The sequence below is a fragment of the Sus scrofa genome, chromosome 17, assembly GCF_000003025.6.
Source record: "Sus scrofa isolate TJ Tabasco breed Duroc chromosome 17, Sscrofa11.1, whole genome shotgun sequence".
In the NCBI taxonomy this organism is placed as follows: domain Eukaryota; kingdom Metazoa; phylum Chordata; class Mammalia; order Artiodactyla; family Suidae; genus Sus; species Sus scrofa.
The window spans coordinates 12,500,076-13,653,508 of NC_010459.5; the positions used below are offsets into that span (position 1 = coordinate 12,500,076).

General features: G+C 42.1%; 5 protein-coding genes across 12 annotated transcripts; 2 read left to right on the forward strand and 3 right to left on the reverse strand.

The window, feature by feature from the left end:
• LOC100518097 (SH2 domain-containing protein 4A) lies at window positions 6,376-88,451 on the reverse strand. The gene is given in 11 exon segments (XM_021077600.1): window positions 6,376-7,534; window positions 8,067-8,251; window positions 8,254-8,286; window positions 32,334-32,464; window positions 36,587-36,788; window positions 38,754-38,865; window positions 46,724-46,804; window positions 64,890-65,058; window positions 66,620-66,779; window positions 80,726-81,100; window positions 85,704-88,451. Coding segments are annotated over 11 exon segments (2,193 nt in total). The 5' UTR covers window positions 86,356-88,451; the 3' UTR covers window positions 6,376-7,441.
• Window positions 145,668-767,101, forward strand: PSD3 (pleckstrin and Sec7 domain containing 3). 8 transcript variants are annotated; one of them, XM_021077991.1, is made up of 18 exons: window positions 145,668-145,846; window positions 213,492-213,536; window positions 258,060-258,889; window positions 388,254-388,362; window positions 435,358-436,459; window positions 438,907-439,302; window positions 508,017-508,211; window positions 508,316-508,396; window positions 510,100-510,212; window positions 512,717-512,775; window positions 531,425-531,514; window positions 646,148-646,191; window positions 677,263-677,456; window positions 699,723-699,793; window positions 731,040-731,197; window positions 733,923-734,067; window positions 743,603-743,746; window positions 759,202-767,101. In XM_021077991.1, the coding sequence occupies exons 3-18, from the start codon at window positions 258,164-258,166 to the stop codon at window positions 759,409-759,411; spliced, it is 3,837 nt and encodes a 1,278-aa protein (XP_020933650.1). In that variant the 5' UTR covers window positions 145,668-145,846; window positions 213,492-213,536; window positions 258,060-258,163; the 3' UTR covers window positions 759,412-767,101. The 8 variants fall into 8 exon arrangements, with proteins under 8 accessions (XP_020933650.1, XP_020933649.1, XP_020933648.1 ...); XM_021077990.1 differs by having other exon boundaries at window positions 145,668-145,842; XM_021077989.1 differs by lacking the exon at window positions 145,668-145,846 and adding an exon at window positions 150,608-151,137.
• On the forward strand, window positions 883,403-893,212 carry LOC100511905 (arylamine N-acetyltransferase 1). The gene is made up of 2 exons (XM_003134236.4): window positions 883,403-883,495; window positions 892,216-893,212. Exon 2 carries the CDS (start codon window positions 892,222-892,224, stop codon window positions 893,092-893,094), a length of 873 nt encoding a protein of 290 aa, XP_003134284.1. The 5' UTR covers window positions 883,403-883,495; window positions 892,216-892,221; the 3' UTR covers window positions 893,095-893,212.
• Window positions 970,570-980,934, reverse strand: LOC100511540 (arylamine N-acetyltransferase 1). Its single transcript, XM_021078248.1, has 3 exons — window positions 980,885-980,934; window positions 972,112-972,157; window positions 970,570-971,448 (listed from the first exon to the last, which is right to left on the reverse strand). Exons 1-3 carry the CDS (start codon window positions 980,932-980,934, stop codon window positions 970,570-970,572), a joined length of 975 nt encoding a protein of 324 aa, XP_020933907.1.
• On the reverse strand, window positions 1,010,242-1,103,615 carry LOC100155289 (ankyrin repeat domain-containing protein 26-like). The gene is given in 38 exon segments (XM_021078249.1): window positions 1,010,242-1,010,459; window positions 1,011,605-1,011,641; window positions 1,019,111-1,019,173; window positions 1,019,175-1,019,334; window positions 1,021,366-1,021,583; window positions 1,028,268-1,028,446; window positions 1,028,449-1,029,268; window positions 1,031,845-1,032,028; window positions 1,034,634-1,034,835; window positions 1,038,517-1,038,658; window positions 1,039,582-1,039,615; window positions 1,041,381-1,041,551; window positions 1,044,070-1,044,221; window positions 1,049,309-1,049,391; window positions 1,052,359-1,052,431; window positions 1,052,524-1,052,552; window positions 1,053,177-1,053,275; window positions 1,055,687-1,055,780; window positions 1,061,085-1,061,178; window positions 1,061,522-1,061,592; window positions 1,067,327-1,067,979; window positions 1,067,982-1,068,273; window positions 1,070,927-1,071,110; window positions 1,073,552-1,073,753; window positions 1,079,367-1,079,439; window positions 1,079,533-1,079,561; window positions 1,080,179-1,080,286; window positions 1,082,786-1,082,855; window positions 1,082,949-1,082,977; window positions 1,086,218-1,086,287; window positions 1,087,789-1,087,876; window positions 1,091,209-1,091,272; window positions 1,092,491-1,092,561; window positions 1,094,770-1,094,907; window positions 1,096,679-1,096,785; window positions 1,098,100-1,098,273; window positions 1,098,436-1,098,550; window positions 1,103,233-1,103,615. Coding segments are annotated over 38 exon segments (5,709 nt in total). The 5' UTR covers window positions 1,103,451-1,103,615; the 3' UTR covers window positions 1,010,242-1,010,340.

Below are 1,153,433 nucleotides of genomic sequence, written 5' to 3' on the forward strand. Positions count from 1 at the left end.
AACAGCAGATCAGGCGACTGATGAGGACCCTTCTCACTGTGTCCTCACATGGCTGAGAGCAGACAGAGGGCTGGCTGTCCTTCCTGTTGTTAAAAGGACACTCATCTGTTATAGGGCCCCACCCTCGTGACCTGGCACCTCCCAAAGTCGCCACATTCAGACACAATCTCACAACGCTTCAACCTGAGAATGGTGGGGTGCAAACATTCAGTCCATCAAGGACCTGTCCCTGTTCCCTTCCCAAGACATTTATTTATAAAAGAAGGGCTGGTGGAGTTCCTGTTGTGGCTCAGTGGTAGTGAACCTGACTAGTAACCATGAGAATGCGGGTTCAATCCCTGGTCTTAGCCGGTTAAGTATCCGGCATTGCCATGAGCTGTGGTGTAGTTGGAAGAAGTGGCCCGGATCCCGAGTTGTTGTGGCTGTGGTGTAGGCCAGCAGCTAAAGCTCCATTGGACCCTAGCCCAGAAGGTAGACCCCATATGCTGGAGGTATGGCAAAAAAAAAAAAAAACAAAAAAAAAAAAAAGGAAGAAGTGCTGATGATGGCATTATAACCAGGCTTAGCATTTATTTTTGTTTGTTTGTTTTTGTTTTTTTGTTTTTTGTCATTTTTTTTTGCTATTTCTTGGGCCGCTCCCGCGGCATATGGAGGTTCCCAGGCCAGGGGTCCAATTGGAGCTGTAGCCACTGGCCTACACCAGAGCCACAGCAATGCGAGATCCGAGCCGCGTCTGCAACCTACACCACAGCTCACGGCAACGCCGGATCGTTAACCCACTGAGCAAGGGCAGGGACCGAACCCGCAACCTCATGGTTCCTAGTTGGATTCGTTAACCACTGCGCCACGACAGGAACTCCCAGGCTTAGCATTTAAGCTCAGACAGCAAAGAATCGGGGGATAAAGCTATGGCTAGATGGACTGGTCACATGACATCATCAGAAGGAGCAAGGATGCTGCCAGGGCAGCTCTGATGCTTGGGCTTGTGTGAGGTCCCTTCTAGCCTTGCATCCACGCCCTGTTCTGATTCTGTGTAGATTGCCCAGACCCTGAAACAGGGTCCCTAGTAGAACCTGAGGTCCTGTCCAGCAGCCTGTGTGGACCAACCTGGGGTCCGTCTGGCAGCCTGAGTGGACCAGCCTCCCGAGAGCCAGCTGCTGGCACCTGAACCTGACATCTCTCCTTACTGGGGGTCAGCTGCTTGAAGTCAGCATTGGCGGGAGAATGGCCTGCCGTTATCCTCAGGGGCTGCTTTTGTCCAGGTCCCTCATGTAGAATGTGCCTCATCCTTGCAGTTTTAGTTCAGCGTGGCCATCAGTACCTTGGCTTCCCCAGCTGTGCGTTTGTATTCAGATTCCAGTTCTTTCATTTGCAGCTGATAGGATCTTTGACTTGACCCTGAGGGTCTCCAGTTCCCTCCTTCAGGGTTAAGAGTTCAGTTGTGTGCACAGCAGATGGTCGGGCACACAGCAGGCATCCACTGGAGCTGTTATCAGATACCAGTTCCGAATTCACGCCTGTGTCTGCTGTCCCAGGGTGCCCTCGGACCCATCCTGCATGCACTGCTGTCCTTTGTTTCTGTCATTCTGAAACAATTTCAGTCTGTCTGAAGAAGGGTTGCTAGTAGTGCAAAATGTAACAGGTGACTTGTCTCTTAATCTACATCCAGCGATTGGGAGTTGGTGACCCCTTAGGTAGTTGAGAGGCATCTGGGGTTTTGTTTTTTTTTTTTTTTTCTTTCTCTCTCTCTCTTTTTTTTTTAAGAGTTGCACTTGCAGCATGTGGAAGTTCCCGAGCTAGGGGTTGAATCAGAGCTGCAACTGCAGGCCTACATCAGAGCCACAGCAACATGGGATCCAAGCCATGTCTACAACTTACACCACCGTCACAGCAACGCCAGTCCTTAACCCATGGAGCGAGGCCAGGGACTGAAGCCTCTTCCCACAGACATTGTGCTAAGTTCTCCGCTGAGCCACAATGGGAACTCCAAGGTTTTTGAAGTAAGGAGCATAGTTGGGCACTTTATGAACAGAATGCCAACTTTCTAAGGCAACTGATTTCATTACCTCCATTTTCCAGGTGCAGAAATTGGAGACTCAGAAATGGCTGGGGGAGTTCCCGTCGTGGCACAGTGGTTAAGGAATCTGACTACGAACCATGAGGTTGCAGGTTCAATCCCTGGCCTCGCTCAGTGGGTTAAGGATCCAGCATTGCCGTGAGCTGTGGTGTAGGTTGCAGACGCGGCTTGGATCCTGTGTTGCTGTGGCTCTGGTGTAGGCCAGTGGCTACAGCTCTGATTTGACCCCTAGCCTGGGAATCTCCATATGCCACGGGGACGGCCCTAGAAAAGGCAAAAAGACAAAAAAAAAAAAAAAAAGAAAAGAAATGGCTGGGAACTCGCCGAGAGGCCAAGCCACACAGTGGCAGCATTGTCCCATCCCAGGACCAGCCCCAAAGGGCTTGGCCGTGTGGGGATGGGTGATGAGGGGTGGGGGCCTGGGGCTGGTCCAGTGCCTGTCCTCTTGTGCCTCGGTTTCCTATTTCTCTGCCCTCAGCCCCACCTGAGGAGTCCTGATAGTGAATGCAAACCTGTCAACATGGTGACCCAGGAACAAGGTAGCAGGTGGCTGCTGCCCCCCACAGGCCTGAGGCCTTGGACGCTGGCTCTCTAGCAGGATTCCAAGGTCTTAGACTTAAAAGTCTGCATTAAGTAGTAGGGGAGGGCAGGTAGGAAACCTTGCTTCTTGGAAAAGATTTGCCATTGTTTCTGAGGATTGCTGATCAGAGTGCACCCTTGGGGGGTCCCGTGGAAGGGTGGGTATGTTTTACTCCCAACACCCAGTAGCTAGCTGGCAGCTTTGTGTGGTCCATATTCTGATCAGCTTTATACTTGAATTCAAAGCTGTTTTCTCAGAACTCAGTGCTTTGGTGTTGCTGCCAAAAACTATGGGGCCTGTGCCGGTTGGTTGGGGGATTTGCATGATGGGTTTTTTTTTTTTTTTTTTTTTTTTTTAACACATGGGGATAGGTTCTCTTGGTCATTGGAGGTGACTTTCAAACTCTCTGTGTTACCTTCCCCCTAAACACGCCCTCTGGAGTCATCAACTTCGTGCCCCTTGGCTGTGTCTGCCTCGTCTGCTCTTCCAAGGGGGCAGGGTGGGGAGAGAAAGTGACATTGTGCTACCTCAGGCTGTCACTGCCTCAGTAGTCACCCAGGGGCTCAGAGAGAGCCAGGCCATCCTCACAGCCTCTGCTCAAGACTCAGCAAATGCCTTTCTGCCTGGCGGCTCTCTGTGCAGATGGCCTGCCTCCTATACACAGGCAGTATGTGGGGAGAGGATGCTGGGAGAGCTGGACTTACTCTTCAACACCCTGAGGGTCAGACACGTTGGCCTGAAATGAGGTCAACACAGCATGGCCAGTAACTCCCCACCTGCAGCTTCAAATTCCATGAGCAACGCTAACCAAACCATGTCTAATGTTTATAGATCCACAGCAATGAGAGAGTTTCTGTTGTGGCTCAGCGGTAACGAACTCTACTACTATCCACGAGGACGTGGGCTCAATCCCTGGCCTCGCTCAGTGGGCTAAGGATCCAGCGTTGCTGTGAGCTGAGGTGTAGGTCACAGACATGGCTCGGATCTGGCGTTGCTGTGGCTGTGGTGTAGACCAGCAGCTGTATCTCCAATTCAACTCCTAGCCTGGGAACTTCCCTATGGCTGGGGTGTGGTCCTAAAAAGAAAAAAAAAAAAAAATGGACACAGAGATCAATGGAACAGTATAGAGAGCCCAGAAATAAACCTATGCATGTAAGATTTACCACAACAGAACCAAGAATATACAAGAAAGAAAGAAAATCTCTTCAATAAATGATATTGGAAAATTAGACAGCCACATGCAAAAATATTAAATTGGACTACTATCTAACACCATATACAAAATTAACTCAAAATGGATTAAAGACTTGAATGTAATAACCTGAACACAAAACTCCTAGAAGAAAACACAAGGGATAAGCTCCTTGACATAGGTCTTGGCTCTGGCTTTTTAAAATCTGACACCAAAAGCAAAAGCAACAAAAGCAAAAAGCAACAAATATAACTAAATAAAAATAAAAAGCTTCTGCACAGCCAAGGGAACCATCGACAAAATGAACAGGCAACTTCCTGAATGGGAGAAAATTACTGTAAATCATACAGTCTGATAAGGGGCTAATAGCCAAAATATACAAAGAACTCATAAAACTCAATAGCAAGAAAAAGAAAAAAGAAAAAGGTCAATTTAAAGGTTGATTATCTAAACAAAATTTTTTTTCTTTTTAGGCCCATGCCTGAGGTATATGGGATCCTTAACCCACTGAGCGAGGCCAGGGATTGAACCCACATCTTCATGGATACTAGTTGGCCGTTTCCACTGGGCTACAACGGGAACTCCTGATGCTGGAATTTTATAGGTCATCATAATTATTAGTGACCAGAAGGCACTTTTCTATTTATTCTGGAACCTTAAGATTTCAGAGCTGGGTGAAAATAATAAAGATTAGTTAACATTGGAGTTCCCGTCGTGGTGCAGAGGAAACGAATCCAAGGAACCATGAGGTTGTGGGTTCGATCCCTGGCCTCGCTCAGTGGGTTAAGGATCCAGCGTTGCCGTGAGCTGTGGTGTAGGTCAAGATGAGGCTCGGATCTGGCGTGGCTGTGGCGTAGGCCTGCAGCTATAGTTCCTATTAGACCCCTAGCCTGGGAACCTCCATATGCTGCAGATTCAGCCCTAAAAAGACAAAAAAAAAAAAAAAAAAAAAAAGTTAACTCACTTCTTTTTTTTTTTTTTTTTTTTGTTTTGTTTTTGCCATTCTTGGGCCACTCCCACGGCATATGGAGGTTCCCAGGCTAGGGGTCTAATCGGAGCCATAGCTGCCGGCCTATGCCAGGGCCACAGCAACGCGGATCCAAGCCTCGTCTGCAACCTACACCACAGCTCACAGCAACGCCGGATCGTTAACCCACTGAGCAAGGCCAGGGATGGAACCCGCCACCTCACGGTTCTAGTCGGATTCATTAACCGCTGCCCAAGACGGGAACTCCTCACTTCGTTTTTATTAGAAGTGAAAACGGAGGTTCAGAGAGGTAGAGGGATCTGTCCAAGGTCATGCAGCTAGTGGTGAGAAAAGAAGGAAGGAGAGTTTCTGACTTCCAGCTCTGTGTATCTCTCCAGGTCTATGATGTCATGGCTAATGAACTACAGTTAGAAATGAAAGCTGAGACAGATTCTCTTAGACAATTGACAGTTGTGTCTCAGACAATAGAAAGCATGTGGAACATTTCAAGAAACACTTAAACATGGCCTATTGAAATACTTTCTCAGAGCTCAAGAAAAGCCTCAAATAGGGAGTTCCCGATGTGGCTCATCAGGTCAAGAAGTTGAATGTTCAACCCCTGGCCCTGCTCAGTGGTTTAAGGATTCGGCATTGCCAGGAGCTGTAGTGTAGGTGGTAGATGTGGCTAGAATCCTGCACTGCTGGGAGCTGTGGTGTAGGCTGGCAGCTGCAGCTCTCTCTCTTTTTTTTTTTTTTTTTTTTTTTTTTTTGTCTTTTTGCCTTTTCTAGGGCGTACCCACGGCATATGGAGGTTCCCAGGCAGGGGTCCAATTGGAGCTGTAGCCGCGGCCTACATCACAGTCACAGAAATGCAGGATCCAAGCCGCTTCTGCAACCTACACCACAGCTCACAGCAATGCCAGATCCTTAACCCACTGAGCAAGGCCAGGGATTGAGCCCGCAACCTCATGGTTTGTAGTCGGATTCGTTAACCACTGAGCCAGGACGGGAACTCCAGCTGCAGCTCTGATTCGACCTCTAGCCTGGGAACTTCCATATGCCACAGGTGCAGCCCTGAAAAGAAAAACGAAAAGCTTTCTCTTTAAAGCACATGTACACTCATGCATACTGATACATATAAATGCACCCTCCCTCTTGTCTGGTTACATTTTACACTGTCAACCAGTGTTTTGCACAACCAACCCCAGGAACAGACTGTGACAACCATGTGCTTCATTTAAAAGAATGCCAACAAATTCCAGTAGATCCCATCCTCCTGGATGATCTGGGTGGTGAGAGGACACCCCTTGACCAGGGCTGGCCTGGTGGGTGGCTTAAGGTTGGGGGTGGGATCAACAGGGCATGAGATTCCTGACTGAGCAAATCTGTACCCAGAGCTGAAAGGCCAGGGGAGGTGAGCTTTCATGCATCCTTCATAACAAGAAGGGTGGGCTGGACTGCAAAGAAAGGTCCATAATGCACATCAGAGGCTATAATTACATAAACTTCTCTATTAGTTTCCTAGGGCTGCTGGTACAAATTACCATATACTCGGTGCCTTAAGACAAAAGAAGTTTATTCTCTCATTGTTCTGGAGGCTAGAAGTGTCCACAGGGTCATGCTCCCCTCCGCCCCCAGGACCCCAGCTGGCAAGTCGTGACTGGTCACTGGGGCTCTGCCTCTGTGGTCCCAAGGCCACCTCCCCTCTGCGCATGTGCCAGCTTCCAGATCCCTCTCCCCCTACAGAGAAGCCCGTCGTTGGCTCTGGGGACCTTCCTAATCTGATCTTCCTCATCTTGACTTGGCTACATCTGCAAAGAGACTGTCTCCAAATAAGGTCACAATCACAGTACAGGGCAGGACTTCGACGTCCCTTTTGAGGACACAGTTCAACCCACAGCAAGTAGTGTCCTTTAAAGAGCCCACTCCTCCGCCTTTGTCTATCTGCTGCCATAGCAACTGACACGCATACGTGGCTTCACCCACGTGGTCTGGGTGGAGCCAGACCCTCAGGGAGCCCCATACAGCTCCCAGAGCCAGGAACCACCTCGGACAGTGTCCCTGAGCTCCTGCGGACCGTCCAGAACATTTCTGTACATGTTAAGCCTCTCATCTTACATCCTCAAACTCTTCATTCAGTTCACAACATCCCCAACTTGTGTTTTCCTACGTGATTTACACCCTGGAGCCCACGGGCGCAGTAAGCAAGGTGGGCGTCAGCTCAGCTCCCCAAACCAACCTGCAGCTACATCTAAACAGGACCCTGAGGCCCTCTGAGATGAGGCAGAGAGGGAGGGTTGAGGTCACGGGAGTTCTGGTTTGGAGGTTCACCTTAATTCCTAAAAAGGTTCCTATTTTTCCCGTGTGCCTTTGCGGGGTCACGTTAGGAGCTGCTAAAATGGGGTTCTTCTCCCTTTACTTCTAGATTGCATATGACCCAGAGGTAAGCTCCTCTTGGCATTAAGGCCCAGAATTTGTGCAGAGAAGATCTCTGGGCGTCTCGAGGATCCTTTCAGATGATCAGATCAGTTTGCTGCAGGGCAATTTGGCTTCACACACAAGTGTCCATTTCCATGGCATCTGTCCAGAGGGTGACACGGCGGCAGGGTGACACCAAGGGGGCTATCACTCAAAGAGCTCCAGGTAGTCTGGCGGCTGTTCCTGCTGGCCACAGGGGTACAGAAGGCGTTCCTTCCCCAGGGAAGTTATGGGTTCCTCCTGTGAATGACAAGGTACGGGTCAGGCTGTGAGTCCCTTACAACAGCACAGGTACCAGGGGGCTTCTGAGTCTCACTCACAAACGGTATCATTCATAAGCCGTGCCCTTCCACCTCACAGAGCATACACCTTCTGGTTTCCCCTTGATATGCACAAAACTTTTTTGGCTTAGGCAACCTTAAAAGAATTTTTTTTCTCGTCTGCAAACTGCCACATGGTCTCCCTCCCACCCTGCCAATCCCCACCCAGGCTTGTGCTCTAATTTAAGATTCCCAGATGTGATCAGAGTGTGCACAGATCCGAGTGTGCACCTTCTATATTCTCTGCCCTGTGCTCTTCCTGAGTATTTCAGGGGGAACTAGGTTCGGTGACAAAGGAAATGCAGTTAAGCATCTGATTATTGGGAGAATTTCAAAGGCAACCCCTTCAACTCTGCCCCATTTGTCTCAGTTTCCTTGCAAACTGCCTTTCCTGGTTGGAGCCACAGCGGGACACCTGTTCACTGAGCCAGTGAAGTCGTGTGTGGCTTCACCTTGTGATACTCCACCAGGTCGGCCAGGCTGGCATGCTGCAGCTGGTCCACACCCAGGAAGCTGTACGAGTCTGTGGAGGCGTCGATGAGGAAGTGTTTGCAGCCGTCCTCCAACCGATAGGACAGGGCGTAGCCCTTGATCCTCTCACTGACCCGGATCAGAAAGCTGCCGGCTGGCATGTGCTTAGCAGCTCATTCGCTCTCTTTAGCGTGAGAATTCCTGGGGGAAAACAGAGCAGGTGTGTCAGCCAAATCATTCCCAAACACTCCTCTGTTAAACAGAGCCATGTGCACCAAGTTAGTAAAAACAGGAGCAACTGGAGTTCCGTCGTGGCTCAGTGGTTAGCGAATCTGACTAGGAACCATGAGATTGCAGGTTCGATCCCTGGCCTTGCTCAGTGGGTTAAGGATCCGGCATTGCCATGAGCTGTGGTGTAGGTTGCTGACATGGCTCAGATCTTGCGTTGCTGTGGCTCTGGCGTAGGCCAGTGGCTACAGCTCCGATTAGACTCCTAGCCTGGGAACCTCCATATGCCCAGGAGCGGCCCAAGAAATGGCAAAAAGACAAAAAAAAAAAAAAAAAAAAAAAACAAGTCCATCTGGGGCTTTTTAGGACTAGCGTTCAGCATTTGGTACCTGGGCCAGGGTAGTTCATGTAAGCAAATAAATAGTGTACAGGAAAGTGCAAACATGGAACCCTCAGAACACACTTCTCCTCGCACGCCCAATTCCAGCAGCACAGGCGTTGGGTGGTTCTGAGTGTTTGAACCCTTGACGGTCACCCTGGGAGGGTTGGCTCTGCCAGAGACTTAGAGGTGCTGTCCCCAGTTGCCCGATGGGGACTCTGCTTGGGAATGGTCCTCCTTGGTCTGCAACAGTAGTTCCCACCCAGGGCGATGTCCGGAAACATCTGAGATATTTTGGGTTGTCCTGGGCAGGGAGCCAGGGATGCTGCTAAACATCCCACAGGGCATAGGACAGCCTCCCCACAAAGAGGGGTCCAAGCCCAAAAACTGGCAGTGCTGACGGTGGACACATTGGTCAGGAATCAGCAAGTCAGTGATAGAAGCAGGACGAGTGCAGGCCACCCAGTGCCCTATGCTGTAGCCACTCCCCAGTGAGCCTTCATCTAAAGGAATGAAAGTAAATACAGGTGCAGGTATGTACACAAGTGTATATATGCTTATATGTTAGTGTCTTCACATATATTCAAAAGAATGAAACTTCATATATATATATATGTTTGTGTGTATATACACACATATATATGATGTAAACATATATATATACACATCATACATCATATATATGTGATACAAATATACACACTCAATATACATACAGAGACATTTATATACATTGTACAATGTACATATGTGTATGGTTTAGATGCCTCATGAATTCACACTAATTCAGACTAGCCTTTTCCACAAATAGTCCAAACTCATGGGGTCTGACTCATACTGCAGGTTCCCCTCCGTCCTGTTCTAATTCTTCAGCTGGATCAGCAGCGTGATGAGACACACAGAAAGTGCAGGCACGTCCTGGCAGGGCAGTGAGGTGGCTGAGTTACTCTACTGGATGAAGAGCCATGTTCTCTGAGCTCTTTCCCACTTCAGCCAACAGGAAGCTCCTGCCTCTCCTGTCCTGCTACTCGGCATCTTTTTTTTTTTTTTTTTTTTTTTTTGGCCACCCCTTGGCATATGGGAGTTCCTGCTCCAGGGATCAGATCAGAGCCACAGCTGCGGCCACACCAGATCCTTTAATCCACTGTGCCAGGTCAGGGACTGAAATGACATCCTGGCACTACAGAGATACCACCAGTCCTACTGCACCACAGCAGAACCTCCTCGGTATCTTATTATTAGGAAAAAAACCAGAAGACCTCCTGGTGAAAGACAATGGATTATCACAGCCCTTTAGTCTAATAAGACTAAATAGTTTGTTGAGAATTAAACCTAATTATCCAAAGTACATTTATCCAAAGCATTTCTATGCTCTTTTTTAAAAGTAAGCAGACCTTCAATAAAGGGAGAATTAGAAATCACCTGTTCTCCCCCAGCTGCGACCACCAGCCCGCCCTCTCCTGCCCCATCCCCTCCCCGCAGGGCTTGCTCCTCCAAGACCAGGTGCATGAGGCTCAGCCCCGGGTGATGCTGGGATGGGGGCTGGGTGGTGACAGGGCCTACAGCCCCTCACAGACAAGGGATGTGCCTGAAAGGGAAGACGAACCCCCACCCGTGTCTCTAGGGCAGTGGCTCTGCTGTGTCCACACCCCACAGGCACCAGCTCCATCCTCTCTAGTCACCTTCCTGCGTTTTTCCCAACAACTGAGCCTTGGAAACCGTAGGCACCAGGACCCCAGGGAGCCTCTTGGGTGATGGCATCCACATCCGGTGCCCAAGTGATGCCCAGGTGAGCCCCACAGAGATGGACATCTTCGTCTGCCTGGTCCCTGAAAGTAACTGGAAACTGACACGGAGCCCCAGGTAACCAGCCTACCTGAGCCTGAAGGTGACCAGAGGGTCAAGACTCACCAACCAGGGGTAGTTTTCACTGACTTCAGAGCCAAGGGGCTCATTCTGGAAAAATTTCTCTCCCCTCCTAGACTCACTGATGGGCTGACCCTGGATTCCAAGTTACTTCACCAGGTGGGGCAGGTGTTATAATTTATACCACCTGGGTTTTATCAAAATGGATTTGGAATCCTAAAATGAACGCTACTCTGGAAAATTATAAGCAAACGTGGGTTAGGGAGAAATTCCTCCTAAAATCAGGTCATTCATACAGTGGCTGTAAATCAAACCGAGTCTCCCAATCGAGAACAGTTCCTCATTACGCACAAATCTGGTGCTGTCTCATCTAGAGACACTAGGACACGGGTCCTGATGGGACTCCTTCAGCCCAGTGGTACCGAGGGCAGGTTCAGAAGACGGGTGCTACAGGGACTGGGCTTTGCTCTTTGCTTTGCTGCAGAAGCAGGATTCCCAAAGGGCACTCTCTCTTGGTGAATCTGACGATACAGCTCGATGGACAATTTGTCATGATTCTATCAAGGGCAATGGATTCATTTAAGTCCAGTGTCAGATACAAATCCCCATGGATTCCCACCCTGTGCATGATGCCAAGAATTTTTTTTTTTTTTTTTTTTTTTTTTTGCTTTTCAGGGCCACACCTCAGCACATGGAAGTTCCCAGGCTAGGGGTCGAATTGGAGTCGCAGCTGCCAGCCTACACCACAGCCACAGCAACCATGTTTGTGACCTGTACCACAGCTCGTGGTAACGCCAGATCCTTAACCCACTGAGCGAGTCCAGGGATTGAACCTGCATTCTCACAGATATTAGTCAGTTTCTTAACCTGCTGAGCCACAACAGGAACTGCCTTTTTTTTCTTTTCTTTTCTTTTTTTGTCTTTTTAGGGCCGTGCCCACAGCATATGGAGTTTCCAGGCTAGGAGTTGAATCGGAACAGTAGCCACCAGCCTATGCCACAGCCACAGCAACACCAGATCTGAGCCGCATCTTCAACCTACACCACAGCTCACAGCAATGCCGGATCCTTAACCCACTGAGCGAGGCCAGGGATCTAATCTGTGTCCTCATGGATGCTGGTCAAATTCTTTTCCATTGAGCCACAATGGGAACCCTGTCTTTTTTTCTTTTTTTTCTTTTTCTTTTCTTTTAGCCATGCCCACAGCATGTGGAAGTTCCATAGTCAGGGATCGAATCCGCACCACTGCAGAGGCCTGAGCCACAGAAGTAATAATGCCAGATCCTTAACCTGCTGAGCTACCAGGGAACTCCTCACCTCCAGGAAGTCTAAAGCAATGAGGGTCTCCATCCAGCCCCCTAAGGCCACCTCCCTCTGACCAGCTCTCTTCACACAAATTACAAGAACCAAACCTGTCTGAGCTCATAGGAGGACTTCGTGCCAGTGGAAAGGCATAAATAAAAGCTTCCTCTGTGCCATCAGTTTTTTCAATGAACCAGCTCTTCACCCAGCAGTTTGTCTAGTTTAGAGCTGAATCCAGGCTGGGTGTGGCAGAAGGGCAGCCATCCAGGGGAAGCAGGGGCTCTGCACGAGGGGGAGTAGGCTAAGCTCCCCAGAGCCTGGACACCTGGCTTGGAGGGGACCACTTCTCTGCTCGCATAACACCCAGGGCCCTCAAGAGCAGGACTAAGCAAGAGGTCCCACTGTGGCACAGAAGAAATGAATCCGACTTGTATCCATGAGGATGCACGTTTGATCCCTGGCCTCGATTATTGGTTCAGGGATCTGGCGTCTCCTTGAGCTGTTCTGTAGGTCACAGACGCAGCTCAGATCTGGTTGCTGTGGCTATAGTGTAGGCCAGCAGCTGTAGTTCTGATTTGACCCCTAGCCTGGGAACTTCTATATGCCACAGTTGAGGCCCTAAAAAAAATAAATAAAAATAAATAAAGAAGAAAGATTACCCAGTAACAATTGCATCTAGTTCTTCTTGTCTGCCTTGAACACCTCAAGGGAGCTTTACTTCACTTAACCCTCACGGTGGCCTGAGAAAAAGATGTTGTCATGACCACAGGACAGAATGGAAGGCCTGTGCTGTGGATCCTAATGCACGTAAGGTCCCACAGGCGGGCCTGGGCTCAGCCCACCCAACCACACTACACATACTGTCACTTTTTCCCTGTAGGGCTGGACACTAAATGTTTTTGGCTCTGCAGGCCATACTGGTCTCTGTCAAACTGCCACACAGCAGGAGGAGGAATGGATGAGACTGTGCTCCAATCAAACTTCATTTACAGGGAGTTCCTGTGGTGGCGCAGCAGAAACAAATTCAACTAGGAACCATGAGGTTTCGGGTTTGATCCCTGGCCTCACTCAGTGGGTTAAAGATCCAGTGTTGCCATGAGCTGTGGTGTAAGTTGCAGACTCAGCTCGGATCCCATATTGCTGTGGCTGTGACGTAGGTTGGCAGCTGTGGCTCTGATTTGACCCCTAGGCTGGGAATACAAAAATAGGAGCAAGCATCAATCGGTTCTGGTTTGCTGACACCTGTTGTCTGTTATCAAATCGTCTCCCATGCATTACCAGTGGCTACAGAGGCTTCCACTAGACAAAACCCTATTGCCAGGTATTGGGGTGTCCCCATCCTTTGTGCAAGTTCGAGATTTATTAGAAATGATTCCTCACTGCTCCAGAGGTGGCCACTCACTGCATTTAACCTGCAAATGGCTCTGAAATAAGCAGAACTGATACTATTACCATTGCCATTTTACAGATGGGGAAACAGAGGTAGGAAAGGGACATGCTGAGGTTACAAGACAGTGATGGTTTCAGGTCTCTCATCTCCCCCTTTAGTTCTTGGCTTTTTGACCCACAGGGTTCATGAAATTTCCCTGGGATTGGCTTAAAATTAAAAATGAGCATTTAGTTCTCTATTCTGTTCCACTGGTCTGTCTGTCTGTTTTGGTACCAGTACCACACTGTCTTGGTGACTGTGGCTTTGTAATATTGCCTGAAGTCTGGGAGAGTTATGCCTCCTGCATGGTTTTTGTTCCTCAGGATTGCTTTGGCAATTCTGAGTCTTTTATGGTTCCACATAAATTTTTGAATTGTTTGTTCTAGTTTTGTGAAAAATGTCATGGGTAATTTGATAGGGATTGCATTGAAGCTATAGATTGCTTTGGATAGTCTGGTCATTCTAACAATATTAATTCTTCCAATCCAGGAACATGGAATATCTTTCCATTTCTTTGAATCCTCTTTAATTTCCTTGATTAATGTTTTCTAGTTCTCAGCATATAAACCTTTCACCTCTTTAGTCAGGTTTATTCCTAGGTATTTAATTTTGGGGGTGTGATTTTAAAAGGTATTGTATTTTAGATTCAATGCAATCCCTATCAAATTACCCACAATATTTTTCACAGAACTAGAACAAACAATCCAAACATTTATATGGAACGACAAAAGACCCAGAATCGCCAAAGCAATCCTGAGAAACAAAAACCAAGCAGGAGGCATAACTCTCCCAGACTTCAAGAAATACTACAAAGCCACAGTCATCAAAACAGTGTGGTACTGGTATCAAAACAGACAGACAGACTGGATGGAACAGAAGAGAGAACCCAGAAATAAATCCTGACCCTATGGTCAATTAATCTTTGACAAGGGAGGCAAGAACATAAAATGGGAAAAAGAAAGTCTATTCAGCAAGCATTGCTGGGAAACCTGGACAGCTACATGCAAAGCAATGAAACTAGAACACACCCTCACACCATGCACAAAAATAAACTCCAAATGGCTGAAAGACTTAAATATAAGACAGGACACCATCAAACTCCTAGAAGAGAACATAGGCAAAACACTCTCTGACATCAACCTCATGAATATTTTCTCAGGTCAGTCTCCCAAAGCAACACAATTAAGAGCAAAAATAAACCCATGGGACCTCATCAAACTGAAAAGCTTTTGCACAGCAAAGGAAACCCAAAAGAAAACAAAAAGACAACTTACAGAATGGGAGAAAACAGTTTCAAATGAGGCAACTGACAAGGGCTTAATCTCTAGAATATATAAACAACTTATACAACCCAACAGCAAAAAAACCAATCAATCAATGGAAAAATGGGCAAAAGACCTGAATAGACTGTTCTCCAAAGAAGATATACAGATGGCCAACAAACACATGAAAAAATGCTCAACATCGCTGATTATAAGAGAAATGCAAATCAAAACTACCATGAGATACCACCTCACACCAGTCAGAATGGCCATCATTAATAAATCCACAAATAACAAGTGCTGGAGGGGCTGTGGAGAAAAGGGAACCTCCTGCACTGTTGGTGGGAATGTAAACTGGTACAGCCACTATGGAGAACAGTCTGGAGATACCTTAGAAATCTAGACATAGAACTTCCAGGAGTTCCCGTCCTGGCGCAGTGGTTAACGAATCCGAATAGGAACCATGAGGTTGCGAGTTCAGTCCCTGCCCTTGCTCAGTGGGTTAACGATCCGGCGTTGCCGTGAGCTGTGGTGTAGGTTGCAGACGCGGCTCGGATCCCGCGTTGCTGTGGCTCTGGCATAGGCCGGTGGCTACAGCTCCGATTCAACCCCTAGCCTGGGAACCTCCATATGCCGCGGGAGCGGCCCAAGAAATAGCAACAACAACAACAACAACAACAAAAAGACAAAAGACAAAAAAAAAAAAAAAAAAAAAGAACTTCCATATGACCCCGCAATCCCACTCTTGGGCATATATCCGGACAAAACTCTACTTAAAAGAGACACGCGCACCGCATGTTCATTGCAGCACTATTCACAATAGCCAGGACATGGAAACAACCCAAATGTCCATCGACAGATGATTGGATTCGGAAGATGTGGTATATATACACAATGGAATACTACTCAGCCATAAAAGGAATGACATAATGCCATTTGCAGCAACATGGATGGAACTAGAGAATTCATACTGAGTGAAATGAGCCAGAAAGACAAAGACAAATACCATATGATATCAATTATAACTGGAATCTAATATCCAGCACAAATGAACATCTCCTCAGAAAAGAAAATCATGGACTTGGAGAAGAGACTTGTGGCTGCCTGATGGGAGGGGGAGGGAGTGGGAGGGATCGGGAGCTTGGGCTTATCAGACACAACTAGAATAGATTTACAAGGAGATCCTGCTGAATAGCATTGAGAACTTTGTCTAGATACTCATGTTGCAACAGAAGAAAGGGTGGGGGGAAAATGTAATTGTAATGTATACATGTAAGGATAACCTGACCCCCTTGCTGTACAGTGGGAAAATAAAAAAAATTATTAAAAAAAATTATTAAAAGGTATTGTATTTTTATAGAGAACCCAGAAATAAACTCAGATACCTATGGTCAATTAATCTTAGTCAAAAGAGGCAAGAATATCAAATGTGAAAAAAAGTCTCTTCGACAAGTGGTGCTGGGAAAAGTTGACAGCTGCATGTACATCAATGAAACTAGAACACACCCTCACACCATGCACAAAAATAAACTCAAAACGGCTTAAAGACTTCAACATAAAACAAGACATCATAAAACTCCTAGAAGAGAACCTAGGCATAACATTCTCTGACATCAACCGTCCAAAGTTTTCTTTGGTCAGTCTCCCAAGGGAGCAGAAATAAAAACAAAAATAAACCAATGGGACCTAATCAAACTGATAAGCTTCTGCATAGCAAAGGAAACTGTGGGAAAAAAAAAAGACAACCTATGCAATGGAGAAAATAGTTTCAAATGATGCAACTGGCAAGGGCTTAATCTCTAAAATACACAAACAACTTACACAACTCTTGTTTTTGTATCCATTCAGCCAGTCTATATCTTTTGGTTGGGGCATTTAGTTCACGAACATTTAAGGTAGTTATTGATATGTATGTTCTTATTGCCATTTTATTAACTGTTTTGGATTTGTTTTTGTTGCTCTTTCTTCTTCCCTTCTTCTCTTGTTCTCTCCTCTTGTGGTTTGATGACTATCTTTAGTATTGTAATTGAGTTGATTTTTCTTATTTGCATGTGTATCAATTGTAGATTTTTGGTTTGCAGTTGCCCTGAAGTTTTGATATAGGAGTCCATATATATATATATATATATATATATATATATATATATATATATACGAGATTGTTTTAAGTTGTTGGTCTCTTAATCGCAAGTGCATCTCCAGTGTCCTGCATTTGTATCCTCCTCATGATTTCTGATTTTGGTAGCATAATTGTGCATGGATGATTTCCTACCTTTACTGTATATATGCCTTTACTGGTGACCTTCATTTTTGGTATTTTTGTTTCTGGTAGTAGCCTTTTCTTTTCTGCCTAGAGAAGTTCCTTTAGTATTTGTTGTAAAGCTAGTTTAGTGTTGCTGAATTCTCTTAGCTTTTGCTTATCTATAAAACTTTTCATTTCTCCTTCAAATCTGAATGAGAGGCTTGCTGGGTAAAGTAATCTTGGTTGGAGGTTTTTTCCTTTCCTCAGGTTAAGTATATCATGCGACTCCCTTCTGGCCTGCAGAGTTTCAGCTGAAAAATCTGCTGATAACCTTATCGGGGTTCCCTTGTATGTTATTTATTTTTTTTCCTAGCTGCTTTCAATATTTTCTCTTTGTCTTTAATTTTGGTCAGTTTGATTAATATGTGTCTTGGGGTATTCCTCCTTGGGTTTATTTTATATGGTACTCGTTGTGCTTCCTAGATTTAAGTCAGTGGTTCCTTTCCCATGTTAGGGAAGTTTTTGGCTATTATCTCTTCGAATATTTTTTCTGTCCCTTTCTTTCTCTCTTCTCCTTCTGGCACCCCTATAATATGGATGTTGGTGCATTTAACGTTGTCCCAGAGTTCTCTGAGACTCTCTTCATTTCTTTTCAATCTTTTTTCCCTTTTCTGTTCTGCATCCGCGATCTCCACCAATCTGTCCTCCACCTCTCTATTCATTCTTCTGCCTCCTGTATTCTGCTGTTGGTTGTTCTAATTAGTTTCAGTTATTGTATTTTGCATCTCTGCTTGCTTAAGTTTTAAATCTTGTATGTCTCTGCTCAGTGTTTCCTGTAAATTATCCATCTTTGCCTCCAGTTTATTTCCAATGTTTTGCATCATCTTCAGAATCAACAGTCTAAAGTCTTTTTCCTGGAGGCTGATAATCTCCAGATCACTTAGCTGTTTTTCTGGGGTTTTTTCTTTCTCCCTCATCTGAGTTATAGTTCTCTGTCTTTTCATTTGTATAGGTTTTTGGCATGGTATCCTTTTTGCAGACAATAGAGTTGTAGCCTCTCTTACTTCTGATGTCTGCCCCCCTTGTGGCTGAAGTTGGTACCAGGCTTGCTGTAGGCTTCCTGAATGGGAGGGACTGGTGCCTGCCCACTGGTAGGTGGAGCTGATTCCTATCCCTCTGGTGGGTGGGGCTTTGTCTCTGGGTGAGATTAGAGACAGCTGTGTGCCTGGGGGGTCTTTAGGCAGCCTGTTTACTGATGGGTGAGGCTGTGATCCCACCTGGGTTATTGTTTGGCCTGGGGCTTCTCAGTGCTGATGGGTGGGCCAGATTTTCCCAAAATGGCCATCTCCAGAGAGAGGCATGCTGATGAATATTCCCGAGAGCTTTGCCTCCAATGTCCTTCCCCCACAATAAGCCACAGTCACCCCCTGTTTTCCCAGGAGATCCTCCAAGAACTGCAGTCAAGTCCGACCCAGATTCCTATGAAGCCTTGCTTTGCCCTGGGACCCAGTGCACATGAAAGTCTGGGTGTGCCTTTCAAGAATGGGGTCTCCGTTTCTCCCAGTCCCGTGGAGCTCCTGCACTGGACTCCACTGCACTTCAATGCCAGATGCTCTGGGGCTCTTTCTCCCAATGCCAGATCCCCAGGTGTGGGGATTTGACGTGGGGCTCAGAACTCTCACTCCTGTAGGTGAGTCTCTGTGATATAGTTACTTTCCAGTCTATGGGCTTCCCACCTGGGAGGTATGGGGTTGCTTATATCATGTAATCATCCTTCCTACCTCTTGATGTGGCCTCCTCTTTGTCTTCTGGAGTAGGATATCTTTTTGAAAGTTGCCAGTCCATTTGGTTGAAGGTTGTTCAGCTTTTGGTTATAATTTTGCTGTTTATATGGGAGAAGTTGAGCTCCAGTCCTTCTATTCTGCCATCTTAATCCCATCAACAACTTACACAACTCAACAGCAAAAAAAAAAAAAGACAACCCAATCGAAAAATGGGCAGAAGACCTGAAGAAACGTTTCTCTAAAGAAAATATACAGATGGCCAACAGGCACCTGAAAGAATGCTCAACAGCATTAACTATTAGAGAAATGTAAATCAAAACTACAATAAGGTATCATCTCACAACAGTCAGAATGGCCATCATTAACAAGTCAACAAATAACAAATGCTGGAGAGGGTGTGGAGAAAAGGGGACCCTCCTTCACTGTTGGTGGGAATGTAAATTGTTACAACCACTATGGAAAACAGTGTACAGGTACTTCCTCAGAAAACCAAATATAGAACTACCATACGACCCAGCAATCCCACTCCTGGGTATATATCTGGACAAAAATTTCATTGAAACAGATACATCCACCCCTATGTTCACTATGGCACTATTCACAATAGCCAAGACATGGAAACAAACAACTCAAATGTCCTTCAACAGATGAATGGATTAAGAAGATGTGGTATATATACACAATGGAATACTACTCAGCCATAGAAAAGAACAAAATAATGCTATTTGCAGCAACATGGATGGAACTAGAGATTCTCATACTGAGTGAAGTAAGTCAGAAGCAGAAAGACAAATAGCATATGCTATCACTTATATCTGGAATCTAATATATGGCACAAATGAACCTATCTACAAAAAAGAAACAGACTCATGGACATGGAGAACAGACTTGTGCTTGCCGAGGAGGAGGAGGAGGGAGTGGGATGGACTGGGAGTTTGGGTTAGTAGATGCAAACTATTGCATTTGGAATGGATAAGAAATGAGATCCTGCTGTGCAGCACTGGGAACTATATCTAGTCACTTGTGATGGAACATGATGGAGAATAATGTGAGAAAAAGAATACATACACACACACACACACACACACACACATATATATACACACACACACACATACATACACACACATATATATATGACTGGCTCACTTTGCTGTACAGCAGAAATTGACAGAACATTGTAAATCAACTATAATAGAAAAAATAAAAATCTTAAAAAGGATTTTAAAAAGATTTTTAAAAATGAGAATTTAGGAGTTCCTGTTAAGGCTGAGTAGTAACAAACCCAACTATTATCCATAAGGATACAAGTTTGATCCCTGGCCTTGCTCAGTGGGTTAAGGATGTGGCATTGCCGTGAGCTGTGGTGCACGTCACAGATGAGGCTTGGATCTGGTGTTGCCGTGTCTGTGGCATAGGCCAGCAGCTGCAGCTCCTATTTGAACCCTAGCCTGGGAACTTTCATATGATATGAGTGTGTCCCTAAAAAAAAAAAAAGCAAAACTGAGCATTTATTTCATAAGGAGGCGATCCTGTCCCACCTGGGCAAGCTCAAGGAGATGCATTATTCAGTGATTAGTTAAGTGAGGTCCCTGGAGTTGGGGACAATCCACAGGGACCCCTGTGGCCACTCTAAGCTTGGGGGTTCAGTGTCCCAGGACAGAGAGGCGCCAGTGGCTTTGGGGCTCCCTGACCATGTGGCGGGTGTGCCCAGGGAAGCCCTGGGCGCTGCCTCAACACCTCTGCCAGTCAGTCCTCATTCCTCTCATCATCCATCCTATATTGTCTGCCTCAGAACATGGTGCAGGGAGGGGACAGCACTGAGATGGAACATATCTCTGCCTCAAGGTGACCTCAAAGCCCCGCCGTGCAATCTGCCCAGAGATGGTGATGGAGAGAAAAGGTGACGATGGTATTTCCGAGCAGAACCCTGCAGACCCAGAGTCTTGAACTTGGGAGAGGGCGCCCCACACGTTAGGCTCTCTAACTCTGCAGTAGGTAAAGGAAGCACATTCAGAGAGGCTCTGGGTCCTGCCCTGGTCCTCTGTCCAGGAGACAGGCCACGATGCTGACCTCTCACCCTTGACATCTCAGGCACCCAAGGGATGAGGAAAAATGGTCAGAGCTCTTAAATATTATGCATAATGTTTCCTTAATAATTCAAAGATTAAAGTTACATCATTTCTCTCACTTCATCACCTTAATGGCTAACACCTATTAACTCAGGCTGACTATGGGTCACACACGGTTCTGAGTACTTTAGATATTTTATCTCATCAAGTCCTCAGAGCAGCCCGGGGAGGCAGGTAATGTGTCTCTGCCTTATAGAGCTGAGAGACCAGCTCGGGACTTGTGCCACTTGCCTGAGGCCACACAGGTTGATAGAGGCCTGGGAGCTGAACCCAGGTGGTGTGACCCTGGAGGTGCACTTCTGACCAATGCCCCTCCCCCAGCACATGAGACATGTGACAACAAAGAAAGAATGACAACAAGGCATGGATTTAAAACTACTTCTCATTATACAGAACAAAGTAATGCCATTTGCAGCAACATGGATGGACCTAGAGATGATCATACTCAGTGAAGTAGGTCAGATGAAGACAAAAATCACATGGTATCACTTACTTGTGGAATCCCACTTAAAAATGATACAAAGGGGAGTTCTCATTGTAGCTCGGTGGTAACGAACCCAACTAGTATCCATGAGGACATGGGTTCAATCCCTGGCCTCACTCAGTGGGTTAAGGATCTGGCGTTGCCGTGAGCTGTGATGTAGGTCACAGATACCGCTCAGAATCTTCATTGCTGTGGCTGTGGTATATTCAGACAGCTGCAGCTCCAATTCGACCCATAGCCTCAAAACTTCCATATGCCACAGGTGTGGCTAAGAGGGGAAAAAAAAAAATGAACTTATTTACAAAACAGAAACAGACTCACAGATTTCAAAATCAAACTTATGGTTCCCAGAGGGGAAACATCGTGGAGATGGATACATTAGGAGTTTGGGGTTAACATATGAACACTACTATATATAAAATAGACAACCAGCAAGCACCCACTGGATAGCACAGGGAACTCTTCTCAGTACTCTGTAATAACCTATACGGGAAAGAATCTGAAAAAGGATAGTATGTGTTTATGTATAACTGAATCGCTTTGCCGTATACCTGAAATTAACACAACAGTGTAAGCCAATGCTACTCCACTTAAAACAAACAAAAAACAAAAGCAAAAACAACTTCTCTTTAAAGAGTAGAATCCTCCTTCCCAGATAAACATCTGAAGTAAAATCCCAAAGCAGAGTCGCTCTTTTAGCCCCTGGGACCCACCCACTCCCCTCTCTCTTGCCTCTAAGGACCCTCCAGGTCCTCAGAAAACATGGTGGGAAACCAGCAGACCAGAGCCTGGGCATTGGTGAAGGGAGGTGGGGGCTCTGGGCATGTGCCCCCATGGCCGGCAGCATCAGGGTGAGGATTCAGCTGCATTATTTGAAAAACTCAAGAGAGGACTTTGGGGTTAATGGACTATTCTCAACATTAATGGAATAACATCCTAAGAGTTCTGCAGTAAGTTTGCTGCACTGGGTAATATTTATAAGAAAAGTCAAGGTCTCCCAGGGGGAAAAAAAAGAGTGAGCGAGCAATGCATATTTGCTGTAGAAAAGCTAGCATTTCTTATGTCTGAATAGATATTGTAACTTTCACCTCTTTGTGTTTCATCTTCAGTTATTTCAGAAATCTGAAGTAGCACCAGGCAGGAACATAAGAAAAATGCAGAGTAATTAATTTCGTGCTGAACGGAGGTGATTCCCAGGGCTCTTGGCTCAGGCCCTGCTGGTCCCTCCCAAGGTCAGGGCTCCCAGGCCCCACACAGGTACGGGCGTGCCCCTGCTGCCAACCACAGCCTGTCCCACTCCACAAAGCAGATGAATCTTATATAGGTGAGACAGGATTTATACACCAGTGTGACTTTGGGAAGTCACACAGATCAGTCATTTGTGCTTTGTCAAGACAGAAGCTTGAAAATCCTTTCATGAGAAATGGGCAGAATTTCGATAGCCTCACAATTTAGAAATCTCCAGAGTTCCCGTTGTGGCTCAGTGGATTAAGAACCTGACTAGCATCCATGAGGACGTAGGTTCGACCCCTGACCTTGGTCAGTTGGTGAAGGATTCGGCGTTGCCGAAAGCTGCAGTATAGGCTGCAGATGTGGCTCAGATCCCGAGTTGCTGTGGTTGTAATGTAGACCTGCAGCTGTAGCTCTGATTCAACCCCTAGCCTGGGAACTTCCATATGCTGCAGGCGTGGCCCTAAAAAGACAAAACAAAGAACAAAAAAACAAACTTCACTCCTCAGCAAAGTAACTGAAGACTAGACTATTGCTTATGGGTACCAGTTTCCAGGTTCATGAAGGTTTTAGCCTGCAAGAAATCTTGGGAGGCTTCTGTGAGACTTTCTCAATGCAGCCGATCCAGGTATGTACCCATAGCCCAGAGGACTGTGCTGGTGAAGCCTGGTGACACAGAGCCAGCAGAACAGGGAACAAGCCTGACTCCGCATTGGATTTCTTCCTTGAGCTCTAACCTTGTGCTCTCTTGCCTGTGCTCGGTCTTGCCGGCTGTGTACCTTTGTAAAAGAACGTTGCCTAGAACCTGAAATATACAGGCGAGCCTGGGATCAAAGCTCTGACTTTAAGGGGATAACACTTTCCCATTCATTCAGAGATAACAACTGCAAAACAGAGAATAACATGTGAATTCTTGGAGGTTTACGGGAACATCATGACCTGACCTACGTGGAGAGCTGCAAGAATTAAGAATTCCTGCCCCAAGAAGTCTGCAACAACCACCTACACTGTTCGCCTTCTACTATCAAAGAAGCCTGAATTATAACTTGGTTCAAAGATGGCTCTTTGGGACACGAGTGCACCACCTTCTCAGTCTGCTGGCTTTCCAAATAAAGTCACTGTCCCTTGTCTCAATAATCCGTCTCTTGATTTATTGGCCTGCTGTGCAGTGAGATGGGCAGTAAACCCAGGAGTTGTCAGCCTCTCTTTTATGGCTTTGAAGCCAGACATTTGGACATGGTAACATGAGAGAACGGGGACACAGGACTCCAGCACGACCATCCTCTCGAGGGAACTCAAGTCCCAGAGTGTAACAACTTCCTCCACAGAAATGGACAGGATTTACCCCCAAAGGAGAATAAAAATTTGGCGGGTGTATCAAAAATGGAAGCAATAAAAAATGGAAGCAATCAAAGCACGGCAAACAATAGAAGCAAAGTTGCATTATGAACTGTGTTGGTATCCTACGGATGTTAAAAGGATTTGCTTTTTAAGTAGCTTAAAAGATAATTTTTTAAAAAACGTTAAGCATTTGGAGGGCAGGTTCAACTATATGTCATGACAGCATCTGCAAGAGATAGACCAGGTGGGGGAGTTCTGGGTGTGGCTCAGCAGAAATGAATCCGACTAGTATCCATGAGGACACGGGTTTGATCCCCAGCCTCACTCAGTGGGTTGGGAATCCAGCATTGCTATGAGCTGAGGTGTAGGCTGACAGCTGTAGCTCCGCTTCAACCCCCTAGTCTGGGAACATCTATATGCGATGCGTGTGGCCCTAAAAAGCAAAAATATATACATACACACAAATTTAAAAAGCTATTTGCACTGTGTCTTAAAAAAAAAAAGGAATAAACCAGCTGGAAATATTTTATCAATAGTCTAATCCTATCCATATCTGAATAAGGAAGAGTACATTACACTTCAGAGGAATAATGATCAACTGCTAATGCATAAAGCAAGTATGTGAATTCTCTAACAACAACAGAAGCAGCTAGATAATTCCTAGATCAGAAATCTATTACACATTTACTTCTATCTCCCCCCGACCTCCTGCTCCCACTCGCTGCTGGCCTATAAGCCCCTGGCACTGCTGCATCTTCACAAGACTAGGAGAATGCTGCCGGACAGAATGAAGAAATGGAACTGTGGGTTTTTGTATGGAACTTCAAACTTCGATTTTATTTATTCCTTGGCCTTTTCTCCAAACAGTGAGTGCAGTTCATTATAAACCTACACATGCTGCAGACTCATCAGAGACAACAGATGTTTAGTTTAGCCAAGAGGGCTCGCTCACACCTCACCAACTGTACAAACAGTCCAGACGCTAACGTCTGCCTCAAATGCTGCTGTAAGATGGGGGCCACATGCATGAATGAAATGATTAAAAACAAGAGTCATAAGAGGTCCCTGGTAGCCTAATGGGTTAAGGATCTGGTGTTGTCACTGCTGTGGTGCAGGTTCTATCCCTGGCCCTATTTAATATAATTGAAGATGACTCTCATGGGTGGAAAGATATAGTAACATAAAGATGTCAACTATCTTTCCAAATACAATGGGATTCCACTCAAAATCCCAATAGGAGTTTTAAAACTTGGCATGGGGAGTTCCTGTAGTGGCACAGCGGAAACAAATCGGACTAGGAACTGTAAGGTTGCAGGTTTGATCCCTGGCCTCACTCAGTGGGTTGAGGATCCAGCATTGCCGTGAGCTGTGGTGTAGGTCGCAGACATGGCTCGGATCCTGCGTTGCTGTGGTTGTGCTGTAGGCCAGTAGCTGTACCTCTGATTCGACCCCTAGCCTGGGAACCTGCACATGCCTCCAGGGCAGCCCTAAAAAGCAAACAAAAACAAAAACAAAAAACTTGGCACGTTGCCACTGAAAGCCCCGGGGAGCACATAAAGGGGCAAAGAAGAGTTACTGTGATTACAAAGAAGCAGAAGACAGGAGAACTTCCCCTGCTAGATAGAAAGACTTGTACATGTACAATCATCCCCATACCCAGGATCCCAGCAGGAAGCAGGTAGCATTACACATCCCTGGAGAAAGGAAGGACTATTGAATGAATGATATTGGGACAGCTGGCCACGCATATGAAAAAGAATAAACTATATATCAATATGAGGTATCACTTACAAAATAAATTACAAATGGATTGTGTATGACATAAGAAGTATGTCATGGAAAAGAAAAACTTCCATGCCTCTAAAACGTGCCAAAAAGCTAAAAGACCCATCAAAGACTAGGAGAAGGTATATGCAACCCGTATTATCTACAGAGGAATAGTATAAAATCCCACAAATCAAAACTAAAAACTCAATTCACTGGAAAACAGTCAAAAGATTACAAGGAATTACAGAAGAAGATACACACCTAGGTAGGAACCAAGAAAGGCTAACCTGACTATAAAACAATGCGAATTAAAATAAGGTGGTTACAGAGTTCCTGCTGTGGCACAGGGGGTTAACAATCTGACTTGTCTCTGTGGAGGCGTGGGTTCGGTTCCCAGCCTGGCGCCGTGGGTTTAGGATCTGGCACCGCCACAGCTGTGGCATAAATTGCAACTGCAGTTCAGATTTAATCCCTGGGCTGGGAACTTCCATATGCCACAGGGGTGGCCAAAAAAGAAAATAAATAAATAAATAAGGTGGTTCCTGGAGTTCCCATTGTGGCTCAGTGGTTAACTAATCCAACTAGTATCCATGAGGATACAAAAGGGTTCGATCCCTGGCCCCACTCAGTGGATTAATGATCCGGTGTTGCTGTGAGCTGTGGTTCCGGTCCCAGATGTGGCTTAGATCCCTCATGCTGTGGCTGTGGCGTAGGCCAGCAGTTGTAGTTCTGATTTGACCCCTAGCCTGGGAACTTCCACCTGCCACAAGTATGGCCCTAAAAAGGAAAAAAAAGGCAGGGGGAGTTCCACTGTGGACCCTGTTGGATTAATGGAGAAGCAAAGTCTGGCAATATCAAGTATGTCAAATAAAACAGAAACCCTCAAGTAGAGCTGGCTGGAGTATAACGTCGTATAACTGCTTTGGGGGGCATTTGGCAATATTTAATATAACTAAAGATGTGCATATCCTCTCCCCCAGTAAAACCACTTCTAAATATATGCCCTGAAGCAATTATCATGAATGTGTACAAAGATTCTGTAACAGCATCATTTTCTATAACAGCAAAAAAAAAAAGTACTAAAGTAGAAGAGATAAATGAATATGGGTGTATATATGTGTATGTAATAAAATACATCATTCTTAAATACAAATAGAACATTTTATGTTTTATAGAATGTGTATTATGAAAGTACAAATAACATATATCACAAACTACTGCACTACAGGTAAAATGAATGAGCCGGTCTAAATTTATAAACAAAGAAAAACCCAGATAACATAATCATGAGAGAAAATGCAAGTTGCAGAAGAATGTCCACAAAACATCAGACCATGTAAATGTTACGCACAATATTCTTTTATGGAAACATACATATATCTATGTTTTATATTTTTAAAATATATTTTCTAGAAATATATACACGTGCATATATATAATAAGAACATAAAAATATGAGTGGTTCCCCCCTTCAGGAAAGAGTAAAGGAAAGAGAGTAAAGTAGGAGTAAAAAGGGAGCCTTAAGTCTCCTTAACTGACTTAACTGTCAGGGTTTATTTCATAATTAAAAATAGCTAAGAAGTAAATATGCCTTTTAACATTCACTGTTATTTGGAGAGGAGCTATAGCATTTGCCACATTGTTGGCACTAGTTATATTTTCCTTGGTACTGTTTTTATTAAAATATTTCCTAATTAGAAAAATTATGTTTAAATGAAGAGAGATAACATGGGTGGGCCTCATCTAACCAGTTGAAGGTCTTCAGAGGAGAGAAACTGACCTCCCCTGAACAAGAAGGAAGCTGCAATGGGTGGGGGAGGGGCGGACAGCCCCTGGATTCTGCCCTGTCTCCCACCAGCTGCCTGCCCACAGAGCTTGGACCCACCAAGCTTCCTCAGCCAAGAGAGCCCTGGGGGAATCTTCAGGAAGAGCAGGTGCAAAGGCCCCAAGGAAGGGACAGTGTGGTGCTCTGGGGTGCAGTGGGGTGAGGTCGAGGCCAGGAGCATGCAGGGAGAAGGCTGGGTTTTATTCTCACTATGGTGCCTCTGCTGAGGCCAAGGCCGCAGAGGAAACCAGCGCAAAGGCAGAAGCGGGAGGCCGGGTGACCCCAGGTGTCCACATTATGATAAGGTCCAGAACTTTCTCCCACCGGAGGGTCTTAGCCAGGCAAGATGCCCCGGAACGCTCTCCCCACAGCCCTCCTGAATGACTGCCAGTTTAAAGTTTCTAAATGAACTCTCATTAACTACATGTGCAGAATATTAAAAAATCAGAAAAATATCAACTCCACAATTCCTTCACCAGGCTCTCTATCAAAACTGCTGGGCGTCTGTGTACACTCCAGGATCACGATCCTGTGGTCGCCCAGTGTAGTGAGCCGTGAACAGGAGGTCCCTCCAGGGAGGCGGTGGGGGTGGGGAAGTCCTGGGGAAGAAGGTGTGCACGTGACCTGAAGCCCAGTCTCTGGTCTCCAACCCCCACAAGAGGCAGGCAAGCCTCCGAATCACCCCGACCCGGGTCCTAACACCAGACCAATCCATGAAGAAAGCTGGGCATGGGGCTCTGGTGCTAAGGAAAACTAACAAAGTGGAAAGAACTTGAGAATCTTTCCAACAGCTTCCCCCACATGAGCAGTGGGACCGAAACCCGTGGTTTCCATGAGAAAAGCTTTGAGTTCTCGTTGAGAGAGAGGGAGCCATGGGGAGCCCTGGCTTGTCTGCCAGGAACTGTTCATCAGGAGATGCTCAGGAGGCAGCTCCCCTCAGCATCTCTCTCAAACCTGGGAGTTCTCATCAAGATCCTACATCCAGGGCTTCTGAGGCAAGACCCTGATTCCTAATGACTGAATTGGCACCCACAGATCACAAGCCCCACCAATACTTCCAAGCCTGTTTTGCCTCCTCATGACCCCGAGTGGGAAGGGAGGCCTGAGACAGAGATGGAAGGCTCTGCTCTTCTCTGAACGTTGGTGCTCCGAGCTATGTCTTCTTCCCAGTTCACCCCTGGAAAATTTCATCCCCTCCGTGCTTTTCATCGTGTGCTGAGGAAAAGCACGATCCCACCTCCAGCACTGACCCATTCATCCGACTGCCAAATGGATGTTTTCACACGACGGCCCCAGAGACATGCCGACGCATCATTTCCCAAATGAGCCCACTGTCCCCTCCCCTCCCCACGTCCCTTCATCCTCCTGGGGTCCCGGCTCACTGACAGCACGCAGTTCCCGCCTGGCCCACAAGCCAGAGGCCCAAAGCCCTCACTTCCCCGTCTTCTCCTCCCACACCCTCCTTTATCCAAAGCTAATTACGAGAAAAAAGCGATGAAAATTAAATCCTGTGGGTGGAAGATGAGGCAGCCAAAACAGTAGCTTAGGATGGGTGACTTATGGAATACCCAGTGCGGAAAGGGAGACGGTAAACCAGTAAAGAAGTGCTACCATCCCACTATTTCCTTCTTTTCTTTCTTTCTCTTTTGTTTGCTTTTTCTTTTCTTTTCTTTTTCTTTTTTTTTTTTTGGCAGCCCCTCAGCATATGGAATTCCCAGGCCAGAGATCAGATCTGAGCTGCATCTGCGACTATATGCAGCTTGTGGCAATGCTGGATGCTTAACCCACTGAGTGAGGCCTGGGATCAAACCCGCATCCTCATGGAGACTATGTTGGGTTCTTAACCTGCTGAGCCACAATGAGAACTCCAAGAGTCTTATTTTGTAGCCAAAGTTCCAACTAGATTTTTAGCTCAACTGTGTCTTCCTAGCTCTTAGCAACTGTTTCAAATAGAACCACCCTATCCAGGGTTTTGAATCAATACTTTTGATTCCTCTCTCTCTGCTGTTAAAAAAACCTACACTCTTGTAATTGGGGTTAACAGTGTCCTCTGCCCAGTGACACGGAAGCTACAAAGTTGCTGATTTCCTGAACATTTATCTTAAAGAGGAAACAAACAAACAAAAACACCTGCAATAGGAGAGGGCAGAGATGGCTGTGAATGACAGGTAATGGACCAGCTGCTTTTATTTGTCTGTTGACACTGTTGTCACCCTTTCCCCAGGGTCTTCAGAGAAGAATGGAGAGTAAGGAGGCTTACAACCTGGTCCTGGGAGAGCCCCTGGTCCTGGGGTTCCTCTGGGAACAGACAATCACAAAACCAAAACCGCCCAAGAATACACATTTTCTTGTCTTTTCTTTCTTTCTTTCTAGGGCTTCACCCCGTGGCATATGGAAGTTCCCAGCCGAGGGGATGAATTGGAGCTGTGACTGCCTGCCTACACCACAGCGACAGCCATAGCAATGCCAGATCTGAACCGCATCTTTGACCTACACGGTAACTCACGGCAACCCCAGATCCTTAACCCACAAAGTGAGGCCAGGGATCAAACCTGCATCCTCATGGATATGAGTTAGATTCATTTCTGCTGAGCCACAGCGGGAACTCCAGAATATGCATTTTCAAGGAAGCTAGACAGTTCTACAGTACCTGAAAAATCAGCCCTTGGCAAAGCCTTCCACAGGTAACTTTGTTCTTTTTAGGGGCATTTGCTGTGCTGTGTGCTTGGGAGCTTATTTTTGTGGCTCTATTTATGTGGGAGAAGATACCACTTAACAGAGAAAAGCCTTAGACAGAACTCAAAGCAAGATGCCCATGAGGACAAGCATGCTCTGAGAGAGACAGGACCTTGTCTTGTTTGAAAGCTTTTGCTCTAAACACAGCCAGTGAGTCCAATTCAACCCCAGCCTTTTTGGAGGCCAAGGGGGCGAGAAGCCACCTTTTGCTTTTGCTTTTTTTTTAGGGCCACACCTGCCCCATGTGGAAGTTCCCGGGCTAGGGGTGGAACTGGAGCTGCAGCTGCGGGCCTATACCACAGCCATTAGCAATGCCCAATTCAACCCACATCTGCGACCTACACCACAGCTCATGGCAACACTGGATCCTTAACCCACTGAGCAAGACCAGGGATTGAATTTACATCCTCATGGATACTCAGGTTTGTAACCTGCTGAGCCATAAAGGGAACTCCTGCCACCTCCTTTTCCTGAAGTCCAAGAACAGGGAGGTCAGTGAAGTGGGAGCTGGGTAAACAGATGGCTGGAATTAGCCAAATTTCTAGAAGGGTCACACGATGAAATGCTTTACAAGCTAAACTCTGCTCAGCTTCCAACAAACCCACCTGGCAGCCTTAGCTGCAAGGATCAAAACCACAGAGTTTTCACGTTAAAGATCACCAAATTCAACACCTTCATTTAACAGATGAGGAAAATGAGACTCAGATCAATGGCTTTACTGCTGAGAATGATGATCTGGTCAAGGTCAGCCAGTGCCTGGAGAGCACACCTTTGACCACACCTGGCAGCCATGGGTGGGTGGTGGATGACAGCACTGCCATCTGGTGGCGGTCACAACTGAGTACCCCATGCACGTGCACAAGGAGCAGTGCCCACCCTGCCACCCAGTGGTGCCATAGGTGGTGACAAACCGATCCCCAGGGCTCACAGCAACTGGGGCTGCAGGCTGCTTGTCATGAAAATGCAGCTCCCTGGAAAGCCGAGAACAATGGTTCTGTGAACACAGTTTCAGAGATGTTTCTCAGGCAGCCCAGGGGAAAGGGAACTTTTTTAAAAAATTAAAGTATTGGTTGATTTAAAGTGTTGTGTCAATTTCTTTTTTTTTTTTTTTTTTTTGTCTTTTGTTGTTGTTGCTATTTCTTGGGCCGCTCCCGCGGCATATGGAGGTTCCCAGGCTAGGGGTTGAATCGGAGCTGCAGCCACCGGCCTACGCCAGAGCCACAGCAACGCGGGATCCGAGCCACGTCTGCAACCTACACCACAGCTCACGGCAACGCCGGATCGTCAACCCACTGAGCAAGGGCAGGGACCGAACCCGCAACCTCATGGTTCCTAGTCGGATTCGTTAACCACTGCGCCACGACGGGAACTCCTCAATTTCTGCTGTACAGCATAGTGACCCAGTCATATATAAATATAAATATATATATACACATTCTAAATATAAATGTATATATATATTTAGAAATATAAATATATATAAATATATAACTACTAACCTCAAACTCCCACTCCATCCCCTCTCTCCTCCTCCCTAAATAGACATTCTCCAGAGAAGACATACAGATGGCCAATAGGCACATGAAAAGATGCTCAACACCACTAATTATTAGAGAAATTCAAATCAAAACTCCAGTAAGGTACCACCTCACACCGGTCAGAATGGCCATCATTAATAAATTTGCAAATAACAAATGCTGGAGAGGGCGTGGAGAATAGGGAACCCTCCTACACTGTTGGTGGGAATGTAAACTGGAATGACCACTATGGAAAACAGTATGGAGGTTCCTCAGAAAACTACAGAACTGCCATATGATCCAGCAATCCTACTCTTGGGCATCTACCAGACAAAACTTTCTTTCAAGAAGATATATGCACGCCAGCGTTCATCGTAGCACTATTCACAATAGCCAAGACATGGAAACAACCTCAATGTCCATTAACAGAGGAATGGACTAAGAAGATGCAGTACATGTATACAATAGAATATTACTCTGCCATGAAAAAGAATAAAAATCTGTAGCAACATAGATGAACCTAGAGATTTTCATACTAAGTGAAGTAAGTCAGAAAGAGAAAACAAATACCATGTGATATCACTTATATGTGGAATCCAAAATACGGCCCACATGAACCTATCTGCAGAACAGAAAGGGAGCCTTTATCCTGCCCTGCTGCTGGATGAGCCTGGCTCACCAGTGTCAAAGTCAGATGGGAGCCCCCTGGGGGGCCAGGCACTCACCGTGGAACCAGGGAGCGATGCTGTCTGAGGTCGCCAGGTAGCCTGCCCGCAGGGGCAGCTGTTCCTCCCGGAACCAGCGCACGATGTCCTCCTGGGCAGAGCTGGACTCCGTCCTCATCACTCCCTGGTTTCTGTCATTTGTAAAAGTTTTCTAAGTTAAACTAATATGAAAATAATGCTTTCAAAGATCACACACACACACACACACACACACACACACTCACACACAGGCCTGAAGATCTGATCACATGGGCTGAGCCCATGGGGTGGGACCCTGCACGGCCATCACACTGTGCCTCCAGGACAGGGGACAGGAGGGTACAGATCTGTCACCTGCCCTTCTGGTCCCATAGGCTAGTCATGGGTGTGAGCCACTGCTATGTTAACATACAGATTTTAATGTATCTTCACTATGAATTAGAAGCTCCATTAACTCTCAACTACAGTTGAGAAAATCAGCATTAAAAAGTGAAATACGGAGTTCCTGTTGTGGCTCAGTGGTTAACCAATCTGACTAGGAATGATGAGGTTGTGGGTTCGATCCCTGACCTCACTTAGTGGGTTAAGGAACCAGTGAGCTGTGGTGTAGGTAGCAGACACAGCTCGGATCCCGAGTTGCTGTGGCTTTGGCATAGGCCAGCGGCTACAGCTCCAATTAGACCCCTAGCCCGGGAACCTCCATATGCCACGCGTGTGGCCCTAGAAAAGACCAAAAAAAAGGAAAAAAAAAAAGAAATACACCCCAGCACAAATTTCCTGAAAAGCATGTACTTGCAAGCAGAAGAAACCAACTGTGATAACATAAACTTCCTTCCTAACGCTTCCATCATTCAATTTCCTCTTTTTTTAGGGCCGCACTCATAGCATATGGAAGTTCCCAGTCTAAGTGCTGAATCAGAGCTGCAGCTGCTGGCCTACACCACAGCCACAGCAACAAGGGATCCAAGCTGTGACCTACACCACAGCTCATGGCAATGCCGGATCCTTAACCCACTGAGCAAGGCCAGGGATTGAACCCACATCCTCATGGGTACTAGCTGGGTTCGTTTCTGCTGATTCACAAGCAGAAGTCCCCCTCCTCTTCCTTTCTGAACTAAGCTCCTTTACTTGATTCCTTCTGTCCCACACTTTGAAGAGGCTTAGTTCTGCTAAAAGGCTGTCTCAGAAATAGAAAGGAAAGAACAGAGTTTGAAGACTGATAAGAGAAAGATACAGGCAGCAGCAGGGTTTTGAAATAAATTTAGTAGCAGAACTTAAGTTCTGGGATGTCAGTCATTTTCCAGTACAAAAAGTAACACTGCAGGAGTTTCTGTTGTGGCTCAGTGGGTTAAGAACCTGACTAGTGTCCATGAGGATGCAGGTTCCATCCCTAGCCTCATTCGGTGGGTTAAGGATCTGGTGTTGCCACAAGCTGCAGTGAAGATCACAGATACAGCTCGGATCCCATGTTGCCATGGCTGTGGTGTAGGCTGGCAGCTCAGCTCCAATTCGACCCCTGGCATGGGAACTTCCATATGTGGGGGTTCGGTCCTAAAAGAGGAAAAAAAAAACAACAAAAAAGCATCACTGCAGTGTAATAAAAGTATTTTTCAAATCCCAGGTCCACTAATTCTGGGCAGAATTCAATGTAAAAACGAGTCCGGATGAGCTACTAGAATATCTGTTCAAGGAAATTACATAGGCCTTGTATGTTTCTTATGGTTACGCATGCCACCGAGTTACATGGGACGTCATGTCAGGTGTACAGGTCGTGTATACACACGTTCAGATGTACACAGCATTTGGGAGCACAGAGCCTGTAATGCTTGACTTTTCAGGGGAGCAGACACTGCACACACATGAGGCTGCATGTTAAGTTCTCACACTATCTTTCAGGTTAGGGTCTTTGCTTCGGGAAATCTTTGGAGATCAAGCACAAACTCCCAGGACAGCCCATGGCTGTCTGTCCCTGGGCTGGCTCCTTGCTGACCTTGGCTGTCCGTCCCTGTTTGAAGCCCCACCCCTGAAAGCAACCGGTCTGGCCACCTCACAAAAACACTTCATGAGAGTGTCTTAAGTTGGAAAAAATGAGCTAACCCAGCTTCAAACAAGAGTCACCCTCATTAAAGGCCACCTTCGTTGCTGTCAGTCACACAGGCCATGCTCTAAAAATACTGTGAGCGCAGGCATGTTATAAGTGGTCATATTCCTGCCCTTGGCGGAGCCTGGAGGGGCCACGCAGCCCGAGGGGACCCATGTCCAGACACAGTGACGGGTCAGGCGCGTGGGAGGGGGTCCGTGGAGGCACTCCCGCTCTGTGGCCCGGTCACAGCCCGGTAGGGCCTTTCCTCTTTTGTTGTCCTTAAGGAAAAAAATCATCCCCCAAACGGCCACTCTTTAGAACATGGTCATTTAGTGCTGGTCCCCAAGTCCCCAAATGGAACCTTTCAGATGAGTTAAGTGGAAATAATCACAGCAGAGGAAAGGGCCCACCCCCGCCTTCCTCTGAGGTCATAATCACTGTTAGGAAAACACTCTGAAGATAATAACTACTGACCCCAGCAAAGGGAGATCTTTGCTTTTGTTTTTCCATACTCTGAACAGAGAAAGATTTTTAGGTTTTATTTCAGAAGACAAGGCTTTAGGGGAGTTCCTGTTGTGACTCAGCAGTAACAAACCCGACTGGTATCCATGAGGATGCAGGTTCGATCTCTGCCCTTGCTTGGTGGATTAAGGATCCAGTGTTGCAGTGAGCTGTGGTGTAGGTCACAGACACAGCTTGGATCCCGAGTTGCTATGGCTGTGGTGTAGGCCAGTAGCTACAGCTCCGATTCAACCCCTAGCCTAGGAACTTCCATATGCCTCAGGTGCTGCCCTAAAAAGACAAAAAAAAAAAAAAAAAAAAAAAAAAAGACAACGATTTAGTTGTGTTTCATTGAATCAATATTTGATTTCTCCTGGTAATTTTATTTTTATTGTATTTTATTTTACTTTTTAGGGCCGCACCCGTGGCACATGGAGGTTCCCAGGCTAGGGGTCTAATCGGAGTTACAGCTGCCGGCCTACACCACAGCCACAGCAATGCCAGATCCGAGCTGCATCTGCGACCTACACCACAGCTCACGGCAACACCAGATCCTGAACCCACTGAGCGAGGCCAGGGATCGAACCCACAACCTCATGGTTCCTAGTTGGATTCGTTTCCACTGCACCATGAAGGGAACTCCTCTCCTGGTTATTTTAAATATCATCTTTCTATATACCAGAATATGAAAAAAAAAATCACATAATATCAAGGAGAAAATCATAATCAGTCGGCATAGGGCTGGGGCTTTGTGCTGTGATATCACTGTATATTTCCTCAGGGATTTTCCAAAACCAATTGTTCTGACTGATTCCCACACGGCCTAGGAGGCAAAAGTACCGTCGTCACCAAATGACACGTTGATTCAAAACAAGAACATTTCCAAGAAAGAAAATTATTATCACAAAAAATAAGACATAAAAAAATAAATAAAAAGTTAATTGGCTGGAGTTCCCATCATGGCTCAGTGATAACGAACCCGACTGGTATCCATGAGGACACAGGTTCGATCCCTGGCCTCAATGAGTGGGTTAAGGATCCGGCGTTGTCGTGAGCTGTGGTGTAGGTCACAGACACGGCTCAGATCTGGTGTTGCTGTGGTTGTCGTGCAGGCTGGTAGCTGTAGCTCTGATTCTACCCCTCGTCTGGAAATCTGGAAACTTTCATATGCTGCAGATGAGACCTTAAAAAAAGAAAAAAAAAAAAGTTAATTTTGAAAAGCCAGGAAAAGGAAAAAAAAGGGAAGAATACTTCTAATTCTCAACCCATGAGCTTGGCTCTGTAGCGCAGAATGAGAATTACCATCAAAGCTTTAATCCTGAGCCATGGAAAGGTAGCTCTGCTGATGACATGACAGCCAGCAAGCCCTGGGTCCTCCTGTCACGACTCCCTCCCATTGCTGGCTGCTCCCTCCCATTGCTCCCTCCCATTGCTGGCTCCCTCCCACTTGGGGTTGGGCCAAGCTGGAGGCAAGGAATTCATTGACCTCACTGGGCATCTTCAGAAAGTTATTGTCTATGTGAAGGGCAGTGACAGTGGGGTGTTGTACAGACGAAAAGGGATGAAGGCCTGACCAGGTGCCTCCGTGGTGGGGCTGGTTTGAATGGCACCAGCAGACAGCTGGTCCTCACTCCCCATGCAGCCACTTCACTGCTGATGCTGAAAGCCACCTGCCCAAGTGGCTCCTTACCTGAGGGGTCTGTGGGGTTGTCCGGTTGGGCTCAGGAACTGAGGCTTGGGTGGAAGCGGGGGCCTCCTGGGTTTCTGGGGGCCTCCTGGGGGGCTCTGCGGCCCCTCGCTGCCTCTCCCTCTTTGAGACAGCCTCTTGTAGTCTTCCCTCGCCTGTTTGGCCAGGGAGCGCCTCCTCTCATCAGCTGCTTTGGATTTTCGCACTAGGAAAACAGCGAAAGGTTTGAGAAAAGCCCTCCTCAGCCCACAGAGGTGTCTGGAGGAATCAGCACCGCAGACGCTGGCTCTGGGCTCACTGACTCCTCTGGTGACAACCAACAAGCACTGTTGATGTCTGTCACTCTGGGGGGTGTGGGGTCCAGGGCAGATTCCTCTCTTTCTATGGGAGCTTGTGGCCTTCTGAGAGGAAGAGAAAGAGGAGGAGGAAGGGACGCAAGAGGACAGGAGAACCACGTGCTCGAGAATTCCCTGCAGTGGCCAAGACTGTGGATGAGACCCAGCCTGTGTGAGCGTCCAGCCAGGGGCTCTTGGAATAATAAGCAGTAATGCTACATCCCCACACTCGTGCCCCGGGTCACTAGCAGAGACTGGGAACCCCTCAGTGGCTCATGGCTGTGGAGATGCTGGAAGGGCGGTGAGGCCACGCTCAGAGCCCACTGGTTGAGGCTCCGAGCCTCCCAGACCAAACATAACAATTCTTAGAGTTCCTTTGTGGCTCAACGGGTTAAGAACTCAGTGCTGTCACTGCAGAAGCTCGGACTGCTCTTATGGCGCAGGTTTGATCCCTGGTCTGTGGAACTTCCACTTGCCTCAGACACAGCCAAAAAAAAAAAAAGATTCTTAGGCAGACCCAGCCAGCCTCTGCAGGTACATAAACATGTCCCAAGTCTGCCTTTTATGGTTACTTTGTAAAATAGAGGGCTGTTTGTTTTGCTGGTTTTGTTTCAGCAGCCAAACAAAGAAGGACACTAATGTGGGGATTTAAGAATATTTTTCTTTGTCTTTTTAGGGCCACACCTGCAGCATATGGAGGTTCCCAGGCCAGCGGCCGAATCAGAGCCACAGCTGCTGGCCAATGCCACAGCCACAGCAATGCCAGATCTGAATCATGTCTGTGACCAAAACCGAAGTTTATGGCAATGCCAGATCCTTAACCCACTGAGCAAGGCCAGGGATCAAACCCAGATCCTCATGGATACTAGTTGGGTTCATTACCACTGAGACACAACAGGAACTCCTAAAAATAAGTTTTACTGAGTGCATTTGCGCATCAGGCCAATTATTGGTCAGAACCTGTTATGTATGACTTCAAAGAAATGTCCCCCTATTGTTCCGTTACACTAGGATTTCATTGCACAGAAGTGATTGGATCTTGTCAACATTTTCATTTCACAAAAAGTGCCATTTTAATGGTTTTCAATGTAGTGGAATTCCCAACAATCTGCGAACACGGCTGCCTGTTCTCCTCCTCCAGCTGCCTACAGTGATGGCTGGGCAGTTACGGCTCCCATGTCCAAGTCGGATGGAAACCCTAATCCTGTTTCAGGCCTGAATCCTCCCAGCATCCTCACGCATGCTCGGTTCTGTCTTCCTTTGCGCTGGCCTCTCCCCAAGGGGGCTATCTCTGGGCAGCACTAACTCAGGAGTCAGGGCTGGACCACAGACTTGGGAGGGATGCTGACACACCCAGCCTGTCATCCCTGTGTTTGGATTACAGAGTTAAGATGGGTTCACTGTTGAAAGTTGAGGAAAAGACAGAAAAACAACCTCGGATCCTGCCTCTCTAAGAAGGCAAATGTCAGCATGTTCACCTTCCACTTCTTTTCCTTCATATACTTGGACATTTTTAAGTGGGGACATTTTCATACTATTTTAAAATGATTTTTCTTCTCCAAGCTAAAAAAGATATAAACATGTCCTAAGGACATTAAACATTCTTCCAAAATGTTTCTTCATAGCTGAATATCATTCCATCACATAGATGAGTTGTCATTTTGATGCTCCAAAGATGAATTGAGACCTTTCTGCAGTGGCTCATAGCCTATGAGTAATAATTTAGTGTTAAAACATATCTCAACAACCACTTGAAGTGCTTCTTAGATTGCTCATCTTATTAAGTGCACAGACAGGCTTAGCATGTGGTGTCATGGAGGCTTCTGGATACTTACAAGAGGCCTGCCACTCCGAATCTTCCTTCCAGTTCTTGTAAATCTGCTTAGTTCTCTCTTCATCTATTTGTTTTATTTCTTCATCTTGTGTTTTCTTCATGGACTCTTTCTTCTGTTTTAAAAAACAAAAGGAAGCACTGGTGAAGGACTCCAATAGTTTCCTCCCAGGAGACAGGCACTAGGCATGATATTGGCACAAGAACAGGCATACAGTCAATAGAATAGAACAGAGAGCCCAAAAATGAAAACACAACCTTACAAAATCTATGGGATACAGCAAAAGGAGTCCTAGGAGGGAAGTTCATAGTGATACAGGCCTTCCTCAAGAAACAAGAAAAATCTCAAATGAACAACCCAACCTACTACCTAAAAGAATGTGAAAAAGAAGACCAACAACCAAAGCCCAGTTAACAGAAGGAAGGAAATAACAAAGATCAGAAAGAAAATAAATAAAACAGAGATCCAAAAAATTAGAAATAATCAGTAACATCAAGAGCTGGTTTTTTGAAAAGATAAACAAAACTGACAAACCTCTAGCCAGGCTCACAAAGAAGAAAAGATAGGGGACCCAGATAAATGAAATAGGAAATTAAAGAGGAGAAATCACAACTAATATAAACACAAAAAATATTAAGGGAATACCACAAACAGTTATATGCCAACAAATTGGACAATCTAGAAGAAATGGACAAGTTTCTAGAAACATACAGCCCACCAAAACTGAGTCAAGAATAAATAGATAATTTGAACACACTGATCACTAGAAGCAAAATAGTATCTGTAATTAAAAAAAAAAAACTCACTACACACAAAAGTCCAAGACCAAATGGCTTCACTGGGGGATTCTACCAAACATACAAAGGAGAACTTATACCTATACTTCTCAAATTATTTCAAAAAGTCAAAAGAGGGGGGAATACTCCCAAATTCATTCTATGAAGCCACCATTATCTTGATATCAAAACCAGACAAAGACACTACAAAAAAAATTACAGGCCAATATCTTTGATGACTATGGGTGCAAAAATCCTTAATGAAATATTAGCTAACTGAATCTAACAACAACACATAAAAACTACTAGAACTAATACATGAATTCAGCAAGGTAGCAGGACACAAGATTAATGTACATAATCATGTTGCATTTCTTTAAACTAATAATCAAATACTAGAAAGTTAAAAAAAAATCCCATTTAAAATTGCATCCAAAACAATTAGCTAGGAACAAACTTAACCAAGGAGGTGAAAGACCTATATGTTGAAAACTATAAAACGCTAATAAAGGAAACTGAAAATGATTCAAAGAAATAGTAAGATATCCCATGGTCTTGAAATGGAAGAATTAAGATTGTTAAAGTGGCCCTACTACCCAGAGCAATCTACAGATTTAATGCAATTCCTATCAAAATACCCATGACATTTTTTCACAGAGCTAGAACAAATAATCCTAAAATTTATATGGAACAGCAAAAGACCTAGAATAGCCAAAGCAATACTGAAGAAAAAGAACATAGCTGGAAGCATAATCTCCCAGGCTTCAGACTGTACTACAAAGCTACAGTACCTGAAACAGCATGGTACTGGGACCAAAACAGACCTATATATCAATAGAACAGAATAGAGAATGCAAAAATAAATTAATGCACTTATGGTTAATTAATCTACAAAAAAGGAGGAAAGAATATACAATGGAGAAAAGAAAATCTCTTCAACAAGTCATGTTGGACAGCTGCGTGTAAATCAATGATATTAGAACACTCCCTTATACTATATACAAAAATAAACTCAAAATGACTTGATGACCTAAATATAAGGCATGAAACCATAAAACTCCTAGAAGAGAACTCAGGCAAAACATTCTCTGGCATAAATTTTGACAATATTTTCTTAGATCAGTCTCCCAAGGCAAAAGAAATAAAAGCAAAAAAAAAGTGTGACCTAATCACACTTACACATTTTTGCACAGCAAAGGGAGCTATCAACAAAATGAAAAGACAGCCTATGGAATAGGAGGAAATATTTGCAAGTGATGTGAACAACAAGAGGTTAATAGACAAAATATACAAATGGCTCATATAGCTCAATTAAAAAAAAAAAAAAAAAAAACCAAGGCAGAAAACCTCAATAGGCATTTTTTCCAAAGACATATAGATGGCCAACAGGCACATGAAAAGATGCTCAAGGAGTTCCCGTCGTGGCTCAGTGGAAATGAATCCGACTAGGAACCATGAGGTTGCAGGTTCAATCTCTGGCCTCGCTCAGTGGGTTCAGGATCCGGCGTTGCCGTGAGCTGTGGTGTAGGTCGCAGATGTGGCTTGGATCTGGCGTTGCTGTGGCTCTGGCGTAAGCCAGTGGCTACAGCTCCGATTAGACCCCTAGCCTGGGAACCTCCATATGCCGCTGGTGCAGCCCTCAAAATACAAAAAGACAAAAAAAAAAAAAGAAAGAAAGAACAAAGAAAAGATGCTCAACATCACTAATTACTAGATAAATGGAAACCAAAAAAACAATGAGGTACCATCTCACACCAGTTGAAATGGTCATCATGGAAAAGTCAACAAATAACAAATGCTGGAGAGGGTATGGAAAAAAGGGAACCCTCTTACACTGTTGGTGAATGTAAATTGGTGCAGCCACTGTGGAGAACAGGATGGAGGTTCTTTAAAAAAACTAAAAATAGAGCTCCCATGTGACCTAGCAATCCCACTCTGAGCATATATATATATATGGAGAAAACTGTAATTCAAAAAGATACACGCACCACTATGTTCATAGCAGCACTATTTACGACAGCCAAGACATGAAAACAATCTAAGTGCCCATAACAGACAACTGGCTTAAGAAGATGAGGTGTGTGTATATATACGTGTGTGTGTGTGTGTGTGTGTGTGTGTGTGTGTGTGTATAAAATGGACTCTTACTCAGCTATGAAAAAAGTGATGAAATAATGCCATTTTCAGCAACAAGGATGGACCTAGAGATGATCATACTAAGTGAACAAATACCATATGATATCATATTATATGTGGAATCTAAAAATAATACAAATGCATATAAAAACAAATAGAATCACAGACGTAGAAAACAAAATCATGGTTACCAAAGAGGAGAGGGTGGCAGGGAGCAATAAATTTGGAGTATAGGGTTAACAGATGTGTACTACTGTAGATAAAATAGATATAAAACAAGGATTTACTATATAGTACAGGAATTATATTTGATATCTTGTAATAACCTGTAATGGAAAACATAATCTAAAAAAAAAAAATAACTGAATGACTTTGCTGTACACCTGAAACTAACACAACATTGTAAATCAACTATACTTCAATTAAAAAAAAAAAACAGGAAAACCCCCCAAATATCCTTTAAAAACATTCTTTTTGAGAAGGGAAAATACAGAATAAGAAACCTGAGTCTTTCTTAAAAGGGGATTTATTTATTTATTTATTTTGGTCTTTTTTGCCTTTTCTGGGGCCATTCCTGTGGCATATGGAGGTTCCTAGAACAGAGGTCTAATAGGAGCTGTAGCCACTGGCCTACGCCAGAGCCACAGCAACGTGGGATCCGAGCAGCATCTGCAACCTACACCACAGCTCATGGCAATGCCAGATCCTGAACCCACTGAGCCAGGCCAGGGATTGAACCCACAACCTCATGGTTCCTAGTCGGATTCGTTAACCACTGAGCCACGACGGGGACTCCAAAAGGGGAATTTTTTAATTGAAGTATAGTGGACTTACATTATTTATGGTAAATATATATATATATCTAAAATGTAAAAATTAACATTTTTAACATTTTTTAAAACTGGTAAAATATTCATAACACTAAGTTTACCATCTTAGCCATCTTGACACATACAGTTCTGTAGCATTAAGTACATTCAAGGGAATTTGATTTTAAGCAGAGAGAAAACCAACACATCAAATCACTTAAAAAGTCATTTGTTGGAGCTCCCACCATGGCACAACGGGATTGGCGGTATTTCAGGAACACTGGGATGTGGGTTCAATCCCCTGCCTGGTACAATGGGTAGAGGATTGGCATTGCCGCAGCTTCAGCTTAGGTGGAGACTGAGGCTCGGATCTGACCCCTGGCCTGAGAGCTCCATATGCCACAGGGCAGCCAAAAAAGAAGAAAAAAGCCCTTTGTTTATTTGAGGATAGCCTTGTGAGTGCTCATGAGAAAAGTGAATTTACAACTTGGTGCACAAGTAAAAGTCTGGTCAACTGGCTGAGGGTCAGGGAAAGACTGGCCTTGCGTCACTCAGCTCCAGAAAAATGATGCTTTTGTTCTTTTGTGTTTTCCTATGGAAAGATAAAGACTTTCTTAGGGTTTAATTATTTCAGTGCAACTAAAATATAAACCTCGATGCTGTGGATTTGGTTTCAATCGCTGCGGCAAGTCATCAATCACGGTTAAGACAGAAGATAGAGATAATTTATAAAATGCACTTCACCTCAGATATAGCGAAACCCCTGCGGTTTGTTTTCACTTTTTTTTTTTTCTTATATTCTTTTCCTGCCTAGAGCTAAGCCCCTCTCTTTTCTCAATATTATAAAAAAACCAAAGAACAACTTTTCGTATTTGAAATAACTGTTAAGATTTGCTATTGCTGGGGTTCCCTGATGGCCTAGCATTTAGAGATCTGTTGTTGTCAGTGCTGTGACTTGGGTTCAATCCCCAGCCTGGGAATTTCTGCATGCCTTGTGCATAGCCAAAAAAAAAAAAAAAATCTGCCATACCCATAGCCTCACTGAAGCTGTTTTTAAGCCTGAAACATATCTAAAGTACTGGTAGAAATTTCTGTGCTTTAACAGAAAAAACTTCAAAGTGGAGATCTGTTTTTCTTTCACATGCATATATATATATATATATATATTTTTTTTTTTTTAAATGTTTCTTTTTACAGCTGCACCTTAAGCATATGGAAGTTCCTGGGCTGAGGTCTAATCAGAGCTACAGCCGAGGTTTATGCCACATCTACAGCAACACCAGATCTGAGCCACAACTGTGACCTAAAGCACAGCTTACAGCAATGCTGGATCCTTAGTCCACTGATAGAGGCCAGGGACGGAACCTGCATCCTCACACTACGTCAGGTTCTTAACCTGCTGAGCCACAACAGGAACTCCCACATGCATATTTTTAAATGATTTTAAATGATTAGAAGAAATATGGTTATCAAGTTCAACAATGCTATTGTGGATACTGTTGCTTAGGAAAAGCAAGGAGTTTACAAAGTGAGTCTCCTTAAGGAACCACATGACGTAAATAACCATTCAGGCGGGTACTGGTTGCTGAGACGATGCCCCACTGTCTGAGAGCGCTGTGTTTGGTAAGTTCCATGACTTGTTCATCTGCCCTGTGGGCATAGTGAGAAAAGGCGACAAAATTACTGAGTTTCACAGAGTAATAGCAGATGAGATCTGGCCCTGGCTGCCATTCTTATTCAAAGTGGCTGAAACGCGCCAGGATTTGTCCCATTTCGCTAAGGATTCCTCCACAAAATTTACTTTTAGAAAAATCTTTACTAGTTGCTCTTTGCTTTCTCTACATAGAAAACCATCATTTCCTCTTTAGAAGTGTTCTGCTATTCAGGGTGGGAAAATTCTGGTGAAGGCCGGGGAGCAGAGGGTCAGTGGGGCCAAGCTGGACACTGGTCCAGATGCCCAGGGCCAGGGTGGCTCAGCCTTTTTTTTTCTTACATTCTTTCCCTACCTAGAGCTAAGCCCCTCCCTTTTCTCAATATTATAAAAAACCAAACGCTCCCCTCCACTTCCCTCCTCAGCCCCTCACCACATTTACTGACTTCTGTGCCTCCTCCACCAGGTCCAAGAGCTCCTGCCTCTGTGCCCTCATATGTGCTGTTCCCTCTGCCTGGAACATACTTTCCCCCGTCACCTCTCCCTGATTCTTCAGATCTCTGCTCCAATACTGCCTTCTCCCCCCGCCCCAATATCGCCTTCTCATAGCACCCCTCTCTGGCCACCGCTATAAAAACCAACTCTCCAGAGAAGACAGGTGGTGGGGGGTGGGAGGGATGGACTGGGGGTTTGGGACTGGCATATGCACACTGAGGTATACAGAATGCTTGGCCAACAGGGATCTGCTCTAGAGCACAGGGAACTCTACCCAATATTCTGTGATAATCTATATGGGAAAAGAATCTGGAAAAGAGTGGATGTGTGTACATGTATCACTGAATCACTTTGTTGTGCAGCAGAAATTATCATAACATTTCTGTAAAATCAACTATACTTCAAAAAAACTTTAAAAATGAAAAAAATAAAACCAACCCAGCTCCCACTCTCTGCACATTCTCAGTTCCTCAATCCTGCACCTTTTTCCTCCAGGGCTCTTAGGACTGCCTGACGTCACACAGACTGATCATCTGTTTCCCCATTATACGGCGCCCAAAGACTTTGCTTTGTTACTGTGTCGCCAGCACCCACAGCAGAGCCTGGCACACAGGAGGGACCCAACACAAGCTATCTGGAGGAACAACCAGATCTTCTGTCCTCACCTGTCCTCACTTACAACAACGTAATGCCAGGGAGTTCCTGCTGTGCCTCAGTGGGTTATGAACCCAACTAGCATCCATGAGGATGCAGGCTCGATCCCTGGCCTCACTCAGTGGGTTAAGGATCCATCTGATGTTGCCATGAGCTGTGGTGTAGGTCACAGACGCAGCTTGGATCTGGTGTTGCTGTGGCTGTGGTGTAGGCTGGCAGCTGCAACTCTGATTAGACCCCTAGCCTGGGAACTTCCACACAGGTATGGACCTAAAAAAACAAACAAACTAAAAAATGACATAATGGCATCAGGGTAGTGTTACTGGAAAGTTCCTTTAGAGACTCTATTGCTGATATTTTAGAAAGAGGCACATATTCCATCAGCAGGAGGACACCAGGCCCATACCACCAAACTTCCCCCAATTTAAGTCTCAGACCTGCTAGCTCTCCAGCTCAGGTCAGCCCTACAGAGGAGTCAAGGAGTCGGTCACACCGTCCACAGGAACCCGGGCTGCGTCCAGCATAGCCTCCATCCCAGCCTGCGGCCACCAGAACCTTCTTTTTACAGCTTCATCTCTTACTCCACTTTTTCAGACCTTCTGTTGCTCAAACCCTAAGCGGTCTCCAGTCTCTGCCACAGTTACTGTGAGCAGTGGATAGAGAAATGCAGCAGGATGAGGGAGTGAGAGGCTCTATCTGGATAGACCAGGAGATTCCAGGCTTGGGAGGCCCTGGAATCCCTTTGTGATGTGTAGGCCCTGTGGGAGGCCCCACGCATCACAAAGGGACAGGCCCAGAAAACAGTGGGCACCCAGGCACTTAATCTGAATTCACTATTTCTGCCAAGTTTCTTCTTTCTTTCTCTCTTTCTTTCTTTCTTCCTTTTTTTTTTTTTTCTATGGCCACAACTGCAGCATTTAGAAATTCCCAGGCTAGGTACTGAATTGGAGCTGCAGCTGCCGGCTTATGCCACAGCCATGCCAGATCTGAGCCACATCTGCAACCCACACTGCAGCTCTTGGCAATGCCGGGTCCTTAACCCATGGAACGAGGCCAGGGATCAAACCCACATCCTCATGGACACTATGTTGGGTTCCTAACCCACTAAGCCACAATGGGAACTCCAATTTTTGCCAAGTTTCATGCTTCATCTATCTCTCTCTGGAATCGGGCTCCCTCAGCATGCGCAGCAGCCCAGGCACTGTCTCTGCTTCAGATCTTCAGGGAGGAGCTGAGCAGATAGGCCTTGGCATCTGTCCTTTCCATGATACTCGAGACCCTTCCAGCTCTAGATAAACAGGTAAAGATGAACAGCCACGTTCACAAGCCTTTCGAAGACAGAGCTCACATTCCACCGCTGGGTTTCACTTGTGAGACTAATAAACCAATCTCTGAAACATTACTGGAAACGGCCATGCATTTAGCCCCCGGAGATGGATTGTGGGCTTTTACCTGGAGAAATCCATATTCCTTCATCCGACTGATGGAATCTGCCAACATTTGTTGAATATTTCTTGAGGAACTGGAGGGTGACTAGAAATGAAACACATTTTATGCCATTTAGAGCTGCAATGTGATTTCAGATGTTGGTGCTTACTTTGTGTTAACGTTCCCTTTAAGCTGTCCCCATCCCCACACCTGGATCCAGCCAAGCTTCCCACCAGCATGTGGGGTCCCTGAGCCAATCCTGAGGACACGGCAAACGCGTGAATTCCTGCCCAGGAGCTGGGAGCTGGGGGTCTGCACGTGTCCTGTTCCCAGGACCCCTGGGATGACCTTAAGCATCGACATCACTCTTTAATTTCAATTCTCTTCTTCCTCTTTCTCTTTTTCTTCTTTTTGGGGGCCACACCTGTTGCACATGGAAGTTTCCAGACTAGGGGTCAAATCAGAGCTGTGGCTGCCAGCCTACACCACAGCCACAGCAATGCAGGATCGAAGCCGAGTCTGTGACCTACACAACAGCTCACGGCAACGCTGGACCCTCAACCCACTGAGTAAGGCCAGTGATCGAACCTGTGCTCCCATGGATCCTAGTCGGGTTTGAGTTCATTAACTGCTGAGCCACAAGGGGAACTCCTGAGGTCTTTTTTTGATTATGGGAGTCCGGTTAGTGCTGATTCCACTGATGGCTGCTGGTCCAAGGAGCCTGTTAGGAACAGGCTCTATGTCTGGGCCTTAGTGAGTATTACCTGCATTCTCCACAAGCTCACTGATGGACAGGCAACACGCCTATTTCCAGAAGACACTGATTCTCAGAATTTCCACTGCAGCTCAGTGGGTTAAGAACCCGATATAGTCCCTGTGAGGATGCAGGTTTGATCCCTGGCCTCGCTCAGCGGGTTAAAGGATCCAGTGTTGCCGTGAGCTGCAGTATAGGTCACAAATGTGGCTCAGATCCTGCGTTGCTGTGGCTGTTGCACAGGCGGCATTTGCAACTCTGATTGGACCCCTAGCCTGGGAACTTCCATATGCCGTGGGTGCAGCCCTAAAAAAAAAAAAGAAAAGAAAACAGCAGTAGGGGAGTATCCAAATTAAATGATAGTTTTAGACCACAAAGAAACATTTAAAAGCTCACAAGAGAGGCTCGTATTAAGCATAAAATGACCACCTTTCGTCCTGTCCACATAAATTTTAAGAAAAAGAGAAAGTGACTTGCTTACAGGTCCATCAGAGCCATAAAAAGAAAAAGAAAAAAGAAACCAAACCTCAGAGGCTCGCTGACACCATGCAGCTGGCCCGTGCCAGAGTTTATGATTTTTGCATTTAAAAAAACCACACTATGCCAACAGTGTAAGGACAGGAAAATGAGGTCTAAGGATTTCTTTTTGTTGTTGTTGTTGTTGTTTTTGGAACCTCCAGGGCTGCACCTGCAGCATATGGAGGTTCCCAGGCTAGAGGTCAAATTGGAGCTGTAGCTGCCAGCCTACACCACAGCCACAACAATGGAGGATCTAAGCCTCATCTTCGACCTGCAGCACAGCTCAAGGCAATACTGGACCCTTAACCCACTGAGTGAGGCCAGGAATTGAACCCGCCCCGTGTCCTCATGGATACTAGTCGGGTTTGCTGACCACTGAGCCACGACAGGAACTCCAGGTGTAAGGATTCCTTATACCTGTTACTTGGCAAAGTCACGAATCTTATAGGTTTCACCACTGTTACCTGCCATATTCTGTCTCATTTTCCCCTTATTTTAATATTATAAAAGGATATGTAGCTGCTATGCATCTAAGACAAAACAATACAGTAACCAACTCCTCTGTTTGTGAGCAGAGTGGAGCTCTTCCTACAGGTTGTGCCAAGTCTGTTCAAAAGTCCAACATGGCTTTGAAGGGCTTCGGTGTGTGGCCTCCGAATACATTTCCACCAGAAGAAGTGTGAGCTTTAAAAACAGGCTCTCTCTCCCTTCCCTCAATGATGTCAGATCTGAGAGGCACCATTTTGCAAAAAGGATCAGTGTCATCTATGTTGACAAAGTGGCAGGTAACTGTGTTCTGCTGAAAGCTCCTCAGATGCTGCAGATGGCGCTGCAGCCCCCGCCTCCCCATGGGTTTGCTGCAGAGGGACCTGGGCCTTTGCCACCAGCAGAGCTTAGGACCAAGCTAAGCTCTTTTTGTCAGCAGCACCTCCCCCATGATCAGACTTTGTGTGTGTGTGTGTCTTTCTTTTTTTTTTTTTTTTTTTAGGGCCACATCTCTGGGTACATGCAAGTTCCCAGGCTAGGGGTCGAATCGAGCTGTAGCTGCCACCTACGCTACAGCCACTCGGGATCCAAGCCATGTCTGTGACCTATACCACAGCTCATGGCAACACCGGATCCTTAACCCACTGAGGGACGAGGGCAGAGATCTAAATCACATCCTCATGGATACTAGTTGGATTCATTACTGCTGAGCCATGGCGGGAATTCCAGCCTTAAACCCTTGAAAAGCTCTTAGTTGTTTCCTGAATTAGCGTCAGGCTACAAACATGTGTCTTCTAACCCATATATTCTGGAACATGGTCTACTTTGTCAAACACTTTCGCCCATCTCTTGCCAACTGTTGTCATCTACATGGGCACAACACCTAAAACATACTCTATGGTTATTCTTTGTTCTTTAGAGTTAGCCCTTCCATTGACCTATCCATCTCATGGACACACATAACATTTTCTCACCACTTCCTTTTTCATTTTTTAATTTTTTTTTCTTTTTACCGGCTGCACCTGCAGCATGTGGAAGTGCAGGCAAGGGGCTAAATCAGAACCACAGCTGCCAGCTGTGCCATAGCCATAGCAACGCCAGATCTGAGCTGTACCTGCGACCTTGCAACAACGTCAGATCCTTAACCCATTAAGCGAGGCCAGCATCCAACCCACATCCACACAACATTGTGTCCTTAACCCACTGAGCCACAACAGGAACTCCACCACTTGCTTTTTCAAAAATTACTCTCTGAATTTTTCCTATCATTGTCGTGTGCCCTTTCTTATGGCATTTTCAACAGGCTCACTGCTTCTGCACTTGTCAGATACTACGCAGTTATTGATATTCTAAATATAACTCAAATGTGAGCACAGACACAGGAATCAGACAATGAGAAGGACCTGATGCCCAAACTAAGGGACCTCTGTGACCATTACCGCCACCTACTGGTGCCAGTCAGAGATGGCATCCTTTCTTTGAAGTTTTAGGTTTGTTTTCATTGCACGAAAGCTCACAAGTTGGTTCTTGAGTAGAAGAGTTCTAGCATAAATAATTGATTAGTTTAACAACCACCCCAGAGATCAATGCTCTATTCAAATCCTTCCATATGTCTAAAACGATTCATACACACTAAGAGACACATTTACAAAGATTCGTTCTTATCCCAAAGCATTAAAATAATGTGACATTAATCAAGACTTGTGCAGGGAGTTCACGTTGTGGCTCAGCTGGTTAAAAACCCAACATACCCAAGAAATAGCAACAACAACAACAACAACAACAACAAAGACAAAAAGACAAAAAAAATTAAAAAAAAGGAGTTCCCGTTGTGGCGCAGTGGTCAACGAATCCGACTAGGAACCATGTGGTTGCGGGTTCGGTCCCTGCCCTTGCTCAGTGGGTTAACGATCCGGCGTTGCCGTGAGCTGTGGTGTAGGTTGCAGACACGGCTCAGATCCCGCGTTGCTGTGGCTCTGGCGTAGGCCGTTGGCTACAGCTCCGATTCAACCCCTAGCCTGGGAACCTCCATATGCCGCGGGAGCCGCCCAAGAAATAGCAACAACAACAACAACAACAAAGACAAAGACAAAAAGACAAAAAAAAAAAATAAAAACCCAACATAGTGTCCATGAGGATGAAGGTTCGCTCCCTGGCCTCGCTCAGTGGGTTGAGGATCCAGTATTACCACCAGTTGCAACGCAGGTTGCAGATTCCGCTCAGATCTGGTGTTGCTGTGGCTGTGGCATAGGCCAGCAGCTGCAGCTCTGATTTGTACCCTAGCCTGGGAACTTCTGTGTGTCGCAGGTGTGGCCTTAAAAAGAAGGGGAAAAAAAGACTTGTGTAGAGCAGGTTCACTCAGATACACTTGCCTGTTTACAAATCCATGAAACACATCAAGTACAAGGTCATAGCCTGAAGGTAGTGTGAGCCAAGAGATGTTCTTTACTAGAAAACAGCTAGATGGTGGCTCAGAAGTAGTGATCCATGATGCCAACAGCACAGGGAAACCCCAGGAATGTCCCCAGCTTAAAGGTGAAGAGGCATCTTGGAGAGGGTGTCATAGCCTCTCCAAAGCTGCCACGCACAGCTTTGTTCCAGGGAACATACGCTTTACTTATTCCAACTTGTAACACCAGAAAGGCTGGAAAACTACTCACCTAACCTGCCAACAAAGCACTTTCATATACCATTTGACCTTTGATCAACACCACAAGGGTGTCAGAGCAAGTATTATCTCTTTGTCAAAAAGGTAAGGCAACCTGTTCATAGGTAGGAAAGCAGAGACTAAAGCCACACCCTCTCCATGACTATGGCCTGCTCCTTCTGCGGGGTGTTCCAGAGAGAACACCTGCACGGAAGCCATGGCAGTCCCCTCCCATCTCTTCAACAGACACTTCTGCAGCTGCTCAAACTCTACAGGTAGAGTTAAAGCAATTGTATCTGCTTCCTTTTTGCTTTAGTTCAAAATAAAAACTGCAGGGAGTTCCCACTGTGGCTCAGCAGGTTAAGAACCTGACATTTCTTGAGGACTCATGTTCAATCCCTGGCCTTGCTCAGGGGGTTAAGGATCTGGTATTGCTGCGAGCTGTGGTGTAAGTTGCAGATGTGGCTTGGATCCGGTGTTTCCATTGCTATGGCTATGATGTAGACCAGCAGCTGCAGCTCTGATTCAACCCCTAGCCTAGGAACTTCCATATGCCGCAGCTGCAGCCGTAAAAGGAAAAACTAACTCACTAAGTAAATAAAAATAAAAACTGCTGTAGAATATTTATGCAAAAGCTCCAAAAAATAAAGGGAAAACTTGGAAGTCAATGACATCAGAAGCTACAGACTTCCTGCAGACACCAAGTCAGAATGGTCACATGTCTGCTCAGCGCAGACTTCAGTCAGTTTAGAAGTGCAGCCCCTCCATACTGACAAAGGATTTAGACACACACACATACGTGTATATGTATATATTGATATATAAAACATATTTATACTACAATATATATAAGTATGTTATGTATCATATATAAATTATCATTGAATTTAGAAGGATGGCAATTCAAATCTACATAAGCAGTGGGTTAACAAAAGACTCTACTAGCAACATGGTGACAAACTGTATTTCCTCCAGAGACTATATGTGTACAAGGATTATTCTGACCATATTCACTTTTTAAAGTGATTTGAAAAGTGATTCATTCTCTCTTCTAACCTAATATTCACTCTGTTTAAAAGTAGGACTGTGCAATCAAACAAATGTCCAGAGCCTTTAATTTCAAATTAAATCCAAAAGCTCCAATAAACACAATATTTTTAGCACTCAATTTTTTTTTATGGTGAAGAAGAAAAAGATGAATTAAGAGGCTAAGATCAAGAGCTTACATTTGAAAACAAATTGCTAGGTTAAGTATTCGCTCATCCTGTTCTTACACTGCTTCAGTTGCATGGTATTCCTTACTAAACCGATGGTCAGAATAAAAGCCTCCATGAGGGCAAAGACCATTTCAGCTTAATTAATTCCCTGTTAACTGGAACCTCAGCAAAGAGAACAGTGACTGGGTAGGACCTCAATAAATAATTGGTGAATGAATGAACACACTCTAAATTCAAGAACACTTTCCATGCACACTACTATATATAAAATAGACGGGTAGTAAGGACCTACTGTACAGCACAGGGTAATCTACTCAATACTCTGTAATAACCTCCATGGGAAAAGACTCTGAAAAGGAATGGATATATGTATATGCATAGCTGATTTACCTTGGTGTACACTTGAAACTAATGTAAATTTGTAAGTCAACGATATTCCACTAAAAATTTTAAAAGAAGTATTCAGTCTAGTTTTAATACTAATAAGAGAGACTGAATGCAAATTCTCCAAAAACCAGTGGTCTGTACACCCATTTTGCTAACCAGGTCGCTGGAATAGTTAGATCATCCTTCTCCCAGCCAGTTTAAATAAAATGGGAATTTCCCTGGAGTTCCTGCTGTGGCGCAATGAGTTAAGAATCTGACTGCAACGGCCTGGGTTGTTGTGGAGGTGCAGTTTCAATTCCTGGCCTGGCACAGTGGGTTAAAGGATCTGGCATTGGCACAGCATCGTAGGTTGCAGTTGCAAGCTCAGATTTAGTCCCTGGACTGGGAATTTCCATTTGTCGTGGGTACGGCCATGAAAAAAGGGGTTGAGGGTAGGGGGTTATTTCCCAATGATGACTGTAACGGTAAGCTTTTGAGCAAACTGGGATCCAGATTTTTTTTTTTTCCCTTTCTAAAATAGTGAGAGAGGCAGGATAATGAAACTATGCTTTTTTGGGCAGCCCTAGAGGCATGTGGAAGTTCCCAGTCCAGGGAATGAATGTGTACCACAGCAGTGACCGAAGCCACAGCAGTGACAACACTGGATCCTTAACCCATTAGCCACCAGGGAACTCTCATGAAACTGTGCTTTGATAAAGTTACCAAGAATAATAACATAGAGAAAGTGGAGCTATTTCCCAAGAATAATAACATAGAAAAAGTGGAGCTACTTTCCAGACTAACAAGATGAAAATGGGACAATTGATTTTCCTGTTGAAAATATGGTGCATGGTCCCTGTGGAGAGATGTTACAGAAACATGAATCAAGACAATGGACTCCAGGGAATCTTTGCCCCATTTCTCTAACATTGTTCTTAGCAAAATCTATGCACAGAGACTTCTGGAGAGCCTGACTTGAAAATGCAGCGGACTCTAACATGATGTGTAATTTTATGACACATCATTTTATTTATTTTTTAATTTAATTTAATTTTACTTTATTTTATTTTAGTCTTTTTAGGGCTGAACCCACGGCATATGGAAGTTCCCAGGCTGGGGTCCAATCAGAGCTGCAACTGCCAGCCTATGCCACAGCCACAGCAACACCAGATCCAAGCCACGTCTGCCACCTACACCACAGCTCACAGCAATGAGCCGGTTAAGTGGCTCCTTAACCCACTGAGCAAGGCCAGGGAATGAACCCACATCCTCATGGCTACTAGTCACGTTCTTAATCCGCTGAGCCACAACAGGAACTCCCAACACATCTTTAAATAATGCATTGTCTTTAGTGTCTGGGTTTATTTTGAGCAGAGCAGAGCATGGAGCTGTCCTGCCGGATGAACACCTGTCCCCTTGCATCACACCTTCCCCACAACTCCTCCAGGCAGTGTGCAAACAGCCGAACAGGTCACTAACACCCTCAGGACATACAATACTCAGAACCGATAAGGGTTGTTAGAGCAAAGGGTTTCAGATGTGAAAGAGTTTCAGAGGCTGCTTTTACATTCTCACCAGGGAGACACCTGATACATGGTCCCCGAAGGAGAGGACCAAGAGAAACAATTGTCAAACGTGAGGGAGAAGGATATAGTCAAAGAGCCTTAAAAACGTGGTTGATGTGGGAAGTCTTGACGTAACAGAAAACAGGAACCTAACACTAAATGATATTAGAATATAGAATTTATATCATGCCTAATACCTGACTAAACACCTTCATATATGTTATTTTATCTAATTCTCACATCCAATCCAGTGATAGGTAGCTACTGAAACTTCCATTTTGTAGACCAGGAAACTGAACCCCAGAGAGGCCAACAGGACCCTGCATTCACAACTCCGGGTTCCGTATTTTTCTTTCCAATGCATTGCTCCCAGTGAATCAGATAACTGAATCATTGCCAACATCACTTGCATCATGCAAAACGATGTTGTGTTACCCACTTCATAACGTACAACCCTCAAGACTAGAACTGTTCTCCTCTTTCGTAATTCACTTTATATTAAGCTTTTAATATAACATATCACTCTTTATTTATATGCTTTTATTTTTTAAATTTTTGTCTTTTAAGTTAAATACATAAAAATATTTTATTTATTTTATTTTTTAAATTTTATGCTCCCATGGCCTATGGAGGTTCCTAGGCTAGGAGTCAAATCGGAGCTGTAGCAGCTGGCCTACACCATAGCCACAGCAACACTGGATCCAACCTACACCACAGCTCATGGCAACACTGGATCCTTAACCCACTGGGCGAGGCCAGGGATCGAACCTGTGACCTCACGAATTCTAGTCAGATTCGTTTCCACTGAGCCATGAGGGGAACTCCCTAAGATATCACTCCTTGAATTGCAACAGCTAGGAGTTCCCTGATGGCTCAGTGGGTTAAAAATCTGGCATTGTCACTGCTGTGGCTCAGGTTGTTGCTGTGGCACCAGTTCAATCCCTGGCCCAGGAACTTCCACAAGCTGTGGGTATGGCCAAAAAATGCAACAGCTAATGGCTTTTAAGGGCTAAGGATTTTGTGATTTTTATATAAATTTTTTTCTCTTCACTGCCACACCTGCTGAGCCACAATGGGAACTCTGATTCTTCTATAAAATTTTATCTTAACAAATTACCATGAAATTTTATTACAGTTACATGAAAACTACTTGGGTAACTATATAGTTGTCCGATTATGACTCTACTCTGAATTAATAAAATGAGCAGAGTTAATTCCTCATCTGTTTTTACCTGGTATATTCAATACTTTACCTCTCACAAAAATAATACTGAAATGCTTCCTCCTAGAAGGGAATATAAGGTTCCTGGTTTAGGGTTTTGCCTCTTTTCTCTCCACATTCAATTCCATCCTCAAAATTCCAGCTTGCAGAGTTCCCCGTTGTGGCTCAGCAGTAATGAACCTGACTAGAATCCATGAGGATACAGGTTTGAGCCCTGGCCTTGCTCAGTGGGTTAAGGATCCGGTGTTGCCATGAGCTGCGGCGGAGGTCGCAGACGCAGCTTGGATCCTGAGTTCCTGTGGCTGTGGTGTAGGCTGGCAGCTGTAGCTCTGATTTGAACCCTAGGCTGGGAACTTCCATATGCCGCAGGTGCAGCCCTAAAAAGCAAAAAAAAAAAAAAAAAAAAAAAAAAAAAAAAAAAAAATTCCAGCTTGCATTTCAGGAATGCATTTTCCCATCCTATCTGCAGTGGCCCCTAGTTCCTCTTGGGGATTAGTAACAGGGCTATCTTCAGACAAGAGCCAGTGGCTCCACAGCCGCTCTGCCACACCCAGGTGCTGGGCATCTGCCCTGAGGGGAGGGGCAGGCCTCTCCACCCCGCCTACTTACCAAGATGAAGTCATCTAAGGAGCTGTGCTCTCATACTGTTTCTGACTCTCAACAGAAAGCCTGCACCACACAGAAGGTCTCCCTTGGCCAGTCATTCCATACACCACAGTGTGCAAATGCCAATCCCAAACCCCCAGTCCACCCCCACCCCCCAGCATGGGGACCTGCTGTACAGCACAAGGAACTCTACCCAAGATTCTCTGATAATCTATGTGGGAAAAGAATCTGAAAGAGAAGGGACGTGAATGCCTGTATCACTAAATCACTTTGTTGAGCAGCAGCAATTATCACAACCTTGCAAAATAATGAAAAAAAAGAAAATGAAAAAATGAAAAAAAGAAAGCCTATGCCACATAGAACTGGAAACTTTGGTTGCCACAAAGTAGCACCTAGAGATGAATAAAGGTCCAAAGTAACAATCAAGCATATTTTTTTTCATTCTTTTAAAGTGGTCTCATCTCTTGGCGGAAAGGTAAACTGATACAACCACTATGGAAAACAGTATGGAAATACCTCAGAAAACTAAATATAGAACTACCATATGACCCACCAATCCTACTTCTGGGCATATATTGGGACAAAACTTTCATTGAAAAAGATACATGCACCCCTATGTGGTCTGATCTCCATATTTTGCTTGTGAATCTCTCCTTTATGAAGGCAAACAACCAAAGCCTGGTTTAGAGAACTGCTGATTAGGGAGTGGACAGTGAGCTTCCCCGTGGTCTGGAAGGGGTGAGGGGGTGTGGAAGGAGGAGAACCTAAGTGGAAGCCAGGAGATCATTTTACAGGTGCACCTTCACTGCCCTTGATGTAAGGGAATGTAATGCTAAGAGTTAGAACGTCTAAAAATACAACTAGAAGCCACCAGAGTTGCAACACCTACTTTACAATCAAAAAGCACATTTTCAGTGGCATGTTTTTGTTATCAGTTGTTAGAGGGAAGTGACAGATGTACAAGCAGGTACCAGAGCCTTGGGGCAGTGTTGGAAGTATGTATGCACATAGGTGGGGAGAGGCAGGAGATCTCATCTCTAACTCCATCTGGTCAAAGAGGATGTGACTGGAAGTTCCCACTGTGGCTCAGCAGTAATGGGCCAAACTAGTATCCATGAGGATTCCCGTTTGATCCCTGGCCTCCTCAGTGGGTTAAGGATCCAGCGTTGTTGTGAGCTGTGGTGTAGGTAGCAAATGCATCTCAGATCCCGTGTTGCTTTGGCTGTGGTGTAGGCTGGCAGCTGCAGCTCCAATTTGACCCCTAGCCTGGGAATTTCCATATGCCACAGGTGAGCCCTAAAAAGTAAAAAAATAAATAGGATGTGACTATGAGGGAAGACTCTTGCCCAAAGATTTTTAATCTGCCAGCTTCGATGTCTGTTTTTTTATTTCTGGTTTTTTGTTTTTTGTTTTTTGTTTTTTGGGAATGGTTTGAATTCTAGATGTTTGCATTCTATTTTTTTAAATCTCCTATTTTGCACTGTGTCCAATCTGAAGGCTACTTTTGTAAAAACAACAAGGAATTCTCTAGAAATCAAGTCTAAAATGAGCAGCTAATTTTATTCAAGGTCCCCTTTGGGGCAAGGACAGTCTATTGACAACTGAGTCCCCAGTCTACAAGTCACCTGAAGCAGAGACACATGAGGGCTTCTCTTTGAATCTGCATCCCCATCCCCATTCCCCCGACCACACTCAGTCCTGTTCTAGTCCCTCCCAAACCCTCCTGCAGGAAGGGGAAAAACATTGACCATGATCAGAGGGCTGCCTGCACAGAGCGTCCCTCGGGAATCTCTGCTCAGCTGTGGGGCACCCCTAGTTCTTGCCTAAATTCCACCCGGAGAGGGGCGTCTGCTCCTTAGGCGCGTCTCCTGTCATTTTGTCTGGCTCCTATTAATGCCCCAACAGCCTTGTCTCTGCCTGGAAATGACATCTGCTTTCTAAGCTGCCTGTCTCAAAACCTGGCTGGGTGACAGCAAAATCCTGCTATTTACCGTCACCCCCAGCTCAGGGACAGGCCCCCAGCAACACAGAGTGTTCGCTGTGATCCACTGAGAACCACAACACTCTCACTGAATATTAACCAGGACATCCTTTCTGAGTTTCCCAAGAGCCATCGCTACTGCCAAAAACAATGAGGGGGCAAGTATTTTGTGAGGGCAGCCGCTTTCAGAAGGGAAAACCATACACTCTAATCCAGGCATCCTTTCTGTCTCATCCTCGGATGGTACAAGCTGCTCAGCCTCCTTCTGCCTCCACCTCCTCATCTGAAAAATGAGAAGGACCACGGCTGGGCTCATGGTAAGGAAAGCATCTTACAACTGACAGACTTCAAGGGACGTTCTTGCAGCTTCCTCAGATGATATTAGGGAAGCATCCTCATACATTTTCTCGACTTCCTTTGTAAAGAAACAATGCTGCTGATTTAATCCCTATCTTGTGGAGGGAACTGATTCCTTATAGGACCTGGGTCGAGAGTCACAAGTCATGAAGGATGGAAACCTTCACTCGCAAACTAGAAGTCTTCCACTGTGTCCGCTGCATGGTTTCAAGGGATCTCGGACTTCACTGGGCAGCCTTGCTTTTGGTGATTCATTTGTTTAAAAAAAAAAAAAAAAGCCTCTTAAGTAAGAAAATAAGGAAATCTCATGATAAGGAAAATGAACTCTTACAGATACATATGAGAATGAAAACCTGGCTCTCTCTGACTGCATTTACCCATGCTTGCTTGCTCTCATTAGCCAAAAAAAAAAAAAAAGAAAAAGAAAGAGAGAAAAAGAAAAACCTATCACAAGTCCACAGTCCCTTATTAACAATTTTGAAATCCAAGAAACTCTAAACATACATAACTTACATGGAGGAGAAAGCTGCCTTGAACGTGCATGAGGCTATTTATAGTAACTGATTACTTGCTGGGGACACTATATACTAAACAGCGTATACACAGCATTTCTTTCAGACAATCTGAAACACGTCTGGCGCAGGGGTTTGGATAAGGGAGGTCAGGTTTGTACTGCTGAGCCCACCACCTGCAGGGATATGGGAGGCAGAATGGCCCCCAAATGTCTACACCCTCATCCCTGGGATGTGTGGCTGTGTGTTGTTACATAGGAAAAGGAACTGTGCCCATGTTCATTACCAGCTATGGACCTTCAAACCGGGTGCCCATCCCGGATTACCTACCCGTGGGCCCTGTCGAATCACAGGAACCCTTAAAAGCAAAGACCTTTCTCCATCTGGAGTCTGAGAGATGCAGCAGCATAGGTAAAGTCTCTAGAATGTCAACATCTCTCTCAACTCTAAGCAAGAGATAGACTCCCCCTGCCATTCCTAGGGGCCATGCTGGCAGCACAAGAAGGCCCAGGACTGTCCCCCCAGGCTGACTGGTCCTCAGAGAAACCAGCTCTAAGCGGCTCACTCGCCAATGATTTGAATGAGAATGGAAACTTCCAGATCAGATCCCTTCCTTGGCCAGCACTTTAATTTCTGCCTCCTGAGACCCTAAACAGAAGACTTAGTTTAGCCACGCCAGGTTAGAGTTCCCACCCAGGGAGCTGTGAGATAATAACCAGGTTTTATTTTAGGCCATTAACACTTATGGTAATTTGCTAGGGCAGCAACAGAAGACCAACACCGGACAAGCCTGATTCCTCCTCCATAACTCGGCCTCTCAACTCCTTCCCACATGGGCCTTACCTGCCAAAGCCCTCCTGCCGTCAGGCTGCCCCAGGAGCCCTAATATGATGCTTTTCACCCTCTTCCCACTGACATTCTGCTGGGCAGGATGCTGGCGGCGGATTCCTCCCCCCCAGGCCTCATACTGCTCCCATCTGGCCTCCCACTAACCAGCCCGGCTGCTTCACACCCAGAACTTGATTGTGTCCTGTCATGCTGCAGTGCTTTCCGAGGCGTCCCTTCTTTCTCTAACTCCTGAGAGACCAAGGCCTGGTCGGGAGCCTCCCTTGTGGCCCCGTGACACCCACCATCACATGGATTGAGCCCCTGATACACACTGGCTCAGGGAAGGACCAATTCACCTCCATCAGCCTCACTGTGCAGCCTGGCTATATGACTCTGTCCCTTGGATGCGGCAAGGTGTCAGGTGTTTCCAGGAAAGATCACCCCTTGGATTTGTGCTGGGATTTGCAGTTTTCCAGACATTTCCAAATATACTAGCTCATGTAATTTTTACCCAAAAAAAGGTGATAAAATAAGGCAGGTTTTTATTTTTATTTTTTGGTTGCCTTGTGGCATATGGAGTTCCCAAGCCAGAGACTGAATCTGAGTTGCAGTTGCAACCTATGCTGCAGCTGCAGCAACACCAGATCCTTTAACCCACTATGCCAGGCTAGGGATCGAACCTGCATCCCAGTGCTCAAGAGATGCCACCAATCCCATCGTACCACAGCGGGAACTCCACAAAGGAGGTATTCTTTTCTTTCTCTCTCTCTTTTTAGGGCTGCATCTGCAGCATATGGAAGTTCCCAGGCTAGGAGTCAAATCAGACTTGCAGCAGTTGGCCTACACCACAGCCACAGCAACGTGGGATCTGTGTAGGCCTGCCACCTACACCACAGTTCATGGCAATGCTGGAGCCTTAATCCACTGAGTGAGGCCAGGGATTGAACCCACATCCTCATGGATACTAGTTGGGTTCATTATCGCGGAGCTACAGTGGGAAATCTGACCTTGGATTCTTTGAAGCTGACTTCATCTCATTCGAAATTATTAGTGGGTAAAATGTAGGAATCACTGTGGGATTTGCCCCAAGTCCTACCTAGACCCAAGCAGGTCCCAGACTACATGTTTGCCTTGATTGCCTTTCATAAGACAATCAGAGCAGAGCCGAAAAGACACTGGCTGACATGAATGCAAAAATCCAGTCCATTCTCACACCCTAGTAAAATACAAGGGGCCACTGTTAATGGGAAGTACCACCTTTCACAAGTAACTAACTCTTACACAAGCACTTCGGCATGCTGAAGGCACATCAACATTTGGGTTGAATTTAAATTGCATCTATTTTCCATAGCCTTTTGGAGATATTAGACCAGACCAGTGAGGAGTGCTTTCAGGCTCAGGTCTACAGAACTTTATTAGAATATAGGGCAGGTTTTCTGGTGATGATCTGTCATATGAAAACTCATTATAAAGCCAAGACCATTTTACTTTAGGAAACCTAGAGCTGATTTCCCTTCAAGGTTTTTTTTTTTTATAATTCTGGAAAATTGATTGCTCTTTAAATTCATCCATGGCTATTGAGATAAGTATTATGATCGCCAACTTCAACAAAAACTGCTTGATGATTTTTTTCTTTTTTGGCTGCCCTATGGCATATGGAAGTTCTCAGGTCAGGGATCAAATCCGAGCTGCAACTGCAACCGACACAACAGCTGCAGCAAAACTAGATCCTTAACCACTGTGCCACAGTGGGAACTTATGATATTTCTTTTTATAATAAATTTTAGGCCTTGTATAGACAATGACATTTGAAAGACATGACAGAGAGTTTCTGTCATGGCTCAGCAGTGGTAAATCCCACTGGTATCCATGAGGGTGTGGGTCTGATCCTTAGCCTCGCTCAGGGGGTTGAGGATCCGGCATTGCCATGAGCTGGGGTGTAGGTCGCAGACACGGCTTGGATCCCATGTTGCTGTGGCTGTGGTGTAGGCTGGCAGCTGCGGCCCTGATTCGACCCCTAGCCTGGGAACTTCCGTATGCCTCAGGTGCAGCCCTCAAAAGCAAAAAAATTAAAATTAAAATTAAAAAAAATAAAGACATGACAATATTCTTTTAGATACCATGGCTAGATTATGGCAGAAACATGAAAATCTTCAGAGTGCAAATCTGGATTGCATTTTGGAAACATGCATCACATGATTCCCAAAGCTCTTGTCTTGGTTCTCACCAGAGTTCTTTCTTGTCTAAGGAGCAGATCTGGAGAAGACGATGAACCTAGTTTAAGTGCCTCCAAGTTATGGTAGGAACGGAAATTAAAGCAGACATACCAAAGTGAGGACTTTCTGAGATTTGGGGGCAAATCAATCTCTTTGAACCTAAACTACTTCATCTGTAACGACAAAAATTATACTTACATTGTGTTGTAAAGTGAAATAAAAACATGAGAAGAAGCTTTGCAAACTCTAAGTCAAACTGTGTGTACTTTATCATTGTGCAGAAAACCAGCTTACCTCTACATTACTACCTTCAGGGGCATGAGAAATCCTTGATATTTCTTGTTGTTGTTGTTTTTAGGGCCACACCCATGGCATATGAAATTTCCCAGGGTAGGGGTCAAATCAGAGCTGCAGCTGCCAGCCACAGAAACGAAGGATCCAAGCCGAGTCTGAGACCCACACCACAGCTGAGCATAGTCAGGAATCAAACCCACATCCTCAGAGATACTAGTTGGGTTCATTACCACTGAGTCACAGTGGGAACCCCCAAGAGAAATCCTTGATACCTCTAAACCAGACTTGCCTTCTTTGAATCCAGTATCCCCTCCAGCTGCTGGTTTCTATTTATGCTGATGACACCCTAACTCTCCCAGGAAACCTCTCTCCTTAAAAACCTGGGTTGTGACAGAAACCTCACTCCTTCACCTACTCTCATGCATAAATGATCACTTCCTTTCAAATTATGAATATCTGCTCAAAAATCATTGACAATTTCTAGTTGTTCTTGCAAAATGAGTCAGAACACAGAGGTCACCCCTAAGACCCTGTCCTGTCTGGCCCTACCCAGCCCCTCACCCCATCACTTCCTCCCTCTGCACATAAGCTGCCCTGTCCCCAGCCACCAAGCCCTGCCCAGCTGTCCCTCTGCAGGAATCGCCAGGCCCAGTCTCCCTCTGAAGTCATCTCCTGTTCCAAGACCCCTGCAGAGCTATTCTGCACACTCCTGTGACGCTAATGTCCTAGGGTAAGGGAGGCACCGACACACCCAGTTCCTCGGAGCGCCGTTACCCTTTGAAATGATATTTTATGTGAAGTTGCTCCCTGCTTTCTCGGTTATAAAGTTCATGACAACAGTGATTCTATTTTCACTCCTGCATCATAGGCTCCATCCTGGCACCTAACGGGTACTTGTTCACCGAATGAGTAAAGTGATCTATCTTGGGAATCTTCTCCTCAATGTCTGTATCTTTCTATCTATCTCTCATCCATCTACCTATAACCTATCTATTCTACCTATCTATCCACCTGTTACCTACCTATTATCTGTCTACTCCACCTATTTATCTACTATCTATCATCTATCTGCCTACCTATCAATTTATCATCTCTATATATCCACCTGTCATCTATCTACCTATTAGCTATCTATTCTACCTATCTATCCACCTATTATCTATCTACCTACCCACGTGCCTATCTACTTATCATCTCTCTATCCACCTATCTATAATCTATCTCTATATCTATGTTTACTCATCTATCATCTATCATCTCTCTATCCATCTACCAATCATCTACCTATCTACCTTCTATTTATCTATCTGGCTACCTGTCTACTTACCACCTCTCTACCTACTTATCTATCTATCTGTATATCTATATGTTTATCTATTTATCCATCTACTATTTCTATTTACTTACCATCTACCTATAATCTATCTATCTGTATATCGGTATGACTATCTATGTATCTATGTGTCTACCTATTTATCTATCTATTTATCTTCACCACAATATCTATATGTTTATCTATATGACTGTCTGTCTATCTTTATACACACATATATAACAGTACCCCCGCTTAACATTCTTTAAGAGGCAAGGAGCTCACACAGTGTCACAGAACCAGAGAACTAATGGAAGGCACATGGCTGCAAATCCCCCGTTAGCTCTCAGGGCAATTAAATTCTTAGAAGAAATACTTCATAATATAGTTTTATTACGCTTCTGAACCATAATCCAAGCAGCAAATTATGTGTGAGCTTTTCAAGCCACCTGAAACCTAAGAGAAGTCATTCCAGTCCTGAGTAGAAAATTCTGTTGTGTTGAGGCAGCAACTGTTCCACAGTCACAGGCAGAATCTATGAAGCCAAGAGGCATCGCTGCTTTGTCCTCAACAAACAGGGAGACTCATATGGACAAAATCTAGACTCCGGAGGTGCCAGTGCTACAGAACAGGTCCCACGAACCACAACCTGTGGGCCAAACCCCGGCCCCACCTGCCCAGTACGTAAAGTTCCACCTGCCACAGCCATGCCACCGCTCACCTATGCACACCTGTGACAAACGCCCCAGGGCCGCCCAGAAGCTCTGTGGCCCACCATCTGGCCCTTCAAGAAAGAATCTGCCTACCTGCTACAGGGGGCAAATCACAGGTAAAAGTAACCCTGGATGTGTCTTAAAATGTAAAATTTTTTTTTCAGGGTCGCACCTACAGCACAAGGAAGTTCCCAGGCTAGGGGGTCCAAATGGAGCTGCAGCTGCCGACCTACACCACAGCCAAAGCAACGCCAGATCCTGAACCCACTGAGTGAGGCTAGGGATTGAACTCACATTCTCACAGACACGATGTTGGGTTCTTAACCCACTGAGCCACAACGGGAACACCTAAAATGCACAATTTAACTTCTAGCGTTCTTTCTTCATACCTTCTCCTGTGAAAAGGGTGCTTTAGGTTGTTTGTGAAGGAGTAGGTGAGCCATTCCCCAAGGCCCCAATAAGGAATGAAGAGCAGGGCCTTTGAGTTTGGAGGAATTTTCCCCGGAAAAGCCAGCTGAAAATCCTGACAGTGGCCCCATATCTTTATCTCCCCCAGTCAGGAAATTTCCCACGTTTACAGACATGAAAGACTCACAGGAGTTTTCTGCTCTTCGGGGGATGGAGCTGGCCCACAGCCTTGCCCCTGTCCCCCCTCCTCTGCCGCCTTCTTGCCCACCCGACTCTCCTTGTCACCTGGTGCTTGCACATCAAAGGCCTGTGACTTTGTTTTCAAGCTGCCGGTAGATTCTCTGGACTGAGATGTTCTGAAGAGAAACAAACAGGGAATTAATCAAAAACATTCTTCAACAAAGACTGTGTTTCCAAAGTTGCTGTCTACATTCAAACTATGTGAAAAACAGTAATGGGTACCATTTCCTGAGTGCTGATGATATGCTAGGGCCTTCGCTAGGTATTTAAAGATATTCACTTAGGAGTTCCCTGGTGGCCTAGTGGTTAAGCATCCAGCATTGTCACTGCTGTGGCTTGGGTTCGATCCCTGGCCTGGGAACTTCTGCATGCCATGGCCAGGAAAAAAAAAAAAAAAAAAAAAAAGAAGATACTAACAATCTATAGCAACCCTGTGGGGAAAGCTGTTATCTTTGCCTTGTTATGAGATTCAAAAAGGTATCACTGGAGTTCCTGTTGTGGCTCAGTGGTAACGAACCCGACTAGTATCCATGAGGATGCGGGTTCAATCTCTGGCCTCGCTCAGTGGGTTAAGGATCCATTTTGCCATGAGAGCTGTGGGGCAGGTCACAGATGAGGCTCGGATCTGGTGTTGCTGTGCCTGTGGTGTAGGCTGGCAGCTGCAGCTCTGACTTGACTGATAGCCTGGGAGCCTTAGTATGCCATCAGTGTGGCCCTTAAAAAAATTAAAAAAAAAAAAAAAGGTATCACTTATCTGCGGCCACACAGCAGCCAGGACTGGAACCCGGCTCCCAGCTCAAAAGCTAAGCTCTCGTCACCAGCAGCAAGTAGTTCCTTTCTCTCCACAGGTCCACTTCCAGTTGTGAAGTCACAGCCCTAAGGAACGGTCTGTTTCCATTTCCCCCAGTCACATAGGGCTGCCGACACTCAGGGGGCTTTGTGAGGCCACCCCGGCACCCCGCCTAAGGGACCCACCCCCTGCCTCACTGCTCCACCCCAGTTACCTTCCTGTATCTCCACTCGATTGTGTCACTTCTTCACTCAGAACAGCCTCACTGTCCCCAGAATTAGGTCCAACCTCTAACTCTGGCTTTCAAGGCACTTTAGAGCAAGGCCCCCTCTCCTACCACAGCCCATGTGCACCCTGAACATGCAAGTGACTATCAGCCAAAGCATCGCCCACACTCACATCTGAGGGGTCTTGACTGCCTGCGGTTTCCTGCCTGACCTGCTGTAGCTGCAAAACTACTCATCTTTCTAGGGCCAATTCTGTGCATCACGCTGGTGGGCTCAGAGAGCGCTCTGCTCGGCCTCAGACACAGTACCTACAGCAGCCTGTGCACATGCCTGTTTCTGCTCCCTGTTCCTCTCTGGACCCCCAGCGCCTGGCACAGACAAGCCCCCATGGGCCCACTGGCTCAGCTGCCTGCCCTAAAGCCTGAGGGTCCCTGTGCCTCCCTCACTCCTCCAGCCTGTGAGGCTCCAGAACAATTCCAGCGTAGCCCGGGGCCCTGGGGGATCGTGTCCACGTCAAAGTGGGGAAATGAAACAGCCGACGTGGTGGCATGGTGAAAATGAAAGGAGTCACTGGCAACCTAAAGGAGCGTTCCAGAGACGGGAGGTCACCCTCGTGCCTCAAGCCCTACGGGGCCCTGCTGCGTGGAGCGGATCTCATACCTGAGCTCTGCGGCCTCCTGCTCTGCTTTCAGCCGCGCCCGCTCGGCGAGAATCTCCTCGCAGAGCACATCGTAGGGCTTATCGAGATGGTGCTCGCCCATCACCCACACCCAGACCTCCTTATCAGCTCCCAGTTTCCAATGGACGGATTTGCCGTTGTCTGTAAGCAAAACAGGATTCAGACTGAACAAACATCTGTAGTCATGGGTTACTAGGTTTCCCATCCTTAAGGCATTTAGGGTCTTGGGGAGTGTCGGGGGGGATTCTGATGAGGCAAAGCCTTCCAGCCCGCTCAAAACAAGCAGCATCCTGGGGCGACAGCAAGGGTGGATGTGGCGGTGGCTGAGGGATGCTTATTTTAAAATATGACAGATATGGGAGTTCCTGTTGTGGCTCAGTGAGTTACAAACCTGACACATATCTGTGAGGACGCAGGTTTGATCCCAGGCTCTGCTCAGTAAGTTAAGGATCTGGTGTTGCCATGAGCTGCAGTGTAGGTCACAGACTCGGCTCAGGTCTGCTGTTGCTATGACTGGGGGGTAGGCTGGCAGCTGCAGGTCCAATTCAACCCCTAGCCTGAGAACTTCCATATGTCACAGGTGTGGCTCTAAAAAAAGCAAAATAAATAAATAAGAAAATATGATAGATACGGTTTTTGCACAAGCCCAATTTGAAAGGCAGGATGGTGAGATGGGAAAAAGCGTGCGTTGTTTGCATTATCCTGTAGGGTAACAGAGCCAACAGGTGAAGAATCAGGAGTTCCCATTGTGGCTCAGCAGTAATGAACCCAACTAATAGTCATGAGGACGCAGGTTCGATCCCTGGCCTCACTCAGTGGGTTAAGGATCTGGCGTTGCCATGAGCTGCGGTGTAGGTTGTACATGCAGCTTGGATTCTGTGTTGCTGTGGTGTAGGCCGGCAGCTGCAGCTCCAAGTCAGTCCCTAGCCTGGGAATTCCCATACGCTGTGGGTGCGACCTGAAAAAAAAAGAATGTTCCTGTACCCAGCTGTTCCAGAGCTTGGCATATCCACTATCTACACCATTAAAGGGTAAAAGGCCTGTGCTTTAGAGTTAGACTGGCTTTAGTTTGAATCCTGGCCCCGCCACTTAGCTGTGTGTCTTGGACAAATGGTTTACCCTCCCTCAACCTCAATTTCCTTGTCTGCAAAATGAGAATACTAACATCTGCTGCAGGGGAGGCTGTGGGAAGGAGGCAGGGGCTATGCCGGCTTGTTCCCCGGCCCCTGCCCACAGGATGGGTACTCAGGAGGAGCTGGTGCCACCATCCCTCTGCTGCTGTTTACTACCACACAGCTGGAGACTCGAACCCTGGAGTGTGAGATGTGGGGAAGCTACTGGAAATCTGGTGTTTGCAACTGGTCTCAGGAGCTGTGTTGCATTCATTCTAGCTCCTGCTCATCAGATGCGGCCACCAAGGTCATGTTCTCAGGAACCGGGATGGTGGGCCATTCCCAGGAGAGGTCGGGGACAGTCCTAACTCAGAAGGCCCCAGCAGGCACCCACCAGGGCTGTTATGGCCACAGCCAGTCCTAATCAAGATGCCTGGGCCTGAGGACCCACCCCAGCCAGTGATGCTGAGTGTGCATGTGACCCAGGGCAGTGGTTGGGACGCAGGCCAGGCCATGGACATGTCATCGGAAGTAGAAGATGGTTTCCACAAGAGTTCCCATCGTGGCTCAGTGATAATGAACCCAAATAGAATCTATGAGGACGTGGGTTCGATCCCTGGCTTTGCCCAGTGGGTTAAAGGATCTGGTGTTGCTGTGAGCTGTGGTGTAGGTCACAGATGAGGCTCAGCTCTGGCATTGCTGTGGCTGTGGCCAGCAGCTACACCTCCGATTCGACCCCTAGCCTGGGAACTTCCATATGCTGCAGGTGCAGGCCTAAAAAGACAAAAAAAAAAAAAAAAAAAAAAAAAGAGGAAAAAGATGGTTTCCAGGGTTACCTCAGGACACATTCAAAAGCGGCTGCTCAGAGTCAGGTCTGCTCTTTATTTTGGCACCTTCCACTCGCCTCAGGGCCACGGAAACGTTCTGGGGTATAATGGTGTTCTAAATAGCACATTTGGGGGTGACGTGGGGTGGTCACGGCCCTCACCAGGACAAGAGCCAAACGTTCTGGGCACAGTTGGATGCAGATGTGCTGGAGGGTCAGCTCTGCCTCCTTGGAGGAAATGCCTGATAGGAGGAAGGGGAGGAAGTGGGGACACCTCATCACCCCCTTTACTACCACCCCTAGTAACTCAGAGTATTTTCACTCTGCCCACCTCACCCCCCACCCTTCCAATGCTTTCGTAAGCAGGAGGACACCTAAAGGTGGCTGAGGGCTGGGAGGCAGGAGGGAGGAGGCCCAGCAGCTCTACTCAGGTCCCTGAAGCGTGTCCCAGAGCATGGCCAGGTGGTGACATAATTCCTGGGGAAGGCGTGGCCCTGGGCGGGGACAGTAACCCCGTAAACACAGGAGAGCCTTAGAAACAGAAGGTCGGGGTGGGGGGGGTGGGGGTGCAGCAGAGGGAAGAACAGGGTCCTGCCATTTCTGAAGGAGGGGTGGTGAAGATAAAGACGTGGTGGCTCAGGTGGCAGGGGGCACGAGGGGAGAGGGAAGGAGATCAAACGGAGCAGCACTGACAGGAGTCTCTGCTCTGACAGCTCCGGGGGCTTCAGGGGGGCCACACAGCTCCCTAAACCCAGAAGAGGGAGGGCAGTCATGCTAGGAAAGCCAGCAGGGCTTCTGCGGGGTTCATTCCTAATGCTAGCACCACGCACAGCGGGATGCTGCAGGGACCTGGGATGCAACTGACATGGCCATCCTCCTGCACGTCACCCACAGCCTGGGGAGAAAGAGCAAGGTGTGAGGTCACTCACTTAATGAACTTCACTGCGAATCTATTGGGCGCCAGGACCTGTAAAGATGTCCCAGATATACTTGGAATAGAGACAGACCAGGCCCTGTTCTCGGGACTCATATTCTTATTGGAGGAGGCGGGCATTGAACAACCAGTCAGTTGCAGATGTAATGCAACTTGGGGAGGGATGCTACAGTGCCAGGGGATGGTGCAGGGGGACATACACTGTAACCACAATGGAGTTCGAGTAGGATTCAGAGGATGGAGGATGCTTTGGGAGAACAGAGAACATGTTGTGTTCAGTTTGGGAAGATGGATATGGAATTTAGATACAAAATAGGGGTAGCTTTAGTCTGCACACAAAGACCAGAGAAGATGGGAGTTTCCTTGTGGCTCAGCAGGTTAAGGATCTGGGGTTGTCACTGCTGTGGCGAGGGTTCAATCCCTGGCCGGGAACTTTCGCATGCCACGGTGCACCCCCCTCCAAAAAATGACCAGAGAAGGGAATCAACGAGGGTCCATGAGGAACTGTTGATCTCCCCCAGAGTGAAATAGTTCTTAAAAGTCACCTGGATGTGAGCTGAGAGTCACACAGGAGGAACAGGGGGTCCACCTGACAGAGGACCCAGACATCAGGCTAAAGGAGGTAAATTTAGGCCCTGTATTGCATAAAGCCAGGAAGTTGTACTCAAATCCCAGTGCTTCTACCAACTCTTTATGTGACCATGTATACATCACTTTATTTCTCCAAGCCTGAGCTCCCTCTCTGATAAAACTGAGGTGATGAATCTGAACTCACAGGCCTGTCACATGACAAGCACTCAGAAAGAATTAGCTGCACATTCTTGGTCTGAATGACCAAGCAAGGGTCCACAGCTATAAGACAGACACCATAAAACTAGGTGAGGAGTTCCCGTTGTGGCTCAGTGGTAATGAATCCAACTAGTAACCATGAGGATGTGGGTTCGACCCCTGGCCTTACTCATGGGTAAAGGATCCAGTGTTGCTGTGAGCTGTGGTGTAGGTGTTGCTGTGAGCTGTGGTATAGGTCACAGACGCAGTGCAGCTTGGATCCTGCATTGCTGTGGTTGTGATGTAGGCTGGCAGCTGTAGCTCGGAGTCAACCCCTAGCCTGGGAACTTCCATATGATGCAGGTGCAGCCTAAAAACAAAACAAAACAAAACTCCTAGCACAGAACATAGGCAAAGCATTCTCTGAAATTGTAACAACAGTTTCTTAGATTGGTCTCCCAAGGCAAAAGAAATAAAAGTAAAAGAAACAAACGGGACCTAATCAAACTTATAAATTTTTGCACAGCAAAGGAAACCATCCACAAAACAAGAAGACCACCTACAGAATGGGAGAAAACATCTGCAAGTGATGTGACAAACAAGAGGTTAATCTCCAAAATATACAAACAGCTTGTACAACTCAATATCAAAAAAAAAAAAAAAAACCAAACAACCTGAGCAAAAAATGAGCAGAAAACCTAAATAGACATTTTTCCAAAGAAGACATGAAGACGGCCAACAGACACATGAAAAGATGCTCAACATCGCTAATTATTACAGAAATGCAAATCAAAACTATAATGTATCAGCTCAAATCAGTCAGAATGGCCATCATTTTTTTAAAAATCTACAAATAATAAATGCTGGAGACGGTGTGGAGAAAAGGGAACCCTCTTACACTGTTGGTAAGTACGTAAATTGGTACAACCACTGTGGAAAACAGTATGGAGCTTCCTTCAAAAACTAAAAACAGAGTTGCTGTATGATCCAGCAATCTACTCCTGAGCATATACCTGGGAAAAAAAACTCTAATTCAAAAAGATACATGCACCCCAATATTCAGAGCATCACTATCCACAATAGCCAAAACATGGAAACAACATAAGTGTCCATCAGCAGATGAATGGATAAGAAGTGGTACATATATACAATGGAATACTACTCAGCCATAAAAAAGAATGAAATATTGCCATTTGCAGCAATATGGATGCAACTAGAGGTTCTCATACTAAGTGAAATAAGCCAGACAGAGAAAGAAAAATACTGTGTGATATCACTTATATGTGCAATCTAAAATTAATACCAATAAATCTACATACAAAACTTAAAAACATAGCAAACGAACTTATAGATACCAATGGAGAGAAAGAGGAAGGGATAAATTAGGAGTTTGGGATTAAAAGATATAAACTACCATTTACTATTCATAAAACAGATAAACAACAAGGACCTACAGTAAAGCACAGGGAACAACACTCAATATCTTGTAATAACCTATAATTAAATATAGTCTGCAATAAAACTCAAACCACTATGTTGTACACCTGAAATGAACGCAATATTGTAAATCAATTACACTTCAATTTAAAATAAGAAGTCCAGGAGTTCCCCTTGTGGCTTAGTGGTAACGAATCTGACTAATATCCATGAGGACAAGGGTTCGATCCCTGGTCTCACTCAGTGAGTTAAGGATCCGGTGTTGCATGAGCTGTGATGTAGGTCACAGACATGGTTTGGATCCCACATTGCTGTGCCTGTGGTGTAGGCCAGCAGCTGCAGATCCGATCCAACCCCTAGCCTGGGAACGTCCATATGCCACAGGTGCGGCCCCCCAAAAAACAAAAATAAATAAATAAATAAATAAAGGAAAAGCATGTGCTCCATTTAGCACACAAAAGAAAAAGGAGGGAAAAGAGTCCTGATTCAGAAGGAAGAAAAGAGAGGGAGTCACCAGAGAGGACCTAAGCAGGGCTCCCACCAGTGCCAGGCTGTGAAGTGTCCATGTGCTCCCTGAACTCCAGCCACTCTGACCACTTCTCTAGGACACCCCACCTCCACCCCAGAAACCTAAAGACAAGAGCCTGGCTGGTAGGGCCTCCAGGACTCAGCTGCTATGGTCATGCCCCTTCTGCCTCGTGCCCATGCCAAATCTGCCTTTAAACATCTAGAGCATCACCAGGAGCTATTACTAGCCCCTGAGGCTCAGGCCCAGGATTATCGAGCTGGTAAAGTTGGAACCAGAATTCAAAACCTGTCTGTGAGATGGTAAAACCTGTGTTTAGAGCAGCCTCTAGTGCACAGTGCACTGTCCAAACTGAAACCTTTTTTCTATTCTTTTTTTTTTTTTTTAAAGTCCGTACCCATAGCATATGGAAGTTCCCAGGCCAGGGGTTGAATCTGAACTGCAGCCTCCAGCCTACACCACAGCCACAGCAAAGCAGAGTCTGAGCCTTGTCTGTGACCTACACCGCACGTCATAGCTCACGGCAACACCAGATCCTTAACCCACTGATCGAGTACAGGGATCAAACCCACATTCTCATGGATACCAGTTGGGTTCATTACCATGGAGCCACAATGGGAACTCCCAAACTGAAACACTTTTCAGAGCATAAAGGAAACCCACCCATAGGAATGGCAGGAATCAAATGTGCGCAGGGCCTTGTTGAGCAAGCTGGGTGTGGGGTCACCATCACATGCTCTCTCGGGCCCACAGAGCAGGAGGGGCCAGGGGAAGTCCTTCAGGGAGTTACCTGGGTAATAATGCTGAAGTTACTAACACGAGTCCATCTTTTAAAATGTTAAAAATGTTTATGCTTATTTTAGAGATGAAAGAACAGAAATGATGTTGGAGAACCTGCAGGGTACCATGGGCCGAGGAAGCAGGTCAGGTGATGGCACAAAGTGAGAAGGTGAGTCACACTCAGGAGGGTGAAAGGGGAGGATGGCCAGTAACCCTGAACATACGGGGTTCCCCACATAAGACGCTAAGCCCGCTACACAATCCAGCCCAGAGTTAGGGGCTCAGACAGGGCTGGTGGCTATGGCTCAGAACAGATATGGAGTAGATCTGAGTTCGAATTCTGACCCACATAAACTACTTCCTCCAAGGTTATTTCCTTATTTGTAAGAATAAGGGGGTAACGTTCACCTCCCCAGAGTCTCGTGAGGATTAAATGAAACACATCATACAAGGCTGCTGCCCTGCAGGCACTCACAGACCAGCATGTGGGTGGAGAAAGCTCTGTGGGATGGAGCAGATGGGGTGAGGTTAGGAGTAACCAGGATCCCCTGGATTTCTGGCTCTGGTGACTTTGGACAGAGCAGGACTGCAGGTCACGGTGGAGACTGAGGGCAGGACCAGGCCTGGGGGGCGGGGAGGACTGGGGTGATGCTGACGAACTCCGTTGGCATCAAGCTTGCAGGACCCAAGGATCTGCTGAGCGGTGATGCTCACTGGGTAACAGGTGAGCGGTCTGGCTTCACAACACGGGATAGTCACTGGCAGTAGGTGGTGTTTAACCCTGAAGAGTATAAGAGGTGCCCCAGGGTGATAATAGTGACCTTAAACTTGACCTCGTCCATGGGTCTGTGAATGAGCTTGAGGGGTCTGTGAACATTGGGAAACTGTAAGGAAACGCCCTCTGTGTGCATTTTCCTGGTCCAGGCTTTCAGTACATCTTCCTTGGAGTCTAAGGGCCCCTCAATCCCACCGTGAAGTTATCAACACTGATGGAGGACACAGGTAGTCAGGGTCAGGCAGAGACAGAGAAGAAAGAGTCACAGAGACAGCAAGAGAGACTCTGAGACACAACTCACAGGGTTGGATGTGGCCGAAGTAAGAACTGCATCTGACAGGAGAGGTCACCGAGGTGGGTCAGGAGTGATGGCAGGGGTGGAAGTAGACATGGAAAGTGGAACAAACCAAGGCTTTATCATCATGTGAAAAAAACCCATGAGAATGCACAGATGAAGTTTCAGGAGCCCTGGTCTGTTTCCAGGGCACACAAGGAGCCCCTTGGCACCACACATGGTGAACAGAGCACAGCCTCCTGCATGAGGTTTCTGCCAGCCAGAGAGAGGCCCCGGTGCTGGGCAGCCTCTACCAAATGAGGCCTCTCCTTGTGTGTTACCAGAGAACATCTCACAGAGTAAAGGCTCCAGGCAGGGCCCCGATGCAAGCACACATTCAGACGTGTGCAGGGCACCCGCAGACAACAGGAACTGTTACAAAGCTCTAGGCAAACTGGGCAGGTGGCAGGTTAGTTGCAGCATCAGCTTTGGGAGAGTCAGACTCAAGGTCACATACTCAAGGCAGCTATCTACTGCCTCGTCAAGTGAACTAAGGGCCCTCAGCCTTGCTTTCCTTATCTGTGAATGGTAACTTAGCTCCAGGCTTGGCTGTGATTATTAATGAGATAATATATTTAAGCAGAGAGCTCAGGTCTGTCATGCTGTCAGCTCAAACAGCACTGGCTGGTTCTGTCCAATGCGAGCTCTGCCTGGAGTTATACATTTCCTAGCAGTCCCATTAAAAAATCAAAGGCGGAGGAGTTCCCATTGCGGCTGGTGGTAACAAACCCGACTAGTATCCATGAGGATGTGGGTTCAATCCCTGGCCTTGCTCAGAGGGTTAAGGATCCAGCATTGCCATGAGCTGTGGTGTAAAGGTCACAGTTGCAGCTCGGATCTGGTATTGCTGTGTCTGTGGTGTAGGCTGACAGCAGCAGCTCCGATTTAACCTCTAGCCTGGGAACTTCCATATGCTGCAGGTGCTGCCCTAAAAAAAAAAGAAAAGAAAAAAAAATAACAAAAAATACAAAGGAGAAGATCATCCAAGATAGCAGAGTGGAAAGACCCTGAGCTCCTCTCATGAGCACACTGAAATCACATCTGTAGAACAACCACTGATGAAAAAGACCAGAAACTTCTAGAAAAGATCTTCTACAACTAAAGACATAAAGAAGGAACCACAATGAGACAGGTAGGAGGAGCAGCCTTGTAGAATAATCAAGTCTCATACCCTCTGGGTGGGTGACCCACAAACTGGAGAAGAATCATATTGCAGGAGTGAGAGATCTGAGCCCCATATTAGGCTCCCCAGCCTGGGAGTCCTGAACTGGGAATTTGAGTCCCCACAGCATTTGGCTTTCAGGGCCAATGGAGCTTAATTTTGGGGATCCCACAGGACTGGGGTAAACAGAGACTTTGCTCTTGAACAGCACACAGAAAATCCCACATGCACCAGGACCCAGTGCAAAAGTAGTAATTTGATAGGACCTTGGGCCAACCTATCTGCTAGTCTTTGACAGTCTCCCAGAGAGGTGGGGGTGGCTAGGGCTCACCCTGGGACTGTAGACACTGGGGGCAGATGTACTGGGGAACCTTCTATCCTGAGAACAGTGCTGCTGGCAGCTGCCATCTTGGCACATTACTGCCAAGACCTGGCCCCACCCAACAGCAGCAGAGCTGAGACACCTCAGGCCAAACAGCTAACTGGGTGGGGATATAGTCCCACCCAAGAGCAGACAGGCTTCCTAAAGACTTCCTGAGCCCACACCTGCCTCTAGACACACCCCTAGATGTGTCCCTGCCCACCAGAAAATCAAGACCCAGCTCCACCCACTAGTGGGTGGACATCAGCCCTGCCCTCCAGGAAGCCTGCATTAGTCTCTGGACCAGCCTCACCCATTAGGGGGCAGACACCAGATGCAAAAAAATTATAGTCCCACAGCCTACAGATGCAGCCCACCCACAGCAGGCTAGACTCTATGCTGGGATCAGCTGGGCCTTGTTCCTGCCCACTAACAGGCCAACACAAGCTTCAGGACACCTCAGACTCTATACTCACCTGGGTCAAGACGTCCCTTCCCCCAATGATCGGAAATGAGCTGTGGGGTCCCTGGGCCCTGCAGCCAGACTTCAGGACCCAGCTCTGCCTTCCAAAAATCTGGCACTAACCCCATGACCTGGCTTAACTTGCTAGTGGGTGAGCAACAGCCCCAGAGTCTTTGGGATGCTGACTCCACCCACCACCCCAGGGTCCCCTAGGATACCTTAACCAACCACCTCGTGACCAGGCTCCTCTAAAGGGCAACCAGCAGCATCTGCACAAGGCAGGGGCTGGCAACCCACCAGCCTACCAGATAGCCAACATACTCAGACCCCAGAACAGAAGGAATCACACAGACCTCTTAGGGGGAACCCCTAGACCATATAGCTTGGATGGTGAGAGGGGAGGGCACTGCTGGGACACAAGAAGAGATGGCAGAGGAACATGTCACAGATGAAGGAACAAGATAAAACCCCAGAAGAAGAAATAAGTGAAGTAGAGACAGGCAATTTGCCCAAGAAAGAATTTAGAGTAATTATTGTAAAGATGATCAAAGAACTTGGGAGGAGAGTGGATGCACAGAGCGAGAAGTTAGACGTTTTTGACAAAGAGAAAATATAAATAACAACCAAACAGATAATACAATAACTGAAATGAAAAATACACTAGAAGGAAACTATAGTAGATTAAATGATACAGAAGAACAGGTAAGTGAGTTTGAAGACAGAGTAGTGGAAATCACGGCTGCTGAACAGAGAAAAAGAAAAAAAAAAAACAAAAGAAATGAGGAGACCTCTGGGACAGTATCAAGCATACCAATGTTTGCATTATAGAGGACCCAGAAAGAGAAGAGAAAAAGCATCTGAGAACATATTAGAAGACATAATAGCTGAAAACTTCCTTAACCTGGGAAAGGAAACAGTCACCCAAGTCCAGGAAGTACAGAAAGTCCCATACAGAATGAACTCAAAGAGGAATATACCAAGACACTTTGTAAATAAAATGACAAAAATTAAAGAAAAAGAGACAACATTAAAAGTAGCAAGGAAAAAGCATATAACATACAAGGGAACTCCCATAAGGCTATCAGCTGATTTTTCAGCAGAAACTCTACAGGCTAGAAGGGAGTGACAAGATATGTTTAAAATAATAAAAGGGGAAAACCTACAACCAAAAATACTCTACCCAGCAAAGCACTCTTTCAGATTTGAAGGAGAAATCAAAACCTTCACAAGGACAAAAAAAAAAAATTAAAGAATTTAGTATCACCAAACCAGATGTACAACAAATGCTGAAGGAACATCTGCAAACAAACAAACAAAAAAAAAGCCACACCTAGAAATAAGAAAATTAAAAAATGAAAAAGGCTCACCAGTAAAGGCAAACATACAGTAAAGGTATGAAATCATTCACTCATAAAGCTGGTAAGGAAGTTAAAAAACAAAAGCATTAAAATAACATATAAGCAGTTAAAGAATATACAAAACAACTAGATGTAAAAATGATATTAAAAACAGCAATTGTGAGGGAGGAACATACAAAAGCAGGGTTTTTAAAATGCATATGAAGTTAAGATTTCAGCTACTTAAAAAAATCATGTCTTTTGTAGGCTATTATATATAAGCCCCCTGGTAACAGCAAACCGAAAATTTATAATAGATATACACACAAAAAAGAGAAAGGAATCTAAACATAATACTATAGATAATCATCAAATCACATGAGAAAAGAAGAAAGGGTGGAAAAGGCCTAAAAAAAAAATCCAAAACAGGAGTTCCCATTGCAGCTCAGTGGTAATGAACCTGACTAGTATCCATGAGGATGTGGATCCCTGGCCTGGCTCAGTGGGTTAAGGATCTGGCATTGTCATGAGCTGCAGTGCAGATCACAGACATGGCTCAGATCTGATGTTACTGTGGCTGTGGTGTAGGCCTGCAGCTGCAGCTCTGATTCATCTCTTAGCCTGGGAACTTCCACATGCCACAGGTGTGCCCCCCCAACAACAACAACAACAAAATCCAAAACAATTTAAAAAACGGCAGTAAGAAGATACATATTGATAATTACCTTAACTGTAAGTGGACTAAATGCTTCAACCAAAGCACAGAGAGTGCCTGAATGGATATAGAAACAAGACTACCTGCCTACTATAGCCTCACTTCATATCTAGAGACACATACAGATTGAATGTAAGGGAATGGAAAAGGATATTTCACGAAAATGGAAATCAAAAGAAAGCCAGAGTAGAAATACTTAAATCAGATAAAATAGACTTTAAAATAAGGACTGTTATAAGAGACAAAGAAGAATACTACATAATGAGCAAGAGATCAATCCAAGAGGAAGATATAACAATTGTAAATATATATTCACCCAACATTTGCAAATGATATGACCAACAAGGTGTTAATATCCAACATATATAAAAAGCTCAAACAAGTCAACAACAACAACAAAACCTCAGTTAAAAAATGGGCAGAAGAACTGAATAGACATTCTTCCACAGAGGAAATGCAGATGGCCAACAGGCACATGAAAAGATGCTCCACATGGCTAATCATTAGGGAAACGCAAGCCCAAACCACAATAAGATATCAACTCATACCTATCAGAATGACTATCATCAAAAAGAACACAAATAACAAATATAGGCAAGAATGTGGAGAAAAGGGAACCCTGTACACTGTTGGTGGGAATGTAAATTGGTGCAGCCACTGTGGAAACCAGTAAGGAAGCTCCTCAAAAACTAAAAATAGAACCACCCTATGACCTACCAATCCCACTCCTGGGCATCTATCTGAAAAAAAACAAAGACAGCTATTTGAAAAGATACATGCACACCTTTGTTCACTGCAACACTATTTACAACAGCCAACACAAGGGAGCAACCTAAATGTCCAGCAACAGATGAATGGATAAAGAAGATGAGGTACACATTTACAACGGAATACTACTCAATCTGTTCAGAAAGATAAAAGCTCAGGCTTCAGTTTGGACATGTCACCTCTCGAAGGTAAAACGAGTCTCTATTTGGAGAGCGTAGGGTACCGGGAAACCCCACAGATCTGGGCACCAAATGGTGGTGTGACCTTGCATTTATTACTGAATTTCTCTGATTCTAAGTCTTCTCATTTGTAAAACAGGACAATTAATACCAACTCTGCAGAAATGTTGCAAAGATGACATAATGCATGTCAAAGTGTTTTGCAAAACAGGTATTTAAAAATAGCTGATATTGATAATAATAATAAATGAGGTATTTGTATTTGTTTCCATATCACTATAAAGGTTTGATTGAAAAAAAAAAAAGGTTCTAATAAAAAGGCAGTAGAAGGTAAAGGTCACTAAATGGACTTCCTTTTTGTGTCTGTGTAGGTACCAGCACACAAGTGGGATTCATTTTCACAGTCTCTGAAACCCCAAACGGTTTTATCAAATTCGGTTTTTCCTGGCTTCCTGAAAAATGAAGAGAAATTGATCTGAATGCCTCTCTGTAAGTGACCTTGAAAACTTTTTTTAAAAATAAACAACACAGAGTTCCCATCATGGCACAGTGGTTAACGAATCCTACTAGGAACCATGAGGTTGCGGGTTGGATCCCTGGCCTTGCTCAGTGGGTTAAGGATCCAGTGTTGCTGTGAGCTGTGGTGTAAGTCACAGATGCAGCTCAGATCCCACCTTGCTGTGGCTCTGGCATAATCTACAGCTCTGATTAGACCCCTAGCCTGGGAACCTCCATATGCCGCGGGAGCAGCCCTAGAAAAGGCAAAAAGACAAAAATAAATAAATAAATAAAAATAAAAATAAATAAAAATAAAAATAAAATAAACGACACAGGCATTCATCCATAACAGAATATGTGTGTGGTGGCAGGGTGTGTGTGTGTGCGTGTGTGTGTGCAATGTGTGCTACTCCATGTCTGTGTGTGTATATGCTTTAAACCTAACGTACAAGGAATTCCTCCTGATGGTCCCCAAAGGCCCTCTCAAACTACCTGGGACTCCTTGGGTCAGGAAGAAGAACTACATCTGAAAAATTAACTCACACTAAATAAGATTCGTATTACAACTTTTTTCCTCTTAGCAGTATCTGCATTTTAAAAGGGAACTGCCTCCTCGAAAAGATAACTCAAAGAAAAATCTCTTAAAGTCTAGGACATGCAGACACCATTGAGAGGCTGACACCAGGACTTCTAGGCTGGTAGCAAAATCCTTTTGGTCTGTGACCAAAAGGGAATAGAAACCTTCCTTCATTCTCAAGTCCACCTCCCTGGGTGACTTTTTCCCGCAGCTTAAGGTCAGTCTGGTTTCAAATAAGAGATCTGCTTTTGGCCTCAGAACTCCACAGTAATTGTGGTCTGGGCATGTTTGTGTGTGTGTGTGTGTGTGTGTGTGTGTGTGTGTGTGTGTGTGAGAGAGAGAGAGAGAGAGAGAGAGAGAGAGAGGGAGACTTCAAGTTGATAAACTGCACTATTAGAATCTCAGTATCACCCAGGGTCCACCTGCCAGACTAGGCCTCGAGCCTGGCTTGCTTCTGGCTGGTGTGAAATGAGGAAACAAGCAAGGGGACATTCCACTTGCCAGCTCACAGGAGAGGCAAGCTCCGCTTGCTTACCTTTCTTTGGCCTGGGTTGCACTGGCAAGGACTCCTTTTTTTCCATTGCTTCTTCTCTTTCTTTCCATCGGCGGACCTGCTCCTCCCTCATCTTGAAGAACAGGATCTGTTTCTGTTCTTCGCTGAGCTCTGCCAGCAGATCAGGGTCTATGTACATCTTGGACAGTATCTGTTTCAGCATCTTTGCAGGGCTGGAGTCTTTTACACCCGTGGCAGAAGCCCTTGAAAACAGCTTCCTGGGCTGACTCGACCTGAGCTGGCACTTGGAGGCACCTGCAGACCTTCCCAGAGACTCAAGGGGCCTGGACAGTAATTCAGCAAACTGGCTCTGGGTTCGCGACACCAAGCATCCTGTCCAAAATGCCGTGCATGAACCTGCAAAGAGAGATAGCCAAAATGCAGGTAGTGTTAAAAGGTAGAGATGCAGGTCAAGGACAGGCTTGGGAATAAAGCCTGGAGGAAATACAGTATTGCTTTTCATTTCAGGAGAAAGCTGAGGCAGGCTTTGTTTGTATAACCTGTATCTTGTAATTTCCAAAGATACTTTATCAAAAAAAAAATCATAACTTTTTACAGGTCAGTCTCAGGGAAACAAAAAAATTAACAGACATTTGGCCTTCTCCCAACTGAGCAAACATACTATTACCTCAGAGCCCAACAAACCACCAAGTTCATGGCTAAGAACAGAGTTAAAGAGACAAAGACACAGGAAGAAATTAAAAGGCTCTCTCCCAACAACTTATTTCAAAAGAAAATGCCATTTTTGAGATTTTGGAGAATGACCCACCCAAACCCAAACCAAGCCAGAGCTAGGCTTGAGAAAGGAAAAAGAATAAAAATTAGACCACAATGCAATTTCTCATTGCCTTTTAAAAGTAGCACTAAACAAACACCATTATGTACGTTCATCTTCACAAAAGGACAATGCAACATTCAGACAACTCGCTAGAATCAAGAGAACAGACCAGGTGCAGGAGAGAACATTCATGTACATTCTGGAAGGTCACCAGGTTTTAGGTGTACCTCTTCTTGATAACCTAATTTAGCCAGATTTAAATCTACAGACCAGATAAACTGGGGGAGTGACAAGGTGACTGGGTTCCTCACAAAGGGTCCTAGCTCTACAGTGAGTTTCTCAAAGGGTGGCGCCTTGGACCTGAACACACAGGGGTGTCAACTCCACTGCAATTTCATTCTACTTTATACATTTCTATTTGGTCTATTAAAAAAAAGCAAACCTTCATATTTTTGTCATCAGAAGGAAATAATGCATAGATTTCCATTCTGGGGAAAAAAAGACCCTTATTTTGTTTCAATACAATGGGATACACACAAAAAAATTTACTTCTTGCAACTTTTCAGGATCGCCTATGGTATAAGAAATTGACTAATCTTTTTTTGCATACAATGCCTCCATAATCTCACCACGCCTTCTCAAATATCTTGTTTCTCCAAACTAAGTCCAAAGGCTCTTAAACTTCAGACCAGTCACTTAGCCACACCATGACTCCTCCCAGTTCCATCAACTGGTTATTCCCCAGCCAGACTGGGGTGCTCCTCCCACCCCCTGGGAGTTCCCTGCAGCTTCCTCTCCTCCTCCCCCTGCCTCCTCCTCTTTTCCTACCCTCCCCCTCCCCCTTTTCCCTCCCCTGCCCCTTCTCTCCCTCCTCCTTTCCCCCTTCCTTTCCTCCCTGTCCCCCTTGCAAAGCTGTTTCTCCACTTACACAACTCTTTTGAGACAAGTGTAATCACCAGCCAAGGTACCCAGAGTGGTGTGCATACACAGCCTGTGGTTAGATTCACTAACCAGTCATTGTGTAGCAGGGACCTTAGCTGAGGCTCCTAGGATTCCTGCTAACTGCATCCTATTGGATGCAGCATTCGAATAATGGATCTTAAACAGAACACAATATTAAGAGAAAATTTAAAGGATGAAAGGTGCTGTCTGACTTTAACTCAGGTATGGCCATCCCTCCCAAGCTATCTTGCTAGCTTTGTGTTTTGCTTTGAGGTGACCCACAAAGGCTATCACAGCCAGAGCTGATGTCCTGTGGTGGCTTCTTGACTTTGGGGTCTCACACCTTCTCCAGGGGTGGGATCAACTAAATCCACACTACGGAGAGGTTTCCAGAGGCCGAGCCCTGGTCTGTAGATGACAGAGCTGCAGGAAGAATGCAGTTCCTCTGCTCAGTTGACCGTGGTCCTCCCAGTTCAAGTGGTAAGAAACCAAAGTCAATGAGTCCTTGACATTCCGGTAAACGTCCTCATGCTGGCACACGCCTCTACCAGGCCTGACTTTCATAGGAATAAAACACGTGGAGAAGGAGCTGCTCAGGGAAGCTGGAAACTTCTACTCTGTTCCCCATTTTGAATTGGGTGACAACAACACCGACGGTGTGGGGAGAGCCTAAAAACTACAACTTGGCACGTGCCACCTTCACAGCGCCCCCTCCCTCCAGCACTGGTGACAAGCGCTGACTCCTGCTGGGCAGCCACCACCTTGAGCCCTGCACATGCAGTAACTTATGAACCTTCACCATAACCTTGGTGTTCAGTCCCTCCCTCTGCCCATTTCACAGAAGATGGAAAGGGGCGGCACTGGGCGGTTTGGCTCCACGTCACTGCAGGAGGTTTTCTCCGTGAGCCCAGAATCAGAACATCATCAGGATGAGGTCCCACGGGTGAAGTTTCAGAATGAAAACCAGCAAATTCTAGAGGCAGCGGAAACGGTGAACCGAAGGTACATGAGGCAGGGTCCTTCTTGGGAGGCAGAAGCCTCATCTCTGTAACTGCAGGTGGGCTTTGGGGACGCTGGGCATTGAAAAGCCCTCACCCCGGCAAGATGGCGGGAAGTGACGTCATGTTGGCGCAGGCGCAGATACTGATGCCCAGTCAGTCACTGAGTATTGAGCCTCCTCAGTCCCCCTCCTACCACCACCGAGAGCAGCACTGGGGGCAGGGGGCAGAAGGATGGCAGGAAGGGACACAGTCAAGACCTCACAGCTGCGATTTTGTGCCGTTTTGCCTTTTGCAGCAAATAGATTTTTGACGTTAAAGTGGATCTTGAAGGAAAGACACTGGCCTCCCCGTGTCCTCAGGGGAAACTTGGGAACATAGTTTACAACCTTTCTGTGGGGTGAGGCTGAATAATATGCATGCCACTCGGAGGCTGTGAGCACCCACCAGTGTGAACGGAACTCCTTCCTCAAACCCAGCACAGGAAGCTCTTGGCTCACAGCTCTGCCTCTCCTGAGCTGTGGATGTTTGCGTTGTCACTTCCCTTCCTCGGACTCAGTCTCCTTGCCACGAAATGAGCCTGAACTTGAATCTTTGTCATCTTAGGAATACAACTACATTATAGTGCGGAGTTCCAGACGCAAGTGGGGCTGGGTCAGCGGAAACAGAAACAAGGAAATTAACCAACCAGGGGTTTCCCCCGGTTTCCCTGACAATCAGTGCGGATACTTATTCAAACACAGGTAACTTTCCGTATCCAATTCATTGAGTGCTGCCCAGTTATTTAAGATCCAGTAGAAAGGAAAACTCAGCTAACTCTTTTCCTCCTGAGCAGCACTATTCTTAAAAGACAGAAATGACAACAAGCAAAGAGTCCACATCTGCTATTTTTTTTCCAAAAAATTCAAAGGGTCATGGCACCCATATTTCCCAGAGCCACTGTTTTATAAAACAGTAATTATATTTTTTTGGTATTTTTTATAGCTGCACCTGCGGCATTTGGAAGTTGCCAGGCTAGGGGTCTAATCAGAGCTGCATCTGCAATCCATGCTGCTGCAGCAGCAATGCAGGATCCTCACTTAACCCACTGAGCAAGGCCAGGGATCCAACCCGTCTCCTTGTGGACACTATGTCAGGTTCTTAACCACTGAGCCACAACAGGAACTCCAAGAATTGTATTTTGAATGACTCTGAGATCTTACTTTACCAGAGATACAGCCTAAATCATAAAAATATTGTAATATGGACAGTGTAACTTTAATGTTAAAAACATAGTTTGAATTCTAATTCTTTTTAAAAAGCCCTGTTTCCAGACTTTCCATGCTCTTACTCAACTTTACCTTGTTAATCTATCTGCAAAAGGGCTCTTTTTGAGGATAAAACAAATTACCATGGGTGACAGCAGTTTGGTAAATTTGATAAATACATACCATTCTTCAGATATTTAAAAATCGCTGTACGTGAATTTCTCCAGAAATTCCTCTCACATGCCAAATCTGTACCTGGATAGGCCTTCACTCACTTATTCACTTAAAAATAATGATTGTATCCCAAGTCATTTCTATTAAACAGGCAATCAAACAAAGCCTTTTAGGAGGTGAGCAGACTCCAAGTTTAGAAAGAGAGGGAGGGGAGTTCACTTGCCTCTTCCAGTGACTCTTGGGGAGGGTAAGACAATTCTGAGCAAACCTGCACAGTTTTGCCCCTCTTCGCTGCCCCTCATGCCACCTCTGGGGAGCCCGCGTGAACCAGAGGGCGGGAGAGAGCAGGGAAAGGTCACGGCCAGGCCACCTGCGGCCACAGTCTGGTCCGCCTTCCGGGGGGGCGGCGCGCCCACCCTGGGCCCTGCGCGCCCACCCTGGGCCCCACCCCGCACCCTCAAAGGCAGAAAGCGCCCTCAGACCCGGCCTTTCCCTCCGCCCGCGACCCCCACGGGCCACTGCCCGGCCTTCTGCACGCTTCCTCCCTGGCAGCCCCGCTCGCGCCCCTCGGGGACGCGGCCCGCCTGCAGCAGGAGCTTCCGGCGCGCCCCGCCGCCCCGCGTACCCCTCACCACGACCACCGGCCCGGCCCTCAGCGCCTCTGCTCTCCCGCCGGCGCAGCAACACCGGACACCCGACACCGGACACTCGCCCCGCCCCGCCCCGCCAGCACCTGACCCCCCGGCGGAGGAACGCGCCGCGCGCCAGCGGGACCAGAACCCACGGGGACCATCCACCCCCGCCCGCTCGCCCGCACTCACTGGCTCCATCTGGCCCCTCCCGGCCCGCACCTGCCTGCGCGGGGCTGGGCCGCCTGATCGGGTGCCGAGGGAGGAGAAGGAGCAGTCGGCTGCACAGACACGCGGCCGCGACATGAGCCAAGCGCGTCCCCAGCCCGCCCGTCCGTTCGAACCTGCGGCCACCGGGACTGGTCCCGCCGCGCGCGTCCTGCGGACGGTGGTGAGATCCGCGGCCAGGCACCCAGGCTTCCTGGCAGGTGGGGCCTGAGCCGGCGGCGGGCGGGACTTTCTTCGCTCCGCGGGCTGAACTTCTGTTCTGGCGCCTCTGGAGCTCACTTTTTGTTGTTGTTGTTGTTGTTGTTGTTGTTGTTGTTGTTGTTGACTTTGAGAAAATTACCAAACTCTTGGGCACTTGTCCGGAGGGGTGTGGCTTTGTAGGAGGACAGGACCAAAGAGGAGAACAGCTGGAAAGATGGAGACTGGAGACAGCGGGGACGGGGAGAGAAAATGAAAGAAATCCAAAGAGAAGGGCAGAAAGAAAAGGAATGCTGAGAGCAGCGGCCAAGTCAGGTTGGGGTGGTTGCTGAAGGAGGGAGGAGCTGGCCGAGGAGGGAAAAGGAAATCTGGGAGGAAAGTTCAGTAGAAGCAGCGTGGAAACATTGGAGGGGGGCATGTTCCTTCTAGAGGAAACGTTCAGAATGTGTGCGGCAAACAGCCTGCTTTGGTGACCCCAGGGTGCAGGTGTCAGGGAGAGAGGTTATAGACTGCGATGTGGTCCTCTTCCACGCAGCCTGCCTGACTTGCTCCTTCAGAAATGAAACCTTCCCATTTCTAGGCTTCCCGTACTACAGAAGTTAGAGCCTTGGGGTAGAGGTCAGCCCTCCTGCCTAGCTATTTAAAGGCTATTCTGGAGATCCTATCTGGGGAGAATTCCTGGTTCAGTTTGGTTCCACCACTTATTAAATGAATGGCCCCTTAGGGTCTTTCTGGCTGGAGTGTCATTTGCCCCTGGCTCGCTGCTGTGGCCAGCTCTGAAGGAAGCCTAACACTTCTTGCATGGAGCAGTGGAAGAACTGTAAAGTGAGCATTTAACACATCTGAGAACCATTTAATGAACACTTGCCAGGAGCCAGGCCAGTGGTGACACTAGGGGCCTGCAGGGAACAGATGGCCAGGGCCTGCGTTGCCATCCTCCCTGCAGCACTGCCTGCTACAGCAGCTCTATGTTTTATACCTCTTTGAAATCATAAACATCAAGTAAGGACTAATCTACCCCAGGAAGGTTTGAATCCTACCCAACACCCAGACACACAATAGGTATGCAGGATGTGTTACAGTTCAAATGCTCCACATGGTAAAATTGCTCCAAAAAACATCAAGGGGCTCTGTTATGTAATTACGAGGCCCTGAATTATTTTCCTGCCCTTTGGGCCATGCTCTCAGTTGGAAACATTTCCCGACTCTGGCATCTGCAATGCGTTGTGGGAGGACTGTCGCCTTCACATGGCAGCAACACTCCTACAGAGAGTAGGTCTGGGCCACGGGCCCTTGGCAGGAGACAGGGGCTGAGCCTCTGCTTCCTGCTGGTCACTGGTGAGTCAGAGACACATAGGATGGGTGTCACCAGCACGCCTATTCAGGAGTTCCCGATGCCCACCCAGGGCAGAGTTCCAAGAAAAAAGCTAAATATCTATTTACTCTTTACTAACTTTTTAAATTAGTTTTCTGTTTGGTTTTTATTCTTCTTTTTTAGGGCTGTACCCACAGCATATGGAATTTCCCAGGCTAGGGGTTGAATCAGAGCTGCAGCTGCTGCCCTACACCACAACCACAGCAATGCCAGATCTGCGACCTACATCACAGCTTGAGGCAATGCCAGATACTTAACCCGCTCAGTGAGGCCAGGGATTGAACCCGCATCCTCATGGACACTTTGTTGGGTTCTTAATCTACTGAGCCACAATGGGAACTCCTAGTCATCTATTTGTAATGATGGATACCATGAAACAGATCGCCTACATTTTAATGAACGTATTCCCTGGCATTCCTTTTAAAATGTTGCTTAATATCTCTGCCACCAGGGTGACCATGTAAAGCCATATGGCCCAGTGTCAAGCAGAGGCCATCCCCCCCAGCTGTGAGACATAGTAGCCCCTTTGCCGCCAGGAAGCCTCAAAAGCCACTTTACACTTTTTATGGGTATTTATTTATGTTCTACAGACAATGAAGTTACCTTCAGATTTTTTTCTTTATTAAAGAAAATAGGATAAACACCAATAATGTTTTTCCTGTTGTTTTTTTATTATCAGTATCAGAAACCCCAAACACACTTTTAATTCCTAAAAAAGTAAGTTATACATTTGTCCCTCAGGGACTGTGCAGTAGATGTGAAAGAAAAAGACTAAGACATTTCAACTTTACTAAAAACTAAAATCTCAAAATAAATCTCAGTCAAGTCACCAATTATTATAAAACATATATTGAAGGGCTTCTATGTTTTCAGTTTTCTGCCAGCAGTTAGATTTGATCTTGAACTATTTTCATTCTTTTATGACTCTGTGCAAGCTTTTCATCTTCATAAATATCGAGCTAAATTATTGGTCTTTACATTCGTCTTTAAATTAATTCAAATGCAAAAAAATCAGAGTCTTATCTCTTCCTTGTTCACGTTCAGCATCAGGTTGGTTTTGAAAAGCAATGTGGTCCTACTGTACAGCACAGGGAACTGTATCCAGTCTCTGGGATAGAACATGAGGGAAGATAATATGAGAAAGGGAACATATATATATGTATGACTGGGTATACAGTGTATATATATGTATGCACTTGCTGTACAGCAGAAATTGACTCAACACTGTAAATCAACTATACCCTAATGCAAAATAATTTTTTTAAAAAAGAATCAGGGAGTTCCCGACGTGGCACAGTGGTTAACACATCCGACTAGGAACCATGAGGTTGCAGGTTCGATCCCTGGCCTTGTTCAGTGGGTTAAGGATCTGGCGTTGCCGTGAGCTGTGGTGTAGGTTGCAGACTCGGCTCAGATCCTGAGTCGAGTTGCTGTGGCTCTGGTGTAGGCCGGTGGCTACAGCTCCAATTAGACCCTAGCCTGGGAATCTCCACATGCCGAAGGAGTGGCCCTAGAAAAGGCAAAAAGAAAAATTAAATAAATAAATAAAAAGAATCAGATTGGTTTTTTTTTTTTTTTGGCTGTTCCCATCCCACAGCAGTGACAATGCCAGATCCTTAACCCACTGAGCCACCAGGGAGCTCCCAGAATCAGGTTTTGATCTCCTAACTTCTCTCTTACATGTCGTCTTTGCCAAAAGCACACAAATTTATTTCAGTTTTAGAAAGTTTACTGCCAGTGAGCCCCGAAGTTGTTCTCAAGCACACGATAAAATAACCTGAGGGAGAGTCAATGTTTGCCCCTTTGACCCTTCCCCAAGGGCTTCTTTGGATGAGGTTGGGCTATAGCACAAATGTCAGCGTTTCTTTAAAGCATCCAGGGGGGTCCTGATTTGTGGCCAAGGTCAAGAACCACTAAAACATGTGCAAACAAAGTTAACTGATTAAGGCAGATTTTGAAGGAGCCCTAACAGCAGCCCCTAGACTTTACTAAAATAAACACGCAGCTACACGTGCATCTTCTTGGTCACGGCCTGAAGTATGTCCCACAGCCTTCTGTGGGGATGGATGCTCCGCCAGACCCAGCTTCTCATTTAATAGGGACAGAATTAAATGCAATACTGCCGCTCAGTGTTGCTGAGTTTTGCTTTCCTCTGGGTCACTGCTTCCTGGTTGTGAAACCCAGATGTTCCCTGGGGTCTTTTTGTTGAGGACAGCCTTTGGTCTCTGGCCCAAAGACTCACTCCCACATACCACAGCCCCAGGCATTCTCAGGTCTTTCCCGGAGGAAGCTCTTAATTCTGCCCCCTGGGACTCCATAACCATCTTCCCCATTATATTCTGTTTGCCTGAAGACTTTTCTTTAACTGGAGAACATCTTTACCCTGGGGGAAAGTAAGACACTTTTGCCTCTAAACCTGTGTTTGTGTTTAAATAAGAACCAGCTTGTGGCCTCAGGGGTGAGTGCCATAGTTTGAGTTTGAAACAGAGTTGGTTTTTATTGGCAAATCAGTATTTTAACAAGGAAATATGCACAGCATCCAGTATGACGGAAGTCATGGCCAATAAAGAGAGATCAAGCTATCCACAAAAGGACAAACGAAGAGGGCAGACCCCCTCTGGGCAAAGGAGCCCATGTTCACAGGGGTTGTGCAACTACACTTGGAAGGCTCAAGGGGAGTGAACACAACATCTCTGCAGATCCTCCTTAAAAGGACTTAATGAAGGGTTCCTGCTGTGGTGCAACGGGATTGGTGCTCTCTCTGGAGTGCTGGGACACCAGTTTGATCCCCGGCCCTGCACAGCGGGTTAAGGGTCTGGCATGGCCCCAACTTAGGTCACAAGTGAGGCTCGGATCTGATCCCTGGCCCAGGAACTCCATATGTTGTGGGCAGCCAAAAAAGAAAAAAAAAAAAAAAATGATTTAGGAGTTCCCATCGTGGCGCAGTGGTTAACGAATCCGACTAGGACATGAGGTTGCGGGTTCAATCTCTGGCCTTGCTCAGTGGGTTAAGGATCAGGTGTTGCCGTGAGCTGTGGTGTAGGTTGCAGATGCGGCTTGGATCCTGTGTTGCTGTGGCTCTGGTGTAGGCCGGTGGCTACAGCTCCAATTAGACCCCTAACCTGGGAACCTCCATATGCTGTGGGAGTGGCCCTGGGAAAGGCAAAAAGACAAAGTAAATAAATAAATATATTTAAAAAATGATTTAATGAGGATTTGTAGAGATGAGGAGCATAGAGTGTTTAGGGGTAGAAGAAATTTGGACATTATCTGGATCTCATTTTTCAGTTGAAAAAAATGGGGGGAAAGCAAGGTTAACCCTCGCAGAGACTTAGTGGTGAAAACAGAGCTAAAACAAAGTTTCTACATGCCATCTATTTATAGAGCTACTATACTATATTGAAGTATTACCTTACTGAGTTCAGGAGTAAGGATGAAGGGACCCATCACCTGTGTTTCTCTTCCAACATGAGCACCTCTGTCTGTTGATCAAGAGGCAGATGGTGGCAGTTCAAGGCCTGCCCACCGTGGGACAAAACCACCCCCAGACTCTGCTGGCTTCACTCAACATGCTCACAGAATGAGACTTGTGGGGGCCCCAAAGCGCTTTCCAGCCCACTCTGGAGGTGCAGAGCTGAGGCTGTGACCCCCTTCAGTACAACAAGCAGGTCTTGGAACCACCAATCAATTCCAAGTGTTTCCTCAGGTCAAATTCTGCCCAAAGGAGAAGGTGTAAAGAGAAGGGAAAATGAGACAAAACAGAGGAATCAACACCAGAAGAAGAAAGAGAGCAGAGGTGGACATCCAGTGGTGATGCAGTGGAAACAAATCCAACTTGTATCCATGACGACGCGGGTTCGATCCCTTACCTGACTCAGTGGGTTAAGGATCCGGCATTGCCATGGGCTGCAGTGTAAGCCTCAGATGTGACTCAGATCCCGAGTTGGTGTGGCTGTGGTGTAGGCCAGCAGCTGTCACTCCAATTTGACCCTTAGCCAGGGAACTAAGGCTGTGGGTTTGGCCCTCAAAAGCAAAGAAAGAGAACAGAGGTAATATTTTTAAATGTCTACATGACTCAGCTGACTTCCTAAGTAAGCTTTGCTTCCCTTTGGTGCTTCTCTTGGAGCCTCACATCCACGTTCCTTCTTGGTAGGGAAGGGGTTCACACATGGCAGTGAGGGAGAACCCATCTGGAATCCAGAAATTACCTTGAATCTCCGATGGAAAAGAAGGAATTTCTGGTCAGTATTGGGCTTGAAAGCATTTTGTGTGTGTGTGTTTTGCTTTGTAGCATATGGAAACTCCCAGGCTAGGGGTCGAGTTGGAGCTGCAGCTGCCAGCCTATGCCACAGCCTCAGCCCCTCGGGATCTGAGCTGTGTCTGTGACCTACACCACAGCTTGCAGCAGTACCAGATCCTTAACCCGCTGAGCCAGGCCAGGGATCGAACCCACGTCTTCATAGATACTAATTGGGTTTGTTACCAATGAACCACAACAGGAATTCCTGAAAGCACGAATTTTATTGTTAGTTCTGCTAGGCGGTGAGCAGCCCTCCTAAACTGGCTGAAGAAAACATCTAATCAAATGCCTGGAAACAAAAGAGGCTCAGATCCTACTGTTTTTTAAAAAATATTTCCTAAGTAGACTCAAGGAAGTAATATATGTCACTGCAGAGAAGACACTTAATGGTCAGATTGCAATAGTTTCCCGTCCTCTGAGCATACTCTAAATGAGCCCGACACCATATATCTTACAGATCAACATGGTAAAGCCCTTGCAAGCAGAGATTTCATTCTGTTCTCACAGCATGTTTGGTGAGACAGGCCTTTGGATGGTAATTGACAAATGAGAGCACTTGGGACCAGGGCACTTCCATGGTTAGTCTGGTCTACACAGAAGTTTGGGTGGTAGTTGACCAGGCCTGGGACTTGATCTGCCCAGCCAGCCCAAGGCCCCTTTCCCTACCTGACTGCCTCTGGCACCCTGTCATTCCCCTGGGTGTGTAGGGTGGCTGGAGCTCTATCCCTTATATTTGCACCCCCAGGGCCCAGCCCAGGGCATAAAATAAAGCAGATACTTAGTGCAGGTTCATTGAAGAGTGGAATGAATCTAAACTTGGGCTTGCTCTGGGAGAACCAGCACCTCCTGAGTAGTCTGGGTAAGCTTATTTTTGGAAATTAAGGTTAAGAAGTTTTTGTTGTTGGGCGTTCCCATCGTGGCACAGTGGAAACGAATCCCACTAGGAACCATGAGCTTTCAGGTTCGATTCCCTGGCCTCGCTCAGTGGGTTAAGAATCCAGTGTCTCCATGAACTGTGGTGTAGGTGGAAGACGAGGCTTGGATCCTGCGTTGCTGTGGCTATGGCATAGACGGGCAGCTACAGCTCTGATTAAACCCCCAGCCTGGGAACTTCCACATGCCACAGATGTGTCCCTAAACAGGACAAAAAACAAACAAAAACAGAGGTTTTGTTGTTGTTGTTTCTTTTTAGGGCCACTCCAGTGCCGTATGGAAGTTCCTGGGCTAGAGGCTGAATCGGAGCTGCACCTGAGGCCTATACCACAGCCACACTGGATCTAAGCTGGATCTATGACCCACACTGCAGCTCACGGCAACACCGGATCCTTAACCCACTGATCAAGGTCAGGTATTAAACCCGAATCCTCATGGAGGACGACGCTGGGTTCTTAACTTGCAGAGCCACAATCGGATCTCCTGATTAAGCAGTTTTGTAGCCTATGAACACATCAATATGTTTTAAGGAGTTTTCTTTTTCTTTTCTTTTCTTTTCTCTCATTTTTTTTTTTTTTTTTTTTTTTAAGGGCTGCTCCCTAGCAGATGGAAGTTCCCAGGATAGGGGTCAAATCGGAGCTGCAGCTGCCAGCCTACACTGCAGCCACAGCACCGCTGGATCCAAGCCTCATCTTCAACCTACCCCACAGCTCATGGAGACGCCGATCCCCGACCCACTGAGTGAGGAAAGGGGTCAAATCTGCATCCTCATGGATGCTAGTCATATTATGTTTCCACTGAGCCACAACGGGAACTCCCCGAGGAGTTTTCTTAACCTCAGGAATGGCTCATGGAACTTGAATGTTCTGACTTGAGCTGCTGTTCTGTATGAAGGAAAGGGATAATCTCATGGGGATTATTATTATCCGGCCCCAGAATCCTATGCCTTATTTGGATGTTCCCTTGATGTTCTATCAGTTTTCCAACTATTATTCATTATGTGCCATGAGGGAAGACTTTTAAGCCTGCCATGTGAATGACACAGATATGAGTAGGTATTGTTTTGAAATACAGAGCATTTCTAGAACTCTGACCCAGGAGGATTGTCATTTCCATGGCTGGTCTTGAAATTTTAGGAATGTACCATCTGGAAGGATTATTCAACTGTTTCATTGCTCCGGGTTCTCCAACTAGATGATAAATCCCTTCAGATTGGCTCTTGTGCATCTTATGTGTTTTATGTCCCCCTCATGCCTCGTGGAGGACCGACTCCCAAAGAATGCAGATGCCTTGATGGATCTAGCTGTGGTCTGCAAACGCTCTCGAGAGAACATATGCTTAATTTTCATCTTGACCCCCATTAGGTGACTTCCGTGCCTTGGCTTAACCAGAGATATGACCTCATGCATAAATGTTTATGTTTTACCTTTAGATATTACTTTCTTTAGTTGATAGTTTTTACTTTGGGAAATTCAGTTTTTCATACATGCTTGTTCACTTAACTGTAAAGTATCTTATAATCCTCATGTGTAAGCAAAATATGTAATAAAGGAACATACACACAAACACAAATTTTCATCTTGACCCAATTTAAGATTGTAGTTGGAATGGAATTTTGTTTTATTAAGCTCCTCATGGTCTCTCCTAAGAGCTATGTATTTTTACAATGAAACTCTCTGTTGGTAGGGCAAAAAATGGACCCAGAATTGAGGGAGCTGCTTTGGATGTTTGCATTAAGAAGAGGAGCCACCTTCTCCTGCTTCTCTTCCTGCCTTTCCATCTCTTCCTACTCACATCCCATGTTAAAACCTACAGAGGTGGAGTTCCATATGCCTGGGAACTTCCATATGCCTCAGGTGCAGCACTGAAAAGCAAACAAAAAACAAAAACAAAAACCCGGAGTTCCCGTCCTGGCTCAGTGGTTAATGAACCCGACTAGGATCCATGAGGATGCAGGTTTGATCCCTGCCCTAGCTCGGTGGGTTAAGGATCCAGTGTTGTGGTGGGCTGTGGTGTAGATTGCAGATGCAGCTTGGATCCCACGTTGCTGTGGCTGTGGTGTAGGCCGGCAGCTATAGTTCTGATTTGATCCCCAGCCTGGGAACCTCTGTATGACCCAGGCACAGCCCTAAAAAGACCAAAGACAAAGAAACAAAAACAAACAAACAAACAAAAGAAACAAACCCTACAGGGGTGGGTTTCCATTGCTAAAGTGAAAGGGAAGTGAATGATGGCACCTGCTGATTCTTGAAACATTTAGTAAATGCCTGTTACTGAATAGAAATGTCATGAAAAGAAACAGTCCCCAATGGCAGTGAGCAAGTATCTAAGAGGGGGTTGTCGATGCTGTGAATAAGAATGATTATAATAACTTTAATAAAGGTGTAGAAAGTAAATACTACAAAGGCCATGCCATTGTGAGTGGGTCAGGAGAAAACAGATCACATCAGCCTGGAGGGGTCTGCCAACCCTGACAGCCATCATAAACGTCATCTTACATCTTCTCCTTCTTTCTATAGCTTGTAGCTAAGAGGATGCTGGAAATCTGTGCAGTTGGTGATTGCGGAGGAGTGGCGGTTGCCAGTGAGGCCGAACACATACTAAGACCTTAAGGCTCTAAAGTGTCAGAAACCTTTCCTTAATTGTGGCTCATCGGGTTAAAGACGTTGTTTCCCTGAGGACGTGGGTTCCATCCCTGGCCTCACTCAGTGGGTTAACGATCCAGCGTTGCCACAAGTTATTGTGTAAATTGCAGATGCAGCTTAGATCCTGTGTTGCTGTGGCTGTGGTGTAAGCCGGCAGCTGCAGCTCCAATTAGATGTCTGGCCTGGGAACTTCCATATGCTGAGGGTGTGGCTGTAAAAAAAAAAAGAAAGAAAAAAAATTTTTTTTTTGCTTTTTTTTTAAGGGCTCTGCCCACAGCATATGGAAGTTCGGAGGCTAAGGGTGGAATCAGAGCTAGAGCTGCCGGCCCACGCCACAGCCACAGAAATTCGGGATCCAAGCTGAATCTGCCACAGCTCGAAGCAAAGCCAGATCCCTGACCCACTGAGGAGGCCAGGGACTGAACCCACATCCTCATGGATACGAGTCAGATTTGTTTCCACTGCGCCATAAGGGGAATTCCAGTAAGAAAGAAAATTTCAATTCTCTGGTCTGATCTTTCCAGCTTGTATCAGTTATCTCTTGCTGCATAGCAAACACCCAAAACGTAGTGACATTTGCTGTGCCCCCCACCCCACCCCCCAGGCTCTGTGGATCTGTGCAAGGGAAATTCTGTTGGTCTTGCCAGGCCTCGCTCATTCGAGGGATCGTGGGCAGGCTGGGACCCAGGCCTCAGCCCACGTGCAGCCTTTCACTCTCACGGGGTCTAAATGGGTTTCTCCACAGGCAGCTGCAGCCACACATCCAGTGTCTTATAGCACATGTGCTGGTGTCCTATTGGCTGAGGCAGACTGCAAGGCCAAGTCCAGAGTCAACATAGGAGGGGCTCCACGGTGCACAGATCCTGGGAGGTGTGACTCACTGGGACCATAACCATAGCGATGAGCCACACAGCCCAGCACAGAACTCTCCAGACACTGATTGCACACCCAGGAAGCACAGGGTGTATGGGAACTTCTTCCCCAGGTCCTGATGGCTTGTTTCTGCAAATGTCTGATGCGAGTGTCTCCCAGGTTAAACCATTGCGGTGACATTTCCATGAGGATCTTTTCTTCCTTCCTCCCTCTCTTCCTTCCTTCTTTTCTTTCTTTCCTCCTTCCTTCTTTGCTTCCCTCCTCCCTCCCATCCTTTCAAGATGGGCAGTGACTTACCCATGTGAATTTAGGGAGCATTAAAGACTAGAATTCATTTCTAAAAAATTGAAGTATAGCTGATTTACAATGTTGTGTTAATTTCTGCCATACAGCAGAGTGATTCAGTCATACCTATAGAAACATTCCTTTTTTTTTTTTTTTTTTTTTTTTTGTCTTTTTGCCTTTTCTAGGGCCACACCCGTGGCATATGGAGGTTCCCATGCTAGGGGTCCAATCAGAGCTGTAGTTGCTGGCCTACACCAGAGCCACAGCAACGCGGGATCTGAGCCGCATCTGCAACCTACACCACCACTCATGGCAACACCAGATCCTTAACCCACTGAGAAAGGCCAGGGACCGAACCCGCAACCTCATTATTCCTTGTTGGATTTGTTAACCACTGAGCCATGACGGGAACTCCCTAAACATTCTTTTTTATGTTATTTTCCACTATGGTTTATTACAGGATATTGAATACAGTTCTCTTTCTATACAGTGGGACCTCATTTAATGTCCACCTTATATATACTAGTTTGCATCTCTTAACCCCAAACTCCCAGTCAATCCCTCCCCTCTGGCAACCGCGTCTGTTTTCAATGTCTGTGAGCCTGTGTCTGTTCTGCAGATAGATTCGTTTGTGTTGTATTTTAGATTCTACATATAAGTGATATCATATGGTATTTGAAAGATGAGACTTCAGATTTCAGGTTAATGATCTTTGCATAAACAAACCTCAATCTAGTGCTATTTGCATAAACAACCGCCCTTCCTTTCCAGCCCCTGAGGAGGTGTGGTCTCCAGTTTAATTTACTTTAACATTTAAGGACGTCTTGTCTAAAATTTATGTGGTTTTCAGTGTGTATGATTCATTTATTTGCTATTTCCTCCACTTTTCCATGCTATAAAACCCCCTGTTATTATGTCACAATTTCTCATTAATTTCATTTTTACCACGTTTAACATTAACTAGAGAGACACTACAGAGGAATGTCCCCAAACTCAGTTCCCTCCCGAGTTTATCATTAACTTTGAATTCCCTTGCTCTTGCTGGTATTCTGACCATGAGACCCTGTGGTTCAATAGTTGATCACCTTGGGTTGTTTTTCAGAAAAGAGGTGATATTCCACATCAAATAACCTCAGCATATCACCAAGAATTCAAAGCACATTTCTTATTGGCTTTATTTTTCATTAAGCCTGAGGGTTTAACGTAACAAACCACAGAGTGCCAAACAGGACATTGGGTCCTTCTCTTGAGTGCCAGTCTCCCAGTCTGTCCCCTTGGCATGCAGGGTAAGGGGGCATCTCTGGGAGGCACAGCAGCTCAGCTTGTGCTTCCAGACTCAAACCAGAAGCTCACTTGGTACCAGGGCAGGTTCCTGAGTAACTCACCTAGTCTTGGTTCTATGTATAAGGTTCAAGTCACATGCAAACAAAGCCAAACCTCTGTTCCCTTCCCTGGGAGGGCAGGTGCCAGTTCCATGAGGTGCTGTCACCTGTGGGTGGCTCTGGGCTTGGTCACCATCCCCGTTATCATCATTTACATTTTTCTCCTCACTTATCAGCAACCAGCACATTTTTATTCAGGCACAAGTACCCGTGAAAAGAAGGGAGAGGGGAAGAGGTGTGTCCAGAAAATGATGTCAGGGTCTTTCTTTCGGCTCATTTTCATGCTGTTGGAAGGAAAGGTTAGACAGGTCCACCACATTCTCCTTGGTCAGGTTGTCTTTGGAAATTTTCGTTTGAATCTGAGCACCGTCTTTTAGCGGGATGTCAGTCAGAACAAGGGAGGAATGAGTAAGTGAAATTTGGTTACAGGAATTGAGGGTGATTAGCCTGGGGGTGTGGGAACATCCGTGTTTTTTGGTTTTTTTTTTGTTTTTTTGTCTTTTTTAGAGCCGCACTGTGGCATATAGACATTCCCACGCTAGGGGTCAAATTGGAGCTGCAGCTGTGAGCCTACACCACAGCCACAGTAACTCGGGATCCAAGCAGTGTCTGCGACCTACACCACAGCTCATGGCAACAACGGATCCTTAACCCACTGAGCGAAGCCAGGGATCAAGCCTGCACCCTCATGGATATTAGTCAGGTTCATTACCACTGAGCCACGACAGGAACTCAGGAACATCTTCCACTACCTGAAGCAGTCGTATGTACTAGAGATTCCTTGGACAAAATTAGGATGCTGAAATTTTGGGGTCAGTTATGGCCCATGACATCTCACCTCTCCTGGTAATCATCCTTTAGCAAATGAAAGCCATCAGGAAACTTACCACCACCTCACCCCGTCCTGGTCCATCCTCTTATTTATTGTTACACTGGGTTGCATAAAGCTGTGTCTTTTTGCAACCTAAATGCATTTACCTGGGAGTTTCCATTGTGGCTCAGTGGTACCCAACCAGACTAGTATCCATGAGGATGCGGGTTTGATCCCTGGCCTCGCTCAGTGAGTTAAGGATCTGGCGTTGCCATGAGCTGTGGTGTAGGTCTCAGATGTGGCTCGAATCCTGTGTTGCTGAGGCTGGTGGCTGTAGCTCCAATTCGACCCCTAGCCTGGGAGCTTCCATATGTCATGGGTGCAGCCCTAAAAAAAGGCAAAAAGCAAAACAAATAAATAAATATGTTCACCCACCCTTGCTCTTTCTGGTCTCGTGTTTCTTGCAGTAAAGCTCGGTCCACAGTGTCAGATGATTATGATGAGCTGTCCCACTTCATCCATCTCATGACGGTCACCCACTCAGCTTCCGGGCACTGCCATTCATTCACAGACTCTGAGACCCGATGCAGGGTCTTCCTCTCCATCGCCATTTCATGCCCGTTTTTGTTGAGGGTCTCATGGTCTCTTTCTGAATTTCTAACTGGTGTCCTTTCTTCCCATCCATCTCATCATTTCCAAATCCCTCCTCTCCATCACGTCATCTCCAAATCCCTCCTCTTTACCGCCACCAAAAAAGAACATATTAACCAACCGTGCTATTTCATCCCAAAGCCCATCACTGACTGAGGGGCAAGCACGCTGCCCCCAGGGGACTTTCTGCCTCTCCAGCTTCACCTCTTACTCTATGTATCTCACATGTGGAGCTTCAGCTGCACTGTCGACTTAGCTTGTCTTTTGTATTTGGCTTCTCCGTCTTTGTACATACCATCTTTTCTTACCTGGCATGGTCTTTCCTTTCTCCTTTCTCCACTGCCACCTCACCTCCTCCAAACTGCTGTCTAACTTCTCCTCCTCTTTTCAGCCTCAGCGCAGGCATCAGTTCTTCCACAAAGACCTTAGGACTTTTTGCCGCTTGGCATGCTCACATAATTCCTGTAATGCACTCCTTGAAACACTTGCTCAATCTGTTTTTTTGTTTGTTTGTTTGTTTTGTTTTTTTTTTGGGGGGGGCTGCACCCACATATGGATGTTCCCAGGCTAGGAGTTGAATTTGAGCTATAGCTGCTGGCCTATGCCTCAGCCACAGCAACACCGCTTGAGCAGCATCTGTGACCTACACGATAGCTCAGATGGTTAACCCACTGATTGAGGCCAGGGATGGGACCTGCGACCTCACGGATACTAGTTGGGTTCATCTGCACTGAGCCACAATGGGAACTCCTCAGTCGATCTTTTATACCATCGAGGAATATTAGGTCTTTTTTTCCTATAAGGCGGTAACTTTCTGTATGGAAAAATAAGTCTCATTCTTGTTGTAACCTCAGAACCTGGTAAGGTGTCTGACGGCTGGTAGATATTTCATTTATGTCTGAGAAATTAATGAAAGAACATATCACCTTTACAAACCCTGGAGTCAGGTTTTGGTGCCAAGGTGCTGAACTTCTCATTGTCCTCTCTCACCACCCAGATGGTGTGTGAAAAATGGCTCTACTATTTAACAATCAGTGATTAAGACTGCTGAGGCTCCCTAAACACATGTCTAAAGGTCCTTGAAAAGCTAAGTTTACACCGTTGCCCCATCAGGCAGCATGAAGACTACCCTTTTGCTAAAATTATGAAGCAACCACAACACTGATCCCTGGGCTAGGTGGATAATCAGAGCATGTCCAAGGCTGGAAGGCAAAATAAGAAGGAAGGCTGTGCCAAGTGAGAGCCAAACATCCAATGTGTTGCAACCTTTGGGCTGAAATTAGAGCAGGGGAGAGTTAAAAATTCAGTCGTTAAATTATTACAGCCTATAAATTGTACAACATAACGAAGACGATAAGGAGTTCCCTGGTGGTCCAATAATTAAGGAGCTGATGTCACAGCTGTGACTAGAGTCTTTGCTGTGGCATGGGTTAAATGTAATGAAAGGCATTTGCAATCAATTTCCAAGTTCCGACAAATATTTTGTGCATATTTAGATTAAAGAATAGATAAGGAAGTTTGGAAGATGCAAACAGTCTGGTTTTTCCAGCCCAAGACAGGATTTATCCAGTTGTCAATCTGTCTCTTTTTCTTTTCATAAATCAGGCACCTAAGGGTTTAGGGGTCAAGTGTGGAATGATTCAAGACTAGAAATTCTGGTTATTTCAGTAGGACTAGAGCTGCGTTCCTACAATTGCGTCACTTTTTTTTTCCATTCTTAAAGATAAATCTGACATCCAAAGGCAGGCCAGTCGCGTTTTGGACTGATGTGTCAGTTAATCATGTATCGGTGATAGATGAGAGTTTGCTAGAGCCTCACCAAGAACAAGGGTCTGGGGAGCTCCTGCTGTGGTACAGCGGGATCAGTGGTATCTTGGGAGCACTGTCACGTGGATGGGATCCCAGGCCCAGCACAGCAGATTAAGGATCCAGCATTGCTGCAGCTATGGCTTAGGTCCACATGTGTGGCTTGGATCTTGTCCCGGGCCCAGGAACTCCATATGCCACAGAACGGCCAAAAAAAAAAAAAAAAAAAAAAGACCAACAAGAGTCCAGGAGGTTCTAAAGGTCATTCTGGGGTTGCCCATGGCGGCGATGTTAGAGGAACTTCAAAACTGCCATCTTCCCAAGTCAAATGATGTCAGAGCCAGGTCCCACCACACACCTTAGCTCGAGGCTGGTAGGGCAGGAGGCTTTAGAGACTGGACCCCCGGGTGGGTCTCCAGCACTTGGGGAACCTTCCCAAATCCCAAATGGCCCTATCTACAGAATAGGAACAGACTCATGGACATAGAGAACAGACCTGTGGTTGCCAAGGGGGAGGGGGAGGGAAGGGGATGGACTGGGAGTTTGAGACTAGCAGATTATAAACTATTACATTTAGAATGGATAAACAATGAGATCCTGCTGTACAGCACAGGGAACCATATCTGATCTCATGGGATAGAGCATGATGGAAGATAACATGAGAAAAAATGTATATATACATATACATATGCACACACACATATATCTGGGTCACTTTGCTGTACAGCAGAAACTGACAGAGCTTTGTAAGTCAACTGTAATAAAAAACAAAACAAAAGCAAACAAGCAAACAAACAAAAAAACACAAAAAAATTACATGCCAGTGGCGAGCATGTTCTAAGCACAGGGTCAGGTAGGGAACCTGTAGAAAAGCAAGAAGAGAAGGCTTCTGCCTTCATGGTTTCCGAGCACTCAGGGAAGGATGGCATTCTCCAGGTTGACGTGCCCGATTCATGGTAGATTTCTACCAGGCTCCTGAGCAGACCACCAGGATTTTGGGGGCCAAAATGCCACTCAGACTTTAGATGTCCTGGTCATCACTTCCTCTCTTAAAAGGCCTGGTGGCCACAGCAATGTCACAGGATTGATTTAAGAACTCAAAGCGCTGAGGAGGTGGTGTCTTTCCTCATCCCAGGCTCCCAGGCCCCCTCTTGTCTCCCTGCCTTGTTCTGCCTCCGTCTTCTGTCTACGTAAACTTTGAGATGGAAAAATTGACCTCAGAACTGTGGTCCCTTACCTCCATCCTGGAGGTCACCCAGCTTGGGGGCCGTGTGGTTCTAGATCACGTAGCCTGAGTAGACAACAGAAAGGAAATAACACGAGTGGACAGAAATGATGTGTAAAGGGGATGCAGCAAATACTTATGGGACACTGTCATTCCTCTCCTTTTCTTTTCTGCAGCTGCTTTTATCACTGGATGTGGTCTTGAGGAAAAGGGTCCAGAGACCACTGCCCCGTGTGGACTGGCATCTTCTTTAAGAAAAAATTGGGGGTATAACTACGTCACTTTGCTGTACAGCAGAAATTAGACCAATGGGAACAGGTGGGGAGGGATGGACAGGGGGTTTGGGATTGGCATATACACAATGAGGTATACGGAATGATTGGCCAACAGGGACCTGCTGTAGAGCACAGAGAACTCTACCCAATATTCTGTGATTATGTGGGAAAAGAATCTGAAAGAGAATGGGTATGTGTATATGTATGACTGAATCACTTTGCTGTACAGCAGAAATTATCATAACTTTGTAAATCAACTATACTTCAATGACTTGAAAAATAAAATAGAACAACATTGTACATCAACTGTACTTTAGTAAAAATTAAAAAAAATCATCAGAAAAAAAGAAATAATTCAAATAGCACTCAGTGGAAAAATAGCTTACACGGCATGTGTATTAATGTGCCCGTTACCACATGTCTGCATGTAAGTCTCTTGTTATCTCCATGTTACAGATGAGGAAACTGAGGTAGAGAAGTTACTTGCCCAAGATCACACGGCTAAAGATGTGAACAAAAACCAGTTCCAGGAGTCTCCACCGTGGCTCAGCAGAAACAACCCGATTAGTATCCATGAGGACGCTGGTTCGATCCCTGCCTGGCTTAGTGGGTTAAGGATCTGGCATTGCTGTGAGCTGAGGTGTAGGCTGCAGACACAGCTTGGATCCCGCATGGCTGTGGTTGTGGTGTAGGCTGGCAGCTGCAGCTTCCATTCAGCACCTAGCCTGGGAACCTCCACGTGCAGCGGGTACAGCACCCCCAACCAAAAAAAAAGATAGAAAAGAGACTAGTTCCAGCCATTGGACTCCTAAATGTGTGTCCTTAACCGTTCCGGGTTCTGCCATCCTGGAATGAAAACAGATTGCCTTTGTCACATCCCACATTCCTCTTGAATGTGTGTCAACTGGGTTGCATCCTGAAGTACGTGTCCACGGGGACCAATTCCCCTGCCAAGAGGCACCAAGCATAACCCTGAGTCAGTCACAGTGTGAGCATCTGGCTCCAGAGCTAGCACCTTCCAGGCCAGCCGTCTGGAAGCCAAGCTGTCCAACTGGCTTTTCAACTGACATCACACAGGGAACTAATTTTTAAGGCGTCTCTGTACTTTCCTAACTTCCTTGAAGAATGATGTTATTTAAGTGCTTATGAAACAGGCCTTGCATATTATTCTTCTTGAATTTAAATACTTAAAGACATAACTAATGAAGCATGTCAGGTTTTAGGGTCATTGTATATGGTCTTGCTTTCATAAAATGTGCTTCGTAATTTGGATTGGAGAATATTTAATCAGTATCATGTTTTTGAAAGGGAAACCAGTCTCTGAAAATCATAAACAGATTTATATCAAAATCTCCTGCTTCTTAACTTGCACAGGAGGCACGCCTGACTTAGATTGTTATTTGATTTTTTTATGCATAAATCTTGTCTCCATATCTAGATTTTAAACTCCTCAAGGACACATCAAGACAGCTGGGAACACAGTAAGTGTAATACCTAATAAATATTGTTGCAGCACTGAATAGAAGAAACACAGGAACTAATTTATCATTAAGCCTTGAATGATATAACATCAGAATTAATTTTGAAAGCAAATATTCTCCTTCATTCCCCCGGGGACCACAAGTCTCCTTTTCTATTTTTGTTTTAAAGCTAAGAATGAAAGACCCATCTTTGTGAGTATAACAGAGTAATTATGGTTAAAAAGAGATGTTTAGAAAAAAATCAGGAAATAATGTGAGTTTTTGAAAGACAGTCAATTCAATGGACAAATAGATATACTAGCTTTCTCACAGCAAAAATTAAAATAAATAAATAAAATCATCTGGGTGTATATTTGAATCGATTTTATCAGTTTTTACAAAGAGGGAGTTTCATTCCCTTAGTTTTTAGGGTTGGAAGCTTTGAGGGTGACTCTGAAAGGTGGGCTTCTAAATGCAATCCAGTCTCTGGGCCACAGTCTTACAAAGAAGCCAAGCTCCAAATAAAATCTACACCTTCCAGCTGGAAGCATCTGCTTTTGTCTATTGTTATGGAACTCAGAACTTGGGTTTTAATTCTTATGCAGGTTAGTGATGGGAGTTCTGTTCTTAAACAGTGCTTTTCCTGTGACCATGCCCAGAGCTCAGCTTGGAAGCTGATGGCCTTGGAGGATGGAGGGCTATGGGAAGAGCAAGAGCAAAAATTTGCAAAGGCAACCTGTGTGTTCTAAGATGCCGCCCTTTAAACAGGCCCAGCGACACAGGGAGAGGAGTGAGATGGAGGCTATGTGCCAAACGGGAGCCCAAGCTTGACGGTGAGGTATGCACACTCACTCCCCTGTGTGCAAGTGCTGAATGTGGTGTGGCGGGGTGGAGTGCGGGTGGGGTGGCGTGCGGGTGAGGAGGGAGACAACAAAGAGGCAAGTGCCAACTAGCCCAAGAGAAGAGGCCAGACCCGCCCCAGAAGGTCTACAGAAGCTGTCTCCAGGCCTCAAGGGTTCTTATCTAAAAAAATGAGATTGCATTACCTCTCAGTTTGATAGCAATTCTCAAGAACTAATTCTAGCTGGTAATGTGAAAGCAAGGATGTACTGGAAAGAAGCTGGGGTGCATAGGATCCAAAGACTGGGAACCAGCAGGGAGCAGAAGCTGGGAAGCTGGACCCATGGACCTTCCCTCTAGAACACTGCTGTGCCCAAGTCAGCCTAGAGGACCCTCACCCCAAAAGCTCTGTGCGCGTCGCAGCCATAAGCGCCTTCTCTTCAAATGCCCCTCCCCCCAAAACTCTGTGTCTCCCAACCTGAAATTTTCAATTTCCGGGAGAAACATCAGATTAGCCCAGGGTGGGTCAGCTGTCCACGCCTGGCTTAGTCACCTATGATCAGGGATACGGGATCTCAGGAGCACGGACAGAGCTGCAGGGTTCTACCCTGTGTCATGGGAGGGATGGAGGGAAGAATTTTTTTTTTTTTTTTTTTTGCTCTTTAGGGCTGCATTCAAGGCATATGGAAGTTCCCAGACTAGGGCTCAAATCAGAGCTGCAGCTGCCAGCCTACACCACAGTCACAGCAATGCCAGATCTGAACCACATCTGTGACCTACACCAGAGCTTATGGCAATGCAGGATCCTTAACACACTGAGCAAGGCCAGCGATCAAAACCGCGTCCTCATGGATACTAGTCAGGTTCATTACCATTGAGTCACATCGGGAACTCCCAAGAGTACTGATAGACTGGCTTTATGGTACAATTAGAGCTGAGGTAGATCAGGAAGGGGTTCTGAGAGGGGAGAGGGCCCAATGGGGACTTAAAGGGACCTGGTCCGGGGAGCACGGCTACCTTCAGACCATGGGAAGAGCATGCACAGAGGACATTCCATCATCCCAGAAAGTTCTACTAGTCAGAGCTGCTGTAGAAGAGCTCCTGCTAGTTGCTGGAAGAGTTGGTCAGTTGATTAACCTTCGAAGCCCAGACAACAGAGAGTCAAGGAAACGTGAGCAGTGAGTGGCATAGGTCTGGGTTCTGGGAGAAATCAGATGGCCCTTCAACTGAAGTGCACTGAATAAGCAGATTCTTTACAAAGATGGGGCTAAGCCAGTCCAAAAGTGAACTGATAGGAGTTCCCGTTGTGGCTCGGGGTTAGGACTTTACGTTGTCTCATGAGGATGAGGTTAGATAGCTGCTTTTGCTCAGTCAGTTAAGATTCTGGCTTTTCTTGGAGTTCCCATTGTTGTGCAATGGAAACAAATCCAACTAGGAACCGTGAGGTTGCCTGTTTGATCCTGGCCTCACTCAGTGAGTTAAGGATCCAGCACTGCCATGTGTACGTCGAAGAGGCCACTTGGATCTGGCATTGCTGTGGCTGTGGTGTAGGCGGCAGCAACAGCTCCGATTAGACCCCTAGCCTGGGAACCTCCATATGCCGCAGGTGTGGCCCTAAAAAGACAAAACAACAATGACAACAAAAAGAAGCTAGCATTTCTGCACTTTGCCACAAGCTGCAGTGTAGGTTACAGATGCAACTCTTTTTGACCCCTAGCCTGGCAATTTCCATATGCTGCACCTTATGTGGTCTTAAAAAATAAAAAATAAAAGGGAACCTACAGGAACTGGAGAAGCATCTGGTGACTCCTCACCGAAGGGAGCTAGCACCACACTGCTGATGGGAGCCTTAGGGGAGGTGACATCCCTGGACCCAGGAGCCACTGCTAATTTGATGGCCCTGACATGGGCAGTTTGAGGAAATACTCTGATGTTTCCTCTCCCAGCCCTTCCACGCTCTTGTTGGTGCCCCCCACTGGCGTCCAACTGGAAGCCTCAGGGGCCAGAGCCGGACAGAAGCAGTAGAAGGAAACAGAGGGGCTGGGCCTCCCTCCAGGTGCTGCCCAGGGCTGGGAAGCTGGTCTGGTGAAAAGCAGTACAGGCCCAGCATAGAGACGGAGGTCGGGCTGCTGCTGCTGCTGGTTTGGTTTTCATGCAGGTCTGGCTACCAAAGAGGCAACATTCACCAGTGTGCTGCCCATGCCTGTTCACGGGGCAGCTTTCTCTCTCACTGTGAATGAAGACACTGGCATATACATATGCATACACACACACACACACACACACACACACACACACACACACACATTTTCTTTCTAGGGCCGTGCCTGCGGCAAATGGAAGTTCCCAGCTAGGGGTCAAATCAGAGCTGTACCTGCAGGCTTTCGATATAGCCACAGCAACACCAGTCCGAGCTGCATCTGTGACTTACACCACAGCTACAGCAACTCTGGATACTTAATCCACTGAGCGAGGCCAGGAATCAAACCCGCATCCTCTTGGATACTAGTCTGATTCATTACTACTGAGCTGCCATGGGAACTCCCTTCCTATGAATATATTGAGCCTGGCTGAGTGGCTCCCAGCCTGCCAGCCACAGGCCTTGGACCAGAGTGAATTCACCAAAGTGATGGGCCCTACCCTGTGAAACCTTTTGGGAAACGTCCAGCTGGCCTTGCCCCAAGGAGAACCACAAACATCACGTGGGCTTAGGTAAAAACCTTCACCTTCCTACAAATACTATCTGCCCACGGGACTGCTGAGAGGGTTCCAGGACGTGACGTACATGAAGCTCCTGCACAGACCAAGGCACACAGAAGGGCATTTGTCCTCCACCTGATAACACCTGGTCAGTGCTCAGGAAAGCCACCAGGTGCTGGGCGCTGCTCCAGGCTTGGGGATGGGGGAGTAGCTAAACAGACAAAGCCCCTGCTCTCGTGGAGCTTGCATTTTGGTGGGGGAGGGGATGATAAGCAGTATAGGTAAATAAACCACATATTATGGTAGACAACGTCCGTGTTGAGGGAAAGGGGGCAAAAAAGGGGAGCTGCAATTACAACTGGGGGAGCCAGGGAAAATCAGAGCATGGAACTGGGGAAAAGCCACAAGAGGTGAAGCCAGACTGACATGGGGAAGAGGGTTTCAGACAGTGAGGGGAGCTGGCATGTCTGTAAGTGTGTGTGTATAGTGTATGTATGTGAATATCAATGTGTACGCGATTATGTGTAGTGTGTGTATGTGTTGTGTGTGCGTGTACATGTGTATGTGTGTATGTGTGTACAAGTGTATGTATTAAGCAGGCTTGTCCAGCGTAGTGCTTCACATCAAGCTGATGCCCAGTGGATGCTATCTGACAGATGCAGAAATGCCCATGTGGTCTTCAATTTGTTGCAAAAAAAAAAAAAAATGTAGTGATGTTCCTGTCCAGGTCATATGAACTCTCAGAAAAGAGAGACAGTTTTTTCATTTGACAGCAGAGTGAAGTAAGCTTCACTTATCTGCATAGTAATAAAAACCCAGGCCATATCCTTCAGGACTAATATCTTAGTCCATCATTCAAGCAATAAAAAACCAGAATAATTTTAGTGTCGGTTTAAGCGTTCCAATAATCTTTGACCAGGACCAAAGCTGTGCTCAGCAGCCTAACAAAAGAGGCAGAGTGTTCAGCCAAGGCCGAGATTGATGGCTGGGAGCTGGCAGGGCAGCGAGAGTGCAGCTTGCAGGAGGCCCTGACTCATCCATCACCCGTCTCTTTCAAAGAAATGACAAGTTGACGGCTGTGCTGGGCTAAGGACCTGGTGGAAATGTCTCGATAAATCAAAATGAACAAGATGTGTTTGCACTTGAATCAAAAGGGGGTTTCCTAGTACCCCAAATAGAAAGCAGGACCATGCAGCCAACCAAACTCAATTTTGTTTATAGTGATGCTCATATGTCTTGTGGATTCTGTGGTCCACAGACTCCCTGCCTTTCCAGAACGTCTTTTTTATGCAGGTGTCTCTCCCAGCCCTATGGGCCCCTGTCCCTTTCTTCTCACTTCCTTCTCCTCCTTTATCTAGTTGAACTCTGAGCTCAACTCTGTGAGTCCATCGCTTGGTTTACCTTCAAGCCACAATCTGGTACGCCCTCCCCTCCACCCCCCTCTCCTCGACGGGATGTGAGGACAGGCGCCTTGTTTAACAGCCTACCACGCACCCCCAACCAGAAGGCCTTTGATAGTGATGGATATGCAGTACATTTCTGTTGTCATTGTTTTAATCTGGACATTTTATTTATGTAGATAATCATCTTGTTCAAGGGGGAATTTGAGATGGCTTGTTGAAATACAAAGTTCAGTAGGATCTTTCCCTTCCATTCCGTTCCCTTCCCTTCCCTCCCCTCCCCTCCTCTTCCCTCCCCTTCCTTCCTCCCTCCCTTTCTTCTGCCCCCAGGCATGTGGAGTTCCCTGGACAAGGATCAGATCCGAGCTGAAGTTGCAACCTATGCCACAGCCGCAGCAACGTTGGATTCCCTAACCCACTGTGCCTGTGCCTGCCCCGGGGATCGAACCTGTGTCTTGGCGCTGTTGAGACACCACCGATTCCATCGTGTCACAGTGGAAACTCCAGTAGGATGTTTTGATCGGGACATTGTACTGGGAGACGGGAAGAATTGGTCTTTATCCCACTTATGATTCCTCTTTGGGTCTTTCCTACACAGTGTCCTCTCATGATACAGCCAAGCCTCAGATTCTTTGAGGCAGGTCACCCCCCAGTGCCCCCTGATGGGGAACTAGCACAGCCCTGGCTTGACTTATGAGGCGTGCGTGTGCAGCTGGCCTGCTCTGTGCAGTGACTGCTTTGAGATAGAATGTTTGCTATCATTTAATCCGTTTGGTTTCCAAAACATTCCCCAAATGTTCAAGAAGTGTTTTTTTTTTCTTTTTTCTTTTTCAGCACCGTGTCTGTAATTAAGGAAAAAAAAACAAACAAACAAAAAAAAACCCTAATAAGTGAATAGTGATATTTAGTGGGCCAAAACTTCTTGCCTTTCATTTTGATGTGGTTATTTGAATCACAAAGAAAAAAGTACACTTTTTTTGTTTGTTTGTTTTTGTTTTTTAGGGCCGTACCTGCGGCACATGTAAGTTCCCTGGCTAGGGGTCTAAATGGAGCTACAGCTGCTGGCCTACACCACAGCCGCAGCAGTGAGGGATCGGAGCCACATCTGCAACCTATACCATAGCTCACGGCAACACTGTACTAGTCGGGCTTGTTACCGCTGAGCCACAGTGGAAACTTCCAAAGTGCACTTTTCTAATTCAACTTTGCCCTGATTTTGCTTTCTTTTATTACAGCAGGAAAAGTGTAGCACTTTCAGAAGGAGAAAATTACCTACGAGCCCAACTCATAGAGTGTAATTTCTTAAACATCTGCTTATCAGATTTTTACTAGTTGTAACAATAGAGACTTATATTGTGCTTTGTTCCATGACGTTATTTCCTGTGCAGTAATTTTAATGTCTGCATTATAGTCTTTCTATGATGTACCACAATCATTCTCCATTAGTTAGCACTTAAATTGCTTCCAATTTTTCATCGTTATAAGTACCGCAGTGAGCACCTACGAGCATATGGTTTTTCTTACAGTTTGGATTATTTTCTTCAGATAGATTCCCAGAGGTAAGATTATGGGCCAAAGGGCTTCAATACTTTTATGATCCTTTACAGATATTGCCAAATAACTTTCCAAAGGATTGTGCAGCTTTACAAAGTCACATTGATATAGGAGGCAGTCAGCTGCATAGCTCCCTGCCAGCTCTAGAACTGTATTAAATCTGTAAATTAACTATGGGAGAAAAAGTGTTACTAAATTTAGTCTTGCAATTAAGAAGTCTATCTATCACTGTATTTGTTACTGTGCAGTCTTTAATTTCAATATATGTGCATATGTGGTGTATATGTAGCCACTTACAACTAGCATCAGGAGCAGGATAGACCTGGACCAGTAGGGTGTCCCCCGCAAGTCCCCACCTGCGGCCCTGATCCAGGGAGCCTGGTGGCCCAGCCAGAGATGAACACATACAGTCCACTGCCCGTACCTCCCACCCCAGGAATCTAGTGCCTCCCAGCTGTGTGAACAAGAGCCTAGCACCCAGTGGGCTGACACCCTGGAACTAGGGGCAGAGTTAGGAGGTCGTTGGGGTCGGAGCCCTCAGGGCCCTGTGCCCGGAGATACACAGGCCTCTGTGGGAGGCTGGTCTCCTAGGAAACCCTCCCCCAAAGGACTTCCCAGGATTACTCCTCAGAGGTCCCTCGAGATCTGGTATCAGTGAAACCTGCAACCCTATATATTGGAGTGCGGTGGGTATTGGCATTGTTGAGAGTCCCCAGAAGCCCCACCCCAACCCCATTCCCCTGGGCCTGCCCTATCCCCCTGAGTCCCGGATCTGGAGACTGAGCCCATGGTGCCTGGAAGTTGAGTCACATACCTGCACCTGCACAGTTCGCTCCTGGCACCTGCCCTCAGGCATCCTAGATTGAAGGCCTGTGTGGACAGGGGCCACTCCCACTTCCCAGCACTGAACTCCTGATGTGGAGCCTGGAAAGATCATTCCAGCGGCCTCTGGGGGCCCTGCCACAGGCCATTCTATAGGTCTGGCCTCCCCAGGAGGTCAGGCACCAGCTCTGTGGTCCTACTGTTACCCCATGGCTCCCGGATATCACAAGATATGCATTCCAGCGAATTGGCATCCCTGCTCGGAGCAAGCTGGACCTTGGCATTGTGCTCTCCCATGAGGACTTATATATAAGCCGATGCATACACAAGAGGTTCTCTTGGGCCAGGCACTCACCCCTAACTATCCTGCCTGCGCCCAGCACACGGATGAGGGTGAGCGCTCAGCAGGGCTTCCTCAGAGCATGGGCCTCTCAAGCAGGCCACGGGGTAGTTGGCCCCTGAGTCTGGGACAGGTAGGGTCAGGGCAGGGGTTTTTGGGGACCACATCACGTCTCTAGTCTAACAGTCATGTTGCGTTCTGTTCACAGGATGGCACTTTGCTGCTCTGGGCCAAACAATGAAGGGGGTCACCTGCCGGATGCTTCCACACCTGTCCTTACATCCCCCTTGCTGCGTCCTGCCACTCCTCTCTCACTCCTAAGCCCAGGTAAATGAATGACTGCAAACAGCCCCATCCCAAGACCTGAGATGTAGACTCTTAGGGCTGAAAGGTGTCTCAAAAACCACCTGGTCCAACCCTTTCCTTTTGAATAGATGAGAAAACTTGAATCTAAGAGAAGTAAAGTGACTTGACTCAGGTTAGTCTGTGGCAAAACCGGCATGAGACCCAAGGTGTCTCTGGAGAAAGGGCTTGAAATAAAGAGTTAAAAGATGGGCTAAGTCCTGGGCCTGGCTTGGAGGAAGCTCATGGCTGGTGTAGGGAAAGTCAGTTACATGGACTTACGGATTTCCAGTTGTCTAACCAACTCTGCCCATCCACAGGGCTGCTGCAAGGACCGGATTAAATAATGGATCTTACCATTGTAAGGTTTTTTACCATGCAAGGTCATGCCAAGGTGGTGTGCCAAGGTCAGCCTCATGTGCACACATCAAGATGAGGCATTGCATTGTCTAGAGAACTTAAAATCAATTATAAAACCTGACTAAAAGTTAGATCACTTTTTGCTATTCCTGTGTTTAGCAATTCTAAAGTGTCAGTGATAAAATACCCTTTCCTGGAAAATTCTTTCATAAGTCTGAATTACAAGTAACTCTGAGAGCGCCTATTGAACTTTTTATTTTTGTTTTTATTTTGCCTTTTAGGGCCGCATCTGCAGCATATTTAATTTCCTGGGCTAGGGGCCGAATTGGAACTGCAGCCACTGGCCTATGCCACAGCCACAGGAACTTGGGATCTGAGCTGCATCTGTGACCTACACCATGGCTGCTGGCAACGCTGGATCCTGAACCCACTGATTGAGGTGAGGGATCAAACCCAAATCCTCATGGGTACTAGTCAGGTTTGTTACCGCTGAGCCATGATGGGAACTCCCAGGTAATATTGAACTTTAATAATACATATATGAAAGCTTCAACTTACCACATTTTTGTTTCTTATCCTTTAATCAGCCTTGTATTCTACATGAAAGTTAATCAGAGATCTCCCACTTAGGGTTGACAGATTGATTAAATAAAAATAAAGGGCCCCACTGGAATTTTAATTTCAGATAACAATGATTAATTTGTTAGTACAGCTATAGCTCATGCTTATTTGGGACATACTTATACTAAAACAAATTTATTGTGATTAATTTGTTAGTACAGCTATAGCTCATGCTTATTTGGGACATACTTATACTAAAACAAATTTATTGTTTACCTGAAAATCTAATTAACCAGGCTCCTATATTTTGTCTGGCAACCTTACCTCCAAAGGATACAGCTGCACATTTTCCTTTGGAGAATAAGTTCATAATTGTTTAGAATGATTTGAACTTACCTGGGGCACAGTTTGTGATTCCAATCCTGGTAGTTATAACATATTTTACTTACAGTAGATTTTAAGTAAAATCAACAGCCCAAGAGTGGTAAAGACAGAGAAACAGAATGTGAGGCCTTCAATTCTGTCATTCTACATGACCTCTTAGAGTTTTTACATTTTTTAAAATTTAGGAGTAAAACATAAGCACCAAATAAACATGACACAGCAGGGAAAAAAAAAAAGAGTAAAACAGAGTGTGAATTGCAAGGTATACTATTTTTGTTTGGTAAGTGCAAATTTTAGTTTGCATGACACATGAGATTTTATCAAAGGTTGAGTTGAATTGTGTCAATGTAGTTGGGACACTCTACTGAAGTCTTAACCCCTAATACCTTAGGGTGTGACCCTATTTAGACACAGTGTTGTGTTGTTGCTGATGTGATTAAGTCAAGATGAGGTTGTGATGGAGTGGGAGTGGGCCCTTAATCCAATGTGACAGGGGAGGAGAAAGCCTAATGAAGACACAGACACCCATGAGGACCCCATGCGACAATATTGGCGGAGAATAAGAATTCTCCCAGGAGCTGGGAGAATAAGGAAGGGTCTCACAGGGAGCACCGCCCTGCCCACACCATGACTTTGGACTTCCAGCCTCCAGAACTATGAGATAAAAATATTTCTGCTGTTTCATTTATTAATTTATTTCTCTGCTGTGTCTTTATTAAAGTTGCATATATTTTATTTTTTAAAAATTTTATTGGAGTATAGTTGATTTAAAATGTTGTATTAGTTTTGGGTGCGCAGCAAAGTGAATCAGCCATTCATTTTTTTTCCCAGATAGGTTATTACAAACTATTGAGTAGATTTCCCTGAACTCTGCAAAGGCTCCTGTTAATCACCTATTCTATACGGTAGTGTATGTATGTTAGTCCCTGTTCTCACAGTTTCCCCTGTGGTAACCATAAGATTGCTTTTGAAATCTGAGTCTCTTTCTGTTCTATAAGCAAGCTCCCCTGAATCATTCTTATTAGACTCCACATATAAGTGATATCATATGATAATTATTTTTGTCTAACTTCACTCAGTATGATAATCTCTAGGTCCATGCATGTTCCTGCACATGGTGTTATTTCATTCTTTTTTCTGGCTGAATAATATTTCATTGTATAGTTTCTGGTATTTTGTTATGGAAACCCTGGGAAGCTAGTACACGGAATGTGAATGACGTCATTAAAGTTAAATGTGTTCCTCTCTTTAAAAATTGTTACTTTTTCCTAATTTGTTGCTGTTAAACTTCAATGTTATTATTTATCCTATGTTCATCTCTTTTTTTTCTTTCTTTCTTTTCTTTTTTCTTTTTTCTTTCTTTTTTGATTTTTAGGGCTGCACCCACAGCATATGGAGGTTCCCAGGCTAGGGGTCAAATAGGAGTTACATCTGCCAGCCTACACCACAGTCACAGGAACACAGGATCCGAGCAGCCTCTGAGACCTACACCACCGCTCACGACAATGCCAGATCTTTAACACACTGAGCAAGGGCATGAAGCCAGAATAATAATAACCCACAACCACATGGTTCCTAGTTGAATTTGTTTCTGCTGCACCACAATGGGAACTCCTGTTCATTTCTTTAAAAAAAAAAAATCCATTAATATAATCAATATGAATCCATTGGTTTTTTTCCTTTTTTGTACTGTACTATTTATTTCATTGTTTTATTTACTTAAAACCCTTTTTACTGGAGTCCCAGTCGCGGCTCAGTGTTAACAAACCTTGCTAGTATCCGTGAGGACACGGGTTCTATCCCTGGCCTCATTCAGTGGGTTAAGGATACCACATCACCGTGAGCTGCGGTGTAGGTCACAGACATGGTTCAGATGCTGCATTGCTGTGGCTGTGGTGTAGGCCAGCAGCGTAGCTCTGATTTGACCCCAGCCTGGGAACCTCCATGTTCCATGGGTTCCGCCCTAAAAACAAAGAAGACAAAACAGAACAAAACAAAACCAAAAAACACTGAACTTTTTTATTGGCATAAATATACACGGGGTTCAATATTGAAAACTGTATCTTTTCTGCTTTTGTAATTATTTATTTCATGTCATAATTATTACTAAAAATGACTTTGCCACCTAGAAGAGGGGGTATTACGAGTACACAACTAGAGTTCCCACTGTGGCTCAGCGGTAACGAATCTGACTGGTAACGATGAGGATGCGGGTTTGATCTCTGGCCTCGCTCAGTGTGTTAAGAATCTGGTTAAGGATCTGGTGAGCTGTGGTGTGGGTCACAGAGGCAGCACAGATTTGGTATTGATGTAGCTGTGGCCTAGGCCAATAACTACAGCTCCAATTTGACCCTAACCTGGGAATTTCCATATGCTGCAGGTGCAGCCCTGAAAAACAAAAACAAGCAAACAAACAAACAAAAAACCCCACTGTGCCCAGCTTCACCATCTATTAATTGTGGGACTTTGTCAAGTTTCTTAATCTCCCTGAAGCACTGTTTCCTCACATATAAAACGAAGCAACTAGTACCCACCTCAAAAGTTCAAATTTGATGAGATAATGCACATGAAAGGCAAGGCACTGCACAGGGCGTAAAATGAGAATGCAAACATTCTCATACGATGCTGCTGTTTTCAGAGCTGAAGGTGTGTTGATCTAAGAGGAGTTTGTATTTGAAGACCACGTCCTCTAGATGCAGAAGAACTCGCTGGGGACTACATTTTAGTCATGATAGAAATTTCCGTGAGAAGGAGACCCTTCCCGGGGGGTCTGTTTAAATTCAGCCACCTCTGGTTGTGGGGGTCGTGGCTTGCATACAATTTCAGCCCTCAAAGACCCACCCCAGAGAAATACCACAGTTGGAAGACCAGGAAGAGGGGACCTGGATAAACAATGCTGGGAGGGAAGGTCATTACCTGAACCTGAAGAGGGTGCTCTCCAACCACGTCACTCTTCTTTCCCATCTGCGCACAGAGCGTAAAACGGAACCGCTTATTAGTGATGGAGGAAGCTTTGAGCAAGGATTCCAAATATTTCTCCTTCGAAGGAATCTGATTGTGAGTTGGGAGGTCCCTCGAGTTTGGAGAAGCCACTGACAGAGCAGCATAAGCAGTATGAAGCCAGAATAATAATAATAGTAATAACCTTATGAAGATGACAGCTAAAATGCTGGCGTTTAGTTAGCTTTTACTATATACTGTGCTGTATTAGATATCTGTTACCTACTGTAATCCCATCGACGGCTCTGTTATGCCCACTTCACAGAGGAGCGCTCCGGGCCCCAGAGGGAGAAGTGATCTGCCCAGGGTCCCGGAGCTGGTCAGTGGCTGAGGCCATTGCCATCCTGAGTAGCTAGGCAGAAAGGAAGTACCAGAGCTGCCTGGGGCCTGGCTCTTTCTGCTCACCCTTGTGCCCTGGACCAGAGATAGCATTTTGCCATGTGTCCTGGGAGGGGCCTGAAGGGACCTCAAAGAAGCAGGAGGTCCGGTGGTGCTGACCGCCGAGGCCCCTTCCTTTATCCTCCTCCTGGGCTCTTCAAACCTTTTACTTTTTTTTTTTTTTTTTTTTTAGGGCCACAACTGCACGGCATATCAAAGATCCCAGGCTAGGGTCGAATCAGAGCTGTAGCTGCCGACCTACACCACAACCACAGCAACACCAGATCTGAGCCTCATCTGTGACCTACCTTGCAATGCTGGATGCTTGACCCACTGAGCGAGGCCAGGGATTGAACCCTCATCCTCATAGATACTAGTCAGGTTCTTAACCTGCTGAGTCACAATGGGAACTCCAAACCTTTTAGTTTTTGAACCTTAGTCTTTCCTTTCACTTCCTCAGCCACTGGGCCCAGTACGCCCATGCAAGTGGAGGCCAGACTTTGGGGCAAGAGAGGACTGTGCAGTGAGGCAGTGGATAAGGCTGGGGTGGGGTGGAGGGGGCAGCAGGCGTGCCTGGCCCCACTCTGCCAGCAGCTCCCAGAGCTGATGTAGCTTGTGTAGGGCCACGGCCCCCAGTGTGCCTTTTGCTTCCTTGGCCATTTTGCCCATCAGATCAAGAAAAGAGCATGGCCAATTTCCTCCCACTGTCCTGCACTAGCTCCCTAGCCTCAGGACCATGGCTGCTTTCCTTCCAAGAGCCAGGCGCCAGGCTGTGCACATCACATGCTTTCTCACTGACTTGCCCAACTCATTAAGAAGAACTCATAAGGCAGGCGCCGTATTCTTCCCATTTTACATATGAGGAAAAACTGGGTTCAGAAAAATGAACTACTTTTGCCTGAGTCACCCAGCAGATAAACATCAGAGCTGAGAAAGAAGAGAAGTACAATTATACATCGATTCAACCTTTAAAGTTATTTTCAATGGCCTGCCCTTGTCTTTTCTCTTAAGGCTGGCCTTGCCTGGCCAGTGGCAACAGGCACATCCTGAGTTATTAAGCAATGCCACAGGACCCGACGAGGGTTCCAGATCCTTCTAAACAATCTTCTAAACAAATGAAGTGGCCCAGTCTGGGAGGCACAGGAAGCCATCTAGACAGTAGGGACCTCACAGGAATCTCAGTCTCAGCGGAAACTTTAAATAACCATTGAAGGACCTCAGATTCCCCTCACATGCATTTGAGAGTCAAAGATCCTTTGTGTTTTGGGGGGTTTGTTTGTTTGTTTGTTTGTTTGTTTTGTTTTTGTCTTTTTGCCTTTTCTAGGGCTGCTCTCACGGGATATGGAGGTTCCCAGGCTAGGGGTTGTACCGGAACTGTAGCCGCTGGCCTAAGCCAGAGCCACAGCAACGCGGGATCCGAGGCGCGTCTGCAGCCTGCACCACAGCTCAGTGGATCCTTAACCCACCGAGCAAGGCCAGGGATTGAACCTGCAGTCTCATGGTTCCTAGTCAGATTTGCTAACCACTGAGCCACGAAGGGAACTCCAAAGATCCTTTGTTTTGAAAAATTCTAACATTTTCCCTCACCAACCCACTCTGTTCTCAGTGGCATTCGCAGCCCTGTCTTTAATAGTAATTGTTATTGTTGCTCTTCTTAGGAAACCAATGCTATTGAAAAGAATAAACAGAAGGGTGACTTTCCTAGGTGTGGAATGAGGAAGTAAATCTGTGGTTTTCCTTTCCTGCACGGAGACCCGATGCAGCAGAAAATAAGCAGCTGTTCCAGCAGGGGGCGCTGTAGGCTTCCTGAGGTTCCCCGTACTGCAGGCTCCAGGACCAGGTTCGTATCCTACAGCCGGGAAAGAACTCACCTTTGGAGTTTGTTCAAGCACAGGGTCTGGTGCCCAGGATCTCATCCTGAGATCCAGCAGCACTGTCACGTGATCCTTCTACAGACAGGATCACCAGTAGGGACCACGTGGGAACGGGTGCCTGCAGCCTTCCCTAAGAACGGAGGTCCTGAGGCAAGAAGGGCGAGTCAGCCGAGGACACCAGGATAATCCGGTGAGGCTCCAAACGCTGACTGAGAGATGCTGCGTGGATATAAACTGCGCGAAGAGGTGGAAGTGGCAGGGTTGTGTGTGTGTGGGTGGGTGGGTGTGTGTGTGGGTGTGTGTGTCTGTGTGTGTGTGTGTTGGACAAGCCAAGCAAAAGAAACAACTTCAGGGCAGGCAGTGGTTCCTAATCAGAGGTCAGTTTCAGAATCATCCTTAGACAACAGAACCATCCCTGACCTGACCCTGACCTCGGCCCCTGCTGAGTGGGTCCCGGTGGCCGTGGCAGCTGTTTTCTTAAGCTCCACGCGTGAGCCCAGGGCGAGCTCCCAGCACCTCTGCAAGGCTCCCTTTGGGTTACGCTTGGCCCTCCCTTAGTGTGATGCGAGGGGAAGAAAGGTCACAGCTACTGAGCTTTCACTTTTCTTCATCAGTTTCCTCATCTGTAAAATGGACCAAATGTAGTGATGTGCTGGTTCCTCAAACCCAGAGACCAGATTTGAGCTATGATCAGGGGCCAGAGCTCTCGGGTCCCCCACCCCCACCACCCTTGGAGAAAACCTGGGAGTGGAGTGGGGGGACGGTCCTGAGTAGAAAGACATCACGGCTGAGAGCCTGTGCCTTCCTCAGTAGCCAGTGACAGTATGGTGACCATGTGCTTGGCCCCTGCCCTGAAGCTGCCTCTTTCACTTTATAGCCCAAGAAGTAAGTCCTAGAAGAGCGCTCATTCAGGTCACTCATTATTTAACAATTTGCCACACAGAGACTCCTCCAAGGGATAATTAAATCTGTCCACAGTTGGAGAAAAGAAATATGTGACCATTAATGATTTTGTTTACTCTATTTTTTTCACTAAAAAAAATTTTTTTTGGCTTTTTAGGACCGCTCCCATAGCACCTGGAAGTTCCCAGGCTAGGAGTCCAATTGGAGCTGTAGCTGCCGTCCTACGCCACAGTCACAGCAACACAGGATCCAAGCCACATCTGCAACCTACACCACAGCTCACAGCAACACCAGATCCTTAACCCACTGAGAGAGGCCAGGGATCGAACCTGTATCCTCATGGATACCAGTCGGGTTTGTTACCACTGAGCCACGATGGGAATCTTCTATATATAAGAGTGAACAAGAGTTTATATATAGAGAGAATGATTTATATATATATATATATATATATAGAATGATTTTTATTTTTTTCCATTTTAGCTGGTTAACAGTGTTCTGTCGATTTTCTACTGTACAACAAGGTGAGCCTGTTACACATACATATATACATTCTTTTTTCTCACATTTTATGCTCCATCATAAGTGGCTAGACATAGTTCCCAGTTGTTTACTCTTTTTAAGAGAAGAGACCAGAAGATAGATTTCCGGAGAAGGCAGGGACCTGAGCACGGGGACAGGAGACTCTCCCCACCTTTCCTCTGCTCCTCCTAACTCCCTACTTTCTTACCTGTCCTTCAAGACAAGTCAAATTTCAGCTTCTTGGCCTTCTCTAAGGGTGATTCTGTGGCGCCTTCGCCTCCTGGCAAGTTTTTTTTTGTTTGTTTTTTGTTTTTTTTTTTTTTTCTTTTTAGGGCCACACCTGCAGATACGGAAATTTGCAGGTTAGGGTCAAATTGGAGCTGCCACTGAGGCCTACGCTACAGCCATGGCAACACCAGATCCGAGCCTCATTTGCGACTTACACCTCAGCTCATGGCAACGCTGGATCTTTAACCCACTAAGCCAGGCCAGGGATTGAACCCACATCCTCATAGATACTAGTTGGGTTCTTAACCCATTGAGCCACAATGGGAACTCTGCCTCCCCGCAGGTTTTGTCACACCTCTCCTGGTTGGTTGTTTGTTTGTTTCATATGGAAGTTTCTGGGCCAGGTATTGAATTGGAACAGTAGTTGCAGCAACACTGGATCCTTTAAACCACTGTACCGAGCAGGGGATTGAACCTGCATCTCTGCAGTGACTCCAGCTGCTGACTTGAATTCTAAACTGCACCCTGGCGAGAACTCCTCTCCTGGCGGTTTATGTTGGAAACAGCTCTTCAGATCCGGAGCTCGCAGAACATGAACTGTGACTCACTCCAAGTAGAATGAATTAATTAACCACGCGAAATTAATAGACAGGTAGAGTGATCCTTATATTCAGGGAGTGCGGCTCATCATTTAAGGGGTATGTCTGAAATGAAAAGAATTTGTAACACCAATCCCCCAACCCCGTATCCTATAGATCAGCCAAGCAGGTATTTAATTTCATCAGTAATTTATTTCTTTGGGTTAAACACTGCCCATGCCCTAGGGCCTCTGCAAAAATATAAACATCCCTGGAAGGACAGATCACCGTCTGGGAATAAGAGTTGTTCCCAAACCTCAGGCAGTAGGAAGGATTCAGGATGGGTCCCTGAATCATGCCCTTGGTGCCAGGAATTGAAAGAAAAGTGTCAGGAGTTTCTTCTGTGGTGCAGCAAGTTAAGGGTCCCACGCTGTCTCTACAGCAGCTCTGGTTGATGTGGAGGTGAGGGTTCAATTCCTGGCCCGGGAACTTCCGTAGGCCTCATGCGTGGCAAAGAAAGGAAGGAAGGGCAGAGCCTCCTTGCCTGCCTGCTTGCATCTCTCAAACGTATCCTATCTTAATAAATCTATTTCTTGCCTATCACTTTGTCTCTCACTGAATTCCTTCTGCACGGAGACATCAAGAACCTGAACCTCAGCAAGTCCAGACACCAGGCACCCAGTGTTTTTGTGCAGAATTTATCTTCTTTGAATCTCTCGCACTAGAGACTGACAGGTTCTGCCATGAGTAACTTTCCTTCTTTTTCCTACAAAAACCTATTTGATTTGGTTCCATCCCTCAAGCTGCTGTCAGAACTAAAACCCCCAACAAAAGGAAGATGTTAATGAAGCATTCTTCATTCCAGAAAGAAGGGTCACCAGATTTGAAAAACAATGAAAACTTGCATTTACCCTTATCCTTATCTGTGGCCCATTTTTCACTCCCAAACTATAAAACCACCTCCTCTTCTCTCCCAAGGCGGGCACAGTCTTTAGGGCACTAGCCTACTGTGACCCTCCTTTGCCTGGTAAAGCATTAAAGCTATCTTTTTCTCCTTCAACCAAAAAAAAGGAAGGAAGGAGGGGATGGAGGGAGGGAAGAAGGAAGGGAGAAGGAAGGAAGGAAAGAAAGAAAGAGAAAGGGAAAGAAAGAGAAAAGGAAGGAGAGAAAGAAAAGAAAAGAAAGATAGAAAGGAAGGAAGAAAGAAAAGCAGGAAGGATTCTGCAGGGGATCAGCTGGGCAAAGAGATATCCTATGAGGAAGGACTGGCTTTGGAACCAGGGAGCACAGCAGTGGGGTTGTGAACAAGTAGGATGTCCAAGATGAAGGTGACTTCAAATTTTCATCTTGCAGAAGCAGCAGCAGCAGAGGTCCAGGACAGGAATTCTGTGCCCAAGGTCAGCGTTGGGGGGGGGGGCGGTCTCAGAACCTCAGGCAGAGCGGTTTCAGCGGCGCATGCGCTGTGCCCTTGCGCAGCCCTGGTGCTGCAGGGAGACCACGTTCCTGAAGCCACAGCTTTGCTGGGCATTTCACTGGCCGCTCATCACAACCCCTTTCCAAAACCCAGGGACTGTATTTTTAACAGGAATCTGCATTTTCACAAGTGCGCCCAGGTGATTCTGATGCACAGCAGATTCTGATGCACTGCCTGCCCAGGTCACTAGGACTGTCCCTTCGGATGAGTAGAGTTTTCTTAAAAAAGTGCTTCAAAGGACCTTAGACAGAATCTCCCTCCCCACTTCTTTTCTTTCAATTGCAGAGAAATCATACATTACTAACCACAGTTTACTTCCGTGAAAAAAACTACAGAAACCAAAAAAGGACAGACTAAATAAGAAGTTAGAAAAAAAAATCAGTTTATTAATGCTGTTATCTTGGGGGGGATGAATTAGGCATTTGGGATTAACAGATACACACTACTGTATATTAAATAGATAATCAACAAGGACCTATTGTATTGCACAGGGAACTCTACACAACATTCTATAATAACCTACATGGGAAAAGAACCTGAAAAAGAACAGATATATGTATATTGAATAACTGAATCACTTTGCTTTACATCTGAAACTAACATAACATTGTGAATCAATTCTATCCCAATATAAAATAAAATTAAATAAAATAACCTAAAATATATCAGAAAGAAGAAAAAAGATAATTTGAGTCACATAAAAAGGGAAAAAGCTCTAATGCAAAAAAAAAAAAAAAAAAAAAAAAAAAGCTGTATCTTAGCCTCTTCATTTCCCAAAGGAAAAAACCAGGTCTATAGAAGTTAATGATTTTTCTCAAAGTCACAAATGTAGCTTGTGACAGAGCTGGGCCTATGAATCCAGACCCTTAGGCTCCACTCCCCTAAACACACCAGACTGGGTAATATTAGAGAAAAGGCCTGTGGGAAGGAGATCAGGTCACCAGACCTGCAGCAGTCGGTTCTGGAGGCCAAGCTCACCTACATGAAATTTCACTCTGTCTTGTTTCTTCGTTTATTACTTTTTTGATTTTTTTATTATTTTTTTGAGTTGCATGTCCTTTATATTTTACATTAGCTTTTTAAAATTTTTGTTTTGTTTTGTTTTTGTCTTTTTTTTTTTTTTTTAGGGCTGCACCCACAGCATATGGAGGTTCCCAGGCCAGGGGTCAAATTGGAGCTGTTGCTGCTGGCCCACACCAGAGCCATAGCAACACCAGATCCAAGCCATGTCTGTGACCTCCACCACGGCTCACAGTAATGCTGGATCCTTAACCCTCTGAGTGACGCCAGGGATCAAACCCACAACCTCATGGTTCCTAGTAGGATTCATTTCCACTGCACCACCACGGGAACTTTGCTTTTAAAAGTTTTTATTGGAGTTCCTGTTGTGGCTCAGAAGTAACAAACCTGACTAATATTCATAAGGATTCAGGTTCAATCCCTGGCCTCAATCAGTGGGTTAAGGATCCAGCATTGCCATGAGCTGTGGTGTAGGTCACAGATGTGGCTTGGATCTGGTGTTTCTGTGGCTGTGGTGTAGGCCTGCAGCTGCAGTGCTGATTCCACCCCTAGCCTGGGAACTTCCACATGCCGCAGGTGAGGACCTGTAAAGCAAAAAAAAAAAAATTATTGAAATAGAGTTGATTTACAATGTTGTGTTACTTTCAGATGTGCAGTAAAGTGATTCAGTTGTACATAACCGTATATCCATTCTTTTTCAGATTCTTTTCCCATGTAGGTTATTACAAGACACTGAGTATAGTGTCCTGTGCTCCACAGCAGGTCTTTGTTGGTCCTTTCTGTCTCTTTGAATCTGCACCAGCTCTAAGCAACGCAGAAGCTCAGGTTACCTGAAATCCTCCACTTCTAACACTTCACAATGCCATATTGCTTGTAGCAAAGAGCCCTATCAATGCAGAGCTGAGCGTGCAGAAATGTAAGGAGATACTCAGCTACTGAAAACAGGCCAGCTTGACTGATGCTTCTCTGGGGTGCCTGGGGATGTCAGCCTGAGCCGAGAGTTAATGCTTCTGTCCCCACAGAGAGCAGAGGCTGGGTGAGCCCCTCACAGGCAGGTCTGGAGAGGCCGAACACACACAGGAAGAGGAAAAGTCTCCCTGAGACCCTGCAACTGAGATTTCATAAAGTAGACATGGTAGTTTATTCAGTAAAATGAGAAATTAATAGCAAAGGTATACATTTTAAAAAATCTTCTGTGTTTGGAAATTTAGTAACTCATTACTAAGTGAGTCTTGGTTTTAAGAGGAAAAAAGAAAATGAATAGATGCTCCCAATTAAAGGATAAAGAAAATACGACATGTTAAAATGTGTGGAAGAGTTCCCGTAGTGGTTCAGCAGGTTAAGGACCCAACATAGTCTCTGTGAGGATGCAGATTCCATCCCTGGCCTCGCTCAGTGGGTTAAGGATCCGGCGTTGCCACAGCTGTGCTGTAGCTTGCAGATGCAGCTTGGATCCGGTGTTGCCATGGCTGTGGTGTAGGCCGGCAGCAGCAGCTCTGATTTGACCCCTGCCCGGGAGCTTCCATGTGCATGAGTGAGGCCCTAAAAAGAAAAAAAATTAAATAGAAACAAACAGACTGTTAAGTAAACAAGGTTTTCAAGTGGAATAGATGAATTGCCCCCTTAAGGCCAATGTGAACATACCCCCTTCCCACCCCCACACACAGAGGAACCCTCTGAAGTGGTTCTCAGTGACCTCTCTCTCCTGGGATTGGTGCCCAGTGTGACTCCTGGCCTTGAATGTGGGCTGCACCTAGCAACTCTTCTAATGAATCCAACATGGCAAAGTGATCGGATGTCACTCGGGGTGTGGCCACAGAGCAACTGACTTCACCCTGCTCCTGCTCTCCCCCTCTCCCTCTCAGCCCTGCTCTGGGTAAGCAGGGTACCTTGCTGTGGGTTCCCTGTAGGAAAGGCCCAGAGCCGGGGAGCAGGGTCAATGGTCAGTGAGGACCCAGAGTTTGTGAGCATCCATGCATCTGGGCTTGGAGGTGGATTTCCAAGGCCTGTGAGAACCATGTGAGTGAGCGGAAAAGTAGATCCTCTCCAGGCAGATCCCGGACCCCCACCTCGACTGCTCCCCTGTGAGGGACTCCTCGTGAGAGGCAGCTAAGCCCACATGCTGTGAGGTGACAAGTGTGCATTGTTTGAGGTCCCTACGTTCTGGGGTGGTGATGTGGTGAGAGATAACTGAGACACACACAAAAAAAACATCCTTTTGGTTTTACTGGTGAATGCCAGCAACTTTCATTGAGTACTTGTTCCCTGTCTTATAAAAAGTTGGTCCAGGATTTCCTGCTGTGGTGCAGCTGGTTAAGAATCTGACTGCAGCAGCTTGGGCAGCTGCAGAGGCGTGGGTTCCATACCCAGCCTGGTGCAGTGGGTTAAATGATCTGTGGCATAGGTCACAGCTACAGCTCAGATTCAGTCCCTGGCCTGGGAATTTTCATATTCTGTGGGTATGGCCATTAAAAAAAAAAAAAAGTTCTGGAAAATAGAGAATGAAATGGCCCAGTTCATTTGTGATGTTAGCCTCATCACAGACCTTAATGTACAATCAGGTGGGTGATGACAAGAACCTACTCCTGTGTATCCAATACACTAGCCAAGGTAGAACATTTTCATTACCCCAGAAAGTTCCTGCCTGCCTCCTTACAGCCAGTCTCCTTTCTCTGACTTCCATTGCCACAGATTATTTTTGGCTTCTCTTCAAATGGAATCATATAGACAAGTTCTCTTTTGTGCCTGGCTTATTTCACTCAACATAATATTTTTAAGATTAAGCCATGTACCACCCTCTCCTATGTTAATGCCAACTTCCTTCTATTTTTCCAGCCCAACTAAACTCACAAAGCCAAAGTAGCATATCGAAACCAAAGCAAATATTCTGCCCAATTAAAAAACATTAAAGTTGATCTCAACTACAAATTAATGACCTCATTAGAGATGTACAAAGAGTTAATATTGTCTGGTAGCTTAAAATCAGGTGGAGGGGCGGGATAACTTTCTATCTTTCTGTGGAGCATGACACTATGATGAAATAAAGCAGTTTGTGTGAATAAGTCTGGCTAGTGAAATTGTACTACATAATTTTATCTTTGATATATATTTAAAATAGCTTATCTATATATAGAATTTTATCTGAGAATTATTATATGGGTGAGTTTACATCCTTATGGATTTTTTTTCTTTTTTTTATACACAGGTTTTTGTTTTTTTAAATAGATCTTTGAGGAGGTAGGGGGACCACTGATCACTGTAGAAATGTAATTAATTGTAGTAATCTTTTTAAATTGAAGTTTAGTTGATTTACAGTGTTGTATTAATTTCTCAAAGTGATTAAGTTATATATGTGTGTATACGGTTTTTTTTTGTCTTTTTCTTTTTTTTTTTAGGGCCACACCATTGGCATATGGAGTCTCCTAGGCTAGGGCTTTAATTGGAGCTGTAGCCTCTGGCCTACATCACAGCCCCAGCAGCATCAGATTTGAGCCGCATCTGTGACCTACACCACAGCTCAGCTCACAGCAATGTCAGATCCTTAACCCACTGATCAAGGCCAGGGATAGAACCTGAGTCCTCATGGATCCTAGTCAGATTCATTTCCATTGAGCCCTAATGGGAACTCCTGACATTCTTTTTAAAAGTTTTCTTTTCCATATGGTTTATCATAGGACATTGAATATAGTTCCCTGTGCTATACAGTAAATCCTAGTTATTTATCCCCTTCAAGTATAATACCTTACATCTACTAACCCAACCTCCCAGTCTATCCCCCCTCAACTCCCTCCCCCATGGAAACCACAAGTCTGTTTTCCTTGTCCTTGAGTCTGTTTCTGTTTTGTAGATATATTCATTTGTGTCATATTTTAGATTCTAGAGATATGATATAATATCATGTATTTCTCTTTCTGACATACTTCACAGTATGAGAATCTTTAGTTCCAACCATATTGCTGCAAATGGCATTATTTTGTTATTTTTCATGGCTGAGTAGTATTCCATTGTGTATATGTACTACATCTGCTTTATCCATTCATCTGTACATGGACTTTTTGGTTGTATCTATGTCTTGGCTGTTGTGAATTGTGTTGTATGAACATAGGGGTACATGTATCATACAACATACATGTGTTGTATGAACATAGGGGTACATGCATCATTTTGAACTACAGTTTTGTCTGGATATATGCCCAGGAGTGGAATTACTGGATCATATGGTAGTTCTATTTTTTGTTTTCTAAGGAACCTCCATAGTGTCTGTACCAACTTATATTCCCACCAACAGCGAAGGAGCATTCCTTTTTTCCACATCATCTCCAGCATTTGTTATTTATAGATTTTTAATGATGGCCATACTGACTGGTATGAGTGGTACCTCAATGTAGTTTTGATTTACATTCTCCTAATAATTAAAGATGTTGAACATCTTTTCATATGCCTATTGGCTATCTATATGTCTTCTCTGGAGAAATGTCTATTTAGGTCTTCTGCCCATTGCTCAATTGTGTTGCTCATTCTTTTTGTTGTTGAGTGTATGAGCTATTTGTATATTTTGGAAATTAAGGCCTTGTAGGCTGTTTCATTTGAAAATATTTTCTTCTACTCCATAGATTGTCTCTTCATTTTGTCCACCATTTCCTTTGCGGTACGAAAGCTTGTAAATTCAATTAGGTTCCATTTGTTTATTTTTGTTTTTACTTCTATTGCCTTGGGAGATGTTAGTAACCTCATGTTATCTTAAAATAATCATTCTGGGGCAGCAGATTCTGGATGTTGAGGTTGCAACTCCTCCCCTTCCATGCACAAGACAGATGTCACTAACCCATCGCAGCATTTCACTTTCACAGACAGAGCTGGCCTGAGAATGCCTCTCAGGCCAGTGCTCCAAGCAGCTGCCATCCATCTCCGGAAGTTGGTGCAGGAGTGGAAACCTATTGAACAGCTATTCAGAGAATTTCTTTAGGAACACACTACGCACAGTAGTATGTTGAAGAATGCTACTTCATTAAAATACTATAGTGTAAGAGTGTTGAAGGAAAAGCAGAGACACTGGAGTCTAAGACTCTTGGGTGTGAGTCCTGCCTCCTACTTGATTTACTCTGTGGCTCTGGCCAACCACACCTCCTCTTCAAAAGAGAAATTATCATTGTCTTCTCACTGAGTTGTTGTGAAAAATAGACATTATTTTTTAAGTGCTGACCCAATAACAGAGGTTCATTAAATGGTGACTATTAACTCTGGTAGTGGAAAGAGCATAGGTTTTGAATCAGGCAGACCTAAATTCAAAATCTGGCTCTGCTCTTTTACTGTGACTTTAGATAAGTTATTTCCTCACACTTAGTCTGTCTCCTCAAAGGCAAAAAAAAGGGGGGGGGTAATGATAATTGCTTTGAGGGTTGTTTTGTAATAATCAGTGCTCATATGTGGAAATTGCTAGAACTTGGCCAAAGCTTGACCAACCATAGTTTTTGTTTTTCTTTTAATGTCATTGTTGTTATTATTCTTCCCTCCCAAAACTGTGAAAAAGGACAGAGAGAATGTGCACCAAACTTCATGGGGTGAGAGTGAAGGTGAGGAGGGATGAGAACTTGGAGAGCTTTCAATATCCAACTGTATTGCTGCTTTGTTTGAATCGTCCAGCTTTTGTTTTATAGCTTAAATTTAAAAATACGGTAGTAAAACCTAAAAAATGTAAATTTTTTTCAGATCTTTAAAATTAAAGTATAGTTGATTTACAATGTTCTGCCATTTCTGCTGTACAGCAAAGTAACTCAGTCATACATATATATATATATACACTTTTTATATTCTTTTCCATCATTATCTATTCCAGGAGACTGGATATAGCTTCCTGTGCTGTACAGTAAGACCTTACTGTCTATTCATTCTAAATGTAATAGTTTGCATCTATCAACCCCAAACTAAAAGCTTATTAACTATCTATAAAGAATTTTTCAAATAGTAACAACCGTAATAACACAAAACTCCAAAAAGAAAAGATTAAGCCATGTAGGTGCATGTATAAGCAGTTCATTGTTTTATTTCTGCATTCCAAATAGTTTGCTTATCCAACTCCTTTTGATGCACATTTGCATTGTTTTTGTATTTTGATTATAATGAAAAAAGGTGTATAATACACATCTTATTCAAGCCTTTTTGTAGACATACATTTTCATTTCTCCTGGATGAATTCCTAGGAGATGAAGTCTTACTGGTTTATAGTAGTTGTCTGTTTAATTTTATAAGAAACTTCCAAAACTATCAGTTATCTAAAGTGGCAAAATCATTGTACTTCAGCCAGTAAAACAGAAGAGTTGTTGTTCCGCAACCCCACTAACAGTTGGTATTGTCAGTCTTCTAAATTTTTCCACTATCCTTGGGGTGAAGTGGTATCTTATTGTGGTTATACTTTGCATTTCCCTGGTGAAATTTCCCTAATGAGATTCAGCATCTTTTCATGTGCTTGTTTGCCATCCATAGATCCTTCTATGTGAAGTTAATTTCAAGTCATTTTCCCATGTTTTAGATTTGGGTTGTTTTCATTTTATTGTTAAATTATGAGTTCTTCAAATATCCTGAATATTGAAGATATCCAGGTCCTTTGGTTGTGTATATTTTCTTCCAGTCTGTGATTTTCCTTTTCATTTTCTTCATGGAGAGCTAAATTTTATAAGTTCAGTTTTTTTATAAAGATACCTATTCATAAAATATCTATTTACAAGTCACATTTTTTCCCAGTAAGTTATGAATACAACAGAACTCCTTTACCTTGGTAAAGGTTATATCCAAGACCTATAGCGAGAATGACACTTAATGGAAAAATTTGAGAGAATGCCCTTTAAGAGAAAGTCCACAATCCTGATATAGTTCTGATCAATACTACAAGAGGAAAAGAAGAAGCATAAACTATGAAAGAAAAAGATAACTTTTGGAGTTCCCATGCAACTCAGTAGGTTAAGGACCTGATGTTGTCTCTGTGAGGATGTAGGCTCCATCCCTGACCTCGCTCAGTGGTTTAAGGATCTGGTGTTGCCGCAAGCTGCAGCATAGGTCACAGACATGGCTCGGATCCACTTGCTGTAGCTGTGGCGTTGGCCTCAGCTCTGGCTCTGATTAGACCCCTGGTCTGGGAACTTCCGTATGCTGCAGGTGTAGCTGTAAAATAAATAAATAAATAAATAAATAAATAAATAAATAACTTTTTATTATTTTCAGATTGTCTGATCATCAATTTAGTAAAAACGAACAGAATTGACATATGAATTAATAAAAAGAGTTCAGCAAAATAGTCAAGTAAACATCAATGCACAACAAAAATAAGAACAATATTCTTTACATCATTGATATAAAACCAGAATAATATAATAAATGAAGTTTCATTCACCTGGTAAGAAGATGGGTAAAGTGTCCAGGAACTAAACAGGGTCCCAGTAGAAAACAGACGATACACTCAAATTTGTTGATTGGGAACAGCTTACTAAAGGGATGATGTATCGAGCCTGGAGTGGGGCGTAGAAAGCCCCAAGGTTGGTGAAACACTTTGGAGTTTGTAATATCAGGAGACCGTCATTACTCCCAGGCCTACAGTTGTGAACTTTAATGTTGTCGTTTGTTGCTGATACTGCTCATGGTGGCTTATTTCCTTTTGTGTTTTGTAATATTTGAGTGTGATTCATGTCCCTTAGAAATTTATTTGTGAAAATTCAAAAAGACCAGGATTTGAAAATGCTTTCCTTCTGGGGCACCTGTCAGACTAAGATGTGTTTAGACTAAATTTTGACTTTTCTTCCCCAAGATTCCTGTGTGAACCCGCTGTGGTTAGGGATCCTGAGAGAGAATTGTTTTCTGCTTCCTGTTTTCTCTTTCTACTCAGAGCCCAGGCTACCCAGGTAGATATTCTTTTTTTTTTTTTTTTTTTTTGTCTTTTGTCTTTTGTGTTTTTAGGGCCCCACCCGCGACCGACAGAGGTTCCCAGGCTAGGGGTCTCATTGGAGCTGTTGCCGCTGGCCTATGCCAGACCAAGCCATGTCTGCGACCTACACCACAGCAACGCCGGATCCTTAACCCACTGAGTGAGGCCAGGGATCGAACTGAAACCTCATGGTTCCTAGTGGGATTCTTTCCTGCTGCACCATGATGGGAACTCCCCAGGTAGATATTCTTACCTTCTCCCTCTGAACAATGGATTGTTGTAGTTGTGCCTACTACTGTGTATTTTGTTTTCTAGTTACTGGCTGGGGGTGTCACATCTAGAGGTGAACGTCCCAGGTGAGGCTTTCTGGCCCATCTCACCCACTGGGAGGGCCCAGACTCAGCTCACATCGCCATCCAGAAGGTCAGGCTATCCATGTGCAGGGTGGGGCCACCGCTAAAACACCTCCCTTTCCCGACTCCTCCCCTGCTCATCTCCCTGAGCTCCTTTGACAACTGGACCCGTAGCAAAGCCTGGTACTCAAAGCTGGCCTCAGTCTGGCCACAAGTTTCCTTCCAGCCTTACCATGTCCAAAACTTAGTGATTAAGTAATATATTTATTCACCCAATGACTTTATGTTGAGAACTGTTTTGGGATTCAATAGTGAACAATATAGATAAATATTCCTAACTTATGGATCTGATAGTCCAGGGAGGACAGACAGACCATAAATACATAAAAATATATAAATAGAAATTCCTGCTGTTGCACGACAGGATCTGTGTCATCTCTCTAGTGCCAGAATGCAGGTTGATCCCTGGCCTGCCACAGTGGGTTAAAAGGACCTGGCATTGCCACAGCTGTGGCATAGGTCACAATTGCAGCTCAGATCTGACCCCTGGCCCAGGAACTCCATAGGCCATAGGACTGCCAAAAAAAAAAAAAAAAAAAAAAAAAGGATAAAATGTAAATAAAATAATTTCAGATACTGATAAATGCTAAACATATACAGAACCAGGCAATGGGATAATTAGATACTGGACAGGGATGGGACTATTAGCTAGAATAATCTGAAAATTCTATCCAGGAAGATGATACTAGGTTGAGAAAAAACCAGATGTCAGACAATCTGGAAGGAACAACTCTCCAGATGGAAGGAAGAGCAGGCAGGAGAGAGCTAGTATGTGAGAACAGAGGAGGCCAGGGAGGAGAGTGTGAGGCAAAGCTAGGAAGGTAGGGGCTACTTATTAGCTGGGGCAAGGAGTTTGGAATTTTCTAGAGATTTCAAGAAGGGATGCTGGCAGTTATGCTTGCTTGGATCCCTTGGGACATGGCAGGAAGACCCCTCTGACCACCTTGAAGAGGGGCAGGACTATGGAAGTCCGTAGGACGGTGTCCAGTGTTCTGAATCTGCTTCTTCCTGACCCCCTGAAGGTCAGTGTGGCCCTGGGACTCTGTCTTATTAGTGGAAGTGCGTGACTTTCCATGGCCGTTCCCCCACCATGGTGACTGGAGACATTCCAGACAGAAGAAACTCGGTCACCTTGAGTCCCTGACAGAAGATGAGCATGCAGCAGGAGCAAGAAATAAAACTGTTTTGAATACCTTACCATGTTGGGGCTCTTTGTTATCAGAGCATAACCCAGCTGGTACTGACTAAGCAGAGGATGCTAGAATTGGGAGTTTCTGTGGTAGCTTGGACTAGGCTCAGTTTCAGTCCAACAAACCCTTTCTAGCGAAAACTGTGCACAAGACATGAAAATACATGAATCTATCTTCATGGTGCTTGCAGTCTGCAGGTGGAGAAAGACACAAATGCGGAGGACACTGTAAGTGGAAAGATTTAGAATATACCCTTGTCCCTCCCATCTTGAAAAGTAGACACCTGCCTGTAACTCTACATCACCCGACTGTGGTGTGGTCTACATGGCCACGCTTCACTTTCTGTCCCCTGGCTCTGTCTTCATCCCACTATGCTCTGGCCTCTGGACCTGCTCTTCCCAAAATCATCACTGACAGACATTGCCAAGTCCAATGGCATTATGGTCTCAGTTTTTACCTCATCTGGGCTCTCCAAAGTGTTTAACACTGTTGGGCACCTCTTCCTACTTGAGCTACTTTTAATGATACCACAGCCCTCTCCTGCTCTGTCTCCTGACTGCCTGGGAGTTCCTGCTTAGAACCCCCTGACTGCCTTTTAAACCCTGATGCCTCTCAGGGTTTTGTCCTTGGCTCACCATCTTTTCTTCTCTCTCTGAGCCCTTTCCCTGAGCAACTCATCCATTCTATGGCATCTGTTGGGAGTTTTCAACCTAGAGGTTGACTTGGAGCTACAGCCACCAGCCTACGCCAGAGCCACAGCAATGCAGGATCCAAGCCATGTCATCAACCTACACCACAGCTCACAGCAATGCCGGATCCTTAACCCAGTGAGCAAGGCTAGGGATCGAACCCACAACCTCATGGTGTTCCTAGTCGGATTCGTTAACCACTGAGCCACGACGGGAACTCCACCCTTGCATTTTTTTTTTTTTGATTGCCATTTGCTTGAAATAGTCTTCCATACCGTCACTTTCCATTTATGTGTGTCTTTAAAGCTAAAGTGAGTTTCTTATATGCAGTATATCATTGGACCTTGTTTTTTTTTTTTTAATCTATTCAGCCATTTTATGTCTTTTGATTGAAGATTTTCAGCTGGTTACATTGAAGTAATAATTGATAAATAAAGAATCACTACTGCCATTTTTTCATTGTTTAGTGGTTTGTTGAAGTGTAGTTGATTTACAATGTTGTGATCATTTCTGCTGTACAACAAAGCGATCCAGTTACACTATTGCTACTTAAAAATTGTTTCCTGGTTGTTTTGTAAGAGCCATTCTTCCTTGCTTTTTCTTCTGCTTTTCTGTGTTGTGTTTTGAAGTGGTGTTTTTGAAGTCTCGTGGTATTAGTATGCTTTGGCTTCTTTGCCATTTTTTGGTGTGTAATTGCTACAGGTTTTCCCTTGTGGTTACCATGAGGCTTACATAAAATATCTTAAAGCTATAACACTCTATTTATACTAATAACTTAACCTCAACAGAATTCCTATGCCTTACACTTTTATTTCTCCCTCTCTCATTTTAGGCTGTTGCTGTTACAATTGATTTATTTTGTATCTTGTGTAACTAATGAAAGATTACTATAGTCGTGGTTATTTTTACTATGTTTTTTAACTTTTAAACTGGAGTTGTGAATGAACTATGTCCACCATTCCCATATTATAGAATCTAACTTTGACTGTATACTATTACCACTGAGTTTTATACTGTCTTCTTATGTTTTATGATATTAATTAGTGTTCTTTTTTATTTCTACTCATCCCCCTTTAAGCATTTCTTTTTGGGCAGAACTAGTGCTGATGAATTCCCCCAGGTTTTGTTTGTTTGGGAAAGTCTTTACCCTCTCCTTAATTTCTGAAGCACTGCTTCACTAGGTACAGTATTCTTGGTTGACAGTTTTTTTTTCTTTCAATATTCTCTATACCTCATTCTCTTCTGATCTGAAAAATTTCTGTTGAGAAATCTGCCTACAGTCAGATGTGGGTATCCTTGTATGTAACTTCTCTTTTCTCTTGCTGATTTAAAAATTCTTTCTTTGTCTTTGTCTGCTGACAATTTAATTATGGTGAGTCTGGGAGTTGCCCTGTTCAAATTCACCCTATTTTGGATCATTTGGGCCTCTTGAATCTGGAGGTATCTCTCTCTCTAGGTTGGAAAAGTTTTCAGACTTTATTTCTTTAAGTACATTTTCTGTCCCTTTCCATTTCTCTTCTTCCAGAAATCTCATAATGTGAATATTGTTTCTTTTCATTGTGTCTCATAAATTCCTTTAGGTTTTCTTCTCTCTTTTTCATTCTGTTTTTCTTTTGCTTCTCTGATTGGAGCATTTCAAATATTTTATCTTCCAGGTCACTGATTCTTTCCTCTACACTGTTGAGTCTGCTTTTGAAGCTCTCTGTTGAATTCTTTAGTTCAGTTACTGTATTTTTCAGCTCTAGGATTTCTGGGGTTTTTTAATAGTTTCTATTTCTTTGTTGAACTTCCTGTTTTGTTCATGCATAATTTCCCCAATTTTGTCTAGTTGTCTGTCTGTGTTTTCTTGTACTTCACTAAACTTCTTTTAGAGGGTTGTTCTGAATTCTTTGTCTGACTGTTCATTTTAGAGCTTTATTGGATTTCTTTGGTGGTGTCATATTTACCTGATTCCATGATCTTTGATTCCTTACATTGTTACTGGTACATTGAGTAATTGGTCTCCTCTTCCAGACTTTTCAGGTTTGTTTTGACAGTTCTTCACTAGTCAGCTCAGTTTGTTTTTTGGATGTGTCTCCTGGTGACATCCTTGGGCAGATGTGGCTGTTATTATGGTCTCTTTTGGGAAAAGGCAACTATTTGAACTCTGAAGTCAGGGGTGAAGGTGGCAGTCACTTCTAGGAATGACTGGACAGGATGGCTGGCTTTGTTCCCTACCCAAGTGAAGCTATAGGATAGTCTCTGTGGTTACCTGCATTCTCTAGCCAGGCTCACTAGATGATTGGGACTAGGGATCATACTCAGCTGTAGATGATTTTTTCCCCTGGGATGCAATAATAATTCAACATGCCAAATCAGTAATAGAGTGAAAGAGAAAAATCACCTGATCCTTTCAATAGATACAGAAAAATAATTGACAGAATTCATCTTCCTTTCATGATAAAAATTCTATAAATTGGGCATAGAAGAAGTATAATTCAACATTAAAAAGGCCGTATATGACGAGCCCAGAGCTAACATTATACCCAATAGTGACACGTTGAAAGTTTTTCTTCTACTGTCAGAAACAAGACAAGGGTGTCTCCTCTCACCACGCCTCTTCAACATATAAAGTCCTAGCCAGAGCAATTAAATAAGACAAAGAAATAAACAGCATCCAAATCAGAAAGTAAGGAGTAAAATTGTCTCTATTTACCAATGACATGATTGTATGTATAGAAAAATCCTAAATCCTAAATCCTTCTCTGAAAAACTGTTAGAACTAGTCAATGAATTCAGTGATGTTGCACCATACAACATCACATACAAAAATCAATCATGTCTCTCTACACCAACAATGAAAGAGAAATTAAGAAAGCAATTGTATTTATAATAGCATCAAAACCAATATAATGCGTAGGAATAAATCTACCCAAGGAGGTGAATGACCTGTACACTGAAAACTATAGGATATTGAGGATTCTGGTTCAGGATGGTGACAATACTGAGCTCATCTCCTCCCATGGCCACAATGAATCTACAACTATGTATGGAACAATTTCCTCTGGGGAAAACAGAAAAACTAAAAACAGGCAGGGCAAACACTTCATACTGGGCAAATGAGAGGAAAACCTCACTGAAGGTGCCGAAGAGGCTGAGACACCTTCTCAACATAAATCCCGCCCCCATCCTTCAGGAGGGAAGGTGTCCTGCCCCACCTCAGGCACCTCCACTTTTAAGACCAGCACCTGAGAGGCAAGTCCCCAAACATCCAGCTTTGAAACCCAGCTGGGCCTGTGTCCAGGAGACCTGCAGAGCTGTGGTGAGCTGAGAAATAGCCCTTCAAGGGCCCCCACACAGGCTCATTCACCCCAGAGCCCAGCATAGGCCGCCCTTTGAAAAGCGCCAGGACCTCAAGTGAAGAGACTTGTTTTGTACATTTAGACTCCTGGTCTGAGGGGCAGGACCTGCAGGGGTGGCTGCTGGGGCAAAGGCTGTTGGGCGCTGTCTTTCTACTGGCCCCCTGCCTTACTACAGACTGTGGGTGCCATCCTGTTTTCCTTTTTTTCCTTTGTATTTCTCTTTTTACTTAAAAAGCTTTTTGTTTCTTTGTTTGTTTTTGCTTTTTTAGGGCCCCATTTGTGGCATATGGAAGTTCCCAGGCTAGGGGGAGAATCAGAGCTGCACTGCCAGCCTACACCACAGCCACACAACACAGGATCTTTAACCCACTGAGTGGGGCCAGGGATCGAACCTGCATCCTCATGGATACCAGTTAGGGTCATTACCACTGAGCCACAGTGGGAACTCCAAAAAAAGTTGGTTTTTTTTTTTTACGTTAAAAAAAAGTGCCTTTTTCTTTTTCATTCCCTTTTTGTTTTTTCCCTTTTATCAGTCAATACCATGTCTGCAGGCTCCCTCTGCCAGGCTCCAGAGCACCAGGATCTTCCAGAGGGGAGCTTTATACACTTCTGGGTTTTATGGCTATCACCAGGGGACATTTCCCACTGCCTGCCCCCTGGCCCCGCTTGGTGGTCTGGCTCTGGAGACAGGGGGTCTTGCCCTTCTGGGTCCCTTGGGACTGTAACAATTGGAGAGCAATTCTTGGCAGGTTACTACCCCAGGGCACTGCACAGAGGACTGAAACCCACACCCCAGCCTTTCTGTGGAAGATATCTATTTGCTAATTCTGGATCTTTGGTCCTGGGGTGGGCTTCAGATTTATACACCCCTAAAGGTTATGGAGGTGCACTCAGGGAACACAGGCTGGGTGTCAACTTTGTGCCCTCCCTCTGCCTCATTACAGCTTACCAGTATCTTCCAGAAAGGAGCTTGTAAACCCATATAGAACCCCAGTTTTTGTGCCTCCTGCCCAGGGGATGCCTCAAGATCACCCAGCTCTAGGAGCAAGTAGGACTTATGCTTATGATCCATAGGAGAGCATATATTTGCATTTTTTTAAAACTGCTGCTTGAGGGTCTGGCTTTCAACCTGAATCTAGGGCTAAGTTCCTCCACTCTGAGGAGTGGTGTCAGGTTCACTGCGGATGAGATGCACCCTTTCTTTCTCCCTTTCAAACTACAACCAGCGAAACAGCTGCAATTCAACAAATGTGCCTCTGCCCAACACAACAGGATGCTGGAGAATTCCCCACATCCTAAAGGGGATGGATTGGAACATGTAGAGGAGGTGGAAAGAAAGGACAACGGAGGTGGTACCTGCAATCCTGGCCCCCCCAGGCATGGCAGCTGAGCCCACAGCCCCAGGTACCAGCAAAGGAGGTGGCACACTGGCCTACCAGCTGCTGTGGTACTCATGACCACAGGTAACTGGGCTACAGCAGAGCCTGTGACCCCATCCCTCCAGCCATGGAAACACCAAGGCTCTGCCCCCCACCCCAGTCCCCACTTGCTGCAGCAACACTCAGGAACCCAACTCAAATACAACCAGAGGCAAACAAAAACTTGTGCCATAGCGCCACCTACTGGAAAGCAAAAGAAAGGCCTCTAGCTTCTAATCTGTTGAATCCTTAGAATGGAGGAGAAACAAAAGCTTTGCCTAAAGAACAAAGGGCGTTTGAAGCTTCAAAATGCACCAGCAGAGGAACAATTCATCAAACACCATGAAAAACCACGCTATGGGCCTTTGGCAGGAATCCAGGCAAGAGGTGATGGGCTGAATTAGGGCAGTGGCATCTGAAGTGGGTGGTTTTGATACTTAGAAGGGAAATGTTACTGAATGTGAATCTGATGTTGACTGTGGGAGAGAAGAAATATGACCTAATTTCCAATCATTTGGCTTCAGTGGGTTGGTGCAAGAAGGAGCCACTCAATGGAAATGGAAAAGCAAGGAGAAGAACTCATTTGTTTGTGGGGACTGTAGGGAATTATTCATTCAGTTTCTAAGATGCTGGTGGAACATCCAAGTGGAATTCCTCAACAAGAGGTTGTGTTACAAAAACATGCATCTCCACGAAGAGGTCAAGGCTGGGCTGGGGAATCCTTAGGGTCAGGTTAAGAGTGGGATTTATTTATTTATTTACTTTGCTTTTTAGGGCTGCACCCACAGCATATGGAAGTTCCCAGGCTAGGGGTTGAATTGGAGCTGCAGCTGCCAGCCCACACCACAGCCACAGCAACTCGGGATCCTAGCCCCATCTGCACCTATACCACAGATCACAGCAACGCCGGATCTTAACCCACTGAACAGGGTCAGGGATCAAACCTGCGTCCTCACGCTGTTTTTTGTTTTTTTGTTTTTTTTTTTTTCTGCTGAGCCATGACGGGAATTCCCAACAGTGGAATTCAGAAAGCAGTCATTAAGGAAGAGGATGGATAATCAGGCTGAGGAGGGGAAACCCTTGAAAAGAATTACACATGAAAGATGGAGAAGGATGGCAGGAATGACATGGTCGAGAGCCTCAGACAGTGAGCATGTTGGGTGAAATAAAAACTGAGACAGAATCCCTCCGACCTGAGACCATGAAGACTGCTGATCTGTCTGTGGAGTGTGCAGGTGAGGCAGATGCAGTAAGTTAGAGAGTGGACACCTGAGGAAGGGCCGAGGGGGCTGCATGGCGGGAAAAGGAGACGAAGGGTAGAGAGGGAGGTCAGAGGAAGACGCTGAGACTTTGACTCAAGATGGGACAGTTTTTATTGTTATTATTATCATTAGTCCTCCTACCACTGACATTTATTGAAGATTCATTATGCGCCGGCCATTTGGGTCAAGTGCTTTATTAGTAGAGTGCAAGGTTTGCCGAGGTATTATTAAAGGATTTCGAAGATATGGGAAGAGAGGAGACTTCTGTGGCTGCAAAGCTTGGGAAGGCAGGAGAGAGCATGCCTTGTGCAGCTGAGAGTTTGTTTGTTGAGCATCTTTCCTTCAAGAGATGCCACGTTCCCACTCACACATCTGTCAGTCACATGTCCCCACCTCCCACCCTGCCCTCTGGACATGCACATGACCCAGTGGCTGACCAGGTCCTTGGCCCAGAGGGGCTATGGGACTCAAGTGTGGCCATCAGAGTCCTTCCTGGGGCTTTTTCTTAAGTTACCAAGAAAATGAAATTGTCTTTTCTATGGTAACATTATTTGCTTTCTTTTTGGTTTTTTGTTTGTTTGTTTTTGGGGCCACACCCACAGCATAGGGAGGTTTCCAGGCTAGGGGTCAAAACGGAGCTGTAGCTGCCGGCCTACACCACAGCCACAGCAACGCAGGATCCGAGCCACGTCTGTGACCTACACCACAGCTCACAGCAACACCGGATCCTTAATCCACTGAGCAAGTCCAGGGATCAAACCTGCGTCCTCATAGATGCTAGTCTGATTCTTTAACCACTGAGCCATGACGGAAATTCTGGTATCATGATTTGTAAGGACAATGAAAATAGGGTTGCTGGTGGCGATGTTCACCTCTCACAAGGAGGTAGACGTCTTTGGGCTGAGGAACGGGGGAAAGAGAAGCACAGAGGGGGCAAGAGAAAGGCATCGTCCTGAGAACTTAACCAGTGGTGGTTGAAGCTGGTTTGTACTATAGTTCTCAGAGGCACTCATTAAACTCCCAATTGAGGAGTTCATTGGTGGCTCAGTGAACTAAGGATCTGATGTCACCACAGTATCTCTGATCGCTTCTGTGGTGCAGGTTTGATCCCTGACCTGGGTATTTCCACATGCCGTGGGTATGGCCAAAAAATACACAAAGAAAAACTTCCACTTGAAAATTTTATTTTAGGGCATAGTTCTAAGAAAAGCTTATTTTCCCCTCCATGAACTGGTTTGCTTTTTCCTTTATGACAAGAAACATTATGCAATTGCCATGATTCCTTTTCTCTTTAACTATCAAAGTCAGATTCAAAAGTGTGGTGACCCAAAGCAACAGAAATAAAGGCAAAAATAAACCAATGGGACCTAATCAAACTGAAAGCTTTTTGCACAGCAAAAGAAACCAAAAAGAAAACAAAAAGACAATTTACAGAATGGGAGAAAATAGTGTCAAATGATGCAACTGACAGGGCTTAATCTCTAAGACATACAAACATCTTATACAACTCAACACCAAAAAAGCCAACAACCCAATTGAAAAATGGGCAAAAGACCTGAATAGACATTTCTCCAAGAAGATATACAGATGGCCAACAAGCACATGAAAAAATGCTCAACATCAATGATTATTAGAGAAATGCATATCAAAACTGTCATGAAATACCACTTCACACCAGTCAGAATGGCCATCATTAATAAGTGCACAAATAACAAGTGCTGGAGGGGGTGTGGAGAAACGGGAACTCTCCTGCACTGTTGGTGGGAATGTATGTTGATACTACTCGGCCATAAGAAGAACAAAATAATGCCATTAATGCAGCAAAAAAAAAAAAAATAATGCCATTTGCAGCAACATGGATAGAACTAGAAACTCTGATACTAAGTGAAGTAAGTCAGAAAGAGAAAGACAAATACCATATGATGTCACTTATATCTGGAATCTAATATATGGCACAATGAACCTTCCCACAGAAAAGAAAATCATGGACTTAGAGAACAGACTTGTGGTTGCCAAGGGGGGAGGAGGAGGGAGCAAGATGGATTGGAAACTTGCGATTAATAGATGAAGTCTGCTGCCTTTGGAATGGATAAGCAATGAGATCCTGCGGTGTAGCACTGGGAGCTATATTTAGTCTTTATGATAGCATGATAATGTGAGAAAAACAATCTATACATGTATGTGTAACTGGCTCACCATGCTGTACAGTAGAAAATTGACAGAACACTATAAGCCAGCTAAAATGAAAAAAAAAAAATCATTATATAGACCAAAAAAAAAAAAAAAGCGTGGTGAAACTAAACTATTCTTCAGGGACTAAATTTATTTTCTCTCTTTTTTTCTTCACTTTTTTTTTTTTTTTTTTTTTTTTTTTTTTTTTTTTAAGGGCCGCACCCATGGCATATGGAAGTTCCCAGGCTAGGGGTCAAATAGGAGCTGCAGCTGCCAGCCTACACCACAGCCAGAGCAACCATGTCTGTGACCTACACCACAGCTCACAGCAATGCCGGATCCTTTAACCCACAGAGTGAGGCCAGGGATGGAACCTGCATCCTCATGGATGCTAGCTGGATTCTTTACTGCTGAGCCACAGTGGGAACTCCTACCCTCTGGTTTTGATTTTTTTCTATTTATATTTTCCCTGGTCCCAGTCCCCTGTTTGTATTTTATCATTGCTTTAATGTATCACCTTTGGGGTAAGCTGGCCCAGACCCTTTCTAGAAGGCGGTGGGACAGATGTAAAGAATAAGGTGACGTTGTCTCAGGGATGCTGTTTCCCTCACTTCCAAGCTGATCGACTCTCTGTCTTTATGCTTCCCTAACGCTTGGTCCTCACGCCACACAGCTCTCTTCACATGATCCTACACTGTGGTTAAGGACGTACTTAAGGTGCAGTTACTGGGTCCCCCGAACTATGTGATCTTGGAAAGTCATCTCTCTGTGGTTTTGCTGTAAAAAGAGGATCCCGATGATGTCTACCTGGTAGCAGTGCTGTGAGGACTAAAGGGATGAATCTGGAGTACTTAGAACGGTGCCTGGAATACATGAAGTGCTCAGGAATTGTTGTGACTGCTATTACATTAGAGTTACTTCTACATTGGACTCCCCGATGTGTCCGGAGCTTCTTTTACTTTTTTCTTCTTTTTTTCTTTTTGGGACCACAGCTGTGGCATAAGGGAGTTTCCGGGCTAGGGGTGGAATCAGACCTACAGCTGCTGGCCCTGCAATGCAGGATCCCAGCTGTGTCTGCAACTTACGCTGTAGCTGGTAGCAATGCCAGACCCACTGAGTGAGGTCAGGGATTGAACCCACATCCTCCTGGATACCAATCGGATTCATAACCCACTGAGCCACAGTGGGAACTCCCCTGAGCTTCTTTAGGGCAGGACTTTGTCTTATTTATTCCTAGTTCATAGAACAGGGCCTGGAATCAGCTGGGTACTCAGCATACATCAGAGATCAGAGTTCCCTGGAGGCTCAACAGGCTAAGGATCCACTACTGTCGCTGCCGTGGTGTGGGTTCTATCCCTGGCCTGGGAACTTCTGCACACCAAGGGGTCTGCAAATAAGTAAGTAAGTAAATAAATAAATAAAAAACTTAGATTGGAGTTCCCGTTGCGGCTCAGTGGTAACAAACCTATCTAATATTCATGAGGATGTGAGTTCCATCCCTGGCCTTGGTCAGTGGGTTAAGTATCCAGCATTGCCATGAGCTGTGGTGTAGGTTGCAGGTGTGGCTTGGATCCTCCATTGCTCTGGCTGTGGTGTAGGCTGGCAGCTGCATCTCCAATTCGACCCCTAGCTTGGAAACTTCCATTTGCTGAAGGTGTGGCCCTAAAAAAAGCAAAACAAAAAAAGACTTATGTTGAAACCAGGCTCTGGTTCAGGGTTGTAGTCTCTCAAGAGGTGCATTTAGAGAAGCATTGTGGGGATGGATTTTGCAAGGCTTTAAAAACACATTTCCATTTAACGTGACAGGAAACAAGATCCACTGATGGTTTTTGAAATCTGGTAGGCAAAAGCAGTTTGTTGAGCAAGATTAATTAATAGTGGTGTGCATATCTGATTATATAGGGGCTAGGATGGGATCACCAGTCAAATGAGCTATAGGCCTCTTTGTCAAAGGCCCATAGCACCTCTGATGTTTCTGGGGTTCACTTTTCTGTTGTGCTAATGTTTTCAGCAAGGCCTTGGCTCTGGTGAAGTAAAAAGTGGTGGGCATGCTTTTGCCAGGGCAGCGGCGGAGCTGTTCCTGGAGGTTGGAGGGTATGAGTCAGGGACCAGGAAGAGATGACAGGGACTTGGCCAAAAGTACGGGCCGAGTCCCTCCCTAACGGATTACACGCTTGGGAAACATATCAGGTTTAAGTCATGTCTTAAGGTGAATCCTGAAGGAGAGAAGAGGAAGGACGGGAGGAAAGGTAAAAATGTAAAAGTCAGGAGTTCCTGTGGTGACTCAGCGGTAATGAACCCGACCAGGATCCATGAGGACCAGGGTTCGATCCCTGGCCTCGCTCAGTGGGTTAAGGATCTGGCATTGCTGTGAGCTGTGGTGTAGCTCACAGATGCAGCTCAGATCTCTCGTTGCTGTGGCTGTGGTGTAGGCCGGCAGCTATAGCTCTGATTTAACCCCCCTAGCCTGGGAACTTCCATATGCCCCAGGTGTGGCCCCAAAAAGACCAAAAAGAAAGGAAAAGTCACCTATTGCTGAAGGTTTGGCAGGGGTGGGGGTGGGGAGGTGGCAGTCCCACCCTGTCTGTGTCCTCGGCCACTGTGATGGGTAGGAAGAGCTCTCTTTCAACACCAGCTGAGACTTTTCTGGCCTGGAGTTCGTTCCTCTGAGTAATTGCCAGGCCTTGAGGGATCCGCTTCCCGGCTCTGGGGTGAGGACAGGGTGTGGGGAGACGAGCCAAAGGTTACAGACTCACAGGCTGATGGTCCCCATGCTAGGGGCTGTTGCTGGAGATTCCAGACTGTTTGGAGAAAGAACTGAAAACCAGAGTCAGAATAAGAGGGAGAAGCTGAGGGTCAGCCCTTCTCCCCCACTTCTGGAAGTTTCCAGGCGGTCAGGAGGCCAGAGGACCCACTCCCACCCCCTGCCACCGCAAGACTATCCCACGCACCTCCTCTGCCACATTCAACCTTCGCACCTGGAACAGGTGAGTTCCAGCTTCCCACCTCTCTGGGCAGAGCACCTCTGGGGGACCAGTGCCAGGTCTACAGTGCACTGGGGCTGGCCCCCCTGAGGCCATCGGTCCGTTCCACTGCCACCCCAGCACCTTCCTGCCACCATCAGCATCACCTTCACCACCGCCACCAGCACCATGGCCACCATCACTGCCGCTGCCCTGCACCAGAGCAGGCACCCCTTGCCGGGCATCCGCACTGCTGCCCCTCAGGAGGCAGCGTTTCTTCACCTCCTTCCCTCTTTCTCCAGAGGCCCCCAGGCCTGGCCAGAGCAGTCACTCTGCACCCTTTCCCTGCACCCCAGCTACTCCCGCCAAACTCAAAAGTGTCCCCCTCCAATTCCAGATGCCCACCTCCCTGGCCCCTGTGATGCCGAGTCCTCCTTCCGTCACAGCAGACAGGCCTTGGGACCTTCCAGAGACCCCCAGAGCAAACATCCACAGGGACCCCCACATGAGAACAAGCTGACCTGGCTGTGGGGCGGGAGCCGTTCCTGGCAGGCAGGCTGGGAAGGAAAGAAGGCCCTGATCAGAGGCCGTTGACCTGGGAAACTGCAGCCAGGCATTCTGTGCGACTGGTTTGGGAAGAATATTTGTTTTTTGTCTTTTGGGGTTTTGTTTGGTTTTGTTTTGTTTTTGCTTTTTAGGGCTGCACCCGTGGCATATGGAGGTTCCCAGGCTACACGTCAAACCCGAGCTACGGCCGCCAGCCTACACCACAGTCACAGCTACATGGGATCCAAGCCACATCTGTGACCTACACCGCAGCTCATGGCAACAGCGGATCCTTGACCCACTGAGCAAGGCCAGGGATCGAACCCTCATCCTCATGGATACTGGTCGGGTTCATTTCCATTGAGCCACAACTGGTTGCCATTTAGTTTGTTCTGTCAGCTGTTTATTAATCTGTAACTTCCTGTTCAGAAGCAGAGTGTGCTTTTTAAAGAAACCTTACACAGCATAAGTTTATTTTGGGACTGGACATACAATATATAAAGAGGATCTCTGAGAGCTATTTCACCCTGTAAGCTATTTTCTTCAGCAAAATTTTGCGGGTGCTCACTGGGTGCCAGGCACTGTTCAGGGCACTGGTGATGCAGTGATAAATGAGACGGACTCAGCTTCCAGAAGCCGACCATCCACTCCAGGGAGACAAGCATAAGAAACTTCGGAGAGCACAATAAAGTGTGGTAGGTGAGCAAGGGGGGTCAGGATGCAGAGGAGGGCTGCCAGCAGAAGAGTAAAGAAGTCATCATGAAGAAGCTCTGGGAGGGAATCTAGAAACTATTTCACAAGGAGTTCCCTGGTGGTCTAGGGGTTATGATTCAGGCTTTTACCACTGCTGCCCGAGTTTGGTCCCTGGTCAGAGAACTGAGATCCCACCTCAAGTGACTGCATGGTGCTGATAGAAATGATTTCAGGTGGGGATGATGTGACAAAGATGTCACATTTGTTGACAATGTCCAGGAAAGAGCTTGAAAGTAGAGGAAATAATTGAAAGTTATTTAGGCAATAGATGATAAAGGCCTATTTGAAGACAGAGAGAGGAGATGCCAAGGAGATTTGAGAGTTGCTATGATTGGATGAGACAGAGGTGAGGAAAAGAGTTGAGAGCAGGCTTTTCTTTTTTTGGGCCCGTGGAAAGGCGTTGTAATCATAAAGAATGGAAAAGAAGGAGGAGCAAGTGTGTGGGAAAGAGCGATGGATGTTACTAATCAGGGTGGGCTGCTCGCTGCTCAAAATGTGCATAGAAAGGTTGGCTTAGGAGTTCCCATTGTGCCTCAGAGGTTAACAAACCGGACTAGCAACCATGAGGATGAGGGTTCGATCCCTGGCCTTGCTCAGTGGGTTAGGGATCCAGTGTTGTGGTGAGCTGTGGTGTATGTAGGTCGCAGACTCGGCTTGGTCCTCTGATTGGACCCCTCACCTGGGAACCTCTGTATGCTGCCAGCTGGCCCTAAAGAGACCAAAAAAAAAAAAAAAAAAGTTGGCTTAATCAGTTGCTTTGATGAAGAGGGGCAATTTTTAAATGTCTAGAAAGATATTTTCAACAACATTGTTTAAAATAATGACAAATTGGGAAATGTCTAAGTGCTCTACCGTGGGCGAAGAAGTAAATACATTATGAGTATTGCGTAGAAATTAAAATCACATCTGAGTGTTTCCCGGTGGCTCAGTGGGTTAAGGATATAGTGTTGTCACTGCCAAGGCTTGGGTTGCTGCTGGGCAAGGGTTCTATACCTGGCCTGGCAACTTCCTCATGCTGCGGGTGTGGCCAAAAAAAAAAAATCTCATTTGAAGGACATGGGGACATAAATATTCAAAATATCAAAGTAGATGGAAACAGCAGGACACAATACTATTGAATATTATTAAAAATAAATTCATGATATTAAAAAAAAGGACAGGAATTGTAGTTCCTGTTGTGGCTCAGTAGTAAAGACCCAACTAGGATCCCTGAGGATTTGGGTTCCATCCCTGGCCTCGCTCAGTGGGTTAAGGACCTGGTGTTGCTGCAAGCTGTGGTGTAGGTCACAGATGCAGCTCGGATCTGGCGTTGCTGTGGCTGTGGTGTGGCCTGACAGCTGAGGTCCGATTTGACCCCTAGCCTGGGAACTTCCATATGCCACGGATGTGGCCCTAAAAAGACAAAAAAAAAAAAAAAAAAAGACAAAGAGAAAACATTGAGAGTGATGATTTCTGCTTGATGGTATGTGGCTGATTTGTGTTATCAAGTTCCTTTGGACTTTTCTGCAATTTCCAAATTTTGTGCAATGAGCCTTATTACTTTTATAAAGAGAAAAAAAATAAGAAAAAAGAAAAAAATGAGATCAACTACTACTGGTGAAAACCTTTAGGTTTATTGTCTCCCTTATAACTATTTCAAAATAAAATAGCGTATAATAGATAAGAGTTGGCACCCTTTTCTATTTGACTTACAAAACATCAGTGGAGTGGGATAGATCCTGGCAGAGAGAAAGAGATGCCCTTCATAGGAAAAAGGAAACAGGGCCAAAGAAGATAAAATATTACAAAAATAGGAGTTCCTTGGTGGCTCAGTGGGTTAAGGATTTGATTATCACTGACATGGCGCTGGTCACTGCTGTGGCACAGGTTTGATCCTTGGCCCAGGAACTTTTGCCTGCCGCAGGTATGGAAGGAAAGAAAAAACCCTGCAAAACTAGAGCAGAGATACCTACTTTCACTGGAAGGAAATCAGAGTCCTTCTCTCCGAGGCAGTCTAACCTTTGGATGCTGTTTATAGCTTAGATAAACACAAAAGCAACTCTGGAAGTAGATAAGAAGGAGGTTATGTCACAATTGCAAACAATGTCTCATTGTACACTATTTTATTAGGCTTGCTAACCTCAAGGAGACCTTTGCTAAGATTTCTCTTGGTTTTCCACTAAGACTGCAAAAGATTTTCAAGGGACCTGCCTTAAGGCGCAAATGAGAATTGACCATCCAGTGCCCTCAAGAAACATTTGAATTTTTTATGAATTTATGTGTAACTAAATAAAATCTTTCTAGGAAATAAGCCTATAAATGTACCCTGAGGAAAGTGATAACTGAACAGCAATAGAATAATTATCTTAGAATCTTGATATTGATCCATAAAGATTCCTGGCTTTATGCCTAATCAACAGATAACACAACACGGCAAGATTCCCTATTTGAGGCAATGTGAGGGGGGTGAAACAGTCTCTGACCCCATGGTATTATCTCACATGACCTTGTCCTTTAACTTAAAATTGAAAAACGTGGGAATTATCTTTAACAGATAAGTTTCTGACAAACGGAGCCTTCCTTCAGCGTATCTTTGAATTTCTTTTACATTTATCTGTGTGTTGTTATTTTCCACCCAACATATGCTACTCAAAGTTCAGGAAACTTTCCCCAAATACTTTTTTCTCCTGCCCCCATTGGCACTGGCCTTGCCCACGTGTCCCCTCACCATCTGTTCTGGGTGTCACTCTGCCTTATCACAGGCAGCACACTTGGGTCTGCCTGGTAGAGGGTCAAAGTGCTCTGAGTACCAAGGTCCCCAACCCCCAGGAAATATCAAATCTGAAAAGGGTCAGGGACAGCCTCTCTGTCTGGTTTTCTTTAGGTTCAGCTTCTTTTTCTTTCTTTCTTTTCTTTTCTTTCTTTCTTTCTTTCTTTCTTGCTTGCTTGCTTTCTTCCTTGTCTTTTTAGGCTGCAGCCACCGCAAATGGAAGTTCCCAGGCTAGGGATCAAATCAGAGCTGCATTTGTGGACAGCACCACAGCCATGGCAACACCAGATCCTTAGCCCGCTAAGCAAGAACCAGCATCCTCATGGATACTAGTCGGGTTCTTAACCCACAGAGCCTCAGTGGGAACTCCAGGTTCAGCTTTTTACTAGACTTTAAAGGCCATGCCCATATGGCCTAATTTTCTTGGCTGCGCTCGCATCTGTAAAAATGGCCTCAAAGAAAATAAATGAAAGTGGCAAAGATTGGAAGAACCTGAATTTCTCATTCCCTCTCACCATCCCGCAGAGTTTGTGTTCTTGCCATATTCTTTTTTTTTTTTTGATCTTTTAAAAATTTTATTTTACGATTTTTATTTTTTCCATTACAGTCGATTTTCAGGGTTCTGTCAATTTCTGCTGTAATTCTTGCTATATTCTCTCTCACGTGGCAAGCGGACCCAGCTGCTGCCTGTAGAGATGGAAGATTTTTTTTCCCAGTTAAGACATTTTTCAATATAGGTTGTCAAAGTAAACACTGGTAGTTTTGCTTATGCTATCACTCAGAGGATGCCAGAAACATTAGGAACCCCAAAATTCAAAATGGCAAACTAATTGTTTAAAAGTTAAACCTCATTAGAAAGACAAATATCATATGATATCATTTATATGTGGAACTAAAATAGGAGACAAATCAACATATCTAGGAAATAGAAAAATATTCCGACATAGAGAACAGACTTGTGGTTACAAATAGGGAGGGCATTGGGGGAGGGGCTGGACTGGAACTTTGGGATTAGCAGAAACAAAGTATTACATATAGGATGGATAAACAACAAGATCCTACTGTAGAGCCCAGGGAACTCTATTCAATATCTGTGATAAACCATCATGAGAAAGAATATGAAAAAGAATGTATATATGTATAACTGAGTCACTATGCTGTGCAGCAGAAATTAACACAACTTTGTAAATCAGCTAGACTTCAATAAGACTTTTTTAGGAGTTCCTGTTGTGGCTCAGCAGGAACAAACCCAACTAGTATCAGGATGACTCGGGTTCGACCCCTGGCCTTGCTCAGTGGGTTAAGGGTCCAGCGTTGCTGTGAGCTGTGGTTTAGGTCGTGGGTACGGCTTGGATCTGGCATTGCTGCGCCTGTGGCCTAGGCTGGCAGCTGCAGCTCCAATTCAACTCCTAGTCTGGGAGCCTCCGTATGCTGCAGGTATGGCCCTAAAAAGACGTTTAAAAAAAAAAAAAGACTTTTTAAAAAAGTTAAACCTCATAAAAAATTGCTCAACCTCATAAAAAATGCTGCATAAAAAATTTAGAGATACTGACCTATTTAAAGGACAGTGGTTTGTGATAGCAAATCAATTTTTTATTTAAAAAAAACTATGGAAATTAGTAAAATTTGAATAATTTTTTTGTATGTCTCAAATAAAATTCTTTGAATGAAAACTTCTAAAAAAAAAAGTTAAACCTCAGTAGAGTATGCTTGCGTCCTTTAAATGTCTAGGAGGAGGAAGGAAACTCTGCTGGAAAAGAAAGAGAGAGGATAATCACAGAATGGGACTGTGGGACCTTATAAAAGGAATAATGAAGCCTGAAGTGGCTTTTCAGTGGTGGCCCTCTCCTCCTGTATTGCCTATTGAATGGCTGTCAAAATAAGCCACCAGTTACCCCACTGTGTGTAATCAGTGTGACATCTGCGGCTCCGTAAGAGGCCACTGTTTCTCTAACTTCAACTCCCAGCGCACTTCCTGTCGCTGTGCTGGATGAATCGTCAGAGCCCTGGGGTCCGGTTACCCTCCGGCTCATTTTAGAATCACGCTCCCTTTCGCTCTCAGCTGGCAGAAGCGCTCCTGGCTGCACTTACACCCTCCAGCATTGGAAAAAAACTTACTCTTGAACAAACCTACGCAAAACGAGAGCTAATGGGGTTCCCACTTCTCTTCCAAGAAACTTCTAAATCATTTTGCAATTGGTGATTCCTGCTTGGCTTGATACATGTGTTTTACACATTTTCTTTGACAAGTAAACCAAGGCCGTGTGGTTTTTGTCTGGGCCTGGAGTGTAGACGAGGCGAAATGAGGAAGCAAGTAACGAGTGTGAAGGTTTTGTAGAGAAAAAAAGGAGACCACTGGGACAAACAGGTCACTGCAACAGGCGACACAACTGGCGACACAACTGACGGGACTTTTATATTTGAAGTGTCAGACACAACCTCACAACGAAGAGAAAGCTTTTCAGGGACCTGGCCAGATGCAAGCCTGGTAAGTCACTGCTTCAGACGAAAACTTTTTGTGTGAAGCAAAACACCAGCAAGAAGCTATATCAGGAAGAAATGTTTGGGTCTTGGAAAAGTTTTATCCTTTCTATAACCCTGACTATGTATAAATAAGAATTCTTGCATGATAGGAGATACGATTTGGGGTATTCTGCTGGGTCGTTTCGGGGTATATTTTCCTTTGGAGGAAGACGAGTCGGAAAAATATACTTGGTTTTACCATCTAAATCTATTGTCGCATAAGCTCCAATTGCCCGAGGCTTGGTGTTTGAGGATCAAGGCAGGTTAGTGACCTTGAATTATGCTTTTCTTTCAATATATTCCAAAATATTGACTGCATGGCTATGTAGTGTTCTCACAAACATTCACTGTGGGAAGGTTTTACTGGAACTCTCAGGTCTATTCTGTTTTAAGGAGCTCTGGTACATTAAAAAAACAAACAAACAAACAAACAAAAAAACCTTTGCTTTTTGCCCTTTATGTAAAATCTTTAGTGTGAAACAGACATAGTCAAAGCAGGTGATGACAAATACGTTATGAAGAAAACCTGTCAACACGAAAAATGTTAGAATAAGGTGTTGCGTATTTCTCAAGAAAAGCTGAAGATTTAAACTTAAAAAAAAAAAAAAAAAGAGGTAGAAAAGGTTACTTTCTACTTTCTGCTTATCCATTAAAAATTGTCTCCATTTTCGTAACCAGACCCACTAAGATGGCCTTTCTATGGCGCTTTGGCCTCATCAGGAGAGTAGGGGAAACACCTCAATGTGAAATTATTGCAGTTTGTTAACGGTCGAAGAGGAACTTGCTAAGCAGACGTATCAGATAACCCACTGCCATCAGGGCAGGACATGCCAGTGCTCCCTTTAAAGACAGCCGATGGCTACACAAAACACACCGTTTATAAACAATGAGAAAAAAAAAAAAAAAGTATTAGAAAGCATGGCACTTGTGTTACACCATGAATTCATGAGTGTCAATATTACGACAGGTCATCCGTCAAAAACAATGATTAAGCATGACTGTGTTAGCAACTGAGCGTGCAGGTTACCTTTCAGCCTAACTCCGTAATCTCAGTTGGATACACTCGCAGGATACAGGCGGAGGAGGCAGATTTTAAGGACAAGGGCTGGGCGAGGGGAAGGCTGACCAGGGAACGTGTGAGGCACTTTCTGTGGATAGGAACTGAAAAGATCCGTTTCCCAGGAAGCACTCTGCCAGGAGATGGGTTTTTCCCCTTCTGTCCTGGGCGTTTCCCCTGAAATGAGAGCAGATGGAGCCTTCTCCTTTCTGGATTCTCTCTGTCTTTGAGAAGGAGGAAATGAGGAGTTCCTGTTGTGACTCAGTGGGTTAAGAACTGTCACAGTGTCTGTGAGGATGTGACTTTCTGTGAGGATGAGGTCCTGGCCTCGCTCAGTCGGTTAAAGATCCAGTGTTGCCATGAGCTGCAGTGTAGATCTCGGATGCAGCTGGGTTCTGGCATTGCTGTGGCTGCGGTGTAGGCAGGTGGCTGCAGCTCCAATTTGATCCCTAGCCTGGGAACTTCTGAATGATGCAAGTGAGGCCCTAAAAAGAAAAAAATGAAAAGAAAGAAGGAGGCGGGGGAGGGAGGGAGGGAGGAAAGAAGGGAAAAAGAAAAGAGAAAGAAAGAAAGGAAAGAAGGAAGAAAGAGAAGAGGAAATGAAATTCCCAGGAAGGGATCCTGGCTAAATTAGAGAAATCCTAACTTGGGGTCTCTGGGATGCTAAGAGGCCCATGCTTGGGGGGCCCTAAGAAGGCCTGTGAGCCCCTGCAACCCTGTGCAGAATTGCTGATGGAAGGATCATGCCTTCACATGAGCAGCGTGTTCCAGGGAAAGGCCGCTCACAGATGGAGGAGAGATTTGTCTAACTTTGCTGCCTTGGAAGCTGGGCTTCTACTGCTCCAGCCCCAGACTCAGAATCTCAGGGTCCTCATAAGAAGAGCAGGTCCCCCTGTGCTTTGTGTAGGGTGTCTGCATGGGACAGAGAGGAGGAAAGGCTTCTTGCCCCCTGTGACCAAGCACAGGATGTCCAGGGAAATGTGGGAACACTACAGTTGGGTTAGTCTTGCCCAAGTGGTGGTTGAGAGGGTCCTGACCTTGGAAGAAGCTGGGGCTTCCTGGGGCAGCTGTGAACTTGATCCATGAGGGGTTGGATAGAGACCGACGTGGAGAACACAGAGTTAAGATCACAGTAAGGTCAAGGGTGCAGGAAGATCTTAACACGGTAAGATCACAGGCACAGAGGATCAAGGCAAGGACAGAAGTCAAGTTGCCGATGGGTTAGGAGCAGGAGGGGGCCTGGGGAGAGGAGCAAATCGAGCTGAGTTCTGGTTCTGCTCCAGATCCTGTGCACTGATGTGGGCGAGCTGGCTGGCCATGGCCATGGAGACCTCTGGACGCTATAGCACCTGGGCAGACTGGCTAAAATCTTATATTATGGACTAAAAGTTTCCCTAAGAAACCTTCTATTCCATCTCTCTCATTCCACTCACATGAAAAGTGCAGCTCAGAGATGAGGCAAGATTGCAGAACTAACAATGAGAGAGCCCCGCCAGGACCTGTCTCCTCCGGCCTATCAAGGCTCAGGGGTGCCTTGAAGCTGTCATGACCAGTGTCATAGTTCCTTTTCCTCCTGTTTACATCTGGAACCACAGGGACCTCCAGCCCCCCGAGGCCCCATGCTTCCCCTGGACTCTATTTACCATGCAGCTCTCCACCACCCCTCCTTTCCCATGTCTCAGTCCTTCCCAATTCCCAGAACCTCCCACAGTGCCCCTGGTCCCACAAGCCATCCTCAGCCCGCCTCTCCATATCCCACAGCCTTCCTTTCTGAAGGGCCCTGCCTGCCTGACCAAACCCCGAATACCCTGGGGTAGCAGGTGGAGTCGATGGCCTTTGTGCCCCCCATTACTCCTCCTGCACCCTTTCCGCCTGTCCTCACATCTCCCAGCCTTGAATCCTATGCCATCAGACTCCACCACACATACCACCAAACTGTGTCAAAGGCACCCACTTGGGCCACGTGCATGGTAAGGCCTAAATTGCTGCCTTGTCATCTTAGAGCCTCACAAGGCCCAAAGGCCATGAGTTACTCAGCTCTTGCCCCCCACCCCTGCACCCCCTCACCACCATAGCAGGATCATCATAACAGTTCATGTCCCGCAAAAGTACCCCAACAAGCCAATCAGCCCCGTCCATTTTTCCAAAAGTCTACTCAGCTCTCTTCTGAAAACCCCAGCCTCTGAGCATGTGGTCCAAGTGCCCCCATTTCCCACCTGGACCATTGGAGTAACTGCTGTCTGCTCCCTCACAAACCCCCTCCCTGTAGACTGTTCACATGGCAGCCGGGGTGGCCCTTTGGGAGCCTAAGTCAGATCACATCTCTCTGCTGCATGGACCCTCCAAGCCCCCTTGTCTCATCAGGAGTCAAAACCAAAGTCCTGCCAGCAAGCAGTTAAGAGTAAAAGCCAGGGAGTTCCCTTTGCGGCCAGCAAAACAAACCCAACTAGTATCCGTGAGGATTAAGGTTTGATCCCTGGCCTTGCTCAGTGGGTTAAGGATCAGGCATTGCCATGAGCTGTGGTGCAGGTTGCAGACATGGCTCAGATCTGGCGGTGCTGTGGCTGTGGTGCAGGCTGGCAGCTGCAGCTCCAATTATACCCCTAGCCTGGGAACTTCCATGTGCCACGGGTGCAGTCCTAAAAAGTTAAAAAAAAGAGAGAGAAAGAAAAGAAAAGGGAAACGCCAACATTATCAAGAATTCCCTACATACCAGACACTGTCCTAAGCTCAGTGTATGGATGAGTTTATTTAATCCTCACAACCAGCCCAGGTGGTGCCGGGTAATTATGTGATCGTGATCATTTAATGAACCAAGAGGTTGAATGTGAGAGATTAAGTGATCGATCATAAGGCTACCCAGCCAACAGCAAAGATCCCCCCCAGGCAGCCTGACTCCATGGGTTCCTGAACATTTCACCTCTGCTGTCTTAATTTTAAAAAAAACAGAGAGAGGAGTTCCCATTGTAGCGCATTGGAAACGAATCCAAGAGGATGTGGGTTCAACCCCTGGCCTCGCTCAGTGGGTCTTGGTGAAGGTCACAGATGTGGTTCGGAGCCTGTGTTGCTGTGGCTGTGGTATAGACTGGCAGCTGTAGTTCTGATTCAACCCCTATTCTGGGAATTTCCCTGTGCTGTGGGTGCAGCCCTAAAAAGTGAAAAATCAGAGAGAGACTCTAAGATAACAATAGAAATATTATTCTAATAAAATATTGTTATGTGTAATTAAATAGCTCCCATTTACTAAATGCAAATTTGTGCAAAGCACCATGCTTGCTACCCTCCCCTGTCTCATTGGGGGGGGGGGGCAGTGGGGGCAGGCAGGTGGGCAGCCCATCCAAGAGTTATCACAGAGAAAATGACATGACAAGTGCCTAACACAAAAGGACATTGATAAATATTAGTTCTATTTCCCACCCAGAGACAAACAGCATTAATACCTCTATATAGAAACTTTTAGATATTTTTCTATACCTATTTACAAGTAAATGAATGTGTTCTGTATCATACAACCTATTTTTTTTACCTTCCAAAATATCATAAACCCTTTTCCATGTCAATACCTACCCATCAACAACATGCTTTCTTTCTTGGTGAGTTTGAGAATGGGCCCTCAAATTGGAAAATACTGGTTCCTATACTGGTACCGGAAAATACTGGTTCTAAGGTCCTAAAAAAAGACCTTAGATATTACAATGGTTTGTGATCCCCTCTGCCCCCACCAAAGGGCTACAGTACATAAGCAGATGTACATTGTGGTATTAAAATTTCATGGGGTTCGATCCCTGGCCTTGACTCAGTGGTTAAGGATCTGGCATTGTTGCAAGCTGTGGTGTAGGTCGCAGATGCAGCCCGGATCCTGTGTGGCTGTGGCATAAGCAACCCCAATTTGACCCCTAGCCTGGGAATTTCCAGATGCTGCCTGTGTGGCTGTAAAATAAATAAGTAAGCAAGCAAACAAACAAAATTTCATGGGGGAAGGAGGTGGGTAAGAAAGTATCAGGAGAAAAAAGTCTAAAAAGCCTCCTTACAGGGACAATATTGAAAAAAAACTTGAGAGGGAAGAAAAGAAGGCAGAGAAACCAGACATCATGCACACCCTCTCCCACAAACACATCAAAAAACCACATCTACACGTAGAACAATTCGCACAGATCATCTATGAATGCTGGCAGGACAACTTAAAACTTCCAAAAAGGTCAAGAAACCCTCACATAACTGGGTAGAACAAAAGGGACAAAAAAGAGAAAGAGAAAAAAGGAATTAAGACAGGACTAGCACTTCTGAGAGGGAGCTGTGAAAGAGAAAATTAACCCACACCTTGAGAAGGCACCTAACCAACAGGGAGCTCAGCCAAGGTGGAGGGATCTCAAAGTCACCAAGAAAAGAGCAGCAGCTGGACTGAGGACAAAGTAGAATGAAGAGCACAGATCATTTGTATCACCGCCCTGGACACCACAGCCTGAGATGCTCGGGTGGGCTGGGCACTGAGACTCAGGCTCCAGAGGTCAGTTCTGGGGAGAGGACTAGGGCTGGCTGTGTGGATACAGCCTGAGGGGTTAGGGAGCAGTGTGCCATGGGTGGGGGAGCAGTGTGCTATGGGCTGGGGAGTGGAACGCCATGGCAGAGGGAACCTGGGAGAAGGTCCAGGCCCATAGGAGAAGCAAGGTGCCGTTGTTGGGGTGGGTGAGAGGAGAAGGGGAAGACCACCATAGGAATCTCTTTCCCTGTGTATGCTCAAACTCTCAGAGAGCCGGGAACCTCTGGCATAGGCTACATGTGGCAAGGGCCACTTGCTCTATCTATGGAAGACTAGGCACCTTGCGTGGGCTAAGGGCAGTATGTGTGTGGGGGGGGGCGCTAAGTGCAACACAGTGCATCTTGCATGATCTACAGGCAGTGGAAACAAACCACAGCAGTCATTTCAGAAACCAGAGGGGGGCGTGGCCTGTCACCACTAGAAGTCTGTGAACAGGCTCCACTTGCAGCCCCAGTCACCTCAAAGGTGGGCAAAAAAAGAGAGCACTGGAACTGAGCACCACCTGTTGATGCTCTCACTCCCCTGGGAACACAGCTGCCCTTCTGTTGCCACTGCCAAATGCTCCAGGCAGTGTCCACGCATGCTTGATCACTGTCACTTCCCAGATCCTGCCACTAAGAATGGCCTGTGCAGCAACTCCTGCATGGGCTAAGTTGGACAGGGTGCTTCCTGCATGGTCTACAGCTGGCGGGGGCAAACCACAGTTATCTCTGACTCCAGAGGTGGACATGGCCTGCAACCACTAGGAGTCCATGAACTGGCACAACTTGTGGCCCCAATCACATCAGAAGGCACCACACAGGTGGGCATTGTGATGGAACACCACCCGCTGTTGCTCTCACTCCCTGGAAACTGACACACTCTGCCACTGCCACTGCCAAATGCTTTGGGCACTGCATAAATCTGCCTAAGTCTCATTACTACTTCCCAGGGTCCTGTAACTAGGAGTAGCCTGTGCCACCTTCTTGCAGGTCCTTGCTACTGTCAAGAGCCCAGCAAGAGGCACTGACTACTAGCCCTATCCACTGCCTCCTTCTCCCAGGAAAGACACTCAACTGGCTCACATTGAGGAAAGGGACAGCAAATATCCAAACTCCCATGCCAAAAATAAATAGTAACCCCCACAAAACACAAAAGTGTCCTCTTGCATAGAAATAACCCTCCAAGACTACAGTAGCTGGTTTCCCTAACTCACAGAAAAAGAAAAATATAAGCAAAATGAAGAAGCTTAGGAACCATTCCCAGTTAAAAGAACAGGAGAATTCACCTGAAGCAGCAAAAAATTAAACAGTCCTCTGCGGTCTAATAAACACTGAGTTCAAAAGGGAGATAGTGAAAATACTGAATGAATTAAGGGTGAATGTGAAAGAATTAAGAGTGGATATAAACAACAATGTGGATTACTTTAGAAAGGAACTAGAAAACATAAGAAGAAACCAAAAAAAAATTTTTTTTAATTCATTTGCAGAGACACAAACTGAGTTAAAGACACTAAAGAGCAGAATGAATAATGCAGAGGAATGAATTAGTGAGTTGAAAGATAGAATAATGGAAAAATCACCTAATTAAGACAGCAGACAGAAAACCAAATAAAAAAACTTGAAAGAATATAAGAGATATATGGGATAATACAAAGCAGGCCAATCTACACCTAATAGGTATTCCAGAAGGAGAAGTAAAAGAAAAGGGGATTGAAAATATATTTGAAGAAATTATGTTTGAAAACTTTCCGAATCTAAAGGAAACAGATATCAAGATACAGAAAGCACAGAGGGCCCAAAACAAGTAGAACCAACACCAAGACATATTATAATAAAAATGGCAAAAGTTAAAGGTAAAGATAGGATTCTAGAGGCAGCAAGAGGGGAAAAAAAAGCATTATTTATAAGGGAACCCCCATAAGGCTATCAGCTGATTTCTCTACAGAAACACTATAGGCCAAAAGAGAGGCAAGATATATTCAAAGTTCTAAGAGGGAAAAATTTTCAGCCTAGAATACTCTACTCAACAAGAATATCATTTAAAATAGAAGGAGAAATAAAAAATTTTCTTCAACAAACAAAAGCTAAAAGAATACAGCAATACTAAACCCATTCTAAAAGAAATACTGAAAGGGCTTCTCTAAATAAAAAAGAAGTAAGAAGAAATAGGATAGAGGAAACCACAATTGGAAAGAAATCACTTAAATAAGCCAGTATACAGATCTAAAAGAAAAAAAATGTATTGTAACAGTGATGATAAACACAAGGAGCAGTAAAAGGACAAACATGAAGATGTTAAGAAATGGTCTTCAAAATCGGAGAATGTGAATACGGAAAGTAAGAAAATCCAGACTCTTTTTTTTTTTTTTTTTTAGAATGTGTTTGAGCCTATATGACTATCAGGCAAAGAGAGCAGATATATGAAGGGGTTAACATACTTGAAAAATAGGGCAACTGAAAATCAAAACCAAGAATTACCTTCACAAAAACTAAAAAGAAAAGGACACAAGGATAAAATAAAAGGAAATCATCCAACCAAAGAAAGAAAGGAACAAAGGAGAAACATAGAATCAACCGGAAAACAATGGCAATCAATACATATTTATCAATAATACAGTACCTTTTAAAATTGCGCCCCCCAAAAACTAAAGACCTAGGAATAAACCTGACCAAGGAGGTGAAAGACTTATATGCTGAGAACTAGAAAATATTAATCAAGGAAATTAAAGAGGATTCAAAGAAAGAAAAATATTCCATGCTCCTGGGTTGGAAGAATCATTACCATAAAAAATAGCCATTCTACCCAAAGCAATCTACAGGTTTGATGCTATCCCTATCAAATTACCCATGACATTTTTCGCAGAACTACAACAAACAATCTAAAAATTTACATGGAACCATAAAAGACCCAGAATTGCCAAAGCAATCCTGAGGAACAAAAGCCAGCAGGAGGCATAACTCTCCCAGACTTCAGGCAATATTACAAAGCTAGAGTAATCAAGACAGTGCAGTACTGGTACCAAAACAGACATACAGACCAATGGAACAGAACAGAGAAACCGGAAATAAACCCTGACACTGTAGGGTCAATTTTGACAAAGGAAGCAAGAATATAAAATGGGAAAAAGACAGGCTTTTCAGCAAGTGGGCTGGGCAAACTGGACAGTCTCATGTAAATCAATGAAACTGGAACACACTCTCACACCATGCTCAAAAATAAATTCAAAATGGCTTAAAGATGTAAATATAAGACAAGGTACCACAAAACTCCTGGACGAGAACATAGGCAAAACATTCTCTGACATCAGCCGTACAAATGTTTTCTTAGATCAGACTCCCAAACAACAGGAATAAAAGCAAATAAACCAATGGAACCTAATCAGACTGACAAGCTTTTGCGCAGCAAAGGAAACCATTAAAAAACCAAAAAGACCCTACGGAATGGGAGAAAATAATTTCAAATGAAGCAACTGACAAGGGCTTAATCTCTAAAACATACAAACAATTTATACAACAAAACACCAAAAAAGCCAACAACCCAATTGAAAAATGGGCAAAAGACCTGAATAGACATTTCTCCAAAGAAGATATACAGATGGCCAAAAAGCACATGAAAAAATGCTCACATCAATGATTATTGGAGAAATGCAAATCAAAACTATCATGAGGGAGTTCCCATCGTGGCGCAGTGGTTAACGAATCCGACTAGGAACATGGGGTTGCGGGTTCGGTCCTGCCTTGTCAGTGGGTTAAGGATCAGCGTGCGTGAGCTGTGGTGTAGATTGCAGACGCGGCGGATCACGCGTGCTATGGCTCTGGCATAGGCGGTGGCTACAGCTCTGATTCAACCCTAGCCTGGACCTCCATATGCGGGAGTGCCAAGAAATAGCAACAACAACAACAACAACAAAAAAGACAAAAAGACAAAAAAAAAAAACTATCATGAGGTACCACCTCATACCAGTCAGAGTGGCCATCATTAATAAGTCCACAAATAACAAATGCTGGAGAAGGTATGGAAAAAAGAGAACTCTACTACACTGTTAGTGGGAATGTAAATTGGTATAGCCACTATGGAGAACAATATGGAGGTTCTTCAGAAAACTAAATACAGAACTACCATATGACCCAGCAATGCCACTCCTGGGCATATATCCAGACAAAACTTTCATTGAAAAAGATACTTGCAGCCCTATGTTCATTGCAGCACTGTTCACTAGTGCCAAGACATGGAAACAACCTAAATGGCCATCAACAGATGAATGGATTAAGAAGATATGGTATATAGACACAATGGAATACTACTCGGCCATAAAAAAAGAACAAAATAATGCCATTTGCAGCAACATGGATGGAAATAGAGACTCTCATACTAAGTGAAGTAAGAGAAAGAGAAAGGCAAATACCATATGATATCACTTATACCTGGAATCTAATATACTGCACAAGTGAACCTTTCCACAGAAAAGAAACTCATGGATGTGGAGAACAGCCTTGTGGTTGCCAAGGGAAGTAGGAGGGAGTCTGGGGCTAATAGATGAAAAACAATTGCATTCGGAGTGGATAAGCAATGAGATCCTGCTGCATAGCACAGGGAACTATATACAGTCGCCTGTGATGGAACATGATGGAGGATAATGTGAGAAAAAGAATATGACTGGGTCACTTTGCTGTACAGTAGAAATTGGCAGAACACTGTAAATCAACTATAGTGGAAAAAATTTGAAAATTATTTAAATCCAGAAAAAAAGAAAAAATTCTTGAGAATCACTGATCTGGAATATCTTTTTATATAATGGATTCCTTTGTATGAATGTGCCATGATTTATTTAACTGAAATATTGTTCAGTCTGCTATTGAACACTAAGAATGTCTCCAATTTTTAACACCATAAACAACACTACATCCTTGCAGCCAATACTTTGTATATCCTTCCAATGTAAATGGAATTTCTAGAAGATGTAAAATGAATTTCTAGAAGAGGAATTACACAGGTCAAAGGATGTTTCTAAACTTCCAATACATGTTCAAGACTCTACTTCAGGTAGTTTTCAGAGAAATTTCCAATAATGTATTACTTGTACACAAAACTAGAGGAAAGAGACATTTCTTCACACAACTAAGGTTAATAAATTCACTATTAGTATGAGTCTGTGCTTTAAAACGTCACTGCAAATAAAACATTTCTCAAGACTTCTTTTGTCCAGAATGTTCTGCAATATATTTTCACTTGAGCATTGCATTGTAAGAACTTCCTTCCTCAAGGAACTTGATGTGAATTGATAGATTTGTGCATTTTTATTATGTAGCCAGAACATACTAAATGAACTTATTCAATAAGCTGAATTCCATAATACTCAAGCCAAAAACAACTTGATTCTTTCCAATCCCCGTTCCTTCAAAAGCAGTTTCTTCCCAGAAGCTTGTAGACTTTCAGGAGGACCCCCAGTTTTTCCAGGCCCTCTTAATCCCACAGAACACAGCATCTTCCATCACAACTACTTACCAGGAGGGTCTCATGTGGTAATTAAATGCCAATCTTGTGAAATAACCAGCTGCCAAGCCTTCAAATGGAAGCTGTTCCCAATGTAGGCGAATCTTCTATTGGGAAGCCTGCAGTAGGTGGCTTCCTATTTGTGGGGCCTCAGGTGTGGCAGGACGTGGACAGAGCAATGACAGCCGTGAAGGGAAAGTTTTCCTTTTTTAATAAACTTTCTATTTTGGAACAATATTGGATATACAGAAAAGTTTTATTTTTTATGCATTTCTTTTTTTCTTTAAAATTTTTTTTTACTATGGTTGATTTACAATGCTCTGTCAATTTCTGCTATACAGCAAAGTGACCCAGTCATTTTATATATATATATATATCCATTCTTTTTCTCACATTACCTTTCATCATGTTCCATCACAAATGACTAGATAAAGTTCCAAGGGGGAAGGGGGAAGGAGTGGGATGGGCGGGGAGTGTGGGGTAGTAGATGCAAACTATTGCATTTGGAGTGGATAAGCAATGAGATCCTGCTGTGTAACAAAGGGAGAGGCTCTTACTCGGTTTCTTAGAAGCAAGAGGTGTGATGGGATGCACAGAGCCACTTGGGCGGGGGCACCTGGGTCCACTGGGAGGCAGAAGGGTTGGGGGAAATGGCACAAGCACCTTTATTGTGTTTTCTGTGGTGGCAGGCAAGGTGGGCGAATGGGCTTAGGATCATCTAGTTTGATACCTGCAGGGCTCTGGGTATAAGGGTACCTGAACCAGGGGGATGAGGCTCAGCATGTGTGAATCTGTGAAGGAGATGGTGGGCTGCCGGCTCTGAGCAGGCAGATTTGCACAGGAAAGGCTACTTCTGGGAGCGGGCAATCACTAAGGTCAACAGCCAGTTCCTGGATGGGCAGTCTCTTTAAGGTCAGCAAGGCTCCACTTGTCAGGGTATAAGAAACGCAGAAAATACAAAAAGCAGTTAACGCCCTTGCGATCCCCCATCCCATTTTGCTCTCCTGCTGGGGCCCCACCTGACACCCTGAGAGGCTGGCCTGGTCCACCTGGGAAAGGAGGTGGAGCTTGGTCCGGCTCCAAGCTCCCGTGTGTGGGCGCTCTCAGACGTGTGGGGTCCTGCGGCTGAGGAGTTTGCGGGGGAAGAAGGCGCTTCCATGCTTTTTTAGAGAATCCCCTCTGGGTACCTCGGACTGAATTCTGAAGAAGAGGACATTGATGTGGCTGGATGGTCATTTTCATCCTCTTCTAACGGATGAAGATCCTCCCCAGGTTTTGTGCTGCTGAGCTGCAGCAGGCCTGCCCCAGACAACACCCCTTTCGTCAATGACACGGCCCTGCCCCACATCACGGAGGAAGGCGCACCTGTGCCCTCAGGTGGTAGGAGGAAGCTGTACTTTTCTTCCACGCTGCCGCTCAGGCTGATCCAGCAACACAGTCTCGGTCCATTTATACTTGCACCAAGCTCTCCACTTAGTTCTGCAGAAGCCCTTCACCCCTCGGCTTAAGGTTGGGGTGAAGCATCCACCACCACAGCTGTGGGATGGTGGGGGGGAGAACCCCCCACCTCTCCACCCCATCTTCTCCACATCAAGTCTCTACTGCTTGAGCTGAGTGATGTACCAACTTTATAAGGCTGTCGTCAGCTCATCTTGTCCAGGTGTGATATTTGGCATTCCCCGGCACCTGTTATTTCTCAGCCTTTAACTAAAACAAGTCAAGTCACATCCTGACTTTATGGTAAAATTACAAACAAAAACAACACCCATTAAATATGATGAAATGCGCCAAGATTCCAAAGGCTTTCAGAAGGAAATCTCATTAACCATCTAGAAGTTTAGTCAAACACCAGGTTTTTGAATCACTGAATTATAGCAGCAGTGACACCTAATGCCTCCTGTATGTTAATGCCTATTTTATGCTCACAAGTCAGCTCAGAGCTCTATCTTTTTTGTATCAAAAGTATAGAACCCAACGTTTTTATTGTTCCTTACTACCTCAGTCAAGGTTAGAGTTGGTGCTATTTTTTGGAGTTCCCACTGTGGTGCAGTGGGTTAAGGATCTAGTGCTGCCATAGTTATGGGGTAGACTGCAACTGTGGCTGGGATTAGATCCCTGGCCTGGAACTTCCATATGCCATGAGTGGTGGAGGGGGGCGGGTTTGGTGTTATTTTTAGATATGATGGAATAAAAGTATTGGAAATTATATCTCATGACTATGTTTTGGCATTTGGCAAATCAAATGATAGAGATATGAGTTTTCAAAACTATCAAGTCCTAACTTTCTTTAGATAAATTTAGCCAGTTATATTTTAAAGCTATTTTTTATTCAAAAAATAATTTCTATTGACTAATATTTCCACTCAGAGAAAAGCTTATAGTAACTGATAAAGCTCTGAAAATAGTAGTTCAAATTTTATTCCTAGTATGTATTTGCTTTTGGTAATATTGTTGTTCTTTTTGGTTATCCTAATTTGTCCTAACCAGATTTTTTTTTTTTAATGGCCACACCCACAGCATATGGAGGTTCCCAGACTAGGGGTCTAATTGGAGCCACAGCTGCCGGCCTATGCCACAGCTGCAGCAATGCCAGATCTGAGCCACATCTGCGACCTACATCACAGCTCATGGCAATGCCAGATACTTAACCCACTGAGCAAGGCCAGGGATCGGACCTACAACCTCATGGTTCCTAGTTGGATTTGTTTCTGCTGCGTCATAACGGGAACTCTCCTTTACTTTTTTTTTTTTTTTTTTTTTTTTTTTTTTTGCTGATTTTTTAAAAATCTAGCTCATTTTATGGGAACAAGTAAAATGTCCTATCAATTAAATAAATGTTGGCTAGAAAATTATATCTCATAAATTAGAGTGGAAGGCAGCCAGATAACTTTCAATTACCAATGATGTACATTAAATTAACCAACATCAGGGTTCCGTTGTGGCTCAGTGGTAATGAACTGACTAGTATTCATTTGACCCCTAGCCTGGGAATCTCCATATGCCACATGTGTTGTCCTAAAAATCAAATAAACCAACATCTTTTGCTTTCTAGAATGAATTCCTAAAACTTGAGCTGTTTCTCATCACCATTCCTGAGGGTTTGTTCCTTTGTTTGTTTAGTTGAAATTCAGCAGGGAATTTGACTTTTTCCTTCTTTGCGATCAAGGATCAAATTATCCAGCTCTGGCTATTTGGGGACTGGTTAGCATCTCTTTACACAGTCTCTGCTTATGACTAGTTTGTGCTTCCTCATGGAATGGCACGCTACCATCTGTCCCCTGGCTGCCATCATCCACATCCCTTCCACATGCACAGCGCACTCAGCCCCTCTCAGAAGACCCCAGCGGTTGATAGTATTTAAAATTCTACCACCAATAGTTGACATTTCCTAAATGCAGAGGTAGAGTTTAAGTGGCTCTACAATTTTAATTCAAAATTGCTCTTTTTAGCATAATGGATTTAGTTTATGGTGAGTTGTCTAACTCGATTCAGACTACTGATGGATATTTGCATCAATAATATTTTTCAATAAACAGATCTTACAACTAAAAAACTTGCCTCAATAAACAAATTTAGAAAGAAATAGATTTGCCTTAATATACTCATGTGTAAAATTAGGTATATTCAGGAGTTCCTGTCATGGCTCAGCAGTAACAACTTCCATGGCTGAGCAGAAACGAATCTGACTAGTATCCATAAGGACCCGGGTTCGATCCCTGGCCTTAATCAGTGGGTTAAGGAGCCAGCATTGTCATGAGCTGTGGTTTAGGTCCCAACGAGGCTTGGATCCTGCTTTGCTGTGGCTTTGGTGAAGGCCACCAGCTGTAGCTCTGATTCGACCCCTAGCCTGAGAACTTCCATATGCAGCAGGTGTAGCCCTAAAAAGACAAAAAAGACAGAGAAACCATCTTCTTCCTCAGACTGGAGGGAGCTGGCAGAAGGGCCAGGCTCTCCTCTCTAGCTGAGAGAAAAAAAAAAAAAAAAGACAAAAAAAAATAAGTATATTCAACAAATTTGATGGTGGAGAAATAATGGAAGATATAAAAAATGGTTTAGGTTATTTTTTTTCTAAGTACATATTTTGAAAAAACTACTGGATAGCTTGGCTAAAAATACTTTTGGGGTGTGATTTTATCTTAAAATGTTCAGGAAAAAAAGGCTTGATCTGAAAAAGTTCCCAATCACTTCATATACATGTAAGTCAAATCATTGCGCTGTACCCCTTTAATGTATATGGTATGTCAGTTACATCTCAATAAAACTGGTGAAGGAAACAGAATCTCTTAGGACTAAAAGTCTTAAGGTTAAGCAAAGAAATTATTGCATGCAATGTATAATTTGAAAAAAAAAAGAAAGAAAAAGAAAGACACTCAAAAGAAGTTAGTAACTTAATTGCCAGGATAACTCTTTTATGATAGAAAAAAAGAGAGACACAGGAAAATATAATGTATGCCATGGTTTTTTGTTTTTGCTTTTTTTTCATATTAGGACAGTACCTGCAGCATATGGAAATTCCCAGACTAGGGGTCGAATTGGAGCCAAAGCTGCTGGCCTACGCCACAGCCACACACCACCAGAACCAAGCCACTGGATCCTTAACCCACTGAGGAGGGCTGGGGATTGAACCCCCATCCTACGGCTACTAGTCAGGTTCATTACCACTGAACCATGACGGGAACTCTTTTGTTTTTTGTTTTTCTTTTTCTTTCTACCAGCCATAAGGAAGAGAACACTCAGAGTTTCAGAGCAGAGAAGAAGAAAAGTAACTTTCTCCTGGAAAAGAAGATTCAGGGAATTTAGATTCCTGGGATAATGAGGAGACAGATATAAATAAAGTCCTAGCATATGTAATGAGGAGGAAATTCAAGGCCTGACAGCTAAAGCTTGCCTGTCAAGTGAGATTGTTCTGTGTATAAAATAGATGTGCCCTAGGTAATTTCTGATCTTAAGAAAAGGCTCAGTGAGTTTTTTCTTTAAGTCAAAAGTATTACACTTTAATCCTACTTCATTTACTACTAAAATATGTGTGGGTGTTTGAGCTTCTTTAAATCTTGCTCGGGAGTTCCTGTTGTGGCTCAGGAGTAATGAACCTGACTAGTATCCATGAGGACTCGGGTTCAATCCTGGCCTCGTTCAGTGAGTTAAGCATCCGGCTTTGCCATGAGCTCTGGTATAGGTCGCAGATGCGGCTTGGATCCCCAGTTGCTGTGGTTGTGGTGTAGGCCGGCAGCTATTGCTCCAATTCGACCTCTAGCCTGGGAACCTCATATGCCACAGGTGTGGCCCTAAGAAGACAAAAAAAAAAAAAAATCTTGCTCTGTATCAGCTTATATTGGTTATGCATGAGTTAGCAATATTTTCCTCTTTTACTATATTTCTTAGCTAAAAAGTAGACACGGCTCACCTGTGCACCCGGATTGAAGCATTTCTCTTTGCCTGGTGACTGCATCTCTATGGAAACATAATCCTGTCCAGGCTAGTATATGTATATAAACCTTTTGTGATAGCGCTCATTTTAGACTTAGTATTTTATAAAGGATTGTCAGATATGTTGTGTCAGTGTCTACGTAAGCTGAGTATGTTCCCATTTCTCATAACACCCTAGGTTCTTAGAGCCTACTGTCTTCTGAGCTTGGTAGGAAGCAGCCAGAAAGCAGTGTCTGGACCTGGCGCTCTGTTAGACGTGTTTATTTCCTTGGCATCGGTTTCCTCTCGCCTTGGCAGAATCCAGAAATGAAAGCCTGGGAAGGGATGGGAATACTGTCCCTCAGCGTCCCCCTTTGGAGCCAGGCAAGCAGGCCAGGTTATGATAAGGTTTTTCAGCAGTTCTCGCTAAAGCAGGCTAAGGATGAAGGTACTCATCTCCTGGCCTGGCTGATGTCCCTTTGTCCCTGTGACAGCAGTTGAGACCACCATGTCCCCCATTCAGACCTGAGGCTGCAGTCCACTGTGGCTTCTCTTTCCGAAAAAGTGGTGCCTGTGAAGGGCACTCTGCCCTTGCCTGCATATCACTCCTCTCCTCGTTTTATTTTTATTTATTTATTTTTTTTTTTGTTTTTTTGCTATTTCTTTGGGCCGCATATGGAGGTTCCCAGGCTAGCGGTCAAATCGGAGCTGCAGCCCCCGGCCTACGCCAGAGCCAAAGCAACGCGGGATCCGAGCCGCGTCTGCGACCTACACCACAGCTCAGGCAACGCCGGATCGTTAACCCACTGAGCAAGGGCAGGGACCGAACCCGCAACCTCCTGGTTCCTAGTCGGATTCGTTCACCACTGCGCCACGACGGAAACTCCTCTCCTCGTTTTAAAGTGCCGTATCACCAGGAAATGGGATGATAGAGGAAGATGCTGTAAATACGTAGAAGTGGGTTGTTTTTCTTTTTTCTTTACTAAATTTTGGTTCCTAATAACCAGTTTCCACAGCATCTCTGGAGCTCATTAAGTGAACTGAGTTTCTTCCTGTCCCCATCCCTGGGCCATGACTGCTCTCGGCAGAGAGACTCTTCCCTGGGCTGCTCAGCAAAGAAGCCGTGGGGCAGCCTCCTGCCTCTGTGTTCCTCTTGTTCTCTTCCACATCCATCCTAATCTCCTCCTACGTTAGAGAAAACTCTTCCTTTCCCTCCAAAGCCAACGGTTTTCCTCTGTGCTAAGGATCTTCCTCTTTTCCCACCTTCTCTGGGGAGGTAGTTCATCAGGTTCCTGCTCTAGTTCTCTCTTCTCTTTACTCCTCTCTCCCTGCCTGTAAATGTGAGTGTTACCCTAGGACAACCCCACTCCCCTCCTGTGCCACACTCTCACTCCGTGACTTCCCTCATCCTCTCCTCTGTTTCGCTACAGGTTCTCTACCATCACAGCTTGCTCTCCTCTCCTGTACTTTTTTTTTTTTTTTTTCCATTTTTGGCCACCCCTCAGCCTATGGAGCTCCCGGGCCAGGGATCAGATCCGAGCTGTGGTTGTGGCCTAAGCCACAGCTGCAGCAACGCCAGAGCCTTAACCTGCTGTGCCAGGCTGGGGATTGAACCTGCAACCCAGTGCTCCCCAAATGCCTCCGATCCCATTGCACCACAGTGGGAACTCCTCTTGTACTTCTTGATCCCTTGAAACCTGGTTCCATCCTCACCACTCAACTGAACTGCCATAGCAGGGGTCCTGTGACATCTCAACCCAATGTCGTTCTTCATGGCTGTCTTACTGGACCTCTCAAGAGCCCTTCCTCCTGAACCCTCATCCCTGGGGTTTGGGAAGCAGCTCTCTTCCCTCCCTCTCTGGTCCCAGCCCCAAGTGTCACCATGGCTCTTCACTGGAGTCCAGCTTCATCCGGGCTGGGGAGCTGGGCTTGGTCGTGGCCCCTGCCATGGTCTCTCAGTGACCCTTCCAGCCTCAACTTCTCTTCTTCCCTAAGGGATTACAGACATGAGAAGGCTTCAGAATATCTGACACTCAATTCCAGAAGTTGCCAATTTTTTTCCCCTCTTGCCTCGACCTAATAAAGGAAGGAAGTCATTTTGGTGACAAAAACCTTGGTCATTCTCTGTCCTATACTGACTGTCGACAAGAGTCAGAGCAAAAGACATGTTAGGGAGTTCCCACTGTGGCACAGTGGGTTAATGATCTAGCTTGTCTCTATGTAGGCTCTGGTTCAATCCCTGGCCTGGGAACTTCCATATGCTGCAGGTGTGGCCGAAAGGGACATGTTAAAACTCAGAGAAGATCTTGCTTCTGGCTCTTCGGGTTTCTGGAAACACAACCCTGGCCACACTGTGGCCCCGTCTGGGTGTCTGGATGTGTCCCGGCGCCCAGCAGGGGCGAGGCGAACCCTCCGTCCTGTGGGGAGCATTTTGAGGCACAAGTGCTGTGTCTTGTATTTAGGAAACGGTGGTCCTTACTACAAGGCACATGACACCACTGCTCCACTGGGTTGAGAACCAACCGTCCAGAAAGCAGCCCCAGGAAGCCTTTTTCTGGCCTCAGGGAAAGTTCTTGAAAGGCGTCACCAAAGTCAGACGATTCACCGCTGCTACAGATTTGGGGTGGAGGCTGTACTGACTTGCCCACTTCCCATTTAGCAATGCTTTCCTTCCTCTTCCACTTTTTTTTTTTTTTTCTTCTTTCTGCCCTTCCTTCCTTTGTGCTCAAGGGCTATTTTACTGGAAACCATGCATAACCCCTAGACATTGCACTTTTTCCCCGAAGAATAGAGGAGACAGATGACAGAAGTTGTGCAAGCGCTGAACTAAAAGGGAAAACTTGAAAAGTAGCAAAGCAGCCTGAAATAAGCTGTGAACTTTGTGTCCATCTCATGGCCCCGAGGAAGAGGGAAGCAGAGAAGCTATCAGGGAGGTGCTGGATCCCTGGGGCCCTCCTGCCCCTGTGGCATCAGGGATGGGACCCCTGATCCCCGCCCCCCCCGAGGGGGGTGACCTCACATCAGAGTCTCAAAACTCACTTAATGTCACTCACTGTCACACTGACCCCATGCCTCAGTCAAGTTTATTTTCAGCACTTGGCTCATTAAAACCCCTGTGTATTTTTTTTTTTTTGGAGGAAGTAATGATACTGATTTTTATCAGTCTCCAAATGGCCCTTTGTTTTTCTTTCTTTCTTTCTTTTTTTTTCCAGACTGAATTTTTAGAGGCATGTGAACACCTGAGAATTTCCCCAGGAGCACTTAAGTCCCCAGGAGCACAGTTGGAGCACGTTTTCAACGTTTATCAGGAGGCTCCTCCTTTTCGTTACCTTATTTCCCACTTTTGAATAATGTAGACAATTTTGAGGGCTTCCCCTGGAATAAAATGTGGCTTTCATTTAAAATGGAAATGAGGCGCTCCTGTTGTGACTCAGCTGTAACGAACCTGACTAGTACCCATGAGGATCAGGGTTCGATCCCAGGCCTTGCTCAGTGGGTTAAGGATCCAGTGTTGCTGTGGCTGTGGCATAGGTCAGCAGCTGCAGCTCCAATTCAACCCTTAGCCTGGGACCTTCCATAGGGTGTGGCCCTAAAAAGACGAAATAAAATAAAATAAAATGAAATGGAAGTGCCCTGGGGTTGATCACTTTTACCATACTGTATGTTGTTGGTGGTGTCCCCTTTGGTGTCCCTTTAATTTCCCAAATGCCATCATTGTTTTATATCCAAACAAAAAGTTGTGGTTTGTCCCTCTGTGTCATTTGGCTTCCTGTTTCTTTTCTGAGTCAGGGTGCTGGCCAATTACTGTGGGCGTCAGGCTGCCCAGGACCATGGGGCATCATCCAGCACCTGAAATGGTGTAACCTCCCTCCTTCAGAATAATCCACAACGTTGGCAACTCAGCTGCAAAGATTTTTTTCTGGGATCTAATGTTTCTGCAGAAGCCGAAGGGCAAAAAGCAGGAGATAGAGTTTCAGAATTCCGTTTTCAGTGGAGTGAGTCCAGGATTTATGGGGGGGGGGCGTTGTTTGTTTTTACTTAAAAATTTTTTTAATTATGGTTGACCTACAATGTTGTGCCTAGTTCTGCTGCACAGCAAAGTCACTCAGTCATATATATATTCATATATTCATATATATAAATTCTTTCTCATACTATGCTCCATCATGGTCTGTCACAAGAGATTGGATATGCATATAGAACCAGTAATCAAAACTAATCTATCTTGTGGAACAGCAGGTATGAGAACAGACCAAAAAATGTGCAATTCCATGGTTTCTTTTTGTTGAATTTATAATGACGTTGCTATAATCAGTAATAAATAATGACGAGCTTTTTGTTGAGCTTTGCTTTGTGTCAGGATCACTGGAGGGGTTGTTCATGTAGATGCCTGGGCCCCACCTTCACGGTTTCTGAGTCAGGGGTTCTGGGGGTGCCCAGGAATCTGCATCCCAACCTGTTCCCAGGTAGTCCTGCTTGTACAGATCCTGCATTTAGAGAACCGCTGCTCACGTTACAGCACAATAATTATAAACCAGAACTGAAATTCATTTCTGTTTTCATTCTCTGCATCTGCAAAAGAAACTGAGAGATCAATATGGACACTTAAAAATTTTTTTGGCTTGTTTATTTGTTTGTTTTTGCTTTTTAGGGCTGCACCCATAGCATATGGAAGTGCCCAGGCTAGGGGTTGAATCAGAGCTGCAGCTGCCAACCTGGGATCTGAGCTGTGTCTATGACCTACACCACAGCTCATGGCAATGCTGGATTCCTAACCCACTGAGTGAGGCTAGGGATCTAACCCACATCCTCATGGATACTAGTCAGATTCATTACTGGGGCACCACAACGGGAACTCCTGGAGACTTAAATTTTTGAGGAGGAATACAGTATTGAGAAAAGTTGTATTTTTAAAATCGTATCTTCTCTGACCTCAAAAGTGTAACAGCACATGTGGAGTTCCCGTTGTGGCTCAGTGATACTCAGATCTGGTGTTGCTGTGGCTGTGGCATAGGCCTCAGTTGTAGCTCCAATTCAACCCCTAGCCTGGGAACTAGGCTAGGTGCTAGGTGCTATGCTAGGTGCTAGGTACTAAGCTAGCTGCTTGGTGCTAGAGTGTAGGCTAGATGCTAGGTGCTATGCTAGCTAGCTGCTAGGTGCTAGGCTGGGTGGTATGTGCTAAGTTAGCTGCTAGGTGCTATGCTAGCTGGCCTAGGTGCTAGGCTAGGCTAGTATGCTGCAGGCACAGGTGTAAAAAGAAAAAAAAAAAAAGTGTAACAGCACCTGTAAAACACCTGGGACAAAGAAGGCAAACACCTTCTTCTCAGTGGTTGGTGCTGTGGGACATCCCTCTCTGGTTTTGCCTTTGCAAAGAGACGGAAACGCTAGACTGGATCCATTTACACATCAAACCTGGCCAGTCAGCAGTCTGGCTGCGTCGTCCATCCTGTTGGCCTGCCTGACCTGACAATATTTAATTAGTTGTCCTCCACCCCTGACAGAATGACTCTACACCCCCCCCCCCGCCCCCCGCAGCCGAGGACAGAAAGACATTTCTTTCTCTGGAAATTTCACCTTGGGAATTCAAACCCAACTCAGATTCCCTGGATCACCATTCAAAGAAATGGTCCAAAAGTACCCAAATATGTGTTTTTTCTTCCCCCTCCTTTTTTCCTTTTTCGGGCTACATCTCCTGCACATGGAAGCTCCTGGGCTAGGTGTCAAATCAGAGCTGCAGCTGCCTGCCTACCCAACGCCAGATCCTTAACCTATGTCAGGTTCTCAACCTGCTGAGCCACAACGGGAACTCCAAAATGTGCTTTTCTTGGTTTGGCCTTACTTTGAAAAAAAAAAAAAAAAAAGGTATTTATGGCTTTTGTAGAACCCTAAGAGCACCCAGCTTCTCCATTAATAAACTTCACATGATGCCTCGACTTTTAAAGCCCAAGTGTTAAAAAAAAAAAAGAGTACGACACTGTGGGTGCCATCCAAGCCCAGCTCAGACACAATAATGGAAGTGAACAGAGACCCCACAGCTGAGCCCCGGTTGGCTGAGGGGGGACCCCCAGCCGAGCAGGAGGAGGAGCCTAGGGACCATTTTCAGTTGGGGAAAAAAAAAAAAAAAAAAATCTGGTGTTCACTGGTTTGATGGCCAAAAAGGGAAAATTGGAAAGTCTGCTTTGTTTTCACTGGGCTCCAGGAGAGGGAGAGCCTGCGGGTCAAGGCTGGTGGTGAGGGGCCAGGAAGGGACCAAGAAGAGCTTAACCCTCCAAAGTACTTATGTTCCGTTTTTATTTATGGGACAGACAGAGTGTGATGCTGAGAAACAATGAGGGCAGAGCGGAAAGGGCAGGTTTTTTACACAGTGTTGTACACAGTGCAGAGAATGCTGCAAAAAATGGGAGCTATGCCTGCTCTTAGAAAGGACAGCCGCAGATCCAGCCTGAGGCAAATGAGGCTCTCAGCTCAGGTGCACGTGTCCAGGCGATGCCCCAAACCTCAGGGTCAAGGTGTGTTTATCCTGATTTCTGAGGGTTTGTGTACCATTTAAATTTTGTGCTGGAGGCTGGTGCCTTGGTCCCCTCAGCCTGGCCCCCGTGATGGATTCTTGAAGTGAATTGGACCCATCGGCTGTGGAGAGGATTACAGGGAGCCAACTTCTCAGGGCAGGGCCAGGGAGGCTGTCTTTAACTTTTTTTTTTTTTCTTTTTACGGCCACATATGGAAGTTCCCAGGCTAGGGGTTGAATCAGAGCGGCAGCTGCCGGCCTGCACCACAGCCACAGCAACTCAAGATCCGAGCTGAGTCTGCGACCTATGCCACAGCTCGCAGCAACACCAGATCCTTAACCCACTGAGAGAGAGCAGGGATAGAACCCACATCCTCATGGATACTGGTCGGGTTCTTAACTCACTGAGCCACAGTGAGAGAACTCCTGCAATTGTTTTTTATGTTACAAAGGGGACAACTGAGATATAACTATGTCAAGTATAAGTGACTCCATGGGACCTTTAAAAATGTAACAGAAATCCCATACTTTCAAAAATACAGTTAGAAAACTTAAGCTTGACTTAATATGTGTAGTGGGTTGGATGGTAGCCCCCCCAAAAGATCTGTCCAGGTCCTGATCCCTGGGGACCTGTGAATGTGACCTTGTTTGAAAAAAAATGGAATGATTTTTGGTATGTGGAATGACTGGCCAATGGGAACCTGCTGTCCAGCACAGAGACTCTACCCAGTCTTCTCTGATGGTCCATGTGAGAAAATGATCTGAAAGAGAATTGGATGCATGTCCACGTATGGCCAGATCACTGTGTGGTACAGCAGAAATGATGACAACCTTGTAAGTCAACTAGACTTCAATAAAACTTAAAAAAAAAAAACACAAAAAAAAACACCAAAACCACAGTCTTCAAAGATGTAATTAAGGATTTGAAGAGGAAGAGTCCATTGTGTATTATCCTGGTGGCAGGCATCCTTGTAAGGATGAGAGGGGAGCTTACACAGACAGGAGAGGAGGAGTTAGCAGAAGAAGAGAAGAGACGCAGGAAAGGTGGCTACGGCCGGGAACCCAAGGGCTCACAAGGGCTCTGGCACCAGTGGGTGGAGGCTGCACGTGGGTTCTCCACCGAGCTTTGGGAGGGGTACAAACCCTGAGCTTGAACTTTGATGCTCCAGAACCGTGAGCCAACACATTTCTGCTGTCAGCCACCAAGTGTGTGGCACTTTGTTATGGCAGCTGCAGGAAATCAATATAACGTGGCAATGAGGTGACCCATGAGAGCACAGACACAGAAGCTTAAGGTCAGTGAGGGCGCTGCTTGAGGGGTGCTGTCATCTGTACACTGAGAGTCTGGGAAAGCAGGTGGGGTGTGAGTCTTACACAAGCTGACCCTGTCACTTATTGCCCACTCAGCCCAGTTTTGAGAAAGAAGAGGGCACTACCAGTCATCACTTGGACAACCCGCACAGATCCTGGACCAGCTGCCCTGGGTGGTTAACTGCTTTAAGTATGTGCATTTTCAGCCCACGAGTGACCGCTGGTGGGTTTATTGTTGGAGCCACAATCTCTGTTAATTACGGATGTTCAAGGACTTGGAGTGTGTGATGCAAACACTTCAGGGCATTTTTGTTTAATAGTCAATTAGAGAAATGCATACTGAGTGGCCTTTAAAGTACGAATTTCATGTTGCAAAAATCACTGTGTGGACAGTTTGAAAAGCAGAGGATCTGACTGCTGGAGAAAAGAGGGTTGGAAACCAGAGGACCCAAGGCGACTCTCTGGGAAGTGGACCCATCCTCCACGGCAGAGGTGGGGAAGCTGAGACATCTGCATCTGTTTGTCACTAGTGGCCACATTGGCCATTCTAAGTCTCACAGTGTTTTATTTATTTATTTAGTTTCATTTTTAGGGCTGCGCCTATGGCATATGGAATTCCCAGGCTAGGGGTCGAATTGGAGCTGCGGCTGCTGGCCTAGACCACAGCCATAGAAACGTCAGATCCGACCCACATCTGTGACCTATACCATAGCTTGCAGCAACACTGGATCCTTAACCCACTGATCGAGGCCAGGGATCAAACCCGAATCCTCACGGACACTATGTCGGGTTCTTAACCCGCTGAGCCACAATAGGAACTCCCACATTTTGAGTTTTTAACATCATGATCTATGTACTTCATTTATAGCTCTATGTCGATTCTCCTTTCTTTAGTGCCTGATCTTTCAAATGGTTTTTATTGCCTATTTTTAACTTGCTAATTATTTAAACATAGTTATCATATAGTCTCTTTCTAATATTTCAATTTGCTGGGAGAGTACAGACTTTCCTTATGGTGATTCATTTCCTTTTGCGGTTTGTAACTTTTGAGTTCATCTTCAACTGAAGTTGTTTCTGTCCCATGAGCCTGGGAGGAAACTATTCCTACAGGCTTGTTTTGCATTTTCTTCTGTCAAGTGTTCCATGGGTTTCACTGGTCTGGAAACCATTTTGGTGTTAATTTTACAGTTTATGATCCCATAAATTACGACCCTATACTTGCAGGGACTTCAGGATTGGATTCTCATTTCTCCTAGAATTTTTTTTGTTCAATTACTTGATTTTTATTTCAAAATCAGACCCCTTTCAAGAATCAAGCTACTAGTAGTTTTTCAAGAATGTCTTTCCGGGGACTTTGCTGTATAAGGCCTTTCCCGGTTTCACTCCCTACGTTGCAGAGCCTGAGAGCAGAGCAAAATGCTCTTCTTGGAGCAGTAAAACCTCACTCTTTGGGACCTATTTTCAGTCCAGCATCTCCTGGGCCACCAGGGGCAGCTTGTAAGCCTCTTATCCTGCCCAAGACTTTCTGCTGTTGCTCAAAATTGAAGAAAGGCCATTTGTGTTTTTATTTCAATCTTGGTGATGTGTTTACAATCTTTGTTTATATTTTATGTGTTTGCAGATGGGACGGAGCCTATTTTAGTTCAAATGCCCATGTTGCCAGAACCAGAATTCTGCCTCTTGATATAATAGATGTATAGCTATGGGTATAGATACGTAAGAGACCCAGCATAGGAGTTCCCTTTGTGGCGCAACAGGTTACCAACCCGACTAGTATCCGTGAGGATCTGGGTTCGATTCCTGACCTGGCTGAGTGGGTTAAGGATCCTGTGTTGCCGTGAGCTATGACGTGGGTCACTTGTGTGGCTCAGAGCTGGTGTTGCTGTGGTGTAGGCCAGCAGCTGCAGCTCCAAGTCAACCCCTAGCCTGGAAGCTTCCATATGCTGTAGGTGTGGCCCTAAAGAAAGAGAGAGAGAGACCCAGCATGGAGAGCTTTCAGAAGAGGATGCAAACCGTCCTTCCCCTCAGATCTCCAGCTTGCTGACTTATAAAATACCTCTTCACACACATATTACACACACACACACACACACACACACACACACACACACACATTTGGTTCTGTTTCCAGCAGAGCCCTAATATGTAATACATCCTCTACTCTGCTGGTACTTCCCAAGGATCAAATCCCGCCAGCGTGGGACCTGGCTGGTGATGTCACCTGCTGGGTCTCAGAGCAGTGCCGAGAGGGCCATGCATGATTCCCTGGTTGTGTGTTAAGTGGTGGAAGGTAGGGGCAGGGTGGACAAATAGAGACAAATAAGATGCTATGGAAATTCAGAGAAGGAGCGATTGGAAACAGTGGAGGAAACTTTATTGTAGAAGGGGATTTTAAAGTAGTTTCCTGGAGTTCCTGTTGTGGCACAGCAGAAACGAATCCGACTAGGAACCACGAGGTTGTGGGTTCGATCCCTGGTCTTGCTCAGTGGGTTAAGGATCCGGTGTTGCTGTGAGCTATGGTGTAGTTGCAGACACGGCTTGGATCTGGCGTGGCTGTGGCTCTGGCCCAGGCAGGTAGCAACAGCTCTGATTAGACCCCTAGCCTGGCAACCTCCATATGCCACAGGTGTGGCCCTCAAAAGACAAAAATAAAATAAAGTATTTTCCTGAGGATCAAATGTGATTATGACAGAAACTTTTCTAATCTGTAAAGTTCTATAATACACGAGCTCTTATGAAGATTCAGGTCCATAGTATTACACACTATAGGATGGTACTACTTACACAATAACAACCATATTATGTTAATGGAGTTCCCTGGTGGCAGGGTTAAGGATCTGGTGTTGTCACTGCAGTGGCTCAGGTCACTGCTAGGGTGAGGGTTCCATTCCTGGCCTGGGAACTTCCACATGCCTTGGGTGCAACCAAAAAAAATAAATAAATAAATGTTAATAGTTAACTGAACCTCACACTTAGCCTGTGCCAGGCACCACATGAGTTGCCTTGCATTAATAATTAGATATTTCCTTTTTAAATATTAGGCGATGATGCAGAAATGGGGACCCCTCACAGAGCCCTGGGTATATGTGTGCAAATCCAGTGGGCTGTTGGTAGGGTGGCTGTGGGTGGCCTAGGCTTCCAAGGAGCAAGGGCTCTGAGGATGGGGGAGACCTGCTGGCATCCTGGGTCCCTGTTCCGGGTGTTGCCAGAGTAATGCTGCCTGGAGGCCCAGCCAAGGCCACTTCATGTATAAAGAAAACAAGTGGGTGAATCAGCACCAAGAGTGGCTCATCTCCTCCCTTTCTGCCCTGCTCATCACATCCCCTGGCTGCGGCCCAAGGCCAAACCAGGGAAGGAAGTAACCCAGAGAAGGAAGCTTGGAAGGACTTGATTAGACAGATACCCATCCGGGAAGGGGCTAGGAGACGCTCAGCTTTGTGCCAACTGGAAATTGCCAAGACCAGCTTAGCAGGTGAGGGCTGAAGAACGGGTGCTGTGAAACTTAAGAAAAAGTTAATATAAAACAAGACACAGAGACATTTATCTTAATTAAAGGTGGGAACCAGGGGACTCAAGGACTCAGGGACCAAGAGCCCCACCTCAAGAAGCCACACTGCTTTTATTGTGCTCTTTAGGATTACGTCAAGTGAGGAGGGGGCTATAGGTGCAGGATATAGTTTTTCTTTTATTTTGTTTTATTTTATTTATTTGTCCTTTTGCCTTTTCTAGGGCTGCTCCCGCAGCATATGGAGGTTCCCAGGCTAGGGGTCTAATCGGAGCTGTAGCCACCAGCCTACCCCAGAGCCACAGCAATGCAGGATCCGAGCCGCATCTGTGACTTACACCACAGCTCACGGCAATGCTGAATCCTTAACCCACTGAGCGAGGCCAGGGATCGAACCCGAAACCTCATGGTTCCTAGTCGGATTCGTTAACCACTGAGCCATGACAGGAACTCCTTTTTATTATTTTAAAAGTCATATAGCTGTAGCTGGTTAAGCTTTTATTCGGACCTTTAGGCATTTAACAATCATTAGCATCGAGGAAGCTTGGCGTCAGCTGTCTATGCATAGCATCTAGAGAATCACCTTGTGCTTCTGCAGACCAGGTGCCTATCTGCAGCAACCAGTGTGCTTAGGTTTGCACCTTAGTTCTCCTTGCTAATGCATATCCTGCTAACAACCCCTCATAAACCTCTTGGGGCCATGAGGCTCATCATCCTCTTATTCTTTAGAGGACATATCATGCTGTTCAAACAGATGTGCCTATCTGCACAGGTCCGGTGTGCCTAGACCAATGCATTATGTCCTCATTCAGCTGACCACATGAATAACTTATGCCTTTAGGTCTTTGTTCTTAAGCTGAAGTCATTTACCAGCACTGCAACTGTTTTTCAAGCAAGAATATAGGGTAAAGTTTAAGGAGGACAAGATGGAGTTTTTAGCATAGAAAATAGAAACAGAGAGGCTAAGAAAAGACTGTAGAAATGTGTCTCCCGATAAGAAATGCCACTCCACCTGTTCTGTCCCGTCACAACAACTCCTTGGCTCCTTAACCCATTGTGCCACCAGGGAACTCCATTAACATAATTATAGTTTTCATTGTGTTAAGTAGTACCATCCTACAGTGTGTAATATTATGCACCCGAATCTCTCCTTCCTGAAAGTGGTGGTCGTCATGCCATCACATGCCCGTCGGCCACTTCATGGGGAGAGAAAAAGCACAAGGGACGGGGTTCCCACTGTGGCTCAGTGGTAACGAACCTGACTAATACCTGTGAGGATGTGGGTTCGATCGCTGGCCTCGCTGTGGTTGTGGTGTTGCCGAGAGCTGTGGTGTAGGTCGCAGTCATGGCTTGGATCCCATGTTGCTGTGGCTGTGGCAAAGGCTGGCAACTGCGGCTCTGATTCGACCCCTAGCCTGGGAACTTCCATATGCGGCAGGTGTGGCCCTTAAAAAAAAAAAAGTAAGAGGCAAATGGGCCAGGCTGTCCTCTGCACGGTGGTGACCCCTTGGCAAGGCCAAGGATCAAACTGTGATCCAGTGTCCAGGCCTCTCATGGGAGAGTGTCTGAAGGTCGCCCAAAGTTAAGCTTGACAGCGCATCTGCCATGCACGTGCCCTCCAAGGGCTCTTGCTGCTTACAGACTGGAGAGGAGTGGGGCTTGATTAAGGTTCTCTAGAGGCAGGTTCTCTAAGAACATCCCAATTCACGGCTCACGTGACAAAGGTCAAGACTTTTCAGCCTGAGCCCTGCCTGGGGAACTTAGAGCCACTTTGCTTGCTGTTTATGAATTTGGGCACCTGTTGAGTTACTGGACCCTGAACAGCAAGGGAAGCTCAGCCCTTTGACACCAAGATGAAACAGGAACAGAAGCAGTGGGTGCAGATGGGCAATAGCCCGGAGGTTGACCAATACCTGCATAGCTTAGGGCTAATCTGTTGTGACTGCCCAGGAGCTGGGACCAGTGCCCCTGGTGGGGGGTAGGGGTGGAGATGAGAATAGAGCAGGGGACCGGGCTTCATTTCTGCGGAGCTTCTGGTGGCAGGTCTAGGAGACATGGAGCTTGCTTGGGGCAGGGCCCAACACTGCCTCCAAGTTGTCTTATGGCCACAGCAGCTGAAATAGCTTCTTTGGCCTCAGCTTCCTCGTAATTAAAATGATACAGCTGTGGGATTTCCCATCATGGCTCAGTGGTAACGAACCCGACTAGTATCCATGAGGACACAGGTTCGATCCCTGGCCTCGATCAGTGGGTTAAGAATCCGGCGTTGCCATGAGCTATGGTGTAGGTTGCAGATGTGGCTTGGATCTGGCATTGCTGTGGCTGTGGTGCAGGCTAGCAATTGTGGCTCTGATTCAACCCCTAGCCTGGGAACTTCAATATGCTGGGGGTGAGGCCCTAAAAAGCAAAAAAAAAGAGAGAGAGAGAGAATTGTGCCCAAAGAATCTTAAGGCTTTCCTGCAGCTGAAGCCTCCATTGAATTCCAGAGCCTAAGGTGGTGGCACCTACAACGTGGGTTCCTGGTCTCTTGGTCCCTTTAGGGAAGGAGCTGAGGGTGTCAGTTCAGACTCCTAACATGGGATGTCCACACTGCCTTGGCGTGGTGAATTCAGACCCCTGGCTCTGGCCCAAGAGCTTTGCAAATGGCACGCAGGCTGTGGGTATCTGGTCCTGGCAGGCATCGCTGGTGGATCACAGTATTATTTATTTCAAACACCTCTCAACCTAGAGCCCCAAGCAGACCCTCCTGCTAAATTAGCGTAGGCTGACTAGCTGAAACTTACGTGTCACCTCTGCTCTCATCTTTTTCTTCCCAGTGGGGTATTCCTCACAGGATGACATCAAACTAACTGGCTTGCGTGGAAAATTCAGCTATAATATGAGATGACCACGTCTTAATTAGGCTTTAAGTAATTAAACTCCGGAGGCAATAATGTTTGTATTTCAGCATTATATTAATGATGGAGTTTGTTCTCATAATTTAGCACTGCATAAACAAAGATGCCATTCCCACAGAATCAAGGCTTGTGGAGAAGAGAAAGAGTAAGCATGTGTCTGGACATCTCTTTGGTTTCCTGCAAGAAACAGAGTGCGTTTCCTCATAACACATGCAGTGATAATATTGTTTTCTCAGTTCTGAGTAATGGTGTTACTTGCGTCTCCTTTGGGAGCGTTCCATAACCTAGTGGAGTTTCACAACATTTGGCCCTAATTATCTTTTACTTAATTGAATTCATTTGATTTAATTTAGATTAAATCTGTGCCAAGCTAAGTTATCCATCCATCCCTTTCCTTGGAAGTAGACACAGCAATTACTGGAAGGGAGCTGTCACATCCCCTCTCCACCATCCAAAAGGGTTAAAAATCTTTTGGTGTTTGTGTTACATCATCTACGCTGATGTCGAATGCTCTTCCCAGAATCATGTGCAACTTATCTACATTATGATAAATCACATATACTTGGGAACTTTTTTCTCTCATTGTCAACAAAGTTGGTGTAGGTTCTTTGAATTTTAGCCTGCTGAAACTTGTATTTTTCCTTCTTTCTTTCTTTGTTTTTGACCACCCTACAGCATATGGAGTTCCTGGGCCAGGGATCAGATTCAAGCTGCAATTGAGACTTATGCTGCAGCTGCGGCAATGCCAAATCCTAAATCCACCGTGCTGGGCCAGGGATAGAACATGCATCCCAGTGCTCCCAAGATGCAAAGATCCCATTGGGCCACAGCAAGAACTCCTGTGTCTACGTTTCATAATCTTCACTTAGTGACAGTTTCTTCCATAACTCAAAGTAAGGACCAAAGAAGAGCAGAAGCATGGAGCTCTGGTTATCAGGAGGGGCCAGGTGGCGGTGTGCTTTCCTGGAGATGCCACAGACCACAGGGAGCATTGAGAATGCCTGGGCTCTGTAATAAGACTTCTCCACTCTGATGAACACTCCTGCATAATAAAATGAAGACAACTGGAGTTCCTGTTGTGGCTCAGTGGGTGAAGAACCCAACAAAGAGTCTGTAAGGATACGACTTTGACTACTGGCCTCTCTCAGTGGGTTGAGGATCGGGTGTTGCTGCAGCTGTGGCTCAGATTCGATCCCTAGCCTGAGAACTTATCTATGCTGTGAGTGCGGCTGAAAAAATAATGCTGCTGCTGATAATAGTAGTAGTAATAATAGGAATAATATCCCTGTGCAGTATTTTTCTTTGTTGGTGGAAACCAGTGGGATGAATTGATCAAACTTCATGCGTGTGAGGGCATAAGCCTGTGCCTGGGGAAACGTCTGTGTGTGAGTCCTTGAGCTTCTGCATCTTGACAAACCATGCCCTGTGGGCAGCATCTTCTTACGTATTTTCCTAGCAGAGTCTGGTGGTTCCAGAGGAAACAATGTACCTATAAATAGTCACTGTCACAAGTGGTCCAGTGACAAGGCTCCTGCACTCAAATATCAATGTCAGTGATTTTAGCAGAGGAGTGATTTAATTAAAAAGAAACACAGTTCAGTACAACAAAGCAGCATCATAATCATTTAAAACTGCCTTTGAATTGCTCTAGGGTATGGCCTGATTTCAAATTAATTTGGTCTGTTTCTTTAGATTTAGTCTTCATTCCCAAACTCAAATACAGCAAGAAAGAAGTAGCCTAGTGTAAACGCACATTGTAAGAAGGCTGATAGAGCTTAAAATGTCAAAAACTCTCTTCTATATCACATTGAAAACTAAAAAAAAGAAGGAAAGAAAGAAAGAAAAAGAAAAAGGAAGGAAGGAAGGAAGGAAGAAAGAACCCAAACTCTAAGGTTAAAACTCAAAATGATAAGCATGAGTTAATAAAGGCAAGAAAATACAGATAATGAAAATGCCACAGAAGAATTTTCAAAGATAATGATGGTCAGGACACTCTTAAATGAGAAAGAAAAAAAGCAGAAGGAAGATTAAAATAAAAGGAAGTAGGGAGTTCCGGTCAGCTCAGCTGAAATGAATCTGACTAGTATCCATGAGGACGCAGGTTCAATCCCTGGCCTTGCTCTGTGGGTTAAGGATCCAGCGTTGCCGTGAGCTGTGGTGCAGGTCGCAGACAAGCCCTGGATCTGGTGATGCTGTGGCTGTGGTATAGGCTGGCAGCTACAGCTCTGAATGGACCCCTAACCTGGAAACCTCCATGTGCTGTGGGTACAGCCCTAAAAAGCAAAAATAAATAAATAAATAAAAATAAGGAAGAAGTAAAATAATTTGTACAAACAGTACATAAAGGCCAATAGCTGCATAAAGTGCAAGATAAATTTGAGAAATTCGTTGACTTGGATAAATACTGTGATCTCAGTTTGTTACAATGAGCAATAATTTTGATGCCATTTAATGAAAACATCGTTGTTTTTCTCCTCCCCCACAAATTATCATCCCAATAATATTTACAGAAAATCAAATAGCACACACAAGAACATACTCATATACATACACACAAAGATGTTTTGAAAAGAGACGTTCTGGAAAAAAATAATTGAAATGATCTAAAATGTCATGAGATTCTGTTTGGCCTATTCCAAAGCTGCATTATCATTCTATTTCTAAACTGCTTTCAAAGAGACACATATTCCTTATATGAAACCAGTTTTCAGACTGGATGTGTATGTTGAGAGCCTTCAAAAGTCATGAAGAGTCTATAGGGCACCAGACGGCTGTTTACTTGACGCACATAAGGATCAAATAAAAATGTACTATGTCTCAAAGTACAGACAGAGAAATACAGTATTATTTTGATTGCTTAAAAGAATTGTGTTTAGTGGTTTTTTTTTTTTTTTTTTTTTTTTTTTTTTTTTTTTTTTTTTTTTTTTTTTTTTTTTAATGAACAGTTTGTCCTTCTGATGTTGCAATGAAAAGTGGCTTTCTTGGGAATTTTTTGTGGAGCAGTGGGTTAAGGATCCAGCAGTTGCATCCACGGTGGCTCAGGTTCGACTCCTGGCCTGAGAACTTCCACATGCCTCGGATGCGGCCAAAAAGTAGCTTTCCTCAAATAATGGACTTCCATGGGAGTCACTTAATTAGTGAATTTGATTCACTCTTGCATGAGCAATTGGCAATTAAATTCTTAAAGGTGACTTGTTTATCCAAACAATGTACATAATATTAATTTAAAAATACTTGAAATATATCAAAAAGAGTTAAAACAGTCAAATAAATAAACTAGAAAACAAATTGACTCCATTCTTGTAAATTCTCCATAGGGGATGACAAATGCTTTATCAATTGGGGAATTACTCTTACACGCTTACCCTATGTGTGATTTTTAAGTTTTTGCCAGGTGAAAACCATTAATCTGTGACTTTATTCAATATATTAAATGCAGAGCATGTGACAACACATGAGGGATACAAAGGCTGCAAGCACTGTTTCAAAATATTAACAATTATGGAGTACATGTGACATACTGGTTCCCTCATCTCTTCAGAGAAAATCTATTCCAACAGTAAAACGCTGTTGATGACTGCATATTTCTGCAGTGTTCGTATGTGTGCCTTCCAGGTTTGTCTGGCTCAGTGATAGCCACTAGAAATAGAATGTGAACCACAGCAAAAAATTTCTAGTGTCATGATAAAACAAGTAAAAGCAAATAGTTGACTTTTTTATGGTTTCTTTTTGATTTTGCTTTTTAGGTCCCACTTGCGGCATATGGAAGTTCCTAGGCTAGGGGTCCAATTGGAGCCACAGCTGCCGGCTTGCACCACAGCCACAGCAATAGAGCTGCGTCTGCGACCCACACCACAGCTCATGGTAATTCTGGATCCTTAACCCACTGAGCGAGGCCAGGAATCAAACCTGTGTCCTCATGGATACTAGTCGGGTTTGTTTCCACTGAGTCAAAACAGAAACTCCCAACAGTTGACTTTTTAAATGATATATTTTATTTAACCCTATGGATCTTAACATGTAATCAATAAGAATATACTTCATTTTAAATTCTCCTTTCTTTTTCTACTAAGTCTTTGAAATCTGGGGTGCATGTTGTTTCACAGCACACTCAGTTCTGACCAGTTCTGTTTCAAGTGCTCACAGCCTCCTGCGGCTGGCGCTGCCCCACCAACCACACAGGTATAACATAGTGGTTGGTGGGTTTCAAGTCCATAGCACACTGGGGATTTTCCTTTCAAGGTTTAAATACAAGGAAACCATTGGCACATCACAAACTGTAGCAGGAATACAGGTACTAACAGGCTGAATCCACTGCAGCCAGAACACAGAACACAGGCTGAGTCCTGGGACTGGACCTCCCTGGTGATAGAAATGGAAAAGCACAGCGGAGGGGAGGGGTGGTTGGAGGAGTGGCCAGAGGAGGACAGCAACAGGGGGGCACCAGGGAGAGCAGACCACCGGCAGATGAGCCCCAGGCTCTCAGAGGGGTGCCCTGGGCAGCTGACAAGCGGCAGGGCCGGAAGGAGCCAAGGCTCACAGGGACCAACAACTTCATCTTCTGGATGCCAGCGAGGGGATACCGGGGCCCTGGATCCTGTGCGGATGTGACAACTCCCTGAGCCCCAGGACAGTCCACAGTTAGGCTCTACCATCCAGGATCTACGGTGACACTGGTGGAGGGGGCTGTCTGGAGGGGAATCCGGGTTTGCAGGTGGGTCTGAGTCGGGGCAGGTATCTGGGCTGCTCTGGGAACGGTGGGGAGGAGCAGTGGTTCCAGGGATCGAGGCTGACTCCCTGCCCCTTGTTCCGGCGTTGCCTGAAAATCCAGGGTTTTCTTACTGCTATGCTGTGCCTTTGGTCAGGAGTGGCCTGGGAAATAAGGATTGGATTAGGCTCCGCCAGGTACTAAGAGCGGCGCCTGGAGGCTTCCTGGGGACCTCCTGCTGGAGACACGCCGGGTCTGTGAGTGGGACCACCTCCCTGGGGCAGCATTTCTAAGCTCCTTTTGAACTAGTTCCACTCGTTCCACTCTGACTTTTGTTTTCCAGAGCTCTTCTCCTGAGAAATTAAACAGATGGAGTTTATTTCTTCTTTTTCTCTCTTCCTTAGAGAGAGACTTTTTAAGCAGGAAAATACTTCTGAAGGAAGAGTTGGCAAAAGCACAGGAAATGAATCTCCATCTGAATGAACAGCCTCCAAGCCGATTGTTCCCTTCCTCTGAGGTCCTTTAGTGTTTGGTTTCTGCCAAAGGACAAGAGGGCTTAGTTGTGAATAAAGAGGGAAGAGTTGGCTTGAAAGGCAACCTGGCTAATTGTTGATTTGAGCTGTGAACTGATTGTGTTCTAGGGAGAGGCAGGAATGACACCAGTGCCTTCCTGCTCACCTGCTAATAAATCAGGTAAAATCTCCCCTGGGCGGGGACCCGCTCAGGTGGGTAACTGCTGATCCTTGCCCCTCTGTAAATGAGAAGAGATGGCACATTCATGGGATTAGCAAACCCTGAACCAGATTAAATGACATAGTCCTGGCTAATTGGAAAGAAACTGCAAATGAATGAACAAATATGAAGAGTTGAGGCTTCTTTCATCATCACTGAAAGCCATTTAAAGAATTCTACCAGAGTTCCTCTTGTGGCTCAGCAGAAGTGAATCAGACTAGTATCCACAAGGATGGGGGTTCGATCTCTGGTCTTGATCAGTGGGTTAAGGATCTGGCGTTGCAGTGAACTACGGTGTAGGTCGCAGATGTGACTTGGATCTGGCGTTGCTGTGGCTGTGGCGCAGGCCAGAAGCTGTAGCTCTGATTCACCCCCTAGCATGGGAACTTCTATATTTTGAGGGTGCAGCCCTTAAAAAACAAACAAAACAAAACAAAACAATGACATCGTTATACGTACGTTATCCATTTCCCACATAGTTGCTTTCTTATAATATGTAGTTGGTTTTCCTTGGTATGCTGGACACACTCTTGTTGAGTGTCTCTTGGGGACAGGGTGGTCAGCAGTGCACGGTGTTGGCTCTAAGATTCTGATGTGGGAGAGAGTAGGGGGCAGCATCCTGGTTAGAGGCAGAAGAGTAAGCAGAGGACTGTCCTTTTTTATTTTATTTTATTTTATTTTTTTTTATTTTATTTTATTTTATTTTATTTTATTTATTTCATTTCATTTTATTTTATTTTTTGGTTTTTAGAGCCGTACCTGCAGCATATGGATGTTCCTAGGCTAGGGGTCGAATCAGAGCTATAGCTGCCAGCCTACCCCACAGCCATATTAATGCAGGATCTGCACCGCATCTTTGACCTGCACCACAGATCACAGCAATGCTGGATCCTTAACCCGCTGAGCGAGGCCGGGGATGGAACCCATATCCTCATGGATACCAGTCGGATTCGTTTCCTTGAGCCATGGCTGGAACTCCTGTCCTTTTACTATTGAGTTATAATGTTAATTGTAGCTATAGATATAGTATTATATTAGCTTCAGGTGTACAACATGGTTATTGGATATTTTTATACATAATGAAATGATCACCACTGTTAGGTCCAGTTACCATCTGCCATCGTCCACAGTTGTTAGGATATTACTGACTACATTCCCTATGTGTACATTATATCCCTGTGACTTATTTATTTTATAGCTGGAAGTTTGTACCTCTTCATCCCCTTCCCCTCTTTCATCTGTCCCCTACCCTTCTCTCCTGGTGACCGCCAATTTTTCTCTTTGAGTCTGTTTCTGTTTTATTTATTTTTTGTTATATTTTTAGATTCCACATGTAAGCGAAACCATATGGTGTTAGTTTTTCTCTTTTTGACTTGTTTTCCCTTAGTACTCTCCAGGTCTATCCATGTTGCCATAAACAGCAGGATTTCATTCTTTTTATGGTTGAGTAGTATTCCAGTGTGTGTGTGTGTGTGTGTGTGTGTGTGTGTGTGTGTGTGTGTGTGTGTGTGTGTGTGTTCTTCACTGACCAGCAATAGCCCTTTAACTGCAGTAGGAAAAATTAAACAAAAACCATTTTGTGTGAAAATTGGTCATAACTGGCACTTAAGTTCAGAAAAAAATAGTTCTTTGTGGAGTTCCTATCATGGTTCAGTGGAAACAAATCTGACTAGTATCCATGAGGATGCGTGTTTAATCCCTGGCTTTGCTCATTGGGTTAAGGATCTGGCATTGCCATGAGCTGTGGTGTAGGTTGCAGATGCGGCTCTGATCTGGCATTGCTGTGGCTGTGGCGTAGTCTGGCAACCACAGCTCTGATTTGACCCCTAGCCTGGGAACCACCATGTGCTGTGGGAGCAGCCCTAAAAAAAGGCAAAAAAAAAAAAAAGTTATTTGTACTTGCTGCCTTGGAATGCCCTAATGTGCTATCTGCCAAAGCTCTGAAGACTTTAGGATAGGCAGTGTCACTTTGGAGGTTCAGGTTAGATCCCAGCCTGGCGTGGTAGGTTAGAGATCTGGTGTTGCCACAGCAGAGGTGTAGATTGCAGCTGCGGCTCAGGTTAGATCCCTGCCTGAGAACTTCCCACAGGTATGGCCAAAAGAAAAAAAGATAGGCAGTAATACTGCCGTACTACTGAGTTTTTTAGAATGGTTACGTTTGATAATAAAATTTGCCTGTTTAATCTCAAAAAAGCCATCATCTTCTGACTATATATATACATATGTATATACATCTATGTAATTGTATACATATACATCAGCATCTTCTTAATCCATGCATCTCTTGATAGAACTTAAGTTACTTCCATCTCTTGACTATTGCGAGTAGCGTTGCTATGAACGTAGGGGTAAATGTACCTTTTTGAATTGTAGTTTTGTCTGGGTATATGCCCAGGAATGGGGATTGCTGAATCATATGGTAAATCTGTTTTTAGCTTTTTGAGGACCCTCCATCCTCTCCTCCATAGTGGCTACACCCATTTACATCCCCACCAAGAGTGCACAAGTGTTCCCGTTCCTCCATATCCTTGTCTTGATGTTTCTTGCCTTTTTGATAAGAGTCATTCTGACAGGTGTGAAGTGACAATCTCACTGTGATTTTCTTTTTTCTTTTTAATTTTTTTAATGGCTGCACCCATGGCATATGAAATACAGATTCTTAACCCACTGCAGACAGTGGGAACTCTGTCATAGTGGTTTGTTTGTTTGTTTGTTTGTTTTGTCTTTTTGCCATTTCTTGGGCTGCTCCCATGCCATATGGAGGTTCCCAGGCTAGGGGTCGAATCGGAACTGTAGCCGCCGGCCTACACCAGAGACACAGCAACACCGTATCCAAGCCACGTCTACAACCTACACCATAGCTCACAGCAACACCGGATAGTTACCCACTGAGCAAGGGCAGGAATAGAACCCGTGACCTCATGGTTCCTAGCCCATTTGTTAACCACTGCGCCATGACGGGAACTCCTGTCATGGTGGTTTTGATCTGCGTTTCCCTGATTATCAGTGATGTTGAGCATCTCTTCCTGTGCCTCTTGGCCATCAGCATGTCTTTTTTGGAAAAATGTCTTTTCAGGTCCTCTGTTCATTTTTTAATCAAGTTATTTGGGTTTTTTTGGATTTTAAATTGTGTGAGCTCTTTATGCATTTTGGATGTATTTTGGGTATCAACCCCTTAGCATATATATCGTTTCTGATATCTTCTTCCATTCAATATGTGGCCTTTTCATTTTGTTGATATTTTCCTTCACTGTGAAAAAGCTTTTTAGTTTGATCATATGTTTATTTCTCCTCTGGTTTCCCTTGCTTAAGAATATATATTCAAAAAATACCACCAAGACCAATGTCAAGAGGTTATTTCTTATGTTTTCTTCTAGGACTTTTATGGTTTCCAGCTTACATTTAAATATTTACTCCATTTTGAGTTTATTTTTGTATGTGGTATTAGAAAGCAGCCCAGTATCACTCTTTTGCATGTAGTTGTCCAGCTTTCCCAGAACCATTTATTGAAAAGACTGCTTTTTCTCTTTGTATATCTGCCTTCTTTGTCATGGATTATTTGACCATATGGATGTGGGTTTATTTCTGAGCTCGCTATTCTGTAGCATTGATCTATGTTTCTATTTTTGGCCAGTATATTACTATTTGGATTACTACAGCTTCATAGTGTAGCTTCAAGACTGGGCATGTGTAATACCTCCAGATTGGTTCTCCTTTCTCAAGATTGTTTTGGCTATTTGGGGTCTTCTGTATTTCCATATAAATTTTAGGATTATTTATTCTAATTCTATGAAAATGCCATTGGTATTTTGATGAGGATTGAATTGAATCTGTAGAGTGCTTTGGGTGGTGTGGACATTTATTTTCATGATGTTGATTCTTTCAAACTATGAACACAGTATATCTTTCCATTTATTTGTGTCATCTTTGATATAGATAGGATTTGGATAGAATGTTCTCAATATATCTATTAAGTTCATCTGATCCAATGTATCATTTAGGGCGAGTCTGGATGATCTATCCAATAATGTAAGTGGGGTGTTAAGGACTTCTATATTGTGTTCATCTATTTCTCCCTTTATTTTGTTTATATTTGCTTACAAATTTATTTGTTCCTATGTGGGTGCATAAATGTTTACAAATGTTATATCCTTTCATTGAATTGACTTCTATCATTATATAACACCCCTTTCTGTCTTCTGTTACAGTCTTCTTTTAAAAGTCTACTTTGTCTGATAGGAGTATTGCTTTATTTTCTTTTCCCTTTGAATGGAATATGTTTTTCCATCCCCTCACTTTCAGTCTGTGTGTGTCTTGAGATCTATGCTCTTTACGTAGGTGTTGTGTGGATTTGATGTGTCCATGGGAAGAGGTGAGCTCAGGATCTCCCTATGTCACCATCTGGGTCCCTCCCAGAGGACTTGTCTCAGCTGCTTTATATAACATTCTGTTTGAGAAACATCAGTTTTACACACCAATGACTGGGGAGGATAGACTGACTGGAACCACAGATGCTCCTCCTAAACCACTGCTGCAGCCATAATAGTTGATTCTATAGGGAATGCATGCCTATGTAACTGTCATTGTGCTAGAAAAGAATATGGCATAACACCACCTTTTTTTTCTTTTAATATTTATTTTATTGAAGTATGGTTGCTCTACAATGTTGTATTAATTCTGTACAGCAGAGTGAGTCAGTTATATGCATACACACACACATTCTTTTCCATATTCTTTCCATTGTAGCTTATCAAGGATATTCAATATATTTCCCTGTTCTATACAGTAGGAAACACTACCTTTAAGAAACTAGCCATTTTGCTGGAAAAGTGGACATATCATGTGGTAGGAGAGTTTTTGAAGGAGAGAACTTACCAAGGATTCTAGCAAGTTGGAAGGGGGAGCTGACAATGTTTTGCGGAGTTGGCGTCAACATCATTGATATCATAGTTTAGTTGGATCTTGTAGGATATGTAACGATATGCCAAGTAGAGCAATGCAGTGCCAGCAAAGCAAATAAAACAGTGTGAACAAAGGCCTGATAGCATTTAAAGGACTAGAATATTCAGGAAATGGGAAGTTGAGGCAAGACCTAGGAATCAGTGTGGCTGCAATTTAGAGCATATGTTGGGGGCAAACAGCAGGAGATTAGCCCACAAGGATAAGTTGGACCAGATAGTCTATTGGGATAAAGCATTTGGATTTCATCCTTTAGATAATGGCTAGGCCATGATAATTTTTAAACAAGGAAATAGAACGATAAAATCTTTATTTTAAGGATATAAGAAGATCAGAGTATAGTGCCAACTGAGAGTATAGCGCCAACTGAGCCTCTCCAGTTGTATTAGTCAGAATACACTAGATTGTGCTGCAATAATAAACAGACCTCAAACTTTAAAGGCTTAAAAAAAATGTTTATTTTCTCTCCCACGTGACTTGTCTCACATGAGTCAACAAGGGTTTTGCAACATATAATCCCTCAGTAGTCTGCCTTGTAGCTGTACCATCTGGATGGAACACAAGGCCTCCTTGTCTGCAAGGCAAGAGGGAATTAGTCACACAGGCTTGCCTAACTGCAGGAGAGCTGGGATTGTTGATGAGCAAACAGAATTCTTGCTGAGCCCAACTCTCTGCCCCACCAGGAGAAAAGAATCTTAAAACTACTACATAGGGCTCCATGAGCACCACTTGAAGGAGGGGTGGTGGTGGGTGGAGCCCAGCCTGGGCCAACCAACCATGGAAAAGTCCATCATTCTGTGTCTCATCCACAGGCTTCTTCTTTTTATCCATCCTTGCTCACAGATGGGTGTCTGCTAAGTTTCACTGAGATAGTTGAGGGTAATTAGGAAGCAAGCTGCTTAGTATCCCAGCTCTGTTGGGGCTGGGAGCACATGGAGTGGAGGTCCAAGGCAGGCGTGTGGGGCCCCTGGTGCCCGCTTCCCTTTCACCCCTCTGCCTCAGCTGAAGGAAGATGGATGAGCAACCTCTGGTTCAGAGAAGGAAAGAAGGGGACAAAGAGAGGAGAATGAGGGGAAAAGAAAAAAATACTTATATTGGGGAAAAACATGACATATTGGAGCTGGTGAGATTATGGATCTCTATTTTTTTCATTTCTGCCACTGCCTTCCTGATCTGTGATTTCCCATTTTAGGCAACTTTAAATATTTTCATAATTTAAAGCTACCTTGATTGGGAGTTCCTGTTGTGGCTCAATGGAAATGAGTCCGACTAGTGTCTATGAGGATGTGGGTTTGATCCTTGGTCTTACTCAGTGGGTTAAGGATCCAGCATTGCCATGCATGAGCTGTTGTGTAGGTTGCAGATGCCCCTTGGATCTGGCATTGCTGTGGCTGTGGTGTAGGCCAGCAGCTATAGCTCTGAGTTGACCTCTAGCTTGGGAACCTGCATAGGCTGTGGGTGCAGCCCTAAAAAAAGCAAAAAAAAAAAAAAAAGAGTATATATGTATACTTATATATAACCTAAAATTTGCTGGCACCTGCAACTAGCACCATACTATAAATCAGCTAAACTTCAACAAAAACAACTAAATCTCAAAATAAATAAAATAAATAATAAAATGGGTTCCTTCTAAGTTAAAAGAACTTTACATGGATACAAACACCTAAAAAAAAAAACCCTTTGTAAAGAACAAAAGGATATTTGTTATGTAACATTTGCCATATGAAATGGAACAGACATAAAGATGGACACTGAAAGGGCGAGCAGTTTGGGGCTCAAAACTTAACTAAGGCAGTTTTCTCCCCCTGTGTGAGTCAAGCCAGCATGGTAACTTGTGGTTCCTGTCACTTGAACATTCTTTCCCTCTGTGTCACTGGCGAGGTTATACAGTGGTTCTGGGCTCCCAGCTGTTTCTAATCAAATTAAACGACACTTGCAAACATGCTCTGAATGAACCCACCCCATCTCCAGACAGGCTTTGCTTCAAGCAACCCTGGGGGAGCGGAATCTTCTTATCACCTGTTTACAGCACATTTACTTCATTCCTGACGCAGAGTAAAACATACCAAGAGCTTATTAACTAAGCAGAAGAGCTGCTCTATTTGCTGTCCGGCCCCCTGTCCTTTGTGAGTCTCGCTAGAGGGACTGACCGCTAAAGCCCCTTTGAAGTGAACCGATAAAATACAGTAACGAAGGCTGAGCAAACAGCAGTCAAAGCCAGGAGGTGGTTCAAACACCACAGTTAGGAAACATGTCTCTAAGGAAAACTGCACCACTGCCTTGCTTTTGATGAGAGATGCCTGCTTCATAAATAAAATACTAGCAAAACTTATTCTATAATAAAGGAATAAAACAATGATGTTCCATGTACAGCATAAATGTAATCGGTAAGAGGACAGGAAAATTGGTATCTAATTCTAGTTCCATTTATCAGGTGCCTTTGCACAATTTCCCCTCTCTATTTATTTATTTTTTAAAATTATTATTATTATTATTATTATTATTTTGCCTTTTCTTGGGCCGTTTCCGTGGCATATGGAGGTTCCCAGGCTAGGGGTTGAATCAGAGCTGTAGCCGCTGGCCTATGCCAGAGCCACAGCAACATGGGATCTGAGCCACGTCTGCAACCTACACCACAGCTCATGGCAACACCAGATCCTCAACCCACTGAGCAAGGGCAGGGATTGAACCCACACCTCATGGTTCCTAGTCAGATTCATTAACCACTGCACCACGACTGGAACTCCTCTATTTATTTTTATTAAAATATAGCTGAGGAGTTTCCATCACGGCACAGCAGAAACGAATCTGACTAGTATCCATGGGAACACAGGTTTGATCCCTGGCCTCCCTCAAAGGGTTAAGGATCCAGCATTACCAGGAGCTGTGGTGTAGGTTGCAGACACAGCTCGGATCTGGTGTTGCTGTGGCTGTGACTAGGCCAGTGGCTGCAGCTCCAATTCAGCCCCTAGCCCGGGAACCTCCATATGCTGCAGGTGCCTCCCTAAAATAAATAAAGAAAAATAAAGTATAGCTGATTTACAATGTCGTGCCAGTTTCTGTCATACAACAAGGTGACTCAGTCATACACATATATACATTCTTTTTTGTCTTTTTTTTTTTTTTAATTTTTAGGGCCATACCTGCGGCATATGGAGGTTCCCAGACTAGGGGACAAATCAGAGCTGTAGCTGCCGGCCTACGTCACAGCCACAGCAATGAGGGATCCGATCTACATCAGCAAACTACACCACAGCTCATGGCAATGCCAGATCCTTAACCTACTGAGCAAGGCTAGGCTTTGAACCTGTATCCTCATGAATACTAGTTGGGTTCATTAACCACTGAGCCACAGCAGGAACTCCTATACATTCTTTTTAAAATATTCTTTTCCATTATGGTTTATCCAGGAGATTGGATATGGTTCCCTGTTCTATACAGTAGGACCTCATTGCTTATCCATTCTAAATGTGATAGTTTGCATCTACTAATTCCAAACTCCCAGTCCATCCCACTCCCTCTCTCCTCCCTTTGGCAACCACAAGTCTGTCTTTATGTCTGTGAGTGTGTTTCTTTTTTGAGATAGGTTCATTTGTACTATATTTTAGATTCCACATTTAAGTGATATCATGTAGTATTTGTCTTTCTCTTCCTCACTTCACTTAGTATGAGAATCTCTAGTTGTATTTATGTTGCTACAATGACACTATTTAATTTTTTTATGGCCGGGTAGTATTCCATTGTATATATGCACCAGTTCTTCTTTATCAATTCATCTGTCAGTGGACATTTAAATTTTTCCCATGTCTTAGCTATTACGAATAAAGCTATTATGAATAGTGCTGCTATGAATATAGAGGTGCATATTATCTTTTTGAGTTATTTTGTCTGCATATATTCAAGAGTGAAATTGCTGGATCATAAGGTAATTCTAGTTTTGGTTTTTTTGAGGAAACTCCCTACTATTTTCTACAGTGGTTGTACCAACTTACATTCCCACCAACAGTGTGTGTAGGAGGGTTCCCTTTTCTCCACACCCTCTCCAGCATTTGTTATTTGTACACCTTTTTATAATGGCCATTCTGACCAGTGTGAAGTGGTACCTTATTACATTTCTCTAATAATTAGAGCATTTCTCTAATAATTAGAGCATCTTTTCATATGCCTACTGGCCAATATATGTCTTCTTTGGAGAAATGTCTACTTAGGTCTTCTGCTTATTTTTCAATTGGGTTGTGTTTTTTTGTTGTTGAGTTGCATGAGTTGTTTGTATATTTTGGAGATTAATACCTTGTTGGTTGCATCATTTGAAGATATTTTCTCCCATTCCATAAGTTGTCTTTGTGTGTGTGTGTGTGTGTGTGTGTGTGTTTAAATGATTTCCTTTGCTGTGCAAAAGCTTATAAATTTGATTAGGTCCAATTTGCTTATTTATTTATTTTTTAATTTCTAGTGCCTTGAGAGACTGACCTAAGAAAACATTGATATGATTTATGTCAATGTTTTGCCTATGTTCTCTTTTAGGAGTTTTTTGGGGACTTATCTTATGCCTAAGTCTTTAAGGTATTTTGAGTTTATTTTTGTGTGTGGTGCAAGGGTATGTTCTAATTTCATTGACTTATATGTAGCTGTCCAAGTTTCCCAACTTAATTCTCTGAAGAGACGGTCTTTTTTCCATTTTATATTCTTGTCTCCTTCACCATGATTAATTGTCCTTAGATATGTGGGTTTATTTCTGAGCTCTCTATTCTCTTCCATTTATCCATATGTCTGTTTCTGTACCAATACCACACTGTTTTGATTACTGTGACTTTGTAGTACTGTCTAAAGTCTGGGAGAGTTATGTCTCATGCTTTATTCCCTACCTCCAGATTTTCTTTGGCAATTCTGGGTCTTTTATGGTGCCTTATAAATTTTTGGATGCTTTTTTCTAGTTCTCTGAAAAATGTCATGGGTAATTTGATAAAGATCATTTTAAATCTGTAGATTGCTTTGAGTGGTATTGCCATTTTAACAATATTAATTCTTCTAATCCATGAGCATGGGCTATCTCTCCATTTAATTAAATCATTTTCAGTTTCCTTTATTAATGTTTTATAGTTCTTAGTGTATAAGTCTTTCACCTCCTTGGTCAGGTTTATTCCTAGGTTTTTTTTTTTTTTTTTTTTTTGGTGTGATTTTAAAAGGTATTGTTTTTAATGTTCTTTTTCTGATATTTCATAGTTAGTATACAGAAATTCAACAGATTTCTGAATGTTCATATTGTATCCTGCTACTTTGCTGAATTTATCAGTTTGAGTAGTTTTTGTGTGGAGTCTTTATGGTTTTCTACATATAGTATCATGTCATCTGTATGTAGTGTCAGTTTTACCTCTTCCCTTCCAATTTGGATTCCTTTTATTTCTTTTTCTTGTCTGATTGCCATGGCTAGGACTTCCATATTATATTGATTAGCAGTGAGAGTGGGCATCCTTATCTTATTTCAGATTTTAGTGAGAAGACTTTCAGCTTTTCTCTGTTGTGTATTATAGTTGTGGGTTTGTCAAAAATGGCTTTTATTATGTTGAGATATTTTCCCTCCATACCCACTTTGGTAAGAGGTTTTTTTTTTTTTTTTTATCATGAATGGATGTTGGATTTTGTCGAATGCTTTTTCTGCATCTATTGAGATGATCATGTGGTTTTTGCCTTTCTTTTGTTATGTGGTGTATGACATTGATTGACTCGTGTCTATTGAACCATCCTGTGAACTTGGGATGAATCTCACTTGGTCGTAGTGTATGATCTTTTTTATGTGTTGCTGGATTCAGTTTGCTAATATTTTGTTGAGAATTTTAAGCAGCGTCCTCTCTTTAAGTATCAGTTTTCCCACCTGCATAATGCAGTTTTCTCACTGCAGTGTGGGTGCCTGGCTCATAGTAAGTGAGGAAACAGAAGAGAAATTCTCAGGTCAGTGAAGGGCAAAACCAGGATTGAACCTCGCCCTACCTTCACTGGTCTCAGAAGCTGGGCTCTTAACCCCTAAGCTGTAATGGAGCCAAATGTGAAAATGTATAGGGTTACTTGTCTTGTTTGAACTCAGATAAGAAGTAACTTTTTAGTAATGCAAGCAAATGAAACCATAAAGGAAAATGTACAGATTTAACCACATGAATTTTTTAAACTTTTTATATAAAACACACTTTTAGAGGTTAAGAGGTTAATAACAAACTAAGCAGAACATTTGCAACATTCTAAGAATATTAAAAAGTTAAGTGATAGAGTTCCCACTGTGGCTTACTGGGTTAAGAACCTGACATAGTGTCCGTGAAGATGTGGGTTTGATCCTTGGCCTTTCTCAGTAGGTTAAGGATACACTGCTGTGGCTGTTGTGTAGGCCAGAAGCTGCAGCTCCAATTTGACCCCAAGCATGGGAACTTCTATATGCTGTAGGTGAAGCCCGTGGTTCAGTGGTTAATGAAACAGACTAGCATTCACGAGGATGTGGGTTCAATCCCTGGCCTTGCTTGGTGGGTTGAGGATCTGGCATTGCCATGAGCTGTGGTGTAGGTCCCAGTTGCAACTCAGATCCTGCACTGCTGTGGCTCTGGCATAGGCCAGTGGCTGTGGCTCCAACTTGACACCTAGCCTGGGAACCTCCATATGTTGTGAGTGTGGCCCTAAAGACAAAAAAGAAAAAAAAAAAAAAAAAGAAAGAAAGAAAAGAAAAAAGGCAAGTGTTTAAAAAGATGAGTATTCAGTTTTTAAAAAGACAAACTAGAACACTGTAAACCAGCTATGATGGAAAAAATAAAAATAAAAATTATTTAAAAATAAAGTTGAAAGAAAAAATAAAAAGACAAAATAGGTTCACTGAAAATCTACAAAATAAGAAGTACAAATGAGCAATAAACATGTAGGAAAATATTCTAGGACTTCCCGTCATGGCTCAGTGGTTAATGAACCCGACTAGTTTCAGTGAGGACATGGGTTCGATCCTTGGCCTCACTCAGTGGGTTAAGGATCTGGTGTTGCTGTGGCTGTGGTGTAGGCTGGCAGCTACTGCTCTGATTTGACCCCTAGCCTGGAACTTCCATTATGTCCCAAACGTGCCCCCCCCCAAAAAAAAGACAAAATAAAAGTAGGAAAATATTCTAAGAGATAAAAATTATTATGAATAGTTTCTAGGCTGAGAGAATGTCCACCCTCCTGGGCTTTATCCTCCAGGCTCCCAGCCTGCCATGAGCCAGGGATGTGAGGCTTTTCAGCATCCCCCCCAGGGGCCTCCATCCCCTTCCCTGCTTTCCTCAGGACTCATCAGGCTCCTGGTGTTCCCACATCTCACTTTCCAGCTACTAGACTGTGGCTCTGCTGAGGCCTGAAGCTGAATCACGGTGGGTTGTGTGAGGCTGATGCCTGGGGTCATTCAGCTGGTGAGTGAGCCTGCCTGATGCTAACATCCCAGGTGGCTGCACTTCACTGCTTCATGCTCATTTTAAGTCATTCTCATAAAGCAGTGAAAAACTGTTTCTTCATGCAAAGGGATCAAGAAAGAAAGAAAACAGCATGAAGCTGAAAAGGAAGTCAAAGTGTGGAAGTCAAAGTGTGGAGTTTTGTTCTTGGCCGGAAGGAAGAAAAAGCTTGGGTATAAAGCATACCATCGTGCAGCAGCCATAGGAATAGTCACAAACAGAATATTCTAGAAGGCTTCTGGACTCATCCCTTTGGCAAGTTCAGGAGTCTGGGGCATTGCCCTTCCCTGAAGGCATTTCCTTCAGGATTCTGTCTTTCACCCGCCTTGCTTCTCTTCACCACAAGGGCAACCCCCCAGCACTGCCTCTGAGAAGCCCGCTCTGTAGACGGCAGAGGGGGCAGGACATCTTCGGTGCTCTTCACACCGTATCGCCCAGCGTCACCTGGAGGTGGCCAGCATGGACGGGTGAGCCAGACTCTCGGGGCTCAGTTCCAGCCCTGCTGCTTGCCAGCTGTGTGGTCTGGCCCCCATTGCTCCACTTCTGTGTCTCAGTTTCTTCATCTGCAAAATGAGGGTAAACACAGCACCACCTCAGAGGAATGTCTAAGCCTTAAATGACTGAACAGATGTGCAGCGCTTGGATGGGGTCTGACACAGGGGAAGCACGGTGCTGTCACTCTCCTAGGAAAATTGCCATGCTTTATTGTGGTTACCTGTTTATATGCAGTGCAAGATTCCAAAAAAAAAAAAAAAAAAAAAAAACGACGACCATAAGTCGGTTGGGTAGATAAAGGGTCATAGTGTCATTTCCTTAATTTGTTTATAGATTTTTCTGGACTTCCTATGAGCTGGCACCTCTAACCCCCTCACTCTGGGAGATAAAGCAATCAAGTTTACCCTAGCTCTGTTAACTGAGTCTGATCCAGCCGTTTAAACAGCTGTTTGGGGAATCACTGCTTAGACTCCGATTTGAGGTTCTTCAAGCCCCATCCAAGCTCCTCTGGAAGGAAAGGGAATGTTCTGCCTCCGATGGGGAAGTGCAGGGGCCTCCACTCCACACGCTGCCCTCTGCTATCCCGCTGAGAGGGGCTCTCCTGGAGTCCCCAGGTCTGCTCCCACTAATCTCACCCCCTCTCAGCGCAGGAAGACTCAGTGCCTTTTGGTGTGACTTAGCCCCACCAGGCACAGATTGGCTGAGTCACTTCCATCTTGTCTTCCATCCTGTCCTCTGGTCCACCTCGCAGCTGTCCTGCTGTGAACACTCCCCACCACAGGGGAGGGTGGGAAGCTTAGCAGCCTACGCTAGACCCTCTCCCACCTGAACATCTCTGCCCTTTGCTTTACGCAAGAACACCCAGACACCTAGATCCCTGCACCCCATACGTGTTTCCAAGCTCCATCAAACACATAACTAACTGCCCCAGGAGTTCCCGTTGTGGCTCAGTAGTAAAGAATACGACTAGTATCCATGAGGATGCAGGCTCAATCCCTGGCCTCGCTCAGTGAGTTAAGGATCCGGTGTTGCTGTTGATTCTGGAAAGATGATACTGGAATCCGGGTTCTAGTTGAAGAATGAACTCTGCGAACACATGTGCAGCAAGCAAGCAAAGTCTTTATCAAAGGAAAGCAGAGCACTCCCAGGGCTGTTGGGAGGAGGTGAGAAGAGCCCCCCTTTCTCTATTGCCCTATAGGGGTTTTTATTCCTTAAAGTTGGAGGGGGTACCAACGTGGGGTCTGGAGAGATGTGGTCTTCTCCCATTGGCCTTGCTCAGTTACCCGTATCAGTCCTTGTCCAATAGGGTCTTAGGGAATGAAATGTCACATAAGTTTCATAGTTTCTTTGTCCTTTTCTTTTTTCTTTTTCTTTTTTTTTTTTTTTTTTTTTTTTTTTGTCTTTCTGCTATTTCTTTGGGCCGCTCCTGCGGCATATGGAGGTCCCAGGCTAGGGGTAGAATCAGAGCTGCAGCTACCAGCCTACACCAGAGCCACAGCAACGCAGGATCCGAGCCGCGTCTGCAACCTACACCACAGCTCACGGCAACGCCAGATCCTTAACCCACTGAGCAAGGCAGGGTCGAACCCACAACCTCATGGTTCCTAGTCGTATTCGTTAACCACTGTGCCACGATGGGAACGCCATCTTTGTCCTTTTCTTCCTGTAAACTGAGTCACAGGGAATTAAGTCCCTCTGGGCTTAGGTACACTCCCTACAGTAAACAATGCCTGTGGGGATGTTACTCCCTGAAGCCTGTAAGCCACAAATGTTAATCAATGGCCGTATCAAAGAATGAATCGAAGCCCATGCTCCTACACTGACTATCTGAGTTAATATTCTGCCTCACCCTGACCTGTGGTATGGGTCGCAGATGCCTATCGGATCTGGCGTTGCTATGGCTGTTGTGTAGGCTGGCAGCTGTACCTCCGATTTGACCCCTATCCTGGGAACTTTCATATGCTGCAGGTGCGGCCCTAAAACGCAAACCAATTACAGCTGCCCCTGTTGGCCATGTTCCCCCACCACCCTTGGGAGGAGAACAGGGCTGTCCTCGTTCCTTCTTGAAGGGCTGTTTCTGCTGTCAAGCGTGGGCCCTGCTTGGAGGGCTAGGCAGACACTAATACAGATTTCTTTCTGTCACATCCTATCAAGCCTCTCTCGTAATTGAAAAATCCGATTTTGCGTGTCACAATCTAAATGCAAATATTTCTTTTCCCTTTAACATTCATGCTGCAGCAATTTCAATCCCCTCCAGGCAGAGGAAGAAAGAAGGTTAAATACAGTAACCACGTCCCACCCCCAGCTACCCACACGATTTCAAATGTTAGCCTCATGGTTTGAGGGTTTGAATTTGTCTCCCAGTTCACTCTCTTCGGACAGACTCGTCCCATTCATTGGCCTGGGCTTGGTCCAGGTTTGAATCCTGGCTCTGCCTCTTATTCTGTGTCCTAGACAAGTTACCTAGCCTGTCTGTATCTGGTTTTTCATCTGTAAGAATTTTATCTTGTGAAGTTATTTGGAGAGTTCATTGAATTTATACATGGATGTTTTCAGAAGAGTCTGGCACAAATTAAATGCTCAAAAAAACTGTGCTTGAGGGAGTTCCCCTCGTGGGTTAAGAACCTGACATAGTCTCAGCGAGGATGTGAGTTTGATCCCTGGCCTCGCTCAGTGGGTTAAGGATCCGGTGTTGTCCAAGCAACTTCGGCATAGGTCTCAGATGCAGTTCAGATCCAGCATTGCTGTGGCTGTGGCATAGGCAGGCAGCTGCAGCCCCTATTTGACCATATGCTGCAGATGAGGTCCTAAAAAGCAAAAAAAAAAAAAAAAAAAAAAAAAAAAAAAAAAAAAATTCTGCTTGAAAGCCAACTACCAGTACTGTTACCTACCCTAAACTCAACTTTCCCTTCGAATCTTCCTATAAATGTCCATGGGAATAAAAGGATTAGGCAGTGGTTTGTTCGAAGTCATCTCTGCTAGACTATTACTAGTTCTCTTCCTGATGGAAAAATCTTGCTGACTTTCTCTTCTCACGCGATAATACTTTTCCTCACTGAGTCCCCTATAATCACTTGCAATCTACAAGGCAAAGGTAACTGATCTAAGAGGCAAGTCTGCATAGGATGACACATTTCCCTCTGTGTGTGTGTGTGTGTGTGTGTTGTGTGTGTGTGTGTGTAAGTACAAAGATAAATTCTGGGGGTTCCTTGGTGGTCCAGCAGGTTAAGGATCTAGCACTGCTGTGGCTCAGGTCGCTATTGTGGCGCAGGTTTGATCCCTGGCCCTGGAAATTCCGTGTGCTGTCGGTGGGGCCAGATAAATAAATAAATAAAGATAAATTCTGAATCAACTTGTAGGAAGATGAATAAAATTAGCTCCAATGGACTTTAATCAAAACATGTTAGGAGAAAACTATTTTCACTCTAAAGGATTCTACTGTCAAGCCAGGAATCTAAAAGTTTCATGGGGGAAAAACATGTGGAGTCAAAATGTGTGACAGCTGGAAAGGGCCTAGAGATCATCTGGGGGCCCACACACCTAAGGGATGAGGAATGACATCCAGAGGCAGAAAGGGACTTGCCCTCGGCTCCTGGGAAGTAATTGTGGAGCGGGGAGTGGAACTGGGGCCACCCTAAAACCCACTGATATAAGAGGTTGTATGGAAACTTTCTGGATACCTAGAGATGATCCTAAAATTGACTGAAGGAAATTGGATGGCATAGTTTCCTATGATTTTGATTTCAAAAAAAATATGGACTGAAGTAAGAGTCAAAATTCAGACTGTCAAAAATGTCTGCATAATTTCACCAAGGTTTAGAGTCTTTCAGGGTGTTTGTGGTCTGCTTTAGCACACTGCGGTAAAGATACATTTATGTTTTCTTTATTACAAATGCACTTTTTAAAGAAAGTGGACTTTGCGGGTAGAGCTGTTTCAGTAGAAACATTTGGGAGGAAATTCCACATTTCCAAAGCGTGGCTTCGATAGGAAAAAGCAAGGGTGTTGATTCTTCTTTGGGGTTTGGCATTTCTTCTTGGCTCTTAGTCATAGCATGATATATGGAAAACTTGTAGGACTTTATTTCAGCAAACGGAATACAATGGAATAGTTATCCGAAGGAGTAGGACATCTGGGCTTTGTAAGATTTAGCTTCATTTGGCTTCGTCCCTTCCTGTGTGTGACTTCCAGGGGCTCAGGCTTAAGTGCACAGAACTCTAACTGCCTATATTCTACGACTAAAGCTCAAATCCATCTAGTCCCCAGTTCTTCCTGAATCGAGAAAATCTAGCCAGTTTCAACTAAAACTATCACCACAGGGCTTTTCCAGTCATTGATAATTTCACTGCCCCCTTCCTCCTGCTTGAAGGATGACTTCAGCCCCAGGGGCTTGTCTCCCAGTCGTCAGGGTAGAGGTAGCATGTTGGGTAGCATGAGGTCTCCAACTGTTCTCTGTCCTTGGTGGCATCCGGTGAGGACAACAATCGGTCCACTACTGAGTGTTTCTCTCCTCAAGTAACTGATCACAGAAATGTCAGCTCTTTCAAGAAGCTTTGCGATTCCTCTGAGTCAGAAAGAATCTCTATTCTTACCTTGTATATTTCTTGTGTCAATCACCACTTATCTTGGTTGGAACATTTAGTCCCTTCACTTTTAAGGTTATTATTGATATGTAAGTTCTTATCATTTTGTTAATTGTTTTGGATGTGTTTTTGCTGGTGTTTTTTCTTCCATTCTTCTCTTGTTCTCTTCTCTCGTGGTTTGATGTTGTGTTCGGGTTGCCTTTTCTTAATCGTGTGTGTATCTATTGTAGGTTTTTGGTTCGTGGTTACCATGAGGTTTTGATATAGGAGTCTCTCTATATATATACAAGATTGTTTTAAGTTGCTGGTTTCTTAATTGCAAATGCGTCTCCAGCGCCCTGTGTGTGTACCCTCCTCTTCTCACGATGGCTGGTTTTGGCATCACATTTGCCTATGGATCATTTCCTACCTTTACTACATGTTTGCCTTCACCAGTGAGCCTTCTCATGTGTCATTTTCTTGTTTCTGGTGGTGGCCTTTTCTTTTCCAGCTAGAGAACTCCCTTTAGTATTTGTTGTAAAGTTGGTTTAGTGGAGCTGAATTCTCTTAGCTTGTGCTGGTCTCTAAATCTTTTGATTTTTCTTTCAAATCCGAATGAGGCCTTGCTGGTAGCATATTCTTGGTTGGAGATTTTTTTTTTTTCCTTTCACCACTTTAGGCATATCCTGCCACTCCCTTCTGGCCTGCAGGGTTTCTGCTGAAAAATCAGCCGGTAGCATTATCCGGGTTCCGTTGTATGTTATTTGTGGCTTTTCCCTAGCTGCTTTCAGTGTTTTTTCAATCACTGCATATTATGTATTTTGTTCTTCTGTGTCTTTTTCTCTCTTACCTGCTAGATGGAAAGGTGCCTGGAAGCTTAAGAGATTGTCTTGTTCACTAAAGAATACCCACTTTTGTGATCGTGGTTGTACAACTATAAATATAATAAAATTCAAAAAAAAAGAAAGAAAGAAAAGAATAGCCACATGCGTCACTATGCTGTACAGCAGAAATTGATACAACACTATAAATCAACTATACCCTAATAAAAAGGAAGAAGAGAAAAGCAATTGAAACACAGCTGTTAAAATATTAAAAGAAAAATAGGATTAAAAAAAAAAAGAGCCATAAAATCTAATGCATGGCAGAGCTCCAAATCTGTTTTCTGAATGAATAAAACAATGATTGTATCAGTCGGCTATCACTGTGATAATGCTGTAAAAAAACAGTCAGTGGCTTACAAGACTTATTTCTCCTTTGGAGGTCATGGGTAATGAGGTGGCTCAGCTCCAGGCAGCTGCTGGCTTCCCTTCTGCTCCACGTCCTTCACCTGGGGTTCAGGCTGAGAGAGACACTATCTAGAAATCTCACTTCCCACAGTGGCAGTTGTCAGAGGGTTGGCAGGAAATCTCAATGCTTCTTTAAGCATCCACTTGGGACTCCCAGGAGCTAACGCATCCCTCACTCAAAATCAGCCACAGTGACCACCCAACAAAACCCAACTTCCTTGGGAATAAATACACTTCTCCTGGTGTGGAGGAGGGGTGAGGTGAGAGGGAATCTCTGCTGACTGAGAACATAGTCCATGAAGATATAGAATAGAAAAGAAGCAGATCCCTAGGGGAGATCCATGTCGCAGCAAACCTACCCCCAAGCTAAGCAATAGCCCTGAAAAGTCTTTTTCACATTAGTTTCCCATCCTTGTAAATTTCCTGGTTGGGCAGTTTATGTGCATATATAGCCCCAGACTGCATGGAAAATATCCACCAAGGGAGGAAAAGACAGCTCAGCTGTAGATGACATGCAGGCTTTCCCAGGAGATTGAGTGCCTCCTTTTCATCTTGAAGCCAGGATAGGAGAAGAAATGGGTAGGGCAACCTTAATGGAATGATGTCCATAAGTTTTTTAAGCATCTTTATTGAGATATAATAAAATTATACTTTTATTAATACAATTTCTAAATCACTTCTCATAAAATTCACCCATTTATTTTTTTAACTTTTACTATTTTTATTACAGTTGATTTACAATGTTGTACCAGTTTCTGCTGTACAGCAAAGTGACCCTGACCTACACACACACACACACACACACACACACACACACACATTCCCTTTCTCATATTATCTTCCATTGTGGTCTGTCCCAAGAGACTGGTTATAGTTCCCCTGCTATATAATCAGGACCTCATTGCTTATCCATTTTGTTTATTTATTTATTTATTTTTGTCTTTTTAGGGCCACACCCCCAGCACATGAAAGTTCCCAGGCTAGGGGTTGAATCAGAGCTATAGCTGCTGGCCTATGCCACAGTCACAGCCACAGCCACAGGGATCCAAGCCACATCTGTGACCTACATCACAGCTCATGGCAACATCAGATCCTTAACCCACTAATAAGGCCAGGGATTGAACCCGTGTCCTCATGGATACACTGAGCCACAGTGGGAAATCCTGCTTATCCCCTTGAAATGTAATAGTTTGCATCTAGTAACCCCAAACTCCCAGTCCATCCCCCTGCCTGCCTCCTACCCCTTGGAAACCACAAGTCTGTTCTCTGTGTCTGACAATTCACTCTTCTAAAGTGTTAAATTCAATTCGATGGCTCTATTACATCAAAAGAATTGTGCAACTATCATCACAATCTAAATTTAGACCATTTTTGTCCCCTCAAAAAGAAAGCCTGGGGGTTCCCTGGTGACTCAGCAGATTAAGTATCTGGTATTATCGCTGTTGTGGCTCTGGTTACTGCTGTGGTGTGGGTTCCATCCCTAGTCCAGGAACTTCTGTATACCATGCATATGGCCAAAGAAGAATTAGAAGAAGGAGAAGGAGAAGGAGAAGAAGGAGAAGAAGAAGAAAGCCCATCCTCATCAGCTTCTCTTCGTATTAACCATCCCCCAGCTCTTGGCAACAACTAATTGCTTTCTGTCTCATTAAATATGCCCATATTTTTGCCAAAACTTGACCTCTATCCACTGATGCCAAATAGAAACACAGAGACAGAGTTTTGGATGAAGGAGAAAAAAAAATAGCTTTTATTGCTTTGCCAGGCAAGGGAAGCCACAGCAGGCTGTTGCCTTAAAGACTGCCCTCCATTGGGAAGAACTGTGAGGAGTTTTATGGTAAAAAGGAGAAAAACAAGATTTCAGATAGAAATCAGGACTGGAGCAAACATGCATTCTTCTTTCTTTGGGGGAATCTTAGTCATCAAAGCTGGCATCAGGAGATGTCAGCATTACCATGGTGGTGGTCTTCTGGGTTATTGTCTAGAATAACAGTACTTGCAAAAAAGGGCATAGCGATCAGAGATTAGAACTAGGAAAATTCCTGATAATCATCATGTGCTAATAATCTTTAATCCTCAGGCAACTGTGCTCTGGGTGCCCAATCTTTATTTTATGGGTGATTATGTTTAGGGTGGAATCTAAAAAGGGAGAAACACAAGGAAGGGCTCCAAGCTGTTCACTTTTAAAGTATTCATTTCTAAAAGAAGTAAAAGGAATATAACTTTTCTCTCAGGTGTATCAGATGCCTACATCATCACGTGTATCTCTTGAGAGGAACCAGGATCCTGCCCCAAGGCTGTAGCATTGTTTCTTGACTCCTCCTCCCTTGTCTTTGCATCCCCTTCCTTCCCTGATCAGCATCTGTCTGAACCTGCCCCTTGGAGCACAGGGAAGGTCATGAAGGCTGAATGAAGCCCATATCCTAAAAACCAGAAGGGGGGACACAGAAAGGCTTTTGTGCCCAGGAGCCCCAGAGAGCCCTGCTTGGTTATAATACTGGACATTTCATAGAAATAGAATCATGTGACACATTGTCTTTTGCAACTGCCCTCTTTCACCTGGCATATATTTTCAAGGCTCATGCATGTGGTAGCTCATATGAGAACTTTGCAGTTTTTTTAATAGCTAAATAATATTCCATTGTCTGGATGAACCACATGTTGTTCACCCTTTTATTGATTGGATGGATGGACATTTAGTTTGGACACATTTTGCTTTCACTTTAGAGTTATTACGAACATTGTGCATAGGTTTTTGTGTGGGCATATGCTTTCGTTTTTCTTGATTATGTACCTAGGAGTGGGATTTCTAGGTCAAGCTGTAACTCTATATTTAAATTTTTGTGGAGCAGCCAAACTGTTTTTCAAGGTGGTTATACCATTTTACATTCCCACCACCATCCTATGATGCTTGCAGTCTCCCCACATCCTCACCAACATTTGTGATCATCTTTCTTGATTCCAGCATCCTGATAGTTTTTATTTGCGTTTTCTTAATGGCTGATGGTGTTGAGCATCTTTTCATGTGCTCATTGGCCATTTGCATATCTTCTTTGGAGAAATATCCCTTCAAAGACTCTGCTCATTTTAATTAGGTTATTTGTCTCTTTATTATCGAGTTCTAGAGCTCTTTATATATTCTGAATACCAGTCCCTCATCAGATAAGGGATTTGCAATTACTTTCTCCCATTCTATGGGTTGTTTATAGAATGGGTTGTCTTGGTGGTTTCAGGAAATAAAGTCCTTTTGCCTTAGCTTTAAGCATCTTTCCTGCCAACATCTCCATACTTTCTTAACTGGGCTTCACAGTCACCAGAGCCTTTCAGCTTGAAGTCAAAGCATCATTGCTAGTTCTCCTCAGGGTCATATTACCATGAGAATTTGTTTTCTGTTGTGTTAAAAAATTATTTCACTCTTCTGATCCAGTCCAGGCAGTCACCCTGGGACAGCCCAGTGCACATTGCATGGACTTTAAATCAAGAGCCTCCTTTGGAATGGTTCTGATGTACCCATGAAATTGTCATCACTTCTAATAAATGTTCCATGACTTTACCTTAGCGTTCCCAGTGCTCCTGCCTGAAACCTAAAGAGATGAAATGACCTAATTGAAAAAGCTGAACCCATAAGTCTCCAAGGGTGAATATGCCTTTGTAAACCTGAAGTCTCCTGAGATCCCCTTGTTTGCAACATGCAAGAAGGCTTTGGTGTGCTAAGCCTGCCTTTAGTGTCAAGCAGACTTTCAATTAGCAAATTATAAGTGTGCACAGAGCTTTAACATATCAGGTGTTCTTCAATCCACTGATAAATTAACCTGCAGCAAGAGGATGGGGGTGCAAGTTATGGGGCACTTGGAGCTATAAATCTACTGGATGGACTCACATATGTCGCTGCCATCACACTTGCTTCCCAATTCTCTTTTATAACACATAGAAATTATTTAAAAACATGAAGTTGTATATTAATCCATGGATGATGACAATACTTACTGTCTTAGGTAGATTTTCTGGACTGAAAACATGCACATCCTAGAAGCTGAGAGTTACAATTTATTTGGCGAACTTTCTGAGGACCTAAGCCTGGGAGGCAGCCTCTTAGATCCTCTGGGGTAAGGGAGGATCCAGAATATATAGGAGTTTTTGTGATAAAGGCCAGGTAGTCAGAACATTAAAAGATTACTATTTTTTGTTTGTTTGTTCTTGTTGTTTTGTTTTTTAGGGCTGCACCCACAGCAAATGAAATTTCCCAGGGTAGGGGTCCAGTCAGAGCTACAGCTCTCAGCCTACACTACAACCATGGCAATGTGGGATCTGAGCTGTATCTGTGACCTACATTGCTCATGCCAATGCCATATCCCCAACCCACTGAGCAAGGCCAGGGATCGAACCCACATCCTCATGGATACTAGTCAGATTGCTTTCCACTGGGCAACAACAGGAACTTCCCATAAACCCTTTAAACTGGATTTTTTTTATGCAAATAGGAATCAAAACTGTGTTTTGACAATTGGAGTCTGGTGCGGTAAAGTAGGCATTCTGGCAGTTGTGAAAGATATCTTCTTTGAGAAGAGTCAGGAAGCGTCTTATCACCTAGAGGATGCCATATGTGATTTGAAGACACTAGCTGTTGAAATTGTGTAATAAGTAGAAAAGTCCAGAATTTTCTTCTAACCTGAATAAACCAGACCTTCTCAAAAGCCAAATTAAGCCTGACTTTGGTTGGCTCTTTCTAAGAGATGCTTTATTTTTTCATCACCAGCAAGACACACATGCAGGAGGCTTTGTGCAAAAAAAGCATAGTCCTGAAATATTAGATATAGAATTGTAATTTTTTTTTTTGTCTTTTTGCCTTTTCTAGGGCTGCTCCTGGAAGTTCCCAGGCTAGGGGTCTAATCGGAGCTGTAGCCGCTGGCCTAGCCAGAACCACAGCAACACAGGATCCGAGCCACACCTGCAACCTACAACACAGCTCACGGCAACGCTGGATCCTTAACCCACTGAGCAGGGCCAGGGGTCGAACACGCAACCTCATGGTTTCTAGTTGGATTTGTTAACCACTGAATCATGACGGGAACTCCAGAATTGTAATGTTTTTATATTGAGAAGTTTTAAAATTATTTAAAAATTCCAAGATGAGTTTAACAGATACATTGTACCCAGTGATCAATGTTAACCACCGACTCTCAAGAAGAAAACAAAACATTGATTTGTGAGACTTGTTGATTTCTGTTATTTGGTGTCAAATTTCTGGCTGGCTGTGACATCATTGAACAGGGAGCTGGGAGGAGCTGGACGCAACCCACCCCTCCCACTGTGATGCAGCTCACCTGCCACTGAGTGGCCCCAACAACCTCCATTAACAAGTATTAACAATTTCCACATGACATTTTTTTCACCAAAGAAATAAAACATTATAAATAATGTTGAGGAGTTCTGGCTGTGGTGGGTTAAGGATCCAGCGTTGCTGCTGTGGCATAGGTCACAGCAGCAGCTCAGATTCTATCCCTGGCCCGGGAACTTCCAAGTGCTGCCAGTACGGCCATTAAAAAAAATTGTTTTTTTTTTCTTTCCTTTATCAATTTTATTTTATTGTTTGTAGGATGTCCTTTTTTTTTTAGATTTTTATTTTTTCCATTACAGTTGATTTAGTGTCTTGTCAATTTCTACTGTACAGCAAAGTGACCCAGTCAAATGTACCAATTTACTTTCCCACCAACAGTGTAGGAGGGTCACTTTGCTGTACAGTAGAAATTGACAGGATACTAAATCAAAGATATATATATTCTTTTTCTCACATTATCCTCCATCATAAGCAACTAGTTATAGCTCCCTGTGCTAAGCAGTATCTTACTGCTTATCCACTCCAAATGCAATGGGTTGCATGTATCAACCCCAAACTCCCAATCCATCCCAACCCTCCCCCTCCCCCTTGGCAGCCACAAGGCTGTTCTCCAAGTCCATGAGTTTCTTTTCTGTGGGAAGGTTCATTGTGGCATATATTATATTTCAGATATAAGTGATATCATATGATTTTGTCTTTCTGTTTCTGATTTACTTCACTTAGCATGAGAGTCTCTAGTTCCATCCATGTTGCTGCAAATGACATTATTTTGTTCTTTTTTATGATTGAGTAGTATTCCATTGAGTATATATATCACATCTTCTTAATCCTTTCATCTGTTGGTGGACATTTAGGTTGTTTCCATGTCTTGGCTATTGCAAACAGTGCTTCAATGAACATACGGGTGTGTGTATCTTTTTCACTGAAAGTTTTGTCTGGAAAAATGCCCAGGAGTGAGATTGCTAGGTCATATTTATTCTATAAATATAGTTCTATATTAGTTTTCTGAGGAACCTCCATACAGTTTTCCATAATGGTTGTACCAATTTACATTCCCACCAACAGTGTAAGAGGGTTCCCTTTTCTCCACACCCTCTCCAACATTTGTTAGTTGACCTGCCAATCATGTCCATTCTGACTGGTGTGAGGTGGTACCTCATTATAATTTTCATTTGCATTTCTCTAATAATCATTGATGTTGAGCATTTTTTCATGTGCTCGTTGGCCATCTCTATATCTTCTTTGGAGAAATGTCTATTCAGGTCTTTCACCCATTTTTCAGTTGGGTTGGGTTTTTTTTGCTGTTGAATTTTATAAGTTGTTTGTATATTGTGGAGGTTAAGCCCTTGTCAGTTGCATCATTTGAAACTATTTTCTCCCATTCCATAGTTTGTCTTTTTTTTTTTTATGGTTTCCTTTGCTGTGCAAAACTTGTCAGTTTGATTATGTCCCATTGGTTTATTTTTGCTTCTATTTCTATTGCCTTGGGAGACTGATCTGAGAAAATATTTGTACGGCTGATGTCAGAGAATGTTTTGCCTATGTTCTCTTCTAGGAGTTTTATGGTGTCCTGTCTTAAGTTTAAGTCTTTAAGCCATTTTGAGTTTATTTTTGTGCATGGTATGAGGGTGTATTTTGCTTTCATTGATTTACATGAGGCTGCCAGTTTTCCCAGCCCCACTTGCTGAAAAGACTGTCTTTTTTTCCCATTTTATTTATTTATTTACTTGTCTTTTTAGGGCCCCACCTGCAGTATATAGAGGTTCCCAGGCTAGGGGTCGAATTGGAGATGTAGCTGTCAGCCTACACCACAGCCACAGCAACTCGGAATCTGAGCTGTGACTGTGACCTACACCACAGCTCACAGCAACGCCTGATCCTTAACCCACTGAGCGAGGCCAGGGATTGAACCTGCATCCTCATGGATACTAATCAGATTCATTTCCCCTAAGCCACAACGGGAACTCCTCCTTTTCCCATTTTAAATTCTTGCCACCTTTGTCGAAGATTAATTGACCGTAGGTGTCTGGGCAAAAAAATTTCTTTTTTAAGTATAAATAAAGTTGAAACCCTCCTTGTTTCTCTTCACAGATCCATCTTACCTTCCTTCGTAGAGACAACACTATCAAGACTCTGGTATGTATCCTTTGAGATTATATTTTTATACTTTTACTACATGTACTTTGTTCTGCTTTTCATGTCTGAATCTTGCCTAGTTCTGCCTGTTGTAATTTTCTTAAACACTCTGAGTTTCTGTTTTCTCAGCTGTAAGGATGCTCTTGTTTGCTCTGCCTGCTGTATGAGAGTGTTGTAAGGATGCAGCAGGATAATGTAGAGAAAATGCTCTGTAGTATGCAAAGTGTGTATAATTGTTTGGAAGTAGAATTACAGATAGGACCTCAGTTGATGCCCTGGGTTTCATTTGAACACACTTAAATCTAGTTTCTGGTTCTACTGCATTCGACATGCTGTCTACCCCTCACTCCCCAGTCCAGGCCAGGCCCCCCATGTTTGATGTCCGACAGTCACTGTGGTCTCTGGGTGGCTGAGCTGTGTGATTGGACTAACAGCCCATGTGCTCCATGGCATTGCAGCATCCCTATGAGATTAGATGCCACATAGCTGCTTTTTTTCCAGAGCTGCTCTCTCCTAAGGGCAACCTGACTGACAGCCTTTCCAGCCTGTTTCAAACTGTTCTCAGCTAAGTCTCTCACTCAAGTGGTGCCATGGACTTTCTTTCTCTCACAGATTCAGGACAACCCACCTTGTCATTTGGGGGAAAGTTTTCAGCTTTGAAGCATTTGCATCCAGCCTGGCACACATAGTCAGAGACCATTACACTGGCTTCCCCCGCCTCGACCTGGCCCCCCTGCTCCTCTCCCCTGTGTCTCTGTTCCTGCTCTGCCCTGCACAGAATCCCAGACTCGGCCAAGGGAAAAGAGGGCTGGGGGTAGGGGTGGGGGACAAAGAGGGAGAGGCTGGAGAATGTCCTGGAATTCTTGCTAAACCAACTTTAAAGAATTAGAAAGGAGGAGTTCCCATTGTGGCTCCGTGGGTTAAGAACTTGACATAGTGTCCATGAGGATGCAGGTTTTATCCCTGGGCTTACTCAGTGGGTTAAGGATCTGGTGTTGCCTCAAACTGTGGTGTAGCTTGCAGAGGCGGCTCAGATCTGGTGTTGCTGTGGCTGTGGCTGTGGTATACGCCAGCAGCTGCAGCTCTGATTCGAGCCCTAGCCTGGAAACTTCCATATGCTGCAGGTGAGGCCCTAGAAAAAAAATTTTTAAAAAAGCTAGAAAGAAGAATTTTAACCACGTGTTGAAGAAATGAGTATAAAGTCTCATTCTTTTATTTATAGACTAGAATTTTGTTTTAAAAATGAGAACAGTGATGTTTTGGTGACAAAATGCAGGAGACTTATTTAATTCTCTGAGACCTAAACCTGCAAATGTTAGGTAGGCGTGGAAGGAGGTGTGAGCTGAGTGACCACGTGGCTGCTCTTCCCCAAGGTCCGGGGAAGAGCAGGTGAGCCTTGTCCTTCTCGCCACCCAGGGTGGCATGAACCCTATTCATTTCATAAGTGTATTCTGAGCAGATCCCTCCTGCCCAGAGCCTGACCGGGTGATGTCCTGTGCTCATGGGCTTAAATCGCAGGGCCAGAGACAGACACTTGATAATGAAAATAAAAGTGAACATTCCAGTTATTAGTAAATGCTCTGTCAAGATTTTTTCACAAAGTGATGAAAGAGCAACTGGGGTTATCAGGGAAGGTCTTTTTGAAAGAGTGACGAAAAAGCTGAGATCTGGGGAGTTTCCATCGTGGCTCTGTGATAATGAACCTGACTCTTATCCATAATGATGCTGGTTCGATCCCTGGCCTCGCTCAGTGGGTCAGGGATCCCGTGTTGCCATGAGCTGTGCTGTAGGTCACGTACGCAACTTGGATCCCGAGTTGCTGTGGCTGTGGCATCAGCTGGCAGCTCTAATTCCAATTTGACCCCTAGCCTGGGAACTTTCATATGCTGTGGGCCTGGCCCTAAAAAGCAAAAATAAGGAGTTCCCGTCATGGTGCAGTGGTTAACGAATCCGACTAGGAACCATGAGGTTGCGGGTTCGGTCCCTGCCCTTGCTCAGTGGGTTAACGATCCGGCGTTGCCGTGAGCTGTGGTGTAGGTTGCAGACGCGGCTCGGATCCTGCGTTGCTGTGGCTCTGGCGTAGGCCAGTGGCTACAGCTCTGATTCGACCCCTAGCCTGGGAACCTCCATATGCCATGGGAGCGGCCCAAAGAAATAGCAAAAAGACAAAATATATATATATAATAAATAAATAAATAAATAAATAAATGAAGCTGAGATCTGAATGATGAGAAAGAACAAGTCATGGCGTCCCCTTCAGGGTTCAATGGTAACGAACCTGACTAGCATCCATGAGGATTAGGGTTTGATCCCTGGCCTTGCTCAGTGGCTTAAGGATCCAGCGTTGTCATGAGCTGTGGTGTGGGTCACAGAAGTGGCTTAGATCTGGCGTTGCTGTGGCTATGGTGTAGGCTGGGGGCTGTAGCTCCAATTCAACCTCTAGCTTGAGAACTCCCATGTGCTGTAATTTTGACCCTAAAAAGCAAAAAAAGAAAGAAAGAAAGAAAGAACGAAAGCAAGCAAGCAAGCAAGCAAGCCAAGTAATGTCATGGTGTGGGAGCACAGGGGGCAGAGGCTCAACTGCTGCCAAGGACCGAAAGTAGGACCACGCTTCACAGGTCCCCACGGGAGGAGAAGGATGGCCAGTGAGGCTGGAGGAGGAGGTGCGTAAGCAGAAGGGGCTGGGGCCAGAGCTGTCCAGCAGGGCTGGAGTCTTAAGTCTGGAAATTGGGTCCAGGGTGAGGTCTGCCTTGGGGAGTTTCTGGGCCATGAGGAAGCCATAGTTCTCTGATCAGGGCGTTTAGCCAACTTGGCTTGAGGACCAGCTTTTGTGGGTAAAGGGCACACCCTGGGGAGATGAGAGCTTTTAGAGGAGTGGTACCTGGCCTGGAGGAAGAGCCTAGCCGGCCCTGGGTGAGTGGGGGATGGTCCCAAGTGACGAAGGGAACCCCCAGAACAAGGAGGACAGACAGACTCCACAGGCACTACAGAAGCATCAGCTCTGCCCCCACGCAGGCCACGCTGCAGACACGGGCAGCAGACTGGCTCTAGAGCCTCTCACTGGAGGGTGGAGCTCCAGTGGACTGAAAGCTCTGGCTCATTTAGGGCACATGCTCTCCCCCCTGCCCCCCCCCCCCAATCCCCAGGGCCAAACCTGAAGTTGGCAGGTCACTTTGGCAGGAAGAGCTTCTCTACAGCGCTGGGCAGACTGAGCGTGACAACAGAGATGGAAAGAATCTTGCTTCTTGAGAGTCAGGAACAAAATCAGGGCTTGACATTTTAAGATTTGGTTTTGTATCTCACAGGCAGGTATGCCCTGGTGTATGTCAGACACGAGTTGAAGCTTTTTTTTTTTTCTGTTTTTCTTTTTTGGTTGCCCCATAGCATATAGAGTTCCCTGGCCAGGGATCAAATCCCAGCCACAGAATTGACCTAAGCTGCAGCTGCGGCAATGCCAGATCCTGAACCTGCCGTGCTGGGCAAGGGATTGAACCTGCATCCCAGCGCTTCCAAAACACTGCCGATCCTGTTGCGCCGCAGTGAGAGCTCCTCATTGTGCTTTTAACTAACCAATTTGGAAGACTTTAGGAAAGGCAGCTAAAACTAAAAACTAGGGCTCAGAATAAGCAAATCCCTAAGGAACAAGATCACAGCTGTCTTAATCCAGCCTCCCAGCCACAACATTCTCCTCTAGGATGAAACAGAAACGCTTCCCCTTGCCTCACCTCTATTCAGGCGTGTGTGCTCACCCCTCCCTCTGCCGACATCCCAAACCTCAGGATGCAGTGCAGGATTCAAGAGGGAAGGTGCCCAGGGAACTTCCTACCGGTCTCAAGTGACTTTCAAGTTGCAGAAATAGGAGTTCCGTTATGACTCATACTAGTCGGTAAGGAACCTGGCTAGTATGCATGAGGACTCGAGTTTGACCCCTGGCCTGCTCAGTGGGTTGAGGATCTGGGATTTCTGTGAGATGTGGTACAGGCTGAAGACATGGCTTGGATCTGGCTTTGCTGTGGCTGTGGTATAGGCTGGCAACTGCAGCTCTGATTCCACCCCTAGCCTGGGAAACTCCATATGCCACAGGTGGGGCCCTAAAAAGGCAGTCGATCAATCAATCATCATTTGTAGAAATGGTATTTAGCTGGAGCCGCCTGGGTGTTGTGTGTTTTATGTGTTGTGTGCTCTGTGTGTGTGTGTGTGTGTGTGTGTGTGGTATGTTGTATGGTGTATGTTGTGTGTGTGTGTGTGTGTGTGTGTGGGGTGTTGTATGGTGTATGTTGCGTGTGGTGTGTGTGTGTGTGTTGGGGAGGTTGCATTCTCTCTGAAGACTGCACCCCAAAGCCAGTCTTTCCTGACCCACTAATGAGGTTTCCTGAATGGCAGAGAAGTAGCCTCTCCCAACAAGAAAGGAGCCAGTCCCAGAAAAATCTCTGGCGAGACAGAAAGATCTGAACAAACATAGACCAGACATTGATTTAATGCAGATGCTGACACTACAAGGAACAGGGGAGGAAAGGGAAACTTGGGGGAGAAACAGGGGCATCTTTTGAAAGAAAGGAGAAAACAAAGGAATCAATCACAAGACCAACAGTTGGCAGCGCAGCAATCCTGACCCTGCCACCTAGAGACCCTACAGGGTGAGGGAAAGCGAGGAGCGTTGGTGGAGGACAAAGAACCCACCCCAAACCTGAAGTCTGCTCCCCCAGGCGGCAAAGCTACCCTCTTCCTGCTAAGGAGGAGTGAGGCTCCAACTGCACTCCGCTGGCAGATGGAGCTACAGACAAATTATATTCTGTTATTAAGCACATAGACTGAACTGAAGCACGTAGTTACAAAATTACCCATCTGCCCTTATTGAATGATATTTAAATGACCCTTTTGCATTTAAAGTGCCATTAGGGAGATGGGTAGTCAGGGTGGGGGAGGGGGCCGGGATGGAGAACCTCAAAAATGAGCTGCATTCTGCCCTGCAAAAAGCCAGCCTGGTCTAGGAGTCTCGTGCCTTTCCTACCCGCTGGAGAGCAGGGAAGCGGGGAGGAGGCAGGGACAGAGTTAATGCCCTGGGGTGGAATTTCCATCAGCAGGGTTGAGGGTGCCCAGCGGGACTGAGTCAGTGGGTGAGTCACAACCCTGCTCCACCCAGGAGCAAACCCACAGTGGAGCCTTTCAGGGCAAAGGTGTGAATCATGCCTGAGCATCAGGCTGTGCAATGCTGACAACGTGATGTCACCTCTGTGGTCCTACTGGCCCACAGGATGGCGGTGGGGACAGTGATTGAATCTGAGTCAAGTTCAACTCTAGTAAGTTAACCTCTGCAAGGTCAACATCTGCTCCACGCTTTTTGGCCAGCCAGCAATCTTGAAATGAGTGCAGATGGTTTAGTTAATGAGGCTTTGATAATGGAAGCCTGGGTCCTGATTAAATTTTGTGCAGCCTTATTTGTGGACACCAGTGTATCCTGCTGGATTTCTCAGACTTCTCAACTCTATGTCAAAAATTATAGCAGCAAATGCCCTTTGAAAAAGTTCCTACTGTGTGGCGCGACGGGACCGGTGGTGTCTCTGCAGCACCAGGATGCAGGTTCAATCCCCAGTCCAGCACAGTGGGTTAAAGGCTCTGGCATTGCCACAGCTGTGGCTTGGGTTGTAGCTGCAGCTCGAATCTGATCCCTGGCTCAGATCCCTGGCCTGGGAACTCCATATGCCATGGAATGGCCAAAAAAGAAAAATAAATAAATAAATAAATAAATAAAAATGCTTAAAAAGAAACTATGCTACAGATGAATTATCTGAAATCTACACATGAACAACTTTGTGTATATATATACATATATACCTATATATACATATATATACATATTGTAATATGTATACATACATATATATATTATACTAACTGCTATTGTACCTGTATATGTAGGTCTATGTGTGTATACATACTCAAAGTTGTTCACTGTAGCATTTTTCATTGCAATGGTAAATGTCCACAAATCAATAGTCAACAGTAGTATATTCTATTCTATTTTATTTTACTTTATTTTTTGCTTTATAGGGCCACACCTGCTGCACACGGAAGTTCCCAGGCTGGGGTTCAAATCGGAGCTGCAGCTGCTGGCCAACACCACATCCACAGCAACTTAGGGTCCAGCCGAATCTGTGAGCTACACCACAGCTCACGGCAATGCCGGATCCTTAACCCACTGAGTGAGGCCAGGGATCAAACCTGTATCCTCATGGATACTAGTTGGGTTCATTACTACCGAGCCACGATGAGAACTCCAACAGTAGGGTATTTTAAATTAGATTATGGCCCGTCTGTACAGTGGGATGTATGGAGATGTTAACAAGAAAGAAGTATATTGATATGTGTTAGCTACTATTACATGCTATTATTTTTTTGAACATGTTTAAGACATGCTAAGTGAAAGAAAACTGTGTGACTGAAAAAATAATTCAGTGGGGGCCCATTTCTATATATATAAAAAAAGACAGACACAAATATAAATATATATTTAGGCTTAGGCTGTCTCTGAAAAAAACGAGGAAAATAGCTCAGTTATTAAACTGAGTCCATAGAGGGACTGGTGGGCTAGTGAAAGTGGAGAGTTGTGAGGGAGAATTTGTTTGTTCAAATAGTTTTTTACTTAATATTTCTTTTAAAATTTGCCAAGTGATTAGCAATGAGATCCTGCTGTGTAGCACTGGAAACTATGTCTGTCACTTATGATGGAGCATGATAATGTGAGAAAAAAGTATGTATACATGTATGTGTAACTGGCTCACCATGCTGTACTGTAGAAAAAAAAAAACTGTGTTGGGGAAATAACAATTAAAAATAAATAAATAAAAGACACCAAAAGAGGAAACTAAATAAAAAATATGCCAAATGCTAAAGACAAAATGCATCCAATATTCAGACACCAAACTATCATTACTAACTCACTGCTTGATGAAAAGATACTTTAAAAATGGCTCCAAGTTTCCAGAAATAAGGATTCAAGTGCCGCCAGAGCAACTTCAGTGTTAATTTTTTATGCTGCCATGTCTTCTCTTTAGCACCGTTTTCAAGGAATTGGGGCATTCTTTTTCCAGATATTTCCTTTCTCAATAATTCAATCATTGATCTAATAATAAAAGGAAGCTATTAGAGACTCTGTGTGCCAGATATTACTCATGCTTGATAAATTGCATGCCCAAAGGAATATGAAAGGAGCACATCAACAAAAATAGAATTTAATTCGCATTGATTAAAACAATGTGTGCCAAACAGCTTTTTATGTGGAAGAGGAAAAATAGCAGCATATATGAAGAAATCTAACAACTAAACATGGGAAATTATAGCCCTCATAGACATGAATTATTTGATGGGTTTTTCCTTGATTATTTATTTTGCATCAGGTATTGTTTTTTATTTATTGTTTTATTTATTATTTTGTTAATTTTTTTTTCTTTTCTTTTTATGGCCACACCAGCATCATATTCCCAGGCTACAGGCTACATATTCCCAAGGTCTACACCACAGCTTGCAGCAATGCCAAACCACTGAGTGAGGCCAGGGACCAAACTTGCATTCTCACAGATACTGTGTCAGGTTCTTACCCACTGAGCCACAAGGAGAATTCCTGTTTGTTATTTATTTTGCATCAGGTTTTGTTTTTATTTATTATTCTATTATTCTATTTATTATTTATTTTGTGGCAGGCCTTATTTTGTGTCAGGCATTATGCTGAGGATGTTTACATCAGGTGTCATGCAGGACAGTATGGTGAAAGGAAGAGAAAAATTAAAATGATAATTACAAAGCAATGCAATAGGAGGTAGAGGCCAAAAGCAGAGTACATTTTAGCAAGCACAAAATGCATAGAACGCAAAACACATTTTAGCAGGTACAAAATAAAGGAATGAGATATTGAGCGAAGGCAAGAAGGCTGCTATTCCTGGGTGTGAAGTGTCTCAAGCTGCCCTCTAGTAAGCACCTCAAACCTAACACGCCCCACGCTGTGCTGAGCTTCTTACCCTCTCCACCTCCCCCACGGGCCCCTCCTGTGGTCTGCTTCTTCTAGTCATGGCAACCGCATCATTCAGAGGCTCAAGCCACGTGCCTAAGAGTCACTGTTGTATCTTCTCTATAACCCGTGTCCAAAGTGTCAGCAAATCCTTCTGATGCCTCTGAAAGGATCCTGAATCTGATCGGGTCTCACCAGCTCTGCCACTTCCATCCTGATCCAAGCTACCACCATCTCTCCTAGGGCTGCCCCACTTCAATCTATTCTCAGCAGAGCGGACAGAATGATCCATTTATACAGTAAGTCAGATCATGCATGTAATTCTCCAGCTCCAAACCCTCCAGCCATCCCCATTTCACTCTCTCTCTTTCCCTCTTTATCTTTCATGGCTGCACTTGTGGCATAGGAAGTTCCTGGGCCAGGGATTGAATCCAAGTCACAGCTGCAGCCTATACCACATCTACAGCAACACTGGACCTTTAACCCACGGTGTAGGGCTGGGGATTGAATCCAATGGCTGGAGCCACTGCAGTCTAATTCTCAACCCACTGCACCGTGGTGGGAACTCCCCCATTTCACTCTGGTAAAAACTGAGTGGTAAAGTCCTCACGGTGGCCGACCAAGGCCCCGAGTGATCTGATGTTTTCCTCTCTTAGCCGCTCACCTTCCACTACTGCCCTCTGCCCACTCCTATCCACCCACGGAGTCCTGTGCCCCGTTTGTGCCCCTCCCCCACTCCCTGGCACACTGGGTCTGTCCCTTCAGTTTTTATTCAATGACCCACCTTGATAAGTCGTTCTAATCCTCTTATATACAACTGCAATCTCTCCTATTATACCCATCCCTCTTATTTTTAATTCTACTCAAGGTACATATAATGATCAAGCACACTCCGCGTTCTACTGTTTAATTTTTTATCTGCCACCTACAACCTGTCCCCAGAAGATTAGCTCCAGGCTCGTGGAACTTTTTTCTGTTTTTTCACTGCTGGGTCCGCAGAACCTAGTAACACTCAGAATATCATAGGCATTCCATAAAAAGGCGTGAAATTCATAAATGAATGAGTAAGGTCTGAATAGAGTGAGAAATGATCACAGTCAAGGTTGAAGAGCTGCACAAGGGCCCAGCTGCACAAGGGCCCAGCTGTTGAAGGTGCTGTGCTAAGAACTTCAACCTCATCAGAAGATAGAGGAACAAGAGACATGGTTATACCTTTTGTGTGTATGTGAATATATACAACATTAAGAATTCAGTGGAGTAGAGGAAAGTATGTCTGGTATTTTTGTTGTAAATATCTCTGCTGCATCAGTTTTGTGCTGCAACCAATTTTGCTGCACAGCTAACTGACTCTAAGACATTTTGCTCTAAAAGATAAAATAACTGGTTGACCGTTTGGGTTCAGGGCCATAAAAGATAATATAAAGGATAAGGTTCCCATAGTGGCTCAGTGGTAACTAACCGACTAGTACCATGAGGACACCGGTTCGATCCCTGGCCTCACTCAGTGGGTTAAGGATCCAGCGTTGCCATGAGCTGTGGTGTAGGTCGAAGATCTGGTTTTGTTGTGGCTGTGGTGTAGGCCAGCAGCTACAGTGCCAATTCTATCCCTAAAAAGATGGCCCCAAAAAGACCAAAAAAAAAAAAAAAAAAAAAAAAAAAAAAAAAAAAAATCCAAGATAATATAAAAGAGGCAGCTAGTAATTCACAGCCGTCTTCAAGCGCATTAATGAGCAATTCTTTGGTTGATTTAGACACACCAGCTTGTTCTCTCATGCTGTCTTTACCAAATTTATCAACATTAGCAATGTTAGAAGTTGGAGGGAAAAGAAAAATCATGCCCTCCCATCCCTTTCCCCCAAAGAAATGGTTTTGTAATTTCTGATTAATGTAAGTTTCTTGAAAACATGAATTTTTTTCCTCTGCTATTTGATAATGGAGAATGTGATGTAGATGGGAATTTTGGCATTTGGCACAGCATCAGGCTTAGATGACTGGATGAGATATAAGGACGAGGCATGTGAGTGTAGCCCAGACGTGTTCTACCAGTTACATATATTGATGAGAAATAGCAATATCCCTCTGTTCCTTGTATGGCCAGGGAAATCTGAAAAGATTTATAGCAGATTGTTTTTATATCATAAAGAACTTACATCTGACATTAGATCCCATTAGTTTTTTTTTTTTTAGGGCCACACCTGCAGCATATGGAGGTTCCCAGGTAGGGGTCGAATCGGAGCTGCAGCTGCCAGCCTATGCCACAGCCACAGCAACGCAGCATTCGAACCACATCTTCGACCTCCACCACAGCTCATGGCAATGCTGAGATCCTGAATTCTTTATGATCAACTTTGAGAAAGGTGATGTCATTGCTTTCTCTAAGACATACCCCGATACAGCTATAATCCTGAATCTATACATTTTAGATGTATTCAAATATTTCTGTTTGTTTGTTTGTTTTCTGTGGCTGCATTCCTGGCATGTGGAAGTTCCTGGGCCACAGACTGAATCTGAGTTGCAGCTATGCCAACACTGGATCCTTCATCCACTACATTGGGCCAGGCATCAAACCCACACCTCTGGCCTCTGCCACAACCAAAGCCACTGCTGTCAGGTTCTTAACCCGCTGCACCACAGCGGGAACTCCTGTATTTTCATTTTTTACAATAAATTTTTTGTAATTAATTTTTCATGTTTCATTATGCCCTTTTTACCTTTTTTTAAAAGTCATGTCCTTTTTATCTTTCATGACAAAATTGCCTTATGGCCAATTAGTTGTGCATTGAAGCTGATTGCAGCAAAGATTCTCACCACAAAAATTCCCAGAACTGGGAGAAAGGCAGGAAAAAGAAGAAGTTTTAAAAGTTATTGCAATGATATTTGACAGTGAGGGTGGAAAACATGCCAGATTCCAGAAATTTCAGAGTAGAATTCATGAAACATAGTAGTTAAATTAATGTGGATGATGAGGTAGAAGAGGCCCAAAGGTGACTGAATTTCTCGCCTGATGTTTGGGAATGTGTTTAAATGCCATTAAGTAAAGGGAGGACGTATGACCTGTAAGGACGGTACTAAAAGGCAATCAGGAGGCAATGTAGACTGGCTGGCTTCTGGACTTTATCATCGATCTCTCGCTCTGAGTCAGTTTTTGCATCTTGCACTAGCATCGTCCTGCATCAGATGCTGGACACACTAGCTGTGGTCGTCCTGGTCCTTAAATACATATTCCCTAATACGAACTGGAAGAAGGCTGGAAATGCAGTAAGCAATTCATACCTGAACTGGAGGTCCATGAAACTTACTAGATAACACTACAAAAGGTTATGATAGAGGGTGTCGGGGTTGCAGAAGGATGCAATTGGTTGTAAAAGCAATTCATAGCCTCCTGACTAGAGAAGAGGAAAAATAACAGGTGAGGGGCTGCTGACATTGTATTGCCGACACTATCTGACATGTTCGAGCTGGGTCACAATATTTGGGGCTGGGTTTGGGTCATAAAGCCATCTTGGGACATGTTTTGAATACATTTTGACTTGTCTGCATACTAAACAGGTAAACATTTCTTAGCTTCTGCAAAGAAACATACTTCCTCTCTTTTTTCCTGAGCTTTGTGACCCTCTCAGTGTATCTTCCATGTTCTAACTTAAAAAAAATTTTTTTAATTAGGGTATGGTTGATTTACTATGTTGCGCCAATTTCTGCTGCACAGCAAAGTGACCTAGTCATACATATATATACATTCTTTTCTATCATGCTCTATCCTAAGAGACTAGACATAGCTTCCTGTGCTATCCAGTAGGACCTTATTGTCTATCCATTCCAAACATAATAGTTTGCATCTACTAACCCCAAACTCACAGTCCCTCCCCCTCCTCCTTGGCAACCACAAGTCTGTTCTCCACGTCTGTGAGTCTGATTTCACCCCAGCCCGGGAACATCTATATGCCACAGGCATCCCTAAAAAGACAAAGTTAATTGATTGATTGATTGATTGATTGATTTTTAACTGGATAACATCTAAGCTCCTCCAAGCTCTGACATTCCAGGGTTCAATGACCAGTCTGACAGTCTCTGATTCCTGCTGGAGCCCTCTTTCCACCCCATCTTGCCTTCCTTGCTCTGAACTGACAGGCTCCTACTCAAACTAGGACCTACTCAAACACAGACCAAACTTGGACAGAGTCACTACCCTAAAACATGAGCAGCAGTGGGGTTGGGATAATCAGAGGGCTTCTCCAGTGGCTGCCATGGGTCAACAGAAATTTAAGGAAGATCTTCAGAGTTCCTGTTGTGGCACAGCAGAAACGAATCTGACTAGGAACCATGAGGTTGCAGGTTCGATCCCTGGTTTCACTCAGTGGGTTAAGGATCTGGTGTTGCTGTGAGCTGTGCTGTAGGTCGCAGATGCGGCTCAGATCTGATGTTGCTGTGGCTGTAGTGTAGGCCAGCAGCTACAGCTCTGATTGGACCCCTAGCCTGGGAACCTCCATGTGCCATGTGTGTCCTAAAAAGCAAAAAAAAAAAAGAAAGAAAGAAAAGAAAAAAGCAAAAAAAAAAAAGAAATATAAGGAATATCTAGAAGAATAAGGCAACATTGAAAACACTGCGTTAAACACAGTCAAAACAAGACAAACACTGAAAGCCAAGGATACATGCTAAGGCTGATGGTCCTGTGGACCTGCCAGCCATGAGCTGGCTGGAGGTCAAAAAAGAAGAGGGTCATGCGAGGAAGGAGGCAGCCGAGTGAAGAGGGAAAAATGGCCTGAGGGACACCAGTTAGAGGGCCAGGGTGGGTCAGATGCTGTCCAAGTGCTGGCTTCCAGGTAACCAACCTATGACAGACACTCCAACATGTAAAAAACATTATTTAAAACAATGATGTGGGGTTCCCACTGTGGCTCAGCCAGTTCAGAACTCAACTAGTATTCGTGAGAATGAGGGTTCAATCCCGGGCCTCGCTCAGTGGGTTAAGGATCCACTGTTGTCGCAAGCTGCAGCATAGGTCACAAGTGTGGCTCTGATCTGGCATTGTTGTTGCTGTGGTATAGGCCTGCCTCTGCAGCTCTGGTTTGACCCCTAGCCTGAGAACTTCCATATGCTGCAGGTGTGGCCGTAAAAAGAAAAATAAATGAATAAATAGAACAAATATGACTCTCCATCTGGGATTTCTCAAATAACAAACAAAACAACAACAAAAAACAATAGTAATAATAGCTACTCTAAATGAGCCCTTCCTACATGTCAGGCATAGACGATTATCCCATAAAATCCTCCCAACAATGCTATTAAATGGATAATAGCATCCTCATTTACAGATGAGAAAACTGAAATTTAACGAGGTTGAAGTAATATTCCCAAGGTCTCAAAATTAGTAAGATCTAAAATTTGAACTCAGAGATCACAAAGCCTCCACACTGCCTCTTTTCCAGTAACTTTCTAACTTTTTCATGGGTAAAATTCATGTCTGATAAAACCATCAAAAGCAGCAGTGTGTCAGGAAATGTTTAACAACCAGCTCTGAAAAAAAAAAAAAGATGTGTATAGATATATATGTGTAAATATATGTTTATATCAGATATAAAGGATACGGGGCACACAATTTAGAAATAATAAATTATCAATTCCATATAGCCAACTGAGGCTCACAGAAAGCTTTCTGCTGTTTATTGCTATATTCCGAATCCGTACCCAACCCAGAGTTACAACGGATGAACAAGTGTGCTTCTGACATGAATGGTGGGTGTATTTGGCTTGTGCACATTGAACATTGCACTAATAGTGCAAAATCGATGATGGTGAAACTGCCAGCATGTGGAGGTGAGACATGGCACCAACTATGCTAATCACGGCTGTGTTCTTCACTATTGCGCACATGAGTGGAAAAAATGCCAGTTTTGCTCAAAAATGTACTTGCAAATGCTAGAGAGGGTGTGGAGAAAGGGGAACCTCCTACACCATTGGGGGGAATGTAAGCTGGTGCAACCACTGTGGAGAATAGTGTGAATATTCCTTTAAAAAAACTAAAAATAGAACTACCATATGATCCAGCAATCCCACCCCTGGGCATGTATCCAGAGAAAACCATACAAAAAGATACATGCAGAGCTCCCGTTGTGGCTCAGGAGGTTAAGAACCCAATATAGTGTCCATGAGGATGCAGGTTCAATCCCTGGCCTTGCTCAGTGGGTTAAGGATCTGGCGTGGCTGCAAGCTTCAGCATAGGTCACAGATGTGGCTTGGATCTGGCTTTGCTGTGGCTGTGGTGTGGGCCTCAACTGCAGCTCTGATTTGACCTCTAGGCCAAGAACTTGCATATTTTACAGGTGTATCCATTAAAAAAAAAAAAAAAAGATACATGCCTCCCAATTTCATTTCTGCACTATTTACAATAGCCAAGAAATAGAAGCAACCTAAATGTCCATCAGTAGAGGACTGGATGCAGATGTGGTAAATATATATAATGGAATATTACTGAACCATAAAAAGGAATGAAATAGTGCCATTTACAGCAACATGGATAGATTTAGAGATTATCACACTAAGTAAAGTCAGAGAAAGATAAATATCATATGAGATTACTAGTCTGTGGAATCTAATAAAAATGATACAAAAGAACTTAGAAAACATGGAAGTTCCCATCGTGGCTCAGTGGCAAGGAGCCTGACTTGTAGCCATGAGGATATGGGTTCGATCCTTGGCCTTGCTCACTGGGTTATGGATCCAGTGTTTCCATGAGCTGTGGTGTAGTTTGCAGACTCAGCTTGGATCTAGTGTTACTGTGGCTCTGGTGTAAGTCAGCAGATACAGCTCCTTGTTTGAGCCCTAGCCTGGGAATTTCCATATGCTGCAGGTGCAGCCCTAAAATTCCAAAAAAAAAAAAAAATTGCTTCATTTCTTTCTTTCTCCCCCCCCCCACTCATGGCATTTGTAAATTCCCGGCCAGGGATCAAATCTAAGCCACGACTACAACCTATGCTACAGCGGCTGCAATGCCAGATCCTTAACCCACTGCACTACAGCAGGAACTCCAAAATGTGCTTCGTTTCACTGGCTGGTCCTTTCTCCAGTCTGCATGTGTGTCTCCTTCTACCTTTACACAGCAATCTATTCTATTTATCAGTGCCTTGACAAAACTCCATTTTTGAGATCCCTCTTGTCATTCTTGAGTTATTTTCCCCTTTAATTTCTTTAGAGAGTGAAACTAAGGTCAGGTTTCTCAAGGAAGGAGATAATAATTAATAGGGAGGTAAAATCGGCTTTTGTAAAATCACTCGTGCTTTCATGCACATATTGACCTGGGATTTTTGCAGAGCTATTTCTTTTCTAATTCTTTTCTCAACTCTTTTTTATGTCTGCATTTTAAATTACTTTTAGGGAGTTCCCTGGTGGCCTAGTGGCTAAAGATCCAGCATTGCCACTGTTGTGGCTCAGGTTCAATCCCTGGCCTGGAAACTTCTGCATGATCTGGGTGTGGCAAAAAAATTAAAACATTTTTTAAATTAAATAAAATTACTTTTAAATTGAGGCATGATATGAATATAGCAAAGTGTCTAGGAAGTTCCCTGGTAGCCTAGCAGTTAAGGATTCAGTGTTGTCACTGCAGTGGCACAGTTGTTCCCTGGCCCGAGAAATTCTGCGTGCCATAGGCACGGCCAAAACAATCATGTGTTAAATTGCCCATTTAAACTTGTATACAACTATGTATTTATAATTTTTTGTTTTCGTTCCATGATTGAGGAAATAAAACATGTCACAGAAAATGTAGTTATTATGTTGTTTGATCACTTTAGATCAACATTCCCAAACTTTTTGGTCTCTAAAAATGATTAAGACTCTTTTGGGGGGGCACACCTGTGGCATATGGAAATTCTCAGGCTAGGGGTCAAATCAGAGCTAGAGCTGCCAGCCTATGCCACAGCCACAGCTACACCAGATTCCAGTCACATCTGTGACCTACATAATAGCTCACGGCAATGCCAGATCCTTAACCCACTGAGCAAGGCCAGGGATTGAACCCACATCCTCATGGATCCTCATCGGGTTTGTTACTGCTGAGCCATGATGGGAACTCCCTAAAAATATTTAAGACGCTTAAGAGCTCTTTGCTTTTGTTACGTGAGAGATAGGCAGGCAGGTAAGTAAGTAGATAGATGATAGAGAGATGAGATAGGCATATATTAGGTATGTGTTATAAATTAAATCTGAAAAAGTTTTAAAATAAGACTACAAAACATGTACTCCTCTTGATTTTGGAATAGTTGACATCATGGAAAACTACTGCCTACTTGCAAGAGGATGAGGGTGAAAAGGCAACTAATGTCTCAGAATTATTATGAAAATAGTTATTATTATGAAAACAGTTTCACCTCACATACTCCCTGAAAGAGGCTTGAGTTTTTCCATCAATCTCCAAGAAGCAACACTTTAAAAATTACCCCTCAAAACCTCAGTTTCTATATTTACATAATATGACATTAGACTAGATAATTTCATTTTTGTTTTTGTTTTTAAGGCGAACCTGCAGCACATGGAAGTTCTCAGGCTAGGGGTCGAGTGGGTGCTGCAGCTGCCGCCCTACACCACAGCCACAGCAACACCAGATCCAAGCCGCATCTGCAACCCACACACAGCTCACAGCAATGCCAGATCCTTAACCCACTGAGCGAGGCCAGGAAGCAAACCCATAGCCTCACGGATACTAGTCAGGTTCCTTACAACTGAGCCACAGCAGGAACTCCTGACTTCTGCTTTTTCTCCCTTTAAGTTCACAAAACACTTTGCCACATTCGGTTATTTTCTTTCCAATCCTGTGAGACAGTAGACTAAATCCTGTGCTACAGAGAACACCAGGAAAGCAGTGACTGCTATTTCAAGATCAGCCCTGCAGGCTTCCTTAACCTCGTCGGAGGCCACAGAGGCCTGACGTGGAGGGAGGCTTCCTGCTGAGGTCACATATGGGATCCCCATTCTGCTTCCCCAGAGCACTTTGACTTTTTGTCCATTTTGTGTGGTGGTGTTCCTCATAGGCAGCTGTGGAAAACAGTTTTGCATTTGTTCAAAAGGTTAAACCTAGGCGTTCCCGCTGTGGAGCAGGGGCTTAAGAATCTGGCTGCAGTGGCTCAGGTCACTGCAGAGTGCAGGTTCAATGCCTGGCCCGGCTCTGCTAGGGTAAAGGATCCAGAGTAGCCGCAGCTGTGGCTTGGATTCAACTCTGGCCCAGGAACGTCCATTAAAAAAAAAAAAAGTTGAACATAGAGTTACCATGGCATTCAGTCATTTCACTCTTAGGTATATATATATACAAGAGAATGAAAAACATATGTTCACACGAAAACTTAGACATAGCTCTTCATAGCAGCCGTAGTTCAAAAGAGCCCAAAGTGGGAACAACTTAAATACCCATCAACTGATAAATGGTCTATCAGTTGGGTATAACCATGTACATTGGGTATAACCATATAATGGAATATTATTCAACCGTGTAAAGGAATAAAGAACTAATTCATGCTACAACATGGATGAAGCTTAAAAACATTACACTAAGTGAAAAAAGCCAGACACAAAAGGCCATGTATTATACAATGTCATTTATGAAACATCCAGAATAGACAAATCCATACAAAGAGAAAGTAGATTAGTGGTTCCTAGGAGATGGGGAGAGGGAAGAATGATGAGTGACTGCTAACAGTTAAGGGCTTTTTTTTTGAAATAATAAAAACGTTCTGGTGTTATACAGTGGTGATAGTTGCATAACATTATGGATAAACTGAAAACCACTTTATTTGTATGTATTAGTATATGAAAACCACCTTATTAGTATATACCGCGTGTATACCAAAAGCCATTTTAAAATGATGGATTTGATGTTATCTGAATTATATCCCAAATAAGTACTATGGAAACAATATTGTCCTGCAGAAATTATTATTTGTGGCTTTAGAGACAACTTTAGACAATGTTGTGACCCAGAAAATAAATGTCTGAAGGAGACTGTCCTGCAGATTCCTGCTGAGGAGGAGTTTGTGGAGGGTCCTTGTTGCCAGACTGAGCTAAGTTCCAGGGTCACTGCACTTCCAGGGGCGACTGTGGAGCTCCGAGTTTGGAAATGAAGCTTGTGAAGCTGAGTCAATGTGGTGCCACTGAGGCAGGTGCAAAACCACAAGAAAGCATAGATTTATCTATTAGACCTGCTGGTGAAAGGGCTACCTACCACGCCCTGCATGCCCTAAACCTGTGCTAGGGCAGAACTTTCTACTAGAAAGAAGGAAACAAGAATCCAAAACACCACCATAACCAGTAAAGCACTTGGGCCTCATATCTCATGGGGAGATAATCTACTCTGCATGGAGCGCCTTTTCTCTGTTTGTCATTGGAGTTTGGGTGGGTGGTCCAATGAAACCAGGCCTGGTTTGTTTTGTTTTTGTTTTTGCCTTTTTTTTTTTTTTTGTCTTTGCCTTTTCTGGGGCTGCTCCTGAGGCATATGGAAGTTCCCAGGCTAGGGGTCCAATGGGAGCTGTAGCTGCCAGTCTACACTAGAGCCACAGCAACACTGGATCCGAGACGCGTCTGCAACCTACACCACAGCTCACGGCAACACTGGATCCTTAACCTACTGAGCGAGGCCAGGGATGGAACCCGCAACCCCATGGTTCCGAGTTGGATTCGTTAACCACTGAGCCATGATGGGAACTCCTTGTTTTTGTCTTTTTAGGGCTGCAGCCGCCGAATATGGAGGCTCCCAGGCTAGGGGCTGAATCGGAGCTGTAGCCGCTGGACTAATCCACAGCCCCAGCAACATGGGATCAGAGCCATATCTGTGGTCTATACCACAGCTCACGGCAGCGCCAGATCCTTAAGCCAGGCCAGGGATCCTCATGGATACTAGTCAGATTCGTTTCCACTGGGCCACGATGGGAACTCCAAACCAGACCTGTTTGAATTCATTCCCAACAGAACACAAAGGCATGAGAAGGGAATGTAATGGCAAAAAAAGCAAGTTTTAAAAAATGACGAGAACACATCTGATGGTGTGAGAGGGTGTAAGTTAGGAGGGAATGGGCTGATGAACTTCTTCCTGAAGCCACGCGGGAATCTACAGCCTGAGCGAGAACCGTGAGACGGAGAAGCCGAGCGAGGCTCGGGCTCCAGGTGGGAGGTCCGAGAGGATGAGGAGACCAACTGTCGTAAAGACAGAGGGACCTTTAGGAAAGAAGGTCTTAGCATCCGGTGCAGAGTCGGCTGGTAAGTGGGGCAGCATCCAGGCATCGACTCCCTGAGGCTGCAGAGGGGCCCGTCAGTGGGTAACCGCGTCGGGCTTTTCAAGGCATGGCTAAGATGATCCGATGCTGGCAGGAGGGAGGAGGAGGGTCAAAGAGGCTGGTGTGGGGAACTCTGCCAGGTGCATAAGAGTTTGAAAGGTATGTTCTGTCTTATGTGTTACAAGGATACCAGTGTTCAGAATTTACATGAGAGCAGTAATATGCAAGAGAAACCAAGAGTAATGGGACAGGTACATGACTAGTCACTGCCTAGGGTAGGCTAGATAGAGGGACACATGTGACTCACTCCAGGGAGAGAGAAATAGAAAGATTTCTCTCTCTCTTTTTTAAACAAGAAAAGTACACATCCTTTTGATTCGTTTTCTCTTGTCTGTCTTCATGCAAAATGAAATTTAGGTCCAAAGGCAGTAAACATAACAAATATGCAACATCCATCTGGAGAGGTATATGAATAGTCACTAAGGAAACATTTCCAAAGAGAAACTGTAAATGCTTTCGCCAATGCCAGATAATTAGGAGTGAGTGTTGTTAAAGAAACAGTATAGGATTAAAAAAAAAAAAAAATTCCCGGTTAAGGTAAAGCAGACTTGACTACATTTTAGCTGCCAATTCCTACCCAAATCCTTGAAGTCTTTCAGGAATCATAATTATTTTTTTTTCTTTTTTAGGGCAGCCCTAAAAAGCGTATGGCACTGCAGCATATGGAAGTTCCAGGGCTAAGGGTCAAATCGGAGGTGCAGCTGCAGCCAACACCACAGCCACAGCAACAAGGGATCCGAGCTGGGTCTGTGACCTACAACACAGCTCCTGGCAATGCCAGATCCTTAACCCACTGATCAAGACCAGGGATCGAACCTGCGTCCTCATGGTTACTAATCAGGTTCATAACCCATTGAGCTGCAACGGGAATTCCAGAAATCATAAATCTTAATAGGAAATTTGAAAACAATCAAGCTCTCCGATAGAATGTCACCATGTGTCTCAAAATAATGTATAATCTTTTTTTGTATGCATGTGTGTGTTTTTAGGGCCATACCCACAGCATATAGATGTTCCCAGGCTAGGGATCTAATCGGAGCTGCAGCTGCTGCCCTATACCACAGCCACAGCAATTCAGATTGAGCTGGGTCTGCGACCTATACCACAGCTCATGGCAATGCCGGATCCTTACCCCACTGAGCAAGGCCAGGGATTGAACCCACATCCTCAAGGATATTAGTTGGGTTTGTTTCGCTGAGCCACCACGGGAGCTCCATAAGGTATAATCTTAACAAGAGGACAACACATCACATATTACTCTGACCTAACACTTGGGACACCTTTTCTCTTTGCAGTTATGCTGAAAAGATCATCTATGTCCTTTTTGTTTGGAAAAGGTAAATTTCACTACTACCATTTCATGTAGGCGTGCAAACAAAGACTGGCTTGCATCATAAACAGAACACATGCATTGCCACAGGGTGTCTGCAACAAAACTGGCAACCATTAAACCATTCTTGAATTTCCCTTGAGTTAGGGCAGGATTGTGTGAATGAGGAATTAAGTAAAGCATTGATGGGGAAAGCAGCTGTGGGCTAGGTGCCAAGTCAGGAAAACCATGGATATGTAGCAGCGCTGGTTCCCCTGCCTTCTGGGCTGTAGCATCCACAGGTAGGCTCATAGTCCCTTCTCTGAAATTTGTGGGGTCAGATGTGTTTTGTTTTGTTTTGTTTTGTTTTGTTTTGTTTTTTAGAGGTGCACCCATAGCATATGGAAATTCCCAGGCTAGGGGTTGAATGGGAGATGCAGCTCCCGGCCTGTGCCACAGCAACAGCAATGCAGGATCCGAGCTGCATCTGTGACCTACATCGCAGCTTGCAGCAATGCCGGATCCTTAACCCACTGAGTGAGGCCACGGTTCGAACCTACATCCTCATGGATCCTAGTCCAGTTCTAGCCACAACGGGAACTCCAGGATCAGATGTGTTTTAAAATTCCAAATGTTGAGTTCCCATTGTGGCTCAGCAGGTTAAGAGCCCAACTAGTATCCACAAGGACGTGTGTTCAATCCTTGGCCTCTCTCAGTGGGTTAAGGATCTGGCTTGCTATGAGCAGTGCTATAGGTTGTAGACGTGGCTCATATCCCATGTTGCGGTGACATAGGCTTCAGCTGCAGCTCCAATTTGACTCCTAGCCCAGGAACTTTCATATGCCGCAGATGTGGCCCTAAAAAGGAAGAAAAATAAAATAAAATTCCAAATTTTTGGGCTTCGTGAAGGTAATCTGTTTCATATGTGATACTCCCCCTCACACACACATACACACACACAGGGAGGCTAGAAGAGCAGCTCACACCCCAACACATCAGTCTGCGGTTTACGTATGAACATCACACTGAGATAAAGAGAGGCTGAAAACAGTCAGTTCAGGTCAGATTTCACCTTCAAATGAATTGTGGTTTCATCTTTTGGTTTTCAGAGATTTCTTTGGAATTGTGGGTAAAAGGTGGTGAACCTAAAGTTAAATTTTAGAGACCAGGCCCCCTCCTTCTGTGAGGAGTGGGGTCCCCGTGGCTCCTTTGTTCGGTCTGTTCCCCTGATCCTTCAGAGCTCGAGCAAGAGACAGCAGTGCCCCCGACCCCGACCCCCGACCCTGAGCAACCTGACTCCAGGGGCCTGGTAAGATGTGCATTTAACCTTTAGTCAAATACGAAGTCCTTGTTAGTTATACTTGCAAGAGAAGGAGTCTGTTTACTAGATCTGGTGCAGCACGCTGAGAGTGTGAATATGCAGGTAACCGTGGAGGATCTTTCACTCGATCGCTTACCTTTGCCTAAATTAAGGGCACCATTTGTCTAAGCGGGGCAAGATAATCTCATAATTAGGAAACATCTTAGATTCCCAGCGAATGTAGATGGATAAGGATCCTTGTCTGTTCTTCTATCTGCCTCCCTTCCCCCACCTCCCAAACCCTCTGCCCCCAATCCATGTTAAATGGAATTAAAAGTAAGAGCACATTCTGAAAAAACTTATTTGGGTTATTGAGACAACTAGCTCTGTGTTCGGCAAGCATAGCAGATGCAGTCTGTGTGAAGTAAGGTCATCTTGTTGGCTGTGAACCAATTTTTAAGTTTGAACTGGCCAAGTCGTCGGTTTAGGAACAGAAAATGCCGTTTTCTTGGTCTTTAGACTTACTCGATGAAGGAAAACAGAGAAGGAGAAGTAATGTGAACTACACTTACCATTTAAAATGTTCTAGGAGCTGCATTTTAAAAGTAAAAGGAGAGCAGATTCACAGACTTTGAAAGCAAAGTTGTGTTCACCAAAGGGGACAGATTGGGGGAGGGAGGGACTGGGGGGATGGGACTGGCATAAGCACACTGAGGTACATGGAACGACTGGCCGATGGGGACCTGCTTGCTGTGCAGCACAGAGAACTCTACCCAATAATCTACGATAATCTTTGTGGGATAGATTCTGTGATAATCTCTGTGGGAAAACAATATGAAAGAGAATGGGTGTGTATACATGCATAAATGAATCACTATGTTGTACAGCAAAAATTATCACAGCATTGTAAATCAATTATACGTCAATAAAACTTTTAAAAATGAAGAAAATAAAGGAAGTAAAAAGAGGAGTTCCTTGGTGGCCTAGCAGTTAGGGATTTGGCATTGTCACTGCTGTGGTTCGGATTCAGTCCCTGGCCTGGCAAATTTCACATGCTGTGGGTGCAGCCAAAAAAATAATTACAGAAAAATAAAAATAATAAAATAAAAATAAAAATAAGCAATTGAAATTATTATTATTTATTCTTATTTTGTCTTTTTTTTAAGGGCCACATCCACAGCAATATGGAAGTTCCAGCTAGGGGTCCAATCAGAGTTGTACATCCTTGCCTACACCACAGCCACAGCAATGCCATATCTGAGTCATGTCTGCAACCCACACCACAGCTCACCACAACTCTGGATCCTTAACCCACTGAGTGAGGTCAGGGATCGAACCCGAGTCCACGTGCATACTGGTTGGGTTTGTTACTGCTGAGCCATGATGGGAATCCCTGAAGTTATTTTTAACAATATATTATATTTAAGCTAATATATCCAAAATATTAACTGTCTGGGATGTAATCAATATAAAAATTAATAATGAAAAATTTTACATTCTTTTTTTCACACCAAGTCTTCTCAATCTTGTCTATATTTTTTATTTAAAGAAAAATACGTTTGTTTCAGCCACATTTCAAGGGCTCAGTAGCCATATACGACCATCGGCTACTGTGTTGGACAGTGTAGGGAATGTGAAACTTTAGAAAGCAGAGTAGGGAGTTCCCAATGTGGCTCAGTGGGTTAAGAACCCAACATAGTGTCTGTGAGAATGTGGGTTTGATCAGTGGTTTAAGGATCTGGTGTTGCTCTGGCTGTGGCATTGACTGACACCTGCAGCTCAGTTTGACCATTAACCATAAAAAGAAGAAAGAAAGAGAGGGAGGAAGAAAGAGAAAGAAAGACTGAAAGAAGGAAGGAAGAAGCAATTTGTGATTCATCTGGGAGAAGAATGGCTCCTACTTTGACTTTCTCACATTTCTTCTGCTGTGTATTATAAACAAAAATAGACTGTTAAGTACTGAAAATAATTTCTAGTGCTTCTAGTTAACTAATGAAATACACAGGCTTCAGGCTCAGAATCATGTCACCCCTTGGCTAAGCAGAATTCACAATCTGAATCCAAAACTGAAGAAACTGCAATGGAAAGGTGTTGCCCACAGATCTTTTTGCAAAGAAATTTGCAGAACCAGCTGTTTCCATTGCCTTCAATCCTGAACTTCTGTTTGTAGCAACGTAAACCACTCTGAGGAAAGCAAATGTAAACACTGTAAATAAGATTTTGGGTTTTTTTTTGTTTTTGTTTCTTAAAGTTTTTTTTCTATTATAATTGATTTACAATGTTCTGTCAAGTTCTGCTGTATGGCAAATATCCCACTCATATATGTGTGTGTGTATATATTCTTTTTCTCACATTATCCTCCATCATGTTCCATCACAAGTGACTAGATATAGTTCCCTGTGCTATACAGAAGAATCTCATGGCTTATCCACTCCAAATGCAATAGTTTGCATCTCCTAACCCCCAAACTTCAAGTCTATCCCACACCCCCTGACCCTTGGCAACCGCAAGTCTGTTCTCCAAGTCCTTGAGTTTGTTTCTTTTCTGTAGATAGTTTCACTTGTACTGTATATTAGATTCCACATATCCAGAAGTGATATATATGGTATTTCCTTTCTCTTTCTGACTTACTTTACTTAGTATGAAAGTCTCTTAGTTCCATCCATGTTGCTGCAAATGGCATTATTTTGTTCTTTTTATGGCTGAGTAGTATTCCATTGTGTATATATCTTTTTTAAATTTTATTTTATGATTTTTCCATTATAGTTGATTTACTATGTTCTGTCAATTTTTGCTCTACAGCACAGTGACCCAGTCATATATATATATATGAATCCAAAACTACATATATTCTTTTTCTCACATTATTCTCCATCATGTTCCATCACAAGTGACTAGATATAGTTCATAGTTCCCTGTGCTATAAGCAGTATCTCATTGCTTATCCACTCTAAATGCAATAGTTTGCATCTATTAACCCCAGACTCCCAGTCTGTTTCATTCCCTCCGCCTTCCCCTTGGCAACCACAAGTCCGTGAGTTTCTTTTCTGTATATACCACATCTTCTTGATCCATTTGTCTGTCAGTGGACATTTAGTTTGTTTACATGTCTTGGCTGTTGTGAATAGTGCTGCAATGCACATAGGGGTACATGTATAAATATAGAACTACCCCATGACCCAGCAATCCCACTTCTGGGCATATATCCAGACAAAACTTTCATTGTAGATAAATATTGAAATGGTTCAAAAGTAAAATTCAAGCATATTTAAGCAGTTAGCCTTCTTCCCCTCCGGAATCATGCAGTTTAGATTTTACAATCTTCTTTTACCATAACTGGCTGCATTTAGATTTTCACTACTATAAAATGAGAATAATATCTGGCATTTGTTATAGGCACTGTTTTCAGTGTATTACACATACTGATTTGTTTAATCCTCACAATTGTATAAGGAAGACACTATTTAATTCCTACCAGAAAGATGAAGAAACCAAGACCGGAAAAGTAAATTAACTCACCAAAGATCACACAGCTAAGGAGAAATGTATTAGAACTCAACCGTGTGTTATTAGTCATAATTCTCTAACCTACAAGATTTACCACACAAAAATAAGATGAAACCTCATTATCATAAATAGAAATCATGGTAGAAATGTAATCTATTAATATTCATAACTCCTTATTAGTGAAAATGACCTTTGTTAAAAGAAATCCTATTTTGTTTTTTATAGGATTATACGTTATATATAGTTACATGTAATTTGTCTCATGTTGTACCAAGATAGCTAAAATTTAAACTCATTTATTCGCTTATTCTACTCAAATATCAACTCTTCAGTGAGACTTTCCCTGATCACTTAAAATAGTAACAACCTCCCAGTCCTTAGCAATCTCAAACTTGTTTAATTATAAATTTACACATATAAATTCCTTATTTTAAATTTACTTGGTATTTGTGCTGTCTCTCCCCATCCTTAATAACATAAGCTCCACACAGGCAAGGCTTTCTTTTTTTCTGTTTTGTTTGCTGCTATATCACCAGTACCTAAGAACAATGTTTAGGTCTTAGTTAATTCTCAATAAATATTGATTATTTGAACAAATGACTGGTTTTCTACAATTTTTTATTCATTTCTGCTAAAGCAACACACACAGCAATTATGTACATAAACCGCGGAGCCAAAAATACTTGGGTTAGGATTACAGCTGCCATTTACTATTTGTAAAACATACAACTAATGATCAATCTATTGACTTTATTGGGAAAATTAAATAGGATACCATTTTCTTAAAGTGATATAAATGTGACACAAGGAATGCTGTTGTTATCTTTGTAACATTTTTATTATTTATCCATTTCTTAAATAAATACAGTACCAAGCAGGAGTTCCCATTGAGGTTCAGTGGAAACGAGTCCGACTAGTATCCATGAGGATGATGGTTTGATTCCTAGCCTCCCTCAGTGGGTTAAGGATCTGGCATTGCTGTGAGCTGTGGTGTAGGTCACAGATGTGGCTCAGATCTGGTGTTGTTGTAGCTGTGGTGTAGGCCAGCAGCTGCAGCTCTGATTCAACCCCTAGCCTGGGAACTTCCATATGCTGTAGGTTCGGCCCTTAAAAAAAAAAAAAAAGTAGCAAGCACTGCGCTGGTGCTGGGTGCTTAAGGAGTTTGAGTTAAAGAAGATATCTCTTCTGAGATGGGTCATAGCTTTTACCCCAGTACTGAACTCATGAGAAGGAACTCTTTAGGCCCCCACACCCACCCCTCAAGCACAAAGTGAGCTGAAGCAGAGTCGGGAGCTGGGAGCAGTAAATGAATGAGAAGTTCAGTGGTTCCCTGAGAGCAAAGGCTAAGATCTGTACTGCAGTTGGGGGCTCCAGCCTGAGGCCAGTACCAGGTAGGTGTGGGAAGCCTGTTTTTTGACATAAGCCAGGCATGGTCTTTACAGCAGACTGAAATAGACAGTGCCAGTTTCCATAGTGGCAAAACGGCCACAATTCTCTCTGAAGAAATTTGCATGATTTCCATGCACTCAAGCAAATCTGAGTTCAAAAAATCACCAAAAACACAAAGACATCATGCCACAGAAAAAGGAGATAAACAGATTGATAATCTCATAGATTTCGTATTTTAAAATTATCAGATATACAATATGTAATTCTTAAATATGAAGTATCTATAGAAATAAAGGAAGGGATTATAAATTTGATCAAGAAGCAAAATGATGAGTAGATTTACAGAAGAACCTAACAAAACTTCTTTTTCCTCTTTAGCTGATTTGCAATGCTGTGTTCGTCTCAGGTGTACAGTATAGATAGATAGATATAGATATATATGCTTTTTCAGATTCTTTTCCATTTATAGGTTATTACAAGATATTGAATATAGTTCCCTGTGCTATACAGTGTGTCCTTGTTGTTTATCTATTTTACATATAGTAGTGTTCATCTATTAATCCCAAACTCCTAATTTGTCCCTCCCCTCCTCTCCCTCTGCTAACCATAAGTTTGTTTTTAAGACTGCGAGTCTGCTTCTGTTTTGTAAATAAATTCATTTGCATCATTTTTTTAGATTCTACATATAAGTGATGTCATGTGGTGTTTGTCTTTCTGACTTTCACTTAGTATAAGAATCTCTAGGTCCATCCATGTTGCTGCAAATAGCATTATTTCATTCTTATCTATGGCTGAGTAATATTCCTTTGTACATATGTACCACATCTTCTTTATCTATTCATCTGTCAATGGACACTTAGGTTGTTTCCATGCCTGGGCTATTGTGAACAGTGCTGCTATGAACATTGGGGTGCATGTATCCTTTTGAATTAGAGTTTTCATCTTTTTCAGATAGATGCCCAGGAATGGAATTGCTGGATCATACAGTAGTTCTATTTTTAGGGGTTTGTGTGTGTGTGTGTGTGTGTGTGTGTGTGTGGCTTTTGGACTTTTTTATTATTACTCAAAGAATATTATTACATTTATAGTTGTACATCAATCATCACAACCAAATTTTATAGTATGTCCATCCCAAACCCTCAGTGCATCCCCCAACCCACCAACTTGTCTCATTTGGAAACCATTAGATTTTCTTTTTTTTTTTTTTTTTTTTTTTTTTTTTTTTGTCTTTTTGTCTTTTTGTCTTTTTGCCATTTCTTGGGCCATTCCCGTGGCATATGGAGTTTCCCAGGCTAGGGGTCGAATCGGAGCTGTAGCTGCCAGCCTATGCCAGAGCCACAGCAACACCAGATCCGAGCCGTGTCTGCGACCTACACCACAGCTCACGGCAACGCCAGATCATTAACCTACTGAGCAAGGGCAGGGATCGAACCTGCAACCTCATGGTTCCTAGTCGGATTCGTTAACCTCTGCACTACGACGGGAACTCCAGAAAACCATTAGATTTTCAAAGTCTGAGTCAATATCTGTTCTGCAAAGAAGTTCATTGTGTCCTTTTTTTAAAATTCCACATGTAAGTGATAGTATTTGATGTTGGTGTCTCATTGTCTGACTGACTTGACTTAGTGTGATAATCTATTTTTAGTTTTTAAAGAAACCTCCATACTGTTTTCCACAGTGGCTGCATCAATTTCCTTTCCCACTCACAGTGTAGGAGGGTTCTCTTTTCTCTACACTCTCTCCAGCATTTATTTGTAGCTTTTTTGATGATGGCCTTTCTAACTGGTGTGAGTTAATACTTCACTGTCGTTTTGATTTATAACAAAACTTTTTAAAGTGGAAAGTATAATTGTTGAAATTAAAAACTTATTGGGTAGTTTAAACAGTAGCTGAAGAGAGAACATATGATTCTAAACGCATAAAATATGGGGAAGAGGAGTTCCCCTTGTGGCCCCGGTGGAAACGAATCTGACTAGGATCCATGAGGATGCAGGTTCAATCCCTAGTCTTGCTCAGTGGATTAAGGATCTGGCGTTGCTGTGAGCTGCGGTGTAGGCTGGCAGCTGTAACTCTGATTTGACCCCTAACTTGGGAACTTCCATATCCTGCAGGTGAAGCCCTAAAAAGCAATAAATAAATAAATAAATAACTTTAATTACATATGGGAAAGAGCTAATCAGATGGGAAGAACAGGAGGAGAAGGTTACCAAACCGAATGTAGAAACAGAATCCCAGAGGGACCAAATGGAAAGAGGTGATGACTGAGAAGAAAAGGGGTTTCTGATGAGAGAAAACTTACCAAACAGGATAAATAAAAATAAAATTACTTGGATACACCATGACGAACTACAAAATATCTAAGCAATGAGAAGACTGGATAGGCAGCCAAGGGGAAGGTGCAGATCCCTCCCAGAGGAAGGATACCTAAATGACTGGCCCGCTTCTCAACACACGAAAGAGCCACAGACTGTGGGTAATAGCACCAGTAGGTGAATGAAAATGCAAAAAAAAAAAAAAATTTTACAAGTGAGAATGAAATAACCACCTTTTGAGATAATCAAAGGCTGAGAGTTCCCAGGAGCAGACATTACAAAAAAAACTTCTAATGAATATACTTCAATAACAAGGAATATGGGAGTTCCCATCATGGTTCAGCGATAACAAACTCAACTAGTATCCATTGGGGACACATGTTAGATCCCTGGACTCACTCTGCGGGTTAAAGGATTGGCATTGCTCTGAGCGGTGGTGTAGGTTGCAGATGTGACTCGGATCTGGTGTTGCTGTGGCTGTGGTGTAGGCCAGCCACGGCAGCTTTGATGCGACCCCTGGCCTGGGAACTTCTATATGCCAAGGTTGTGGCCCTAAAAAGACAGAAAAAAAAGAACAAGGAAAGTGATTCCAGGGGAAGGTCTGAGATAAAAGAAAGAATGGCAAGAAAATACATTAGAAAAAAAGGCAGTTTATAAATAAAACAATGTCTAATTGTGGAAAAAAGCATTCCGAGATTATTGTATTTGGGGGAAAAGATTAATATATTGATTGCCATTAGGCTTTGTTTGCTCAAGAAAGATCATTGAAAAAAAAAAACTAGTAATAGAATGTTTAGCTTCCAAACCAGAAGAAAAAAAAAAAAGAAAGGCCGGGGGTGGGGGCGGGGAAAGAAGCATAGAAAAAGTAAGACAAACAAAAATAATAATGTAAGAGAGTAAGACATCTTGATATATCAATAATCACAATGAATATAAATGTTATCATCTTACAAATTAAAAACAGAGTAAACCGCGGACTTCTGGTCATGGCTCAGAGGTTTGATCCCTGGCCTTGCTCAGTGGGTTAAGGATCCAGTGTTGCCGAGAGCTGTGGTGTAGGTCGCAGATGCAGCTCGGATCCTGTGTTGCTGTGGCTGTGGTGTAGGCTGGCAGCTGCAGCTCCGATTTGACCCCTGACCTGGGAACTTTCACATGCCAAGGGGGTGACCCTAAAAAGCCAAAAATAAAAACAGAGTAAACCAAAGAGAGAAGAAGGAAAAAAAATTCCAGCTCTATACTATTTATGAGACTTACCTAAAACATAAAAACACCAAAAGTTGCAGTCGAAGATAGAAAGCAGATAAACACTCATCTAAAGCAATATACTTAATAACTTTTTGAATAAAGAAAACAAAAAACTGCCCCATATCATAACTGCATTTATTTTCTTTTTTTAAATCCCTCTGTCTTTTGTCCCAAAAAGCCATATTTTATATTACTGTATTTGTGATACACATTTAATTTGAATTCTGCTTTTTCCTTTTTAAAATTATAATATGTTAATTTCCAAGTTTCTAGGTAGTTTGTGTGCTGCAATTTTATAATAGCTACTTTGAACTTTTTATAACACAATTAGGTTTCTGCACGTCTCTTCTAGTAGTGAATTTTTGCAAGTGTGTTACCCACTGAGAGAAGTAAAAATTCATTTTCTTTGTTGCTTAAAGTTCAGAATCCACTTGTCACGGGCATATGTCTCAATTTAGGATTGAGGGGCTACCACGTTCCTCTTACCCGTGCCACTCAAATTTATGGATTTCATCCCTGATGTTACGAGGCTCCCCCCTCAAGGCTGAAGCATTGCCCTCTTTAGGACATCCTTGCATAGCACTGCCCATCCTGCTGATCATCTTATCTGACTCTTTCTGTTCTCTTTTGTTGCTTTTGTCTTTTTAGGGCCACACCTGCGGCATGTGGAAGTTCCCAGGCTAGGGGCTGAATTGGAGCTGCAGCTGCCGAACGAAGTCATAGGCACAGCAACACCAGATCTGAGCTGCATCTGCAACCTACCCTGCAGCTCATGGCAACACTGGATCCTTAACCCACTGCATGAGGCCAGGGATCAAATCCACATCCTCATGGATGCTAGTTGGATTCCTAAACCCCTGAGCCACGATGGGAATTCCCCGGTTCTTTTTGCAGAGGGTAGAAGGCTGTTTAACTGGTTGGGAGCTAGAGTGGGGACAGAGCGCCTTAGGACAAAGTGTCAAGATGGAGTTCGAGACTGAAGTAGAGGGGCCCAGGCACCAACATGAGACAACAGCCACCCCCATAGTGCGTGTCATCTGTGAGGGACTTCCTGTGCGCCAAGCACTGTTCAATCATCAGACAGACAGCAGTGCTTAGTTCTAGTCCACGAAAGCCATGTATACACCCCGACTTGAGTCTGCTTTCTCCTCCTCCCTTTGTTTCCAAAGAAACAAGAGCCAAGTGACGGGGCATTTGGGACTCTTGCCTGTTTGCAGAAGCTGTAAAATTGGCATCAATACTTCCATTCATCTGCCTCTCTTCTGGGTCAAGAGGGCACAATGACAGTATGGATTATGAAACAAAGGGGTGTTAACTTTGGGGGCAGGAAGCCAAAACAAAATCCAAATAAACAATCCATAGAGGTCAATGCTAATGAGCAGAGAATCAGCTTGTAACTAAGACTCTCCCAGGCTTTGAGGAACTTAATAAAATTGGATTATGTTTCAATGACTGGCATCACAGCAAAGCTAAATAATAATAACACGGTTAGTGCAGCACATACAAATTACTTGTGTATGTAATTACGAATTTATGCAAAATAATGGGCCAGCTGAACTCTCTCATCTCTGACTGCAAGTCTTTGTTTTCCTCCTGGGAATTGGAAAAAAGTCAGTGTGTCAGCAGTTCATCTATGTCTGCCTGTTAGTTCACCATGCAGAAATTAAATGAGGTGCATAATGTGAATTTAGATGTCAACATTCTGTTGCACACTAGAAAGATGCATTAAAATGTTTAGTTTGCATTACATTTCAACAAATTGTGTCATTCTGAGTTGTTAATTTTGGGTTATGGAACACTGAAGATTTGCATAAATCTAAATTCTACTAAGAACCCTGTGCTAATACTTTCCTCATATTATCTTTCCGAAGAACAAGCTTGGTCTGTTCAATTCAATCTTTAATATCTTCATTCTATACTTTGGAAAGCAATCTTCTCTTCAATCGAAGTATTCTGCCATGAAATTAATCTTGTGAACTGGTCTTAATAGTTTTATTTGGCAGGCTAATCATTTGACACCAATGTTATCATGATGTATTAAGACCAAAGCAGAGCAAAGCAAAACAAAACAAAACAGCAAAAGGTTCATGTGCCAGTCATTCATTTGGTCTCTGCTGGAATCAGTCGTGAGCCCTGATTCAGGGCCTCCTGACAAAGGGCACAGATTTGGGCAGAGCCTGGTCAGCCTGGAGCCTGGAGCTCAGCCATGGACTGAACACGTCTAAGTGGGCTGTGCTGGGTTCGACCAGTGCCAATGCCCACCTCCAGCTCCCAGTTTAACTGCTCATGTCTCTCTCCTAGAGATCTTCCAGTATCATCATGGGCTGCACCCCGCTGATACCCCACTTTCTACCGTCCATCAACAGCCTCACAAATGTCTCCCCTCTTGCTTAGGTTCAATCTCAGCCTCCACCATTCTAAGCATGGTTTACAGATGCTCTACATCCCTTCTTCTGTCATAACTTCACACATGCGTTATAGGCAGTATCCCCATAAGGGGTGGATTAAATTAGAATGGAACTGGGGGAATTCTCGTATGGCTCAGCGGGTTAAGAACCCCACTGGCATCCATGAAGATGCAAGTTTGAGCCCTGGCCTTGCTCAGTGGGTTAAGGATCCAGCATTGTGGCAAGCTGCAGCACAGATCTCAGATGTGGCTCTGATCTGGTGTTGCTGTGGCTGTGGTGTAGGCCAGCAGCTGCAGCTCCGATTAGTTCCCTAGCCCAGGAACGTCCATATGTGACCCTAAAAAGAAAAAGAAAGAAAGAAAGAAGGGAATTGGAGGCCAAACTGCTGAGAGGAGAATATCATGTAGCAGATAAAAAATAATAAATAATAAATATATACACATATATTCTTTGAAAAGGTAAGTGGACTGTGAAATGCGGGTTGAATACGTTACATACAGTAATTAATTATATTTTTCATTAAGAATTAACAATATTTGTGGCTCAGAGGTAACAAACCTGACTAGTATCCAGGAGGACACAGGTTCGATCCCTGGCCTCACTCAGTGAGTCAAGGATCTGGAGTTGCCATGAGCTGTGGTATAGGTCGAAGATGTGGCTTAGATCCTGCATCACTGCAGCTGTGGCATAGGCTGGCAGGAGTAGCTCTGATTTGACCCCTAGCCTGGGAACGTCCATATGCCACAGGTGAGGCCCTAAAAAACCAAAAAAAAAAAAAAGAAGGGAAAAAGAAAGAGTAGAATGAACAATATTTGGGGGTTCTCTTGTGGTACAGTGGATAAAGATCCAGTGTTGTCTCTGCAGTGGTGCTGATTGCTGCTGTTGTAGCTGGGGTTCAATCCCTGGCCTGGGAACTTCTACATGTCACGGGCATGGCCAAAAATAAAAATAAAAGTAAAAACACAAACAAAAGAAAAGAATTAACAGTATTTGACTTGATCAAATAGTGTTCAGTCTTGGATTTGTCATGTTCAAATGATCCGTTTTTGAATGACTGTTCTAAATTATCTCTGAATATATTTATGCCCACAAGCTGTAAAAAACATTTATAGTTTGTGGTTTGGGGGCTAATGGGGCCTGAAAGTCTTTCCACAGTAATTGGAAAAAGCCTCCCATAGTCAGCCGGCTATTTTTAAACACAAGCAACCTCTCACTCCTTCCAAATCAGATTGCTTTAAACTTGAAGAACAAGGGCTTTTATTCAGGACATGTGTGTGCCAGCTCTAAGGCCTTCCTTCAGAGTATCTGGATGGAAATAGTGCCTGGAAAAAGTGATTACAGTAGCTCTGAGTTTTGAAAACTTCAAAAATAGTCCTACAGATTTTTAAAGATGTGTTTAAAAACAAATATACAGAAACAAATTCTACCCAAAGTACCTGGAAAAAGGAAGAAGCCAGAAACAGCTTTATTCTAAATTCCAAGAGAACTGAGGAGGGGAGAAAAAGATGTGGAACTGAATCAATGGCAAGAGGCTGCCGCTGGTAAAGGGCTTTCCATGGCTTTTTTTTTTTTTTTTTTTTTTTTTGCTTTTTTTCTCTTTTTTTTTTCTTTTTTGGCCATACCAAGGCATATGGAGTTCTGTGGCCAGGAATCAGATCTGAGCCGCAGTTGCAAACTACACCGCAGCTGTGGCAACACTGGATCCTTTAACCCACGGAATCAAACCTGCGTCCTTGGAGCTGCAGAGACACCACCAATCCCATTATGCTACAGGGGGAACTCCTAAGTGGGTATTTTATTCATGTGTTGTCTCCAAACACAAAAATGTTAAATGAAGCCAATACCCCAAGCGTTTGTTTCCACATGATGAGGCTGAGGGCAAAGTGCTGAGCTTAGAGCCTGCCTCCTGCTGCAGGAAAGGTGCCCTCCTGTGCCCACCTCATGGGCGCTGCAGGCCTGGGTCCTCTCTCTTCTCACCTCCCGGCCATCCTTACCATGGCGCCGACCAGAGAAAATGCTGGAAAAAGGACAAAAGTGATAGAGCTCCTGTGAAAGGCAGCTGAATAAATTAGCTTTTGTTTTAACTTTAGGACAGAAAACAGAATATTAATCCCTGGTAGTTCTAGGACTAGAGTGATTTATTTGAAGAAAAAAAAATCTGCAGTGAGAAGGAAGGGAAAAAAATAGCTCTAGTAAAAGAAACTTGACAGATTTCTGCCACGTGTTTGTTTTTTTTTTTTTGTTTTCTGTTTTGGTTTTTCTTTTGTTTTTTTAGGGCTGTATGTGCAGCATATGGAAGTTCCCGGCTAGGGGTTCAAATCGTAGCTGCAGCTGCAGGCCTACACCACAGCCACAGCATCTGCAATCCATGCCACAGCTCACAGCAATGCCAAATCCTTAACCCACTGAGCAGGACCAGGGATTGAACCTGTGTCCTCAGGGATACTAGTCGGCTTCATTACCGCTGAGCCACAATGGTAACTCCCCACCAGATATTCATGACTCGTAAGTAAGTAAGGAAAGGCCCTCACCTGCCAGACCCCTGCCTCTTACTAACTCTGCCACCTGGAGCAGGTGGCCTCCTCTGACAGTTCTCTTCTCAGTCTGACATACTGGCACCCACCCTGAGAAGGAGGAACTGCATCTCTGAACTCATTAAGACAGTCTGAGATACGGATGTATTAGAGGGTATCGGAGCACCAGCTCCCAGCCAAACCTCATCCTTTCTGTGCACTAAGCCCATCCCCTGGGGAAGAAGCTGGACCCCTGTGAAGAGAAGGCCTGGAGGGGTCTTGGTGAGCAGAGAGAGGATCAAGAAAAGCTAGCAAAGCATGATAATGTTTACAAGCACAGACATGCAGTGAGCCTGACGACAGCTTCTGCAGTGGCAGCAAAGTGTGGGCTAGAAAATGGAAACCCTGGAGCACGGTCGTTGGAGAGAAGGAGATGTTGGAGAGAGGGAGGCATTGGAGAAGCAGGATCAGAACAAGGTCCTTTGGTCAAATGTGACCTGTCCTTTTTGAAGCTTCATGGAGCACATTTGCCGAATAATGCCTCTGACAAGTCCTGCAGCAAAGAAAACAGGATTTACTCTTTAATCCTAAACTTGCTGGACTGTAGAAACTTGAAAAATATATTTGTGAAGGTTTCACTGTACATAACAACAAAATCATTGCTGGGAGTTCCTGTTGGGGCTCAACAGAAACAAACCAGACTAGCATCCATGAGGATGCGGGTTCGATTCCTGGCCTTGCTCAGTGGGTTAAAGGATCTGGTGTTGCCATGTGCTGTTGTGTGGGTCACAGACTCAGCTCTGATCTGGCATGGCTGTGGCTGTGGTGTAGGCTGGCAGCTGCAGTTCTGATTGAACCCTTAGCCTGGGAAATTCCATGTGCCGCAGGTGCGACTCTTAAAAGAAAAAAAAAGGAAAGAAAGAAAGAAAAAGCATTGCTCTAGGGAATAAAATCCAAGCTCCCTAACACAGCATATACCTCCCTGCAGGACCCAGCTCCTGCCTCTGCCTGCCTGGAACCTGCTGCTTGGCACCAGGGAGCCCCACCACCTGCGGCTCATCCCTGCCCCGCCCCCAGCGTCTGCAGGCCCTAGCCTGCCTTGCACAGCCCAGGCCTCCTGGGTTCTTCGTGTGAGTGTGTGTGTGTGTGTGTGTGTGTGTGTGTGTGTTATTCATTGAAAATGCAAATGCTCCCCCTCCTCTTTCACTGGCTAATTGCTATTCACCTTTGAGATGCGTGTTAGAATCACAGAGGAGGACGCCTCTGTCCATGTTGTTTTGTAACCTTGAACGGAGCCATCTCTTCATCTGTACACAGCAGTATCCATCCTGCAGATTTCTTCCTTACTGAGCATCACATTTAGTCCTTGTTTCTCCCTGCAAGGGAGACGTTATTATCATCACCATGTTACTGATGAGAAAACAAGCATCAGAAAGGCCAGTGACTCACCCAAGGTCACCGTCAAAAATGGCAGGGACAGGGCCTTCCACCCCAGGGGTCGGGGCTCATCTCGTCCCTTCTCTGACACAGTCCTGCCAAGCACCACGCCTGCCTCTGCTGGGCCTCTGGTGACAGGAGAACTGAGTCTCTGTGGAAGGAAACTCATTTGTACCCAGTGTGAGCGTCTCTTCTCACAGCTGCTGCTGTTCCCAATTTTCTGCTTGGCTGGATTTTTTAAAAGAGTGTTAACTGGTTTTTTCCTTTCGCTAAATGCAAAACAAACCCAAAGCGCAGTCACGTGAGTGTACGCAGGTGAGCATGTTTCTTTTAGAAGCAAATATTTGTAATAACAAAAAGCTGGGAAGGATGAAACGTCGTTAAAAAAATTTTTTTATGTTATTTAATTTTTCCTTTTTAGGGCCACACCTGCAGCACACGCAAGTTCCCAGGCTAGGGGTCAAATCAGTGCTGCAGCTGCCAGCCTATGCCACATGCATGGCAACACCAGGTCCAAGCCACATCTGTGACCTATGCTCCAGCTTGTGGTAACACTGGATCCTTAATCTACTGAGCGAGGCCAGGATCGAACCTGCATCCTCGCAGACACTATGTCGGGTTCTTAATCTGCTGATCCACAACAGGAACTCCTACCCTATTTTATTTTTATTTATTTTTTATTTTTTTATTTTTTGTCTTTTGCCTTTTCTAGGGCCGCTCCTGAGGCATATGGAGCGAGGGGTCTAATCGGAGCTGTAGCAGCCAGCCTACGCTAGAGCCACAGCAACTCGGGATCCAAGCCGCGTCTGCAACCTACACCACAGCTCACGGCAATGCCGGATCCCCAACCCACTGAGCAAGGGCAGGGATCGAACCCGCAACCTCATGGTTCCTAGTCGTCGACCACTGCGCCACAACGGGAACTCCATCCTACCCTATTTTAAAAGTAGAAAGTGACTAAAGGAAAAATCTCCAACTACAGTTAGTAACACTGAGCCCATGAAACCTTCCTCTTTAGCTGCCCCATGTCCCTGGCTTATGTGAGCTCACTGGGGCAGTGAGTAAGGCTTGTTCCCCACTTACTGCCTGCACCTCCCACTCCAGCTCCAGGAGCTGCTGAACTTGGACCCTCCTGAGGAAGCAGCCTAAGCAAACCACTTGCATGGAGACACGAGGATGTGGTGGGTTTTCTCCTCCCAGAACAATTAGTGTTTTAAAGGAGAATTCACCCAATCTCCCGAGGTGATGATTAACCCAGAGAAATGAATCAGTGAGGTTGATCTTTCAGGTCTGTGTCACTCTGGTAAGCCATACATGTCAAGCCAGTTGGCCCTTCCAAGGTCCTTCATATGCAGAAACTGTTTCCTCTTCCTACAAGGCCACTCTGACTACCAGTGGGGATAAATGAGGCTAAGTTATAAAAGAGGTTTTGATGCAAATGTGGGTTAAATGGAATAAACTGTCATTTTCCACTATTTAAGCAGCTGCACAGACCTAATGAAAAGCATTCTGTTTTCAAACAGTTGCACTTTTAAGTGTTTTCTTTCTGCTCTCTATCCCTCACTCTTCTTGTACTTGATGTGGCCTTTCAAGATAAATAAGGCTTTTTTCTGCTATTGCCAAGGTTTCCTTCTGAAAGGCAGAGAGCATGTCTGAGAAGCAAATCCACGCACACCAAGGATTTGTGTTGGTGGTTGCTGATTTGTGCCTAGTCTGCCAGGCAAAGGTGAGCCAGACCCGCCTGCCCTTGTCATCTCTACCTGCCCGCTTGGCATGGCTACGTGCCCACCACACCACTTGGCCCTCGACGCTGGCTCTTATCTGTTTTATACCCAGTAGTGTGTATCTCTTAATCCCATACTCCCATGGTGCCTCTCTCCCCACTGGTAACCACTAGTTTGTTCTCTATGTCTGTGTCTCTTTCTGTTTTGTTGTATACATTTGTTTGCTGTATTTTTTAGATTCCATATATAAGTGATAACATACAGTAATTGTCTTTCTCAGACTTATTTCACTTAGCATAATAGCCTCTAGCTTCATCCATCCTGTTGCAAATGGCAAAATTTCAAAATTTCACTTTTTATAACTGATCAATACTCCAGTCTCCCTCTCTCTCTCTCTATATATATATATACATATATATGTATATATAAAAGCTGTGAGATATATATATATATATATATATACACACACACACACACATATATACGTACATACATGCATTCCTCAGTTGATGGACACTTAGGTTGCTGCCATATCTTGGTCATTGCAAATAATGCTGCTATGAACATTGGGGTGCATGTGTCTTTTCAAATTAGTGTTTTCTTTGTCCTTGGATATATGCCCAGGAGTGGAATGGCTAGATCATATACTAGTTCTATTTTTAACTTTTTGAGGAACCTCCATACTATTTTGCGTAGTGGCGCTACATCAATTTACATTCCCACCAACTGTGCACAAGGATTCCCTTTTCTCCACATCTCACCAACATTTGTTATTTGTAGATTTTTTTATGATAACTATTCTGACAGGTGTGAGGTGATATCTCATTGTAGTTTTGCTTTGCGTTTCCTGATGTTTAGGGATGTTGAGCATTCTTTTCACCTGCCTCTTGGTCATCCATGTATCTTCCCAGAAAAGTGTGTATTCAGGTCTACTGTGATGCTTCTTACCTGTGGTTCACACTCATATAAATCTACTTATCAAACAGTCACCCGGCCACGCCCTAAGTGTTCTCTTCCAAACACACTTTCTCATTTTTTGTAATATGATAATTTTTCAAATCTTCAAGTTCTAGTTCCTCGTAGCTCCACAGAAAGAGCAGAAAGAGTGTGAATGTGGGACAAAGATTCTGTTTCACATTGGTCACTGGTTCAGGACTTCTGGATCATTCTATCCTTTCAGGAATTAAGGAATAGAGCAAAAGATCAAGCTCCCCAGGGTAGACTGAGGGTCACTGTGTTTTCCCTTCAAAGCCCTCGAGCAGTTACCGGCGCATGACGCTACCGCTGGGTGAAAAGAGGATGCTCTTCCAGGTGCAATTATACCAATTGCCCTTGTTAAGACCCGATGAGGAGCTCCTGTTGTGGTTCAGGCGTTAAGAACTCAACTAGGAGTTCCCGTCGTGGCGCAGTGGTTAACGAATCCGACTAGGAACCATAAGGTTGCGGGTTCGGTCCCTGCCCTTGCTCAGTGGGTTAACGATCCGGCGTTGCCGTGAGCTGTGGTGTAGGCTGCAGACGCGGCTCGGATCCCGCGTTGCTGTGGCTCTGGCGTAGGCCGGTGGCTATGGCTCCGATTCGACCCCTAGCCTGGGAACCTCCATATGCCACAAGAGCGGCCCAAGAAATAGCAAAAAAAAGACAAAAAACAGAAAAAAAAACCCAAAAAACAAAACTCAACTAATATCCATGAGGATGTGAGTTCGAACCCTGGTCTCACTCAGTGGGATGAGGATCCGGCATTGCTGTGAGCTGTAGGCTGGCAACTATAGCTCTGACTCGATCTCTACCCTAGGAACTTCCATGTGTCTTGGGTGCTGCCCTAAAAAGACAAAAAAACAAACAAACAAAAAAACCAAACAAACAAAAAAAAACAACCACCTGATGGGGAGTTCCCACTGTGGCTCTTGGGTTAATGATCTGTCTTGTCTCTGTGGTTTGATCCCCAGCCTGGCTCAGTGGATTGAGGATCCATTATTGCCACAGCTGTGGTGTGGGTCACAGACACAGCTCAGGTTCAATCCCTGGCCTTGGAACTTCCATATGCTGCAGGTGCGGCCAAAAACAGGAAAAAAAAGAGAAAGAAAGAAAGAAAGAAAGAAAGAAAGAAAGAAAGAAAGAAAGAAAGAAAGAAAGAAAGAAAGAAAGAAAGAAAGAAAGAAAGAAAGAAAGAAAGAAAGAAAGAAAGAAGAAAGAAAGAAAGGAAGGAAGGAAGGAAGGAAGGAAGGAAGGAAGGAAGGAAGAAAAGAAAAGAACAGATGAAGCCCCCTTCACTTCCATTTAAACAGTGCCTTACAAGTACATTGGACAGATAGCTTGTAAACTCACTGCTGAATTAGTCATATTTTGATTCAGTTTCAATACACTTTGTAGTCTGGGAAATGCGAAAAACTTACCAGTATGTAGTTCTGATCTGAGTTTGCAATGGAGTCTGATGTTTCATTTATGGGAGAAGAGTTGCAACATTCACATGTTTCAAGTGGCTTTTGAGACTGTGCTAGGAGTTAGAAAAAATTTTTTCTAAAGCCCTTTGAAAATTTTCTTCTTTCTTTCTGTTCCTTGCCCATTCTTTCTTACCTCCACCATTGACATTGGAATTGTATTGGCGGAAAGTGTTAGAAGGGGGAGGATTACTGACGGCCAGAGTATCTAGTGAGGAGGTCAGAGAGATGAAGGGTCCAGCTGGGACCCCCAGGAGGTGGCAGGTGGAGAGGACACGGAATGGGAGGGCTCAGTGTGGGTCCAGGGGGAGCCTTTGCCCAGTGGTCCTGGGGAGCACGTCCTGTCTGAGGGAAGCAGTGGGAGAAAAATTTGGAAAAGCCGGGACAGTGCAGGCAAACTGCTGGCCGTGGGATCGACTTGCTGTTGGAAACACTGGTGACTGCAGGTCATAGGCGTGCAGACCCCGGGGCTTGGGAGATGAATGCAGAGCATTGGTAAAAGCGGCTGGCCTGGAAGGGGTGGGCACTGTGAGGACCCAGTGGAGTGGCTGGGAGTGTGGACGGGGTGGATCCAGGAGGTGCCTGGTGCCCTCAGGGCCCTGTTTGGGGTTAGGACAGGAGGACTCCAGGGTTAGCTTTGCTTCTGGTCAGCAATAGTGGACAAGTGACTCTGTCCCTGGGCCTCAGCCTCTGCATCCTGAGGCCTCCCAAGACTAAACGAGGGAGCAGACGGGAGGTGCTGGGCATGCCGTGTAAAACTGCACCAGCACCAAGTTCAACAGGAACTTAGGGAATGTGACCCACAAGTAATTCCACTCAGCCGTCAAGCTCTCCCGAGGGCTGCTTCCAGGAAACTCACGGCACTGTCAGGTGTGCCACCTCTACCTGCCGAGCACCTCGCAGTGGACAGGGCCTCAGAATCCGTGAACCAGAGTGCGGCCAGCAGGGCAGCCCAGAACAGAGCATTTTAGTTCCTCCTGCCGCTGTTCTGATCTGTTTGAGAACTTTCTCCACGCGCTTCTAAAGTAGTTGGCTTGTGTAATCAGATGCCAGGGAGACACACAGCAACTTAAAATACAGAGAGTCACTCCCAACCCACCCATGCGTGTCTAGGGTCAGGTGGCAGGCAGTAGAGGAAAGAGAAACAGGACGGAAATGAAAGACTCTTTCTAATCCGAAGGTTTCCCAAGCATTGCCATCTGGTTCTTCCATCGTCACAAGGGGACCATCTGACACTATGTCATCTCCTGAAGAATGAGCTGGGCCTGCTTTGGGAGGAGAGGAAAAGCAGTCACGGGGGTTGGGGGTTGCATGGGTGCCTGCAACTTGGGGAGGATGTAAGGAAAGTTTTCTTTTTTTTTTTTTAAAGCTTCCCAAATCTCAAATCTTTGTCTGTGAAATGGAAGATGATGTTGTCCTCTAAATATGTGCGTTGGGCGGTAGTGTGAAATGAGCACAAACTTTGCAGCCTAAAGGCCTGGGGCTGCGTCCATCTCATAGCTATGTTGTGACCAGAAAGTAGTTTAAACTTCTGCAGATTTGGTGTGTGTCTACGTCTTTGAGAAAGAACCTAAGAGTTACTTCATTCAGAGGGGGAGAAGTCACACACATAAAGTGCCCTTGACCATGACAGGCATCTAGGTGACATTCCGTCAATGGTAAGCTCTCATGTCACCACCATCAAGCTCACCATTAGACAGATCTTCTTATGACAATGGGGTACTCCAAACTACAACTGTGAAGGTGCATTTCTAACCAGCCTGCAGAATGCCCTGGAAAGTCCTCAAGCCTGATTGGTGTGGCCTGAGAAGGAAGGTTGGGTGCTGATCCTTCCACAGCCACAGCAATGCCAAATCCGAGACATGTTCTTCAGCCTACACCTCAGCTCATGGCAATGCCAGATCCTTAACCCAATGAGCAAGGCCAAGGATTGAACCCGCGTCCTCATGGACACTAGTTGGGTTTGTTACCCCTGAGCCGCAATAGGAACTCCCCCAAAGGATTTTTAAAAACAAACAAAAAAATCATCCCACCTGATTTGTCACCTGGATATATTTTCTTATTTCACTTTTCTCTCTTACTTTCACTTTTTCATCTTTACCCCTTTATTTTATTCATCTATTGTGTGTATTTGTATGTGTGCATATTTTGCTGTGGGACTGTGGGACTGTGTGACTATCCCCCAGGAATTTCTGAATAACCACAGGATTTAAAGTGGAAACTCATTAAAACTCTAAACTTGTTTACAACTGTGTGTTATCTATGCAAGAAAGGTAGACTGAAAGTGCACTTTTGTTACCGAACCAAACTTCACTCACCCTGGCAAAGTCAAATCAATCTACTGACACTCAGTTGTGGTGAAGCAAAGTGCTTGTTTAGTTAAAAGCACCAACACAAGGGGGACATGTGCCCAAGCATTAAAGCCCTGAACTCCTGAAAGGGGTGCAAGCAAAGCATTTTCATTGTTAGCTTTTTAGGGCAGCACTCAAGGCATATGCAGGTTCCCGGGCTAGGGGTCCAATTGAAGCTGTGGCTGCTGGCCTACACCACAGCTCACAGCAATGCTAGATCCTTAACCCACTGAGCAAGGCCAGGGATAGAACCTGGGTCCTCATGGATGCCAGTCAGACTCCTTACCCACTACAAGAACTCCAGAGAAAAGTATTTTTAAAGGCCAGATGAGGGAGGGGCATCCCAGTACATGTGATCGGCTTGTGCACAATTCTGATTGGTTGATGGTGAGGAGAAAGGGTGGGGTTACATGGGTCCTTAGGTTCTGATAGGTTCAGGGCTGCAGTGCTCATGGTCATCAAGTAGGTAATTTCTGCCACTTGGTGGTGGTTTTAGTATCTGAAAAACTCAGGAAATAAGCCTCAGATATTATTGGTTTTTTAAGATTTTTATTATTTTTTATTATAGTTGACTTACAATATTCTGTTAATTTCTGCTGTACATTAAAGGGACCCAGTCTCATACACACACACACACACACACACACACACACACACTCACACACACACACTTTTTCTCACATCATCCTCCATCATATTCTATCACAAGTGACTAGATATAGTTCCCTGTGCTTCACAGCAGGATCTCATTGCTTATCCACTGCAAATGCAATAGTTTGTATCTACTAACCCCAAAGTCCCAGTCCATCCCACTCCCTTTCCCTCCTACATCAGATAATATTATCTGGGTGCTTCCGAGAGGAGCTACCCAAGAGGACATGCGGGAGGGGTCTGTCTGGGGAGGCTACACAGGGTCCTGCTCTTACACTTGGAAGTGTCCTAGAGGCTCATCTATACATCACATCTGTCTCACCATCAGACACCAAATAACAGGTGTCGCTAACTCGGAATTTAGGATAAACAATGAAACTAATAACTTTAGTGTCTTCATTTCAAACAAGAGAAAGGGGACAGATAACAGAAGGGAATCCATCCCACACACCTGGGAAAGGGAGGCCAAGGCTTGACCAGCCCCTCCCAGCCCCGCTCCAGTCTGTCTGTTCTGTGGTTCTGGAAGTGAGTGCGGAGGGCAGACCCACGGCCCAGGTCAGCCCCATCCCCACTCCTTGAAGAGCCTCCTGGGCTGAAGGTGTGTCCTTTGCTTCCTCAGGCCGTCGTGGAGCCACGAGGCCGGGTCAGCTGCCTGTGATCGCACCCATGGGCACCGAGGTCTGAAACGCGACCTGGCAGGACCCGGCGGGCCCCTCGGAGGAAATGGCTGAGCAGCAACAGATGAAAACTTCCTTCCTCTTCGTCCAGCTGCAGGCACCCCCCGCGCGCGCCCTCCCAGCCCGGACTCCAGCCTGGACCGCAGCCGCAGGGGGCCGGGAGGAGGGACGCTCTTTCCCCGGTCCCAAGACCGCAGCCCTCGGGCTCCCCCGAGGCTCGGCGGCCCCTCCCCTGCAGGGGCAGGGCCGTGGGACACAGACGCCAGCTGCTCCCAGTGGCTCTGCTCCCAAGGAGGAGAAGGAGGGAGAGGGGAAGAAACGGGACCTGGATGCAAGGAGGGGAAGCACTTGCGGATCCCCCAGTCGCAGGCCGCCCCCGGCTCCGGCCTCCGGAACCCGTGGACGACGGCAGCCCCGGCCATGCGGACCCCCTAGCCCAGCTCCCGGCATGGGCGACTACCGCCGCAGTCCCTCCGCGGTCCGGGAGCACTGGCCTTTCTGTACTGCTCCGCCAGACGTGTGGGGCACAGACGCGCAGTCTCGGAACACCTTGGGATGCTCCATCCGCCAGGCCCAGGCTGCCGACGGGGCTGAAAACAGCGCTGTGTCCGGGGGAGGGACCGAAGCGCCAGCCACCTGCCCAGGCCCCCTGCGGAGCGCGGGGAGCACCGGCACCACCCCTCGGGCCCGGGGGGCCAGGCTCTGCTGGTATCGTGCGCCCCTCCTGACCTGCAGGAGCTTCCCCGCCTCGCCTGCCGCCCTGCCACTCAAGGTAAGAAAGTGTGTGTGGCTGAATCCCCCAGGTCCCAACCGTTCCCAGAGGAGAGCTACTGAGAAGGGGGCGCAAATGTGCCCGCAGGGCCCGCGATTCCTCACACTGGGGTCTCCCGTCTTCTGTGGACCTGGCTGCTTCTCTGTGCTCCTTCCCTGCACTCGCAGCTTCTGGTTTGGACGAAGAGAATGAGTAACTGCTTCCCAAGATTCCTGTAAGAGATGGGAATTCCCGTTGTGGCTCAGCGGGTTCTGAACCACGCTGGTATACATGAGGATGCAGGTTCGATCCCTGGCCTCGCTCAGCGGGTTAAGGATCCGGCCATACAGTGAGCTGTGGTGTAGGCCAGAGACGCTGCTCTGATGCCCCGTTGCTGTGGTTTAGGCCGGCAGCTGCAGCTCTGATTTGACCACTAGCTTAGGAACTTCTATATGCCAGTGGTTCAGCCCTAAGAGGAGAAAAAAAAAATCCTCTATGGAGAAGCTGAGAAAAGGATGGAGGAGGTGCAGGAACACTTGTTGAGCTCTGTGCTGTGCCAGTCCTTATGCTGGGTGTTTCCTTACACTCTACTCATCTGCAAAATAAAGGCTCCTACCTATTTCTAGCATCAGATGTGGGAAATGGGAAGGAGCTAGGTATAAATCCTCTTTGTGTCTTGCAAAAAAGGAAAGGGCAGAAGCAAACCTGTTCTCCAGTATGGGGGGTGGGAACCTCACCCAGTGGGTGAGTTTCAGTGGGGTTTGTGGAGGTTTTTTCAGAACTAGAGTGCCGCATTGAGACTCAGCACCATCTGTACCCACACCTGCTGGCAGGTGGACGTTCTCCCTGAGCCTCAGCCTCCAGCCTCACCTCCCTTCTGGCAGGAGGGAGACGGTAACCCTCTCCCAGCTCCAGTCTCAACCAAACCTCTTGGCTATTAGCACTTTATACTCTACATCTCGACTCAACCTCCTCAGCATGCTGGTGCCTAAGCCCAGCCCGCACAGCACCCCAAGACCCCAGCTCAGATGTACTGATCCCAAAGTGAGTGGACAAAATGTAAGATGACAATTTTCCCTTGCCTGTGAACCTGGACGTCTTGCGATACTTGGAACCTATATAGGCAGTGAGGGTGAGGGTGAGGAAGGGGGGTATTGGTTGGGACGAGGGGCTCTTGTTGGAGTGTGTGGAAGGGCCACATGGAGAGGATGCTCAGGGCAGGCACTGGAGAGATGGCTGAAGTTCTCATGGGAGAGGGGCCTTCTAGAGGCTTGAAGGGCTTCCGGCTTCATCTCTCTCCTGTGTGCTTTTACATCGTGCCTCCTCCCTCTCACCCCGGAACAGGCAGCCTGTAATGAGGGAGAAAAGCTGAACCCAAGTCCTCTTCTGAAGGACACTCTTGGAAGAAGAGAGATGCTAGCGTGCTTCCTTGAGAAATGGTTTACATTCCATCCTGGTCCTTGTATCACACATTTCCTACAGAGATTAAGAGGAATGACATACCCTGCGTCAGAGCCTGGGCTCTGGATGTGGGGTCACATGGTAACTGTTTGTGTACCAAATGCTGCTCCATCTCCCCTCCTTTCCCCCCACCACCCCACCCGCCTTCCGGGTATAAGCAGACCTCAGAGCTGTTTCCAGTTCTCTAGAGAGAGGCGCTGTGGGAGTTGGTCCAAGTGGGTAGCTTTCTGGCTTGTCCACCTCATTTAACCACCTTTGCTAATGGGTCCCCAGATATCAGGGCCATCAAAAGCAAGGATTGCAGGATGCCAGGCTAAAAACTTGGAAACCCCAGGTTCAAGTCCTAACTGTGAGCAAACCCCCAGAGCTCTGTTTTCGCATCGGAAAACACTGAGGATGCCACCTGCCTCGCAGTGGGGCCAGTGAGGGTCCCTTAGTAGTCCTGCCTTAGGGGAGAGAGGAGGAGAAGCATAGTCAGAGGGACACCAGGCGGGACTGGGAAGCATGGAGTCAGAGGTGTCAGCGTGGGGAGAAAGGACCGAGATGGTCAGATGCTGTGATGCTCTCTGCCATGGAGAGGGGGCCATTGGAAAATTGGCAGCCTCCAAACCATAAGTTTTTCAGATGCCTCATGGCTGTTATTAGCCAGGGACCCCCTGCCTGGTCTTGGGGGCTAGAGAAAGGAGAAAATCAGCAGTTTTCCATCCGCCCAGAACCATCTTTGGTTCTGAAAGATGAGTGTGTGAGAACCACCAGTCCTCTCACAGGTTGGAATTTAGTTGTATGTCACCACGAAGTGGTAGCAGACTGGTTAAAATGGTTAAAAGTGGTAAAAACTGGCTGCAGATGTCTTCTTACAAGCTATCATGAAGAGGCCTTTTACTTGACATAAAAATGTGACACGTTACTACATTTAAGTGAAATGTTGCTTACGTGGAAGCAAAGCCTATTCCTACATGTGTATCGTACGATGGAAGTCCCTGTATCAACTTTCCAAGAAGAAAAATCTGGAGCCCAAGTATAAAATTCCTTCTCCAAAGAGTTAAATTTATTCTTTCCTTGTTGAAGCAAATGGGGTCCAGAGTGAATATGGCCAGTTTATATCTTTCCTAGCATCACAAGAAGCAGGTACAGCAAACAAATGACTTTGTTCTTCATTCAAACAATGACTGGTTTAGTAAAAGCAACACCAGCTCTCTGTGCCCCCACTTTTTTCTTTTCTTTTTTTTCTTTTTAGGGCTGCACCTGTGGTATATGGAAGTTCCCAGGTTAGGGGTTGAATCGGAGCTGTAGCTGCCAGCCTACGCCACAGCAACACCAATCTGAGCCACATCTGTGACCAACACCACAGCTCACCGTAACGCCAGATCCTTAACCCACTGAGCAGGGCTAGGGGTAGAACCTGCATCCTCATGGATACTAGTCGGGTTCTTAACCCACTGAGCCACAGCAGGAACTCCCTATCACCAGATGTTAATCTACCTTCAAATCTTCATTCACTGAACTGATTGCTAAGTGCAGCTCAGGTCGACAACCACCCTAGCTCTCTGCTAGATCCTACCTACCCGGAGAAAGGCAAGCCCGCTGTGCATAGCTTCCCAGGCTAGGGGTCGAATCAGAGCTACCTACGGCTTGCCTTTCTCTGGAGAGCTGGGTTGTCACCCTGAGCAGCACTTCGCAATCAGTTCAGTGAATGGAGCTTTGAAGGTAGATTAACATCTGGTGATAGGGAGTTCCTGCTGTGGCTCAGTGGGTTAAGAACCCGACTAGTATCCACGAGGATGCAGGTTCTACCCCTAGCCCTGCTCAGTAGGTTAAGGATCTGGTGTTGCTATGGCTGTGGTGTAGGTCACAGATGTGGCTCGGATTGGTGGTGCTGTGGCTGTGGCATAGGCCGGCAGCTGCAGCTCCGATTCAACCCCTAGCCTGGGAACTTCCATATGCTACAGGTGTGGCCATTAAAAAAAAAAATGCATACAGTGATAGGAGTCTTGCCTCCTTTGGGCAGTAATACAAATCCCACCACAAGCTTTTAGGACCACCATTGTTTGCCATCTATCCCCTAAGGCTGACAGTTCTTTCTCCGACCAGATTCAAGTTGAATGAAACTCCCTTCTCGAGTTGAATGCCAACCTCCAGGTTAACCTAAGCCTCAGGAAGAGGTCCTTGATCTATCTCATCTGGAGAAAATGCCTAACTTTTTTTTTGGGGGGGGGCTTAACTTCTCAAGTCTGTTTGACTCTTCCTGACCTATGGTAGGTGTAGAAACTGTTCTGCTCATAGAATGATAAAAGTCCAGACAATTTTGTCTTTATATTAATCATTCTTGGTGAGCAATTTAGAATTTCTAAAAAGAAGCTGGGAGTTCCCATCGTGGCTCAGCAGTTAACGAACCCGACTAGTATCCATGAGGATACAGGTTCAATCCCTGGCCTTGCTCGGTGGGTTAAGGATCTGGTATTACCCTGAGCTCTGGTGTAAATGGCAGACAGGACTTGGATTCCATGTTGCAGTGGCTGTGGTGTAGGACAGCAGCTGCATCTCCAATTCGACTCCTAGCCTGGGAACTTCCATATGCCACAGGTCCGGCCCTAAGAAACAAAAAAATAAATAAATAAATAAATAAAATAAATTAAAAAAAAGCTAGAACAAAGAGAACTTGCACAAATGCCATGTGGTAATTAGAACAGCGACATAGATAAAATGTGCAAGCAGAGGTGTCCCTTTGAAAAGATTTTGGTATTTAGAAGACAGTAATGATAAGATTCAAAAGATTATCTTTAGTCTATTTTACACTGCAGTGGTTTTTGACATGGATGTCTTGATTTATTACTTGAATAAATAAAACCTGAGATAGAATGGATTTCAGTTCTTTTCCATCTTGTGGTTTGTCTGGTGTTCCCATGACAACGTTCTCTCACTATTTTTCTCTCCTTACCCCATCCTTTGACATTCTTGCCGCACAGACGTTCTGTGGGTCATGACACAGGTGCCACTCTCATCAAACCACATCACCTCAACATCTTGATGGGAGAAGGTAGAAGGCAGAAGGCCCGCTTCACACAGGTGTCCCTATGGCACGTAAAAATGGCCCAAGGCTAGGCCCTTTCTTGTCCAAGTCAGCTAAGTAAGGCAATCTCTTCATGCTGGTCTAAACTCCTCAGCTGAAACACGAAAAGATTAGGTTGTGGTTTCCTCCCTTCTAGCTCAGGATTCTAATTTCTTGCCAATCCATTTGCACTTGTATTTGTGAAAACTACACCGAAGCTGCAGCTTTTGAAATCTCTAAAAGTCCATCAATATGGAGAAGTCCCTACTATTGGCAGATTCTTTTATTGGTAAAATTAGACTCCTCTTCAGTGTAGAGAAGATAAATAGGAACTAAAATATATTTTATTTATACATTATTATTTTTTTTTTTTTGCTTTTTAGGGCTGCACAGGGCCATATGGAGTTTCCCAGGCTAGGGGTCCAACTGGAGCTACAGCTGCCGGCCTACACCACAGCCACAGCGATGTCAGATCCGAGCTGTGACTTTGAACTACACCACGGCTCATGGCAGTGCTGGATCCTTAACCGGCTAAGCAAGGCCAGGGATTGAACCTGCAACCTCATGGTTCCTAGTTGGATTAATTTCCACTACACCACGACGGGAACTCCCTAAAATATATTTTAGAGAATTCCCATTGTGGCTCATTGGTGATGAACCTGACTAGTATCCATGAAGATGTGGGTTTGATCCCTAGGAACCTCCATATGCTATGGATGTGGCCCTACAAAGACAATACATAAATAAATTTTAAAATAAACAAAAATAAAATATATTTTAGGAGTTCCCACTGTGGTACAGTGGGTTAAAGATCGAGCATTGCCATAACTGTCATAGAGGTCAACAGCCGTGGCTTGGATTTAGTCCTTGGTCTGGGAACTTCCATATGCTGGGGGTGCAGACACATAAATAAACAAACAAATAAATAAATAAATAAAGAGTTCCCCTGGTGGCACAGCAGAAATGAATCCGCATAGGAACCATGAGGTTGCTGGTTTGATCCCCGGCCTCACTCAGTAGGTTAAGGATCTGGCGTTGCTGTGAGCTGTGGCATAGGCCAGGAGCTGTAGCTCCGATTAGACCCCTAGCCTGGGGTCCTCCATATGCTGTGGGTGTGGCCCTAAAAAGCAATAAATAAATAAATAAATACATTTTAAAACATTTTATGCCAATATATGCCCAATTTTCTAATCTCAAGTTTTACACTTCTTTCTTTCTTTGTTTTTTAGGGGCACACTCACAGGATACAGAGGTTCCCAGGCTAGGGGTCGAACTGGAGCTGCAGCTGCCAGCCTAGGCCACAGCCACAGCAACGTGGGATCCAAGCCATGTCTGCAACCTATGCCACAGCCAGAGCAATGCCATGGCAGCTGCAGCTCAGATTGGACTCCTAGCCAGGGAACTTCCATATGCTGCAGGTGCAGCCAGCCCTGAAAAGGAAAAAAAAAAAAAAAAAAAAAAAAAAAAAAAAAAAAAAAAGAACTGTGTTTAAAAGGAACTAACACTTGCTGAAAGGGTTGTTGTGTGTTTTTCATCCCATGAATCAATTACTCAGTAAAGGGACTATTGGAACTTGATTCCATTCAAGAGTGAAGACCCAGAACCATGAAGAGACTTGTCCTCACCCAGCCAATTGAAATCAGTTTCAGCCACGATCTCAGTTGAACTTTGAAGATTTGTGCCCTTGAACAAAGGCGTTCTAACCCTTGTGGTTTAGTTCAGATGCTTGGTTGTGTTAACAGAAACCCTCAAGGCTCCTTCACCCCCGTGCAGGGCTTCATCAGCAGGAGAATCTGTAAGTGTTGGTGCCTGGAACCAAGGGCGAGTGCAGTGTGGCCTCAGGATCACCTGGCAGGAGGGCTCCAGAGCGTGGGGGGTCGCTCTTTCCTTCTCTCCTTTTGCCCTCTGCCCATCCCCCACTCTTCTCTGAATCTTTCTCCGTCTGCATCTCTGCTTCCTCTGCTCCCTACTCCACAGGTTGGAACATGGCCACCACAACTTCCAGATTTGCTTCTCCTCTTGATAAAGGCTGGGATCCCTCTGGCCTCCTTCCAGTCCCCCTGGAAGGGGCTCCTTGGTCCAGTGCAGGTGGGGGTTGGGTGAAGCTGCTACGGTGGGGACAGGGGCGGGTGCAGCTTGCTGGTACTGTCAGGTCTACTGAGAACCCACGGGTGGTCCTTACCATGTCCATCCGGGAGAGGGACAGTTCCTGGAAGTGGACGGGACGTGGGGAGAAGGGGCAGAGAGCCCAACAGATGACAAAAACACTTTCAGAGTGTTTTGCCTAAAATGTATAAAGTTACCACTTTGTATAAACATCTGATCTGAGCCCTCTCAGATTTCAAGGAAGCCAGTTTTTATAGCCTTTAGGGAGATTTTTTTTTTCTTTTTAGGGCCACACCCACAGCATATGAAAGTTCCCAGGCTAGGGGTCAAATCGGGAGCTGCAGCTGCCAACCTATGCCACAGCCACAGCACACTGGATCTGAGCCACATCTGAGACCTATACCACAGCTCACAGCATTGCCGGATCCTTAACCCACCAAGCAAGGCCAGGGATTGAACCCGAGTCCTCATGGATACTTCTCAGGTTTATAACCCACTGAGCCATAACAGGAACTCCCAAGATTTTTTTTTTTTAAAGCATCCCTGAGGAGTTCCCATCATGACTCAGCAGAAACGAATCTGACTAGTATTCATGAGGACGTGAGTTTGATCCCTGGCCTTGCTCAGTGGGCTAAGGATCCAGCGTTGCCGAGACCTGTGGTGTAGGTGGGCTGCTACAGCTCTGATTCTACCCCTAGCCTGGGTACCTCCATATGCCTCAAGGGAGGACCTAAAAAGACAAAAAGAAAAAAGAAAAAAGAAAAGCATCCCCGAGCAAGGAATATATTAGAATCAAGTGATTGCCTGATAGGGCTTATGAGCAGATTTGCTTCCAGAATCTGCTACTGAGCGTAGTATGTTTTCTCTTGTAGATTTTTAGAGATTGTAAGCTGCTACAAGATTTACACAAATATAAGTCCACAGGCAAAAGTGGGGTTCTGCAGTTAGCCAAATACCTCCTCCGATTGTGTGTGTGATCTGTGCCAAGTCAAAGCCACTCCTGGGTTCCTCACGGTATCTGAGACGTCAAGACAATGCAAGACAGTGAAGAGAAGCCATGTTCCTTGAACAGAACCGTCTCAGTGCGAACATGAGGTGGGCAAAGGAAAGCACCCGGACTCTTCGTGGTCACCGTGGCTGGACCAGAGGTCTGCCTGCAGTGGGGGGAAGAGCACTTTCCTTCATTCTAAAGCAGCCCGCAGCTGTGCCTCCTTTTTGACTGCCCTTTGTGTTGCACACATTTCCTGTGATTATATTTACTCAATTTTAGCGATTTGGAATTTAACTCTCAATTTTCAGGATGTGTGATTTTTGTATTAACCTTTCAATAACCAGGTCCAGTAAATCAGGCTTGAAAGCTCCAGAGCACTAGTCAAGCCCTTGCAATGTTCTATCACTTGACAATTCCATTGTATCAGCACAGAGCTGGGTTACCTTTCACTCCTCAGTCTCAGTGTGTGATGAAGCAACAATTAAAATGTTACCCTATCCATCCCATGCCAGAAGCATTGAGAGCTCACTTAATTTTTTTCTAGAAAGGATTTAAAATGCCTCACAGCTATAGCACACATGAGAAAAATAATAGTGGACTTGTGCCCATTGTGGCGCAGTGGAAATGAATCTGACTAGCATCCATGAGGATGCGGGTTCAATCCCTGGCCTCACTCAGTGGGTTAAGGATCCGGCATTGCCGTGAGCTGTGGTGTAGGTCGCAGATGCAGCTCGGATCCCATGTTGTAGTGTAAGCCAGCAGCTGTAGCTCTATTTAGATCCCTAGCCCGGGAATTTCCTTCCATATGGTGCAGGTGCAGCCCTAAAAAGCAAAAAAAAAAAAAAAAAAAAAAAAAAAAAAAAAAAAGTGAAGGTAAATGGTAATAAAGAATCAGTTCTAAGAAAATGTAATTGTCAGGATGAAGAAAAGATCAGGTCAAGATCAGGAAAAGAACCCAAAAGAATATGCCATAAAGGCCAACAGAGCCAGTGTGTTTGAAAATTAAATTTGGCTGTGTGCTTTCTAACTGCTCAAGTTAAAGAGGCATGGTTAGCTACAGAGTTCTGACTGTGAGAAGGGACAGAGTGAGGGAAGAAGAAAGAAAGGGAGGGAGAATTCCTCTAATCTGTATCACAGAACTCAATTCTCTTAGAAAACCGAATTTTGCTTGCCCTTGAAAATAACAGTAGAAATAACTGTTTGGATAATAACTTTTCTAAGGAGCACTTAGCATTTACCATTCCCCTATTTCCTTAGAAACATATACAAATATACAACATTACTTCATTTTCTTGTTTAACTTAAGCAGTTACTGTAACGGCAGTATCGCCTGCTGCCAACTTTAGATCTACAGGGTTATTTGCTTCTATACTTAACGCCCCTGCTACACTGCTCTCTTGACTTCTTGTTGCTTTTTAGTAATCGTTTAGTTTCCTCCATGCTGGCCTATCCCTTCTTGCTGCTATGAGTGTGTCTACTTCTAATATACTACTTTAATCCACCACAGGCCAGGAAACTGGACAGCAAATTTGTTTAAAATGTAAGGCAAGTTAGTTAATTGTGTAAAGTAAAAGTAAAAAGACTCTCTATGAAGGACTGAGTGGCTCAACTGGCAGAAAATACCACAAGTTTCTTTTTTGTTTTTGTCTTTCTAGGGCTGCACCCAAGGCATATGGAAGTTCTCAGGCTAGGGGTCGAACTGGAGCTACAGCTGCTGGCCTACACCACAGCCGCAGCAATGCAGGCACCTTAACCCACTGAGTGAGGCCAGGGATCGAACCCAAGTCCTCATGGATACTGGTTGGCTTCCTTACCACTGAGCTACGACAGCAACTCCAATATCACAAGTCTTTTTGTTTGTTTTTGGCTTTTTAGGGCCGCATATGGAAGTTCCCAGGCTAGGAGTTGGGAACAGCTGCCAGCCTACACCACAGCCACAGCAACACCAGATCCACGCTGTGTCTGCAAACTACACTACAGCTCCCAGCAATGCCAGATCCTTAACCCACTGAGCAAGGCCAGGATTGAACCCACATCCTCCTGGACACTAGTCGGATTCGTTACTGCAGAGCCAAAACAGGAACTCCCTCACAAGTTTTACTAAGGATTTCTTTCCTCTGATTTTGTGTGTTCAGAGATGGTACTTTACGATTATGGCCATGCTACGGTTGAATAAATTTGCTGAACAAATAACTTTTGGATTCTTTCATTCAGTAAATATTTCTCAGAGTTTCTTTGTGGCACAGGGAGTTAAGGATCTGGCATTGTCACTGCAGCAGCTCAGGTCTCTCCTGTGGCTCCAGTTCGATCCTTGGCCCAGGAACTTCCACAAAATTAATTTCTTGACCACCGGCCACATGGCCAACACTGTTCTAGGCATTAGGGTACCACGGTGAGTAGGACAAAGTCCTTGCGTCCACTGGGAGTGGTAAACACAGAGGACTTCAGATGGTGACAAGTGTTTGGAAGAAAATGAAACAGAAGGGAGTGATGGGGGAAGGGTGCCAGCATGAGTGGTTTAGTTTGCATGATGGGAGAAAGTGACCTCAGAGTTGAGACTGGAGTCGCAGGCAGGAGGCAACCACAGGCAGATCAGGGAGGGAAGTTTCCAGGCAGGGGTCAGAAGAGTCCCGAATACCCACAGGGTCACTAGGGAGCGAAGTTACTGGGAAAGTCAGAGCCATAGGCAGGGCCCGATCCCACAGGGGCTCTTAGTTTCTGATGAGGCGTTTGATATCTATTCTAAGTACAGTGGGGAGACTTTGGAGAGTTTTAAACAGGAGAGAAATACAGAAATGAAGGGAAGGGTGTGTGTGATTATGAGGTAACTTCCCGAGGGTTACTCTGCAGATGGCAGGATTTAATAGCCCTGCCTCCCATTTCCTGGTCTTGTCAAAGAGGCCTGATGGCAGGCACACCACTTCTCTCCCTCAGAACATAGGAAGCTCTCACTTCCTTCAAGGTGCTTTAGTTCTGAACTGTAGAGGTTTGGAGATGCCATGAGGACCCCCATGAAGGGGAGAAAACTCCAGTTACTCAAAGATTTGAGATTTCCCCCAAAGGAAGCTGCATTCTAATGAGAGACAATAGAGCAGATCTTTTCAACATCTGTAACCTCAGAAAATTAAATTTGGGAGTTCCCACTGTGGCCCGGTGCATTAAGAATCCAATAGTAGCGGCTCAGGTCGCAGCTGTGGCTCAGATTCAGTCCCTGGGCCAGGAACTTCCATGGGCCACAGGCATTTAAAATTTTTTTTTTAATTAAATTTTTTGCAGTGTACAGTGTTTATGATTTAAGTAGAAAAACTTTCCTTTTCTTTTTGAGCGTTGCAAAACACATAATAGGAGCTCTGTAAAAATTTCTTAACTTCTAGACTATGGCAAAAGCCCACCAAATGACCTTCTCTTTTACTATTCCTTCAGTTCTTCTCTTTATGTGCCTTCACCCCTCTGCTGCACATTTGTAAAGCAGTAAAGGGGGGCCATTCACACTGGTGACTTGGCGAGCAAGGGGTGGGTGGCAATGCTGGAGTCCATCCAAAGTTGAATAAAATTTCGCACTATCTTTGGGGTCATAAACTTAGCAGACTGGTGTTTTTATGAAAACGTATTTCTCTTGTGACTTAGACTAATATTTAAGGAGTTTCTGGGTGGGCCCCTAGCCAAGGAATTACAATAATATTTCTCTCTGGCTGAGTTTGGTGACCTAGTTTTCTGGAGCTACTTTGTGAATAATCTTTGTGAATAATGACCCCTAATAGTGGTAACTATTCTCCTAAAGAACCAGCTTTACTCCATGCTTAAAACAACCTACAAAGTAAATATTTTCAACTTAAATAAATCGTTCTACTTCTCATGCCGTTTTAGAAAGCTAATAGCAAAATTCTTTCCATTCTCATCGTTAATATGTTTGAGTAAATGAGCTTTTCCTTATTGTTCTTGGCAAACTACTCTTCCACCCTCTTTATGCTGTTCTGTGAGCCACCAAGGGCTGGCAGCCTTTGCTTATTGTGTTGTCTTGTTGTTTACAGCCTTTTTTTGAGGAAAAAAAAAAAAGCACGACATAAATCCAACTAAAAGTAAGGTCAGGAATTGGATTGTTGAGTATCTGTAAGTTACTTTACACATTATTAAAAGAATTTATTAAATGTTTCTCTAGGTCCTTTATAAAGCACAAAACAGAGGCAGAAGAGTCTTTCCCTGTTTTCTACAAGCTTAATGTTTAAGGTAGACAAACATATAGGCAAAGAGGCATTTTTAGACATATGTATGTATATACAATATTCTGCTGTTTCTTGTGTATATATATGTATGTATGTGTGCAAGAAACAGCAGAATAAAGACGATTTCATTTATATTTGTATATTATAGTAGTATATGGTTACTGCTATAGTAATAATAGTAGTAGTATTACTACTTTGTGTAATAATCAGAGTAGGCCTACAGTGGGGTGATGGCTGAATAGGAAAATTGTGCAAGTTACCACTCTCACATCATACTTGGAGCAGAAAAATCAGCATCCATTTAGTCAGGTGAAGCTTAATGGAGATGGGCCATCTGAGTGAAGGAAGGAAACTTGGTGAATGGATAGAAGGTAAATAGAATTTGATTCTGTGCTTTCTGCTGAGTTCATGTATAAATTTCATTATTCTTCATGAAGGAACATGACAGCTATGTGATCACATATGTAGAGAGTGAATTTTTTTTCTGGCTTATGTTTATGCCTTTTATTCAAAAGGATAAAACATTTAAAATAGTAAACTAGGAGTTCCCATCCTGGCGCAGCGGAAACGAATCCGACTAGGAACCATGAGGTTGTGGGTTCGATCCCTGGCCTCACTCAGTGGGTTAAGGATCCGGTGTTGCGGTGAGCTGTGGTGTAGATTGCAGACCTGGCTCGGATCCTGCATTGCCATGGCTGTGGTGTAGGCCAGCAGCTACAGCTCTGATTAGACCCCTCGCCTTGGAACCTCCATATGCCGCGGGTGTGGCCCTAAAAAGACACACACACACACACACACACACACAAAATATATATATATATATATATATATATATATATATATATATATATATATGGTAAACTACATTTACCAAAAAGAATAAAGTATTGTGAGAGAAGCACATATTCCAGCATTAAAAAAAATATGTATCATTTAATGCAACATTGAAGAATTGGAAACCAGGACCAGAAAATCTAGACACTGTCCACGTCCGTGCCTTAGAGAGCAGTGGCACTGCACAGGACCTGGCCCATTTCTTTTCTCAGGTGGCAGGCTTGATGGCAACTGCATAGGGCCACTCTGGGAGGTGTTGCTCAGAGATGCAGAGACTCAAGAAAGGGTTCTGCAGGCTGGACCCATCATTGATTGGGAATCTATTTCTTGCAGGGAGGGGGAGGTTGATTGACTCTGGGGTGATTCTATGAATGAGCAAAGCTGTGGCACTGTATCTTGCCACAGACACAAAGGATCCTGCTGTGTGGACAGCAAATGGAAGCAGGGGATCCAGGCTGGGAGCAGACCAACTGTGACTCCCGAACAAAAATGAGGTTCCGAATGTCTTTGGGAGTGTTCCTACATCTTCCATCTTTTGGAAGAGTTTGAGAAGGATTAGTACAAGTTCTTCTTTGTATGTTTGGTAGAATTCCCCAGTGAGACCATCTGGCCCTGGATTTTGTTTGTAGGGAATTTTTATTATGGATTCTACTTCACTTCTTCGGTTTAATTATTTATGTTGTCTTGATTCAGTTTGGTGGGCTGTATGTTTCTAGAAACTTATATATTTCTTCTAGGCTGTTGAATTTGTTGGCATATAATTGTTCATGGTATTCTCTTACAGTTTTTTGTACTTCTGTAGTATCGGTGTGATTTCTCTCCTCTTTTACTTTTTTTTTTGGCGAGGGAAGCAGGAGCTTCTCTCTTTTCTTCTTGGTGAGCCTGGCCAGAGCTTTGTCAATTTTGTCTACCCTCTCAAAGAATCGGCTCTTGCTTTTATTGATTTTTTCTTTTTTTTTAATCTTGATTTTATTTCCTCTGATGTTTATTATCTTGTTCCTTCTGCTGACTTTAGGTTTTGTTTGTCTTTTTCTAATGATTTTAGGTAGTGGGTTAAGTTGTTCATTTGAAATTGTTCTTGTTTCTTTCTTTCTTTTTTTTTTTTGTCTTTTTGCCATTTCTTGGGCCACACCTGCAGCATATGGGAGGTTCCCAGGCTAGGGATCTAATCGGAGCTGTAGCCGCCAGCCTACGCCAGAGCCACAGCAACGCGGGATCCGAGCCGCGTCTGCGACCTACACCACAGCTCACGGCAATGCTGGATCGTTAATCCACTGAGCAAGGGCAGGGACCGAACCCGCAACCTCATGGTTCCTAGTCAGATTCATTAACCACTGTGCCACAACGGGAACTCCCTGTTCTGTTTCTTTTCTTTTCTTTTGTCTTTTTAGGGCCACACCCGTGGCATATGGAGGTTCCCAGGCTAGGGGCAGAATTGGAGTTGCAGCTGCTGGCCTACACCACACCCCACAGCAATGCAGGATCCAAGCCTCTTCTGTGACCTACACCACAGCTCACAGAAACACCAGATCCTTAACCCACTGAATGAGGCCAGGGATTGAACCTGCATCCTTGTGGATACCAGTCAGATTCGTTTCTGCTGAGCCATGATGGAAACTCCAAAATTTTTCTTGTTTCTAAAAGAAGTCCTGTATTGCTATGACCTTCCCTCTAAGAACTGCTTTTTGCTGCATCCCGTAGATTTTGTATGGTTGTGTTTTCATTGTCATTTGCCTCAAGGAATTTTTTTCATTTCTTTGATTTCACTGTTGATCCACTGGGGTTTTTTAGTAGCATGTTGTTTAAGCTCCATGTAATTATTTTTTTCTTGTTGCTCTTTCTGTGGTTGATTTCTAGTTTCATGCCATTAGGGTCAGAAGAGATGCCTTGAAGCAATTTCTATAATCTTAAATTTGTTGAGGCTTTCTTTGTGCCTTGGTATGTGGTCAATAAAAATGACACATAGAAATCTGTGTTACTAACAATATGTTGGTTCACAACAGTAACATACAGATTGGCTTTTTTGCCTCTTTCCCTCCCAAATAAAATCATACGGGTTTTAAGAGCTCTCAAGCCTCTTAATCATGAAGACCAGCCCAAGAATTTGTAGCATTCATTTCTCTCCCTTTGCTGTCTCACCAGACCTGTCCCTGCTGCTGGTGTTAGTGGAACAGTATTTGCATCATGAAAAAACAAAACAAAACAAAGCAAAAAACAGGTTTCTATTCTGTTAACAACAGGAAAAAGAACAAAGTAAGTTATTCCTGAACAATAACTAGAGCAGGTATCAAAGTCCATCAACATGCTCAGAGAGAGACCCACTTCATTCTTCTTTTAAAATCACATTAAAAGCTAGCTGCAAACCCCCTTCCTACTGGACCAGCAAGAAATTCAGTCTCAGCTGTGCTAACAGTGATCCAGGAATGTCAGGATAAGAAAGTGTTAATGAAGTCTTGTCCTCATGTCTGTCCTTCAGCACGTGGTCAGCATGAGCACAGCCTTGGAGAGCTGATCCAGGAGCCAAACTCTGTGAGAAGCCCGCTCCTCCTGCTGCTTCCTCCAGGGTGGCCTCTGTGAGTTAATCTCTCTGTGCCTCACTTTCCTCATCTGTAAAATGGAAGTTAAATGAGGACCTGCTGGATAGAAAACAAGGATTAAGTGTGTTCTAACCTTTAAAGTGCCTGAAAGCATGCCTGGCATGTAACTTGAAGATGCCAAGGGACTCCCCACTTGGATTAAATCTCCATCCCCCCAACCTTCCCCAAACTGCATCCCACCCCAGGCCCTGCACTGCTTCTGTGCCCCAGGCTGGGGCTGGACTCCGTGCTTCTGCAAGAGTGAATCATGGGAGTTCCCATAGTGGTGCAGTGGTTAACGAATCCGACTAGGAACCATGAGGTTGCGGGTTCCAACTCTGGCCTTGCTCAGTGGGTTAAGGATCCAGCGTTGCCTGAGCTGCGGTGTAGGTTGCAGACGCAGCTCGGATCCCGCATCGCTGTGGCTCTGGCGTAGGCCGGTGGCTACAGCTCTGATTAGACCCCTAGTCTGGGAACCTCCGTATACCGTGAAAGCGGCCCAAGAAATGGCAAAAAGACAAAAAAAAAAAAAAAAAAAAAAAGAAGAGTGACATCATGGAAGTATGTAAGCCTGATGGGGGAACAGAGTGGGGCCTTTCTCCTCTGTTTGCTCGAATACCCTCCCCCATCTCCGCCTTTAAAGACAAGGGTTATGTTTTCTTTGTTGAATCGTAAGTTCTGTTATATACACATGTAATATTTGAATTCACTATAAATTCATCATCCGTTATCCAGAACAGAGGGGATCTTGAGAAAAAGAAAATCATTTAAGCTTGGAAATCTAGGAAAACAAAAGAGTTCGTCGTAGTGGGAAGAGTGACGTCATGTGCCTCAGGGTCCTAAACACAAGGTTAGCAAGTGGGAGGCGGTATAATCAAGTCAGTCAAATCCAGGCCAGCAGTTTCACTGTGTCATTTCATACACAGAGCCACCTCCCCTTAATTCCTGCCACTTTATCCCCTGCATAAAACTTCCCCTCCCACCCTCCACCCTGCTCCCCACCACCCAGACGCTGCCCCCCAGTGGCCCCCAGGAGTCACGGGTTCTTTACCCCTCTCTGGGCTCAGCCACCCTCCTCTCCTCTCCTGACACTTGTTGCTGCTCTTCCATGTGTCTAAACAAAGGGAAACGCCCTGAGGAGACCTGTGCTCTGGGCACAGAAACCTCCCTAGATACAGCAAAGGGGTGCGGCTGAAAGGGAGGGAGCTGAACCTTCAGGTGCTTACAACCCAGAAGCGCTTCAAACCCTATCCTTTGGGGGTTTATGGTGGCCTTGCTACACAGGTGTAATTGAATAACTTACTGGTGACTGAACTCAAGCTCCAGCCCCTCTCCCTCCGTCCATGTGGTTGGGAGGGGGGCTGAAAGTCCCAACTCTCTGATCACCCACCTTCCTCTGGTACCAGCTCACTTCCTTAGGAGCCTGCTCAAAGTCCTTCCATTAACATAACAAAAACATCTCTATGGATTTTTTTTTTTTTTTTTTTTTTTTTTTGGCCTCACCCAGGGCATGTGAAAATTCCCAGGCCAGGGATCATACCCACACCACAGCAGTGACAATGACCAATCCTTAACCCCTAGGCCACCAGGGAACCCCACCTCTATGGATCTTATCACTTAGGAAATTCCAAAAGTTCTAGAAGCTCTGAGTCAGGAATAAACAATACCAAATACATATTTCTTATTGTACATCACAATATCACACATAGGCCATTTCACTCCTAACCAAAATTCCATACTACTTAAGAATAACCTTAAAGGGAGTTCCTGCTGTGACAGAGCAGGTTAAAAATCCATTGCAACATTGCAGATTCAATGCCCAGTGTTAAGGATCTGGCATGGCCGCAGCTGTGGCATAAGTTGCAGCTACAGTGGGGATTTGATCCCTGGGCTGGGAACTTCCATATGCTGCAGGTGTGGCCAAAAGAAAAATAAAATAGCTTTAAAGGATGAGATTTGAAGTAGGAATGCCAAATTTAGCAAATAAAAATATCAATATTGGGAACATAGTCACACTTTTTAATATAATTATTTTTCATTCATCTGAAACTCAAACTTAACTGTTGTCCCTTTTTTTTTTTTTTTTTTTTTTTTGGCCAAGCCGATGGCACGTGGAAGTTCCCCAGGGCCAGGGATAAAACCCAAGCCACAGCAGTGTGTTTAATCCAGCAACTCCTGTCTGGAGTTGGGTCTGGTGTTGTTGAAGTCCAGCTAGCTGAATGATCTATTTCACTTTTGCAAAGGCAAACTATTTCACTTTTCTGAGCCTCACTTTCTTTATATGCCTCCGGTGTTGCGAGCATCCTTTTTTTTTTTTTTTTTTTTTTTCTGGTCTTTTTATGGTCACACCTGCAGCATATGTAAGTTGCCAGGCTAGGGGTCTAATCAGAGCTGCAGTTGTCAGCCACAGCCACAGCCACAGCAACTTGGGACCCAAGCTGTGTCTGCAACCCTACACCACTGCTCATGGCAACACCAGATCCTTAACTCACTGAGCGAGGCCAGAGATTGAACCTTCGTCCTCATGGATACTAGTCAGATTTGTTACCACTGAGCCATGACAGGAACTCTCATGAGCATCCTTTTTTATAGTGGATATCAGCACTTAGCACAGTTCCTGCACAAAGGAGATAGAGGAGATAAATTATTGTAGTGATAGACTGCCCTGTTACTTGCAACTCAGTTTCAAGTATTTACATACAAATTTTATCTTCTTTAATTGAGGGGGGATCCACATCTGCATAGACTTGCACTTAATATTTGCATAATTTGTGGAATTTTGCATAAGTCCAGCTTCTGCCCAACCACTTCCGTTGAGTCTGGTTGACTGGCTCCTTAACCAACTCCCTCTTCCAGTCCTATTTCCTTTCCCTTCCCCCATAGGAAGAATGAAGCTTTGTTCTTAAGTTATTTCAAGCAAGCTAAGCCTTTGTGGAAACTGCTTCACTCCATTTTCATAGCCCAGTAGGTCCCACAGCATGTACAATATAAGACCTATCCTTCCTGCTAAACTGAAAAACTCCCCTGTGTCCTTCTTTGAAACCACAGGTGAAAATGAATGGCACTCGCTAAAACTGTTGTAAAGATTTAATGACATTTGCATTCAAGCTGCTGAAAGCAAATAATTATGATGCCAGATGGCTATTTTTCTGTTGAGTTTAGACCATTTAAAAGAACTTGCCTTACGTTAGCTTGATATGAATTCAGGGCGTGTGAAGCGTCTCCCTTAGAGCTATGGGCTGGGTGTGATGGATACTTAAGACATTTCTATACAGTTATGGGGCATGACAAGGATTTGGGAGATGGGACTCAGGACAGTGACAGGGATGATGGGGACAGTGGGGAAGACTTCCTGGACTGCTCATCTGTCCAGGGCAACCCCTGAGGAGAAGCAGAGGTGCCAAAAGGGAGTGCCAGCATCTCCTCACAGTCACAGGAGCCCAACTCCAACTGCCTCTGTGTCCCTGTCCTGAAGTACACCGCCAGCTCTTTGTCCCACCTCCACTCATTGTGAAGAAGGAAGATGAAAGTGAGAATCCAAGACTCTCCATCTGACTCTCCTGACCTTAGCTCTGCCCATTTCAGCTCTGCCATCACTAAACCTCCCCCTGCACTACCCACCCTCTGGGTAGGTATTCCTGAGATGCAGGCTGCAAAGAAGCCCAAATCCAGGAAGAAGCCAAAACTGGGGGCAGGGTGGTCAGTTCTGTATTCCCAGCACTTGGGCCTGAGTCATGAACTTGAAATTTCAGCCTGTGGAAGACCATTCTCTTCCACGTCATTATCAGAAAGCATTTCCCACATGTCCACCTGATGGAAGGGATTTTCCTCCAGTCCCGCACGTGTCCCTTGTTGGGAGGCTTTAGGCAGGTGTCTGCAGTGGGCAAAAAACACAGAAGGCATGAACAGATGCCAGGAACCCTGCCCCAGGCCAGTCAGAGAACTGCACAGTGAGCCGACTTCCTGATAAGTCCAGCATCATCTAGTGGGCTGAGACTCAGAGATGAGGCGCGATGGGGAGCAGCCCTCACCTGTGGGGCCTGGGGCTGTGGTCCACTTCTTCGTAAGACAAAGCTCCCATCCTGGACACTGAGCATCACTCCTGACCTGGACTACTAAATTGTAGTCCACCTTCTGCCCATTTTTGTGCAATTTCTTTCGTTCTTTTTCCTCCATCCTCCTTCCCTCTTTTTCTTTCTTTCTTTCTTTCCTTTTCTTTTTTTCTTCCTTTCTTCCTTCCTTCCTTCTTTCTTTCTTTCTTAATTTCTTTCACTCTTTCTGTCTGTCTTTCTGTCTTTCTTTTTGTCTTTCTGCACCCCCTGGCATATGCAAGTTCCCAGGTTAGAGGTTGAATGGGAACTACAGCTGCTGGCCTATACCACAGCCATGGCAACACCATATCCGAGGCTCATCTGCTGACCTTCGCTGCAGTTCAAGGCAATGCGGGATCCTTAACCTACTGAGCAAAGCCGGGGATCCAACCGCACCCTCAAAGAGTCTAGTCTGCTGAGCCTAGAAACTCCCTTGTACAATTTCTTATCCCCTCACAAGCTATGATTCAAGCTTTTGAACTCATAGAAGGACAGTCAGGGTCCAAGGCTTTCCTGGTGCCCTGTCTTCAGAGGCATTTTGGAGGCTACCATGACTCTGGGTGTGGTGAGATCCTTTTGTTTCCTTATCTCTCACGTGAAGCTTTGGGTGAGATGACTCTGGAGTTCCTCCCAACTTTCATACTCTGTGGAGCCTCCGAGATGGAATAATAGCTCTGAATAAACCATAAAGAGGGGCTGGAAAGCTTAGATACCACAGCTGTTACTACCTTTTTCTTCTGAGCTGTGTCACAATGGAGGTGTAGCACAATACCAATTTCTCTTGGTTCCTGGTTTCTGCAAACTGACCAAATTTTAAAACTGATAGTGTTTGCCCAAAGAGCTCATCAGCAGTATATCACTAACAAATACGCATTTTCAGGCTCTGTGTTAGACACTAGGAATTTAAAAAAAAAAAGTCAGACCTGCTCTTCCATGTGTCTAATCTAGCTGAGAAAAAAGGCATTGAATAGGTAATTTAAATTGTGACGTATGTGACAAGAAAGGTCAAGATGCTGCAGAAATGTGTAGTGGGGATACTCAACCTGGTCCAAGTGGGTGGGGAAAGCTTCCTACCAGGAGAATCTCTCCAGGTTAATAAGAGCTAACATTATTTAAAAAGAACATTTATTATTATTTTTTTTAATTGAGGTATAATTGATTTAGTTGTTTCAGGTATACTGCAAAGTGATTTAGTTATATACTGTTATAGCCACAGGTATGTGTATATATATACTTTTCAACTCTTTTCCATTATAGCTTATTATAAGGTATTGAATACAGTTCCCTATGCTATACAGTAGGTCCTTGTTGCTTATCTATTTTACATATAATAGTGTGTATCTGTTAGTCTCAAACTCCTAATTTATCCCTCTTCCACCTCCTTTAGTAACTGAATTTTTCTTTGTGAGTCTATTTTTGTTTTGTAAAGTTTGTTTGTATCATTTTTTTTAGATTCCACATATGAGTGATATCATATAATATTTGTCTTCCTCTGTCTGACTTACCTTGCTTAGTATGAGAAACACTAGTTCCATCCATATGGCTGCAAATGGCATTATTTCTTCATTTTTATGGCTGAGTAATATTCCTTTGTATATATGTACCACATCTTTTTATCCATTCATCTGTAGATAGACATTTAGGTTGTTTCCATGTCCTGGCTATTGTGAATAGTGTTGCTATGAACATAGGGGTGCATGTGTCTTTTTGAATGAAAGTTTTGTCCAGATATATGCCTAGGAGTGGGATTGCTGGATCATATGACAACTCTATTTTTAGTTTTTTAAGGAACTTCCATCCTGTTCTCCACAGTGGCTGCACCAAGTCACATTTCCACCAACAGTGTAGAAGGATTCCCTTTCTCCAAACCCTCTGCAGCATTTATTATTTGTAGCCTTTTTAGTGATGGCCCTGACCAGGAAGAGGTGATACCTCACTATAGTTTTGATTTGCATCTCTCTAATAATTAGCTATGTTGAGCATCTTTTCATGTGCCTCTTGGGCATGTGTAGTCTTCTTTGGAGAAATGTCTATTTAGGTATTTTGTCCATTTTCTGATTGGGTTGTTTGGGATTTTTTTTATATTGAACTGTATGAGCTGTTTGTATATTTTAGAAATTAATCCCTTGTCAGTCACATCATTTGCAAATATTTTCTCTCATCCTGTAGGTTGTCTTTTTGTTTTGTTGATGATTTCCTTTGCTGTGCTAAAGCTTTTAAATTTAATTTTGTCTCATTTGTTTATTTTTGTTTTTAGGAGTCAGATCCAAAAAATATTGCTGCAATTTATGTCAAAGAGAGTTCTGTCTATGTTTTGCTCTGAGAGTTTTATAGCATCTGGTCTTATATTTAGGTCTTCAATCCATTCTGAGTTAATTTTTATGTGTGGTGTTAGAGAATGTTCTGATTTCATTCTTTTACATGTAGCTGTCCAGTTTTCCCAGCACTACTTAATAAAAAGACTATCTTTCCTCCATTGTATATTCTTGCCTCATTTGTCATAAATTAATTGACCACAGACATGTGGGTTTATTTCTGGGCTTTCTATCCTGTCCCATTGATCTATATTTCTGTTTTTGTGCCAATACCATTACTGTTTTGATGACTGCAGCTTTGTAGTAGTCTGAGGTTGGGAAACCTGATTCCTCCAGCTCCATTTTTCTTTCTCAAGATTATTTTAGCTACTCAGAGTCTTTCATGTTTTCATACAATTTAAAAAAATTTTTTGTTCTAGTTCTGTGAAAAAATCCTATTGGTAATTTGATAGGGATTGCATTGAACCTGTAGATTGCCTTGGGTAATATGGTCATTTTAACAATACTGGTTTTTCCAATCCAGGAACATGGTATATCTTTCCATCTGTTTGTGTCATCTTCAGTTTCTTTCATCAGTGTCTTACAGTTTTTGGAGTAAAAGTCTTTTGCCTCCTTAGGTACCTTTATTCCTAGATATTTTATTTTTTTCGATATGACAGTAAATGGGATTGTTTCCTTAATTTCTCTTTCTGATTCTTTGTGGTTAGTATATAGAAATGCAATTTATTTATCTGTATTAATTTTGTATCCTGCAATTTTACTGTATTCACTGATGAAATCTAGTAGTTTTCTGGTAATGTCTGTAGGATTGTCTATATATAGCATCACATTGGCAAACACTGTTTTGTTGTTGTTTTTTGTTTTTTGTTTTTTTTGCTTTTGTAGGGCACACCTGAGGCATATGGAAATTCCCAGGCTAGGGTTCAAATCAGAGCTGCAACTGCTGGCATACACTCAGCTCATGGCAACACTGGATCCCTGACCCACTGAATAAGGCTAGGGATTGAACCCAGATCCTCACGGATACTAGTCGGATTCATTTGCCCTGCACCGCAATGGGAACTCCCATGTTAGCAAACACTTTTGTCTGCAGCAACAGTTTTACCTGTTTCGTTCCAATTTGGATTCCTTTTGCTTTTCTTCTCTGATTGCTGTGGCTAGGACTTGCAAAACTATGTTGAATAGAAGTGGCAAGAGTGGGCATCCTTGTCTTGCTCCTGATCTTAGTGGAAAAGCTTTCAGCTTTCCACTGTTGAGTATGATATTAGCTGTGGGTTTGTCATATATGACCTTTCTTATATTGAGGTAAGTTTCCTCTCTACCCACTTTCCAGAGATTTTTTTTTTAATCACAAATGGATGTTGAATTTTATCAAGTGCTTTTCCTGAATCTATTGAGATGATCATATGGTTGGGTTTTTTTTTTTTTTTTTTCATCTTTTTGAGGGTTGCACCTGCAGCATATGGAGATTCCCAGGCTAGGGGTCTAATCGGAGCTGTAGCCACTGGCTTACACCAGAGCCACAGCAATGCCAGATCCAAGCTGCGTCTGTGACCTACACACAGCTCATGGCAATGCCAGATCCTTTACCCACTGAGCAAGGCCAGGGATCAAACCCACATCCTCATGGATGCTAGATAGGTTCATAACCTGCTGTGCCACAATGGGAACTCCCTGTAGTGTATCATATTAATTGATTTGCAGATAGTGAAAAATCCTTGCACCCTGGAATAAATCCTATTTGATCATGGTGTGTGATCCTTTTAATGTATTGTTAGGTTTTTTGGTTGTTTTTTTTTTTTTTTTTTTTTGCTAAATCCTTTTGTTGAGGATTTTTATGTCTATGTACCTCAGTGATATTGGCATGTAGTTTTCTTTTTTGTGTGATATCTTCGGTTTTCATTATCAGGGTAAGCATCCTCATAGAATGAGTTTGGAAGTGTTCCTTCCTCTGCTATTTTTTGAATAGTTTCAGAAGAATAGTTGTTAATTCTTCTCTAAATATGTGATAGAATTCGCCTATCAAGACATCTGGTTCTGAACTTTGGGTTTTTGTGTTTTTAAATTACTATTCAGGAGTTCCCATCTTGGTGCAGCGGAAATGACTCCAACCAGGAACCATGAGGTTGCGGGTTCGATTCCTGGCCTTGCTCAGTGGGTTAAGGATCAGGCGTTGCTGTGAGCTGTGGTGTAGGTCGCAGATGCATCTCAGATCTGGTGTTGCTGTGGCTCTGGCATAGGCTGGCAGCAACAGCTCCAATTAGCTAGCTCCCTAGCCTGGGAACCTCCATGTGCCATAAGCGTGGGCTTAAAAAGAAAAAAGACATAAATAAATAAATTGCTGATTCAGTTTCAGTACTGGTTTCTATTTCTTCCAGGTTCAGACTTGGGATATTGTACATTGAGCATTTATTATACATCATCGTGTTATGTGCATTATTTCATTTAATCTTCACAAGAGCCCCATCAAGTATGGTATTGTCTATTACAGACAAACGAAATCAAGGGATGAAGTTCCCGTGTGGCTCAGGGGTTTAAGGATCTGGCGCTGTCACTGCAGTGGCCTGGGTAGCTCCTGTGGCATGGTTCAGTCTTTGGCCAGGGCACTTCATGCCTCAGGCGAGGCCAAAACAAACAAACACACACCAAATGAACGGATTGTAAAAGTGTTACAGGTGTGCAAATCTATAATAAAAGAGTTTTTAATAAAGAAATCAAGGTACAGGAGGTGAAGATCATGACCTCGCACCTAGTTGGCGATAACCCTGGATGTGCGTGCACGAGGCTATACCGCAGTCTGTTGATTCAGGAGGAAGGATGCTGGCCAAGTTGGGGGCAAAGGCGGGGGAAGGCCCTGTGCCACCTGATGAGCTAAGAAATCTTCAATGGCTGCATTGCCCCTTTGTCCTTCAGATGGTAATGTTTGTGAAAGGAAAACAAGCTGCTTTCTAATTCAGGAAAGAAGCAGATGGAATGGTTTCTACACAGTCAGAGGTTATTAGGATTTGTGAGAAGTAACATCTCCTCAAAGTAAAATTTTCTCAGAAGTGAGATGGGTTGTGTAATCTAATTTTATAGTAAGCCTTGAGTAATATAACTCTATGATTTTAACACGGTTCCACCTGGTATCAATCAGATGGCAACAATAAAAGATGTTCACTGTTTTAATAACAGAATAATTCTAGCCACAAAAGCATTGATTCTAGCAGGGTTTTTTTTTTTCCCCCTCAATTCTTAGAAGGAAAATGTAGTTATAGCGAGGAAGTATTATAACTGTAAGAGGGAGGAATTTTCATCCTTACACTTTGAGCAGTTCTCCAGGGGGTAACCCAAACACCTTGGCTCAGGACAACTTCACAACATTCAGGAGAAGGGTTTGCTGGGCCACTTTTAGACTCCTCCTGTGTTATTAAAATGTTTCCAGCTTAATTTCAAAAGAAGCAATTTAAGCATGACCATGACCAAAACTACTTTATCCAGGTGCATACCTAAAATCATCTTTTCTTTTTTGCTTTTTAGGGCCACACACAGGGCATATGGAAGTTCCCAGGCTAGGGGTCAAATTGGAGCTATAGCTGCCAGCCTACACCACAATCACAGCAACTCGGGATCCAAGCCGCATCTGCGACCTACACCACAGCTGATAGCAACACCCACTGAGCGAGGCCAGGGATCAAACCCGCATCCTCATGGATACCAGTTGGTTTTGTTACCACTGAGCCACAATGAGAACTCCCAATGCTGGATCCTTAACCCACTGAACGAGGCCAGGGATAGAATTCACATCCTCATGGATACTAGTCAGATTCATTTCCACTGTGCCACAATGGGAACTCCCTAAAAATCATCTTTAATTGTTAGGAATTACATGCCATTAAAGCTTAATTAACTAGAGTTCAGCTACCTGTAGGCCTCAATTAACTTAAATTACTTTTTGTATTGTATCTAAGGCTTAAGGGAAATTGCCAGGTTATAAAGTGTTAAAAAGAAAAGTAAAACGCAGCTCATAAGATTTAAGACAAAGGAATGTTATGCTGACTATGCCCCTCAGGCCAGGACTCTGTGCACAGCATTCCCGCTACACTTGGGATTAAGAGCGTGAACTTGGAAATCAGACGGACAAGGCTGAGGGTCCTTATTATACTCACTGCTTGTCTCCAGCCGAGTTATTTCATTTCTTGATGGCTCCATTCATTCATCTACACAAGGGGGGATAATGCCTGTCTCCCTGCAATGTGGGAAGAGAGAATGGGATTGCATGGGAAAAGCAGAGGGCCAGCTCAGGACAGGTGCTCAGGAAGCTGAAATCATGAGAATGATTTAGCCTGGGCCACCACGAGTTCACAAATAATCAAAGAAACATAACATTTGGTTATTCTGTGCTAACTCGGACAGAAAATTATACCTTCATTGTTTTCAAAAGTTTTTTTTAATGTTATTTTTTGAATTTATTTTCATTTTTTAAGTTTTATTGAAGTAGAGTTGATTTACGATGTTGTGATATCTATAACTATTAAAAATTAAAATTTTTCTGGTTAATGCTTGGTAAGCTATAATTAAAACCAGCTAATTAGAACACTCAATTTAGAAAATACTCAGATTAATAAAGACTTGGTTTTCCTCTATTCAGAAACTATAGTGTTTTATCTTTAGAGACACAGGAGTGTCTGTCAGAGTCAAAAGGATCGTCAGCTCTGATTTTAACAAAATTTAAATAAACGGCCGGCTAAGAATTAGTGCTGTTTTTCTCTGTCTTTAAAGTTAACTCCCAATCCTCCAAGTCTAACTGTCTCACACATGCCCTCTAGTTCATTTCTTTGATTTTTGCTGAGAATCTGTTAGCACCTTCATTTTTGCAGGGCTGATCAGCTTTTTTCTTGACTACTTTCAAATGGTTCTGAATTTTCTTTTCCCTTGCATTTGGGGCAAAACAGACCAAATCAAATAATATGGCTTCTTCAAAAAGACTAATTTTTCCAATGTGGTTCATTACATGTTTATAGTAACATCTACATGAAATACATATGGATTTTGTATTTCCCCAAAAATGTTTCCCCAAAATGAGGACCTTAGGCAGTACCACAATTTTATTATTTTTATTTTACTTTATGTATTTTTTTGTTTTGTTTTGTGTGGTTTTTTTGTTGTTGTTGTTTTGTTTTTTTGGCTACCCCATGGCATATAGAGTTCCTGGGCCAGGGATCAGATCCGAGCTACACTTGCAACCTACACCACAGCTGCAGCAACACCAGATCCTTTAACCCACTGATGCCGCCGATCCCATTGCACCACGGTAGAAACTCCAAAATTTAGGTTTTTTAAAGAATAGTAGGAGTACCCATTGTGGCTCAGTGGTAACGAACCCAACTTGTATCCATGAGGTTTCAGGTTCAATCTCTGGCCTTGCTCAGTAGGTTAAGGATCCAGCATTGCCATGAGCTGTGGTATAGGTTGCAGATGCGACTCGGATCCTGTGTTGCTGTGGCTGTAGTGTAGGCTGGCAGCTGCAGCTCTGATTCAATCCCTAGCCTGGGAACTTCCATATGCCGTGGGTGAAACCCTAAAAAGACAAAAACAAAATTAAATAAATAAATGTAAAGGTTGGTCCTGAAAGGTCAGCGACATTTGGAGCTGCCTTTGGTCAAAAGCCCTCATGGAACACTTGCTTCCCTAGATTTCAGGGCAGTTGCTTGGGATGCAGCTTTGGGCACAGAGATAAGCCAAACGTTCCTCTGGTAATTGGAGGCAGAAGCCATCAGGCAGGTACCTGGACGGGAGGCTGGCCTCAGAGCTGTATGACTCAGCAGGCAGAGAAGGGGAAGGTGATGCAAGAGAAAGGAAAGCCTGGCGCTTCCTATGACTTCCACTTTCTTTCCTTGCTCTCTCTTTTCATTTCCTCCAGAATCTCTTTCCTAAGCTTTCAATTCTTTCTGGGGTGGGAGAGACTGAAGTTCTCAACTCAACACTCCATAAACTTAGAAGGTTTTTTAAAAAATTTTATTGAAGTCTAGTTAATCTACAATGTTGTGTCAATTTCTGCCATATAGCAAAGTGACTCAGTTATATATATATACACATATGTATAATATGTATATATATATTTTTCCTATTGTTTTCCATTATGGTTTGTCACAGGATATTAAATGTCATTTTTAGAGCTCTATAGTAGGCCCTTGTTTATTCACGAACATAGAACATTTTTTTATGGTTACACCTGTGGCATATGGAAGTTCCCAAGCCAGGGGTTGAATTCAACTATGGCAATGCTGGATTCCTTTTTTTTTTTCCTGTTTTGGCTACCCCATGCCATGTGGAGTTCCCAGGCCAGGGATCACATTCGAGCCACAGTTGCAACCTAAGCCACAGCTGCAGCAACACCGGATCCTAACCCACTGTGCCAGGCCAGGGATCGAACCTCTATCCCAGTGTTCCCAAGACACCACAGATCCCATTTTGCCATAGCGAGAACTCCAAGCCTGGATCCTTTAACCCACTGTGCTGAGCCAGGAGTTGAACCCTTACCTCTGCAGCAACTTGAGCCACTGCAGTCAGATTCTTAAGCCATTGCACCACAGTAGAAATTCCAACATTTTTAACATTTCGAATAGCTGACAATAAACTTGTTCTCATAATCTCCTTAGGTCCTGGGGCAGGTGGGGGCGAGTGGGGGGGTTCTATTTCATCTCATTGAATAAAACACCTCAGTCCCATCTGATACTGGTCTAAATGCTAGACTTTTCGAAACGCTTAAGTGTCTCACTCTCCTGCTCAGGATAGTTTTCTGTTCTGGAGCAGCTGCCGCTCTGGGTAGGACATAGCTTGGCAGAGCTTGCATGCCCTGCTTTCCTCACCCTGTTTTTCCTTTGAGCTGCACCCTCTGCAGAAGCAGCAGGAGAGCTGGAGGGCAGGGGACCATCTTCCTACCAGGGTGACGGCAGTCGATGGAATCCAGCAGCCTTGGGGTGGCCGCTCCTTGGCCAGCCCCTGTTGCCGTGCCATTCCCTGGTCTGGCTTCTGCATGATGATGCAGACTCAACCACAGCTGGGTGCCATCTGGGTGGAGGGATGAGCCCATGACTTTGACCTCAGTTGCTCTGCTTTTAACGGTCTCTCCTACAGTAGAGATTTCAGCGTAGGTGGCACACAGAGTTTTCATGGTCAGGATTCAGCTCCTGTCCAGCTCAACCAAAAGACCAGTGGAGGACAGTCAGACATTCCTGTGGCTCCTGCCAGCAGCACATGATGTATCCTTCCAGGCCGGGTAACTCTGCCTGGCAGCATGATCACAGGGCAGACCCTTGGCGCCATCCCTGAGCTAACCTCACTTGGGTCACGGAGACCAGCTGGGTCCCAAAGTCATGGAGAACTGGAGTGGCCACCCCCTCACCTTCTCCTGCGTGTGCTCCACACTGTGGCCCCTGTCATCCTCCCGACCAAGTACTGCTCAGACACTCACCGTGGAGAATATCTGGGCAAGGAGCCAGCACCGTTCCCTAATTTCCAGAAACATCTCCAGACTTCAGAGGACTTTTGCAACAATGTGCTTATCACTTCAATTCAGGGAAAGGGAAGGGATACTGGTCATATTTTAGTTGGGCCTTGCTGGCAAGAGTAGGCAACACTTTAAAAAAAATATCATAAAGTAAAAGTAGGGGAGTTCCCATTGTGGCTCAGCAGTAACAAACCTGACTAGTATTCATGAGGATGTGGGTTCAATCCCCGGCAGCTGCAGCTTCAATTCAATCCCTAGCTTGGGAACTTCCATATGCCACAGGTGTGGCCATAAAAAGCAAAAAAATAAAAAATTTAAAAATAAATAAAATTGGCACGTGTGTATGCAGTTCTGGGAATTTTTTTTTTTTTTTCTTCTTTTTTAGGGCCACACACGAGGCACATGGAAATTCCCAGGCTAGGAGTAGAATAGGAGTTGCACCTGCCGGCCTATGCCACAGCCACAGCAACACCAGATCTGAGCCACACTGCAACCTACACCCCAGCTCAGGGCAACGCCAGAGCCTTAACCTACCAAGAGAAGCCAGGGATTGAACTCGCGTGCTCATGGATACTAGTCAGGTTCATAACCTGCTGAGCCACAACAGGAACTCCCAGTTCTATGAATTTTTAACACACACATATATACATATATAATACACACACATACACACATAAATATGCAAACACAACCAAAAACCTCATGCTGTCCCTTTGGAGTCACACCCTCCCCCATGCCTAGTTCCTGAAAACCATTCCTCTATTCTTCAGTATAATGGTTTTGTCTCTTAAGTTGTGTCATAAATATGGAATCCTAAAGCATGTAACCTTTTGAGACTTGCTTCTGTCACCCAGCAAATCTCAATGATTTGAGATTCAGCTGAGTGATTGGTTATGGCATGTATCAATAGTTTGTTCCTTCTTACTGCTGAGAATTCCACTCTACAGATGTTCCACGGATTCTTAATCCTGTGAAAGGCATGTGGGTTGTTTCCAAGCTTTGGAGGTATGAATAGAGCTGCTCTAAACGTTCATGTATGGGCCTTGTGTGAACATGTTTTCATTTCTCAGGGAAGGTACTTAGGAGTGAGAGTGTTGGGTCATGATGGTGAGAGTATATTTAATTCTATAAACACAAAAACAAAAACACCCTGCCAAGCTGTTTTTCCAGGAAGACTGACATTTTGCACTCCCACCAGCAATGTCTGAGTGATCCAGTTTCTTCTTATCCTCACCAGAATTTGGTATTTTCACTGTTTTTTTGTTTTGTTTTGTTTTTGTTGTTTGTTTGTTTTAATCTTTGCCATTCATAATATCTCATCATGGTTTAGCTTGCCCCTTCCCTAATGGCTATCCTCACAACCTCTTTAGTAAAATCATTGGTCAAGTCCTTTGCTTCCTTTTTTTCTTTGTCCATTTACTATGTGAATTTTTCTTCCTTTCTGTTGAGGCTTGGGTTTTCTTTACATATTCTGGATACAAGTCATTTGTCTGATATGAGGCTTGTAAATATTTTATCAGTCTGCAACTTTTTTCCTTTTCTTAGTAATGTCTTTCAAGACCAAAATTTTTATTTTTCGATGAACTAAAATTTATCGCTTTTTAAATTTTATAGATTATGCGTATGGAATATCGTGTTAAAAACTCTGCCTAATTCTAGGTCATGAGATTTTCAATTGATTACGTCTAAAAGTTTTATAGTTGTAGCTTTTACATTTAAGTCCACTTTTAGTTAATTTTTGTTTAAGTGGGAGAGTTCAGTCTTTGATTTCTTTTATGGACATTTTCAGCATATAGCTTCTAAACATTTTTTAGACTTATACCTAAATATTGAGATTATTTTAAATGGTATATTTTTTGCTTTAGTGTTGATTCTTTTCTTTCTAAAATTGTCATAAAATACACTTAACAGGAGTTCCCATTGTGGCTCAGCAGAAACGAATCTGACTAGCATACATCAGGACACAGGTTCAATCCCTGGCCCCACTTAGTGGGTTGAGGATCTGGCGTGCTGTGAGCTATGGTGTAGGTCACAGACACAGCTCAGATCTGATGTTGCTGTGGCTGTGGTGAAGGCCAGGAGCTACATCTCCAGTTTGACCTCTAGCCTGGGAACCTCCATATGCCTCAGGTGACACCCTAAAAAGCAAAAAAAACCAAAAAACAAAAAAAAACACATAACAAATTTTACCATTTTAAGTATTTTAAAGTATACAATTCTGTGACATCCAGTACATCCACAAGGTTATGCAACCATCAGCACTATGTAGTTCCAGAATTTTTTTTATTTCTTCCAAAGTAAATGGTATTGTTTTATAATGTTCAGTTTTCAATTGTATATTACTGGTATAAAGAAATATGACTTGTGTAGAGTTCCCTGGTGGCCTAGAAGTTAAGGATCAGGCATTGTCATTGCTGTGGCTCAGATCATGGCTGAGTATGGGTTTGATTCTTGGCCTGAGAAATTCCACATGTGCAGGCACAGCCAAAAATAAATATACATATTTATATATAATTATATATAATTTATATATAAAATCTTGTGTGTGTATACTTTGTATCTTGTTGTCCTAAATTCACTTATTAGTTCTAAGGGTTTTATTGTAGATTTCTTGGGATTTTCTACATAGACAATCACAGTCTGCAAAGAGGAATAGTTCTATTGATTCTTTTCCACCCCACTGAGTTTTTAAACTTAGGTTATTTTATTTTTCATTTTTAAGATTCCCACTTGGGAGTTCCCGTCGTGGCGCAGTGGTTAACGAATCCGACTAGGAACCATGAGGTTGCGGGTTCGGTCCCTGCCCTTGCTCAGTGGGTTAACGATCCGGCGTTGCCGTGAGCTGTGGTGTAGGTTGCAGACGCGGCTCGGATCCTGCGTTGCTGTGGCTCTGGCGTAGGCCAGTGGCTACAGCTCCGAATAGATCCCTAGCCTGGGAACCTCCATATGCCGCGGGAGAGGTCCAAAGAAATAGCAAAAAGATAAAAAAAAAAAAAAAAAAAAAGATTCCCACTTGATCTTATTTATATTTTCTTATACTTTCTATTTTAATATTTCTTTCAAAAGTGTTTGCAATTACTTATTTGAGCACTTTTATTATTTTTTTTTCTTTCTATGGCTATATCTGCCACATGTGGAAGTTCCCAGAGCTAGGGGTTGAATCAGAGCTACAGCGGCTGGCCTGCACCACAGCCACAGCAGCACTGGATCTGAGCCACATCTGTGACCTGCACTGAAGCTTGTGGCAATGCAGATCCTAAACCCATTGAGCAATGACAGGGATTGAACCCACATCCTCACAGAGACTATGTCGGGTTTTTAACCTATTGAGCCACAATGGGAACTCCCTTACTTTTAAAATACTTACATATATATGCATAAATTTTTTTGGCTACACTGGAAGCATATGGAAGTTCCTGGGCCAGGAATCAAATCTGAGCTGCGGCTGCAGCTTATGGCACAGCTGCAGCAATGACAGATCTTTAACTCAATGAGTGAGGCCAGGGATAAAACCTGAATCCTTACAGAGACTATGTGGGGTTTTTAACCCACTGAGCCATAACCGAAACTCCTGAGCACTTTTACAATGGCTGTGTTAAAGTCTTTTGTTAGGAGTTCCCATCATGGCTCAGTGGGAACGAACCCAACTAGTATCCATGAGGATGTGTGGTGGCCTCGTTCAGTGGGTTAAGGATCCAGCATTGCTGTGATCTATGTGTAGATTGAAAACATGGCTCAGATCTGGCTGTGGCTGTGGCATAGGCTGGCAGCTGCAGCTTCAATTTGACCTCTAGCCTGGGAACTTCTGTATGGCCCAGGTGCAGCCCTGAAAAGAAAAAAGTCTTTTGACAGATAATTCCAGGATCTATGTCATCTGATTTTTGTCATCTGCCAATTGTGAATTGAGATTTTCTTGATTCCTTGCAGGCCAAGGAATTTTGGGTTGTATCCTAGACATTTGAGTCTAAGATTTGTTTAAATTATATGAAAAACATTGCTTTTAAGACAACAAATTCTTTTTTTTTGGGCCGCTCCCGCAGCATATGGAGGTTCCCAGGCTAGGGGTCTAATCGGAGCTGTAGCCACTGGCCTACGCCAGAGCCACAGCAACGCAGGATCCGAGCCGCGTCTGCAACCTACACCACAGCTCACGGCAACGCCGGATCGTTAACCCACTGAGCAAGGGCAGGGACCGAACCTGCAACCTCATGGTTCCTAGTCGGATTCGTTAACCACTACGCCACGACGGACACTGCAGACAACAAATTCTAACCCACTTTTTTCGGTCTTTGATTCCAATGTCAGATTAGTTTTCAAAGTTTTTGCGGTAGAATTGATTGATTTTTTTTTTTTTTTTTTTTTTTTTTGCCACACCTGGGGCATGCAAAACTGCCCCAGGCCAGGGATTGAACCCACACCACAACTGTGACCAGAGTCACAGCAGCGACAATGCCTGATCTTTAGATGTTAGGCCAAAAGGGAGCTCCAGCAATGATTGAATTTGTCCCACTGGCGAACCACTCAAATCAATGTGGACCTGGGTTGAGCCTCTCCTTTGACTCAGTCTTTGATATGCTGATTAGGACCAAAGCCTTGCCTAGACACGTCAGGCTTGAGCCAGAAAGTTCAGAAACAACTTTATGGGGTCAGTTTCCTAAGATGCTTCCTCTTCACTACCTCTCTGGTATTTTCCAGTTCACTTGTCTCCCCTTTCAGTCTCCTAGCTAGAAACTCTCCTTGTCCACAAGTGCACTACGTCTGAGGCCAAGTGGAGGAGGCATGGGGGCTGAGGTCAGGGGAGCAATGGACCTGGTCCCTCCTCTTAGAGCCCCAACGCCAGTGAATAGAAAAAAGCTCCTCTCTTTTTGAGACTTGAAGTTTTGCTTCCACCAGGTGGTTTTACTACCGCTGGCACTGCTGCCTGGTGCCTCAGGGTTATCTGGTGTGGAGGTTTGGGGTCAACTCTGGTGGAATTGGAAGCACTGGACTTGGAGTTCGGAGTCACAGGTTTTATCTCAATCTTATGGACCAATGACCTTGGACAAACTCTTCTCTTCCCGAGGCTTGGTTCCATCCTCTGGACACTGAGACTGTTAGGAGAGGAGGTGTGTGACCAGGTCCTGACCCTCAGGAGAGGAGGGTGTGATTAGGTCTTCAGCCCATTTCCTTAATCCTATCCCTTTTTCATTTCCTAAGTCTCGTAACCATTATTTATTTGTCTGCCGGGAGGGGATGTAGGTGAAATATGTAGACCCACTGCATTTCTATGTCCAGTTCAAAGAGCACACTGGTGCCCACCTCACAGGCTCAGGGGTAGTGGGGTCACTTAAATTAGATCACTTTCTTTCTTCTAATTTGCAAATTGCAAACCTCAAAGACTAACTTAGCTGAGCTGACATGGCCTCTTGACCTATGTCCTAAGTAATTGTTTGTTGTTGTTGTTGTTGTTGTTTGTTTTGCTTTTTAGGGCCACACTCTTGGCATATGGAAGTTCCTGGGCTAGGGGTTGAATCAGAACTGCAGCTGCCAACCTACACCACAGCTCGCAACAACGCTGGATCCCAACCCACTGAGCAAGGCCAGGGATTGAACCCACATCCTTATGGATGCTGGTCTGATTCATTTCCACTGGGCCACAACAGGAACTCCTAAGTAATGAGTTCTTGAACTAAGAATGATTGCAATCTCTTGTCACAAACTGACTGGCTTGTTTGAACAAAAGCGTTACGTTTTCAAGATCCTGCCTTCTTCCAGAGTTTCACCTTTCTGCCTGGGTCTGGCTGAAGCTGAGGGTTTTAATTGCTCCATTCCTTCCTTTGTCATGATTGTTTTTCATTAACCGGTTAAGCTAATGAGTGGCCGGGATGGGATTCAAATGCAGGGAGTCTGGCTTCAGACACTGGGTTTTGCCAGGACATCGCTCTCCCACCTTTTTATGTAGGCTCAAGAGTTGAGGAGAAAAAATATCTAGGTTTCCACCTCTTAATTAGATAAGAAAATAAAGTATCATTTTCATCATCCTCTCTTACAGATCTTAGAGGCACAGGAAAGTCCTGGAAGCTTCCTCCTCCTTGGAGAAATCCCCCTCCTTTCAGGGCCTCTTATGGGCTCAACTGTTTCCCCACCCACCCAGCTACCCAGATTCACAGGTTGGGCCTTTAAAGAGGTAATTAAGGCAAAATGAGGTCAGATAGGTGGACCTCAATCCAATATGACTGGTGTCCTTATAAGAGCAGATTAGGACCCAGACAAGGGACGACCCCACCCAGGGGAAGGTGGGACATCTATAAACCAAGGACAGAGTCCTCAGAAGAAACCAACCCTGCTGACCCCTTGATCTTGGACTTCCAGCTTCCAGGACTCTGAGACAATACGTTTTTGTTGTTTAAGCCACCCTGTCTGGATCCTTTGTTACGGCAGCCCAAGCAAACTCATCACAGAGCCTAAAGCAGCTCTACTGAATTTGTAAAATGAGACAATGTGGCTGTTTCCTTGCTTTCCTGCATATAGACCAGGTCTGACTCCAACATGAGTTCTCTCTATTTTGTGAACGAGGAATCACAAGCACCTTTCAATCCAGCGTCTCACAGGTCTTGTCTACTGACCATGTTAACGTGGTTGCTTCCTGTCTTCCTTCCCTCCTTTCTCTTACAAGGATGTATGAAGTTATGCAGCACGCTGGCAGTTAAATTGCTTGGAGTACAGAAAGGATTAATTCAGCTGAACACCTTTCCCTATTTTATCCATCTATCTTCGTAAGCTAAATGGTTTGTACATGTTCAGGGCTATAAACCATTTCTTTAGGGACCTGACTTTCAAAGGCGTGGGCTTTAGATGGGGAGAAAGTACACTCTGCCCTCATAAAAGATCTCATAAAGAATGTCTCTAACTGCTCTTGCCTCTGAGGTGATAGGTCTGCCTGGACTCTGCGGCCTGTAGAGAGGGTGGGGCCACTTCTCTTGGAAGAATCAAAAGCCTCCAACATCCCACTGGCCCACTGGCATTTGGGTGAATTTTAGTCTCAGGTGGGGGAAGAGGGGGGATCAGACCTGGCCTCACCCTGGCTGCTGCTTCTCACAGAGGCCTCAGGAAGATGAATTGGAAGCTGTCTGCCCTGTTCTTGGTAGTCTCTGGATGTGTACATGCTACTTGTCTCCAGGTTTGGGCAAGACAAGGTGCTGCCAGGTTGTTCAGTGGAGAGGCTGCGTAGGGAAGGGTAGAAGGCGAAATTGCATAAAGCTTCATTAAAAAAAAAAAAATCCAACCACAAGACACTCAATGGGCAAACTAGGCTGTGAATAGGTGTCACCTGACAGCAAGAACTTCAGCACAGGAGGCCTGCCACAGCATCACTCCTGGGGCAGCTTCTACCTGAAGCATGGGGACCTGGGCCTCCTGGTCCTGATAGGTTCTTATTCTTAAGCATGAGAGGGCTGCTCCTCTGCCTTTAATTCACATCATTCAGCACATCCCTATTAAATGCCTACCTTGAGCCAGGTATTACGCAGGTTGTAGAAGAACAGCTGATAGAAGTGCCCCCTGCCCCTTGGGCTCAGCAGTGTGGTTGTGCAAGAAGCAAAGGCTGTGTTTCCTTCCCCCACCCATGCTCTGTGTCTCCCTCTTCTTTGTCCTTTCTTCCATTCATCTGTCCCCTGCACACTCCAACTCCCAGAGGCTTGCATCGAGGAAGAAGCTACAGGAAGAGTGATGCCTTTCTCAGGGCATGAATCCCTAATGGCAGGATTTTATCACTTGGCTAGGAGGTATTTACAATAAATGACCATCTTGTGGCCTCTCCAATTCCACAGTCTTGAATCCCTTGATTGTGATGAAACAAGCACAATGCATCTTATCGCTGTAGCCTAGAGGCCTATGGGAGCTGCCCCAGAGTGCCAAGAACCGCAGCATTCAGCAATGCATTTTGTCATAAGCAAATAAACAGCTGAGTGGCACTGCATTGCTCTGCTGAGGTACTTAAGTGCTTCATCTACTCAAGCACCTAACTTAGTTCCTGCTTCCTGCAAACAGATTTATGTCCCCATGTACACAAGAATAAGAGGCCTGCTGGCCATGAGCCCCAGAGAGGTAGTGGGTTTTGCCGAGGATATGCTGACAAATGTAATTGCTGGCAGCTGTGGGTCCCAAGGATGCCAGCCCTAAGATTTAACCCCTAACTCTCCAGGTAACATGTGAGCTGAGGATGGGTAGGGACCACTCTTGATCAAGAACAGATGTTCACATGAGGCCCACACCCGAGAACTTTGTCCCTGTCCCTACCTAGTTTGATGCCTTTTATTCTATTGCAGGATTAATCAAACATTTCACTTGCCAAGACTCGAAGGGTAGTAAGTTTAAGTATTAAATACCATTCAGCAGCATCAACAGTATTTCTTTGAAACTTCTTTTGTCAGCTTTAACAAAACGTCATCAGATCTTACTAAAAGAATTAGCATCTGATAGTTTTTATTTGGATAATCCAATATTGCATCACACTTGGAACAAAAAAGAGGTTTAGCTTGCCCTGGAAATTCAAGGCGAGGTTACACTTTACACTTGGGCGTTTTCAAGAGGCAGACAGAAATGATAAGGGGTACAGTGCCAAGACTGAGTGAGACGGGGTAGGTGTGGCCCTTTGTTAAGTCTGACCTCAGCCAGATGCTTGGTGCCAGGAACTTAGCGCATATTTGTTGAATAAGTGATGGCCCAAGAAAGGAAACGGATGAGTGCTAAAAGCAGGGTCCCTATCAGGTCTGAAAGTGTAAGATCAAGTTATTTCATCCTTGTTCTACTTGTCTCCTATTGGATAATATCGGCTAGTTCCAGTAAAATTTATATTCAAACTGAACTTGAAATTAATTTCAGCTGACCTTGGTAACCATCTATTAAGGATAGAATGTAAGCGATGGTGGTTATGGCCAAAAAAAGATTTAAAGGAAAATATTTGAGAAACTAGTAATTAGACTGATGCAATTCCTGAATTCAACTTGGAATTAAAATGGCAGGTTATTGGACGGATTAAATGAGATGCATGTATAAGGCATCTAGTGTGATGTTGACACCTCAGAGGTACCCAATGATTGGCACAAAGGACAAAGAAGAGGGAGACATGGAGTGTGGGTGGGGGAAGGAAACACAGTCTTTGCTTCCTGCACAACCAACTGCTGAGCCCAAGGGCTAAGGGAGCACCTCTTTCTATCAGCAGTAATTTATATTCATTTATTCTGACAGAGTAAAAAAATGCATTTAAAAATGCACTTAAAAAAATGCACAACCTGAAAGTTGAGAGTTAAGTTTTATTTGGGGCAAAATTAGGAGTTAAGCCTGGGAGACAGCATCTCAGGTAGCCCTGAGAAACCACTCTGAGGAAGCGGCGGCGGAGCTTGGATATATAGGAGTTTCTGCAACAAATTTTTTGTTGCTATACAGCAGGAACAAAAAAGGCCTGGGATCACTGAAATCATTCCTTTGTTCTGTACCCCCACCCTTAGGGACAGTATCCTGCAGGACTCACTTGCTCTCACCCTTGGAGCTGACTGCATTCACACATGACCTTGACATTCTTTGTTTTATCCTTAAATACTGTCCAGGCGACAGTATTTCAGATAGCTCTGAAATCCCAAAGAGGAAAGGGGGGGGGGAATCAGGATGTGATGGGGTGAGGGGGAGGTGCATTCAGCCACGCACATATTTTACAAAAGTTTGTTGCTGGTCTTCTGATGGTTACTACTAGTCACAAGGAACAAACATCACCATGAAGGATTTTAGTGTTTTTCTAGATATGAGGAGATGTAAGAATTGAGCACATAACATCTCCTAAAATATCTGACTACCTAGAGACTTGTTCTTGGGAGTTCCCGTTGTTGCACAGTGAAAATGAATCCAACTAATATCCATGAGGACACAGGTTCGATCCCTGGCCTCCCTCAGTGGGTTGGTGATCCAGCATTGCCATGAGCTCTGGTGTAGGTCACAGATGTAGCCTGGATCCCAAGTTGCTGTGGCTGTGGTGTAGGCCAGCAGCTGCAGCTCCAATTCTACCCCTAGTCTGGGAATCTCCAAATGCTGCGGGAATGGCCTTTTCTAGGCAAAAAGACCTATTCTTCCAGTTTTCCCAGAGAACAGAGTGCTTCACTCCTGATGTTCACCCTGAACTCTGCTCAGGGGATGCAGTGGCTCCTGATTTATCCATGTAGAGGCTGATGGCAATTGCCAAACTTCAGTTCACAACTCTGCTATAAACTGGGTCCTAGATGCTTTCTAGGATATAATTGATATAATCTTAGTGAATCTAGCTCAATAACAATGTGGGGATTAGTTACATTTACAGATTAGTAACTGGGTTTAAGGATAGAGTGACTTGGTCAGACTAATTGAGCATGGAACCTCGATTGGAATCCCATCTGCTGCTCCAAAGCCCAGGCTCTTTGCATTACAGCAGCCTGGCTCAGAGAAGGAAAACACTGCAATTGAAGCTATCGGCTAGCATTCGTTAGCAGCATGGATTTGAGATGAGTGGACTAATTCAGTTGTGAGGCAGTAAGGGCCTGGGTAAGAGTAATAAGTGGAGAGCAATCAATAAAAGTGATGGATGGAGTTGCCGATGTGGCGCAGCGGAAATGAATCCGACTAGGAACCATGAAGTTTCAGGTTTGATCCCGGGCCTTGCTCTGTGGGTTAGGGATCCCGTGTTGCCGTGGGCTGTGGTGTAGCTGGCAGAGGCGGCTCGGATCTGGCATTGCTGTGGCTGCGGTGAAAGCCGGCAGCTGTACCTCTGATTCGATCCCTAGCCTGGGAACCTCCATATGCCGCAGGTGTGGCCCTAAAAAAAAAAAAAATGATGGTCATTGACAAGGAAGAGCTAAGCGCAGCACAGCATCTTACTTGGTCCTGAATGTGGTTGGGGGAGAGGCAGGCTGCAGCTGGGGTGGGCCCAGTCCTAAGCATAGGTCCCAGACCAGCTGCTCCAGGCCCTGAGCTGAGGGGCCAGCCAGTAGCATGTGGAGCAGAAAAACCATAAGGTGGTTCATGCCTATGTGAGTATTTGAGCCCTGACACCAATATGTGGTCATGGTGTTTCCCCCCTGCCATGAACCTAAAGGAGGCCTATGAGAGGAATAGCTTGGATCCCATGTTCCTCCAAGTGGATGGCGGGGCTGCACAGAAAAGGCAGCGCCTCAGCCCCACAAAAGCTTAGCCAGATTAGAGGGCTGCGTGTGGGCTCTGTTGTGCTGAATATCGCAGTGTATAGAAAGGCTTTTGACCTGGAACTACCATTAAGACTGTTTCGAGATCTGGTATGTAACATATGAATTCTTACCACAGCCTCTTTGGCCAAATTTGCCGTTTGCCTGTCTACAATATTTGGCAAGGCTGAACATAGAATTGGCCTCCTGGTTAATATGCTTCAAGTCTTGGGTCTTTACTCTTTTTATTTTTTCTACTCTTTTATGTTCCCCCATTTTCTGTAAGCTTTTTTGTTTCTATGAGAGCAATGTAGTTTATGGACCAGATTCCTGGAAAGAGGTGGTAGGACCAGAAAGGACAGTGGGTTTTGTAATGCCCTCCTACCTGCAGTCCTGGCCAACTCACCACCGATAGAATATTTCTTTATTCAATTTTACCAAGATGGAGGTTGTATTTAATTGGAGACAAGGATCGTTATTCTTCTCTCGTGAAGTTGTGCTTTCTATTTAGGAAGTATAATTCCTTCATGGGCATTTCATTCAATTAGAGAGAGAGAGAAAATTGAACTTTTGGCAGCAAAATCAAGTGTTATGAATGAAATTAAAACACCCAATCTGGTGTTCGAGCCTATTATGTGGATTTATGATACTCCTTTGAACTCTTCATAAATTCAGGTTTCTTTCTTTTTTTTTTTTTTACAGCCACAACTGTGGCATATGGAAGTTCCCAGGCTAGGAGTCAAATCAGAGCTGCAGCAGCTGCTGGCCTACACCACAGCCACACCAAGACAGAATCCGAGCTGCATTTCTGACATACATTGCGGCTCACAGCAATGCCAGATCCTTATAACCCACTGAGCGAGGCCAGGGATTGAACCCACATCCTCATGGATGCTAGTCAGGTTCGTTTCCACCGAGCCATAATGAGAACTCCAAATTCAGTTATTTTGAGTTTTAGTGACCCATGTAAAAGGCTCTTTCATGAGGTGCTTTTTTGTTGTTGGTGGTGTGTGGACCCGGTCAGCTTTATAGACAACCTACTTTGCTAGCACAGAATTAAAGGTTTTGATTTCAATGACTGATATTCTGCTGTTACATAGGATTTTCTTTACTTTATATGTTATAGACCTGGATTTATCATGCCCGACATATAGTTTCTATTTTGTTTTTAAAACATTTTTATTATAGTTGATTTACAATGTTCTGTCAATTTCTGCTGTACACTGACCCAGTTTTATATTTATATATATATATATACACACATTCTTTTTTTCACATTATCCTCCATCATGTTCCATCACAAGTGATCAGATACAGTTCCCTGTGCTGCACAGCAGCCAACATATAGTTTTTAAATATACACCTGGACCTGCCTGGAGAACATACTGGGGGCTCACACTCATCTGAGAGCCTAACCCCACATTTCGCTAAGCATATGGAGGAGAAATACTTCTGCAGAACATAATCCTAGAAGCTAGGTCACCTGTGAAATCACTTTAGAATTTGATATCTTTTAAAGGGGCAGGGGGCATGTGAGTGCTATAGAGATGAAATACCATATGTTAGATGCAATATGGGAATCTGAATCTTTTCCTTCTCTTTTATTATGTAACAGCTTTAAAACCACATGTCCATCCAGCTGTTTCTCATCAGTTTTGTTTTGTTCCCATATAAACACATACACATAAAATAAAAAAATTTTAATGAAAAGAAAATTCTTCTTCCCTTACAGTTTCTTTGATGATGAATTCACGTCAAGCTCTGAATTGTGAAAACATACCAGTTAAAGAACTCGAAAGAGAATTTTGAACAAAATGCTGTTTTGATTGTCTCTTTTGTCTTGCCTCCCTTTTTCAAATGTTTCTTCATCCTTTTAACTCTCTCTAAAACCACAGAGAAAAAGCACAATTTTGAGATCATATTAGCACTCATGGTTTTGGGTTTCTTTTTAATGAAAAAAGATAAAATGGCAGAAAAATTATGCTGATGACATCAAAATAGGAGTACTGGTTGTTCAGAGTGTTGGGACAGCTTACTTCTTAATTACCCTTGCTTTTGTCTCATTATTGGAAAGCTGCCTGAGCATGTAGTCCAGTGTGTTTATCTGATATATACTGACTTTGTATTCAAAGATGCAGAGCTTGGTGACTGGCCCAGTAAGTTCAAGAGGTACAGCATTTCCAGCAGTTACAGCTTTGCGAAGCAGCAGAGCACATCATAAAACATTCTCTTGTACCTTCTGCTCTGAATTTCTTTTAAGTAAGAATAGTTGTTTAGATTTCTATAAACCTTATTGTGGTTTTCACATACATTCTCGCATTTAAACTTTATAGATTGATACCCTTTTTACCTTGAGTTTAAGGCTCAGGGGGTTCTGACTCCAAATAGGCAACTAAATGGGTACCCATCTGCTAGGATGAAGCACCCACCACACTGGGGGCTCCTGAGCTGCTAAGGGTAGGATGATTAGCTAGAGCCTCTCCACTTAGCTCTGACCTCTGCGTTAATGCCTGTCCCAACCGGCTTCTGACTTACAGGGTGTATCAGGCCATATAAAAAGTAGAAAAGGAGGAGTTACCGTCGTGGCACAGTGGTTAACAAATGCGACTAGGAACCATGAGGTTGCAGGTTTGATCCCTGGCCTTGCTCAGTGGGTTAAGGATCCGGCATTGCCGTGAGCTGTTGTGTAGGTCGCAGACGTGGCTCAGATCTGGCATTGCTGTGGCTCTGGCATAGGCTGGCGGCTACAGCTCCGATTCCAACCCTAGCCTGGGAACCTCCATATGTTGCGGGAGTGGCCCTAGAAAAGGCAAAAAGACAAAAAAGAAAAAAGTAGAAAAAGAGAATTCCCAATGTGGTACAGCAGGTTAAGGATCTGATGTTGCTGAACCCGTGGTGTAGGCTACAGCTGCAGCTTGAATTCTATCCCTGGCCTGGGAACGTCCATGTGCCACGGGTGAGGGCATAGAAAAAAAATGTAAACTAAGGCAGGTTCTACATAAAAAGAGATGGAGTCTCATAGCACGTAGAATGTTGGTGTTAATGAAACCTTAGATACCCCATTGTCCAAGTCTGACTCATGGACAGCATCCCTGACTCACCCCCTTTCCGGGATACTTCCAGTAAGAAGGGAAGAGCTTCTTCAAGCAAACTCACCTACATCCGCGTTCTGGTCCAAGCCCTGGACTTTCTTACCTGACAGCTGAATCTTACAGGTCCTCCTGCCATCACTCTTGACTGCCCCAAACTCCAGGGGTCTCTTCTCCACACAGTGGCAGGTGGTCTTGTAAAAGATAATCAGACTGGAGTTCCCTTTGTGGCTCAGTGGTTAGCAAACCCGACTGGCATCCATGAGGACGTGGGATCGATCCCTGGCTTCGTTCAATGGGTTTAGTATCCAGCGTTGCTGTAAGCTGTGGTGTAGGTCGCAGACGCGGCTTGGATCCTGAGTTGCTGTGGCTCTGGCATAGGCTGGCGAATACAGCCCCAACTGGACCCCTAGCCTAGGAACCTCCATATGTCTCGGGTGCCGCCCTAAAAGTAGACCAAAAAAGTAAATAAAAATAAAAATAATCAGACCAAGTTATTCTTCAGGGTTAACACCCTCCAAGGGGGCCCAGGTCTTTATGCCAAACAAATTGCCATCATATCAAAGAGGACATTTCAATTACTAGAAATGAGTAACAGGATTAATCCATTTAAACAGATGCAGCCAGAGATTCGTGGATCTGACCCAAGCTAGGATAGATCAAGGTATCCTTAGTCTACCTAAGGATAAGGCCTCCAAGCTAGCCCCAGAGGAAGCCCAGCCCAGGGCCTTCTGAGTTCAGCTAACTCCGAACTGTGTTTTCTCACTTGCAAAGTATCTCACCTGTTAGAATGCAGGGAGCCAGGTCCAAGAGCCTCTGGTGGGTTGTCCCATTTCCAAATCGGTCACAAGATCTCCGTGGAGACTCAAGAGGTCATGGCAGGAGGCAGGTAGGAGGGGAGCAGTAGTGGTTCCAGAGTTTCAGCCTAGAGCCAACTTGGGGCCAGTCTGTTTGGAGATTCGACAGTCTGGGGAGCTTGGCAGGAAGCTTCATCCGCCTGGGAAGAGGCTGATTTTACTTAATTGCTTGAGCATTGGAGGGTTTAAGGAAGGGTGACAAGCTCCCCACAAACCATCCCCTGTGCCCTTTTGGGAAATGGTTCCTGGTGGATGATGTCCTGGTTTCTTCAGCTCTCACTCGAGGGAGGGCAATTCCCACAGCCTGCGCCTGGCTTCAGAAAACTAAAAGGCTCAGCAGTGCTCTCTGAGCATCGTAACCACTGTGAGCTGAAGTTTGGCACTTGCCGTCAGCCTCTACATGGTTTAAATTATGAGCCACTGCAGATGCCCACCTGCAATACCCCTGAGCAGAGCTCAGGGTGAATATCAGGGGTGAGGCACTCTGGGGTCTAGGAAAACTGGACGAAAAAGTCTTCAGATAGTCAGGTATTTTTAGGAGAAGATTTTATGTGCCCAATTCTTGCATCTCCTCCTGTCTAGAAAAACACTAAAATCCTTCATGGTGGTGATGTCCGTTCCTTGTGACGGGTAGCAACCTTCAGATCAGCAACCAACTTTTGCAAAATGTGTGCATGCTGCATGCACCTCCCCCTCACCTCCATCATCTCCTGCTATTCCCCCTTTTCCTCCTTGGGTGGTATTTCAGCCCAGTCTGTAGTTAAGAATAAACAATGTCAAGGTCATCTGTGAATACGGTCACCTCCACAGGTGAGAGCAAGGGAGTCCTGCAGGCTGTGAAAACTCAGGATCTTGGCCCTGATAGCAGAGGTGCATATCAAAGGAATGATTTCAGCGAGCCCAGGCCTCTTCTCTCCTGCTCCCTGCCCTTTGTTGCAAAAACTTGTATGTATTCTAGCTCCTCCCTCACCACCTCAGAACAGTTTCTCAGGGCTTAGGCTTAAGTCCTAATTTTGCCCCAAATAAAACTTAACTCTCAACTTTCAGGTTATGCATTTTTTTTTTTATGTCAACACCACCATCAGAAGATATTCCAGAAGTTCCCATTGTGGCTCAGTGGAAATGAGCCCCACTAGTATCCATGAGGATGTGGGTTCGATCCCTGGCCTTGCTCAGTGGGTTAAGGATCCAGAGTTGCTATGGTGTAGGTTGCAGACGTGGCTCAGATCTAGTGCTGCTGTGTCTGTGGTATAGACCAGCAGCTGTAGCTCTGATTTGACCCCTAGACTGGGACTCTCCATATGCTGTATCTGTAGCTCCTCACCCCCCCCCAAAAAAGAAAAATTATTTTTTTTTCAGTGGTAAACTTTGGCTATCACTATATACATTAATTTTCTCTTCCGCCTGAGTGTAAAATGTGAGTTTGTTAAGATTTGGCCAAGAGAAGCATAACAGAGAGACTAGACAACTTGTTACCCAAAAAAAAAAAAAAAAAAAAAAAAAAAAGGTGTTAAAAATCCTCTTCCTAATTCAACGATGAAATTACGGTTGTTAATGGAAAATGATTTGGTCTACGCTGGCCATAAAACTTTGCATTTATGATAATCTCACTAGCATTAATACCAAACACTGTGCATCTATTAATAGCAATTTTCATCTTCATGGTGCCTTACCAACAACCGATTAATTAAACAGACCTATTTTAATTTGTTGCCATGGTAGTAGAGATGCACAGAAATGGCTGCATCCATCCACTTCATTCTTAGTTCCTGAAATATAATTCAGCTTGGGCAATACATAATTGTTATGTAGCATTGTAACGTGTTTAGAATGATAATTACTATGTTAGTAATGAAAAGATTCTAAGTACATAAATACATGTGATAGAAATTATTTAAAAAGATATTTTTATGTGTGTTATCCATAAAATATTTTCCTTTACTGAATCTAATAGCCAAAAATGAACATTTCATCTCTAATTATTGCCCTGGTTTTGGGGGGGTTTTTTGGTCTTTTTAGGTTCGTACCTGCAGCATATGGAAGGTCTCGGCTAGGGGTCGAATCAGAACAGCAGATGCCGGCCTGCACCACAGTCACGGCCACGTGCGATTCCAGCCACATCTGCTACCTTCACCACAGCTCATAGCAACACTGGGTCTTTAACCCACTAGGCCAGGAATTGAATGTCTGTCCTCATGGATTCTAGTGGGGTTCGTTACCCTTGAACCACAACGGGAACTCCTATTACCCTGCCTATACCCTATCTGTTGTATTTGTCCCTTGGTACCCATCCTGAGAAGAGAGTCATGGGGATGAAAGAGGCTTCCAAGAATTTGCTATTGAATAAACAGTGAGGAGTTGGGGAAGCAGGGAGAGGAGGTGATAGTTGCCCCCTTCGAGTGTCCTACTGAAGTGGAAGAGGAATTGGACTGGTGGCTTGCCCTCTGGAGTCCAGCCCAGAGTGAGAGGTGGGAGTTGCAGCAGCAGCAGCAGCAGCAGCAGCAGCGTGTGTGTGTGTGTGTGTGTGTGTGTGTCCTGTAGCCTCCAGGCACAGGGGTGGGCAAATGCTCTGGAGTCAAACAGACTGGACCTCATCCAGGCCATGGAGTGGCTGCCTGCTCTGAGCAGCGGGCCTGCTGCTAGGGTCGTGTGGGGATTCCAAGGAACGCATCGAGGCCTCTGCCTGGGACAGAGTAAGTCAGGCCTGAGTGTTAGCGCTTTATTAGTGGAGGATTTTTCTCTAAAACGTTGTTGCAAATATGGAGCTCCCAGTGTGGCACAATGGGATCAGTAGTGGCTTGGGAGCTCCGGGACATGGGTTCGATCCCTTGCCTGATACAGTGGATCCAGCGTTGCTGCAGCTTAGTATGTGGCTGCAGCTCGGATCTGATCCCTGGCCTGGGAGTTCCATAAGTTGCAGGGCGGCCAAAAAAAAAAAAGGGTTGTTAAAAATAGAATGGACTGCTTTGTGAAGCCATGACTCACTTCTCCAGCACCGGAAGTAATGAAGCAGACACTGGACTGCCACCTGTTAAAACTGTTGTGTAAGAGCTTCCTGCCTCCTGAGGGTAAGGTTGAGGTGGATGATTTCCAGGGCCATGAGACCATGAACTTGGGGAGGGCAGGAAGGAGGAAGGTCTTCTATTTTCATCCTTCAGCCTTTTTTTTTTTTTTTAATCTTTTTAGGGCCATACCCGCAGCACATGGGGCGTCCCGGCTAGGGGTCAAATCAGAGCCACAGCAATTTGGGATCTGGGACGCATCTTTGACCACAGCTCACAGCCACAGGGGATCCTTAACCCACCGAGCAAGGCCATCGATCAAACCTGCATCCTCATAGATGCTAGTCAGATTCGTTTCCGCTGAACCACGATGGGAACTCCTATCTTTCAGCCTTTGTTACACTGGATTCTGGCTATAACGTGAGGCTTGAGGAAACCATGCTTGTGACATAGTATTATTGGTAAATAGCATTATATGGAACAAATGCTCGTCCTTCACTCTGAGCTAGCTTTCACTCTGGAAAAAGCACTCACTGCTTTCAACTGTCTGATCTCTTCCAACATTTCCTCTCAGACCCCTAAGGTCCTCTTCAAATGGAGATTTCTTTCCCACTAGCTTTCTAAACTTACAAGTTATTTCCCCTAGTATCCAGAGTGTTCTCTGTCTATTGTCACATTTCCTTAAATATCTGTATCTGTCTTTGCCTTGTCATTGAACTCCCCCATCAGTGAGCAGGCAACAAATTAGTCTAGGTAAACAGTGTGGACCTCTTTCTCATTTTTATTTATTTCTCTATAACAACACTGTATGGTGACAGCACAGGTCCAGTTGCTAAATGTCTGCACAGAGCTGCTGAAATGCAGACAATTCCAAGCTTGTTTGTGGGACCTGGTGTCAGGTCCATCCCAGCTGCTCAGGAGGTTGCTACTCCTGGGAGTGTGACTGTCAGTCACTCTGTTTGCCCAGAGGCTGAGAATAGGAGGACAGACCAAGAACCTTAGAGAGAGGCTGAGGAGGAGCCCAGGGGAAAGGAAGTGGAAAGTGAATCCTAGGCAGGTAACCAGGGCTAGGGTACCAGGCAGGGCGTAAGCAATACAAGAAAAGAAAGGAGACAAGGAGAAGGAGAGCAAGAAGGAAGAGCCTGAGGAGTTTCTACCGTGGTGCAATGGGATTGGCAGCATCTTAGGAGCACTGGGACACGGCTTCGATGCTCGGCCTGGCCCAGTGGATTAAGAGTCCCATGTTGCCGCTGTTACAGTGTAGGTGGCAACTATGGCTCGGATCTGATCCCTGGCCCAGGAATTCCCTGTGCCGTGGGGCGGCCAAAAAAGTAAAAGAATTGAAAAAGAAAGAAAGAAGAACTTAAAATCTGTCCTGATTCTCACCTTCAAGCCTTACATCTACTTAGATCCTTCAAATGCAATAAAAACACTACTCCTTAGAGGAAACAGAAATTAACATTTGAAAAACAAAATGTGTTCTAAAAGAGAAAAGCACACTGTCGCCCTTTTTTTGATTGCTATTCTAGAATCACTGAGGAAGAGTGCTGTAACACCACGGGCAGTGTAAACAAGTATGTCCGGTATGGGCACGTTCCATAGTCAACCACAAATGAGAAAAAATTAAAGGAGGAAACAATCTCATGCCCCCAAAGTGTATCTCTATTAAATCACTTTTAAAAAATCACATAAAGTCTTTTTTTCTGAACAAAATGGATTTGAAGAGAAGTCCTGTTGTTTTGTGTATGGCATTTTTACCAAATGACAAATTTTAGAGCATTGAAGTAGCTCTCCCTTATAACAATTTTTAAAATTTTTTTACTATGTTTAATTTTTTAAACTATAGTTGATTCACCATGTTGTGTCAATTTCTTCTGTACAGCAAAGTGACCCAGTCATACATATATATACACAGTCCTCTCACAGCCCTCTTTAATGTTAAAAGTTTCAGAAGCTCTTTAACAATAAAATATTCATATTCCACTTATATTCACAACAAAAGGAGAGGCAATTTCTACGTTCTGACATTATCGATGAATATCCATCAACTACAAATTACTAATACTTTTTTGGAAATATCTTTATCTGAAAAAAATCAGTAGCGGGTTACTATAGCTTAAATTACAAAAGAAATCAACTTGGGCTTTCAATTTTCTTTCTACATATTATGTTTACACATAAACATAAGGGGGTAGATACAACTACATCTGATTTCTGATGTATGTGGGTGTGTGTCTGGGGTTAGGGCGAGAGAATGAAGTGATTGTTTTAAAATAAAAATTGCCCTACAAATCTTAAAAGCATTTTTATTTTTTATTTTACTATTTATTTATTTATTTTTGTCTTTTGTCCTTTTACAGCCGCACTCACAGCATATAGAGATTCCCAGGCTAGGGGTCTAATTGGAGGTGTTGCTGCCAGCCTACACCACAGCCACAGCAACACCAGATCCGAGCCTCTTCGACCTACAACACAGCTCATGGCAATGCCAGATATTTAACCCATTGAGTGAGGCCAGGGCTCGAACCCACAACCACATGGTTCCTGGTTGGATTCGTTTCTGATGTGCCATGATGGGAACTCCAAAAGCATTTTTATTCGTAACTCATTTGGCAAGCTAATGACTAGAGTGAAATCCCACATAGCACTCTCTGGCCCCAGGTTGACTTCCTCCATTGGTCTCCTGCCTCAGGTGTCCAGTGGCCTGAGCATTCTTTCCCAAGTCACACTTGAGTGTCAGGAGGGCACCCCTAGAAGGTGATGACTGCTCCAGAAAAGAGCAGGTTGTCGGATGTGTCCACCCATGACACTTTTTTTTTTCCGTCTTTTTAGGGCCAAACCTGCAGCATGTGGAAGTTCCCAGGCTAGGGGGTGAAATCGGAGCTGCAGCTGCCAGCCTCCCATAGCCACAGCAACTCCAGATCTGAGCCTCATCTGTGACCTACATCACATCTCACAGCAAGGCCATATCCTTAACCCACTGAGCAAGGCCAGGGATTGAACCCATATCTTCATGGATACTAGTGGGTTCATTACCCCTGAGCCACAATGGGAATGCCTAAAGTAAAATATTATGATGACTGCACTTAGACAAGTGTCTTGCACTGGTGCCAAGAGTATAACAGGTTTTCTCATCTATAAAGTAAAGAGGTTGGGTTAGATCATCTCTAATGTCCCTCTTGGTCCCACCTAGGAAGCTGAGACTTGCTCAGCTTAACTGAATGGTTATTTTCCACCCCTATCTAGTTAACATGCAGACATAAATCTATCATCTGAATGTCACCCACTTTCCTCACAAGTAGCACCCAACTGCACTATGATAGGTCTAATATACTTGCTGGTAATGAAGTTTCATCCTAAATCTCCTTAGTGGAGAGCTTTTTAGTCCATTTGCCTGGGAGGAGGGGAACACCCTCACCCCCATATGCGTTCAGTACTCTTTCAAATTGTTCTTAGCTTCACTGTGTCAAAAAGCAGAAGCCGGAGTTCCCCTTGTGGGTCAGCAGTAACAAACCCAGCTAGTATCCATGAGGACACAGGTTCGATCCCTGGCCTCACTCAGTGGGATAAGGATCTGGCATTGCTGTGAGCTATAGTGTAGGTTGCAGATGGAGCTTGGATCCTGAGTTCCTGTGGCTGTGGCGTAAGCCAATGGCCACAGCTCTTATTTCTACCTCTAGAATGGAAACTTCCATAGGCCCAAGGTTTAGCCCTAAAAAGCAAAAGCAAAAACAAACAAAACAAAACAAAACAACCCAAAAAACAAAGGCCAATTCATCAGGGCATAATAGAATGACTTTAAATGTTTACCTTACTACTCCACCACTGTGTCTTTTCTCCTAAAACAGTTAATAGTTGTTTTCAGGATATGCGATGCACATATCTTTGAACAACAGAACACACTTCTTTTCCCTTACAGATTTTAAAGAAACAGGCTTGCTATTGGTACTTGATTGTGTGTAGCTTGGTAGGTACTAGTCAATGTAAGTTATGTTTCTGCCCTGACAGAAAAATCCATAAATTTCAGTGGTTTAACAGGATAGACGTCATTTTTTCACTTCTGTCCCAGAATGTGTGCTGCTGAATGTTCTGGTTGCTCCAGGCCTTGGCGACTCTCAGAAAACAGGGGTGAAAATGTGGCTCTGGAGATGTGAGGTGCCAGGCCTGGAAGTGGACACGCCACTGAGCAGAACTAGTAACACGGCCACCTAGACTCGATGGGGCTGGGACACCAGGCCCCTTGCTGTGCCCAGAAGGAGACCGAAGGGATCTGGCAAATATAGGGTTGTTTCTGCCACATAGTCTGTGGTGAAGAGCTGTATTTTAGCAATGAGCTGAAGAAGAGGGACAGGAGTGAGAAAGCAGCTCATCCAGGTACATTTTCCATAAGACATCAAGGTGGTCCTCTAGCCTGTGACAGTTACAAGCTGAGGTTCTTCTGTTTGGGTGAGTTAGAAATGAAAGAGTGGTACAAGGTTAGAGACTAAGAAAGTGCATTATTTTTCAGTGTGTGGCTGTGCATGCACGCAGATCAGCGTGTGTGTGTGCGTGTGCGTGTGTGCGTGTGCGCGTGTGCGTGTGCGTGTGTGTGTGCGCGCGCACACGTGTGCGTGTGTGCCTGTGTGTGTGTTTGGGGGATTATGTGTAGTATCTGGAGATAGTCTCTGTCTGACGTTGACTTCATATGTTTTCTTGGATGTCCCATCTCTTACTTTTCTAGAGTCTGAATTTGCTTATAATCCACCTTATTTCTTCTGCCATTGCCTTAAGTGTAAGCTCTTTCTAAGTTGCCAGCTTATGAAGCTAGAAAAAGAAAAGCAAAGTAAATCCAAGGTAAGCAGAAAAGTGGAAATAAGATAAGAACATGGCTATCAATAAATCAGGAAACAGAAAGAACAATATAGACAATCAATGAAACAGAAAGTTGATTCTTTAAGAAGACTGGTAAAATTGACAAGCCTCTAGCTAAACTGATGAAGAAGAAATAGAGACACTACACAAATGACCAATCTTAAGAACAAAAGTGAGACCATAGAAACATTGGAGGAGGAGATCCTGCTGAATAGCATTGAGAACTATGTCTAGATACTCATGTTGCAACAGAAGAAAGGGTGGGGTAAAAAACTGTAATTGCAATGTATACATGTAAGGATAACCTGACCCCCTTGCTGTACAGTGGGAAAAAAAAAAAAAGAAACATTGGAGGATAACAAGGAAATACTAAGGAAAACTTTATTCTAATAATTTTGTTGTCTTTTTTTGGCCATATCTGTGCCTTGTGGAAGTTCCCAGGCCAGGGATAGAACCTACGCCATGGTAGTGACAACACCAGATCCTCAACTGCTAGGCCGCTAGGGAACTCCTATCCAAACAGCTTTGACCACATAGATGAAAAGGACAAATTCTTCAGCATTCACTTAAGCAGAAATAGATAACCTGAACAATTACATATAAGTAAATATTTTTATGTTATTATTACATATAATTATATATGTATTTTTAACAGAAATTGAATTTGTAATGAAAAATCTTCTCACAAGAAAACTTCAAGTCCAAATGGCATCATAAGTAAATTATATGAAATAGTGGAGTTCCCTTTGTGGCTCAGTGGTAACGAACCCAACTAGTATCCATGAGAATGCTAGTTTGATCCCTGGACTCACTCAGTGGGTTAAGGATCTGGCGTTGCTGTGAGCTGTGGTGTATGTCGAAGACACAGTTCTGATCCCTCATTGCTGTGGCTGTGCCATAGACTGGCAGCTGCAGCTCCGATTCAACCCCTCGCCTGGGAACCTCCATATGCCAGAGGCGTGGCCTTAAAAAGCAATAAATAAATAAATAAATAATATGAAATAGGAAGAAATAGTATGGATGGATTCTATACAAACTTTTAGAAAGTAGCAGAGGAGAAAAAAATTTCCAGCTTGTTCCCTTTGTGGTTCAGCAGTAATGAACCAGACTATTATCCTTGAGGACTCAGGTTCAATCCCTGGCCCCCCTCAATGAGTTAAGGCTCTGGCGTTGCCATGAGCTGTGGTGTAGCTCACAGACGCAGCTCAGATCCTGCATGGCTGTGGCTATGGTGTAGGCCTGCAGCTATAGCTCTGATTCGACCCATAGCCTGGAAACTTTCATATGCAGTAGGTGTGTCCCTAAAAAGACAAAAAAATAAATAAGTAAAATTCCCAGCTCATTTTACGAGGCCAGCATTACTTTAATCTTCAAAATAAAAAGATACATCACAAGGAAATAAACCATAAACATAACCATGGAAGCAATAATAGCAAAAAATAATTAGCAAATTGAATCTGGCAACATATAAAAGTATAATTGTTATGAACTGAATTATGTTCCCCCAAATCATGTGTTAGAGCCTTAACCCTCTGTGTGATTCTACCTGGAGGTAGAGACTTTAAGCAGAAGGTTAGGGTTAAATGAGGTCAAGGTGAGGCTCTGATTCAATGGGACTGGTATTCTCATAGAGAAGAGGTACTGGGAGTGTGAGCACAGAGGAAAGGCCATGGGAGGACACCACCAGAAGGTGACATCCAAAAGCCAGGAAGAGAGGTCTCATAGAAACCAACTCTGCTGGCACCTTGGCCTTGGACTCCCAGCCTCCAGAACTGAGAGAACATAAATTTCTGTTGTTTAAGCCACACACTCTATAGAATTCTGTTGTGCCTGCTTTAGCAGCCTAATACAATAATTTATTTTGATCAAAGGAGGTTTACCTCAGGAATGTAGAGTTGGTTTAACATTTGAAAATCCATCAACATAACTCACCAAAATTACAGCATAAGATGAAAAATTATGCAAATATCTCAGTGGATGCTGAAAAAGTGTTTGACAAAATTCAACACCCATTCATGATAAAATGCAAATGAACAAACAAATGAAATTTCTCAACCTACTAGGAACAGAAAGGAACTTTTCAGAAGCTCCTTGGTGGTCCAGGAACAGAAAGGAACTTTTCAGAAGCTCCTTGGTGGCCTAGGTTTGGTGTTTTTCACTGCTGTGGCCTGGGTTTAAACCCTGATCTGGAGAGTTACTGTTGTGGTGAAGCAGAAACAAATCTGACTAGTAGCCATTAGGATGAGGGTTCAATCCTTGGCCTGACTCAGTGGGTAAGGATCCAGTGTTGCCATGAGTTGTGGTGTAGGTCTCAGACATGGCTCGGATCTGGTGTTGCTGTGGCTGTTCTGTAAGTAGGCAGCTGTAGCTCCAAGTCGACCCCTAGCTTGTGAACCTCCATACGCCACAGGTGTGACTCTAAACAGCAAAAAAAAAAAAAAAAAAATCCACCCCCAAAACAACCCCACAAACAGACAAAACCCCCTGGTGGTCTGGGAACCGAGGATCCCACATCAAGCCACTGCACGTTGCAGCCAAAAAAAAAAGAAAGAAAGAAAAGAAAGAAAGGAACTTTTCTCAATCTGATAAAAGGCATCTCCCAAAAATTTATAGTTTAACATCATACTTAATAGGGAAAGACGAGGAATTCCCACCGTGGTGCAGTGGTTAACGAATCTGAGTAGGAACCATGAGGTTGCAGGTTCAGTCCCTGACCTTGCTCAGTGGGTTGAGGATCCAGCATTGCCGTGAGCTGTGGTATAGGTTGCAGACGCGGCTCGGATCCTGCTTTGCTGTGGCTCTGGTATAGGCTGGTGGCTACGGCTCTGAATAGACCCCTAGCCTGGGAATCTCCATATGCCGTGGGAGTGGCCCTAGAAAAGGCAAAAAGACAAAAAAATAAATAAATAAATAAATATATATATATATATGGAAAGACCAAATGCTTTCTCTCTAAGATCAGAAACTAGGCAAGGCTATCTGCTCTTATCGGTTCTATCCAGTATTGCACTAAAGTTCTCACCAGTGCAATAAGGCAAGAAGTAAAACTGTCTTTATTCACAAATGACATGATCCCCTATGTAGAAAATCATAAGAAAGTTGTTAAAAACCTCTCAGAATAAGTGAGGTCACAATAAGTAAAATTGGCAAGGATTCAAGATAAACACACAAAAATAAAATTTGTTTCTTTATATAAAAAATTTTGAAAGTATAATTAAGAAAAGAATAACATTTACAATAGCATCAAAAAGCATGGAATACTTCAGTATAGAACTTAATAAAATATGTGCTGATATGTACATTGAAAACCATATAAATTTGCTGAAAGAAATCAAGAGACTACATAAATGATGTATATCACATGTTCATGTTTCAGAAGACTAAGTGTTGTTGTGATTCTCAGAACTCTGCAAATTGACCTATAGATTCAGTGCAATCCCAATCAAAATCCTGGTAGGAATTTTAAAAGAAAATGACAAGTCGATTTCCAAAAGTGTTCCAAAACACTTTTGAAAAGAAAGAACAAAGTTGAAATATTTGTACTGCTCCATCTCAAGCTTTCCTGCCAAGCTAGTAATCAAGACCACGTATAGAGTTCCCGTCGTGGCGCAGTGGTTAACGAATCCGACTAGGAACCATGAGGTTGCGGTTCGGTCCCTGCCCTTGCTCAGTGGGTTAAGGTTCTGGCGTTGCCGGAGTTGTCTGTGTAGGTCGCAGACACAGCTCGGATCCTGCGTTGCTGTGGCTCTGGCATAGGCTGGCAGCTGTAGCTCCGATTAGACCCCCAGCCCGGGAACTTCCATATGCCGCTGAAGCGGCCCAAGAAATGGCAAAAAGACAAAAAAAAAAAAAAAAAAAAAAGACCCCACGTATTTTGTTAAGTACAGACACGTAGATCAATGAGCTAGAAGACAGAGTTAGAAAACAGACTTACACATGCATGCTCAATTGATTTCAACAAGATAATTAACATGAGAAAAGTGTAATTGCTTCAAGAATGATGTTAGAACAATTAGCTATCCAGGTAGGAAGGAAAGAAACTTGACCTTTAACTCATGCCATTAAAAAAATTAAGTTGTAATGCAAACTTCAGAGTGAAAATTATAAAACTTCTAGAAGCAAAAATAGGAGAAAATCTTTGTGACATTACATTGGACAAAGATTTCCTAGGAAACGAAACAAAACAAAACAAAAACACAAACTTATAATAGAAAAAAAGGTAGACTGGGCCTCATTTAAATTAAAAACTTTTGCTCATCAGAGACACTTGAGAGATAGAAAAGAAAAACCAAAAATGGAGAAAATTATATGTATTTACAAAATACAAATACATTTGGTAAATAATCAGTTACAAAATACGTATCTGATACAGAACTTAGATTTAGGATATATAAAGAATTCTTACAACTCAAGAAGAAGACAATAAGATTCCATTTTAGAAAATGGGCAAAAGATTTACATGACACTTTACAAAAGAAGACATACAAATTGAAAATAAGCACATAGGATGCTCGTCTGTTCATCATTAAGAAATGCTAATCAAAATACAATGAAATACCACTCTACATTTCACAAAAGGCAAAAATAAAATTTTTAAATGACAATATCTAATGTTGACAACAATGTAGAATATTGGGACTCAAACATTGCAGATGGGAAAGCAAAATAACATGAGCACTTTGGAAAATGTTTTGAGTTTTTTTTTTTTTAATTAAGTTAAACATACGTTAACCATATGACCCAGAAATATCACTTCTGGATATTTATCCAAAAAAAAAAAAAACCATATGTACACACAAAAACTTGAATATAGATACTCACATTTTCTTTGCAATAGCCCCAAACTAGACACAACCTAAATGTCTATAACCTGGTGAATCAATAAATTGTATATCCATACAATGGAACAACACTGAACAAAATAAAGAGGAACAAACTACAAATCCATATAAAAGCATGCATGAATCTATGTGAAAGAAGGCAGACAATAAAAGGTTTCATACAGCGTGATTACATCCTGTGGAATTCTCCAAAAGGGAAAACTACAGTGAAGAGAAAATTGGGTAGGGGGAGTTCCTGTCTTAGCTCAGCAATTAACGAACCTGACTGGTATCCATGAGGATGCAGGTTCAATCCCTGGTCTCGCTCAGTGGGTTAAGGATCCAGTGTTGCCTTGAGCTGTGGTGTAGATCCCAGACATGGCTCGGATCTCTCTTTGCGGTGGCTGTGGTGTAGGCTGGCAGCTGCAGCTCCAATTCCACCCCTAGCTAGGGAACTTCCATATGCCTCGGGTGCGGCCCTAAAAAGACTAAAAAAAAAAAAAAAGTGGGTAAGTAGTTGCTTAACTTCCAGGGTCTGGAGGGAGGAGTTGACTGCAAAGGGGCGTGGGACAAGGGGTGAAATACTTAGGATGCCAGAAATATGTTATGGAATCAGGATTCTTGTTCATGCAGTTGAAAGCATGAATTCTGCCAACACGCAGGCAGCAGGCAAGCAACATCTTTATTACAGGAAAGCAAATAGCTCCCAGGGCTGCTGGGAGCAGGGAGAAGAGCTCCCCACTCTCTATTGTGCTATAGGGGTTTTTATCCCTTAAAGATGGGGGAGGGGGGTACGAACGTGGTGTCCAGAAAGATGTGTTTTTCTCCTTTTGGCCTTCCTCAATTACCTGTATCAGTCCTTGTCCAATACGGGTCTTAGAGGTAGAAATGTCCCATAAGTCTCATAGTCTCTTTGCCCTTTTCTTCCCGTAAACTGACTCACAGGGGGATGAATGTCCAGCTGGGCATAGGTACACTCCCTACAGTAAACAAGCCCTGTGGGGATGTTACCCCCTGGAGCCCTTAAGCCACAAATGTTAACCAATTGCCGTATCAAAGAATGCAGCAAAGCCCATGCTCCTACACTGACGACCTGAGTTAGTATTCTGCCTCAATACCTTGACTGTAGTGGTGATTTACAGAACTCTATACATTTGCCAAAGCGCACCAACCTGTGCACGTTACAATTCTTATCACCAATTCCAATGTGTGTGGGTTTTGTTCCACACCACTAAGCAATTCCCCAGTGCCAGCAGGGTGTCCTACAATTCAAGTTCATCTGCCACTATCTACCTGGAAATAGTATCACATCCCACAGGTGAAACTAAAGGCAAGATTGTGTGCCACGAGTTCACCAACCTGGAAGCTCGGTGAACCTCGTCCTTTTTGATCTTTAAGGAGGTTTCATTTCATAGGCACGGTTGATCAAATCATGGGCAATGGGCATCAATTCAACCACCAGCCCCTCGCCCCTTCCCAGAGGTCAAGGGGGTGGGACTAAACTTTCTAACCCTCTAATCACAAGGTTGGTTCTCCTGGCAATCAGCCCCTACCCTCCTCGGAGGTCCAAAAGGCACTTCATTAACATAACAAAAGACTCTTGCTCCTATCTCTTAGGAATTCCAGGGCTTTTTTTTTTCGTTTTAGGGCCGCACCCTTGGCTTGTGGAAATTCCCAGGCTAGGGGTCCTATCGGAGCTACAGCTGCAGGTCTACATCACAGCCACAACAATGCCAGATCCGGGCCTAGGCGTCTGCACCCTCCACCACAGCTCACAGCAGTGCCCTATCCTTAACCCCACTGAGTGAGGCCAGGTATCCAACCCGAAACCGCATGGTTCCTAATCGGATTCATTTCCGCTGCGCCACAATGGGAACTCCCTGGTTTGTTACCTCTGAGCCACAATGGGAACTCTTCAGCAAAGTAGTTTTTACTTGGAATCCCCCTTCAGTACAAACTCTGCTTTTGAAACAATTCCTTTTCGTGGGAATAATGCTGAAAAAGTGATTTGTTTTTTGAGGGAAATAGGGACTTTTCCCCAAACATTTTCAGTAATTATTTGGAGGGTAAAGAGGTTTCTAATGGAGTAGGAGGTGCAGCTAGGTTTTCGAGTGTGAAATAGAAAAACAGCTGGACCTACCCTATGTAACTTAGTTTTTGTTCCTAATGGTTGAGTCAGTACTTAGTACTGTACTAAAAAGCTTTACATTCTCAGCAAAACAAACTAGGGTGATCATACGGTATCTTTTTTTTTTTTTTCTCATCTTCTTCTTTTTAGGGCCACACCTGGGACATATGGAAGTTCCTAGGCTAGGGGTCAAATCAGAGCTGCAGCTGCCAGCCTACATCACAGCCACAGCAACATCAGATGTGAGCTGAAGCTTTTGATCATATGATGTTTTTGGACCAAACTTTCACTTATCATTTATTTAGTGCTTCCCATGCACTAAACCCCACGTGAGACAGTGCTGTCCAACAGAACTCTCTGCGGTGATGGAAATGTTCTGTGTCTGCACACTCTAAATACAGCAGTCAGTACCCCATTTCAAATATGACTGGCAGGGCTGACAAGCTGGGCTTTAATTTATTCTAATTATTTTACATGTCAATGGCTTCATATGGCTAGGAGTTATCAAATTGGACAGGACAGTTAAAGGAATAGAGAATCTGAAGTGTCTCAATATTCACAATGCAGTTGTGGTGGATTGGGCTGGGTGTAAAAGTAGGATTTCTTCAGTGGTTCCTGTCCACTGGGGTAGCAATCTTTCAGAATCATCACGTTCGAACGTATGAATCAACAATGGAGGTGACTAAGGCCATATCCAGAGGTACAATATGTAATGTATATACTTAAATGTCCTTGTAAATCTATGTGTACACGTCTTTATAGCGAGAAAAAAGTGCTCTTTCGAGTCAAGAAATAAAAGAGGATAGTAGGCGGGATGGGGCTCCTCCTGTCTCAGGTTCTACTGAGGTGTCAGTGCATCCGATGAAAGTACATCAAAGTGGATGTGAGACAGACCACTATCCCCTGCATAGATTTTTTGGGGGGGAGGCGCGGAACCTGTGGCATGTGGAAGTTCCCAGGCTAGAGATGGAATCTGAGCCGCAGCTGCAGGCCTATGCCACAGCAGCCACAGCAACTCAGGATCAAGGCTAGCATCGGTGACCTACACGGCAGTTCACCGCAAGGGCGGATCCTTAACCCTGAGCGAGACCACGGATCGAACCTACATCCTCATGGTTACTAGTCAGGTTCATTACCCCTGAGCCACAACAGGAACTCCCTACACAGATTTTTAAGGAAATGGTCCTGAGATCCTGTTGCACAATCTTGGACCCCAAAGTCAGATCAGAGCTATAAAAAGAAGGGAGTACGAGGAGTTTGGGAGCAGATGGAGTCAGGAGCTATAGCCTGGTTCAACTCCCCATTAGGGGAAGGTGAGAGGTCCTATTCTGTGACCCCAAGCCCTGTAAAGGGACTTCAGAGAGATCTGTTGGAGAAATCTGAAGTTGTCCCCCATACCTGGAAAACACTGAGGATGGTGGCCTCGCTCACACCCCAGAAAGCTAATGGAGACTGCTTCTTCTGGGGAACTCAGTGTAACAGAGAGCTGATGTGGTCTGGGGCAGGGCCAGAGGTCCTCTGCTGTGTGGTTGGGGTTAGCTTGCACTCCCAGAGTTGCTGTGCATGTTCCGTGGATCGGATGTGGGCCACTCGCAAGACAATTGGCCTGGGGTCTATCTTCTTGAGGTCTATCCAGCGGGGTAGGCTGCAGAGCCTCAGCAGGAAGAGGTGTCCCGGGGGTCCTGAGGACTGAGGCATAGGAACAGAGGTTGTCACCCACCTTCTTAGAGAAGAAGATTGGATGTTAGGTCAAGATTGGGCTAACCAGGACTGGATAGTTAATTACTGAATTGATCCTGTGTTTAGAGTGAGATGAACAATTTGTAGGTCCACCAAATTTTCATTTAATGCCAGGGAAGAACTTCTTCCACTGAATGAAACGCTAACGGAGGACAGTTTTGCTTACACCAGGAATGGAACTTATTCAACATCCTAGGTCTCGTACATATACTGATTCCATTAGATTTTTCTTGTAACCATTCCAAGAAGCTGTTGTTGGTTGGCAGTTCCTTTCTTTTGCAACAACCACAAAAAACAAAAAACCAAGTTAATTACAAATTAATTAACACACAATTCTATCAGCATGGAAAGCCATATATTCATTAAATGTCTTTTTTTTTTTTTTTTCTTTAGAGCCATACCCGTGGCATTATGGAGGTTCCCAGGCTAGGGGTCTAATCAGAGCTGTAGCTGCAGGCCCATGCCAGAGCCACAGCAACGCCAGATCCGAGCCGCGTCTGGGACTTACACCACAGCTCAGGGCAATGCCAGATCCTTAACCCTCTGAGCGAGGCCAGGGATCGAACCCGAAACCTCATGGTTCCTAGTCGGATTTGTTTCTGCTGCGCCGTGACAGAAACTCCTTAATTAAATATCTTTTAGTTAATTCTAGAAGTAATTATTTTTGTAAAGAAGTAGTAAACAGATATAACTAGGTCAGACATGAAAAATTAGTTTGAGACAAAGTGAGAAATTGCTAGAATTATAGGTCTACAACACTCTCTTCCATTCTTCTTGAAAATAATAGAACGTTGTGGTAGAAAGAGAGGGATGATTACAGGGTATAGGGAGAGAGCAGAGTAGAGAAATGGCTGGTTGAAAACTTCAGAGTGGAAAAAGTCTCACATACAAATAACCTGAAAATATCCCATTGAAGAACATCTCTTTGGGGTGCTTCTGTTGTGGTGCAGTGGAAACGAACCAGACTATTAACCATGAGGTTGAAGGTTCCATCCCTGGCCTCACTCAGTGGGTTAAGGATCAAGCGTTGCCATGAGCTGCGGTGTAGGCTGCAGAAGTGGCTCAGATCTGGCATTGCTGTGGCTGTGCTGTAGGCTAGCAGCTGTACTTCCGATTCGACCCCTAGCTTGGGAACCTCTATATCCAAAAGGCTGAGGCCCTAAAAAACAACAACAAAAAAGAACATCTATTTGGGGAGTTCCCTGGTGGCCTAGTGGTTAGAGATCCAGCATTGTCACTGCTATGGCACAAGTTTGATTCCTGGCCCTTACACTACTGGCACAGTCAGAACAAAAGTTCTTACCCAAGTCCCTAACTTCTTTCTTTCTTTTTTTTTTTTTTTTTTTTTTTTTTTTTTTTTTTTTTGCTTTTCAGGGTCACAGCTGTGGCACATGGAAGTTCCCAGGCTAGGGATCTAATCAGAGCTACAGTTGCCCATCTATGCCACAGCCACAGCACTGCCAAATCTGAGCTGCCTTTGCAACATACACCACTGCTCACAACAACACTGGATCCTTAACCCACTGAGCAAGGCCAGGGATCCAACCTGCGTACTCACGGATGCTAGTCAGATTTGTTTCCACTGAGCCACGAAGGGAACTCCGCTTGCCCCCAATTTTTTACCTTTGTATCGGATGCTCCTATTTTCTCTTTCCCATTCACTCCATTGGGGCTCTCATTCATTTCATGGGTGTAAATACCATTTCTCTGCTAACTTCCAAATATATAGTTCCAGCACCAACCTCTGCTCTGAATTCTGATCCCCAATTGTTTTCGAGACACTTCTGATAGGCATCTGAAAGGCTCCTGTAACTAGCACGTCCAAACCATGGGCCGACCGCCCCAGCCCAGTCCTGCTCCTCTCTGAGTCTCCCCAGCCCAGTTAACCAACTCCATCTTTTTAGAGATTCTCTCTACAAACCCATGGAGTCATCCTTGACTCTTTCTCCTGCACTCCCCATCTATCAGCAAATACTGTCAGCTCAACCTTCAAAACACGACAGACTCTGAACACTCCTCACCACCTCCTTTGCTGCTACCATCCTCTGCTTGGGTTGCTGCATCAACCTCCTAATTCACCTCTCTGTTCCCCACACCTGTACAAGGTGATCTGGGTCAAACATGAATCAGATTACACGACTCTTCTGCTCAAAAACTTCCAAAGTCATTTGAAATCCCATATCCTTCCAATGGCCTGAAGACCACACATCATGGGCCCTGCCACCCACCACCTGTCACTCATTCAGCTCTCAGTTATGGCCTCTGTACCTGTAACCCCTCATTTGTTGGCAAGGCTTATTCCTCATCTCCTTCCAGTCTCACCTTCTCTCTTCTCTTGACCTCTGGTACTTAACATCAAGTTATCCTTTCTCTTTCCACATTAGGCTCCTGGGTGGACTTGGGGGATGGTATGGTATTGGATAAATAGATCAGCCTGTGTCTCTTTCAGAACTGCTGCCTCCTTCCTCCTTTTGCCAGGTGGATGTTTGTGGGTTTTGTCACCGAACTTGAGCACAATTGTGATCATTTGAGCTGGGTGTCTGGGATCTCTGGGGGCTAGAGTAGAAGAAATGGGAATTCATACTGTATTACCAATATTTCCACAAGCCAGTATTTCCATTCAAATATTTACACACGAGATACATGCTGGCAAAATGTCAACCTTTATTTGATTTGTTTTGGGGTTTACCAACTCAGAAGTGACAACAATGGTTAATTTATGTTGATCAGAATCTCCAACATTTATGATTTTGATTATTTAATGTGGGAAAATGAATTTAATAGATGTGATCAGCTTTGTAAGTAATATCTTAAAACACGTTGGATTCAGGGAGAAAAAAGTAAAAATTTCCTTTGTGATGAGAAAGTTTCTATTGCTTAATTTAAAAATCTTTTTATTGAAGTGTAGTTGATTTACAATGTTGTGTTAATTTTGCTATATAGAAATTAACTTTTGAAATATTCTTTTCTATTATGGTCTATCACAGGATATTAAATAGAGTTCTCCGTGCTATACAGTAGGACCTCATTGCTCATCCATTCTATTTATACTAGTTCGCATCTACAACCCCAAACTCACAATCCCTTGGCAACCACAATTCTTTTCTCCATGTCTGTGAGTCTGTTTCACAGATAGGTTTGTTTGTGCCATATTTTAGATTCCACATATAAGTGACATATGATGTTTGTTTCTCTCTTTCTGACTCACTTCACTTAGTTTGATAATCTCTAGGTCCATCCATGTTGCTGTGAATGGCAGTATTTCATTCTTTTCGGCTGCTCCTGTGGCATGTGGAAGTTCCTGGGCCAGGGGTTGAACCCATGCCACAAGAGTGATCTGAGCCACTGCAGTGATAATGCTGTATCCTTAACCTACTATGCCACAAGGGAACTCCCTATTTCATTCTTTTTTTTTATGGCTGAGTAATGTTTCATTGTATATATGTACCACATCTTCTTTATCCATTCCTCTGTTGATGGACATTTAGGTTGCTTCACTGGCTGCTGTAAATGGTGCTGCTATAAACATATGGGTGCATGTATCTTTTCAAATTAGAGTTTTGTCTGGGTATAAGCCTAGGAGTTGGATTGCAGGATCATACGGCAACTCTATTTTTAGTTTTTTTGAGGAAACTCCATACTATTTTCCATAGTGGTTTCACCAATTTACATTCCCACCAATAGTGTACAATGGTTCCCCTTTCCCCATACCCTCTCCAGCACTTATTATTCAGAGACTCATTAATGATGGCTATTCTGACTGGTGTGCAGTGGTGCTTCATTATAGTTTTGATTTGCACTTTTCTAATATTTTGTTGCTTAACTTTTGGGTTACCTCTTCATCAAACATTTACTTGGGCCAGGAATTTTACCTAACTTTTCCTGCTCCTAACAATTCTTCAGGCTACTATTATCCTCTTTCTGTAATTGAGGAAACAGAGACTCAGATTAGATGTCTATTACCAGGTCCCTTAACTAGTAAGCTTATGTAAATCCAGGTCTACTCTGCCTCTTCTAGTCATGTCTGGGTGTAGCTGGGTATTGAGCTCAAATCCTGATTTTCCATTTATGAGCTGTTGGTTTATTTTCAAATTAAAGGCTACTAAGCCAGTGGTCTAGCCTCAGGTAACAACTACTTTTCCTACCTGGTTTTATTACTGATTTTTTTTTTGCCAACAAATCATCAGACTTCAAGGAAGGCAGGAGTTTACTGAGAATAGGCACATACGGACTAGGACTATCTTTGGGTAATTCTGCAAGGGTGAGGGCAGGATCCATAAAGGAGAAATATGCCCAAGTAATGGGGTACTTTAAAATCTACACATCTGACCCAACCTCTGCTCTGCTTTTTTTCTTTTTAGGGCCACAAAGAAGTTTCTGGGCTAGGGGTAAAATTGGAACTGCAGCTGTAGGCTTATGCCTCAGCAATACCGGATCCAGAGCTGCATCTGCGACCTAAGTACGCTGCAGTCACTGCAACACCAGATCCTTGACCCACTGAGCAGGGCCAGGGATCAAACTGGCATCCTCATGGATACTAGTTGGGTTTCTTACCACTGAGCCATAACTGGAAATACAAGATCATTTTCAGAAATTGGAATGGATTTGTATAAATGCACCCACCTCTCATTAGGTTCTGCTGGTGGGTGCCATTTGGCTGGCTGACAGTTGTGAATGGAGCAAAACAAAAGCAGGCCACTCAGGTGCTTTGCTGCATCTGGACCTGGTGGGCTGGCTTTGTGCCACTAAGGAACTGATCCTCAATCCCCGGCTCAAAGCTTGGCCACGTTAGTCATTTCCCTTTATTTGGGCATCTCCCACCGGTCCCAAGAGGGCAGACATTAAAGCCCTGACACCCTCCTACCATAAGCACATGCAGCGGGCCACAGGGCTCTGCTCCAGGTGCTGGCACCAGGGCTCTCATTGGGGTGTTATGTCCCCCCTCCTTTGCCAGCGGAGGAAGCTATCGAGGGGACGAGGGAGGTGCAATTCAGACTCAAAGTGCAGTTCACGCCTGTACCCACCCCCGTCCCGCACATTCTGGGTGCGCGGTGGCGGTGAGGGCCTGTCCCGCGCGGGACCCGCCTCCAGGAGGTGGGTCCTAGGAAGGGTCGGGGAGTGCCGGCAAGCAAAACCCAACAGGGACCCTAAAGGTTCCCCGCGCGGCTGCCGCGACCCAAGGGGACGCGTGGGCATGTCGGACGCTAGTCCCCGGACCACGCGAGACGCCGCCCGCCTCCCGTCACGCGGCACCGCTTGACAGCAAAGTCCGTCGGAAGCGCCTCACTTTCCTCAGAGAGACCACGAAGCAACAGGCAGGCTTCCGCTGGAGGCCAGCGACGGGCAGCCTCGTGGGAGAAGAGTAAGCGGGCCTGCCCCTCCGTCGTCCCCGCCCCCGCCCCCGTTCCGCGGGGCCCCGCCCCCGCACTCCCCGCCCCCGCGCCCTGCCCCTCCCCCTCCTCGGCACCGCCCACCCCGCCCCGGGCTGCCCCTCCCCTCGCCCCCGCTCGGTCCGGCGCTCCCCTCCCTCCTCCTCCCCGGCCCCGCCCCCTGCCCCTCCCGGGGCCCCCAGGCGCCGCTGTCCCTCGCAGCCCAGCCGCATCCTCCGCCAGGGAGCGCGCTCCTCGCCCGCCGGCGTCCCGGGCCGACAAAGAGCTCGCCGGTCGCCTGCCGGCAGTCTGGCCCTGAGGCTCGGGCGGCTCGGCGGGCGATGGGAGATGGAAGGAAGCGACGCCGCGGTGAGGCTTGACCGGCGGGCGGGGCGGGGCGCGGGCACTCGGGCCGTCGGGGCGGCTGCGCGGGGCGGCGCGGGTCCCGATCCGGGTCCGGGTCCCGCCGCTGACGTGGGGTCTGGAGCCGTTTCTCCCCGCCGTGCCCCTTTGTGCCTCGAGGAGCTGGAAGGCTCGCCCCGCGGGGCTGGGGGCTTCCCCTCCGACCCCCGCCTCCAGCCGCGAGGCGGGGTGCCTGGGCTGCAGGTCAGGTTTCTCCGTCAAAAGGGCCGGGAAGCCCGCGCCGCCAGAGGAGCCGGCCGGGAGGAGGGCTGGGCTCCTCCGGACGTTACAGCCATTGGGATCCCGTAATTTTAAGTTTAAGTTTGTCCGCGGTCTTTTGCTGGGACTTGTAGCAAATGATGCTCAGAGGTTTAAAACAGGTACCGCTTAGAGAGCGTGGGTTTAATGTGGTCGGAGGCCTTGATGGCAGACGCTCCTCGGAGGAGGTGGTGGGCGCGACGATTTCATTTCCCACAGACCTTGCGGATCCTTGTTTCCACGCGGGAATAACTCTTGAGTGGGTCCAGATGTTGGTGTAGGGAAGAGGGGTTCTGGAACATTTCTCTCTGGAATTCTGGGAGCAAACTGTAATAGAATAGCTGCAAAGGATTTTGCAGAGCCCCGGAGCTAGGTGATTGTCACAGGCTCTCTGCTGTCCAGGAGGCTGCTTTCTAGGAGGAGCGGCGAGCATGGATGTGATGGAGGAACCCCGAGGAGGGAGGAACCCCCAAGGGCCTGGACCTCCTCTGCAACGAAGTTGAACTGGACCTTGAATAGGAGGCTGGGGTGGCTGTCAGTGTGGGGGGGTGGGGGGTGGGGGGTGGGGGAGGTTGCTCCCTGCTAAAGGAAAGGAAATACACTTTCTTGGTAGCTTCTTCCAAAAAATACTTTACCATCCTTCCCAAGAGTATTTCCAGATCAAGAGGTACTCTTCTAAAAAGTCATGAAATTCTCTTCACTTAAAAATGCAACATGCTCAACAGAAACAGCAAAACAAAGCAAAATAAATGGACACCTTCCCACACAATTCTTAGTGGCTTGATGCATGTCGTTCTACAGCTTTATGTATTCATGCACAAATCAGATCATAAACCTATGAGTTTGTCTTGTTTGTCAGATATTTCATTAATATACACTTTTGGTACTCAAAGGAGCAGAGTGGTACTGTGGAAAGTAATTAGACTAGTAGGTAGGATACCTGGCTTGTAGGTTTTGTCACTGGCTGAATTTTTGCCACTGCCTTGGGCACATCATTTAACTTCTGTATGATAAGCAGATTGAGTAGATAGATGCTCTCTCAGGGCCTTCCAGCCCCAGCATTTTATGGTTTCAAGCCTAAACATGTATATGCTCTCCTTATTCAGTGATGTATTCTCAACTTGACCTTCTGTCTCTTAGTTCGTATGTTCTGTGTACGGTTCAGCACTTTTATCCTGGCCATTAGTTGGGCCAGGCTGAAGCTGTAAGGCTGAAATAACCTTATTTTAAGATGAAATTCCACGGTTGAATGTTGTGTTTAAAAATGCGAGTGTAAGAAGCTTGATTTGCAAATCTCAATGAGTGTTGGCTTGAAAAAAGGTTTTGTTGGCACTGTTCATTCGTGACCAAAGAATAATACATGCTTTACTGTGTACATTGTATTGAGGTTCAATTTTGCTTTTAATTAAATAGTAGCAATTTAAAAAATGAGATACCTTGGGAATCCTTTTCAGCTAATAAATCTTGGGAATTTAATAAAAATAATATGACAGTAAATTATCTCACTGAAAAAGGAAAATTCAGAGATACTTTCCATCAACAACTCTTTGCTTTCTAAAACCTTGTTTTTTTTTTTTTTTTTCTTTTTTTTTTTTTGTCTTTGCTGTTTCTTTGGGCCGCTCCGGCGGCATATGGAGGTTCCCAGGCTAGGGGTCCAATCGGAGCTGTAGCCACCAGCCTACGCCAGAGCCACAGCAACGCAGGATCCGAGCCGCGTCTGCAACCTACACCACAGCTCACGGCAACGCCGGATCCTTAACCCACTGAGCAAGGGCAGGGACCGAACCCACAACCTCATGGTTCCTAGTCGGATTCGTTAACCACTGCGCCACGACGGGAACTCCTAAAACCTTGGTTTTTATCTTATTTGTTTGCTGACCCTGTGGAAGATATGAGTGAGATTTAGCCTGGCATTGCATTAAAAAAAAAAACATGTCCAAGGCATTACTCTTTTTAGAGGTGACTTTTTTCTTTAGAAATTCTCGGTCATCTGTTATATATTATTCATAAACTAAGACACCAGTGTGGTAATAGATTAATTTCAGTCTTGGTTAAGAAATGCTGAGGCAAAAAGAACCATGTGAATGTTGAAATATGTATGTGCTTTGGCCTTCAGTCTGGTTTGTTTGAGGTTTACCTGAGGTAATTTGTCATTTAGCAATTATGAAAAGAGCATTTCTTTGTGCTTGGGCTGGATTAGGAGATCATTCTCAGTTTTTAGAAATGGATTCAGACATGGTTGAGGTTTAGGCAGTCCGAGACCTAATCTGGTGCTCAGTAGGTGACCAGTGGCCTCTTACCTGAGCACGTGACTCAGGCTCGCAAACAGTTGGTGTTCCAGTCTCTCCTCAAGTCACTGCTCCTTTGACAGTTCTCAGAATTTAGGCACCGAAGTCCTTTTCTTTGCTAAGAGTGGAGGCATTTCCACCTTGAGTACTGCGTTTTAGCTCTTCTCTAGATCTCTCCCTGCCTTAGTTTAGGGAAGGGCAGGATCCAGGTGAAATTCCCCAGAGCCTTTGTTCAGTGTCCCTGTCTGGGCAGCTTGTGTGATTTGTGATATTGTTGGCAGATTCAGAGATTTGCTGGCAAAAATTAAGCAGTGACATTATTTTTTGAGAATGTGTCCCTTTGTACCTTTTCTGTGTATCTTCTGAGTTATAAAACCATCTTTTGGAGTTCCCATCGTGGCTCAGTGGTTAATGAATCTGACTGGGAACCATGAGGTTGCGGGTTCCATCCCTGGCTTTGCTTGGTGGGTTAAGGATCTGGCGTTGCCGTGATTGTGGCGTAGGTCACAGACGCGGCTTGGATCCCACGTTGCTGTGGCTATGGCATAGGTCGGCGGCTACAGCTCCGATTCGACCCCTAGCCTGGGAACCTCCATATGCTGAGGGAGCGGCCCTAGAAAAGGCAAAAAAAAAAAAAGACAAAAAAAAAAAAAATAACCCCAAAAAACCAGCAATAAGACTATCTTCCAAAGACTCTTTCCATACACTCTGGTTTAATGTTAGTTGTAGTGGCTACAATGGCAGTGTCAACCCCTCTTGCAGTTGACAGTGGGAAAAAGGATAGGTTGCAGCATGTAGTTAACACGTTATTCTTAGGCCCATTTACCAAATTTCCATGCTTCCTTTGAAAATAAGGTGTAACTCCTAACATTAATAATGAATCTTTGCTTCAGCTCTCTTATTTATATAAAATAGGATATGCCGCTGCAGTCTTTGTTTTCCACTGTGCCCAGAAGGTCAACATACTGGGGCCCCGGCGGTGCCCTGGTGCCGAGTGGGCAGGACTTTGTTGACACTGTAGGCACAGAGGTGGCCAGGCATTTCTGTCTTGCCTGTGGTGTGAGGGAGTCACCAGCCGCTCTCCCCTCCCTCCTGGTGAGTGCCAGGCCTTGACCACTGCTAGCCATCATTTCTTGGGGCGTCTTTAACTGTGAACAACCATCTAGTTTGAAACTCCCTCTTTTCTGGTCATAGCTCAGTGAGATGAATCAGAATAATTTGTACACATTTTGGAAAGTTTGTTCTTGGGGTAAGGGTAAGTGGTAATGTGAACATTTTGACCTGAGCCTGGGGCTCTTTTCGTACATGGTAGCTCTGTGTGGGTTCTCTGGGAAGCAGCAGTTTCCTTCAAGTTTCACATTATGACCTAACCTTTGGAAAATGCTTATTTTATGTGATATTTTAAAGCATGATGCATTGTTACAGTCACGGCTAATATTTATTGGGGCCCTATTGTGTGTTCTAACACAGGTTACTTCTAGTCTCCCTGACAACCCCACGGGGTCGATACTGTCATTATCTCCATTCTTACGTTTAGAGAGGTTAAATAACACAACTAATAAGTGGCAGAGGTGAGATTTAAACTTGGCCGTTTGGTGTTCTTAACCATCATTCTGCTCTTCTGTGCTCAAAAGTTAGCATTGTGTGTTGCCGAAACTGAGCTGTTTGGCTCTCATATTTAGATTCTCTGGGTCTTGGAATCTGAAATTGGATGACTTATTCATCGGCAGCCATTATTTTATATATCTCTTGGCTTAAATAGTGGGACCAGGATTTTTGTTTGGCTCAAGAGATGGAAATTGTGTATTTTTTCTTTCAAAAACACATGTAATGTCTAAGGGGATTATGTAGGGAGTTCTATACGGTTATAAGTAATTAATTGGAATTCAAAATAAAGCAGAATGTAAAGCTTACCTATTTAACTTCTAGTTACATCACCTGATAGAAGTGACCTAGAGTTTTCTGTAATGGTAAGTATTGACACGGAGAAGTCTGCTTTTCCTTGCTTTTTTCTTCATCTTGAGCTGGGACCGAGTTTGTTGAGAAAGGGGTCTGAGACAATAGGAGAATGGGGAGTGAGCTGGGGGCATTAAGAGGATCATGTGGCAGCTGCTCCCTGTTTCTCTTGCCTTCTGTTCCCAGACCTTGGCTAAGAAAAAGTGAATTATAGAAACAGAACAGCTTGGTTCTTCCTATGGCTCTTCTGTCTGTGGACAAGGAAAGTAGAAAAAATTAAATAGAAGCAGCTGTAGTTTCTTTTGTTTGGGCTTTGTCTGATTATTGGTTAAGGGCCAGTAGAACTGCTTTTATCTGCATATGAACACTTACAGGCTTTTTTTGAATTGTGTTTTTCAACAGTTCTTACTTTCCAAGAAGTTATTTGATAGGCATGATAGTATAGATTGAGTCAGAAGACACTGAGGGATGGGGACGTCTGGGTGTAAGAGGCAGTGGCACAGGCAGTGTAATCGGATGATGCTGCCGCTGTGATTATACTATTTTCTAGCAAAATTATATTGGGAAAATACTGAGAAATGGCAGCAGGCTGTGTAATCTTCTAGGGCAGTCTCCAGACCTTACCTCTGTGTCTCTAAAAGCTATAATTAGGGTGTGTTTGAAGCAATTATGTTTCTTTGGGTCTGAAACTTTTCCACTTGGATATCAGATTTCCTTTTGGGGAGTTCCTGTTGTGGCAAAGTGGAAACGAATCCAGCTAGTATCCTTGAGGGTGTGGGTTCCATCCCTGGCCTCACTCAGTGGGTTGGGGATCTGCTGTTGCCATGAGCTGTGGTGCAGGTTGCAGACATGGTTTGGATCCCACGTGGCTGTGGCTTGGGCTGGCAGCTGTAGCTCTCATTTGACCCCTATCCTGGGAACTTCCTTCCATATGCCCCAGGTGCAGCCCTAAAAAAAAAAAAGGTTACTTTTGGGCAGATGTTTATGTTTTTGAGCTTCATCAGCTTCATTTCTATTGGTTCCAGAGGGTCCATGAGCTGCCTATGCCATCTGCTGATGCTTCTTTCTCCCTATAAAAGTCTTCCATGTAGAAAACAAATCCTTTTGCTTTCCAAGAGCATCCGAAAATATATCAGGGCAGAAACAGATGTATAGACATTAATATGCTATTCATTCATTCATTTGGCAAATATTAAGTACTTATGTGCCAAGCTGTATGTTGGGCTCCAAAAAGCTTTGTCCACTTACCACTAAGAAAACCTTCCAGGAACATGTAGAGGCAGTGTGGTCATATTTCTGAATATCAGACCTCACAATCTGTAAATGCAGAAACTCCGTATTTAAGAACTCTTTCATAGAATACTTTCATAGAATCAGTGAGTTGCTCTCCAAATCAGTATTGTTCAATAGAGCTTTCTGCTGTGATGGAAATGTTTTCTCTCTGTGCTAGTATGGCAGTCAGTAGCAGCATGTAGCTATTGAGAGCAGTTGAAATGTTACCAGTGAGAGTTAGGAACTGAGTTTTAAATTTTATTTAATTTTGGTGAATTTAGGTAGCCTCATATGGCTAGTGACTAATATGTTGGACAGCAGAACTCTAGAGCAGAAATGGCATTGGTTGTCCTGAGCAGTCATTTCCCACTTGACAGTCTGGTTGCTTATGGTCTGTTTACCCACTGGGCTTAAGTTTTTGGCTTTCTTCATGTTTATCCCACCATGTCTGAGAGTATATGGAGGCAATGGGATTTTAATGGAGATGAAAATGGAGATAGAACCACTGAAAGTGATGAGAAGAAAAATTTATTCAACAGTAGGAACTATTTTTTTAAAAAAAGAACAGGTTGTGTAACAGGTAGTGTGCAATTGACAACACTCAGTAAGATAGAGGAAAAGCTTTGGATAAAATGGAAAAACTTAGGTGTCTGGCTGAGAGTCCACTATTTAATTAATTCAGGAGTTGGCTGTGAGTTGTTTGAGAACTTACAGAGATGGTGAGAACAGCGCCAGTGATCTTTTTGTTGCAAGCTGTGGGTAGTTCCATATCTCTCAGCTGCCTTTGAATCCACAGAGCATCACGGTGGGTGTCCGTGGTAGTGTTGAGTATCCAAGTGGCTTTGGAGGCCCAGGAGATTTTTCAAAGTAGATGAAGCTGAGTAGGAACAATTCTTGCGTGGCCTGAATATTGGCAACTAGCTGTTGGTAGAGGTGCTTCACACCATAGGAGTGAGGAAAAAAAATCTTACTCTTTGTTCCCAAATACTTTTCAGTGAGAAGTCTGGGAGGAAGATAGCCACATTTACAGATTTCAGGGTTTCTCCAGGGTCAGGCATGTTGGAATAGCCTTTAGTAGAGCATGTGTGAGATCGTGAGAGAATTTTCATGGTTAAGCCTCTGTTGGAATACATTACTATTTTGAGTTTTTCTAACTTGTGAAAACACAGTGATATAAAGCAGTGCAACAATGTGGAGATAGGAAGAGGAGAAAGAATAATATGTAATCTCTATTTACTGTGTCAAGCCATATGTAAAGCAGCAGCGTGTGTGTGTGTGTGTGTGTGTATGTGTGTGTACGTGAATTTATACATTCTTTTTTTTTTTTTTTTTCCTCTTTTTAGGGTTGCACCTGGGGCACATGGAAGTTCCCAGGCTAGAGATGGAATTGGAGCTGAAGCTGCCAGCCTGCACCACAGCCAAAGCAACACCAGATCCGAGTCTTATCTGTGACCTACACCACAGCTCATGGCAACACTAGATCCCAACCCACTGAGTGAGGCCAGGGATCGAACCCATGTCCTCATGGACACTAGTGGGGTTGTTATCACTGAGCCACAACGGGAACTCCACTATTCTACTTTCTATCTCTGTGGATTTGCCTATTCTGCACATATCATATAAATGGAATCGTACAGTGTGTGGCCTTTGTGACTGGCTTCATTCATTTAGCAAAATAATTTTCATTGCTCAGCCATGTTATAGCATGTATCAGTACTTCATTCCTTCTTATTGCTGAATAATGTACAATTGAATAGCCAGGCCATGCTTTATTTATTTATTCATAAGGTGGTGTTTCCCCCCACCTTTGGCTTTTAGGAAACATACAAGTTTTTGTGGAGACGTATCCTGCCATTTCTCTTGTGTCTATACATAGGAGTGGAATTGCTGGGTCATGTTGTAACCCTGTGTTTGACCTTTGGAGGAACTGCCAAACTGTTTTCCATAGGGGCTGTACTATTTCACATTTCTGCCTGCAGAGTATGAGAGTTCCCATTTTGTCACATCCTCATCAATGCTCATTATTTTCTTTTTTTAAACTATTTTTTGCCACGTCCATGGCGTGTATTAGTTCCTGGGCCAGGGTTTGAACCTGCACTGCAGTTTCGACTCATGCCACAGCTGCAGCAATGCTGGATCCTTAACCCATCACGTGGAATTTCCAACACTTGTTTTTTTTTTTTTTTTTTTTTTTTTTTTTTTTTTTTTTTTTTTTGTCTTTTGTCTTTTGTCTTTTTAGGGCTGCACCCATGGTATATGGAGGTTGCCAGGCTAGGGGCCGAATTGGAGCTGCAGCTGCTGGCCTATGCCACAGCAACGCCAGATCCGAGCCATGTCTGCGACCTACACCACAGCTCACGGCAACACCGGATCCTTAACCCACTGAGCAAGGCCAGGGATCAAACCTGCAACCTCATGGTTCCTAGTCAGACTCATTTCCGCTGTGCCATGACAGGAACTCCTTTTCTCTTTCTGATTTTAGCTGTCTAGTGGGTGCTAAGTGGTATTTCATTGTGGTTTTGCATTTTCCTGATGATTTATCTTTTCATATGCTTGTTGGCCATTTGTGTATCTTACTTTGAGAATGATCTATTCAGATCCTTGCCCTCCCTTTTAAAAATTTGTCTTTTTTTTTTTTTTTTTTTTTTTGCTTTTGCTTTTTAGGGCCGCACTTGCAGCATATGAAAGTTCACAGTCCAGGAGTCCAATCTGAGCTACACCTGCAGGCCACAGCCACAGCCACAGCAACTTGGGATCCAAGCCTCATCTCTGACCTACACTGCAGCTCATGGCAACTTCAGATCCTCAACCCACTGAGCAGGGCCAGGGATCCAATCCACATCCTCATGGATACTAGTCAGGTTCATTTCCCCTGAGCCACATTGGGAACTCTTATTGTATTTTTATTATTAAATTATAAAAATTCTTTATAGTCTGGATGCAAGTCTCTTGTCAGACATATGCTTTGCAGATTTTTTGTCCCATTCTGTGGGCTGTCTTTTCACTTTCTTGTTCCTGTCCTTTGAAGTAAGTGAGGTTCTCTATCTCAAGCAAAGCCTAGGTGGACACAGCACACTTCTGGGCCCTCACGTATTTGCTGAAGTCAGTCAACACAATAGTTTGTACAATGATTTGTGTAATGAATGTCAGTCTTTTTGTTTCTGGTTAGAAGTAAGGATGGCTTATAACCTTTGCCTAAATCATATAGGAGGAGGATTGCAAAGCTCTGAGGATTTGAGACCTTCAGGTGTATTAGAAGGAAATTTTGGAAGTGATTTCTCTGGAGTCTTTTATGGACAGAAATTAGTGCTTTCCTCTTGGATTAGACAGAGAACTGCTTGAAAGGAAAAGGACATCCTGCCTAGAAGACCTCTCTTGATTTTTGTAGGTCCTATAATTTTGTGAACTAAATAGTATTTCTGAAACTCCTATCACAAACTCAGTATCAGCAGGTTTTAAATTTCTAGGGCCACCTGAAGGTCTGGTTCCATAGTTCTGAAGCGGCACTTTTTGTAATCACCCCATGTGACTGCGATCAGGAACACCTGAGCAACTCTGATTTAAGCTAGTGGTTATCATGACCCTTTAGTGGTTGCCCCTAGAACATAATTAGACTCTTTAGTGGGTGTGGTTTCCAGGTGGCAAACACCTCTCACTGAGGGTGACTGCAGAGAGCTGATCCAGCCAGTCTGGCTGCTTTGCTTACAGAGCTTCTGATCTTGATCCAGTGCAGCCCAAATTACTCACCCCCCATAATAGTAGATATGGTTCCATTGTAAACATTCAAACCAGGTTCACGTTTTCAAGTCATAAGGTTGAAAGTATTCCTCCCTTTCGTTTTCCTCCTCTTTACGATGTGTTCCTGTTTTCATATCACTGCTGAATCCCTGATGGCCTCCCATAGCCTCACCAGCTCCATGAAACGGAACAGTTTGAAAAATCGGGAAAAGAAAAATTGATCAAATTTCACATATCCTGACGCTTTGCTTACGTGGCTTTGGGTGAATGGTCAGGGTCTCCTAAAGGACTTGATAAATGTGAGGTTGGGCCAGCTCCATTTAACAGGGGGTGGGGACTCACCTGTGTCCCCTGTGTTACCAGGTGAGAGGCAGTGCAGTGTATGGTTAGGGTGTGGCCTTGAATCTGACATCTGATTGCATCTGGCTTGGCCGTCTTCTAGCTGTGTCACCTTGGTAAGTAACTTTAGTAATAGTCGAGAAGGCCTTAGTGCCTGCAGTAAAACAGCAAGTGGACAGTAAGTGCGACCTGGGTAGGAGGTGGAATTACTTCCATTCTTAAAGTTGCACAGCTGATAAATTGTAAAACTGGTCTTTCTTGTTCCCTATATTGTGAGTGCCTGTAGGTACGCAGTGTGGTAGCCAAGAGGAAAATTCTAGCACTTTGCATGGTTCCTTGGTACATAGTTGTCACCCAGTAGATGTTTGTTCACTGAGTGAGTTAAGCACCATTGACTACTGAGACGCTAAGCCCAGGAACCCTTCCAGTAATGTATGGACAGAGCAGGTGCTCTGACATTGACCCTGGTCTTGTAGAGGAGTAGCATTTCCAGAATCAGCCGGTTTGCAGCCTGATCAGTTTTGGCTGTTGCTGCACCTGCTTTGGGGAGGTGGAATTTCTCCCACTTTGCAGACAGAATTCATGGCCTGCATTTAGTGTGACTTTAATACCCAATTTTTTGCAAATAACAAGCTAGGGCACAAAAGACAAGATAGTGTGCAGCTGTGAATTTCTTCACACGGGTCTTTCCCGTGTGGCAGGCGTTTGATCCAGGTAGACTGAAGGTGTGGGCTCTGTGTGGTGTGAGGTAGCAGTCTTAGAGGCCTGATTCATTCATTCTTTTGGTTTTATCACATTTTTTCATTCTTGATTTATGTGTCGGTTGATTATCTCTTGTGTTGATGGGCTCTATTTGAGAAAAAAAATCTAATAAAACAGCAGACGATTGTAAAACTGGAGTTTGAATAAAGATATATTTCCTTTGCTTTTATGGCTGCACCTGTGGCGTAGGAAGTTCCCAGGCTAGAGGTCGAATTGGAGCTGCATCTCCACACAGCTCATGGCAATGCTGGATCATTAACCCACTGAGTGAGGCCAGGGATTGAACCCACTTCCTCATGGATACTAGTTGGGTTTGTTACTGCTGAGCTACAATGGGAACTCGTAGTCGGGTTCTTAACCTGCTGAGCCACAATGGGAACTCCTGGAAGATACTTTTTAGTTCTTTTTAAAAAGGTGGTTTGAAAAGATACGACCCATCCATTTCTGTTAAGTGAATGCATTACTGAAGTATAACAGAATATCAAAAAATTTTTCCTGTCTCGTACTTGAGTCCAGAGGTTCATTGAAAATAGATTACACCCAGATTTTATACATCATTAAAACATTAAGTGCTTTGTACTTTGTGTCATAATTTCTCTATCATTTGAAGAAATCAAAGTCCACTATATTGGTCTGGCGATTTCCACTGCTTTAGGTAGGGTGTACATATTGAGATCTGTCTTTTCAGTGTGCCCTGGTGAGGCTAGACCTCAGGTTTGAGAAATGCTGCTACCCTCTCAGTTTAGAGAACTATTTCTTTACAATTATTCAGGTTTTGTATAAGGTTGATTTAATTATCAAGTTGGAGCAGCTTTGGTTTTCTTTTTCTTTTTTTTTTTTTTTTTTTTTTTGCTTTTTAGGGCTGCACCTTTGGCACATGGAAGTTCCCAGGCTAGGGGTCGAATCAGAGCTGTAGCTGCCACCACAGCTCATGGCAATGCTGGATCCTTAACCCACTGAGTGAGGCCAGGGATTGAAGACACATTCTCATGGGTACTAGTTGGATTCGTTTCCGATGATCCACAATGGGAACTCTCTGTTTTTTTTTTTTTTTTTTTTTTTTTTTTTTTTTTTTTTTGAGTTTTAGGGCCGCACCCACGGCATATGGAAGTTCTCAGGCTAGGGGTCGAATCGGAGCTACAGCTGCCAGCCTATGCCACAGCCATAGCAATGCCAGATTTGAGCTGTGTCTGTGACCTACACCACAGCTCATAGCAACGCTGGATCCTTAACCCACTGAGCAAGGCCAGGGATCAACCTGCAACCTCACGGTTCCTAGTTGGATTCATTTCCGCTACGCCGCAATGGGAACTCCCGGGAGTTGAAATTTTAAATAGGATAGTCAAGGATGGCCTCCCTATGGTGACTTGTGATGAAAGGCTCCAAGAAGGTGCAAGGAGTCATGTGTCCTGGAGGAAGAGGGAAAGCATGTGCTAGTCCTGAGGCTGAAGCGTGCTTCCAGCCTTCTGGAATTGCAAGGCTAGTGTGGCTGGAGGAGAGCAGACGACAGTTCCTTGTAAAGCCACTGTTCCTGTAGGCTGTTGCAAGGGCTTTGGCTTGTCCCTAGAGTGAGCCGAGAGCCTGGTGGAGAATTTCACATAAAGATGTGACATGATCTGCTTTATCTTTTAAGAGGGCGCATTGCTATTGTGTTTCATGAGACTAGCCGTAAGTGGAGAAGAGCAGAAATAGGGAAATCAGTTAGGCTACTGTAGTAATCTAGATAAGTGATGGTGGCAGCTTAGGCCCAGGTGATATGTTTTGAAGGTAGAATGGGAAGGAGTTCCTGATTGACTGAAAAGTGAATGAGAGAAGTTGGTGAATTGCAAGGTTTTTGGCTTCTGCAGCTAGAAGGATGGAGTTGCATTAATTAGGATGGGCAGAAGCTGATGAGAGGAAAATATCAGTACCCAGTTTTGGAGATGCCCAGGAGACAGTGGATCTGCCAGTCTGGATTTCAGAAGAGAGGTATGGGCTGGAGATGTCAGAATGTGGAGACTGGATGAAATCCACAAGGGAGCGAGTGTAGATAGAAAAGAAAAGAGGTTCAGGACAAGAACCTCGGCTCCTTCTGCGCTGAGGTTGGGAAGATGAGACAGAACTAGTAAAGGAGAATGAGAAAAAGCTGCTGATAGGTAGGGGAAGCCTCCTGGAGTGCCATGTCTTGGCAGCCAAGTGAAGAGACTGTTTCAAGGACAGTAAGTCAGATAATGAAGACAGGGGTCCATTGAGGCTTGAGAATTGACTTAGGGGTTGAGCCATGGGGAGGTCATTGCTGAGCTTGACAGCAGCAGTTGTGTGGAGTAGTGGGGACCAAACATTTTTGGGTGGGGATTCAAGAGAGAATAGGACTAGGAAATGGAAACATCAAATGTGGGCAAATATTTCAGGGATTCTTGTTGTAGAGGGAAGGTGATAAATATAGCTGAAGGGAAAAGTTAGATCAAGAGAGGTTTTAAAATGGGAAAGATAAAAGCGTATTTGCTGATGGTAAAGACAGTAAAGAGGAAAAAAGGAATAATCCTTCATGTGGTAGCACAATTCCCATTCAGAAGAACTTTAGTTAGTTTAAAAGGGCTAAAATCTGGATTTCCCTTATGGCACAGTGGGTTAAGGAACCTGTGTTGTCATGACATGGGTTTGATCCCTGGCCCAGGAACTTCTGCATGCCACAGGCGCAGCCAAAAAACCCACTAAAAAAACCCAAAAACAAAAAAGCTAAAATCATTTAGCTTACTATTATAAACACCAGTTTTTGTTAATGAGGTCTATATTTTCACACAAAGTTTTTCCCATCTTCATAAAAAATCAAAGCTTTTTGTTGAGGCTTTAAATCAATTATTTTTAGCTACAGATAGTTTCTGTTCATCTTATTCAACCTAAGGGAGTCTCTGGTTCTGCACCAGTGTGGATGGCCCTGAGGTATCCTCTCTACATACCCTTAGTAACTGCTGACTTCTTTCTTAGATTTCATTTTTTAGGAGCAGTTTTAGGTTCATAGCAAAACTGAGAGGAAGGTATAGAGGTTTCCTGTATGGTCTCTGCCCACTGGCCCCGCCCTGCACATCGCTTCCCCCATTACTGACATCCCCATCACATGGTACACTTGGTAGAACTGAAGAATCCCCAGTGACACATCATGATCACCCAAAGCCCACAGTTTACATTAGCACTCACTCTTGGTGTTGTACATTCTTGGGTTTGGAAAATATATAATGACATGTATCCTTCACAAAAGTAGACTATTTTTCACTGCTCTAAAAAGCCCTCTGCTCTCTTCATTCCTTCCCTCTACCCCAGCTTCTGGCAATGACTGACCTTTTTACCATCTCAGTGGTTTTGCCTTTTTCAGAATGTCATATAGCTGGAATAATGCAGTGTGTAGCCTTTTTCAGATTGGTTTCTTTCACTTAGTAATATGCACTTAAGTTTCCTCCATGTCTTTTCAGGGTTGGATAGATAGCCCTTTGTTTTTAGTGCTGAGTAATATGCCATTGTCTGATGAACCAAAATTTATTGATTCACCTAGGACAAAATGGTGGCTTCCAGGTTTTGGCATTTATGAGCAAAGCTGCAGTAAACATCCTTGTATAGGTTTTTGTATGGACACAATTGCTTGGGTAAATACCAAGGAGCATGATTGCCCGATTGTATGATAAGAGCATGTTTAGATTTGTAAGAAACTGCCAAACTGTTTCCAAAGTGGCTGTACCATTTTGCATTCACATCAGCAATGAATGAGAGTTCCTATTGCTCTGTATCCTCACCTGTATTTGGTGGGGTAAGTGTTCTGTATTTTGGCCGTCCAGATAGGTGAGTAGTGGCATCTCCCATTCTAGTGATCTTATCTCACACACAGATTCCCCACCCTTCCTTAAGCAGCTATGGGATCCTCTGAGTTTTCTAAGAATATGTTTAGTCAACAAAACAGTCATTGCTTGCATGACTGTGTTTACAGACAACAAGCACAGGGCAACAGATGAGTGATAAGAAACAGGAAGAGTTTAAAGATCCAAATGTATCTGGCTCCTGTGTGGATTAGTAGTGGCTTCTGTGCATGCCTTACTGGTGATCACTTTGGGACACTGTCAAAGTGCGGATTGTGACTCTCTAGGTTTGGGGCGGGGCTGAGATCCTGCCTTCTAATCAACTCCCCAGGTGATGCCATTGCACCCCTTTGAAAGATATCAGAGGTTACTACTTCTGAGCTTGCTTTTTGCCTCAGATTTGGCTTTTTTTTTGTTCTCTTCCTACTTTCTCTTATTTCCAGACTAGGTCCTCTTTAACAGGAACTGACTCTCAGGACATAGAGCATTTCAGTATTCTGCTACCTTGTAACTTTGCATTTTATTCATCTTGCAAAAAGGCTACTGGCTTTGGGGTACTGTTTAGTAATTAGGTAGCTGAAGAGACTTGAGGCAAATGTCATTTGTGTTACCTGTGGAAGGCCAGACTGCTGGGTCTCATTTGAATCCTGAGGCTATTTTCTTCTGGGTGTCTGGACAATTGCTTTTGTGCTTTAAAGATCCAGAAGCAGAGTCCAGCGCTGGGGCCAATTTGCCGTTTTGAGCGGGGTTAGCTGTGTAACGCTCTGGACCCTTCCATGCTAAGTCTAGCTCTCCTGCTGGAGGTTAGTTGCTAAGCTGTGTTGTGTTACAGAAGTAAATTTGGTCAGCTTGTGGAAAATAGAGGAAATCTTTTAAATTCACCATGCGCTAAAAGCTTCTCAGATGGTTCTGGAATTGAAGAGTCACTTGTCAAAGGTAATTTTTGGGGGGAGTTGGGGAGCTTGAAATTAATTATATATAAACTGAAAATTTATTTAAATTCTACATTTAGTTTCTGCTATAATTAGATCATATATTTTATCCTGACTTGAATTTTCATGAGGCATATTCTTTAGGATTATCTACATCAGTGCTGTCCAGTAGAATTGTGATATGCGTTTTTATAGATATAATTTAAAATTTTCTAGTAGCCAGCTTAAAAAGTAAAACAGGTGAAATTCATTTAAATAGTATATTTTATTTAACCCATTATATCCAAAATATTGTCATTTCAGTATATAATAGGAAGAAAAATTATGAATGAGATAATTTGTATTCTTTTTATCTTAGTCTTAGAAATCTGGCATGTATTTTATATTCCCAGCACATCTGCCACATTTCAGGTGCCAAATGGCTCCATGTGGTGCCGCATTGGACAGTGTTGATCTGTATGCAGAGTAGTTGCAGGTGTAATAAGTCCAGTTTTGTTTCTGCCTTTATTTCATCATTCTCTGTGAATATCAACATACTCTTTACTATAGTGATAGCATTTATGATGACAAAATACTAAAAATAGGGTGGAGTTTTTAAATATTAAAAAAATCTACTCTAAAAAACAAATAGATGAATATATGGAAAAGAGATAACTATAAATATGCAAAAATGCTGAGCTACCAGTTGACTTCAGCAGTGACTAACAGAAGTGAGGGTCTACATACATGAAAAATGGCTGAGATTCTCAGTAAGTTTTAGCAAAGTTATTTAGGCGTGGTTTGCTTCTTCAAATCACTTCTAAGTGGTAGTTGTAACAGTAACATCAGTGAGAGTTTTCAAAGGTGAGAAGCACCATTCCAGACACACTTGATTCTCATGAATCCTCATAAGGTAGGTACTGACATGATGCACATTTACAGATGGGGAGCCCGAGACCAGAGAGGTGTCGTAATGTGCTCCAGGTCACCCAGTGGGGAAACTATGCGTCTAGGATTTGAACTCTTTTTTTTTTTTTTTTTTTTTTTGGCTGTATCCATGCATGTGGAAGTTTGGTTTCATCGGAGCTGCAGCTGCTGGCCTATGCCACAGCAACACCAGATCCAAGCTGTGTCTGCAACCTATACCACAGCTTATGGCAACACCGGATCCTTACCCAAACCCACGTCTCATGGGTACTAGTTTGTTAACGCTGAGCCACAAGGGGAACTCCTAGGATTTGAACTCTTGACAGTCTGTTTCCAGAGCTTACCTTCCTTTGTCGAGTCTGTGCCAGACAGCTTCCTCAGCATGTGTCAGTGATGCTTGTGTGATTCAGGGGTAGAGATGAAGATTGTTTGATTTATGAAATCATTGTGTTCTGAAACTTGAGTATAAATTAACTCTTCAGGTAAATCCTTTGCCATTGTTTGTCTTAGTTTCAGAATTGCTTTATCTTAACCTCTGACTAATCTTCAATTTAAGTTGAGCCTCAGCACTTATCTGCCCACCCTGACTTGGAAGAAACTTTTCATGTAGTGAGGATTAGAGCTTACAGCTTGATTGGAGAAATAAGGCCCGATGCTCATGAAATATTATTATAACTTATTAACAGCAATCACAGCAGCGGTCATTTATTGAGTGATTACTGTATGCCAGGCATTGTGCCATGACTTTACACTCATTATCTTTTTAATCATTAAAACGATGCTGTAAGATTGGTTTTATCTTCCTCAGTAAAAAGTGCCAGTCGCAGTGCCATTGTATCTGAAACAGTGAGACTGGGTGACAGTTCTACGTGTCACCTTTTAAGAGAGATATTAGCAGTGAAAGAGCAGTGAGTTATCCAAGTGGTGGGTGTGTGGTCAGAAAATCATGTGGTATCAGGAGAGGTTATAGAAGTTGTAATCTGTAGCCTAAGGAAAGAAGACAGAGGGCGGAATAGTTGTCTTTAAGTATTTGGCATAAGGATTGTGGTCTGAAGAGAAGCCTGACTATGGAAAAGGAATCTGTACACTTATTCCATGTTTCTCCAGAAAATTAGAAGAGAAATTTACAGAATGGCAGATTTTTACTTTAAAATAATAACTTTTTTCACAGGGTTGTTTGAAAAACTAAGCAATGTTCTGTTGACATGTATTTGGACAGACTAGGTCCCTACCTTAGATTAAATGCTGCCATATGGAAAATTTGGATTATAGCAATTAGCCGTTGGTTGAGTTATCCAGTTGGTCAAATGAAAGATCCTTTTTCTTTTTGAAAGATCCTTTAAGTACTTTGCAGTCTTGGGGGTTTGTGATTTTGTTATAAATTGTGTTCTGAAGTCAGATTTTTTGTGGTGTAAATAATTATTGGAGTTCCCGTCATGGCTCAGTGGTAATGAACCTGATTAGTATCCATGAGGACGTGGGTTTGATCTGATCCCTGGCCTCCCTCAGTGGGTTAAGGATCTGGTGTTGCCCTGAGCTGTGGTGTAAGTCATAGACAGGGCCCGGATCCAGTGTTGTTGTGGCTCTGGTGTAGGCCAGCAGCTGCAGCTCTGATTTGACCCCTCGCCTGGGAACTTCTGCAGGCTTCATGTGTGGCTCTATGCTGCATGTGTGACCCTAAAAAAACAAAAAAACAAAAACAAAAAACAAACAACTACTTCAGTTGTTTTGGAAATTAAGTTGGAGATTGTGATTTAATAATAGAATGCCAGAGCTAAGAAGGACATTGGAAATCTTTTTTTTTTTTTTTTTTTTTTTAAGGGCCGCACCTGAGGCATATGGAGGTTCCCAGGCTACGGATTGAATTGAAGCTACAGCTGCCAGCCTATGCCAGAGCCACAGCAACGCCAGATCTGAGCCGAATCTGTGACCTACATCACAGCTCACGGCAACGTCAGATACTTAACCCCCTGAGCGAGTATCAAACCCACACCCTCATGGTTCCTATTCGGATTTCGTTTCTGCTGTGCCACAGGACGGAAGGACCTTAGAAATCTTGTAGTCTAATCTCATTACCTTAGAAATCTTGCAATCTGTTCTCATTTTGCAAATGAGGAAACCAAAAAGAGAAAATAAAGATCCAGTTGAATAGGTACTCAGCTTGTATTGACTCTCTCTCCACTGCTTTTTTTTTCTCTCTACAATTATTAATGTACAGGTGAAATAGACTCACCTATAGCACATTTTTATTTTTAAAGGTCCTTTTAATTAATTTATTTTTTAATTAATTAATTAATCTATTTTTTGTCTTTTTGCCATTTCTTGGGCCGCTCCCGCAGCATATGGAGGTTCTCAGGCTATGGGTAGAATCGGAGCTATAGCTGCCGGCCTACGCCAGAGCCACAGCAATGCGGGATCTGAGACAAGTCTTCAACTTACATCACAGCTTATGCAATGCTGGATCCTTAACCCACTGAGCAAGGCCAGGGATCGAACCTGAAACCTCATGGTTCCTAGTTGGATTCGTTAGCCACTGACCCACGACAGAAACTCCTAAAGGTCCAGCGCAGCCAGCACAAAGCAGCCTTAATAAGTTCATTTTGTTCTAATTGGGGCACACTTGAGTCCTTTTTGTTATTCCATCTGAACTTGAAGTTTAGTGATTTTCCTAAGGACAAGCTTGCTGTTTCTTCAGCTTATGTAACTGTGTTTTATTTCCTTGAAAACATAAGCATCTTCACAATAAAGGCAGAAAGAAAACATACAGTGGCTCTGATAACTTATTGTTCCTTCAAAAAATTTTATTGTGTGCCAAATGCTTTCCCAAGCACGATTGTAGGGTCACTGGCTTTGATTCTTGAGTTAGAACAGAGGATGAGGGGATCTGTTTTTTGTTTGGTTTGGTTTTTACTTATGTATCACTAACCATTTAGAGGATATTTGGGGAGTTTCAGCCAGCTGTAGTCTCCCTTGATTTAGTGAGACACACACCTTTTGTCCAGTTGGCACACAGTCCGAATTACTGCAGTTAGAGCTTTGATCGTTGTTATATAAGTAAGTTCACAGTAAAACAAGTATAAACCTCTTGAAAATTTTCTACCATTTACTGGTTTGAAAAATATAACTTCATGATGGAATCACAGACATGGGTTTGAATCCTACCTCTCAGTGGTGACCTAATTTTGAGAAAATGTCTTAATTCTGAGCTTCAGTTCCATCATTTGTAAAATGGGGTTAAATCTATTTCATGGGCTTTTTTGACGATTAAATGCTTAAAGGGAGGCCGTGCTTGTGAAGTGCTCACCTCGATGTCTAGCACTTTGTAAACATTCAATAAAAGCATCAATTACTATGATAATTTAGAAAAGTATGGGTAAAAGTTACTTTAAAGCTCTCTTTAGGGTGCTAACTCAGTCTTAATTTATTTTTAGTTTAGAGTAAATGTCTTAAATACCTTTATTTAAAAGTCTTGACATTGAAGCAGTTCTTAAAATAATACCCCTATCTTAGCACTGTTTGTTTTACATGTGTTTGAATTAATGCTATTAAATGTCACTAGCTGTTTTTGTGGTGTTACAGCTTGGCACATTCTAGAACTCTCTTCCACATTCCACAGGCATTATCAGTTTTGTGCAATTCTGGAAATTTGTCTATTGATTAAAGCAGGCAAAAAAGGTCTTGCCTGTAGGTCACAGTTGACCTCTAGCCAAAGGGCACCTAGGGAAATGTTTCACTGTGAAGCCTTTGTGGGTTTTAGGGTGTGTATGTGTGTGTCTGTATACTTTGTTACCCAAGGATTTTTGTCCTTCCAGAGAGTGTACACAACACCTTATGATTCTAAGGTGAGTTTGCCTCTAATGTTTTCTGTTTGCATATTTTTACATCTGGAAGTTCTTTCTGACTTTTTGTTCAATATTGTATCTAATAGAAATGTCTGGTTAAGAGCATTACAAATTCCCTGGTGTCCTGGTGGTTAAGGATCTGGCATTGTCACTGCTGTGACTTGGGCTGCTGCTGTGGTGTAGGTTCAATCTGCATGCCACAGGTGTGGCCAAAAAACAAATTAGATTTGCCAGTTTCCAGGTGATACTAGGAGCGGGTCCTGTGTGTAACTGGACTGGACCACAATAAGACCTGTGTATATGCCCTCCTTTTCTTGGGTGATGGCCAGCTCACCTCTGCATCCCTTTTTCCTGGGGCTTTAGTTGTCACCTAGCTGACCCTATAAATACATCTGGGTTACTGGGAGAAGGGTAGAGGACTATGTGGACATTTTAACTGTCTTTGGAGGCAATATTTTGTTCGTAATATAATATTTCAATGTTATCTTCAGTTGGCCCATGAGAGAATGTGATTTTTATGAGAATTCTAGATTGTGGAAAAGCTGGGTACATGGAGGGCCTCTGGTGAAGATGTGGCTATGTGCAGCCTTTTTTCTTGGATTTGTAATTAATTAAAAAAATTCCATTTCAGGAGTTCCCATTGTGGCGCAGTGGAAATGAATCCGACTAGGAACCATGAGGCCTCACTCAGTGGGTTAAGGATCTGACATTGCCGTGAGCTGTGGTGTAGGTTACAAATGCAGCTCGGATCCTGTGTTGCTGTGGCTGTAGTGTAGGCCGGCAACTGTAGCTCTGATTGGACTGTTAGCCTGGGAACCTCCATATGCCACAGGCATGGCCCTAAAAAGCAGGAAAAAAAAAAGAAAGAAATTGTGTGGGAAGAAGGTACCATGAACTGAACTGCCCTTTATAGAAAATTTAAAAACTGCTCTAGATAATTTTTTGATGGAGCTTTAACATTTTCTAATCCCTGATATTCTCATTAAATCATCTACACTGTTTTTGTTCTTTTAGGTAATCTTTCCTGCGTAAAATTAGTGATTCTTTTTATTTGGTGTTATCCTGCATATTGAAAATAAAACAGAACATGAGCAGATACAGACATGTTGTATCTTCACCTTTGATGCTGCTGATTCCCTTAGTTTCTTGGTCACTTTTTTTCCCTCCTTTACCCAAAAAACTCTTTTTTTTTTTTTTTCCTTTTTAGGGCCACACCCACAGCATATGGAAGTTCTCAGGCTGGGGGTTGAATTGGAGCTGCAGCTGCCAGCCTGCACCACAGCCACAGCAGTGCGGGATCGGAGCTGTGTCTGTGACTTACACCACAGCTCATAGCAACGCTGGATCCTTAACCCACTGAGCTAGGCCAGGGATTGAACCCACATCCTCATGGATAATAGTTGGGTTTGTTACCACTGAGCCGCAATGGGAACTCCCTTAAAAACTAATTCTGAAGTGCCTGTGAAAAGAAACCAAAACTGGAAGATGTCATTCCAGTGGCCCAGCTCCCTGAGGTTTGGGGCACACTAGACCTCTTCACAGGGTGTGCTCATCTGCAAGCCCAGTGCCTGGCTGGGTCTCAGGAGTTGCTCCCCAGTGCTGGTTCCTCAGTTTCTGCATCTGCTTTGGTTTGTTCACATCATGGCTGTTGCTGTCTCTGGCATGCTTTTATTTCTTCCCAAGAGAAACTTCATTTTATTTTTACACTTTTTTATTATAGTTGATTTACAATATTCTATCAGTTTCTGCTGCTGTACAGCAAAGTGACCTGGTTATACATATAGATACATTCTTTTTCTTCTCGGATCCACCTCTTAGAGTAATGACAGTAAAAACAAAAATAAACAAATGGGGCCTAATTAAATTTAAAAGTTCCTGCACAGCAAAGGAAACCCTAAACAAAATGAAAAGACAACCCACAGAATGGGGGAAAATCTTTGTAAATGAATCGACTGACAAGGGATTCATCTCCAAAATTTATCAACACCTTCTGCAGCTCCATACCAAAAAAACAAACAACCCCATCAAAAAATGGGCAGAAGATCTAAACAGATAATTCTCCAAAGAAGACATATGGATGGCCAAAAAACACATGAAAAGATGTTCAACATCACTCATCATTAGAGAAATGCAAATCAAAACCATTTTGAGGTACCACCTTACACCAGCCAGAATGGCCATCATCAAAAAGTCTACAAACAATAAGTGCTGGAGAGGGTGTGGAGAAAAAGGAACCCTAGTACAGTGTTGGTGGGAATGTAAATTGGTGCAACCACGGTGGAAAACAGTATGGAGATTCTTCAGAAAACTAAAAATAGAACTACCATTTGAGCCAGCAATCCCACTCCTGGGCATCTATCCAGAGAAAACCATGACTTGCAAAGACACATGTACTCCGAAGTTCATTGCAGCACTATTTGCAATAGCCAAGACATGGAAACAACCTAAATGTCCATCAGCAGAGGAGTGGATCCAGAAGATGTGGTACATATACACAATGGAATATTACTCAGCCATTAAAGTGAACGAAATACCAGCATTTTTAGCAACATGGATGGACCTAGTAATTATCACGCTAAGTGAAGTCAGTCAGACAATGAGACACCAACATCAAATGCTATCACTGACATGTGGAATCTGAAAAAAGGACAGACTGAACTTCTTTGCAGAACAGATACTGACTCACAGACTTTGAAAAACTTATGGTCTCCAAAGGAGACAGTTTGGGGGGTGGGGGAATGCGCTGGGGTTGTGGGATGAAAACCCTATAAAGTTGGATTGTGATGATCATTGTACAACTATAAATGTAATAAATTCATTGAGTAATAAAAAAATTAAGAAAACATTTCTAAAAAATAATTCTTTTTCTCACATTATCCTCCATCATATTACATCACAAGTGATTGGATATAGTTCCCTGTGCTGTATAGTACGACCTCACTGCCTTTCCACTCCGAATGCAGTAGTTTGCATCTACGAACCCCAAACTCCCAGTCCATCCCACTGCCTCCCCCTTCTCCCCCTTGGCAACCACAAGTCTGCTCTCCATGTCTGTGAGTCTGCTCCTGTTCTGTAGATGGGTTCGTCTGTGCAATATTTTAGATTCCAGATATTCTCTTTCTGACTTCACTTAGTATGAGAATCTAGTTCCATCCATGTTACTGCAAATGGCATTATTTCTTTTTTTTTATGGCTGAGTAGTTTTCCAGGTGTTTATGTACCACATCTTCATAATCTATTCATCTGTTGATGGACATTTAGGTTGTTCCCATGTCTTGGCTATTTTGAATAGTGCTGCAATGAACATAGGGATGCATTATCTTTTTGAATGAAAGTTTTGTGCAGATATATGCCTAGGAGTGGGGTTGCTATATATAGTAGTTCTATATATAGTTTTCTGAAATACTTCCATAGTGTTTTCCATAGTTGATGTACCAATTTCCATTCCCACCGACAGTGTAGGAAGGTTCCCTTTTCTCCTAAGAGAAACTTCAAAACAGGAGTAACTGAATAGAGGTAGTCCGGGGGAAAAAAAAAAAAAAGGCCTACAGAGCCCAGGCTGCCCTACATGGGCTCTCACTGTGCAGGCGGCCCTTCTATGCTCTGTTTGTCCAGGCTGGCAGGTGATTCTGCAGGCCAGGCCCTGCAGGTTGGGCCTTATGGGGCAACAACTTACTTTTTGTTCTGTCATTTCTCTGTTTACTACAGATTTTTAAAATGATGGTTAAGAGAGTCTCAGAAACCAAAGTTATTCTCCATAGTCTTACTTGCATATTTCTGAAGGACTTTTAGACCTTTTAGTTCTGAGTCTTAGGTTTCTAAGGAAGAAAGTCCCAAAACTTTGGGGTAACTTCTACATCCCCAAATCCATCCTTGCTTTTTACATGTCATTAAATGTTCCTGTGGAAGACTTATTTAAGGAAATAGAGTTGGGGAGGGGCTTGACATATGGGGGTTGGGTGAATGTTTTTGATGGGTAATTAGGTGGTTATAGCATGTGGAACAGAAGTGGTGATTAGACTAATTAGTTAAGCCATTTTGTAAGTGCTGTGGAGACCCAAGGGTAATGGCCTAGAAAAGCTGTCTTTCCTGATTTATTTGATTGATGAAAAGCAGGTTTTACACTTGGGGGTTTACTTATGTTTAAAATTAGAGGGTTTTTTTTTTTTTGCCTGATATTCATCTGTTTCAATTTCGTTTCTCCAGCAACAGAGGGTGGGTGTACCTTGGGGATTTTGGGACAGGGCTCCTTTGCCTTTGTTTAATCTCCTTCACACTTTGTTCTAGTGGAGCAGATTTAACCGAGCACCTTTAGTCAGGTCTATTTATCTAGCATTCCTTGTGGCCTGCTCTGTGCCGGACAGACCCTACAAGGGTATCAAGCAGTGTTACTGCCCCAGCTGCTTGGTACATGGTAGGTACTGTGTAAATATTTTTTGAAAGAATGAGGGGGTTAAAGGGTTTCTTAGTCTTTAAAGTAGAACATTGAGTAATAAAATGAGGTAGGTTATCAAGAGCAAAGCTTGATAAATTCAGTTACAAGTATCTAATAAAATCAAACTAATTAGAAAATATTTTATTGGCTTCTAGGAAAAAATAGAAAATGTTATAGAGTGAATTGCCACCTAAAATCAGGAACAGAGAAATATAATTGATTCTGATATCTTTTTATGCTACTAAAATACATCATTCTACCCTAGCCTGTGAATTTCCATGTGCCACAGCTTCAGCCCTAAAAAGCCAAAAAAAAGATGTATTTTAGTAGCATGAAAAGTTCCCAGGCTAGGGGTAGAACTACCCCTACACCACAGCCACAGTAACGCCAGATCTGAGCCATGTCTTCGACCTACACTACAACTCTTGGCAACACTGGATCCTTAGCCCACTGGGCGAGGCCGCAGATCAAACCCACATCCTCATGGATACTAGTTGGGTTCATTTACCACTGAGCCGTAACAGAAACTCCAATACATCATTCTAATATTTTAAAGAGAAAAGATCTCCAGAACAATTGTTCACCATTTTATTATCTTGTGGGATTATAATAATTTCATTTTTTGGATACTATTTTTGGATAATGTGGAAATTTAAAACAACCCTTTAAAAAATGACAGTTAAGGAATTGTAATAAAATTCAGTAAGACCACAAAACTCAAAAAAATTACTACCTCAATAAAGAAATTGAAACTTCTTCCTTCAAATGCTCATATGGTTCCTTTAGATCGTTTTTTGATGGAATTCCTTAAAAGATGTATTACTCTCTTTTCTATATTTAATGCATGTATGTAATACTGTAACTATTTTTGCTTGTTTTCCAGTATTGAAATACAGTGATATCCTCTTCTCTACCTAATCATGTAAAGGCATTATGGCAAATCATTTTAAGGTATGAATAGCGAGGTTTTGAGTAAGAGTTTAATAGCTTTAAATTATCCTGTGTTCTGAGAACCAGACATTCCACCTTTATTGTCAACATTCAGATAGAAATTTTAGCAAAAAATATTCTAAGTACTTTTCAAATATTAGCTTTTTTATTCCTTACAACACCTAATGAGGTCGTCTTATTGTTATCCCCATTTTCCCAAGTCACAGGGAGGTTAGATACCTTGTGCATGGTTACCTGGATTTGAATTCTTTCCATGTGGCACCAGAGCCTGCCTCTTAATCTCTGTGTAGCCTTTTGGTTCCACAGTGAGTGGACTTTGTTTTTCATTTGGGGTCATCTGTGGCCTGTTTTGTTCCCATCCTGATTTTTGTACATTTTGAAACTTAGGTTTACTTACTTGTTAACTCAGCAAATATTTACTGAGCACCCTTCATGTGGAGCAGCTGTGACACAGGCAGGCCCTGATCTGCGGGACCAGGGTGTCCAGCAGTCCTGGTGTTGCAGCCTCATGTCCAGGAGGGAGGGCAGGTGGAGCAGAGTGAAGCCGCTGAGTTACTGAGAGACAAGGGCCTGAGAGGTGAGCAGGATTGAGCCAGATGGGAAAGCAGGTGTGAGGAGAAGAGGGAGACATTCAAGTTAAAGGCAGCAGCTGTGGGCACAGACTTGCAGTGAGAGGCTGTGTAAGGAGCTAGGGAGCTGCAGACAACCATTGTGGTGGAAGCCCCCCCCCTTCTTTTTTTCTTTTTAGGGCTGCAGCTGTGGCATATGGAGGTTCCCAGGCTAGGGATCGAATTGGAGCTACAGCTCAGGCCTTTGCCACAGCCACAGAGCTTGGGATCAGAGCTGCGTCTGTGACCTACACTACAGCTCATGGCAGTGCTGGCTCCTTAACCCACTGAATGAGGCCAGGGATCTAACCTGCATTATCATGGATACTGGTCAGGTTCCTAACCTGTTGAGCCACAACTGGAAACTCCTCACTATTTTGAATTGGCAGTGGGAGTGATGAGGAGTGTGGATTGTGTTAAAGTGTTCTCAGGTCATACAAAAGAGTGAAAGCATTGATTAACTTTGTACGTTATTGTAGTCTCTGATAGTAAAAGCATAGAAACCAGTGCATAGCTTCCAAACTTGTAGGGGGCATGGGATAATAAATCCCTTGAAAAGGAGGTAAGAAAGGAGATTAAAATAAAATGGGACAACACAAAATAAGATAGTAGATATCAACCCAGATGTGTTTGCAATTACTTCACATGTGTATGAAGCACACCAGAAAAGACAAAGATTTTCAGACTGAAAAAACCAACCAAATAAATAAGGCCTGCTTTTCCTTGACAGAGAATATCACAAAACAGGAAATGACCAGAGGTGATGGTGAGATTACATGCCCCCATCTCCTACCTCTTCCCATACCCTGAAGCCACCACCTGCTGAGGAAGGGCACTGGACTTCCCATAAGTGCAGTGAAGGGCGTACTGGGAGCTAGCAGGTTAGCTGGGACTGGGTTACCCAGGACTGGCTCCCCAGCAGCTTGTGTGTGAGAGCTTTACGGCAGAGGTGGAATCTTTTTCTTTTCTTTTTTTTTTTTTTTTTTTTTTGCAGAGGTGGGGGCTTTTTAAGGCTGCACCCAAGGCATATGGAAGTTGCCAGGCTAGGGTTGAATTGGAGCTGTAGCTGCCAGCCTACACCACAGCTACAGCAACATGGGATCCGAGCTGCATCTGTGAACTACACAGCAGCTCAGGGCAATGCTGGATCCTTAACCCACTAATTGAGGTCAGGGATTGAACCTACATCCTCATGGATACTAGTTAGGTTTGTTACTGCTGAACCATGATGGAATTCTCAGAGGTGGAATCTTATTCACATCCCTCCTGGATTATGTGGTGTTTGGCATCCGTAAGTCTAGACTTTATTTTGTGTGTACATTGAGATTGTAAACTCTTTGCAGGCAAAGGATCCTGTTACACTTTTGACTTTCCATAGTATCTGCCAAAACATGTCAGCAAATAATAAATATTTCTTGTTTAATTAGTTCAGTCAAGGTTAAATCTAACTTCTGCATAAGGATATTATTCTACATCAGTGCTTTGGGGATTTTTTATTTTTTATTTATTTATTTATTTTTGTCCTTCTGCCTTTCCTAGGGCTGCTCCCACAGCACGTGGAATTCCCAGGCTAGGGGTGTAATTGGAGCTGTAGCCACTGGTCTACATCAGAGCCACAGCAACACGGGATCGAGCAGCATCTGTGACCTACACTACAGTTCATGGCGATGCCGAATCGTCAACCCACTGAGCAAGGCTAGGGATCGAACCTGCAACCTCATGGTTCCTAGTGGATTCGTTAACCACTGCGTCACAACAGGAACTCCGGGGATTTGTTTTCATGACAGAGAAAAAACAAAAACCACATCTTTATGCACTTAAGGACCTAATGACCTACTTTGTCATAAATACATTTTATAGGTAGAAGAGTATTATTTTGTACTTCGAAAAGCATGATTTATTTGATATCAAAGAAATGCTTTACTGTAATTGTACTGTAATACAATTTCAGTAGTAAAGTAATAAAAATATTTTTCTTGGAAGAAAAATTGGGCAGAGAATACCAAAACAGCCCTTTCTTTTTTTTGGAGTGAAAGATATTCTTGATTCTTTTAGCCAAACTCCTGAAATTCTCTTAAGGATGGGCGTGCAGCTAAAGATAAGACTCTGTTAAATTCATGTAGGAGCTTCATATTATGAATGGAAAGAATGAGAATTATGTTTTAAATTACAGTGTATAAAAATTAAAACATGGAGCCAGGGTCTAGTCTAGCTGGGCATGCTTCTTTGCAGTAGACATTTTTGAAACATGTAGTGAGAAGTAAAGATGTTATATACTGCTTCCTGGTGGCTCTCCTGTTTAGTGACCTTCGTTAGCTGTGGTAGAATCACAGAATTTTGAAGCCGAAAGGGATCTCAGAACTCTCTTCTCACCCTCTCATCCTCCAGATGAGAAAATAGATCCCAGTGGTTAGGGGACTAGACAGAGGTCATAGAACTAACTCTAGAAGGAACGAGGACGGTGTGTGGCTTGCTGGCTGTGAGACTGCATTTTGCTGCTGCCCAGAAGTTCTGCTGTGGTTGCTGGCTTTAGTGAAGTGATTTGAGGGGTGGCAGGTGGGGGAGAAGGACGAAGGACGGGAGAGGTTGAGAGTCAGCGTCAGTGGTGGAGTGGAAGCAAAAGACGTACAGAAAGAAGTATGCCTGTCCTGCTCCTTCTCAGAAGTGGTACCGGTAAGTCTGATGCAGTGTCTGTTGCACACACGGGGGAGGGCAGCCGGGCTGGGTAGGATTAGGAATGTGCTACACCTGCAGTGTAAGCGCTGTTGTGAGTGTCTGTCTGTAGGCTCAGGGCTGTATCTCTGTCCAACCAGTAGAGCCAGCTGTCTCAGGTTGCGTAGAGATGTTAAGGAGAGAAGAAGCAAATCAAAATTTGTGTGGCAGATAATTTGTTACTTTTCAGAATTTTCAAATCATAGCAGGGGTATAATGTCACATTTCCCTTTCCTCTTTCAAATCTGAGCAAAATCCTATGACACTTCTGGCTTAGTTAGTTGGAATAATTTGACTTTTTAAGAGACGTCAGAATGTAAACTGATTTTCAGAAAGTATTTTGAATGTTTCAGTTATCCTTTCCCAGTTCACTCAGGGTCTGTTATGGATTGGCTGGTGTGAAACAAGTGTTGAAACACCAGTGTGTGGTGTGGCTCACAGTGCCCGGTGGATGCCCACCAAGCCTGTGGATCTACCTGGGGTGGGGTTCAGCTCCTGGATCCCAGCACACCTCCCTGATCCAGGTCGGCAATCCTAGCTACTGATTATCAATTGTGTTCTTCGGTGTTAACAAGGTATTCAACCTACAGGTTCTCAGGAAGACATGTTCTGTTCGCTTGTTTTTACTCTAAGGTCCATTTCTGGTTGCTCCATTGGAAGTCTTGCAGTTTGACCTCTGTCTTCGTAGGTTCTATAGTTGAAAATAAATTATGACAGTTACACACACACACATACAAATATACACCACATCTTCTATATATATAGAATATATATATATTCTATATGCATTCATCTGTCAGTGGGCACTTAGGTTGCTTCTGCATCTTGGCTGTAGTAATACTGCAGTGAGCATAAGGATACACCCATCTTTGAATCAGTGTTTTTGTTTTCTTTGGATAACTACACAAAAGTGGAATTGCTGGATCATAAGGTTATTCTATTTTTACTTTTTTGAGGAGTCTCCATGCTGTTTTCCATAGTGGCTGCACCAATTTGCATTCCCATCAACAGTTCCTGAGGTTCCCTTTTCTCTACACTCTCTCCAGTACTTGCAATTTCTTGTCTTTTTGATAATAGCCATTCTGACAGGTGTGAGGTGATATCTCATTGGTTTTGATTTGCATTTCCCAGATGATTATTGACTTTGGGCATGTTTTCCTGTACCTGTTGGCCATTGTATATCTTTTTCAGAAAAATGTCTATTTGATTCCTTTGCCCATTTTTAAATTGGATTGCTTGTTTTTTGTTTGTTTGTTTGTTTGTGTGTTTTTTCTATTGAGTCATATGAGTTCTTTGTGTCTTTTGGATATGAACTCTTTAATAGATATGTAATCTGCAAATGGTTTCTCCCATTCTGTGGTTGCCTTTTCTTTGGTGGTTTCCTTTCCTGTGTGGAAGCTTTTTAATTTGATGTAGTCCCACTTGTTTATTTTTGCTTTTATTGTCAAATCCAAAAAAAATCTTTGCCAAGACTGATGTGAAGGAGCTTACCCTCTGTATTTTTCTAGGAATTTTAGCTGAGTTGACTTTTGTGTGCGGTATAAGATAGGAATCTAGTTTCATGGATTTTTTTTTTTTTAATCTTTTTGTCCTTTTAGGGCTGCACCCCTGGCATATGGAGATTCCCAGTCTAGGGGTCCAGTTGGAACTGTAGCTGCCGGCCTACACCAGAGTCCCAGCAACGCGGGATCCGAGCCATGTCTGCAACCTACACCACAGCTCACGGCAACACCGGATCCTTAACTCACTGAGCGAGGCCAGGGATCAAACCCACAACCTCATGGTTCTTAGTCGGATTCGTTAACCACTGAGCCATGATGGGAACTCCATGGATTTTTTAAAAATGATTTTTTATGAGCCTTCAGTTTTCTCAATGCTTTGCAAATATTTCTCCAACATAAGCATTTTCAGTGACTGCATATTTTCCATTATATGGAAATACTGTAATTTATTTAAATCCAGTTTTTCATTACAATGCTGTCAAGAATATCCACTTAATAGTTTCTTAGGAAATTTCTTAGAATTGTTAAGTGGTGGGTGGAGGGGAATACTCATTTTAAAAGCTTTGATTCGTATTGTTCCTTATCTCTCTAAAAAGACTGTAGGTACCTTGACCAGCAGTATATGATAGAGTATCTGTGTAACAATAACTGATAATAGTACTCTGTGATATTAAAAAAAAGTCTTGGCTAAAATGTACTTCTTTGATTATGAGTTAGAGTTGAGATATTTTCCATGTGATTCTTACAAGTTGGCATTTCTTCTTTTGTAAATTGCCTCTTCATGCCTTAAGGAAAATTTGGCCTTGTACAATTTTTTTCACTCCTGTAATTCCAGTTATTTACCAGTGGAGGAAACTGCCTTCCCTTCCCATTACTGATGATGTCTAAGCAGACAACACTGGAACTGTTTAAGGCTGGGGAGAGTGAATATTTATTAATTTACAATTAAAAGTCAGATTTTGCTTGTTATCTCTTTGCTATTTCTGTTTTAGTCTTACAGAAAACAGGAGGCTTATGCAGGGTTCCCTAGTTCTAAGTGGCAGAGAGAAGATGCAGGCTTTGCTCTGCCAGACCTCACATCACAGGTTTCTTCCCTCCTGTTTTGTTTAAAGATGACATCCTTACTGTAGGTGGTGAATTAGCTGGTTGAAACCTAAGATACATTTTGGCCAAAAGGACAGATTTTTCAGAAAATATCTATTTAGAAATATTCTAATATAATATAGACTACTTTAGAAACTTGGTCTATTGTTATTTTAATTTTTCTGCTAACTATTCTATTAAGAGCGTGATCTACTAGGGGCGTAGAAAAGACCTTTTCCTTGGGAGCTCTGACCTCTTCCCCTTCCCCACCCTTCCAGCTCCTACCACTTTTGAAAGCTTTCCTTCCTTCCTGATGCCTGGTGGGTTCCAGCAGGCCCGGGAGTGAAACCTCTCCGTGTGCCTTTTGTCCTCTGTCTCTGCTGCATCTCTCTTCATATTCTGGTGTTGGAATGCTGCTTTCTCCGTTTCCTCAGTGCCATGGCAACAGTACAGGATAACTACTTTCCTTGCCATTAAGGAAAAAGGCTTCACTTCTTTCTCTTTGACCTGTTGTTTGCAGTTAGCGCTGTGGCCCACCCTTTCCTCCAGTGAAAAGCAAGGAAGTGTGGAACTGTAGTCAAGACTACAGACCTGAATGGAATGGCTGGCAGGCCTGCTGTGCTCCTGTGCTGTGATTTAACACCCCCACCCCTGTGACTGGTTATAAAATCGCACCCTGGTCCCCCCCACCCTTTGGCTCTGTGCCTTCTATTTTCAACTTGACATGTTATATATTAGAAGTTTGTTTGTTTAGTCTGCCCCCACTAGAATGAGGGTCTAGGTGAGTGGGATTTAATTTGTTCAATCCTCTGCATGTACTTATATAGCATGGGCTCTATAAGTATTTGCCAAACTGCTCCACAGAATTTGGTGGAGAAAAGGCAGATTTTTGTTTCCTAGGATTTGCTCTCCTCCCTTGAAGGCAGGTGTGGATTGCATTTGGTCCCTGTCACACTTGGTCCACCCCATCAGGTCCCCAAGCCCAGTAGCAGTGCATTCTAGTCGACACAAATAATTTGCATGCGGAATAGATCAGATTTGGTTTGAATTGTGACCCCAGGTGTTTTTAGTCACTATGGGTTTGAGGAAGACTTTCTGAGGCTGTTTTCTCATCTGTAAAATGGGCATAATAATACCTACCTCTTTGGTGTACAGTGAGACGAACTCTAGCAATATAAGAAAGAACTGGTATCTAGGAAGAGGAATGCACATTGGTGGTAATGTGGTAATGTAGTTTTCTCCCGTGTGATTTTCTCTTGACAGTTGGAGTTATTTCCTCTGTTGTGCTGTACCTGCATCTTTTACTAATTCAAGGAGGCTGTTCAATGTAGAGTTCACACCTGGGTGGGTAACTGACATTTGACTGCCTGGGATCTGGTCGTCTTCTGCCACTTCCCAGCAGTGACACTGGGCAAGGGTGAGCCTCATTTATAAACAGCAACAAATGGCTGTAGTAGTAGTATTTACCCTAGAGTGGTGTAAAGATTCAGCAACATAGTGCTTAACGCAACGTTAGTCCATAGGAAGCACTCAACAACTTGTATCCTATAAATAATAATTGTTGTAATGATTGTTAGAGTTGAAAGAAGCTTAGACTTCATCTAGTCCAATGCTAATACTCTTACCCTGTTTTTAACTTTGCTTTCTAGGATAATAAAGAATCAGTATCCTTTTCAGTCCGTTTGTCATATCTGTAAGATTGGATCCTGTTACGGACTGAATTTTGTCCCCCTCAAGTTCATATGTTGAAGCCCTAATACTTACATGACTATTTGGAGATACAGCCTTTAGGGAGGTGATTAAGGTTAAAAGAGGTCATAGGGTGGGACCCTAGTCCTGTAAGACTGGTGTTCTTTTTTTTTGGCATGCAGAAGCTCCTGGGCCAGGGATGGAACTCCATGCCACAGCAGTGACAACGCTGGGTCCTTCACTGCTAGGGCAACAGGGAACTCCAGGACAGGTGTTCTTAGAGACGAGGAAGGGACACCAGAGGTTTCTCTCTCTACAAGGGCCTCATGAGGACACAGCACAAAGGTGACCATCTGCAAGCCAGGAAGAAAGGCTTTGGCAGAAACCAACCCTGATGGCACCTTGATCTTGGACTTCCAGCCTCCAGAACTGTGAGAAAGTTCTGGAAGCTAGTTCTTAAGCCACTCAGCCTGTGGTATCATGTTACAGCAGCCTTAGCAGACTTAGGCAGATCCTTTTTCTTTTCTTACTTTCATCATCCCTATTTTTCTCTTAGTTTTCCTCCTGAAACAGTTTTCACACATCTTACCATCCTGGTCACCACTGTCTAGATACGGTCAGGTTTGCATGTGTCTTTTTAACAATGGGCAACCCTGAGATGAACTCAGGACTCCCCGGTGTTCTGAGCAGTTGGGGTACTGGACTCTACCCTTCCAGTGAAATCTAAGATTGGATAAGTAGTCACCTGAACAAACTTTAAGACTCATGACGACTCCATCCTATATTTGGTCTGTTACTTCAGTACAAATTCAGAATTTATTTTAATTCCAGCCTTTTCCCTCTTAGATTGTAGAAATAATTTTTTTAGACCCCTGGTTGGATAGGACTTTAGAAATTTGGACTAACCAGCTCACCCACTTAGTGCTGGCAGTTTTCATGGTGTGTGTTTTAGTCCATCACCTGGGTGTCTTAAACAGTAATTGTTCCTTTCTCACCATCCTGGAGGCTGGAATCCCAGATCAAGGTGCTGGCATGGTAGGGTTCTAAGTGGGGGCCCTCTATCTGGTTTATAGGGGCATCTCTTGCTTTGTCTTCACTCAGTTCTCTGGCCTTTTTTTATAAGGGCACTAATTCTATTCTTGAGGGCTGTACCTTCTTGATCAAATTACCTCCCAGAGAGCCCTACCTCCTAATATTATCCCACTGGGATTAGGGTTTCAACACATGAATTTTGGGGTTGGGGGATAGAAACACATTGCACTGTGTTCCTAACGGTGGCTGCCGAGTCTGCTCCTATACCACCAGTAGTGAGGAGCTGCCAAGTTGCTATGGAATTTATTCCATTGTTGGATTCCTTTAAGTATTTGGAGGAGTTGTGAATGCTGAGTCAAGATCTGACTCTGTGGCTTTTCTATTCTTTGATGACACCTGTGTTCTCTGGAATAGCAGAAAATGTCCATTCTATTCTGCCTGCGCGTGAGGGTTTCTCATAGACTCTCCTCTTCTGTTATTTGTCAAATATTATAACAGTATTTTACTTTGTAACCCTGGGGAAAATCTGTGCCCCTTGGTTTTTGCACACCTAAGTTGGATAGATAAATAAATCTTTAAGTATAGCAAATAAAAGAGGAGCCTCATTGACAGAAGAATGCTCTATTTGGTTTTAAATGAGTGGCTTCCATTAGATCGTTTTCTGTGAAAATAGATTGAGGAAATAGCCTATTCATTCCTTATTGTTTGAATCCCTATGATTCATACTTTTCTTCTGTGTTTAGTGTGACAAGCATTAAATCTTTATCTGAATTCTTCATGGTATTTTAGACCTGAAAGGTACCCTGCAAATCATTTTCTTCTGGAACCTTCTGTGGCAGGCATTTATCTTTTTGTGCCTGGTCCCCTTCCTTTTTGTGGGAGTCAAAGGCAGATGGGAAGTTAGCTCAGCCTCCCTTGCTGAAGCCAAGGCTGGCAGACCTTCCCTGGACCACCTCTGGCTGTTGGATTGTGCCTGTGATCTCCTCTAGCTTGAATTCTCAGGGACGTGGTGCCAGACCCCTGCCTGTGAAGCCTGTTGGGGGCAGCTGGGCTGGTTGATGGGCCAGTATCCCGCTGACTCTGTCTAGGGTGCAAGCCTAGGGGAACAGAGGTGACGGTCACTGCGGTGAAGCAGGGCTCGGCAGGGTAGGCCACTCTGTGCTAGGACCTTGGCTGCATTTTGTCCTGCTTGGTGCCAGCCTGAACCTGAGCCTGCAGCTTTCCTGCTGGTAGTGAGCTGCCCAAAATCTTGCCAGTGAATAAACACGTTTCTGCCTAAGCTAACCTGAGTCAACTTTGTTTTTAACTAGGTCCCTAGACAGGTACATCCTTACTTGACTGCTTTTAAGTTGTGGCATAGGATTCTGGTGATGCTCAAGCATATCTGGATGTGCATGTCCTAGTTAAGGGAATACACTCCCTGAGGTGTATAATGCTGCTTATGTGGCAGTTAGGAGTTATTTCTTCTCATCCTTAATTGATTAATTTTCAGAGCATACTTGTTGGAAATATTTAATATTTGACCCTTTCAAAGCAAGTACTAGTAAGAGAAGGAGGTCAGACGAGGAACATACCAGGATGTTGGAATTTAGGACGTGTTTATAAAACAGTAAAGCCATGTCTGATTGGTAGAGAGGTTATGCTCTAATTAGAAACACTGAAGTTTTTACTGAGCTCTACAGAAGGGCTCTTTAATCCTAAATAAAAGAAAATTAGGAAAGTTGGCTTATCAATGACTAGATATACTGGGGTATATGAGGTAGATGAGGGTTGTTTTTTTCCTTTTATGTAGCATGTATTTCTCAGTTCAAAAAATTAGATGGTTATGAAATAGTTAAGTATCATATATAGAAATAAATAGTATATATATTATTAGTAGGAATAAACTTTTAAAATACTTAACACTGTGACTTGGAGAGTTTGAAAAAAAATCCTTATGGGCCACTCATGGAGACAGTGTGTCTGTGTGTCTGTAGATAATAATCCATCCTTTCCTCCTGAGTGTTTACATTTTGTGACTGGAATTTTCAGATTTTTTTTTTTTTTTTTTTTTTAGCTTTTTAGGCCTACACCTGAAGTATATGGAGGTTCCCAGGCTAGGGGCCGAATCAGAGCTGTAGCTGCCAGCCTATGCCAGAGCCACAGCAACGCCAGATCTGAGCCACATCTGCGACCTACACCACAGCTCAGGGCAACGCCAGATCCCTAACCCACTGAACTAGGCCAGGGATCAAACCCACAACTTTGTAGTTCCTTCTCGGATTCATTTCCACTGCGCCATGGAACTCCTGGAGTTTTCAGATTTTGAAACTCCTTGGGTTTACATTAAATTACACCCACTTACTTTATTTTAATTTTACTTTTTTGTCTTTTGTCTTTATTTATTTATTTATTTTTTGTCTTTTTTTTTTTTTTTTTTTTTTGCTTTTTCTAGGGCCGCTCCTGCCGCATATGGAGGTTCCCAGGCTAGGGCTCTAATTGGAGCTGTTGCCGCCAGCCTACGCCAGATCCGAGCTGCGTCTGTGACCTATACCACAGCTCACAGCAATGCTGGATCCTTAACCCCGCTGAGTGAGGCCAGGGATTGAACCCGCAACCTCATGTTTCCCAGTCAGATTCGTTTCCGCTGTGCCATGACGGGAACTCCAAATTACATCATTTACTTTAAATTATAGGTAAGTTAACACGGATTCAGGTTATAGAGTATTATACCCAAAGCTAATAGTAATTGGAGATCCTTTAATTGATCAGTCAAAAAATATTCATGAGAAAGGGATTATTATTATTATTATTATTATTATTATCTTTTTAGGGCCATATCCGAGGCACATGGAAGTTCTCAGGCCAGGGGTTGAATCAGAGCTGCAGTTGAAAGCCTAACCAGAGCCACAACAATGCCAGATCCAAGCTGTTTCTGCAACCTACACCACAGCTCACAGTAATGCCGGATCTTTAACCCACTAAGCGAGGCCAGGGATTGAACCTGCATCCTCTTGGATACTAGTCAGGTTTGTTACCACTGAGCCATGATGGGAACTCTGAGAAAGGGATTTTTAAAAGGTTGAATGACTGTGATGTAAGTTAGTAACTTAGATCTCTTAAAAATGGGTCCAGTAAGAGAAGCCATTCTGGAAGGCATTGTAAACATTAGCCCTCCTCCCATCCCCCAGCACATTTATTAAATAAATAAATTTTATATCAGAGCTTAAGGATTTGAAAGAATGTGATCCTTTTCGGAGTAGGCAGTTTGGGAGGCTGTCTGCATTATTTCTGTAATGTTGTACTAGCTCAGCATGTTGTTGGAACTCTTTTCTTTGGAATTGTATTTATATCCTCCATTGTATTTTTAAGAATTATCCTCAGTGGTGATAGATCTTTAATTTTTTTGTGAGTGGATTTTATTTTTGAGTTGGTCCACAGCTTTTAAAGCTGGTTCTGTTCTGTAAGCCAGGTAATAGCAAGTTGGGAAACAGTTTTTCTTCAGTGAGACATGAGGTGTATCTATAAAGAAATTTCCTGTCATGATGTGAAAACTGGTTTTGGAGGTTATTTCAGTATAGGATTTCTAAACAATTTGCTCAGGGTTCCTTGAGGTGTGTGTAGTTTCCTAGAGTGACTGTTTGAATGAGGACAGTTCATTTAGACATATAAGTTGTGTTTTTAAAAATAAAGTTCAGTGTACTTTATTGTCAGCTTGTAAAATCTTCCTCAGTGTCTGGAACCTCACTGGTCAGAATTGGACTTGGAATAGTAATTCTGAGTTGGGCTGTAGAAGGAAACCTGAACCAAGACGGCTACAGTAGGGGTGGGCTCCACAAGGGTAGGCTTTGTGGGGGTGGGCGGGCCTGCTTCCCTCTCTCCTGAGAGAAGGGTGCAGTGTGTCTGCCACTTTTTCTAAGATGCTAGGACCCTGAAACAATCCAGGACCCAGAGATTCCGGACTGAGAACTTCCTTCTTCAGTTTCAGGAGCTGTAGGAACATGCCATGCGTTTCTACCTCTTGGTTCTTTCCATCTAGAGCTGACTTCTTAGGGAGCCCAGATGAGTGTCTCCCATGGTTGCACTTGCTCTGTTAGTTCCTCGAAGGGGTTTCCAGTTTAGTTGAGATTCAGATCTTTTACTAGCTTCTTGTTGGGCTTCTTGGATGTTAGAAACAATTCTGCTCTGAGGTTCTGGGAATATTGGAATGGGCTCTTGAGACCTAATCCTGCTTCTGTGTATTTTCAGTTGATTTTCCTGATAACCTGCATGTTACTTTTTAATGCCTTCATCTTTGCTTACTAACCTGATTGTGTGGCTATTTTGGCATGTGGGATATTGTTAGTAGTGTAATGGCATTACTGCTACTGGCATATGTGGTCATTTGCCTTTCCTTTGTTTATTAACTTCCCTGTTGAAATAGTGAAGAGAACACTGCCGTGCAGTCAAAGGAGGTAAGGTGCCTTGAGGGCTGGCTCCAGGTGCAAGGACCTTGGCTGGTGAACCGGGTGTGTGCCAGGGTTTCTAAAAATAGTTAAGTGATGGAGTTCTCGTTTTGGCTTAGCGGGTTACAAACCTGACTAGTATCCATGAGGACGCAGGTTCAATCCCTGGCCTTGATCAGTGGGTTAAAAGATCCGGCATTGCCGTGAGCTGTGGTGCGGGTCACAGACTCGGCTTGAATCCCAAGTTGCTGTGGCTGTGGTGTTGGCTGGCAGCTGTAGCTTTTCCAGGCTGTGGGTGAGGCCCTGAAAAAAAAAATGCAAAAAAAAAAAAAAAAATTAAGTGAGCAAAAATAAGTTAATGTTGTCTGGGTGTAATGTGGCATTTACTGCTGGTGATCTTAACATACTGTTGTGAAGAGCTGAAGTAGAATCTGGTGAAAAGAAAGCCAAGTTGCCTTTATGGAAGGATGCATTCCCATCAGCCTGGAGAGGTTTGAGCCAGGGAAGTAGATTTGGAATAATTTTCTTTTAAGTCTCTTAGTTCTGTTTATCAGAGTTTCTCACTCTTCCTGAACTACCCTGACAGAATACAAATGACACAAGTGACAACCTCCCACCCCTCCCCCAGCTGCTTCCTAAGGACATCATGTCTTTTATGACTCACTTAAATTCATGCCAATCTTGCATTCTCTTTCCCGTAATATAGTTATTTTAATATAAAAGTCAGGTTTTAAATGACCATCTATTCAAACTGAGCTTCAGGAAAATGTGCCCACAGGTCCTGGGGCTTTGCCTACCCCTTGGCATGTTGCTGCATAACCCTGAGGGTGGGAGAAGCACAGTTGTAGGGCAAACTGGAAGCTGTGAGGTCTGAGGAATCTCGCTCGTTTAAAAACTGCTTAGGGAGCTCCTGTCGTGGCTCAGCGAAAATGAATCCTACTAGGAACCATGAGGTTGCGGGTTCGATCCGTGGCCTTGCTGGTGGGTTAAGGATCTGGCGTTGCCGTGAGCTGTGGTGTAGGTTGCAGACGCGGCTTGGATCTGGCGTTGCTGTGGCTCTGGCGTAGGCTGGCAGCTACAGCTCTGATTAGACCCCTAGCCTGGGAACCTCCATATGCTGCAGGTGTGGCCCTAAAAAATCAAAAGACCAAATAAATAAATAAACCCTACAGAGTGTGAGAGTCAGTAGGGAGTGTAAACTTTGTGATAAGAGGAACTACAGTGATGTGTAATTTGGGGGAATATAGCTGTCTGGTTAGGAAATCCATCTTTTCTCAGTGAGAAGCATGTCCTTTGAAATAGCCCAGTGTATTCCACCTTTACAGAGAGTCAGGTCAACTCTTTTCCTGACTGTAGAGGACTGTGTACCAGCTGTAGTCTTGAGAGAAGTTATGCAGCATATCATTTTCATTTTAAAAAGGGAGATTAATGCTGCCTACTCCCCTCATCAGGTGTTGTAAGGATTAATGAGCTCATGCTAGTAAGGTGCCCTAAACTCACTGAAAGAAACGGGTTTGGAAAACACCAAGTGTTAAATTACCAGGAATTTAACAGGCTTGGCTTTTACGCTGCTATTAGGCTTCCATTTATTTTGTTCACGTGTTGCTTTACACAGTAAAGTGCTATATTAAGGTTGGGGGCCATCTTGTAGGTGTGAGAAGATCCATGTGTCAAAATGCAGCTCCAGCTTCACTTTTTTTTTTTTTTTTTTTTACCTTTTCAAGGGCCGTACCTGACATATGGGGGTTCCCAGACTAGGGGTTGAATTGGAGCTGTAGCCGCTGGCCTACGCCACAGCCATAGCAACATGGGCTCTGAGCCGCGTCTGCAACCTACACCACAGCTCATGGCAACACTGGATCCTTAACCCACTGAGCAAGGCCAGGGATCGAACCTGGGTCCTTATGGATGCTAGTCAGATTCCTCTCCTCTGAGCCACAATGGGAACTCCAGCTTCACATGTTTTAACTTGCCATCCATCTCAAGCGTCCTGCAAGCTTGATGGCTGCGTGTTGGGTTGGACACTTTTTCTTTAGACCTCTCACTGCATTTATCAGCTTATGTACGTTTGTGGGGACTCAGCTTCTTCAGTAATTATAGGCTGTAATTTTTAAAACTTAACCTGGAAGCTTGTGCCCTGCTTGAGTAATCAGTTGTCATTCTGGCAGTGGGATGTGCCTTCTCGTCAGGGGATAGATATGCCGCCTGCTGTTGCTGCCAAGGGGAGGACGGGATGAGAGCAAAGCCTGTGGTCCTTCTGTGAGTGGCCCGTTAGGGATGCTGGTTCCCCAGGGCGTGGCCTCCTAGGTAGATCTCCCCTGACTGCAATTGCAGAACTGCCCTTGGGCTTTGGCAGGATGTGGTGCCCAAATCCTGATGAGTATAACTGAGTTTAAAAGTCAGATGCCAGGGTGTCCTAAGAGATGTTATTTCTGAATGATCAATAAATGAAGCTGCTGTAATAGAAAACAGCAAAGTTTAAAATAATATTGCTGTCCAGGATGGCAGAATTGGGGGAGGTGGAAATGAGGTGGGAGACATACAATTTTAAACCTTTAAAATTCCACTGAAGTATAATGCTTAATTGTCAGTGGATTCTAAGAATGAGTTAGGCACATTTAAAAATAGCTTTTTAACATGAATGAACCTTTTTATGAGCCGAGCTTCAGTGACGAATTAGTTGGTCATGCAAATTGTTTTTTAGTGGTCTGCTTTAAACATTTTAGGGCTGGGATTTAAAATAAACTGTTTAGGGCTGTTGAAGCAAAAAAAAAGTCTGACCTAAACCGACACTAATTGTAATAATAGTTCTGTTACATAGGCCAGTGAAGAAATCTGTGTCACTTTGTAACGTTATGTTTTCTTTGCTTTTCAAAATACGCATGAGGGGTGGCTTGGATGTAAAATAGAGACCACTGGCTGAGTGACTTGAGAATATTGTAGACACAGGAGCCTTTTGTGCCTCTCTGGGAAACAACAGCCAGTTCTGAGCCAGCTGACCCTCGGGCAGCTTTGGACATCACGGAGTCCTTGCCCTGGGGAAGTTTGGAGTGGTTGGTGGCTCATGAGTTAACTGTAAGTAGAAAACCACTGCCTGTGCTTTGAATTGGTTCAGGGGCCACCTCATTCTTGATGTAAAAAAGTAGGAGCTTCAGGATTTAAGGAATAGAGCATTAAGTTTTGTGCATGCAGTATAACAAGAGTTATTAGTTAGAATTAGAAAGTAATACTTCTTAGAACTTGTTTTATGTTGCCTGTAAATAAAGGTAAATATATTTTGAAACTGCATGTATGTGCTGTCTTCTTAATGGGGTATTGTATTTTTATGTAGAAAGTGCTGAAGTGCATAAATTCCATATATTTCATAACTTTTCTTTCCTCTGTAAGGAAGGAAGTGAAAGAAGGCCTACTCCTTGGGGCTAAATTACCTGAAGCAGGTACTGACATTCACATTGAGGTAGCCAGCAAATAGTATAAGTATGGAATACTGGGTGAATGATCCATCTGATGGGGCCAGCTTGATTCCTTCTCCTTTGTCCAGTGCCTTATGTCCTTCACATTGCAATGATGAGGGCTTTTTATTTCAGATATAAGCAAAGCATTAAAAATATTGCCTTTTTTTTTTTTTTTTAGGGCCTCACACATGGTATATGGAAGTTCCTAGGCTAGGGGCTGAATCGGAGCTGTAGCTGCTGGCCTACACCACATAGCTCACAGCAATGCCAGATCCTTAACCCACTGAGCAAGGCCAAGATCAAATCCACGTCCTCAGGAGTACTAGTCAGGTTTGTTACTGCTAAGCCATGACAGGAACTCCAAACAATATTGCTCTTTCATTAAACTTGGAGTGCTATTAATAAATTATTTGTATTGGACATTGCTACTGTACATTCCCTTCACCCCTATTTCTCATTTGTTCCGAGCTGTGGCATCTAGCAGAAATTCTGGGGCAAGATAAATGTAAGGAACTAATCATTGGTTCTGATTTTTCAGTGTTTTGATTGTCTCTGCTTATCTTTCTGAGTCATTTGAAAAAAGAGAATTGAATTTTTCTTGTTGATGCTTCATGTTTTGTTTGTTGCTAATCAGAATTGTGTAAAAAAAGAAAAAACAAAAAACCAAACCAAGGTTCATAAAGTGACCGCCCATAGAGAATGTGGTATGTGCACAAGGAAAATTTTGAAAGCAATTTTTAGTTTCAGAAGCAAGAATTAAGGGATTGAGTTCTCTGTGGTTTGTAATGTATGGAAATACATGGGTACCTAAGTATACCTCTTCCAAAGATCATAGTAAACTTGGCTGCCCTGGTTGCCTGCAGTGGCCTTTAAGCATTCTTTGTCTCCTTGTTGGGAGACAGGAGTGACAGAACTCCAAGGCTTATGAGTGGTAAGGTGATTAAGACAGAGAAAGTTATTATTAGCACAGTGCCTGGCTCATAGTCTGCAATCATACGTAAATATATTTTCTTTTCCTGCCTTTTCCAGGGCTGCATCCACAGCATTGGAGTTCCCAGGCTAGGGGTCTAATTGGAGCTGTAGCCGCCGGCCTATGCCAGAGCCATAGCCACTCGGGATCTGAGCCATGTCTGCGACCTACACCACAGCTCATGGCAACACTGGGTCTTTAACCCACTGAGCGAGGCCAGGGACGGAACCCGAAACCTCATGGTTCCTAGTTGGATTCGTTCACCACTGAGCCAGAACGGGAACTCCGCTATTTTTTTTTTTTCAATTAAAAAATAGTAGTTCTCTTGTGGCACAGTGGGTTAAGGATCCCATGTTGTCACTGCAGCGGCTTGGGTTGCTGCTGTGGCCCAGATTTGATCCCAGGCCCAGGAACTTTCACATGTTGCAGGTGTGGCCAAAAGAAATAAAAATAAAAATTTTTAACCAATGAAAGTTGTCTGGGCTAGTCAGTTCAGCATTTGGACGTATCTGAAGTTCAGGATGCTATGGAAAGGTTTAAGCTCAGCTTGATAGTCAGACCAGAATGAGTCTCATTTCAACCTAAGATGGATCTTTTTACCCAGTGGGAAAAAAGGCCTCTCATTGGGGATGCATTAGCAATATGACTTGCCATTTTTTCCATAACGGCATTATCCACCTCCCGCCTCCCCCCAAAAAACAATCCCTTTTGCTGTGTGTCTTTATTGTCATAGCGTCCCAAGTTTAAAGCAAAACAATGATTTTAACCTTGGAGAGGTTTTTTTTTTTTTTTTAAGGGAATGCCTGATAGACATGGTGGTGTTTAAAGGGTCATAATTGACCTATCTTCATTTTGAAACATATAAAATTTTTGTGAAATGAAAGTCAGTGTCTTAGATTTTACATGATTTCATCAGGTAAGCAGGTGATGTATGTTTCGTGCTTGAAAGAGTGAACTCTGGGCAGTGGAGGAAGCACATGTGCCATTGACGAAAACTTAGAAATATTTTTGTTGGGTATCTTATTTACCATGCTGTTTGACTCAGGACAAATGAAATACCTTTATGGCAATTTGAAAGACCAAAGGAATATTTATATCTACAGACACCTTCTGTATATATTTAATGTTCATGGCTCTTCTGTTTTTGTCTTCTTTTGTCTTTAGATAGCTTAAATTGTAACCTTCTCTATCTTTTGTTAGTGTTCCATGGTGTTGACTGACAGCTGTGGGGATCCAGTACTGAATTGACTAATTAAAAAAGATAGTATTGTTTCTATGACTGCTTTGTTAACAGCGCTTCTGCTCAGAGAATTCCTTCATAATATTCAGCTAAACTTTCTCTTGCTGAATTTCTCCACTTCTCAGTGGAGTTGTAAAATATCTAATTGCAATAGTCTCCAACTTCAAGTCTTCAGGAGTATGATTATGCCTCTTTTTTTTTTTTTAATATTTGCTAAGCCTTTTTACTCTCAGAAATCCCATTTTCAGCTCCTTAAATCATTGTCATTATTCTTTTCATTTTGGCTTGGAGCTCTAATAAGGATCTGTTGGTTTTATACATAGAGTGTAACAGTGACCTACCCTTAGTTTTTAATAGCCTGTTACATTAGCAACATCATGGAAGCAGTATTTTATTGTCAGCTGGTGACCTGTGGCATTTCCCAACCTGTTTTCATGATTTGTTTTTATTCAGTTAGTCTTTATTGGACAGTTTTCTGTTTTTTTTTTTTTTTAATGATTTCTGCTTTAATTTATGACTGACGTCCGAAGAACCCTTTTCCAAATCACATCTAACTAGCTGTAGATTTCCTCTTGCTGCTTCTGTATGCCTTGTATTCTAACCAGACATGGCCATTGACTGTGAGTCTTCAGAAAACACCTCTTGATCATGTTTTCCCCTTAATTAGAATTCTCTCTTACCTATCAAAGACTACACTCTACATTCAGGCATTAATAACTTTTCAAAATGAGTGGATAGTTGAGTGTCGTCTTTGTTCAGGACATGCATCTGAGTTTAGATGAGAATTCAAAGAGGGATAAAATAAAGTCCCAGAATCAGGGGACTTATTGTTTATTTTATCGTAATAGTCTTCCCATCAATACAGGAGAGAGTATTGTAGATGTAGACACAAAAGAGTAACACCGGCATTAAGGGCTGTAGGAAACCCAAGGAAAGGATAGCACAGTGAATGTGTTTCAGGTCAGGGGTGGGCCTTGTACTATGCCTTGAAAAAAGAGTTGTGTGTTAGTAAGGCAGCCTTCTTGGCTTGGCCTCACATTTCTCAGGCAGCGGGACCTCCACTGGAAGGTGAAGGGAAATAGACTGAAGACCCTCAGCTCAGTGCCTGCAAGGTCTCCCTTCAGAGTCAGTGTGACTTAGTCCTGCTGGGGCAGCCGGGGGGTGGCCAGCTGTGCCAGTGACTGGCTGGGGAAGTCAGGCTGATTCTTGCCACCAGTCTACAGCTGTTTTCTCTCGTCGACTTCATCAGTGATACAGAGGTGTCTTGACTCCCATTTCTCTGTTGGCTGGAGGAGAGCTTGGAGAGGGGGTGGAAGGACAAGGCTGGTGGAGTTGTGGGCCATGAACATGAGTGGATGAGCGCTGCTGTTAGTGTGCGGCAGTGAGAGGGCCAAGTGGAGTGGAGATGGAGCCAGGCCGTGTGGGCTGCAAAGTGTGCCCTTTATTCTGTAGGCTGAGGACCCATTCAAGTGTTTTGAATACTTTAAGTGTACATAAATCTGATAGTGCTATAGAGTGGATTCTTGTCTGTACACCTAACTTTTTAAAAAAGTTTTTATTAGGCTTTTTACTTTAAGGCTTCTTCAGTTGGGGTTAATGGAACTTCTGGTTTTGAAAGTTCTGAAATAAGATGCCATGAAATAACCCTGAAATAACATGTAGAGTCCTTTAAAGGGGTTATCTTTCAAAAGGGTTAAGAGCTACTAGTAAACTCCTTCGTATTGTTTAGTCATAGGACATCTAGGAAGGGAATTTCACCAGTAAATATGATGTTTCCGTGTTTTGTAATGCCTTTATCAGATTACAGAAGTTCCTTTCTGTACCTAGTTTGCTAAAAGCTCCTTTTATTTATTTATTCATTTACTTTGTCTTTGTAGGGCTGTACACAAGGCATACGGAGGTTCCCAGGCTAGGCGTTGAATTGGAGCTGCAACTGCCAGCTTGCACCACAACCACAGCAACGTGGGACCTGAACCGTGTCTGTGACCTATGCTACAGCTCACGGCAACGCTGGATCCTTAACCCACTGAGCGAGACCAGGGATTGAACCTTTGTCCTCATGGATGCCAGTCAGATTCGTTTCCTCTGAGCCACAACGGGAACTCCTAACAGCTCCTTTTAAAAGCAATGAATTGATGTTGAGTTTCATCAAATAGTTTTCTGCATTGTATTCTGATAATTAAGATGTTTCTCCTTTGATTTATCAGTGTGGTGACTTGTATTAATTGAGCTCTAAAATTAAAACAGCTTTGTATTTTTGGGATAAAGCCAACTTGGTGGTGATGGATTAACTTTTTAATATATTGTTGAGTTCACTTTGCTAATTTCTTGTTTAGGACTTTTACATTTAATTTTGTGAGATTGACCTGCAATTTTTCCTTCATACAAAAATGTGTAAATGTTTTCTGTGACTCTTTGAATGTACAGAGGGAATCCATGCATTGGAAAAAAAAAAAAAAAAAAACCAACCAAAACCTCCAGTATTGGAAATAATATATGCTGCGTGATAATTAAATAGGTAAATAATCAATAAATACAAAAAAGTAGGAGCTAGAAAGTGAAAGTATTTTTCTAACCTCAGAACCCTAGTTCCCCTGGCAGTCTGTTACCAGAGGTTGTGTGTCTGTGTGTCTGCACACAACACCTTGCCCATAAATGTTGCATATTCTGCATAATTGTTTTCCATTCTGTTCTCTTAATAAAATATCTTGGAGATTGTTTTTGTACAGCACATAATGTCATTCTTTTATTGATGTCTCTATTGTGTTTCCTTATATTCCGGTATGGTTAACTAGGCCTTGTTGATTGACATTTGTTTCTCATATTTTATTGAAATGAGCATCATTTCGTCATCTTCTTTGGCTTGTAGATTTTTTTTGTGTGTGTTTGAAATAAATTCCTACAAGTAGAGTGGCTAAAAGGCTATGTTTTTCAAGTTTTGATAGAAATAGCCATGTTATCTTCCAAATGGGTTACATATTACACCCCAGCACTGCATGGGCTTGCCCTGGCAGACATCTGAAGTGTCCTGCCTAGCCTGCTTTACACTGCGTGGGTCACCTGCACTTTCACCACGTGCAGGTGCATTCCTTCTTAACTTTATGATCTCAGGAGCTTTGGCAAGCAGGGCTTTCCTGCTAGAGAGCCTCACGAGAGCTTTGGAAACTGCTGTGTGTTCTAAAGGATTACTGTGGGGGTGAGAAGATATCCCTCAAATGCCCAGATCAGGAGTGGAGTTGAGCCTACCTACCTCATTCTTCTTTTCTCTTTATGACTCTCCCTTTCCAGGCCATGGTGGAGGAGTGGAAAGCAATTCTGCAGGTGCTGGCTTCTGTCTGTGGTCTCTCCAATGCTAGTGATGGATGGAGACGGCATGGAATGACCTCCGGGGAGTTTGGACCCTGCTGAGGCCATTCGTACCTTTGTGTTCCCTGAATTATTAGTTCATTTCTTCAGTTATGTGCAGTCAGCCACCCTTCTTTCCTGAGGGATTGACTACTCTGAGGCATAGCCGTGTTGAGGTGATTGACATGTGCTCCAAGAATGAGCACTCACCTCTTACTGAACTTGAAGTAGTTGTGGTTGTAGTCATGGTTGGGGGTGGAGACGTGAGGGTAGGGGGAGACTTTTGGTTACCCCTCTGTCCTTTTTATAAACAGAACCCTGGTTGCCACCAAAAATGGTGATAAAGCAGTGACCAGGAGCATTGGGGTAAGTCTCAGCTGAATGGGCCAGAGAAGATGGGGTGGGGAGGTAAGGAAGAGCAAAGCCCTTAGTTAAACCTTTTGTTTTTTATCTGTTAGTTATCTCGTTCCTTATAAAAATAATAGAAAGAAAAAAAAGAAATATATTTAGATCTTGCTGTATAGCTCAGGGAACTATATCCAGTCACTTGTAATGGAACATGATGGAAGATAATGTGAAAAAAAGAATGTGTGTATGAATGTACATAACTGGTTCACTTCACTGTACAGTGGGAATTGACAGAACACTGTAAATCAACTATAATAAAAAATGAAAAAAATCATAGAGGGAGATATGTAAAGCATTGGTAATTTGCCAGAATAGCCTCAAGTTTATATACCATGTTAGCTAGAACTGAGAAAATATTAAACTGACAACAAAACAAAATAAGGCATCTTCTAAGAAGGACTTGGTAATTCGGCATAAGGATTTTTCTTACCTGATTTTTCTCCAGTGATTAGACCTTTCTTGTTTAGAAACTTTAAGACTTAGTATAGTCTTAAATTGACTGTCAAAGAATCGAATACCAAAGTCCGAACCGTTTAGCTGGACATCGCATCTGTGCTAGTACTAGTCTGCCTCTGTAGTGTCCTTCCTCTGTGAAGGATGGTCCCTGGACCAGCAGCATGAGCTGCTGGAGCTTATTAGAAATGCAAACTTTCTGCCCCTGCCCGGCTCTGTGGAGGCAGAACTGGAATGTCAGAAGACGCCCAGTGTGTGGAAGCCCACTTTGGGGCCAGGAGCACTCACCTGCCTCATTTTTCTCAGCCCCTGTTCGTTCTGTGGTGTGTTGACCGGCTCACTGTTCTTTTCTGAGCGTGCTCTGCATTTGCCCGCTGGCCTGCCTGTCTTCGCGGGGTGTCCTTTCCCCAGAAGTGTCCCTTCCTCTCAACTTCCTCTTTCTTTTCCTCCATTCATCCCACTTACTAAGTGTCCTTAAGTGCCAAGAACCTTGACTTGGATCAGGTTTCAGTTCCTGCCCCCTGCTGATGCAGCTCCCTGCTGGACAGCTCCTTTGACCCCAAATTCCACTCCTAGGAGGTTTTCCTGAGCTAATTACTAGAAAAGAATGGTAAAGAAATGTGTAGAAAGTTGATCACTATAATATTTATGATAGTAAGAAATTGACAGATTCTCTTATGGTCATAGGGTAGACTATGTTGAAGAAATTAAGATGTATATTTCTGAAAGGAGAACATAACAATTATTTTGAGTAAAAATTATGTTATTAAAAATACACACTTAATACCTGTGCTCCAAGGGCTTATGGTTGCATAAGTAAGAGAGATATGAAAACCAAAGAATACAGAAATACAAATGTAGTAACAGTGATTATGATAACAGTAGCAACTAACATCTCTTGGACACTTAAAATGTTCTAGACCCTGGAACAGTTGCGCGTGCTTCACATGTCATCTTCCTTTATCCTTTCAGAAACCCTCTAAGGTCAGACTATTGTTGACTCCAGATGAGGAAATTATGTTATTTTCTTACATTTCAATCTTTGCCAATATATGGGTAAAGTCTGGTAACTTTTGTTTTAATTTGTATTTCACTGATTATTAATAAGGTTCACCATCCTTTAATGTATATAGTCATTTGTTTTCATATTTCTCAAATTGTCTGTTTTTATCTTAGGCCTGTTTTTCTGTTGTGTTTGTCTTTTTCTTATCAAATTTGTTATATTTTGGATGTTTAAATATATGTTGCAAATATTTACTCTGAGTCCATGCTTGTCTTTTACCTTTATGTTGTCTTTTATCATCTGTCTTTCCTGTCAGATTTGTGGTTGTTATTTTTTATTTTCGATAGTGTCTGCTTGCTGTCAGTCCTTCTCCCTAATAACTCTGTGGAGTATTATAAGATTTAGAAAATATGGAGTTCTCATTGTGGCTCAGTCAGTGGGTTAAGAAACCTGACGTAGTCTCTGTGAGGATGTGGGTTGGATCCCTGGCCTCACCCAGGATAAGGGTCTGGCATTACTGCAAACTGCAGCATAGGTCAAAGACACATTTTGGATCTGGTGTTGCTGTGGCTGTGGCGTAAGCCTGTAGTTGCAGTTCTGATTCAACCCCTGGCCTGAGAATTTCCATATGCCGCAGGTATAGCTGTAAAAAGAAAAATAAAAAAGGAAGAAAATAGTGATATATCTCCAAATTGTCCATTTTTAAGAACCTCAAGGGGCTCTCACGAATGATGTATATCCATTTAATTACGTGGACTTTGAAATGTATACTTTGGCCATTCTGAAAATCTACTTTCTATGTTCTGAATATATGTTTGCTGGATTATGATGTTCCAAATAAAAGAAGTGTTATGTTAATAATACCACTCCTTACATTTTTAATTAATTTGCTGTTGTACAGAAGATGACTGTCCTTAGCTTCCCCAGGCAAAATTAGAGCTCTGTTATCAGAGACCCATCGGTTGTCTTTGCTCGTGAATTGATGTGAGCTGTCAACTGCAGTTACAGGTTTAGGTAAATAAAGTGTATAGGCAATCTCTGATTTTCATATGTGCATTCTAAAAGTTTATGATTTAATTATTTGGATCTCTGCTTGTGTTTTTCCACAGAAACTAGTTTCCAGGCTTCTAGCAAGCCCAAACTAGCATTCTTAAAATTATCTCTTAATACTTAGTAAAGCACTAAGTATTATTTGAACTCAACCCCCAAAATGTAGTTTGGAATATAAAATTAATGTGGCAATTAGCGATGTAAAAATAGAAAGAACAAGCTTCTAATCTTCAGATGCTCAGGAGATCAGGCTGTGGGATGTGTGGGTGGGAGGGGTGTAGGGGAAATGTCTTTAACACTATAAAAGTGAAGAAACCTTTGGTGAATCATTTATTCTCCGATGTTCTATATTTAAGAACAAGAACAAAGATAATTGCAATCACTCATTATTCTTTAGCTCATGCACCCCTGTTGAAAATCCAGTGTTTGTGAGGATGACTTGGCCCCTGAGTGTAGCCAGGGCATTGCCCCATGCTGTATTCTTTGCATGGCTTGAGTCCACAAGCTGTGACTTTATGACCAATAGCATTGTTTTCACTCACTGCGCAAATTCAAAGCCATTGTTAAACTAACAGCTTTAACACTAGTTGTAAAATGCCCAGTATAAGCCAGAAACCCTGCCAGTACCTTCCCCTGGGTGTGTGTATTGTAATTTGTGTTGTAGGGATGGTGGAAGTGGCCTAAGAAGAATGGGCTTTGTTCCTGGCTGCTGGCTGTCCTGCTGTTCCTTAGTCTACTTTTCGGGCTCGCCTGTGTACCCCAGAGAGCTCCGGAATATTAGCTCTCAAGCTTCAGTACGCCTAAGCGTCCTGGAGGAGTTAGGTAAAAAGTCAGCTTCTCCTGTGCTGCTGTAGGAGCCTGATTCCGGGGCCTGAGGAGCCTGGCAGCTTGTGCTGTATCCCCATGCACAGTGCCGGGCAGCAGAAATACTGCTCTGGAGTGTCTCACTCCTCTTGTGTTGTTTCTCAACTATGAGTCACAACAAGATAGCCCTAGGATCCTTTGCTTCTGTGGGTGAGGCTGGTAAACTCTGTCCGGGCACCAGCCACAACTTGATGACCTGCAGAGGTAATTGGCCAAATGGGACCTAAATTTACTTTTAACCTGTTTACGTAAGCAGTTTGTTTCCGAGAAGTGTACTCATTTTGGCTGATGATGTTTGTGTCTGTAAAAACTAAACGTGTAAAAGGGGTACATTTTAGTATTGCAGGGAGTGTGCTTACATTTAAGGAATGGAGATCTGTCATCAATATCCAGATCACTTGGTCATTTTGGACCTTTTACATATACATAAACATTTTGGCTTTTAGGGCCACACCGGAGGCATATGGAAGTTGCCAGGCTAGGGATTGAACTGGATATATAGCTGCCGGCCTACACCACAGCCACAGCAACATGGGATCCAAGCTGCGTCTGTGACCTACGCCACAGCTCACAGCAACACAGGATCCTTAACCCACTGAGCAAGGCCAGTGATCAAACCCGCATCCTCATGGATGCTAATTGGATTCCTTTTCACTGCGCCACGATGGGAACTCTGGGACCTTTTACATATTGACTACCCATCAAGACTTGTCTGAAGCTGGGATGGTGGGCAATCATCAGTGGGAAATCAGGCAAGTGCTTTGTCAGGACACTTTGAAACAGTATCGTTTCTGGTCACTAGCAGGGCTGTTAGGCACCCATATGATATATTTCACTTTCTGTATCATTTTAAATTAAAATTAAAAATTTCGTCAGGGCTATTGATAACTAGTATTATTGGTCTGAAAATTGACTTGGAATATTTTGTTAAATTTCTGTTTTCTGGACCTTGTGCTGTGTTGTCTTTGGTGTCCTTCTTTACCTTGGCTCGGAGGATGAGTGTTTTATGGATCCTGTTTCCTCAAGCTCATGCACATCTCTTCGTGATAGACATCTGTTGACAGCCAGGGATGCAATGCTTGTATCATCTGGTCAGGGTTTATGTCCTGCAGGCAGAACCAGGTGCCTCTCAGGGGCATGACCTGACTCTTGTGTCTCTCTTTATACCAAACTCATGGTCATTTGGTGTTTGTAAGAGGGGCATGTCTTGGAGATCATTTGCTTTGATCTTGAATATACAGTCTGGTGGACTGTATATTTTCTTGTAGAAATTAATGCCGTAATATTTCATGTATACTTTTCATTGACTTTCAAATGTTTGTATTTGCCCAGAGGCACTCTTCTCTCCATCCATGCAGTAATTTTCTACATCCATCCATTGGGTAGATGACTTATACTTTGTACATGTAGAAACTAATTTATCTGATCACTCACAGAGTTTCTTTGGGGAGAAGATAATCATGGCTGGCGTTCTTACCTTAATCAAGAACAGCCTTTAGCCTGTCTTACTGCAAGATCCAGTTCTAGGTATTCCTTTGTTTCAGTAAAATACAAAGCTGCCCCCAGATGTGGCTTTCAACTTAAGGGAAATAAGTGTGGCAATCCAGGCAACAAGACACAGCACTTACCACTCATGAGTCCCACCTTGAATCCAGGTAGCACCTATTTTCCCTTCTTGTCGAAGTGCCAAGTGACATGTGGCCAAGCATGAGAGTGGGAGTGCCCGTTGTGGCTAAGCAGTAATGAACCCGACTAGTATCCGTGAGGATTTGGGTTCGATCCCTGGCCTCGATCAATGGATTAAGAATCCGGGGTTGCTGTGTGCTGCAGTGTAGGTCGCAGATAAGGCTCGGATCTGGTGTTGCTGTGGCTATGGTGTAGTTTGACACCTGTAACTCCGCTTCAACCCCTAGCCCTGGAACTTCCATATGCCTTAAAGACCAAAAAAAACAAAAAAAAAAACCCCAAAACCGAAAAAACCAACACACACACACAGAGGAGTGGATTTAATTTTGTTTCAAAAGTTAGTGGAATTCTTTGAAATAACTGAAGACACTTTCATATTTTCAAAGCTTAGATTTTGGTGAATTATCCTGTTAACTTACTTTTCGTTTATGTAATTTGTGGTCTTTCTGCTAAGGTTTCAAGGCCTTTTGGAGGTTGCTGAGTTTATAAGATCAGGAAAAATATTTATGAACACTTACTGTGAGCCTGTGTTATCTGCTTTGCATGCTATTTGTTTTGGTTGTTCTGAGTACCTGCCTTCCTCCCCTGTTTTGAGTAAGTAGAGGAGCATTTGAGAATGTTGTTATTCAAAGTCTGGTTGATTTCCTCTGGGGATCGTGATTATGCTGAGCTGACTTTTCTGTGGCTTTCCAGCATGCCCTTGTGTTACCCAACTTACGTCCTTACGTGCTCTCTGTGTGTGGAAAGCTCACCGAAGTGGGGTCTGTAGCAAGTCAGGAGGTGTGTTCTGAGGCTTAGCCGTGTGTGTTTTTCTTTTTAAAATCTGGACCTTTATAGTGTCTGTTTTGTTTATTCGTTTTAAACATTCTCATTAGTATGAAACATTATCAGAAGCACACAGGTCCAGAGCCTGAGGAAGGCGGAAACGTAGGTAGTAGGCAAGGAACAAGACAGGCAGGAGGAAGGCTTTGGCCACTGGGTCTGCACACTTGCGGTTGAGGGGCTCCCCTCTGTTGTAACGGATAACGAAAAGGTGGGAAAGGCAGAGGATGTATTGTGAGCTCATACATGTGATTGCTAGTTTTCTTTCAGTCCTTTCTTTGAAGCTCTCTACGCTTTAGTTCCTTGATGCCTCAGTGAAAGAGCAATCAGGAACACTTGATCTCTGTGTCTTACCTTTGTTTTATGGGAGTCTTTGTTAACAAATGAATGTTTAGCATCTAGTTTCTTAGCTCCTACCTTTCTACATCATACTCTTCTCTCCCCCCAGCACACACACAAAAGTGATTCTTACCATTAAGCCATGTAATACATGGTGAATAAGCCAGGGCAGGCACAGTTCCTAGAAGGAGCATGTGATCTTCCCATTTGGTCAGAAGACAACTGTAAAATGGGTCCAAGATGCAGACTGTCACAGGAAGAGGCCTTTGAGTTGGCTGAAGGCCTGCTTTCATACACTCCCTCTGACTTTGCACACGTGTCAGCAGAAGGCCGGGTGGTGACCCTTGTCTCTGCTCTGGAGCCTCCTGCCACCCCCACTCTCACCCTGTTAGGCTGCCTTCCATGCCTGGAGGAGCGTCAGGACTCCACCTGTCCTTCCCGGGGGACTGTGCTGTCAGGAATGGGCTGAGTGGTGGACAGTGGCTGGTGGAAAAATGAAAATGGACCTCCAGGGGCTTTTAAAAAGGCTATGAATTCAGCTCTTGTCTCTGTGCTCCCACAGTTAAAACAGCTGGTAGCAGGGCTGGCTGGCGCTCTACCCCCCCATCCTTCTCCTTGGCCTGCTAGTGCCTTCCTGCTTTGCACTTTGGTTTGGATGCAGTTTCTCACCTCTAGAAGTGAAGCGTTGGATGTGCTGTTACCCTATTTGTCTCCTGTTTTTGGCCTCTTTCTGCTCTTATGAGCAGAGGCTCTCGCTCTGTCCCAATTTTACTTGGTTCCTATTACTGGCTTTTAGAGTATCTATCCACTTAGCCTGTCAAGGGAGTAGGGGCTGGTTGTAGGGAATTGTAAATTACGTGGGCCATCACTGATGTTTTTCCACTTGTTTTTGTGCAGCATAGTCAAATACATTTTTAAAGGGAAAAATGCTGTACATGGCAGAATTTGAATCTCTTTCTTTATAGCCAGGTAAGCTGAAACAATGGATCATTTTGTTTTCAGCAGTACAAATTTCTTAATTATAGTGGAAAAGCAAAGTATACTTGGAGAACTGCAATAACAAGGAAAATACAGGTGGAATAACAGTTACTCATTAAGTCTTGTGATTATTTCATTAACATTTCTTTTGTACTTGAAAATGGCGGAGATTTACTTGTAGAGAAAGTTTGAGTGTGAACTCATGGCTTTTTTTAAGCTAGATGTAGAAATAAGCATAGATGTACAAGTGTGTATTTGTAGCTGTATTTTCTGTGTGTCTGTATTGATTTTCTGTGCCTGCTGTAACAAAGTACTGCAAACCTGATGGCTTAAAACAACAGAAATTTATTCTCTCAGAGCTCTGGAGGGAGAAACCTGAAGTGAATTTTATGGGTGAAAATCTAGGTGCCAGCAGGGCAGTGGTTTCTGGGGCTCCTTACACCTGCAGCCTGGATGCCATTCCTTACATTCTGTGGCTCTTAGCCCTTCCTCCATTCTTTTTTTTTTTTTTTCCCTATTCTTTTTAGGGCTGTACCTGTGGCATATGGAGGTTCCCAGGCAACAGGCTGAATCAGAGCTGTAGCTGCTGGCCTACACCATAGCCCACAGCAATGCGGAATCCGAGTCACATCTGCAGCCTATACCATAGCTCACAGCAACACCAGATCCTTAACCCACTGAGTTTGGCCAGGGATTAAACCTGTGTCCTCATGGATACCAGTCGGTTGGTTAACCACTGAGCCACGATGGGAACTCCTTTTTTTTTTTTTTTTTTTTTAGGTTTTAATTTTGTCTATTATAATTGATTTATATTGTTCTGTTAATCTCTACTGTACAACATAGTGACCCAGTCATCATATATACACACACACACACTCACATTCTTTTTCACACACCATCCTCCACCACGCTCCATCACAAGTGACCAGATGTAGTTCCCTGTGCTATACAGCAGGATCTCATAGCTTATCCACTCCAAATGTGATAGTTTGCATCTACTAAACCCAAACCCCCAGTCCATCCCATTCCCTCCCCCTTGGCAATCGCAAGTCTGTTCTCCAAGTCCATGAGTTTGTTTCTTTTCTGTAGAAAGGTTCATTTATGCCATATATTAGAGTCCAGATATAAGTGATACCATAAATGGTATTTGTCTTTCTCTTCCTGACTTACTTCACTTAGTATGAGTCTCTAGTTCCATCCATGTTGCTGCAAATGGCATTATTTTGTTCTTTTCTATGGCTGAGTGATATCCCATTGTGTATATACCACATCTCCTTAATCCATTCATCTGTCGATGGACATTTAGGTTGTTTCCATGTCTTGGCTATTGTGAACAGTGCTTCAGTGAACATACGGTGCATGTATCTTTTTCAAGGAAAGTTTTGTCTGGATGTATGTCCAGGAGTGGGATTACTGGGCCATATGGTAGTACTATATTTAGTTTTATGAGGTACCTCCATACTGTTTCCCATGGTGGTTGTGCCAATTTACATTCCCTTTTCTCCACACCCTCTCCAGCATTTGTTATTTGTTGACTTGTTAATGATGGCCATTCTGACTGGTGTGAGGTGATACATCATAGTAGTTTTGATTTGCATTTTCTAATGATTAGTGAGGTTGAGTATTTTTCCATGTGCCTGTTGGACATCTGTATATCTTCTTTGCCTTCCTCCATCTAACAGCATAGCAACACTCTACTCTGTTCTGACTTTCTTCTGTCACAAGTCATCCCACCTGAGCAATTGGATAGTCTGCTCATATCAAGGAACTGAATCACTTCTTCAGAGTCTTTGCCATGTGACCCAGTACTCACAGGGTCTGGGATTAGGATGTAGACATGGGCACCATTATTTGGGTGTGCATGCATACCTATTTACAATTTCGTAGCCCTGTCCTCTGAGCTGGTCTATGAGCAGGCTGGTACTCACCAGTAGCAAGAAGCACTCCCAGCCTCTCAAATCCAGTTCTTATATATAAATACTAAATAATATTCTTCATTAAAAGGGAACAGGTCTTTTGGATTTTTTTTTTTTTTTTTTTTTTGGTCTTTTTGCCATTTCTTGGGCTGCTCCTGTGACATATGGAGATTCCCAGGCTAGGGGTGGAATTGGAGTCATAGCCGCTGGCCTACGCCACAGCCACAGCAACACGGGATCCGAGCTGTGTCTGCAGTCTACGTCACAGCTCATGGCAACACCACATCCCAACCCACTGAGCAAGGCCAGGGATTGAATCCACAACCTCATGGTTCCTAGTCGGATTCATTAACCACTGCACCATGACGGGAACTCTGATTGTTTTTGTTTTTTACTGAAATAGCTGATTCCTTTGTACCAGAGTACAGAAGTGCTCAGAGGATGCTAGGGTGTGTCAAAGAGAACAGAGACAGCCAGAAAGAGCTTCTGCTGGCCAAAACCAGGCAGCTTGAACACTGAACTAAATGATGAAAGTAGTGGATCACAACCATTGGATCAAGTAGTAAATAATAACTAGCAAATAAATCAAGCTATAATGTGCAAATCTGATGAGGAACAGGATATCTGCATAGTTTCTAAGTCTTTCCACAGCATACTGATTACTTATAGCGAGAAGGTTTAAGTTGACAGTGAGGAGGCCTAGCAGATCCAAGTGAACATGATCAGGAATGGGACAGATTGAAATCCTGTGCCTCTAAATGGATGCAGAGAGAACAGCATCACTTCCGTGATATTCCTGTCAAAGATGCGTAATCTGAATGTAATCATGAACAAATGTAAAGACAAACACATGCTGAAGAACATTCTCCAAGATAACTCGTCTGGGATTTTCAAAAAAGTCATGGAAGTTAAGGACTGTAACATCCTGTGATAGTGGGTCTCAGTAGCCATTGGGAAGTTCTGAGCTTCAGGTTAGGCCACTGATGTGTGGACCCTGATGTAACCAGATCTGCCTTCTTGAGCTGGTTGATCCTACATGGAAAGCTCTGTGCAGATCTCTGGCCAGCAGGGTAAGTCCTGGCGCAGCATTCCACAGGCTGCTGAGAGAAGCATCTTAACATCCGGCAAACAAGTCCCTGTTTCCATTTTGGTGTCCTCATGTCACTTGTGCTGGTGTCCCCTAGGCCAGAGATGTTCTGTGAAAAATCCCACTCACGGATAAAATTCCATTCTTTGGTGGGGGGCACATTTTCCAGTGAAGTAGATGTAGGGATCTGGGGTCTAAATGCTTGGTAACCATCCCTTTCCACCACTCCTACTTGTGTTGGTCCCTCCTTTTCCCACTACCCCTTGGTTCTGTCTGCTTTTAACAGACTTAAGTTACCTGTCATCTTCAGCAACTTCCCATTTGCTCTTAAGTCTTTCAGCCTTCTTTGATGCCTGACTGCTGTAATAAAGTACTGGGTAGCTTAGACACCATAGGAAAATTATGTTCTCACAGGTGTATAATCCAGGAGCAAGGTGTCAGCAGGGTTGGTTTCTTCTGAGGCCTGCAGATGGCGGGCTGCCTTCTCCCAGTGTCTTCCTTTGGTCTTCCTTCTACCTGTGTCTGTGTCCTAATCTCTTCTTTTAAGGGCACCAGTCATGTTGGATTTGGGCCCATCCTATGACGATCTTCCAGACCCCGTTCCATCCTGACAACCTTCCAGACCCTGTCTCCAAATACAGTCATTGAAGGTGCTGGGGTTAGGACTTCAGCATAGGAATTTGAAAGACACGGTTCAGCCCGTAACACCTCACCATTGCCTTTTGCAGCACCTAGCTAGGTAATTTAAAGAATTACTTCATGTCAGGAGTGTTTCTCCTGTGTCTAAAATTGGTAATTAGAGACTTGGATGATGTTAGGTGAAAATTCTTTGTTAATTTGAAAAGCCAAGTAAAATGTAAGGTCTGGTCCGTTTAATGGTGGACTTCTGTCTTTAGATGCAGGCATGTTTTGATGACCATGTCATTCTAATCATCACAAAGAAGAGATTTGTGTTATTCCTCCTTAGTGAAAATCTGTGAAGGTGGCTCAGAAGTGTGAAGAGTCTTTGTGCTTCAGAATTAGAGGGGACCTTAGAGATGAATTTGAGTAACTCTCTTTTTTTTGGAAATTAAAATTTTTGTTTTTAGGGCCACACCTGCGGTATATGGAAGTTCTCAGGCTAGGGGTTGAATCAGAGCTATTCCTGCCGATCTACTCCGTAGCCACAGCAACGTGGGTTCTGAGCTGCATCTGTGGGCCTATACCATGGCTCATGGCAGTGCTGGGTCCTTAACCCACTGGGCAAGGCCAGGGATCAAACCCACATCCTCATGATACCAGTTGGGTTCTTAACCCATTGAGCCACAATGGGAACTCCTGAATAACTCTATTCAAGAGAAGCTGAATGTTTAGTGTGTGATGAGCAAGAGCCTCACCTGGGGTTAGACTGTGGCCTGGCTGACAGTCCTCTTATTAGTATTACTTCTTATCCCATGCTTCTTAATGACGTTCATGTTTCTAAAATGACTGTGATAAAAAGAATATATATTATTCAGTTAGTAATACAGAAAGAAAAAGTAGTCACCTGGAAACCCAAATCCAAGCTCTTGATAGTGTTTCTTTTCTAGTTTCAACACATAACCCAGCTGCTCAAGCCAGATTCCTAGGAGTCCTTCTCTGGGTCATGGGTTCTGGATTCAGGATCTGAATCTGGGACCCACGATTGACTATTTTGTGACCTTGGGCAAATTACCCCACGGTGCCTCCTTTTCTCTGCCTGGATGGCAGTGGTGCTTACGGGTTGTTCTGAGCATCACGAGAGATACCCACATGGTGCATTAGAGCAGCCTGGCCTGGAGTAAGTGGTTAGTAAATGTTACCCATTATAATTATGCTTGATTTCTTCCCTTCCCTTATTTCTCAAACCCAATTTATCAGAAAATTTGTATAGGAATTTCCACTGAGCACAGTGTGTTAAGAATCTGCCCTGCAGAGGCCCAGGGCAGTGGGTTAAAGGAGCCAGCATTGCTGCAGCTGTGGGGTAGGTTGTAGCTGCACTTGGATTGAATCCCTCATCCAGGAACTTCCATACGCCACTGGTGTGGCCATTAAAAAAAAAAAAAAAGGAAAGAAAACATTTATATAGATTCTCCCAAGAAAATATATTTCACATTTATCTACTTCTGTCTGTTTCCACTGCCATCATCCTACTGGTGTCTTTGCTTCCTCTTGACTTGGCTCACTCCAATCCATGTCCTCCTTAACAACCTTATGATGTTTTAAAAGTATTGAGGAACCACTGTTTATTTAAAACCCTCCAGTGGCTTCCTCATTGAGCCTTTCCTTGACCAACACATGCTGTGTGTTTGGCCCCTGCTTCCTCTCCAGCGTTTGTTCCTGCTATGCTGTTCCCTCTAAACTTTGCTCGTGTACCCACCACTCTGTGGCCACATCAGCCTTCCCTCAGTTTCTTGGGTAGCTGGGTCCTTTGGTACTCTGAGGCCATTGTGTATGACCCTCGCTCTGCCTAGATGGATGTTTCTGTCCTTCCTTCGCTCTCATCCTTCTCATCTCTGTGAGAGCCTTTCCTAACCATGCCTCTAAAGTTAGGGCACCTGTTCCTTTTACCAGCACCCTACAAACATCAGAATGATACTGTTCCCTCTCAATCAGGGAGAAGGATAATTGATAGCCTGTGATTTTAAAGCATGCAACACCAAGAGGAGTGTGTGTCTCTTCCAGAACGGGTCATTTTACACATTATGAATACTAAGTGATTGTAGAGCTATTTTTAAGAAACTGCTGTCTCGAAATGGTACAGAAGGGTCTTTGATATTGCTATTCAAGAACAAAGAGAGGCCTGCCCACTGAACCACCCTGCAGGGGTGGTGAGGTAGTCATAACCCAGCCTTGGGCCTCTTACTGCTGTCAGTCATTTCTGCTCCAGAGGGTAGTTGCTTCTTTGAGGTAGTTGCTTCTCTCTCTGAAAGTGAACACTCAGTGGCTGTGGAGACATGAGAAAGAAGATGTCTGATAATTAAAGAGTAGAAACCAGAATGGTAATATCTGGATCCTGGTTAATTTTTGAGTTCAGAGTGAAGAGGCAGAGTAATGACTTTTACTTATTTATTTAATTATTTTTGCTTTTTAGGGCCGCACCTGTGGCATATGGAAGTTCCCAGGCAGGGTTGAATCAGAACTATAATTGCTGGTCTACACCACAGCCACAGCAACACCAGATCTGAGCCTTGTCTGTGACCTACACCACAGCTCACAGTAATGCCAGATCCTTAACCCACTGGGCAAGGCTAGGGATCGAACCTCCGTCCTCATGGATGCTAGTCAGATTCGTTAACCTCTGAGCCATGATGGGAATTCCAAGTAATGACTTTCTGATGGACTTGGTCACATTTCTTCATGTTTTGAAATTTCTCTCTTGTTGGTTATTTTTAATTAAACCTAGGCCAGCGAAGAGAAGTACTCTAGATTTTTGGCATGTGCCTAAAGCAGCCAGGAGGAGGTAATAGGAATTGAGAATCATAATGTGAGCCATTTTTAGTCACCTTTTTAGTTTTTTTTCATATAAGGGGCATTTAGGAACTCTGAAGGATACTGGGATGGATGCTCAGATTTATGCTTATGCAGTAGGTATAGATGGGATGCCTGGCTCCTCTGTTCAGTGCTCTGTGTGGCTAAATGGTGTTCCTGACTATATGAAAGTGTGGTCTTTTTTGGGGAAAGACTGCTTTTTATTGACATACGTTAGTAGAACCTATATACAGAAATGTTACTGCTATGAGCTGTCTCTAAAAATAAAACAGTTTTCTCATTACAAAAAAATAACATTCTTAATTTTAAAAAATTCCACGGTAATTCTGCCCCCCAATCAAGTCAAAAATTTCATATTTTTCTTATTCCCTTATAGATGCTTATTTTTTTTATACAGTTGTAATCTGGCTATTGTGATCATCCTGTATTCTAATTTATGTCCTGTTATGTTTTACATGTGTCTTTTTTTTTTTTTTTTTCTTTTTAAGGCCATACCTTTGGCATATGGAAGTTCCCAGACTAGGGGTCGAACTGGAGCTACAGCTGCTGGCCACAGCCACAGCCACAGCAACATGGAATCTGAGCTGCATCTGCGACCTACACTGCAGCTCATGGCAACACCAGATCCTTAACACACTGAGTGAGGCCAAGAATCTAACCCACATCCTAATGGATACCATTGGCTTGTTACTGCTGAGCTACATTGGGAACTTCCTGCATGTGTCACTTTTAATGGCCATATAGCATTCTATCACAGAGATATGTCATAACCATTTTCCTGTTTGATGATTTGCGTTATGATGTATTTTTATGATAGACTTTTATTTTTATTTATTTATTTATTTTTTGTCTTTTTGCATTTTCTAGGGCCGTTCTCTGCAGCATATGGAGGTTCCCAGGCCAGGGGTCCAATTGGAGCTGTAGCCGCCAACCTACACCAGAGCCACAGCAACGCCAGATCCGAGCCACATCTGTGACCTACAACCACAGCTCATGGCAACACCGGATCCTTAACCCACTGAGCAAGGCAGGGATCGAACCCGCAACCTCATGGTTCCTAGTCATATTCGTTAACCACTGCGCCAACACAGGAACTCCTATGATAGACTTTTTAATAATGTCATTGTTTTGTTCTCATTTTGCAGGCAGAGACGTTTGTTTGGGTTAATAATGCATCTGCACATTCCCAGAGTGTTGCCAAGGCCAAATACGAATTTTTATTTGGCAGACCTGAAGAGAAAACTTCAGATACTAGTAAGTATTTCTCTACGTTCCTCTTTCCAGTAACAGATGTGAAACACTATTGAAATTTCAAATCTCAGAAGTGAGAATTCTTCAAGCGAAGAAAAAGACTTGAATTTACCTAGACCAGGGTGCTAGAATCACATCCTATATTTCTGAATTCTGCATCTGAGGAAGATGTAGAATTACTCGATGAATAATTAAAGTGAATAGGTTTCACAGAGGTAGGAAGGCAGCAATGCAGCTGGAGAAAAACACTCCATCAGTAGGTGATAAAGGGGATATCAGCATATCTTGAGACATAGACAGAAAGGGGATATTGCACGTAATTGGGAGCCTGGGTCTTGAGTGTGAATTGTGGCCTTGTAACTTATGAGATGTGCGGCCTTGAGTAAGTCATCTAAGCTATTTTTGCCTCAGTTTTTTAATCTGTAAAATGGGATCATAATGATACATGTTTCAGAATTCTCTTGAGAATTAAGTAAACCTATGCAAAGATCTCAGAACCATGCTTGGCATGTAATAAATGCTGTGAAAGTGTTTGCTGCTGTTATTATTTATTGTGATGATGATCATCATATTCCTGACCTTCGAGGTTGACATTTAGAAGTGCCGTCCTGACTTTCCTCAGCTCCATCACTGTCTGATGCTGCTTTCTGTTTTGGGTGGGCAAGGAACGTGACCTGCTGTGGCTGTGGTTCAGGTGAAGAAGTCAAATGATCATTATACAGTTTTGACCTGTGTGTTAGATGGGATTATATAATGGGCTTCACATCTTTGAGCACAGCAAGAATGCAGTGTATATGCAGCCATTTAATAATTCCTTTTATCTTAATAATGCATATTTATTTGATATTTCAGTAGTTGGGATCTTACAATGACGTATAAAACAACTCATTTTTTTTAAAAAATGATTCTGCTTTTATCATAATTTCTTTTTTCTTTTTTTCTGGGGGGGGGGCCCACACCTGTGGCAGGCATGTGGAGGTTCCCAGGCTAGGGGTCTAATCAGAGCTACAGCTGCCGGCCTATACCAAAGCCATAGCAACTCCAGATTTGAGCCGCCTCTGCCACCTATACCACAGCTCATGGCAACGCCAGATCCTTAACCCACTGAGTGAGGCCAGGGTTTGAACCCACAACCTCATGGTTCCTAGTTGGATTCGTTTTTGCTGTGCCACGACGGTACTCCTATCACAATTTCTTTTTTTTTTTTTTCTTTTTGCCTTTCCTAGGGCCGCTCCCACGGCATATGGAGGTTCCCAGGCTAGGGGTCTAATCGGAGCTACAGCTGCTGGCCTACACCAGAGCCACAGCCACGCCAAATCTGAGCCGTGTCTTCGACCTATACCACAGCTCACGGCAACACCAGATCGTTAACCCACTGAGCAAGGCCAGGGATTGAACCCGCAACCTCATGGTTTCTAGTTGGATTCATTAACCACTGAGCCATGACGGGAATGCCCACAATTTCTTAATTTGCTATTTATTATGTGGTATAAATACCTAACATTCTGGGCTTGAGGTTTGGGGCACTTAATCATTTATTTGTTATTTTCAGATGGGGAATACTGATTGTCATCACCACAGGACTGTTTAAATCTCCTTCTTGGCACAGCCTTAACTTTGAATACCACATTGCGATTTTTGTGCTAATCAAGTTTTTTTTTTTTTGGTCTTTTTAGAGCCGCACCCAGGGCATATGGAAGTTTCCAGGCTAGGGGTTGAATTGAAACTCCAGCTGCGAGCCTACACCATAGCCACAGTGACTCGGGATCCAAGTCGTGTCTGTGACCTGTACCACGGCAATGTTGGATGCTTAACCCACTGTGCAAGGCCAGGGATGGAACCTGTATCCTCATGGATACTAATCAGATTCATTTCCATTGAGCCACTATGGGAACTCCTTTTTTTTTTGTTTAACTTCGATAAAACATGATTCTTCTATGTAGAGAAAATATCACATGTCTACATAGTCCTTTGACTTCTTGGTGGGTGAGTTTGGGTCTTCCTTACTCATTCGTTTTGAGTAGTTTTCCCAGTTTACCTGAGGTGATTAAAAAAATGACATTTTAAGCCTTCTGTTCTTATTTGCCTTGTAAAAATGGTTGGTATTTGTTTCTAGTGTGTTGCTGTTTTGCAGGTACTTAAGTATGCATACATTTATTAAACAAATCTATTTAATGAACACTCACTATGTGTTGGTCACCTGTGCTGGGCATGTCCGGGTGCAAAGTAGAAGACACAGCCCTTGCCCTGTGGGAGCTACTTTTTTGGTCAGAGAGAAACCTGTTTCTAGGTATCGCATTTCAGCTGTGCTGGTGATGATGTCACGGAGGAGGTGGAAGTTGAGCTGTTCTTAAGGAATGACTAGTATTCTGATTAACAGAGTCTAAGGGAAGGCATTTCAGACTGAGGGAATGGTATGAGCAAGGGTGGGTAGCAGAAAATATAAATTGTCTGAAGAACAGGGAGGAAACTGGCCAGGTTGGTTCGCAAAGCGTGTCAGTGAGAGATGGGTTTAGAAGATAACCATTTCAAAAGGGGCAAAGGAAGGCCTTCTAAGGCAGAGTGAAGAATGTGCATTTTATGTGGGATTTGCAGAGAGGAAGTGCCAGGCACTGTTTTAGATAAATCAAGACAGGTTGATCTGGAAATTGAAAAGGGCAGCAGAAGTTGTTGCTTACTGTAGGATGGGTGTAAGATGCAAGTTTATATTGACTTTTAGAAAGTACTTTTGTTTATCTTCACAAATAAATGATGGCACATTTTATCATTTCAAAAATAGTCTTGAAGTTTCTTTATATTGACTATTCATCTGTCATCAAAACACTGCCCAAACTCAGAGGACCATTGGAAAAGGTAATAGGGAGACTAGGACAGTGTTTTTATTTGAATTTGATTGACAGGCATACCTTGTCCCATGCAGCGGTTTTTGTTTGTTTGCTTTTTCAAGTGGATCAAATAAGTGACTGAAACTGTCTAAGTGCTGGAGAAATGGAAATACCTTTTGGACACATCTCCTCATACTCAGGAGGTGGCCTGTTGGTAATGCAGCCAGATCAGGGGAGGTCAGTTGCTTCATGACCCCGGTTAGGCCCAAGGAACGTGTTGCTGTAATAGGGAAGCTTGCTTGGCTTTGCCACTTAGCAGGGACTTACCATGGGTTGTGGATGGGAGGTCCTGGGAAAGACAGTTCAATGTCATTTTCAAACTGTTGCTTATTGCAGGGGTTTTGAATCCATGACAAGAGTTGAGGGTGTTGGATGGAGTGTGGAAGAACATGTGAAAGGTTGGAAGAGTCCCTTGCTGGGAATTAAGATCTGGATTCTATGATCTGTTCATCAGTATAGAGAAAGCAAAGGTGACCGTGCTTCTCTAGTTTCTCTGTACCATGCCACTTTTTGGGAGCTGTCACAGCTTTCAGGAGCTTTTCAGGGCTAGCACATAGTTGGTAATTGTTGAGCGGCTTTGAGCTACATGTGACATCAATTGTGCTGTGACTTAATGGGGGGGGGGCCAAGTCACCTGAGTTTCCCTTCTTGCATTCCAGTTAGCTATTGGAATGTTTATGGAGCTGCATGGAACTGCAGAGATAAGAAAGAGGTGCCCCAGGAGCCGATGTGGAGCTATCCAGAGGCAGTGCCTCCCTGGCTCCCCATGAGTTGCTGCTTCTGGGGTAGCTGCCTTCTCACAGCTGGTCAGGTGGAGTCCACTCTAGCAGGACCTGCTTCATTGTGGGAAAGTATGCTCCTTGAAATGTGCCTAAGGCAGCATCAGATGGCTGAGGTCAGTTGGTCTTCTTGGTGAAAATCCAGAGGGAAGAAATGCTTGAGAAAGTCTTTGAGGATTAGCTAGACTGTCCTCGGCTTTCGGAGGACAGGTGACTTGTGGAAGTGTGAGGGAGCGCAGGGCTATGGGATGTTGAGAAGGGGAACCGACTTGTCATAGCTCTTGAGGAAATAAGCCTTAGCAGTATTAAAGAACTTGTCCAAGGGCACTTGTCCAAGGGCACGATGCTTTAGAGTAGGGGGTGGGGGGGGTAGGGATTGATGAACTGGTTTCCCAGAGCTCTGAGGGGCAGAGACATTCCTGTGGAACTGGGACCCCAGCTTGCAGCATAGATGGGGTAGAGGTCCAAGTGCATTGTCACATGACATCTAGAAATGACACCCCCTACCCCCGCCCCATTGAGTTAACTGCTAAAGTAAGTGCAAACCACGCTGAGGGACCCCTTCACAGCTCAGAAATATGAATAAATAAATCAGTGGCACAAAAATGGGTGAGCTCACAATAAAGTAGTATAAACTGTGCAAGTAAGGAACTTCCCTGAGAGGGACAGTCAGCATACACAGCAAACAGGGAGATCTGGACCCAGAGAACCACAGATAGAATATTCTGAAACTATAACAGATTTGTTTAAAAGATAAAAGAGGAAAAGAAATAATATGTTAGAAGAGGAGAGTATGAAGTGGAGACATGCATATATGAACAAAAACCAAATTTAGCTTATAGAAAATGAAAAATATAGTAGTGGCATTAGAAAGACAAGTGGTTGGGTCATTGCACATTATTAGGTTTGTTTTTGGTGGGAAATGGTGAACTCTTTCCTGATCTCTATTCTTTGGTTTCTCCCATCTTCTCAAATGTTATCTGTAGAAAAGTGAAAAGAAGGGAAAAAAACCCAGCATTCGTAATTCCAAGCAGTGTGTTCTCATTTTGGCAACGCTGACTTCGATTTTTTTTTTAATGTATGTCTCAACCCCCAAAGGGCACACATTTCTTAGTTATTCAGTAAATATACAGGTGGTCTCTCTTTGCCAGGCGTTTTTCTAGGTCTTGGGGGAACAAAACTAAAATCCCTGTTTAACAAACTGCTTAGCAAAGATTGGTCTCTGTGGCTCCTGAGTGCCACCTCCCACCCCCTCTTCTGTATAGTACAGCACCGCCCCACGTTTAATAGGGGGAAATGCACTGGTTAGCTTTTATTCCCTCAGGTGTAGGCATTTATTTTTTTGTATGAATTTTAAGTTTTTATTATCAAAATAATACATGTATAATCCAAAAAATGTGACCTTTACTAAAATATATGTGTCCCTTCCTCCCTTTCTCCCCCGAGTGGCAGTAGCTTTTGACTTGTTTTCTCCTACTCTTTCCTTTTCCTTCTACTTTTGATTTTTTAAAAAAGCTTTAAAAAATGGTAGTTTTTTTTTAGTTGCCTGATAGATGCTATGCTTACACCTGTATTTTTTATTTATTAGAAATATCTATTCTGTAATAGGAAAAATGCTGAATTTGGCTCACATCCAGCCTCCCTGCCCCCCAGGTTGTGTTCTTATTCTTCTTACTTTTGGTTTTGCTTTTTAGGGCCGCACCTGAGGCAAGTGGAAGTTCCCAGGCTAGGGGGCAAATCGGAGCTGCAGGTGCCGGCCTACACCACAGCCACCGCATCATGGGATCTGAGCCATGTCTGCAGCATACACCATGGCTCATGGCAATGCCGGATCCTTAACCCACCGAGCAAAGGCCAGGGATCCAACCCAAGTCCTCATGGGTACTAGTCGGGTTCATTACCACTGTGCTACTGTGGGAACTGCCACAGGTTGTATTCTTATGTTTAGTTTTTCACTTGGTTACATTTATGGCTTTTAAATCTCAGGACACACGTGTGTAAGATGAGAAGGCAGTGTCTCTGCAGCCGCCCACCTGTCCTTCCCCAGGCTCAGCTTCCCTGCATCTCACCTTTACTTTTATGAGACTGGAGGCATTTGTGTACTGTTCTGTTACTACTAGATAGCAAAATCTTTTGTGCTTTCACTACCTGTCGATTCTAAACATGTAGAACCTGGCACCAGCCTTTATAGAGTGGAATCCAGGTGGTGCCATTGGAACTGAAGTGAAGAGAAGTGAGGCCTTTGTCGGTGGCCTCCGCTGCTCAAGGGGTGTGGGGGTGGTGGGGCGGAGGCACAGCCCAAGAAGCAGGGGTGAGAGGGAGTGTGGGGAACAGTACTATTGGTAACAGGCAGTTTGTTTTCATCTTGAGGACCCTCTTGCCACAGTTTTCTACGCCTCTGTCCAGCTGTTCCCCTTGGACTCTGACATAGTTCTTCATTGCATTCATTCTTCATTAGATGTGTTGTGTCTTGGATTTCATGCCTCAGTTATGGAATATTTTTTGGCTAGAGTACATTCTTTAGTAATACTTTCCAAGAGGTTCTGAGGTTGGTAAAATTGCTAAAGCTTTGTATGTCTGGAAGTGGAAATTTTGTCTTAGGCCTCATCGCTTCCTCACTTGGAGTAGAGTCTAGGTCCTGCTCCCCACCTTCAGAACCCTGAAGGCATCCCCCACTTTTCCTTGATCTGCCTTGACCCTGATGCCACTCCTAGGCTTCCTTCCCGTGTGGGTCTGCTCTCGCTCTAGGTACTTCTGGAGTCTCTTGGCCCAGCCCTCTGGACTGTTAGGAGGCTTACATTTTTAATTGTTCTTCCTGTGCACTTGCTGTGCCCTTGGAGTCATATCTTGGCCCTGGAAATATTTGTTGTATTATGTCTTTATTATTACCCCTCCATTTTATTTTATTTTATTTTATTTTTATTTTTATTTTTTGCTTTTTAGGGCCAAACCAGAGGCATATGGAAGTTCCCAGGCTAGGGGTTGAAACAGAGCTGTAGCTGCAGGCCTGGCCCATAGCCACAGCAGCGTGGGATCTGAGCCGGGTCTGTGACCTACACCACAGCTCATAGAATGCAGGATCTTTGACCCACTGAGCAAGGCCAGGGATTGAGTCTGCATTCTCATGGATGCTAGTCAGATTCGTTAATCACTGAGCCATGATGGGAACTCCCTTAAAATGATTTTTGCTTCTGAAATTCCTACTACGTGGATGTTGGTTCTTCTGGATTGGATTACTCTTCTGTGTCTCAATTATTTCTTTCCTTTTTAAAAATGTCAACTTCTGTTTTTTTATAATAAAATTACTATATTTGTAATTTCAAGAGCTCGTTCCCATTCTCTGATTACAGTTTTTGCTGCAGTCTCTTCTCTTATGGATGCATTATCATTTGAACCTCTCTAAATAATTAATTAGAATTTTTCTTCCATGATTACCTTTTGCTTCCTGAATTTCTGCTTCATCAGGGTCAGTTTTGTTTCTTTAATTTTTGTTTTGTTTTGTTTTACTTTTTTTTCCACTTGGCATTTTATTTTATTATCCCAATACATTATCTTTTTTTTCTACTGTATAGCATGGTGACCCAGTTATACATACATGTATACATTCTTTTTTCTCACATTATCATGCTCCATCATAAGTGACTAGACATGGTTCCCAGTGCTATATAGCAGGATGTCATTGATAATCCATTCCAAAGGCAATAGTCTGCATCTCTTAACCCCAAGCTCCCCAATCCAACCCACTCCCTTCCCCTCCCCTTTGGCAGCCATAAGTCTATTCTCCAAGTTCATGATTTTCTTTTCTGTGGAAAGGTTCATTTGTGCTATATATTAGATTCCAGATATAAGTGATATCATATGGTATTTGTCTTTCTCTTTCTGACTTACTTCACTCAGGATGAGAGTCTCTAGTTCCATCCATGTTGCTGCGAATGGCATTATTTTGTTCTTTTTTATGGCCGAGTAGTATTCCATTCTGTCTGTATACCACATCTTCATAATCCAGTCATCTGTTGATGGACATTTGGGTTGTTTTCCATGTCTTGACTATTGTGAATAGTGCTGCCGTCAACATGCGTGTGCCTGTGTCTTTTTCAAGGAAAGTTTTGTCTGGATATATGCCCAAGAGTGGGATTGCTGGGTCATATGGTAGTTCTATATATAGTTTTCTAAGATACCTTCATACTGTTCTCCATTGTGGTGGTTGTTTCATTAAATTTTGGACAGTCTCTTGGAAGCTACTGTTTCCCCTCTAATGTCTGTTGGAGTTTGTTTTTCTTTTCATGTGCATGAAAGATAGTTCCCGACAGTGGTCAGTGAGCATCTCTCTGTGGTGTGGAGCGTGTGTCCTTAGCAGGCTCTTCCCTCCTGAGGTGAGCAGAGGTGATGGGCTCAGGGCTGGGTAGGCTGCTTCTTAGACCCAGGCTGGGTGCTGAGAGCCAGCGTCGGGGCAGGGTGGGGGGCCAAAATGGGGAACCTTTCTGGGTCTGGGGATGATTCTTCAGTTAATCATGTTGACATCTCTTCTGCTTCCCCTTCCATGTATGAACATCTGCCAACTTTGGGCTTTGGGCATCTCTGTGGCTCTGCCGTTAGGATAACTGAGGCCTTCTGGATTAGCTCTGAGTTGTGACTTCTGCTATATTTTGTCTGTGGTTAAAATCCCATCTCTTTTAGTCTCATAGATTTATTCAAATCTCTGACTTAATAATGCTCCTTTTTTTCTCAGCACTGTTATGAATTTCTTTTCTTTCAAAATATGTTGTTTTTATTTTAATAGGAGAAGGAGTGGAGGCAAACCATGAAGCCTGAATGCTTTTTTTTCTTTTTCTCCAGTTTTATAGAGATGTAATTGACAGATAGCACTGTGTAAGTTTAAGGCATATGAAAACAGTGCAATGATTAATACGTGTGCATTTGTGAAATGAGCACCACATTAACGTTAGTAGCACATCCATCATCTTGCATAAGTACCTGGGTTTTTGTGTTTTTTGTGTTTTTTTGTTTTTTTTTTGTGAGAACATTTAAGGTCTGTTCTCTTAGAAAGTTACAAATATATACACTATTGTTAACTTTAGTCACTATGCTGCACGTGATATCCCTGGAACTTACTAATTTTTTTTTTTTTTTGAGAGTTAAGTTTTATTTGGGGTGAAATTAGGACTTAAGCCAGCATCTCAGGTAGCCCTGGTAAACTGCTCCCACTAATCTTTTAACTGGATGATTATAACTTCTGACTAACATCTCCCAGTCTCCCCCACCCCCAGCCCCTAGTAACCACCATCACACTGGTTCTGGGTTGACTGTTTTAAATTCCACACAGGAGTGAGATCCTGCAATGTTTGTCTTCCTCTGTCTGCCTTATCACTTAGCATAATGTCCTCGAGGTGTATCCATGTGGCTGCAAATGGCAGGATTTCCTTCTTTCTCAGGGCTGAGTAGTACTTCATTATATATGTACATTTCCTTTATCCACTCGTCCGTCTGTGAACACTGAGCTGTTCCTGTGTCTTAGCTGTTGTGAATAGTGCTGCAGTGAGCGTGGGAATGCAGATACCCTTCCCGGTTAACATTTTAGTTTTCTTCAGATAAACACCCAGAAGCGGAGTGCTGGATTGTATAGTAGTTCTATTTTTAATTTTTTGAGGAACCTCCCTTGCTTTTTTTTTTTTTTTTTTAAAGGGTCGCACCTGTGGCATATGGAAGTTCCCAGGCTAGGGGTTAAATCGAAGCTACAGCTGCTGGCCTACACCACAGCCACAGCAACACCAGATGCCCGACCCACTGAGCTAGGCCAGGGATTGAACCCGAATCCTCACGGATACTAGTTGGATTTGTTTCTGCTGCACCACAAAGGGAACTCTTCCCTACTGCTTTTTAATAGCTTTATTGAGATACCCAGTTAACTCAAGTAGAGTGTGAAATGCATTGGATTTTAGTGTGTTTGCGGAGTTGTGAATCTGTCACCACAACTGCTTTAGAACATTTTCATCACCCAGAGATAAGACTGGCTTCACTAACAGTCACTCTGAATCCTCCTTTTCCTTTTAGCCGGCAGCCGCTCATTTATTTTTTGTGCCTACAGATTTGTTTATTCTGGACATTTCATCTAAGTAGAATCATGTAATATGTGGGTTTTGGTAATTAGCTTTTTTCACTTATATTGTTTTCATGCATGATGTTACTTATATAACTACTTCATCCTATAACTTCTTTTTTTTTTTTTTTTGGTATTTCTTGGGCCGCTCCCGCGGCATATGGAGGTTCCCAGGCTAGGGGTTGAATCAGAGCTGTAGCCACCGGCCTACGCCAGAGCCACAGCAACACTGGATCTGAGCCGCGTCTGCAACCTACACCACAGCTCACGGCAGTGCCCAATCCTTTAACCCACTGAGCAAGGCCAGGGATCGAACCCGCAACCTCATGGTTCCTAGTCAGATTCGTTAACCACTGCACCACGACGGGAACTCCCATTCCACAACTTCTTATTCCATTTTATGGACAGGCCACATTGTATCTATCTGTTCATCATCTGAGGGACATTTGGGCTGCTTCCACTTTTTGGCTACTGTGATAATACTTTGATGAACATTCATGTACAGGTTTTTATGTGGAGGTATGTTTTCATATCTCTTAGTTATGTACCTAGAAGTAGAATTGCTGGATCATATGGTGATTCTATATTAAACCTTTTGAGAAACTCTTAAATTGTTTTCCATGGTGGCTGTACAATTACATTCCCTACCAGGGTATGAGGGTTCTGATTTTCCACATTCTTTCAACACTTATTATCTACTTTGTAACTATCCAAGTGGATGTTAGGTGGATTCTTATTATGGTTTTGTTTTGCATTTCCTTAACAGTTAGTGATATTGAGCATCTTTTCATGTGCTTATTGTCTTTTTTATATCTTCTTTGGAGAAAATTCAGCTTTGGGAGAAATTCAGATCTTTTGCTCAGTTTTTAATTGCTTTGTCTTTTTATAATTGAGAAGTATGAATTATTTATATATTCTCTATACAGATCCCTTATCAGATATATTATTATTGTTATTATTTTGCTTTTTAGGACCGTACCTAGGACGTATGGACATTCCCAGGCTAGGGGTCCAGTTGGAACTGCAGCTGCCAGCCTATACCACAGCCACAGCAGTGCCTTATCTGAGCCACATCCTCGACCTGTGCTACAGCTCATGGCAATGCTTGATCCTTAACCCACTGAGTGAGGCCAGGGATTGAACCTGCATCCTCATGGATACTAGTTGGGTTTGTAACTGCTGAGCCACAACGGAAACTCCAGATATATTATTTGGAAATACTTTCATTGTGTGGGTTGTCTTCATTTCTTGGTAGTGTCATTTATAGCACAACAATTTTGAATTTTGATCAAGTTTAATTTCTCTGTTTCTTATTTTGTTGCTTATGCTTTTGGTATCTATTGTCTAATCCAAGGTGAAGAAGCTTTACTTCCTGATTTCCTTCTAAGTTTTATGCTTCTAACTCTTACATTTAGTCTGTGAGCCATTTAGAGTTGTTTTATTTTTGCTTATTGTGTGAAGAAGCTGAATAATTCTACTGATAGTGTTGAGTAAAGGTAGAGCATCTTACGGATCCGAGTGGACCCCTCACTGTACACACAGGATTCCCGGGAGCAAGGTGCAAGGAAATAGCGTTGCCGCCTAACCCTGCTCACCCCTACCCTCATCTTTGCATCTGGCCTCAGGACCCAGGAATGCTAGGAAGCATTGCTTTAGGGAAAATGTAGGCTGGTATAGAAAACCACAGACTTATGAAGCAAAGTAACAAATGACAAATCCACTAATTCAGGGTCTTCTGTTGAGCTATTTTCTTGTCTCCACCACAGACACAAATGTGTTTATAATTCTATGTCTAGTCCTTTAGTAAGTCCTCTATCTTTGGCACATTTTATTTAGGTTCCTCCTTCCTTCCCACTTCCCAGCCTCCCTCCTACGCCTTATGGAAAGCAGGAAATGATTTTACGGTATGATATACAAGTGTATGGCTAGACCACATGAAACTGGCCAACTGTCCTCTTAATAGGCAGTAATATTTAGTGGTCTGCTTGGGCCTGGCCGTGGGGCCTGACTTTTTCCTTGGCTAGGGTTTTTGGTACACTGCTAAATCGTGCCTCCCTCTTACCCTGCCTTGGTCCGCATATCTGCACCCTATTCTGGAGCTTCAGCTACTTCCCTGAATCTGCCTGGTGTTTTAGATACTGAGAAGCTAAGGATTGTTGCAAACATCAATCTGGAGGGCAAGCCGAAAGTTTATTGTACTCCATATAAAGATTTTAATTTTGCCCAGGAGATCAATTTTTTGGAACTAATATTCAGTGTGTGTGTGTGTGTGTGTGTGTGTGTGTGTGCGTGCGCATGTGTGCGCACCCGCGTGTGCTTAAAGCAGCTAATGAAAACTGTGGAGCAGGATTTGACTTTTTTTTGAGAGTGAAATCAGATCAGCTTTGGAACAGCATTGGAACAGTGCATCTCAATCAGAATGGAGAGGTTTTATCTCCAGAAACTTGCAGCACCAAATGTAGTTGAGGTCAGACTTTTAAAATGTACTTACTAGCTACTGAGGATTCATTTAAGATTTTCCTCTTTTTATGTGCAGAGCTAGCCTTTCTTGATTACGGAACCCTGTGAGAGCTATGAGAATGTTTAGAGTAAATTTGTGAACAAAAGTTTTCATTGAGAAGGGGTAGGGACCCCTTTAGAAAGTATACTTTCAGCAGGGCTTCCCTTTACCTTTCTTTCTTTCTTTTCTTTTTTTTGTTTTTTTAGTCTTTCTTAGATCAACCATCCAAGCTTAAGTTTCCTTTTATTTTGTAAAGGAGAGCTCATATACTGGCAGCTTTCACTCATGTTTTTTTTGGCTTAGCCAATGTTTAATGAAAAATCGAGCTAACTTTAAAAAATTGGGAGATTCCATTTAAAAATCCAGACTTCAAGCTTCTGTTGGAAAACCTGGGGTGCACTGCCAAGTGGGTGTTGCTGCTGGCCCTGGGGAACAGTGGCCCCTTTAGAACTGAGCTTTTCCAGTCTGCACCTTGTCTCCCGCTTTACCTGTTACCTCCTGAAGCTTGTAGGCCTTTCTTTGGGGCCCAGGGTCTGTGCCATACTAGTTACTGTGTGGCTTGTTACTTCATCATGTTTTCCATTAGTGGTTCTCGTCATGTCCTGCTTTGCAACCCTGACTAGCATCCAGAGGGGGAACATACTGTGAAGTTAATGCATGGATGTCTCCAAGGCTTCAAGAGGCCCGTGTTTTTTCCTTCTTTCTCTTAAATAGAGCATCCCCAATTTTGTTAAGTTTTAGGAGCCACAGAACTGGATCTGCCCCTGCTGGCATGAGAACCACCTGCCAACTTTTTGGAAGAATAAAGACTTGTGGGCCCAGCCTTCTCCAGGCTTCTGCAGTCAGAGTCTGTGGGAGAGGGACCCAAGCAACTCCCAGTTCCTAAGCGGCTCCCCAGAGGATGACTATGATGCACATATAGGCTTAAGAACTACTGTAGTTAAAAAGGTAATGACGGGAGCTGTTTGTAAACTGTTTTAACACTAACAAGATTCATTGTAGGGACCTTCAGTACATACGAACTGTAGTTTGATGTATTTTACCGACATTCAGAGCCACTCCCAAGTGAAGATAATCAGAAAAGTGAGAGGACATCTCAAATTAAAATTGTAATGGTGATAGGAAAACATGATTTGCTTATAAAAAAAAGTAGCATGTGTTAGTTTTTCAGGAGTTTATGAGGTTTCCTCTACCTGTGGTGTTTGTCCATTCATGTAGAATTTCATCAGCAGTTTCTGTTTTCTGAATACTCATGTAAATATTTGCTTTGGAAAGCATTATTGAGTGGTGGAATGAGGCAGAGATTCTGGAGAGATTGTAATGAGCACGAGGGAAAATGGTATTGCAGCCTGATACAAGTGTCTCTGCTCTGCTTGGGGAGGTGGAATGGTTGTTTTTGGCAACCTGTGAGGATGTTTTTAATTGTTACAGTGATTGGGGGGTGAGGCCTGGTGATTGGGAGTGAGGCCCAGTTCCTGGCCTTTAATGGGCAAGTGCCTGGGAAGCAGGGCGTCCTGTGGTGCTTGGTGGGGCTGCAGGAGGGGCGTTGTCCCATGTGCTCACGATCCTGAGTGTCCTGGTGCACGTTCTTACAGGGAAAACTCCTTTCTAACACTCTGGACTTGGAATGTGTCAACAATATGTTTTTCTACACGGTTTTAAATATCAGTGAATTGTTTAGGGCTATCACTTCCATGTGAATCAAAAGAAGATTTTACTTCATTTTGTTTGGAAATCTACTAGAAATTGTTTACAGTTCCAAAATATCATGTCCCAAAAAGGTAATGGCTGTGCTGTTGTCACTTCAGCACACTTGCAGTCTATGCATGAGTCTGGCTTTCAGGGTGGGGCTGCACGTAGGTGTAAGCAAGTACGTGAAGAGCTTTTTAATTTCTTTTTGTGTGATACTTAGTAAACCATTGAATGTACACCTTTTGTAAATCTTGACTTGGATTGTTTTGACTTTTAGCTTTGAATTTCACTTCAGGGTAATTAAGGGGGCATTGCAAAATATTTGTTGTGGAAATGTATTTTTGCTCTTAAAGAGTTGAGAGCAATGGCTCTTAAACAGGTGCACACCAGATTGCCCTGGGTAAGTTTTGAAACTGATCATTGTGAACCTCCCCTGGAAATACTAATTCAGTAGTTTTCTAGAAAATCCTAGGAACTCTGCAAACCTTTCCCACTTCATGGCATTCTGGGAAAATGATATTTTTCGGGTTGCACGCTGGGGTGAATGAAGGCAGCTGCTTCAGGCTACAGGGAACCCTGTCTGGGGATTCCTACTACCCAGCCCCGTCCTGCCCTGCCGTGTTAGCAGGGGTGTGTTGACATGGAAGCTTGGAATGGTTATTAAAAATTCAGGTTCTTCCTTCCCAATGTATAGGTATCAAATCCTCACCTTGTACACTTTCAATTCTGACAATTTTTTTTTTTGTCACTTTACCTCAATAAAGCTGAAAAAAACAATCTGGCTCCTTGGTGTGTGACCCCAAAATCTAACCTCGGGTTGGGCTCCCCAGAGGATTCAGGGAGTCAGCAGTCTGCTCATAGGGGTAGGTGCCATGGCCCTGCCAGGTGACAGACACAGAGACCAGGAAAGGCTGGCTGCTTTCTGAGGCCTGTGAGGTGAAGTATGCAGAGAAAGGCAGCTCCCTCTCCCTCTGGAGTTCAGTGGCCCTCTTGTCATCAGTGAGCAGACACTGCTGAGAAGCCCAGGAAGACCCCCTCCCCCTTTCTCACATTCTGAGGAGCTGAGCGCGTTGACAGAGAGACAGGAACAGCCCCGCTGTCCTGCCCTCAGATGGCAGGAAGAAAGGGGCCGGGCTAACATGATGTGACAGATACAACCTCATTTTTTAGGGAAGGGGAGAGAGAAAATTAAGGATGATCTTTAGCTTGATTTCAGAGGATTGTGGAAGTACCTGGGGAGCAGGGAGTCCTCCCCAGATGTGAGCTGGCGCTGGCAGGGAGGTGAGGCTGAGCTGATGCCTTCAGAGTTGAGGGGCTTTGGTGGGTTAGAGCTGAAGGTTGTCTGGGGTGGCTGGAAACCCATGCGTTATTCACATTATTAATAGTCTCTAAACGGATGTTGTTGGAGCACAGGTGGAGAAATGCTGATGCACTAGCAACGGGCCTGGCAAAGGATCTAGAGGCCTGGGTTTTCATTTCTGTCAGGTATCAGATGATCGGGTCAAAACATCCTTTGAGACAAGTGAAGGCACTCCTGAGAGTATTTACTTTTTTAACATAACAGCCAATACCTGTAGTGGCGAGGCTGGGAGGTAGGAGATACAGCACAGTCTCACTGCGCAGGCTGGCTGGGGAAACAGACAAACAGTGTGATGTTTCTAACATTACATGATTCCTGCTGTAGTAGAAATAAAAACAGGGAGCTTTGGGAGGAAAGCTTCCTAGGAGAGGTGGTTATCTGAGCAGAGCTTCCGAGGCTCGGGTGGAACTGGTCTGGGAAGACAGATGCTTCACGCAGTGGACGAAGCATAGGTAAAGCTGTGGTGCTGTGAAAACCATGGCTTGTTCAGAGCAACTGGTGTCAATGGGGCAGGCAAGGACCAGGCTGTCAGTATGTTAGGTGCCATACTAAAGAGTATGTCTTTGGAGTTCCCGTCGTGGCGCAGTGGTTAAGGAATCTGACTAGGAACCATGGGGTTGTGGGTTCGATCCCTGCCCTTGCTCAGTGGGTTAATGATCCGGCGTTGCCGTGAGCTGTGGTGTAGATCCCGCGTTGCTGTGGCTCTGGCGTAGGCCAGTGGCTACGTTCCGACTGGACTCCTGGCCTGGGAACCTCCATATGCCACGGGAGCGACCCGAGAAATGGCAAAAAGACCAAAAAAAAAGTATGTCTTTTATTGGACTTTTTAAAATGATAGGTTGATTCTTTATATTTGGGATTTAGGGAATCAGTCTGAAAACAGTGCAGAGACTGGATTGCATTTGTAGACAGGTGAGATAGGAGGCAGTGTACCTTGTTAGGAAGGCATGTGTGCCCCCTGCCACACACACACACACACACCTGTGGCTTAAATGAAGCATGTAACTGGCTGCGAGGTACCTGCTAGAAACATAATCTTTAACCATGCGCCCAGCTAAAAATTGGGGGTTCTCTTAGTGGGGGTAGGGGTGGGCAATGGGTCAGACCACCCGTGTGTCTGCCACAGGAAGCAGCACTCGGAGGCGGGGCATTCATGACGATGGGGAAGAGGGCACAGTGTGGAGAGTGAGGGCTTCGGTAGGCACCTGACTGGGTGTGGGAAGGGGGGAAGGGAAGGCACTTTGTCTGCTGCGTGGATGCTGGTGCCTTTGACCAGAGACAGGTTGAAAGGAGGAGCAAGTTTGGGGTGTCAAGAGAATGGTGATGTGTTAGGTGGGCGTGTTGGGTTTGAGTCACCTGTGGCACACACTCCTGGAGAGACCCAGTGGGCGGGAGGGTGTGAGAAGAGACTTTGAAAGTTGGATGTATCATCCAGGGGCTGGAAAGACAGATGCTTCCAGACCCTGGAAAGAAGACAGGAAAATGGGGCCTTGAAGAAGAAAAACATTTAAAGGGCAGGCTGAGAGAGCAGTGTTTAAAAGAAATTCATCAGGATCAGCTAGGGAGGTAGATGGAAAATCAGAATAGAAAGATAATTGGGAGGGAAAACAAAAGAGAGAAGTTTAATAAGAAGAGAGTAATTGCAGAGATGTGCCATAGATGGGTCCAGGAAATAAAGGCCAAAGTGTCTAGCAATTAGGAGGTGATTGAATGCAATCTATACATAAAGTTGTTTAGATCAACAGTATGATCTAAAATACTCCTGTGGGAGTTCCTGTCGTGATGCAGTGGAAACGAATCTGACTAGTATCTATGAGGATGCAGGTTTGATCCTGGCCTCGCTCAGTGGGTTAAGGATCGATCCGGCAATGGTGTGAGCTGGGGTGTAGGTTGCAGACATGGTTCAGATTCTGCGTTGCTGTGGCTGTGGTGTAGGCCAGCAGCTGTAGCTCCAATTAGATCCCTAACCTGGGAACTGCCATGTGCCAAGAGTGCGGCCCTAAAAAGACAGACAAAAAAAAAAAACTCTTATGATTTGGCTGCCACTTCGCTGAGCATGCCCTGTGCCCCTTCCCCTTGTCAGTTCATTTTTGGCTCTTGTCACTGTGATAGGACAGTAACTAGGTCTCTCAAGCTAAGATTCAGCATATACTTATTGCTAAGTGAGGATGTTTTTATGGATGGACAAAGGTTGTAGATAAGGACTAGTGTGCCCTGAGCATCATGAAATGGTCTAAAAAATGTGGTAAAATTAGGGTCCCAGCTTCCACTCTTAACCCCCTTTTCTGAGCGTTAGCATCAGCTATGCATGAGGATGGGGGACTGGTCAGGGCTGCAGAGGCCTTAGTCAAATGGAGCTGGATGTGGCAATTCTTTGTTCCTTTTAGGGCAGCTAGGGGTATGGTAATTTTTGAAAAGTGTCCCATATTTTATTTTATGTCATTTTAACCTATTTTACAGATATATAATGGAAGTTCTGGGCTTTCTTTCTGGGAGTGTGTGTGTATGTCTGAAAAGTTAGAAAGAAATTCAAGTACAAAATTGTATGGCTGAGTTCTGTAATAGTTAAACAACACTCCCCCCTGGTGGACCCAGTCTGTAACACTTTGTAATAGCAGCTCTCAAATTGTCTGTTGGTGTTTGCATTTCCTGCTACAATTTTCTATCAGATTTGTTTTGGAGGTCAGTTAATATGCTTTTGTTCTTTCTGCCTAAACTGATCGGGACCTTTATAGAAATTCCAGTGGTGTACAAATATGCCTTAAATCTGTTGTATTTTAATCTTGGTATGATGTGAAATATTTGGAATTTTCATAGCAAACACATTTATGTTTTTGAAATACAAATGTTAACTAAGTATCCTCTCAGATGGACATTTTGCTAGGCTCCTGATGCTGATAATGCTTGACTATAAGGTGTATTAAAATAACATATGAAACCTAGTCTGGATTGTTCTTTTATTCTCATATACAAATTTTGCAGACTTCTGAAGGAGTCAGTACTTAGTACTGTAGATATAGTAATTGAAAGGCTAATATGGAGGATCTTAAATTGGCTGTTTCTTCACTGACAGTTTTTTAGGTGTTGCATTTATTTTGTTCTGTGTCAAATTATGGTGTAGGCCGACAATATGAGTGAGATGTTTTTCTTAATTTTTTGGTTCAGTCTGAGTTCTCTGTTTGTTACATACACACACACCCACACACACACACAACCACACACATACACCCTTGAGGTGTGAACTGTAAAAAATAAAATGCTATTTGGAAAGCAAGAATAAATATTTCCATTTTCTAATTTATTAGGTCATGCAAGCAGAAATGATATTTCTATATACATGTAAAAGATACTCTGCTAGGAGATTCTTATGTTGGTTATTTTTTAAACCTCAGAAGAGTCCTCTGGTGCTGCTTCCCCCTTATTTCATAGCTGAGGCTCAGTGAGGTTTAAGTAATTTAACCCCAGGGTGCACAGCAAGGAAGTCATGGAACTGGCATGCTGGCCGAGTGTGACTGCAGAGCCTATGTCTTCCCACCGTGTCCTGCAGCATCAGAGGCGAGAGCAAGGTGCCGTTCCACCCCAAATGCCCGTCTGCTAACTTCGCATGAAGTGGGCTGTCGTCCTGACTTTGTCATTCGTTGGTGGGATGACACTGAATAACTTTAACTTTTCTGACTTCACTTTTTAGAAAATCTTTAAACCAGGGGCTTTGTGTCTCCCTGAGGGTTGGGGGAATGAGGATGTGGTGATAGGAGTCTGTGCTCCACCCCAGTCAACCAAAGGCACTCTCTCTTTTATGTCTTTCGCACATCAGACTTCCGTGCTGGACATCAGTTGAAGGCACAGTTTCTCTGCTTAAGAAAAAAATTAATTGTTGGTTTGTATGATTTCCCAGGTCTCATCCAGCCCGTTATTTCCTGAGAGCTGTTGATGCAGCACAACAGCTCCTTGTACTTTTCCTTTGGCAGGAAGGCAGGTGTGGCCTCAGGCACCAGATTCCTTAGTACTTGCTCCTTTCCCTTGGCTGCGTTATGGTGCTGATGACAGGGCCAGGCAGTTCACGGGAAAGCAGACGCTGGGTGCGTGGTCCTCTGAGTAAATTCTTCACCCGCTGTGATCGGAGCACCCCGGCTGCCCCTTTCTTGCAGTGTAACTTTCAATAGCCCACTTCCCACATCCCAGCAGAGCGAAATTATCACACCAGGAGTGGGATAGGTTGAAAAATACATAATACACTGAAACATAAATTAAAGTTTCTGTTTATTTTCAACACTGTACAATTTGAAAAGATTTCTTGGCAAGGTATAGAATAACAGTGAGCAAGGCCTAGCACCCATTCACCCACAGCTCTCCTGTCTGTGCCTTTCCTGACAATTTCTTTTCCTTGTTGTACTTCTGCTGTTCTTATATTGAAGTAGTCCACTGGTGAGACAATGGTGTTAATGAGGCCAGGGTCAAACCATAAGGTATGATTAACTTTTATTGTAGTAAGTATATCAGGAACATTGCAAACTATTTTACAGAAATGCTTCTGTTGGCTAAAGGGGGGCCTAGCCAAGGAGTAGGGGCCACTCAGCACACAGCCCAACTGAACCAGTAAGAACAATTTAGAGGGCTTACCCTTCTGATGACAGATTGTTAAATATCTTAAATATGGCCCGGTGGCTATCCTTGGAACAACTGTGTGGTGAACTATCACTTAGTCCTGTCAAAATGAATAGAATGAAAAAAAGAAGATTGAGACCCTGTTTTAATTCTCTGTTCAAAGGAAAAATGACTAAAGACTATTTTTTTTTTTTTAAATTGTAGTGGGAGTTTCCCCAGAATTTGTTGGGACCCACGATTTGTTTAGGTTTGGTCCTTATGTCTAGGTACAGTAGGGAAAAAAGAGGGACAGGAAATATGTTTCTCTTGTTTAATACATTTAATTAATTTTTACAAGTCATTACTGAGTATTTGCTATGTACCCACTTCTGCCAATCACTGCTTATAAGAAGCTAATGAACTTACAGGCAAGACAACATTGATACTAGGAGCCATTAAATAGAAGATGATGGGAGTTCCCGTGTGGCGCAGTGGTTGACGAATCCGACTAGGAACCATGAGGTTGCGGGTTCGATCCCTGCCCTTGCTCAGTGGGTTACGGATCTGGCTTTGCCATGAGCTGTGGTGTAGGTTGCAGATGCGGCTCGGATCCCGCGTTGCTGTGGTTCTGGCGTAGGCTGGCAGCTACAGCTCCCATTTGACCCCTAGCCTAGGAACCTCCATATGCCACGGGAGCGGGCCAAGAAATGGCAAAAAGACCAAAAAAATAAATAAAAAAAAAAAAAAAGATGATGTATAATTGAATGCCGGATAGTTGGTATAAATCTCATGAACAGATGATAATTCTGTGTTCACGATCCTGCCTGGAGACAGACTGTTGAGATCAGGAGCAGCCCGGAAGGTGGGGTGGTGTGGGCATCAGTTGTGTACAGCGGTGGGGGGAGCATGGTGGGAGCACAGTGTGAGGGAGCTCAGGGCCCTTTGGGGTGCTCCTTTGTCCTTGGTCCTGCAGGGTGGGTGGTATTTGAGTCTTTGGAAACCATGGGGAGGGGATGGAGTAGATTCTGTTCTAGAAGGTGGTGAGAGTCTCGTGAGGACAGCAGAACATTGGCTCTAGTGAAGTGGATTAAGGCATGGTTGTGGAAGGCCTTGGGTCAGTTCAGCATGTTGCCATCTGAAGTGCATGTCCTGTGAAGCTCTATTTAATCCCTGGGAATTTGATTGATGACCCATTCTCTGTGGGGTCCCCACTGTACCTTAGACTCTGCCTGTTATTGAAAGGCACTGAAAGGCACTCATTTATTTACAGATTTTTTTTTCCCACTAAATGAGACTGAGACTGTACCAGGTTCCCTTGATTAGAATTTGGCTGTCTTTGAAATCACATATGCATCAATTTACTTGTTATGTTTACCTGTTACTTCTCCATATAGTTTGCTTTTAACCACTTTATGCTGAATCTTAAATTAAAATTCAGATTTTTGTGACATTTTGCTCTTATTCTCATGTGTTCGAGTGCAAAAGACCTAAAAATTAAATCTTATTTAGCAATGCACATAACTAATTTGTCTTATGTAAAAAGATTAAATGAAAAGAAATTAATCAGTGACTATGTATGTATCATTAATATTGTTGTGTTTGTCATTTATGTGCTATTATAGTCGCAATGTTTGTGTTACTCCACTGGTATTTGTTATAGGAACTCCTTTTTATTTCTGGTTTTGAGTTTTAAAGAGACGTTTTATAAGTGGCTACTCATGCTGATTTCTTTGCATGAGTGTTCAGGATGTGAAATTGCCGCTTTTGCTATGTGAGGTTTTGCAGTGACATGTGCTGCTCTAGGAACCAGTGGGTGCCCCACCAGTGGGGTTGGGTTTCCAGACCATGGAGGTTTCCTCATTGCTGATAGATCTTCTCTTCCCTCCCATCCATTTCCTCTTAACTATAAATTTCCCCATTTCCACTCATGATCTTTGACATCTTCTAATTTGGGTGTGTTTGTTCTATGAAAATGGTTAAAAAAAAAATGCTGGTAGGTCCTTTTGGTGCATTGACATTTATTTGAATAACTTGAATTAAAAGGATAATTTCTTAGGTGAGTGAGGGCTGAGGGTGCCTAACATAAGACCCTCTGAGGGGGTTTCTTAACTTTAGAGGGTCTGTGGCCCCCAGACGTTTAATGCAAAGTTTGTGTAAATATTTATCCAGGTTTTTTGTTTTTTGTTTTGTTTTTTGGGTTTTTTTTTTTTTTTTTTTTTTTTGGCCATTGCCAATGGCTTCTGGAGGTTCTCAGGCCAGGGAGCAAACGTGTACCATAGCAGTGAACTGAGCCACAGCAATAACAACATCAGATGTATAACCCACTGAGCCACCAGGGAACTCCTATCTGGATGTTTTTATTAGGACAGGATCCATAACTTTCTTAAAGAGGTCCTTGGTGCCAAAAAGGCTAAGAACCACTTCTCTGAGGATTCTATTTTCTAGTCCTACAAATATAACTATTACCCTAAGTCAACCACACTAATGAGGTGTTCACCATAGAACAACCTCTTTTAAATACTCGAATTACTGAATCTATATTGTCATAATTGTTTTTGCGAGATGGGCCTCATTCTAGAAAGGTCAAAGGGATTGGTTTATATTTTTAGTTTCTTTTTTTTCTGTTAAAAATGATATATTTAGGAGTTCCCATTGTGACTCAGTGGTTAACAAATCTGACTAGGAACCATGAGGTTGTAGGTTCAATCCCTGGCCTCGCTCAGTGGGTTAAGGATCTGGCATTGCTGTGAGCTGTGGCCTAGGCCGGTGGTTACAGCTCCGATCAGACCCCTAGCCTGGGAGTCTCCATCGGCCCTAGAAAAAGGCAAAAAGACACACACACACACACACAAATTGATATATTTACTGTTCAGAGACCACTTGCTATAATCTTTATAAGTATGGGGTGTGATGAAAATTATTTTAGGTTCTGACATCGATGGATTGCCCTTTAAGCTAACATCATCATCCTAATAAAGAATTAATGAATTTCTTTTAACTTCCTAACACTGTGGTAGTTACCTAGGGTATAGAAAAAGTAATATAAAAGGTAAGCAAGGAGAGTTCCCATGTGGCTCAGTGGCAGCAAATCTGACTAGTATCCAAGAGGACACACTTTAGATCCCTGGCCTCGCTCAGTGGGTTAAGAATCTGGCATTGCTGTGGCTGTGGTGTAGGCCGGCACTAAAGCTCCCATTGGACCCCTAGCTTGGGAACTTCCATATGCTGTAGGTATGACCCTAAAAAGACTAAAAGGAAAAAAAAAAAAAGTAAGCAGAGAAGACAGTATGAAGTCATGAGTATGTAAAGGACAGAAAGAAAAGCACAGGCAGTAAATGTTTCAGGAGTCGAAGGGAGGGCACAGTCACGATGAGAAGGGTCAGACATGACTTCAGTGGGCGGGTGATGTGAGCGGGGACGTGACGGGGTGGCTGACACAGGGAATCAGCTGGGTGAAGCAAAGTCCACAGATGATTTTGTCACTGGCGGTGTGTGGGGGGTGCACTGAGTTGACCAGTGGAGAGGCAGCAGTGGGGAGTAGCTTTCTTCCTGGCTTCCAGTCCTGGCCTGAAGCTGCTTAACCACTCTGTCCTCAGTTTTTTAATACGTAAACTAGTGCTTTTCTGATATTGGTCTTAGTTTCTTTTGGTATGTGTTTGTTATCTTTAAAAAGAAGAGCCCAATGCACAGTGCCATCACCACAGCAGGAGAGGGATAAGGTGTGAGCAGATTGCTAAGGGTCTTGAATGACAGGGTCAAGCAGGAGCTGGCAGGTGTGGCCCTTGGGCCAGATCCTGCTCATCGCTTGTCCTTGTAGATGACATTTTATTGAGACAGAGCTGTGGGTTACACCTGTGGCATAGGCCAGCGGCTACAGCTCTGATTCGACCCCTAGCCTGGGAAACTCCTTATGCTACAGGTCTGTCCCTAAAAAGACCAAAAAAAATTTTTTTTATCTGTTTTGTTTGGAGGAGGGGAAGGTCCATAGTGGTCAGTGGTGACAACAGGGCTGTTGGAAAGTGTGTTAGGAAGATTAATAGTGAAGTTGCTTATAGTGCATTGGGGGGTGTGAATTCATCCTGTGCAGGTATGCTGTTTGGGACCTGAAGCCCTCTGGAGAAGAGAGGGTTCCTAGAACCCTCGGTCCTAGAACCTAGGGCACCACTGTGGAAAGAGAGTAATAAGTAAATGGAGGGATGGATGCCTAAGACATAGGAAAATAATAGTCTTGGAGACTAAAGATATGAGGGATGTGTGAGGACTCGTAAGTGTGGCTCTACACGTTAATGGTGCATCTGAGATAGGAATTCTCTCCCAGGAGCTAGTTTTATAGGGGAGTTCATCGCTGTGGGCATGTTGCATGTATAACAGGTAGTTAGAAGTTGTTAGAGTTCCTGTCATGGCTCAGCATTAACAAACTCGACTAGCATCCATGAGGATTCAGGTTCGATCCCTGGCTTTGCTCAGTGGGTTAAGGATCTGCTGTGAGTTGTGGTATAGGTCGCAGATGCAGCTTGGATGCCCCATTGCTGTGGCTGTGGTGAAGACTGGCAGCTGCCACTCCGGTTCAACCTCAGGCTGGTACAGCCCTAAAAAGACAAAAAAAAAAAAAAAAAAAGTTGTTGACTGTTGGCTTTTTTCTGCTTCTCTGGACAGTTTAGAGAGTACGCTGCCCTTAATCGCTCAGACCCTGCGCAAGATCCCAGGAAAGAGAGACTTTCCTGAGTCCAGGCTTCCTACTTGCTCCCAAAGGTCATTGAGCTCGGGGTTTATTCCTGGCGTGACTGAATGCTGTTCAGGGGAGATGCGCAGGGCAGAGTTCTCAAAGGCGCTCTTGAGCACATCGACTCAGGTTTACTCTTCAAACAAAACCCAGACCTGCCTTCCAGATACCTGAGACTGCCACCCCAGGCACGTCTAGACCTGTGCCTGCAGATTGGGTCTGGCTGAGTTATGTTTTCTTCTGAACTAACTACGTTCTTGCCATCCTTCTCTTTTTCTGTAGTGTCCATCTGCTGAGTACTTCCACTCACAGAAGCGTGCAGTGGATCAAACGCAGGGCAGCTATCAGGACAGCTGGAGTTAGCCCGGCAGAGCCTTCCTTTCAAACACCGTCTTGTAGTTTTCAGTTAACTTTTTCCTACTGCACTCTCGGGTTAATCTTGCAACAACCACAGGAGGTAAACACATCTTGTTTGCCGACAGTAATTCATTGTTGGAATCATGTTCAAAATTAATTGTAAATTTTTATTTTAGTGAATACAAAAGGCTGGAAAAGTTGACTTTTAATGAGATTTTAAAAAGTAATAGGTGAAAGCTGAGGCTCACAGAGGCAGAATTGCTTGTCCAAATTGCTTATTAAGTTGTGGAGCAAAGGCTTAATTCCCAGGAGTAGTAGTTCTGTCAGCTGGTTCTTACCGACTGCTTGCTCCCACGTGCTGGCCACTGTTGTAAATACTTTGTGTGTATTAACTCATTCACAGTACTTTTACCACCATCCCAATTTGTCTATTGGGTGATAGATATTTCTTCCAAGCTCTTGTGTTTTATTTCATTTTATTATTATTTTACTGTCTGCACCACTGCATGTGGAAGTTCCCGGGCCAAGGATCAAACCTGCACCCCAGCAGTGACCTGAGCCACTGCAGTGACAACACTGGATCCCTAACCCACTGAGCCACCAGGGAACTCCTAAGCTCTTGCATTTAGAAGGCAAAGAACACTAAGTGAGAAGAGCAGTGTGTTGAGAACTAATCAGTCCTTAGGACTACCTGTAAGGGCAGAAGAAACATGAGAAGTCTGGGAAACAGCAGAATGCAGGCAAGATAGAACAGCAACTAGGATAGCACATTGCACACCAGCCAGTGTGTAAGAGATTCTAGAAGTTCTTGATCCTTCCCTCCCTTGGCTGACCCGACTGCACTCTGCTGTCAGGATTGGGTCTGGAGTGCTTTGGGTCCTCTGCCCCTCTGTCTAGACCACTGGGGCCCTTCCTGACCCCTGCGGAGAGGTAGGATGTTACATTTTACTCTAATAGTGAATGCAAGGTGAGAGTTTATGAACAGAATCCCTTACTGAAAGAAAGAAAAAGAAACAGCAAATAGAGAATTATAATCCTCATATAACTGAAATTAGCTGGAAATCAGCTTGATGAGTGCAAATCCTAGGACCCTTCTTGCTACTCCACTTGCCCACTTAAATGCTGTTTAGGCTTGCTGACTTTGCAACTTTGAGGAAGATTCATTTCCTCCTAGAATTTGCTTTCAAGTTTACCTTTGGGGATGGCCACCCCGTTAGCCCAAGACTCTGGAGCATCCTTTCTGATCTAGTGCTATCCTGGCATCCCTGGGTTCTGATTTCATCCTGGTCCCTTATGTGAAGAAGGCAGTTTCCCCACTGACCACAGAAATCCTCTTGGCCCGTGACATACAACCTGAGTTCTGTGCCATCTTGACCAGACTTTGCAGTTCGATGCTTGTGCTTCTTGGGTATCTTAACGATATGGAGGCAGAACAGTAAAAAAAAAAAAAAAAAACAGATACAAATCCTTATTTCAGGGAGGTTTCCCTTGGGTCAGTAGGGTTTATATTTTTGATTACATTATGACCAGTATTAATTAGCCAGTTGTCAATATAAGAATCTACCTAAGGTTCTTATAACTACTCAACAATAACTAAATCATGTTACTAAACAGCATGTTGTATGTTCATTTAAAATGGTATTTATGGAGTTCCCTGGTAGCTCAGTGAGTTAAGGATCTGGCATCACTGCTGTGGCACGGGTTTGACCCCTGGAACTTCCACATGCCATGGGCATGGTCAAAAAAAGATACTTACATGATTTATGTAATAAAAATAACATAAGTGTTATGGTAAATAAGTTAATACAAGCAACAAGGGAAAAAAAATCCAGACTATGGTAGAATAAAGGCAGGAATGAAGTACAGCCCAATGCAAAGTAGTTTTCTTTCCTTTTGCTCTTCTGTATACTCCATTTGGGCTGCCAACCACATTCCTTTTCCTTCTATTTTTTTTTTTAAACTTTGGTGCGAGGGATGTTTCTTGCCCTTCTGATTGTGTGTGAGTAGCTTTATATTCAAGTTTTTACCGTTTCTGAATTAGGGATGTTTTGATTATTTTGAATAACAAAGAACTTACGGAGAATACGTATTAGCCTGAAATAACTACAGAGAATTCTAGTTGTGATGCTTATAGAGATCACTAGAACAGGATAAAAAGGTGGGGGGACAGATTTCACACACATTTAGTAATTATACTTGAAACGATTCTGGAGTTGTAGGTGTTGGGTGTCACTGTAAACTGGCTTTTTAAAGGTGACTTCTAAAGGTCATTCAGTAAGTGTAGCACTTAAAGTGAATGGATTCTGTGCATTAGGATAGAATTTCCAGTTACAGCATCACACAGATTTAAAAACTGCTGTATCTCATCTTAAGGCAGAACTGAAGATGTATTGTAGCTCAGAATGAGCCTTTAGTGGTAGCACAGATTCCGATGACAAGTTGCATGTAAAAGCTTGACTAAGATAATTCCCTGCAATGTAAGTGAATAAAAGTATTTTTATTGTTTTAAGTAGTATGCAGTTTTACGTGTGTAAAATTAACATGAAGGAAATATGAGAAGCTGTATGATTAATTTGTATCCTTAAAGTGTATATATTCAGTGTAACCAGCGACTCTTTGTCTCTTGGGGTTGCCTTATATTTAGGTGTATTTGATCTCCACTTCTTTGGAGGTTCGGGGGGTTAAACGAAACAATTAATTGGGCCTCTACTCTGTAGTAAGCACTGGTTAAACAGGGACTAATGATGAGCCCTGTTGTGGGGTCTGTCTGCTGCTCTTCTGGAGCTTTCCTTGTCAGCACAGCTGGTATGGGAGCAGCAACACAGGTGGGAGTGGCGTGGAAGGTAACAAGGGGAGGCCTGGTAGGTAAATAGCATCCTCCGCAGCCCTTCTCCACTTCCAGCTCCCCCTCCGTCTCCCCATCCCTCTCCCCATCTCCCCTCCCCCTCCTCTCACAGTTTGTAGCCCAGAGAAGAGGCAGTGGTTCTGCCCTCAGAGAGGGCTCATCCTCACCAGCACAGATTCTCAAGGCCACAAGTGGGGGCGTCTTGCCCTGTAGTCCTAGGACAGTGGAGAGGTTTGCAGGTGATTCTTAATTACATCTTTACTGAACAGGAAGTTGCACACACATAAACTTTTTATACTGTATGCTTCTCAACAGGCTTTCTAGGGAGGGGTCTGTGTGTATTTCTCATAAGTTACTTTTTGCTTTAGGGTCAGTTTCTGGTGTTTTTATTTTTTATTTTTGCTTTTTAGGGCCGGACCTGTAGTATATGAAAGTTCCCAGACTAGGGATCACATCGGAGCTGCTGCCAGCCTATGTTACAGCCACAGCAACCAGCCACAGCAACACCAGGTCCGAGCTGCATCTGGGACCTACACTGCAGCTTGAAACAATGCAGAATCCTTAACCTGCTGAATGAGGCCAGGGATCAAACCTGCATCCTCATGGATACTAGTCAGGTTCATAACCAGCTGAGCCACAACTGGAACTCCCAGTTTCTGGTTTTTTTTTGAAATGAAGTTTCAGAGTACAAAGCTCTGGCATGACTCATTACTTCCAGTCTTGGTGTGTACACCTCTCCTCTTGTGCTCACTTTATTTTCATCTTATGTCTTCCTGGATTCTGTTTGTCTTTCTATGTTAAGCTTGAGATGTACCTTATAGTAGAGATGATAGACTAATGTATAAAAACTAAATGTTATTAATCCTGAAATTGGCATTGAATATTTTTTAACATCTAAGAACCAGACTTAAAAAAGAAAGAACTTGAGACAGAAAATCTGGCTTCTTATTTGTTGAAATTTATTCAGTGAAAGTTATTTCAAATAAGGAACTATTGCTACCAGTTCTTCTTGTTGTCATCTACATGGATTTAGTCATTAATAAAAGCTAATAATAAAATATCATACGTCTGTTGATAAAATTAGCATTATACAGTTTTGATTAAAATTTTTTTAATTTAAAAATTTAATTTAGAATTTTTTAAATTCTAAAACTGGTACTAAATTGAATAACAGTTTGCTTGCCTGTTTGTATTACTTTGAAATTTTTTTTTTTTTTTTTTTTTGTCTTTTTGTCTTTTTGTCTGTTGTTGTTGTTGATGTTGTTGTTGCTGTTGTTGCTATTTCTTGGCCGCTCCGCGCATATGGAGGTTCCAGGCTAGGGTTGAATTGGAGCTGTAGCCACCGCCTACGCCAGAGCCACAGCAACGCGGATCCGAGCCGCGTCTGCAACCTACACCACAGCTCACGGCAACGCCGGATCGTTAACCCACTGAGCAAGGGCAGGGACCGAACCCGCAACCTCATGGTTCCTAGTCGGATTCGTTAACCACTGCGCCACGACGGGAACTCCCTACTTTGAAATTTTTGAGAAATAACACATTATATCAAATAATGATTTATTACCTGAAACTTTCATTTCTAAACTAGAGACACAATGCTAGTGACAGTGAAGTCTAGAAATACATCACCAATTTGAAATTTTGTTGTTACAGAGTAATTAATTTTTCATTTCTCTTAAAACTTGGGAATTTGTTTAAATCAGGTAAGGTAAGTCACACAGACATAGAAATAACTGTCATGAAGGGAGGTTTATACCCACAGATCTCTAGAAATAGGAGGCTCTGCAAACCTGCAGGGCAGCATGGGGGAAGGAGGCAGAGCACAGCCCAGCCTTTTCTGGGGTTTTGCTGGAAGGAATGGGTAAGTCAGGGTAGATACCTGAGTAAGTTTAGGATTGGGTAGTTTGAATAATCTCATGGATTCAGGTCTACAGGGGTGGTTCCTAGCTGTCCAGGCCCAGGCCCAGGCATGACTTAGGGCAGGGAATATTGGTGTAGGTGGGAGAGATGGAAGAAGGAGGTGCATGGCGTGTGGTGGATCAGCAGTGCATACCCAGAGGAGCCCTTTGCTCTCAGGAAATAGCCAGCCAGGGAGGGGCTGCCTCTCCTAGATCCAGGCCCCAGATGCTGGAGCAACTGTAGAAAATAAGATACAGTCAATACAAACCATATGGTAACACTCAAAATACTTTATAATTTAAATTTTCATACTTTCTTCATGAAAAAACATTGCTTGCAGTTGGCTGTTACATGTACTTTTATTTATAAAATCTTAAATTTTAATGAAAAAGTACATGTTATAAATGCAGCTTCTTTGGTACAATCTGTCAGTGATATTTCCAGAAAAACAAGTTATATTTTACAGAAGAGCTATAAATGGAATATGGGTTAGTAAATTTTTTAATGGTTCCCTTGTCTGAATAGTATTGATATTGTCTGTTTTTCAAGGATAATGGCGGTTTTATTAGATGACATTTCAGAAACAAAATAAAACCAACCAGTGGAGGACTTCATGATGGCACGGTCAGCCTGGGTGTGGACTCAGGTGCTGTTAATGTATGTGTATTTTTAAGAGATGAGAGACTACAGAATATGTAGGAAATTTATTTTCGAGCTTTACTTTTTAAAATGGTAAATTTTAGGATGTCAGTCAAAGAGAGTGTAAATTAAAGCTTAATATGGAATGCTAGACATTTGGAAATGAGATGTTTGTGTGGTCAAAACAGATTTATTTCCTCATAGTTGCTGGTAGTTGCATTTAAGGGCATTGCCCTAGTTGATGGCCTTTATCATAGTGTCATTTTATTAAGTACCCTCATCCATGCCCTTGAGTTTCTTCCCCTCCTGAGGAGCTTTCTTGGAAAGCATGCCCAACAACTTCAGCTTACATCTCGCAGGGAAATTGGTGATTCATGGATTGGTTAATGTCTGTATGATGCCAGCAAAGATCGTCCTTTCTGCTTTTCCCACCAACTCTGGAAAAATTGCAGCTCTTCTTGGAGAGGTTTTTGAAAAGGGAGGAAGCTGGCAGTTGAGGGTAAAAAATGTGATCGTACTACTGAAAATAATGGCGGTTGTAGCTACAATAATAATAATTAACCTTGTGCTTTTATTGTATTATTAGTTGTGGGTATGAGTACTTTATGTATTTATATGAACAGCATATGGAATTCCCAGGCTAGGGGTTGAATCAGAGCTGTAGCTGCTGGCCTATGTCACAGCAACAGCAACATGGGATCCAAGCCGAGTCTGTGACCTACACCATAGCTTACCGTGACTCTGGATCCCTGACCCACTGAGCAAGGCAAGGGATCGAACCCATGTCCTCATGGATACTAGTTGGATTCGTTTCCCTCTGCCACAATGGGAATTCCCCAGCCGTGCTTTTATATTGCTCTGTAACTTAAAAATCTGTAGCTCAGAAGTAAGGAAACTAAAGGTGAGGGATTTAAAGCCATTAGTCCAGGGTCTCTGGAGCTCTAGAGAGGTCTCTGGGTCTCTGGAGCACTTCTTCTGTGGTGCCATTTTCACTATCTCCAGATGCAAATTTTCTCTAACTTAATTCTCTTACATTTGGGCCAGTCTTTTTGTGAGGTAGTAGTTTTTGGCTTGCTGTGGTTCCAAATCTTGACAATTATATTCTTCCTTTGGAATTCTTTGACTTAACAAGGAAGTCCCTGGAAGGCAGTGTAGTTTTGGGGACCAAGAGGGGTACTTTTTGCCTTCGTGCCTGTGTTTGAATCCTGGCTGTGCAGTTTGGTCTTGCAGGTCACGTGCTTCTTGTGTTCCAGCAGTCTTATTTCTTAAAATGGGCTAATATTAGTGGCTGTCCCACCGGCTACTGGTAGGATTGATAAGTTAATATAAAGCTGCTTAGTGTGGTGCCTGGCGCATAGTAAGCGTTTTATAAACATTTTCTGTTCTGGTTATATTACTTATCAGAATTGTATACTTCAAATTACTCAAAAGTATATTCAACCCATTATCTTGCACCTCAGTGTGTTTGGAATGATTGAAAATAATTCTCAATTGCTTTGTATTGTGGTACTTTGCTTTTTATACTGGTTGGAATATTAAGATTATAAGGTCTTCTGATGAGATATTTTTAATGTTTGAATTAACCTCCATTACGAAGCCTAAGGACAAATATATTACATTATGCTATTCATATTGTACTATTTTTCACCTCACTTTTCTGATCTACAAAACTGTTAGTTTTTGTGTTTAGTATTTTTATCTCAGTCGTGTTGAAGCATACTGCATGCATCTAAGGTACCGTCAGCGATGTAAAAGTTTATGTCATCATATCTAAAACTGGATGTTATATCTTTGAATTTTTGCATGTCACATTTTTCCAGTAGTATCAGTTACCCATTAAATATGAATTTAATTGCAAGAACGGTAATGCAGTCGTCAGTGAAATGACTTTAGCTGGCAGCATCTTTCAGCAGTGAACTGAGGATCTGGAAAGCAGAATAAAATCCCCCCACTGCAGTTGTTCGGCATCACACTTGCTTTTGCCTTTTCTGTTTAAATAACACAAGAGTTAAGTCCTTTTACAGGGAAGCCATCCATCTGCTTTCACATGTGTCCTTCTCGCATCATAGAAAATGCTGCATAATACTGAGCTGACAGCCCCACCTCTGATGTCACCCGGGATGGTACGGTCCTCTCGGAGCCTTTGCTGGGTTCCTGCTGCTGTGCTGGGGAAATGGTTACATTAAAGCTCACTCTCGTCATCCCAATTATCTCCCTGGAAGTAGTTTCACAAATCTAGAAAAGCCCTACGGTGGTTGTTTTCGGTAAGCTACCAAGGTAGAGAGCGCAGAGGCAGGCGTGAGCAGGCTGCGGAGCCTTTGTGAGGGAGAGGCAGCAGCTCTCGGCCAGGGTGCCGCTCTCAGAGCGCTCCCCCTGACATCGCCCTGTGCAGTGCGGGCCAGAGGGCTGCCAGGAAATTTGAAACTCAATTGCTTCCAGTTGATTAGGACGGCAGATTTTGAATTAGCCAGCTTCTTTTCTAGCAAACTTTTCTCGAGCATTAAGCTGATGAACTGGGCATTTTCTATGATCAATGGGTAACTGCTGGAGCTACAGTAATCTCTGTGAGTAACCTCTATTTGTAGGTCTGTGCAGGCAAATATATTTTTATAGCTATCTCTTGTAAAATGCTGCTGTACCATGATCCGTCTGTATTCATGACTGCTTTTGCTTACTAGCCTTGTCTTTTGACCATCCCAGTAGGAGGCTCCTGGGGCTAGATGAGGTTTTGCTGAATCCTGATTAGAGAAGCACATATTGCATTTATTCTGGGGTGCCCACGCCAACCGTTCTTTATTTCCCCAGCCACCAGAAAGATGCCAGCTGCCCTCCCAGTGCTTTCCCCCAGTCCCTTCCCTGGCTTTAACCTGAAATGTTTATTTTAGCATCTGACATTCGATTTCTCAGAATTTTTATTTTTAATTAGAAAGCAGAATATTGTTCTTACCTGTAATTTTATTCCTTTCATTGTGGTGGTGTGGTTCAAACAGCTTTCCTGGGAACACAGAATTCTATCATCCTATTTCTGCTTCCTGTTTTTGATGTATTATATGGAAAGAGGAAAACGGCTACCCCTTATAGTTTTGGAAAGACATCATATTGTGGCGCTGGATGGGAATAGGGGAGGAGTTTCTCTTAAAGAGCTCTGCCTTCTCTCTCCTGAGCCTGAGGCATGGTTGTGCCTGAGCGCCTGGGGTGGAGGGGTTGCTGCAGGGCAGCACCAGAGACCCCTGAAGGCCCTCTCTACTGGAGGTTTATCTTTCCTCATTTTACACACGGGGGGTGTGTTTTACTTGTTTATCCAAAGTGTCACTTTTAGAGTAATTCAAGATTTATTTCTCACCAGGGAACTTGACTTCTGTTAACATTTGCATTTTCAGATATACTTGGAATTATCACTCATGTCAATTTTCAGCTTGAATTCTTAGCAAAACTGTGGGTGTCTTATTGAGCATGAAAACTGCTGAATGCAGATATGGATCAGCTGAGGCTTAGGACAGACTGGAGGCTGAGTGGAGCTGCTGTCTCCACTGCACCGAACATCTGTCTTGTCACCCAGCAGTTTAGGGAAGTCCACAGCTGTACCTGCTCATCACTGCTAAGAACTCCAGCTGCCTGGCACTTGCGGTTTTTACCTATTTACTTCTTCTTAATATAAAAAAATTTTTGGCCATGGTGTACAGTGGCCTGATGTGATTTTTTTTTTAAAAGTACTGTATAGTATTTTTGAATTTCATGTTTTTAAGTATTAAATTCCTTTAATATTAATTTCAATCTTAAAATATGAAAATAGTTAATAAAATAGCTTATGTAAGACTTTATATTAATTCTACCATATCTATGTTAACTTTAGCAGAAGAGAGCCAACTATAAACAGGACTGGAGTTTAAAATTTATTTGCTTTTAAAAACAAAATGAAAAGTGGAAAAATTTTAAAATTGGGTGTTTCGGAGGGTAGAATGGTGGTGACCAGGGACCATGACGGTGGGGAAAACGGAGAGATGTTGGTCAAAGGGTGCAAATTCCAGTTATAAGATGCAAAGGTTCTGGGGCTCTAACGTATGTGCAGCGTGGTGGTGATAGTTAATGCTGTTGTAAGATACACTTTGAAGCTGCTGAGGGTGGATCTTAAATGTTGTCACCACAAGAAAGAAGTGGCAGTTACGAGGTGTGATGGAGCTGTTGGTAAAAGCGATAGTGGTGATCATTTTTTCAGTCTGTATGTACATCAGATCAATACACTGTACACCCTAAGCCTGCACAAAGGTGTACATCAGTTATATCTCAGTAAAGCTGAAAAAAATCAAACATAAAATTGGGTTTTTGGAAGCGTGGATTCCTAAACAGGAAGAAGGAGAAAAGGCAGAGGATGGATGAAATCAGAGGAGCAACCATGAGCAGCAGCGATGAGGCTGGAAGGGGAAGCGCCAGGTATGGGCATCAGAAGAGACAGAAGTTACAGGAGTGGGAGCTACGTGAAAGTGGAGAAAAGGAAACCAGTTTTAAAAACACGGCAGTGTAAAGGTAGACCTTAACGCAGCTCTACAGCGTAGTTTCTCCTCGGTCAGGGTGAGGCATGCCAGTGTACTGCTCTGCTCTCCTGTCACCTCCTGTGTGCCAGTCACTCCCAGCTCCCAGAGCTCCCTCTGCAGCTTCCTCCCACTTCCCGAGAGATTCGGATTGAATGAGAAAAATTGGGTTCTGAGTCCTGAGTATGTGAACTTTAGTTTGTGGTGAGCACAGCTGTAACGATGAATTGCTTGCAGAGAGAGCGTCCAATTAATGAAACAGTCTCTACTCGTGTGCATGTGCTGATAGCTCGTGTGGGATGGGGCAGGCCTTTTCCTGGTTTTGCAGCATATAAATACCTTAAAAATCTGTGCTTTGAGAGAGTTGTTAGTAACAAGACAGTAGCCAGCATCCTTACCTATGTACCTTCTCTAAAATGTGACTCTTACTAGGTTGAAGGTAGTGCCCTTAAATTACTTATTTACTAAATTCTCATTACTTATACTCATTTTCTGTCATTTTTAAAATCATACTAAGTATATTTTCTCTTGCTTAGTAAAATAGGTTAGATTTTTCTTTCTTTTTTTTTTTCTAAAATACAGCTTCTCCTATTGCATTACAAATTGAAACCATCACTGTGTTACTGGAGCATATAAATAAATAGCTTAAAAATCTGTATTTTGAGAGAGTAAATGAGTAATTTAAGTACATTATCTTTACCCTAATTAAGAGTCGCATTTTGGAGAAGGTACGTAGTTGAGGATGGCTAGGTTAGCCATGATTTATAAAGGAGTGAAAATCTGTTGAACTTGTAGTTACAGAAAATAGATTCTAGACCCTTAGTGCTCTATTGAAAGTGCCACGTGAGAGTGAATTGTCCATGCATTTTTATTTTATGAGTGATAAGTCCAGTAATATGAATATGAAAAGTCTGGGAATATATCCCAGTCAGTTGTGGTTTTTTTTTTGTTTGTTTGTTTGTTTAGGGCCACACCCATGGCATATGGAAGTTCCCAGGCTAGGGTTGAATGGAGCTGCAGCTGCAGACCCACACCACAGCCACGGCAATGCTGGATCTGAGCTTGCATCTGCAACCCACACCACAGCTCACGACAATGCTGGATCCTTTAACCCACTGAGTGAGGCCAGGGATTGAACCCGTGTTCTCGTGGATACTAGTTGGATTCGTTATTGATGAGCCACAGCAGGAACTCCCTATCCCAGTTTTTAAAAATAGAAAAGCCTTATCTTTCCCTCAGCTTCTTTCTTTTAAGCTCCAGTGTGGTTTCTTTAAGGCTCTGTACAGATGTTAATGTACAGGCATCTGCTGATGCTCAGTTTTACATTTGCAGTTATTTTAGGACTTTACATTCTTTTGCAGAAGGTAGAGTCATTGGCCGTTCATTGTGGGAGAGAAGTTCCCTGTGAGCTATAAACTAAAGATGAGGTCCCATCACAGTAGAGATGGTTTTCTTCTTCTGCTGAAAGGATCCCAGGTCAGTTGGAAGGCAAACCCAGACCAGGATACACAAGCCTTTCTCCCGGTGGGACGGAGAGACTGAGTGTTTTCTTTACTTGTCTACTTCATTGGATGCTTGGACCTTTCAGCTAGAGGCAGGAGCTCTTGAGATCATCCTTTTAGAGTAAAAAAAAAAAGCAGCCATCTGAATGCAGTTAGAACAATGTCTAGATATTGTTGTGTTTCTCTGGAGAAGTGCTTCTTATACTTTAATGTGTATAAAATCACCTGGGGCTCTTTCAGAAAGATAGATTCTGATTAGGAAGGTCTTGGTAGTACCTGAGGCTGCATTTTTAGCAGGTTCCTGGGTGACACCTATGCTGCTGTCCCCCAGCCACACTTTAAATAGGAACGTTCTAGTGTAGTGCTTTCAGATGGACTTTTCTGAAAAGAGCGTGGAAAATACTCCATCTCTGGTGCTGTGTAGTAGCCACTAGCTACATTTGGGATCGAGCACTGGATTTTCAATATTATTAAATTTTAATTAACTTAAATGTAAATAGTTATATGTGGCTATGGCTACCATGTTGGACAGTACAGCATTTAGAGACCAAGACAATTGAGAAAGTTATGTTAAGTGATAATAGCCCATGTAGGATCATGGTGAATTCTAGAACTGTGGCCAAGATTGTCCCCAGTTACCAGTACCTAAAGCTTGTCTGCAGTAGGCAGTGTGTGCAGATGGATTGCAAGCTCCTTGATGGCAAGAGCCCCACTGGCCTTGCTTGTTGCTCTGTTCTCCAGTGCTCAGCACATACTTGGTATGCAATAGATGTTGGCTACCCAAGTGGAAGAATTGGGTAGTTCTCAAGTTGGGAAGGACGCCCATGTTCCCAGCATTCTGTGCAGCTTGTACTTGATGTGGAGACAGAACTTGAGTGGCACTGACATGCAGTGTTTTGCTTGTGCTTTAGGAGGCTTCTTTTTGTTTCTCTTCTGAGGTTCTGTTAAATGGGTTCCTTTTGGTTATAGGATAGTCTTCATTTTTTTGTTGAACCAACAAATGTATCTGTTTTGCTCTGTAGAATGTTATTCTAGGCTCTGGGGATAAAGGATCAGAGTTCTTGTCTTTTGGAGTTATATTCTAGGGGCAACAAAACAAGACAAAACAAACAAAAACCTTTTCCTAAAAACCACTGGGCCCAGGTCCTAGGAAATGTGTGTGTGATTTTTGATTGTGGTTGCAGGGTCATGGCTGCCATACTCTCTTGGGAAACCCACATCCAGGTGGCTAGAATCCTCATGATAAACTATTTAGCTGCCTTAGACTTGCTAAATAGTTCTTTTTCTTCTTCTTTTTATCTTTCAACCATTTTCTTTTAAGGAGTTTGCTACCCAGAATGGAAGGAAATCCATTTCATTTACTGATCCTCAAGTAGGACCATTCTTAGAATGGCCATTGTCTTCCTGAAGCGCATCCTATAGAGCAGGCTCATTTTGCCATGATGTCAAGAATTTTTTTTTGGTATTTTTAGGGCCACCTATGGAGGTTCCCAGACTAGGGGTTGAATCAGAGCTGCAGCTGTCAGCCTATGCCATAACCACAGCAACACCAGATCCAAGCCGCATCTGGGACCTACACCACAGCTCAGGGCAACACCAGATCCTTAACCCACTGAGCAAAGCCAGGGGTCAGACCTGCAACCTCATGGTTCCTAGTCAGATTGGTTTCTGCTGTGCCATGACAGGAACTCCCAGATCGCCTCATTTTTAAGTCAGATTTTTCTCTATTAAGTTGTGTGAATTCTTTATATATTTTAGATATAACCCTTTATCAGAAAAATGATTTGCATTTATTCTCATTTAGTAGGTTGCCTTCTCATTTTGTTGATGATTTCCTTGGCTGTGCAAAAGCTTTTCATTTTGATGTAAAAGAAATTTTTTTTCTATTCCATTTCATTTTATTATAGTCCTATATCTGGGTTCCAGAAATAGTTGGCTATTTAATATACAACCCAAAGCACTCCTGAAATTGACCTTGTTAACATTCAATTGTATCTCATTTCTTTCTCAATACCTTAAAATCAAAAGAAAAAATATCGTAAAAAATCAGTAGTGGAGTTCCCGTTGTGGCGCAGCAGAAACAAATCTGACTAGTATTCATAAGGATGCAGGTTGATCCCTGGCCTCTGCTCAGTGGGTCGGGGATCCAGCGTTGCTATGAACTTGGTTTAGGTTGCAGTTGTGGCTTGGATCTGGCATTGCTGTGGCTGTGGTGTAGGCCGGCAGCTGTAGCTTAGATTGGCCCCCTAGACTGGGAACTTCGATATGCCATGGGTGAGGTGTTTAAAAAAAAAGGCGGGGGGGGGGGAGAAAAAAAAATCAGTGGTTTTGTGAAGACACACCAGGAAACAGTTTGTTTGGAATCTGAGCAAATACACAAGCAGCAGATACACTTCCTGGTAGAAAAGAATGGACTCCTAAGGGAATACAAATAGATTCCCCTCCCCCCCAAAGTATTTCACGAGTGTGAAAAACTTTTCTCTCTCCCCTCCCTTCCCTCCCACACACTTTACACTACATTTTAATTTCTTTAAGGGGGGAAAATAAATGCGGAAAAGCTATAACTCTTACTAATTCAGATTCTACTAGTGTGTGGTTTATATTTAAGTAAGTGCTATATTTAGGTAAATTCTGTTTTTAATACTTAGCAAATCCCATTGTCACAGATAGACCGGATTTGGGCAGGACTAATTCAGTAGGCCTTTCTGAAGGAGAGCTAGGTATTTCAGTTTTCAGCTGGATTTTTAGTAATAGATGTAGACTGACAGAAGGCAAAGGCAGAGCTTTAGCAAGTGAGGTCTAAGTGCCCACAGCAGGGCTTTGTGAGAGCCTTGAGATGAGAGAGGGCGGGACAGAGGCGGGGAGGTGTTCACCCTCTCCCTGCACTGTTGCCTGCAGCCTGAGATGTTGGTCTGTTTGTTCTTGTACTTTTTCTTTTCACATGTGGCCAGTATGAGCTTGCTAACATGCTAAACAGACTTCATGCTCTGGCAGTGTTTAGTTTTGAATTTCCTGCGTTCAGGAATAAATGCTGAATGAATTTTGGAAGTGATGCTCATATAATGGGGAGTCTCATTGGCTTTGCTTTATTTATTTATTTATCTATTTATTTTTGCTTTTTAGGGCCTCACCTGGCATATGGAGTTCCCAGGCTAGGGGTCCAATCGGAGCTACAGCTGCCGACCTACACCGCAGCCACAGCAACGAGGGATCTGAGCTGCATCTTCAACCTGCGCCACAGCTCATGGCAATGCCAGATCCTTAACTCGCTAAGCAAGGCCAGGGATCGAACCCGCAACCTAGTTGGATTTGCTTCTGCTACCCCACGACAGGAACTCCAATGGCTTTGCTTTAAAAGGGAGGAGAAAAAAAAATCTTAAAGTAAAAGAGGAATTTGGTCTTTCTTTAAATCACCTTCGCATTAATAGTTCTTTTATAAGTAAGGAATAAACCCGAAATTCTAAATAAGAAGGTCAACATCAACATTTTATGAAGTTTTATTTATTGTTAAAGATGGTTCAAGTGCTGACAAGAAATGCAAACAGCAAAAATAATCTGCTCTTGCATTCTAACTAAGGGGTGCCTTATTTGAAAGGAAACATTTGATGTTTGCTGAATTCCGTGACAGGTGCTCTAATCAAGAGCCACATGACATTTAAGGCTGTCTCTACCCAGAACCTACACCTAGAAGAGTTTTGCATTTATTTTTTATTGCTTTTTAGGGCCGCACCCATGGTGTATGGAAGTTCCCAGGCTACGGGTCAAGTCTGAACTGCAGCTGCTGGCCTACGCCAGAGCCACAGCAACTCGGGATCTGAGCCTCATCTGCAGCCTACAGCACAGCCTACGGCAATGCCGGATCCCCAACCCACTAAGTGAGTCCAGGGATCAAACCTGCATCCTTATGGATACTAGCCGGATTCTTTTCCGCTGAGCCATGATGGGAACTCCCTTTCATTATTATGTTTGGTAACATTGCCGCTGTTAGAAATGAGAGCCTGATAATTAAGATGCTTTTAGCTTTTACTAGGAATTTACTCTTAAGAAACAAAAGACCAGGAATCTAGTTCTGACTTTTAATCTCCTAAAATGCCTTACTAAATAAACATCATTTCGTTGACCGTGGTCATGTCATTCAGCCTCTCAGAACATTTATTTCCCCTATTCTATGGCAGCCCTGATTAGACTGCTATTTACTGGAATAGTAAGCTTAGAGCAGAGCTGGTTTGACTGGGGAAGCAGCCTCCACGTGGGGCTGGGCCCTGCCCTCTCACTTTCGCTGTCTTTGAACAGATGCCAAGTTGTTGTATCAAAACGTCACTAGTGTTTGTTCACAATTGATGCAGGTATATCTTGATGAAAGTATTAGATATGGGGTGGAGAAATTATTTAATTTTTTTGATGTTCCTTTTCTTAGTTTGTGTTCACTTCTCTTTGGGCCAGTGTGTGCCAGTGTTTATTTTAGTGGTTGGTTTATAGATTGCAATTTACTTATTTATTTAATTTTTCATTTTTATGGCTGTACCTGAGGCATATGGAAGATCCCAGGCTCGGAGTCAAATCAGAGCTGTGGCTGCCAGCTTCACCACAGCCACAGCAATGTGGGATCCGAGCCATATCTGCAACCTATACCAGAGCTCACGGCAAACGCTGGAACCTTAACCCAGTGACCGAGGCCAGAGATTTAACCTGCATTCTCATAGACACTATGTTGGGTTATTAACCTGCTGAACCACAACAGAAACTACTATTAAAAAAATTTTTTTTTAGCGTCAATTTATTAAGCATATCTTCAAACTGAAGGGATTTGCCCAAGGTCATACAACTTAGAACTGGAATTAAATCCAAGTGTTTTTGATCCCAAAGGGCACATCCTTTTCACAAAATCCCACTGACTCACCGAATTATTTCCTTTATAGATGGAAATTTAAACTGCTAGAACAGAGTGGGCTCTTGAGTTTAACTTTTCTTCCTTTTACTGAATGGATTGCATAATAGCTTAAGTGTCAAATGTATGTATGACCTCCATGGTCACTATGGTCAGTTTTCTTAAAACACTTCAGGATAGGTTAAAAATGGTAGCCTTTTGAAGCTTAAAATATGAGCTAAAATCATGTTCATCTATTTCCTGTATATGTACTTGTAAGAGCTGCTGATTTGTTCCTGTTGTGGCTTAGCGGTAATAAGCCTGACTAGTACCTGTGAGGATGCGGGTTTGATCCCTGGCCTTGCTCAGTAGGTTAAGAATCCAGCGTTGGTGTGAGCTATGATGTAGGTTGCAGATGCAGTTTGGATCCTGAGTTGCTGTGGCTATGATTAAGGGAAGGCTTACTTAGGGGAGATAATAGTTAGATTTTGAAAGATGAAAATAATCTGATTATTGTAGAGATGGGAAGAAAAAGTATGCCATGTGCAGAAAAGAGATTGAGCAAAGGAATGAAAAGCTCAGAGTGTACGTAGAGTTAACTTGATTTTTGGTATACATTAGACCTTTACACAGTATTCATGTGCTGCCCCCTCCTTCAGTTAGAGAAGCAGTGATATAACACTTGTGAGAGTAGATGGGAGAAATAGGTGGATGTGCACCCTAACTCGTGGATGAAGGAATTTGGATTTTAATCTGTAGGTAGCACAAAACTATTAAACGCAACATACGTTTTTGTTTCAGGAAGATTATTGTATGTAAAATGAAATAGGAAATGAGGCTGGACATTGGATAACCATTTCAGAAGATTTTTAAATTTCAGAGAAAAGATTGAAGACACATACTAGGGTATCTCCCTTCCAGGAAAGGCAGAGGACAGGGGAGGGATGCAAAGCTTAGCAGAGGTGGAACAGACAAGCTCTGATTTTTATTTGTTGTGTCATGTTGGAAAGTACATCATGCCTTTGAGTCTGTTTTCTCACTAATTATAAGCTGAATTAATGCTTTGATTCCTCTGACTTTTGAAATTTTTATGTCCTATGATCCTCAACTTTTTGTAAAGGTATATTCTTAGATAAAAGCATTATAACATCTCTAGGAAATAGTTCTCAATGTGAACTAAGCACTTCTTTAACTATTTTAAGCTATTTTACTGTGTTAAAGAAAAAAACCCATCCTTGTGCATTGTTCATTTGTTTTCTTTCATTGCATTTTAACAGTAAATTTATAGCTTTTACACTACTGAAGAGATTAAAGTCCTCTAAGAGATTAAGGAAGAGAAAAACTGTTAGAGGTTTAAGAAGTATAAAATGGGAAAAATGTTTTTAAAATAGTGTAAAAAGGTGTTAACAAATGCCAATATAGAATACTTACCAATTCATTTCGTGAAGCCAACATTACTCTGTCACCAAAATCAGACAAAGATAACACAAGACAACTAGAGACCAATATTGTTTATGAATATAGGTGCAAAAGCACAAGAAAGCTGAATCTAGCAACATATAAAAAAGGATTATACACCATGACCAAGTGGGACTTATTCCAGAAATGCAACGTTGGTTCGGTATGTAAAAATCAGTTAATGTAAAGCACTGTGTTACTAGAATAAAAGACAAAACCCACATAATCTTAATTTACAGAGAAAAAAAAAGTTTGACAAAATTTGGCACCTTTTCATGATAAAAACACTTGACAGACTAGGAGTATAAGGAATATTCCTCTTCCTGATATAGGGCATTTGTGAAAAACCCACTTACTGGTGAAAGGCTTTCTCTTAAGATCTGGAACAAGACAAGGATGTCTCTCTTAACACTTCGGTTAAGCAGTGTACTGGAGGTTCTGGCCGGAGCAGTTGGGTAAGAAAAATAAATAAAAGCTATCTAGATAAAAAAGAAAAAAGTAAAACTATATCTACTCACAAACAGCATGATCTTATATATGGTAAATCCTAAGGAATCCACAAAAAAAGCTATTAGAACTGTTAAGTTCGGCAACCAGTTGTACTTCTATGTGCTAGCAGTGATTAACCTGAAAATGAAAAAAATGCTACTTATAATAGTTTCAAAAAGAAAATATTTAGGGGAATAAGTTTAACAAAAGTAATGTAAAACTTGTAAAAAATTGTTAAAAAGATGAACAATTAAATAAATGAAAAGTTGGCCTATAGTCATGGATCAAAAGATTTAATAGTCATATTGTTAAGATGCCATCGCTCTACAGATTCATCCCAGGCTCTACCAAAATTTCAGTTGTCCGGCAAGCTGATCCTAAAATTCACATGGGAAATGCAAGGGGTTCAGAGTATACTAAACAACTTGGAAAAGGAAGAACAAAGTAGAAGGAATTACAGTTACTGATTTAACTTCTGCAAAGCTACCATAATCAAGATGGTATTATACTGGCTGCTGGCTCAGTGGAATAGAATTTAGAGTCCAGTTATAAACCCTTGCGTTTATGATGAGTTGATTTCCTACAAAGGTATTAAGGCAGTTAAGTGGAGGAAGTAATAGTTTTTTCAACAAATAGTGCTGGGACAAGTGGATATCCGCATGTAGTGGAATGAAGTTGGATCTCTGCTTCACACCATATACAAAAATTAACTCAAAATGGATCGGACGTCTACATGTAATAGCTAACACGGTAAAACTCTTAAAAAAAAAAAAAACAGGAATGAATCTTTGTGACCTTGGACTAAACAAAGAAGTCTGTTGGATTTTCATCAAAATTATGGAAATTGTGTGTCAACTAAGGGAAAAAGACAACCCATAGAATGGGAGAAAATATTTGCAAAGTGTATATCTGATAAAGAACTTTGGTTCGGAATATATAAAGGACTCTTACAACTCGATCATAAAAAGAGAAGTAACCCAGTTATAAAATGGGCAAGGATTTGAATGCATATATCTCTAAAGAAGACATACAAATGGCCAACAAGCACATGACAAGATGCTCAGTATCATCAGTCACTAGGGAAATGTAAATCGAAACCGCAGTGAGACAGCACTTCACACCCACTAGGATGGCTATAATAAAAAATGTAGACAGTAATAGAACCCTCAGACTTTGCTGGGAGGAATGTAAAAAGGTACTGTTCTTTGGAAAACTGGCGGTTTCTCCAAACATAGAAATACCATGTGACCCAGAATCCACTCATAAATATATACCCAAGAGAACTGAAAATAAATGTAGACATAAAAACTTGGCATAACATTGTAAATCAACTATATTTTAATTTTTTAAGAAATGTGAAATAAAAAAATAAAAAATCCTGGGAATTCCTGTTGTGGCCCATCGGGTTATGAACCTGACTAGTGCCTATCAGGATTCAGGTTTGATCCCTGGCCTCACTCAGTGGCTTAAGGATTCGCAGTTGCTCTGAGCTGTGCCATATGTAGGTCACTGGTGTAGCTTGGATCCTGCATTGCCATAGCTGTGGCTGTGCCGTACACTGGCAGTTGCCATTCCGATTCGACTCCTAGCCTGGGAACTTCCATATGTCACAGGTGCCGCCCTAAGGAGCAAAACAAAAGCAAAAAACCCAAAAAGCTTCTATATAGATGTTCATTATTCGTAATAGCCAAAATGTGGAAATAACACAAATATCCATCAGTTGATGAATGGAAAGAAATGGGTGCATCCATACAATGGAATATTATTTCACAATAAAAAGAAGAGAAGATCTGATACATGGTACAGTGTGGATAAACCTTGAAAACATTGTGCTATGTGAAATTAGAAGCAAAATGCCACAAATTGTGTGATTCTCTAGCTATGAAATAGATGACACAAATCCATAGAGACAGAAAGTAGTTTGGTAGTTGTAGGGGCTGGGGACACAGGGCAGTGGGGAGTGTTGGCTAATGGACATGGGGTTTTTGGTGGTGGGGGGTGAGGAAAATGTTCTGGAATTAGATAGCAGTGGTGGTTGTACAATTTTGTGTTTGTATTAACCAGTGAATCTTGGAGTTCCCTTGTGGCACAGTGAGTTAAAAGATCTGGGTTGCACTGCTGTGACTCAGTTTGCTGCTGGTGTGGGTTTCATCTCTGGCCCCAGAACTTCTGCATGCCACAAGTGCGGCCAGAAAACAAAAACAAAAAACCACTGAGTCTTAAAAGGGAGAACAATTAAAAGTCCTATCATGTTCTGAAAATTTTAAGTGTCATTATGCCACAGGAGGAGGATCTTTACTGGTTTTAACTGTCTTCCTTTTCAGAACGGAGAATCTGAGAAGTTGCTTCCTCAGATTTCAGAGAGCCACATCCTTCTCCCTCTGCCTTATGAAAGCGATGTTAGCAAACACTGCCATCAGAGTGGTCCTTCTTGGAGTCCATTAACACTGGTTCCAGTTTAATTTTAAAAATGTATTTCAAAGCATTTTTAAGATGCAAAATGAACTAGCACACACTCTTAGATGTGTCACTGTTTATCAGACTTTACGCACTGTGGAATACCAGTGGGTTAACTCACTTCCAAGTTACCTCATTTGGTACCTGCCTTGGAATCAAGTCTTTCGTGTCTTTTCATTGCCTGTGTTCAGACATTCACCAAATAGTTCACTGAACAGAAAGGTTGTAGCCGTACCAAAAATGACATGTCCCCTCTGTCATAAGGACACCGCATTTCCAGTGTAGATGAGGGGCTCCTCAGTACAAAGTAACCAAAACCAGGTTCACAGGAAAGTTGGATCCTGGGTGATATGGCTGTAACTGTGATATATAAGCCCTCATTTAAAAATTTTGTTCATTGGAATGTCTTCATAGTTCTGCCTGCCATTTTAATAAGAAAAGGATGTAAATTTGATCCAGTACAGTAGATCTTTATTAATTTTTTACTTTTCATAGATGAGGGTTCTGCATAAGATAACCATTTAAATTTTATGCAGTTTGGATCCTGGAAATTTTTTTTAAGAGTTTTATTTTTTTCTGCTATAGTTGATGTACAATGTTCTGTCAATTTCTGCTGTACAGCAAAGTGACCCAGCCATATATATATATATATACACACACACACATTCTTTTTCTCACATTATCCTCCATCATGTTCCATCACAAGTGACTAGATATAGTTCCCTGTGCTATACAGCAGGGTCTCATTGCTTGTCCACTCCAAAGGAAATCTTTCCTAACACATGAAGTTTCCTTTTCCATTTTGTCTTCACTCTCATTCCCCACAGAAATCCAACAGTGAAGGGGAAGCCTTCTGCTGAAAAACTGTTTACTGGCTTTAAATAGACTGTATCTTTTTTTCTGAGGCTCCATCTCAGAGATTGGCACTGCAGGGGTATTGTTGGCTGGATCATAAGGTATTTTTTGCTGTGCCCAATGTAAGTATTTCAGTTGCTCTTTGTTGAGTGGTATTTGGGAAGCGATACATATCCTTATTTTAATTTTTTTGCATTTGTAGCAACCGTGTTGCATGTGTGAGACTTTATCCAAAGCTGGGTTAAGTGGGGCATATGCCATCCGGTTGCCTCTGTCTGTGCAAAACCTTTGTGAGTACTCACGTAGGCTGAGTGCAGGGATCACGCAGGGTTACGAGAGGTACGTTGCAGAGGGCAGGGAAGGAGACATGGATGGGTCATGTGAGGTTGACTGAGTGCCTAATAGGTACGGATGTTTGCTAACACACACTGACACGTTGTTGTTCAGAACGAGTCATGTGTCCCTTCTGTTCTCTTTGTAGGTGATCATGGAGGAAGCACTTTACTCCCACCGAACGTCACGAATGAATTTCCGGAATATGGGACCATGGAGGAAAGTGGAGAAGGCCTAAGAGCCTCGCTGGACTTTGATGCCGAGCCTCTGCCGTGCCGCCCGCAGGGGCAGCAGGGGGTCCAGCTTCTTGCTGGCCACCCCCCTGGGCTTGTCAGTGTTACAGGAGGACCAAAAGATATCGGACAGGCCCCCTCTCAAAGTCACCTCAAGGAACAGAGTTTACAGCCCATTGACTCTCTCATTTCTGCTCTGAAAGCCACAGAAGCCAGAATAGCTTCAGGAACATTGCAGGCTACAAAGGTACAGGACAGAGATGCTCTTCCTGGTTTTTCAGGTCAGCAGGTGGAACAAGAGCCAGACACTGCCAGTCATAAAACACAGAGAGCTAACAAACCCTTCCCTGCTGGCCGAGAAAAGTCACCCAAAATACCTCTTTCGGCTGAAGTTACGACCGAAGACAGTATTTATTTGAGCATCCAGAAGGATCTGACTGCGCTGTTAACTGGAGAAGCTGAAGCAGAGCTTTCCCGTGCAGCTGCTAGAGGGCAGAAGGAGGCTGTCCTTGTGCGGGAGCCAGCTTGTCCAGCGTCTTTCGAGGGAGGTCTGGAGACCCATAGCTCAGCCAGTGGTGCCAGTTTGTTGAGAGAGAGGAGGTCTGATCAGGGGAGAGAGCACCCAGGGTGCGGTGGTCGAGGCAGCTCCTCAGGACACCAGGGCCATGTCAAACACGTGGGGTTTCAGGGAGTGGAAATACTGTGGACTGGAGGCGAGGGGAGAGAGACCCGGCTGCCTGTGGATGTTCCGACATCGAGGGAAAGGACAGCCCCTCCAGAAAGCACAGCCTTTTCCAAAGGGCCAGGCCGTCTTGTCTCACCGGCTGCTCAGTGTCATTCAGCTGGCTTACCCGAGAGTGTCTGGGATGATGCCCAGGGAGCTCCTTCAGAGGCACCGGCCACCGGCTCAGGGCCATTTCCCCCTGTGCCTCTTCTTGAGAGCGGTGAAGATGAGGTCTTCCTGAGGGAAAACAAGGAACATCTTGAGAAACCTGAACTGGAGAAAGACAGAGAAAGGTGAGCTCCATGGTGTCCTGCTGTCTGTGACGCCCGGTGTGTGCGCTTGGCGCTGAGAACTCCGTTTGCGATGTCTGGGCCCTTGTTGCCACAGGATGGAGGCATGACTGAGCTAGGCTGCTTCTCAGCTCCATGATGTCGCAGTGGCCTTGTTGTAGACAGTCCCCTAGGCAGCACCAGGGAAGCAGAGCTATCCATTTCTGATGTTTTGTTGTATTTGACAGGTTTCAAGTTCTCCAACATCAGGGTAACTAAAGTACCCCACGGTTATCTTTACTAATGCAGAAGTATTAGACTCTTCTGACATTCCCTGTACTTACTACATCCTAACTTGGGTATTTCTTCTGGGCGTGGCACCACTGCCTGCCTGCCTGCCTGCAGCCTCCATGTGTGTCGGAACCCAGACGCTGTGTGGGCTGATTCAGTTTTCTAGGTTTAGAGAGGAGAGCTGGAGGTCAGAGTTCAGTCGTGCCCCAGCATTCACACTGGAGTTCATATGACAGTCCGACATATGAACTTGGCATCATGGCATTTCCCCTTCTTTCCTGACGTTTCTAGATTCTGTACCAATTTAGAGCCTGGGGAATAGAAGCCATGCCTGTCCATCTTCACTGCCTTTGCCGTAGTCTGACTGTACAGTATTCCTTTGGGCAAAGTCATTTCAAATGTGTTCCTTCTTGTCTACTGTCTGCCCTCCATCTCTGAGGGGTCACTTGGGGAAATGTCTCTGTCCAGCCTGCAGGGTTTTGCTTATTTGGTGTAAGGAGATGCCTTTTCCCTCACAGTTAACTCACAGAGCCACGAAGAGCCGCTTTAGGATGGCTGTCAGGACTCCTTCCTTCTCCCGTCCCCAACACAGACTCCTCTCAAAAGTAGCCCTGACACGTGGCAGGTGGCTCAGAACTCATTCCCACTGGGGATGCCCTTCTGCTTTTGTGCAGATTATTAATTCATTCCTCCTGCCTCCTGCCCTTCCTGTACTCCACAGACGGTTTTCAGTTGTCTACCGAGTCCTTGTTCAGAATAGACATGGCCCATGGCCACTGACCTCATGGAGTTCACTGTTGCACATAAACACGTGAATAATCATGGGACCTCAGACGGTGCTGGGTTCCAGAAAGGAGGAGAGGGAAACCCACTGGAAGGAATAGTTTGAATGCAGCAGGGAGGCTGGTGCAGTTGATGGGCTGGGGAGGGTCTTTCTGGAGAAGTGATAAATAGGCCTGAGGGGTGAAGGGGGAGGGGACACACCAGGCAGAGGAGCTGCATATGGTGGGTGGGGGGGGACTGCTGTGTCGCCCAACCGGGGTGCTTCCTGAACTCTGCGAAACCAGGGCCTTGGCACATTGGAAGACATGAACTCTACTCCTGTGGCTGGAGCATCGAGGCCAGGGGTGGGAAATGTGTGAGCAGAGCTGGGGAGGGATTTCACCACTGGGCCCTCCTGTTGCACTGCGAGTGCCCTGCAGAGCCGTTAGGAGAAGAGTCACTGATACAAAGTAGGCCTTAAACAACAGAGACAACTGTGCTGTTGACTGAATCCTTGGCAGGCCTAGGAGTGTGTGTTACTTACCAGGTAGTTTTATTCCTGTCTGTTTTGTTCCCATTTATGGAATCTGAGGCTCAGAGAGGTTGAGTTGCCTGAACTGATAGAGTTAGTAGCGGGCACATCCAGATTCAGCTCCAGGTTTTTCTGTCTCTTTTCTGCTTCCTCTTTCTCTTACTGAGTTTAAAATTTTATTTAATTATCCTAATACTCATTTTTAGAAAATGCTGCATATTAATTAACACCCTACCCCTGTATATTCACTTGGAAGTTTTTTCCCCTAAGTTTTCAGTGTTTTGGTTGGCCTTGCAATAAACATGTTTGTTGGCACTTTTTTTTTTTTTTTTAAAAGGTCGTTGACTGACTAGCTGTTTCCAGACCTGCAATCTCTCTGTAGTGATGCCTTATTGTCACCAGGGGGCAGCCCTTGGATTCTAATGTATTCATCCTCTTGAGGGCGATTGGTCTTATTTAAATCAGAAAATAGTAGTAGATTGATGAAAGATTAGTGTATTTTCAGTCCATTAGGTTTATGTAGTATACTTATTTTCTGTTAAAATTAAGAATAATAGTAGCTGTTAATTTGAATTCGTAGAGTGTAGTTGGCCAGAATGAGAATTTAATATTTAACTCAAATATTCATTAGACCTGATGCTTTCATGTTCTAGGAACTAGTTCAAAACTCTATTATATAGAGGGGAGCATAGCATATTATATAGAGAGTGTTTTCAGCCTGAATATGTTTCTGTGATATTTTCCTTTGCAGGTGTATTGATTAAGCCCATCAAATACAAGTGTTAGCTTTACAGAATGTTATCATTTTTGTATGGTTGAAGGGGGAAAAATGAAATGAAGAAAATAAAAGTTAACCTAATAAACCACACTCTTACATACTTTTTAGGGTTCTTGAGCAGGAGGAGCACTTTCGGGGCGGAGACGATGATGTCCTCGGATCCGCGTATGCAGAGGACTCCACTGATGTGTACAGCTCCCAGTTCGAAACCATTCTGGACAACACTTCTTTGTACTACAGTGCGGAGTCCTTGGAGACCTTATACTCGGAGCCAGATAGCTATTTTAGCTTTGAAATGCCCCTCACTCCAATGATACAGCAGCGCATTAAGGAAGGCGGCCAGTTCCTGGACAGGACATCCATGGGAGGACAGCAGGATGTCCTGAGCATCTCAGCAGATGGAGGAATAGTGATGGGCTACTCTGGCGGGATCACCAACGGGCTGAGTGGCTCCAGCAACTCCATCTATACCAAAGGCACCCCAGAGATTGCTTTCTGGGGAAGGTACTAGTCCCATGCTCATTAATTCCGTGATTGTTTGTAGCATTTTTTTCTTTGGGACATCTGAGTGTGGAATATATTTGAAAAGCATTTGTCTGGTTTCTGTGGGTGTAAGTGAATGATCTGAATAAAAAGTAATTTGGGTTTTCTGGGCAGGTAGAGTACAGTTTAGTGGTTTGCCAAATTGGCAACCTGTGGACATCCTAATGTGGTGGTGTTTCTTGTGTTACCATGTGTAAGTTGGATCCTGAACAGATGTTTGCGGGTGGTGAGTAGAGATTAGCTCCAGTGATGCAGCTTTGGTGGCAGTGGCCGGGTGCCATGGGAAGAACGCTGGGAGTTTGTGGCTTCCGTGGCAGTGGTTGATTACTTGGAGTGGGTTGCTGACTAGGCTGGAGTTTCCTTGGTTTTAAGTTGAGGGTGTTGGATTAAATGGTCACTAATCACTAAAGTCTCTTTTGGCCCTTTGCTCTGTAAGGTCCTATACTGCTTGGAGGTCTTCCTGTTCCTGAGATGGTGGGAGAGGATCCGATTATACAGATGCTTGATAAAGCAGATCCCTTGGTCAACACCATAAATATTGGGGTTTTTTCTCTCTGCTTTGGGATTTATGTCTACCTGGAACACAGAATGACAAATTGTATAGGTTTGTGTGCCATACCTGTCATTTAGTGATTCCCTGTCTCTTGATGGATTATCCAGCTTTCATCTCTTCTCATTCAGCATCCCGGGGTCACTTAACTATACTTCAGCATCTCCATCAGTGGACTGACGATGCTGCACTTCTTAACAGTGTTGTGAATTTAGATTTAATATGTTTTTCCTGAATTAAAATGTGTCAGTTCATGCATTTGGGGAGGTGAAGGGGAGGTTAAATGAGGATAAACTATTTTAGAACTGTATGAAAAAAATGTCAGTGCTTTTTTTAAAAGTCAGTATTCATATTACAGGATTCCAGTGAGCCTCTTTTCATGAGCAGTCTGTCCTGTTAAGCACTTCCTATAAGCATTTTATAGGTTTATGGCTCCCTGGGGGAACGCGTTTGAAACTGGCATATTATGCTGCAGCTCTGCAGTTCCACATAAGGTGGACCTGGCTGTTGGTTATCTTCCTGGGTCACACAAATCGTGGAAGCAAAGATCTTGGTCCGATTTACTTGGACACGCCATGTAGTCTCTCTGAAACCCTTTTTGTTTATTGGCATAGTGGGGTTAATGATATTTAGTATGCCGTGTGGCCCTAAGATTTAAGGAGTTGATATAGATTAAAGCACTTGGCACAGTACCTGGTATAAGGTAGGGGCTGGAGTAAAATGTGCAAGTCAGAACCACTGATATACCTGCAGTCACACTTCCTGGATCTCTAAGAGAGGGTGTCCCTGAAAGGAGGGGGTTTCTAGGGGCTGCCTGTCTCTGAAGGGGGTGTCCCAGAGTGGGTGGTGCTCTCATCTCTGATAACTGTAAATTGTGATACAAGGCAGATAATTTCACTGACATTCTAATCCAAATTTCTGGAGTGAACAGAAGTTGTTTATATCATAGATCTGAAATAGGTTGGGGAGCTGAGGTGTTTTGGGCTGAGACTTTGCTACAGGAGCCACAGGGAGGGTAAGTAAAGATAGGAGATAAACAGCAGTGAGTCAGAACAGGAAGGTGAAAGGTTTATCCAAGGTGTGGTGTGCAGACTTAGAATAGGAAGCAGCCATCACTGGTGCCAGCATGAGGGCCAGTCATTAGTAGAGCAGAGATATGGATAGTTAGGAGAGAGTGTTGGGGTTGGTTTTAGTATTTTAGCATCTCAGATTTAGACAGTGGTATATTTCAAGCCAACTTGAGACAAGGTTTCAGCTGCATCTCTTGCATCATCAAACCATGAGATCTTGCCCAGCAATGAGACTGAATTCCAGTGTGGAATGAGAAGCATCTGAGAGATGAGCTCTGGCACTGTCCACACAATTCCGGATCAGTGGTCATTCGCCCCTCCTTAAGCACTGCTAGGGACGTGGACAGACCAGCTTGGCAGGGCATGCCATTTGTGTTCTGTGAGCTGGCACAAGATAATAAGCAGTTATAAGTGGAGATTGTTTAGTGTGTGTGTGTGTGTGTGTGTGTGTGTGTGTGTAATGTTTATGTCTGTCTTTCTTCAGGGGTAAAAGACAGGATAGGCTCAATGATTCAAAGAAACTTTAAGGAAACGGGAATAAATTTTTACTTTTCTTTACCTTCTCTGCCCCCTTGGTGCTTTGGTGAAGTTGCAGCACCAGAGGACTTGTGGGTTGAAGAATTAGGACATTTTCCAGCTTGAAGGGGTCCTGTTGTACGGTAAAGAATCTGAGCCCCAGTTGGGTAGGTCTGAGTTGCCTGGTGACAGATCTTGCACTAGTGTTCACATTGCATGACTCCTAGAACAGGCACACTTGAAGCCGCCTGGTTTCATATCTGTGTTCTTTCTTTTGATCTGATTTCTCTCATGCCATATATTTTTGGAGCCAAAAGTTTGAGTTGGTAATTGTAGAGCTGGTAGTGGTGGTGGTTGGTTGTGTGTGTGATCAATTTGAGATAAAATCTACTGAATCATTGGTAAACATGTCTTCATAAGTTAAGGTAATCAATTATCAGGCTTTTAAAATTTTCTTCTGCATTAAAGCATCCCTCCGTAGAGGTAAGGAAGTAGACAGAGGTATTGAGCCTGTCAGGAAAATCCAGACAGGAATGCTGACTGCACAACAGCCAAAGCACTCCAGGAAAAAAAATCCAACTTTATGAAATGTTGTGCTCTTCGTACAGGAAAGGTGATAAAGCAAGTGCACATGCCTGGCATTCCGGCTCTATTCACTGGTCTCTTCTATTTCACTGTCACTGGGCTGGGGTGGGGGCGGGGGACTATGTGGGATAAAGTGAGCTCTGAGGAAGACATGCTAAGACTCATCTACCCTGATAATGCTTTTTTGAGTCTAGCTTGATGAGAACCAGGAAAATTAAGCCTGTTCCTGTTGAGGCATTGATTTTGATGTATTGGCCAATAGAGACTGTTATTACTTCAGGAAGTCTCTAAATACCATCTTACGTCCTCTGCATCATGTGTAATCCATGGGTTTTATTTCTTTAGTAACCACATGGTACTTAATTCTCATAATAAGCTAAGAGAAGGGACCGCTCATATTCTGGTTTTCCAGATAAGGAAACCGAGGCTCAGAGCAGTTGAGTAACTTGCTCAAAGTTGCACAGATAAGTGTCACACCCAGGATTTGAACCGAGGCAGTCAGACTCCATAAACTATTTTATTTTATTTTTTTTGTTTGTTTCTTTGGGTCACCCCCAAGGCATATGGAGGGATCCAATCAGAGCCACAGCAACATGGGATCCGAGCCATGTCTGCGACCTACACCATAGCTCACGGCAACGCCAGATCCTTAAACCAGTGAGTGAGGCCAGGGATCAAACCTGCATCCTCATGGATGCTAGTCTGGTTCATGAACCACTGAGCCATGACAGGAACTCCCGAGACCATTTATTTTTGGTCTCAAAACAAAAATACTTTCTTTTGCTTGACATTACCCAGGTATTTTTAAATACTCTTCTGTATCAATATATGCTTTTACTTTGTCATTAAAGATGATTTCAGTGGCAGTATCTGACAGTGATTTTTGAACATGGGATGATGCTGTTCTCCATCGTGTTGCATCCTATAAGAAGGTGGAGTGGTTGGGAAGGGGGAAGGATCACGTGGCACTTCAGCACCTTCAGGAACGCCTCCCAGGCCTGAATTTCACCAGGATTTGTGGCCAGAGGGGGACTGATCTCCACTTAAGTCAAAGAAGAAAATCCTTCGGATCTGTAATAATCTAGTATCAGTTTGGCAGGACATTTTAAAAGAGTAGGTGTGCTGACTCTGTCTTTTAAAGGATTATGTACCTTTGTGAGAGCAAATAGATGGCTCTGTATAAGCTGAAAAAAAGCCTCTTAGGATCTTGGAATCAATCTGGCAGGAATGAACTCTCTCAGGTCCTCTGAACACTGACGCTGACCAGAGAGCCTCATGCCAGTCAGGAAAAAGCCCACTCTGTGACCGTAACACAATATTTTAATGAAGGAGCGAAGAGTAGCATCCCCTCCCTTTGTGGTCCAGCCACAGGGCTCTCAGGCCGACAGGGTCAGCCATGCGCGTGGAGTCCAGTCATGTGGCTCCAGAATTAGGAAGGATAATTAGAGACTTACAGCTCCACGTGTCCAATGGGCTCCTTTGTGTCTGCGTGCTTCTCCCTGGCTGGACCATCAGCTGAGGACTGCAGCTCCCATCAGTAAGTCCTGACCTGAAGCCTGTAAGGCCAAGTGTGGTCACTCTGACTGTTGTTTGTTTCTCTTGAGCTTGGATTTGAACAGATAGGAAAAGAGGGACAGCAAATACAGTAATGCTGCAGGAGCTTCTCTTTCATTCTCTGAAATATGCAGAACTGCCTTTGAGCATTCCCTTTTTTAGGGTGACAGCTATATTCCCTGTCTTGGCTCCCCAGTTTTTCTTTCAGGTAGCGCTCAGGGTGGGAGGAGGGTGGATTACATCTGCGTGCAGCTCCTGTGCCTGGGAGGCTCTGGTTGGGGCTGGGGCCCACCGCAGGTGGTGCTTGTGGCTGCCTGCTCTCCTCTGCTTTCTCCCTTTTCGCAAGTAGAATTCCGACAACCAAGTATCCTTTTTCTTCCAAGGTTTTTCTCTTTCTTTAGTGTCTCTTTGTCTAGGAAAAAGTCACATCAAACAAGATTAAAACTTAGAGAAAGTATGATTTCAAATATTTTTGACATGCCAACTTAAAACCTGTAGGTATTTAGTATAATGTAAAATATTAAAGTCACATAACTTTAGTGAAGCTTGTGTGTGGACAAGATCTTGATGTTGTAAACTTATTTTGGGGGAGGGGTTGGCTCACCTTCTCTGTCGTCCTGGTGGGAGCTCTCTTGTCTTGAAGGTTCATTGCTGCCTTGCTGCTGCTCTGCTGATCTCTTTAGTTCTTTTCTTTCATGTTTTAAGATTTGTTCTGTGTAAAATAGCTTCTCATTTTTCTCTTTCTAGCTTCCCGAAGCAGTTGTGATGGTGAACTTTTTTTTTTTTTTTTTTTCCATTGCAAAGAAGCAAGGAATGACAGTGCTCAGTGATGAGCGTGGGGGCCCTGCTGGGTCTCAGAGCTGCCGTATCTGGGTTCAGGTCCTGCCTCAGGTACCTACTGGGGGTGTGATCTCTAGTAACTTACAGAAAATCTGGGCGCCTGTCCAAGTGCGAAATGAGGTGAGTCATACCTGTTCAAAAGCAAGTGAGATTAATTAAGTGAAGAAAATCAAGAGTAGATAATCAGGTGGCTTCACAATGCCTGGTACATATTATGAGATAAATGAAAAATAAAATAATAATAGCTGGAGAGGAGTCATTGTAACAGTCCACCGTGTACCACCCTGGGCCAACCTCCAAGCTTTTGCAGCACCTGTTACTGGACTCCTGAAACTCCAGTTTCTTTTATAAGATACAGCGTACTATGGTGGTGGCGTAAATATGGGGATTTGGGATCAGAAGACAGGTCAAATCATTCTCTCCACTGGCTGCTTGATCCTGGGTTATTTCGCTTCAAGGAACCTCCTATTCCTTCTTGGTAAAATGAAAATAACCTTAATTCTCCCAGTTTACAGTTTTGTTGTCAGAATTTGCTAGTAAGTTCTAGTTTGTGGACATTCATTTTATACTTATCCTGAGTTTTTCAGTAGTCTGAATGATAGTCTAAGGAATATAAGAAATGAGATAAGAAAACACTTGGTAAAGAAGAAAAGACACCAGGATTTGGTGACTGTGTGAATCTAGGACATGTGGGCCGAGTCCAAGTGATGGGAAGACTTTGGTGTGGCCAACGCCCATCGGAGGTAGCAGGGGCTGGGAGAGGGCCCCTTGTGGTGGGGTTTACATAGATGGAACTTGAGGCGAGTGAGGACCCTTCAAGTGAGAGAAGTGGAGCCACCTTTTGCAGGGAGGCTTGGGGTGAGCTCATGGAGGGCAAGGATGCTTAAGGCCGGGCTGGAGTGCCCCTGGGTGCTGCCTGAGCATCTCCCTGATGCCACCTGTGGAAAGTATGCCTCTGAGGGCAGTTTCCAGGCATCTTCTGTGCTGGCCTCCTGTCCCTGGCAGCGTCTGATTGGTCGGCCCCTCAGGCAGAGGTGCCCTGGCCCTGGGACTGGGGCTCTCCCTGTTTGCTGGGTGCCTTTTGTATCATTTGATGATGATGTCAAGAAGTGCCTGGATTTGAAATAGGATCTCCCAGAAGTGTCCTAATTCTATGTTTAAACTGTAAGAGGTACCAAGCAATGTGCTGGATATTGATGTGGAAGGTGCTGGCTCTCATCAAAGACCATGTTAAAAGACTTGAAGTGATAAAAGATGTTGGAGTTACTACAAGGAGAACCATAGCTTTAAATAAAGACTGGATTAGCAGTTGATATTTTAACCAGTCAGGTTGTTACAGAAATCTTTTCATTCATGTATCAGTACAGTATTTACATTTTAAAGGAAGCAATAACATTTCCTTTCAACAGAGGTCACTTCACATAATATTTGCAAATGTTATTATCTATTGATCCAGGGTTTGGTGAAGAAAAAAGGCAGAAACTTTTGTCCAAGTAAAGCTCTGTGAAGGTATTTTACATAGAAGTAACAATCTTTCAGAGCCCCAAATGGGTCTGTGTCCAGTGCTTTAATCCTGTTTTTCTTTTTCTCCCTTGGATTTTAGAAGCTTTCTATAAACTGCAATACAGAGTCTGTATTAAACTGGCTGAAGCTCCTTGCAGAGCCCTGCTGTTCGGTACCTGAGGGGCTGTGGTGCCAGGTGGGTGAGCCTAGGCTTTCTTGTGAGTGCCAGTGAGGAGTGGTCTAAACTGAATCACTTACATCTGAATGTTAGAAAAGTGCTTCGGCTGCGTGATCCTCACGCCTCGTACGTTTCATATGCCTGTGCTTGAGCCTCTATCTGCAGGTGCTTTTTTCTGAATCTAGGATTATAGAAGGTAGGAGCTTTTTAAAGTTTTGGCTCCCATGCTTTGCCACCATAGATTCTGATTCTATTGGTCCAGGGTGGCACTCAGGCAGTGAGAGCTTGAAAAGTTTCCCTGGAGATTCTGCTGTTCACCTGGGTTGTCAGCCTCTCATCTTGGAGCTTGTTAGAAAAGTGTGGCAGATCCTCGCCCCTGACCTGCTCAATGACAGTGTATTTTAGCAAATTCCCAGATGATTCATAAGCACTTTAAAGTTTGAGAAGCATGGGGAACTGTTACAGGAAGAATATGGAGTAGACTAAGACAGTCTATGTTCTCAGGGGGCAGGCCTGTGACAGGTGGGTGTGCTCCTGGCAGGGAGAAATCTCTTCACAGAGGTTTGTATGAGTTAGTGTCCCTGACTGTGAACCTTGGCATGACCTCTGGTGTCATCTTTGGTGCAGGAATCTTGGAGTGTCTGTCCCTGCTCTGGACATAGAGAAGTTGGTTTGTTTTCCTGCCAGCAGACAGCATGGTTTCCTAGTGAAGAGTGTGGATTAAGTCAGACTGCTTTGGTTCATATTTTGCGAATTATCTCTACTACACCTCAACTTACTTATCTGGGAAAAGGGATAATAACTTACTGCCTCTTGATGGGTACTCGAAAAATGTTAGCTGTCGAAAAAACAACAAAATTCACAACTAAAGGCTGAGCTGTCTCCACCCAAATGGACCGGAAACCTTAAAAAAGATACTCTACTCCAGAAGAAAAAGAGGAGGCCACATCAAGATGTAGGAGGGGCAATTTCATGATATAAACAACCCCATACCTCCGGGGTGGGAAGCCCCACAGACTGAAAACTAACTGGTTTACAGAGACTCACCTACAGGAGTGAGAGTTCTGAGCCCCACATCAAACTCTCATGTGTGGGGATCTGGCATTGGGAGAAAGAGCCCCTGGAGTGTTTGGCATTGATGGCCAGTGAGGCTTGTGCTCAAGAGCTCCACAGGACTGGGGAAAATGGAGACCCCATTCTTAAAAGACGCACACAGACTTTCACATGCAGTGGGTCCAAGGGCAAAGCAAAGTTTCCATAGGAATCTGGATCAAACCTGACTGCAGTTCTTGGAGGACCTCCTGGGAAAACAGGGGTGAATGTGGCTTGTTGTGAGGGAAGGACATTGAAAGCAAAGCTCTCGGGAATATTCAGCAGTGTGCCTTTCTCTGGAGGTGGCCATTTTGGAAAAATCTTGCCCCACCCATCAGTCAGCACTGAGAAGCCCCAGGGCAAACAATCCAGGTGAGATCACAGCCCTGCCCCTTAGTAAATAGGCTGCCTAAAGAGCCCTCAGGCACACAGCCACCTCTAATCTCACTCAGAGACAAAGCCCCATCCACCAGAGGCATAGGAATCAGCTCCACCTACCAGTGGTTAGGAATCAGCCCCTCCCATCAGGAAGCCTACAGCAAGCCCCCATACCAACTTCAGCCACAAGGGGGACAGCCACCAGAAGTAAGAGAGGCTACAACTCTATTATCTGTAAAATGGTTATCACACCAAAAACCTATAAAAATGAAAAGACAGAGAACTATAACTCAGATGAGGGAGAAAGAAAAAATCCCAGAAAATCAGCTAAGCGAGGAGGAGATTCTCAGCCTCCAGGAAAAAGACTTTAAACTGTTGATACTGAAGATGATGCAAGACATTGGAAGTAAACTGGAGGCAAAGATGGATAATTTACAGGAAACACTGAGCAAAGAGATACAAGATATCAAACTTAAATAAGAAGAGATGCAAAATACAATAACTAAAATAAAAAATTTACTAGAAGCAGCTAACAGCAGAATACAGGAGGCAGAAGAACAAATAAGTGAGGTGGAGGACAGAAATTATGGATGTGGAACAGAAAAGAGAAAAAAGATTGAAAAGAAATGAAGAGAGCCTCAGAGAATTCTGGGACAACATTAAACGCACCAACATCCATATTGTAGGGGTACCAGAAGGAGAAGAGAGAGAGAAGGGGACAGAAAAAATATTCCAAGAGATAATAGCTGAAAACTTCCCTAACATGGGAAAGGAACCACTCACTCAAATCCAAGAAGTACAACGAGTACCATATAAAATAAACCCAAGGAGGAACACCCCGAGACACATATTAATCAAACTCACCAAAATTAAAGACAAAGAGAAAATCTTGAAAGCAGCTAGGGAAAAGAAACAAATAACATACAAGGGAACCCCAATAAGGTTATCGGCAGATTGTTCAGCAGAAACTCTGCAGGCCGGAAGGGAGTAGCATGATATCCTTAACATGATGAAAGAAAAAAACCTCCAACCAAGATTACTTTACCCAGCAAGGCTCTCATTCAGATTTGAAGGAGAAATCAAAACCTTCACAGATAAGCAAAAGCTGAGAGAATTCAGCAACACTAAACCAGCCTTACAACAAATACTAAGAGAACTTCTCTAGGCAGAAAAGAAAAGACAGCAACAGGAAACAAAAAATTCCACAAATGACAAGGCTCACCAGTAAAAGTATATATACAGTAAAGATACGAAACCATCCATGCACAATTATACCACCAAAATCAGAAATCATGAAAAGAGGTGGGTACAAATGCAGGACACGAGATGAACTTGCAATTGAGAGAACAACTTAAAACAATCTCACATACATATAGACTCTTACATCAAAACTTCAGAATAACTGCAAACCAAAAATGTATAATTGATACACAAATAAGGAATCTCTGGAAAAGAAATATATCTTATAGTAAATAGGTGCATAATCCACCATGAAGGGGGTCATTTGACATCATTCTTGGAATGCCGAAGCCTTCTTAGATCTGATTCGATTTCCTCTCCATCAAAGTATTTATGATAATTATAATTAAATAATGCAACTGTACAATTAAATTTAAAAAATGCTAGCTGTCATTATCAGTAATAACACTGCTTGAACAATTACTTTTAAAACTTCCTCAGGGTCACCTGTCATGAGTGTACTGTGGTTAGACCAAGTTAGGATGTTGTCTATGTGTGATAATAATTCTAAGAACATTAGATTATTTACAGGTGAGGAGTTTTAATGATAGTTTATTGTCTTCATAATTACTCTATCCAAGAATCCACCTTGGAGTTCCCATCGTGGCTTAGCAGAAACGAACCTGACTAGTAACCATGAGGATGCAGGCTTGATCCCTGGCCTTGTTGAGTTAAGGATCTGGCATTTCTATCAGCTGAAATGGCTTGGATCTGGCATTGCTATGGCTGTGGTGTAAGCTGGCAGCTACAGCTCCAATTCGACTCCTAGCCTGGGAGCTTCCATATGTCATGGGTGTGGCCCTAAAAAGACAAAACAAAACAAAACCAAACAGCAAAGATCCCCACCTCAACCCAGAGAAGGTGAAATTTTCTAGTCAAGAGTGGTAATATGAATTCTTTAGTATAGAGAAGTTAAGAGGTATTGAATAATTATTATTGTGAAACAAAACTATAAACATTTAGTACTCACACTGCATTCATTAAGCAACTGTATTAGAGTTCATCATATATTTTAATTAATTGGGGGTAGTGTCCTTTCTATTAGGTAGTGAACTGTTCATGTCCTTAGAGTTAAGACTCAGAGGACCTCTGCTACAGGGCCCAGCACATTCTAACAAAATCAGAGACCCAGGCTTGCTGAAGAGGATAGGGCCTGGGCTTCTTTTTTGCTTTGTTTTGTTTTGATTTGATTTTTAGGGCTGCACCCACGGCATTTGGAAGTTCCTGGCTTAGGGCTTGAATTGGAGCTGCAGCCGCCAGCCTATACCACAGCCACAGCAACATGGAGTATGACCCGAGTCTGTGACCTACACCACAGCTCAGGGCAATGCTGGATCCTTAACCTACTGCGCGAGGCCAGGGATCAAACTCGCATCCTCATGGGCACTAGTTGGGTTCATTACCATTGAATCACAAAGGGAACTCCCAGCAGCACATTCTAGGTGCTCAGTTTTTGTTGAATGAAGAACTTAACCAGCAGCTACTCTGTAGTAGGTACTAGGTGTCTCCCAATGTGGAGCCAGGTAACTTCATAGGTAACTATGGAACAGGGCAAGCGGACAGTAGGGTCCTGGCCTGGGCTACTTCCAGCATGGGCTTTGGAGGGTCAGGTGAATGTGTGCACATGTCCAGGGAGGCGGGTAGGGAGACTCTCCAGATGGAGGCAGAATTAGGAACAGCTGCTTGGATTTGGGGATTGGAGAGTTGGGAGTTGAAGGGCTTATTACCCTCTTAATCTCCTGGTCATTTTCTAGACTGAACCCACTGAATACACTTGAAAGGCAGTCATTATGCAGTTGACTTTTACAACTGCTGCACATTCTAGGCACACCCCAAAGTGTAAAAGTTTATAAACACTTGTGATCTCACCAGCCAATTCAAGTAATAAACCATTGCCGTGAATGCCTCTGGGTCCCAGCCCTCTCGTTCTCTTCCTGAGGGTCACCACTGTATCACGCTGACACAGGTGTGCATCTGTAAACAATATGTCCCATTCTTTCACATGATTTTGAACTTTATATAAATCCTGTGTTCTTGTTTCCTTTTGTACCTCACTTATTTGCTCAACAGTTCAAATTCATTCTTGACTGATTCATCGAACCCTAATGTATTAATTATTTGCTAAATAGTATTCATTGCATAAATATACACTATAACTAATTTTCCCATTTTCCTAGTTAGGAACATTTGTCTGTCTTATGTTTTTGTTACCTTAAACGGCATGGCAGTGAACACTCAGGTTTTCTCGTGCACATATGGAGAGTTTCTCTAGGCTAGGTATATATTTAGAAATAAAATTGTGGGACAGTAAGTCATAATCATTTTTTGGTGTACCGAGGCATTCTTGAAAGGGCATGTTATATTTTCTTTGAGAGTATGTAATTTTATCTACTTTGGTTTATACAGTAATTTTTAGTTATTTTACCTCCTGATTCTTATAATTCCCAAATCCCAACAAAAATAGCAGGAGCCCAAAGAAAAAGCCTAGGAAAGAAAATGAAGCAGAACCAGTCTGCTTTCCCTTTTGGGGCTCTGATGGGACTCTGTTATCCACTAGTTAGGTCTGGTGCCCGGGCATTCTCTCCGCCTGTCCTGTCCTGTGGTCCCAGATTCTCAGTTGCCTCCCAGGCGGCAGTTGTTGCTTGTGTCTGACAGCTGTGAGGGTTGCCTGTCCACGTCTGACTGTCTGAAGCAGCATTTGAACAGCAGGACAAGTGAATATTTTCACATTAATGAAAGCAGAAAAACAAACAAAAATTTCTAGAAGTGAAAATAGAAAAACACAGATCACATAACATTAAGTATGACTTGAACACAGCTGAATTTTATATAGTATAAATGGATCAGGTCTATTTTTTGCCTATTTCAGTCATTCCTTATAGCCAGAATGTGTGTGCTGTAGGAAATGATGGTCTTTAAAAATACTATCTCAAAAACCATAGTGCTCTTTAAGAAAAACAATGCTGAAATAGCCCTTTTTTCCTCCTTTTTCAAATAATGTTGGCCAAACTCTTCCTCACATAAACGGCAACCACTCCAGACCAATTCACACAATTGTTCTTTCTCTCTGTTGTCAGCTGGCCGTCTGGCTTCTAAACAGTTAAGTGGAGGTTTGTGAGGTCATGTGTGACTTCACTGGATCTGGACTTGGGGGGAGCTGCCTGTGGAGAGGGGAGGCAGGGCTGGGGGAGTGCTCTTCCAACTTCTCCAAGTCTTTAGCCTGCGCCCCGAGGGGCGTAGAGGTGCCTGAGAGAATGTCTCTGCAGAGGTGGCCAGGAGCAGTCTGGACTCCCAGCAGAAGCCGAGGTAGAAGTGCCCTGGACGAGCCCTTGCAGAGGATGGAGGTTTGCTGAACCCATGGGACGGGAGAGTGCTCTTTGTATCTGTGACAAAGTTGTGGGCCGGCTGTTTGCTGACGGAGGTAACTGGGCTTCACTTTATGTTCTTTGTCTGGCCCCAGGCAGTGCTGGATTATGTGACTGTAGTTAAAGAAAATTTTTTGGATTTTAAACTGTTTTGATTTCATGTGAAAAACACTGCAAGAGAGTCTTAGAAACTTAGGAAAAACGATTCCTCTGAAGTGTTTCCTGAGCAAGGATGATGAGGTGCGGAGGGCGTATCTGTCCCCGGCTGTGACGTGAGGGCAGGGAGCCACTTCCTTTGAGGCGTTGAGCTGCCCTGTGGGGCGTTGCTCTGCCTGCACCCCATGAATTTTGCTATTCAGTGGGGGCCGTTCTGGCTGCTGTACAGGCTGCCCTTCTTGCTCCAAAGGGAAGTTGGCTGCGCTGTTAGTATAGAAACATGATTTGTCTTAGAAACGGCTTTGGTTTTGAAACTTCAAAGGCTAGTCAGTTATTTAAAGAGAAAAGGTAGAGGGAGCTTTTTCCTGGAACTGAGGGAACTTGAGCACCACAGTTCTCCCCAGGAAGGTCTCCCTTCAGGTTCAGGTTCAGGTTCAGGCCAGGGAAGGTGCAGGGCAGAGGTGGGGTAAGCAATGGTGAAGAAGGGTCTGAGCCAGGGTGCTGACATTCTGGAGGTGCCTGGGGTTAAGGGATGCGTGAATACCCCAAAGCTTCTGAGAACCCTGTGCTTGGACTTTGGGAGTATTCAGCTGAGTGTACCAGGTGTGTTTGTGAGTAGATACTGTGTAAGCTGGTATTTCTTGCCTTGATTACAGATTTTAAGTTTTAAATTTTAAGTTCCTGTTTCCATCAGCATAAAAATATTGCCTCTTTATATAACTGGATATTTTGTTTCACAGCTTTAATAATAAAAGAGAGAGAGAATGCTTGGAAGAAAGCCATGAATCATGTTTTGTGAGAGGCATAAAGTAGAGTGGTTATGAGCCTGGACCTAGGAGTTATAATCGCATGGATTTGTTTCACCTCTGCTCCTTACAGTTTGACCTCTAGTGAGTTAGGTAACCAGCCCTGCACCTGTGAGGTGGGGATGCTGACAGGACCCAACACGAGGGGTGGCGGTTGTGAGCATTTACTGTGGTGCAGTGCGGGAAGCGTTTGGCATCATTGCCCCTTGTGTTAATAAAAGCTCAACAAATATTAATAAAGCATGGCTCCTCCATGTTTAAATTATTTTTCCTTATGTCGGTCACGTGAGAGAACTTAGACCTTACAGACTGGTGGTCATGAGTGTGGCGTTGTGGGCATGCTCACCCTGTGGACGTGTTGGGGCTCCCTTATGCCAGGGCTTCAGGCAGCACCCCTGCAGTGCCTGTGGCCCTGGCCCCCTGTATCCCTCCCCTCCGTCATCTCTAAAATGTAGCCTCTGGTGGAAGGTGGAAGGCGGCCGGGGCGGGGGGGGAAATGGGTGAATTAGTACAAAACCATCAACACTTCGTGAAAACATCTTTATGCTCGTGTGCTTCAATGAGCGTCAGTTTCATCATCCTAGAAGGTGGAGAGCACTGCACGCAGGGGTGCGACCAGCGCAGGTGCTGTGCAACCCGCACTGGGAGCACAGCTGAAACCTTGCCAGGACTGCCATGCTTTCTGGTTCCTTCCACAGGTTCGGGCTGTGCTCCGCCTGCAGCAGTGACTGCTCTTACAGGGTTCACCTGTGTTTCCGGTGCGGCTGGGTCTGTATGCTCCAGGAGTTAGTAGTTGTGACTGCTTCTATTTCATGGGCTAATAACTTGTGTGAGATATCTTTTCTCCATGGTTATTGAGGAGATTAAATGAGACAAAATATGTGAAAATGCCTAACACGTTTTTTTCTTCTTTAAAAATTATTCTACTTCTTCTGTTACAATGAGAGGAATAATTGAGTCTCTTTTTGTTTTGCTTTATAAAGGTTTTGTGTCCAGATGAGTGTTTCTAAAAAAGTGTTTAAAGAAGTTTTCTTGTGCTGTTTACTTGATCTGTTGTCATTTTCTGTTTGCCTTGGTAACATTCCAGTGCATTCTCTAATCCTTATTGCCATTTAATTTTGAACTAGTTTTCAGAAATATGAAAGGAGTACGTGCCAATGGTAGAAATTCACACTGAATTTCTGACCTCCTGATGGCTCCCAGTCTGTCCTTGTAAGGAAGGCATGGTCTGTGCAGCTTTGGGAGACCCATTTTAAACTGCCTCACAGTGTGAAGGTACAAGTGTACGGAAAGTTCTGTGGGATCTGCCAGCTTCCTGCAGCACGGCCCCTCCCTGCAAGCCCCGCAGCACAGCGTTGGAATGTTTGGGAGCCTTGAAGGGCACCCGCCTGCACAGCTGGGCTGTGTCACCAGGGCTGAGCGTACTTGACAGGGTTGGCTCCGGCTACACTGTGGCTCCTGCCTTGGGCTAGGTTCTTGCAGGATGGCAAGCCACAGGGCTGTCTCAGCAGACACCTGGAACCTGGGAGGCTCAGCCCGTGTGGGGTTCCCATGGAGATTTTAGTAGCTGGCCTGAGGTTCAGTCACCCCTCTGGCCTGCTGTTGTGTTTGGCTTTTTGTCATATAACATTGCAGGGGGTGTGGGAGCTGTCCCTGGGGGTGCGGTTGGGAGACACGGCTCAGCTTCCAGCTTCGCTGCTCACCAGCTAGCTGTGAGCAGGGCAGAGTGTCTTTGGTCCTCAGTTTCTTTACCTGGAAAATGGGTCCATTGGGAGGGTGACATAAACACGTGGAAGTGCTAGATAGACTACACAGTGCTCTGTAGACTCGTTATGTTTGTTTAGTGTTTGGTGTCTTTGACCTTGTCCCACCTCTTTGTGAGGGTCATGTGTCTATCTGCTCCTCAGTGGCCCTGGCATGCCCACCGCCTGTCTTCAGAACTGGGGAGGGCAGCAGAGCGCCTGTGCTCAGAATGTTCTCAAAAAGACACTCCCTTTTGTTGATTCAGCTGGTCCCCTGCAGAGGCTGTGCTCTTCAGCCGGGGAAGCTCTGGAGGCCCAGGCTGGAGCACCTCTGTTGGCCCTGCTCTGCTGCTGATCCTGAGAGCCCAGCAGTCACTTTCTGTCTTGATCCCTTAGTTTCTTTATCTGTAAGACATTTGTGTGGGATGTGCAAATAGTGACTCTCCCTTTTCTGTCTTTCCTCTACCTTGCTCTGTTCCTCATCTCACTGATTTCTGCTTCCCCTTTTAAACAACTTAGGACAGTTATCTTCAAAAAGACAAGGCAAGGAGTTCTCTTGTGAAACAGCAGATTAAGGATCTGGTGTTGTTACTTCAGCGGCTGTGGTCACTGCTATGGCGTGGGTTTGGTCCTGGGCTTGGAAACTACCACACCCTGTGGGGAGGGCCAAAAGAAAAAAAAAAATACCAGGCAAATGGGGAAACATCAAGTTTGTTGCCTTCTGAATCCTAAATGTAGGGAGGGCTACAGGATGTTCAGGATAAGTATCAAGTTGTCCTGTGTATAAGCCACTGACCTTGACATTGCTTTGTTTTGTATTTATCCAGAACTGATCACCTTTGATCAGGGCTTCCGTGGCTCAGACCTGTTGTTATGGGAGCTGGGAGTCCCTGAAGGGGGAGAGAAAAACGGTGCCCTGGCATTTGACATGGACATGCCACCAGGAGAAATGGAGAATGAGTATTCTTGGGGCTGAGACAGTGATCCCTTTGGGGGGGGGGGCAGGGCCCTTGGCCCGGGGTGTGCATTGCTGTGGTTTGGTTCTCAGTGTGGCTTATATCCATTCTGGTTCCTAAGTTCTTTATCCAAAACTCGTTGAATGCTAGAGAATATCTATCATATGTGGACATTTTAGTCTGGCTTTTCCAGGACTGCATTTATGGATGACAGAATGACAGGGAAATGTTTGTATTTCTTTAGTGTTTTGCTGCTAAAAGATAAACAAAAATATAGTTAAAAAACTATCTCTGCAGCTTATGAAACAGAAGGCTCAGGTCTGGTCCAAGTAGCAGGAGCCCGTCACTGGCCACTGGGGCTGGTATCTCTAGTGAGCCCGTCAGGGACTTGTCAGTTGAGCTGGTACCTGAGACCCATGGAAGCCATCCATTGGGTTGAAACAGTTCACCCAGAGAATTCCAGCACTCATGGCTTCAAAGACAGGGGTTGTAAGTGCAGCCCAGATTGTTGTGTGGTTGGCTGAATGGGCTGAGTGTGTGACCACGTGTTATAGGAGTTATCTTCCCATTGCAATGTGAGTGAAGATTCTGTCGCTCAAGGTTTGACACTTCTTGATGAACTGAGGGTAGGGTCTCAGAGATTGACCCAATATAAACTTTGTAACAAGCAGATCACTATCTATATATATCTATAATATATATCTATATATATCTGCTATATATTTATACACATGCATATATACACACACTTTTTTTTTTTTCATGGCTGTACCAGTAGCATATGGAAGTTCCCAGGCCAGGGGTTGAATTGAAGCTGCAGCTGAGGCTGACGCCACAGCCACAGCAACACCAGATCCTTAACCTATTGAGTGAGGCCAGGGATTGAACCCACATCCTCACAGGAACAGCATCGGCTCCTTAACCCACCGAGCCACAGTGGGAACTCCAGATCAGTATCTTCTTAAATGCTGGGTGTATAAGTGCTGCTTCAGGTTGGAGGTAGAGATGTGGCCATCAGGCTTAGAGGATAGTGGAGATGGAGTTCCTATCATGACTCAGTGGTTAATAAACCGGATTAGTATTCATGAGGATGCGGGTTCAATCCCCGTCCTTGTTCAGTGGGTTGGGGATCTGGCATTGCTGTGAGCTGTGGTGTAGGTCGCAAATGTGGCTTGGATCCAGTGTTGCTGTGGCTGTGGCGTAGGCTGGCGGCTATAGCTCTGATTCGACTCCTAGCCTGGGAAACTCCATGTGCCATGAGTGTGTCCCTAGAAAGACCAAAAAAAAGTAGTGGAGAGTAAACCTAGGGAGGAAGTTGGTGTCAGGTGGGTTTTTGCTTTGCATTTTCTAGCATTTTGAGCTTGGGAAGCTGGTGTGTCCCATCCTTGGCTATGACTTTGAATTCACCGTGGAAATTGCATAGTTGAGATTTTCTAAAACTTAAAAATGAAGGAACCGAAAGGTATCCACCTGGAACACAGCCAAAGAATGTCCGTTTTCGCATTTAATGTGAGGACAGGCTGCAGGGTCCACAGCCCCACCTTCTCTGCAGGGTTTGAGTGAACGCACTGGTCATCCTGGCCTCCTCCCTTGATAAGCAGCATGGATGTCACAACCCGATCCTTGGAAGGTAACCTCTTCTTTTTAAAGGAGAAAAACATTTTTACTAACAAAATATTCTCCTGGGAAATCTAGGTTTAACAAAACGGGCACCCACCGCGCACACACGTCTATTTCCAGAAACGCCCCAATGTGGGAGAGCAGGCAGGCCCTCTCCTGAGCCTCAGTGCAGAGTCCTCCGTGCTGCTCCCCCCGGCCCCTGGCTGGCTCTGGTAGGGGCTGAGAGGTCTGCTTGTAGGCGCTGGGCTGGGGCCCAGGGTGGGGTTGCCCCGCCCGGCTGTCCTGAGGATCCCATTTCACCCGGGGTTGGCTGGGGTGGAGGTGATATTTGTCTTGTGTTGCATTCAGTTTTATGAAAATACCTGAGGACAGCGGTCTGCTGTAACTGAACACCAACTTGATTAAAGATAAGTGTCATTGTGAAGGAAGTAACGGGATTTAGGTATATTTTTCCTCAAAATACTGCATATTATGTGAACAGTAGCTGTCCTTTCTGTACTTGGATGCCATTCTTTTCACCAGCTCTCTTGATGGCATCTTTCTCTTTCTCTCTCTCTCTCTCCCTTTCTTTTCTTCTTTCCTTTCCTTTCCTTTCCTTTTCTTTGCTTTTTGCTTTTTGCTTTTCAGTGCTGCATGGAGGTTCCCAGACTAGGAGTTGAATTGGAACTGCTGGCCTACACCACAGCCACAGCAACACAGGATCCAAGCTGTGTCTGCAGCCTACACCACAGCTCACAGCAACACCGGATCCTTTAACCCACTGAGCGAGGCCAGTGATATAACCTGCATCCTCATGGATACTAGTTGGATTTGTTTCTGTTGCATCACAGTGGAAACTCCCTGATGGCATATTTTCTTTTCCTGTTTTCCTTTCCCTCTCTCTTTAGGGTCATTCACTTGCTGTGGGCCTTTTCCTTCCCTTGCATATTTAACCATGCTCTTGTCTCCCCAGTGGTTTCTTCAGCTCCACGTTCCACCTGGCTGAGCCTCTGTAGCCACCGATGGGCACAGACTTTCAGCTGCTATGTCGCTGTGACCATTGCATGTTCAGTGCCAACCTGACCCTCATGAGCCCTGGGGTTGCTCCCAGATCCGTCTGTGAAGGGTGGACCTCTGTGGTCATCCTGTGTCTGCTGGTGATGCCAGAGTCATAGGAAGAGCCTTGGGCTGGGAGTTGGGAGATGAGGACTCTGCTGCCAGTTCTAATTGATGTCTAAATTCTTAACCACTCTGAGGCCTTCATTTACTCACCTGAAAAATGAGATTAGATTAAATAATCCTCAAGGTGCATTTTAACTCCCAAAGTCCATTATGTGACTCTATGAAATCATACTGATTTTGACTCTTGACATTATTTCTTTGTGACCAGTTAGGATATTCTGTACAAGAACAAACTGAAAAACAGTTAAGACACTGTGGAATTGAAGCGGGTGGCATAACCCCACAATTTAGAAGCCCCATGTTGTGTGTCATGTGCTGGAGAGAGAAGCTGGAGAGCAGGTGGTGGGAGGGAGCAGCTTCCATTCTCTTCCATCTTCCTTGGGCCACTTCCGCAGCCTGACTTCTGGCCTTGGTCTTCCCTGGAGGCAGTGCATACTGGTTACCCTTCCTCAGTCTCAATTGACTGATAAGAAATATTTGTGCGAAACCCCAGATGCACCTCTTCTAGGAAGGTGAGTGCATAGATAGTGGGAGATTGTAATTCTCCTTCTTTAGCTGAAGTAAGCGGCTAAAGGTTCCATCTTCTCCCCCTCTTTTCAGAGGGTCCTTGTTTCTCCAGAAGCATGAGCCCCAGCAGCTGACATGACACCAGGATGAAGGAGGTGAAAGGTTCCTGCAATTCTCTCTTGACAGCTGGTGTCCAGTGTCTGGATGCCCTAGGCTTCCTTCCGCTCAGGGGAGGTCTCACTGCAATTAGGAAGTGTCAGAGAAACTTGGATGAATCAAACTATCTCCTCTGTCTAAAAATTTGATAGGAGAAAATTCTGAAACTATTATTTTTGAGTAAGATAAAGATATATATGAAATCTCACTTGTGGGCAGTGGGGACGGAGAGAGTCAGAGGGCTCAAGGAGCCCCCGATCCAGACCACGGACACAGCCAACAGCTTCCAGAGCACTGTCAGTTTGGACGGCTTGTCCCCTGAAACCCTGGCCTGCACCCCCAAGAAGTGATGACTGAGGAAGGAGTTGCCACCTTGCCCGTCTCTGACTTTGGGTCCACAAACAGGAACATGTTGGTGGGATGTTTGCAGCTGCTGAAGGACCCAGCTACCTACTCCTGGAGATGACAGGAGTCCTCTGGCCCCTTCCCTGTGACAGCTTCTCCCCTCCCGTCCTCTTCAAGACAGTGTCTGCCTAGACATGCCAGACTTCCTCAAGTGGTGTCATCTCAAATCAGAATGGTCTTAGTGAGATGTCCTATTTACTTATGAAGAAATGTTCTAATTTACTCAATAACATTTCTACCTCATGCTTTTTTTTTTCCCTTCAGAATAAACTCACCCTCAAGTTAAAACTTTATTCTATTTAAACAACAAGATTTTAGAAAATCTAGGCTAGTGAACTTGTATGACATGCTTTGAGCCATCCATGGCTGTACATGCTTAGATTTGAGTGCAGAGCTTTCCCACTAATTTGGAATGAACTGGGCATTGTAACTGGTTTTGTATGGAACAGTTGTTTCAGATCCCAACCCTGAAATGACATCATTTTCTTTATACCCAAAGTAAATGCTCTGCAGTCTAGATTATTCTGGAATGTGACTGCGCTATTTTTCTCCTGATCAAAATCTTCTGTTGCACAGGAGTCCTTCTAGTGTACAGTTTCCCTTATAAGTTATTGTTTTTATGCTTTTAACTTTTCTAGTTATAAATCTTATTTTTCCATGACATCCTATTTAAAGTAGAGTAGGAATTGTGGTTGAAATTGCAAACACATCCAGCGAGTCCTGTTTTGATTTTCTAATTTCAGAGTGTCTTTTCAGTGGAAGTGATTCAGTCTCAGACATTATTATTTTTAGCCAAGATAAAATGTACTTCAGGTTGTTTGCTTGTGAGGCTCCGAATTAGGGGAAAGGTGCCAGGGAGTCATTAGTAGAGCGTATAAGATCCTGAGGGAAGATACAAATGTGTCCACCTCAGGTTAGTTGTATGTGCATGAACAAGAAGAAGGAGAGGTTGACTTGTAGAAGATTCCACCCTCATAGAATTCTAAAGGGCCTGAAAGGGGGCCCTGCCTTTACTTTCCTTCTATGATATCTTCACATGTAAAGAATAATTATCAGAGCTCTTGTAGTTTTTCCCTATGTAGGTGCAGCTCTTAGATAATTATGGATAACTTACATTATTTAAAAGGTATTAGTGTAAGTCTCCCTCTGATTATGTTCACATTTATAATCCTGTCAAGCTAACTGCTGGACCTCTTTTAGGTCTAGAACTCTAACCAATGCAATGGGTGGAATTGTGTGTGGGGTTAGGAACCTGGTTCTTCACTGGCAGATTTGTCTTTATAGCCTAACCTGGCCATTTTCTCAGGCCCTTTCTTCTCCTTCTTGAACCCCTATAATACAAATGTGGGTACATTTAATGTTGTCCCAGAGGTCTCTTAGACTGTCCTCATTTCTTTTCATTCTTTTTTTTTTTTTTTTTTTTTTTTTTTTTTGTCTTTCTGTCTTTTCTAGAGCTGCACCCACGGCATGTGGAGGTTCCCAGGCTAGGGGTCTAAACGGAGCTGTAGCCACCAGCCTACGCCAGAGCCACAGCAACAGATCCGAGCCGCGTCGACCTACACCACAGCTCACAGCAACACTGGATTTTTAACCCACTGAGTGAGGCCAGGGATTGAACCTGAAACCTCATGGTTCCTAGTTGGATTTGTTAACCACTGAGCCATTACGGGAACTCCTTCCTCTTTCATTCTTCTTTCTTTATTCTGTTACACAGCAATAATTTCCACCTATCTGTCTTTCAGCTCATTTATTCTTCTGCCTCATTTATTCTACTGTTGATTCTTTCCTATGCATTTTTCATTTAAGTTACTGTATTGTTCATCTGTGTTTTGTTGGTTCTGTGTTGCTTATTTATTTTGGCTTTTTTAGGGCTGCACCCGCAACATGTGGAAGTTCCCAGGCTAAGGGTCAAAGCAGAGCTGCACCACAGTTTACAGCAACTTGGGATCCAAGCCACATCTGCGACCTGCACCACAGCTCCCGGCAATACCAGATCCTTAACCCATTGAGCAAGGCTAGGGATTGAATCCGCATCCTCATGTAATACTAGTTGGACTCATTTCCACGGCACCACAGCAGGGAAAACTCCTGTTTGTTCTTTAAATCTTCTAGCTCTTTGTTAGACATTTCTTGTATCTTCTTGGTCTGTGCCTCTATTCTCTTCCCAAGCTCTTGGGTCATCTTTACTATCATTTCTCTGAATTCTTTTTCAGGCACATTATCTGTATCCATGTCATTTAGTTGTTCTTCTGGCATTTTATCTTGCTTCTTCATCTGGAACATACTTAGCTGCCACCTTTTTGTCTAATTTTCTGTTTGTGGTCTCCGTAATGCAGGCTGCAGGATTGTAGCTCCTCTTGCTTCTGGTGTCTGCCCCCAGTGGGTGAGGTTGGTCCAGGGGCTTGTGAAGGCTTCCTGGTGGGTGGACTGGTGTCTGCCCACTGGTGGGTAGATCTGGGTCTTGGTCCTCTGGTGTGCAGGGCCGTGTCAGGGGATGTGTCTAGAAATGGCTCTGGGCTCAGGGTAACTTTAGGCAGCCTCTCTGTAGGTGGGGCTGTGTTTCCCCCCCTGTTGGTTATTTGGCTTAAGGTGTCCCAGCACTGCAGCCTGCAGGCTGTTTGGTGTGGCCAGGTGTTGGTGGCAAAACAGTGACCTCCAAAAGAGCTTGAGCTAATGAGTATTCCTAGGGACTTGTGCTGCCTGTGTCCTTGCCCCCATAGTGAACCACAGCCAACCCCTGACTCCCCAGAAGACCCTCCATGACCCGTGGGTACGTCTGGCCCAGGATTCTGTGGAGTCACTGCTTTGCCCTGGGTCCCAGGGCATGTGAAAACCTTCTGTGTGTCCTCCAGGAATGGAGTCTCTGTTTCCCCCAGTCTTGTGGAGCTCCTGCATGCAAGCTCTGCTGACTTCAAAGCCAACTGCTCTGGAGACTCCTCCTCCTGATGCCAGACCCCCAGGCTGGGAAACCTGCAGAAGCTCAGAACCCTCATTCCTGTGGGAGAACCTCTGTGATATAATTTCTTCCACTTTATAAGTTGCCCACCTGGAAAGCATGGGATTTGATTATATTGCAAAGTACCCCTCATACCATCGTGTTGTGGCTTCTTCTTTGCCTTTGGATGTAAATATCTTTTATGATAGGTTTCAGTCCTTTTTGCTGTGATTGTCGAGCAGTTTAGTTGTGTGATTTTGATGTTTTTGTGAGAGGCGGTAAGCTCAAGTCCTTCTCTTTCGCCATCTTGCCTCCCAGTTCGTAACCTGGCCTTTCCCTCACAGTGTCACCTTGGGCAAAAAAAAAAACCCAATCCCCTTTCTATCCTTTATGACAAGGTCACAGTAATACCTACTTCCTAGAGGTGTTACCAGGATCAGTTGAGATAATGCTTATGAAGTGCTTGACAATGTGCCTGGAGCTAGTGAGTGTTCAGGTGACGCTGGTTGTTGTTACTGTCTTAACTGTCGTCATTGATGCCAGGCCCTTCTGCAGATGTGCCCACACCTCTACCTTCACCAGGCCGCTTACGTTATCCCCATAGAGCACAAAGCTCAGCTTAACAACAAGGGATGGTGTCATGTGCTCATCCCTTTTCTCCTTCTCTGTAAGGTACCTTTACCTTTTCATGCCCTTCAGTCAGGGTTCTGGGTAAGGATTGAGGCCGTGTCTCAGAGCTATTAGAAGAGGAGGAAAAACTGCAGATCCTGAATACAGACTTTCTGCTGGCACCCTTCCAGGAAGAAGCAACTTCTTAGTGCCTCTTTTGAACAAAGGGAAAAAAGAAAAGAAATTCAAATAATGTCTGACTTTCTTGCTCAGATTTTTAGGTATGGTGATTCTGATGCCTCATGCTGGAAGTTGGCTATAGAGAAGGTTAACGTTCAGTAATGTGTCCCTATAATCCTTCTGATGATTTTATTTTTTATTAGCAACTGTAGCAGAGACATTATCTTTTATAGAGCATTGGCATGGACAAACCAGCATGGAAACTGAATATCTCCTGATCAAAGTTAGAATAATAGGAAAATGCTGCGTCTCTGCTCAAGAGAAGTCCGTGCCTGGTTCCACATGTTCTGGCAAAAGGGAGCATCCAAGAAAGGTTTCTGTACTTAATATTGTACAGGACTTCCCTTAGTGAATATACTCCTCTGATATATGTTTACGGCTAAACCTTTTGCTCAGGAGCGCTCATTAACCGAACATTAACAAAGTCTGTGGATTAATAACATCATACAGTTTTTGTGAGATCCAACTTATCTTTAAACAAAACTAAACCAAACACCCAGATTGCCATGAAAAGGAACCAAAAAAGGTTTTTTTCCTCTTAAGCCCCTGGTGGGAGCATTTTTATGTCAATAGTAAACTACCTTTGATAGATTGCCTGTAAGCAGTCTCTGGAACACAGAGGGGTTACTACAGCAAGGCATGTAGAATTTGCAGCCTCGTGGCCATGAGCTGCTTGGGGTTTGTGGGGATTCACACAGGATGCTGCAGAGAATAGCTGTGGCTTAGGCCCATGGAGCTGGGGTTGTGGGCTAAAGGCTAGCTGCTGTGACTCTCCATCATCTGGCTCAAGTCCCCTTGTGCATCCAGCCTTGGACTCCAGGTACTTCATCCTTCCCAGAAGTATCAGAATTTGAGGTGCTGGCTAAAATGGGAAAGGGGCAATGAAGTCCATAGGATTGCTGGCCTTGGAAACAGCAAAGGAGCCCACCCTACCACCCACCCCCCACCAGCTGCCCTTCTGCTCCTGTGGCTTTCTTGATCAGCTTTCTTGATCAGTTCTGTTTTTTACCACCTCTGCCTGGGTCTCGAGTTCTCTGCTTACAGATAGAGTAGGTTCTAACTAAACAAAGGAGGGGACAATACCCTGCACTGATGTATGCTTTTATTATTTTATTTTATTTTTGTCATTTTTTAGGGCAGCATCTGTGACATATGGGCGTTCCCAGTCCTAGGGGTCGAATTGGAGCTGCAGCTGCCAGCCTACACTGCAGCTTCCAGCTTATACTGCAGCTGCTGGCCTACGCCACAGCCAAAGCAACGCCAGATCTGAGCCACAAGGCTAGGGCAATGCTGGATCCTTAACCCACTGAGCAAGGCCAGGGATTGAATCCACATCCTCATGGATACAAGTCAGGTTTGTTACTGCTGAGCCACAATGGGAACTCCTTGGTATATGCTTTTAAATTCATTCCTTTACCCTCCAATACCGACTCAGGTTTCTTTCCCAGTGGTACAGGTAAGGGTGGCAGAATCCGACCCTACTCCTTCTCAGGCTTCCTAAGAGTAGCCACAGATAAGAGTCTCTCAACTCAACTCAACCTCCTTCATCATAGTTGAGTCATCCTGGCATGACTGGTTGATACTAGCTGGCTAGGTGCAGCCCAGAAAACCCACCCACTCACCAGCATTCTTCTCCCACCCAGCTCAGACAACACTGAACTTCTCTCTTCCTGATGCATGGGATCCGGGAACCCTTTCTCCTGATGGAGAGTAAGGGCAGGTCCTCCATGCTAGTGGTGTTAACATGTGTGTGTGTGAATAGACAGAGGCTTTTTTTTTTTTTTCTTTAAGTAAGAGATTAGAGAGCGCTCGCAATTTTAATCACATGGTTGAAAGTGGACCCGCTTCGTAGAGCTTGAATGGGTGGTACTGAGCTCTACTCTCAGTCTGGGCACCCCCAGCACTCCCAAGGGGCTGCTTTAGTGGGTTGTCATCATTAAGAACACATGATGTGCTTCTCCCCCCTTTTCTGTACTGTGCCATGAGCTTGCACACACACACACAGAGACCAATAAGTAGGACAGCCTCCTAAGCCATCCTGTTATAATGTGAATCCTTCCTAACTGCCTTGGACATGGCCAGGGGTTCACCAGATGTTTTAGGTTGTAAACTTGATTTTTATCCAGCAGAAATCATGAGACTTCTTTTGCTTTCTATCCCCTATGTAGGTGTTTGTTTATTAATTTTTTGTTGTGTTGTGTTTTGTTTTTTTGTTTATTAATTTTTAAATATCACACAATAATCTAATCACCTTACCAGGTATAGTAGACAGTTGTAGAGTTTTAGAGGTAGAAGGGATATTCATCTAGTCCTCACACATGTACAGGTGCGTGCACATGCACGCACGCGCGCGCGCGCGCACACACACACACACACAGAGTTGTGCAGATGAATGAGTATACTGAGGCCAAGAAAGTGAGGTACTTGCCCCAGATCTCATAATTAATGATGAAACTGGAACAGACATTCAGCTGCATTGGCTTCCACAGGCATTCGGCTCCTCCAGAACATCTTCACCATGTGCCTCCATCTGACCACGGTTGGTGAGTCTGCGGTCCTGCTCTGGCACCACAGATCTCTCCCAGGGAGACAAGGCACCTGGTTCACAGTATGATGTATGGAGCCGGACTGCTGGCTCTGCCATCCTGCTCATATGTGCCTCAGTTTTCCCATCTGTCGAGGGGACCTATTAGTGATACCTTCTTCATAGGATTGTTATGAAGATTAAAGGCGCTGATACCTATAAAATTCTTAGAACCATGGCTGGAACACTGAAAGTGCTTAACCACCGTTTTTGTCTACGGGCTTGGAATGGTGGTGAGAGAAAAGTAGAGGCCATTATGGATCCCACTGAAGTGTTTACGTCAGGCTGGCAGCCCAGATTCCTTTATTTAGTCACAAAAGATACACCAACCACCCGGATCTTCTCTGGAAGGCCACTGTGTTTGTCACAAGTGTTTTGAGACATTTTGGCTTGGCCTCCCCTCCAGCAGCCACCTCCCAGCCTGTCACTCAGCAGCGACTGGGGGAGTGTGGGCTAGCTGCTTAGCAGGATGTTGTGGCACGTTTTCAGGCAAAAGGTAGTTCCCACGGAGCTCTTCCGGTTTATTCACTTGGTGGTCACGTTCCTTTGAAATGAGGCACAGTGATTTTGCTCAAGACCCGGAGGACAAGGGGTCAGCCGGAGGATCCTTAAAGGCCCATGGCATGTTTATTTTCTGCTGAGCTCAAGCCAGTATTTTGTTCCTCCATGTAATAATGTAAATTACCATGTGGAGTTTAACAGTATGTGGGAGGAGAGAGAAAAGTTTTTATGGAGCGATGGCACTGCATTGTCTGTCTCTGTGAATGATGTGGGGGTGAGATAACCACAAAGTATTGCTAAGTAACTACCACATCTGTCAGTCCACCACCAGAGGCTGTGTGGGAGGCAGGGAGATATCGTGTGGCCCTGGCTGTGTCATCACTGTGTCATGGGAGGGCTTTGGCCAGGCTCAAGTCCTGCTTTGCGAGGGCCGTGGAGGACAGGCCATTACGTCCTTTGACTCAGTGTTGAGGTGCGTTACGGTGAGTGTTGCTTGTGCTAAGTGCTGTGTTTCAGACCCGTTGGAGCTTGTTTTTCTCTGGGTGAGTAATCCTGGTTCCTGCTTCCATTTGCAGAAGTTACCCTCCTCTGTGGGCCTCCTGGGTGGCTGGGCACAGCCTGTCAATCCCTTTGCGTTTCTGTACCAAACAGGCTCTGCCTTTGAGGGCCAGGACTAGTATGAGGAGAAGCAGGCTCAGGGTGCCTAGTAGAGAGGTACTCTGTGAGAGAATCCTTGCAAGCCAGGGGAATTTGCATTTTGCCAATGGATCTTTTAAAAAGGAAGGCTTTGCTCTACTCTTTTTGGTCTTTTTTCTCTTTTGTGCTTAAGAAAATATTTTCCCTTAGAAGTACAGTTAGATTCGTGTATAAACGTTCAGTGGAGAAAATGTGTTCAGACTAGTTGGTGTCCTTTGTGTCTGTTTCTGCTGAAATAGTGATGCCAGAACCCCCTAGACTAACCTTCAAATTTTGTGGTTCTTCTCCTGGTTAGAGTATTGTTGAGAGAGCTGAGCACAGGAAGTGGTGTTTTGAGATTTGGTTCCCGTTTCAAGGACCTCTCCCTTCTGTTTGTTTAAAAGTGGGTTTTGAGTTTTCCATTTGTATGATAAGCCGATTTCCTCTGGGCCATTTGTAGAGTATTCAGAGACAGATTGAGATTACTGAGAAACAAATGGGGCCTAGAGACAAAACATTTTGAAATATAGTTAACTGAAATAGGTTGTCAGCCAGTGAGGGCTTACATTTGTTGTAGTGAACATTATTATTTTAAAAAATTGAACTTTGGATGTTCCCGTCATGGCTCAGTGGTTAATGAATCCGACTAGGAACCATGAGGTTGCGGGTTCGATCCCTGGACTTTCTTAGTGGGTTAAGGATCCGGCATTGCCGTGAGCTATGGTGTAGGTCACAGACGTGGCTCGGATCCCACGTTGCTGTGGCTGTGGCTGGCACCTATGGCTCTGATTGGACCCCTAGCCTGGGAATCTCCATGTGCCACAGGTGCAGCCATAGAAAAGACTAAAAAAAAAAAAAAAAAAAAAAAAAATTGAACTTTGGTTTGTACATGCTTAAAGTTTTTCCAAGTCCATTCAGTTTTTTTTTTTTTTAAGAGGCCAGGACACATTTATTGAACAATATTAGACTTACTAATATACAAAAGTGTCTGTGGAGAGCAGAAGAGCTGCAGAAAGGAGAGTCAGACCATCTCCTGTCCTGGAAACTATGTTCTGTCACTTGTCCAGAGTGATCAGACAAGGTGGGTCTTTGGTCATTTTTAATACTTAATGTTTCTCGATTATACATTGAAGCCATGAAAGCAAAATGAAACATGAAATCAAACTAAATCTCTAGTAGTACTGGGCAAAGGTTGTTTTAGAAACAAAGCCCTGCTCAGGGCTGTGAGGTGATTTCAGGTGTGAGTTTGTCAGATGGCCTTACAGGATTAACTAGCTAAGCCATATGATTCATTGGATAAGTGAGCCAACTTAAACCCATCTGTAATTATGCTCTTTATTCAAGATTGGAGAGCCATGTCTAAACATGACAGGCATTTAAAACAGTCCTCTATCATTTCCTTCTCAGAGCGGCTCCCAGCAGCCGTCTGCCTGATGTCCGGTAGGCAGAGCGAGACGTGGATCGGATGGGGGTGAGCCTTCTAGCTCTCAGGCTCAGAGGAGGATTGCTTGAAAACCTCAGAGCCCGCTAGAGTGCTTGGAGGGTTTCCTTTCATCTACTATGTACATTTATGATCTTTCTCCAGTTAGTAATAGAGAGTCAAAAGCAGTGGCACCTTGGATTCCCGTCGTGGCTCAGTTGAAATGAGTCTGATTAGTATCCATGAGGACGCAGGTTCAATCCCTGGCCTTGCTCATTGGGTTAAGGATCCGGCATTGCCGTGGGCTCTGGTGTAGTTCGAAGATGTGGCTCGGATCCCGCAATGCTGTGGCTGTGGCATAGGCTGGCGGCTACAGCTCCAGTTTGACCCCTAGCCTGGGAACCTCCATATGCCTCGAGTGTTGCCCTTTAAAAAAAAAAAAAAAGCAGTAGCATCTTGGCATCTTGATAACCCAGCTAAGTGGTTTGACTTAAAAACCTCCACAGTTAGGACAGAGAGAGGGAGCATAATCAGTTTCTTTTAGAGCATACTTTTTTACTGAACTTGCTCTTACTCTTCTTGAGGTCTGTGTATGCATACCTAGGTTTATCTCACCTGGGTGATATTTTAGGCAACATTTATGTAGAAGCATTGGAGCAGTTTATTAACACTTCCTGTCATGGTATTAAGAAGTGCCAGGAAAATGGGTTTACCATAGAGCAGTAGAGTCTCAGTAAAGAGCTGGTCCCTGGTCCAGTAAGGGCCTCAGAACTTGCTCACGGCTGACTCAAGAGCATCTCCCACTTGCTTTCTGTTTGCTGCTTTCTGGATCTTGATTTTTTTGTATGTCATATGCACTGAGGTTTTAAAATTATGTATGCTATCTGTGTCACTGCTGTCTGGGATGCTGTTTTTAGTTTCTGAGCATAATTCCTCACTCCTGCCTCACTCCTGCCTTGTAGGTCTCTATTCTAGATCCTTTCTTTCCACAATGTATAGTTAAAATCCTTACCATCAGAACAGACTGGAAACAAAGAACTTGATTTGAAGAAAACTTGTATGTATGGTTGACCCTTGAACAGCAAAGGATTTTTTCCCACTAAATATGTACTACAGCACTAGACTCTCAGTTGCTTGAATCCATGAATATGGAACCGTGGATCTGCAGGGCCGACTATAAAAATCTATATGGATTTTTGACTGCTTGGAGGGTTGGCACCTCTCACCGCTATGTTGTTCACAGATCAACTGTATATTAAAAAATCCCATCCACTTGGAAAGGAATATGATTATAGAATTAAAAGTATATGTTCATTAAATATCATCTGAAAAGTACAAAGAAGTACATAATCTAGAAGCTACCACTGAGAAATCAGTACTGTTGCCATTTTGGTACATGCATTTTAAACTGTTGTGTGTGTGTATGTGTCTGTGCATGTACATGCCTGTGCACAGACACAGAATGTATCAGGTTTGTTTAAATGAGTGCTTCCAAAAATCTGGCACACCACTGTTGGCACATGGGATAATTGAGGAAGCATAAATGAGCATGTTTTGTTAATATTCTAAAATTATAAAATCTCATCAAAGCTGTGGCTCATGGTTACTGTTGCTAGGAGCGACCATAGGTGTTGGGAGTCCTTATCCCTCTTCACTCGTCAGGTGATTTCACTAGGTCTTCGGTATCCAGCACATCAACAATCTGGTCAGCTCTGCCTTCAACATATATTCTTTTTTTTTCTTTTTTTTTTTTTTTGTTCTTTTAGGGCCTCACTCTCAGCATATGGAAGATCCCAGGCTAGGGGTTGAATCGGAGCTGTAGCCAATGGCCTAAGCCACAGCCACAGCAGCATGTGATCCAAGCCGTGTCTACAACCTATACCACACAGCTCATAGCAGCACTGGATCCTTAATCCACTGAGCAAGACCAGGATGGAACCCAAGCCCTCATGGATATTAGGCGGGTTCTTAACCATTGAGCCATGACGGGAACTCCTCAATATATGTTCTTAATTCAACTCTTTACCATTCCTAATGCCATCAGGATCCAAATGATGCAGGTCACATGGTTTATGACAGTATCCTTTTGACTAGTGTTCCATTTCAGTCTTGTCAATCTCTGTTGGTTTCCCGTCTCAGAGTAAAAGCTCAAGTCCTTACCACCACCTGCAAGTCCCTACAGGATCCCCGTCTCCACCCCTCCTTCTGTGACCTCATCTCCTCCCACTCCTCTTGCTTATCTCCTGTCATGTCAGCCCCTTTGCCCATCTTTGAATACACCAGGCATGCTTCCACCTCAGGTCCTGTGCTCTTGCTCTCCCATCTTCTTGGAATGCTTAGCCCCCAGGTAGGCCCACAGCCAGCTCCCCAACCTCAGGTCTTCGAAGATTCATTTCTAGCCAGCATTTACCTGGCTCTCTTCTTTAAAATTCTAATGCCTTCCCAGAAAGGCTCAGGTTCTTCTTGCTTGTTTTATTTTTTTCTCCCTAACCATGTCACTGATATGGTTATCTTATTGTATCTCCCCACTAAAATACAAGTTGTACCAGGACAGGGATTTTTGTCTGTTTTAGTTATCACTGAATCTTCAGCACCTAGAACAGTTCCTGGCATATAGTAGGCACTCAGTAAAAATTTATTGAAAGAATAGCTTACATAAAAATGATGGACTGACTTAATGAACAATGTTGAATAAATCAGTAGCTGTGGTACAAGGACATGCAAAAAGTCATGAAAGTGAGAGGTGAATGATGTTTGAGGAGCACTGATTTAATTAACCTTTGAGCCTTGTCTCCTTCATATTATTATAAATAGCACTGCAGTAAATATTTGTAATTTTCTTACATATATTTATGATTATTAACTTGAACGCTTAAAAGTCTTTTTGCTGAGTCTTAGGATCTACATGTTGATTGACTTACTGAAGTTAGAAAGTTTGTAACAATTTATACCCCGCTCCAGTATAAAAAGTGCCTGTATTTCTTCCCATACCTTGCTATGCACTATCTCAGTGCCTTTTTATCTTTGCCAGTTTTTGACAAAATCCAACACCCATTTCGGATAAAAACCCTCCAGAAAGTGGGCACAGAAAGGAACCTACCTCAACATAATAAAGGCCATACATGACAAACCCACAGCTAACGTCATTCTCAATGGTGCAAAGATGAAAGAATTCTCACGCAGATCAGGAACAAGACAAGGATGTCTGCTCTCACCACTACTATTCAACATAGTTTTGGAAGTCTTAGCCATGGCAGTCAGAGAAGAAAAAGAAATAAAAGGAATCCAAATTAGAAAGTAAGAAATAAAACTATCACTGTTTGCAGATGACATGACACTATACCTAGAAAATCCTAAAGATGCTACCAGAAAACTGTTAGAGCTCATTAATGAATTTGGCAAAGTTGCAGGATACAAAATTAATACCCAGAAATCAACTGCATTTCTATATACTAACAATGAAAGATCAAAAAGAGAAATTAGGGAAACAATCCCATTTACCATCACATCAAAAACAATAAAATACCTAGGAATAAACCTACCTAAAGAGACAAAAGACCTGTACTCTGAAAACTATAAGATGCTGATGAAAGAAATCAAAGATGACACAAACAGATGGAAAGACATACCATGCTTTGGATTGGAAGCACAATATTGTCAAAATGACTATACTACCCAAGGCAATCTACAAATTCAATGCAATCCCTATCAAATTACCAAGGACATTTTCCCCAGAACTAGAACAAAATATTTTTAAGTTTGTTTGGAAGCACAAAGACCCAGAATAACCAAAGCCACTCTGAGAAAGAACAGTAGAGCTGGAGGAATCAGGCTCCCTGACCTCAGGCTATACTACAAAGGTATGGTCAACAAAACAGTATGGTACTGGCGCAAAAACAGAAATATAGATCAGTGGAACAAGATAGAAAGCCCAGAATTAAACTCACACACCTACAGTCAACTAATCTATGACAAAGGAGGCAAGAATATACAATGGAGAAAAGACAGTCTCCTCAATAAGTGGTGCTGGGGAAACTGGACAGCTACATGTAAAAGAATGAAATTAGAACACTCCCTAATACCATACACAAAAGTAAACTCAAAATAGATTAAAGACCTAAATATAAGACCAGATACCATAAAACTCTTAGAGGAAACATAGGCCAAGCACTCTCTGACGTAAATGTCAGCAATATATTCTCAGATCCACCTCCTAGAATAACAACAGCAAAAACAAAAATAAATGGGACCTAGTTAAACTTAAAAGTTTCTGCACAGAAAAGGAAACCCTAAAGAAAACAAAGAGACAACCCACAGAATGGGAGAAAATATTTGCAAATGAAGGAACTGACAAGGGATTAATCTCCACAATTTATAAACACCTCTTGCGGCTCAGTACCAAAAAAATGAAAATCCCATCAAAAAATGGCCAGAAGATCTAAACAGATGATTCTCCAAAGAAGGCATACAGATGGCCAAAAAGCACATGAAAAGATGTTCAACATCACTCATTATTAGAGAAATACAAATCAAAACCACTTTACACCGGCCAGAATGGCCATCATCAAAAAGTCTACAAACAGTAAGTGCTGGAGAGGGTGTGGTGAAAAGGGAACCCTGTTACATTGTTGGTGGGAATGTAAGTTAGTGCAACCACTGTGAAAAACAGCATGGAGATTCCTCAGAAAACTAAAAATAGAATTACCATTTGATCCAGCAATCCCAATCCTGGGCATCTCTCCAGAGAAAACCATGACTCGAAAGACACACGTACTCTAATGTTCATTGCCGCAGTAGCCAAGACATGGAAACAACCTAAATGTCCATCCACAGAGGTGTGGGTAAAGAAGATGTGGTACATATACACAATGGAATATTACTCAGCCATTAAAAGAAAAGAAATAAGGGCATTTGCAGCAACATGGATGGACCTAGAAATTACCATGCTAAGTGAAGTCATCAGACAATGAGACACCAACATCAAATGCTATCACTGACATGTGGAATCTAAAAAACGGACACAATGAGCTTCTTTGCAGGACAGATACTAACTCACAGGCTTTGAAAAACTTATGGTTTTCAAATGAGACAGGTTGGGGGATGGGGGGATGCACTGAGGGTTTAGGATGGAAATGCTGTTAAATTTGGTTGTGATGATTGTTGTACAACTATAAATGTAATAAAATTCATTGAGTAAAAAAAAAAAGAAAAGATACATGTACTCCCGTGTTCATTGCAGCACTGTATACAATAGCCAAGACATGGAAAGAACCTAAACGTCCATCGACAGAGGAGTGGATAAAAAAGATGTGGTACATATACACAATTCAACATTACTTAGCCATTAAAAGGAAAGAAATGATGGCATTTGCAGCAACATGAGGTGGCCCTAGAAATTATCATGCTAAGTGAAGTTAGACAGTAAGACACCAATGTCATATGCTATCACTTACATGTGGAGTCTAAAAAAGGGACACAATGAATGAGTTTCTTTGCATAGCAGATACTGACTGATAGACTTTGAAAAACTAATGGTTCCCAAAGGAGACAGGTTGGGGGTTAAGGGGATGGGCTGGGGATTTGCAATGGAAATGCTATAAAATTGGGTTGCGATAATCATTGTACAACTATAAATGTAATAAAAGTTACATTAAGTTAAAAAAAAGTTGAAGAAGCTGATTGTCTGAACTTGCGCTTCATTGATAACTTCTATATATAAGCATTTTCCATATGTTTAATTCTGATCTTTTTATCTTTTTTGTGGAATTGCTTGCTCTTGTCTATTTGGGCTAGGCCCTGCTTTCAGGGGACTGAAAGCCTACACGAGCTAGTTTTATTGGATTGATGTCACAGGCATCTGGTTTATGTCCAAGGACAGAATACGAAGGACAGGAATAAGAGGGCCCTGTCATCTCCACTCTCCTGCCCTGCCACTGTGTTTCCTTTGCTCCCTCGCCGCAAGGCCTCTGCTCTCCTGTAACTGTGCGTCCCACCTGGCTCTGGTTTGCCATGTCAGTCAGCTGAGGCCTGACTTGAACTGGACCTTTCACTTCAGGTATTCATCACCGTCTGGGTGCCTGGGCATCTGTGCCTAGATTTCTAGGAGTGAGCAGTCGTTTGGCTTCATTTCATTCAGTGGACACATCTGGTTCAGCCAGGATGGGGAATTGAAGTCCCCAGGGGCCTCATCTGTCCAGGGCTGTGGCTGAAGCAGCTTCTCTAGGAAGGGGGTAGCAACTGGAATGTTCAGTACCGTGTCTTTTGCCCATTTTTCATTAGATGTGTTCAATTTTTAGAGGAATTTGAGAGGGAAGTAGTATCTTTGTCTAATTCATTCTAGGAATATCGTGTTTATTTACTACTAATTTATTTCAGAAAAATTTGAAACTTTATTCTAGTTCTGTACCTTTCTTAAGTGTACTCCTCACTGTTATATATTTTTTCTTATTATAGAAAGAATTTTTTGAATTGTTTTCTAAATTGGTCCTTTATGTTTTATTTTATTTTCCCACTGTACAGCAAGGGGATCAAGTTATCCTTACATATATACATTACAATTACATTTTTTCCCCCACCCTTTGTTCTGTTGCAACATAAGTATCTAGACAAAGTTCTCAATGCTACTCAGCAGGATCTCCTTGTAAATCTATTCTAAATTGTGTCTGATAATCCCAAACTCCCGATCCCTCCCACTCCCTCCCTCTCCCATCAGGCAACCACAAGTCTGTTTTCCAAGTCCATGATTTTCTTTTCTGTGGAGATGTTCATTTGTGCTGGATATTAGATTCCAGTTATAAGTGATATCATATGGTATTTGTCTTTGTCTTTCTGGCTCATTTCACCCAGTATGAGATTCTCTAGTTCCATCCATGTTGCTGCAAATGGCATTAGGTCATTCTTTTTTATGGCTGAGTAGTATTCCATTGTGTATATATACCACATCTTCCGAATCCAATCATCTGTCGATGGACATTTGGGTTGTTTCCATGTTTTGGCTATTGTGAATAGTGCTGCAATGAACATGTGGGTGCATGTGTCTCCTTTAAGTAGAGTCTTGCCTGGATATATGCCCAAGAGTGGGATTGTGGGGTCATATGGAAGTTCTATGGATAGATTTCTAAGGTATCTCCAAACTGTTCTCCATAGTGGCTGTACCAGTTTACATTCCCACCAACAGTGCAGGAGGGTTCCCTTTTCTCCATAGCCCCTCCAGCACTTGTTATTGGTGGATTTATTAATGATGGCCATTCTTCTTAAAGCTATTGTTTTTATATTTCTATTTTATAACTGACCACCTTACTGGTTTTAATAACTTTTTTATTTATTACTTTTGGTCTTTATATGTAGACAGTTATGACATCGGTAAGTAATTATTTAATTTCTGCCTTTTTCTGTCTCTTCATTTTATTTTCTCATTGTGGTAGCTCTTTCGAATGAGGATAATAGTAATTGTAATGGAATGTAGGGTGTGTCTTATTGCTGTATTTCATTAGGGATAATTATTCTGATTAGATAGCGAGAATACTCTGGGAACATAGAGGTAAGTGAAACTAGTGGAAAACCTGTCTGGACCCAAAAGGTTTCCTCCACTGACTTGTCCTGGAACCTGAATGTTTTACTTGTTAAACCCTTTCTTACCAAATCTCTGCCTCTAGAAAGTCCCCATTAAGATGCCCATGTGGTCCATCCCATTAACACATCAAACTTACCAACATAGCGTGTCACTGATGCAGTTCTCTGACTTTCTAGTTGATACTGAACCCCTCTTGTGAAAAACTGAGAAATGGACTGGAAGCCGTTGGGGTAGAAAGTGCCTCCGTGGTAATGGCAGCCGAGCCTTCGAAGTTCACTGCTGTTTCCTTCTGGCATCATCTTGGCCTGCTCTGTGTTCTGCCCTCCCACCTCCACCCCTAACTCAACCACAGGAACTTCTTTCTTAAAGACGTTTTAGTCTCTTGCCTTGGGTTGTCCTATTCTTACCCCGACTCTTAGCATCCTCGTCCTCAGGATCAACTTTAGTATCACTTTCTCTTAGGAGGCTGATTTCCTGAGAGTAGGTTATGGTCCTACCATGTATTTTCTTTCTTTTTTTTGTTGTTGTTTTTTTTAGGGCCGCACCCATGGCATGTGGAAGTTCCCAGGCTAGGGGTCTAATTGGAGCTGTAGCCCCTGGTCTACCCGACAGCCACAGCAATGCCAGATCCAAGATTTGTCTGCAACCTATACCCCAGCTCATGGCAATACCAGATCCTTAACCCACTGAGTGAGGCCAGGGATCGAACCCATGTCCTCATGGATACTAGTCGGGTTTGTCAGTGCTGAACCATGATGGGAACTCAATACAAATACAAATTTGTATTTTCAAATACAAATGCATCCTGTGTTTTCTTTAAAATAACATTATTATAATTGCTTTTAAAAATTGTTACTGATATTCATCTATAACCTCAAATGGCAATGCCAGAGACTGTCTGCCCCATTGACCATTTTTTGGCACCTAGATAGTCACTTAATAAATGCTTCCGAAATCACTGATGAATAGGGAAATGGAGGACAGTGCTGCACATGTTTACTGGTGAGTGTGGGCGGGGGAGTGTGCAGTTAGCAACAGTGGTAGGGAAAGCTCGAGGAGTGGGAAGGGGAGGGGGAACAGTGTATGCCTGTGCCAGAAATGCTTAGTTTCTTCTGGATCTGAACCCATCTGGGCTGAAGGGAAGGCCTGCCTTCCATTACTAAATTTGAGCAGAGTTTTGACGGTTTGAAAGCCGGTTCCATATATGGGTCAACTCTGTATGCCCTTGGACATGGAGGATTACCTAACTCTATTCTTTATGCTTTTACCTTTTAATTTCTTTACTTTTCAGAGTTGAAGTACAGCCACTGGGATTTTGCAGCTTTACAGTGGCAGACTAAAATTTAGGACCCAAACTACAATAAAGACCATATTTAAAATGCTAGAGTGAAAAAAGGCAGTAGGAGGAAAAAACAGGAGTCTGTACAAAGAGTAGCATTTGGTGCTTTTTTAATTGGCAAAAGAAAGGAAGGTTTGCTTTTGTGAGACTGGATGGTACTAGTTTATAAATATATTTCCAGCAGTGAATAAAAATTACATATACTTTAATTGTTACCCAACCTTTTTTTTTTTTTTTTTTTTTTAAAGGGCCACACCTGCAGCATATGGAGCTTCCCAGGCTAGGGGTTAAATTGGAGCTATAGCTGCGGACCTACGCCACAGCCACAGCAACACAGGATCTGAGCACGCGTCTGCGACCTACATCACAGCTCACGGCAACGTTGGATCCTTAACCCACTAAGCGAGGCCAGGAATCAAACGTGTATCCTCATGGATGCTAGTCAGGTTTGTTAACTGGTGAGCCAAACAGGAACTCCACTTTTTTTATTTTTTTGCTTTAAATTTTTTTTTCAGCTTAAATTTATATTCCTATACTTCTTTATTTATATTATCATTCTATTATAAACTGTGAACTCAGAGTTGAATGTAAACAGGGGACCAAATACATTTTTTAATTATTACTTTTCTTTGTTTCATTTTATTCATCCTGTCTCTTCCTGAGGAAAATTGCTGTTTACATAATGTTGAAGTGAAGGTTGCACTTTGAGCATTAATGCTTGGAGTGTTAAAGACAAACCCATGGCAGGTGAGCTGATTTTTTTGTGAGATTACTATGTAACTAATGAAATTAAGCAAATCGAGATTGCTAATTTTGGCAGATTGGGTTGTGGTGATGCTGTTTTTAAGTTTAGAGTAATCTGGCCTTTTGCTTTTTAGGGCCGAACCTGCAGCATATGGAAGTTCCCAGACTAGGGTCGAATCAGAGCTGTAGCTCCCAGCCTACATACCACAGCCACAATAATGTGAGAACCCAGCCACGTCTGTGACCTACAGCACAGCTCATGGCAATGCTGGCTCCTTAACCCACTGAGTGAGGCCAGGGATCCAACCTGAGTCTTCATGGGTACTAGTCGGGTTCATTACTGCTGAGCCACAACGGGAACTCTTGGCCGTTTTTCATACCCACTTCAAGTCTTCCTCTGGCTTCCTTTCCTAAGTCTTTATATACTCCTGCCCTTTTTCCTGTACCTGACAGGATGACAATGGCTTTCTGCCTTGAACAAGCCAGAAGTCCTGGACCCCTGTGACTTGCTGTGCATTCCCTGTGCTGGGAGAGCCTTTCTGTCGTCACTGTCCACCTGGCGAACACCTCCCTTTGGTTCAGGATGTCACCTCTTATGGTTGGAGAACTAGTTCCTTCATGATTTCTGTCTTGTTTGTAGTTATTTGGACACAGTTTGTCTGTACTCCCTAGGCTATGAAATCCTTGATATCTGGAGTTGTGTTTTTGTTTATTCATCTTTGTGTACACCATACCTTGTGTAAAGTCTGGGTGCTCAGTAGTTGATATCAGTGAGAGAACTTTGTAGATGGTTAGGCATCTCTGTCCTCCTCCTAAGGCTCTGCTGTTTATTTATTTGATGTATAGTGGTTAACAATGTTGTGTCAATATCTGATGTTCAGCAAAGTGATTCAGTTTATATATATATGTATATTAAGATTCTTTTCCATTGTAGGTTATTAGGTTATTATAAGATATAGAATATAGTTCCCTGTGCTATACAATAGGATCTTATTGTATATCTCTTTTATATACAATAGTTTGTATCTTCTAATCCCAACTTCTAATTTATTCTTTCCTCTTTTTCCTTTGGTAACCATAAATTTGTTTTTTGTGTCTGAGACTATTTCTGTTTTGTAAATAAGTTCATTTATATCATATTTTAGATTTTATAGGTATCATATGATATTTGTCTTTGACTTAGTTCACTTAGTATGATAATCTCTGGGTTCATCCATGTTGCTGCAAATGGCATTATTTCATTCTTTTTATGGTGGAATAGTATTCCATTGTATTATGTGTCACATCTTCTTTATCCATTCATCTGTCAGTGGACATTTAGGTTGCTTCCATGTCTTGGCTATTGTGAATAATGCTGCTGTGAACATTGGGGTGCATGTATTTTTTCAAATTAGAGTTTTTGTCTTTTCCAGATATATGCCCAGGAGCTGGATTGCTGGATCACGTGGCACTCTATTTTTAGTTTTTGAAGGACCCTCCATACTGTCGTGCATAGTGGCTGCACCACCTTCTGTTCCCACCAACAGGGGAGGCGAGTTCCCTTTTCTGCACACCCTCTCCAGCATTTATTATTTGTAGGCTTTTTTTGGTGATGGCCATTCTGACCAGTGTGAGGTGATACCTCACTGTAATTTTGATTTGTGTTTCTGTAATAATAGCCGTGTTGAACATCGTTCATGTGCCTGTTGGTCATCTGTAGGTCTTCTTTGGAGAAATGTCTGTTTCGGTTTTCTGCCCACTTTTTGATTGAGTTGTTTGTTTTGATATGGAGTTGTATGAGCTGTTTTGGAAATTAAGCCCTCGTTGGTTGTGTTGTTTGCAAATATTTTCTCGCGTTCTGTAGTTTGTCTTTTCATTTTGTTTATGGTTTCCTCTGCTGTGCAAAAGCTTCTAAGTTTTCTTGGATTCCACTTGTTTATTTTTTGCTTTTACTTCTTTTGCATTGGAAGACTGACCTAAGAAAACATAGCTATGATTTATGTCAGAGAATGTTTTGCCTGTGTTCTTTTCTAGGAATTTTATGGTGTCACGTCTTAAGTTTAAGCTTTAATTTCAGTTTGGTTTTGTGAATGGTGTGAGGGAATGTTCTAATTCCATTAATTTACATGCAGCTGTCCTCATTTCCCAACACCATTTGGTGAAAAGAGACTGTCTTTTCTCCTTTGTATATTCTGGCCTCCTTTGTTAAAGATTAACTTACCATAGGTACATGGGTTTGTTTTTGGACTCTCTGTTTTTGTTCCATTGATACACATGTCTGTTTTTGTGCCATAACCACAGTGTTTTAACTAATGTAGATTTCCAGAATTGTCTGAAGCCTGGAAGGATTATGCCTTCACTTTTGTTCTTTTTCCTCAAGATTGCTTTGGCAATTCTTGGTCTTTTATGGTTCCATATAAAATTTAGGACTATTTATTCTTCTGTGAAAAATATCCTGGGGAATTTGATAGGGTTTGCAGTAAATCTGTAGATTGCTTTGGATAGTATGGCCATTTTAACAATATTCTTCAATCTGAGAGCATGGGCTATCTTTCCATTTCTTCGAGTCATCTTCAGTTTCCTTTATGAGTGATTTATAGTTCTCAGCACATAAATCTTTTACCTCCTTGATCAGGTTTATTCCTGAGTATCTTATTTTTTGGATGCAATTTTGAAAGGAATTTTATTTTTTACTTTCTTTTTCTGATATTTCATTTTTAGTGTAAATAAATGCAGCTGATTTCTGTGTGTTCATCTTGTACCCTGCTACCTTGCTGAATTCCTTTATCAGTTGTAGCAGGTCCCCCCCTCCCCAGTCCTTAGGCTTTTCATTTGCATATAATGACAGTTTTACCTCTTCCTTTCCAATTTGAATACTTTTTTTGTTTTTGGTCCGATTGCTTTGGCTAGGACTTCCAATATTATGTTGACTAGCAGTGATGAGAGTGGGCATCCTTCTCTTATTCCAGATTTTAGTAGGAAGGGTTTCAGCTTTTCACTGTTGAGTATTATATTGGCTGTGGATTTGTCATAATTAGCTTTTATTATGCTAAGATATGTTCCCTTTGTACCCAGTTTGGTGAGAGTTGTTATCATGAATGGATGTTGGATTTTATCAAATGCCTTTTCCGCATCTGGTGAGATTTTTTTTCTTTGTTTATGTGGTATATCACATTGGTTGATTTGCATATGTTGAACCATCCTTGTGACACTGGGATGAATCCAACCTGTTCATGATGTATGATCCTTTTTATGTGTTATTGGATTTGGTTTGTTAATATTTTGCTGATGTTTTTTGCATCAGAGACAATTGTCTTATAATTTTATTTTTTAATAGTGTCTGTCTAGTTGTTGTATCATTGTGATGGTGGCATCATAGAATGACTTTGGGAGTGTTCCTTCCTTTTCAGTCTTTTGGAGGAATTTGAGAAGGATGGGTATGAGTTCTTCTTTGTATGTTTGGTAGAATTTTCCACTAGTCCTGGGTTTTTGCTTGCAGGGATCTTTTTTTTTTTTTAATTACAAATTCTATTTTACTTCTAGCGATCAGTTTGCTGTGTGTAGATGAACATGTTTTACATTATTTCATAGGTCTCATATATTGCTTTCATTTTTTAAATTTGAGTTTCCGTCTATTCTGATTGTTCTATTATTATATCTTCCAGATTGCTTATTTGTCTGCAGTGTTTGTTTGCTTATTTATTGCCTTAACTCAGTTTTCGTCTTGGCAATTGAGTTGTCAAATTTTGACTACTCTTTATAGTTCTAGTTCCTTGTTACAGTCATCTGTATTTATATCAACAGCTTTTCTTTTTAATTCCTTCAGCATTTTTATTACCTCCTTTATGAACTCAGGGGCTAGTAGACTATAGAGGTCTATTTCATTGTTCCTTCATTGGAATTCTTCTGTTCTTTTAATTGGGAATGGTTCTTTGCTTCTTCATTTTACTTATATTTCTTTGACTGAGGATAGGAGAAACAGTTATCTACTGTGGCCTTGAAGGGCTGTTTTTAGGTGGGAGCATCCTTATATAGCTTGGGTGAGTGTCATGGGTTTGGTGCAAGGTTTTTTTGTGTAATGGGTGCTGCCAAGCCTTTCCCCAAGGTGTGCTGGCTTTTATCCCCTTGATAGGAGGTGTGACTGGTGGTGTGGTGACCGGCGCCTACGCTGGGTGTCGAGCAGGGCCCCTTCTTTGCTCTGATTGTCACAGCCCTGTTGGGGGCAGGGTCTGCTCCTCAGTTGCTAGAGTAGAAGCTTCCCATCTGGTTCTGAGCTGCTGTGTGTGGTAGATGGACTGGATCACTTCTACTAGGAAAGGAGCCCCTGAATATTCTGCCACAGGAGCAGTCCACCAAGAAGTGTGCTCTGTGACATCACCTGTTAACCATTGTGCAGGATCACAAAGTACCTCTTTGTTGGCACTACTTCAGCTATGAGAATGCTGGCAACTGCCCCTGGTGTCCTTCAGGTACTGTACTCACAAATCTGTGAGTGCAAATTTGCCTAAGTCTGGTACCCAGATCCAATTAGTGCACACCTGGAATTGACGTGGGAGGGCAGGGTTCAGCCCAGACCCCAGTCCTGCCTCTGGGTATGTGCACCCACAAAGCCTGCAGCTGCTGATGCTGGACCCACCCTAGCCAGAGGGTGCCAGTTATCTGCTCGGATGTCTTGCAGGTGCTACAGAGCTCCCAAAGCCTCAGGTGGGTAAATCCACTAAAGTTGAGCAGCTGTTGGAAATTGGTTCAGATTTCAACCTCCTCCTCCCCCCAACCCCCCGCCCCATGGTTGTTGACAGCGGGGCTTCTGTGGTGGAAGACCCAGGCTCTGCACCCCCACAAGTGCAGCCCAGACCAAACTCTAAGCCTTTCAGGTTGTCCCTTTGCAGCCAAACCCAGCCTTCTCCCAGGTCTGGCCAACTAAAGCCACGGAAGCATCAGGCACGTCTCAAGCTGGGGATGGCAGCGAGATGGCCAGGACTGTCGGTGCTGGTCTCTCTCTGTCCTGCCTTTCGCAGGTCAGCAGCTACACTCTCCTTTGAGCCTCTGAGGCTTCCTATCTGTCCTGGCTGATCTCGCAGGTGGTGAGGGGGCTCCCCTGGGTGAGGGAACCTTTTCTTTTTTACAGCACCCGCCCATGGTCCAGGTCCCATCCCTGTTCCTTTCGTCCTACCCAGTTACATGGTGGTGTTTCTTGTAGCTTTGGCTGTATGAGATCTTCTGCCAGTGTTCAGTAGAGACTCAGTGAGAATTGTTCCACATGTAGATGTATTTTTGATGTATTTATGGGAGGAGATAAGCCCCACGCCCTTTTGTTGCACCATCTCGATCTCTGCAAGGCCATAAGCTTCTGTTCTTAACCATGATGTTAACATTGTACAAAACAGTGTCAAAACCATCATACTGTTGGAATCCCTATAGTAGGAACTGATGTTAATTGTATCACAGCACTAAGGCTCGGAACTTAATAGTACATGCGAACAATAGAAGCCACACTACCTCCGGCTGTAGGAATATTGGTGTCAGTGTTGTGAGTGTAATACAACTTGATCTGTGGGGTGTATAGCTGTAATTAGATTTTTAAAAAATCGAAACTGGGCACCTTCAAAATTTTTCCTCAGAGTTTTTTCCAGGGCTGATATGCATTCTCAAACTTCAGTGGTAACACAGTATATGTTACTAGAATCATTTGTATGAAATTAATCTGTTCCTTCTTAACAGTAACATTTAAATTTTTCCAAGAGAAAAGTACAGAAGGAACTCTTTTATATCAAAGGGAATGTAAAATAATAATAAGAGGTTTACCACTCCATGAATCCTACAAGAAGTTGTACTTAAAGTTGTAAGGGAAATTGCTGCCGATACTATTCTGTTTGATGCAGCAGTTGCACCAATGCATGTGGAGTGCAGTGAACCTTTACTAGTCAGAGTTCTTCAGAGAAACAGAGTGGACAGAATCTCATGTCGAAAATGAGATTTATTATAAATGAGTGGGCTCTGGGAGAAGTTCCACAGTTGGCCCTCTCCGACACAGACACGTTGGTGGTATAGTTCAAAGGCCTTGGGGCTAGAGACCTGATGGTGTACATTCTAGTCTGAGTTTGAGACCAGGAGTGATGAGGGTAGGAGGAGATTGATGTTCCAGTTCAGCAATCAGGCAGGTGGGTCAGACTCAGCCTTCCTCCCCCTTTCTCTTCTATTCAGGCCTCAGTGGATCAGATGTACCCACCCCCAACCCGTGCCCCTAGTGGGACAGTGCTTCACTCATTTCACTAATTCAAGTGTTAATCTCTCCCAGAAGCACCCTCAGAGACACCCCTAGAGATAATGTTTAATCACGTGGCTGGGCTTCCTGGGGCCCAGCTAAAATGAAACAGTCATACAGTGCTTTTTGCTGTAAAGAAAGAAAATACAGAAGAACCAAGGCATCGACCAAGTGATGTGGCTGTAGATACTGTCGGATGATCTGACTCTGCCAGTACTTTATTTATTTATTTATTTTTGTCTTTTTAGGGCCGCACCCATGGCATGTGGAAGTTCCCAGGCTAGGGGTCGAATCAGAGTTACAGCTGCCGGCCTACACCATAGCCATAGCAACACCAGATCCCAGCCGCATCTGCGATTTATACACAGCTCACGGCAACGCTGGATCCTTAATCCATTGAGTGTGGCCAGGGATCAAACCTGCGTCCTCATGGATACTAGTCACATTCATTTCCACTGAGCCACAATGGAACTCCCAGTACTTTTAAAGCCAACAATGTCTTGCCCATGGAGGTCAGGGAGGAGGCCAAATTTCCATAGTCATCTCAGTCCATCCAGAACATAATGTTCAAAGTATGATCCCTGGTCAGGGATTGAATCTGAGCTGCAGCTTCGACCTACACCACAGCTGTGGCAACACCAGATCATTAACCCACTGCACTACAGCAGGAAATTCCTAAAATCATCTGCGTTCAAAATAATATTGAAACCTTGGAGTTCTCTTGCGGAGTAGTGGGTTAAGGTTCCAGCATTGTCACTGCAGCAGCTTGCGTTGCTCCTGTGGTGTGGGATTGATCTCTGGCCTAGGAACTTTCACATGCTATGGGTGTGGCCAAAAATACATTGGAAGCTTTCAGTAACTTTTTACCTGTGAGCAGGGCTCCATTCCCCACCCGTATCCATACTTGTTTTTAACCCTCATGAAATGTTAGGGTTAGAATGAGGATGCTTCTAGGCAGTGGACATTGAACTTTCAGTTAAACCGTCTGCAGGTGTGATGCTAAAATTGGACTGCATCCCAGAGCCTGTCAGTCGGAATATTTAGGGGTGGTGCCCAGTAATATGCATTTTTAGACAAACTTCCCAGGTCACTCTTACAGATATTGAAGTTTGAGAGCTCCTGGTGGTCTTTACAATGAGAGACAACTGGTAACTCTGAAACTAATAGTTTCAGTGGTGGTTTTAAGTTTTTACAATCTGGGATGCTTACTTGAAATATAACTAACCCATTGGTTCTCAAACCTTAGGTCTGGGGTGCGGCTGGAGAAGTTGCCTTTACAATAATTTCCCAGTTGATTCTAATGCACACCTAACACTTGAGAAACTACATGATAGTTTACATGATAGCATAATAGTAAGTTCAAATTGTATTTCTCTAGGTGTTAATAGATGTTCTTGACACAAAAGGATTCGTGGTCAGTTAGCTTTGAGGAATGTTGGAAAGGCAGAAAGTGTTGTTTTTTGGATGTGCCCGAGGCATGTGGAAGTTCCCAGGCCAAGGATCGAACCCACACCATAGTAGTAACCCAAGGCACTGCAGTGACCAAGCCAGATTCTTAACCCACTGCACCATAAGAGAATTCCAAAAGTGTTTTTGTTTTTGTAAGTCTCTATTTTTCAAAGCCTGGAGCACTAGGGTTTTATGGAATACTGTTTTTCTGGGACATCTACAACGAGGGTGACTCTTAGCCATTCTTTGTTTCAAGTCTTGGTTAAAGAGGCTGGTATAAGCCGGGGCACATTGTGTGTTACTGTGCTCTGACTTGGGTTGTTTCTTTCCGGTGTCTGTATCACAGTCTGCCATGTGTCTAACATAAATGAATTTAATGAATTGTTGCCCCCAAATACTGCAAATTTCTTTGGCACGTAATAATGAAGTGTGTGCTTTAGGTAATGGTACATGCCGCTAGATTTATTCTGGGGAGTTGTTGGGGAATTTTTTTCTATTTTGTGAAGTTAAGAATTCTGGGAAAGAGAAATCTTTAAAACATTTTAATGGTAAACACTATTTTTGAGTGATTGAATTTTTAAGGCAGATATAATGATCTTCATTATTTGCAGATGAGGAAACTGAGGTTAGGAGAAGTGATACACCTTGGTGGGGCTCAGACCTGAGCCTAGGTCTCTTTGAGTCTCCAAGCCCATAATATTTTTCCTTAGTGGCTTTGCCTTTCAGGTCATGTGTGTCCCCCCACCCCTGAATCTGTGGCATATGGACATTCCCAGGCCAGGGACCAAATTCAAATCTGAGCTGTAGTTGCATCCTACACCACAGCTGCAGAAACACTGGATCCTTAACCCACTGCCCTGGACTGGGAATTGAACCCCCACCTCCACAGTGACCTGAGCCACTGCAGTCAGATTCTTAACCCATTGCACCACAGCAGGAACTCCTGCCTCTCAGTTTTATGTAAGGTTTATATTAGTGCAGTAGATTGTTTACTATAGAACGTACTCTAGGATTGGAGACAGATATTAGTTCCATTCCAGTTTTATTTGTAAATAGCTTTGTGTGTTTTGGAAAGTCACTTAATCTTTTTGAGCCTCACTTTTTTCCCTCTCTTAGGTTGCTGTGTAGTGCTTTCCAGGCTTTAGCCCAGAGTATTAGGGGACATTTGTGAACATGGGTGTGTGTGGTACAAAGCACCATCTGTAATTGTAAGGGGAGAGGTAGGTATGGTACCTTCATTTGTAATAATGAGCTTCCCCAAACTTCAGCAAGTTTTAAGTGGTATCAATGGGAGTTACTTCTGCAAGCCTTTTTGTTGCTGTGAAGTGACTAGCATGTGACAACACTGTGACAAGGTGCAGAAACGTCATCTCTTGGGTGACTTGGAGCTGGTGGCATTGCAGCAAATTGCAGACTTTAGGATCTCCAGTAGGGCAGGACCTTTAACACCTCTGGTGGGTAAAGTTGAGGGGAGAAATCACACTTTTGCTATTATTGCTACTTGTACTTTCTTCTTGTTTTAAGTGGTTGGGGTAAAGATCTCTGGAGAGGATTGGCGAGACTGACTTAAAGTATAGTTAGGTATTATTTTATCAGCCTTAGTTCCAAGGATGGAATTCAGAATGTGAAAGTAAAACTGTATTGACTACAGTTGAAGGAGAAACTGAAAAATGGATTTTAGGAGTGGTGCCAAAGTCAATTCTGTTTGCTACAGACCCCAGAAGAAGGACCGTATCCTCCGAAAGGAAGTCCCAGACTGGTAGGTGTTTTGTTTTGGCTTCTTGGGAAAAGCTATTGGTTTAGTTTTTATTTTCTTTGTCCTCCTTCCCACCCCCCTTCCCTCCCTCCCTCCCTCTCTCTTTTTCTTACTGCTTTATAAAACCAGAGTGATGTGACTTATCTATACCTCAGAAACAAGATGAAAGAATAAAGTGTAAATAACAACTTTGTAGAGCTGAGTTACTGGGCTGGTGGACCATCTTTGAGTGTGTGTACATGCCCAGGCAGGAGCCGAGAGGTGCCAGGACCCAGGAGAAGGGGCAGGCACACTCTCTTGTTCTCTGAAAGCTGAAATATCTGAACCTGGTCATCTGACGTGTGTTTATTTTAGGAGAAAGACAAGATCTATGTGGAGTTAACACACTAGCAAGGATACTATATTTGATTTTTCTATGCTGAATTTCATTCTGAAATGGCCATGTTCTCTGAAAGCTGAAACATGAGTTTACGCCGCCTTCTGGGTTCCTCTCTGATATGCAGTTGGGAATTGCTGAGTGGATCACATCCACACCTGTCGGCAGTTAGGTGAGGAAGCAGAGGGACTGTCACTAGGGGGCTTGTGGCCTAGGGACCGTCAATTTCTCTAGGATATCACGTTCTCTCGTCATTTCAAAAGCTGCATATGACGATGTTTCTGCTTTTTTCTTGCATGGTAGTGGGCGATAGTGCTCTTAAGAGTGTAATGTCCAGCTTGAAGGAGGGGTGAGGGGGTGTTTGGAACGCAGTGTGGGTGGACTATAGTATTGGAGAAGGGACGCAGGTCTGCCCCGTTCCTCTCAGGCGACATCCCAGTGACACTCTTCAAGGAGCTGGGCTGGATAGACAGCTGCTGTCCGGGACTCGATGTGATGCTGCCTCTTGACCAATCTTTCCCCTCTGTCGGCTTCTCTTCTTTGAAGTCCAGTGCTCAGGCAGCCTGGGCTGTCTGGGGGATCCAGGCCACTGAAGACCTTCTCACAGCTTCTCCCAAATCAGTTTCTGGTGTGCAAAAGTATCTTCTTTTATAAATGTAACACCTTAGTGAAAGTTTGAATTCATGTTTCACAGTATGTTCCACGTAAGATAGAAAGTAAATGGGTAGTGGAGTTCCCATCGTGGCTCAGAGGTTAACTGACCTGACTAGTATCCATGAGGACGTGGGTTCAATCCCTGGCCTTGCTCAGTGGGTTAAGGATCTGGCATTGCCATGAGCTGTGGTGTAGGTCACAGACATGCTTAGATCCCACGTTGCTGTAGCTGTGGCATAGGCCGGCGGCTATAGCTCAGTTGGACCCCTAGCCTGGAAACCTCCATATGTCTCGGGTACAGCCATAAAAAAAAGATGAAAAAAAAAAAGAGAAAGTAAATGGGTAGTAAACAAAACAGCAGAAGTGATTTTATTAAAATTAAAGAATGACTGAAGAACTTCTAAGTCTTTAGTACTAAGAGTACCCACCTGTGTTATGAACCTGCAAGTTTAGAAGTTAAAGAATACCCAGATTCCTGGCCATTCCTCTCTTTTATAGTATGGAGTATATTTATCCTCTAGAAGAATTTTCTTTTCCTGCTATTCTTCCTTAAAACATAAAGTTTGAACTGATGGAATAGATTATGGTTCACAAAAAATTATTTGAAGCCATATGTATAGAAGTTTATAAATGATATGCAGTTATAGCTTTCTGTGTGTGTGTGTGTGAGAGAGAGAGAGAGAGAGAGAGAGGAGAGAAAGTCCAAAATTTTGGTACTAAAGCACCGTGGACATTTAATATTATCTGGAGCAGTATTTGAATTAGCTGGGGAAATATTCTTCATTTCCACAGAAACTGGTCAACATTTTTTTTTAAATTGAAGTATATATATATAGTTGATTTACAATGTTAGGGTAGTTTCAGGTGTACAGTAAAGTGATGCAGTCATATATACTCAGTTACATATTTTTCAGGTTATTTTCCATTATAGCTTATTACAAGATATTGGATATAGTTTTCTGTGCTGTACAGTAACTCTTTGTTTATCTATTTTATACATAGTAGTGTGTATCTGTTAATGTCAATGTCTGTGAATCTTTCTGTTTTGTAAATAAGTTCATTTGTGTCATTTTTTAAGATTCTACATGTAAGTGATGTCAATATTATATTTGTCATTCTCTTTCTGGCTTACTTCACTTAGTATGATAATCTCTGGGTTCATCCATGTTGCTGCAAATGGCATTATTTCATTCTTTTTATGGTGGAATAGTATTCCATTGTATTGTGTCACATCTTCTTTATCCATTCATCTGTCAGTGGACATTTAGGTTGCTTCCATGTCTTGGCTATTGTGAATAGTGCTGCTGTGAACATTGGGGTGCATGTATTTTTTCAAATTAGAGTTTTTGTCTTTTCCAGATATATGCCCAGGAGCTGGATTGCTGGATCACGTGGCACTGTATTTTTAGTTTTTGAAGGACCCTCCATAACTGTCGTGCATAGTGGCTGCACGACCTTCTGTTCCCACCAACAGGGGAGACGGGTTCCCTTTTCTGCACACCCTCTCCAGCATTTATTATTTGTAGGCTTTTTTTGGTGATGGCCATTCTGACCAGTGTGAGGTGATACCTCACTGTAATTTTGATTTGTGTTTCTGTAATAATAGCCGTGTTGACATCGTTCATATGCCTGTTGGTCATCTGTAGGTCTTCTTTGGAGAAATGTCTGTTTCGGTTTTCTGCCCACTTTTTGATTGAGTTGTTTGTTTTGATATGGAGTTGTATGAGCTGTTTTGGAAATTAAGCCCTCGTTGGTTGCGTTGTTTGCAAATATTTTCTCGCGTTCTGTAGTTTGTCTTTTCATTTTGTTTATGGTTTCCTCTGCTGTGCAAAAGCTTCTAAGTTTTCTTGGATTCCGCGTGTTTATTTTTTGCTTTTACTTCTTTTGCATTGGAAGACTGACCTAAGAAAACATAGCTATGATTTATGTCAGAGAATGTTTTGCCTATGTCTTCTTCCAGGAGTTTTACATGTTATTTCTTATATTTAAACCTTTAATCTATTTTGAGTTTATTTCTGTGTATGGTGTGAGGGAATGTTCTAACTTCATTGGTTTACATGTGGTGTCCAGATTAACATTCAGTTTTGTTACAGAAAAAGCAAGTGTTATTATTTGATTTTGTCAGACATTGATTATAAATTTACTGGTCTTAAATGCATTAACCTCCATTTACTCTGTCATTTTTCTCATGAGTTTTTACCCATAATCTTTAAATGTAGTGTTTTGGAATTTAGTGTGATTATGTTTTCTTGAAATTGGAAAAGCAAAATTTCATTTTCTTTGCTTTTTTTTTTTCTTTTTTTTTGCTCTTTAGGGCTGAGCCTACGGCATGTGGGAGTTCCCAGGCTACAGATTGAATGGGAGCTGCAGCTGCCAGCCAACATCACAGCCACAGCAACTTGGGATCTGAGCCATATCTGTGACCTACACCACAGCTCACAGTAACACTGGACTCTTAGCTCGCTAAGCAAGGCTAGGGATTGAACCCGCATCCTTGTGGATACTAGTGGGATTCATTTCCACTGTGCCACAATGGGAACTCCATAGAAGCAAAATTTAATACTAATCAGCTTGAATGTGTTCTTGGTGCACTAGAGTATAACAAAGCTTTAAAAATGTTAGCTAAAGTTAAAAATAATATTGTGAAACCCATTAGTAGAGAGTTATGTCTGTGACCTTTTGAATGGTAATGTTCAAGGAGTTAGCGACAAACTTCTAGAATGAAATGCAAAAACCAGGACTCCAAAATAACTCTAGTCCTGTCCAAAATAAAGGGAATAGAAAACAGAATTTCATGCCATCATTATTTTACTGTCATGACCTATCAATAAGTAAATCAAGGGACAGAATGCAATCTTATATTTAAGAATTACATGTTATTAAAATTTAAGGCAAGTGTATACTGGCAAAAATAAATAATTATAGAATTTTTAAAATCTTTGATGCTGTTGGTTAGGAGAAAAAAATCTTTAAGTACCACCAGAAAATAATGCGCCAACCATTAACTATGACAAAATGTTTTTTAATAGAGTTTTAATAATTCCTAACTTATAGGTTTTTACATAAAATAAGAATTTAGTGGAGTTCCCGTCATGGCTCAGTGGTTAATGAATCCGACTAGGAACCATGAGGTTGCAGGTTCGATCCCTGGCCTTGCTCAGTGGGTTAAGGATCCAGCATTGCCACAAGCTGTGGTGTAGGTCGCAGACCTGGCTTGGATCCCGAGTTGCTGTGGCTCTGGTGTAGGCGGTGGCTACACCTCCGATTAGACCCCCTAGCCTGGGAACCTCCATATGCCACGGGAGCAGCCCCAAAAAGGCAAAAAGACAAGAAAAAAAAATTTAGTTGCTTGTTTTCACTGCCTTTCCTTTACATGTGCTGCTTTTGTTTCTATACCAATTTATAGCATAATCCTTTTGAAGACCGTGGAAATATCAATCAAATCAAGATTAAATCAATAACATGTAATTTCCTATGTACACGATAACTAATGGCTACATGGCTGATGGGGTTATGCTGGTTGCTGCATAAGAAGCCATCCTATTTCAGAGATTCTGGAATGTGGGGAGGATGTGTCCAGGAATTAGTGAACTATATGATGGGTACTTGTAATTAAATAGTTTTGCCAGCAGTGGTACCACTTTTGCCTCATCTCTCTGGAAGTGTTTGGTGGGGTAAAAAGGCTGGAGAGGACTTTTATTTCTGTTCAGAAGCATTCCTGGCTCTTCCTGTGTCATGGCTCATGATCTGGTTCTGGAGGGCCTTTGAGGCCATCCCCTCCTTTACTAGTTTCTGGACCTCTAGAAGCTCCCCCCTTCATGACCAGACTCTCTTTGTCACTTTTCATTTTACTGGAAAATACTTGCCAAAGCATTTGTCCAGGCGGAGCTTACCCTTTGGAAGACCAACTTCCTCACCTTTTTGACCACTGATATGTGCTCTAGACACTGGTACAGGGGGCAAGAAGTGTTGGACTAGGAGTCAGAACACATGATTCTAAGGGTACATCTTATCTCTGGACTTAGGTTGTCATGTGAAGGATGAGTAGTCAGGTGACCATTGTATGGAAGTGCCATGGCCTGAAGCTGGGCATTGTCCCACTTGCTCCATAATTCCTTTGGACCACCTCAGGGGTCTCTGAAGTAGACTCACACTTTTTAAAGTTCTGTGTTTAGATATTAAAAATTAGAGCCCCCTTGCATTCTATCTTTTGCCACTTTTTCATGTCTCCCCTCCCCCCTGCCCCCCAAATTGCGCAATATTAAGGAAAGGCCATGTTAAAAAAAAAAAAAAAAAAAAAAACCTGGGAAAAAGTGTACAGAGAGCTAATTGGTTAAGTATTTTCTACTGGTCAGAGCTTCTAGATTCCATAATGAGGAAATTACTTAAAACTACTAAAATAATTCTAGCTTGATGAATATAGGCCATCAAAACCCGCAGCAGAGACTTTCAGCTTTTTGTAAAGGTTCGTGAGAGGACACTTCCTAATGGTTATTTCTGGCATCTTCCAGTCGAGTTGATTGGTGTGTTGAGGTTTAACATATAGTCATTTCATTTTTGCAATTTCAATTAGGACACTTTTTGTTCATTCCCTGTTGCATGCTAGCCACTGTCCTTGGCGTCAGGACAGAAATGTGAAGAAGATCTGAAATCAGCCTGAGAAAAGTCCAGACCAACCTTTTGTGGACAGAACTGGAGAGTTTGTGCAGCAACTCTGGGTGCTGCAGGATGACTTGGGTGGTTACTGACGTCTGGGCCACTGGATGACCTTGGGGTCATGGAACACTCTGCAGAAGCAGAGGAGCGGGGGAGGAGTGGAAAAGTGGCCCCTCACCTTGGAAGCTAAAGTATGCCTAGATGTGCAAGATACCATGGTCTCTTAAATTGTGCCTTTTCTGACAGTAGAGAGGTGTAGTTGAATTGGGAGCTTTGAAGTGAGTGACTGCTTTGGAAGAGGAGGTGGATTCAGCCCCATCTCTTCCCCTTGGTCTCTCTTCTCCAGTCGTAGTGGCCTGTCTGTCCTTTTGCTTGGATTTGCCAAATACAGGACTGCCCAGGCCTTTGCATTTGTTTGGACTGCTCTTCCTGAAAATACCTTCCAAGACCACATCCATCTTTTTCATCAGTTTTCTGCTCAAATGGCACTTTCTTGGTGCCGTGAATAAAATTGCAACCTCGTCCTCCCCTGTTCCCTTCCCTAGCTGTGTATATATCTGTCACTGTCTCTTAGCTCCATGAAAGCAAGATCTTTTGTCTTTTGGATGCTTTATTGAACAGCTGATATGTACCTGAACAGTGTCTGACTCACAGCAGATATTCAGCAGATATCTGGGGAAGGAAAAGCAGAGGGAGGAAGGACCTCCATTTGGTTTATTGTCTGTCTCCTCTTAACAGAAGGTAAAGGCGCTTTGTGTGTCGATGCTGTATTCCTGGCACCTAGAATTATGTCCAGCTCATAGCAGGTACTTTAGTGATTGCAGAGAGAATTTATACAAATCTGGTTGTGTACACTTAACCATGTAACTCTGCTAAGCCTGTTTAGTCACAGAGACGTCCATTAAAACAGTAGACATTTTGCTCCTATACCTACCCCTGGTAGCCTGTAGTAGGTGATGCACCACAGAAGTGGGGGGTGGGATAGTGGTGCTCATAGGATGTTGGTTAAGACCTTGAACCCTCTGCTTAAAACTGCCTGGTTCAAGCCCCAAGCCCAGCTTTCCAATAACTAGCAGCATGACCGTGTGAAGTTTTTGGCATGCCTTGATTTCCTCCTTTGTGATACCTGTTATAAGGTCGTTAAAGGATTAGGTGAGTTAAAGTGCTTAGAATAGTGTACAGAGCATGATAAACATTATTGATGTCCTTATAAATAATTAAGATAAAACTGTGTATGGATGTTCTTACTAACTTGTTCCTCGTAGGCAGTCAAGAGTGGAAAAGCCCCTTGTTATTGGCATAGCCAGATAAGGATGGCCACTTTGATCTGTTTCCACATGAGCTGGAATATTGTTGAAAGAGAAAAGCAGAAAGTGACAAAGGATTTTGTTTTTCTAGGGGATGACCTTCCTGCCCCCCTTCTTGTGTTTTTGTTAGGGAGCTCATTCTTTCCCCTCAAAATTGCACACAGAGTTCATTAAATGAACCTGAGGGAACTCTCTGTATGTATGCAGCAGCTTTCAGCTTAGTTGCAGTAAGTAGCGCTTCAGGGGAGCCCTGCATGGAGTGGAAGTGCAGCCAGGCCGCTGTGGTAGGGGCTGCACAGAGGTAGGAGGGAGCCCGCCCAGCAGGAGAGGGGCCTGGGGGTACAGAGAAGCGGGGCATGGACAGCTGTTCATAGAATTTGAAGAGAGGGCATGAAAGCACTAAAAAGAGATGGTAAAACCTGGGCAGTATCTAACTACAGAGAGTGTCTGCAAAGCCCCTTGTTCTTCAGAAGACAGAAGAGTGATAAGAGAAGAGGAAGAGTGAACAGAGGAGGACAGAACCCACACGGTTCTCTGACTGGATAATGTTATTTAGAACCTTGATGTGCGAGGGGCAAAGGTGCGTGATGCAGCTGAATCCATGTTTACAAGTACACTTTTGCACTCTTGTGATGTTTAGTTTAGAGATAGAGTACCTAAGTTTAATGAGCTCCTTTTTACTTGTTTATCGCTAATGATTGTTATTCTCAAATAAATTATATTAAAGAAAAATAAGTGCTAAGTTGAGAACTCTAGCAGGAATTGATTAAAAAATGTAGTCCTCTTGAATTAGAATATATCTTCTTGTGAGGTAGGAGTCGGTGCCTGCCTGGCGAGGGTGCGTCTTGACCTGTGTGCCCAGCAGGAAGCAGGGATACGCAGCAGTGGGCTGTGTAACCAGCTCTCCGTATGACGCTAGTTAACGAACTTAGTCCAGTATTGACATGGTAGTCGTTATCTGTGGAAGGATTTCCTACTTTGTGGAGTATCTATTGCCTGTTATGTTGCTCAGAGTTCAGGCATTCCCTTGCTGGCCAGTCTTGGACCTCATTCTATTGCTCAACCTCTCATGCTCGGTGAATACCCTCTAATACTAATGCAACCCAGCAAAAACGTGGACAGAAATTTTTACATAAAATTATTGCATTCCAAAATGCGGGGAGCATCCATTAATATAAATAGTTAGAAGATGGTTGAAGGTAGTTCACTGCTTCATATTTTTTTAAGTTGAAGTTGAGAATTTTTTCCCTTAAGGGGTAGGATATGGCACTTTAAAACCATCATTTTTTTAGTCGTAACTTTTCCTCAATAGTATAACCATAATGATAGAAAACTGATCATTTTCAAGTGTCAGATACTAACATATGAAAAAAATCACATATGAAATAAACCAGAAACAATTTAGGTAATTATGGTTTAACTAATAATAAGGGATATGTTGAGTTTTCAGATGGCTATTAGTGAAGTTATGGCTTTTGATTGGCTTTTTTATTGTAGATTGTATCATTGAATGGATCTCTAGGGGGAAAATCTAAGGAATAATGCCGTTATAAGCACTACAGCAAAACAACCATTATCATTAGTTTTCTTATTAAATATGAATTGAATGTGACTATTATTTGTCTGCCTTATTACTCTCTATTTTGTAGGGATTTCAGAGAGAAAAAGCAATGGAAAGCTAGCTCAGGCAATTTTTTGCTTTAGAAATTGACATTTCTTTTTATAAATTTTCTTTGGAAGGATAGACTTGATCTCATTTTGTATTATAGTGAGTATTCTGCCTAAGGGTATTAACTTTCTTGATAATAGCTGTATTGAATTAGGCAGTTAAGAGCATTCTTACTGAATCCCAGCAGGCAGGTTGCTGGGCTCTGGCAGTGAGATAGTCCCTTTACTTGTCTTTTCTTGAGTGTTGTGGGGCCAGGTCACACCCACTTCTTTCTTCCTCATTCAAAGGCAAGTTTATGATATATTTATTTTTTAAAGACTTTTTTTTTGAGGGGTCTTTTTTGTCTTTTCTAGGGCTGCACCCGCAGCATATGGAGGTTCCCAGGCTAGGGGTCAAATCGGAGCTGCAGCTGCACCAGAGCCACAGCAACACGAGATCTGAGCCATGTCTGCGACCTACACCACAGCTCATGGCAACGCTGGATCCCTAACCCAGAGTAAGGCCAGGGATTGAACCTGCATCCTCATGCATCCTAGTCAGGTTCGCTAACTGCTGAACCACAGAGAGAACTCCTTTAAAGACTTTTAATACCTTCCTTTTTTTGTTGTTGTTGTTTTTTTGTTTTTGGCTTTTGAATTTTTAGGGACATTTTTAGGGACATACTGGTAGCATACGGAAGTTCCCAGGCTGGGGTCCAATTGGAGCTTCAGCTGCCGGCCTGCACCACAGCCACAACCATTACGGGGTCCAAGCCGTATGTGCGACCTATGCCACAGCTCACGGCGACAACGGATCCTTAACTGAGCAAGGCCAGGGTTCCAGCCCACATCCTCATGGATGCTAGTTGGGTTCCTTACTGCTGAGCCACAATGGGAACTCCAGTACCTTCCTTTAGATGAAATAGTTTAAAATTAGATAATTTGAGTTTGGAGAGACCGACAGGAAGGGATGTGATATATCAGCCTGGATAAGCAGCTCTTTTTCTGTGTAGAGATAGGGGTGTGTCGTCTAAATTCAGACCGCTTGTTTCCTGTAGCGTGTGCGGTATATCTTCATGACCTTATTAAAGGGCCTGGTCCACTTCAGACCATTCAGTTATTAATTTACAAGGAAGTGGAGTGCAGTTGCCCCTGCTTTATTTCCTTTTGTCAGGGTGGAGAGTGATAGGGTGTCATTAGAGGTTTTTAATGCTGTATCAAGGCAGTGAAGTAATGTAGCCAGAAGCTGTTTCTCATGAAAGTTGTACACTCACAATATCTAATGACGTTTCCAGAGTATTCCAGGAAAACAAGTTAGTCCCTCTGCACATGATTCACTCTTCTTTTTCTGTCCACTGGAGTTGGGATTCAGTGATCCCACTTTGCACAGAGAAGCTTCTGTGCAAATAGGGAACATGTAAATGTATTTACATCACTTTCTCCCTCTCTCTCTTGTTTTTTTTTTTTGTTGTTGTTTTGTTTTGTTTTGTTTTTTCCTGTCTTTTTGTCTTCTTAGGGCTGCACCTGTGGCATATGGAGGTTCCCAGGCTAGGGGTCCAATCGGAGCTGTAGCCATCAGCCTATACCACAGCCACAGCAATGCCAGATCCAATCTGCTTCTGCGACCTACACCACAGCTCACGGCAACACCAGATCCTTAACCCACCAAGTGAGGCCAGGGATTGAACCTGCAACCCCATGGTTCCTAGTCATAATCATTTCCGCTGTGCCACAATGGGAACTCCACTTTTTCTCTTTATCAATCTGAACATCTAGTAGTAGTTACTTTGTAAACATTTTATCTCAAATTTTTATAATGTTGTATTAAAGTTAACTTGGTAATATTGCAGGTATTACATTCTCATGGGAGAGGTGGTCCAGAAATGCTATAACTTAGTTTAGAAAAACAAAGCAAAACAAACCCAAAAGCAAAAAAGTGAAAGCCTTCATCTTCTGGATCATGCCCGCAGGGGAGTCTGAACTGCTAGAAGGGTGAAGAGTGGTTACTTACTAGAAATCAGTGCTTCCAAGGCAGATGCAGCTTCCTTCTTATGGTGGTGGGGGAGTCTAGGCAGTTTTTGTGCCTCTGCTGTGCATGGTGGTGCCCTCTTCTGGACACTGAATGCAGCGCCCAGTAAGGGTAGTGAGGGAGAAACAGCCTGGGAGGCAGAACCTCTGGTGACACTAACATTCCTCATTGGTAAAGCCTGGCTTTTGGCCTCTGTGCTAAACAGAGCAACAGCTCTTAGGAGTTTTGATAATTAGGTTTTATTTATGGTTCTCACATAAAGGCCCTGAAATCATTTATAAGGAGGACACAGTCTCATCTAGAGAACTATATTCTATATAAATGTCAAAAATGAGTTCATTCGAGGAAGTTTCCCTTAGAAGAGTCAAGTATTGGAGTTCCCGTCGTGGCGCAGTGGTTAACGAATCCGACTAGGAACCATGAGGTTGCGGGTTCGGTCCCTGCCCTTGCTCAGTGGGTTAACGATCCGGCGTTGCCGTGAGCTGTGGTGTAGGTCGCAGACGCGGCTCGGATCCCGCGTTGCTGTGGCTCTGGCGTAGGCTGGTGGCTACAGCTTCGATCAGACCCCTAGCCTGGGAACCTCCATATGCCGCAGGAGCGGCCCAAGAAATAGCAACAACAAAAAGACAAAAAGACAAAAAAAAAAAAAAGAAGAGTCAAGCATTAATTTCTACTGAGAGCCAGTAGCTAGCATTTGTATACAATACTAATAGTAGTTTACATTTAATAAAATATTGTCAAATGTGATTATCTCATGTGATCATCCAAATAACCAAGTAATGATCTTAGTGGTGTAGGTTTGTTTTGGTAACGTAACTATCAAAACTCCTAAGAGCTATTGGTCGGTTTAGCACAGAGGCCAAAAGCCAGGCTTTACCAGTGAGGAATGTTAGTGTCACCAGAGGTTCAGTGACGGCAGCTGACCTTTCATGTTTCCTGGGTGCCAGGCATGCACTAAGCATTTACACCATCTTCTTATTTAATCCTCACAACACCATCTCTTCATTTTTAGATGAAAAACCTTACGCTCACAGAGAATATTGAACTTACCCGCAGCTGATGACTGATGGAACCCGTGTCTGAGCCTTGGTGGTCTGGCTGGAGCTTTTCAATAGATACTTGCTTTTAGCATCTTCTCAATTCAGAGTCAGTTCCTTATGGCAGAGCGAGTGCTTGCTGGAGGACCTCACTGTAATGGAATTGTGTTCTGATGAATACCCTGGTGGACAATTCTGTGTTGGCACATTTCACGGTTGATCGCCCCCACTGATCTGTGCCTGGACTGGGTTCCCACAGGTAGCTCTGCCTGGGTAGCCTGTGGGCACCTTATACTCTGGGTTTTTTCTCCTCTGTCTTCTGTTTCTCCTGTTTCACTCATGCTCCCCCCACCTCCAGCCCCCAGTACACACTCCGTCTTCTTCCTTTATTATTCTTTACCTTGGTCGATGTCATCACCTGGACTCTGAGTTAGTCTTCTGCCCTCTGAGTATAGCCTCACACACATCCCCAGCCTCTCGGTATGTTCTTTCACTTTACTTGCTGTCTTCTTTTTTTTTTTTTTTTTTTTTTGATTTTTTATTGCCACACCCGCGGCATATGGAAGTTCCCAGGCCAGGGGTCGGGCTACAGCTGCAAGCCTAAACCACAGTCACAACAACGTGGGATCTGAGCCACATGTAAGACCTATACCACGACTCATGGGCAACACCCGGTCCCTGACCCGCTGAGTGAGGTCAGGGATCAAACCTGCATCTTCATGGATACTAGTCGGATTTGTTTCCTCTGTGCCATGATGGGAACTACCTCACTTTACTTTCTAAGGCTATGCAGAGCAGGCTTTTCCTTTTCCTTTTCAGATGAACTGTCTTTCAGTTTAGGTTCTTGTCTCTTGACCAGACTATTTTGGTAACTTTCCAGGCTGCTAACTCTGCTTTCGACTTTGTCTCCCTACAGTTTTTTTTTTTTTTTTTTTTTTTTTAATGCAAGCAAGAGTGATCTCACCAAAATACAGGCCTGATCATTACCTTTCCCCTTCTTTAGACCTATTGTGGTTTCCCATGGTTACAGATGTCAAAATCCTGACATCACCTTAGAATCATCTTGGATCTCAAAATGAGAGTATGGAGGCTACCTGAGGCCAAGCCTGAGAAGTGTTCACGTTCCTCGGATCCACACAGCAACTTGGGTGTCTGACAGCTCGATGGTGTCACCTGAGATGGAACCTCTTTCCCTCAAAACCAGCTTTGGTCTTTCCTGTCTTAGTTGATGGCAGCTCTGCCCTTCCAGTTGCTCAGACCTCTGTGATCACTTTATATAAAAAGGTATCTACCCAATCCCCAGACTAGGATTCCTGATCATTCCTTCTTTTTTATTTTTGGTTTGTTTGTTTTGTTTGTCTTTTTAGGCCTCACCCTCGGCATATGGAGGTTCCCAGGCTAGGGGTCGAAGTTGGAGTTGCAGCTGCCAGCCTACATCACAGCCACAGCAACGTGAGATCTGAGCTGTGTCTGTGACCTACACTGCAGCTCACAGCAATCCTTAACCCACCTGAGAGAGGCCAGAGATCAAACCCATGTCCTCATGGATCCTAGTCAGCTTCAGTACTGCTGAGCCGTAACAGGAACTCCTGGTTTGCTTTTTTATTGCAGTATAGTTGAGTACAATATTATATTAGTTTCAGGTATACAACTTAGTGATTAAATATATTTATAAGTTATTAAGTTATGTAATTATTAAATTATACTCCATTTAAAGTTAATATAAAATAATGGCTATAATTGCCTGTGCTGTACAGCAGATCCTTGTAGCTTGCTTATTTTATACATAGGAGTTTGTACCTCTTTACCCTCCACTCCTGCGTGCCCCTCCCATTTCCTTTCCCTCTGTAACCACTGGTTTGTCCTCTCTCAGATCTCTTTTTGCTCCACTTTTTTCCTCCAAAGGAGTTTTCACCTTCTATCATACTGTGTACCTCACTCATTTATTATGTTTGTTGTTTATTTTTAGTGCCCCGGGGTAGAAGTGTTTTTATTGTGTTTTGTCTGCTGAAATATTCCAGCCAACTAAAACATTGCATGGCACATGGTAGGGAATTTGCTAAAATTTGTTGAATCAGCAAAAATGTACATGCAGAAAATGACTGGCTGTAAAAGTAACAGTAGTAGACGATATGGAGGACTTGGGTACTGGAGTCCCACTGTCCATGTCCAGCTCTCTGCCTCAGTTTCCATCTGTAGAAGGGGTAGACTGCTGCCTGTTTCGTAATATTATTGAAGATCAGATGAGACAGCCCCTAGGAAGCACTAATGCTAGGGTTAAGCTGTATTAGACGCTGTTAGGTAAATGGTACCACTGGAGGTGCAGTAGCTGTTCTGAACAATCTCATTTGTGCTTCGCTCAGATTAGAGTAGGCGCCGTCTGGGCACTGCCTGAGACGTCAACGCCAGACAGGGGTTTGAGGTGGGTCTTGCGTATGGTATAGTGCTTAGAACTCTTCTTGACCCACTTCACGCCAGTTTCCCTGGGTCTGCTGGCTCCAGGCCTCCTTCTCTGCAGAATGGCAGCCGGATGTGGTGTGCCCTCGTTCCTTCTGTTCTACTTGGAGCTGGAGTCATCTCCTGCTCTGTGGGTTTCTTCACCTTATGTCTGAAATTGAACTAGGCAGCTGTTTTTGGTTTGTTTGTTTTGTTTTCTATGCACAACTCTCAGGCTACGCTTTCTAAATGCAGGAGGGGGACACCTTAGTCTAGTTTATTTATTTATTTAATTTTATTTTTTTGCCTTTTTCTGGGGCCGCTCCTGCAGCCTATGGATTTCCCAGGCTAGGGGTCGAATCAGAGCTGTAGCCGCCGGCCTACGCCAGAGCCGCAGCAACGTAGGATCCAAGCCGAGTCTGCGACCTACACCACAGCTCACGGCAACGCCGGATCCTTAACCCACTGAGCAAGGCCAGGGACCGAACCCGCAGCGTCATGGTTCCTAGTCGGATTCGTTAACCACTGTGCCACGACGGGAACTCCAGTATAGTTTATTTTTTATCCTACTTTTATTACTACAATTAAATAGAAACGTAAAGGCATTTAAAAAATTTAAACTCAAAGTAAGTATGAAGTAAGACAGTGCATGTGGTACCCTCTGCTGATGTCAGTGTCCTCAGAACTTTCCAGCTTTGGTTATACTGATCTAGAAAGTCAGTGCCCCATGTCGTTGCTGGCAGAGCGCAGAAGACCTCAGAGGACGTGGGCACAGCTGGTTGTTCAGTTCTGCATTCTTTTAACAGATGGCTGCTGAGTAACCTCAGCCTGCCCTTGTGATGTGGATACAAAGTGAAGTTCAAGATGGTCAGTGAGAGAGATGAGGCCCTCCCCAGCAGAGCTGTGATAAAGGGATAATCGGGTGCTCTGAAACTGCATTGGGGTTGGAGTGTGAGCTCTACATGTCTCCCCTGGGCTCTTGTAGGGTCAGTAAAAGTTTGCAGGATTCAGGAATCCCAGAATTTTGGGGTGGGGGTGACAAGAGCGGCAAAGGGAAGAACATGGGAAAGGGGTGTGAGGGCACAGGCACGTCTCTGTGCAGCCCAAGCACCAGGTAATGGAGGTGACCAGTTTGAACAAGCAGTTGGGGTCCACCTTGCAAAGGGTGTTAATGACATGCCTCAGAATATGGCTTTTATTTTGTCAAGGAAGCATTTTATCACATCCATGGTGGCAGGATGCAGGAAAAGGAGAGTGAAAAATAGGGAAAGGGGGTTTTCCTTTTGTATTTGGAGAGCATTAAGGAAGGGATCAGCAGATCATGGTCATTAAGAGAAGGTCTTGATAAAACATAGAAAAGCAGTAGGAATGAAAATTCAATCACAGAGGCAGGTCAAAAAAACCCCAGAAGGAATCTATGAAACATGTTACCAGTTGACCGTCAGGGACAACGTTATTGTAATTCTTCAAATAAAGTTTAGAACAAGCATCCAGGAGATAGGGTTATCAGATAAAATACAGGATGCCCAGATACATTTGAATTTCCCATAATTAATGAATACGTTTTTTTCAGTGTCAGGATGTCCCAGGCAGCTTCTGAGACATGCCTAGAGTAAAAACTGTTTTTGGTTTATCTGAAATTCAGATTTAATTGGGTGTCCTGTGATTTTATTTGGAAAGTGCAGTAATCCTCCCATGATAAAAAGATATAAAAGGCCTTGAGGTCAGACTCCATGATCTGACCCCTCTTTGGATGATATTGGTGAGAGAGTGCTACCCCATTTGTTTGGGGGTGTGAGCTGTAGATCTTGGGGAGGCATTTATATAGATCACAGGGAGAACCCTTTGGGAAGTTTTTCCTGTACTGAAGTGACTGGTAAGGATTCTACCTTATGAGATTTGAAGTTCCTTGATCAAGAAGAAGAGTGGGGAGTTTCCATCGTGGCGCAGCATAAACTAATCTGACTGGGAGCCATGAGGTTGCAGGTGTGATCCCTGGCCTTGCTCAGTGGGTTAAGGATCTGGTGTTGCCGTGAGCTGTGGTGTAGGTCGCAGATTCGGCTTGGATCTGGCGTTGCCGTGGCTGTGGCATGGGCTGGCAGCTGTAGCTCCGATTGGACCCCTGGCCTGGGAACCTCCGTAAGCCACCAGTGCGGCTCTAAAAAGACGAAAAGGAAAAAAAAAAAAAAAGAAGAAGAGGGGAACTGTAGATTAAAGAAGGGGAAATTCTAACTACTGAAAGCACCTAATACTCAACAGACTGGATGGACAATGTCTTGTGTATTCCAGGAAACAAAACGAGGGTGTCTCCCCTGTTGAGGGGGGTCATCCAGTTGGCTTTATGGAGTGTGAACGGGGCTGGGCTGCCGTTGTTGTTTATGCTCTTGGTGTACAGTGGGCCCTGTGTTCTGGCTCCCGTTTTTATTGGGACTGTACAAACATTACCAGAACCCCAACAATAAACACTACCAAGAATGTGAGGTCATAGTAACATGACGTCACAGGGAGCCGGGTCCTAGGAAGCCCCTGTGGACAGCAGACAGGGGAGCTGGGCTGAAGGACGAGTACGGGGCTGGTGAGAGGAGGCATGGCCAGGCGCCCTCGGCTCCGAGATGAGCTCTTGGTGTTTGTCCTCCTGCTGGTGAGTGTGTTTTCCCATCTGACCGCCAGCTCTCTGATGTAAAAGGAGCGTTCTGTTCGTGTTCAAGGTCTCATAAATCGTGAGTGGGGCTGAATGAGCCATCTAGGAATCTTCATTTTATTCCTTCCTTTCTTTTTTACTGAAGGTTCAGGAAGATCCAGAGAGTCTGATTTCTACAGGTTTTAAAATTACCCGCTTCTGGTGAATGTGAGGGAAATGAGGTGGAATAGACTGGGTGGGATAGGAGAATGAGGCAGCCAACACGAGGGATGAGAAACATAAGGGATAGAGCCAGTGCTGCATTTTTACAAATACATGCTCTTTACGATAAGTCTTATATGGGAACAACTTCTTTGCAGGATTAAGTATGTGATATAATTACATTGTTTTCATGAAGTGATTAAATATATGCCATGAATTTGACTTGAGACGTGAACAGTAATAAGTAGCAGTTATTGGGAGCACAACTCCAAGGATTTTTTTTTTCATAACTATAAAATTATTTGATTGTAACTAAAATAGTTTTTACAGTAAATATTTTACATTTTCACCACTTATTTGAGAAAACACGAAGTGTCAGCTGACCTTTAAAAGAAATATCTTCCATGAATTTATTTAGAGGTGTGCTATATATAGTAACCGAATATGCAATTTTCTGATAGGATAAACTTCACAAAACTGGCTAGTAATGTGAATTTTACAAAGGAGAGTTAAGCATAAAAAAATATTTGAATGTATTTACATTAAGATTTCAGCATAACGAAGCAATTAATTTTGATTGGTTATTTCTGTTGAAAATTAAGGTGGCTGATTGTTGGGGGTGGGGAGGTGGTTACCAAACATCCTGGTTCACCTGGGTCAGTTCCACTTTGTGCCTGTTGTCTTGACATTGCTATGGGTTAGCATTTGAGTTTGACTTTTAAAAAGTGGTGTATTAAAAAAAAAAAAAGTGGTGTATTATGCTCAATACTTGCAGTAAAATAAGTTGGCATGGGTTTGTAAACCTCCCCTTTGTACTTCTGGCTTCTCCGTGGTCTCCTCTGGAATGTGTCAGTCAACGTGTGCGTTAAACAGAAATTTCACGAAGCTGAGTCTACAAGACATTGTGGGATAAGGATTAGTCTCTCTCTTTTCTGTCCCCTTATGGCTCCTTTCAGAGATAGCTCCTGGGAGCCCTGGCTGATAAGTGAGCTCTGAGAGGGGCTGCTAGGACAGTTAACTCCTTCAGGTCTGGCAGTGGCTGGGGAAGCCTAGGACCTACAGCCCTGGGAGCTCATTGGTGCACAGCTGGCTGTGCTGTAGCCCCGCTGCTGCCAGGCTGCACTTGGTAGGTCAGTGGGAAATGGGAAATTGTAGGTGAGGTAGAATCAGTGACGAAATAGAGATTGAGCAGTTCTGCTTAAAAATGTCTTCAATTTGCTGTAAGGATTTTTTAAGTTTAAAACTAGTTTTTTTGTTTTGGTAATGCCTTTTTTTTTTTTTAAACCTTGTAGCAATTATAATTACATCTTTAATGATGTTATCATCCCTGTGTTCCTTTCAGAGTGCCCTGGTTTAGATGATAAATGGTTCTCTGCTTATAATTCAGGCCAAGTTATTAAAGAGTTATGAGAGGCAGGGCAGGCAGGGGCAGGCAGGCTAGGTGATGGGCCTCATTCACTGTAGCCGGAAATGGCTTTGACATTTTTAAAGATTGTGGAAAAACAACAAAAACAAAAAAGGCATGTGTGACAGGGACCTTATGTGGCTGCAAGTCTGAAACGTTTACTTTCTGGTTCATTATAGAAAAATTCTGTGTCGGGTTTAGAGTCTACAGTAAGTGTGTTGCAAAACCACTTAAGCATGAGGATAGCTTTGCTTTGTTAGATGTGAGAATGAAGGTTTGCGTATCGCAGAGTTCTTGGTTTTAGTGTTACTGGTGCACACTGCAGCACTGGGCTGGAGCAGAGGTTCTCATGGTGTGGTTGTGCCACTTCCGAGGCCCTTTTCAGTGGGTTTTTGAGGACAAAATTATTTTATAATAACAGTGTGGTATTGTTTTCCTTTCTCACTGTCTTGATATTTGCACTGATGGTACAAAAGCAGTGATGGGGTGCTTAGTGCTAATCAAGCTGGGGGCACCAGGCTGTTGCAGTTGTTACATTCTTCACTGCCATACACTCCAAATAAAAATAAAGGCCAGTTTCACCTCAAGATGTCCTTGATAAAGCATTACCAATTTACTACTTTTTAAATCCTTGGGTACCTGCCTTTTTAATTTCACAAGTGATGAAACAAAGTATGCAGGAAGCGCTTCCTCTCCTGATGGCTGTCTCTAGGAAAAGCACTCATGCAGTTTGAGTTGTCAACTGTTACATAGTCACTTTTTTCATGGAAATGCCATTTTTCCTTCAAAGTCTGATAAGCCGTGGTTTTTTCAAACGTTTTCTTAAAAATTGGTAGAGTGAGCTTATGACTGCTTTAAGGAAAATAGCTGTCAATTTTTATTGCCAATGGTAAAATGTAAACTTTCAATCAGAAATTAGAACTTCAGAAAACTTGTATCTACCACCAAAAGTTTGGCAGCTTCCTAGGGCTTTACGACTTTTCTGAAGATGATAATAGTGACATTAATGAATGTGATTTTTTTTTTATGATGAAATGTGTCAACAAATATTTTGCAAATGACCAATTTATGTAGCAGAATCATGCCTTGGAAATACGTATCAAAGTGTGAGACCTTTTTTAATACAAGAGTGCAAAATACTCCCTGATAAAAGTTTAGATTCTATATTCCAACTACCCTTTAATAAATTACCATGTGTTTCATTTTGACATATCAAAAAAGACTATCCACAATTAAGAATATTAAAATATTCCTTATTTTTCTAAGTATCTCTGTGAGGCCAGATTTTCTTAGTGTTTTCAACCAAAATGATGTATAGTTACCAACTGAATGTAGAAGTGTCTCTGAGGATCCAGTTGTCTTCCAGTAAATCAGCTGTTAAAGAAATGTATCAAATATGGAAACCACTTAATTGTCTCATTAAATTTTGTGTCATTTTTGGAAAATGAAATTATTTTAGTAAAAATGTATTATTTACTATTTCATGTAATAGATTTATTACTTTTAAATGAATAGTTAAAAATTTCTGTTTTAATTATCCATGCAGTGAATATCAATAGATAAAACCTACATAAACTTCTATACTTTCAAGAATGTAAAGGTCCTGAAACCAAAAGGTTTGAGAACTGCTCATCAAGGGTTTAAGCAATCACGTCTCTAGTACAGTATATAGTAACTGAAAATATTTTCATGAATAATTAAGCATAAGATGATACCATTTTAAATATTTTTTTCATTTGTTAGTTCTACAATAGCGTGATCATTTCATCAGCTATTTCCGTTTTTGCCACGCAAGAACAACCTTTTATATTCTTTTGTTTCCTTGTTGATTCTTACAGCAATGCTGGGGTGAAAACAGCACTGCTCGAGGCTCATTCTGAAATGGGGAGCACTGAGATTCTGGAGAAAGAGACCTCAGGAAGCCTCAGTAATGGAACCAGCAGCAATGTAGAAGCAGCCAAAAGGTTGGCCAAGCGCCTTTATCAACTGGACAGGTTCAAAAGATCGGATGTGGCAAAGCACCTGGGCAAGAAGTATGTTCCGTCCCCAAGCTGTTGTCTGAGTGTACCCTGTAGGGGTGTGTTTGTGCTTTAATGGCTTCGGTTTTAGTAACCAGGTGTGTTCTGTTTTGTTACAGCAATGAATTTAGCAGACTGGTTGCAGAAGAATATTTGAAGTTTTTTGATTTTACAGGAATGACACTGGATCAGTCTCTCAGGTATGATTGAACATTGCTGTTCTTCTTTGCCTCTAAATAATTAATTCTGGGGACAGAAAGTAATGTGCTCAAGATAAAATCTGATTCTTATTTTTTCAAAGCCATGGTTACATTGTGGTCTTGGCTCACATTGTGTTATAGATACCAAACATAGTTATAAAGTAGGGAAAATATATTGTTTTAATGAAATCAAACATGAACTCACATTTTGTACCTAGTAGATGGCATAGTAAAGAATGATGGTGAAGAAGTCTTAGAGAAACGGAATCTGGGAATTTGGTTCTTAAATGATCAGTTTTTTTTAAAGGCACAGTTTACAGACTTACAGATTTTTTTCCCTAAGCAATTGTTTACAATAGCCAAATAGCCTTTTTTGACCTATACCACAGCTCGTAGCAAGGCTGGATCCTTAACCCACTGAGCAAGGCCAGGATTGAACCCTCATCCTCATGGAGACTTGTCAGGTTCGTTTCTGCTGAGCCACAGTGGGAATTCCCGCCAAATAGCCTTTTAAGACAGCACTTTGGAATTAACTCATAAATGGATAAAAATGAAAATTTCTAAGTGCAGCTGAAGGTAAAACCCAGTCAGCATTTAATCTTGTAAGCTCTGTAGCATGTCAGAGCCTGGAGAAATTCTGAGATCATCTTGTATGACCCTCTAGTTTTACAAATCAGGAAACTAGGCCTGGCAGTTGAAGTGAGGATGTTTGGTTAGAATGCACTTAGTCTGTAGCTCTTTGCATGGATCAAGGGTGCTCATGCAGTGAAAATGGTAAAGGTGGGGGAAAGAGCTATAATTTTGCCTTGTGCTCTCATGTGGTTTAATAAAAAAAAATTTATTAAAAATTAAAGTTAGGTCAGTATAATTTAGATTATCAGGTATGGAAGACAGCAACATTTTCATCATTGAAATAGGGTTTATTGTATGCTTCTTTCAAAAGTAGTATTTCATAGGACATTTTAAATGATTTTTTTTTCCTTCCTATCTCTTGTTCAGGGAAATGCATCTAGTTTGTCAGGTGAGGTTCCTGGGCATAATTGTAATGGATGGTACCCTCAGTGACTCGGACCTAGATTGGTGTGTGGCTCTGGGTGTCTATTGTTCAAACAGGTTTTGTATATACATTAATTTATCCCTAGTTTAAGAAATAAATTAGGGTTTTATTTTTCAATTTCCTTTTCATGTAATAAGTTATAAAGTGGTGATAATACATAAAAGTAACAGAAACTGCTGAGCACAAGGCAATATAATTGTAATTTTAATAGTGTGTTAGTGATGATTATAATCGAGTAACAAAATGAGAAAAAGCCTGTAATCTTTGTCAAGTTTTAAAACATAATCCATGTGGTGATGCATCCAGATGTCGGTGTTCTGTTCTTTTTTATCCTACCCATCCTTTAAAATGGCTACGTGGTACTTAGTCACATGGGGAAATCACCTACCTTTCCAAGGCTTTTCTTGATGTATCAGCCACTGTGTTATTGCCCTGTCAGCTTTTATATTGATATTCATACAATGTAAATGTCAATATAAGTTTATATTGAATGGTCGTCTAGTAAGTGATTTTAGAAAAATAACTTCAGAATATCTTAGTTTGTATTATTCATTTCTTATGTTTATATGAATTAACTTTCTGTCAAACATAGGGAGTATGGTAACATTTTCTAAAAGTTTCCTTTTCCCCCTTAATTATTTTTCAGGTATTTTTTTAAAGCATTTTCTCTTGTGGGAGAAACCCAAGAACGAGAGAGAGTTTTAATACACTTCTCCAATAGATATTTTTATTGTAACCCAGATACCATTGCTTCACAAGGTAATCTGATGGAGATGCTTAAATTCCTTTTTATAACAATGGCTATTTCCCTCATTATGAAGTTTACATTTGGTTGTGGAAAATATGGAAAATTATGCACAAGAAAGTGAAAGTCATCTAGTTATCGCTGATTACCTAGAGATAACTATTATTAACAGTTTGATTTGCTTCCATCTACTCTGTTTGTATAATATTTTGTGCTAGATTGGAATCATTGGAAAGTTGTTTCCTTATTGTCTTTCCCTTTCATTGTGAGCATTTTCTCATGTCATCAAATATTCTTTAAGAAGCATGATATTAAATGACTGCCTTATGTTCTTTACCCTTGTTTTTGTTATATTTACTCTATTTTCCAGTTCCATAGTATGACAATATACTTCCTTTAAATTGTTCATGGCTTGTCACTGAGTGCATTGCAATCAGTGAAATGCTAGTTTTCTTCTTTCTTCTTCCTATACACTTGATCTCTAAGCTTCTTGTTGAAGGGCATGTATGCTTAGTTTTGTGGTTTGTTTTGGAAGTGTTTGTAATCTCATTGGAGTTTGTGGTTTGTGTCTGGTGCTTTTTTGGGATATTCATTATTGCAACGCTGACCACTGACTCTGGTTTATGATTTTAATTACCTGTATTTGTGTTTACTGTACTATTTTAAAAAGCAACTCTAAACTATTTAATTGCTGATGTACCCTATGAAGAGGTCATTTCTCCATTTCAATCCTTATAATAAAGCAAGGTTTTCAGAGTGCAAAGTCTAGCACATCCACTTACAACTGGAGTATCTTTCATAAACTTACAAATTCTGGACTAAATCACTGAGACTAGATGCACTAGAAATTGCCAGTTAACATTGTGTCTGTCTATCTTATATTGAGGAAAGTGATTGCTCCTGCTGACTCCGGCCTGCAGGCTACAGCTGAATTAACTAAGCATTTGATTATTAAAGCCACATTCCCCTCTATAAAATGGGAACTGTCTTTCTTTATTCCTTTGGCTATATTCAGACCATGTAGCCACTATCTGTATCACTGTCAGCATTGACTAGAGAAAGAAATGATAGAAGAGGGTTGTTTTTCTGATAACTTTCTTCAAATCTAAGAAGACGTTGACATTCCTAATGAAACAAGGACTGTGGGTTTGTGCACTCGATTTGCTGTTGATAAAGATATTTGACGGTTGGCTGCTGAGTTTTATAAATATTTTCAAGAATTTGTTTTATATGTGTTTAGAATACTGGAATAAATACACTGTTAGGCATTGAGTAGCATCTCCTTAGAGAGTCTGTTTACAGAAATTACCTACTGTACTGAAAGGCATATTTTGGAAAATAAGCTGTCTTTAATTCATGAATTCAGTAATTGGACAGGCTTTTTTGTACATTTGGTATAAATTACTGAGATTTTTCTGCATCTGCAACTGCTCTCGTCTACAGTACTTGGTTTGAGAATTGCAAGGAAAAAATAAAGAAAACTCATTCTAAGGTCTGGAAGTGAGACACTTAACTCTTGGTGCTTTTTCTTTTTCTTTTAAAAACCAAGATGAGAGAGTGATGTTTCCATATAAGTTTGAGTGACCTTGCTGGTTTGGGCACCATTTTCCTCCTGAATATTTAATATGTTCATCTTCAGTGATTATTTCAGTATTTCACTTTTATATGATCCATAGTATCCTGGGCCAGAAAATCTGAATTTAAAGAATGGCAAAGAAAAGGATAAATACTCTTGCCTGTATGTTTTTAGCCAGAGAATTAATACCCAAAGAGTAAACAGTGGAAGATGCAAATCTTGATTTTCTTTAACTTTTGCTGCTTCTTTCTGAATTCATTTTCCTCCCAGAAAGTAAAAAAAAAGTTATAGTATTAAATACTTTATTTTCACTTGCATGTCTTGTATTATAAAAAATTGAGAAAATATAAATGAAAAGATAAAAATTATAATTTCACTATTCAGGGATAATGATCTCTTTTAGTACTATGTTATATATCCTTCTCCTTCTTAGATATGTTATATTTAAATAGAATCATGCTGCATGTAACCTGTTTTTCATATAATACTTTATTGTGAGGTATCTTTCCATTTCGATGTGTGTACTGGGAAAACATTTTTAATGACTTCAGCATAACATGGTTGTTTTATGTGTGTTATATGTACTCATTCCTTGTTGTCTATCCTTGTATTTTGAGTAGCTCCTTATTCATTAGCATAAAGCCCTAGAAGTAGGATTGTGGTGCCCAAGGGCTCTGTTTCAAAATTGAAGATGTATTCCCCCACCTCTGGAGGGTCAGTAATTCACCTTATCACCAGTAGAGTCCAGATCTGTTGAGATCCTTTTAATAACTTATTCTGACCTATTTTCTGCCTCCCCAAATGAATATGATGAGTTGTACCTAGCCATAGGACTGTATTTCTTAGTTTCTTAATTAAGCGTGAGTATGCCATTTTAGTGAGATTGAGAGGTCCAACCGCAAGCAGTGGATTAATGCTTTCTGTCCTTGTCTCTTTTGGTAGATGGAGTCCATTGCCTCACCTGTGCAGTGATGCTTCTGAACACAGACCTCCACGGCCATGTAAGTGTGGGTATGTGGTGCTCTTTCACAGAGCTCCAGAGTATCTTGGCCTTATCTTTGCTTTTTGTGTCCATACATGTTTTTTCTCTGTCTCCCTTTATGTCATTCTCTACGTGGTTAAAGAGGTAAACACAAATCTTTGGGAAAAGAAATAGTTTATTTCACATGTTGGCACTAAGCATAATTGAAGTGGTATCATATCATCTAAATGTCTGGAGTTGTTCTGTGTCTTCTTTCTCCACTAGATGGCAGAGACAGAGCTCTTTTTTTTTTTTTTCAGTTTTGATTTTTGGTTAGCTATTAGGGTTGATGTAGAGCGTTGGAAAGAGGATGTGTTAGATCTGAAAATGTCGACTGTGTTTTCACGAACTCCAGTAGGAAATCTTAACTCAGACTTTTCTACACCCCTCAGCTTACCTGGTCTTCTGCTAGTTGAAATATCAAAATAATCTCCCTTCTCATCTTCTATTTAAAATATAGGACGGACTTCTTAAATATACATTTAAGTTATGTATAAACTTTCACCTTTCATAGAATTGGAATTTTAGCTTTATTTAAACTGTTCATACTAGAGAAAAGGAGACTATTTTAGTTAAATATAGATCAACATGTACATACCACAAACATTATTTCATAGTCTTGGGTCAATTTATTTTGAAGAGACAATCATGTTTCTTTTTTTCTTTCTTTCTTTTTTTCCTTATGGCTACACCTGTGGCCTATGGAAGCTCCTGAGCCAGGGGCTGAATCTGAGCCGCATCTGTGACCTCTGCTGCAGCTGTGGCTACAGCAGATCCTTTAACCCATTGGGCCAGGCTGGGGAAAAAATCATGTTTCTTGTAGTTAAAGAGTCTAGGTCATCCCTTGATTTGCCATATGATTTGTCTTACAATTTAAAAAGCCTCGTTAAAAGAACTGAAACTTAGATATTGGTCCAAATTTGTTTTGCTATTCCAAAAGGTCACATAATGCCCTTATTTAAAGCCGTGATGCTCCTCTTTAAGAGAGGCAAAATGGAGCTGTATGGGGTCATTAAGATGGACCAAAGGGGAAAGAAGGCTTCTACTGTCAGGAAAGTGAAGAAGGAGATACAGTGATAGAATCATAATTTTAACATGATCTTCACAAATCTCCCAGTATTCAACTAGGAGGTTCCTTTTGCAGTTTGTAAGAGGTGAATTTAGAATACATTAGTGACTGGTAGGCATATGTAACATGTCCTGAGATTATACACACTGAAAAGGTAGATACCCTCAGGGGACATTTGTGGGTAACAGGGCCATGATATGTCTTGCGGAAATGAAGGTACTGGGATTCCCACGGTGTGAGCCTTGAAGTGAGTGTCAGAATCAGTTGACAGCCCAATCAGCTTGCTCTGGGGGTGATCAGTCAGTGGACTGTCCTAGTCTCTGTTTGCCTCTTACCAGTGAAGCAAGTTTTTACTGCTTTCTTCTCTGCTCATCTTGTGATAACAGCTGCAACTCTGTCCCTTTCTTTTCCTCTCACTCAATTTCTTTTTTTTTTTTTTTTTTTTTTTTAATTTTCCCACTGTACAGCAAGGGGGTCAGGTTATCCTTACATGTATACATTGCAATTACAGTTTTTTCCCCCACCCTTTCTTCTGTTGCAACATGAGTATCTAGATAGTTCTCAATGCTATTCAGCAGGATCTCCTTGTAAATCTATTCTAGGTTGTGTCTGATAAGCCCAAGCTCCCGATCCCTCCCACTCCCTCCCCCTCCCATCAGGCAACCACAAGACTCTTACATTTGTCCACGAATAGCACTAGTCCAGACCTGTGAGTCCCAGCATGAGGAATCTGCACACCAGATACCTTGAGTTCCCATCCACATGTGATGCTTGAGCATGTACTGTCTTTTGACTGAGAAAATATGTAATAGTGAAAAAAAGAATCCAGTAAAAGTTCTGTTCTTACTTAGAGAATGAGGATATTACAGAATTTCTGTGGAAGTTGCTAGACAAGTGGGTTATTTTCTATTAAATGCTAGATTGCTTTTTAAAAAGTTAATACTGCTTTAATAATACTTTCAAATAGACATGTATCTGTTAATTAACAGAGATTTGAAACATAGCAGTAAGTAAAAGTGTGAGTCTTACTATTTACGCAGATAACGCTGCACACTTGATGTCAAATAAGCAAGGGCACCCAGGGCTTCTTATGCACAGGTTGAGGACCACAGATCTCGGATTTGCTTTTGTCTTCCATATTCGAGGAATTGGAAAGAGATTAAATGATATGTCACACTTCTTTTTGGCAACTAGGATATGAAATAGTTTATATAAATGAACAGTTTAATATTAATCTTGTTTTGTGCCAATCATGCATGATTAAAAACTGGCTATAGAGGCAGAATTCTCTGTAAGAGGGAGAAAATTATAAACACAAGTAAATCTCTCTGTATCATCTTCAAAGTCATGTTTTTAGTGATTATTCTGAGCTTTGTTTTTAAAAGTGTGTGCTACACACTTAGGCTTGTCTGTTGTCTGTTTTGTATATTAGAGTTTTTTTATTCTTATATACCATGCATGCTGTTACAAGTCTGTTGAATATATATAGTAGCTATCACAAAAACTAACCATGTGAAAATGTGTTTCCTTTCTCTTCCTCCCCTGGATTCATTTTATAAATAAATTCTCCTTCTAGGTGGTAAGTTTTTAACCCATAACTCTGGTGGAGCTTCTCTTGCATCATGATTGCCTGAATTATGTTACAGTGTCTGACTTATTAGCATGGCCCCTGTGAAAGTGAATCATTCAGAATATAAAGTGAATTATTTCTACCATCTTCCCTTTTTGACCATCTCCTTATGTGGTACTGCCTAGAGCATCAGCTCTGATTACTTAGTCCAGTGCCGGAATAGGCTTCTTGGAAAATGAACTAATAACACTTTCCTTTTCCTTACCATCATGTCCTAACAGCATGACCTTTCTCAACAGTACTGAGGCAAGCTTGTCCTCATGCTTTCAGTGGGGGAGGCCTAACCTGGAGGTTAACATCTTATAGCTGTTCTTTGCAAATCTTCCTGTGCTGAGAGTGAGGCATTGAAAATGCACTGGAGTGGCCCTTTGTTCTTCCTGCTAATCTTACTAATAAAATGGTAGAAGGTATGCTGATAAATCTAACACGTCACATGTTGGAATGCCTTTCTAGCTTTATTTTTCTTATTCTGTCATTCAGCTAACACTTGCAGTGTGTATACTCCATGGCGGGTTCCCTGCCGTTAGGGTGAAGGTCAGGGTTAGATCTCCCCTCTGGTGGTGTGGGTGGGGCGGAGCTCCCTTAGCGGGTTAACTTCAGAGGTGGTGGTGATGGTAGGTCACTGAGGGGCTGTGGTGGAGAAGCACTGGGAGATATTTTAATTACACATACTTCACTAAATGGACTGGGGGGAGAAAAAGACTGTCTACAGTATATACAGTGTCTTTGGGAGAAATTCATTCAGATGTTACAGTCATTTCATTGGTGCTAATTCATTGGTGATTCCCTTCTGTTCCTACTTTTAAAAATGTGAATGATTTATCGTTATTTCAGCAATGGTGTGGACTTACTTTTATCTGTCTACAAATGGCATATTTTCTTAGATTAAATAAGTATTATATAATCGTAGTCCCATTTGCTAATTAATCTCTTATTTTTAAAACGCCTCTTCTTCAGTGAAATATACCTGTCAATTAAACTTTTGCACAGATACATTTTTATCAGAACAAACTCTAGGGAGTTCCCATTGTGGCTCAGTGGTAACGAACGCAGCTAGGATCCATGAGGATGCAGGGTCAATCCCTGGCTCTGCTCAGTGAGTTAAGGATCTGGTGTTGCTGTGACTATGGTTAGGCTGGCAGCTGTAGCTCCAGTTGGTCCCTAGCTAGGAACTTCCACATACTGTGGGTGCGACCCTAAAAAGACAAAACGATACAAAACAAAACTCTAGAGTTTATTCTCTTGCTGTGACAGAACTAATTTGTATTAAATATTGTAACTATCAATAAGGAAAGAATTGAGACTTTTTTTTAAAGCCATGTGTTTTATCGGAAATGGTGTGAATAAAATGTTAGAATAAATGCAAACTTTTTCCTTTTCTGAACTAATTTTCAGATGTGCTCTGTTGACCACAAGCAGCCTTCTGGCAGGATTACTGCTGAGGCTGAGGACAGGTGGCAGGGCCAGGATGGTAGTCAGGACTAGACTCTGAGGTGGGAGGGAGCTGTAGAAATTGAACTGAGATGCAGTGGAGAGTGGGGTAGAAAGAGGCAGAGTCATTTGGCTGATTTCACAGCGTAGAGTCTGAGGAGATCAACAAGAAGGCGCTGCCTGGGTCAGGCTGTGCTCAGAGGCCCTAGCCAGGGCATTATTTTTAATCGAGATTTTCTGACAGAAGCTACCCTTTAACCCTGTGGCCTGAGATTTTTGGCAGCAGTTTTGTCAGAGGGGGTTGTTCTGCTTTCTAGCATCTGTGGAGCCTGCCCACCCAGTGTGAGGGGTGTAGGAGTGGAGGTGAGGTTCTTCTGGTCTGGTGGCTGCCTGCTCACAGGCTGGGCGTCCTGCACACCCCCATCCTGGGGATACTCGGCATCCTTGCTGTCATCTTCCATGGTCTGGTTTTACTGTGTGAGGCAGGACCTTCCTGCCATTTTTTTTCTTTCTTTCTTTCTTTCTTTTTTTTTTTTTTTTTTTTTTGCTTTTTAGGGCTGCAGCTGCATCATGTGGAGATTCCCAGGCTAGGGGTCCGAGCTGTAGCTGCTGGCCTATGCTACAGCCACAGAAACACAGGATCCGAGCCACATCTGTGACCTACACCACAGCTCATGGCAACACCATGTCCTTAATCCACCGAGGCCAGGGATCGAACCTGCAACCTCATGGTTCCTAGTTGGATTTGTTTCCACTGTGCCACGACGGGAACTCCCTTCCCGCCATGATGATGTTGTTATGGGTTGGATAAGGGGTGGAAACCGAGGCCAGTACACCATACTGGTAGGAGGAAGAAACCAAGGAATAAAGTATAGGTTTTGTAACAGAATAATGTTAAAAAGATGTGTGCAGTTCAGTTTGAAAGAGCAATTCATGGGAATTCATAATTTTTCAGTCTGTAAACTGTATTGATAATTGTGAGTTTCTCTTTTTTTGATTGGCTAAGATCCCAGAATTTAAAATGGGTCAGATATTTGGTTTACTATCAGAAGTGGAAAATGACTGTTATAAGAATTGTGATTTAAGAATTTTACTGCTTTTGCTTTTCTTTCTTTTTCTTTTTTGTCTTTTTTTTTTTTTGACTTTTTCTAGGGCCACACCTGTGGCATGTGGAGGTTCCCAGGCTAGGGGTCTAATTGGAGCTATAGCTGCCGGCCTACGCCAGAGCCACAGCAACACGGGATCTGAGCCGCATCTGTGACCTATACCACAGCTCACGGCAATGCTGGATCCTTAACCCACTGAGCGCGACCAGGGATTGAACCTGCAGCCTCATGGTTCCCAGTTGGATTCATTAGCCACTGAGCCACGACAGGAACTTCTGTTTTTGGCTTTCATATTGTCTTTTCTTATGTTTCCACCCTCAGGAGCACCACAGATCTCCCTGAGGTTGCTCGGTAGTTCGTTGTTCAGTACCTCAGGAAACCTCTGTGGGTGTCTGTGATTATCAGCACAGTCCCTGGCAGCTGCTCCAAGTGCATTTGGACTGCTGCCCCTCGCTCCTACAGAGCTGTCCTCTCTGTGCTTCCCTCTTCCTGTCTGTGCGGCCCCCTTTCCTCAGTCCGCCTGCCAGGAGAGCCAGCCCTGGCATGACTTTCTTTTTCTCTCTGACCCCTACCCTACTGTGGATTCCAGCCTTAGGTGGTCATAATTCCCCATAAGTCAGTGCTGCCTCCACCCCTCGGAGTCACCTTGCCCACCTTCTTGGTGCATTTCTTCTGTTGCAGTGTGTCACAAGCCATGTGAAACTCTGCTGTAAACATGTGAGAGAGAGACTGAAAAACATTTTTTATTATCATTAAAAAAAATTGGTTTGACCCCATGGGCACCTTGAATAGGATCCCTGAACCACACTTGGAGAGCCACTGTGTGTTAAAATACTATTTTCAGTTCAAAGATATAGATATCTTTTTATGCCATTTCTGGTTCTTTTTTCAACGGCAATGTAGGAAAGATCCCAGTAATATTTCAAGTATCTCTAAAGGTTGAACTTTTAACACTTGCATTAGCTTTGTGTTTGGGGTTTATGAACGGATACTTTGAATAGCACAGGTATAGCTTCCTGGTTTGGAAATTTACAAAGGACCCTGCTTTGCCAGCTAATTGTGTGTATATAAAAATGGACACCTGGGGGCAGCAGAACACAATTAAGCTTGTTTCCTAGAGAAGCGTACAAAACACAAGCAAAACAGGAGCTTTTAGCAGAGCTACAGAACTGAAGTAATTACACATCAGTAGTATGCTTTTTTGCTCCTTACTGTAACATGTTGGAGGAGGTGCAGTTGTCACGTGGGAGGGTGTGCCTGCTGTGGTTTTAGTATCTCAAGATTTATGAAGCCTTATTTTACCAGTGGATCTTGAGAACCTCTAGTTTCTCTAAAAGCATGTTTTCCACAAAGCTTCTCAGACTTTACGCTATTCAAAATGAAGCATTTTAGGATTATTTTGCTAATTCTTCAGCCTTTCTGTCCTCGTATGTGCTGTGGGCTGCTTTCTGGTGAGGGTGGGATTGAGACAGCCGCCCTGTCAGCAAGCACCCTCAGGATTGAGAGCGGGTCGGGCTGTGGCTGGAGCGTGGCAGAAGTTCCGTTCTTCTAATGTCAGGGAAGCGTGCACAAAGCAGAAACCTGGCCACAGTTAGGCTCAGTGTTAGACTGTAGCTTGTATGGTTTTGACATGATTTGGTGAAGAATGAAACTCTCCATCTTAACTTTCCTCCTTTGCTCTCAGTTACCACTCAAGTTGGGAGCTGATTATCTGCTGGGGTGGAAAAAAGGCCACAACTTGAACAAAGGGGAGACCTGGAATTAAGGCACAGGATACATCAAGCTAACCATGTGTGCACCCACTTGTGTCATGTCCTCCTGAGGAACCAGTGGCACTTCTGTCCACTTTCTTGTAGAATGGCGGTTGGCAATGTGCGACCCATGGGCACAGTCTAGCTTAATTTTCCTAAGTCAGGTTGTATTGGAACGCGGCCACACCCATTTGCTGTCTTCAAGCTAAAGTGACAGTGTTGAGTAGTTGAAACAGGAACCTTATGGCACGTGAAGCCTAAAATACTTCTTGCCTGGTCCTTTACAGAAATTTACAGAATCTGCCTCTTCCAGCCTCTTTCCCTTAGTCCATGAAGGGCCCTCCCCTGATCACAGTGGACAGGAGTGAGAATGTCTTGCACCTGCATTCTAAATGAAAAATGTGTTAACATCCAGGGTAAGGTTTTCAGACATAGTAAATTTATCAAAGAATTTCTCTCTAAAAGGAAACAAACAGAGAAAATACCTCTTTCTTTTGTAAGAAAATATATTTGAAAATGGCAGTATAACCATTTGGAGAGAATAGCCTTAAATTTGTCTAGGGTTTTTTTGACTTTTTGATTAATATTTTCTTTCATTATGGATGGTAACCTTAATTGGCAAAATAGTCAAGATTTGGGCCTGCCTTGTGTTTTGGGATTTCAAATAGAATCCTTTTTGTGGCTTTTCCATTTTAGGTTCGATTAAAAATGTCTACTGATTTTAAAGGTAATGATCCGTAGATTTATATTCATTGAGCATCTCAGATTTGATTGGAAATGTTGGCATTGATTTCAGAAGATAATTTCTGTGCCTCTCAATGCATGAGGAGGCCTTTTCAAATCTCCATGCTTTATTCATTTAATGGGAAGGAATTCAGAATACTAGAAAGTTCTATGCAAGCCCTGCCTTGGCATGTGTTTGTTTTAGAGCAGGCCTACTTTTTTCCTAAAGTCATGAATCAGTTTGGACGGAATTCTACTGAGTCAAAAGAGGACAATAAATAGCAGATATAAACAGCTTCAACTGATCAAGTATTTAAGAGGTGGTTGGCCATCTTTGACCCATAGAAAGCCATTGTCTTGGTTGTCTTGATTTCCTGCATTGGTCAAACAGATTGGAACTCATTGTGTTGGGTGATTGCACTAACACTTCCTTACTGTGGAGAACCCAACAGATAATGACTTTACATATTTATTCTCTCCCCTGATTGCTATTTTCCTAATTGCTGTTTCAAAGTCCATGTGAGTCAAATGTATATCTTTATACTAATGTAGGTAATGTTTGGTAATTGTGAATGTGTATAAAAGACAGTGCTAAACCAGCAAGTAAATAAATGCGAATTTAGAGCAAGTATGACTATATAAACTAAAATAATTTCAGGGACTTGACTTTTGTTTTTAAATATTATAAAATATAACAATCATTGTTTTGTTTTGTTTGTTTTTCCTTTACAGGGCTGCACCTGCGGCACATGGAGGTTCCCAGGCTACGAGTCCAATTGAAGCTACAGCTGCAGGCCTATGCCACAGCCACAGAAACACAGGCTCTGAGCTGCATCTGCAACCTACACCACAGCTCATGGCAGCGCCAGGTCCTTAACCCACTGAGCAAAGCCAGGGATTGAACCTGCAACCTCATGGTTCCTAGTCAGATTTGTTTCCGCTGCTCCACAGTGGGATTTTTTTTTGTTTGTTTTTTTAACAATCATTGTTAATTAAATGATGAAAGTTCTATTTACATCTTATGGTACAAGTTCCTGAAGTCCTAAAGAGGCATTATTGACTCAGTGATCTTTAGCATATTGCTCAAGACTCTTCCAAAAGAATTAAAAAAAACTAGTATCTTCTCATCTAGTTTAAAGTTGTCATCTCAATATTTTATTGTAAATTTAAGTAATTAAAACTTACAAAAAGATAATTTTTGATGTGGATATTAATTATGGATATTAAAATGAGTCCTTCATTAGCATCTAAAGATCACAGAGAGAAGCATTTCCAAATGACAGTACTTATAAAAAATATGTTCCTCCAAAAAACAGTGAGAATACTGGCAAAAATGGTCAAAACATTTCAGAACTCTGGAAATTAACCAAAAGGCTTGTAACACTCTAAAGAATGATTACTGAAAAAAGAAAAGCTGAATTTTCATAAGAACAGTTAAGTTATGTGGTATTTTCACTTACCCTATTACTGTTTCCCCTCTCCCCAGCTCCAAGGTGATCTTGAAACTCAATAGCCTCTCAACCACAGTAGCTATGAAAACAGGACCCACTGGGGTGCTTGGTGACACCCTCTCAAAGCCCCCTTCCCTGGAAGTTGTGTGTGTATGCAATTTGTGTGACACCTCTCTGGAAAATCCTCACTTGCAGGGCTTGTCTTCCTTTGATCTGAGTCTGTTCTCACTCAGTGAAAATAGTCTTTTCCCCAGAGTGTGTGTTGTTCAACATTACTGCTGCCTGGGATAGTGCTCACATTGGGGCAAACAGGCGACCAAAACACACAAAAAGGAAAAGGTGGGAAATAGGCCATGTAAGAGGAGCTGTGGTAAACTGAATATTGTTGGGAATCCATGTCTGCATGCCCAGGAAAACCTTGAGAGGACCTCAAGCCTCACCTCCAGCTGACTCTGAGATTTTTGCACAAGCAAAAATGAGGGCTAAGGCAGACTTGTAAAATGCCAGTCTGTACACTAACGAATGAATTGTTAGAACATATTTATGCAGACAGATTATAGTCATTTCATAATACAGTCTGGGAAACATTACTACATTTAAAAACACCTGTGATGATAGGCTGTGAGCTATGCAGTTCATCTGTAGGTTTTTAAAATTGCTGCAAATCTCCCCCAATTTTTCCAATATATTTATCAAAAAATATCCTCATGTAAGTGGACCTGCACAGTTCAAACCCATGTTGTTCAAGGGTCAACTGTATACTCCTAGTTGGGAATTTTAATAGCCCACCCTTACAAATGGATAAGATCATCCAGAGAATCAGTAAGGAAACAGAGGATGTGAGCAACACTGTAGATCAGATATATTTAACAGACACATGCAGAATATTCCATTAAACAGCAGCACAATACACATTACTAGGATAGATAATATTATGTGCAAGTCTCAACAAATTGAACATGATAAAAACTATATCAAATATCTCCTTGGACCACACACATAAGAAACTAGATAATTGGAATAATTATCTATATAATAATAATAATTGGAAGAAAGCTGTAAAATGAACAAAACATGAAAATTAACATACTTCTGAACAACCAGTGGATCAAAGGAGAAATTAAAAAGGAAATGAAAAAATATATTGAGGTAATCAAAAATGGAAACACAATATACCAAAATGTATGGGATGCAGGAAAAGCAGTTCTAAGAAGAAACTGTAGCTGTAAGTACATACATCAAAAGAAAGATCTGTAACAATCTAATATTACACCTCAAGGAACTAGAAGAACAAACTAAGCCTAAGATTAGCAGAAGGAAATAATCAGGAGTAGAGCTCAGAGTGGAAATAAATGAAATGAAAAATAAGAAAATAATAGGAAGATTAACAATGCTGAGAGTCGGTTTTTTGAAAGGATAAACAAAATTAGAAAATCTCTATTGTGACTGACAAAAAGAGAGGGCTCAAATAAGTAAGATTATAAACAAATGAGAAGATGTTACAACAGATACCACAGAAGTACAAAGGATCATAAAAGACTACGGTGAACAGTTATATGCCATAAATTGGACAACCTAGAAGAAATAGATAAATTCCTAGAAACATATAGCCTATCAAGACTGAATCATAACCAATCTAAAGCCTGAACAGACCAATAACACATAAGAAGATTGAATCAGTATCTCAAGCCTTAAAAACACAGATAAGCCTAGCACCAGATGATTTCACTGGTGAATTCAAATATTTAAAGATGCCAGTCCTTCTCAAACTCCACTAAAAAAATTCAAGAGGAGGAGGTAGCACTTCCAAACTCATTTTACAAGGCCAGCATTACCTTGTTACCAAAGCCAGATAAGAACACTACAAGAAAATCACAAGGCACTGATGAATATAGATGCAAAAGTTCTCAACAAAATACTACCAAACTGAATTCAGCAGCACATTATAAAGATCATACACAATGATGAAATGGGATATATCCCTACAGCACAAGAGTGTTTCAACATACACAAATAAAAATCATTAATAAATGCAAAGATAAAAGTATAAACATCTCAATAGATGAAAAAAGTATTAACACAATTATCCTTTCATGATAAAAAAATCAATAAATTGGATATAGAAGTATGCCTTAAAATAATAAAGGCCATATATGACAAGCCCACAGCTTGTGAAATGTTGAAAGCTTTTCCTCTAAGATCAGAAACAAAATAAGTGTTTCCTTTCTCACTACTCCTTATTCAACTCACTAATGGAACTCTTAGCTTAGAGCAATCAAGCAAAGAAATAATATGCATCCAAATTGGAATGGAAGAAGTAAAAATAAACTGTTATAACTAACAAAGGAATTCAGTAAAATTCAGGATAAAAAAATCAGTATACAAAATCAGTAGTGTTTCTATACTTTAAGGACAAACCATCTGGAAAAAAAAAAAATCCCAGTCACAATAGCCTCTAAAACAAGAGAATACTTAGGAATAAATTTAACCAAGGAGAGGAAAGATCTGTACACTGAAAACTGAAAGATACTGTTGAAAGAAATTGAAGACACAGGAAAGTTTTCCCATGTTCATGATTGGAAGAATTAATATTGTTAAAATGTTTGGGCATACTACCCAAAGCCATCTATAGCTTCAATGCAATTCCTATCAAAAATTTAATGGCATTTTTGGTTTTTTTACAGAAAATAACAAACAACTCTAGAATTTGTATGGAACCACACAAGACCCCAAATAGCCAAAACAGTCTTCAAAATGAACAACAAAGCCAGATGTATCACACTTTCAGATTTCAAACTATACTACAGAACTACAGTAATCAAAAACAGTGTGGTATGGGCACAAAAATAGGCACATAGACTTATTGAACAGAATTAAGAGCCCAGAAATGAATCTACACAGGTACAATACAATATTTGAAAAGTAAGCTTAGAATGCTCATTGGGGAAAATATGGTCTCTTCAATAAATGGTGTTGGGAAAACCAGATAACCACATGCAAAAGAGTGTAACTGGACCCTTATTTTACATCACTCACAAAATTAGATTGAAATGGATTAAAGACTTGAATGTAAGACCTGAGACCATGGAAATCTTAGAAGAAAACATAGGCAGTAAACTCTTTGACATTGGTCTTGGCAATTACTTTTTGACTCTGGCACCAAAAGCAAAAGCAATAAAAACAAAAATAAATCAATTTGACAACATCAAACTAAAAAACTTTGGCACGACAAAGGAAACCATCCACAAAACCATAGGCAACCTATGAAATGGAAGGAGGTATTTGTAAATCATAGTCTGCTTAAGTGGTTAATAATCAAAATATATAAGGAACTCATGTAACTCACTACCAATAATAATAATCTTATTTTAAAATGGGCAAAGGAGCTGAATTTTTCCAAAGAAGTTATACAAATGGCCAAGAGGTACATGATGAAAAGATTCTCATCATCATTACTTATCAGGGAAGTACAAATCAAAACCACAATGAGATAGCACTTCACAGCTGTGAGAATGGCCGCTCTCAAAAAGACAAGCTTAACGGGCTGGCAAGGATTTAGAGAAAAGGGAACGCTTGTGTACTATTAGTCAGAAGGTAACTTGGTACAAGCCATATGTGAAAGACAGTATGCAGTTTTTTTAGAATTAAAACAGAACTACAATTTGATCCAGCAATCCCACTTGTGGGTATACAATCAAAGGAGTGGAAATCACTATCTTTAAAAGATACCCACACTCCCCCTGGAGAGCATTGCATCATTATTTAAAATAGCTAAGGCATGAAAACAAGTTAAATGTCTATCTGTGATGAATGGGTAAAGGGAATGTGAGATAGATAGAGAGATAGGTGAATAAATAAATAGATTAGATAGACATGCACAGTGAAATATTATTCAGCCACAAAATAGGAAACCCTGCCATTTGTGACAGTATGGATGAATCTTGACGGTATCATGCTAGTGAAATAAGTAAGAAAAAGACAAATATTGTGTGATCTCACTCATGTGGAATCTAAAAACAACATCAACAAATTCACAGAAACAGAGCAAATTGTGGTTTGCCAAGATCAGATGTGTGTGGGGAGAATAGATGAAGGTTGTCAAAGCGTACAAACTTTCAGTTATAAGATGAATTAGTTCTCAGGATCTAATGTACAGCATGACTGTAGTTAAGAGGAGGGAGGAAGGAATTGAAGGGAGAAACAGACAAGTTCAACAATAGTTTGAGACTTCAGTACCCCACTTGTAATTGCATTTAGAATAACTACACAGAATATCAACAAAGAAATAGAAGATTTGAACAACATTATAAATGAACTAGATGTAACAGACATCTATAGCACACTTCACCCAACAAAAGCAGGGTATGTATTCTTTTCAGGTACAAATGGAACATTTTCTAGGAGACAATATAAACAAGTCAATAAATTGAAAAGGCACCAAAATACACAATGTGTATTCACTGAATATTTGAAACAGAATTATAAATCATTAACAGGTTGAAATTTTGTGGAAATTAAACCACACATTCCATAATAATCTATAGGTCAAAGATGAAATTTACAATGGAAATTAAAAAATAGGTTGAAATGAATGAAAATTAAAATGCAACATAAAACTTATGAGATGCAGCTGAAAATGCCTATATTAAAAAGGAAAAAGGATCTCAAAGCAGTAACCTAACCTTCCAGGATAAAAACAAAAATAAAGCTGAGGAGATCCCATCGTGGCTCAGTGGTTAACGAATCTGACGAGGAATCACAAGGTTGCGGGTTCAATACCTGGCCTTGCTCAGTGGGTTAAGGATCCGGCATTGCCTTGAGCTGTGGTGTAGGTCGCAGACGCGGCTTGGATCTTGCATTGCTGTGGCTCTGGCGAAGGCTGGCGGCTACAGCTCCGATTCAACCCCTAGCCTGGGAACCTCCATATGCCACAGGAGCGGTCCTAGAAAAGGCAAAAATAAATAAATAAAATAAAATAAAATAAATGAAGCTGACTAAGCCCGGAGAAACCAGAAGGAAGAAAATGACAGCTGAAATAAATTAACTAGAGAATAAAAATACGATAGAGAAACATCTTAATAAAACTAGCATTTTGTTCTTTAAAAAGATTGATAAAATTGACAAAGGTCTAGCTTGACTGAAAATGTGGAAAAAAGAGACTTAAATTACTAAAATCAGTAATAAAAGAGGGGATGTTACTTTACCATACAGAAATGAAAGGATTATAAAGGATGAAGAGTTGTGTGTTAACAAATTAGATCACCAAGGTGAAATGGACCAATCAATAGAACATTCTGAAACCAAGTCAAAGAAGAAATAAAAATCTGAAATAGCAAATAAAGAGATTGAATTAGTAATAAAAAAATTCCCACAAAGAAAAGCCTAATTCCAGATGGTTTTACTTGTGAATTGTACCAGACGTCTAAGGAAGTTTTAATATAAATCCTTCACAAAATCTTCAGAAAGAAACAAAAGAGGAGGGAACACATTTCAAAGCATTCTGCGAGGACTGTAATTATTACCCTGATACCAAAATCAGACAAAGCTGCTGCAAGAAACTAATAGCCCTTATATATAGCCCTTGTGAATATAGATACAAAATCTTTTTTTAAAAAAGAGGAAACCTAATCTAGCAGCACATTAAAAGGGTGAGATTTATTATAGGAGTGCAAGATTGGTTCAACATATGAAAATCAAAGTAATCACTGTATTAATGGAATAAAAGCACAAGCAACAAAAGAAAAAAATAAGTTGTATATCATATAGATTAAAAACTTTATGTGTCAAAGAATACCATCAAGTGAAAGACAACCCACAGAATAGAAATATTTGCAAAGTATATGTATCATAAGGCACTTGTATCCAGAATATATAAAGAACACTTCCAACTCAACAATAAAAAGAGAAATATTAAAAAAATGGCAAAGAATTAGAGCAGATGTTAGAGCATAGTTTTAAAATACTTTCATAAATAACATCAACTAGTATTTATTCGTTCTTTTAATTACTTGGTGAATCTTTATCTTATAATAAATTATGTAGATTCCTCTCCAAAAAAGAAAAGGACAAAGAATGTAAGTAGGTGTTTCTCCAAAGAATATATACAAATGGCCCATAAGCAAGCGAACAGATGCCGGACATCAGTAGTCATGAGGGAAATGCCCATCAGAAGCACAAGATACCAGTTTACACCTACTAGGCTGGCTACAGTACAAAAGACAGGTAAGTGTGGGTGAGGATGTAGAGAAGTGGAAATTCATACACATCTAGTGGGAACATAAACTGGTGCTGGAAATTCCTCAGATGATTAAACGTAGAGTTACCATATGACACAGTGGTCCCACTCTGGAGTTATATACATAGAAGGAATGAAGACACTCCCACACATGAACTTGTATACAAATATTTATAGCAACATTGTAATAACCAAAATGTGGAAACCGTCCAGGTATCTACCAACTTCTGAATGGCTAAAATTTGGTATATTCATACAATGGAATGTTATTTGGCAGTAAAAGAAAATTAAATACTGGTTAATGCTACAATATGGATGAAGCTTGAAAATGTTATACTAAGTGAAAGAAGCCATCATGAAAGGCCATATTGTCTATGGTTTCATTGCTATGAAATGTCCTGCATAGGCAAATCCATAGGATTTAATAAATAAAAAATTCATCAGTGGTTGCCAGGAGATAGATAGTGGGGATGGGAGGAGAGTTTTGGGGATTGACTACTAATGGAATGGGGTGTCTTTTGGGAGTGATGAAAATGTTCTGAATTCAGGAGTTCCCGTCGTGGCACAGTGGTTAACGAATCTGACTAGGAACCATGAGGTTGCGGGTTCAATCCTTGCCCTTGCTCAGTGGGTTAACTATCCGGCATTCCTGTGAGCTGTGGTGTGGGTCGCAGACGTGGCTCAGATCCCGCGTTGCTGTGGCTCTGGCGTAGGCTGGTGGCTACAGCTCTGATTAGACCCCTAGCCTGGGAACCTCCATATGCAGTGGGAGCAGCCCTAGAAAAGGCAAAAAGACCAAAAAAAAAAAAAAAAAAGTTCTGAATTTAGATAGTGGTGATGGCTGTACAACAATTCTCGGTATACTGAGAATTATTAAATTGTGTAGTTCAGAAGGATGGATGTTTATATGAATTATATTTCAATAAAGCTTATAGTTTTTAAGTTACAAGTTAACATTCCTCCATCATATAAAAAATTTTGCTTTTAGTAGTCATAATTTGTCTGCTTTCCTATACTTCTGTTTTTCTTTGTGTAATATATTTTTATATTTGGGAACCTTTTATTAATATTTTATCTGATACTTGAAACAAAAATTACATAAATTTAAATAAGGTTTTGATTACTTATGAATAAAAGACTTCAAAGTATTTAAATATAGATCATTCTAAAAGAAAATTTTATCATTGTTAATACTGCAAAATTGACTACAAACAAATACAAGTTTGAATTTACCAAGTCACATATTAAAAAACATTATTGTTCTTAACTGATGATTAAATTATGTCCTCTTTTAATTTTGTTAAAAGCATAGGATTGGAACCACTTGACTTGGAAAGTAATTTCTTACCTCATCATTATTCTTTCATTTTCTCAAATCATTGGAAAATATCCCAAAAAACTTTGCCAAGTCATATCAAAATGACTATTGATTATACTTGTTACATTTTACCTTGAGGCACCTTGTGTGATCTCATTCATATATTTGATAAGGTTTGGGAAAATATGATACTGTCTTTTTCGGTATAATGTTATGAAACAGTATTTTCCGTTGAAGTTCCTTTCTGTGCTTTAAATAAATTTTCATCAGAATTTAGGATTCCAGACTGAATTTATTCAACTTGTAGGAAATATCTACCAAATGCATTAATTGGCAAAGACAGTTCTCATTGTTTAAATGTTCATCCAATCTTTCATGTAAGGTGAGACTAAATACCCTCTTTGCTGATGGAAGAGGCAAGGTTTTTAACTAGTGTTATCACTTTGACTATAATCAGCCAGCGTGGGTGGGCAGATTGTTCCACGTTGGAGGGTAGAAGGACAGTAGTGAGAGGGGACATGGGAAGCCATTACTTTTAAGACACAAAGGTGACTGTGTTCTCTGACACATCTGTATTTCTGAAGTTAAGTTCTATATCAATACTCCCTTAAAACTATCTATGGCTTTGCATTCCTTTATGGTCCTTATGTCCAGGAATATTCTGCACCACCTTGAAGACTGCTGTTTGCCCTGCGCTTAGTCTTTTGTGAATGCACTAGGCTGTGTGCAGGGGTGTTAGGACATTGGTGTGCTTCCTGTTCACTTGGACCGAGTTGTACCAGAGATCCCCTGCCTGTGCACCTGTGTTCTGTGTTCCTCTCCTCTCCTGCACGCATGACAGGTTTCTGTTGGTGTCCACATTGACCCTCAGAATCCTTCGCAACTGGCAACTTGTACTTGATTGGAGCTGGAGGTGATTCTCTGTCATAGCAATTTTATTAGTTTTCTCAGTGCATTTACATTTTTTTCCCTTTTTAAAATTCAGATTTTCTAACTTTTGTTTATTCATGGGGTTTTCTTTGGTTAAACCTATCCTTCAGTCAGCTTGGAAACATGCTTTAGGAGACATTCCTCCATGGGTCTCTTGCTTTTGTTATATTTTGTGAACCAAAGCTTTGGTTGCCTTTGTTCCGGTCTGTCTTTTCAGTGTTATTGCTCTAATGAGCTGCTTTGGAAGATGTGGTGATTCAGTAGTTAGATTTGCATATGGTCTTGAAGATAAGAGCTGGTTTCTCTTTTTTCAGAGCAGAGGGGTAGGTGTACTTATTGCTGGATTACAAAGATTCAGGTTCCCAGACCTCAGGGCTCCTACTGTATGTGCAGTATCAGCTGGCCTGATTTGAGTTGCTCCCTGAGCACTGGGACCCAGGGAACTTACCAAGAAAATGCTGGTATTCAGGCTCCTCCTGTTGTGATAAATTCCTGTGCCTCTCACGCAGTGGTCCTCCTGCCAGTACTCAGGAGACTGTGACAGGCTACCTTGCCAGCGTGAAGTAGTAGTCTAAAATCTAAGGCCTTCACAGGTCCTGAAAATATGTCAGAAGTATAAGTAAAGAAGCAAATCTATCAGAGTTCAGCTCAGAAATGTCATTTTTCATGTTTCTCATTTAAAAACTGCATTGTATGTTATTTTTATAAATGAAGCATAGGTTTTTCATATTTCTTCTTAGGTTAAAATAAAGCTTTGACATAATTTTGCTATTCATAGTTATATTCAGTTTTGAAAGCATAATAAGCCATCTGTTTTTTCATATGCATATAAATTTGTATTGTATGCATATGTATACATACACATATTGGGGGGGGTGTTTGGCTTTGTAAAACCAAGTCAACCTTGCTTTGCTTAATCACATTTTAAAGAAGTGATCTTATTTTTGCATGTGTCAGTATGATACATTATTTGCCTCTATTCCAGAATATTGGAAAGAAGATGACCTGCCAAGAGTTCATTGCAAACCTCCAAGGGGTAGATGAGGGTGGTGATTTCTCCAAGGATCTACTGAAAGTAAGCATCAAAATGCTGGTTTTTATGTATTGATTTACTTATTAATTGAACTATAGTTGATTTACAATATTATATTAGTCTCTATTTTATTGTCTTATGTGTGCACAATGTAATGCTTCAGTATTTTAATAGATGATATTCCATTTAAAGTTATTATAAATTATTGGGTCTATTTCTTGTGCTGTACATTATCTGCTTGTACTTATTTATTTCATACTTTGTTCATACCTCTTAATCCCCTACCCTGAAACATTGGTTTTTAAAATATGCTTATATTTTCTGCATACCTTTTAATCTAAGATGGACAGGCTAGGGATCACTTAAGTATTTGGATTTTGCCTTTGTTTTTATTGGCGATGTTTCTCTTGGGCCTTGTCCTTGATGTGTCAGAATGCCAAGTCTCCTTCAATTAATAATTCCTAAAAGTCCACATTGTACTTGATAATATTGAGATAACAAGTAGCTTTGGAATAACTGGCGATACAAGTACCAGGCACTTTTGACGTATTTGATGGTTAGAACTTGGGAAAGATCACGAAGGTATATTCACTACGGAAACCAGAAAGCATTTTCAGATTCTAAAGGAAGTAATTCTGATGATTCAGTCCCTAATCTAAATCCATTCAGGTCATCCCTGGAAGAGATTAAATTAAATCTGAGTATTTGCAGAATATCTGAATTATTTGCTCTTGGCTTTTATTATCGGTAGCAATTAACATGTTTTCCCCTATAATCAGATTATTTTCTAGGAGACAGCAAAATCAACTTTGGACCTCATAGCATTCTGCAGCGGCATAAATGAGATGTGCATTTGATCAGATACAAAATGATGGTTGATAGAGGATATGAATATTTTAGAAGTTCATGTGCATGTTGAGAATGTGATTTTTACAGATTTCCATTTGATTCTAGTTTCCCTTAAAAAAATACTTTGCACACATGTATATTTTCTTTTGGAATCATTTCCTTTGAATTAATTTGCTAAGAAGAGCAACACATTTGAATCATGGTATAATTTGGAAATGTACCAGGTGAAAGATAAGTCCTTTATTATGTTTTTTGTGACTTTTAAACTATATAATATAGAATCAAATTCTGCCAGATTTGGAAAGACATACATATTCTGAAAAATGAAAGAAGGTATAAAAATGGTATTATGAGATTCCAAGTCCTACTGGCTTTAATCGCAGCTCATTAAAAAAATTACATTATGAAAAGAGCAGGAAGAAATGTATCTTCAGCTTATTGTATAAATAGGAAGGTATTTTTTTAAGTCTTTTCTTTATAGAGCAAATGCTGCCATTTCTTAAGCTACAATTCCAAAGTGTAGAGTGAAGGTGTTGTGATGTGATAAATAAGTTCTGTACATTCATGAGAGTTATACAGAAGACACATGTGAACAAGTCTTTTTTCAGTCTCATGGGATGAGTGAGCATGGAAAATAATGGACCCTTTCTAGGAGAGAATTTTTGAGACTTTTATCAAGTTATGCCAGAAATGAAAATTGACAGAAAACATTTTTACAGTGAAGCTTTTAGAATTTAGTGAGGCTCCCAGTAATGTGTATTAGTGGATGTGTCAGTGGGCAAATTTCGAACGTGTTTGATGGTGCTTCTGAACCAAATGTAGTTAACGTACAGGCCAGTGGCTGCTGTTCACCTTGGGTAAACATATGTTCTTTGATTCACTCGTCAAGAATCTGCTGGGTGATGTGTTGCATTTGTCCAACTGAGGTTGTGTTTACAAACCTGAGGGGGGAGATGTGTGTTATACTGTTCTTTATTTACTGTGGGAAATGACAGTGAAATGACCCTGTAAGTGACAGTGAAGTTGTCAAGTAAAATATTGATTCCTTTTCATAACAAACCCCAGCCACTCACCCACCCAAGAGGAGAGTTTTCCATTTCAGAGGAATCTGGATGTTACCGCATGTTTCAACAAGAAAAGGGTTTTTCTTTCAGCCTTTGTTTCATTTCAGTCTTTTGTATGTCTAGCTGTTTTCTCTCCCTTTCCCTGCCCCTCCTCTCTTTCCCTACCTTTCTTCCTCTGTTCCTCTCTCTCTCTCTCTCTCTTTTTTTAAGGGCCGCACTTGGGGCATATGGAAGTTCCCAGGCTAGGGGTCAGGTTGTGAGAATTAACATATGTCTTTTCTATCAAAGGAAGCCTTGGTTACTTACTCCGTTTTGTTCCTGCTTCCTCTGAGACACCCTCTTCCACCCCCTTCTGTCTCTCTTCTCCCAGTAACAATTTGTTTCTGGGAGAAGAATGTGTGCCCTGACCTGACCAGTGGGAAGGGGAGAGATGTACCACCCGTGTTAGGGTTAAATAGTGGATCCTTCCTTCTTCGCCAGAGCTTTTTGAGCACATGTGCCCTTCTGCAGAAGTAAAGAACCTTGTCAAGGTCTCCCCATGCTTGTGTCTTACTTTCCGACACCGACAGTCTGAGCCAGGGTCACTTTTCCCCAACAAAATCAGACCTGCAGCTGCTGGCCTACACCACAGCCGTAGTCACTCTAGATCTGAGCCACCCTACGCAACAGCTTGCGGCAATGCCAGATCCTTAACCCACTGAGTGAGGCCAAGGATGGAACCCTCAGCCTCATGGATGCTAGTTGGGTTCTTAACCTGCTAAGCCATAGCAGGAACTCCCCCCCACCCTGTTTTTCTTTATTTCTGTCTTTTCCTTTCTCCTTTGTTTTCTCTTTGTCTCTGTCTTGTCTGTCTTTCTCTCCTCTCTTCCCACCAAAACTAATACCCACTCTCTTCCTCCCATCTCTCTCAATAGCTATCTCTTGATCCCCTGTTGGTGTAAATAATTGGGTGGAATATTAATTTGCATTTTGGGGGACAATATTATACACATGTCACACAGACAGATACATACAGTCAGGAATATTGATGGAGAACATATCAGAACCAAATGGGCCCCTGTTCTCAGAGATCACGAACTACTGAAACAAGATGGAGGCCCTCTCCCTTAAAATGGGCAGTTATTCCATATTAAAATAAAAATATAAATTGAATTTGCTTGCTTTCAACAGAAATGGTTATGGAAAAAATAGACCTTAAGATACTTAAAGGAATGAAAAATGAGGAACTTGTTTCAAGCCTTTAATTCAGAGAGTTGAGTTAACATTTTCCTATATATTTGCTTTAGATTACATGAAAAGGATAGATGTGATATATGGAACCCTTTTTCACACTTTGCGATTCCACTGCTCCTTCCCTTTTCATTCACGTGACCTAAACAGATATATGAATATATGAGTACTTTGTGCAAATAGTTTTTCCCCACAAATTGCTTAGAGTATAAGTTAAAGATGTCTGTGGTATAGAATGGAATTGACTGGATATGAGCAGGCAGACAGTGATAGAATATTAAGCTCTTTAAAGTTGAAATCTGGGTAGGAGAACATGATGTTTGAGATAGGCCTTTATTTGAAATACAGGAACAATTTTAGTAGGAGACATATTTTTATTTTTATTTAGGTTAATAATTCCATTTCATAACCCCTTTCCCATCCATAAACATTAATGTTCTCTCTTTCTTGTAAGAACCCCTGCCTACTTCTTCATCAAAACAAGACAGGAATTCATTCAACAAACTATGCCAAATCCTTTGGCATGTTTCATGGCTCCACAGGGCCTGCCCATCCCAATATGTGGATAATGGTTTGTCTTCAGGCATCACTGGGGCCAAGGTGGAAAAAAGGGGGAAAGGGAGGTTCTGCTCTTAGTTCTGATAATTTAATAGGAAATCCCTAACTAAGACTTTCATAAATAAAAAAACTCTTCAGGACATGAATAGTAAGGGGTTTGAATGTAAAATGTGGGTCAGCTCTGGGTTGGAGACTGAACTTCCTGAGATAGGATGATAATTATATTTGTGGTCTTGGGAGCTCTTCTGACTGGGTTCCAGTTCCAGCTCCCCTCTCAGTTAGCTGTGGGACTGTGTGCAAATTCACTTAAATATTTTTACTTGATTTCCTCATATATGACATGGAAGGTTTTATTAGTACCCACCTCATCCAGTTGTGAATAATAATTGAACGAGTATTTGTGTATATATGTGTGTATGTGTGTGTGTGTGTGTGTGTGTGTGTAAATATAGTGGTATATGTAATGGCATTAGAGTCCTAGCATGTAAAAGTGATGTATTACCTATTATAACTTTTTATTTTTAATATTATGTTGTTCTTTACCTATCTCATAATGGAGTGAAAAGGACTACCCCTTCCTGCAATTATTTGGACCCAGGGTGTTTTACAGTAACCAGGGCTGAGTGGGATTAATGTCTGTGGACGGGACCTCTATTCCTCATCCCTTTTCTGCTGAAACACACATAGCACCTTACTCTTTAAAAGCCATCTGTGATCTTGACCGGGAATATTTCCTCCTTTTGTCGTAAGATTTTTAACCCTCGTCATTTATGGCTTCTTTCGTTTCTAAAGATGTGTAGATTCCAAAGAATGGCCATTGAAATCCTTTGCAAGAGGCATTTGTTCTGTGAAGTGTAGGCATCTGACAGTGAACCTTGGTTATCCTTATTTTTTGCCTTTTTACCTTGTTAACAACAGTGTCTTTCTCCTGGACCTTATCCCTCTTGCTACATTTCTGTATCTTTTATTTGGTTTGGGTCTTGATGCTGCCAGAGTAGAAGGACTAAGGAGAGTTAGGTCTTCAGCTGATTCTGGGATCAAGAACCTTTGAGGAAGCAAATTAGTTCTGGTCATCTTTAAAGATCCTAAGAAAACCCTGGGATATTAATGGAGATGTGAATTATTTGAAGTGACTAAAACCCCTGGGGAAGAATGGGTTTTGCTGGTTGTCTCCCTGTTCTGAGTCAGAAGGCTCAGGACCAGGACTCTTGGTGCATTGGTCTTCCCATTGGTTTTTGCAGACTCTTGGCTGTTAGTCTGGTGTGGTGGTGGTGGGGGGGGTCCTTTCCCACCCACTCTCATCAAGGACTTATTCCAAGAACTAGTGAGAGTTTTGGCATGTAATCATATGCATGTTTCTGAAGCTCTTTGTAGAATAATCTTTAAAATTTTTCTTGAATCATCCTCTATCTCATGCTCAAAGTGTAGCACCTGCTCCTTTGCCTTCCTGCTTCTCGAGTTTTATTTCTTCTGAGTCTCCAGTGAACTTCTTGGTTTTAAAGGAAAAGCTAGATTTTAGTCTTTAGTCCTGGCTGCTCTCCATTTCTGATTCTGGTTTGAAAAGGTGCATTACATGATGAGAGTGACTCTGGGACTTCGGGTGTGGCCCACCAGTTATTTACTTACCTGAGAGGAGGTATCATTTCAAAATATACTTACATGAAAGAAGAAAAGAAACAATAGAAAATAAGAGAAAAGGAGCCTGTAAAAAGTAAAAGTGCAGAGGAACACACAGGGTGGAAAGTCAGTCTGTTGTTGACTGCACACTAATTTTACATTGGGAAGCTCCAAACTGAAGATGTTGATAATGAAACATGAAATCCACGTTTTCTTTCTTTTCTTTTCTTTTCTTTTTTTTTTTTTTTTGCCTTTTCTATGGCCACTTCTGCAGCATGTGGAAGTTCCCAAGCTAGGTATCTAATTGGAGCTGTGGCCACGCCAGAGCCACAGCAGCGTGGGATCCAAGCTACGTTTGTGACCTATACCACAGCTCACAGCAATGCCAGATCCTTAACCCACTGAGCAAGGCCAGGGAACGAACCCATAACCTCATGGTTCCTAGTCGGATTCGTTAACCACTGAGCCACTACAGGAACTCCCGAAATGCATGTTTTCCACTCCAGCTTTTATTGCTACCTACCATTTGATACTTAAATAATGGCTCCTTAGTATTTTTATCCTAGTCATGGTTAGGTCTTTATTTTATTTTGTTTTTTCCTTGAATTCAGGAGGTGCCAGTGAGAATTAGAAAAAAAGGTGAGCTAAAAAAATCTCTCTAATTTAAGAATTTTTTTTACCTCGTCTTAATGATAGAGAGGACTGCAACAACAAAACACCCAAGTCTTTTAAAATGATTCTAATGTAACTAAAAACAAAACTGAATAAAATTTGTAGTGTTTTAAAACATACCTTCTCCTAAATTGGCTTAAATTCACAGGTATCTTTAAGAATAGTTCCAGTCACAAGGCATTGTCACTGCAAATCCTTAGAAATCATGGTAAATAATCTTGCTTGGGTAAGTTAATAGCATGTCACCCTTAAAGGCTGTTGCTTATGATTCAGTATTTGACTTTAGAATGTTTTTCAGAAGTTTATTTTTTTTTAGAAATTGCTTGCATTTGTCTCCTTTACTTGTAGTTGTATTAACTTTAAAATTAGTTGCAGTCTCTTAAGGGAAATAGAAGTTTTTTAACTTTAAGTTTGTAGTTAATGATGAAGTGTGCGTGTTGAGGAGGGTTAGGGGAGGGGTAATTAAACTGAAAGAATATAAATTAGTGTGCCTGGCTTAGTGGAATTCATATGCTTCATTCCACTAATGAAATGATAAATCACATAGTGAATTAAATTGTTACATATTCCAATCAAGAACAAGGTATATCTTTCCATCTGTTTGTGTTATCTTCAAGTTTCTTTCATTAGTGTCTCACAATTGGAGTCTTACAATGAAAGCCTTACTTTCATAAGTGTCTTACAATCTTTTGCCTTCTTAGGTAGGTTCATTCCTAGGTATTTTATTCTTTTTGATATAATGATAAATGGGATTGTTTCCGTAATTTCCCTTTCTTTCTGATACTTCATTGTTTATATATAGAAGTGCAACAGTTTTCTGTGTATTAATTTTGTATTGCAACTTTACCAAATTCATTGATGAGCTCTAGTAGTTTTCTGGTGGCATCTTTAGGATTTTCTATGTATAGTGTCATGTCATCTACAAATATATATAAAACAGTTTTACTTCTTCCTTTGCAATTTAGATTTCTTTTATTTCTTTTTCTTCTCTGATTGCTGTGGCAAGGACTTCTAATACTGTGTTGAATAAAAGTGGTAGTAAGAGTGGGCATTCTTGTTTTGTTCCTGATGTTAAAGAAAATGCTTTCAGCTTTTCACTTTTGACTATGATGTTAGCTGTGGGTTTGTCATATATGGCCTTTATTATGTTGAGGTAGGTTCCCTCATTACCCACTTACTGGAAAGTTGTTTTTTTTTTTTAATCATAAATCAGTGTTGAATTTTATCAGAAGATTTTTCTGCATATATTGAGGTGATCATATGGTTTTTATTTTTTGATTTGTTCATGTGGTGTATCATATTGATTGATTTGAAGATACTGAAAAATCCTTGCATCCCAGGGATAATTCCCACTTGATCATGGTGTGTGATCCTTTTAATGTATTGTTGGATTCAGTTTGATAGTATTTTGCATTTATATTCATCAGTGATATTGGCCTGTAATTTTATTTTTTAATCAATATTGTTAAAATGATCCTACAACCTAAGGCAATCTACAGATTCAGTATAATCCTTGCCAAAATACCAATGGTATTTTTCTCAGAACTAGAACAAAGCATTTTTAAGTTTATGTGGAAACATGAAAGACCCTGAATAGCCAAAAAAAAAAAAAAGAAAAAAAAAAAAAAAAGAATCTCGAGAAAGAAGAACAGAGCTGGAGGAATCAGACTCCTTGTCTTCAGACAATACTACAAAGCTACATCATCAAAACAGTGTGGTATAAAGAACAGTATGGCACAAAACCAGAAATATAGATCAGCGGAATAGGACAGAGCCCAGAAATAAATCCACACACTTATGGTCAATTAAGCTAGGCAAAGGAGGCAAGAATATACAATGGAGAAAAGACGGTCTCTTCAATAAATAGTGCTAGGAGAACTGGACAGCTTCATGGAAAAGAATGAAATTATCTAACACCACACACAAAAATCATCTCAAAATTGATTAAAGACATAAATGTAAGACTTGACATTACAAAACACCTAGAAGAAAACATAGGTAGAACACTCTTTGACATAAATCATAGCAGTATTTTTTAGATTTGTCTCATAAAGGATATAAAAGCAAAAACAAACAAATGGAACCTAAATTTAAAAACAAAGGAAAGCATCTGAATGAAAAGTCAGCCTACTGAATGGAATAAAATATTTGCAAATGATATGACCAATAAGGGGTTAATATCAACATATATAAACAGCAGATACAACTCAACATCATAAAACAACCTGATTAAAAAAATGAGCAGAAGCTGAATAGATATTTTACCAAAGAAGACATGCACATGGCCAACAGGCACATGAAAAGATGCTAAACATTTCTAATCAGGGAAATGCAAATCAAAACTACAGTGAGATACAACCTGACACCTACAAGAATGGCTGTCATCAAAAAGAACACAAATAAAAAACATTAGCAAGGATGTGGGGAAACAACCCTCATACGTTATTGGTGGGAATGTAAATTGGTGCAGCCACTGTGGAAAACAGTTTGGAGGCTTCTCAGAAAACTAAAAATAGAACTACCATATGACCTAGAAATTTCACTTCTGAGTATATATTTGAAAAAAACAAAAGCTTTAATTCAAAAATATGTTCATAGAATCATTATTTTCAGTTACCAAGACATGTAAGCAACTTTAATGTCCATCAACATATAAATGGATAAAGAATACAATGGAATATTACTCAGGCATAAAAAGGATGAAATTTTGCCGTCCGCAGCAATATGAATGGACTTGGAGAGCATTACGCTAAGTGAATTAAGTCAGACAAAGAAAGACAAATACAAATACTGTATGATATCACTTATATATGGAATCTGAAAAATACAACAAAGTAGTGAAAAAAGCAGCAGACTCACAGGTACAGAGAACAAACTGGTGGTCACTGGGGGGGGCAGTATAGTAGTGCGGAAGTGGGAAGCACTGATTATTGGTATAAAAATTGGAAGGGCTGGGGGATGTATTGTATTGTACAGCATGGGAAATATAGTCAGTATTTCATAACTGTAAATGGTAAGTAACCTTAAAATTGTATAAAAATTTTGGAGTTCCCGTCGTGGCTCAGTGGTTAACAAATCCGACTAGGAACCATGAGGCTGCAGGTTCGATCCATGGCCTTGCTCAGTGGGTTGAGGATCCGGCATTGCCGTGAGCTGTGGTGTAGGTTGTAGACGCGGCTCGGATCCCGTGTTGCTGTGGCTCTGGCATAGGCTGGCGGCTATGCCTGGGAACCTCCATATGCTGCGGGAGCAGCCCTAGAAATGGGAAAAAAAAAAAAATTGTATAAAAATTTTTAAAAAGTTTTTAAGTTAAAAAAATTGTTAAGTATTCTATTCGTTGGAATCTCTCTAAGTGTTCTTATTCAGACACATTTGTTTTCCCTTGCTTTCCAGAAGAAAACAAGATACAGTTCTTAAAAAAATTTTTTTCTAAGAGCATATAGGTTACCTGTATCCATCCATTCCTTAACATACATAGTTGGCTGAGAACACTGTATTTTTTTTTTAAATTCAGTTTTTTTCTTTGGCGTTCTTAGGGAAAAGTAACTTGAGAAAGTGATGGAGAAATTATCCAGGAGGGTAGCATTTAAACAAACAGACTCAAAATATCAATAAAGAAAAACACATTTTAAATAAAGATGAAGGCATCTTGTTGGAAAAAGGAAGAAACGTAATTAGGAAATATAAGATTATGCTCTGTAGGTTCATAACCAGGAGGCTTTTAATATAATTACAGTTGTATATAGGGGTAAGTTAAAGGAAAAAAACCCAGCCATTAAAGATTTAGAGATAAACATTTTTTTTTTAATAAGCTTAAACTCAAAAAATACCTGCTTCCACAGAGTAACAGCAGGAACTGTAAGGATTTTTCTTAAAAAGAGAGCAAAGCCAGTTCAGCTTACTTTCAGAGCCATCGACCTGTCTAATTTGACCCTTTCAGCCAGGGAGAATATTAAAAATTTAACACTGACAGTTGCCCTACTTTTCTTTCTACCAAAAGCCTGACCTTAAGCAACATTTCTCTCCCATTTTTGCTCTCTCCTCTTTCATCTTTGCTTCCAGTATTAGCGAATGAGGACAACTATAACGGGTTTTTCAATGTCAGAATTCTGGATGTGATATTATACTGTAGTTTTGCAAATGTTAACATTGCCCGAAACTCAGTAAAAGGGATAAGAAATCTCTCTATTATGTTTTACAACTGCATGTGAGTCTACAGTTATTCAATAAAACTTTCAGTGACAGAGTTCCCATTATGGCCTAGTGGAAAGAAATCTGACTAGTATCCATGAGGATATGGGTTTGATCTCTGGCCTTGCTCAGTGGGTTAAGGATCCAGCATTGCCATGAGCTGTGGTGTAGGCCTGTAGCTGCAGCTCTGATTCGACTCCTAGCCTGGGAAGTTGCATATGCCATGGATGCGGCCCTAAAAAAAAAAAAAAATGCAAATAAATAAATAAAAACTTTTCAGTGAATAAGAATTTTTTCCATTTCTCTCCATTCAGCCAGATATGTAGGCCCCATGTAATAATGAGCTTAATGAAGTTTAACTACTCTTTCATACTTTACTGCTCTCTCATTACTCTTCCACAGTAATGAATATCATGATGAAGAGCCTAGATATAATGGTGTAGCAGCATTAAAATTATTAAAATTCCGTCTTCATGTTAACGAATCACTAGACATGAGGTGCGGGGTCCTGCCTGCTCAGTGGTTAACGGCGTGCGTGAGCTGTGTGTAGTTGCAGATGTGATGGGTGGCTCAGGCCAGCTAAGTATTATAAATTATTAAGAAAGAGGCAGTGGGATTATTTTAAAGAGTTGAAAGCTGAAAAGTCACATGAGTCCATTAAACGATATTATTATTACTCTGGGATCTGTGAGAATTGGTTGGAGGGAAGTGGGAGTAAAAATGGAAAAGATGGTAGGAGTGGTTGCAGTTGTCCGTGCAAGAGAGAATGGTGGCCTGGATGTGGGTGGTGACAGTATTCAGGGAATGATTTTGAATTGTTTTGTGATATTACCAGCATGTCTGTTGGTAAATTCTTTTCCAAAATGCCCCTCCCTCCCTTTCTGTACCATTCGCCTTCTAAATTTTGTAAAACGGAAGAGCCATAAAAGTAGGAAAAGCCCTGAAGCTTTCTTCCAAGTTAGAGCTTGATCTGCAGGCCACATGGAGTGGGGGGTGGGGAGGGTAGAGACGGTGGGGGTGGGGGGTGGGAGGGTGTAACCTGGCATCAATGCCTTCCTTCTAGAGTGATTATGAGGGTTAGAGAGTGCTATGCAGTTTAGGGCCAGCTCCAGGCTGTCTAGATGCATTTGAGAGTTTTCTCAGGCTCTAAGGGCTGTGATGGGCTGTGGGAGTCTCTGGGCTCCAAGCCTGTCCTTTTGCTGCGGAGAGTGAGTGATGGTTCCTCAGGGCTCTTGATTTCTTTGTGAAACAAGAACGTGGGCTGTGCCCATAATTTTCGAGTTTTCAGTTCTGGTACCCCCTGCCCTGTCCCCATTCCCCACCAGGATCAGAACTTCATACTCTGTTTTTCTGTCATGCACAAACTTACTCATGTATGATGTCTTTTGAACAAAATATTTTATGGTAAAGAAGCAACTAGAAAAACTTATATGTGATTTTTTTAAATGACTCTGAATCTTAAGTATTGGAGATATTCTTTTTTTTTTTTTTTTTTGTCTTTTTGCCTTTTCTAGGCCATTCCCGTGGCATATGGAGGTTCCCAGGCTAGGGGTCTAATCGGAGCTGTAGCTGCCAGCCTATGCCAGTGCCACAGCAACGCGGGATCCAAGCCGCATCTGCGATCTACACCACAGCTCATGGCAATGCCGGATCCTTAACCCACTGAGCAAAGCCGGGGATCGAACCCACAACCTTATGGTTCCTAGTCGGATTCGTTAACCACTTCGCCATGCTGGGAACTCCAGTACTGGGGATATTCTTAAACTTCACTTTTTCCTTTGTAAACACGAGTCACATCTCTCAAGTTTTAACTTTTATGTTGTATTTATTGGTTTAGACAAAGTATGTACTTAATGGTGGAAGTTCAGATTTAATCCAAGAAAATTACCTTTGTTGTAGCAGAATTGTCAAGGATTACTCCTAAAGACTTATATGAGAGGAAGAAGAAGGCCACGATTTTAGAAAAGTCTGAACTTTTTATAAATGAAAAGCTTGAAGTGAATTCTCGAAAATACTTGATCTGAGTTATATTCAGAGTTTGCAGTTGAAAATAGGAACGGAAGGGTGGTATTTAAGTGTAGCTAAAAAAAGAGCATCAACTGTTGCCTGAAGTAGGTGAGCTCTCTCTCCAGGAGAAGGTCATGGAAACCTGGTAGCAACAGTCTCTATGGAAAAGGGCTTGAATGCTTATCCTGGTATAAGCAGGAGAGCCTTTTAAGAGAAGAGCGATGTTAGCAAGCTTTTTCAGAGAAAAGCTTTAAAGGTTCTGGCTTAAATATGGAGTATTGCTTTTTTCGGTAAAACGAGTCACGCTGAGCTGTGATACAGGTTCGTGGTATGTTTCTCTCTGCTTTCCCTGTGGAGATGTGGATGCATGCTAGTGCTTCCAGTCACATGCTCATCACAGACAGACAGAGCTGCTGCCTTTGGTGTGGTTCAGGCCTTGAATGGAAAACGGTGATGATGAGGAAGATAATACTTGGAAACAAATACTTAGATCTCCAAGTCATGTTCATGCTTTTAAAAAAAAAAAAATCCATCCAAAAGAAGTCTGTTAGAACATTTTGACAGAACAGATGCTGCTTAAAGAGTATAAACAGATTTTTAAACCCCTCCCCCCCAAAAAAAAAAAGATGAAAAGAGTTTGAGTAGGGGAGAGGGGAGGTAGTAATCATTAAGAGTACTGTATAAAATATTACTGATCCAAAATATATTCCATTTTAATTCGATGATATAGTGCTGCAGAGCATTGGTGTGGTATAGTGGTGAGCATAAGTACCTTCCAAGAAGTGCTGCAGAATTTCATATTAAGATGCATCCACGGAAGTTAGAATGTTCATGTGTTTGGGACAGTTCAGGGTTGGCACTCCGGTCACTCAGGCATGAACGTGTGGTGTGGATATGAACGCAGTGGGTCATGGGAATTTAAACTGTCCTTCTTTTGCTTAGCTATACCAGAGCGGGGTGGGAGTCCTCCGCAGTGAGGGACTTGTTTTAACAGGCCTGCAGTTCCCTGGCAGATGAGCTATCGCAGCACATAGTCCATCCTAAACCAGGGTTTACCTGTCTATTGAGGACACAGAGTTTTAATTGGAAGGCATTTGTAGCTGTATAGTAAGATCTCATAAAGGAAGACAATTTGTTTCTTCGTTGTAGTCATGGTCAGTTGTCTGAAAAAAGACTCAGAACTCAAAAATATTAAAGTAAAAATGACCTGAATAGGAGTTCCCGTCGTGGCGCCGTGGTTAACGAATCCGACTAGGAACCATGAGGTTGTGGGTTGGGTCCCTGGCCTTGCTCAGTGGGTTAACGATCCGGTGTTGCCGTGAGCTGTGGTGTAGGTTGCAGACGCGGCTCGGATCCCGCGTTGCTGTGGCTCTGGCATAGGCTAGTGGCTGCAGCTCCGATTCGACCCCTAACCTGGGAACCTCCATATGCCGTGGGAGCGGCCCAAGAAATAGCAAAAAAAAAAAAAGGCAAAAAAAAAAAAAAAAAAATGACCTGAATAGCTGAAATAAATGAGTGCTGCAGAGTCTGTTTAACAGACCTTAAACATTTTACTCAGACTCTCACTTATGGCTTATGTATAATAGTAATCAGAATTGTTACTTTAAAATTTTGGCCTTATCTTCTCACCATATAGCCTAAGCAAATGGCCATATAGGTGCTATTTTAAAAACAGATGTTAAAAATGCGGGCTGGACCTGGGCACCTGCCACTGACCATCCCTGAGCCAGTGCATCATTACCAAGGTAACAGCCATATCCAATTGCTTTTTCTAAAATTTAATAAGGCGTACACATTTAGGTTGTTATTTAACTTTTTAAATTGAACTTATGTTGGAGAAATAATTATTTTCCTGGTTTAGCCATGAGTTAGAAGGGTGATGTTGCAGTAGAGTGCCGTTGGTCAAGTATATGGATGTTGGCAAGAAGAAAAAATGAAACTTTGACAGCACTGGGTCTCCAGCTGGAGTTGTATTGAGGGCTCCTGGGAGGAGGCCTCTCAGGCAGGGTAGGATGGCTTTGTGAGTCATCAGAAATGTTACATTGTGTTTACTTAGTTTGATTAAGGAGACAAGAAGTGTGAAATAGATTTGGAAAGATTGCCAGCAACTATTTTATAAAGATTTTGCCATTTAAAGAAATTAGCTTCAATCAGAAAATCCACTGATACAGAATAATTCATTTCTTACCAAAAAACATTCTTGAACTCCATTCTCTTCCAATGTTGGATTCTTATTGTGGCTATTTTAAAGCTTTTTGTTTACTTTAGTTATTGTAACATTTACCCTTCCCTCATGCTTTTCACAGATAGCAACTTAGTTTTGTTGCTTTCTCAGAAATGCCACAAAGGCTTGTCCCAGGGCCTCACCAGGGGTGCCTCTGGATGAAGGTTGGCAATGGAACCTTCCTGTTGACACTGCCCCAGGTTCTAGGTGGACCACCTGTGGGGAATTGCCACGTGTTCTGCTCTTTCCCAGATAAGGAAGCCCACCCAGGACCACAGCACCTTTCCCCCTTTCCCCCTTCATCATGAGGTTGCTTCAAGGTAAAAGCTCCCAGAAGCATTTATTCCTTGAGAATTCAACATAGATAAGTTGTTACTCTTCTTTCTCTCTTTTATTTTCAGTTCCAGAAACATAAGGGTAAATCTCTATGTCCAAACCATTGCCTTGAAAGGTTATTTGAATTTCAGGATATTAGTCACATGCTGTAGACTTGGGCAAAAAAGATATCTTTGAAAGGGTTATGGATTCTGAGATAACTGAATTTGATAGACGGTGTTAATCGTCCTTGTGTTACCTCTTTCCTGCCCCTATTCTTAAGGGCAGAGACTGCATCTCATCCTTGTACCTGATAGAATTCTAGGACAAATCAGATATTCAACAAATAGCTGTGAATGAAAATGATTGCAGTTTTTGTGAAACCCAGTGCTGTGATTTCTGATCATGTGAACAAATTGATGTTGTATGCATGGTTGTGAATGTGTGTGAGTGTATACCTACATTCATCTTTTTTTTTTTTTTGTCTGTTTGTTTTTGAGGCAGGTTTCCATATTTTAATCAGATTTTCAGAAAGATCTTTTTTCCCCTCCAAATACTGAGAGCTGTAGACCTAGGGCTCTCCCAGAGTATAGATTTGTGCCTTGTTGTTAATTAAAATAGGCAAACAAAAAACTTGGGAGAAAGGTGTTTTTTTTTTTTTCTCCCAAGCACTTTGTTCATTCATTGAAGCCCTACTATGTGTCTAGTCTCTGTGCTGGATTCATGGGTTCAGCCCTTGTTAAGACACAGGACATGTCCTCTTGGAGCTTGGAATTTGGTAGGGAAAACAAATATTGGACCAATGATTATGCATATCATGAAATACTTTGCTCAAGATTATATACTAATCGTGTTTAGTTATTGAAGGCATACTTAATATATTTGCCATGTATGGCAAAAGTCAGAAGCTGGATCAAGATGAAGTCTGATAGGATTCATGATTTCCTGCTTTGCTGAAGACTGTGCTAAATATATTGGGAAAGCAAGGATGAGTAAGACATGCATCCAGCCCTGGAGGAATTTTTAATCTAGTATAGTGGTTCTCAACTCCAGCTACATATTAAAATCATTTGAGATGAGGGGAGAAAAAGTAGGCGACTGACATTCTCACTCAGGTAGAAACTTAAAAATTAGAGATACTTTGGAGAAAGATCTTGAACTAGGCATACACACACCCTATGATGCAGCAATTCAGAAGAAATGAAACCATGTCACCAGAATATTTATAGCAGCTTTATTCATAATAGCCGCAAACTGTAAACAACCCAAATGTCCATCAACCAGGACTGGATAAACTATGGTAGAGCCTTAGCGTGTGATACTCATAAAAAGAGGTGGGTACCAGTGTACACACCATCCTGGAGGAGGGAGGTTTATAGTGGTGTATGCGGTGCAGATTTTGTAGCTCTTGTTTAGGTAAAACTAACTTACTGTGGAAAATAAAATCAAAACCATGGTTTACTCTGGAGATGGGTTTGCAGGAACTTTCTGAGGGGATGCTCATATTTTTAAAATGTTGGGAAAAATGCCACTTGCAGAGCTATAAATAAAATTTTACTGTTTTCTTCCTACTCTCCCCTCTTCTCCCTCAGCAATTTTATTTGGGAATGGGGTCCATGTGCATTTTAAAGGCTCCTCAGATGATTCTGATGTTCATTTATATTTGAACTATTAAATAGGATAAAGTACAAAAGAAAGCACCTTAGGTCTCTATTCCTATTGTGACAAATTACCACAGATTGGTTATCTTACCATTCTGTAGGTCCAAGGTTTGGGTTGGCCTGGATTCTTCTGTTCTGGGTTTCGTAAGAACAGATCTAAGTGCAGATAGTCTGTGAGTGTAGATCTACTTTTAAGTTCATTTGGTTGTTGGCAGAAATAAGTTCCAGGTGGTTGTAGGGCTGAGGTCCCCCTTGCCTTGTTGGCTGTTGGGCAGGGGTCCTTCTCAGTCTCTAGAGGCCACCTGTATCTCCTCCAAGAGAGACCCAGTGATGACGTGTCCAGTCCTCACTCCTCATGTGTCTCTGACCTCTTTGCTGCATTCTTCCTCTTCTCTCCTCTCCTGGCACATCTCCCAAGTCACTGTTCTCCTTCCTCTTTGCTTTGAAGGGCTTGCATAACTCATGAACTCACCCAATCATCCATAATCATCCTCTTTAAGGTCAACTGATTAGTATCCTTAATCCTATACACAGAGCTCCATCCCAGGAGTGCCCAGATGAGCTTTTGGATAAATAAGCAGGGGACCAGGATCCTGGGGAGCCAGTATCATTAGAATTCTGCTTACAGTAGAGTTACATAGAAATACTGTGGGGTTTCAGAATAAAGAGAAATGACTTCCCACAGGAGAGTGTCCAGGCAGCCCTTTTTGAGGAGGTAGCATTTAGTTGCCCCTCAGGGCAGTTCTAATGGATGCTGTGGAGCCAGAATAGGAGAAAGGACTTGAGGTGGGATAATGGCTTAGGTGCTAGTGTGGAAAAAGGAAGCGTGACAATGTGTGATGCACTCAGAGAAGCCTTTGTCCCTTAGATGCAGTTCGTGTGTTAGTTATTATTTACAGCCATTCAGGCCACTGTCAGAAATCATCAGACTTTTTAGATCAAAGTAGAAAAGTAGGAGGAATGTCAAAAAGTTACACACTTGGAGCTCCTGTTGTGGCTTAGCGGTAGCGAATCAGCCTAACATCCATGAGGACGTGGGTTCTATAGCAGGCCTTGCTCAGTGGGTCAAGTATCCAGCATCGCTGTGAGCTGTGGTGTAGGTTGCAGATGCCGGGGAACTTCTGTATACCACAGGCATGACCCGTAAAAAAAAGAAAAAGTTACACACTTAGTGTGTAGAAATATTTTTAAAAGGGCTAGAGCAATTTTGTATCACCTCTTCTTTGGCTCTTAGAACCCAGTAGAATTACATGTGAAAGTCTAAAAAGTTATTGCAGTATTTCTAAACTTTTTAGAACTCCAGATATACTGATGAAAAGCAGTATTTTCACTGTATGTAGCCTTGCATAAAATATACTCCTCTTTCTTTGTACGTCCCCACAGTATGTACCTGCTGGCCATTTTCAGTGGACTTTGTGGCCTGCTTGGGTGGGTGATGACACAGTACCATTGCAGCTTGTGTGGGCAGAGACGTTGTGGCCCTCTGGCATCTGGCTAAAAACCACAGCTTTATTAACTGATTATTATAGTAATCCACATAGAGGAAAAGCCATTCTTTTTACATTTTACATTATTTTTTTGGTCCCTTTTTGTCTTCTTAGGTCCACACTCATGGCATATGGAGGTTCCCAGGCTAGGGGTCTAATTGGAGCTGTAGCTGCTGGCCTGTGCCACAGCCACAGCAACACTGAATCCGAGCCACTTCTGCGACTTGCACCGCAGCTCATGTCAGTGCCAGATCCTTAACCCATTGAGCGAGGCCAGGGATTAAACCCACATCCTCATGTATGCTAGTTGGGCTTGCTTACCACTGAGCCATAACAGGAACTCCCTAAATTTTACATTATTTTTATTTTTCTAGGATAGTTTATTTTTAAATTTAATTTTTATTTTATGTTGGAGAATAGTGGATTTACAAGGTTGTGTTAGTGTCAGTGTACAAGAAAGCGATTCAGTGATACATATATCTATTTTTTTTTTCGGATTCTTTCCTCATATAGGTTATTACAGAATATTGAGTGGAGGTCCCTGTGCTACAGTAGGTCCTTGTCAGTTACCTATTTTATATATGTTTTATATATAGTAGTATGTATATGTTAATCCCAAACTCCTAATTTATCCTTCCTTCCGCTTTACCCCCTTGGTAACTGTAAGTTTGTTTTCAAAGTCTGTGAGTCTATTTCTCTTTTGTAAATAAGTTCATTTTTTTTAGACTCCACATATAAGTAGCATCATAGAATATTTGTCTTTGTCTTTATATAGTATGATAATCTCTGGGTTTGTCCATGTTGCTGCAAGTGACATTATTTCATTTTTTATGGCTAATATTCCATTAAATCTATGTACAACATCTTCTTTATCCATTCTTCTCTTTGTGGCATTTAGGTTGCATTTAGATTTTTCCATGAAAAATCTACAGATAACCTCCTGGGGAATTCTGTTGTGTGTTATTCATTGCTTTTTCCATGTTGCTTTTACTAGTTTCTCTTTGTATTTAACTTTTTGTCAGTTTGATTAATATGCGTCTTTTGGATTTACTCTGTATGGAACTCTCTGTGATTCCTGGACTTGAGTGAGTGTTCCCTTTCCTGTGTTAGGGAGTTTTTCAACTATTATCCCTTCAAGTATTTTCTCAGTCCTTTTCTCTCCTCCTCCTGGGACCCCTATGATGCACATGTTGGTGTATTTAATGTTGTTTCAGAAGTCTCTTAGGCTGTCCTCATTTATTTTCATCCTTCTTTCTTTATTTTGTTCCCCAGCAATAATTTATACCTATCTGTCTTCTAGCTCACTTATTCCTTCTTCTGCCTCATTTATTCTGCTATTGATTCTTTCCTATGTATTTTTCATTTCAGTTACTGGATTGTTCATCTCTTCTATCTCTTTGTTAAACATTTCTTATATCTTCTCAGTCATTGCTGCATTCTTTTCCCAAGTTCTTCAATTGTCTTTACTGTTCATTACTCTGAATTCTTTTTCAGGTAGATTGCCTGTCTCCATGTCACTTGGTTGTTCTTATGGGTTTTTATCTTTTTCCTTCATCTGAAACGTCTTATCTGCTGTCTCATTTTGTTTAACTTTCTGTGTTTGTGGTCTCCGTTCTGCAGGCTGCAGGACTGTAGTTCCTCTTGCTCCTGGTTTCTGCCACCTGTTGGATGAAATTGGTCCAGGGCTTATGCAGGCTTCCTGGTAGGATGGACTGGTGCTTGCCCACTGGTGGGTAGATCTGGGTCTTTTCTTTCTGATGGGCAGGGCCATGTCAGGGGGTTTGTTTAGAGGCAGGTGTCAACTCAGGATGACATTAGACAGACCGTCTTCTGATAGTTGGGCTTGTGTTACCTCTCTGTTGTTCGTTTGGCCTGAAGCGTCCCAGCACTGGAGGCTGCATGCTACAGGTCTCAGTGTGAACTCCAGGAGAACTTTGGGAGATCTTATGCCAATGATTATTCCCTTAAGTCTCTGCTATCAGTGTCCCTGCCCCCACAGTGAGCCACAGCCAACCCCTCCCCACCCCCGAAAACCCACCATGACTGGTAGGTAGGTCTTGCCCAGGCTTCTGTGGAGTCACTGCTTTGCCACAGGACCCAGTGCATGTAAAACCTTGTATGCACTCTCCAAGAAGTTCTTACACTCAAACCCCACTGGCCTTTGAAGCCAATTGCTCTGAGGGATCCTCTCCTGATGCCAGACCCCCAGGATGGGCACCCTGATTGCGGGGCTGTGAATTCTCACTGCTATGGAAGAACCTCTGCAATATCATTATTTTCCAGTTTGTGGGTCACCCACCTGGTGGGTATGGGATTTGATTATATCACAGAAGTACTACTGTCTCATGTGGCCTTGTTTTGTGTTGGGTGTATAATATCTTTTTTGGTAGATCCAGTCTTTTTTTGCCTATGATTGTTGAGCAGTTAGTTGTGATTTTGGTGTTTTTGTAGGAGGAGGTGAGCTTGAGTCCTGCTACCCTTCCATCTTGTCTGCTTCTCACACTGATGTCCACACAACAGATGGTGCAGAGCCTTCCCAAAGAGCTAGAATTTGAATGCCAAAATACAAGTTGATTCATGTTTTTGTCCATTAATGGTCCATGGATTTATTTAAATGAAGTCCATGTCAGAGTCCACAGATATCAGAGTTCTGCCAAACCTCCTGGAATCCATGGTTCCAGGATGACCATGGGTGCCAGAAAGGTCTTTTTTTTTTTTTAATAGCCATCATTACTTTGTACCACTTATCTCCCTTTTTACCTGTTCATTTATAAGCTGTTAGAAAGGATTATATATACACTTTTCTTTTTCTTTTTGAAAGGCAAGCATGTCTGTACACAAAAAGCCTCAGAATAATTCCTGTCAACCTTTAAAAAAATACAAAGGATATAACTTCCTATGGTCATTTTTAGTCACCCTTCTAAAGGATGTGTACATAAGGGCTAAAATACTGAACCCAGCAAGGTGGCTGGTATTTTTTGCCAAAGCTGGATATGAAAAATAGAATTCTAAAGGGAAGGCCTGGTGGTAAAAAGCCAAGTGATATTTTTAATAGAAATCAACGAGTTATGCTTTTCTTTGCTGACTTGTATTTTGCTTTTTAACTTCTGGTGCACACTAGACATCCAGAGTCTTTCCATACCTATCTTCCTGTCCCTCTCCCCACCTTGTACCCCCACCTCAAGTGTTGCTCATGGTGATTAGAGGCCTGCTGGAGGGGGTTTCTTTGCTGGGCTTGCTGTCCGCATTCTGAGAAGTCTTCATTGCTTCTGCAGCAGCTGATTGAGCTGATTGGCACCTGCGGAGGAAGCCCAGCTTTCTTCACCTGCCATTCTGCTATGATCCCCACTGGCTAGGATCTTTAGAAACTCTGAAATAATTTCTTCAGGTTCTTAGGTTCTTCCATTTTCCTTGTTTGTAATATGTAATTAAAAGCTTACTGTTGGAGTTCCCACCATGGCTCAGCAGAAACAAATCTGACTAGTATCCATGAGGATGCAAGTTCGATCCCCTGCTCTGAGTCTCTGCCACCAGTGTCCCTGCCCCCACAGTGAGCCACAACCAACCCCCACTCCAGAAGACCTACTGTTACCGGTAGGTAGGTCTTGCCCAAGCTCTGTGGAGTCACTGCTTTACCCCAGGAGCCAGTGCATGTGGATTAAGGATCCAGCATTTCCATGAGCTGTGGTATAGGTCGCAGATATGGCTCAGATCTGCTGTGGCTGTGGCTGTGGCTGTGGCATAGGCCAATGGCTACAGCTCTGATTTGACCCCTGGCCTAGGAACCTCCATATACCTTGGGTATGCCGCCCCTCCCCCCCCAAAAAAGACCAAAAATAAATAAATAAAAAAAGCTTACACTAAGGATCCTTCCAGTGCTATTACCTTCCAGGAAGTGAGGTCTGTACTCCTGTAGGTACCCACATGAATTTTAATGAAAAGGCCAAACTTAGATTTATGGTGTCTTGATATTATCATTAAGAAATAGAGAATTATTTGGCAATATTTGCATTTGAGGAGCACTTTTCAACCTTAAAAAGTTGATAAGTTTCTAAACTTCCACTTATTTCCTGTGTGCAAAGGAGACCATGAGATTGGAATTCTGAAGCTGTAACTTTAATACTAGGATTAACAAATAAGCACATAACATATACATGATAAGGGCCAGGTTTCTCCCTCTAGGAGAATGAACTTAAAATCGGAAAAAAGGAGGGAGGGTGAAATGAACCTGTGGTGTTAGACCGGGTTAGAGTTACCCGTATGCATTCATGGTGTTTGTCGTGTAGACGAATACAGAGATGAGTTAGTCTTCACACAGAGGTTTCCTGGCTCTGCCTGCTGACAGTTTCAGAAGAGGAGCCAGGGCTTCTTGGAGAAGTGTTTGGTTCTTGGTCTGGGGCAGGGAAAATACAAGAGAGTCTAGAATTATCTCGTGGTACCAGAAAGCTATAAAAGTGCTCAGGAAAGGGGATGGCCTGCCAGAGGGCAACCCAGCCAGCCTGCAGGAGCTCCTAATGGCCAATGCTGGCAATGAGCGCAAGAAATGATAGTCTTAGAGCAAAACGAATGTCCACTGAATATATACATAAATGGTGCAGAAGGGACAGCTTTTTCCTATAGAAGAATTTCAGTTACTACGTGTAAAAACAAAGAGGCAAATAGAATATCACCGTTAGGCACATCCCACAGTAATTTTTGCACATAAGGTCCACTGATGGGTTTTCAAATTCGTGAGTGAAAGTTTGAGGAGAAACAGGATATTTGTATAGTTTCAAGTTATCTTTTCTAAGATGCTAACTACAAAGGGAAAAATAGGAACTTTACATTGTAGACATTAGCACATCCACCTTCACAAGGAATCAGAGTTAATATTGCAGTGGTAAGACGTGGCTGTCACAAGGCCTGTGATGTGACACATGGACAAGGGCACAGAGTCACGTCTGTGCTGTTGTCCCGAATGCCTGACCTCAGTGTGAGCATGAGAAAACACCAAGCAAACTCAGACTGGGAATGATCTACATACAGCTGACAAGCCCTCTTCAGAGTGTCATGGCTGTGAAGGACTGAGGAACCATCCCAGACTGGGGGAGACGAGGAGAACACAGCCACATAACAGAGCATAGGATCCACGATAACCTGGAATAGAAAAGGGGCAGTAGAGGAAGAACTGGAAAAATTCAAGTAAGATCTGTAGGTTAGTTAATAATACTGTACCAATGTTAATTTCCTGGTTTGGATAATTATAGTACAGTTATGTAAGATGTTAATATTAGGGGATGGCTGGGTGGAGGGTATACAGGAACTCTATTATTTGCACAACTTTTTTGTAAGTCTAAAATTGTTTAAAAGGATACTGGATACTTAAATATATAAAGATGTGTGTTCAGGGACATTGATTGCAGCATTGTTTATAAATAGCAAGAAATTAAAGATAATAGATGTCTATCAGTCAGGGATTAGGTAAAAATTAAGTTATTAAAAAGAACCACCTGGGGGTCCTGCTGTGGCGCAGCAGAAGCAAATCTGACTAGTATCCTTGAGGAAGTGGGTTCGATCTCTGGCCTCGCTCAGTGGGCTGGATATCCAGCCTTGTCATGAGCTGCGGTGTAGGTCGCAAACATGGCTCAGATCTTGGATCCTGTGTTGCTGTGGCTGTGGCATAGGCGGCAGCCACAACACCGATTCGACCCCTAGCCTGGGAACTTACATGTGCCATGGGTGCGCCCCTAAAAAACAAATAACGTTACATTTACTTGACTGGATGTCACAGTGAAGAGAAAGGGTGGAGGGTGTGCCCCTCCCCCTTTGGCTGCCTGGACTCTCGTCCAGTCTCCAACACAGAACACAGATTCTGTGACTCTTCCTTGGCCCAATTATTCTTCTTTTCCCTGTTTATCAGTTTCCTCATCTGTAAATTGGGAATAATCATAGCATCAACTTTTGGACTGGCTGTGAAGATTAAATGGAGAACTCAAGTAAAGCACCTAGGATAATACTTAGCATATAGGGTTGATAAATTATTAATACTTCATATTATCTAGGAATAAAGGGAAAACAACATAACATTAAATATCAAATGATACCATTTCTGTTAAAAATTTCTATGTATGAATCTTGGATTTAGATACTAATGTGTTTAATGGTGGTGGTGTTGGGGGGCAGCAAATTTGGCAACTTCTACTTTCTGAGTTAAATATTTAAAGATTACTTTCCATAAAGTATGCAATTAAAGAAGTATACAGGGTGCTTTTAAAAGAAGCCTGCTGTTAAGTGGAAATTATTAAGAAATGAAAGATGGTATCGCTAAGGCAAACAGAATTGGGTAATCATTCTAGATAAGTGTCCAAGATCATATGACTTGGCATCTGTCTTAGTGAAAAGTAAAAGGCCTGCTCTTGGCCAACATCCACAATCACCTGGAACATAATTCTTAATTTGGAAAATGACAAACTTAATGGCTCTACCCTCTAATTCTGGGCTGTGAAAGGTTATTGTGAGAATGGGTGTGACCAGCAATTTGTCTTCATAAGAAATAACCAAAGGCCTAAATTACCAGAAGTAAGTAGTTCTGGTAATTTTCATTAGAATGATTAAACCCTAGAGTAGAACACCAAAATGATGTACTCTCCAGGCTTATAGTTGTAGATAGGATAGATATCAATTGCTTTCTGACCCCTAGGTAGTCAGAGTTACAGTGGGAGCCAGAATTCACTAATATCTTGACAAAAGCCATCTAAATTTATGTATAGCATAGATAGGCTATATAGAAATACACATGAAACTACATATTTTCAAAATCTGCTTATATTCATAATTTGTTTATGGCATCAGGGTTTTTTCTTATGATTATAAAGGGTTTTTTTCCTTATGTTTGCTTCAGTGACTGTGGTTCTTTGTAATGCTGGAGCGCCAACCTGTCTGTTCTTCTTCTTTTTTTTTTTTTTTTTTTTTTTTTTTTTTTTTTTTTTAAGGGCTGCACCCACAGCATATGGAAGTTCCCAGACTAGGGGTCGAATCAGAGCTGCAGCTGCCGGCCACAGCTACAACACAGCAAAGCCAGATCCGAGCCGCAGCTTCAACCTACTCCACATCTCACAACAAATACCTAAGCCTGGCTGTTCTGATTTAAGGGTATAGAGGTCTCTGCAGCAGATATAAGACCCATCTGTGTTTGCAGTTTGGGCTGTACAGGGTTTCTAAAATTGCTAGAATTAAGATGAAATGTCAAGAGTAAGTGTATGCTAGGAATATGGGAAGATCATTCAAGAAAGCAGAGCAAGAGGTTGAAATGCACTTCTCTTATCTCACTTTTGTAATTCCTTTTCGTGTCTTCCCCATAATAGACCTCTCAAAGTTGAATCACCAAAGCTTTCCAAGGAAAAAAGTGAAAACGTTGAAAGCGTATTTTCCTCATTTGACTCTTGGGAACGTTTTTATGCATCTTTCATCCTAATTTCCTTAAACGCTTTTGTTTAAATATACAGTACTAGTTGACCTGCTGTTTAAAATCATTTGGATTTCAAAAGTTCACATTTTCCTTTGGGACTCCAGCTGCTTTTTTCTTCTGTCTGCAGCCTTCACTGTTTCCTCTGTGGTGAGTGATGTCAGAGCATCTTCCTTTCATGATGAAGTCGGAGGCAGTACCCTGAAGCCCCTGCTGTAGTACTGTCATCTCTGCAGATGTACACAGATAGCACAGCTCCAGTCTTGGAGTTGTCCATACCTTCCGAAATACTTTAGTTTCTTGAATTCTAGGATTTTCTTATCAGATAAAACCAGAGAGCTGCAGTGGGCTCTGCTCAAGCGCTGAAGGTAGATCAGGCAGTAACAAGCTGGGGAAAGAGCACTGGGCCCTTGGAGTCACATGGTCTCAGGTGACTTCCTGGCTTGTGACACTAGGAGAATTAGTGAAGCTTTCTCAGGCTCCTTTCTCCAGCTGTAAAGTGGAGATAACATGACTTCCTTTGAACAGTTGTTATAAGGATTAAAGTAGATTGCATATGTCAAAATGTTTAGCACAAGTACCAGTAAGCCTTTCCCCCACCTCATTTGTCCTAATCTACTTCTTGCTCAGCATTTTCTACAATTTAACAAACAGAGAGCAGAGAACTTCCTTAATGTATTTGGGTGTGAACATTTTAATGCGTTTTCACCCTTCCTTTCATCCCGTCATTCATTGTTCCCTGTGTAGAACATCTCTCTGGAGAATGAGGTCAGCCCTGCGCCCTCAGGGAGGCGCTGGAGCTGCTTCATACTCAGGAGACACAGCGGGGTTGGGGGCTTGGGGGTGGGCAGAGGTGCCAGAGCCGTGGGAGCCAGCATCTCAGGGAAAGTAGAGGTGATATCGAAGCAAAATCAGGAGGAATCGGAGGCAGTGGCAGGGGTGGAGGTAATAACTTCTTCACTTGAGTCTGGGGATGAGTGAGGGAAATTCTGAGTGACTTCTGGGGTTTAGGTGTCTGGCTGTGTTGTTGCTCTGAAGTTAAGTATAAGAGCAGGGTTTTTTGTTTGTTTGTTTGTTTGTTTTTTTAAGAGCTGGAGGTAATGTTAAAAGGTGACCTAGTCTGATATCCCTGAATTTTCAGATGAGAAAACTGAGGAGCTCTTGGGGGTTGGTTCAGAGAAGAGGTGAGGCTTGCTTAGGGCCCCGTTGAGTCTCCCTGCTGTTATAGAAATGCTGCGATTTGATTGCTAAAAGGGCCCTAAAGACCAGGACTCAAGGTGTGCCGCCTTCTGCTCGAGAATTTTACCCATGAAACACCAAGGCATTTCTGTCTCTGTAGCAAGAGAAGGTCACTGCAAGCTGTCAGGATTGAGGAGGAGTAGTGAAGTGGAAAACAAGGATACTGTTGAGGCAAGGTGAGGAGGAGAGAATGCCTGGGTTGCTAAAACTTGCTGCTCATGGATGCAGTATGGGGGATCCAGGCTGAGTTAACATGGCAGGAGCTTAGGGCCCGCTGGAGGTCAGCGTTCAGAACAGAAGACAGGGAAGCAGAGGCACACTGTGTGGATGAGTCAGCCCAGAGCCATTGCATGGCCATCAGCCGTGGGGGTGGCCTGAGGACCCCTCCTGCAGGTTGGCCACCTCCCTCCTCTTCCACATCTGGCTGGTAGCTAATACCTTGTGCTGTCGTTTCTCTGAGCTTTTCCATGAGGAAGAAAGTTACCAAGCATCTATTATCCCAGATTTGATGTTGCATTTTGAGTGGTGTCTTGAAATTTCTTTGGGAAAGAACCTGTGTTCTAAAATTAGCTGATACTGTTAACTTCATCTAGTCCCATATCCTTTAAAAATATTTGGTGTATATTTTGCTACAAAAAAAATGGAATAACTTTTGAGTTCTGTGACCATGTTTATTAATAGTGAAAGGCACTGTAAAATGGATCTCTTATCTGTCGACTATTATACACATGAAAAATGTGGTTTTAAAAAATAAATTTCAAAGTAGATAATCCTCTTCTTCACTTTCAACCCTATAATAGAGCCCAGATGTTTTAGGACATTTTATGGTTCACCATGAAGTTCAAACGAATGCACTGTATTTACCGTTGATGTTTTCCAGGTTGGCCCAGCCCTTTGTTTCTTGAAATACTCATGGTATTTCAACAGTGAGCCTGTACCTAATAATTAAGCATTAGAACACCCATTTTTTCCTCTTATATATTCCTAGTCTTCTTTCTTCCACAAGAATTTGTTTATTGCCTAAAGTCTTTATTTCTGCTGGGGAATCATGTGCCTCCTTGTTACTCTTTATAGTTTTCATCTAAATGAGTTTTCAGTTGCTTGATATTTTCTAAAAGATATTTATTACTAATTTTCATCCGTTTGAATTTTCCCTAGTTTTCCATATGTGCCTTCCAAAATGACTTTTGAACATTGAACTTGTTTATTAATTAAATCCTCAGGTAAAGCCAGCATTTACTCTGAGCTGTTCTGAATAATCTGTGATGCGTAGGTGCCTAGGAATCTTCTTAAAAGGAGAAAAAAAAATCATTCCTTAGAGTAGTTTTAATCTTACATGTATATTAAAAGACACAATTTCAGAAAAAAAAATTTGGAAGAGGGTGGTTAGAGATTTCCTATTTTTGAGCAGAGATTAATTTGTCTGCTTTTTAGCAATCCAAGAAAACCATTTCTGGAAAATGATCAGTTCATTAAAGGCATAATCAGCCTTTTAACCTGTAGGATGGTCCTGTGTAAATTAGAAGAATTTACATTTCTAATAAGGTTAGAGTTTTCAAAATTTAACGTGTGATATTTATGGCAGGTAGCCTTTGTAATACGGGTTGCTGTGTGGATTCAAATACACCATCTAGTGGGTTCTGTCTCCAGAGCAAGAAACTGTATACAGTGGAACCTGACAGATCAGCCCTACTGATCTTGATAATGCAGATGTTATCTAATCACAGCCCAGTGGAGTTGGGACCACCCTTGAGACCATCCTGATGAACTGTCTAGGACAAAGGAGAAAATGGGTTTCGGGGAGACAGTGACTTGTTCAGGGCCCTGGTTTGGGTGGATGAGAACACCAGGATGGAGATGAGTCAAGCTAACTCTTCCCCTGCCTGCCATGGCGTCCCCCCTGCCAGGGTGCCTCCAATTAGATGTATCCTGCAAAGGCAGGATGTCGTGACTAATGTCTGTGATGCAGACGCTGTGGCAGGGAATGAACACTCGGGTCTGGGTTTATTGGCTTTACTGTGTTTTGCCAGAAACCCCTAGTCAGGGATTCACATTTCCCAGTTCCCATTCTGCTGTCCTTCTCCCAATCTCACACTGATTAAGTCTCTTTAAATTAAGCAAAGATAGCTTTTAATATTTCTCACCTGTAGGTAGAAAAAGGTTCAAGCAGTTTCTCTTGGTCACCAGTTGAGTAGAAGGAGCAGCAGTAGTAACATGTGTTAAGGCTCCGTGCAGGGGCACACGTGCACAAACCATGGGAAACAGGTTCAGGAAGGTCAACATCAAGGTTACAAGTTAACCCCATGGTACGAGATTGGTTCTGTGAGTCGTCTTTTTTTACTGAAGTTCAGTAGCTATAAAATTAGATAAGGCGTAATAGACTATAGGATAATCCGTACCTTAAGAAAAAAATTTAAGTATGTACTTGTTATCCCCCTCGAAGCTATATCTGCAAGACTGACTCACAGTCTTACACGTACCATAAAGCCATAGACTTTTTGAGTGATGTAATGTACTAGAATGCCTGAGTTCAAAATGAGAGTGCCATCACTTTCTAACAGTGAGCCCTCATTTTCTCATTTGTGAACAATACAGTGTTTCTCAACCATGGCTGTGTGTTAGGGTCATCTGGGAGAATTAAAAGGCAACAAAGCAAAAATCACAAAATAGTGCCAGCCTCTGTCCCCATAAAGCCCTCATTCTGATTGATCTGGGTGGGACTGGGGTTGTTTTTACAGCTCCCTGGGTGATTCTAATGGACTGAGCCACTAGGCTAGCTAATTTTGAGGTCCCTTTTGAGTTCTAATAATCTGCAGTTTTGAGATGTTTTAATGTCATTTAGTCTGACAGCTCACTCAGCATCACCATCCCTGGATATTTGAAAAGCAGCCTTTTGTTTTTATGTTAACATTCATGTTGAAGAATCCTTAGTATCATTGGGAATCTTAGATTCTTTAAAAGTTTTTCCTGATAGGAGTTCCCGTCGTGGCACAGTGGTTAACAAATCCAACTATGAACCATGAGGTTGTGAGTTCGGTCCCTGCCCTTGCTTAGTGGGTTAACAATCCGGCATTGCTGTGAGCTGTGGTGTAGGTTGCAGACACGGCTCGGATCCCGCGTTGCTGTGGCTCTGGTGTAGGCTGGTGGCTACGGCTCCGATTAGACCCCTAGCCTGGGAACCTACATATGCCGCAGGAGTGGCCCAAGAAATAGCAAAGAAAAAAAAAAGTTTTTCCTGATAAAAATTTGCCTTTGGAGGAGTTCTCTTGTGGTTCATTGGGTTAAGGGTCTGGTGTTGTCACTGTAGTGGCTTCGGTTGCTGCTATGATGCAGGTTCGCTCCCTGGCCCAGGAATTCCACATGCCACAGGCACAGCCACAAAAAAAAAAAAAGGCCTTTGGAGAAACAGATAATAAATCTAATCCCTTATGTATTTGATGAGCTTCCTGATATTTGAAGATCACTTCTACAATTCAGCCAGGTTATCTCTTAGGGCAGAATACCCCCCCCCCATTTCTTGTCTCTTTGACATTATTTCCATATTCCAAGAACCTGCTCATTCTGCTCTGGGGATAAAATCTGTAGCTGTCACCTCTTTGAAGTGTGCTGCCCAGAAGTGAACACATTCTGCTGATGGAGGAAGGATCCCAGGACCTCTGGTGATGATCTTCCTCTCAAGCTCTTAACTGAGTCTCTAGTTTTAGTAAATAGCTAATTATTTACTAACACTCACTGGTCTATAGATGCACCTACTAATAAATACAATGATATAATGCCTAGCATTTTCAAATTCTTATATACCAAGCATGGTTCTAGTGTTTAAATATATTAACACATTTGATGCTTGCACTAACCCTATTAGCTAGGTGCCATTATTTTCATTCTACAGATAAAAAGAAGAAACAAGCCAAGGAGCTGGGCTGGTAGGTATCTTGCCTCAGATTTCACAAGTGGCAGAGCTAGGATGTGAGTAATAGAAGGCATCTTACTGAAGAACCTGTATTCCCTAGCCTTTCAGTAGAGGTCTTCTCTTCTGTAATATAAGAAGAATGCTGACTTCTAAGTATCTTACCAAGTTCTTAGATTCTTTGTAAGCTAATAATAATTATACCAATCATTCCAACCTAATGTATTAAATTAAAGTCTTTTGCCCCTTAGGCCTGTTTCTAATGTAATAACAAGGCCAAGAATTTCTTATTTATTTTAAATCATAAATACTAGTGAGTGAATTTGCGCAAGAAACTGATTTTTACATTTTATAGTGATACGTATAAATATACATGCATACATATGTAAAATAAAGGAATTTAGGTTCTATTCATTCATCTGTCCTCTAAAAGTCTGGGAGAGTCTGATCTTGATGCATTTCATAGAATTCTAGAGTTTAAGCCTTGTGACCCTTCAATTACCCTTGTTTCCAATGGGTGGAAGTTGAGGGTGAAGAAATTATATGGAGGGAATAAAATTTATGCTTATACTTAAATAGGTAAACTAGATTATAGGAGATGAGCTCAGATTTTTTTTTTTTTTTTTTTTTTTTTTTTTTTTTTTTTTTTATTTTGGCGTTGCATATGAGTTCCAGTAGGTGAATGGACGTAGAGCTACGAGACACAACGGGATGAGCGTTGAACTACACAGCTCACCAACGATGTTAAACTAGAAAGAAAACATCATGTTATGGACGAATGGACGACGGACTCAGATTTGTTATAATTACATGCTGTTTTAAGAAACCTCAAGTATTTCAGGGAGTTCCCATTGTGGCACAGTGGTTAACGAATCCGACTAGGAACCATGAGGTTGCGGGTTCAGTCCCTGCCCTTGCTCAGTGGGTTAAGGATCCGGTGTTGCCGTGAGCTGTGGTGTAGGTCACAGATGCTGCTCGGATCCCGCATTGCTGTGGCTCTGGCATGAGGCTGGGGGCTACAGTTCCGATTCGACCCCTAGCCTGGGAACCTCCATATGCCACAGGAGCGGTCCTAGAAAAGGCAAAAAAAAAAAAAAAAAAAAAAAAGAAAGAAACATCAAGTATTTCAGAAGTTGCTTTCCATAAAAACAATTTATGTGCTGATTTTATTTTTATTTATTCTTTAAAGAATATTTTTAATGAATTCTGCCAGTCTTTGTTCAATTTGCCAAATAGATTTTTTAAAACATAATTTTATTATTCAGAGAAGTGTTTCTTCAGTTGACTCAAGTTTCTTACCACAACGTGAAAAATCATTTGAAGAACCCTTGCTAATATCCAATAATCCTTTGTGTTCTCAGTTTCACCAGCCTGAACATCTGTATTGATTCTAACTCTTTATGAATATTATTCCTTAGTCCTGTCTGAGTCATTCTGAAAGGTCATTCTTTCTGTATAAGTCTTATCCACTCAAGATTGGTAGTAAAAACCATGCTTCAAGGGAATAGAAACATTTCAGAGCAAAATTGACCTCGTAGACCCTACTTTCAATCTGATTGCTTTTAGCTTCAGATATGTTTATATGACTGATAACAGAATATAAAGTACGGCTGCAAATGAAGCCTTTTTATCCTCTGTGACTCTCAGCGCAGAGGACAGCGCTTCTGCCTGGGGCTGTCTGTGGCCCGTTTGCAAGTTCAGCATAGTTTTCTGAACCAGTGTTGTGAGCAGCGCAGCCATCAGTTGTGATGTGTATGCTAAGGCTTGGTGGTCAGTATGACCCTCTAAATGACTGGTTTTAGGAGTATAGAGAAAAGCATGGTCTTTGATGCAAAGATCAGATATTCCCTTTAACAGCAGAAGTTTCCCTTTAACAGCAGAATGTAAGTTTTCATCTCAAATGAGGACTGTGGCTTTTGTAGTACAGAAAGACTTTGTAATGACACTGCTTTTCCTTGAAAGCCTTTGATTTTTAGTTTTAGAATGATTTAACACCTACAAAATATCAGAATGAGAAAGTGCGATCTTCCTTTCTTTTTGTCAATTTTGTTTTTACAGTCATAGATTCATGAGCTTAAGGTGGGAGGGGGCCTGAAGATACCTGAGTCACCTCATTTTAGAGGTGACCCTGCCCCCAGCACTGTGCACTGTTCCCTTGATGTCTTTCCATGATCGGAAGGATCCGTGAGACCAGGGCCTGCTTTTTGCTGGTCACTGCTGTGTCCCCAGTAGTGACACGTGTAAGTTCAAGTTCACCAAACACTGAACTGAGGACTCGGTGAGAGAAAAGACTGAACCAGGATGTCCAACCAGTGAGCAAAATCTGACCTAGAAACTTCATCTGCTATCTGCAGGTTTTGTACCTTTCCCATTATTTAAAAAGAAAACAAAAAACAAACAACCCCCCCTGACATTTATTTGGGAGTCTTGATTATTTGGAGGCTTTCGTCTGTATAAAAGATGATAATTATATATAGTTTACATTTATTGGGTACTGTTTTTCAGGCATATAAATTACTTATTTCTTTGAACCCACATAGTCGCAACTCAATGATTGAAGATATTTTTAATCCATATTTTTATTAGATAAGGAAACTTGCACTTTGAAAGATTAATGTACAAGGGGTTATACAGAGTCAGAGCCAGGATTCAAATTTGGTTTTTCTGCTTCCAAGTTGAGTGATCTTTTGACTTTTGCCTTTTACATTGGGGATTGATGTTTGTCAATATGAAGAATTATCCAGGCCCCCAAGTTACAGTTATTTAGCTCGGTGCCTTGTATGTTACAGACTTTAATGCCTGTAGAATTTAAGTAAGTGCTGGCTTAGCCTAGAGGTCTGTATTTAAAAGGCAGCAAAACAAGCATCACTTTCCTCTTTCTTTCATCTGTGGTAATCAGTCTTGGTAATTAACCCCTTGTGTGGTCCTATTTGAGGGACTTTTCTGCTCCCTTGTCTTTTTTGCATTCTCCCATAATTGGATTTGGATTTCCTTCTGTTGGTCCTCAATGATGTGCAGGCTCAAAGCTTTCTTGCTAAATTGAGGATACCCCTGAGACAGAATGGAATTAAGACTTAGTTTAAGATTAGCATCTATTCGTGGTAGAGGAAAGATATGCTTTTTGTTTGTTTTTATTAAGGAGAATAGGGGGAAATGATGGCAAACCAGGAAATGAGTAGATGTCACTGTAGCAGGGCTCATTTGTCCACATTCTGTCAAAGTGATGAGGCCCCTCTTATCCAGTGAAATTTATGTCCAGGCTCCATTGTACTAGTTTCTTGGACTCAGGATAATCTCATCACATTGCCACTTCGGTATGTGAACCCATCTGCCGGCCACTTTTTGGCAAAAGTCATGCATGAGTAATACCACTGTTTCCTGTACACAAAGATTGGAGTTTTAAGAGGAGATGGCATTCTGTAGCACTGCACTCTGGTACTGGAAAGAGGCAGCTGCCCGTCTACAGGATACTCTGTGTTTCTCTTTCCCTCTTTCTCCTCTCCCTCCCTCCCATCTCTCTTTCCTATATGTATATATACTTCGTACATACATAAAATGACATGTAACATATATGATCGTACAGCATTGTGATTGTACGGCATTATGCTTCAAACTGTGATCACCACCACAAGTCACAGTCCGTCACCACACAGATGTCCCCTTCACCCATTTTGCCCACCATCCAACCTCTCTCCCCTAAGTTAGCCACTAATCTGTTCTTTGTATCTGTGAGTTTGTTTTATTTGTATTTTATTTTAGACTCCACATCTGGGTGGAACCATATGGTATTTGTCTTTCTCCGTCTCGCTTATTTATTTATGTATGTATTTTTGCTTTTTATGGTTGCACCTGCAGCATATGGAAGTTCCCAGGCTAGGGGTCGAATCGGAGCTACAGCTCCCTGCCTATACCACAGCCACAACAACACGGGATCCGAGCTGCATCTGCGGCCTATGTCACAGTTGATGGCAATACAGATTGCTGACCCACTGAGTGAGCCAAGGGATCCAACCCGCATCCTCATGGGTACTAGTCAGATTCATTTACGATGCACCACTACAGGAACTCCTGACTTATTTAACTTAGCCTGTGACTTTAAGATCCATCCATGTTGTCACAAATAGCAAGATTTCATTCTTCTCTTGTGACTGAGTAGTATTCCATTATATGTGTCTACCACGTTTTATTTATCCATTCATCCATTGATGGACACTTCGATTGTGTTTATGTCTTAGCTATTGTCAATGCTGCAGTGAACATAAGGGTGCATATATCTTCTCAATTAAAAGTTTGCTTGTTCTTCTGACAGATACCCAGAAGTGGGTTAGCTAGTTCACATGGTAGTCTTGAGGAATCTACATAGGTATTCTCCATAGTGACTGCACAACTTTTCATTCCCACCAACAGTGTATAAGGGTTCCCTTTTCTTTACACCCTCTCCAACATTTGTTATCTTTTTCTTCTTGTCTTTTTGATAATAGCCAATCTGACAAGTATTAGGTGATATCTCACTGTGGTTTTGATTGACATTTCCCCTATAATTGGTGATATGAACAATTTTTTTTTTTTTTTTGTCTTTTGTGTTTTTAGGGCCACACCTGCAGCATATGGAAGTTCCCAGGCTAGGGGTCGAATCAGAGCTGTAGCTACCAGCCTAAGCCCTAGCCACAGCAACATGGGATCCGAGCCGCATCTGTGACCTACACCACAACTCATGGCAATGCCGGATCCATAACCCGCTGACAAGGCCAGGGGTTGAACCTGCAACCTCATAGTTACTAGTCGGGTTGTTAACCACTGAGCCACAACAGAAACTCCCCGATAGTGGATGTCTTTTCATGTACCTGTTGACCATCTTATGTCTTCTTTGGAAAAATGACTGTTTGGATCCTTTGCCCATTTTTTAATCAGGTTGTTTTTGTTGTTGTTGTTGAAGTATATGAGTTTTTTATATATTTTGGATATTAACCTCTTATCAGATATATGATTTGCAAATATCGTCTTTCATTCAGTAGGTTGCCTTTTTGTTTTGATGATAGTTTCCTTCTCTGAAGAGGCTTTATATTTCAATCTGGTCCCATTTGTTATTGTTGTTAGCTTTCGTCTTCCTTGCCTTTGGAGTCAAATCTAAAGAAACATCTCTAAGACCAATGTGAAAGAATATATCGCCTATGTTTTCTTCTAGGAGTTTAATGGTTTCAAGTCTTATATTCACGTCTTCAAATCCATTTTGAGTTAATTGTTGTATATGGTGTAAGATAGTGTCTAGTTTCTTTTTTTTTTTTTTTTTTTTGCATGTGGCTGTCCCTTTTTCTCAATCCCATTTATTGAAGATTTTACCCTTTCTCCATTGTGTGTGCTTTGATCCTTTGTCTTATGCTAATTGTCCATATATGTGTGAATTTATTTCTAGGGTCCCAATTCTGTTCCAGTGACCTGTGTGTCTTTTTTTGGTGCAAGTGCCATATTGTTTTGATTACTGTAGCTTTGTAGTATAGTTTGAAACCAGGGAGTGTGATACCTTGAGTTTTCTTTTTTCTTTTTTAGCTGAGGATGTCCCAGTGTTTCTTTCTTCTATAAAGATATGTTAGAAATTTTGACCTTTTAAAATCATGACACTTAGGAAATAGAACTTCTCATTTAAAAAAAAAAAGAGCTTTGGAGTTCCCATCATGACTCAGTGGTAATGAACCCAACTAGTATCCATAAAGACATGTGTTCAATCCCTGGCCTACACTCCTTGTATCCTTTTCCATAAAGTGTGCATTTAGCCAGAAGTACTGAAAGATTCGGTGGTGGTTCTATAATCTCGTTCTTTTGTTCTCCCTCTCTATATATTTTTAAAGAATCCTGATCAGATATTGTGATCAAGGTTGCTCTCTCTGAAGGTGTAGTCTGTACTGCATCCTCCATTCTGTTCCTTCTTTTCTATTTTTTATTTGTTGAGGAGGCAAGGGCAAGAGATGGAGTGTGTTGGTAATAAAGGCACTTAATTCTGATCTTCTTCTATTTCCTTTCTCTTGATTTCCTCTGTGTTGTTGTGGTTTCTAGTACTGGGGATTGTGGTAGATCGTCTGCAGAGATGGTCACCTGTAGTTCTTCCTGGCCTTGTGTGCACATGCTGTCCTACCCATGAGAGGCTGGAATTGTCCCTCCAAAAATGTGGCAGAGGTAATACTGTGACACTTACCTTAAGAAGGGGCAGTTTCTGAGCCCCTGTGTAAGGAAGGAAGTGCAGGCACCCCTGCTGGACAGGGAGGCATGTCCTGGGAGCACCGAGGCTCTGCACTTGTGACCAGTACCACTCCCAGACTTGGGGGTGAGGCCCCAGAAGCCAGCACAGTGGGCAGAGAGGTTGCAGTGCCTGGCTGCACATCCTGAGTCAGGAGCAGATACAGTAGTACGTGGTATAAGCCACTGACTTTGGGGCACCTTGTTGCAGAGCAATAGATAAAGGGATGAGATTTTTATATCTTGTCAGTCTCCCCTCTCTTCTCGTATCTGGTTACTGTTTGTCCTAGTACATCCATGATCCTGTATTTCTGAGGGACCTGCTAGCTGCTAAGTGTTTTCTGTTTTGGTAAAAATTTGTTAAACATTCTTTAGCAACTGTTTCTCATTTTGTTCTTTACCAGCTTTATATTTGTCCTCAGTTGGAGCAGATTCTGTGTCTCCAGAAATGCCCCAAGAGGTCATTTCTCTGGGGTACACAGTGATACTGATTTCATGTAGCTGTTTACAGGAGACAAAAAAAATCACTCCTCTCTCTCAAAAGAAGATCAATTAAAAAAGTCACTGATTTCCTCTAAAGAGTAAATTTCTTGGTATGAGATTAGAGCATTCTCACTTCTCAGACTTCAGAAGTAGCTGATGACAAGGAATAAAACAGAAGGATCTGAGCTTTTTTTTCTTTTCTTTTTAGGGCCGCACTCATGGCATATGGAGGTTCCCAGGCTAGGGGTTGAACCAGAGCTGCAGCTGTTGACCTACGCCACAGCCATAGCAACGCAGGATCCAAGCGCCAACCTACACCACAGCTCACGGCAATGCTGAATTCTTAACCCACTATGCGAGGCCAGGGATCAAACCCACAACCTCATGGTTCCTAGTCAGATTCATTTCTGCTGCGCCATAGCAAGAACTCCAGATCCGAGATTTAAGAAGTAAAACAAAGGCCAGGATCATCCAGAGAGAGTTTGCAGTGTACCTTTCTTTTCTGTTCAGATTATAAGTGTTCCCAGAAAAACTTAGAAGGTAGTTATTACTTTTATTTTAAATTTCTGGAAGGATCTGAAACGATTTTTCAATGTATGACTTTTAATTTCCTGAGGAGCATTGTTGCACAAAAGAGGACCCATCCCAGGGCCTGAGAGTGGGATCCTGTCGAACACTCGGAAATGAATTGTCTGAGACAGACGTGCTGACAAAGCAAGAGACTTTGTTGGGAAGGGGTGCCCTGGGCAGAGAGCAGCAGGTGAGGGAACCCAGGAGAACTGCTCTGCTGCGTGGCTCGTGGTCTCAGATGTTATGGGAATGGGGGTTAGTTTCCAGGTTCTCTCTGGCTAGTCATCTTGCTCATACCCTGTTTGGTCTGTCTGACTCAGGGCCCTTCCTGGTGGCATGGGCACCTCTCAGTCAAGGTGGATTCCAGCTCAGAGGTTTCTGGGAGGTTGGCAGGACATCTTATGGGCTGGCATCTCCTCCCTCTTTTCCGCCCCTCCCAAATTCTCCTGGTTAGTTTTCCGCTGTAACACCGTGATCCTTATCGGGACCTTGTGTTGTGAGACGACTCACACAAACAGTTATCATCATGCCTGTTCCAGGTGGACAGTTCCCATCTGCTGTTCCCGAACAGAACAAATGCTTGTTCTGAGGTCCTTGTATCAGCTTTTATAAACAATTATCTTTGAAAGCGCAAGGTGGTATTTTTGTTGTTGTTATCAGTTTTTTGTACTTTTAATATTCATCATTTTTCCTGTTGTCTTTCTGCCTAGCAGTTCCTTTTCTCAAACTCTCCCAAACAGTTTAATAAAAGAAAAAACTGGGATTATGTTTGATCCAAGACTGGATAGAAGAGATCCAGCTTTTCTTAATTGACAGAGAATCATATATATCAAGGCCACCTTAAAAGCTCTGTTTCCAGTCTTATATCATCATCAGTGACACAGTTCCTTAGGTCAGTAATCAGTAGTCAACATACATGTTCTACTGTGTGATAAATAGGGGTTTCGGGGCAGGGGTTGGTAGGAGAAGAGAGTTTTCTAGAGAAGACAGAGGGGAATAGTTTTTAGGAGCAAACTCTCTTTCCTTAGTTTCATTTAAAAATAAATACCGTTTTCAGCTCTAAGTAGGTACATGTGAATTTCTGCTTGGTTACCATCTCTGCAGCTCCTCAATACATTATAGGCTATTTATGTACTTTTGCCGGTGTTTTCAAGCATATTTCAAGTATGTGTATCTTTTGTTTCAGTTGTAGTTTGAATTTCTGAAAAATGGTGGCTACTTACTCTTAATTTCTGAGACAGGGTTGCCCCAGACATTTGGCAAGGTTTGGGAGACGTTTTTGGTTGTTAGCACCTAGGCGAGTGGGTGTTACTTGTGAATTGTGGACAGAGGCTAACGTGTTGCATGAGATCTGGCCCACAGGACGTGATTGTTAAGTGCTTATGAAAGGGAGTATGAGAAGCCAGGGAATTTGACAATGGATGCAGGGTGTCCTTTTTCTTTTCTTTCCCAAAGGTACTGAGGGTGGGCTTTGCTGAAGATGACATTGCCAGTTCAGGTGTGAACTATAGTGGGCTTGTTAATATGCATATATACAGGGGTTTTGCATTTCCTCCGCACAGTGACAGAGATCAAAGCTAGATAATTTATTAGTTGTAATATGGGAGGTGTTTTGTCGTTGTTGTTGTTTTGCTTTTTAGGGCCACACCCTTGGCATATGGAGGTTCCCAGGCTAGGGGTCAAATCGAAGCTACAGCTGCTGGTCTACAGCATAGCCACAGCAACACGGGATCCAAGCCACGTCTGTGACCTACACCAGGACTCATGGCAACACCGGATCCCCGACCCACTGAGCCAGGCCAGGGTTCAAACCTGCATCCTCATGGATACTAGTCAAAATCATCTCTGTTGCACCACAGTGGGAACTCCCAGAGATGTGTTCTCATTGGAAGAAACTTGCCGTTTCTCAGCCAGGGAGAGAGACGTATTCACAGATGAAAATATGGTGAGGTTGATGCTCATATCATGTTTCTTCATCCCTGTAATGCCAGGTCCTCATTTTGTCCTGTGATGGTGGGATGAATGTGGTTTTCAGAGTTGTTCCAGAGTGACATTCTCAAAAGAAGTGGTATGGAAAAAACATACTACTTATAAGTAGAAAAGAAACAGCATCTTACTGTGTTTCTTTCTTTTGAAAGTCAAGCACTAGAACTAAAGATGAGGCCTTCTGAGAGAAGGGGAAGCTTTTTTGCTATGATACTTTCTCTTCTATTCTCCATGGAACTTAGGTCTTGCTATTTTAGTGAAAGAGGAAATGAATGTATGAGTTAAATAATGAGAGTTGTTTTTATTGGGTAGAAACAGTGTCTGATGCTTGGTAGCAACATTATGAAGAAAAATCGCATTAGCAACATCCACACTGGGAAGGTTTAGCAGGGATTTATTTCTGTTACCTGAGACAGGGATATGAAGGATTTTCCCCAAGCACAGCATTTATGGTTTTTCTTAGTGCTCTCATTTCACTCATGGCCCAGAGTAAGTGCCAACTGTTCTGAGGGAGACCAGTGTTTGAAGGTAACATGTGAGACAAATGCTGGGATAACTTTTCTTAATACGGTGCCTAAAAATTGTCCAGTTGAAATCCATACCCCTTCTAAACCAAACTTAGAAAACTAATTTGAAGCAAAAGTGAAAAGTAATCAAAAATAGTTGGATAGTTTCTTCAATAAGTGACGCTGGGAAAACCAGACAGCTGAATGTAAAAGAATAAAATTAGAACACTTTCTAACACCATACACAAAAATAAACTCCAAATGGATTAAAGACCTATATGTAAGGCCAGATAATATAACACTCCTAAAGGAAACATAGGCAGAATGCACTTTGACATAAATCACAGCAACATCTTATTTGATCCACCTTCTAGTGTTATGACAATAAAGACAAAAATAAAGCAATGGGACCTAATTAAACTCAAAGGCTTTTGCACAGCAAAGAAAGCCATTAAAAAAACAAAAAGACAACCCAAAGAATGGGAGAAAATCTTTGCAAATGATGCAACTGACAAAGGCTTAATCTCCAAAATATACTAACAATTCGTACAACTCAACAACGAAAAAACAAAACAACCCAATCAAAAAATGGACAGATCTAAATAAACATTTCTCCGAAGAAGACATAGAGATGGACAGCATGCACATGAAAAAATGCTCAACATTATTATTAAAGAAATGCAAGTCAAAACTACAATGAGGTACCACCTCACACCAGTCAGAATGGCTATCATTAACAAGTCAACAACCAACAAATGCTGGAGAGGGTGTGGAGAAAAGGGAACCCTCTTACACTGTTGATGGGAATGTAAATTGGTACAAATGCCACAGAAAACAGTATGGAGGTTTCTCAGAAAACTAAATGTAGAACTACCATATGATCCAGCAGTCCCATTCCTGGGCATATATTCTGACAAAACTTTCATTCCAAAAGATACATGCACCCCTATGTTCATTGCAGCACTATTCACAATAGCTAAGACATGGAAACAACCTAAATGTCCATTGACAGATGAATGTATTAAGAGATGTGGTATGTATACTATTCAGTCATAAAAAAGGACAAATAATGCCATTTGCAGCAACATGGATGGAACTAGAGACTCATGGTAAGTGAAGTCAGAAAGAGAAAGACAAATACCATATGATATCACTCATATGTGGAGTCTAAAACATGGCACAAATGATCTATCTACAAAACAGAAACAGATCGTAGACATGGGTTTGCCAGGGGGGAGAGGAAGGAGAGGAGGACTGACGGAGAGTTTGAGGTTGGTAGCTGCACGCTGTTGCATTTAGAAAGGATGCGTGGTGGGGTCCTGCTTACATCCTGTTCTCTTGGGTTAGAACATGATGGAAAATGAAAAAAAAAATGTGTGTGTATGGCTGGGTCACTTTGCTGTATAGCAGAAATTGAAGAAACATTGTAAGTCAACTATAATAAAATTTTTAAAATAAAATATGGGATTGTTATATAGATATACACACAATGAATATATTTCATATTCACTGAATCAGAAAAAAAAACTATATTAAAAAAAAACAGTTTGAGCTGATTTATTTAAGCTTTACAGATTGCCTGGAAATTATGACACTGATAGGACTGTAAATTCTTAAGGGAGCCCAGGTGATTAGCAAAGGAAGTTCTGAGTCTTAAAAGAAAAAAAAAAAGAGAGATTTGAGGTTCTTATAGTTGATGAAATCTCCTGTAGTTACAATTGCATATTAGTCTCTTTGTTTAATTGCTACACTTAAAATTACCCCCCACCCCTGCTTCCTTTGTAATGGGAAGGGGGCAGGAAGAATCTAAGTTTTCAACAGCTCTTCCAACACTGCATTCTTGAACAGAAATACATAAGGACTTGATTCTCTAGACTGAGGCAGAACTGACACAGAGGCCCTTCCTCTGCCCCTTCCCAGCCTCCTTTGCATGTTTGCTTTGATAGTTCAGACTTCATTTCCTCTTTGGATGGAAAGGGGCAACCAAAAGTAATTTCAAGGCCTGCAGACTCTGGTCCCTGCTGACCCTGAGCTCTGGGCTCTGAACTTGCTTCAGGCCCAAGGCACTTCCCACTTGCTTCCGAGGCTACAGTCATGCCATGCCCTCTGCTTCAGATGCTCCTCCCTGTGGCTTAGCTGCTAACTCCCTCTTCCCTTAGACTCCCTTCCTCTGAGAAGCCTTCTCTGTCGCTCAAGTTCAAATTGATGTCCTTTTGATGTGTATCTGTGGCATCTGACTTTTGTCTTCAGTGTTCATACTGGACAGCAGGGTTGGAGAAGGAAAGGCCCTGTCGGTCGTGGTCACTTTTACATCACTGTTGCCTAACACAGAGCTTGCACACAGCAGGCTTTCAGCTACTCACTGAATACTTGGAATGAATATTTATGTGCTGAATTGAGTGACCAGACAAATAAGTGATGGCAGAAGTGAGCAGTGAAAGTGAGCCCTGAATGATGAACCCCTTCTTGGGGAGAGTTTGACCCAAGCTCTCCCTCCCCCTCCTCTCTCCTTCTGTTTTTCTCGTTTTCTTATAAGTCATTCATTCACCCAGCAAATATTTTTTGAAGGCTTAGTACGTTTCAGCATTATTCTTGGTGCTGAAAATAAATCATGACAAGTCTCTGCCCTTGTGGAATTACTTTCTAATGGATTAGATGGATAAAAATGGGTTAAATGTGAGTAGAGGCATTAGCTTAGCAGGCTGGCAGGGTGATGAGGAGGCCCGCTTGGTGGGTGGGGTATGTTGCAAAGTTGGACTTTGAATGGTTCCCCTTAAGAACATAATTTTACTTTGGAAAGTAGGTGGGTAATAGAGAAGTATATATAGCTTTTGAGCAAAGGAGACTTTTAGTCTTTAATTAGTATGTGGAAACAAAGTAAAAAGGCCAGCTTACAAAAGATTGCCGAAATAGGGAAATGATACCCAGCTTGGAAAAAGGTAGTGGCAGACAGGTAAAGATGACGTTGCCGGGGGGTGGGTAGGTGGGTGGATTTCTTTTCAATTGAGCAATGTAGTTTCTAAAGAAAATTTCCTAGATGGTGGCCTGTCTGGATGGAGGCAGTGCAGGAGACGGATTAAGACTGGAGATTTAAAGCCCAGACGAGCAGCAGGAACACTGAGGAAGACAGGGCAGTGGTTTTGGAAGGAATTAAGATGTTTTGCATGAGTTGAATTTGAGATTGATCAGATTAGGTTCATTCAGTTGCTGCTTATTAACTCCCACTCTTTGTCAGGCTCTGGGGTCAGAAAGACATGAGATAGACAAGGCCTCTGCTGTCATGAAGTTTACGTCCTAAAGGACAGGAGAAGGAGGTCAGAGTTTGCAAAATCTGACAGCTTGACTTGAAGTTATGGGAATGGCTGGGGGTTCAGGTTATGTAGCAGGTAATCCTGTATATAATAAATGTTTATATCTAGGGTTATAATCACTGTAATCAATTATAAAGCAATCGATAGCAAAATAAAGAGGTAAGAGAAAATCAGGGAATTGCTCTGGATCTTTTAACCAGCTGTATTCCTTTTATGTATTTGGAAGAAAAAAAGACACATTTTTTTTGTCTGTAAATTCTAAGCTATCATTTTATTAAAGTTCAGTAACAATGTTTCTACCTGCTTATTACTTGGGAATATCTCACTCACATCGATGTCAGTTTAGGCTGGTCTCCAACAAATACATGAAGGAAGCAGAGACCCGTAATTCAGGTGATTTTCAGACTAAAGCTCTGTGATTTCAGACTAAATCGGTGTGAGTGCCTTTCTGGGTTCAGGGAAGTGGTGCTGGAGCCAGGAGAGACTGCAGCGGGGCTCCTCCCGTCATCTTTGTCTCAGTGATGGTCATGAACGGCAGTGTAGTGTCTTGGTGCAGAGACAGGGATGATTTTGCACTGATTCTTCTGTTGCCATCTCAAGCTGTTTTTGTTCGTCCCCAAGAACAGCACTTTCAGTGGGTGTGGAAGTGGGCGGGACGGAAAGCAATGGTTAGCATCGCATTGCCTGGCTACCGCTTGGCATTTCTTCCTTTTTTCTTTCTCCTTGCGTCATTGCCACCAGTGTCACTAATTTTACTTTCCCCTCCACCCTTGTTTCTCTGGGAGTAGCCCAGTGTCTCACATGATATTTCTTTGGAGTTGTGACAGTGTTCGTTCTCAAGCAGTAACCTAGGAGATGTTATCTGTTCCATCTTACAGGCTGAATGCAAGAGAGATTCATAAAAGAAATCTGTATAGAGAGAAAATCTCTCTCGCTGGAACTTCTGCTTTCTCTCTCTGGTTGTCCTTTACTTTGGGACATTACTTGAATGTGTATCTGATGCCCCAGTCGCCAGAGGAGGGGAAATGGGACATAAGGTGGAAGGGTGATAGAAACTAGTGCCAACCGTTGCATTGAGTGATTCCAAAAATCAAAAGCTAGCCTCTTGAAGGAAGCAGAAAGGATTTTTACCCCCCTTAGAAGAATGTGCGATTGGGAGACCTGGCTTTTATCTTTCTTCAGATCCTACCCAAGGACATCTGTACTGTTAGTTTCTCCCAGGCTCTGACCCTACATCCCCTCCTTCATCTATTTCTGTCCGTTGTCTGTTTGTAGTGTCCCTTTTCAAAGCTGACAGTTTTCTAAGTTTCCTAAAGAAGAAAGAGTCCTTGGGGCTTGTGTTGAGTTGGACCTTAAAGGATGGATCGGATTGGGGTGGGGTAGGGTAGAGGTTTATGCCAGACATGGTTACAAAAGAAATAACACCATTGGGAGCCAATAAATAGAACATATTTTCTATACTGAAAGCTTAATGAAAGGTTATTTGGCAGAAAATAACTAGAAAATTAGGTTTTGCTTAATGATCTCCTACATGGGAAATTCAGTTAACTCTGTCTATGTCTCTTGTAAATTTTTTACATATGTAACCATCCCATCCATGCCCACCTGGCCACTCCAAGTCCTACTCCATTGGTCAGTTGCTGTCTGTCCATTTACTCCCCTGCATCCAGGAGACTGTGCTACTAGTCATCTGTCCCCTCACTCCTTAGTTCATCCATGTGGTCATTTATTTTTCCCTCCATTTATTCATGTGTTCATTTGTTCTAGAGTCATTTGTTAAGCAGTGTTTACCTTCCACACATTATCTTTTATGTGCTCACCCTGGAAAAATTATACAGAGATTTCTAGCCTGAACATTACTGTTCTCTGTTTTGGCTCCTCAGTATGTTGTTGCCTCATTTTTCTTCTTCTGGTGATAGACCCCTGAGATGGTCTTTGAGAACAGGCAGCCCCTCCACCTGTCCCAATGCCAGGGCCTCCTCTCCACGAGATGCTTCCTGCCTTGCTGCTTATACGACACAAACCCTAGGCTTGTTTTTTGCCGGCTTTTTTGTTTATCCATTCTTTTTAAGTCTGTTACCATTAATTAACTTTTTTTTTTTTTTGTCTTTTGTCTTTTTGAGGGTCCCATCCACAGCATATGGAGGTTCCCAGGCTAGGGGTCTAATCAGAGCTGTTGCTGCCAGCCTATGCCACAGCCACAGCAACACCAGATCCAAGCTGCTCTATGACCTACACCACAGCTCATGGCAACGTCAGATGGATCCTTAACCCACTGAGCGAGGCCAGGGATCAAACCCGCAACCTTATGGTTCCTAGTCCGATTGGTTTCTGCTGCGCCACGACGGGAACTCCATTAACTAACTTTTAAAAAATAATTTTTGTGTGACTTTCTTCTCACATGTAAGTCTATAGTCCTTTGCTTGTATTAATATGGCTGTGATAGCAAATACCTGCTGTGGAAACAGCAGACTTCCATAGGTATTCTGGTGTGTAGAGACACAGAAGTGGCCTCTCAAATTAATTTATACTTCAGGGAACATGAAGGGAGATTTAAAATAAGTTAATGGTTTTTCAGTGACAGTGTGTAGGAGAATCAACTCTTCTTTAGAAATTAAGTCAGAAGAAAATGTGTTCTTAAATATATTAATTTATTTTTATGTATTTGACTTTCATGTGATTGTTTATAAAGGGCTCTTGTGCTTTGCTGTGTTTACTTCTACAAATTTCATTATTTCATAAACAGTGCAGTGGCAGTGACACATTTTGAGCTGTTACTGTACATGGAGTACCTGGGAAAATGATGCTGGACCTGCAGAAGGAGCAGGCTCTATTCCTTTCTGTGAGAAGTGTGTGTGTGTGAACGTGCGTGTGCGTGTAAAGGGACGTCTGTTGTGTGGTTTTTGTATTTCTTTCAGGATTTGCTTGGTGTTGGGCATTGAACAGATCTTCATTAGAGAAAGGCCTGTGGAACTAACTTGCATTACCTTGAAGTAGCTGACTAAAGGGTCCTTTCCACAACCTGCTGCAAAATGAGAAAGTGCACTGGATAATGAAATTCAGAAAAGAAAAACATAAAGGCATTGGAGGCATGTGCGTGACAGCTCACGCCTAAGTGTCCTTTATGGCACTTAGCTTTCTCTGAAGGTGAGGAACAGCTACAGTAGTGTTGATGATTGTGTTTAGTCTTTTCAGAGGGGCTGGAGCGCCAGCCTAATTGACAGCCACACACCTTTCACTCTCACCTGAGCTCACGCACAGAGGAAGAGATGTGGGTCACTCCTGAGAGGCATGGCTTTGATTGTGTTAATTCAGCGCAGCGGGATTTTTTTCCCCAAGTGTCTGCTTGCATGCTAGTGCAATGGAAAACATTTTAAAAGTTTGAGTTCTGGTGTATGCCCTTAATCTCACAGTTTAAGTGGGGAAACAAAACTGCTAACATACATATAGCAACTAGAAAAGGACACAAGGCATTTTGAAATTTGTGCAAATTATGGAATTCACACAGCAGTGCTTAGGAGTTGAGAACACGAGAGCCCAGCAGGTGTATAGAGCTCCAGGGAAGCTCTGTGGGGGCATGAGATTGGATGGGGCCTTAGAGTCAGACAGGTGGAGAGGAGAAAGGGGCCTTCGGGGGTCAGAGAAGAGCAGGAGTGGGGAGGAAGGCAGGAGCGTGGGGTGAGTGTTGGTGGTGGTTACCGAGGGGATGCCATGCTGGTGGAGAACTGGGAGCACGTTCTGGGCAGCGAGGCCTCTGTGCTTTCCTGACCCAGCACAGGAGCTGCCACTGCTTCCTCCTCCTGGGCTCAGGCTTTTGGAAGAGAGACTGAGGTCCTTCTGTGTGGATTATTTTTAGATGCGTTTATCCACATCTGTATTCCCTGTTCATGGGGGGGGGAGGGAAAGATTTAATATTTGTTCATTTCTTAAAGATGAAGTTTATTCTTAGTATAGCTCTCTTATTACTCAGCTGAGGGAAAGCCTTTGAAAGGTCATCTAGGTAAGAGAAATCTCAGACTATCAGCTATGATGAGTGTTTCTACTGTGCTAGAAAGAGAACATGTCCATTTTTAAACTCAGATTAACTTTTTTATTGTAATTGTCAGCTCCGTAAAGTAGACCAAACAAAGGGAGGGTGGATGGTGCTTCTTTCTAAGAGGGAGCAGCCTGCTCCTTGGAGTCAGGGGTCTCTGAGACTCTGCCACGTACGTCTTAGTCCCGCTGACATATTACTCCCACATCCTTGTGGGTAGTGAAGTTAAAATTTTAAAAATGTTCTTTGATCTTCCACCCACTGATCTGGTAGACAAGTTCAATACTGCAGCTGGGAGAAAGGGAGGTTGAAATATAATTTATACTGTTAAAAAAAAAAGCCTCAAAAACCACAGTCTCTATGTCTGCACTAGTTTAGAAGTTATGACAATAAAGTGGCTTCTGTTTTAGAATGTGTTGTTAGTCATCACACTTTAAATTACATGGCGTTACTATTTGTGACCTACTTAAGGTGGTTGTCCCTACAGTGGGAACAATCGGTGTGCAGCCATTGCCTGACTGTAGGCTTTTTTCAAAGCTATCTTATAATTGCAACCATATTTTGAACATCAAGAGGTGAAATAAATACTGAGTGCAGTTTTCTATGGGCTGGATTTTATTGAGTAAGGATGTGTGATGCGTCTTCGTCCAGGAACCACTTAGTGAATAGTTACTGTGGTAATTTAATAGCTCCTTCTCAGTCTATGTGCAGATAGGACAGACGCATTGAGTGTCTGTTTATGCAGAATGATTCCTGGAGCAGGAGTCAAGAAGTCCAGGCCCCGTGTGGGTCATGTGCGTGCAGTGCCCCATGGCCTCACTCACAGCTTAAGCTTCCTTGTGTATACAGTGAGATATTGCATTATCATCTCACTAGACATTAATTTTTTTTAACTTGTAAGGTTCTTGTGGTCCTAGCTATGCTACAAAACTTCGGAGGACTATGACAGGGTAATACAGTGGTCATTCATCTCAAGGGTCTCATGCTTGGTTCTAGTACCTAGGGTGCGGTGATTCACCCAGGTAGACCTTTGTAGGCATTATCTCAAAGTGAATCTTGTATCAAATAGCACTATTGCTTCCCCCAGCTCCTTTGGAGCTTCTGTTAGAACTTGGGCAGATTTTATATAGAAATAATTGATCCTGAAAAGAAAACCATTAAGATTAATTGAGAAACATCTCAGAAGTGATATACCCTTGCTTTGCTAGCCAGAAGTGAGTGTTCTGGGAGGGTATCCTGCAAGCCAGGTGGCAGTGATATGATCTGGGGCTCCAGGGGGAGAAGAGCTTTGTTCTCAGAGGGCCATGGACCACAGGCAAAGACATCTTTCCCCAAGAAAACCAGTAGAGTGTTCATGATTTGATCTCTGTTCACATTGGCTGATGAAGCTTATACCCTCAATATGAGTATTTCTGTCTTCATGCTTTCTTTTTAAATAAAGGCTCGTTTTGGTTTCCCTAAATTCTGGGGAAGAGTGATACAAAGTAAGAAAAATTAAAACCTTTAAAGGGTTTAAAACATCACCTCTAATAATAAATCACTTTTTTGAAAGTTCAGGTCTTTCCTGACCTGAACCTTCTTTTCTTTCCTGACGACAGGTTGTTGTAATCATGTGTGTATTTAGCGTGTGTTATGTGAGTGTCTGCCCCCATGTGATGGGTTGTAAACCATCTGCAGAGCACTGTGGGGGTGGTCAGGCAGGAGGAGGGTTCTGTACTAAAGGCTGAATTTTGCCTTCAGTTTTCCTGGCAGATTCAATATGTACTTGTTTAAGAATCTTTCACTTTTCCCTTTTTTTTTTTTTTTTTTTTTTGATCAGTTTGCCTAGGATATTTTGTATTTCTAGCTCAATTGAGAGCTGCTAATTCTTGCTACTTTTTGCCAGTTGTAAATAACTATAAACACATATAATTCCAGGTAGTCTGAGGATGTGGATGCAGTCTTTTCTTTTTTTAAGTTTTGCTTCCTACATTGCTTGACCTTTACTCAACAAAAGCCACTTTTTTTTTCCCAGATGTTTTGTTAAACATCTGGTAATTCAGTCTTCTTAAGAGGCTTATAGGATGCAGCTCTGCCCAGGCATGTGATTCAGTAAACACCTGGTGACTCAGGTAGGGAGGAGTGATGGGAGTGTGCCTGGGTATTCCATGCCAGACCAGTGAAACACGGTCATTTTTTTTTTTTAGTCCAAATCCAGAGCTTTGCGCTTTCTGGGCTTTCTGGCATGCCCTGCAGATCTTCTCTGTACCTGTGAATTCTGCTCTACTGGGTGCTCAGTGGTCCTTGATGGGCATGGCACAGTGGACAGTCATAATTGCCTGTAGGTTTCCACTTTATAGCTTTGGGCATTGAGGACAGAAACCTTACATATCCTACTTTTCTGTGTTTCAGTGAGAGATATAAACTACTTAACATCACTGTAAACAGGAGAGAGAGGATTTGTACTTTTTAATCTCGTGTTAGTATTTGTGTTGGTATATAGTTTATGATCTACAAAACTACCTGAAAAATCTTTGGCAAAACAAAATATAAAACATTGTGTTTTACCAGAGCACAGAGACTGTATTCCTAAAAAAGCTACTTGGTTAAAATGAAACTGCTTGACCACAAAATAATAAGTGTGGCAAATTTTAGGAATGAAAATAAAATAACCTAGAGCAAGCAAGCCAGTCTTTCTTACAGTAGGATGTGTCCATAGATAAAATGAAATAATGGAAGCTTCCTTGTCCTGAAGATGTTCTATCAGAGACTGGGCACTGAATCTGGACATTAGGGGATCAGCCAAAAGAATATTAGGACTAAATGGCTTTTCAAGTCTTGCTCAAATGAGACTCTGTGGTATGCATTTGGTTACCTTTTAGCACAGTTGTCTTCTAGCAAGATGACTAGTAGCACATAATACAGGAGATGCCTTTGGAGATGTCTCCTGCTTCTGTGCATGTTGCTTATGCGCCTTGAGAAACTTTTTGTTTGGAGTCCTGTAAACATCGAATGGGGTAGAGGTCTGGATTTGGTCATTTCCTCAGGCCAGACGCTCAGATTTTTAAGATTTTCATAAGGGCTTTGTCCTTGGCACAGTCTGGTGCAGTGGAACTCCCCATCGATGCTCCCCATCGAACTTATTAATTCGACAGCATCGCTGGAGTCCACACCTATCCCTCCTCCACGGTGCCTGCCAGAAACTTGCTGATCAGCTGGAACCAGGCAGAGTGGCTGAGCAGGCTGCTTGCTTAGTGGAAGTCACAGCCACCTAATTCTCAGTCTTTGTCTTCATTCTTTCCTTGTAACCTTGTTCTCCTGACCTCAAGTAACTCTTTGCCATTACATTCCATTATTCTTTATGCTTACAAGCTCTCACCATCAGCTGCCTGACAGTTTTACAGATGTCAGAGGCAGTTGGGTGGATTCTGAAGCTCTGTGATGTCTGTTTTTGCACATTGTCTGAGGATTTATGCTAAACTCTGCTTTTCTCACTTGGCTTTTTTTTTTAAACCTGTATTTCCCATTTTTAGTTTAGTGTTTTTATTTTTGTTTAATCTCTAATTAGGAAATTATTTTGACTTGCTACTTTTTTCTACCATTTCCATTTTCCTCTTCCCATTGTATTTCATCTCCGAAGGGCTTTTAGGGACTGTAGATTAGATTGAATGACATTTCAAGTTCTGGAAGAGCCTGTGCCCAAGAACACAGCTCAGATGTGAATACATGCCATAGTCAGCCTGTCTTTCTGTTTATATTTTTTCTGATTATGAAATTTAAACATTTATTATAGAAAATCTGTAAAATACTAAAAACGCTTTCAGTATTCCTTAAAGATGATTAATATTTTCAAATATTTTCTTCTAGTCCTTTTCACTGTCTTTTTTTTTTTTTTTTTTTTGTCTTTTTTGTTGTTGTTGTTGCTGTTGTTGTTGCTATTTCTTGGGCCGCTCCCGCGGCATATGGAGGTTCCCAGACTAGGGGTCAAATCGGAGCTGTAGCCACCGGCCTACGCCAGAGCCACAGCAACGCAGGATCCGAGCCACATCTGTGACCTACACCACATTTCACAGCAAGGCCGGATGCTTAACCCACGGAGCAAGGCCAGGGACCGAACCCGCAACCTCATGGTTCCTAGTCGGATTCGTTAACCACTGCACCACGACGGGAACTCCTCTTCTAGTCCTTTTAATCTGTCTGTGAAGCTAACCTCTTTGTAGTCCCTGCCCCTGCCTACTTCCCACAAAAACAAAAAACAGAAAATGAAACACACATAGAATAGTGTGTGCTAAAGCTGGAGGGCTTCTTTTATAATTCCTCTGGTGGAAAAAGGTAATGTGAGCATGGAATGGATAACATGAGAAACAGGTAAATGCTGCTCTGTGATTCTAGCGAGGTGAACATCGGTGAGCAGAGGAGTGGATGAAATAAGAAGAATGAGGGTGAAAGGCTGTCACCTGCCTGTGACCTTGTGTGGCTGCTCTCTCAGGAGCTGGAACAGCAGCAGGTAATAGGAGCCAGCCCACGGGAAGGTGCATCAGGGCCACTGGAGCAGATGTGAAACAAATCCCCTTTCTTCCAAGTACAGGTGAACAAAGGGTAGTCGGCAAGCGGGAGGAGATACACAGAATGCAAGTCCTGAGGCAGGATCCTCTGCCCTCTGGGAGGCTGGCAGCCCCACACCCTCTGAGCTGTCTTTGGCATTTAGTTTAATCCTGTGGAGCCTTTTTTGGTGTTGTTTTACTTACTGAATCTCACCTCAGCATATGTAGGGGACCTGCAGTGGGTGAGAGTTTGTGAAATGGAAAGAGAAGGGTTGGTTCAGATTTAAACTACATGTGAAAAAGATCACCAAGGTAAGGCTGTATAGCAAAGAGCAAAGGAAATAATGTTGTTTTTCTTTCTGATTCAGTCATAATGGTAGGAATTCGTTAAAGCAAGCATTGTGGCTGCTTCAGAGAAAAAGGTTAAAAAAAAAGTACATAAATAACTAATACACAAATATTTAAAATATATAATATTATATATATATTTAAATAGTTTTATTTAATAGTGACTCCTTTTCTGAAATTTTGCTTCATGTTTTCTTTTAAAACTGGAGCAAAATATGTTTGGCTCCAAAGCTCAAAGCATTACTATTGTGAAAAAAATAGCAAATTAGAATGTTTAGACCACAGTTATATGTGACCCCTAAGCAATAGTAGTTGCTCCTGGCAGAATCATGGTGGTTGTTCAACAAGGTACTATAAGTTAGGGCAAGTTCCCCTTACTCCCATTTTGGAACATTAGAGCATTTTTCTTTTAAATAGCTCCATACAGGAGTTCCCATCATGACTCATTGGTTAACGAACCCGGCTAGTATCCATGAGAACGCAGGTTCCATCCCTGGCCTCATTCAGTGGGTTGGGAATCCAGCATTGCCATGAGCTGTGGTGTAGGTTGCAGATATGGCTTAGATCCCATGTTGCTGTGGCTGTGGTGTAGGCTGGCAGCTGTAGCTCTGATTTGACCTCTGGCCAGGGAACTTCCATATGCCATGGGTGTGGCCCTAAAAAGACCAAAAAAAAAAAAGCTCCTTACAAAAGGTAGGTCTATTAGGCGTTCCCATTGTGGCTCAGATGGTTAGGAACCTGACTAGTATCCATGAGAATGCAGGTTCGATCTCTGGCCTGGCTCAGTGGGTTAGGGATCTGGCATTGCCACAAACAGTGGTGTAAGTTGCAGATGTGGCTTGGATCTGGTGATGCCATGGCTGTGGTATAGTCTGGCAGCTGCAGCTCCAGTTTGGCCCCTAGCTTGGAACTTCCGTATGTCATAGGTATGGCCCTAAAAAGAAAAGAAAAAGAAAAACCTGGAGCTGAATCTGGTTGTGCCAATTACTAGCAAATTATTGACTTTTCTTAAAGTGTTAGAGTTTGTAGATGGGACAGTAAACAAACACATACATAAATATGTCATAAAATAAATGTCCTAAATTGTTTTTTTAGATCTGCTTAATCAAACAATGCAAGTTAATCTAGGGCTCTGTGGCCAACATTTCTTTTATTAGAGTAAAATTGAAATAAATATAGGGAGTTCCCTGGTGGCCTAGCTGTTAAGGATCCAGTGTTGTCACTGCTGTGGCACAGGTTTGATCCCTGGCCCATGAACTTCCACATGCCGTGGGCAGGGCAAGATGTAGAATGTAGTCCATAGAAGACAGGTAAGTATCACTTACCTGAAACTTTTGTTTCAGACTGTGTGTGTATCTTATATGTACTGGGTCATGATGAAAATGCTATTGCTTATTGAAGATTGAAGTGAAAACTTGAAAAGCAGACAACTGTGTGATCTATAGCTCATCAGTGATGGCTCTACCCACAAGTGCCATTAAGATTGAAAGTTAGAAATTTGTCTATAGAGAGACCAAACGTACTGCTTTTTATTTTTTATTTTTATTATTTATTTATTTATTTATTAAAGTGATTTTTATTTTTTCCGTTATAGTTGGTTACAGTGTTCTGTCAATCTTACTGCTTTTTAAAGCTGCGGGCCTGGAGCCGACACCTGGAGCCACCGTGTTCAGTGCTCTCACAGTGGCACATGAGGCAAGAGCAGTGGGCACCCTGTGATCCTCTTCAGGAGTAAATATCCACTTTAGGACAGACCCTAACCTTTACCAAGTAAACCCAGTGCATTCGAAGAAATTCTCCTTGACAGATAACATGTGTTGTATATCTTTTAAACAACTTGTATTTGTTGAGGACCTTTCTCTAAAGAAAAACTTTTAACACATATGTGATGACATTAGCACATGTATTGGTCTAACCGGACTGTAATATAAATGATCAGCTATACTCTGTTGATATCAGGATGACTCTGTTTTGTCCTGAGTAGGAGGTTCCTTGCTGTATGCTAGGTTTTAAGTTATAGTCTCCATATAATGTGTTAAAGTAGGTTACTTTCTATGGCTTTAAAATTTATAGCAAGCTGAGTAAAACTGTCATTGAAATTCTTTATGTCAACTCAAAATACGTATCATTTCCTCTGACCAAGAATCTTTTCAGTTACAGTATTTAAGGTAAAATATAATTTTGTGAAATTGTAGAACTTTAAACCTGCAAGGACCTCAGAGCTTAGACTTATGTACAGGTGAATAATCACAGGCCTCTGTGGAGCTTCGCTGGAGGGGGCCCCGTGCTTTTATCCTTAGGCTTTCACCGCAGTTTTTTTGTTGTTGTTGTTTTGGTCTTTTTAGGGCCATTCCCTCGGCATATGGAGATTCCCAGGCTAAGGGTCGAATTGGAGCTGTAGCTGCTGGCCACAGCCACAGCCACAGAAACGCCAGATCCTTAACCCACTGAGCAAGGCTAGGGATCGAACCTGCGTCCTCATGGATGTTAGATTCATTTCCGCTGAGCCACAATAGGGACTCCTCACTGCAGCTTTGAGAAACTGCCATTATAATTATTTTCTCATTGCTTTAAGCTGGAGGAAGAAGAAAGGATTGATGTGAACCCCTTTCAGCTGTAAATTAAACATGATTCCTTGGTGTCTTTCTTCCTTCCCCCTGCCTCCAGGTGAGGCTGAGCACCTTTGCCAAGATTGTAAATAAATATTCTTTAAATAATTGTCATTACAGCAGCAAGGTTGTTTTTCCCTGGGCCAAGAGCAGAGGAGGAGAATGTCAGTGGTGGCAAAGCCCCGTCTGTCCTTTGTTGTCCTTAGAGATTGAGCTCTAGCCCCAGACTTTCATGTCCTACTGGTTCAAACAAAACCTGCAACCCTCGCCCTCCATAGGAGACAGGCCATATCTGACTGTTTTATTCAAGCATGCCTCTGTGGGGCTCTTATTGTGCATTCCAAACTTTCCTGCCTCATACTCTATTCGTTTGGGGAAAAGTGTAATATTTTTCTCTGTCTTGTTACATTTCCAGTGAATCTTACTTTATTATAATGAGCTAAAATTAGCAGAAGGCAATACATATAAGGCCAGTGAACATGTAATTCAAGCAGACTTGGAGTTCTGCTCTGGCTTCCAACTGTACCGCTTGTGACCTTGGGGGTGTTATGATCGTCTGAGCCTTACTGTCTCATGGGGAGTGGTGACTGTGTCTATCTCCTCATCTTGGTCTTGTTTCTCTGGATTCTGCCTGGCAACAGAAGTAAGTGTGTTGGCTGCGGGGCTGCCCTGAAACTGCCAGATGACTGTGGTCAGAAGTCATGTCCACAGCTATTTTTTGTGGATCTGCTGCTCGCTTGTTGCTGTGGGGAATATAGGAGGTTTCCAGAAGCTGCTATGACAACGTGTAGGGACAAGACTCGCATACCTGACCCATGAGCAGAGCAGTGTAGCTGGTGGGTGCTGCCGTAGGTTAGGTTTTTTTTTTTTTTTTTTTTTTGGCCTAGTCCATGGCATGTGGAAATTCCCAGGCCAGGGATGGAACTTCTGCTACAGCAGTGACAACACCAGCAGGTCTTTAATCTACTGAGCCACAAGAGATCTCTGCTGCCATGGGTTTGAAAGGAGAGTAGGTTTTCTGGAAAAGGGAGAGCAGGGAGCTTGGAGGTGTTTTCTGAATGATCTCATCGATCTCTCCTAATAATGAAATCTGTGCCAGTTTATTAACTTAAGTACATTTTATCTGAGCCTATTTTGTCAGCAAATTCTTTCCCACTAGGTAAAACTAAGATACCATATAATACTCATAAGGTTGTCTCTCTAGTGTGGCATCAGGACAAAGGGAGTTAGATGAATTGAGTTTCATGTTATCAAGCGGAGGCATTGTGATGGAGCCATTTCCCATGGGGATGAGTTTGCCAGTGGATCACCACCCTCAGAGTTCCTGAGTTGCCAGGAGACTGCCAGTTGGGCCAAAAATATATCCAAGCCCATTAACCCACCCCCAAGCCCCTGACTGTGCACATGTGGGCACTGCCAGTGCTCCTGCCCTGGGCTCTTTTGCTGTTCTTCCTGGGCTGACAAGTGTTTCTTTAGATACTGCACCATGTTCAGTTAAGTTAAAGTGAGTCCTCATAGGAGTTCCCTCCTAATGTGGCAGATTAAGGATCTGGTGTTGTCACTGCTGTGGTGCAGCTTTGATCCCTGGCTGGGAATATCTACATGTTCTGAGCAGGCGTGGCCAAAAAAAAAAAAAAAAAAAAAAAAAAAACCCACAAAAAACTGAAAAAAGTTATTGAGTCAGTCCTTCTAGCTTGTTGGGCTATACTGTTTGTTTTCTTGAACTACGATGTGACTATGTAATACATAGTTATATTAGAAAAATTAGGAAACAACAGACCAGCAAAATACGTAAAAAAATTCTCCCCTAATGACATTTTACAGAACAGCATTGCATTGTATATTATCCTGTAGTATCATACTATGTTATTAGAGTATGTATTGCATCTCGTATATAGCTTCGCTGTGTAATAATTCCCCCCTCCCCGGCATCTCACTTCCGTCTCCCATCACACTTCTCTGGCTGTGGGACGGTCGTAGCCAAGTCTCCAGTGTCCTCTCATAGGTGGGCCTGCTGAAGGAGAGTCCCCTGGTGGGAGCCCATTCTTAGGTAGGAGGAGGAGGAGAGGCTGAGCGGCTACATGGTGCACAGACACTTCGGATGTGACGTGTGTGTCCACACATGTTCTGTTCGCCAAGCAAGTTACAGAGCTGTGGCCACACAATGGGTCGGGGGAGGGCAGGGAGGTGTCCTTGGAATCCTTGGGAGTAGGTTGCATACAAGTATTTTTGTGAAAAATGATGCCATTTTTTGATACTTTTGGTCGCAGGTGTTCCCTTCCTCCACCCACGGAATACCTGCATGTGCTGTAGTGCAGCAGCCCCACTTCACTTTCCTGTTGACCACCGCGTCCTTCCTCCCAAAGGTGGCCGCACCCTCCCTGCCCACACCCAGAGTGCTGCCTCCTCAGGGCCTCTCCAGCACAGCTGTGAAGAAACATGGCTTTGAGTGTCGTGCTCTGCTTTTCTCCTTTCACGTGTTGAACATCTTCACATGTCAGTATGTAGTTCAGTAGATTTCAGTGCTGGCCCTGTATTTCAGTGTGTATGCTAAAAGTTATTCATCCAGTCTCCCATTAGTAGATATTGTGATTATTTTTAGTTTTTGCTCTCTGAAACAACTGTTTAAACCTTTTTTTTTTTTTTTTTTTTCATTTCCTTGGGTATTTCTTTAGGAATTACTGAGTCAAAGGATAAATGTTTTTAGTGATTTTTATTTTTACTTCAAAATTGTCCTCCAGAAAGACTATTCTTTCCTATTTCTGAATCCATTTGGTAGGTGAAAATAGTATCTCATCTCAGCTTTTTTTCTTTTTTTAGTTTTGTTTAATTTCATTGTGTTTATTGAATATTATTATCTTTTTTTTTTCTTTTTTTGCATTTTAGGGCTGTACTTGCAGCTTATGGAGGTTCCCAGGCTAGGGGTTGAATCTAAGCTGCAGCTGCTGGCCACAGCCACAGCCACAGCCAATAGCAACTTGGGAGCCAAGCCACATGTAGCTGCCAGCCTACCTACACCACAGCTCACAGCAATGCTGGATCCTTAACCCACTGAGCAAGGCCAGTGTCGAACCCATATCCTCATGGATACTAGTCAGGTTCGTAACCTGCTGAGCCACAACCAGAACTCCTCTTTCATTTTTGAACTGCCTACTACTTTTTTCCAATTTTTAAAATTGGATTATCTTTTTTTTTCTAATTGATATCTAAAATTTGTATCGTAGAGATTTTAGTTTCCAAATCTTAAGCAGAGACTGAAAAATGTAGTTTCCAAATCTTAGGCAGGACAAAGGTACTTTGAATAGTATGCTGTATGAAAGTGGAGTGAAGGCGGTGGAAGTAGCAGGCATGGGTGGGAGCCCTCCCGGGAGCTGGGCAGGACTGAGTCGGGAGCTCAGTGAGCAGAAGACACTGAGGGGCTCGTTCTCCTATGTACTCAGGATGAGGGTTTCCCACTGCTGAAGCTCATCTGCCCAGGCTGGTCCTCTCCTAAGGAGAAATTCTCCACTTAGAGTCTAGTAAGAGAACAAGGTGTTCAGAGTAAAGCAAAAGATCTTTATTTTCGTGGCAGTGAAGTAAGTGTTTGAAGAGAAGACAGAAATGTGTCTGCATTCTATGGGGAGGCAACATTATGGTACATTATGCTTTGCTTTGGTTTTTGCCTTTTCATCTTTTTGGCATCTTTGTTTTAGATCTTATCTGCCAGGAAGTTACTTTTTTGATGAACCAGCTGCTTTTCGAAATCATTGCCACAGTTTTAGGAACAGACCAGTGATGTTGCAGTATTTTCAGGGTTAAAAGCACTTTGATTAATGTGAAATCCATTGTCAGTATACTTTAGGCCAAAATCTGCAAATGATTACTTTGAGGTTCAACTGCATTCATTTCTATTCACAAAGTTTTCAAATACAGGCTTACTTAGTAATTTTTAGGCTTAGTGTTACATAGTCTCATAAGAAACACACTCATGTTACTTTACTTTTAACTAAAAAACCCTAAAGCTAGCAACGGGCCTTTTAGAAATAGCATTCATTGTGCTATAATCACCTGGTCTTCTGTGGAAGTCATTTGCATGTTGTTTATTTTAACCAGGAATTCCACTTCCAAGGGAGTTCTCTATGTGGGAGTCTGTTTTCTGTGGGCAGTTATTTACACCAGCAAAACTGGCATATTAATCATTTGTATTATTAGAAGTTTGTTTTAAACTTTTCCTTGAAATATAAATGTTTGATCTCTTCCGAGTTCAGTCTAGTGATAATGAAGAATGGAAGGAAGGCCATTTTGAGTTTGCCCTCTCGTAATTAAGTACCTTCAGGTGCCTTGGAGGGGATGAAAACTCAGTCTGACTCTGGGTAAGCCCGTCCCAGGTGGGAGGGTGTGTGTAACTGCAGATTCCATTACATGTTGGTCAGTGAGCATCACTCCCTCTTACAGCCACAAAATGCCCATGAGAAAAGTCTGCCATGGTTCCTAGACTGTGGATTCATCCAGGGGAAAAGACCCCGTAACCAGGGAAACAGTGAGGAAGCCCAGCGTGTGGTAGTATTATTGCCTTCTGACTAGTGCAGTCCTGGCAGCCGAGAATTAAAGGACTCTTCACTCAGCCCTTGACCCTGGCAAATAAAAGAGCTTCTTCTGCTAGGCTTTCTCACAGTTCTTCTCTCAAAAAACATGAAAAATTTTCAGAATTTGCTCAGAAAATAGAAAAAGACATTTCAGGAGAACATGAAGATTGCCCTGACAAGCAGTGCACGCAACAATAAAGTGACTTTTGTAAAGAAACCACCTGATGTATAGCTGTATACCTTAGCATTTTAAACGATTTTCCATCTTGTAACTCTGAGAACAACCCGTAAGTAGGTTACACACACACACACACACATGCACACACAGAATTTCTCTATTTTATAGACTTGAGAACTAAAGCTTAGAGAATGTAATGCCTGGATGTTCCCCAGGTAGGAAAGGCCTGTCCTCCCCATCTTTTATCACACTCTACTCTGCTGCCTCAGTGTGGTTTAATGGACTCTCTTGGTCACGTTTTGAAGTTATTGGGGTGGATGTGGATCACAGAGAGACTTAGGAGCAGATCCACCTTTTCCCAGATGACCTTAAACATGTAGAAAGAACTGTTGGTTTAAATTGGTTGTTCAGACCTCTAAAAGATGGATGAGCTCTGTCGGCTTAGTATCTGGTGGCAGTACACGCCACTCAAAGTGACTGAAGTCAACCCCATAACTCCTGGGGAACACTCTGCCTTGGGAGAAAAAAATGTTAGAACTAATGCAGTATTAAGAGATTTTTGGTTTTGCTTTTATTTTCAGTTCTTTCACATAATTTTCGTATGATTTGTGTGCAAAAAAAAAAAAAAAAATCCCTAGGGCCATAAATTGAATTGTTGAAGTCACTGTGAATATAGTATGTCACACTGAACACATTTCCATGATTGTTTTTAGTCAGATTGGAAAAACTGAGATGAGATATTGTTCATAAGTTTCTACTTTGCAAATAGGTTTTTACACCGTTGGGAAGTTGTTGGCTATGCTCTTGTCAAAGGTCTTGTAATTGGTGAATGATTCCACTTTGGAGTAAATGTCCACTTGAAGTAACCAAGTAAACCCAGGGCATTTGAAGAAATTCACCTTGGTAGCTAGGTGTCTATCCTTTAACACCTCGGAATTTATTTTTTCAAGCATCTTTCTACAAGGAAGAACTTAACACACATGGTGATAACATTAGCTCGTGTATTTGCTCTAAATGGACTGTAATATAAATACTCTATTGATTCTGTTTTGTCCTGTGTAAAAGGTTCCTTGCTGTACACTAGCTTTTAAGTTGTCCACATTGAAGCTTGTTAAAGTAGGTTACTTTGTATGGGTTTAAAATTTACAGCAAGCTGAGTTAAATTTGTTTTGTCATTGAAATTATTTATGCCGGAATTCCTTTCGTGACTCAGTAGTTAACAAACCCAACTAGTATCCATGAGGACGAGGGTTTGATCCCTGGCCTCGCTCAGTGGGTTAAGGATCCGGTGTTGCCATGAGCTGTTGTATAGGCCACAGACGTGACTTGGAAATGGCATTGCTGTGGCTGTGGAGGAGGCTGGCAACTACAGCTCTGGTTGACCTCTAGCCTGGGAACTCCCATATGCTGCGGGTGCAACCCTAAAAAGACAAAACAAACAAACAAAAACTCTTTATGCCAACTTAAAATGTGTATCATTTTCACTGACCAAAATTTTTTTAGTCACAATATTTAAGATAAAATGTAATTTTGTGAGGAGTTCCTGTTGTGACACAGCAGAAGAGAATCCAGCTAGTATCCATGAGGATGTGGGTTCGATACCTGCCCTCCATCAGTGGCAGATGCAACTCAGATCCTACTTGCTACTATGTTGCTATGGCTGTGGTGTAGGCCAGTAGCTGTAGCTCCAATTTGACCTTTACAAAAAAGCAAAAAAAAAAAAAAAAGTAATTTTGTGATCTTGTAAAGCTTTAAATCTGGAAGGACCTTAGAGCCGTACTTGCATACAAGTGAGTGAACTCAGGTATGGAGGTGGGAAGAGCTCTTGAAGGTTGTGTAGCAGGTGCTGGCCTTGCTTCAGCTTCTCTCAGGTGTTTTGAATTTCAGTCCAGCACCCTTTCTCTTCTGTTGTTCCCTTGGACCCAGGCAGAAGGAAGGACAGAAAAGACAGAAAGAAAGGTGGGTGGTGCACTTAACATGCTATCCTGAGACCCTTTGGTCTTGGAGTTCAGAGATCTCAAGGCTTGGCTTCTCTTCCTCTTTATGCCCTTGTTTTGGTGTTGGGGGAAAATTAACTTTTTGGTCTTAAAAATAGAACCCTCTTTTATGCATATATTATCTACCTACTTTTTTTTTTTTTGATGGGGAAGTGAGCCTTTAAATAACATTCTTGTTTTATAAAATGAAGTTTAAATATTCTTCAGAATTCAGACAATTTATCAACAGGTTAACGATGCTCAATGATGATATATAGACATAGAGGCAGGCTATTCTGCAGGCTTATAGCAGGCCTGCTAAATGACCAGGCTATGCTTCTATACTTGTTAGCTCTCACAGAAAACTGTTGATTTTCTCAAGTGTAGCAGAAAGGTTTCACATGCTAAGTGTGGGATATAGCCTCTAAGCAATGTTCACACTGTTTATCTGGTACTTTGTATCTTTAAAAACTTGATCCAAAAGAAAAGAACATTATTCTATAAACTACATAATATTTCCTATTAATATAAGTATATATTCTTTTGATGATGCATTCATAGTACTCTGTAAAATATTCATACTTCTAACAGCCTATATAGTAAATTACTGGACTTTATATACCTTTTATATTATATCTAATTAAGTGCTTGAATTAAGAAATCTGTTTCCAGAAGTTCCTGTCATGCCTCAGTGGTAATGAACGAGACTAGGATCCATGAGAATGTGGATTCGATCCCCGGCCTCCTTCAGTGGGTTAAGGATCCTGTGTTGCCATGAGCTGTGGTGTAGGTTGCAGGTGCAGCTCGGATCTGGTGTTGCAGTGGCAGTGATGTAGGCTGGCAGCTGCAGCTCTGATTGGACCCCTAGCCTGGGAACTTCCATATGCCATGGGTGCGGCCCTTAAAAAAAAAAAAAAAGAAAGAAAGAAAAGAAAGAAATCTCCAAAGTAAACAGGGAGAGTTGCTGCATTATTACCTGCTTTTGTTTTTAGAAGATATATTATGTTTCATGTTAATATGAGAGCCCAAAAGGCTGGTTGCTGATTTCAGGTCCTGTTTCTCTAATTCTTGGCGGAGGAAGATGATGCAGGTTTGACTGAAACAAGTTTGCATCAGATGCCTTTGCATGTGAAGAAGCCTCACATTATCAAAAATTTCCAGGATTCTGGTTGTTAGTTAACTGCCTGTGGGAAAAATTTTATTCTTGGAAATAAGAACAAAAAGTTAACCATTTGCCAATGGACTTAGTAAAGAAAGGAGGGAATTAGAGCAGAATCCATAGCTTGGTTTTTGTTGTGAAGGTCTCATTACATCATGCAATGTGTAGTGGTGGAAAGAACCCTAGTGAATTTTGATTTAAATAATGAAAATAATTAAAATACTCCACATACCGCTTTTTTCCCTGTCTTGCCACACACCCATTCTGTAGCTCAGTGTGCCTGTCCAAGAGTTTCTCTTTTGATTAATCTGTCTTTTACACCATTTGAATTCCTTTTATTTTTCTCTTATCATTGTTGCCCAGTAGTCCTTACACTACCCGAAATCTTTACGAAGAGTTACAAACATCTCAGCAAACTTTTTCTGTGGAAATTTGCCTTCATAGAGAATAACTGACCAACTCACTAAATCTTAAGCTATGGGTATAACCACATACCATGAATTATCATCATAAGTAAGTTCAGGAACCAAACATTGGTCCTCTTAATTGTGAATAAGTACTGCAGTCTGAGTGGGCTAAATTGCTGGGGGCACATGATCCCAAATTGTGTCATGGCACAAACACAGTAAGGATTTCTTTTTTGCCTGTCCAGTTGTATAAGACAGACATTTCTGGTGAGCAGGTTGCTTTTTTCTATGCAGAAGTATGGAAAGCTTCTTTCCATTCCATAGCTTCATCATCCCCAAGACCTCTTAATTTCTCTGTGTCTGGCTTATAAAAGGAGAAGGAGCATGGGAGGTTCTTGAAGCACCTGACTGCAAGTGGTACACGTCCCTTCACTCCATCAGCTAGTGGCCGGCTGCAGGTATGTCTGAAGACAGTCTCTGGTCTTCCCAGCAGCAACTCTGTGCCTTCAAGAAGAGAAGGGATGTTGGCTGACAAAAGGATGTCTCTCCTACATGGCTCAGATCCTGCATTGTTGTGGCTGTAGCATAGGCTGGCAGCTGTAGCTCCTATTGGACCCCTAGCCTGGGAGCCTCCATATGCCGTGGGTTTGCCCTAAAAAGAAAAAAAAAAAAAAAAAAAAAAAAAGGATGTCTCTGATGTTCCAGATTATCTTTTCATCCATTTCCTCATGAGCCTGTTTGAGTGAGGCTTTTTTGGGGAGGTGTGGAATGGGGGCAGCATCTTTAGATGTTGGTGATTGCCTCAATTTTACTATGGACTTGCTATCTTCTTTAATGGTAATTTAGAGTTTCAATATTTCTCTATACTTTCCACAAAAGGAAGTGCTGTTTTTTACTGAAATTTATCTCATATGTTGTTCTCATTTATAGGAACCACCAATAAAACGTTTCAATTCTGATGAAATAGGAAGATTAATTAGAAATCAGTACACATACTTTTAAAAAATTTTTTTTCATTAGAGTATTTACAGTGTTGTGCCCATTTCTGCTGTGTAGCAAAGTGACTTAGTCATACATACATACATATAATATATATGCATTTTTAATATACTTTTCCATCATGTTCCATTCCAGATTAGATGTAGTTCCCTGTGCTGTACAGTAGGAACACATTGCCCATCCATTCTAAATGTAATAATTTGCATCTATTAACCCCAAACTCCCAGTCCATCCCATTCCCCTCCCCGCCTTGGCAACCACAAGTCTGTTCTCCATGTCTGTGAGCCTGTTTCTGTTTTGCAGATAGGTTCATTTGTGCCATATTCTAGATTTCATGTATATATCATATGGTATTTGTCCTTTCTAACTTCACTTAGTATGATAATCTCTAGTTGCATCCATGTGGTGCAAATGGCATTATTTTGCTCATTTTAATGGCTGAGTAGTATTCCATTGTGTATATGTAGACATATATATACCTTCTTAATCCATTCATCTGTTGATGGAGATTTAGGTTATTTCCATGTCTTTACTATTGTGAATAGTGCTGCAGTGAACGTATGGGTGCATGCATCTTTTTCAGTGAAAGTGTTGTCCAGATATATGCCCAGGAGTGGGGTTGCTGGATCATATGGTAGTTCTATGTATAGTTTTCTAAGGTACCTTCATACTGTTTCCATAGTGGTTGTACCAGTTTACATTCCCACCAACAGTGACAGAGAGTTCCCTTTTCTCCACACCCCCTCCAGCATTTGTTATATGTAGACTTATTAATGTTGGTTATTCCAACTGGTGTGAGGTGAGTCACCTACTTCTGATAAAGAAGGCACATGACAAGCCATCTGGGGTGATTCTTGTATGGTATATAGGTACATTAGTTTGCTATTGCTGCTGTAACAAATTACATAAATTTAGTGTCTTAAAACAGCACAAATGTGGTGAACTCTGCTTCTGTCATTATGTTTCCTCCAGCTCTGATCTTCCTGCATCTCTCTTAAAAGAACTCCTGTGATTCCGTTGTGCACCCCCCCCCCCAAAGACAGTCTCTCCACCGTGGGATCTTAACTTAATCACAATCTGAAAAGTCCTTTTTTCCGTGTGAGGTCACATATTTACAGAATAACATGAAAGTCACCTAATCTAAGGATTAGGATATGGTATCTTTGAGGACCCGTATTTAGTTTAATGCAACCTTTTCTCAGGAAAAAGAAGTACAACAATGAAATGAATTTTTGGTTGCTTTTCAGAAGACACATTTGCTCATTATACTGCCATGTAGTCACACAATGTTGATTCTGAGAAACTTAGAGATTCCGCATTCAACACCCATACTTCATGGATGAGGAATGAAGGTACCCAAAGAATCGAGATTTTTGCTGGAGGTTATTCAGTGCATTAGAGACAGAGCCTTGGGACATTGTAGGGATTTTAAGATAAAGGAAGAGAGAAGGTACTCTGTTTCTTTCTTGGAGCTCCATTTATGAGGGTTTTATTTTCATTTTAATAATACTAATACTCTAAGGGACAAAATGTTCCCAACTCTACTGATGGCAAAGAAATGATATCTTAGTCTATCATGGACCTCAGGCCTCAATAACTAAGAAATATCTCTCGTTTAAATAGATCATCAAAGAGATAGGCTTGATAGTTGAGGAAAAGTTTTTATGACAAGTGGTAGCAATTGTCAAGTACTTTTTATTGTTGCCTACGAGGGAGTGGCTCATAGAAATACTGGAAATCCTCACATCTTGTAATTAGCCCCCTGTGTCCTCCTCTTCCCCTTACCTGTGCTAAGCACTCAGGATGTGGTGAATCCAAACTGAGATGCTTGTGGGTGTAAAATATACCCAGATTTCAGAGACTTAGTACAGAAAAGGAATGTAAAATATCTTGTCAATTCTTGTATTGATTACATGCTGAAATGACGATGTTTTGGATATATCAGGATAAGTAACATATTATTAAAGTTTATTTCTCCTGTTTTCTTTTTACTCATTTTAATGAAGTTACTAGAAATTTTTAAATTATATATGTGCCTTTCTTATACTTCTGTTGCACAGTACTGCTCTAAATATTCCTCCATAACTAATGATGGCGTGATTCGAGGCTGAACACCTCTCCCTTACCTTGGTCAGAGGGAGTAAAAGTTGTGGAGTCATATTATTCACAGCTAGCTCAATAAAAATTAAATGTTTCTTATTCAATCGTAGGTTCACAAACCAGCAAACTCAGTAAGTCTGGACGAGTGATTGTGATGCCGTATTGCTGTCATATAGTAATACCTTGATAATTCTGAGAGAAAATTGCAGTTAAGACCTGAATCAAAGAATACACTTCTGTTTGCGTCTAGAAATGTATACAAACCCAATTAAGCTCAGGCCAGAGAGTAAAAGAAAAACATAGCTTTTAGGAAGCTAGTAAATTCAGCATTGATTCAAGTCCTGATTTGCGCTGAATGACTTTAGGCAATTTGGGGCACTTCTCTGAAACCTCTCGCAGAAATGAGATTACCAATATCTACTTACTAGGGCTTAAAATAGGATTATATGAAATCCTGTAAGTGAAGTAAGAGAAGGCCTGGAGAGACACACTCTGAGTAGGAGGTTAACTTGAGGGTGGTTTTCTGGGGCGTGGTCTCCAGAGCCTACCCAGAGGGGTGAGGCACCCCCTGGGAGGAGGTGGGGTGGGGAAGGAAGCTGGGCTGGGGTGAAGTCTAACAGAGGCCTCTGCTGACCATTGCTGAGGTTGGAGAAACCCAGAGGTGGCTCTTCAGAGCTGCCCTGCTCAGCCATCCCCTCATCCTGGCCTGCGAGGCATCCCTCCCCTGGGTTGGGCTGCCCACCCCAGCTCAGGGGAGTTCTCAGAGGGGCTGACGGCTGCAGCTGAGTGTCCTTCCTTCCTGAGGGGCACCTGGGCAGCCCACCCAGTGTCCACCAGGGATGTCCCTTACCCTTTCCCATACAGTCAGAAAATACGCTAGTGTGCTGTATGAAGATATCTTGATTTAACTTAACTGTTTGAATGGTTTCCATGCTTTCCTATCACAATGAGAGTTTTTGAACTCATGTCCTGGAGCAAATCTAGAAGAGTTTTTATAGTTCAGGGAGAAGAACCGCCAGGTCATAGGGTGGATGATGCCAAATTATTTTCCTGAGTGTTTAGATGGGGAAGAGCAAACAGGTGGGATGGGAGCCCAGGGAGTTTTAATGTGTATGTTATATTCTGTTTCACATGGGGGTGGGGGTTTGAAGGGTGTTTGTTTTTTTATTATTAGTTGAATATCTTGCATAAACATTGCTTTTAAGTTTTATGTATTTTTGTATGTTTTGCATGTATGCAAAATGTATTTTATGTACTTTCATGTATTTTATATATTATTTTACATGTATCAATGATTACTTATTAAAAATGCCTCCTACAGTAGACAGTTGTCCATAGTTCTGTAAAATCCCTCAGGAGCCCTCCAGGTCTTCTGAGTACATGGAGGAGGATGAATAGTGTATTTTAAAGTATGTGCTGTCTTACCCAGCTGTGTTTTCAATATATTAGGACAGGAGGCGTGAAAGTTGCTATCACCCTCTCACTTTTTTACCTCATGCCTGCAGTTCCTGCCAGGCTCTGGGGCTGTCTGCAACCTCCCCTAAGAGACGGGTTGATTTTGCATTGTCAACCTGGGTCAGGTTCTCAGTCTCACTGTAACACAGCTCTCACCAGCCCCTCATTGTTGCTCTTCTTTGTAGGCAGGCTTTTTCCTTCTGCCGCAGATCTTTAGTCATCTTAGGGGTAGTTTTCTCACACCGTAGCTCTGATCCCTGTGAATGCTATTTGTCTTAGAGTCTGTCTTTTCATTTATTGGTTCCTCATACACAAAAATATGTATTGGACTGTTTTTAACATCTAAGAGTTAGTAGCATTTTTATGGGGGATGCTATAAATTTCCAACACATACTTGGCCAGCGCTAAGGATCCCTTGAATGAGCACGGCTAACTTGGAAACTATTTCACTTATCAGAATATATTTATTATCTAAGTAAGAAATGAAAGCTTCCATCGAGAGAAATAACCTCACTTTTTAGCTAGATTGAGTTCTGTGGAGTGTTTTCTCCAGAGACTTGGAGGCACACTGTAGTGGTGGAAAGGGATGAGGAAACGTGGCTGGTGGGGAGTGGGGGCGGGGTAGGAGTGGTGGATAGATGTTTAAGGACAGGAAACAGGAATGTTTTATTGATGATTATTTACTGTTTGGTGGCTCAGGCTCAAATAGGCACCAGGTTCCTCCTCCTCTTCTTTTTTTTAATGGCCACACCCAAAGCATATAGAAGTTCCTGGGACAGGGACTGAATCTGAGCTGCAGCTGGGAGCCACCATGCAGATGAAGCACTGCCAGATCCTTAACCCACTTCACCATAGCAAGAACTCTAGTTCCAGGCTGTTCGTAATCTGTGTTACTGAAGTGAAGCTCTGGCTTGAGCTATTTTATTGTTTGCTTCATGAAACTTGGGTAGGAGTATTTTCAGATCTCCAACTCACAAGTCTTTCAGTCTTTCAGCACATCAGGATCCAGTTTTACTACCCAGTTAGCACTCATATGCTACTTTTTTAAATCAGATGCTGTGCAAAGTGCTTCATCTGTGTTTCCTCTCCGCCGTCTCCCATAATGTCATCATTTGTTATATCCAGGGTTCTTGGCTATTAAAAAAAAAATGGAAACCGACCTCAGTAACTGAAGGGCAAAAGGAATTTATTGGAAGGTCATCAGGCAGCTCACAAGTTGGAGGGGGAGGCTACCTGAGAATCCTGATAGGAAGATAGGTTCCCACCCAGGAAGGCTGACAGCAGAGAAGATGCCAGGTGGCTACCATGGGAAGCTGTGGTCAGGACCCTGCAGCTGCCGCCACTCCTGAAAGGGCTGCTTTATCCCTGACGCTGTGTCTTTGTCACTCTCTTGGGAGTATCAATTGGCTGACCTTAGGTCACATGGCCTTTGCTGCTAACTTCAGCGACAGGGACTATTTGCCCCCCACCTCTGGCACCCAGTGAGGGTTCCCCCAAAGGGAGAAGTTGCTCTTGGTGAATAGCCTGAAATCAACGAATGCCCATTGAATCATGTCTCTCTCATTGTTCACTGAGATTTAGAAAAGTTAAGTAACTTAACCACAGTCATATATTCAGTCAGTGATAAAGCCAATATGGGAGCACACGTCTGCTTGGCTGATAAGCATTGCACTTTGCTGCCACCTTAAGTACTGTTAACCTTGGAGGAGCCACAGTTACAGTCTTGGCCACACTGGAATTTGGATGAGGCAGAGAGTATTAGGTAGAAATCTACTGGTTTTGTTTGTTTGAAGGTTGCACATTTCCAGCTGATCTGGCTGCGTAGAAACCCTCCACATGTTGTTAAGGGCTCATCTGCTGGGGGTGAGGGGGTAGCACTAATATAACCAAGAGTTTGGGAAAAATATGTTTGAAACAGCCCTGTGTTCTCCCAGCTTCAAGAAGTCTGACTCAGTTTGAGAAGTCGATCACCTGGTATCCTGTGATCCATGTGGCCCAGCCTTTACCTGTCACAGAGTGGACTGGACTCCTCAGTTTGCTGCAAGATTTTTCTCAGACCTTGAGAGGTGTACTCGAGGGCCAGCGGGTGCCAGTCCAAACTGCTACCTAGATCTTCTGCCCCTGGAAATGACCTTCTGAAGCCCTAGAGCACAGCATGGGTATGACAGAATTTAAATGGCCCCTAGTTTTGTGTGTTCCCTTTTGCTCTTTGGTTAGAAACCTGGGGAGACCATGCTGATTGAGAAGATAATATTCACATAGTATGAGCACATAGGTTTACTGGTTTACCATCCTTTTGAGAATGAATGGTAGCGATAAATTTGGAAATGTAAAATGTCTCCAAATTAACCATTTCCTTTGGTGATGGATAAACCCACTACTGCCACTTTTAGGCTACAGTTGCTCAGACCAGTGCTCCTTCCTGCGCATCCTTCAGCCCTTGTCTCAGCATCTTTTCCCGCCTCCTTCAGGAAGCCTTCCTTGACTTCTGATGCCCTGGTTGGACCCTGTGGAGGCAGAGTGCCTCCTGCTCTCCTTCTAGCTAACCGTGCCTCCTGGTGGCTCATCCCTGTTTTACATTTGCTTGTGTGATAATTTGTTTATTTTCTAACTACTCTTTAGTTGAAGACTATCTCAATGGAATCTCAGTGAGAGAAGGACTCTGTCTGGTTTTGTTTAAGATTTTGTTCGTAGGACCTGACATAGCAAATGAAGGAAATCACAGTGGTGAACAGAATAAGTGGGAGTTTTGTCTTGTAATCTAGAGCTTACAGTTACTCCTATGTAACACCAAGTGGTGACCATTTTTGGTGAAATTAAATATGACTTGAAATTAGTAAGGATTGATTAGAAACTGCTAAGTGACCCAAACTACCAAGTGAACTAATCAAAGAAATGGAAAATAAAAAATTTGTGGTTTTAGAGGGACTTTCTGATAAATGAAAAGTGAGGCAGCAAAAAGTGGTGCTCTGTACAGATGATCTTTTTTGGAAAAAAAATGCAAGTAGAGTCATGTACCGTGATTGGCATTGTTTCTTGCCCAGAGAATGATTCGTCTTTGGTGTGAAGCTCTGCAAGGGCAGAGATGTCAGCTGTTTTAGGACACTGTGCCTGGCATGCCACAGGCACTTAGGATATTTGCTGAATTGACACTAAATGTCATAAAGAGATACTATGGGCGGGTTTATTGGATTACCTTCTGGAACAGAATATTTTCTCAGCACTTACCATCCCATCTGTAATTACTGCCTTCCTCACTGACTTTGGCTCACAGGCCAGCCCCTCTGAGTCGGTGGGAGACGGAGGATGGAGGCAGATGGGAGACACAGGGGACTCACCCACCACGCTTGTCTTGGTGGCCTGAGATGAGTCCACCTCTGCACCCATCTCCAGGGTCCCAGAGCTCACACAGAGGCCATCCACACGCCCTGGCAGCACTTCACTCACCTCCTTGATGCTGTACCCTTGGGCGGCTCCTGGCATGGGAGAGGCGGGTGAACCCTTGTTCCCCAGATGGGGCTGCGTGAGGGGCCTCTGATCGCTGGGTCCAGCTCCAGGGTCAGCCCATGGACATGACCTCTCGATGACCTTCTCCAATCTCTAGAAGAACAGCTCTGGGGGCTCTGAAATGGTACCATTTTTGTATTTTCATTTGTATTACTTTGGGGTAGAAGGAAGAAGACCTTCTTCTGGCACAGAAAAGAGAGCAGTGTTTCAGTCACAAGTGTTGGGTTTCTGCCCCTCAGGAAAGCCTGTAGCTTCAAGAGGAAGTTCTGTGCTTCTTTTCCATGTGAGAGTTTGAAAAGGTCTGAACTCAATGAGGCAGTGTCAGGTACGCAGAGTACCGTCTTAGGAATGCACTGATGCAGCTTTCTTTCTGTTTTCCGGGACTCCTAGCAAGTCGAATAAATGACCCTTTTGTAAATGTCTTACCTGACTGGATTTGGTTTATAGGGGATAAATAATGTTTTCTTAAAGTTGGGAACTATTTCATGCTTTCAGGGTGGTTCTCCCACACCTCTACCAGCAAGAATGTTATTTAATTTCAAATGTAAGAAGGTTCTATTTAAAGATTCCACCCTCCCCCCATCCTGTTGCTTTGATATGTTTGAAGAACAGATGGAACCAAAAGCATGTGATAGTTCAAGCCAGGCTGAGGGCTGCCGGAGGGAGGGTAAATGGCCTTGTGTGTTGAACAAGTCATAGGCACTTTGACCTTAGCTGCCAATTACCCAAGACAGTGATTGTTCATTAAAATTGGGCTTCATTTACATTCTAGACAGTGAATGAAGGAAATCCTTAGCTCGTCAAAACTTTTAACTTTTTTTTGCCCAGTCAAGATGGGTCAAGATAAGTATTACCAGACCTTTATGAAAAGGGTTAGTGGACAAAGGGAAGGGGCTGTGACACTTGCTCATCAGCTGGGATAGAAGGACAAAGGGACCAGAGAGCAGGTTTAGTGTCTGTTCTGGGAGAAGCTGTCTGAGTTCTCTTTTGGGAAGTGGTCTGTGAGGTGTGTCCACCCCAGTAAGGTGGTAGGCTGGTGACACACGGCAGAGGGTTCCAGTGCAAACTCGACACAGGTGAGAGACGGGAGCCCTGGTGTGGCTGACCCACCTGGGGGTCAAGGTCTAATCCGTCGGGTGAGCGCTAGAAAGCTGTCCCCTCTGCTGTGGTTCCCAGTCGATCCTCAGACCATAAAGGTATCAGCTGGGAAAGCCTGGAAGAAGATGGGAAAAGTAAATCGGGATTAAGACTTTCTCTTATTTACCTGTTTTTAGTATTTAAAACCATTGGTTGATCTCATGTGTTCTCAGTGACTGTGATAGAGTAGATATTGTTCGCTAGAAGGTTAACTCATCTTGCGTTTGTGTTGCTGTGTGGAAAGAAAGAGTACGCAGAGAATGGAAGGACTCCAACCAACCTCACTCCTGCCACATCAGGGCCGGGAAGCCTCCACGCATGTTTCTGAACCCTGAGACTCGTGCCTGAGTTATTGGTGGAGTTGATTTTTCAACCTTCCTCTCTGAGTGGTTGGCCTCCGTTCCCATCTAGAGTCAGTCACTTTGTGTTGGAGTTCCCATTTCAAGGTAACCATTTTCAGTCTAAAAAGATGTGTGGTTGTGGAGTGGCTTCAAGAAGCAAATAGCACAGGAGAAAAACAACTTCTGCTGGAAATTCGGAAACCTTGGGCACAAGTCCCAGGTCTGTCACTTAGTTACCAGGCCCCATTTCTAGGTCTCAGTAACCTTCATCTGTAATGAGAAGAGAATAAAGGTAATTATTTCTGAGGTTCCTTCCAGCTTTCCCAAAGAGAGTAGATGCAAGTGAATAGACTAGAGAAAAAGATTTTATTAGCACCTTCATGACAGTAGCACGGCCTCTTCAAGATGCTGGACCATGTGGCACCCATTGTCAGAAGCCCTCCGTAAGCATATGTCTAACTCCCGGATCCATGTTCAGTCACTGTGCTGTTTGACACAAGCTGGAGTGACCTCAAGAGCCTAGGGGCTGGGACAGCTTTTTCCATCCACCACTCCGTTCTGAAAATAAACTGAAGTGGGCCTCCTCTGACACCTCAAGCCTCTCTTCCCGCCTCCAGCCCATCTATGTATTGTGTTGCCTGTACCTCTGGACAGCTGACATTTAGAATCCCTTACTAGTTGGGCTTCTCTCCAGAGAGCCTAACTCAGTCTGCAGCCTTTTCTGCTCTCAGTTCCACAGGGTTTTTATAAAAAAGAGGAAGCATCTGCCTAGAATCTGTTGGCATCCCCCCATCTCACCAGAGGTCTGCAAGTCTTCATTTCATTGATATCCGGAAGGTACTCACCTTTATAATCACAGCGATAGACTGTCCTATCATTCCTACCCCTACCCTAGCTGTCTGTGAGCTGCTGCAAGTTCGGGGCTTTATAGTGTCAATGTTTATGTGTCCCAGCCCCAGTGCCTAGTAGGTACATGCGAACAATATATTAAATAGAGTTAAATTTTGGGGGACTTTGCCTGTTGAAAGGGTCAGAAAGTTTTTCTGTTGACCATTAACTGGGACTTATGTACAAATAGTGTCCGCAGTCAGAGCAAGTGTCAGAAGATAAAGTGTGAATTCCTAGCCTTCCAGTTGATCTGCATGATTAAATTGCTCTTACAATCTCCATTTGATATAGAAGTCACCTTTATTTTCTGCTAAAGCTTTTAGAAAAAGTTGTTTTGTACTTTAAACAGCTGCTGCTTTCCAGGAGGCATACTTCCCTGCACAGGCTGGCTGATGTCTGAACACAGTCAAGCCTCCTCAAAGCAGATGGGGCAGGATGGGGTCATCATTTCACATGGAATCTGGTTGTGAACCCCGTATGTACCAAACAGCACAACTGTGCCTGATATAAATGTAAGAGGAGAATTGGACTTGTTCGGAAAACAATTGGAAAACCGTATTGTTTGAATGTTAGGATGTGCCATATTACAGGCATATTCACTGCATCCTTATTTATGGGACAAGGATTGTATATAAACTAAATGTCTAATAATAAGACCCTGATACATTTCTCTTTTTTTTGTTTTGTTTTGTTTTGTCTTTTTGCCTTTTCTAGGGCTGCTCCCACGGCATATGGAGGTTCCCAGGCTAGGGGTCAAATCAGTGCTGTAACCGCCGGCCTACGCCAGAGCTACAGCAACATGGGATCCAAGCCCTGTCTGTGACCTACACCACAGCTCACGGCAATGCCAGATCCTTAACCCACTGAGCAAGGCCAGGGATCGAACCTGCCACCTCATGGTTCCTATCGGTTTCGTTAACCACTGTGCCACGACGGGAATTCCAACCCTGATACATTTCTACACCAGAATACTATGTAGCTGCTGATCAGAATTGGGGTAGTTTTATGAGTGCTGATATGTAGAATGATCTTCATGCCAAGGATAAACAAGAAACAAAGAATATACATCATGCTTCTATTCATAGCACATAAGAAGAAAGAGGATACATACACACAGTGTACATGGAGGGACTGTCTCTGGAAGGATGCAGAGGAAACTGGCAACATTGCTTTTTTCTGGGCAGAGGGCCTGGGAAACTAGTGTGGGAAGGAAACTTAAATTTCACTGCATGTAATTTTTTTTTCTGAATGAATTTTATTTCATTTATAATTATACAATGATCATCCCAACCCAATTTTGCATTTCCATCCCAAACCCCCAGACCACCCCCCAAGCCCCCCCACCGCCACCCCAACCTGTCTCCTTTGGAAACCATAAGTTTTCAAAGTTGTGAGTCATTATCTGTTCTGCTAAGAAGTTATCGTATCCTTTTTTTAGATTGCTCATATAAGCGATAGCATATGACGTTGGTGTCTCATTGTCCAATTATTGCATGATAATTTCTAAGTCCATCTATGTTGCTCTAAATGCCATTATTTCATTCATTTTTTATGACTGAGTAATATTCCATTGTGTGTACTACATCTTCTTTATCCACTCCTCTGTCAACGTACATTTAGGGTGCTTCCATGTCTTGGCTATTGTATATAATGCAACAATGAATGTTGGAGTACATGTATCTTTTCGAATCATGGTTTTCTCTTGATAGATGCCCAGGAGTGGGATTCCTATATCAAATGATAATTCTATTTTTATTTTTTGAGGACTCTCCATACTGTTTTCCTTAGTGGTTCCACCAATTTACATTCTCACCAACAGTGTAATAACGGCTCCCTTTTTTCCACATCCTCTCCAGCATTTATTGTTTGTAGACTTTTTGATGATGGCCATTTTTGGCTGGTGTAAGGTGGTACCTTATAGTTGTTTTGATTTACATTTCTCTTATAGTTTGTTATGTTGAATGTCTTTTCATGTTTGTTTGTTTGTTTTTTTGCCGTCTGTATGTCTTCTTTGGAGAATTGTCTCTTTAGATCTTCTGCCCATTTTTTTGGGGGGGGGATGGGCTTGCTTGTTTTTTTGACATTGAGCTGCAGAAGATGTTTATAAATTTTGGATATTAATCCCTTGTCAGTTGCTTCATTTGCAAATATTTTCTCTCAATCTGCTTTTTGTTTTGTTTAGGGTTTCTTTTGCTATGCAGAAACTTTTACATTTAATCAGGTTCCATTCGTTTATTTTTGTTTTTACTGTCATTACTCTAGGAGGTGGACCTAAGAAGATATTGCTGTGGTTTATGTCAGAGAATTTTTGACCTATGTTTTCCTCTAAGAGTTTTATAGTATCTGGTCATATATGTAGTTATATGTAGGTCTTTAATCCATTTTGAGTTTATTTTTGTGTATGGTATTAGGAAGTGTTCTAATTTCATTCTTACATGTGGCTGTCCAGTTCTCCCAGCACCACTTATTGAAGGGGCTGTCTTTTCTCCATTGTATATTCTTGCCTCCTTTGTCATAGATTAGTTGACTTCAGGCATGTGGGTTTAATTCTGGGCTCTCTGTCCTCTTCCACTGACCTGTATTTCTGTCTTTGTGCCAGTACCATACTGTTTTGATGACTATAGCTTTGTAGTATAGACTGGAGTCAGGGAGCCTGATTCCTCCAGCTCCATTTTTCTTTCTCAGGATGGCTTTGGCTATTCTGGGTCTTTTGTGCTTCCAAACAAACTTTAAAATATTTTGTTCTAGTTCTGTGAAAAATGTCCTTGGTAATTTGATAGGGATTGAATCTGTAGATTGCTTTTGGTAATATAGTCATTTTGATAGTATTGGTTCTTCCAACCCAAGGGCATGGTATTTTTGCCATCTGTTTGTGTCATCTTTGATTTCTTTCATCAGCATCATATAGTTTTCAGAGTACAGGTATTTTGTCTCTTTAGTAAGTTTATTCCTAGGTATTTTTTCTTTTTGATGTGATGGTTAATGGGATTGTTTCCCTAATTTCTCTTTCTGATCTTTCATTATTAGCATATAGAAATGCAATTGATTTATCTGTGTTCATTTTGCATTGATGAGCTCTAACAGTTTTCTGGTAGTGTCTTTAGGATTTTCTGGTTACAGTATCACATCATCTGTGGACAGTGATAGTGTTACTTCTTCCTTTCCAATTTGGATTCCCTTTATTTCTTTTTCTTCTCTGATTGCTGTGGCTAGGACTTCTAAAACCATGTTGAATAATAGTGGCAAGAGTGGACATCCTTGTCTTGTTCCTGATCTCAGTGGGAATTCTTTCAGCTTTTCATCATTGAGAATGACATGAGCCATGGGTATGTCTTATGTGGTTTTTCTTATGTTGAGATAGATTCCCTTATGCCATCTTTCTGAAGGGTTTTTATCAGAAATGGGTTTTGCATTTTGCCAAAGGCATTTTCTGTATCATTGAGAGGATCAAATGGTTTTTAGTCTTCAGTTTTTTAATATGGTGTATCAGATTGATTGATTTGTGGATATTGAAGAATCCTTGTATCCCTGGGATAAATCCCACTTGAGCATGGTGTACAGTCCTTTCAATGTTTGCTAGTATTTTGTTGAGAATTTTTTCCATCTATGTTTATCAGTGAAATTGGCCTGTGATTTTCTTTTTGTGTGTGGTATCCTTGTCTGTATTTGGTATCAGGGTGATGGTGGGCTCATAGAGTGAATTTGGGTGTTCCTTCCTCTGCAATTTTTTGGAATAGTTTCAGAAGGATAGGTGGCAATTCTCTCTAAATACTTGGTAGCATTAGCCTGTGGAGCCATCTGGTCCTGGACTTTTGTTGTTGGTAGTTTTTTAATCACAGTTTCTTTTTCTTCTCTTTTCTTTTTATTTTTTTGTCTTTTGTATTTTTAGGGCCGCACTGGGAGCATATGGAGGTTCCCAGGCTAGAAGTCTAGTCAGAGCAACAGCTGCTGGCCTATACCACAGCCACAGCAATGCCAGATACAAGCTGCATCTGCGACCTACACCACAGCTCATGGCAATGCCGGATCCTTAACTCAGTGAGTAAGTCCAGGGATTGAACCTGCAACCTCATGGTTCCTAGTCAGATTCATTTCTGCTGTGCCATGACAGGAACTCCATATCACAGTTTCAATTTCAGTGCTTGTGATTGGTCTGTTCATCTTTTCTCTTTCATTTTGGTTTAGTCTTGGAAGGTTGTCCTTTTCTAGGAATTTGCCCATTTTTCTAGGTTGTACATTTTATTGGCATATAGTTGCTTGTAGCAGTCTCTTATGACCCTTTGTATTTCTGTGATGTCCGTTGCAACTTCTCCTTTTTCATTTCTGATTTTATTGATTTGAGTCCTCTCTCTTTTTTTCTTGATGAGTCTGGTTAAGGGTTTATCAATTTGATTGACCTTTTCAAAGAACCAGCTTTTCATTTCATTGATCTTTTTTCTGGTTTTCTTCCTTTTCTATTTCATTGCTTTCTGCTCTGATCTCTATGGTTTCTTTCCTTCCACTAAAGTTGGGTCTTGACTGTTCTCTCTCTAGTTGCTTTGGGTGTAAAGTTAGGTTGTTTATTTGAGCTTTTTCTTGTTTCCCAAGGTTGTCTTGTATTGCTTAAAGTTGATCTTGAATCACCTTTACTGTCTCTAGGGAATGCTTACGTATATCTCTAAGTTCTGCTTTTGCTGCATCCAATAGGTTTTAGATTGTTATGTCTTTGTTGCCATTTGCTTCTAGGTATTTTTTAATTTCCTCAGTGATCCATTGGTTGTTTAGAAGCATGTTGTTTAGTCTCCACGTGTTTGTGTTTTTTGCAGTTTTTTCCTTGTTGATTTCCAGTAGCACAGCTTGATATGATCTCAATTTTCTTAAATTTACTGAGTCTGGATTTGTGGCCCAGAATGTGATCAATCCTAGAGAATGTGTATTCTGCAGCTTTTGAGTGGAATATTCTATAAATATCTATTAAGTCCATCTGGTCTAATATGTTATTTAAGGCCTGAGTTTCCTTTTTGATTTTCTGTCTGGATGATCTGCCCATTGCTATAAGTTAGGTATTAATGTCCCCTGCTATTATTGTGTTATTGTCAGTTTCTCCTTTTAAGGTTGTTAGCCATTCCCTTATATTTTGACGTGATCTGATATTGGGTGCATATATATTTGCAATTTTTATTTCATCTTGTATTGATCCTTTGATCATTATGTAATATCCTTCTTTGTCTCTTATAATGTTCTTTATTTTAAGGTCTGTTTTGTCTGATATGAGTATTGCTACTCAAGCTTTCTTTTGATTCCTGTTTGCATGGAATACTTTCTTCCATCCTCTCATTTTCAATTTGTATGTGTCCCTAGAACTGAAATGGGTCTATTGAAGATAGCATATATATGGCTTTTGCTTTTGTATCCATTCAGCCAGCCTGTGTCTTTTGGTTGGGGCATTAGTCCATTTACATTTAAGACAATTATTGATACGTATGTTTTTATTGCCATTTTATTAACTGTTTTGGATTTGTTTTTGTTGGTCTTTTTTCTTCCCTTCTTCTCTTGTTCTCTTCTCTTATGGTTTGATGACTCTCTTTAGTGTTGTATTTGGGTTGCTTTTTCTTATTTGTGTGTGTATTTGTTGTATATTTTTCATTTGCAGTTACCCTGAAGTTTAAATATAGGAGTCTATAAATATAAAAGATTGTTTTTAGTTGCTAGTCTCTTAATTACAAGTGCATCTCCAGTGTCCTAAATTTGTATCCTCCTCTTCTCACAGTTTCAGATTTTGGTAGCATATTTGTTTGTGGGTGATTTCCTACCTTTACTTATATGTATGCCTTTATTGGTGGTCCTTGTTATTTGTAGTATTTTTGTTCCTAGTTGTGGCCTTTTCTTTTCCACCTAGAGATATTCCTTTAGTATCTGTTGTAATGCTGGTTTGGTGCTGCTGAATTCTCTTAGCTTTTGCTTTATCTGTAAAGCTTTTGATTTCTCCTTCAAATCTAAATGAGAGCTTTGCTGCATAGAGTAATTTTGTTTGGAGACTTTTTCTTTTCATCACTTTAAGTATATCACACCACTCCCTTCAGGCCTTCAGAGTGTCTGATGAAAAGTCTGCCAAAAACCTTATCAGGGTCCCCTTGTATGTTATTTGTTTTTGTCCCTAACTGCTTTCAGTACTTTGTTGTCTTTAATTTTGGTAAGTTTGGTAATGTGTCTTGAGGTGTTCCTCCTTGTGTTATTTCATATGGTATTGTTGTCCTGGATTTGAGTGAGTGGTTCCTTTCCCATGGTAGAGAAGTTTTCAGCTATTATCTCCTTGAATATTTTTTCTGTCCCTTTCTCTGTCTCTTCTCCTTCTGGCACCCCTGTATCACAGATGTTGGTGCATTTATCATTGTCCCCGAGTTCTCTTAGATTGTCTTCATTTCTTTTCAGTCTGTTTTTTCTGTTCTGCATCGGTGATTTCCTCTAGTTTCTCCTCCACCTCGCTTATTCATTTTTCCGCATCCCGTATACTGCTGTTGGTTGCTTCTAGTGGATTTTTAATTTCACTTACTATATTTTGCATCTTTGCTTGCTTAGTCCTTAAATCTTCTATTTCTTTCCTCATTGTTTCTTGTAATTTATTAATCTTTGCCTCCAGTTTATTTCCAGAATCATGAATCACCTTTACTATCATCAGTCTACTGTCTTTTACATAGAGGTTGGTAATCTCCAGATCACTTAGCTGTTTTTCTGGAATTTTATCTTGCTCCCTTTATCTGAGTCATAATCTCTGCCTTTTCATTTTGTATAGGTTTTGGTGTGGTCTACTTTTTTACAGATGGTAGAGTTGTAGCCTTTTTTGCTTCTGATGTCTGACCCCTTGTGGTTAAAGTCCATATGGGGACCTGCTATAGGCTTCCTGATGGGAGGGGAGGAACTGGTGCCTGCCCACTTGTTAGGTGGAGCTGATTCTTATCCCTCTGATAGGTATGGCTTTGTCTCTGGGTGAGATTAGGGCAAGTGTTTGCCTGGAGATGGTCTTTAGGTACTCTTCGCTGATGGGTGGGGCTGTGTTCCCACCTGGATTATTGTTTCGCCTGTGGCCTCTCAGCACTGATGGGTGGGGCCAGAATTTTCCAAAATGCTCATGTCCAGAGGACACAGGTTGATGATTATTCCCAAGAACTTTGCCTCCAATGTCCTTCCTCTACAATAAGCCACAGTCATCTGCTCTTTTTCGGTTGCTTATATTGCATAATGGCAGTTTGTAAGGTCTTGATGTGGTCTACTCTTTGTCTTCTGGAGTAGGATATATTTTTTTGATAGTTTGTAGTCTATTTGGTTGAGGGTTGTTCAGCAGTTGGTTGTAATTTTGTTGCTTTTATGAGAGAAGCTGAGCTCCAGTCCTTCATGTTCTTTTTTTACCTTTAGGAAAGAAATACATTTTGCATCAACTACATTCATTTTCCAGAAAAGAATTATGCTGAATTTTCTTAAGAAAACTATATGAAATACAACAGAGAAGGGAAGCTTTCTGTTTATTTAATGAGTTTATTTGACAAATAGTCATTGAGCCTCTGCTCTCTGCAGATGATGTGGTAGGCTGTGCAATACAGAGGACTTCAGCCAGCAGAGGAGGAGGCAGCAGCTAAGATGGAGAGGGGTTGCTGGGAGGGGCTGCTTTAGGAAGGGTGGCAAGAGGAGGTCCCTTGTAAAAAGTAACACTTGAGCTGAAGCCTGAGTGATAAGAAACCAGGGTCATGATGCAGCAAGAGAGTGCCTGATAGTAGGGACACCACTGGGGAGGCCTCAGCTCGGAGGCCAGAGTGCTGCAGGTCTCATGTACTTCATGCAAGCTTTAGCCTAGGCAGTGAAGTCAGCCCTGACTGGAGAAGACAGCGGGAAGTAGTGGGATTGAGTTGGAGTTGGTGGGGGAGGCCCTGAGTGCCAGAGTCCTACTGCATTCTATCATTGCCTCCCGACCTGACTCTCTTCTGTGAAGGAGCGTCCATGACCCCACCCACCTCACCCCACCCAACAGGTTGTCAAGGAGATGGGATAGGTTACCTCTGTAAAGTGAAAGGTTAAACAGGTGAATGTTCTTTTGGGGAATGACACTACCAGAGTCAGACCAGTTGGGCAGTCTTTGGATAACAATAATGTATTTGGGTAAAGATAATCTCTGCAAAACTTCCCAGATATCAGATTTTGTGTCAGATTCCATTTCTTTGAATGCTAGTACATTGTTTTCATTCTTTTTATGAACTTTTTTGGTATGAAAAGGAAGTTAAGTTCATCAGCAGGCCTATTCCAATCCTCGTTGTGGTTCCTGGCAAGAAGGCAAATGTGCTGTGTTGTGTGTGTGAGCCCATGAGGCAGGGTCTCCTGTCGTCCACTAGTACTTTTTGAATTTCTGTCTTGGCTCTGCTATTAGTTCCTTCATGCCTTCAACATTAGTGCTAAATGGAGGTATCAGCCAATAGTATCATCATATGCTTCAGTTAGAACTGTTCATATTCTAAGCAAATGAATTTTTTCTAATCATTATTTTTATGTCTTTGGATCATGCTTTGTAAAATATGAAGTCACTGCAGGTTTTTTGTTTTTTTTAATTTCAAGGATTCAGTAGCTTCAAATTACATAGCAAGAGAAAAAAGTTTACCTTAAAGTAGCCAAAAATGATGTCCTAGACTCTAAGCTCAGCACTTTTTTTTTTTTTAATTTTTTTTAAGGGATGCACTTGCAGCATATGAAGGTTCCCAGGCTAGGGGTCAAATCAGAGCTACAGCCGCTAGCCTATACCACAGACACAGCACATAGGATCCGAGCCACGTCTGTGACCTACACCACAGCTCAGGCAACACTAGATCCTTAACCCACTGAGCAAGGCCAGGGATCCAGCCTACATGCTCATGGATACTGGTTGGGTTTGTTAACCGCTGAGCCACGATGAGAACTCCTCAGCACATTCTTAAAGGAGAGACGATCTCCCAAAACCTATTATCTGTTATTTTAGACCATATTCTACCAACGTCATCTGATGTCTTTGTTTTGCATACCTGCTTCAAGGCTAGAACATGGGAAGAGAGGAGGCCAGATGGGTCAGGAGGGAACCTGTGACGTAGGTGCAGCAGAAGCTCACTGCTGGCTGGGGGGGGACGGCCCACACACCTGAAATAGGCTAGAGCACCAGGGCTCTGCCATGAACTGTATCAAATTTGTAATCCCGAGTCATCAGAGGAAAGATCAGCTCTGAGTAGGGGCGTCGGTTGAGGCAGCACTGTCTTCTGGATTGGTATTTTACAAACTATTTTATAACTGTATTCATGTTAACCCTGAGATCTTCTTTATCTGGAGGCTTCTGTGGCTGGCCCTCTTACCCCTGGGATGCCTGCTTTATAGCCCTGGTATCATACTCAACACTAGCTTCCTGTGTCAGGAACTAAAATGATCTGGTTTTCTGTTAGCCTCCAATTTGTAATTCTTGCCCAGAAGCCTGGGTGCATCCTTATGCCCAGACAGAGCCTTTCTAGTTCTCGCAAAAGCTTTTCTTGCTCCTTATTGATCAGAATTGGCTTTATTTGTCTCACTCTAAGCCGTATTTAAAGCTAGCATGTGCTAAGTGACTGATTTTTTTAACTTTTCAGTAACATAGGAAGGTGCATACGTCTTTATTCTGAATGTCTTTTACATTTAAACAGGCTGACCAAATTCCTATTTAAATAGTCTGAGGCTGTAAGAAACATTTAATTCTTCACAAAGCAATGCAATTTGAATTGCTGTTCAACAGTGTGTGGCCTGGAATAAGGAGAGGAAAATAGAGGCAGTCGGGATGCCTTTGTGGCTCTCGTCCCTCTTACACTCCCGGACAGACCAAGCCTCAGATGCTCGGCGTCTTGTTTTTCTTTTTGGAAATTTATCTCTGTTCACACCCACATGGAGCCTAACAGATTACTTGAGAGTTTTATTTGAGTTTTATTTGTGGTCTCTCTGTTTTGTTGTTGACATTAATGAGCTCGCTGCACAGTATCACAAGAGAAATAGTGTTGCTATTTGGAATGTTAATGAATTGCTTGCCTGGCCAATTGCCATTTGTTCGTGTGTGTGTGTGTGTGTGTGTGTGTGTGTGTGTGTGTGTGTGTGTAAAAGAGAGACGAGTAGCAGGGCTGGGATTGCATTTTTTTCCCCTGTTCGCAGGCAGTGACGTGAGCTGTGCCTGGAACAATCAGACTGGCTGCAGGCAGGGTAGCTGAAGATGCTGGGGGAGGCAGGCTGCCGTTGCTCAGGCTAACACAGTCGGCACTCCGAGCTGCTCGGCATAGTCTCCGAGCTCCTCCAGCATCAGAGCCTAGCAGCATCTGGAAAGTGCCTTTTTGTTTCTCCAAACCCCTTCCCCAGTCAACCCTCGACATGATTGGCGTGAACAGTGTTCAGAGTACCAGCAAGGTGCGGGTGCGGACCTCAGGGTCCGTGAAGTACTCCCGGGAGGATTCCATCCGGCGGCAGTCACACCGGTCAAAGTCCATGAAAATTTCCAACTCCTCAGAGTTTTCTGCCAAGGAGGCTAAGGTAAAGAAATCCTGTGTTGACAATTGTATGTCAGGACAACGAAATCTGATACAGCCTTTGCCAGGGTTTGATATGCGGTGACAAACTAAGTGAGGTGCATGAAATGGCTCTGAGGGGACCAGGTGAAGGGTGCTGTTAAGGTCGTGGGTCAGTTTGGTAAAGAGCCGGTTTGTGGATGGGGTGAAGGCTGCGCAGAATGGACTGATTGTGGGCAGTGTCGGTGGGCACCGTTCATGCTTCAGTCTCTGAAAGGCTGCCGTGACAGATGACTATCGGTGCAGTGTGTTTGGGAACATCAGGTGTAGCGACAGGGCTGTGATTTCATCCTTCAGATAATGGGGTCCCCCTGCCTTCTCTCTCCGCTCCCCTCTCCCCCCGAGAGCAGCCCATGGGCAGCAGCGACCGAGTCCTGTGACAGGACATTCCTGTCTCCCTAGGAGCCTCAGGTGTGTGCGGCTGGAGGGATTTCCTCTTCCATGTTCCTCCCACATGCATGTGCTGAGCTGTGCTGCCATTAACCACTTGTCTCTTTGCGACTATCTGCAGGGTAACAGAATCTCTGCTGTGTGAGATGGGAAGGCTGATTACGTAGTGAAGTGGGCATTTACTACATGCAGTATATTCTCGAGATCCTTCCCACCACCATCTGTGTGCACAGGGCACTCAGAACACTCCCACTCCACAGGTTTAAAAATGGAACCGTGCAGTCATGGGATCACCGCGCCCTGGGGCTGGAGGTTCGGAGGTTGGCCGTGTGCGGGATGTGTCACTCGGTCTCCTCCGGGCCGTGTGTCCAGACCCTGAGGAGGGACAGCAGGCTCTCTCTTCACCCAGCCCATCTGTGACATGTCATTGAAAGACTCTGGTAATAACAGCTTCGCCTCAAATGGCGGGGATGGGGTGAGCAGAACACCTCAGTGCGACTTTAAGAAACATGTTGGCTTCTTGCCCGCCTCCTTAGACGGTGACACAGTGGGATCTAACCCCATCCGTCCTTAGTAGGTTTTCCAGATAGAATGTCTTCAGATGGAGCTCTTTCCTCCTCAGCATGTTTTCGAAAGCTGTAGCTTTAGGGAGAAGCCTGTGCCTTCATGGTCCTGTTATGTGACCTGCATGGGGATGTGTTGGTTTCTGCTGAAACTGTTAGCAGAACTCCTGTGGTGTGATGACTGCTGTTTCCTGCTGAGATAGATCTGGACGGCTTATTATAGTGTTAAATAACGAAGTGTATGTGGGCAGGTCTGTGATTCTCAACATGGCTCTAAAATTGGCTTCTATTAAGAGTGTTAAGAAGCATCTTTAGATTTTGTGTGAATATGGACTCTACCCACAGCATCAGACCATCAGCTATCACTAATCCCGGTGATAATGGAAGCACTGTGATGTAGTCGTTCGCCCAGAACCGTGGTTGTGTACTGTGGTGTTGGAATCCAGCACACATGCCAAATGGAAGGACACTCTCCTCTCTTCTGTTTGTCACGCAGTACAGGTCCTTCTGTTTGATTTGCATCTGTGCAAAAGAAAGCTAAGCATTTATTTGGGGGGCGGGCGGTTATTGCAGACATTGCAAGGAGTGAGTGGTATAAAAGCCTTAGAGTAGAACTAGAGTAGATGGTAGGCCATCACATGTTACTTTGGAGATTATTTAGTCAACTTTTAAAGATATTTTTTGAGGCATAAGAAGTTCTGGAGTGTGCATTCAAGAATGTTCCCAGCATTTCACAGGAGATATTTTTATAGCATTATGTAGTCGTTTAAAATTGAACACCAGAAGTAGCTAATAGAAAATCATTAGAATAGGAAATTAGATAGATTGAACTTTTCGCTAGCCATTTTTTGTTCCTTAAATGAAGCAAACTGAATAACACTATCAGCTTGAACCCTAAATGTACTGAACCGAACTATTTTAGAGACGTGTATAAATACATATCAACACATATTCTTTTGCACAATGTACACATTTTACTCCGGGATTAATAATCAGAATTCTCATTCATTTTATTTTTTAGCGCTTATAAAAATCAAATCAGTGTTTATTCTTGCTAATCATGTAAATAACACTTTTTCATTATCTGACTCTTCATCCAAAATGCAAGATATCTAATGATTAGAAGAAATCCCCCTCCCCCCAAAATAAGGTACAATTAACTAGTGATACGTACGCTCCTGGGATTTACTTCTGTGTCTCTGGAATTCTGGCTCTTTCTAGAACAGATGTGACAATTGTCCCTCATCAAAGGCTTGGAGCTATACCATGTTTTGTATTCCTAAAAGCTTTAGAAGATTATTGTGGAGAATGCATTCATTATTAAGATGTCATAATTAAGTCCAACTTAAACTTCCGCTGTTTATCTGTAAAGGGCCTGGTGTTGACAGAGTGCCTGCGAGGCCCCTGGCCATGAGGGGGCAGTGCTCATCTTCCTGCTGTCCGCCCAGCTGGTTGCTCTGCTTCTGACAGAAGTAATGTTTTGGAATCAATTTCTTAAAGGCAAATATTCCAGAATTTGGTGTGTAGCAGGATAAAAAGATGTTGTTTAAGCCTCTGTTCTGCCACACATTTCCCTTCTGGATCAAGTTATACTTTAAATATAAATTATTTTAGGATTGTTTAATTTTTAACCTAAGTCAATTATAGGTTTAAAACATAAGCCTGTAAAAGTTCATCTTGATAATGTCATTTTTTTATTTCTCTGTCTCTTGCCAAGCTAAACTTTACATTATAGATCAGGAACAGTCTCAACCGATGCCATTACACTGTGGTTATGAATGACTAGGATGCAATGGTTGAACTCCCGAGGTGTTTCATGAGGAAGAGTATGAGGCTAAAGATCAAACCAAGAGTTTTCTGGTTGATTATCATCTAGGTTCAGAAGAACTGTTTAAAGCTATTTAATAGTGTGGCAAAGAAATAAGACTCTGCAGCAGTGAATTGCAGAGTAAAACCTCTGGTCCTTTGGGTGGTGCCAACTGAGACATAGGCCACTTGCTCTGTGCAGGGTTGAGGCAGCATCTGGATGCCTGGTGGGCTTTGCTCACGAGGTAGCCATGTGTACCTGCACACATCACTGCTCCTGGACACTCAGCCATAAAGAACAGGGTGATGAAATGCTGTCCTAGTTCTGGACAGTGTAATTTTAGAAACCTCGTGGGGATTGGTGGGCCTTATTCCTCTGTTCCTTTGTATGAGGAACTTTAAGACTGAGCTCAACTCAGGGAAGGTGAGTTTATAAGAATCTTGACTAAACCATAAGCAGATTAAAGGACATGGATGTGCCTAATTCATTGTTTTGTAAAATGCGCCGCAGTGTGTGAAATGCACCTGACTTTCTTCTCTTCTTCTGCAGAGGCCTTGCTCTAGCGTTGTTAGGTAGACATTCATCATTTCTCCCTCTGGCAGTCAAATCCACACACAGAGGAGCCTGGAAAAAATCATCACAAGGCCCCTTTGCCACCTGAAGTTTTTCTTGAGAGGTTTGTGTGTTGTCATTCTTTACCAGATCGTTTTTGTTCTTTATTTTATTTTTTGTCTTTTTTAAGCCCACACCTGTAGCATATGTAAGTTTCCACGCTAGGGGTCAAGTCAGAGCTTCAGCTGCCTGCCTACACCACAGCCACAGCAACGCCAGACCCGAGCCGTGTCAGTGACCTACACCACAGCTCAACAGCAACACCAGATCCTTAACCCACTGATGGAAGCCAGGGATCGAACTCGCATCCTCACTGATACTAGTTGGGTTTGTTACCACTGAACCCCAATGGGAACTCCTTTTTTTGTTCTTTAGACGAGGCTTAGAGCATAGGAAAGAGATTCTAGTTGAATGGATCATTTATGTCTGCCTATTCAAAAAAGTGTATCTCATATAATATGGGGGAAATCCCGTAGTCATAATAGAAAAAATGTCCTGCAAATGTCCTTTTATTTTTTTTATTCTTAAATTGAAGTTGAAAGTCTTTTAATATCATAAATTCATTCTTTAGCTAGATCCTTTCAGGATAGTAGATTTAAACTATTAGGGTCAGAACATCAAGAACATTATCTTGTTACTAGTTAAAACTCTGGCACATGAGAGAATTAGAGAGGAGGTGTCTTTCACAAAGTAAATCTAGAAGTGCAAAGATAAAAACCATTTAACCTCCAGACTCTCTTTTTCTTTTTTCTTTTTAGCACCACACCTGCCGCATCTGGAAGTTCGCAGGCTAGAGGTTGAATCAGAGCTGTAACTGCTGGCCTACGCCACAGCCACAGCAACGCCGGATCTGCAAACTACTCTGAAGCTTGTGACACCACCAGATCCTTAACCCACTGAGCAAGGCCAGGGATCAAACCCGTATCCTCATGAATACTAGTTGGGTTCTTAACCCACTGAGCCACTGCAGGAACTCGCAGACTCTTTTTCTTATGTCAGATCTACTGTTTTCCTACTGGAGTCACTTCTTGTGATTCAATAAGATATGCTTTTTTTCTCAGATGTGATTCTGCCAAACTAACCCACTGTGATGTTTTAACGTGATCTTTTCCCAAAGGTGGTCCTAAGACACCCAGCCCCTTCTGGAAGGTAGTTCTGCAGACTGCATTGTTATCAATAGCTGCTCAACCCTTTTAAGACTGGGGTCAGACTTGCCCCAAAATAGAAGCTTCCACAGCCTTTAGTTCTATTTCAAACTATAAAGTTAGCACTGTGATGCTGGGTTCTGTTGTTGGGTTTGTTATTTTTGATTTTTCTTCCAGCCCCTCACTTCCCCTCCCCTCACCCTAAGTTGTTTCTGAATTCCTCTGATCCTGCCAACACTTTCGTCTAAACAAATGCCATTTTTAAGATGATTATTTAGGCTATTAAGCAAATTGTGCTCACGATGGGGTGACACTTGTTGACCCTTGAGTGGGATTAAAGCAGATCTTCACTATCATACTCTTTACCCATTTTCACCTGATCGAGGTGCTGGTAGTGTTGTACTTGATTTGTGTGCCGATAGATGACCCCTGGTCACGCTGCATCCTGCCCTGCTGCACTCATGCCTTTCTCTGTAAACACGTCTTTCCGTGAAGGTGGCTCATGCAGTGTTTGGACATTGTAAAGAAAATGCCAGTCCACGCTATCATTCCTGGCAAGCTAGTATAATACTCTTATCAGAATCAAGGGAAGGAAAAAAGAAAAATCTATGAAATAGCTTTAATATGGGAGTTAAGGGAGAAAACAACACTTGCATTTCTAAGACTGTCTGTTGAAGATCCAGGGAGGTGAGTGGTATGGTGATAACCTGAAGTTAGCTCTCAGGAGCTTTTCCCTGGAAATGCGCTTGGCTACCAGAAGCCCGGCATCTCCCAGGACAGTGCCTTCCTTTATGGAAACCTGTTATTAGGTTGTGCCCGTTGCCAGGTTTAGATTTCAGGGGTTGCATTCAGCTTAAGGACTGATGGGAAAACTTTGGAGAATGTTTTTTATTTATTCATCCATAGTGATGCAAAAAATATGAGTAGCTGGGCAAGGTAGCTCCTCCTCGGTAATTTATTTTGGAAGTTTCTCTTCTGTCTTTGATTGTTAACTATAGCCTCCAAGCAGATCACTTTTCATTACTTTAAAAAATTCCGCTCTACCAAGTTCTGATGGTCCGACATTTCGGGTCCAGTTTGTGCATAGAGATCATCTTATTTCAGTAGCAATTTTCTAAGCAAATTTCTCAGAATGCTTTATGTCAAAACTTTTAGGAGGTACTGGGTGAAAGAAACCCGCTTCATAGTCTCCTTCATGGCTGACATGATGCTGGTAGATGCCTGCAGATACGTGTCAGATGCAGGTGCCCATGGGAGCTGAAAGCGTATAACTACTTGTAGTCACCATATTCAGATCTGACAAGTCAAGTTTTTGTTTGATTCTAGGAAGCCAAATAAAATTTAAAAATACCTTTTAGTTATCCCCCCTCCAAAAAAGAAGAATGAAAAGCTCAGAGAGATACCCAAGAATTTATGGTCATTTGATTTCTGATAAAGCATATATTGCAGATTCAATTCAAGGTGACTGAAGTATTAAATTAAAAAAAAAAAAAAAAGATTGTGTAGCTCTCCCAAACACCGTCAGTGTTCTCCTTGTACTCCCATGCAGTTTCTCTACAGCTGAGAACGCCACGGGGCGTGTCAGGCCCACAGCAAGCGGCAGGCCCCCTCCAGACCCTGAACCCCAGCAGCCAAGACAAGGGAATTACTTCCTATTGAGCCTGTTGAGCTTTTCTTCCTCTTGAATTTTCTTCTAAGACTTCCCAAAGGGTTGGGGTCTACTTAACTAACTAAACCTAGTAGACAGACAAGGAAAGTTCTTTAAGAGAAGAAGAAGCTCTTTCCTGTCACTTAGACCGATAAAGTGCCAGCTTCACACTGATTTATCACATTCTTTTCCTCAGAACACTTTTTAGAAGCAGGTAAAATAGAAAGCCTCTCCAGAAAGCTTTTATTACGACTGGGCTGTCTTTTTAGGGATTTTGTATGCCTCATCAACCCCCTGCTGTGATCTCCGATATCATGATTACATGATATTTATACGCTGCAAAAGCATAACTCTTAAAATTAAAATCTGAGGCAATAGTATGCCTTATCTCTATGCTTACACAAAGCCCCCTAAATGACCTCCTGGGACACGAGACAGATGCCCTGAAGTTGTCAGCAAAAGATGGAAAGCACATGGGCTTGTTAACTATTTTAGCATCCCAGCGAGCAGAAACCAAGTGCTACAGATCTGGAAGCCACAGAAAGAAGGGGCTGGTTTTCCCTACAGAACATAGGAAAGGCAAAGGAATTAGAGCCACTCTGAGGGCAGTGGGTCGAAACATAAAGATCCCTGTAAATCTTCTACAATTAGTAACTGGACCTGTTAGATGCCTTACCCTACTTTGTAAAGCCAGTGACCTTATTACCCCATCTTCTGCAACTCCTCTCTGGGGAGATGAACCCGGAGACTATGCACTTAGGGAATCAGGCTCAGTTGAGGTCGGAGGTAAGATTCCCACACTGAAGACAGGAGGTTGAGTGAAAGGTACACACATTTCACATTGGGCAGTCTCTTCCCTCTCTCCTCCCCCATTACCTGAACTTGAACAAGATGAGGTACAGTACCCAGCACACAGGAGAGAGCTCTACTAGCAGAGGTCAGAGGGGAACCCCGGGGTAATGGCAAAGGAAGCCCTAGAACAGCAACCATAGAGAAGAGGGAAACCAACCAGTCTGGACTGGGGCAAGAGGAGGGAGGATTCCAAAGATGCTTTCAGCAGCATCACTGAGAGGTACATGAAATGTGGGACCATGTGGAGAGAGATTCCCAGAGTGGTGATGAGATAGAGACGGGCTCTTAGAAAGTGAAGTCAACAACCACAAAACAAGGTGATGGTTAACTTCAGGGAGAACAAAAGGTTCCCAAAGAAGCAAATGTAGCCTGGTGCACACACAGTTTAGGAGTGAATCATACCTGCAGTCATAACAAGGTGTAGGCATTGAAAATTCATGTGCCTCTAAATTGTGATTATGATATAATTTTAGTGGGAGAATTGGGGGAGGAGAGTATACCATATAAGTGTGTGTGTGTGTGTGTGTGTGTGTGTGTGTGTGTGTAAGAGCACACTAAGAGCTATATTCCAGAGTCCCACAGTTGAAAGTAGTTTGTATTGAAAGTAGAAAAACAAAAATAGTTGAAAGACATTAGCTCTGCGTAACAAAAATCTGTGGTAAATAAATCAAAGAATTGTTATGCAATATAGACCTTTGAGTAATCTTGGTTATAAAAATAATAAGACATGCATTGCTTTGATAAAAGTTTAAAAGTGAACAACAAGAAAAATGGACAGCATATGTAAGGACACATGAGACTATAATAATTTCCACTGACTAGAATGGTTTGTATATCTTAATTTAACTTTGTGTTTAGCAAATACTAAATAACAGGGACTTCTTTTTTAAAAAGCTGCATATTTTCCCAGACCAGTATGTTCTAGCATATATAGGACTAGACCATGTTCTGTGGCTGGTTGCTGTCAAAGTTTTCAGTCTAAGGTGAAAATATTAGTGAAAGAATGGTCCTTTCATGGGAAACAGTGCTTTATTTTGAGCTTGTCCTTGTTACTTAGTTTTATGGAATGATGGTGACAGTAGATAGTGTTTTGTTTTCATTTATTTCCTTATTTGTCAAAATAAATATCTGGCAGTTCTAGGTGGGTTCCCAAACCTCTTTTGAAAATTTTCCTGCCCATGAAATCCAAAAGCCTTGTAGCCACTGGATTAGGTTATTCAATTTGGCTGTATTGATTGTTTTGGGTAAAATCTATTTCCATTTGGCTTGTCTTCATTGCTTTGTCTAATGCATGGAAATGACAGAGAACAAATGCCAGGCCTGATGTTCTCTCTAAATGTCAGAGTCCCCCAGGAATCATTTTTACAAGCCATTTATAAAAAGAACTCGGCGTGTTACTCAGCAACGGTTTTTAAACTGTGTACATTAACTTTATTATCCTGTCCATAATCATTAAATATAATTGATCACTTTCCTCAGATGTTTAAAAATTACTGCATGTAATTTACAAGGTCGTTTGGAATTTGTTTTCTTTATGTTCTAAAACTATAAAGCTTCCTTTCTTACGGTATATGTCTGTCCCTTCCCAACAAGTAAGGCTTATCAACAGGTGAGTCTAACAACAGATATGGCAAATATAGTCCAGAATGTTCTTTGAAAATACTGATTCTTGTGTTTTTCAAAAATATGACTTAGCTATCCAGACAGATTTTTGATCAATAAATCAGAAGATCAGGGTAGAAGAATTAAAAGCAGGAGCCCTGTTGTGGCTCAGCGATAAGGAACCCAACTAGTATCCGTGAAGAGGCAGCTTCGATCCCTGGCCTCACTCAATGGGTTAAAGATCCAGCATTGCCGTGAGCTGTGGTGTGGGTTGCAGATGCAGCTCGGATCTGGCATTGCTGTGACTGTGGTGTAGGCCAGCAGCTGCACCTGTGGCTCAACCCCTAGCCTGGGAACTTCCATATGCTGTGGGTGCAGCCCTAAAAAGACCCCCCCAAAAAATTAAAAGCAATATCTGGAGATGGCTGTGAAGGCAGTGGATTTGAAAGTAATGGTGGTTGCACAGGTCACAGGTCAGGGAATAGTTACATGTGCTGAAGAATAACATGCACTTTTAGGGGAGAAGGCTGTGATTTACTGTCATTCCATTAACTTTTCCCAAGCTACCAGGGTCTAAGGATTGCTACGTTAAATTATGTCTACATCATGTTCTTGGGCATTTGTTTTTAATGCCTTAATTGGTTTGAAGATGAGGGTCTTTTCAGAATGTACATCTCAGTCTTTCCATTTGTACTTCAGTGAATTCCTCTTCTACCTGAGATACATATCCCCTTCCCTTGGGGGTTTGATGGAGTCACCACAAGCCCGTCTTGGGAAGGACAAGAAGAACAGTAAAGCCGTGAAGAGAAACTTGGGCCTGTGTGTGAGTTCCAGCTTTACCACTGGTACTTTGTCACCAGGGAGAGTTGCCAGATTTAGCAAATCAAAATACAAAACACCCAGTCAGATTTGAGTTTCAAGTAAGTAATAAATAATGTTAGTATAAATAGGCTTCATGAAAAGTTTGGGGTGTACGTATACTTTAAAAAAGTTATTCACTGTTTATCTGAAGTTCACATTCAGCTGGCTTCCTGCATCTGATCTGGCAACCTACAACCCCCAGCAAATATCAGTTTGCCTACTCTGCGTCTTTGAGATCAGTGAAATGGAGTCAGTTGTATTTATTTCATAGGCTGTAAATAATGCACATAAGTGCTCAGCCCAGAGCTCAGCATATAGTAGCTCCATAAATGTCACCTATATGGATGGGTCCTTTCATTTGTCAGACACCCAGCCTGGCATTTCCCAAAGCAGGACTGTACCTGCGAAGCAGTATCTCACCTCCAGGTTGGAGTTCCCTTGGGAGAACGTTGTACTGGTCTGAGTGGTCAGAGAGGTGTACTCTTGCCGTTGTAGGTTTTGGAGGGAGAATTATATAACAGGCTAGCTCCTCTGCCCAGAAAGTGGGAGACAGGAAGTGAAACCCTAGATTATTGAAGGAAGAAAAAAGTCAAGGACAAAATTTAAAAGGCTTTGGAATCAAAGTACCTACGATTTCTTTCAGAGATCTGCCACCTAATAATACTCTATTCACCCTCTCAGCACCCCTTTTCTCTAATCTGTAAAGTGGGAATGGTACCCTCAGGTGGTGGTGAAGTGCACAGCCCTGGGAACAGGCAGCTTGTTAACTACTCACTAAATGTTAGTTGTTGGAATATTTGTCCCGGATGCCAGACTGCCAGTTTGATTCAAAATAAGTGGTTCTCCCCAGGCCCAGCATGCCTGGTGTGGGGATTGGAGTGGATGGATTCTGAGTGTTTGCTCCAAGTATACTATACAGTCTGGGGAGGACAGGCCTGGGCTGCATGTGGCACTAGTTCTTCTATTTACATGTCGCTCTGCAGAGACCAGATGTGTTCACATTGATGGTTTCATTTCATCCTCACTATTCTGTAAGTGATGTTGTTGTACAGTCTTTACAGATGAAGAACTCAAAGGCTCACGTGGTGGCCTCAGGTCATGCAGCCCACGGAAGGGGCAGGTTCGATAACAATCCACTAATGGTTCTTTGTTCTCTGCTGCAGCTCCCATTGTGATCACAGCATCAGGGCCATTGTCAGCCAGGTCCTTGTCTCCTCTGCACCTGTTTCCAAGCACATATGCTATGGTTAGGACAATTTATGAGGCATCAGGGGGCTAGAGAGGCACAGTCTTGATCACATGAACAAGGAGTTTAAAATATAGTATCATCTAGGAGTTCCTGTCGTGACACAGTGGAAATGAATCCGACTAGGAACCATGAGGTTGTGGATTTGATCCCTGGTCTCGCTCAGTGGGTTAAGGATCCGGTGTTGCTGTGAGCTGGGGTGTAGGTCACAGACGTGGCTTGGATTCTGCATTGCTGTGGCTGTGATGTAGGCTGGCAGCTGTAGCTCCAATTCGACTCCTAGCCTGGGAAATTCCATATGCCACAGGTGCTGCCCTAAAAAGCACAATAAAAATAAAAATAAAATAAAATATAGTATCATCTAGTTTTAGTCGAAGAAGTAAAGCATTCCTGGTGACCTAACATCCAAATAGTGCAGAACGTTGTTGATGAAAATCCTCCCTCCTGCCCCACTCTTCTAGTTGCCTTCTACAAAGGGGGTCACAGGCAGTGGTTTCTTCTGTATCCCTTTAGAAATACATGAGAGCAGACGTACATATGTTTCTTTTCCACAAGACGGGAACATACCAAACAGACTCTTTTGCACCTTGCTTTTTCCCTTTAATGATATATTCTAACACACCAACCCTGTTTTTAGCTTAAATGACTTGAAATACTAATGAGCAGCAGCGTATCTCCAGTTATGTATAAATATATCCACTGTTGAAACAAACTGTCTTACCCAGTTTTTCATTTGTGCTTGTATTGTACAAAAGTGGGCCATCCTTCTCCCCAAATTTAGGAGGCTGCTCTGACGGACCCCAGACTGCACCACAGTCCCCTGGACCAGGCTGCACCAGCCCTCCAGACACCGCCAGTCTCGCTGTCCCATCCTTTGCTCTCTCCTGTCCCTCCTCCACTGAGCAGCCGGGGAGACCTTTAAGTACATGAATCAGAGCAGGTCACTCTCCTGCCTAATTTCCTCCAGTGGTTGCCCAGCGCATGCAGAATTAACCCTTGTTTTCTGGTCAAAAAGCCCTGTGCGACCTGTCCACCTCTTTGCCTTATCACGAACCTCGCTCTGTGCCCGCTGTGCTCTAGCCCTGCTGCCTTGTTGCTGTTTCTCAGACCCCAGGCTCAGTTTTCCCCAGAGCTCTTTCCCTTTCTCTTCTATGGGTGCTCACTGTCACTTACCGTAAGTCTCCTTGTAGGGGCTTTTTCAACTGTCAACTAAAGCTACTTCCAGAGTTACCTAATTCTACTAGGTAATAATAATAATAATTGTATAATTAATAATATGCAATAATATATAATTATGTAATAATAATTGTAATGATTATCTGACAGCCTACCAAAAAACCACAGGACCATCTGTTGATGTTCTTATACCTTTGTTTGTTTCTACCCCCACTAAATCTAAGTTCTGTGCCTGTGTTGTTTGCCCCTGGGCTTTCAGTGCCTGTGTGAATACCCAACAGCCCAGCAACCTCACAGATCATAGAGACTCAGTTGGCTGAATATATTGAATGAATGAGTGAGTAGTTTTAAGAGATTCGTTTATACAATATTGTTACAAGTGTTAAAACCGTTACATTGTTCCTACACTATTCCGGTTATAAACATGAACTGTAGTCTTCCAGTAGTTATGAAATAGACTATTCTGGGAGTTCCCTGGTGGCTCAGGATCTGGCGTTGTCACTGCTGTGGTGCAGGTTCAATCTCTGGCCCAGGGAACTTCTGCATGCCCTGGGCACAGCCAGAAAGAAAAAAAAAAAAAACTATTTTGTATAAGTACTTAAAGTATACTATATATAATACTGTTGTAGAAAAAATGCAATCTAGTAGTTATAAAAATACTTTCCCGTGATCTATCAGCATGTTAGGATAAAATATTTGTCATAGTTACTGTACCCTAGAGCCACACAATAAAGATGATTTTAGCAAGTGTGCCACACAGGAATAGACAGGTGACAGAGGTGTGTGGCAGGTTAAAGAAGGACAGAGCTGCTGCTGTCAGCATAGGTCCACTGGGATCAGAACTCGGCTAAGGAGTTCCCGTCATGGCTCAAGTGGAAACAAATCTGACTAGTATCCATGAGGACATGGGTTCAATCCTTGGCCTCTCTCAGTGGGTTAAGCAAAGGTTGTTTGTTTCCGTGAGCTGTGGTGTAGGTCGCAGACGCAGCTCAGATCTGGCCTTGCTTGGGCTGTGGCATAGGCCGGCAGCTGTAGCTCTGATTTGACCGCTAGCCTGGTAACTTCTGTATGCTGCAGGTGTGGCCCTAAAAGACAAAAAAGACAAAAAAAAAAAAAAAAAAGAATTCAGCTAAGAACTCAGGATCATGCCTCCTTTCCCTGTGAAACATCACTTTTAAATAAATAACAAGTCCTGAACTGATATAAATGAAAGTAACTCTGCATGCATCACACAGTGTGGCCTCAGAGACAGTTGTATTATCATCATCAGTGGAATATCAGCTATTGACAAATGGCTAGAACATTCTCACAAAATTACAGAAATCTCATCAAGTGAAACATCAATTATTCAGAAGTATACATCTCTAAATCATAAACCAGGACTTTTGGCTGTATCTCTTCAGGCTTCTCATTGTTTCTTCTCTGCAGTTTTCTAGTAACTTCATTCCAATCAGAATTCCAACCTTGTTGTTCTGTTGGATAACAGATGTGTTTAGTCTGGCTCCCAGTGGGTTTTTGTTTTTGTTTCTCTCTTTGTTGCCCCACTTGCAAATTTGTGAGCCTTGAATCATTTGTACTTCTAGCCACTTCTGAAAATTAATAAGAGGGAGGAATAATGAATCTGCATTCCCACCTGGTCGAAATCAGGCCCTTCTAGATGGAGCCTTCTCTAACCCCCAAGGCTCTCTCCCTGGCCACTTTGCACATGTATGTTACCTGCCTCTGTGACCCAATTACACATACACATATACATTCCTTTTTCTCATATTATCATGCTCCATCATAAGTGACTAGATATAGTTCCCAATGCTATGTACAGCAGGATCTCATTGCTTATCCTTCCAAAGGCAATAGTTTGCATCTGTTAACCCCCAATTCCCATTCCATCCTACTCCCTCTCCCTCCCCCTTGGCAACCACAGGTCTGTTCTCCATGTCCATGATTTTCTTTTCTGTGGAAAGGTTCATTTGTGCCATATATTAGATTACAAATGTAAGTGATATCATATGGTATTTGTCTTTCACTTTCTGACTTACTTCACTTAGTATGAGAGTCTCTAGTTCCTTCCATATTGCTCCAAATGGCATTATTTTGTTTGCTTTTGTGACTGAGTCATGTTCCATCGTGTATATATACCACATCTCCCTAATCAAATCATCTTTCAATGGATATTCAGGTTGTTTCCATGTCTTGGCTGTTGTTGAGTAGTGCTGCAATAAACATACGGGTGCATGTGGCTTTTTTAAGGAAAGTTTTGTCCTGATATATGCCCAAGTGTGGGGTTGCTTGGTCATGTGGTGGTTCTGTGTATAGTTTTCTGAGGTCCCTCCATACTGTTTTCCATAGTGGTTGTACTAATTTACATTCCCACCAACAGTGCAGGAGGGTTCCCTTTTCTCCACATTCTCTCCAGCATTTTTTATTTGGGGACTTAGTAATGATGGCCATTCTGACTGGTGTGAGGTGGTACCTCATAGTAGTTTCGATTTTCATTTCTCTAATAGTCAATGATGTTGAGCATTTTTTTTCATGTGCTGGTTTGCCATCTGTATAGCTTCTTTGGAAAAATGTCTATCCAGGTCTTTTGCCCATTTTTTCCATTGGGTTGTTGGCATTTTTGCTGTTGAGTTGTGTAAGTTGTTTGTATATTTTAGAGATTAAACCCTTGTCAGTTCCTCCCATTCTGTAAGTTGTCTTTTTGGGTTTTTTTTTAATGGTTTCCTTTGCTGTGCAAAAGCTTGTCAGTTTGATTGTGTCCCATTGGTTTATTTTTGCTTTTATTTCTGTTGCCTTGGGAGACTGACCTAAGAAAACATTTGTAAGATTAATGTCAAGAGAATGTTTTGCCTGTGTTTTCTTCTAGAAGTTTGATGGTGTCTTGTCTTACATTTAGGTCTTTAAGCCATTTTGAGTTTATTTTTGTGCATGGTGTGAGGGTGTGTTCCAGTTTCATTTATTTACATGTGGCTGTCCAGATTTCCCAGCCCCACTTGCTGAAAAGACTGTCGTTTTCCCATTTTATATTCTTGCCTCCTTTGGCAAAGATCAATTGACTGTAGGTGTTTGGGTTTGTTTCTGGGTTCTCTATTCTGTTCCATTGGTCTGTCTGTCTGTTTTGATACCTGTACCACACTGTCTTGATTACTGTGGTTTTGTAATATTGCTTGAAGTCTGGGAGAGTTATGCCTTGTACTTAGTTTTTGTTCCTCAGGATTGCTTTAGCAATTCTGGGTCTTTTGTGGTTCCATATAAATTTTTGCATAGTTTGTTCTAGTTATGTGAAAAATGTCTTGGGTAATTTGATAGGAATTGCATCGAATCTGTAGATTGCTGTGGATAGTATGGCCATTTTTATAATATTAATTTTTCTGATTCATGAGCATGGAATATCTTTCTATTTCTTTGAATCCTCTTTAATTTCTTTGATTAATATTTTTCAGTTGTCAGCATATAAGTCTTTTACCTCCTTGGTCAGGTGTATTCCCAGATATTTGATTTTTTGGGATGCAATTTTAAAAGGTATTGTATTTTTGTATTCCTTTTCTAATATTTCATTGTTATTATGCAGAAATGTGACTGATTTCTGAATGTTAATCTTATATCTTGCTACTTTTCTGAATTTGTTTATCAGTTCAAGAAGTTTTTGGGTTGAGTCCTTAGGGTTTTCTATATATAGTATCATGTCATCAGCTTACAGTGACAGTTTTACCTCTTCTCTTCTAATTTGGATACCTTTTATTTGTTTTGTTTGTCTGATTGCTGTGGCTGGGACTTCCAATACTATGTTGAATAAAAATGGCGAGAGTGGGCATCCTTGTTTTGTTCCAGATTTTAGTGGGAAGGCTTTCAACTTTCCTCCATTGAGCATTGTATTTGCTGTGGGTTTGTCGTAAATGGCTTTGATTATGTTAAGGTATGGTCACTCTCTTCCCACTTTGGTAAGAGTTTTGATCATGAATGGATGTTGGACTTTGTCAAATGCTTTTTCTGCATCTATTGAGATGATCATGTGGTTTTTGACTTTTCTTTTATGAATGCGGTGTATGACGTTGATTGATTTGCATATGTTGAACCATCCTTGTGAACCTGAAATGAATCCCACTTGGTTGTGGTGTGTGATCTTTTTTATATGTCATTGGATTAGGTTGGCTAAAATTTTTTTTGGAATATAACTTTTTTAAAATCATTTATATATATATTTTTTTTCTACTGTACAACATGGTGACCCAGTTACATATACGTGCATACATTCTTATTTCTCACATTACGTGTTCCATCATAAGTGACTAGACAGAGTTCCTAGTGCTACACAGCAGGATCCCATTGCTAATCCATCCTGAAGGCAACATTCTCTATTTACCCCAAGATCTCAATCCCTCCCACTCCCTCCCCTTCTCCCTTGGCAACCACAGTCTATTCTCCAAGTCCATGATTTTCTTTTCTTTGAAAAGGTTCATTTTGCCATATATTAGGATCCAGATATGTGATATCATATGGTATTTGATATCATGTGATATTTCATATCATATGATGAGATACGGTATTTGTCTTTCTCTTTCTGACTTACTTCACTCAGGATGAGAGTCTCTAGTTCCATCCATGTTGCTGCAAATGGCATTATTTTTTTATGGCTGAGTAGTATTCCATTGTGTATATATACCACGTCTTCTGATCCAATCATCCATCAGTGGACATTTGAGTTGATTCCATGTCTTGGCTATTGTGCATAGTGCCGCAATGAACATAAATTTTGTTGAGAATTTTTGTGTCTGTATTCATCAAAGATATTGGCTTATAGTTTTCTTTTTAGGTAGTATCTTTGTCTGGTTTTAGTATTATGGTGATGGTGGCTTCATGGAATGTCTTGGGGAGTGTTCCTTCTTCTTCAACCTTTTGAAAAGTTTAAGGAAGATGGGTATATGTTCCTCTTTGTATGTTTGGTAGAATTTGCCTGTGAAGCCATCTGGTCCTGGACGTTTTATTTATAGTTGAGTGTTTTTATGACATATTCAATTTCATTTCTAGAGATCGGTCTGTTCAGTTGATCTGTTTCTTCTTGATTCAGTTTTTATTTTATTGATTTTTTTCTTTTTGGTTTTTTTTTTGTCTTTTTATGGCTGCACCTATGGCATATGGAGGTTCCCAGGCTAGAGGTCCAGTCAGAACTGTAGCCACTGACCTCTGCCACAGCCATAGCAGCATGGGCTCTGAGCCACATTTGCAACCTACGCCACAGCTCATGGTAATGTCGGATCCTTAACCCAATGAGCAAGGCCAGGGAATCGAACCCATGTCCTCATGGATGCTAGTCGGATTCGCTAACCACTGAGCCATGATGGGAACTCCTTTGTATTGTTTTTTGAACTTCTATTTTATTCATTTCCTCTCTGATCTTTATGATTTCCTTACTTCTGCTGACTTTAGGTTTTGTTTGTTCTTTTTCTAATTCATTTAGGTGGTGGGTTAAGTTGTTGATTTGAGATTTTTCTTCCTTTTTGTGGAAGGCCTGTATTGCTCTGAATTTCCCTCTGAGCACTGCTTTTGCAACATCCCATAGATCTTGAATGGTTGTGTTGTCTTCATTATCATTTGTCTTGAGGTATTTTTTTTTTTTTTTTTTTTGTCTTTTTGCTATTTCTTTGGGCCGCTTCTGCGGCATATGGAGGTTCCCAGGCTAGGGGTCTAATCGGAGCTGTAGCCACTGGCCTATGCCAGAGCCACAGCAACGCGGGATCCGAGCCGCGTCTGCAACCTACACCACAGCTCACGGCAACGCCAGATTGTTAACCCACTGAGCAAGGGCAGGGATCGAACCCGCAACCTCATGGTTCCTAGTTGGATTTGTTAACCACTGCGCCACGACGGGAACTCCACAAGGTATTTTTTAATTTCCTTCTTGATTTCCTCATTGACCCATTGGTTTTTTAGTAGCATGTTGTTTAGTCTCCATGTAGTTAGTTTTTTCTCATTTCTTTTCCTGTGGTTGATTTCTAGTTTCATGCCCTTTTGGTCAGAGAAGATACTTGAAATAATTTCTTTACTCTTAAATTTGTTAAGGTTAGCTTTGTGCCCTCAGTATGTGATCAGTCCTTGAGAATGTTCCATGTGCACTTGAGCAGAATGTATACTGATTTTTTTTGGATGTGATGTCCTGAAAATATCAATTAAGTCTAACTTTTCTGTTGTGTCGTTTAAGATCTCTGTTGCCATATTGATTTTCTGTCTAGAGGATCTGTCCATTGATGTGAGTGGGGTGTTAAAATCTCCTACAATTATTGTATTCCCATCAGTTTCTCCTTTTATGTCTGTTAGTATTTGTTGGAGATATCTGGGTCCTCCTATATTAGGGGCATATATATTGACGACTGTAATATCCGTATTTAATGGTAAAAAGGATTACCATTAAATACTGTCCTTCTTTGTCTCTCTTTATGGCCTTCATTTTAAAGTATATTTTTTCTGATATGAGTATTGCACCTCCTGCTTTCCTGTCTTGTCCATTGGCATGAAATATCTTTTCCCATCCCCTCACTTTCAATCTATATGTGTCCTTTGACCTAAAGTGGGTCTCTTGTAGGCAGCAGATTGTAGGTTTTTGCTTTTTTATCCAATCTGCCACTCTGTGTCTTTTGATTGCAGCATTCAGTCCATTGACATTTAAGGTAATTATTGATAATTATTGATATTTGTTTATTGCCATTTTAAACCTTGTTTTCCAGTTGATTCTGTGTTTCTCCTATCTTACTTTTTTGGTTGGATGACTTACATTTATTTTATGCTTGTGTACTTTTCTTTTTAGTTTTTTGTGAATGTAATGTTTGGTTTTGATTTGTGGTTGCCCTGTTTTATAAGTGTGTTAACTCCTTCCTATATCTGCTTACTTTAGCCTGATAGTCATGTAGACTGAAACACATTAAAAATAAAAAAGAGTCTGTATTTTCTTACTTTCCTCCTCCACATTCTATGATTTTGAAGTCCTTTTTTAACATCTTCATGTTTGTCCTTTTGCAGTTCCTTGTCTTTATCATCGCTATTATAGTATTTTTTTTTTTTTTTCCCGCTCTTAGATCTGTATGCAGGCTTATTTAAGTGATTGCTTTCCAATTGTGGTTTCCTCCATCCTCTTTCTTCTTACTTCTTTTTTTATTTAGAGAAGCTCTTTCAGTATTTCTTTCAGAATGGGTTTAGTATTGCTGTACTCTTTTAGCTTTTGTTTGTTAGAGAAATTCTTTATTTCCCCATCTACTCTGCTGGATAGAGTATTCTAGGCTGCAGATTTTTTCCTTTCAGATCTTTGAATATATCTTGCCACTCTCTTCTGGCCTGTGGTGTTTCTGTAGAGAAATCAGCTGATAGCCTTATGGGGGCCTTATGGGGGTTCCCTTATAATTAACACTAGTTTTTCTCTTGCTGCCTTTAGAATCCTCTCTTTAACTTTTGCCGTTTTTATTATGTCTTGGTGTGGGCCTATTTGGGTTTAACTTGTTTGTGGTGTGCTAGTTTTAATTTTTCTGAGGAAACTCCTTACTGTTTTCCATAGTGGCTATTTCAATTTATATTTCTACCAACAGTGTAGGAGGGTTTCCTTTTCTCCACATCCTCGGCAACACCTGTTACTTCTTTGCTTTTTGATAATAGCCATTCTGACAGATGTGAGGTGATAGCTCATTGCAGTTTTGATTTGCATTTCCTTGATGGTTAGTGATGTTGAGCATGTGCCTGTTGGCCATCTCTATGTCTTCCTTGAAGAAAAAGTCTATTCATATCCTCTTCCTGTGTTTTAATTAATCTTTGGGGTTTTTTGCAATTAAGTTGAGTTCTTTGCATATTTTGGATATTAATCCCTTATCAGACATATGGTTTGCAAATATTTTCTCCTATTCAGTAGCTTGTCTTTTTTTTTCTTTTCTTTTAGTGCTGCATCCAAGGCACATGGAAGTTCCTAGGCTAGGGGTCAGATTGGAGCTGCAGCTGCCAGCCATGCCACAGCACAGCAATACCAGCTCCTTAACCTACTGAGTGAGGCCAGGAATCAAACCCATGTCCTCAGTTTTGTTGCCCCTGAACCAAAGCGGGAACTCCCTTGTCTTTTCATTTTATTGATGCTTTTCTTTGCTGTGCAGACACATTTTAGTTTTATGTAGTCTCACTCATTTATTTTGGCTTTTCTTGCCTTTGCTTTCTATGTCAAATCCAAAAAATCATCATCAAGACCAGTGTTAAGGAGTGTACTGCCTGTGTTGTTGTTGTTGTTTTTTCCCCTAGGAGTTTCATGGTTTCAGGGTCTTACATTCAAGTCTTCAATCCACTTTGAGTTGATTTTTGTGTTTGGTGTAAGTTAGTGGTCTAGTTTCATTCTGTTGCATGTGGCAATTCAATCTTCCTAATACCATTTATTTAAGAGACTGTCTTTTTCCACTGTATATTCAGGGCTCCTTTGTCATAAAGTAATTTCCCATATATATGTGTGTTTATTTCTGAATCTCTTATTATGTTCCATTGAGTTATGTGTCTGTTTTTGCACCAGTACCATACTATTTTGATTACTATAATTTTGTAATATATTTTGAAATCAGGGAGTGTGATGCTTCTAGATTTTTTATTCTTTCTCAAAATTGCTTTTGCTATTCAGGGTCTTTTGTGACTCCATACAGATTTTAGGATTGTTTTTTCTATCCCTATGGAAACTTCCACTGGAATTTTGATAGGGAGTGCATTGAATCTGTAGATTGCTTTGGGTAATATAGGATGTTTTAATGATATTAATTCTTAAAATCCATGTATGTGGGATATCTTTCCATTTATTTGGTCATCTTTTATCACTAATGTCTTATTGTTTTTACTATTAGGTTTTCCACTTCCTGTGTTTGTTTATTCCTATGTATTTTATTTTTGTTGCTGTAACTGTAAATGGGATTGTTTTCCTCATTTCTCTTTCTGATAATTTATTATTAATATATAGAAATCAATAGATTTTTTATATTGATTTCATATCCTACAACTTAACTGAATTAAGTTATTTTTAACAGATTTGTAGGTTTTGTTTCATTTGTTTTTTGTGGAGTCTTTAAAATTTTTTATATGTAATATCATGCCATCTCAAAATAGTGACAGTTTTACTTCTTATTTTCCAATTTGTATGCCTTTTATTTCCTTCTCTTGCCTAATTGCTCTGGCTACTACTTCTAATATTGTGTTGAATAAAAACAGTGAGAATGGAGTTCCCATGGTGGCGCTTTGCTAACAAACCCAACTAATATCCATGAAGATGCCGGTTTGCTCCCTGGGTTAAGGCTCAAGCATCACCGTGAGCGGTGGTGTAGGTTACAGATGCAGGTCAGATCTGGCATTGCTGTGGCTGTGGTGTATACTGGCAGCTACAGCTCCTATTCAACCCCTAGCCTGGGGACTTCAATATGCCATGGGTGTGGCCCTAAAAAGACCCCCCCCCAAAAAAAAGGCAGTAAGAATGGGCATTCTTGTCTTGTTCCTGGTCTTAGAGCAAAAGCTTTCCACTTTTTATGTAATTTGATGCAGCCACTATGGATGTTAGTAATAGGCTTGTCATATATGGCTTTTATTGTGTTGAGGGATATGTTTACCCAGGAAAAAAATTTTTAAGTTCTTGCTCAGCAAAGAGCTTAGTACAAACATCAGATTGTTATGTTGTACACCTGAACCTAATATGCTTGTCAATTATACCTAAGTTTTAAAAAACGAACTCAGTGGCTATTTTGTATTTAAATCAATTTACATTTTAAATAATGTTATTTGTACTAGCTTAGTTAAGAAATTTCCTTAAGTCGCAGCAGCCAGTCAAATGAAGGGCAATCATAAGGCATAGAAAAGACAATCTAGAAAGAATGTGCTCTGTAGAAATACTCATGACACCTCTTGACCAATTCCAGCCCCAGACTTACTGAAATGAAAGTATATGTGCATACGTTGGTAATAGTTTGGATATTGCATCACTGTACATGATAGTTTTTTGGGGTTTTTTTTGTTGTTTTTTTTTGTTTTGTTTTGTACATGATAGTTTGAAGCTACACTTTTATTCACTTTCAAGTTTGGGTTAGTGCACCTGCAGAGTCACTTACCAAATCTTTTCAGAGGTGTACATGTTTAGTATTCTCTTTGGCTGCATTTATCCCCCTTTGGAGACAATGGAGGTGTGGTTCCTGTTTTAGGTCACAGCAATCAGGAAAGCTTCTGGTGCCCCTCCTCCCCCTTAGAGAAATCCCCTTCCCCTTTATTCTCTCTCATATGCAATTTAAAAGTGCTCATTTTTTTACCCTTTAAGTCAGTGAATTTTATTATATTTATAGTTGTACAGTGATCATCACAACCCAGTTTTACAGCTTTTCCATCCCAAATCCCCAGCCCGTCCCTCCCCTCCCCAACCTGTCTCCTTTGGTAACCATAAGTTTTTCAAAGTCTGAGTCAGTTTCTGTTCTGCAAAGAAGTTCATTTTATCCTTTTTTTAGATTCCACATACAAGTGATAGCATATGATGCTTGTGTCTCACTGTCTGACTAACTTCACTTAGCATGATAATGTCTAGGTCCATCCACATTGCTGCAGATGCCATTATTTCATTCCTTTTTATGGCTGAGTAATACTCCATTGTGTATATGTACCACGCCTTCTTTATCCATTCTTCTGTCGATGGACATTTAGGTTGCTTCCACAAAAGTGTTCATTTCTTATGTTATGGAGTCATGCCTGGGATTTGGCAATAGGTAGTGATGTTACTCATAAATAACCATGGAGAAGAATTAATGGGGGACACAGGGAAATGGAGGGAGACTAGGGAAAGAACTAGTTTGAGAGTTTGCCCAAGCGATTTCTAAGATCCTTTTGAAGTAGAGTACTAGAGGGTAGCATGTGTTTAGAAAATGAAAGCCAGGTTTTGAAACGGCAGGTTAGTGACTGTCAAACCCCCTCTCCACCCCCACTTCAAATTCTTAGATCCCAAGACTGATCTGTCCTCACTTCTATTAAATTTTTCTCTAAAAACTACTTGTAATATCAATGACATGTTAGATACCACTAGTGTGAGCATGTCTTGCACATTATTAGCAGGAAGTAAAAAGTTAGTTGATTCTCTTAGCTGACTAATTCTCCATTAGGTCAAGGTCAGGCAGGATTGGTGGCACACTATGCGACCCTTACATCAGAGGCCCTCGAAGACAGGGGTCTTCTGTACCTCGCATAATGCCACTGGCCTGTAGAGTGTGCTCATGTTTGTTTATTTTGTGATGAATCATACATATCAATTGTACTTCAGATGCCCTTTTGTTTCAATAATGTCGTAGTGTCTGTTTTGGTTTGTTGTTGGCTCATCTGCTCAGTGGAGTCAGACACTAATGGTTTGATGTTTCTGCCATTGCTGGCTGCATTTGTAAGTGTACCACAGCGTGAGGGAAGTTAACTGTCCAGGACATAGATTTTTCACTCTGTTTATGTGGTGAATGGATTCAAAAAATAGATATAACTATATAAATGTGGGGAAAAAAAACAAACTCAAAATAAGTTACTTTATATCGGGCATGCTTCTGTTTCCCTGAATGAGAGCTAAAGAGATGAATGACCACAGAGTTGCTTATTAATATATGTTCTTTAATGTCAAGCTCTTTTTTTTTCTTTTTTTCTTTTTTCTTTTTAGGGCTGCACCTAGGCATATGGAAGTGTTCCCAGGCTAGGGGTCGAATCGGAGCTGCAGCTGCCGGTCTATACAACAGCCACAGCAACACAGAATCGGAGCCATGTCTGTGACCTACACCATAGCTCACAGTAATGCCAGATCCCCAATCCACTGAGCGAGAACAGGGATCAAACCCACATCCTCATGGATACTAGTTGGATTCGTTTCCACTGTGCCACATTGGGAACTCCAATTTCAAGCTCTTTAAGTGTGGGTACATGAACACTTTGCACTGGGTACAGGAGCACAGGTAATTTAAAGGGAATCAGTTTCCAGAAACTCAACTTTAGTATGTTGTTCTCCCTAAAATGGATCTACCTGTGGTCAAGAGTTTCAGGCTGTTTATCCTTTTTTACTTCTGCTTGACAATTGCCTTCTGCCACAAAAAATAAATAAATAATATATAAATAAATAAATAAAGAGAGAGAGAGAGAAGGGATAGCTCTCACCCATGACCTTACCTGACGTGTTGCACATGTGTAACAGCTTCCAGGGTAGTGGTGAAAACAGAGTCAATTCTAAATACTAGTTTTAGGGAGGCCTCCTTTGATGAGGGGATAATATAGTTCCTCAATGTTATTTTAAGGCATAGGGAAGAAAATAAAATTGAGGACCATTACTTTAAGATATTTTGAGTTTTTCTAACCAATTTGAAATTCATTTGGTAATCATCAATTTTTATCCAGTTTCTTTTTCAAACACAGTCTTGGTGATAACATTTTCTAGAGTGGTGTGTATTTAATTCTGTACTCAGAAGTCTACTTATCTGAATACCTGCATGAAGCAGCATTGCACTTGAATAGGATAGCCATGGTGTTGATGATGTCATAATTCTTGGGGACAGATTTCACTGTGGTCACTGTGAGTCTCACTAAAGGGAACTGGAAGCTTTGTGATCCTGTCTGTTCTTAGCAATTCAAAGAGCACAGAGAAAGAGAAATCACTGGGGTTGAGAGATGATTGAACTAAAATACAGGAATTTTATAGATTGCAAACTGTGCTTCTGGAGAGGGAGAGAAAGACTCATGGTTACACAATGCATGCTAACAGGAGAAACTTGGAGAACCATGTGTGGGCTGTCAGTGATGGTGCCGAGCCTTGAATAAAATTGCATTTTATCATCTCGACGAGAAGCAATCAAAAGTGAAGAACAAAGACTTAAAAGTGAATTTAGACCAAGATACCTTGATCTCTGTAATTTAAGCAATTTGCTTTCTCATTCTTAAAAATGATGAACTTCAAATTTGAGGAATCACTCTGTCCTGTTTAGTCGCAGTGGAGATAATTTGATTGTTGTCTAGCTCCTGGGTTAAGTTTCAGGAATTTCAGCTAAAAAAAAAAGACAAGTAACCTTGCAGAGCAGTCTTTTTTTTTTTTTTTTTTTTTTTTTGTCTTTTTGCTATTTCTTGGGCCACTCCCATGGCATATGGAGGTTCCCAGGCTAGGGGTCTAATCGGAGCTGTAGCCACCGGCCTATGCCAGAGCCACAGCAACGCGGGATCCGAGCCGCATCTGCAACCTACACCACAGCTCACGGCAACGCCAGATCGTTAACCCACTGAGCAAGGCAGGGACCAAACCCGCAACTTCATGATTCCTAGTCGGATTCGTTAACCACTGCGCCATGACGGGAACTCCTTTTTTTTTTTTTTTTTTTTTTTTAAACCAAGGGTTTGTATCAGAATTATGTGTGGAGCATTTGGAAATATTCATGGGTAGGCTCCTGCTTTGGGAATCTGATCCAGCAGATTTGGGATGGGGCTCAGTAATCAATATTTTTAAAAATTCTTTGGCCGATTCTGGTGTGTGTACCTAGTCAGGCTTTCGGGTAGAAGCCTGACTCTGGAAATGTTTCTGAAAATCAGCCTGTGGATGTAAGCATTCTTTATTTAAACATCTGTCTTCCATTTATTCCTCGTGTATTTACTTCCTAGGGCCGCTGCAGCGTGCCGCCATGAACGTGGTTTTGGAAAACCCAGGAGTTTATCCTCCCACAGTGTTCGAGGCCAGGGGTCTGAAGTCAAGGTGTGGACAGGGCTGCACTGCTCTGGAGGGCCCGAGGGAGAATCTGTCCCCACCTCTGGTGGTTGCTGGCGATCTTCGGTGTATGTCTGTGTCCCTGCAGTTTCTGTGACCATCTTCCTGTACCTTCTCTTCTGTCTCTGTTAAATCTCCCTCTGCCACCTTCTGGCATAGACACGCTCAGCCCAGATACTTTCCCCTTTCAAAATCATTACCTTAATCACGTTGCAGACATGTCACCGTTCATGGGAAACATGTGCAGGTCCCAGGGTTTCAGACCTCAGCGTTGTTAAGGGGGTCCATTTCTTAGCCTGATGCAGCTGGCTGTCGCCTCACTGCACATAATTCATGTGGGCTGCTCTGCCCACTGAGGTGGATTTGGTACCTTTCCACTTGTTTCCAACTATCCATTCATGGCCACAGGGAAACAGCAGCCTCCGTGACAGTGTTTACCCACACATCTTGCTCTCTTGGAGCTGGATCAGATACCCCCTCACGTAGCTAGAGATGAATTAGTTTGCTAAGCTGTAAAATACACCTCCAGTTTTAGCCATTCATGTGGCAAATGCCTTACGTCAGAGCAGACAGAGAGTGTCCAGTCAGTGCAGCAAACCCATCAGCCTTCTGACAGGCATCTCAAGCGTGTGTCCCAGGAAGAGTGGCTCATCTTTAGGAAGAATATGACAGTGACCAGCATTATGTGACTCGATTCTGAGAGAGCTGCACGCCTTGTTACCTCTCACATAGGCCTTGACCTAAGCCCGGCATTTACGATGCTGTCAAGTTTGGTTTTAGGAGAGGGAATGCAGTTAGTTGTAGTTAGTTGAGAGGAGAGAATGCAGTTGGTTGAATTGTAGTCACTTGGTTTCTGAGACTGATATGATTTCTGAGTCAAACTTTTTGAAAAATAGATGTAGGACCTTGAGAGAATTATTTAAATTAGGGCTTCATTTTCCCCATCTACAAAAGGAAGAATTATTTCATGATCTCTAAGGCCCCTTTCAGTTTGAAATCCCATTTTGTTGTTTCTTGTTTTTTAACAATTTGGCCCAAAAACTGTATTAGCAAAGACTTGTTCTCATGCATTAGTAGGCAGGTAAAAGATTGGTAATAAAGATGATTTTAACATGGGGCTGTCCTGATTGTATGATAGGAATATACGTAAAAGTATTTTTTATGGCTGCACCTGTGGCATATGGAAGGTCTTGGGCCAGAGAACTTATGCTGCAGCTGTGGCAACATCAGATCCTTTAACTCACTGCGCCAGGCAGGGTATCAAACCTGTGCCTCTGCAGCAACCTGAGCCACTGCAGTCAGATTCTTAACCCACTGCACCACAGCGGGAACTCCCTATGTAAAAGTATTTTGTGTGTAACAATTAATAGAAAATTGTTGATGTTCCTAGGATTCTGACTTGGGTAGGTTTTATGTTACTGTGTTATATATTTCATGTGTGTTGTTTTTGTGCTCAAGAAATGAAATGCTTTGCACAGTGGGGTTTACTGGGATTGAGAGAAGACTTTCACCGTTAGGCCTTCATTCACTAGTTCCTCTTGACAGAGCATGTGGTGCTTTGGGACCACTTGCGGTGGCCACATGGATCTGAACATCACAGGAGTCCACTTGGGCTGAAGACAAACCCTTAGGTCCAGCCACACTTGAGGGATAGATGAGGAAGATGTGAGGACCCAGAGAATCATTAGAGAAGAAAATTCAGGAGATGACGTGTTATGTTCCAGAAAACATGGAAGAAAGTGTTTGAGGGTATTCGGTGCTGCTGAAGGTGAGGAGGTGCAGGACCACTACAGAGTGGCCTTGAATCGGCTTCATTGTCATCAGTATTACTGGACAAGAGTGACAGCCGCTGGATTGTTGGGTGGAAGAGATGAGACCAGGTGGGGGGAAGACTTGCTGAAACTTCTCTCAGGGGAGGTTCTGAGGACCCAAGGGCAGCATCCACATTGCAGAGGTGGGCCTGGGAGGGACCTGCGTGAGTTTGAGAGCTGAGAGAGGAGCCATTAGCCCAGAAGGGTAGGGATGTCAGGACTAGCTAGCAGTCCGCATTTTCCAGCCCCATGGGTCGATCCACAGGACAGGAGGCCTGTTCCACACCAACTGGACCCTTTTCAGACTGGAGCTGGGGAAAAGAACTGTGTGTTTTCTCTTGTCGAGAGACACAAAAGTGTTGCTCCGGGTAGATGTGTTTTCTGTTTCTTGTGAAGCAGACAGAGAGTGCGGATGTTTGGGACAAAAAGAAAAGAGTTTGAGAGGAGAAGGGGGCAGAGTTTTTTGTTTTCTATTTTTTCTCCCTGGTTTTAATGAGATATGCTTGAAGGGGGCAGAGTTTAAATTTCTGTGTCCCTGAGGCCAGCTCCACCCAGATATTTTTTATGGTTTGGCTACACAACTGTTAGGTCCCCTTACCTGAAAGGTAGAGTTTAGGTTTTTGAATTTGAAACTGAGGACACCTGAACTAATATATGGGATACAAATGTGAAGTCAGAGGAGGATAGTCAAGAGTTATAGGGTTTCTTCTCAGGTCAACAGAGAGGCCGTGGACAGAGGAGTGACTGGTTGAGGTGAGGGGCTTCCAGGAAAGGAAGATGAGATGAGGGAGATCACAGACTTCAGTTTGTAACTGGGCTAATAAACAGGTACCGGAGTGGGAAGGGTGTGAGTGTTGGGTGCATCTGCAAAGCAGATTTTCTTCTTTTAAGAAAAGTAGTGGATTATCATAAAGCATTCAGAAGATTGAATGGAAAGGAAAAATTCCTTTGTAATTTTTGCTATGGAAAAGGGTGAGAATAACATCCACCTTTAGATTTGTCACATTATAATAGACACACAGGAAGAGGACTTGATCTGTAGGCAAGTTTGTTGAATTTGACACGATCCTTTATAATAGATTTTTGTTGTGTGATATGCAGCTGATGGAATCACAAGAATTTTCTAATTTGAAAAGCAGTTATCTCTCTAATCAAAATAGTCTCATAGGCAAAAAAATTTATAAAATTTTTGATCTAGGGCAGAATTGAAGTTATTAGAAATTTTCTAGTTGCTTAGATATCATTTTCTACCTTTATGAACGGATCATTTTTTATCTTTCCCACATTGTTGGGTTACTCAGGTTACTACTAAGTGTGATAGTGTGTAAATGATCTTTAATGGTCTGTCTCTTTTCACTTGCAGTTTCTGAGCCTACTATCCCTTCCTCTTGGGCTCAAGATAGCACGTACACGTAATAGAATCCACTTACAGACACTTATCGCAAGAGGCTCCTGAGGCCAGAGCCAGACACACTTCTGTGTGTGCCGTCTTGAGAGACATTAGCTATATAATAGGTGGCTGTAGTTCTCAGTAAATTTGAGCTCAGAAAGAACATCCAGTTTATAGCACAGTCTTTGTGCCTTAATTTATCCCTTCTTTTCATTGGAGGTGCTCTCATTTTTGTATTTTAGCACACATTTTGCCATGTCCTGAGGAAACGTGTCCTAAATTTTATGAGTTCCTGTAATTATCTAGTAGTTAAACTGACTGCTGTAGCGACACTGAAGAACTCTCATGGAGTCATCAAGACACTGATTAAAGACCATTGTATCAAATCTTAAATAAAATAAAATCTATAACCTAGGCATCTTTGAACTGAACTAGGAAGTGTTTTGCTAAAAAGGGAGTTCACTACCTGTGTGCAGTTCACACACATGCAGGCTGCCTTGTACGCCTGGACAGGACATAGTAAAAGGCAGAAGATGGGAATGCAAGGCAGTTCTGCCTCTGCTCTGCTGTGCTGCCTGGGAACCTTCTCAACCCAGCATTTCCTTGTTTGGAAGATGAGGGGCTGGTTGGGATTGGATCCCCCTTTCCCATCTCAGAGCAAACGAAAACTTTGCTGAGTCTAATAGGTCCAAGTCCATCTTTAAAGGAAAAAGTTCCCACTCCATCATAATGTTGTAATTCACATATTATCATTTCTTCACCGTAATGTGCTATTTTGGTTTTTATATCTTGTGTTTTCTTCATAACGTCTTACTCAAAATTAAGAAACTAGAGGTGTGGAGTAGCTTTTTCCTGGGTTAGTTGACATGGTGGAACAGCTTGGTTACAAGTAGCTGGGAGGGTCAGGGAGGCAGCCCTATGCTGACTTGATGTGTCGTTGTTGTTATCAAGGCTCTGAAGAAACTTTCTGTCCACCACCCTGTACACACCAGTAAATCCTTCACTGACTGGAAAGCAGAATTACGAAGTGAGACCAGTACAAGCTGCTTAAGTCATTGATAGAAACTCTGCAGTTATTCTAAGATGGGTTCCCATAATCTGGCTTCAGTCTCCCTTCCATGTGTTTTTCTCCTTTAGTTGTTATGAAAATAGTTCTCCTTATTCCAGTAATGAAAAGGTATAGCTATTGCAACATCCAAAGTAGTAAAACTGGAAGACCATATTTTGAATAAGAAAAACAGAGTACGTGGTCTAATGTTAATTATATCCTATATTTTACTGTGATAATCTGTAGTGCCGTGTTGTGTGTCTTACTTACAATAATCTGTCCGTGTCACAGAGCACCACCCCACAGCACCAGCAGGATAGCCGACGAGGGTCTGCGATTTGCTTGCTGACTCGCTCAGCCTTTTGGCTTTGGTCATTTGCTGAATTCCAAATGTGAAACATGATGAAAAGATTAATTCCATCTTGCTTTCTCTCTTTACAGGCTCTCTACAACTCAATTAAGAATGAGAAGCTCGAATGGGCAGTGTAAGTAATGCTGCATGTCAGCCTTTTAGTAAACGAAACGCTTGCTCTGTGCTGACTGTCTTTCTTTGCGCCTTAGAGGGGACCTTGGAGAAGGATAATATGCACAGCCAGTTCTCAGTTCCCACCAGTCTTACTCTACTTTGTGTAAGACACCTAAGCCCTGAGTAGCCTGTCTTTTTCTTGGCTCCCTGGCATGCTCCTATTCAGCATTTAAAATAGCATTCAAAAAGCAGATATAATAAAATTACAAAAATTCCAGAATCTAGTGCAGATGATTTTGGTGCCATACACTTACTCTAATTGTCTCCTTCTTATCATCATAGATCGAGGTTTTCTAATCCTATTTCCTATGACACTAATTATACCGGGATATTGATATATAAGCTTGAGAAATGATGGAGTAAAGGAAGCTAATTTTTTTTTAACTAAAGAACTCCCAGGAGCTTATACAATGCTGATGTGTATTGTCAGTCTCTAAGAGAGAAATAGAATTTGCAATATTTCCTGAACCCATTTGACAATAAAATATAAGGCTTCAAGGTACATACTTTGAGGGAGATACTGTTCCAGATAAATTATACCTGACTCTATGTAAACCAATAATACCATTCTTGTTAAATTTCCACTAATCAATATAGCAGTTAAGAATTTAATTTTTTTAGGGAAGTTCCCATCATGGCTCAGCAGAGATGAATCGGACTAGCATCCATGAGGACACAGGTTCAATCCCTGGCCTTGCTCAGGGGCTTAAGGATCTGGTGTTGCCGTGAGCTGTGGTGTAGGTCACAGACACGGCTCATAGGCATTGCTGTGGCTGTGGTGTAGGCCAGCGGCTATAGCTCCGATTCGACCCCTAGCCTGGGAACCTACATATACCTCAGGTGCAGCCCTAAAAAGACAAAAAAAAAAACAACAAAGAATTTAATTTTTTTCAAAATTGTTAGCATGCAGTCTTTACTAAATTTTTAATGATCAAGAAATTAGGTCAAAGTATGTTTTTTTTAAATTAGAATTACATGGGAATTTTATTTTTGATTTTCATTGATATTAGGCATATGTAAGTATTTTTCTGCCATGTGACCTAGAGCAGTGAACTTAGGTTTACAGAATCATAACTTGGGGATGTCTTATTCTTTCATATGCACATTGGGGGGAAAATTTTTTAGCAGTTGATTACATCTCGCGTACAGCATGCTAGAATGAATTAAGTACCAATACCAGGAGCTCCTGTTGTGGCTCAGCAGGTTAAGAACCCAACATGGTATCCATAAGGATGCATGTTTGATCCCTGGCCTCACTCAGTGGGTTAAGGATCTGGTGTTGCCAGGGCTGCAGCTCCAATTTGACCCCTAAACCCAGAACTTCCATATGCCACAGGTGCAGCCATAAAAAGATAAATAAACAAAATATTAATACCACTTAATTGTTTCATTAATCTTAATGGAATAGGGTACTGTTTTAAATTAAGAATTCAAAGTCTAATTTGAAATTGTAATATTTGCAAGTATATGTGATAGCTTATGTAAAGACAGTGTATCATTTCAAGGGAAACTTCCTAAAATTAATAAGAATTCATGGCCTAAGATCAGAGTGGTCATTTTTGGACTTATCTCTTATGAATAAAAGTGAGTTTCCTAGAAAACTTTCATAAATGATGTACTTAGACTCTTGCTGAAATATTAAAGGCGTACCTTGATCTATGAAGAATATCCACTCTAGAAAAAATTAATAAAAATGAAATAATTATAAATACATTCATATTACGGGAGAGAATATTTTGAGGAGTCTTTTATAAACTTATTCTTAAAAGAAAATAATATACTCCTAAGGATCTGTTCTTTAAATCTTTAAATCTAGATTGTTGATATATTGCATTTGGTACAGTAGGTTTTGTTTTGTTTTGTTTTTTAGTTTTTGGTTTTTGTTTTTTATGGCCGAGCTTGTAGCATATGGAAGTTCCCAGGCCAGGGGTCCAATTAGAGCTACAGCTGCTGGCCTACACCACAGCCATAGCAACTTGGGATCCGAGCTGCCTCTGCAACCTACACCCCAGCTCACAGCAACCCCTGATCCTTCACCCACTGAGTGAGGCCAGGGATCGAACCTGCTTCCTAATGGATCCTAGTCAGGTTCATTAACCGCTGAACCATGAAGGGAATTCCGGTACAGTAAGTTTTATTTACATTTGTGTGCAGTGGCAGTTTGGTACAAGAAAGCTTTATCTTGGGCCCTGTCCATGGGTGGGAGTGGGTGTTTACCCAGGAATTGCACTCTCTGTGGCCCTCTCATCAAGTCCACAGGGCATCCTGTTCAAAAGCCCAGATTCCAGGATAAGATGGATTTGGGTTTGAAGTCCAGCTCTGCCGTGTATCGGCAGGGCCACTGGCCATGTGACCCTTGGCCTCTGTCTCCTCTTGACACTATGAAGTGTTATAAAACAACAGGCATAAACAGGTTATCCCCCAAATGGTAAAAAGTACTGTAATGTTTAAAGCTCTGATTTGTATTTGTTATCTTCTGCTTTATTTCTCTCTTGTTCGTGTGCTTTCCTATCCACATGTATTCACCACCTACCAAGAATAAGGCAATGTAGTAGTTTGCATATTAACTTGCTTCACCTATAAATGAAAAGATTGGATGAAATGATCACAGCTGTCCTTTTCAATTTTAATATTCTGTAAATTCAAAAATCTTTATTTCTCAAGCTGACTCCTTTGAATTTAGAGGATATAAAACAAAAAAGGGTTTATGGGTCAATGTGAGGTACCCTTGGAATTTCTGCAGTAAATAAAGGGCCAATACCCTACCCTTTTCAATCACCGAGCCCTGTTTTGATTACAAAGTACTTTTTAACAGCTTCTAAAACTAGTGTTCCCTAGAACACCCTTTAGAAAACCCTGCTATACATAATCAACATATGTGACCCTTTAGATCAAAGCTAAGCCTTTTCTTTGATAAATAGGTATATGCGTGTGTGTACTTATAACACTGTGCTCCCCCCCCTTTCCTGTGTCTCTTCAATCATGCTTCTCTGACTTACTTTCCTCCTACCGTCCATTAGTGTATCTCCCAAAGTTCAGCATTTAGAATGTTTTTTTTCCACTAAGGCCCCATTCTCAGCAGTCTCACTGTGTCCTAAGACTTCACCTGCTGTCTCTGTAAAACTCCTCCCGCCATGCAGACAGCTCTGACCTCTTTCCCACATTTCAGTTCAGCATTTGCAGTTTTCTACAGGACATTTCCTCTGGCACTTAGCTCTCATCATCTGTGTCTTGACTTTGTCACATGTTCTCCGTTTCTCTTAATGATGCCAGCTTATCTAGATTTTGGCCTCCCATTGTCACCCTTGAACCACCCTGGCTACCTTGTTTGCCCTGCCAGCACCCCGCCCCTTCCTGCTGCTGTGCTCCTACCCTGCCTCCTGACTGCCTCTGCCTCCTACCTCTTTCCCCTGATTTAACCTATTTTGAAGCCCTCCCTGGTTCTAACACTAGAAGACTCTGTACACTCTGCCACTCATCTCTCTCATTCCCCCCATTGGCCTTCCCCAGCCTACAGTTCAGCTGAGCTGCTGATTTTATTTTTTATATTGAAGTATAGTTGATGTAAAATATTATATATTACAAGTGTACAGTATAGCGACTCACAATTTGTAAAGGTTATGCTCTATTTATAGTTACTATAAAATATTGGCCATATTCTCCATGTTGTACAATATATATCCTTGTGCCTTATTTTATACTTAATAGTTTATATCTCTTAATTCCCTGTATTGCCTCTCTCCCCTTCCCTCTCCCCACTGGTAACCACTAATTTGTTCTCTAGATCTGTGAGTCTGGGTTTGTTGTTCTTGTAATTTTCACTAGTTTGTTGTATTTTTTAGATCCCACATATAAGTGATATCATACAGTATTTGTATTTTTCTGTTTGAGTTATCCACTTAGCAAGATGGCTTTCAAATCCATTCGTGTTACTGCAAATGCGAAATATATTTCTTTTTATGGCTGAGTAATATTCATACACATACACACACACACACACACACACACACACGAATACATAGGAATATATTTATAGGAATATATATAAAATCTTTATCCATTCATCTGAATGAATTGATGTTCATTTAGGTTGCTTCCATGCCTTGGCTATTGTAAATAGTGCTGCTGTGAACATTGGGGTTACATGTGTCTTTTTGAACTAGTGTTTTTCTTTTTTGGGGGGGTATATGACCAGGAGTGGGATTCCTTGGTCATATGGTAGTTCTATATTTAATTTTTTGAGACACTTTTATACTCTTTTCCATTGTGGCAATTAACATTCCCACCAGTAGTGTATAAGTGTTCCCGTCTCCAGCATTCGTTGTTTTAATTTTTTTTTTAATAATGGCCATTCTGACAGATATGAGGTAATATCTCATTGAAGTTTTGCTTTGCATTTCCCTGATGATTAGCAATGTTGAGCATCTTTTCATGTGCCTGTTGGCCATCTGCATGCCCTCTTTGGAAAAATGTCTTTTCAGGTCTTCTGCTCGTTTTTTAATCTAGTTGTTTATTTTTTTTGATTCTGAGTTGTATGAGCTGTTTATATATTTTGCATATTAATCTTTTATCAGTCATATAATTTGCAGGTATTTTCTACCATTCAGTAGGTTGTCTTTTTGTTTTGTTGATGGTTTCCTTTGCTATGTGAAAGCTTTTAAGTAGGTCCGTTTGTTTGCTTTATTACCTTTGCTTTAGGAGACAGATCCAACAAAATATTGCTATAATTTATGTCAAAGGGTGTTCTGCCTATCTTTTCTTTTAGGAGTTTTATGGTTCCCAGTCTTACATTTAGGTCTTTAATCCATTTTGAGGTTATTTTTGTGTATGATATTAGAGCGTTCTAATTTCATTCTTTTACGTGTAGCTGTCCAGTTTTCCCAGAAGCGGTTATTGAAGAGACTGCCTTTTCTCCACTGTATATTCTTGCCTCTTTTGTTATAGATTAATTGACCATAAACACATGGTTTTTTTTTCTGGGCTCTCTATTTTGTTCCGTTGATCTATGGTTCTGTTTTGTGTTCTGTTTTGATTTTACTGTAACTTTGTGTTATAGTTTGAAGTCAGGAACCTGATTCCTCTAGCTCTATTTTTCTTTCTCAGGATGGCTTTGGCAGTTCTGGGTCTTTTGTGATTCCATACAAATTTAGAAATATTTTGTTCCTGTTCTGCTAAAAATGCCATTGGTAATTTGATAGGGATTGCATTTAACCTGTAGATTGCCTTGAGCAGTATGGTCATTTTAGCAATATTGATTCTTCCAATTCAAGAACACCGTAGGTATATCTTTCCATCTATTTGTGTCATCTTCAGTTTCTTTTCGTCAGTGTCTTGGTTTTCCAAGTACAGGTGTTTTACCTCCTTATGTAGGTTTATTCCTAGGTTTCTGTTTTGATGTGATGGTAGGTGGAATTTGATGTTAATTTTTGAGCCTTAGAAGAAATCAAATTATAGAATCATGGAATGTTTTAGCTGGAGGGACCATAGTATTCACTGGTTTTCTCACTGGGTTCGATGGAGCCTAGGGCTCAGGGGGATGTCCGGGGGACTCCTTAGGTGATGTGAATGAGGGGGAAAGGGAAGAAGACAGGGACCCAGTTCTACTTTTCACAAGCATCACACCTATTTCAACTGATCAGAGCAGCCCCATTTTAATTTTTTCAAAATATGTATTTGAAATTCAGATTAATATTGCTTTTCTTAAGGAATCTCCACTTAAGAAAAATTTTTTGAAAAGTACTACTTCAGTCCAATGTTGTCATTTCATGTATGAGATAAATGAAGTCAAGAAGCATTTATTAATTTAACTTTGCCTTTGCTTCTAGATTAAATTGTTTTCTATATGCCCTCATATCAAATTATCGTGGTGATATTTGAGCTGGTGGCAAAGGTCTGAAAGATCTTTCTGTCTTTCAGATCATGTGTTATGCACACCCTCAGCTTTCAGTAGTGTGGTTTAAAATACCAACAGTTCATTGTTCGTCCTTTGTCATTTTTTTTAGCTTTTTTTTAAATTCAGTAAATTTTATTGTATTTATAGTTGTACAGCCATCATCACAACCTAACTTTAGAACATTTCCATCCCAAAACTCCAGCCCACCTCTCCCCCCATAACCTGTCTCCTTTGGAAACCATAAGTTTTTCAAAGTCTGTGAGTCAGTTTCTGTTCTACAAATAAGTTCATTGTATATTAAAGATTCCACATTCAAGTGATAGCATATGACGTTGGTGTCTCACTGTCCAACTAACTTCACTTAGCATGGTAATGTCTAGGTCCATCCATGTTGATGCAAATGCCATTATTTCATCCTTTTTATGGCTGACTAATATTCCATTGTGTATATGTACCACATCTTTATCCACTCCTCTGTTGTTGGACATTTAGGTTGCTTCCATGTCTTGGCTTTTGTATATAGTGCTGCAGTGAACATTAGGGTACCTGTATCTTTTCGAGTCATGGTTTTCTCTGGATAGATGCCCAGGAGTGGGATTGCTGGATCATATGGTAATTATATTTTTAGTTTTTTGAGGAATCTTCATACTGTTTTCCATAGTGGTTGTACCAGTTTACATTCCTATCAATGTATAGGACAAGGTAATAGGGTTCTCTTTTCTCCATACCCTCTCCAGCATTTATTGTTTGTATAGACTTTTTTGGTGATGGCCACTTTGGCTGATGTAAGGTGGTACCTCATAGTAGTTTTGATTTGCATTTCTATAATAATTAATGGTGTTGAACATCTTTTCATGTGTTTCTTGGCTATCTATATGACTTCTTTGGAGAATTGTTGTTTAGATCTTGTGCCTGTATATTGATGGGGTTGTTTGGTTTTTTGGTATTGAGCTGCAGGAGGTATTTATATATTTTGGAGATTAATCCCTTGTCAGTCATTGCATTTGCAAGTATTTACTCCCATTCTGTGGTTTGTCTTCTTGTTTTTTTAAATAAACTTTAGTTATCAATGGCCTTTTCAAGAAACCACTGCTCTCCAAAAACATCCTCCCTTGTTATAGGTGATGCTGCCTGTGAGAGGAAGCCAGTGTCCCTTTGTTGTTAGAGAATGATAAAGACAGTGGGATTACTTGTTCCTTTATGGGACACGTTAATTCTTTGTATACTCCAAAGGCCTAAATCTGGATTTGACGATGCTTCTCAAGTCTCTTTGCTATGTAATCTCTGAAAAAAGTCTTTTGCAAGAAAAGAACCCTTCTAAACCTCTTTTACTTTTATTACCTGCCCCAGTTCCTGTTTTATTTAACACAGTTTTGATTCTCATTTTATTTAGAGAATAATACGTACCAGTTAAAATGTAGTCTCCATTCTTGCTCTTTTTGGAAATGGCCATCTCAAAAGGATAGTTTTATTTTCACTTAAGAGAGTTTTTCTTTTAACTTAGACTGACTTAGATAAAGCACCTTTAGCTGATGAATGTAATTTGTTGTCTTACATTTAAGTTTTGTTATGTTCTCTTTTGTTATAATTCTCAATTTTTTTGTCGACATTAGTTCTCCAAAAAGAAAAACTGAAATTCCACTTTTATCTTCAAGAAAAGAGTACTTCTTTGTCTTATTTTAAAATATTTTTTACCTTTAAGTAAAATTATTTTATTTCCATAAACAAGAAATCATAGTAATTCATTTTACAGTGAATTATTCTGTTAAATAACTATCTTCCTAGTACCCTAATGAATCTAGATGCATGAACTTAACATGATAGTATTTCTTTATATTAGATATAGATAAAGGAAAACCTTTCTCAGACTCTAAGTTATTATGCATCAAGACATTTATGTGGTCCTTTGATCTAAGAAATCCAAGAGTAATTATCATTTTAAACTTTCGTATAGCCATCTGTAATTTGATAATAATTACTAGTGGAAAATTAAGGCAAAGAGAAGTTGCTGTCAGTTGGACAATGGTTGTACATACAGTGAATATAGTAATGTATAAAGAAATATTTGAGTATGTGGGCAAAGAGGTAAGAGGGTTGGCATTAGGAATTACTGGTAGAAAGAGAACTAACCATGGAGGAATTAATAAAACTGTGAGATATTTGACTATCAAGAAGGACTCGAACTCCATTCTCCATTTGTGGTGCTCCTGCTATTAAACGTTTTGTAGATAATCTTTGTGCTCATTGAAGTACCATTGATAATAAACTGACAATGCCACCATCATTGCTTTTTGTCAATCACTCTCACATTCCTGACTGGGGAATACTAATCACACTGGACTCTCAGCATAATAATAATTGTAATGTTATTATTAGGTGGAGTTCTCAAATTGAGAAGACCACTATAAGAATATTGATGAAGGGTAAACGTGAAAAGGATGTTATTGGTCTGGTGGTCTGTTTATAAATTCAGTGAAAATGTTTTGAGTATAGGATAAGGAAAGAAAAGAAAAAAGAGCAGTGCTTTAGTTATAAAAAGATGATCATTCACCTGAATCAGATTTTGAGCTGAAAATTGATCGTCACCTAAAAATTTGCTGGCTAAAAATAATACTGAATGTAGATCCATCTCCCAGATTTTGGTATTTAAAGAAAGAGTTCAGGGTTTAGAATTAGGGAAGATTCACTCGAATAACTCCAGTGAAGTATAATTTATTAAGAAGCTGTATCACACCTCACACTTCACATTTAATCTCTAAGTACCTGTTTTTCTCATCTACCTCAAATATGTTGAACTTAAGTAGATATGAAACTAGACATCTTTTTCATCTAATCTTTAGCTCTAAGAAGGCATGTTAAAAAACATGTCTGCTTTCTGTGTAAGTAGCATCTCTCTTAATGATGAGATTGAGGTAGATACTTAGAATTTTTAAGGATTTTATTGTTATAACAGCTATAATACCCACAAGAATGATGGTGAAAATGATGTAACTGTACAGACATTATCTGCAGACTATGCAGAGCAGACAGGTTGGAGAGCAGATGGTTTGTGACGATAACATTAGTAGCCCACTCATCCCAAAGCCATTTTAAATCTGAGATGCAGAAAGTTACGGAGCCTGGGATATAAGGAAAGGCTGATGATTTAGAATTTTATATCATCTCTATCGATTGCTAAGCCTTTGCTTTTTGTTAAAGAATGACACAAAAAGAAAATACAATAAATAGAATTTCTGTGGACGCACACAATGGCTGACATGCACTTGGACATTTTAGACCATAGTTCTTTGGAGTTCATTGCGTGTTTGGTACATTGTGATATACACACAAACCTATATTTTCACAGGTAAAAAATTTAGTCAGACAAGTAATAACGTAAAGTTATTTTTTAGTTGCCCACAAAAAATTTTGTAGTAGATCTTTTGGAAACATCTAACATGTGTCTTGACACAAGTGTTAGGTTTTGCTGAGTTTGGAAAGCATGCTGCAGTCATTGTTCATGCCGTCAGAGCCTTCATTTCAGAAAGCCTGCATCCCCTCCCATTTGGCAGCATTCTTGTTGGCGTTAAAGGGCTCATGATAGAGCTTAGCATTTCTAATAAAAGTCTATTCTCTTTTTTACAGTTAAGGTGCCTGTTTCAGAATAAGGTATTTTTAGGCAATCCAATAGATTTCCCATTTTCATCAGAATTTTAAAATTTAACTTGATTTTTTTTTTAATGTTGATAATTGACAAAGACATCCATTTTAAACTCATCCTGCTGTGTGGGATAATATGATATAAAATGGAAGCCCCATAACAAGTCACATTTTTATAACTTTGTTCTTCACTTTACTTTCCATCAATCACCTAATTAGGATGATATCCAACTTAGCGTTCTGTTCCTGCACTCAACCATGTACTCATTTTAAAAAACAGATATATTGAGGTATAACTTTTATATTATAAAGTCATCCATGTAAGTGTTCAGTATCACGGTTGTTAGTTTTTTTCTCCTTAATTTACAGAGCTGTGTAGTAATCACCACAATCTGTCACCCTGTTAGACTCCATACAGATTCCTTGTGCTTGTGATTCAGCGTATTTAATATGAACGCTTTCCTCCCCTCTGGTCTACACTGTTTTGTGCTCAACTCTATTGAGTTGCATATTGTAATACTCCTTTTTATAAAAACATATTACCCATTATTACTTGTATCTGTTTCCCCTGCTGGACTGTGAGCCCCTCAAAAGCTCTTAATCACTTTGTTGATCCCACTGCCTTGCACCCTGTCTGGCAGCTGAAGGCTCCTTGTGATGCTTCTGAGCTGGCCTGGCTCCCTCCTAGAGGTGAGCTAGGGCCTGGGTACCTGCTGCCCACTGTGCTCCACAGTGAACGAGGGAGGCCCCTGCTACCCAGCCACTTTTCGTGGGTCCTGCCTATGTGAAGTTGACCTGTCTGAACTTGATTTTTTCACTGAGATGATCACCTCTACCTTCTTGGGTGGCAGTGAGGTTATGACATTACATTAGGATGGGAAAATAAAATAAAATAAAATAAAATAAAATAAAAAGGATGTTCCTGATTCATACCCCACTCCTGTCTTTAATGTTCTGGCTAGAGAAGCATGTACACAAAATACTGAGTCAAATGAAGTCAGTCATCCACTATGTAATCCAAAGCACAAGGCACCCCCAGAAAATTAGATTGGAGGATGTGGCGGGGAGGACCTAACTTGAACACAGACTGAGAAACCAGAACTAAAGCAGCAGAGGCAAGCCTGACCCTCCGGGTCTGCTGCCCAGTGAGGCCGAGGGTAGAGGCTATTCTGCTTGATGCTGGGAATGGGTTCTGAGAAGCTCATGTGGTACTCAGAGTTGAGAGGCACAGGCTCGCTGAAGACGGAGGCCAGATGAGAACTAAGCGTGACTGTGTTCCCCACCTTACCACTGCATTACTGAAGCCCTATTTGTAGCAGCTCCTTTTACTCAGCACAGTGATTCTGACTTTCAAGAGAAAATTACAAGCCATACTTAAAGGTGATAAACATGGTTTGGAGAGACAGAGCCAGAACCAAACTCAGATATAGCAGGGGTTTGGAGTCGTCAGACCAGGAATTTAAAACAACTATGATTAATACGCTGACGACCCTAATGAATAAAGTTGACAGCATGCAGAACAGATGGACAGTGTGAACAACAAAAAAATGGAAATCTAAGAAGAATCAAAAAATGCTAGAGATCAAGAGCACTGTAACAGAAGTAAAGAATGCTTTTGATGGGCTCATTAGTAGACTGGTCACATCTGAGAAAAGAATCTCTGCGAGCTAAAGAATATGTCAGTAGAAACTTTAAAAATGAAAAAACAAAGAGAAAACGAGGAAGAGGAAAAGGAATGAAATGTCCAAACACTGTGGAACAACTACACAAGATAAAAAACATACAGATAATGAGTGCCAGGAAGAGACGAGAGAGAGACTGGAGCAAAGGAAATAACTTGAAGCAACAGTAATTGAAAATTTCCCCCACGTTAATGCCAGACACCAAACCATAGATCTAGGAAACTCAGAGAAAGCCATTCAGGATAAAAATTGTAGGTGTGACAAAACTACCACCTAGATATATCATTTACAAATGGCAGAAAATCAAAGATAAAGAAAGGGTCTTGAAAGAAGCCAGAGGAGAAAATCACCTTACCTATGAAAAGGCTAAACATGAGAACATGTGACTACTCAGACCATCTTAAGTAGGAAGAAACATTTAAAGTGTTGAGAGAAAGAACCCGCCAACTGAAAATTCTGTATTCTCAAAAAATTACTTATTCCAGTGCACCCCAGTGTTCACAGCAGCATTATTTACAATAGCCAAGATGTGAAAACAACCTGTGTCCATCAACAGATGAATGGATAAAGATGTGTACACATACACACACACACACACAAAGCTGTTCACCATAAAAAAAAAGAATGAAATTTTGCCATTCGCAACAACATGGATGGACTCGAAGGGTATTATGCTTAATAAAGTAAGTCATACAGAGGAAGACAAATACTGTGTGATATCGCTTACATGGAATCTAAACTAGTGCATATAACAGCAACAACAACAGCAAAAGACTTAGAAATCTAGAGAACAAACTAGTGGTTATAACTGGGGAGGGGCAACGTAAAGGTAGGGGATTACAAGGTACAAACTACTATGTATAAAATAAGCTACAAGGACCGTACAGCACAGGGAATATAGCCAATATTTTACAACTATAAATGGAGGATATAACCTTTAAAAATTGTGAATCACTATATTGTACACCTGTAACTTATATAATATTGTATATCAGCTATACTGCAAATTAAAAAAAAGTAAAGACATCACACAGATGGCAGCATAGGTTATTCCTGACTTTACTCCCTCTCACAAGAACAACAGCTTAACTCTTCCCACTGAGAGATTCCTGGAACACAGGTGCCTCTGAAGCAACCCCTATACACACTCAGAGACATGATGGGCTATGGACTGACTGAGTGGCCTCTTCCCGAGACCAGCTCAGCACCCACCATGTGGGGAGGTCTCCCTTGAACCTGTGGTTCCCCCTGTGGGAAGAGAGAACCGGGAGGCCCACCAGCACCCCCACCCCAGCGTTGTTTCTTTGCAGAAGCCCAAACTCTGATCTCATACCATAGGATTCAGAGGGATCTCATCAGACACTGGGCATCTCATTGAGATGGAGAGGGGGAGGGGCTTCCAGGCATCTTCGTGTGGGTCTTGCCAGACCAAGTTCCTACCTGCAGAGCCAATTAGGAGTCCCAACCAGCAGCTTTGCCATCTGCAGAACCAAATCAGTGATTCAGCCTGACCAGGGCAATTCAGCAGGGTGTAGATCCTGATGAAGAACTAAGCTGGTAAAGCCTGGTCTGCTCATGCCCAGGCTGAAGAGCTGAGTCAGAGCCACACCTGCTGCAGTGTGGCCCCAGCCTCATCTGACGAGAACGGTTGGCAGGGACACCCGCAAGCTTCATAACCCAGAAGCGTGCAAGCCAATAGTGTGAGCAGAGCTTCCCCCCATAGGAAAGCCATTGGCCTACTTAGCCAGGGAACTTGGCGCACAGGTCAGCTTGAGTCAAGACCACACACAAAGAGCATCAGAAAGGCTGTGGAGCTGTCTTTCCTGTTGAGCTCAGGTGGGGAAACTAATGCATAGCCCCACTTTTGCTGGATACCCAAGGCGGGCACCTAACCAGCGCACACAGGAAGCTGTGCAGCCCATCAACAGGCCTGCTGGCAGTGGCACTGGACAGAGAGCACAGTCCAAGCCTTCCTCCAAAACCAGAGCCTTCATCAAACTAGGATTTTCTGTGCACACTCTTGGTTGAGTCAGAGTCCCAAACAATGAGCCTCACAGGCTGTGGGTCCTGTCCTGCTGTCCCACCAGGTTAGGAAAGGTAATTCGTATTTCCATCTACTACTGAGTATGGTAGCCAGACCTGACCATCTAGTGAGCCTGACCTGAGAATCCAGCCAACCACAGAGGCCATTCTCAGCCAGTGATACGCACCCACATGCCCAACCTCGGAGCTCGAGCAGTTGCTTCACTCAAAAATAGACCATAATCCTGCCTGTCCAAGGATGTTACTAGCAGGCACCCAAAAACCCAAACTTTTCTGACTGGTGGAGAACTGACTCTATCAAGGTAAAGTCTGCAAAGTCTGGAAGAGGAGCCCAAGTTATTCACGTGTTCAGTTAACAATGTAAGGAATAAAGGATCCTGAAAATCAGGTAAATTTGCCACCACCAAAGAAAATTAATAAATCTCTAAAACTGATCCTAAAGAAGTGGAGACCTATGAACTGTCAGACAAAAAATTCAGAACAGTCCTCTTAAAGAAGTTTAGTGGACTGCCAGAACACAGAGACAGCTAAATGAAATAAGAAAAACAATGCATAAACAAAATAAGAAGTTCAACAAAAATTAAAACCCTGTCCACTAACCCTGAGCCACAGGTGTGCAGCACCAACAAAACTGATGGGAAGCTGCTCCCTCTATGGCAGTGGCAGTCCCAGGGGGTGGGCAGTTCCACCCCCCTTGACCCTGTGTGGCATGTGGCACTGACAGATGAAGAGGGTGGGTAGCCTTCTGCCACTTATGTTACACAATCCAGCCAGAGCCAATGGACAAACAGCCCCACTACCCACACCATTAAAACCACCCCACTGGGGCTGATGGGCACCCCAGGTTACACAGGAGACATACCTTGAATGCCAGGCTCAGGCCATCAGGGGCTTGTGTTTCTGAACTCCATGGAGCTGAAGCAAGCAAAGATACAGTTTAAGAGATAACTAAGAACTAGGGCAAGATTGTATAATACAGTTCATCTCCCACGTGGGCCCACTCCATCAACACAAGGAGAAATGGCTGTTTTGAGTAATACACAGAAACAAACAGTCAAGCAAGATTAGGAAGTAGAGCAGCATGTTCCACATGAAAGAAAATAAAACCATGGGAAAAGACCTTCAATGGACTTAAGTAATTTTTTTTTTTTTTTTTTTTGGCTTTTTAGGGCCACACTCAGTGGTATATGGAGTCTTCCAGACTAGGGGTCAAATCGGAGCTACAGCTGCTGGCCTATGCCACAACCACAGCAACGCCGGATCTGAGCCATGTCTGCGACCTACACCACAGCTCCTGGCAACGCCACATCCTTAACCTACTGAGTGATGCCAGGGATATGAACCCGCAACCTCATGGTTCCTAGTCAGATTCATTTCTGCTGCACCACAACGGGAACTCCTGGACTTAAGTAATTTTAACCTGATTTAAAGTAATGGCCATAAAAATGCTCGCCGAACTTGGGAGAAGAATGGATAAATACTGTGAGAAGTTCAACAAACAAAAAATATTAGAAAGTTCCAAACAGAACTTTAAAAACTAAAGAATAGGAGTTCCCATTGTGGCACAGTGATTAGCAAATATGACTAGGAACCATGAGGTTGCAGGTTCGATCCCTGGCCTCGCTCAGTGTGTTAAGGATCCGAGTTGCCGTGAGATGTGCTATAGGTCGCAGACGTGGCTCGGATCACTCGTTGCTGTGGCTGTGGCGTAGGCCAGCAGCTACAGCTCCGATTCGACCCCTAGCCTGGGAGCCTCCATGTGCCATGGGTGGGGCACTGGAAAAGACCAAAAAAAAAAAAAAAAACCCTGAGGAATATAATAAGATAATAAGTTTCTTTAAAAATAAACCAGAGGAAATAGATAGCAGATAAGATGATACAGAAGAATGGATCACGGGGTTCCCTTCATGACTCAGTGGTAACAAAACCAACTAGTATCCATGAGGATGCAGGTTTGATCCCTGGCCTCATTCACTGGGTTAAGGATCTGGCATTGCCAGGAGCTGTGCTATAGGTTGCAGAGGCCGGCAGGTGTACCTCCAATTCGACCCCTCGCCTGGGAACTTCCGTACTCTGCAGGTGCAGCCCTAAGGGGTGAAAAAAAAGAAGACTGGATCAGCAACTTGGAGGGCAGGGGAGTGACAGAACAGCAAAAAGAAAAGAGAATTTTTTTAAATGAGCACATTTTGAGGTACCTGTGGGATGACATCAAGTGCACTAACATCCACATTAGACGAGTCCCAAAAGGAGAAGAAAGGCAGGAAGGGCAGAAATAAGACACGTGAAAGTGCATACTGCCTATGTTCTCAGCTAGGAGTTACTACCTTTAGGTTTTAATACATTTTGAGTTGATTTTTGTATATGGTGTGAGAGAATGTTCTAATATCATTCTTTTATGTATAGCTGTCCAGTTTTCTCAGCACCATTTATCGAAGAGACTGTCTTTTCTCCACTGTTTATTCTTGCCTCTTTCGTCACAGGTTAATTGACCATTATTTCTGGACCTCTGTTCTGTTCCATCGATCTATGTGAATGCTTTTATGCCAATTTTGATTGCTATAGCTTTGTAGTATAGTCTGAAGTTGTGCATGATACTCAAGCTTTTTTTGTTTTATCCCCAAAATAGATTTTGCTATTATCATTCTCTTGTGGTTCCATAAAAATTTTAGATTCTGTAAAAAATACCAGTAGTGTTTTGATAGGAATTGCATTAAAATGTGTAGATTGCTTTGGGTATTATGGATGTTTTAAGAATATTAATTCTTCCAATTCTTGAACATAGGATATCTTTCTGTTTATTTGTATCATCTTAGGTTTCCTTCATCAGTGTCTTATAATTTTCAGAATATAGGTCTTTCACCTCTTTGGTTAAGTTAATTCCTAGGTATGTTATTCTTTTAGATACAATTTCAAGCAGGATTTCTTTTCTCTTTCATTAGTTCATTTTTAACATATAGAAAAGTAACATATTTCTGTATATTAATCTTGTATCCTGCAACTTTACTGAATTCATTTATTAGTTTCAATAAATAGTTTTTTAGTGGAGATTATAGGGTAGTCTATATATAGTTATGTCACCTGGAAATCGAGAGTTTTACTTCTTCCCTTTCAATTTGTATGATTTTATTTCTTTTTCCTTGTCTGATTGCTGCAATTAATACTTCTATTATTGGGAGTTCCCATTGTGGCACAGCAGAAAGGAATCTGACTAGTATCCATGAGGATGCAGGTTTGATCCCTGGCTTTGCTCAGTGAGTGGGTTAATGATCTGGCATTGCTGTGATCTGTGGTGTAGGTCACAGATGCGGCTCGGATCATGAGTTGCTATAGCTGTGGTGTAGGCCGGTGGCTGCAGCTCCAATTCAACCCCTAGCCTGAGAACTTCCATATGCCACGGGTGCAGCCCTAAAAAGCAAAAAAAAAAAAAAAAAAATCTAATATTATGTTAAATAGAAATGACGAGAGTGGGCATCCTTTTAGAGGAGAAGCTTTTAGCTTTTCACCAATTAGCGTGATATTAGCTGTGATTTTGCTTTTTAAAAAAGCCTTTATTATGTTATGATATGTTCCATCTATCCCAACTTTGTTGAGAGTTTTTATCATGAATGGGTATTGAATTTTCAAACGTATTTTCTACATTCTACAAATATTGAGATTATCATGTGATTTTTATGCTTTGTTTTGGTAACACAGTGTATGACATTGATTGTTTTGTGGATAGTGGGCCATCCTTGCATCCCTTGAATAAATCCCACTTGGTCATGGTATATGACCCTTTTATATTATATATATTACTGAATTTGGTTTGCTAATGTGTTTTTGAAGATTTTTGCATCTATGTTCATCAAAGATTTTGGCCTGTAATTTTCTTTTTCTTTTTCTGTTTTTGGAGTGTCTTTTTCTGGCTTTGGTGTCAGGATGATGGTGGCCTCTCAGAAAGTACTTGGGAGTGTTTCCTCCTCTTTAGTTTTTTCAGAATAGTTTGAGAAGGGTTCTTCTTTATACGTTTGTTAGAAATGCTCTGTAGAGACATCTAATTCTGGACTTTTCTTCATTGTGAGTTTTTTGATTACTAACTCAAGTTCAATATCTGTTCAGATTATCTACTTCTTCCTGATGTGGTGTGGGAAGTCTTTATGTTTCTAGAAATTTGTCTATTTCTTCTATAAATTTGTCCAATTTGTTAACATATGACTGTTCTTAATATTCTCTTATCATTTCTCATATTTCTTTGATATTGGTTGTAATCTCTTTAATTTCTTATTTTGTTTATTTGGGTCCACTTTGGGGGGGTTCACTTTTTTCTTCATGGGCCTGGCTAAGATTTTATTAATTTTATGTGTTTTTTTCTAAAACTAACTATTAGTGTCATTGATTTTTTTTCTGTTGCTTTTCATATTTTTCTTCTTCCCACTCTGTTTTTCATTGTTTTCTTTCATTTGCTGACTTTGAGCTTTGTTTTTTCTTCTTTTTCTAACTTCTTTAAAAGCTTGGTTTGGTTGATACTTTTCCTGTTTCTTGAGGTATGTGTTGTTATCAATTTCTCTTTTAGAACTGCTTTTTCTCTGATGTCATAGAAAATTGTATTTCTATTTTCATTTATCTCAAGATATTTTCTAATTTCCTCTTTGATTACTTCACTGAACCATTGGTAAGACCCCAGTGGATTTGTAGATTCCTTATTAATTTTTTTGTTTAAAAATAAAAGCACTTGGAGTTCCCGTCGTGGCGCAGTGGTTAACGAATCCGACCAGGAACCATGAGGTTGCGGGTTCGGTCCCTGCCCTTGCTCAGTGGGTTAATGATCCGGCGTTGCTGTGAGTTGTGGTGTAGGTTGCAGACGCGGCTCGGATCCTGCGTTGCTGTGGCTCTGGTGTAGGCCGGTGGCTACAGCTCCGATTCAACCCCTAGCCTGGGAACCTCCATATGCCGCGGGAGCGGCCCAAGAAATAGCAACAACAACAACAACAACAACAAAAAAAAAAAGACAAAAGACAAAAAGACAAAAAAAAATAAATAAATAAAAGCACTTGTTATGAGTAAGACAGAATATAGGAAATTCATGATTTACAGCTGCTTTTTAGAGCAAAGTAGAAAGATTATCTGCTCTCAGCAGATAGATATTGTAAGGTGTTGAGATATCTAGAATCTCAGTAGAATGTACTCTACTAGGAGTCATTTTAAATGTTCAAAATATTCATACATGAATCATTCCTCTCACAAGCAAGACAGAACCTTGCTATGTCTCTTCTATTTTACTTTAACAAAATTACATGTATGTCTGTGTGGTTCAGGGTACACAGGAAAGTCCTACTTAGGTGGGCTGTTAACTTTATTTACAGAATCCTTTTATGAGGGTATTATATTAATTTATATCTTCTCCCATGTGCAGGGAAAACAGCTTTGCTTCTGGGAGGTCACTGGCATTTATGGTACCTTTAAAAGCAGTAAAATCCCACAGTGTTGCAATAAGGAATAATGTACTTTTAAGTATAAGGTCACATGGGCATTTCATTAACCTTCGTAATATGAAGAATACTTGTTTTGCAGGGTTGAATATTTTCATTCCTAACTTATAATCAGGGATTTACTGAGCCATACTTTGTTGAACATTTCTCTAATTATCATTCTCCTGTTGTTGTTTTTGTTTTGGAGTTTTTCTTTTTTTTTATTTTACATCTTTAAAAAAAATTTTTAAAGTATACTTGATTTACAATTGTTGTGCCAATTTCTGGTGTACAGCAAAGTGAGTCAGTTGTACATATATATGTCCATACATACATACATATATATACTAACATGTGTGTGTGTTTATATATACATGCACATTCTTTTTTATATTATTTTACATCATGGTCTATGCCAAGAGATGGGATATAGTTTCCTGTGCTATATATAGGATCTTATTGTCTATCCATTCTAAATCTAACAGTCTGCATCTACTAACCCCAAACTCCCTGTCCATCCCACTCCCTCCCACCCCAACATGGCAACAGCAGATCTGTTCTCCATGTCTGTAATTCTATTTCTATTTCTCAGGTAGGCTCATTTGTGCCATATTTTCAACTCTGCGTATGTAATATCATATGGTATTTGCCTTTTTCTTTCTGACTTACTTTACTTAGTGTGAGAATCTCTAGTTGCATCCACGTTGCTACAAATGGCATTATTTCATTATTTTTTTATGGCTGACTAGTGTGTGTGTACCAGATCCTATTAATCCATTCATCTCTCAGTGGACATTTAGGTTGTTTCCATGTTTGCCTATTGTGAATAATGTTTCAGTGAACATAGGGGTGCATATATCTTTTTGAATAAAAGTTTTGTCCAGATATATACTCTGTAGTGGGATTACTGGATCATATAGTAGTTCCATTTTTAGTTTTCTTAGAAATGTCCATGCTGTTGTGGAGTGGTTATACTTGTCTTCAGTTTTAATATGTTTTAGAATATACAAGCTTCTCTAGCAGCAACCCTTTCTAAAAGAAATGTGATGGATGCCACATATGTAATTAAAAATTTTTTAGTAACTACATCATAAAAGTTAAAAAAAGGTAAAATTATTTTGTAAGTATATTTTTATGCTACCCAGTGTATCCAGAATATTATCATTTTAATATGTAATCAGTATAAATATTATTGAAATATTTTCCTTTTTTTTCTACTGAGTCTTTTGAAACATGGCATATACATCTCAATTTGGACTACCCACATTTCAAGTCCTCAGTCGCCTTATGTGGCCAGTGGCTACCATATTACATAGTATAACTCTACTCCTTTGGGCTGGTGTTTATATAGAGAAAAATCATAATTGCATCCCCACAACTCAGTAGAACATTTTAAACAAGAAACTATATCTGGAAAGTCTCAAATGACATTACAGTGCAGTCAGCAGAATACCAACCATATGTAGTTGTTTGAAAAGTGTGTCCAATGTCAGGAGGCCGAGGGTGTTCTGCTGCAGAGAGAAACTTTGTTACTGAACACAATGCATTTGTTTGTTAAAAAACATGATGATTATTTGGTGCTGTGGAAACAATATCTTAAGCATTTTATATCTTATGTCAGTGATTATATATGGTCATTTTTACTGTAGTTTGCTACTTTTTAGGAAATTATTTGGAATTTTCATGTAACACATTGTATTTTCCCTTTCAAATACCAGGACGTAGAGCCCTTTTTACATTTTACAAGCAAACATCTAAGTTTTGGAGAATTACTTATATTAAGTGAGCGATGCCTTTGATGCCAGCTCTGTAGAACAGTGCTTTTTTTTTGTTGTTTTTTTTTTTCCCACTGTACAGCATGGGGACCCAGTTACACATGCATGTATACATACTTTTTCCTCCCATTGTCATGCTGTGAAGTAAGTATCTAGACATAGTTCTCAGTGCTGCACAGCAGATCTCATTGTAAATCCATTCCAAGAGCAATAGTTTGCGTCTGATACTCCAAGCTCCCAATCCCTCCCACTCCCTCCCTCTCCCCCCAGACAACCACAGGTCTCTTCTCCAAGTCCATGATTTTCTTTTCTTTGGAAAGGTTCATTTGTGCTGTATATTAGATTCCAGATATGAGTGATAATGTATACTATTTGTCTTTCTCTTTCTGACTTATTTCACTCAGCATGAGAGTCTCTAGTGCTTTTCAAGTTGTGTTTGTGTTCACTGGAATTGTATCTCTGCATAGGGCCTCAGGATTCTAAAAGAATTTGATTCTACATTTACTGTAAACTCTTTTCAACCTAAAATACAAAATGTGTTACATATACTAAATTCTTACTTATTTATGCATCAGCATATTAATTTATAAATCTCAGAGTAAAGTTTTACTGCTATCTCCTTTTTTCTATGAAAAAGTGCCTTGAATTTGCCAAGTTTGAATTTTAAAATAAAACTTATTTGTAAGTACTTTTTTGCATGAATCAGAATTTCTACAAAACTATAACCAACCAAAGTACAGAATTGAACAGAGTGCCAAGGCTGATTACTACTGTAATACACTCAAAATTGAGTGTTTGTAAAAAACCATCCCATCTTTGTAATTGGTGTGCTTTATAATAAATATACAGTAGCATTTATGAAGCAAAACTGTGCTTCATCAGCTACCTACTCCAGGATTTTGTTGAGTTTACTCAACAGAAAAGAATTAAACTGCTTAAAAAATAAATTTAGAAACAATGGCTGTAGTAGTCATTTCTAGTGACTCTTGCTGTCTAAAATAGTTAACCTGTTTCCCAGGATAATCATTTTTTTATTCCTACTCACAACTCAGATCCTCCCACCAAAGTTAATGATTCCTGGAGTTCCCTGGTAGCCTAGCAGTTAAGGACTCAGCACTGTCTCTGTTGTGTCATGGGTTTGATCCCTGGCCCAGGAACATGCCTCTAGTGTGGCAAAAAAAAAAAAAAAATCACTAACGCTTATTAAATCATGTCAGCTTTTTTCCCCTCAAAATGAGAAAATAATACTTTCAGTGTGACCATCCTAAGATACCACTTCATGGAAAAAGGGGAAAAAAAAAAAAAAAAAAAAACCTTCACATAATTTACTATTACTTTTTCTCCAGACATACTATCTTTTTTTTTTTTTTTTTTTTTTGTCTTTTTGCTATTTCTTGGGCCGCTCCCGCAGCCTATGGAGGTTCCCAGGCTAGGGGTCCAATTGGAGCTGTAGCCACCGGCCTACGCCAGAGCCACAGCAACACAGGATCCGAGCCGCGTCTGCAACCTACACCACAGCTCACGGCAACACCGAATCGTTAACCCACTGAGCAAGGGCAGGGACCGAACCCGCAACCTCATGGTTCCTAGTCGGATTCGTTAACCACTGCGCCACGACGGGAACTCCCAGACATACTATCTTTAAAGCAATCAAAATTGTTTCAGAAATACCATGTGTTTCAAGTTCCCTCTTTCAGAATTTGGTTTATTCACATAAAAATAATGTAATCAAAACAATGTAAAAATGTATCTTCTCATTATCGAGTGTAGTAAGGATACAGTAGTAAGGCTGCTGTAGTAAGGATAGTAAGTACATAATTTTTGTAAGTACTTTGAAAATAGGTAAAATTGGGGAAAATACAATTATTTGGGAATAAACAGATTTAAGCTTGTTCATATCAAAATCTTTTTTGGATTATTGGCTGCATGGGCATAAAAAAATGATGTGAACACACAGAATGGAGTGTCATTCAATAAGCAATAATTGACTGAATCTGCAATTTTGTTTTTTAATTTTAGGATATTACGTTTTGTTTCTGTAGTGAATCAAAATTTTTGTCTTAACAGTACTAAATCTTAATGCGGACAGTAGAACAACCTATATGAACACTGGGAATCTTTCTGGATTGATTTCAAACCGTGAAAGATCTGTAATACTATATTTTATATTGTCATGATGGTGGTTGCAAGCACAAATAAAACATAGAAACTAGAAATAAAAATGTAGCTTGAGACAAATGAAGATGAAAATACCAAAACTTACAGGATGCATAAAAAGCGGTCTACAGCAAAGAGGGAAGTTTATAGCAATAAACACTTACATTAAGAAAAAGGAAAGACCTCAGATAAACAACCTTATTTTACACCTTAAGAACTAAAAAAAGTAGAACAAACTAAACCCAAAGTTAGAAGAAGGAAGAAAATAACAAAGTCACAGTGAAAGTAAATGAAATAGAGCCTAAAAAGACAAAAATGACCATTGACACTAAGAACTAGGTTTTTTAAAACAAAATAGACAAACCATTAGCTAGATTTAACAAGAATAAAAGAGGACTCAAATGAGTTTGAAGTGAAACAGGAGACATTATTGCTGATACCACAGGAATAAAAAGCATCATAAGAGAATAGTGTATGCCAACAAATTGGACGAAGTATAAGAAAAGGATAAACTCTTGGAAACATAATCTACCAAAATTAAATCATGAAAAAAGTAGAAGAATTGAGCAGATCAATTACTAGTAATTACTTGTACAGGCATTTGATTTCTGATTAAACAAACAAATAAAATAATGAATAATATCCAAGACCAGATGTCTTCATGGGAATTCTACTAAACATTCAAAGAAGAGTTAATGCCAGTCCTCAAATTATCCAAAAGATGAAGAGGATGGACTCTCCCAAACTCGCTTTATGAGGACATCGTTACTCTGATACTAAAGCCAGACAAGAACACTTCAAGAAAAGAAAATCATAGGCCAATATCCATACTTAGCATAGATGAAAAAAAAAAAAAAAGACCAATCCTCAACCAAATATTTAGGAAACTCAGTTCAACAATACATTAAAAGCATCATTCGTCAAGAGCAAGTAGGATTTATTCCAGGATCCAGGGCTGATTCAGCAACTACACATCCATTAAATTTCATACACCACATTTAAAAAATGAAGGATAAAAATCATATAATCTCAGTAGATGCAGAGAAAGCATTTGACAAAATTCAACATCCATTCATGATAAAAACCCTCAAAAAAACTGGGTGTAGAAGGAACACAGTTCAACATAATAAAGGCCGTATGTGACAAACCCCCAGCAGATATCATGCTCAACCTTGAAAAGCTGAAAGCATTTCCTCTAAGATCAGGAACAAGATAAGGATGCCCACTTAGTTATTTAACACAGTAGTAGAAGACCTAGGCGTAGCAATTAGGCAAAAAATAATATAAAAGGCATCCAAATTTAAAAGGAAGAAGGATAAAAATCATATAATCTGGTATACTTGTCTTTATTTGCAGATGACATATTATATATAAAAACCCTAGAGAGTCTACCAGAAACCTATCAGAATTAATAAAGTACACGATATAAAATCAACATGCAAAAATCCGTTATATTTCTTTATTGGCAACTGTGAACTATCAGAAATAGAAATTACTGGAGTTCCCAATCTGGCTCAGCAGGTTAATTCAACATAGTCTCCCTGAGGATGCAGGATCCATCCCTGGCCTCTCTCAGTGGGTTAAGGATTTGGTATTGCCACAAGCCGTGGCAGAAGTCACAGATGGGGTTTGGATCCAGTGTTGCTATTGCTGTGGCATAGGCTTCAGTGGCAGCTCTCATTCAGCTCTAGCCCAGGAACTTCCATAGTACCACAGGCGTAGCCGAAAAGAAAGGAAGAGGGAGGGAAGGAGGAAATTAAGAAAACATGACTTTTATAATAACATCACAGTAAATGAAGTCGGACAGAGAAAGAAAGACCAAGCATCAGTTACATGTGGAATCTTAAAAAAAAAAAGAGATACAAATGAAGTTATTTGCAGAACAGAAACAGACTCACAGACCTCAAAAACGAATTTATGGTTACCAAAGGGACAGGTGTTGGCAGAGGAGTAGATTGGGGTTTGGGATTGACATATGGCACACTGTGGTATATAGAATGGTTGGCCATCAGGGACCTGCTATAGAGCACAGGGAACTTTACCTAGTATTCTGTGATAATCTACATGAGAAAAGAAGCTGAAAGAATGGATTTGTGTATATGTATAACTGAATCACTTTGTTGTACAGCAGAAATTATCACAACATTATTAATCAGCTAAACTTCAATAAAAATTTTAAAAACTCAGTAGTATCAAAATTTGACCAAGGAGTTTAAAGGTCTGGACATTGAAATCTATAAGACATTAATGAAAGAAACTGAAGAGGACACAAATAAAAAATATTTTGCAGTAATGTATTTGAGTAATTAATATTGTTAGACATCCATAATACCCAAAGCAATATAAATATTTAGTACAATCCTTATCAAAATTCTGATGGAATTTTTCATAGCAATTTTCACTAAGATTTTTATGGAACTACAAAAGAACCCAAATAGCTAAAGCAATCTTGAGAAAAAAGAAGAAAGCTGGACGCATCACAATTCTTGATTTCAAACTATAAAATAATCAAAAGAGCATGGTATTGACACAAAAACAGATACATATGTCAATGGAACCCAGAAATTAAATCACACAAGGCAGCCAAGAATATACAATGGAGAACAGATTTTCACTTCAATAAATGGTTTTAGGAAAATAGGTATCTACATGCAAAAGAATGAAACTGGACCTCATCTTACACCAAGCAGAAAAATCAACTCAAAATGAATTAAAGCCTTTATATAAGGCCTGAAACCATAAAACGCCTAGGAAAAAACGTAGAAAGTAAACTCCTTGACATTGGTCTTGACAGTGATTTTTTTTTTTTGATTTGGCAACAAAAGCAAAAATAAATAAGTGGGGCTATGTTAAACTAAAAAGCTGTGCACAGCAAAGGAGATCATCAACAAAATGAAAAGGCAACCTATGGAATAAGGAAAATATTTGCAAATCCTATATCTGACAGGGTTACTGTCCAAAATATACACTAAATTTCTACATTTCATTAGCAAAAAGTCAAGTAATTCAATTTAAAAATTTGCAAAGGACCTAAGTAGATATTTTCCCAAAGAGACATACAAATGGCCAATAGGTGTATGAAAAGGTACTTAACATACCTAATTATGGAAATGCAAATCAAAAGCACATGAAATATCACCTCATACATGTTAGGATGTCTGTCATCAAAAATGTAAGAACTGGGAGTTCCTATTGTGGTGTAGCAGTAACAAACCCAACTAGTATCCATGGGAATTTGGGTTCAATCCCTGGCCTTGCACAGTGGCATTCCCGGGAGCTGTGGTGTAGATTGTAGACATGGCATGGATCCTGCATTGCTGTGGCTTTGGCATAGGCTAGCAGCTGCATCTCAGATTCAACACCTAGCCTGGGGACTTCCGTATGCCACAGGTGTGGCTGTAAAGAGAAAAATCTGCGCATATATATATATATATATATATATATATATATATATATATATAGAGAGAGAGAGAGAGAGAGAGAGAGAATGGAGTTCCTGTTGTAGTTCAGCGATAATAAACCCGACTAGTATCCATGAGCACATGGGTTTGATCCCTGGCCACACTCAGTGGGTTAAGGATCCGATATTGCCATGAGCTGTGGTGTAGGTCTCAGATGCAGCTCGGATCTCACATTGCTGTGGCTGTGGCATAGCCTGGCAGCTCTGATTCTACCACTAGCCTGGCAACCTCTATATTCTGTGGGTACAGCCCTAAAAAAACAAAACAAACAAAAATGTAAGAAGTAATATGCTGGCAAGGATGTGAAGAAAAGGGAACCCTGGTGCCCTCCTGGTGGAAATGTAAACTGGTACAGCCTCTATGAAAAACATTACAGAAGTTCTTCAAGAAATTAAAAATAGAACTACTATTATGTTGCAGCAGTCCTACTTTTGAATACATAGTCAAAGGGAAGAAATCCTTATTTCGGAGATATCCGTATATCCGTGTTCAGAAAATATTGTTTTCAGTAGCAAGCATGGAAACAACTAATCTCTGTCTACAGATGAATGGATAAAGAAGGTTTGATACATAATACTCAGGGCTACTATACAACCCTTAAAAGGGGAAATCCTGCCATTTTTTGACAACATGGATGAATCTGGTAGGCATTTATACTAAGTGAAATAAGTCAAAGAAAGATAAATACCATATGGAATCACTTGTAAGTGGATTTTTTTTAAGTCTAACTTAGAGAAACAGAGTGTAAAAGTGGTTTCCAGGGCCTATAGGATGGTTGTTCAAAGAGGACAAACTTGCAGCTGAAAGATGGATAAGGTCTGAGGAAATAATTTGAAACATGGTGGCTACAATTGATAATTGCATTATAGAACTGAAATTTACTAAGGGAGAAAAACTTAAAATTTCTTACCAAAAATAAATATATCAATAAATATGTGAAGTGTTGAATTTGTTAACTTGATGTTAGGGAACCTTTCACAATATATACACATATCAAATTATCATGTACACTTAAAATATATAAATAAATAAATCATATTTCAATAAAGCTGGAGGTGGCATGGGGGAAGGTAGATGCATAAATAAACTTACACATCCATAAAATAGTACTCAGAAATAAGAGAGAACAAACTATTGAATATCACAATATGGATGCATCTTAAATATGTTTTGCCAAGTAAAATAAACCATCTTTGTTACATTTTGAGACAAAAACCATTGGGAAGGAAGAGTCCAGTAGTTTCCACTGCTTCAGGGAGAGGCAGTGACTACAAGAGGTAGCAGAGGGAACTTGGGGTTCAGAACTGTTGTTTGGTATTGTGGTGGTATCGTGTGGTAGATGAATTATTTATTCCCATGGAACTATACATCTTAAGGAGTACATTTGGTGTATACAGATTTCCTTTTAAAGATTTTTATTTTTTATCATTGATTTATAACATTTTGTCAATTTCTGCTGTACAGCAAAGTGACCCAGTCATACATGTATATATACATTCTTTTTCCCACATTATCCTCCATCCTGTTCTATCACAAGTGACTAGATATAGTTCACTGTGCTGTACAACAGGATCTCATTGCTTATCTACTCCAAATGCAATAGTTTGTATCTACTAACCCTAGTTCATCCCACTCTCTCCTTCTCCCCCTTGGCAGCCACAGGTATGTTCTCCATGTCCATGAGTTTGTTTCTTTTCTGTAGAATGTTCATTCATGCCATATATTAGATTCCAGATGTAAGTGATATCATGTGGTATTGGTCTTTCTCTTTATGACTTACTTCACTTAGTATGAGAGTCTCTAGTTCTATCCATGTTGCTGCAAATGGCATTATTTTGTTCTTTTTTATGGCTGAGTGCTATTCCACTGTATATGTGTATCACTTCTTCTTAATCCATTCATCTGTCAATGGACCTTTAGGTTGTTTCTTGAATGGTGCTGCAACTATAATAAAGTACAACTTCACACTGGTCAGAATAGCCATCATTAACAAGTCAACAAATAACAAATGCTGGAGAGGGTGTGGAAAACAGGGTGCCCTTTCTTCTCTGTTGGTGGGAATGTAAATTGGTAAAACCGTTATGGAAAACAGTATGGAGGTACGTCAGAAAACTAAATATAGAACTACCATATGACCCAGCAATCCTACTCCTGGGCATATATCTGTACATTTCTTAAATATCAGCCATGGTGTAGGGAATGCATGATATACTTCAGACTATACCAGATTAATTTGTTTTCAAAATGAACTATATAGCCATTGTGAAGAAGAGTGAGGAAGAAAGGAACTGACCTAAGTAACTCTGGGAAACTATTTTAACTGAATAGTATAAGGTGAAAAACTGTACACAGACACTGTAGTAGATAACTTAGTTTCTCACATGAGCATGGGCTACTGATTCTGAAACTAGTTTATGTGTTTACTAGGATTGAACAAATAGATAAATATATTTTAGATAGCAAGAGCCAGGTTTCTCACTGTTGAATAAGTACAGATAAGTAAAGAGAAAAGGCTAGGATGAACCACATTATACTGGCTTGGGTTAGAGATACTGGCATGAACTCTTGGAGAGAGAGGGAGGCTGGGTAGCTGATACCTATGCATATCTTCATTTCTTTAGGTGCATATGCTGAGAGGGCCCGGAGGCAGTGAGCACACCTAGCACTTAGATTTGGTTTCTAGATACCATTCTCCAATGAATAGAACTGATCTCCTTGGAGAACTGGTTGTTTCCAGGGATGGAACAAGAAAAGTACAAGATGAGCTTGGAAGTAGCATCTTGTGGTACCTGTAAGAAAGGAAGTACTTACAAAACAAAAAAGGGAAAAGGATGAGGCAGGTTGAAAGGATACAAAAGCCTGCTTGATAGAATTCTAAATGCCCAAAGCTGGAAAAATTTGAACAAATTAAATAATCATACTGTTTGACTATAATCCAAAGAATAAAATGTGTATTCATGTGTCCAGACTTATAGAAGAATTTCAATTTGAAATGGAAGGAATTGGGGGGAAAAAAAATCACCATTGAATTATGACAATATAATTGCTATTGACCAGATTTACAGAGGAATGCTAAAATTAGTAGTCAGAAGTTTATTTTTTTTTTTTTTTTTTTGTCTTTGTCTTTGTTGTTGTTGTTGTATTTTGGCGTCCCGGCATATGAGTTCCAGCTAGGGGAATCGAGCTGTATCACCCTACCCAGAGCCACAGCAACCATCAGACGTTCTGCAACCTACACCACAGCTCACAGCACCCGATCATTAACCCACTGAGCAAGCAGGACCGACCCACACCTCATGTTCCTAGTCGGATTCGTTAACCACTGCGCCACGACGGGAACTTCTTTTTATTATTATTATTATTTTTTTTTTTATAGTAGTCAGAAGTTTAAAGAGAAAGAGGATATTTTCATAGTCACAAAATCTCTCCCCCAAGTCATTTACAAAGGAAAAGAGTAACTTGTATAAACATTTGCCAGAAACCACCTTAACAAGTGATCAAGGTGCATCTCACTAATAATAAAACAAGTACCCCTGATCTGGTACACTGAGAGGCTTATCTATCACCCAGGTGTTCTTCCCAAGATAGTGTGACCTTGATCCAAGCATGAGAAGACATGTACCCTACAGAATCACTGACCAGTACTTTTCCAAGTGTCTAGGTTGTGGAGGACAAGGAAAGGCTTAAGAATTGTCAGTGTCTGGAGGTGACTAAGAGATGTGATAGCCAAGTGCACTGTGAGGTCATGGATAGCATCCTGGGGAAAAAAAAACAAAAAAACATTATTTTAAAAAATGGGAGAAATTTTAATAAAATCTGAAATTTACTCCTTCGTATTTTACTGTTCATTTCCTCATTTTGACATTTTTACCACGGTGATATAAGATACTAACCTTGGGGAAACTGGGTGATGAGCATAAGGGAACTCTATGTACTATCTTTGCAAATCTAAAATTACCTAAAAACAAAACTAAAAGCAAAACATAGATGCCTGAGTCCAGTGTTATTTTCATATATCTCACAATTAACTTATCAAATACGATTGAAGAGAATGGGCTCTTTTTCTCTGATAACCAAATAAACATTTTTGACAATTGAGTTTGTGGTTTACTTTAAATATATTTTGGCAGTGGTTATTTTGGTTGAAGTTTTAATGAAAAGATTCAATATTCAAAGAAACCAGAAGTGATTTTAGGGCATTAAAAAAGGCGAACTAAGACAAATGCTCTTACTCTGGATATGTGTTTTCTAGCAGTATATCAGAACTTAACTTTTTTTCTACTCTCCCCTCCCCCAAACCCCTTATTAACTGAATGTGACCATTCCTTTTCTTCCTCCTTCATACTTACTGTACATTATAACCTCAGAGTTAAATTTGCCCCCAAAACAGGACTCTGCAATGAGGGGATTTCTTAGTTGGTGATAGGGTGCCCAACACTTTGCTGGTAGTTGGGAAAATAGTAGCTGTAAGATGCCAAAACTTGTGCATGGCACCATCATCCGAACCCATTAATAGCTTTACCTGAGATTTTTATATTAGAGAGCACCTGATTGACAGATATAGTCCAACATTGTTCACTGGACTTAATCTATAATGATAGGTAGCTATAATATTCTGTATGCTTGACACTATGTTAGGTCATGCAAAAATCAAAATCAAAATTATGATCTCTGTCAAAGAACTTCCACTTGTTTAAAAGCAGACAGACCTGAAGGCTCTGTGGTGGATGGAAAAACCAGAGGCTTTAGAGATTTTTAAAGTCATAGCCTTATTGTTTCTTCCAGGTCACTAATACCTGGCACAGGAAACAGTTTGTTGAACCACAGCAGTTCTTACCCTGGTTGTTGTTATCAAGACTGAGACCATTAGGAAAATAGTTTATTACCCCACATAACTCTGTTCAATTGAATCTTTGTGTTTTTACCCTTTTAGAGATGATGAAGAGAAAAAAAAGTCTCTGTCGGAAGGTACTGATGAGAAGGCTAATGGAACACATCCAAAGACCATCAGCCGTATTGGGAGCACTACCAACCCATTCTTGGACATTCCTCATGACCCAAATGCTGCTGTGTACAAAAGTGGGTTCTTGGCTCGAAAAATCCATGCAGATATGGATGGAAAGAAGAGTAAGCATCATTTGTTGACATTTTCTATTCATTTATTTCATCTTTAAGAGAGGCTCAAAATTTAAAGTGATTTATCTGAAGTGAAGAGATGAAGAAAAATTGTTTATCTAGAGAAGTGTTACTGAAACTTGATAAAATCTCTCACCCTATGTCAGAAATCCATTATGCACCTGACCTTCTCCAAGGAGAATTATAGAACTTCAGAACCAGAAGACTTACAAATTATTCATTTCTAACCTTTTATTCATCAGTGATAATTTTGAATACCTGCTATGTGCTAGGCATCAAAAGTATAGGTATAGGAGTTCCTGTCGTGACTCAGTGGTTAACGAATCCGACTAGGAACCATGAGGTTGCAGGTTCGATCCCTGGCCTCACTCAGTGGGTTAAGGATCTGGCGTTGCCGTGAGCTGTGGTGTAGGTTGCAGACGCAGCTCGGATCCCGCATTGCTGTGGCTCTGGCGTAGGCCAGCAGCTATAGCTCCGATTTGACCCCTAGCCTGGGAACCTCTGTATGCTGTGGGTGCGGGAAAAAAATATATATAGATATAGATATAGATATATATAGGTATAGGATGGAGAAGTCCCAGTCTTTGTGGAGTTTACATTTTGGTGGTTGAGGGAAAGTTGAGTTCATAATACATAGAATGATACATTAAGGTGCTTGAGAAAAGCAGGGGAGACTAGAATTGAGATCCATGCCATGTGGAGTACTGATCTCTGTGGAAGGTGGACAGGTACAGTATAGGCGAGTGTGATATGCTTAGTAGTGGAACCTGAAGAAGTCCTATGTGACAGTTCTGTGAATAGGAGACATGATCATCTACTCATACATGATGCTGGAAGTTTGAGTAGAATGGAGTACATTTCTGTGTTTAGAATAGCTCTTGCAGAGTGTGAAATAGTGATTGTGTACAGTTGAATAGGCCAAAGTAGCTAATATATGTGCTCAGAATTAGCCTGTACCTCTTGGGTATTTCTACCCACCTACAGACACCGACATGCAGTGCTGGCGTGGACAGTCCTGCTGTTTCCATTCGTGCGAGGCACTTTGATCTTAAGGTATTAGTGTATTCTGTTCGGTACAACAAGAGAAGCTTTGGAATAGGGTAGCTTTGACACTCCACAGGAGTATCCCCACCATGTTTCCTGGGCACCCCTAGCACTCCAGTGATTGCAAGTGACAGTGAGTCTAACAGCTTATGTAAAAAGGACATGGTCACACTTGAGGATTAACAATTGTTTCCAGGACACTTTCTGCATTTCTTTATTTTGAACATATATTTATTCTTTTTTAATTGAAGTGTAGTTACTTTACAGTATTATTTTCATCTCAGATGTACAACAGTGATTTAAAACTTTTCTATATTATACTCTGTTTATAGTTATTACAAAATATTGGCTGTAATTCCCTGTGCTGTACAATATATTCTTGTAGTTTATCTATTTTATATGCAGTAGTTTGTACCTCTTAATCTCCTACCCTTATCTTTCCCTCCCCACTGATAAATACTAGTTTGTTCTCTATTTCTGGGAGTCTTTTTCTTTTGTTGTTATATTCATGATTCATTTTGTTCTTTAAATTCAACATATAAATGATGAAATACAGTTCTTGTCTTTATCTGACATTTCACTAGGCATAATACACTTCAGGTCCATGCATGTTGTTGCAGATGACATTATTTCATTCCTTTTTGTGCTAATATCCCATTGTATTTATGTACCACATCTTCTTTATCCGTTTATCTGTCAATGGACATTTAGGTCTCTTCCATATCTTGGCTGAGAAGACAGCCAATCGCCTTAAGGGAGTTCTTTCATAAGTAACTTCTTGCTTTTCCCTTGCTGCTTTAGTATTATATCTTTATCTTTAATTGTTGCTATTTTAATTACATTGTGTTGGTGTGGTCCTCTTTGATCCTGTTTCGGACTCTGTAGTTTCTCAACCAATATGTCTGTTTCCTTTCCCAGGTTAGGGAAGTTTTCAGCTATTATGTCTTCAAATATGTTTTTAGCTCCTTTCTCTCTCTCTCTTCTCCTTTTGGGATCCTTATAATAGGAATATTAATGCACTTAATGTTGTCTAGAGGTCTCCTAAATTGTCCTCATTTCTTTTCATTCTTTGTTTTTTTCTGTTCAGTAGCAGTGATTTCCACTACTCTGTCTACCAGGTCATGGATCTTTCCTCTGTATCCTTTAATCTACTGCTGATTCCTTCTAGTGTATTTTTTATTTCATTTATTTTGTTCCTATTCTCTACTTGGTTGTTCTTTATATTTTCTATTTCTTGATTAAAAACACCTAATTTCTCACTCTGTTCATCCATTCTTCTGAGTTTTTTGATCATTTTTATGATCATTACTTTGAACTTTCTCAGATAGCTTGCCTGTCTTCAGTTAGTTCTTCTGGGGTTTTTATCTTGTTCTTTTGTTGAAACATGTTCTTCTGTCACCTCATTTTGCTGAATTTTCTGGGCCTTTTTTGTGTTTGTTTGTTTGTTTGTTTTTTCTCTGTGTATCTGCTGGGTTGGTTGTTTTCTCACCTTGGAGGAGTCCCCTTTTGCAGGAGACATCCAGAGCTTCTCCAGGTTCAGCCTGCTGATAACATCTGCTTTGTCCATGTTCTCCTGGGCCACCTTTGAGGATTATTGGAGAGAAATCCCCCACTGGATGCTCCTATCCCTTAGCAGTCCCCTGAGTAAGAGGATAAGCTCAAAGCCTTCACAGGCCCCTTGTCCCAGGCTAGAAGTTTTCTTGACAGTCACATTCCTTTAAAATCCTTAGTTACCTCATTGAGAACTTCTGGTTGATTTGAGCAGTTTTAAGTGTCATAGGGCTTTTTTATTTTTAGTAACTTAAGAAGTTCTGCCAGTTACCTGCCTCGGAACCAAGTAAGATGAGGTACCTGGGCCCAGGCTCTGGGTTTTATTCCTGCTGGCTGCTTTATCACTGAGGGCTTCTTCATGTCTGCCTTGTAGAGAGGGGTTTGGGGAGGAGTCTTGAAGTTTCTTTTATTCCTTCTTTAATTCCTCAGGCTCTTCCTGGATTTTCCCATTCCAGTTTTTCATGATTTTTAAAATCACATTAGTTTGGGTCAATAATTCAACTTTTTCAGTATAGGAAAGTACATAATTTCTAGTGATAATTTACTTACACTAAAAATTTACCAATTTAAAGTGCATAGTTTGAGTTCTGAAAAAGGTATATAGTTGTGCAGCTGCCATCACAGTCAATGTATATAACATTCCCATTACTTGAAAAAGTTCCATTGTACTTTCTGCAGTTAATTCCTTCCACCTTTGGTCCCAGCCATGGCAGCCACTTAACTGTTCTGGGCACAGTGCTTCTCCTTTTCTGTAATTTAGTAAGTGGAGCCAACATCTTGTTTTGTGCCTGGCTTCTTTTCACTTAGCAGTGTTCTTTGCAGATTCATCTGTATTGTGTGCTGTGTGAATTCATAGTTTGTCTTCTTTTACTGCTGATACTATATTCCTTCCATTGTGTGGATACCCCACAATTTACATGTTCACCAGCTGGGCATTTGGGTTGCTTTTGGGTTTTGACTATTATAAATAAGCCTGCTTTGGATATTCTCAACCAAGTCTTCATATGTACATATTTTTCCATGTATTTTCAGAAGGTACCTAAAAGTAAGGGAATGAGCTTGCTAGAATGTGTGCTAAATATATGTTTAACTTTATAAGAAACTTCAAAACTGTTTTCCAAAGTGTCTGTAACATTTTGCAATCCTGCCACCTGTACATGTTATAGACTCATCATAAACTGATCCCTTTATCATGAATTGACCCTTCTCATCGCTGATCACATTCCTTATTTTGAAATTACTTTGTCTAATACTAAGATAGTGACACTAGCTTTCTTTTCAGTTTTTGCATAATATACAGAATTTTTTTCTAGCTTTTTCATCTTATTCCATAATCTTGTCTTTAAAATTGTCTTATACTGGTGGGTCTTTCTTTTTATGCACTGACAGTCTTTTAATTGGAGGGTTTATACCATTTACATTTATAGTAATTACTGATATAATTGACTTTAATTCTGCTGTCTTGCTATTGGATTTCTACTTATTCTTTTTTTTTCTGCCTGAACAATTTCTTTCATTATGTCATATACTAAGTAACTGCTGGTGAGAAATATTCTCATATTTTATTGGTTTTTTTTTTAAAGATTGTTCTGCACCTTAATTTTAGGAGTTTATGTTCACTTATGTGCAGTTCCTTGGCAGTATTTTCTTTTTGTTCAGTTTTAAAATATTTTTCCATTGTTTTCTACCCTGTTAGTTTCACACAAACAATCTGCTATCATTTTTGTTCCTCTGTATCTATTGCGTTTTTCTTCCTTTTGTCTGCTCTCAAGATTTTTCTCTTTCCCTTTGATTTTCAGCAGTTTTTACAGCACCTTACTGTGATTCTCTTCATGGTTTTTTTTTTTTTTTTGCTTGTTTGTTTGTTTAGTGGTTTTTGAAGTTCTCGGATTCATCAGTTTTTATTTTTCAGCCATTATTTTTATAGCACCCAGCCCTCTTTCTGGGACTCCAGTTTCCTATAGCTAGATCCTATTATACAAAAGATTCGTTGAGGCTGTGCTTAATTTTTTTCTGACCCTTTTTTTTTTGTTTTTTCAGTACTTTAATAATTTTTATTGCTATGTGTTCAAGTTTACTACAGTGTTTTTATTCCATATATAGTATTTTATGTTAGAAACTGCAATGTGAAATTTTATATTCTCCATTTCTCTCCTTATCAAGTTGGTATCTTTCTCAATATCCTTGAGTTTATCTCTGTCATTTACAGTAGCTCTTTTAAGGTCTTTCTCTTTGAATCCCTTCCTCCCTGTTTTTTTCTGGGACTGTTACATTGTTTGCATTGTACTTTTTATTTGCATGGGAGCCATTGTGACTCTTGGGGGTGGATTTGGTTTTATTCTTTTAAAGAATGTTGGACTTTATCCTGTTAACCATATCAGTAACTTGCAGACTAGCTGACCCTTTTAGAGGCTGCCTTTATCCTTTGTCCTGGTGGATCCAGAGAAGCCTTTATTCTAGGACTTATCTCTGTTACTAAAGCATTATTACTGTTCTCTAGATTCTGTTCAGTGCCTGGTGTTAACGAAGTCTTTCCACTGTCTGATGAGAAGGTAAACTATTCTTAGCCCCATGTGAGCTCCTAAATTATTCATTCCACAACTTTTGTCCAGTGCACCAGATCATTTCATTTCACGGGTACTCAGATCAATGCTCTAGCCATGACCTGGGGGTTCCTCTGCAGATCTTAAGAGCTCTCTCTTTGTGCAGCTGTTCTCTGTTTTATTATGTTCCACAATTCTGGCCACTTTAGCTTCACTCAACTCCCTCTTTAGTGCCTCACCTCAGCTCCCTTCCCTGCTAGGTCTTAACTTCCTTCATACAGTAATCTGGGCTTATCTTATTTGTCCCTTCTCTTTGGAATCACAGTCCAAAGCTGCCTATTGTACAATACCTGAAAACTTCTGTTTTATATGCATATTGCCCTGTTTTCTAATTGTTATGATTGGGGGGCAGTTTCTGGAGCAATATCTTTAATAGCATAACTAGAACTAAACTGATTACTGATCCCCTTCTGTTAAGAAATTCCACTCTAGTTGCCTCAGACCTCAAGACCTCGTATTTACTGAACTATGAGAATGATAAGGAACTCTAGGTACTTGAGCACAGTCACACTCTGTAGATGTATATTTGGAGCCCCAGGACAGGATCTGTCTTCTTCCCAGCTAATCTTTTCTATGCGCCCCATCCCCTTCCTTGGACTTCTGTTGCACTGGTTTATCTCGGGTAGGTGGCTACTGCTTCTTAGAAATGCACTGCTGCCCAACCCACTTATGAATGCATTCTTCTGTTTTGAGAGGTGGTCACCATGAGCAAATTTGAAATATGTTTTATATTACTCATGTCAAATGTGCTTTTCATTATATCATTTTTCATTTCTAATACATTAAAAAACAAAAACAACAGTGGAGCTTTCCCAGAGTAGGAGGTCCAGATAACTATTGAGATCTGCATAATGATACATTTGGGGCATATTATTCTGCTGAGTCTGTAGACTTTCATTTGGATTCATCATGTTCAGTACAGCTAGGGCTGCACTGCATTTGCACATACATGTAAACATGGGCAGGTGCTCTCATGACAGATAGTACTAAAAGTTTTTCATTGGTGAAGATTTGGGCCAGAGCTCCATGGAAAGATTAAAACCCTGAGTAACTTACCTTTAATGGACCACTTATCCAACTCAAGATTTGTATCTTTCATTTTAAAAATTAACTCTAAGGACTAAATTTGTCTGATTGTGTCCCTAACTCCTCAGTAAAACGTTTTTTTAAAACTTAGAGATTTTCTTTGCTCTTGTTTATTTATCCTTTTAAAGGTATACTCGGCTTTCAGAAATTTTACTTCCAGGAGACAAATCATGATTAAAAGCAAATGTTCTATCTCTCATATAAGTATTATGTATTTACCAGACCCATTAAATATGATGTCAAGAGAAAGCTTTGAACAGTCAAATTTGGAAAACAAAATGTATCCTTTAGATTTTGTCAGGTAGAATGAAAAACAAGATTCAACATAAACTCTTGGTTTTATTAACCTGATATGAGATATTTGTGGAAATCAAGAAAATGAGTGGAAACAAGGTATTCAAATTATGAATACTTTGAATGATGATGAATAATTAAGCGATTACTCAATATTAGAGCTTTTTCCTAAGTACTTCATGCATTATTTCATTTAATCTTCACTCTTTGAAGCAGGTACTGTTAATATTATCCCCATTTTACTGGGGAAGAAATTCATCTTAAATATATCAGCAAAGGCTCTAATATCGTATAATCACAGGACATCTGGTGGGACTAAAATCCGATTATTCCAAACTAATTGTAGCACACTATTGAAAGTAGTGCCTATGAGAAAATATGTTTAGAAAACATTTAAGTTCTACGTTTTTGCGTGATCAGCACAGCATCATAATGCAGTCTGTATTTAGATTAAGACTGGAAGTCTCAATCTAGGGCTAGCAAGGCCTGAACATTTCTTTTCTTGGCCAACACAGCACTTTTCTGTAAATTGAATTGCATGCATTTAGTTAGGTATTTTCTGGCTGACCATAGTTTCCACAACTCCTATATTGTCATACTCCTCACACAATAATTGCTCCTTGTTCTGGCTTCAGTACAGTAGCCAGAGGGTGTGACCCGCCTCTCCCCACCCCTGCTTCCCATTTAGACTGACATAACCCACGGGAGATGGGGGCAGACAGATGGACAAGCCCATGCATAGTGTGTATGTGTACCTTATGGTATCACTGTGGCAAGAAAAGAAGTGCTTGCCTAGTTTTTATTACCACAGCCTACATAAGCTGAGGTGCGAGAAATGAATTTCTTCCTACATGAATTAAACAGTGTCAGTTGCCTAACACTATATATGTACAAAGGCTTATATTAAATGAAGCCTCACTTCTCTGAGGAGCATATAGTTAGGTGTACCGTAAAGAGAGTAATTACAATCTAGAATCTACAGTGCAAATTTTTAATACATATATTTTTAGGTAAGATACCACATAAAATGTTCAGATTGAGTGGAAGTGCAGTTGGGACCATGCTGACATTCTCCCAGATAACAAGAGATCCAAAGGACAGTGGGATGGAAAGAGGGCCCAGGCGCAGCAGGGTTCAGTGTTTGTGGTATCTCAGTTATACAGTATAGAGGTGACTTAGATCATCAAGGACAGCAGAAATGTTTCAGAAAAAAGGTGCTGAGGGTATGTGGGTGGGTGTGGTGTGTTAATGTGTGATGTGTGCACACACATGTGGTATGTCACTAGTGTCTGTGGGGGTATGTGGTGTGTGTGGAGGAGGTGAGGTGGATGTGGGATGTGTGTGTGCTTGTGGTGTGTGGGTGTGTTGGGTGGAGGATGTGAGGTACATGTGTGAGGGGTGTATGGTATGTGGGGGCTGTGATATGTTCCGCACATCAGCACAACCTGAAAAATCAGTTTCAGGTGGGTTAAATAAAAATTTAAGAGACAAAATCTAAAATTTTTAGTTGAAAATGTGAGCCAACATCTTAAAGACCTTTGGGTAGAGAAGGATTTCTTAAGGTTTAGAAAAACAAAAACAGTAAAAGGGTATGATTACATTAATAGTAAAGACATCTTATATTAAAATTCTCTTTTTAAAAGTTAAAAATACAAGCCACAGATTGGAAGAAGATACTTTAGAGCATATTATATTACTCATAAAGGATTAATATACCCCCAAATATATATATAAAGAAATCTTTAATTAGGAAAGACAACCCAGAAGAAAAACGGGAAGTAATTAGAACAGCCCATTCACTGAAAAAGAAATTGTGGTGATCAATAAATATATGGAGAGATACTCAAACTCACCGGTAATCAAGAATATTCAGATTAAACACACAATGAGATATCATTTCACATAGGTCACATTGGCCAGACTTTGAAAGCGTGATAATAGCAAATGCCAGCAGGGATTTTGGAGCAGCGGGCACTCTCCACCCCGTGAATGTGGCATGGTGTGTGGCCACTCTAGGGGACAGCTGGCAGTAATCGATGAAGTTGGAAAAGCTTACGTGAGCATCTCAGTTAATCCGGTCCTGTGTGCACATCCACCGACATTCTTGGCATTTTACAAAAGGGGGAATGTTCATAGCAGCATTAAGAGATAATAAGAGATCAGATGGGGTTCTTATATTCATATAATACAAAACTATGTAACGGTGAAAAGCAAGGAACTATAGTTAGAATTTTTAACACGTATGACTCTCATAAAAGGTATTGTCGAATGAAAAAACAGCAACTTGCAGAAGAAGGTGCACATAAGGTAACATCCTAAATTATGAAGCATGGTTTTTAATAGGAATACATGCACATTTAGAATCAGTAAATGTGTGGGAATTCCCACTGTGGCTCAGCGGGTACAAACCTGACTAGTATCCATGAGGATACAGGTTCGATCCCTGACCTCACTCATTGCCGTGAGCTGTGGTGTAGGTCGCAGAAGTGTCTTGGATCTAACATTGCTGTGGTGTAGATCTGCAGTTCCGATTTGGCCCCTAGCCTGGGAACTTCCATATGCTGCAGGTGCAGCCCTGAAAAAAAAAAAAAATAGAATCAGGAAATGTGGAATAGTGGTCACTTCTGGCAGAGGAAGAACATTCAGTCAGTAAGGAGTTCCCAGCAATTCAACTTTATTGATAATTTTTAAAAATTAGGTACATGTATGTTTACTGCATTGCTCTTATAACCTCCTGATCTCTTAATGTTTCATCATATTTTTTTTTTTTTTTTTTTTTTTTTTGCTCTTTAGGGCCACATCTTGGGCATATGGAAGTTCCCAGGCTAGGGGTCTAATTGGAGCTACAGCTGCCAGCCTACGCCACAGCCACAGCAACATAGCATCTAAGCTAATGTACACCACAGCTCATGCAACACCGGATACTTAACCCACTGAGTGAGGCCAGGGATCGAACCCACAGCCTCATGGTTGTTAGTCGGATTTGTTTCCACTGAGCCACAACAGGAACTCCCATCATAAAAGTTTTGAAACTTGATAGAACACCTGATTGCATGGGAAATTTACAAAGAGTTGAGGACATGTTCCTTCAAATCTATCCAAGAAAAATAACAAGTATAAAACCCCAAACCCCCAAATAAGTATTCACCAGTATAATATTTTAAAGCTTCACCACAATAATACAATTTTGTTTGTTTGTTACATTTGGAAATATAGAAGATTTCATTATAGTTACACAGTGGAATATGTAAATATTGTCCACCTTGACTCTGTAAACGTACAGATGAAAGGACTGGGGTGTCAAAGTGGAGAGGAGAGGCTGAGGAGAACAGGGAGAGAGCGGTCCTGCTGCTTGAGGGAGGAAGTCGGGAAAGCAGAAAGTAATGTTGCTAACAAGCTCTTAAAATACGGAGACAGCCGATAAAGATGCAAATAAAAAGGCACACAAATGTCCTGGGCAGATGGAATGGAACAGCCACACTTGCGAGATCCTCATCTCTCACAGCAGAAAGTCAGTAGAGAAGTGTACAGTCTACTCTTTCAGCATATCTTTTAGGGATACGATGCAAATTAACTACCCTGAGAAGCAGTGCAAATGCTTAAATATGGTTTCTTTTGGAAAATGGGACTGGAGGAGTTGGGAAGAAGTGAAAAAAAGAGGCTAATTGTGTAGCCATAGCACTTTAATAATTCAGAAATATTTTAATCACATTTCCAGTTTAGATTCTTCAGTGATTTTTATCCTTTTGAGGTTTGTTTCTAATTTGAAATATTGACATCTGAATTGTTTTTTAAAGGTGTGAAAGCCATAACTGGTTCATATTTTCCATCTCGTTTTAAAGGCTTTGGATGGAAGGAGCATCGCATAGTGTCTTGAGAAGGTTGGGGGTTCACTCACTTTAGAGGGGTCTACACGAGTGCCTATCAGTGAAAGTTTGGAAAATTCAGTCCCACATGTCAAATTTGAGAGAGTCGGTGTTATTGTGAGTCACACATACTGAAAATAGAGTTTATAATGGCAATGCAGGCAGAATTCTTTGCTATTGTATAACATTGGGAACAGCGACACTATAATTAAGAGATAATAAAAGTGGAATATTTTTTCCCCAGAAGACAGTGTCTCCTCCTGTTAGAGAAAGACTCTTTAAGGGGAGACAAAGCAAAGCAATTATTTTAAATCTAGGCTAAGGTCCCCCCACAGCCCTTGCCACTTTGCTGTTCTGTGGCAGCAAGAGTGTCAAGGAGTCCCTTTGATGGGAGGACAGAGAGCAGTACCAAGAAGGCAGCCAAGTGAGTTCTCAAGAAGTCTGTGGCAGCCCAGCTCTGGTGGCGTTTTGTTTCTGAAGAGAAGTGCCTCCTCACAATTCTACATTTAGACTTGAATAAGTTTTAAGTTCCATTTTGATGGCTCATGTCTTTCATTTAAAATCCACCCTTTCCTGCAGTAAAGTTGATTAAAAGAGGCCACCCACCATTCTCCTCAGAAGCAGTACTTTTGACAAGGGCTGTAGAAGAAAAACTGTAATCTCTCAGCACCAAAAAATCTGTTCAGAACCTGCATTTCTTTCTGAAAGAGGAATGCACAGTTTTCACTACATCTGATTTTTAGAAATTATTCTGTTTGTACTGTTGCCCTGTTATGTTTATGTTTTCAGTGTCATTAACATTTAGGAGAAAGAAGGAAATGATCTTGATGTCTCTGTCATATTTATTTATTGCAGTATTTCAAATGCTTCAGTAATCTGATGAAAATTTGAAGTTACAACTGCAGTACTAGTTTCCTAAAGTAAATAATTATGGTGATAGAGATTTATGTACACATACACAGATGTTATCACTGGACAGTACAGAATTAAGAATTTGAGCTTTGAAAGTAGATAGGTCGTAGATTCATTTTAAAAATTCTTTGGAGCACCAGTTGTGTGCCCATCCACTAACCTTTGTGGGGAATAAGGTAAGGAAGGGGATATACCTGAGTAGGTGCCATTCAGTTGAGAGCTGAATTACAGAAGGAAGTTCATAAAATCTTTGGACACAGAGTATTCTGGTGAGAGAACAGGTGATGTCAAAGTCTTGAGGTGAGACTGGCCACGTGTTAAGGTGCTTAGCACAGCACCTGGCACATAGAAAGAACCTAATTGTTATTTAGGGACTTAATTGTTATTTTGGTACAGAATATTGCTATCATCATCATCACCATTGCCACCTTGGAAACAGGTGAATGGCCAACAGAGCAAAACAGTGTCACTCTTTGCAGTCATTTTTAAAATGACAATGATATATATGTAGAGGGGTTTAAAGAAACAAGTGTACTATCCCAATTTTGTGGTAAATGGATGTATAGAAAAATAATTAGGAAATGCTGTCTCTGGTGGTTGGAATTGGTGATTTCATGTTTTTTTAGTGTGTTTGGTTTTTTTCTGTTACTTTATTTTTAATTTACTTTTTTAAAATGTTTGCCATTGACACTGTACAAGTATAACATAGTATCAGGGAAAATCAATGTTTTATGTTAAACATTTGTTATTTAAAAAATAACTTTAGGAGTTCCTGCTGTGGTTCAGTGGGTTAAGAATCTGGCTAGTATCCATGAGGATATGGGTTCAATCCATGGTCTCACCCAGTCAGTTAAGGATCTGGTGTTGCCCTGAGCTGTGGTGTAGGTTACAGACGTGGTTCAGTTCCTGTGTTGCTGTGGCTGCGGCTGTGACCGGCATCTGCAGCTTCAATTCGACCCCTAGTCTAGGAACTTCCATATGCCGCAGTTTGTCCCTTAAGAGAAAATATATAGATATATGTAATGTTATGTATGAATATACAACATTAATACAGTAGACTACTTAAAAGACCTAATGAAATGTAATTGTGTCTAAAAATATAGTAAAATGTTTGCAAAATAATGACAAATGGAAAAAGGTATAATAAACACTTACCAAATCATGATAACCAATAAAAAATAGTGACTGCTAAGTAATAAAAATTTAATAAAATAAATTAAAAGCTATAAATGGCTTTATTAAACAGTTGGGAAACTGGGTGGCAACCCTCCTTGCAGGAGAGAGGAGCTCGGAGGAGCTGTACAGAGTGGAAGGTCTCACAGTCAGAAGAGGAGAGAGAAGAGAAGGGCCGTTACTGCATCTTCCTCTGAGGATGGAATGACCTGGGCAGCAGATCTCATCCTTGGTGCTGACAGGAAACCTTCAGATTAAAGGGTTAAGACCACATTGTGGGGGGTGGAGGGGGGCAGGGAGGTGGTTGTGCTGCAGTGAGGTTAGGTATTAAGTCTTGATCTGGTGACGTGGGCTTAGCACAAGTGACTACATTTGCGGCCTGTTGCCACTTTTTAAGATGACTTATAATAAGATCCCTCCCTTTTAAAAATTTGCTTAATGGCTCTTGTGGGACTGTTCTTCCCATAAATAAATTAGAGTAGTTGACAAATGTTTCACATTGGATTGACAGCCCTTAGTAATTTGCATAAAGTCTGCTTGTCGCAGGACTCTCAGGAATGCAGTCCTAGTTGCCTTGTGTAGGAAGGTGGGAAGTGGGAAGCTCCTCAGAGCAAGGAAGTCTAAACAAGCGAAAGACATTGGGCTGACAGGGACATGCCAAGGGTTAAGCCCCTGGTGGCATCACTTCAGGCACAGTCTGTGGCAGGGGGCTGTTCGCTGGGAGTCTCTCTTGAAGCTCCCAAGTTTGGGGAAGACAGTCAGACTGCTGTCACCTTCCCTGTGTGTGGACTCTGTCTGCAGGCTGCTTGTCCTTGCCACCAGGAGTCATTTCTATTGACCTGCAGTAGCTTTTGCCCAAGGGCATTTAAAGGTGCCATGGATCTTAGACTATTTTGCAATTACAATAGCCTGTTTGAATTCTACTTGTAGAAATGCATGCTCAGCAGAGCCTTTCACTCTGAAGTTTCTTAGTCATAAGGTGCTTGTAAAGTTGAAGAAACCTCGTTTGGAGTCACTTAATGAGCCTGCTTGTCTGATTCTGCAGTTACGGCACTTCTCAGATAGATTGTAGTAATTTACCCTTACATTTTATTTTAGTACATTGCTCTCTATAAGTTTTATAATGAGTTCTGTAAATTGTGCAAGAAATTATGAAAAAACATTAGTATATTTTTCCTGGAGTTCAGTGGTCATACCTTTCACATATAATGAAGTTATTGAACTTCAGTATAACATTTTGCTATTGTCCAACTTTTTAAGATGGTTATTAAAAATAGCAAGTATTCTAGCATCATCCTTCAGTATATAAGAATTATAAGCATGGTGCCTAAAGTTAATAACACTATATTACATATTTGAAAGTTGCTAAGAAGGTAAATCTTAAAAGTCCTTATCCCAAGAAAAAAAATTTCAGCAATATGTAGTGATAGGTTTTCAGTGGACTTGTAGTGGTGATCATTTTGCAATGTGGACAAATATTGAATCATTCATTATGTTGTACACTTGGAACTAACATAATGTTATGTATCAATTATATGTCAGTTTTTATTATTTATTTATTTGTTTATTTTTGTCTTTTGGGGCCACACCCACAGTATATGGAGGTTCCCAGGCTAAGGATCAAATTGGAGCTATAGCCACCAGCCTATGCCACAACCACAGCAACACCAGATCTGAGCCGTGTCTGTGTCTGACACTACAGATCACAGCAACGCCAGATTCTTGACACACGGAGCAAAGCCAGAGATCGAAACTGCATCCTCATGGATACTAGTCAGATTTGTTTTCTCTGAGCCATGATGGGAACTCCTGTCAGTTTTTAAAGAATTATGGCACAGTGCTTCCTGGAATGTTAAGGTCCCTTTCCACAGATGTCCCTTCTTTAATTATTAATTGAAAATCCATGGTAATTTGTCATGCTGTGTTTGTTCCTTATGAGCCTGGGCCTTACTGATGTCTTATTTCCATTTCTAGCATCATCTTATTGAAATAATCTATATCAAAATTTTATCCTGCCCCCTCTTCACTCTTTAAGCAACCTGAGTTTTCTAATACATGTCACCTAAGTGATGGAGACAAGACTTTTTAAAAAAATTGTCTTTAATATCTTATAAGCTGTATCATCTACATGGTTATTTAGGACATCCGAGTCTTACTTTGTGGAGTTCTCCATCTGATCTTTGGACACAGCATCAAATCAAAGTACTTGCTTGGAGGTTCCGTTCTAGCATAGGGAAGCTCAGTAACAAATAGGTGGTATTGCAGGCGACTGTTACGTGATCCAGAGGAAAATAAAGCCAGGGTGTGGAGAGAGGGAAGAAAGTGGTGGAGGTCCTGGAGGAGGTGACAGCTGAGCTGAGGCCTAATGGAAGCAAAGGGGCAAGTCAGGCTGGTCTTTGGGGAAGGAGCAGCCGAAGAAGATGAGATGCAGTTATGTGTCAGAATTCTAAAATAATTTACACGGCTCTTGAACTTGTTTTTCCTGAAAAAATAACGATCCATCCTGAGCCACGTTCGTGTCTCTCACTGCCACACACCTTTCGTGTAATTGCTGGCTCTTGGTGCTCTGTCCTTGTAACCTGCCCTCTTCTCCACCCCCAGCACAAGTCCTTCAAATCCTTCTTGCGTGTCCAGCAATGGCTCCTAGTGAGACCATTTCCTGGCAAGTAGAGAAAAAGATTTGTCTATAAGTTGGGTTTGTACATTCTTAGAGCTTATTACTTGGGTATGAACCAGAGGCAACAACTGTGTTCATGGATGCGAGGCACTCCACTTTCCCTGATTAAATTAAGGGTGAAAGGTCACCCCCTTTCTATTAAAAATTCATCAGTAATGTCTGGGGCAAGGGGGTTCCTTTCAAAATATTGACTTTAACAAAGAAAAATTTCTGAATACATGAATGATATTTAAAAGGTGGGTCTTTGTGTTTTAGCATGGACATTGGGTGCATTTTCTTTTAGCAGGTAGTATCCCTAACTGAATAAAAAATATACTTTTAAAAGATTCATATTTTTCACTCACCTAAAATTTTCAGAATAACCCTATGAAGTGGATACCTTTTTATTATTATTTTCTAGAGAACGTAAGTGAAGCATGGAGAGGCCAAGTGACTTGCACAGGGTCACTCAGGGGAAACCACAATTTCACACCAGGTCCTCTGTGTGAAGAATACTAAGTTGGGTTTTGTCCAGGGGTCATCTTGATAAAGGACAAGGGTGATCTGTGTTACGAGACTTCCATATTTGAGGTCCATGTTTAGATTCAGTGTCTTAGTCCAAATATCTTGTAGAGAAGGTAGAGGACAAAAGAAAAACCCCCCTTTTTTCCCTTCAAAGTCCTGCAACTAAATCCTCATTTAAAACCTTCTCTAACTTCTAAATCCTACTCCTAAGTAATATCAGTGACTTCCTCCACTCTTTACCTACTTGAAACCCCCATTGTGATTTTTTTTTAGGTTAGTGCTGTGCTACTATTTGGATTCTATAGCTTAATGTTGTAAACTTTTTAGGGTTAGGGTTTGTGTCCTAATAACCTTTATGTGACAACATTGTAAAGTAATTATGGTGTGTGATAGCATCATTTTATAGATTTATAACCAGAGATGCTAGGCAGCTTGTCAAAAATCAGAGAGCTATTTGACATCGGGGTATAAATCAAATCCAAGTTTTCTGGCTCTCATTCCAGAGTACTTTCTGCCCTTCCAGAAAGATCAATTTAGGTTAAGAGTCTTGACTTCTTAAAGGAATAGAACCACATCCAAAGTGAACATCAGCCCACCAGAGACATCTGGTAGCATATTCTTCCAGTTCTCTCTTGCGTTTTTATGTTCTGTTCTCTACCAAGAATTTAAACCTATTTCAGTTATAAATATTTTTCCGGGTAAAACAATAGGTATAGGTTTACTCCTGGTTCCTTTAAGGCTGCCCCAGTTTTCCCTTTTGTAAAATAGAATTGACTGCGTGTAACGGCTCCCAGTCATAAAGAGACTGTAAAGATTAACTGACATTTTAAAAATGTATAAGTTGCCTTAAATGTTTCAAAGATAAATGATTTATAAATATCAGATAGTAATACTACTGTTTTATTTCTACCACTCTGTTATATAAACCTGGGGATAATGAACACTACCAGTCGCTTAATATGGTATGATTTATCTCCCAAAGATAACTTCTGTTATGCCCAACATTGTTTCAAGCAGTAATCTGAGTGTCTGAATTCTCAATTAAGCTTTAATGGTACTTCTTATGGTGATGCGTAAGGATATTTTATCAAAGGAAGTTAGGGATAAAAATCAAGGATTAACCTTTCTCATAATGATTTGTAGCACTGTCCATGAATTTATCTAAATTTTCTGCATACCAGTCACAGAAAGCAAACTCTTCCTCCTGGGGTGTACCTTCAACTGCCTCAGTGATGTGGGACTTAAGAACTTGCTTCCTACCAAGGTAGCAGATCTCTTCATCCTGTAAGAGAGATGCTTTGAGAATTTTGCCCAGGTTTCAGATACCATCACTAGGGAAATAAACGTGAGATGATGTCTTGTGCCTTTTGTAGAGCTCGTGCAGTTGTGTCCCAGTTGTGCTAGAGTAGAAGGGCTTTTGCTGAGCACATCTTTGTTTCCAAGTTCAGCAAGGTATTGGATTTATTTTGGAATGCCCTCGTTGGTATTTCATTGTATTTTAAATGTCTTTCCCCATTAAGATAAGGAAATTGAAGCTGTTTTATTACATGGAACTATCACATCCTCACATTTCCCTTGTTTCCTAGCCTGGCAGGGGCTGCATTGTTAGCCTTTAGGCTATGACTCAAGAATTCTTTCTCATTAGTGTACTGACCTTCTCTACCCTTTGGGGGAAAAATGATACTTGTGTCATTTTCCTGGGACAGTGGAAGAATATTTTTCAAACCAAGAGACAGGAAAGGTTAGTATATTAAGAGAAAAAAATAGGCACTAGCTGTACTGTCTTTGTGTGCTTATTAAGTCTTTCTGATATTAAACTTGAAGAAAAGGAAAAAGTAGATGATCAAGGAACCCAGAATGAGGAGTGGTCAAAAACAGGATGAGATTTTGATGAAAATAGAAAAATTGGAACAGTAAGATCTCAAACACAATCTGTTCCCAGTTTGGTTCAGGAGAAATTAAAATTGAAGAACATAACATGCAAATAAATACCTTTCCATGAAGCTTATACAGTTTGGTGGGTTAAAAAAATATTTTAGAATTTCTCTCATGGCTGAGTGGTTAACTAACCTGACTAGCATCTATGAAGACAGGGGTTCGATCCTGGGTCTCACTCAGTGGGTTAAAGCTCCGGCATTGCCGTGAGCTGTGGTGTAGGTCACAGACATGGCTCAGATCTGGCATTTCTGTGGCTGTGGCTGTGGCCGGTGGCTGCAGCTCCGACTGGTGGCTGCAGCTCTGATTTAGCCCCTAGCCTGGGAACTTCCATATGCTGTGGGTGTAGCCCTAAAAAGACAAATATATGTATATATACATATACGTATATATAACTTCCTGGCATGTATCCAGCATTACTCTTTACTGAATATTTTATTTTCAGAAACACTTTATACCTTCCTTTTTCTGAAAGAAGGAAGGAAGGAATGACTCAGTTAACTCTGAGATATAGAGGCGATGTTCATATTATTTAAGGGCAGATTCAGCATGGAACTGGACCTATCAAGGGACGCTTTGGCAAACAGCCCACACACCCGGGTGCACTTCCTCACGTCATCCTGGCTGCCAGCTGCGGGCTATTTCCTGTCCGTGGTAGGTTAAAACAAGCAACAAAGTCATCAGGCCTCTGTGATTATCCTGTGTTACTTATACACACACACACACACACACACACATACCACATTTCTACAAACAAGTTAAATGCATTTAGCTATTTTTTAAAGATCAGTGGTAATAACGGAAGCCGGAACACTGTTTATTGTACTTTTATATTTCCAAGAAGATGTCTTCAAATGTATAATAAAGATGAGGTCAGAAAATTAATAAGAACTGGTTTATAATATTGAAGATTTAATGATATTTCGCTATCAGTCATATTTAGATCAATTGGCAATTTTCCCTTTGCAGAAATGTGTTTGTGTGTGTGTGTGTGTGTGTGTGTTGAAGCAGCACAGAGGCCTGTTAATTTTTGTTTGTCTCTTATTTTAATTTGAAAATCACCCCTGTATCTCAGAGTTAACCAAGGCTTTGCTGAGTCTGGTTTGACTGGTCTTTTCCCTGCACACAAACCAGAGTGAAGTGGTCAGTACGATGGGGAACCAAGTGCTGCAAGTTAGTGGAGTCTCAGAGTCCACGATGACATGGTCTCAGAGTCTCTAACATGAAGAATATAGGAGTGGCCCCTCACGGAGTTGTGGGCTTTAGATAATACATGCAAGTTTTGGAACAGTGTGCTCAATAATTGTTAGCTGCTGCTGTTTCCACTGCGGTAATTATTATTGCTTAGCCCCCTTTCTCGGCAGCGCTGAGAGGGCAGCGGGGATTGAATCCTGCCTGAGTTCTGAGCTGTGAGGCCTCTGTAGGGACGCCTCTGAAGGCCCCCCTGAGATCAGAGAGCGCACGTGATGTGCATTCCGCTCCTGTCCCATCTTTTCCTTCCCTGCCCCAGATGTTCACCTCCCTGCAGTAGCAGGCTGACCGTTGCAAAGGATTGTCACCTGGACAGTTTCCCCTTAGTGTACCTTAGAACATGGTTCCGCAACTGAATTGTCTTGTAAGCTTTGCATCCACACAGGAGCCCCTCAGTAGCTTGCTTTAGCTCTCAGAACTCAACTGTAGTGAACAATGGAGACATGAACGTGGAACAGAGGCAGTGAGCTTGTTTGGATCAAATAAAACCGGTGTTTACAGTGCTCGCCCGGGCTCCGAGCACTGTGATACAGGAATTTAGGTAACACTCTGCCTTCCCCTTTCTCTCCGTTTATCTTCGTTGCGCACCTCTCTCCACATTTTGGCCCTTTTCTCTCACGTGGGCGATTTTAACAGCCTCCTTCCTGGTGCTCCTTGTTCTGGTTTCTCTCATCCTGTCCTCAGCTCCTGTCTCCTGTATTCCCTCCAAATGAATTCTACATTACGAAATTTGTGAATAAATTCTTTATAAAAGGAAAGAAAAAAGAACTAGAGAGGCTGGCACCCTTCGGATTTCCAATCAGGAATCTCTCTCGTGCCTCCCACCATGCTCATTATGTAACTGCAGTTACAACTCTTTTCCTGTCTTCTGGACTTAATAATGCGGGTCTAACTCACCCCACAGTTGGCTCTGTGAGGGATACCAGCCCTAGAAGCTGTAGCAACACTGTGTGTGTGTGTGTGTGTGTGTGTGTGTGGCTTTTCAGTTGAGGCTGCCTCTTGAGACTTCTCAGCCTGTTTTCATGCACAGTGGTCCCTTTCTTCCCTGAATTCCATTCTGTACACCTACACTGTCCCATCTGTAAACTTGAAGTAAGAGTATTACCTTATTTTTAGCATCATGGTGTGAGTTAAATGATTGGGTTAAACTCCCAAGTTTTAATTGACCGAAAACCAGATTAAGTCTTCTTCTGTTCATTAGAGAAGTAGAGCTTGGAATACAGGGTTATTGCTAGCTGACTTCACCTTAGTCCCCTACGGTAATTTTAGATCACAGTTCAGTTGGGATCTGTTTCTAGTCGGCTTAGTGTGCAATGATAAAGATGTGTTAGAAGTTTGCGTGAACATGTACATGGATTCATAGATAGGTTTCTACTAGGGAAGCAGAAAAAAGATGTATGGCTCTTTGAAATGAAGGAATCTCAAGATGCCACTAAACTCATTTTAGGGCTTTGGTGAAAGTCCTTCAAATCTAGGACCTGCGTTCTTCCTGTAGAAAACAGAGGGGGGAGTTCCTGTCATGGCTCAGCAGTAACGAATCTGACTAGTATCCATGAGGGCGCGGGTTGGATCCCTGGCTCCGCTCACTGGGTTAAGGATCCAGCGTTGCTATGAGCTATGGTGTGGGTCCAGAGGCGGCTCAGATCCTGAGTTGCTGTGGCTGTGGTGTAGGCCGGCAGCTGCAGCTCTGATTCAACCCCTAGCCTGGAAACTTCCATATGCTATGGGTGCAGCCCTAAAAAAAAAAAAAAAAGAAAAAAGAAAAGAAAAACAGAAGGGTTTCCCTAGGTTCCTTTCCAGCATTGGTCAGGTATGTGGATTATCCACAGTTTAAAGAGGAGCAGCTGAAATCCTAAGAGGTTGGGGGCTGGTCAGGAGTTATGGATGAGAGGGGACCTCTGAGTCAGGCACCACCCCATCTCGCCCCTGTCCCACAGTTGCAGCTCCTGCAAGCCAAGGTGCTTCTGTGTGTACGTTCTCTCCTGCACCCAGTCAGAATTTGATGTCTAATGACAACACAAGCCACATTTATTTCATATGGACATATAGAGAATGATCTATGGCTTTCTTTATGATAGCCACTTTTTTTCTTTATGAAAAAGATAATGGTGTACTTTTTTTGATCAGTTATTTTTGAGTACACACTTTTAAACCTTACATGGTGGAAACAGATGGGATGATTTTTTAAATTTCCCCTGGAAACCCGCAGAGCGGATGTTTTGAGTCCCTTTTTTTGCCAGGTGGATATCTCAGTGTGGTATTGGCAGGAGCACCTGTGTCCTGTCAGTGGCTATTCACCTTGTTTCCCAGCCTAAGGATTCTTCGGCCAAAGGAGTTTTAAAGGGTTTGCTTGAGAATAAGCCACCTACTAATTTAATCAGGTGCCCAAGTTAAAGACAGCCTAGAGGCAGCCAAATAGTTGATATAAGTGGCCCTTCCTACATATTTGGATAGACATGTTTCCATAAATGGCATTCAAGTAACAACATTTTCTGGTTTGAGATTTTGATTTTATTAAGTTTAAGAATAAATAATAAACTCTTTTGCTCATCTGTGGTTTTGCTTTAGGACAATTTGTAAAAGTTTATATAAGTCGATGGAGAGATTCTGCTTTATACTACAGAAGAACATAAATAAAAGAAATATAAGGACATCTGAAAGAAAATTTGTTTGGAGAATATGTATGAAGGTGCCTGATGTCTGCCTTGTACTGCATTCTTGAGATGAAGGTGACCTGTACTCAGATCACTCACGGTCTGCTGAAAGAGACATTTAGACAAAAAATGATGTTACCGTTTGGCAGGATCTGCAGCAAGGTTACCAGGTTACTGTAGGAGTAGTAAAAAGTGACAGTCTGGTGAATTTGTGGGTGAAAGGCCAAGAGGAGTCCCTTTTATATTCCAAGATTTTTTCGTATGACTCTTAGAAACTTTGACCTTAAAGCTTCTAGTACATGAGCCCTTGGATTAGTGTATATTTCCAATGTGCCTCTTTTGCTCTTTCCAGCCTTTAGCATCTCTCAGAGTGCAAATGGCAGAGCCATGCTTCCTGAGTCACCTGCCTGCTTCCCTCCTCCTGGTTATGGGACCTTGAGCGGATTCCTTCTCTGTGCTTCAGTTTTATAAAAAGGCATGAGTAATGGTACCCACCTCACAGGATTATTGTGAGGATTAAATGAGATATTAGAGCCTGTTACATAGTAGAGCTCAAGAAAATTTTACTCTTCATTGTTCCTAGTTTTGGTAGTTTATAAACCAGGAACATTGAAGCACAATCACCACGTTAACCTTTTGGGTTCTCTTTCCAAATTGCAAACTTCTGTCAAATAAACAATTTCTTTTTTTTTTTTTCCCTTTTCTAGCTCCAAGAGGAAAACGAGGATGGAAAACCTTTTATGCTGTGCTAAAGGGAACAGTCCTTTACTTGCAAAAGGTAAACATGTATAAATGAAGCCTGCAAAACTTTATGAAGTGATAATTAGACAGGTTTCCCAGAAAATACATAATTTTTATAAAGAAGCCATATCAAATGATTAATTGATGTCTCAAATCTTTTTTAAGTTTTTTTTGTTCTTGGTGAAAATATTGTTTTGGAAATTTTATATAACATTTTATAAATATAAATGGTTGTGTGTGTGTGTGTGTAATCATAGGGAATGGATGAGCTGTGTTCTAATTATGTTCATTTAGAATTTTTGAAAACAAGTTATTATATTAGACTTCATATGGTCTATGCAGGTAGAGATTGATAGCACTTATTTCAGTGGATATTTATAGTATAGGTTAGTTATAGCCCCTCATTTATTTAGTTATTTAACAACATATCTTCACTTAGTTGTTTATTTATATTCTACCTATATCCAAAAATACATTTTTATTCAAGTCCTGAAGCATTGGTACTGAGCACTGCAAATGTATTCCAGTTACCTGGGTAAGGATTTGACCAGATCATTTCCTGTCAGGATCCTTCTTTCCAATCCTCAAATCTGGAAATGAGTTTATAGATTTGAGATCAAGTTTATATGTTCTGACCTTTGAAGTGTAGGTGGAGATGGGAGAGTTATGTCTTGACCGGAACGAAGAACAACACCTCCCAGGACCCAGAAGAATTCCAGTTCCCATTGAGAAGGGAAGCTTGGAGGGCTGATAGGAGGCCAGGCGGTAACAACACTGCCCTCAGTGGTGACTTTTTAATTTGTGATTAAAAAACACATAACATGAGATCAATCCTCAGTAAAATTTTAAGTGCATGCTACAGTGTTATTAACTCTATAAGCTCAGTGTTTTATAGTAGATTGCTAGAAGTCTTCCATCTTGTATGACAAGAAAAACCAATCAATAATAGTTCTCCCGTTTCCCCCTCTCCTCAGCCCCTAGCACCACCATTCTACTTTCCTTTTCTTTGAGTTTCACTCTCTTAGATACTTTATGTAAGCAGCATCAAGCAGTACTTGTCCTTCTGTGACTGGCTGATTTCATTTAACATGATGTCCTCAAGGTTCATCCATGCTGTAGCATATGACAGGGTTTTCTTTTTTCTTGGCTTAATAATATTCCATTGCTTACTTCATTTTCTTTATCCATGGAACATTTATGTTGTTTCCACCTCTTGGTAATTGTGAATAATGCTGCAGTGAACATGGGCATGCAGATAGCTCTTGGAGATCTGGATTTCAATTCCCATGGAAAAGAATAACCCAGAAGTGGAATTGCTAGATCATGTGGTAGTTCTACTTTAAATTTTTTGAAGAACCTCTAAATGCTTTACCATATTGACTGAGTCATTTTAAATTTCCACCAGCAATGCACAGGATTTCCTGTTTCTCCACATGCATTTCAACACTTCTTATTTCAGGGTTTTGATTTGATTTGATTTTTTTACTATAGTTGATTTACAATGTTCTGTCAGTTTCTGCAGTACAGCAAAGTGACACAGTCATGCACATATATATGTATATGTATGTATATACATACATTCTTTTTCTCATATTATCTTCTATCATGTTCTATTGCAGGTGATTGGATATAGTTCCCTGTGCTGTCCAGCAGGACCCTATTGCTTATCCATTCTAAATGTAATAGTTTGTATCTAATAACCCCAAATTCCCTCCCCTTTGGCAACCGCAAGTCTGTTCTCCATGTCTGTGGTTCTATTTCTGTTCTGTAGATAGGTTCATTAGTGCTGTATTTTAGATTCCAGATGTAGGTGATATCATATGGTATTTGTCCTTCTCTTTCTGACTTACTTCACTTAATATGAGAATCTCTAATTCCACCCATGTTGCTATAAATGATGTTTTGTTCTTTTTATGGCTGAGTAGTATTCCGTTGTACATATATACCACATCTTCTTAATCCATTCATCTGTCAATTTAGATTGGTTCCATATCTTGGCTATTGTGAATAGCACTACAGTGAACATGGGGGTGCATGTATCTTTTTCGAATGAACAGTTTGTCTGGATATATTCCCAGGAGTGGACCTGCTGGATCGTATGGTAGTTACATATTTAATTTTATGAGGAACCTCTGTACTGTTTTCCATAGTGGGTGTACCAATTTATATTCTCACCAACAGTATAGGAGGGTTCCCTCTTCTCCACACCTTCTCCAGCATTTGGTATTTGTGGACTTGTTAATGATGGCCATTCTAACCAGTGTGAGGTTTTGATTTGCATTTCTCTAATAATTAGTGATATTGAGCATTTTTCATGTGCCTGTTGGCTATCTTTCATGTCTTCTTTGGAGAAATGTTTATTTAGGTCTTCTGCCCATTTTCTTCTTTCTTTCTTTCTTTTCTTTTTTTTGCTTTTGCTTTTGCTTTTTAGGGCCCAACCCACAGTATAGGGAGGTTCCTAGGCTAGGGGTTGAATCAGAGCTGCAGCTGCCAGCCTGCACCACAGCCAATATCAGATCCAAGCCGTGCCTGCAACCTACACCACGACTCATGGCAATGCCAGATTCTTAACCCACTAAGCGAGGCCACGGATTGAACCCGCATCCTCATGGAGACTAGTCAGGTTCATTTCTGCTGAGCTACAGTGGGAACCCCCTTCTGCCCATTTTTCAGCTGGGTTATTTGGTTTTTTTGCTGTTGAGTTTATGAGTTGTTTGTATATTTTAGCGTTTAAGCCCTTGTTGGTTGCATCGTTTGCAACTATTTTCTCCCATTCTGTAGGTTTTCTTCTTTTTTTTTTTTAAATGTTTTTCTTGACTATGCAAAAGGCTGTAAGTTTGATTACATCCCACTGGTTTCTTTTTATTTCTATTGCATTGGGAGACTGATCTAAGAAAACATTTGTACAGTTGATGTCAGGGAATGTTTTGCCTTTGTTCTCTTCTAGTTTTATGGTGTCTTCTCTTAATGTTTAAGTCTTTAAGTATTTTGAGTTTATTTTTGTGCATGACATGAGGGTGTGTTGTAGTTTCAGTGATTTACATGCAGCTGTCCAGTTTTCCCAGCACCAATTGATAAAGAGACTATCTTTTTCCCATTTTATATTTTTGCCTCCTTTGTAGAAGATTAATTGACCATAGGTGCCTGGGTTTATTTCTGGGCTCTGTATCTGTTCCAATTGTCTGTCTGTCTCTTTAGGTACCAGTACCACACTGTCTTGATTACTGCGGCATTGTAATATTGCCTGAAGTCAGGGAGAGTTATGCCTCCTGCTTGTTTTTTGTTCCTCAGCATTGCTTTGGCAATTCTGGGCCTTTTATGCTTCCATATAAATTTTTGGATTGTTTGTTGTAGTTATGTGAAAAGGTCAGGGGTAATTTGATAGGGATTGCATTAAATCTGTAGATTGCTTTGGGCAGTATAGCCATTTTAATGATATTAATTCTTTTAATCCAGGAACATGGAATATCTTTCCATTTCTTTGAATCCTCTTTGATTTCCTTGATTAATGTTTTATAGTTCTCAGCATGTAAGCATAAACCTCCTTGGTCAGGTTTATTTCTAAGTATTTAATTTTGGGGGTATAATTTTAAAAGGTATTTTTTTATATTTCCTTACTAATATTTCATTGTTAGTATACAGAAATGCAACCGATTTCTGAATGTTAATCTTGTATCCTGCAAATTTGCTAAATTTGTTGATCAGTTGGAGTTTTTGTTTGGAGTCCTTAGGGTTTTCTGTGTATAGTATCATGTCATCTACATACAGTGACAATTTTACCTCTTCTCTTCCAATTTGGATACCTTTTATTTCTTTTGTCTGATTGCTGTGGCTGGGACTTCCAGTTACTATTTGAATAAAAGTGGTGAGAGTGGGCATCCTTGTCTTGTTCCAGATTTTGGAGGTAAGACTTTCAGCTTTTCTCCATTGAGTATTATAGTGACTGTTGGCTTTTATTATGTTAAAATATTTTCCCTCTATACTGACTTGGTAAGGGTTTTTATCATGAATGGATGCTGGTTCTCGTCAGATGTTTTTTCTGAATCTATTGAAATGATCATGTGGTTTTTGACTTCTCTTTTGTTAATATGGTGTAATATATTGATTGATTTGCATATGTTGAACCATCCTTGTGAATGAATGAATCCCGCTTGGTCATAGTATATAATCTTTTTTCAGTTGACTAAAATTTTTTGAGAATTTTTATGTCTATGTTCATCAGAGATATTGGCCTGTAATTTTCTTTTTTGGTAGTATCTTTGGTTTTGGAATTAGGGTGATGGTAGCTTAATAGAATGTCTTTGGGAGTGTTCCTTTTTAAATCTTTTGGAAAAGTTTTAGAAGGATGGGTTTAAAAAAATATGTATTAGGAGTTCCCATTGTGGCTCAGCAGAAATGAATCTGACTAGTGTCCATGAAGATGCAGGTTCAATCCCTGGTCTTGTTCAGTGGGTTAAGTATCCAGTGTTGCCTTGAGCTGTGGTGTGGGTTGCAGACATGGCTTGGATTTAATGTTGCTGTGGCTGTGGTGTAAGGCCAGCAGCTACAGCTTCAATCAACCCCTAGCCTGGAAACTTCCATATGCCACAGGTGCTGCCCTCAAGAGCAAAAGAAGAAGAAGAATAGCCATTCTAACTGGCATGAGATAATACCTCATTACAGCTTTGATTTACATTTTCCTAGTAGTTAGTGATGTTGAGCATCTTTTCATATCCTTGTTAGCCATGTGTGTCCTGTCCATAGAGAAATGTTTATTCAAATCCTTTACCCATTTTTAAATCAGGTTATTTAAGGGGGCATGCTGTTATGTTATAGGAATTCCTTACATATTTTGATTAGTCACTTATCAGTTATCTTCTCCCACTCCCTAGGTAGACTTTTCACCCTCTTGATTGTTTCCTTTGCTATGCAGAAGCTTTTTAGTTTTATATAATCCCACTTAATCTATTTTTGCTTTTTTTGCCTGCTCTTTTACTGTACATATAACAAATCACTGCCAATGTCAAAATCAAGAAACCCTTTCCCCCATGTTTCAAGTGTTACATTTAAGTATTTAATCCATGATGAATCAGCTTTTGTGTATAGTGTAGGATAAGGATAAACTTGCATTCTTTTTCATGTGGATACCCAGTTTTCCTAGTTATTTGTTGTTATTTATTTTTATTTATCTCTTCTCCACTGTTCTTTTGGTACAGTGTGGAAGATCAGTTGACAGGATTATTTCTGGTCTCTCTATTCTATTACATTGGTTTATATGTATGTCTTTATTTCAATACCGTAAGTTTTTAATTACTGTAACTTTGTAAGTTGTTTTGAGATTGGGAAGTGTGAAGCCTCTAAAATTTTTTATTTCTAAAGATTATTTGGGTTATTAAGGATCCTTTGTAGTTCCATATGACTTTTAAGATGAATTTTTCTATTTCTGCAAAAACTGCCATTGGGATTTTTGATAGGGTTTGTGTTGTATCTGTAAATGGCTTTGGATAGATATGGACATTTTAACAACATTAAGTCTTCCAGAATCAATGAACATGCGATGTCTTTTCATTTGTTTGTGTTTTTAATTTCTTTCAGTAATGATTTGTATTTTTCATTGTATAGGTTTTTCGCTTCCTAGAGTATTTTATGGTTTTTGATGCTGCTGTAAATGAAATTGTTTTTTAATTTTATTGAAATTTAGATTGTTCATTGTTAGGGTATAGAATGCAACTGATTTCTGCATGTTTATTTTGTATCCTGCCACTTTGCTGAATTTATTTCTTAGTTCTTTTGTAGAATCTTTAGAGTTTTCTAGATATAAGTCATAGCATCTGTGAACAAACATAATTTTACTTTTTCTTCTGATTGCTATGGCTGGGTCTTCAGTACTATGTTAAAGAGAAGTGGTATGTATGGGCATCTTTGTCTCATTTCTTTTCTTAGAAGAAAAGCCTTCAGTTTTTCACCATAGAGTACGGTGTTAGCTGTGGGCTTTTTTTATATATGACCTTTATTATAGTGAAATAATTTCCTTTTATTCCTAGTTTGTTCAGTGTTTTTATCATGTGAAAGGGTGTTGAATTCTTATTAAATGCTTTTCTGCATCTATTGAGGTAATCATGTGATTTATCGCACTAATTGATATTCATATGTTGTTCGTTCATGTGATTTATCGCACTAATTGATATTCATATGTTGAAGCATTCTTGAGCACCGAGGATAAATCCCACTTGGTCATGGTGTGTGCTCCTTGGTTTGCTGACATTCTGTTGAGGATTTTTGCATCTATATTCATCAGGGTTATTGGGCCCGTAATTTTCTTTTCTTCTAATATCTTTTTCTGGTTTTGATATCAAGCTAATGCTAGCCTCATAAAATAATTTTAAAAGTGTTCTCTCCTCTTGAATATTTTGGAATAATTTGAGAAAGATTGACATTAATTCTTTAAGAATATGGTAGAATTTTACTTGTAAAGCCATATGCTTTGTTGGGAGGGTTTTGATTACTGATTTAATCTATATGCTCATTATAGATCTATTATTTATGATTTCTTACTTATTTATGATTTGGTCTTGGCAGATTGTTTGTTTCTAGGAATTTATCTACTTCTTCTAGGTTGTCGAGTTCAATTGTGTGTAATTCTTCAAAGTTGGTTCTTAGGATCTTTTTATTTCTCTGACATTAGTTGTAATGTTTCTCTCTCTCTCTCTCTCTCTTTTTTTTTTTTTTTTTTTTTTGTCTTTTCTAGGGCTGCTCCCATGGCCTATTGAGGTTCCCAGGCTAGGGGTCAAATCGGAGCTGTAGCTGCCACCTACACCACAGCCACAGCAACAGCAACACCAGATCCAAGCCACATCTGCAACCTATACCATAGCTGACAGTAACACCAGATTCCCAACCCACTGAGTGAACCTGCATCCTCATGGATACTAGTCGGATTCTTTTTTGCTGTGCCACAATGAGAACTCCCTGGCCTGCCAAGTTTCTAATGTAACTCTTAGGGGAGTTCCCTTATAAGTAACTGATTGCCTATCTCTTTCTGCTTTTAAGAACTCTCTTTAATTTTTCCATTTTAACTATAATGTGTCTTAGTGCAGTCCTCTTTGACTTCGCTTTGTTTGTGCTTCCTGGATCTGATGTCTGTTTTCCTTTCCCAGTTTAGGACTGTTTTCATTCATTTCTTCACATAAAATCTCTGCCCCTCCCACTGGAGGAGTCTGAGACCTCTGTAATGCAATGTTACACTTTGTGTTCTCCCAGAGGTTTCTTAAAACTATCCTCATTTTTTAGAACTTCTTTCTTTTTTCTGTTCAGCCTGAGTGGGTTCTACTACTCTCTTTTCTACTTCTCTGTATCCTTTGACTTACTTTTGATTCCTTCCAGTGTATTTTATCTCCGTGACTGTGTTCTTCAGCTTCTTTGGCTCTTTCTTCTATTTTCTATTTGTTAAAGTTCTCACTGTGTTCATCCATTCTTCTCCCAGGTGCATTGATTTTCTGTATGATCATTACCTTGGATTATTTATTGGGGAGCTTGCCACCTCCACTGCACTTAGTTCTTATGGGGTTTTGTCTTGTTCCTTCTTGGAATGTATTCCACTGTCTCCTTATCTTTCTCAGTTCTTTGTTTATTTCTGTGTATTAAGTAGGTTGGTTACCTCGATCTTAGAGAAGTGGCCTTTGTAGGAGATGTTCTTTGGGGCCCACAGCACGCTCCCCCCTGATCACCAGAACTGTGTATGGGCCCTTCCTTTGTGGCTCTCAGGTACTTCAGGTGAACAGGTAGGCAGGGCTGCCCCTGGCCTGGCTGGCTGCCCTGCCCTGCCTTGTGTGGTGGCTGCTAGTCAGCTGATTGCTGGGGCCAGGTCCCAGTACATCTGGCTTCAGGACCTGGAGGGGTCCTAGGAAAATGCTAGCCTTCTGGTGGCCAGGGCTGGGTCCCATGGCAGCTCACTGTGGGATCCAGTGGCCAGATTTTATGTTCTGTTCTTTATGTTTCCTTCCTTCTTCCCATTTGGGCTTAGTTTGTTCTTGATCTAGTTTCTTGTGGTGTAGAGTTAGGTTTTTTGTTTAGTATTTTCTTTTTTCCTGTTTATTTCTATCAGCTTTCTTGGGTTGCATCTCATAAGTTTTGTTATGCTGAGTTTTCATTTACCTGCCTCAAGATTTGCTCATTTCTCTTATGATTTCTTCTTTGATCCATTGAATACTCAAGAACATATTGTTTAATTTCCACATATTTGTGATTTTGCAGTTTTCTTTCAGCTATTAATTTCTAGTTTCATCTCATTATGATTGGACAACACTTGCTATGATTTTAAGTGTCTTAAATTAAGACTTGTTTTGTAACCTAACGTGTGACCTGTCCTGGAGAAGAATGTACGTTCTGCTACTGTTGGATGGAATAGTCTGTGTGCATCTTTTAGGTTGATTGTATTTGCAGTGTTTATGGAGTTCTTTATTTCTTTGTTCATCTTCTTTTTGTATTTTCTGTCTATTATTGAGAATGTTGTATTGAAATCCCCTAATATTATTGTATTGCTGTCAGTTTCTCTCTTCAGTTCTGTCCATCTGTATATTGAGGTGCTCTGATGTTGGATGTACATGTATTTATAGTTATTACATCTTCCTAGTGAATTGCTCCTATCACTATATAATATCTCTATTTATTTGTTTATTTATTTACAGTTTTTTATTTAAAGTCAATTTTGTCTCTAGTAGGTACGACTCCCTTTTGGTTACATTTTACATGCATATCTTTTCCCATTTCATCACTTTCAGCCTATAGATACCTTTAAATATAAAGTGAGTCCCTTGTAGACAGCATGTAATTGGGGCTTTTTTAAAATTCCATTTAGAATCTGTGTATTGATTGAGAAGTTTAACATTAAAGTGATTATTGATAGAGAAGCACTTACTGCTAGCATTTTTGTAAACTATTTTATCTTCCGTGGATTTTTTGATAGTCCTTTCCTTTATTGTTCTCTTCCTTTGTGTTTCACTAATATTTTGTAAAAACAAGGTTTGATTGCTTTCTCAGTTTCTTTTGTATGTCATCTATAGGTGTTTTCTTTGTGGCTTCCATGAGGCTTACATAAAACATATTATAATTCTAACCACCCATTTTAAGCTGATAACAACTTTAATCACATCAAGAACTCTGTACTTCTACTTTTCCCACCTCACACACAATTCATTAGGTTTATGTCAGAATTTATTTATTTTTGCATTGTTTATTCAATAGCAAATTTTGTGTTTATAGCTGTTCTTGATACTTTTTTCTTTCAACTTTTGTGCTTCGGTTGTGATTTACACACTGCTACTACAGTATTTTATCATTCTGTTTTTGTCCAGTGAGATTTATATTTCATCTTCTTTCTCTTCTCTTTCAATAGTTGCTGTTTCTTTTCATTTCAGATTCTCATTTTGTTTTCATTTCACTTCTTGTAAGCCAGATCTAGCAGTGACAAACCACCTCAAGTTTTGCTAAACTGCGAAATTCTTTCTCTCACTTTTAAGAGAATAATTGCTGGGTATAGTGTTCTTATTTTACAGGGTTATTTTTTTCTCCAGGCTTCTGAATCCTACTCTCCTCTTCTAATCTGCAAGGTTTCTGTTGAGAAGTCCTATGAAAATTTTAAGGGATTCCCTTCAATATGACAAGTCACTCATATCTTGCTGATTTCAAAATTCTGTCTTCATCTTTTATTTGACAATTTTATTATATTGTGTCTTTGTGTGGATTTGTGGGTATCTTAATTTGAGACTATTGAGCTTCTTGGATCTGGATGTCTACTGTCCTCGGATTTGGGAAGTATTTGGCTATTATTTCTTTCTGCCCCTTTTTTTCTAACTTCTTCTGGGACTCTGACAATACATATATTGTCCAAAAGATGGTGTCCTGTAAGTTCCTTAAACTTTCTTCACCCTTTTGTGTTCTTTTTTTATTCCTCTGACTGAATAATTTCAAATTGCCTGTCTTCAAGTGATGATTCTTTCTTCTGCTCATTCGGGTCTGCTGTTGAATCATTGTAGTGAATTTCTCATTGTCATTGTGTGTGTGTGTGTGTGTGTGTGTCTGTGTGTGTGTGTGTATTTGGCTTTTTAGGGCCATGCACATGGCATATTGAAGTTCTCAGGCTAGGAGCTAAATCAGAGCTTAAGCTGCTGGCCTATACCACAGCCACAGCAACGTGGGATCCGAGCCACGTCTGCAACTTACACCACAATTCACAGCAACTCCGAATCCCTGACCCACTGAGTGAGGACAGGGATTGAACCCACATCATCATGGATGCTAGTCAGATTCATTTCCGCTGCATCACAATGGAAACTGTCATTGTATTCTTTTATTTTTGAGGCTGTACCTGTGGCATATGGAGGTTCCCAGGCTAGGGAATCACAGCTACATCTGCAGGCCTGTGCCACAGCCACAGCAATGTCTGTGTCCAAGCCATGTCTGTGACCTCCACCACAGCTCACAGCAATGCCAGGTCCTTAACCCACTGAGTGAGGCCAAGGATCAAACCTGCGTCCTCATGGATACTATTCAGATTTGTTTCCGCTGAGCCATGACAGGATTCCCGTCTATTCTGTTCTTTAGCTTCACAATTTCTTTAGTTTTTTATAATTTCTTTGTTGATATTCTCATTTGTTCTTGCATCATTTTCTTGAGCCAGTTGAGCATCTTTATGATGGTTATCTTTCATTCTTTGTCCCTGTGACTTGTGATACTTCCAAGAATTTATCTTTAAGAAATAAACAGACATGTGCACAAAAATATCATTATTTTAACTGTAAAAAACTGAAATGAAGGTAGGTCTCAAAACTGGAAAAGGTTAACTTATGGTAAATCTAATGGAAAATATTGTAAGCGATTAGGAAGAAATACTTTTGTAAACCCTATTAAGAGAAAAAAAAAATCCATATGACACCTCATTTCACATTTACCAGCTACTAGATTGACCAAAAAATATTCTGAAAAATTTTTTATTTAAAAATGTTTATGACAAACAAGTAGAGTAAAAGAAAAACTGAATAATTGTCCAAGTAAATTTAAAAACATTTTCTTAGGAGTGACGTGAGCAAGATGGCAGAATAGGAAGTCTCAGCTATTGTTCCCACACAGAAACACTGATTTAACAATGACATACGGGTCAAAAGGTCTTTATGAGAATGCCAGAATGCAGTGAAGAACCTGCAGAACTCCAAGTGAGCAGAAGGCCTAGAACAGCCTCACTGAAATTAATGAGTAAGAAGAGCAGTTCTCTTTACCCATGTCAGCCCCTCCCTGAAACAGATCCTGTGAGGAGATCTGTTGACCCTAACTCTAACCCTAACCCTGGCCTGACTTTCTCCTCCCTCAGGGGAGTGCGAAAAGGGGTCATGCCTCTAGCCGTCTGGCTTTCTGGAAGGCTGCAGGAGGAATGGGTTCTGTCCTGCTTCACTCAGAGCTCTGAGCAAATCAACATAAACTGGATGCCTGGGGGCTGCTGAGACCACAGGAAAACAGTGGGGAGCTTGCTGGAGCTGCATGGTTTGGAGATACTGGAAGAAAGGTGTACAACCTACAGGTTCTGTCTCGGGGGAGAGAAAGAGGAGTGAAGGGTGCACTTGGCCTCTTGGCTCATCGGGGCTGCCCAAGGGTAATGGTTTAAAATTTTGAGACCTACTTCTCAGTTAGTTCCAGGAGGTTGAACCACCTCTCTGTCTCACCACAGCCTTTCCTCACCATACTCGTCAATATTTGGATATTGAAAGAATAAGTTTTCATCTGTTTTGGGCTTTTTGTTTTTGGTACGCAAACACGTGACCTTACACACTCCCATAGCTGCCTTTTGACACTTGTGGTTCTCTAGGGAAGAAAATACATGTGAAATGACATCAAGAGCCCTGCATAAGGTGGCAGCCTCTGGATGACAGCATCCACAGTTGCACCCCTGAAATAATAAGCTGCTTTGGAATGGAAATATAACTATTGGGGAGCAATATGCTTGATTCATTTTTATTTTAAACATTTCAAAATGTTATAATAATGCCCTACATAATAAAATTGAAAGAAATTTTTAAAAATCATTCTTCCTTAAGAATCACCCAGATAAGTATTTTTTTATGTAGTGATTTTTATTTTTTTCCATTGTAGCTGGAATACAGATCAGTATTTTTTATTTTGTTTTATTTTATTTATTTATCTTTGCTTTTTAGGGCTACATTTGCAGCATATGGAGATTCCCAGGCTAGGGGTCAAATCAGAGCTATAGCTGCTGCCCTGCACCACAGCTCACAGCAACGCCGGATCCTTAACCCACTGAGCAAGGCCAGGGGTCGAACCCACAACCTCATGGTTCCTAGTCGGATTCGTTTCCGCTGCGCCACGGCAGGAACTCCACAGATCAGTATTTTTTAAAAGGACCTGACTATCGTATGTCGACGCTTTGCATATTACCAAAGCAGCTTTGGAAGGAACACTTTTCTAATTCTCTGTAGTTCTCTTTGTTGGCACTCTTGTCAGATGTCTAGATTGAGAACAACATCGAACGTTAATAAACCCTTTTTTTCCCTTCCTTTTGGAATAGGTTAGGTAAGAAGTATTAGAGCATAAGATGCTTTACCTTGGACCAAAGCTCTCTGTGTGCATTAATTATCTTGTCAGAGAAAGGTATGGAGTTAGCTGAAACTGAGAGATTACAAAGAAAATGGCATCCTTTTAAAATTTACAAATTTCTTTGAGGCGCAGAACAACTGGAGAAATGTAGAGTGCTATAGATATTAGGAGATCATCCATGCTCTTAAGTGGCCAGATACCCCATATTGTCTTTATTTCCCTTTGAATCCAGTACAACTTCTAATTTATAGATCAATTACTCTGGTCTCTGACAGTGCACCATGTGTATACATGCTGTGCCCGCATTGGTCCTTTCAGCTAGATTTGTCCCTGTAGAAAACAATCCTTTGAAATTAAATTTCACATGTCACAGCTGTTTCCCCAGCATTAATCCTATTTTTTGGTTTATTTTTTCATTTTCTCTAAAATCTTTATGAGGGGTATATCTGTCTGGCAAAATCATTTCATTGAATGCCTAGCCACAGGATTTCCACCCACTCCATCCCAGGGTGAGCCTAGGAAGAGAGAAAAACACTCTTGCATTCAACGTTTGACAGAGATGATGCAAAGAGGGATGCCGTTTCCAAGTCAACAGCTTTTTCCTTCTCATTGTTCTCTCCCTCAGATAAGTGAATTACATTGAGTTTGACTCATCCAGATACAGATGAGAAAGGGCTAAATATTGACAAGGGAATAACTTTGTGACACTTCCAACATCATTTTGGCATAGGGCTCCAAAATTAGATAGTATGTCCATATTTATGGTACCTCTGGAGTGTGGCAAATGTGCCTCTTTAGGGAAAGTTGGGTGAAATTCCTTTTGTAAAGTGAAAAATAGGACACAGAGGAAATGATACGTTTGTTTAGGAGCAGACAAGTAGAGCTGTGGGTTATCCATCAGTTGCTGTTTCATTTGAATCAATAAGAATGCAAGCACTACGGAGTTCTCGTTGTGGCTCAGCGGTAATGAACCCAACTAGTATCCATAAGGATGTGGATTCGATCCCTGGCCTCGCTCAGTGAGTAAAGGATCTGGTGTTGCCATGAGCTGTGGTATAGGTTGCAGAGGCAGCTCAGATCTGGTGTTGCTATGTCTGTGGTGTAGGCTATCAGCTGAAGCTTTGATTCCACCTGTAGCCTGGGAACCTCCATATGCTGTGGGTGTGGCCCTAGAAAAGAGGAAAAAAAAAAAAAAAAGCATTACTGCAAAATATCTACTTAGACCAAGCCTGAAAGGAGGCAGCTGTGTTTTGTGTCCAGTCTGTACTCCCTTGTTACTATTGTCAGTGCTCTTTAAAAGAAAAGAAGAAGGAGCTGAAAAAAATGTGACAAATGCTTGAAATCTCAACATAGTAATCAACCAATATCTATTCCCAGAACGCTGCACAGATCTAGAGACAAGCTCATCAATCAGTGGAAGCTTCATCATAGCCAGCCAGGCTCTTGTATGGCTATACATACTCTGGCGTTTTAATTAGTTTCTTCCTGACTTGTAAAATTAAAAAAAAGGGGGGGGGCTGAGAGGCAGTACAAATATGAAGTCCCTGGGGGCCTCTACCTCAGGAAATACCAAAGACTGTGAGGTTGGGAGCAGGCTATCTGCTGCTCACCAGACATGTGCTTCGAGGGGCTCTGGGGCACTGAGCATCCTCCTAGAAGCAGCAGCAGTTGGTACCTAGACTCTGCTACCTTTAAATTACCTCTGATTTAGAGTGTGTGTAGGATCCATACCCACATAACATGTACCCTTCAGAGGGCTTCTGATACCCCAGTGCCAGCAACTCCTTGCCTGCTGGGGTCCTGTTCCTCCAGCTGTCATAGCCAGTGCTACACAAAAGTAAGTGGTATGATTGCAGGGTCATGGGGGTTTGTGCAGTTGGGGGTGATGTCCTCAATATAGCCCCTCAGAGCTCATCACATGGCAAGTGCTCTGCTAAATGCTGAGCTTCCAGCAGTGACTAAGGCACAGTCTGCCCACAAAGCAAGAGAGAAACAGGTAAACCGAACATTCACCAACCTTGGGATAAACTAATTGAGGAGCACAGAAGCCTTTCAGAATAGGGCCCCTAATCAGCCTGCAAGGAATTAACACCTCAAACTGATAGCTGAAGGGTGAGCAGGCATGTGCCAGGAGGGCCAGGTAATAAAAGGCGTACTGGAAAACAACAGATCTGAGAGAACTGGCATGTTCAAAGAATGGCAGAACAGCTTTTTACATTTGGATCACAGGATGAGTGGAGGGTAGCCAGCACTAGAAATGTGATGAAAAATTATATTTCAAATTACTAGTATATCATGAAGTGGAAATAAGTGGTGTCACAATGGCATAAACTGCCCATTTTACCGAAGAAGTGTGCCCCCTGAATGGACACACATACACCCATACCCACACACCCACACCCAGTAGCAGCAGCCTCATGTCAAAGTGAGAGCTTTATTAGGCTGGAGATCTCTGCTCAATTTCCTCAAATCCTCTTAGGAATATATGTCTCTTGGGGAAGCCCTGAAAGGGTAGGACTTTGGAAGTAGACATTCCCTGTCAAACTCCAGTCTGACACTTCACTGATCTCTGATTTGAAGCAGTTGATTTTCCTCTCTGAGCCTCAGTATGTTCAAATGTAAAATGCGGGGGGGAGGAAGGTGTCTAACTTGTGTCTTTGATGTAAAGAATTTTTTCTTTGGCCACGCCTGTGGCATGTGAAAGTTCCCAGACCACGGATGAAGCCTGTGCCACAGAGTGACCCAGGCTGCTGCAGTGACAGCACTGGGTCCTTAATCTGCTGTGCCACAAGAGAATTCCAAGAAGGTTTTAAACGTGTGGAAAGGCACCTGCTATACAATAGGTGAACGATTCTTTTTTTTTTTTTTTTTTTTTTTTGTCTTTTTAGGGCTGCCCTGCGGCATATGGAGGTTTCCAGGCTAGGGGTCAAATCGGAGCTACAGTGGCTGGCCTACACCACAGCCACAGCAATGCCAGATCTGAGACAAGTCTTCGACCTTTACCACAACTCTCAGCAATGCTGGATGTTTAACCCACTGCTCGAGGCCAGGAATCAAACCTGCGTCCTCGTGGATACCAGTTGGATTTGTTACCCCTAAGCCATGACAGGAATTCCGAGTGATGTATATATTGTTTCCCCTCTTTTTTTTTTTTTTTTTTTTTTTTTTTTTTTTTTGGCGCTCCACGGCATATGGAGTTCCAGGCTAGGGTCTAATCGGAGCTGTGGCCGCCAGCCTATGCCAGCCACAGCAACGCAGGATCCGAGCCGCGTCTGCACCTACACCACAGCTCACGCAACGCCGATCGTAACCCACTGAGCAGGCAACCGAACCCCCCTCAGGTTCCAGTCGATTCGTTAACCACTGCGCCACGACGGGAACTCCTGTTTCCCCTCTTTATGACTCCTCAGAAGTGAATGTTCTCCCTTTTGGTCCTTTCCTGATTCCTGCCAACCTTGTAAGAAATAAAGTGACAGGGTTTTTTCCTGCCTTTGTACAATCGCACATCAGCCGCCTGTGTTAAAAAAAAAGCCTAAGACTTGGCCCCACCATCTCAACCGTCCAAATGCCGACCCTTTCCGTCCCTGCTAGCTCTACTGAGGGGCAAGTAATTCCTCCTACCCTTTCTCTCCACTCGGATCAGAGATCATCAAGTGCCTCCATAAGCTCTTGCAGGACTGATGCAGAGACGGGTGAGCAGGACCCATGTCCTGGAGTTAGCATGTGACGTGGACATTGAAGGTGCCTCTGTCCCTCAGGCCCATGGGCTTTTGTTATATATGTGACATTTGTTCCACCTACCTGACTGAGGTACTACCTCCTCTCTTCTGTGGGAAAAAAAAGCCGTGGACTTTACACCCATTCCTCGTGGCAGAAACTGGACACGAGCAAGCAGCATGGGAGCTGCCCTTCACCTGGTGGAAGGGACGTTGAAGAGCGGTGTTCCTGTATTACCCCCCCCCACACACACACACACCAGACATATACACAGCCTTGCAGAGCATTGCTTCGTATCTGGTGTTTAAGAGAATAACCCTCTCAGATCAGCGCATCTCAGGGCACTAAGGCAGAAAGGGGCTGTCAGACTTACGGAGCCACCTTCCTTTAATGATCAGCCACCAGAAGGAAGATGGATCTGTTAGTGTGATGTAGTTTTAAGGATGCTTTTTATATATGAGCTCCACAACTTTATAGGAGGATATTATTCCCTTCTTTTTTTTTTTTTTTTTTTTAATTATGACACTGAGGCTCAGAGGCCTCAGGATTGTGAAGAGTGGTAGTGGCCAGGCTAGTATTTTGTTTCCATTAGAATATTTTTATAAACGCTAGAGCTCAGGAGTTCCCATCATGGCTTAGTGGAACAAATCTAGTATCCATGAGGATTTGGGTTTGATCCCTTGCCTTGTCAGTGGGTTAAGGATCCGGTGTTGTCGTGACCTGTGGTGTAGGTCACAGACGCAGCTCAGATCTGGTGTTGCTGTGGCATAGGCTGGTGACTACAGTTCTGATTCAACCCCTAGCCTGGGAACTTCATTATGCCATGGGTATGCCCTAAAAAAAATAAACACTAGAGCTCTATTGGTGACTTTTATAACTATTAGAATTTTTTAAAAGTGATTTTGGAGAGGTTTTTCTGTAACTTTTACCTTCTCAACCAGATTCAGTAACTTTGGGCTAAAACGAAGACAGCACGCCACAGTCTTCCTTTCTCTTTAGCCTCCTGCTGTGGTCAGGGCAGTGGTTACCCTCTGTCCTTCTCAGAGCACTCCCCTGACTCCAGCCTCTCCTTATGGGATATGGGACTATCACTAACCATCTTCTGCAATTAGTCTAACCAGCCTTTGGAGATTTTGTAACCCAGATCCAGGAAGGTGCTCTTCCTGATTGCTCCCAGGAACCATGAAAAATCATGGAAATGGCAATATCCCAATCTTTTCATGATTCTCAGATTCGCACTTAAAAGTAATATAATAAGCTAGACTTAGATTAACAAATTACCCTTCTGATACAGAGGACCTGTTATGATAGGAAGCACATCAGTCAGTAGTGGTGCCAGGTTTTCAGAATGCTGTACACTGCAGATGATGGTGAGCAAAATGTAGTCCCTAAGGAAGAGAATGTTCTGTCTGAAGAGGGCAACAAATAAAAAGCCATCAATGCAATGTGATATGTGCTACATGAGGGAAGCCTGGGGAGTTCCCGTTGCACCTCAGCAGTTAATGACCATGACTAGTATCCATGAGGATGCAGGTTCAATCCCTGGCCTCGCTCAGTGGGTTAAGGATCTGGCATTCCCATGAACTGTGGTATAGGTCGAAGACACGGTTCAGATCCCATGTTGCTGGGGCTGTGGCATAAGCCGACAGCTGCAGCTCCAATTTTACCCTAGCCTGGGAACTTCCATGCCCTAAAAAGACAAAAGACAAAAGACAAAAAAAAAAAAAAAAAAAAAGGGAAACCTATACAGAAACACTTTGGAAGACACTTAACTTTAACTGAGCCTCAAGAGACAGGGACTGTAGGGGAAGAATTCATGAAGAAGTGCTATCTGAACTATTTTTAAAAAACAACTAGATTCCACATATAAGTGATGTCATATGGTATTTGCCTCTCTGCCTGACTTACTTTACTTAGAATGAAAATCTCTAGTTGCATCCATGTTGCTGCAAATGGCATTGTTTCATTCTTTTTATGGCTAAGTAGTATTCCATTGTATCTCTGTACCACATCTTCTTAATCCATTCATCTGTTGATGGGCATTTACGTTGATTCCATGTCTTGGCTATTGGGACTAGTGCTGCTATGAACATAGTGTACTGTTTCTTTTTGATGAAAGTTTTGTCTGGATAGATGCCCAGGAGTGGGATTGCTGGATCATATGGTACAAATGAACCTGTCTACAAAACAGAAACAGACTACAGACATGGAGAACAGACTTGTGGTTGCCAAGGGGGAGATGGGGGGACTGGGAGTTTGGGGCTGGAAGGTGCAAACTATTACATTTAAGCCTTGAGGTCCTGCTTTATAGCACAGGGAACTATATCTAATCTCTTGGGCTAGAACATGATGGAAGATACTACGAGAGAAAGAATGTGTGTGTGTATATTAAAAAACTGGATCACTTTGCTGTACAGCAGAAATTGACCCAAAATTGTAATTCAACTATAATAAAATAAATAAGTAAAGACAAATAGAAGTCTGTCATTTGGAGGATTCAGACAGGGAGGAACCACATGGATGCCCAGCTGCTAGTATCCGCAGCACGTTCAGGAAGATGAGCATTCAGTGGAGCAAACTAGGAAGAGCTGAGAACTGTGTTGAGGGGTTGAGCCCTTTTCTAGGAGGAGTGAAACTGTCAGAGGGCTTTCAATGGGGCATGACATAATTTATGTTTTAGAATATCAGTCTGGCTATAGGATGGAGAATGAATTGGGGGCAGATTCAATCAGCGACACAGACATGGGATCAGCTTGAACCATGGCAGGGGTCACAGGAAGGCGGAAACACAGTCCGACTGGACAGTTGTTTGAGGTGTTGAGCTCAAGATGTCTGTGGAATAATAAGTGGGTATGTCTAACAGTTATAGATCTGGAGCTGAGGAGGGAGTCTCAGTACAGATGTGGAGAGTCATCCCCAAAAGTCATGAAAGCAGGTGGAGTGAGAAGACAGAGGAGGGAAGGACCTGTGAGACAGGGACACTTCATACCTGCCCTGCGGGGAGTGGACAGAAGGGGGCTACAGTGTGACCAGAGCAGGGGAAGAGAGAGGGAGGGAGGGAGGGAAATAGAGAGGGAGGAGGGAGAGGGAGAGAAGGAAGGAGGGGAGGGGGGAGAGGGAGGAGAAGGGGGAGAGGGAGGGAGGAAGGGGGGAGGGGGGGAAGGGGGGGAGGGAGACACACTACAGACTTCAGGGAAGGCGAAAGTGTTCCCTGTTTTAAGAGGGTTGAGTAAGACAGGAATTGGAAAGTTACAGTTGAATCCGGCAACAAGGAAGTTACTGATAAAGCAGTTCCAGAGGAATGGAAGAGGATGGAATGAGTTAGACACAGGCAGGCATGCAGACGGCTGCTTCTGGAGGCTCCACTCTCATCTCCCTGCACCCGCTCTTCGGTGACTTTTGCAAATAGCAGATCCCAAGTGTCTGTCTCACTTCTACTGAATCTCTTTTCTTTCCTGATATTGATTTCTCAGTCAGGTAAAATCAGTCCCTCTTTTTCGTCCTTTTCCCCAGCAGTTTCTGACATTATCACAAGTGAGCTCTTGTCTTATGCTCCAGGTTATACGCAGTCTTCCTCAGGACCACCTCAGTTCCCTTTCTGGCCCCTCACTTGATATGATTAGTCACCTTTGCCCCAACCTTCAAGCCAGTAGAAAATCCGCAGAGAATTGCAACAGCAATGTCACAACCATGTGCAAATGTCACATTGGGAGGTGTGAGAAATAAACTTGGCATCTACCCCTGAGAAGAGCTTGGGTTTACAGTGTGGATGAGAGACCGGTCTTAAGCCATGAATGGCTAGTGACCTGAAATGAACCAAGTGTATGGGTGAGCACTGGGGAAAGCTTGGGGTAAAGTAACTGACCCCTGTTTCTAGAACTCTCTTGGGCAGGCATGGTGGGGCATCTGTGGTAGAGTGAGTGGTTTTGTTTGCTTTCCAGCTGAATAAGAATGTGCTCCTGTCCTTGTTTGCTTCTAATACTTGGAGTGCCCCTGAGCCCAGGCAGCTCATGTTTGAGAAACATAGCCCACCCAGTGGATAGTTATTATTGTAGGAATGAATGCAAAGCATGCATGGCAGAGGGCTCTCATATCATTTTAATATAACAGTTTATATATGCTTTAAAATTTAGAAATTGCTATGAATTGATGATAAAATGATTAAATTCTTGCTTACAAAGATCCATCATTGCCAACATTCAGATTAATATCTGAAATAAAGCTAATGCTTTATATCCATTTGTTAACCAAGAGCGAGTCATCTGCTGGCCAAATGCTTGGACAAACCTTTGCTGTCACGCAGCCTCAGAAGTTCTCTGTTGCTTTCAACGTTGGCTTTGCGTCTGACCCTGCCAGCCTCTGCCTTTCTCCTGAAAGTCTGTTTTGCTAAGCTTTATGATGGTATTCTTGTTACAGGTCTGGTTGTGGCAAAACTGAACTGTGTTACCCTTAAAACAAATTGTCAGATGATTGACGGAGTGGTTAAGGGAGGTGGCGTGGCCGGCATGGTGGGTATGTGGCAGTGAATTAGCTGATTATCCTGTTCTCCACACCAGGCTCTGGAGAATATTCTGATGTCTTTTATCTTGAGAGTTTAGAAAACAACTATTCAGACCTGAATGTACTTGCCTTTCCCATGTCTTTCAATGTGAAAAATTGGTTTGTTATCTAAAAATTAAGTCTGCTGTCACAATATCCTGGGAACTCTGTCCTTGATGCAGAATCTTCTACTTTTCCTTGGCCTGCTTGGAAGAAGAGATTCATTCCATCTGCCTATAAGGGTTTTTAAAAGTCCGATTGGGAAGGGAGTTTTTTGTTTACTGTAGCATGTGAAGTCTAGCTGGCAGCAGGTGAGGGCAGGCTGGGGCTGACAGTCAAATACCAAGGGCCAGGAGTGGCCGAGAGCAGAAGGCTTTCCTGTGTGGTCAGGCCATTATTATTTCTTCGTATGTCACTGTTGGCTCTGCACCCTCTCACACACCGAAGAGGCCATGGTGACCCCTCACTCCTTCTCTGAAACAATGCAAAATATGCAAAAGAAAACATTACCTAGCTTTTAAAGTCCAGGAGAATTCCCTTAGGAGAATGATGATCAAGTCAGTTTTCATTAATCATAAGTATGAGAAATGGAACCATTGTATGAAGGATATTTAGGTCATAATCATATGTTTTTAAACTATCAATTCATAAAAAGACATTGCAGCTGGAAACACCAGGTCTCTGGAGTTTAAGACACATAGGTCTTGCTCTGAAGCTTTCTGCATTAAAAACACAATTCTCATTCAGAAGTCTAGCAGACAGAAACTGGTATATTCCTGAGTTTTTTGCACTCACCCCGCCCCCATGAAGAAGCACTGTGGTGTTTTGTGGCTTCTTCCAAGTTATTAGGCCTTAGAGTGTTAAGAGAATCCCCACATCAGACCTCTTTTCTGTGTCCTCTGGTCCCCAGACAGCACCTCCATCCCTCTCTGTCTCCCTCCCTCCCTTCCTTGCAGTAAATACCATACCCACACCAACCACGTGAAGGTTGTGGCAGGAAGCCTATGAATTAGACACTCACTGGTGTCCAGGGCCCTGAACTGAGTGGTGCTGGGTGGGTGGTGGGAAGGCACTTGAAGTGTCACAGATGGTGACAAGGGCAGCCTTTGACAGACTGCCTGGGCCCGGACTGAGAGGGAACAGGGGAAACTGCCCACCAGTCAAACTCCAATCAATGTGTCAGAGAAATGGAAGCGGGGGGGGGGTGCTTTTCTGCTTGAAAATGGCAAAACCTCTCAGGTTCCTTCAGATCCTAAGTCAAAAGAGTCCTCTGGTCTTATTCAAGGGGCTGCCCATGGTTACCTGCCCTCTTCCAGGTCAGCAGCGTGATCATTAAAAGATGGTCTTAACTTCCTTAACTTGCTCACTAGATTTATCCTAGAAATTTTCTTGGGTCTCACCGAAGTCAGACCTGACGGAGAGCATTTCAGGTCCTGAAGTCCCACTGTGTGTGTCTGTGTGTGTTGTGTGTGTTTGTGTTTGTACCCCTCCCTGTGTGGACCATGGGGGTTCCTGTGCTGATGAGAAGTCCCCACGACCACATGCACATCATCGTGGCATGGAGATGGCACCATGACCGCCTTGACCCAACAGACTTAAAACATTTTGAATTCTTTGACTTGCTTATTATTCTTTCTTATTCTCCTTACATAATATAGGACATGTTTTGCTAACTTTAAAATTCTTCCCTAACATGAGAAAATTAGTTGAAATGATCCTTGAGGCTCCTTGCAGCTTTAAGGTTCTGTGAATAAGTGATTTGCAGATATATGATTATGTGAGTACTGAGCCAAAATATGGCTTTGTTTGATTTCCTATTGTGCCTTGCTCCCATATTTATGAAAATACAGTATTTTCCAGCTCCCTGATAAAGAAAAATGAAGCCAAGTGATTTTTAGAAAGATATCTAACCAGAAATACTCAGAATTTTTAAAAAGATAGTCATCAAATTATGAAAAATGCTTTTTTTTAAAAAATCAAGAATCAATAGACAGTATTAGATCCAGTTTACTTTGATTGGTGACCTTTTTACTAATATCCTTGTAACTTCATAAGGATGTCCTCAGATATCCCATCTGTATTCTCTCAGTGGAAATCAAGAGTGTTTTTACTTTATTTTAAATTGTTTTAATTAGGTATAGCAATTGTACCTGTTTAATAAGGCACAGAGTAAATGCTACTTTGAAGACTGGAATCTCAGCATTTTTCAAATGATGTTGATGAATTTCAATTGAGATTTGGTCACTTTCCAAACTGGACTTTTATATCCACCGGAAGGTACAAGTTGTCAGACCTGATATCAACCAAGTATTTGTACATATGTGGATGATCTTCGTGTTGGTGCATTAGGATCCAACTTCACAAGACATTTAATTAATAAGCTTCTTAAGAAGAAGAAAGCTTTTTACTTCATGCTATAAATGAATTGAAAATGAATAGCACTGTGAAATCCCATTCTCGGAGCTCGTTAGGGTGGTGGAGTGCTCTGATGAATCATCCTAGATAAAAAGACATAGATTGCAGTGGATACAGAGGAACTTATTTTTAGGCATCATTTTTACCCTTCGTTTGTTTGAGAAAATAGATAGTAATTAGGTGTCATAGAGTATTTTCTTTTCTTATAGAAAATTTCTTGATTGAATTTATCTTGCTCTCTTTTCTTGTTTAGTTTGCACAGCCAAGAATCTTAGGTTTGAAATGGTTTGATTATGATAATTTATCTCTTATTTCTTCCTTCCCAGTACCATCATCATCTTCAGCTATAAGTAGTGAAAAATAAAGATGTCAGAATGAATTCGGTAGGACAGAGTCATTTATTTTTATTCAATTGTCAACCCTAATTTTTCCAGTGTACTCTGGGTTTTGCTCATGTTTTAAATGGACTTGGAGCTACATTTCCAAGTAGGAATTCAGGATGACAAACACATTTTGTTTGTATTTTAACCTTCTTTAATGATAAAATTATATTACTATCAACTAAAAGAGTGGAAGCCCATGCTAGAGAATTTCTAGACTCTGATTTCACCCTAATTAAATAGATCTTGTCTTCCATATCTGTCCTGTGCAGTATTTTCCTTCCAGTGTTAGATAGCTTAGAATTTGGGAAACTCCCTTGGAATAGAGTTCTCTTCAAAAACCATGATCAGAGAGGTGGAAAAGAAACCAGGAGAGAATTGTACAAGAAGCCGAGGACGAATTTCAAAAATATGTTTTACACCCTAGGATGCTGTAAGATAAGAACTCCTGTAAGATAAGAAAGAATCTATTAAATTTTCCAGTTAGGAGGTCACTGCCAACCTTTACAAGAGCAGTTTCAATTAAGTATAGAAATGGACTCCAGTTTTCAGTGGGTTAAAGGGTAAACTGGAAATTAATGTATAAAAATAGTTAATGTGTACTCCTAACTCATTACGTGTAAAAGAAAAGAGAAGGTGACTCATTACGTATAAAAGAAAAGAGAAGGTGACAGCTGAAGCAGAAAGCAATATTTGGGAGGGACTATTTAATCTTACAAATATAAGAGAAACCTTGAGAGTGTTGTGGGGAAGAAGCTCGTAGATAAAGAAAGATTTAAAGTGTAGTGGAAAGATAACAACCAGTGAAATAAGATCTTGGAAAGGTTAATGGAGGTTGATCTAGAGTACGGGATTAGCCTTGAGCAGGATTTGTCTGGAAAAGGAAAAAAGAAGATAAAAGTGGTCACAAAATATGTGTTTATAGAGTATGTGAGCAGAAGATTTGATATTTACAGGTTTGACCTTATAGGCTTCCAAAAATTATTAGAAATTATTAAAATTATTAATCTACGTACTTACTATGTGCTTTGAACATTATTAAGAGTTTTTTTTTAAGTTTCTCAATTTCATCCTAAACTCTTTGAAGAAGGTATCATCACTACTTTTCAAAGAATATGAAGTTTAATGAGTTTAATTAACCTCTCTAAGGTCATGGAAAGTACCATTTCAGAACTAGACATTTGAAGAGGTGATTCTAATTCCAGGCACCTGTGCACTTTGTTTTTATTTTTTATTTTTATTTTTTGTCTTTTCTAGGGCCAACCCACAGCATATGGAGGTTCCAAGGCTAGGGGTCTAATAGGAGCTGTAGCCACTGGGCTATACCACAGCCACAGCAACGCGGGATCCGACCCATGTCTGCGACCTACACTACAGCTCACGGCAATGCCAGATCCTTAACCCACTGAGCGAGGCTAGGCATCGAACCCGCAACCTCATGATTCCTAGTCGGATTCGTTAACCACTGAGCCACGATGGGAACTACTTTAATTTTATCGAAATATAGTCAATTTACAATGTTGTGTTAATTTTTGCTGTACAGCAAATAATTCAACCATATGTATGCACATATCCATTCCCATATTGGTTATCACAGGAATAGATTTCCTGTGCTATACAGCAGGTCCCTGTTGATATCCATTCCATACATAAGAGTGTGCATTTTCCAAACCCAAAACCCTAGTCCATCCACCCACCTCTCCCAACCCCTGTCACCTTTGGTAACCCTATGTTTGTTTTCAAAGTCTGTGAATCTGGTTTTTTGTTTTTGTTTTTGTTTTTGTTTTTGTTTTTGTTTTGTAAATAAGTTCACTTGTACCCTTGTTTAAATTCCACATATAAGTGATATCATATGGTTTTTTTGTCTCTCTGATTTCACTTAGTATGGGAATCTCTAGTTCCATCCATGTTGGTGCAAATGTCATTATTTCATTCTTTTTTTAATGGCTAAGTAGTATTCCATTGTGTGTCTGTACCACATTTTCTTTATCCAGTCTTCGGTCAGTGGACATGTAGGTTGCTTCCATGTCTTGGCTATTATAAATTGTGAATGTTGAGGTGCATGTATCTTTTTGAATTAAGAGTTTTCTCCAGATACATGCCCAGGTGTAGGATTGCTGGATCGTACAGTAATTTTATATTTAGTTTTCATCCTGTTCTCCATAGCGGTCAAACCTACTTACATGCCCACCAACTGTGTAGGAGGGTTCCCTTTTCTCAACATCCTCTCCAACATTTATTGTTTGTAGACTTTTTTTTTTCTTTTTTTTTTTTTTTTTTTTTTTTTTTTGTCTTTTGTCTTTTTAGAGCTACACCCGTAGAATATGGAGGTTTCCAGGCTAGGGGTCTAATCGGAGCTGTTACTGCCAGCCTATGCCAGAGCCACAACAATGCCAGAGCTGAGTCACATCTTCGACCTACACCACAACTCACGGCAACGCCAGATCCTTAAACCACTGAACGAGGCCAGGGATTGAACCCATAACCTCATGGTTCCTAGTCGGATTCGTTAACCACTGTGCCACAACGGGAACTCCTGATTGTAGACTTTTTTTTTCCAGAGCTTAAAAATTCTAATTTATTTCTAACAAATACCACTTGATGCTTGACTTACAAGCTTTATTTACATTTGTCTGCAGCATTATTTCCTTACAAAATGAACTAGTACAGTTCAGTTAAACCAAATAAAATCATAATCATTTGAATTGTCTGTAAACTACTATTAGCTAAATTTATAAACCTTGCATTTGCTTATTAATACAGCCAAAGTTTTAAATACAGAAAGCACAAGAATAAACCAATGATAAACATGTAGAATCTAGAAGATCATCTGGGCAATTTAGCAGGTGGAAGTCGTCTGAGGCACAATTGCAAGAGAGTAAAGTTCTTACTTTTTGATGATGACCATTCTCACTGGTGTGAAGTGATACCTCATTGTAGTTTGAATTCTATTTCCCTAATAATTAGTGATGTTGAGCATCTTTTCATGTACTTTTTGGCCATCTGTCAGTCTTCTTTGGAGAACTGTCTATTTAGATCTTCTGCCCATTTTTAATTGGGTTGTTTTTTCATATATATATATATATATATATATATACATATATATACACACACATATATATATACATATATATATATACATATATATACACACACATATATATATACATATATATACACACACATATATATATACATGTATATATATATGTATAAAGATGAGATGTTTGTATATTTTGGAAATTAATCCCTTGTCAGTTGCTTCCTTTGCAAAGATTTTCTCCCATTCTGTAGATTGTCTTTTCATTTTTTTATGCTTTACTCTGCTATGCAAAACTTTTAAAGTTAATTAGATCCCATTTGTTTGCTTTTGTTTTTACTTTCATTACTCTAAGAGATGGATCAAAAAGGATATTGCTACAGTTTATATCAAAGAGTGTCCTGCCTGTTTTCCTTTAGGAATTTTATAGTGTCCAGTCTTATGTTTAAGTCTTTGGTCCATTTTAAGTTTATTTTTCTGTATGGTATTAGAGAGCTTTAATTTCATTCTTTTACATGTAGCTGTCCAGGTTTCCCAGCACCACTTATTGAACATGCTGTCTTTTTTCCATTATATACCCTTGCCTCCTTTGTCATATTGGGTTTATTTCTGGGCTTTTGATCCTATTCCATTGATCTATTTCTGTTTGTGAGCCAGTACCATACTTTTTTGATGATTGTAGCTTTGTAGTATAGTCTGAAGTCAGGAACCCTGATTCCTCCAGTTCTGTTTTTCTTTCTCAGGATTGCTTTGCCTATTCAGGGTCTTTCACCTATTCAGGGTCTTTTGTATTTCCGTAAAAAAAAATTGAAATTTTTTGCTCTAGTTGTGTAAAAAAAATGCCTTTGGTGATTCTTGAAAAAATATTTTAAGAAATTAAAACTGAAAACTTCCCTAAACTGAGAAAGGAGACACTCAAATACAGGAAGCACGGAGGGTCCCATATAGCATAAACCTGAGGAGGAATACACTGAGACACATATTAATTAAACTGACAAAAACTAAAGACAAAGAATGTTAAAAGCAACTAGGGAAAGGCAACAAATAGCATACAAGGGAATCCCTCTAACATCATCAGCTGATTTTTCACCAGGCACCTGTGCTCTTAACCACCATTGTCATGGGGTAGGAGTATTGAAGAGCTGGGTGGGCATTTGGCAGAATGGAACAGAGCGATTGCCGTGGACAAGTGAAAGCACCATCTGTTGGCACAGGGTGCAGCCATAGCTGGAGACATAAATCTGGGTGGCTCAATCTGCGCAGCTGCATTGATGATCTACAGTTAGCAGTACGAGTGAATGATCACATGGGGGGGAATTGGGGTGGGATTGTTTTTTTTTTAGTTCCAGACCAGATGGATGGGAATGTTAGGGCATAGCCTAGCAAAAATGCCTGAATTCTAAGGATAAAAAGAAACCTGTAGGAGATTCCTAACAGAAAATATAAAAAAAGGAAAAAAGTATCAGACTGGTGTTGGACTTTTGTAAAACTGGAAGCTAGAGTGCCCAACAGTGTCTGCAGATGACAGAGTGTAAAAGGACCCAGCCGGAAGCTTGATGCCCGGTTCACCACCTGTCAGAGAAAGCGAGGGCCTCACTCACCTAGGGAAAATGAATGCAGGGAGAAAAGATAACAGGGGTGAGAAAGAGGCCTCCTGGGCTCAATTAAATCCAAAGGATAAGGAGAGGCTCAGGGAATGTGAGATATAAGTGCACAATTTCCTGAAACAGAGAATATATGACAATTTTAACCATATTGCAGAATAAAACATGCTAAATAAACTATTTAAGCAAAATTTAGGGTTACTGGGAAGGGTAGGGAAGGAAATGAAACTATTTAAAAGTCTTGATATAAAAAAATACAGCATTTTGGTGGAGAAGAGAGCCTTTTAAGTTACCATCTGACGTAACTAAGCACTAAACCAGGATAAAGAACACGTTAAAATAATAAATAGCAAAAAGAACATGGTAGAAAAAAATACTGTAAGAACAGAGGAACTGAATCAATAAGCTTGAATATAAATGTACAATCATCCCTCAGAGAGTAACTTTTTATGTCCATGGAACAATAACAAACATCAAACAAGTAGTAGGAAAACCTCAACAGATTTTAAATAAATAAAATAGAGGAATTACTGTCGTGGCGCAGTGGTAAACAAATCCGACTAGGAACCATGAGGCTGAGGGTTCAATCCCTGGCCTCGATCAGTGGGTTAAAGGATCCAGTGTTGCTGTGAGCTGTGGTGTAGTTTGCAGACATGGCTTGGATCTGATGTTGGTGTGGCTGTGGTGTAGGCCAGCAGCTGTAGCTCTGATTCAACCCCTAGCCTGGGAACCTCCATATGCTGTGGGTGTGGCCCTAAAAGGGACACACAAAAATAAATAAAATAAAATAAAATAGTTCTTACAGACCACATTCTCTGGTCACAAGCCAATAAAATTAGAAATATATAATGATGAATAGCTAAAACTTGAGGTGCTTTAAATTGAGAAATTCTTTGACATGACTAAGATCAAAGTGAGAGAAAGAAAACTACAAATTATCTGGAGAACCATGAAAAAACACTCTTCATCCCCAAACACGTGTACTCAGAGGAAAAATGGCCTTAAATTCTCTCAATTAAAAAAGAAATGTGAAAAATTAAACAACAAATCATTTTAAATTTAAACAACAAAAAAATTAACCAAAAGAAACCAGTGAGAAGGAATTAAAATAAAGGCCCAAATTATGGACCTAGAATATGAACAAACAGTGCCAGCAGGTTTCTCGGCTCATCTCTGAGCATTCAGATAGCAGCCCGTGTGTGGAAATGGATGTGGCCTGCACACTCTGGTGGCCCTGGTCCTTTACCCCCATCATTCAACTCCCTCGGATCCACATCTCCCCCTGAGCACATGGCTGGCTCTGCAGGGCCATGTTCCAGCATAATTACAAGGCTGGAGGGGGTCTGCTAATGCTGCCTCTGGTTGATACTCTCACTTGAATAACAGCTCCCCTGGAAGGAGGTTTGTGAATTTTTGGAATCCTAAATCATTAAAAGAAAAATCCCACTTAGAAAATCAAGACCCCCAAATGTAACTAGATTACAGCTTTATGCACTAATGGGAATTGTAGAAGAACAGATTTGGGTAAAATGTATTTATTTTAAGATTTTTAAAAATCCTTAGTTCTTTAAAGATTCATCGTACTTCTCTAGAAAATTGTTATTGTCAACAGTTCTTAATTTCCGAGGCTTAGTAGAGTTGTCGCAGTTTTAAAGTAGTAGTTTTATCATTTCATACTGTAAGCTGTGTAATCTTCATGTTGCAGTTGGTGTTTACTGTGGGGTCCCCCCTCTGCCTCTCAGCACTGTCAGTGGCAGTGGCCACGAAGGATCAGCAGCTGCTGTTTATTTCTGACTCATTGTGAATTGATGGCAAGAGTACCTCTGAATAGCTTGACGTGTGAGAGGCTACTGGCAGGAGGGGTGGGAGGTGGTATGGGAGAGTGTAATTATTTCTTTGAAAAATGTATAAAACCAGACTGTGGTAATAGAATAAACAATGTCTTTCTTTAGGCTTTCCCTGCTAAATTGGAAGGTGAGGAGAGAGAGAGAGTGTGTGTGTGTGTGTGCGCGCGCACTTTACAGAAGTGCAAGGCTATTTAGCATCGTGTCTGATAAAATACGGGGAAGGGGGAAGAAAGGACTTAAACACTAGAAAACATCTCCTATGACAATTTATGATGTCTGCTGTATTTACATTGGTTTTCAGGTCTTTTCTATTCTTGGAGACCCAGGGAAACTACTAGATATAAGAAGAATAATAATAGAATCAATTTTTTTTAAATTCTTATTAATCTTCTAGTTAATAATAATAATAATGGTCAAATTTGTTTTAAAATCCTATTAATCCTCTAGTTGGGATTTTTTTTTAGTTATGTGTGGAGAGAAGCCATACAAAAGAACCTTTATAAATTGTGTGAATTATGCATGGATCATGCCCAAAGATAAAATGGCACCTATCCATGGCACCCTCCTTTTTATGTAATTTTACTTATTTTTCACATTTATGATAATAGAGCTAAAATGTCTCCTGATTTAATATTGAACTGATTTTCCTCTTTCAGAGAACAGCTAGAGAAATCATTTTATTTTACTCAATAAAAAAATAGCAGGAAAATGTAGTGTGTTGGAGCAGAGAGCACAATAGCATGGTTTTCACCATCCGTCTAATTCTGCTGAGGAATGTCTGGAAGCTTTTGCATTTGTCCATTTGCACCTGAGGCTGAATTACCTATTAGACCTAGCTTCAAATCACTGTAAAATGCGTGTGGTGTGACAGATATGATGTCTTTGACCTTCCTCAGCTCTTTACCTTAATTATTATATATCAGCTTTTTAAAAGGCATCCTTTTAGTCAGTGTGTATTTTCTCATTCTGAGCAAACTTTTCAAAGAACAGGATGTTTTATGACATTTACGAAGTAGCAAAGAGTTGTTTTTAGTCACCATTCATTTCATGTTTTTAGGCACCTTCATGGATTTTTCTAAAATTTTTCTTAGAGTTTTAGGTTTTCAGAAGAGAAGGTGAAGTCTGAACTTATGTTTGTCTTCTCCACCTCCATCTGCAGGACGAATACAAGCCTGAGAAGGCTCTGTCGGAAGAGGACCTGAAAAACGCCGTGAGTGTGCACCACGCACTGGCCTCCCAGGCCACGGACTATGAGAAGAAGCCCAATGTGCTCAAACTGAAGACCGCTGACTGGAGGGTCTTGCTTTTCCAAGCCCAGTAGGTTTCATCAGTTTGGTTTGGTTTGATTTTTTAGTTTGCCTGGTACTACTCTGTACCAAGAAACAGAATCAAGATCTGCAGGGAAATTTTTTGAGTCAGAGTCAGTCTTTAATTGATTCCATTAGAGAGAAAACTGCCAAAGAAACTAGAATAAGAAATAGAAATTCTGGGTTCCAAGGTTTTATCTGCTGCAGAGTAGCCCTGTGGCTCTGTCAGCCACTTAGCCTCTCTAGGACATAATATCCTCATGAATAAAGTACAAAGGTATTTCAGTATGCAAGTTTCATCACACAGTGAGTAAAATAGACCTGATTCCAATGACTATTTCCCAGCACTTTGTCCTGGCCTGTAATGTAACCACTTTGAACCTCAGCCTGTCACTAGTGTGGTTGATAATATTATTTCACAGGGTTTTGTGAGAAACAAACAAGTTCAAGTATGTGAAGTGCCTCACACAGTGCCTGGCACATAGAAACTGTTTAATTAGTGTAGATTTTCATTTTACTTTCTCGCTCTCTTCTCTCCCCCCCCCTTTTTTTTTTAGGGCTTTCCCTGCAGCATATGGAGGTTCCCAGGCTAGGAGTCAAATCGGAGCTACAGCAACTTGGGATCCGAGTCATGTCTGCGACCTACACCACAGCTCATGGCAACACAGGATCCTTAACCCACTGAGCGAAGCCAGGGATTGAACCTGCATCCTCATGGATGCTAGTCAGATTCATTTTGGCTGAGCACAACGGGAACTCCCATCTCTCTCTTTCTGAGCTTTGTGATTAAAGTAGAAGGAAAAGATAAAATCATTACGGCAGCAAGGAAACGGGATGCAGTGCCACTTTAATAAGGGGTCCATGACTGCCTTCAGATTAGAAGTAGAAGGCTCCATAGGGAGAATTCTAGATTTATGACGCAAGAAACTTTGAATTTTTGAAACTGAGCCTCTAGAACAAGAATTTTAACAGCACAAGTAGCATCAGTGTCCGTGGCTGACAGAGTTAATTATTGCTGTTTATATCTAAGCTTGACTTGAGAACACTACCAGTTGACCCATCCGGCCCTGGCATTAAATTTGACATCAAGATAGTGAACAGAACAAAGGAAGATGAGAAAAGGAAATGAGAACAAGAGTATTTACTTTTGTGATTTGTGGATGCTGAGCTTGCAAAAAGGTGTAAAATTGCTGACATCAGGTGAGGAGGAAGTAAGGAAATCTAAATTACAAAAGATTTTTTTAGTGTGGGAATTTTAACACCACAAGGGAACCACAGCCAGATGTGCAATTACAGTTATTACCACAAAAGTCCTTCAGATTATTCTATTCCCCAACATTATTTTTTTGATGTCTAAAATACCAGATGTGATCACTAAGGAGATCTAATTACTCCAAATAGAACTGGTATAGAAATTAGTCAGTTGAACTAGCAGATTAGAGAGGCCCAGGGTCAGAGAGGCATGAGGGTCAGGGGGGCATGGGGTCAGAGGGGCACAGGGTCAGCAGGGCAGGCAGTGCAAGGTGAGCAGCTGACACCTAGTGCGGTGTCGGGTCAGGGTGGTTGCTCTGAGCCATCGGTACAGGAAGCAATTGTTAGATTAGCTGACATTTGTCCATCTTCTTGTTGATTATATACGTGGTGACTAATCTGTCCTGGTTTGGGACCTTTTCCTACACTCATTTAATAGTTCCCAGCAATCTAGTGAGCTGGGTGCTGAGCTCTGCGAACATGACATCTAGGTTAAAATGACACTGTCATCAGGGGCTTGCCACAACCTCTCAGGTGGATTTTCAGTGTCCTATCGAGGTATACTTTACAGACTGGCACATTTCACCAGTTTTAAGTGTCCATTCAATGTTTTAATCCAGTTAAAATGCTTCTGTCACCCCACAGACCGATCCCCTGTGCCTGTTTTTCACCCCAGCCCAATATCTTTGTCTTTGTAGTATTGCCTTTTCTGGACTTTTTATAAAATTGCAGTTGTAGAATATGTGGGCTTTTGTGTCTGGCTTCTTTCACTCAGCAGGAAGTTTTGGGGTCCGTGTTATAGCCTATGTCAGCGCCCCACACCTTTACTGCTGCTGGTTTCCATTGTACACAATGTTTTGTTTATTCGCTCACTTTTGATGGACACTGACGGTGGACATTTGCAGTGTTTCTCCTTGTTGAGTCTTATAAATAATCCTGCTATGAACCTTCATATACATATCTTATAGTGCCCGTACGTTTTTATTTCCCTTGGAAATATACCTAGGAGTAGAATTGCTGGATTGTATGATAAATTTATATTTAACTTTTTAAGAAACTGTCCAAAGTGGGTATGTGCACCCTTTTACAGTCTATCAATTTATCCCGCAGTTGCATTTTAAAATCAAATTATATGATTGGTAGAGATGAGTTCATTTTTATATTAGTTTTTGACCTAGCTTCATATCAACTAGAAAGTAGGGGGGTTAATAAATATTTGCTGTGACGTGATTTCGCTTTATTTCCTTCTGTATCCTTGAGGGATAATCACAGCTTACACTCCGATCATAGGTTCCAGGGCCTTTCATTACCGTGGTGACTTGCTGTTGAAAGTGTAAATCTCCAATGAGGTCTTGTCAGGGTTATTTGTACCAAGAAGAACAGGTGATTGTATAAGCCATTTTAGATCAGTAATGAGAAATGGGGAACATATAAAGCACTTAGATATAGAAGTATCCTAACATAAATATATCTGTTTCTCATAGGAGTCCAGAGGAAATGCAGGGGTGGATAAACAAAATCAATTGTGTTGCAGCTGTGTTTTCTGCACCACCATTTCCAGCAGCAATTGGGTCTCAGAAGAAGTTTAGTCGCCCACTTCTGCCCGCCACCACAACAAAATTGTCTCAGGTAAGTCATCTTGATCCTGCTTTGACCCTGGAAAAAGCACTTTGTAAACTAGTGTTCTTAATCTTTGTGTGTGATGACTACTCCATATTTGGGGGCAGGGATGGGACCTTGCCCTGGAAGGGCAGTGCTGTGTAAGCGGGGCACAGTGCAGTGTGCTGAGTTTTGTGCTTCATGTAGGAAGCTAACACAGTTGGCTCAGCGATGGTAGGACACAACCCTGGACCTGGTGGTCTTCCCAGTAAACCCAGAAAGGACGCTTGGGTCTGTTCAGATGTGTTCACATCAGCTGCTCTTTTGTCTGGACTGATCGCCCCAAAGATCAGTCTTATTTAAGTTCCTACTTAAAACCCTGTTCTAGGGACATTGCACAGAAGCCACGTTCACCAATTTTAAACCTGTGTGCAGTGCCACTCTTGCCTGGTTGAGGATTTTGGAAGTTACCTTGATATCTTTGTGAATTTCTTACTGGTGCAGTAATAGGAACAGGTTCATCTGGCTCTGATCAGCCAGGTCTTGATATTAAGGGGCTCCTCTATACATCTGATGCCATGACTATCAGTGATGCATTTATTTAAAAGTATGTATTGTGCGCCTGTTGTACCTCAGAGACTATCTGTGGCTCTGGAAATAGGCAGATGAAACCCAGGTGGTTTCTGGGATCAGACTGGCAAATACATACAAGCAAGTAATTGTAACAGTTTGGAGACATAGGAAGGATGAGCCCAGGTACTGTGGGGGAGCAAGAGGGCGGGGGTGCCTGGAGGTGAAGGAGGACTTGGGACAGCTAGTAGGAGGCTCATGGCTGCAGTGTGGGAAGAGAGTGACCCCACAGAAAGGCCAGAGGAGAGACGACATGCAGGAACCACATATCAGCTCCCGCATGTGACTTGAGTGCAGTGTTGAGAAAAGGCGAGAAACCTTCCTCTGTGGAAATAAGCAAAGGCCAAGGGATGAAAGGTCATGTTTGTCGTGTATAGGATTCTGGACGCTTCACTGGTTCCCCAGCACCCTTGGGACAATAGTTTAAAAGCAGGGAATTAATGTGATCAGATTATCTTCTCATTGTAATAGGAAGAAAGTATTGGAGGAGGAAACTACTAGAAATAGAAAGGCACCTTCAGCAATACAGAGGAACAATAAGTCAGTTAAAGAGGAGATGCACGGAAGCGGCAGTGTGGAAGTGCGTGTAGGATCCTGATGGTCCTTAGTGGCTCCTTGAAGTGGAGGCTTAGGGGCATCACCTGGGCTTGGGCATTGGGGACTGTGGTGTCTGAGCTGGCTTTTAGGACCCCGTCATCTCCTGGTGTCCCTGCTCTTGCCCCTTCCCAGGGTCCTTCCCTGCATCCTTTTCCTCTTTCTCACTGCAAAAGTCACACTGAGTGTCCAGAAGCAGACCAGACCAGACACTTGAGAAACAATGATTTTTAAGTTCATCAGGAAAAGCACAGGGAGAATGTCATGCCAACAGAGGGAAGAAAGGTGAGGTACAAAGAAGACAAATAAGATCTCCTGTGAAGTGGCAGGAGGTCCTTGGGTCCTTTGTTGAGCACATCCAGGAGTGATGGCTGAGCGGCCGCGTTGGCAAACCTTGAGGGAATGGAAGGCGGAGGGGTCGTGTGCCAGTCCTGCCAAGTTCACAAAGACAGGCCCGTGCGGAGACGAGAGGAGACAGGGTCTTGGGGGAGATCCTTTAGTTTCTGTGTAGTTGTGTTGTAACGTGAATTGGAAGCCCCCGCGTAAGCATTGCTATTCTTGTGTGTGTCACTTGTAGACTAACTCTTGAGAAAGCTGCCGGTCAGAGAAAGGAGCAGGCCGCTCACTCCCCAGGCAGGAGGGCTTTTAGCTCTAAGTGCTCTTGGAGAGAAGGAAGGATACCAGAGAGCATGTCAGCAGCTTCTCCATCCCCCCAACCCAAACATGAACTCTTAAAGCAAATTCACTTCCCCACTTTTTGGGGGGCATCTCACATAAATGGAACTATATTTCTTAAGGTAAGAGGAGAGAAAAACAATTAGATAACTAGAGGCCAAAAAAAATAACCTTCAAATGTTGAGTTTTATTCTACTAATTTCACTAGAAGTTTTCCAATTATTTGTCAATAGAATGGCCTTTCTCACAATTCATTACTCCTGTAAAAGATTCAGGGGAAAAGGTGAGTTGAATTTAAAGAGGAACATTAAAAAGTATAGAACAACGTAGAGCTTTTTCTTGTTCTTGCCTCACTGTGGAATCTACATTTCTGTTTATTTTCTACTTTAAAAAATGTGCATCTGTCCTATTTAGGTATGAACTGTACATTGGTAAGTCACTTGTCTGTGGCAGTGAATATTCATCTGTTTGTGTGTTTTGACCACAAGACCTTTATCAAGGCAGAATCTCTTATTTTAAACAAATGTCCTACATTGGAACTAAAAAAGGAATGCATAAATTTTTTGACTTTTTTTTCTCGTTTTGAACACAGATGCGAAAAATGAGCATGTGATGTGATCAAAATGATGGGTTCGAGATTTTAAACAAGAAAGTAATAACCAAAGAGAAGCGTGCTCTTGTGTCACGTACAATGGCCAAGTCTTTTGAGGAATTTAATTTCTTCATAAAAGAATATGATGATTTCCTCCCCCACAAATAAGTCACAAGCCTTTGTGAGCCATCTGGAAAATGAGCGGCTTGTCTAGAATGTTTTAAGATTCTATCACTAGCTTGATGTTTTTCACCCAGGTCATCATGTTTGTTTACTAAAAATTAAAAGATGTTTTTACCTTTGAGAATAATAAGACAGTTAAGAAAGTAATATGTAGAACCAAGATTTATGATGCAGGCGGATTGGAAAGAAGGAGGGGATTTGCACACGGCCTGCTCCTGGGCGTTGGGGGCCACCCACTTCAGATAGAGGCCCTAAGGGTGTCTTTGCTGGAGTCATGGTGGTGCTTCAGTGACCCTGGAACGTGTGTCTGGATGCACCCACAGGGTCTGCAGGGCCGTGAAGGCGAGGCCTCAGCCGTCAGCCCTGCATTCTCAATGTTGGCACTGCTGACCCTGGGCCCAGGTGGCTCATTGTGGTGGACTGTAGGCTGTTTAGCAACATCCCCAGCCTCCACCCACTGGACACCGGTATCGTGTCTCCAGGCATTGCCAAGGGTCCTGTGGGGCCACAGAGACCCCGTGCTCTCCAGCCCCACGGTCTTTCCTTTCTCCTCATGCCCACAGCCTGACTGCCACTCCCTTAAGTGCCAGACTACTTGGATTAATTTCACTTTGCAAAATACGTCGATAACAGTGTGAGTACCCTGCTGGAAAAAGTTAAACAGTGTTAGGAAAGAACTAAACATTCAATTAGAAGATTGTTTGGAGCTTTTAAAGACACACTGTTCATCACCCCATCATTTAATTTATTCTTGTCTTCTCTCCAAACCATATTAGCCTCCGTTATTAGAATTGATTATTGTCAGTGCAGCATAGTTCTCTCTGTGCGCCTCTGCTGTGTGGGAGGAGTCGCCTTCCTCCCTTGTTTTTCACAGTCCTGTTGCCAGAGCACATTTTCCTTGCTCTCCTGCAGGTGGAGAGATTAGTATAAAGTTCAGGTTTTGTTTCTCCTTCTGGTGTAGCACTCCAGACTTAGGATCTCATGGTTAGCCAATGGACCTCCTTTTCTACTCCTCAAAGGACTCGTTTTCTTTCTTTGCACTAAATATATATTTTTAAATTAAAGTATTGTTGATTTATAGTGTGATGCCCTTTTCTGTTGTACAGCAGAGTGACTCAGTTATATATGTGTGTGTGTGTGTATGTATATATACACACACACACACACACATATAGACACACACATTCTCTCTTACATTCTTTTCCATCATGGTTTATCCCAGAAAGCTGGATAGAGGTCCCTGTGCTGTACAGCAGAACCTCATTGCTCATCCATTCTAAATGGAATAGTTTATACCTACTAACCCCAAACTCCCAGTCCATCCCACTCCCTCTGCGCTCCTCCTTGGCAGCCACACATCTGTTCCGGTGTCTGTGAGTCTGTTTCTATTTCGTAGACAGCTTCATTTGTGCCACGTTTTAGATTCCACATGTACGTGATGTACAGTATTTGTCTTTCTCTTTCACTTCACTTAAGGACTCATTTTTGAACATTAATGTGCATAAGAATTATCTGGGGGCTTGTTTCAAATGCACGTTTCTCAGCACCCCCCAGATCGATCTGGTCGGGACCAGGGATGGGGAGTGTGTGTGTTTCCGAGACACACGCAGTGCAGATCAGAAATGCTGCCCTGTGACAAAACCTGCCTCCCTTCACTGCTTCTCTGGAGACTGTGCATCATGAAGGTGTCATTTACTCTGGTGTCTTGTGTTTTCTTCTGAGTCCCAGCCATTCTCCTGTGAAAGTTTGACGCAGTGGATTGGTTATGAAACGCTAACTACCAAGGGGATTGACAGGGATGGAAAACAGATCGACCTTCGTTCTGTGTTTGCTTCCCACCCTGGTATGGTCCTGTGGTTTGACTGCAGGCGGTAGCGCTCAGGCCCACTTGAGGGGGGCCCTGTTGGCTCACAGGCTGGCCCCTCTTGGGAGATGAGAAACCGAGGACAGAGGCAGATGGGAGATGCAGGGGACTCACCCGCCAGGCTTGTCTTGGTGGCCTCAGATGCATCCCCCTCTGCACCTGCCTCCAGGGTCTCAGAGCTCACATAGAGGCCGTCCACATGCCCCGGCAGCACCTCACTCACCTCCTCAAGGCTGTGCCCTTGGGAAGCTCCTGGCACAGGGGAGGCAGGTAGAACCTGAGTTCCCAGAAGAAAGCTAGGTGAGGGGCCTCCAGTCGATCACCAGGTCCAGCTCCAGGGTCAGCCATGGACATGGCCTCTCGACGACCTCCTCCACAGACAGACATTAGGAGCAGTGGCTTTCAGAGAATGAGGTTCTTCTTAGAGTATGTTCCTCACTGGCCAGGACCATGCCCCTCCCACCTCTCAATGTCACCCTTTCAATCCTGTCATTTCTACTTCCCAAACATTGTTCATGTCCAACCCCCATCCCTTAAGACAGACTCTTGTTATCTTGTAACCAGATGACTGGTCTCTTAATTTTTTTGATCATTCACCTTATCAGTACTAGATATTTGAGCAAATATCCTTCAATGTATGTATTTTTTGGAGTTTCCACTGTGGCTCAGGTCACTGCGGAGTTGCAGGTTCAATCCCGGCCTGGTGCAGTGGGTTAAGGATCCAGCATGGCTGCAACTGTGACATAGGTAATATATTAGTGAGTTGTGAAGAAATTCAGACACTTCGACATTGCTGGTAGGAATATAAAATGAGGCAGCTATTTTAGAAAATGGCTTGGTGGTTTATCAAATGATTAACCATGGAGTTAACAAGTGACCGGGCAATTTCACTCCTACCTTGACAACAAGAGAAGGAAAACATACAGTCACACGAATGTTCACAGCAGCATTACTCATAACAGCCAGAGGTGGAAGTGACCATCAGAGGTGGTAAATGAATGGGTAAAGTGTGATAAGTCCACACAATGGGACGTTATTCAGCCTAAAAGAGTGAATCACTGACATTGTGCATGAACTGTAAAAACCTTGCTAAGTAAGGGAAGCCAGTTACAAAGGGACCTGCTATGTGATTCCTTTCCCAGAGGGTCTCCTTTAGGGGAACTACAATGTCATAAAATTAAATTGTAATGATGGTTGCACAACCCTGTGAATATATTAAAAAAAAAAAACTTTGAATTATACACATCAAATGGGTTGTGTGCGTTGTGTGGTAGTGAATTATATGTCAATGCTGATTTTAAAAATTCTTTCCAGTGGATCACCTTGCCTGGGGTGCACATGCCCCACTTTGGAAAACTGTCAAGCTATTCCCATAACCACTCGGGATGTCTGTTCCTCATATGGTTCATTTGATGTCACTTAACCTTAACTGGCTCGCTTTGCCAAGTCTCCTTGGCCAGACCGTATGCTACGCTTTATCTGCACCTGTTCAGAATAGAGGGAGTTTGTATTCATTTATTAGAGGGCTGTATTTAACAACATATACTACGTACTAAAACAGTTGAGCCATGTTGAAGTTATTATGCTAAAGTTCATTAAACACTGCTTACGATCTTTAAAACTGCGTTAAGCATGAGATGATGAAATAGAAACCTTTCTGATGGTGCTTTCAGCAATGGTCCCCCCGAGACTGACTCAGAGGCAGGTGTCTATATTCTAAATTCCAGCTGCTTGGGTTTGATGAAGCTGCAGGGTTCAGCAGTTTGACTTGTTAATTGCCTAGAAGATTTCTAGAAATACCATCACCTTCTAAATCATGTCTACTTAGATCAGCACGAGGGAACAGTCTGAGCTCTTGCTCTTTATCTTCCCTTTTTTAAAAAAAGTAATCCATTTATTCAGCTGCTGTGTCCTGGGGGAACCCATATATCAGGTACTGTGTTAGGCATATGGGCCTTATAAAAAGAGCTACAACTTGGTTTTGGCTCCCAGCTCATGGGAACTGAGAGGTGAGTTGGTATTAGGCAAGTAACGTCTGCAAGCCCAAATTGTGTCTCCCTCTCTGCCCTGCCGAGCACCGGCCAGACCCTGGAGGAGTAGAAAGAAGGGAAAATGACCTTTCTTTGACTTCAAAGAGCTTGCAATCAGCAAAGGAGATCAAATTCACACATATTATTTTGTAATAAGCATGTGGTGTAAACACGTACTATAGATACATATGAAGAAGAGGCTGGAGAACTCTGGCTTGGATTTTGTGATTTTAAAATGCTTTTATTTTGAGATGATTTCCTTGTTTCTTGCTTCATGAAAGCAGTGAAGTTGGAGTAAAGCAGTGCCCACTGAATTTCAACATTTATTTGACTAGTTTCTTCATAAAAGCATGGCAAAATTACTAACCCCTTGTGCCGCTATAGAAATAGTCAGGTTTATAAATGATAGTTTATAATAACAATGAATAAAACCCTCCTTGGCATTAGTAGGAAAGTGAGAAATAAAATATGTGTTGCATAATGTTCCAGCATTTATTCCTCATTAAAATAAGTAGAAGTTGGAATTTACTCAATGGGAAAGAGCCCTTTGAATACTCAAGATTGAGAAATCTAAAGCTTTTGGAAGAATTAAATATCTAAAAAAACATTTACACACAGCCAGAGTCCAAAAACTACAGAGAATTTTGTAAATTCTTTTACCAAGCTATCTAAAATCTTATTTGATTTTTTGAATTATTTTATTAATCAAAAAGAAAAGAAATTGTTTTTTAAAATAAACTGTCCTTTACAAATCTGGATCAGTAGAAAAGTGAGTCCAGGATTTCAGCAGCCATTTCACAGAAGAGGAAGCCCAGTAAACATATGAAAAAAAATGTTCATCTTCACTTGTAATCAGGAAAATGTAAATTCAAATCATTTCAAACCCATGAAATTAGCAAAAATTTGCAAGTGTGATAACAAATTTTAGCAAGAATGTAGAACACTGGGAACTTTCAAGCCTACTGTGGAAATGTAAGCTAGTGGAAACACTTTGGAAAACAGTTTAGCATCATCCTAAAGATGTACATTTTCTAAAACACAGAAGTTTCACCTCTTAATAATCACAGGCAGACTTTGGAGGCATTGTGGGTTTTGTTTCAAACCACTGCAATAAAGTAAATACCTCAGTAGAGCAAGTCACACAAAATTTTGCATTTCTCAGTGCATATAAAAGTTGTGTTAGAGTTCCCATCATGGCACAGCAGAAACGAATCTGACTAGGAACCATGAGATTTCGGGTTGGATCCCTGGCCTTGCTCAGTGGGTTAAGGATCTGGCATTGCTGTGGTGAGCTGTGGTGTAGGTCGAAGACATGGCCCAGCTCTGGTGTTGCTGTGGCTGTGGCGTAGGCCGGCAGCTGTAGCTCCGATTAGACCCGTTGCCTGGGAACCTCCATATGCTGTGGGTATGGCCCTAAAAAACAAAACAAACAAACAAAAAGTTGTGTTTACACAACTTTAAGCGTGCAATAGCATTTTGTCTATTAAGCGTGCAATAGCATTTTTGTCTAAAAACCAGTGTACCTACGTTTATTAAAAAATAATTCACTGCTAAAAAATGCCCACCACCATCTGAGCCTCCAGTGAGTCATAGTACCAACATCAAAGATCACTAATCACAGATCCTGAAACAAACAGAATCGTAATGAACATATCTGAAATGTTCTGGGAATGACCAAGTGTGACACAGAGACCAGAAGTGAGCAAAGTTAGAAAAATGGCAGTGATAGACTTGCTCAACCCAGGGTTTGCACAGATCTTCAGTTTGTAAAAAGCACAGTATCTGCAAAGTGCAAGAAAACGAGATGTGCCTGTGTGAAGGGAAAAGTTCTGTCCATATTCACTAGGTGACCCGTGTTAAGAATATGGCATCGTGTATAACACACAGCCCAGAGAAATCCTAAAACAACTAAATATCCTTCAGTGAAATTTGTAGTTGAAAGGACTACCTGTTGGGGCTCAGTGGTAACAAACCCCACTAGTATCCATGAGGACACAGGTTCCATCCCTGACCTCACTCAATGGGTTAAGGATCTGGCACTGCCGTGAGCTGCAGTGCAGGTTGCAGACCCATTTCGGATCTGGCATTGCTTTGGCTCTGGTTTAGGTCGGCAGCTGTAGCTCCAATTTGATCCCTAGCCTGGAAACTTCCATATGCCGTGGGTGCAGCCATAAAATGACCAAAAAAAATTGTAGTTGAAGGAAGTCAGAACCGCTACTATTTGGGAGGGAAAAGCATAGGTTTCTGCCTTTTTTACAATATCAGCTTTCAGAAAATTATTTCTTTTTTTTTTTTTTTTTCTTTTTTTTGCCATTTCTTAGGCTGCTCCCGCCGCCCAGGTTCCCAGGCTAGGGGTCGAATCAGAGCTGTATCTGCTGGCCTACACCACAGCCACAGCAATGCAGGATCCGAGCCTCATCTGCAACCTACACCACAGCTCACGGCAACGCCGGATCATTAACCCACTGAGCAAGGCCAGGGATCACACCCGCAACCTCATGGTTCCTAGTCGGATTCATTAACCACTGTGCCACGATGGGAACTCCAGAGAAAATTATTTCTTGATGGTATTGCTGTCTCAAAAGGGGAAAGAATGCGGGTAGGTCTTCAACCACCATGATGGGGCAGCCTTGCTCTTGCTGGGTGTATACAAAGCGGAGGAGCTGCCCTGAGGCCCGCAGGATGGTGCTGCAGGGGTGCCTGCCTGCTGGAATGTCTCTCAGGAGCTTCATCTCAGCCTCTGGTGGTCACGCTCAACAGAGGGCCCTGAAGCATCTGGCTTTGTGACCAGGGGCCTGGTGAGGAAGGCCAGTCTTGGCCTTGGCTGCCGTCTTCAAAGGTACCTGTGAACCTGAGAGAGTTGGTGAGAGGTGGCTGCAGAGGCATGTTGGGCTGCTGCTGAGTGAAAGTCATTCATCATAAGGGATTTTTAAAGTATGCCACGGTTGCTAATTGATGTATTTTCTGGATGTTAAATGGCTTAATACTTTGCTGCAGGAGGAACAGCTGAAGTCTCATGAAAGCAAGCTGAAGCAGATCAGCACGGAGCTGGCCGAGCACCGCTCCTACCCCCCGGACAAGAAGGTCAAAGCCAAGGAGGTGGACGAGTACAGACTGAAAGATCACTATCTGGAGTTTGAGGTGTGTTGAACCTAAACTTAGTAGATGCCTCTGCCTGAGCTGTTTTATGATTTTCCCATGAGGAGGTGTTGGTTACAGTTCCTGTAACTGAGGGGAATGTACCTTGACCCAGCCTCTCCCTGGGGGGCTCTGGGCCTGGTCTGGTTCAGGGTGGCCCCTCCTGTTTGAGATTCTATGTAAGTGTCAAACAAAGTTCAGAGAATAACTGTCACTTTTTGTGTGCCTACAAGCAAATAGCCTGCTTGTTGGTATAACGTGTGCCAGCTGAGACAAAAAACAACAGGAGATGGACATGCCAGGGCGGGCACCTGCTTTCCCTCTTTCTGCCTCTCCTCCAGCAGAGTTGGAGTCAGGAAAAGTACCGTGGAGGAAATGAGCTGCAGGCTGACGTGATGCTTTTCCCTGCGCACACTTGCTGCTAGGCAACAGATACGTTTTCCTCTTACCACTCACCGCCCTCCGCAAGGAGGCTGATAAATTAAGTTGTTACATCCATATACTGTAGCGAGTGTCATTAAAAAGGATGGGAAGGATTCATAAACGCAGGAAGGATAGAAAATTTAAAAGCAAGTTGAAACCGGTATAAATAATAAATGTCACCTTTGGCTAAATTTTCTCCCAAATCAGATAGTGTCAGGGTCATGCAGGACCCTCTGACTCTCCCCCTTCAGCTGCCATTTTTAAGACATGTGAAGTGTCTTTATTTTTTAAAGTAGGTAGCATGTAGTCTAAAATGAAGAACAATAGTTTAATTTTTTACCTTATTTTCTTTTTGAGTGCGTACACGTCCATCTTTAGCTATTCTTTTTCATTGTTGATCTGGTCTGCTCTACTTACTCATCTCCTCCCATCCCATCATACCATCCTGCTTCTTCCTCGGGCTAGAAGCCTAGCATCACCTGAGCACCGTCGTGCTGGCCCATGTGGTCCCCCAAGAGCCAGGACTTCTACCCGAGCCCGGGTGTGCCTCTCTCTTCTGCACCTGGAGGCTCTCCTGCCCTCGGTTCCTCCTGTGCAGCCTGAGAGCAGGTTTTCTAAGGCCTTCTTCTGTTCAACAGCTGTCCCGATTCCCCTCACCCTGCCCCCTTCAACTTGCCTTCAAATGAAGTCTGCCCTTCACCTGAGAGGATTTGGGTTCCTTGTCTCTCATAACACCGGTCCTCCCACCATAACCTGCGTGCGTGTCCATCACAGTTCCACCCGCTCTGCTCTCTTCAAACACACTTTATGCCTTTGTTCATCTACCTTCTTCTGCCCCAAATGCTCTGCCCCTCATTTCATTTCTGCGAGTCCTCTTAGATCTTTCAGGATGCAGCCCACACCCTCCTAGTTACCGCCTTGCTGCACAGCAGCTCATGTTGAAGGGATTTCAGCAAGTCTTTGTATCTGTGGTGGCTTCCACAACACCGCCCCTCCCGTGAGCCCTGGGGTTCAGGGACTCCAAGTCCATTTCCACTCGTTGCTCTGTGCTTGTTGAATTGGACAGGATTTCATGGACGCTTCCTGAGTTATACTGTTTCTGTTATAAAAAGTGGCTAAATTTTAGTCCTCTGCTGATCCATGTACTAGTTTTCTTCATGGTTAAGCAAGTCCTTGCTCTGGGCAGATGAAGAAAAATCTTTTATTAAAGGTAGAAGTTGATTAACTGAAACTTTGGAAGCCTTGCCAGCAAAACACTTGAAAAAATACTTGTCAAAAAACAAAACAAAAAAACTAAGCAGCTCATCTTTCACCACACTTGTTCATTCTTGGGAAGGAGAGTTCTCAAAATCAGTCGTAATTCTTCACACTTCTGGAGGCTTTCAGCTGAGAGCCCTTTTAGTTTAACACTTGCTAATTAAATTTCCCAACACCTCCTTCCCCTGTTTCCAGCACTCAACACCTTGCTTTGAGCCCTTGGCTCCAAGGCCATGGGTCTGTCCCCAGGAGGTGGGGGTAGCTGCAGGACCACAGAAGGGTTGCCATGGCTAGAAGCACTCCCTGTCTTTGAATCTACTGTGGTGTCCCTTTTCTGAAAGGATAACCCAGCAAAAGCCAGCATTTTCATTTCCTAATGTGAACTTAGAGCAGCCTTTGTGGGCCTGAGTCTTGCTTCCATCCGGTTGTCATAACCAGGAGCCTCAAGATTGCATTCATACAGTCAGGCTCACGTGGTAGTACGGCAGGCATGGTGAATTGTCCGTCACACTGTGTTAACCTGCTTCTGCCAGAAAGGTAGCGGGGGGCACCCGGCTTTACAGACATTATCTAAAAAGGGTTTTGTGAAAGTCGTCTTTTTTAAAATGTGAATGATTATTTTTCCCTAACTTAAAGTTGAACTAGTATGTCTTGCGGGGTTCACTTTGCTATTATTTCAGCCCCCAGAATTCATCTGGTGTGTGTGCTTGTGTGAACCCTCTGCGTGGCATCCAGTGCTGGGCTTTATATGACACCCCCTCGCAGGCGGCTCTGCTCCCTCAATGGGGGCATGAGAGTCATGGACAGTCCTATGTATTTTGTTCGTTGCTGTGTCCTCAGCTTCTAGAATATGGACTCAGCACTCAAGACATATTTGTTGAGTGATAAATGGGACTTTCTTACCGAGTATGAAAGATACATCAGAAGTAGTTCTCGAGAGAACCCAGCTCCTGAGAAAACACACGTGATAAACAGACAGCAGTATCTGCAGCGTCGTGTGGCCGCAGATGGCCAGTGACAGGAAGGGGAGCTTGGATCCCATCTGTGTCCTTGTCACCAGGGAGGAATCACAGGCAGGGATCAGCTCTCTCACCTGCCCCTGTGGTTTCAGAGCAGTTCTTGTAATTTTCACATCTTCGTAAGGAAAACACCTTTATTTTGTTAGAATGTTAAGCTGTGGGTAGTAACACCAGGGTTTTCTCACTCCTTGCATTTCAGTTGTGTGTATCCCAAGTTGCTTTGTGTACAAACACTCTTCTTGGTGGGCCAGATCCACAGCCCTGTCTCTGCCTTAGAAATTCTCCAAACCCTGACAGTAAATAATTAGAAACTTGGGTTAAAAAAAAAAAAAAAAGGTTCAGGGTTTGTTTCCTTGTTTATTTTTGAAATCTATAAAAAACAAAGAGTCTATAGAGAACAAGGAGGCATCTCTCTATCTCAGCATAGACACTGCTTCTGAAAGCAGCAGACTCCTCTCAGAATGGCTGTAATCCACCAAGTTCATGTCTCTTCCAGGACTGTTCATGGAGACAGCACTGCTGGGGTTTTTGTTGTTGTTGTTGTTGTTGTTGTTTTGTCTTGTTGTCTTTTTGCCTTTTCTAGGGCCACTCCCTCGGCATATGGAGGTTCCAAGGCTAGGGGTCCAACTCAGGATCCGAGCCGCGTCTGCGACCTACAACCACAGCTCACGGCAACGCCGGATCCTTAACCCGCTCAGCAAGGCCAGGGATCGCACCCGCAACCTCATGGTTCCTAGTCGGATTCGTTAGCCACTGCGCCACAATGGGAACTCCCAGCATTGCTGTTCTTTAATTGCACTGGTTCCCTCAGGCTGTGGCTGTTCCTTGCCCAGAAGAGTTCACTTGGAGTCTAATCTCACTTTCAAAATATGCTTGTCCGCCATCACAAGCCTGCATAATAAACTCACCATCATTTCCAATTTTCAAGAAAATAAATATCAGAATGATTTTTGGTATCTTATTATTTTGATAGCCTCACTTCCTTATAACTTATTTTTACTTTATTCAGTTCCCTTTGCACCTAAAAATGTTTAAATTGATCTACATGCGTCTGGTACATTTGGAAACTTATCAGGATTGGGAGGCAGGTCCAGATGTAAACCTTACAAAGCTCCAGCTCTTTGAAGCACAGTAGGCCAGGTACTCCGGGGCCCTTTAAGAAGCCCCTTTAAAGAAATTCTCCTGCTAGCCTTGTACTGGGCCCCAGCAATTTGGCTTTATGCTTCTTCATTAGCAGTTAAAGTGAAGATACTGTTAGCTTCAGGATATTTTTCATGTGACAATTAAGATGTTTTCACTGGCTTAACTTTTGTTTTGTTTTGTTTTGCGTTTTTCATTTTGTTTTGTTTCTTTTTTATTTTTGGTTGCCCTTTGGCATTCGGAGTTCCCGGGCCAGGGATCAGATCCAAGCCAAGGTTGCAACCTAAGCCACAGCTCTGGCAGTGCCGGATCCTTAACCCACTGTGCCAGGATGGGGCTTGAACCTGCATCCCAGTGCTCCCAAGATGCCTCCAATCTCACTGCACCACAGTAGGAACTCCCAGTGGCTTAATTTTTAATTCTTAGACCTGAGTAAGGAAAAGGAGCCTGCAGCAGCCCAAACCTGCTACCAATGTGCCTGGGCTACCAGAGATTTACTGAGGAGGATCCTGAGGTCAGTCTGATAGATGTGCCCAGATTTGCTGTAGGGCCTGGTGGGAGCCTGGTGGGCAGCACATCGAGGTGTGTCACACGGGCCAACAGACCTAAGGTGGGAATGTTTTCTTTGGCCATTGTGGCACTGTTTTCACTGAGATGTGAATGGATTTAGGGAAGACCAGCAGGCCCCCACCACTCCCCATTACATCACAGCTAGAGCTGTCCTCGTTTGTGCTGTTGGCCTGGCCCCAAAGGCATTGAGTTCACCACCCTGTATACAGGCTACAGACAGTTACCCAACTCTCTTTGTCTTGAGTCTTCGAACGTGGGCTTTGCAATCAACTGTCTCTTCCTGGTTAGAAACTTTGAGGTGTGTGTGTTTGCAGGTGCCAGTCCCGCAGGAAAAAAAGTCCATTTTCCTGATGGCTCAACCCAGATGCCGAGTAAAGTTCCCTTACCTGAATGGCCTGGCACTCAGCCGCATGTCCACTCCCGAATGTCATGCTGGAGAAAGCACAGGCTCTGGCTCAAGGCAGACAGGACCCACACCAACCACACGGCTGGAAGTTCACTTTTAGAAACAACACATGTCCATTCTAACAAGACACATACATTTCTTGGGACAGAATATTTTTAAGTTTAGAAAAACTAGGACATTCTTGAGGCATAATGCATCTTTTTCTGAATTCCTAATTTTTGGTGGCATGTAAAATGGCATGATGCCTTCTGAAATTTCTGTCTCTGAGAGTAAGAGCACAGTCCACACGGAGTCACTAAGGAAATGAAAAACAGCTCATGTCCAGCAGTGCACATTTATATAAATTTCAGATTGCAAGCCCTCAGTTTTATTGTTGGGCTCTTTGTTGCGTGGTCCTGGGAGGGGTAGGTGGGTGGATGGTTTGGTGTATTTCTTTCTGAACAGATTCTCTGGTTGTGATCCTGGTTGTGTTTCTATTTGCCAACATCAGATAAGGAATCTTCACATTATCAACCACTTTTCCTCTCACAGGAGCAGTGCAGGGGCACATCCACCTCTGAAACAAAATAATTCAGCTGCTTTTGTAAGGGCCTTGGTCATAAAATGTAAAGATAGCAGTGATTACCCTTTTCTTCCCTCCTGAGAGCAAGGGAGAAATTCCAGTAACTTACCCGGAGATGAGGAGCAAGACTTGGTTTTAGTAACAGGGTCCAGCCTGGAGCCAGTGCCATCTCCTTTAGAGAAAACATCACAAAGGTGATTGACTGTAGGGCTGGACCTGAGAAGCAAAGATGTGGCAGAGTAGTAGACTTCTTGGGGAAATTTAGGAATTTTCTTTTGCTAGTAGGAGACTAAGTAGAGACCCAAGAACAGCAGTTGTCCAGGCAGGCAAGTCCGGGTAGGCCCAGGGGGGACTCTCGCATTGCCACCTGGAATTGCACTCTGTGTGACCTGAGGAGAGAGGGCCCGGGAGCTCTGGATTTTCAGCTGTAAATCACAACAGTCACTTTGGAAGGGGGAGAAGCTTAGCAACAGGGTGCCTGGAATCAACTTTAAATAGATGATTGAGACGCAGAACAGCCAGTCCTGGGACCTGCGGTGACTCCCTGTCCCCAGTCCCTCCTGAGGCCCAAAATGTCTCCTCCAAGGAGGGTCACTGCTTTGGGTTAAGGTATTGTCTGCAAGAAAAGACCAATACTGAAGTTCCCGTTATGGCGCAGTGGTTAATGAATCTGACTAGGAACCAGGAGGTTGCGGGTTCGATCCCTGGCCTCCATCAGTGGGTTAAGGATCAGGCATTGCCGTGAGCTGTGGTGTAGGTCACAGACGCAGCTTGGATCCTGCATTGCTGTGCCTGTGGTGTAGGCTGGCAGCTGTAGCTTCAATTCGACCCTAGCCTGGGAACCTCCATATGCCATGGGTGCAGCTCTTTAAAAAAAAAAAAAAAATCCAGGTACTAATACAGACTGGGTTTATATAAAGAGTTTTGAGAGCTAGAGCAATGAAGTGTGAAGAGTGAGAAAGGCAGCAATATTTTTAAAATTCACCCTCAGGAATTAAGAAAACTCTCCTTGATGCCCCAGCCTATTCTCCACAGCACTGCAGGGGGTCCACCTGCTGGTCCTGGCAGCAGGGGGGTGCTGGCACCTGGCAGGCGGAAGCAGGATGGGTGGCTGTTCAGCCCTCCTTGCTCTCTGAAGGGCCCGAGGCTGTGCTGGGGCAGTGACATCAGGCTGAGCTGCCACCTGGCGGAGGCATCAGGCCAGGACCACAGGATGGAGACAAAGATGCCCTCAAAACGCTTTCTACCGACCCAGTGCTTTTTGTCTGTATTAGGTCTTTTGACTTCTTCTTATACTCAAAGAAATAAGCTTTTTATTTTATTTATTTATTTATTTATTTTTAGGGCCACACCTGTGGCATATGGAAGTTCCCAGGCTAGGGGTTGAATTGGAACTGTAGCTGCCAGTGTACACCACAGCCACAGCAACACAGGTTCTGAGTCACGTCTTCAACCTACACCACAGCTCATGGCAACGCTGGGTCCTTAACCCACCGAGCGAGGCAGGGGATGGAACCTGTATCCTCATGGATTCATTTCCACTGAGCCACAACACAAACACCTAGCTTTGTTTTTTAACAGAAGTCGCAAAGTTCATTTAGAGAGCAACTGAGCCAAAAGGTAGACTGAAATGAAAGAGCAGAATTCACCTGGCCGCAGGTTTTCCCAGAAAGCCATGAACACAAACTGTACAAACCAAAAGTGCGTCTATTTGCTGTATCTTGATGGTGGGTTACCAGTGCATGCCGAAGCCTGACATGGGAGTAGCATAGGGGAAAAACGTTGAAATTTTCTTTTAAAAATATAAGTCCTATTGCATCCCTTCCCCTTTTTCTATCACCTAAAGCAGACAGCACCCTTCCCACACCCCCTAAAAGGGCCATAACTAACCAGGAAAGCCAGAGAAAGGAAAGGATCTTTTTTTTTTTTTTTCTGTCAAGTTTCCTTAAGGGAAGCTTCAGGCAAGATATAAACCAGAAATTAGCAGGGCAACTAGTTCAAGATACAAAATCTTTCTTCTAGTATTAAAAAATAGCTGAAAACCTAGATACCTTGTATTAGTCTGGAAGGCAAATATAAATATTATCCCTTATGTTTTTATATTTTAGTTTTCAAAACAGTTGTTTGTTCTCCCTTTAAGTTTCTCTGAAATTAATAAACATTGATATCCTCAAAAAAAAAAAAAAAAAAGTAAGTCCTAGGCTGGCTTTCAGATAGGACCTTCGAGAAAGCTCCGTTTTGAATGTTTTGCTTTCTGAAGTTCTCCAGTGGTGAGGGTGAGGGTCGAGGAGAAAGGCTGCAGCCGAGTTCTGCCTTGTCCCATGGAGTGCAGAGCGCAGATGAGCACTCTTTATTTCAAGTAAGCACTTCCTTCAAGAGCTCCTGGTTTTGTTGGCTTGTTTTAATTATTTTCTTTGTTTTCCAGTGTAGAGATCCAGGAGCAAACAGTTTTTTTGCTATGTGCGTGACAGTTTGGCATGCCCCACATTTTGCGTTAGGGAGCCTTTTGCCTGCCTGCTTGGGAGCGGGAAAGGTCAGGGGGGATGTGTTCCAAACTTGTTGCTGGAGCATCGCTGTGAGGTCTGGTTGCAGATGGCAGTGCCAGGTTAGAATTGCCATTGCAGTTTTCTTTTCATTCAGTGGTTACTATCCTATTCGCATATCAGAGGTCAAAAGGAGATAGCTGTTATGTTAAATGAAATGAAACATGCAGAATTCAGGAAGCTAGAAGCTGATCAGTCAGATGCAAGTACATTTATATGTGAATATGACTAAATTTCTTTTCAAATAATAACAATACTCAGGATTATTTCTTTAGCACTTAACATCATTCAGCCTAAGCCATAGCTTGTTTGGCCTTTGTATGTATGTATGTATGTATTTACGTATTTACTTATTTATTTATTTTGCTTTTCAGGGCTGCACCCTTGGCATATGGAAGTCCCCAGGCTAGGGGTCGAATCAGAGCTGCAGCTGCCAGCCTGCACCACAACCACAGCAATGCTAGATCCGATCCGCATCTACACCCTACACCATAGCTCACAGCACCCCCTGATCCTTAACCCACTGAGCAAGGTCAGGGATCAAACCTGTGTTCTCATGGATGCTAGTTGCGTTTGTTACCACTGAGCCACAATGGGAACTTCCAGACACTGTATTTTTTATTCTTCCCCAGTAGGCATGGCTAGAGACCTTTTTTGTTCATATTTGAGGAATATTCTTACAGTTGGTTGAAGACCCACTTAATTAACATTGCAAAAACGTGTAGTAAGGAGGTGCCAGAGTGAGGAAAGAACTTGCTTTTAGTAGGAAGAAAGCCATTAAGCATTTGCACTGCGTTTGGCTGAGATCTCCATGTGTTGGCTAATCGCAGTATCTTGCATGTTGTAGGTTTATAGGGAAGGACCAAGAGAGCTGTACTCCAGCCCCTATGAAGAGTAAGCAAGTGGTATAAAACTATTAATGGATGTAATAAAATACTCAATGACTTAATTCTTATTATGTGACCAACAGTATGGCTTAGAGTGAAATAACACCCATCAATAATTTGTTGAATATTCAGAGAAAACCCAACAAAACTACATTACACCAAAGCCTATTAATTAAGCATATCTATTCATAAATAAAATTAAGATAGGAAGTGCGTGTACAACTCAGGATTTTTTTTTATTGAAGTATAGTTGACTTATAATTCTGTGTTAGTTTCTGGTGTACTGTAAAATTGTTCAATTATACATATATATGAATATATATTTTTTCATGTTATTTTCCATTATGGTTTATATAGGATATTGAATATAATTCTCTGTGCTAGGACCTTGTTGCTCATCTATTCTTTATATAGTAGCAAGTACCAAACTCTTAATTTATCCCTCACTCCCCTTTCCCCGTTGGTAATCATAAACTTGATTTCTGTCTGAGTCCGTTTCTATTTTGTAAATAAGTTCTCTTGTATCATTTTTTTAGAGTCCACATATAAGTGATATCATATGATGTTTGTCTGAGTTACTTCATTTGGCATGATAATCTCTAGTTTCATCCATGTTGCTGCAGATGGCATTATTTTGTTCTTTTTATGGCTGAGTAATATTCTGTTGTGTGTTATATACCACGTCTTCTTTATCCACTCCTCTGCTGATGGACATTCAGTTTGCTTCCATGTCTTGGCTATTGTAAAGAGTGTGGCGGTGAACACTGGGGTGCATGCATCTTTTCAAATTAGAGTTTTCTCTGGATATATGCCCAGAAGTGGTGATGCTGGATCATATGGTAGTTCTATTTCTAGTTTTCTCAGAAAACTTCGTACTGTTCTCCATAGTGGCTGCACCAGTTTACATTCCCACTAACAGTGTAGGAGGGTTCCCTTTTCTTCACACCCACTCCAGCATTTATTGTTTGCATATTTTTTTTTTTTTTGAATCTTTAGGGCCGCACCTACAGCATATGGGGATTCCCAGGCCAGGGGTTGAATCAGAGCTGCAGCTGCTGGCCTATGCCACAGCCACCGGATCCAAGCTACACCACAGCTCACGGCAATGCTAGATCCTTAACCCACTGAGCAGGGCCAGGAATTGAACCTGCATCCTCATGGATACTAGTCAGGTTTTTTACCACTGAGCCATGACAGGAACTCCTGTTTATGGACTTTTTGATGAAGACCATTCTGACCAATGTAGCTTTGATTTGCATTTGTATAGTAATTAGCATCTTTTCGTATGCCTTTTGGACATCTGTCTGTCATCTTTGGAGAAATGTCTATTTAGGTCTTCTGCCCATTTTTGGTTGGGTTGTTCAGGGGTTTTTATTGTTATTGAATTGTATGAGCTGTTTATATATTTTGGAAATTCAGCCCTTGTCAGTTAACTGGGATATTTTTTTAATGAGTGAGTCCAAGCTGAGTGTTGACCATTTTGTTAGTCTGCGACTAATAGAAAACTCTACTAAGAATTTAAACAGTACAACATTCTTTATCTCACTTAAGGAAACTGAGTAAATCATCACTGGATGCTTGGGAGTTGTGACCAAGGATTATGATCTTTCTAGATGTCGGATTTGCTGTCTTTAGCACATTGGCTTTTTTGTTTTCTTGCTTATCATTTCATGGTTTCAAAATGCCTGCCCTAGCCCCAGGCATTTCACCTCCCACCTCTTATCAGGGCAGCAAAAGCTGCTTCCTAAGGAAGTACCCTAGTCTGCTCTCATGACGTGTCTCCTTCTGTGTGGTCTCAGCCACACGGCTACAGGGGTGACTGCAAGGGGACAAGGTCGTCATGTCTGGGTTAGACCACAATTCCTGTCCTGGCACCCTTCATGAAAACCACAGCTTCATTAGCTGGAAGAAAAGGCTGCTAGGGAAGTTGCAAACAGTGTCTGCTGCTCTATCCTCTACTGGCTTCTTTGGCCAAGATTGGAACATGGTCCTCAAGTTTTCAGTCTCTGAACTGGCACATTGGGTTTAAAAGCGATCGACAAACACATGTCCTACTGCTGCTCTGCTTTTCCCTACACACCAGCTCTAATCTAAAACTTAAATTTCACCATTGGCCTTAGAGAGAAGATGAGAGTCATGTCTTCTCTGAAAGGAAGAGAGGAAATAAAAGATACCACACAGCTGCATTCAGAAGAGATCTGTCTTTCCCTCCACAGGCAGAGGAGCAGGGGCAGCTAGGGAAGGGACTTCGAGCATCCCCCTGCCCCTCCTGCTCAGCTCAGAGCTGCTTGTCTTGGCTCAGAGCCAACCTTTCTTGGCCCCCAAAGCCTCTGGTTAGGGATTTACATATTTAGATGAGTCTGTAATCCCAGAAGGACATGGATTACAGTTCTTCCAATAATCCTGATTTAGAGATATGTTTTTCTAAAATAGTTTGAAGAGGCATTCGGCTTGGCTGCAGAGAATGGTAGAAAGCAAAGCTATATTCCTGGGTTTGGTAGCCTCTGTCCCTGAAGCCTTTTTAGTTCAGGAATAGAGCACAGCCCTTTGGAAGTTCCTTGACAAACCCACGTTGATGTTCTCTTATTTCACTCAGCACCTGAAGAGTCGTAGTTTCTGTTCCCCCTTCACCCTTGTCTTTGTCTTTTCTCCTCATCTGATGACTCATATACTGCCACTCCTCTGGTGTGCCTTTTGTTTGTTGATTGACACCTTGATGTAATTGATTGGAGACAGGCAGCAGCTTTGCAGCTGGAGCTGCAGAATGAGTGGATGAAGTTGCTTTTCTTCATATATATTTTTAGATGAATTCTCCCAGTAGTGTCAGTTTCTTCAAAAACTGTTAGAAATTGGGACCAGGCACCTTCTCTCCTTTTGTCCCCTTTCAAGTCATCTCAAAAGATTGTCCTTCATACCCCTTTCATTGCATAAATGCCCTAGCTTTGTGAAATAGTAAGCCTTACATTGGTTTTCTGAATCTATTTTTAAATTGCCTTTAGATCATTCTGCTAAACCTTGTTCATATTGAGAGTAGTTCTTTCCTGCATTTTAATCTTGCCACCAAGGCAGTTTAGAGACAGATTAAGTCTCTAAATTCCTTAGAATGAGTAAGACTTTAGATTTCACTGACGCATAGACCACTGTGTAATGCTGATGACATTTTTTTATTAGCAAGTGTCCTTATTAAACCCTTAGTAGCTTTCTGAGAAAAGCTTAGTATTTCACTCTTTTATTTTGTTACTTCTTTATTAAAATTGGAATGTGCATCAATTAGTGATGCTTTCATCTGCAATTATCAGTACCTGACACACATGAGAAGGGGCTCCGCATTACTAATCACCAAGGAAATGCAATGGAAACCACAGTGAGGTAGCACCTCCCCCCTGCCAGAACAGCTGTTACTTAAGTGAACACAAAAAACAATGTTGGTGAGGATGTGGACGAAAGGGAACCCTAGTACACTGTTGGTGGGAATGTAAATTGGTTCAGTCAATGAGGAGGGATGAATTAGGAGTTTGGGATTAGCAGATGCACACCACTATATAGAAAATAGCTAAACAACAAGGAACTATATTTAATATCTTATAATAAACTAATTGGGAAATGAATCTGGAAAAGGATATGGATGATTGATATACCACTCACACACACACACACAACTGAGTCACACACACACTACTGGTACACCTAAAACCAATACAACTTTGTGTGTCAACTATACTTCAATTTAAAAAAAAAAAAGGTGGTGGGGAGAGTTCCCGTCATGGCTCAGCAGAAACAAATCTAGTATCCATGAAAATACAGGTTCCATCCCTGGCCTTGAACAGTGGGTTGGGGATCTGGCATTGCCGTGAGCTATGGTGTAGGTCACAGACCCAGCTTGGATTCTGCTTTGCTGTGGCTGTGATGTAGGCCGGCAGCTGTAGCTCTGATTGGGCCCCTAGCCTGAGAACTTCCATATGCCACAGGTGCAGCCCTTAAAAAAGGAGAAAAAAAAATGGTGAACCCATTGTGGAAAACAAACAGTATGGCAGTTCCTCAAAAAACTAAAAATAGAACTACCATATGATCTGGCAAGATAGAGCAAGGTGATCATTTTGAAATGTATAGAGATATTGAGTCCCCGTGTTGTGTACTCAGAACTAACAGTGTTATAGGTTAATTATATATCAAAAACAAACAGACAATCTCAGAAAAACAGACCAGATTTCTGTTACCAGAGGTGGGATTAGGGGAGGGGAAATTGGATGAAGGCAGTCAAAAGGTACAAACTTCCAATTGTAGGTAAGTAATGAAGCAAATGATAAATACAATCAGCACTGATGTATGTTATATATATAAGTTGTTAGGAGAGTAAATCCTCAGAGTTCTCATCACAAGGAAGAACATTTTTTTTCTATTTCTTTAGGTTTGTATGTATATGAAATGATGGATGTTCACTAAACTCACGATCATTCTTTCATGATGTATGTAGAGCAAATCATTCTACCGTACACCTTAAACTTACACAGTGCTGTGTGTCAATTATATCTCAGTGAGATTGAAAGAAAAAATGTGGGGGAAAAAAAATACCTGATGAACAGTGGCTTAACCCCAAAGGAGTTTTATTCTTCAGACATAGCAAGATAGTCAGAAGAGGCAGTAGGGAATCATAGCCTTGGATCTAGCTCATTGCGTCATCAAGAACCCAGGCTCGGAGTTCCCGTTGTGGCGCAGTGGTTAATGAATCCGACTAGGAACCATGAGGTTGCAGGTTCGATCCCTGCCCTTGCTCAGTGGGTTAATGATCTGGCGTTGCCGTGAGCTGTGGTGTAGGTCACAGACACTGCTCAGATCCCGAGTTGCTGTGGCTCTGGTGTAGGCTGGCAGTTACAGCTCCCATTAGACCCCTAGCCTGGGAACCTCCGTATGCCACGGGAGCGGCCCAAGAAATGGCAAAAAGTCCAAAAAAAAAAAAAAAAAAAGAACCCAGGCTCTTTCTGTCTATTTGTCCTCAGGCCTAGTATGTGGTCCTTTTGCCTTCATGCCTACTGCCACAAGTCAGAGGGGTGGGGAGAGCTAAGAGTGAGGGGCTAGCAGCAGTGGCTTCTCTGAAGCCTGTCCCTTTTATCAGAAGGCAAAACCGCTTTCCCAGAAGCCTACCAGGAGATTTCTCCGTACATGTCATTGGCCAAAATAGCACACAGCCCATCTTATCTGTAAGGGGGCTGGGAAAATAAGTGTTTGGGTTTTTTTCAGCCTTTGTAGTGGGAGGGACATGGGAGAAGAGGTGCTTGAGAATGGCTTTTGATTGGTTCAACCTAGTGTCTGTCAGAATAGTCATCCTAAATACACATTCATGCGCGTGTTTTCATATCCAGGGAGGAAATGCAGCTGAAGAGTGTGGGCTCTCCAGTCAGATTTCCTGAGTCCAAATCCCAGATTCACACCTTTGTTCTGACTCAGGGCATGTCTCTGCCTCTATTTCCTTTACTGTAAAACGGGGTGATAATGTACCAATTGTATGTGCTTCTCATATTCACAACCCGATGCTAGCATGCAGGCACCCCATAAATGTCATCAGCCAAAGCTCAGCACCCCACACCGACCAGACCCAGAGCAAGCCTCATGACTAGCAGCTTCTCCCTACTTTTGAACAAAACAACTCAACTCGAAAGAATAGCTTCAAGCAGCTTAATAATTATTAATTCAAAACTGAGATATACAAAATCTCAGTCTGACAAGCACAATCCCTAAAAGATTTATAGTCATAACAGACTTTGCCTGCCTTTGTTGGGACAATTTATAACTGACATTTTTTTTGTTTAAAAATAAAATACTTCAGGCCTTCCATAAATTTTTCGTGTGTTGAAGCTGTATGATGACTTATTTTGACTAGAATCTATCAAATCAAGAATCTGAGACCCTTCTATAATCTGCAATGTATGTGTGTGTGTGTGTGTGTATGTGTATATATATATAATATATACATATAGTGGCTTCGTAGAAACTTTTAAAAAAGCACCAATTAGGGTAAAAGAAAAAGTCTCTGTAGTTTCCTTCTCAATTACTCCTAGAAAAAGATACCCAGAGATGGGAGAATCAAGGATCCATTTTAAAACATACTAGACATTCAACAAACAGTTGTTAAAAAAAAAAAAATTGCATGACAAAAAAAAGCATGCAAAAATCATTTCAGGTTTTGTAAGAAACCATAGTACTCCGAGAAGTTGGTAATCCTAGCAGAAAAGCAGCGGCGGGAAAGCCAGAGCAGCTTCTAGGAAGTGTCCGTGGTCTCCAAGGGGAGGACAAGATGGAGCTTCACCCCAAACTGCTTCCTCAGGTCGGGAGTGCCCCAGTGGCTCAGGGTGTTAAGAGCTCAGCATTGTCACTGCTGTGGCATGGGTTCAACTCCTGGCCAGGAAGCTTCCGCATGCCAAGGGCGTGGCCCCTCCAAAAAAGCAAAACAGAGAGCCTCCAGGCCAGGTCAAGGGGAGCAGGGCGGCCCCACGGCTGTGACCTGAGCCTGAGGGCGGCTGATCCCCTAGACCAGAGCCACAACCCCCCAGCCCCTCCACCCCCAGGCCCCTCCACCCCGCCAGGGCTTTCCGGGTCTGAGTGTCCAGGAAGCAAAGCAGAACTGAACCCTGACCGTCTTCTCTGCTCGCACAGAAAACCCGCTACGAGGTGTACGTCCGCGTCCTGAAGGAGGGCGGCGCTGAGCTGCTGGGCAGCGGGGGGCCCGCGGGCCTGAAGAAGTCGCACTCCAGCCCCTCACTCAACCCCGACTCATCTCCAGTCACCGCCAAGGTCAAGCGAAACGTGTCAGAGAGGAAAGACCACCGACCTGAAACGCCGAGCATTAAGCAAAAAGTTACTTAGAATCCGTCTGCGGCCAGAAATGCTGGTCTGGTCGTGGAGCAAAACAGCTTTTCAAGATCTTTCTGGTAAACCCGTGAATATATTTAAAAAAAAAAAAAGTCTGTGACTAAATGGTGCATTAGTAACCTTTTCTATTGTATATTTTTGTTAGTTTCTGTACAGATCGTCTCTTTGCTCTTGATTTCTTTGCTTTGATGATTTTTTGCTACTTGAGAACTAATGCACCTTTTGTGAGGGGAGGGATCACGGTTTCAGAATGAATTACCCATCTCTCTCCCTCGGTTCTCTCTTGTTTGCACTCTACTCAGTTGTTTTGTGTATTCTCAAATCAGCTGTTACACTTTTTTTTTTTTTAAGGTTAAAAATTTAATCCATTGTGAAACACTTAACTGGACAACCTTTGTAGTTTAGAAAATTCTAGCCAGAGTTAATATAAGCCTTTCTCTGTGAAATCCTGCCTGGTCACAGAGGTGGAATCGAGCCCTCGCAGGCTCAGGAGTCACGAGGTTCCACCGTGAGGCCGCTGCGCGCACTCCTGACACCTAGCGGTGCATCCGGCCCTGCTGAGGGCCGGGGGCCTGAGGACCTGGGACGGGAGGACTTTGGAAGCCTACTGGCCTCCTGGAAGTGCCCTTCAGCCACGCATGGAGGGAGGAAGCTGAGTCTCGCTGTGGAAGACTGAGGAGAATGACCCCAAGTTCATTTTGTTTTCTGAAGGATGGTAGCTGCAGTCGACTGCTAGAGAGCAGACATGCCTTTGGTCTGCAGAAACTGTCACCTCACAACTGCAGGGTCTGGATGAGGAATCTAGAACTACCTACCAGTCGATACCGTGCCATCCAGGAATTAGGTCCTTTTACATCTAGAGGCGCAGTTTTGTCTCCAGGTTTTAAGAATATTGAGGCCTTCCTAACAAAATAATATCGAAATGGAGCCCCTCTCATTTGCTCCTCAATCGAAGCAGAATAAGAAAGGAAAAAAGTGAGGGTTCTTTTTCTTATAGTTGTTTAGCAATAGAATATTGATTCTTTAAAATAAGTCTGAAAGTAATAAATAGTCTGAAGGAATTATGGTTGGAAAACTGACAAACCTTCTGGCTCCATGTGCAGATGTCCTTAATCTGTGACAGCAAGTTCACTCTGCGATACTGAACTTTCCCCTAAAAAGAAATCCTTGATTTTAAGTCATTTCTTTGTATCTGCTCAAAACAGTCACAAGCTTGTTCCAGGGACAGTCCCGTTGAAATTCAGGGTGATAACAGAACATTCTCTGGTTGAGAAAGAGAACGTGAAAATTGAGCCCACTTAGAACTTCCTGATTTTGAAACCTGGAAACTCTGTGATCTTTAAATCTGTAATCTCCACAACTTCATGACTAATGGAATCACTTGGAATCTTCTTTTCTCTCCCACTGAAGTTTGCTCTCATTCTCCTCAGTTTACTAGCTAAGGTACTATGACCAAAGAATCAGGGACTCTGCGTGAATAGCATGGTTCCAGGGAGTGTGGGAAAACCTGCTCTCAAACCACGGTAGTTTCTAGAGGTATTTTGTTCTGATGCACCAGCATTTATACAGGACTATTTATTACCATATACTTCCTTCTGCTGTATAAATGCCCGTGTTCGCTGGTGCCCTGGAAAGAGAAACCCCTTCCTAAGGTTGTAGCTGCTCATTTTGTAGTGAGTGTTTTTGTCACACCTTTGAAAAACTCCCTCTATCTGGTTTCGGTAAAGGCGGTGACTAAATGTGTTTCAAAACCTAGAAACAAACAGGGTAGTTAGCAGCACGGCCCGTGCATTTGATTTTTTGGGGGAGCTTCTGACTGAATCCAAGATTTCTGCAAGAGGATAGTCTTTCTTCCTAGAATCTGAATTATCAGCCTGTTTGCTTTCTGCCTTCATCTTTATCCTAAACAGAGGGGAGTGAGGTACCTAGACCATGTCATCTCTGAGCTTCAACAACTAAAGAAGAATAAGCATCCCTGACTGGCTTGAATGTGTGTGCTGACAGTCTGTGTGTGTGTGTGTGTCTGTGTGTGTAGGATGTCTCCGTGTGTCTCACTTTGTCTGTCCTGGACGTGGAACGTTACCTCACTGCAGTGTTTAGACATTGAAGTTGCTCCGAGATACCAGGTCGGCGTCAGCACCAGGAAGGCATGGTGCTCAGCCCGCGACCTGCTGACCCGCTGAAGTTGTGTCCAAGAGCTCCTGGGTGTGCAGGCCAAGTGAGATGGAAAGGGCACTTTTGAAGCGACAGAATGTATACTGTGTTTGCCTGGTTTATCTTAAACGTAGCTGCAAAGGAGAGTCTGTGAGCCAGGGGCCCAGACTCTCCCAGTGGGATGCTGTCTGCACTCTATGGGGTCAGTGACCTTGCAGGCCAAGGACTTAGCCTGTAGGAGGCAGGACCTGGGTTCTAAGATTCTTGCCTGTGGCCCTTTTCCCTCTGCGGTCATTTCTTTCCTGTGGTAGCCAGCCAGGGGACACCGAAGACTGTCCCTTTCATAGCCACTCCAGACCTGCCTCCCAGATCCGGTACAAAGCGCTGCCCCATCCTTTCTTCCTGCAGGTACAGCCCCCACTCACCCAACCTCAGCACCAGGAGCCCTGCGATTTCTCTCCATCTGATTAGTCATTATTTCTCTTCACATAAACATACTTAACTTTTAGTACAGAAAGTCTTGATAGTCATCAAAATACCTGGGTGATGGTCTTATGGCAGAATTGCCCATAGGTGTGGCCTGTGTATGAAGGCAAGTGTTTCAGGCTTCATCCCCCCACCTCACATGTTGACATTTACAGGATGGTGTCAGGAATTGCTTGTTAGCAAGGGAAGCTGAATCACTAACATGCAGAGTCCTTATCTTATTGCCAGCTGTAGACACTATCCTAAGTATGCCTTTTACAAACATCATTTGCTAACTCTTAGTAATACCTGATTAAACCGAGCAATACTTCTGTGCATTTAATTAACCTCAGTAAAGGCAGCGTGTGGAGTTACCTGGGGAACTGCAGCTGGAGTTGCTCTCAGGTAGAGGGTGGACAGCAACCGTGCAGGACCCTCCGTGCTTCTCCAGCTCTGACCCTCATTCCCAAGATAAGGACTGTTTCCTGGTCAGAAAGGACATGAGGGAGTTAATTCTGGACGAGAAAAATTGCCCGGCTTTCCAGGGCCAAGTGAGGGTTGGTGTCTTGAGTCTGTGTTTCACCTTGTGGCCAAAGCACAGAGCCTCTGAGGCTGGAGAGGAGTTTACGCACCCAGCAGGTCAAGAGCCTTGTGCTGCCCTAGCTGCCCTTCCTCCATCACGGAAAGAGCAGGAGGATGTTGCTGGGTAGGCAGGGCTTGCTTTGGCCTCGAGCTGCCCTCTTCTCTGCCTCGCTCCCAAATCATAGACAGCGGGAAGAAAATTAACCTTAAAAAATTCCTCCATTGTCTTACAACCAAGACTTTCTTAGTTAGTTGTCATTGGAATTTGGTTCTCTGGCATTTGTGCCTGTAGTCATCCATGAAGCTTTTTCAGGCGTGAGTTCCCAGGGCACCTCTTAGCCTTGCAGCCCAAACCTCTGCTTTCGCTCTTGTGGGCCGGGTCGGGTGTTCCGCAGGTGGGAGCAGACGACCTGACCCCTTCCCCTTTCACTTGACAGCATTTTTGCCCTTGTGAGATGAGCACCGTTAAACAAGGACCAGGGTGGTGCCCAGAGCGACTTGATTAAAGTAGAGCCTAGTTAATGACTCGCGTGACTTTGGGCTCAACTAGCATCTGCCTTCCTCGCAGAGCACCTGAGTTATTCTGACAGGAAGAGGTCAGTTGGCTTTGTAGGCACATGAGCCCCTGCTCTCTGGCAGGCTCTTCCCCAGGCTACCAGCCTGCCCCAGGCAGTGGATGTCTCCGTCGGCCTCTGCCGTCTCAACCAGCAAGTCACCCAGGGGACTTTGTGCCGCGCTGGGTGCTCTGCGGCTCCTGCTCTTCCCAGGGTCTCTCAACAGGAGGACTGAGGTCCAAGGCCATCACCCTTTCCCTTTTCCTTTTGTGCCCAGAGTGTCCCAACACCCAAGTGGGCAGCCCCCGCCTGGGATGGTGTCTGGCCAGTGCCTGCAAACAGTGTCTTCAGAGACGGTCAGTACAGTCTGTGGACTTGGAAGCAACAGCAAGAAAATATTGCAAGTTAAGTAGTTGTATATACAGTAGGTTTCCTTCAGTCTCTCTGGCTCATCCTTGTAATTTACGTGTATCTCTGTGGTGTTGCCAGCTTTTGGAGAAGATTCATATTGATGATGTGTCAGACATCAAAGAATATGCTTTCTGTCACCTGCCGAAGTCGTAACTGTGGGTATTTATGGCCGTGTGTATCTATATGTATCAATGTGTAGATTGTACATCAGTATACAGTGTACGTACATCAAATTTATTTTTGTCCAGTGTGATATGAAAAGCAAGTAAAAACCTCATAGGATGGAGAATATAATGCAGTTGTGGAGAGTCTATATAGTGGTACTGTTTTATTAAACTTAAATTCAAATGATATTTTGATTAATTTTTTTAATAAGATTTTATGCTAGAAAATCTCATCTTTGAGCTTTGAATCACCAGAGCAGAAAGGACTCTGAACTAACTTTGTTAAACTATTTCAGTGTACTGTGTACAATACTGGGGGGGGGAGGGAGGGTAGCTCATTATAATATGGAATATACAGAAAGAAAGAAAAAAAAAAACACACACACAGGCAGCCTATTGAGGTCTGAGCAACTTCAGTATTAAAAGCATTTAAGCATAAAGTCAGTGACAGTTGGGGACTTATTACAAAATGTGATGCTTTCAAGCACACGTTCTTTATTGTTGTGATTAGTCCAGAGGAATTAGCACTGGTTACCTGCGTGTGTGTGTGTGACAGTGGCTCATGGCATCCCCAGCACCGGTCCTTGCCCTCCCCACCCGGAAGAGGTACTGCCCAGCTGGAGTAGGTCAGGACTCCCAGAGATCGGGGCTGGGCCCCAGGTTTGCGGTTGCACAAACCAGCATCTAGTCACAGGTAAAAGAACCTTAGGACAGGCTATGGACCAGGTCAGAACTTTCATATTTTTCTACTTAGGTCGATTTTCCTGCCTCTCCCCAAAGAAGAGCCACTGGCCTTAGCTGTCTGAGCTTACTGCTTATCTTACAGTGTATATGTAGATACCTAGAGATTAAGATTTATTAACCAGCATGTTGGTGTATTTAAAGCAAATCTGAGTGTGTGTGAATGAGTGGCTGAGTGCAGAGCACGTGTCTACCCTGCCTGGCGTTCCTCAAATCCAATTCAGAGGACGGGAGTTGTGGGGTGGGCGGCTCATCTCCGGCTCCAGGCCGCAGTAGCGGTGGTGGTTACACTTGAGTTTTTTTAATTAACGCCATAGTCTCAAACTATTTTTGCAAATGTATCCTGTTTCCTAATCTCTTTCTGACGTGCAGTGAGCTGGCTCTGGCCGCCTGGCGGGGGTCTCTGCTCTGCGAGAGTGTGTTTCCTTCTAAGAACTACAGTGATTTACAAAATCACCCGTTTGATTCAGAAATCATGTACAAAAGGAGTAGCAAAGAAAAACTTTAATTTTGGGCCTTAGTCATTGGAAAGGTTTGGACTTTAGATGTAAAGCCAGGTAACCATTTGGCCTAGATAATAGCATCTCCTCTGTGGAGAGTGTGCGTGCACACTGATTAATGCCGTTAGGCTACGTTTTGAAACTGTAGGGACAGAAGTCATGAGACCATGTGAGCTGGTCGCCTTCCATCTGGGGGAGGCCTGCTTGGGGCCAGCCCTCTGCCCTGAGAAATCTGGGACCACCCTGTCGCCTCAGGCATGCAAGTGGAAGGGAGCCCTCAGCGGGGCCTCTGGCGTGTGTGTGTGTGTGCCTGCACCTACACACGTGTGCACGAGTGTTGTGAGGGCTGAGCAGAGGTGGCAGTGCCCCACGTCTGGCTCTGAGACCAACCACATGGGGGACACACATCTGTCTTCCTGGCAGACCTTGCAGTTCCCAACACCCCGCGAGCCACCGGGGAAGTTCTAGGGGCTGATGACCACTGTCCAGGGCAGGGCTGCTGCTCGCTGTGGAGACAGTTCCTCTGAGCACAGCGGAGCCCCGCATGCCCTCCCCTCCCTCGGGGCACAGGGAGCTGCCCAGCAGGGTGGTGAGAGTGGACGTGCAGGACCCAGCTACAGCAGGGTCCCCATCTCAGAGACAGCCTGGGCTCTTGCGAATCATGTTATAAAAATAAGCACCTTAATGTCACTTTCTTGAGAATATTGGTTCCTAGAGAGATTTGGGGGAGCTCAATTGCTAACTACCCGCATCTGCCTAAATGCACCCCGGGGGTCCCCCACCACCACCAAAGCTCAGCTCAGGACAGCACAGCCAGCGCCACCCCCCTCCCCACACTCCTGCCTGACACCGCAGGACATCTGCAAAGAGGGGGCTTCTCCCGGCCCCTCTCCCCATGCTCCCAGAGCAGGAGGCATGAGTTGGGTTGGTCCATGCCTGCTCCTTCCCTGGCTGTAGGGGTCCAGCCGTCCTCACAGGCTGGCCCTGCTGAGGGTGACTGAGTGACTGCAGTGACACATGACAAAAGTATTAAGAAAATTCTCAAATTCTCGGACTGAAGCCAAGGCCACATCCTTTGCCTTTGCAGCAAACAAGCTGGCAGACTGAACGGTAACCAGGGATGGGTTCATCTTGGCCTTTGCCCCCCGCTTTCTGCAAATGGCTAAGGTTCATCTCCGTGGAGGGGCCCAGGCCAGGTGAGCACTTCCAGGTAAAGGCCTCAATGCTCCCTGCATGCTCTCCTCCCTCGGGTTTAGGAGCCCGTTTCTAGAACAGGAAGCCTCACACGTGGAGAGCCAGTACGGCCGAGCCTGGACTACTGGGGGGCAGGCAGAAGGACCGAGGTCCGTATCCTGTTATGTAAAACGAGCTCATGACTTTTCCAGCCTGTGAACTGGGTTGTTTCCTGGGGCTCAAACTCACTGGCAGAATGGCTCATTCCTTGACCTTGAGAGTTTTCTCCACCAATCACTTCAGTCTCACTGCAGTCCTGTTGCCACATGTCCCTGCAAACTGTGCAGGTAATGAGCGATGAAATAGCAGCCTACTCCTTTTCAGTGGCCACGCTGTCAGCATTGGCAGACCTGGGTGAGCTCACGGTACCCAGTCCTGTGCTGGAAACTGTTCCTCATCACCCACCAGATCCGAGTGACGCCGTCTCCGAGAAGTCACGGCGTTCGTGGTGGCTGTCGTTGGAACGGAACAGTCCTTTATGTGGATATTGTTCAAGTGTTTAAAGACTATTTTGAAAATTAAGTTTACATTTTACAATCGCTTTATTTTTTATTAAAATAGTTGTATATAAATATTGCCCTATTTCACTGTTGTTGAAGTAAAAGCTAAATCGTGCAGACCAGTGAGTCACCTGATGTGTATAGAAGCTGTGACATAGAATACATTTCTCTAGTGTGTAAATGTTCATGAATATAACTGTTCCTGTGTTTTTATAAGTTGGGGATCATTTGTTGTTTTACAACAACATTTATTGCATTTAAACGGTTTTTATGTAATAGACATCATGCAAAATAGTGAAGGATTTAAAATATGTATATGATATATGTAAATGTACACACTTTAGAAAGAAATAAATCCAACAAATTTCAGTCATTTGGGAGAAGGCTTGTATTTGCTTATTTATTAAGCAGCTAGAATAACACCTTTAAAAGTGAACACAGCAGACCCCCCTCCCCCCTCACACGAAACACCAACCACAAGCCCCACAGTGAGGGCTTTGGCCGGGTGGGTGGTTAAGGCGGTGAGAAAGTCAGATTGTTAGCCCCTGCTGCCCTCTCGGACAGGGACTGTAAGGAGCCCGGGGCCTTTGGTGGGGCTGGGAGGACAGAAGGACAAGGCTTTCTGGGGTCATTTCAAGGACCCACGCACATCCTGTTCACTCCAGCACTTACCTGGGTGGTGGGGCCAAGGGCTGGATGGTCACTGCTTCAGGGGCCTTGGGTCTGTGTGTGTTCACATAACCAAACTGGATGCCGAAAGTAACATCTGCTGACTTGGAAAATAAAGAAAATAAAATTCCACCGCAGTCCCTTAACTTCTGAATGTTGGAGGAGGTATCTCATGTCTGGGGCGTTGGGCTTTTGGAGCAAGGTCGCCGGTTATATCCCCCCAAGCATAAATAAAAGTGCTACCTGCAGAGACGGAAACCAACCTTTCTGAGGAGGGACCCTCACTGGGACAGATGGCAGGGGTGGGGGAGTTCCCGGGCTTCCACCTCCACTTCCCTCAAATGTGAGTCTTCTCATATGAATACTGAGTCATATTGCACACCTGAAATTAATACGGTATATGCCATCATAGCTCAATTTTTAAAATCAAAAACAAAATAAAATATGAATCCTCCTTACCCGTTGTCTGTCCCCTGGAGCTTGGAGTTTTGTGTTATCTTGTCATACTCTGTTGCACAATTAATAATATTAGAGCCAAAGGAACTATAACCATCGTTTTTAAAAGATGAGCACTCACTGAGGGGAAACTCAGACACAGGGTGAATTAGGCACTATATTGAAGAAGCTAGCCACTCTGAGAACACCTCACCTCTAGACGTCAGATCCACGGCTCTGGGGGGGTTTACCCGCGAGGCTGCTGCGTCACTGTCAGTTTTTATGGACCATCTGTCAGCAGGAGATCTTGCAGGCAGACGCATCAGAGAAGAGGGGGGTTCTCGATGGTGGAGACCGCTTTTTTTTTTTTTTTTTTTTTTTTGTCTTTTTGTCATTTCTTGGGCCGCTCCCGCGGCATATGGAGGTTCCCAGGCTAGGGGTTGAATCGGAGCTGTAGCCACCGGCCTACACCCCAGTCACAGCAACTCAGGATCCAATCTGCGTCTGCAACCTACACCACAGCCCACGGCAACACCAAATCCTTAACCCACTGAGCAAGGCTAGGGATCGAACCCACAACCTCATGGTTCCTAGTCGGATTTGTCAACCACTGAGCCACGAGGGGAACTCCAGGAGACAATGCTCTTGACTTTAATTCTGCACGTGGTTCCAGCGTGATTGGGAAGCAGCAATTACGGAGGCCAGTGTGGTTTGCCAAGAACACGCCATTTTGGATGATACTCATTTTGATGTCATAGGCTTAAGTAGATTAAAAACCACAGTAGGAAGACTCTGAGCCGTAACAAAGAATTTAACAGGGTCTTTGATGAAATAAGTCTGGGCTAAATGGAGACGTCTGATCTGGATCTTAGTACCTCTGGCAGGGGTGTCACCACTCGAATGGAACTCACTGAAGGCAGATGTCAACCCAGACGAGCGTCTCTAGGCTCCTGCGACAAAGCTTGCCTTTTGGCCTCATTCGTTCAACACTTTTTTTCTTTTTGGGCTGCATCCGTGGCATATGGACGTTCCCGGGCCAGGGATCGAATCCAAGGCGCATCTGCTACCTAAACCACAGCTGAGCCAATGCCAGATCCTTAATTCACTGCTCTGGGCCAGGGATCGAACTCATGCCTCAGCAACAACCCAAGCTGCTGCAGAGACTACGCTGGATCCTCAACCCAGTGTGCCACAGCAGAAACTCTGTTCAACATCTTAACTGATAAATTCACTAAAGCTCTAGAAGGCACTCCTGGCTGAGCCTCTCAGCTTCCATTGGGGGGGCGGGGGCTGCACCCCAACAAACTGCAGAAGATGCCCCACATCTTCTGTATCCATCCTTCTACTCAGTGCTCTGTAGTAACCTGCAGGGAGAAAGACTGAGAAAGCGTGGATGTGTGTACGTGTATAACTGACTCACTGTGCTGTACACCTAACACAACGCAACATTGTACATCAACTCTATTCCAATAAAAAATTGTTTTAAATGTTTGAGCCCTACGTGGGGGGACAGGAGAACCGAGCTGCAGAGATCTAAGGTGTCACCAGGTCTGGTTAGTGGAACCTCCGAGAAGAGACAGGACAGCTCCATTCAACGCTGCCACGGCAGACGGTCCTCTACCCACGGGCTTGTTGCCATGTCCGGGGGAGCACTGAGGACCCAGAGGCCAGGGTAGTGGACCGTACGACAGCCGGCGATATCATCATTGCAATATCCGAACGCTCAGTACCGACCCTCCTCCCATCTCTACGTGACTCTGACTCAGCACCACCGTCCCTGCTACAGGAGGGGAAAAACCTGCATCGGGCTATGTCTCCTCGGGCCTCTGGCAGCATTTTAATGCCTCAGCGGCTTCCCTCCTCAAGTACAGACGGTGCAGCTCTGACACTGCCTCTCTTGGCAGACTCAAGTTTGAGAAGCAATGAGGCCACGCACAGGAGTAGGAATGTCAGTGTGTCACCCGCTGGGAACAGGAAGTAAACCTTGCCCACAATGGCACCACGTGGATTTAAAATCCAAATGCCAGGAAATTGTGTGTCTCCCTAGGAACTTGGGGGTGGATTCCAACACTGGCCTGCTGCTGCCACATCTCCCCAGGGGCCAGCCTGGAAAAGTGGGGCCTTGGACCTTCAGGCTGAATGAGGGGGTGGCCCCTGTGTCTTCCCCGTAGCTCCCTACCCCACCTTGATCACAGGCCGGCAGATCAGCGGCATCGGAACCCCAGCCGGGTCACCCCTGCCAAGCCCGAGGCAGTGATGCTGGTGCACAGGGGCCGCCACAGCCCCTCCCTGGCCCCGCTGCCTCCATAAAGGGCAACCAAGTGTCAGCTGTGTTGCTTTGCCTGGCGCAGTGCTGAACTGTCCCTGTGCCTCTCAGCTGTCCTCACAGAGAAGAGAGTCCAGGCCCCCGCCGGGGTGTGAGCTGGCAGCGATGCAGCAGTGGTCAGTGGCTCACACTCCCTTCTTGGCATCAGCGGCCTCCTCCTGCCCCAGGCCCAGCCTGACCCTGCAGGAGTGGCCCTCTCTGCCTGGCCTCTCCCTGCCTGAGCAATGAATAGAGTTAGTTCTTCCCTCTGCACAGCAGATTCCTGGCCTGTAGGGCCTGGAAAAGTGTATCCAGGAGCTCTTACCCAGCAGACTGCCAGGAGCACAGTGGTGGATAAAACACAAGATGCCAGTTACATTTGAACTGCAGATCAGAGTTCCCGTGTGGCTTTGCAGTGACAAACCTGACTAGCATCCAGGAGGGTGCAGGTTTGATCCCTGGCCTTGCTCAGTGGGTTGAGGATCCGGCTTTGCTGTGAGCTGTGGTGTAGGTTGCAGAGGCGGCTCGGATCTGGTGTTGCAGTGGTTGTGCAAGCTGGCAGCTGCAGCTCCAATTTGACCCTTAGCCCGGGAACTTCCATATGCCATGGGTTCAGCCGTTAAAAAGACAAAACAAAACAAAACAAAAAAACACACAACTGTAGCAGCTCAATAGGAGCAATACTTCCTGCATGTAAATCCCTCCTGTATAATATCTGGGGCAGACTTAAGCTGTGGGAAGGATTCATGGTTTATGTGAAATTCAGATGTAACTGAAAATCCTGTAATTTATCTGGCAGCCCTACTGGGGCCCCTCTCACCCCCAGCATTTCCTCACCTAGCCGACCATTTCTTGGCCCCAAAGGGGATCTGGCCAATATCCTTTGGTTAACCAGACCCATGAAAGTTCGATCACACTGAACAAGCTCACAAGGGACAGAAGTGTAAAGCCAAATGCCTGTTTTTTATGTGAATAGAAATGAAATCCGGAGTTCGCCTTGTGGCTCCGTGGGAGTGAATCCGACTGGTATCCATGAGGTTGCAGTTTTGACCCCTGGCCTCGATCAGTGGATGGGGGATCAGGCGTTGCCATGAGCTGTGGTGCAGGCCGGCAGTTGCAGCTTGGATTTGGCCCCTTGCCTGGGAACTTTCTTATGGCTCAGGTGGTCCCTAAAAAGCTAAAAAAAAACAAAAACAAAACTCCTGTGGCCAGGAATGTTGGTGGGGTGGAAACAGACCTTTTCCCCCTCAGGCAGATCTGCAGTGGGGTCAATTATAATCTGTATTTTACTGAACTCCTCAAGGGCAGAAAGCTGAACCTTTGCTCAGCTTTGGGCCAGGAGCTGGGCCATGTACCTGGTCCCAAAGCTGCTTAATAAATATGTGTGGGATGGACTCTTAAGAGAGAGGCGGCGGGTGTCGTCAAGTGTTCCCGGTCATGGCCACTCCAAGACCATCTGTAACACCTCTCCCTACGAGGGGCCATGCCACCAGCACAGCCACAGAGTCATGGGTGAATGCTACCCTGGATGGTGCTAAACGTACATGGCCTCATAAGACCTCTGCTCTTAAATGGTGAAGAACAGGGATTCTGGAGTCCAGAGGAGCTGCCACTTACTTTCTGTGTGACTTTGGGAGAGTTACCTAACTTCTCTGTTCCTGTTTCCACATTTTAAAATGCAAAGAATAGGAATGCCCTAGCAGCCTAGCAGTTAAGGATTCAGCATTGTCACTGCTGTGGTTTGGGTTCGATCCCTACCCCAGGAACTTCCACTTGCTGTGGGCACAGCCAAAAAATAATAAAATTAAAATGGGAAGAATAATAACACACAACTCAGGGTTGTTATGAGGCTTAAAGGAAACAATATATATAAAATACTTAGCACAGCACTTGGCCCTTAGCAAGCCCTTGTAATAATAGTAAATAATATTAATTAACGTGACCTTATGAATAGTATTAATCCCATTAATGATAATTGCCAGCTTGTTCGTCCTGCTTCTGACCCAGGAGGAGTTGTACTTAGTGTCTATCTCAGCTCATCCACTATGTACTGATTTGGTCATGGAAGGATTTTGGAGAAGGTTGCTTTGCCCACCACCACCTGCATGTCAAGAGGCATCATGTAGCAGTTTTTAAAAAATTTTTTTTAGTCATCTTTTTAGGGCTGTACTCGCAGGATATGCAATTCCCAAGGTAGGGGTCGAATCAGAGCTGCAGCTGCCAACCTACACTACAGCCACAACACAGCTTGGGACCAAGCCACATGTGCAACCCACACCACAGCTCACGGCAACGCTGGATCCTTAACCCACCGAGCAAGGCCAGGGATCGAACCCGCATCCTCATGGACACTGGTTGGGTTCATTATCGCTGAGCCATGACAGGAATTCTGTCATTTAGCACTTATGTTGTCTACGTCTGCTCTGATCTTGGTCCTCTAGAAAAGTGGCTACTGATATGGTAGCCACTGGTCACAGAAGACAATTTAAATTCAAGTTAAATGCAATTAAAGATCTATTTCTTCTGTGTTCCCATCGTGGCGCAGCGGAAACAAATCCGACTAGGAGCCATGAGGTTGCGGGTTTGATCCCCCGCCTTGCTCAGTGGATTAAGGATCTGGTGTTGCCATGAGCTGTGGTGTAGGTCGCAGACGCAGCTTAGATCCTGTGTGGCTGTGGCTGTGCTGCAGGCCGGCAGCTGTAGCTCCGATTTGACCCCTAGCCTGGGAACCTCCATATGGCCGCAGGTGCGGCCCTAAAAAGCAAAAAAAAAAAAAAAAAAAAGGATTCTATTTCTTTGCATGACACATCAACACCCCCATCACCTGTTGGACAGCACTGCCCTGGACTCATGTTTAGTTGGGATTTTCTACACCTTCACACCCTTTCATGTCAATGAAAACCCATTTACGGATCAAGTCCAGGCACAGCAGTCACCCAGAGATGGTGCTTCCACCCAGTGTGTTTCTCACACTGTGGAGCTGTGCCCCGTGGTAAGAGCAAACAGTACCGCCAAGCATCCCTCCAACCTGTACAGACAAGACACACACAGTGCTGCCAAATAGCCTCAGAGGAACATTCCAATCAAAATAATGCCAAGTATAACAGAGATCTCATTGGAACTTAAAAATGAATGAAATTTCCTGGAAAGGGAGTATTTGCTTCAACACCATGAGCAAGTCTGCCCTGAAGTTTTGCTTTGGTTTCTCCCTTGGAAATCTGGATCTCGCTTCCTGCTCCCTGCTCCCTCACAGAGCTGTTAGAAGCAAGGTGACGGGATGACAACCAGGGTCCCTTCCTCCAGTTTGTCCACTTGGACACCTGGAGGCAGGGCTGCCCCCTGCTGGAGAGGAGGACAACTCACAGTCCTGTGTGGACCCACTTTGCGAGGTGAGAGTTTGCACCCTGAGGAGGCTGGCTGCTGGCAGTGTGATCTGTCCTGGCCTCTGAGTTTGCTGTCTAGCTGATCACAGGATTCCCAGACAGGTTCTGCCCCTGTAATACCAGGCATGCCATGGAGTGGGGTAGATGAAAGCTCAGATCTCGGAATTCTCATTCCTTCTGGGAGCATCCACAGCCCACCTCCTGGGCAGCATCATCTCTGCAACGCCCAGCCCAGCTCTAGACCTAGACAATTGTACCTGCCTGGGGTCCACTGAACCCAGAGCTGTTCTTGGTCTTGACTTTGGGGCTCAGTAAGCTTGTTAGATACAAGTGATGGTGCTCAGAAACTGGTGAAAACCAGTGTTAACTGGAAATGATCCAAGCGGAACATTTAAATGTATTATTTCTTTTAACCTCACAAATGATGAGGTCACACGTAAGTGATGGAGCCAGGTATGAGCCCAAGACCTGTGCTGTCTGTGGCCACGAGGTTCACAGCCTGGAGCAGTCAGGGTCCAGCCAGGAGGGGAACCACACAGTAGTTTCCTCCAGGAGGATATAACATTTAAAAAAGGACCAGCTGGGAGTTCCCACCATGGCACAGTGGGTTAAGGATCCAGCGTTGCTGAAGCTGTGGCATGGGTTGCAACTGTGGCTGAGATTTGATCCCTGGCCCTGGAACCTCCATGTGCTGTGAGTGCAGCCAGAAGAAGAAAAGACTGATTATAACAGAGGGTTGAAATAATACATGAGAGGTAATGAAAGCACCAGAGAAAACAGAAGGAGCAAATATGGAGGCAAGAGCGACCCCAAAGCTGAGCAAGTCACCCAGGGAAGAGCCCTCCTCCCAACCAGGGCTGGATCCAGGCCTTGGGAAGGACCAGGCTGTACCCACTAACAACAGGTACACACCTCTACCTCTAGGCCAGTGGAAACTGCTGGTTGTCTGTCTCTAGAATGTGCTGGGCACATCCCCTGCAGTGCCAGGCATAGCATCTCTTGGGACAAGCTGCCCAAGGGGACTTGGGAAGAAGCTGTGACCATATCGTGATATGTTGTGACCACAGGGGGCTGCAGGAGCCTGACACCGGACAGGCCACCCATCCTACAGGAGCCGGTGAGTCTCCCACAGGAGCCTGGAGTTGGAGGAGATGCGCTCACCAGGAGGTGAGCTCAGAGGAGAGGCATGCAGAAAAGCCTGGTCCTCTGTCATCTTCCTCCAGCACCTCTACTGACAAAGCTCCTGCAACCTGGCAAAGAAAGCTATTTCAAGGGCTCAGATCCATTGTCACAGAGCAGGCAGTGAAGGTGAATTTGAGCTGGAGGCTGGGCCTGGATAGCTGGCTCTGCGTTGGAACCCTTCTCACCCAGGGGGCCCCGATGGTGCTTACTTCAAGAAAGAGCTTGAGGAGCTCCGTCGTGGCTCAGTGGTAATGAACCCAACTAGTACCCATGAGGATGCAGGTTTGATCCCTGGCCTCTCTCAGTGGGTTGGGGATCTGGTCTTGCCGTGAGATGTGGTGTAGTTTACAGACACAGCTTGGATCTGGCATTGCTGTGGCTATAGTGCCAGCTGGCAGTTGTAGCTCCAACTCAACCTCTAGACTGGGTCAGGTCTGACCTGTGCTGTGACTCCAGGCAAAGTGGTCTTCTACAAGCTTCAGATTCTTTTTTCCCCTCCAACATTTTTGGTTTTGAAAACTTTTCAGTCTTTAGAAAATGTGAACAATTCATGCAATGATCACCTGCCATGTGTCAAATTCTCTGGAAGCAGAGGCTGAGACAGAGTTTGTGGGCGAGCTATGGATGAGGGATGAATACCTGTGAAGGGAGGGATGAAGAAGAAGAGCTGGCAGAAGAGGAGATGGCCTGGGAGTGGGGCCAGACAAAGCCCATCTACACTCAGCGCGCTAGCCCCATGCTGGGCAGAGTGACTGGGCTTTGTACCCTACTTCTCAGCACCTGGAGAAGCATGAAGACTGGGGCAGCGGTGGGGAGAGGGATGGCTGGGGCCCCCTGCGGCCCACAGGTCCTTCCTGGAGGAGGTGTCCGTGGTGCACATCTGTGTCTCCCAGATTTCCCAAAGGCCGACATTGTGCCAAATTATCTAACCCCCTCCCTATATCCGCTCACTCGGTCACATGTGCACACACACTTACGCTTTTTATTTTAGGCGAACAACTATTGCCTGTGGAGTGAATAAGCAATGAGGTCCTGCTGTATAGCACAGGGAACTGTATCTACTCACTTGCGATGGAGGATAATGTGAAAAAAAAAGGCACACACACACACACACACACACATATATATACATATAATGGGGTTGCTTTGCTGTACAGCAGAAATTGACACAACATTATTAAATCAACTATAATTGAAAAAAAAGACATTTTCCCCCTGAACCGTTTGCAGACCTGGTGAAACGTCACCTCAGCATGTGTCTCCCAGGAACAAGGACACCCTCCTGCACAGCCCAGTATGTCACCCCAAGAAACGTAACACCAATGACTGCCCTGCCTGACATCTAGTCCATGTTAAAATTCCTCAGATGTCCCCAAAATATCATTTATAGCTTATTCTTTTTTTCCCTTCCAGCCAAGATCAAACAAAGGTCAAAGCAATTACATCTTTGAGTATTTCTTCTGCCCTTTTCTCTCTCTCCTTCTGGGGTTGTCCTTAAGCATAGCACATAATTGACATTGCCTGTGTTTGTTTGCTCTGAGTTTGTGGTTTGTTTTGGCTTTTTACTCCTTTTTCCTTTGTGTGTGTGTGTTTGGTTTGTTTTTTGCTGTGAGCGTGTGGGTGTTTGTTTTTTCTCGGGCTCCTCCCATGGCATACAGAGGTTCCCAGGCTAGGGGTCTAACTGGAGCTGTGGCTGTCACCTACTACTCCAGAGCCACAGCAACTCGGGATCTGAGCTGTGTCTGCCACCTACACAACTCACGGCATCACTGGATCCTTAACCCACTGAGCAAGGCCAGGGATCGAACCTGCAACCTCATGGTTCCTAGTCGGATTCATTACCCCTGAGCCACAATGGGAACTCCTTTCCTTGTGTTTTAGCTTGGGAATTTTTAAATTTCTAAATTTCCAATCTTCCTCCTGAAGACCATTCGCCTCTGTAACTTCAGTTTTCATTTCTAGCCTTTCTACTTGATTCTTAGAATTTCCATCTCTTTACAGAAATATCATTTACTCTTGCACATTATTTATTCTTTTCCTTAGCGACTTTAGCATGTTAATTACCACTATTTTAAATTGCTTGTCCAGTGTTTCTACATCTGTGTCATGTCTAAGATTGCTTCTGTTCATTTCTCTCCCTCCTAACAGTGGTTTTTCTTACCTTTTCTTATATCTCAATTTTTTTTTTTCTGTCTTTTTTGCTATTTCTTGGGCCACTGCCACGGCATATGGAGGTTCCCAGGCTAGGGGTCGAATCAGAGCTGTAGCCACCGGCCTACGCCAGAGCCACAGCAACGCGGGATCCGAGCCGCATCTGCAACCTACACCACAGCTCACGGCAACGCCGGTTCCTTAACCCACCGAGCAAGGGCAGGGATCGAACCCTCAACCTCAGGGTTCCTAGTCGGATTTGTTAACCACTGCGCCACGACGGGAACTCCTATATCTCAATTTTTTTATTTTTTTGGTTGAAAGCCTGAAATGTCATGTAGGACTGTAGAAACGCAGGTAAATATTTCCTACTCCAGAAAACAGTCATGCTTTTCTGTCTTCTAAGCTCTTAAGTAGGTTGACCCAAGTCAGGGGTTGAGCTGGTTTGGGTTGTTTGTTTGTTTGCTTGCTTGCTTTTGGCCATGCCTGCAGCATGTGGAAGTTTTGGGACCAGGGATCGAACCCGTATGGGTTGTTAAGGACAATGCACGATCCTTAGCCCACTGAGCTACCAGGGAATTCATGGTTTGTTTGGGGGTTTGTTGTTGGCAAGGCTCCCGGGGCATCACTGGTTTCAGATACTCTCCTGCTCTGCCTTATGGATGAGGCAAGGGCCGTGGGCCGTTGGCCTGAGGAATTTCTCACAATCCGCTTCCCTTTGTGCTGAACCCCCAGTGGGTTACATTGGAAAACATTTACATCCCATGTAGAAGCCAGAATTCTGCTATGCCCCAAATTTCCTCTTCTGCTACTTTACTGAATTATATTATTTTTTATAAGTGATTCTCTTGTTTTGCAAGCCTGTGATCATATAATCCAAAAACATACTTTTACTTCTTCTCCAGTTTTTTTTAAATATTTTTTTAGGGCCACAGGTGCAGCATATGGGAGTTCCCACATGAGCAAGGCCAGGGATCAAACCTCATGGATACTAGTCAGGTTCTTAACCTGCTGAGCCACAATGGGAACTCCCCAACTGAGCATAAGTTTCTGCAATTCTTTAGTGTTTTTACTGTAAAGGGATATTACGTTTTATTGAAGGCTTTTATATCCTCATGGAGACAATTATATCAATCATATAAATTTTCTCCTTACCTTTATTTACATGTTGTATTATGTAGATAAATTTCTCAGTTTTTGCCTTTTTTTTTTTTTTTTTTTTTTTTTTTTCATCTTTCTGCCATTGCTTGGGCTGCTCCTGCAGCATATGGAGGTTACCAGGTTAGGGATTGAATCAAGCTGTAACCACAGGCCGGCCTATGCCAGAACCACAGCAATGCTCACGGCAACACCAGATTTTTTAACCCACTGAGCAAGGCCAGGGATCAAACCCACAACCTCATGGTTCCTAGTCAGATTCATTAACCACTGAGCCATGATGGGAACTCTAGATTTCTCAGTTTTTAATCATTTTGTATTTCCTAGGTAAAACATAGGTAACTAATCCACTTGTTCACAAAATGGCCAGGGAATGAATCTGAGCTGCAACTGCAACCTATCCCACACCTGCAGCAACATTGTATCTTTTAATAAACTGCATCAGCCCAGGGATCAAACACACACCCTTGCAGAGACCCAAGCCTCTACAGTTGGATTTTTTTTTTTTTTTTTTCTTTTTAGGACGGCACCCATTGCATATGCACATTCCCAGGCTAGGAGTAGAATCAGAGCTACAACCACTGGCCTACACCACAGCCATGGCAACGCCAGATCTGAGGCATGTCTGCGACCTACACCACAGCTCACAGCAACCCCAGATCCTTAACCCAGTGAGTGAGGCCAGGGATCAAACCCACATACTCATGGATACTAGTCAGATTCCTTTCTGCTGAGCCACAACAGGAACTCCCTGCCGTTGGATTCTTAATCTACTGTGTCACAGCAGGAACTCCCACAATGCATTGTTTTTAAATGTACTTATAATTTCTATCTGCTAATTTTTAAAAATTTTTTACATCAAAATTTTTAACTGAAATTACTTTGAGTGTTTCGTGTTTATTTGTTAATGTTATTTTTACTTCATAAAAAGAATTCAGAAGTTCCTTCTTTTCCTATACTTTAGAATATTAGAATTATCTGGACTTTGGTTCTACTTGGTTCAATACCTTCTGGAACAGGCCTTTGATAAACTTCTTTCTTTGTGGAAACTGTCACACACAGTCTGCTGGGATCAATGTTCAAAAATTGCATTTTCCTAGGAAATATATATTCTGTCCGCACTTAAAATTTTATTTGTCTAAACTTATACAGAGTATGTTCTTATGGTTTTTGCTTAATATCCTGTATTTTGATGGCTATTTTCCCCTTGATGCTTCTTCTTGTATATTTGTGCTTTTGTAAATTTCCCTTCATTAATCAGGTTAGACACTGGTTTGTATGTTGTCATTCCCTTTTTCAAAATACCTGTGTTTTGATATATGATTTTCTGTTTATTTCTGCTTTAATTTTTATTATTTTATTTCTTTTGCTTCCTTCTTATTAGCAGATTTTTCCTTTTAGAAAAGGAAAAAGCTAGCGCTTTTTGAATTAGGAATCTAATTCCCTTCAGTCTCATGTATTTACTTTTATTTATTAAGTAATGTTATTAACTTTTCCTCTAATCACTATTTTAATTGAGAAATGCAGTGATATATAGTGTTTTCATTATAATAGTTTTATTTATTTATTAATTAATTTGTTTGTTTGTCTTTTTAAGGCCACACCCACAGCCTATGGAAGTTCCCAGGTTGGGGGTTGAATTGCAGCTGCAGTCGCTGGCCTAGACCACAGGCATAGCAACACCAGATCTGAGCCATGCCTGCAACCTACACTGCAGCTCATGGCAACGCTGGATCCTTAACCAGCTGAACGAGGCTAGGGATTGAACCTGTGTTTGCTATAGGAATCATAACCCTTCTTGGATTTTGTTTGCATTTACCTGGTATAACCTTTGCCGAGATCTTTATTTATTTATTTATTTGTTTGTTATTTTCTTTTTATGGCTGTACTTGCAGAATATGGAAGTTCCTGGCCTAGGAGTCAAATTAGAGCTGCAGTTGCAGTCTATGCCACAGCCACAACAACATGGGATCAGAGCCACATCTGTGACCTACACTGCAGCTGGCAGCAATTCAAGATCCGTAACCCACTGAGTGAGGCCAGGGATTAGACCCACATCCTCTTGGGTACTAGTCATTTTCTTAACCTGCTGAACTGCAACAGGAGCTCCTGCCTGGACCTTTATATTCAACCTTTCTAAATCACTTTGCTTTTGGGGTGTCACTTGTATGCATTTTAGCATTGCCTTTGCTTTGTGAGCCACTCAGTTGCTGCAGCTGTGGTGTGGGTTGTAGCTCTGGCTCGGATTCGGTCCTTGGCCTGGGAATTTCTATATGCCACAGGTGCAGCTGAAAAAGAAAAAGGAAATAAATAAAATTCAGGTAAAATTCACGTAATGTAAAGTCAACCGTTTCTCCAAAGTAGACCTGTAGATGGCCCACGGGCACATGAAAAGGTGTCCAACATTGCTAATCATTAGAGAAATGCAAATCAAAACCACAGTAAAGTATCGTCTCACTTGGGTCAGAATGGCCATCATGAAAAAGTCTACAAATCATGCTAGAGAGAGTGTGGAGAAAAGGAAACCCTCCTACGCTGTTGATAGGAATGTAAATTGGTGCAGCCACTATGGAAAACAGTATGGAGTTTCCTTCAAAAACTAAACACAGAACTACCATTTGATCCAGCAATCCCACTTCTGGACATATTATCCAGAAAAGATGAACTCTAATTTGAATATGCACCCCAATGTTCATAGCAGCACTGTATACAATAGCCAAGACATGGACGCAACATGTGTCAAGCGATAGATGAATGGATAAAGAAGATATGGTACATATATATAGTGGAATACTACTCAGCCATCAAAAAGAATGAAATAACGCCATTTGCAACAACATGGATGGACATAGAGATTATCATACTAAGTGAAGTAAGTTATAGAAAGACAAATATCATATGATATCATTTATATGAGAAATCTAAGAAAATGATACAAATGAACTTATTTATAAAATAGAAAGAGACTCATAGACATAGAAAACCATTTTATAGTTACCAAAGGAGAAAGGGAGGAGGAAGGATAAATTAGAATTTGAGATTAAGAGATATATGCTACTATATATATATATATATATATATATATATATATATATATAAACAGATAACCAGGCCTTTCCCATCGTGGCTCAGTGGAAACAAATCCAACAAGTATCCATGAGGATGCTGGTTCAATCCCTGGCCTTTCTTAGTGTGTTGAGGATCCAGCATTGTCGTGAGCTGTGGTATAGGTTGCAGATGCACCTTGGATCCCACGTTGCTGTGACTGTGGCACAGGCTGGCAGCTGTAGCTCCAATTTGACCCCTAGCCTGGGAACTTCCATATGCTGTGGGTGTGGTCCTAAAAAAAGAAAAACAAACAAAAAAAACACACAGATAAACACTAAAGGACTGTAATCAATATTTTATAACCTATACTGGAAAAGAATCTGAAAAAGTGTGTGTGTGTGTGTATGTGTATACACATTTAAACTGAACCACTGTGCTGTATACCTAAAACTAATACAACGTTGTGAATCAACTATACTTCAATAAAAAAATAAATAAAATAAAGTTGAAATAAAATTCACATAATATAAAATCAACCATTGAAAAGTAGACAGTTGAATGACATTTAGTACATTTAAAATGCCACCCCAGAGGAGTTCTCATCGTGGCTGAGTGGTTAACAAAGCTGACTAGTATCCATGAGGACGCAGGTTCAATATCTGGCCTCAGTAAGGTTAAGGATTCGGTGTTGCTGTGAGCAGACGCGGCTCAGATCCCACGTTGCTGTGGCTGTGGTGTAGGCTGGGAGCTGCAGCTCTGATTTGACCCCTAGCCTGGGAACCTCCATATGCTGCAGGTGTGGCCCTAAAAAGACAAAAGACCAAAAAATAAAATTAAAATTAAAAAAAATAAATAAAATAAAATAAAATGCCACCCCACCTTCACCCTGTCCCAAACACTTCGTCCCCTAAAAGGAAGCCCTGAACCCAGGCACTTGCTCCCCATTCTGCTGTCCCTCAAGTTCCTGGAAACCTCCCATCTGCTTTCTGTCTCTAAATTTTAAGTAGCTTCTGTGAGTGTGTGATAACAGAAGATTTGCCACTTTATTCACTTTTAAGTGTACAATTTTGCAGTATTATGTTATTGTTCTACCATTACCGCTATTTCCGAAGCTTTTTCACCATCTCAAATGAAAAGTCTACACCCCTTAAGCAATTACCCCCCATTCTCCTCTGAGCCAGCTTCCGTTAAACTCTTTCTCTCTGTCCTTCTGATTTTCCTCATTCTGAATGCTTCACGTAAGTGGAGTCATAAAACACACGCCCTTTTGTGTCTGTTTATTTCACTCAGCATGATGACTTCGAGGTCCATCTATGTTGTAGCCTGTGTCAGAACTCTATTCATTTTGTGTGTGTGTGTGTGTGTGTGTGTGTGTGTGCGCGCACGCGCACTTTTTAGGGCCGCACCCAGGGCATACGGAGGCTCCCAGAACCACAGCAATTCGGGATCCGAGCCCCATTGTGATCTACACCACAACTCACAACAATGCCAGATCCCAACCCATTGATTGAGGCCAGGGATTGAACCTGCAACCTCATGGTTCCTAGTCAGATTCCTTTCCACTGAGCCACGACTCCAGAACTCCTTTCCCTTTTATGACTCAAGAACATTCCATGGAGTGTGTGCACCATATTTTGTTTATCATTCATCTCTTGGCGGACACGAGTTTTGTTCACTTTGGGGCTATAGTGAATAACAGTGACATGATTATTTGCATGCAAGTGTCTGTCTCATTTTTGGTTTATTTCTGGCATATATTTAAGAGTGGAGTTGCTGGATCAATATATGATAATTCTGTGCTAAACTTTTTGAAGAACAAACCAAAATATTTCCATAGCAGCTGCATGGTTTTACATTCCCACCAGCAATTAAAATTTTTTCACCAAAACCTCTGGGTTCCAATTTTTCTAAATCTTTGCTTACACATGGCATTTTCCATAGTTTTGTTTATAGTCAGCCTCATAGGTATGGAGTGGCATCTCATTGTGGTTTATTTTTGTTTTTATTTTAATCTTATTTTATTTTATTTTATTTTTATTATTATTATTATTATTATTATTTTGTCATTTTAGGGATGCACCTGCATCATATGAAGTTTCCCAGGCTAGGTGTCTAATCAGAGCTGTTGCTGCTGGCCTCATCTGAGCCTCATCTGCAACCTACACCACAGCTCGCTGGATCCTTAACCCATTGAGCAAAGCCAGGGATCGAACATGCGTCCTCATGGATGCTAGTCAGATTCGTTTCTGCTGAGCCACGACAGAAACTCCTCATTGTGGTTTTGATTTGCATTTCCCTAATGACATTGAGCATTTCATATGTGCTATTGACCCCTCAGAAATCTTCTTCAGAGGAATGTCTGTTTAAATCTTTTGCCCATTTTGTTGTTTGTCTTTTTGTTATTGATTTGTGGGAGTTCTTTATATGTTCTGGATATTAAAATCTTATCAGATATATAATTTGGAAAAATGTTTTCACATTCAGTGGGTTCTCTTTTCACTCTCTGGATAATGCATATTTATTTTTGTATTTATGGTGTTTAATTTTTTTTATTCTGGTAGTATTCTTTATAAAAGTAAAAATGAATCTCTCTCCTTGGCTAACGTTGGTATATTCTATTTGATTTGGTATGTTTTTACTTCATTGTCTGTGTGGCAATTGCTCAACTTAATTTACATTTCTTTTTCTCTCTCCTTCCTCCTAGATTTTTGGTTTTGTCATGTGTTTGTCAGAATATAGGTTTTAAATAATTCCTCCACATTTGTCCCTACCTTTTTCTTGGTCTTTATATAGAAATTAATGCTGTGCTCACCAACACATCTTTTGCCCAAGTTTTTCCAGTTATCTCTTGGTTGGATGAAGCGCATTTTAAGTAGACTCCTTAGGCAGGGTTCCTGAATGTTGTATTTCTAGAATTCTTGCATTTAAAATACCTTTTCAGGAGTTCCCATCATGGCTCAGAAATAACAAGTCCGACTAGTATCTATGAGGATGCAGGTTCCATCCCTGACCTTGCCCAGTGGGTTAAGGATCCGGCGTTGCCACGAGCTGTGGTGTAGGTCACAAGATGCAGCTTGGATCTGGTGTTGCTGTGGCTGTGGTGTAGGCTGGCAGCTGTAGCTCCGATTTGACCCCTAGCCTGGGAACTTCTATATGCCGCAGGTTCACCCCTAAAAACCAAAAAAATAAAATAAAAAACCTTTTCAATACCTCACTGAGTGAGGCCAGGGATCGAACCCGCAACCTCATGGATACTAGTTGGGCTCATTATCACTGAGCCATAAGAGGAGCTTTTATTTTTTATTTTGGTTTCTCCATTCTTCCACTTTGCTTTCTCCTCTCCTGTTGCTGGTGCCTTATCCTGCTCCTCTGGCCTCTCCTGACCTCCGCCGGCTCTAGCACCTTCCTCCATGAAAAGGTGATTGCCCTGCTGGGTGTCACTGGGACAAACAGCTTATATTTAGAACATCCCTCGACCAGATTGGAGTCAACGAGCGCTCTCCCGTTCAACTTCTACTTCTTTTCCCAGCTGTCTTTCGCTGAACCATCCCTGCCTTGGGCTCAGACTCTAGCACTTGTGCTGCATTCTGGCCAAAGGACGGCTTGGGATGGTGCCTGGGAAACAGCTGCCCTTGGACCTCAAGCCTTTAATGAGCAATGATGGTTCTCAGACCACTTCAGGCAATGACATAATGGTCAGGAGCAGGCTGGATACACAGAAATAAAAAATACTCACTTTTATTTTTAATGGCCTCATGCAGCATATGGAGGTTCCCTGGACCTTCAGGGATTGCATCTGAGCCACGGCTGCGGCAACACGGGATCCTTAACCCACTGTGTCACAGTGGGAACTCTGAGAATACTCAATTCTTACTGTTGGAGAATCATGGAAATCCATCCAGTCCAACTTGTTGGCTTCAGAGCAGGGACTGTTCTTTGTCTTGTTCTTTACCCAGAACCTGGGCAGCTGCCAAACACGCCCTGAGTGCCCGGGGCAATGTGGTGACTGAGTCACGTCCCCAGACACACCCAGTCCTAGTCCAGGAGCCTGTAGATGTGACCTTACAAGTCAAAGGGGACTTTGCAGGTGAGATTAAGTTAAGAATCTGAAGGAAGTTCCCATTGTGGCTCAGTGGTAATGAGCCTGACTAGTATCCACGATGATGTGGGTTCCATCCCTGGCCTTGCTCAGTAGGTTAAGGATCTGGCTCTGCCCTGAGCTGTGGTGTAGGTCACAGGCACAGCTCAGATCCCACATTGCTATGGCTGTGGTGTAGGCCAGCAGCTGTAACTCTGATTCGATCTCTAGCCTAGGAATTTCTGTACGCCTTGGGTGCAGCCCTAAAAAGCAAAAAACAAAAACAAAAAAAAACAACAAAAAGAAAACCCAAAAACCAAACAAACAAACAAAAAAACCAACAGTCTGAGACAGGGAGATGATACGAGAGTATCCGTGCTCACAGGGCCTATAGATAGGGAGGTGGGAGCTCAGAGGCTGTGGGAGATGTGTCCCCATAAGTAAGAGGGTTGCAGTGACGTGCAGAAGCTGTCACAGGCCCAGGAACACAAGCAGCCTCCAGAAGCTGGAAAGGCACAGAGACAGGTCCTCCCAAAGAGTTTCCAGAAGGATTGGGCCCTGCCCGTCCCGTACCTTCAGACTCGGGACTTCCAGCTTCCAGAACGGTAAGAGAATAAATGTGTGTTGTTTAAACCACTAAACGTTTGGTTATTCACTACAGCAATAATAAAAAACTACTACAGGCCATGTACGTTCCCTCTTCACAAAATGTATTTCCTCTTCACGTAATGTTTAAGACCGGTTAAGGGACTTGTCCAAGCTCACAGGGATGGTTACAAATTACTGATTAGAACTAGAGTGACTGGGAGTTCCCATCGTGGCACAGCGGAAAGAAATCCGACTAGGAACTATGAGGTTGCAGGTTCGATCCCTGGCCTCCCCCTCTGGCACTGCCATGAGCTGTGGTGTAGGTCACAGACGAGGCTTGGATCTGGCATTGCTATGGCTCTGGCTCAGGCCAAAAGCTCTAGTTCTGATTAGACCCCTAGCCTGGGAACTTTCATATGTCGCAGGTGCGGCCCTAAAATGATGAAAGACAAAAAAAAAAAAGAAGAAGAACTAGGGTGGCTGTGTATATCATTTACTTTTTTTTGCTTTTTAGGGCTGCACCCTTGACATATGGAAGTTCCCAAACTAGGGGTCAGAATTGGAATTACAGCTATTGGCCTACACCACAGCCATAGCAACATGGGATCCAAGCCATATCTGCAAACTACGCAGCTTGAGACAATACTGGATCCCCGACCCACCAAGCAAGGCCAGGGATTGAACCTACATCCTCGTGGATACTAGTTGGATTTGTTTCCGCTCCTCCACAACGGGAACGCCCTATCAGTTAGCTTTTGATGCATAACAAACACCCCAGAACTTAGTGATTTAAAACAGTGCACATTTATTTAGCTAACAACTCTACAGGTCATAACTATAAGCCAGGCTCCCCTGGGTGGCCTCTCTGTTGACTGAACCTGTTCTGGCAATGGCCAGTCACCTGGGTTGGTGGTCTGGCATGGCCTTAGGTGGGAGGTTTCAGTCTCCAGCAGGCTTTCTGGGGCTGGTTCTCACGCAGCTGGGCAGAGCTCCGAGAGAAAAACAGTGAAAATACACAAGGTGGGCTGAGGCCATGGCTTGGAACAGATACCTCATTCCCACTGTGTTTCTTAGCTGTAGCCAAGTCAGAAGATGGGTCCAGATTCGAGAAGAGGACAAAGATCCCACATTTTGGAGAAGCAGAAAAGTCCCCTTACAAAGGGTGTTGGGACTGGGAGGGATTGGGGGCTTTGCAGCATCCCCCTTCATATAACCTACGTTTTAAATGCTGGATCACTGAGAATGAAAGGGAATTACATTAAGGAAGCAGATCTAAACAAGCACCACCCTAGGTGTTTGGAATTAGGTCTCCCAGCCCAGGGCTCTTTGTGCTTCCCACGTGGTGCTGACACACTGCTTTGATGATCTGAGGGAGCTGGGAGGCAGTCACAGAAACCTGCAGAGGACAGACCTCAGATCCGAGTCTAGCATGAAAGGCATTCCTGGTGTACAGGTAGATAAGAATTTACCTGGACATCAAGAATTTGTTTTTTGTGGCTCAGCAGTTAATGATCCTGACTAGGATCCATGAGGATGCGGGTTCGATCTCCAGCCCTGCTCAGTGGGTTAAGGATCCGGTGTTGCCGTGAGCTGTGGTATAAGTCACAGACACGTCTTGGATCTGGCGTTGCTGCGGCTGTGGTGTAGGTCGGAGCTGCAGCTCTGATTCAGCCCTTAGCCTGGGAACTTCCATATGCTTTGGGTGTGGCTCTAAAAAGCAAAAGCAAAAGAATTTGTTTTCCCGTTTCTCTCAAGAAATAAGGAGTGTCATCTCCTTGAAACAGCTTCCTGGGAGCCTTGCAAGCCTTGCATGTCTGATCATCAAAGTCTCATTGTCAATAACAAGAGTCCGGTCTCTGAATTTGGCTCTTGGTGTTGGCTGTCCAGGGTGAGTGAGTGTGTGTGTATGTGTGTGTGTGTGTGTGTGTGTGTGTGTGTGTGCGTGCACGCACATGCCCATGTGCATGTGCTTACTTCGAATATAAATTTTGCACATGTAATTAAAGTTTCCACCCAAGCTTTTCCTGTGAGCATGAATGTAGAAAGCTCCCCTCTGAGACTTTAAATCTTATCATAGATTTTTGTTGATCTGACCTGTAGGAAATCTGGCCTCTTTTTCTAATCCTGCCAACCCTTTCAAAGCGTATTTCAAAAGCTTATTTTATAGCCTGCTTTATGGAAAAGCTCTATTTTTTTCTTCAAATAATATAGTATTTTTGAAACACCGAATTTCTCCATCAACTTTAGAATTGTTTGTCCTCTGGTTTGAAGTCTCGAACTGGGGCACTTTGGAACTTATTTATAGAAACCTAGAAATCCTAATGTATATGTGGTGGCTTTATTTATTTATTTATGTATTGCTTTTTAGAGCCAAACCCAAGGCATATGGAGGTTCCCAGGCCAGGGGTCTAATCAGAGCTACAGCTGCCAGCCTACGCCACAGCCACAGCAACACCAGATCCAAGCCATGTCTGGGACTTACACCACAGCTCATGGCAATGCCAGATCCTTAACCCACTGAGCTGGGCCAGGGATCCAAACCACATCCTCATGGACACTAGACAGATTTGTTTCTGTTGCACCACAATGGGAACTCCCTGTGGTTGCTTTTTAATAACCTCCCAGCTAGCAGGCCATTCTTGATGGTAGCAGCTGCTTTGTCTGGTCTCAGGTTAGATCAGAACTCTGGAGGGCACTCACTGTCCCACGGGTTAGGTCCGGAGGCCTCTGCCTGACTTTGCCGTACCCCTGGAACCAGCCTCCCCCACTCTGAGATGCAGCCCCTCCTCTGTTGGTGCAGAGAAGTGTCCGCATGGGCTGGGGTGCGGGACTAGGCAGTGCAAACCTGCCATGCTTGCCCCTCTCCCCCAGTGGGTCTGTGGCCCCTTAGCTCTTTCCTTTCCTTGCTCCTGCCCAGCCTTCCTCCCTCCCCGTCCCTCAAATGTTTGCCTTAAAGTATCACCCACACCCAGAAAGTGTTGACACCGTATACCTACGAGGCAATGAGCTTTTATGTCCCGAACCCTCCTGGGTAACCAGCACCCAGATGGAGGGGCAGACTGGATTTCCTTCCAGCCTCTGCTCCCTCACCTCCCAAAGCAGCTTCTCTCCCGATAGCTAGTTGGGTTCTATCCATTTTCCATCTCTTAACGGGAAGTCCCACAGTGTGTGCTCTTTTGTGTGTGCCTTCTTCTGCTGGAGATCATTAGGAGACTCAGCCCCAGGGTCCCGCGTGGTCCTAGGTGTTCATTCCCTCCCTTCACAATCTGCCTCTGCGGGAACACACCCCGACCGTGACTCATTCGCCTCTTTGTAGGGGTTTCCAGTGTGGGCTTGGAGGAAGGGGACTGCTGGAGGCTACTTCTCTTGCGTTTTTGGTGGACGTGTGTGTGCATTTCTGTTGGATACAGGCCTCAGAGTGGGGTTTCTGGGGCTTCTGGGCGGGGGCAGTTTTATTGATTCTGCCAAGAGTTTTCTAGGGTGCTTGTGACTGTCAGGATGTGGGGGAGAGTTCTACGTGCTGCACATCCTCACCGATGCTGGATATTTTCTTTCCTTTTCTTTTTTGGCGTGCTCTCCGCTTGCAGAAGTTCCGGGCCCATGGAGTTCCCTGTGTGGCTCTGCGGTAATGAACCCAACTAATATCCATGAGGACACAGATTGGATCCCTGGCCTTTCTCAGTGGGTTAAGGATATGTGTTGCCGTGAGATGTGATGTAGGTCACAGACATGGCTTGGATCTGGCGTTGCTGTGGCTGTGGTATAGGCTGGTAGCTCCAATTCAACCCCTAGCCTGGGAACTTACAGGCAGCCCTAAAAAGCCAAAAAAGAAGGAGAAGGAGAAAGAAGAAAAAGATGAAGAAGGAGAAGAAGAAGTTGTTCCTGGGCCAGGGAGCAAACCCATGTCACAGCAGTGACAACTCCAGATCCTTAACCATGAGGCCACTCGAGAACTCCAATATTAGATATTCTATTGTAACCATTCTGATGGGTATGGAGTGGTATGACATTGTGGGGTGTGTGTGTGTGTGTGTGTGTATGTGTGTGTGTGTGTGTGTGTGTGTGAAGAGTGGTAATTTTGTTTGTTTTATTTTTTTGTTTGTTTTGTTTACTACTCAAATGAATTTATCACATCTGTAGTTGTATAATGATCATAACAATCTAATTTCACAGGATTTCCATCCCGCAGCCCAGGCACATCCCCCCACCCCCCGACATTGTGCTTTAAATTTTAGTTTCCCTGTTGGCTAAGTGGAGAGGATTGAGTTTTGTCAGCCCACACTGCAGGGCCCCACGGACCCCTGAGGGGTCTGGTTCACAGCTTGCTGCTTCCCTGTTGCCCTGGGGGCAGTTCCATGAGAGTGGAGGGGCTGGTCAGCCAGGCTTTGGCCTGTGGAGGGGGGGACCCTATACCCACCCCAACTTGAGGACCCAGAGCACTTCAGACAGCCCTGGAATCTGTTGTTGTTGTTGTCTTTTTAGGTTCACACATGTGGCATATGGTGATTCCCAGGCTAGGGGTCGAATCGGAGCCATAGCTGCTGGCCTATGCCACAGCCACAGCAACGCCACATCCGAGCCACATCTGCCACCTACACCACAGCTCATGGCAACACTGGATCCTTAACCCACTGAGCAAGGCCAGGGATCAAACCTGGGTCCTCATGGTTACAAGTCAGGTTCAGAGATATGCAGGCAGCACAGGGCGGCATCCCCAACGCTCCAAGAGAGCGGTGTGGTTCAGAGAGAGCTGGCTGCTAACCGAACAGTTAGGAATGCCCATCTGGGAGTTCCTGTTGTGGCTCAGTGGTTAAAGAATCTGACTAGGAACCATGAGTTTGCAGGTTTGATCCCTGGCCTTGCTCAGTGGGTTAAGGATCCAGCGTTGCCTCGAGGTGTGGTGTAGGTCACAGATGCGGCTTGGATCCCGAGTTGCTGTGGCTCTGGCGTAGGCCAGCGGCTATGGCTTTGATTAGACCCCTAGCCTGGGAACCTCCATATGCCGCAGGATCAGCACAAGAAATGGCAAAAGGGAGTTCCCGTCGTGGCGCAGTGGTTGACGAATCCGACTAGGAACCATGAGGTGGTGTGTTCGATCCCTGCCCTTGCTCAGTGGGTTAAGGATCCGGCGTTGCCATGAGCTGTGGTGTAGGTTGCAGACGAGGCTCAGATCCTGCGTTACTGTGGCTCTGGTGTAGGCTGGCAGCTACAGCTCCGATTGGACCCCTAGCCTGGGAACCTCCATATGCCGCGAGAGCGGCCCAAGAAATGGCAAAAAAAAAAAAAAAAAAAAAAAAAAGAAATGGCAAAAGGGCAAGAAAAAAAAAAAGGAATGCTATCTGCTATCTGCTGTCTCTGGACCCACAAGCATATCCTTTGACCTCCAATCCTAGATGGTCCTGGTATGTGGCCTCAAATAAATTCCTGACCATCTTCCTCATTTTTCAGAGGAAGAAACTAAGCTCAGAGGAATGACTCCACTTAGCTCCCAAGAACCCCATGAGGTTGGTGCCGTCATCATGAGAACCTGGCAGACGGAGCTCCTCCAGAGTAATCATTACTCCAGCAAGTCTGCCTGCTCCAAACCTCGCCGCACTCCCGTGAAGATGGACGAGTAGGTTGGATGACGGTCTTTGCAAGGGAAGTTGAGGGGCTGGGACAGAATTTGCAAGAGAAAGTTGAAGAGCTCTTCCTTTCCCCGCTCCTCCCTCCCCACCCACCACCAACCTGGGTCTCTAAGAAGGTTGCTCTGGAGCGTGACTTTCCTTTGGATGTATAATTTCCTGACATTCATGCGAAAAGCCCTGGGTTCCCCCTTAAGACCCATCTTGCCTGGAAGAGGAAGAGGTACCCCGCCTGGTGACCTGTTTGCTGGTTTTGTCCTTTGAGCTGCGCCCACCGCCCGGCCACCTGTCAGAATTGAGCCCTTTTTTTCTCATAAAGCCCTTGTTAGCTGTGCCTTTTCCTGAAGGACAGCCTCAACGATTTGGATCAAATGATTTAGTTCCCAGAGTTCCCGTTGTGGTTCAGTGGGTTAAGAACCCACCTCCAGAGCTGCTTTTCTTCTCCTCCCTTGGTCCTTTGACTTTCCTTTTCTTTATAAATTTCAACTTTCCTTGCACTGAACATATTAAAATTTAACTGTCACAGAGTCAGTCCAAGATGCACCAGAGCTTTCCCTGATCACTGCATTTCTTTCTGGCATGGAGTAGCCTGTTCTCAGTGTCACCCTGACCATTGAAGACATCACGGTCATTTGATTCCATTTAAACATATGGTTTTTATTCTTCACAGACATAGTAGCTTTATCTCCCTGATCATGCTTTTTCCTTGGGCTGATAATAATGCCATGTAAGGAAACTTCTAAAATTTTCATCTAGAAAGACCCGGGCTGCAGAAATCTCACCCCACACCCCAGCACTTCATCCTCTCTATTCCTTCCCAGGTAGCTTCCAAGGAGAGAGAAAGGGTGATAAATTCCAGTGCCCGGCTTTTGCTGTTTAGTACAAGGCAGCAGCTGGAGCAGGGGCTGACCTACCTTGGGGGTGATCTGAGAAACTAAGGGGTTAAAGGAAAAACATCCAAGTGTCAAAGTTAAAAAAAAGTCAAACCGTCACAGAGTTCCCATTGTGGCTTTGTGGGTTAAGAACCTCACGCGTATCCATGAGGATGCGAGTTCGATCCCTGGCCTCACTCAGTGGGTTAAGGATCCTGCGTTGCCACGAACTGTGGTATAGGTTGCATATACCCCTTGGATCTGGCATGGCTGTGGCTGTGGTGTAGACCTGCAGCTGCAGCTCCGATTCAACCCATAGCCCCCCTGCTGGAACTTCCGTATGCTGCGGGTGTGGCTGTAAAAAGAGAAAAAGAAAAGTTAAACTGTCACTTGTTAAAATGGCAAGGCAGATTTTATTCAGGGCCATCACGGTGGATGTGGTGACCCCTGCCTCGGGATTTTTTGGCAGGGACAGAGATGGGGCTCCAGCCGGCGGCATTCACTGAGCTCAGATGGGAATTTACAGCCAAGGACAGAGACGGTCAGTGGATGGAAAGTTACTACGTGGAAACAGCAGGCATGAGCAGGATTCCGTCTCAACTGAGGCAGCAAGACTTTTGATGAAAACAAGACCTGGGGGGCCAGATATCACCAGGAGGATGGCCAGAGATCAGGGTGGTCAGAGACGGAGGAGGCCGGTGCTTAAATGCACGGAGGACTCGGGTCCTTTGGGAAGGGTGACTTCAATGTGGGCACCAGGCACGCGGGGCTTAGGTTGAACTGCCTGCCCTACGTGCCCGGGAATCGCAGAGGGTCTGCGGTGGGACTCAGTCCGACTCCCCCTCCAGCGGTCCTGGGGTCTCCCCCAACACCCTCCGCTGGGCTCTGAGCCCCTGTCCCTCCAGCTTGGGCGCACCGTGGGCTTGACAGGCCCATCTGCTTTGTCCAAACAGCTCCCCGGAAAGGCTGCTTCATGACCTGCTGGTCTTTGCTCATCACGCATTTCTGGTTATGCCCCGGTGGCTGGATTTGGTTTATGTGACCTTCCTGTTCCTTGCTCTGCATGGGCTGGCAGGATGAAAGGGGGAAGTTCCAGGCCAGCGATGATGTCCAGGGGAGCCGTGACCTGGATTCCAGGCTCACAGGCCCTGAGGCCCCTGACCCGGGGCAGTGCGGGCTGGGCTGGGGGGGAGTCACTCAGTGCATTTCTTGAGGATCTCAGGACTCCCCCCACATTTCCCGTGTCCTCATCAACCCCAGGCAGAAGACTGTCTGTGGGCACCCAGGGTGGGGAGCAGCATGGGGAGCGGATCCTCCCTGGGGAACCCCGCCTACCAGGGGCCTGGCTAGCTGTTGGGGTGGGAGGTGGGGAGGGTGAATGAGAGTGAGGGTGGGGTGGGGGTGGGGGGTGGGCCATCAGGGGGTGGGGGGTGGGGAGTGAGCCATCCAGAGGGCCTCTGTTTGTGTCTCTCCTATCCCTATTTCTCTCCCTATCTCAGTCTACCTGTCTCTCTGTCCCTGTCGGTCTATGTCTCCCTCTCTGTCTATCTCTCTACCCGTCTCTGTCTCCATCTCCCTCTGTCTCTCTATCTCTGCCTCTGTCTCTGTCTCTCTCTCTTTCTCTGTCTTTCTGTCTCTCTCTGTCTCTCTGTCTCTGTCTCTCTCTCTCTCTGCCTTTCTCTCTCTCTGTCTCTCTGTCTCTGTCTCTCTCTCTCTCTGCCTTTCTGTCTCTCTCTGTCTCTCTGTCTCTGTCTCTCTGTCTCTGTCTCTTTCTCGCTCTCATTCTCTCGGCACCAAAGCTTGGTTGGCCTGTGAGAGGAAATGAGGTAACACCTTGGAGTTGTGAACTGAAGTTTGGCCCCTGCCATCAGCCTCTACCTGGAGCACAACATGAGCCACTGCAGCTGCCAGCCTGCAAAGTTCAGGGTGGAGACCAGGAGCGGGGCACTCTGTGCTCTGGGGAAACTGGAAGAACAGATGTTCAGACAGGTAGATATTTTTAGGAGAAGATTTTATGAGCCTAAATGGTATGCCTCTCCTCATATCTAGAAAAACCCTCAAATCCGTCAATGATGCCTGTTGGCTGTGACTAGGAGCCACCTTCACAAGACCACCAGCAAACTTGTGCAAAATGTGTGCAAGGCGGCAGGCACCTCCCTCTTCCCCTTTAGACTCAGATCTTGCTCTCTCCCCTTTCCTCTTTGGAAAGAGCTGTCTGAAATCCTGCCTCCAGGGCTACAGTGAGTGGGCACAACAAAAGATGTCACAGTTGTCTGTGAGAACAGCCACCCCCAAGGGTGGGCCAGTGAGCCCTGAGGGAACTCAGAAGGCACAAAGACTGGCCCACAGCTGAGGTGCGTGACAAAGGAGTGATTCCAGTAAGCCCAGACCTTTACATCTTTCCACAGAAACTGTTTTTCTGTAAATCCAGTTATCCGAAAACCTTTTTTCCTACTCCCTTCTCTTGGTTGCAAAAACTCCTACATCCCTAGCTGCCCCCCTCACCACCTTGGAGCTGTTTCTCGGGGCTCCCTGAGATGCTGTCTCCCAGGCTTAAGTCCTAATTTCACCCCAAATGAAACTTAACGCTCGACTTTCAGGTTGCGATTTTTTTTTTTTAGTCACCAGAATCAAAGATCCATAATAAGTAGTAAAACTTGGAGTTGAAGACGGAAGACACCTGCAGAAATTTTCTTTGGAAATATTCATCCATATCAGACTGCCAAGTTGGCCACTTTTTGACCTACACTAATGGCAATTTTGTGGCTCAAGCTCATGTGATGAGTCCCCTGCTGTGGCCTCCCACTGCCCGAGGACCCGGCCCAGGCCCAGGCCCCCTGCCTGGTGTTCACCATGGGCGCTCTCAGAACCCGAGGTTCTCGTGGGCCAAGCCCCCATGCCAGGTCCTCTGAACACCCTCCCCAAGGCTCCTCTCTGTCCCCCTGGTAATTTATGGTTACCAGTGAGGAAGAGGGGATACGTTAGGAGTTTGGGATTAAAACATATACTATATATAAATAGATAAAAATATCCTACTCTATAGCACAGGGATCTATATTCAGTACCTTATAATAACCTATAATGGAAATAATCTGAAAAAGAATATATAACTGAATCACTTTGCTATATCCTGACATCATCCCAACATTATAAATGAACTATACTCCAATTTTTCAAAAGCAAAGTTAACAGTAACAGGAGTGTATCAGTTATTAGTTGGTACAAGGATGACACCCGCAGCTGCCTCATGTGCAGGAGTCACTAGTGCCCTGTCCCCACTGCTTCACACCATCCAGCTTAGTCCAATGTCGTTATAGCCCCCTAGGAGGAAACCACTAAGAAAGAAGGAAAAGAAACAACAGCCATTGACCCTTTTGTGACTTTAATTCTTACCATATACTTTGAAGTTGGTGCTGGGATTCCAGGACAGGCTTTGGTGGGGGTTGCCTCCCTCTCCCTCCGTGGCCTTAGCTGGGCTTTGGGCAGAGGCGTGCGGTTCCAGATACCAGGCTGGACCTCTGGGTCCTGAATGCTGAGAATAGCTGGGAACTTTTCAGGCCGAGTGAACTGGGCCTTGTGTCTCTTTGACAGGTCAAGGGAAAAGTTAATTGCAGGAGCTGTGCTCTGCTGGAGCAGAAAGATAAGAAGACCACGTCAGTCACTCCTGAGGTCAAGGAGCTCTCCCTAAATACACGTATGCAGTAAGATTCCTAGGGGTCAGAAAGGGAGGGGGCGATAATAAGTCCTGATACCATCCTGGCACCCGTTGCTCTGGAGTCCATCTTTGCCAAAATATGCGCATGCGTATCAGAGAGGGTCCCGTGTCCAGTCAGGTGTGAGAAATAAAACAAGATAATTGGCCAAAGGTAAACAAAGACCCAGAAGTACGGTGCTATATGAGTTAAATCACCTCTCTGGTATGCTCCTTACTCGGGGGGATGCCCGCACCTGCACTCCTATTTTGGGTGTGTATTACTTAAATAAACTCCCTCTCCATGTACCCTCCCACCTGTTGTACTGAGACCTAACAATAAACTTTATAACCATTTTCACAGTCTTTACTTCCTTGAAACATTCTTACTTTCAACAGTGGGAAAGAATCAGGACAATTCTGCTTCTAGCCTCCAATTAGCCTAGTGGTTATGATGCCTAGTCCCCCCCCCCCCCCCCCCCCCCCCCCGCCGGCTGCCCCAGGTTCAATTCCTGAGTGGAAAATTAAGACCTGACCCCAGGCCATTGCTCACTGCAGTCCTTCTTGAGATCACACTGGGAATGCTGCCAAGGCTCAATCCTTCAGGCCAGGGCAGAATTTTTCCAAGCTACTGTTTGGAAGAACCCACTGTCAGAGGTTAATAGGTATTTCATGGGGAGAGAGGGCTTCTATTTTCCAACGTTTGGGGAAAGTAACACATCACACTAAATGGACATTTTTGAGAACTGTGCTCTTTGTCTTTAAGGACCCCACCCTAAATGCTAAGGCAGCTCTTAGATCTGCCGTCAGGTCATTTATGTTAGGTGACCCTTAATCAGAGTTTTCTGGGTTTTTCTCATTGTGTTACCCTTCCTGGAGCACTCACTTTTAATGATGCTAAGGGGTGAATTAAAGTTAAATTCTTGGGAGTTCCCATTGTGGGTTAGCGGTAATGAACCCAACTAGATCCATGAGGACTCGGGTTCAGTCCCTGGCCTTGCTCAGTGGGTTAAGGTTCCAGCGTTGCCGTGAGCTGTGGTGTAAGTTGCAGACGCGTTGAAGATCTAGCGTTGCTGTGGCTGTGGTGTAGCCCTGTAGCTGTAGCTCCAGTTTGACCCCTAGCTTGGGAACCTCCATATGCCTTGAGTGTGGCCCTAAAAGGACAAATAAATAAACAAATAAAGTTAAATTCAAGCATCAGATGGAGATGTTTCTGGGAAGGAATTGGAGGGAAGGCCCCTAGAATCACATCCTGCAGGTGGACACCTCACCATGCAAGTCCCCTCCCTCTTCCAGAGCCAGCCCTCCTACCCTTGCTGATACACACCCAACACACACACACACACACCCTTGATTAGATGGCTGCCTGCACGGTTCTGGCTCCCAACCTCCCCGACCAGCTCTCCGCACACATGCATCCAGCTGCTTACTGACTCCATTCAGCTCAAATTCAACATTTCCCGACAGATGTCCTCTTCTGCCTGCCCATCCCCCAGCATTCTCTATTGCGGATGCCTAGGGTGTTGATAACTGCTTACCGTGGTGCAACCACTTCCATAATCTGGGTACAGAGAAGTTCCACCACCCCTAAACCTTCCCTCATGCCTTTGTAGTCACACTGAGCCCCAAGTCCGGCTCCTGGAAACCACTCATCCATTTTCTGTCCCTAAAGTTGCCCCTTTTCCAGAACATCATATAAATGGACTCACATGCTCTGTAGGCTTTTGAGTCATCTTTCACTTCATGTAACATATTTATTTATTTTTTTGTCTTTTGTCTTTTTAGGGCCTCACCCATGGCATATGGAGGTTCCCAGGCTAGGGGTCAAATCAGAGCCATAGCTGCTGGCCTACACCACAGCCACAGCAACGCTGGATCCTTAACCCACTGAGCAAGGCCAGGGATTGAACCCTTGTCCTCATGGATGCTGGTTGGGCTTGCTAACTGCTGAGCCACAAGGGGACTCCTTAATGTAACTGATTTATGACCCACCCATGTTACTGTGGATATTGGTGTCCTTTCCTTTTTTTTAATTGCTAAGTAGTATGCCATCTAAGCCATTGGGGTGTGTGATATTTTTCTTTCTGGTTCATTCCCTAACATACCCCAGTCCTATCAATTCTTCTCCCTCATCTCAACTTCATTTCTTGCCGTCCTTCCTGCCACTCCCCTTCATCAAGGCATTCCAGTAGCTTCCTAACTAATTTCCTTGTGCCCTCTTGCTGTCCTCAATGCTCCCTCCCCTCAAAGCCACTCAGGCTTCGTCACTGTCACTGTCACTATGTTACGGCAGCTGCCCAGCAGCCCTGCACCGCAGCATATCAGCTCTGGCGACAGCCCTGTGGCTGTAGTGTATCAGCTCTTTTACCCAGCAAGAAACCAAGCGAGCGCTCGGAGAGCTGGAGAACTCAGGTTTATTACACTGGCGGGCTCAGAGAAGATCACTCTCTAGAGTCTGAGCCCCGAAGAGGGGTTTCACAAGGCTTTTATGGGCTAGTTCTTCTGGGTCTGTGCTTGGCGGACCAGAGTGAGAACTGGCAAAGGAATAAGATGCGGAAACAAGTTTGCAGAAGCAGATGTGGGGGGGGTGGGGAGGGGGCAGTTGGCTGGGTTTTGCTTAGTCATCACGGCCGGGGTCTCTCCTTTCTTCCTTTTCATCGGGACATTTTCTCCTGCAATTACTCCTTCACGGCAGGGTCGTCAGTCACACGGATAGGGGTGGATAGGATGGTTACACAGGTAGTTGTAGAAGTCCCAAGAAGGGACCACAGGTAGAGAGGGACCCTAGGGAATCTTGGGAGACCAGTGTAAGTTAGTGATCGCTCAAGAAAGGCATCGGAATGGGGCAGCCTTGCTGGACTAGTGGAGGCGAGAGATATGCCTTGGGCCATTGTGTGGGGTGAGACCTGTGCTCAGGTTCAGGCCAAGGGCAGGAGTTTAAGGACCACCCTTCTGCTGACTTGAATAAGCACCATACAGTCCTAGTTTGGCCTTCTAGGGTCAAATACGCTCTTGCTGGCTACTAAGGAGGAACAACTACTCCAAGAAAGAGGACGAGATCTTTTCCCACCCCCACTTCCCTTGGAGTGTAAAACTGTGGCCCCGCCTACTCCTCAGGGCAGAGCCTCCTCGCCTGCCCGCTTGCATCTCTCACAAGTGCTTGGTTTTAATAAATCTCTTGCTTATCACTTTGTCTCTTGCTGAATTCTTTCTGCGCTGAGGCACAAAGAACCTGAAACTCCGTAAGTCCAGACACCGGGTGAGTGATTATAATTTCAAACCGTAGATTCAAATCCCAATCTGGGTTCTGGCTGGGTTCGAGTCATAAGTGCTGTCAGTTTCAACACCCACCCTGTTGCTGGCCTTTAACCTCTGAATTTCCTCCAGTGGCATAAATCCAGTGTTTCTTCTCACTCACAGCCCTCCCCACAGCCTGGCTTCCTCACACACTCATGTTCCAGCCATGTGGCCATGTCTCTAATCCAGCTGTCTGAGGACCAGGCCACAGTTCTGCCCTTTGGACATCAGCCCTTAAAACCTTATTCCTTCCCTGGAGCCTGGTGGACATGGTGAGAACCTGTCCCTCTGAGTCCTGGGGACGTCAAATGGCTGTGAGGGCCACGTTCTCATCAGCTTTGCTACGATTTTCATGCTCTGTAATTAGAGGTAGTTTAAATTGCTACTCCCAGAATGTCAGTAAACTTGATCAAGGCTTAATTTAAAAGGGAGGTAATTAAACTGCTTTGCCAATTCAGACTCTCGTCTTCTTTCTGGGGAATGCACAGTGACTTCTGAGCTTGCAATTTCCTTCCTTCTGGTTTTGATGGGGACTAGAGGTGCATGTGCTGGGCACAGGGGTGGGGTGGACTGGCCTCTCTGCTCCCTTCTCCCCCTTCCCGAGATGCCAAGCTTTTCTGAGAACAACCAGAGCTCATCTGGAAGCCTGGCACGGGCCAGACTCTTGGGCCGAGTTATCAGTGGGTCTTAAAGGAAAAGACAGAGAAGGTGTCTGATGGCAGAGACAGAAGCCCCTTTCTGCTCCTCCTCTCTGTATTTCAAAGTGGTCTGCCTTTCATCACCCCCAGTTTTTATTTTTTAAATTGTTTTCAGCCAACCTGCACAGCCTATGGAATTTCCCAGACTAGGGATCAAATCCGAGCCGGAGCTGCAACCTTTGCCAGAGCCGCAGCCATGCTGGATCCTTAACCCACTGTGACACAGAGGGAACTCTCACCTCCATTTTTAGAACTACTGGACTCTATCTCTAGTGGTCTTTTTTCTACAAGTCAGGGATGAACAAAACAATAACATGGGGCTTCTTCCTAAAACACCCAAGATTTTGGGTGGAAAGGGGTGATGAAATTTGATTTTTATGATTTGTGGGGGCTGATAACTTATAGAATTTGAAGTCTTTTGCATTTTACTGAAGTGTAGTGGAGCTTGTGATTTTATTTTTTATTTATTTATTTTTTTTGTCTTTTTGCTATTTCTTGGGCCGCCCCTGAGGCATGTGGAGGTTTCCTAGGCTAGGGGTCGAATCAGAGCCATAGCCACCAGCCTACGCCAGAGCCACAGCAACGCTGGATCCGAGCCGCGTCTGCAACCTACACCACAACTCATGGCAACGCCGGATTGTTAACCCACTGAGCAAGGGCAGGGACCGAACCCGCAACCTCATGGTTCCTAGTCGGATTCGTTAACCACTGCGCCACGACGGGAACTCCCGAGCTTGTGATTTTAATGTGCAATGATAGCATCCACTGCTAACAATTAGCTTTATTAGGATTGTTTGTTACTGAGGGCAGAGATTTGGGGTCAAGGTAGGCATGAGGTAGGAGGTAGATGGGCCCCTGGGCTGAGAACAGCTGGGACTTGTCAGGCCGAGTGCATTGAGCCTCTGACACATCCAGGAGACAGTTAATTGCAAGAGCTGAGCTCTGCTGGGGTAAAAGATAAGACGACCGCATCAATCACTCCTGGGGTCAAGGAGACCTATCCAACTACACATGCACCGAAAGACTCCTAGGGGTCAGAAAGGGAGGGGGCCCCAGGCCATAGCAAGTCCTGATCCTGTCCCAGAAGCATTTGCTCAGGAAACCATCTTTGCCAAAAAAATGCACACAAATATGGGAGACGGTCCAGTGTCTGGTCAGGTGTGAGAAATAAAACAAAGTAACTGGCCAAAGGAAAACAAAGACCTGGAAGAAGTGAGTTAAATTACCTCTCTGGTGTGATCCTCACTCAGGGGGATGCCTGCACCCACGCTCCTCTTTAGGAGTCAGCCTTGCTTCTGACTTAAATAAACAGACTGCTTCTCTGTGTGCTCTCCCGCACATTGTACTCTGGCTCTAACAATAAACTCTGTACCTGTTTTTACAGTTTTTTTCCTCCTTGAAACATTCCCATTTTCCACAGGGGGCAAGAATAAGAGCAAATCAGCTTCTAGCCTCTAGCTGGTCTAGCGGCTAGGATTCCTGGTTTTTCATCCAGGCTGCCCAGGTTCAATTCCTGAGCAGAGAATTAAGATCTCGCTTCAAGCCATCACTCACTGCTGTCTCTCCAAGATCAGGCAGATGGCATGCTTCGGCCTTGACCTTTCTTAGCTCAGGCCACTGTGCAGAGGAGATATTGGCAGCCAGTGCTGATCCAGCCATGCTGGGCTGCAGGCTGATTGTTGGTGCTTGTGACTTTCCTGTAGTTTAGGAGTTTGGCTGTTGCCTGTGTTGCTACCATATGGTATGGTACAGGGGATGGGGAACTCTCAACTCTTCCTTCTTGCTGCTAAGAAGCCTGAACCTCCACTAGCATTTGTTGAGTTTAAGGTTTATTTAAGGACACAGATCTTTGGTTGAGGGGAGTGATAAGGGAACACATAAGAGAAGTCTTTTTTTTTTTTTGGGGGGGGGGCTTTTTTGGGTTGCACTCATGGCATAAGGAAGTTCCCAGGCTAGGGGTTAGGAGCTGCAACTGCTAGCCTACACCACAGCCACAGCAATGCCAGATCCAAGTCTCACCTGCAACCTGCAACACAGCTCATGGCAACAAGAGATCCTTAACCCACTGAGTAAGGCTAAGGATTGAACCTTCATCCTCGTGGATCCTAGGTGGGTTCATAATCCATTGAGCCACAATGGGAACTCCAAGAAGTCTTTTCTTTTTCTTTTCTCTCTTTTTTTTTAATTACTCAATGATTTTATTACATTTAGAGTTGTACAATGACCATCACAATCCAATTTTGTAGGATTTCCATCCCACAACCCCAGCACTCCCCCCACCCCCAAAATGTCTCCTTTGGAAACCATAGTTTTTCAACAAGAGGTCTCTTCTATGCAAGGTCGACTGCATCTTTCTTCCAAGGGTCAATCATGCACCTCCTGGAACTGGAAAGCCCAGTTCTCAGGCTGAGCTCAGGTTTGCGTGCATGATAACAAGAAGGTAGAAAATGCAGTGGGAGAGAAACATGACCTGCACAGGCCTGACTTTCCAGCTCTGTACCAAACATAGGACCCCAGAGAAGTGTTTGTCTCACAGGGCTGCCGTGCCAGGTGATCTGGAAGTGACCCTTGGTGGCAGTCACCAACATTGGTCTCCAGACGTGTTCCTTTCTGGGACATACAGTGAGTTGTGGTTGGGAGAAAGCTTGAGGTTAGTCCCAAGGCTATGGTCCCTGAGCATATGTGTGCAGACTCTAGAGGCGTGCAAGACCTGAAGCCTGCCTTGAAGGGCAAAGATCCAGGACGAGCAAGTAGGCTCCCTCCTGAAACACGTGGTGATGTGTGTTTCAGTCCACTGTGCAGTGCCCTGTGGGGTGCTAGTCTTGTGTGAAATGTCTCTCCAACTGTTACAGTTCCATGGGACCCAAGCAGTCTAGATGCTCTGGCCATCAAAGCCAGGGGATTGAAGGGTGTCCCTTGGGCAGCAGCCACCAAATGGGAGCAGCAGACCCATGTAAGAGCTCCCCTCTGAGAGATGCTGGTGCCCTGGAGCATGGAAGAAGGAGACCGTGAGAAGAGCACTGATCATCTGACATCTCTGGAAAGACTTGCAGCCAGCGCTTAGCTCTGTGTTTAATTCAGAGCCTCCCCTCAGGCTATAGCTGTGACTAGGAGGATGCACTGAATGGGCCTCTTTCGAAGAAGCCTGGGATCTGGGTCTGTCACCTCTTGCTGTGCCCTGGGGGCTAGAGCTGATCAAGCACTCTATCGTATTTGTTCTGAGGCAGGGGGGCTCGGGGGTAGACATTTGCAACTCACCTCTTGTTTACAATTCCTGAGGCAGGAGATAAGTGGGCTCCGGAGGATAAACATTTACATCCAGCTGCAAATAATTGGCACTTGTCATCTGTGAACTTGTTAAACAATGGTAATAAAAGGATCAAAAGAGGGGCTGAGCCCTGCTTGGACAAAAGACCAAGAGGTCACATACCTCCCATCCTCAGGGTGGGGGACACCAACCACGCATGCACAGAGAGACCCCTCTTGGTAAAAAAGGGAGGGGGTGCAAGGCTGTAATAAATCTGGATAACCTTCCCACCATGCCTTGCTTTGGAATCCAACTTGGCCAAAAGATGTGCACTCGCGCCAGTGGAGGGCCCTGGGTCTGGTCTGGTGTGAAAGATAAAACAAGATAATTGGCCAAAGGAAGACAAAGACCCAGAAAAACTGTCCTATGTAAGTGACTTAGGTCACCTCTCTGGCGTGATCTTCATTCAGGGGGATACTCACACCCACACACACTCCTTCTTTGGGTGTGTGTTACTGCTTTGCTCCTGCCTCAGATAAATAGACTACTTTCTCTCCCACAGGTCGTACTGTGCTTCTAACAATAAACTTTATACCTGTTTTTATAGTCTTTCCTCCTGAAACATTCTTGCTTTCAACAGGCGTCAAGAATCATGGCAATTCTGCTTCTAGCCTCTAGTTAGTCTAATGGCTTGGGTTCCTGGTTTTCACCCAGGCTGCCCAGGTTCAATTCCTGAGCAGAGAAATTAAGATCTTACTTCAAGTCATCACTCACTGCCATCTCTCTGAGATAAATTCCAGTCTTGTGGGATCCAGGAGTGTAAGCCCCACTGGCCGCTAATGAACAGGTGCCCCTAGGTAGAAGCCACAAAAACCAGGGCACCAGAGAAGGAAATAAGCGCCTTTTGGGAAGATGCTGGCAGCTGGAGCAAGGCAGAAGTAGAGCACAGCCCAAGGGCTTTCACTCCCTGAGAGTACCTCCAGGGACCCCTGTAACAGTGCCAAGTCAGAAGCCTGCCCCTCAGGCCAACCTCCTGGACCAGGAAATTGGCCTCTTTCTCAGAAGGACCAGGGGGTACATTTCAGTCTGCTGTGTCAACTTAAAAAGAATGCACAACTTAAAAGTTGAGAGTCTGGAGTTCCCACTGCGGCTCAAAGGTAGCAAATCTGGCTAGTAACCATGAAGATGCAGGTTCAATCCCTGGCCTTGCTCACTGGATTAAGGATCCAGCATTGCCATGAGCTGTGGTATAGACTGGCAGCTGCAGCTCCGATTTTACCTAGAGCCTGGGAACTTTGATATGCCATGGGTGCCGGCCTAAAAATAGAAATAAAATAAAATTAAAAAGTATACGTTAAGTTTTATCCGGGGCAAAATTAGGGCCTAAGCCCAGGTGACAGCATCTCAGGTAGCCCTGAGAAACTGCTCTGAGGAGGCGTGGGGAGTCAGGATAAGGGCAGGTAGTAGGAATGAAAAATGACAGAAACCAGCTATCTCAAGTTAAAGAATTCAGCACCTTTCTATGGGAAGATGCAAAGGTCTGGGCTCACTGAAATCATTCCTTTGATATGTACATCAGCTATCAGGGCCAGTGTCCTATATTTTCACAGCCCTGAGTCTCCTCAGGGCGCCAGGTTAGGCGTGGCTGCAGTCTGAGGGCTACTAGATGGCAGGTATTCTTTGTTTCCTTCCTGAGTTCCTTCAGGACTCAGCTGGTCGTCCATCCTTAGGGTGGCTGCGTTCACAGATGACTGTGATAGCTTTTGTTTTGTTGGCTTAACTACAGCCCAGGCTGCAGTATTTCAGAGAGCTCTGAAATACTGCTCCAAAGACGCAGGGGAAATGATATCAGCGTATATGAGAAAGGGGAGGGGAAGGGGATGTAGCCATGCTCACATTTTACAAAATTTTGCTGCTGGTATCGTGAAGGTTATTATTAATCACAGGGGGCAGACATGGCCATGAAGGATCAGAGTGTTTTTCTAGATACAAGGAGATGCAAGAATTGGGCACTGGAGTTCCCGTCATGGTGCAGTGGTTAACAAATCCGACTAGGAACCATGAGGTGGCAGGTTCGGTCCCTGGCCTTGCTCAGTGGGTTAAGGATCTGGCGTTGCTATGAGCTGTGGTGTAGGTTGCAAATGTGGCTCAGATCTGGCGTTGCTGTGGCTCTGGCGTAGGCTGGCGGCTATGGTTCCGATTTGACCCCTAGCCTGGGAACCTCCATATGCCGTGGGAGCAGCCCTAGAAAAGGCAAAAAGACAAAAAAAAAAAAAAAAAAAGAATTGCACACATAAAATTTTCTCCTAAAAATATCTAACTATCTGAAGACTGGTTCTTGCCATTTTCCCAGAGTACAGAGTGCCTCATTCCTGGTCTCCACCCCGAGCTTTGCTCAGGGGGTGTTGTGGGTTGGCAGCTGCAGTGGCTCATGGTTCAATCCAGTTGAATTGCAGGTAGAGGCAGATGGCAGGTGCCAAAATCCATTTCAAAGCTGTCTGTGCTGTGCCCTGGGGTGGTCGTTGGCAGGAACTCTCCTTGATTGTTACAGACCCTTGGCATCTGTGATTGCAAGTCCTTGGCCTCCAGAGCCAGGTGATCAAGAGGCATCCCTTGGGTGGCAGAGGCACAAACTGCACACCAAACATGAAAACTTGGGCACCAGTATGGAAGCTCCCGTCTGGGAGACTGGCACTCTGAAGCATGGCAGAGCAGGGCAGGAAAATGATGGCCACTGGCCAGAGCAAGGCTGAGGGCAGTGTGCAAAATTTGCACCTGAAACCGGGCACTGCCCTATGAGGATCTTGGGCGCAAGAGCCTTTCTGTGTTCCCCATTTCTTGTTCTTAGGAAAGGGCCTCATTCAGCCACCATGACACTCCCTGAGTTCCTAGGGACAGGTCCAGACAGTTGTTGATGATGAAAGGAAGGGGGTGGAAAGACAAGAGAGGACCAGTCAAGAAACAATACTACAGCCTTGGGGCAGGATCCTGGTTCCCTCTCAAGGAATACACATAATAATACAAGCATCTTATACACCTAAGAGAAAAGTTATATTCCTTATGCTTCTTTCCGAAATGAATACATTAAAATTTAACAGCTTAGAGTCCTTCCTTGTCTTTCCCCCGGCTTAATTGCACCCTAAACACAATCACCGATAAGCTAAAGCTTAGGCACCCTGAGGACAATTGCCTGTGGGTTAAAGATTATTAGTATATGATGGTTTCAGGACATTTCCTAGTTTCTTGTTCTAATCTCTGATCACTATGCCCTTTTTGCAAGTACTGTAATTGTATGCAATAACCCAGAAAACCATGATGAACAAATTGAGATCTCCTGACTCCAGCTTTGATGACGAAGATTCCCCCCAGAGAAAGACTGCATGTTTGTCCCAATCCTGTTTCCTATCTGAAGACCTGTTTTTCCTCCTTTTTGCTGAAAAACTCCTCAAAATTCTTTGCCTGGCAAAGCAATAAAGCTATTTTTTTCACCTTTACCCCAAATTCTGTCTCTGCACTTCAATTCAGCATGAGCAGACAGGGGCCAAATTCAGGAAACACACCCACTGGGAAAAGAAGGAAAAAAGAAAAATACTTTTTTTTTTGGTATTTTGTCTTTTTAGGGCCGCACCTGCAGCATATGAAGGTTCCCAGGCTAGGGGTATAATCGGAGCTGTTGCTGCTGGCCTACACCGGAGCCATAGCAACGCCAGATCTGAGCAGCATCTGTGACCTACACCACAGCTCAAGGCAACTCCGGACCCTTAACCCACTGAGCGAGGCCAGGGATCGAACCTGCAACCTCACCGTTCCTAGTTGGATTCGTTTCCACTGCACCATGATGGGAACTTCTGAAAAATACTTTTTTTTTTTTTTTAAAGGAAAAGAAAACAAAAAGAAAGGAAAAAGAAGACGATGCCTGTAGTCTGTAGCAAGGCAGGGGGTAAGCAGGAAGACGGCACCCACAGCCTCTGCCCCAGCAAGCACCCCTGCAGGCCCTCAGACCAAGGCTCTAAACCTAGGAAACAGGTCTCTTCCCATGAGGTAGGTCCTGGTGCTTTTCAAGGGGCTGCCTGTGCTGCCCCAGGGTGGATGAGTCTGTGGGGGCCCTTGAAAGGCCATTTCTCAGTTCACCACAGCTCCATGGGTCTCCTGGACACAAGCCCAGCTAGATTTCAAAGCTTGTTGTTTGGTGGCTCAATTCTCAGGTGCTGGCCTTAAAAGTGGGGGTGTCTGAGGTGGGGCAGGAGCCCTTCCCTCTTTGGGGAGAAGCTCCAGGTGTTGAGTTCTCTTGAGTGGAGGACCATGTGCTGGGGGCAGGATTTATGGTGAGAGGGTGTCTCAGCCTCTCCTGCACCTTCAGTGTGCTTTTCTTCTTTTCCCAGTGTGAGAGGGTTGCTCTACTAGTTTTTAGGTTTCTTTTCAGAGAAAGTTGTTTCATAGCTAATTTGGTGTTTCCGAGGGAGGAGGTGAGTACTGGATTTCCCTACATCACCATCTTGAACACAACGCTATATACTATCATTAACATATTCTGCAACTCAGAGTTCCCTTGGCGGCACAGTGGTTAACGAATCTGACTAGGAACCATGAGGTTGCGGGTTTGATCCCTGGCCTCGCTCAGTGGGTTAAGGATCTGGCATTGCTGTGGCTCTGGCGTAGGCCAGCCACTACAGCTCTGATTCAACCTCTAGCCTGGGAACCTCCATATGCCGAGGGAGCGGTCCTAGAAAAGGCAAAAAGACAAAAAAAAAAAAAAAAAAAAAAAAAAGAAGAAAAAGAAAAAGAGATATTCTACAACTGTGACTTCCTGTTGTAGTTTAGTGGGTTATGAACCTGACTACTACCCATGAGGATGCTGGTTGGATCCCTGGCCTTGCTCAGTGGGTTAAGGATCTGGCATTGCTATCGCTGTGGTGTAGGCCAGCAGCTGTAGCTTCCGATTCAAACCCTAATCTGAGAACTTCCATATGCTGCAGGTGTGGCCCTAAAAAGTAGAAAAGATATTCTACATCTTGTTTATTTTTGCCCTCTTATTCCATCGAAGACTGAGAGATGTTAATCCTCTAATGCTGAAGAATTCATATATATATGAGTATTGCTTTATATATTTCAGTGTAATATAATTTTTGTTTTTGCATTTTATTTTATTTTTTTGGGGTGAGACTGCATCATACAGAGTTCCTGGACCAGGATAAGATCTGAGCCACTCATGCCATAGGTGCAGCAATGCTGGATCTTCTAACCCACTATGATGGGCTGGGGATCAAAGTTTTCATCCTTTAGATAGTTCATATGTATTTTTCTTTATGCTTTTATACTCTTTTTTTTTTTTTTTTTTTTTTTTTGTCTTTTTAGGACTGCACCATGGCATATGAATGTTCCTAGGTTAGGGGTTGAATTGGAGCTGTAGCTGCTGGCCCACTCCATACCCACAGCAACGCTGGATCCTTACCCCACTGATCGAGGCCAGGGATCAAACCTGGGTCTTCAGATTCTCTTCCACCGAGCCATGATGAGAACTCTATGCTTTTATATTCTTTTTTTTTTTTTTTTTTTTTTTTTGTCTTTTTAGCTATTGCTTGGGCCGCTCCCGCGGCATATGGAGGTTCCCAGCCTAGGGGTCGAATCGGAGCTGGAGCCACCGGCCTACGTCAGAGCCACAGCAACGCGGGATCTGAGCCGCGTCTGCAACCTACACCACAGCTCACGGCAACACCGGATCCTTAACCCACTGAGCTAGGGCAGTGGCACAGCTCACGGCAACGCTGGATCATTAATCCACTGAGCAAGGGCAGGGACCGAACCCGCAACCTCATGGTTCCTAGCCGGATTCATTAACCACTGTGCCACGAGGGGAACTCCTGCTTTTATATTCTTAAACCACCTTTCATTCATTCTCTGAATTTTAGCTTTAGTAAATCAAATATTTCAGCAATTATGTAGCTTAACTATCTACTAATGAAACACTAGTTTTTCAAATGGCTTTATCACCTTTGATAATGCAGCAGTGTTTTGGAGTTTTTTTGCTATTGTGATGGATTTTGCCTTTTCTGAAAAAGATCAAATGGGTATTTATAGAAGGTTTTACTTTAGTGATCTTTAAAATCTGTTCCTGTCCTCCTTTCTAGTGGCTTCATCCATTATGTCTCTGTTGTGCCAAGGTGGGTATCTCTTTACCTCTCTTTCTGCTTTTCTTTTGCTTTTATTTATTTATTTATTTATTCATTTTGTTTCTTAGGGCCATGACCCACAGCAAATGAAAGTTCCCAGTCTAGGGGTCAAAACAGAGCTGCAGCTGCCAACCTACACCACAGCCATAATAACTCAGGATCTGAAACACATCTGCTACCCACACTGTAGCTTGTGGCAACCCAGATCCTTAACCCACTGAGTGAGGCCAGGGATCGAACTGGCATCCTCAGAGAGACCATGAGGGTTCTTAACTCACTGAGCCACAGTGGGAACTCTGGAAATTTGATATTTTTTTTGGCTGAGCCTGTGGCATGCAGAGGTTCCAGGACCAGGGATAGAACCCATTCCACAGCAGTGACAATGCCAAATCCATAACTGCTAGGCCCCCAGGGAAATCCTGGATTGATTTTTAAACTCTGCATGGGATTGTGATCATGGTAGAAAAAATATTTTTTTCATATGCATATGCTGACCTCCCCCCTTATCTCTTGGCAGCTCACAGCTCTCTAAGGACCTGTCTTCCAGGCTAGAGTACTTAGTAATTCCCTAAATAAAACTGAAACACAACTCTCACACTGTGCAGTTTTTTATTTTTATTTTTTCAGTTGACTGTTCGTAGACCAAAACTGTTCACTATGTTCCAGGTGAAATTCAACAAAGAATGTCCCCAATACAGTTGTAGTGTGGTGAAATCTTTCAAATTTAATATCAAATAAAAAACTCCAATAAGCATTCAGGGCAGGAAAAATAGTTTATCAATATATGAAAAAAAAGCAGACTACTGTCAAGACATGTTTACAACACTTAGCCCCTGAAAAATTATAGCAATTTATAGTTTGAGCAGAAGTGATTGTTATTCAAGAACTTATGGCTTAGTCATGTGATGTCTGACGGCAGTTAAAAGATGGGCATAAGAAAATAGACCAAAAAAAAAGGCTTGCAGATACACACTGTTTAAGTAATAGTTCAAAATTAACTAAAGAAAGGAAAAGTACATATAAAAGACTTTATTTTTGTATTATTTATTTATTTATTATTTGGCCACACCCACAGCATGCAGAAGTTCCCAGGCCCAGGATCAAACACAGGCCACAGCACACCTTGTAAATCTGCCTAGGCTCATTACCACTTCCCAGGGCCCTACAGCTAGGAGTAGCCTGTGCCACTTTCCTGCAGGTCCTTGCTGCTATTAAGAGCTCAGCCACCAGGCACTGACTATTAGCCCTATCCATTGCCTCCTACTTCTTGGAAACACACTCAGCACCCTGGGGATAACAGCCTGTTCACACCAAGAAAAGAGATAGCAAATATTCAAACTCCCATGCCAAAAATAAATAGTAACGTAACTCCCCACAAAATACAAAGGGTTGCTCTTGCATAGAAGTAGCCCTCTAAGACCATAGTTTGGCTTCCCTAAACTCACAGAAAAAGAAAAATATAAGCAAGATGAAGAGGCTCAGGAACTGTTCCCAGTTAAAAGAACAGAATTCACATGAAGCAGCAAACAATGAAACAGACATCTGCAGTCTGACAGACACTGAGTTCAAAAGGGAGGTAGTGAAAATACTGAACAAATTAAGGCTGAATATCAATGAATTAAGAGCAGATTTGAACAGTAATACAGATTCCTTTAGAAATGAACTAGAAAATATATGTGGAAACATAAAAAAATTAGAAAATTCATTTGCAGAAATGCAAACTGATCTAAAGACATTGAAGAGCACAATGAATAATGCAGAGGAATGAATTATTGACTTGGAAGATACAATAATGGAAATCACACAATTAGGACAGCAGACAGAAAATCAAATGAAAAATCATGAAAGTGATATAAGAGATTTATAGGATAATATAAAGCAGGCCAATCTAAGCATAATAGAAATTCCAGAAGGAAAAGAAAAAGAGGGGATTGAAAATATGTTTGAAGAAATTATGGCTGAAAACTTTCCAAATCTAAAGGGTACCAATATCAAGATACAGGAAGCATAGAGGGCCCCAAACAAGTTGAACCCAAATAAGCCCACACTAAGACACATTATAATAAAAAAGGCAAAAATCAAATAAAAGAGAGGATTCTAAAGGCAGCAAAGAGATAAGCAAAGCGTTAATTATAAGGGAACCCTATAAGGCTTATCAGCTGATTTCTCTACAGAAACATTACAGGCCAGAAGGGAGTGGCAAGATATATTTAAAGATATATATTTAAAGGTAGTGGCAAGATATATATTTAAAGACTGAAAGGAAAAAATCTGCAACCTAGAATACTCTATGCAGCAAGAATATCATCTAAAATAGAAGGGGAAATAAAGAATTTCCCCAGCAAACAAAAGTGAAAAGAGTATAGCAATATGAAACCCACTCTAAAAGAAATACTGAAAGGGCTTCTCTAAATAAAAAAAAAAAAAAAAAGAAGAAGAAGAAGTAAGAAGTAGGATGGAGGAAACCACAATTGGATAACAATCACTTAAATAGGCCAGCATACAGATGTAAACATGAAGATGTTAAAAAAAGCTTTCAAAATCATAGAATGTGGGGAAGGAAAATAAGAAAATATAGATTCCTTTTTATTTATTTTAATAATGTGTTTGAGCCTATATGACTATCAGGCAAGCAGATACAGGAAGGGTTAACATATTTAAAAAACAGGGAAACCACAAATAAAAACCAAATATTACATTCACAAAAACTGAAAAGAAAAGTACTCAGCATAAAATAAATGAAAACCATCCAACCAAAAAAAAAAAAAAAAAAAAAGAAGAAGAAAAGAGAAACAAAAAATCAACTGGAAAACAAGGTTTAAAATGGCAATAAATACATACTTATCAATAATTACCTTAAATGTCAATGGACTGAATGCTCCAATCAAAAGACCCAGAGTGGCAGATTGGATAAAAAAGTGAAAATCTTCAATCTGCTGCCTCCAAGAGACCCACCTTAGGGCAAAGGACACACATAGATTGAAAGTGAGGGGATGGGAAAAGATATCTCACGCCAATGGACAAGACAGGAAACCAGGAGTTGCAATGATCACATCAGACAAAATAGACTTTAAAACTAAGGTCATAAAGAAAGACAAAGAAAGACACTATTTAATTATAAAAAGATCTATTATTCAAGAAGAGGATATTACAATGGTCAAGATATATGCCCCTAATATAGTAGCACCCAGATACCTCCAACAAATACTAACAGACATAAAAGGAGAAATTGATGGGAATACAATCATAGTAGGGGACTTTAACACCTCACTTGCATCAATGGACAGATCCTCTAGACAGAAAATCATTAAGGCAGCAGAGATCCTAAATGACACAATAGAAAAGTTAGACTTAATTGACATTTTCAAGACATTACACCCAAAACAATCAGAATACACATTCTTCTCAAGTGCACATGGAACATTCTCAAGAATTGATCACATATTGGGGCACAGAGCTAACCTCAACAAATTTAAGAGTATAGAAATTATTTCAAGTATCTTCTCTGACCACAATGGCATGAAACTAGAAATCAACCACAGGGAAAGAAATGAGAAAACACCTACTACATGGAGACCAAACAACATGCAACTAAAAAGCAATGGGTCAGTGAGGAAATCAAGAAGGAAATTAAAAAATCCCTTGAGACAAACGATAATGGAGACACATCCACTCAAAAGCTATGGGACGCCACAAAAGCAGTGCTCAGAGGAAAGTTCATAGCAATACAGGCCTTCCTCAAAAAAGAAGAAAAATCTCAAATCAACAACCTAACCCACCCCCTAAATGAATTAGAAAAAGAAGAACAAGAAAAACCTAGTCAGCAGAAGGAAGGAAATCATAATGATCAGAGAAGATTAATAAAATAGAGACTCAAAAAACAATAGAACAAATCAATAAAATCAAGACTTGTTCTTTGAAAAGATAAATAAAATTGACAAACTTCTGGCCAGATGCACCAAGAAGAGGAGAGAAAAAACCCAAGTAAACAAAATAAGAAATGAAAAAGGAGGACTTCCCATCGTGGCTCAGTTGTTAACGAAACTGACTGGCATCCATGAGGACGTAGGCTCCATCCCTGGCCTCACTCAGTGGATTAAGGATCTGGCATTGCCCTGAGCTGTGATGTAGGTTGGAGATGTGGCTCAGATCCCATGTTGCTGTGGCTCCAATGTATGCCAGCAGTTACAGCTCCAATTTGACCCCTAGCCTGGGAACCTCCATATGCTGCAGGTATAGCCTTAAGAAGACAAAAAAAAAAAAAAAAAAAGGAAAATAAAAGTAATGAAAAAGGAGAAATCACATCAGATACTGCAGAAATACAAAAAACCATATGGCAATACAATGAACAATTGTCTGCCACAAATTTGAAAACCTAGAAGAAATGGACAACTTTCTAGAGACCTACAGCTGCCAAAACTGAATCAAGAAGAAATTAGATCAACTGAACAGATGGATCACTAGAAATGAAATTGAATATGTCATAAAAACACTCCCTACAAATAAAAGTCTAGGACTAGATGGCTTCACAGGTGGAATCTACCAAACATTCAACGAGGAATTTATACCTATCCTCCTTAAACTTTTCTAAAAGATTGAAGAAGAAGGAATACTCCCAAAAACATTCTATGATGCCACCATCACCCTAATACCAAAACTGCACAAAGATACCACCAAAACAGAAAACTATTGGCCAATATCTTTGATGAATATAGATGCAAAAATTCTCGACAAAATTTTAGCCAATGGAATCCAACAACACATAAAATAGATCATACGCCATGACCAACTGGGATTCATTCCAGGCTCACAATGATGGTTCGGCATATGCAAATCAATCAACATCAAACATCACATTAACAAAAGAAAAGTCCAAAACCACAAGATCATCTCAATGGATACAGAAAAAGCATTTGACACAGTCCAACATCCACTTATGATAAAAACTCTTACCTGCAGAGACCACCTCAGCAGGATGGGGCTGAAGAACAGGTGCTGTGAAACTTAAGGAAAAAAGTTAACATAAAACAAGACACAGAGACATTTATCTTAAGTAAAGGTGGGAACCGGGGGACTCAAGGTCTCAGGGACCAAGAGCACTGCCTTAAGAAACCACACTGCTTTTATTGTTTTTTAGGATTATGTCACATGAGGAAGAGGGTTGTAGGTGCAGGATATAGGTTTTTTGTTTTTTTTTTAAGTTATTTTAAAAGTCACATAGCTGGTTGCTGATTAAGCTTTAACTCTGACCTTTAGGCATTTAACAATCATTAGCATTTGAGGAAGCTTGGTGTCAGCTATCTATGCATAACATCTAGAGAATCACCATTGAGCTTCTGCAGACAGTGTGCCTATCTGCAGCAACCCTGAGTGCCTAGGTTCTTCTTTGCTAATGCATATCCAGCTAATGACCCCTCATAAACCCCTTGGGGCTATGGGGCTCCTCTTTTATTCTTGAGGACGTATCATGCTGTGCAAACAGCATGCCAATCTGCACAGGTCCTGAGTGCCTAGACCAATGCATTAAGTCCTCATTCAGCTGACCCTATGAATAACTTATGCATTTAGGTCTTTGTTCTTAAGCTTAAGTCATTGGCCATCACTGTGACAATTTTTCAAGCAGGAAGATGGGGTAAAGTAAAGCAGGACAAGATAGAATTCTCAGCAAAGAGGCTAAGAAAGTAGTGTAGAAACATGTCTCGTGACACTTACCAAAGTGGATATAGAGGGAATAGAGAAAAGCTGAAAGCCTTCCCACTAAAATCTGGAACAAGATAAGGATGTCCACTCTCACCGCTGTTATTCAACATAGTGTTGGAAGTCCTAGCTACAGCAATCAGACAAACAAAAGAAATAAAAAGCATCCAAATAGGAGGAGAAGAGGTAAAACTGTTACTGCATGCAGATGACATGATACTACATATAGAAAACCCTGAGGACCCAACCCCAAAACTGCTTGAACTGATCAACAATTTCAGCAAAGTAGCAAGATATAAGATTAACATTCGAGGAATCAGTCTCATTTTTTATACTAACAATGAAATATCAGAAACAGAATATAAAAATACAATACATTTTAAAATTGCACCCCATGGAGTTCCTGTCGTGGCGCAGTGGTTAACGAACCTGACTAGTAACCATGAGGTTGTGGGTTCGATCCCAGGCCTCACTCAGTGGGTTAAGGATCCAGCTTTGCCGTGACCTGCGGTGTAGGCTGTAAACATGGCTCAGATCTGGCTGTGGTGTAGGCTTGCAACTACAGCTCTGACTTGACCCCTAGCCTGGAAACCTCCATATGCTGCAGGTGCGACCCTAGAAAAGACTAAATAAATAAATAAAATAAAATTGCACCCAAAAAATCAAATACCTGGGAATAAACCTGACCAAGGAGGTGAAAAACTTATATGCTGGGAACTATAAAACATTAACCGAGGAAATTAAAGAGGATTCAAAGAACTAGAAGATATTCCATGCTCCTGGGTTGGAAAAATTAATATCATAAAAATGGCCATACTACCCAAAGCAATCTACAGAGTCAATGCAATCCCTATCAAATTACCCAAGACATTTTTCACAGAACTAGAACAAACTATGCAAAAATTTATATGGAACCACATAAGACCCAGAATTGCCTGAGGAACGAAAACCAAGTACAAGGCATCTCTCTCCCAGACTTCAGGCAATATTACAAAGCCACAGTCATCAAGATGGTGTGGTACTGGCACCAAAACAGACAGACAGACAGACCAATGGAATAGAATGGAGAACCCAGAAATAAACCCAAACACCTATGGTCAATTAATCTTTGACAAAGGACGCAAGAACATAAAATGGGAAAAAGACAGTCTTTTCAGCAAGGGTTGTTGGGAAAACTGGACAGCTACATGTAAATCAATGAAACTGGAACACACCCTCACACCATGCACAAAAATAAACTCAAAATGGCTTAAAGACTTAAATGTAAGACAAGACACCATTAAACTCCTAGAAGAGAACATAGGCAAAACATTCTCTGACATCAAACTTAAAAATATTTTCTCAGGTAAGTCTCCCAAAGCAATAGAAATAAAAGCAAAAATAAACCAATGGGACCTAATCAAACTCACAAGCTTTTGCACAGCAAAGGAAATCATAAAAAAAAAAAAAAAAAGGCAACTTACAGAATGGAAGGAAATAGTTTCAAATGATGCAACTGACAAAAGTTTAATCTCTAAAATATACAAACAACTTATACAATTCAAGAGCAAAAAAGCCAAAAACCTAACAGAAAAATTGGCAAAAGACCTGAATAGACATTTCTCCAAAGAAGATATACAGATGGCCATCAAGCACATGAAAAAATGCTCAACATCACTGATTATTAGAGAAATACAAATCAAATACCACCTCACACCAGTCAGAATGGCCATCATTAATAAGTCCACAGATAACAAAATCTGGAGAGGGTGTGGAGAAAAGAGAACCCTCCTGCAGTCTTGGGGGGAGTGTAAATTGGTACAAACACTATGGAAAACAGTATTGGAGGTACCTTAGAAAACTATACATAGAACTTCCATATGACCCAGCAACCCCACTCTTGGGCATATATCTGGACAAAACTTTCCTTGAAAAAGACACATGCACCTGCATGTTCATCGCAGCACTATTCACAATAGCCAAGACATGGAAACAACCCAAATGTCCACTGACAGATGATTTGATTAGGAAGATGTGATATATATACACAATGGACTACTACTCAGACTTCAAAAAGAACAAAATAATGCCTTTTGCAGCAACATAGATGGAACTAGAGACTCTCATCCTGAGTGAAATAAGTCAGAAAAAGAATGACAAATATGATATCACTTATATCTGGAATCTAATATATTGAACAAATGAAACTTTGCACAGAAAAGAAAATCATGGACTTGGAGAACAGACCTGTGGTTGACAAGGTGGGGGGAAGGAGTGGGATGGATTGGGAATTTGGAGTTAATAGATGCAAACTATTGCCTTTGGAATGGCTAAACAATGAGATCCTGCTGTATAGCACAGGGAACTATAAATAGTCACTTATGATGGAGCATGATAATGTGAGAAAAAGGAATGTATATGTGTATTGGGTCACCTTGCTGGAGAGTAGAAAATTGACAGAACACTGTAAACCAGCTATAATAAAAGTCATTATTTAAAAAATAAAATAAATTCTATTCAAGTATTAAAAACTCCCACAAAATCCCAAGCCACAGCAGTAACAACACTGAATCCTTAACTGCTAGACCACCAGGGAACTCCTAATAAACGCTTCTTTGGTTCAGATCAGGGTGAATTCTCCTACAGTGCTTCTCTCAGGAATTTGTTTTTCTTGTCTTGCCTTCTGTTTTCTTAGTATAAGTAAATTTCTTGACACCTATATTCAGTTGGAATTTCCCCCTCATATTTGGTTATCATTTACAATGTTAAACACTAAGGAGTTCCCTTTGTGCTCAGTGGTAATGAATCTGACTAGTATCCACGAAGATGGGGATTCGATCCCTGGCCTCAACCAGTTGAGTTAAGTATCCCACCTTGCTGTGTCTGTGGTGTAGGCCAGCATCTACAGCTCCCATTCGATCCCTAGCCTGGGAACTTCCACATGCCAGGGGTGTGGCCAAATAAAAAAACAAACAAAAAATAAAGAAACAAAAGACATTAAGCACTAAACTACAAGACCAGGACAGTCACTCTAGCATTTGCTTAAAACTAAACCTACAACCATGGGGATGTTTTGCCAGAGAAATCACTAATCAGACAGGTTAACAGTTTGATTTTTTAGAATATGAGACTTTTCTAGAACACACAATTAAATTTAACCTTGGGATCAGCAAAATTTTCTTAAGACCCAAAGAAAAATCAATACACTGGATAGCATTTAAAATCAAGAACCTATTTTCATCAAAATACATGAAGAAAAGAATTAAAAGGCAAGCCACAGAGGGAGGGGAGATTTTCTTTTTTTTTTTTTTACAATGTATATAACTGACAGTGGGCACATTTCCAGAATATATAAAGATTTCTTCCAAATCAATAAGTGGGAGATAGACTAATGGAAAAAAAATGGGCAAGAAATATGAACAGAAGAGTCACAAAACTCGATTACCAAATGGCCAATAAATGTATGAAAACATGCTCTCCATCATTATAATAAATGAAATGGAGATTAGAACCACAGTGGGTACCACTACAGACTTAGGAGTACAGAAAAATCAACGACTGACACTGACAGAAGTCACCAGCTTGAGAAGGATACGGAGTTGATAGGGATGGAGTAGGCAGAGGTAGTTGTAGAAGTCCCAGTAAAGGACCATAGATAGAGAGGGAAACTTAGGTAATTTTGGGAGATCAAGTTAATAATTGCTCAAGAAAGCCATCAGGACAAGGGATGCTTGCTTGACTAGTGGAGGCATGAGATTTGCCTCTGGTCATTGGGTGGAAGACAGGATGAGGCCTGCATTCAGGTTCAGACCAAGGGCAGGAGCTTAAGGATCACCCTTCCACTGATTTGAATACCAGATACCAAGGAGGAGCTACTACTCAAGAAAGAGGAAAAGGCATTCTTTTCCCATCCCCACTCCCCTTGGATGATAAAACTGTAGCCCACCCGATCCTTGGGGCAGAGCCTCCTTGCCTGCCCATTTGCATCTTTCACAAGCATCCTATCTTAATAAACCTTTTTTTTTTTTTAAGGGCCACAGCTCCTGGCAACACAGGATCCTTAACCTACTGAGCAAGGCCAGTGATCGAACCTGCAACCTCATGGTGACTAGTCAGATTTGTTTCCACTGCGCCACAATGGGAACTCCAATAAACCTATTTCTTGCCTATCACTTTGTCTCTCTCTGAATTCCTTGTGCGGAGGCGTAAAGAATCTGAACCTCAGTAAGTCCGGACACCAGGGGAGGGATTCTAATTTAAAACTGTGGGTTCAAGTCCCAGTCCAGATTCTGCCTAGGTTCAGGCCAGTAGTGCTGTCAGTTTCAGAATCACGGAGCACTCCGGTCCTGCTGAGAGTGTTGACTGGTGCTGGAAAACTTAGTATTTATTGAAGGAAAACATGCAACTACTCTGTGGCCAATGGTTTCACTTCTAAGTTACTATCTTGATAATATTGCGTGAGGGACAGCAAAGACAAGAGAATGATATTCTATGATTCCATTTATATAGAATTCAAACACCAGAGTTCAAGTCAGAGTAATGGTTGCCTTTGAGAAAGAGGGTGTAGTGGACTCGGGTGGTGCATGTGGAGAGGGTTGAAGAGACACCCCAAATATTGCTACTTTATTTCTTTTTTTTCTTTTTATGGCTGCATCTGTAGCATATTGAAGTTCCCAGGCTAGGGGCTGAATCAGAGCAGTAGCTGCTGGCCTACAACAGGGCCACAGCAACACAGGATCTGAACCGCATATGCAATCTACACCACAGCTTGTGGCAACACTGGATCCTTTACTTGCTGCGTGAGGCCAGGTATTGACCCCCTATCCTCAGAGATAACCAGATGAACCACAAGAGGAACTCCATATATTTTATTTTTAAAATTATTTTTATTGAAGTTGATTTACAACCTTTTATTAGTTTCAGGTGTACAACATAGTGATTCAGTTATTTTCTGATTATATTCCATTATTGGTTGTTATAAAATATGCAATATAATTCTTTTTGCTTCTCTATTTTTTTAGTATGGTAATTTGTATCTGTTAATTTCATACTTCTAATTTGTTCCTCTGCACCTCCCTCTTCACTTTACAGTTATATTTCAAACCCTCTGCTAGATTAAATGTTTTTCATGGTCAAGAGCTGAATCTTTTTGTCCTTCTCCTTCATTTTTTAAGTCATGAAAAATTTTTTTCTTTTTTAGCACAACACCTGTGGCATATGGCAGTTCGGGGACTAGGGGTCAAATAGGAGTTGCAGCCACCAGCCTACATCACAGCCACAGCAGTGCCAGATCTGAGCCATGTCTGTAAACTACACCACAGTTCATGGTAATGCTGGATCCTTAACCCACTGAGTGGAGCCAGGGATCAAACCCACATCCTTATGGATACTAGTCATTCTTTTCCATTGAGCCACAAGCCCTGAAGATTTTCGAATTGAATTTACAGAATTATGTTTTTACTTCTTTTGAGCCTGGCAAATTAACCAATATTTTCTGCATCCATCTATGCACCCTCAAGTCTCATGACAAATGGAAGAGGAAGCAAAGCTCTCTCATTAGGGTGTAACACAGAAATGTAATTTCAATTGCAGAACTCTTTAAAAGAAAATAAGCATTATATTTAAATGACCATTTGAGCAGACGCTACACGGCCTTACTGTTTAATCCTCACAGCTAATGCCAACCTCTGTGAGATCTTTTTCCAAAGTTGATTTATCCATTTTACTTTCCTTGCTTTTAAGCTTTAAATTTTATAAACATGATGAGCTATTGAATTGTTTTCCAGTTGCGGTGGCTGTATTTCATTTGGGGCTCTAGTCACTACATGATCTAACAGCACATAAGCAGAAGCACTACAAAGACATTTGCTTCCTTGGACATTTGTTTTTAACCTAATGGCTGTTCTAAACCTTTTGCACTTTCTTTTTGGCTCCAAAGTGGCCATTATCTCATTTGTTCTTAAGCGACGACCTTGTCTTCTTTATTAAAGAGATCAATGCCTTCTGTCTTGAAATATCCGTTTCTAAATGTCAGAAATGCCATCCATTCCAATCAATCTAGGGGACAATGTAGTTGTCTAAGGGAGTGCTTCTTAACCCTTGGCTGTGTTGCAGGACTTATGTACAGAGAAATAGTACAGCAAGCCTTTCTGCCAGGAAGCAACGTTTATTGGTGCTGGCACTGGTTCAGTGGATTCATAGCCAAAGGCTGAGCCCCGAACATAGTGGGGCACCATCTTCTAAACCCTCAGTTATTTTTTTCTTTTACACTTTGGTCCCTTTGTCCCCCTTAAAAGGTAACACACATTCTGTAATTTTTTTTTTTTTTTTTGTCTTTTTGCCATTTCTTGGGCCGCTCCCGTGGCATATGGAGGTTCCCGGGCTAGGGGTTGAATTGGAGCTATAGCCACTGGCCTATGCCAGAGCCACAGCAACGCCAGATCCAAGCTGTGTCTGCAACCTACACCACAGCTCACTGTGACCCCAGTGTCTGGGAGTCCAAATCCAGGTGCGTTGGTGAAGGCTCACTTGATCTCTTCAAAAGACTTTTGTTGCATTCATTCCCACAAGAAAGGTTCCCATTCTCTCTGCTTTTGTGGCCTCATAAAGGGGTTTTGCCAAAATGGAGAAATTGGGTATCCAGATCCTATAGAAACCTGTGGCCCCGAGAAATTTCTGAACATAGCATCAGGTGGAGAGAACCAGGATTGAGCAGACAGATTGTTTTCTCTTGGGACCTAGTTGACGTTGCCCCTGGGATAGGTGAAAGCCAAGGTATGTAACGTTTTCTGGACAGATCTGGGCCTTTAGCTTTCCCAACAGATCCTGTTCCATCAGAATCACAGGACAGTCATGGAGGTATAGAAATTCATGAATGACTTCATATCCCCACAAAGCGCATCATCTAGGCAGCAGGAAGCAGTGCCATGTTCGGTTGCCTGTAGCCCCTATGATGGTGGCTTGTCTCTGTGAGAGTGGGCCCATTGACTGAGTTACCACTGAGCGTTCTGTCCCAGTATCTACCATGAAGTCAATGGGCCAGCCCCCTACATTCATTTGGACCATAGGCTTTTGGGGGCCTAACAGAATGGAGCCCAGTGTGCCTTAGTTTTCCACATAGTTTCCCATAATGGCCAGACCTACAAAACCATTTTTGGGGGTCCCATGTGGCTGTTGAGCTGGCTGATATCAGCCCCAGACCACCTGACCACTTCCCCTCTGCTTGGGGCTCAATTGGGAATCATCTGAAAATTCGGGGCAGTCATTTTTCCAGTGGCCTTCCTGATGACAGGAGGCACATTGGTTTCATCCCAGTTTGGCCCTGGGTGAGATGGTCCTCCTGATTGACTCCTTTTCTGGCCTTGGCCTCGGCCCCATGGGGCACCTTCCATCTGTTTCACCAAGGCAGTGGCCAGTAGGCTCTCCTTTCTTTTTGCATTTTCTTTGTTTGTTTTTTTTAGCCTTTAGTGTCACCTGGTCACTGTTGACAAACACTTTGGTTGCTATCCCTGGTGCTGAATAGCATTCATGCTTGCAAAGCCCTCTAACTTCCAGAGCTTGCATTAGACGTCCCCTTGTGCCTGCTTAAGAAGGCTGCATTGACCATCTGCTGGTTTTCAGCTGTTTCTGGGTCAAAGGGGGTATAGCGATGGAATACCTTGTATAACCTCTCATAGAATTGGCTTGGGCTCTCAACAGGCCCCTGGAGTACCTCTGAGGTTTTGACATGTTTATAGCCTTTTTCCTTCATGTTGTTTAAAAGAGCCTCTTGATGGCACTCATGCATTTGAAATCCCCAGGCATTATTAGGGTCCCACTGGGGATTTTTCCTCGAGGAACTGGCTCTGGGTGCAAGCCTGTGCGTTTACTGTCCCTTCCAAGGTGTGTGTGTTTTAACCATTTTAAAGCTGCCTGAGTAATTTAGCACCATTCTTCAGTGTTAAACAGAGTCAGGAGAAGCTGATAGCAATGAGTCCAGGTAGGCTTGTGGGTTTGAATGATGCCTGGGGCTTTTCAGTGTAGGAGGGAGTATGATTTTTCCAATTGAGGAGGTCAGTGGTGGCGAAGGATTTGTACACGAAAACACATTGGCCTCCTGGAATTTGACCATCCTGATCAAAATAAGTAGGCCCTCTGGTTTTCCTCAGTGGCATCTGTAGGGCCCACTGGCACTGTGGTGGAGAGGGGCTGTCTCTGCTGGCCTGGCTTTTGGTTGCCTTCTTGCTGAAGTATATGGGGTTAACCCTGGAGGCTTGAGAGAGTTGGCTACTGATAATGCCATAGGTGCATCAGGGCAGGGGCTGTTCCCTGAGGAGGCAGCTGCCTCCCATATGGCCCAGCTGCTGGAAGTGCAGGCACCGTGGAGGGTACAATGGTGCATAAGGTGGGGGAATTTCCTCTGGTTCCTCAGATAAAATGGGCTTTTTGCATTCCCATTGGCATTTTGAGGGAGATGTTATCTGAGCCATCATGATTTTACAGTTTTCTTCCAGACAGTCTTTAAGCCAAGGTGGCCAAGAAAGGACCATGTCTTGCCAGCAGTCAATGCAAGGGAATTGGTCTGGGTGCCCTGGGTCACCTGTGATGACTCTAAACACTTTGCTAACTAGTTCTTTATCTAGTGACCCCTGGAAGGCCAGCCCACTCCAAATAAAGGCCAATCTATCTCACAGAATGTCTGGAGTTTTCCAGGAGTCAGCTTAGTATCGTAATCTCCTAAATATATCCCTTCTTGAAATTTTTTATCGTACACTCTAAGGGGGTATGTTTACTCTGTTGCCACCCATTTTCTCCCCCTAAAAGATGGCAGTCACACACAAGGAGGGAAAGGGGAGTAGTAAACAATCGCTTCATCCGTCTCCAGCTGCTCTCCTGGAGGAGATATTTCAGGTGCCTCTTAGCATTGGTGGGACTGTATAAACGCCAATGTCAGGACCTCTCCAGAAAGAGCCACCATAAGCTGTATGAGAATCGCCAGGGAACCATGGATCAAGACTCAACACTCGCTGCAGCCCACCTGGTTGAGTCAGAATTCTCCCTTCGACTGCTTCATCCACTCACATTCATACAACAGTTCCAACCTGCACCCGGCACCTTGGAGTTCTGGTTTTGTCTCAGGTCTCCTCTATGAGAACTCCTGTGAGATGACTAGGGCAACTCTGGGAGGTGATCAGGCTCCCTTTCTGCCTCTTAGGGGCAGGCCACCAAATTGAACCCAGGTTCTTACCAGTCTGATGGGCGGTGCTCCCTTGGCTTTTTCCTGGGCCTACCGGATTCCATTGTGCTCCCAGGGTCCTCACCCAGCATGCCAGGTGGGCTAGTCCCCTAAGGATCAATCAGTCCTCTGGTGCCAGGGGAGGTCACCTCTCCCTGCGTCCCTTGCACTCTGGCAACAAAGGAGGTGAAATCACCGTCTCCGAATCCCAGATGAGCCCTCAAGGAATTTTGCAGGACTTATGTACAGAGAAACAGGATAGTAAGGCTTTTTGCCAGGAAGCAGTGTTTATTCATGCCAGCACTGGCTGAGTGGATTCATATCCAAAAGCTCAGCCCTGAACATAGTGGGGGCATAGTGTCTTCTATAACCTGTTATTTTTTTCTTTTATACTTTGGTCCCTTTGCCCCCTTAGAAGGTAACATACATTCTGTAATTTCTTTTCTTTTCTTTTCTTTTTTCTTTTTTTTTTTGGTCTTTTCACCATTTCTTGGGCTGGTCCTGTGGCATATGGAGGTTCCCAGGCTAAGGGTTGAATCATAGCTGTAGTCGCAGGCTTACATCAGAGCCACAGCAACATGGGATCCAAGTCACATCTGCCACCTACACCTCAGCTCAGAGGAACGCTGGATCCTTAACCCACTGAGCAAGGCCAGGGATCAAACCTGCAACCTCATGGTACCTAGTCAGATTCATAACCACTGAGCCATGACGGGAACTCCCTACATTCTGTGATTTCTGAGTGGACAGTTATAAATATGCTTGCATGCATGGGTTCAGGTTATGTTACACTGTTACAGAACAGTGCATGTGTGTACATGTGCTGACATTGCATGTTGTCTTCCCTTTGTTTTGGGAGAGCTCTTGCCCCTCCCCACTACGGCTGCACCTGGAAATATCCCAGTGCCTGAGTCACACCCCACAGAGACTCTGATTACATTAGCCAGAAGGAGGCTTAGACATCGCTTTTTGTTTGTTTTTTGGCTTTTTGTTTTTTCAGGGCCACACCCATGGCTTATGGAGGTTCCCAGGCCAGAGGTCTAATTGGAGCTACAGCTGCCAGTCTACACCACAGCTACATCAATGCCAGATCTGAGCCATGTCTGCAATCTGCACCACAGTTCATGGCAACACTGAATCCTTAACCCACTGAGAAAGGCCAGGGATCGAACCCACAACTTCATGGTTCCTAGTTGGATTTGTTTCCACTATGCCATGATGGGAACCCCCTGGGACATTGGTATTTTTCACAGCTTTACTGGGTGATTCTGAGGCAGAATTATAACTCAGGTAGTCAGTGTAGGAGTATGGGCTTTGATACATTCTTTGATGTGGCCACTGATTAACATTTGTGCCTTAAGGCCTCCAGGGAGTAACATTCCCACAGGCATTTTACTATAGGGAGTGTACCTAAGCCCAGATGGACATTAGTCAATCCCTAATTCCCTGTGACTCAGTTTACAGGAAGAAAAGGGCAAAGAAACTATGAGACTTAGGGGACATTTCTATCCATAAGACCCTGTTGGAAAAGGGCTGATATGGGTAAGTGAGCAAGGCCAGTGCAAGAAAAAGACCACATCTTTCTGGACCCTCACTTTGGCACCCTCCCCACTTTTAAGAGATAAAAATCCCTATAGGACAATCGAGAAGGAGGCTCTTCTTCCCGCTCCCAGCAGCCCTGGGATCTATTTGCTTTTCTTTATAATAAAGACTTTGCTTGCTTAATGGCTGTGTGTTCCCTGAGTTCATTCTTCAGCTGCCATGAACAAGAACCTGGATTCTGGTATCATCTTTTTGGTATCAGTTCTATGCGTAGCCAGGGCTGAGAACACTGCTCTGAAGAGAGCCTTCCCACTCTTTCCCTGCACCTCTCCCACAGTGAGGGCTTTTTCCATCTCCTATCCCAGCACTCCTCCCACCCTTATCAGGCTTCCCTCCTATCCTCTTGCAGGCAAGAACACTTTCCCTCATCAGAGCTATCATTCCATCTCTGTGGTTCCCTTTATACCAAAGCAAAAGAGAAATACACACTTGCTACCACTTATGGACTCTAGGGTATTTGCTAAATATGTTACGGAAACTTGGCCTCTGTTTATTGCTGAATACAAATGAGGAGACAGAGTTTTGGGTAAAGAAGAAAAAGATAGCTTTATTGTTTTGCCAGGCAAAGGGGGCCAGAGCAGGCTAATGCCTTAAAGACTGTTCTCCCCTTGGGAGACATTAGGAGGTGGTTATAAAACCACCTAAAGTTTGGTGAGTGGAAAATATGGCCAAAGATAAGGATCAGGGTAGAGGCAAGCTTGCATTGTTTCTCAAAGCTGTAGCCCCAGGAGTGGTTCTGGTGGCCTTCCTTCTTTCTGGAATGAAGCATGCTTGGTCAAGTAGTTCTTCCACTTGTGGGGGGGTTTAGTTCTGCAGAAAGGCTCAAAGATATTTTTATGTATATTCCTTGAGGAAGAACCAGGACCCTGCCCCAAGGTGGCACTATTGTCTCTTGACAGCTCCTCCCTGGTCTCTGCATCCTCTTCCTTCCCTGATTAGCAACTACCCTTTGGAACTCAGGGAAGGTCGTGGAGGCTGAGGCTTATTCCCTAAAAACAGGAAATGGAGGACACAGAAAACTCATGTGCCCAGGAGCCCCACAGGTCCCTGCTCAGTTACAAATACTCCATGCCACCCTAGTAAAAATACTCCCTCAAAGTTGCCAAACACCCTCTTAATCATCATCGATGAAGTAATTTTATTTCAGTTCTTACTTATCCTGTCTGAAGCATTTCCTGCTGTGTGTTCTGTAACTCTCTTCCTTTTACTTCCTGACGTTTGCATCTTCTCCTAGCACACCGATTTTTCTTCCCATCTCTTCTAAATTATAGATTCATTTTTAAAATTTATTTATTTATTTATTTATTTTGCTTTTTAGGACTGCACCCATGGCATATGGAGGTTCCCAGGCTAGGGGTCTAATCGGACCTCAGCTGCCAGCCTATGCCACAGTCACGGCAATGTGGGATCCGATCCATGTCTGCCACTTACACCACAGCTCATGGCAATGCTGGATCTTTAACCCACTGAGCAAGGCCAGGGATCAAATCCACAACCTCATGGTTCCTAGTCAGATATGTTTCTGCTGAGCTACAACAGGAACTTCTCCTGTTTTTTCCTTTTTTAAAGCTTTATTGAAATATAGTTGATTTACAAGATTGTGATAATTTGTGCTGTAAAACAAAGTGATTATACATATATACATATGTTATACAAAGTGTTATACATATATACATATCCACTATCTTTCAGATTCTTTTTCCACATAGATTATTGCAGAATATTGGGTAGATTTCTCTGTGCGCTACAGCAGGTCCCCACTGGCCATAGATTGGATTTTAAACCAATGCTTATACTTGGTACCAATAGCTGTAGCAATAAGCTCTTAGAAACCAGATTATCTAGGCCTGAGCCAGCCACTTAGACTTTACCCTAAAGTGGACAAAAGGTGGCCAAGACTATAAGTGATTTCAGAGAGAAGCAGTGGGTGATGGCTAAAAGCAAAATCTTAATTCTCTGCTTAGGTATTGTACCTGGACAGCCTGGATGAAAAACCAGGAATTCTAGCCACTAGAGTATTTAGAGGCTAAAAGCAAAATTGCCGTGATTATTTCCCTCTTTTGAAAGCGAGAATGTTTCAAGGAGGCAAAGACTGTAAAAATAGGCATAAACTTTATTGTCAGAAACACAGTACAACATGTGGGAGAGCATAGAAATACAGCAAATTAGTCTATTTATCTAAGGCAGAAGCAAAGCTGTAATACACACCCAAAGCAGTGAGAGTGCAGGTGTCCTCCTCAATGAGGAGCATGCCAGAGAGGTGACTTAAATCACTTTTATGGGGTAGTTCTTCTGGGTCTTTGTCTTCCTTTCGCCACTATCTTGTTTTACCTTTCACACCTGCTCAGACCCAGGGGCCTCCTCTGATGTGCATGCACATATTTTGGCCAAGATGAAGTCCAGAGCAAAACATGGTGGGAAGGTTATTTAGACTTATTATGGCCAGCAAACCCCTCCATTTCTGACCCAGAGGGGTCTCTCTGTGCCTGTGGTGTTGGGGGTCTCGCTGATCTGAGGATGGGGAGTACATGACCTCTTTGTTCTTCTGCCCAAGCAGGTCTCAGCCCTTCTTTTGATCCTGTCATTACCATTGTTTAACAAGTTCGCAGATAATGAGCACCAGTTATTTTTGTTGTGCCTGTTGTTATTTTTATCTTGAGGTATAGATATGTGGCTGGTTGTAAATGTTTATCCCAGAGCCCACCTATCTCCTTCCTCAGGAAGAGTAAATAAGAGACTCGTTGTCCCTATCTCCTGCCTCCAAAAGTATCAATAAGAGAAGCCATGAGGTGTAGGCTGCTTTAAAAATGGCTCCCAGGAGTTCCAAGTGTGGCACAGCAAGTTAAGGATTTGGCATCTGCCGAGGTGCAGGATTGATCCTTGAACTCATGTAGTAGATTAAGGATCCAGTCTTGTCACAGCTGAGGCAGAGTTTGCAGCTGTGGCTCAGATTCAATCCGTGGCCTGGGAACTTCCAAAAGCCACTGGTGTGGGGAAAAAAAAAGTCTCACAATGATCTCCTCCTCTGGTGTCCATGCCCACGCCCAAACTTGAGTGTGGATGTGACTTCCAACTTGCTCCTAATCAGCAGAACATAGTAAAAGTGATGGAATATGTGGGATTATGTGACATAATATGGAAGCCCCTATCTTGCTGGTATCACTCCCTATTGATGGCTTTGAGAAAGCAAGGGGCCATATTAGGAAAGCCCAAGAGACAAAGAACTGTGAATGACCTTTAGGAGATGAGGGCAGCTTCTGGCAGACAGCCTGTAATGACCTCTAGGTGACAGCTGATGAGAACAAGAGGCCCTCAGTCCTTCAGCTGCAAAGGACTGAGTTCTGCCAAAAATCACAAGAGCTTGGAAGCAGAGCCTTCCATAGTTGAGTCTAGGTTGATGCCACAGCCAAGGGCACTCCTTGAAGATAGAGGACCCAGATTTCTGACCCTCAAAAACTATGTGGTAATTTTTTAGGCCACTAAGTTTGTGGCAATTTGTTATGAAGTAATAAAAAACTAATATGCCCAGTGCTGCCACTGTAGCTGAAACTACTAATATACCCAGTGCTGCCACTGTAGCTGAAACTAGCCTCTGTAAAGTGGCACCAATTAAGTCTTGGAGATAGTGTTTTGGGTGAAGCACAAAGAACTGCTTCATTGCTTTTCCAGGCAAAATGAGGCCACAGCAGGCTAATGCATCAAAACTTTGTCCTGTCTTGAGAGGGGATAGCAAGGGGTCTTATAGGTTTAGTTTGAAAGGCAGGGTTATTGATTAAAGTATCTATAATCTTCTCCATCTATAGATCTTTTCAGAGTCATCGAGGTCAATGTCAAACAGCCTGGTGATGGTTTCTGGTTATCTTCAGGGTTATCATTCCTTGACCTTCTAGAATGAAGATTGCTTATAGGAAGGGGTGTTATAGAATGTTCCAATTAAAAAAAGAAAATACTAGGTGCAATAAAACACTAGGTGCAATATAATTTTAACCAGAAAGTAACCATTAGTAAAAGAAAACAATTAAACAAGGAAGGGATCATTTGTGAAAAGCTAGACACACTAGGTACAATATAAATCTAACTAGAAAGTAAACATTAATACTAAGTTAGTGGGCCAAAGCATAGCATAATGGAGACTGTTTCTACTAGTTTTTATTTAAAAAAATTTTTTTTTCTCTTTTTAGGGCCACACCAGCAGCATAGGGAAGTTCCCAGGCTAGGGGTTGAATTGGATCTATAGCCGCTGTCCTATGCCATTGCCACAGCAATGCAGGATTGCAGCCACATCTGCGACCTACACCACAGCTCATGGCCATGCTGGATCATTTACCCACTCAGCAAGGCCACGGATCAAACATGCCTCCTCATGGATACTAGTCAGATTCATTTCTGCTGAGCCATGATTGGGAACTCTGTGTTTTAACAATTTTTAGCTGTAACAATATTACCTAATTACTCTGGAGTCAGATTTTGAGACTGAGGGGAGGCCTGGAGGCTAAAAGAAAAGACTTACTTCAAAACACAAGGGCTCAGGGGGTGGTACATGGTTTCACCACACCCTTTCCCTCCACACCCATCCGCCTTCTCAACCATCCCCATTCAAAGCTGGGCTACATAAGACTCTAATAGAAAATAATAACCACCCCCCACATTAGTCTTTACTGGAGTGATGGGACTTGATGGTACATTCCATGCCTTCCTCCCACACCTCTTTGAGGCCTGGGAAGATTCCTCTGTGGATTTTGTGTCCCCTTTTATACTTACAAAGACTAATTAGAGTGATGAGGCAGTCATATGTTTCTTGGCATGAATTGCAAGTGATTTTTTTAAAAAATAATGTTTACAAAAGTAGTGTAAGAATCCTTTTTCTTTGAAAAAATTTAATACAATTTAGATCAAGCTAAATTCACCTTTAACCTTCTTCTCCAATAGTTTGCTCCTTCCCTACTCAGATAAAACTAGCATGATAAATTTAACCTTGGTTCTTCCTTAATTTTTTCCTATGCATTTAAATATATTTAGCAAATGCTAAAGTATCTTTAATTCTTTTCTAGAAAAGGCATCATATTACATAGTCTGCTCAACAAAATACATTGACATGTTTCTGTGCAAGCTCACAAAGCTCTACTGTTTTTTAAACTGCTGCTTATTTTTGCATAGCATCTTAAGCCATATCACAATTTGCTCTATTGGTGAGTATATAACTTCTAAATCTTTTCTACTTCTAACAAAACTGCCATAAACATGTTTAGCCTTGAATTTTCAAATGCATGAGTGATACCAAGAAGCATCTATCAAGGAACAGAATGCTGAGTAATCAGCAATGTCTACAAATATAAGATGTGTATATGCACCAGTTTACATTGTCACTAACATTGAATCTTGTCAACACAGTTCTATCAGACTTCTAATTTTGCCATTCTGATCAGAGCGGTAGCCAACAGACTGTGCCACAGCCATGGCGACGCCAGATCTGAGCCACCTTTTCGAACTACACCACAGCTCATGGCAATGCCAGATCCTTAAACCACTGAGTGAGGCCAGGGATCGAACCCACAACCTCATGGTTCCTCGTAGGATTCATTTCCACTGCTCCATGATGGGAACTCCCTTATTTTACTACATTAATTTTCATTGCTCCAATTACTATTGAGATTGGGTATTTTTTCACATATCAATAGCCATCTGGTGTTACTTTTCTGTGATTTTTTTTTTCTTTATATTTCTTTCCCCCCATCATTTTACAGATTGTCTTTTTTTTTTGATAGGAACTTTCTACACATTTTGGGTATAAACATCTCCTCTTGAATATACAACAATCTGTGTCATCATACATTTAGTTTTAGATTATAACTCTTGCTGTATGTGGACTAAATGAGAAGTTCTTTTCTACTTAAAAATAATCAGTATATATATGTTTTAAACATCCTTTGATAGTTTGTTTTTATATGTGTCTTTAATACAGCTGTACTTCATCTGAACAGTTTGTGGAAAGGATAAATTAATTTTTTTCCTAATGTCTAGTAAATTGCTTCATCTTTGTTGAATAATCTATCCATCCCTCCACTGTTTTGATAGAAAACTTTCTCATTTACTAAGTTCCATGTATCCATGTGTCATTTTCTGGATTCTTTATTCAATGCCATTTATCAGTTTGTTTATTCTGGGGAGGACTTTGCTTAATAATTATATCTTTATGCAGTGTCTTAATAATGGGTGGGGAAAATCCTTTTTTTTTTTCATGTTTATTCTTCCATTTGAATTTTAGTCATCTTGTCAAGCTCCTTGAAAAACCTTATAAGATTGGGTTTGTCTATTAAATCTACAGATTAATTTGCAAAGAATAGACTCTGCAATATTGAAACATTCCATCCATAAAATTGACTTAGCTCCCATTTATTTCTTTTCTTTTTTCTTTTTTTGGTTGTTCTTGATAAAATTTTACAGTTTTCTCCACAAGGGTATTCTATATTTGTAGTTAGGTTTATTTCCAGGTACTTGTTCCTTTTTGTTGCTGCTGAGATTGGCATTTTTTTCTATTTTAATTTCAAGTTGATTTATGGCTTCATTTCAATATCTGTCTGTCTCTATGTCTAGCAGGCTTAGCCTTTCTAGCTCCATAGTTTGAAATCCTGAAAGCAAATCTGATTGTTTTGGGTACTGGGTAATTTTTCTCTGCTTTTTTTTTAATAAGATATTTAAATTTTATTGGTTAATTTAAAAAGTATGTAAAACAGAATACATAATAGGATTCCATTTGTAAAACAGTAATCATAAAAATGCAAGTTAGTATATTCATAAAAAATAACCTGAAGTGGAGTTCCTGTCATGGCACCATGGAAACAAATCCGACTAGGAACCATGGGGTTGCAGGTTCAATCCCTGGCCTTGCTCAGTGGGTTAAGGATCCAGCATTGCCTTGAGCTGTGGTGTAATTTGCAGACACTGCTCTGATCTGGCATTAAACCCCTAGTCTGGGAACCTCCATATGCCATGGGTGTGGCCCTATAAAGACAAAAAAAAAAAAAAAAAAAAAAAAACCTGAAGTGAATGAGTACACAGCAAAGTGTTAACCGAGGTTATGAAAACTTTCAGTGTCTAAAATATTTATTCCAGGAACATGATGGAAGATAATGTGAGAAAAAAATATACATATATGCATAAATGTGTCACTATTCAGTACAGCAGAAATTGACAGAACATTGTAAATCAACTACAATAAATGTTTTTTAATAATAAAATAAAATATTTATTCCAGGATTTAACATTCTTTTTTTCCCAAAAGAAAATCTTCTGTAATTAAAAATTCAATGTTTTACTAGTTTCAAAAATCAGATTTACTGAAGTATAAGTCATGAAGTATGCTGTACATATTTATTTATTTATTTATTAAAATTTTTTTATTTCCCCAATACATTATTTTTTTTCTACTGTACAGCATGGTGACCCAGTTACACATACATGTATACAGTCTTTTTTCTCATATTTAAAGCATACAATTGGAAACTACAATCAAGATAACAAGTATTTTCACCACCCAAAAAATTTTATCCTCCTTTATAATCCCTCTCATTTTTCTCAGTCCCTCCCTACCACCCTCATCCATTGTCAGCCATTCACCTGCTTTCTGTCACTACTTATTTGTATTTTCTAGGATTTTATATAGCTATAATTAATCATTATGTACTGTTTGGTTGTCTGGTTTATATTCAGCAAAGTTATTCTGAGATTCAGCTACATAATTGCATATATCAATAGTTTATACTTTTTATTGTTGAGTTATATGCCATTGTATGGATATACTAGAATTTGCTTTTCCACTCATCTCTTGCTGAATATTTGGGATGTTTCCAGGTTTGGTTATTACAAATAAAGTTGCTGTGGGCATTCACATCAAAGTCTTTGTGTGGACATAGTTCTTTTTTTATTTTTCTTGGGCAAATAGCAAGAAATGGCATGACTAGGTCACATAGTAGGTATAAGTTTAATATTTTAATCATCTTCCAAACTGGTTTCCCAAGTAGTTTCACCCCGTTACATCCCCACCAGCAGTGTATGAGAGTTCTAGTTGCTCCACATACTCAGCAACATTTGGTATTGTCAGTCATATTAATGCTAACTGTTCCAGAGGGCATATATTTTCCTGTTTGACTCTTGACATTTTCACCTGGTGCTGTGCTGAGACCAGCTCAGCAGGATGGGGCTGAAGAACGGGTGCTATGGATCTTAAGGGAAAAAAGTTAACATAAAACAAGACATAGAGACATTTGTCTTAGTAAAGGTGGGAACCGGGGGACTCAAGGTCTCAGGGACCAAGAGCCCTGCCTCAAGAAACCACACTGCTTTCATTGTGCTCTTGAGGATTATGTCAAGAGAAAAGGGGGTTGTAGGTGCAGGATATAGGGTTTTTTTTTTATTATTTTATAAGTCACTTAGCTGGTAAATGGTTAAACTTTTTACTCTAAACTTTAGGCATTTAAGAATCATTAGCATTTCAGAGAATGCTAATCTATGCATAGCATTTCAGAGAATCCTCACTCTGCTTCTGCAAAGGGCATCCTTATTTGTGGCAACCCTGTGTGCCTAGGTTTGCACCTTGGTTCTCTTTTCTAATGCATATTCTGTTAACGACCACTCCTAAACCACTTGGTCCTGAGGTTCCTCTTTCTCTTATTCTTTAGAGGACATATCATGCTTGTGCAAATGGCGTGCCAATCTGCACAGGTCGGTGCGCCTAGACGATTGCATTATGTCTTCATTCAGCTGACCCCGCAAATAACCCATGCCCTTAGGTCTTTGTTCTTAAGCTTAAGTCATTTACCATCACCGTGACTGCTTCTCAAGCAGGCGGGACAAAGTAACGAAGGACAAGACGGAGTTTTCAGCAAAGAGGCTAAGAAAATATTATAAAAACATGTCTTGCAACAGTGATTGTGTTTTTTTTCTTAAGATTTTTATTTATTTATATTTTTTTGGTGATGGTTTTGCTCCTACACTTTAACCTCAAGATTGTTTTGAATACAAAAATTTAAATATTCGTTATTAGTAGCAATGATAAATTTTGGTCAATGAAATGTTTTCTGAAATGAGCTCCATTAAACCACTTAGAAATCACTGAATATGTTTTCTTTGCATCATAGTCAGTACCAACATTTCTTTCTCTTCTTTTTTTTTTCTTGCTGATATTATTTTTACTGGCATCAGTTCTTTTCCTTTTATATTTTACAATGATGCTTTTTTCCTCTCAATTACTCTTTTTCTACCTAGACTTTTTCAGGCTGCTTGTGTTATTTCTTAATTAACCTGTAAAAGAAAGGGAAAGAGAGAGAGGTCAACAGAGACATACACATACCCTAATAGCATAAAAGACAGACCCCAAAGAAAGCAACAGAGAAAGGTGGCAGCTGGCCTGGGGTACTAATGGCTAATTAAAAAATTTTTTATTACAGTTAATTTACAATGTTATGTCATTTTATGCTGTACAGCAAAGTGACACAGTCATTCATATATATATGTGAATAAGAATATATGTATATGTATATGAATGAGAATATATGTATATGAATATATATATTCTTTTTCTCACATTATCCTCCATCATGTTCCATCAAAAGTGTTTAGATATAGTTCACTGTGCTATACAGCAGAGTCTCATTGCTCATCCACTCAAAATGCAATAGTTTGCATCTATGAACCCCAAACTCCCAGTCCATTCTATTCCCTCCCCCTCCCTCCCCTCCCCCTTGGCAACTACAAGTCTGTTCTCCATGTCTGTGAGTCTGTTTTGGTTCTGTAGATAGGTTCATCTGTGCCATATTTTAGATTGCAGATATAAGTAATATATGGAATCTGTCTTTCTCTTTCTGACTTACTTCACTGAGTATGAGAATCTCAAGTTGCATACGTGTTTCTGCAAATGGCATTATTTCATTCTGGCTGAGTAGTATTCCATTGTGTATATGTACTTCATTTTAATGCATTCATCTGTTGATGGACATTTATGTTGTTTCAACGTCTTGGCTATTGTGAATAGTGTTGCAATGAATACAGGGATGCATGTATCTTCATTTTTTTGTTGTTGTTCTTTTTTTGTCTTTTCTCCTTTTAGGGCTGCACCTGCAGCATATGGAGTTTCCCAGGCCAGGGGTCTAATTGGAGCTGTAGCTGCTGGCCTACACCAGAGCCACAGCAACACCAGATCTGAGCCACGTCTGCAATTTATACCACAGCTCATGGCATCGCTGGATCCTTAACCCACTGAGTGAGGTCAGGGATCAAACCTGCAACCTCATAATTTCTTGTCAGATTCATTTCCTCTGTGCCATGATGGGAACTCCAGGGATGCATGTATCTTTTTGTATGAAAATTTCCCAGGAGTGGGATTGCTGGGTCATATGGCAGTTCAATATTTAGTTTTCTGAGGTACCTCCATACTCTTCTCTCTAGTGATTGTACCAATTTACTTTCCCACCAACAGTGAAGGAGGGTACCCTTATCTCCACACCCTCTCCAGCATTTGTTATTTGTTGACTTATTAACAATGGCCGTTCTGACTGGTGTGAGGTGGTACCTCTTTGTAGTTTTGATTTGCATTTCTCTAATAATTAATAATGTTGAACATTTTTTCTCATGCCTGTTGGAATTTCTGAATATAGATTTTTCCAAAGAAGGCATGTAGATGGCCATCAGGTACGTGATTCTCAAAATCCCTATCATCAGGGAAATTCAAATCAAGCCCACAAGATATGACCTCATAGCTTTCAGAATGGCTATAATAAAAAAGATAAGAAATAACAAGTATTGGAGACTGTGGAAAAAAGGGAGCCCTCACGCACTGTTGGTGGAAATGTAAATTAGTGCAACCCCTATGGAAAACGGTAGGGAGGCTGCTCAAAAAAATTAAATTATATGACCTGGCAATTTCACTTCTGAGTATTTATCCAAAGAACACTACAACTCAAATTCAAAAAGATATATATATGTACCCTTATGTTTATTGCAGAATTATTTACAATAGCTATGATATGGAAACAACCTAAGTGTCCACTGAAGGGTGAATGGATAATGAAAAAGTGATTATATCTATCTATCTATCTATCTATCTATCTATATCTGTCAGATTAAGGAGGGCATCTTGCCATTTGTGACAATATGGGTGGAGGGAACTTGAGGGCATTATGCTAATTAAAATAAATCGATCAGAAGGAAATTAGGACAGTGATTTTTGTTTGTTTGTTTGTTTTGTCTTTTTCTAGGGCCAAACCCATGGCATATGGAGGTTCCCAGGCTAGGGGTCTAATTGGAGCTACAGCTGTCAGCCTATGCCAGAGCCACAGCAATGCAGGATCTGAGCCGTATCTTAGACCTACACCACAGTTCAAGGTGATGCCGGATCCTTAACCCACTGAGCAAGGCCGGGGATTGAACCTGCAACCTCATGGTTCCTAGTTGGATTCGTTAACCACTGAGTCACAATGGGAACTCCGGACAGTGATTTGTGGACTCTAAAAAACAAAACCAAGAACAAGCAAAAAGAAAGAAAACAAAGCAAAACTTACAGATACAGAGAATAAATTGGTGTTTATCAGAGAGGAAGGAGCCGGAAGGAGCAAAAATGTTTAAAAGGGTTAATTGTAAGGTAATGGATATTAACTGGACTTATTGTGATGATCACTTAGTAGTGTCTACAAATATTGATTTATTTTGTTGTACACCTGAAACTAATATAACATCATATACCAATTTTACCTCAAAAGAAATAAATGTATGGAAAATAGGGTTTAGTGAAAATATATTAGAGAGATATTTACATTTGGATCCAAACACACACACACATACATACATATTCAGGAAATTGACTCAAAGAAAAAACATCAAAATGTTATTTGGTTTTTCTCGAGATGATTAAATTATGGGCGTTTAATTCCAACATTAAACACATATTATATAATGGGAAAAAGTAGTATCAAATCATGGTGTGTGACCCTTTCTTGCCTTCATAGTAAAATCTGATCATCTTAACATTCTCTCCAGGCTTTTCCAGTGAACCTACAGCTTCTTTTCTTTTCTGCTATCTTATCTGATAAGAGCTATCTTATCTGCTCTCCACACCACTGCCAAACACAGCAACTTGTCATCCCTAATAAGTAGCAATGGCTCTGTGGTGGTTGTTGGCAGACTTTTTTTTTTTTTTTTTTTTTTTTTTTGGTCTTTTTAGGGCCGCGTATGGAAGTTTCTGGGCTAGGGAGCAAATTGGAGCTGTAGCTGCCAGCCTATGCCACATCCATAGCAATGCCAGATCTGAGCTGCATCTGCCAGATGCACCACAGCTCATGGCAATGCCGGATCCCTAACCCACTGAGCTATGGCAGGTATCAAACCTATACCCTATAAGTCAGATTTGTTTCCACTGAGCCATGATGGGAACTCCAGTTGGCAGACTCTTAATGTTATTTATTTCCTGGTGCCTGTCCTTCTCATTTCTGCCTGTTTAGAAAATGCTCTCTCTAGCAAGATTAAGAATCTGACTAGGCTAGTATCCATGAGGATGCAGATTCAATCTCTGGCCTCGCTCAGTAGGTTAAGGAACCAGCGTTGCAGCAAGCTGATGTGGCTTGGATCTGGCATTGTTGTGGCTATGGTATAGGCTGAGAGCTGTAGCTCCAATTCAACCCCTAGCTTGGGAACCTTCATATGCCACAGGTGCAGCCCTAAAAAAAACAAAGAAAGAAAGAAGGAAAGAAAATATTCTCTTACCAACAATCAGCTTTCCTGATACCACTGTATTGAAGTTCAATTCTGGCACTAAACCCCAAAGTTAGTGTAGACCAAAGTAGGTAAAGGGTGTGGTCCTCAACTAGATTGCCTTTGCATCAGACACCAGCCACACTTAAGGGGTTCCCAGGCCACCATATTTCTGACCAACTGGGCTATAAATTCTAGGGTTCTCATACCCTTCAGTTTTGATTATTCCTTAGGATAACTCAGAAATCAGGGAAGCACTATACTTAAAATTACAGTTTTATTATAAAAGATGTATGCCAAAACCAGCCAAATGAAGAGAGGGTTCCAGACATGGAATTTCCATGTCCTTTCTCGATGAAATCAGAGTATGTCACCCTGATACTGGAAAGATGATCCTGGAATCCCGGTTCTTGTTCATGGCAGTCAAAGAATGAATTCCGTGAACACACAGGCAGCAAGCCAGCAATGTCTTTGTTAAAGAGAAGCAAATAGCTCCCAGGACAGCTGGGGTGGCGGGAGAAAAGCCTCCCTTTCTCTACTGTCCTTTAGGGGTTTTTATTCCTTAAAAATGGGGGGGGGGTACGAATGTGGGGTCCAGAAAGACGTGGTTTTTGCCCATTGGCCTTGTTCAATTACCTATCAGTCCTTGTCCAATAGGGCTTTTAGGGTCAGAAATGTCCCCAAAATTTTATGGTTTCTTTGTCCTTTTCTTTCCTTAGATTAAGTCATCATTCCTCTCATTCCTTTGTTATCAGTTGAGGAGTGGACTGGAAATTCGAATTTCCTACAGTAAACAAAGTCTATGGGGAGTTTGCATTTCCTATAATAAAACAGGGCCTGTGGAGGTGTTACTGCCTGGAGCCCTTAAGCCACAAATGTTAATCAATATCCATATCAAAGGAATGTATTGAGCCCGTGCTCCTACACTAACTACCTGAGTTAATATTCAGTCTCAACCCTCCAGCACACTGATGTGTTCAGCAGCAAAGAAGCTCTTTCTTCTTTGGTGTCTGGAGAGTTAATTGGGGTTTCATTACATAGGCTTGATTGAATTACTGGCCACATGACTAAACTCACCTCAAAGCCCACATGTGGCTCAAAGTCCCATCCCTCTAATCCATCTTTCTGGTAAGGAGCCTCATCTTGAGTCATTACTTCAACCTAAACTCAGGAGTAACCCAAGGGGCTCATGAATAACAAAGATATTCCCACTCAAGAAATCACAGGGGTTTTGGACCCTCCATACCCGGAGCCCAGGACAAGACAAATTATTATACAATACCTGCTCACAGGCCGCCCTCTCTGGCTCTTGTCCCCTGATCAGACTCCAGCAGTGCTTTGCACTCGTCACCCCCCACCATTTATCAGAATTATTCATGTGCATGCCTTTCTTCCCTCTAAGCCACAAGTTCTTTGAGGGCAGAAATCATAAGTCCCTCTTCCTAACTCCCTAAAATACAAACACAGTGGTGCTGTGCTTTGTTTCTAACCAAATTTAATTAGGAGGCAGAAACTCTCTCAGAAAGCTTTGTCCTCTTTCAAACAATGTTAAAAACTTTTGTGAAGATGCATTCTTTTCTGGTGATACTGTGAGCAGAAATGAAAATCATTATCTTCATCTGGAAGTCTGCTTGTGGATGAAAACCTTTTAATTCATACTTTATTGTTTGTCAATTATTAGGTTAGATCTACAGTCAAATGCCTGAATCAATGCAACTGAGACAGTTCTTGGGTTTCCTTTTGAAAGCAACAGCTTCACAGTAGTGTCATTTTCATTTCAGAGCTTTTTGAGCTTTTCTTAGTTCTTCATGTTTCTTAGACCATCATTTAAGCCTCTTGGATGAATTCCTGGATTTCTTGTGAGGAATCACAAGTTTTTTTAAAAAAAGATATTCTCAAAGCAATGTCTAGATTTAATGGAATTCCTATCAAAATTTCAATGGCATTTTTTTTTTTTTTTACAGAAATAGAAAAAAAATTCTAAAATTAGTATGGAACCACAAAGACTCCAAAAAGCCAAAGTAATCCTGAGAGGTCTTGCTGCATTTTCCCCTGTAAATTTCTCATTTCTCACCTCTAAAGAGTCAGCCGTAAATGATGAAAGAGGAGAAATTCCTGTGTTCTGTCTCTTCATAAAAATTCAGTTGTTTATTTTTATTCCTTATTCGTTTAAGACATGGGGAGTGAACTTGAATTCCTGTAATGTGAATGAAAGAAATGCACTGGATGGGACAGTAGGGGCTGCAGAACCTGGGCCAGTGAGGCCCAATCTTCCAATTTTCCAAGACCAGTCCAAATTCATTTTTTTAAATAAATTTTTGAATTTTCAGGATTCTATGCAAACCAAGCTAAAATATCTGTAGGAAGATCAAACCTATAGATACCAACCTCTGAATGTGGTCTTTTCCACTCTTTGACAAAACTTACAAACCCTCTAACAATTTAAATGTTTAAATGGACTTTTTGTGAAATCCTGTAACACATTTCAAGGCTAAATGTATTATGTGTTCCTTTTTGCTATTGTCTTCAAGATACTTTCTAAAATTCTAATAAGGTAAATTCCTCTGATCTAAACAGAATTGCCTTTATTTTAATAGAATGTTGCTTTGTTTTAAGCATTTAAGCATTTTCAAAAGGATGTGACCTCCTCAAAATACTCTAGGTAGCAAATCTAGCAAAGATTTAGAAACTTCCAATATAAAAGGGCTTGTGAAAGAGGCATATGCTTTCTCTATGGCTACCAAGACACCAGATGCTCATTTTTCTCAAATTGACTAATGTAAAGAAAATGTATGAATCAGGTGTCTATGTGGCTGTAGCTGAGTTATAGCCATATATTCTATGATAATTTCAGCTAAAAATGTTATAGACTCTTAAACGATTGTCTTTTGGGAGTTACAAACCTGACTACTATCTATGAGGAAGTGGATTGGTCCCTGGCCTTGCTTGGTGGGTTAAGGATCCAGCATTTTTGTGAGCGATGGTGTATGTCAAAGATGCAACTTGGATCTGGTGTTGTTGTGGTCGTGGTGTAGGTCAGCAGCTGCAGCTCACATTCAACCTGGGAACTTCCATATGCTGCAGAAGTGGACCTTACAAAAAATGTCCTTCATGAACACCTTTTGACTTGTGGGTGGAAGCACACAACAGTGGGCTATGAGAGAAAGCTATTGAAATCATTTTGGGTAACACATTCATTTTTCAGCATTAGAGGGTGAGGTCCTGATGGGGAAAATATGCTCATCAAATGGAAAGTCTAGTGCTAGGGCTAGGCTAGAGCTGGCCTACAACCCAGGTCTCTTGGCTCCTTTGGCTCTCACGTATCTGAAAGTACATGCTTATACATTTATGCTTCTATAAAACATAAGCATATTTCATTCATTTTTTTCTTTTTTTTAGGGCTGCCACCCAGGCTATGGATCAAATCAGAGCTACAGCTGCTGGCCTGCCCCTCAGCCACAGCAACACGGGATCCGAGCTGCATCTGTGACGTACACCATCTTTCACGTCAATGCCAGACCCTTAACCCATTGATTGAGGCCAGGAATCAAACCCAAGCCCTCATGGATACTAGTTGGTTTTGTCTCTGCTGAGCTGCAACAGGAAATCCTCACTCATAATTTTTGGAATACTATTTACTGAGATGTAACAGTGACATTCTAGATTATGTTACTGAGCTTGGCCCTATGGGTCTTCCCTTGGGAGGCCCTTTCCCCGTCCTCTGCGGTAGCTCCTCTCTGAAGCATCTAGATAACAGTATCTGATGCACATTTCCTGGGTTGTTTTACAGCTATGAAATTCCCCCCATCACCCACAAAAGGAAGATGTTAATTACTTGAAGACCTTGAGCACATGGCCCCCAGGCCTTCCGGAGCCTAAGGATTGATAATATTCACCTCTGGGACCCCACCCTGTGATGTCACCATTAGCCAATCAGAGGATTGTGTACTAGCTTATCAAAGACCCTGTGGGCTTCCCACCAACCTGGCTTTGAAAAATGCTTTAAAATTTTGGTTTAGAGAATTTGGGCTTTGGAGGGGGCGGGCACGAGTCCCCTGTTTCCTGGCATGGCCCTACAATAAACCTTTCTCTGCTCCAAATTCTGACATTTCAATTTATTTGGCTTCACCATGCAGGAAAACCACAAACTTGCACTAACAAGTATAACATTCCTTAATTATTCTGTTTCAATTTTTGGATATAAACCTAAGAAGTTGGGGTCTTCTGTGTCTAAGAATGGGAACAACAGGAAGAAAGTCAGCTTCTGGCAATTCTTCAGTCTTCTCTGCCATGTAAATCATTCCACAGAAAGCAAACACTTTTATAGAATGATGTCAGGTTTCCTAAATCAACATGACTTTCATTTATCATCCTTCTTGGGCCAGAGTGGATGTTTTGTAATGCTTTGAGTTTACACGGTGCTGTCATCATGTTCTTTGATGAATATGGACAGAATTGAACTGGGTAAATTTAAGGGCACTGTGACACGAAAGAGAAACTGAAATTGGTTCAGAGGCACCGTATGCTCATACTGGTCAAGGACTTTCTTTGTCCCAGAAAATTGCTAGTTTCATAATGAAAGTCAAAAGAAGATGAAATGTAGAAGTATCAAGATTTTCCTGTTAAAGTTCCTTTGAGTGTCTTAAGCACATTCGAGGGGATAATGAGCAAAGCCTTGGCAAGTATGGCATGGTAAAACCATGAATGGGTGTTTGAAATTTGGGGTATAGTTTTTTCTACTGGACATGGGTAACCATTTTCCTCCTGTGCCCCAGTCTCTCCACCTCTCAGACACAGTCTCCTACCTGCAAAATGATGGACCATGATTTTTGTAACCACCTCAACATGAGTACATGGGATTCAAGATTCAGACCTAATCTCCCCCCTTAGAATCTACCTTCTCTTCTGAATGAACTGCCATTGCCCCCCCCACCCCCGCCACCCGCATGGACTCCAGAGACAGGATCCCTGCCATCAGCAGCTGTTTCCTAGTGCCTGTCGTATTTCCAGACAGGCTTGAGTGCTGCGGAGGATTGGCAGTTCCAACACAGAACACAGGATGTGGCAGCTGAATGATAGCCTCCAAAGAGTTCTAGCTCTGAATACTTGGAACCTGCATCTGCTTTCTTACACAATAAAAGAGATTTTGCATTTGTGATCAAGTTAAGGATTTTGAGATGAGGCGATAGTGATCATACTGACTTCAGAGAGAGAGAGAGCAAGCCAGAGAGCAGTGAATGATGGCTTGAAGCAATTTTTTTTTGTTTTTGTTTTGTTTGTTTTGTTTTTGTCTTTCCAGGGCTGCACTCATGGCAGATGGAAGTTCCCAGGCCAGGGGTCGTATCGGAGCTGCAGCTGCCAGCCTACATCACAGCCACAGCAATGCAGGATCCTAGCCTTGTCTGCAACCTACACTGCTACTCACAGCAATGCCAGATCTTTAATCCACTGAGTGGGGCCAGGGAATCGAACCCATGTTCTCATGGATACTAGTTGTGCCGTTACCACTGAGCCATGACAGGAACTCCTTGAGTGAGATCTTAATTCTCTGCTCAGGAATTGAACCTGGGCATCCTGGGTGAAAACCAGGAATCCTAGCCACCAGATTAGCTAGTGACTAGAAGCAGAATTGCCCTGATTCTTGTCCCTTGTTCAAAGCAAGAGTGCTCCAAGGAGGCAAAGACTGTGGAAATAGGTATAAAATTTATGGTTAAAAACAATGGGCGAGCACACAGAAAAGTGGTCTATTTATCTAAGGCAGAAGCAAAGAGTAATACACACACCAAAGGAGGAGTAGGGGTGTGGGCATCCGTCTGAAAGAGGATTGCTCCAGAGAGGTGACTTAAGTCATTTACATGGGATAGTTCTTCCAGGTCTTTGTCTTCCTTTGGCCAATTATTTTGTTTTAGCTTTCACACCTGACCAGACCCAGGACCCTCCCCCATCCTGCATCCCCACATGCACATCTTTTAGCCAAGATGGATTCAAAAGCAAGGCATGGTGGGAAGGTTATCTAGACTTATTATGGCCAGGCATCCTCTCCCTTTCTGACCCAGAGGGGTCTCTCTGTGAATGTTTTGTTGGGGTCTCCCTGACCCTGAGGATGGGAAGTATGTGACTTCTTGGTCTTTTGTCCAAGCAGGGCTTTTTCTCACATGATCCTCCATCATGTTCCATCACAAGTGACTCATTATATTTCCCTGTGCTATACAGCAGGATCTCATTGCTTATCCACTCCAAATGCAGTAGTTTGCATCTATGAACCCCAAACTCCCAGTCCATCTCACTCCCTCCCCCTCCCACTTGGCAACCACAAGTCTGTTCTCCAAGTCCATGATTTTCTTTTCTGAGGATAGGTTCATTTGTGCCATATTTTGGATTCCAGATATAAGTGATATCATATGGAATTTGTCTTTCTCTTTCTGACTTACTTCACTAAGTATGAGAATCTCAAGTTGCATCCATGTTTCTGCAAATGGCATTACTTTGTTCTTTTTTATGGCTGAGTAGAATTCCATTGTGTATATGTATCACATCTTCTTAATTCATTCACCCATTGTTGGACATTTTTAGGTTGTTTCCTTGTCTTGCTAATGTGAATAGTGCTGGGTTGAACGTAGGGGTGCATGTATCTTTTTGAATGAAACTTTTGTCTGGGTAGATGCCCAGGAGTGGGATTGCTGGATCATATTTGGTTTTCTGAGGTAACTTTATACCATTTTCCACAGTGGTTGTACCAGTACGTGACTTAATCTTTGCCCAGACAGGGCTTAGCCCTTCTCTGCCTCTGCTACTACCATGGTTTAAAGTGTACACAGGAGGCATAGTCCAGGGTTTTTTTTAATTATTTTTTTGTCTTTTTAGGGCCACACACATACCATGTGTAGGTTCTCAGGTTAGGGGTTGAATTAAAGCTATAGATACTGGCCTAGGCCATAGTCACAGCAACACCAGATCTGAGCCATGTCTGTAAACTACACTAGAGCTCCCAGCAATTCTGGGTCCTTAACCCACTAAGTGAGGCCAGGGATTGAACTTGAGTCCTCATGAATACTAGTCAGATTTATTTCTGCTGAGCCTTGATGGGAAATCCCATAGTCTAGTTACTTACCTTGACCCTGTTGTTATTTCTATCTCTAAGTCTAAACAAGAGGCTGGTTGTAAATGCCTGTCCCTGGAACCAGTCTATCTCCTGCGTGAGTACTGGAATATCAGGGTAGGCCCTAAATAAAATCACAGGTACCCCTTCCTAAAGTGAGGCAGGGGCAGATCGGATTAGAGAGACCACTAATATGGCCCCTTCTGTGTTTCTCTAATTAGTTCTTCTCCTTGTCCATGGGGAGCTTTTCAGGCCTTCTCTACAAGCCTCAAAGGCCCCATCCCACCCCTCTGATGTCTTCCCATCATTTTCATTCAAGCAAGATGGATTTGAAGGGACCATGATTTATGGACACAGGAATGAGACTCTAGAAGCTGGAAAAGGCAAGGAAGCATATTCTTCTAGAGCGTCTGGAGTGACCGTGGCCTGTGAAATGGACCTCAGATAGCTGGCCTCTATAACTCTAAGGTTATAAAAGATGTGTTGTTTTAAGCTACCAAGTTTGTAGTAATTTGTTACAATAGTCTAAGGAAAAGAGTCTACAGGGTATCCTAGTTTTCAGAAATATTTGTCGAGGAAATTTAAGAGAAAGAGAATGAAAAATTTCCAAAGGAGAGCATCATAGATTCATGAAGAATAACTACGGGGATTTAATGCTAATTAAGATTTTAAATCTCACTGAAATGAAGGGTTGAGTTTTTAGAAAAAGACAAATTATTGCATTGACCAAAGAGTAAAAAATCTTAAGAAGGCACAGCCGTACTTTGTTTTCTTCCCATGTGCACCCAGGCTGGTAAGGGCCACTGCAGAAAATTCCACACCGTAAGGCTCTGTGTCTTTATAACCATGACCCTAGCTTCTTAGACTCTCAGGATGACCCCTCCTGTGTTTCTCTAATCAGTCCTTCTTGTCCAAGGGGAGCATATCTGTCCTTGTCCACAATCTTTGAACACCCCATCCCACCCCTCCAATGGTTTTCTGCCATTTTCACAGAGAAAATAGCAGCCACCTGTTGTCCTCAAACCCCACCCCCAAAGCACAGACCTGCTCCCTTCCCTATTCATTCTTTTTTCCTCCATCTGTAAGTGAGACTCTTCTCCTGGTCTACATTAATCCTTCCATCTCTTCTCTGGGTCCCACTGGGCCTTGTCTTCTCAGAGATTTGATCTATTGACTCCTTTTTTCCCTTATAAATCCAACATTTTCCTTTTGACCGGCTCCTTCCTGTTAACTTGTAAACTTGCTCAACATTTATATTTCAAAAAGAAAATGCTTCAAACTCAAGTCTGCTTTTAGTTATTCCTTCATTTGTTTCATAGGAAATTTCTTGAAGGAATGATTTTAGCTTGTTTTTTTTTTTTTTCCTACTTCCTCACCCCAGATTCACTCTTCAAATGAATGTAATATGAAGCCCGCCCACATGACTTCACTGAAACTACTCCTGCTGAGGTCATCCATGACCTTCTGTTCTTGAATTAATTACCAATGCTCAGTCCTCAATGTCCTGTTTTCCAGTGGGGCTTGCCATTGTTGTCCATTCCCTCCTTCACAGACACTCTCTTCCCCACCTCCCTCCCTGGGTCCAGCCTCTTGTAAGTTCCTCTTGATCTGAATCCTCTTCAAGATTTTTATTATTGACTTTGTCCCTTGTCTTTTTTAATTCTGGAATAATTTCGCAAATGACTTCCTGCTCTTTCATGCCAAAGTTGACATCAGCTTATGGCTTTCATGTCTTTATTGCCAGCCAAGATATTCTCAAACTCAGGAGTCACACATGGAAGTTCCCAGGTTGGGGACTGAATCTGAGCTGCAGCTGTGGTAATGCCAGATCCTTTATCCCACTGCATCAGGCCAGGGATCGAAACCACACCTCCGCAGTGACCTGAGCTGCTGTAGTTGGATTCTTAACCCACTGTGCCATGGTGGGAACTCCACATACTTACATTCTTACTAGAATTTCTGTCAGGTACTCTCAACATCAGACAGACCCACACCAGAAGTCATTGACCTGTCTGTCCTCCTCTATCTCTTCTGAGTGCATTTTGGTGCCTTCATTCTCTTTCTCGCTTAAGAAGGCATCAGATATTCTTCATTCTGTCAGGTTTCCCTCCTACATATGTCTTGATCTGGCTGTGTCACCTCATGCCCATGATCTGGTAGACCCTCCTCTAGGCCTCTAGACTTTCCAACCTGGATTATCACAGTTAGTTCCTGATGGGTAGCCCCTTTACACTAGTCAGGGTGAACTTGAACACAAGTCTGATGACACCACTCCCTTTCACGAGACTTTTAAAAAATTGAGGTGTAGTTGATTTATAATATTATATTAGTTTCAGGTATAGCATACTGATTCAATATTTCTTGTAGATTATACTCTTAGAGTTCTTATAAAATACAGTTTACATTTCCCTGTGTTGCACAATAGATCTTTGCTGCTTATCTATTTTTTAGATGGCAGTATTTTTAATCTTATGCCTCCTTCCCTCTCCCCTTGTAGTAACCACTAGTTTGTTCTCCCTACGTGAGTCTGTGTCTGTTTTGTCACATTCATCCAGTTGTTTTGTTTTTAGATTCCACATGTTAAGTGATAACATACAGTATTTCTCTTTGTCTAACTTATTTCACTAAGCATAACACCCTCCATGTTGTTGCAAATGGCAAAACTTTATTCTTTTTCATGACTGAGTGATATTCCACTGCATGCACATATATATACATATGCCACATCCTCTTTATCCATTCTTAGGTTGCTTCTATGTCTTGGCTATTGTAAATAATGCTGCTATGAAGACTGAAGTGCTTGTAACTTTTCCAGTTAGTGTTTCTGTTTTTTTAGAATATATACCCAGAAGTGGTATATATCCTGTATGAACTTTTTTTTTTTTTTTTTTAGGGCCACACCTGAGGTATATGGAAATTCCCAGGCTATGGGTTGAATCAGAGCTGTAGCTGCCAGCCTACCCAACAGCCACAGCAATGTGGGATGTGAGTCACATCTGTGACCTATATCACAGCTCATGGCAATGCCAGATCCTTAAACCTCTGAGCGAGACCAGGGATTAAACCTGCATCCTCATGGATACTAGTCAGTTTTGTTAACCAGTGAGTCACAACAGGAACTCCCTTGTATGAACTTTAATGCATTTTAAAAAAAATCATGTATGTATGTTTTTTATCATGAATTTTGTGAAATGCTTTTTCTATTTCTAGTGCAATAATTATGTGATTTTTATTCTTCTTTTTGTTAATATGGTGTATCACATTGACTGATTCGCAAATACTGAGCTACCCTTGCATCTCTGGAATAAATCCCAACTGATCATGTTTTATGATTTTTTGATACTTTTATTTTTCTTTTTAAGGCCACACTTGTGGTATATGGAATTTCCTGAGCTAGAGGTCAAATCAAAGGTGCAGCTGCAGGCCTGCACAATAGCCACAGCAACACTGAATCTGAGCTGCACCCACAACCTACACTGCAGTTTGTAGTGACACCAGACACTTAACCCACTGAGTGAGACCAAGAATCAAACCTACATCTTCATGGACACTATGTTGTGTCCTTCACCTGCTGAGCCACAACAGGAACTTCTTTTTATATATTATTGAATTTGATTGACTAAAATTTCATTGAGGATTAATATCCTATATTAATCTGAAGCATTAACCTCTAATCTTCTTTTTTGTAGCGTCTTAGCTGATAGTGTCCTTATGAGGATATCAGAATAATAGTGTCCTCATAAAACAAATGTTGGAGTGGTCCAGCCTGTTCAATTTTTTTTTTAATGTTTGGTAGAATTATTCTGTGAAGCCATCTGGCCCTGGACTTCTTCCCTTCTTTCCACTCCTCTCTCCACCTAACCTCGCCCTCCTCTCCCTTCTCCTTTTCATTCTAGGAACCAGTGAAGGATCTTTCAAAGGACAGAATGAATGGGAAAATATAATCATTAGACAGATCTTGGCATGCAGGGGATGCAGTAACCACTTTTATAATTTCATTTACCTCAGAAGTAACATCATGGTGGAACTGTCAGGAAGAAAAATGAGCATGCACTATTAATTTACTTCTTGACTATATTTAGCTTTCTTATCAAGAAGCTTGACCAAGGATATACAGAGGTGACACTCAGGAGAAGTGGTTAAATTTTTTTTTTTTTTTTATCTTTTGCCATTTCTAGGGCCACTCCCACGGCATATGGAGATTCCCAGGCTAGGGGACGAATCGGAGCTGTAGCCACCGGCCTACGCCAGAGCCACAGCAATGCCAGATCCGAGCCGCGTCTGCAACCTACACTACAGCTCACGCAACGCTGGATCCTTAACCCACTGAGCAAGGGCAGGGATCGAACCTGCAACCTCATGGTTCCTAGTCGGATTCGTTAACCACTGCTCCACGACGGGAACTCCAGGAGAAGTGGTTAATTTAGAAATGTCTTGAGATCAGAGGGAGCCACAGTGACTCCTTACTTTGTCTTTATTTGACCCGTGAAGGAATAATAATGGCTACTTGTTTGAGCTTGGAAGATGTCCTTCGCCAATAATACCCATTTCATAGGGATGCTTTGAGGATGGCATGATCGCGATGGTTATTTTTATGTGTCAATTTGTCTTGGTCATAAGATGCCCAACTGTCTGGTCAAACATTATTCTGGATATTTCTGTGAGGATATTTTAGATGAGATTAACATTTAAGTTGGAGGTCTTTGCATAAAGCAGATGCCCCTGCAGTAGTGTGGGTGGGCCTCAACCAATTTGTTTAAGGTCTGTATAGAAAAAGAGACCTGCCTCCCCTGAGCAAAAAGGAATTCTTCAGCAACTGCCTTCAGACTTCATCTACAACATCAGCTCTTTCTAGTTCTACAGCCGATGACCTGCAGGCTCAACCTTAGCTCATTGGCTCTGGTGGGTCTCCAGCCTCCAGTCAGCCCATTCTTCAGATTTTGGACTTGCCAGCTTCCATAATCACATGAGTTAATGTCTTATAATCTCATTCTCTTCCCATCCCTACACACACACACACACACACACACACACACACACACACACACACACACACACACACACACACTTTATTATGTTTCTCTAGAGAACTCTGACTAACACAATTAGGTAATATTATTATCCTATTTCACAGATAGGTAAACTGAGTCTCAGAGAGGACATACAGACATGTGGTAGAGACAGGATTCAAGTTCAGATGTGTTGGACTTCAGAACCTGAGCATCCATCCACTTTTCCCTTTTGCCTCCTGAGAGAGGAAAACATAAGAGAAGTGATAGCTCTAGAATTTTATGGCCAAGATATCCAGACTTTGAGTTCCAGATCCCAGTCCTGGCTTAAACTCCATTGCACAATCTCTGTCAGATTGTGCTGCTGTGTTCCTTTTGGCTCAGACAGAAAAGAGGCCAATTTAGTAAGAAAGATTCCAGTACAGAGCAGCAGAGACAATCCAATCCCAGCCTGATTGAAAAGGTCCATGTTTTGGGAATGACTGCATCTCTTGAGAGGCAGCCCTCTTCTGGGTCCTTTGTCACCTGTATAAACAAACTCAGTGCAAGTTGCTCTCAGGCATTTCAGTGAGATATGAGGCCTCTGTGGGTTTATCAGCCAGAGAGTATATTTGGTTTACAAATCAAGGCATCTGTAAAAAACCAATTTGTCAGACTAATAAATTCAATCCCAGGTCACAAAGCTCTTCAAGAGAATTGGAGCTTTGAATTCTTATTTTAAAATGTTACATCTCCAGCCCTGAAAGGAAAAGCCCTTTCCTCCCCCTCAAGGCTAAGACTGTCTCATTCTTGTGATTCATATTCATCTTTGAGGATAAAATGTTTTTTCATAGTTCTTTCCTTTTTGAGAGTGGGCGTCTTTTTATTTCAGATTTAAACAATAACTGCATATCCCCAGTGCTTGACTGTTTCTGGAAATCTATTTAATCTCACAAAACAAGTTACCAAAGCATACAGACTTGCACAATTTCCATTTTAATAATATTAACTCTACCTGAATTTAAATTTAGATGAATATAGGCTAATGCCTGGAACATTCTGAGTTTTGAACACCACTACTTTGTGGAAGGAATACTTATTGGACTAACATTTTTTTTATTCAGACTCATTTGGGGAATATAAGGAGAAAATATAAAACTTGAAAATTATCCCCTTCCCAGTTGCTTTGGGTTTATTAGAGAAATGAATGAGCAAGATCAAAATGGCTAATGTGAAAAAACAAGAATTTCTTTTTGGGTAAAGATTTATGGGGTCTGTGAGAACTCAAGGAAGGGGCTGAGAGCCACCAAATTACTTGTGGGTTCTGTGGCTTTTTTTTTCCTGCCTCAATGCCTTGCCTAAAATTCTTATCGCAATCGACTATTCTTGTCAACTGTCCTAATCCAGATCACCCATGTTCAACCCTTGACCTTTCTCTTACTCCTTGAAAAAAAAAAAGTACATTACTTACCTGTAAGCTCATTTCTTTTCTGTTAGGGAGCAATTAACTTCTCAGAGAAGATACATTAGTGATTTTGAAAAAGACTTTTCCGGAGTTCCTATTGTGGCTCAGTGGGTTATGAATCCAACTAGCATCCATGAGGATGTGGGTTCCATCCCTGGCCTTGCTTAGTGGGTTAAGGATCTAGTGTTGTCCTGAGCTATGGTGTACTTTGCCGACATGGCTTGGATCTGGTGTGGCTGTGGCTGAAGTGTAGGCTGGCAGCTGTAGCTCCAATTCAATCCCTAGCCTGGGAACTTCCATATGTCACAGGTGCAGCCCTAAAAAGCTAAAAAAAAAAAAAAAAAAAAAAAAAAAAACCCAAAAAAGCCTTTGTCTTTTACTTTTCTGTGGTCTCATGCACAGTAGATGGATGATAACATTTGCAGTCAGTTCAAATTCTTGCTCTGCAATTTAATAATCAGGTATGGATTCTGCTCACCAGTTCCAACCCTGCACCCAATTCCAACATGTGTATTGTGGTGTTCCCCACACCATCAAGCAAGTCCTTACAATTCAATGGAATTATAACACTACCTACTTGGAAATAGCATCAGTCTCTATAAGTTGTGGGCACAGTCCCACAAGGCTGCCCTCCACTTCAGCTGCCAGTTGTTGGCCTAAGCTGTCACCTGCTTCTGACCAACTGACTATAAATCAGAGAATCTCATGACCCCCCTCTTTGGGTTTGATTAATTTGCTGGGGCTCCCAGAACTTGGGAAATCCATTTACTCACTAAATTGCTAATTTATTACAAAGGATTAAAAGAGATGAATCAGCAGCCAGATGAAGAGATACATGGGACGAGGCCCTGAGCAAAGGAACTTCTGTCCCCATGGAACTTGGAGTCTGGAATGGTGACATGTGAAAGCTTTCTGATTCATCATCCTGGAAGCTCTTCAAATCCAGTCCTTTTGGGTTTTTAATGGGGGCTTCATTACAAAGGCACTTGATTAAATCACAGGCCACTGGTGATTGATTCAATTTCCAGCTCATTACCCATCCCTGGACGTCACGGGCTGGGACTAAAATTTCCAACCCTTGGAAGTTCCCATTGTGGCTCAGTGGTAATGAGCCTGACTAATATTCATGAGGATGTGGGTTTGATCCCTGGCCTCACTTAGTGGCTTAAGGATCCAGCATTGCTGTGAGCTGAGGTGTAGGTCACAGAGATGGCTCAGATCTGGCATTTCTGTAGCTGTGGCATAGGCTGGCAGCTGTAGCTCTGATTTGACCCCTAGCCAGGGAACTTCCATATGCTTCAGGTGCAGGCCTACAAGAAAGCAATAAATAAATAAATAAAAAGTCCAACCTTTAATCACATGATTGGTTCCCCTGGAAAATAGCCCCTATCCTTAGTGTTTTCCAAAATCACCCTGTAAACAGCTTTTAGTAGGAAAATCTCTTTGCAGGAAAGAGCTCTCTGCAGAAGGCCCTCTTTTGTCTTATCACTAACCTTAAACCAGGGACTCCCATGCTTTACCTTGCTGGGTAAAGAAAGTAATCTTAGTTGGAGGTTTTTAGTATATCATGCCACTCCCTTCTGACCTGCAGAGTTTCTGCTGAAAATCTGCCGATAGCCTTATTGGGTTTCCCTTGTATGTTATTTGTTTCTTTTCCCTAGATGATTTCAATATTTTCTCTTTGTCTTTAATTTTGATCAGTTTGATTAATATGTGTCTCGGGGTGTTCCTCCTTGGGTTTATTTTATATGGTACTCGGTGCACTTCCCGGATTTGAGTAAGTGGTTCCCTTCCCATGTTAGTGAAGTTTTTGGCTATTATCTTTTTGAATATTTTTTCTGTCCCTTTCTCTCTCTCTTCTCCTTCTAGGCACCCCTATAATACAGATGTTGGTGCATTTAACATTGCCCCAGAATTCTCTGAGACTCTCTTAATTTTTCAATCTTTTTTCTCTTTTCTGTTCTGCATCCATGATTTCCACTAATCTGTCCTCCACCTCACTTATTTGGTCTTCTGCCTCCTATAGTCTGCTGTTGGCTGCTTCTAGTGAATTTTTTTTTATTTCAGTTATTTTCACTATTTTGCATCTCTTCTCATTTAAGTTTTATATCTTGTATCTCTTTGCTCAGTGTTTCCTGTAAGTTATTCATCTTTGCCTCTAGTTTATTTCCAGCGTTTTGCATCATCTTCAGCATCAACAGTCTAAAATCTTTTTCCTGGAAGCTGAGAATCTCCAAATCACTTAGCTGTTTTTCTGAGTTTTTTTCTTTCTCTTTCATCTGAGTTAGAGTTCTCTATCTTCTCATTTTTATAGGTTTTTGGTATGGTGATCTTTTTGCAGATAATAGATTTGTAGCCTCTCTCACTTCTAGTGTCTGCCCCCCTTGTGGCTGAAGTTGGTATGGAGGTTTGCTGTAGGCTTCCTGATGGGAGGGACTGGTGCCAGCCCAATGGTAGGTGGGGCTGATTCCTATCCCTCTGGTGGTTGGGGCTTTGTACATTCTCCTTTTCATGCTTATGTGTTTGCTGAACATAAAAAATAAACAAATGAATATATATTTGCTTTATACTATTTCAAAAGTGCCTCTAGTCCTCATGCCATCTATGATTTATAAAATGACTTGTTTTGTTTTGTTTTTTGGCCATGCTCAAATTCCTGGGCCAGGGATTGAACCTGTGCCATAGAAGTGACCCAAACCACTGCAGTGACAATGCTGGATCCTTAACCTACTGTGTCAAAAGAGAACTCCACAAAATGATTTTTTTAAAATGTTTTAATGGCTGTACCTATGACATACAGAAGTTCCCAGGGCAGGGTTTGAATGGTAGCTGAGCTGAGGCCTATGCCAGAGCCACAGCAAAGCCGGAGCTGCACTGCATCTTTGCCCTACACTGAGGCTTACAGCAATGCCAGATACTTCAGCCACAGAGTGAGGCCAGGGATCAAACCCACATCCTTACAGAGACAATGTTCTTTCCCTAACTGGATGAGCCACAACCGGAACTCCCATAAAATGATTTCTGATTGCACATAGGATGTATAGATAATCCAAAGGTGGTAGGTGGAAGGGACAGAGTGACGTCCTTCCTTGGGTCCTTTGGTGAGGGGTGCTGGATATTTACCTGTTCTCTTTCTGTTCCACAACTCTCCTTTTATGCTCTTTTGTAATCTGGGGTGGGAATCTCCAAAATGTAGTTCTCAGATTCTTTGCCAGGGGAGTTCCCATCGTGGCACAGTGGAAATGAATATGATTAGGAACAATGAGGCTGCAGGTTTGATCTCTGGCCTCACTCAGTGGGTAGAGGAACTTGCCTTGCAATGAGCTGTGGTGTAGTTTGCAGACGTGGCTTGGATCCCACATTGCTGTGGCATATGGCAGCAGCTGTAGCTCCGATTAGACCCCTAGCCTGGGAACCTCCATATGCTGCAGGTGAGGCCCTAAAAAGACCAAAAGAAAAGATTCTTTGCCAGTTGTTTCCTGTTTTGTTTCACCAATAGGAGATGATTAGTAGATGATTAGTAGATGAGAGATGGGGAGAAACTAAAATTCTTTCCTTTTTCCTTCTACCTTTATCTTCCTTACTTCTTTTTCTGGAGTCATCTCTTCCAAGCTTCTGTTCTTAGGCAGTAGCCCCTCTTTGCCTTCTTAGCTTCCCTTGGCCCTAGGTTGGTGTCTATTTCCTGTGGCATCTAATTGCTGGGCTATTTCACCCTCCCCCTTTTTGTCTTTTTAGGGGTGCACCTGTGGCATATGAAGATTCCCAGGCTGGGGGTCAAATTGGAGCTGTAGCCGCTGGCCTACACCACAGCCACAGCAACACCAGACTTAAGCCACATCTGCGACTTACATCACAGCTCATGGCAATACCGGATCCTTAACCCACTGAGCGAGGCCAGGGATCAAACCTGCATCCTCATGGATATTAGTCAGATTCATTTTTGCCGAGCCAAGGTGGGAACTCCCTCATTTCCTTTTTGATGCTTCCAGCTCTCTAGCTGGATGGGAAGAGGCCAGCAAATGGAGACTAATTAGCATACAGTTTTATTTAATGATCATTCTAATTCTCTACGGGGGGAATGGCTGTACATGCTCAGTGTAATAGATTGAAATATTAACTCTAATTGTTTAGTTAAAGCTATACATAATTCATTAATAATATAGTTCTACTATCCTCACATAATTTACTTCTGAATTCCCAGTTTAAGGGCTCAGATAGGCTATCTGGTCTGGAATAGCAACACCTAGTCTTTAGCAGGCTCCAAGCAACCCAGATAACTGAGCTCTGGAATGGCCCCGTGAGTGCTGTACCAATAGGAACTTGTGTTACAAAATCACTTTCCAACAAGACTATTCTACAAGAATGATTTTCATATATATATATGTACAATTCATATTAAAAAAGACAATGCCAATATTTTACTTGTAACCACCTGCACTGTTTTCATGATTACAAGTTGTGCTTTCATCACTCTCCTCCTCTTTTCTGAAATTTCCCCCCAAACACCTGGCTGTGGGCTGATTCTCCAAATTTGGTGCCCAGGTCTTTCCGAGTGCCAGCGGGCTGTCCAAAGTCTCTTAAGAAATCAATTATCTGAAGTCTGCATCTTTAAATTTATCTGGATTTTTATTAAAAAATGAAATAATTATGTCAGTGATTGCATTTAAATAGTATTCTATAAATTTCAAAGGATATATATATATATATATATATTTTTTTTTTTTTTTTTTTTTTTTTGCTTTTTAGGGCCACACCCATGGCGTATAGAAGTTCCCAGGCTAGGGGTTGAATTGGGCCTACAAGTACCCACACCACAGCCACAGCAACTCAGAATCTGAGTCATGTCTATGACCTATGCCCCAGCTTATGGCAATACTGGGTCCCTGACCCACTGAGCAAGGCCTCATGGATACTAGTTGATCCTGCATCACAACAGAAACTCCCTCAAAGGGGATATTTTTAGATTTTATTTTACATATACCTGGGAATCATGGGGAAGCATTTAGCATTAGGCATCACTGAAGGCTTTGGGGCAGGGGATGAGAGGATCAGATCTGGTAAGAGGCATCTGCCAGCAGGATGACACTAGAGTAGAGACGTCAGTGAGGATGCTCCTGCAACTGCCCATGAGAGTTGAAAAGAGGGTCAGAGCTGGGGTGGTAGCAGTAGGAATTGGAAGGAGGAAAGCAATGCCCAGAAGCACTGTGGTGTTTGAATTGTTAGGAACTGGTGATGGATGTGATAAGGAGGAATGGGTAGAATTAAAAGTCACCTATAGGAGTTCTGATCATGAGTGACTGGAAGAAAAGCATTAAATTGGGAAGAGGAGCTGGTTGAAGGCAGAGTGATGAAGAGTTGGGTTTCAGACACAATGAGTTTGCAATGCCTGGCAAGAGACTTAGGTGCAAGAGTCTGGGAGACAGTTATAAGTGAGGTATCAAAACTTAGGGGAACATTTGCATTTTGAGATATAGATTTGAGGTTTATCTGCCTCAAATCAATTGAGTTCTGGGAAAGAATAAGATGGTTAAAGACAAGGTGTATTGTTTTTTGTTTTTGTTTTTTAGGGCCCCACCCAGAGCATATGGAGGTTCTCAGGCTACGGGTCAAACTGGAGCTGCAGCCACTGGCCTACACCAGAGCCACAGCAACATGGGATCCAAGCCACGTCTGCAACCTACACCACAGCTCGTGGCAATGCCGGATCCTTAACCCACTGAGCAAGGCCAGGGATCGAACCCGCAACCTCATGGTTCCTAGTCAGATTCATTAACCACTGTGCCACAACAGGAACTCCAAGGGTACATGTATATTTTTGAGTCATTGTTTTCTCTAGATAGATTCACAGGAGTGGGATTGTGTTAGCAAATGGTAATTTTGTTTTTGTTTTTTTTGAGTAATCTCCATATGGTTTTCATAATGATTGCACCAATTTACAATCCCACCAACAGTGTAAGAGGGTTCCCTTTTCTCCATGCCCTCTCCAGCATTTATTGTTTGTATGCCTTTTTTTTTTTTTTTTTTTTTGTCTTTTTAGGTATTTCTTGGGCCGCTCCCACGGCATATGGAGGTTCCCAGGCTAGGGGTCTAATCGGAGCTGTAGCCACCGGCCTATGCCAGAGCCACAGCAACTCGGGATCCGAGCCGCGTCTGCAACCTACACCACAGCTCACGGCAACGCCGGATCGTTAACCCACTGAGCAGGGGCAGGGACCGAACCCGCAACCTCATGGTTCCTAGTCGGATTCGTTAACCACTGCGCCACGACGGGAACTCCTGTTTGTATGCCTTTTGATGATGGCCATTCTTGCTGGTGTATGGTGGAACCTCAGAGTAGTTTTGATTTGCCTTATTCTAATCATTAGTTAGGTTGACATTCTTTTTTTTTTTTTTTTTTTTTTTGCCATCTGTATGTGACAAGATCTGTTACAGGGCACAGAGAATCATTTCTAGGGATGGTAGTCTAGGAGAAGCACTTGGGAAGGTTTTATCTGAACAGCATAAAATTAAGATCATATGGTTTGCTGGTTTCAGTGTCAACATTAAAATGAACAAGATTATTTGTTCTCCTAGGTCTACAATGGTTTTAAAAATAATAATAACACCTGGCTAATTACTAGAACTGTACGTACTTAACTTTGTACCAAATAACCACATGAAGTTAGATAATATTTTCACATGATGGCATTAAAAGTGGTAATTATACGGCTTGTGATATTTTTAGATTCCAAACATCCTTTCTTTATGAATGTACAAGAAAAATGCAACCGATGTCAAGATTTTAGATTCTATAAAAGCTTAAATAGGTCCTCTCCAAAAATGCACTTACTCAGAACTAAAAAAAGAATCAAGACAACATTTCTATCTTGTAACTTAGCCAAGTACAGAGCCAAATACGTGGTTATAGGCACCTGCAAATCAACATTTGGGGAAGAGTAGAAAGATAGAGAGTTTAAAAGACCCTCTGCTTCCTCCAACCTCATGCCTGAAATTCTACCATTTACTTAACATACGCAGTTTCTCAACCTTGACATTTTGGGCTGGATAATTCTTTGTGGGGGCCTAGCTGTGCATAGTTGGATTTTTAGCGGCATCCCTGGCCTCTACATTCTGTATGCCAGTAGCACCCCCTCCCCTAACTGTGATAACCAAAAAACGTCTCCAGACATTGCCGAATGTCCCACTGGGGACAAAGTCAACCTGAGCTGAGAACCACAGCCTTACAGGCAAATGACATTGCATGTTGCCATCAGTCTTTTTGTGAAGGAAGGATCAAAAAGAACTAAATTGGCTTCAGTGATGGGAAGATGAACAGCAGGCATCCATGCCTCAGGGAGCTTTTACAGAGGCACCTCACAGAGAAAGTAAAAAGAAAAAGGGCGATGATGGCTGTGGGTGACAAGAGAGCTTTCCAGGATGACTGTCTGTGGATGACCAGGGACCAACTTTATAGTTTGCTAAGGATGCATGCTGCAATGGGACATTAATATGATATGGCTCACTGCTAGCTGGTTCACCCTATGTCATATTTAGGACAATGTTGCCTTGTGCCTGATGTTACAAGCTAACTTCACATAGTCTTAGCTTGCTATGAGTAGACTCGTGGGTATTTCTTGGTTCATTTCGCTGGCTTTTTTTTTTTTTTTTTTTTTTTTGTCATTTTAGGGCTGCTCCATGGCATATGAAGTTTCCAGGCTGGAGTGGAATCAGAGCTGCAGCTGCTGGCCTACACCACAGCCACAGCAACGCCAGATCCTAGCTGCATCTGCAACCCACGCCACAGCTCACAGCATCGCTGGATCCTTAACTCACTGAGCAAGCCCAGGGATCAGATCTGAGTCCTCATAGATCCTAGTCAGATTCATCACCACTGAGCCTCTACAGGAACCCCAGCTGGCATTTTTGTGTGTGTATGTTCTTTTTAGGGCCACTCCAGTGGCATATGGAGGTTCCCAGGCTAAGGATCAAATTAGAGCTGTACCTGCTGCCCTACATCACAGCCACAGCAACTCAGGATCCCAGCCACATCTATGACCTATGCCACAACTCATGGCAACACCAGATCCTTAACCCACTGAATGAGGCCAGGGATTGAACCTGCATACTCATGGATACTAGTAAGATTTATTTCCAATGAGCCATGATGAGAACTCCCCAGCTGGCATTTTTTACTAAAGTATAAATAGTGGCATACTGCAGAGTTTGGGATTACACCAGTAGGCGCCGGGCAGCCTGGGTTTCAAGTCTCAGTGCTGCCAGTTAATAACTATGCCATGCTTGTGCTTAATTTCCATGTCTGTAAAATAGGGCAACTAATTGTACCTGCTCCATACTGCTAGGACCACCATAACAAAATACCACAGGCTGGGTGGCTTAAACAACAGTGTGATAATGCAATTTATAATAAGAAATATATATTGTCTCTGCTCCATTCCTGGCCCAGAGCTTCTAAAACACTTGGACTTTTCTGTGATGAGAGTCATAAAGGTGTCTTTTTCTGTGTAAATAAGATGGCTTTTGGAAGACGTTTGGTGAGGTCTCCAAACTACAGCCAGTGGGCCATAAATATGGGAGACAACTTGGATTTGTGATTGGCATCTGAAGTGGGGAGAACAGCCTCGTGGGGCTGAGCCCTGAAACTGTAGGGTGTGATTCTATTTCTAGGGAGATTGTGTCAGGAATGAGTTGAATTGTAGGATACTCAGCTGGTATAGAAGAATTTCTTGGCATGGGGGAGAACCCCACACACATTGGAACTGGTGTCTGAATGTTGGTTGGCACCAGAATTTCAAAAAGAAACTTCTCATAGTTCTAAGGGCTTAAAGTTTCAGATCAAATTCTGTCCTACAGTGTTGGTTTCTGGTGAGAGCTTTTTTCCTGGCTTGTAGGTGGCCACCTTCTTGCTGTGTCCTCTACACGGACTTTGCTTGATGCAAGCAGTGTAGAGTGTGCTCTCTAGCATCCCTTCCTATAAGGACACTAGTCCTAATGGACCAGGGTTTGACCTCTACAACCTCCTTTCATCTTCATTGCTTCTTTAGAGGCCTCATCTCCAAGCCAGATGAAGCAGGAACTGCCTGGCTTCTCTAAACACACTCAGGAGCAATTCTGAGAATCTTAACTCTGATAAAGGAAGGGATTGTCCTCTGGGAGAAGGAAACAAATTGTCTGGTAGGAAAGGGGAGAGCTTTGAGGATTAACTTGCCTTAATTGATCTTAACGTTATACATCACATAAATTTTTTTTGGGTGCCCCACAGCAGATGGAGTTCATGGGCCAGGAATGGAAACTTAGTCCTACGGCTCCCAAGACACCACTGATCCTGTTCCGCCCTAGCGGGAACTCTGCATAAACCTTTTTGATAAGAAACTAGTACATTCTTATTTCTTCTATGACATTCATGTTTCCTCAAGGTGTCAACAAGCCTGGAAGAGTTCTGTTGTTTCAAATATAGAAAACGAGATGGGTGTCACAAAAAGCTCTTGAACAAGTTGTTAAAATTCTTTTTTAATCCAATTCAGGACACATGGTGGTGTCAACTTAAAAAAATGCACCACCTGAAAGTTGAGAGTTAAGTTTTATTTAGGGTGAAATTAAGACATAAGCCCGAGAGATAGTATCTCAGGTAGCCCCAAGAAACCTCTCAAGAGGTGAGGGGGGGGGGAAGCCAGGATATATGAGTTTTGTAACAAAGGGATGGTTGTAGGAACAAAATGTTTACAGATAACTAGATTTACAGAAAAACAGTTTCTATGGGAAGAAGTAAAGTCTGGGCTTACTGGAATCACTCCTTTGTCATGCACCTCAGCTTTGGGCCAGTCTTTGTTTCTTTCCTGATTTCCCTCAGGGCTCACTGGCCCACCCTTGGGAGTGGCTGTTCTCACAGATGAGTGTGACATCTTTTGACCACTAACTACAGCCCAGGAGGTAGTATTTCACATAGTCTCTCTGAAATACTGCTCCCAAAAGGAAAGGGGCAAGATCAAGATATAAGTCATAAAGGTGAAGGGGGAGGTGCACACAGCCATGCACACATTTTACAGAAGTTTTCTGCTGGTCTCACTAAGGTTACTACTAGTCAAAGACATCAGTCATCATTGAAGGATTTTAATGTTTTTCTAGATATTGAGGCAGAGTAATAACTCAGGTAGTCAGTGTAAGAGCCTGGGCTTTGATGCATTCTTTGATATGGCCATTGATTAACATTTGTGGCTTAAGAGCTCCAGGGAGTAACATCCCCATAGGCCTTGTTTACTATAGACAGTGTACCTAAGCCCAGATGGACATTAATCTCTAACCCCCTGTGACTCAGTCTATGAGGAGAGAAGGACAAAAAAACCCATGTGACTTAAGGGACATTTCCACTCCATGACCCCCATTGAATAAGGACTGATATAGGTAACTGGGCAAGGCCAATGGAAGAAAATGACATCTTTCTGAAGCCCATGTTGGTAACCCCCATTTTTAAGGGATTAAAAACCTCTATAGGACAATGTGGGGGGCTCTTCTTCCCCTCCCAGCTGTCCTGGGAGCTGTTTGTTTTCCTCTAATAAAGACTTTGCTTGTTTGCTGCCTGTGTGTCCATGAAGTTCATTCTTCAGCTCCATGAACAAGAACCCAGATTCTGGTAACATCTTCCCAGCATTAATATGAGGAGATGCAAGAATTGGACCAATAAATATTCTCCTAAAATTATCTAACTATCTTGAGTTCCTGCAATGGCACAGAGGAAACCAATCTGACTGATATCCATGAGAATGCAGGTTTAATCCCTGGCCTCACTCAGTGGGTTAAAGATCTGGTTTTGCCATGAACTGTGGTGTAGGTTTGTAGATGAGGCTTGGATCCAGAGTTACTGTGGCTGTGCTGTAGGCCAGCAGCTGTAGCTCCAATTTGACACCTACCCTGGGAACTTCCATATGCTTCAGATGCACCCCTCCCAAAAAAAGCAAAAACAAATTAAAAATTATAAAAATATCTAACTATCTGAACATCTGTTCTTCCAGTTTTCCCAGAGCACAGAGTGCCTCACTCCTGGTCTCCACCTTGTGCTCCACTCAGGGTGCTGTGTGTTAGTAGCTGCAGTAGCTCATGTTTTACTCCACGTAGAGGCTGATGCAAAGTGCCAAACTTCAGTTCATAGTGGTGTGATTTGATGACTAAAGACAGCCTACTCAAAAGATATCCCTGGGGCATGGGGCTGGAAATAGTGCCATCAGTAATTTACCTTTTTTTTTTTTTTTTTTGAAAATGTTCCTGTCACAAGAGCCTGCAAATTCTCTTGGGTCCTAAAACTTTGGTGCAGATTGAAATATCTCCCTAGATTAATTCACTGTGACTTCTCAAGAACCTGTGGTTGCCTAAAAATGAAGCTGGGCATTAGTAGATGCAAACTAGAGCATTTGGAGTGGATAAGCAATGAGGTCCTGCTGTATAGCACAGGGAACTATATCCCATCACTTGTGGTGGAACACAATGGAGGATAATGTGAAAAAAAGAATGTGTATAATGTATGTATGTATAACTGGGTCACGTTGCTGTATACAGAAATTGACAGAACATTGTGAATCACCTATAATTAAAAAAATCTGACTCTCAAAAAAAAAAAAAAAAAAGATGGAACTGTGAAGGGATAGAGGAGAGGTACAGGATACATACACAGAAAGCATGGCCAGATAATCACTCCATAAAGAGATTACAGTATGCCTCACAGATCTAAACAACAGTCTCAACATATGTTGCCAGCTTGGACTGAAGGAGACAGAGATGGCATGAAATGAAAGAAAACTGTCAGACTTATATGGGAGCCTGTCAGTGGGCCTGGAGGGCAGAGAAGGGAACCTACAAGGATTATTTTCTAGCCTTAATTTTTTTTTTTTTTTTTTTGGTCTTTTTTGTGCTGTACCCATGGCATATGCAAGTTCCCAGGAAATCAGAGCTGTAGCCACCGGCCTACGCCACAGGCACAGCAACACTGGATGTGAGCTACATCTGTGACCTACACCATAGCTCATGGCAATGCCAGATCCTTAACCCACTGAGCAGGGCCATGGATCAAACCTGAGTCCTCATGGATACTAGTTGGGTTCTTACTGCTGAGCCACAACAGGAGCTCCTCTAGCCTTAAATTTTGATGGAGTTTGCCTTGCTAGGTCTTGGACTTGCTTGGCACCTTTGCCTCTTTTTGATTTCTCTCTTTGGAAGGTGGATGGCTATCCTATGCCTAAACCACCATTGCATTTTTTTTTTTTATTGAACTATAGTTGATTTACAAGGTTGTGATAAATTTCTGCTGTACGATAAAGTGATTTAATTACACACACACACCCATTCTTTTTCAGATTCTCTTCCCATATAGATTATCACAGAATATTGGGTAGAGTTCCCTGTGCTCTAGAGCAGGTCTCCATTGGCCAGTCGTTCCACAGACCACAGTGCGCATGTCAGTCCCAAATCCCCAGTCCATCCCTCCACTCCACACCATTGTATCTCCACACCAAAGCAGATAATTTGTCTGATTTTCATAAGTTTGCAGCTAAAGAGTGTTAGCTTTGCCGAGGGAGGAATGTGCAAGGCCAAGTTGGTAAAGCAAGAGAGAGGTACTAAGACATCAGAGGGGCACGGACTGAGCTCAAGATGGCACTGGCACTGCCTGTGAGGAGGGGCAAGGCTTATAAAGGATCTGTGGTGGGAATCTGCAGCTGGAGTTCTTGGCAGGAACTTGTGGCAGGGACAATGAAGGAGGAAGGGAGGAAGGTCAAGGGAGGGGCAGTGGGTGGAGTCCCATGACAGAGGGCAGTTAATCCTTGTAGGAGGTTAATCTATGCAGGCAGTGGTTTTCTACAGGCCATTGTTTCTTGCTGCCCAACTTGAGCATCCACATTCCAGGAGAGGGTGTCCCCAGGTCTCCAGGTGAACAGCCACATTTGGGGAGTGGATGGGGGTGTCTGTCTCCATCCTCCTGGGAAACTATCAAAGAGGAATTTTGACTCTGGATAAATCAAACCTCAACTATCACTCGAATATCTATTAGATAATAGTTAGATAAGATTTTTGGACTTAGAGTCGATGCTAGGTTTGGTATCCTTTTGGAAACTTGGACTTCCCATCATGGCTCAGTGTTAACAAACCCGACTTGTGTCCATGAGGACTTGGGTTTGATCCCTGGCCTTGCTCAGTGGGTTAAGGATCTGGATCTGGGATTGCTGTGAGCTGTGGTGTAGGTTGCAGATGAGGCTTGGGTCCCTTGTTGCTATATCTGGCAGCTGCAGCTCTGATTTGACCCCTAACCTGGGAACTTCCATGTGCTGCGAGTGCGGCCCTAAAAAAAAAAAAAAACAAAAAACAAAACCACCAAATAAAATGAAAAATAGACATCACTCTGAATTGTCACAGAAATCCCCTCAAAAGGAGGAAGCATGGCCTCTCATTACTTCAGGGTATCACATTGTCACTTGGGCCCTGAATCTATTGATGTCTAACTTATCGGAGCTTTTGATCTTTTTCCGCCTCCCAGGAGAGACTCAGTACCCTTTTGTGGGCCTCCCACTTTCACATTGTTATTCCGAAACTGTCTGCTCAGGGAACTGCTATTTTACAAACACCTCCTTTCTGGAAGACAGCTTTGCCTCACTTGAGGAACTAAAAGGTCCATAGAGGAGGATGTTTCAGAGCAAAGGATAAAGCTACCCCAGGGGAGTGCTGGCCTCTCAGTGTTTAAGGAGACAGTGGAGAAGGAAAAACAACAAAGCTTATGCTTTAGGAATGCAAGCAGTAGAGGTTCCATGTACCTTAGCATTCAAGTTTATAAGGCATTTGGTCACAGCAGCAGCAGTATGGACTGTGATGAGTCAAATGAATTTCAGTCCCTGGACTGCAGTGTGCAAGAATATAGCATCTCTTTGTTTTCTGTAAAGGAAAAACCAATCCAAAGACTCGGCAAGAACTGGGCTTATTTAGTTGCCAAGCAAAGGAACACATATGCATGAATAATTTACCAAGTGACTTCTTGAAGGTAAAATGTCAGGTTTTTTTTTTTTTTTTTTAATGGCTAGGAAGGAGAGTTTGGCAGTGGCTATTTGAATCAAATTTTAACACTTTCTGGCTGGAGGGGGCCAAGTGATACATAAAAACTTTTTTGTCTTGTAGGTGAAAACAAGTCCTACTGTTCACTGGCCAAGAAATTGTCACTAACTAGGTCCAGTGAGACTTTGGTAGTGGATAGATCAAAAATCTTAGTTTTTTTAGCTTTGGGAAGAGTTCACAGTTGCTTATCAGTGTTGGCTGGTTAGAATGAAATCTCATAAAACACAACAATCATTTTAATATCTTCTAGGCAATTGATGGTGCATGTGCAAATCTCTTCTTTAAACTCACATTTAGCCTGGCCAGTGGAACGTGTGAGCACAGTCATTCCTGGGTCTTGGCTTTCCGTCAGTTTTGTGCTGCAGTTTCTGTGTGTCACCCAGGATCAAGGTGAATATTCAAGACAGAGGAGAGTCCTCTGGTCACATTGGCCACCTGCCCTCACAGCTGCCACTGAGAAAGACATTGTTGGCTCGTTTCCTCTGAATCAGGAACTCTTTCTTCTCCATCATGCTCCAGATCCAGCAAGATTCTGACATAGAGAGGTCAGAGTTCTTCAATATTGATCAACATGGCCATAAAATCATTCAAAGTTCATTCTTACCTCTCTCAGCTAAGGTAACCTCACATCTGAAATCTTTCAGGTCACTCCCTTTAAGTGCAAACCAGTGTGACTTTCCTCTCTCATCCCCTTACAAGACATACTTAACCTTTGCTCATAATATTATAATCAAAATATTTCATGATCTAATATTTTAAATATTTAAATAAAATATTTAGGGCATAATTGACTGCATGATTTCTCTCTCTCTCTCTCTTTTTTTTTTTCTTTTGGCTGCACCTGTAGCGTACAGAATTTCCTGGGACAGAGATTGAAACTGAGCCACAGCAGTGACAATTCTGAGTCCTTAACTGCTAGTTCACCAGCAGACTCCTGACTTCATGATTTCTTAGTTGGTTGCCCAAACTCTATCCATCTCTGTCCAAATATTCCTGGCCTCATACTAAATTCCTACTAAATAATTAGTTAACACTTTGGTGAGAATTGGCTTATAGGTTGTGAATGACAAATGTTGCCTGCCATATCAGCAAGCAAAGAATGCTGTGGCCATCAAGCCATCAGCCACTGCCGTGGCCCCTGAAGGGGCTCAGGATGGGGAAGAACAGGATGCTGGCCCTAGATAGTTAAGGTGCATGTCAAAGGAGTGGTTTCAGTGAGCTCAGACTCTTGCATCTTCCTATATATAGAAAAACACTAATTTCATTGAGATGTCTGGTGTTCTTTCATTATCAGTAAACGTTCGATGTTCTGACTACCTGGTCTTTGTTGCAAAAACCCCTAAATATCTTGGCTTCCCCCTTACCTCTTTGGATCCATCCTTAGAACTGAGAGACTGCCTGAGGTTTGAAGTCCTCAGAAAGTCCACCAAATAAAACATAATTCTCACCTTACAGACTGTGTATTTTTTTTCCAGTGGATGAGGAAAACTGTTCACAAGTGCATCCATTGCCAGATGTTGCAAAATGAACTAAGCTAATCTGACCAACCACCTATATCTATCTATCTATCTATCTATCTATCTATCTATCTATCTATCTATCAATCTATCATCTACCAATCTATCATCTATCTAATATCATCTATCTATCATTTGTACATACATATATATTAAAATAGCTTATAAAGACAAATCATTTATTACTTGTTTTAAGGGTACAATCCAATGATTTTTTTTAGTAAATTAATTACAGGGTTGTGCAACCATTACACAATCCAATTTTAGTACATTTCCATTTCCCCAGGAGATAGTTCCTATTTTCAGTTCCAACCACATGCAACCACCAATCTATTTTAGGTCTTTGAAGATTTAGCTTTTCTAGTCATTTAATGGAAATGGAATCATACAATACATGGTTTTGTGTCTAGTTTATTTCACTTAGCAAAATGTTTTGAAGTTCATCCATGTGGTAACAGGATACTCTCCATTCTTTTTTATTGAAAAATAGACTATTCTGTGAGTATAACACATTTTGTTTCTCCATTCACTAACTGATGGATATTTAACTTGTTTCTACTTTTTATATACTCTGAATAACACTGCCATGGCCCCCTGTACAAGTTTGTTGTGGACATGTTTTCTATTTCTTTTGGGAAGATTCCTAGGAGCAAAATTGCTAGGTCATAGGGAAAATTTATGTTTAATTTTTTTTTTTTTTGGTATTTTTCTCTTTTTAGGACCACACCTGCAGCATATGGAGGTTTCCAGGCTAGGGGTCTAATCGGAGCTGCAGCTGCTGGCCTATGCCACAGCCACAGCAATGCAGGATCCAGGCCATGTCTGTGACCTACACCACAGCTCATGGCAATACTGGATCCTTAACCCACTGAGCAAGGCCAGGGATCAAACCCACAACCTCACGGATCCTAGTCAGATTTGTTTCCACTGCGCCATGACAGGAAATCCTATGTTTAACTTTTAAAGATAACTGCCTACCCATTTTCCAAAGCAGGTGCTCCATTTACATTCCCACTAATAATGTGCGATGATTCCAGTTTCTCCAAGACCTCATTAACCCTTGTTATTATCTGATTTTTAGTAGTCATTCTGTTGGGTATGAAGTGATAGCTTTTTCATAAATATAGGTAGACTCTAATCATTCTAATCTATTTCTAAGATGAAATCTATCTGTCCTATCCCCTAACTTGTGGTATATGACAATGAAAGCAAGTCTTGGATCAAATTCTGTCAGATTTTAAAATATTTACTTTCAAGAACAGAGGCAAGATGGCAGAAGAGTAAGAGGACATGTTCACCCTCTCCCACAAACTCATCAAAAAAAAACACATAAACATGTAAAACAATTTGCACAGAACATCAACTGAATGCTGGCAGAAGAACTTAAACCTCCAAAAAGAGCAAGAAACTCTTGACATAACAGAGTAGAACAAAACAAAAAAGAGAGAGAAAAAAGGAATCAGGATGGGTCTAGCACTCCCGTGAGGGAGCTGTAAAGGAGAAAGGGAACCCACACCCTGGGAAGCCACTTAACCAGTGGAAAAATCAGCCAAGTAGGAGGGAACTCCCAGAACCTGAGAAAAGCACAGCAGCAGGTATGAGAACCAAAAAGCAAAGCAATAATTATAAGGGAACCCCAATAAGGCTATGAGCCGATTTCTCTACAGAAACACTACAGGCCAGAAGGGAGTGGCAAGATATATTTAAAGCACTGAAAGGAAAAAAATCTGAAACCTAGAACACTCTATCCAGCAAGAATATCATTTAAAATAGAAGGGGAAATAAAGGATTTCTCCAACAAACAAAAGCTGAAAGAGTATAGCAATACAAAACCCATTCTAAAAGAAATGCTGAAAGGGCTTCTCTAAATTAAAAAAAAAGAGAGAGAGAGAAAGAGGAAGAACTAGGATGGAGGAAACCACAACTGGAAAGTAGTCACTTTAAGCCAGCATACTGATCCAAACATGAAGACGTTAATAATAAAAAAAAGACATCAAAATCATACAATGTGGGAAAGGGAAGTAAGAAAAAATAGATTCATTTTTTATTTTAATGATGTGTTTGAGCCTATATGATTATCAGGCTAAAGTAAGCAGATATAGGAAAGGGTTAACATACTTAAAAAACAGGGCAGCCACAAATAAAAACCAAAAAAACCAAATATTATATTCACAAAAACTGAAAAGTACACAAGCATAAAATAAACGGAAACCATCAAACCAAAAAAAGGAAAGAAGAAGAGAGAAACAGAGTCAACTGGAAAACAAGGTTTAAAATGGCAATAAGTAAACATATATCAATAATCACCTTAAAGGTCGATGGATTGAATGCTCCAATGAAAAGACATAGAAGGACAGATTGGATTAAAAAAAGCAAAAACCTTCAATCTGCTGCCTCCAAGAAACTTACCTTAGGGCAAAGAACACACATAGATTGAAAGTGAGGGGATGGGAAAAGATATCTCATGCCAATGGACAAGACAGAAAACCAGGAGTTGCAATGATCATATCAGACAAAATAGACTTTGAAACTAAGGCCACAAAGGAAGACAAAGAAGGACACTATTTAATGGTTAAAGGATCCATTCAAGATGAGGATATTACAATGGTCAAGATATATGCCCCTAATACAGAAGCACCCAGATACCTCCAACAAATACGAACAGATGTAAAAGGAGAAATTCATGGGAATACGATCATAGTAGGTGAGTTTAACACCCCGCTCACATCAATGGACTGATCCTCTAGACAGAAAATCAATAAAGCAACAGAGATCCTAAAGGAAACAATAGAAAAGTTAGACTTAATTGACATCTTCAGGACATTACACCCAAAACAATCAGAATACACATTCTTCTCAAGTGCACATGGAACATTCTCAAGAATTGATCACATATTGGGGCACAAAGCTAACCTCAACAAATTTAAGAGGATAGAAATTATTTCAAGTATCTTCTCTGACCACAATGGCATGAAACTAGAAATCAACCACAGGGAAAGAAATGAGAAAACACCTACTACATGGAGACCAAACAACATGCAACTAAAAAGCAATGGGTCAGTGAGGAAATCAAGAAGGAAATTAAAAAATCCCTTGAGACAAACGATAATGGAGACACACCCACTCCAAAGCTATGGGATGCCACAAAAGCAGCGCTCAGAGGAAAGTTCATAGCAATACAGGCCTTCCTCAAAAAAGAAGAAAAATCTCCAACTGACAAATTAACCCACCACCTAAATGGATTAGAAAAAGAAGAACAAGAAAAACCTAAAGTCAGCAGCAGGAAGGAAATCATAAAGATCAACGAGGAAATCAATCAAATGAGATTAAAGTGAGATAAAAAACAAGAGAAAAAATTAATCAGACCAAGAGCTGGTTCTTTGAAAAGGTAAATGAAATTGACAAACCTCTAGCTAGACTCACCAAGAAGAGGACAGAAAAAAACCCAAATAAACAAAATAAGAAATGAAAAAGTAGAAGTCACAATGGATACTACAGAAATATAAAAAACCATGAGAGAATACTATCAACAATTAAATGCCAACAAATCTGACAACCTACAAGAAATGGACAACTTTCTAGAGACTTACAGCCTGCCAAAACTGAATCAAGAAGAAACAGATCAACTGAACAGATGGATCACTAGAAATGAAATTGAATATGTCATAAAAACACTCCCTACAAATAAAGTCCAGGACCAGATGGCTTCTCAGGCGAATTCTACTGAACATTCAAAGAGAAACTTATACCCATCCTCCTTAAACTTTTCCGAAGTATTGAAGAAGAAGGAACACTCCCAAAAACATTCTATGACACCACCATCACACTAATTCCAAAACCAGACAAAGATACCACCAAAAAAGAAAACTATGGGTCAATATCTTTGATGAACATAGACACAAAAATTCTCAACAGAATTTTAGCCAAATGAATCCAACAGCATATCAAAAAGATCATAGACCACGACCAGGTGGGAGTTATCCCAGGTGGACAAGGATGGTTCAACATACGCAAATCAATCAACATCACACACCACATTCACACACACACAAAAAAGGTCAAAAACCACATGATCATCTCAAGAGATGCAGAAAAAGCATTTGACAAAGTCCAACATCCATTCATGATCAAAACTCTTACCAAAGTGGGTGGAGAGGGAATATTCCTTCACATAATCAAAGCCATTTATGACAAGCCCACAGCAAACATTATACTCAATGGAGAAAAGCTGAAAGCCTTCCCACTGAAATCTGGAACAAGACAAGAATGCCCACTCTCACTACTGTTATTCAACATAGTATTGCAAGTCCTAGCTACAGCAATCAGCCAAACAAAAGAAATTAAAGGTATCCAAATAGAAAGAGAAGAGGTAAAACTGTCACTGTATGCAGATGACATGATACTATATATAGAAAACCCTAAGGACCCAACACAAAAACTACTTGAACTGATCAACACATTCAACAAAGTAGCAGGATATAAGATGAACATTCAGAAATCAGTCACATTTATGCATACTAACAATGAAATATTAGAAACGGAATACAAAAATACAATACCTTTTAAAATTTCACCCCCCAAAAATCAAATACCTGGGAATATACCTCACCAAGGAGGTGAAAGACTTATATGCTGAGAATTATAAAACATTAACCAAGAAAATTAAAGAAGATGTAAAGAAATGGAAAGCTATTCCATGCTCCTGGGTTGGAAAAATTAATATTGTAAAAATGGCCATACTTCCCAAAGTGATGTACAGATGCAACGCAATCCCTATCAAAGTATCCAAGACATTTTTCACAGAACTAAAATAAATAATCCAAAAATATATATGGAAGTACAAAAGACCCAAAATTGCCAAAGCAATTCTGAGGAACAAAAACCAAGCAGGAGGCATAACTCTCCCAGACTTCAGGCAATATTACAAATCCACAGTCATCAAGACAGTGTGGTACTGGTACCAAAACAGACAGACCAATGGAACAGAATAGAGGATGCAGAAATAAACCCAGACATCTATGGTCAATTAATCTTTGATAAAGGAGGCAAGAACACAAAATGGGAAAAAGACAAGCCTTTTCAGCAAGAATTGCTGGGAAACCTGGACAGCTATGTGCAGATCAATGAAATTAGAACACACCCTCATACCATGCACAAAAATAAACTCAAAATGGCTGAAAGACTTAAATAGAAGACAAAACACCATCAAACTCCTGGAAGAGAAAATGGGCAAAATATTCTCTGACATCAACCTTACAAATGTTTTCTCAGGTCAGTCTCCCAAAGCAACAGAAATAAAAACAAAAGTAAACCAAATGGACCTTATCAAATTGTCAAGCTTTTACACAGCAAAGGAAATCAAAAAGAAAACAAAAAGACCACTTACTCGAGTTCCTGTTATGGTTCAGTGTTTAATGAACCCAACTAGCATCCATGAGGATGCGGTTCGATCACTGACCTCACTCAGTGCGTTAAGGATCTGGCATTGCCATGGGCTGTAGTGTAGGTCACAGATGTGGCTCGGATCTGGCATTGCTGTGGCTTTGGTGTAGACTGGCGGCTTCAGCTCCAGTTGGACCCCTGGCCTGGGAACCTCCATATGCTGTGGGTGTGGCCCTAAAAAGAAAAAAAAAAAGACAATTTATACAACTGGAGAAAATAGTTTCAAATAGTGCAACCGACAAGGGCTTAATCTCTAAATTATACAAGCAACTTATACAACTCAACAGCAAAAAAGCCAACAACCCAATGGAAAAATGGGCAAAAGACCTGAATAGACATTTCTCCAAGGAAGATATACAGATGGCCAATTAGCACATGAAAAGATGCTCAACATCTCTGATTATTAGAGAAATGCAAATCAAAACTACCATGAGATACCACCTCACACCAGTCAGATGGGCCTTCATTAATAAGTTCACAAATAACAAATGCTGGAGGGGTTATGGAGAAAAGGGGACCCTCCTGCATTGTTGGTGGGAATGTAAGCTGGTACAACCACTATGGAGAACTGTATGGAGGTACCCTAGAAACTATACATAGAACTTCCATATGACCCAGAAACCCCACTCTTGGGCATATATCTGGACAGAACTTTCCTTAGAAAAGACACATGAACCCACATCTTCATTGCAGCACTATTCACAATAGCCAAGACATGGAATCAACCCAAATGTCCACTGATAGTTGATTGGATTAGGAAGAAGTGGTATATATACATGGTGGAATACTACTCAGCCATCAAAAATAACAAAATAATGCCATTTGCAGCAACATGGGTGGAACTAGAGACTCTCATACTGAGTGAAGTAATTCAGAAAGAGAAGACAAATACCATATGATATCACTTATATCTGGAATGTAATATACAACACAAATGACCTTTCCACAGAAAGGAAAATCAGGGATTTTTTTTTTTTTTTTTTTTTTTTTGTCTTTTTGTTGTTGTTGTTGTTGCTATCTCTTGGGCCGCTTCCGCGGCATACGGAGGTTCCCAGGCTAGGGGTTGAATCGGAGCTGTAGCCACCGGCCTACGCCAGAGCCACAGCAACTCGGGATCCGAGCCGCGTCTGCAACCTACACCACAGCTCACGGCAACGCCGGATCGTTAATCCACTGAGCAAGGGCAGGGACCGAACCCGCAACCTCATGGTTCGTAGTTGGATTTGTTAACCACTGCACCACGACGGGAACTCCGGAAAAATCATGGATTTAGACAATAGACTCGTGGTTGCCTAGAGGGAGGGGGAGGGAGTGGGATGGTTTGGGAGCTTGGGGTTAAGGGATACAAAGTATTGCTTTTGGAATGGATTAGCAATGAGATCCTGCTGTGTAGCACTGAGAACTATGTCTAATCACTTAAGACAGAGCATGGTAAGGGGAGAAAAAATAATGTATACATGTATTTGTAACTGGGTCAGTATGCTATACAGTTGAAAAAACATTGTATTGAGGAAATAACAATAAAGTAAATAAAATCATTGATATCTCCAACTATAAGTAGCTTCTTTTTTTCTTCTTACATTTCTATCAGGGTTTTTTTTTGTTTTTTTTGTTTGTTTGTTTGTTTGTTTGTTTTTTGTCTTTTTGCCATTTCTTGGGCCACTCCCTCAGCATATGGAGGTTCCCAGGCTAGGGGTCAAATTGGAGCTACAGCCGCTGGCCTATACCAGAGCCACAGCAATGCGGCATCCGAGCTGCATCTGTGACCTACACCATAGCTCACGGCAACACCAGATCCTTAACCCACTGAGCAAGGCCAGGGATCGAACCTGCAACCTCATGGTTCCTAGTCAGATTTGTTAACCACTGCGCCATGACGGATCTCCTCTATCAGTTTTCAATTCATATATTTTGATGATTTTTTGTTAGGCACATACATGGTTCTACTGATAGTTGATTGGATTAGGATTAGGAAGAAGTGGTATATATACATGGTGGAATACTACTCAGCCATCAAAAATAACAAAATAATGCAATATTCTTTTGTATTCCTTATAATTTTCCTTGTTCTGAATAGGCTTTGTCTAATATTAATATTGTATCATTATGCAATATTCTTTTGTATTCCTTATAATTTTCCTTGTTCTGAATAGGCTTTGTCTAATATTAATATTGCCAATTCAGCTTTATTTTTATTTATATTAGCATTATATGTCTTCATTCTTTTTGCTTTTGTTTGTTGTTTTGTTGTTGTTGTTGTTGTTGTTGTTGTTGTTTGCTTTTTAGTGCCACACCAGCAGCACACGGAAGTTCCCAGACCATGTGTGGAATCAGAGCTATAGATGCTGGCCTGTGCCACAGCCACAGCAATGCAGGATACAAGCTGCATCTGTGACCTACACCATAGCTCATGGCAATACCAGATCTCCGACCCACTGAGAGAGGCCAGGGATTGAACCTGCATCTTCATGGATGCTGGTCCATTTTGTTTCGCTGGACAACAATGGGAACTCCTTCATTCTTTTATTTTTTCTTGTCTTAGCTATTCTAGAGCCTGTTGATTTACATATATATTTTAGAATAAGCTTGTCTGTATATACAAAAGTGAAGGTAAAACAGGAACAAAAAAGTCACTTCCTAATATTTTGATAGGAATTGCACTATACCTATGGTCAGTTTGGGAAGAGTTGACACTCAGCAGAGTGTCAATCTATGAACACATTATGTATTACATTTATTTAGGTTTTGATTCTTTTTTATTAGTATTTTATAATTTTCAGCATGTACATCCTCTCAATGTTTTACTATCTGTATAAAGTATTATATGTATAAGTATTTCTTTCTCTTTAAAATGATTGTAAGCAGTTTTGTGCCTTCAGTTTTGGTGCCTGCCTGTTCATTGGTAGAATCTAGAAGTTATATCCAGTCACCTATTTAACTCATATATCTGTTGTAGGAGTTTTGTTTGTCTGTAAATGCCTTCCAATTTTCTACTTAGACAATCACGTTATCTGCAAATAGGGGTAGTTTTATTTCTTCCTTCCCAAGCTGAATGCTTTTATTTGTTTGTTTATTTATTTATTTATATATTAATGGCTGCACTTGCAGCATATGTAAGTTCTCATGCTAGGGGTCGAATTGGAGCTGCAGCTGCAACCTATACCACAGCCATGGCAAAACTGAATATTAGCCACATCCACAATCTACACAGCAGCTTGTGATAACACCAGATCCTTAACCCACTGAGTGAGGCCAGGAATCAAGCCTGCATCCTTATAATGACTGTGTCAGGTTCTTAACCCACAACAGGAACTCCTATTTATTTCCCTATCACAGTGGTTAAATCTCTAGCATGATGATGACTATGAATGACAAGAATGGACATCTTTGTCTAATTCCTAATGTTAGAGGGAAAGAATTCAGCCTTTCACTTTCAAGTGTGATCCTAGATTTAGTTATTGATAGATGCTCTATCATGTTGGTTTGTTTTTAAAGGAGTCTCCAGGATAATACCAAGAATTTTCAAGAATTGGATAGGAAGCAGAGATAAAATCTGAAAAATTTCTACCCAACAAATTCTGGGGGTACTTTTTATTTATTTAAATTCTTAAATAGAGTTTTTTCTAATACAATTCTTGCCAACATTGAAGCATACACAGCCTTGACTGAATTTGAGATACACATAAAATTTGCCAGTAAATATTTCCATAACCTGAAACTTTTTTATTAACATTTATGCCACTATTATCTCTATAGTCTCTAGTTCTCAAAAAATAAAAGGCAGAAAATCTTGCTATTCTTTCAACATGGCATGTATTCTTATGCATCTATCCTTTTTGCTTTTTCAAAGCATTTCTTATTTCTCTAGTTTAAGTGTTCCTCCAAATACATCCCACCATTAGAGCAAGGTCATTTAAAATACTGCTGCTGGTCTCAAGTCTGTCTCTAACCAGAAAGGGCTCTCCTTGAAAAGCGGCCACCAGTGATTCATAACTTCAGAACCTAGCATGCTGAACTTCTGAAGGCTTTCACCACATACTCATTTAATACATGACTTCTCTGTTTGGGCCTAAGCAGATGTTTAACTGATTATTTATCTCTTAGTCACTTTCATATGTTTCAAAAAGTTTAAGATGTATTTTAATATAACTAATATGGACTAAACTTGAACTTCATACATCTTAATGGGAAACCACAAAGTTATAAGGGTGTGCGTAAAATCAGCTTGCGAGATTGTTTAAAATGCAGGTCTAATTCTAGCTCATCAGTTTTAAATAATTCCCAGATACTACATTTGTAACAAGAATCCTAGGTGATAATGATGCAGGCAGTTCTGGTCCCCATTTTGTGTAACGTATTCTGAGAATTCAGGAGATTCTACTTTATATTAAAAAATCATTTTAATCATGGTGCTTTGCTAGCAACAAAGCCCTGGAAAACATGTCAAAGCCACTATGGTTATTATTATTATTATTTTACTATTCCTGATGCATATGCTCCATGAATTGGCCACTGGATATGAAGTATCCAAAAATAATAGACTCTGCCCTCAAATGCTGTGTAGATAGTATCAATGCAAGTGCCTGGAGCAATGAAAAAAATCTGTACCAGGCATTCTTAGTGCTGAAGCAAAAGAGATTTTTATCTTTGGGAGGAGACAGACAGTTTGTGTACATTGATATGCATTGCTACTTTTCATCCCTTTACTTTTAATCTATACATAATTTTATTTTTAGAGTGATTTGGTTTCTTATAGACAATATACAGTTGTTCATGGTAGGGAATTGATTTTTTTTTTTTTTTGGTTTCATCTGCAGTGTGTGGAAGTTCCTGGGCCAGGGATCGAACACAAGCCATGGTAGTGACAAGGCTGGATCCATAACCCACTGACCCACCAGGGAACTCTAAGCTGTTTCTTTTTTTAATCCACTCTGTCGGTGTCAGTCTTTTAATGGGTGCTTTCATATCGTGTATACTTAAGTGATTATTGATATGGTTAGATTAACATCTGCCATGTTTTAACTATTTTCTGCTTTTTTGTACCTTTTCTTTTATTATTTCCCCTTCTCCAGTTTTAATAGTAACACTATAAGCTTCAAATCCTCTCTCACATCTCTCATAATATTTCTGTCATTCATTTCACTTATCCGTAATCCACAATCACACAATATGTTATTGCTGCTATTATTTTGAACAAACTGTTATCTGTTAGATAACTTAAGAAAAATAAAAATAAAAGGACTTTGTTAACTTTGCTTTACTTTTTCTCTATTGCTCTTCCTTTCTTTATGCACATCCAAGTTTCGGACCCATATCATTTTTCTTCTTTTTGAATAACTTCTTTTAACATTTCTTACAAGCCATGTCTGCTGGTGACAAATACTCTTAGGTTTTGTTTTTCTGGGAACATCTTTATTTCTCATTCACTTTTCAAGGATAATTTTACTGGATACAGAATTCTAAATTAGTGGGTTTATTCTTTCAAACCATTAAGTGTTTTTCTTTACTTTTTACATGATTTCCAAAAAGAAGTCCTCTATAATGACTGTTCCTTTGTGTGTACAATGGTTTTTTTCCCTCTAGCTTCTCTCAAGTTTTTCTCTTTATCTCTGGTTTTCTGCAGTTGTCCATTTTTGGATATCCATTATTTGTGGTATTCTCGGAGATATATATCTGTGTTTTAGTGTCTGTCATTAATTTTGGAAAATAAATATTCAACCATTATTACTTCAAATATTTCTCCTGCTTCTTTATCTCTTTCTTCTCCTTCTGGTATTACCACTATATATACATTACACCTTTTATAATTTTCTCACAGATCATGAATATGCTCTATTGTGTTTTGTTTGCTTATTCTCTTTGCATTTGGGGACGTGCCTGTTGACATGTCTTCAAGAATACTGAATTTCTTATGTGCCATGTTCAGCCCAGTGGTGAGCCCATCAAAAGCATTCTTCGTTTATGTTGTCTAGCACTTCCTTCTGATTATTTCTTAGAGTTTTAATCTCTATGCTTATAGTGCCCATCTATTCTTACATGTTTATTGTCTACTTTTCATAAGTATTTTGGCATGCTTTCATAGGTATTTTAAATTCCTGGTCTGATAAATCCCAAATCTCTGCCAGGTCTGAATCATATTCTGATGCTTGCTTTATTTCTTCATACTACGCTTTTTCATGTGTTAATGTGCCTTGAGATTTTATGTTGGAAGCTAGACGTGATACATCAGGTAATAAGGGCCTGGGTATGTAGGCATTTGGTATGAGGGTTTATGTTTATTTCACTAGGAATTATGCTGTGTTACTATCGTCCGTAGCTATAGATATCCAAGGCTTCAGTTTTCTTTACTGTCCTAGTTTTGGTTTCCCCTTTTCTTTCTGGGTTGCCTAGAAACCCCTCATTAAATAGAGTCTGAAATGTATAGCTTTTCAGCTACAAATCTCTGTTATGCACACTAGAATTATTGATGTGATGATAAGATATGGTGAAAAGAAAAGTATTCTGTAATCCTATCATTAGTCTTAAACTTCCCAGGCTTTGCCCCAAAGTGTGACCTTCAAAAGTTCTTCTCAACTTTTTCCCCTTTAGGTGACCCAGGACTGCTGGAGAGGATTGGAGTTTGGTATTTTCCTTACTTCGTTTTGACTACGCTGTTAGAAAGTGACTTCTCTTGATGAGAGGGAGAAATCAGAATGCTATGAGCTCCTTTCAAAATGATTACATTTTCCTCCTTCTATCAGAAGGCCCTGGACATTATTCTCCAGTCTTAACAATGAGAACATGTGTGGGACTCTTGATGTTAAAACTCACAATAGAGTGGATGCCTCCCTGTTACTGATACCCAGCATTTGTAGCATTCAAATTCATCTCTACTGAATCTATAGGAATTCATCAAAGCTTTTAAGTGTCCTTAATAATATTGGCTTCAGCCAGGGCTTCTAATCTTGAACTTCAGTTCACAGTAATCTCTGTTTCTATGTATACACCTGTCTGTCTCAACATGTTTAAAGTGTCATTTTGCATCATGACCTCAATATGCTAATAGATTTGTTGGCATTTCAGGACATGTTGATATTCATTGAGAATGGGAGAAATAACTTCCAAACTTTTTCCTGTTGGAGCAGAAACCAAAAGTCTTGGCAGGCAAATTTTAAAGATTTGTTCAACAACAAAAACTTTAAATTAGAAACCACTGTCCTCCATAGATACCAAAATCAAGATGGAGGGTTCTAATTCAATCTTCCTATTTTTAAAAAAATGTATGTCTGTTTTTCTTTCTTAGCAATTAAATAAACTTTTTAGCATGAATTAATATTTGAAACAAAAATTAGCATAATTTAGAATATTTATAATATACAAATTAATTCTACAATATTAAGTATATTTCTAATGAAAGTATAATTGATTTACAATGTTTCTTCAAGGTCTGTTGTACAGCAAAGTGACCCAATCACACACATTTCCCTGTGCTATATAGTAGGGCCCCATTGCCCATCCATTCCAAATATAACAGTTTGCATCCAAAAAACCCCCAAAATGCCCATCCATCCCACTCCTTCCCCCTTCCCCTCTGGGAACCCCAAGTCTGCTCTCCTTGGCCATGATCTGTTTCTGTATTTTTAGATAGGGTCATCTGTTCCATATTTTAGATTTCATGAATAAGTGATATCATATGATATTTGTCTGTTTTTTTCTGGCTTATTTCACTTAGCATGAGAATCTCTAGTTCCATCCAAGTTGCTGCAAATGGCATTCGTTTGCCTTTTCTATGGCTGAGTAACATTCCATTGCATATGTGTACCATAGGATGCTTACAACTTTTCTAACACGTACATGTTGGAAAAGAGGGAGTTTGTGTTCGTGTTACCATAATTACTATCTTTAGCCCGCCTCTGTTCCTTCTATGATGAGGAGAGTGCTCAGGGAGAGTTCAAGTATTTTCCACTTCTTCTCTTCTTCCACCTGGAAAGTCTAGAAAGTCAGAATTTGGCTTGACAGTTCTGATGGTCATTCTGCAGGAGGCTAGAGGAAGTTCTCAAGCCCATTGACCTTCCAGACCTACATCCTCAGCTGTTTCTTCCCTCAGACAAGAGGATCCAGGATTCTGGTCTTACTCTCCCTTAGCCACAGTCTTCCTGATCTCAGGTTTATATGACTTCCTGCTGGACATCCTCAAGAGCCTTGTTACTTGGGCGAGAAGGATGGAAGCAATCTCAGAATTATAAACTTGCCATCTGGATTTTAACTCCTGGTGTCACATCTCCCAGAATCAGAGGAAAATAGTCCTAAGTCATAGAGTAATCCCCCTTCCATACTTTCTATCAAAATGACCCAGCCCCAGGCCTGCATTCTGAGATTCTACCCTCCCCCAGAAATATATTCTAGCAAGATCTGCTCTGCCATCTATCTTTCATCTCTGCTGTACCCTGGCTCCTAGGGCAGAAAATCCTTCCTTAACACCTTGCCATTTAATTTGTAAACAGTAAACCTGATGGGTCAATAGGAATATGAAGAGCTGCACAAATTCACTAGGCATCAGAGACGTGTAATTGAGAATTCCGTGGAATTTTCACCTTAGACACAGGAAATTGGTAGACATTTGAAAGTTGCTACTCCAAAGGATAAGCCAGGAGATGAGGAAAGTAGGAAACTTTCTACACAAGAGGACACCAATGCTCAGTGAAATTAAGTAGATTCATACCCTGTCCTCCAGCACATTTTATTCATGATGTCTATCCAAGCAAAGTCCTCCTGCTCATCTAAAGGGCACATGTAGGAAAGGCCACAATTACACCAGTGTTTGTAGTAACCAAGAGTGTGCAGCAACCTAAGTGTCCTTCACCAGTGGTACTGGTAGGTTAAGTGGCCTTATCTTTGTTTCCTCTAAAAGCAGATCCTGAAATGAGTATTTTCTCTCAAGGGGCTTACTTGGGAGGTCATTTAAGGAAGCCCCACCTGGGGAGTAGGAAAGTGAGGCAGGGACTCTTTGAAAGTCAATGAAGGACGCATGATTGACAGGTTACCTCTGTGGACCTGGAAGCTTCCTCTCCCAGGAGAACACAGGGAGAGTATGCAGTCCATGCCCCCAGAGAGATCCCACCTGAACAGGTGGAACAGGGGCTCCCACTCCCTTCTTGCTGGTCTGAATCCTGTTCCAGGTGCACTATGTGCAGGTCAATCTGGAACATAATGAGAAATCCTTCAGGTAGAGCGTCCCAAGTTTATGTAGCACAATATCCGAAGCATGGACTAGAAATGTGAGTGCCAAAGTGAGGGCACAAGGCAACACTTGTGTCATGAAGTCAGTTTTAGAATAAAATGTAGAGGGAGGTCCCATCATGGCTCAGTGGTAACGAACCCGATTAGTACCCATGAGGATGCAGGTTCAATCGCTGGCCTTGCTCTGTGGGTTAAGGATCCAGCTTTGCCATGAGCTCTGGTGTAGGTCACAGATGTGGCTCGGATACGGTGTTGCTGTGACTGTGGCGTAGGGTGGCAGCTACAGCTTCAATTCAACCCCTAGCCTGAGAATCTCCATGTGCCACAGGTGTGGCCCTAAAAAGCAAAATATAATAAATAAATAAATAAATAAAATGTAGAGGGAAATGCGTTAGAAACAGCCAGAATGATAGACACATATCATTAACATAAATTTAAGACATACACAGAAACAAAACCACATCACATATATCACATGCATACCTTATACTTGAACACATTTTGGACACATTACCCAGTGACTCTGGGTGGAGTGGTGAATAAGACTGAAGATGGGGGAGAGAGGATGAAAAATGGAAAGCCAGGGGCCTCATGGACATTCATGAGGAAAGGCTGTCATTACCTGGGGAAGTGATTTAAAGCATCCATCTCTTTCTGCTCCTCTAGGTTAATGGATCTACCTTTCCCGGACCCCCTCAGAACCCTCACCTGCCACATTGCACATGGGTCATCTGGCTTCAGGCTCCCTGGAGCAGAAACAGTGTCGAACAAGAGGTCACTCACCAGATACTTAGCTCTCCACTCTTTATTTATTTATTTATTTTTTGGTGTGTGTGTATTTGTGGCCGGACCTGCAGCATATGAAGTTCCTGGGCCAGGGATCGAGCCACAGCCACTGCAGAAGTAACACAGGGGAAGTCCATCTGTACTCTTTTCTAATGAGCACATTTGAATAAGAGGTGCCCAAAGACAGCCAAGTCCCCATGACTACATTTCCCAGAGTTCCCTGGTGATTCAGACTCACGGGGTGGAGCAGCTGAAAAGCTGGTGAGGACTCTTCCTGGGTTGGCCCTGGAAGTGGGAGGATCTCAGTTAGCCTGGTTCCTGGTTGGGAGCTCCACGGAAGCTCGGTAAGTGACTCGTTTATGCTTTAAAATTGGGGCTTGATCCTATCTCAAATGTGAGTACAGAAGATAAGATAGTACACAGGTGTGAATTTCAGGTCACAAGCCAGGTCAGAAAGTTTGGTTGATACAGATCTGGAGTCCTTAGGCTGTAATTACTGTACAGGATGGGGGGTGGGTAACAGACCCTGATTCAAACTGTCTGGGTTAGAGTCACAGCCACACCACATCCCAGATGTGAGGCAGGTCACTCAGCAGCTCTAAAAGTTGGTCGTGGAGTAGCTGTTCTGGCTCAGCGGTAACGAACCTGACTAGTATTCATGGGGACTGGGGTTCGATCCCTGGCCTTACTCAGTGGGTCAGGGATCTGGCATTGCTGTGGTTGTGGTGTAGGCAGCTGTACCTCAGATTCGACCCCTAACCTGGGAACTTCCATTAGCCTCGGGTGCAGCCCTACAAATGACAAAAAAAAAAAAAAAAGTATATCAAAGAGAGCTAGTGTGCACAATGTGTGTTAGGGGACAGGATTTCCCTCCTGGATAATTGCAACAGTGATGCCCACCTTCTCTGTCCCCAACTAGGTGGGTCCCAAAGGGCTGAGGTAGTCCTGCGGGCAGCAAGTTTATGATCACTTCTCCTGCATCAGCTGATCAGAAATTCTCTAATGATCCCAAAATATCGAGGGCGGCTGGGGGTTGTGTTGTCTGCAAAGTTCAATTCTTGGGGGAAGTTTCACTGTGATGGGAGGAGGACCTTAAGGGGAGGATCTCCAGGAGCCAGAAATGTTGAGAACCGGCAAACTGAGGACACCTCTTGAGCACAGATTCGAAAATTCCACAGGACAGAGGAGCTTACAGAGGTGACAGCCCCAGAGGAAGGGATCCTGTGGGCCTCTCTGCTTTGGACTTTGCTCTCCTGCTCTGGCAAGATGCCCACAACAAAACCACACCTGTTTGCCCTTTGATAAACTAAATTTCCCTTCCTCTAGGGCCTCATTTCAGTTTCTCAACCACAAAACAAACAGCTGACGCCACCCTCTCTCACTCAGAAGGAAGTGGTTAACTGTCAACTCTGTATATACCTGCATCCCACCCAGACCCTTTATTAGTTTAAAAAGTTCGGAGCCAACTTTAAAAATAGGCAGATTTCACCCACAAATCTGAGTTCATTCTTTCTCTCAGGAAGGCAAAAAAAAAGAAGAAAGAAAGAAAGAAAGAGAGAGAGAGAGAGAGAGAGAGAGAAAGAAAGAAAGAAAGAAAGAAAGAAAGAAAGAGAGAGAAGGAAAGAAAGAAAGAAGGAAGGAAGGAAGAGAGAGAGACAGAGGGAGAGAAAGAGACAGAAAAAGAATGAGAGAGGGAGAGAGACGGAGAGAGGGAGGTGGAGATTCAGAACATCCCTCTGCCTGGGTTTCATTCCAACTGTCTGGCTGAAATAGCTGTTTTCCATGGATGGGGGCTCTGCTCTGCTCTACAGGCCTTCAATGCACTAAGTACTGCGGAAGGATTGTCTGTGGGCACAGCTTGTCCAGTAAGATCTTTTACATGCAGAAAACCACTGGGCTGGCCACTTGCCCCGGGAGTGGGCTGAGCATCCTAAGAAAAGGGAAGGGAGGAGTTCCTGTTGTGGCTCAGTGGATTAAGAACCCAACTAGTATCCATGTTCCAGGTTCCATCTCTGGCCTCACTCAATGGGTTAAGGATCCGGGTTGCCGCAAGCTGAGGTTTAGGTTGCAGATGCAGCGGGATCTGGCGTTGCTGAGGCTGTGGTGTAGGCCAGCCCCTGCAGCTCCAATCAGCCTCTAACCTGGGAATTTCCATATGTTGCGGGTGCATCCCTAAAAAGAAAAAAGAAAAAAAAGGAAGAGAAGGGAAAAAGGGAGAGGAAAAGAAAGTCACAGCACACAGAAAGAAAAGCCACTCAGAAATGCCTCTTAAAATTCTACTACTCATCCGGGCAATTCTTTTCCCAGGCATATACCCAATGAATTGAAATAAGCACTGGAAATAAGAGCTGTACAGTAGAAAAAAAAAAAAAATGTATTGGGGAAATAAATTAAAAAAAAAAAAAAGATACTGAAAAAAGTGCTTGAACACAAGTGTCCACAGCAGTGGAAGGTAGAAACAATCCACAGAGACAGGAAGTAGTCTGGTGGTTGCCAAGGGTTGGAGGAAATGGGGAGTAACTGCTTCACAGTTCTGGGGTTTTACTGAAGATAGTGGGATATTTGGGAATTAGAAGCGGTGGTGGCACAAAGTTGTGTAAATGACACTGAATGGTTCACTTTAAAAGGTTTCTTTTATGGGGGAAAAACTGTAATTGCAATGTATACATGTAAGGATAACCTGACCCCCTTGCTGTACAGTGGGAAAATAAAAAAAAAATAAAAAAAATAAAAAAAGGTTTCTTTTAAATCACACCCTTAAGGAACTCTTCCGTGTAAATGATCAAAATAACTGTGTTATTCATGTACTTTAGGCTTCAGGGAAGAGAAACTTACCTTAGCTATTATTCTGTGTGTGCGTGAATTAGTGGCCATAATTGTGTACTGGCGGGGGGGTGGGGGGTGGGGGTGGAAACCAACAGAAATCCTGTAATAGGAGCCATCATAGAAGTGGGTCACCCTAGGCCAAAGCAGAAGGCGACTCACAGGAGGGGCCAGCCGACTGAGGGTGTGGTTTTGCTCTAATGGGGCACCGGGAACCAAGGCAATTAGCCAAGACTGACTGCTTCTTCCTGTATTCCTTCAGCTGCTTCCCCTGTCTCCCGATCTTGTCTTTACCTCACAGTTTCTGCCTCTTTGTGAAGATGCCCTCAACTTGGACCTGACCTCTCCATTCTTGCATCATAAATAATGATTACACTAGGCTCCTGCTGTGTTGTCTCCTCTGAGTACTTCTGAATTTAAATACTTTTTTTTTTTTGCTTTTTAGGGACACAACCATGGCAGCCTAAGGAAGTTCCCAGGCTAGGAGTCAAATGGGAGCTGTAACTATCAGCCACAGTCACAGCAATGCCAGAGCCAAGCTGTGTCTGCGAACTACAGCACAGCTCATGGCAACGCTGGATCCTTAACCCATAGAGCGAGATCAGGGATTGAACCCATGTTCTCATGGATGCTAGTCCGGCTTGTTAACCACTGAGCCATAATGGGAATAACCTGGATTTAAGTTCCTAAGAGAGGAATCTCATTGGTTAGCTCATCCTTTGCTTAAAGACCACACCTCAGGTCCTGGCCAGCCTGCAGATTCTCTGCAGCCTCTACATACCTGTCATCCAGCCAGCAAAGAGTGAGGAGAGAAGGGAACAAATGGTATAAAATGTGGATGCCTAAGGGCTGCCCTTTCCACAAAGATAGGAGTCCATGGACCAGGAGAGGGGACAGGAGTGACAAGCTGGATTACAAATATTTGTTGAATGAACAAATGAAGAAGCTGACAAATCAGGTATCCTGCCTGAGCACATTGTGCACATTTTTAATTTAATTTAATTTATTTCATTTTATTTATTTTTCTTTTTAGGGCTGCATCTGCAGCATATGGTGTTTCCCAAGCTAGGAGTTCAATCGGAGCTGTAGTCGCTGGCCGACGCCACAGCCACAGCAACGCCAGATCCAAGCCGCGTCTGCGACCTCCACCATAGCTCACGGCAACACCAGATCCTCAACCCACTGAGCGAGGCCAGGGATCTAACCTATGTCCTCATGGATACCAGCTGGGTTCATTATCACTGAGACACAATGGGAATTCCAAATGCTGATTTTGAAAATCAGATTGCAAACCGGATTCTTCTGATTTTGAAAGATAAAATGTTTGTATGTGTATGAAAAAAATCTAACAAGATATATATGAACATATTTAACCATAATTTTCTCTAAGTGGCAGTTTGGAATAATTTAAATTTCTTCTTAAATCCTTCTGATGTACCTGCACTTATCCAACATTGAGTTTGTAGTGGTATTTTTTTTTTTTATACTCAGGATAATAAAGCTGTTTTTATTAGGGGGAAAATACATGGTTTATTTTGGGTGGTGCGAATTTCACATCAATTTTTAAAAACATGTTCCGTCATGGGAGAAATCCTGGCAGTTGGTATAGAAGATTCCACCTTTATCCAAAAGTATATTTGTGCTGCTTGTAGCCCTGAGAGTGGCGCCAGAATTTCCTCCTTTCCCTGGGCCTTTGTTTTACTTCCTCAAGCATAAAACAGAGGAGTCTATTCCTTACCTCAAAAAAACATTTTTGGCTTTCTGTTTTGAGTCCATTTTAAATGTTCTATCTCTTCGAGTACCTGCAAAGAATTTCTTTCCAGTTTGCAGTTTCTGTTTCTTTTTGAGCTAGTTGTCTTTTCCCCTATCTTTTGCATATTATATCGTTTTCTTCGGATCCCAGTTTCATTGCATATTTGCAATTCTGTTTTTTCCCCCATCCATGCATGTGTATAGTTCAGTTTCCACCTTTTATTTGTTTCTCGAATCTATTGTGACTGGTGAGATGTCTAGTGGGAGTGGAGCTTAGACTCCACATCCTTCCGGTGAAGATGACTGAGGACAAGAAACATAGATGGCTGATCTGTATGTGGAAGGTTCTTCCTTTCTGGTGACACCATACATTAAGCACATTGCCTTATTTTTCTGCCCCAATATCCCCAATTATGCTTTACACCTAAAGACCAGGAACTACCATTACATATGAGACTATACTATATATATTAAATCTTTTAGATGCAATATGGGGCAAGAAACATATTTCACCCATCCTTGCTGATTGCATGGCAACTAATCAATCATCTGGTTTATTGTGCCTGAGCTCCCTCCTGATGAAGTCCACTGTGTCCAGACTTAGACCCCACTAGTGTACCCCCAACAACAGCAAGAACTACTGCTCTTATTTTCAAGGAAGAAGGCAATAAATTTTACTGCATTATATTATTATAATGTAATATATTATATGCCATATATGATATTATAATGCATCATATATTATGTTATATTATTTCTAGAGTTCAAGACAGAAAGAAGTCTTCTGAATTAAAACTAGGAATTAATCTACACTGAGATGTGTTTTCTGAGACATTTTAGCCAATTCCCTAAGTGTGTTCACTCTAAATCCTTTTATTTTTTCCTTGTATTTATGGTCAAGTCCAAAAGAAGTGGTATATCAGGACACAGCTAAGGTCCAAGTCAATATATAAATTTTGTAGGGTTTCAATCAGTTTTATTCTGACAACTACTTTCTTGTAGTTCCATATTTCACCTTCTATCATAACTTTAGTAGTACACAATCTCTTTTGTTTAGTTGTGGAATATACATGTTCGAGTTGGTTGTAAAAGGTTGCTTCCATCCAGTCCCATATATGGCTCCTTCTGAATGGACTTGAAGTTACTACATTCTAATTTAACATTCTATCTTTTAAAAAAGAAAGAGCAAAGAAAGAAACTTGAAAATAAAAAATACAGTTTTTTTTTAAAAAAGTATAAATTAATTCCCAAGTAGAATAATGTTGGTTAATCCAGAAATGAAATGGCCCAGCATGTCCAAATCATATTCCTTTGGTTCTGCATCACCTGGGCTTCTTATTTGCCCAGTGCTGTTTCTGGATGTAAAGGCAGGAGAGGGTCTCCAGTGGTCTAAAGACCAATTATTTTCTCTGTGACTGAGTGGCAGAATGTTGAAGCTTGTGCAGGTAAAAGGGTACTGATGCATGAAAAGATGAGAAGACATGAAATAAGCTTAATATATTTGGGGTAGATCATGTGGTAGACATCAAGAACCGAGAAAGGAGTTCCCATTGTGGCTCAGCTGGTTAAGGAGACGACATTGTCTCTGTGAGGATTCAGGTTCTATCCCTGTCCTCGTCCAATGGGTTAAGGATCCAGCATTGCCATGAGCTGTGGCGTCAGGCTTCAGCTGCAGATCCAATTTGACCCCTGGACCAGGTACTTCCATATGCCACAGGTGTGGCCATAAAAAGAAAAATAAAATAAAAAAGAACAGAGAAAGTTGAAACACTAGCAAAATGGGAAAAAGGGCAGTTAAAAAAAAAAAAAGAAAGAACTAGATGAATCTGAAAGAAGTGACATTAAGAAGGAGAGTAGAAATACGTAGCTTATCAGCAGCAACTTTGGAGCAGGATCCCTTGTAGCCTATCACTTCAGGCCATGTTGTCTTACTGGTGGTAATGCAACACTGCTATAATCAGTGTCCACACTGGATTAAGACTCTGGTAGCAGGGGACAGAAGACTTTTCTATATGAGATACAAAATAAATATTTTTTTCCTTTTTTTTTTTTTTTGGATCATCTTACCAGAGTCAAGAGATAGCTTAAGACTTGATTGGGGTCTTTTCTCATCTTTCTTTCTTTCTTTCTTTCTTTTTTTTTTTTTAGGGACACACCCAAAGCATATGGAGTTTTCCAGGCTAGGAGTGGGATCAGAGCGGTAGCTGCCAGCCCATGCAACAGCCACAGCAATGCCAGATCCAGGCTATGTCTGCGACCTACACCACAGCTCACGGCAATGCCAGGATCCTTAACAACTGAGCGAGGCCAGGGATCAAACCCCCATCCTCATGGATACTAGTCAGGTTTGTTAACCACTGAGCCACGATGGGAACTCCTCATCTTTCTTTCTCCTGCTTTTCATTCCTCAACTCAATAAATTATGTGTTGATATTATTATTCTTTGGCAAGTTCTCCAGAAGCTTTGAGCAAATATCCTACATCTTCTGGTTCTGCACCAGAAGCATCTTCTTAGGTTTCTGCAAAAATCCCTCAATAGAGCCTCATTGAACTGACTTGGGCCACATACTATCCATGAACAAAGCATCCGTCCTCGAGTGAAGGTGCTTTGACATGGTCCTGCCTGCATCACATGTCTATTCATTCAGCTCACCCTCTGTACAAACCAGACATATCAGTTTGACGATGGTGCACTTTGCCCAAACTGCAGCCTTCCACTAATGTCCTTGTCACAATGAGTTCTCATCTCAGCGTAAAAGCCCAAAGGCTGGACCTCATCTCAATCCATGCTCCCTCTCACTCCCTGGCTCCCATCACCCTGGCTTCCTTGAATATTCTTTGGACAATCTAGAAAGATCCCACTTTAAGGCTTTTTTTTCAAATCTCTAGTCCTTCCAGAATGATCTCCCACACATGTAGACATGGCTCATTCTCTCACATCCTTAAAGTCATAGTGAGGCTTTCTCTGCCCTCCTTATTGGAAACTGAAGCTCAGCCTGTGCACATCTTAACCTCCTTGTTTTCTTTATTTTTCCCCAGAACACTTATTATAACTTAAGAAATTGCATTTTTTTTTTGTCTCTTTTTTTAGGACATCTGCAGCATATGGAAATTCCCAGGCCAGGGGTCAAATGGAGCTGTAGCCACTGGCCTACACCATAGCCACAGCAATGAGCAAAGCCAAGGATCAAACTGAGTCCTCATGGTTACTGGTTGGGTTCATTACAGCTAAGCCAAAATGGGAACTCCCAGAAATTGCACGTTTTAGTTATTCATTCAGTTCACTCTGTGTCATATGAGCCCCTACTTAAATGAAAGATTTTTGAGGGCAAGTAACCACTGCATCAGTAGCAGATACACAGTAGGTTGCCAGTAAATTATTTATTGAATAAATCAATAAATCAATGTATAAATGAATATAAATCTATCAGTGGGGAACTTTGGGTAAGGTTCATCTAAAAAAAAGAAATTGGGAGTTCCCGTCGTGGCGCAGTGGTTAACGAATCCAACTAAGAACCATGAGGTTGCGGGTTCCGTCCCTGCCCTTGCTCAGTGGGTTAACGATCCAGCGTTGCCGTGAGCTGTGGTGTAGGTTGCAGACGCGGCTCAGATCCCGCGTTGCTGTGGCTCTGGTGTAGGCCGGTGGCTACAGCTCCGATTCGACCCCTAGCCTGGGAACCTCCATATGCCTCAGGAGCGGCCCAAGAAATAGCAACAACAACAACAACAACAACAACAACAAGACAAAAGACAAAAAAAAAAAAAAAAGAAATTGAATAGGTCAAGTACCATGAATACAATGTACTCTGTTACATAATTCTGTTTACATTAGGAACTGCTTGTAAATACTATTTTGATAGGTACCAATTTGAACCTCTCCTTATTAATCACCAGGAAAACTATATTTAAGCTATTTGTGTCACTCATCATGGAGTCTGGATTTCTAACACTGAAGCTGCCAAATTTCCTATGGAAAAAGAGATAATACTTGAAGTTCCCTTTGTGGCACAGCAGAAATGAATCTGATTAGGAACTATGAGGAAACGGGTTCAATCCCTGGCCTCTCTCAGTGGGTTAAGGATCTGGTATTTCCATGAGCTGCAGTGTAGGTCGCAGACACAGCTGGGATCCCGCATTGCTGTGGCTGTGGTGTAGGATGGCAGCTACAGCTCCAACTGGACCCCTAGTCTGGGAACCTCCATATGCCATGGGTGCTGCTATGGAAAAGACAAACCAAAAAAAAAAAAGAAAAAGAAAAAGAAAAAGCAATAATACTTGTCTTATAGGTGTCTTAACTCTGTTAAGTGAACTTAAATGCATATGAAAGCCATTGGTAAGCAAAAGCACAAAAAAAGCTTTTGATTACAGATATTTGTAACAATTTAAAATACTTTCGTTATCATTAGGCTAATCAAAGAAATATGTCTAATTTCTTAGGCTAATTACAAAAGTAATGTATTTGTCTTTGTTTTGTTTCCCTTTGCCTTAGGGAATCATGAACATTGAAGCATACTTCAAAAGAATTGGTTATAAGAACTGGAAAAACAAACTGGACTTGGAGACACTAACCGACATTCTTCAGCACCAGATCCGAGCCATTCCCTTTGAGAACCTTAATATCCACTGTGGGGAAGCCATGGAACTGGACTTGGAGGCCATTTTTGATCAAATTGTGAGGAGGAACAGGGGTGGGTGGTGTCTCCAAGTCAATCATCTTCTGTACTGGGCTCTGACGACAATTGGTTTTGAGACCACAATATTGGGAGGATATGTTTACAACACTTTTGCCGACAAATACAGTAATGCCATGATTCACCTCCTGCTGAAGGTGGCCATTGATGGCCGGGAATACATCGTAGATGCGGGGTTTGGACGTTCTTACCAGATGTGGCAGCCTCTAGAGTTAATTTCTGGGAAGGATCAGCCCCAGGTGCCTTGCATCTTCCGCTTGAGAGAAGAGGAAGGAATCTGGTACCTGGACCAAATCAGAAGAGAGCAGTACATTGCAAATGAAGAATTTCTTAATTCTGATCTCCTGGAAATGAATAACTATCGGAAAATCTACTCCTTTACGCTTGAACCTAGAACAATTGAAGATTTTGAGTCTGTGAATATATACCTTCAGGAATCTCCAGCATCTGTGTTTACAAGCAAGTCATTTTGTTCCTTGCAGACCCCAGAAGGGGTTCACTGTTTGGTGGGCTTTACCCTCACCTATAGGAGATTTAATTATAAGGACAATATGGACTTGGTAGAGTTTAAGACACTGAAAGTGGAAGAAATAGAAGAAGAGCTGAAAAGTATATTTAACATTTCGTTGGAGAAAAAGCTTGTACCCAAACATGGTGACAGATTTTTTACCATTTAGAAAAAATGGTATCAATATGCTATCTGATGCTGTAACATTTTATTACAATTTAAACATCTTTTAAAGTAGAGAAAATGAAATAATAAACCTCTGTCTATCATTCAGTTTATCAACTATCGCCTAGAGGCCTGTCATATTTTGTCAATATTCCCACATTATATTGAAGAAAATCCTAAACATCAAATAATTTCATCCTTAAAAAATATGGGCATATATATTAGATAACATTTAAAACACAACCATATACATTTTCAAAATTAATAATAGTAAATATGTTTTAAGGATGGCTTATTTTTTTTTCTTGAGAAAAAATCAGTGATTTGTGCTAGAAAAACTTCTACTTTGATTGAATGTTAAATCTATAAAACATGTTTACCCATGTTCAGTAACTAGAACATTGAAGAAATCGTTTTTATTTAATTTAACCAGTATATATGCAATGTGTGATTTGTACAACATTGAAGAAATCGTTTTTATTTAATTTAACCAGTATATATGCAATGTGTGATTTGTACAACATTGAAGAAATCGTTTTTATTTAATTCAACCAGTATATATGCAATGTGTGATTTGTACAGAAATACCACCCGTATAAAGGGATGTTAATTCAACCAGGATGAATTAGATAAGGCATTGCTTCCAAATAACCTAATAATTCTTAAGACCACTCATAAACAATACGGGTTAACATGTGATCAAATACAAAGAGACTGACACAGCTAATAATTTCTTCTTTTTTTTTTTGGTCTTTTTGCCTTTTCTTGAGCCACTCCTGGAGCATATGGAGGTTCCCAGGCTAGGGATCTAATTGGAGCTGTTGCTACCAGCCTACGCCAGAGCCACAGCAACACAGGATCCAAACCACGTCTGCAACCTACACCACAGCTCACAGCAACGCCAGATCCTTAACCCACTGAGTGAGGCCAGGGATCAAACCCACAACCTCATGGTTCCTAGTCGGATTCGTTAACCACTGTGCCACGATGGGAACTCCCTAATAATTTCTTATATGTCTCTTTTTTGTAACCACAGTTCTCTTAATATGGGAACACTGATATTTGGAATTTTCAAATTTTAGAGCTGAGTATTTTTAATCTAAAAGTAATAAGTACTGTGAATTTAAAAAAATTTACTGTTAAAAACTTGATGTCAAAAAAGTATGTTACAACACCTTTGGCCAATACAGTGTCCTTGCACAGGCTTTGTTTGGCAGTCAGGTTATTACAGGGCTCCATTGTTTTGCTGCAGTAGAGTCTTCTTTGCACCCTCTTTCTTGTCTCCCAGTCCTGTTCTTTTGCTTCCATTTACACGTTCTTCTTAAGAGAAAGAGTATGTAGCTGTGAGTTCAAATCCTGTGGACACCGGGTAAATTACTTAATGAATCCGTGGCTTCATTTTCCACGGTTAAAAAGCGGATAATACTCACATAAATAAGTACCAGACCTAGGGTGCCATCTTCCTTCCCTCACCTGATTGGGCTAATCAAAGAAATCCAAATACAAAAGTGATGTATTTGGCTTTGTTTTGACATTGCTATTTGCAGCAATGTCAGGTCATGTCTGGTACTCTTGGGCAGAAAGGATTTTCTCACATTCTGAAAAGACAAGGAAGGCCAAGGGAGATGTTAGACAGGAAACACTGTCCAGATCAAAATGTGGCTCTAGAAAAATATGTAGGTTTGTACAAATGAGTTGAAGTTGTCTTGTATGATGAGTATTCTGAAGCAAGTGCAGTTTTTCCTTGATTACATCTGCCACATGGGGGTGGGGGAGGAAGGTCAAAATGTGTTGAGACTTAGAGATATAACATTTAGCTGAGGCACTGAATAGGTATGACTTTCTGTGCAATGTTAACTTTTCTCCAGTGAAAATTAAATGAGCGATTTCTATGGATTAATGATTATTGATCCTGTTACTACTGCTGCTTAACAAAATGCCCTAAAACTTAGTGATTTAAAACACTCATTTTATTTTGCTCACAGATCCTGTGGGTCTGGATTTTAGGAAAGGCACAGAGAAATGGCTCTTTTTTTGCTCTCCAAAGTCCACTCTCAGCTTAGAGGACTCCAATGACTGATGGGTATTTGACAGCTATGTGCTAGCATCATCTAGAAACATATTCACTCGCATTGTGTTGCTGGGCTGGGTCTGTAATAGGAGAAGCCACATGTGGCCTCTCCAAGTGGAGGAGGCTTCCTCACAGCGTGGTGGCCTCAGAGCAGTCATCGTTCTAAACTGGTGACTCAGAATGTTATACATGAGGATGCTGGCTTATAAGGTGGAAGCTAAAACACCCTTTAATAAAGTATTGTTAGAGTTGAATTAAAATTTGTATAACAAAATTAACTATTTTAAATTGAGTGATACAACGGTAGTACAATTACAATATTGTACAACCACCACTTCCATCTAAATTCAAAACATTTTCATTACCCTCAAACAAAATTCCCCACCTGTTAAATAATTTAAGTCAACTGTCACGACGTAGCACCAAAGTAACATGGCATCATTTCTTTTTTTCTTTTTCTTTTTTCTTTCTTTCTTTCTTCTTCTTCTTTTTTTTTTTTTTTTTTTTTTTTTTTTTTGGCTTTTTGGTATTTCTAGGGCCACTTCCCACGGCATATAGAGGTTCCCAGGCTAGCGGTCGAATCGCAGCTGTAGCCGCCGGCCTACACCAGAGCCACTGCAACGCGGGATCTGAGCCGCATCTGCAACCTACACCACAGCTCACGGCAACACTGGATCGTTAACCCACTGAGCAAGGCCAGGAATCGAACTCGCAAGCTCATGGTTCCTAGTCGGATTCATTAACCACCGTGCCACGGTGGGAACTCCTAACATAGCATTATTTCTGCCACATGTTCTTGGTTATAAGTCAGTCACAACTCCTTCTGGATTTAGCAAGAACAAGACTTCACTTCTTGTTGTGGAAATGGAAAGGTGCAAGATTATCTGGGCTGGAAGATATTCTTCTGGCCATCTTTAGAAAATATAATCTGACAATCAACCCTGTGGTTGCAAAAATTCCTATTCATCAGATGTTCAAAACAGACTCTATCCATTCCAAAATTTCCCCAAAGTCCCTTCCCATTATGTCATCAGGCTCAGGCTTGAAGTCCAGGATCTTGTCATCAGGTGCAGTTTTGTGAGTGCAAGATTTTTTTTTTTTAAATATTTATTTATTTATGTATTTATTTGTCGTTTTGCTATTTCTTGGGCCGCTCCCGCGGCATATGCATATGGAGGTTCCCAGGCTAGGGGTTGAATCGGAGCTGTAGCCACCGGCCTACGCCAGAGCCACAGCAATGCGGGATCCGAGCCGCGTCTGCAACCTACACCACAGCTCACGGCAACGCCGGATCGTTAACCCACTGAGCAAGGGCAGGGACCGAACCCGCAACCTTATGGTTCCTAGTCGGATTCGTTAACCACTGCGCCACGACGGGAACTCCTGTGAGTGCAAGATTTTTGAGTATCATTTTTCCTAACCTGAGCACATGTAAACCGTTGTGACAAATTACCTTCCCTCCACAGACCCCATACACAACAGTGAAACAAGTGAAAAATGATCACTGCGCAATTCCATTCAGAAAAATATAAACAAGGAACAGACAGCAGTTCTAGTCCATGTAGACTATGGGGCCCATGTAGCCAGTTTCTTATTTAGGGCTTAGTCCTATTTCCTGGGGTTGTTTCCATGATTCTTGCCTTTATTGTCTGGGCTCTTGGATTCACTACATGCCACTTCCATAATTATGATAGGAAAAATCAACCAAAAAAATACATTTTCTTATTAGAAAATTATAGCCCCATGGGAGCTATTAGACTAATAGAACTTTATCTAAGGATTTTCCTCCAGAGTGGAGGTAGTTTTGTCCACAGGCCTCCAAAGAAACACCAAGACACCCTTGACCCAAGTGCAGTGTGATGATTTAAAGGTTTAATATGAGTTTATGCAACTAAATATGCAGGCATTCATTAATGTGATGGGACAATGTTTTGAGAAAATGGTGTTCTGAGTTTGAGTATCCTGAAAATAGAGCTATCTTCAAGTTACAAGGAGGGATTGGAATGGAAAATTTTTTGTTTGTTTTTGTTTTTCTAGAGCCACACTCATGGCCAATGGAAGTTCCCAGGCTAGGGGTAGAATCAGAGCTACAGCTCTGGCCTACACCACAGCCATGACAATGCAGGATCCAAGCCATGTCTGTGAACTACACCACAGCTCATGGCAATGCTGCATCCTTAACCCACTGAACAAGGCCAGGGATCAAACCCTCATCCCCATGGATACTAGTCAGATTTGTTACCACTGTGCCATGATGGAAATTCCCATGGAATGAAAGAATATTAGGGAAGAAAATAAGAAGACTTGGGGCATGCAGCTAGATTTAAGACTCAGAGATTTGTGTGTAGGTAATTTATTTGGGAGATGATGCCAGTAAACAGAAGATGGTACAGAGAAAGTGAGGAAGGGGACAAAAAGTCAGAGGTTCATTAAGGTTGCTACTATGGGCAACAGAAGCTCAGTGCCACCAGGACTTACAAAAGAGCATTTATAAATGCCTCCCAGAATTTTCCACCAAAGAACAAGAGGCAGGAACTTTTGTCCACTGGTTTCCATCACCTATTAATTAAAAACTCCCCCATAGGTGTCACCTCTGCTGCATGTCCAAGTTCCACGAGAGAGTGGGCTTCTGCGGTCATCCACGGAATAATCCCTGTGGCAAGAAGCAAGAACACCTGGCACACACGGGAGTCAAGACACTGTCAGCAGTAAACCACTGGGAGTTCACATGGCCGGACTAGTGACTCTGCCAAAACAGATGGTACTTCAGGGAGAAGGGAGGAGGACAGCCTGGGCACGAGGACTGGCCGGGCAATTGCCCCTCAATCACCCTGGATTGTCAGAACAGCCAAGCTGGAATTAGCATTCAGGCTTGGAACAAATGTTTAACCTTTTTCTGTTTCATGATTTGTCAACACTAGACGTAAATGCAAATAGGAAAGAAACAAACACATGGAACCTATGGAGCAGAAGAAAAGCTATCATTCTAACAGCAGGAAAGTGAACTGCTAAACAGGAACCTAGAAAAAAACTTCTATTTTTCAGGGCTTTCAGAAATAGGATGGGACCGAAATCCTGTGAAATCAGATTGTTATGATCATTATACAACTACAGATGTGATAAATTCATTTGAGTAATAAAAAATTTAAAAAAAAAGAAATAGGAAGTCCATATGTTCTTTTGGTAATCTCTAACAATACCCAGCAGCTTTCTCTGTCAACAATTGTGGTTCCCCCTACCCCAGATGTTTTTCAGAATAACTGCGATAGTTGTAGTTTCATCATCAGCACTAAACTTTCACTCTATTAAACTGCTGAGATTGAGGGTTGTTTGTTGTGGCACCACACTCTAGCCTATCCTGACAAAGCCTATAAATAAATCAGCACTGCCTGAAGCTGTATTAAAGAGGTGTGTGAATCCTTGAACGAGTTACCAAAGTTGGAGTTCCTGTTGTGTCTCAGTGGTAATGAATCTGACTAGTATCCATGAAGATGCGGGTTTGATCCCTGACCTTACCCAGTGGGTTAAGGATCTGTCATTTCTGTGAGATGTGGTGTAGGTTGCAGACACTGCTCAAATCTCACGTTGCTGTGGCTGTGATTTAGGCAGGGAGATGCCACTCTGATTCGACCCCTAGCCTGGGAACTTCCACACGCCACAAGTATGGCCCTAAAAAGACAAGAAAAAGAAAGGAAGGAAGACAGGTGGAAAGAAAGACAGACAGACAAACAAAAAGAAAGAAAGCAGGAAAAGAAGAAAAGAAGGAAGGGAAAAGAAATCATCACAACATTGCAAATCAACCATGCTTCAAATTTTATTTAAGAAATGAAAAAAAAAAAGTTACCAAATGTGTGTTTTTTGTCTCTTCTCCCTTGACAAGTGGTCTAACTCCTTTAGTTTATTATTTTCTCAAATATTAGTCATCGTCTAGGACTAGCACCACATGTATGGCCAAACTATTGAAAAGAGAGATTTTGAACATTTCTTTAAGTACAAAAATTGGGGGAGAGGATAAAACACCTAAAAATATTTTTGGAGTTCCTGTTGTGGCACCGCAGAAACAAATCCAACTAATAACCATGAGGTTGTGGATGTGGAGTTCTCGTCATGGCTCAGCAGTTAACGAAGCCGAATAGCATCCATGAAGGATGCAGGTTTGGTCCCTGGCCTCGCTCAGTGGGTTAAGGATCTGGCATTGCCATGAGTTGTGGTGTAGTTCACAGATGAGGCTCGGATCTGATGTTGCTGTGGCCATAGTGTAGGCTGGTGGATACAGCTCCCATTCAACCCCTAACCTTGGAACTTCCATATGCTGCAGGTGCAGCCCTAAAAAGCAAACAAAACAAAACAAAACAAAACAAAGCAAAAACACCTAAGGATTTTTTTTTTAACACAAAAATATATGTGAAGAACTTGAGGAGTCAGAATCACGTTGCACGAGGAACAAAGACAGTTTTCCAGGAGGCTCAGTAAACACACACCGGTCCACATATGACTCAAGAACCATGAAGAGAGATCTAGGGAGACTAAGTGTGAAAGGAGTTTCCCTCCTGATGGCAGTTTAGGTTCACAGTAGGCAGGGATTCTGCCATGTTCACTTATCAAGTAGGCATTGAGTACATACTCATTGAATAAATGAGTGAATAGCCCCAGCTTCTGTCTAGCACAACGCTTGATAAAGAATAGTGCTCAAAAATTTTTTTTTTCTGTCTGATGGCATGAGGTAAAAGCAAATGCTTTATCATTAGAAGGGATCCCACATAAACTTTCTTATGCTGCCAGGGTCTACTTTTCCCCACTCCTAAACCCACATTAAGCAGGTTCTTAAGTTTTTGGTCATAGTTGCAGTAAGCACATTTCTGCTTCTGTGCAGGAGCTAACTGCCTGTCTTGGTCCCCTTGTCTACCCTGGTAAGATGGCAAGGCAGTTGCTCCAAAGGGGTAGTTGGAATGACTGAAATTCAGGAGTCTCTTGCCTTCTCAACTCTTGGAAGAAGCAGAAGAAGACTGTTGTGTGCCCCTGGGACAGACTTCAGTTTGGCGTTTTGTTTTTTCTTTCTGCCATAACAAAGAGAAAGATGTAGCACTGAAAATTTTGTTTTCAGGGAGTTCCCGCCATGGCTCAGTGGTTAATGAATCCGACTAGGAACCATAAGGTTGTGGGTTCGATCCCTGGCCCTGCTCAGTTGGTTAAGGATCCAGCATTGCTGTGGCTGTGGGGTAGGCCGATAGCTACAGCTCTGATTAGACCCCTAGCCTGGAAACCTCCATATGCCGAAGGTGCAGCCCTAGAAAAGCCAAAAAAAAAAAAAAAAAAAAAAAAATTTTGTTTTCAGCCCTCACTGAAGAATTGGGGAAGTCTGCCTCTTGGCAGGAGCTTGTCAGCAACATCACTTAGTTGGTGTCAGTGCTAAAGAAGGTGACAGGAGAGAAAGCTGCCAGGATGGCAACTTTGGTCATCGCTGCTAAGGCCGGGAAGGAAGCCATCCTGGAGGTTCTAGCAGCAAAACTAGTAGAGAATCCACACAGATAACACCAAGCAGGCATCAGCCTCACCCTAACCCTCAGTAGGTCCCAGAAGCAGTGGCTCAAGAGAAACCAGGGTAACCTCTGCCATAGGATAACCAAGAGGTCAGGCCCAGGACTATTCTTCTACTGTCCTTACTTCACCCTCCTTCCCCAACCCAGCAGCCTGCAGGCAAGAGCTTCTCAATCACTTGTTTCACCTATACCTCTAAACTATGAGCTCCTTTAGGAAAAAGAATATCCAGGTACTTAAAAATGGAACACATGAATACACAGTTTTGGCAATTAGACCCATACATAAAACTCAAACTGTGTGTTCAATCTTCCTTGTGGTTTAGTAGGTGAGACAACTCCCAACTTCTGGAGTCAGTCATTCTGACTGGAGATAAATTTCAATTGCTACAAAGAAATCCTATTATCCAGTGGTTTCTAAGAGTAAAAAGACATCATGTAGTCCAGTGGATGCCAAAAAAACCCACAACTTTCACCGTCCAAGGCAGTGATATTCTAACTCTCAAGCTTTATTTCTTTTTTTTTTTTTTTTTTTTTTTGTCTTTTGTCTTTTTGTCTGTTGTTGTTGTTGTTGCTGTTGTTGCTATTTCTTGGGCCGCTCCCGCGGCATATGGAGGTTCCCAGGCTAGGGGTCGAATCGGAGCTGTAGCCACCGGCCTACGCCAGAGCCACAGCAACGCGGGATCCGAGCCGCGTCTGCAACCTACTCCACAGCTCACGGCAACGCCGGATTGTTAACCCACTGAGCAAGGGCAGGGACCAAACCCGCAACCTCATGGTTCCTAGTCGGATTCGTTAACCACTGCGCCACGACGGGAACTCCTCAAGCTTTATTTCTAAGTGAGGTTAACCCTCACTAGAATGAGTATTCCCTTATCAATAGAATTTAAGATAGATTAACAAATATCTCCTTTTTAAAATTCAATGTCTTGTTTTTTTTCTCAGCTAGGCAAGATTTGGGAGTTGAGTAGATGTGGCTGCTTGGCTATTGTTATTGTGTCTCTTACAGACTCTAGTTCTAACCTCTGTCAACCTGCTGGCTTTGATGTTCTTCACCTCTTAGACTAGGAAGTCATTTATACACAGGGTGTCACTAGCGCTTTTCCACAATGAAGGGAAATCAGGTACAGAAAACCAAACCCTGTGTTATTGACCTTCCTGTAACTGTTACCACTGAGAAACCATTCACTCGGCATCCATCAAAAATCAATAAAAAGACAACCCTCAGAATGGGAGAAAATCTTTGCAAACAATGTGACCAACAGGGGATTAATCTCCAAAATATACAAATGTCTCATACAGCTTTATCCCCCCCCCCAAAAAAAATCAGTTCATTTAAATGGTCAGAAGATCTAATGACACATTTATTCAAAGAAGACAGATAGACTGAAAAACTTAAGAAAAGATACTCAACATCACTAATTATTAGAGAAATGCAAATCAAAACTACAATGAAGTGTCACCTCACACAAGTCAGAATGGGCAGCAGCAAAAAGTCTACAAACAATAAATGCTGGAGAGGATATGGAGAAAAGGGAAGTCTCCTATACTGCTGGTAGGAATGTAAGCTTGTGCAATCACTATGGATAACAGTATGGAATTTCCTCTAAAAACTAAATTTAGACCTACCATATGATCTGGAAATCCCACTCTTGGGCATCATCTACCCAGAGAAAACCATAATTCAAAAAGATACATGCACCCCAGATCCTGCATTGCTGTGGCTGTGGCATAGGCCGGCGGCTACAGCTCCAATTCGACCCCTATCCTGGGAACCTCCATATGCCACGAGTGCGGCCCTGGAAAAAAGACCAAAAAAAATAAATAAATAAATAAAGACAAAAAAATTATTATTTTATATAATAAATAAGTAACAAGGACCTACTATACAGCACAGGGAGCCCCACTCAATTCTTTGTAATAACCTATATGGGAAAATAATCTAAAAAGGAATGGATGCGTGTGTGTGTGTGTGTAAATCTGACTTACATTGCTATATACATGAAACTAATACAATTTTTGTGTAAGTCAATTATACTCCAATAAAATTTATTTATTTTTTTGTCTTTTTTAGGGTCGTACCCATGGCATATGGAGATTCCCAGGCTAGGGATTGAAGTGAAGCTATAGCCACCAGCCTACACCACAGCAATGCCAGATCTGAGCTGCATCTGCAACACTATAGCTCACAGCAACACCAGATGCTTAACCCACTGGGTGAGGCCAGGGATTGAACTTGCATCCTCATGGATACTAGTCAGATTCCTTTCCACTGATCCATGACATGAACTTCAATAAAATTTATTTTTTAAAAAGTAGATAAGAGGAGTTCCCGTTGTGGCTCAGTGGTTAACGAATCCGACTAGGAACCATGAGGTTTGGGGTTTGATCCTTGGTCTTGCTCAGTGGGTTAAGGATCCGGCGTTGCCGAGAGCTGTGGGGTAGGTTGCAGACACGGCTCGGATCCCGTGTTGCTGTGACTCTGGCGTAGACCAGTGGCTACAGTTCTGATTCAACCCCTAGCCTGGGAATCTCCATATGCCGCAGTAGCGGCCCCCAAAATGGCAAAAAGACAAAAAAAAAAAAAAAAAAAAAAAAAAAAAGTAGGTAAGAGACACTTAAAAAACACACACACAAGAAAACAGGAGTTTCCATTGTGGCTAAGCAAGTTAAGAACCCAACACTGTATTTGTGAAGATACAGGTTTGATCCCTGGCCTTGCTCAGTGAGTTAAGAATCTGGCATTACCACAAGCTGTAGTGTAAGTCACAGATACAGCTCAGGTCTGGTGTTGCTGTGGCTGTGGTGTAAGCCTGCAACTGAAGCTCTCATTTGACCCCTAGCCTGGGAACTTCCATATGCCACAGGTACAACCATAAAAAGAAAAAGAAAATCAATGTACACATTTAAAATTCAAGCTGGGAGTTCCCGTCGTGGTGCAGTGGTTAACGAATCCGACTAGGAACCATGAGGTTGCGGGTTCGGTCCCTGCCCTTGCTCAGTGGGTTAACGATCCAGCGTTGCCGTGAGCTGTGGTGTAGGCTGCAGACGCGGCTCGGATCCCGCGTTGCTGTGGCTCTGGCGTAGGCCGGTGGCTACAGCTCCGATTAGACCCCTAGCCTGGGAACCTCCATATGCCGCAGGAGCGGCCCAAGAAATAGCAACAACAACAACGACAAAAGACAAAAAGACAAAAAAAAAATAAAATAAAATGAAATAAAATAAAATAAAATTCAAGCTGATTGGAACAAAGAATTGATTAAACCAGTTACAGTCAAAATACGGTAGGCATTGCATCTTTTGTTATTTTTTGTCTTTCACAGTGTTTTCCTTCTGAGATACAGATATTCTATTTCCTCCTTAATCTTTCATAAATGTAATCTTTGACAGGTTTTCAGTCAGACAGGCCTCTGAACAGACCTGTCCTGTCATTCACATATGCCCACCCTTTTCTCTGCCTTTGGCTAGCATAGCCAGAAAAAAAACTGTCTGGGTCCCTGAAAATGGACTGCTTGCATTATCACTAAATCTCCTACGAACACTACAAAACGTGTTTTATTATCTCTATAAATGAGAGTCTTGAGACTCATAGGGACTAATTAACATATCCAAGGTAGAAAAGCTACTAAATATCACAGTCAGTTATATCAGTGTTATGGGTTAAGGTTAGGTTTAGGGTTGGGTATAGGGCTAGGGCCTGCATCACAAGGCTTGTGTACAGTGAGCCCCACCAACTGTGCATGTGCATGCTGCCAGGCTGACTCCCTTCACTGGCCTACACTGCCATGTGAGCACCTGGGGAAGACCCTGCAGTGGCAGAGTACCTACCAACAGTCAGGGCACCTGCAGCAGAAAGTAGTCCATAAGTTATCCTTGGCCATCGTGGCTGTCTCTAGCCCCCACCATTACATGTGTCTGTAACCAGACCTTGACACAACACAGACACATGTAGACACAGACACTGGCTCTGGCCATCAAAATTGCCATACCTACTGGACCAGAGGTGACATAATAAGGAATCTCACAGACCTGGCAGCAATGACAGATTCACTGTTGCACTCACCTAGGATCATGCAGTCAGGGACACTGTGGACTTTAGAAGCCTGAGCCAACAAGACATCAAGACACCTTCAGATGTGGAGTTGCCACATGCCTTTGCACTTGGCACCCTCCACTACTAGACCTGGATCACAACAGAATCCAGTATCCCCCTGCAACCAGCAGATAAAGACCTTTCCTTACCAAAGTTCATAATCTCTAGGAGACAGGCCTGCTTCTTCAAATGCGCAGACACTTATACAAGACTAAAGTGGTCACAGAGAATTAGAGAAACAGGATGCCACCAAAGGAACACAGTATATTTCCAGTAAATGAAGAAAAAAAGATATATACATGAATTGCTCAATAAAATTTAAAAACGATTTGTATAGAGATGCTCAGAGAATTACAAGAGAATGCAAATAAATGATTTTTTTTTTTTTTTTTTTTTTTTGCTTTTTAGGGCATATGGAGGTCCCCAGTCTAGGGTCTACTGGAGCTACAGCTAGCTGCTGGCCTATGCCAGAGCTGTAGCAACACCAGATCTGAGACATGTCTGTGACATACACCACAGCTCACGGCAACACCACATCCTTAACCCACTGAGCAAGGCCAGGGATCAAACATGCAACCTTATGTTTTTTCAGTCAGATTCATTTCTGATATGGCACAGAGGGAACTCCCAAACAATTTAATACAATCAATAATAAAAATATAAGAACAAAATGAGAAGTTGAACATAAATTTAAAAAAAAAACATAAGAAAAAAACCAAAATTTGGAGGATGAAAAATGCAAAACTGAATAGAAAAATTCAATAGAAAACTTCAACAGCAGAAGTGTTGGTAAAATCAAATATAAATCATTTGAAACTATCCACTCAAAGGAGTAAAAATAATAAGGAACAAGGAAATTCTATGGGACCTATTCCATACCATTAAGAGAATCAATACACACATCAATGAATTCCCAGAAGGAAAAGAGGCAAAACATTTATTTAAAGAAATAATCATTGAGAATATCCCAAGCCTGGGGAGAAATTTGGACATCCAAGTTCATAAATCTAATAAGTCAGCCCATAATTTCAATCTAGGACAGTTTTCTCCAAGATTCATTATAGAAAAACCATCAAAAATCAAAAAGGAGGAGTTCCCACTGTGGCACAACAGAATTGGCAGTGTCTCTGTAGCATCACGGGAATGGGTTTGATCCCAGCCCAATGCAGTGTGTTAAGGATCTGGGATTGCCACAGCTATGGCATAGGTTGCAGCTCCATCTTGGATTTGATCACTGGTCCAGGAGCTTCCATATCTCATGGGGTAGACAAAAAAAAAAAAAAAAAAAAAAAAAAAAAAAGAAACAAATAAAGAAAGGTAAAAGAAAAGAAAAAAGTATTTTTATTTATTTATTTTTATTTATTTTTTGTCTTTTTGCCTTTTCTAGGGCTGATCCTGTGGCATATGGAGGTTCCCAGGCTGGGGGTCTAGTTGGAGGTGTAGCCACTGGCCTACGCCAGAGCCATAGCAACACAGGATCTGAGCCGCGTCTGCAAGCTACACCACAGCTCATGGCAACAGCCGGATCCTTAACCCACTGAGCAAGGCCAGGGATCGAATCTGAAACCTCATGGTTCCTAGTCAGATTCATTAACCACTGAGCCACGATGGGAACTCTGTTTTTTCGTTTTTTTAATGGTTTCCTTCACTGTGCAAAAACTTCTTAGTTTAGTTATGTGCCATTGGTTTATTTTTGTTTTTGTTGTTGTTTTTCTAGGAGGTGGATCAAATAAGAAAGTGCAGCAATTTGTGCCAAAAAGAGTTTTGCCTAGGAGTTCCCTTTGTGGCTTAGCAGTTAATGTGCCTAACTTGGATATAAGAAAATGTGGGTTCAATCCCTATCCTCACTCAGTGAGTTAAGGATATGGTATTGCTGGGAGCTGTGGTTTAGGTTGCAGATGCGGTTCAGATCCCACATTGCTGTAGTTGTGGTGTGGCTGGCAGCTGTAGCTCTGATTTGACCCTTAGCCTGGGAACTTCCATATCTGCAGGTGCGGCCCTCAAAAAAAAGAGAGAGAGAGAGAAAAAGAGAGAGAGTTCTGCCTATGTTTTCCTCTAGGCGTTGTATCTGGCTGTATGTTTAGGTCTTTAACACATTTTGAGTTTTTTTTTTTTTTTTTTTTTTTTTTTTTTTTTTGTATGGTGTTAGAGAATATTCTAATTTCATTTTTTACATATAGCTGTCAAGTTTTCCCAGCACCAAGTGTTTAAGCGACTCTCTTTTCCCCACTGTATGTTCTTGCCTCCTTTGTTATAAATTAGTTGACTATAGGTGCTTGGTTTTATTTCTGGGCTTTCTATCCTGTACCATTGATATGCATTTCTGTTTTTGTTCCAATATCATACTGCTTTGATTACTGTAGCTTTGGAGTATCGTCTGAAGTCAGGAAACCTATTTCCTCAGTTCTGTTTTTTCTTTTTCTTTTTTTCTTTTTTTTTTTTGCTATTTCTTTGGGCCGCACCCGCGGCATATGGAGTTTCCCAGGCTAGGGGTCGAATCGGAGCTGTAGCCACCGGCCTACGCCAGAGCCACAGCAACGCTGGATCCGAGCCGCGTCTGCAACCTACACCACAGCTCACGGCAACGCCGGATCGTTAACCCACTGAGCAAGGGCAGGGCTCGAACCCGCAACCTCATGGTTCCTAGTTGGATTCGTTAACCACTGCGCCACGACGGGAACTCCTGTTTTTTCTTTTTCAATATTGCTTTAGCTGTTTGGAGTCTTTTTTGTTTCCATACAAATTATACAATATTTCACTCTAGTTGTGTGAAGAATAGGACTATAACAAAATAAAAATCTTCTGCACAGCAAAGTAAAACTTGGAAAAATGAAAAGGCAACCTACCAAATGTGAAAAATTATTTGCAAATTATTGATCTGTTAAGGAGTTAATATTCAAAATACATAGAACTTATATAATTCAATATCAAAAAATCACATAACTGGGCAGAAGATCTAAATAGACATTTTCCCAAAGAAGGCATGCAGATGGCCAACAGGTACATGCAAAGTGCTCAACATCACCAGTCATTAGGGAAATGCAAATCAAAACCACAATAAGATATTACCTATAAAAATGTCTATTATGAAAAGCAGAAGAAATAACAAGTGTTGAGAATGTGGACAAGAGGGAATACTTGTACACTGTTGGTGGGAATGTAAATTGATTTGGCCAGTATGGAAAATATTATGGAGGTTCCTAAAAAAATTTTAAATTATTTGTAACAGATAAAACATGGAGCATCCCAAGTGTCTGTTTAGGGATAAATGGATAAGTAGAGGAGGTATATACACACAATATAATATTAATTCTTAAAAGGGAAGGAAATATTGACATATAGTATGATGTAGATGAATATTCAAGGTATTATATTAAATGAAGTAAAACAGTCATATAAAGAGAAATTACGAATTATTCACTTTACATGAAGTGATTAGAGTTAGAATGATAAAGAAAAAAAAGGAGTTCTCATTGTGGCTCAGTAGAAATGAATCTGACTATCATACATGAGGACGCATGTTTGATCTCTGGCCTCACTCAGTGGGTTAAGGATCCAGCATTGCTGTGAGCTGTGGTGTAGGTCACAGATGCGGCTTGGATCTCACATTGCTGTGGCATAGGCTGGCAGCTACAGCTCCCATTAGACCCCTAGCTTGGGAACCTCCATATGCCATAGGTGTGACCCTCCAAAAGGCAAAAGACAAAGGATAGAAAAAGAAAAACATGTAATGTGTGGGTTGCCAGGGGCTAGGAGGAGGGGAGAAGAGGGAGTTAAGTTTTAATAGGTGTAGAGTTTCAGATTTAGAAGATGAAAGGAGTTATGGGGATGGATGATGGTGATGGCTGCAAAACAATGTGAATGTTTTGAATACCACAAATTTGTACATTTAAAGATGGTTAAGATGGTAAATGTTAGATTATACGAATTTTAACATAATAAAAAATAGGAAAAATAAAAAGAACTACCATAGGACCTGCAATTCTACTTTTGGGAACTTATGCGTAGTAAATGAAGACACACTCCTGAAAAGATATCTTCACCTGCCTATTCACTAAAGCATTATTTACAATAGCCAAGAAATGAAAATAACCTAAATGTCCCACTGGCAAAAGAATGGATAAATACAATATGGAACATATATAAAATGGAATATTATCCATAAAAAGAAGGAAATCCTGTCTTTTGCGACATGGATGGATATGAAGGCATTATGCCAAGCGAAATAAGTCAGACAGAGAAAGAGAAACACTGTATGATCTCCTTTATGTCCAATTAAAAAACCAGCAGCAAAAAGAGAAAAAGAAACTCACAGATATAGAGGACAGATTGGTGGTTGCCAAAGGTGGAAGGTGGGAGTGGGCAAACTGGGTGCAGGTTGTTAAAAGGTATAAACTTACATGCATAAAGTAAATCCTGTGGATGTAAGGTATAGCATGGTGACTGTAGTTAATAATACTGTATTGATATTTGAAAGTTACTAAGACAGTAGATACTAAAAAAATAAGAAAAATATTTATATGTCAACTATGCTTCGATTAAAAACAAATTAGGAAAGGTATGTGTCATACAGGGTGGTACTGAGAATTATATAATGAACACCCCTGTATTCATCATTTAGGCTTGCGTAATGTTAAAAAGTTGTAAGCCCTGTGTTTACCTCATCATGATGTGATTTTTCTCTTTCTTCCTCTTTCACCAGAGGTAACTTCTTCATTGAAATTTGCATTTAGCATTCTCATGTATGTTTTTATATTTTTATCCATGTATGTACCAAAAAATATATAGTATTTTAAATATATTTTACAATTATATATAATCGGTATGCTATTATAGAGTGTGCATCCTTCTGCATCTCAGTTTTGGGTTACGTTGGTTCCCTTCTCTTTCTCACACCTTTATCTAATCCAATAGCAAATTTTTGGGGCTCTACCTGTGACATATACTCAGAATTCAACTAAGTTTAAAAAATCTAATTATACTCCCACCCTCAGTGTATGTATATGCCAATTTCACATTTACTTACCATATTGAGCATTATCATATTATTAATTTTTGTTAATTTAAAAAGTGAAAAAAAATGGAGTTTCCACTGTGGCACAGTGGGTTAATGATCCCCTTCGCCATAGCTATTGCGTAGGTTGCAGCTGCAGCTCATATTCAATCCATGGCCCAGGAAATTCCATATCCTGTGGGTGAGGCCAATAAAGAAAAAAAAAGTGAAAAGGTAATATCTCTTTATTGTTTTAAATTTTGTTCTCTTAATTCTGAGTGAGTTGCACCCTTACTGTGCAGGAATATATATACACTTGTATTGTCTACTTTAAAATTTATTGAGACAGGTCAATATTCTCTTTCTATCTTTTTAAAGGTGAATACATTTATAAGATATACAAATATATTGACATATATGTTGTAAATAACTTTCCCCTTTAAATATTATTCCTTAAATTTTTTCTTTAAAATTCTTTCTTAAATTTTTTTAGTATGAATGGTTTTTATTTCTAAGCAGTAAATCTATAGGTCTTTTCCTGTAAATTTCTGTCTGTAGTATAATATTTAGAAACTATTTCCATTTTGATATCCATAAATATTTACATATATATACCTCTAAGTTTGGTTCAATGATCTTCACATTTTAATGACACTAGAATCATTTGTCAGCTTAGGAGAAAATATAGTTGCCCAGGGAACACCCAAACCAACTGAATCACCATGTATCAGGTTAGGTCCTAGGAAACAAGTTTGATAAAACTGTCCAGATGACTTTACAAAATTAAACTTCTTTAAAATTTATAAAAATACTAACCTAATAAAAGCCAATATTATTGAAGTTGTCAGAAACATATCAAAACCCTAGTAGAACAGAAATCCAACACAATCTTCAATAGAATGCCAAAGTTGACAGTCCTTGCCTTCATACTCTCAAAGTGAACAATATGGTATTAACAATGTAATCACAGAAATAAAAAAGATCTTACAAGCCTGATAAGAGCACTAGAAATGAAAGGTCCAGGATGCCATGCGATTGAAAAACAAGGAAATGTCTGCAATTTACTTGGAGGGGACTAAAGGAATGTCTCTCTAGGAAATGGTATTTGAGATGAGGTTTTCAAATCACATAGATATTGACAAGGTAAATTGGAGAAGTAGGAAACTTCCACTCAGAGGACAGCATGTGTAAATGTGTAATCAGTGGAAAAGCCCTCACCAGAGACTGACAGACTAGTGTGAGTACAATGCTGAGAGCCTGAGGTGGGACAGGACTTGGAGCTGGGGCTGAGGAGGTAGGCAGGGGAAATTATGAAGGGCCTCCCAGGCATGAGATACGCTGGCTTTTTTTGGAAGAGCAATGGGAAGCTGTGGAAAGTTTTGAATTGGAGGTGTGGGTTGGCCAGTTCATATTTTTGTTTTGAAAAAGTCATTGCTGTCGATTTTTTTTTTTTTTTTTTGGTCTTTTTTTTTCTATTTCTTGGGCCGCTCCCGCGGCATATGGAGGTTCCCAGGCTAGGGGCCGAATCGGAGCTGGAGCCACCGGCCTACGCCAGAGCCACAGCAACGCGGGATCCGAGCCGCGTCTGCAACCTACACCACAGCTCACGGCAACGCCGGATCCTTAACCCACTGAGCAAGGGCAGGGATTGAACCCGCAACCTCATGGTTCCTAGTCGGATTCGTTAACCACTGCGCCACGACGGGAACTCCTGCTGTCGATTATTGATGTCCAGCTCACATCCTTTGGAACTTCCAGTGTGCTCTAGGTGGCTTCTAAAACCTGGTTATGCACAAAACCATCTCCCCTCAGGACTCTCAAGTTACAATGTGCCTCTTTTCATCTGAGTATCTTTTGTTAATTTATAGATTTATTGCTTCCAGGCTCATAAAAGTTCATGATGAACTTCATCTTATGAAATGAGTCTTTCCTTTCTGTTGATTTTTTTCTCCAGTTTCTCAACTATTTCGTTGAAGGGCCTTCAGTATACCATAAAACCATAGAACCTGACCTTTAACATCCTTGGACCTCTTCCTTTATTTTATAGCTAAAAGTGCGCTGCTATCAATCACATACTGTTTTTATTTAATTGTGGTAGGGATACTTAATGTGGAATCTACCCTTCTAAAATTATTATGGGTATAATATATATAATGTTTAACAGCAGAGATTTAATTATTCATCTCATTTAATTATCAGCAGATGATTAATTATTCATTTGCATAAATGACTTTATGTACCCTGAATAGCAACTCCTACTTTCTCCTGCCTTCTGCACTTAGAAAGCATCATTACGTTTCCCATTTCTATGAATTTTTCTGCTTTTTTTTTTTTTGTCTTTTGTCTTTTTGTTGTTGTTGTTGTTGTTGTTGTTGCTATTTCTTGGGCCGCTCCCGCGGCATATGGAGGTTCCCAGGCTAGGGGGTCGAATCGGAGCTGTAGCCACCAGCCTGCGCCAGAGCCACAGCAACGCGGATCCGAGCCGCGTCTGCAGCCTACACCACAGCTCACGGCAACGCCGGGTCCTTAACCCACCGAGCAAGGGCAGGGACCGAACCCGCAACCTCATGGTTCCTAGTCGGATTCGTTAACCACTGTGCCACGACGGAAACTCCTGCTTTTTGATACCTACTATAAATGGTATCATGCAGTACTTCTGTACTGTAACTGGCTTATTTCACCTAGCATAATGTCCTCAGGGTTCATTCACACATGGCAGGATTTCTTTCTTTTCGAAGGCCAAATATTATTCCATTGTATGTATATATTACATTTTTATACTCATCTCTCAGACATTTGGTTGTTTCCACATATTGATACTGTGACTAATGCTGCAATGAACATAGGACTGCAAATATTAGTTCAAGATGTGATTTTATTTTATTTTTTGGATATATACTGAGAAATGGTATTGATGAATCATATGATGGTTCTACTTTAAATTTTTTGAGAAAACGCCATATGGTTTATCAAAGCAGTCATATTACATTACCACCACCAAGGTACAATGGTTCCCTTTTCTCCACACCCTTGATAACATTTATTTAAAAAAAAAAAAACCCTGAGGTTCATTTGATTTGCAATATTATATTAGTTTCAAGTGCACAAGGGTGATTAAAACTTTTTGTAAATTATACTCCATTAAAAGTTATCATAAAATATTGGCTATACTCCATATACTATATAATAGTCTTGTTTATTTTATATGTAGTAGTTTGTACCTCTTAATGCCCTATCCCATTTTGTTCCTCTCAATACCCTCCTTCTCCCTGGTAGCCACTAGTTTGTTCTCTATATTGGCAAGTCCACTTCTATTTTGTTTTATTCATTCATTTTATTTGTGGGACTCCATATATATATATATATATATATATATATAACATTCAGTATTTATCTTTCTCCATTTGACTTATTTCACTAAGCATAATGCCCCAAAGTTCCATCTATTTTGCATCCACAAGTCTGTTCTCTGTATCTGTGAGTCTATTTTGTAGATAAGTTCATTTGTGCCATGTTTTAGAAACCACATATAAGTGATATCATATGGTATTTTTTTTTTTCTGTTTGGCTTAATTCACTTAGTATGAGATTCTCTAGTTGCATCCATGTTGCTGTGATTGGCATTATTTCATTATGTTTATGGCTGAGTAGTATTCCATTGTAAATATGTACCACATCTTCCCCCAAGCCCAGGAGGACAGTTTTAATTTTATTATTTTTTAAATTACTCAATGAATTTTATTATATTTATAGTTGTACAATGATCATCACAACCCAATTTTATAGCATTTCCATCTCAAATTCCCAACATATCCCCCCACCCCTCCAACCTGTCTCCTTTGGAAACCATAACTTTTTCAAAGTCTGCGAGTCAGTATCTGTTCTGCAAAGAAGTTCATTCTGTCCTTTTTTTAGATTCTACATGTAAGTGGTAGCATTTGATGTTGGTGTCTCACTGTCTGATTAACTTCACTTAGCATGATAATGTCTAGGTCCAATCAAGTTGTGGCAAATGCCATTATTTCTTTCCCTTTAATGGCTGAGTAATATTCCATTGTGTATATGTACCACATCCTCTTTACCCACACCTCTGTGGATGGACATTTAGGTTTTTTCCATGTCTTGGTTATTGTATATAGTGCTGCAATGAACACTGGAGTACATGTGTCTTTTTGAGTCATTGTTTTCTCCGGAATAGATGCCCAGGAGTGGGACTGCCATATCAAATGGTAATTCTATTTTTAGTTTTCTGAGGAATTTCCATACTGTTTTCCACAGTGGTTGCACCAATTTATATTCCCACCAACAATGTAATAGGGTTCCCTTTTGTCCACAGTCTCTCCAGCACTTATTGTTTGTAGACTTTTTGATGATGGCCATTCTGGCTGGTGTAAGAGGTTACCTACTGATTTGCAATTCTCTAATGATGAGTGATGTTGAACATATTTTCATGTGTTTTTGGCCATCTGTGTGTCTTCTTTGGAGAATTGTCTGTTTAGATCTTCTGCCCATTTTTTGATGGGGTTGGTGTTTTTTGGGGTTTGTTTTGTTTTGTTTTGTTTTGGTGTTTTGCTACAGGAGTTTTTCATAAATTTTGGCAATTAATCCCTTGTCAGTTGCTTCATTTGCAAATATTTTCTCCCATTCTGTGGGTCTTTTTGTTTTGTTTAGGGTTTCTTTTGCTGTGCAGAAACTTTCAAGTCCCATCTGTTTATTTTTGTTTTCATCATCATTACTCTAGGAGGTAGATCTGAGAAGATATTGCTGTGATCTGTGTCAGAGAGTGTTTGACCTAAAGTTTTCCTCTAAGAGTTTTATAGTATCTGGTCTTATATGTAGGTCTTTAATCCATTTCAAGTTTATTTTATTATTATTATTTTGTCTTTTGTCTTTTCAGGGCTGCGTGCATGGCATATGGAAGTTCCCAGGCTAGGGGTCTAATTGGAGCTGTAGCTGCTGGCCTACGCCAGAGCCACAGCAATGCCAGATCCAAGCCATGTCTGTGACCTACACCACTGCGCATGGCAATGCTGGATCTTTAACCCACTGAGTGAAGCCAGGGATCGAACCTGCAACCTCATGGTTCCTAGTCAGATTTGTTTCTGCTGCACCACCACGGGAACTCCAGGAGTATATTTTTGTGTATGATGTTATGAAATGTTCTAATTTCATTTTTTTTTTACATGTGGCACCACTTCCTGAAGGGACTATCTTTTCTCCATTGTGTATTCTTGCCTCCTTTGTCACAGATTAGTTGATGGTAGGTGCGTGGGTTTAATTCTGGGCTTTCTATGCTGTTGCACTGATCTATTATTTCTGTCTTTGTGCCAGTACCATATGGTTTTGATGACTGCAGCTTTGTAGCATAGTCTTAAGTCAGGGAGGCTGATTCTTCCAGCACCATTTTTCTTTCTCAGTATGACATTGTCTATTCTGGGTCTTTTGTACTTTCAAACAAACTTTAAGATATTTTGTTCTAGTTCTGTGAAAAATGTCCTTGGTAATTTGATAAGGATTGCATTGAATCTGTAGATTGCCTTGGATAGTATAGTCATTTTGATAATATTGACTCTTCCAATCCAAGAGCATGGTATGTCTTTCCATCTGTTTGTGTCATCTTTGATTTCTGCTTCAGCATCTTAGAGTTTTCAGAGTACAGGTCTTTAGTCTCTTCAGGTAGGTTTATTCATAGGTATTTTATTCTTTTTGATGTGATGGTAATGAGATTGTTTCCCTAATTTCTCTTTATGATCTTTCATTGTTAGTATGTAGAAATGAAATCAATTTCTGTGTATTAATTTTGTATCCTGCACTTTGCCAATTTCATTGATAAGCTCTAACAGTTTTCTGGTGGCATCTTTAGGATTTTCTAGGTATAGCATTATGTCATCTACAAATAGTGATAGTTTTACATATTCCTTCCCAATTTGGATTCCTTTTATTTCTTTTTCTTCTCTGACTGTTGTGGCTAGGACTTCCAAAACTATGTTGAATAGTAGTGGCGAGAGCAGACATCCTTGCCTTGTTCCTGATCTCAGTGAGAATTCTTTCAGCTTTTCACCATTAAGAATGATGTTAGCTCTGGGTTTGTCATATATGGGCTTTATTATGTTGAGGTAGGTTCCCTCTATGCCCACTTTCTGAAGGGTGCTGGATTTTTTTTATCAGATATGGGTGCTGGATTTTATCAAAGACTTTTTCTGCATCTATTGAGAGAATCATATGGTTTTTCTTCTTCAGTTTGTTGATGTGGTGTATCACACTGAATAATTTGTGGATATTGAAGAATCTTTGCATCCCTTGATCATGATGTATAATCCTTTTGATGGATTGTTGTATTTGGTTTGCTAGTATTTTGTTGAGGATTTTTTCATCTGTGTTCATCAGCGATATTGGCTTGTCATTTTCTTTTGTGTGTGTGTGTGGTATCTTTGTCTGGTTTTGGTGTGAGAGTGAGTTTGGGAGTGTTTGCTCCTCTGCAATTTTTTGGAATAGTTTTAGAAGGATAAATGTTAGTTCTTCTCTAAATGGTTGATAGAATTCACCTGTGAAGCCATTCATCCTGGACTTTTGTTTGTTGGAAGTTTTTAAATCACAGTTTCAATTTCAGTACTTCTGACTGGTCCATTCATCTTTTTTATTTCATCTTGGTTTAGTCCTGGAAGATTGTACTTCTCCAAGAATTTGTCCATTTCTTCTAGATTGTCCCTTTTATTGGCATATAGTTGCTTGTAGTAGTCTCTTGTGATCCTTTGTATTTCTGTGATGTCTAATTTTATTGATTTGAGTCCTCTCTTTTTTCTTGATAAGTCTGGCTAAGGGTTTATCAATTTTGTTGAACCACATTTTTTTTAAACTTTTTGTTACATTATAGTTTGCAATGTTCCTTTAGTTTCTGCTGTACCTCAAAGTGACCCAGTAATACATATTTATATAAATTATTTTTTTCATGCTTTATTTCATCTTTTTTTCATACTGTCTTCCTACCCAAGAGATTGGACATAGTTCCCTGTAGAGCAGGACCCCATTGCTTATCCATTATAACTGTACGAGTTGTATTTACCATGTATACCACATCTTCTAAAACCACTATTTTGTCCTTCTTATTGCTGGGTAGTATTCCATTGTATGTATGTACCACATCTTAATCCATTAATCTGTTGACGGACCTTTACGTTGTTTCTAGGTCTCAGCTATGTGAATAGCGTTGCAATGAACATAGGGGTGCATGCATCTTTTTGAACAAAAGTTTTGTCCAGATACATGCCCAGGAGTGGGATTGCTGGATTATATGGTAGTTCTATATTTAGTTTTCTGAGGAATTTCCATACTGTTTTCCATAGTGGTTGCAGCAATTTTCATTCCCACCAGCAGTGTAGGAAGGTTCCCATTTCTTCGCATCCTCTCCAGCATTTGTTATTTGTATATTTTTTAATGATTGCCTTTCTGACCAGTGTGAGGTGGTACCTCATTTTAGTTTTGATTTACCTTTCCCTAATAATTAATGCTATTGAGCTTTTTTTTTTTTTCATGTGCCTAGTGGTCATCCATATGTCTTCTTTGGAGAAATGTCTATTTAACCCATTTTTCACTTGGGGTTTGTTGTTGCTGTTGTTGCTGTTGTTGAGTTGTGTGAGTTGTTCATATATTTTTGAGATTAAGCCCTTGTCAGTTGTATCATTTGCAACTATTTTCTCCCATTCAATAGTTTGTCTTTTCTGGTTTTTAAAAATGGTTTCCTTTCCTGTGCAAAAGCTTCTTAATTTGATTAAGTCCCACTAGTTTATTTTTGCTTTTATTTCTATTGCCTTGAGTGATGACCTGAGAAAATATTTGTATGGTTGATGCAGGAGAATGTTTTGCCTATGTTCTCTTCTATGAGTTTTATTGTATCCTGTCTTATGTTGAAGTTTTTAGGCCATTTTGAGTTTATTTTTGTGCATGGTGTGAGGGTGTGTTCTAGTTTCATTGATTTACAGGCAGCTGTCCAGTTTTCCCAGCACCACTTGCTAAAGAGACTTTTCCCATTTTATATTCTTTCCTCCTTTGTTGAAGATTAATTGACAATACCTATTTGGGTTTATTTCTTTGTTAGCTCTTTATTCTGTTCCATTCATCTGTATGTCTGGTTTTGTATCAGTACCACATGTCTTGACTACTGCAGCTTTATAATTTTGTCTGAAATTTGGGAGAGTTATGCCTCCTGCTTTGTTTTTCCCCCCTATTTATTTTCTATCTGGATGGTATGTCTATTGATGTAAATGGGGTGTCATAATCCTCTACTATTGTTGTACTATTGTAAGTCTTTCTATTTATGTCTGTTAATATTTGCCTTATGTATTATGTGCTCCTATTTTGGGTGCATTTATATTTACAGTTGTTATATCTTCTTTGTGAGTTGTCCTGTTGATGTAAACTTCTTCCTTGTCTTTTATCACAATCTTTGACTTAAAGTCTCTATTGCCTGATTGTATATGCTACCTTGGCTTTCTTTTGATTTCCATTTTCCTGGAATATCTTTTTCCTTCCTCTCAATTTCAGTTTGTGTGTATCTTTAGATCTTAAGTGAGTATTTTATAGACAATATATAGATGGAGCTTTTTTTTTTTTTAATCCATTTACACACTTTGTCTTTTACTGGAGCTTTTAGTCCATTTACATTTAAAATAATTATTGATAGATATGTACTTATGGCCATTTCGTTAAATTTTTTTTGTCTTTTGCCATTTCTTGGGATGCTCCCATGGCATATGGAGGTTCCCAGGCTAGGGGTCTAATGGGAGCTGTAGCTGTCAGCCTACGCCAGAGCCACAACAAGGTGGGATCTGAGCTGCGTCTGCGACCTACACTACAGCTCACCACAATGCTGAATCGTTAACCCACTGAGCAAGGGCAGGGATTAAACCCGCAACCTCATGGTTCTTGGTTGGATTCATTACCCACTGCGCCATGATGGGAACTCCATGTTAATTATTTTGTGATTGTTTTGTATTTCCTCTTTGCTTCTTTCTTATTTTATTCTCTTTTCTTGATATTTCATAATTATCTTTAGTGTTATGTTTGAATTACTTCCTCTTTTTTTGTATTTATTTAATAGAGATTTTTGGAAATTCCCAGGCTATGTGTTGAATTGGAGCATCAGCTGCCAGCCTACACCACAGCTCATAGCAATGCTGGATCTTTAACCCACTGAGGGAAGGAAGTCAAGGATCAAACCCACATCCTCATGGATACTAGTTGGGTTGGTTACTGCTGAGCCAGGATGGGAACTCCTTGATCATCCTTAATGTGTGGTTGAATTCAGTTTGCTATAATTTTCTCATGGAATTGTGCATCTGTGTTAGTCAGGGATATTGGCTTGTGGTTTTCTTTTCTACTAGCTTTGGTGCCAAGGTAATAGTGGCTCATAAAATTAGTTTGAAAGTGTTTCTTTTTCTTCATTTTTTGGAATCGTTTGAGAAAAATTGGCATTAATTCTTCATCAAATGTTTGACAGAATTCATCCACAGAGCCTGGTGTTTCTCCTGTGATCTTGTTTTAGGAGGCTAATAGCTGCTAATTAAATCTCCTTACTCTTCATCAGTCTGTTCGGGTTTTCTATTTCTTCATAATTTGGTCTTGGCAGGATGTGTGTTTCTAGGATTTATCCATTTCTTTTAATTTATACACTTCTTGTAAGATTATTAATATTGTTCTTATAATCATTTTTACTTCTGTGGCATCAGTTGTAAGTCCTTATCTTTCAATTTTGATTTTATTTATTTGATTATTCTCTATTTTGTATTAATTAAGCTAGCTGGGTAGGTCAATATTGTTTTTAAGAAGAAACAGTTTTCTTGATTTTTAAAATTGTTTTTCTATTCTTTATGTTGTTTATTTCTGGTTTAATTTTTAATGTTTCCCTTTATTTTCTAAAGGAGAGCTTCTCATGCTTTTCTTTTTCTAGTTTGTTGAGGTGTAGTGTTCAGTTATTTATTTGTGATCTTTCTTCTTTTTAAAAAAAATATTATCTATATTGAACTTCCTCATTAATTCATCCAAACTTTCCTCTTTTGCTGCCTCCCATAAGTTTTAGTATGTTGTGTTTTCATTTTTGTTTGTCTCTATATATTTTCTAATTACCTGTTGATATTTTTCTTTGACCTGTTTGTTGTTCAGGAGTATGTTGTTTCATTTCCACACATTAGTCAATTTTCAGTTTGGTTTCTTCTGTGGATTTCTAGTTAGTTACATTTCATTGTTGTGGGGGAAAAAATTGATATGATTTCAATATTTCTAAGTTTGTTAAGATTGTTTCATGACCAAAAAAGTATTGTGTCCTAGAGAATATTCCATGAGAAGAATGTATATTCTGCTGCTGTTTGGTGAAATTTTCTATATGTATTTGTTATGCCTCTTTGTCTACAGTGTAGTTTAAATCCAAGGTTTTCTTTTTCTTTTTCATGCTGCACCTATGGCATATGGAATTTCCCAGGTTAGGAGTCGAATCAGAGCTGCAGATGCTGGCCTACACTGCAGCCACAGCAATACCAGATCTGAGCCACATCTGCAACCTACACTGCAGCTCATGGCAATTCTGGATCCTCAACCCACTGAACAAGGCCAGGGATCAAACCCACATCATCATGGATACTAGTCGGGTTTATTACCACTAAGCCACAACAGGAACTCCCAAGGTTTTTTTATTGATCATCTCCTGGATTTTATTCTCTATTGACTGTGGCTTATTGAAGGTTTCTACTCTAGCTATATTTCTATGAAACCCTCCCTTCAGTTCTGTCAGTATTTGCTTTATGTATTTATGTGCTCTGATGTTAGGTGCCTATGTGCTCATAATCATTTTATCTTCCTGGTGAATTAGCCCTTTATCAATATATAACATCCTTCCCCTTTATGACAGTTTTGCCTTAAAGTCTGTTATGTCTTATATGAGTACATCCACCTCTACTCTATTTCGGTTACAATTGAATAGACTATCTTTCCCTTCCCTTCACATTTATTCTATGTGTGTCTCCAAATCTAAAATGAATTTCTTGTAGACAGTGTATTGTTGTTTATTATTTTAAATTCATTTGGCCACCTTTACGTTTTTTGATTGGGAAGTTTAATCAATTTACCTTTACTCATTGATAGATAATAAGTTACTATTGCCATTAAAATTTTTTAAATTTAAATTTTTTGTTTTTCTTGTCGTCGATTGCTCTCTTTCTTTATGTTCATTGATTTTTAAAAAAAATATTGTTACGCTTTAATATCTTTCTCTTTTTCTTTTGTGTGCCTTCTAAAGTTATTTTATTTGTGGTTTATATGAGGCTTACATGAAGTAAATTATAGTTATCATACTATATTTTAAGCTGATAGCATGTTAAGTTCAATCACATAAAAACTCCACAAAATTACAACTCTGCCTGATACAGTTTATGTTATTGATGTCTCAATTTACATATTTTAATACTGTGCATCTATTAACATATCTATATAGTTATAATTTAAAAAAATACTTTTAACTTCTATAATACAATCAAAATTATTATTTACAGTATTTACAATGTTACAGTATTCTGATTTTCCTGTATATTTATTTTTACCAGCAAGCTGACACTGGTATATATGCTTCTGGATTCCTGTTATTATCCTCTTGTTTTAACTTGAAGATATCTTTTTTTTTTTTTTTTTTTTAAAGTTCAGCATTTATTCAAGCATAGAAAGTTTTCTTTTTTTTTTTTTTTTTTTTTTTTTGTCTTTCGTCTTTTTGTTGTTGTTGTTGTTGTTGCTATTTCTTGGGCCGCTCCTGCGGCATATGGAGATTCCCAGGCTAGGGGTCCAATTGGAGCTGTAGCCACCTGCCTACACCAGAGCCACAGCAACGCGGGATCCGAGCCGCGTCTGCAACCTACACCACAGCTCACGGCAACGCCGGATCGCTTAACCCACTGAGCAAGGGCAGGGACCGAACCCGCAACCTCATGGTTCCTAGTCGGATTCGTTAACCACTGCGCCACGACGGGAACTCCTGAAGATATCTTTTTATCACTTCTTATATGGCAGGTCTAGTGGTGCTAAATTACCTCAGCTTTTGTTTGTCTAGGAAAGTCTTTATCTGTCCTTTGTTTCTGAAGGATATATGGCCAGATATAGTGTTCCTTGTTGTCATTATTTTTCTTTTTGCATTTTGAATATGTCATTTCATTCACTCTGGCATAAAATGCTATGAAATCTACTGATAGTCTTATAGGATTCCTCTTTTACTATCAAATTACATTTATTTTGCTACATTCAATATTTTCTCTTTGATTTTGACAGCTCGATTTTAATGGGCCTTAGTGTAGAATTCTTTGTACTCCTATTTAAGAAATATTGGGAGATTCCATCATGGCTCAGTGATAATGAACCTGACTAGTATCCATGAGGATGCAGCTTTGATCCCTGGCCTCACTCAGTGGGTTAAAGATTTGGTGGTGCCATGAGCTGTGGTGCAGGTCGCAGATGCAGCTCAGATCCTGCCATCAGTGTGGTTGTGGTGTAGCCCGGCAGCTGCAGCTCTGGTTCAAGCCCTAGCCTGGGAACTTCTATACGTCAAAGGTGTAGACCTAAAAAGATAAATCAAAACAAAAAGAAGTGTTGAGCTTCCTGGACCTATATGTTCATTCCATTTACTAGATTTGAGAAGTTTCTGGTCATTATTTCTGTATCCTTCTCTCTTTGTTCCTTTGGGGACTTCCGTAATGTGTATATTGGTCTAGTTAATTGTGTCCTATAATTCCCATAATATTTTGTCATGCTTTTTCATCTATTTTTTTCCTCCTATGTCTGAATAATTTGCAATGACCTGTCTTTGAATTCACAGGTCATCGCAAATTATTCAGACACAGGAGATCTAGTTTGTTTTCATGCCTCTCTCATGAATTTTTCTGTTTAATTTTTTGTATTCTTCAGTACCATATTTTCTGTCGGCTTGTTTTTAAAATATTCTTTATCTTTGTTTAGATTTTCACTTTGTTCATACATTGTTCACCTGACCTCGTTGAGCAATTTTATGATTATTGTTTGAATTCTCTGTGAAGTAAATCATATTTTTCCATTTTATATGGTTAGTTTCTGAAGATTTATATTCATCCTTGGGGACATGTTTCTTCATGTCCCTTGACTCTTTGTCTTGGTTTCTGTCTATGTGTTAGGAAAAATAGCCACTTCTCCCATTTTTAATGGGCTGGTCTCTTACAGAAGAAAACCCTTCCCAGTAAGCTTATCCAGGGAATCTGGGGGCTTTTCAAACCTTTCTGCTAGTCCAAACTGACATCTTTGTTCTTAGTGGCCTCCAACCATATAGAGTATTTCAGGTCCATCATCATTCTGAGACAGGAGACAGTCCCTTAGGCAGCCCCCAGAAAAGTTGGAACACTGAATGTGTCGTTGAACTCTTTCACTCCCCAGAGAGAAGCTGGAATTATGGTTTTGCTCACTCACATGCTGGGCTTGAAGGAGGGACCATGATGATGGCTTGGGTGCTAATTCAAACTACTGTCTTTATTCTCATCTGCTCCTAGGCATTTAGAATATTCTTAACCTTGTTAGTGCCCTACGATGAGCAAGACAGAAGCTAGTTCCTTGGACAGTCCCTGGAAAAGTTTAAAAAAAAAGGACACTTAGTATGACTATTTTCCTCCCCAGACAAGAAGCTGGGATCTGGACTTTCCTTCTGATCACATAGCCTTGTTCTGGAGTTAGGGATCATTGTTAGAGAGTGTCTCAGATTTTCCTATCAGCAGCAATGTGGTTGGTTTCATGGTTTTGGAGGGTATAGGGAGCTCTCATCTAATTTTTGGAATTCTCACAAAGGGAATTTGTCCTTACATTGCTATTGAATTGTTGTATCTGGGGGAGAAGGGAGATCCGGGGCTTCCTATTCCACCACCTTGTTGACTGACCTATCTTTTTTTCAGCCGAGAGAGTAAAAACTTTTCTTAGAAACTCAAAATAAATAGCAAAAAGATCAGTCTCTGTTAGAAACTATTTTGTAAAACACAGGTTCAGATAATTCATTGCTTAGCAAGGCTAACCTACCATTCCAAAACATGAGAAATATATGTTTTTAAGGAATTGTAATAGAGTGATGTCAGCATCATGGTAAAGTGAGATGTCTCCCCCCTTAAATTTACAACCAGTAAAATACGAAAAGCTCAGCAAAGGTGCCTCTTCCCAACATACCAGGATGCTGGAGGATTTCATGTATTTGTACATATAAAAGCAGGTGAACTGGAACATACAGGGGAGATGGAATTGGGAGAATATTGGAGGTGGTATCTGCAATCCCAGCCCCTTTGCCAAGCCCCAGACCCAGAGAACCCAGCAGCAGTAGGGGAGGCAGTGCAAATGACTCTGGTTTCCCAGGTGCAGTGGTGCCCATGGCGACAGATAACTGGGCAGGAGTGGCAATGGAGCCCATAACCCCATCCCTCCAGCTGTGGAAGTGTTCATGATTCTATCTCTTTCTTTCCCAGTGATGGAACCTACAAACCTGATGACACTATACATGGCAGAGGCAGCTGTGAACCAGGTTTCACCCACCTTAACTCTGTCCCTATGGTGGCAGAGCCTGTGAAACAGAAGATCCCAGATGTGGCAGAGCACCCACCATCCTGGTGACATGGATGATGATGCCAGTGACACCAGTACAAGCAAGGCGCCAATGACCCTGGAGAGACAAGCAGTGACAACCAGGGCACTGGAGTAAACATCTGAATCAGGGGATGGAGTGTGGAAAATGCCAACTCAAGTAGAACCAGAGGCAGCTCAGGTAAGGGAAACCAAATACTGTGTTGTGCTGCCATCTACTGGAAATAAGAAAGGTTTTTCTTTTTCTTTTTCAGGCCTCACTCACAGCATATGGAAATTCTCAGGCTAGGGGTCAAATTGGAGCTGCAGCTTCTGGCCTATACCACAACTACAGCAACGTGGGATCCAAGCCACATCTGCAACCTACACCACAGATCAATCCCGCATCCTCATGGACCCTGGTTGGGTTTGTTAACCACTGAGCCACGAAGGGAACTCCAAAAGATTTCTAATTTCTGATTTTGAATTGTTAGAATAAAAATAATTTTTTTTGAGCCTTAAGGAAAATAAAGTTGTCACATTTGTTTATTTTTGTTTTTATTTCTATTGCCTCGGGAGACTGACCTAAGAAAATATTTGTATGATTTGTCAGAAAATGTTTTCCTTCTAGGAGTTTTATGGTGTCATATCTTATGTTTAAGACTATAAATCATTTTGAGTTTAGTTTGGTGTGAAGGTATCTTCTAACTTCATTAATTTACATGCAGCTATCCAATTTTCTCAGTACAACTCCTTTGGAATAGGAGAAAATATTTGCAAATGATGTGACCAACAAGGGCTTAGTCTCCAAAATATACAAAGAGCTCACACAACTGAACAACAAAAAAAACCAAACAACTCGAAAATTGGGCAGAAGACCTAAATAGACATTTCTCCAAAGAAGACATACAGATGGCCAGAAGGCACATGAAAAGATGCTCAACTTCACTAATTATTAGAGAAATGCAAATCAAAATTGCAATTAGGTATCACCTCACACCAGTCAGATTGGTTTCTTTTAAAAATTCTACAAATAAGAAATGCTGGAGAATGTATGGAGAAAAGGGAACCCTCCTACACTGTTGGAGGGAATGTAAGTTGGTGCAAACATTATGGAAAACAGTATGGAAGTTTCACAGAAAACTAAAAATAGAATCACCATTTGATCCAGCAACTCTACTCTTGAGCATATGAACAGACAACACAATGATTCAAAGAGATACATGCACCCCAAGACTCATTGCAAAACTTTTCACAATAGCCAAGACTTGGAAACAACTTAAATGCCTGTCAACAGATGAATGGATTAAGATGATGTGGCACATATATACCATGGAATACTACCCAGCCATAAACATAATGATATGATGCCATTTAAAGGAACATGGATGCACTAGAGATCCTCATACTAAGTGAAGTAAGTCATAAAGAAAAAGACAAATAGACAAATGCCTTATGATATCACTTACATGTGGAATCTAAAATATGGCACACATGAATCTATATACAAAATAGAAACAGACACAGATGACAAGAACAGATTTGTGGTTGCCAAGGGGGAGGAGGAAGGAGAAGGATGGACTAGAAGCTTAAGGATAGTAGATGCAAACTATTGCATTTAGAATGGATAAACAATGAGGTCCTACTGCATAGCACAGGGAAGTTTATCCACTCTCCTGGGATAAATCATAATGGAAAGGAATATTTTAAAATGTACATATGCGAATAACTAAGTCACTTTGTTGCACAGCAGAAATTGGCCCAACATTATAAATGAGCTATACTTTATTTTAAAAATGAAAAATATCCAAGTGAACAAATGGGAAATGTGTATCTAAGTAAACAGGGTATTTTTTTCCCTCTGTTTTCTTCAATGAGAGTTTTTCCATTCTTTAGATTTTCTGAGTAATAAAACTTAATCCCCCAAAAGTAAAAAGGTGTTTACTTTTTCAAATGCTCCAACAGAGGAACAGCTAACTCATCAAGCACCATGAAGAACCAAAGTAACACTCTACCAGAAAAAGAAAATGATGATTCACCAGAAACCAAACTTAGTCATGGAATATTGCAACGTAACTGGTAGAGAATCAAAATGGCGGTCACAAAGAAAATCAGTGAGCTAAAAGAAAGCTCTAAGAGCAATTCAATGAGCTCAGAAATGAAATTAATGAACAGAAACAATCTTTAACCCAAGAGATAAAAACTCTAAAAAGAACCAAACAGAAATTCTGGAGCTGAATAATTCAGTAAATGATATAAAACATTAGAAAGCTTTGAAGAGAGCAGATCATATGGAAAGGAGAGTTAGTGAGCATGAAGATAAAAATCTAGAAATGTTTCAGTTAGGGGAGAGAAAACTAAGATTTCTTTCTTTCTTTCTTCCTTATTTTTGCTTTTTTAAGGCCACACCTACAGCATATGGAAATTCCCACACTAGGGGTCAAATTAGAGCTGAGGCAGCCAGCCTATGCCACAGCCACATCAACGCCAGATCTGAGCTGCATCTGTGACCTGCACCACAGCTCATGGCAACACTGGATGCTTAACCCATGGAGTGAGGCGAGGGAGAGGGATCGAACCTGTATCCACATGGATACTAGTCCTGTTCAATACCACTAAGCCATGATGGGAACTCCTAAGATTTTTTTTTTTTTTTTTAATAAAGAAATTCTACAAGAACTGTTTACTCTGTTGGGAAGGGCAATATAAGAATAATGGGTATCCCAGAATGAGAACAGAAAGTTGGTTTAAAGAAATAATAGCCGAGAATGTCTCAGAACTTCGGAAAGAACTAGATATACAAGTTCTTGAAGCTAAAACAACGCCTAATTATTTCAATGCAAAAACAATCTTATTCATGATACATTGTATTAAAACCACCAAAAGTCAATTATAAAGAAAGATTTTGAAGGCAGCTAGGTGAAAATGACAGCAATCTATAACGTAGCTCATATTAGGCTATAAGCAGATTTCTCAGCAGAAACTCTACAAGCCAGGAGAAAGTCAAATGACATTCTCAAAATATTGATAGATAAAAATTGTCAGCCAAGAATACTAAATCCAGAAATGTTATCATTCTGATATGAATGAAAAATAAAGAATTTCCCAGGTAAAACAAAGCTGAATGAGTTTATTGACACTAAGTCTTCCTTACAATAAATGTTGAAAGGAGACCTTTTATTTGAAATGAAAAGATAAAAGAACACAAAATTTTAAGTTAGATGGAATCAGAACATTGCAACTCTATATCAGAATAAGTTGTTTAACAATTAATTATAGCATAAAAGGTTATGTTGTGTATGGGGTCTGTGGAGGGAAGGTAATTTGTCACAACGGTTTACATGTGCTCAGGTTAGGAAAAATGATACTCAAAAATCTTGCACTCACAGGAGTTCCGTCGTGGCGCGGTGGTTAACGAATCCGACTAGGCACCATAAAGTTGCGGGTTCGGTCCCTGCCCTTGCTCAGTGGGTTAACGATCCGGTGTTGCCGTGAGCTGTGGTGTAGGTTGCAGACGCGGCTCGGATCCTGCGTTGCTGTGGTCTGGCATAGGCTGGTGGCTACAGCTCCGATTCGACCCCTAGCCTGGGAACCTCCATATGCCACATGAAGTGGCCCTAGAAAAGGCAAAAAAAAAAAAAAAAAAAAAGGATTATGAGAGAATATTATGAGCAGCTGTACATTAACAAATTGGACAAATGGTGAAAAAAATGGGCACATTCTTAGAATCATGCAACCTTTCAAGACTGGCTCATGAAGAAATATAAAATTAGTAGAACAACCATAAATAAACTGGCAAAGAAATTGAAATAGTTATCCAAAACCTCCCCCAAAATAAAAGTCCAAACCAGACAGCATCACAGGTTAATTCTGCCAAATATTCAAAATAAATTTAATACCAATCTTTCTTAAATTCTTCCAAAAATTTCAGCAAGAAGGAATGCTTCCTAATTTGTTTTACAAGGACAACATTACCCTGACACAAAGCCAAAGACAACACACACACAAAATTATAGGCCAATATCTCTAATGAATGCAGATGCCAAAGTCCTCAATAAAACATTAGCAAATAAAATTTAATGATATATAAAAAGGGTCATACACCATAAGCAAGTGGGATTCATTTTAGGGATACCAGGATGGTTCAACATCCACAAATCAATTAATTCAATAAAATATATTAACAAAATTAAAGATTAAAAACCATTTGATCATCTCAGTAGATGTAGAAAAAAGCACTTGACCAAATTCAACACCCACTTATCATAATATTTCTCAATAAAATTGGTGTAGAAGAAACATAATACGATAAAAGTTGTATAGGACAAACACGTCTAATATCATACTTGATTAAAATTGAAGCCTTCCCACAAAAATCAGGAACAAGACAAGGATGCCCACTCTTTGCATTCTTATTCAACCTAATATTGGAAGTCTTAGCAAGAGCCATTAGGCAAGAGAATAAACAAAATGCATTTATAGAAAACCCTAAATATTCCTCCAGAAAACTATTAGAAATAATAAACAAAAGTTGGAGGTTACAAAATACAAAAAATCTGTTGCCTTTCTAAATGCTAACAATGAACCAGCAGAAAAAGAAATTAAAGCAATCCCATTTTAAAACTACAATAAATAATATAAAATATCTAAGGAACAAACTTAGAGATGAAAGACCTGTACACTGAAAACAGTAAGACATCATTGAAAGAAATTGATTAAGACACAAATAAATGGAAAAATATCCTGTGCTCATGGATTGGAAGAATTAACATTGTGAAAATATCCATATTACCTAAAGCAAATGTACAGATTCAATTCAATCCCTTTCAAAATACCAAGGACATTTTTCACAGAAACAGAACAAGATTCTAAAATCTATATTAAATCACAAAAGACCCTGAATAGTCAACACAATCCTGAGAAAAAAGGGCAAAGCTGGAGATATCACACTTATTGATTTCAAACTATATTACAAAGTTATAAAAATCAAAACTGCATGGAATTGGGAAAAAAAAAACCCTTATAGATAAATCAATGGAATAGAACTGAGAGCTCAGAAATAAATCCATGCATATATGGACAATTTATGACAAAGGAGCAAAAAACATACAATAGAGAAAGGACCATTTCTTCAATTGGGATAACTGGACAGCCACATACAAAAAAAAAGGGCGGGGGGGACTAGACCACTATCTCACACCATACACAAAATCAACTCAAAATGGATTAAAGTCTTGGATGCAAGACTTGAATCCATAAAATACTCTTAGAAGAAAACATGGTCAGTACACTCTTTGACATCTGTCTTAACAATGTCTTTCTGAACATGCCTTAGGAAAAAGAAACAAAAAAGAAATAAGAATGCATCAAACTAAGCATATTTTCACATCACAGCAAACTATCAACAAAACTAAAAGGCAACCTACAGAATGGTAGGTGTATTGGCAAATTATGTACCTGATAAGTTAATATCCAAAATATATGAACTCAGACAACTCAACAACAACAACAAAACAAACACGCCGTTTAACAAACTGGACAGAGGATCTGAATAGACATTTTCTAAAGAAGATATAAAGGATGGGCAAGAGGCACATAAAAAGATGTTCAGCATTACTAGTTATTAAGGAGATGAAAATCAAAACAACAATCAGATATTACCTCAAGCCCGTTAGAATGTCTTTTCAAGCCTGTTAGAATGTCTTTTATCAAAAGAGGAAGTAGCAAGTGTTGATGAGGATGTGGAGAAAAGGGAATCACTGCTTATGGAAATTTAAATTTGTGCAGCCACTACAGAAAGTGATATAAAGCTTACTCAAAAAATCAAGAATAGAATTACAGTATGGAGTTCCCGTCGTGGTGCAGTGGTTAACGAATCCAACTAGGAACCATGAGGTTGCAGGTTCGGTCCCTGCCCTTGCTCAGTGCGTTAACGATCCGTCGTTGCCGTGAGCTGTGGTGTAGGTTGCAGACGCACCTCGTATCCCGCGTTGCTGTGGCTCTGGCGTAGGCCAGTGGCTACAGCTCCAATTCAACCCCTAGCCTGGGAACCTCTATGTGCCGCAGGAGCAGCCCAAGGAATAAAAAAAAAAAAAAAAAAGAATTACTGTATGAGCCGATTATTTCCATCTGAGTGTGCAAAGAATATAAAAAACCCACTAATCTGAAAAGATAAGTGCACCTCCATGTTCTTTTGTTCTTTGTAGCATTATTTACAATAGCTAAGATATAAAAGAAACCTAAGTACTCATCAGTGGATGACTGGATAAAAAATATGTATGTATATATCATGTTTATACCTATATCTGTCATCTATATCTATACCTGTGTGTATGTATACACACATACATAATGGAATGCTACTCAGGTATAAAAATTGATGAAATTGCCATTTGCAACAACATGGATGCACCTTGAGGGTTTTAAGTTAAGTGAAATGTCAGACAGAGAAAGATACTGAAATCATTTTATTCACATGTGGAATAAAAGAAACAAACAAAATAAGTGGACCAACCAAACCAAACAAACACGTGGATACAGAGAACAGATTAGTAGTCGACAGAGTGGATGGGGTGATGGGGAGTGTGACATGAGCAAAGGGAATCAACTGTGTGGTGATGAATGGAAACTAAATTTTTTGGTGGTGAGCATGCAGTAGTATACACAAAATCAGAAAAACAATGTGGTACACAGGAAACTAATTTGTTGCTATAAACTAATGTTACCTTAATAAAAAAATTAAAAATGAGTTGTAATACATTGATAACTTTTTTCATTCTAAGGAAACAATCCAAAAAATCTTTTAATCCTACAGAAGGTATTTACACAGCTTATGTGAACATTTGAATTTGGTTTTAAAATATTGTTTTGATATAATGAAATAAGATAAAATGGTGTATCGTCCAGGACATATAAAACACTGGGAATATAGCCAATGTTTTATAAAGTTATAGAGTAAAATCTTTAAAAGTCATGACTCATTATATTTTACGCCTAGAACTTTTAAAATATTGTAAATCAAATACACCTCAATAAAAAAATAAATGAGGTATAAAAATGTTTTGGTCTCCCCTTAGATTTTCCCCTTATGATATTACTGTCCAAGTTTTCAATCATTTTACCTGACTCCGATTCAGAATTTCTACTTTAATTTCCAAATCTATCTTAGAATTTAAAAAGGGGGACCCAGTATAATTATTATTTAAAGTATTATCCACTTCTTGCAAGGAATAATTTAGTTTTAGTGTATACTCTGGGTTACATGCTGAGGTAAAAACTTCCTTGTGTCTAGCTTCTAATATATCATGGGTGTTATGCCTCATGTTTTAATATGCTTTCTCCTTGATCCTGTTGACATTCTGAAATAACAATGTAGAACATTATTAACTCCAACTCACAGTTGGGAGAACTGTTGATCAGAGGTAAGGCACTTGTCCAATGTCCCACAGCCAATCAATAACAGAGCCAGTTTATCATGCCTTTGCATTGTTGAGGTTGCCCAAGCATCAGTGAGACTGCGAAGTGATGTGCAGTCACTTATATCCTCTGAGTGCATTGATTTGGTGCAGAGATGATTCATAGGAACTTATGGAGGCAACGCATAACAAAACTGGAACAAAACCTGCTTTCTGAAGTCCCAGGGTTTCACCTCAAAGTGAGGAGTATTCTGGACCAATGTTTTTGAGGTAGTATTTCCAAAGATTTCCTAATTTGGTGTTATTCTTCTCTGTTCACTAGCCTAAAATATTACACATTTGAGGACTTTTAAAAATGTGTCTATAGGAGTTCCCATCGTGGCGCAGTGGTTAATGAATCCGACTAGGAACCATGAGGTTGTGGGTTCGGTCCCTGCCCTTGCTCAGTGGGTTAAGGATCTGGCGTTGCCGTGAGCTGTGGTATAGGTTGCAGACACGGCTTGGATCCCGCGTTGCTGTGGCTCTGGCGTAGGCCGGTGGCTACAGCTCTGATTCGACCCCTAGCCTGGGAACCTCCATATGCCGTGGGAGCGGCCCAAGAAATAACAAAAAGACAAAAAAATAAAAATAAAAATAAATAAAATAAATAAAAAAATAAAAATGTGTTTATAAAATAGGTTTATGTCTGTACTATATGAATGATATATTTGTATTCCAGAGGAAAATAAAATCTTGAGGAAATGTTTTTTAATTGAAGTATAGTTGATTTACAATACCGTGCTAATTTCAGGTGTACATCATTATAATTCAGTATTTTTGAAGATTATACTCCATTATAGGTTATTACAAAGTAATGTTTAGGGAGTTCCCATCATGGCTCAGTGGTTAACAAATCTGACTAGGAACCATGAGGTTTGGGTTCGATCCTTGGCCTCGCTCAGCGGGTTAAGGATCTGGCGTTGCTGTGAGCTGTGGTATAGGCCACAGATGCGGCTCAGATCCTGCATTGCTGTGGCTGTGGTGTAGGCTGGTGGCTACAGCTCCGATTAGACCCCTAGCCTGGGAACCTCCATATGCCATGAGTGTGGCCCTAGAAAAGACAAAAAGCAAAAAAAACCAAAACATCCAAAATAATGGTTACATTTCCCTATGCTATACAGTATATTCTCATTGCTTACAGATTTTATATATAGTAGTTTATAACTGATAATCCCATACCTCTAATTTGTCCCTCCCTCCTCTGCTTTGATGATCACTGGTTTGTTTTCTATATCTGTGAGTCTGTTTCTGTTTTGCATATATATTCAGTTGTGCAGGTTTTTTAGTATTTTACATACAAGTGATGTGATATTAGTGATCTAGACATAATAGTGTTTGCCTTTCTAGGTCTGAATTATTTCAATAAGCATAACATTTTCTAGGTCCATCCACATTCCTGCCAAAAAAAAGAAGTATTTCATTCTTTTCATGGTTGAGTAATATTCCATTGTATTATACTACTTTTTAATACAATAGCCAAGACATGGAAACAACCTAATTGGAAAGTTTTAAAGATTAATCCTTGATTGACTGTCCTTCTCCCCAGGTTTCTAATGAGAAAGGATTTCATGTTTTTCAAATTATAAGGGGGTATGTAGATTTGGGGGTTGAATAAGCCAGAGCAAACAGGTGGTCTGATTTATAAATGAAAAGGCTCCAAGCCTTTTACTGGATAATAGGCTAGACACATTTGGGCAGAGGCGGTGAAGGGGAGAGCAGCCAGGCAATGGATGGCTGATTAAAATACGCAACTCTACCAAACTTAAATCAGCCAGCACTAGATTTTGATGCCTGGTTCTAGATCCACAAATTAAAACCTTAAGTCAAATTAATGAATGTATTTTGTTTGTATCTATTTAATTTTATTAGATAATGACAGTTTTTCTCCAATGAGGATGAATCAACTTGTACACATATGTAAGAAATAATTAAAACTTTCCTACTCCTTCATATCATTCCCAGCACTTGGTAATGTTAGGTTGTTGTTGTTGTTTTGCCAATATAAAATTATCAAAGGATTTTTCACTGAGCTTTTACTTTTTAGTTTCCATGTTTATATGTTTATTCAAATTTCCACTTATGTGAATTTCTTCTTTTTTTTTTTTTTTTTGAATGGTCATAGTAGCTTTATTTGTAATAGCCAAAAGCTGAAAAGACCACAGTGTCCATCAAAAGGGGAAAGGGTTAACAAATTATGGTATAGTTATGTACTGGAGCACTGCTTTCAAAAAAAAGGAATGAACTATTGACACATGCAACATGAATAAACCACCAACCCCCACAAAGAATATATACAATACACATATTTCATACACATAAAATTCCAAAAGATGCACATGAATCCAAAGTGTCGGAAAATACTCAGTGGGTGGTGGGGGAAGGGGGTGCAGGAAAGGGCAGGAGGGAGAGATTAGAAAAGGGGTAGGAAGAAACTCTTAATAGCGATGCATATGTTCATTTGTCTTTTTTTTTCCTTAACTGAAGTATAGTTGATTTACAATGTCACATCAATTTCTACCGTAAGTTCATCTGTCTTGACTGTATTAATGGTTCCACAGTTGTTTACATATATCAAAATGTACAAACTTGTACATCGATTATGCTTCAGTAACGCTGTTTAAAAAATACAAGGCCATAATGATTGTCTATTTTGTTTTTTTTTTAAATTTCCTTTTAATTTTTTTTTTAAATTTCTTGTACTTATTTCTCATGTTAAGTTATCCCAGACATTGAAGTCTGAGGACTTTTTTCTACCCTAAGCTCAGGCCAAAGACAGACGTATTTTTTGGTGGTCTTTCTTTGCTTTTGGAGTGATTCATCATTCCTGACTCATCATTTTTTTTTTTTCTGATAGTTATCCGTTTGATTTTCTGGGGTTATTTGAGGAATATCTATTTAAAATTCCTCCTTAAACAAGTCCCAGACATGTCTCTTCTCCTTGTAGAATCTTCAAAAAACAAAGACTTTATTTCTAAGCTGGCCAATTTCCCCAGAAAGGTTAGTCTATACCTGATTTTTCAGATCACTCCCCCTTCACGTACACACACATTGAGAATTTGCCTTAATGTCTTTTTTTTGGGGGCTGTTTTTTTTGTTTTTTACACCTTACATTTATTTTATCATCTGCTGCCCCCCTTGAACTCATATACAGATGCTTACACTCCTATTTTAAATGTTCAGCAAAGCATTTTTACTCTACTTTCTGCAGAAGACTATCATTAGGATTTCTTCAAGCTAAAGATAAAGAAAGACAGCATTTAATTATTATTTTGAATAATGACTTGGACGTATCAGGACAATTTCTCCCAGTGAATACAAGAAAGCATCATGATCAAGAGTCAGAACACACTGAACCAGAGAGAACAGTTTTATACAGGTCTTGCAATTTGATGGAATCATCCAAATGCATAAACAAGGACCCTAACTTCTCAGAGATACAGAAATTGGTGAATAAATAAAAAATAAAAAATAGGAGTTCCCGTCGTGGCGCAGTGGTTAACGAATCCGACTAGGAACCATGAGGTCGCGGGTTCGGTCCCTGCCCTTGCTCAGAGGGTTAAGGATCCGGCGTTGCCGAGAGCTGTGGTGTAGGTTGCAGACGCGGCTCGGATCCTGCATTGCTGTAGCTCTGGCGTAGGCTGGTGGCTACAGCTCCGATTCAACCCCTAGCCTGGGAACCTCCATATGCTGCGGGAGCGGCCCAAGAAATAGCAACAACAACAACAACAACAACCAAAAGACAAAAAGACAAAAGACAAAAAAAAAAAATAAATAAATAAATAAAATAAAAAATAAATCAATATACATTTCTCTTTGAACATTACCATATTACTGGCCAGTAATTTCAAATAGTCCATCAAATTGATAAAAGGCTTTCAATTGCCTATAAGTAAGAAAAACCGATAACTTAAATTTCCTACAACAAAAGCAGGCTGACAATGACTGGCCCATAGCAGGAGCCCCAAAAATAATTGCTGAACAAAGAATTAAAATAAAAGCCTTCATGAGGTGTACAAACTAAATAATTTCTTACGAAAAAATGCATTTTTTTAAAGACGGAAAAAGAAAATACTCACATATATGCTTTTCTATCCTAATGTATCTCTTTTTAAAATAAGAATTACACCCAAAAATATTAACTGGGGGTTGAATCTGCACAAAAGATATCTTAGAATTTTAATTAATTTCTTCAAATTTCTCGAGTTCACCACATCAATTACATAAAAAAGGCAAGCAGAATACTAAATTAAAAATCCACTCTTTTTCAGCTACAATGTAAGTAACACAGTTGGTTGGACAAGAAATCAGAAGTGTGATTTATGGTTTGCAAGGCTTACAACCAACAAAAGTTCAGGTTCTGGTCATGGTCTACCCACATAACTTTAAATTTAAAGCAAACCCTCAAATGAAAGATAACAGAGAGCAATACATCCGATTGGGAATGGGAAGCCCAACTTACTTCAACTTGAAAAAGTTCTCCGGCCCCTTCCCAGTCGTTGGATGTGATTACTGGAGTATGAATATGCACAAAGCCACTGTCCTTAAAAAAAGAATGGACGGCAGCTGTGGCTTCACTGCGAACCCTCAGGATAGAACCCAGAACATTAGTCCTGCACCGAAGGTAAGGATACTGTCTCAGATACTCCAGAGGATGCCGCTCTTTATATTTTAAAGGGAAAGCCTTGATATCACAATTTCCAACAACTTCAATTTTTTCTGCCTTCAGTTCCACATTTTGTTTTTTGGATGGACTTTTTACTCGCTGCCCTTGAACTTCCACAGAACTCCAAAAAGCCAGTTCTCTACTGTCAAAGCTCGAATCTGCTACAACCTGCAGGCTTTCCAAAGATGAACCATCGTTTACATGTAGGAACAAGACTTTCTTTTGGGATCGGACTGAACGAATCCACCCCTGGACCTTAACGCGCTCCCCATTTGCGTTCTGAGCACCGAGAGCGTCGCGCATGCTCAGTTTTGTTGAAGGTTTGTGCCTTGGGCAGCGAGAGGAACAGGAGCGCAGGGCGCGGAGGAGACGCCGGGCCCCCAGAACATCGCGCGGCTGCCCAGGCGCTCCTCGTGACCAGCCCTGATGCTGAGCGCGTTCGGACGCAGCCTATGGGGACCCTCTCTTCTCCCCTCTTCCTGGCCGCAGCAGCCCTGAGGCGCTCGAGCCCCCTTCCCCTTCAGTGGCCCCAGCTCGGTCCCCACGGAACCTCTCCTGCTTCCCGCTTCCCTAAAGAGCAGAAGGGAGACAGCACATTCAGCGGCAAACGCCCAAAACTAACCGCGCCCCTTGGGCACGCGGGACACCCCACAGCCCCTCACGGATTCTAAACCCACGCCTGAATAGTTGCTGAAAGAGCTTTTTTTTTTTTTTTTTTTTCCCTAACACTTTAAGGTGTTTTGTGTCAGAAGATTTTTTACTCTATGTAGTTTGTGATCGTCAGAAATAGAAATTGCCTTTTTCTTTTTAAAAGTTCTGGTGCATTTTATACTCTCTTCCCTGAGGCCTAATCTGAAAATTACAGCCCACAAGGCTCTCTTTCCCTGGAGCCCTTCACTCTGAATCCTTTGTGGCAGACCAAAAAAAGGTAGGTTTTATCATCTATACCGCAATTTTTATTAGAACCCAGGCTTTCTGATTTGGGCTTTTGCCGTCCTGTCCTAACTGTCCTCACACAAGTTCAGTCTCTCATCAGTGTATCAGGCACCGGGGCTGTGACTACATCTCACACTTCTTTGGTTGCTCTCTTGGTGCTCTTCCTAGAGCCCATTTTTCAACACCCGTTTTATCTTTGATAATGAACATGCAATAGAGTTTCAACATCAAGTCAGGCAATTAGCTTGACCCTACATGTCATGTGATATAAACCTCGCAATATATCTGAAATTTAGATATTAAATTCTCCAGACCTTAATGCTCTTGACTGTAAAATCGGAATAACACTATCATTGAGGAGTTCCATAAAATTTTCTGCTTTGTTAACAACCCACGGTGGTCGGCTGAAAAATGGCTTCCAAAGAATATCTGGGTCCCAATCTTCAGAATGTGTGAATGTTACCATAGAAGGTAAAAAGTCTTTGGAGATGTGATTAATTTAATAATCTTGAAGTGGGGAGATTATTATGGATTATCTGGTTGGGCCTTAAATGCAATCTCATGTATACCTATTAGAGATGGGGGAGATTCGTCAGTCCATAGAGGAGAAGGAGGCAAAGTGAACACAGAGGCAAATATTGCAGAGTGATATGGCTACAAGCCAAGGAGTTGCAGCAGCCATCAGAAGCTGGAACAGACAAGGAATGGATTCTCCTCTGGAGTCTCTGGAGAGAGTGTGGCCCTGCTGACAACTTGATTTTGGCTTTGTGAAACTGATTTCAGACTCTTGCCCCGCTCAAGACTGAAAAGAATAAAATGTGTATTGTTTTAATGCACAAAATTTGTGGGAATTTGTTACAGCAGCCTTAGTAAACAAATCCACCCATAAAATGCAATACCGCAAATTATAAACAACTAAATTAATCTGATTCTGCCAATTTAGCTTGATACTACAAATTCTTATGCCACAAAATTTGCTGTATTTCTACTCTGAATCAGATAAGTTATCCCAGAAGATTTAGGCCAGCTTTAAATTTTATAATTTCAGAAGTTTACATGCTACCAAATTAGAAGAACCATCATTTGAAAATTTCATTATTCCCATTTATTTTGCACTTATTTGTTAATTTTTTAAGAAAATATAGCTTAATTGTGATGTAATTGACACATAACATTGTGTAAATTTAAAGTGTACAACATGTTGATTTGATAAACTTATAAAGTGATTACCATCAAAGCTTTAGTTAACACTTCCATTATATCATGTTCTTTTCCATTCACCCTTTAATGTGCACTTGGGTTACTATATCTTGCCTCTTGTGAGTAAAACTACAATAAACATGAGAATGCATTTATCTCTGATATACCCTATTTTCACTTCTATTGGGTATATACCTAGAAGTGGGATTTCTGCATTATATAGTAGATGTGTTTTTGTTTTTAGAAACTTCCATATTGTTTTCCACAATGGCTGAAAACAATTTATGTTTCCACCAGCAGTATATGAGGGTTCCCTTTACTCCACATCTTCATAGAACTTTTTGTCTCTTGTCTTCTTGATAATAGCTATTCTAACAGATATAAGGTGATATTTCATTGTGAATTTGATTTGAATTTCCCTGAAAGTTAGTAATATTGAGTAACTTTTTTTTTTTTTTTTTTTTTTTTTAGGGCTAGGGGTCAAATTGGAGCTGCAGCTGGCAGCCTACACCACAGCCACAGCAACTTGGGATTTGAGCCATGTCTGCAACCTACACTGCAGCTTGCAGCAACACGGGATCTTTCATCCACTGAGTGAGGCCAGGGATCCAACCTGAATCCTATGTTGGGCTCTTAACCTACTAAGCCACAATGGGAATTTCAGTAATATTAAGTAACTTTTTTATGTACATGTTTATCATTTGTATGTCATTTAGAAAATATCTTTTCAGTCTCAATGCCCGTTTTAATGGGATTTTTTTTTCTATTGAGTTGTATGAGTTTATTATATACTTAAGATATTACCCTTTTATCATATATAAAATTTTCAAACATTTTCTCCCATATTGCAGGTTGTTTTTCTTTTCTTTTCTGCACCTGTGGCATATGGAAGTTTATGGGCTAGGGGGTGAATTGGAGCTGCAGCTGCGAGCCTATGTCACAGCCATAGCAGCACAGGATACGAACCCTTTCTGTGACCTATACCACAGCTCAAGGCAACAACAGATCTTTTAACCCACTGAATGGGGCGAGAGATCGAACCCACGTCCTCATGGATGGGTTTGTTTGGTTTGTTACCAGTGGTTTTTTACTACTGAGGCAAGACAGGAACTCCCACAGTTGTTTTTCTATTTGTTGGTTGTTTCTTTTACTGTGTAGAAGCTTTTTAGTTTGATATAGTCCCACTTGTTTATTTTTGATTTTGTTGTTTGTGCTTGGTGTCATATTAAAAAAAACATTGCCAATTTATGTCAAGGAATTTCTTCTCTATGTTTTCTTCTAGGAATTTTATAATATTATGTTCAATCCTTTAATCAATTTCAAACTAATTTTTTGTGTGTGAGTGGTGTAAGTAGGACCAGTTTCATTCTTCTGAATGTAATTATCCATTTTCTTTACCATTTAATAGTCTGTCTTCTCCCCATTGAGAATTTTTGGCTCCTTTGTTAAATATTAATAGACTGTGTCTGAAAGGATTTATTTATGGGCCCTAAATTCTGTTCCACTGTTCTATATATCTATTGGTATGACAATACCATACTGTTTTGATTTCTAGAGCTTTGTAATATAGCTTAAGTCAGGAAGAGTGATGTCTCCATCTTTGTTCTTCCTTAAGATTGCTTTGGATATTCAGGGTCTTTTGTGGTTTTATGCAAATTTTAGAATTTTTTTTCAATTTCTGTGGAAAATGTCATTGGAATTTTATAGGAATTGCATTGAATCTGATCAATGATCACTACCAAAGTTAATGCATAGATCATTTTGGTAGTATGGAATTTTAACAATAGTAATTCTTCCAATTTATGAACATGGAATGCCTATTTATTTTTGTTTTCTTTAATTTCTTCATCAGTGTTTTATAGTTTTTAGTATAGACTTTTCACCTCCTTGACTAAATTTATTATTAAGTATTTTACTTTTTTTGATGTTATTGTAAAAGAGATTGCTTTAATTTGTTTCTAATAGTTCATAGTTATAGAAATGCAACTTATTTTTGTGTATTGTTTCTGTATCCTGCACATTTATTAACTTATGTATTACTTCTAACAGTATTTTTGGGTGGAGTCCTAGGTTTTTCTAAGTGTAATATCATGTAATCTTCAAAAAAAGACAATTTTATGTCCTCTTTGACAAATTGCCTTTTTTGGTGTGTTTGTGCATTTCTTGCTTAATTTATCTGACTAGGACTAATAGGAGTATTAGGGTTGGCATCCATGTCTTGTTTCTGAACTTAGAGGAAAAGATTTCTGCTTTTATCACCAAAATGCTGTTAGCTCTAGGCTTGTCATGTATGGGCTTTTAACACTGAGATTAATGTCATCTAGACACAACATATTGGATTTTTTTTTACCATGAAAGGATTTTAACTTTTGTTAAAAGCTTTTTCTATATCTATTGAGATACTATCATCATTTTTATATGTCATTTTGTTAACCTGGTCTATTGCATTTAGTGATATGTATACATTGAACTATTTTTGCATCACAAGATAAATTCCACTTGATCATGGTGTATGATTTTTTTTAATGTTCTGGTATAATCCAGTTTGCAAAGATTTTATATAAGTTTTTTTTTGTCTATGTTTATCAGGGATATTGGGCTGGAATTTTCTTTTCTCAGAGTGTTCTTGTCTGGCTTTAGTGTAATAATGACCTCATAAAATGAGTTTGGATGTGATTCTGTTTTCATTTTTAAAAATTTTTGGTTTGCAGCATGCAGGTGTTCCCAGGCCAGAGACTGAACCCATGCCAGGGCAATAACCTGAGCCACAACTATGACAATGCCAGATTCTTAACCCACTAGGCCACCGAGGAGCTCCTCTCCTTTTATTTTTTGAAAAATTTTGTGAAAAATTGATGTTAATTCCTCATTGAAAGTTTGGTAGACTTTACCTGTAAAGCCAATCTGGTTGGGCTATTCTTTGTTGAGAGACTTTTCATTACTGATTGAATCTCCTTACTAGTAGTTGTCTGTTTGGATTTTCTATTTCTTCATAATTTACTGTTGGTAGATTGCATGTCTAGGGATTTACCATTTCTTTCAGGTTGTTCAGTTTGTGGGCATATAATAATTCATAGAATTTTTTTTTTAGTAATTCATAGCATTTCTGTGGAATAAATGTTAATGTCTCCCCAAAAGTGCTTTTGGAAAATCTATAGATTTTGACATGTTGTTTTTCTATTTTCACTTCTGTCATGATTTTTAAAAAATTTCCCTTTGACCCACTGGTTGTTCACTGATGCTTTTTTTTTTTTTAATTTCCACATATTTATAGATTTTTTTTTTAAGCATTCTTCTTTATTTGTAGTTTCATTTGGTTTTGGTCAGAAAAAAATCTTGGTGTGATTTTAATCTTGTATTTACTAAGACTTGTTTTTTTCCTATCATATGGTCTATCTTGGAAATTGTTTCATGTGTACCTGAGAAGGATGTATATTCTGCTGTTGAATAGAATGTTCTAGAAATATCTTTTAGGCCCATTTGGTCTAATGTATGGTTCAAGTCCAAAGTTTCCTTGTTGATTTTCTGTCTGTATGCTCTACCCATTGCTGAAAGTGGGATATCAAAATCTCTTACTCTTATTGTCTGTTTTCCCTTCTGATTTGTTAGTCTTTGTTTGATGTATTGAGATCCTCATTTGTTCAGTACCTATATTATTTAAAACTGTTATATCTTTTTGATGAAATGATCCCTTTATCCTTATATAATATTTTGTTTTGTTAACTCCCATTACCTTTTATGAATTAAGGTCTATTTTGTCTGATATAAATATAGCTACCCCTACTTCCTCTTGGTTTCCACTTTCATGAAATATATTTTTCCGTACCTTCATTTTGAGTCTATGTGTATCCTTAAATGTAAAGTGAGTCTCTTGAATACAGCATATAGTGGGTCTTGTGTGTTTATCCATTTAGCCATTCTATAAATTTTTGATTGATAAACTTAACACATTTACATATAGAGTTATTATTGAGAAGTAAGGGCTTATTCCATCTTCTTAATTTTGTTGTTGTTGTTGTTGTATTTCCATTGTTCCTTTCCCCCTCTGTTTCTGCCTTCCATTTAAAATTGGTGATTTTCCATGGTGGTATGCTCTGTGCCCCCTTTTTAATGCATCTTTTGTGCATCTACTCTAGGTTTTGGCTTTGGAGTTACCACACGGCTTACAAAAAACATCATGTAAATAAAGCAGTCCTTTTAAAGCTGTTAGCAACTAAACTTCAGTCATCTACAAAAACGTTCCCTTTTTCCCCATTTGTATTTTTGATGTTCTTATCTTTTTACCTGTATTCATTACCATGTTATAGTAACTATAATTATTTTAATGTTATTTTTCTTGACCTTTATACCATAGTTAAGTGTATAACACACTGTTCTTTTAATTATTTTCCTGAATTGGTTTTTAAATATGATGGTGTATTTGCCTTTATGGGTTGGTGTATTATTTTATGTCAATAATTAGCATCATTTTTTTTTAAGTTTTTAAAACTTTTTTCTTCATTTCTTGCAAGGCAGGTCTAGTGGTGATGACCTCGCTCATTTTTTTTCTTTTTTATGTCTGGTAAAGCCTCTATTGTTCCTCCATGCTTGTAGGATAACTTTGTTGAATAAAGTAGTTATGACTGGAAATGTTTTTCTTTCAGCACTTTATCATTTTATTCTCTCCTGGCCAGTAGTGTTTCTGCTGAGAAATCCATTGATAGCCTAAGAAAGTTTTATTTTTAAGTTAAAATCATGTTTCCCTTGGATGTTTTTATAATTTTTTTAATCTTTGATTTTTGATAGTTTCACTTTAATTTGTCTTGGAAAAAAGGTTTTTTTTTTTTCTTTGAGATAATGGGGTGATTTATTAAATTCATGAACTTGAATGTCCATTTCTCTCTCCAGGTTTGGGAAGTTCTCAGCTACATTTTCTTTAAATAAACTTTTTGCTCCCTTCTCCCTTTCTTCTCTTTCTGGACCACAGTTATTGTAATATTTAGGATTTTTTTTTATGGATTCCCATAGATCTCGTAGGCTTTCATCACTCTTTTTCATTTTTTTTCTTTGTTCTCCTTTCACTGGGTTATTTCAAAATTCCTATTCTCTAAGTCATTTGTTCTACTGTCTATTGCATTACTCTTCTGCAGCTACTCTATTGTTTTATTCATCTCATTCCTTGAATTCTTCAGCTGTAGAATTTCTATTTTTTTAATTAAAGTGTAGTTGATTTACAATATTGTGCCAATTTCTGCTGTACAGCAAAGTGACTCAGCCATGTATTTATATTTATATTTATATTTATATTTATATTTATATTTATATACACACACATTCTTTTTTTATATTCTATTCCATCATAGTCTTTGGTCTTTCCCAGGAGATTGGACATAGTTCTCTGTGCTATACATTGAGACCTCATTGCTTATCTATTTTAAATGTAATAGCTTGCATCTACTAACCTGAAACTCCCAGTCCATCCTACTCCCTCCCCCTTCCCCTTGGCAACAAGTCTGTTCTCTATGTCTGTGAGTCTGGTTTTGTTTTGCAGGTAGGTTCATTTGTGCCATATTTTAGATTCCACATATGAGTGATACCTATGGTATTTTTCTTTCTCTTTTTGACTTACTTCACTTAGTATGATCATCTCTAATTGCATCCATGTTGCTGCAAACAAAATTTCTATTTTTTTAAACAATTTGTCTCTCTTTGGTAAATAGCTCATTTTGTTCATGTATTTTTCCCCTAATATTATGGAACTGTCTTTCTTTCTTTTAACTTGTCTTTTTTTTAATGCTATATCTTGAATTATTTATTAGCTAGATTACCGTATTCCAACTCTTCGAACTTAGTTGGAGAAGTATTGCTATCTTTTGGCAATGGCATATTTCCTTGATTCTTCATGTTTCTTTTCTTGTTGCATTACTGCTTTCCCATTTGAAGTAGCAGAGACCTCCTTAAATCTTTACTGATTTTCTTCAGTGGAAGTGCTCTTCATTGGTGTTTCTTATTTTATTTTATTATTATTTTTTTTTTTGGCTTTTGTCTTTTTAGGGCCACACCTGTGGCATATGGAGGTTCCCAGGCTAGGGGTCCAATCAGAGCTACAGCTGCCAGCCTATGCCAGAGCCACAGCAATGAGGGACCCAAGCCACATCTGCAAATACACCACAGCTCACAGTAATGATAGCTCCTTAACCCACTGAGCAAGGCCAGGGATCGAACTGCAACCTCATGGTTCCTAGTCAGATTTGTTTCTGCTGCTCCACAATGGGAACTCCTTCAGTGTTTCTTTATCAGAGGTTTCCTAGTTTATGTATGGCTAGACCTTTTTTTTTTCTTTTTCTTTTATGGCCACAGCTGCAGCATATGGAAGTTCCCAAGCTAGTGCTAATGGTTGAATCAGAGCTGCAGTCGCCAGCCCTACACCACAGCCACAGCAACACCAACCAGATCCAAGCCATGTCTGTGATCTATACTGCAGTTCACAGCAATGCCAGATCTTTAACCCACTGAGTGAGGCCAGGGATCAAACCCCCATCCTCGTGGATACTCGTTGGGTTCATAAACTGCTGAGCCACAACAGGAACTCCTGTTCCACTATTCTTTGTCCCTCTTGTGGCAGAATTTTAAGCTTTTATGTTTTCTCTTGTTCTTAAACACACTGGCTGCCACTGGAAACTTCTTTCATATGCCAGAAGGTGGCACTATAACTACAGTTTGTGGTTTCTCCCTTGCACAGACCCTTGTTTATTTTTCCTTACCAAACCTGCTCTAATCACTAAACTAGGATCATGTATGAGTGTCTAGCCCTGGAAGCGAAGGAAGTGTGAATTTAACACTGGAGCATTGGAGGCCCCTGCAGTTATGATGGGGTGATCCTAGAGTAGGATAGTCCTAGTTGCTAATGGAAAGTCTTCCCGTTAAAGTCCTGAGACATCAGCATGAACCATATTCCCTTAATAATCTTTAGTATTTTTAAATCTGCCCATTTGCTTTTTCTTTCCCTTCTTTCAGGTGTGGAAATTTTGCCTCAGCATTCTTGGTACTGTTGGAAACAGTTTTTTCCAATTGTGATCTGCATCATTGGGGTGGCCAGGCTCACTGATTTCTGCATCCTCTGTGGAAGAGGTTTCTGCCACAAACAGTATAGCTCTGTGCAGAGTTGCCCTGGGCGGGGAGGGGGTGATTTAGTAGAGTTTCTCCCTACCCACTCTGTCCAAACTTGTATCCTTTCTGCTCTGATGGCATGCTGAAATCTCGCCTTAGGCAAGGCTGGACTTCCAAAGATCCTCTCATGCCTCTGGGTGTCTTTCCAAGTCAGCACTCTCCGGGGTTTTCTTTGATGATGTTGAGTAGTTGGTGGGGCAAGCTCATTTGCTCCCTTTGATTTGCAGTCTTTTCCAGCTCTGTCTGTGTATTTCTTTTTAAGGCTGCTCCTGTGGCATATGTAAGCTCCCAGGTTAGAGGTCAAATTGGAGCTGCAGCTGCTGACCTATGCCATAGCCACAGCATCACTGGGATTTGAGCTGCATCTATAACCTATGCTGCAACTGGTGATAAGACTGATCCTTAACCCACTGAACAAGGCCAGAGATCAAATTCACATCACCATCGACACCATGTCAGATTCCTAACCTGCTGAGCCATGTCGGGAACTCTAAGGTCTGTCTATTTTTGGATGCTCAGGTGAGGAAAAGGCTTCTTAGTCCCCTTAGAATAGGATGCTAGGTCGCACAGCTCCCACTGAGGCACTTCTGTTCATGCATGGATGTCTAATTAGTTGTTTTGCAACAAGAAAATGAAAGAGAAAAGGCAATTATTAAAGTCCTTAATAATGGTAATCACCCTAAATTAAGATGGATTGGATTCCCCAGTCAAAAGAATGAGTGGCTTGGTGGATTATAATATCACATCCAACTACATGCAAGTTGACTAGGAGACTCACTTAAGCTCTAAATAGTTACATCATTTGAAACTATTTTCTCCCATTCTATAAATTGTCGTTTTGTTTTCCTTTTGGTTTCCCTTGCTCTGCAAAAGCTTGTCAGTTTGATTAGGTCCTATTGGTTTATTTTTGCCTTTATTTCTGTTGCTTTGGGAGACCGACCTGAGAAAACATTTGTAAGGTTGATGTCAGAGAATGTTTTGCCTATGTTCTCTTGCAGGAGTTTGATGGTGTCTTGTCTTCTATTTAAGTCTTTCAGGCCTTTGGAGTTTATTTTTGTGCATGGCGTGAGGGCGTGTTGTAGTTTCATTGATCTGCATGTAGCTGTCTAGATTTCCCATGAATACTTGGTGAAAAGACTCTCTTGTTCCCATTTTATGTTCCTGCCTCCTTTGTCAGAGATTAATTGACGGTAGGTGTCTGGGTTTATTTCTGGGTTCTCTATTCTGTTCCATTGATCTGTCTGTCTGTTTTGGTACCAGTACCACACTGTCTTGATGACTGTGGATTTGTAATATTGCCTGAAGTCTGGGAGAGTTGTGCCTCCTGCTTGGTTTTTGTTCCTCAGAATTGCTTTGGCAATTTTGGGTCTTTTGTGGTTCCATATAGATTTTTGGATTGTTTGTTCTAGTTCTGTGAAAAATGTCATGGGTAATTTGATAGGGACGGCATTGAATCAGTAGATTGCTTTGGGTAGTATGGCCATTTTTACAATATTAATTTTTCCACCCCAGGAGCATGGAATAACTTTCCGTTTCTTTATATCTTCTTTAATTTCCTTGACTAATGTTTTATAGTTCTCAGCATATAAGTCTTCTACCTCCTTGGTCAGGTGTATACACAGGTATTTGATTTTTGGGAGGTGAAATTTTAAAAGATATTGTATTTTTGTATTCTGTTTCTAATATTTCATATTTAGTATGCATAAATGTGACTGATTTCTGAATGTTAATCTTATATCCTGCTACTTTGCTGAATTTGTTGATCAGTTCAAGTAGTTTTTGGGTTGAATCCTTAGGGTTTTCTATATATAATATCATGTCATCTGCATCCAGTGACAGTTTTACCTCTTCTCTTCCTGTTTGGATACCTTTTATTTCTTTTGTTTGGCTGATTGCTGTGGTTAGGACTTCTGATACTGTGTTGAATAACAGTGGTGAGAGTGGGCATTCTTGTCTTGTTCCAGATTTCAGTGAGAAGGCTTTCAGCTTTTCTCCATTGAGTATAATGTTTGCTGTGGGTTTGTCATAAATGGCTTTGATTATGTAAAGGAATATTCCCTCTTTACTCACTTTGGTAAGAGTTTTGATCATGAATGGATGTTGGACTTTGTCAAATGCTTTTTCTGCATCTCTTGAGATGATCATGTGGTTTTTGACCTTTTTTTTTTTTTTTTGTGAATGTGGTGTGTGATGTTGATTGATTTGCGTATGTTGAACCATCCTTGTCCACCTGGGATAACTCCCACCTGGTCGTGGTGTACGGTCTTTTTTATATATTGTTGGATTCAGTTGGCTAAAATTTTGTTGAGAATTTTTGTATCTACATTCATCAATGATAGTGACTGATTGTTTTCTTCTTTGGTGGTATCTTTGGTTTTGGAATTAGGATGATGGTTGTGTCATAGAATGTCTTTGAGAGAGTTCCTTCTTCATCAATCTTTTGGAAGAGTTTAAGGAGGATGGGTATAAGTTCCTATTTGAATGTTTGGTAGAATTCACCTGGGAAACCATCTGGTCCTGGACTTTTATTTGTAGGGAGTGTTTTTATGACATATTCAATTTCATTTCTAGTGATCCATCTGTTCAGTTGAGCTGTTTCTTCTTGATTCAGTTTTGGCAGCTGTAAGTCTCTAGAAAGTTGTCCATTTCTTGTAGGTTGTCAGGTTTGTTGGCATATAATTGTTGATAGTATTCTCTCATGGTTTTTTATATTTCTGTAGTATCCATTGTGACTTCTACTTTTTCATTTCTTATTTTGCTTATTTGGGTTTTTTTCTGTCCTCTTCTTGGTGAGTCTAGCTAGAGGTTTGTCAATTTCATTTACCTTTTCAAAGAACCAGCTCTTGGTCTGATTAATTTTTTCTCTTGTTTTTTATCTCATTTAATCTCATTTGATTGATTTCCTCGTTGATCTTTATGATTTCCTTCCTTCTGCTGACTTTAGGTTTTTCTTGTTCTTCTTTTTCTAACCCATTTAGGTGGTGGGTTAATTTGTCAGTTGGAGATTTTTCTTCTTTTTTGAGGAAGGCCTGTATTGCTATGAACTTTCCTCTGAGCGCTGCTTTTGTGGCGTCCCATAGCTTTGGAGTGGATGTGTCTCCATTATCGTTTGTCTCAAGGGATTTTTTAATTTCCTTCTTGATTTCCTCACTGACCCATTGCTTTTTAGTTGCATGTTGTTTGGTCTCCATGTAGTAGGTGTTTTCTCTTTTCTCTTCCTGTGGTTGATTTCTAGTTTCATGCCATTGTGGTCAGAGAAGATACTTGAAATAATTTCTATCCTCTTAAATTTGTTGAGGTTAGCTTTGTGCCCCAATATGTGATCAATTCTTGAGAATGTTCCATGTGCACTTGAGAAGAATGTGTATTCTCATTGTTTTGGGTGTAATGTCCTGAAGATGTCAATTAAGTCTAATTTTTCTATTGTTTCCTTTAGGATCTCTGTTGCTTTATTGATTTTCTGTCTAGAGGATCAGTCCATTGATGTGAGTGGGGTGTTAAACTCTCCTACTATGATTGTATGCTCATCAATTTCTCCTTTTACGTCTGTTCATATTTGTTGGAGTTATCTGGGTGCTCCTATATTAGGGGCATATGTGTTGACCATTGTAATATCCTCATCTTGAATGGATCCTTTAACCATTAAATAGTGTCCTTCTTTGTCTTCCTTTGTGGCCTTAGTTTCAAAGTCTATTTTGTCTGATATGATCATTGCAACTCCTGGTTTTCTGTCTTGTCCATTGGCATGAGATATCTTTTCCCATCCCCTCACTTTCAATCTATGTGTGTTCTTTGCCCTAAGGTAAGTTTCTTGGAGGCAGCAGATTGAAGGTTTTTGCTTTTTTTAATCCAATCTGTCCTTCTATGTCTTTTCATTGGAGCATTCAATCCATCGACCTTTAAGGTGATTATTGATATATGTTTACTTATTGCCATTTTAAACCTTGTTTTCCAGTTGACTCTGTTTCTCTCTTCTTCTTTCCTTTTTTTGGTTTGATGGTTTCCGTTTATTTAATGCTTGAATACTTTTCTTTTCAGTTTTTGTGAATGTAATGTCCGGTTTTCATTTGTGGCTGCCCTGTTTTTTAAGTATGTTAACCCTTTCCTATATCTGCTTACTTTAGCCTGATAATCATATATGCTCCAACACATCATTAGGAAAAAAAAAGAATCTCTTATTTTCTTACTTCCCTTTCCCACACTGTATGATTTTGATGTCTTTTTTTTTTTTTTTTTATTAACATCTTCATGTTTGGATCTGTATGCTGGCCTATTTAAGTGATTGTTTTCCAGTTGTGGTTTCCTCCATCCTATTTCTTCTTACTTCTTCTTCTTCTTCTTTTTTTTTTAATTTAGAGAAGCCCTTTCGGCATTTCTTTTAGAATGGGTTTCATATTGCTGTACCCTTTCAGCTTTTGTTTATTGGAGAAATCCTTTATTTCCCCTTCTATTTTAAATGATATTCTTGCTGGATAGAGTATTCTAGGTTGCAGATTTTTTCCATTCAGTGCTTTAAATATGTCTTGCCACTCCCTTCTGGCCTGTAATGTTTCTGTATAGAAATCAGCTGATAGCCTTATTGGGGTTCCCTTATAATTAATGCTTTGCTTATCTCTTGCTGCCTTTAGAATCCTCTCTTTGTCTTTAACTTTTACCATTTTTATTATAATATGTCTTGGTGTGGGCCTGTTTGGGTTCGACTTGTTGGAGCCCTATGTGCTTCCTGTATCTTGATATCAGTATCCATTATATTTGGAAGGTCTTCAAACATAATTTCTTCAACTATATTTTCAATCCCCTTTTATTTTTCTTCTCCTTCTGGCATTCCTATTATGCATAGATTGGCCTGCTTTATATTATCCCATAGGTCTCTTATATTGCTTTCATGTATTTTCATTTGGTTTTCTGTCTGCTGTCCTGTTTGGGTGATTTCCATTAGTCTATGTTCCACGTCACTGATTTGTTCCTCTGCATTATTCATCTGTTCTTTATTGCCCTTAGCTCTGTTCGTATCTCTGCAAAGGAATTTTCTAGTTTATCTTGGTTCCGCCTTATATTTTCTAGCTCCTTTCTGAGGGAATCTGTATTACTGTTCATAACCTCTCTTAATTCCTTCAGTATTTTCACTTTCTCCCTTTTGAACTCAAAGTCTGTGAGACTGCAGAGGTCTGTTTCACTGTTGACTGCTTTAGGTGAATTCTCCTGTTGCTTTAACTGGGAATGGTGTCTGAGCTTCTTCATCATGCTTGTGTTTTTCTTTTTCTGTGAATTTGGGGAAGCCAAACTAGTGTGGCACAGTCAAGTATGGTCTGGCAGGGCTGGCTCCATGAGGGCAGGGTGCAGGTGCCGGGAGCACATGAAGGTGCCAGCAGGGCCAGATCCACGTGGGCTGAGCATGGGCACTGGGAGCATGGTGGTGCTGATTGGGCCAAATTTGCATCGTCTGGGTGTGAGCGCTAGGAGTGTGCATGGGTGCTGGCAGGGCCAGATCCACACAGGCAGGGCATAGGTGCCATGAGCGCACAAGGGCATTGGCGGGGGTCCAGCCAGGCCAGGCCGGAACCATGCAGGTGGGGTGCGGGCTCTGGGATGGAGCACTCAGCTCTCTGCGATATAGTGGGTAAGCGTGCATACTGGGGCCCAAGGTGTTTTCTATGGTGGCCTGCCCCTCCTCCTCTCACCTTCCCACAACGGCGCCTTGCCTCTCCTGTGGGTCCAGACCTTCTCCCGGGTTCCCTTTGTCTTGGCTTTCCCCTCCCCAGCCATTACTGTACTGCTCCCCGCACCAGCAGCACACCACTCCCTAGTCCCTTAGGCTGTCTCCACACCACTAACCCAAGCCCGCTCCCTGGGACTGACCTCGGGCGCCTAAGTCTCAGCTCCCAGTCCCCCTGAGCATCTCAGACTTGGTGTCTGTGCCAGTGATTCAGATGGTCTGTGCGTCTCTCACTCTGCTTTTTGGATCTCAGACCTGCTGTTGTGCTTTTCTTGGCTTCTTGGAGTTCCCTCCAACTCGGCTTATCTTTCTGTTGGTTAGGTGGCTTCCTAGGGTATAGGTTCTCTTTCTCCTTCACAGCTCTCTTACAGGAGTGTTAGACCCATCCTGATTCCTTCTCTCTCTCTCTCTTTTTTTCTTTTGTTCTACGCAGTTCTGTCAAGAGTTTATTGCCCTTTTTGGAGGTTTAAGTTCTTTCCAGCATTCAGTTGATGTTCTGTGTGAGTTGTTTTACATTTAGATTTGTTTTATTTGATGTGTTTGTGGTAGAGGGTGAGCACATCCTCTTATGCTTCCATTATCTTGAAAGTCCTTAATGATACATTTCAATGTCTTCCTCTTGGTAAGTCTTATTTTCAAAAATTGAAATATATAAAAATCTTCAAAAGTTAGCCACAGTAATGAAAGAAAAGAATTAAAAGGAGTCCAAATTGGCAGAGAAGAGATAAAATTGTCACTTTATGCAGATGATATAAAAAACCCTAAGGACTCCACACAAAAACTACTCAAACTGATCAACAAATTCAGAAAAGTAGCAGAATACAAGATTAACATTAAAAACTCCATGGAATTTCTGTATACAACAATGAAGTATTAGAAAGAGGATATAAATATACTATACTTATAAAAATCACACCCCTTAAAATGAAATACATGGGAATAAACCTGACCGAGGAGGTGAAAGACTTATATGCTGAGAAGTATAAAACTTTAATCAAGGAAATAAAGGAGGACTCAAAGAAATGGAAAGATAGTCCATGTTCCTGGGTTGGAAAAGTTAATATTGTAAAAATGGCCATATTACCCAAAGAAAACTATAGATTTAAAGCAATCCCTATTAAATACTTCATGACATTTTTTTTACAGAACTAGAACAAACAATCCAAAAATTTATATGGAACCATAAAAGATCCAGAATTGCCAAAGAAATCCTGAGAAACAAAAACCAAGCAGGAGGCATAACTCTCCCAGACTTCAAGAAATATTACAAAGCCACAGTCATCAAAACAGTGTGGTACTGGCACCAAAACAGACAGACAGACCAATGGAACAGGACAGAGAACCCAGAAATAAACCCAGACACCTACCATCAATTAATCTCTGACAAAGGGGGCAAGAATATAAAATGGGAAAAAGTCTTTCCAGTAAGTGGTGCTAGGAAACCTGGACAGCTGCATGTAAATCAATTAAACTGGAACACACCCTCACACCATGCACAAAAATAAACTGAAAATGGCTTAAAGACTTAAATATAAGACAAGACACCATCAAAGTCCTAGAAGACAACATAGGCAAAACTTTCTCTGACATCAACCTTACAAATGAATTCTCAGGTCAGTCTCCCAAGGCAACAGAAATAAAAGCCAAAATAAGCCAATGGGACCTAATCAAACTGAAAAGGTTTTGGACAGCAAAGGAAACCATAAAAAAAACCAAAAAGAAAATCTATGGAATGGGAAAAAATAGTTTCAACTGATGCAACTGACAAGGGCTTAATCTCTAAAATATAAAAAAGTTTATACAACTCAACAGCAAAAACACCAACAACCCAATTGAAAAATGGAAAAAAAAGGAGTTCCTGTCGTGGCTCAGTGGTTAGTGAACCCAACTAACATCGACAAGGCACAGGTTCAATTCCTGGCCTCACTCAGTGGGTTAAGAATCCAGCATTGCCGTGAGCTGTAGTGTAGGTCGCAGATGTGGCTTGGATCCTGCATTGCTGTGGCTCTGGCATAGGCTGGCAGCTACAGCTCTGATTCAGCACCTAGCCTGGGAACCTGTATATGCCATGGGTGTGGCCCTAAAAAGATAAAAAGACCAAAAAAGAAAAGAAAAGAAAAGAAACAGAAAAATGGACAAAAGACGTGGATAGCATTTCTCCAAAGAAGTCATATGGATGGCCAATAAGCACATGATAACATGCTCAACATCACTGATTATTAGAGAAATGAAAATCAAAACTACTGTGAGGTACCACCTTACAGCAATCTAAATGGCTATCATTCATAAGTCCACAAATAACAAATGCTAGAGAGGATTTGGAGAAAAAAGAACTCTCCTACACTGTTGGTCGGAATGTATATTGGTACAAACATTATGGAAAACAGTATGGAGGTACCTCAGAAAACTAAATATAGAACCACCATATGACCCAGAAATCCCATACTTAGGCGTATAACTGGACAAAATTTTCCTTGAAAAATACACATTCACCCCTATGTTCATTGCAGCACCATTCACAATAGGCATACATGGAAACAACTTAAATGGCCATCCATGGATGAATGGATTAGGAAGATGTGGTATATATACACAATGGAATACTACTCAGCCATCAAAAAGAACAAAATAATGCCATTTGCAGCACCATGGATGGAACTAGAGACTCTCATACTGAGTGAAGTAAGTCAGAAAGTGACATACAAAAACCATATGATATCGCTGATATCTGGAATCTAATATACAGCACGAATTAAACTTTAAACAGAAAAGAAAATCATGGACATGGAGAACAGACTTGTGGTTGCCCAGGTGGAGGAGGAGGGAGTGGGAAGGACTAGGAATCTGGGGTTAATAGATTCAAACTCTTGCCTTTGGTAGGGATAAGCAATGACATCCTGCTGTATAGCACTGGGAACTCTATCTAATCACTTATGATGGAGCGTGATGGAGGATAATGTGAGAAAAAGAATGTATATATACATGTGTAACTAAGTCAATTTTCTGTCTGGTAGAAAAATGACAGAACACTGTACACCAACTATAATGGAAAAAATAAAAATCACTTAAAGAGAAAATAATTTTAAAAAATTAGCTGCATAAATTTAAGGAGCTGCACATGGATAGTGGCCACCATATTGGTCAACACAGCTCCATAACTGATTTCTTTTTAGTTTCCCTTCAAAACCCAATGTGAATAGGTATTTTCATCTGTTTTGCTAACTGTGTTTTTCCAGGCATGTAGAACTGGCTCACATCAAGCGCTCAATAAATATTTTGAATGAAAAAAAAAAACATTCAAAAGTTAAATATTTGGGGGTGCTTTGCTTGTTGAAAACACTCAATTAAAAAATTTCCAGCTGATTTTGAGCAACAAGTTGTTTTTCAAAGGCTGTTTATTTCTAAAATGTAATTGCTGGTCAGAAGCCAATAGAGAAAGTGAATGATTCCATGCTAATTGTTTTTTGTTTCTTGTTTTTTTCATTCAGTATCAGTTGTAGACAATAATATTGTAGTTCAGTAATTCTAACTCAGGGTGTGTTTATGTAAACATTGAAAAATATAACTTCTTTTTTGATTGGTAAAATATCAAAGCTTGTTCTAACATATCTATGAAATATATGTGCACCTTCACCAATTATAATCCATTCCATAGATTGCTTACTTTAGTAAGAATATTGTTTTTTCTAAAATTCTGTGTTACCAAAATATATATTAGCATAATAAATGACAGGCACAAGCATATAGCTTTGTCTTTAGTATTAAAATCTTTTTTTTTCCAATAGTATTCTTTTTTTTTTTTTTTTTTTTTGTCTTTTGCCACTTGTTGGGCCGCTCCTGCGGCATATGGAGGTTCCCAGGCTAGGGGTCTAATTGGAGCTGTTGACACCGGTCTATACCAGAGCCACAGCAACGCGGGATCCGAGCCGCGTCTGCAACCTACACCACAGCTCTCGGCAACGCCGGATCGTTAACCCACTGAGCAAGGGCAGGGACCGAACCCGCAACCTCATGGTTCCTAGTCGGATTTGTTAACCACTGCGCCACGACGGGAACTCCTAAAATCTTTAATTGAATTTACAAAATAACCCACAACAATGTCAGCTATCAATCCTTTTAAGATAAACTTTTATTTGATTCCATGATGTGAATAAAAAACTAAATTATACTGGAATTAATTGAACAACATTTCTCTTTGAAGTGTCTCATGGATCTAATAAAGCTGGCATCACTTAACTGTGTACAAGTCTCTCTGCCCTACATTGACAGCCCTCAATTTACTCTTCCTGTATGTGGGCGACATCTGGAAATTAAAAACAAGTGACTAACATAGAAAATAAGTTGTTTGTTCTAAATGAAAAGATTCACTTCACAGAGTGCTTTGTAAACATAATTTCTGAGCTGAAAGTTTTAAATCTAATCTATAGGCAAACTCCTTTTAGAAAACTATTACCTTTTAAAATAAATGTTGGTACTTATTCTGGAAATGTACATCTTCTGGTTTTCATACAGCCACTTATATTTACGTGGACCTCAAGATTATGATAAAAGCTGGCGAATAGTTTGTACAAGTTACATTATTAACTGTCTTAAGGAAATTTAAAACTTGACTTTTTATTTTACATACACGTTTTTTCTTTTCCTTATTGAAAAACCAAAATTTATTCCAAACTGTCAAATAAATAAATATATATTCACACCATTCCAAAAATGACAAAGCCACTGTAGCAAAAGCATTCAGCACACTCTTTTTATGTTATATGCATGACTACATAGGCCTCTACTTCTTGAGTATATTCCACTTACCCCTAAATTTAATATCTCAGTGACTCCTTTAATAGGCAGTGTGGAAGCAAATTGTATCTTGCACACCTCTGACTCTGTCCTTGCCTCAGCCGACTGATGCGTTAAAGCCACCTGTAGGGTCAGCAACAACAAATACTTTTTTGACCAACACAGGAATGTCTGAATTTAGCTGAGCACAGCTGATCTGAGTGTACTTTTATGCTGCTCTTACAAGTAAAATATATGCTATGCCTGGAAAGGTAATGAGAAAAGGGTTACTATCTTCTGACTTCAGTGTGAAAAGTGAGAACTCATTAACTACATATGGATCCACTACCTATGGCAAAGGTAGACACAAAGCAGAGATATAACAAAATCAGCCTGGCCTTTTTTTTTTTTTTTTTTTTTTTTTTTTTTGCATATGGAGGTTCCCAGGCTAGGGTGGAATCGGAGCTATAGCCACCGGCCTACACCAGAGCCACAGCAACGCGGGATCCGAGCCGCGTCTGCAACCTACACCACAGCTCACGGCAACGCCGGATCGTTAACCCACTGAGCAAGGGCAGGGACCGAACCCGCAAGCTCATGGTTCCTAGTCGGATTCGTTAACCACTGCGCCACGATGGGAACTCCAGCCTGGCCTTTTAAAATTAGCTTTTTAGCTCCATGAAAATGGAATCTTCAGGACAAATCTTGAACCAATGAGGTGTTAAGACTGTACTGACCAACATGGTACCCCTAACCATGAGGAATTAATTCAACTTAAGTAACTTAAAATTAGGAGAAATTGGAGTTCCCGTCGTGGCGCAGTGGTTAACGAATCCGACTAGGAACCATGAGGTTGCGGGTTTGGTCCCTGCCCTTGCTCAGTGAGTTAACGATGCGGCGTTGCCGTGAGCTGTAGTGTAGACCGCAGACGCGGCTCGGATCCCGCGTTGCTGTTGCTCTGGCGTAGGCCGGTGGCTATGGCTCCGATTCAACCCCTAGCCTGGGAAACCTCCAACATGCCGCAGGGGCGGCCCAAGAAATAGCAAAAAGACAAAAAAAAAAAAAAAAAAACTTGATAAAAAAAATTAGGAGAAATTAATAATTCGTTTCTAGGTCACTTCTAGCCACATATTTAGAGCTCAATAGCCACAAGAGGCTGATGGCCACCTCACTGGATAGTAAAGATATGGAATACTTATGAAAGTCATATTAGACAGCTTTTGTAAGCCTCAGACAGCTCAAGCATCAAACAAGTAATTCCAATCTCATACATAAATTTATTACAAAGAACAAATGCAAATAGGGTTGTATACAACATCTGGTATACCGATAACTTGTGTTAGGGCTTTTTTATCCTTTAATTTATTCTTCTTTATTGCTTTGCTTATGGTCACTCCATTATACCCTTGGAAAAATATAGTTGTGTGTTTTTCCAGCCTAGAAATCCAGATTAAATAACTAGATTCGTGTTTGATGAAAAAGTAACTGCTAGTAATATCATAAGCCATACCTAATGTGGCTTTTCAAAACCAATGTAATCCTTTTAAATGTAAATATATTCAAAATATATACCTACATATATTCAGTTAAGTTTTTAATTCTAAATATGTAAATATGCCCAACCTACATTCCTCTAAATTGTACACATCTTGGTGTCTGCTAAATTTCACAGTCAGAAAAAGCCAAAGCTCTGAATTCAATTAAACTCAACAAATATTTGTGACTGAGTATATGTTTTCAATCAACACTTTGGGCAATATGGTAAATGTCAATTGTGAACAGTTCAAATGAATTTTTGGACCATATTATCTATCTTCAGCTAATCTTCTTAATAAAATACCCTTAGGAAAGGAACGCACATTAAAAAATAATTTATGCCTCCTCAGGAAGTTTCTGTTTTTAGAAAGCATTATTAATATTTTTACTTAATAAATGTTTAAAAACTCCATAAATGTTATCTCTTGTACATTAAATTACTTACTCTCTCCTCATCAATATTGAAATAACTGAAATATTTCCCATAGCTCACCCTCTTACTGCTTTCTGCTAGCAATCACTCACTCACAGTCTCTTTAAAATTTATAGCTGAAAATGTCTCCACTTTCCTATTACTGAACTTATACTTAGTCCATATCCTACTATAGTCTTGCTGCCACTACTTCCTCACCAACAGCAATTTGATAATAAAACAAATGATCATTTAATAAATAATAAATTTATTCTTTTATAGTTTATAAACTATTACTATTTTAATGTATGGTGAATAAAATTTCATATGTACAGAAAAGTCTAAACAATTGTAAAAAGAACACCTATATGCATTCCAGCCAGACACATTTGCTTTCTCTCTTTCTCTTTCTTTCACCCCCAGGAATCATTTGAAATTAAGTTGCCAATATCAGGACTCCTCACTCCTAAGTACTTAAGCAGATTTCTCCTAAGGATAGGAATGCTTTTTTGGGGTTGTGATGATCATGGTACAACTATAAATATAATAAAATTCACTAAAAAATAAAATATAGTTAAAAAAAAGAATAGGAGTGCTCTTTCATTTAGGCAATATAATTTTCATACATACAAAACTGAAACAACTCTATAATAGTATCTAAAGTGGAGTATCTATTTAAATTTCTCTGATTATTTCCAAAATGTCTTTCATAGCCATTTTGGGTTTGGTTCATGCTTTTATTTAATTATGAATTTTTAGTCCCTTTTTTTCCCTCCTCTGCTTTCTAGGACTGCCTCCATGGCATAGGGGAAGTTCCCAGGATAGGGATGGAATTGGAGCTGCAGCTGCTGGCCTACACTACAGCCACAGCAATGCTGGATCTGAGCTACATCTTTGGCTCACCCACACAGTTCACGGCAATGCCAAATCCCCAACCCACCGAGTGAGGCCAGGGATTGAACCAGCATCCTCATGGACACCAGTCAGGTTTGCCACTGCTGAGGCACAACAGGAGCCCCTTTAGTACCTTTCGATCTCCAAAATCCCCCTACCTTTTATAGTTTTTGTTTTGATATTGCTCTTGAAAGACCTTGTCCAGTAGATGTCCCGCCTTCTGGATTTATCCCACCATCTTGTAGTGGGTGTCAGGAAATCAATCATTTACTTTACTAAATGCATTCCTCTTGGTCTTTCTAAGTCTCAGAATAGCACAATCCCTACCCACATGCTCAGGTTACCCTTCCAGTTATTGGGAGATAGAACTCCAAAGGATTCCCCAAGTGGCAAATCCAGAAAATTTATTATTGTCAGAATTATGGGGCCCAATCTTTACAAAGATTTCTTTTTCCCATTTTTCCCCAATTCTATCATTAAGAAAAGCTCAATTAATAAACCTTAAATAATTTTTATTAAAAACCTAATAATCTCACTTTCAACAGAAAAAAAAAGTACCTTACTATAGAAACCTAAATTCTCAGGGAGAGGTAGGGTAACAGGTAAATCATAAAGAATTAAAGAACAGAAACCCAGGCCCAGAATAAATTTTGAATACCATGAACCCTTAGTCCACAAGTCTAATGGATCTTAATGAAATTCAACATAATAACATTTACTAAGCATTCATTATGTGTCACACATTGTGGATATGGACACAAAGATAACTAAAAAATTGTGCCCGTCCTCTGGCAGTCCGGTTACATACATGAGTAATTTTACACAAGACCTTGAAAAGACAGAAACAGTGAGCAACAAGGACAAGAGAGGGAACACCGCCCTGTTCACAGTGACTCCGCAGGTCTGAAGGAGGGCTAGTCTGTGAGTGAGTTGGCCGTAACAGGCATTCCAAGACCTTTCCTGGAATGGGCAGCAGGAGATGAGGAGTGACAAAGATTCTTTGCTTAATCAAACTTTAGTCAGGCTCCTAAACCTTCTTCTAGTCTCATCTGGGTACTTCCTCAAAAAAAAAAAAAAAAAATCAGTTTTAGAAAGAACTCTGCTAAGTCAGTTTAGCAAGAGTCTCTCATTCTCCATAACTGATCACTCTCAACTTCTGTCACTGGATTCCTCATCCCCTACCACCTCCCAGGTGAAGGTTGATGACCCAGACCTATCTTCAGCAGAGATCCTGTGAGGCCAGTTTAGCTGGAATCTCCCTTATCCCTAATGTTTTCTCTTAGCAATTTCTATTTACTAACCTCCACCCTGCTGCTTGACTGTAAATTCCCACTTTCCCATGCTGGATGCACAATTGAGTGTGGTTCTCTACTGAGGTTTCAAAACTCCTGAATAGAATCTGTTTTTTGCTGTTTTAATATTGTCCAGTTCTGTTTTTTTTTTCTTTGATAGGAGGAACTTTATAAATTTCATATTGAGCAAAAGTAAGTGCTAAATGTGTTTGGTAAAGAGGCAGAAGTCTACTTAGTAAGGGTGATGTAGTGATGAGAATTCTTGCTTTATTTACTTATTTATTTTTAGTGCTATATGGATGACTAGTTCCCTGACATCTGTGGAAATTGGTTTTGTAAACTTCCACTAGGTGTTAAGCCAATCTACATCAGGTTATTGACTCTTGGATGGTAGGAATGGGTTGCATTTTTCCTGGTGCCCCTCAGTTCTTGGATCTGCACTTGAGCCATGACTATACAAGATGTTCCCTGCAATGGACATATAATTTCCATGTAGGAAGAGCCCTTGTCTCAACTCTGTCTTCAGGCACTAGGCAAATTAAATCTCTGAAGTGTTGAAGAGTACATATTTCTTTACTAATGAAGAAACAAAAAGAAACGTCAAGATCACACAAGTGAAAAGAGAGAGTACATGTCATTAAAATCCAAGTTCCCTTGCATTTCTTAGCTGGCTCCGCTTATTTTATGGGAAGAGAGTGAACCCAATACTGGAGGATAGAGACATCCTTTTGCCAGGAGAAAGTAGCCCAGAGGAAGGATTAAAATTGCTCTGTGGGGACAAAAGAAGTGAAACCTTTATCAATGAAATCATGGTCAACGTCTTAGTATCAATACTAATACAATTTCACCTAGAAGTCAAGGGTTCCCATTGGCTCTGCCTTGTGGGATGAGAGACAAATGGGGCTTGAGGATCCTTGGGGTGGAGAGAATGGGAGTTGTTGGAGGACTGTGGGGACAGCTCTAAGCATCATTCCTCCTTTCATCACTTTAAATACCAGCATCTCTATTGGAAAGAACAGTGTGGCCCATGCCAGAAGGGACTATGTAAATAAACACTTAAAATATCGAGTGATCACTATGGACTGGATACTTTGCTACCTGCTGGTAATGCATTGATGAATAAAATAGGCCCAATCTTTGCTACCTTGGTAATGACAGTTTAGAGGGGAAGATAAGTTAAATTCAATTTCAAGTTGACAATATGAAATATGAAAAGTATAAATAATAAGATGTGATTGACACTATGAAGAGGAGATTTAACTGTGTGTGTGTGGGAAGTAGGTAGGGGTTGAGGAGTTGGGGGTCAAGGAAGGCTTTCTGTGGGTGGAATGACTATGCTGCAATTTGAAGAATGAATAGGATTTAAACAGGAGGTGGGATGAGGATAGAGTGTCTTAGGCAGAGGGAACTGTAGGGCCATTATAGGACCTGAATCACAATTTTATACAGCTTATTCTGCCTGAAAAATGAAGAAAAGATTAGAAGGAGCCAAAAATTGATGCTGGGTGATGACTCCAGCGACTATTAGAATTGCTTAAGGGAAAGTGAGGATAAAAGGCAAACTGATATCTTGTGTTTAGAATAACTTCGTCCACCATTTTGAGTAACATGCACCATGTGTTATAGCTTAGAAATATCCCAAGGTAAATTTTATTAAAACTCATAAATCATTATGGAAACAGAGTTATAGACTATCATATAAGAATTGAGCTGTACATATTACTTGTTTCCTTTATTTAGGTAGTCACTTCTTCTGTATATCTGGCTCCCATGTAATGCACATAAAATATTTCCCAAAATTTTTTATAAGTTTTTTTGACAATAAATAATTAAATTTTGTAGGGGGTAGTGGCCATTGATATACAAAGCTATTTTTAAAACACATACAAAATTTTCAGATTGACGAGGTGACTGGGTGGGGGGTGGGGGGAAGTCAAGGATGACCTCTAGTTTCTAAGAATGAGAAGGTGAAATATGGGCCCCAAGTGCAGGAGCAAGTCTGAGCAGGAGGCCTGGGGCTGGGCTGCAGGCGTTTCTTTAATGTGTAAAAAAAAGAAAAGACTATCTATCTGGAAGACAAAAATTCCTATTTCTTGCTGAAATGACAAATAACAGTAAGGAGCCTTGACAATATCAAGGAAAAAGAGGAATGTGGCAGTGAATTGTAAACAGACCTTCAACTGATGAACAATCAGAGCTCCACGGATTCCAAAGCGAATGTTGACTCCAGAAATAAATTCTTCATTTTATTGGTGCAATAGAGTCTTGCAGAGGTTAAAACACCTGCTCAAGATCATATAGCTAGGAAAACATCATCTCTTGATATTGAGTAATTACAGAACAATAACAATTCCTTGACAAATGTTTTGTGTATCCTTTTGTATTCCCATAAATGCAATTTATACTTTCCTAAGCACTCTTTTTAAATTTTATTTGCAGAGTTCCTTTCATGGCTAGTGTAAATGAATCTGACTAGTATCCATGAGGACCCACGTTCTATCCCTGGGCATGCTGTGGGTTAAGGATCTGGCATTGCTGTGGCTGTGGTGTAGACCAGCAGCTACAGCTTCGATTCAACCCCTAAGGTGCAGCCTTAAAACATTTTTCTTTGCTATTAGTGGAATAATTTTCTAGAGTTTATAACACATTTTCCTTAATTAGCATTCGTGTTTCTTCTGTGGAGATATTTTTTGCTGTTTAGTCACTCATATATTACTGAGAAGTTAGGCCAATAGGGATTTACATACAATTACTTATCAGGGATAATCTTGGTTCCTTTTTTAAAAGTCCACTGACTGATAACTGTTTTATGCAATAATTTGGGGGTCAGTCTCTGCTCTATGTCTTTTCTCTTTTGATGTCCTTTATTCAAGACAAAATCAGACTGAGTCATGTTCATGCCCAAACCAGATCAATAAGTTCAGGCACTTTAAAGTGTGTGTGTATGTGTGTACATGTGTAGTCATTTGATGGTAGAGAAGTTCACTGTGCTGCATGGGGAAGGGTAGAGAAAAGGAGACTTTACAGGTCCCCCTAAACCTTTTCTCTAGTGTCCATCACTGTTCTACTCTGGCCTTAGACATGAACATTTGCTCAGCAAAACACCTACAAAATTTTCTGAATCACTAGGGAGGGAAAGAAGATACCTTCCTTAACCAGAGAAACCCAGCTTAGATAGAAGTTTGCATTTCTAAGTGTTCACCTTAGAGAGTTCCAACATAGTAGGCATCCCACAGAGTTAGTCCTGTGATTCCTTTCAACCCTCTTGTTTTAGTAGTTAGAACTTTCCCCATCTTGTTACTTTCCAGTGATCCATCCCTTAAACCTGTCTATTCGAAGAGTGTTCTGGTCCCCATGGTGTGCCCTTTCCAGAGTCTGCCCCCTGGAGAAGGACAATGTATTACTCTCCATCACACTTCTCTTCTTTCAGGACCCTGACCTCAGTCAGATGTAAAATTAAGGGATCTAATTAGATACCCAATATTTTCCTCTCGATAACCCTCTTGTTTGTAATTATTTATTTTTGTTTATTTCCAACACTGGAGCTTGGACTTTATTAGCACACATGTTGTTCACAACTATATCCTAACAGCTTGATACCTGGTTTATACTTAATAATATCTCTGCAAGATTAAATGAGTTACATTAATCAAGAAGATAGGTAATATGATATCCACTATACCAACTAGGTTTAGGTTCATCTTTGAGTGACATTATCTAAGAAAACCGTGGCTTAAATAAGATGAAATTTATTTATCTTTTATAGAAAATGATAAAAATAGTGGTCCATGATTGTTGGGTGGCTTTATGAAGTCCTCGGTTACCCAGGATCTTTCTGTCTTCCTGTTATACCATCCTCAACGTGTAGCTTCTGCAACATAACCCAAGATAGCAATGTGAATTCCAGCCATAACATCTGCTTCCCAGCTGCCAGGGAGAAAGGAGGGTTGAAGCCATAACTGTCCCTTCCTTTAAGGATACCTTTAGCCACTGCTAAATGAAGGAAATTAACTGCTTAATTATCCTGAGCACATAGCTCAGCCATATTGGAACCTAAGGATTGATAAAATTAAGCCTTGTGACACTGCCCTGTTAACCTCACCATCAACCAATCAGGAATTGTGCATGAGGTGATCACGTACCTTGTGATTCCCCCTCCCCACTTGCCCTTTAAAAATACTTTGCTGAAACCCTTTGGGGTATTAGGTTTTTTTTGGTTTTTTTTTTGAGGGGGGTGCATGAGCCATCCATCTCTTTGCATGGGCCTACAATAAATCTTTCTCTACTCCAAACTCCAACATTTCAGTTTTATTTGGTCTCAATGCACATCGGGCACATACACTTGCCATTGCTAGCAATAATTTCTATTTTTTATATATATATTTTAAATTTCATTTCTCTAGATATTTCATTTAAGGGAAATCCTATGGTATTTACTTTTTTATGATCGAATTTTTTCACTTAGCGTAATGTCCTAAAAGTTCATCCATTTAGTTGCATATATAAGAATTTCAATCCTTTTCAAGGATGAATATTTCATTTTGTGTCATACCATGTTTTGTTTATCTTTTAATTCATAGATGAATACTATGAATAGTGTTGTTATGAACACTGATACACAAATATCTCTTTGAGACACTACTTTCAATTCTTTTGATTATATACTCTGAAGTGAAGTTGCTAAATTATATGGTAATTTAAGAAAAAATTTCTGAGGGACTTCCACACTGTTTTTCACAAAAATTGCACAATCTTGCATTCTTACCTATAACGCACAAGTGTTCTAATGCCTCTGCATTTTATCAACTTGTTATTTTGTTTTTGTTTTGGCGGTAGCCATTCTAATAGCTATAGAATGATATATCATTGTGGTTTTGGTTTTTATTTTCCTGTATTTGGCATTTTTTCTTTATATATTCCGGATATTAGCCCTTATTAGATAAAGTATTTGTAAATATTTACTCCTATTTTACAGGTTACATTCTTGCTCTGTTTATTATGTCATTTGATACACAAACATTTTTAATTTTGATGTAGTCCAGTTCATTTACTTTTACTTTTGTTTCCTATGCTTTTGGTATCATATTACATGTAAGAAATCATTGCCATATCCAATGTGATGTAGCTTTTCCTCTCTATTTTCTTTTAATAAATTTATAGTTTAAGGCCTTACATTTAGGCCTTTCATAAAATTTGAGGGTTTGTGTGTGTGTGTGTTTGTCTTTTAGGGCCTTATCCCCAGCACTCAGAGGTTCCCAGGCTAGGGGTTAATCGGAGCTGAAGTTGCCAGCCTACACCACAACCACAGCAATGAAGGATCTGAGCCATGTTTGTGACCTATACCACAGCTCATGGCAATGCCAGATTCCTAGTAAGGAACCCACTAGGTGAGGGCAGGGATCAAAACCACGTCCTCATGGATGCTATCAGTTTGTTAACTGCTGAGCCATGATGGGAACTCCTTGAGTTAATTTTTAAAAGTGATATTTAACCACTATAACCTTTTGAGGATTTGGTAACTTTGAGTTTAGCTCAGATATTACACTGCCTTCTTCTGTAATGCTGACAAGCTTCCTAAGGGCAGTGAAGTATCTAAGGTCTTGCAAGTCAAATTTGTCTGTTACTTTAAAGTGTTTTCTGTCAACAATTCCAAATTAGACACAGATAGTGAAAGCCATGAACTGCTTGTAACTGGCAACCCTAAAAGATTAAATGAGACCACTTTTGTAAAAGAAACTTGAAAATATAAAATGATGATCACATGTGTATTGGATAATATTCAATATGAAGTACAGACCACATTTTTAGTTGAATTTCTGTGTGGCCTTTATAGGTGAGTATAACTAGAAATAATGAAACTTAATTATAAAAGGATGATTATATCAAGTATTATGTGATAAAATAGAATATGAATAGTTATATTAAGCACAGATGTATGTATTCGTGTGTATTTCTCCTATTCTCTTTCTTACTTTTTTTCTTTGTCTTTCTTTATCTCATTTCTTTACAGAGTTGTGTCTGCTTTAAAGACTCAAATCTAATAATAACCAAAAGAATCTCTTTAAATATACAATTGTAATTTCACATGGAGTAGAAGTATTCATGTGTAAGCCTTTCCAAATCTAACCACGTATCCTTAGCAGGACACATCTTCTCAGATACAGTGAAAAGAGCACAGATAGGACCATATTGTCACAGGAGTTATGGTAGCTTAATTGGAGCAGGGATGGTAAAGAGGCTGATTGGGTAAAGTGGTGCTGAGCAGTTGGCAGATGTGTTTGGATATGGGAGAAGAATTTGCATTTAGATAGGATCCTGGATCTAAGGGCAGAAATTAGAGATTAGATGAATGAGTGCTAATGAGTTCAACACTGGTGAAGGACACCTAGGTTGCTGCCCATTCCTGGTCACTACAAACACCAGTGTAATGAGGCCTTTTCTACATGTGCCCTGTAGATGGACATGAGGGCTTTTCTTGGATAGGCATCAGGAATAAAATGTGCTAGAGGACAGGATATGTCTCTACTTAATTTCCCTGAGCATTGATGTCCTCTTCTGCAGAAAGTTTCCTGCCTTTCTCATCTCCTGGTTGATGCTTTAGAGTAGCAACCTTCAAGTGTCTGCCAGTCTCCTGTGTCTAGGGTGATAGCTCCATGTAGTTCTCAGTTGTGCTCCTCTGATGCTTAATGAGTTTGAGCAGCACTTCATATTCCTACTGACCCATTAAGTTTACTTTTTGTGAATTAAATGACAAGGTGTTTGAGAAAGCATATTCTGCCCTAGGAGCCATGGCACAGCAGAGATGAAAGATGAGAAGCAGAGCAGAATTTGCTAGAAAGACAGAGCAGGGTCATTTGAGGAATGTCTCTTCAAAATGCTCTCTTTGAGACCTTTTCTTTTCATCTACCAGGGCTTAAATAATTGATTTAGGGTTAGGATAACATATTTTTCAAGCTTTCTGGTCCCACTTCAGGAGTCCTCATCTTATAATCACTGGACACTCATGAATCTAGTGTCCTATAGATAATAAGATGCATATTTACATTGGCCATCACAATAACAGTAATTACCATAACATGCAGAGAATTTTCTATATGCCAGGCACTGTTCAAGGAACTTCATCTACATTATCTTTAGTAAGAGTCCTATGAGGAATTTCTTCTCCTTCTCCTTTTCCCTCTTCCCAGGCTATAGACAAATTTGAGGCCCAGAATGGTTAATTACTTGCTCACAATCACATCATGGCCAAGTGATATAGGTGGGGACTTACTCCACACAAGTGGATTTCTCAGCCCATGTTCTTAACAACTACAAGGTACTGCCTCTAGAGCTGGCAGGTTTCAAGTTTTTCTGAAATTGTCAGGCTCTTCAGCTGGCTGAAGACATTGAACAAGACCAAACATGTCCAAACATTTGTTCTCAGCTAGATTTTTTGGATGAGCAAGAACTATGCAGTTTTTAAGTTCAAAGCTCTAGAGTATGACATGGGCCTTGTCAACAGACCTCTGCCCTTCTGGTATTAAAGGAGCCCTTATGGAAAACACATTCTCTAAATAGACTCGTGATAGGTTTTTGACCAAGAGGAATGTCCCTGGATGCCTGGGGCAATCCCAGTTTACACCTGTGGTCTTGGAATAAAAACTAGTAGTCTTCTTACTGAGAAAGGACTTACATGCCAATGGTGCAGAAAGCCAAACTTGAACAGCAGCTGTTAGAGGAAAATAAGGGTTTATTTGCAGGATGCCAATAGAGGAGAATGGGCAGCACATAATCAAAAGCTAAGACTCCCCAAAGGACTTCAACCAAGGGTTTCTAAGGTGGTGCTGGGGGACAGGGTCAAAAGATATATGATCCACGATTAGCTCAGGGACATTCTTCTGATTCGTTGGTAGGGAGGTACCAGAGTGAATTTCGTGAATGTCAACATCTTGGTCTGTATGTAGTCACCAAACTCCACCTAGGTGAGGTTCTTAATTTCTACAGAACAACTCAAGATGTGCACCTGCATATTACCTACACCCCTTCAGGAGGAACCTATTGTCCTAATCATTATCTGCTGGGAGCCTGCTCTTTGGAACACAGGGATGGCTTCAAAGACCAAAGGCTTTTTTCTACAAACAAGAAATGGAGGACATGCAGGGGCTTTGGTACCTGGGAAGGCTCCACACGCACCTGCTTGGTTTCAGAGTCCCCTTTCACTCTCAGAAGTGTCATGCTTTGAGCAATAAATTGATGACTATGATAGATATTTACATAGAAGCAATCCAGGTCACTGTCTGGCACTCTCATTCCTTCCCAGGTCGATATGACAGATTTGATTTTAATACACCCAAGTCACGTTGGTAAAAGCGAATTATCACGTGTCCTGTGGTGCTGCTCAGTTGTCAGGGCCCTGGCTCTTGGCTTTTCTGGCCTCATCTTCTCTACATCCTCTGCATCTCTTCCAGTCCGCCAGTGAGAAAAGAAAGTAATGAACACCCAAGCGGGACGCTTTCATGCTTTAGCCTGGAATACCGGCACATCAGTTTTGCTCACATTCCAGTCACTGGATGGCAGTCAGGTGGTTATACTGAACTACTAAGGAGGGTTGGAAATGTGACCTAACCATGTGACCACCAAGAGGAGGAGCATAAGGACATAAGCAAACAGCCACAGGGCACTCTCTTCCTAGGGGGAAAAAAAAGGAAAGGAGAGAAAAATGCAGGGGAAAAAACCCGAGGATTCCACAGAAAGCTCAGGTTTCCTTTGAACAACAACCCACTGTCAGTTTGCCATGTCAGCAATGGGATGCCTTCCTGTATGTGTGTTTTTCTTATTTCATACCTAGAACATTATGTCTTCATTTTCCCGTTTTGTACCAGTAGGATCATATTCTACGAAGCCTAAATTTCATTGAACCATACGTAGTGTTTCTAATTCTTCATCTGTATGTTCTAGTCAGCTCATTTTCATCAGACTTTCATTCTCATTTATCCACCGAGTACACTTTTATTAAGGCCACCAGTGATGCCCACATTATTAAATTAATCATTATTATTTTTGCAAACTGAGAAATTTCACACTGAGAGTAGCAAGAAGCGAGGAGGTAAATAGTTATGGGACAATTAATAAAGGGAAAATGCAGAAGATATTTACAATGATTAGTACATAACAATAAGTATTTCCAGATGACAAAGGATTATTTGAAAAGTGATCATTTCATATTATCATAGAAGGATGGTTTAAGTTTTATTTATGATTATCAGAGCATTTGTAAAAAATAACCAAAGTTAGGAATTCCCATTTTGGCATAGCAGAAACAAATCCAACTAGTCTTCGTGAGGATGTGGGTTTGATCCCTGGCCTCACTCAGTGGGTTAAGGATCTTGCATTGTCATGAGCTGTGGTGTATGTCACAGATGTGGCTTAGATCCTGAGTTGCTGTGGCTGCAGTGTGGGCTGTCAGCTGCAGGTCCAATTTGATCCCTAGCCTGGGAACAACCATGTGCCATTGGTGTGGTCCTAAAAAACAAAAAATGAAAAAAACAATAAATAAATAACCTAAGTTAAATTTTGCTTGCATTTGCAAAATAATCTAGATTAAGTTTCACACGCTGTCATGTATTGGTTCAAGTCTCTTCCTAGAAACTGATATGTTATTTGAACGGACTATCATATCACAGTCTTCTTTCTTGAATTCCAATCTTAATTGTACATGCAATATTTTGTAAAAAGAGAATTGAACAAATGCAGGTTGAATATAATTGGATGACTTCCTCCCTATTTAATTAGGCAACAATTAAATATTTTCTATGAATGTAATACCTGATCATTGTTGAAAGATTTGTAGTATAAATTGATATAGTTCTTAATATAACACCAGGCCATCCTTAGAATTCCTTTACTATTTTCAGTTTCAATAGGTATGTGACTATGTGTTTTATTTCAAATAAAAACTTGTCTTATAATTATTTTGTGCTAAAATGGTTACTGGTGAAATGATTCGATATCTGAATTATGCCTTTTTTCCTTATATTGCATTCAAAATAATCTAGAGATTTGAGGAGTTCTGTGGTGAATACACAGGATTTTATTTGTCTCCACACTCTGATTTTGAGTAGATCTGAAAAATATGTATTAGAAATTTAAATACTGGAATAATAATACCAAATCATTCTTTTTCTCTCTAAATGGTAAAAAATTGGTCACCATTTTTTGGCACAAGCTTTTTCTCCAAGGAAATATTAAAGATATTTTTAAGATTTTCTTCTATTTCTTCCTCGTTTAGTGTCTTAAACTCTACCAAGTCCATATTGTCCTTATAATTGTATCTCCTGTAAGTGAGGGTGAAGCCCACCAAAAAGTGAACCCCTTCTGGGGTCTGCAAAGAACAAAATGACTTGTCTGTAAACACAGATGTTGGAGATTCCTGAACGTATGCATTCACAGACTCAAAATCTTTAAGTGACCGAGGTTCAAGAGTAAAGGAGAAGATTTTCTGGTATTTATTCTTTTGCAGGAGATCAGAATTAATAAATTCTTCATTTGGGATGAACTCCTCTCTTCTTATTTGGTCCAGGTACCAGATTCCTTTCTCTTCTGTTAAGCGGAAGATGGAGGGCACCTGGGGCTGATCCTTTCCTGAAATTAACTCTAGAGGCTGCCACGTCTGGGAAGAGCCAGGATATCCAGCATCAACAATGTAGTTACGGTCATCAATGGTCACCTTCATCAGGAGGTGGACCATGGCATTACTATATTTTTTGACTGGAGCGATGTAAATCCATCCTCCCAATAGTGTGGCCTTAAAACCAATTGTGCTCAGAGCCCAGTATAGCAAATAATTTAGCTGGAGACACCAGCCACCCCTCTTTTTTCTCACAACTTGATCAAAAATGGCCTCCAGGCTCAATTCTGTGGCTTCCCCACAATGGATGTTAAGGTTCTCGAAGGGAATGGCTCGGATCTGGTGCTGAAAAATGTCAGTTAATGTTTGCAAGTCCAATTTGTTCTGCCAGTTCTTATAACCAATTCTTTCAAAATAGGCTTCAATGTTTATGCTTCCCTAAGGCAAGAAAAACAAAAGAAAAAACAATTACCTCTGAACTTGGACTTTCTTCATGAGGTTAATTATAAATTTAATGTGATTTAAACATGTAAATATAAACCTTAATTAGAAACATCTGTAATTATGTATTTAGAAACAATTTAAAAAATTCATCTTTAAAGTAATTTTTTTTCAAAATTATGGCAATATTTTTGGCATATAGCATGTGTCAGTTTCAGGCATGTAAACTGCTAATTATATTCGTGTGTATTACAAAATGAGTTGCATAATAGGGTTAGTTGAGACCTCCATTTCCAAAGACAATTATGGTTGATTTTGTTGTGTGGTGATTACATTTAAGATTTATTCTCTTGGAGATTTATGGACAAGATGGTGGAGTAGAAGGAAGCAGATCAATTCTTCTCATGAAAACACCAAAATTACAACTAACTCTTGAGTAACCACCCACAAAATAGACTGGAAGCTACCAAAAAAGGTACTGTATACCCAAAGACATAAAGAAGCCACATCAAGGTGGTTGGAGGGACACTTTCATGGCATAAGCCACCTCTAATCATACTCTCACCAGAGGGAAAAGATTCAGCTCCACCTACAATGGGGCAGGCACCATTTCCTCCCACCAGGGAGCCTGCCACAAGCTCCTGCATCAACTTCACCCACCAGGGGGAAGACTCGCGAAGTAAGAGCATCTACCACCCTGTAGTCTCTAAAAAGGAGACCACATAAAAAGCTATACAGATTGAAAGTGTAGAGAAAAATGAGCCAGAGGAAGGAACAATCAAAAACCCAGAGGAACACTGAAGTTGAAGTAGAGTTAACAATCTCCATGAAAAGCACTTTAGAGCAATGACAGTAAAGATGATCCAAGATCTGGGAGAAAAAACTGGAGGCAAAGATCTATAAATTACAAGAAATATCAAACAAGAAATAGAAGATTCAAAGATTAAACAAAGACAGATGAACAACACTATAACCAAAATTTAAAAATTCACTAAAAGGAATCTTAGCAGAACACAGGAAGAAGAAGTGAGGAGGAAGACAGACTGGTGGAAATGGTGACAAGGTACAGAATAAATTTTAAAAAATAAAATAAATGAGGACTGTCTAAGAGAACCCTGGAACATCATCACTTGCATTATTAGGTGCCAGAAGGAGAAGAGAAAGAAAAAGTGATGGAGAAAGTATTTGAAGAGATAATAGCCATAACTTTCATTAACTTGGGGAAGGAATTGCTCACTTAAATCCAGGAAGCACAAAAAATATCATATAGAATATACCAAAAGGTGGAACACCACGAGACACATATTAATCAAACAGATCAATATTAAAGAAAAAGAGAAATATTGAAAACAGCCAAGGAAAAGCAACAAATATACAATGGAACCCTAAGAAGTTTATCAGCTGATTTTTCAACAGAAACTACAGGCCATAAGGGAATGACATGATATACTTAAAGTGGAATAAAAGGACAGAAAAACTTAAACCAAGATTATTTTACCCAGGAAAGCTCGCATTCAGATTTGAAGGAGAAACAAAAGATTTGGAGAACAGCAAAAGCTAAGAGAATTCAACACCAGCAAACCAGCTTTACTACAACACTTCTCTAAGCAGAAAAGAAAAGGCCATAACTAGAAACAAGAAAATTAGAAATGAGAAGGCTCACCTGTAACACAAACATATAGTAAATGTAGCTAATCATTCACAAACAAATAATATTGAAACCAGCAATCATGAGAAAAAAAAAAGGGAACAAATGCAAGATACTGGAGATGCATTTGCAGTTAATAGATAACTTAAAATAATTATACATTATATATCATACATATTACATACATATATAAATAATCTTTTATATTATACATATAGAGAGACCTCTATATCAAAACCCCATGATAGGAGCTCCCATCATGGGACAGTGGAAATGAATCTGACTAGGAACCATGAGGTTGCAGGGTTGATTCCTGGCCTCGTTCAGTGGGTTAAGGATCTGGTGTTGCCATGAGATGTGGTGTAGATCACAGATGCAGCTCAGATCTGGTGTTGCTGTGGCTGTGGCATAGGCCAGTGGCTACAGCTCTGAATCAACCCCTAGCCTGGGAACATCCATATGCCTCAGGCATGGCCCTAAAAAAAAAAGAAAAAGAACAAAAAACCTCATGATAAAAAATAATAAATCTACAATAGATACACACATGAGTAAGAAAAAAACAACTCAAACACAGCACAAAAGATATTTTTCAACCCACAAGAGAAGAGAACAAAAGAAGAAAGGATGAAAAATATATATAAAAATCCAAAACAATTAAGAAAATGGAAATAAGAACACTCATATCAATAATCACCTTAAATGTAAATGGACCAAATACTCCAAACCAAAGACATAGACTGGCTGAATGGATTAAAAAAAGAAGACCTATATACAGCATATAGCTGTCTACAAGAGATCCACTTCAGTCATAGGAAAATATACAAACTGAAGGTGTTAGGTTGGAAGAAGATATTCTATGCAAATGAAAATCGAAAGTAATCTGGAATAGCAACACTTATATTTTAAAAATAGTCTTAAAGGTTAGAAGAGATGAAGAATATTACAGGATAAAAGGATTAATTCAAGAAGAAGATAAAACAATTGGAAATATATATGTATTGAATATAGGAGCACCACAAATATAAGGAAACTGTTAGCAGCCATAAAAGGAGACATCAACAATAACACAATCATAGTGGGGACTTTTAACACCCCACTTACAGCAATGAACGGATCATCCACAGAGGAAATCAACAAGGAAACAGAGGACTTAAATGACACATTAGACCAGATGGCCTTAGATATTTATAGAACAGTTTCATATATAGAACATTCCAAAGCTATATAGAACATTCCAAGGCAGCAGAATACATACTCTTCTCAAGTGCACATGGAACATTCCTTAGGATATATCACATTCTTGGCCACAAATCAAGCCTCAGTAAATTTAAGAAAATAGAAATCGTATCAAGTAGCTTTTCCAACCACAATGCAATAAGACTAGAAATTAACTACAATAAAAAAAAACCTGCAAAAAACACAAACACATGGAGACTTAACAATATGCTACTAAACAACCAATGGATCACTGGAGAAATCAAAAATGAAATAAAAAATACCTAGAGAAAAAAGTCCAGGACTAGATGGTCTCACATGAGAATTCTATCAAACTATTTTTATAAGAAGAGAAAATACCTATCTTTCTGAAACTATTCCAAAAAATTACAGAGGAAGAACACTCTTAAACTCATTCTATGAGGCCAACATCACCCTGATACCAAAACCAGACAAAGATATCACAGAAAAAAAAGAAAATTATAGGTCAATATCAATGATGAACATAGATGCAATTATCTTCAACAAATAGTAGGAAACTAAATCCAACAATACATTAAAAGGATTATACACCATGATTAAATGGGATTTATCCCAGAGATGGAAGAATTTTTCAATATCCTCAAATCCATCAGTGTGATACACTACATTAACAAATTGAAGAGTAAAATCCATATGATCACCTCAATAGATGCAGAAAATCCTTTGATAAAATCCCAAACTCATTTATGATTAAAAACCCTCCAGAAAGTGAACATAGAAAGAATCTACCTCAACATAAGAAAGGCCACATGTGACAAACCAACAGCTAACATCATCCTCAATGGTGAAAACCTGATAGAATTTCCATTAAATCAGGAACAAGACAAGGATGTCCACTCTCACTATGTTTATTTAACATAATTTTGGAAGTCCTATCCATGGAAATCAGAGAAGAAAATGAAAAAGAAAAGCCATGGAAATCGAAGCAGAAAAGGAATCCAATTTGGAAAAGAAGATGTAAATATTTTGCTGACTGCATATGACATGATATAATGCATAGAAAATACAAAAGATGCTATCTGAAAAGTGTTAGAGTTCATTTATGATTTCAATAAAGTTGAAGGACAAAAAATTAATCCACAGAACTCTATAGTATTTCTAGAGCATTTTTTGCAAGACAAACTCTATAGCATTTTTTGCAGGACAAACTCTATAGCATTTTTTTGCAGGACAAAAAATTAATCCACAGAACTCTATAGCATTTCTATATATTAATAATGAAATATTGGAAAGTTAAATTAGGGAAACAATCCCATTTACTACCAAAAATAATAAACCTACCAAAAGAGTCAAAAGACCTGTATTCTGAGAACTATGAGACACTGATGAAAGAAATCTAAGATGACACAAACTGATGGAAAGATATACCATGCTCTTGGACTGGAAGAATCAATATTGACAGAATGACTATACAACCCAAGGTAACCTACAGATTCAACACAATCCCTATGAAATCACTAATGGCATTTTTCACAGTACTGGAACAAAACATTTTAAAATTTGTGTGAAAATACATACGACCCAAATAGCTAAACAACCCTGAGAAAGAAAAATGGAGTGGGAAAAATCAGGCTCCCTGACTTACGACTATGCTACAAAGTCACAGTCATCAAAACAGTATAGTACTGGCACAAGAACAGACATATACATCAAAGGAACAGGACAGAAAACCCAGAAAAAATAGACACACCTATGGTCAATTAACCTATGATAAAGGGGGGATATGCAATGGAGAAAACAAGTCTCTTTAATAAGTGGTGCTAGGAAAACTGGACAGCTACATGTAAGAGAATGAAGTTAGAACACTCTCTAACACCATACACAAAAATAAACTCAAAATGTGATAAAGGAGTTCCCGTTGTGGTTCAGCGGAAATGAATCCGACTAGGAACCATGACGTTGTGGGTTCGATCCCTGGCCTTAATCAGTGGGTTAAGGATCTGGCATTGCTGTGGCTGTGGTGTAGGCTGGCAGCTACAGCTCTGATAAGACCCCTGGCCTGGGAACCTCCATATGCCACAGGTGCAGCCCTAAAAAAAAAGACCAAAAAAAAAAAAAAGGCAAAAAATGTAATAAAGACCTAAATATATAGGCAGAATATTCTCTGACATAAATCACAGCACATATCTTTTTGACCACCTTCTAGAGTAATGAAAATAAAAACAAAAATTAAAAAAATTTGACACAATTAAACTTAAAATTTTTTGCACATCAAAGGAAACCATAAACAAAATGAAAAGACAACACAGAATGGGAGAAAACATTTGCAAGTGACGTGACTGACAAGGGATTAACCTCCACAATATACAAACAACACATGCAGCTGAATATCAAAAATGAAATAACTCAATCAAAAAATGGGCAGAAGATTTAAATAGACACTTCTCCAAAGAAGACGTAGAGGTGGCCAAAAAACATGAAAAGTTGTTCAACATTGCTAATTATCACAGAAAAGCAAATCAAAACAACTACGAAGTACCACCTTACATTAGCCTTAATGGCCATCATCAAAAAGTCTATAAGTATCCCTCCCCACTGTAGTGCAATGGGATCAGTGGCATTTCTGGACACTGGGACACAAGTTCAATCCCCAGCAGGGCACTGTGGCCTATGATCTGGCATTGTCACAGCTGCGGTGTAAGTCGTAACTCTAGCTTGGATCTTATTCCTGGTCTGGGAACACAATATGCAGTTGAGTAGCCAAAGAAAAAAAAATTCTATAAACAATAAATGCTGGAGACAGTGCAGAGAAAATTAACCCTCTTACACTGTTGGTAGGAATGTAAACTTGTACAATCACTATGGAAAACAGTATGGAGGTTCCTCACAAAACTAAAAAGTAGTACTACCATATGATCCAACAATCTCATTCCTTAGCATGAAACCACAGGGAACCATAATTTGAAAAGATACATGCATCCCAATGCTCATTGCAGTATTATGTAAAATAGCCAAGACAAGGAAACAAACTAAATGTCCTTTGACAGAGAAGTTGTGGTACGTAAGAACAATGGAATATTCCTCAGCCATAAAAAAAGAAAGAGACAATGCCATTTATAGCAACGTGGATGGACCTAAACCTTATCAAACTAAGTGAAGTTATACAGTGAAAAATAAACATCATATATCATTCATATGTGGAATATTTAAAAAAAAGATACAAATGGGACAGATAGATGGGAGAGAGGCATAGATTAAGGGCTTGGGGCTGGCAAATGCACACTGTGGTAAATGGAGTGTTTGGCGCACAGGGACCTATTGTATAGCCCAGGGAACTCTACCAAATATTCTGTGATAATCTATAGGAGAAAAGAATCTGAGAAATAATGGATGTGTGTATTGTAAATCAACCATACTTCATTAAACTTTTAAACAATGAAAAAAAATGTTGAGTGGTTTTAAAAAAACATGTACTCTCTTACTTTTTTTTCTTTCCATACAATAGACCATTGTTAATTGTAATAAAAATGCTGTGCTTTAGATACCCAGATTCATACATCTTATACCTGGGAGTTTGTACCCTTTGATAAACTCCTCATCTCACCCACACATCAGCCCCTGGAAACCTCCATTCTACTTTCTATTTATACCATTTGGCCATTCAAAAAACAATTCTGGGAGTTCCCAAGTGGTGCAGTGTGTTAAGGATCCAGTATTGTCACTGCTGTTGCTTGGGTTGCAGCTTTGGCATGAGATTTATCACTGACCCCTGAACTTCCACATTCCACGGGATGGTCAAATAAAGATTCTGCAAATAAATGAAAACATAAAGTATTTGTTTGTCTTACTTTGCTTAGCACATTGCCCTCAGTGTCCATCTATGTTCTTACAAAAACCAGGGTTTCTTTCTTTCATATGGCTGAATAAAAGGGAAAAAGTTTCCTAAGCATTTATCCATTGATGGACACTTGTTTTAATGTCTGGGCTACTGTAAATAATGCTGCATGAGCATGAAAGTACAGATATCTCTTTGAGAGAGTATTTTCTTTCTTTGCTGTATATCCAGAGTTGGGTTGCTGGCCTCAGATAACACCTCTACTTTCCATTGTGAGGAAACTCCATGTTCATTTTCCATAATGGGTGCACCAATTTAAACTCCCACCAACAGTGCAACAGGGTTTGCTTTTACTTCATACAGCCCCACCAACTTTTGTTGTTTATCTGTTGTTGCTGATAGTCATTCTAACAATGTATTGTCGTATCTCATTGCCATTTTGATATATATTTCCCTGAGTTTTGTGACGCCTCTTCAGGTACCATTTCTTTGGCTATTTATATAAAGTGTCTATTCTTTATAAAAGTGTCTATTCCACTTCACTGCCCAGTTTTTAATTACAGTATTCTCTTTTTTTTTCTATTGATTTTTTTTGTGAGTTCTTCATATGGGTAGGATATTAACTCATCTTCAGATACATGACTTGAAAATATTTTTCCCATTCCTTTGGTTGGCTTTTAATTAATTTATTTTATTTTATTTCTTGCTTTGCAGATAGTTCTTAGTTTTAGTTCGTCCCGCTTGTTGATATTTGTTCTTCTTACTTTAACTTTTGGTGTTATATCTAAGTAACACAAGCAAAACAGAACAAAACATAAAACCCCTCCCCTTTGCCAAGACCAATACCCAGGAATTTTTCCCCTATATATTTTGTAAAATGATTACAGTTTATGGGGCACATGTTAAGTCTTTAATCTATTTTCAGTTAATTTTGTGATTGATGTAAGATAGGGGTCTACATTTATTCTTCTTCATATAGTCTCCCACTTCCAAACACCATTTGCTGAGGAGACTATACTTTTCCCAATGCATCTTTTTGACTCCTGTTCATGTATTATTTGACACTCTATGAGTGTTTATTACTATTATCTCATTATTTACTTTTCCTTTGGTTTTTGCATTGTTTGTGTGCTGGTATCACACTTTATGTGTTCATTTGTTGTTTTTAGTCAAAATTATGTGTTCATTTGTTGTTTTGTCAAAATTTAAGGTCTCCTTCCCTGCTCTATTGATATGTAATTGACATAAAACACTGCATCAATTGTAAGGGGTAAAACAATGATTTGACTTACACATATTGTGTAATGATGACCACAATAGGTTTAGTCAAAAGCCATCATTTCATATGGATACAGAAAGAAAGGAAGAAAGAAACAAACAAAGAAGGAAGGAAGAATAGGAAAGAAAGAAAGAAGAAAGAATCTAAGATAGAAATAATGAAAGAAAGACAGAGGAAAAAGAAAGGGATAAAAAAATCTTTCCCTTGTGATAAAAACTATTAGGACTTTCTTTCTTGACAACTTTCAAATAGTTCCACATTTTTTTTATTAACTATAGCATTGTTATACATTTTGAAAACAGGAGTTGCGATGCCTGCAGCCTGGTTTTTCTTTCTCTGGATTGGCTTAGAGCATTTGTGGTCTGTTGTGCTTATCTATTAAGTTCAACACTATTCTTGATATTTTGTGTTAAATGCCACTGGAAGTTTAATAGGAATGATACAGAATCTATAGAGAGTTTTAGTAGTGTGTACATTTTAAAATATTAATTTTTCTGATCCATGAACTTGGGATATCTTTCCTTTTATTTGTGTCTTCTTCAATTACTTTTTTCAGTGCCTTACAATTCTCATTGTGCAGATTTTCACCGTCTTAGTTAAATATAATTCTAAGTATTTAGTTTCTTCTTTTTCTTTCTTTTTTTAGGGCTACACTTGTGGCATATGGAAGTTCCTAGGCTAGGGTTAGAATCAGAGCCACATCTGCTGGCTTACACCACAGCCACAGCAACATCAGATATGAGACACATCGGTGACCTATGACCTTGTAGCAATGCTGGATCCATAACCGATTAAGTGAAGCTAGGGATAGAACCTGCATTCTCATGGATACTAGCCCAGGTACTTAACCCTCTGAGCCACAATGGGAACTCCTACAAGCAGTTATTTATTTATGTTTTTGCTTCTTTCCCCTCTGGAACTCCAGTTGTGTATATTGTTTTGTTTAATTGTTTCCCACAACTGATGTAGACTTTCTTCATTCCTTGTATCATTTTGCCTTCTGTTTGTATAAATTCACTATTTCTTTCCTTTGCTGAGTCCAGTTGTTATTGAATTTTTCAGTTTACTCATTTTAGTCTTCAATTCTAGATCCCTGCTTTCATTTTTAATGCTCTCTGTTTCTTTGTAAAACTTCTAATTTATTGATGCATTTGTTTTCTAATTTAATTATTCATCTGTGTTTCCTTGTAGTTCACTGAGTTTCTTTAAGAAAATTATTCTGAAATCTTTATCACATAGTTCACAGACCTCCTTTTCTTTAGGTCTATATGGGGAATTTTAGTAGTTTCCTTTGGAAGTGCCATATTTCTTTGGTTACTCATAATTTTAGTGGACATGCATCGGTGTCTATGTATTTGAGGATACAGACACCTCTGCCAGTCTTTACAGACTGACTTCTCACAAAGCCCTTCACAAGTGAGCCCATTTAGAGATTCTGAGTGGTCATACTGTTGGTATCCACACGGGAGCTTACCTTTGAAGGGCATGTAGAGCTGGTGCTAGTTGGGGTCCAAAGCCTAGCATGGTGGTAATGGCCTTTTGCTGGGCCCCATAGTTTGAGGCAAAGTCCTGCATTCACAGATCCTCGAGCTGTGGAATTTACCTAGGACCTCTGGTGAGCAGAATCTGAGGTGAGCCAGGAGCCCTGTCTCACAGGAGCTGCCTGGAACTGACATATGCCTGGGTGCAATGGGCACCTGGGTTAACAGGACCTGGCATGAAGGCCAGGAATTCTTTGGAATACTTTGGAATATAGAAGCCAGCTTGATTCTGGGGCAACAGGCTCTGGGGCCTATTGTGAAGTCAGGCACTAATTTTAGTCTTACATTTTTTTCTTTGGGAATGTGTCTCTTCAGGCTAAGTAACTGGGGTAGAATCCTGGACTACACAAAAACATTTTTATGCACAGATTATTGTTCAAATTGATGTTTGAGGAAGCAGCAGTAATTTATGCACTGCCATTTGCCTGACTACTAATTCTTTTGTTTAGTGCAACTTTAGAATTAGTTGCTTTCACATGCATACATTCACACAGTAGTGTCATTTTCTCCGTAAGACAATACTATCACTTCTTCTATGTTTTGAGAATGAGAAGGTGGAAATCCAGTTGAAGTCAAAAGTCAAATGATAAATAGGTTATATGTGGTTATCTCGGTGATGAAAAAATGTGCTTCAGTTAGTATTGATTGAAATAAGGCTTGGAAAGAATAAGGATACATATTAAATAGAGTATATAGTATTACTATAATAACTTGACCTACTCAGTTTCCCCTTTAACTCAACCTTCAGTACTCAAAGTTCTCATTTGTATTAATTCATTTAATGATTTGTTCATTTAATCATTCATTTAATAAATAGCTTTTTGAATGATACTATACACATTCTACTGATCTGGTTGTTGCATATATATATATATATATATATATATATATATTTTTTTTTTTTTTTTTTTTTTTTTAGGGCCATACCTGCAGCATATAGATGTTCCTAGGCTAGGGGTCCAATCGGAGCTATGGCTGCTGGCCTACACCACAGCCACAGCAATGCCAGATCCGAGTTGCATCTGTGACCTATACAACAGCTCAGGGCAACACTGGATCCTTAATCCACTGAGCAAGGCCAGGGATCAAATCTGCATCCTTGTGGATGCCAGTTGGGTTTTTTAACTGCTAAGCCATGATGGGAACTTCTGGTTATTTCTTGTCTTAAAAAATGTTTCATTTGGGGAAGGTTGGTATGACAGCCATAGCAAATTGAAGGAATAAATACAACTGGAAATTTTTTAGACTGTGATAAGTACTCTGGGGAACACTAAAGCAAAGAAGGAAGATAAGATGTGCATAGAGATAGCTTCAGTTTCCAGTAAGGTAGGCAGCTAAAGCACCACTGTGACTTTAGGTATATGAGAGAATGACCCACGTCCACATGTGTGGGAGGATCATTCTGGAAGAAGGACCAGAGTGTTTAAGGGGAAGCTTCCTAGAGTGTCCAAAAAATATTCAAGGAAGCCAGGGTGATGGGAGCAGAGGGAGTAAGAGAGAGCATGGATTGAGATGAGATCAGGCCTTGGGCTTTTATTATGAGATGAGAACTACTGTGACAAAGACATTAGAGGAACATTGCGGTTGGGGTAAAGTGCGCCATCATCAAACTGATATATCTGGTTTGTAGGGAGAGTGAGGTGTACATCCTGAGTGAATGAATAGGCCTTTAAACCAGGCAAGAACTCATTAAAGCACATTTCCTCAAGGATCAGTGCTTTACTTGAGGAGGGCATGTGGCCCAAGTCAGTTCAATGAGACGCTATTGAAGGGCTTTTGCTGTAACTGAAACAGATGTTTCCTCAAAGCTATTGGGAGAACTTGTTGAAGAATAATACCAACAAAGAATTTATAGAGTTGAAGAATGAAAAGCAGGAGAAGAAAAGATGAGAAAAGACCTCAATCAAGTCTTAAGCTACCTCTTGATTTTCTGGTAAGGTGAGACCCCCCCAACCAAAAAAAAAAAAAAAAATCCTTATTTTGTAAAATCCCATGCATAAAACACAACTATCCCTTGCTACCAGAGTCCTAATCTAGTATCAAAACTGATTTTAACAGTGGTGCATTACCACTGATAAAATGCATGGCCTGAGGTGACAAAGGGTTAATAGTGAAAAGCTTATGTTGAAACACATAAGCGTGTGTGTTTCTACTGTCCTTCTCAATGTCGTATCTTTCAGATTCTCCTATTTTTCTATTTTGATCAATTATTCTTCTTATTTTACTAGTTTCAACTTTCTCTCTTCCTGATTTCTGCAGTGTTATTTCCCCCGAATCTGTTAAGTTTATTTTACTAATTCTCACCTCAATATGCAAGGGTATCCCTTCACAACACTTGCACAAACTAAAAAATTCTCATACCTAGGCATAGAAAGTATAACTAATATTTAGCCAAACACCCCAAACTATCTCCTGACTCTAATTCCAGAAGCATTACTGGGTTAATGAGGATAGATCATGTGGAACAAAAGAATTATGATTTGGACCTGCCTGGCCTTTTTATTCCTGGTTTAAACAACAGTCCTTCTCTTTTGCTGCAACTGAAACAAACTGCACTTGTTTTTTAAAAGCTGTACTTTGATTTCAAAGGTCTTTCTTTTTCTTGGTTCTTAAAGATATGATGTTAATTTAGAATTTTGTAACTACATGTCCATTGAGATGTCCATGTAGAGACCTGGATCCCAGCAGGATGTTATAACCAAATTAAACTTGTATATTCCATGACTAAATATAAGGGATTGCATACTACTGAAGTTATGGTGTTAGGCACTTAGCAGCTGTCAGGATCAAACTGACTGAAAACACTATGAAATTTATCTATTTACTTGTAACTCAGCTGTACATTGATAAACCACTTCATTTTGGCTTGATTCTGGATATCAGAAAAGAATAAAAGGAGCTGAGTGAACATACTTGGGGGCTTGGTTGAGATGTCTCAGAAAAGCATACATTTCTGAGGAAATTTGATGCACTATAATTCTGTTTTAATTCAGGAGACTTAGAATATTTTTTTCTTCCTGGCTCAAACTCTAAAGATACTAGAAAACATTAGTTTAAAAATATATTTTATTCTTCCTTGAAAACAAAAACAGAATTTCTTGCAGGGACATAAATAAGTGTTACCTCTCCATTGGCCAGTGAATATGAAAATCAAAATGAAAAATTATGGAAGAGAGAGGTTGTAATAAAGGAATGCTGGGCCACATTGACTCCTTTTACTATAGAAAAAAGGGTTGGAAAGTTATGAGAATTATGACTATTGAACCAGTTTGTTCTATCTGGAAATCAAAATAAGCTAAATCGATATGTTTAGTAAAACAAAAATATGTAGGTAAAAGTTCATTTTGTTTTGATAATGTTTGTTCATAATGTGTTTCCTCTTTTGTAAAATATGTCCTGTGATACAAAAAAAAAAAACCCTTCATTTCAACCCCTCATGATACATTGGAAAAATTCAGAAGTGCTTGAAGAGAACATATTCTCCCAATTTTTCTACTCAGAAATGACTAGCATCAATAATTTGATGTATTTGTTTCTATTCCTCTTCTATGATATGTAATAGAGTTGATATAATATTTATTTGTTTTTATCCTTTTTTAATCAATGTGGAAAATGTTTCATCTAATTATAATTACAAATAATTGTGTTGTATAATTTTCCCATTGAGATTTTACAATTTGTTTGGAAAAAATACAATTTTAAACAAGTCTAGATATAAAAACATTCACAACTTTTTGAGTGCCATCTTTTCAAGTAGAAAGATTTTGTATCTATACTTTTATTTGTACTAACTTACTTTAAGTTGAGGAAACTGGCACTCTAAGGAGTTATATCATTTCCCCAAGATTACCTAATTATCTAGTATTTAAACCTAGATATTTATGACTTCAAAGCTGCCGATGCCATAAATTACGTTGTGTCCTAAATGATTTCAAGATTGGGAGTTCCCATTGAGGCTTAGCAAAAACAAACCTAGGATCCATGAGGATGCAAGTTTCGATCCCTGGCCTCACTCAGTGGGTTAAGGATCCAACATTGTCATGAGCTGTGTTGTAGAATGCAGATGTGGTTCAGATCTGGCATTGCTGTGACTGTGGCATAGGATGGCAGCTGTAGCTCTGACTCAACCCCTAGCCTGGGAATTTCCACATGCCATGATGTGGCCCTAAAAAGACAAAAAAATTTTTTTTTAATTTTTTCAAGATTAATATTAAGTATGTGAATACAATCAGATTATAAGGAGTTTAAATGAATGGCCACGAATCAACAAGACGGAAGTGGTAGTGTACCAAAATTTAAGATCAATGTTGACTGTATCTCAGGAAAGAAGAAAGGACCAAGAATAACTTGCTAAATGTGGGGCACACCCACAGCATGTGGAAGTTCCCATGCTAGGGGTTGAATCAGAGCTGCAACTGTCAGCTTACACCACAGCCACAGCAACACCAGGTCCGAGCTACATCTGTGACCTATGCCACAGCTTGAGGCAATGCCAGATTCTTAGCCCACTGAGCAAAGCCAGGGATCCGACCCACATCCTCACGGATAGTAGTCAGTTTCTCAACCCACTGAGCCACAACGGGAATTCTCAGAAGCAGTTATTTAACTAAAGATCAAAGAAATCACATTCCAGGAAAATCTGATCAAGCATGTTTAACATTGTAATATAATTTGGTTGAATTACTGACATGGAAAGACAGAAAAAATTCAGGTGTAATAAAATCAGTTAAGAGTGGAGCCTGAAGGGAGTGGGAGAGGTCATTCCTGTCTAAATGAAATGGAAGCTATTAGATGTATTGACCTTGGCCACAGGTAGAGAGGGTAAAGCACAGAGCATGCTCAGTGTACTGTAGAGGGCATATGGCCTTGGTAAGGATCCTGAACTAGGAGGCTGTGGAATGGTCTATGGAGCACTGGGGGGAATCCTCCTGTAAGCCTCCCAGCACAGATTGACATGCAGGGCTCCTTCTTCCTAGCTTTGGGAAATCTTTTACATAGAGCAGCATCTTTCAGTTGGGCTAAAGACTCTGACTCTTTTCTGCAGATACTTGTGATTAAACCTAATATAGAATAATTAAAAGCAGATGGGTCAGGAGTGCCCGTTGTGGCTTAGAGGTAAGGAATCTGACTAGTAGCCATGAGGATGCAGGTGCCATCCCTGGCCCTATTCAGTGGGTTAAGGATCTGGTGTTGCTGTGAGCTATGGTGTATGTTGCCGACAACGCTCAGATCTAGTGTTGCTGTGCTGTGGTACACACTGGCAGCTACAGCTCAAATTTGACCCCTAGCCTGGGAACTTCCATATGCGGTGGTGTGGCCTTAAAAGCAAACAAAGAAAAAAAGCAGATGGATCAGAGGTAGGTCACCCATGAAATGCTGGCATCACACTCAGGGCTACAAGTGGCAAGAGAACACTTGTAGACTGAAGCGGGATCTTCACCCCTGCTGCCAGGATTTCTCCCATGACTGAACAGATGTTTTTAAAAAATTCATGTGAAATGCACGTGATACCAAATAAAACTTTTAAAGTGAACAATTCAGTATCATTTAGTATATTTATGACTTTGTGCAATCATCTCTTCCATGTAGTCCCAAAACATCTCACTACCTCCAAAATAAAATCTCATGCCTATCCAGCAATTTCTCATTTCCTCCAGCCCCTGGTAACTGCAGTCTACTCTGTCACCATGGATGGTTTCCACCTTCAGCTCTGGAGAATATTGCTGCTCAGAACATCTGTGCTCAAGCACATTTTTCAGTATCTATTTTCAATTCATCAGGTATATGCCTAGGAATAGAATTCCCCAGTTGAATAGTAGAATTTTAAGAGGCACTTCTCAGTGGCTTATTTTCCATGTGCCATAATTTTCTTTGCCTCTCCTTTCCCTTCTGTTCCCTTTTCTTAAGTGCCAAGCTCACTGCCAGGACAATACAATCCAGCCCACTCCCAGGGGCAGTTTTCAGCCCAGCGATTTTCAAAATGGAAAAAGAACTTTCCAGGGAAGCCGTGAAAGTTCCACGGCTTAGTGCACTGAAGGCCTGTAGAACAGACCCAGGTACTCTATTCATGGAACGAACAGCTATTTCAGCTAAAGTCAATTGGAATGAGACCCAGACAGCAGGATGTTCTGGATTTTCTTTTTTTTTTTTCTTTTTTAACTGCTGCTGTTGTTGTTTGCTTGCTTGCTTGCGTATTTGCCCTTGGGAGGAGTTTCTCAGGTATGTGGGTGAAATCTTCCTATGTTTAACGTTGGCTCTGAAAATTTTAAATCTATAAAGGGAAAACAAAGAAAGCCTCCAGGCAGGATAATACCATGTAGTTGACAGCTAGCAAGTTCCTTTCAAAAATGGAGAGAGGGTGGGGTGTCATCCCCTGTGTGGTTGAGAAATTAAATGCAGCCCTGGAGAAAGGAAAGTCAGCTTATCAGAAAAGAGCCAACAAGTTTGTTCTTGTTGAGGGCATTGTGGATCAAAGTCCAAAGAGGAGAGCCTACAAGCTCCTTGCTCCTGGGGCTGTCTGCCTCCACAGACTCCTCTCTCCTCTGGAATTCTGTACATCTGTGATCAGGTATTGCTGTCTTCAGTTGGCCTGACACTAAAAGAACTTATTCTTTCATGTATGGCTCCAGGAATCCCTCCCCACTAAGAATCCTTCCAACACAGTGAAACTTCTAAGAATTCCCTTGTATACTGCAGACAACACAACCCAGCCACTCTGGTTATTTGGGGGTCTTCAGAAGCAATTGTAGAGGAGCAGAAGTGGTTATAAACTTGCTGCCGGCAGAACTGAGTCCTTTGGTACACACCCACTTGAGTCCTGAGAAGGTGGACATCATTTTTCAGTTATCCAAGAGGGAAAGCTAGTCTCACTTGTGAGATTCTAACCTCATTAATGAAAACTTCATTTTTCAAATACACCTTATGATGTAAATGTTCTACCTAAACTCTCTGGAACTTTTACCTCTAATTCCCAGTGCTAAAAGAAATTAAAGCGGTGTTCTCCAGTGGCTCAGTGGTAATGAACCCAGCTAGATTCCATTAGGATTCAGGTTCTATCCCTGGCCTCACTCAGTGGTTCAAGATCTGGCACTGCCATGAGCTATGGTGTAGGTCGCAGATGGGCTCAGATCTAGTGTTGCTGTGGCTGGTGTGTAGGCCAGCAGCTACCATTCTGATTTGACCCCTAGCCTGGGAACTTGCATATGCCAGGGGTGCGGCCCTAAAAAGATAAAAAATAAAAGTATAAATAATTAAATAAATCAATAAGAGAATAAAGGAGGTATGATTTTTTACATCTATAAGGAAAAGCTAGGAGATCTCTGTATCTATAGGGATCTACATATGCATATCTATTTATGTTACATATCTTTACCACTGAGTGGTATTCTCAACATTAATTTGTGTATGAGCTCTATTTATTTGGCTTAAATGTAACTAAGTGTTTATAGAAATCTTTAGAAATATAAAATAAACTGGTCAGAATAAATTTCAGGTTTATGTGATCTGGGGCATATTCAGCATTAAATTAATACCTGGCATTGAAGCTACCTTAAAAATGTTGGTTTAATTAATATAGACATGGTTTTAGAGGCATCAGTGTTAAGATATTTGGGTTTCTTAGACATGTCTTGTACCACATTGAGGAAAGAAATTCTACTAGGAGAAAATGTATGCTACTAGAAGTTAAAGGGTGTGTCCATAAGCTTGAAATCAGGAAATGCTGGTATGTTTGGCATTGCCTAATTCTTGGATTTCAACAAAAAGGAAGGTTTTGAGAATTGGGAATTATAATTATGTTATGTAATTAAAGCTACTAGAAATAAAAAGGGGAATATTTCTTAATACAAGGAAAATAGAATGTACGATTTAAATAAAAGAATGTATGAAGAATGAAAATGCGTTTTTTTTTAGAAAATAATTTGTCCTAAAGAAATGGGAGAGAAAAAGGGAGAGAGAAAACACAGGACAAATTCTAAAGATAAAAACGGAAGCTAGGGAAGGTTTGTGGAAAGTAACTCAGAAAAAATTTTGTGCGTGATTCTCTTTTGTTTGTAATTAAATTGGATTTAATTAGGATTATTTTGTATGTTAACTTACACAGGAAGCATTGTTGAATGAATGATCAGCCTTCTCAGGTTATACTGTATGGAAAAATGTTATTAATATAGAGATTTTAGAATTTATGGGTAATTCCTAAAGATCTGGTATTTCCTGATAAAACTTATCATTCCTGGAGTTCCTGTCATGGCCCAGTGGAAACGAATCTGACTAGTATCCACGAGGACGTAGGTTCCATCCCTGGCCTTGCTCTGTGGGTTAAGGAGCTGGTGCTGCCATGAGCTGTAGTGTAGGTCACCGACGCAGCTCGGATCCTGCATTGCTGTGGCTGTGGTGTAGGCCAGTGGCTACAGTTCTGATTTGACCGCTAGCCCGGGAACCTACATATGCTGCAGGTTTGGCCCTAAAAAAAGACCCAAAAAAAATGTTATCAGTCCTAATTGTCAATATTATGTAAAAATATTGTTTGCCACAGGAGTAATCAAATTTCTTTCTCAATTATATTTTAATCATATCTTTAAATGTGAATGTTTAAGTGTTCTTTGCATTTGTAAGTAGTTATTTTTGTACCTTAAGACTTCATCTTCAAGCATACTCCTAGAAAGGACTTGTTGACAAGTACAAGTTCTGATAAATTTCAGATCAAGCCATTGAACTGGCTAAGGAATTAAAAGAATCCTAATAGGAATTCTAATGGCTTCATAAAACTGGTTTTGTTCCATAGGACAGTAAACTGGGGCATATGGTCATCTTTTTTTATGGTTTTGGGGTTTGGTCTGAAATATGGCTTTCAATCTGTGTTACAGATATAAGGGAGCCTTTCTTCTCAAGCTAATTGTGATTTACAATGCCTTGGTAAATTATACCTTTGTAAGCACAATTGGAAAAATGTATCCTTTCCATCTATTAAGCCCTCTAGAAATTGGAAATACTTAAGTTCCCAGGAGACTTATCAGGTAAATAAGAAAGTCTCTTTCTTGGCAGGTGTAAGAATCTGGATATTTGAGGGACATCTAGAAGAGGGAAAACCCGCAAAACACTAGGTTGCAGGCAACGTGTGATGGCAAGCCTTTGGCATGACTTTTCTGGCCTTGAGAAGACTTTTAAATGTTTAATCTGAGATTCCTTATAAAAAGTCCCAGCACAGCCTGTTTAAAAGAGCATATGGACTCAACTTAATTTGGACATATTTGGTAAAAATGACTAATTTCAGGGAGAAAAGTTTAGGTTTCAGTTGATTTTAAATTCTAGCATTATGAAGTGAAGTCTCCATTTAAGGTCTAAGTGCCTTGTTATGATGTTACATAGATGTAAAGTTGAATTGAAGTAATAAAAAGCCACTCAAAGTTTTTTTCTGAAGCTTGTCCTTGCAGTTAATTTAGATGAAAATCAGATGCCCCTTGACCTGCAACCAGGTCTTATGAAAATTAAAGTTTTGTTGTTAACTACACCTTTCCCCTGATATTCAGGAAAAAAAGAAATTCTCTGTTGATGTCATCATAGAGTATGACTACACATGGCACGTATCACTGCTTGCTTTAAGTCTCCTGCTAAAAACAGGTATATAATATCTGTGTTACAATTTGATATAATGGCAAAATATGTAACCTACAAATTTTCTCCCTTTTATATACCTCTGAGCCTCTTCATTGCGTATGATCAGTTTTCCACCCAAGAGGCATAATCAGGCCAATATATGTATGCATATATATTAACACAAATGAGCCCTAACATGAAGGCCATGATGGACACAGGGCAGGCAGCAACCACAGTGGTATCCAGGGACAAACATTTTGATCTCTCAAAAGATTTGCAAAAAAAGAGAAAATGGTAAAAGAAATCATTACATATCAAGGTATGGGGAAATTATTCTAGCTTATACATAATTTAACTTGAATTTTAGGCTAAACGAAACAGCCTATTGGCTTATTAAATACTCATTATAATCTGCTTTAACCATTAAGAAAAATATGTATTTAAAAATCAAAATGGAGTATCTGTGGCTCAGGAATTCTTTGTGGATATGCTTTTAGACATGTTTCTGTATTGCTGAGGAGTTGTATTTATGAGACTGGGTCAGACATGAAGATGCCACCAGCAATTTTGAAAGCAGTGTACCCTAGAAGATGGCAGCTGCAACCCTGTGGTCTCATGATCTCCTACTGCATCTGTCTTTTTTGTTTTTACTCAAGAAAACTGTTTTAGATAAGAAATGAGCAGATAAAGGAGACCTATGTATAGTGACCAATAGCTCCTGTCCTATATATGTTATTACCACATCAGAAATTAACACCTACTTAGATAAAATTCAACAACTAGGTACCTGGCTATATCAAGTCTCCCCAGAAGGACCAGATCGATTGTTTCCAGGATTATTTTTCTAAATTCCTCAGAAACAAGCTCTATATTCAAAGGCCTCTTAAATTTTGGATTGTCAAGTCTCTTTCAACTTCTAATTGGGTCTGCGGCACCAAAATGCTGGACCAAGAGGCTGAGATCTAAAATGGATTGGAGGCTTAAAGACTTAAATATAAGATGGGATACCACAAAACTCATAGAGGAAAACATAGGTGAAACTTTCTCTGACATAAATCATAGCAATGTTTTCTCTAGGTGAGTCTCTGAAGGCAACAGAAATAAAAGTGAAAATAAACAAATGGATCCTAATAAAACTCATAGCATTTTGCCAACAAAGGAAATAATAAAAAAAATGGGGAAAAAACTTTGTGGTTGGTTGGGAGAAAATATTTGCCAACAATATGACCAACAAGAGGTTAATTACCAAAAGCTACAATAGGTTCATACAACTCCATGAAACAAACAAGCAAACAAAGAAATCAATTTAAAAAATGGGCAGAAGACCTAACTAGACATTTCTCCAAAAAGACAGACATATTGCAAACAGGGACATAACAAGATGTTCGATATTGCTAATCACTAGAGAAATACAAATCAAAAGTGCAATTAGTTGCCACCTTACAACAATCAGAATGGCTATCATTAGCCAGTAATAAATAATAAATGCTAGAGAGGGTGTGGAGGAAAGGGAACCCTCCTAAACTGTTGGTGGCAATGTGAATTGGTACAGCCTCTATGGAAACCACTATAGAAGTTCCTCAAAAAATTAAAAATAGAATTACCATGTGATCCAGAAATCCTGCTCCTGAGCATATATTGGGAAATCTCTCATCTCAAAAATACCTATACCCCAGTGTTCTCAGAGAACTCTTTCAAAGCCAATATGGAAATAACAAACGTCCATCAACAGATGAATGAAGAAGATGTGATACTTATACTCACACAATGGAAAGCTATTCAGACATAAAAAGAATGAATTAATGCCATTTGCAGCTACATGGATGGACCTAGTGATTTTCATACTAAGTGAAGTCAAAGAAACACATATATATCATATTACTTACATGTGGAATCTAAAATAGGATATGAATGAACTTAATTATAAAACAGAAACAGACTCACAGACATAGAAAACAAGTTTATAATTAACACATGGGAAAGTGTGCGGAGAGATAAATTAGGAGTATGGGATTAAAAGATTGAAAGTACTATATATAAATAGATAAACAACAGGTCCTGTATAGCATAAAGAACTCTTCAATATCTTATACTAAGCAATATGGAATGGAGTATTATATATTATTCTGTATCTATCTATCTATCTATCTATCTATCTGAATCATTTTGCTGTAACCTAGAAACTAACACAGCATTGTAAATCAACTATAATTTAAGGCAAATAAAAATATATAAAACAGGAGTGAGGGCTGAAAATGAGTCTCCTTAAAACTGAGTTACTCTGCAGTGTTTATTATTAACCTCTCTGCCCAAAACTTTCATCCCTTTCTCATCTTGCCTTGATCTGTTCAAGATGGAAGAATATTAAGGAAAAGGGTAGATTGAATCTGAGCAAATCTTGTGGGGCCTTCCACAGGTACAAAAGCCTTTTCATATCATCCACTTCTTTTAAGGAAGAAAGGATTCGGTCTCTCCAGGACCTTCTCTGAGTTCCACAAAGCAGGGTCAAGAAATTACAAATGAGGGCAATGAGGGAATGTAGAAAAAAAAAAGCAGCCAAGAAAGGATAGCACAAGTAAGAATCAAACAGAGTCCTATTCCCTCCTCAGGAGATACATACAACATGTGTTTGAATTGTTGTGCAGGAACTAAGAAGTCCCCAGTTCCCATGCAGATAGAGGAGGGTGAATTCATACACAGCACAAGATTCCTGGAACCTCACACTGTTACCACGCCATCCACCAATGAAAAGAATCATTCATTCACTGGAGAGATCACCTCAAATATTACCTTGAAAAACTCATCCCTGAAAACTACTGGGGTTTGGCTCTTTTGACCAGAGCCACCTTTTTTACATCCTTAACCCTAGCAGTTAACCTTGCTCTACTCTGACATTAAGTTTTTTTGTTTCACTGTGTACTGGATACACAAGTTTAGGTTCAACAATAATCTTAGACAGGATAACCCCCCAAATTCAAAGAATAAACAAGTCACTTACTGAATGCCACTGGGGTCCACAATCAGGAACAAGGCTGACTGCCATTCTCCACACCCAGGGCCAGTCCAGGAAGAGCCCTCACTGACTTTGCAGACTGCCCCACTTCCCAAGTCTAGTTATTATCACCAAGAAGCTCTGGGAAGTGTAGTTGTGGGGACTTAGGTTGTCCTTGGGCACTTCTTATTCAAATGTACTCAGTAGAAGAGAGTGAAGAGATAATTATATGATGAGCCATAGCCTCAGGTGAAGAGGAGTGACCTCCTGTTTGACACTGTTTATGCTCTAGGGAGTCTAAAGACAGATATCCTACAGGTAATGTGGCAGATGACAGTTTTGGGGGGTGGCCAGGAAAAGAAGATCCATTAAGCTAGAGGAGCATAAGAAGGTAGATGTTTGCAATCACTTCTCCAGCTTATGACACTGTTTCCACATGAATTTCTATAAGGCCCACAAGTTTCTATTTTTCTTCCCGATTTTCAGGCTTTTTCACCACTCCACCCAGAGGCACTGGTTAATGTGTCCAAACTGTATTCAAGCACAAGGTATGAATGTAACACATGTAATACAGTTTTGCTTTTGAGTGATTTTTAATTTACATTAGTGGTATTGGTCTGTCACGCTTGCTGTTTCTAATGCATTTCCCTCTACACTTTATTTTTAAAAACTGACTTCATGACACAAGTGTTGCCTCATGTGCTCTCTTGGCACTACGTTTCTAGTCCATGCTTCTGATGTTATGCTGCATAAACTTGGGACTCTATAATTGAAGGATTTCTCTTGGCCTGTGCCTGAGCAGGCCAGATGGACCTGCACATATTGCCCTGGAATAGAATTCAGGCCAGTAAGAATTGAGTGGGAGCATAAATGCCCCTTTTCAGGTGGGATCCCTCTAGGGGCATGGACAGCATGCTCTCCCACTGTTTCCATGGAAAGGAAGATTCCAATGTCCACAGAGGTTACCTGTCAATCATGTATCCTTCACTGACTTTGAAAGAGCCCCTGCCTCACTTTCCTACTCCTCAGGGGCTTCCTCAAATCACCTCCCAATTAAGACACTTGACAGACAATGCTCATTTCAGGGCCTGCTTTTAGAGGAAACAATGCTGGGGCCGTTTAACCTACCAGTACCACTGGTGAAAGACACTTAGAATGCTGCCCACTCCTGGGACTACAAACACCAGTGTAATGAGACTTTTTCTACATGTGCCCTGGAGATGGACATGAGGAATTTTCTTGGATAAACATCAGGAGTGGAATGTACTGGAGGACAGAACAGAAGTGCATGTAATTTCACTGAGCATTGGTGTGCTCTTATATAGAAAGGTTCCTGCTTTTCTCATCTACTGCTTGATCCTTTGGAGTAGCAGCCTTCATGTGTCTGCCAATCTCCTGTATAAAAGGTGAAACTCTGTGTAGTTCTCAATTGCATGTCTCTGATGCCTAGTGAGTTCGAGCAGCACTTCATATTCCTATTGACCCATCAAGTTTATGTTTGTGAATTAAATGACAGGGTGTTGAGGAAGCATCTTCTGCCCTAGAAGCCAGGGTGCAGCAGAGATGAAGAATGGATAGCAGAGCAGACATTGCTAGAAAGAGAGGGCAGGGTCAGTTGAGGAATGTCTCTTCAAAAATGCTCTCTTTGTGGAGTTCCCACTGTGGCTCAGTGGAAATGAATCTGACTAGCATCCATGAGGATGCAGGTTCAATCCCTGGCCTCATTCAGTGGGTTAAGGATCCAGCATTGCCATGACCTGTGATGTAGGTCACAGTTGCAGCTCAGATCCTGTGTTGCCATGGTTGTGGTGTAGACCTGCAGCTACAGCTCTGATTTGACCCCTAGCCTGGGAACTTCCATACGCCACAGAAGCAGCCATAAAAAAAATGGGCAAAAGACAAAATGCTCTCTTTGAGACCTTTTCTTTGTATCTACTAGTGTTTAAATAACTGGTTTAAGTTATGATTATATATCTCTCAAACTCTCTTGTCCCTCTTTAGAAGTCCTTATCTTATAGTCACTGGACACTCATAAATCTAGTGTCCTATAAGACAACATACACATTTAGATTGGCCATCACAATAACAGTAATTACCATAATACAGAGTATTTTCTATGTGCCAGGCACTGTTCAAGTGTCACCTTCACTATCTCATATAATCCCCAGTAACAGTCCCATGTGGAAATTCTTCTTTTTCTTCCTGGGCTACAGGCAAATTGAGGCCAGAAAGGTTAGTAACTTGCTCACGAGCACATCCTGGCCAAATGGTAGAAGTGACAACTTACTGCACACAGGTGGATTTTTCAGCCCATGTTCTTAACCACTGCAAGTGCGCTGCCTCTAGAGCTGGCAGGTTTCAAGTTTTTCCGAAATCGTCAGACTCTTCTGCTGACTGAAGACATTGAACAAGAACAAACGTGTCCAAATCTTTGCTCTCAGCTAACTCTTTGGGGTGAGTGAGAACTGTGTAGTTTTTTAGTTTAAGGCTCCCTGTATGATATGGGCCTAGTCCATTGACCTCTACCCTTCTGACATTAAAGGAGCCCTTATGGAAAACATTTCTAAATAGAATTGTGAAAGCGTTTTTGTGGAAAACACATTCCCCAAGTAGACTCGTGATAGGTTTTTGACCAAGAGGAATGTCCCTGGATGCCTGGGGCAATCCCAGTTTACACCTGTGGTCTTGGAATAAAAACTAGTAGTCTTCTTACTGAGAAAGGACTTACATGCCAATGGTGCAGAAAGCCAAACTTGAACAGCAGCTGTTAGAGGAAAATAAGGGTTTATTTGCAGGATGCCAATATAGGAGAATGGGCAGCACATAATCAAAAGCTAAGACTCCCCAAAGGACTTCAACCAAGGGTTTCTAAGGTGGTGCTGGGGGACAGGGTCAAAAGATATATGATCCACGATTAGCTCAGGGACATTCTTCTGATTCGTTGGTAGGGAGGTACCAGAGTGAATCTCGTGAATGTCAAGATCTTGGTCTGTGTGTAGTCACCAAACTCCACCTAGGTGAGGTTCTTAATTTCTACAGAACAACTCAAGATGTACACCTGCATATTACCTACACCCCTTCAGGAGGAACCTATTGTCCTAATCATTACCTGCTGGGAGCCTGCTCTTTGGAACACAGGGATGGCTTCAAAGACCAAAGGCTTTTTTCTACAAACAAGAAATGGAGGACATGCAGGGGCTTTGGTACCTGGGAAGGCTCCACACGTACCTGCTTGGTTTCAGAGTCCCCTTTCACTCTCAGAAGTGTCATGCTTTGAGCAATAAATTGATGACTATGATAGATATTTACATAGAAGCAATCCAGGTCACTGTCTGGCACTCTCATTCCTTCCCAGGTCGATATGACAGATTTGATTTTAATACACCCAAGTCACATTGGTAAAAGCGAATTATCACATGTCCTGTGGTGCTGCTCAGTTGTTCAGGGCCCTGGCTCTTGGCTTTTCTGGCCTCATCTTCTCTACATCCTCTGCATCTCTTCCAGTCCGCCAGTGAGAAAAGAAAGTAATGAACACCCAAGCGGGATGCTTTCATGCTTTAGCCTGGAATACCGGCACATCAGTTTTGCTCACATTCCAGTCACTGGATGGCAGTCAGGTGGTTATACTGAACTACTAAGGAGGGTTGGAAATGTGACCTAACCATGTGACCACCAAGAGGAGGAGCATAAGGACATAAGCAAACAGCCACAGGGCACTCTCTTCCTAGGGGGAAAAAAAAGGAAAGGAGAGAAAAATGCAGGGGAAAAAACCCGAGGATTCCACAGAAAGCTCAGGTTTCCTTTGAACAACAACCCACTGTCAGTTTGCCATGTCAGCAATGGGATGCCTTCCTGTATGTGTGTTTTTCTTATTTCATACCTAGAACATTATGTCTTCATTTTCCCGTTTTGTACCAGTAGGATCATATTCTACGAAGCCTAAATTTCATTGAACCATACGTAGTGTTTCTAATTCTTCATCTGTATGTTCTAGTCAGCTCATTTTCATCAGACTTTCATTCTCATTTATCCACCGAGTACACTTTTATTAAGGCCACCAGTGATGCCCACATTATTAAATTAATCATTATTATTTTTGCAAACTGAGAAATTTCACACTGAGAGTAGCAAGAAGCGAGGAGGTAAATAGTTAAGGGACAATTAATAAAGGGAAAATGCAGAAGATATTTAATCTTTATCATGATTTACAATAGAAATCCTATCAAGTAGTTTTTTAATCCACAATGCAATAAGGCTAGAAATCAACTGCAATTAAAAAAGAAAACTGCAAAAAACAGAAACACATGGAGAATAAATATGCTACAAAACCACCAATGGTCACTGCATAAGTCAAAGACAAAATTAAAAAATACCTAGAGATAAATATCCAGGACTAGGTCGTCTCACATGAGAATTCTATCAAGCTTTTAGAAAAGAAGTAACACCTATCCCTGAAACTATTCCAAAAATTACAGAGGAAATAACACTCCCAAACTCATTCTATGAGGCTGACATAACCCCAACACCAAAACCAGACAAAGATACCACAAAAAATGAGAAAATTATAGGCCACGATCACTGATGAACATATATGCAATTATCTTCAACATAATACTAGTAAGCTAATCCAACAATACATTAAAAGGATCATATATAATGATCAAGTGGTATTTATCCTAGAGAGAGAAGGATTTTTCAATATCCACAAATCCATCACTGTGATACACTACATTAACAAATTGAAGAATAAAATCCATATGATCATCTCAATATATGTGGAAAAATCCTTTGATAAAATCCCAAACTCATTTATGATTTAAAACCCTCCAAAAAGTGGACATAGTAGCAAACTACCTCAATATAAGAAAGGCCATATATGACAAATGCACAGCTAACATCATTCACAATGATGAAAAGTTAATAGAATTTCCATTAAAATCAGGAATAAAACAAGGATGTCCACTCTCACATTTATTTAACATGTAAGTCCTAGCCATGGCAATCAGAGTAGAAAAATAAATAAAAGGAACTCAATTTGAAAAAGATGTACACTTTTACTATTTGCTGATGGCATGATTCATTGCATAGAAAATCCTAAAGATGCTGTCAGAAAATTGTTAGAGGGAGTTCCCATTGTGGCTCAGTGGAAATAAATCTGAACAGCATCCATGAGGACACAGGTTTGATCCCTGGCCTCGCTCAGTGGGTTGGGGATTTGGTGTTGCAGTGAACTGTGGTGTAGGTCACAGACACAGCTCAAATCCCGCATTGCTGTAGCTGTGGAGTATGTTGGTGGCTACAGTTATAATTCAACCCCTAGCCTGGGAACCTGCATATGCCTTGGGTATATCTCTAAAACAAAACAAAACAAAACAAAACAAAACAAAACAAAACAAAAAAGGGTTAGAGCTCATGGATGATTTCAGTAAAGTTTCAGGACAAAAAATTCATCCACAGAATCCTATAGCATTTCTACATATTAACAATGAAGAATTAGAAAGTGAAAACAACCCCATTGACTATTACATCAACAAGACCTGTATTCTGAGAACTATGAGACACTGATGAAAGAAATCTAAGATGACACAAACTGATGGAAAGATATACCATACTCTTGGATTGGAAGAATCAATATTGACAAAAATGACTATACAACCCAAGGTAACCTACAGATTCAACACAATCCCTATCAAATCACTAATGGCATTTTTCACAGTACTGGAACAAAACATTTTAAAATTTGTGTGAAAATACATATGACCCCAAATAGCTAAACAACCCTGAGAAAGAAAAATGGAGTGGGAAAAATCAGGCTCCCTGACTTATGACTATGCTACAAAGTCACAGACATCAAAACAGTATAGTACTAGCACAAAAACAGACATGTACATCAAAGGAACAGGACAGAAAACCCAGAAAAAATAGACACACCTATGGTCAATTAACCTATGATAAAGGGGGGATATACAATGGAGAAAACAAGTCTCTTTAATAAGTGGTGCTAGGAAAACTGGACAGCTACATGTAAGAGAATGAAGTTAGAACACTCTCTAACACCATACACAAAAATAAACTCAAAATGCAATAAAGATCTAAATATAGGACTGAATAATATAAAACTTCTAGAGGAAAACATAGGCAGAATATTCTCTGACATAAATCACAGCACATATCTTTTTGACCACCTTCTAGAGTAATGAAAATAAAAACAAAAAATAAAAAAAATTGGACACAATTAAACTTAAATTTTTTTGTGTGTAAGAGGAAACCATAAACAAAATGAAAAGACAACCCATAGAATGGGAGAAAATATTGGCAATGAAATTACTAAAAAGGGATTAATCTCCAAAATATACAAACAATATGTGCAGCTCAATATCAAAAAAGCAAATAACCCAATCAAAAAATGGACAGAAAATCTAAATAGACACTTCTCCAAAGACGACATACAAAAGGCAAAAAAAAAAAAAAAAAGAAAAATGAAAAAGAAAAGATGGTCAACATCTGTAATTATTAGAGAAATTCAAATCAAAACAACTATGAAGTACCACCTTAAACCAGCCTGAGTGGCCATCATCAAACTATCTACAAGAGCTCCCACTTTTACACAACAGGATCAGGGGCATATCTGGGGCACTGGGATGGAGGTTCAATCCCAAGCAGGGCACTGTGGGCTAAGAATCTGGCACTGTCACAGCTGCAGTGTAAGTCGCAATTCTAGTTTGGATCTGTTCCCTGTTTATTTACCCAAAAATTAAAATAAAATAAGTCTACAAACAATACATGCTAGAGAGGGTGCAGAGAAAAGTGAACACTCTTACACTATTGGTGGGAATATAAACTGGTATAACCACTGTGGAGAAGAGTATGGAGTTCCTCAAAAAACTAAAAATAGTACTACCACATAATCCAACAATCCCATTCTTCTGTCTTCTGTCTGTCCCATTTTTCTATCCAGAAAGAATCATAGTTTGAAAAACTACATGCACCCCAGTGCCCATTGCAGCACTATTCGCAATAGCCAAGACACAGAAGCAATCTAAATATCCTTTGACAGAGAAGTGGATAAAGAGGATATGATACGTACGTATGATGGCCATAAAAAAAAGTATGAAACAATATCATTTGCAGCAACATAGATGGACCTAGAGATTACCAAACTAAGTGAAGTTATACAGTGAAAGAAAAAATATCATAGGATATCATTTATATCTAGAATCTTTAGAAAAGACACAAGTGCGATAGGTAGGAGGGAGGCATGGATTAAGGGTTTGGGATTGGCAAATGCACACTATGGTACATGGAATGTTTGGCTCACAGGGACCTGTTGTATAGCCCAGGGAACTCTACCCAACGTTCTGTGATAATATGTAGGAGAAAAGAATCTGAAAAATAATGGATGTGTGTATACGTATTACTGAATCAATTTGTTGTACAGCAGAAATTATCACAACATTGTATATCAACTATCCATCATTAAAATTTAAACAAATGAAAATATTGAAGTCACTAAGTGATAAAAAAAGATGTACTCTCTTACTACCTTTTTTTCCTTTCTCTTTCAATACATAATGCATTGTTAATTGTAATAAAAATGCTGTGCTTTAGAAACTCAGATTTATATATCTTATACCTGGGAGTTTGTACCCTTTGATCATCTCCTCCTCCCACCCACATACCAGTCTCTGGCAACCACCACTATACTTTTTATTTATACTATTTTGGCCACTTAAAAAATGATTCTGGGAGTTCCCTGCTGGCACAGTGGGTTAAGGATCCAACATTGTCACTGCTGTTGCTCAGGTTGCAGTTTGATGGCTGACCCCTGAACTTCCACATTCCAGGGGATGGTCAAATAAAGATTCTGTAAATAAATGAAAACATCAAGTATTTGTCTGTCTCTGTGGCTTATTTTGCTTAGCACATTGCCGTCAATGCCCATCTATGCTCTGGTGGGGTCGGGGGTGGTGGGGGGAGCGGGAACAGTATTTCTTTCTTTCATATGGCTGAATAAGAGAAAAAAAGATTCCTAAGCATCTATCCAGTGATGACACTTAGGTTGTCTAATGTCTGGGCCACTGTAAATAATGCTGCATGAACATGATGGTACAGATATCTCCTTGAGATAGTATTTTCTTTCTTTGCTATATATCCAGAGTTGGATTGCTGGATCATACTGCTTTTCAAAGTTTGAGGAAACTCCATTTTCTTTTCTGTAATGGGTGCACCAATTTAAACTCTCACCAACAGTGCAACAGGGTTTCCTTTTACTCCATACAGCCTCACCAACATTTGCTATTTCTTGTCTTTTGTTGCTGGTATTCATTCTAGAAGGTTTATGGTGATATTTCATTGTGGTTTTTGTGTTTTTGTTTTTGCTTTATAGAGCTACACTCATGGCATATGGAGCTTCCCAGGAGAGGGGTCAAATTGGAGCTACAGCTGCTGGCTTACAGCACAGCCAATGCAATTCAGGATCCAAGCCATGTCTGCGACCTACCCACAGCTCATGGCAATACCAGATCCTTAACTCACTGAGCAAGGCCAGGGATTGAATATACAACCTCATGGTTATTAGTCGGATTCATTTCCACTGTGCCACAATGGGAATTCTCCTCTCGTTGTGGTTTTGATTTACATTTCCCTGAGATTTATGACATCAAGCATCTCTTTCTGTACCATTTCTTTGGTTATTTATATGTCTTCTTAATAAAAGTGTCTATTCAAGCCCACTGCCCAATTTCTTAATTGCAATATTCTCTTTTTTTTGTTGATTTTTGTGAGTTTTTCATATAGGTGGGATATTAACTGATTATCATATACATGATTTGCAAATATTTTTCCCCTTCATTGGTTGGCTTTTAATTTAATTATTTTATTTATTTATTTATTTATTGCTTTGCAGATACATCTTAGTTTAATTTAGTCTCATTTATTGATTTATATTCTTTATACTTGAGCTTTTGGTGTTATATCTATAAAAACAAAAACAAAACAAAATAAAACAAAATACCCCTCCCCTATGCCAAGACCAATATCAAGGAGTTTTCCCCTATATAATTTGTAGGACCATTACAGTTTATGGGGTACAGGTAAGTCTTTAATCTGTTTTTACTTAATTTAGTGAGGGATGTAAGATAGGGGTCTACATTTATTCTTCTGCATATAGTTTCCCATTTGCAAACACCATTTGTTGATAAGGCTATATTTCTCCCAATGCATCATCTTCTTGACTCCTAGGAAGTCATGTATTATTTGACTCTCGGTGAGTGTTTACCTCTGTTATCTCATTACTGTTCCTTGGTCTCTGTGTTGTTTGTGTGCCAGTACCTATTTAATGTGTTCATATGTCGTTTTATTTGTTAAAATTTAAGATCTCCTCCCCACCTCCATTGATATGTAAATGACATACAACACTGCATAATTTTAAGGTATACAACATAATGACTTGATTTATATGCATTGTGAAATGATTACCACAATAAGTTTAGTCAATAGCCATCATTTCATTTAGATACCGAAAGGAAGAAAGAAAGAAAGAGGGATTAAAATTGGTTTTCATTACTTGTGATAAAAACTGTTGGGACTCCCTTTTTCAACGAGCTTCAAATAATACCACATTTTTTGTGTGTGTCTTTTTGCCATTTCTTGAGCCGCTCCCATGGCATATGGAGGTTCCCAGGCTAGGGGTCTAATCGGAGCTGTAGCTGCCAGCCTACGCCAGAGCCACAACAACGCTGGATCCGAGCCATGTCTGTGACCTACACCACAGCTCACAGTATAGCCAGATTGTTAACCCACTGAGCAAGGGCAGGGATCACACCTGCAACCTCATGGTTCCTAGTCGGATTCGTTAACCACTGCACCACGACGGGAACTCCCATTTTTTTTTTATTACTATAGCATTGTAATATATTTTGAAATCAAGACTCATGATGCCTCCAGCCTGGTTCTTCTTTCTCTGTATTGTTTAGTCTCTTTGTGGTCTTTTGTGGATCTGTATTAAGTTCATTAATGTTCTTGATATTTTTCTGTAGAATGTCATTAGAATTTTGATAGCAATAGTACTGAATCTATAGAGAGTTTTGGTAGTGTGGATATTTTAAATTATTAATTTTTCTGATCCATGAACATGGGATATCTTTCCATTTATTTGTGTCTTTAATTACTTTCATCAGTGTCTTCTGCATATCTTCACCACCTTAGTTAAATACAATTCTAAGTATTTTTTTTAGGTTTTTTTTTTGATGCTGTTGTAAATGGGATTGTTTTCTTTGTTTCTTTTTCAGATAGTTCTTTGTTAGTATATAGAAGCAGAACTGACTTTTTATATTGATTTTGTGTTCTGCAACTTTATTGAATCCATTTATTAGTTCTAACAGTTTTTATGGTGAAGTCTTCAGAGTTCTCTATATTACACAGTCATGTCATCTGAAAACAGCAACAATTTTACTTCTTCCTTTCTAATTTGGATGCCTTTTATATATTTTTCTTTCCTAACTGCTCTTGCTAGAACTTCCTATATTATGTTCAGTAGGAATTGTGAGCATAGCTACCTTTGTTTTGTTCCTGATCTTAGCAGGAATAGTTCAATCACTGACTGTTAAATGTGCTATTGAATTCCATTGGCTAGTATTTTGTTGGGAATTTTTGCATCTGTATTCATCAGGGATATTGGCTTCTACTTTTCATTATCATAACATTCATGTCTGGCATAGGTATTAGGAGAAGACTAGCTTTGTAAAACATTTCTTCCTTTATGTTTTAGAAACATGAAGAAAGTCTGGTATTATTTGTTCTCTAAATCTTTGGTAGAGTTCACCAGTAAAATCATCTGGTCCTAGGCTTCTCTTTATTGGGGGATTTTTCTTTGGGGGATTTTTCTTTGTTTGAGGGCTTTTGGTTACTGACTCTAAGGAACTCAATAAATAATTATCGAGTAAAATAAATAAAAACTGTGTATACAAAGATGATTTTAAGAGCTTGTCCTGGAGTTCCCCCTATGGCACAGTGGGTGAACAATCAGACTGCAGAGGCATGGGTCTCTTTGGAGCTGCAAGTTCAATCCTCGGCCCAGTGGCACAGTGGGTTATAGGACCCAGTGTTGCCGCAGCTGTGGGGTAGGTCACAGCTATGGCTCAGACTTGACCCTTGGCTCAGGAACTTCCATATGCTGTGGGTTTGGGCAAAAAAACAAAACAAAAACAGCAGCCACCAAAAAGAGCTTGTCCTCTACAGTCCAGAAGCAAAGATAATAGACATGTAAAGAAACAATTTCCAGTTCAGATGTTAAGATTCACTGGAAAAGTCTGTAAGGTACTAAGTTAGCTTCAGAGAAAGAGAGACTTATTTATCTGGGAAAAGACAGCCATAATCAAGGAAGTCTTCTCAAAGCAGGCCCAGTCTTAAAAGATGAAAAGAAATTTGTCAAAGTAGTAGAGGAAAACATTTCAGATTAAGGAACGGATAAAAGCATAGAAGTAAAACTCTTTTGGAAGTCATGTATAATGTTGCAGGTGAAGCTTGGTGTGTTGTTAAAAAGGTATTTTTATGAGGTAGAGAATAGAGTATAATGTGATTTTATATATTTGTGCTACATTTTTATATTTTATTTTGTTCACTGATTTTGGTGGATGAATTTATGAATGAATTTCTGAGATGTGTGTATGCCTTTAACCTGGTGACATCTGGTATTTCTCAAATGGTTTGTATTTCTTAAGGAATATTCAGCTAAAGATTAAGTTTAAACTGTCAGTTGATAAACTGTTGTCTTGAAATCTATTGTTAGAAAGATTCTTTTATATAACTGTTCTAAGTAGTTCATTTTTTTTTTGTTCCTTAAGCAAATGATCTTGAATTAAAATTTTTATTTTGAGATGTTTCTTAGATTTCTTTGTAGTAGTAAGGAATAATACAGAGATTCCATGTCCCTCTTACCCATTCTCCCTCAATGATAACATTCTACAAAACTGTGATACACCAGAGCCATGATATTGTCATTGATGCAGAACATGGAATTTCCCTCACTACAAGGATGCCTTTTCGTAGCCATAGCCACACTCATTCATCACCATGCCTTTTTTATAACCCTTGACAGCCACAAATGGGTTCTTCATTTCTGTAACTTTGTCACTTCAAGAATGTTATATAAATGGAATAACAGAATATGTAACCTTTGCGAATGGTTTTCTTTCACTCATGTAATTCTCTGGAGCTTCATGGTTGTCATTGTATCAAAATTCATTGCTTTGTATTTCTTGGTAGTTAACCCATGGTATGGATGTACCACAGTTTGTTTAATCATTCACCTGTTGAAGGGTATCTGGGTTGTTTTGGCTGTTATGAATAAGGCTGCCATAAACATGGGTGTACAGGATTTTTGGTGAATGCAATTTTTTATTTCTCTGGGACAGATGCCCAGGAGTGCAGTCACTGGGCTGTGTGGTCGTCATGTTTCAGTTTTCTAAGAATGTGCCAAACTTTTGAGAGTGCCTTATCATTTTACATTCTCAACAGTCTGTTGAGTGATCCAGAGTCTCTACATCCTTGCCAGAACATGGCAGTGTTTCTAGTTTTTATTCTAGCCATTCTTGCCCGGGTATAGTGATTATCTCATTGTGGTTTTAAGGCGTTCCTACTGGCTAATGATGCTGGACATCTTTTCATGTACTTATTTGCCATCTCTATATCGTTTTCATTGACCTGTCTTTGGTCCATTTTCTTTTATTTTTTTATTTTTAATTTTTGTCTTTTTAGGGCCTCACTCGCGGCATATGGAGGTTCCCAGGCTAGGGGTCGAATCAGAGCTGTAGCCGTTGGCGTACACCACAGCTACAGCAATGCCAGATCTGAGCCACATTTGCAAGCTACATCACAGCTCATGGCAATGAGGACAGGGATCATACCCGCTTCCCCATGGATACTAGTCAGATTCCTTTCTGCTGAGCCACAACAGGAACTCCCTTTTGACCATTTTCTAATAGGAATTGGGTTTTTTTTTTGTTTTGTTTTGTTTTACTGTTGAGTTTTGAGTCGTTTATATGGAGACTAGTTCTTTGGCAGGTGAGTGGTTTGTAAATGTTTTCTCCTGGACTATAACTGTCTTTTCACCTTTATCACATGGGCTTTTATAGAGCAAAAGTTTTAAATTTTGCTAAGTTCTAATTTATAATTTTTTCCCTTTGGTATCATCTAGGAACTCTTTGTCTAACCTTAGACCTTTAAGATTTTCTTCTGTTTTCTTTTTTATTATAATGATTTTTATTTTTTCCACTATAGCTGGTGTACAGTGTTTTGTCAGTTTTCTACTGACCCAGTTACACATACATGTATAGATTCGTCACAAGCGATTAGACATAGTTCCTAGTGCTCTGCAGCAGTATCTCATTGCCTATCCATTCCAAAGGCAATAGTCTACATCTATTAACCCCAGAATCCCAGATCATCCAAATCCCTCCCCCACCCCCCTGGCCACCACTGGTCTGTTCTCCAAGTCCATGATTTTCTTTTCTGAGATGTTCATTTGTGCCATATAATAGATTCCAGATATGGTATTTGTCTTTCTCTTTCTGACTTACTTCACTGAGGATGAGCATTTCTAGTTCCATCCATGTTGCTGAAAATGGCATTATTTTGTTCCTTTTTATGGCACAGTAGTCTTCCATTGTGGATATATACCATGTTTTCCTAATCCATTTGACTGTTGATGGCCATTTGGGTTGTTTCCATGTCTTGGCTATTGTTAATAGTGCTGCAATGAACATGGGGGGGCATGCGCTTTTTTAAGGAAAGTTTTGTCCAGATAGATGCCCAAGAGTGGGAGTGCTGCATCATATGGAGGTTCTATGTATAATTATCTAAGGCACTTCCATACTGTTCTCCCTAGTGGTTGTACCAGCTTCCATTTGCACCAACAGTGCAAGAGGGTTTCCTTTTCTCCATACCTCCTCCAGCATTTGTTGTTTGTGGATTTAGTAACGATGGCCATTCTGACTGATGTGAGGTGGTACCTCATAATAGTTTTGATTTGCATTTCTCTAATAATCAGGGATGTTGAGCATTTTTTCCTGCACTTGTTGGCATCTGTATATTTTCGTTGTACAAGTGTCTATGCAGGGCTTTTGCCCATTTTTCCACTGGGTTGTTTGCTTTTTTGCTGTTCAGTTGTGTCTTGTTTTATGTTTAAGTATTTAAGCCATTTGAGTTTATTTATGTGCATGGTGTGAGGGTGTGTTCTCGTTTCATTGATTTACACGCGGCTGTCCTGTTTTCCCAGCATCCCTTGCCGAAAAGACTGTCTTTTTCCCATTTTATATTCTTGCCTCCTTTGTCAGAGATTAATTGACAGTAGGTGTCTGGGTTTATTTCTGGGTTCTCTATTCTGTTCCATTGGTCCGTCTGTCTGTTTTGGTACCAGTACCACACTGTCTTGGTGACTGTGGCTTTGTCATATTGCCTGAAGTCTGGGAGAGTTATGCCCCCTGCTTGGTTTTGGTTCCTCAGGATTGCTTTGGCAATTCTGGGTCTTTTATGGTTCCATATAAATGTTTGAATTGCTTGTTCTAGTTCTGTGAAAAATGTTATGGGTCATTTGATAGGAATTGCATCTGGCAGATTACTTTGAGCAGTGTGGCCATTTTTACAATATTAGTTCTTCCATTCCAGGAGCATCGAATATCTTTCCCTTTCTTTGAATATTCTTTAATTTCATTGATTACTGTTTGATAGTTCTCAGTATATAAGTCTTTCATCTCCTTGGTCAGTTCAGGTTTACTCATAGACAGTTATTTTTTGGGCGGTGCGATTTTTAAAGTTATTGTATTTTCATATTTTTTTCTCATATTTCACCGTTAGTATACAGAAATGCAACTGATTTCTGAATGTTCATCTTGTATCCTGCTACATTGCTGAATTCGTTGCTCAGGTCAAGTAGTTTTTGTATGGAGTCCTTAGGGTTTTGTATACATTCTATCATGTCATCTGCATACAGCGACAGTTTTACCTCTTCTCTTCCAATTTGGGTGCCCTTTATTTCTTCTGTGTGTCTGACTGCTGTGGCTAGGACATCCAATACAATGTTGAATAACTGTGGTGAGAGTGGGCATCCCTGCCTTGTGCTCGGTTTTTCAGTCACATCCTTAACCCAGTGCCCCATAGCTGGAACTCTGAGACCAAAATCTTTTTCAGGGGATTAAGGATCTGGTGTTTCCATGGGCTGTGGCATAGGTTGCAGATGGAGCTTGGATCCAATGTTGCTGTGGCTATGGGCTAGGCCAGTAGCCAAGGCTCTGTATCCCTGGCCCAGGAATTTCCATATGCCGCAGGTACACCTCCCCAAAAGGAAGCTTCTTAACAAGTTCATAAGAGAACCAACCCCTAAAACACCAGTGCCTAATAATAAACTGATGAGAGTACTAGTATGGGTCATAATAGATGGGCCCAGAACAATGCTGTCTTAAATGTTCAGCAGCAAGAAACAAGGAGAGGACTCCATGTAGGTAACACCCTGTCAGGGCAGTTTCATGGAGGAGGAGGTGGGGAAGGGCAGGTGGGGTCCACACAACCAGGTGTGAGCCAGGAGAGGACCCTGCTGAGCAGTCACGGAATCCAGTGGACAGCTGTCCTGCCACAGGGATGAGACAGGAGGAGCCCCAGACATTAGGATAGATGGGCTGGGTGGGCAGGATGTGGCTGTGGCTGTGGGTTTTGCTGAGAGGCTAAGACTGTTCACCTCAGTTATTTGTGCAGTACCCACCCTCTTACCCTCTAGTCTCCTCTAGGGAGGAGCCAAGATGCTGAGCAGTGGGGGGGGGGGGCCTCCAGGGGAAGACCTGATCCTTCCTCACCTTGGTCAGCTTTTGGTGATTTGTTGACATTTTGATTTAATTGTCATATTTTCTGGCACAGGGCTAGTACAGTCAACTGGTTTTGGAAAGCTGGTGGCTAAGGAGGAGCGGTCCCAGGGTTATTCTCTAGACAGGCCATGGCTTTCTACATCCCAGGGGCCAAATTCCATCCCTGGATTGTGCTGGTAGGATCTACAAGCTAAGAATGGTTTATGTTTTTAAGTGGTTGAAAGTAATTTAAAAATATTACTTTGCAACACATGAAAATTATGTGACATTCACATTTCATTATCTATAAATAATGTTTTCTGGAAACACAATTATACTCCTGTATTTACCCTCCGTCTGTGGCTGCTTTGTGGCCACAATGACTGGGATGATTAGATACAACAGAGGTGAAATTGTCAAATCTAAAACACTGACTCTCTCTCTGGCCCTATTTGCCAGAAGTTGCCAACCCCTGCTCTAGAAAAGTGGTGGTGGTTGATCTTGTTTTTCAGGTGTGCTGGGAGTTACACTCTAAAAGCAGTTAAACTTTTAGTGAATCTTGCCCCTTGAAATAAACCTCCGTTGTGTAGCGGTAAAACTGGTTGCATCACTCTCAGTAATCTCAGTTGGAATGAAGCCTAAACCACGAAATGTGCGATTATTACCTCACGAAGAGGGAAATCCACCTGCTGCTGTCTTTTTCTCATCTCAGACACAACCACAACTCTAGCACCTATCTGAATTAGGGTCAACTACAAAACTGCTAGATATTTCCAAGTCTCAAACTAGGGCATCTTGAACCATAAAAGTATTTATTTTCAACTCTGGAGATGTCTCTTGACTGTGCCGGTATGTGCAAAGAGAAATGATCAGGAAGAATTTCACATATAGTCATGTTCCAATAGAAAACTCAGGAGTCCGTACATTATAATTGACCCTTGGAGTAAAACCAGAAAAATGTCACTGCTATTCAGAGCATGTAGTTTCTCTTCAGTATCTCTACATATTCTTTGCCTGCTCTTTCAAGTCCATCTTCATGACAGAGACCTTGGAGGGGAGTTCTGTAAGGTTCAGATTCATACTTAGCATCTGTTGAGAAAAAGAATGACATCCCTTATCTAAAATACTTCCTGTTTAACTAAATATAAATTAGGTAAGAAGAGCTGAGACCTTTAAACGTGTTAAGAAAAATGAAAAAATATCTATATTCAACTATAACACAAAATACACCATGATTATTTCATCATTCCCCCACCCCCGCCCCTGGTTTCCTTGCTGAGCTAACTGCTCTCCAGGCTGGGTATCAGAGCTTCTGGTTTTCTCATTTCTCACTCATTTACTTAACAGCCAAGGGCTAAGGTACTGTGACAAGCATTGGAATTACAAGTGGAAGGAGACACAGGGCCACCCTGAAGAATCCCACACTATAATCTGGGAAAATAGACCAACAGGAAATTTCCACATAGAGTCATAAGTCCTATGAGGGGTGCAAAAAGGGGCACAGTTGGAACACTCAGAAGGGACATCCAGCTTGGTGTTAATATTGACAGCTTTTTGGTGGAGGTGATATGGAAGTAGATACCTGAAGGATAAGGAAAAATGGGTAGAGCTGTTTGGAATTGTAAGCTGTCTATCTGACTGGATGCCAGCCAGAGGAAAGGGGCAGAGGAGGGGAGGAGGGCAATCTGACTTGGGTGTTTTATTCCATGCTAAGGAATTTGGAATTTTTCCTGAGGGCAAAAACTAAACCAAAGACAAAGTCAATGACAGGAAATGCAAATGTCACCCAAATGAACTCTGATTGCCTGAGCCTCTCTCTCTCTTTTTTTGATGCATGAACTCTGCCTGAGCCTCTCTCTCTCTCTCTCTCTTTTTTTTTTTTTTTTTTTGCCTTAATCACTACCAGAAACTTGAGAAGTTGGTGAACCCCATGCTTTCTGAGGACAGTGTCAGAGTGCAGGCGACAGGTCGATGGGGACGGCAGAAGTAGAAGAAGGATATAGCCAGGAAGGAAAAGAAATATCTAGACTTTTTTGGAAGCTATGGAACATAGTGAATAAAGGAGTAATAAGAATATTTTTCATGATGAATATTTACGTTCACGTTTTTCGTGAGGTAATAAGAAAATATTTAATGCAGTATCTGTTCTGCAAACAACTGAGGTGCCATTTACTGTTTACAGTTGATTTTAGAAATCCTTATCTAAATTTAATTCATAAATGTTGAAAACATACCTTCTGCTAGTCCTCTGGTTAAATTTTCTTCCCACTCCTGGTAAATGTGAAATAAGTCAAATAGTATTTAAAATGTTTAGGTTAAGAGACAGTATCATATAAAAGACATATAGCTTATGAAATGTGGCCTATAAATAATACTTTTAGAGAGTTGATCTAACTTAGAGATTGCTCAAATAGAAAATTAGTCACATGAATAAAATAAATTCCCACTTATTTGGATTGTAGATAGTAGAGAACATACATACGTAATGCTATTAAGATTAATCTGATAAAAAGTAATATATATATTGGTCAACCGAATATACATAATTTCAGAGGATGCTGTTTGATCTTTCTGGTATCAGGGCATTTCAACAAATGCTTTACTTTGCAATTTTTAGGAAAACTGGCCTTTATAAAAGTTTAATTAAAGGAGTTTTCCTTAAAATGAGCTCTCCGTCCCTCTACTTTTATGGAACTAAGATTTTAAGGCATGCCCTATGTCAATTAAGAACTTGTCAACACAGATCTTAAATCCATAAAATGAAGTGCCATTTCTGTTGCAATGGCATGTGAAAACTCTACTGGCAAAAAAATAAATAAACATGAAAATAAAAATCTGCTTGAAGAAAGGAAGAAGAGGAGCTAAAACCAGTTTTCAAACTGGGTTTCGGACTCATGGCTTTCTAGAATTAGAAACAAGGAAAACAATACAGGATTCTTTGATTCTTTACCTGTAATTTTGTTTCATTCTAGAAATTAGGGCCAGTTTTCGGCAACATCAAATGATAGCTCTCTACTTCATTTTGTAATGTGTGGGAATATTTCAAACTATATTACAAGTGTCTCTACCTGGAGTGTCCTTTTTAAGGTTTTTCTTATGAAAGGCACTCTCTCACTAAACAGTGTCTAAAATAGTATCCTGAACCTAACACTGTGCTGATAGTGACAACATGACAGGCAACACCCTTGGTTTAGCTAACATAGGTTCCGATATTTTTAGAATGTTTTCCATAACATTTTTCTTACAACAGCATTACAGAGAGGCCGAATAAAATGAATAATGTGACAACTTACCTAGATAGATCTTGTGAAAGCCATAGCTTCTAACAGATAAAGGGAGAACACTTTATAGAAATAATTTTATATTACATTAATAGACACTATGCAAAAATGTAGATCACATTTATACAGGAGTTGAATTAGGGACAGACCAATGTAAGACTATGATCTTTTCCACCCAGAGCTCTTCCTAAATATGTACTTTGGAGACCTTGAGGTTGATATCTAGGGCAGGATGGTGTTCAGGTGAAGGAAGATGTTTGAAATCCAATGTTAGCAAAGAGAACACACCCACAATGTTCTTTAAATGTTTCCATTTAACAAAAACAAAGAAAGCTGAGAACATTAGATAGGAAGAGACTGTATCTGCAAGTTATAATTCTAAAGATTTTTAACTAGAAGGATTCCTTCCTAACCTGTAGTTTCCAAACAGTGTCCCACAGAAAAGGCATGGGGGCACTGCAGCATTGAGGGGCAAAGAAGTCTCATCTTCAGAGGCTCCTTCCCTCCTTTGGCTAAACAGCTCCATGCTTGTCTTTGTTCTGTATAATACAGTTTCATGCAAAAAAGTATATTCTTTTTTAAAAAGGAAGATTTTTTTCTTTGAAAAAACAAAGTTGAACATAAAAAAGTCATCAATTTACTCAGCCCGTAATTTGACAAAAGGTAACAAAGGCCCAGCGAGAATGCAGCTTGCCTGGGCTCACAAAGCCAAAGGCCTTCTTGCTCTGTCTAGAGTTGTATGCCAGCAACTTCATCAGATTAGGGCAAAACACACAGATTTTAAACAATAATTTAGAGAAAATAAATATGGAAGACTGTCATGTAGCTCAATAATATTTGAGGCACGAGACATGAAATGGTACCTTTCTGACTAAATTCTATGTTTTGAAGGCCCGAACAAGAATAAGTTATTAACCATAACCCCTATTATATGCAGTGAACATGCTCAATTTATGAATCACCGAGCTTCTGAAGCACAGGATAGAGGACTAGAAGGAGAAAAGCTTTAGCTGAATCAAGCTCACCAAAACTGAGATTCTTCCTTAAAAGAATACTTGTTTCCTCCAAGTCAAATTTGTCTCCCCAGAGTGAGTCAGCAAAGGAATTATCCACCTTGGGGCTTATTTATGGCAAGATTGAGAGCACAAAACAGATGTCTCTTGGCCACCTAGCATCCTTCGCTTCAATCGCTCATCTCTACCTGCTATGTATACAAGATAGAAGCTTAAGCCCAACTGTAATTGAAGTCAGTCAGAAATTACAGGTGGACTTCTTTTCCTTGGCCTCTGGTTTCCACATGAGGACTCACACCCCCTCAACCCTCTTTGGGAGAGGAGAGGAGATTTACCCAAAGTCTGAAGCTGCAAGAAGGAACTAAGGAATCCTTGTGTGGATCCGAATCTCTTCTTTGAAAACATGTGTCTGCCCAGAGCACTGTGAACTTGGGTCTCACATCTGCAGTAAGCAGCCTGCCCCCAGGACAGGTGTCAAGGTTTGCTTCCTCCGCTTAGGCCTCCAAGGGGAAGGGCCCAAGTGGGGATGAAGTATTCGGATGGCCACTGTGGCTGCGCATCAAAACTGCATCCTCCAATTCATCTGTACGTGTAGGCGATGAAGCTCCTTAGCTGATCTCCACCTGCCTGCCTGACTCCTTCCCACATTCTGTCCTCACAAAGAGAAGACAAGTGTCATTTGCCACCTACCCCACTACAGCTCCCACAAGGACGATGACCAGACAACACTCATAGAAATGTCTTCTTCTTCCCTGACTTTATAATTAATGTACAGTGTTCCAAACAACCCATACTCTCCCAACCCCCTTTGTTTTTTAGCTGCACCTGGGACATAAGGAAGTTCCTGGGTTATGGGTCAAATTTGAGCCGCATCTGCAACCTATCCTAGAGCTTATGGGATCCATAGAAATCCCAATCCCTATTTTATTTTATTTTAATTTATTTTATTTTGCTTTTTAGGGCTGCACCTGCAGCAAGCATACGGAGGTTCCCAGGCTAGGGATCGAATTAGAACTACAGCTGCCAGCCTACACCACAGCCACCAAAATGCATGATCTGAGCTGCATCTGCAACCTACACTTTGGCTAATGGCAATGGCAGATCCTTAACCCACTGAGCAAGGCCAGGGATCAAACCCAAAACCTCATGGTTCCTAGTCAGGTTTGTTGCTGCTGCTCCACAAGGGGAACTCCACCACCCCTATTTTAAAGCAGGGAGAAGTTGAAAGGACTATTTTAGAGAGATATATATTGGATCCAGTCACAATACAAAGGGCAGAAAGTACAAATGGGTGTTCATTCATTCAACCATATTGTATTACCATTAAGTGGTACTTGAGATGACAGGCTGGAAAATAATGTTGTCTTCTTTTAGAGACCAATTTGATAAATACATACACACCACACACCCACACACACACTCATTCCCAGAGTTCATATACTTTCAGTAATTATTGATACTTTTAAGTTAAACTTTGGTATCATTCTATTTTGAATGTTATAAAAGTAAATGCACCTAGGAAAATGTAGTAAAAATTAAGCCATTTCAGCCACTTCAATTCATTACCCAAGTGTAAATAGGGTACTGTGTGAAGGAAATGACACGTGTCAGTGTGTTAACATAAATACGTGTATTTTGCTGCACAGAAACGTACTGGGGAAGACTTTGTTGATCAAGGCACTGAAAAATGAAGTACAGAGGGGAAAAAAAAATAAGTGAACAATAACTGGAAGAATTTGCGTAATTACCCTCATCTTTCAAAGATAAAATGCCTCCTCCCTGGTCTATGTGGACAAAATGAATTGGGGACATGAGAGAGTGTGTGAGTCACAGAAATGAAACAATAACCTGGTTTACTGAACTCTGCTTCTGCCGTCTGAGAAACTAGTTTCATGCTGTTATCATTTGACCAGACTTAAAATTCAGAGTGGAAGGCACTGCCTGGGTGATTTCAACAGGAGGCTTATTTTGTTTATAAAGGAAATGGGACTCAATCTTCTGTTGAGACACAGTTTTGTGTCATGTTATAAGTTCGTCTTTAGGTTAGAAAGAGAAAGATAAGTACCATACGATAGCACTGGAATCTATCTGGAATCTAATATATGGGAGAAATGAATCTATCTATGGAAAAGAAAGAAACTCTTGGACATGGAGAACACACCTGTGGTTGCCAAGGAGGAGGGAATGGGAGTGGGATGGATGGGGAGTTTGGGGTTAGTTGATGCCAACTATTGCACCTGGAGTGGATAAGCAATGAGGTCCTGCTGTATTTAATTTTTCAGCTCCTTGATCAAAACCTACCCCTTTCTATCATTCTAGACAGTATATTAACACCTCTCAGAGGATTAGTCTTTTCCTACTAGAAATAATTACATCCCCAGCAATTCTAGAAGGCACATACTTTCTGTAACTCTTACTAAGAATTCTGTCAACAATACCTTTATAAGAACCCTTTCAATGCATCCTGCCCATAATGGTTATGTAGACAAGTTTTGCTTTGTTTACAATACCAAGGAACAAAAACCAAGCAGGAGGCCTAACTTTCCGAGACTTGAGGCAATACTAAAAAGCCACGCTAATGAAGACAGTGTGGTACTGGTACCAAAACAGACATACAGACCAAGGGAGCAGAATAGAGAACCTAGAAATAAACCCAGACTCCTACGGTCAATTAATCTTCAACAAAGGAGGCAAGAATATAAAATGGGAAAAAGACAGTCTTTTCAGCAAGAGGTGCTGGGGAAACTGGACAGCCGCATGTAAATCAATGAAACGAGAACACACCCTCACACCATGCACCAAAATAAACTCAAAATGGCTTAAAGGCTTAAATGTAAGACAAGACACCATCAAACTCCTGGAAGAGAACATAGGCAAAACATTCTCTGACATCAACCTTACAAATGATTTCTCAGGTCAGTCTCCCAAGGCAACAGAAATAAAAGCAAAAATAAACCAATGGGACCTAAGCAAACTGACAAGCTTTTGACCAGCCAAAGAAAGCATAAAAAAAAAATAAGATAAAACTTATAGAATGGGAGAAAATAGTTTCAAACGATGCAACTGACAAGGGCTTAATCTCTCAAATATAGAAACAACTTATACAATTCAACAGCAAGGGAGCCAACAACCCAATGGACAAATGGGCAAAAGACTTGACTAGACATTTCTCCAAAGAAGATATACAGGGTCAACAAGCCCATGAAAAAATGCTCCACGTCACAGTTTATTAGAGAAATGCAAATCAAAACTGCTACGAGGTACCACCTTGCGCCAGTCAGAATGGTCATCATTAACAAGTCCACAAATGACAAATGCTGGAGGGGGTGTGGAGAAAAGGGAACCCTCCTGCACTGTTGGTGGGAATGTCAGTTGTTGCCACCATTATGAAAAACAGTGTGGAGCTACCTTAGAAAACTAGACATAGAACTACCATATGACCCAGCAATCCCACTCTTGGGCAAAACTTTCCTTGAAAACGATACATGCACCCATGTGTTCACTGCAGCACTATTCACAATAGCCAAGACGTGGAAATAACCTAACTCTCCATCAGCATATGAGTGGATTAAGAAGCTGTGGTATATATGCACAATGGAAAACTACTCAGCCATAAGAAAGAACAAAATAATGCCATTTGCAGCACCACGGATGGGACTAGAGACTCTCATACTAAATGAAGTAAGTCAGAAAGAGACAGACAGATACCACATGATGTCACTTATATCTGGAATCTAATACTTGGCACAAATGAACCTTGCCACAGAAGAGAAAATCATGGACATGGAGAACGGCTTGTGGTTGCCGAGGGGGAGGGAGTGGGAACGTCTGGGAGTCTGGGTTAATAGATGGAAACTCTTGCCTTTGGAATGGATCAGCAATGAGATCCCACTATATAGCACTGGGAACTATGCCTGGTCACCTATGATGGAGCGTGATCATGGGAGTAAAAAGAATGTATACATATATGGGTGACTGGGTCACCTTGCTGTACAGTAGAAAATGGACAGAACACTGTAAAGCAGCTAGAATGGACAAAAATAAAAAGAAAATAATAAAAATGTGCTTTGCTTGGCTACATATTTAGAAATGTTCTACAATTGTTCAGGAAGACATTTTATAGAAGTTGCAATAAAGATGATATAAGTAAAATAGCAAGTAAGAGTGTATCCCTCATGTAAGAAAATGACAAAAGCTTTAACTTAAACAGAAATGAAGGAGTTCCCGCTTTGGTGCACTGGGATGGGTGGCATCTCTGCAACATCAGGATGCAGGTTCAATCCCCAGACCCCACAGAGATTTATAGGATCCGCACTGCCGTAGCTGTGGTGTAGCTATGGTGTGGCTCAGACCTGAACCCTGGCCCAGAAACTCTATATGCTGCAGGGTAGCCACAAAAGAAAAGAAAATACAGATGTGAACCTTTTATTTTATTGTACTTTTATGGCTGCGCCAGAGGCACATGGATATTTCAAGGCTAAGGGTTGAATCAGAGCCAAAGCTGAGGCCTACACTGCAATCAGGGTAATACCTGATCCAAGTCACCTCTGTGACCTATGCCACAACTGGGGGCGATACTTAATCCTTAATGAGCAAGGCCAGGGGTGGAAACTGCGTCCTCACAGACACCGTGGCAGGTTCACAACCCACTGAGACACAATGGGAACTAAGTCTTGTTATTCAGTGTTACAAGTTTTTTTGATTCTTAAAAGGGTTTATCTTAGCTTCCTTTAAGTAAAACACATCCGTATGTGCTTAAGTGTTTGGATGCCAATCATTCACTAACGTTTAGGGGTAGAAAAACGAGTGCAACAAACTCGAAAATGATGAACTATGGCCAAACTGAAATCAATTAGAAAATATCCCAAACATCTAAAAGAAAAGTATTTCTTTGGTTATTAGGCAACAATATTTAATTTCTAAAATGGAAATTAAGGAGTTCCTGCTGTGGCCCAGTGGTAATGATCCTGACTAGCAGCTATGAGGAAGGGCTTTTGAGCCCTGGCCTCCCTCAGTGCCTCAGGGATCCAGTCTTGCAGGGCGTTGTGACAGGTCACAGATGCACCTTGGATCCTGCATTGTTGTGGCTGTGACAAAAGCCATCGGTTGTAGCTCTAAATGGACCCCTAGCCTGGGAACTTCCAGATGCTGCACATGCTGCCCTAAAAAGAAAAAAAAAAGTTATTTTAATGCAAGTTCTCAAGACATTTAAAATTTGTCAGTTACATTCAATGAAATAAAGTTAATGATAGGTGTATCTCTTCAAAATGAGAAATCCAGGGACTTAAAAAAATTACAAAACATGTCTCCTTTCTTGATTAGCACCAATAACATGGCTTTTCCTTAGTGTGGAAAAGTCAAATAAACAACTCACCATTCCACCACTTAAAAACAAGAATTACATCAGAAATATGAAACCCGAGAAAGAAAGGATAATGTAACTAACCTTGGTCAAGAAAGCATCGATGCTGTTATTTGGAGGATGTGAACGTGCGGTAGAAATCACTTGAGTTTTCTCTTGGAGTAAGATTTCCACCAAACACTGAACTGTTATGAAGATTTCCAGCACGAGGTGGCTCCAGGACTGGTCTTGTAGTCAAAGCTTGAGGTCTATTTAGCTCTCTCACCACCTGAAGTTGAGCGGTGGTCTCAGCCAGCCTCTCTTCGGTCCTGTGAAGATTGTAAAATGCGTATTTCATTCATTTCATTTTTTCTAAATGATTCCTAAATGATATTCACTGAACTGTGTCTTAGCACTGAAAAGTGTATCAGAGCAGAAGTACATATGTGCCTAAGACATTTTTTTTGAGGGGGGGGGCACCCTGGCCAGGAACTGAACCAGCGCCACAGTCAGGACCCAGACACTGCATTGACAATGCAGAATCCTTAAGCCACCGTGACATCAAGAGATCCCCTGCCCCTAAGGGATTCTTAACCGACAAGTAATTCAAAGTCAGGAGAGGAGAGAAAGGATGTCAGTGATGGAGGTGGCTTAATGGGTGACACGTGCTGCCTTCTGGAATGCCTGCACTTAGACAAACTTCTCTTAAGTAAACAAATATAGGGAGAAAAAATAAACCATCCCTCAAAGACATGGTCAACGTCTGTGTTCACCACCACTGTATACACATTTCATTCATGACTTTGGAGAAATGAAGCACGTGGCCCAGAGGAAGGATTTAGAGCAACAAACCTCAAGGGGAGGATGCCCTAGTGGAGTCGGTTGATCCCAAAGACCTGAAACAGCTGCAGAGGAAGCTAAGCATACCCCCTGCTTCTTGAAAGTAGATCTTACTTCGCTTTTATGAAAGGGTTACATCAGTATGTTTTTGATAACTGAAAAACAATCTGAACAGGATTTCTAATGTTATGGAACAAAGGCCAAAAGCCAAAGCAGCAGTCAGTGTGCATTTTACAGAGTCATCTCAGAGGCACCACACCCCAAGCAGGGAGAACAGGCCCACCCACCAAGCTCTTCCCCCAGGAAGTACATTCAGCATCTCAGCATCAAGCCCCTGAGGCTTTGAACTGTCCTGGGAGCACCTGTGCTTTCTTGATGCTTATTTATTTTAGGCACCCACTAGCAAGATATGTCCTCCGTTCACTGCTTCTTTGCGTTATGTCATTTGGGTTTTACAAGAGATTTCATGGGGGAATTCCCATAGTGGCTCAGTGGGAATGAACCTGACTAGTACCCATGAGGATGGGGGTTCCATCCCTGGCCTTGTTCAGTGGGTTCAGTTTCTGGCATTGCCGTGGGCTCTGGTGTATATCCCAGATGTGGATCGGCTCCTGCATTGCTCTGGTTGTGGTGTAGGCTGGCAGCTCCAGTTCTGATTTGACCCCAAGCCCAGGAACTTCCCTATACTGTAAATAACAGCCCTGAAAAGCAAACAAACAAAAACAAACAAACAAACAAAAACAAACATAGGCACCCACTGCTTTTGGATGTGGGGAATCCTGTAGCTTCTAACAGTATTTACCAAAGACCTGCAGGTGAGATCTGCCCTTTCCGTGTTCCGCACATGCCCCCAGGCAGGACGCTGTTTTATGTTCAGCCACCAAGTGAAGTATGCTGCCCTTCACCCCTACATTAACGTTCCCCTATTTCACAAGCCTACCTTTGTATAGAGCAGAAAACTTAACAGCATACATCAGAGTTTGCCTCAGGGTGCTATCCAGTGATGGTACTGAACATCAGAATCAAGAAGCTAAATTTACCAAAAGCTAGAATGTGACCTTTTCGGTTGAAGGGGTCATCTTCCAAAAAATAGTTCAACGTGTTGATGTCGCTATTTAGAGTAATTCCAAAAGGAAAATTTATAATAATATTGCTGTCTAAATTGCAAAGCTGGAGTTTCCGTTGTGGCACAGTGGTTAGCGAATCCAACTAGGAACCAGAGTGACTCAGACTAGGAACCATGAGGTTGCGGGTTCGGTCCCTGGCCTTGCTCAGTGGGTTAAGGGTCTGGCATTGCTGTGAGCTGTGGTGTAGGTTGCAGATGCGGCTCGGATCCCACGTTGCTGTGGCTCTGGCGTAGGCCGGCGGCCATAGCTCCAATTAGACCCCTAGCCTGGGAACCTCCATATGCCACGGGAGCAGCCCTAGAAAAGGCAAAAAAATTTAAAAATTAAAAAAATAAATAAATAAATTGCAAAGCTTCAAAACCCCTTAACTTCTGACTCTAGGTTTTAACTTACTTGTTTAGTTTATTGTCCAATGACATTCTAACTTTTACTTCTTCTAGGTAGATTTGCTTATACATTTTCAATTCTGTTTCCTTAGCATAGTCTGTACAAGTTTTCACTGTGGAGAGTTCAGATTCAAGATCTCTAGGTCTGAGTTCCATTTCACTTTTCATTGGAACAGATTTGTTTTCCCATAACTTCACTAAGGTTTCTTGAGATGTTGATTGTTTCTAAAGCAAATGAAAATAATACATTGTAAAAATAACTGTAAGCTAGTAATTCTGGTATATTTGCTCCCTTTAATTTGGAGTCAGTGTTTCAGACAGCAACTGTAAATATGGCCAAAAAAAGCTGAACCTTAAAATATTTATCATCAATGTCAACTGAATTAATCAAAATTGAATCATTCTTATATTAGTACTCATGTAATCTGAAAATATAAAGAATCATAGGATCAATTTTCATTTTAAAAAATTGAAAAATACAATTTGGCATTGTCCTCCCTCACTTTCCATCACAAAAGGCTGGATAGAATTCCTTCTGCTATGCAGCCAGAATAATGTGAGAAAATGTATGTGTGTGTGTGTGCGTGTGTACATATATATATATACACACACATAAAATGTATATAAATACACATATTATATATATATACACACACACACACAGGACGTGTGCTATGCAACAGATGAAAGCAAAATTGATGAGAAGGATAATTCAACAAAAAAAGATTATTAAGTATAAAGAAACTAGGTTCACTGGGTTCAAATATCTGTATCCCATTGATAGCACCTCCACATGTCCACCTGTCAAGCAAAACTAAAATAGAGAAATGGCTTCTGGGCTAAGAGCACATCTAGGGTGCTCCCAGGAACACATGACCTAAAGATGAAGCCAAGTCTGTAAAACACTTTATTAAGACCTTGGAAGATTGAAGGTCTACCTCAAATTCCTTCTTTTAGGATCTTAAAAGCATAAGCATTTGAAAGGTATCTTCTCGTGACAACTTCACAGGAAGCCCAAGGTGAAGAGTTATCTCAAAAAGATTCTTGTGACGGTAGCTTTTTTGAAGGAATGAACCCCAATAAAATTCACAGGAAACTCAAAGTTATAAAGAGAGCTGTGGAAACAAAAACACTGCTACCACAGTTGGACTAAAAGAGACCAAGACCTTACAAAATGTGAAGAGGACTTCAAAAGGTTTTCCTTAGCAATTCTACGCGGAGGAAGTTGCCTGCGAAAACTACTTAGCTACAAACCCAGGTCACTGCTCATGAAAAGGACAGAACTAAGAGCCCAGAGGGTAGAGCAAAGGAGAATCGCTCCCAAGTCCTAATCAAAGAGCAGGTACCAGGCTGTATTTCAGAACTGCTGTAGTCCACTGTGCCTCTCCGTTTCCATTTCGTAATGGGAGAGCCTTGAGCAGCTTACCAGAATGTTGGGTGTGGGGGTGGTAGATAACGTGACCCTTTAGTTCCCAAGTCTTCATGGTGAGAGGACTGCACTCAAGGGGATAAACTCTAGAAACCACACCAAGTTGACTCATCCCTCTCTGTACCTGATGAAGATGGTAAAATCTGGGACTTGAGCCTGAGCCTGACACACTAACGGTTGAGACTCATGGGAGAACTGGTAAGGTTCAGTGTATTTTCACGTGGATGGAATATGAAACATTGTGACCAGCGAGTAGATAACGCTGGTTTCTGAATGTAAACATAAGTTTTAGAAAATTCATCTCCTAAAAATGGTGGGACACGGGGTAACCTTAGTCACTTGCTCCTAATGAACACAATACGGTGGAAGTGATGTTTTGTGAACTGCAAGGCTACGTTAGAAAAGACAGTACAGGAGTTCCCGTCATGGCGCAGTGGTTAACGAATCCGACTAGGAACCATGAGGTTGCGGGTTCGGTCCCTGGCCTTGCTTGTGGGTTAACGATCCGGCGTTGCCGTGAGCTGTGGTGTAGGTTGCAGACGCGGCTCGGATCCCGCGTTGCTGTAGCTCTGGCGTAGGCCGGTGGCTACAGCTCCAATTCAACCCCTAGCCTGGGAACCTCCATATGCCGTGGGAGCGGCCCAAGAAATAGCAACAACAACAACAAAAGACAAAAAAAAAAAAAAAAAAAAAAAAGAAAAGACAGTACAGCTTCCGCCTGGACCTTAAACTTTGGATCCCAGATCCCTGTTGTGAGGAAGCTTAGGCCACAGAGAGAGGCCAGGCGTTCAGGGCAGTTGTTCCACCTGCCTGCCCAACCAAAGGTCCAGACAGCCACCAGAACCAACAATCAGCATGTGAGGGAACAGACCTTCGAGTGATTCTAGCCCCCAGATGAAGCTGAGGGGAACACAGACCTGCTGTCCTGGCCACATTCTTCCCAAATGTAGATTGTGAACAAAATACACATTGTTCCTTTAAACCACTGCACTTTGGAGAGTTTCTCAGGGAAATACAGATAAACAGGAACGTGGATTAAAAAAAAAGATCAGAAGATATGTAACATAAATACAGTAGAGACTGGTCTCCTGTAACCTGGAATCTAAGAAGTGCTGCAACTGATTTCTTAATGACAAACTCTGCTGAAGAGAAGAAGATAACTAGAAGAAACACCTAAGAACTACTGAGGAAGAAGTGTGTTTAGCGTTCCCTTCAATTAAATTTCTTACAAACAGGCAGGGATGCCACCTTAAAATTCCCCCTCATGGTTGAGGATAAGGAAGACTGGTATGCAAGGAGACACATGATTTGAAGTAAGCAACTGCGAAACAAGTAGAAATAGTCCATTGAATAGCCAGAATCAATTAACTGAAATTCTAGAGATAGGCAGCTTTGAGTATTTAATAATCTAGTACTCAATCCTCAGTTCCCTTTCCTCAGAGAGGAAATAGAACCCTGTGGAAGCATTTTTAATTTTCTCAGTAGTAAAACAAATGGAGAGTCCTCTGGCCGTCTCTAAGGGCAGTACAGTCTTCCCTTTACTTTCCTCAAGGCTCGTCTGTACGGGGAGGTAAAATGCTCTCATCTTAGGTGGTACCACAGTGCTTCTCCATATCACACAGATAGGCTGTGAAACTGTGAAGTACAAACTGCTCATTTATTGTCTGTCTCTGATAAACTGGTTGAATATTACCTGTTGTGGTGGTGGTGGTGGTGGTGTTTGGGCCTCCCCTGTGACATGGGGAATTTTCTGGGCCTGGGATTCAGCCTGTGACAGAGCAGCAACCTCGGGTGCTTAAACTGCTGCACCACAATGGAATTCTGAATATTACCTGACTTTCAACAGCTGCACCCTTGATAATTTTTCTTTGGATGGCATGAAATATTTATTCCATTAATTACATATTACGCTATAAAGAATAGCTCTGCATCTCTTTCTCTTTAGGTAAAAGGAGGTAGATTCAACGGGCTGTGGATTCTGAGAGCAGGATCTATGCCAAGAACAAGGTCAGAACAGTGTTTTACACAAGAACCAAATCAAGAGATGATTTCATTGTGAATTGCAAGATGCTGGATTAAAGAGATTTCCCAAGGGGAAAGCTGACAGCCCAGAGTTAATCTTCTCCTCTTAACTGGTGAAGTTTATGGATGAGTCTGTGAATTCTAATAGGTATACATAATGAAGTATATAGTAGACTGAGGCAGCAGATCCTGTGACTAGGATTTGATGAAAACTGGGGTAAAGTGGGAGGCTCTGGGTGAGAGAATAAATGTTTGAATGGAGGGGCAAAAAGAAATGGAATTTATCTTTGTAAGCCTACTTCCCATCACGTCACAGTGTGAGCAGCATAGAAGCTGGTCATAGTTCCTTTCAAAGCAGAAAATCTCCACAGATGTGTTTAAAGGCATTCCACTACTCTTTTTATTGCTACAGAAAACAACTGGGAACCTGAAGGATGACCAAAAGAGTTCTCATAAAATGTGAGTTAGCACTGGCACATACTGATTAATGCATTACCACTAAGGCTCTAAAAAGGAACCGTCATGGAATTCCTGTCGTGGCGCAGTGGTTAACGAATCTGACTAGGAACCATGAGGTTGCGGGTTCGGTCCCTGCCCTTGCTCAGTGGGTTACAGATCTGGCGTTGCCGTGAGCTGTGGTGTAGGTCGCAGACGCGGCTCAGATCCCGCGTTGCTGTGGCTCTGGCGTAGGCCGGTGGCTACAGCTCCGATTGGACCCCTAGCCTGGGAACCTCCATATGCCGCGGGAGCGGCCCAAGAAATAGCAAAAAGACAAAAAAAAAAAAAAAAAAAAAAAAAAAGGAACCGTCATGTTTAGTGTCAATTGACTATCAGTAAGAGTGACAAAAGAATTTGATTTTAACAAATGATAGTGGGACAAATGTATGCTGACACACAAAAGAAGACAATGAAACCTCTACCTCATCCCATATGTAAAAATTAACTCAAAATGAAGAGCTGCATCTGCAGAATTCTTTAGGGGAAAACATAGGTGTGTTATTTGCATGACTGGATTTGAGAATTGTTCCTTAGATATGACACCAATAAACAAAAAAGAGATTATTTTCAAGTCATAAATATTAAAAGCTTCTGGGCTTCAAAAGATACCGTGAAAAAAGTGAACAGGTGAGGAACAGGGGAGAAAACATCTGACAGTCCTGAATCTGGGAAACACAGCTGTATTTAGGAAACAAAAAGAACTTTTACACTTCGTTAAAAAACCGGCAAAAAATGTGCACAGACAGTTCTTCAAAGAAGATACACAAATGGGTCATAAGCTTGTGACTAGCCCCTCAACCTTATGAGTCATCAGAAAAATGCAAATCAAAACCACAATGAGATGCCACTTCACACCGACTACGATGGCTGGAATAAAAAAGATGGGGAATGCTAAGTATTGACAGGCATGTATTGAATTGAAATGCTGACACACTTTGGATAAAAATGTAAAATGGTGAAGCCACTCTGGAAAAACATTATGGCTGTTTATCAAAAGGTGAAAGGGAGTTATCATGTGATATAGCAATTCCGGTCCTAAGCATATTCCCCAAAGAAATGAACACATATATTTACACCAGAACCTGGATGTAAATGTTCACAGCAGTATTATCAACAATAGTCAAAAAGTAATAACAACCCAAAGGTCCATCAGCTGATGATTGGATGGATAAAAAGTGGTATGTCCATACCATGGAATAACATGCAGCAATGAAAAGAAATGAAGTGCATGCTACAAAACAGATGTACCTCGGAAACATGCTAAATGAAAGAAGGCAGCCACAAAAGACCCCACATTGTGATTCTATTCATGTGAAATGTCCAGAAAAGGCAAATCCCTGTGTAGAGACCAGGAGAAGACTTGTGCTTCCCCAGGCCTGGGAAGAGAGGGGAATGGGAAACGTCAGGATGGCAAAGAGGTAGAGGGTTTCTTTTGAGGCTGATGAACATGTTCTAAAATTGGCTGTGGTGATAACTGAATAACCCTTGGAATATACTGAATGTCCCTGGATTGTACAACTTAAATGAATGGCTTCTATTTCAATAAAGCTGTCACTAAAAAACAGCTGATGTTTTGGGGTCAGTAATGGTGTGCTGTTCAACTTCAGGTCACAGGCCAGGGTTCAAGACATAAGAGAGTCAACAGTCTGCCCTCTGGAATAGGAAAAAGCGACCTTTTCTACTTGTACTCAATTTAACAATTAATAGGAAAAGCTGTGTTTCAGGACTCAACACATTGAGGGATTTATATTTCCCCAAATTAAGTGATTTTTTTGGGTCTACTGCCCCCGCCCCCGCCCCAAGAAACCCAAAGAAATAGGAAAAAATAGGTGTATAGGTCGAATGAGTAACGGTAAATTCCACTCTGTGTAACATCTTCCTTCCTTTTTCTTAGAGGCTCCAACTACCTTCCGATTTCCCACTGTAAATCAACTCTACCTCACTATAATTAAAAATGAAACCAAACCCAGAGTTCCTCACACATTCAATCCCATGCTCAAGTCCTTCCAGCGGATTCCTCACTCAGAATAAAAATGAGGCCATGCCCATGGCCTCCAGGGCCCTTGATAACCTGGCCTCCACCTGCCTCCCTGACCGCAGCCCCTGCTGCCCCCCCCCACCCACTCCACGAAGGCTCCTCATGAATCCTGCCATCTCGCATTAGGCTGAAAATGGGACTCCAATGCCAAACTAATCAATCAGAGAGCTACAGTTCAATCTGGGTTGGACAAACTCATATCAAATAAGAGCAGCTCAGGCGTGAAATGAGAATGAGGAACCAGTCACTCGTAAAAATGGCCAAAGTAAATTATAAGTAGCAGTGGGAAGATTAAGTCAAATGCAGGTCTGCCAAAACTCACCCCATGGGTGCCAGATTATGGTTTGATGAAAAGGAGATGCCTTTAAAGAGTTGAGACGCCATAAGAATACATGATTTGAGATTGAAATATTTCCAAACTTACATCAAATGGACATGAATAACAATAACACTGTACCAATGAGAAAGGTCTGAAAAGCTACTGAAGGAAAAGAACTATGAGACACAGCACTCATACATGAGTCCCTCTGGGAAATCTTGATGGGCTGGCAAGGTCATCCACACAACCGAATCTTAATATCAAATACTCATCTGAGGTATGAGCATTTCACTTATCTTCTCCATCATGCTCTCACAATGTGGTGACACAGAGACAGAAATTATCGTCTTGGCACCGTAACAGTACATCGTTAACAAAGGTCTATATCTACGAACAATTTATAACATCATCTCTTACAACTGCATAGGTGACACAATGTCTTGACCCAAAGCCAAGCACCTCTCAGGTCTAATTTTTGTTTGCTGATTACAAAGGAGGCTTTCAGGCTGACTGATAGCATATACATATACATATAGATATACAGACATATAGATATCAGTTTTGACATTCAACTAGATTCCGTTGTGGTCACCGTAAATGTTACTCTGAACTTCCCTTCAGCAAGTCTGAGAATCCCTTCTCTTTCTGGATACTTACTGCTCTCTGTGTTTTCACATTTTCAGCCTGAGACAGCCTCTCCTTGAGAAGATCCACCTCATTGGTTAACTTCTTAAGGCTTTCCTCCAGCATCAGACTTTCCTTTTCCCTTTGGTCTTGAAGGTCTTCAGGATATCCTGAAACCGTTCTTGGCTACCCATTACCATCTTCTCTTTGCTCTCGATTTTGCTTTTTGCATCATCCAGCTGTTCTTGCAGCAACAGGTTTACACTCTCTAGTTGGGCTAATCTCTCCTCCAAGCGCTCCTGCTTGCCCATGTATTCCTTCACTTTGCCGTGTTCACATAGACATGGGTCTTCACTTTCCTTCTTCTGACACTGTGCTTGGCTCAGTTCTCTCTGTACCTGCTCTAACAGCAAAGAGTTTTCTCTGAGAGCATCTCTCGTGTGATGCATCTCAATGTCTAGGCTACTGAATTTACGCTGGGTTTCAGACAATTGCTGCAAAAGTAGCTTGTTGTGATCTTTCAGGTTAGACATCTCCAAATTCATTTTGTCCTGTAAGCATAGCCACTCACCTCTTGCTCTCTGAAAGGTGAGTTCCAGGTCTCTTTTTGCTGTCTGACTTTGCTCATGATCACTCATGGCAGTAGTCAGCTTGGAACAATATAACGCAACATCTGTTTCCAGGCTTTCTGTCTTTTGTTCTTCCTTCTTCAGTTTAGACTTCAGCCTTGTATTCTCAGCTGTCAGATCATGAAGCTGTCCACTGTATGTCTGTGTCAATTTTTCCTCATTAAGTTTTATTGCCTTTTGAAGTTCATCATTCTTTTGTTTTACAATTTCAATGTCCTCTAAATATTTCCTTTCCTTTTCCAGGTTCTCATTTTTTATTGTGTCTATTTCTCGTTTTAACGTGGCAATCTCATCCTGTATCATGAGATTTTCATGTAACAGATTTGTTGCTTTTTCGTGACTATCAGAAACCTAAGTAAAAGCAAAGGAGATTTTTAGCCTGTACGCAATAAACTGACCCATGCTTTCCTCTGAAATGAAACACTAGTCTATGTGTTTATACAATGAGAAGACTGCAGTGAGTGGAAACCCAACTGGACAGAAATAAAGCTTGGATACATCTCTCAGACTTTCCACAAGCAGGAATCCCTTGAAGTTCAAAAACTGAATGGAAGATAAGGAATCCATGAAAAGGAAAAAGGAAACCAAACCACAAGAGAATTTTTAAAATGCTCAGGATTAGAAAGGACTTTCTCCGAATTACAAGAAGCCCAGAAGGCATCTAATAAAAAAGGAATGAATCTAACTCCACTTACGCATGGCTTCTGCTGTCTAATGTGTCCAGCCACCCCACAGGAAGAGCCTTTTCTCTGTACATGCATTGAACAGACCGAATTTCCTAAAATGTTTTCTTCTCTCCAGAGAATAATAGTTCATAAATATTTAAACTTCCTAACATGTTTTACAGTCAGTTACAAGAATTACACCTACTGATAACTGACAAAGCTAGCCACTGTACTAAGCACTTCTACAAACATCGATTCCCTCTCTAGGACATTTCTAGGATGAAGAGATTAAAAACATAAGCAAGGTCTTCTGTTTCTACTATGAATCGGCTTACACAAAACCACAAGTACTTCTGGAGTATGATACATAGAAACCCAAAATAAGCTTGAGGTTTCACTCTTGGTGAATACACTAACGGTAAATCAGGTCAAACGCATAGAGCTCTTCTTAGAAAATCATGAGAGTATTTGCTGCTGCAATAACTTTTATTTCCTCTTATTAATGTTAGAATATTAATCAGTGGGAAATAGGTGGGACATTCGATTGAACTCTTTTACTAAAAATAAGATACTTCTCCATAAATACATTGTAACTAAGCATATACTGCGGCATATCTATCACTATTCTCAAAAGTTCCTTGCACTGAAACAGGATACCACATGGAGCAAAGTGGTAAGTTTCTCACAAGGAGAAGGATGACATCCAACACAGGGTCTCTGAACTGGCCCTCCGCTTCCTCCCTGCCATCGGTGGAAGGGATGATGTCCCGGTTAATCTATCGAGGAAGTAAAATCACTGGCGAAACCAAGAATATCTATTATGACTACTAGTAGCTTTGCAATTATGGAGAGTTCATCAATTCCTATGGAAAACATTAAAGGCCTCTCCTTGGATGAGGCCATTGTGAATGTCACGACATGACTGCTGCAGACAATGGGGATCGGAACTAAAAGGGTTACTTTAGGAGTTCCCGCTATGTCTCAGTGGGTTACGAATCAGACTCAAGTAGCAGCTCAAGTCACCATGGAGGTACGGGTTTGATCCCCAGCCAGGGGCGGTGAGTTCAAGGATTTGGTGCTGCCGCAGTTGCAGTGCACTCAATCCCTGGCCCAGAAACTTCCATGTGCCTTGGGTGCAGCCATAAAAGTTACCAAAAAATGTTACTTTACCCAAAGGGCCAGAAATGCCACCTGCCCCACAAATATACTTACATAGGCTCTAAAAATCCTCTCTAGCATCTGGAATACATAGTGTTGGTCCTCAGAATATATACATATACAAACACACACACACACAATCTTCTACAACCTGCGGACACATTTCATTAGGTTTTTGGTCTCACACCTTCTAAAAGAAGTCATAAGCTTAAGGAAGAAATTGAAGGAAGAATATGTTGAAAGGAAGTGGCCTTCCTTTAAGCACAAAGATATTTATTCCACACGAACAGTTCAACTTTTAAATTAAATGATAGCTAAATTAATCACAGAGCAAAAAATACAGGCAGGTAAGGTATGGGGAAAGTAAATTCCTCTAAAAACATATAACTTGTTCCATCACAGTCTAAAGGCACTGTATTTTAATTTAGCCTGTATTTTCACATAAAACACCCTCAAAATTGGAATTCCCTGTTGGCTCATCAGGTTAAAGATCCAGGGTTGCCACTGCTGTGACTCAAGTCGCAGCTGCTGTGCAGGTTCAATCCCTGACCCAGAATGCTGTAGGCAGAGCCCAAACAGAGCCAAATGAATGAACAAAAAGCCAAAATGAGTCCATGGATTTGAAATAAGAGTATTACTTTATTGGAGTTCCCACTGTGACTCAGTGGGATCGGTGGCATCTCTGCAGGGCCAGGACACAAGTTTGGTCCCTGGCAAGTGCAGCTTGGGTTTGCATGGGAATTCCATTTGCTGCTGGGTGGCCAAAAAACAAAACAAAACCAAAAAAAACCCCAAAAGACAAAAAACAACAACAGAGAATATCACTTTGCTGAATGGACCAAAAATGCCAATCATTACATTCATGATTTAGCTCCATTTACCTAGCATTCCTCCATTCATAAAATACATACAGAGCATCTATTAGAAGCCAAGAATTGCACGAAGTTAATAATTTAATCTGTAAATATCATAGTTCATATTTCAGAGGAGAAAACCTTTTATTGGTTTAAACCTAAATGACACATATTAAATCAAAGGGATAGGATAAATGACATGGGTGAAATAGTGTTCGAAATATGGAAGTTTCACCAAAGATTAACTTACCTGGGTCGGTTTACTTCTCACAGTCTGCACTTCCAGTTCTAGTATTCTGAGAGTGAGTTCAAGTTGGTCTCTCAATTCAACATCTTTCCTGTGTTCCTCTTCTTCTTCTCTTAATCGCTCTGTAATGTCTTCATATAACATATCTGTTTCTTTTCTTTCCTCTTCTTCTTTTTGTAAGGACGATCTGTAGGTAAACATGCTTACCTTAGAATTTCCTCTTTTTTTCCTGCTGAATAGCATTGAGAACTATGTCTAGATACTCATGTTGCAACAGAAGAAAGGGTGGGGGAAAAACTGTAATTGCAATGTATACATGTAAGGATAATCTGACCCCTTGCTGTACAGTGGGAAAAAAAAAAAATCTTCTTTCCACTTTAAAAAGAAAAAAAAAAAAAAAGAATTTCCTCTTTTAAAAAAAAGTCCATTTTATGATCTTGTTCTTCAGTAGTTGATTTACTATTATAAGGAAATGTCTCTGTTCTCCAACTTTTCTTGCATTTCTAGGTCTCATTTCCTCGATTTTTAAATTATTTATTTTTTAGTATTGTTATTTTTTGTTTTTAGGGCTGTACCTGCAGCATATGGAGATTGCCAGGCTAGGGGTGGAATCGGAGCTGTAGCCACGAGTCTACACCACAGCCACAGCCACAGCCACACCTGATCTGAGCCATGTCTGCGACCTACACCACAGCTCATGGCCACGCTGGATCCTTAACCCACTGAGCAAGGCCAGGGATCAGATTTAAATTGCATCCTCATGTATGCTAGTCAGATTCGTTTCCACTGAGCCACAATGGGAACTCCCTGAATTTATTGTAGTTGATTTACAATGTTCTATTTCTCCTTACAGCAAAGTGACCCAGTCATACAAATATGTACAGTCTGTTCTCGTATTATCTTCCATCATGTTCTATCACAAGCGATTGGATATATTCCCTGTGCTACACAGCAGGTAGGTCTCCTATTTGTAATTTGTCACATCAGTCTCTTCACAGAGATATAAACACTTAAAAGAAAGCAATGAGGGAGTTCCTTGGTGGCTCAGCAGAAATGAATCTGACTGGTATCCATGAGGATGCCGGTTTGATCCCTGGGCTCAGTCAGTGGGTTAAGGACCCAGCGCTACTGTGAGCTGTGGTGTAGGTTGCAGACACGAGTCAGATCTGGCATTGCTGTGGCTATGGTGTAGGCTGGCGGCTACAGCTCTGATTCCACCCCTAGCCTGGGAACCTCCATATGCTGAGTGTGGCCCTAAAAAGTCACGCGCACACACACACACACACACACACACACGCGCGCGGGCGCGAAAGATACCAATGAAAGAAAAACATTCTGCTACTTAGTAAGTTTTAATCCAGTGTAACTAGTGAATTGTGTAGGAAAGAAATTTTGAAATTATTCAGGAAAATTAGAGGTGAAAACTAAACTTATGTCCCACACAGTCATAACGACGCTCCATTAGAATGGATGATTTTGTTACTAATTAAAAGGGGAAGCTGTTGTTTAGAAACAAGTTTACAAGTTCACTAGAAATGGTAGTGCAGCTTCCTGAACGCTTATGTGTACCCCCAAATGATTTAGAGTGCAAGATAACCTCTGTGGCTATTTTTGCATCTGCAAGTCTCTACATCTACAGTGCGTAATATCGTCTGTAGATGTCTTTTACAGAACATCTATCCGGAAATTATTAGAATCAAACCAGGCGAAGGAGTCTAATATCTATTGTCCTACAATTTTGTTTTTCTGTTTTTGGCCACACTTGCAGCATACGGAAGTTGCTGGACCAGGGATCAAATTTAAGCCGCAGCTCTGACATACATCACCACTCTCACCACCACAGAGACAATGCCAGATCATAATCCTGCTGTGCCACAGCAGGAACTACCTCCCCTGCACTTTGTATTTTTTTCTTTTGCAACACTTTCAACTTATCTTGTTAAACACTATTTAGTAAATCATTTTAAAATCAGCCCTCCCCCCAACAAGACAGGATACATTTTAATTAAACCCTAAAGAAAAATATGCCCTTTCAGCATAGACCACAGAAGCAATTTTATCTACATATGAGAAAGATGTTGAATAAGCTAATCAATAATCACTTTCCATTTTACATTTTATTCTATCCACACGTGCTAAGAAGACAACTGAAAAATACTTAAAAAAATTTCTGCCTTGAGAAAAAGGGCCACTTCATACGTCTGTGAGTGGGAATGTAAAGTAATAGAATCTTCTCTGAGAACAATTCAGAAAAATGGATTGAGGAGTCCCCACTGTGGCACATGGGGTGGAGGACCTGGCTTGATTCCATGTCACTGCCACTTTGATCCCTGGCCCCAGAACATCCACATGCCAAGAGTACAACCAGAAAAGGAAAAAACAAGCAAACAAAAAACAGAATTCTGGATTGTAGACTTTTTTTTCAAGTTCTTATACTTTATCCAAGTCATAAAATATTAAAGAATTTATAGAAAAGATGTTCCTTGTATCATTAATACTAATACAGAAAATGAAAAATGACCAAAATTCAGTCTGGCAACTAAGGAATGTGGTATCTATAAGGTGGACGTTGGTATGGTCATGACAATGATTATGTGCAATTATATGCATTAAATTATCAGATGTTTTCAATCTTAAGAACTTGCTAATTTATCTTCAGGAACTCACGGTCCACAATACTAATGACGATTTTCCCCTCTAAAATCCTAGAAGGTAAGATAGCACTTATAAAACATCTCTTCTATAACTGCATCATGAAAACAGTTAAATGGTAAAACCAAGATGCTCAGTACCTCAAGCTGCAGAGCTCTCCTTGCCACTCTGCCATTTGATGCTCTAACTGGGACTTCACTTCTTTTGTTTCTGATAGCTCCTTTTGTAGGCCACTGATCGTACTTTCCATGTTTTTAACTTTTGCTTTAAGGAGTTCACATCGGTTGTTTTTCAATTCTAGCAATCTTTTGTATGCAAAAACTGCACCTAAGCTAAGAGAACCTACATTTGGGAGAAAAGAAAAACAGAAATAAAACGCATGAGCAATTCTTGTGGATAAAGGGTGGGGTGCTTTGTACAGTCACTCATCCATAACATGAGACAATACATATTGGATATCTATAATGTGGAAGCATGCGAATAAGCTCTGCAGATAAAACACACAAGACCCCTGGCTCTTGTTCAGCTTCAAGTCTAGTAGAAGAGAGAGACAAACAAAGAAAAACTCAGAGAGGTACTATAAGACAAGAGAGGTCCATGATCAATAACGTAACTGGATGTAGACTGGGTCCAGGGAAGATTCCCCAAGGAGGAGATGACCACACTGAGAAATGAAGGCTGAGCCAGAAGCACGGAGCAAAGAAGGAAGAAGAACACTGTAGACAGTGCACAGCCTGTGCCCACGTCCTCCTGCCATCTGCTCCTCACCAAGACAGAGGAACATGTGCAAGATTCCCTTCCTACCTGAAACAAGCAAAAGGAACACAAACAGAATACATAACAAATGCTTTTCCAGACCAGGGGCTTCAGGCAAGGAAGGACAATGTTCCCTGAAAACACACGAGGTTAGCCTGAAGCAACACCCCAGCTCACTGCCTTGAGAGAATGTCCAGGCCCCAACACAGGCAGAAGGAGCTGACCTGGAGGCCACCAGGCTCCCTGAGTTGACGTGATGACACTGAGAGTCTGGTGGAACCAAAGCAGACAGCACAGGTCAGAACATGAGAAGAGGGAGTTCCCCAGTGGTGCAGTGGGTTAAGGATCCCCTGTTCTCACTGTAGTGACTTTGGTTGCTGTGGATGTGTGGGTTTGATCCCTGGCCTGGGAACTCCCATATGCCACCAGCAGGGCCAAAAACAAATGAATTAAAAAAAATAAATAACTGAATTTTCATAAAACTCATGAAGCAAAAATTGAGAGAACTGCACAGAGAAACAAATACACAATTATATTCTGAGATGGCACTAGCCCTCCCTCAATAAAGTTGACAGGCTGCAAAGCAGCAGGGATATGATAGACTGAACACCAATATTCTTCTCGAGTAGCCAGAGAACACTTACCAGAAGAGACTATATTCTGGGTCATAAAATACAGCTTAATAAAAGGAGCAAGCCAAAAAGATCTAAGTCATACCGAGTGTGTTCCCTGATGACAAAGCAATGAAACTGGAAATGAAGAATGACAATACCTCTGGAAAACACTCAAATATTTGGAATCTAAATAACCCTTGAGTCAAAGGAGTAATGAGAAGAGGAATTAGAACTCATTTTGAGTGGAACTGAAAGTGAAAACACGTTATCCCACGATCGATGGGATGCTGCTTACATCCAGGGAAATTTATAGCATTGGATGTCTGGTTCAGAAAAGAAGAAAGGTCTCAAATCAGTGACCTTGGCTTGCTCCATAAGAAACCAGCAAAAGAGCACATTAAACTCCAAGAAATCACAAGAAAGGAAAAAAGAAACATCAAAGGCAAAACTCAATGAGAAAGAGGACAAATAACACAATGTGGAAAACTCAGTGAAAACAAATGTTTCCAGGGGATCCCTACGAGGGATAGACCTCTAGCCAGGCCGGTAAGGAAACAACGAGAGAAAGGACAAACTACCAGTTTCCAAAAGGAGTAATGTGATCTTGCTACAGTGTCTACCCATATGAACAGGATGACAGAGTAATATCATAAACCTTAGGGCAACAAATTGGACAACTCAGATGAGATGGGTAAGTTCCTTGAAAGAGAAAAATTACCAAAGCGCAATGCAGAAAGAACAAGTAAGCCAAATAGCCCTCTATCTGAAAAAGGAACGAGAGCCCCAGGGAAAGACCTTCCCACAAAGGAAAATTCTAGGCCCAGATGGCTACGCTGGTGAAATCTACCAAATGCTTTTGGGAGAAATAATACCAATTCCACACAAATTCTCCTCAAACAAGGAAGATGCCTCACAGTGCTCCACTCATTCTGTGAAATTAGCATTATCCTCAAACCAGAACCAGTAAACGGTATTCCAAGAAAGCTATGTCATGAAAACGGGGGTAAAAATTCTAAATAGGACATCAGCCAATTAAAGCCAAAAATACCTTCAAGGGATAATCTGTCCAAATGGGGTCTATCCCAAGAATGCAGAACGCAGGGCTGTTTCGCTCTTTCAAAATCAACTTAGGTCAATCCCCATATTAACAAACTAAAAAGAAACACCATACGATCCTGTCGGTAGATAAAAAGATGCACTTGACAAAACTCCACATCGTCCTGAGAAAACCTGCCAGCACACCAGGAATACAAGGGAACTTCTCCGAGATGATGGAGACCTATGATTAAACCCGCAGCCAACACTGTATCTAATGAGGAGAAACGGAATGCTCCTCCCAGAATACAGGGACTAAGACAGGAACAGCTTCTTCTGCTCCTCTTCAGCACAATACCAGAGGTTCCAGCCAGTGCCATGGTCAAAGTCAAGCAACAGAAGGCATCGGAGGGGCAATGAAGAAGTGAAACTGGCTGCGAATCAGCAGGCAGCATGGTTTCCTAATAGGAGTTAGCGAACTCCGCCTTGTGGGTCAGGCTGCTTGCTTTGGTGAAGTTCTCCCAAAACACAGACACTTCCATAAATGTCTGTGCTGTCTGTGCTACTACACTCACAGCACAACTTCATGGGCTGGTTAGCTGGACAGAGAAGGTGCTGGCTGGCTGCAAGTCTTGAAGATGAACTGTCTTCAGTAAGAGAGTAGTTTAGGAATGAAGAAGCTTCCCAACCTTTGGTCACACCGAAAATCTGAGAGAATCTACCAAAAATCCACAAGACCTACTAAATGAGCTTGGTAAGGTTGGAAGACACAGAATCAATATACCAAATCCAACCATATTTCTATCATCAGAATAAACCCTCAGAAATTAACATTTAAAATATACTAGTTACAACTGCCCTGAAAAAGAAGAAATACAGGTAACCACATAAAAGACGGAGACATCGATACACTGAAAACTCCAAAATATTACGGAGAAATTCAAGGAAGATCTGCAGGAATGGAGAAATGGTCTTTCTCCAAGGCTTGAAAACTCACTATTGTTAAGAAGTCAGTTCTCCCCTAAAGAAATCGGTAGATGCAACATGATCCAGAACTCATTTGCAGAAGACTAGCAGATTTTTCTTAAAGAAAGAGACAAGCTGATTCTAAAGTTCCCCTGGAAAGAAGGGTCTAAAATGGGTACAAGAGGAAGCCAGAGGATTGACTGTGGCCTTTAACCACACAGCAAAGAGAAGCAGCAGCTGGACTGTAAGCAAGGGGCCAACATGACAAGACCTAATTTTCTAAAAAAAAACGTACCTAATAATGGTGGTTACCGTGAACACCAAGGTTCCAGGAGGGGGAAATGCAGGGCAGCAAGTCCTGAGGTTACGTCAGCATTCTCGGAGGCCAGTGATCAACTGACCTTGGGTGAAGGCACAGGCGAGAAGCCAAGTCAACAGAAAAACACAGTGAGTGGGAATTATCACTGCCCTTTGGCTGAGAGCATATAATAACTCATTATACTTTCATAGAAATCCTTTGTCTCACACTTGAACAGCACAGTAACATATCCATGCTCCGTGTGCAGTACTGGACAGTACTGCTCCGTGTACAGCTCTGTGTATATTAGAACGCTTGACACAAAAAGGCTGTCAGTTTGTACAACGGTCCTACCTTTACACTCCAGGCCAGGTTGTTCAATTAGCAACACAGAAGTCTTAGACTCGGAGCAAAGCAACTCACGATCCTCAGAAGCTGTTTCAGGTATCAGAGTTAAGTCACCAAGGTCATCCACAGAATTAACTTGCCCTGGGACCTACAAACAAATAATCATTTTTTCACAATGCCCAACAAATACTTATGAGAACGTACTAAGTGTACAGAGTTGATAAATATCCATCTTTTATGAAACAAAAACATAGATACTTCTTCAAAGAAATGATTGCTATGAAAAGGATAAATTTATTAATAGTGTTTCTATAACTTTTTTTTTTCATAGCCACAGCAGGGTATGTGGAAGATCCTTGGCTAGGGGTCAAATGGGAGCTGCAGCTGGCAGGCCTATGCCATGGCCATGGCAACGTGTGTTCCCAGGCACATCCGTAACCTATCCTGAGCTTGTGGAAACATCAGAATGTGAACCCTCTGTGCGAGGCCAGGGATTGAACCTGCATCCCCACAGAGACAACACTGGGGCCTAAACCCAGTGAGCTGCAAAGGGAACTCCTAAACTATTTTTTTAACGCAAATGTCACTACAACAAAACTAGATTTTCTATTTCTCCTTTACTTTTCTTTTTTTTTTTTAATCTTGCCCACAGCATGGGGAAGTTCCTGGGCCAGGGATCAAACCCATGCCACAGCAGCAACCCAAGGTGCAGTTGTGACAAACCTGGGCCCTTAACCTGCTGCAACAAAAGGAACTCCTCTACTTTTCCACTATACCTTTTCCCCCTTTTCTTTCTTTCTTGTTCATTTGTTTGATCTTTCTTTCTTTCTCTCTCTCTTTTTCTTTCTTTCTTTCCTTCCTTCCTTCCTTCCTTCTCTCTCTAGCTGCACAAACACCTGGAAGTTCCCAGGCCAGGGATCAAATCTGAGCCAGAGTTGTGACCTATATCACAGCTGCATCAGTGACAGATTCTTACGCCACCGTACCACAGAGGAACTCCCTCCACTATACCTATTTTAAAGTATTTTTTACTACAGGATAATATTTTTTATAATGAAGTTTTTACAATACCTTGTTCTTTTCATTAGATATTTTCTTTGCATGCCTGAAAAAACAAACCATTCGTTTCAGCAAACATCAAATACTTAACATACAAAAATAACTAAATTCCTTGTTTTTATATAAATTCTTTGCATTGGCAATTGAGATTCTATAAAAGGGATGCTTCAATACATAGAATCATATTAAAGGATCAAGAAAACCCACCAATAATAATATTAACAAAAGCATTAAAGTTAGAGCAAACGAGCGAAGGAAAAGGAAAAGCATTAGCAAGGTTACTTGCATTATTTGACAGGAAGAAATCTATCAGGGGTTTTTGTTGTCATTTGCAGTAAAAAAGAGCTTTCATGGCACTACAACTATTCGGAAAGTATCACTTAAGTCCTTACAAGAAAGAAACCCTTTTCAAAATAGCATGGTATTGGCTTTTTAAGGACTTACTACACAACTGTTGGGTATTATTCTGAGCACTTTACATGTCTAAATGGCATTTAATCCTCACAACAATTCTGGAAGGTAGGCAATGCATTAGGTGCTTTACACAGAGAGAAAATGAGGCACAGAAAGGCTAAGCAGCTGGCTCAAACCCAGACAGCTGTTCAGTACCAGACCCAGAATTCAAACCCAGGGAATCTTCAACACTTGTGTGTCACAATATGCTGAGAACGTCCTCTTTATTTTTAAGACATTTCAATAATATGATAGCAAATATATCCATATTATTGTTCCATGTCCAGCTATAATTGTCAAGAATTTCTGAATCTTGCATGCCTTTTAAAAAATAGACTTCAGACCTAGCCAATATGAGAAATCAACTTTCAGCAAAGACTTGCTTTTTCTAAAGACATTCATCAACAGGCATTTAGTCACCCATTCAGCTGTTTACTCATGCATTTCATATACATTCCTTGAGCACACAGTGCATGTTAATGACAGTTTGGCACAGGAAGCACGGCTTTGGTCATTTAGAGCTTTATAATTCATAAGTAATAATCTGTGAGAGGCTGTTCAATAGTTTATTTTCCTATTGTACGTAAAGAAGGCTTCCCCTTTTCCATGGAGTCTAAACAGTAAAATTAATATAGTCCGAGTCAAGTACCTCACAAAACCACAGCTATTCATGAGTTCATCCTGTTAAAGACCCTGTAATATCAAGAATTATCAAGAATGATTCAGTCTTATTCACTATGTCCTATGTGTTTGTATAGTTGTGATTACATCTTTTTAATATCCATGCATGATAACTTCTCAGTAACCATCTGCATATTCAGTTATTTAAGATGATTCCCCTTCACATCCAGTGAACAAGCCCTTAACATAAACTCCTCACGAATAGAGATATTGTGGACAATTAGGTTACTACACTATTGTAAAGATAATGGAGTACAATCAATAAGCTTTCCAACGCCAGAAAGGCAAACACGACTAAACTGAAGAAACAGGTCCTCTCCTGGGTCATTTCCAACATGAAACAAACAAAGAAAACCCCTAAAACACTCATCTTCACATAGGAAAGGAAAGAAAACTCCCTTGAACTCCACATTCCTCTTCAGTTGTCAGCCAGTAAATATTCTCTAAGGAGTTTACCCTTATTCACTCCAGGGCACCTGCTATGGGGCCTATTTCTTGAAACTACTTCCAATCAAAGGCACTCATCCCCATCTCAGCTCTTCAGCAGCATTCACCTGATAGAGCTGAGCATTCTCTTGGCTTGGCTTGGCTTGTATACTATATTATGCTGATCTATTTCCAGAAGTATTCACTGCTACTATCTTTTCACCTAGAAATAAAGAATTTGTAGATTTTACCTGCCATCATCCTGATCTCTTTCACTTAAGCTGCTGTCCTTTTTCATGTGTAGTAAACCAGTAGTAAGTGAATCAGCCTTCTCCAATATTGATGGAATCACAACTTCTTTTGACGTCTTTTTTTCAATTTTCTTTTTCCATACTTCTTTCATGGGCATGCCAGGACAGTTACTTTGAAAAAGAGATCCATTAAAAAGCCAATGTTTTCTAAAAATTCTACTCATAGTTAAAAACAGTTGTCATGAAATTCCAATTCTTATCCTTCTAAGTCACTGATTGCTTCACAAAGCAGTTGTGAAGTACCACCCGTATACAAGGAAATACAAATTCTTGGTTCAAAGACAGTTTACAGTGATGATACAACGTGATATGTAGTTCTCATATGACAGTTGTAAGTAAATATGAGGAAATTTTTACAGAAGAGGTAAAATAAAACAGGAAGTCATGGGGAAAAGAAATGGGAGAAAGTCATTCTACATAGAGTGGCGAATGGGAGCATGACGATGAGGCACATGACATGTAGGTGTTTCTAAGGAATTGGAAAGAAAAGTACAAACTACATGAAAGCAAGCAGAGAGATGAGTCTGACAAGGACATCTGAAGAACCACAAATGTTACGCTAAAAAGCTGGAGTTCAGGAGTTCCCGTCGTGGCTCAGTGGTTAACGAATCCGACTAGGAACTATGAGGTTGCGGGTTTGATCCCTGGCCTTGCTCAGTGGGTTAAGGATCTGGCATTGCTGTGAGCTGTGGTGCAGGTCACAGACGTGGCTTGGATCCTGTGTTGCTATGGCTCTGGCGTAGGCCGGTGGCTACAGCTCCCATTAGACCCCTAGCCTGGGAACCTCCATATGCTGCTGGAGCAGCCCAAGAAATGGCAAAAAAAAAAAAAAAAAAAAAAAAAAAAAGCTAGAGTTCGGTGTCTCAAAGAAATGGCACTTAGACATGGGACTATATTTAGACTTGTACTATATGTTCTTTGTTTTAAATATAACAATGCTTACTTCAAATGATTTTTTAGAAATATATCGCAGGGCACATGAGCCAGGAAAGAAGCAATCAAGGAAATATCTTGAGGAAGAAATATTTACTTTTAAAACACCCACATGCTGGGATGAAGGCAGCATCATGGCTGAAAAAGAGGTGCCTCATCATGTGCCTCCCCCCACCCCAGTGTGGAATCAATCCATGGACCAAAGCGGTTTGTGGGGGTTATAGGATCCAGCTCCAGACACCAAGGGGCCTGCAAAGAGTCCTGCATACTCACATCCTGATAACAGACAAACAGACCCCATCCCAGCAGTGGACACTGCCTGCCCCATGAATTGGCTCCAGCCACACTTAGCCATATCCACAGAACCCCTGGAAACATTGTTGTAGCTAATCACTCATAGTTTATAGAGAGCCTTTGTGGAAATCCAGGTTTCCAGCAGAGAACTTCTAGCACACCAATGAAGTGTACAAGCTTAGACACACTGGAGAGGGCAGTCATTAAAGACTGGAAGAGGAAACTGTGAATTCAAAGGCAAAGACAGCAATGCAAAACATTAAGGAACATGACATCAAGAAAACATGATAACATCAAAGGATCACAATAATCTTCCACTAATCACAGTCCAACCAAATCAGGAAAATAATACACAAACAAAAGGAGACATTTAAGAAGAGATAGGAACAATAACTACATATACATATAAAGTTATATTTTTAAAAAACCCAAATGGAAATTCTGGAGCTAAAGAATACAATGAATGAAAGGAAAAATACACTAAGCACTGATAGCAAAATGGACCAAGCAGAAGAAAGAGCCTATGAGTTAAGAGATAGGACTTTTAAATCATCTGTAGGAGAAGAAGGAACAAAAGCATGAAAAAGTGTCAAGGAAGCCCATGTGAATGACCAGGTATCATCAGAAGAAGCAATGCATGAATTACTGCAGTTAAGATAGGGAGAAAGGTGAAGCTAGGGAGATGAAAAGATAGGGAGAAGGTGGCAGAAAGCTTATTTAAAGGAAAAAAAAAAATGCCTGAGGACTTCCTAAACCTGGGAGAGATTTGGGCAGCCAAAGGGCTAAAGCTCATACATCACCAAACAAAGAAATCTTCACCAAGAGATATTATAATAAAAGTGTTAAAATTCAAAGATGAAGAATCTTAAAAGCAGGAAGAAGAAAGAGGCTTGTAAATTTTAAGGGAACCCCCCAATAATTCTCTCAAAGAATTTTGAGGGACGAGGATGACATACCCAAAGCGCTAAGAGAAAGAAACTGCCAAGCAAGAACACTCTATTCCAGAAAAGTTGTCTTTCACAAATAAAGGAGAGATTGACTTTCCCAGACAAACCAAAGTGGAGGGAGTTCACCACCACTAGACTTGCCTCCCAAGAAATGCTGAAAGGAGTCGTGAAGCTGAAGTGGACGGACGCTAACTTGAAACACAAAACATACTGAAATAGATGACACCATCTATGGTACAGACCAGCATCCAGGCAAATCCAGGAAACTCTAACCCTGTGATAAGGTGGAGTGGGAACCAATTAACTCTAGTATTAAGGCTAAAGGACAAGAGTATTTAAAATAACTATAGTCTTAGGGAAATATACAGTTCATTAATTATGAACATCAGCTCAAATGTGAATTGGTTTGATAGGAAAATAACAATTGTCTACTGTTACATATTGATATAGGTTACCTATCAGAATCTTCATTCTCCATAGTAGGAAACTGCTGGGTATGAGTCTTTCCCTTCTGCCTCTGTTGAAGTAACCCACTCTCATCAGCATCACGTCTGCTCTCTGACGCTTCCATCACACTGCTTCTGTGCTCCTTCTTTTCTGCTTCAACCTTTTGTGAAAGTTTGACACTGAAGATGACTGTTCTTACTTTATTCACTATAAAGACCTTCTCGGTTTGCATTAATCTTGTCATTTGACTCAGAGTTTGCTCTGGTTTTAATGGCTAAAAATATATTTATACTGATTTTATCATTACAAGTCATTGATTTTTTTGTAAATTATGCTTCTTCCTCTTTGAGGAAAAGAAACAGAATTCCCAAAATTTCAAACAGAGCTTTCTTAATGTTGGTTATGTTTCATATGCACATCCAGGTTTCCCCATCTGTCTGGCAGAGACAGAGCAATAAAAAGGCCAGGACACAGTATTTGTCCTCTTCTGTCTTTACAACCTGGATTTTCTCTTCACCAGCCAGATTTAGAGGCTGCGACTCTTTGATAACAAAAAGGAAACTTTCTTCTTTCCACACTAAAGATATTCTCCCTGTGGAGATATTCTTCTGGCCTTTTACAATGTTTTTTTTGGGGGGGGGTTCAAAAACATAATGATGTTCACTAAAATTGAGGAACCCATGTTTACCCAGACACCAAGGGAAGAGTGAAACTGAGAAGCTGTTAGTTTGTATGGAATGATGGAAAATGAGTAATACTTTCCAATTTCATATTCGATAACCATAAAATCCTATAGCTGGATGGTATAGAGATCATTATCTACTCTAGCCTCACTATTTACCAATAATGGGAATAAAACCAAGAAAGTTAAATGATTTGTCCAAGAGCCCTAATGGAGCATTCCCTAGCATTTTATGGCATCAAAGAGATGATACAGGAGTTCCCATCGTGGTGCAGTGGTTAACAAATCTGACTAGGAACCATGAAGTTGCAGGTTCGATCCCTGGCCTTGCTCAGTGGGTCAAGGATCCAGCATTGCCATGAGCTGTGGTGTAGTTCACAGGCATGGGCTCAGATCCCACATTGCTGTGGCTCTGGCGTAGGCCGGTGGCTTACAGCTCCGATTAGACCCCTAGCCTGGGAACCTCCATATGCCTCACGAGCAGCCCAAGAAAAAACAAAAACCAAAACACACACACACACACACACACAAAGAGATGATACAATTCTACAACACTGAATCTGATAAATTACCAAATAAACATCATATTAACCAGGTGTGTTAAAAGTGTGATTTTTGGTCAAGAAATTCAATGCCTTCCTCAATTGGGGGGTGGGGCTTATCTCCTTTTCCCTTTAAAGCAGAATATCTCCAGATTTTGCCTACCTTTGAAACTGAAAGCACCTCTTATACAAATAAAGCAAATAAACAAATAATCTATTACTGGAAGAAAAAAAAATAACACACCTCAAAACTCAGTTGTCTCCTTTGGAGATAAAATACTGATTTTTTTTTTTTTTTTTTTTTTTGCTGAGGGCTCATACTACCTATACGATAAAATCATACATGTCAAACTTTCCATATTTCATGAAACAACATAATGTAAAGGCCTGACTCAACAGAAACAGCTGGAAGTGGTAATTAAAGAATATGTATGAGTCCATGCGTTTGTTATTAAAAATATCTTGAAAAGGCCATGTTGGGATTCGAAGTGCCTAGGCTAGGGACTGAGTAAAGCAGGTAAGATTGCACACAGGAAGGCTCAATAAACAGATTAGTGGAAACATGGGTTTCAGCCCCTTCTCTTAATCACGGCTTCCTTCTCATTCTGTGGGAATGCAATTTAGTTTTAAGCCAATAGATTTTAAATAGAAAACAACCCTCCAGCTTAATATATTTCTTAAGTAACTCCCTTTGTGCCTATTCTGGCTCACAAGGCCACAAGGTAGCTAAATTAGTTTCCCAGCCCACTTGAAAGACTGACAGAGAGACACTTGGGTTGATTGAGCAATAAAACCCAAGAAAATATTTTCATGAACTCCTGTTATTTAGATGGCAGAAATTCCTATTTCCACCCAATTACATATTTAGATGACCCCAGTTTATATGGAAATCTTCATAAGTGGAAAATCAGAATGGATCAGATAACTGATTAAGGCAAGAACCAAAGCCATAACAAATGAAGCTCTACATCTTTCTGAAGATGAATTTTCTCTTGTTCCAGAGCTGGGATCCCTACGGGCAACATGCCTATCTCATGCTTAAACCTTTGCATATCTTGCTGTAATTCTTCATTTAGATATACCTTGGATGTTCTGGTACTATTTGGCGAAGAACACCCATTTTCTAATGCAGCTTCCACGCTTTTATAGTGATTAGCACTGCAATGATCTGCATGCAAGGACTCCTGGAACCAGGCTTGTATAGGTTGGATTTTCTTAGGACTATCTACAACAACTGAAATAGTGTGACTTTTTATTTGAATCATGCGTTTCATCTCAGTGGAGGGAGCAAGCTACAAATCCAAAGGGCTTTTGCCATCACTAGACGGAGGCAGGTGTCTGATGTCTGGTTTCCAGCAAGTGGTAGTTTGATTCCTATTTGGTAACATGTGCACATCAAATTTTTGGTCTTCTTTGACTTCAAATATAACTACGGGGTTCCTTCCTTTTTTAAATTTTACACGAACTCTCCTCATTTCTGTTAAAAACTTGTGCAGTGCCTGGCTTATCCCTTTCACTGTCTAATTTATTTTCATTCCAGTAAAGCTTTGAAGATGACAAGCAAGCCATGCGTGTGAATATGATGGAAAACATTTTTGAGAATGGGCTATTTCTGTTATGAAAAGGCCTAGAATACTACAGAGATAGATACTCCAGTATTTTTCCCCCTCATCATCCAGTGTCCTGTTTGTCAGACCAGAAAGTATTTCCTGTAAGTCTGCTCCTACTTTAGAGTTAGCATCGGGTGGTTCTAACTCAGGACCAAGAGGAATTTTGTATTTTTCACAAATTGCACCAAACTTCTGCTTGAACTCATCTGTGATGGGTTTGAAATGACCCTTCTACTCTAATTTGCCTTGCCTGAACCACATTTCCTCATAGTTTTGTATACAAGTAAGTCCTGAATATACAGAGAGGGCCCCTCTATCACATTCCTTATTCACTTCTGGTTCTTGAGGGCTTTTTTGCAGATGCAAACATGGAAGGTACTTGGCTTGATTTGATTTTCAGATATCTTTTCTGTCAGGGTACATGTTTGAAAATAACTTTACCCATAAATAATCAGGTATGGATAAAGAAAAATTAGAAAATATTTGAAACATAAATTTCTTACTCTAGGTTTAGTTACTATCAAATCACTAGAGCATACAACTAAGAAGAGAAAAGTAACTTGCCTTAGCCTGCAATAGGAGAAAAACCTGAACTCACAAACCTATTTTATCATTGTCTGTTTGAATTGAACAAATCTTATGTGTTAAATCTCACAAAAATGAATTAGGAGAGAATTTTTAATGTTATAAAGCCACATTTTAAAATTACACTTTAAAAAACACTCACAGTGCATGTGAGCATTTTTTATTAAGGACTAATAACTGGAGAATAGGCTAACTTCAAATTAGTAGTAGCCAAAATCAATGAACCTTAATCAGAAAGAGGAACAAATTCCTAAATGTTAATGCAAATCTTATACTACAAATTGCTATACGTTGATATATATATATCAAGTTGCAGCCAGTTATATTACCTTCTAATATTCACTAGCGAGAGTGGCTAAAATAACTTGGATAGTAGTTACTGATTTTTCCATCCTAAAATGACATTCATTAGAAACCTACTGTTTATGCCCTGGTAAAAAAATCCAACCCTGGAAGGTTTGATTCTCTTAATAGGCAATCAGGTTGACTGTATGACCCCATTCTCTGAATGAAGTAGATTCTGAAGTCAATCACAGAGAGCTCACAAGACAACATGAATCTTTAATCAGGGCATTTGCGACTGGCAGTTGAAAACTGTCAATTCTGAACCACTAGACTGATGACTCCTTAAGGATTCTAACTCAGTAGCCATCATTATTATATTGGTCATAATTTCAACAGCTTCATCATATGATTCGATATTGGGTATCAACTTCTTTTTTTTTTTTTTTTGGCTTTTTGCCATTTTTCTTGGGCTGCTCCTGCAGCATATGGAGGTTCCCAGGTTAGGGGTCAAACCGGAGCTGTAGCCGATGAGCTATGCCACAGCCACAGCAATGCAGGATCCAAGCCGCGTCTGCAACCTACACCACAGCTCACGGCAATGCCGATCCTTAACCCACTGAGCAAGGCCAGGGATCAAACCCGCAACCTCACAGTTCCTAGTCGGATTCGTTAACCACTGCGCCACGATGGGAACTCCAGGTATCACTTTCTTTATCATGGGAGGATGTTATAAAAAGGGAAGAAGGAGGGGAGTTCCTGTCGTGGTGCAGTGGTTAACGAATCCGACTAGGAACCACGAGGTTGAGGGTTCGATCCCTGCCCTTGCTCAGTGGGTTAACAATCCGGCGTTGCCATGAGCTGTGGTGTAGGTCGCTGACACGGCTCAGATCCCTCGTTGCTGTGACTCTGGCCCTGATTAGACCCCTAGCCTGGGAACTTCCCATATGCCGTGGGAGTGGCCCAAGAAATGGCAAAAAGAGGGGGAAAAAAAAAAAGAAGCAAACAATATTGAGCAGATTTTGTTGCCTCAATACCAAGGATAGAGTTTCATTACAGATTATTATAGTCTGTAACTATATATATATATATATATATATATTTTTTTTTTTTTTTTGGTCTTTTTGCCATTTCTTGGGCCGCTCCCATGGCATATGGAGGTTCCCAGGCTAGGGGTCGAATCAGAGCCATAGCTGCCGGCCTATGCCACAGCCACAGCAACATGGGATCCGAGCTGCATCTGCAACCTACACCACAGCTCACGGCAACACCGGATCCTCAACCCACCGAGCAAGGCCAGGGATCAAACCTGCAACCTCATGGTTCCTAGTTGGAGTCATTAACCACCTGGCCATGACGGGAACTCCTAGACTCTAACAATATTTTTTTAAGGTTTATGGCTGGAGAAATGCTATAAAAACCAAATACTAAATTTTTGTCTATTGACTCTAAACGGCTGGTTGGAAAGGTAATTTCACCTGAACTATGTTATTAAAGCACTGAAAACAGAATTAAACCAGATATTTAAATGTACAGTCTTACACACCTGTGGGTGGTTATTTTCATTTCCAGCAGGCCTTTCTTGCTCTTCCTCTGACTTCATTTCTAAGTCTTGTTCTGTTGACAAATCTAAATGTTTAGTTAAAATTAACTACTTAGAACAGTTAGATAAATGAATCTTTATCACAATAGATTAAGAAAACCAACAGTTTATCAACTGACAGTTTAAATTAAGCTTAAAACTTAGCCACATATTTCTTCTTTAAGAAATACTTCTAACTATCTACAACTTCAACAAGCCATTTGGGAAATACAGATGGCACCAGGTCAAAGACAAACACCCCAAAGATTCACTTGCAAATTCATCCACCAAGCATCGGTGAACAAATAGAAACATATAAATCAGGACAGGAGTTCCTGTCATGGCCCATCAGAAACAAATCCAATTAGGATCCATGAGGATGCGTGTTCAATTCCTGGCTTTGCTCAGTGGGTTGGGGATCCAGTGTTGCCATGACCTGTGGTGTAGGTTGCACACATGGCTCTGATCCTATGTGGCTGTGGAAGCAGCAGTAGCTCCAATTTGACTCTAGTCTGGGAACTTCCATATACCGTGGGTGGGCATGGCCCTAAAAAGCAAAAAACAAACAACCAAACGAAAAAACAGAGAGCAAACTAAGTTACAATATACTCTTGTTTGCCTCATAATTGTACCTTTTTAATGTTTCAAGTGAAATCTTTTTTTTTTTTTTTTTTTTTTGGTCTTTTGTCCCTTTAGGGCCACACCCGCAGCATATAGAGATTCCCAGGCTAGAGGTCTAATCAGAGCTGTTGCTGCCTACGCCACGGCCACAGCAACATCAGATTGGAGCCGCATCTATGACCTACACCACAGCTCACAAAAATGCTGGATCCTTAACCCACTGAGCGAGGCCTGGGATTGAACCCGCAACCTCATGGTTCCTAGTCGGGTTCATTTGTGCTGTGCCAAGCCGGGAACTCCATGAAATCATTTTTTAAAGATTTTTATTTTTTCTATTACAGTTGATTTACAATGCTGTGCCAATTTCTGCTGTACAGCAAAGATAAGCGCACCTTTTTAACAACACATGAAACCTCAACTGCAAAATTATCCATGGTTTCCCAAACTGGTGTTACTTCTACGCTGTTATCAGTTCCTTATTCTGAAATGCATTCCTCTACTGCTCTGACAAATTTCATGTTTTTCAGACTCAGCCTGCTTTGTGAAGGCCTCCTTGATTATGGCTATTTTCTCCCAGATAAATAAGTATCTCTTCCCCTGGAGCTGCCATAGTATTTTATTGATTTCTGCAGTCAATTTTTCCTCCTCAAGTGCAAATCATTTCTTTAGATATCTATTATCTTTTCTTCTAGACTGCAGAGGGCAAGCTCTTCTTGGTTGTCATTGTTGTTTTTGCTTTGTTTCGTTTTTTGGCTATTCCCACAGCGTGTGGAAATTCCTGGGCCAGGGATCAAATCTGAGCCACAGCTGAGACCTGCCTATCCAGCAAGCCCAGATCCTTTAACCCACTGAGGGCCAAGGATTGAACACACAGCTCCAAAGACATCCAAACCGCTGCAGTTGGATGGTTAACCCATTGGACCATAGTGGGAACTCCAGGACAAGTTTTTTTAAATAATCTTTGTATAAACAGTCTTTATTTCTTTTACTCAATAATTGTCTACTGAGTTCCTGCTCAGTACTAGGCACTGATGTTTCAGAAGCATTTAAAGGAGTTTCCTGGTGGCCTAGTGGTTAAGGACACAACACAGTCACTGCTGTGGTGCACGTTTGATCTGCAGCCCCAGAACTTTCACATTTCATGAGTGTGGGCATAAAAAGAAGAAGAAGAATATAGATAAAAGGTGTCAGGGATGGCTTTCTAGAGTTAATGCCTGAAGTGAGTCAGCAGTGACGTCAGTCAGATTCAAAGGAACAGAGGGCAGGAAAGAGAGAGGGCAGGCAAGGCTGTTCTGAGGCAGGAAGAGAAGAATGCAGTCAGGTAAACATTTGTCTACACTACAGGAAGAGGTGAGGAGGGTCTCAACAGCTGTTCAGATGACTGGAGCAAAGGACAGCCAGAAAAGGCTGGAGATAGAGAGTCAGGCAAAAGTCCGATTATGAATACTTTTTACGTCATTGTAAGATGCCTGGACATTCATTTGCTTTCTAGAGTGGTTCACGGTCCTACATGCCCTTGAGACAGATCACTCTAAGTGTGGTGGGAGGGATGCATTTGAAAGGCATACAAATAAATGGAGGGACATGAGTCTGAAGGCTTTAATAAGCAAAAAAGCCGGTCCAGGCTTCAACTGAGGAGATGTTTCCAGAAATACTTAGGATCTAATATGATCGGGGCCCTGCATAGGAGCAATCATTATTAATGAACAAAGGCATAAATCCTGGGTCCTTGGAGAACAAGGCTCTGCTTAATATTTTACGAATGGTAGCAACTGAGAAGGGGAATTATCTACAGGAGTGGCTTGAAGTTATTCCTATTTATTTTGCAGTTTTCCTGTTTCACATCTTCCCGTGTTGAGGGTGAGGGAGTGGGAGGGACTGGGAGTTTGGGTTCGTACATGCACATAACTGCCTTTAGAATGGATAGGCCATGGGGTCCGCCTGGACAGCACAGGGAACTACATGCAATCATGTGTCACAGAACATGACAGACGATGGTATGTGAAGGAGAATGCCTATGTGTGCATGGCTGGGTCCTTTTGCTGTACTTGACAGAACACTGTAAGTCAACTACAATAAAAACGTTAAAAAAAAAAAAAGAGAGAGAGAATCCACTTCAACCAGCATTCCACATAATGGCATGCTGCTGTTTGTCTCTATTTTAAAAACAGGAACCAAAAACTGCATAAATAGACAACGAAATCTATGTTTCTTATGCTTGGAAATACCTTTCAAAGCTTAGATACCAACAGTAACATCTACCTTATTTACCTCAAATCCTCCCATTAAATTAAAAAAAAAATAGTAGCAGAATCATGAGTAAGAAGACTGTGAGCATTTCAACTATTTTAGTGTCCTACTTTTCAGAGTTACATTTGTATTGCGAAATTTACCTGATCTGGACGCTTGCAAATTCTTTGTTCCAACTGTTTTTTTACGAACAGCACTGTTGACTCCAATTGGAGGCTGAATGGGTTTGGAATAGAGTTGATTAAAAATAACATACACACGATAAAATCTGTAGTTCTTACTTCAAGCTAAAAGTCTAAAAGCGTTACCTTCGAGTGAGGATGTTTTTCCGGAGAAGCTAAAAGGCAAAACGAACGTGTATCAATTAGCTGTAAATACGAAAGCTAGGTATTCATTTATGCAGAGTCAGTACCAAGTGGAGTTCGGCTGCTTGGCTCTGGCAATGAGTGTGTTAGGTTTTGGTGTTCTCTCTTGGGTGCGGGGAGTTAGGACAGGGACAGGAACCCGAGAGAAGTATGCATTCATTATAGATCCCGAATAAGCAAGAGGCATGTAGGTTTAACAAAACATGCAGTTAAGATTTCAAAAGGAAGGAATGCTATGTTTCCAATGATTTTGCACTAGCAAAGTGCACACACGGCAATGTGAACATGCTGGCTGATAAGAGAAAAGTCGTTTCTAATCAGAGGAATGGATCATGATCCCAAGGGGATAAAGTGAGAGCTGATGGGAAAACGCAACAGCCTCTCTTTCGTGCAATACGCGGCAGCATGGACCCCCATTATACTGCAAGCGTTTATCATCATCTTCAATTTGCTCTCTGATTTAGGAGGCACCCATTTGGGATGGCACTTCAGTTGAATGTACAATTCATTTCTCATCAGAGAGAGTGTGTGGAACTGACCATCTGGGATATATACTTGCAGAGTAATACTGCATAGAAATATTCAATTTTCCATACCCGTGTGGGCCTCTTCTATGCCTCTATTTCTTGGATCCTCTCGTTTAGCCCTCTTAGAGTTGCCTGATCCACTCGCCCAAGGAGGTCTATGAGGCACATCTGAGGAATAATGTATAGAAAATATTCAATATTGAAATACTGTTGTCAAAAAGGACAAAATAAATTCAAATGCAACAGCCATATTAGATATCAGTGATATTTTGTATTTAAAAATCAGTGTAGCATTTACTGATAATACCAATTTATCATTCAGGGAGTGAATCTATTCATTTCTTCTGTTTCCACAATCTGTTGGGTTTGGTATCTCATGCCAATGTTCAAAAGGATCTTAACAAAAAATTAGCCCTCTTAATAAAAACAAGAGCCAAATACAAATACACTGAAGCCACTTGTAAGGCATTCTCTCCAATTTCCTCACTAACACCACAATCATCCACTTAACGTCTTTCTTTCTTCCTCCTTCCTTTCACCATGTCCTCCCCTCTTCAAAGGCAATCTCTAGATCTGTGGTCTCAATTCTGCCCCTTTTACGTGTTTTGAAGGATCATCCCCACCACTTCCTTTTTCCCTCCTGCTTGGCTGTAGCATCTCACATGGATAATCCCTCCTTCACCTCTTTCCTGCCTTCTAGCTATAAACATGGTCAGAAAGAAAAACAGGAGTGCTCTGCAGCCTGGCAGGTTCCCGACTGGATACTGCTACTGCAGTGGCTCAGGTCGCTGCTGTGGTGTGGGTTCCATCCCTGGCCCGGCAACATCCAAATGCTTTGGGTGAGGCCAGAAAAAGCAAGAAGGAGACCAAAAAAGAACCGGAAAGAATGCTTTTCCTTAATCATGTTATATCTTGAACTAGCCAATGACTTGTCCCTCAGATTTCTCTAACACAAGTCTGCACACTGGCCTGAAGACCAGCGACCTGGGCATCCCTTGAGGCTTGCGAGAAATGCAGAATCCCACACCTGTGGCTCAGAAGATGCACCAGAGAGCCACAAGATCTCTGGTCACTCATTAAATCTGAGAAAGTCTGGTCTTTATTGAGTCTGCTTCTCCATTACTTCAACTTAATTAATCCTTCTGACATCTAGCTTCAAGGTCCTGTAAATTTCTAATGGACTCTATCAGCCTACAGCTTCCTTGATCCCCCCCATACCGTGCCCTGCTCTCTTCTTCTTTCCAGTCCTCCCCTTCTGGCCCATATGACACCATCCCCTAAAACAGCAACCTTTCTATGACATGCATGTATATTCAATTGCAGTTGACCACATATGCCCATGACCACTCACGGAGGGGAACACACAGTGCTGCTCAACCAGGGAACTCCGTCCTGAATGCCTTCCTCACAATGAGAACAGTAAGACTGCGATTATTAGGCTGTACTTCGCCGACAAGTTCTGCTGCTGGATATCCATCTCACAGTTCAGACCCTCCTCCCCTCCTTTTTCTAAGGAACCACTGTACTTTGCCACCTTCCACCATAGCACCCTGCTTCCTTTTCCTTCATTCACACCCTGTAGTCTCTGCCTCTCTCATCCTTCATTCTTCTTCTCCGCTTCCCTGTCTCCTGACTTTCCTAAGGTTGTAAATGATCTTGAATGGAACTAATGAATCATTTAGCTACTTAAAGGGGACTCTCAGTTTAAACTGTTGCTGACACTTGACATGCCCCACAAGTTCCTTCCTTTCTCATCTGTTTCCTCACTATGCATTCAACAGGTGCTTTCCACTGGCTAGGAGAATATATCCGGGAGTTCCCTGGTGGCCTAGAGGTTGAGGATTTGGCTTTGTCACTGCAGCGTCTCAGGTCCATCCCTGGCCCAGGAACTTCCTCATGTTGCAGGTGCAGTCAAAAAACAAATAAATACATTTTAGCATTTTTGGGGGGGTTGGATATGGTGTATATACACACTGGAATACTACTCAGCCATAAAAAAGACCAAAATAATGCCATTTGCAGCAACATGGATGGAACTAGAGACTCTCAAACTGAGTGAAGTTACTCAGAAAAAGAAAGACAAATACCATATGATATCACTTATATTTGGAATCTAACATATGGCACGAATGAACTTTTCCATAGAAAAGAAAATCATGGACTTGGAGAATAGACTTGTATGTGTGTGTGTATTTGCCAAGTGGGAGGGGGAGGGAGTGGGATGGATTGGGAGCTTGGGGTTAATAGATACCGACTATTGCCTTGGAATGGATTAGCAATGAGATGCTGCTGTGTAGCACTGGGAACTACGTCTAGTCACCCATGATGGGGCATGATAATGTGAGAAAAAAGCATGTACACATATATGTGTAACTAGGTCACCATGATGTACAGTAGAAAAAAAATAAGGTACTGGGGAAATTAAAAAATCCAAATAAATAAAAATTAATTAATTACTAAAGCAAGGAAGTCATAAATGACCAACACAGAATAATGTTTGGAAAAAAAAAGGAATATGTCAGAATTCCTGTTTTATCATCAATATGTACATTGACTTTTTAAAAAAATAACATTCTTACCTTCTACTTCTCCATTTACTCTATTTTTACCTCTTTGACCTGAAGCTCCAGAAAAATGATCAACGTACTTCTGTGAAAGACTCTCAGAAGGACACTGTTAAAATTTAGTTTAATAACTGAGTTGCATAAAGTTTTTCTCATCCCTCTCTAAGAAAATACCTGGATTTCCCTACTTTATTTTTAATGTCCTACTTTAGAAACATGTAGACTTAAAAATGACAGAACATGGATTGAAAATTCAAATATTTAAATTGAAAACTTCACACATGCTCGCCAGAACAATTCTATTCTTTCATCCCCTCTTTTGGCGATTGACTCTGTAAACAGAGCATGGAAATCCTGAGTCAGTTTTTTCACCCACAAAATACTGAATTACATAACACATTTCATCCAAGGATTAACTTCAAAACACATAACTTGACTTTGCATTCTCGACCGAAAGAAGAGGATATTTTAACTGCATAATTATATATATATATATATATACACATATTTCAACAAGTTCTTAAAGAAGTATACCTGCTATAAATTTAAACTATTTCTAAAGACAAATATTTTAGTATTAAAATAACATACTTGGCATGAAAAGAAACCTTGGCATATAAACCCTGTTGAGTATAAATAGAATATTGTACAAACTGCTTCATTTACCTATACCAGGGCTTAAAAGGATCAATTATTTGATAAAATATTTATTGATGGGAGAAACAGTTGAACAGAAAAGGTAATAACAAAATAGTAAGAAAAACCTTCAAGATTAATAGCAAGGAAATTTCAATATAATTATGTAATTTCTCAAAAAAGGAGAGCAAGCGTTCATAAGAGAGGAATGAGAACATGTATTTATTAAGCCCCCAAATGTGCCAGGCCCTTATTATGCACATTTTCTTTTCTACGTGCAAAAATAATAATCAAAATGATCATAAGGAAGGGAACAGACTGGGGTACCTGGTGCTCGCCCTGGGCCTGTGCCTAGGGCTTGGGACCCTGGCAGTTGTCCCCCGGTGTGGCTGGAAAAAATGATCCTGGTCATTCCAGGATATGAGAGTGAAATGATGAACAGAAGGGACCCAGTCTTCTCTCTGTCCAGATGGTCCCTTCTCCAAACCTTCACATGACTGGCTCCATCCCTTGGCAGCTCTTGTCACCCTCAGCTCTCTTCTAACAACCTCCATTCCACCCTCACGCCCATCCTCTGCCAAACTCCCCCAGTGTTGTCTAACCTAACCGTCTCCATGTCAGGTTATTCCCATGAAGGTCTTACAGTGATATCGGAAAGATTTGTTTTTCTGCTTCTACCACGACAGCCTAACCCCTCAGCTGGTACATTCTGTGTCCAAGTGCCAGGCCCATAGTTGGTATTCAACAATAGGAATTTATTTAAGGTCAAAATATTTAAAATCTCGAGAGGGGGAGTTCCCGTCGTGGCGCAGTGGTTAACGAATCCGACTAGGAACCACGAGGTTGCAGGTTCGGTCCCTGCCCTTGCTCAGTGGGTTAACAATCCGGCGTTGCTGTGAGCTGTGGTGTAGGTTGCAGATGCGGCTCGGATCCTGCGTTGCCGTGGCTCTGGCGTAGGCCGGTGGCTACAGCTCCGATTAGACCCCTAGCCTGGGAACCTCCATATGCCGCGGGAGCGGCCCAAGAAATAGCAACAACAACAACAACAACAACAACAAAAGACAAAAAGGCAAAAAAAAATAAAATAAAAAAATAAAATAAAATCTCGAGAGGGCCTCAAGTGCCAGAGCACTAATATACCTGTAGGAGGTAACTGATCACAGTCTACTGAAACTTAACGCACCCCAAGTCAGAAATCCACACGCCTGTTCTAGCTGTCACATCCTTAACTGCTATCATCTTATGGTCCTTCAGGTTTTAAAAAGGTATCCTCAGAGTTCCCTTGTGGTTCAGCAGGTTCAAAATCAGCTTTGTTAATGCGGCAGCTCGGGTTGCTGCTGTGCCACAGGTTTGGTACCTGGCCCAGGAACTTCCACATGCCAAAAAAATACTCAAACAAACAGAAAATACCTTCATCATTTAGTAAGCCACTTACTGCCACTGTGATCTTTTTTTAGTTTCTTGTACAGCAGCACCCAAGGCCTATGAAGATTCCTGGGCCAGACATCAAACTCATGCTACAGCAGAGACAATGCTGGGATATTACAGCATTTTGGGATATTACAGCAATACACATATATTACAGATAATTTTGGGATATTACAGCAATACATGTTTAACAAAATGATTTAACTGTAAAATACCAATTCTAGATGCTACCAGAATGTCTTTTTAAAAAATGAATCCTAAAAAAGTTTTCACTTGCAAGTGCTTATATGATTGTTGAATTATGCAGTGTTTTTAAGTAGTCATATAATGTAAGAAAAAAATTAAAAACCCTGTTTAAAATGTCACACTCTATAGTTTTGGAGTTCCTGTCATGGCTTAGCAAAAATGGATGTGACCACCATTCATGAGGATGCAGGTTTGATCCCTGGCCTTGCTCAGTGGGTTAAGGATTCTGGCATTGCCATGAGCTGTGCTGTAGGTCCCAGAGGCAGCTGGGATCCCACGTTGCAGTGGCTGTTGTGTAGGACAGCAGCTTCAGCTCTGATTCGACCCCTAGCCTGAGAACCTTCATATGCCATGGGTGCAGCCCTAGAAAGACAAAACAATAAAATAAATTAAGGTAAAATAAAATAAAATAAAATCACACTCTGTTTTTAATTCTCCTGTGAATAGCACTCTAATAACTCCAGTTGCCTATCTAGTGTTTTATACAATGGTAGTTAATGGTTGCTAAAATGATCTAGTACAAAAATTAATAAAACTATGATTGTCCAAGTTGGAGATTTGAAAGATTTTAAAATACAATTAAGAGTATCAAAGAGGACCTAGTACTGACATGAGGAGCGAACAAAGGGACTGAAAAATCAAGTCGCAAGGATTTCTGAATTTTTGATATGGAAGAATTTGCATGTTAGTTTCACATGCATATACAAAAACCTTACCTGTTAGTTTAATGGCTAGAGATACTGACATTTGTAAAATTTCTCAAGAATCATGTGAAATGTACCTATTGCTAGAGATACTTTAAAAGGAACAAATGCTCTTCCAGAGATGATTCTGTATTTTTTGCTAGTCATTTTTCCTTCTAGTGAGTTTGCAACAAGGAGGTGATTTTAGGAAAAAATCATAAATGGTGGCTTCATTTGTTCGATGTGTTCATATGTGTCCATAATGTGCAGATCCTATTAGGAAGAGAGAAATCAGAACTCTCCCCCACAAATAACTTCTACACCTTTTTTCTTTAAGAGTGTTGCAGGTTCAAATGTTCTCATGTAATGAATAGAGATGAAGAACCTAATTTACATAATTAGACATTATACTCTTAGTGGAAAGCCTGGGTGAAATGCTTATTTATGTCCTCTCCCTTTCTTCTCAAAAGATTAAAAACACCTACGAAGACGATACCAAACAGTCAGATAGAATTAGTTAGGCCTGTTAAGTATGCACCAAACAGTAACTTAGAAACGATAAGAAACAGAAGGGCCCAAGTGTCTCCGTCTGAATAAACACAGTATGGCATAAAACTGAGCTGAACGTGATTATCGATGAATACAGGTTTTGCTAGACTAAATATAAGACATCATTTTATTCATTTCAAAGTGAGGATTTCTTTGTCAAGAAACAACATCAAATCAAAACTAACATGCATAACCAAAAAAAGGTGAAGATGAAAGTTTCTTTCAGTTCTTCTTCAACATCAGCGACATGGCATTCAGAAGCGTCGGAGCACCTTGTCCAGGACTTAGCTTTCTTTTCCTAATGTGAATTTGAAATAACTTCCATATTTTCAAACAGAGAGTTCCCTGTTCTCACTTAACTCCACTCTCTCTGTTACATCTCTCGTCTTGACTCTCTCTCAATCTATACAATATATTTCAGCATTTAGATATACTAGATCAGTCATGTATCAATACTATTATTAGGGATATACTAGAATCAAAAGCCTCTGCTTTATAGGTTTTCTTTATACATTAAAAGATATATATAATATATAAATGTATTATGGTCTAGCAAACTTTATAAAAAATCAAAATATATTAAATACAAGACAAAGGTTGGTGTTCATAGTATGTTCCTAATAATGCTGAGTTATATTTCTCTACAACTATGTGTTTACAAATACTCCTGTGCGAATGCCTCCTGTGGCTCAGTGGGTTCAGAACCGGGCATGGTATCCATGAGGATGCGGGTTGTTCTACCCCTGGCCCTGCTCGGTGGGTTAAGGAGCCCACGCGACCACAAGCCGTGCTCTAGATCACAGATGCAGGTCAGATCTGGCATTGCGGTGGCTCTGGCGTAAGCCTGCAGATGCAGCTCCGATTCGACCCCTAGCCTGGTAATGTCCCTATGCTGTAGGCATGGCCCTAAAAGGAAAAAAATAATAATAAAAGATTGGTTTTTTTTTTAAAAAAAATACTACTGTAGTAAGGACTTTGACTTTATAAAAGAATTCACTCAGGTATTCAAACATGATCATCTATAACTCCCTGAATGCCGTAAATTATTACTAGAGCGCGAGAGAGATCGAGAGAGAAGTGTTCTTAACACAGCTACTTTCCACCTGGAGAAAGAACTGGTAACCAGAAGTCTAAGGAGAATGTAAGGCTTCAAAGATATACTTAATGGAACATGTGATGGCGCTAAAAAGAAGATTAAGAGTTTTCATCTCAAATTCTAAGCTCCCAATTGGTGGGTACTGAGAAATATACTATAACCTTTCCTTATTTATCACATAGTGCTGATCTATTCCCTTGGTATTTATGACACTCTTCCTCCAGAGAACTCAACTGAACTTACACAATGTGACCTGAAGAGGCCCTCCTCTAAGCCTACTTCGTTTCTAAATGACACTAACCCTGGATGTTCAGTCCCCAACTTTTCTATTCTTCTCTTTCTTTCTCTCTTGTCTTTTTTTTTTTTTTTTTTTTAAAGCCACTCCTGTGGCATACAGAAGTTCCCAGGCTAGGGGTTGAATCAGAGCTGCTGCTGAGACCTATACCAGAGCCTTGGCAACACTGGACCCTTAACCCACGATGAGCGAGGCCACATCCTCATGGATACTAGTAGGGTTCATAAGCCACTGAGCCACAATGGGAGTGCTTCCACAATCTTTCTAATTAAAATCTTCCTACAAAAATCACTCATTTTATGAATTCAGTTAATGTCTTCTATAAAGAGGAAGTATGCTATTCGTAGCAAAGAGTATCACTATAAATGCCGTAACTGCTTTTTATCAATGAGACTTTTCCTCTTTTCTAAAATATTCTCATATAATATTGGTAACACAATTAAAATTCCTTTTCAGTACGACAGAAAAAAACTGACTTACCGAACTTAGACTCAGCAGGTTTTTCTGAAGCTCTTCAATTGTGCCCGCTTGCATTTTGTTTGTACCTTTTAACTCGGCATTTTCCTTTTCAAGCCTAAAATGTGTATTTCAAAATAATTATTCTCACACATAGATTGTTAAGACAACCACACCAATTGTACACGAACATCCACAGGTTCCATTACATAAATTCTGAAATTTTTGAAAGGTAGATGTTTTGGCCATTTTGTTGTTTTTCTAGTAGGGTTTTGCGGATAATGAGAGAAATTTAGAAATAATGGGGAAAAAACATTTCACAACACCCCAAAACTGAAATTTTTACCCGGCTCCCCAATGATGTCTTATTTGTCATCTTTCCTGATATAATTCTTACACTGTACTGCCTATGTGCTTCATACTTAATCCCTACTTATTCTCTGTGCTGCTTTAAATCTTACTTTTGCATTTGATCCTGCATCTTCTCAGTACATTTCACGGCCTCCATATATCGATCTTGTGCTTCTTGCAACTAAAACAAAGGAAAACAATGTTTTTACCTACTGATAATCTAGTACAGATATATCTGTTTTCTTGTCTTGTTCATCTGCATATTGTTTATGGCTACTTTTTGTGCCACTAGAATAGACAGGAGTTGTTGTAACAGAGACCTTATAGCCCACAAACTTGAAATATTGGCTATCTGGTCCTTTACAAGTTATCAACTTCTCCCCTAGTATTAAACGTAATATTATTAATGCATTAAATTCCATTTTATCAAGTAAATATACACATTTATACGTTGGCAGATTGGGGAAAGAGAATTTCCTTACAGGGAACATTTATGTATAAACACACACACACACACATGCACACACATATCCACACAACACATATGTGTACATACATGTATACACATTCACACAGTACATGTATAGATACACATGTGTACACATACACACATGGGTAAATGTATAATACATGTGTACACACACACATGTATATGTGCATACATACATGTACTATATCACATATATGTACATATGTATGTATATGTGAATATATACACACACATATATGTACACACACATATGTATGTGTGTATGTATTTTCTTATTGTTTAGGGCCACACTTGTGGCATGTGGTGGTTCCCAGCCTAGGGGTCTCATTAGAGCTATAGCTGCTGCCTAAGACACAGCCACAGCAATGCAGGATCCAAGCCAGGTCTGCGACCAATACCGCAGCTCACGGCAACAACGCCGCATCCTTAACCCACCGAGTGAGGCCAGGGATTGAATCTGCAACCTCATGGTTCCTGGTTGGGTTCGCTTCCAATGTGCCACAGTGGGAACTCCGCATGTACATTATTGTCTTCTAAGCTACACTCAACTACAACATTAAATATCCACACCAGCGAGTCACTGTGGCACTTCTAGTGATGATGACAGCTAACACTGCTTTTGGTGACAACCAGAGATCTCATGGACTAGTTAGAGAGACAGTATCTACTCAGGAGCCAACATGCATGACTCTCAGTTCCAATCCCATCCATTATTAGCCCCATGTCCTGGAGCAAATTACTTAAATTTTCTGTCTCAGTTTCTCTGTCTGTAAAATGGAGATAATAATAGCATCTACCTCACTGGGATATTGGAAAGATTACAATGGGGAATACACATAATGTACTTAGAAGACTGGGTGGCACCTAGCAAGTGCTAAGGGTTTGCCATCAGCATTATTACTCTTGCTATACTGTATGTTCTCAACAATTTAATATTTAGGCACCTAGCATGCCTACGGACATGGTCTCATATACAAGTCACCCTCAAATCAGTCTTCATTTTAGTGAAAGTGGCTGTCGGTGGGGAGCTTGAGGCCCAGAATATATGCCCAGTACTTCAAAACCTTCCATTAATTCCACCAACCAACTAGTACTTTTTTCCACTTATATAGTCATTTGGAACTTACTTCCTCTCTGCACCACTCAGTGGGCAGTGGTCACAGACTACAATGCAGAGAGCACCTCCTGGATTGAGTGATACAAGACTTCCATGACCGTTAGAGGAATCAATCCACTGGCATGGCTATTAGGTCAAAGTTCTGAATTGGTTTATTCCCAGGGACTGTTTATGTCAACCTATTCTACCAAGGACTCAGATGAGAAAATTCAGCTTATGGAGAATGGATATCAGAAAAGCTATTCTTGGAAGTTCCCATTGTGGTGCCATGGAAACAAATCCGACTGGCATCCATGCGCACGTGGGTTTGATCCCTGGCTTCACTCCATGGGTTAGGGATCCACCATTGACCTTGAGCTGTGAGGCAGGTCCAAGACGTGACTCTGATACTGAGTTGCTCTGCTTGTGGTTTAGGCCAGTAGCTGCAGTTCTGATTCGACCCGTAGCCTGGGAACTTCCATACACTATGGGTACAGCCCTAAAAAAACCAAAACACAAAAAAGGAAAAGAAAAGCTATTCTCAGAACTTTACAGTTAGTGAAATGCTATCAATCTGTAAATTCCACTTTCAGCTGCATACTAAAGAAAATTAGATTTTTTTTCATAGTGAGGGCAAAAATGAACATTTAATTGAACAATTCTTCTCTATGAGTTCAAGTACTTTCCATTTTGTATTTAATTGATTAAAATACCATTTAATAAAGGCTTTTTCATACTAATATCTCCACAATGAAATTATGCCTATGATAAAAGTGCTTAAACTTATCCTAGTAATAACACTTAAGCTAAAATATTTTCAGTTTATGCAAGGACTGGTGCCATGCACATAGTTTCATAGTCCCTGTTAGACAAATTTATACTTAGACAAGATTGTCTCTTATGAAAAAAAATTAAACAGAGTAAAAATGATGGGATAAACTGTTCTGCACAGACCAATGACAGGGGACGATGAGAATAGGGTCAATGACAGGAGGAACAGTCAGAGAAAGCTTCGTGCGAAAGGAAGGAGAGACTGGAAGCCCTGTCTGAATAAATGGAGGACTAGGTGACAGGAAAAGAAAGGGAAAAGACAGAAAGGACAGCATGAGGAAAGGCAAAGAAAAGGTGACATCAGCCAGTTAACTCACAGGAGAAAATCCAACAGCAGGGAATAAAACGAGTCAACACAGTGACTTGAAAAGGAATGTTCACAGCAGCATTATTTATAGCCCCAATGTGGAAACAACCCAAAGGCCCATCAGCTGATGAGTGGGTCAATGTTTTGACCATGTAACACTGTACTGTTCCACAATGAACAGACATGGAAGTGCTGATAATGGGCTCTACCATGGAGGAACCTTGAGAACTTTATGTCAAATGAAAAAAGCTAACCACAAGGTCCAAAAGTCCATGTGAGTCCATTTGTATGAAACCCCCAGAACAGGCACAGCTATGGAGACAGGAATTAGCCTGGTGGTTGCCTGGGGCTGAGGGAGATGGGGGCTGTGAGCGACCCCAAAGAGATACAGAGTTTCTTTTTGGGGTGATGGTCCAAAATTGATTGTGGTGAAAGTTGCACAACTCTGAATAAACTAGTAGATACTGAACTACACATCTTAAAGGAGTGGATTATATGACCTATGAAGCATACATATCTCAATATGGGTTTTTTTTAATCCAATGGTAGCACCTAGATAATTTCTTAATTCTTTATTTTGGCTACGCAAACTAGACAAGATCTAAATATCTCCATGCATTTACAATAGTTAATTTGAAAAGAAAATAAAAGCAACGCCTAACTTCAACCGGTTTGTAGAATGACCTCACTGCACGAGATAACGTGAAATCCAAGAAAGAAATATACACACATTCTATACTCTTTCACAAAAGTGAAGATGAGAAATGACAGTTTTCTGGAACATTCCATTAAACAGTATCCTCTGACTTTTATCTGGCTTGCCTCATCATGGTGATAGAGACATCACCAAAACTTACTGTTTAATAGAAAAAAACAGACTCTCAAGTTCTGTGAGGAATGATGCATCATTCTCTACTTTCCCAAGGGGAAATAGCCTAAGAAAAATTATATAATACAAAACATCAGAATAAAAGTCAGAGTTTAAGAAATAAGCACATTATAAAACAATAAAATGGTAATGAAATAATGGTAACGAAAATAAAAAAAGAAAGCTATCCTTGAAAATTAGTCTCCTGAAACACTTTGTGTTATACATTAACCGTGGACACTCACATTTAACAATCTCAAACATACTTGACTTGTGATTTGTAATTTCTTTTTTAAATCTTATGCCTCATCTTCTAAATTAGCACAATAATGTGACTTGACTTCCAGTGAAGCCTCTGACCTGGACAGCTTTTTTAGGGTATCAGCCAGTAATCATTTTTTAAATTCTTTTTTTTGTTTGTTTGTTTTAGGGTTGCACTCATGGCATATGGACGTTCCCAGGCTAGGGGTCCAATTACAGCTACAGCTGCCAGCCTACAACACAGCCACAGGAACGTGGGATCCTTAATCTACTAAGCAAGGCCAGGGATCGAACCTGCAACCTCACAGTTCCTAGTCAGATTCGCTTGTGCTGTGCCATGACGGGAACTCCCAGCCAGTTCTTGTTGATGTTGTCCCATAACTGCCTAATAAGATACACTACCACTGATTTTATAAATCACCCTATTATTATTTATATTAATAAAAGATAACTCCAACATAGGTAATTCAAAAACTATCCCCACAGACATCAACTCACCTTCTTCCCTTTGCATGTGCACCTTCCAGCTCATGGAATTTGGTGAAAGATTCAGAAGGTGTTACCCTCTTGCCTTATCAACATTAAGTTACTTAGAGGACAGATTCAGCCTTGCCACCCACTCCTCCACCCTCGCCAATGAATTGGCAGAGCTTACCACCTCCTGAAATCTCATAAAGAAATGGATGTGAAAAAGAAACAGAATAAGGGCATCCTCTTGCTGCCCAGCAGGTTAAGGATCCAGTGTTGTCACGGCAATGGTTTGGGGCTGTGGTGTGGGTTCCATTCCTGGCCCTGGAACTTCCACATGCCCTAGGCACAGCCCACCACCCCGACCTCCCAAAAAAGAAAGAAAGAAATAGGAAAAAATAGGTGTATAGGTCGAATGAGTAACGGTAAATTCCACTCTGTGTAACATCTTCCTTCCTTTTTCTTAGAGGCTCCAACTACCTTCCGATTTCCCACTGTAAATCAACTCTACCTCACTATAATTAAAAATGAAACCAAACCCAAACAGAGTTCCTCACACATTCAATCCCATGCTCAAGTCCTTCCAGCGGATTCCTCACTCAGAATAAAAACGAGGCCATGCCCATGGCCTCCAGGGCTCTTGATAACCTGGCCTCCACCTGCCTCCCTGACCGCAGCCCCTGCTGCCCTCCCCCCCACCCACTCCACGAAGGCTCCTCATGAATCCTGCCATCTCGCATTAGGCTGAAAATGGGACTCCAATGCCAAACTAATCAATCAGAGAGCTACAGTTCAATCTGGGTTGGACAAACTCATATCAAATAAGAGCAGCTCAGGCGTGAAATGAGAATGAGGAACCAGTCACTCGTAAAAATGGCCAAAGTAAATTATAAGTAGCAGTGGGAAGATTAAGTCAAATGCAGGTCTGCCAAAACTCACCCCATGGGTGCCAGATTATGGTTTGATGAAAAGGAGATGCCTTTAAAGAGTTGAGACGCCATAAGAATACATGATTTGAGATTGAAATATTTCCAAACTTACATCAAATGGACATGAATAACAATAACACTGTACCAATGAGAAAGGTCTGAAAAGCTACTGAAGGAAAAGAACTATGAGACACAGCACTCATACATGAGTCCCTCTGGGAAATCTTGATGGGCTGGCAAGGTCATCCACACAACCGAATCTTAATATCAAAGTACTCATCTGAGGTATGAGCATTTCACTTATCTTCTCCATCATGCTCTCACAATGTGGTGACACAGAGACAGAAATTATCGTCTTGGCACCGTAACAGTACATCGTTAACAAACGTCTATATCTACGAACAATTTATAACATCATCTCTTACAACTGCATAGGTGACACAATGTCTTTACCCAAAGCCAAGCACCTCTCAGGTCTAATTTTTGTTTGCTTATTACAAAGGAGGCTTTCAGGCTGACTGATAGCATATACATATACATATAGATATACAGACATATAGATATCAGTTTTGACATTCAACTAGATTCCGTTGTGGTCACCGTAAATGTTACTCTGAACTTCCCTTCAGCAAGTCTGAGAATCCCTTCTCTTTCTGGATACTTACTGCTCTCTGTGTTTTCACATTTTTAGCCCGAGACAGCTTCTCCTTGAGAAGATGAAGCTCATTGGTTAACTTCTTAAGGCTTTCCTCCAGCATCAGACTTTCCTTTTCCCTTTGGTCTTGAAAGGTCTTCAGGATATCCTGAAACCGTTCTTGGCTATCCATTACCATCTTCTCTTTGCTCTCGATTTTGTTTTTTGCATCATCCAGCTGTTCTTGCAGCAACAGGTTTACACTCTCTAGTTGGGCTAATCTCTCCTCCAAGCGCTCCTGCTTGCCCATGTATTCCTTCACTTTGCCTTGTTCACGTCGACACAGGTCTTCACTTTCCTTCTTCTGACACTGTGCTTGGCTCAGTTCTCTCTCTACCTGCTCTAACAGCAAAGAGTTTTCTCTGAGAGCATCTCTCGTGTGATGCATCTCAATGTCTAGGCTACTGAATTTACGCTGGGTTTCAGACAATTGCTGCAAAAGTAGCTTGTTGTGATCTTTCAGGTTAGACATCTCCAAATTCATTTTGTCCTGTAAGCATAGCCACTCACCTCTTGCTCTCTGAAAGGTGAGTTCCAGGTCTCTTTTTGCTGTCTGACTTTGCTCATGATCACTCATGGCAGTAGTCAGCTTGGAACAATATAACGCAACATCTGTTTCCAGGCTTTCTGTCTTTTTTCTTCCTTCTTCAGTTTAGACTTCAGCCTTGTATTCTCAGCTGTCAGATCATGAAGCTGTCCACTGTATGTCTGTGTCAATTTTTCCTCATTAAGTTTTATTGCCTTTTGAAGTTCATCATTCTTTTGTTTTACAATTTCAATGACCTCTAAATATTTCCTTTCCTTTTCCAGGTTCTCATTTTTTATTGTGTCTATTTCTCGTTTTAACGTGGCAATCTCATCCTGTATCATGAGATTTTCATGTAACAGATTTGTTGCTCTTTCGTGACTATCAGAAACCTAAGTAAAAGCAAAGGAGATTTTTAGCCTGTACGCAATAAACTGACCCATGCTTTCCTCTGAAATGAAACACTAGTCTATGTGTTTATACAATGAGAAGACTGCAGTGAGTGGAAACCCAACTGGACAGAAATAAAGCTTGGATACATCTCTCAGACTTTCCACAAGCAGGAATCCCTTGAAGTTCAAAAACTGAATGGAAGATAAGGAATCCATGAAAAGGAAAAAGGAAACCAAACCACAAGAGAATTTTTAAAATGCTCAGGATTAGAAAGGACTTTTCTCCGAATTACAAGAAGCCCAGAAGGCATCTAATAAAAAAGGAATGAATCTAACTCCACTTACGCATGGCTTCTGCTGTCTAATGTGTCCAGCCACCCCACAGGAAGAGCCTTTTCTCTGTACATGCATTGAACAGACCGAATTTCCTAAAATGTTTTCTTCTCTCCAGAGAATAATAGTTCATAAATATTTAAACTTCCTAACATGTTTTACAGTCAGTTACAAGAATTACACCTACTGATAACTGACAAAGCTAGCCACTGTACTAAGCACTTCTACAAACATCGATTCCCTCTCTAGGACATTTCTAGGATGAAGAGATTAAAAACATAAGCAAGGTCTTCTGTTTCTACTATGAATCGGCTTACACAAAACCACAAGTACTTCTGGAGTATGATACATAGAAACCCAAAATAAGCTTGAGGTTTCACTCTTGGTGAATACACTAACGGTAAATCAGGTCAAACGCATAGAGCTCTTCTTAGAAAATCATGAGAGTATTTGCTGCTGCAATAACTTTTATTTCCTCTTATTAATGTTAGAATATTAATCAGTGGGAAATAGGTGGGACATTCGATTGAACTCTTTTACTAAAAATAAGATACTTCTCCATAAATACATTGTAACTAAGCATATACTGCGGCATATCTATCACTATTCTCAAAAGTTCCTTGCACTGAAACAGGATACCACATGGAGCAAAGTGGTAAGTTTCTCACAAGGAGAAGGATGACATCCAACACAGGGTCTCTGAACTGGCCCTCCGCTTCCTCCCTGCCATCGGTGGAAGGGATGATGTCCCGGTTAATCTATCGAGGAAGTAAAATCACTGGCGAAACCAAGAATATCTATTATGACTACTAGTAGCTTTGCAATTATGGAGAGTTCATCAATTCCTATGGAAAACATTAAAGGCCTCTCCTTGGATGAGGCCATTGTGAATGTCACGACATGACTGCTGCAGACAATGGGGATCGGAACTAAAAGGGTTACTTTAGGAGTTCCCGCTATGTCTCAGTGGGTTACGAATCAGACTCAAGTAGCAGCTCAAGTCACCATGGAGGTACGGGTTTGATCCCCAGCCAGGGGCGGTGAGTTCAAGGATTTGGTGCTGCCGCAGTGCAGTGCACTCAATCCCTGGCCCAGAAACTTCCATGTGCCTTGGGTGCAGCCATAAAAGTTACCAAAAAATGTTACTTTACCCAAAGGGCCAGAAATGCCACCTGCCCCCACAAATATACTTATATAAGCTCTAAAAATGCTGTACAGCTTCTGGGATACACAGTGCTGGTTTTTAAAATATATACATACAGAAGTACATACGCACACATTTTGGCTTCTACAACCTGGCGACACATTTCTTTAGGTTTTTGGTCTCATACCTTTTAAAAGGAGTCAAAAGCTTAAGGGCAGAAACTGAAGGAAGAAAATGTTGAAAGGAAGTGGCCTTCTTTAAGCACAAAGATAGTTATCCCACATGAACCATTCAAATTTTAAATTAAATGATAGCTGAATTAATCAGAGCAAAAATACAGGCAGGTAAGTTGTTGTGAAAGAAAATTCCTTTACACACCGTTCACTCCATCATAGACTAAAGGCACCGTATTTTAATTTAGCCTGTATTTTCACATAAAAAACTCAAAATTGGAATTCCCTGGTGGCTGAGCCAGTTAAAGATCCAGGGTTGTCACTGTTGTGGCTCGGGTCACTGCTGCTGTGTGGGTTCAATCCCTGACCCAGAAACTTCTGCATGCTCTGGGCCAAACAGAGCTAAACAAACAAACAAAAAGCCAAAATGAAGCCCTGGATTTGAAGTAAGAACATGATTTGGTGGAGTTCCCACTGTGACTCAATGGGATCAGCGGCATCACTGCATGGCTTTGGTCTGGTCTGGTTTGGTCTCCGGCAAATGCGGCTTGGAGTTGCCTGGGAATTCCATATGCTGCTGGGCGGCCAAGAAAGAAAAAAAAAGAAAAGCAAAGGACAAAGTAGATCTATGCCCATGAGTGGGATTGCTGGGTCATATGATTGTTCTATGTACAGTTTTCTAAGGTCCCTACATACTGTTCTCCATAGTGGTTGTACCAGCTTAGAATATTACTTTGTTGAATGGACCCAAAATGCCAATCATTACTTTCATGAGGAAGCTCAATTTACCTAGCATTCCTCCATTCATAAAATATATACAGGGCTCTTAGAAGCCAAGAAGTGCAAGTGAATAATTTAGCTGTAAATGGCAGGGTTCATATTTAGGAGGAGATGACATTTTATTTGTTTCAGACCTACATGATACATATTAAATCAAAGGGATATGAGAAATAATACTGGTGAAATGGTGTCAGAATGAACATTTCACCAAGGATTAATTTACCTGGTTCAGCCTGTCTCTCACAGCCTTCAATTCCCCTTGTAGTCCTTCGACAGTGAGTTCAAGTTGCTGTTTCAATTCAGTTTCTTTACTACATTGCTCTTCTTCTCTTCTTAACTGCTCTCTAATTTCTTCAGATAACATATCTGCCTTTTTTCTTTGCTCTTCTTCTTGTTTTAAGGATAATCTGTGGATAAATATGCTTACCTTAAAATGTGTCTTGTTAGAGAAAAAGTTCATTCAATGATCTGGCTCTTCACACAGTGTAATATCCCAATGATATGTCTGTCTCTGTTCTCCAATTATTTTTCACTTCTAGGTCTCATGGTTTTAATTTTTAAATTTTTTATTATAGTTAATTGAGAATGTTCTATTTCTCCTTACAGCAAAGTGACCCAGACATACATGTATATACATTCTTTTTCTCCTATTCTCTTTCAAAACGTTCTATCACAAGTGAGTGGATACAGTTCCATGTGCTACATACACAGCAGGTGGGTCTTCTAGTGTTAATTTGTCACTTTGGTTTCTTCACAGAGATAGTAATACTTAAAAGATAGCAATGAGTGAGTTTCTGTCATGGCTCTGCAGAAATGAATCTGACTAGTATCCATGAGGATGCAGGTTCGGTAGCTGGCCTTGCTTGGTGGGTTAAGGATCCCACATTGCCATGAGCTCTGGAGTAGGTCAAACATGCAGCTCGGATCTGGCATTGCTGTGGCTGTGGTGACGGCCAGGGGCTACCAATCTATTTTGACCCCCAGCCTTGGGAACCTCCTTATGCCATGGGTAGACACTAAGAAGAAACAAAAAAGCAATCAAAGAAAAACACTTTGCTACTTAGTAAGTTTTAATCAGTAGTAACCAGTGAATAGTGCCAGAAGTTGAAATTTAAAATTATTCAGGAAAATTAGAGGTGAAAACTACCCTTTGTTCCCACTCAGTCATAATGACTCTCCATTAGAAGAGAGAATGCAGTTACTAACTAAAAGAAGCTGTTGTTTAGAAACAAGTTTATAAGTTCACTAGAAATGACCGTGCAGCTTCCTGAACTATTCCGTGTACCCCCAAATGATTTATAGCGCAAGATAACATCTGTAGATGTCTTTTGCATCTACAAGTCCCCACATCTATAGTGCACGATATCATCTGTAGACATCTTATAGAGAACATCTATCTGGGGATTACTACAATCAAACTAAGCTAAGGAGTCTAATATCTATGGCTGTATTATTTGTTTTTCTTTTGGGCCCACACTGTAGCATGTGGAAGTTCCTAGCCCCATACCATACATCACAGCTGGGGCAATGCCAGGTCTTTACCTCACCAGACCAGGCCAGGGATCAAAATCTCACTGCCACAGAAACAATGCCAGATCGTGATCCTGCTGTGCCACAGCAGGAACTCCCTGCCCTGTGCTTTTTATGATTTTTTTCTTTTGAGACACTTTCAACTTACCATGTTAAAAATAATCTATTTAATGAATCATTTTAAACCCTCTTCCAAACAAGACACGATCCATATTAATTGAACAATAAAGAAAAATATGTGCTTTCAGCATAGACCACAGAAGTAATTTCATCTTTGTGTGAGAAATATGTCGACTAATACTCACTTTCCATTTTACTTTTCATCTATCCACATCCACACAGATGTTAAGAAGAAAACTGCAAAGTATTTTAAAAGCTTCTGTCTTGAGAAGAATGGTCATTTCATATGCCTATGGGTGGAAACCTAATGTAATATAATCTTCTCTGAGAACAATTCAGAAATATGGATCGAGGAGTTCCCACTGTGGCAGAGGGGTTAAGGACCTGGCTTGTCTCCATGTCATTGCCAGTTTGATGTCTGGCTCCAGAACATCCATATGCCAAGAGTGCAACCAGAAAAAGAAAAAACAAACAAAAAAATGACAACAGAACTATGGATTCAAGAATTTTTTTAAAAGTTCTTTTACTTTATCCAAATAATACGAGATTAAAGAATTTTTTCCAGAGATCCTGTCATGGTGCAGTGGAAATGAATCCCACTGGGAATCATGTGCTTGTGGGTTTGATCACTGGCCTCGCTCAGTGGGTTAAGGATCCGGCATTGCCATGAGCTCTGGTGTAGGTCGCAGATGCAGCTGGGATCTGGCATGGTTCTGGCTCTGGAGCAGGCCGGCAGCAACAGATCCCAGTAGACCCCTAGCCTGGGACCCTCCATATGCCACGGGTGTGGCCCTAAAAGGTCAAAAGACAAAAGAAAAAAAGAATTTTTTCAAATTAAATAATTAAAAATGACATAAATTCATAGAAAAGGTGTTGCTTGTATCATTAAATACAATACAGAAAAATGAAAAACAACCAAAATTCAATCTGATAAACAAGCAACAAGGTTTTCATAAAGTGGAGGTAGGTACGGTCATGAAAATGACTATATGGAATGATATACATTAAATTATTAGAGGTTTTCACTGTTAAGAACTTGCTAATTTATCTTTAGGAACTCACGGTCCACAATACTAATGACGATTTTCCCCTCTAAAATCCTAGAAGGTAAGATAGCACTTATAAAACATCTCTTCTATAACTGCATCATGAAAACAGTTCAAATGTCTTTAAATAGTAAAACCAAGATGCTCAGTACCTCAAGCTGCAGAGCTCTCCTTGCCACTCTGCCATTTGATGCTCTAACTGGGACTTCACTTCTTTTGTTTCTGATAGCTCCTTTTGTAGGCCACTGATCGTACTTTCCATGTTTTTAACTTTTGCTTTAAGGAGTTCACATTGGCTCTTTTCAAGTTCTAGTGATCTTCTGTATGAAAGAACTGCACCTAAGCTAAGAGAACCTGCATTCGGGAGAAAAGAAAAACAGAAACAAAACACATGAGCAATTCTTGTGGATAAAGGGTGGGGTGCTTTGTACAGTCACTCATCCATAACATGAGACAATACATATTGGATATCTATAATGTGGAAGCATGCGAATAAGCTCTGCAGATAAAACACACAAGACCCCTGGCTCTTGTTCAGCTTCAAGTCTAGTAGAAGAGAGAGACAAACAAAGAAAAACTCAGAGAGGTACTATAAGACAAGAGAGGTCCATGATCAATAACGTAACTGGATGTAGACTGGGTCCAGGGAAGATTCCCCAAGGAGGAGATGACCACACTGAGAAATGAAGGCTGAGCCAGAAGCACGGAGCAAAGAAGGAAGAAGAACACTGTAGACAGTGCACAGCCTGTGCCCACGTCCTCCTGCCATCTGCTCCTCACCAAGACAGAGGAACATGTGCAAGATTCCCTTCCTACCTGAAACAAGCAAAAGGAACACAAACAGAATACATAACAAATGCTTTTCCAGACCAGGGGCTTCAGGCAAGGAAGGACAATGTTCCCTGAAAACACACGAGGTTAGCCTGAAGCAACACCCCAGCTCACTGCCTTGAGAGAATGTCCAGGCCCCAACACAGGCAGAAGGAGCTGACCTGGAGGCCACCAGGCTCCCTGAGTTGACGTGATGACACTGAGAGTCTGGTGGAACCAAAGCAGACAGCACAGGTCAGAACATGAGAAGAGGGAGTTCCCCAGTGGTGCAGTGGGTTAAGGATCCCCTGTTCTCACTGTAGTGACTTTGGTTGCTGTGGATGTGTGGGTTTGATCCCTGGCCTGGGAACTCCCATATGCCACCAGCAGGGCCAAAAACAAATGAATTAAAAAAAATAAATAACTGAATTTTCATAAAACTCATGAAGCAAAAATTGAGAGAACTGCACAGAGAAACAAATACACAATTATATTCTGAGATGGCACTAGCCCTCCCTCAATAAAGTTGACAGGCTGCAAAGCAGCAGGGATATGATAGACCTGAACACCAATATTCTTCTCGAGTAGCCAGAGAACACTTACCAGAAGAGACTATATTCTGGGTCATAAAATACAGCTTAATAAAAGGAGCAAGCCAAAAAGATCTAAGTCATACCGAGTGTGTTCCCTGATGACAAAGCAATGAAACTGGAAATGAAGAATGACAATACCTCTGGAAAACACTCAAATATTTGGAATCTAAATAACCCTTGAGTCAAAGGAGTAATGAGAAGAGGAATTAGAACTCATTTTGAGTGGAACTGAAAGTGAAAACACGTTATCCCACGATCGATGGGATGCTGCTTACATCCAGGGAAATTTATAGCATTGGATGTCTGGTTCAGAAAAGAAGAAAGGTCTCAAATCAGTGACCTTGGCTTGCTCCATAAGAAACCAGCAAAAGAGCACATTAAACTCCAAGAAATCACAAGAAAGGAAAAAAGAAACATCAAAGGCAAAACTCAATGAGAAAGAGGACAAATAACACAATGTGGAAAACTCAGTGAAAACAAATGTTTCCAGGGGATCCCTACGAGGGATAGACCTCTAGCCAGGCCGGTAAGGAAACAACGAGAGAAAGGACAAACTACCAGTTTCCAAAAGGAGTAATGTGATCTTGCTACAGTGTCTACCCATATGAACAGGATGACAGAGTAATATCATAAACCTTAGGGCAACAAATTGGACAACTCAGATGAGATGGGTAAGTTCCTTGAAAGAGAAAAATTACCAAAGCGCAATGCAGAAAGAACAAGTAAGCCAAATAGCCCTCTATCTGAAAAAGGAACGAGAGCCCCAGGGAAAGACCTTCCCACAAAGGAAAATTCTAGGCCCAGATGGCTACGCTGGTGAAATCTACCAAATGCTTTTGGGAGAAATAATACCAATTCCACACAAATTCTCCTCAAACAAGGAAGATGCCTCACAGTGCTCCACTCATTCTGTGAAATTAGCATTATCCTCAAACCAGAACCAGTAAACGGTATTCCAAGAAAGCTATGTCATGAAAACGGGGGTAAAAATTCTAAATAGGACATCAGCCAATTAAAGCCAAAAATACCTTCAAGGGATAATCTGTCCAAATGGGGTCTATCCCAAGAATGCAGAACGCAGGGCTGTTTCGCTCTTTCAAAATCAACTTAGGTCAATCCCCATATTAACAAACTAAAAAGAAACACCATACGATCCTGTCGGTAGATAAAAAGATGCACTTGACAAAACTCCACATCGTCCTGAGAAAACCTGCCAGCACACCAGGAATACAAGGGAACTTCTCCGAGATGATGGAGACCTATGATTAAACCCGCAGCCAACACTGTATCTAATGAGGAGAAACGGAATGCTCCTCCCAGAATACAGGGACTAAGACAGGAACAGCTTCTTCTGCTCCTCTTCAGCACAATACCAGAGGTTCCAGCCAGTGCCATGGTCAAAGTCAAGCAACAGAAGGCATCGGAGGGGCAATGAAGAAGTGAAACTGGCTGCGAATCAGCAGGCAGCATGGTTTCCTAATAGGAGTTAGCGAACTCCGCCTTGTGGGTCAGGCTGCTTGCTTTGGTGAAGTTCTCCCAAAACACAGACACTTCCATAAATGTCTGTGCTGTCTGTGCTACTACACTCACAGCACAACTTCATGGGCTGGTTAGCTGGACAGAGAAGGTGCTGGCTGGCTGCAAGTCTTGAAGATGAACTGTCTTCAGTAAGAGAGTAGTTTAGGAATGAAGAAGCTTCCCAACCTTTGGTCACACCGAAAATCTGAGAGAATCTACCAAAAATCCACAAGACCTACTAAATGAGCTTGGTAAGGTTGGAAGACACAGAATCAATATACCAAATCCAACCATATTTCTATCATCAGAATAAACCCTCAGAAATTAACATTTAAAATATACTAGTTACAACTGCCCTGAAAAAGAAGAAATACAGGTAACCACATAAAAGACGGAGACATCGATACACTGAAAACTCCAAAATATTACGGAGAAATTCAAGGAAGATCTGCAGGAATGGAGAAATGGTCTTTCTCCAAGGCTTGAAAACTCACTATTGTTAAGAAGTCAGTTCTCCCCCAAAGAAATCGGTAGATGCAACATGATCCAGAACTCATTTGCAGAAGACTAGCAGATTTTTCTTAAAGAAAGAGACAAGCTGATTCTAAAGTTCCCCTGGAAAGAAGGGTCTAAAATGGGTACAAGAGGAAGCCAGAGGATTGACTGTGGCCTTTAACCACACAGCAAAGAGAAGCAGCAGCTGGACTGTAAGCGAGGGGCAACATGACAAGACCTAATTTTCTAAAAAAATACCTAATAATGGTGGTTACCGTGAACACCAAGGTTCCAGGAGGGGGAAATGCAGGGCAGCAAGTCCTGAGGTTACGTCAGCATTCTCGGAGGCCAGTGATCAACTGACCTTGGGTGAAGGCACAGGCGAGAAGCCAAGTCAACAGAAAAACACAGTGAGTGGGAATTATCACTGCCCTTTGGCTGAGAGCATATAATAACTCATTATACTTTCATAGAAATCCTTTGTCTCACACTTGAACAGCACAGTAACATATCCATGCAGTACTAGACAAACACCCCAAACATTCATTCACAAATTCATCCACCAAATATCGAGGAACAAAATGAAAAGCAAAAATACAGGACACGATTCAATACTAGTTTCAGCGGAAACGCATCCACCTAGTATCCCTGAAGATGCGGGTTCGATTCCTGTCTTTGCTCAGTGGGTTGGGGATCAGGCGTTGCTGTGAGCTATGCTGTAGGTCGCAGACATGGCTCAGAACCCACATAGCTGTGGCTGTGGCATAGGCGGCTGTAGTAGTTCTGATTTGACCCCTAGCATGGGGACATCCTTGTGCTGCAGGTTGGCCCTAAGAAGCAAAAACCAACCAACCAAACAAAAAACCAGGACAAGCAGACAAAGTCACAACATCCTCTGTTTGCATCATAATTGCACTGTTTTATGTTTCAACTGAAATCATGGTTTAAAGATTATTTTTTTCTAGTACAGTTGATTTAAATTGCTGTCAATTTCTGCTGTACAGCAAAGATAAGTGCACCTTTTTAATAGCACATGAAATGTCAACAGCAAAATTATTCTTGGTTTCCAAAAATTGTTATGTCTACGCTTTTCTCAGTTTCTTATGCTGAAATGTGTTCCTCTATTGCTCTGACAAATTTCTTTTCATGTTTTCAGACTCAGGTTGCTTTGAGAAGGCCTCCTTGATTATGGCTATCTTTCCCCAGATAAATAGGTATCTCTTCCCCTGGAGCTACCTTAGCGTTTTATCGATTTTTTGTAGTCAATTTCTCCACCTGAACTGGAAATCATTTTTTACATGTCTCTTATCTTTCAGACTGTGGAGGACAAGTTCTTTTTGGTGGTGGTTGTTTTTGTTTGGTTTGGTTTTTTGGCTGCACCCACAGTATTTGGAAGTTTCTGAGCCAGGGATCAAATTTGAGCCATAGCGCAGCTCTACCTATCCCGCAAGCCCAGATCCATTAACTGACTGACAGCCAACGGCTGAACACACACTGCCCAAAACCTGAGCAGCTGCAGTCAGATTGTTAACCCACTGTGCTGTAGTGGGAAATCCAGGACCTGCTTTTAAACATCACCTTTGTATAAACAGTCTCTATTTCTTTTACTCAATAACTGTCTATTGAGTCCCTGCTCAATAGTGGGCATAAAAAGAAGAAGAATATAGATAAAAGGTGTCAGAGATGGCTTTCTAGCAATAATGCCTGAAGTCAGTCCACAGTGAGGTCAGTCAGATTCAAAGGAACAGAGGGCAGGAAATGGAGAGGGCAGGCAAGGCTATTCTGAGGCAGGAAGAGAAGAATGCAGTCAGGTGAACATTTGTCTACACTACAGGAAGAGGTGAGGAGGGTCTCAACAGCTGTTCAGATGACAGGAGCAAAGGACAGCCAGAAAAGGCTGGAGATAGAGAGTCAGGCAAAAGTCCGGATATGAATACCTTTTACGTCATTGTAAGATGCCTGGACATTCATTTGCTTTCTAGAGTGGTTCACGGTCCTACATGCACCTGAGACAGATCACTCTAAGTGTCATGGGAAGGATGCATTTGAAGGGCACACAAATAAATGGAGGGATATGAGTCTGAAGGCTTTAATAAGCAAAAAGGCTGGTTCAGGCTCAAACTGACATGTTTCCAGAAATACTTCGCATCCAAAATGATCGGGGGAGAGCGTGTGTATGGCTGGGTCATTTTGCTGTACTTGACAGAACACTGTAAGTCAACTACAATAAAAACGTTAAAAAAAAAAAAAGAGAGAGAGAGAATCCACTTCAACCAGCATTCCACATAATGGCATGCTGCTGTTTGTCTCTATTTAATAACAGGAACCAAACACTGCATAAATGAATGGACAACGAAATCTATGTTTCTTATGCTTGGAAATACCTTTCAAAGCTTAGACACCAACAGTAACATCTACCTTATTTACCTCAAATCCTCCCATTAAATTCAAAAAAAAAAACAGTAGCAGAATCATGAGTAAGAAGACTGTGAACATTTCAACTATTTTAGTGTCCTACTTTTCAGAGTTACATTTGTATTGCGAAATTTACCTGATCTGGACGCTTGCAAATCCTTTGTTCCAACTGCTTTTTTACGAACAACATTTTTCACTCCAACTGGAGGCTGAATGGGTTTGGATTAGAGTTGATTAAAACATAACATACACATGATAAAATCTGTAGTTCTTACTTCAAGCTAAAAGTCTAAAAGCGTTACCTTCGAGTGAGGATGTTTTTCCGGAGAAGCTAAAAGGCAAAACGAACGTGTATCAATTAGCTGTAAACACGAAAGCTAGGTATTCATATATGCAGAGTCAGTACCAAGTAGAGTTCGGCTGCTTGGCTCTGGCAATGAGTGTGTTAGGTTTTGGTGTTCTCTCTTGGGTGCGGGGAGTTAGGACAGGAGCCCGAGAGAAGTATGCATTCATTATAGACCCCGAATAAGAAAGAGGCATGTAGGTTTAACAAAACATGCAGTTAAGATTTCAAAAGGAAGAAATGTTGTTTCCAATGATTTTGCACTAGCAAAGTGCACACACAGCAATGTGAACATGCTGGCTGATGAGGAGAAAAGTCGTTTCCAATCAGAAGAACGGATCATGATCCCAAGGGGATAAAGTGAGAGCTGATGGGAAAATGCAACAGCCTCTCTTTCATGCAATACCGCGGCAGCATGGACCCCATTATACTGCAAGCGTTTATCATCATCTTCAATTTGCTCTCTGATTTAGGAGGCACCCATTTGGGATGGCACTTCAGTTGAATGTACAATTCATTTCTCATCAGAGAGAGTGTGTGGAACTGACCATCTGGGATATATACTTGCAGAGTAATACTGCATAGAAATATTCAATTTTCCATACCCGTGTGGGCCTCTTCTATGCCTCTATTTCTTGGATCCTCTTGTTTAGCCCTCTTAGAGTTGCCTGATCCACTCGCCCAAGGAGGTCTATGAGGCACATCTGAGGAATAATGTAGAGACAATATTCAATATTGAAATATGATTATCAAAAAGGACACAATAAATTCAAATGCAACAGCCGTATTAGATATCAATGATGTTTTGTATTTTAAAATCAGCGTAGTATTTACTGATATAATACCAATTTATCATTTAGGGAATGAATCCGATTCATTTCTTCTGTTTCCACAATCTGTTGGGTTTGGTATCTCATGTCAGTGTTGAAAAGGATCTTAACAAAATATCGGCTACCTTAAAAACAACAACAACGACCAATGCCTCCATATTCAACTTAACCTCACATGCATAACAAATGCCAATACCACCTGTACCTTTGATGCCTGACAGGGATGAGGGGTGGCTGTGGTTGACCCCAGGGCTAGCACCCCTCCTGCTTCCAGGATTCTATGGAGCAGCAATGATCTGATTGGGTTTCAGTGCAAATACACTGAAGCCCCTTGCAAGGCGTTCTCCCCAATTTCCTCGTTACTTCCACAATCACCCACTTCATGTGTTTCTTTCCTCCCTCCTTCCTTTCGCTATGTCTGAAACCTGGGAGTTGTAGTGAATGACTGACCCTGGTGCGGTTTGGAGAACCGCTGAAACAATTCCATTATTTACATGAAATTGGTATGATTTGGATGAATGTGTTATACCGAATTACAGTCAGGTCCTTTCACCGAATACCTTGCTTTGACTCCGTTTCTCCTGATGTCTGCCTTGGAGGTCCCTCTGCTGTGCGATCTATTTGAATAAAGTTATAAAGGGGTTGATGAAACAGTGATGTCAGAACATAATGTGACTCAAACAACAACCATATTTTAACCAGAATTTTTTAAAAAGAGAGAGAATCCTGATGATGAATAACACATTCTAGAGTATGAATTTTCCCATGAAGAAAACCAGCGCTTCTTGGCCAGGCATTGCTTTTCCGACTTCTGTACTATTGGCAGGTAGCTTTCAAAAATAATCTCTTATTGGTATGCTGAGCACCAGCTCAGTTCTGCAGTTCTTGTCTTTTTGTCATTTGTTTATAGCACCAGGAATCAACTGCTAAGTTCCCAGCTTTAAAGAAGGTAACTTTTTTTTTGCTGTGAGCCGCACGGGAAGTCCAAGAAGGTAACTTTTGTGCGGAGACGAATCACCATGCGATGACTAGTACTCATCTATGAAACGCAATCCGTGTGTTGTAAAAAGTAAAGGGCCATTTTTATAACAAGACCGACTTGTTATGATGTGATTATACAGCAAATGCAACACACTAACGTAGAATTCTTTTTGATCTAGCAGCAGCTCGGGTCACTGCAGAGGTGCAGACTCAACTCGAGGCCTGGCACACTGGGTTAAAGAGTCTGGCATTTCTGCAGCTCCAGCTTTGTTTCAATCCCTGGGCCAGATATAGCCATTAAAAAAAAAAAAAAAAAAAAAAAAAAGAGTTTCCCCTGTGACTCAGCAGGCTAAGCACCCAGGGTTGTCTCTGTGAGGATGGGAGTTCCCTCCCTAGACTCGCTCAGCGGGTTATGGATCAGAGGTTGCCCCAAGCTGCAGCATAGGTCACAGATGCTGCTCAGATCCGGTATTGTTGTGGCTGTGGTGTGGGCCAGAAGCTCCAGCTCTCATTAGACCCCTAGCCTGGGAACCTCCATAGGTCCTGGGTACGGCCCTCAAAAATAAAACAAAACAAAACAAAAGAAACAAAAAAATGCAACAACAAGCAAAAAAACCCAAAAAAACCAAAGAAAAAAAAACCAAAAACAAAAGACTGAAATGATCAGGGCCATGCACAGAATCAATCACTGTTAATGAATAAATGCATAAATCCTGGGTCCTTGGAGAACAAGGCTCTGCTTAATATTTTACGAATGGTAGCAACTGAGAAGGGGAATTATCTACAGGAATGGCTTGAAGTTATTCCTATTTATTTTGCAGTTTTCCTGTTACACATCTTCCCGTGTTGAGGGTGAGGGAGTGGGAGGGACTGGGAGTTTGGGTTCGTACATGCACATAACTGCCTTTAGAATGGATAGGCCATGGGGTCCGCCTGGACAGCACAGGGAACTACATGCAATCATGTGTCACAGAACATGACAGACGATGGTATGTGAAGGAGAATGCCTATGTGTGCATGGCTGGGTCCTTTTGCTGTACTTGACAGAACACTGTAAGTCAACTACAATAAAAACGTTAAAAAAAAAAAGAGACAGAGAGAATCCACTTCGACCAGCATTCCACATAATGGCATGCTGCTGTTTGTCTCTATTTTAAAAACAGGAACCAAACACTTCATAAATAAAAGGACAACGAAATCTATGTTTCTTATGCTTGGAAATACCTTTCAAAGCTTAGACACCAACAGTAACATCTACCTTATTTACCTCAAATCCTCCCATTAAATTCAAAAAAAAAAAAAAAAAAAAACAGTAACAGAATCATGAGTAAGAAGACTGTGAACATTTCAACTATTTTAGTGTCCTACTTTTCAGAGTTACATTTGTATCGCAAAATTTACCTGATCTGGACGTTGGCAAATCCTTTGTTCCAACTTTTATTTTACGAACATTGGTCACTCCAACTGGAGGCTGAATGGGTTTGGATTAGAGTTGATTAAAACATAACATACACACGATAAAATCTGTAGTTCTTACTTCAAGCTAAAAGTCTAAAAGCGTTACCTTCGAGTGAGGATGTTTTTCCGGAGAAGCTAAAAGGCAAAACGAACGTGTATCAATTAGCTACAAACACGAAAGCTAGGTATTCATATATGCAGAGTCAGTACCAAGTAGAGTTCGGCTGCTTGGCTCTGGCAATGAGTGTGTTAGGTTTTGGTGTTCTCTCTTGGGTGCGGGGAGTTAGGACAGGAACCCGAGAGAAGTGTGCATTCATTATAGACCCGGAATAAGCAAGAGGCATGTAGGTTTAACAAAACATGCAGTTAAGATTTCAAAAGGAAGGAATGTTATGTTTCCAATGATTTTGCACTAGCAAAGTGCACACACAGCAATGTGAACATGCTGGCTGATGAGGAGAAAAGTCGTTTCCAATCAGAGGAACGGATCATGATCCCAAGGGGATAAAGTGAGAGCTGATGGGAAAATGCAACAGCCTCTCTTTCATGCAATACCGCGGCAGCATGGACCCCATTATACTGCAAGCGTTTATCATCATCTTCAATTTGCTCTCTGATTTAGGAGGCACCCATTTGGGATGGCACTTCAGTTGAATGTACAATTCATTTCTCATCAGAGAGAGTGTGTGGAATTGACCATCTGGGATATATACTTGCAGAGTAATACTGCATAGAAATATTCAATTTTCCATACCCGTGTGGGCCTCTTCTATGCCTCTATTTCTTGGATCCTCTTGTTTAGCCCTCTTAGAGTTGCCTAATCCACTCGCCCAAGGAGGTCTCTGGGGCACATCTGAGGAATAATGTAGAGACAATATTCAATATTGAAATATGATTATCAAAAAGGACACAATAAATTCAAATGCAACAGCCGTATTAGATATCAATGATGTTTTGTATTTTAAAATCAGCGTAGTATTTACTGATATAATACCAATTTATCATTTAGGGAATGAATCCGATTCATTTCTTCTGTTTCCACAATCTGTTGGGTTTGGTATCTCATGTCAGTGTTGAAAAGGATCTTAACAAAATATCGGCTACCTTAAAAACAACAACAACGACCAATGCCTCCATATTCAACTTAACCTCACATGCATAACAAATGCCAATACCACCTGTACCTTTGATGCCTGACAGGGATGAGGGGTGGCTGTGGTTGACCCCAGGGCTAGCACCCCTCCTGCTTCCAGGATTCTATGGAGCAGCAATGATCTGATTGGGTTTCAGTGCAAATACACTGAAGCCCCTTGCAAGGCGTTCTCCCCAATTTCCTCGTTACTTCCACAATCACCCACTTCATGTGTTTCTTTCCTCCCTCCTTCCTTTCGCTATGTCTGAAACCTGGGAGTTGTAGTGAATGACTGACCCTGGTGCGGTTTGGAGAACCGCTGAAACAATTCCATTATTTACATGAAATTGGTATGATTTGGATGAATGTGTTATACCGAATTACAGTCAGGTCCTTTCACCGAATACCTTGCTTTGACTCCGTTTCTCCTGATGTCTGCCTTGGAGGTCCCTCTGCTGTGCGATCTATTTGAATAAAGTTATAAAGGGGTTGATGAAACAGTGATGTCAGAACATAATGTGACTCAAACAACAACCATATTTTAACCAGAATTTTTTAAAAAGAGAGAGAATCCTGATGATGAATAACACATTCTAGAGTATGAATTTTCCCATGAAGAAAACCAGCGCTTCTTGGCCAGGCATTGCTTTTCCGACTTCTGTACTATTGGCAGGTAGCTTTCAAAAATAATCTCTCATTGGTATGCTGAGCACCAGCTCAGTTCTGCAGTTCTTGTCTTTTTGTCATTTGTTTATAGCACCAGGAATCAACTGCTAAGTTCCCAGCTTTAAAGAAGGTAACTTTTTTTTTTTGCTGTGAGCCGCACGGGAAGTCCAAGAAGGTAACTTTTGTGCGGAGACGAATCACCATGCGATGACTAGTACTCATCTATGAAACGCAATCCGTGTGTTGTAAAAAGTAAAGGGCCATTTTTATAACAAGACCGACTTGTTATGATGTGATTATACAGCAAATGCAACACACTAACGTAGAATTCTTTTTGATCTAGCAGCAGCTCGCGTCACTGCAGAGGTGCAGACTCAACTCGAGGCCTGGCACACTGGGTTAAAGAGTCTGGCATTTCTGCAGCTCCAGCTTTGTTTCAATCCCTGGGCCAGATATAGCCATTAAAAAAAAAAAAAAAAAAAAAAAAAGAGTTTCCCCTGTGACTCAGCAGGCTAAGCACCCAGGGTTGTCTCTGTGAGGATGGGAGTTCCCTCCCTAGACTCGCTCAGCGGGTTATGGATCAGAGGTTGCCCCAAGCTGCAGCATAGGTCACAGATGCTGCTCAGATCCGGTATTGTTGTGGCTGTGGTGTGGGCCAGAAGCTCCAGCTCTCATTAGACCCCTAGCCTGGGAACCTCCATATGCCCTGGGTACGGCCCTCAAAAATAAAACAAAACAAAACAAAAGAAACAAAAAAATGCAACAACAAACCAAAAAAAACAAAAAAACCAAAGGAAAAAAAACCAAAAACAAAAGACTGAAATGATCAGGGCCATGCACAGAATCAATCACTGTTAATGAATAAATGCATAAATCCTGGGTCCTTGGAGAACAAGGCTCTGCTTAATATTTTACGAATGGTAGCAACTGAGAAGGGGAATTATCTACAGGAATGGCTTGAAGTTATTCCTATTTATTTTGCAGTTTTCCTGTTACACATCTTCCCGTGTTGAGGGTGAGGGAGTGGGAGGGACTGGGAGTTTGGGTTCGTACATGCACATAACTGCCTTTAGAATGGATAGGCCATGGGGTCCGCCTGGACAGCACAGGGAACTACATGCAATCATGTGTCACAGAACATGACAGACGATGGTATGTGAAGGAGAATGCCTATGTGTGCATGGCTGGGTCCTTTTGCTGTACTTGACAGAACACTGTAAGTCAACTACAATAAAAACATTAAAAAAAAAAAAAAAAAAGAGAGAGAGAGAGAGAGAATCCACTTCGACCAGCATTCCACATAATGGCATGCTGCTGTTTGTCTCTATTTAATAACAGGAACCAAACACTTCATAAATAAAAGGACAACGAAATCTATGTTTCTTATGCTTGGAAATACCTTTCAAAGCTTAGACACCAACAGTAACATCTACCTTATTTACCTCAAATCCTCCCATTAAATTCAAAAAAAAAAAAAAAAAAAAAACAGTAACAGAATCATGAGTAAGAAGACTGTGAACATTTCAACTATTTTAGTGTCCTACTTTTCAGAGTTACATTTGTATCGCAAAATTTACCTGATCTGGACGTTGGCAAATCCTTTGTTCCAACTTTTATTTTACGAACATTGGTCACTCCAACTGGAGGCTGAATGGGTTTGGATTAGAGTTGATTAAAACATAACATACACACGATAAAATCTGTAGTTCTTATTTCAAGCTAAAAGTCTAAAAGCGTTACCTTCGAGTGAGGATGTTTTTCAGGAGAAGCTAAAAGGCAAAACGAACGTGTATCAATTAGCTGTAAATACGAAAGCTAGGTATTCATTTATGCAGAGTCAGTACCAAGTGGAGTTCGGCTGCTTGGCTCTGGCAATGAGTGTGTTAGGTTTTGGTGTTCTCTCTTGGGTGCGGGGAGTTAGGACAGGGACAGGAACCCGAGAGAAGTGTGCATTCATTATAGACCCGGAATAAGCAAGAGGCATGTAGGTTTAACAAAACATGCAGTTAAGATTTCAAAAGGAAGGAATGTTATGTTTCCAATGATTTTGCACTAGCAAAGTGCACACACAGCAATGTGAACATGCTGGCTGATGAGGAGAAAAGTCGTTTCCAATCAGAGGAACGGATCATGATCCCAAGGGGATAAAGTGAGAGCTGATGGGAAAATGCAACAGCCTCTCTTTCATGCAATACCGCGGCAGCATGGACCCCATTATACTGCAAGCGTTTATCATCATCTTCAATTTGCTCTCTGATTTAGGAGGCACCCATTTGGGATGGCACTTCAGTTGAATGTACAATTCATTTCTCATCAGAGAGAGTGTGTGGAACTGACCATCTGGGATATATACTTGCAGAGTAATACTGCATAGAAATATTCAATTTTCCATACCCGTGTGGGCCTCTTCTATGCCTCTATTTCTTGGATCCTCTTGTTTAGCCCTCTTAGAGTTGCCTAATCCACTCGCCCAAGGAGGTCTCTGGGGCACATCTGAGGAATAATGTAGAGACAATATTCAATATTGAAATATGATTATCAAAAAGGACACAATAAATTCAAATGCAACAGCCGTATTAGATATCAATGATGTTTTGTATTTTAAAATCAGCGTAGTATTTACTGATATAATACCAATTTATCATTTAGGGAATGAATCCGATTCATTTCTTCTGTTTCCACAATCTGTTGGGTTTGGTATCTCATGTCAGTGTTGAAAAGGATCTTAACAAAATATCGGCTACCTTAAAAACAACAACAACGACCAATGCCTCCATATTCAACTTAACCTCACATGCATAACAAATGCCAATACCACCTGTACCTTTGATGCCTGACAGGGATGAGGGGTGGCTGTGGTTGACCCCAGGGCTAGCACCCCTCCTGCTTCCAGGATTCTATGGAGCAGCAATGATCTGATTGGGTTTCAGTGCAAATACACTGAAGCCCCTTGCAAGGCGTTCTCCCCAATTTCCTCGTTACTTCCACAATCACCCACTTCATGTGTTTCTTTCCTCCCTCCTTCCTTTCGCTATGTCTGAAACCTGGGAGTTGTAGTGAATGACTGACCCTGGTGCGGTTTGGAGAACCGCTGAAACAATTCCATTATTTACATGAAATTGGTATGATTTGGATGAATGTGTTATACCGAATTACAGTCAGGTCCTTTCACCGAATACCTTGCTTTGACTCCGTTTCTCCTGATGTCTGCCTTGGAGGTCCCTCTGCTGTGCGATCTATTTGAATAAAGTTATAAAGGGGTTGATGAAACAGTGATGTCAGAACATAATGTGACTCAAACAACAACCATATTTTAACCAGAATTTTTTAAAAAGAGAGAGAATCCTGATGATGAATAACACATTCTAGAGTATGAATTTTCCCATGAAGAAAACCAGCGCTTCTTGGCCAGGCATTGCTTTTCCGACTTCTGTACTATTGGCAGGTAGCTTTCAAAAATAATCTCTCATTGGTATGCTGAGCACCAGCTCAGTTCTGCAGTTCTTGTCTTTTTGTCATTTGTTTATAGCACCAGGAATCAACTGCTAAGTTCCCAGCTTTAAAGAAGGTAACTTTTTTTTTGCTGTGAGCCGCACGGGAAGTCCAAGAAGGTAACTTTTGTGCGGAGACGAATCACCATGCGATGACTAGTACTCATCTATGAAACGCAATCCGTGTGTTGTAAAAAGTAAAGGGCCATTTTTATAACAAGACCGACTTGTTATGATGTGATTATACAGCAAATGCAACACACTAACGTAGAATTCTTTTTGATCTAGCAGCAGCTCGCGTCACTGCAGAGGTGCAGACTCAACTCGAGGCCTGGCACACTGGGTTAAAGAGTCTGGCATTTCTGCAGCTCCAGCTTTGTTTCAATCCCTGGGCCAGATATAGCCATTAAAAAAAAAAAAAAAAAAAAAAAAAAGAGTTTCCCCTGTGACTCAGCAGGCTAAGCACCCAGGGTTGTCTCTGTGAGGATGGGAGTTCCCTCCCTAGACTCGCTCAGCGGGTTATGGATCAGAGGTTGCCCCAAGCTGCAGCATAGGTCACAGATGCTGCTCAGATCCGGTATTGTTGTGGCTGTGGTGTGGGCCAGAAGCTCCAGCTCTCATTAGACCCCTAGCCTGGGAACCTCCATATGTCCTGGGTACGGCCCTCAAAAATAAAACAAAACAAAACAAAAGAAACAAAAAAATGCAACAACAAACAAAAAAACAAAAAAACCAAAGAAAAAAAAACCAAAAACAAAAGACTGAAATGATCAGGGCCATGCACAGAATCAATCACTGTTAATGAATAAATGCATAAATCCTGGGTCCTTGGAGAACAAGGCTCTGCTTAATATTTTACGAATGGTAGCAACTGAGAAGGGGAATTATCTACAGGAATGGCTTGAAGTTATTCCTATTTATTTTGCAGTTTTCCTGTTACACATCTTCCCGTGTTGAGGGTGAGGGAGTGGGAGGGACTGGGAGTTTGGGTTCGTACATGCACATAACTGCCTTTAGAATGGATAGGCCATGGGGTCCGCCTGGACAGCACAGGGAACTACATGCAATCATGTGTCACAGAACATGACAGACGATGGTATGTGAAGGAGAATGCCTATGTGTGCATGGCTGGGTCCTTTTGCTGTACTTGACAGAACACTGTAAGTCAACTACAATAAAAACGTTAAAAAAAAAAAAAAGAGAGAGAGAGAGAATCCACTTCGACCAGCATTCCACATAATGGCATGCTGCTGTTTGTCTCTATTTTAAAAACAGGAACCAAACACTTCATAAATAAAAGGACAACGAAATCTATGTTTCTTATGCTTGGAAATACCTTTCAAAGCTTAGACACCAACAGTAACATCTACCTTATTTACCTCAAATCCTCCCATTAAATTCAAAAAAAAAAAAAAAAAAAAACAGTAACAGAATCATGAGTAAGAAGACTGTGAACATTTCAACTATTTTAGTGTCCTACTTTTCAGAGTTACATTTGTATCGCAAAATTTACCTGATCTGGACGTTGGCAAATCCTTTGTTCCAACTTTTATTTTACGAACATTGGTCACTCCAACTGGAGGCTGAATGGGTTTGGATTAGAGTTGATTAAAACATAACATACACACGATAAAATCTGTAGTTCTTATTTCAAGCTAAAAGTCTAAAAGCGTTACCTTCGAGTGAGGATGTTTTTCAGGAGAAGCTAAAAGGCAAAACGAACGTGTATCAATTAGCTGTAAATACGAAAGCTAGGTATTCATTTATGCAGAGTCAGTACCAAGTGGAGTTCGGCTGCTTGGCTCTGGCAATGAGTGTGTTAGGTTTTGGTGTTCTCTCTTGGGTGCGGGGAGTTAGGACAGGAACCCGAGAGAAGTGTGCATTCATTATAGACCCGGAATAAGCAAGAGGCATGTAGGTTTAACAAAACATGCAGTTAAGATTTCAAAAGGAAGGAATGTTATGTTTCCAATGATTTTGCACTAGCAAAGTGCACACACAGCAATGTGAACATGCTGGCTGATGAGGAGAAAAGTCGTTTCCAATCAGAGGAACGGATCATGATCCCAAGGGGATAAAGTGAGAGCTGATGGGAAAATGCAACAGCCTCTCTTTCATGCAATACCGCGGCAGCATGGACCCCATTATACTGCAAGCGTTTATCATCATCTTCAATTTGCTCTCTGATTTAGGAGGCACCCATTTGGGATGGCACTTCAGTTGAATGTACAATTCATTTCTCATCAGAGAGAGTGTGTGGAACTGACCATCTGGGATATATACTTGCAGAGTAATACTGCATAGAAATATTCAATTTTCCATACCGTGTGGGCCTCTTCTATGCCTCTATTTCTTGGATCCTCTTGTTTAGCCCTCTTAGAGTTGCCTAATCCACTCGCCAAGGAGGTCTCTGGGCACATCTGAGAATAATGTAGAGACAATATTCAATATTGAAATATGATTATCAAAAAGACACAATAAATTCAAATGCAACAGCCGTATTAGATATCAATGATGTTTTATTTTAAAATCAGCGTAGTATTTATGATATAATACCAATTTATCATTTAGGGAATGAATCCGATTCATTTCTTCTGTTTCCACAATCTGTTGGGTTTGGTATCTCATGTCAGTGTTGAAAAGGATCTTAACAAATATCGGCTACCTTAAAAACAACAACAACGACCAATGCTCCATATTCAACTTAACCTCACATGCATAACAATGCCAATACACCTGTACCTTGATGCCTGACAGGGATGAGGGTGGCTGTGGTTGACCAGGCTAGCACCCTCTGCCAGGATTATGAGCAGCAATGATCTGATTGGGTTTCAGTGCAAATACACTGAAGCCCCTTGCAAGGCGTTCTCCCCAATTTCCTCGTTACTTCCACAATCACCCACTTCATGTGTTTCTTTCCTCCCTCCTTCCTTTCGCTATGTCTGAAACCTGGGAGTTGTAGTGAATGACTGACCCTGGTGCGGTTTGGAGAACCGCTGAAACAATTCCATTATTTACATGAAATTGGTATGATTTGGATGAATGTGTTATACCGAATTACAGTCAGGTCCTTTCACCGAATACCTTGCTTTGACTCCGTTTCTCCTGATGTCTGCCTTGGAGGTCCCTCTGCTGTGCGATCTATTTGAATAAAGTTATAAAGGGGTTGATGAAACAGTGATGTCAGAACATAATGTGACTCAAACAACAACCATATTTTAACCAGAATTTTTTAAAAAGAGAGAGAATCCTGATGATGAATAACACATTCTAGAGTATGAATTTTCCCATGAAGAAAACCAGCGCTTCTTGGCCAGGCATTGCTTTTCCGACTTCTGTACTATTGGCAGGTAGCTTTCAAAAATAATCTCTCATTGGTATGCTGAGCACCAGCTCAGTTCTGCAGTTCTTGTCTTTTTGTCATTTGTTTATAGCACCAGGAATCAACTGCTAAGTTCCCAGCTTTAAAGAAGGTAACTTTTTTTTTGCTGTGAGCCGCACGGGAAGTCCAAGAAGGTAACTTTTGTGCGGAGACGAATCACCATGCGATGACTAGTACTCATCTATGAAACGCAATCCGTGTGTTGTAAAAAGTAAAGGGCCATTTTTATAACAAGACCGACTTGTTATGATGTGATTATACAGCAAATGCAACACACTAACGTAGAATTCTTTTTGATCTAGCAGCAGCTCGGGTCACTGCAGAGGTGCAGACTCAACTCGAGGCCTGGCACACTGGGTTAAAGAGTCTGGCATTTCTGCAGCTCCAGCTTTGTTTCAATCCCTGGGCCAGATATAGCCATTAAAAAAAAAAAAAAAAAAAAAAAAAAAAAGAGTTTCCCCTGTGACTCAGCAGGCTAAGCACCCAGGGTTGTCTCTGTGAGGATGGGAGTTCCCTCCCTAGACTCGCTCAGCGGGTTATGGATCAGAGGTTGCCCCAAGCTGCAGCATAGGTCACAGATGCTGCTCAGATCCGGTATTGTTGTGGCTGTGGTGTGGGCCAGAAGCTCCAGCTCTCATTAGACCCCTAGCCTGGGAACTTCCATATGCTTCAGGGTTGGCCTTAAAGGAACCATCAAAGAAAAAAAATTTTTTCTTATTTACAGGATTTAAGGTCCATAGCTAAATGCATTCAATGCATTCGTTTCTTTTCAACACTGTCTCTGATATTACATTACATAAATTGATCTTTTAAAGAATTCTGAATGCTAAAGTTTAAAAATTTAATTAACTAAAAAAAAAAAAACGGAAGCAATTTACACAAGGTTCTTTTCACTGCTCTTTCATTATCAAAATATCCTCACTCTTAATTTCTCTATGGTAAGATCACTAAAAGTAATTCACTATCAGCTGTCTTACCTAGTATAGTGTCTCGAGAAGGTGTTTTAAGTCCCTTTTCTCCTTTATATTTCAAAATCAGGTTGTGCATTCTATGTATAAAAGAATATGGTAAATAATATTACTATGTAATATTCATGTAAAAAGCAGTTACCATATATATTAAATTCTTCGATGTCTGACAATATCAGAGCTAATGTGAAAACTTCAGCTGTCCCATATACTTCAAATTTGTATGTTTTACAAGTATTTTACTTAGCATCTAATTACAGAGTAAAATAAAGCACGGTGAAGTAGTCATTGAATTGAGGGCAGGAAAGTGCAATAAATTAACTAGGGAAAGCTTGATACATGGAAAGTATCTGCAGCTGAGAAATCCTAGCTCTGTAACTAACTGTTATTTTTTCCTGGAAAAGTTGCATCTCTTCAGCTCAACGTCTTCTTCTATGACACTGGAGTCTCACTGCCTCGATTCACAAGGGCATTGGGAGGATCTGAGGAGATAATAGATCCCCAAAAACGTCATAGAGAGACCGAAAGAATAGAATCATTCCTTCTTGAACTTTATCACTAGAGGTATATTGGAACCCCAAAGAAAACCCAATGTGTGTTTTTTCATAGGTATAATAGTCCAACATTGCAGGTTTCAGGGGAAAAAAATGTTTCTAATTATGGTGATTAGCTGTTCTCTCTTTGTGGTTTGCCATTTAGGGAATCTCAGCTATGAGATCATTTGTAAGTGAATTTATCTATAAATATATGGCCTCATTAAATTAGAGAACATCGTGGTCCCCCATTATTGCAGCTAATCGCACCAAGAGCAGAAACCTAACAGAAGTCAGGACCTGGCTTGGACCACTACGGTTTCCTTCTCTATCTACTCAAACTCTGAACCAGCAGGTCTGCACTAGAATGATGCTTCAGCTCCATGGTCATCTCCAATTTACATAGAAGACATAACCCTACTTGTAGGCTGGGCACTGATGAGTCATGGCCAGGGCTTCCCTCTGCTAATGCCAACTAACCTACTAGAGACTCAGGGATTTCTGGTGAATGGCGTCCTTAGGAATGAGAATATGAAAGTATGCTGAAGGCTGACACCTATGGAAAGCATCTGGAAGATTTTGAGGACAGTGGGAAACATGACTGGAGGGGCCGAGCTTACCTATGGACTCTCAGGCCAGCTGGCACCTACTAGTCTGGGAAGGATGACATGGGACCTTCCACAACCTAAGAAGACTGCTCCACAGGATAGAATGCAGCCTTAAGGTTCAGGTCTGGTACCACAGGAGAAAGGAAAGTCTGATCTCTCCCTGCAGCATCACTGGAATCTGACAGCCTAAAATGGTCCCCACTAACATCTGCTGGGAGAAAAGACAACCAAAAGCCTCCACGGATAACTTCTTGTGAAGATCTGGGCTACGATGTGCACTCCACATAAGGCTTGGGCAGTGGGGTGCAGGGTGTGCTTGGTTAAAGCTAGGAGGCCCAGCTGCCAGACTGGGTGCCGATGCTGTGGAACAGAGACTGAGCCACAAGCCTCTGTGGGAGAACTGAAAACGGTGTCGCTTTTCAGCCTAAGGGTGGGGCACCATGAAGCTAGAGGAACCTGGATCAACAAGGGCATCCTGGGAGAAGAGATCCATCATGACCTGACTGCAGGACTGGTTTCTTTTTTCTTTTCCTTTAAAATGATTTTAAGTCAGGTCTTTACAGAACAACACCTAGACTCCAGAGATTCAGCTGCCAAGGAGACCCTGTGAAGGCCAGTTTTCGTAGCAATGCTGCAGTAATGGAATCAGTGGAAACAATGGAATGATCGGAACATCACTTTTTCCCTCCTAATGACTGTGGAGGAGGACTGTCTCTTTGACCTCACTTAGGTTCTTGGAAAAGTCAAGTGGGAGAGTAGAGAAGGAAGTCCTGAGGGAACAACAACAAAAAATAGGATTTTCTGCTTAAACTAAACACTTCAGACCCAAAAAGCCAGTTCAAAAAATCAGAGATGGGACACTCTTTGTGCTCCACGCATAGGGGTTACACTTGGAATGAAATAGACAATGTCAGCATCCTAAAGATCAAGGCCTTAAGAGCGCTGGAATCAAGAATCCTGTGCCCAGGCCACATCAAACTAGGCTGGCCTTTGGCCTGGTGTCCAGCTGATGACGTGGAGTATCTCCAAGGCATTCCCAAGCCACCTGCATCAAACTGAATTCTCACCTGTCACATAACAAGGAACTGGTAAGTGATTTGTCACCTCAGTTCAGGGATATAAATGGTACTTTAATGCAAACACTTACATTTGATGACCCTTGATAACAGCATAGTCTTCTGCATTCCGTCCATAGCGATCTTGAGGAGAGATATCAACGCCTTGCTCAAGAAGCAGCCTGACTACACTTGATGATGCAAAATTTACAGCAAGTATGAGGGCTGTTCTAAAATACAGAGAGAGAGCTTCAAGCTTCAGAACTCTAGTTAACTGAATTAAGCAGCTTTTTTTTTTTTTTTTTTTTGTCTTTTGTCTTTATTGTTGTTGTTGTTGTTGTTGTTGTTGTTGTTGTTGCTATTTCTTGGGCCGCTCCCTCGGCATATGGAGGTTCCCGGGCTAGGGGTTGAATCGGAGCTATAGCCACCGGCCTACGCCAGAGCCACAGCAATGCGGGATCCGAGCCGCGTCTGCAACCTACACCACAGCTCACGGCAACGCTGGATCGTTAACCCACTGAGCAAGGGCAGGGACCGAACCCGCAACCTCATGGTTCCTAGTCGGATTCGTTAACCATTGTGCCACGACGGGAACTCCTAAGCAGCTCTTTTGATATGTTTTATCAAGTTAATATCTTGCCCATCCATGTAGAATTGACCATTTACATGCCCAAGGGTTCACCTTTGTAAATTACATCCAAAGCTAGAATGAAGGGCCAAAAAAGAAGTCTTCTGCCCTGCTGGAATAGCATGTGAGAGAAGTGGCTACTTTAAAGTCACTGATGGACAATAAATTATGCTGAGGTCACTTATCTGAAGTGAGTGAGTATTTAAAGGAAGAATTTCCCATTTCTTCCTTACTCAAACATTTTGCTTCAAAGTCAGCTAGAGGTCAGGCTAAGGAAAAGCTATTTGCAGGCTTAAAACCATAGTAAGAGTAAGAGTAATAATAACAATAGTAACGATAATAATAATGCCAATGAAAGCAATCGTGGTCACTGTTAATGATGCTGCTAAGAATGTGTTGGGCACTAAATTAAAAACAGGACATAGAATTTTTCTTATCAACATCCGTGCCTGAAGGATATATTACTATCCTCTCTTTGCTTATCAGGAAACATGTTCCTTGACAGGAAGTACGGCTCCCAAGGTCATACACCTAACAAGTAGGAAGGTTAGGACTTAAACCCAGTCTGAATCTAAAGCCCATCTCTTCCCCCTGAATCACCCACCTATGACTTGTTTTCCTTAAAGGAAATGCTTTTCAATCAAAGCTATCATTCCTCCTTTAACCTTATCAATTAAAAATAAAAAAATAAAAACACCAAATTATACTAGAACTAAAAAAGGATAAAAGTGATGAGTCCATAATATCTGGTAGTAGGGATTAACGGGCAGATAGTATAACGTAATATCACCACTATTCTTCAAAGAAAGCAACGTAAAGCAAAGATTCATTCCAATGACAAATTCAGGAGTTCCCTTGCGTCTTGGCAGCTTAAGAATCGGGCACTGTCACTGCTATGGCTCTGGTTATAGCTGTGGTGAGGATCTGATGCCTGGATCAGAACTTCTGCATGCCGCAGGTGTGGCCAAAAAAGTTGAAAAAGTCAAAACCAACTCCTTTATGTTTCATATGCATCTTTTAAGGAAAAATATATACAAAGTAGAGGTTAAAATAGTATTAAAAATGCAATCAGAAATTTAATACTGTGTAAATTAAAACTTAGAGTCCAAACTTTATAAGACTAATATGAAATCCCTCAGCTCTTGTAAGATCATATGACCCCAAAAAATCAGGTCGAAAGTGACCGTAGTAGATATGATACAGGAAAACAAATATCCTGCGATCTAGTGATTTTCATGCTACCCAGTCAGAATAATTGCTTTGTTTCCCTCACTGATGACGTGTTGAGGATAAGTTATACCTATTGATTTCATCTTTCTGTTACCACTCTAGAACAGCACCACACTTTCTTCCTTCAGAATGAACTACTATACCTTTTCATCTTGTCAACTGCATGTATGTTGGCTTCTTTCTGTAATAAAAATTCCACCATTTGCTGTTGGTTTTCACTGACAGCAAGTAAAAGCGGAGTCAGGTCATCCTGTAAAACAGCAAAAACAATTTATAGTGTACAAAAGGACACTTTTATAAATGGAATTTAAAACATAGAAAAGAGTCTCTGAACTTAAGTGGATACTACAGAAAGTCCATAAAAAGGACCCCCTTCCTTCTCGGTGCTCCTTCTCTTTAAAACGCTCCTCCTCTACCTCCTTGAAAGGTTAACTGCAAAGTCTCAGTCTCCAAAACTCACTTCCAATAGTTACTGGTTCTGAGCGTTTTGCTTCTCTCACAGTATTTTTCAGGTAGACCATAAGTGTAGTTATTTTCTTGCTCTATCAGGACTCTAAACAATACTCCAAGATAATAATATAGCCCTTAAGACAATTGCATTTTTAAGGAACAATGCTGAGGAGAATGATCTAATGCTGTCTGCAGTATGCCTAACCTATCCAACGACTGCCATGATTAACCTCCTAAGGTTGCTAGATATTCCAATTGGAATTGATTCTTTACATGTATAGGTAAAGAAAGAGAGTTCTTCAAAGCAGTTGATGGAGCTCCTGCTGTGGCCCAGAGGGTTAAGGATCTGGTGATTTCTCTGAGACTGGGAGGGTTTGACCCCCAGCCTAGTGCAGTGAGTTAGGGAGCCAGCTTTGCCGCAGCTATGACCTAGGTCACAGCTGCAGCTCAGATTCCATCCCTGGCCCAGGAACTTCCATATGCCCGCAAACAAGCAAGCAAGCAAACAAACAAAAAAACAAACAGCAAGGTATAAGTTTTAACGTCCCATTCTTGAGAGATTATTGTAAAATATGAACTAGACTATAAATTAATACAGTCAGGCATTACAATCTTCAAATTTCTGTCAGAAGAAACTGTCCAAGAGGAACTGTTAACTCCTAAATGCTTCAGGAGGCAAAGTCGGTGACCTGGGTACGTGAAGAACTCAGGGGAGGACAGCACACAGGGAACCCAGGCCCCACCTAGAAGGGCTGGCCTCTGACTGCAGACCAAACAATCCTAAGGGCTCAAGGGGGACCAGACTGATTCTTTAAGAGCAGCCTGAAATGCAGATTTCTTCATCCGTCTCCTAAATGTTCAGTGCTGACCCAGTGAATGGGTGGAGGCTGAGCCTTCCCTCCTAAGGGGAAGTTTTTCCTTCTGGGGTCAAGAGTGGCTGGGAGACCAAGCTCTGCCCTTTCTGTGGGCACCACCTTTTCTAGCCTCTGATGTGTTTTCCCTGGTAACAGGGCCTGATGCATAGTACTCAGTATACATAGTATTATAAATAAAATACATGTACGTCAAAACCCACAACCGCTTGTATTTAAAAAGGAAGTTAGTTGAGCCATACCTTGTCTCTTGCTTCTATGTTAGCATTGTACGAAAGCAGCTTTGCTGCGATGGAGATATTCGGACCAAAGGCAGCATAGTGGAGGGCCGTGTAGCCCTTGACATCCACAAGATTTGGGTCGGCACCATGTTCCAGCAGAATACTGGTACATTCTTCTTGCTGACATTGGACAGCCTGTCAGTAATTATGCCAAGAAACAGGTGGTAAGTTCTGAGAATTCAAAGGAAACATTCCACAAGTTTCACCAAAGCCTTAGACTGAAATGAGATAAACACATTTTCACTCTAAGTCATGAATCAAATGCATTTCCTGGTAACATGGTGGGCCACTACATACCTTTATCAGTGCTGTCCTGTTCTCACTGTCACAGATGTTAAGCTGGCATTTCCACTTTGCCAGTAGAGTCACCACTGCTGGACGGCCACCGGCACAGGCCAGATGCAGAGCAGTCCTATCAAAATGAGTGGGCTTTTTAGGACATTGCACTGTCCTATTTCAAAACATACAATGAAGTAAACATTCAGAAATATGCTGTTCCTTTCCCTTTAAGAGAAGTACTTACTTTGCTTCTAAAGAAAGAGCAATACTTCTTAGCTCTTATCACTCAGCAAGCACATCAATGAAAGAATAGCATCTCCAAAGAAAAAAACATCACCTAGAGATTCAGCTCCACTTGGGGTTGAATTCTACTTGAACTCTGTCACTTCTCAGCTGTCACTCAGCCTTTCTGTGCCTCCATTTCCCCATCAACAGAATCTGAGTAAAGCATCTCTGACTTTGGAATGCAATTGATAATTCACAATGTCTTAGAACTATAATCGGCAGCACTAATTTTTTTTATCATTTCTCAATTTTTCTATTCTGTTAATTATCTTGATATCTTTTGTCTGAAGTTTCTGCCTGTTTGTTAGTTTTGTTGTTGTTGTTTGATCTTTTTTGTCTTTTTTTAGGGTCACACTTGTGGCATATAGAGGTTCCTAGGCTAGGGGTTGAATGGGAGCTGTGGCTGCCCGCTTATGCCACAGCCACAGCAACGTGGGATCCGAGCCCCTTTTGCAACCTACACCACAGCTCACAGCAATGCCAGATCCTCAACCCACTGAGTTTAGGCCAGGGATCGAACCCATAACCTCATCGTTCCTAATCAGATTCATTAACCACTGCGCCATGACAGGAACTCCAGTTTCTGTGTTTTAAATTGAAATTGAAATCGTCAATAAAAACAGATGTTATATGTGTATACTGATACAATATACAGATGCGCAGATTATAAAGTCTATACTCCATTAATATTTATTATAAAATATTGGCCATATTCCTGTTGTACAACATATCCTTATTACTTATTTTAAACCTAATAGTTTGTACCTGTTAGTCCTCTTACCCCATATTGGCCCCTCCCCTTCCCTTACCCTGTGGTACCCACCAGCTTGTTCTCTAGATCTGTGAGTTGGCAACATTTCTTAATTTCTTTAGGCTTTTTTGTTTTGTCTTGTTTTGTTTTTGGCTGCACCTGTAGCAGGTGGAATTTCCAGGGCCAGTGATCAAACACCTGCCACAGCTGCGAGCCAAGCCACTGCAGTGACTACGCCAGATTCTTAACCTGCTCTGTCACAAGAGAACTCCTAAAATTTCTTACTGGTACATAAAAGAGTAGGGCATCATACAGTCCATGGTGCCTTATGGATTAAGTGAAATAATGGTCTATACAACAGATCTACTGCCATTCTAGTCCCATGGCTGGCACTGAAATACATTTTACTTCCTAAAAGCATTATGGGCAACACTGTACATCAAATATTCTTCAATTTAAAAAGTAATAAAACAGGAAGTTCCCACTGTGGCTTAGCGGAAACGAATATGACTAGCATCCATGAGGACACAGGTTCGATTCCTGCCTTGGTTAAGGATCCAGCGTTGCTGTGAGCTGTGGTGTAGGTTGCAGATGCAGTTCAGATCCCACATTGCTGTGGCTATGCTGTAGGCAAGCAGCTACAGCTCCAGTTTGACCCCTAGTTTGGGAACCTCCGTATGCCACAGGTGTGGCCCTAAAAAGACAATAATGATAATGATAATAATAATTATGATGATGATGATGATAAGCAAAAGCATTATGGGGAAGGAGAATTAAATAACTAAATAAGCCAAGAACTTTTTAAAAAAGTACTTCTTATTCTGCTTTTCAGGGAACTTTAAGCTCCAGAAAATTCAGGATTACAGTGAATAGGCATGGCTCATTTTATTCATCATTTGGATTTATAGATTTATGAAATCCATCATTTCCAAAGATCATTATTAGTATTATCAGCTTTCAAAAGGACAGGTAGAGGTTATCTTTTACAACTTCCTTCCGTCAGAAAAGCTTTTGTGTGTAAGAAGGGCAGATAAGCTTCAACTGAGATTAAGTCAATGCTTTAACTTTAAATTTCTCTCCTTGCTCATAGGAGGCAATATGAATTCTTTAAGGATGACAGGGTTCTAGGAGATAGATGAAGGGCCCTGAGTAGAATATGTCTGCCACAAAATAGGTATTCAAGTCATACTGGATTAACAAACAGACTAAAAGAATAAATAAATATAGTTGGAGTGTTCAGTATTTCTAAGCAAAACATCTAGAAAAGTAAGGCAATACTTTTGCCATATTAATAACCATTTACACATGCTTATTGTTTACTTTTTGTTTTATAAGCACATGACCAGTACCTTATAAACGCTTGCAATAGTGATATGCATCATTTATACTACTTTTTCTTTTCCAAAAAATGCAAAGTAAAATGACTAATATATAATCACTTACATATCATATGTAAATAAGCCAAAGGTGATTGAAAATACATGTATATAATTAAATATATACCAAGTAAAATCTACAAAAAGATTCCCTTTCCTTTTTTGTTGGCCATACCCATGGCGGGTGGAAGTTCCCAGGCAGGGACTGAACCCGATCCTTAAGCTGCGGCAGGCACTACAAGGGAACTCCTGCCTTTACTTCTGAAGAGACTAAGACTGGTCAGAAGATAGCAATCCCCCAAAAAGTTCAGAAAAAAACAAACAAATGAAAAAATGGCAAGGGAGGAATTATGTTTCTATATGCAAGATTCATATCATTGCTCTTTCCCAGAATTATTTCATTCATCACAAGAAGTTACTAGAATTTTTTTACAGGGTGATTGAAGAAATCACCTAATTTTTAAAAAGGAAATGAAAATTTCATGTGTAATACAAATGCTCAGAAGTAAATTTTGTTCCATTCTGGTACATATTTTTGATTTAGATAAGACCACAGTTTTCTTGTGTTTATACGTAATCCAATTGATTTTCTCAATGATTTACCAAAGTACACCTTTGCAGGTCAACATACAGCTATTATCTGAGCCACCTTCCAAGGTCACATGTTGCTCCACACCAGATGCACTGCATTTTACTTAGAGTCCTTTTTTCGAGTTCCTCCTAATACATTGCTGTTCTACACAGTGTTGAGAAAAGCACACTCCATGTTATTTATCTCTAAGGATTTATGTCTAATGTGTATAAATAGAATTGATGTGTAAGGGGACTATACATTTTATGATGGGGTACTTATCACCAAAGTGCTTCTTTGAAAAGTCAAAAGTGGAGTTCTCTTGTGGAGCAACAGGTCAAGGATCTGGTGTTGTCCCTGCAGTGGCTTGGATGGCTGCTGTAGCAAGGTTTTGACTTCTGGCCTGGAAACTTCCTCATGCTGCTGGCACACTCAAAAAGAAAAAAAGAAAAAGAAAAAGAAAAGTCAAAAAGTGACTTAAACTTGAAGCACCGGTAAGTACAAGTACCACAGTTCTTTATCTTCACATAAAAGAAAATGGTATTTCATTCCTCTTTTAAATTCCTTTTCTTACCAGCAACACTATATATTTTTTTTCCTACATCCAAGGGTCACTTACAGATGTACAAAAAGCCACTTTGCCCAAATTGCAAATTAGAGGTTTTTTTTCCCTTGTTGATTTCAATGACGTCTCTATAAATGATGATGATAGTGTGTGTGTGTGTGTGTGTGTGTGTGTGTATGTATACATTATCTGTCTGATACAACTCTGTTGTAAATTTTGTAAAGGCCTTTGTGTTTTCTTTTGTTAATCTTATTTTCTGATAGAGCGGGTTTTAAATTTTTTATGTTATTAAATCAACCTCTAAAATTCTTGCATTTGGAGTCATTCTTAGGAAGGTCTTTGTCAGCATAAAAAAAGGTATGAATAGGCATTTGTGTCTTCTTCTGATACTGTCCTCACTTTCCATATTGAAATATTTTTATTTCTCTGCTCCTCTACGATGCAGAAGTTCCAGGGCCAGGGAGTGAACGCATGCCACAACACCGATCTGAGCCACAGCAGTGACAATGCCAGATCCTTAGCCCTCTAGGCCACCAGGGAAACTCCTCTATTTGAGGGGACTTCTTCCTTATGTGTCCTCAGGCCATGCCTGCAGCATTCAGGCATCCCTGGTCCAGCTGCCACTGGGATTCAATCCCTGGCCCCAAGAAATGCCACATGCCATGGATGAAACCAAAATAAAATAAAAATAAAACTACAAATATAAAATTGTGCACATTAAAACCAAAATACTGTTGGAGTTCCTGTCATGGCTCAGGGTTTAACAAACCCAACTAGTATCCATGAGGATGCGGGTTTGATCCCTGGCCTCACTCAGTGGGTTAAGGATCCAGCATTGCCCTAAGTCACAGATAGGGCTGGATCTGCCATTGCTGTGGCTGTGGTGTAGGCCAGCTGCTATAGCTCTGATTCAACCCCTACCCTCGGAACCTTCATATACTGCAGGTGAAGCTCTAAAAAAAAAATAAGAATAAAAAACAAAAGACAAGAATAAAAAATAAAAATGAAATACCGTTTATGTTGAACTCTGTTCCTATAACTGCAGGTATTCATTCAGTAAAATCACTTTAAAACCGTCAGTGAAGTGATCTTTAAGGGGAATTATGGGCAGTTTTGAAACCAGCTAAAGCTTCTGCTTTTGGTGCCTATAAACCTACTGGGCACTAGACGCCCTGTAGATGTCCGTGGAGCCTCTGAGGAAAAACTGACAGGAGGGCTCCTCCCAGGTCTGCCCCCACCCTCGTCCCCCTCCTGGCCACCTGGTTACCTGTTCCTCTTGTCTTTATCATTGGGGCCATTTCTCCTGAGCAGCAGGATCTGCTGCACTCTGGCCACATCGCCCTCACAGGCTGCCCTGTGTATCTTCCCGAGATCCTTGTCTCGGACATGGTACCCGGGCAGCTGGTTGACTCCACTACTGCCCTCCCCGGAGGAGCCGGCGGACAGCACGGTCGTCTTACTGCCGAAGCCAAAAAGCTTCTTCATCTTCCAGCCAATGGGCTTCAGGCACACCACACCTCCCCCTTGGCTTTTCCCCGCGTCCTGAGCCCAACACAGGCAAGCGCTCTAGGTTAGCACCACCGTCTCGCTCAGAGCCAAGTGGCAAAGTAGGCAGTTGAGAATCTTTCCGCTCAACCGTTAGGTATCCAGGCAACGCCTCCCGCCCCCCAGGCACGTGCGGCCTGGAGGGGGAGGGGCGGCAGGAGGCGGGGCCCGAGACGGTGGGAAGATGCCTGCACTGGATTGGTCGCCTCAGGCAGCGTGTTTTTTCAAACTTGGGGCCCAGGAGAAAAGCAGTGCTAGGCAAGGAGGTGCCTCGCTGACCCCCTCTCTCCGTGTTCCAGGCTAAAGCCTACTCCAGACAGGGACTCCTTAAAACCATGCTTGTCAATTGTCTTGATTGCTCCGCAGGTTTCTGCATTTTCTTTGTACTTCATTTGCACTTTCGTTGTCGATTGTACCTTCACAGAAGTTACTTAGGAAATTTAGTGATCTGAGAACTTTTCTAGCCTCTCTCTCTCTCCACTTTTTTTTTTTTTAAATAATAGTCTTAGGAGTTCCCATTATGGCTCAGTGGAAACGAATCGGACTAGTAACTATGAGGTTGTGTGTTCACTCCCTGGCCTCACTGAGTGGGTTAAGGATCTGGGACTGCTGTGAGCTCTGGTATAAGTTGCAGACATGGCTTGGATCCTGTGTTGCTGTGGCTGTGACACAGGCAAGCAGCCATAACTCCAATTAGACCCCTTCCTGGGAACCTCCACATGCCACAAGCATGGCCCTAAAAAGAAAAAAAAAAGAAAAAAAAAACATTTTAGGAAAGCCTTGATAAATGATTTGAAAGCCAAAGCCAGATTGCTCTGACTGCACAATTTATGTAATTTCTACTTCCAGATTCTGAACACCCTACACCTGAGAAGTAAATTCAGATGTAAATTTCAAACAGCTTTACACAAGTCAGTGTATGAATCTGAGGAGAACCAAACTCCACTGTTCTATTTTCCTTGTTAAATTCAGGAGTTGTTTTATCTCCATATTTTTAATTATTACTGATGTCATAAGAAGAAGAAACACACAGGATATTACTTAGAAATAGGGATAATAATTTGTACGTATACATTTAGCATATACATACATAATAGCATTCCTATAATATGCATATCTACATATATATATCTCATACATATTATAGATAATGTATATTTATAATAACTTACAAGTCAAACCACCATAAGATAGAAGGCCCTTTGTTCTGCAAGCATCTTTTTTTTTTTCTTTTTTTGTCTTTTTGCCATTTCTTGGGCTGCTCCCGCGGCATATGGAGGTTCCCAGGCTAGAGGTCCAATCGGAGCTGTAGCTGCCAGCCTACGCCAGAGCCACGGCAATGAGGGATCCGAGCCGTGTCTGTGACCTACACCACAACTCACGGCAACGCCAGATCGTTAACCCACTGAGCAAGGGCAGGGATTGAACCCGCAACCTCATGGTTCCTAGTCGGATTCATTAACCACTGCACCACGACGGGAACTCCTGCAAGCATCTTGTTAACAAGGGTTGGTACAAGTTGAAAGCCTTGGAAGCCAGCTGAATTCTTACATGGAGTGAAAGGAAAAGAGCTCTTCGGGAACCCTGGAAGGAAAAGTAAGAAGAAAAGGAGAGAAAATTCCAAGGCTGGGCCTCACCTCCCATGACCCTCAAAGCTTCTTCCTGCATGTTTTTTCTTTTCATTTAACAACTGCTCCTGTAACACAGAGCAGTTCCCTGGCCAGGGGTCAAATGTGAGCTTGAGCTGCCAGCCTACGCCACTGTGATGGCAACACCAGATCCTTCACCCGTTGAGGGAGGCCAGGGATCAAACCAGCATCCTTGATGTCTCATAGTTCCAGAGGCTGGAAGTCTAAGATCAAGACACCAGCAGGACTGGTTTCTGGTGTGGTCACTCTTCCAGACTTACAGAAGGCTGTGTTCTCCCTGTGTCCTCACATGGCCTTTCTTCTGTGTACAGGAAGAGCGAGCGAAATCCCTGGGGTCTAGTCCTCCTCTGAAAGGACAAGGAGAGCCCCACCCTGTGACTCATTTAAACTTAATGACTTCCCTAAAAGTCCTGACGCCATGTTCAGCCATACCGGGGTTAGGGCTTTGACCTATGCATTCAGGGAGGGGAGAAAGCGGTGAGTGAGGGGCAGGGGCAGGGGCAGGGTGGGCAGGGAGGACAACCCAATTCAGTCCACAACAGTTCTGTCCCTCCCAGAGGTTTTGCAGATTTGCTAGAGAAAAAGAGAGGGGATATAAAATGATAGATGTTCCCACTGTGGCACAGTGGGTTAAGAACCTGACTGCAGCCATTCAGGTCACTGTGGAAGTGAAGTTGATCCCTGGACTGGCTCAGTGGGTTTCAGGATCCAGTGTTTCCCCACCTGCAGCACAGGTCACAGCTGGAGCTCCGATTCAATCTCTGGCCTAGGAATTTCCTTATGCTGCATTAATTTAAAAAAAGAGCAAGAAAGAAACATTAAAATAGTTCATATTCCTGGCAAGCTGACTTACAGCAAAGGTTGCCAAATTATATTAACAACTGCTGACATTTATGCATTGGGTACTGTGGATCAAGACCCGCTGTAAAGACTTTGCACATGTTATCTTCATTAAGTCTCCAAACAACTCTTCAAAATAGGTATGTACTACTGTGATCCTCATTTTGGAGACAAGGGACTGAGGTACAGAGAAGTGAATTGACTTATCCAAGATCACAGGGCCAGAAGGTGACTGAGCCAGGAGTCCAGAGTTCACACAGGCATGGAAAGGAAATTTACGGTTATCAAAGGGGAAAGGAGGGAGGGATAAATTTGAACTTTGGGATTAAAAGATACACACTACTGGATATACCATAAACAGTAAGGACCCACTTGGGAACTGAGCATAGGGAACTATATTCAATATATTGGAGTAACCTATAATGGAAATGTACTTGAAAAAGGACACATATATATGTGCGTGTGTGTATACATAAATACACACATACACACACAAACATATATAGATACATAGAAATGAATCGCTTTGCTGTATACTTGGAACATTGTAAATGAACTAAACTTCAATTAAAAGTAAAAATAAAAATTTTAATAAAACCTAATAAAATATCCAGAGTCCATGTGCTTAACTACAACACTAAAATACAGGCAATATAAGGAATGTTTTAAAGGCAAGAGTGGGCCCTTTCTCAAGAAGTAAGTAGCGTACATGAATAGGAATAACCTGAGCGGAATCACCAGTGATGGCTAAATGAAGGGTGTAGTCGGACTAACCAGCAGCCCTGCTCTGTTTCAGTCCTCTGAATGAGAATTTTTTCATTACATTTTCAAGCGCCTCTGAGGCCTGGAAAATGTCCATTTCTCCAGACCATAACAATGGACTTTTCTTTCCATGTAGAGGAGCAAATCAATAAAAATCTTATTAAGCAAGTACATCTGAGCACCCAGGTTGCTTCCTGCTATGAGCCTTGCAGTAAGAGATAGAAGCCTCTACAGCTAAGCCTCAGCAAGTCCTTTGTCTGCAATGGAGCTTCCTCTTCTGGAACACAAATACTGTTTTGTTTTGTTTTCCTTAAACAATCAACTTTTGTCCTTTCCAGGCAGAGCTCCTACACAACCCGCCCTGCTCCTCTTTCTTTAACTGGATTATGGGAGAACTGCTCTTCTTGGAAATCCATTAGGGACCTCCCCTGGAGAAAAACCTGTTTCTTGGGGATCAAAGTGGTTAGTTACTTTCTTCACCTGGATCCAAGGGAGGAGTAGGGTCATGTGGACACAGGTATAAAACCACCAGGCTCACCAAATGAGGCAGTACAGGGTGCTCCACTAGATCAAAGGAGGCTCCTCTGGAAAACCTGGCCATGGGGTTTACAGCTTAAGAAGTGGCTTTGCAACCAAATTCAGAATGTGGCAAATTCTTCAGGACTTCAGACACAGTTTTTAAGCTCCCCCATGGCATGGGAAGAAAAAAGGAAAGAGTGGGGAAGGTTCAAGTGTCAAAGAAACATAAAAAGGATCTAAGTCACATCACCTTATACAGTGTTTCAAATAATAAGAAAGTATGTAAGAAAGAAAGTAGTCAGAAAGACTGTTTAAGGATTTGAGGAACTTTTGTTGGGTGGGTTTATGGCATTATGGTTATGTGAGAGAATATTTTCTTCTTTTTAGGTGTCTCATGAAGTACTCCGTGGCATCATGACTCAAACACTTGGATTTGCTTGAATGCCTTAACATATCTTAGCTTTAAAAAAGGAAAGATGACTGATGAAACAATTATGGCAAAGTGTTGATGGCTACTGAGGCGGAATACCTGGTACCTAGGGGGTTGTTATACTCTATTTTGTAACATTTGGAATTTTTATAAAAACAATTTAATAAGGGAAAATTAAATACTTATATAAAAACATGGGACTAAGTTATGGGATAAAGAAAGTGTTGGAGTTCCCGTCATGGCTCAGTGGTTAACGAATCCAACTAAGAACCACGAGGCTGCAGTTCGAACCCTGGCCTTGCTCAGTGTGTTAAGAATCCGGCATTGCCTTGAGCTGTGGTGTAGGTTGCAGACAGGGCTCAGATCTAGCATTGCTGCGGCTCTGGCGTAGGCCGGTGGCTACAATTCTGATTAGACCCCTAGCCTGGGAACATCCATATGCCCCAGGTGTGGCCCTAAAAGGACAAAAAAAAAGTATTGTATATTGCTCCATCTCCTCTCTTCAAGAGGACTGTTTGTTGCGCCATGCAGGTTGGCCAGTAGAGGGCATTGTGTAGCGTGGTTCCTGCTGGCCTATAAAAGATTTCAGGATTTTATTTTCTTTCTTTTTCTTCTCTCTTTTTTTTTTTTTTTTTTGTCGTTTTAGGGCGGCACCCACAGCATATTGAGGTTTCCATGCTAGGGGTCCAATCGGAGCTGTAGCCATCAGCCTACTCTAGATCCACAGCAATGTGGGATCTGAGCCGTGTCTGTCTGCAACCTACAACATAGCTCAGGGCAACCCTGGATCTTTAAACCACTGAGTGAGGCCAGGGATCGAACTTGTGACCTCAGAATGCCAGTCTGTCCTCAGGATGCCAGTCTGGTTTGTTAATTGCTGAGCCAGGACGGGACCTCTGGATTTCATGATTTTCATAGTCCATATTAGCAGCAAAGACAGATACGTCAGCAACCTGGTCTTCCTATTAGCTGATGTCATGTCTGCCAGCTCCTATTTTCATTTCTTCAGATATAAAAGGATTCTTGCTGTTATGAAAATTACCAAACGCACACTCAAGCAGAAGTGGGTACAGTAAACCTGCATATTCCCCATCACTGCTCACTTTCAACAATTCCCAGCTTTCTGCCTTTCTGGTTTCATGTACCCACTGGCCCTTCCACAACAATTATTTAAAAAAAAATAAAAGAGTATTTTAAAGGAAATCCCTGATATCACATCTAACCTATAAATACTTTCATAAGAATCTCTATCAAGTTAGAACCCTTTTGAAAACAACCTTCATGCCCTACTCACTTAAAATTGAAGTCATAAGCATCTACATAATTTTTTTTCCTCACCTCAAGTTGCTGTTAGCTGTGGCCTATGTCACAGAGGTTGCTCAGATCCACCTTTGCCTTGGCTGTGGCCTAGGACTCAGCTGCAGCTCCGAATCGAACCGTAGCTGGCAAACTTCCACATACCACAGGTGCGGCCATAGAAAGAAACAAAAATTGCAGGAACAGAGAGGTCTCTATCCCAGGACCCTTGGCAAAGGAGCCTCTGTGACACACGCCCCAAAGAGAGCAAGACCAGCTTGCAGGCACCTGGCTGACTTCAACTACAGGTGAGTGTGCTGTAGTTGTGTTAACTTGAACCAGGCTGAGGGATGCACAGAGAGCATTTCCAGGTGTGACTTCAAGGGTGTTTATGCAAGAAATCAGGATTCAGTTGGCAGACTGAGTAAAGAAGGGAAGGAGAAGGAGAAACGAAGAAGACGAGAAGGAAGGAAGAAGGAGAAGGAGGAGAAGAAGAAGCAGCAGAAGCAGAAGCAAAAGCAGCAGTAGCAGCAGCAGCCCCTCCCCATTGGGGGTGGGCATCATCATCCAATCCCTTGAGGGCCTAACAAGAACAACAAGGTTGGGGAAGGGTGAATTCTCACCCTCTGCTTCAGCTGGAAAAGCATCTTCTCCCGTCCCCAGACAGCAGCTTCCATGGACCTTCACACTCAGACCAGGACTCACACCACTGGTTCCCTGGTTCTAGCCCTTTTGCTGTGGACTGGAACTACACCACTGTCTTCCCTGGACCTCCAGCTTGCAGACTGTGTGAGCTAATCAGTCATGGGAAGTCTTTCCATTTTTCTAGATTGATCCTCTTGGTTCTAGTTCTCCAAATGACACAGTGAGGTTCCAGGCCACCTGGGCCCATCAGCCTAAAAGGTGACTCAGGAGTACCACAGGAGATTGTTGCCTAAACAGAAGCCCTGCCCAACCCTGGGTTTTGTCTTGTGCCCCATCATGTTAGAAAAAATACTCAAGCTTCCTTGGCCTCTTCATAAATGAAGGTCTCTAAAATTGGGGTGCAAAGGCTGTGAGGGACTCACATGAACAACTGTCACAGAAACAGAGCTGTGAATAAGAGGTGTGATGAAGCACCTCTTCAAATGGCTCTTTTGCTTTCCCTGGGAAGCCCAGTCCTCGAACAGATGGAGGGCACCCGCCACCCCCATGCTGGTTAGAGCCATGCGGCATGCAGCCCACTCTGCCCCTCTCTGCCATGGACCCTCTCCAGCACTGTCCATCACATGTCACTGAGCACGCAGTGATGCCCTCATCGCTCATGGTCCCCGGGACTGGTATTCATCCCTTCTCCACTGGCCCAAAGACCAACACACCTCAAAACCGACCCCGTTAAGACAGCCCAGCACCACTTGATACCAAGGTGGTAGCCTTTACCTTTTGAAGCTGCTTCATTATGTTTTGAAGGAAAGTCCTGATGCCAGTCTGATGGCACTGGGGATCACATCGTGCAAGGGTATGTGTATGGAAGGTCTTTGAAAACTAAAACATGCTATGGGAGAGCAATCTAAGACATCAAAGTGGGAGGGGTCAAGTTGATGTGTAGGACACAATAAGAGAAAAGCTCGAATGAGCAGGAAGTCTCTGTGTTTGATCTGGCTGCCGAAATTTCTTATTGTAATGAGTAGATGAAAAGGGCATTAAAAGTCAGTCCACAAACATAAGCAAAACATTCTCTGACATAAATTGTACCAATACTTTCTTAGGACAGTCTCCTTAGGCAATAAAAATAAAAGCAAAAATAAATAATAAAATTTACAAGCTTTTGCACAGCAAAGGAAACCGGAAACAAAAGGAAAAAAAAAATCTATAGACTGAGAAAAAATATTTGCAAATAATATGACCGACAAAGTATTAACTTCCAAAATACACAAACCAACCATACAACTCAGTAACAAAGAACCAAATATCCCCACAGAAAACTGGGAGGAGTTCCTGCTCTAGGGCAAGGGGGATTAGTCACATCTCTCAGAGCCAGGATGCGGGTTTGATCCCCAGCCCAGCACAATGTTTTCAAGACTCTGGTGTTGCCACAGGTGCCCTGCAGATCATAACTGGGGCTTAGGACAGTTTACTGGCCAGGGAACTTCCATCTGTCTCGGGGTGGCCAAAAAAGGAACAAAGAAAAGAAAAAGAAAAGGGGGCAAAAGACCCCTAAATAGACATTTCTCCAAAGAAGAAATACAGCTCAAAAGGCACATGAAAAGATGCTCAATGATGCTAATTATGAAAGAAATGAAAATCAAAAGACAATGAGGTGTCACCTCACTCCAGTCCGAATGACCATCCTTCAAAGTCTATAAATAGGAATTCCCTGGTGGGCTGAGTCCCTGAAGGACTCAGCATTGTCACTGTTGTGGCTCAGGTTACTGCTGAGGTTACTGCTGCGGCCCTATCTGATCCCTGGTCTGGGGAACCTTTGCATACCATGGGGATGACACCCCCTGCAAAAGTCTGCAATTAACAAACACTAGAGAGGGTGTGGAGTAAAGGGAACCCTCCTGCACTGTTGATGGGAATGTAAATTGATGCAGCCACTATGGAAAGCAGTATGGAGGTTCCTTAATAAACTAAAAATAGAGTTGCCATATGATCCAGCAATCCCGTCCCTGGGCATCCATCTGGACAAATTCAAAAAGATACATGCACCCGTATGTTCATAGCAGTAGGATTCACAATAGCCAAGACATGGAAGAAACTACATGTCCATCCACAGATAAATACATAAAGAGTAAGACATATATATGCCACATACATATATGATACACACACACATAAACACACACACACACACACACACATACATATAATGGGATATTCCTCAGCCATAAAAAGAATGAAATGATGTCTTTCCAGCTACATGGATGGACCTAGACATTATTGTACTAAATGAAATAAGCAAAAGGCAAATACCATAAGATAGCACTTATGTGTGGAATCTAAATATCACACAAATAAACAGTATCTATGAAACAAACTCATGGATATGGAGAACAGACTTGTGGTTGCCAAGGCGGGGGGTGTTGAGGGAAGGATGGAGTGGGACTTTGGGATTAGCAAGTGCACACGAGTATATCCTACACGATGGATAAGTAACAAGGTCCCACTGTACAGCACAAGGAACCGCATGCAGTGCCCTGTGGTAATGATAATGGAAAGGGATATGGAAAAGAAGGCATATGTGTATAACTGAATCACTTGGCCGTACAGCAGAAATTAAAACTTTGTAAATCAACTATAATTCAATACAATAAAAGAAAAAAATTTGGGGAGTTCCCGTCGTGGCGCAGTGGTTAACGAATCCGACTAGGAACCATGAGGTTGCGGGTTCGATCCCTGCCCTTGCTCAGTGGGTTAACGATCCGGCGTTGCCGTGAGCTGTGGTGTAGGTTGCAGACGTGGCTCGGATCTGGTGTTGCTGTGGCTCTGGCGTAGGCCGGTGGCTCCAGCTCCGATTCAACCCCTAGCCTGGGAACCTCCATATGCCGCGGGAGCGGCCCAAGAAATAGCAACAATAACAACAACAACAAAGACAAAAAAGACAAAAAAAAAAAAAAAAAAAAGAAAAAAATTTAAGGTACCCTGAACACCTGCTCCGATCCCTCCTAAGACTGAGCACCCGCCATCATAGAACAAAACACCGACAGTGTCTGACATAACATGATGTATTTGTCCCGGGTCGGAGAGAAAATAGGATGCACCTCTGCACACAGAACAAGCAGAGAAGTTTTAGCTTTTCTTTTTCTTTTTTCTTTTTAAGTAAAGAGTAAGTGATTGTCCATAACGCTTCATCTCACTCTGTGATCTTCAATTCCCAACTTGGTAGCCACGAGGTATTTTTGGAACAATGTCTGATCTCTTGATATGTCTATTGCTACCAAGGATTTAGAAATATACACAAACTCCTACAAAATGAAGAGCCAAAGGACCAAAGCTAAAATGATTTCATCTGGAACAAGCTAAGGTCTGACCCAGGCTGGGGATACTCAGGCTCACACTTGGTGGGTCCTGGTCTCTGTGGAGTGGGTGCTTTATACAGATGAAGAGTGAAAAATTGACCACCACCACCAAAACCAGGGGCTTAGAGCCAAGTTGGGAGCAAACCATAGGGCTGGCACTCAGAAAAATTCAACAATCAATGATTTTCCTGCACATCTGGAAACAGTTTCTCTGCAAAGAACATGAAGATGGCCTCCAGGTTCCAGGAAGCCCAGGGAGGAGGATGAGGAGGTTTGGAAGAACAAGGTCACTACCTCAGGCCAACCTACCTGGCAAAAGAGACACTTCCCCCAAGTGGAAAAAAGGAAGCCTCCTAATATGTCTCCTTAACCTATATATTAAAAAAAAGGACACCCACATCCCCACGTCAGAACTCTCTTCAGCCACCTGTCACATGGCCCTAAAAGCATCTCAGATGAGGGACTGTGTGTGGTGGGCCACCGCCTCACCTCAATTGGTCCCACAATCGCCCCAGCCCAACCATGGTAACGCCACTGCCTTGGGAACGTGACAGGCCTCAAAATGTCCCTGTAACTTTGGCATCTGCCCCACGGTGGAAGATCCTTTCTATATATTCATGCCCCAAATTATCTTCACCCCATGCTCTACAACGAGCTTCGTTTCCCTATACCTCCATACCTCAATAACTGTAGATAAGAATCATGGAGGTGTTAACTATGGCCATTTTTTCATTTCATTCCCTTGAGCACTTTGTCTTTCCTCTTAGAAAATTCCTTACAGCCCTATGCTCTCAATAACAATAATCATACAAATACCACTAGAAGTAATAGGACTACTAATGGTAATGGCAGTAGCTCACACATTGATTGCTTGCTCTGTCAAGTGCTACACTGGGGGCTTTACATGTGTACATTTCCTAAAGAGTTAAATCCTATTGCATCAGTCTTAGGGCACACACACAACTATTTCCACTTTACAGAAGGGGAAACTCAGGCACAGTGTGCCAACCGTCATTCCATCTTGTACCCTCACTTTGTGGGGACCCCCATGCCAAATCATAAAGCCTCAGGAATCTCAAATTTATGAGGTTTGTTACCTGCTGGAAGGGAGGGGATGAACGAAGGGAATGTTCTTAGGTCTGGCCTCTGAAAGAGTACACTTGACTTGGTTGCAAAATTCATACACCATGTACCTATTCTCTCATTTTGCTATGGCTCAGGGTACAGCCAATGCTTACCTTATTGTCTTCTTGGATCTCCCAGTCCCTGGAGAAAGTCACCAGTTACTGCCGTTGGGAACAGTTTAAAAATGGGATAGAGCAGGAAATCTTTCTTCTGTTCTCTTGAGTGTCTGGGAAGATGGTATCTTGGAAACTGACTCCACAGGGCAAGAGGAGTCCATCCTAATGGGAAAGAGGGAAAAAGCAGAGCTGTAGACTGGACACCCATGGAGTCTACCATCTTGAATCCAGAGTCAGTAGGAGCCTGTGACATTGTCACCAATTACACGAACCCAGCCTCCGTCAGCTCTCATATTTCTAGTTGTTTCTCTGCCTCACACAGCGTAAGTCTATTCCTAAGGTTTTCCAAATGGTGAGTGGGTGAGTGAAGAGGGGCGAGTGTGTGCAAATGTCTGTGTTTATTAATTTGTGTGTCTCCCAAGTGGCCTTCCTACTCATAGAAAAGTGTCTCTTATTTCTTGGTGAAAGGAAAGGCAGTTGTAAAGACCAGAGTTCAAGTCCTGTAATTGTTACTTATCTTCTGTCTGACACAAAATGAATTTCTTAAATTCTCTAAGCTTCAGTATTACAATGTACACAAAGAGGATGACCATAGCACTTAACTTTTTAAAACTTTTTGGTGTCATTGATTTAAAATGTTGTGTCACTTCCAGGTGTACAGCAAAGTGATTCAGGTGTACAACCATGTGTATATTTGTTTTTTCAGTCTTTTCCACTATAGGTTACTCTAAGATTACTGGATATAGTACCCTGCGCTGTACAGTATGTCCATTGTGTTTCATATACAGTCACGTATATGAAACACAACGAGTTTGAGTTAATCTCAAACTCCTAATTTATCCCTCCCACTGTTTCCCCTTTGGTAACCATAAGTTTGTTTTCTATGTCTGTAAGTCTATTTCTATTTTGTAAATAAGTTCATTTGAATCTTTTTTTCAGATTCTACATATAAATCCCAACAAATGATGCTTGTCTTTTCCTGTCTGATTTACTTTAATTTGTATCTCTATTTTATCCATTTACTATCTATATTTATCCATGTTTCTGCAAATGGCAAGTTTTCACTCTTTTTTTCTGGTTGAGTAATATTCTATTGCGTATATAAAGACTTCTTCATCTATTCCTCTGTCAATGGATATTTAGGTTGTTCCATGTCTTGTAAAGAAAGCACCTTACCTTTCAATGGTGGTGTAAGGATTGCTTTTGATTTTTTTTTTTGGTCATGCACATGGCATGTGAAAATTCCTGGACCAGGGATTGAACCCATACCATTTTGACCTCTGTGTAACAGCTGTGGCAAAACTTATCCCACTGGACCACAAGGGAACTTTGAAGGATTGCATTTTAAAAAGTCAGGTGTAAGAGTTTCAATTGCGACTCAGTGGTAATGAACCCGACTAGCATCCATGAGGGTGCGGGTTAAATCCCCAGCCTTCCTCAGTGGCTTAAGGATCCAGTGCTGCTGAGAGATTCCATGTAGTTCACAGACATGGGTTGGATCTGGCGTTGCTGTGACTGTGGTGCAAGCTGGCAGCTACAGCTCCCATTTGACCCCTAGTTGGGAACCTCCATATGCTGTGGGTGTGGCCCTAAAAAGGTAAGTAAATAAATAAAAGCAAGGTGTATGGGCACACAGGGAGTGCAGTATAAAGTCAACACTTTTACAGAGCCTGGGGTAAAGGGCTGCTGGCAAGAGAGAGCAGTCAAGGAAGGGAAAGGAAGGGATGTTGTGACACTCTAGACCAGAGAGGGCATGTGAGGCTCCTCGGTGAGGCTCCACTGAGGCTTTCTCCTGTGACACTGACCAGAATCTGTCCACTTCTCAGTGGGTCCCCGAGTAACACAGGAGGTATGACATGTAAGCCCTTGTGCACACATTCCAGGGCATCCCAGCCCTGGGAGGGAGAAATCTGTCAGAGTCCCATTTGACTCTCTGTTTCTGCCCTAACATTTGATAAATGCGAAAGAGCAAAAGAGGAAAGAGGTGGCCAACCACCACAGAGCTGGTGGACACAACTGTATTCCATGAAAAAAACTGGAAAAGAAAAGAATGTCTTCTCAAGTCCTCCAGCTCTTTTTTCCTTTGGAAAATAGTTTTCATATTGAGTAGCTTTATATCTGGGTTCCCAGTGTCTTCTCTAAAGAAAACCATGACAAAAATCTCAGTTAAGTTTCTCTTTATCAAGAAGGGTACTGACTCACCTCCCAACGACTTTATTTAGAAACTGTACTTCTCATCAAGTTTTAAAAAAATCCAACTTAATCTAGCTAAACTACCCAAGCCGACACGCAACACACCATGTATTCTAAACTTAGATATTCTGGCTTCCGCATGGAAAACATATGTTGCCATGAGCTTATGAGGCCCTTCTGTGGAATTTACTGTTTTTGTTCTCAGGGACATGAAATCTCAAGAGCCAAAAGCGAGTTTGCAGGCCAAGGCCATGGTCATTCCCAATATCCCTGATGCCACTCCAAGGACTGGGAGGAATGGAACTACTGCCCATCGCAACTGTGGATTCTTTCACTCGATACCTTGACAGATACCAGGGATTCCGTTCTGAGCGTCCTCTTGGTCACTCTGCATCAATCTGCCCCTTCAACTGGAGACAATCTTTCCATTTAGGGTTCCACCTCCTGCTTTTTATCTCAAACTTCAGTGGAACACATTGTAGGAATTCTTATCCACAGGCATGTCATCATGGCCACAGGCCACATTTCATGGAACTGTACAAAGTTCCAGGAATCTCCAATCAGAGAGGGCCTCCTACCTAACTCACCCCGATAGTCTTCAAAGCCCCATGACACACGGTCTTCCTGCCCAGGCCCTAACCACCTCCAAGGCCCCTCCTCCATGAAGTTTTGCTATAGGAAAAGCCTGGCCCTGAGGTCTGCTGGCAGGAGACAGGCACTCAAATAAGTGAAACAAGAGGACAGCTGCACTGCATTCCACACATTCCAGCTTGACACTGAAACATGTGAGCAGAAGAGTGATGATTCCTTCAGCATCGAACCTGCCCCTGATGTTCTGCATGAGTTCCTAGGTTTTAGTCGCAACCAACCTTTTTCACATTACAAATGTGAGGCTACTGAGATTCTCAACAAGGTAACTTGCTCAAAATTACAGGAAGAGCAGAACCCTAATTCCAACAACAGTGCGATTTCAAAGTGTTCTTCTTTTTCATTTTTGTTTTCCTTTTTAAGGCCACACACTCAGTATATGGAAGTTCCCAGACCAGAGATCTAATCAGAGCTAGAGTTGCTGGCCTATGGCACAGCCACATCAATGCCAGATCCATGCCACATCTGCCAACTATACCACAGCTCACCACAGCGCCAGATCCTTAACCCGCCAGGCAAGGCCAGGGATCAAACCTGCATCCTCATGGATACTAGTTGGTTTTGTTCCCACTGAGCCACCACGGGAACTCAAGATGCCAAGTGTCCGTCCCAAACAACTCCCACTGAATCCAGCTTGAAATATAAGGTTCCACAGATACTAGGATTCCACCTGGTGGTCAGCTTCCATCCAACCCACTGCCTGCATTCTCAACCACAATCTTTTCATCTGGAGCACAAACCAGCTTTCATGGAACTCAACCAGAGTGGGCCGCTTGCTGGACTTACCTTTATATTCCTTAAAGCACACTATCCAGGGTCATCCCCCAACAGCTCCCCCCACCCATAAACCCTTGCTATTGGGAAGGGCCTGGCTGTTTGTTGTGTGCAACCACCTTGAGCTTAGATCTGAAACACTCTTCTGTCCTTTAAGCAGAGGAATAATCCCTGTTGGTCCAACAGCCTCAGCCAGAAGGAGCCAGGATCTCTGTAGAGATGCCAGGAAGAGCAGGAAAGAATGGAGTAGGGTGGGATCCCGCTCCAGATAAAGGTGACCTCGGCTGGTCATGCCAATGGGCCGAGGGGGTGGTGGGCACAACGTACATGGGTCACCTGAGGAGGAAGAAACAGGAATATTCCTGGACCGTGGGGCAGTGGCAGGAGAAGTAGCCCAGGCCTGTGAGGTTGAGCCTGGAGCCTGTAGGCACCTCAAGTGTGTTGCCCACACCTGGTCACAGGGCATCTCCATCTCAGACATCTCACTGCTGTCCTCATACTGCCCAGGCGGTTAGCTGCACAGGACCTGCACCTCCTGGTGCATCACCAGCACCTTGTTGTGATGATCTTGGCCAGTTTGGCACAGCAGCCCACACTCCGGGTCTCCACTGGGAAGGCGGCTCGCCGAATGGCCAATGGCTGCTGTGCCTGCAGTGCACTAGACAGGGCCCACAGTGGGGAGGCCAGAGACTGCAGGCAGAGTGGGGGCTTTGTGGAGCCCAGATTATCCATGCCATGGACCCAGAACAACAGGCCCAGAAAGTGCAGCCCTGGGTGCTAGGCTCCCCGCAACTCTCTCCCTACCAACAGGCTCACCCATCAGGCCAAAGCCCTCCGCACTTCAAAAGGGGCAGGAGGAAGGCCCTCCTATACATACCAGGAAGAAGGATTGCTGGAGCACATTGTCGTTCTATTTTTTTACTTTGTGAATAACCGCCATAGTTTTCCACAGTGACTGAACCAATCTGCATCCCCACCAACAGTGCACAAGGGTTTTCCTTTTGTCTTCATCCTGGTCAAAGCTCATCTCTTGTCTTTGTGATGACAGCCATCCTAACAAGACTGAGTTGACCTCTCAGTTCAGTTTTGATTTACACATCTCTGATGATTAGTAATGCTGAACACCTTTTCATGTACCTTTTGGCCATCTGGATGTCTTCTTTGGAAACATACAACTTTAGTTGCATTGCCCACTTTTTACATTGGATTGGCTTTTTGGGGGGTTGGCACCTTTTTTTGTTCTTATGTGTATGATCTCCAAATATGCTATGATATTAGTCCCCTATGCAATATAAATTTGCAGGTGCTTTGTTGATTGTTTCTTTGAATGCAGGCTCTGTAGTCTGTATGTAGTTCCATGTGTTGATTTTTGTTTTTCTGGCTTGTGTTTTTGGGTCATATCCCCAAATTATTGCCCAAACCAGGGTAAAGTAACTTCATGTTTTCTTCTAGGAGTTTCATAGTACCAGGCCTTGTGTTTCTGTCTTTAATCCATCTCAAATTCATATTTGTAAGTGCTGTGGGATAGGTTCCACTTTCATTTTTCTGCATGTGGTTTTCTAATTTCCCCAACAGCATTTCTTGAAAATACCATCCTTTCCCCATTCAAAATTGAATTAAAACCAATACATACCTAGGAACAAAGCACTACGAAAGTAAAAAATTTGTACGACAAGACTTCAATGCCAAAAAATGGAAGAAGACAAAACAAGTGCAAAGATGGATGGTACTCATGGATCAGAAGAATTAATGTTATCATGTGCACACTACCCAAGGCCAATGCAAGCTCTCCTTCCAGGTAGAGAAATCATTCTTTTTATTTTTATTTTTTTATTTTTATTTTATTTTTTTATTTTCCCACTGTACAGCAAGGGGGTCAGGTTATCCTTACATGTATACATTACAATTACAGTTTTTCCCCCACCCTTTCTTCTGTTGCAACATGAGTATCTAGACAAGTTCTCAATGCTATTCAGCAGGATCTCCTTGTAAATCTATTCTAAGTTGTGTCTGATAAGCCCAAGCTCCCGATCCCTCCCACTCCCTCCCTCTCCCCCTTGGCATCCACAAGTCTCTTCTCCAAGTCCATGATTTTCTTTTCTGAGGAGATGTTCATTTGTGCTGGATATTAGATTCCAGTTATAAGTGATATCATATGGTATTTGTCTTTGTCTTTCTGGCTCATTTCACTCAGGATGAGATTCTCTAGTTCCATCCATGTTGCTGCAAATGGCATTATGTCATTCTTTTTTATGGCTGAGTAGTATTCCATTGTGTATATATACCACATCTTCCGAATCCAATCATCTGTCGATGGACATTTAGGTTGTTTCCATGTCCTGGCTATTGTGAATAGTGCTGCAATGAACATGCGGGTGCATGTGTCTCTTTTAAGTAGAGTTTTGTCCGGATAGATGCCCAAGAGTGGGATTGCGGGGTCATATGGAAGTTCTATGTATAGATTTCTAAGGTATCTCTCCAAATTGTTCTCCATAGTGGCTGTACCAGTTTACATTCCCACCAACAGTGCAGGAGGGTTCCCTGAGAAATCATTCTTGATATTTGGTTTGTGACCACAAAAGAGCCCAAGTAGCCAAAGCCCTCCTGAGAAAGAACAAATTGGTTGGCTCACACTTTCTGATTTAAAACAAGGCTATATTTATGAGATGCTAGGATACTGGCATTAAAATTCACAAAGAGGCTAAAGGAACAGCATAGAGAGCCTGGAAGTTGACCTGCATGATTCAAGACCCCTGGTGGCAGAGACTGTCCTGGATTCCACAGGAGACCAAGGGCCAGGTATTGATTTACCGCACTGACAGAGAGAGCCTGTACTGGTTTCTACAAGAGACACAGAGCCAACTCAAAATTCACAGCCCATGCAGGGAGAAGTTCCATCAGGTTACTTAGAGCCAGGTCAGATTTCCCCACCTCTGAAGGGAGGGCCTGCACGAGCTCCTGTAGGAGACCAAGGGCCAGGGCCAAATTCAACCCCCTGCTTGGAGTGCCTGCACCCACTTCAGAAGGAGACCCAGATCTCAACGTGGAATGACTGAACCCCAGGAGGGACAAACTGCACTCCTCCAGCAGGACACCCAGGGCCAGATGATATGATTCCTCCCCTGTTAGGAGAACCTGAACTTCCTCTGGCAGGGGACCCAGAGCCAGAGGTGAATTTTTCACCCCAGCGGGGAGAACTTATACTGACTTCTGCGGGCCACCCAGTACTAGGTGCTAATGCAGCTGCCCCGCAGGGAGAGCCTGCTCGGGCTCCAGCGGGAGACACAGAGCCAGCTCTACATTCGCCATCACTGTGGGGAGAACCTGCACTGGCTCTGGGCCATTTTCAGAAATCACCTTCCCAGGGTCACTGCCACCCCTATAAGGGCCAACCCCTCCAGCTCCCCATCAACACCATCAACCTGCTCCCTGTCAAGAAATTTACTCTCCTTCCCCTCTTGTGGTTTGTGTTTGGGTGCTCTATAATTTCCTTTTTGTTCTTCCACATTGTTCATGGCATTCTCTACCTCATGTTTCAGAATAAAATAATAAATTGGACAATCATCTCTTAAATTGGGCTTTAAATGCATTCACACCACTGAGCAACCTCTACCCTGCCTACATACAGACTCTTTCAACCCCCGCTCCCCAATGAAAACCTTGTATTCAAACCACGGACTTACCAGGGCTCCCTCCCCTGGCCTATCCTAAGCCCACATCCTCTTTCTCTCTGTTTCGTGAACTATTTCCCATGTTTCCCTTCATGGAAACCATCCCAAAGTTGGCTTTTCACATCAGGCTACAGATTTTAAGAGAGCACTGGTGAACTGGTATTTGGGGTTTTCTTGCAAATAGCATTTTTCTTATTTGGACTTCCACTCGCCCTCAGCCCTCAGCTATTTATTGCCCACCCAAGGCACCTCTTACTTTCATTGTTTCCAAGCTCCTTGTGAAATATGCAAAGACGTTCCATCCACCTGGAGCCTCCCTCTTCTCTGTTGGCTGCAATTCCCCACCCCCACCAGGATCCCCACTCTTCTGGCCTGGATTCTGTGTGTGCCCACATGACCATGGGTTCACGTGCATGCAGGGAGGTGGGGGCAGGGACGGTTCATTTTGGGTGTTTCTCTTTCTGGAGCCTTCCTTCCTCCTCAGTTTGTGCTGCACACACTGACACACATAAGCCTTGGTGGCCAAGGTGGTGTCTGCTTTGATGGTTTTTGTGTGAGCTCTGAGGTGGCCCAGCCCCATGGAGCTCCAGTCAGCTTCAGGTCCAGCTGGATGCAGTGGCTCAAAACCGCAGGAGTTACTTTTGCTTAGCTTTCCATGTGGGCTGGACCCTGTGGTTCGTCCACAGCAAGTGGCCTGCCAGCCCCCCCAGAGGGGAGAGAGCTTCTCATCCACAAGAGTGCTCTTTCAAGTCCAGGCACAGGTTTCCTGGGACCAGGTCACATGTCCACCCTCAAACAGGTTCCTGAAACAAATGAGATGAATCCTGTGACTGGCCTGATCTAGGTGATATGCTCCCCTTTGAATTCGGGTGTCACACAGGCTTACCTTCCTCCAAGCCACCTGGACTAGGAAGTGATTGGGGAGGGGGGCTTCACAGGGTACAAGAGGGACTATGGGCAGAAGATGAGGGGACAGGGGACAGGCAGGAAACATCTTCCCAGATGTCCACTATCCCACTCAGGGCCGTGGAATATCCTGGGATGTGACGTGATCAGTTCAGTCCACACTGAGTGGAAAAACCAAAACAGAAGCCCTGAGAACCACACATTCATCAGGAATTATGGAGCCTGGAGTGACAGCCAAGTGGAGACATGGCCTGAGCCATGCAGACCAGAAACAAGAACAGGCATTCCTGCTGGGGCTGCCGGCCTGGGATGCAGAGGACAGGGCAGAGGCTCAGGTGCCCAGGGGCTACCTCAGGAGTTTCAATGAAGATGCAGGGTTTTTTTTTTGTTTGTTTGTTTGTTTGTTTGTTTTTTTTTTTTTATGGCCGCACCCACAGCAAATGGAGATTCCCAGGCTAGGGGTCTAATGGGAGTTACAGCTGTCGGCCTACACCACAGCCACAGCAATGCCAGATCCAAGCTGTATCTGTGAATTACACACAGCTCATGGGTCCTTAACCAACTGAGCAAGGCCAGTTGCCCTTTAAAACTTACTCCAAGAGGCCTTCTAAATAATCAAAAATATTTAAAATAGAAAACTATGAAAAAATTAGAGAAGCAAGCATAGAGGAAAATCTAGATGACCAAGGCTTGGCTCACGGAGATTGTGAGCCTGGACTTCTAATATACAATAGGGAAAGCCGACCCACAAAATGAAAAAAAGCTACTAACGTGCACTTCGCAAAATTAACACATTTTTAGTTAGTGGACTACCTTCTTCTGCACTTCACACAAAACTGATTACAAACCCACTTTTCCACATCAAGCCTTTGCTGAGCCATTTGAAGACAGACCCTTCAGCAGTCAGTTGCACACACGAAGCTTCTGCCCACTCTTCCTCCCTTCTTCCCATGTTTCCACACTTCTCCCCACCTTTTCCCCCAAGCATCACCATTCACTCACAAGACAATTCACTCAAAGTTCATACAGAATTCACTCACAATTATCTGAGAACAAATTTTGAAGGCAAAACTAGTCAAAATTCTAGAAGAATCCTTAGAAGAAAACCAGAGCTTCAGTTTGTTCATGGAGATGATGAGTTCTGAGTTTCAACATATGCTGCAAAAAAAAAAAAAAAAAAAAAAAAAAACTAGGCAATCCAGAAAGAAGAATGAGAAATCGCCTCAACTTTATAAAATTAGATGTTGAGTCTGTGAAAATCTTTGTTCAGCATTTGAGAAGACGAGTCACAAACTAGGAAAAAATGTTTGCAAACACATAGCTAATAAAGGCTTTGTCCCAAAATATACAACCCCATTAAAAATGGGGAAAGCTTGGAATAAACACCTGATCAAAGAAGGTTCACAAACAGGACCCAAAGTATGCCCAGGACTGGGGGAATGGAGGGAAAAGCATCAGAAAAACAATGGACGCACTCAACTCCCTGAGGATGTTATGATCCTGGACTAGTCCTGCCTTTCCTGGGAACCTCGGAGAGATGGAGACGAAGGAAGTATAAAAGGCCAGTTCGGTCTAAACCCAATTCTAACCCTGCCCACTCTCATCGCTTTTCATTTGACATGGTCTAGGAAGTCCTAGCCAAAGTAGATGAAGAAAAGAAATAAAAGGAATCTGGAGCTCCCATTGTGACTCAGCTGGTTAAGAACCCAACTAGTATCCATGAGGGTGCAGGTTTGATCCTGGCCTTGCTCAGTGGGTGAAGGGTATGAGGGGTATGGTGTTGCCTTGAGCTGTAGCATACATTGCATATGCAGCTCCAATCTGGTGTGAATGGCTGTGGCATAGACTGGCACTGCAGCTCCAATTTTACCCCTAGCCCAGGAACCTCCATATGCCCCAGATATGCCCTTAAAAATAAAAATAACTAACTAAATAAAAGGAATCTGATGACAGAGGAAAAAGTAAGACTGTCACTGTTTGCTGACGATGCAATCCTCTATAGAGAAAACCCTGAAGTTGACATCCAAAACCAAATAGAACTCACTGGAAAATTCAGTTGAGGTGCAAGTCAGAAAAGTAATATACAGAAATCACTTGCCTATCAATACATTCAAAACTAACTCTCAGCAGAAGAGGTTAAGAAATTAAGACTTTGACAAAGTAAGAAAACAAGCTCATCGACAGTGACATTAACAAAAATAAAATACCTAGGAATACAATCTGACCTAAGAGCTGACTGAAAGGCCTGTACTCTCAAGACTGGGAGAACATGATCAAAGAAACTGAAGACAACACAAACAAATGGAAGGATAGACCATGCTCATGGATTCCAACAATTTGCATTATAAAAAGGATTCCATAGCCCAGGGCCTATCCTAGAGATTTGATGCCATGCCTATCTAAGTTCCTAAGGGATTATTTAGAGTACTAGAACAATGAATTCTCAAGTGTGTATGGAAACTCAAACCTGAAGCATGATACAGATGAAGAAAGAAGCACCAAACTGGACCTGTCTTGCTCCTGGATTTCAAATTCCCGTCACTGAGCTGAAGCGATTTCTGACAGGGACTCTCTGAAGAGATGAGGGAGCATGAGACCAGCGGGATATTGGTATGCTGGTTTGTTGGGAATGGGGGTGGGGGCATTGTTGACTTTCTGGATGAGGCAGCAAAGTGCCTCCAATGGATGTGTTTCTACATGGTGTCTGGCAGGATGGGATGTCAGTCCATGGGCCAATAAATCCAGACCACCTAGAGGGGTTCAGACTCAGGCCTTTGCTCAGGAAGAGGCAGAGAGAGGAGCTGCCTTCGACCATTGCAAAGATTTTAACTGGCACGACAGCAGTCCCAACAGAAGGTTCCCAGAATGAACTGACTTACAGGAGCCAGTATGCTTGCAACCCCCAGCACTCTGACCTCAGCCCCAAGGTGGTGTACCTCTCACAGGAGAAACTTCCTTCCTGGTCTCAGAGACTGACAGGAGGTAGAAAGTTCCTCTCCTGCATGGGTCTTCTTGTAAGTAACAATCATTCAAAATTACCTACATATCACTAAGTTACATTTGGAAGTGACCTGCCCTAGACCCTAAGAGAGACAGAGAGAAAGCAACACAGAGATAGAGACAAAGAGATAGAAACACAGAGAGGCAGAGGTTGGGGGAAGGAACACAAAGCAGAGGAAATGAGTTGAAGGCACATGATTTCCATCCATCAGTCTACACGTTAGAACCCAGTTACAATGTTCCTCTGATCTCAGAGGGACAGCAGTGAGTGATGGCTTGAAGTGAGATATCAAATGCCCTGCTGAGGAGTTGAAGCTGTGCAGCCTGCATGAAAAACCAAGAATCCTAACCACTAGACCTGCCAGAGGCTAAAAGCAGGGTTGCCTGATTCTTGCCCCCTTTGAAAGAAAGAAATCACACGTGCCAGGCATCACAGAGCTGTCCTCACCCAGTAGGGCCAGGGCAATCCGGCAGCACCTCCCGCCCCTGCCTGAGGCCTTTCCCTCCTCGGGGGACAGTGGCTCAGATCAGGCCCAGCCTCCCAGGAAGTCTGACTGGAGATTTCTAACTGGTGGGAATGCCGGGTCCAAACACCTTGGTTTCCATGTCACCCTAACAAGGAACAAGAGCATCTGCTCCATGTTTTAGCTGCAAGGTCCTCTCTTTGCAAACTGCCCTTCACTTTGGGGCTAAGAAATGTGAATTCCAGAGCACGAGACCCTCCGACTGATGACTCGGGGGATCGGGCCCACCCACCATTACATTCCTCATAGCCAGCCTCCTAGAAGAGAGATCAGTGACCCACAGCCACATACAGCTTTATCAGAACGCAGCCCCACCCACTACTGTAAACAAATGTGGGAAAAGCAGAGGATCCCAAATGCCTGATCCCCCATCATCCAGAAACCAGAGGTTGGGGCAACAGACAAAAGGGGAGCAAGTCCTTTCACATCACACATCTGGTAAGGAAACACAAAATACATCCTGACTACACAACCAGAAAACAACTAATCTGGAGTTCCCTAGTGACCCACTAGGGGTTAAGGACACAGCACTGTCACTGTTGGGGCTGGGGTTTCAAATTCTGCATGCCACCAGGCATGGCCAATAAAAAATCTGATTTAGAAAGGGGCAGAGGAACTAATAGACATATTTCCACAGGAGGCATCTCAATGGGCATCAGACACATGAAAAGGTACCCAACATCACTGCTCATCAGGAAAATGCAAATCAAACCACAGTGAGATATCACCTCCCACCGGTCAGGATGGTTGTCATCAAAAAGACAAGTGAAGGAGTTTCCTTAATAGCTCAGTGGTCAATGATCCCAACTAGGATCCATGAGGATGCAGGTTGGATGCCTGGCTTTGCTCACTGGGTTAAGGGTCCAGCATTGGTGTGAGTTGTGGTGTCGACTGAAGATGCCACTCACATCCCAAGTTGCTGTGGCTGTGGCACAGGCCAGCAGCTGCCGCTCCAGTTCCATCCCTAGCCTGGGAAATTCCACATGCTGCAGATGCAGCCCTAAAAAGAAAAAGAAAAGAGACAAATGTTATCAAAGTTTGGATGATATGGAAATAGAGAAACTCATGCAATTTTGGTGTGAACATAAATTGCTACAGACACTGTGGAAAACAGTATAGAGTTTCCTCAGAAAAATTAAAAATAGAACTACCATATGATCCAGCAGTTCCACTCCTTAGACTATACCCAAAGGAAATGAAGTCACAATGTTAAAGAAGCATTATTCACAGTAACCAAGATGTGGAAACCATCTTAAGTGTCCATCAATAAATGCATGGATAAAGAAAATGTGGACTATATATACAAGGAACTCTTATTCAGCCACACACACAAAAAGAGGGAATTCTTACTCTTTGTGACAACACAGATGGACCTTGAGGCATCATGCTAAGCGAAACACGTCTGACAGAGGAAGACAAATACGTATCATCTCACTTGTATGTGGAATCAGAAAATTATACCGAAAAAAAAAAAAAAAAAAGGGAGTTCCCGTCGTGGCGCAGTGGTTAACGAATCCGACTAGGAACCATGAGGTTGCGGGTTCAGTCCCTGCCCTTGCTCAGTGGGTTAACGATCTGGCATTGCCGTGAGCTGTGGTGTAGGTTGCAGACGCGGCTTGGATCCCGCGTTGCTGTGGCTCTGGCGTAGGCCGGTGGCTACAGCTCCGATTCAACCCCTAGCCTGGGAACCTCCATATGCCGCGGGAGCGGCCCAAGAAATAGCAAAAAGACAAAAAAAAAAAAAAAAAAAGAAAATTATACCGAACTCATAGAAACAGAGAAGAGATTGGTTGTTGCCAGTGGTGGAGTGTGGAGGGGGGCAGGCAATGAGGTGAAGATGGCAAAAGGCAAAAAGTTCAGCTCTAAAATACCCACATCTGGGTCATGCTGTGTACAGCAAGGTGACTGTGGCTGACGACACTCTGTTGTGGTTTTGATAGTTGCTATGAGAGGACATCTGAAAGTTCTCATCACAAGAAACATAAAGTCCACCGATGGAGACTTTAGTCTCACCCTTAACTCCCTGGATCCCAGTTCCTTCAATATCAGCACGCCCTCCCCACCAACCACCTGTCAGGACAGATGGGCAGTCCTGCAAGGCCCTTCCAGAACCTGGCTCAGTCACAAGCTACTAGCCACTGACCCTACGAGAACTGAAAGTATATCAGTCACCCTTAGAGCCCTCTCCTCTGTCTTGGGCTCTGCCTACATCTGAGTGGCATCAATAAGTGCCGTGGGAAGGTGCTTACTGATCGCACCTCAGGCCCAAGTTCCATTTCTCCTGGGCTGTGTCTGGAAGGAAGCTTCTCTTCCTGATGTCCCTGGCCTCCAAGGGGCTAAATGTGCTGCCTGGTTAAACCTGAGCAACAGCCCCATCAGGAAACAGGGCTAGAAAGCCGATCCCACTGCTCTGCCTATGTTAGGAAAAGAAAAAGCCTAGGAGGGCGGTGAGCACTGCACTCAAGGACTGAAACAGGCCGCCGCAGCTGCCGCCTGTGAGGCCAACCAGAGACAGGATCAAGATGGCGGAATAGAAGGACTGGAGCTCAACGTCTCTCCTAAAAACAACAAAATTCACAACTAAAGACTGAGCAGTGGTAAAATGTTGACTCCAGTCAGCTGTGATGACTTTCATATGCATATAATAATAATTAGAACAACCACTAAGAAAAGGCTACAAAGTGATACACTAAAATACATACACACACACACACACACACACACACACACACACACACAAATCAAAGCAGAACTCTAAAAATTGTTCAGATAACCCACAGGAAGGCAGAAGAAAAATAACAGGCTATCAAGAAACAGAAAACAAGCAGCAAACTAACATCAATAATTAGTTTAAATGTAAGTGGCCTAAATACATCGATTAAAAGGCAAGAAGGGCAGAGTTGATAAAAAAAGACATAACCAAATTATATGCTGTAAAAAAGTCACTTCAAACATAATGACATAGGTAAACTGAAAGTAAAAGGATAGAAAAAGATATACCAGGAAAACAATTTTTTTAAGGGAGCAGTGACTATGTTAATGTCAAAGTAGACTTCAGAGCAAAGAAAATTACCAAGGACAGAAAGGGACATTACATAATGATTTTTTTAAAAAAATCAATTTGCCTACAAGAGATTGCAATCCTAAGTGTATAAGCTCACACACACAAAAATCTTTAAAATACATGAAGCAAAAACTGATGGATCTGAAAAGAGAAATTGACAAATCCACTGTTATAATCAGAGACTTCAACACTCCTCTCAATAGTTGATAGAACTGCCAGAGAAAAACTGCACAAAGACATGGAAGAACTGAACAACAACCTTGACCAATAGGATCTAACTGACATTTATAGAACACCCTTCCCAATAATACCAGAATACACATACTTTTCAAGTGACTATACAGCATTCACCAAAATAGACCACATCCTGGCTTATAAACTAAACTTAAGGGTAAAAGAAATAAAATCAGACAGAGTACATTCTCTAATAATAAGGAAAAAAAAATAGAAATCAGTAGTGGAAAATCTTCAAAAACCTAGATGTTAGGCAACATACTAAATAATCCATTGATCAAAAAGGAAATCTTTTTTCAAAAATATCTTCTTAAAGAACATTTCTTAAATATTCAAGAAAAAAATGAAATTGCGTTTAATGAATGTGAAATCACAACACACCAAAATTTGTAGAATGCAGCTAACAGTCCTGAGAGTAAATTTTATAGTGCTAAATGCTTACACAAGAAAAAAGATCATCTAAAATCAGAAATCTAATACTTAGCACAAGAAAAGTTTTACAAAGAAGACAGAATTTTTTTTTATCATGAATGGGTGCTAAATTTTTCTTCAATTATTTTTCTCCATCAATTGATACTACCATGTGAATTTTTTTTTTTTCTGCTTTTTACGGATGCACCCACAGCATATGGAAGTTCCCAGGCTAGGGGTTGAATCAGAGCTACAGCTGCAGTTCTACACCATAGCCACAGCAACTCAGGATCTGAGCCATGTCTGCGACCTATGCCACAGCTCACTGCAAATGCCATATGCCTGACACACTGAGTGAGGCCAGCACTCAAACCCACCTCCTCATGGATACTAGTTGGATTCATTTCCACTGCACCACAATGGTAACTGCAGAAATTTCTTCTTTTGTTTGTTAATATATTGTGTTTTTTGTATGCCTTTTCTAAAGTTTCATTGTTAGTATACAGAAATGTGACTGATTTCTAAGTGTTAATCTTATATCCTGCTACTTTGCTGAATTTGTTGTTCAGTTCAAGTAATTTTTGTGTTGAGTCCTTAGGGTTTTCTCTATATAGGGTCATGTCATCTACAGTGACGGTTTTATCTCTTCTCTTCCTATTTGGATGCCTTTTATTTCTTTTGTTTGTCTGATTTCTGTGGCTAGGACTTCCAATACTATGTTGAATAGCAGTGGTGAGAGTGGGCATTCCTGTCTTGTTCCAGATTTTCATAGGGAGGCTTTCAGCTTTTCTCCATTGAGTATTATATTTGCTGTGGGTTTGTCATAAATGGCTTTGATTATGTTAAGGTATGTTCCCTCTATACACACTTTGGTGAGAGTTTTTATCATGAAGGGATGTTGGACTTTGTCAAATGCTTTTTCTGCATCTATTGAGATGATCATATATATGGTTTTTGATTTTTCTTTTGTTAATGTGGTGTATGACGTTGATTGATTTGCATATGTTGAACCATCTTTGTGAACCTGGGATGAATCCCACTTGGTCATGGTGTATGATCTTTTTGATATGTTGTTGGATTCGGTTGGCTAAAATTTTGTTGAGAATATTTGAGTCTATATTCATCAAAGATATTGGCCCTGTAATTTTCTTTTTTGGTGGTATCTTTGTATGTTTTTGGAATGAAGATGATAGTAGCATCATAGAATGTCTTTGGGAGTGTTCCTTCTTCATCCTTTTAAAAAAGCTTAAGGAGAATGGGTATAACTTCCTCTTTCCATGTTTGGTAGAATTCACCTGTGAAGCCATCTGGTCCTGGACTTTTAGCTGTAGGGAGTGTTTTTATACATATTCAATTTTGTTTCGAGTGATCAGTCTGTTCAGTTGATCTATGTCTTCTTGATTCAGTTTTGGCAGGCTGTAAGACTCTAGAAAGTTCTCCATTTCTTCTAGATTGTTAAGCTCTTTTTTTCAATAGCCAAAATATTTTTGAGAAAGAAGCTATAGCAATCAAGACTGTGGTACTGGTAAAGAGGTAGACACAGAGATCAATGGAAGAGAATAGACAACACAGAATTAAATCCACATAAGTATGCTTAATTAATTTTTAACAAAGTAGCATAAGCAACCCAATGGAGGATTCATTTTCAATAAATGTTGCAGAAGGAAGTGAACATCCATTGGCAAAAAAAAAAAACTTCCGTTTAAACCTCACACTTTATATAAAAATTAACTCAAAAATAGATCATGAATTTAATTTAATTTTCTAGAAAATCTTTGGGACCTGGGACTAGGCCGAAAAAAAAAAAAAAAAACTTTGGACTTGACACCAAAAACACACCAAAAAGAAAATTGATACATTGGACCTCATAAAATTTTAAACTTTCATTCTTAAAAGTCCTTGTGCAAATTAAGATAAGAGAGGAAATTTTTTTTTCATTTTCTTTTTTTTTTTTATTTTTTTATTTATTTTCCCACTGTACAGCAAGGGGGTCAGGTTATCCTTAGATGTATACATTGCAGTTACAGTTTTTTCCCCCACCCTTTCTTCTGTTGCAACATGAGTATCTAGACATAGTTCTCAATGCTATTCAGCAGGATCTCCTTGTAGGTCTATTCTAAGTTGTGTCTGATAAGCCCAAGCTCCCGATCTCGAGAGGAAATATTTACAAACTACGTATCTTACAAATAACTAACTTCTAGAATATATAAAGAATTCTAAAAAATCAATAATAAAAAAACAAATTAGAAAATGGGCGAAAGATATTAACAAACATTTCACTGAAGAAGATACAGATAGCAAGTAAGTACATGAAAAGATATTCAACATCATATGGCATTAGAAAAATGCAAATTAAAACTATGAGATATCACTATATACCTATCCAAATGGCTAACATGAAAAATAATTATAACACTAAATATTAGTAAGAATGCAGAGAAACCGAATCACTCATACATTGCTGGTGAGACTGTTAAATGGTACAGTCACTCTAGAAAGGAGTTCAGAACTTCCTGTTAAAACTGAAAAAGATGGGATTACCATATGACCAGCAATTGTGCTCTTAGGCATATATCCCAAAGAAATATAACGTATTTTCACACAGAAACTTGCACAGGGGGCACATATTTGTAGCAGTTTGATTTGTATTTATTGTCCAAACCAGAAATTACCCAGATATTCTTCAAAGGGTGAATATTTTAAAAAAACTTTGATACATTCATACCATGGAATACTACCTACCAATAAAAAGGAAATAATTATTGATACACACAAAAACTTGGATGAACGGCAAGAAAATTATGCTGATGAAGAAAGCCAATATCATATAAATGCAGCATAGTCCCATTTACATAGTATTTATGAAATAACATAATTGCAGAAATGAACAACAGACTAGTGGAATTAGGGAATGTGTGAGTGTGGCCATAAAGAGGTAGCATGAGGGAGTCTTGAAGCAATGGTACAGTTGAGTATCTTGAGGTTACAGATGTGATCAAATTACTTAGAGCTATACACAAACACACTAAGGAGGGCACATATAATTGGTTAAATCTGTATACATTCTGTGGTTTGTACACTGCCAGTTTTCTAGTTTTGATATTGTACTATAATTATGTAAGCTGTTACTTTTGGAGGAAGCTGGGTAAAGCCTACATGAAACCTTCCTGTAAATTTCTTTGAAATTTCTCATGAATTTGTAGTTATTTCAAAATAAAAAGATCTTTCTTTTTTAAGAAAAGGCATCAGATAGGACTTCTGATCCACTTCTTGGACACACTGATTGAAAAAATTCTAATTCAATGTTAAAAATTTGACAATTTAGGGAAATCTTATTCTGAGTTTTTCAGAATCTTAGATCTTGAGATCCAATATAATACTTTGGTTGCTCTCAAAATGTATCTTTTCTATACATCAGCATCACCTAGAACTGCAATCAAAACATAAATTCTCATTCCCCACTCAAGACCTCCCAAAGCAGAAACTCAACACTGGGGCCCAGTACTCTTGGTTTTAAAGTCTCTTCCAATGGATGCCAATTCACACTCAAGTTTGAAAACCACTATTCCACTGGGTACTCCATAAATGCCGATGATAATGATGATGCAGTCTATGCTTGAACCATTTTTTTTCCTAGTGGAGAACCTCTGTCAACCACAGTCCAGGCCGCTGAATCACTGTACTCTTTTCCAATCTGTCTGTGACTCCCACCCATACATTGCCCGTATATAAGTTTTCAACAAGGGAGGATGATAGAAACTTTTCAAAAACCACCAGCCTAGTTCACTGCAACACACAAGCTTCTATTAAAGATATAATTTCCTATAGAAGCCAAAGTATGAAAGGAATACTTCTTCCCCTTAGGCTTGGTTTAATGAGCACTCTTGGAGCTGCCTAAAGCCTTCACTCTCCTCCCAAAAGCGATGACAGGCCCCTGCTCTGAGTTGGGGGGAGGGAATGAAGTGAGAAGCAGCCCATAAAATGTGCAACAACCAGGGGGAGATGGGAGGATGGGAGAGGCCTTTGAATCTGCACCTATCCACCATTCAAACCTCTCTTGGGATGGGCCATCATTCTCAAACTTTAGCTCAGGGAAGGGTCTTGTACCTTGTCCCTGTCCACCCTAATGGAGAAGGGACTCACTGAGTAACCCTTCTGGAAAAAACAGAGGAGTAAGGGATGCACAAAGGTGATTTAGAAACTTCCCTCCTCCATAGATTGTTCTGGAACCTGGAATGGTCATTTGACAGCTCAGTTTGAAGCAAAAAGACTGCAGCAAGGGAGGTAAGGCACAAAATGCTATCAACACCATTAAAGGCAGTATGTCTCATAATTTTATTTTATTTTATTATTTATTTATTTATTAAATTTATTTTGTTGTCTTTTTAGGGCTGCACCCTTGGCATATGGAGGTTCCCATGCTAGGGGTTGAATTGGAGCTGTTGCCGCCGGCCTACACCACAGCCACAGCAATGCCAGATCCGAGCTGCGTCTGTGACCCACACCACAGCTCACAGCAACTCGGGATCCTTAACCCACTGAGCGAAGCCAGGGATTGAACCCGAAACCTCATGGTTCCTAGTCAGATTCATTAACCACTGAGCCAGGACGGGAACTCCTGTCTCATAATTTTAGACCAACAGTTCTCAACTCTGGCTGCACTTTGTGTTACTGAAACTCGGCCTCTGTCCACTTGTGCTGAATAAAAAGGCGGGGACAGAGCTTTCGGTAAAGGAGAAAATGATAGCTTTATTGCTTTGCCAGGCAGAGGGGCCACAGCAGGATAATACCTTAAAGGCCATGCCCTCCACTGGGAGGAATTATGGGGAGTTTTATAGTAAAGGGTAGAAAGACAGGTTTTCTGATATGAATCAGGACTGGGGCAAACATGCATTCTTCTTTAGGGGAAACTTTGTCATCAAAGCTGGTGTCAGGAGATCTCGGCATAATCATGATGGGTTATTGCCTAGAATCAGAGTGCTTGAAAAGAGGGCATACTGATCAGAGATGAGAACAAACTAGGAGAGTTCCTAAAAAATATCATGGGCTAATAATCATTAACCCACAGGCAATTGTGCTTCGGGTGCCTAATCTTTTGCTTAGGGGTGATTGTGTTTAGGGTGTCATTAAGCCAGGGAGAAGGTCAAGGAAGAACTTGTCCAATTTTAAAGCTGTTCAATTTTAAAATATTTCTAAAAGAAGCATAAGGACTGCAACTTTTCTTTTATTAGATCCCTACTACATGATGTGTTTCCCTTGAGAGGTTACCAGGATCCTGCCCCAAGGCCATACCATTGTTGCTTGACTTCTCCTCCCTTGTCTTTGCATCCCCTTCCTTCCCTGATCAGCAACTTTCTGAACCTGCCCCTTGGAACTCAGGGAAGGCCATGGAGGCTGAGTGAGGCCCATTTCCTAAAAATCAGAAATAGGGGACACAGACAGACTTTTGCGCCCAGGAGCCCCACAGGACCCTGCTTGGTTACATTTCTGAATCACCTAGGGAGCATTCCTAGTGCTCCACGCAATTACTTCATAACCTTTCGTGATGGGGCCCAGCCATGGGTAATTTTTAAAACTCCCCTGGAATTCTGATGTGGAGCCCTCATCACTTAAATTATGATCCCCAGAAGCACAGCATTGGTACGTCTGGGAACTTTACAGAAACACCAGACCCCACCCCAGACCTACTGAAGAGAATCTGCGTTTGGATGAGACTATAGCCAAAACTAGCCTCTGTACACTGGCACCAGTTAAGTCTCAGAGATGGAGTTTGAGGTGAATTAAAAAAAAAAAAAAAAAAGAACAGCTTTATTGCTTTGCCAGGCAAAGGAGACCACAGCAGGCTAATACTTCAAAACTCTGTCCTCCCTTGAGAAGGGATAGTTTTATAGGTTTAGCTCAAAGAAACAGGGCTGTTGATAAGAATTAGGGTGCCTGCATTTTCTCCCTTCTGAGATCATTTCAAAGCCATCAAGCCTGGAGTCAGGTGGTCTGGTTTTCTGTTAGTAGCAATAATCTTTTGTTCCTACATCCTGCCCTTTGTTACAAAAATTCCTATATATCCTAGCTCCCCACTCACCTCCTCAGAGCAGTTATCTCAGGGCTACCTACCTGAGATGCTGTCTCCTGGACTTAATAAAACTTAATAAAACTTTGCCCCCAATAAAACTTAGCACTCAACTTTCAGGTTGTGCACTTTCTCTCCCTGGGTTCCAAGGACCACCCACATACCAATGACCACTGCACTTAAATTTTCAGAATGGCCCAATCCCCTGAGTTTAAAACTGAAAATTTGGCCTCTGTCCCTGATGCCAAATGGGAATAATGAGGATAAAGTTTTTGAGAATAAAGTGAAGAGATATGTATTGATTTGCCAGCAAATGAGGAGGGTAGCAGATTAATGTTTTGTCCTCTGAAAGAGAACAGGTCTGTTTAAGAATTTGAGGATGGGGGTCATAGGGCCACAGTGACTGAGACCTCACTAAGCTAGCACCACAGTTCTTGATGTTTCATGATTCATGTTTTCCACTGGCTTCTCAGTCCTATGCTCCTGTGACTCAAGATAAAAAGAACTAACAACAGGGAAAAGAATGTATCAACAGAGAAACAGCATGTGTACATTAGTTGATTCAGTGCAAGAGCTAAGATAGAAGCCTATTTGTTAAATTTCTAGGTCATACTAGGATACCAGCTCTGAACACCTCCTCCAGCTGCCTACCCAGCATCTCACCCTCAGAAAATGGCCCCTCAGTCCACATGGGAGTCAACCATCAGGCCTGCCTCTCCCTCACTCCCCACACCCAAATCATCCACAGCTTCCTCTGAAATCTACTGCCCTGCTGCTTCTCCTCATTCCCACCACCACCACTCTAGTCTGGTCCAGCTGTGGTCACCACTCTAGTCTGGTCCATCCCTGAACTTCTATGAGTCTCACAGCCTTCATTCACCTTCTCCAAACTGGTCACCTTTCCTGAACTACCATAGTAATCAGGTCCCTTCCCTGCTGAAGCCTTTAATGGATTTTCACTGAGCTTCAGGCATAAACCTAAGGTCTAAACATGACCTACAAAGCCCAGCATTCTATCCATGGGTCCCCTTCTTCCTTTCCCTGGCTCACTCTACCCCAGCCATTTCCTGAACTCACAGAATTCTTTTCTACCTTAGGATTGTTCTCATGTTCTTCCTGCCTGCTTGGAGCAGCTGCCTTCTCATTTTCTGCTTGGTTGATATTAACTAACCTCTAAGTCATAACCTTTAATACTCATTCTCTAAGAAGGGTTCTCAGAGTTCCTACTGTGGCTCAGCAGGAATGAATCGGACTAGTATCCATGAGGACACAGGTTCGATCCCTGGCCTCATTCAATGGATTAAGGATCCAGCATTGTCATGAGCTGTGGTGTAAGTCAAAGACGTGGCTCAAATCTGGCATTGCTGTGGCTGTGGCGTAGGCTGGTGGCTACAGTTCCAATTTGACCCCTGGCCTGGGAATCTCTGTATGCCATGGGTGTGGCCCTAAAAAGGAAAAAAAAAAAAAAAGGCCTTTCTCTACTCCCCTGAAAGCACCTGCCTTTCATCATTTGATCTATTGTCACACCAGAGCATCTCTTTCCCAGCACTTATCACATTTAGATTCAAAATGAATTGCTATTTAAGATCGATTTTCTCCACTTACCTACAATCTTTGACCCTGTCCGTTTTCATCACAACTATAACTCCTAACTCTTACTATAGCCCTAGGCACAGAATAGGGATTCAATAAATATTTCTTGAATGAGCTCTAAGTATTTTACAATAATAAATAGACACACACTCACAAGGACATGGACTCCCATCCCCATAACTGCTGTATTGACTGCTGATGTCAAACAGCCACCCCACTTGTTTAGAGACTTGTCCTCAGCTGGGGAGAGGGGCCTCATGTTCAACCCTCTGCCCCATAGATCACAGACCTTTTCCCTTGCTTCAAGGTAAGGTGAGCAGGATAAGGAAGGAGAAACGACACTTTGTGATGCCATTTATGCTCTAGAGCTCCCCATAGGATCAGGCTAAAGCTAAACATCACCTGAATTAGGTCTTTCCTTAGTGGCTTCCCTATCTTGTTCCTCTAACCAATATTTCCTGAGAGCTCCCCCTTAGTAAACCACTGAACAAGAATCTCTGTCTGAAGCTCTGTGACTAGGAAACCCAATCTAAGACCCCTATAAATATGTGGAGGGAGAGATGAGAAGGAAAAATAAAATGAGGCAAAGTGAAAAGAAAAAGAGACCTTGTGTAAACCAGTGCATTCCCCAAGAATAAATCAACTCTTTACATCTTTAGTCCCTCCAACAAATTGCTGAATGAATGAATGAATGAGAAGGGAAAGGACAGAGGGGAGAAGAGGAGAGCTCTGCTTCTTCCCCCACTCCTCCCTTATATTCTCCATTCATCCCAGTCTCCCTGTCCTTCCACCTCACCCTGATATCACACATCCTCCCTTGCTCTTCTGCAGCATCTTGGTCTGTGCACATGGGTCAGAAGAATTTCCAGGTCCAAAGCAAAGTGAAGAAAAGACAAGTTTATTGAGGCACAAGATTCTGTAACATGACAGGCCAACTTCCTGATAACCAGTGAGAGCCTACCCCAAAGAGAAAGAAGAGTTAAACATGGTAGATGCTGCAAGTACAGTGGTTCGACTTCCTGATGATCAGGGAGAGCTGACACCTAGCAGCACATGGTCATGTCTGTTTTTATAGCCCAGGAAGAGGAGCGGTCTCGTGATACACCAGCTGACCTGATGACTGGTTGGGGAAAGAGGGTTCTTATGATACACTTGCTGTTAGGTTGGGGGTGTATAAGGCCCCTACAGAGGTGGGGTGAGGAGTGGGCCACATACCTTTCCTAGTAGGGGAATGGAAGGAGTAGGCCAAGTTGCCCAAGTTTGGGGAGGGGTCATTACAATGAGACAATGAGATGGGTGGGACGGTGATAAGGGTCTTCTAAGGCTTGTCTTGGCCAGAAGCTTTGAGCTCAACCTCCTTGAAGGGGCCTTGAAGTCCAACATGCAGAAGATGCAAATTCACACTCTCCAATTCCTTTCAGTTTGACTCTGGGAGGACATAATGTGTCCTGCAAGGCCAGAAGGGATCTGATGCTCCCAGTTCTTTAATGGAATCTCAGCCCCTCCTAAAGGATAAGAAATGGAATTAAGTCCATAAGCCTTCTTTGCCCTGGAACCAGCCAGAATGCCCTGCATGTTTTACAACACAATCCTTTGGTAATCACTAGCTAGGGCACTGGGTAAAGTGTTTCAAATCCTGGCCCCCTGGGCTTACGGCATTTGAAAGACAAAAATATGTTGCTATGGTGATGCTGTAACAGACTAATTTACAAATCCTCCTGGAGCAAAGCTGCTTTAACAAGGTGAGACTCTGCAGGAGGGGAACAGGGGAAATTCCACAGTCTCTTGGGACAAAATTGGAGCTAGTGAATCTGTCGCGGGTAGGGAGATGGAGTGGCCACCACTCCTATCTCAGGCGGACATTTCATGGGCCTCTGGTCTTCCTGAGCCAATCTTGCCTCTAGAAAAGGAGTATCTGACCCCAAAGCTTGTCACTGAAAGATACCCTGTGTCGTTCTTTCATTCAGTGCCTTGCCAGTCATCATGCAGCCTGCACTCTCTGCATAATTAATGAGCTAATCCTCTCAGTCATCCCCACCACCTCCACCAAGCTGTTCTTTGCTGGAAGATCTTCTGGAGTAACTGGTTAACAGTACTCTGCCTAAAAAGATGAAAAGTACCATGCATGTGATTCCTTTAAGGAAGAGAGGAGGCAAATAGGATGAATATTACTGATACAAATTGAATCATGGGGCCCAAGGTGAAATCTGGCCCTCAGTTTTAAATAGACAAGATTGGAAAGTTATGTAATTCTCACAAATAAGCCTGTCCCATCTAATCCAAAGAAGACTTTTACAAATCTGGATGGACTCTCAGCATAGCCTTAGTGGCTGTCACTTCTCCCATATAATTATCATCAATCAGCCAAGATTAAGGTATCTTTAAGAAATCCAGAAGGGCTAGGTGTGTTATCCTGAAGGCAGCCCCTGGTGGCCTATATCCTTACCTTTCAAATGGACCTGTGTCATCAGCATCACCTGAAAACTTGTTAGAAATAGACTCTCAGGTGTCATCTCAAACTTATTAAACTAGAATTTGTATTTGTAGGGGAGGAAAAAAATTTTTTTCTCCACCCATTTAGGTTCTATGACTGAGGCCCTGGCAATTGAGAACATCGACAAGTCAAGACAGAAAAAACAAAGTTTAGTAACATATGCATTTATCACTGAGTACATGTAGGGGAAACTCAGAGATGAATGACCCAAGAAGGTGGTTGGAGCGTGGGTCTTATAATAGCATCTTAACAAAGAGCAATAACTTTGTACCGAAGTAACAAGACAAAAGAAAAGGGGTTTGAGCTTTTGGAGGCGGCAAACTGTGGAAAGGTAGATATATGGGAAGAAATTAAGGGAAGACAAGGGTTGTTTGTTATGTAAATTCCTCTTAGTGTCATTCCTTGGCTGTAAAAAATCTACAGCCATCCTCCCTTGCTGCTGAGAGAGGAAGACCCTCTAACACATGGAAATGTACATCCTGCTCTCAGGTAAGTAGAGGAGGAGGGCAGAGAGCTTGTTTGGCATTTGCTTTCTCACCTGTCTTCAGCTCAGAATAATCCTTATGCCAAAGTGGCATATTTTGAGGCAGCATAATCTGATCCCCTACACATTTTTACCCAATTCCCAGGTCATTCAGATGCACCGTAGAGCTTAAGAGGTGCTGGCTTTCAGCCCTTAGCGTTTCTGGAGAGGATGGTTCACGTGTGCAAATGCTGATGCAAGTCAAATTGTTATCGGGTCTGCTGCTTGCTGCTTACAAAATCAAATTCACAAGTGTTGATAGAAAAGAAAGTTGTCTTTAATCAGAGTGCTGGCAATCTGGGGAGCTGGTGGACTCAGCATCCCCCCAAACCACCCCCAAAGATTCTGCTAGGCCATGAAAACTTTGAAGGGAGGAAGGGAAATAGTCTCAATAAATCATTGAGATGGTGGCCAGTGTCCTAACCATCCCCCTTGCAGGCAAGCTCGTCCACTTCTTGTCACCTTCCCCCAGATGCTATCTCGTTCACGCAGTTTGGTCCCACAGTTTGTTTTGGAGGTTACTGAAGGGGAAGCTGGGGGAGCGACCTGGACATCTGTTAATTAGTTATTCTTCATTTCTATTTGTTTGATCTATGGAAAGATCCAAGTTAGGCAAGGTATCGTGTGATTAAAAGGTTTGAAAGTGGTGCTCCAGCTGGAGATGCATAGAGCATGGGGGCACCTGGTTTAAAAGTTAATTACAATATAGCTTTGCTAAAGTGACAAGAAAAGAAGATTTCTGAGAGGCTTGTGTCCTGTGAAGAGCTGCTTACAAAATGGTGCAATGGGCCTGGTCTCTAGCTCAGTCTCACCACCATCACACTCAAAACCAGAGCAGGAACAAGATTCAGTTTCTGATGACAGTGTAGATGCTAATGCCCCGATACAACAGAAAATGGAATTTGGGCCAAAAACTGGATTAGTTACTATCTATCAAAATAAATAAAAATACACTGAACTTTAGTGAGGCTGCTCCTTGATACAGACAGTGCTTTAGACTGTATTCATTTATGTTCTCAGATCTTTCCGGGCAACATTTAAGGCTTAGTACGTTAAATCATCAAGATGACTCTCTCTTCCAGTCCTAGGCAATGTGAGATCCACAGGCCTCCATGTAGACATGGCCACGTCCAAAAACCATACCACATACAACCCATTCCCAAAATTGGCATCAGGAAACCCCAGTCACAAAAATATGAATCTCTTAAGGGGGTGGACCCCAAGTTCCTGAGGAAAATGTACTTTGCCAAGAAGTATAATAAGAGCCTAAAGAAGATGCAGGCCAACAATGTCAAGGTCATGAGTACATGAGCCAAGGTTATCAAGGCCCCCATAAAACCCAAGGGGGTCAAGCCCAAGATCTCAAAGAGTGGTAGCCCCAAGCTTATTCAACCTACCTACATTACTCTCCCCACTCTTAGGAAACATCATTATGCCTGCATTACCAAGGGTCTTAGGCTCTGTTGACCAAAGTCCAAAGCCAAGGCTGTTGCTGTGGTTCCAGCTCTCACTCCAACTCAGGCTTAGGCTCCCAAAAGTGCCCAGGCCCCCAAGAAGTCTCCAAAGTAGAGGTCTCTAGTGATTCAAGGATGGAAGGACTGGTATGACCCCTGGGTTGCTTTCTTCATGGGACTGGTGTCCTTTGTGCTATTTGTACAAATAAACCATAGGCAAGATCTGTCAAAAAAAAAAAAAAATCAATAAGAAGAACTTAAGTTTAAAAGTCAGAGTCGAAACAATATAAACAAAAGTGGGGATATAAAATTGAGTCTGGGTTTGAAAACATATACCATGAAGTCCTAAACTCTTATCATGAGTGGACCACAAATTTAGTACTGTGTTTTAGTGGCTGAACATGAGAACAAAGTCCAGTCAGACTGAATCACCATTCTTTTTTTTTTGGTCTTTTTGCTATTTCTTGGGCCGCTCCCGCAGCATATGGAGGTTCCCAGGCTAGGGGTCGAATCAGAGCTGCAGCCACCAGCCTACGCCAGAGCCACAGCAACGCTGGATCCGAGCCACGTCTGCAACCTACACCACAGCTCATGGCAACGCCAGATCATTAACCCACTGAGCAAGGGCAGGGACCGAACCCGCAACCTCATGGTTCCTAGTCGGATTCATTAACCACTGCGCCACGACGGGAACTCCTGAATCACCATTCTTATATGATTTAAAAAAGGCTAAGAAGGAACACATTATTCTGTGTTCCTTTCCGAAGTAAAACTTCTCAGAGGTGTTGTTTTCATGCCGTCCCCACCTTCTTGCCTCTGGTTCTCTCTTTGACCCATTCCCCCTTGGCTTTTGCCTCCCCAGTCCGCAGAAATTATTCTTGACAAGTTCACTGTTGTCTCCATGCTGCCAAATGCAATGGCCAGTGGTCATTTCCCTGTTCCAACCTCATTTGACTTCTCAGCACCTCTCCTCCTGGCGGACCACTTATTATTAGAACATCATCTTCTTTGGCCTTCTGTAATACAACGTCTCCTTGTTTTCCTCCTGGTTCACTGGTTTTTTTTCTTCCTTTCACATGCTATGGTTTCTCCAGGATACTGTATCCTGGGATCTCTTTCCCTCTCTGTCACCAAGTGATCTCCGACCCCTATAGCTTTAAATGTGATCTGTGCTAAAGTCTTCCAAATGGTCTTCGTATGGATGTTCTCTCTCTTCTGGGCTCCAGATGCAGATACAACTTCAACACTTCCACTGAGATACTCCAAATGGTGTTCAGGGGAGTTCCCGTCGTGGCGCAGTGGTTAACCAATCCGACTAGGAACCATGAGGTTGCGGGTTCGGTCCCTGCCCTTGCTCAGTGGGTTAACGATCCGGCGTTGCCGTGAGCTGTGGTGTAGGTTGCAGACGCGGCTTGGATCCCGCGTTGCTGTGGCTCTGGCGTAGGCCGGTGGCTACAGCTCCGATTCAACCCCTAGCCTGGGAACCTCCATATGCTGCGGGAGCGGCCCAAGAAATAGCAACAACAACAACAACAAAAAAAAAAGACAAAAAAAAAAACAACAACAACAACAAATGGTGTTCAAACAGAAGATTCTTTGTTACTCAAACCAGCTCCTTCCCCAGTTTTCTCAAGAAATCACATTACCATTCAGCCAGTAACTATGACCAGAAGCATCCTCCTTAGCTCCTTCCTTTCCCTAATCCCCCACATCCAACCTTAAATCCACCAATTCTGCCTTCAAAATACCTCAAATACATCCATCTTTACCATCACTACTTTCACCAGATGCCTGACAGAGCCTCCTTAACGTCTACTTTCACCCCCTCCAATCATCTCTCCACCAAGCAGTCAGAATAAGCTTTTAAATTCACACAACCATCTAGGCAATGGTCATTAAAAAAGGAAAGGAAGAAAGGAAGGAAGAATAGAAAAGGAAAGAAAAGAAAAAGAAACAACCAGAGTTAAGTACCTCCTGATGAAAGTCTACACCACCACTCATAAGATTGTGTTTTCAAAAATATAAAATCTTTATTTAATCGGGTCTCTATTCCTAGATAGTAACTTACAGGAAAAATAAGACTAGAGTTTCTTGGATTGTTTAAGGCATTTCTGGGGAAAGCCCTGGAGATGGATAGAAAGGAGGGAGCAATAGCCCTTTGGGGGCCTGCAGCAGCAGCAGATCAGCCCAGGTACACAGCCCTTAGACCTAATCAGAGAGCGACTGGAGGAAGGAGCAGCCCAGCATCATCCTCTGGCCAGTCCTTCTTCAGTGATTGTTTTCAGCCAAGCTGTTGATATATGCTGGGAAACAATGTGTTGGTGAGCTGGCTCTCACCAATCTGCACCTGGAGGCAGCTCAGCTGAGTGCTCCGAGGCTGCAGATGGGGCAAAAGCAACATCATGCTGAGATCACGCTAGGCAAGGAAGGGCTAGAAGCCCTAGAAAAGAGTGGGAGCATGTGGCACTGCGGCCTGCAGGTGACTCTGATAGCTTCCATACATTCTTACTGAATTTTCTTACAGCATTTTTCTGCCCCGTGCTGTCAGAAGCCATCTATCAGCTCAACTTGTTAGAAAAATTAATAGTGATGCAAATTTGTCACATATGAGGGTGACAAATTTCTACCAAATCCAACAAAATGTGGATTTGTCACATATGAGGGTGACAAATTTCTACCAAATCCAACAAAATGTGGATTTGTCACATATGAGGGTGACGAATTTCTACCAAATCCAACAAAATGTGGGTTTTTCTTCAGCTCATAGCAATGGATTGAACTGCAAGGAATTAGGCTACAGACACAGACTTAAGTGGATAAGACAGTTTCTAAGCCCACATCTCACTTTCTTTTCAGATATACACGGCAGGTGTTCCCTAAGGGAAGATGGCACATCTTCCAGAGTCATTGATGCCAACATGTGCGGAATGGAACAGAAAGAAGACACCATCAGCATATAGCTTTTATCAAGTAAGTCTCCAGAAACTGTTCACAAATAACATGGAATCGATATCATGGCAGGTGGTAGGATTGACTTCCCCTGACTTGATCTGAATGACCTTAGGCAAATAGCTAAAATATTTTGCTCTTTGATCTAGCTGTCTTTCACACGAGGGTAATGGTTATGTACCTCTATGCTTTTGATAGGAATTTAAATTTAAGAGAATGTATGACGTGACCAGCAAAATGTCTGACACAGTAGGCTTTCAGCATCTAATGAATGAATTAATGACTCTAATGAATTAGCTTTACTTGAAATTCGCGCTATTTAGCAGTTAAAAATCCTCAGTCTAACCCTTGTTGCTAGCACTTAGTTGCTACCAACAACAGGAATTTCTCCAAGGTGACTGTCCAGCCACCCCCCCATCTTTTTTCTCCTTCCCCAAACCTCAAATCCCCCTCAATATTTTATCTGCCTTCCTCCTCCAAGAAGAATGGTTCAGCTAAGCACTTAAAATCAGAAGCAGGAAGTCAACCCCGGGGTTCATCTATCTGACGACTATCTTTTCTAAGAGCTCTCACACAGAGAGAGGCCCCTGATATCTCAGCATCATAGATCCACTTAGAAATTATGATGTGCGGTTGAAGAAGAAAAATAATGCAAAATGAGAAAGTAAATGGGTGGACAATTAAAACCCAGACAGATGGGGAAAAAAGAAAATGTTGTGGTATCTTTGGGCTCAGATTCCACTGGGGACATGAATAATTAATAAAAGAATAGGAGTTCCCATTGGCTCAGCAGAAACAAATCCGACTGGGAACAATGAGGTTGCACGTTCAATCCCTGGCCTCGCTCAGTGAGTTAAGGATCCAGCATTACTGTGAGCTGTGGTGTAGGTCACAGATGCAGCTCAGGTCTGGTGTTGCTGTGGCTGCAGGTGTAGCGCTGATTAAACCCTTAGCCTGGGAACCTCCATATGCCATGGGTACAGCCCTAAAAAAAAGGAAAGCCGGAAATAAATATATAAGCAAGATAATTACAGAAAATATTAGCTGAGATCTTATTGTATTGACATGCTTCACTTGCCCCCCACCATACCCACTAAACACACACACACACACACACACACACACACACACACACACCTCTAAATGCAGACAACTTCACTTGGAATCAAAGTGAAGATCTCAAGGTCATGGACATGCAAGCAATTACAAATACCTAGATTAGTAACTAGCTCCATCGCTTATGAGTTTAGGCAAGGTATGTTACCTCCCAAAGGCTCAGATTTTTAATCTTAAAGTAGGCATGCTAGTAGATAATTCATGGCTATAGGAATTAAACAGATAATGTATCTAAAGTACTAAGCACAGTGCCCCACACACAGAAAGTGCTTAATAAATGTTGATTGTCATCTTTGTCACTGTACTTGTTGGTTAAGTGACACCAGTCTGCCTGTGTGTGTGTGTGTGTGTGTGTGTGTGTGTGTGTGTGTGTGTGTGGCTGTGCCCATTGCATGTGGAAGTTCCAGAGTCAGGGATTACATCTGTGCCACAGCAGCACCCCCGAGGCACTGAAGTGACAATGCTGGACTCTTAACCTGCTGTGCCACAGGGAACTCCACCAGTCTGCCTTTTTATACTAATAAAGCTCTTTGGTAATATAATTAATGAGTGGATAATTTTTAGTGATTGATGCTACAGTACACAGACAGAAAACTAAACTCTCAACCTTCAATCCCTTTTGATCGGAAAAAATGGGATAAAATATATACCTATGTTCTGAATTAAATTTGAATGAACATTAAAATAAATACCTGCATTCCTTCTTGCCAGTTTCCATAGTGTCACTTTAAAAATATGCACAACCTAAAAGTTGAGAGTTAAATTTTATTGGGGGCAGAATGAGGACTCTAGCCTAGGAGGCAGCACTTCAGACAGCTCTGAAATACTTCAAGGATGTAGGGGGGGGACTGTTAGTACATATATGATTTCAATGAAGGGCGAGGTGCATGAAACCAAGCACGCATTTTTACAGAAGGTTACTGCTCGTCACAAGGAGAACATGTCACCATGAAGGATTTTAGTGCTTTTCTAGACATGAGGAGATACAAGAATTGGGCTCATAAAATCTCCTGAAAATATCTAACTATCTGATGATCCGTTCTGCCAGTTTTCCTGGAGCACAGAGCACCTCAATCCTGATCTCCACCCTGAGCTCCTTTCAGGGGGTGTTGAGGACTGGCAGCAGCAGTGGTTCAGTACATGTAGAGACAGATGGTAAGGGCCAATCTCCAGGTCACAGGGCTTCCCCATAGTCAGGAATTCAACCATAATTTTAGAAGCCATTTCATGACCATTGTGTCCCATGGAGCTAGGAATGCTCATTCCCAGGTCTGATAGCGTTTCCATTGATAGGTCACTCAGCGTGCTATTACTAGACTAGACCTTATTAACAGCACCCAAAAGTCTGTTACGGTCCATGAAAATATTGCCTCTTGTCACATCTTCCCCTATCTAGAGTTATACTCTGACAGTCATTGGTCTGGTAAAGAATCATATATTTGATCAACTGCTTCAAGTCACTTCGTCATTATTATTATTATTTGCTTTTTAAGGCCACACCTGCAGCATATGGAAGATCCCAGGCTAGGGGTCAAAATGGAGCTACACCTGCTGGCACATACCACAGCCACAGCAACTTGGGAATCCAAGCTATGTCTGCGACCTACACCACAGCTCATGGCAACGCCATGTGCCTGACCCCCTGAGTCCTATTGGATGCTAGTCGGATTCATTTCTGCTGTGCCACAACGGGAACTCCTAGTCATTATTATTTTTGTTGGAGGCTAAGTTACACATTAAACAATAAAATTGTAAAAAATAAAATAGTTAATAGCATTAATAGAGTGATAAGTAAATTTTTGAGCCAAGAACTTCCTACACCAAACCAGTTCTTGAAGGTGTCATAAAGACTAGCGTGTGAGTGAGTCACTTAAGGCAGAAACCTGATTTTCCATATTGTTCATTAAATGTCTTGTATTAGAGGATGTATCTGGTCTGAAAACACAGCACTCAGTTTGAATTATGGCACAGGCACCTCCCTGAGATGCTGTGAGGATGTCAAGGACCATGCCGTTTTGTACACCACTTGTCTTATCAAGGAGACCTCAGAATTCAGTAGGCGAATAGCCTGGTTACTATCATCTACAGCCTGTTCCGTGAATTTTGTTAAGCCTTCAATATGGCTGATTACAGTCTCCAGTCCTAATGAAGGCACAAAAGTAGCTGCTAAATGTTCATGCCAGTGGAATACAGATCTCTTGATCCATCAAGCTTGTACCAATTGTAGACTGGCTGGGGTCATCTTTAAATTGTCATGTATATGGCCTTGAGTCTAAGGGAATCCTAGAATACATCTTCCTACTCATCCCAGTGGAAGCCAAGGCCATAAATTAGTACCACAAATCCACTGAGTTCCATTAGGAGCAACCCAGTGTAACTTTGGCTGTCTGACCCAGTCTGTTCCATACCATTCATTATCTCTAAGGGTAATAATATGTAGATGTTGTTCATAAGGCACCCAGCTCAATTTCCTAATGTTACTAAGCTAATCATCTTAGTATAATTTAATTTTTCCCAACATAGAGGAGCCTGTAACTTAATTGACATTAGCCTGGTTTTAAGTACATATATCTATCCCACAAATGTGGAAGGTTCCCTTCTAATAAACAAGAGGTTACAGTTTTTGATTGTGACTTAGCTCATTATTCTGATTGAACTTGAATGATTCTTAAAGAAAATTTGTATTTATGGCCAGAGTCAGAGCAAGTTTGTTTTCTTTTTTTGTTTGTTTGTTTTTTAGGTTGGGTTTGGTTTGTTGTTTTTTGGTTGGTTTTTGCTCTTTGGTTTTTTTTGTGTGTGTGGGAGGGTCTTTTTTAGGGCTGCACCTGCAGCATATAGAAGTTCCCAGGCTAGGGGTTGAATCAAAGCTATAGCTACCAGCCTACACCACAGCCACAGCAACGCCAGATCCAAGACGCCTCTGCGACCTACACCACAGCTCATGACAATGCCATATCCTTAACCCACTGAGCGAGGCAAGAGATTGAAACTGCATCCTCATGGATGCTAGTCAGATTTGTTTCCACTGAGTCATGATGGGAACTCCATTTTTTGGTTTTGGGTTTTTGTTTTTGTTTTTATTTTATAGGGCCACACCTGTGGCATATGGAAGTTCCCAGGCTAGGAATCAAATTGGAGCTGCAGCTGCTGGCCTACACCACAGCCACAGCAGTGCAGGATCTGTGACCACAGCTCATGGTAACAGCATTTCCTTAACCCATTGAGCTAGCCAGGCATCGAACCTGCATCTTCATTGATACTAGTTGGGTTTGTAACTTGCTGAGCCATGACAGGAACTTCCCAGAGCAAGTATTATTAATCGGCCAGGTAAGAAAACCCTCCCTAGTAATAAAATAAATTTCCCAAGGGCTATCCAATCAAGCCTTGGTGGAAATACACCATGGTAACCCAGAAGAACTAAACACAGGTAATTGGTCATATACCCAACAAATGGATTGATTTTTTTTTTCTTTTTAGGGCCACACCCAAGGCATATGGATGTTCCCAGACTAGGGGTCAAATCGGAGCTACAGCTGCCAGCCTACACCACAGCCACAGTAATGTGGGATCCGAGCCATGTCTGAGACCTACACCACAGCTCATGGCAAAGCCAGATCCCTGACCCACTGAGTGAGGCCAAGGATGGAACCTGCAGCCTCACGGTTACTAGTTAGATTAGTTTCTGCTGCACCACAGTGGAAACTCCTGGATTGATTTTCAAAATGAACATAGGATTGTGCCCATGATAGACAAACATTTGCTTCATATGCAAAAGTCCAAGAAATAAAGAGAACACTATAAATCATCATACAAGTCAGGTCCAGCATTTTGAGTCAGCTCTCCACTTCTGATGTCATCTTTTCCTTGTCCTGGTGTAGTTTTCCCTCCATTTGAGCATTGTTTTAAGGTGAGTTTGAGGTCAGCAATCCTCTCTGTAGACCAGTCTGGTGTAGGGGCCCTTTTTAAGTGGGAAATATGAATCCAAGAGTCAGTTCCCTTTAGTTTTGCTGTACATGAGCTAGTTAAGAGTACCTGGTGAGGGCTTTCCGTCTGGGTTGTAGTGAGTGTTTAAATGATGTCTCTTCCAATATACATAATCTCCTGGTTGTAGATCATGGGATGTCTGACCGTCATCCAAAGAGAGATGACTATGATAAGCTTCAGAAACAAGCTTAGAATGTCCTTTTAGAAGCTCAATTAAACATTTACAATAATGTAACATATCCTCTTTTATTATATTTATTTTTAGATTTTTTTATTTTTAATGATTTTTTTCCATTATAACTGATTTACAGTGTTCTGTCAATTTTCTACTGTACAGCAAGGTGACCAAGTCACACTTACATATATACATTCTTTTTTCTCATATTATCATGCTACATCATAAGCAACTAGATACAGTTTCCAGAGCTATATAGCAGGATCTCATTGCTTATCCATTCCAAAGGCAATTATTTGCATCTATTAACCACAAATTCCCAGTCCATCCCACTCTTTCCCTCTCCCCCTTTGCAATCACTAGTCTGTTCTCCAAGTCCATAATTTTCTTTTCTGTGGAAAGGTTCATTTGTGCCATGTATTAGATTCCTGATATGTGATATCATATGGTATTTGTCTTTCTCTTTCTGACTTACTTCACTTAGTATAAGAGTAATAGTATAGGTTTGTACAATCCTTCACCTAATCTCATTGGTCTCCCAGTGATAATTTCAAAAGGAGACAAATATGTTTTCCAAAGGGGGTAGATCTTAGGTTGAGGCGAACCAATGGAAGGGCCTTTGGCCAGGGTAAAAATAAACACCTACGATTTTATCCAATTGGGTTTTAACTCTTCCATCTGTTCTTTTACTAGCCCAGAGGACTAAGGGTTGTAAGAATGATGGAAGTACTGCATAACTGACCAAATTTTACAAATTTCCTTGACAATTTGTCCAGTAAAATGGGTTCTCCTATCACTATGTGTTTCTGTAGGGATTCCCCAAATGGAAATCATCTTTTCTAAAATTATTTTGCCTACTGACTCTACATTGGTCCTTCTGCATGGGAATGCCTCAACCCAATGTGAAAACATAAAAGTCACTGGTAACCTTGAGAGGGAGGTATTTGGATAAACTCAATCTGCCAAATTTCAAAAGGGACTTCAGATAATGGAAAGCTTCCTTAAGAACTGGGTAATGGATTTCTGGTTTGTATTTTTGGCAAATTTGTGAGGGAGGAGAGTGGAAAGAAAAGTGACAAAAGAAGGAAAATTGAAAAAGAAGAAAAAGCAAAAAAGCCCTAATTCTGATGGCATCTCAATCCAAGATTCATTAGTCTTCCCCTCAGCCTCCACCAGGGTTTTTCTCCCTTAAGTTGATTTCAGTTGCACTCTGATAAGAGTGCTTCTGTCTCTGGAGAACTCAAAGAATTAAGTGGCATCATCTCCCTACTGCTCTGGGCATGGGGGGTTGGGGGGGCAGGAATTGTGGGTACCATTTATGGAGGATGCCAAGGCCCTGGCTCTGGCTGAGGCAGGTGAGGTTGGGAAGAAACTGTTCCAGCTCTGGACAGTGAGTATAAAAGCAGGATGCTTCCTTAAGTGTTCCCATCCCCTAAATCCTGTGCCAAAAATCATATTGGAACCAGGAAAGGTTTCCTTAGCCCTTCTAAGATCTACCCAACACATAATGATGATGTCTAAATCCCCTAACTAACTAACTAACTATATATATATATATATATATATATATATATGTTCAAGTTAGAATATAAAATATAAATGTATATAACATAGTCCTATAAATGATTCATGATTTAATGTGGTCAGAATTATCAGACTGCAGTAGCCAAGAGGAAGAGTTAAGCATGAAAAGAGAAGGAAAAGCAAAGCAAAATGTTTTCATATTTTATGTTTTTTCTATCTGTGCCTTAAATCACAAAATAATATGTATAAGCAGACATTTCTCATGTTTTGAAATAATTTAATAAATTGTTTCAGAAATATCATATACATTTTATAGGCAAAACAAGTGTAGGCCAAGGAGCACACCTAGCACACAGATCTTGGTTTCTAAATGCAATTCTCCACTAAAAGGAACCATGGATGCATGAAGAAATGACCCAATTCCAGGGCGGGGGCAAGTTCAATGTGATCTTGAAACATCTTGCTCCAGAAACCAAGGACCTGATATAAATGGTGTCTTAACAAAAGAACATGGGATTTGGTTTGAAGATCCTCCTACTGGAAAATTTGGGATAATTTGTGCATTGACAATAAGTAAACAAATGAGGGTAATAATGTTTTTATTGAATTAAAAAAAAAACATGGCAATCATCAAAAGAAGATAAAGAAGATCACATAGGAGGAGGAGAATGCAGAAGGTGCGAAGGAAAGCAGTTCTTTACCAGCTAAATAATATGGAAGGAATGACAGAATTTGCAAAAGTGCTGTTTTTAAACTTCCAATGTAATCATCAATACAAGCTTGGATATCCCATGAGATAGACAGCTTAGACCCTCCAGCAGTGTTCAGTGGTGGCCTCAAGGGCCATTTAGGGTAAGGAGTGAGGACAAGGCTAAAGAAAAGACCTTCTTAATATACCCATTGAGTGAGAGCAACCAAAAAATCCTAGCAACAGGTCATCCAGCCTAGCTGCTCCGGTGTTTTTACCACTGGGGACTTTTTTATCATTTTACCTATAAGGATCCATTATCTTCTCATTCGTTCAACATTCAATAAGTATTTATTGAGCACCTACCTAGTAAGAGGGAATATAAAAGAGGCAAACTTGGCAATATCCCTACTTTTGTGGAGCTCAAAGACTGGAATATTAATGAAATAAACTTATGCCTGTATAAAAAACTGCAACCCTAAGAAAATGGCATGTGCCAAAATCAGAAAGATGGGTAGAGGTTAACTAAACTAAGACCAGAGTCTAATTTCAGTTGGTATGTGTTGACTCATGTTCCCCTTTATTGCTCGAAGATTCTCGCTCATGAACAAATCTCCAATTCAAATGCCGTGTGTTGCATATGAGAAAAATGAGGCCCAGCTTCTGTAAGTTCTTACAGTTTCTTTCTCGAAGAAAATATCAGGACTCCTAAAATGAGTACCAAGTCTTTTATTGGATCAATTTTTCAGAAACACTCAGCTCTATAACCCAAACAGAGACCGAAGAATTAACTCCAGTCACTCAAGTCCCTCCACTTTGCTAATTCATAGGAGGAACTCCCTGAATCTGAGTGACTATGGAGTTCAGCTAGTCAGTGGATGATAAGAAACTGAAGTGACTATACTCACACTTGAGTGAAAATGGTCCTCGATGTCCCCCCAAACCACAATCTACTGAGGAAACTGACCCAAAGTAGAAATAAGAAATGAAAGGAAATACTTACAAGCTTTGTAAAAGTGTTCAAAAAGTTTTTGAGCGCATCCCACAACCATCTCTGAGTTATGTCTCCTTTCTCCAGTATTTAAATATAATTTTGATGTCTGCCAGATTGCTACCTACTTGACCAATTTATGCCCTCAAGGTTAAGTGCTATAATTGTCCGTAATAAGCATAACTACCAGCCTGCTTTTGCT

Coding starts and splice junctions, on each gene's coding strand:
- PSD3 (XM_021077991.1), top strand. CDS start 258,164: ATGGCTGAGCAGCAACAGATGAAAACTTCCTTCCTCTTCGTCCAGCTG. Junction 436,460..438,906: donor CTGGAGAAAGACAGAGAAAG/GTGAGCTCCATG, acceptor CATACTTTTTAG/GGTTCTTGAGCAGGAGGAGC. Junction 734,068..743,602: donor CCACAACAAAATTGTCTCAG/GTAAGTCATCTT, acceptor ACTTTGCTGCAG/GAGGAACAGCTGAAGTCTCA.
- LOC100511905 (XM_003134236.4), top strand. CDS start 892,222: ATGAACATTGAAGCATACTTCAAAAGAATTGGTTATAAGAACTGGAAA.
- LOC100511540 (XM_021078248.1), bottom strand. CDS start 980,934: ATGCTAGGCTTTGGACCCCAACTAGCACCAGCTCTACATGCCCTTCAA. Junction 972,158..980,884: donor GCTCTACATGCCCTTCAAAG/GTAAGCTCCCGT, acceptor TCTCCTTTTTAG/AGACTACAGGGTGGTAGATG. Junction 971,449..972,111: donor CTTCGCGAGTCTTCCCCCTG/GTGGGTGAAGTT, acceptor TTCTTGCCTTAG/GGAAGCATAAACATTGAAGC.